Source organism: Phyllobates terribilis, unplaced genomic scaffold, assembly GCF_046119375.1.
Source record: "Phyllobates terribilis strain yellow unplaced genomic scaffold, ASM4611937v1 Scaffold_3__8_contigs__length_932513732, whole genome shotgun sequence".
NCBI classification, from domain to species: domain Eukaryota; kingdom Metazoa; phylum Chordata; class Amphibia; order Anura; family Dendrobatidae; genus Phyllobates; species Phyllobates terribilis.
In genome coordinates this window covers 264,019,351-264,974,274 of record NW_027362763.1, presented here as the reverse complement: position 1 = coordinate 264,974,274, position 954,924 = coordinate 264,019,351, and the positions used below count along the sequence as shown (strand labels likewise).

The 954,924-nt window shown below is 44.0% G+C and overlaps 3 protein-coding genes across 6 annotated transcripts; 1 reads left to right on the top strand and 2 right to left on the bottom strand.

Annotated features, from left to right (window-relative positions):
• Positions 1 to 139,906: 139,906 nt before the first annotated feature.
• On the bottom strand, positions 139,907 to 174,212 carry LOC141259198 (lysosomal amino acid transporter 1 homolog). Its single transcript, XM_073674784.1, has 7 exons — positions 173,868 to 174,212; positions 161,657 to 161,786; positions 159,002 to 159,089; positions 155,161 to 155,285; positions 145,952 to 146,047; positions 143,937 to 144,122; positions 139,907 to 141,616 (listed from the first exon to the last, which is right to left on the bottom strand). The coding sequence occupies exons 1-7, from the start codon at positions 174,062 to 174,064 to the stop codon at positions 141,515 to 141,517; spliced, it is 924 nt and encodes a 307-aa protein (XP_073530885.1). The 5' UTR covers positions 174,065 to 174,212; the 3' UTR covers positions 139,907 to 141,514.
• Positions 174,213 to 219,466: 45,254 nt separating this feature from the next.
• On the top strand, positions 219,467 to 908,428 carry VEPH1 (ventricular zone expressed PH domain containing 1). Of its 4 annotated transcripts, none has more exons than XM_073674780.1 (14): positions 219,467 to 219,700; positions 250,561 to 250,778; positions 261,068 to 261,283; positions 264,970 to 265,144; positions 333,406 to 333,572; positions 346,542 to 346,751; positions 410,921 to 411,141; positions 575,672 to 575,878; positions 606,114 to 606,502; positions 715,015 to 715,154; positions 755,385 to 755,519; positions 806,171 to 806,288; positions 854,703 to 854,839; positions 900,134 to 908,428. In XM_073674780.1, exons 2-14 carry the CDS (start codon positions 250,641 to 250,643, stop codon positions 900,368 to 900,370), a joined length of 2,490 nt encoding a protein of 829 aa, XP_073530881.1. In that variant the 5' UTR covers positions 219,467 to 219,700; positions 250,561 to 250,640; the 3' UTR covers positions 900,371 to 908,428. The 4 variants fall into 4 exon arrangements, with proteins under 4 accessions (XP_073530881.1, XP_073530883.1, XP_073530884.1 ...); XM_073674781.1 differs by lacking the exon at positions 219,467 to 219,700 and adding an exon at positions 220,075 to 220,139; XM_073674782.1 differs by lacking the exons at positions 806,171 to 806,288; positions 854,703 to 854,839; positions 900,134 to 908,428 and having other exon boundaries at positions 715,015 to 715,173; positions 755,385 to 755,500.
• Positions 268,321 to 289,925, bottom strand: PTX3 (pentraxin 3). Its single transcript, XM_073674779.1, has 3 exons — positions 289,601 to 289,925; positions 288,957 to 289,403; positions 268,321 to 273,719 (listed from the first exon to the last, which is right to left on the bottom strand). The coding sequence occupies exons 1-3, from the start codon at positions 289,713 to 289,715 to the stop codon at positions 273,109 to 273,111; spliced, it is 1,173 nt and encodes a 390-aa protein (XP_073530880.1). The 5' UTR covers positions 289,716 to 289,925; the 3' UTR covers positions 268,321 to 273,108.
• Positions 908,429 to 954,924: the final 46,496 nt, after the last annotated feature.

The window sequence follows — 954,924 nt, the reverse complement described above, 5'->3', positions numbered from 1 at the left end:
ACACCCGCTAGGAAGGCACCACATAGGGTCATGGAAACTGGCGCCAAGTTTACCAAGAGGAGGCCCGAGGCAGCCGGACAGAAGTGTTGGTAAGAAAGGCCATACAAAGGACACACAAAGGGGGTCCTGTGAAGTGCTCCAAAGTTATCTGGGAGTTGTCTGAGCGCCTCACCTGGTGAGCACAGTACGACGTGGGCAGCCGTTACCTGCAGACGTGGTCTGGATAATAAGAACTGTGAGTAAAGGCCCTGAACTGCATCACTGACTCCGTGTCGTTACTGCTGCTGCCCTGCACCATCACCCCCATCCTCCGCATACACTGCCCTGAGGCTATACTCCTCCCGTGGGGAGTTATGCTACGCTCTGCTGCACCCACAACACCAGCCTCAGCGGTCTGCCCTGTAGCGGCGGTTCACTCTGACCGCAATCCACGGGTGGCGTAGTCGTACATTTAAACATCAAAACCACATAAATAGTTCCGCCACTGGTTTGACCGCCCTGAGCCACGGAACCGGGTCGCCGCCGCGAAGACTACAACCACCAGCATCCACCAAAAAGGGTCCGGCTCCGGGTGTCCCAAGGCCCAGGGGGTGCGTCAGAACATTTTCATCACCTTTCACAATCACCAATGGGACAAGGCAGGGATGTCCTCTGTCCCCTCTCTTATACATCCTAGTGACGGAGCACCTGCTCTCATCAATTCGCCATAACCCCAATATTAGGTGGATTGAGGTGGGAGGCACCGAGTACAAGTGCTCTCTATTTGCTGATGATGTCCTAGTATATATCACTCAATCACATATATCCATCCATGCTGTTATGGCTGAAATAGATCACTTTGTTACATGGTCAAATTTTAAAATCAATGCAGCGAAGTCTGAGGCCCTCGATGTCTCCCTCCCCAAATCCATATAGGATTCCATCCAGTCCAACTTTCCCTTTGCCTGGCCCTCACAGGGTATCAAATACTTAGGAATTCCTATTCATAGAGACCTCTCCCATCTATGTTATCTTAATTTTGGGCCCTTTATTGAACAACTCCATACAGACCACGGTTGGCAAGTTAGAACTGTAAGATTCACTACGTGAACCGCTGGTATTTTGTGGAAAAGCACATGTACACTGCGTTCCAAATTATTATGCAAAAAGTGTTTAGGAGTGATAAGGGAAGAATTTGTTTGTTTGTCAGTTAAACTCATTGATGGTGATGTGTGTCAGGGCTCTTTATATCACTGTAAGCAATTGCAGACACCTGTGCTAATTAGTTTGGCAGGTGTGTCCAATGAAAGGCAAGACTACTTAAGAAGGCTCTCTCACATTATTAAGCAGCCTACATTTTCTGCCAAAATGGGAAAGAAAAAGGATGCGTCGGCTGCTGAGAAGCAACAAATTGTGGAGTGTTTAGGTCAATGCATGACTACAATCAACATTGTGCGATGATCAGGATGAAGTGTCTTGGCAATCAAGAAGTATGTAGCTGATTCACAGTACACACGTGTGCGTGCTGATAAGGGCAAATTGAGGACTCTTTCCTACAGGCAATTACGTCAGGTTGAAAGAGCAGCGGCAAAAAAGCCTTGTCATAGCAGCAGACAAGTTTTTGAAGCTGCTTGTGCCTCCAACGTCCCCTGAACAACAAGATGCAGGGTCCTTCAGAGGTTTGCAGCTGTGCATACGCCATACTGTCGACCTCCTCTATCTACTTCACACAAGCAGAAACGGCTCCAGTGGGCCAGACATTACATGAAGACTGATTTCAAAACAGTTTTGTTCACGGATGAGTGCCGTGCAGCGCTCGATGGTCCAGATGGATGGAGTGGAGGATGGCTGGTTGATGGACACCCCACGCAAACACGGCTACAGCGCCAACAAGGAGGAGGTGGAGTAATGTTTTGGGCTGAAATCATGGGGAGAGAGATTGTCGGCCCCTTTAGGATCCCTGAAGGCGCTAAAGATGAACTCCATAATGTATGTGGATTTTCTCAAACAGCACTTCCTGCCATGGTTCAAGAAGAAGAACCGTGTATTTCACAGCAAGATCATTTTTCTGCATGATAATGCACCATCTCATGCTGCACATAAAACATCTGCATCTCTGGCTGATATGGGCATAAAAGGGGACAAACTTATGGTGTGACCCCCATGCTCCCCTGACCTCTACCCCATTCAGAACCTTTGGAGCATCATTAAAAGGAGTGTCTATGATGGCGGGAGGCAGTTCACATCTAAGCAACAGCTCTGGGAGGGTATTCTGTCCTCATGCAAAACAATTGAAGCAGAAACCATCCAAAACCTGACAAATTCAATGGACGAGAGAGTTCAGAAGCTCCTTTCGAACAAGGGGTCCTATGTGAAAATGTAACATCACCTAGAATAAAGTTTTGAGTTGAAAACTGTTAGATTTCAGTTTCTAACAACCTGCTAATGCTTATAATTTCAAAAATGACCATTTTTTTGGTCTTTATTAAAATGAAAAGGTTGATCGAAAAGTTTGGGGGATCTAAGAGTGTGGCAACCCAGTAGTCACGATTACTTCGAATTCTGACAATATGAGGGTCTTGCTGCAGGTAGTGCAGCAAGAAGGCACTTATGTGTCTTGCGCATCTCGGAGCCCCAAAATTATTTTCCGGGCTAGATGCAGCTAAAAATTATTTTTAATTTTAAATCTGGTGAAGCTTTAGTATAGATGGCCTAATAGGATCAGTGCTGCACACTGCTACAAAGCCCAAATTATTTTCCAGCCAAGATACAGATAAACATGATTAGTAATTTGAAAGCTTAAAACGGTTGGTAGGGTGATTTTAACCAATCATCAAGCTTTTACTCTCCCCAGGATGACACAGGGGTAGAAAAGTCGTTTCGGATCCATGATTTGTTCATCTTTATGAACGTGAGTCTGTCTACATTATCAGTGGAGAGCCGCGTGCGCTTATCTGTCAGCACACCACCAGCAGCGCTGAACACACGTTCAGACAGAACGCTGGCTGCGGGGCATGACAAGATCTCCAAGGCGTAAGTGGCTAGCTCCGGCCATTTATCCAGATTGGAAGCCAAAAAAGAGCAAGGGTCCAGTGACACAGTCGTGGCTTCAATGTTTACTTGGAGATACTCCTGTACCATCGTCTCTAGGCGTTGACTATGTGTCAGACTTCTTGTCTCCTGTGGCCTTGCAAAGGATGGGCTAAAAAAGTGGTGAAATGATTCAGCAAAATTGATGTTACCAGCAGATACTGTGGTTCTGTTACGGTTTGAGTGCTGAACACTTGACGGTCCCACGGTTGGCAAGTTGGAACTGTGAGATTCACTACGTGCACCACTGGTATTTTGTGGAAAAGCACATGTAAGATTCTGCAACAGTCTCTGCTGATACTCCTGCATGCGTGCATCCCTTTCTATGGCAGGAATAATTTCTGCAAATTTACTTTTGTACCGGGGATCTAACAGTGTGGCAACCCAGTAGTCAGGATTATTTCTAATTCTCACAATTCGAGGGTCATGTTGCAGGTAGTGCTGCAAGAAGGCACTCATGTGTGTTGCGCATCCAGGAGCACCAAGTCCCTGTTGTGTTGGTGGCGAGGTAACAATCATGCTTCCTTCCTCTGTCCTCTCCCCCCAACCTCGCACAACAGAAATGTGATCAAGGTCTCCCTCATCTGATGAGTCTTCCATCAGTTCGTCCTCCACTTCTTCCTGGGCTCCTGCACCTTCCTCACTAGTTTGGCTGCTACCATGCGCCCTGGTAAAACCCCACCCTCACATGCCTGCCGCCTTGGTGCTGCCGACCGTCTGGACCTTGCAGATGTTAGCCCTTCCGCATACAACTCCTCCTCCTCTACTTCCTCCACCTCCTCTTGTGCCACCACCTGACTTCGAATTCTGTTTAACATGTGCTCCAGCATGTAAATCACCGGAATAGTCATGCTGATAATGGCATCGTCAGCACTAAACATCTTCGTCGCCATTTCAAAACTGTGCAGAAGGGTGCATAGGTCCCTGATCTGAGACCACTCCTCCAGCGTGATTTGCCCCACCTCTGAATCTCGTTGGCCCAGGCTATACGTCAGAACGTATTGCACCAGGGCTTGTCGGTGCTGCCACAGTCGCTGCAACATGTGCAGAGTTGAATTCCACCGGGTAGGCACATCGCATTTTAGCCGGTGAAGTGGCAGGCCCAACGACTTCTGTAGAGATGTAAGTCGCTGAGCTGCGGGATGCGAACGGCGGAAGTGAGCACACCACGACCGTGCCCTCTGCAGAAGGCCATCTAGTCTGGGATAGTGGGCTAAAAATTGCTGGACAACCAGGTTCAACACGTGAGCCATACAAGGCACGTGTGTGACATTGCCCCGGCGAAGGGCCGCACCCAGGTTTGCAGCATTGTCGCACACGGCCTTCCCTGGTTTCAGGTCCAGTGGAGACAACCATTCATGAAATTGGTTCTCCAGAGCTGACCACAACTCCTCAGCTGTGTGACTCACATTTCCCAGACATTTCAATGTAAAAACCGCCTGATGACGTTGAGCCCTACTGCCAGCATAGTAAGGAGGTGTGCAGGATCCCTTCTGTGCAGTTAGAAAGCTTGTGGCATGACCAGACAGGCTTTGGGTGCAGGTGGAAGACCGAGAGGAGGTTGAGGAGGCAGAAGCAGTGGAGGAACTTTGACATAAAGAGGATTGACGCACAACTCGTGGGGACGGCAAGACTTGGACAGCAGCCCCTTGTCCTGCTGTCACCATAGTTACCCAGTGCCCAGTCAGCGACATGTAACGCCCCTGTCCATGCCTACTCGTCCAAGTGTCTGTGGTGAAATGCACCCTGTCACACACAGAGTTTCTCAAAGAAGCGGTGATGTTGTGTGCGACATGCTGGTGGAGCGCAGGCACACCTTTCTTTGAGAAGTAGTGCCGACTGGGCATCTGGTACTGGGGCACTGCGACGGACATAAGGTCTCGAAAATCCTCTGTGTCCACCAGGCGGAAAGGCAGCATTTCTGTAGCCAAGAGCTTGCAGATGGTGAAATTCAACCTCTTAGCTTTCTCATGGCTAGGAGGAAATGGTCTTTTTACTTGTCCACATCTGAGGGACCGAGGGCTGGCTATTGTGCTTAGATGGGGTTGATAAGGGTGTCCCCGGCAAACTGCCGGTCTGTGAGGAAGATGCAGGCGGACATGTTAGGTTGCCTTGATCCAAAGGTGGTGCTATCGATGTCGGACAGCGCTCAACACCAGCTGGTGTTCCCACCTCCAAAGAAAATGATGACCTGCCAATCACGCTGGCTGTTGCGGGTAAAGAGGTGGCAGGTCTGCGCCCCAAAACAGGTGTGACTGCTGTCCCCCCAGTCACAGAGGATGAAGAGGCCGCGGATGCACAAGATATGGCAGACGGTGGTTGGCCCGGCCGGCTAGGCCGCATTGTAGCACACTGAGCTTTCCACTGCAACTTATGCTTCATGTCCATGTGCCGGTTCATGCATGAAGTACTCAAACTATGTATTTTTTGGCCTCTACTTAGCTTTTGCTGACAAATGTTACAGATAACACGAGTTGGGTCATCTTTATCGATCTGAAAAAATGCCCAGGCTATGCAAGGCTTAGCACCCATGCGACCTGAAGAGCCACCACGACTTGTGGTGAGAGGCAGAGTTGTGTTTGAGGATGCAGTTATTGACGTGCTTCCAGTACTACGTCTCTGTCCAGGAAGGCGCAACCTGACCTCGTCGTCACTAGCATCTTCCTCCACCTCCTCTGCTGACCTCATCTCTTGGCTGACTGTGGGTTGACAGTAAGTGGGATCTCCAACCTCATCATCATCACCCTGTGCGTTATCACACCCGTCGTCCTCAGAGCCAACCTGTTCCTGCCCTGACAAAAAACTAAAGTTGTCGCTCCAATCAGGTATTTGAGTCTTATCATCGTCTTCCTCATTGTCTCCACCAACAGGAGTTACAGTTTGGGAATGAGGGTCTACATTATGGTCAGAACCTTCTGCGTCTGGTCCTGGATCCGACTCATAAAGATTCTGGGCATCAGTGCAGATCATTTCCTCGTCTGGATTCACAGAAGCGCTGGAGTCGACCTCTGATTCCCAGGCTATAGTATAAGTAAACAGCTCTGCAGACTCAACCATCTGTTCTACCTCATACTCAGACGGGCAGCTGGAGATTTGGGAGCTGTGAGGAAGCAAGTGCGATTGGGGTGACACCTTTGAGGACTGGAGTATTTGTGATGTTGAAGTTGATGTGGAGGAGAGCCCACTTAAAGGAGCACTTGATATCCGTTGAAGCACCTGCTGTTTTTGTGCCTCATCTGGAATTTGTAGCGATTGGCGTGGCCGTAAGAAAGGGATCTTATCACATTGTCCGCTAAAAGAAGTAGACATTTTAGTTTGGCTGGAAGATGGTCTTTCTTCTGCAGATGTTACTGTTGCTTTAACACCTACCCCACGGACACAACCTTTTTTCCCCTTCCCAACACGCCTATTCCCCTTTCCACCAGCAGCAGGCCTTTTTCCACTCATTTTGGTGGTTAACTAATTCACAACTCTGGAGTTGTTTGCACAAAAAAACAATGGATGGTAACCGAGCAGAGCTGAGTGGCCAAACTGTGGTATTAGGCCAAAACTATTGGCTGGGCTAGATGCAGAAAAAAATTATATTCAATTTGCAACCTGATGGAGGTCAGTATAGATGGACTAATACAACAAGTCCCACACACAGCTAGAAGCCCAATATTTTTTCAGAGGTAGATGCAGAAAAAAATATATTCAGTTTGCAACCTGATGGAGGTCAGTATAGATGGACTAATACAACAAGTCCCACACACAGCTAGAAGCCCAATATTTTTTCAGAGGTAGATGCAGAAAAAAAATATATTCAGTTTGCAACCTGATGGAGGTCAGTATAGATGGACTAATACAACAAGTCCCACACACAGCTAGAAGCCCAATATTTTTTCAGAGGTAGATGCAGAAAAAAATATATTCAGTTTGCAACCTGATGGAGGTCAGTATAGATGGACTAATACAACAAGTCCCACACACAGCTAGAAGCCCAAATATTTTTTCAGAGGTACTGTAGATGCAGATAAAAATTATTTTTAATTTGCAACCTGATGGAGGTCAGTATAGATGGACTAATAGAGAAAGTCCGACACACTGCTAGAAGGCCAAATATTTTTTCAGAGCTAGATGCAGAAAAAAATTATATTCAGTTTGCAACCTGATGGAAGTCAGTATAGATGGACTAACAGAGAAAGTTCCACACACTGCTAGAAGGCCAAATATTTTTTCAGAGCTAGATGCAGAAAAAATTATATTCAGTTTGCAACCTGATGGAGGTCAGTATAGATGGACTAACAGAGAAAGTCCCACACACTGCTAGAAGGCCAAATATTTTTTCAGAGCTAGATGCAGAAAAAAATTATATTCAGTTTGCAACCTGATGGAGGTCTGTATAGATGGATTAATAGAACAAGACCCACACACAGCTAGAAGCCCAATATTTTTTCAGAGGTAGATGCAGAAAAAAATATATTCAGTTTGCAACCTGATGGAGGTCAGTATAGATGGACTAATACAACAAGTCCCACACACAGCTAGAAGCCCAATATTTTTTCAGAGGTAGATGCAGAAAAAAATATATTCAGTTTGCAACCTGATGGAGGTCAGTATAGATGGACTAATACAACAAGTCCCACACACAGCTAGAAGCCCAAATATTTTTTCAGAGGTACTGTAGATGCAGATAAAAATTATTTTTAATTTGCAACCTGATGGAGGTCAGTATAGATGGACTAATAGAGAAAGTCCGACACACTGCTAGAAGGCCAAATATTTTTTCAGAGCTAGATGCAGAAAAAAATTATATTCAGTTTGCAACCTGATGGAGGTCAGTATAGATGGACTAACAGAGAAAGTCCCACACACTGCTAGAAGGCCAAATATTTTTTCAGAGCTAGATGCAGAAAAAAATTATATTCAGTTTGCAACCTGAGGAAGGCAGTATAGATGGACTAACAGAGAAAGTCCCACACACTGCTAGAAGGCCAAATATTTTTTCAGAGCTAGATGCAGAAAAAAATTATATTCAGTTTGCAACCTGATGGAGGTCTGTATAGATGGATTAATAGAACAAGACCCACACACAGCTAGAAGCCCAATATTTTTTCAGAGGTAGATGCAGAAAAAAATATATTCAGTTTGCAACCTGATGGAGGTCAGTATAGATGGACTAATACAACAAGTCCCACACACAGCTAGAAGCCCAATATTTTTTCAGAGGTAGATGCAGAAAAAAATATATTCAGTTTGCAACCTGATGGAGGTCAGTATAGATGGACTAATACAACAAGTCCCACACACAGCTAGAAGCCCAAATATTTTTTCAGAGGTACTGTAGATGCAGATAAAAATTATTTTTAATTTGCAACCTGATGGAGGTCAGTATAGATGGACTAATAGAGAAAGTCCGACACACTGCTAGAAGGCCAAATATTTTTTCAGAGCTAGATGCAGAAAAAAATTATATTCAGTTTGCAACCTGATGGAAGTCAGTATAGATGGACTAACAGAGAAAGTTCCACACACTGCTAGAAGGCCAAATATTTTTTCAGAGCTAGATGCAGAAAAAAATTATATTCAGTTTGCAACCTGATGGAGGTCAGTATAGATGGACTAACAGAGAAAGTCCCACACACTGCTAGAAGGCCAAATATTTTTTCAGAGCTAGATGCAGAAAAAAATTATATTCAGTTTGCAACCTGATGGAGGTCTGTATAGATGGATTAATAGAACAAGACCCACACACAGCTAGAAGCCCAATATTTTTTCAGAGGTAGATGCAGAAAAAAATATATTCAGTTTGCAACCTGATGGAGGTCAGTATAGATGGACTAATACAACAAGTCCCACACACAGCTAGAAGCCCAATATTTTTTCAGAGGTAGATGCAGAAAAAAATATATTCAGTTTGCAACCTGATGGAGGTCAGTATAGATGGACTAATACAACAAGTCCCACACACAGCTAGAAGCCCAAATATTTTTTCAGAGGTACTGTAGATGCAGATAAAAATTATTTTTAATTTGCAACCTGATGGAGGTCAGTATAGATGGACTAATAGAGAAAGTCCGACACACTGCTAGAAGGCCAAATATTTTTTCAGAGCTAGATGCAGAAAAAAATTATATTCAGTTTGCAACCTGATGGAGGTCAGTATAGATGGACTAACAGAGAAAGTCCCACACACTGCTAGAAGGCCAAATATTTTTTCAGAGCTAGATGCAGAAAAAAATTATATTCAGTTTGCAACCTGAGGAAGGCAGTATAGATGGACTAACAGAGAAAGTCCCACACACTGCTAGAAGGCCAAATATTTTTTCAGAGCTAGATGCAGAAAAAAATTATATTCAGTTTGCAACCTGATGGAGGTCTGTATAGATGGATTAATAGAACAAGACCCACACACAGCTAGAAGCCCAATATTTTTTCAGAGGTAGATGCAGAAAAAAATATATTCAGTTTGCAACCTGATGGAGGTCAGTATAGATGGACTAATACAACAAGTCCCACACACAGCTAGAAGCCCAATATTTTTTCAGAGGTAGTTGCAGAAAAAAATATATTCAGTTTGCAACCTGATGGAGGTCAGTATAGATGGACTAATACAACAAGTCCCACACACAGCTAGAAGCCCAAATATTTTTTCAGAGGTACTGTAGATGCAGATAAAAATTATTTTTAATTTGCAACCTGATGGAGGTCAGTATAGATGGACTAATAGAGAAAGTCCGACACACTGCTAGAAGGCCAAATATTTTTTCAGAGCTAGATGCAGAAAAAAATTATATTCAGTTTGCAACCTGATGGAGGTCAGTATAGATGGACTAACAGAGAAAGTCCCACACACAGCTAGAAGGCCAAATATTTTTTCAGAGCTAGATGCAGAAAAAAATTATATTCAGTTTGCAACCTGATGGAGGTCAGTATAGATGGACTAACAGAGAAAGTCCCACACACTGCTAGAAGGCCAAATATTTTTTCAGAGCTAGATGCAGAAAAAAATTATATTCAGTTTGCAACCTGATGGAGGTCTGTATAGATGGATTAATAGAACAAGACCCACACACAGCTAGAAGCCCAATATTTTTTCAGAGGTAGATGCAGAAAAAAATATATTCAGTTTGCAACCTGATGGAGGTCAGTATAGATGGACTAATACAACAAGTCCCACACACAGCTAGAAGCCCAATATTTTTTCAGAGGTAGATGCAGAAAAAAATATATTCAGTTTGCAACCTGATGGAGGTCAGTATAGATGGACTAATACAACAAGTCCCACACACAGCTAGAAGCCCAAATATTTTTTCAGAGGTACTGTAGATGCAGATAAAAATTATTTTTAATTTGCAACCTGATGGAGGTCAGTATAGATGGACTAATAGAGAAAGTCCTACACACTGCTAGAAGGCCAAATATTTTTTCAGAGCTAGATGCAGAAAAAAATTATATTCAGTTTGCAACCTGATGGAGGTCAGTATAGATGGACTAACAGAGAAAGTCCCACACACTGCTAGAAGGCCAAATATTTTTTCAGAGCTAGATGCAGAAAAAAATTATATTCAGTTTGCAACCTGATGGAGGTCAGTATAGATGGACTAACAGAGAAAGTCCCACACACTGCTAGAAGGCCAAATATTTTTTCAGAGCTAGATGCAGAAAAAAATTATATTCAGTTTGCAACCTGATGGAGGTCTGTATAGATGGATTAATAGAACAAGACCCACATACAGCTAGAAGCCCAATATTTTTTCAGAGGTAGATGCAGAAAAAAATATATTCAGTTTGCAACCTGATGGAGGTCAGTATAGATGGACTAATACAACAAGTCCCACACACAGCTAGAAGCCCAATATTTTTTCAGAGGTAGATGCAGAAAAAAATATATTCAGTTTGCAACCTGATGGAGGTCAGTATAGATGGACTAATACAACAAGTCCCACACACAGCTAGAAGCCCAAATATTTTTTCAGAGGTACTGTAGATGCAGATAAAAATTATTTTTAATTTGCAACCTGATGGAGGTCAGTATAGATGGACTAATAGAGAAAGTCCGACACACTGCTAGAAGGCCAAATATTTTTTCAGAGCTAGATGCAGAAAAAAATTATATTCAGTTTGCAACCTGATGGAGGTCAGTATAGATGGACTAACAGAGAAAGTCCCACACACTGCTAGAAGGCCAAATATTTTTTCAGAGCTAGATGCAGAAAAAAATTATATTCAGTTTGCAACCTGATGGAGGTCTGTATAGATGGATTAATAGAACAAGACCCACATACAGCTAGAAGCCCAATATTTTTTCAGAGGTAGATGCAGAAAAAAATATATTCAGTTTGCAACCTGATGGAGGTCAGTATAGATGGACTAATACAACAAGTCCCACACACAGCTAGAAGCCCAATATTTTTTCAGAGGTAGATGCAGAAAAAAATATATTCAGTTTGCAACCTGATGGAGGTCAGTATAGATGGACTAATACAACAAGTCCCACACACAGCTAGAAGCCCAAATATTTTTTCAGAGGTACTGTAGATGCAGATAAAAATTATTTTTAATTTGCAACCTGATGGAGGTCAGTATAGATGGACTAATAGAGAAAGTCCGACACACTGCTAGAAGGCCAAATATTTTTTCAGAGCTAGATGCAGAAAAAAATTATATTCAGTTTGCAACCTGATGGAGGTCAGTATAGATGGACTAATAGAGAAAGTCCCACACACTGCTAGAAGGCCAAATATTTTTTCAGAGCTAGATGCAGAAAAAAATTATATTCAGTTTGCAACCTGAGGAAGGCAGTATAGATGGACTAACAGAGAAAGTCCCACACACTGCTAGAAGGCCAAATATTTTTTCAGAGCTAGATGCAGAAAAAAATTATATTCAGTTTGCAACCTGATGGAGGTCTGTATAGATGGATTAATAGAACAAGACCCACACACAGCTAGAAGCCCAATATTTTTTCAGAGGTAGATGCAGAAAAAAATATATTCAGTTTGCAACCTGATGGAGGTCAGTATAGATGGACTAATACAACAAGTCCCACACACAGCTAGAAGCCCAATATTTTTTCAGAGGTAGATGCAGAAAAAAATATATTCAGTTTGCAACCTGATGGAGGTCAGTATAGATGGACTAATACAACAAGTCCCACACACAGCTAGAAGCCCAAATATTTTTTCAGAGGTACTGTAGATGCAGATAAAAATTATTTTTAATTTGCAACCTGATGGAGGTCAGTATAGATGGACTAATAGAGAAAGTCCGACACACTGCTAGAAGGCCAAATATTTTTTCAGAGCTAGATGCAGAAAAAAATTATATTCAGTTTGCAACCTGATGGAAGTCAGTATAGATGGACTAACAGAGAAAGTTCCACACACTGCTAGAAGGCCAAATATTTTTTCAGAGCTAGATGCAGAAAAAAATTATATTCAGTTTGCAACCTGATGGAGGTCAGTATAGATGGACTAACAGAGAAAGTCCCACACACTGCTAGAAGGCCAAATATTTTTTCAGAGCTAGATGCAGAAAAAAATTATATTCAGTTTGCAACCTGATGGAGGTCTGTATAGATGGATTAATAGAACAAGACCCACACACAGCTAGAAGCCCAATATTTTTTCAGAGGTAGATGCAGAAAAAAATATATTCAGTTTGCAACCTGATGGAGGTCAGTATAGATGGACTAATACAACAAGTCCCACACACAGCTAGAAGCCCAATATTTTTTCAGAGGTAGATGCAGAAAAAAATATATTCAGTTTGCAACCTGATGGAGGTCAGTATAGATGGACTAATACAACAAGTCCCACACACAGCTAGAAGCCCAAATATTTTTTCAGAGGTACTGTAGATGCAGATAAAAATTATTTTTAATTTGCAACCTGATGGAGGTCAGTATAGATGGACTAATAGAGAAAGTCCGACACACTGCTAGAAGGCCAAATATTTTTTCAGAGCTAGATGCAGAAAAAAATTATATTCAGTTTGCAACCTGATGGAGGTCAGTATAGATGGACTAACAGAGAAAGTCCCACACACTGCTAGAAGGCCAAATATTTTTTCAGAGCTAGATGCAGAAAAAAATTATATTCAGTTTGCAACCTGAGGAAGGCAGTATAGATGGACTAACAGAGAAAGTCCCACACACTGCTAGAAGGCCAAATATTTTTTCAGAGCTAGATGCAGAAAAAAATTATATTCAGTTTGCAACCTGATGGAGGTCTGTATAGATGGATTAATAGAACAAGACCCACACACAGCTAGAAGCCCAATATTTTTTCAGAGGTAGATGCAGAAAAAAATATATTCAGTTTGCAACCTGATGGAGGTCAGTATAGATGGACTAATACAACAAGTCCCACACACAGCTAGAAGCCCAATATTTTTTCAGAGGTAGTTGCAGAAAAAAATATATTCAGTTTGCAACCTGATGGAGGTCAGTATAGATGGACTAATACAACAAGTCCCACACACAGCTAGAAGCCCAAATATTTTTTCAGAGGTACTGTAGATGCAGATAAAAATTATTTTTAATTTGCAACCTGATGGAGGTCAGTATAGATGGACTAATAGAGAAAGTCCGACACACTGCTAGAAGGCCAAATATTTTTTCAGAGCTAGATGCAGAAAAAAATTATATTCAGTTTGCAACCTGATGGAGGTCAGTATAGATGGACTAACAGAGAAAGTCCCACACACAGCTAGAAGGCCAAATATTTTTTCAGAGCTAGATGCAGAAAAAAATTATATTCAGTTTGCAACCTGATGGAGGTCAGTATAGATGGACTAACAGAGAAAGTCCCACACACTGCTAGAAGGCCAAATATTTTTTCAGAGCTAGATGCAGAAAAAAATTATATTCAGTTTGCAACCTGATGGAGGTCTGTATAGATGGATTAATAGAACAAGACCCACACACAGCTAGAAGCCCAATATTTTTTCAGAGGTAGATGCAGAAAAAAATATATTCAGTTTGCAACCTGATGGAGGTCAGTATAGATGGACTAATACAACAAGTCCCACACACAGCTAGAAGCCCAATATTTTTTCAGAGGTAGATGCAGAAAAAAATATATTCAGTTTGCAACCTGATGGAGGTCAGTATAGATGGACTAATACAACAAGTCCCACACACAGCTAGAAGCCCAAATATTTTTTCAGAGGTACTGTAGATGCAGATAAAAATTATTTTTAATTTGCAACCTGATGGAGGTCAGTATAGATGGACTAATAGAGAAAGTCCTACACACTGCTAGAAGGCCAAATATTTTTTCAGAGCTAGATGCAGAAAAAAATTATATTCAGTTTGCAACCTGATGGAGGTCAGTATAGATGGACTAACAGAGAAAGTCCCACACACTGCTAGAAGGCCAAATATTTTTTCAGAGCTAGATGCAGAAAAAAATTATATTCAGTTTGCAACCTGATGGAGGTCAGTATAGATGGACTAACAGAGAAAGTCCCACACACTGCTAGAAGGCCAAATATTTTTTCAGAGCTAGATGCAGAAAAAAATTATATTCAGTTTGCAACCTGATGGAGGTCTGTATAGATGGATTAATAGAACAAGACCCACATACAGCTAGAAGCCCAATATTTTTTCAGAGGTAGATGCAGAAAAAAATATATTCAGTTTGCAACCTGATGGAGGTCAGTATAGATGGACTAATACAACAAGTCCCACACACAGCTAGAAGCCCAATATTTTTTCAGAGGTAGATGCAGAAAAAAATATATTCAGTTTGCAACCTGATGGAGGTCAGTATAGATGGACTAATACAACAAGTCCCACACACAGCTAGAAGCCCAAATATTTTTTCAGAGGTACTGTAGATGCAGATAAAAATTATTTTTAATTTGCAACCTGATGGAGGTCAGTATAGATGGAATAATAGAGAAAGTCCGACACACTGCTAGAAGGCCAAATATTTTTTCAGAGCTAGATGCAGAAAAAAATTATATTCAGTTTGCAACCTGATGGAGGTCAGTATAGATGGACTAATAGAATGATGCTATGCCCAAAAGATTTTACTTCACTAGGTGCAGTAAAAAAATTGGTATTCTATACACAGGTGGTATATCTTGCAACACAGATAGGCTACTCCACTGACTAACACACTCTGCAATAGGCCAAAAAGGTTAGCTTTGCTAGATTCAGCCAAATGCTGTGAAAAAAACTTGCACAGCACTGGCACAGACCTGCCTGGCAAAAACTGATAGGAACTGATGTAACCTAGTCCTGAAAAGGACTCCAATTACAATTAGTTTTTACTCCCACAATCTATCTATTTAAGAGCACAGACCTCCCTGATAAAAGTCGTAGGAAATGCTGTAACCTAGTCCTTAAAAGGACTGCAATCACAACTATTCCCTACTCCCAAGCTATCTGTATATTTGTGCGAAAATTGGCTTGAAATTAACAAGGTATAGCGCACACAGCAACAGCGGTGCCGTCTAACACGCAGCTGCAGCAGTGAGAAAATGGTGGCGACGGGGAAAATGGCTTGGTCTTATAGGGCAAGGACATGTGACATACACTGCCAATGACACATGCCCTTGCTTGTGTGAAAAAAAGCACTTCGCTCCGTGTGTGCGCTGCTGATAGGCTGACAGATTGTACCTGCCCACTGCAAATGTGGGAAAGAGAAAAAAAAATGGAGATCTTCATTGTTCCTGCAGAGATCCATCCCCTGCCCCCCCCCCACCCCGCTGTACACTCAAACTGCGTATTAACATTAATTTTCATCATTACTGAGAAAAAATCCAGTTATGATTTTGGTGCACGAACAGTTATCGAACATAACCTCGAACAGCCGAATTTTTCTCAAATTGTTCGTGTTCGCCGAACGGCTCGAACACCGCCCAAAACAGCTCAAATTTGAGATTGGCGAACAGTTCGAGTAGAACAACGCTCATCTCTAGTCAGTAGCAAGGTCCACCTGACCACCGATGCGTGGACCAGTAAGCATGGACAGGGACGATACCTTTCCCTCACTGCCCATTGGGTAAACGTTGTGGAGCCGGGTACAGATCTTGAGAGTGGCGCTGTACGTGTTCTGCCAACTCCAAGGATTGCAGGAATCCAGTCTGTACACATTGACTCCTCCTCATACTGCAGTTCCTCTGAATCAGCGCTGCAGGAGCCGTCACGGTCTACCTCCACATTGACCCGTGAATGGTTACCTGTTATGGTGACCAATATGAGCACAGCCGTGGCCAAACGTCAACAGGCCGTATTAAAATTAATTTCCTTGGGGAATCGAAGCCACACAGCGCAGGAGCTCTGGAATGCCATCAAGCAGCAGAGCGACGTGTGGTTTGTGCCAGCGAATCTCCAGCCAGGCATGGTAGTGTGTGACAATGGCCGAAATCTGGTGGCAGCTCTGGGCCTAGGCAACCTCACTCACATCCCATGTCTGGCACATGTGCTCAACTTGGTCGTGCAGAGTTTTTTGAGGGACTATCCGGATCTTGATGCACTGCTTCACAAGGTCCGCATAGAGTGCGCTCACTTGCAGCGTTCCAGCAATGCAAGATCACGCATTGCAGCTCTGCAGCCCGATTACATCTTCCGGAACATCGCATCATATGTGACCTACCCACCAGGTGGAATTCAACGTTACATATGTTGGAGAGGTTGTGTGAGCAGCAGGCAGCAGTAATGGAGTACCAGCTGCAGCAGGCGCAAAGAAGTCGCAGTGCGCGCCGTTCACACTTCACCACCACTGAGTGGGCCTCTATGAAGGACATTTGCCACGTTTTGCGTGCCTTCGATTATTCCATGCGGATGGCGAGTGCAGATGATGAACTAGTCAGCATGACTATCCCCCTTATCTGCCTGCTTGAAAAAACACTGCAAGCACTAAGGGACGAGGTTTTGGAAGAGGTGGAGGATGAGGAGTCACAAATGCCATCTGCTTCTCTACAGTCTGCGCAACGTGGTTCCTCACAAAGGCCTAGGCAGGGGACACTTTGTGAGGAGGATGAGGAGGAGTCAATGGATGAGGAAGACATCTGTCCAGAGGAGGGAGGTACACAATGCTCTAGTAGTCAGTATCTAGAGCGAGGATGGGGTGATGCAGAGCAGGCAGAGATCACGCCTCAAGCAGGGGACAGCGTTTCTTGGCCAGTTGGCAGTCTGCAGCACATGGTTGATTTCATGCTGCAGTGCCTGAGAAACGACCGCCGCATCGCCCACATTCTCAACACGGCTGATTATTGGGTGTCCACCCTCCTAGATCCTCGCTACCGGGACAACTTGCAAAGCCTCATAACACCGTTGAACCGGGAGCGTAAAATGCGGGAGTACCAAGACGCACTGGTGAATTCCATCATGTTCTCCATTCCAACCGAGAGCAGTGCTGCTAGTGCTTTACAAAGCAGCTCAGTGCGTCGAGGCAGTGGAGGAAGCTCTGCACAAAGAGGGAGCAGAAGCAGCGCCTCAGCAAAAGGCAAGACCAGTATGGCCGAAATGTGGCAAAGTTTTGTGTCCCCGCCGCCACAAATGTCTACACGATCACAGACGGCTCCAGTCAGCAGGAGGCAACGTTTCCGTCAGATGGTGACAGACTACATGTCTTGCCCTCTTAGTGTACTCCCAGACGGCTCTTCTCCCTTCAAGTTTTGGGTCTGTAAGCTAGATACATGGCCAGAGCTAAGTCAGTATGCATTGGAGGTGCTAGCTTGCCCTGCTGCTAGTGTATTATCGGAACGCGTCTTTAGTGCCGCAGGTGGTGTACTAACAGACCGTCACATGCGACTATCCTCCGATAACGTTGACCGGCTTACTTTTCTCAAAATAAACAAGGCCTGGATCTCTCATGAATTTGCCAGTCCTCTTCCAGAATAAATAATTGTTGGCAAAAGCATCCAGGTCTCCTGTTCTGTTCATGTTTCTACCACCTGAACTGTAATCCCTGAGCTCCAACACCGCCAGTTGGTGCTCGGAAGTGCCGTCTGCACAGTCAACACTTGCTGCCGTGTCATTGGGGTTCAGTAACGTCAGCTGTTCCCCGGCTGTGCGGACGGCAATTTCTCCTGCTCTGTCCACATTCTCACTACTACAGATTTTAAAGATGCTCCAATTACACCTCGGGCTCCTCTGTTTTCAGTATTATCCCTGAGCTCCAACACCGCCAGTTGGCGCTCGGAAGTGCCGTCTGCACAGTCAAGACTTGCTGCCATGTTATTGGGGTTCAGTAACGTCAGCTGTTCCCCTGCTGTGCGGACGGCAATTTCTCCTGCTCTGTCCACATCCACTGTACTACTGATTTAAAACCTCCTCCAAATACACCTCTGGCTCCTCTGTTTTCAGTATTATCCCTGAGCTCCAACATCGCCAGTTGGCGCTCGGAAGTGCCGTCTGCACAGTCAACACTTGCTGCCATGTTATTGGGGTTCAGTAACGTCAGCTGTTCCCCTGCTGTGCGGATGGCAATTTCTCCTGCTCTGTCCATATTCCTACTACTAAAAATTTAAAAGTTGCACCAATTACACCTCTGGCTCCTCTGTTTTCAGAATTATCCCTGAGCTCCAACACCGCCAGTTGGCGCTCAGAAGTGCCGTCTGCACAGTCAACACTTGCTGCCGTGTCATTGGGGTTCAGTAATGTCAGCTGTTCCCCTGCTGTGCGGACGGCAATTTCTACTGCTCTGTCCACATTCTCACTACTACAGATTTTAGAGTTGCTCCAATTACACCTCTGGCTCCTCTGTTTTCAGTATTATCCCTGAACTCCAACACCGCCAGTTGGCGCTCGGAAGTGCCGTCTGCACAGTCAACACTTGCTGCCGTGTCATTGGGGTTCAGTAACGTCAGCTGTTCCCCTGCTGTGCGGACGGCAATTTCTCCTGCTCTGTCCACATTCTCACTACTACAGATTTTAAAGTTGCTCCAATTACACCTCTGGCTCCTCTGTTTTCAGTATTATCCCTGAGCTCCAACACCGCCAGTTGGCGCTCGGAAGTGCCGTCTGCACAGTCAACACTTGCTGCCGTGTTATTGGGGTTCGGTAACGTCAGCTGTTCCCCTGCTGTGCGGACGGCAATTTCTCCTGCTCTGTTCACATTCTCACTACTACAGATTTTAAAGTTGCCCCAATTACACCTCTGGCTCCTCTGTTTTCAGTATTATCCCTGAGCTCCAACACCGCCAGTTGGCGCTTGGAAGTGCCATCTGCACAGTCAACACTTGCTGCCGTGTTATTGGGGTTCAGTAACGTCAGCTGTTCCCCTGCTGTGCAGACGGCAATTTCTCCTGCTCTGTCCACATCCACTGTACTACTGATTTAAAACCTCCTCCAAATACACCTCTGGCTCCTCTGTTTTCAGTATTATCCCTGAGCTCCAACACCGCCAGTTGGCGCTCGGAAGTGCCGTCTGCACAGTCAACACTTGCTGCCATGTTATTGGGGTTCGGTAACGTCAGCTGTTCCCCTGCTGTGCGGACGGCAATTTCTCCTGTTTTGTCCACATCCACTGTACTACTGATTTAAAACCTCCTCCAAATACACCTCTGGCTCCTCTGTTTTTAGTATTTACCCTGGGCTCCAATACCGCTAGTTGCTGCTCAGAAGTGCCGTCTGCACAGTCAACGCTTGCTCCAGTGTTATTGGGGTTTAGTAACGTCAGCTGTTCCCCTGCTGTGTGTCCGGCAAATTCTCCTGCTTTGTCCACATCCACTGTACTACTGATTTAAAACTTGCTCCAATTACACCTCTGGCTCCACTCTGTTTTTAGTATTTACCCTGGGTTCCAGCACCGCCAGCTGGTTCTCGGTAGTTCCATTTGCTCTTGTACCTTCTACTACCCATCCGGGTTCCAGTACCGTCAGCTGGTTCTCGGCAGTGCCTTTGGATTAGGTGCCTCCTTCTTGGTATCCAAGTTCCACCAACGTTTGCTGGTCCTTGGTAGTGCTTTCTGGCACAGGTACCTCCTGCTTAGTAACCGAGTTCCAGTACCGTCAGCTGGTCTTCGGCAGTTCCATTGGCTCTTGTACCTTCTGCTACCCATCCGGGTTCCAGTACCGTCAGCTGTTTCTCGGTAGTTCATCAGCTTTCTTGTACCTTCTGCTACATTTCCAATTTCAAGCTTTTTGAAATGGTTCTTGGTAATCACTCTGGATCTCCCTGACGAGGACCCTGAAGACGAGGACCCTGAAGACCAACCCTAAGAAGACGAGGACCCCGAAGACAACGACCCTGAAGACGAGGACCCTGAAGACCACCCCGAAGAAGACGAGGACCCTGAAGACCACCCCGAAGAAGACGAGGACCCTGAAGACCACCCCGAAGAAGACGAGGACCCCGAAGACGAGGACCCAGAAGACCAACCCGAAGAAGATGAGGACCTCGAAGACGAGGACCCCCGAAGACGACGACCCTGAAGACCACCCCGAAGAAGACCAAGAAGATGACCCTGAAGAAGTTGACCAAGAGGACAAAGAAGAGAAGACAAGCACCAAGATACAGAAGAACAAGAGACAGAAAACCAAGAAGCAGAAATACAAGAAGCTGCAGAACAAAAAGCGGAAGAACATTAAGCATAAGACTAAAAATCAGAGCAAAAGATAATATCTAAATTATAAGCAGAAGATGACTAAGCAGTGTATGGGGGTGAGACCGTTCCTCCTTGTGGTGCCCCTGGAAAAGACCTGTTGCTGCAGGCCAAACTGAACGCGGACAAATCCTGTTGTAAATCTTTTGTGACGGGCAGAACGAAAGGTGTAATGTCCAACCTTTTATAGATAACAACTACAGGAATGCCTGCCACAAATAAGAATATGATGAAGAAGAAGAATATGAAGAAGATGAAGAAGTAGAATATGAAGAATGTAAAAAAAAAGAATAATACGAAGAAGGTGAAGAAGAAGAAGATGAAGAAGGTGAAGAAGAAGAGGATGAAAAAGATGCTGAGGATGATGAAGGAAAAAGTGTGGGAGAAGTAAAAAAGAAGGTGAAGAGCATGGAAGTAGTGAAACATAAATATCTGACAAAATATAAAAATACTTAACATAGTCAATATTTCCGTAACTCAGAACGTCTTAAAAAAAATATTAATTCCTGCTATTCCATTTGATTGGGCTAAACCTCTATGCCTTTATTGTCTCCCCCACCTCCCCCAATACATTCTACATTATTCTTAGTTGTTTTCCTTCATGTAGAATTAACCTACAATGAAAGAAAGGGTTTATTTTCATTCCGATATTTCTGTCCCATTGACTTGCATTGGTTTCCGGTATCGGAATCGGCGATATCCGATACTTTTTTGGTATCGGTCCGATCCAATCCGATCCGATATTTCCCGATATCGGAAGGTATCGCTCAACACTAGTCATAACTCCTGCACCCAGTAAATAAGTGATACAATGTTGGAATCAGGCTCACTTGCCCTATATTATGCTACTCTCAAAAAAACCTGCTGACAGATTCTCTTTAAGAAGTTTACTCTTAGAAAAATGGAACTTTACTCATATACAGTATCTTTTTGTCAAGAATTTTAAAAGGAGATTGGTCATTTAAGTTGTCAGCCTAAACATATAGTTCCATAATATACTGACAAAGTAACTATGTTGGGGAGAGATTTGTTTATATGTAAAATCGCCCCTAAAATCCATCCTACTTGATAATATATGTGAGGCTTATGAAAATGTAGAGTACCTGTGGGTGGAGAAAGAATAATAAAATACTGATGAGTGTTTGTAATAAGTCTCCAAATATAATGGAATTGGCAGAAAATATCTTCATAAAGCAAAATGATGAGGCAGCAAATCAGTGAGAATTAATTATTATAGGGGACTACAACTACCCGGAAATAAATTGGGGAGCAGAAACCATGACACACAATTACCTATCACAAATGGTTCAGGACCCAACAAAAAGGACTTCTAGAAATAATATAGAACAATATGCTAGACTGCATATTAAATATACGCATTGGGGGTCACTTGAATAATAGTGATCACAAAATAAAAAGTTTCATGTATCCTTTAATAATATGTATAGTAGAGGGGTTATAAGGACACTAAAGTTCAGAACTGTGAATTTCCAATGACTGAGAGATGATCTTAGTGCCATAAACTGGGACAGTGTCCTGAGAAATAAAAGTACACAAAGCAAATGGGACACTTTTATAACCATAATGATAGGACCTGTGTACAATATACTGTATACCATATGGGAATAAACAAGCTAGAAATAGGAGGAAACCACCATGGCTAAATAGAGCTGTAAAGGGCTCAAATGACAAAATGACAAAAAGAAAGCGTTTAGAGAATGAAAGTAATCGGGTAGCGATGAGGTATTAAATAATTGTATATACAGTTATATGAAAAAGTTTGGGCACCCCTATTAATCTTAAGCTTAATGTTTTATAAAAATTGGTGTTTTTGCAACTGCTATTTCAGTTTGATATATGTAATAACTGTTGGACACAGTAATGTTTCTGCCTTGAAATGAGGTTTATTGTACTAACAGAAAATGTGCAATCTGCATTCAAGCAAAATTTGTCAGGTGCATAAGTATGGCCACCCTTATCATTTTCTTGTTTTAAATACTCCTACCTACTTTTTACTGACTTACTAAAGCACTTTTTTGGTTTTGTAACCTCATTGAGCTTTAAACTTCATAGCCAGGTGTATGCAATCATGAGAAAAGCTACTTAAAGTGGCCACTTGCAAGTTGTTCTCCTGTTTGAATCTCCTCTGAAGAGTGGCATCATGGGCTCCTCAAAACCACTGTCAAATGATCTGAAAACAAAGATTATTCAACATAGTTGTTCAGGGGAAGGATACAAAAAGCTGTCTCAGAGATTTAACCTGTCAGTTTCCACTGTGAGGAACATAGTAAGGAAATGGAAGAACACAGGAACAGTTCTTGTTAAGGCCAGAAGTGGCAGGCCAAGAAAAACATCAGAAAGGCAGAGAAGAAGAATGGTGAGATCAGTCAAGGACAATCCTCAGACCACCTCCAGAGAGCTGCAGCATTAACTTGCTGCAGATGGTGTCACTGTGCATCGGTCAACTATACAACGCACTTTGCACAAGGAGAAGCTGTATGGGAGAGTGATGCGAAAGAAGCCGTTTCTGCAAGCACGACACAAACAGAGTCGGCTGTGGTATGCAAAAGCACATTTGGAGAAGCCAATTTCTTTTTGGAAGAAGGTCCTGTGGACTGATGAAACCAAGATTGAGTTGTTTGGTCATACAATAAGGCGTTATGCATGGCGGCAAAAAAACACAGCATTCCAAGAAAAACACTTGCTACCCACAGTAAAATTTGGTGGAGGTTCCATCATGCTTTGGGGCTGTGTGGCCAATGCTGGCACCGGGAATCTTGTTAAAGTTGAGGGACACATGGATTCCACTCAGTATCAGCAGATTCTTGACAATAATGTTCAAGAATCAGTGATAAAGTTGAAGTTATGCAGGGGATGGATCTTTCAGCAAGACAATGATCCAAAACACCGCTCCAAATCTACTCAGGCATTCATGCAGAGGAACAATTACAATGTTCTGGAATGGCCATCCCAGTCCCCAGACCTGAATATCATTGAACATCTGTGGGATCATTTGAAGAGGGCTGTCCATGCTCGGCGACCATCAAACTTTACTGAACTGGAATTGTTTTGTAAAGAGGAATGGTCAAAAATACCTTCATCCAGGATCCAGGAACTCATTAAAAGCTACAGGAAGTGACTAGAGGCTGTTATTTTTGCAAAAGGAGGATCTACTAAATATTAATGTCACTTTTCTGGTGAGATGCCCATACTTATGCACCTGTCAAATTTTGTTTGAATGCAGATTGCACATTTTCTGTTAGTACAATAAACCTCATTTCAAGGCAGAAACATTACTGTGTCCAATAGTTATTACATATATCAAACTGAAATAGCTGTTGAAAAACCACCAATTTTTATAAAACATTAAGCTTAAGATTAATAGGGGTGCCAAAACTTTTTCATATAACTGTAAAAAAAAATTGTAAAAATCAAATCAAGGCAGCAAAGATTGAGACAGGGGGACTCATTGCCAAAGAAAGTACAACTAATCCAAAAATATTCTTCAACTATGTAAACAATAAAAACTGAAAAATAGTCTGGGTGAAATAGTGGATGAGGATGAGGGATAGGCCAATATGCTACACTCCTTTTTCTCTTCAGTATTTATACAAGAAAATCCAATGACAGACTACATGATCAGGGAAACTAGAAATTCTGCACTAAATGTCACTAAAGTAGGTAAATCCCAGGGGCCCAGATGGCATATACCCCCGAGTACTGCAGGAATTAAGTACCATGATAGACAGACCGTTATTATAAATATTCACAGATTCTATAATAACAGGGTCTGCACCACAGGACTGGCACATAGCTAATGTGGTGCCAATACTCAAAAAGGAGACAAAATATGAGCCTAGAAATTTTAGGCCAGTAAGTTTGACCTCTATTATGAGTAAAATCCTTGAGGGCTTCCTTAGAGATCTTATCCTACAGTATCTCAATAAGAATAACCTCATGACCGAGCATCAACATGGTTCTATGAGGGATTGGTCCTGTCAAATTAATCTGATCAGCTTCTATGAGGAGGTAAGTTCCAGACTGGTCAAGGGAATTGCAGTGGGTGTTGTCTATATGGACGTTTGAAAGGCGTTGTGATGTTAAGTCACTTCTGGCGGACAAACTGTGAGTCAGGGATATCAAGAAGCCTGAGGTCAAAAGCCAGGAGGGTACATCATAAACAGAGATAAGAGACAAAGGCGTAGTCAAGTAATGGTCAGAGGTCAGAATACCAGGTGGGATGTGGATCAGAGCAAAGGGAGCATGCAAAAAGGATGGTCAGAATGAGGTTCAAGGTCAGGTAGCAAAAAGATCCAAAAGCAGAACACAAGACATAGAGAGACAAACCACACAGAGCTGAATGTGCATCTAGCAGAGATCTGGAACTGACAGCCCAGCTAAGTAGCTGGGCAATCACCTGAGACAGGAAAAACCTGAAGTCAGCCCAGAACATCCTTGTCTCAGATTGGCTGGCCGAGCTGTCAATCAAAACACTGACAGCCGCAGCACGCCCCTGCACCAAATTGGATGGCTGAGCTGTCAGTAACTTCATCCAAGACACATTTAGGGATGGAATCATGACAGGCGTTTGATACGGTGCCACACAAAAGGTTGGTATATAAAATGAGAAAAATGGGACTAGAGGAAAATATGTGTTAACAACTGGTTTATTGATAGGAAACAAAGGATGGTTATTAATGGAACACACTCGAATTGGGTCACAGTTAACAGTGGGGTGCCACAGGGGACAGTATTGATACAAGGTAAGGTTATGCACTTGGGTGTATGGGTGGACAGCAAACTCCACTTTAGTGATCAATGTCAGGCAGCTGCTGCCAAGGCAAATAAAATAATGGGATGCATTAAAAGAGGCATAGATGCTCAAGGCGAGAATATAGCTTTGCTTCTATACAAGTCACTAGTGCGGCTACACTTAGAATGCTGTGTACAATTTTGGGCACTGGTGTATAAGAAGGGCGGATGCACAGAAGAGCAACCTAGGTTATTAAGGGAATGGGTGAACCACAATATCAAAATAGGTTATTAAACTTGGGGTTATTTAGTTTGGAAAAAGGAAAGCTTAGAGGCAATCTTATTACAATGTACAAATATATGAGGGGATATTACATAGATCTTTCTAATAATCTTTTTACACTTAGGCCTGTGACAGGGACAAGGGGGCATCCTCTATGTCTAGAGGAAAAAAAGTTTAATCACAGATGCAGATTCTTTACTGTAAGAGCAGTGAGACTATGGAACTCTCTGCCGCATGATGTTGTAATGGTTGATTCACTATTAAAATTCAAGAAGGGTATGGTTGCGTTTCTTGATAAATATAATATTACAGGTTATGGGTACTAGATTCTGTGATGGGACATTGATGCAGTGAGCTAGTCTGATTGCCATATGTGGAGTCAGGAATGAATTTTTCCCTTAATATAGAGCTATTAATATCTACCCCATGGAGTTTTTGCCTTCCTCTGGATCAACATTGAACCGTTGTTTTAATTTGTATTTCTTAAATCAATAGTACACATGAAAATCAAAAACTTTGTAATATATCTTATCAGAAAATTTTGCTTCTTTCTCTGACAAAATTGATCAGTCATTATCAAAATTCTGAATTGTGTGGTAAAATCTGTATTCAATGAAGACAGATGTTCCCTTTACTGAAATAGGAAATGACAGTTGCTACTAATGAGATTCTATGTAGATGCAAGACGGCAGGATCTAGAGGCAGAGCTTCTTTCTCCTATCTACTTAGAATCTTATCAGTAGAGGTCTCATCTCCTTTCATATTCCAGTTTATCATCACTATTTTTTCAATCAAAGAGAAGGGCCACACTGACTTACAATAGGGGCAGTTGGTCACCAGTACATCCACCATATAAAGGATGCAACACTATGCTGTGACTTCCATAATAAATGGGAGTCAATGTAAACAGAGCCTTAACTCATAAGCTGACTATACACATTAGATGGCTGTTGGCCAAACAATGCATTGTTTGGCCAACAGCTATCTCAGCCAACTCTCCCATAAACAGGATCACTTGTTTAGTCAAGCGCTCTCATGGTCTCTATAAAATAACCGCTGACTGACTTATCTCTGGGAGGAGAATGCAATTGGCTGTCCAAATCTGACATGCCGATCGACATCTCCCCCAATTATCAGTCAGCCAGCGCCCCCATAAACATTAGATTATTGGCTGAATGCGACAATATTGGTGGGTTTGTTCAACATATGTTTAATATGTATGGGGCCTTTAGAATCAATTATTTCAGTCTTTCTTCTCTACATAAGTTGTACAGTTAAATGTAGTCAATTGTGATCAGTCATGAGTTATTTCTGTTGGGTTTACCTTCCTGGGTAAACACCAGTCAAATTCTCGCAGTAAGTTAGTTTTTCTTTCCCTCCCAGCACCTTTTACTTTTACCACTGTTAGGTTCTTTGGAGGTCTTTCTTGTTCCTTTTATTTTTGGTACTCCTTAACCTTCACTCTTCCACCTTATTTGAATGTGTCTTAGTTCCTCACATTGGGTTCTTGTATCTCTCCTCACACTTTCCTTTCCCCTTGTTGGTTCAACAAATCCCTCAACAGCTTTTTAGGGAGCCAGGTCCGAGCTGGTGTCTTTCAGTTATGCAGCGAGGACCTTTCTAGTCTATACAGGGACCAGTTGAGTATGGGGGCGGATTTTCCCTGGTGTGAGTGTGAACACGTTCATAACAAATTCCTTATCCATTTGAGCCTGAATGTCCACTAATTATTTTCCTCCTGCAGAGTGTGCACACTGCAGAAGATTCATTGGCCAGCAACGTGGAAAAGAATTCCCACACCCAAGGTGTCCGCATGTAGGCCTCACCACCAACACAATCACAGCTTTTCGGGCACTCTTGAATCTCTTACACCAACAGCTGCTGCGGCATCATCTGCTTCTGGAAGGTCTTTCAAGTGAACATTGACTCTGCTCTTTATCAGCGACATGCCACAACTCTCCTTCGATGACATTCCATTCTCGTCACCTCAATATGATTGCCAGATCTTGTTTACCAATCATCATCATTTCTGACTCGACTGACAGTTGCCTAACATCCTATCTTTGCCCTCCCCCGTCATACCTGCCCCTCTGAAAACGGCTGATAGCTGCCAACACATCTAGGCCCCCATCTCCTCTGGCCTCATGTCATCTGAGTATAAAGGCTGACTATTCATCTCACCCAATAAATCAGCTAGAATAAGTTATTGTTGTGAAATATCTTCCATAGCTTCCAGAGTACTGTGGCTTAAGGGACTAAGTGGCAGAACAGATAAAGGTGTCATTAATTTGAAAGTCTGAAATGTAAAAGATTAAATGTTATGGTGGTGGAGGAGGACTGTGCCAAACATTGGTTCTAACTAATAGTGTCAGTGGTTACATCATCCTGCTGTGCCTGAGATGAGTGATGTGCCATATATTCCATAATACCCTATGTTTCCTCTCCATTAATACCTTTGATGGAGGCAAAGGGGTTCAATTGTGACCTGCGTTTGCCTGTAGTACTGCCCGGACGGCTGTTATCAGTGGTGATGGAGCTACTGTTTGCAGCTCCTACATTCTTAGCTATGGAATGTATTTTTTTCTTTTACATTAACCTGTCCATTGCCAAGTTTTCTTTTTCATACATTTTTACAACACCATAATTAAAGGGTATCTGTCAGAAGGATCAACTCTTCTGAGCCATCTACACGGGCATTTAGGTCATACAAAGGAGAATAAAATAATACCTTGATATCTGCAATCTGATGTTGTATTCCAGAGAAATCCATGTTTTTCTTATTCTTGTTATGTATATATGTTCTTATGATCTATGGGCCGGACATCGATCTCCCTGAGAATCCGCCTCCAGAGCTTATTCTAAATGAAAGGGGGAGTTATCAGTTTCAGATGGGGATCAAGAGAGCAAAATGTCAGACATTACATTGCTGTATTAGTGTAAAGTGTAAAAATATAAAATTAAACTATTAAAACAGGTGTGCAAAAAAATTGTTCATGTCAAGCACATTTTATGAGCTAGATCCTGACATTTAACTGTGATGTCTGAGGAATTGTCTTTTGTTTTTGTATTTTTAAAAAACAATGATTCCCTATTTCACAAAAAAGGATTGCACAAGAAATGCACACTCTTTCTCGGAGTTTAGATTTTTTTTTCTTTGAAAAATAATTATTTTGGCTTGCTGCTTTCTAGTGCATGAAGAATTCAGAAAAAATGTGTAATTGACAAGCTGCCAGCTCAGCTACACTAATTAACTTATCAATCACAGTGGCAGTGCTTCTAGCAACCCTCCTTTCTCACTCTCCCACTATCAATTAAATCTCTATTATTCACAGACTACAACACTCATATTCTTCAGTGTTGCAGTTGTACAACAGTTTCTGTCTGGAGTATTTATCCAATGTTATTGAGCTTTTTCTCCTCATCGCTATTGCAGAGCTGTGGGTTCTGACATTCTCTATCTATTCTGGAATCACCATAAAATGATTGCAACACTCCTTGTCTCGGCTTTTATACAAGCTCTGATAGTCCCTACTGATTGGCTGCGCTGTACCATGTGATGTGATTGTTGGAAGGTATTGAAAGAAGCCCGCATGACAGCACCAGAGGCCTTCTGCATGTGTAAAATGGTGGCAGTCATTTTTTGGTGACTTGCGCAAAATGTTCAAATTCGTCTGGGCCTGTAAATTTCCTAAAATTCAACATTAATTTGGTTTGCATTGAATCGATTTGCTCATCTCTAGTTTATAGACATACAGTATATCTATGGCATGCTAAGATAAAAATAAATAAACAAATAATACAAGGAGAGGCTAGATAGACCGTATGTCCTTTTAGCGCCATCAATCTTCTATGTTACTGCTGTACGTTTCTATGCACTTGTTACAATTAACACTAGGCATATGAAATGTACTTCTCTTGTCTATAACTATTTGTCAATAGCATTGGAAGAAATAGGATGTCTCTCTTCATATATTTAATTGTGTTGTTCTTGCCTCCGGATTTATAGTTAAAAACTCAATGGTGCTAGCATTAAACAAATGACCATCATATGTTACAATTAGATTAAAAATAAGATAGGCAGGCACAGAGTTAACCTATGGCTATTGAGTCACCTCAATCAATGGGCCAACATGCTGCCACCTGGCAATTCCAATTAATCACCAGTCATCTGACACAATAGAACAGATACAGACACAGTGGTTTAAAACTCCTTCTCAATTTCCTGCTCAAAATCAGATTAAATGAGTTGACAAGATTCTAAAATGAGAAAGTAATGGCTAATGAATCAATTCACTTTGTGATATTTTGTTATTCAAAGTAAGCAAAATCTTACAAGGCAATCTCTAAAAAATATTTAGATTTGAGAGTCCTCAGTGATTGATACCTTTTAATGGCTAACTGAAAAGATGGTAACAAATTGCAAGCTTTCGACACTACTCGAGTCTCTTCATCAGGCATAGAATAACACAAAATCTGAAGACTTTTTATACTGAAATGTATAATAATAATAATAATAATAATGAAATCCATTAGATCACTTTGTAAATATTCATTAATCAACATTGGTTAGGGCAACTTACCAAATTACATCTTCTTCATGTTTTTTAAAGCAATTATTATAGTATATATCATTATGATACAATTGCAAATAAGTTTTACAATGTGAAGTTTATCTTCTATAAAGGGGTTGTCTGAATTTGCAGACTCATTTTCATGTTCTTTATAACAGGCAATTTCTGTTAGTAGAGGAGAGTCACTTTTTGTTTCTTTATCTGTAACAGAGGTGACTCACTGATTTTAATGGGCACAGTGCCATGCTTTGTTTACATTTTGGTGGCTGGGTAGCATTGAACATTTGCTGCTGTGTTCTCCTACACAACGATCACAGGGATTGGTATAAATTGTGAACATCTTATTTTCTGGACATCCTTTTAAACTAAACTATATAAACTAGCAACGAAACCTAGGATAAAAACAATGAGCAAATACCGTGCCGTAAGTAAGTAAATGAATAGTAATAGTACTTGTAAAGAATGTAGGGTACTTGGTTGACACTATCTTGATCAAACAAGGCTAAAGCCATCTCACCGTGACAAAGTGTACCTCAATTAGGATGGCCTATAACTCTAGTAGTTAACCTCATTATGTGCCTGCAGGCCTCAAAATAAATGGGAGGAGAGAAGGACCCAAGACTGTTTGGCTCCTACCCACGGAAAGCTATATAGACAAGATGCACAACTCAACAGGGGGGTGGGAGTATAGTGCAGGTAAACAGTATTCAACAGTGGCGACACAGGCGGAACAACAGTATATTTCTTTTATTTAACAACTAATGTTAATTGTAAAACACGCATTATATGGTAACAATTTCTTTGCAATGTTTGACAGTAAAATAAGCAGTAAATCACATAACAGAATAAATTATCAGAATACACTAGAATTCAGGGGCTGGTAGTTTAAAATGATCTACTGGAGGGAAGGGGAGCTTGATTGTCATTAACAATACTGGGTGAGGGGTAGTTTTTTAAAGCTTTGGCAATACTCTGTTCCGTTTCCCCCGTAACTCTCTATCCACTTTCGCGATGCCGCTCTGGCATCTGCATGTTCCCGTCTGACTACTGTCTTTCCCTCTATCCATGCCCGGTACCATATGTCTGTGTCAGAGGTAACGGCCCGTCTCGCGCGTCCTTCCTGGTTGCCGACCCAACTGTGAATCTCCGATCTGACACTTTCAGAGTTTCTGCGACGTCCTGTCACTGGCGCACACATCTGAGAACTGTTCTGCCGCAACCTGTTCCCTTTCTGATGTCAACTGGGTGAGGAACCTTGACTGGCGTCGCTCGGATCTTCAGGGCTTGACCGTCGATGTCTGGGCTGGGCGGATACACGGCACCTTTCTTCCTGACAGGAGCTCCGGACGCTGCTGTTGCTTCTCCCATCTCTCTCTTTGGCATTTTGGCGTCAGAATCACCTCAGAGCTTGCACACGTGCTGTTTTTCTCCTCAGCTCGTTTCCCTGACAACACAGTATCCAGAGTCCTGGTCAAGCTCCTCCTCTCTGCCACGCCTCCATGCTGTTCTGGTTCTACAGTGTCTTGTCTCCTTACAGGGACATGCCCCTACACGTGCAAAGTACAAAGAAGTAAAGCAAAAATGGGCCGGCACAGTTTTTGGTATATGCTCAACATGTAGGTGCACATTTACACAGTGGTCATTATAGACAAAACCTAAGATAAAAATAAAATGAGCAAATACTCTGCAGTAAGTAAATAAATAGTAATACTACATGTAAATAACATAGGGTACTTAGTTGACACTATATTGCTCAAAAGAGGATAAAAACCATCCCATCACAATAACGTGTACCCAATCAGGATGGTCAATAACTCTAGTAGTTCACCTCTCTATATATACACTGTGTGCAGAATTATTAGGCAAGTTGTATTTTAGAGGATTATTTTTATTATTGATCAACAACTATGTTCTCAATCAACTCAAAAGACTCAAATATCCAAGATTAATATTTTTGTAAGTTGGAGTGTTTTTGTTTAGATTTGGCTATCTTAGGAGGATATCTGTTTGTGCAGCTAACTATTACTGTGCAGAATTATTAGGCAACTTAATAAAAACCAAATAGAATCCCATCTCACTTGTTTATTTTCACCAGGTAAACCAATATCAGTGCACAAAATTTAGAAATAAACATTTCTGACATGCAAAAGCAAAAACCAAAAAAATTAATGATCAATATAGCCACCTTTCTTTATGATGACACTCCATCCATAGATTCTGTCAGTTGCTTGATCAGTTTTCAATTAACATTGCGTGCAGCAGCCACCAGAGCCTCCCAGACACTGTTCCGAGAGGTGTACTGTTTTCCCTCCCTGTAGATCTCACATTTTATGATGGACCACAGGTTCTCTATGGGGTTCAGATCAGGTGAACAAGGGGGCTATGTCATTATTTTTTCTTCTTTTAGACCTTTACTGGCCAGCCACGCTGTGGAGTAGTTGGATGCATGTGATGGAGCATTGTCCTGCATGAAAATCATGTTTTTCTTGAAGATTACCGACTTCTTCCTGTACCATGCTTGAAGAAGTTGTCTTCCAGAAACTGGCAGTAGGTCTGGGAGTTGAGATTCACTCCATCCTCAACCCGAAAAGGTCCCACAAGTTCATCTTTGATGATACCAGCCCATACCACTACCCCATCCATCTGGCCCATCAAGAGTCACTCTCATTTCATCAGTCCATAAAACCTTTGAAAAATCAGTCTTAAGATATTTCTTGGCCCATTCTTGACGTTTTATCTTATGTTTCTTGTTCAAAGTTGGTCATTTTTCAGCCTTCCTTACCTTGGCCATGTCCCTGAGTATCGCACATCTTGTGCTTTTTGATACTCCAGTAGCGTTGCAGCTCTGAAATATGGCAAAACTGGTGGCGAATGGCATCTTGGCAGCTTCACGCTTGATTTTCCTCAATTCACGGGCAGTTATTTTGCGCTTTTTTTGGCCAACACGCTTCTTGCGACCCTGTTGGCTATTTGCCATGAAACGCTTGATTGTTCGGTGATCACGCTTAAAAAGTTTGGAAATTTTAAGACTACTGCATCCCTCTGCAAGACATCTCACAATTTTGGACTTTTCAAAGCCCGTCAAATCTCTCTTCTAACCAATTTTGCCAAAGGAAAGGAAGTTGCCTAATAATTAAGCACACCTTTTATAGGGTGTTGATGTCATTAGTCAACACCCCTCCTCATTACAGAGATGCACATCACCAGATTTACTTAATTGGTAGTTGGCTCTCAAGCCTATGCAGCTTGGAGTAGGACAACATGTATAAAAAGTATCATGTGATCAAAATACTCACTTGCCTAATAATTCTGCACACAGTGTAAGTAAGCAGACAAGCACAAGAATAGTCAATGGGGGTGTAATGCCCTCCAGTGGTGCATGTGGATTAGTGGACCCACCTGCCTCAGGACTGGGTCTGCCTATGTAGGGGCTACCTGGTGATCACTGCAGCTCCAGATGGTGGATACAGGATGGTCTGCAGGTAGCCATCAGGTACCACTCCTAGGCAGATGCTGGTACTGAAGCTACTGATCCAGGAACCAGGTTAGCTGACACAGACTAGGGCTCCGTTTAGACTATTGGGTTCAGTTTAGGATCACTGCAGAACAGTTACTGACATGGAGATTCTGATAGGGAAACGTTCAGACTCTGGCCGCACCGGGACCAGGGAACTTCGGAAACAGGACTGGCCGCACCAGGACGAGGGAACAATGTTCAGGGAACAGGCAGTACCAGGACCAGGGTGCTAATCCTTCCTTATACAGAACACATTTATGCTTAGCAGAAGAAAACATTCATGTGCATGAGGAGTTGGAAATAGGGATCAGCCAAAAACTATCTGTCTGTTCTGGAAAGCCATTAAAAGATTTACCAGCACTTTCAAATCTAACAATCCAGATAGACAAGGTTGAATACACAAGACCAAGTCTTATTGCAGCCCATACGTTATTATGGGTTTGTCTGGACCTGCATTTCCTGGATCTTGTGACACAACAGCAGATTCCAGTCAAATAAATTTAGATGATAGATTGAATAAAATATAAAATATTAACACCCTAATGTGCATATCCACTTCCTGCCTATTAATAGCTGTGTTTCGTAATACCATCTGTATTGTTTATGTTATAGGCTTAATAATACCAATGTTGGATTTATATTGTATAAATTATTATCCTGGTTACCTGGCATTATGACCAGTAAGTGCAATGAAATCATGTTTCCCACTAAAACACATTATGACTTCATAGATTATGGCACTAAAAAGACTACCATAAAACTTTACTGAGAGAGGTGTTTACAGTACAATGATCCGTAACTTATTTCTTTGCAATGTTTAGCCCTAGCACTTAAGACATTTAATATTGTATGAGCCGCACCTGAGCATTTCCCAAAAGCATGCACGATTCATATTTTATGCCATTTATTTTCTTTTCTAGAGTAAAGCGCCGATTCAACATTCACGTAAACTGGAAAATTGTGAACATAAAGTTCTGGAAAACTATTCAAAACATTCTGCACATTTTGCATTGAATAGAAGAGAAAATTATGAAATAAAAAAATGATTTTAAGGGTTTATGAGATTTTTATACAATGAGTGCTACTCTTGTCTATGGGCTGTGTCTGGTATAGCAGATCAGCCTTATTTATGTGAATATAGCTGAGGTGCAATAATAGAATCAGTTCATGGAGAAAAAAAATTGTGCTACTTATAGGGAAAAAAATCTCTGTACAAACTCACATACAAACCCTCAAGGCCATCTGACTTCAGTAGAGCAGAAAAGTTAAGCAAAACACAGATAACTCTGGTGCTGGTAGTTTGACAGAAGAGTTTAGGAGTCATGGACCATGTAATAAGACAAATGCAACTAAACAAATCAGGAAAGTACCAAACAAAATATAAATTTTTATGAAAAATAAACATAAATCCTGTGGCCAATCAACAAACACACAGTATCCCCAAAGTCACCAATCACCTTATCTTACAAGCAAGGGGAAGAAACTATTTGTTTTTGTGGTCGGTATTTTTTGATGCACCCCCTCTTCCCTCAGATTGTGTACTTGAGATCTCAACAAATTAATATGCTGAGTGGCACACTTCCAATTGTTGTGGTCATAGAGATATATAAAAGGTCTGAACAGTGTCTTTAATCCATACACTTGCAAAAGGTAAAACGCAAAATGCCTTCCTTAAAAAAATAAATTATAATAACACTGTTCAAAAATAAAATTGTAAATTGAACAAAATTTGTTAATTCATATAGATTTGATGCTGCTAAAAATGAAAATGACATGGAATTGAGAATTAGCTCTAGTTTTTATTTACAAGAGTTGATCGTGGAGAATTGTAATGCAGTAATTGTATTGAAACGAAGACATTTTTTCATATTAGTTTGTATTAGGTTGGCAATATCCGGGGAAGAGAAACACTTCAGCCTGGTACAAAAAATTTACAAAATGAATCATTGGTTGAGTCTAAGAAAATGTTTACTCCCTTCGCTACACATCAAACTAAGACTAATGAAAAACTTGGTAAAGAATATGCAACAAGAAAGTGAAGGTTTCAAGTGTTTGATATCAAAATTTGATTAAGTCATAGAAAGTTGAAAGAGGGTGTCTTTGTTAGCCCACAATTTAGGGAGCTTTACAAGGACATTCAGTTTGATGACATACTTCAGGCTGTCAAGAAGGCAGTGTGGAATAGTTTTAGCCCCCTCACCACCTTGCGATTTTCCGTTTTTGTGTTTTTGTTTTTTTCTCCCCTTCTTCGCAGAGCCATAACTTTTTTATTTTTCAGGCAATATGGCCGTTTAAATGCTTGTTTTTTTGCGGGACGAGTTGTACTTTTGAATGACACCATTGATTTTACCATATAGTGTACTGGAAATGGAGAAAAAAATTCCAAGTGCGGTGAAATTGCAAAAAAAAGTGCAATTCCACAATTGTTTTTTGGGTTTTTTATTTACCATGTTCAATAAATGCTAAAACTGACCTGCCAATATGATCTATAATCGCCTGTGCTACACATAGAAGGGCTTCAGCAAGAGACTACTGCTGGACAATCAAGAGAGACGCTCCGGAGCTACATTACAAACGACAGGCAAAGAGAAAGTGTCCAACTTGAAATTGCAATAAATGTAATTACTTATTATGTACTTTGGCACATGTAATGATAATCTGTCATAAAATTTCCCAATAAATGTGTGGAAGGTTTTTGCAGCTTGTAACCATGAATTCTGCATTTCATTAATTTCATTGCCCCACATCTCCTATTTTAAAAACTAGACCTAATGATATTAGCAATATGGTAATATTCTGTTATCTTATGGTCATAGAAATGTGAATGACCTCACTTGAATGCATTTACAAAGAATTAATGAAAATTTGTTGAACAGTGTAATTATATATTATTATTATTTTTTTTAAGGAAGGCACTTTTTTGGGTCTTACCTTTGTCTCAGAAGAAGCTTATAAATAGGCGAAACCCATAGTCGAGCCAGAGCTATGTGCCTTGTGTTTTTATAAGAAGAGTGATTTTGCAATTTATCTTTGCTAGTCTATGAATTGGAGACTTTCCATTTTATTAAATGAAGGAGTGGTGTACAACATTGTCACTGAACCTAGTATACTCCTCGTAGGCCACAATCATTGGAAGGGAATCAGCGTATTTATTTTATTTTATTTAACCATCTGAAATATGCAATCAGATGGAAGAGTACATGAAAATCTACCAAATTAAGACATTCTTTCTTCCTCTTGCTTGTAAGAATAGGTAATGAGAGACTGAGGATATTGTCCATGTGCATTATTTGGATTTCCAGCTGCAGGATTTTTTTTTTCGGTTGAGGAGTTGCAGACTCTTCTTTCCATGGTTTTAATCCACTGGAACTCAGATTTCCACCGGTCACACCTTGTGTGAGTCAATCTTTCATTTTATTGTATATTAATTATATGACCCAAAACTAGGGTCTGTATCATTGCAAACTGGCTGTGGAGCATTAGTTGTATACACAGCTTACTGATGACCATGGGTTATAAAGATGAGCAGTCCTTAAATATAGCAATGTATTATGTATCTCAGATGCTTACTAGTGTTGAGCGAGCACTAAAATGCTCGGGTGCTCGAAGCTTGGGCAGAGCTCGCCGTGATACTCGGGTGCTCGACCCGAGCAACGAGCCCAATGTTAGTCTATGGGAGACCCGAGCATTTTTGCGGCGGCACCCCCGGCAATCTGTAGAAAGCCTAAAAAGTGTCCAAAACGATAGTGACAGTGCTCAAAACACATGGGGACAGCATGGGCATCGCCCCAGGAAGCATTTCTGACCCCCAGGTCACTGGTGTCAACAACGTGGTCAGAGGTATTAAGCCATTTTTAAGGGGTCACAAGAAAACGTTCAAAAACGAAACTGAAAGTGCTTTCCTGTGAAATATGTTAAGGAATTTCCTTTCCAGGGTAAAGACTTGTATATAAGGTAAAATAAATAACTAAAAACAAAAATACTCCTCCACACCTTGGGCTATGTTCACAAGTAGCATTTTTTATTAGGTTTTGCACTTCTGTATTGCTTTCAACCGTGACAAATGCATTCACCGGAAAATGTCATTTTAACATTTTACAACCTTATCTGGCCATGTGCTCTGTGACACATGCATACAGTGCTGAAAAGACATGGGAACAGCATGGGGAAGACCCCTGGAAGCATCTGACACCCAGGTCACAGCCTAAAAGTGTGCCCATCCGAAATGATCCTTGCCGCATCAGAAGACGCAGACTTGCAACTATCCCCGTGCAAGTCCTTCTCCCAGAGCAGTGTTCACTTGTACCTCCCTCATTCCTTGCAATGCAAGCGCAAGTATGCAGCCTGCCACCCACCCACCCCCAGGCTGCAATAGCATATTGCTAGCTTGCTTAGGCATGTGGAGGCAGACGCCGGCCACCATGTCATTAGCAAAAAGAACTTCGGCACTCCATACATGAAAATATAAGAAATATTGTATCTAGACTAATGTCACTTTGAAAAATGAAGGTTTTTTGCGCATAATTTGGCCAATTTATGTGTGCCCATCAACCACGACAAGGTCACCTTCGTATGATGGGAAACTACGCTATGCTACCACTGGATATGCCACTCTTGGGCTGTAAGCCTGTATGGACAATATGTCTCTGCTTGGGCTTTTAACCTACAATGTATGGGCTGGTAGAGCTAGTTTAAACCACCTGTGACTGAATGGGAGGGACACATGGTCAGAAAAAAGGCGACCCCTCTCTTTTTTCTATTAATCATTTTTGGGATCCCGCTCCTGGAGCATTGCAGCAGGTACGTGTTCACACTATTAGAAGTTTGACAGCCTTTTTTCTGACCATGTGTCCCTCCCATTCAGTCACAGGTGGTTTTAACTAGCTCTACCAGCCCATACATTGTAGGTTAAAAGCCCAAGCAGAGACATATTGTCCATACAGGCTTACAGCCCAAGAGTGGCATATCCAGTGGTAGCATAGCGTAGTTTCCCATCATACGAAGGTGACCTTGTTGTGGTTGATGGGCACACATAAATTGGCCAAATTATGCGCAAAAAACCTTCATTTTTCAAAGTGACATTAGTCTAGATACAATATTTCTTATATTTTCATGTATGTAGTGCCGAAGTTCTTTTTGCTATTGAGATTACTCTTTTCTTCAGAGCACCCGAATAGACCAGTGAGCGACCCCTCTCTTTTTTCTATTGGCCACCATGTCATGGCTGCGTCGGCGGCCTGGTGTCCATACTCAGTCCCCAGCCGCCCGGCGGCCGGGTGTCCACACACGGTCCCCAGCCGCCTGGGGGCGGCCGGGTGTCCATAAACGGTCCCCAGTCACCCCTATTTCTCTGCTGAACTTCCCGCACACTTTTCTTAGCCTGGCCTGCTTTAGGGCAGCATTGGACGAGCCCACCAGAGAACCAGACTCCTCCGGTGGGCCCTGGCTTCTCCATCAGGGGAGTTGAGAGTGCCAAGGTGAGGAGCATGATGATGATAAAAGTTAGCATCTGCTTTGTTTTCTTGGAATGCAAGCGTAAGTGTGCATCCTGCCACCCACCCACCCCCAGGCTGCAATACCATACTGCTAGCTTGCTTGCACTTGAAATTGGGCCTTTTAGGCATGTGGAGGCGGAATCTGGCCACCACGTCATGGCTGCGTCGGTGGCCTGGTATCCATACTCAGTCCCCAGCCGCCCAGCGGCCGGGTGTCCACGCTCAGTCCCCAGCTGCCAGGGGGCGGCCGGGTGTCCATACTCGGTCCCCAGCCGCCCCACGGCCGAGTGTCCACACACAGTCCCCAGCCGCCTGGGGGTGGCCGGGTGTCCATAAACGGTCAACAGCCGCCCCTATTTCTCCTTCTCCTGTCAACTTCCCCACACACACTTTTCTTAGCCCGGCCTGCTTTAGGGCAGCATTGGATGAGCCCACCAGAGAACCAGACTCCTCCGGTGGGCCCTGGCTTCTCCATCAGGGGAGTTGAGAGTGCCAAGGTGAGGAGCATAATGATGATAGAAGTTAGCATCTGCTTTGTTTTCTTGGAATGCAAGCGTAAGTGTGCAGCCTGCCACCCACCCACCCCCAGGCTGCAATACCATACTGCTAGCTTGCTTGCGCTTGAAATTGAGCCTTTTAGGCATGTGGAGGCTTAATCTGGCCACCACATCATGGCTGTGTTGGTGGCCTGGTATCCATACTCAGTCCCCAGCCGCCCGGCGGTCGGGTGTCCACGCTCGGTCCCCAGCCGCCAGGGGGCGGCCGGGTGTCCATACTCGGTCCCAAGCTGCCCCTATTTGAAGGACAGCCTAACCACAAACACGTGGACAAGTGAATGTGGCCAGGGATGGTCCATCTCACACCTTCACACTGGGTTAATATTGTGGAAGCCGGGACACAGTTGGACACTGGGATGCAATACGTCCTCCAGACATAGAGGATTGCGGGTCCTAGGTCAATCAGGCTTCAACACAAAGTACAAAAGGTAGACAGCGGCAGTGGTCAGCCTCCTACACAATGAGTAAACTATTCATGATCATGAGGCCATCCATCTCCTTAGCTTTCTGTTCCTTGGAATGCAAGCGCATGTGTGTAGTAGCAGCTAGGCCTGAGGTGGTCAGCGTTTTGGCGCATATCCTACCTCCTCCGAGGATTGCTGGATGTTTTCCTGCTACTATCCCAGTTCTATGACTCCCGTTAAAACAAAGCTTCAGGTGATGAATGATGGATGAGGTGGTGGCAAAGGAGAAAGAGCAGGAGGAACAGGGCCATTCACATCAATATCAGGCCAGTCAACCACACATGTCTTGTAGGATATGTTTCTGTACCAAAAGGAGCAGTTCGGCTACACAGTTATAGGGCATACAGTGAGTGCAATGCCTACCAAAAATTTCGAGGCACTCCAATGCCCCTTGGAAGTGACATGGAGGTAAGAGGACCTTAACTAAACCGTTTTTTCCATTTATAGCAACTGGGTCTCCTGTGCACTGTTGGCCTAAGCAGTGAATGGAAGGCTTTCAAAAAATTATGAGGAACTGCAATGGCCCTTGAAACAGACGTGGATTACAGCATACTAAAAACCTTCTACCCATTATTGGTGAGTGGGTCTCCCATAGTGTTCGCCTATGCATTGAAAAGCAAAAGCTGACTAAAATTAGGAGGAAATGCAATGCCCGTTGGAAGAGTCATGGAGGTTAGAGTTAATTAAAAACAACATTTCAATGCCCCTTGGAAGAGCTGTGGAGTTCAGAATGGTTTAACAAGACGGTTTTAATTCCGCTTGGAAGAGACATGGAGGTCACAGTAGCTTAACAAGATGGTTTTAATGCCCCTTGGAAGAGACGTGGAGGTCGAAGTAACTTAGCAAGACGGTTTTATTACCCTTTGGAAGAGACGTGGAGGTCGCAGTAGCTTAGCAAGACGGTTTTAATGCCCCTTGGAAGAGTGGTGGAGGTCGCAGTGGAATTAAAAGACAATATAAATGCCCCTTGGAAGAGTGGTGGAGGTCCCAGTGGAATAAAAAGACAATATCAATAGCCCCTTGGAAGAGTGGTGGAGGTCGCAGTGGAATAAAAAGACAATATCAATGCCCCTTGAAAGAGACGTGGAGGTCACAGTAGCTTAACAAGACGGTTTTAATGCCCCTTGGAAGAGACGTGGAGGTCGCAGTAGCTTAACAAGACGGTTTTAATGCCCCTTGGAAGAGACGTGGAGGTCGCAGTAGCTTAACAAGATGGTTTTAATGCCCCTTGGAAGAGTGGTGGAGGTCGCAGTGGAATAAAAAGACAATATAAATGCCCCTTGGAAGAGTGGTGGAGGTCCCAGTGGAATAAAAAGACACTATCAATGCCCCTTAGAAGAGTGATGGAGGTCACAGTGGAATAAAAAGACAATATCAATACCCCTTGAAAGAGACGTGGAGGTCACGGTAGCTTAACAAGACGGTTTTAATGCCCCTTGGAAAAGTGGTGGAGGTCACGGTAGCTTAGCAAGACGATTTTAATGCCCCTTGGAAAAGTGGTGGAGGTCGCAATAGCTTAACAAGACGGTTTTAATGCCCCTACAAGAGCCATACAGTACAGCATCTTAAAAATATTATTCCTATTATTGGGGAGTGGGTCTCCCACAGTCTTTGCTTATGCCTTCCAAGCAAAAGCTGGCAAAAATAAGGAAGGAGGAACTTTCAATAATGGCAACATGGACCACGGTCACCCTGGTGGTATAGTGGTGGTGGAGGCTGAGGATAAGGAGAAGAACATAAAACAGCCGAAATGAGGAAGCGTATACCCATGTGTGGGTGTGAAGAGGTGCATGTGAATACACCTCTCGAAATAACACAGTGGATTTGACTTTATGTTACTCTGCTGTCAATTGGTGGTGATGAGAAGTCTGGCCCAATCCAGCCTTTGTTCATTTTGATAAGGGTCAGCTTGTCAACATTGTCAGTTGACAGGCGAGTGCACTTATCAGTTATAATTCCCCCAGCGGCACTAAAAACACGCTCCAAGAAACACGCTAGCGGCATGGCAGGCCAGGACCTCCAAAGCGTACAGAGTGAGTTCATTCCAAGTGTCCAGCTTGGATATCCAATAATTAAAAGGCACAGAGGAATCACGGAGGACGCTGGTACAGTCGGCAAGGTACTCCCTCACCATCTTTTGAAACTTTCCACTCCTTGTGAGAGTACCCCGCGCCTCAGGGTCTGTCCGAAGGGAGGGTCCGAGAAAACTGTCCCAGAACGTTGACAGTGTTCCCCTGCCTCTGCTGGATTGGAGTTGCGTCTCTCTCGCATGTACGCCTTGGTTGGGCAACGAACTGTGACCTCTGCCGCTAGCATGTTCAGATGGGAATTTTTTTAACAGTTCTGCAGCAAGGGCCTTCTGGTACTGCCCCATTTTTGTAGACCTCTCCACCTCAGGAATAAGAGAGTGAAAGTTCTCCTTGTAGCGGGGGTCGAAAAGTGTCACCAACCAGTAATGACTGTCACCCAACATTTTGACAACGCGAGGGTCATGGTTAAGGCAGCGTAACATAAAGTCAGCCATGCGTGCCAGACTGGTAATGGGCAAGACTTCCGTGTCCTCACCAACATGACGACTGACCATGCTCTCCTCCTCCTCCTCCCCCCGTCCTCAGGCCACCCACGCAGAACCGACGGTATGACAGTTGTACAGGTACTACGGTCTACAGAGCATGATACAAGCTCCTGTTCTTCCTCCTCTCCCTCATTGTCCCCCAATGCACGTTGGGATGAGATGAGGCTGGGCTGTGTGTAATTGACCGCTACGGCTTCTTGATCCATCGCATCATACTCTGACTGCAATGCCTCCTCTTTAATTCTCTGCAGAGAGCATTGCAAAAGACAGAAAAGTGGAATACTGACGCTAATGATGGCGTCATCACCACTCACCATCTTGGTGGACTCCTCAAAGTTTGTCAAGATGGTACATATGTCAAACATCCAGGTCCACTCCTGAGGTCTTATGTGTGGAGTCTGACCTGAATATCGACGGCCTTGTTGCAGCTGGTACTCCACAACTGCTCTCTTCTGCTGACAAATCCTTTGCAACATGTGGAGGGTAGAGTTCCAACGTGTGGGTACCTCACACACCAGTCGGTGTGACGGAAGCTGCAAACGCTGCTGCAACACAGCAAGGGCGGCGGAAGCTGTAGCCGACTTGCAAAAATGAGCAGACAGGTGGCGTACTTTGATGAGCAGATCTGGCAACTCGGGGTACGATTTAAGAAACCGCTGAACCACGAGATTAAGCACATGAGCCAGGCCTCAGAGCCGCCACCAGGTTACGGCCATTGTCACACACGACCATGCCTGGATGTAGGTTCAGCGGTCTCAGCCACAGATCTGCCTGCTCTTTCACAGCTGTACACAACTCACAAGCAGTGTGAGATTTCTCACCTAAGCTTATGAGTTTCAGCACAGCCTGTTGCCGCTTGGTGGAGGCAGTCCTGCAGTGCTTCCAGCTTGTAACTGATGTGGTGATATCTGAGATGGAGGCTGAACATGAGGAGGAGGAGGAGGATGATGCGCAGGAGCTGTACACTCTGGGGGCAACTCTGACTGACATAGGGCCCGCAATCCTCAGTGTGGGGAGGATGTGTTCCGTCCCAAGGTCCGACTAGGTCACGGTTTCCACTATGTTTACCCAGTGTGCCGTCAGGGAGATGTACCATCCCTGGCCACAAGCACTTGTCCACTTGTCCGTTGTCAGGTGGACCCTCCCAGTAACTGCGTTGTTGAGGGCACGGCAGATGTTTTGGGACACGTGCTTGTGTAGTGCAGGGATGGCACACCGGGCAAAATAGTGTCGGCTGGGGACCGAGTACCGAGGGACGGCCACCGCCATAAGGTTGCGGAAGGATTCCATCTCCACCAGCCTAAATGGCAGCATTTCCAATGCAAGCAGTCGTGAAATATGCGAATTTAGGACTGTGGCCTGTGGGGCGTTAGCTGCGAATTTCCGCTTTCGTTCAAAGGTCTGGGATATGGACAATTGAACACAGCGGTGGGACGGGGACGTGGACGTTGATGCTGTTTCTTGAGAAACTGCCATAACAAGTGAAGACTGAGAGGAGGGGGCATCTTTACATGCAGTATGGACAGAGGATTGCCTTGCACACACAACAGGGGGTTCTATTGCACGCACAATAGCGGAAGAAGCAGTGGTGACACCCGCTGACACTGGTCGTGGACCCTGGGTTTCGCCCCACAAAGTCGGGTGCTTTGCTGCCATGTGCCTGATCATGCTGGTGGTGGTCAGGCTGGTAGTTTTGTCACCCCTGCTGATGCTGGCATGGCAGGTGGTACAAATGGCCTTTTTGGGGTTATCAGCAGAGTCTTTAAAAAAATTCCAGACTCTGGAAGACCTACAGGTTGTACTGGCAACGTCCCTCGTGTTGGTGTTACGAGGAATTGTTGCCTGCCTTTTGTGTGCGGCCACCACACTGCTTCTTCCTGCCTGTTGGGGTACTCTGCCTCCCTCACCCTGTGTGCTGCTGGCCTCGCTCTGCATGTCCTCCTGCCACGTTGGGTCAGTTACTAGATCATCCACCACCTCCTCATCTTCCACTTGCGCACCACGATCCTCCTCCTCACTTCCTGGCAATTGTGTCTCGTCATCGTCCACCTCTTGTGACAAATTGCCAGCGTCGACTTCCTGTGGCCGTGGCTGTTCAAATATTTGGGCATCGCTACATGGGATCTCCTCTTCCACCACTTCAAGAGCAGCAAGCGAGGGGCACAAATCTGGAAATGGACCAGTGAACAGCTCTTCAGAGTGTCCAAGTGTGGGATCAGTTGCTGTCTGATGACACTCAGCATGGTGGGAGGAAGGAGCATCAGGGTGAGGAGGAGTATGCGGTTGAGACTCACGGCTACTAAGATTTGACCGTGTGGAAGACAGACCGGAGGTGGTGGTGCCCAGGTAACTGGAAGTATTATCTGCTATCCAATTAATAACCTGTTCACACTGATCAGTTCGCAATACTGGTGTTGTTCTGTGCTTCCCTAGTAATTCGGTCAAGAAGTAGGAGGGAGAAGATGTGGCTGTTGGTTGTGGCACATTTTCAGCTTGGCCACGGCCCCATCCTCTGCACGCACCATCACCAGAAAGTCCAGTTCCACGTCCCTTGCCACGCGTCTTGCCCATTGTAAAGGAAGTAAAATAGCTTACACTCGCTCTATCAATGGAAAAAGGGTAATAAAAGGTAGATTAGAACCATGGAAGAGGAAAACCACAGTTCTATTTCTCTGGCCTACACCCGACTCTTTTAAACAATCTGAACAATCAGGGAGAAACAATTACTGTTTTTCTTTACGGAAAAAATACCAAAAGCTGGATAATAGAGATTTTTTACTGTGGGACGGCAAAACCACAGTTATAATTTACTGGTGTATACCAGACCCTTTTAAACAGATATATTGGTGTCTGAACAATCAGGAGACACTAATACTGTTTTTCTTTATGGCAAAAAATGCCAAAAGCAGGATAATACAGAGATTTGACCCGTGGAGCTGCAAATCCACAGTTCTATTTCTCTGGCCTACACCAGGCTATTTTCAACAGATATATTTGTGTCTGAACAATCAGGGAGACACTATTACAGTTTTTTTTTACGGCAAAAAATGCCAAAAGCAGGATAATAGAGATTTTTTTACCGTGGAACAGCAAAACCACAGTTATAATTTACTGGTGTATACCAGACTTTTTTAAATATATATATTTGCGGCTGAACAGTGAGCGACAAACTCAAACTGGTTTTTTTTAGATACAAATGGCCCAAAAGTGGATAATACAGAGGTTTGAACCGTGGAACTGCAAAACCACACTTCTGTTTCTCTGGCCTACACCAGACTATTTTCAACAGATATATTTGTGTCCGAACAATCAGGGAGACACTATTACAGGGGTTTTTTTACGGCAAAAAATGCCAAAAGCAGGATAATAGAGATTTTTTTTACCGTGGAACAGCAAAACCACAGTTATAATTTACTGGTGTATACCAGACTTTTTTAAATATATATATTTGCGGCTGAACAGTGAGCGACACACTCAAACTGTTTTTTTTTAGATACAAATGGCCCAGAAGTGGATAATACAGAGGTTTGAACCGTGGAACTGCAAAACCACACTTCTGTTTCTCTGGCCTACACCAGACTATTTTCAATAATTATATTTGTGTCTGAACAATCAGGGAGATACTATTACAGTTTTTTTTTACGGAAAAAAATGCCAAAAGCAGGATAATAGAGATTTTTTTACAGTGGAACAGCAAAACCACAGTTATAATTTACTGGTGTATACCAGACTTTTTTAAATATATATATTTGCGGCTGAACAGTGAGCGACACACTCAAACTGTTTTTTTTATACAAATGGCCCAAAAGTGGATAATACAGAGGTTTGACCCGTGGAACTGCAAAACCACACTTCTGTTTCTCTAGACTACACCAGACTATTTTCAACAGATATATTTGTGTCTGAACAATCAGGGAGACACTATTACAGGTTTTTTTTTACGGCAAAAAATGCCAAAAGCAGGATAATAGAGATTTTTTTACCATGGAACAGCAAAACCACAGTTATAATTTACTGTTGTATACCAGACTTTTTTAAATATATATATTTGCGGCTGAACAGTGAGCGACACACTCAAACTGTTTTTTTTTTTATACAAATGGCCCAAAAGTGGATAATACAGAGGTTTGAACCGTGGAACTGCAAAACCACACTTCTGTTTCTCTGGCGTACACCAGACTATTTTCAACATATACAGTACAGACCAAAAGTTTGGACACACCTTCTCATTTAAAGATTTTTCTGTATTTTCATGACTATGAAAATTGTACATTCACACTGAAGGCATCAAAACTATGAATTACCACATGTGGAATTATATACTTAACAAAAAAGTGTGAAACAACTGAAAATATGTCTTATATTCTAGGTTCTTCAAAGTAGCCGCCTTTTGCTTTGATGACTGCTTTGCACACTCTTGGCATTCTCTTGATGAGCTTCAAGAGGTAGTCACCGGAAATGGTCTTCCAACAATCTTGAAGGAGTTCCCAGAGGTGCTTAGCACTTGTTGGCCCTTTTGCCTTCACTCTGCGGTCCAGCCCATCCCAAACCATCTCGATTGAGTTCAGGTCTGGTGACTGTGGATGCCTGGTCATCTGGCGTAGCACCCCATCACTCTCCTTCTTGGTCAAATAGCCCTTACACAGCCTGCAGGTGTGTTTGAGGTCATTGTCCTGTTGAAAAATAAATGATGGTCCAATTAAACGCAAACCGGATGGAATAGCATGCTGCTGCAAGATGCTGTGGTACCCATTCTGGTTCAGTATGCCTTCAATTTTGAATAAATCCCCAACAGTGTCACCAGCAAAGCACCCCCACACCATCACACCTCCTTCTCCATGCTTCACTGTGGGAACCAGGCATGTAGAGTCCATCCGTTCACCTTTTCTGCGTCGCACAAAGACACGGTGGTTGGAACCAAAGATCTCAAATTTGGACTCATCAGACCAAAGCTCAGATTTCCACTGGTCTAATGTCCATTCCTTGTGTTATTTAGCCCAAACAAGTCTCTTCTGCTTGTTGCCTGTCCTTAGCAGTGGTTTCCTAGCAGCTATTTTAACATGAAGGCCGGCTGCACAAAGTCTCCTCTTAACAGTTGTTGAAGAGATGTGTCTGCTGCTAGAACTCTGTGTGGCATTGACCTGGTCTCTAATCTGAGCTGCTGTTAACCTGCGATTTCTGAGGCTGGTGACTCGGATAAACTTATCCTCAGAAGCAGAGGTGACTCTTGGTCTTCCTTTCCTGGGGCGGTACTCATGTGAGCCAGTTTCTTTGTAGCGCTTGATGGTTTTTGCAACTGCACTTGGGGAGACTTTCAAAGTTTTCCCAATTTTTCGGACTGACAGACCTTCATTTCTTAAAGTAATGATGGACACTCGTTTTTCTTTACTTAGCTGCTTTTTTCTTGCCATAATACAAATTCTAACAGTCTATTCAGTAGGACTATCAGCTGTGTATCCACCTGACTTCTGCACAACACAACTGATGGTCCCAACCCCATTTATAAGGCAAGAAATCCCACTTATTAAACCTGACAGAGCACACCTGTGAAGTGAAAACCATTTCCGGTGACTACCTCTTGAAGATCATCAAGAGAATGCCAAGAGTGTGCAAAGCAGTCATCAAAGTGTGGCACCCCAGGGGTCTGGTTTTCCACAGTAATGTAATGTTATGTCTGAGAGCAGGTGGGAGGTCCTTTGGTCAGGGATCCTGTGCATGCCACACCTCCTGCCCAGTCTTGGGAGGGGAAGAACTTCCCCTGTATAAACCCTGGGCTGAGGCAGGGTTAGTCAGTCAAGGAGAGTAGAGACAGAGAAGCAGCATAGGAAGAAACAGCAGAAGCTCAGTGGGAGCAATATTACTACGAGTCAGGGGCTGGCAGCTGCAGAGCTCGCCCTGACTGAGAAGCTTTCTTACCGGACCCGGCGTCCGAGGCTGTGGGGACTAACTCTTACCCAGCAGCAGAAGCCGACCAGCAGGGGATTTCAGGTCCTCAGGCCCAGAAACCCGAAGGCACGGTCACACGCGTGGGACCAGCACCGCCATCGTGGAGCGGAAGCCATTAGAAGGCCCCGAGTCACCGGCCATACGGGTGAGCACCACACGGTACACTCAGGGACGTGGGCTACTTATATCCGCTTCTAGCAAGGTAGCCAGAAGAGTACAGTCAGTTTGGGAGGCCTACAACTCCGCCTGGCCAGGGGAGATCCCATCTGCTCAAGGACTGACCAGGCCCCGTTCACTAGCAAGTACTCCGGGAGGGTCTATCGTTGTTACCAGTAAAGACCCTGAATTACACCGCACCGTCTCTGAGTGGTTCCTGCTACCCCCATCATCCACATCTGCTGCCCTGAGGCCATACCCCTCCCGTTGGGGGTTATACCATCTACGCTGCACCATCCATCCACCGGCCTCAGCGGACTGTCCTGCAGCGGCAGCTCCATAGCTGCATTCAACGGGTGGCGTAGTCGTCCAACATCTACCGCTAAAACAGCGCCACTTAGTCTGACTCCCTGGGCACGGACCGGATCACCGCCACGAGACTACAACCCTCAACAGATCCGGCTCCGGGTAAGCTCCCGCGTGCGCAACGCAGCGCGACACAGGCCCAGGGGCGCGTCAAAAGCAAAAGGTGGCTACTGTGAAGAACCTAGAATATAAGACATATTTTCAGTTGTTTCACACTTTTTGGTTAAGTATATAATTCCACATGTGTTAATTCAAAGTTTTGATGCCTTCAGTGTGAATGTACAATTTTCATAGTCATGAAAATACAGAAAAATCTTTAAATGAGAAGGTGTGTCCAAACTTTTGGTCTGTACTGTATATTTGTGTCTGAACAATCAGGGAGACACTATTACAGTTTTTTTTTTTACGGCAAAAAATGCCAAAAGCAGGATAATAGAGATTTTTTTACCGTGGAACAGCAAAACCACAGTTATAATTTACTGGTGTATTCCAGACTTTTCTAAATATATATATTTGCGGCTGAACAGTGAGCAACACACTCAAACTGTTTTCTTTTAAATACAAATGGCCCAAAAGTGGATAATACAGAGGTTTTAACTGTGGAACTGCAAAACCACACTTCTGTTTCTCTGGCCTACACCAGACTATTTTCAACAGATATATTTGTGTTTGAACTGTCATAGACACACTTTTTTTTGGGGGGTGGGGGGGTGATTAATAAGACAGGTATTTGTACAGTGTGAAGGAGGGAAAAAAAAGAGGATTTAGATGAAAAAAAAAGGATTTTTCCTGGCCCCCGAGACCTGGAACTAAGTCCAGCAATTTCAGCAACAGGAGCACACAGGACTGTAACGCTATGTGCCCACGATGCAGAAATGAAGCAGAACATTTCTGCAGCATTTCTGCATCTCCCTTGCCAGAAAAACGCATGCAGATTGTGCATGCGTTTTTCCTGCAGAATACATGCGGATTCACATGCGTTAACGCATGCGTTTCCGCATGTGGACTGACAAGCACTTTCCAGGCGATAGCATCACTTGGAAAGTGCTTGACAACTAGGTCACACTATATAAATCCATGCAAACGGCATGGATTTATATAGTGTGACCGTAAAATTAAAAAAATAAAGCTATACTTACCTCCGATGCCCCGCTGCGTGTGCTGTCGCGCTCGTCCTGGCTTCTTCCTGGTTCCGGGGCTCTTGCGAGACAGCCTGCGGTCACATGACCGCGACGTCATCTCAGGTCCTGGAAGATAAGCGCTGCCGGCAAGCAGAGAGAAGCCGCCGGACAGGTGAATATAACTTTATTTATTATTTTATTCTTTTTTTTACAAGTACAATGGTACCCAGGTCTGGATGAGAGTCTTCTCTCCTCCAGAACTGGGTACCATCCGCACATTGAAACGCATATAATCCGCGTGTACAAATGTACAGAGACGGATTATATGCGTCTCAATGCAAGTCAATGGCGGCAATTCCGCTGCGCTTCCGCAAAATTAATGAACATGCTGCGGAATTATGAGCGCTGCAGAAACGCTGCGGAAAAATCCGCAGGATGTGCATTGACATTACGGAATGCCATTGGGGACCATGGGGTGCGGATTACCAAGCGTTTTTGATGCGTTTCCGCTGCAGAAATTCCGCAGCGGAAACGCATGAAAAACGCATCGTGGGCACGCAGCCTAATGCAGCGTTTGCTGGTATAACCACTGCGTCTCCTATACAGTCTGCCTGCCTGCCTGATATCTCGGATGGAAGGACTGTTTGCTTGATCTGGCAGCCTTTACAGACCCTACACTAACTATTTCGCAGTATATATCTCTCCCTAAATCAGCAGCGCTGTCCCTACACTGTCTGATTCCAGCCGTCTGTGTCCAAGATGGCGGCGCCCGGTTTTAAATACTCGAGGTGATGCTGTGCGGCCAGCCAATCAATGTAATGCCCACAACCAATATGGCTGCGGCATTACAGTGACTGGCTGGCAATCCCTGCATGTTCATTGGCTCTGTAAAGAGCGCCAAACATGCAGGGCGGAGACCCGAGCTCCCGCCCGAGTAATCCGGAAATGCTCGGTGCTCGCCGAGCATCCCGAGTAGCGTGATGCTTGGGCGAGTACCGAGCAGTCTCGAGCATGTTCGTTCAACACTAATGCTTACCTGTCATGATATTTTGCCTAGTGACCAACAAGATGCAAAATGCTCAAAGCACAATGTAATAATAAACTAGTATACTTTTAAAGAACAATTCCATAATCTTTGAAGGTTTTCTCCACAGCTTATTTTCATTCACCATTCAATTTGGAAAAATGGAAGCAACAAGCCCTCTGGGTACCACAAAACAGTGCCCAGATAAGTTGTCACTTTTTGACAAGAATGTTACTAGTGTATAAAACAGTGAAAGCCTCATATATGGCCCTCAAGGGAAGACAAATTCATATGGCACAGCTCTCATCCTAAGGATGAGCCATAAAGAACAGAAGAACTTATGTGTTCTCCTCTGGGAACACAGTCTAACTGTCATCATAACCCCAAATTGTGTTGTATGTTCCTGTATATACATTTAAAGTGGTCTGCGTTGTAACCATAATGATTTAGCTTTAGACCAAAAAAAAAGAACAAATTATTTAATAACGTTTTGAAGTATTTTTTCTTCTGTCGAGTCTAGACCTGTTTTTAACTAAACAAGATATATAGGAAAATTAATCTACAAACATGAAAGTATGAAAAGTTATGTATATTTGCATGTGTAGATCCAATAGAAAAGCTCCTGCAGCCAAAAATCCTGGTAAAAATAGAACTTTATTCCAGTACCATTAAAAAATGGATGACATCTTCAATTCCATGCCGCACGATAATATAAATGTCCTTTCTCGTTTCTGACTGTAAACCAGTCCTTAATCACGAATTCCATGATTAAGGACTAGTTTACAGTCAGAAACGCGTAGAAAATTTATATTATATTGCTGGATGTAATTGAAGATTTGATCCATTTTTTAATTGCACTGGAATAAATTTCTATTTTTTACCTGGATTTTTGGCTGCAGGAGTTTTTCTATTAGATTTATACAGTGCTGCGTCTAGCGGGGTGGCTTCCCCTGTGCCAGGGATCACAGTCATATAGCAGGGGTGAACTAGTTGTTCCTATTAGTGTATATTTTTATGAGTGTCTACATCTTGACAGCTTCTTGACTGAACGTGATATGCAGCCCATTTAATGGAGTCAATCTTTTCATTTGAGACCCTTTTACCCCCCAAATAAAAATTAGAGCGGCCATTTAAATAGTCAATGAAGAAACAAAAACAGAAATTATTGTGCGCATTGTGGCACTAATTTCCAGAACCATTACCATCATAAATAATGACGGACAAACTGTATGCTGTTTATATTTGTATTAGCTATACTTGAGACAGTCCAACAATATAGATAGATAGATAGATAGATAGATAGATAGATAGATAGATAGATAGATAGATAGAGTTTGTAAATGAATATTAAACTGGCCATGAACATAATAAAAGAGCATTACATAAATATCTTATAATAACTTTTTAAAGTTACAGTGTAAAAAATGGCTGATGATTCATGAAAATGTACAGTATCTATCAAGGCAAAAGGGAAGAAAGTATCATTTCTGGAATAGTTTTTAGGGAGATAAAACAAGGTCATTTTAACAATGTGAAAACACACAGGGAAATAATGGGAAATGGAAATACAAACTCAATCAAGTACTATGAAGTTTCCCGAGAAGATCCATCATTGTCAGAACCCCTTTACTATATGAGTATCGTATGACCAGAGAAAGGACTGCTGACTGCAGAGGATATTGTTTTCTTCATATAAATATTAGCCAGTGAATTCCCTGTGAGCAGATAGATCATGTACACAACATTTCACCAGGGTTATAATAAACATTAATCAGTCAGTGACAAAAATTACCATTCTTATGTTTTTTTTTACTCTATGAAATAAACAGGCAAAAAAGGAAAATGTTATCATGTTACTAGAACAGCAACATTTGGAAAGTCGATGTTTCGTGTGAGCATTGCATCGGAAAGGGAAAGATCGTAGGATATGAGCCCAACCATTGTGAAGACAGGATCAAAAAGGTTAATTTTTTGACAAAGACTAACAAATAAGCAATATTTGGCATGTAGTAAACTATGTGACAGAGTCACTGGTGTTATATACGAGGGGAGGTATGTGTCACTTCAGCTGCTAGCCTGTGTGAACTGAAACCTACAAACTTTCTGCCTGCATGTTATATGCTGGGGGTTAACTCACTTAAAGGGTGTGCTTTTTTGTGAATGTCAAAGAGGCCGGGAAGCCATTCACACTACCTCCCCTGAGGGTGTGGCTGAGCGAGTTTAAATGCTCAGTCACTCTTTTGTCTGTAGTGTGTGGTCTGGAGAGGGAAGTCTCCAGGCTGTGTTTGGTGAAGCCAGAGAGCAAAACCGAAGGACTAGTGTTCGGTGAGACTTCACTATGCTACCCGGAGCGGGCGAAGCCTTGCTCTCTAATGGACTCTGTTATACTTTATCTTTTCTTTTTCCGTTAACCCGGAGAGGGCCTGTTTATTTTTGTAAAACCCTGCTGGAGTTTATGCCATCTAAATAAACCAAAACCTACAAAAGACAAAAAATATATCTCATACCCTACCATCATTATATATAAATGTAAAGCAAAGTTGCATATGAAATATAGGGTAGTTAGTGAACTATTTTTGATCAAAAAAAGTATACAAGCCGTCCCACCAATTCTGTGAAAATTAGGGGTGTGGCATCCCCCTTGTTGAGCTGGTTAGTATATATGTAGCTTACCACAGGCTTAGGTGGTCTGATATTGGGACCCGGTTCTATTTGTCTACCCTTTTATATGCATTACTTCAACTTTGATATACAGTAAGGTTTTTAATATAGACAGTGTAGGACCGTCCCAATTTAGGGTCACCTTGTCGCTGGTGGGACGGCTTGTATACGTTTTTGATCAGAAATAGTTCACTAAGTACCCTATATTTCATATGCAACTTTGCTTTACATTTATATATAATGATGGTAGGGTATGAGATATATTTTTTGTCTTTTGTAGGTTTTGCATCTTTTTGCTAGTGTGAACATGCTCCTATTTCTTGCATGTGTACCATCTTAGACCTCAGTTCACATTGCTTGGTTTTTCATCTAAATAAACCAGTAGGAAGTTAAGCAGAGACGTGTGTCCTGTGTCTGCCTGTGTGAGAGCCGAGCAAGTCGCTTTACCACAGTTGGTGGAGAATGCGAGCAAGATTCCAGGAACACGTGCACCTGCCACAGAAAATGGTGGATGTCCTGGGTGAAGGCCGTCAGCCAGCCAGAGATGTCCGACAGCATGGAGGAGCTCCTCAAACACCTGCTTCAAAGCCAACAAGAGCAGCACAAACAACACTTGCAGAGCCAGCAGAGCATGCAGCAGCATCAGGAAATGACCAAACTGTTGCTGCAACAGATCCAGTTGCAGCAAAAGGCGCATCAGCAGCACCAGCAGGAGCAGCAATAGCAGATACATCTTCTGGCGGACGCCATCCAGGGTAGAGCAACCGCCCCACCCCCAGGACCGACTAATGACTCACACATCAGGAAGGCGATAAGACGGGCCATGCAGAAGATGACCCCTGGGGATGATGTAGAAGCCTTTATGGCAGTCTTTGAGAGGGTGGCTGATCGGGAGAGACTTCCACCAGAACAGTGGGCAAAAGTTCTGGTGCCATATTTGACGGATGAACCCCAAAAGGCATATTGTGACTTGGCACTGCAGGATGCCAAGGAATATGCCAAACTAAAGACAGAGATCTTGGCACTCCTTGGAAGTGAATATGGCGGTGAGAGCCCAACGAGTCCACCACTGGGCGTATGCCAGCGACAAACCCCCTCGCACGCAGATGTTTGACCTACTGCATCTCATTCAGAAGTGGTTGCAGCCAGAGTCCTCCACTCTGGCCCAGATGGTCGAGCAGGTGGTGATTGATAGATTCATGCACTCCCTTTCCAAGTCGGTACAGACTTGGGTTGCCCAGGACGATCCCCAGAACACAGATGACTTCATCGGCCCAATAGAGAGGTACCAGTTGGTTGAGAAATCCCTGGGGAAACCGGATATAGTCACTTCACCGTACTGAGATACCCAAAAGGGGGCGGGTTCACGATGGAAGGGGTTTAGAGCCATGAATGGGGGGCGCCCCACTTCCACTGAAGGTGCTGCAAGGACTATTATTAAGGATATAGTCTGTTGGCGATGTCACAACCCTGGACACGTAGCCGCCTGGTGTCATATGTCCCCAGAGCCCATGGACTGCAGCCTAGGCAGGCGGTGTTCCTATTATGCTTATCCAGCCTGCAGTGTGGACTGTTAACCTGGCGAGGGGCCGCAAGTGTGTGCCGTATCCATTAATGAAGTAAAGGTGCTTGGACTGATAGACTCTGGGAGTCTGGTGACCTTAATCAGAGCTACTCTTCCCCACCAGTTGGTCCCTTCCAAAACTGTGGGTGTTCGGTGCATCCATGGGGACGCCAAGGACTACCCTGTGGCCACAGTGACAATGGGAACAGACTGTGGTGCCCAGTCCCACGAGGTTGGGGTGGTTAAGGACCTGATACACCCTGTCATACTGGGCTGTGATTTTGCTTTGTTTTGGGACTTGTTGGAAAAGGGAACCGGCTAATTACCATGGGAAAAAAGCCAGGTCCGTGGGGAAGAACCCCCAATGCAGTCTCAAGTGGATGAGTTCCCTTTGTGCGTCCTTGCCGGTGATGAGGGCTAGACGGTGACCGAGGAGCCCGACCTCCCTGAGTTAAATGTGTCCGGAGAGAACTCTTGGACTGCTCAAGTTTGGGACTTGTCTTTAAAGGGGGTGTTTGACCAGGTCACCGTATGTAATGGGGTTGCTCAAGAATTGGGGGCCGACACTAGGTTCCCCCACTTTGCAGTTCAGGGAGAGTTGTTATATTGGGTGGCCAAACTAAGGGACGGTGAGATAGTGGAACAGCTGCTAGTGCCAGGGCCATACAAATGGAGGGTATTAGATATGGCCCATTCACATGTTCTGGGGGGACACCTAGGGGTCGAGAAACTCAGGAGAGGATATTAAGAAAGGTTTTATTGGCCAGGGTGTTACCGAGAAATTCTAGACTATTGTAGGTCCTGCCCCACCTGGCAAATAACCGCTCCCTCTTCCCACTTCCGTAGTCCATTTGTTCCACTTCCGGTGATAGAGGTCACCTCTGAGATGATTGCTATGGACCTAGTAGGGTCCTTAGTCAAATCAGCCCGAGGCCACCAATACATTCTGATGATCATGGACTATGCGACCTGGTATCCAGAAGCCGTACCGCTAAGGGACTCATCGAGCAAATGCATAGCCAGGGAACTTGTCCATATATTTGCCAGGACCAGTCTGCCAAAGGAAATCCTAACAGATCTAGGGACCTCGTTCATGAGCAAGGTAATGCAGGAGCTGTGCGAGGTCCTCCAGATTACCCAGCTGAGAACCTCTGTTTACCATCCGCAGACAGACGGCCTAGCAGATCGCTTTAATAAGACCCTGAAAGAGATGCTCAAGAAGGTCGTAGAGAAGAATGGACGTGACTGGGACTACCTGCTGCCATTCCTGCTCTTCTCGGTAATTGAGGTTCCACAAGGCTCTGCTGGCTTTTCTCCGTTTGAGCCAGTGTATGGATGACATCCGCGAGGGCTCCTGGATATCGTTAAGGAAATCTGGGAAGCCGAGGTTATGCCACACTAGAGCATCATTGAACATGTCGCCCAGATGCAGGAAAGAATAGCGAAAGTGATGCCGATCGTAAAGGCGCATCTCCTCCAGGCGCAGGAAGCCCAGTCAAGGGTCTATAACTGATCGGCGAGGCTGAGGAAATTCCAGCCCGGGGACCATGTTTTGATGCTAGTCCCCACAGTCAAGAGCAAGTTCCTGGCCAAATGGCAAGGTCCATACGAGGTGGTGGAGAAAGTCAGCGAAGTTAATTATAAAGTCCACCAGCCTGGCCGAAGAAAGCCGCACCAAGTGTACCATGTGAACTTGCTCAAGCCGTGGCGGGACCGGGAACCTGTGGAAACTCCTTGCCTGGGAGCAGCTCCCGAAGGCAATGTGGAAGAGCTCACTATAGCAGAGACTCTATCGCCGGTCCAGAAGCAACAGTGTCAAGAACTTATTATTATAAGTGCTACAGCGGAATCATGACCTGTTCTCAGAGTTGCTGGGGCATACTCAGGTGGTAGAGCATGATGTGCTAACAGAGCCACATGTAAGAGTGAATCTGAAGCCATACCGCATTCCCGAAGCATGCTGGGAAGTGATCTCGGACGAGGTGAAGAGGATGTTAGACCTCAGTGTGATAGAGGAGTCAAAGAGTGGCTGGTCGAGCCCAATCGTCCTCGTGCCAAAACCCAACAGAGAGTGGAGGTTTTGTAATGACTACCGCTGACTGAATGAGGTGGTCTAAGTGCGACGCATACCCGATGCCCCGCGTCAACGAGCTCATCGAGAGGCTGGGACCAGCGAGGCATAGCACCACCCTTGACCTAACTATTAGCAGATCCCCATGTCCCAGATGACACCTGATGGATTCTTTCAATACACTCGGATGCCGTTCGGACTACAGGGGGCCCCAGCCACCTTCCAGAGGGCTATGGATCAGATCCTAGCCCACATAAGAAGTATTCCGCAGCCTACCTTGATGATATTGTAGTCTTTAACCCAGACTGGGCTAGTCATGTACCTAAACTACAGGCTGTTCTAGATGCTCTCAGGAAGGCGGGATTTACTATAAATCCAAAGAAATGTGCCATTGGAAAAGAGGAGGCAAAGTACTTGGGCTATGTCGCCGGGAGAGGCGAAATAAAGCCGCAAGTCAATAAAGTGGAGCCAATCCAGACCTGACCGCAACCGTTCTCCAAGAAGCAGGTGAGAGCGTTCCTGGGAATGGTGGGATATTACCGGCGGTTTATCCCAAATTTTGATATGATGGTCGCGCCATAAACGGATCTCCGGAAAGGCACCAGATAAACCATGGTGAAGTGGACGTAGGAAACAGAGTCCGCATTTCAACAGTTGAAGCTAGCACTGTGTAAACAGCCGGTCCTGGTCGCACAAGACATTAAGAAAGAGTTTGTGGTCCACATAGACACACAGATACACTAAAATATTACCTATTAGGCCAGAATTTTAAATTGGTGTCAGATCATGCCCCTTTGAGATGGCTGAGGAAAAAGAGGGGTAAAAATACCACGGTAACTAGATGGTTCCTAGGTCTTCAGGACTTTAACTTTCACATGGAGCATAGGCCTGGGAAGTTACACGGGAACACTGATGCCCTCTCTAGAATTTCCTGTCTGGTATCTGAAGGTGCCCAAATCTCCGGCTTTGGGCAGAGGGGGATAATATGTAACAGAGTCACTGGTGTTATATAGGAGGGGAGGTATGTGTCACTCCGGCTGCTAGCCTGTGTGAACTGAAACCTACAAACTTTCTGCCAACATGTTATATGCTGGGGGTTAACTGACTTAAAGGATGTGTTTTTTTGTGAATGCCAAAGAGGGTGGGAAGCCATTCACACTACCTCCCCTACCTCAGATTGTGGCTGAGCACATAGGCAGATTTTAATGAGGGCAATCTGGACTACCGCCCGGGGCCCGGAGCTGCGGGGGGGGCCATGGCCATACTGCCCTCATTATAATGTTATGTGCGCCGTCCGCAGGACAATGCAGCAGGCGCAAACACGCAGCGTTCTCTGCATGAGCACGTCTGCTGTACTCACTCGGATTCCCGGCTGTCGGCTCCTGCACTGCAGCTCCTGTGGTGCTGGGTGCTGGCTCCGCCCCCCTGCTCATCTTCTGCTGCCTTGCTTCCTGTTCCTTCCTGCTGGCAGCTCCTGGTGATGGTAAGAAGTAAATAGCTGCTTCCTGTTGTGTGAGAGTGTGACTTGGGCATGTCACCCTGTGGGCTGCAGGGTATGTGACCATGGGGGGGCACAAGGCATATGACCATGGGGGGACTACAGGGTATGTGACCATGGAGGGAGGCGCAAGGTATGTGACCATGGGGGGGGCTGCAGGGTATGTGACCATGAGGGGGGGCTGCAGGGTATGTGACCATGTGGGCTGGAAGCAAGGTATGTGACCATGGGGGGCAGCAGGGTATGTGACCATGGGGGGGGTTGCAGGGTATATGTGACCATGGGGGGCTGCCGGGTATGTGACCATGGGGGGCAGCAGGGTATATGACCATGGGAGGGCTGCAGGGTATGTGACCATGGGGGGGGCAGCAGGGTATGTGACCATGGGAGGGCTGCAGGGTATGGGACCATGGGGGGAGGGCTGCAAGGTATGGGACCATGGGGGGCAGCAGGGTATGTGACCATGGGGGGAAGCAGGGTATGTGACCATGGGGGGGCGCAGGGTATGGGACCATGGGGGGTTGCAGGGTATGTTATGTGACCATGGGTGGCAAGGTATGTGACCATGGGGGGCTGCAGGGTATGTGACCATGGGAGGGCTGCAGAGTATGTGACCATGGGGGAGGGCTGCAGGGTATGTGACCAAGGGAGGGCAGCAGGGTATGTGACCATGGGAGGGCAGCAGGTTCTGTGAACATGGGGGGGCTGCAGGGTATGTGACCATGGGGGGGGCTGCAAGGTATGTGACCATGGGGGGGCTGCAGGGTATGTGACCATGTGGGCAGGAAGCAAGGTATGTGACCATGGGGGGCAGTAGGGTATGTGACCATGGAGGGGGTTGCAGGGTATATGTGACCATGGGTGGTCGCCGGGTATGTGACCATGGGGGGCAGCAGGGTATATGACCATGGGAGGGCTGCAGGGTATGTGACCATGGGGGGCAGCAGGGTATGGGACCATGGGGGGAGGGCTGCAGGGTATGTGACCATGGGAGGGCTGCAGGGTATGTGACCATGGGGGGCAGCAAGGTATGTGACCATGGGGGGGGGTATGGGACCATGGGGGGCTGCAGGGTATGTTATGTGACCATGTGTGGCAAGGTATGTGACCATGGGGGGCTGCAGGGTATGTGACCATAGGAGGGCTGCAGAGTATGTGACCATGGGGGAGGGTTGTAGGGTATGTTTCCAAGGGAGGGCATCAGGGTATGTGACCATGGGAAGGCAGCAGGCTCTGTGACCATGGGGGGGTGCAGGGTATGTGACCATGGGGGGGGACAAGGTATGTGACCATGGGAGGCCTGCAGGGTATATGACCATGGGAGGGCAGCAGGGTATGGGACCATGAGGGGAGGAACATGGGGGACAGCAGGATATGTGACCAAGGGAGGGCTGCAGGATATGGGACCATGGGGGGGGGGCTGCAGGGTATGTGACCAAGGGAGGGCTGCAGGGTATGGGACCATGGGGGAGGGCTGCAGGGTATGGGACCATGGGGGGCAGCAGGGTATGTGACCATGGGGGGCGCAGGGTATGAGACCAAGGGAGGGCAGCAGGGTATATGACCATGGGGGGCTGCAGGTTATGTGATCAAGGGAGAGCAGCAGGGTATGTCACCAAGGGAGGGCAGCAGGGTATGGGACCATGGGGGGGCTGCAGGGTATGTGACCATGGGAGGCAGAAGGGTATATGACCATGGTGGGGCCACAGGGTATGGGACCATGCGGGTTGCAGGGTATGTGACCATGGGGGGAGGGCTGCAGGGTATGTGACCAAGGGAGGGCAGCAGGGTATGTGATTATGGAAGGGCAGCAGGGTATGTGACCATGGGGGGACGCAGGTTATGTGACCTGGGGGAGGGGAAAGGTATGTGACCATGGGGGGCCTGCAGGGTTTGTGACCATGGGGGGCCTGAAGGGTATGTGACCAAGGGAGGGCTGCAGGGTATGTGACCATGGGAGGGCAACAGGGTATGTGACCATGGGGGGGCGCAGGGTATGTGACCATGGGGGTACTGCCGGGTATGTGACCGTGGGGGCTGCTAGTGGCTACATAGTATATTATCTTGGGGGCTACAGATTAATGTTATCCTGTGGGTTTGGGGGCTGCAAGGAGCTATGTGGGGGCTCATACTATATATTGGGAGCTATGTGAGGACTCATACTGTATGTATATGGCTGTGTGGGAGTTCATGTTATATGTAGGGGGCTCATGCTGTATGTTGGGGGCTCATACTGTATATTGGGGGACTGTGTGGTGTCATTGTATATAGGTGACTTTGTGTGGATTCATACTGTATAAAGGGAGTTATGTGGGTGCTCATACTGTATCTATGGGGCTGTGTGAGGGTTCTTACTGTAGCTATGTAGGGGCTCATACTGCAAATTGGGGGCTATGTGAGGGCTCATACTGTATGTGGAAGCTCATACTGTATATAGGAGGCTATGTGGAGGCTCATACTATATATTGGGGGACTGTGTGGTGTCATATTGTATGTAAGGAGATCATTCTGTATGTAGGGGACTATGTTGGGGGCTCATACTGTATATTGGGGGACTGTGTTGTGTCATTGTATGTAGGGGACTTTGGATTTATACTGTATAAAGGGAGTTATGTAGGAGTTTATACTGTATCTATGGGGCTGTGTGAGAGCTCTTATCGTAACTAGGTAGCTATTCAGGGGCTCATACTATATGTAGGGGGCAGTGTGTGGGTTCATACTGTATATGGAGGGCTGTGTGGGGGCTCATATTGTATGTAGGGGGCTGTGTGTGGACTCATACTATATGTAGGCGGCTGTGTGTGGGCTCCTACTGTATGTACAGGGCTATGGGGGGCTCATACTGTATGTAGGGGGCTGTGTGAGAGCTCCTACTCTATGTACAGGGCTATGGGGGTCTCATACTGTATGTAGGGGGCTTTGTGTGGGCTTCTACTGTATATGGGGGGCTGTGTGGGGGCTCATATTGTATGCAAGGGGCTGTGTGGGGGCTCATATTGTATATAGGGGGCTTTGTGGGGGCATATTGCCTGGACCTGTGAGCTGTTATCCTCATTGCAGTTCGACTTATAGTCTCCTTTTCTTGTCCTGATTGAAGGAACTCCCTGGCGAATCCCTGAATGACCAAAAGAGGAGGAAAAGCGTCGGAAAAAGACGCCATTAAGCTAAGTGCACAACTGTTCAGGCCCTATAGGGTCTATATATATATATATATAGTGTTGCATCTGCTGTTAGACAGTAGACAGATACAACACATGCGGGGATTGCCTGTTTGTTAAGATAACACCCGAGCGTGCAGGGATAACAAGTTATCTGAGCACATTCGCTCATCACTAATGTCTTTATGAATTGAGTTTTTAAAAGAAAGAGAATTTTTTTATTTTTTATTTTTTGTTGTTAATGGTTTACATGTATGAAGGTCCCATAGATTGATCGCTTTGATTGTTGATTAAGGGGGCTATGTAAGGGCTCGTACTGTACATAGGTTATGTCAGCATATTAATTCTGCTCAATATTAAGTGATACAAATAAAATTAAAAATAATTATAATTAATATGTTAATATTCAGCAGAATTAAGTTCACTCTATTGTTCGGCCTCCACAACAGTCACGGTCTCTCATGTGGCCCCTTCTGAAAATTAATCTCCCACCCCTGCCCTATTATGTATGGCGCTATGTTATATATTTTTCCCTTATGCTGTACATAAGGGAAAAATGTGCGCGCCGTGATACGCTGACTGCTATTTCTGTCAGCGGGAGGGGAGGGGGGGGCCCACGCCTTCTAAACTGCCCGGGGCCCTGGCTACTCTTAATCCACCCCTGGCTAAGTGAGTTTAAGTGCTCAGTCACTCTTTTGTCTGTAGTGTGTGGTCTGGAGAGGGAAGTCTCCAGGCTGTGTTTGGTGAAGCCAGAGAGCAACACTGAAGGACTGGTGTTCGGTGAGATTTCACTCAGCTATCTGGAGCCGGCGAAGCCTTTTGTTTTTCTGTTACCCCGGAGAGGGTCTGTTTATTTCGGTGGAACCCTGCTGGAGCTTATGCCATCTAAATAAACCAGCAGGAAGTTAACCAGAGACGTGTGCCCTGTGTCTGCCTGTGTGAGAGCTGAGCAAGTCGCTTTACCACAACAAATATACAAGAAATATAAAATGAATGCATGAAATCTCATTGACCCAGTTTTCCTACAGATGATGGTTTTCATAGTGACCTATATTACAAAATATAAGTGTGTAAGTGTATAGTAAAAATTATTACAACTATAGTGTATGACCTGCCTGGATAACCAGCCCACTGTGTAAATTTGATTTGGTTACTATTTGCTTAAATTTCTCAATTGTGGAATGCAAATAAATGTCAAATCCAATTGTGAATCTGTAAACTATGATATGCTAACTATAGTCTGTAAACAGAAGGGCGTGCTGATAATATCCAAGCAGATACTACATAACTGATAACTATAACGTAGCTTCTACTCCTGCCTAAAGACTATGAACATCCAATCAGTCCACATATTCGAAACCATTAATGCAGTGTAAGCAGCTGGCATGAGATTGCGCATCTTAAGGGGTCTGGAGCTGACTGTCAGACACAGCCAGACTTCCCACAGAGAAGATAAACATCACTTACTACCAAGCTTACAGTCTCTATCCCTGTAAACAAGTGCTTGTGTATACAGATTAGGAAGCACTGACAGTGCTTCCTGCACCTTCTTTGAACCCTGTGATTATGTGATTGCTAGGTGTAGGGTGAGAGTAGGAGCTGATGGGTCCTAAGAGACCCAGTTAGCTCTGCTATGCGGCCTAAAAACTAAAATTCCCCAGTAACTGAGGCTAATATAGTAGCCCCATTTACATGAAAATCAGCAATAAAAATAATGTATTAATATGTTAAAATAACCCTGTGTAAAATGAATTAAAAAAAATAATTTAAAAAGTAAAAATAAAATTGAAAAAAAAAAGCATAAATTAGAAAAAAAAGACATTACCGGCCTGAATGGCTGTTTCTAGCCCGACCCCATTGAAAAAATGTAGATCCAGTATTAAATACTTTCTACGGAAAGAGAAAAAACAGTTTAAAACATTTTCAGCAGTATTTTGCGGTCATGAAAATAAATTTAAAAAATGTGAAATTAGACAAAGCAAAGTTGCTTTACATTGTCCTCTAAAATCATTAAAAAAAAGGGAATACAAAAAGAACATGAAAATTAGGCCATATGTATCGGGGATAAAAAAAAGTAAAATATTATGTGAATATCCGAATGAGAAAAAAAAATCTAGAGGTGTTCAAAGTACATGTACGATTAAACCCCAAAACCCTGATCAGGATGAGGGTAAAGTGACCAGCTCCTAAACTGGTTAAATTGAATCTATCAGCTTAGAAATGGAATTTAAGGGCAACATGTTGCAGAGCAAGAAGCGCTGAGAAGATTGATATACACCATGCTCCAAATTATTATGAGAGTACTATTTTTCTCTGATTTTCCTAAATGGTCAAAGCAAATGAGTCATTATCATGTTCAAACCATCAACTGTTGGAGTTTAAATTGAATTTTATAATAAAATAAAATAAAAAAATTAAATTCACTGTTCCAAATTATTATACACAACAGAGTTTCCAAACATTTTATAGGTTGTAAAGAACTGAAAATGGTAATTTGTTGAATTTGCAGCATTAAGAGGTCACATTTACTGGAATCATATGAGGATTATAATGAGGGCAATCTGGGCTACCGCCCGGGGCCCAAGGCTCTGGGGGGGGCCCATGGCCAGAGTGCCCTCATTATAATGTGTGCTGCGCCATTGTGGTGCACATATCCAAGCAGGTGTGGGGTCCCCAGACCGCTCCCCCAGCAGCTGTGCAGGGCCCCTGCTTCTTCTTCGGCCGGGCCAGCACTGCACCAGTAAACTTGCTTGTCTGCTGGCACACAGCTAGGAGACACGGCCCTGTGGGCGGCAGTGTCTGCTAGCATGATGTCACGCAGTGCGCTCTGCACTGCTACTTACCACCGGAGAACAGCTGGACATCGGGAGCCGAGCAGGGGGATGGTGAGTGACGTGTATGTGTGTGTGTGACATAATGTGTCTGTCTGTGTGTGTGTGCAGATATCATTGTGTGATATATCTGTTTATATGTATTTTTGTGTTTCAGTGTGTTTATGCTTATATGTATATGTCTTTGTATATGTCTGTATATGTTTGTGTGTAGGTGTGTGCGCGTGCGTGAGGCCTCCTGCTGCATCTGGGGGGCACCATGCAGCCTCCTGCTGTGTGGAGATGGAGCCGTGCGTCCTCCTGCTGTGTGAAGATGGCGCCATGCGGCCTTCTGCTGTGTGGAGATGACGCCGTGCGGCCTCCTGCTGTATGGAGATGGCGCCATGCGGCCTCCGGCTGTGTGGAGATGGCGCTGTGCGGCCTCCTGCTGTGTAGAGATGGCGCCGTGCGGCCTCCTGCTGTGTGGAGATGGCGCCGTGCAGCCTCCTGCTGTGTGGAGATGGCGCCGTGTGGCCTCCTGCTGTGTGGAGATAGCACCGTGCGGCCTCCAGCTGTGTGGAGATGGCGCTGTGCGGCCTCCTGCTGTGTAGAGATGGCGCCGTGTGGCCTCCTGCTGTGTGGAGATGGCACTGTGTGGCCTCCGACTGTGTGGAGATGGAGCCGTGCGGCCTCCGGCTGTCTGGAGATGGCGCCGTGCGGCCTCCTGCTGTGTGGAGATGGCGTCCTGCGGCCTCCAGCTGTGTGGAAATGGCACCCTGCGGCCTCCGGATGTGTGGAGATGGCACCGTGCGGCCTCCGGCTATGTGGAGGTGGCGCCATGCGGCCTCCGACTGTGTGGAGGTGGCGCCGTGCGGTCTTCGGCTGTGTATAGGAGCATTATGTGAAAGCTCATGCTGTATGTGGAGGCTCATATTGTATTTAGGGTGTCATACTGTATATAGGGGGATGTGAGCATACTTAATTGTGCTCAATATTAAGTCATACAATTAATGTAAAAAAATATATAATTAATATATTAATATTGTGCAGAATTAATTTCACATGAACTATCAAAGGGGGATCATGTGACATGTCACGTGATACATTAGGTGTGTGTGTGGGGGCCCACGCCTTCTAAACTGCCCGGGGCCCTTGCTACTTTTAATCCACCCTTGACTGGAATCAAAAGCTTTTTCAATTAAAAATATCTTAACAGGTCAAGTTACATGTTAACATAGGACCCCTTCTTTGTTATTACCTTCACAATTCTTGCATCCATTGAACTTGTGGGTTTTTGGATAGTTTTGGATCTGCTTGAATTTCTTAACAGAAAGTCAAAATAGCCTCCCAGAGCTGCTGTTTTGATATTAACTACTTCCCACTCTTTTAGATCTTTTACTTGAGGATACACCAAATGTTCTCAATTGGCTTGAAGTCAGGGGAAGATTGTGTTCACAACATGAGTTTCTCTCCTTTTATGCCCATTTTCACATCTTCAGGGACCCTTAAGGGGCCTACCAGCTCTCTCCCCATGATTCTGGCCAAAACATGAATCCGCCACCTCCTTGCTGATGTAGCTTTGTTGGGACATGGTGGCCACCAATCATCCACTACTCAATCCATCTTTACTATCCAGGGATGCACTGCACTCATCTATAACAATGCCGTTTAAAATTAGTCTTCATATATGTCTTGGCCCACTGCAAAACCGTTTCTGCTCATGAGCAATGTTTAGGGGTGGCAAATTGTAGATTTATGCACAACTGCAAGCCTCTGGAGGATCCTACACCTGAAGGTTCTCGCGACTCCAGAGACACCAGCAGCTTGAAATACCTGTTTTCTGCTTTGTGATGATATTTTAGCAGCTGCTATCTTAATCTGATGAATTTTTCTGGCAGAAACCTTTCTCATTATGCTTTTATCTGCATGAACCTGTCTGTGCTCTTTATCAGTCATAAATCTCTTTACAGTATAATGATCACACTTAAGTTTTCGTGAAATCTAATGTTGTGCAAGGCATTGCACTATTTGATACTTTTTGACAGCAGAGAGATCCTTTTTCTTTCCTATATTGTTTGAAATCTGTATCCTGCTTAATAATGTGGAACATCCTTTTTAAGTAGTTTTTCTTTAATTGGGCCTACCAGACAAACTAATTTTCACAAGTGTTTGAGATTTATTTCAGTGATCGAAAGAGCCCTGAGACACAATACCATCCATGAGATTATTTGAAAAACAAAAAATGACATCGGTTTGACAATAAAACCAATTTAGATAATAATTTGGAACGCGATGTATGGGTTTGTGGGTGGACATTCAGCACAAATTGCTTTTCCTCCCGGTTTTAAAAATTCCTGCTCATGTTAGACTTTGTACTCAGTGGGGGAATTCTAATCAATAGTTGACTGTTCCTGAATAAGTCTGCATGTAGAGATAGCCTCCAGTCCCTGACTTCTGCTGCCCAATAGAATGCTAAGCCCAGTCAGTCTATTTTTCAAGTTTGTAATTAGGAATAATAACACATGTAAGGATCTGAGCAACTATGACAATTGCAATGGTTAGAGTCTCTCCAAGTGTCAGGTCTTGTGGGTATTTTTTGTACATAGCCCTTTGTACCCACAAAAAGTGATTGAGGCTGTGTGCCCACTATTAGGGTTGAGCGAGTATGTTCTGTCCGAGTATACTCGGTCCGAGCTCCGAGTATTTACAGCTGCTCGGTGATATGGTTGAATCGCTCCCGTGTGCATTTTTTGCAACTGTTTGACAGCTTTATTACATGTGAGGAATGTGTAAGAAATAGACATTCCTCACATGTAATAAAACTGTCAAACAGTTGCAAATCATGCACAAGGGAGTGATTCAACCATATCACCGAGCAGCTATAAATACTCGGAGCTCGGCCAGAGCGTACTCGGCGAAAGGGTTAATAGAACATACTCGCTCAACATTACCCACTATGTGTTTTTCAAGCATTTTTGTCGCGGAATTTCCGCAGCGAAAACGCTTAAAAAACGCTTGGTAATACGTGCCCCATGGTCCCCAATGATAATCCGCATGTGCTGTACACATGCTGCAGAAATTTCTGCTGTGGATTATCATTGCGGAAAAATATGCAGCATGTCCATTAATTTTGCGGACACGCAGCGTAATCGCTGCTATTGACTTGCATTAGACCGCGTGACATCCGCATCACTGCATCTGCACAAGCGGATATCACACCGTTCAATGTGCGGATGGTACCCAGGTCTGGAGGAGAGGAGACTCTCATCCAGACCTGGGTACCATAGAACCAATAAAAAAAAGAATTTAAAATAAAAAATAAAGATTATACTCACCTTCCGATGTCCTCCCGGTGTTTTCTCCCCTCCGTCTGGTCTGTTGTATGGGTCGCGGTGTTGTGAAGGACCTGCCATGACGTCATTGAGTCATGTGACCTGTCACATGACTCAATGACGTCACCGCAGGTCCTTCACACCACCGCGAGCCGCCCAAGACACCGGACACAGCAGAGAAAACACCGGGAGGACATCGGAAGGCAAGTATAATCTTTTTTTTTTATTTTTTACCATTCTTATTCTTTTTTTTTTTAACTAACTTGGTCACACTACTATAAATCCATGCCGGCTGCATGGATTTATATAGTGTGAACAAGTTGTCAAGCACTTTTCCAAGTGATGCTAAAATCGCTTGGAAAAGTGCTTGATAACCCGCATGCAGAAATGCCTGCAAAAACGCTTGACAAACGCTTCTACCTGGCGGGAAAAACGCATGTAAAAACCGCATGCGTTTTTCCTGCCAGGGAGAAGCAGAAAAAATATGCAGCATTTCTGCATCGTGGGCACATAGCCTGAAACCCTGCTGTTCTGTTTGGTCAAAAATGACAGAATTTGAAATTTGATATTTTTAAAATATTCATTATGCAGTTCTGAAACTTGTGATTAATTGACTTTTCCTCATTTGAGGGGTTCTTACTATGGGTATTTTTTTTTTTGTTTACTTTTTGCTCCACTTTTTTTTTACACTTGTACTGTTCGGTCAAAAATGACCGCTAGCCTTTTATAGTAATCTCCAGCCCTTTTTTTGAGTAAAATAAAGGAGTTATAATCTCATTTTGGACTATACATTGCATCTACTACTAGTTATCAATTTATCTAGGTCCTTTTGGTCCGTGCAGATTTACACATACATAAATTTTCAAATTGCGATACAGCAGATGGATTCGCTTCCAGTAAAGTTATGTGCAAAATTTTTTCGCTGTATCTTATTTACCCTGCTGTTCATATAGAAATAGTTCAATTCAGTTGTCAACATTTCACATTGTAAATGAAAAGATTTTCTTATTTTCCTTGTATTAGCTGGTTCTATTACTGTGTTGGTAAAATCACTGGTTGGCCCATATATCGAAGAAAGAAAAATAACACCCAGAGATGATGGAGCGGCAGCCATTGTCCACAGGATCCAACAGCATGCTAAAGAAAGTGAACCAACGGCTTCCACCGGCACTGCTACGATACCCATGGCCTCCACCAGCAACGCAACCAGCCTAAAACGGAAACGATGCGCCTTCTGTCCAACATCAAGAAATCACAAAGCAAATGTGATATGTTGCAGTTGTGCAAAGTACTTATGCAAAAGACATGTAAATTATACTTGTGACGAATGCAAACAGTAAATTTAGCACCGTGAACCATATTTACCATTTTATATAGAAAAAAATGAACTTTTTATTTTTTTTATTTATTTTTTTTTTTAAATATATTTACATACAGTTTGATGTTATTAGTTAGTTATAGTTTACAGTTATATAAAGAATATTTTTTATGTGCAAATGTGCAATATGCATCAATATTGCAATAAGGCCATGTAACATTTTTTGATACAAAAAAAATAAAAATTAAGTTTTTGATTTCATTTTTCATTTGTTTATGAACAACCATGTTCACATACAGTATAATAATGCAACAGGTATTCAAATAAAACACTTAAATTAGCTAAAAATCAAGACTTTAATAGGTCCCGTCAAAAATGACCAGAACATTATAAGTGTATAGTAGATCTGAACAGAACAGCAGGGTTAATGCACAATTCCAGCATTTTTTTTATTTCAGCGTTGGAGTGGTGCCACTAGTGTAAGTTCCCTGCCCCTAGTAATATACTTACCAGCCGCTGTCTTCAGTTTATTGCAGCGATGGTCCTATCCCGATCCACCATCTTGCGACCGCAACTTCTGACTGACCGGAAGTCATTGGTAATGGTCAAATGCTCTCAATGCAAATCTATGAGAGCCTTGTTCTGGCTCTCATAGACTTACAATGAGTAGTGACTTATGGATCAATCAGAAAACACTGGAGTGATTGGGCAGGTCACAAAATGCAGAAAACGACCAGAGCAATTTCAATAACTGAAGAAGATTGCAGCTGCTAAGTATGAGACTAGGGATAGGGAGCTTACTTTAGCGACACCACTTCAGCGGTAAAGGTAAAAAAAAATGCTGGAGTGGTGCTTCAAAGAAGCACTCCCATCTATATATTTTTTTAATTAAACATGTATATATGTGTATGCAATGTATGTTAAGTGTATTATACTCACCTACTGCTCTCCGGTGTCCAGCGCTGTTCTTTTCCTCTTCTCAATGGCATAACTGCTCTGCAGACTCTCTGGGTCACTCCGCGCTCTGCGTGACCCAGAAGTGAGTTTTACAATGAACAGTGTGAGAACGAGGCTTCATAGTCTTTCATCGTAAAATCGACTTCCGGCTCACACAGAGCATAGCGTAAGCCGGCTAGCCGCAAATGCGATGATGTCACAGAGAAGCAAAGCAGGACGGCTCTGAATCCCAGAGAGAGTGGTGGTAGTTGATTATTTTAATACACTCGCACTACATTACATGCACATATACAGACAATTAATAAAAAAATATATAGATGGGAGTGCTTCTGTAATGCAGGTAACTGGATGCAACACGCAGATAGACACAAGGCAGGATCAGTCAATGATCTATTTATTTCCTCCGATATGGCGGGAACTTACAGTAGGTAGGAAACAGTTAAACAGTATGAAACAGAGTAATCACAAGTAAATTGCACAATATGGAACATATAATAGATCTTAGAGTTCAATTTGTATAACAGAGAAGTCTCTTAGGGATTATGCTTGCTTCCCTCTGGCAGGGGTGATACATCCTACTACGTTGGCTCCTCCTGAAGCAATGGCCGGAGTGGGGAGTCATCGGATTTTCCCGCTAGGCCGCAAGTCCTCCTAACAAAGTCTACCAAAGCACATTGAGCCTCCTTCGCTCAAACTGACCCCCACCTTATCTGTTGTCCGAGCCCACAAGAGATGGCCTGGTTCTCTCGTGTCTTCCTTCCACCACTGCAGGCGTACTCCTCCGGTCAAAGTGTCATTACAGATCTTCAGTGCTTGAATGACGGTGGGTGTCTCCCGGGTCTGAGGAAAAGAGGGCTGGGTTCTGGTTCTTGACTGGTGTTTTCTGGGCTCTAGATGCAGACCGGTGCAGGTCTGAGATTCGGGCCTTCGCTGGCGCAGTCTGGGCTCTGGATCTTGACCCGCATAGCCAGGGCTCTGGATCTCACTTGGTGCCGTCTGGATCCTGTCTGCCAGCACCCTGCTGGGACACGCTTCCTGCTAAGGCCTATCACTCCGGTTGCAGCATCATCTCTTATGCATGTCTGCACCTCTCTCTCTTGGCCCCAAAACCCTCTCCAGTTTGGCGGGCAGACCCTTTATATTCGGGAAGTTCATGTTCAATGGCACCTAACTGGGTTTTGCATTTGAACTCGTCCCCCCTGCAACTCTTCATGTTCCGGTTAGTTCCTCATGGTCCCGTCTAGACTGTAGGTAGGTACCGAAAGCTCAGCATACAGATGGGAAGCTAAGGTGATCCTAAAGCCCCCGTCACACTAAGCGAGATAGCTAGCGAGATCGCTGCTGAGTCACAAGTTTTGTGATGCAACAGCGACCTCAGTAGCGATCTCGCTATGTTTGACACTTAGCAGCGACCAGGCCCCTGCTGTGAGATCACTGGTCGTGTCGGAATGGTCTGGACATTTCTTTGATCGTTGAGGTCCCGCTGGGTAGCATGCTTCAGTGTGTTTGACACCTTACCAACGATCTTGTTGACGACTCAGACACAGAAACACATAGGCGTGCATCGTTATACAGATCGTTACGGGTTGCCGCATCGTTGCTGCATCGTTGGGAAGATCTGATTGTTTGACATCTCACCAGCGACCACATAGTGACGCAGCAACGATCCCTGACAGGTCGTATCGTTGTCGGGATCGCTGTAGCGTCACTTAGTGTGACGGGGGCTTTAGGCTGCTGAAGGACAAGGAACTGAAAAAGTTGCTTCTGGTTGTCATAGAAACACACAGTGTGACAGCGTATTGTGTAGGTGGAAGCATATCCACAGACCAATCAGAATCCCATTGTTGACTTTTGTCCACCATGGAAAGTTTTACAATAGGCACATGTGACTCAGAACTGGATCATGGAACAATGGAAGAAGGCAAACGGGTCTAAAGACTTACATTTTCTTTTAGATAATGTGAACGGAAAGGTGGATGTGTGTATGTGCCTTACATACCTGGTGAAGAGATGGCACCAGGATGGACTGTTAAAAAAGGGCAATGTCATGTCATGGTGGGGAAATGTCATGTTCTCATGGGAAACATTGGGTTTTGGTGTTCATAATGTATGTTACTTAGCCAAGTACAGGCTACCTAAACATTGTTGCTGACCAAGAAAATCCCTTTTTCATGAAGATAATGAATCCCACCAGACTTCAAATTTGGTAGGAATGATGTGAAGAACAAGACATACAGCTCAAGGTAACGACTTGGCCTCCAAACTCCCCAAATCTCAATCTGCTAAAGCATTCTTGGGATTGCAAGAAAAATAAGTCCAATCCATGGAGATCCCACTTTGAAGGTTCTGCTTTCAACATCATAGGGCCAGATAGCACAGGACAAACTCTAGCATATTAAAACTGATTGCCATATGGTGATTTCGTACGGTCTGTCGAGTGCAGCGCTGCACTATTAGCAATGCGAGATACGTCATTCCATAGCAACGCATTGCTAACAGATGTCATGGGTGTGTCAGATGTATCAGACAGTCGCTCTGCAGCTGGCTGCAGAAGATCACTTCATTTAGCATTACAGATGTCTTCTTAAATCTGCTTTACTTTAGGACCTAGTGGATACCTTCCTCCTGCTCTGATTGACACCCTGGCCTGGGTGTTTAAATACTTTCAGTTTGCTGCAGGGAAGTGCCGGTGATATTCACATGTTCCCTTGTGAAGGCTTGGAGCTATTGCAGTCAGCTTACTTCCTCTCTGGAGCTTTAGAGGACGTTTGGTGTAATCTCTCTGAAGTCGGCTCAAGCTAAGTTTCTCCCCCCTGTGTTTGTCTCCCTTGTTGTCTTTAGTTTATAGTGGGGACTGACCAGTACTCACCCCCTTCCCTATCCAGGGCCTAGCTCTAGGGATATACAGGGCTTAGATTTCCTGTTCGGCAATTGGTGAGAAACCAATATAGGGACGGTATGGGAGACAGGGTGATATTAGATCAGTCTAGGGGTCTCCACTCCCCCTTTCCCTAGTGTCTGGGCTCCCTTCCGCTCATCCCTTCGTGTTGCACTTGTCTTACCTACACTGTGCGTGACAACAGCGCTGCACTTGACAGACCATAAGAAATCACCATACTGTAATCAGTTCTGATGAAGGTCCAGTTTTATTACTGAAACTTTGACAACTATCTGGATTGCCACTTAACCCCTTTAAAGCCCATGATGTACTATTCCGTACCTGCGCCCTGGGAATAGTACGTCATGGCGATCGCGCACGCACAAAGGCTTTGCGGGTGCGATCGCCGCCGGGTGTCAGTTGATTGTCACAGCTGATACCCGGTACTATGTGCAGGGAGCAGTCCCACACCGCTCCCGGCACATTAACCCCCACAATGCTGCGATCGAAGTCGATCGCAGCATTGCGGTGGCTAAGGGGAAGTGGTCGCAATACTCACCTCCTCTTCTGGCCTCCAGCGCTGTCTGCTGCGGCTTCCTGGGTGTTGCCATGACGACCCGATGTCGTCATGACAACATCCAGGTCACCAGACAGCAGGAATATTTTTTGGTCATGCGCAGTACATGACCAAACAATCTTCTCACTGTGCAGCGCTGACTGCCTGCATGGCACAGGGATGGTGCTCCATCCCTATGCTATGCAGGCGATCAGAATAAAAAAAGTGAAAGTCCCATAGTGGGACAAAGTAAAAAAGTAAAAAAACTGTAAGAAAGTGAAAAAAAAAATGAAAAAAAATTGTAAAAAAATAAAAAATAAATAAAAAAAATAATCCACCAAAAATAAAAATATAATGTACCCATCAATAAATATTATTATGAAAAAAAAACAAAAAAACAATAAAAGTACACATATTTGGTATCGTCACGTCCGGAACGACCTCACCTATAAAATTGTTCCACTAGTTAACCCCTTCAGTGAACACGGTAAAAAAAAAAAAAAAAAACAAGCAAAAAACAATGCTGTATCATCATACCGCCAAACAAAAAATGGAATAACATGCGATCAAAAATACGAATATAAATAAAAATGTTAGCGCTGAAAACGTCATCTTGTCCCGAAAAAAGCAAGCCGCCATACTGCTCCATCATCCGAAAAATCAAAAAGTTATAGCTCTCAGAATAAAGCGATGCCAAAAAATTATTTTTTCTATAAAATAGCTTTTATTGTGTAAAAGCGCCAAAACATATAAAAACAATATAAATGTGGTACCGCTGTAAACGTACTGACCCGAAGAATAAAGCTACCTTATCAATTTTACCACACGCGGAGTAGAATAAAAAAAAGAAAAAAAAAACCAATTCCTGAATTGTTGGTTTTTGTTTATTCTGCCTCCCAAAAGCTGGAATAGAAAGTGATCAAAAAATGTCACGTGCCTGAAAATGGCACCAATAAAAACATCTACTCATCCCGCAAAAAACAAGCCATCACATGACTCTGTCGGCCAAAATATGGAAAAATTATAGCTCTCAAAATATGGCGATGCAAAAACTAGATTTTGCAAAATATGTGTTTTTTAGTGTGTGACAGCTGTCAATCATTAAAACCCGATATGATTCCGGTATCTCTGTAGTCGCACCGACCCGAAGAATAAGGTCGTCTAATCACTTATACCACACTAGGAACGACGTAAAAAATAAACGCTAGGGCTGGGGTTGGGGTTAGGGTTGTGCTAATGTTAGAGTTGGGGTTAGGGTTGGGCTAGGGAAAGGGTTGGGGCTAGGGTTTCTTTTTTTTCAAAAGTAAAAAAAAAAAAAAGATGACGATATAGCAACTAGTGTTGAACGCAAGTGCTCGCTACTTGAGTTTGCATCGGGTGCTCGGGTATGCATTGAGTATCGCGGGTGCTCGAGTCTCCGCCTCATATGCTTCGCGGCCACAAAAACCTCACGGGGATTGCCTGCCATGCACGAGCGATCCCCGCATGTTTTTTTGGGGGTATCTAATAACCGTGAAACATGCGGACGGGGACTCGAGCATTTCACTTGAGCACCCGTGATACATGGTGCATACCTGAGTACCCGATGCAAACTCAAGTAGTGAGCACTTGCGCTCAAGACTAATGACAACTTATTCAATATGATGACCTAATGTTATCAATTTCTGTGTCGTACCTCTGGGTTCAAAAATTTCACTATACCCCTTGATAAAATCCCTGAGGGGTGTAGTTTCCAAAATGGGGTCACTTGTGGGGGGTTTCCACTATTTAGGCACATCAGGGGCTCTCCAAACGCGATATGGCGTCCGCTCTCAATTCCAGCTGATTTTACGTTCACAAAGTCACACAGTGCTCCTTCTGAACTCTGCCGTGCGCCCAAATACTGTATTTTCCCCACATATGGTGTATTGGCGTACTCAGGAGAAATTGCACAAAAGTTTTTGGGGTCCATTTTCTCCTCTTACCCTTGTGAAAATAAAAAAAAAATTGGGGCTAAAACATCATTTTTGTGGAAAAAGTTAGATTTTTTTATTTTCACGGCTCCATGTTATAAACTTCTGTAAAGGACTTGGGAGTTCAAGGTGCTCACCACACATCTAGATAAGTTCCCTGAGGGGTCTAGTTTCCAAAATGGTGTCACTTGTGGGGGGTTTCCACTGTTTTGGCACATCAGGGGATCCCCAAATGCAACATGGCGTCCGCTAATTATTCAAGCAAATTTTACATTCAAAAAGTCAAATGGCGCTTCTTCCCTTCCGAACCCTGCCGCGCGCCCAAACAGTGGTTTTCCCCCACATATGGGGTATCTGCTAACTCAGGAGAAATTGTACAACAAATTTTGTGGTCCATTTTTTCCTGTTACCCTTGCAACAATAAAAAAATTGGGGTCTAAAGTAACATTTTTGTGAAAAAAGTTAAATGTTCATTTTTTTCTTCCACTTTCCAAAAATTCCTGTGAAGCACCTGAAGAAATAATAAATTTCTTGAATGTGGTTTTGAGCACCTTGAGGGGTGCAGTTTTTAGAATGGTGTCATTTTTGAGTATTTTCTGTCATAAAGGCCCCTCAAAGTCACTTCAAATGTGATGTGGTCCCTAAAAAAATGGTTTTGTAAATTTTGTTGGAAAAATGAGAAATCGTTGGTCAACTTTTAACCCTTATAACTTCCTAACCAAAAAAATGTTGGTTCCAAAATTGTCCTGATGTAAAGTAGACATGTGTGAAATGTTGTTTATTAAGTATTTTGTGTGATACAGTATATCTCTCTGAATTAAGGGCATGAAAATTCAAAGTTTGAAAATTGCAAAATTTTCGCCAAATTTCCGATTCTTTCACAAATAAACGCTTGTCATATTGAAGAAATTTTACCACTATCATGAAGTACAATATGTCAAGAAAAAACAATCTCAGAATCAGTGGGATCCGTTGAAGCGTTCCAGAGTTATCTCATAAAGTGACAGTTGTCAGAATTGTAAAAATTGGCTTGGTCATTAACGTGCAAACCACCCTCGGGGGTAAAGGGGTTAAAGAAGGTCAGGTACCACCTTGGAGCAATGTTCGTATCCAGAGATGTTCAGCTATGTGTATCACTGCCACAAGAAAAATATTAATATGTTTGCAACAGATAAGCATTGATCTAGTTGACGTCTTCATATCTAAGCTTTCTTTTCTCAAATTTTTCTTATCTGAAAATATAAACTGCAATTAACCCTGTAATAACAATGGACACATTTGTACAAGATCAGCATGCTGATGTTTTCTAGGATTTATCATATATCCCAGTTCTGATAGGGTGATGTTTCTTGTGATAAGTGAACTTTATAACCCACTTACAGCTAATGATTAAGTTACTCAATGCTATGAATCCTACCTAGGCTGGACTCCAAGTCGAGAGGACTGCTTAAAGAAGAATTAACAGATCAGAATTTCATGGCATATCATCAGAGTATGTTATCACTTTATGGTTGAAGGAGTGGGGGTGGGTGTTCAACCGCTAGGATTTACATAAACTAAAAACTTTATGGGGTTCAGGATTGGGTCTCAGTTGTTTTTGTCAGCACAGTGCCACTTCCTGCCACGCAAGTGGGCAGGGATATATAAGTGTCCCTTTCACCTGAGTGGAGTTGTGCTGTATGGCCTCTTCACAGTGGGTAGCCGGAGTGCCCTGAATCATCGGAGGGGCCCCTTTTGAAAACAACGAGATGACATCACAATCAATTTAGGAGAGTGGAATAGCCATTTAAAGAGACTCTGTTTGAACAGTCAACTGCTGATAGTCCCTTTAAATGTTGTGTCATGCACAGTCCCTGTAAGCCAGGCAGCTCGTCTGTGTCTTCTCTAGTTTTATGATTTCACCTGTTGATTTTTGGCTACTATAATGTAACTAGAATATTATTGAGTAATTTAGCGCAAGTTTTGAGCTTACTGATGTTATTTCATTGATAATGTTTTAACCATTTAACAGTACTTTATTTTTGTATTTAAAAACCTTCAATAAATACATAGGTTATTATAAAATAAGCCAGGCAGTTTTGTACTGGTTTTCAACCTCTGGATATAAAAGGGAACATTTCCATTCGCGGAGAACAAGTAAAAGTTTTAAAAAAGTTAGGCCCCATTACACAATGTAGAAAATTCCTGAACATTTTAGCTACAAATCAGAAGATTATTTTCAGACACACAGTGTTTTGCAGACAAAAAAACAACTTTTTTTTGAGGATGGGGAGATTGCAAACTCTGTTGTCAATTTTTTCATTCAAAACAAGTAGAAAGGAAAAATAAAGGTGGCAAATCCGTACTGCTGGTAGATAAAAGTAAATCCAGGTCCACACTAGAATAATAAGCATTTTTTTATTTTATCTATGTGTTTCGAAGTACCATACTTCTTCCTCAGGACAAAAAACCATGGTACTTCGAAACGCGTAAACAAAATAAAAAAACGCTTATTCTAGTATGGACCGGGATTTACTTTTATCTACCAGCAGCGTGGATTTTCCACCTTTTTTACCTTTCTAATTACTTCAGCTGAGTCTTTGGACCCGTGGACCTGCTGTAGCTGGGACTACATGCCTTCTTAAATGTTGTGTGATCACAACAAAATCAGGTGAGCATAACCTTTATCTGTTTTATCAAATTTTAACCGGATAAGACCCTATTGCGCTTTTTTCTTTTCTTTAGTAATTTAAAAAAAATAAAGAATCTTAAAGTATTTTGTGTTTGTGGGGAAAAAAAAAAGAGCGTGTGAGAAGAAGTCTAAATCTAAATATCATATTCTGCTGTCAGACACACAGGTCATCAGTGCGGGAAACTCCCAGCAACACTAACAGTTTTTTATTTGGATTATTCCTATATGCTAAGTGATTACAGTATATATATGTCCACGAACCACCTGAAAGAGGAGGAAATAAATGCTTATTGATGGCACTGACCCTCTGTCCAATAAACTTTAATATGAAGAATTTACACAGTGCTATTCCATTTTAAAGCCTCCAGCTTTCGGACATTATGGGAGCAGACTCCATAATTTAGCTCAGGCTTAGTACAACTTCGCTGCTCTAACATAACATGAGTCTGGTTGTACTTAAATTGCGAAAAATAAGTTTTTCGTCCCAGTATTGAGTTTTGGGGGCTGCGAGGCAAGTAGATAAAAAAACTAATAAAACCTGCCACAACATCTCCGTATGAAAGAAGTGTAATCCAGACTATTACAACAGCTGCTTAAAGTGTGAAAAAGGCACATGCATACAGCAATGTTCTGTAACTCTATTTCATTTTATATGTAATAATAATTACACTAACCAATAAAACAGACGTGACAGATTGCTGAACAATTCTGTTTCAAGGCAATACAAGATTTTATGAAGTTGTAAACCCTCCAATGTTTCCTGAGCCCTCTCTGGATGCTGTTACACGCTAGAGAATTTTGCTTTGGAACTACACTCCTGCCACCTAGTGGTGAATACATTAGTTACACAGAATTCTCATTTGTGACACATTAGGGTATGCACACAAAGAGGTGTTTTTTTTATGAGTTTTTGGAGCAGGAACTGAGCAGAGGCTCTCCAAATCTCAAAATTCTTCAAAAACTTTGACTTTGCTATGTTTCCAGAGCAGAAACTGAATAGAAATAAGCCTATGGGTATGTGGCACATGAATTCGAAGATCTCGTGATGAGTTTTGGAGAGTTTTTGATATTGCAGATTCTCTGCACAAATTAGCTAAATTAGGTTACTTGCTTTTTTCCCCTTTAATTTTGAGTTTATACATATATATATATATATATATATATATATATATATATATATATATATATATGACGCGCCCCTGGGCCTGTGTCGCGCTGCGTTGCGCACGCGGGAGCCTACCCGGAGCTGGATCAGTGGAGGGTCGTAGTCTCGTGGCGGTGACCCGGTCCGTGCCCAGGGAGTCAAACTAGACGGCAGTCTATTAGTAGTAAATAGTTGATGACTACGCCACCCGTTGAGTGCAGCCAGGAAGCTGCTGCTGCAGGGCAGACCGCTGAGGCCGGTGGTAGGATTGTGCAGCGTGATAGTATAACCCCCAACGGGAGGGGTATGGCCTCAGGGCAGCCGACGTGGATGATGGGGGTAGCAGGAACCACTCAGAGACGGTACGGTGTAGTTCAGGGTCTTTACTGGTAACAACGACAGACCCTCCCGGAGTACTTGCTAGCAAACGGGGCCTGGTCAGTCTTTGAGCAGATGGGATCTCCCCTGGCCAGGCGTAGTTGTAGGCCTCCCAAACTGACTGTACTCTTCTGGCTACCTTGCTAGAAGCTGATGTAAGTAGCCCACGTCCCTGAGTGTACCGTGTGGTGCTCACCCGTATGGCCGGTGACTCGGGGCCTTCTAATGGCTTCCGCTCCACGATGGCAGTGCTGGTCCCACGCGTGTGACCGTGCCTTCGGGCTTCTGGGCCAGAGGACCTGAAATCCCCTGCCTGACGGATTCTGCTGCTGGGTAGGAGTTAGTCCCCACAGCCTCGGACTCCGGGTCCGGTAAAGAATCTTCTTAGTCAGGGCGAGCGCTGCAGCTGCCAGCCCCTGACTCCTTGGAACTCTGCTGTTTCCTATGCTGCTTCTTGTCTCCACTCTCCTTGTCTGACTCACCCTGCCTCAGCCCCGGGTTTATACAGGGGAAGTTCTTTCCCTCCCAAGACTGGGCAGGAGGTGTGGCATGCACAGGATCCCTGACCAAAGGACCTCCCACCTGCTCTCAGACATAACATTACATTACTGTGGAAAACCAGACCCCTGGGGTGCCACATTCCCCCCTAGTGAAATTTAGTACTCCGGGACTAAACACATTTAGAAAAACATAACAAAGTATAACAATAACAACACAATAAGAAAAACACATAAGATGGTTGCGGCGTGTCCGCAACCGGGTGCAGTCTTTGAAGAAAAGCAAAGGTGTCCATTTCACCAACACAGGGAGACGTAAGCAGGTAGGGGTCTGTCCTACCCCGAGTCCTTAACAGTCTCTAGTCCATCCTGGGTTACGCTCCAACTATATACAAGGATTCCCGGTAAATCCACCAAGGTTTCCTAAAAACAACTGGAAACACAAAATTATTCACAAGCAACAATACACAGAAAAAAAAACATAAATAAAACAATTTATACACTTTAAATTCTCCAGCGTGCGGGTAACTGGCCTCTAGTGGCCCGAGTGGACCTACGGAGCTGACTGTCTGGCCCTGAACTACAGGGTGTAGGAGCTGTCAAGGGTAAACTGGGCAGCTGTCTACCGGCTCTTTGTCTCACTAGGGGTACGGCAGGCTCACTATAAGCAGAGGGTTGATTCTCCTGTTCTGCTTGTGTGGAGTCTTCTGCCTCCTGGACCGGCTGTTCTTCCAGCTCTACCCGTTGCTCCGTAGGTTCTTGGGATGATGGTTGGAGGAAGGTGAGTACGGGTACCACAACTGCACCACTGACTTGAGTCCAAGACTGAGGGAAGTCCCCGAGCACGGTACTAACCATATCTTCCCTTTCTTCCACGGGTCGATGGTCTTCTTGTTCCTCTTCAGGGTTCCTCAGTTGTTCGGGACACTTCTTCAGGTGGTCCCGGGATACAATGGCTGTGGTTTCCCCTCCGTCTTTACTGATGGTACAGACCTTCGGGTTCTCGTGGCTTGAGGGCAGTACGGTGTACGGGTCCTCCTCCCACTGGTCATCCAACTTGTGGAGCCGTCTTTTCCTCTTCAAGACCTGCTCTCCGGGTACCAGGGGAACAGCGGGAGCATACTGGTTGTAAGTCTTCTCTTGTCTTTCCCTAGCCTGACAGAGACTTCGCTCCACGCTCTCTTGTACTCTCCGGTACTGCTGCTGCCTCTCTGTGTCCCAGTCTGTTTCTGGTGAAGTGTCCTCAGGTGTCAGGACTCCCATTTCCAGGTCAACAGGTAACTTACCAGGTCTCGCCCTCATTAGGTAAGCCGGGGTACAGTTGGTGGAACCTACCGGGATGTGGTTGTATAGGTCCACCAGATCGGGCAACTTCTCAGGCCACAGACTGCGTTCTTCCAGGGGCAATGTTTTTAGCAGATCCATTACCACCTGGTTCATTTTTTCACAAAGTCCATTAGTTTGCGGATGGTAGGGTGTCGTCCTTATCTTCCGGCAGCCATACAGATTGCAGAATTCCTGGAAGACCTCCGCTTCAAAGGCAGGTCCCTGGTCCGTCATCACTTGGTCCGGGTACCCGTGTGGACGGCAGAAGTGCTGCTGGAAGGCTCTAGCTGCTGTTTGAGCCGTTAAGTCCTTGACGGGGACGACAACCAAGAACCGGGAGTAATGATCCACGATGGTTAACGCGTAGACGTAGCCACTTCTGCTTGGGGTCAGTTTTACATGATCCAAGGCTACCAGTTCCAACGGTTGCCGGGTGACGATGGATTGCAGGGGAGTCTTCTGGCTGGCCCGGTCCTTCCTTCTCAGATTGCACGGGCCACAGTCTCTGCACCACTTCTCGATGGTTCCCCTCATGCCTACCCAGTGGAACCGCTCGCGCAGCAGGAACTCCAGCTTTTTCCACCCGAAGTGTCCAGCTCCGTCGTGGTATGCCTCCATCACCATGGCTGCGTCTCTTCGTGGCACCACTACTTGCCAGAGTAGTTCATGCGTCCGGGAGTTGACCATTCTGCGGCACAACTTCCCCTTGTAAAGGAATAGTCGACTCTTCTCCGCCCATAGTTGTTTGGCTTCCTCCGGAGCGTCTGGTTCAAGTCGAGCCTCCGGCCGAGTCAGCATCTCCTTCACCAGTCGGACGGCAGGGTCGCTGTCTTGCGTTTCCGCCCAGTTGTAGTGGGGTAAGGGGTTCAACGTAGCAGCCTGTTTACCCCTTACCCGGTGGGAATACTGGATAGTCCCATGACGGTGGAACGCAGGGAGTTCAACTTCTTCCAGTCCCTCCGGATCTTCTCCTTCGTCCGGCAGGTTGGGCATCCTGGACAGGGCATCCGCGTTAGTATTGGAGCGCCCTGCCCGGTATTTGATTGTGAACTCGTAGTTGGACAGACGGGCCATCCATCTCTGCTCCAGGGCACCGAGTCTTGCCGTGTCCAGGTGTATCAACGGGTTGTTATCCGTGTATACGGTGAACGGGGAAGAAGCGAGGTAATGCCTAAAGCGCTCGGTGACTGCCCATACCACGGCCAGGAACTCTAGCTTAAATGAGCTGTAATTCTCGGGGTTCCTTTCGGTGGGTCGCAGTTTTCGGCTGGCATAGGAGATCACTCGTTCTCTCCCCTGCTGAATCTGGGATAGTACGGCTCCTAGCCCGATGTTACTGGCGTCGGTGTAGAGGATGAAGGGCTGGCTATAGTCTGGGTACGCCAAGATTTCATCCCCCGTGAGGGCCATCTTCAGCTGGCGGAAGGACTCTTCTTCTGGCTCTTCCCATTTGAAGGGCGGCTTCTGGTTCTTGGCCTTCCGGGACTGGCCTATGAGGAGGTCCTGCATAGGCGCTGCCTTTTTGGTGAAACCGGGAATAAACCTTCGGTAGTAGCCTACCAACCCTAGGAACTGCCGCACTTCTTTTACGCTGGAGGGGCTTGGCCATCCCTTAATTGCGGTGATCTTATCGGGGTCGGGAGCCACTCCGTCAGCGCTCACCACGTGTCCCAGGTATTGCACCTTTGGTTTCAGGAGGTGACACTTGGAGGGTTTCACCTTTAGGCCGTAACTCGCCAGAGCTTCGAACACCTCCGCCAGGTGTTTCAGGTGGTCCTCATAAGTTTTGGAGTATACGATGACATCGTCCAGGTACAACAGGACCGTCTCGAAGTTTCTGTGGCCCAGACAGCACTCCATTAATCGTTGGAAGGTTCCTGGGGCGTTGCAGAGTCCGAACGGCATGCAGGTGAACTCGCTAAGTCCCATCGGGGTGGTGAATGCGGTCTTCTCCCGGTCCGCCTCTGCTACAGGAACCTGCCAGTACCCGCTAGTGAGATCCAAGGTAGAGAAGAAGTTAGCAGATCTTAAAGCAGCCAATGACTCCTCTATCCTTGGTAAGGGGTACGCATCCTTGTGTGTGATACGGTTGATTTTCCGGTAATCTACACACATCCTCATGGTGTTGTCTTTCTTTTTGACTAAAACTAGTGGGGCTGCCCAGGGGCTACAGCTATCCCGGATTACCCCAGCCTCCTTCATGTCTCTAAGCATCCCCTTGGCGTGTTGGTAATGTGCAGGGGGTACGGGTCGATACCTCTCTTTTATGGGAGGATGATCTCCCGTGGGGATGCGGTGTTCTACCCCCTTGACTCGCCCGAAGTCTAACGGGTGTTTACTAAACACTCTCTCATACTCTTGAACCACCCGATAGACTCCTTGTTTCTGATGTGAGGGAGTGGAATCAGTACCCAAATGTAGTTGCTGACACCAGTCCTCCATGTCTTTCTTAGAGCCGTTACCTTCCTCCGGGTGAGATGGAGGCAAGGGTTCCACAGATTGTATAGAATTTTGATTAGTGGTATATAATTTGGCTAGCGTGGCATACCGGGGCAGGTACACTTCCCTCTCCCCGATATTTATTATGCGAATGGGCACCCTCCCATGGCGTACATTGACCACCCCCCGTGCTGTCAAAATGGTGGGCCTACTGTCTGAGTAAACTGGTTCTACCATTGCCTGGTAATCTCTTCCTCTCAGACCAATAGCTGCCCGGCACCAAATCATCATTTCACTTTTTGGGGGCATGGCAATAGGAAAAGGGTCACACATTCTTACGCTACCAATCTCACCGCCGGAGAGTTCCACTTGTTGCCGTTGCATCAGTGCCCGGATCTCTTTCTGGAGCACCCGCTGCTCGCCGGAGCTGGCGTTCTTGGCAACCTGCTGTAAAAGGAAAATCACCTCTGCAAGACAATTTTCAATTACGTTAGTTCCTAGAGTTATTTTTGGGTGACTCTCATGTTTATCAATATCTACAATGATCAGTCCCTGTGCGGCCAGTTCGACTCTACCGATTTTGAGGGCCACCTCCTTAAATCCGATCTGTGGCACGGGCTGGCCATTGCTGGCGATGATACTCAAGTCGTCGTCAGGGTAGTGGGTAATATCCGAGTCATTCCAGTACTGCTTGAAGAGCACGTACGGGATGGTGGTGACCTGTGACCCGGTATCCAGTAGGGCACTCATGGGAATGCCATCCAGTACCACAGGCAAGACTGGACGTCCTCCCACATATCTGTCGCGCCAGTTCGATGGGCCTGGTGATCTTTTTCCTGGGGGTTGGCCCTCTACCCCAGGTTGTGCCCGTTTAAAGAACAGTACCTTTCCATATGTCCGGGTTGATTGCAGCGGCGGCAGATGGGTCGTCCGTCCTCGCTGTATCGGTCACTGGGTCTTCCTCTGGCCGGTGGGGTCCTCCTTGGTCGACGCCACGGGATGTCCTCCGGTCCGGATGCCAGCTGGATCTTCCCTGGGGTGGAAACCTGTAAAGACTGCACAGTTCGGGTTAGCGCAGCAACGCTCTTAACTAGCTCTTGGACCTGATGGTGTAGGTCTGGAGCCGGGTCATTGTCCAAAGCCTGCGCATCAGCTCCCACAGGCCCTGCTGACAAGGGCGCCGCCTCCTGGTAGTAAGTGGTAGTGGGGCGTCTGTGGGTCACAACGCCACCTGGTGCCGGTTCTCGGAGCACCCGGATGGCTCTGTCCTTGAACTGTGCAAAGTCCAGATGGGGATCCTGTAAGGCCATTGCCCGCAACTGGGTTCGGTGGGCATTGCAATAAAAACCCTCTATAAATTGTTCAGTCAACAGCCTGTCCTCGTTTCCCACCCCATCAGGGTCGGTCTGCTTTATGGCCCTCAGGGCCTCTTGTAGGTTTAGTGCATAGTCCCTTATACTCTCATGCGCTCGCTGCTTGCACCCGTAGAATCTAAGCTTAATCTCGGCTGAGGTGCGGGTATCAAAGGTGTCCTTCAGCCGGGTTAGTATCCCTGCGACAGTCTTCCTCCCAGGTGGCCAGGATTTTACTTCCCTTTTGGCTGCCCCGGTTAGTTGGGCCACCAGGATGCTCACTTTTTGCTCTTCTGTGAGGGGGTACACCTGGAAGAGGCTATCCAGCTTTTCTCTAAAGTCATGCAGGGTATGTGACTCCCCTGAGTACTGGGGTAGCCAAGCTGCTCCCGGGATATAGGGCATGGTGAAGGGCATAACTGCAGCAGCGGTAGCGCTGGCGGGGGTTGAGGCAGTGAAGCTCTCCTCCGTATCCGACATCTTCCTCCCCCCTAGTGGACCGTGGCCTACCTTGCGATGATCCTCTTCCGTAGGCCGCGGCTCCGCAGTGAATCGTCAGGGTTGAGGACCTTCCGTCGCGCTCCTGTGACGTCGGCGTCTGCTGGGCTCCTTCCAGGACCTTACGCAACGTCCGGACGTGAGGCGGGGCTTCAGTTCTCGCGCGCTTTCGGAGTCCACGCCCCTCTTCTTCCCGCGCGGCGTCCTCAAGATGGCGTCCAATGGCGGGAAAACTCCACGGATGGCGGGAAGAAGGTCGAAGATGGCGCCGGATGGCGGGAAAACTTCGCGGATGGCGGGAAGAAGGTAGAAGATGGCGCCGGATGGCGGGAAACCTTCACCACTGGTAAGTTTGAACAGTCTTTGCTTTTCAGGCACGCAGTACCCGGTGGTTGCGGGCATGAAATCCTGCCGACTACGCCAAAGTTGACGCGCCCCTGGGCCTGTGTCGCGCTGCGTTGCGCACGCGGGAGCCTACCCGGAGCTGGATCAGTGGAGGGTCGTAGTCTCGTGGCGGTGACCCGGTCCGTGCCCAGGGAGTCAAACTAGACGGCAGTCTATTAGTAGTAAATAGTTGATGACTACGCCACCCGTTGAGTGCAGCCAGGAAGCTGCTGCTGCAGGGCAGACCGCTGAGGCCGGTGGTAGGATTGTGCAGCGTGATAGTATAACCCCCAACGGGGGGGGTATGGCCTCAGGGCAGCCGACGTGGATGATGGGGGTAGCAGGAACCACTCAGAGACGGTACGGTGTAGTTCAGGGTCTTTACTGGTAACAACGACAGACCCTCCCGGAGTACTTGCTAGCAAACGGGGCCTGGTCAGTCTTTGAGCAGATGGGATCTCCCCTGGCCAGGCGTAGTTGTAGGCCTCCCAAACTGACTGTACTCTTCTGGCTACCTTGCTAGAAGCTGATGTAAGTAGCCCACGTCCCTGAGTGTACCGTGTGGTGCTCACCCGTATGGCCGGTGACTCGGGGCCTTCTAATGGCTTCCGCTCCACGATGGCAGTGCTGGTCCCACGCGTGTGACCGTGCCTTCGGGCTTCTGGGCCAGAGGACCTGAAATCCCCTGCCTGACGGATTCTGCTGCTGGGTAGGAGTTAGTCCCCACAGCCTCGGACTCCGGGTCCGGTAAAGAATCTTCTTAGTCAGGGCGAGCGCTGCAGCTGCCAGCCCCTGACTCCTTGGAACTCTGCTGTTTCCTATGCTGCTTCTTGTCTCCACTCTCCTTGTCTGACTCACCCTGCCTCAGCCCCGGGTTTATACAGGGGAAGTTCTTCCCCTCCCAAGACTGGGCAGGAGGTGTGGCATGCACAGGATCCCTGACCAAAGGACCTCCCACCTGCTCTCAGACATAACATTACATTACTGTGGAAAACCAGACCCCTGGGGTGCCACATATATATATAAATATATATATATATATATATATATTTGTTTTAAATGGGATTAAATGCATTTTTATTGCATTTCCGCTGCAGGAACGCAATAAAAATGTATATGCATTTTTATTTTAATCTGTGGATTTTACTCATTTCATTCAAGTCTATGAGGAACATGTGAAGATGGAACTCATATTTACTGCAAAAGAAATTGAAATGTTGCAATTTCAAAAATTGCACCATAGGTCAGTTTACACTGCATAAAAAAAAAAGAAACCACAGTGAGCATAGGATTTACATAAATCCATACACTTTACTGGAACTTTTTACATGTGTTATTATTTAGTTGCTTACTGAATGGTTTCTATGCATTGTTTTTATTCTAGGTTATATTTGTCTGTTAAGGCCACAGCGTACATGTGCACCTACATATTACACCTATATTTACTCAGCTTTCCACAGGCAGGTGTTATACACAGTCAGGCCCAGGACCTTTTCAACCTTTGTCTATTTTGAGGCATATTGGCACATAGCGATGTGAATTACTAGTTCGGGATGATCCTGATTGGGTACACCTTGTCGCAACGGGATGACTTTTATGCTTGTTTTATAAATAAAAGGTCAAACAAGTATCCTATTTTTTTTACGTGTTACTATTTTTTACTTACTGCTGGGTGCAGGGTTTCTAATCACTGTTTTTATTCTAGGTTAAATTTTACTTTACTGGAACTGTAATAATCTGCAACAGCAAAAATACACAGCGGAAACAATGCGTTAGATACTGTTCCAGAGACTTGAAGGTCCAAATGGAAAGGGTCCTGGGGGCACACAGATTGTGTTTATAACAGCATGCGCTTATTTATGGGTATAAGAGAGCACTTTCCGGATGGATGGATGAATGCATGAATGAATAACATACAATTCAGGAGGGATCTATACCCACAAACTACTAGATCAATCTGTTTAGCATTTCCTGCTCTATCTATAGTGTGGTACCTGTAGATTGCACAACATTTACAAGGTGCTGAGATCCCATTAAGAACTTCCATTAGCCATCCACTTGTACATCGTCAATGTGTAATGCTGTTTACAGACTGCTAAGCCAAGGATGAGCACTGAATGTTAAAGGGGTTGTCCCACCAATAAAGTTCCTTTTAATCAATAGATCTTGGAATAATAATAAGCTCACCAATTGGATATGTTTAAATAAAATGTTGCTGTGCTGAGATAATCTTATAAATGTGCCCCTGCTGTGTACTGTGTAATGGCCGTGTCTGACCGTACAGGGACATGGTCTGATCATACCGCAGCTCCTGGGCAGGGGAGGAAGCAAAAGAGAATATACAGACAGGACAGTATGGGATCGCAAATAATTATTTTTTAAAACAGGCAGTGAAATGCTGTATCTCACAAAAAGAATCAGCTGTGATCCCCTGGTGTAATGTCTGTATACTCTTTTGCTTCCTCCCCTGCCCAGGAGCTGTGGTATGATCAGACCATATCCCTGTTCGTTCAGCCACAGCCATTACACAGTACACAGCAGGGGCACATTTATAAGATTATCTCAGCACAGCAACATTTTATTTAAACATATCCAATTGATGAGCTTATTATTATTCCAAGATCTATTGATTAAAAGGAACTTTATTGGTGGGACAACCCCTTTAACATTCAGTGCTCATCCTTGGCTTAGCAGTCTGTAGACAGCATTACACCAGGGGATCACAGCTGATTCTTTTTGTGAGATACAGCATTTCACTGCGTGTTTTAAAAAATAATTATTTGCGATCCCATACTGTCCTGTCTGTATATTCTCTTTTGCTTCCTCCCCTGCCCAGGAGCTGTGGTATGATCAGACCATGTCCCTGTACAGTCAGACACAGCCATTACACAGCACACAGCATGGGCACATTTATAAGATTATCTCAGCACAGGAACATTTTATAAACACATCCAATTGTAGAGCTTTTTATTATTCAAAGATGTATTGATTACAATCAACTTCTATCAACTTCAGTCTCTGACAGCGGCATTTAACTCACGCAAAATGGATGCGCGTCTTAGCTCAGTCCGTTGTGCCCATGTCACATGACCGCGGGTCGACGATGGGTTGGCATGACAACCTGAGGTCTGCAGGAGACCACTGGGGCTGTTATTGCTGAACTGCTATAAGCGCCGCTCGGTGGTCGGCGCTCATAACACAATTCTGCTATGTGTAGCACAAGCGATCAGAAGATCGCAGCTTCTAGTCTCCTATGGAGACTATTGAAGAAAGTAAAAAGTAAAAAAAAAGTTTTTAAAAATATTAAAAAAATAAAAAAATATAAAAGTTCAAATTACCCCCTTTTTTGCCCCATTCAAAATAGAATAAAAAGTACACATATTTGGTATCACCGCGTTCAGAATCTCCCGATCTATCAAAATATAAAAATAATTAATCCGAATGGCAAACAGCATAATGGGGAAAAAAATTAAAACACCAGAATTACGTTTTTTTCGTCTCTGCAACATTGCAATAAAATGAAATAACGGGCGATCAAAACATTGCATCTACCCCAAAATGGTATCAATAAAAACATCAGCTTGGTGCGCAAAAAATAAGCTCTCACCCAGCCCCAGATCACGAAAAATGGACACGCTGTGGGTCTCGGAAAATGGTGCCATCTTTTTTTTTGTTTGTTTACAAACTTTGTATTTTTTTTTCACCACTTGAATAAAAAAGAACCTATACATGTTTGGTATCTACAAACTCATAATGACCTGGAGAATAATAATGGCAGGTCAGTTTTAGCATTTAGTGAACGTGGTAAAAAAAAAAAAATTGTGGAATTGCACTTTTTTTTGCAATTTCACCGCATTTGGAATTTTTGTTCCCGTTTTCCAGCACACGATACGGTAAAAGCAATGATGTCGTTCAAAAGTACAACTCGTCCCACAAAAAACAAGCCCTCACATGGCCATATTGATGAAAAAATAAAAAAGTTCTGGCTCTGGGAAGAAGGGGAGCAAAAAGCAGAAACGCAAAAAAGGAAAATGGGTTAAGTTAAGAAGTGCATGCAGAGGGAAGATGCTTGAAATCTTCACCCACAAAGATCTAGGTTATTTAAAGTTAGATGTGTTTAAAATAAAAAATACCCCAAATTTATCATCCAGTATAAGCCACTGTGAAACATTTAACACATTTTAAGACTTTTTCAATAGAAGGAAGGAATAGTTCTATCAGCCTTGTTAAGTTTTCATTAGTTCAATGAAGCTGAATATTAATGGGCTCAGTTTACTGTTCTCTTGGGATCATAATTTTCCTGTGTTGTTTCTTTTATTCAGAAGTTAGCATATCCGAGGTGCAATTCAATACCGTAGATGTAGAGCATCTGCTATCATTGATTTCAAAATGTGCACTGTATATTATGGTATAAAACGACAACAATCATACTGGAAGTCTAGGCTGATTTAAGCTCAACATAGTAATGAGGGCGATCTATGGATAATTAAAATAAAAATTAAAAAAAGAACAACATAAGAATATATAAATTTGTTTGTGAGCTGACACTTGATCTTTGACCTGACCTCAGCTGTGAACTTCGACCTTACACAGTGAAACACATTGACCGGAGTGATCGAGGCTGTAGCCACAATTTTCAGTTTCAATTTAAAACAATTTGTCAGGAATTTAAAAAAAATCATTAAAATGAATGCAGCACAAGATGTGCTTCTCATAACATTAATTCTATCTAAGCTCACCTTTATTTATGATAATTGTATTGATAATACTGTGTACACGTGCATTCACTAATATGTCTGTACTCATTTACAGTAGTGTTCAAAATAATAGCAGTGTGTTCAAAAATATGAGTTAAGCACAAAATCTTTATACTAGTTTTTATTTCCAGCATTGGGAACATTGCACACTGTTCTCTAATTTAAAACATGAAGAGAAATGTATATCATTTTAACCACTTTACAGAAAATAACAAAAAATGAACATTGGGCTGTTCTAAAAAAAATAGCAGTGTCTGTATTTGTCTTTACAAACTCACAATATGTACTTTTTTTGAGGATTTAGCATTCCCGGGAATCACTAACCTAATATTCAGTTGTAAACCCACAGTTTTTTAGAACTGCTTCAAATCTATGTTGCATAGAGTCAACCAACTTCTGGCACCTGTCAACTGTTATTCCAGCCCAGGATGCTTTGACTACATCCCACATTTTTTTGGCATTTGTTGGCTTTGCCTTAGAAACAGCATTTTTGATGTCACCTCAAAAGTGTTCTTTGGGATTAAGGTCCAGGGCTTGAGCAGGCCACACCATAACCTTCATTTTGTTGGACTGGAACCAAGATTTTGGTGTGTTTAGGTGTCTTGTTGAAACACCCATTTCAAGGGCATATCCTCTTCAGCGTAAGGCAACATGACCTCTTCAAGTATTTTAATATATGCAAACTGGTCCATGATCCCTGGCATGCGGTAAATAGGACCAGCACCATAGTAAGAGAAACATGCCCATATCATGATGCTTGCACCACCATGTTTCACTGTCTTCAGAGTATACTGCGGCTTGAATGCAGAGTTTGGGGGTCTTCTGAAGAATTGTCTGCGGCCCTTGTAACCAAAAAGAACAATTTTACTTTCATCAGTCAACAAAATGTTTCTCAATGTCTCTTTAGGCCAGTTGATGTGTTCTTTGGTAAATTGTATCCGCTTCATGTCTTTTTTTTAACAGTGGGACTTTGCGGGGACTTTTTGCTAAGAGATTAGCTTCACACAGGCACAGCACTCACAGGTAACTTGAGACTGACTTTGATCATCCTGGAGCTGATCATTGGCTGAGCCTTTGCCATTCTGGCTATTCTTCGATCCATTCGAATGGTACACATATAGCTGGGCCACAGTAATGCCATGTTCCCATTAGAAAGGAGCAGGTCTGCTGTACAGTTATGGGGTATGCAGTGAGTCCAACGGCTGCCAAAATTTAGGAAAAACCCCAATAACAATTTAAAGACGCATAGAGCTGGACCACAGTAACGACATGTTCCCACAGGGCCGGCTCCAGGTTTTTCTGGGCCCCGGGCGAAAGAGTCTCAGTGGACCCTTTTAACACATACACGATTCATGATGCACAGATACGGCGGAGAAATATATATATATAGTACACAGGGCCCAGCCTGCCACCTCATCCTTCACATATGCAGACATGCGCACGCACACACGGTACGCAGACACATGCACGCACACACGGTACGCAGACATGCACACACGGTACGCAGACATGCACACACGGTACGCAGACACACGCACGCACGGTACGCAGACACACGCACGCACGGTACGCAGACACACGCACGCACGGTACGCAGACACGCACGCACACGGTACGCAGACACGCACACACACACGGTACGCAGACATGCACGCACGGTACGCAGACATGCACGCACGGTACGCAGACACACGCACGCACGGTACGCAGACACACGCACGCACGGTACGCAGACACACGCACGGTACGCAGACATGCACACACGGTACGCAGACATGCACACACGATACGCAGACATGCACACACGGTACGCAGACACGCACACACGCTACGCAGACATGCACACACGGTACGCAGACATGCACACATGGTACGCAGACACACGCACGCACAGTACGCAGACACACGCACGCACGGTACGCAGACACACGCACGGTACGCAGACACATGCACACACACGGTACGCAGACACACGCACGCACGGTACGCAGACATGCACACACGGTACGCAGACATGCACACACGGTACGCAGACACACGCACGCACACACGATACACAGATATGTACACATACAGACAAACACATATTTTTACACAAATTCTTAAAGACATATAAAACAGACAAATATATATACACAGTCATACATACTGACCCATTACAAGTATTTTTAATATGGGGATTGGGGAAGCCTCACTCACCTGTCCCCGGTCCAGTGTCCTGTCCAGCAGCTCCTCAGGTATGGGGCAGTGCAGGGCCCCCGGCGTGTCACAGACTTCATGGCCCTGGACCATCAGAGGGGCCCACTTGCGGTCGGGTCCGGGCCGCTCCCCCCCCCATCTGTGCAGGACCTCCGCTCCAACGGTGTTTGATGGCACTCCCCCAGACATGGCTGCGCGCTGTGCGACTGTGTCTGCTAGTAATGACGCGGCAGGGGCGACACACAAGCAAAATTAAAGCTGCAGTGCCGTCGACCCTGCCGTGTCATTACTAACAGACACAGCCTGACAGCGCGCGGCCATTTCTGGGACTGGGGGAGTGCCAGCAATCAAGCAGCGCCTACGTCACTGAACAGGTGCCGAAGATGCGGCCATGGCCCCGACAGTGAGTGGGCGGGTGGGTGTGTGGGCTATACAGTTATAGAGTATGCAGTGAATGCAACGGCTGCCAAAAACTTGGAGGCACTCCAATGCCCCTTGCAAGAGACGTAGAGGTCGGAGGGCCTCCTGAAAACAATGTTCCCATTATTAGGAAGTGGGTCTCCCATACTGTTTGCCTATGCAGTGAATGCAACGGCTGCCAAAAATTTGGAGGAACTACAATGCCCCTTGCAAGAGACGTAGATATGGTGATATGGTAGACATGGTGGTGATATGGTGGTGGAGGATGAGGAGAAGGAGGAGGACAAGAGCAAATAGACAAAATCAGGAAGAGTATACCCATGTCTGGGTGTGTAGACAGAGGTGCATGGGAATAGAGTTAGACCTCCCAAAAAAAAGTCACTGTATTTGAGGTTATGTTACGCTGCTATCATTCGGTGGTGTTGAGAAGTCTGGCCCAATCCAGCCCTTGTTCATTTTTATAAGAGTCAGCATGTCAGCATTTTCAGTTGATAGGCGGATGCGCCTATCGGTTATAATTCCATCGGCGGCACTAAAAAGCCGCTCTGACTAGACGCTAGCAGCAGGGCAGGCCAGGGCCTCCAAGGCGTAGAGTCAGTTCATGCCACGCGTCCAGCTTGGATACCCAATAATTATAAGGCACAGAGGAATCACGGAGGACGTTGGTACGGTCGGCAAGGTACTCCCTCACCATCTTTTGAAACTTTTCCCTCTTTGTGAGAGTACACCGCGCCTCAGGGCCTGTGCGATGGGAAGGTCTGAGAAAACTGTCCCAGAACTTTGAGTTTTCCCCTGCCTCTGCTGGATTGTATTTGTGTCTCTCTCGCCTGTACTCCTTGTTTGTCCAAAGAACTGTGACCTCTGCCGCCACTGTTTTCAGATGGGAATTTTTTAAATAATTCCGCAACAAGGACCTTCTCGTACTGCCCCATTTAATTAGGCCTGCCTGGCATGGGAATAAAAGACAGAGGTAGCGTAGGTCTAGAAGTGTCACCAATCAGTAATGACTGTCACTCAAAATTTGGACAACGCGAGGGTCACAGGAAAAGCAGCGTAACATAAATTCAGCCATGTGTGCCAGACTGCTAACAGGCAAGACTTCCTTGTCCTCACCAAGAGGATGACTGACCATGCTCTCCTCCTCACCCTACTCCCTATCCTCAGGCCATCCACTTTGAACAGACGGTATGACAGTTGTGCAGGTAGTACCGTCTATAACGCAGAAAACTAACTCCTGTTCTTCCTCCTCCTTCTCCTCATTGTCACTCAATCCACGTTGGGATGAGATGAGGCTGGGCTGTGTGGAATCACCCTGTATGGTTCCTTGCTGCATCTCATCGTGCTCCGCCTGCAATGCATCCTCTTTGTGAGCAGAGAGCGTTTCAGAAGACAGAGAAGCGGGATGGTGATGCTAATTATGGCGTCATCGCTGCCCACCATCTTGGTGGAGTCCTCAAAGTTTTGGAGGATGGTACAGATGTCTGACATCCATGTCCACTCCTCAGGTCTTATGTGTGTCTGACCTGAATACCGACGGCCTTGTTGATGCTGGTAGTCAACAACTGCCCTCTTCTTCTCACAAATCCATCCCAACATCTGCAATGTAGAGTTCCAACGCGTGGGGACATCACACACCAGTCAGTGAGCTGGAAGCTGCAAACGCTTAAGCATGGCAAGGGCGGCGGAAGCTGTAGCTGTCTTTCTAAAATGGACACACACTCGGCGTACTTTGACAAGCAGATCCGGCTGATCTGGGTAGGTTTTGGGAAACCACTGAACCATGAGGTTAAGCACATGGGCCAGGCATGGTACGTGTGTGAGCTCACCTCGCTTCAGAGCCACCACCAGCTTCCAGCCATTGTCACACATGACCATGCCTGGCTGTAGGGTCAGCAGTGTCAACCACAGATCTGCCTGCTCTTTCAGAGCTGTCCACAACTCTTCAGTGTTGTGCGGTTTGTCACTTAAGCATATTAGCTTCAGCATAGCCTGTTGCCGCTTGGCTGAGGCAGTTCAGCAGTGCTTCCAGCTTGTGACTGACGTGGTCATTTCGGAGATGAAGGCTGAAGAGGAGGAGGAGGTGCAGGAGCTGTAGAATGTTGGGGCAACCCTGATTGACCCAGGGCCCACAATCCCCGGCATCGGGAGGACATGTTCCGTCCCAAGGTCCGACTGGGTCCCTGCTTCCACAATATTAACACACTGTGCCGTCAGCGAGCTGTACCGACCCTGACCACAAGCACTTGTACACATGTCCGTGGTTAGGTGGACTTTCCCAGTAACTGCATTGTTGAGGGCATGGCTAATGTTGTGGGACACGTGCTCGTGTAATGTGGGGTCGGCACACTGGACGAAATAGTGGCGGCTGGGGACCGAGTACTGAGGGACGGCTGCTGCCATCAAGTTGCGGAAAGCTTCCATCTCCACGAGCCTAAAAGGCAAGATTTCGAGCACAAGCAGTCGCGAAATGTGTGAATTTAGTGTGGCTTGTGGGGCATTGGCTGCGTATTTGCGCTTGCGTTCCAAGGACTGGGGTATGGACAACTGAACGCTGCGCTGGGACAAGGATGTGGACGTGCTTGCTGATGGTGCTAGTCGAGAGTGTGCAATGACACGTGCAGGGCGAGAGGCATCTTCACATGTGCCATGGACAGAGGATTGGCGTGCACGAACAACAGCAGAAGTAGCAGTGGTGTCACCCGCAGACACTGTTTCTGGACCCTGGGGTTCGGCCCACTTAGTCGGGTGCTTTGCTGCCATGTGCCTGATCATGCTGGTGGTAGTCAGGCTGCTAGTTTTGCTATCCCTGCTGATGCTGGCCTGGCAAGTCATGCAAATGACTTTTTGGGGTTATCTGTACAGTCTTTAAAAAAACAACCAGACTGGGGAACACCTAGCAGCTGTACTGGCAACTTCTGTCATGTTGGCGTTATGGGAAACGCTTTCCCGCCTTGTGTCTGCGGCCACCACACTGCTTCTTCCTGCCTGTTGTGGTGCTATGCCTCCCTCCCCCTGTGTGCTGCTGTCCTCGCTCTGCATGTCCCCCTGCCGGGTTGGGTCAGTTACTATTTAATTCCACCACCTCATCTTCCACTTCCGCACCCTGGTCCTCCTCCTCACTTTCTGGCAATTGTGTCTCATTATCATCCACCTCTTGTGACAGTAATTGCACTTTCCCACTGTTACCTTTGTGTGACCGTGGCTGCTCAAATATTTGGGCATTGCTATACGTGTTCTCCTCTTGACTCGCTTTAAGCTGGCCGGGCGAGAGGCCCAAATCTACAAATAGAAAAGTGAACAGCTCTTCTGAGTGTCCAAGTGTGGGAGTAGTTGTCTCCGGGCATTCGACATGGTGAGAGGATCAGGGTGAGGAATATGCGGTCCAGACTCACGGCTACTGAGACTTGACCGTGTGGAAAACAGGGTGGTAGTGGTGATGGCAAAGTGACTGGAAGCATTATCTGCTATCCAACCAACAACCTTTTAACACTGCTCTGTGTTCAATAGTGGTGTTCTGTGGTCTCCCTGTAATTGGGATAGGAAGGTCAAGCGACAAGATGTGGGTGTTTGTTGTGGCACAATTTCAGCCACGGCCTCGGCCTCTACATGCACCATCACCATCACGTCCACTTCCCCTTACCTTGCCACGCACCTTGCCCATTTTAAATGGAGGACAATATTTTCCACATTCAGTACAAATGGCTGGATTTGAAATGCAGTTATATGTGATACGTCTGACGGAGAACCACGGTTTTAAATTGCAGGCCTGTAGTTTACTATTAGTATTCTTCACAGCGACCTCTTGTGAATAGCTTCGCTGACACACGGCAACAAAATGGAAATGGAGGCCAGAAATGGCTGAATTTGGAACAAAGTTATATATGATACGTCTGACGGAGAACCACGGTTTTAAATTGCAGGCCTGTAGTTTACTAATACTATTCTTCACAATGACCTTGTGTGAATAGCTTCGCTGACACACTGTAACACAATCGAAATGGAGGCCAATATTTTCCACGTTCACTACAAATTTCTGGATTTTTATCGCTGTAATATGGAAAAGATTTGGCTGTATTCTGCAGTGCTAACAAGCAAATGGAGCAGAAAAATTGTGCACTCTGGTTTTGTTTTTTAAGCAAATAATCAGGATTAAGACAAAAAAAAATAGCCCTGGCCCCTGATACCTGGGGCTATGTCTATAAATATCTGTAATAGCAGGATCATTTAGAATGTGCTATGGACCCTCTTGCACTATATGCACTGCAATCTGCCACATACACTGCCTGCCTGCCTAACTCCTACTATCACCACTGAATATATACAGCTGGATTAGTCCTCAGTATAGGTATTCCACAACTTATATATACATCCATCTGAATTAACAGTCCTTCTAACTATAAACAAACAAATCTCTCCCTGACTCAGAAGCAGCTCTCCCTACTCTGCCTGTATCCGGGGTAGACTGTGACGAGCATAGCGCCACCAGGTCTTATACAGACCTGATGACGCTGTGCGGCCAACCAATCAATGTAATGCCCACAACCAACATGGCTACGACATTACAGTGCATGGCAAGCAATCCCTGCATGTTCATTAGCTCTCTAAAGAGCGCGAAACATGCAGGGTGGGAACCCGAGCTCCCGCCCGAGCAACCCGGAAATACTCGCCAAGTGCCGAGTCTGTCGAGCACAGTGAGGCTCGGGAGAGTACCGAGTAGTGGCGAGCAGGTTCGCTCATCACTAGTATATAATACTCCAAAATAGTGTTCAAATTTTTTTCTGGATTCAATTTGACATCCATAGAGTATTACGTATTTTCTGTTAAATTTCATTGGTATATAACACTCCAAAAAGGCGTTGAAAAATATATCTGGATTCAATTACTCACCTATAGAGTATCACGTGTTTTCTGTTACATTTCAGTGGTATGTAACCTCCCAAAAAATCATTCAAAAATGTATCTGGATTCAATTAGTCATGCATAAAGTATTAAGTGATTTCTCTTACATTTTGGTGGTATATAACACTCCAAAAAAGTCTTCAAAACGTTTTCTGGATTCAATTACTGATCCATAGAGTATTATGTGCTTTCTGTTACACTTCTTGTGTATATAACATTCTAAAAAAGCGTTGAAAAATATTTCTAGATTCAATTAGAGTATTAAGTACTTTGAAGTACATTGTGGAGGAAGCTAACCCTCCAAAAAAGCGTTCAAAAATTACTCATTCATAGAGTATTACATGCTTTCTGTTACATCTTGTTGGTATATAACACTCTAAAAAAGGGTTCAAAATTTTTCTGTACTCACTTACTCATTCATAGAGTATTACATCCTCTGGTGTACATTTCAGTTGTATGTAAAATTACAAAAAATCATTAAAAAATTTATCTGAATTCAATTGCTCATCCATAGAGTATAATTTGCTTTCAGTTACATTTTTGAATGCTTTTTTGGAGGGTTATCTTCCACCAAAATGTACCACAAAGTACTTAATACTCTATGGGTGAGCGATTGAATCCAGATAAATTTTTAAATGCTTTTTTGGAATGTTATATACCACCAAATGTATCTGGAGTCGAGTATTTTCTGTTGCATATTTAATATAATATATATATATACAGTACAGACCAAAAGTTTGGACACACCTTCTCATTTAAAGATTTTTCTGTATTTTCATGACTATGAAAATTGTACATTCACACTGAAGGCATCAAAACTATGAATTAACACATGTGGAATTATATACTTAACAAAAAAGTGTGAAACAACTGAAAATATGTCTTTTATTCTAAGTTCTTCAAAGTAGCCACCTTTTGCTTTGATGACTGCTTTGCACACTCTTGGCATTCTCTTGATGAGCTTCAAGAGGTAGTCACCGGAAATGGTCTTCCAACAATCTTGAAGGAGTTCCCAGAGATGCTTAGCACTTGTTGGCCCTTTTGCCTTTACTCTGCGGTCCAGCTCACCCCAAACCATCTCGATTGGGTTCAGGTCTGGTGACTGTGAAGGCCAGGTCATCTGACGTAGCACCCCATCACTCTCATTCTTGGTCATATAGCCCTTACACAGCCTGGAGGTGTGTTTGGGGTCATTGTCCTGTTGAAAAATAAATGATGATCCAACTAAACGCAAACCAGATGGAATAGCATGCCGCTGCAAGATGCTGTGGTAGCCATGCTGGTTCAGTATGCCTTCAATTTTGAATAAATCCCCAACAGTGTCACCAGCAAAGCACCCCCACACCATCACACCTCCTCCTCCATGCTTCACGGTGGGAACCAGGCATGTAGAGTCCATCCGTTCACCTTTTCTGCATCGCACAAAGACTCGGTGGTTGGAACCAAAGATCTCAAATTTGGACTCATCAGAGCAAAGCACAGATTTTCACTGGTCTAATGTCCATTGTTTGTCTTCTTTAGCCCAAACAAGTCTCTTCTGCTTGTTACCTGTCCTTAGCAGTGGTTTCCTAGCAGCTATTTTACCATGAAGGCCTGCTGCACAAAGTCTTCTCTTAACAGTTGTTGAAGAGATGTGTCTGCTGCTAGAACTCAGTGTGGCATTGACCTGGTCTCTAATCTGAGCTGCTGTTAACCTGCGATTTCTGAGGCTGGTGACTCGGATAAACTCATCCTCAGAAGCAGAGATGACTCTTGGTCTTCCTTTCCTGGGGCAGTCCTCATGTGAGCCAGTTTCTTTGTAGCGATTGATGGTTTTTGCAACTGCACTTGGGGACACTTTCAAAGTTTTCCCAATTTTTCACACTGACTGACCTTCATTTCTTAAAATAATGATAGCCACTCGTTTTTCTTTACTTAGCTGCTTTTTTCTTGCCATAATACAAATTCTAACAGTCTATTCAGTAGGACTATCAGCTGTGTATCCACCTGACTTCTGCACAACACAACTGATGGTCCCAACCCCATTTCTAAGGCAAGAAATCCCACTTATTAAACCTGACAGGGCACACCTGTGAAGTGAAAACCATTTCCGGTGACTACACACACACACACGTTTTCATACAGGTATACGAAGTATATATTTTTAGAGGATTTATTGTATTCATATTTCAAGGATAAATCTAATATTTAGCATACTGATGATTGTGTTACCATCTGTGTGTTCCCACCAGTGCCTTACCAGTATTTTTTTCACTTTATGTGTTTTGTGTTAATTCTACTAATAAAATTTATAAATTTTAAATACTTTGTCCTTTATATAAAGCTCTTTGGGTGATTATTATGTTGAAAAACAGGACAACACAAAAAAAACAACAACCTTTAATTCCAATGTTCATTGGTTCGGCTATTTCTTCAAAGTTAATCTTCTTCAGAGAGGAATCTCTCTTTTGTTTTTGAAGCAATGGGTGCCAGAAATTAGTCTGTAAATAGTCTGAATGACCTAAACGTGCTACCATGGCCTGCAGTATCTCCGGACCTCTCTCTCAATAAGCATATATTTGAACATTGTTGGTCAGGAATTGCAAAGGGAGCTGCCAACAGCCGATCTTGCTCATTTCCGTGCACAAGTGCAATCAGTGTGGCAAAAGACTATCAATAATAACCTCTCTGATAGCAGCCAAGGTGTCTAAGTGTTTGTGTTACTGTGTGTGACACTCAGGCCATGTGCCCACATAGCGTTTTTGTAGCGTTTTTGCGGCCGCGAAAACGCTTGTAAAATCGTCTGCCATGCAAAGCAAGGTGAATTCGGATGTGCTGTGCACATGATGCGCTAATTTGCGCGCCGCAATGCGTTGTAAAACACAGCATGACCATTTCTACCGCAATTACGCTGCAAATTTGCGGACATTGAAGAACATTGAAACACAGCAAACCAGCAGGTATATGTGGATTTGCTGCGTTTCAATTAAATTCAATGGCCGCGAATTTGCAGCATAATAGCGGCGCGTGTGGTACCCAGGATGAAGAGGAGACTACAACTCCTCTTCATCCCGGCTACCACGTGGTGAAAAAAATAAATAAAAAAGTTAAAAAGAAAAAAAACATCTCTCCTCGACGTCCCGCGGTGTACTTGCAGGACCTGCGGTGACGTTATTTAGTCAGCTGATGGTCACGCGACCGCTGACATCAGCGGTCAGGTGATGGTTGCGTGACCATCAGCTGACTAAATTACGTCACTGCAGGTCCTGCAAGTACAAAGCGGGACACCGAGGAGGGAGGATCGCCGCCGGGAGGAGACTGGAGAGGTGAGTATACAGGGTTTTTTTCTTTTTAACTTTTTAATTCTTTTTTTTTTTTTTTTTTTACTATAGATGCCGGATTTAAAGCATCTAAGTTGGTCACACAATATAAATCCATGCCGGTTGCATGGATTTATATTGTGAGTAGTGTTGAGCATTCCGATACTGAAATATCGGGTATCGGACGATATTCGCGGTATCGGAATTCCGATACTTAATTACGATACTTTTGCAATATCATATACCGGAATCGGAAGTTCCCATAATGCAATGAGCCATTTTCATTTTATTCAGCCAATGAGGATCCTAAGAAGTGTGGGCATATCCAGTTAGGCATGTAGGCATCTTAACTAATGGCATGGCTGTGATTGGCTGCGGAAATGATGTCATGATGCACTATAAAAGCCGCCGTCGCCATTTTGAGCTCACTCTGCTGTGAATTCAGTTAGGGATAGGACGCTGTTGTTCTGAGGGACAGTTTTAGCTACCTATTTGGTCTATTCTGCTTTACCCAAGCTACTTTATAAATCGCTGTGCCTTGCAGTGCTAGTGCACAGTTCTCTGTGCTGTTCACCGCTTTCTGCAAGGTCTCTGTGTGTGAGTGCAGCTCACCCTGTAGTGTGTGCTTCAGCCACGTCTGGTTATAGTGCACTCAGTGTGTGTCACTGCCTCATACATTGTCCTTTTTTGCCAATTCATAATTTTTCCTGATATCTCCTATTAGTGTGGTGGTTCCATCCGTATTCAGCTAAATTGGTTCCAAACACACTATATAGGAGTAGATAGAGAATTTTTTTTGGTCTTGCAGCGCTAGTGCACAGTGCTCTGCATCTGTACTGTTCACCGCTGTCTGCAAGGTCTGGTGTGTGAGTGCAGCTCACCCTGTAGTGTGTACTTCAACCACGTCTGGTTGTAGTGGACTCAGTGTGTGTCACTGCCTCATACATTGTCCTTTTTTGCCAATTCATAATTTTTCCTGATTTCTCCTATTAGTGTGGTGGTTCCATCCGTATTCAGCTAAATTGGTTCCAAACACACTATATACAGTAGGAGTAGTTAGAGGAGCCTTTCTGCAGCATTGGGCCCTGCAGCCCCAGCCAGATTAGTATTAGCCTATTTTTTGTAGCCTCATCTATTGCATTGTAGGTTACCTTCCTACATTGTAATAGCTACAAAAAGTTTGTGATACTATCGTTATTACATCTTTAGGCACATCCAGTGTCTTTTTGTGACAAAAAAAACCTAAATAAAGTTCACCAAACACTCCACTTTACAGATGTGTAGGCCACATTAGCTCATATTAAAGTCTAGTCCACACTTTATAAAATTAGTGTTTCTTATACCTGTTAGCAGCTGTTCAGGAATAAGCACACTAAGCCCTTAGTACTTTTCTGCCTATCTTTATCAGTCTACCAAGATGAAGAAGGCAGGGAGTAAGGCATGTGGTCGTGGGCGTGGAGTTTCTGCAGGGAGAGGACGTGAGGATCCTGTGCCTGCAGGGAGAGGACGTGGGGATTCTGTGCCTGCTGCGGGCACCAGTGACTCAGCATCCCCCAGTTTTACCAGGGAACAGTCCTTTATGCGCAGCTTTGTAGGAGCTAGCCGTACCCCACTGCTGCGGGAGGACCAAATTGAAGCCGTTGTCGGATGGATGGCAGCTAACGCATCGACTTCAATTAGTTACAGATCCTCTCAGGTCCTGAGCACTGAAGAGCACCCATCTGTCTCTTCACCACCTGCCAAATTGCCCAGGCAGTCAGAGAGCCCTGGACAGGACCCTTCTCTACTTCTGTTCTCTGAATCTCTTGGCTTGGAAAGAGGGGGCCAGCCAAGCAGAATTCGAGAATTTGAACAAGACGTAGTATGCAGTGATGCGCAACTGTTTTGTCTCTCTGAATCTGAAGAGGCGGGTGGGCCAGTGCCTATGGTCAGCAGCACACCTCAGTACGCATCTGATGATGAGACTCAGGTGCCACTTTCTGGTGCGTACGATGCTGTTGAGACTACCCAGGAGAAGCAGTTGTTTGAAGAGGGTGGTGTAGATGATGAGGTCCTTGACCCATCATGGCGTGAGGGACAGGAAGGTGGTGGGAGCAGCTCTGAGGAAGAGATTCCCCGAACAGCCCAAAAAGGAGGGAGAGGGAGGGGGCAGACTTGGTTGCCTGTAGCCTCCACTTCGGCACCCATTAGGAGCATGGCTCTTCCAAAATCCAAAGTGGGCGCTCCCAAGACTTGCAGTGCCTGGTCCTTTTTTGACACAGTTGCAGATGACATTTGCTTTGTCAAATGCAAGCTGTGTAATCAGAAGGTGAAAAGAGGGAAAAGTGTCAGCAACCTCAATACCACAAATATGTGGAAACATGTGCGGACCAAGCACGTGGTGGAGTTACAAAAACACACTGAAGACCTAGGCCAACCTACAGCGCCACCTACCACCTCTTCAGCTCATGTTGTAGCCTCTTCCTCCAGCTCACACACAGCTGGTTCGGCTTCCTCACAGGATCACCATGGAAGAATCTCTGGCACTGTTGTACAGAGACACAGTGTAATTCCACCCACAGCACCACTTTCCCAGTCATCCTCACACTCCCAGGCCAGTCTACAGCCATCGTTAGCACAGGCATGGGAGAAAAGGCGCCCATACTCGGCAAACCACCCCCGAGCACAGGCTCTGAATGCTGGCATTGCTAAACTACTGGCCCTTGAAATGCTATCATTCAGGCTGGTGGAGACTGACACATTCCGTAACTTTATGGCATTGGCAGTCCCACAATACAACGTGCCCAGCCGCTTTTATTTCAGCAGGCAAGCCGTCCCTGCCCTGCAACATCATGTGGAGGGAAAAATTAAACATGCGCTACAAAACGCCGTCAGTAGCAAGGTCCACCTGACCACCGATGCGTGGACCAGTAAGCATGGACAGGGACGATACCTTTCCCTCACTGCCCATTGGGTAAATGTTGTGGAGTCGGGTACAGATCTTGAGAGTGGCGCTGTACGTGTTCTGCCAACTCCAAGGATTGCAGGAATCCAGTCTGTACACATTGACTCCTCCTCATACTCCAGTTCCTCTGAATCAGCGCTGCAGGAGCCGTCACGGTCTACCTCCACATCGACCCGTGAACGGTTACCTGTTATGATGACCGATATGAGCACAGCCGTGGCCAAACGTCAACAGGCCGTATTAAAATTAATTTCTTTGGGGAATCGAAGCCACACAGCGCAGGAGCTCTGGAATGCCATCAAGCAGCAGAGCGACGTGTGGTTTGTGCCAGCGAATCTCCAGCCAGGCATGGTAGTGTGTGACAATGGCCGAAATCTGGTGGCAGCTCTGGGCCTAGGCAACCTCACTCACATCCCATGTCTGGCACATGTGCTCAACTTGGTCATGCAGAGTTTTTTGAGGGACTATCCGGATCTTGATGCACTGCTTCACAAGGTCCGCATAGAGTGCGCTCACTTGCGGCGTTCCAGCAATGCAAGATCATGCATTGCAGCTCTGCAGCGCCGATTACGTCTTCCGGAACATCGCATCATATGTGACCTACCCACCAGGTGGAATTCAACGTTACATATGTTGGAGAGGTTGTGTGAGCAGCAGGCAGCAGTAATGGAGTACCAGCTGCAGCAGGCGCAAACAAGTCGCAGTGCGCGCCGTTCACACTTCACCACCACTGAGTGGGCCTCTATGAAGGACATTTGCCACGTTTTGCGTGCCTTCGATTATTCCACGTGGATGGCGAGTGCAGATGATGCACTAGTCAGCATGACTATCCCCCTTATCTGCCTGCTTGAAAAAACACTGCAAGCACTAAGGGACGAGGTTTTGGAAAAGGTGGAGGATGAGGAGTCACAAATGCCATCTGCTTCTCTACAGTCTGCGCAACGTGGTTCCTCACAAAGGCCTAGGCTGGGGACACTTTGTGAGGAGGATGAGGAGGAGTCAATGGATGAGGAAGACATCTGTCCAGAGGAGGGAGGTACACAATGCTCTAGTAGTCAGTATCTAGAGCGAGGGTGGGGTGATGCAGAGCAGGCAGAGATCACGCCTCAAGCAGGGGACAGCGTTTCTTGGTCAGTTGGCAGTCTGCAGCACATGGTTGATTTCATGCTGCAGTGCCTGAGAAATGACCGCCCCATCGCCCACATTCTCAACACGGCTGATTATTGGGTGTCCACCCTCCTAGATCCTCGCTACCGGGACAACTTACAAAGCCTCATAACACCGTTGAACCGGGAGCGTAAAATGCGGAGTACCAACACGCACTGGTGCATTCCATCATGTTCTCCATTCCAACAGAGAGCAGTGCTTTACAAAGCAGCTCAGTGCGTCGAGGCAGTGGAGGAAGCTCTGCACAAAGAGGGAGCAGAAGCAGGGCCTCAGCACAAGGCAAGACCAGTATGGCCGAAATGTGGCAAAGTTTTGTGTCCCCGCCGCCACAAATGTCTACACCATCCCAGACGGCTCCAATCAGCAGGAGGCAACGTTTCCGTCAGATGGTGACAGACTACATGTCTTGCCCTCTTAGTGTACTCCCAGACGGCACTTATCCCTTCAAGTTTTGGGTCTGTAAGCTGATACATGGCCAGAGCTTAGTCAGTATGCATTGGAGGTGCTAGCTTGCCCTGCTGCTAGTGTATTATCGGAACGCGTCTTTAGTGCCGCAGGTGGTGTACTAACAGACCGTCGCATGCGACTATCCTCCGATAACGTTGACCGGCTTACTTTTCTCAAAATGAACAAGGCCTGGATCTCTCATGAATTTGCCAGTCCTCTTCCAGAATAAATAATTGGTTGGCAACAGTATCCAGGTCTCCTGTTCTGTTCATGTTTCTACCACCTGAACTGTAATCCCTGAGCTCCAACACCGCCAGTTGGCGCTCGGAAGTGCCGTCTGCACAGTCAACACTTGCTGCCGTGTTATTGGGGTTCAGTAACGTCAGCTGTTCCCCTGCTGTGCGGACGGCAATTTCTCCTGCTCTGTCCACATTCTCACTGCTACAGATTTTAAAGTTGCTCCAATTACACCTCTGGCTCCTCTGTTTTCAGTATTATCCCTGAGCTCCAACACCGCCAGTTGGCGCTCGGAAGTGCCGTCTGCACAGTCAACACTTGCTGCCGTGTTATTGGGGTTCAGTAACGTCAGCTGTTCCCCTGCTGTGCGGACGGCAATTTCTCCTGCTCTGTCCACATCCACTGTACTACTGATTTAAAACCTCCTCCAAATACACCTCTGGTTCCTCTGTTTTCAGTATTATCCCTGAGCTCCAACACCGCCAGTTGGCGCTCGGAAGTGCCGTCTGCACAGTCAACACTTGCTGCCATGTTATTGGGGTTCAGTAACGTCAGCTGTTCCCCTGCTGTGCGGACGGCAATTTCTCCTGCTCTGTCCACATTCTCACTACTACAGATTTTAAAGTTGCTCCAATTACACCTCTGGCTCCTCTGTTTTCAGTATTATCCCTGAGCTCCAACACCGCCAGTTGGCGCTCGGAAGTGCCGTCTGCACAGTCAACACTTGCTGCCGTGTTATTGGGGTTCAGTAACGTCAGCTGTTCCCCTGCTGTGCGGACGGCAATTTCTCCTGCTCTGTCCACATCCACTGTACTACTGATATAAAACCTCCTCCAAATACACCTCTGGCTCCTCTGTTTTCAGTATTATCCCTGAGCTCCAACACCGCCAGTTGGCGCTCGGAAGTGCCGTCTGCACAGTCAACACTTGCTGCCGTGTTATTGGGGTTCAGTAACGTCAGCTGTTCCCCTGCTGTGCGGACGGCAATTTCTCCTGCTCTGTCCACATCCACTGTACTACTGATTTAAAACCTCCTCCAAATACACCTCTGGTTCCTCTGTTTTCAGTATTATCCCTGAGCTCCAACACCGCCAGTTGGCGCTCGGAAGTGCCGTCTGCACAGTCAACACTTGCTGCCATGTTATTGGGGTTCAGTAACGTCAGCTGTTCCCCTGCTGTGCGGACGGCAATTTCTCCTGCTCTGTCCACATTCTCACTACTACAGATTTTAAAGTTGCTCCAATTACACCTCTGGCTCCTCTGTTTTCAGTATTATCCCTGAGCTCCAACATCGCCAGTTGGCACTCGGAAGTGCCGTCTGCACAGTCAACACTTGCTGTCGTGTTATTGGGGTTCAGTAACGTCAGCTGTTCCCCTGCTGTGCGGACGGCAATTTCTCCTGCTCTGTCCACATCCACTGTACTACTGATTTAAAACCTACTCCAAATACACCTCTGGCTCCTCTGTTTTCAGTATTATCCCTGAGCTCCAACACCGCCAGTTGGCGCTCGGAAGTGCCGTCTGCACAGTCAACACTTGCTGCCGTGTTATTGGGGTTCAGTAACGTCAGCTGTTCCCCTGCTGTGCGGACGGCAATTTCTCCTGCTCTGTCCACATCCACTGTACTACTGATTTAAAACCTCCTCCAAATACACCTCTGGTTCCTCTGTTTTCAGTATTATCCCTGAGCTCCAACACCGCCAGTTGGCGCTCGGAAGTGCCGTCTGCACAGTCAACACTTGCTGCCATGTTATTGGGGTTCGGTAACGTCAGCTGTTCCCCTGCTGTGCGGACGGCAATTTCTCTTGCTCTGTCCACATTCTCACTACTACAGATTTTAAAGCTGCTCCAATTACACCTCTGGCTCCTCTGTTTTCAGTATTATCCCTGAGCTCCAAAACCGCCAGTTGACGCTTGGAAGTGCCGTCTGCACAGTCAACACTTGCCGTGTTATTGGGGTTCAGTAACGTCAGCTGTTCCCCTGCTGTGCGGACGGCAATTTCTCCTGCTCTGTCCACATCCACTGTACTACTGATTTAAAACCTCCTCCAAATACACCACTGGCTCCTCTGTTTTTAGTATTTACCCTGGGCTCCAATGCCGCTAGTTGCTGCTCAGAAGTGCCGTCTGCACAGTCAATGCTTGCTCCAGTGTTATTGGGGTTCAGTAACGTCAGCTGTTCCCCTGCTGTGTGTCCGGCAAATTCTCCTGCTTTGTCCACATCCACTGTACTACTGATTTAAAACTTGCTCCAATTACACCTCTGGCTCCACTCTGTTTTTAGCATTTACCCTGGGTTCCAGCACCGCCAGCTGGTTCTCGGTAGTTCCATTTGCTCTTGTACCTTCTACTACCCATCCAGGTTCCAGTACCGTCAGCTGGTTCTCGGCAGTGCCTTTGGATTAGGTGCCTCCTTGTACCTTCTGCTACCCATCCAGGTTCCAGTACCGTCAGCTGGTCCTCGGTAGTTCCATTTGCTCTTGTACCTTCTACTACCCATCCGGGTTCCTGTACCGTCAGCTGGTTCTCGGCAGTGACTTTGGCACGGGTACTCCCTCCTGCCCAGCCTGGTTCCAGCACGCCAGCTGTTTCCAGATAGTGTCAACGTCACTTTGCCTCCAATGCGTCCTGTCGTGTTGCGGTCGGGTTAGCCGACTCTATGGTGCCTGCAGTTTAGGTGACTCCTATGTGGGCTGCGGGATCTGGCAATGAAGGCTGGTTCCATAGGGCCAATAGGACAAGCACCCCCTGTAGGACTGTGGGTTTTGGTAACTGCGGCCGGCTCGCGGCCTTGAACTTTTTTTTACATGGATACCTTCTGCTACCCATCCGGGTTCCAGTACCGTCAGCTGGTTCTCGGCAGTGCATTTGGATTAGGTGCCTCCTTCTCGGTATCCAAGTTCCACCAACGTCTGCTGGTCCTTGGTAGTGCTTTCTGGCACAGGTACCTCCTGCTTAGTAACCTAGTTCCAGTACCGTCAGCTGGTCTTCGGCAGTTCCATTGGCTCTTGTACCTTCTACTACCCATCTGGGTTCCAGTACCGTCAGCTGGTTCTCGGCAGTGTCTTTGGCAAGGGTACTCCCTCCTGCCCAGCCTGGTTCCAGCACGCCAGCTGTTTCCGGGTAGTGTCAACGTCACTTTGCCTCCAATGCGTTGTCCTGTCGTGTTGCGGTCGGGTTAGCCGACTCTATGGTGCCTGCAGTTTAGGTGACTCCTATGTGGGCTGTGGGATCTGGCAATGAAGGCTGGTTCCATAGTGCCAATAGGACAAGCACCCCCTGTAGGACTGTGGGTTTTGGTAACTGCGGCCGGCTCGCGGCCTTGAACTTTTTTTTACATGGGTACCTTCTGCTATTTATCCGGGTTCCAGTACCGTCAGCTGGTTCTCGGCAGTGCCTTTGGATTAGGTGCCTCCTTCTCGGTATCCAAGTTCCACCAACGTCTGCTGGTCCTTGGTAGTGCTTTCTGGCACAGGTACCTCCTGCTTAGTAACCGAGTTCCAGTACCGTCAGCTGGTCTTCGGCAGTTCCATTGGCTCTTGTACCTTCTGCTACCCATCCGGGTTCCAGTACCGTCAGCTGGTCCTCGGTAGTTCCATTTGCTCTTGTACCTTCTACTACCCATCCGGGTTCCAGTACCGTCACCTGGTTCTCGGCAGTGACTTTGGCACGGGTACTCCCTCCTGCCCAGCCTGGTTCCAGCACGCCAGCTGTTTCCGGGTAGTGTCAACGTCACTTTGCCTCCAATGCGTTGTCCTGTCGTGTTGCGGTCGGGTTAGCCGACTCTATGGTGCCTGCAGTTTAGGTGACTCCTATGTGGGCTGCGGGATCTGGCAATGAAGGCTGGTTCCATAGTGCCAATAGGACAAGCACCCCCTGTAGGACTGTGGGTTTTGGCAACTGCGGCCGGCTCGCGGCCTTGAACTTTTTTTTACATGGGTACCTTCTGCTACCCATCCGGGTTCCAGTACCGTCAGCTGGTTCTCGGCAGTGCCTTTGGATTAGGTGCCTCCTTCTCGGTATCCAAGTTCCACCAACGTCTGCTGGTCCTTGGTAGTGCTTTCTGGCACAGGTACCTCCTGCTTAGTAACCGAGTTCCAGTACCGTCAGCTGGTCTTCGGCAGTTCCATTGGCTCTTGTACCTTCTGCTACCCATCCGGGTTCCAGTACCGTCAGCTGGTCCTCGGTAGTTCCTCAGCTTTCTTGTACCTTCTGCTACATTTCCAAGTTCAAGCTTTTTGAAATGGTTCTTGGTAATCACTTTGGATCTCCCTGACGAGGACCCTGAAGACGAGGACCCTGAAGACCAACCCTAAAAAGACGAGGACCCCGAAGACGACGACCCTGAAGAAGGACCCTGAAGACCACCCCGAAGAAGACGAGGACCCTGAAGACCACCCCGAAGAAGACGAGGACCCTGAAGACCACCCCGAAGAAGACGAGGACCCCAAAGACGAGGACCCAGAAGACCAACCCGAAGAAGACGAGGAACCCGAAGACGAGGACCCCCGAAGACGAGTTGTTTTCCTTCATGTAGAATTAACCTACAAGGAAAGAAAGGGTTTATTTTCATTCCGATATTTCTGTCCCATTGACTTGCATTGGTTTCCGGTATCGGAATCGGCGATATCCAATACTTTTTCGGTATCGGTCCGATCCAATCCGATCCGATATTTCCCGATATCGGAAGGTATCGCTCAACACTAATTGTGAGACCAACTTGTCAAGCACTTTTCCAAGTGATGCTAAAAATCGCTTGGAAAAGTGCTTGAAAAAATGCATGCAAAAACGCGTCTCTCTGGCAGAAAAAACACATGCAAATCTGCATGCGTTTTTTTCTGCCAGAGAGAGGCAAAAACGCTCTGCATCAAATCTGCTACGTGGGCACATAGCCTCATACTCGATACTAAATAAAGCAACATGTTTATAATCGATCCTGTGATTTTCCATAACTCTTCCTTTTTGGTGTTGCAATTTTAAATCTTTAAGAGTGTGTGTATATATCACACACACACACACACACACACACACACACACACACACACACACACACACACACACACACACACACATCTAAGTATATAGTGTAAGGCGGCGGTGTTCACACCGTGCAGTAACTGAGGCAGTGACCCAAGCAAGTCCAACATAAACTGCTTTATTCAGCACTCACGGGTAAACAGAAAGTCCTCCAGTTCGCAGCCAGGTTAATATGAGTCCATAAACAACGGTTGCCGGGGACAACGGCCGCGCCGGGCCGCTCAGAGCCAGACAGGTGCAGAGCCTTCCCAGGCGGTGGTTCAGCCACACTCAATCCTGCTGAGCTTTCCTGCTGTGCTCCTAGCAGGTTCCAACAGAGAACAACATTCTTCCACGGAACCCTTCTCATTTTCAGCGTTACTTTACATTCTAGGTAAGGCATTTCCCACTGTCTCTATGGGCGTCTGTCATTCCAGTTGACACTATGTCTTGGATTACTTACTACTATAGCCCATGACTTATATCTATTGGTATATGCCTTGCCACTTTTTCCCTCCTCCCCCTATCCCCGTTCTATAACCTTCTCAAATTACTAATGGCCTAGGGATGTAGGGGGTTTGATGTACGCTGTATACTCCTGACCATATACACCTGATCACCCAAGCTGTGACCTTTTCTATGTATGTATTTATTATGTGTGATTTAAGTGTTTGATTACTATGTGATACTCATTGTTAATAAGTAATTATTTAATAAACTTATATATACCTGTTGTTACCTCTATGCCCCTTATCTTTTGTCCTGTATCAACTAATCCTTAGTGCAGGGATCTTAAAGGACCTGTGGCAAGAGCCACTGGAAAACCCGGGTTGGAGGGAGGAGGCCGCCCCGCTGCCTTCCTGTAACCTCCTCCAAGAAATGAAGGCCCTGCCGGGTTTTACTAATCTGCCTTTGCCAGATAGCCTGACCAGGTCATTGCTCACCTTCATTCCTGCATTGCAGCCGCAGCTGTGTTTGTGACTGCAATGCACTCCAATGGATTTAATAGGTCTCTGTACACATTCTGGGAGATAAATAACGTCCCTCGTATACGATCCCGGTCACTGCCTCACATATCCCCCCCTCTGTTCAAACTTGTGGGATTGAACATTTGCCACCATACAGGGTGCCCGGGACAGGGCTTCCGCGTTTGCTTGCAACTTCCCAGGGCGATTTTCTACAGAGAAACTGAAATTTTGCAGTGACAGGAACCACCTGGTGACTCGCGCATTCCTCTCCTTGGCATTCCTCATCCATACCAAGGGTGAGTGGTCCGTCACCAAGCGGAACTGACGCCCGAGTAAATAATAACGTAGTGATTCCAAGGCCCACTTAATAGCCAAACACTTTTTCTCTACCACGCTATAGTTTTTCTCTGCCGGGACAAGTTTTCTACTCAAGTAGGTGACCGGGTGCTCTTCACCATTCACTTTTTGTGACAATACCGCTCCTAGGCCTACCTCTGAGGCATCTGTCTGTACAATGAAGGTTTCCTTGAAGTTGGGGCTGATGAGGACCGGCTGTCCACAAAGAGTCAACTTCATGGACTGAAAAGCTTCTTCTGCCTGAGGGTTCCAACGAACCATTACCGATTTTTTCCCTTTCAAGAGATCGGTCAGGGCCGCCGTTCGTCCAGCAAAATTAGATATAAACCGGCGGTAATACCCCAGGATGCCAAGGAACGCCCTCACCTGTTTTGTACTTGACGGTTTAGGCCAGATTTTTAAGGCCTCAACTTTATTGATTTGGGGCTTGATAGCTCCTCGGCCTATCACATACCCCAAATATCGGGCTTTCTCTAGCCCTATCGCACATTTTTTTGGGTTTGCCATTAACCCCGCGGCTCTGAGAGAATCCAGCACCGCTTGTACCTGTGATAGGTGCGTATGCCAGTCGGTGCTAAAGATGATAATATCATCTAGATAAGCGGACGCGTACTCCTGATGAGCCTTGAGCACTATGTCCATCAACCTCTGGAATGTAGCCGGGGCCCCATGTAACCCAAAAGGTAAGACCACATAGTGGTATAGACTCTCCAGAGTTACGAAGGCGGTCTTTTCCTTCACCGAATCTGTGAGAGGTACCTGCGAGTAACCATTGGTGAGATTGAGCGTTTTAAAGTACTGGGCCTGCCCCAGTCTCTCAATCAGCTCATCCACCCTGGGCATTGGATAGAGGTCAAACTTTGACACTTCATTCAATTTCCGGAAATCATTACAGAAGCGTAACGATCCGTCTGGTTTTGGAATCAGTACGATGGGGCTAGCCCACTCACTCCGTGATTCCTCTAAGACGCCTAACTGAAGCATTTGTTTTACCTCAGCCGTGATGGCTTGCCTCCGGGCTTCGGGTAGCCGGTAGGGTCTTATTCGCACCCTTACCCCAGGTTCGGTGACAATGTCATGTTGGATAACCGTAGTCCTACCCGGTATCTCTGAGAACACGTCGGTATTGTGCTGCACCAGCGAGCGAGCCTCCCGTCGCTGCTGTTTAGTGAGGGCATCACTTATCCTGACCTCCCCCTCGGACGCTTCCCTGGCTGAAGGTAGAGAACTCTCTGGCGATATGCCCGGGGTGATGTCTGTAACTAAACACTCTCGATCTTTCCAAGGCTTTAGCAGGTTTACATGGTAAAGCTGCTCAGGTTTCCTCTTTCCGGGCTGATACACCCGGTAATTTACCTCCCCCACTTTTTCTCGAACCTCATATGGCCCTTGCTACTTGGCCATGAGCTTACTCTCGGCTGTGGGTACCAGTACTAACACCCGATCGCCCTTGTTAAAAGACCTGACTCCGGCTCTTTTATTATATGTGCGCCTCTGGGCTGCCTGGGCATCTAACAGATGTTCTTTCACGATGGGCATGACCGCCGCGATCCGGTTCTGCATACTAGCCACGTGTTCAATTATACTCCTATGTGGAGTTGGCTCTTGTTCCCAAGTCTCTTTGGCTACGTCCAACAGACCCCTAGGGTGTCTGCCGTACAATAACTGAAAGGGAGAGAACCCTGTGGAAGCCTGGGGTACCTCACGGACGGCGAACATCAAATAGGGTAGCAACATGTCCCAATCCCTTCCGTCTTTAGAAACCACCTTTTTTAACATGGACTTGAGGGTTTTATTGAACCGTTCTACTAGCCCGTCGGTTTGAGGGTGGTACACTGAGGTGCGTAATTGTTTAATTTTTAGCAATTTGCACAGTTCCCTTGTCACTTTGGACATAAAAGGGGTTCCCTGATCCGTCAGGATCTCCTTAGGTAGTCCAAGGCGACAGAACATGGCAAACAGCTCCCATGCAATCAGTTTTGCCGAGGTGTGGCGTAGTGGTATAGCCTCCGGGTACCGGGTGGCATAGTCGACGACCACCAGTATATGTTGGTGGCCACGGGCGGATTTTACAATGGGTCATACCAAGTCCATTGCAATACGTTCAAAAGGTACTTCTATCACTGGCAGGGGTACCAATGGGCTACGGAAACTTGTGGTGGGTGTGGTCAACTGACATTCGGGGCAGGATTCGCAGTACCTTTTGACCTCCGCGTAAACCCCAGGCCAAAAGAACCGCTGCAAGATACGTTCTTGCGTCTTTTTTACCCCTAAGTGTCCACCCAGCTAGTGTGTGTGTGCCAAATCTAGAACCACCCGACGGTATGACTGAGGTACCACCAACTGCTCCACGACCTCGTCCCTGATCTTATCTATCCTATAGAGCAACTCACCGTTGACTACCATGCGGGGAAATTCAGTATCTGCACCGGGCTGTTGGGCTACGCCGTTTACCTCTACCACCCTTTCCCGCGCTTGAGTCAGGGTGGGATCCTGTAGCTGAGCCGTCCCTAACGTGTCCCGGGACACTTCCAGCTCGGGGATCGATGGGGTCTCCTCGACCTCTCCTGCCAGCACCTCTAAGGGAAACCTATCAGTGTCACACTCTGTCCCTAGGTTGGACACCCCTACGGCAGGTTCGTCGGGTACAGCACCTGTAATACATTTTACTGGGGGAGAGCGGAATTTGTTTTTCCACAGAGTCCAGAACAGGGGCAAGTCTCTTCCCAACACAGTCCCATAGGGAAGAGTTTTCACCACCCCACCACATGTTTTATATCTCCACATGGCGTGGAAAAAACTACCTCCGCAGTTGGGTACTCTCGGAGGTCCCCATGGATACACACAACCCCGACTGGCCATCCACTGGGGTTGTCTCCTGCCACCAGCGACCCATGTACCAGAGTCACGAGGCTCCCTGAGTCCAGGAGGGCCTCCGTGGGGTACCCATTAATCAGTACCTGGCATAGTTGGAGTTCACTGTCCCAGGGGTCGGCGCTCGCTGTGCAGACGGTCTGGGCATACATTGAGACCCGGCGGCTATACCCGCAGTCCATTGGTTCCGTAGTCAGGGGACAATTAGCAACCACATGTCCCGGCCCCTGACACTGTCAGCACCTAAGGGTGGAACTACTGTTAGGCCTTATGACAGTTTGGGAGGGAATCGGTCTCCTGCCACTCTCACTCCGAAGATCCCCTTCAGCACGGGTACGGTGCTGACTGTCCCCAGCAGAGAGACGCGACCCCTTTCCCGATTCCTGGGTTGGCAGGGATCGGCGTGACAGCCGAGAGGGGGCAGAGTCTCGAATGAAGTCCTGAGTGGCCGAGTAGCGCTCGATCAGACTGACCACCTGGTCGAGGGTGCCGGGGTCCCCTTGCCCCACCCAACGTTGGATAGCGGCCGGCAGAGTCCTTACCAGCCGGTCAACCACCACCCTCTTCACAATCTGGGCTGGAGACAAAGTCTCAGGCTGGAGTCACTTCTTTACCAGCTGCAGGAGGTCATAAGCCTGAGACCGGGCGGGTCGGGTCTCCACATAGGCCCATGAAAATACATGCTGAGCCCTCACGTATGTATTGACCCCTAGTCAGGCAAGGATCTCACCTTTGAGCCTCTGGTAGTCCTGGGCGTCCTCCCGACTGAGGTCGAAGTAGGCCTTTTGGGCATCGCCGACCAGAAAAAGAGCCACCACTTCTGCCCACTGGCCGGCTGGTAGGTTTTCCCGCTCCGCTGTGCTCTCATAAACGGTCAGGAAAGCTTCCACGTTGTCCTCCGGTCCCATCTTCCTCAACACTGAGCGAACCTTGTCCCGGGCCTCGTGACGTTCAGGGGCTGGTGCCGTCGGCGTCTCCCGCAGGGCAGCAATCTGTTGCAGTAACAGTTCATTTGTTTTTTGCTGCTGCTGGTACAGTAGCTGCTGCTGTTGATTATGCTGCTGTTCCCGTTCCTGCTGTTGCCGTTCACGCTCCTGCTGTTGCCGCTGAGACTGCAGCTGCTGCTGCTGGGTAAGTACCAGCTGCTTTAACAGCTCGTCCATTTTGTCCATGGGGTGGAACTGAAAGGTGGCAGGTCGGATTGTGGTCATGCAGCTGCCGGTGGGGGTATGCCTCAGTCACTATGCCCGCATTCTCCACCAAACAGTAAGGCGGCGGTGTTCACACCGTGCAGTAACTGAGGCAGTGACCCAAGCAAGTCCAACATAAACAGCTTTTATTCAGCAACGCACGGGTAAACAGAAAGTCCTCCGGTTCGCAGCCGGGTTAACATGAGTCCATAAACAACGGTTGCCGGGGACAACGGCCACGCCGGGCCGCTCAGAGCCAGACAGGTGCAGAGCCTTCCCAGGCGGTGGTTCAGCCACACTCAATCCTGCTGAGATTTCCTGCTGTGCTCCTAGCAGGTTCCAACATAGAACAACACTAATCCTTAGTGCAGGGATTTTAAAGGACCTGTGGCAAGAGCCACTGGAATACCCGGGTTGGAGGGAGGAGGCCGCCCCACTGCCTCCTGTGACCTCCTGCAAAAAATGAAGGCCCTGCCGGGTTTTACTTAATCTGCCTTAGCCAGGTAGTCTGACCAGGTCATTGCTCACTTTCATTCCTGCATTGCAGCCGCAGCTGTGTCTGTGACTGCAATGCACTCCAATGGATTTAATAGGTCTCTGTACACATTCTGGGGGATATACAGTGCCTACAAGTAGTATCCAACCCCCTGCAGATTTAGCTGGTTTGATAAGATGCAAATAAGTTAGAGCCTTCAAACTGCAAACGAGAGTAGGTTTTATGAACAGAAGCATAAATCTTACAAACCAAAAAGTTATGTTGCTCAGTTGAATTTTATTAAATTTTAAACATAAAAGTGTGGGTCAATTATTATACAACCCCTATGTTTAATATTTTGTGGAATAACCCTTGTTTGCAATTACAGCTAATAATCGTCTTTTATAAGACCTGATCAGGCCGGCACAGGTCTGTGGAGTTATCTTGGCCCACTCCTCCATGCAGATCTTCTCCAAGTTATCTAGGTTCTTTGGGTGTCTCATGTGGACTTTATTCTTGAGCTCCTTCCACAAGTTTTCAATTGGGTTAAGGTCAGGAGACTGACTAGGCCACTCCAACACCTTGACTTTTTCCCTCTTGAACCAGGCCTTGGTTTTCTTGGCTGTGTGCTTTGGGTCGTTGTCTTGTTGGAAGATGAAATTACGACCCATCTTAAGATCCTTGATGGAGGAGCGGAGGTTCTTGGCCAAAATCTCCAGGTAGGCCGTGCTATCCATCTTCCCATGGATGCGGACCAGATGGCCAGGCCCCTTGGCTGAGAAACAGCCCCACAGCATGATGCTGCCACCACCATGCTTAACTGTAGGGATGGTATTCTTGGGGTCGTATGCAGTGCCATCCAGTCTCCAAACGTCACGTGTGTGGTTGGCACCAAAGATCTAGATCTTGGTCTCATCAGACCATAGAACCTTGAACCAGTCTGTCTCAGAGTCCTCCAAGTGATCATGAGCAAACTGTAGACGAGCCTTGACATAACGCTTTGAAAGTAAAGGTACCATACAGGCTCGTCTGGAATGGAGACCATTGCGGTGGAGTACGTTACTTATGGTATTGACTGAAACCAATGTCCCCACTGCCATGAGATCTTCCCGGAGCTCCTTCCTTGTTGTCCTTGGGTTAGCCTTGACTCTTCGGACAAGCCTGGCCTCGGCACGGGAGGACACTTTCAAAGGCTGTCCAGGCCGTGGAAGGCTAACAGTAGCTCCATAAGCCTTCCACTTACGGATGATGCTCCCAACAGTGGAGACAGGTAGGCCCAACTCCTTGGAAAGGGTTTTGTACCCCTTGCCAGCCTTGTGACCCTCCACAATCTTGTCTCTGATGGCCTTGGAATGCTCCTTTGTCTTTCCCATGTTGACCATGTCTGAGTGCTGTTCACAAGTTTGGGGAGGGTCTTAAATAGTCAGAAAAGGCTGGCAAAAGAGATCTTTAATCCACACATGTGAAGCTCATTATTCTTGGTGCCTGAACTACTTCTTAATACTTTAGGGGGACCAAACAGAATTCTTGTGGTTTGGATGGATAGCACGGCCTACCTGGAGATTTTGGCCAAGAACCTCCGCTCCTCCATCAAGGATCTTAAGATGGGTCGTAATTTCATCTTCCAACAAGACAACGACCCAAAGCACACAGCCAAGAAAACCAAGGCCTGGTTCAAGAGGGAAAAAGTCAAGGTGTTGGAGTGGCCTAGTCAGTCTCCTGACCTTAACCCAATTGAAAACTTGTGGAAGGAGCTCAAGAATAAAGTCCACATGAGACACCCAAAGAACCTAGATAACTTGGAGAAGATCTGCATGGAGGAGTGGGCCAAGATAACTCCACAGACCTGTGCCGGCCTGATCAGGTCTTATAAAAGACGATTATTAGCTGTAATTGCAAACAAGGGTTATTCCACAAAATATTAAACATAGGGGTTGTATAATAATTGACCCACACTTTTATGTTTAAAATTTAATAAAATTCAACTGAGCAACATAACTTTTTGGTTTGTAAGATTTATGCTTCTGTTCATAAAACCTACTCTCGTTTGCAGTTTGAAGGCTCTAACTTATTTGCATCTTATCAAACCAGCTAAATCTGCAGGGGGTTGAATACTACTTGTAGGCACTGTACATTTATATATAGATATATACATATATATAAATATATACATATATATGGATATAGATATATACAAATATATAGATATATACATATACAGTACAGACCAAAAGTTTGGACACACCATCTCATTTAAAGATTTTTCTGTATTTTCATGACTATGAAAATTGTACATTCACACTGAAGGCATCAAAACTATGAATTAACACGTGTGGAATTATATACTTAACAAAAAAGGGTGAAACAACTGAAAATATGTCTTATATTCTAGGTTCTTCAAAGTAGCCACCTTTTGCTTTGATGACTGCTTTGCACACTCTTGGCATTCTCTTGATGAGCTTCAAGAGGTAGTCACCGGAAATGGTTTTCACTTCACAGGTGTGCCCTGTCAGGTTTAATAAGTGGGATTTCTTGCCTTATAAATGGGGTTGGGACCATCAGTTGTGTTGTGCAGAAATCTGGTGGATACACAGCTGATAGTCCTACTGAACAGACTGTTAGAATTTCTATTATGGCAAGAAAAAAGCAGCTAAGTAAAGAAAAGCGAGTGGCCATCATTACTTTAAGAAATGAAGGTCAGTCAGTGTGAAAAATTGGGAAAACTTTGAAAGTGTCCCCAAGTGCAGTTGCAAAAACCATCAAGCGCTACAAGGAAACTGGCTCACATGAGGACCGCCCCAGGAAAGGAAGACCAAGAGTCACCTCTGCTTCTGAGGATAAGTTTATCCGAGTCACCAGCTTCAGAAATCGCAGGTTAACAGCAGCTCAGATTAGAGACAAGGTCAATGCCACACAGAGTTCTAGCAGCAGACACATCTCTTCAACAACTGTTAAGAGGAGACTTTGTGCAGCAGGCCTTCATGGTAAAATAGCTGCTAGGAAACCACTGCCAAGGACAGGCAACAAGCAGAAGAGACTTGTTTGGGCTAAAGAACACAAGGAATGGACATTAGACCAGTGGAAATCTGTGGTTTGGTCTGATGAGTCCAAATTTGAGATCTTTGGTTCCAACCACTGTGTATTTGTGCGATGCAGAAAAGGTGAACGGATGGACTCTATATGCCTGGTTCCCACTGTGAAGCATGGAGGAGGAGGTGTGATGGTGTGGGGGTGCTTTGATGGTGACACTGTTGGGCATTTATTCAAAATTGAAGGCATACTGAACCAGCATGGCTACCACAGCATCTTGCAGCGGCATGCTATTCCATCCGGTTTGCGTTTAGTTGGACCATCATTTATTTTTCAACAGGACAATGACCCCAAACACACCTCCAGGCTGTGTAAGGGCTATTTGACCAAGAAGGAGAGTGATGGGGTGCTATGCCAGATGACCTGGCCTCCACAGTCACCAGACCTGAACCCAATCGAGATGGTTTGGGGTGAGCTGGACCGCAGAGTGAAGGCAAAAGGGCCAACAAGTGCTAAGCATCTCTGGGAACTCCTTCAAGATTGTTGGAAGACCATTTCCGGTGACTACCTCTTGAAGCTCATCAAGAGAATGTCAAAAGTGTGCAAAGCAGTCAGCAAAGCAAAAGGTGGCTACTTTGAAGAACCTAGAATATAAGACATATTTTCAGTTGTTTCACACTTTTTTATTAAGTATATAATTCCACATGTGTTAATTAATAGTTTTGATGCCTTCAGTGTGAATGTACAATTTTCATAGCCAAGAAAATACAGAAAAATCTTTAAATGAGAAGGTGTGTCCAAACTTTTGGTCTGTACTGTATATATATATATAGATATACATAGCTATATCCATATATATACACTGCTCAAAAAATAAAGGGAACACTTAAACAACAGAATATAACTCCAAGTAAATCAAACTTCTGTGAAATAAAACTGTCCACTTAGGAAGCAACACTGAATGACAATCAATTTCACACGCTGTTGTGCAAATGGAATAGACAATAGATGGAAATTATCGGCAATTATCAAGACACCCTCAATAAAGGAGTGGTTCTGCATGTGGGGACCACAGACCACATCTCAGTACCAATGCTTTCTGGCTGATGTTTTGGTCACTTTTGAATGTTGGTTGTGCATTCACACTCGTGGTAGCATGAGACGGACTCTACAACCCACAGAAGTTGCTCAGGTAGTGCAGCTCATCCAGGATGGCACATCAATGCGAGCTGTGGCAAGAAGGTTTGCTGTGTCTGTCAGCATAGTGTCCAGAGGCTGGAGGCGCTACCAGGAGACAGGCCAGTACACCAGGAGATGTGGAGGGGGTCGTAGGAGGGCAACAACCCAGCAGCAGGACCGCTACCTCCGCCTTTGTGCAAGGAGGAACAGGAGGAGCACTGCCAGAGCCCTGCAAAATGACCTCCAGCAGGCCACACATGTGCATGTGTCTGCACAAATGGTTAGAAACCGACTCCATGAGGGTGGTATGAGGACCTGACGTCCACAGATGAGGGTTGTGCTCACAGCTCAACACAGTGCAGGACGCTTGGCATTTGCCACAGAATACCAGGATTGGCAAAGTCGCCACTGGCGCCCTGTGCTCTTCACAGATGAAAGCAGGCTCCCACTGAGCACATGTGACAGACGTGACAGAGTCTAGAGACGCCGTGGAGAGCGATCTGCTGCCTTCAACACCCTTCAGCATGACCGGTTTGGCAGTGGGTCAGTAATGGTGTGGGGTGGCATTTCTTTGGAGAGTCGCACAGCCCTCCGTGTGCTCGCCAGAGGTAGCCTGACTGCCATTAGGTACCGAGATGAGATCCTCAGACCCCTTGTGAGACCATATGCTGGTGCGGTTGGCCCTGGGTTCCTCCTAATGCAGGACAATTCCAGACCTCATGTGGCTGGAGTGTGTCAGCAGTTCCTGCAGGATGAAGGCATTGAAACTATGGACTGGCCTGGCCGTTCCCCAGACCTGAATCCAATTGAGCACATCTGGGACATCATGTCTCGCTCCATCCACCAACGTCACGCTGCACCACAGACTGTCCAGGAGTTGGCGGATGTTTTAGTCCAGATCTGGGAGGAGATCCCACAGGAGACCATCCGCAACCTCATCAGGAGCATGCCCAGGCGTTATAGGGAGGTCATACAGGCACGTGGAGGCCACACACAATACTGAGCCTAATTTTGACTTGTTTTAAGGACATTACATCCAAGTTGGATCAGCCTGTAGTGTGTTTTTCCACTTTAATTTTGGGGGTGACTACAAAACCAGTCCTCCATTGGTTAATAAATTTTATTTCCATTGATGATTTTTGTGTGATTTTGTTGTCAGCACATTCAACTTTGTACAGAACGAAGTATGAGAATATTGAGAATATTTAATTCATTCAGATCTAGGATGCGTTATTTGAGTGTTCCCTTTATTTTTTTGAGCAGTGTATATAGATATACATAGATAGATATATACGTATATATAGATATACATAGATATATACATATATAGATATACACACATATATATATATATATATATATATATATATATATATACACACACACACACACACACACACACACATATATACATATATACAGTTATATGAAAAAGTTTGGGCACCCCTATTAATCTTAAGCTTAATGTTTTATAAAAATTGGTGTTTTTGCAACAGCTATTTCAGTTTGATATATGTAATAACTGTTGGACACAGTAATGTTTCTGCCTTGAAATGAGGTTTATTGTACTAACAGAAAATGTGCAATCTGCATTCAAACAAAATTTGACAGGTGCATAAGTATGGGCACCTCACCAGAAAAGTGACATTAATATTTAGTAGATCCTCCTTTTGCAAAAATAACAGCATCTAGTCGCTTCCTGTAGCTTTTAATGATTTCCTGGATGAGGGTATTTTTGACCATTCCTCTTTACAAAACAATTCCAGTTCAGTTAAGTTTGATGGTCGCCGAGCATAGACAGCCCTCTTCAAATGATCCCACAGATGTTCAATGATATTCAGGTGTGGGGACTGGGATGGCCATTCCAGAACATTGTAATTGTTCCTCTGCATGAATGCCTGAGTAGATTTGGAGTGGTGTTTTGGATCATTGTCTTGCTGAAAGATCCATCCCCTGCGTAACTTCAACTTTGTCACTGATTCTTGAACATTATTGTCAAGAATCTGCTGATACTGAGTGGAATCCATGCGTCCCTCAACTTTAACAAGATTCCCGGTGCCGGCATTGGCCACACAGCCCCAAAGCATGATGGAACCTCCACCAAATTTTACTGTTGGTAGCAAGTGTTTTTCTTGGAATGCTGTGTTTTTTTGCCGCCATGAATAATGCCTTTTTGTATGACCAAAGAACTCAATCTTGGTTTCATCAGTCCACAGGACCTTCTTCCAAAAAGAAATTGGCTTCTCCAAATGTGCTTTTGCATACCTCAGCCGACTCTGTTTGTGGTGTGCTTGCAGAAACGGCTTCTTTCGCATCACTCTCCCATACAGCTTCTCCTTGTGCAAAGTGCGTTGTATAGTTGACCGATGCACAGTGACACCATCTGCAGCAAGTTGATGCTGCAGCTCTCTGGAGGTGGTCTGAGGATTGTCCTTGACTGATCTCACCATTCTTATTCTCTGCCTTTCTGATGTTTTTCTTGGCCTGCCACTTCTGGCCTTAACAAGAACTGTCACTGTGTTCTTCCATTTCCTTACTATGTTCCTCACAGTGGAAACTGACAGGTTAAATCTCTGAGACAGCTTTTTGTATCCTTCCCCTGAACAACTATGTTGAATAATCTTTGTTTTCAGATCATTTGACAGTTGTTTTGAGAAGCCCACTCTTCAGAGGAGATTCAAACAGGAGAACAACTTGCAAGTGGCCACTTTAAGTAGCTTTTCTCATGATTGCATACACCTGGCTATGAAGTTCAAAGCTCAATGAGGTTACAAAACCAAAAAAAGTGCTTTAGTAAGTCAGAAAAAAGTAGGTAGGAGTATTTAAAACAAGAAAATGATAAGGGTGCCCATACTTATGCACCTGTCAAATTTAGTTTGAATGCAGATTGCACATTTTCTGTTAGTACAATAAACCTCATTTCAAGGCAGAAACATTACTGTGTCCAACAGTTATTACATATATCAAACTGAAATAGCTGTTGCAAAAACACCAATTTTTATAAAACATTAAGCTTAAGATTAATAGGGGTGCCCAAACTTTTTCATATAACTGTACATACATATACACACACACAGTCATTGCCAAAAGTGTTGGCACCCCTGAAATTGTTCCAGAAAATGAAGTATTTCTCCTAGAAAATTATTGCAATTACACGTTTTATTATACACGTTTATTTCCTTTGTGTGTATTGGAACAACACAAAAAAAACAGAGGAAAAAAAGGCAAATTGGACAGAATGTCACACAAAACCCAAAAAATGGTTGGTACTAGTGATGAGCGAGCGTGCTCGTTTAACCCTTTAACCGAACATGCTAGGGTGCTTACCAAGTAGCTTCGGCGAGCTCGTATATTATGTTAGAGTCCCTGTAGCTGCATGATTTATGACTGTTAGTCAGCCTCAACACATCCAGGTATTTACTGTTTGTTAGGGAATCCTCATGTGTTGAGGCTGTTTTACATCCGTAAATCATGCAGATGCAGGGACTCGAACATAATATACGCGCACGCCGAAGTTACTCCGTAAGCACCCGAGCATGCTCGGTGAAAGGGTTAAACGAGCACACTCACTCATCACTAGTTGGTACCTTTCCAAAACTGTGGGTAAACAACTTTGTTTCAAGCACATGATGCTCATTCAAACTCACCTGTGGCAAGTAACAGGTGTGCACAATATGAAAATCACACCTGAAACCAGATAAAAAAAAGGGGAGAAGTTGACTCAATCTTTGCATTGCATTTCTGTGTGTGCTACACTAAGCATGGAGAACAGAAAGAGGAGAAGAGAACTAATACAAAATATATGGCAAGCAATAGCGCTGCTTATATGAAGGCACGTAGGCAAAGAGCAGCAATCCCGATAGCACCGTTGCCCTGGTGCAAATAATAGTAAAATATAAGTGAATGGAAGGGATGCGCTACAAAGCCACTCTTGTATAGAATGAATGATTCCTACCTGTGCTGTAAGAGGTTGCGGTTCAGGTAGGCGAGTGTATGCTTGGCATAAGCGGCACATGCTGAACCAGCAGCGACTGGAGGAGATTAGCTAGAGGAGGGGATTCACCAGTCCACACGACGCTGGACTTCACAGAAGAAGCCGCAGGCATTGCAACGAGTAAGTGCGACGTGCGTGCGGTTACAGGAGATCCAAACATCCGTAGCCTCTGAAGATGGGACACATACAGAAAAGCTGGATATGTCAGGTAGTTGGTAGGTGAGTGGAAGAATCCACAAAATGCCTGATAGTTTTGAGAAGAGAACTGTCTGAGGACTTGAGAACCAAAATTGTTGAAAAATATCAACAAGGTTACAAGTCCATCTCCAGAGATCTTGATGTTCCTTCGTCCACGGTGCGCAACATAATCAAGAAGTTTACAACCCATGGCACTGAAGCTAATCTCCCTGGACGTGGACAGCAGAGAAAATTTGATGAAAGGTTGCAAAGCAGGATAGTCCGGATGGTGGATAAGCAGCCCCAATCAAGTTCCAAAGAAATTCAAGCTGTCCCGCAGGATCAGGGTGCATCAGTGTCAGTGCAAACTATCTGTCAACATTTGAATGAAATGAATCACTATGACAGGAGAGTCAGAAAGATCCCAGTGCTGACCCAGACATAAAAAAGCTAGACTACAGTTTGCCAAAATGTACAGTACAGACCAAAAGTTTGGACACACCTTCTCATTAAAAGATTTTTCTGTATTTTCATGGCTATGAAAATTGTACATTCACACTTAAGGCATCAAAACTATGAATTAATACATGTGGAATTATATACTTAACAAGAAAGTGTGAAACAACTGAAAATATGTCTTATCTTCTAGGTTATTCAAAGTAGCCATATTTTGCTTTGATGACTGCTTTGCACACTCTTGGCATTCTCTTGATGAGCTTCAAGAGGTAGTCACCGGAAATGGTCTTCCAACAATCTTGAAGGAGTTCCCAGAGATGCTTAGCACTTGTTGGCCCTTTTGCCTTCAGTCTGCGGTCCAGCTCACCCCAAACCATCTCGATTGGGTTCAGGTCTGGTGACTGTGGAGGTCAGGTCATCTGGCGTAGCACCCCATCACTCTACTTCTTGGTCAAATAGCCCTTACACAGCCTGGAGGTGTGTTTGGGGTCATTGTCCTGTTGAAAAATAAATGATGGTCTAACTAAACGCAAACCGGATGGAATAGCATGCCGCTGCAAGATGCTGTGGTAGCCATGCTGGTTCAGTATGCCTTCAATTTTGAATAAATCCCCAACAGTGTCACCAGCAAAGCAACCCCACACTATCACACCTCCTCCTCCATGCTTCACGGTGAGAACCAGGCATGTAGAGTCCATCCGTTCACCTTTTCTGCGTTGCACAAAGACACGGTGGTTGCAACCAAAGATCTCAAATTTGGACTCCTCAGACCAAAGCACAGATTTCCACTGGTCTAATGTCCATTCCTTGTGTTCTTTAGGCCAAGCAAGTCTCTTCTGCTTGTTGCCTGTCCTTAGCAGTGGTTTCCTAGCAGCTATTTTACCATGAAGGCCTGCTGCACAAAGTCTCCTCTTAACAGTTGTTGTAGAGATGTGTCTGCTGCTAGAACTCTGTGTGGCATTGACCTGGTCTCTAATATGAGCTGCTGTTAACCTGCGATTTCTGAGGCTGGTGACTCGGATAAACTTATCCTCAGAATCAGAGGTGACTCTTGGTCTTCCTTTCCTGGGGTGGTCCTCATGTGAGCCAGTTTCTTTGTAGCGCTTGATGGTTTTTGCAACTGCACTTGGCGACACTTTCAAAGTTCTCCCAATTTTTCAGACTGACTGACCTTCATTTCTTAAAGTAATGATGGACACTCGTTTTTCTTTACTTAGAATTTGTATTATGCCAAGAAAAAAGCAGCTAACAGTCTATTCAGTAGGACTATCAGCTGTCTATCCACCTGACTTCTGCACAACACAGCTGATGGTCCCAACCCCATTTATAAGGCAAGAAATCCCACTTATTAAACCTGACAGGGCACACCTGTGAAGTGAAAACCATTTCCGGTGAAAAATACAGAAAAATGAGAAAGTGTGTCCAAACTTTTGGTCTGTACTGTAAGTGCGTAACCCAAAACCCTCTAGGAAAGAGTCTTGTGGACACATGAGCCACGGCAAATTTTTGCCACGACCCTGGCCACACCGTAATCCACTCCCATTTACCATTTCTTTCTACCCTGACAGGAGGTGATGTCAGAGGGGCAGTGGTAGTGAGGGACATTCAACAGACACTAGAGACTGAAGCTTTTACGATACATGTGAACACAGTCTAAACGTCTAAAGCAAAGTGGATGTAATTTCATGAAATCTCCTCTCTTGGTGCATCTAAAGACACTGCTGTACTCTGCAGTTTTGGTATATTTTTTCTTTATAGGCTTCTAAAAAAAATGCATAAAAAAAACGCTGTTGAATTTTTAAGCGCAGAATCGAACCTTTTCTGTAGTATTAAAAAAGCGTTAAAACTCTGCTTCATATTTTACCAAAATCGCATCAAATAAAGAGGGGAAACACATAAAAGAAACACAGAAAACACGCAATAACCAGGAGATTGTCATTGCGTCATCTGGTACAGACACCTGCAAAAAAAGTGTAGGACAAAAAAACAGTAGAAAGAATGCAGCATTTAAGCTACGTGTGAACACGGCCTCAGCATTACATTTTTTATGGGTTTAATAGAGGAAAATATCAATCATGCCTTTTTTTTAACACCGTTTACCGATCTCCATAAATAATCTGCAGTGTTTCAGATTATTGCAGTGTTGTGCGGTTCTTTATGATTACAGGGACACCAAATATGTATTTTTTTCATTATCAAGTGTTTTTCATTATTTTATATAATAAAAAAAAAGAATCTCTTTTATTCCTCTTCTTTAATATAAATACATAGAAATACACTGCTGTGTACAATGTATCAGTACAATCTGCCTGTGGAGTCAGAGCCTGCAATACAGATCAAGTACCCAAAATTCATTACATCACCAGAGCTTTTAGCTCAATAGCTTCAGCTGAAGGTTGTGGGTTCAAATACCAGGGAGACTCAAAAAAAAAAAAAGCTAACTTGTAATTGCTTTTTACTAGTTTTATAGGAACAAAAAATATGCCATTTTTCTTCACCTCAGCATACATGGAACACGTAAATACATTGTTTTATAGAATGTATCTCTATGTATAATCTGATTCTGGGGTCATTGCCTGCAATTTTCCTATCTAAATCATTGTGGTCTGTGGTTCATAGGTAGAACTGCAGCCTGCGAGCATGGAGGGCGAGTTCGAGTCCTGGGGAGACCTGATCACAGGAGAGGGGTAAATATTATAATTTAATTTATTCACTGAACAGAGCCCCACCCATGAGGAGCAATGAAGACGTTGGAGAGAAGAGAGGCGAGTATCAGAAGCTGGGACAAAAGCTCTGATTGGGACAGACCCCCTAAATCAAGGACAGTTGGGAGCTATGGTCACTGATTATTGCTTCTATTGTGTGGAGTCTGACCAGCACTTGCCCCTGGAGGGGATACAGGTGGCCACCTAATATACAGATACATCATGGGCTGAGAGGAGGTGCAGCCCTGCCATGGATGCTGCACATCTCCTGCTAGCTGTTTCACATCCACTGCCCCAGGTCCAGCATGCCCTGAACATCATCTGCATCCTTCCCTGCTTATACTACATACAGGACAGGACTACAAGCCCCAGCATGCCTTGGACATCTCTCTTATACTGCAGACAGGAAAGGACTACAAGGACCAGCATGCCCCTGACATTATCTGATCCCCCTTATACTGCAGATAGGACTAGAAGCTCCAGCATGCCCCAACATTCTCTGATCATTTCCTCCTTGCACTGCACAGGACAGGACTACAAGGTCCAGCATGTCCCTGATGTTAGTCGATTCCCCTTCCCTCATACTGTAGGAAGGAAAGGACTATGCTGCAGACCAGGGCCACCATCAGGACATTACTACCCTTACTGGTATATGGGGCCCGGTGAGCAGAAGCAAAGAGGTCTGGGCCCCCACTCTTTTGCTACCGGGCCCCAGGGTCAGGGGTGGGTTGCGCCCATAGGCAGATTACAATAAGGTATTGTGCACTGCGATGGCTTTCCTGTAGTTCCATGGCTGTCAAAACAGCCTTTTTTGTGACATGATGGTACCTACGCAATGATGTCATTGCACAGGCACCAGCATGTACGCAAGCCGCTGACTACCAGAAGTGGAGCTGCAGGAAATCGTATAAGAGGCAAGTATGAAAAACTTTTTAATAAAATGAATTAAATGGGTGTGTGGGGTAGCAAATGATGCTGTATTGAGGGCAGGAGAGAGCAAATGATGAATTGGAGGTGGGGTAGAGCAAATGATGATGAATTGACGGTGGGTAAGAGTAAAGGATTATATATTGAAGGTGGAGGAGAGCAAATGATGAGTGAAGGGTGGGGGACAGAAAGTGATTATGAATTAGGGGTGGTGGGCAGCAAATAATGATAAATTGAAGGTGGGGGAGAGTAAATGATGAATTGAGGGTGGGGAGAGCAGTTGATAATGAATAGAGGGTGGGGGTGGGAGAGAGAGAGAGAGGAAAAAAAAAAAGAGAGGACATGACAATGAATTGGGCAGAGGGGGGCATGTAAATATAATGAATTAGAGGAGCAGAAGATACAGAGTGGGGGGAAGTGAGGATGCAGGACTGGGACTGGTAATGAATTGGGAGCAAGAGTAAAGGTTTTAATTAATTTATATATTTATTGGGAGGGGAAAAGTGGCTATTTATAGTTAATGGGGGCACAGTGCTGGATTAAAATTTACATTTTTATTAGTGGGTTGCATAATATCTAATTATATATTAATGGTGGGTGTATGTCTGTACAGTTTTTAACGGCACAGTGCAAGGGGATTTCTTATTCAGGAAACAAATGTGTACATACAATGGGTACGGAACGTATTCAGACCCCTTTAAATTTTTCACTCTTTGTTTCATTGCAGCCATTTGGCAAATTCTAAAAAGTTCATTTTTTTCTCATTAATGTACACTCTGCACCCCATCTTGACTGAAAAAAAAACAGAAATGTAGACATTTTTGCAAACTTATTAAAAAAGAAAAACTGAAATATCATATGGTCATAAGTATTCAGACCCTTTGCTCAGTATTGAGTAGAAGCACCCTTTTGAGCTAGTACAGCCATGAGTCTTCTTGAGAATGATGCAAAAAGTTTTTCACACATGGATTTGGGGATCCTCTGCCATTCTTCCTCTCCTCTTCTGTTTTTTTTCAGTCAAGATGGGATGCAGAGTGTACATTAATGAGAAAAAAATGAACTTTTTAGAATTTACCAAATGGCTGCAATGAAACAAAGAGTGAAAAATTTAAAGGGGTCTGAATGCTTTCCGTACCCACTTAATATGTGACATTTTTTATTTTCAGGTACGTGGCGAATAGTGCAGCAAACTGCAATGGCAGAGTCCCGGCGTTAGGACATCAACACAAAGATTTGACAAGATGAAGACAAAGGCTTGAAATCAGACAAGACGTCAGCAGTGAGTTACTGGATGGAAATATTTATTCTACACTGCTCAAAAAAATAAAGGGAACACTAAAATAACACATCCTAGATCTGAATGAATGAAATATTCTCATTGAATACTTTGTTTTGTACAAAGTTGAATGTGCTGACAACAAAAATCACACAAAAATCATTAATGGACATAAAATTTATTAACCAATGGCGGCCTGGATTTGGAGTCACCCCCAAAATGAAAGTGGAAAAACACACTACAGGCTGATCCAACTTTGATGTAATGTCCTTAAAACAAGTCAAAATGAGGCTCAGTATTGTGTGTGGCCTCCACGTGCCTGTATGACCTCCCTACAATGCCTGGGCATGCTCCTGATGAGGTTGCGGATGGTCTCCTGTGGGATCTCCTCCCAGACCTGGACTAAAGCATCCGCAAACTCCTGGACAGTCTGTGGTGCAACGCGACGCTGGTGGATGGAGCGAGACATGATGTCCCAGTTGTGCTCAATCGGATTCAGGTCTGGGGAACGGACGGGCCAGTCCTTCGCTTCAATGCCTTCATCTTGCAGGAACTGCTGACACACTCCAGCCACATGAGGTCTGGCATTGTCGTGCATTAGGAGGAACCCAGGGCCAACCGCACCAGCATATGGTCTCACAAGGGGTCTGAGGATCTCATCTCGGTACCAAATGACAGTCAGGCTACCTCTGGCGAGCACATGGAGGGCTGTGCAGCCCTTCAAAGAAATGCCACCCCACACCATTACTAATCCATTTCCAAACCGGTCACGCTGAAGGATGTTGCAGGCAGCAGATCGCTCTCCACGGCGTCTCCAGACTCTGTGACATCTGTCACATGTGCTCAGTGTGAACCTGCTTTCATCTGTGAAAAGCACAGGGTGCCAGTAGCGACTTTGCCAATCCTGGTATTCTGTGGCAAATGCCAAGCGTCCTGCACTGTGTTGAGCTGTGAGCACAACCCCCATCTGTGGACGTCGTGCCCTCATACCACCCTCATGGAGTCGGTTTCTAACCGTTTGTGCAGACACATGCACATTTGTGGCCTGCTGGAGGTCATTTTACAGGGCTCTGGCAGTGCTCCTCCTGTTCCTCCTTGCACAAAGGCTGAGGTAGCGGTCCTGCTGCTGGGTTGTTGCCCTCCTAGGGCCCCCTCCACGTCTCCTGGTGTACTGGCCAGTCTCCTGGTAGCGCCTCTAGCCTCTGGACACTACGCTGACAGACACAGCAAACCTTCTTGCCACAGCTCGCATTGATGTGCCATCCTGGAGGAGATACCACAGAAGACCATCCACAACCTCATCAGGAGCATACCCAGGCATTGTAGGGAGGTCATACAGGCATGTGGAGGCCACACATAATACGGAGCCTCATTTTGACTTGTTTTAAGGACATTACATCAAAGTTGGATCAGCCTGTAGTGTGTTTTTCCACTTTAATTTTGGGGGTGACTCCAAATCCAGGCCTCCATTGGTTAATACATTTTATTTCCATTGATGATTTTTGTGTGATTTTGTTGTCAGCACATTCAACTTTGTACAGAACAAAGTATTCAATGAGAATATTCCCTTCATTCAGATCTAGGATGTGTTATTTGAGTGTTCCCTTTATTTTTTTGAGCAGTGTATATAGGGGTATGTTTACATGGAGCGACTGACGGCACTTCACACCGATCGCAAAACCATTACCAATCGGCAGTCATTTACTGTGGTCTGTCTGTTTAAACAGGCTATTAAAGGGGTAGTCCAAAACTAAATGTTATTTAACATCATAACCTAATCTTTTTTCTAATATACTTCAATTTAAAAGTCCCTATTCTTCCCTCACTACACTATCTGATTTTATTTTTTTCTCCTTCCTCTTTGATGCAGCTTCATTTGAGAATTCCAGGTCAAGATTAGATTATGGCATTAAATAGAGTTTAGGATGAAAATATGATTTCGTTTCGGACCACCCTTTTAAACGATGCACACTGAGCGATCTGTCTCATATTATATAGCATTCCGTTATATATAGCACTGTTCCCTTTTAAGTAGCATTACTTTTTATGTATAGCGCCGCCCCATATTATATAGAGTCCTCTTGTTATATATAGCGCCATTTCTTATTACATACTATCCTCTATTACGTATAGTGCTATGTTATGGATGTGAGACGTTATTACTGTAGGGGCTAACTAAGGGATATTATTACTGCTGTGATGCATTTTATTTTTGAGGATACTGTTTTCAATGGAGGAGGGAGGAGTTCTGTTACTGTGCAGGGTGGCACTGTCTCTTTTTTCTGACATTGTAGAAGTTGGGGAAAAAGTGGGGAATTTGCTCTAGAGAACTTATTTTCTGCACAGAAGAGTCTTGGCTGGGAGGTGATGGTGGTCAGTTCTGGATGAGGAAGAAAAGCGAAGGATTTAAACTAGAGATGTCACTAGTGAGTCAGTGTGTTACCTGTACACTGACACTATACTACGCACAGAGCTTCTGTGTATAATGCCACTTATGGTAATATTACTTTTGTGGTTTTATATTAATGATCAGTATTGTAGTATTGGGCAGGGCAGCATGGTGGCTCAGTGGTTAGCACTGCAGCTTTGCAGCACTGGGGTCCTGGGTTCAAATCCCACCAAGGACAACATCTGCAAGGAGTTTGTATGTTCTCCCTGTGTTTGCATGGGTTTCCTCCGGTTTCTTCCCTCACTCCAAAGACATACTGATAGTGAATGTAGATTGTGAGCCCCAATGGGGACTGTGCCCATAATGTCTGTAAATTGTCTAAATTGTAAAGTGCTGTGGAATATGTTGGCACTATATAAATAAAATTATTATTATTCGGTCATTATGTGATCTGGTCATGGTGTAGAGGTGTAGCGCCGGCATCCTTACTTGGCTCAGCTCCCTCCCCTCAGTAAGGACACCGACTAACTCACCGTCCGTTTGAGTCTCCTGCCTCCGCTCATGCTCCATTGGGTCTGCGCACGTCTGGCAGATCTCCTGGCAGCAGTCTTAAGGTGTGCGCACGCCCTGACTCTTAGACAGAGCGCACACTCCTAAAATGTCCCCAGCCAGTAACTGGGAGACACTAAAGGCACCTTCACCTGTTGGGAGGTGCCTGAGCAATGTTTGTACAAAATTAGTTAATACTTGCCTGCCTGCCGTTAGGTTCCTCTGTCCGCTTAGTCTGATCCTGATCGTGCTTCGTCTCACCTGTATCCAGCTTGCATTCCTGACCTGTCTGATAAACAGAGGCCACTCAGTCTGTACCAGTACCAGTGGCCATCCGGTCTTCTATCCAGAAGCCGCACAGTTTGAACCCGTTCTAGTGGCCGTCCTGTCTACTTACCAGAAATACAATATATTAAGAGAGAATTACAATATATTAAGAGATGACCCGGCAACGTGAGCAGCAGGATCAAATTCTGAACTATCTTCGGTAAGGTAACACCCAGCTTAAAGGAGTACTCCAGGGAGATAAACAAAAATAAATTGTGCTGTCCCTGCCCTCAAACTATAAAGATGAGATGTCCATTGCAGTTTTATATTTAAAACCCCTGTAATTCCATGTGACAGGATCTGCTCCCCCCTCCCGTCTGGGACATTACATCATACACCAAGTGCTGCTCCCCCCTTGTGACTAACAGCGAGCCTGAGAAGAGGGGGTGTGGCTAGTCCCGTTCTCCGCAGAGAAATAGCTATTATCAGGAGACTGGCTGATTACAGCAGTGTGCAGCTCCCCACTGTTATGTCCCAGACAGAGGGGTGGGTAGTACAGTGAAAAGCAGCTTCTGTCACACCAGCCCCGATAAGGTCCTCCTGTCTGCAGTCCGATGTGAGGGGACGTGGCCTGCTCAAAGCTTCTAGTAGCAGCCCCCTAATAATATCTCATTCACAGGGCTACTAGAAGCTGGGAGCAGGTCACACCAACCACTTACTGGTCATATGGCGTCTTTGACAAGGAAGCAGAGATGTTGCCTCCCCCCAGGCCGTACGACTGTCCCATTGACCTGCTCCCGGGATCTTCACCTCCTTGAGGCCGTATCTACCCTGTCTCCGGCTGAGATCCAAGCCCTGTTGGAATACATCAAGGAGACCCTGGAAAGGGTTTTTATCCAGAAATTGTCCTCACCGGCAGGAGCTGGTTTCTTCTTTGTTAAGATGGATGGAACTCTCCAGCCTTGTATCGATTATAGGGGTCTCAACCAGATCATGAACAAAAACAAGTATCCTTTGACGCCGATTCTGGAATTGTCTGATCACTTTAGGAGGAGAAAGGTTTTCACAAAACTTGTATGCGGAAAAGATTATATGCTCCTTGCAGATCATGAAGGAGATGAATGGAAGACCGCTTTCAACACCGACTGCCAATACAAATACCATGTTCTGCCGTTTGGGCTCAATAACACCCCAGCTGTCTTGCAGGAGTTCATGACATCTTCAGAGCTCTCTACTCCAGTGTGGTGATTTATCTGGATGATATCCCAGTTTTCTCTCCAGATATGTCCTCTCATAGAAGGAACATCCTCCAGGCTCTGCAGGGACTCAGAGAGAATAGACTGTATGCCAAATACGAGAAATTCGTCTATGAACAGACCACCCTGCCCTTCCTAGGCTATATTATTTCTGACATGGGCTTGAAGATGGATCCTCAGAAGTTGACTCCCATTCTTAAGTGGCCGCGTCCTATTGGTGTTAAGGCAATCCAGCGATTCTTGGGATTTGCCAACTACAGCCAGTTTATTCCTCATTTCTCTTTCACTGCTATGATCCGCAAGGGTGCCAATTCCAAGGTTTGGAGTACAGGCTGAGGAGGCATTTATCTCCCTGAAACAGGCTTTTATTCTGCCACTGTGCTTCACAGACCCAAAAACAGCACGCCATTCTTCATTTGGAGCACGGGCGGTTCTCACACAAAAATCTTCCTCCGGTCACCTGGTAACCTGCAGTTTCTTCTCTAAGATAGTCTCTGCCCCAGAAAGAAACTACTCGATTGACGACCGAGTTGCTAGCGATCATAATGGCTCTGAAGGAATGGCATTATTTACTCGAAGGAGCAGTCCATCAGGGCGCCACATACACCGACTATAAGAACCTGGCATACCTACAGTCTGCGCAAAGGCTGAATCCATGCCAAGCTAGGTGGTCGCTGTTCTTTGCTCGCTTTGACTTTCTTACATTTTTACCGGGCTAACAAGAACGTCAAGGCTGACACACTCTCTAGGTTCTTTCTACCTCCTGATCAAGAGAATGAACCCCAGCATATTATTGAACCCTCCAGAATGGGGACTGTGGCTCCTGTGAACTTGTCTCCCAATTCCTCCCGGGAAGACTTTAGTGACAGAAGGAGATTGGACGCGAGTTCCGCAGTCGGGGCCCTCCTCGAACTTGGCTGGCCATGCCGGGCAGGAGAAGACTACACAACTCATTTCTCGTCATTATTGGTGGCCTACAATGAGAAAAGACATTCTGGAATAGGTTTCTGCCTATGCTCGAAACAAAACCCCTAAGCATCTTCCGTCTGGGTGTCTTCTACCGCTTCCTGTCCCTTCTACTCCCTGGTAGCATATCGCTATGGACTTTATTACGGACCTCCCTGTGTCCTCTGGCTGCTGGTCATCTGGGTCGTGGCTATGATTGAGAGCATGGTAGCGCACAAACTGCATAGGCCTAATGCTATGTTGATTCTAGTTTTTAGAGCATTTAATTAAATGTTTAATATTTGCTGCCTCTCTCTTCAGAGTAGAGCCCTGGTCTGCATAAAAGTCAGCAACAGGCTTAAAGCTTTTGTTTTGTTTTTTTTTTTGTTTTTTTTGCCAAAACAAAAGCTGATGGCTATGTATATAATATGTATATAATACGGTGTTCAACTGGAACTGCTCATGTGTGATTTGTGAGGACGTGGTGCAGAAATGGAGTTGTTCCAAGAGTGGGACTGTGGAAGGTTCGAGGTGTGGAGTGGAACCTGGGTAGAGTGTCAATTTTGCCAGTATAGGGCCCTGAAATTCCTGGTGGCAGCCACATACATATACATCTTTGCTACCTACTGTGTATACAATACCACATTTTTGAAGTGCCTTCCAGCCATATGACTCATGACCCAAAACATCCTTCAGTTAGGACCTGCAGTATCCATACAGCTTTAGTGATGTGCAGTTCTGGCAATTTTCTCTCCTGCCCTGCACAAGTATTCTCCCTAAGCCCAGAGGCAGCTTACCATAAAATGCACACACTTTTTATCAAGATTTTTTGCTAAACGCAAAACGGGCATTGTTTTTTTTTTTTAATTACTGTTTACATCTATTGTACCTCAACACCTTTATTACACTGGCATCTGTCTATAACATATGATTGTACCCTCTTTTGTAATTGATTGTATATATTGTGTGTCTATTATGTTATGGTATTCACCAGGCATGAATGTCTTGCGTCATGTATATGTTTTTAAGCTTATTCAATTGTAATTGATGTTGAAATAAAATCATATTTTTATTCATATCTTTGCACTTTTTTCCCCTATCGGTGTAGTCCATATTATGTGAGGGGAAAAAAAATAATAATAATAGTCACCAGGTCAAAAATTACCCATTTTTGCTTTATTCCTGTTCATTAAAGTATTCAGGTTTTTTTTTGTTTTTTTTAATTTAAAAACAGCCATAGAGTTCCTAAAGTTCCCAATACATGATGGGGAAGAAAGTGGGGGGTTTGGACCAATTTCTATGGCTTTACAAGGGGTGTGTGGCTCCTAGGATAATAATCCAAAGCAGCCATAAGACACAACCACATAGAATCCTGTGAGCCACACCCCCTTGTTAAAGGATAATAAAACTTAGCATTATATAAGGGAGTAAAATTTAAAAAAAAATGGCTGGAACTGTATGGCAAATTAAGGAAAAAAACAACTACTCATGCAATACTTGCTGGGAACAGCAGAAATAAAAACAAAAAACATCAACTTTTTTGAGGTAGCAACAGGTCCCGTTTAAGAAGATGTACACGTACACAGTCTCTTTACAGAGTTTTCAGAGCAGAACCTTGGAGTGGAAACTCTCCATAGCCTTCTCTAAAACTTTGTTGTTTTTTTTAAAGGAGGTTCTGGAACAGAAACTAACAAAAAAAAAAAAACCATGAGGATGGATCACCTCTTCTGGAGAAAGTAGTAATTTTCAGAAACTGAAATGCCCAGATATACATATCACCTTATTTCAAATGTGCCTGTACCAATATATTTCATATATTAAAAGTTAGACATCTTTTTCAATACATTTAAAAAAAAATTCACAAATATTACATTTTACCAGGTTACAATATAGAAACACATTTACATTTACACCTTTTAGTAGAATATTTCCTTCCACAGGAGTCCAGTGATTAACACTTCTATGCAATGTGTGCCTTCTTACAGAAACACCATTACTTCATTAAAAGTGGGATAAAAGCTGTACACTTTTTTCATAACTTCCTTAAAAAAGGTATCGTCCACTACTTTTTCACCACATTTGACCTATCTAAACTATTAATATAGGCATACAGGTTTTAGACTGCTGAGAAGAGTCCTCCCTGTATGCCTCGTATCAGATGCCTTGTTGAGAAATCGTCTTTTTTCACTTCATATAAAGAACCTCTACCAGGCTCGGGGGAGGATGTTTGTTACAACAAGCACATCTGCAGGCTCCGCTCAGCTTCAGCTTCCATCTCACAGGCCGACAGGGTTGTAATATTGTTGCAATACAAGAGAGCTCAGAGCTGCAAAAATGTATTTGCATTAAGACAAGGTTCATTTCTTCTCTTCTGTGTTAGTTACTTGTCTCACACTGGTAACTCCTCCTTCATGTAAAATAAGCTCTGGAGGCAAAGTTATCTTCCAGGCAGCATCCTTCCCATACCATGGAAGAGGTAATTTATATATAAAGCAACAAATAAACATGCATTGCTCTGGAAGAAGACATCAGATCACAGATTTCAAGACATCATATAGACTGCTTCGGAAGGATGACACTGACTGATTCCATTTAAAAGATTATTAATGGGGCCCAGAGTGGAGCACAAAAAAAAAAAGTTAAAATGTGTGTGTGCTAATGCTTTCTGCTGATGGACTGCATTGGTCACCTAACATCCCCGCTGAGAGACGATCGGAAATACAATGCAAAGTACAGAGGTCCATATTTATGCTTTTGCACAAATCTGGGCCATTAAATCTTTTATAAAGCAGTAGTAATACCTGTAATGTGTCACTCCTTCGAACTGGAAGCAAATATTGTAAATAAGATAAAATGGAAGTTTATAATTCAGTCTCTAGCGCAGGTGTGAGTCCACCAGTTTTTCCACTTGATCTTAGTACTTACACTGCATTTAAAAACTGTTTTATTAGCAATCTGTGGGACCCCACACAAGAATACCTATAAAATAGTTTAGTATTCTTTAGATCGTTAAATATTTAGACTTATAAACTGTGCACCATATAGTGTAGTGTGAAACTTATCATTGAATTATTCCTTTATGGGTACATTCACACTTGACAACATTTTTCAAAATCTCATTTACATGCTAAAATAATCCAATACAGAGGATAAATTGAATGGTGCTAAGGATCTGGCATCCACAATGTGTCGATTTATTCTGTAGCTTTTCATAGTGGATCCTCCTGCATCCACTCTCCCTTTTCAATGCAAAAGTTGAAATTTGTAGAATTCCACAACATTTCTACAGTGAAATTAGTTACAAGTCCCATGTGGACGTTCCCTTATAGTTGAGTTAACAGACAGGTCATTAAACAACATAGCACCAAAATCGACAGTGTTTGGTCAACTGGGCCAAAAGTTTTCTAACACGCCAAAGTAAATTTTAATCCTTGCCGAAGAACTGTTGTCTAAATTTAAGGGGCTGTCCAGGACTTACATCACCAATATGAGATTGTTGGAGGTCAGACCCTCCCATCTGTCCGGCAGTGGACAGAACACAGCAGCCCTGCCAGGTATTTATCCATATCCCATTCACTAGAATGGGTGCAGTACTCGCCACTGCTCACTAGGTAATGTATGGGGCTGCTATGTTCGGATCCGTACATAGCCTAATTCTTGTCACTACAGTTCTCGTTTTTTTTTGGGGGGGGGGGGGGTGCCAGGTGTCATGCTTTCACTGATCTCATATTGGAGCAGCAGCCATTATTAGGTCACCAATTGTTAAGTCCAGCAAAACCCCTTTAACAATGTAAGTGATGGTACATAGGCCATTTCCAACAAGGTCTCTATGCAGAGTACATAAAACTAATCACATTGGACATCAGCAGCTTGTTGAAATAGAGCTAGAAAACGGTCTTACAGAGTGCTTGAACTGCATCGAGCCAATGACACAATTTCTAAATTTTTGGCTTTAAAGTATCACTGTAAAAATCATCACTTGGAAACTACACAAAAATAAATTAAAAGCAGCACTGATCATGGCAACAAATAGTTTGGGTCCCTTCCTGTAATTAAATGAAAAAAACCTCATGTAACATTAAGATGATCGTTCAATCAAGACTTTGGTCACTCAAAAATATAGATTCTAAAACTTCACAATAGGAAGTATTTAAGAAAATGTAAAAAAAAAAAAAAAAAAAAAAAAGGAAACCAAATATATATTTAGAAAACGAAGAGGCTGGTCTGAGACACTAGGTTTCTTCTTCATCCACAAGCAATGGCTCCACTTCTAGCGCTAGTAGATTAGACTGGGTGGTCCGGTGCTTTCGATAGAGAATGAACTGTGCAGTCATCTGTTTTTTTTTTTTTAAGTTACGGAAATCACCTACAAAACGTTAGCATACACTTTGAAAGAGGTTTTGACATCAAAACTAAACATCTCTAAATGTATAGAAGTTCATGCCAGAAATTTGCATTCGGCAGGAGGTTATATTGGTCAGCTGTGAGGTTTTCCCATTGTAACCAGTGTGGGACCAGTGGTCATCAGTCTTCAGATATCCATCATATCTTAAATAGATTCCTGTGAATGATGCCATAAAGTGGCGTTTGTCACTGGCTGTGTGTACGTACGCATATTCATGTACACACACACACTTATACTGGATGGATGGAAGCCAAGGAACATCTTTTGGCCTCCTTCTTGCAGAGTGTCCTATAGCTACATTTAGTTTAACGAAGGGCAAAATTATGATGTGAAAAGGGGTAAAGTGCACCGGTTGAGCATGTTTTCTATAAATTAGTAAAACACTGAGATGTAGTTTAGTGGTCTGATGAAGCAGACAAACCTAAATGGAACATTTTTTCACATTTTGTTAACAATGTTCATATTTAACATTTTATCAGAATGCACAATTTTTTTTTTTCTCCACCACCTACAGTGAAGGAAATCAGTATTTGATCCCTTGCTGTTTTTGCAAGTTCGCCCACTGACAAACATGAACAGTCTATAATTTTAAGGTTAGGTTAATTTTAACATTGAGAGATAGAGCATCCAAAGAAAAAAAAAAACAAACAAGAAAATCACATTGTATAAATTAGATACATTTATTTGCATTTTGCAGTGAGAAATAAGTATTTGATCCCTTATAAACCATTATGAGTTCTGGCTCCTACAGACCAGTTAGACGCTCCTAATCAACTCGTTACCTGCATTAAAGACAGCTGTCTTACATAGTCACCTGTATAGAAGACTCATGTCCACAGACTCAATTAATCAGTAAGACTAACCGCTACAACATGGGCAAGACCAAAGAGGTTTTTAAGGATGTCAGGGACAAGATCATAGACCTGCACAAAGCTGGAATGGGCTACAAAACCATAAGTAAGATGCTGGGTGAGAAGGAGACAACTGTTGGTAAAATAGTAAGAAAATGGAAGAAATACAAAATTACTGTCAATCGACATCGATCTGGGGCACCATGCATAATCTCACCTCGTGGGGTATCCTTGATCATGAGGAAAATGACACGGGGGAAACTTGTTAATGATCTCAAGGCAGCTGGGACCAGAGCCACCAAGAAAACCATTGGCAACATATTACGCCTTAAAGGTTTAAAATCCTGCAGTGCCCTTAAGGTCCCCCTGCTCAAGAAGGCACATGTGCAGGCCCGTCTGACGTTAGCCAATGGACACCTGAATGATTCTGTGAGCTATTGGGAGAAGGTGCTGTGGTCAGAGGAGACAAAAATTGAGCTCTTTGGCATTAACTCAACTCACCGTGTTTGGAGGAAGAGAAATGCTGCCTATGACCCAAAGAACATCGTCCCCACTGTCAAGCATGGAGGTGGAAACATTATGTTATGGGGTGTTTCTCTGCTAAGGGCACAGGACTACTTTACCGCATCAATGGGAGAATGGATGGAGCCATGTGCCGTAAAATCCTGAGTGACAACCTCCTTCCCTCTGCCAGTACATTAAAAATGGGTCGTGGCTGGGTCTTCCAGCAAGACAATGACCCAAAACATACAACCAAGGCAACAAAGAATGTGCTTCTTTTTGAGCCACTCAAGGTCATGGAGTGGCCTAGCCAGTCTCCAGACCTTAATCCCATAGAAAACTTATGGAGGGAGTTAAAGCTCCGAGTTGCCAAGCGATAGCCTCAAAATCTTAATGATTTAGAGATGATCTGTAAAGAGGAGTGGACCAAAATTCCTCCTGACATGTGCGCAAACCTCATCATCAACTACAAAAAACGTCTGACTGCTGTGCTTGCCAACAAGGGTTTTGCCACCAAGTATTAAGTGTTTGCCAGAGGTATCAAATACTTATTTCTCACTGCAAAACGCAAATAAATTTAATTTATACAATGTGATTTTCTTGTTTGTTTTTTTTTGGGATATTCTCTCTCTCAATTTTAAAATTAACCTAACCTTAAAATTATAGACTGTTCATGTCTTTGTCAGTGGGCAAACTTACAAAAACAGCCAGTGAACAAATAATTATTTCCTTCACTGTACATTAATATAAGCAGGTCATCATCTGTAGAAGGCTGATCCATGTCATGACACCGCGCTGTACAGCATCACCTGTCAAAGCTCAGTAAAAAGTAACCAACCATTCACCAATATTACGTGTTATAGAAATGCACCGACCATGACACTACAAAAAGGATACAAAAAAGTCAAGCACAAGAACGCCAAAACTTCCAATGAGCCAGGGCAAATGGTGTAATATATAGCGATTCTTACTATATGGAACTGTAGGCAATTTCAATAGGAGACTCAACCCATACGTAAAGTTTCCAAGCATGGCTAATGCAAACAACATATACGATGTGCCCTCTGTAGATTTCCTGTGAAACTGTAGGAAGAATAAGAACAAATCGATGATTATCCTTTATAAAATTAATAACTTCACAAATCCGTGAGGAAGCAGAAAATAAAAGTAACCACAGTTCTCACCAGTTTCTAATAGGGCTATACATCGTTTACAATCATCCCTTCTTGCTAATAGAAACTGTGGATTGAAGGAACCGCAAACCATTTCTAGACTGAAGGAACTGGGAAAACGCTCCAAAAGATGACCGGGCATCCTCCAGGTGTCTTTTGAGCCTCCCCATTTTCAGCTCACTTTTAGCTGCTTGGAATAAATTTGTCATGTTTGCAGCACATACCCATGTAGCTTACATTTTTAAGGGAACAGCATAGGAGTAGGTTATACCCTCAAAAGCGGTGTCAGAAAACACACTTTTGAAAGCCAGAAGGGGACTTGGAGTCTAGGCTGACTAAACGAAGAGGCCTGACTGCTTCTTCATGCCTCACTTTCTATGACTGATATGCCTCCCTATACATATATAAAGGGAGAGATATTTCAGTCTAGGAGAGCTGGGCAGGGAATGATGCAGCTTGTTAGAGTGAAACACATGTCTGATTCATGCTTTCGGGGCTGGGACTGAATGGCTCTCCCAGCAGGGTCCCTTTAAATCAAGGAAAACCGTAACTAAAAATAATTACTCCTATACAGTGGTGTAATAGTGTGTCCATTTTAGGACATGATCAGATATCAAACTCAAACATCAGAATGGTGTCAGTTTGAGGCTAAATACCCTGTCTGTCTGAGAATGGATTTTGACAAGTGACTGACAACTAATAATAAAAAGTCACTGTTCACTGATGGGACTTGAACCCAAAACTATGTCTAGAAGCCAGTACACTTACCATTGAGCTATAAATTCAGTTGAAGCAATCTAGAAGGAGGAAAAAAAAAAAAAAAATTCTTCTTCTGCTCCAGGGATTTGAACCCGAAAGCTCCACACTGTGAACCCGAAACCTTACCATTCAGCCATAAGGTCAAGTGATGGTGACTGGTAGCTTTTCTTGTCTTATGAGATCAACCATGAAAATACTCAGGGTGACTAAAAGTCATTGTGATTTTGATGTTTGAAGAAAGTCACACATCAGACTCGCACATCAAAATCAAACATCATTTGAATTTGGCTTGGAGGAGGTATTTGTGAAAGTCCCAATGAGGTTCAGACAGGTTTGCACTGGAAATCCCATAACCAAATAGAATGCCTAGATTTCAACTTAGTTTATAGCTCAATGGTTAGTGCACTGGCTTCTAGACAGAGTTTTGGGCTCAAGTCCATCAGTGACTTTTTTTTTTTTTTTTTTTTTTTATTATTACAGATGTCAAAGTCACTTCTGAGACAGGGTATTTAGCCTCAAACTTACATCATTCTGATGTTTAACTTTGATATCTGATCATGTCCTAAAATGGACACGGTACTCCTAAGAATTATCCAATGACTACTGTAGATGGTCATACCAGGAAACTTCCCTCATGAGACGCTCACCTTCAGAGCTGGCTTTGCCATTATCAGAAAACTTCACAAATGGTTAACTTAAAGAGGGACATTCTGAAGTAGAAAGCTAAAAAGAGCTACTAATATCATTCATGCGAATGTACGTGCCTCTAGCCATTTAGAAATATGATTATAGTGCAGACGCCACAGTCCGTGCAGTCTCCCAGGTTTCTGCCTCTAGTACTGCACGCTCACATTACAGTCTACAGTGGAGGTAATGGAGCCTGGAGGTCCGGGCTGCTATTTCGGGCTCCTGCACTACAGCAGTTTTTCTCTACAGCTGGAGGTACACTTTTTTAGGTACTTTAATCACAGACAAACTTACATTTTTATGGAGTTGAGGGAAACGTGAGCCCAAATAAAAAACAGAAGAAACATAACCACAAATAAATCCGGACATCTCTGTAACTCCAAGCGAATGCTAAAAAAAAAAAAAAAAAAATGAAATAATTGCATTTGAAATATTGTTCCTTTTTAAATCAAGGTAACATTTCTATTGGTGATACAGTGGTGGCCAAAAGTATTGGCACCCCTGCAATTCTGTCAGATAATACTCAGTTTCTTCCTGAAAATGATTGCAATCACAAATTCTTTGGTATTATCTTCATTTAATTTGTCTTCACTGAAAAAAACACAAAAAGAATTGCCCTAAAGCCAAATTGGATACAATTCCACACCAAACCTAAAAAAGGGGGTGGACAAAAGTATTGGCACTGTTTGAAAAATCATGTGATGCTTCTCTAATTCGTGTAATTAACAGCACCTGTAACTTACCTGTGACCGCTAACAGGTGTTGGCGATAACTAAATCACACTTGCAGCCAGTTAACATGGATTAAAGTTGACTCAACCTCTGTCCTGTGTCCTTGTGTGTACCACATTGAGCATGGAGAAAAGAAAGAAGACCAAAGAACTGTCTGAGGACTTGAGAAACCAAATTGTGAGGAAGCATGAGCAATCTCAAGGCTACAAGTCCATCTCCAAAGACGTGAATGTTCCTGTGTCTTCCGTGCGCAGTGTCATCAAGAAGTTTAAAGCCCATGGCACTGTGGCTAACCTCCCTAGATGTGGACGGAAAAGAAAAATTGACGAGAGATTTCAACGCAAGATTGTGCAGATGGTGGATAAAGAACCTCGACTAACATCCAAACAAGTTCAAGCTGCCCTGCAGTCCGAGGGTACAACAGTGTCAACCCGTACTATCCGTCGGCGTCTGAATGAAAAGGGACTGTATGGTGGGATACCCAGGAAGACCCCACTTCTTACTCCAAGAGATAAAAAAGCCAGGCTGGAGTTTGCCAAAACTTACCTGAGAAAGCCTAAAACGTTTTGGAAGAATGTTCTCTGGTCAGATGAGACAAAAGTAGAGATTTTTGGGAAAAAGCATCAACATAGAGTGTACAGGAAAAAAAAGAGGCATTCAAAGAAAAGAACACGGTCCCTACAGTCAAACAGGGCGGAGGTTCCCTGATGTTTTGGGGTTGCTTTGCTGCCTCTGGCACTGGACTGCTTGACCGTGTGCATGGCATTATGAAGTCTGAAGACTACCAACAAATTTTGCAGCATAATGTAGGGCCCAGTCTGAGAAAGCTGGGTCTCCCTCAGAGGTCATGGGTCTTCCAGCAGGACAATGACCCAAAACACACTTCCAAAAGCACTATAAAATGGTTTGAGAGAAAGCACTGGAGACTTCTAAGGTGGCCAGCAATGAGTCCAGACCTGAATCCCATAGAACACCTGTGGAGAAATCTCAAAATGGCAGTTTGGAGAAGGCACCCTTCAAATATCAGGGACCTGGAGCAGTTTGCCAAAGAAGAATGGTCTACAATTCCAGCAGAGCATTGTAAGAAACTCATTGATGGTTACTGGAAGCGGTTGTTCGCAGTTATTTTGGATAAAGGTTGTGCAACCAAGTATTAGGCTGAGAGTGCCAATACTTTTGTCTGGGCCATTTTTGGAGTTTTGTGTGAAATGATCAATGATTTGATTTTTGCTTCATTCTCTTTTGTGTTTTTTCCTTGCAAGCAAATTAAATGAAGATAATAAGACCAAAGAATTTGTGATTGCAATCATTTTCAGGAAGAAACTGAGTATTATCTGACAGAATTGCAGGGGTGCCAATACTTTTGGCCACCACTGTATAAGCGTAGAAATGAACTGCACTATGTCACAACCATAAATAAATCACACTACATCAGCAGTTACAGCAGAACTGGTTCACATTTTAACAGCATTCTTCATACTAGTTTTGTTTGTGCAGCGCAGCTGGAAACATGGGGCAATGACCTCACCATTTGTCATAGATTGCAAAATCACAATGTAATTTTTCTCATGCGGGAAGAACATGGGACCAGAAAACCCCAAATCCTCATTGGAAAACAGCTGGAAAACTTTGTGCAGATATTTCCATGCAGAGCACAGATGCTAAATGCAGGCTGAAGTATTCTTATTGAATTCTTCACTTGGAGGTATTCTCAAAGTTGTCTTTTGAGAAGCTCAGAGCTGTGCAATCTTTTTCTCCTTACATCCTGGTTTCAAGCAGAGTAGGCTCTCCTATTATTCACCATTAGGATGGAATACATGGGCTTTCTCAAGAGTCATGCCTCTTAAGACCAGGTATTCCAGCCGCGAAGCGCACATCGAGGCAACTCCTGGCCACCGCTCCATCCCTGAGCTGTTCCACGCTGGATTAGGCCCTCTCTTTACTAGGTGAGCAATGTGTTCGATTCAGATAATTGACACTATTAAGATATAGCTGATTGCTGAACTTAATTGTATTGGCATTTGTGTCTTATGACCACTTGATACCTCTGTTCCTTTGCCACCTTTTTTGAGTTACTTGGGTCTCCTTCAGTGAGAGACCACAGAGCTAAGCTCGCTATCTCACATGCCCCATTTTTAGAATCTCTTAAAATTAGTACATCAAGTCAATAGTAACTATTTCTACTAACAAAGTTTTCTATGCCATTATACTCCTATGTTCTCCAGTTGCTGTATATCTCTGAGTAGGCATGTCCGTGCAGGGACGGGAAAGAAATTTCTCTCTAACCGGACCCCTGTTTATATAATGCTGGACGCAGTTTGTTTATTGCTCTCAGATTAAGTGGCATAGAACATGGTGAAAGAGACCCGGATTCTACCAATGTGTCAATTACTGGGCTGCTTGGTGTATTTTTGATTAAAAAAAAAAAAAAAAGGGATCACTGTTATCAGAATGATTTTATCGCTAAAGGACTAGTAAACCTGCTGCCAGGTAGTCTTTTATATTCATGAGCTGTGTATAACACCGCTCTCACCAATGATTAGCAGCTTTCTGTATACACCCTACATAAGCAGAAAACTGCCCATCAGAGGTTTGGGCAGGTTATGCAGAGCTCAGCAGATAACACTGACTATATCAAAATGACAGCAAGTGACATTACTGGAATCAGGGTCTCTGCCCCAACATTATGCAGCTCTCTGATGAGGCAGCAAACACCTGGTGACAGATTTCCTTTAAGGAACAGACACTTGTTTCAGCCACAAATGTTTTATGGAGTACAATTGAAAATATGCACCAATAATGAGAACATGGTCTTGCACATATGCTGCAGTATGGATAAACTAAGTGTTGTAGTAATGGATATTAGGTTGTAGATTCATTTGTGGAAAGTAAAAGGGCTAGTAAAATGTTTGTGGCAAAAAAAGAAAAAAAAAAAATTAGAATTAGACTTACCGGTAATTCGGTTTCTAATAACCTACCACGACCGCACACAGGAGCATGTAACCCCACCCTAATAGGGACTGGAAATACGAAGAGGTTTACATAGCCCCTCCCACATCCTCCCTCCAGTATTATTACAAAGGACCACAAGAGTATAGATGCTTCAAATTAATTTTTATTTCTACTGATCAAGCAGTCGTAGAAACAATAAGGGAGGGGGAGGGAATTACCAGTGCTGTCGTGGTGGGTTATTAGAAACCGAATTACCGGTAAGTCGAATTCTATTTTCTCTAATAACCCCCCACGACAGCACACAGGAGGTACACCAAAGATATACTAGGGAGGGACAATAGCCTGAAGAACCTTCCTTCCGAAGGCTAAATCTCCAACAGACATTAGGTCTAGTCTGTAGTGTTTGGAGAAAGTATGAATTGAGGACCATGTGGCAGCTCTGCAAATCTGTTTGATGGATGCGCTGGCTTTTTCATCCCAGGAGACAGATATCGCCCTTGTAGAATGGGCCTTGAGCTTTGCTGGAGGAGGTAGATCCTGGATCTGGTAAGCCTCCGTAATCACCCTCTTAATCCAGTTGGCTATTGTGGATTTTGCCGCTTTCTTTCCTCTGTTTGGACCTTGTGTATGGACAAATAGGTTCTGGTCTTTCCTTCCTTCTTCTGTTTCCTGAATATAGTGCAGTACTAATCGCCGAACGTCCAGAGTGTGGACTTCCATTTCTTTTTTATCTTTTGGGTTGTCACAAAATGATGGAAGGATTATCTCCCAAGATCCGTGGAAATTTGAGACCACCTTAGGTAGAAATGAAGGGTCAAGTTGGAAAATTAGACGATCTTCCAGGATTCTCAGGTAGGGTTCGTTGACCGAATGGTCCTGTAGTTCACACACTCTTCTGGCTGTAGTTATTGCCACCAGGAAAGCAGTTTTCCAGGTCAGACTGTCCAGTCTTATGGCTGATAAGGACTCAAAGGGTGGAAAGGTTAACCCTTTCAAAACAATGTTAAGGTCCCAGGGGGGAACCAAGTCTGTTACTCTAGGGTGGATGCGGGTGGCTGCTGTCATAAATCTTCTCACCCACTGATGTTCCGCTAGTCTTTGATCGAAGTATGAACTTAACGCCGTTACCTGGACCTTAAGAGTACTAGGTCTGAGATCTTTTTGTCCAGACTTTCTTGTATAAAAAAAAAAAAAAAAAAAAATATAGAATCTGAGCCACATCCGCCCTATGAGGGTCAGGACGAGTGGGTGCACACCATCTTAAGCAGGTTTTCCAGATCATATGGTAAATTGTGTTCGTTACAGGTTTCTTGCTCTTCTGGAGAGTTTTGATGACTTTCTCTGAGAGGCCTCTTGTTTTTAATATCAGTAATACAGAAGGCAGTCTCTCGGGATCCGGATGGTGAATCGGTCCCTGGAGAAGGAGATCTTTGATGGGAGGAAGGATTAGAGGGTTCTCCACACTCAGACTGGTTAATGTTCCGAACCAACTTCTTTTTGACCAGCGAGGGGCCACTAGGATTACTCTGGTCCCTTCGGTCCTTCTCTTCTGTAAGGTTTTTGAAAGGATAGGCAGTGGGGGAAAGGCATATGCTAGTTTGAATTCCCATTTGTAAGCGAATGAGTCCATGCCCAAGCAAGGGCCGTTTGGATCCAGGGAGAAATATTGAGGTACTTTCGCGTTCTGGTGTCTGGCGAAGAGATCTACCTCTGGATAGCCCCATCTCTCGACTAAAATCTGAAAGACGTCTGGGTTTAGGCTCCATTCTCCTGGATGAATCTTTGTTCTACTTAAGAAGTCGGCCTGGACATTGACTGAACCTTTGATATGAAGAGCCGACAGGGATAGAAGAAGATGTTCTTCGGCCCAGGAAAATATTCTCGCTGAGATTGCTTTTAAGCTTTCGTATCTTGTGCCCACTTGATGACGAAGGTGGGCTACCGTGGCGATATTGTCTGAAAATATCTGAATGAGATTTCTGGACCAGAGGCTCTGCTGCTCTGAGGACTTACTCTACAGCTTTTAGTTCTCTGAAATTTGATTAGAGTTGGCTCACCTCTTTGGTACATATACCCTGGAATAGCTCTTGGGAGACTATGGCTCCCCATCCCTTCTCGCTGGCATCCACCTTTATGGTTACCAGCGGATTCTGGATCCATGGTACTCCTCCGTTCAGATTCTTTACGTTCAGCCACCAGAATAGAGCGGTCCTTACCCGTGGTGGTATAGGGATTCTTCTGTTCAGAGACCGTGGGGATCTGTCCCAATTCGTAAGGATGTGGGTCTCTAATGTTCGGGTATGTGCCTGAGCCCAGGCCACCATCTGAATACAGGATGTCATAGAACCGAGGACCGACATGGCATCTCTTAATGATACTGATCTTCTGCTCCTTAGGACATTGATCTTTGCTTTTATCATGACCTGTTTTTGTTTGGGCAGGAATTACATCTGGCTGTGGGAATCCAATAGTACTCCTAGAAATGTTTTTGTCATGGAGGGAACCATATCCGATTTTTTGTGGTTCACTAACCAGCCCAGAGACGATAGGATCTGAGTGGTCAACTGTAGATGTTCTCGAAGTACTGGTACTGAGGGCCCAATTAATAACATGTCGAGGAGGTATGGAACTATTGAAATGTTCTGATCCCTGATAAAAGCCATGACTTTTGTAAATATTCACGGGGCTGGTGAAATTCCAAATGGGAGAACATTGAATTGATAGTGGACTATTTGTTTCCCTTGAGCCACTGCGAATCTTAGGAACCTCCTGTGAAGTGGATGTATAGGGATGTGGTAATATGCATCCTGGAAGTAGATTGTGGCCATGACATGGTCCTGTCCTATCAGGGGAACAGTCGACCTGATGGATTCCATCTTGAATCTTTGGTAGTGGATATACTGATTCAGTTGTCTTAGATTGATTATAACTCTGTGTGAGCCATTTGTTTTTTTTATTACGAAGAGTCTGGAATAATGCCCTGTGCCTATCTCTCTTGTAGGAACCAGGGATATCACTCCTGAGGACAATAGGTCTGTAAGACCGGACATCAGGGTGGCCTGACGACTGAGAAGCGAGCTGTGTTAACTTTATCCTCTGTGGAGGATAGGAGGAGAAATTTATTTTTACTATGAACTCGACAACCCTAAGGACCCATGGGTCTGAAAAAATTTCTTTCCACCGAGGGAGAAAATTCGAGATGCGGCCCCCGACTGTCCTGACGTCATGGTGTTCGGACGTTGATTTTGAGAGAGAAATTTTTGAAAGATTTTTGCCTCCTCTACCTTTTGGGTAGCTCCATCGTCCTGTTTTCCCTTTACCCCTATATTGAGGGGTCTGCACTTGGGAGGGACGAAAAGGCCTTTTCCTCACATTCCTAGGTTCCGGGAGGGCCTTCTTGTCTAAGGCCTTCTTTAGAAGATCTAGGGCTGGCCTTTACATGTATTTCCCCTTAAAGGGGATGGAACACAACTTCATTTTTGATGCCACGTCACCATTCCAGGATTTCAACCATAAGGCCCTTCTTACAGAGTTTGATAGCCCAGATGCTCTTGACGCCACTCACGGATTCTGCGGAGGCGTCTGCTAAAAACCCCATAGCTTTCTGTAGAAGCGGTAGGGATGCCAAGAGGTCTTCTCTGGGGGTGCCCGAAACTAGGTGTTCCTCCAGTTAATCTAGCCAAGGAGCCATTGATCGAGCTACGTTCATAGAGACTGCGTTGGTGCTTAATAGTGTTGCTGAGGTCTCCCAGGATTTTCTGAGTAGTCCCTCCATTTTGCGTTCCAAGGGATATCTTCAAAGGGCAGTGTGGTTTTCTTCGCTACTCGTGCAATTTGGATATCCACTCTTGGGACTTCAGACCAGCATTCTGCCGTCTCATTGTCTACAGGAAATCTATCCCTTAACTCCGTAGGGGCATTTAATCTCTTTTCTGGAGATTCTCACTCCTCTAAGACTAAGTCCCTAATACTCTGGTGTATAGGGAACACCAATTTTTCCTGGAACGTAGCCCCCCAAATATCTGATCCTGTACTGTTTGGGGAACTTTTTCTTCCTCGACCTCCATAGTTCTCCTTACCGCCATGAGGAGTTCCTCCAATATATCTGATGGAAAGTAATATCTCTCTCGTTGGGAGTTAAAAGAAGTTGGACTTAGTTCACCTTCCTCCGGAAGATCTTCAGAGATATAGATCTCCTCTTGAGAGTCTTCCTCCCCTCCCTTTGACGGGCTAATCTTCCTCTTTTTGGCAGCTGAGGGAGTAGATGTAGAACCCTGACTAGGTGAGGGTGTAGGGAGAGTGACCGAGGCTAAGGAGGATTTGATCTTTCGTACAATCTCCTTTATCTCCTCCATTAAGGAAGGTTGTTCCTGCCTGATAATCTTCTCCGTACAGTCCTTGTATAGGGGCTTTCTATGGGAGGACGATAGATTTTTTGTACAGATGGGACATCTGCGTGACGGTTTAACTTTTTCTCCAGATGCAGGTTCCTTGTCCCCCTACAAGAGAGGGGAGAAGGGGAGGGGAGCTATAATCACTATTTCCTGCATCTGGGAGATGGACTACCAGTGCCATACTTACTGTGACCAGACCGGCGCTGGGCTCTACAGATGCAGAGCGAGAAGCTTCAGACATGGTTTTGTCCTACCTGTAGATGTCTTCCTGTGCAGGGCTCCTTTTTATGGGCGACCGGACCAGCGCCTCCCTCTGTTTAGGAGGGCTCCTCCCCCGGTGAAGATCTCTGATCACCGGCGTCATTACCGCTCTTTCCCCCCATAGCTTTTTGATGCGGTCCACAGTGGAATGCAAATCTGCCGGAAGTGACGTCATCATCCACCGCCCGGCGTCACTTCCGGCGCCGCGGCGTGCGCTCCACATCCTGGAGCCGGCATCGCCCACGCATCCAGCGGGGGAGAGGAGGAGATAGACCGGAGAGCTCAGAGAGGCCTCCGGTCAGAAGATCCTGCAGACCTTGCCCGAGAGCGCAGACTGCAGGAGGGGGACCTGAATCTGGAGGAGACTGGAGCAGCGCCCTGAGGAGGAGAGGTAAAACCGCTTGATCCTCCTCTACCCAGCTAGTAGCTTTCCCCCAGTGCCTGTCGCCGGCCCAGCACACCGGGGATGACCTCTTCATCCCTAATAGGGACAGGAAATAACACTGGAGGGAGGATGTGGGAGGGGCTATTTAAACCTCTTCACATTTCCTGTCCCTATTAGGGTGGGGTTACATCCTGTGCTGTCGTGGGGGGTTATTAGAGAAATATCAATTTTTGCACAAGTAATGACATTTATTTTAGTCGCTTAAATAGCGCCATTCATTAATTCCACAGCAGACATCGGCACGGACCCCATTAGGGCTCACATTCTAGATTCCCCATCAGTATGTCTTTGGAGTGTGGGATAAAACCGGAGAACCCAGAGGAAACCCACGTAAACACAGAGAGAACATACAAACTTCTTGTAGATGTTTTCTTGATGGGATTTGAACCCAGGTCCCCACATTGCAAGGCTGCAGTGCTAACCTCTGAACCACCGTGCCAGCTCTGAATAAAATCACGGCAGCTCCACAGTTCTTGCACATTAGTACTACTGATCACCCGCTGTGCAGTGATCTACAGCAAGCCTCCACTTACTTCAATGGAAGTGTGTGGCATTTTCCTGCACAGTGGGTAGATGGCAGTGCAGCTATAAAGGAAGAAGCAGAAAGTGGCATCCATCCATTTGTTGTTGTAAATGTTCAACATACAACATAACTTATCTGTTTTGTATTTCAATTAAAAAAAAATAAACTGCTGCATTTTCTTGGTTTAAATAATTTACCTGGTTTACTTCTACATCAGCATTTCTTTCTAGGTTCCTGAGAAGCAGCTGACTAGGGAGGATAACAGACAGTGCGATGCACAAGACCAGCCATCCTATACAAAAACCTTTCAGGCTTCCACTTCCTATAATAAAAAAATATATATACCATATATAAAGTATGTATTAATAAAGGCATCTTAAAAATGAGAACTATAACTCTCACAAGATTACCAAGTAAATTGACTTGTGTGAACATGTACTGAAGATCAGTTCACCATTAATGTGTTCAGGATTCTCAGGTAGCACGGACATGTGCCAGCATCTACAGGCTTTTCAATCCCAAACATAGAAAAAGATCAGTAATGCAGAGATCCCATAAAATGAAACTATTATTAAATCCTACAAAATAGAGAAGCCCATAAACTAACCCAGTCATCAGTAGTATATGCCTTACTCATGGCCAACATCAAGTTTATGTCCCTCTATGTAGCCTTGTCCAGACAGCTGTATAGAAAATTAGGCCCATGGTATCTGAAGATTGCGGACGTGAAAGGCTCAGTGTGTTCGCTGCGGATGGGTGCCGAAGCGGCCTTTACATTGCATGCATTAATCTAGTCTATAAAATGGACCAAAATAGTGCACGCTGAAAAATTTTCCATACACACCATCAGTCTGGGTGTAAAAATCGGCCATATGCAAGTTATGTCCATGTGTTCTCTGTCGTGTTCGGTCCGTGGAACGCTTATACACTTGTCTGGAGGAGTCCTTATGGTCGGCTATGGCTGATCAAACCTTCTCTGCTTGAATCTGGCTGGCTATCAAATTTGTAGGAACAAATATAGAAAACATGCATCGGGAAATAAATAAACATTAGGCCACGTTCAGTATTTTACATCTGTATTTGTAATCCAAAACCAGGAGTGGGTGATAAATACAGAAGTGGTGACGTGTTTCTATTATACTTTTACTCTGATTGTTCCACTCCTTGTTTTGACTTACAAATACTGATGTAAAATACTGACCAAATACTGAACATGTGAATGTTGTCTTAGTGAGACAAATGAGAATAGAACTTAAGCCCGAGAGAGCTCATAATAGCAACCTGTTCAATGATCATAAAATTCATCAGTAATAACATTCTATTGGAAGCAGATATCTGACACAAATCACATAATCCAAATATAAAATACATAGCCCAAAGCCACTACATTCCCCTCCAAAAAAAAAAAATCATATTTTTTTTTTTTCCCTCTTTTTGGATTGCATTGGCATTGGGCTATGTATTTATTTTTGGAGTAGTGGTCTATATATACAGCTCTGGCAAAAATTAAGAGACCACTGCAAAATTTTCATTTTCTCTGATTTTTCTCTTTATAGGTATACTTCTGAGTAAAATGTACATTGTTGTTTTATTCTATAAACTACTGACAACATGTCTCCGAAATTCAAAGCTAAAAATTTTGTTTATTTATTTGCAGCAAATGAGAAATCATCAAAATAAAAAAAATGAAACCGTGCTTTCAGACCTCAAATAATGCAAAGAAAACAAGTTCTTATTCATTTAGAAACAACAATACTCATGTTTTAACTCTGGAAGAGTTCAGAAATCAATATTTGGTGGAATAACCATGATTTTTAATCCCAGCTTTCATGCGTCTTGGCATGCTTTTCACCAGTTTTTCACACAGCTTTTGGGTGACCTTATGCCACTCCTGGCACAAAATTTAAGCAGTTCTTCTTTGTTTGATGGCTTTTGACTATCCATCTTCCTCTTGATTACATTCCAGAGGTTTTCAATGGGGTTCAGGTCTGGAGATTGGGCTGACCATGACGGTCTTGATGTGGTGCTCCTTCATCCACACATTGTTTGACATAGCTGTGTGGCATGGGGCATTGTCCTCAGAGTTGGGGAACATTGCCTGAGCAGAAGGAAGCAAGTGTTTTTCAAGGATAACCTTGTATGCGGCTTGATTCATACGTCCTTCGCAAAGATTAACCTGCCCAATTCCAGCCTTGCTGAAGCATCCCCAGATCATCACCGATCCTCCATCAAATTTCACAGTGGGTGCAAGACATTGTGGCTTGTCATCCTGGTAAGTGGAAAGTCGCTTTCGCCCTCTGCTGGTCTGTAGCTTTGCTGTCCCCAATGTCTGCTTCTTGACCTTGTTGTAATGGACTGCCGTCTTCGAAATATTAAGGATGGAGGCAACATGACGCTCACTGTATCCCTCTGCTAGTAAAGCCAGAATTGAGCCCTTCTTTTCCTCACTCAAGACTTTTCTTTTCAACTCCTTTTGGCATGGTTTAAAGTTATTTTTTCATTCAAATTACTTTTGGGCTATTCCTAGCACTTGTTTTGCCACCCAGCTTGTCCTATTGCAAGACGATTGTGAAGACCACCACAGTGTTTTTTATGCTTTCCCTCGTTACATAAGATTTGGTTCAGGTGATCACCTAATCAGAAGCACATTAAGTAGAATGAGGTGCACTGTGGTTGGAATTCAACTGACACTGGAATGGAATGGCTGTCAGACATGTAGAGATGGTGATCTTTAGAAAACTGTGCAGTGGTCTCTTAATTTTTGCCAGAGCTGTAGTTTTTTGCAGCATTGTCTTCACCTATCTCATGGCCCCAATTATTCAAGAACTGTGATCTTGATGTGGCTGTGTTGGAGTCAGACATTTCTGAATCATTTAGAGACGCATGTCTTGTCGAATGGCTTGCGCCTTCCATGCGCCACACCAGAAGTCTTACTCTAGTCCCAGACTGGAGTTTGACCTCTGGCGTAAGGAACGACACAGCTCCTCATGAATAAGATGAGATGTGGTGTCATGCCCCCGCCGAGTCACAGCTCCGTCAATATTGGTGATAAAACTCAGAGCTTCTCAAAAACTTTGCGACTTTCAAAGCAAATTATGCCAAAATTCTGACTATTGCTTTAATGAACCGTGGCCAATGTGTTTATTGATGCATATTTCCTTTTACTAACCATTAGTATAAAAGAATTGTTTATTAAGGGTTACAGAAATGAGGGAAGATTTGGAACTGGCCTCTTCAGCAGCTGAATAAAATTTAACAGCTCAATGTCCCATATTAGTAATAGAAATCTCCATTGTCGCCAAGTAGTACTGTGTCTATGGGGAAGTTTCAAAATATGCCCTCCCTCTACATACAAGGGGAAATGGTTATCCTAAGTACAGTGTTGTCTACTACAATGACTACAGATGTTCTTAGAATTGACATTTGCTATACAGTCCTGTCATTTTGTGAGAATTACAAAATCTGTCAGAAGTTTTATGGCTGTCAAATTAATTACAATGCTCAGTAGGGGAGTAACGTTCAATCATAACTTCCGGGATCAAAATGTATTGTCCCACTGCTGATCAAATCTACTTTGAATATTTCCATACATGAGGCTGAGAGTCCAGCGAGGGTGGTCCTACTGGTATCAGTTCATCTATCCCCCATATGCCTGACTTGTCTATTCAGCATCACCTTGCCTTTGTTATCCACAGCGCTAAATATACATCACTCACATGGACAGGGCTGGCACTAGGCAGCAGAGAAGGAATACACTAGCCGGGGATGGAAGAGCCATTTTTCTTTTTTCTACTTTACATAGATTAGTTTGGCGACTCTGAAGTTCAGGGAATGTTCCCTTTAAAAGCCAATGAGGAGATATATTCTGTTCAGAGGTTATTTAAAAGGTTTCCTTACTTCGGTAGATTTGAAACTGTCAAAACAGCAAATCTATAAGAAACACATATTGTAGTAATTTCCTCTTCAGGTTGCAATATTCTGACAATTGCTGCTCCATGAGACAAATGACTCACACAATGAATACAAATGTATAATTACCTTTCAGCTTCTTGTTTTTCAATTTGTAGTAGGCAAACTGTGATATCATAATTATATCCATGTTGACATAAAAAATGGCAGTGACAACCTGAAAAGAAACATGTAAAAATAAATTATTAACATGGAATCTAGAGGACCAGAAACTTAAAATAATTGAGTTCATAGACAGTGGTTGCCTTTGGGGATCAGGTGTCATTACTGTGTCCATATTGCGCGGCACAGAAAGCAGAACTGTGGTGTTAAAGGGCGAGTCCAGGAGTACACCACTGATACAGTTATATGAAAAAGTTTGGGCACCCCTATTAATCTTAAGCTTAATGTTTTATAAAAATTGGTGTTTTTGCAACAGCTATTTCAGTTTGATATATGTAATAACTGTTGGACACAGTAACATTTCTGTCTTGAAATGAGGTTCATTGTACTAACAGAAAATCTGCATGCAAACAAAATTTGACAGGTGCATAAGTATGGGCACCCTTATCATTTTCTTGTTTTAAATACTCCTACCTACTTTTTACTGACTTACTAAAGCACTTTTTTTGGTTTTGTAACCTCATTGAGCTTTGAACTTCATAGCCAGGTGTATGCAATCATGAGAAAAGCTACTTAAAGTGGCCACTTGCAAGTTGTTCTCCTGTTTGAATCTCCTCTGAAGAGTGGCATCATGGGCTCCTCAAAACAACTGTCAAATGATCGAAAAACAAAGATTATTCAACATAGTTGTTCAGGGGAAGGATACAAAAAGCTGTCTCAGAGATTTAACCTGTCAGTTTCCACTGTGAGGAACATAGTAAGGAAATGGAAGAACACAGGGACAGTTCTTGTTAAGGCCAGAAGTGGCAGGCCAAGAAAAACATCAGAAAGGCAGAGAAGAAGAATGGTGAGATCAGTCAAGGACAATCCTCAGACCACCTCCAGAGAGCTGCAGCATCAACTTGCTGCAGATGGTGTCACTGTGCATCGGTCAACTATACAACGCACTTTGCACAAGGAGAAGCTGTATGGGAGAGTGATGCGAAAGAAGCCATTTCTGCAAGCACGCCACAAACAGTCGGCTGAGGTATGCAAAAGCACATTTGGAGAAGCCAATTTCCTTTTGGAAGAAGGTCCTGTGGACTGATGAAACCAAGATTGAGTTGTTTGGTCATACAAAAAGGCGTTATGCATGGCGGCAAAAAAAAACACAGCATTCCAAGAAAAACACTTGCTACCCACAGTAAAATTTGGTGGAGGTTCCATCATGCTTTGGGGCTGTGTGGCCAATGCCGGCACCGGGAATCTTGTTAAAGTTGAGGGACGCATGGATTCCACTCAGTATCAGCAGATTCTTGACAATAATGTTCAAGAATCAGTGACAAAGTTGAAGTTACGCAGGGGATGGATCTTTCAGCAAGACAATGATCCAAAACACCGCTCCAAATCTACTCAGGCATTCATGCAGAGGAACAATTACAATGTTCTGGAATGGCCATCCCAGTCCCCAGACCTGAATATCATTGAACATCTGTGGGATCATTTGAAGAGGGCTGTCCATGCTCAGCGACCATCAAACTTAACTGAACTGGAATTGTTTTGTAAAGAGGAATGGTCAAAAATACCCTCATCCAGGATCCAGGAAATCATTAAAAGCTACAGGAAGCGACTAGATGCTGTTATTTTTGCAAAAGGAGGATCTACTAAATATTAATGTCACTTTTCTGGTGAGGTGCCCATACTTATGCACCTGTCAAATTTTGTTTGAATGCAGATTGCACATTTTCTGTTAGTACAATAAACCTCATTTCAAGGCAGAAACATTACTGTGTCCAACAGTTATTACATATATCAAACTGAAATAGCTGTTGCAAAAACACCAATTTTTATAAAACATTAAGCTTAAGATTAATAGGGGTGCCCAAACTTTTTCATATAACTGTATCTATGCTCTCCAACAAACCCCCCCCCCCCCCTCCACTGATCAGCCGGCTGATGGACCTATCAAGTGCTGAAGTACACCGAGCTGGAGAACCACAGCGCTGTACATTGTAGTGGCTGTTCTTGGTACTGCAGTTCAAATCCCAGTCACTTTAATAGGACCTGTACTGAGAACAAACAATACACTGTACGAATATGGGGTGTTCTGGCATCTGATATTGATGACTTTATCCAATTAAATGATTGTCAATATCATGGCTCCGGACAGACACTAAGTAGAAATGCCATAGGAAGTTATGTCCAGGAGTCTAACAAATTAACTGTTAACTTACATTGTTCTGAAGTATAAATCTCTATTATTAAGCCTTGCTATTAAATCACAAGACAAGCACAGCCTTGTGTGTCAAACTGCCCTAGCACAAAGGGGCCGTTGTAACCCACTCCAAATATTCAGCTGTCCATTACTACACTGCTTAGGGCTCATGCAGACGACGGTGGATCTTGGCCTGATCACGAACTGTCCGTGGGTCTCTCAACCAGAGCATGGCAGCTACACTTGTTTCTATGAGGCCATCACACAAGTAGTGAGACCTGTGGCCAGCCCGTTCACTGCGACCCATGAAAGGACTGAGATCCACGGACATCTGCATGAGCCCTTAAGAAAAGAATTATGGACTCTGATCAGTATCTTTGGGCACCACTTTTGACGTGAGGACCTTACATCGATACTGACTGATGTACCTGGATTGGAAGCTGTTTGGTCAAATAGCACCCGACAAAATTTGTGACATCCCCTCCAAACCAACATAATAAAAATCCAAGAGAAAGTGCTTGATCCACTCTTCCATTCTTGTGGGCAACATACAGCTGGCTGAGGGGAAAACAAAGTCACAATATAAGAATTACTGACATTGCAATGCAACTCCAACAATGGCCACTGTATAATCCTGAATGGCAGACTGGTCTGGATATGGCTTAATAGATTCCCGGCTCTCGCATCGCAGCACAGCTATGAAGACAAACCACTCACAAAATCCATTCAAGAGCCATCTTCATGGTCTCCGCATCAGGATAGCACATCTGCTGATCATACACAAGGGATAGCAGACAGCCACACTCTTCATGGCGACAGCCATCTCCCAACTGCATACTTGCAGTCACAAGCCGATGAGAGAAACATTGAGTTAATCTTAACATACATTTCAGTAGGCCAGCATTTCGGATTTTAAAAACATTTTTCAAGCTGTTATAAAAGTATTCTAATTTACTGAGATAATAACTTTTGTGTTTTCATTGGCTGTAAGCCATAATCATCAACATTAACAGATATAAACACTTGAAATAGATCACTCTGTTGGTAATGACTCCATATAATATATGTTATGATCCGCAACATGAACTAAGGAAAGATAGGGGAAAGCTGTCCCTACAGTAAGACTAAGCTGAATCCCTACGATGTAGCGGGCTGCCTGTTCCTAGCGAACAGACCCGCCTTAGTCCTCGGCTAGTCTGAACTAAGACCTATAGCATAAGGGGAGGGGTCCCTCAAGGAACTAAGGACTGGAACAAAAATGGGACACCTCCTAAACAGAGAAGTTGTGAAGTTGTTGCAGAACACAAAAAGACAAACTTACAAAAAGGTATTAGAGGTCCCAGAAGGACCAAGCGAACTGACAGAAAGGCACCGAAGCACCAGGCAAGAGAAACAGTCAAACACTGAAGTCCAGCACAGCCAAAATGGCGGAGCTGGAATATAAAGGCAGGTGGTCACATGACCGCAAAAGACAAGAAGAAAAAAAATAATAAAATAAATTAAAAAAAAAACACACAGGAGGGTTCTAACAGTACCCCCTCTTTTATGAGGATCCTCCAGGCACAGGCCTATCTGGAAACCTCTTGTGGAAAGCTCTAACAAGCCTAGGAGCAGAGACATCATGCGCCCTTACCCAAGAGTTATCTTCGGGACCGAAACCCTTCCAGGAGACGAGATACTGTAATCTCCCTCTATGCCATCTAGAATTCAAGATACGAGAAATTTCATATTCGCCGTCTTCCACCACAGGAGGAACTGTGACAGTGGAATCCTTATCTGATATATCAGACTTTTTCAACAAGGAAACATGAAACACAGGATTAATCTTCCAGGAAGTAGGGACATCCAACCTAACCGTAGACGGGTTTTTTTAGAGGGAATCCTCAACCGCAGGTTCTTTGAGGACAACCAAACCATGTCACCCACAGTAAACAAAACCTCCTTATGTTTCCTGTGAAAATGCTTCTTGGACTTCTTGTTAGCCTCTTGAAGGTTGCAACGTATATTAGTCCAAACTCTCTCCAAATCACCGGAAAAACTCTCCTCCTCCGGCACCGCCGACCCCAATTTGGAGAGCGAACCAAAAGACGGATGTCTCCCAGTACAACAAAAAAAAGGAGAACACCCAGCAGAGGAGGATGTATGATTGTTAAGAGCAAATTCCGCGAGAGGCAGAAACTCAGACCACACCTCTTGATTGTCCGCCACAAAACAAAGCAAAAACTGTTCTACATCCTGGTTCTTTCAGTCTGTCCATTAGACTCAGGATGATACCCAGATGAAAATGACAAATGGACTCCCAACCTGTCACAAAAAGCATGCCAAAAGCGAGCCACAAACTGAGGTCATCTATCAGAAACAATATCCGTGGGAACACCATGAAGCTAGAGAATCTCCTTAAACACCTTAGCGAGTGTCTTGGCGCAAGGCAACTTAATGAATGGAACCAAATGACACATCTTACTAAAACGGTCCGCGACCACCCAGATGACAGTAAAACCCTCGGACACAGGAAGATCAGTAATAAAATCCATTGTGAGATGCATCCAAGGCGCACTAGGAACCTCCAGAGGGCAAAGCAACCCCGAAGCAGGAGTATGTGAAGCCTTTGACCTAGCACACACCGTACATTGACGCATCCACTTGATGACTTTCTTCTGCCATCCAGGCCACCAAAAACTGCGACTGATAAGTCTCTTAGTCTCAGAAATTCCTGGATGACCTGCTAACCGAGACTCATGACACTCCACAAACAAATCTCTCCTGAAGGTTCCAGGCACGAACAACCTCCCATGGGGAGTGTTAGATGGAGCATCATCTTGAGCTTTCAGAATCCGATTCTCCAAAATTGAGTCCAATGCTGCCACCACAACTCCTTTCTGTAAAATGCTCTCCTCCTCCTCCTCCTCGGCACCAGCCGTAGGAGAGAAGCTGCGAGATAAAGCATCGGCTTTAACATTCTTAGTACCAGGGATATAGGTAACAGAAAAATGAAACCGAGAAAAAAAAAAAAAAAAAAAAAAAAAAAAAAAGTGCCCACCTAGCTTGGCGGGCATTCAAGAGCTTGGCAGCATCCAGATAGATCAAATTCTTATGATCTGTGAAAACCTGAATAGGAAATCTAGCGCCTTCCAAAAAAATGACGCCAATGTTCAAATGCGAGTTTAATAGCCAGCAGCTCCCGATTTCCAGCATCATAATTCGGTTTCCGAAATTTTTTTTGAAAAGAAGGAACAGGATGTACTCCATCCCTGTTCTCCTGAGACAAAACTGCTCTGACCCCCACCGATGAAGCATCGACCTCGACCAAAAAAAGGATTGGTCTCATCAGGCTGCATAACGATAGGGGCAGAACTGAACCTCTCTCTGAGATACTCAAACGCTTCAATGGCCTCAGTAGTCCACTGGAACGTATTGGCACCTTTCCTGGTGAGATCAGTTAGAGGCTTAACAAGTACAGAAAAATTCTTAATGAATTTCCTGCAATAATTGGCAAAACCCCAAAATAGCAGTATAGATTTCAAACCAATAGACCTAGGCCATTGCTGCACAGCCTGAACCTTCACCGGGTCCATCTCAAAGCCCTCGCTGGAGACAATGAAGCCCAAAAAACTAATTTTCTGCACAGCAAACTCACATTTCTCCAGCTTAGCAAAGAGTGAATTATCACTCAATAACTGCAAAACTTCACGTACACTCTGCCAATGGGACACTAGATCTGGTGAATAAATCAAAATGTCATCCAAATACACAACCACATTCTTACCAATCAAAGGTCTCAGGATGTCATTAATAAGGTTCTGAAAAAAATGCAGGTGCATTGGTAAGACCAAAAGGCATCACCAGATTCTGCAAATGATCTACCGGAGTGTTAAAAGCAGTTTTCCATTCATCACCCTCCTTCACTCGTAACAAATTGTATGCCCCCCGGAGATCAATTTTAGAGAACCACTTGGCCCCCACCAACTGGTTAAACAAGTCAGGAATTTACGGCAATGGGTAGGAATTGCGTACGGTAATCTTATTAATTTCACGAAAGTCCATACATGGACGTAAACCCCCTCCTTTTTTTTTTTTTTAACAAAAAAAAATCCAACTGCCACATGTGACTTAGAAGGTCTAATGTGACCAGCAGCCAGGCTAGTCTGTATGTACTCCTCCAAGGCCTTTCTTTCAGGGATAGTCAGATTAAACAAGCGACTCTTGGGAAGAGTAGCTCCAGGAACAAACTCAATGGCGCAATCATAATCCCTATGAGGAGGTAAAACATGCAACTCCTCCTCCAAAAAAAACCCTCCAAAAATCTTGAATAGGTATCGGTAATTGCCCTTTTTCCACAGCCGCAATGCGACCATTACAACATTTATCATAGCACTTCGGACTCCAAGACTTAATCACATTAGTAGACCAGTCCAGTAAAGGATTGTGCAGTTTTAACCAAGGCAAACCTAGAACGACTGGAGAGGGTAAATTATCTACTACAATCAAGTCCAAAATTTCTTGGTGAACTCCATTGATAGTGAGGGGAAATGCAGCAACCTTGTGAGTAATACATTTCAAGAGAGTTATCAATTGCAACCACAGAAATAGGTGATGACAAAGGTTTGGATCTCAATTTAAGTTTTTCCAAAAACCCTTTATCAATCACATTAAGTGTTGAACCACAATCCACAAATACCTGAAATTCAATCAAATTTTCCTGCAAAGTAGTAATCTCTGAAAGAAATACTCCTGCAGAGCGTAAACAAGCTATACGGGAGTACCTGACCTTTTTTTTTTTTTACCTTTACTTAACCACTTTACAGCCTGTGCGGTATTAATACGCACAGGCTGTAATCCCCTGGTAAAGTGAGGGCTCCGGCGCTGAGCCCGCAATGAACCGGGCACATGTCAGCTGATTATTACAGCTGACATGTGCCCGCAACAGCCGCGGGTGGAATCGCAATCCACCCGCAGCTGTTAACATGTTAAATGCCGCTGTCGTGGTCATGACAACCCTGGGTCTGCAGCAGACTCCAGTGGTTGTCATGAGCTGGTCGCTATAAGCGCCACCTAGTGGTCGGTGCTCATAACACAGGACCATTTCTGCTACATACAGGTGATCTGCTGATCATCTGTATGTAGCAGAGGCGATCAGACAAGTGCTGCTTCTAGTCTCCTATGGAGACTATAGAAGCAAGCAAAAAGTAGAAAAAAAAAAAAAAAAAAAAAAAAAGGTTTAAAAATCTAAAAAAAAAATCTAAAAGTTTAACTCACCCCCCTTTCACCCCATTCAAAATATTAAAAAAAAAAAAAAAAAAAAAAAAAAAAAAAACCCTACATAAACATATTTGGTATCGCCGTGTTCAGAATCGCCTGATCTATATAAAAAAAGAATTAATCTGATCGGTAAACAGCGTAACAAGAAAAAAATTCTAAACGCCAGAATTACGTTTTTTGGACGCTGCAACATTGCAATAAAATGCAATAAAGGGCGATCAAAACATCAGTTCTACCCCAAAATGGTATCAATAAAAACTTCATCTCGGTGCGCAAAAAATAAGCCCTCACCCGGCCCCAGATCCCGAAAAATGGAGACGCTACAGGTCTTAGAAAATGGCGCTATTTTTATTTTTTTTTAACCAAACTTTGGAATTTTTTTTCACCACTTAAATGAAAAAAAACCTATACATGTTTGGTGTCTACGAACTCATAATGACCTGGAGAATAAATAATGGCAGGTCAGTTTTAGCATTCAGTGAACGTGGTAAAAAAAAAAAAAAAAAAAAAAAAACACATCTGTGGTTTTGCACTTTTTTTGCAATTTCACAGCACTCGGAATTTTTTCCCCCGTTTTCCCGTACACGATATGGTAAAACTAGTAATGGCGTTGAAAAGTACAACTCGTCCTGCAAAAAATAAGCCCTCACACGGCCATATTGACCAAAAAATAGAATTAGACTTACCGGTAATTCGGTTTCTAAGACCCTCCACGACAGCACACCTGGAGGTAGCCTCCCCATCCTAATTCGGGAGAGGAAAACAAGAGGTTAAATAGCCCCTCCCCGCTACAATCCCAGTGTTTTCAAAGGACCACACAGTATGAATGCTGTAAATATTTATTAACACTAAGGATTTTTCCAATCAAATAAGGAAAGGGCTGGAATTACCCGTGCTGTCGTGGAGGGTCTTAGAAACCGAATTACCGGTAAGTCTAATTCTATTTTCTCCAATCCCCTCCATGACAGCACACCTGGAGTAATACCAAAGAATGAATTTTAGGGAGGGACAGCCTGAAGGACTTTCCTTCAAAATGCTAAGTCTCTATTAGATATTACATCTAGTCTATAATGTTTAGCAAAGGTATGGACAGACGACCATGTAGCTGCCCTGCAAATCTGCTCGATGGATGAACTAGCTTTTTCCGCCCAGGAGATAGACATAGCTCTAGTAGAATGAGCTTTCAAGGATTCCGGAGGAGGCAAATCTTGAACTATGTAGGCTTCACAAGTTGCTTTCTTAATCCAATTTGCTAGCGTATTTTTTTGCAATTTTCTTTCCTTTATTTGGGCCTCCATATTGGACAAATGGTTCTGATCCTTCCTCCGGGTTTCGGTCTCTCTCAAACAGCAGATTAAAGCCCTTCTTACATCCAACGTGTGGAATACTTCTTCCTTGCTATTTGATGGATTTTGACAGAATGACTGAAGAATTATGGGCTGAGACATATGAAAATTAGACGACACTTTGGGTAGAAAAGAAGGATCCAACTGGAGGATGATCCTGTCCTCCAAAATACGACAATAAGGCTCTCTGATAGACAGGGCTTGGATTTCACTCAATCTTCTGGCTGTAGTCAGAGATATAAGCTATGCCGCTTTCCAAGACAATTTGTCTGTGTGCCTCCGCTATTGGCTCGAAAGGATGCATAGTTAGGCCTCTAAGAACTATGTTGAGATCCCAAGGTGGAACTATTTTAGCTCTTGTTGGATTAATCCGAGAAGCAGCTATCATGAACCTCTTAATCCATCTGTTTTGGGCCAAATCAGCATCAAATTAGGAACTTAAAGCCAAGACTTGGACCTTCAGTGTGCTTGGTCTTAAACCTTTAGAAAGACCGTTCTGTAGGAAATCCAATATTCTGGCCACGTCAGGCCGAAAAGGATCTAATGGACGAGGCTCATACCACAGCTTGAAAGCTTTCCAGATTTTTCCAGAGATGGAATTCGTGACCGGTTTTCGGCTTTTTTGCAGTGTATGGATCACCAGTACTGAGAAGCCTCTGGCTTTTAAGAGGGTGGTCCCAGAAGCCAAGCTGCTAGAGACAAATTTTGAGGGCCGGATGGAAAATTGGGCCCTGATGCAGTAGATCGTGGATTCGAGAAAGCATCAATGGATCCTCCATTCTTAGACTGCTTAATGTTCCAAACCATGCTCTTTTTGGCCACATTGGAGCTATTAGGATAGTCTTGACCCCTTCCGACCTGATTTTGTTGTAAAGTCCTTGGTATTAACGAAGTCGGGGGAAAAGCATAAGCGAGCCTGACTTTCCAAGGGTGAGCGAATGCATCTATCCCTGTTGCTGAATCCTCGGGGTCCAAAGAGAAAAAGGCTCTTACTTTTGCGTTCTTCTGGTTCGCAAACAGGTCCACATCTGGGTATCCCCACTTTTGAACAATCATCGGAAATATCTTCGAGTTCAGACTCCACTCCCCTGGATGAATGTCTTTTCTGCTCAGATCAGCATGATAGCTGTCGGAGCCGATAAGGACAATAGATGCTGCTCCGCCCAGTGGAAGATTCTTTCTGAGATCTGTAACCTCCTGTTTCTTGTACTTCCCTGATGTCTCAAGTGGGCTATAGTTGTCATTGTCCGAGTAGACTCTGACATGCGACCCCTGAAGCAGAGAATTGGCTGCCCATAGGGTTTCTTCCACCACTTTCAGTTCTCTTAAGTACGAGGATTGCTCTGCTATTTCTTGCGATCAGACCCCTTGGAAGGCCACGTGGGAGACTACTGCTCCCCATCCCCTTTTGCTTGCATCTGTTTTGACGGATAACAAGGGAAGTTGAATCCAAGCTGAACCTTTCTCCAGATTTCCTGGATAGAGTCACCAATTTAAAGATGCTTTCACCTTCTCTGGCAGATGAATTCTTTTGGAGAGGGAACTTGGAGATCTGACCCAACAGGAAAGGATGTAGTTTTGAAGGACCCTTGAATGTGCCTGAGCCCAAGGTACCGCCTGAATAGATGAGGTCATGGACCCGAGGACGGACATGGCGAATCTTAATGACACTAAGCTGCGGTTCTTTAGTGCATAGACTTTCGACCTCACCTGAATCTGCTTCTCTTCTGGCAAAAAAAGAGGCTGGTTGCTGAGAATCCAGAAGAATTCTCAAGAAGGTCTTCCTGGTGGAGGGAATCAGAACTGACTTTTTGTAGTTTATCAACCATCCCAAAGATTCCAGGATCTGGAGGGTCATCTGAAGGTCTCTTTCCAAACTTGAAACCGAGGGAGCCATCACCAAAAAAAATCGTCTAAATATGGGACGATGCAGATATTCAGTTTCCTTAGATAAGCTACTACCTCTGCCATGATCTTTGTAAATAGGCGGGGTGCTGACGAAATGCTGAAGGGGAGTACATTGAATGGAAAGTGAAGTACCTCTCGGTTCTGAGTTACAGCAAATCTGAGAAATTTTCTGTAATCCGGATGAATTGGCACGTGGTAGTAAGCCTCTTGCAGGACTATTGTTGCCATGACAAATCCTTTCCCAATCAAAGAAATCGTGGACTTTATAGATTCCATCTTGAACCTTCTGTATTTCACATATTGGTTGAGATGTTTCAGATTGAGGATTATCCTGTAAGAACCTGAGACCTTCCTTAGCAGAAACACCCGAGAATAGTGTCCCTCTCCTTGTTCCGTGCGAGACACTGGTGAAATGACCCCCGAGTTTTGAATCTTCTGAAGACCTAATATTAGGAGCCTGTGTAATCTTGTTGATGATAAAAATGTTACCTCTATCACTCTTGGAGGGTAGATGGTAAAGTCTATTTCTGCTCCTACAGTCACCATGTCCAGTATCTTCCTGTCTGAAGATATTAGCTGCCATTGAGGAAGGAAGCTTGTAATTCTGCCTCCTACCTTCTTGGCGTCATTGTCTGTCCTGCCTAGAACCTTGAAAGATATTCCTTCCTCTTCCCCCTTTTGGGTAACTCCAGGGACCAGTTTTACCATTGCCTCTGTACTGAAATGTTTGCTGCTGTTGTTGTTGTTGAGGGGGGAGAATGGTCTCTTTCTGAAACTTCTTGGATTCTTTGGCTCTGGCAGAGACATCTTTTTGTCGGATGCTTTCTCCAACAACTCGTCTAGGACCGCCCCAAACATATACTCTCCTTTAAATGGAACAAAGCTTAGATTTTGATGCATTGTCCCCACTCCACATCTTCAACCACAGGGCTCTTCTCGTAGAATTCAATAATGCTGCAATCTTGATAGACTCCGCAGAGGCATCAGCTAGGAATCCAGTGGCCTTCTGCAGCAAAGGAAGAGATGCTAGGAGGTCCTCTCTAGGAGTAGCTTTCCAGAGATGTTCCTCTAGTTGTTGGAGCCAGAGGAACATGGAACGAGCTACACAAGTTGAAGCAATATTAGTCTTCAGTGAAGCCGCCAATGTTTCCCATGCCTTCCTTAGCAGACTGTCCATCTTCCTATCCATAGGATCTTTGAGCTGTGACGAGTCTTCAAAGGGAAGGGTTGTTTTCTTCACAACCCTTGCCACCTGTACATCAACCTTCAGGACTTCCATCCAAAGCTTAGCCGCCTTTTCATCTAGAGGGAATCTATTCTTCATTTCTCCTGCCATACTAAGCCTTTTCTCAGGGGACTTCCATTCATCCAAAATAAGACTCTGAATGTTGTCATGCACAGGGAACACCAACTTCTTTTTGGATTTCAGACCCCCAAACATTTCATTCTGAACTGCACGGGTTTCCTTCTCCTCTTCCACCTGCATCGTGTCTCTCACATGCGACAACAATTCCTCCATATTCTCGGACGAAAAGTAATATTTCTTATCTTCCTCCTGATCTTCACTTAGGACCCCTTCTTCCGGTTCCTCCATAGACCCCAATTCTGAATCAGAGGTCTCCCTAACCGTATATTTTCTCCTTTTGGGGGGAGATAGACCTTCAGCTCTGGCTTGTGAAAAGGTCTGTGAGAAGGAGGCTAGGGAAGATTGTATTTCCTGCCGAACCATTCCCCTGATTTCTTCCATAAGGAAAGGCTGTTCTTCCTTCACAATGTTGTCAGTGCATTTCCGGCATAGAGGTTTCTTATGCCCTGAAGCAAGCTTTTTTCTACATTTGCAAACTGTAGTGCTTTCTCCCACTCTCGGTGCAGGATCCTTGTCTCCCTAAATTAAAAATAAAAAGAGGGAGATTTAAAATATATTTAGGATCCTGCCCAAAAGAGAGTGGGGAATAACCTAGGACCTAGTACTTACTGGGGCCAGGTTAGCGCTGGGCTCTGCAGAAGCAGGCTTTGGAACAGCACCCTCCATAGTAGCAGAATATTCTGTCCTACCTTAATGGAGTCTTCTCATCTGTGTCTTTTGTAGGGGAGACCGAGATCCAGCGCCAAAATTTCACCTATCCGGTGAAGGATCCTCATTTTCGGGGCAAACCGCGGCTTCTCCATTTGAATTTCCCGCCGCGGCCCCATGTGTTCCACGGTGGAACGCACCGGAAGTGACGCCCCGCAGGCCGAAAGCCTGACTTCCAGTTCCGGCACATCCTGCATGCGCGCCGGAACGCGCCCATGGAGGACCGAGGAGACTCCGGCCAGGGAGCTACAGGAGGCCCCCAGCCCCCAAGATCCTACTCGGCTTTATCCGCAGACGAGTGAGGGGGTCCCGCTCTCAAGGAGACACGGGAGCTGCCAAGGAAGGCCGGAGGCAATCGCTCCCTGCAGCCCGGCAGGTAAATTTAATAGGGCCCTGCTGGCCAGCGCAGGCACGCCAGGTAACCTCTTCATCCCATAGGGACAGGAAAACACTGGGATTGTAGCGGGGAGAGGCTATTTAACCTCTTGTTTTCCTGTCTGTAATTAGGATGGGGAGGCTACCTCCAGGTGTGCTGTCGTGGAGGGGATTGGAGAAAATAAAAAACGCTATGGCTCTGGGAACAAGGGGAGCTTCTACAGACCTTAAGCATGGATCATTAGGTTAGAGAGAAAAGGCCCACCCTTGTGGTTCTTTGCGCAAAAGTGACATAAAACCAATGCGCTGTGATTCATTCCCAGAGGACCTTGGTCTCAAAAGAAAATATAACAAATAAGCATTTTTAAAGGAAAAAAAAAATCTTGCTGTTTACCATAAGAAACATCAGGCAGTCCTACCTTGGGTTCCACAAAAGGCGCTCCAGATCAGCTACTCACGTGTTGCTGGAGCTCGGCCACCTCCAGAGACAATCCCTGCAAGCGTTGAGCCAAAACTCGGACGGAAGCCATACTGATCCCCAAATTTCTTTCCTTTCGTTTTTTTGGGCTGGACTTACTGTTATGACCCGCAACATGAACTAAGGAAAGATAGGGGAAAGCCGTCCCTACAGTAAGATTAAGCTGAATCCCTACGATGTAGGGGGCTGCCTGTTCCTAGCGAACAGACCCGCCTTAGTCCTCGGCTAGTCCGAACGAAAACCTATAGCATAAGGGGAGGGGTCCCTAAAAGAACTAAGGACTGGAACAAAAATGGGACACCTCTTAAACAGAGAAGTTGTTGCAGAACACAAACTTACAAAAAGGTACTAGAGGTCCCAGAAGGACCAAGCGAACTGACAGAAAGGCACCGAAGCACCAGGCAAGAGAAAACAGTCAAACACTGAAGTCCAGCACAGCCAAAAGGGAGGAGCTGGAATATAAAGGCAGATTATCACGTGATCACAAAACACAAGATGGAAAAAACAAACAGGAGGGTTCTAACAATATATGAGTTTCACTTTTCATATTGAAGAACTGAAATAAATTAACTTTTTGATGATATTTAATTTAGTGAGAAGCACCTGTATATGGCCATTAAAAAACAGGATGCAAAACCCCTTCAAAGTCACATGTGACTGATCTGAACATCACAGATGACGTCTAGTGGACTCGCACACAGCGTGTGAAATACATGGCAATGAGAAGCTCTGCACACATTGCTACATGTTTCAGATAAATTGAAAGGTGCCATCACTGAAACATGAACAACCCCATTATAGTGAATGGAGGCAATAACTGGACTATTTTCCTAACATAAAAAACGTATTCCTGGGCGCATGGCTCCTAGCATCCTCCCTACGGGACCTTCACAGGACTTCTGTGATGGTGGATGGTCCGGGGACGTTTGGATGTGGGGCTCTGCTCGGGGTGCTTGTTTCAGGCAGCAGGATGGGCTAATCTATCTCTCCAGTTAAGAGACAGCTTTGCAGTGGGCTCCGCTATGGCACAAAGGGGTCCCTCCAGCACTGGGATGAGGATGCATGCCCCTTCTTGGGCAGCGCACAGGCTCATGAGCTGGCAGGTCCTGCACGCCGTGCCCTCCTGTATACCATGCCCAGCACCGTCACCCATACTGCAGCCTCCCAGTCCCTGCCTGAATGGCACGGTGTTTACTTACGGCAGAGCTGCAAACAGGAAGCAGCAGATAGAGAGCAGTCCTATGGCCACACTCCAGTGCTCCCATACATCCCGCACACACTGCTCCAGCAGCTGCCAGATCCACGGGCTCCCGTCCGGACACAGCAGCTGTCTCGCCTCTGCCCGTGACATGTTCATCCCGACCAGGGGAGGGTACCGGGGCCCGCTGTCTGCCATCCTACCCCCGGAAGGTGCACAGCTCAGGGCCCCGTGGCCCCCGGCGTCTGTTCTCTGTGGATCCTTCCTCTCTCCTCAGCTGCGCCGGCCGCACGGATAATCCGGCTCAGTGATTGGAGGAGCTGACTCCGCCCGCTTGTGGTCCCTCCTAAGGACGTGTCGTTAACTACGTCACGAGGAAGCGGCGCCTCATACACTGAGGGGGGGACCGGCATTGTTGGGGCGTCTCCATTATAGGGCGGTCTCCATTGTCGGGGCGTCTCCATTATAGGGTGGTCTCCATCGTATGGTCGTTTCCACTGTAGGACTCTTCTAGCTGGTTATACTTGTTCTGGACTAAAAGCTGCACTATATTATACTACTCTACTATATACTCATTGATATAATGGCCACGAGCTGTAGAAAATAACTCGCTTTATAACCCGTCATCACCAGCAGTTTCTTGTTCCTTGTCCTCTGAGACCTTATCATTTTCTTGCTGACAGCCATATTTTTTATTAAATTCACCAGTTTATTCACAATGCACTGAAAACAAATAGTAATTTCTTGTGCCGTTCGCCGGGCAGCGGAAATGCCGTATTATCATTAAGCCGAGCGTATGATCTGCCCGTGTGCGCCACAGACTTTGGGGTTCACTCACAGTGGAGTATAAAAAAATCCAGGACAGTGGGACGATTTATTCTCACTTATCATCCGTATACAATCCGTTTTTTTACTCTGCAGCTAATAATCATTTACAGGCCATTTAGAGTTTCCTATGTTACAGAATTGTAATGCATCTGTAAAAATTGAATGTTGCACGGATGGTCCGTATGGCATGAGATTTTTTTTCTCACACTACCGATTTATGAGTGAAATTGCAGCAAACCGAACACAGCTGAGAAAAAACACTGCCTCATTGAATAACATTGGTCCAAGTGCAATCAGAATTTTTATCAGGTTACACCCGTCTGATTTATACGCAGGTGTGAGCGAGCCCTTACAAGGACACACGGACCGCTCACAGACCACATACGGATCACTCATGAACCTCTCACCCACTCACAGACCACACATGAACCATACACAAACCTCTCACAGACCGCATATGAACCTCTCACCCACTCAGAGACCACACATGGGCCACACACAGACCTCTTATAGACCGTACACAGACCACACAATGAACCTCTTACCCACTCACAGACCACACAATGGGCCATACACAAACCTCTCAGAGACTGCACATGAACCTATCACCCACTCAGAGACCACAAATGGGCCACACACGGACCTCTTACAGACCGTACACAGACCACACATGTACCTCTCACCCACTCACAGACCACACATGGGCCATACACAAACCTCTCAGAGACTGTACATGAACCTCTCACCCACTCAGAGACCACACATGGGCTGTAGCATCGGCGTCTCTGCCCCCTGCCAGGCAGAGACGCCGTCCCTCTCACCGCCGCGCTCCCCGCCTGGCGTCCTCCAGCGCTCCTCTTCCTGCTTCTACCGGCGCGTGCAGGTTCCCGGGCACTGTGCTTAGGGCGCTCGCGCGCGCGCTCCCTCCCTCTTGAAGGGGCCCTGCTCGCCGCCCTAAGGAGTCCCCGGCCAATTGCCGGAGGTCCTCCCATATATAAAGCACCTCCTCCAATATGGAGGTGCCCGAGCAATAGTTGATGCACAGTGTACTAACCTCTGCTTCAGCCCTCAGGTCCCGCTGCTAGCCTAACTACTAGTCCTGCCCGCCAGCCTGACTATCAGTCCAGTCCGCCAGCCTGACTACTCTCCAGCCCGACAATCTGTCTTCCGTTCAGTCCGCCAGTCTGTCTATGGGCTTTGCCCGCCTGCTTACCTGGAAGCACCTGCCTGTTACCTGCCGTGCCTACCTGGAGGCCCCTGCTTGCTACCTGCCTGTTACCTGCCGTGCCTACCTGGAGACCCCTGCTTGCTACCTGGCCGTCACTTGCCATGACCACCTGTCTGCCTACCTGGAGGCTCCTGCCCGTCACCTGCCGTGACCACCTGACAGCCTACCTAGAGGCTCCTTCCGTCACTTGCCATGACCACCTGACAGCCTACCTAGAGGCTCCTGCCTGTCACTTGCCGTGACCACCTGTCAGCCTACCTGGAGTCTCCAGCCTGTCACTTGCCGTGACCACCTGTCAGCCTACCTGGAGGCCCCTTCCCGTCACTTGCTGTGACCACCTGACAGCCTGCCTAGAGGCTCCCGCCTGTTGCCTTCTGTGCCCATCTGCTGTATCGGTCAGTCCCAGCCATCTGACCCGTGGGAGTCACCTGCTCTCTTACAAGGTTTTCCCCAGAGTAGCACCTGGTCCCTCTGCTCGGTCCCACCCTAGTCACGGAGTCGATAGCCGCCGTACGACCTAGGTCGGTCCGAGTTGATACTTAGTTACGCCCCTCTGGGTCCCTCCTTGCACCGCAGCACAGAGGTTCCACCACCCGGATCCGTAACAGTTTGCTCGGGCCATGGAACCCGGTGGCCCCCAAGCTTCTTCGCTCTCTGATCTGTACCAGGAGGTTTCTCGTCAGAGATCCCAACAGGAAACCATCCTGAACTTTCTGCGGAGTGTCAACTCCCGCCCGGACACACTGACTGTTCCACCTGTGTCCGCCTCGAGTCGTGCGACTCCCGCTCCGGCAGCGCCGCTGCCCACCAATACCACGGCATCCAACCCAGGTCCCCGGCTTTCTGCACCTCCTCGTTTTGGAGGCGACCCCGCTCTAGCTCGGGGTTTCATAAACCAGTGCACCCTGCACTTTGAACTTTTGGCACATCAGTTTCCCCCCGACCGGGCCAAGGTGGCGTTCATCATGTCTCACCTCACTGGAGAAGCACTGGCATGGCTAAATCCCCTGTGGGAGAGAGGGGATCCCCTGGTGTCCGATCTATCGTCTTTCCTGGCTGCTTTCCGGAAAGTCTTCGATGAACCAGGACGAAAATCCTCTACTGCCTCCTCTCTGCTTCGTATCCGCCAATATGCCATATGGTTCCGTACCCTCGCTTCTGAGCTTGCCTGGGACAACGAGGCCCTGGTGTCCATCTTCTGGGAGGGCCTTTCCGGCCGGATTAAGGATGAGTTAGCCGGCCGGGACATTCCTACCATCCATGGATGACCTGGTGTCGCTAGCTACCCGGATCGACATCCGTTTCCTGGAACGTGCTAAAGAGACTACCCTGGAGCGAAGATTTCCTCGTCTTGCTCCTACTTTCCAGAGACTTGTCTCTCAATTAGCAACTCCCCGGGCACGCTCGCCCGAACCTATGCAGGTCGACCAGACCAAGATGGTAAAATCTCGCCAAGAGTCACGCTGAGCCGAGGGGAGCTGTTTCTACAGTGGCAGTAAGGAGCACTTCATCCGTTCCTGCCCGGTGAAGCCGGGAAACGCCAGAATCTAGGACCGCTCAGAGAGGTCGTCCTAGGCAAAAGTAAACCCTCTCCTTCCCTGACTTTGTCTGTCTCCATCTCCTGGGGAGAGAACCGCTACTTTGAAATTGCGCACCTAGATTCCGGAGCTGCTGGGAACCAGCCCCTGGTGGAGAAATATCACATTCCCATCAAACCTCTGGCTGAACCATTGGCAGTCGCCTCCATGGATGGAAGACTCCTTTGGGTGACCATCCTGTTCGTCACAGAACCTATAACCCTGCAGGTGGGAATGCTGCACTCTGACAGGATCTCCTTCCATGTGCTTTCCGGTCTCTCTCACTCCCTATTGCTAGGTCTACCCTGGCTACAGAAACATGAACCTGTGCTGAATTGGCAATCCGGCGAAAGTTCTCCGTTGGGGGCAGGATTGCCATAAGTCCTGCCTGGTTCCGGTCCGCCCGGTTCATCCTCCACCCACCCCGGCTAATCTACCCGGTTTACCGGCACCCTACTGGTCCTATGCAGATGTCTTCGACAAAAAGGAAGCAGAGACACTGCCACCTTATAGACCATATGATTGCCCGATCGACCTGGTACCCGGAGCCACTCCTCTCCGTGGGCGTATTTACCCGTTGTCGTCGGCCGAAACCCGGGCCATGTCGGAGTACATTGAGGAGAATCTGGCTAGGGGATTCATCCGGAAATCTACCTCCCTGGCTGGAGCCGGATTCTTCTTCGTCAAGAAGAAGGATGGCTCGCTACGCCCCTGTATTGACTATAGAGGACTCAGTCTAATCACGGTCAAGAACAAATACCCCCTGCCGCTCTTCTCCGAGTTGTTTGACCGCCTTAAGGGCGCCAGGATCTTTTCCAAGCTGGATCTACGTGGGGCGTACAACCTGGTCCGGATCCGTCAAGGAGACGAGTGGAAGACGGCATTCAATACCCGGGACGGTCACTATGAATACCGTGTGTTGCCCTTCGGTCTCTGCAATGCTCCCGCCGTCTTCCAAGAATTAGTCAATGACATCTTCCGTGACCTTCTATATTCCTGCGTGGTGGTGTACCTGGACGATATCTTGGTCTTCTCTCCGGACCTTCCCACACACCGGAGAGGTGTTCGTTAGGTCCTGCTTAGGCTCAGGCAGAATCACCTCTATGCCAAATTTGAGAAGTGCCTCTTCGAGCAGACCTCCCTTCCGTTCCTGGGCTATATTGTCTCCCAGACAGGTCTACGAATGGACCCCGAGAAGCTCTCTGCCATCTTAAAGTGGCCCCGTCCGGAGGGGTTGAAGGCGATTCAGTGATTCCTGGGCCTCGCTAACTACTACCTTCTCTTCACCCCGCACTTCTCTTCCCGGACTGCTCCCATCTCTGCGCTCACCCGTAAGGGAGCAAATCCCAAGGTATGGCCGTCCGAAGCTGAGGAGGCCTTCCTTTCCTTAAAACTAGCGTTCTCCTCTGCCCCAGTGCTGCACCGTCTGGACTGCAACAAACAGTTCTTCCTGGAGGTTGATGCTTCCTCCTCCGGAGCTGGAGCAGTGCTCACCCAAAAATCTTCATCCGGGAGAATGGTAACCTGCGACTTCTTCTAAAAACTCTTCTCCTCATCCGAGCGCAACTACTCCATAGGAGACCGAGAACTGCTAGCCATCAAATTGGCGCTGGAGGAGTGGCGTTACCTGCTTGAAGGGGCTCTATACCCAGTGATCATCTATACTGATCACAAAAACCTTGCCTATCTCCAGAATGCCCAAAGACTCAATCCGCGTCAGGCCCCGGTGGTCTTTGTTCTTCGCTCGCTTCGACTTTATCCTACATTTTCGCCCGGCGGACAAGAATGTTAAAGCTGACGCCTTGTCCCGATCCTTCCTGTCCTCCAATCTAGAGGAGGAGCCTATGCACATCATCGACCCCTCCAAAGTGATGAGTATGGCCCCCTTAGATCTGACTCGTCTCCCACCCGGTAAGACGTTTGTAGCGGTTCCAGATCGGGAGAAGATTCTTCACTGGGGTCTTTCATCTAAACTAGCCGGCCATGCCGGTCAGAAGAAATCTTTCCTGATCATTACCCGGCATCACTGGTGGCCCACCCTGCGCAAGCATGTGGTAGACTTCGTCTCGGCCTGTTCGTCTTGTGCCCGCAACAAAGTTCCCAGACATCTTCCAGCCGGCCACCTCCTGCCTCTTCCCGTACCTGCTGCCCCTTGGCAACATATTGCTATGGACTTTATTACAGATCTCTCTGTTTCTGCCGGCTGTACAGTCATTTGGGTGGTCGCCGACCGCTTTTCTAAAATGGCCCACTTCATCCCTCTGCCTGGTCTCCCGTCTGCATCAGAGCTGGCTAAGGACTTCTTCCTTCACATTTTCCGTCTCCATGGCCTACCCCTCCACATTGTGTCGGATTGAGGGGTTCAGTTTACCTCACGCTTCTAGAGACCTACGTGTAAGCTGCTGGATGTCACCCTGGATTTCTCCTCCGCTTACCATCCACAGTCCAATGGCCAAGTGGAGCGTATCAACCAGATCCTTACCAGCTACCTCCGGCACTTTGTTAATGCTCACCATACCGATTGGGTGGACCTCCTGCCTTGGGCCGAATTCTCCTACAACAACCATGAGAGCGAATCGACTTCCAAGTCCCCGTTCTTTGTAGTCTATGGTCAACATCCCCGGATTCCGTTTCCCGTCTCCGCTTCTGTGGACAACCCTGCCGCGGAGTCCCTGGTCAGCGAATTTTCCACCATTTGGGAAAATACTAGGTCCGCACTTCTTCAGTCCTCTGAGCGGATGAAGAGATATGCTGACAAGAGACGTCTGGATCCGCCTCAATTCCGTCCGGGAGACAAGGTTTGGCTCTCCTCCAAACATGTTCGGCTCAAAATACCCTCTTACAAGTTAGGTCCTTGGTTCATCGGTCCATTTGAAGTCCTCAAACAATTCAACCCAGTGGCCTACAAGTTAAAACTCCCGGCCACCTTACGGATTCCCAACTCCTTCCACGTATCTCTCCTCAAACCAGTTGTGTTTAATTCTTTTTCCAACAATCCAGGTACTCCCCCCGCTCCGGTTTCCGCTGAGGACGTTTTTGAGGTAGAGAACATTCTGGCCACCAAGAGGGTAAGAAGAAAATCCTTTTTTCTGGTGGATTGGAAGGGGTTTGGCCCAAAGGAGAGAACTTGGGAACCCAGGGAGAACATTCATGTCCCGCTTCTCCTTGAAAAATTTCTTTCTGGCCTAACAAAGAGGGGGCGTAAAGGGGGGGGGGTACTGTAGCATCGGCGTCTCTGCCCCCTGCCAGGCAGAGACGCCGTCCCTCTCTCCGCCGCGCTCCCCGCCTGGCGTCCTCCAGCGCTCTTCTTCCTGCTTCTGCCGGCGCGTGCAGGTTCCCGGGCACCGTGCTTAGCGCGCGCTCCCTCCGTCTTAAAGGGGCCGCGCACGCCGCCCTAAGGAGTCCCCGGCCAATTGGCGGAGGTCCTCCCATATATAAAGCACCTCCTCCAATATGGAGGTGCCCGAGCAATAGTTGATGCACAGTGTACTAACCTCTGCTTCAGCCCTCAGATCCCGCTGCTAGACTGACTACTAGTCCTGCCCGCCAGCCTGACTATCAGTCCAGTCTGCCAGCCTGACTACTCTCCAGCCCGACAGTCTGTCTTCCGTTCAGTCCGCCAGTCTGTCAATGGGCTTTGCCCGCCTGCTTACCTGGAAGCACCTGCCTGTTACCTGCCGTGCCTACCTGGAGGCCCCTGCTTGCTACCTGCCTGTTACCTGCCATGCCTACCTGGAGACCCCTGCTTGCTACCTGCCCGTCACTTGCCATGACCACCTGTCTGCCTACCTGGAGGCTCCTGCCCATCACCTGCCGTGACCACCTGACAGCCTATCTAGAGGCTCCTTCCGTCACTTGCCGTGACCACCTGACAGCCTACCTAGAGGCTCCTGCCTGTCACTTGCCGTGACCACCTGTCAGCCTACCTGGAGGCTCCTGCCCGTCACTTGCTGTGACCACCTGTCAGCCTACCTGGAGGCTCCTGCCCGTCACTTGCTGTGACCACCTGACAGCCTACCTAGAGGCTCCCGCCTGTTGCCTTCTGTGCCCATCTACTGTATCGGTCAGTCCCAGCCATCTGACCCGTGGGAGTCACCTGCTCTCTTACAAGGTCGTCCCCAGTGTAGCACCTGGTCCCTCTGCTCGGTCCCTCCCTGGTCACGGAGTCGATAGCCGCCGTACGACCTAGGTCGGTCCGAGTTGATACTTAGTTATGCCCCTCTGGGTCCCTCCTTGCACCGCAGCACAGAGGTTCCACCACCCGGATCCATAACATGGGCCACACACGGACCTCTTATAGACCGTACACAGACCACACATGAACCTCTCACCCAATCACAGACCACACAATGGGCCATTACACAAACCTCTCAGAGACTGCACATGAACCTCTCACCCACTCACAGACCACACATGGGCCATACACAAACCTCTCAGAGACCCCACATGAACCTCTCACCCACTCAGAGACCACACATGGGCCACACACGGACCTCTTATAGACCGTACACAGACCACACTTGGACCTCTCACAGACTGCACATGAACCTCTCACCCACTCGCAGACCACACATGGGCCATACACAAACCTCTCAGAGACTGCACATGAACCTATCACCCACTCACAGACCACACATGGCCCATACACAAACCTCTCAGAGACCCCACATGAACCTCTCACCCACTCAGAGACCACACATGGGCCACACACGGACCTCTTAGAGACCGTACACAGACCACACTTGGACCTCTCACAGACTGCACATGGACCTCTCACCCACTCACAGACCAAACATGGACTACACATGGATCTCTCACAGACCACACATGGACCACTCACAGACTATACATGGACCACTCACACAGAACAGACATGGGTCATACACAAACCTCTCAAAGACCGGACACAGAGCACACATGGACCTCTCACAGACTGCACACGGACCACACACAGCATGCAATGAATGTCAGCTCCGGTACAAGTCCGCGCAGAGCTGCACAGACTCGGTCATAAATGCAATTTGCCATCGCAATTCACCTGAATTCCAATATAGCCATCTGAACCCCACCTAATTTTGTTTTGCCTGTCTGTACTATTGTAGTGCCGGCGTCCCTGCCCTCTGCTAGGCAGGGACGCTGCTCCTCTCACCGCTCTGCCCCGTGCCCGGCGTCCCTCTCCCGCTCTGCTGTCAGCGCGCGCTCCTTCCCGGCGTCCTCCTCCCGCTCTGCTCTCAGCGCGCGCTCCTTCCCGGCCCCTGTGCTTAGGGCGCGCATGCGCTCCCCTCCTCTTAAGGGGGCCGCGCGCGTCGTCCTAAGGAGTCCCCGGCCAATGGCCGGAGGACTTCATCATATATAAGGCACCTCCTCCAAAATGGAGGTGCCCGAGCAATGTTGTTTGCACCTGTGTCTCACCTGTGCTTCAGCCCTCAGGTCCCGTTGCCAGTTACCTGCCAGTTACCTGTCAGATTCCTGCCTGATTACTTGCTACCTGTCTGCTAGCCTGAGGTCCGACGGTCTGCCTTACTACTCCTGTCAGTCTGTCTAAGGACCAGCCTGCCCGCTCACCTGGGAGCGCTTCTCCGCTACCTGCCTGCTTGCCTGCCCGGAGGCTCCGCTGTCACGTGCTGTGACCACCAGCTATTCCAGAGACTCTTGCCCGCTCACCTGGAAGCGCACATCAGCTACCTGCCTGCCTGCCTGAGGTCCGACGGTCTGCCTACCAACTCCTGTCAGTCTGTCTATGGACCAGCTTGCCCGCTCACCTGGGAGCGCACATCTGCTATCTGCCTGCTAGCCTACCTGGAGGCTCCGCCGTCACGTGCTGTGACCACCTGCCTGTCCAGTGACTCCTGCCCGCTCACCTGGGAGCGCTCATCTGCTCCCTGTCTGTTTGCCTACCCGGAGGCTCTGCCGTCACGTGCTGTGACCACCCGCCTGTCCAGAGACTTCTGCCCGCTCATCTGGGAGCGCTCATCTGTCGCCTGCCCGCTGGTCTTCCTGGAGGCTCCGCCGTCACATGCTGTGACCACCCGTTCATCCAGAGACTCTCGCCTGCTCACCTGGGAGCTCTCGTCTATCTTCAGCCGCCACAGGTCGTACCAACCCTATACCTAGAGACTGCCCCGGTCACTTGCCGTGACCTCCAGCCCGTTCACTCAGAGACTGTTCCGTTCACTCAGAGACTGTCCCGTTCACTCAGAGACTGTCCAGGTCACCTCCTGTGACTGCCTGCCTGGTCGCCACCCGCTCCCTTACAAGGACCGCCCCCTTGTATTGTAGCCCAGAGGTTCCGCCTCCCAGACCCGTTACAGTTTGCTCGGGCCATGGAACCCGGTGGCACCCAAGCTCCCTCGCTCTCGGACCTGTGTCATGAACTGTCCCGTCAAAGGTCCCAACAGGAGTCCATCCTGGGTCACCTGCGGAATGTCAATACTCGCCTGGACACTCTGACTGCTCCACCGACAACCTCCGCCAGTGCCATGTCTCGCAATCCGGCAGCTCCGCTGCCCACTAATACCATGGTATCCTACCCCGGACCCCGGCTTTCTGCACCTCCTCGCTTCGGAGGCGACTCCATCCAGGCTCGGGGCTTCATAAATCAGTGCACCCTGCACTTTGAACTATTGTCCCACCAGTTTAACTCCGACCGAGCCAAAATTGCATTCATCATGTCCCATCTCACCGGGGAGGCTCTGGCCTGGCTAAATCCTCTATGGGAGAGAGGAGACCCCCTGGTGTCCAACTTGCCTGCTTTTCTCACGGCTTTCCGGAAAGTCTTCGACGAACCCGGACGGAAGACCTCATCCGCATCATCATTGCTACGCCTCCGTCAGGAAAGCCTCACCGTGGGCCAATATGCCATACGGTTCCGTACCCTTGCCTCGGAGCTGGCCTGGGATAACGACGCTCTGGTTTCCGTCTTCTGGGAGGGTCTGTCCGGCCGTATTAAAGATGAACTTGCCGGTCGGGACATTCCTACCACTCTCGATGACTTAATAACTCTTGCCACCCGGATTGACCTACGGTTCCAGGAGCGTGCCAGAGAGGTCACCCGTGAGAGGAGGTTACTACGTCTAGCTCCTACTTTTCAGAAACCCGTCACTCCTTCTGTCTCTAACCAGGTACACCCTCCTGAGCCTATGCAGGTCGACCAGACCAAGATGGTCAAGACCCGTCAGGACTTACGCCGTGCCGAGGGGACCTGCTTCTACTGTGGCAGTAAGGAGCACCGGATCCGTGCCTGCCCGGAGAGGTCGGGAAACGCCTGTGTCTAGGTTCGCTCAGAGAGGTCCACCTAGACAAGAATAAATCCTCTCCATCCCTGCTGTTGTCAGTTTCAATCGTCTACGGGGAGAACCGTTATTTCGAACTAGCCCAACTGGACTCTGGAGCAGCCGGGAATCTTATTTCACAGTCCCTGGTAGAGAAATACCGCATCCCCACTAAACCTCTGGCTGTACCCTTGTCTGTGGCTGCCATGGATGGGGTGCTCTTACCACGCCCCATCCAACTCATCACCGAATCCATTACTCTGCAGGTGGGAATGCTGCATTCTGAAAGTATCTCCTTTCATGTTCTGCCTGGACTCTCTCACGCCCTCTTGCTAGGTCTGCCTTGGCTCCAGAAACATGCACCCGTGCTTGACTGGCAAACCGGAGAAGTCCTTCGCTGGGGACAAGACTGTCATAAGACCTGCCTGGTTCCCGTCCATCCTGTCCGTCCCTCTCCTACCCCAGCTAATCTACCTGGACTTCCGATTCCTTATTGGTCTTATGCTGATGTTTTTAATAAAAAGGAGGCAGAGACATTACCCCCTCATAGACCATACGACTGTCCCATCGACCTGTTACCCGGTACTACTCCTCCCCGTGGGCGTATTTATCCTTTATCCGCTGCTGAGACCCGGTCGATGTCCGAATATATTGAGGAGAATCTGGCCAGGGGATTCATCCGGAAATCTACCTCCCCGGCGGGAGCAGGCTTCTTTTTCGTCAAAAAGAAGGACGGCTCTCTCCGTCCCTGTATAGACTATAGAGGCCTAAACCAGATCACGGTGAAGAATAAGTACCCCCTTCCGCTCATTCCAGAATTATTTGATCGTCTGAGGGGGGCTAGAATCTTCACCAAACTAGACCTCCGTGGGGCGTACAACCTGGTTCGTATCCGTCAGGGGGATGAATGGAAGACGGCATTCAACACCCGGGACGGCCACTATGAATACCTGGTAATGCCCTTTGGTCTCTGTAACGCTCCTGCCGTCTTTCAAGAGTTGGTCAATGACATCTTCCGGGACCTTCTCTACTCCTGCGTAGTGGTGTACCTGGACGACATCTTGGTCTTCTCTCCGGATCTCCAGACTCACCGGAGGGACGTTCGTCAGGTGCTGCTCAGGCTCAGGCAGAATCACCTCTTCGCTAAATACGAGAAGTGCTTCTTTGAGCAGACCTCGCTTCCGTTTTTGGGCTACATTATTTCTCAGACCGGCCTACGAATGGATCCAGAGAAACTGTCTGCCATCGAGAAATGGCCCCGACCGGAGGGGTTGAAAGCCATTCAGCGGTTCCTGGGCTTCGCCAACTACTACCGCCTCTTCATACCACACTTCTCTTCCCGGACTGCCCCAATTTCCGCGCTCACCCGTAAGGGTACTAATCCCAAACAGTGGCCGCCCGAAGCAGAAGAAGCCTTTCTTTCCTTAAAACAGGCCTTCTCTTCCGCCCCGGTGCTGCATCGCCCGGACGGCAACAAGCAGTTCTTCCTGGAAGTGGACGCCTCCTCCTCTGGAGCTGGAGCGGTACTTACTCAAAAATCTTCTTCCGGGAGGATGGTAACTTGCGGCTTCTTCTCTAAACTCTTCTCCTCCTCAGAGCGCAATTATTCCATAGGAGATCGAGAGTTATTGGCCATCAAACTGGCATTGGAGGAGTGGCGTTACCTGCTTGAGGGGGCTCTTCACCCGGTAATAATTTACACTGACCACAAGAACTTGGCTTACCTCCAGCATGCCCAGAGACTTAACCCGCGCCAAGCCCGGTGGTCCTTGTTTTTTGCTCGTTTTGATTTTGTCCTTCATTTTCGCCCGGCTGACAAAAACGTCAAGGCGGACGCCTTGTCTCGATCCTTTCTGGTATCTGATCTCGAGGAAGATCCGAAACACATCATCGATCCCGCCAGAGTAATGTAGGTGGCTCCCGTGAGTCTAAATCGTCTCCCTCCCGGAAAGACGTTCGTATCAGTACCTGATCGGGAGAAGATCCTTCACTGGGGTCACTCGTCTAAACTGGCTGGCCACGCTGGTCAGAAGAAGACCCTCCAGCTTATTTCCCATCACTACTGGTGGCCTACCCTGCACAAGGATGTAATAGACTTTGTTTCTGCCTGTGTGTCCTGCGCCCGCAACAAGGTTCCGAGACATCTGCCAGCCGGTCGCCTCCTTCCGCTCCCAGTACCTGCTGCCCCCTGGCAGCATATTGCAATGGACTAATGGACTTCATAACTGACCTCCCACTCTCTGCCGGTTGTACGGTCATTTGGGTGGTCGCTGACCGCTTCTCCAAGATGGCTCATTTCGTTCCCCTACCAGGCCTCCCGTCTGCACCCGAGCTAGCTAGAGACTTTATTCGTCACATCTTCCGTCTTCATGGCCTGCCCCTCCACATCGTGTCGGATCGTGGGGTACAGTTCACCTCACGCTTCTGGAGAGCCACTTGTAAACTACTAGACGTCACCCTGGACTTCTCTTCCGCTTACCACCCACAGTCCAATGGTCAAGTGGAGCGGATCAATCAGAACCTGACCAGTTACCTCCGGCACTTCGTTAATGCCCACCATTCTGACTGGGTGGATCTCCTACCATGGGCCGAGTTCTCTTATAATAATCACGAGAGCGAATCCTCCTCCAAATCCCCGTTTTTTGTAGTCTTTGGTCAGCATCCTCGGATTCCTTTTCCTGTCTCCACCTCGGTGGACAACCCGGCTGCGGAATCTCTCGTTAGCAAATTTTCCTCCATTTGGGAGAGTACCCGATCCGCACTCCTTCAGTCGTCCGAACGGATGAAAAGACACGCTGACAAAAAACGCCTGGATCCTCCTCAATTTCGTCCAGGAGATAAGGTCTGGCTCTCATCTAAATATGTTCGACTCAAGATACCTTCTTACAAGTTAGGGCCTCGGTTCATCGGACCTCTGGAGGTCACCAGTCAGATCAACCCGGTGGCCTATAAATTGAAACTCCCGGCCAACTTACGGATCCCTAACTCCTTCCATGTATCTCTCCTCAAACCTGTGGTACTTAACTCTTTTTCCAAGTCTACAGGTACGCCTCCTGCTCCGGTTTCCGCTGAGGACGAGTTTGAGGTAGAGAACATTCTTGCCACCAAAAGGGTAAGAGGAAAGACCTTTTTTCTGGTAGATTGGAAGGGGTTTGGTCCTGAGGAGAGAACGTGGGAGCCCCGGGAGAACATCCATGCCCCTCTCATCCTAGCTAAATTTCTGTCTGGCCTAAAAAAGGGGGGGCCTAAAGGGGGGGGTACTGTAGTGCCGGCGTCCCTGCCCTCTGCTAGGCAGGGACGCTGCTCCTCTCACCGCTCTGCCCCGTGCCCGGCGTCCCTCTCCCGCTCTGCTGTCAGCGCGCGCTCCTTCCCGGCGTCCTCCTCCCGCTCTGCTCTCAGCGCGCGCTCCTTCCCGGCCCCTGTGCTTAGGGCGCGCGCGCGCTCCCCTCCTCTTAAGGGGGCCGCGCGCGTCGTCCTAAGGAGTCCCCGGCCAATGGCCGGAGGACTTCATCATATATAAGGCACCTCCTCCAAAATGGAGGTGCCCGAGCAATGTTGTTTGCACCTGTGTCTCACCTGTGCTTCAGCCCTCAGGTCCCGTTGCCAGTTACCTGCCAGTTACCTGTCAGATTCCTGCCTGATTACTTGCTACCTGTCTGCTAGCCTGAGGTCCGACAGTCTGCCTTACTACTCCTGTCAGTCTGTCTAAGGACCAGCCTGCCCGCTCACCTGGGAGCGCTTCTCCGCTACCTGCCTGCTTGCCTGCCCGGAGGCTCCGCTGTCACGTGCTGTGACCACCAGCTATTCCAGAGACTCTTGCCCGCTCACCTGGGAGCGCACATCAGCTACCTGCCTGCCTGCCTGAGGTCCGACGGTCTGCCTACCAACTCCTGTCAGTCTGTCTATGGACCAGCTTGCCCGCTCACCTGGGAGCGCACATCTGCTATCTGCCTGCTAGCCTACCTGGAGGCTCCGCCGTCACGTGCTGTGACCACCTGCCTGTCCAGTGACTCCTGCCCGCTCACCTGGGAGCGCTCATCTGCTACCTGTCTGTTTGCCTACCCGGAGGCTCTGCCGTCACGTGCTGTGACCACCCTCTTGTCCAGAGACTTCTGCCCGCTCATCTGGGAGCGCTCATCTGTCGCCTGCCCGCTGGTCTTCCTGGAGGCTCCGCCGTCACATGCTGTGACCACCCGTTCATCCAGAGACTCTCGCCTGCTCACCTGGGAGCTCTCGTCTATCTTCAGCCGCCACAGGTCGTACCAACCCTATACCTAGAGACTGCCCCGGTCACTTGCCGTGACCTCCAGCCCGTTCACTCAGAGACTGTTCCGTTCACTCAGAGACTGTCCCGTTCACTCAGAGACTGTCCAGGTCACCTCCTGTGACTGCCTGCCTGGTCGCCACCCGCTCCCTTACAAGGACCGCCCCCTTGTATTGTAGCCCAGAGGTTCCGCCTCCCAGACCCATTACAACTATTACTGAAATGCCAAATTTTTAGAGTTTTTTTTTTATTTTAATACTTTTAACAACTTACAAAGAATAAAATTCTGGTTGATATTGTCATGTTCTGAGACCCATACCTTTTTATTCTGTTGGTAGAGCCATGTTATGGTTTGGTTTTTATAAGATACAGTAAGCTACAGTTTTCGTCTCTTTTTTGGTATGTCATGTTTTAAATAAAGCTGTTTGTTTTTAATGCTTCTTGGTATTTGGCTTTAACAAAACTTTATTGATACAGTCATGTGCGGATTACATGCGTTTTTGATGCGTTCCCGCCGCAGAAACTTACTAAAAACGCACATGCATTTTTTTACCTGCAGTCTCCACATCTGATGCTAGTCTATGGGAAAAAACCAAGCAATGTGAACTGAGGTCTAAGATGGTAGACATGCAAGAAATAGGAGCATGTTCACACTAGCAAAAAGAAGCAAAACCTACAAAAGACAAAAATATATCTCATACCCTACCATCATTATATATAAATGTAAAAGCAAAGTTGCATAATAAATATAGGGTACTTAGTGAACTATTTTTGATCAAAAAAAGTATACAAGCCGTCCCACCAGCGGCAAGGTGACCCTAAATTGGGACGGTACCTATACTGTCTATATTAAAAACCTTACTGTATATCAAAGTTGAAGTAATGCATATAAAAGGGTAGACAAATAGGACCGGGTCCCAACTCCAGACCACCTAGGCCCGTGGTAAGCTACATATATACTAATCAGCTCAACAAAGGGGATGCCACACCCTTAAATTGCACAGAATGCAAACAAGACAAAAAACCAAGCAATGTGAACTGAGGTCTAAGATGGTAGACATGCAAGAAATAGGAGCATGTTCACACTAGCAAAAAGAAGCAAAACCTACAAAAGACAAAAATATATCTCATACCCTACCATCATTATATATAAATGTAAAAGCAAAGTTGCATAATAAATATAGGGTACTTAGTGAACTATTTTTGATCAAAAAAGTATACAAGCCGTCCCACCAGCGGCAAGGTGACCCTAAATTGGGACGGTACCTATACTGTCTATATTAAAAACCTTACTGTATATCAAAGTTGAAGTAATGCATATAAAAGGGTAGACAAATAGGACCGGGTCCCAACTCCAGACCACCTAGGCCCGTGGTAAGCTACATATATACTAATCAGCTCAACAAAGGGGATGCCACACCCTTAAATTGCACAGAATGCAAACAAGACAAAAAACCAAGCAATGTGAACTGAGGTCTAAGATGGTAGACATGCAAGAAATAGGAGCATGTTCACACTAGCAAAAAGAAGCAAAACCTACAAAAGACAAAAATATATCTCATACCCTACCATCATTATATATAAATGTAAAAGCAAAGTTGCATAATAAATATAGGGTACTTAGTGAACTATTTTTGATCAAAAAAAGTATACAAGCCGTCCCACCAGCGGCAAGGTGACCCTAAATTGGGACGGTACCTATACTGTCTATATTAAAAACCTTACTGTATATCAAAGTTGAAGTAATGCATATAAAAGGGTAGACAAATAGGACCGGGTCCCAACTCCAGACCACCTAGGCCCGTGGTAAGCTACATATATACTAATCAGCTCAACAAAGGGGATGCCACACCCTTAAATTGCACAGAATGCAAACAAGACAAAAAACCAAGCAATGTGAACTGAGGTCTAAGATGGTAGACATGCAAGAAATAGGAGCATGTTCACACTAGCAAAAAGAAGCAAAACCTACAAAAGACAAAAATATATCTCATACCCTACCATCATTATATATAAATGTAAAAGCAAAGTTGCATAATAAATATAGGGTACTTAGTGAACTATTTTTGATCAAAAAAGTATACAAGCCGTCCCACCAGCGGCAAGGTGACCCTAAATTGGGACGGTACCTATACTGTCTATATTAAAAACCTTACTGTATATCAAAGTTGAAGTAATGCATATAAAAGGGTAGACAAATAGGACCGGGTCCCAACTCCAGACCACCTAGGCCCGTGGTAAGCTACATATATACTAATCAGCTCAACAAAGGGGATGCCACACCCTTAAATTGCACAGAATGCAAACAAGACAAAAAACCAAGCAATGTGAACTGAGGTCTAAGATGGTAGACATGCAATAAATAGGAGCATGTTCACACTAGCAAAAAGAAGCAAAACCTACAAAAGACAAAAATATATCTCATACCCTACCATCATTATATATAAATGTAAAAGCAAAGTTGCATAATAAATATAGGGTACTTAGTGAACTATTTTTGATCAAAAAAAGTATACAAGCCGTCCCACCAGCGGCAAGGTGACCCTAAATTGGGACGGTACCTATACTGTCTATATTAAAAACCTTACTGTATATCAAAGTTGAAGTAATGCATATAAAAGGGTAGACAAATAGGACCGGGTCCCAACTCCAGACCACCTAGGCCCGTGGTAAGCTACATATATACTAATCAGCTCAACAAAGGGGATGCCACACCCTTAAATTGCACAGAATGCAAACAAGACAAAAAACCAAGCAATGTGAACTGAGGTCTAAGATGGTAGACATGCAAGAAATAGGAGCATGTTCACACTAGCAAAAAGAAGCAAAACCTACAAAAGACAAAAATATATCTCATACCCTACCATCATTATATATAAATGTAAAAGCAAAGTTGCATAATAAATATAGGGTACTTAGTGAACTATTTTTGATCAAAAAAAGTATACAAGCCGTCCCACCAGCGGCAAGGTGACCCTAAATTGGGACGGTACCTATACTGTCTATATTAAAAACCTTACTGTATATCAAAGTTGAAGTAATGCATATAAAAGGGTAGACAAATAGGACCGGGTCCCAACTCCAGACCACCTAGGCCCGTGGTAAGCTACATATATACTAATCAGCTCAACAAAGGGGATGCCACACCCTTAAATTGCACAGAATGCAAACAAGACAAAAAACCAAGCAATGTGAACTGAGGTCTAAGATGGTAGACATGCAAGAAATAGGAGCATGTTCACACTAGCAAAAAGAAGCAAAACCTACAAAAGACAAAAATATATCTCATACCCTACCATCATTATATATAAATGTAAAAGCAAAGTTGCATAATAAATATAGGGTACTTAGTGAACTATTTTTGATCAAAAAAGTATACAAGCCGTCCCACCAGCGGCAAGGTGACCCTAAATTGGGACGGTACCTATACTGTCTATATTAAAAACCTTACTGTATATCAAAGTTGAAGTAATGAATATAAAAGGGTAGACAAATAGGACCGGGTCCCAACTCCAGACCACCTAGGCCCGTGGTAAGCTACATATATACTAATCAGCTCAACAAAGGGGATGCCACACCCTTAAATTGCACAGAATGCAAACAAGACAAAAAACCAAGCAATGTGAACTGAGGTCTAAGATGGTAGACATGCAATAAATAGGAGCATGTTCACACTAGCAAAAAGAAGCAAAACCTACAAAAGACAAAAATATATCTCATACCCTACCATCATTATATATAAATGTAAAAGCAAAGTTGCATAATAAATATAGGGTACTTAGTGAACTATTTTTGATCAAAAAAAGTATACAAGCCGTCCCACCAGCGGCAAGGTGACCCTAAATTGGGACGGTACCTATACTGTCTATATTAAAAACCTTACTGTATATCAAAGTTGAAGTAATGCATATAAAAGGGTAGACAAATAGGACCGGGTCCCAACTCCAGACCACCTAGGCCCGTGGTAAGCTACATATATACTAATCAGCTCAACAAAGGGGATGCCACACCCTTAAATTGCACAGAATGCAAACAAGACAAAAAACCAAGCAATGTGAACTGAGGTCTAAGATGGTAGACATGCAAGAAATAGGAGCATGTTCACACTAGCAAAAAGAAGCAAAACCTACAAAAGACAAAAATATATCTCATACCCTACCATCATTATATATAAATGTAAAAGCAAAGTTGCATAATAAATATAGGGTACTTAGTGAACTATTTTTGATCAAAAAAAGTATACAAGCCGTCCCACCAGCGGCAAGGTGACCCTAAATTGGGACGGTACCTATACTGTCTATATTAAAAACCTTACTGTATATCAAAGTTGAAGTAATGCATATAAAAGGGTAGACAAATAGGACCGGGTCCCAACTCCAGACCACCTAGGCCCGTGGTAAGCTACATATATACTAATCAGCTCAACAAAGGGGATGCCACACCCTTAAATTGCACAGAATGCAAACAAGACAAAAAACCAAGCAATGTGAACTGAGGTCTAAGATGGTAGACATGCAAGAAATAGGAGCATGTTCACACTAGCAAAAAGAAGCAAAACCTACAAAAGACAAAAATATATCTCATACCCTACCATCATTATATATAAATGTAAAAGCAAAGTTGCATAATAAATATAGGGTACTTAGTGAACTATTTTTGATCAAAAAAAGTATACAAGCCGTCCCACCAGCGGCAAGGTGACCCTAAATTGGGACGGTACCTATACTGTCTATATTAAAAACCTTACTGTATATCAAAGTTGAAGTAATGCATATAAAAGGGTAGACAAATAGGACCGGGTCCCAACTCCAGACCACCTAGGCCCGTGGTAAGCTACATATATACTAATCAGCTCAACAAAGGGGATGCCACACCCTTAAATTGCACAGAATGCAAACAAGACAAAAAACCAAGCAATGTGAACTGAGGTCTAAGATGGTAGACATGCAAGAAATAGGAGCATGTTCACACTAGCAAAAAGAAGCAAAACCTACAAAAGACAAAAATATATCTCATACCCTACCATCATTATATATAAATGTAAAAGCAAAGTTGCATAATAAATATAGGGTACTTAGTGAACTATTTTTGATCAAAAAAAGTATACAAGCCGTCCCACCAGCGGCAAGGTTACCCTAAATTGGGACGGTACCTATACTGTCTATATTAAAAACCTTACTGTATATCAAAGTTGAAGTAATGCATATAAAAGGGTAGACAAATAGGACCGGGTCCCAACTCCAGACCACCTAGGCCCGTGGTAAGCTACATATATACTAATCAGCTCAACAAAGGGGATGCCACACCCTTAAATTGCACAGAATGCAAACAAGACAAAAAAACAAGCAATGTGAACTGAGGTCTAAGATGGTAGACATGCAAGAAATAGGAGCATGTTCACACTAGCAAAAAGAAGCAAAACCTACAAAAGACAAAAATATATCTCATACCCTACCATCATTATATATAAATGTAAAAGCAAAGTTGCATAATAAATATAGGGTACTTAGTGAACTATTTTTGATCAAAAAAAGTATACAAGCCGTCCCACCAGCGGCAAGGTGACCCTAAATTGGGACGGTACCTATACTGTCTATATTAAAAACCTTACTGTATATCAAAGTTGAGACTGCACATGAACCTCTCACCCACTCACAGACCACACATGGGCCACACACGGACCTCTTATAGACCGTACACAGACCACACATGAACCTCTCACCCACTCACAGACCACACAATGGGCCATTACACAAACCTCTCAGAGACTGCACATGAACCTCTCACCCACTCACAGACCACACATGGGCCATACACAAACCTCTCAGAGACTGCACATGAACCTCTCACCCACTCAGAGACCACACATGGGCCACACACGGACCTCTTATAGACCGTACACAGACCACACTTGGACCTCTCACAGACTGCACATGAACCTCTCACCCACTCACAGACCACACATGGGCCATACACAAACCTCTCAGAGACTGCACATGAACCTCTCACCCACTCACAGACCTCACATGGCCCATACACAAACCTCTCAGAGACCCCACATGAACCTCTCACCCACTCAGAGACCACACATGGGCCACACACGGACCTCTTAGAGACCGTACACAGACCACACTTGGACCTCTCACAGACTGCACATGAACCTCTCACCCACTCGCAGACCACACATGGGCCATACACAAACCTCTCAGAGACTGCACATGAACCTATCACCCACTCACAGACCACACATGGCCCATACACAAACCTCTCAGAGACCCCACATGAACCTCTCACCCACTCAGAGACCACACATGGGCCACACACGGACCTCTTAGAGACCGTACACAGACCACACTTGGACCTCTCACAGACTGCACATGGACCTCTCACCCACTCACAGACCAAACATGGACTACACATGGATCTCTCACAGACCACACATGGACCACTCACAGACTATACATGGACCACTCACACAGAACAGACATGGGTCATACACAAACCTCTCAAAGACCGGACACAGAGCACACATGGACCTCTCACAGACTGCACACGGACCACACACAGCATGCAATGAATGTCAGCTCCGGTACAAGTCCGCGCAGAGCTGCACAGACTCGGTCATAAATGCAATTTGCCATCGCAATTCACCTGAATTCCAATATAGCCATCTGAACCCCACCTAATTTTGTTTTGCCTGTCTGTACTATTACTGAAATGCCAAATTTTTAGAGTTTTTTTTTTATTTTAATACTTTTAACAACTTACAAAGAATAAAATTCTGGTTGATATCGTCATGTTCTGAGACCCATACCTTTTTATTCTGTTGCTAGAGCCATGTTATGGTTTGGTTTTTATAAGATACAGTAAGCTACAGTTTTCGTCTCTTTTTTGGTATGTCATGTTTTAAATAAAGCTGTTTGTTTTTAATGCTTCTTGGTATTTGGCTTTAACAAAACTTTATTGATACAGTCATGTGCGGATTACATGCGTTTTTGATGCGTTCCCGCCGCAGAACTTACTAAAAACGCACATGCATTTTTTTACCTGCAGTCTCCACATCTGATGCTAGTCTATGGGAAAAGTCTGCACATAAAACTCAGCGTACTGCAAGAGAAATTCACATGTTGCGGATTTGAAATGTGTCAATAACTCATTGTAGAAGGTAGCCACGGCACTTCTGTGGATGGGTGTGTGGCACCCCAGGGGTCTGGTTGCCACAGTAATAGAAATATTACGTCTGAGAGCAGGTGGGAGGTTTCTCTGGTCTGGAGCCCTAAGCATGCAACACTTCCTGCCCAGACCTGGGAGGGGAGGAATCTGCCCGTATAAACTGGGTCTGGGGCGGGATTAGTGAGTCAGTCAGAGTCTGGGAGTCAGAGCCTGGAGACAGTTCCAGACACAGGGAGAGTTACAGCAGGAGCTCTGTTGGAGCAGTAGCTGAAGACCAGGGGCTGGAAGCTAAGCAGAGATATAGCTCGCCCTGGCAGAAGAAACCAAGTACCGGACACCAGAGTCCGAGGCTGTGGGGACTGATATTCACCCAGCAGAAGAAAGCAGCCGGAAGGGGATTCCAGGTCCTCTGGCCATAGAAGCCCGGAGGCTCAGTCACAAGGAAGGGACCAGCACCGCCATCCAGGAGCGGAGGCTAACAGAAGGCCCCAAGTCACCAGCCATACGGGTGAGCACCACACGGTATACTCAGGGACGTGGGCTACTTCTACCCGCTTACAGCAAGGTAGCCAGAAAGAGTGCAGATAGACGGGGAGGCCTACAACTCCACCTGGCCAGGGGAACTCCTGTTTGCTCGCAGACTGACCAGGCCCCTTATGCCAGCCAGTACTCCGGGGAGGGTCTGCCTTAATATCACCAGTAAAGACCCTGAACTGCACTGCAAAGACTCTGAGTCGTTCCTGCTTCATTGCCGCACCAGCACTACTAGTGCCGGGACTCCCGTGCACTATCACCCTCACCATCAACTACACTGCCCTGGGGCTCCACTCTTCCCGTGGGGAGTCACACTACCTCAGCTGCACACACCATCAGCCCCAGCGGTCTGCCTTGCAGCGGCGGTCCGCGCTGACCGCAATCCACGGGTGTCGTAGTCGGACAATTAACCTAAAACCCCCACAAAATACCGCCATCGGCCTGACCACCCTGAGCCACGGGACCGAGTCACCGCCACGGATTCTACAACCCCCAGAGACCCGGCTCCGGGTATCCCACACACGTCCACACTAGGCCCAGGGGGCTAGTCAACTTTGGCGTAGTCGGCAGGATTTCGTGCCCTCAACCACCGGGTACTGCGCGCCTTCAAAAGACTGTCATACCTGCCGTGGTGAAGGTCCCCGCCATCCGGAGCCGTTTCCCGCCATCTTCAGCCGGTTCCCGCCATCTTCAGTCGGTTTCCTGCCATCCGCAGTCGTTTTCCCGCCATCGGACGCCATCTTCAGGACGCCGCGCGGGAAGAAGAGGGGCGTGGACGCCGAAAGCGCACGAGACCTGAAGCTCCGCCCTACGCACCGACGCTGCGCAAGGTCCTGGAAGGGAGAGGGAGCGACGCTGACGTCACCAGAGCGCGACGCAAGGTCCTCCACCCTGACGATCGTCTGCGGAGCTGCGGCCTACGGAGAAAAAGCCACAGAAGGTAGGCCACACTTAACTAGGGGGGAGGAAGATGACGGACACGGAAGGACCCTCAACCACCAGCGCGGCCGCTGCCGCAGTAATGCCATTTACAATGCCCTGTATCCCCGGAGCGGCCTGGCTGCCCCAGTACTCAGGGGAGTCGCATAACCTAAGCGACTTTAAAGGGAGACTGTACAGCCTATTTAAGGTATACCCCCTGATGGAGGGCCAGAAAGTGAGCATATTGATAGGCCAGCTAACCGGCACAGCCCAACGCGTAGTAAAGTCCTGGTCAGTCCGGGACAAGGAGACTGTAAAAGAGATCTTAACCCGTCTGAGGGACACTTTTGATACCCGCACCTCAGCAGAGATCAAAATGAAATTTTATGGGTGCAAGCAGCGGGCCCAAGACAGTATAAGAGACTATGCTTTGAATTTGCAAGAGGCCCTGGGAGCCATTAAACAGGCAGACCCTGACAGTGTGCGGAATGCAGATGAACTGTTAACTGAGCAATTCATTGAGGGTCTGCTGTCCAACACCCACCGAACCCAGTTACGTGCAATGGCCTTGCAGAACCCTGGTTTAGACTTTTCAAAGTTCAAAGACAGGGCCATCCGGGTGCTCAGAGAACCGGCACCGGGTAGCGCTGTAACCCACCGGCGCCCTGCTATTACCTAACACCAGGAGGCTTCGCCCTTGTCTGCAGAGCCTATAGGAGCTGGTGCGCAGGCTTTGGACAACAACCCGGCTACAGACCTGCACCATCAGGTCCAAGAACTGACTAAAAGCGTAGCCGCGCTAACCCGAACTGTGCAGTCTTTACAGGTCTCTCCTCCAGGAAGGATCAAGCTGGCCACCAGTCCGGAGGACGTCCCATGGCACCGACAGAGGAGGATCCCATCGTCCAGAGGAAGACCCAGCGACAGATACAACGAGGACGGACAACCCATCTGCCGCTGCTGCAATCAACCCGGACATATGGCAAGGTACTGTCATTTAAACGGGCACAACCTGGGGCAGAGGGCCAACCCCCAGGCATAAGATCATCAGGCCCATCGAATTGGTGTGATAAATACGTAGGGGGACGTCCGGTCTTGCCTGTGGTACTGGATGGCATTCCTATGAGTGCCCTACTAGACACTGGGTCACAGGTGACTACCATCCCGTACGTGCTCTTTAAGTGGTACTGGAATGACTCGAACATAACCCGCTACCCAGATGATGACCTGAGTATCATCGCCAGCAATGATCAGCCCGTGCCGCAGGTGGGGTTCAAAGAGGTGACCATTATGGTCGGTAAGGTCGAACTGGCGGCACAAGGACTGATTATTGTGGACATTGACCGTCATGAGAGTCACCCTAGAATAACCTTGGGAACTAACGTGATTGAAAATTGTCTTGCGGAGGTGATTCTCATTTTACAGCAGGTTGCCAAGAACGCCAGTTCCAGCCAGCAGCGTGTTCTCCAAAAAGAGATCCGGGCGCTGATGAAACTTCAACAAGTGGAACTATCTGGTGGTGAGATAGGTAGCGTGAGAATGTGTGACCCGTTCCCTATTGCCATGCCCCCGAAAAGTGAGATGATGATCTGGTGCCGGGCAGCTATTGGTCTAAGAGGTAGAGACTACCAAGCAATGGTAGAACCCGTCTACTCAGACAGTAGGCCCACCATTTTGACAGCACGGGGGGTGGTCGATGTACGCCATGGGAGGGTGCCCGTCCGCATCATAAATATCGGGGAGAGAGAAGTATACCTGCCCCGGTATGCCATGCTAGCCAAATTGTTCACCATAAACCAAAATTCTGTAAGGGCCGTGGAACCCTTGCCTCCATCTCAACCAGAGGAAGGTAACGGCTCTAAGAAACAAATGGAGGACTGGTGTCAGCAACTGCATTTGGGTACTGACTCCACTCCCTCACACCAAAAACAGGGAGTCTACCGGGTGGTTCAGGAGTACGAAAAAGTCTTTAGTAAACACCCGCTAGACTTCGGCGAGTAAAGGGGGTAGAGCATCACATCCCCACAGGAGACCATCCACCCATAAAGGAAAGATACCGACCTGTACCCCCTGCACACTATCAGCATGCAAAAGGGATGTTGCGGGACATGAAGGAGGCTGGGGTAATCAGGGACAGCTGTAGCCCCTGCGCAGCTCCACTAGTTCTAGTGAAAAAGAAGGACAACACAATGAGAATGTGTGTGGACTACAGAGAGGTCAACCATATCACACACAAAGATGCGTACCCGTTACCTAGAATAGAAGAATCTTTAGCTGCATTAAAATCTGCTAACTTCTTCTCCACTTTGGATCTTACTAGCGGGTACTGGCAGGTTCCTGTAGCAGAGGCAGACAAGGAGAAGACTGCATTCACCACCCCGATGGGCCTCAGCGAATTAAACTGTATGCAGTTTGGGCTCTGCAACGCACCAGGAACCTTCCAGCGGTTGATGGAATGCTGTCTGGGACACTGGAATTTCGAGACGGTCCTGTTATACCTGGACGATATCATCGTCTATTCCAAAACCTACGAGGACCATCTGAAACACCTGGCAGAAGTGTTTGACGCCCTGGCAAGCTACGGCCTCAAGGTGAAACCCTCCAAGTGTCACCTGCTGAAACCAAAGGTGCAGTACCTGGGACACGTGGTGAGTGCTGACGGAGTGGCTCCCGACCCCGATAAGATCACCGTGATTAAAGACTCGCCAAGACCCTCCAGCATAAAGGAAGTGCGGCAGTTTCTCGGGTTGGTAGGCTACTACCGAAGATTCATTCCCGGTTTCACCAAAATGGCAGCTTCTATGCAGGACCTCCTGATAGGCCAATCCAGGAAGGCCAAAAACCAGAAGCCGCCCTTCAGATGGGAAAAGCTGGAAGAAGAGTCCTTCTGCCAGCTGAAGATGGCCCTCACGTGGGATGAAATCCTGGCGTACCCTGACTACAGCCAGCCCTTTATCCTCCACACGGACGCGAGCAACATCGGGCTAGGAGCCGTACTGTCCCAGATCCAGCAGGGGAAAGAACGGGTAATTGCTTACGCCAGCCGAAAACTACGGCCCACAGAGAGAAACCCTGAGAATTATAGCTCATTCAAGCTAGAGTTCCTGGCAGTGGTGTGGGCAGTGACCGAACGTTTCAAGCATTACCTTGCCTCTTCCAAGTTCACCGTGTACACGGATAACAACCCGTTGACACACCTGGACACTGCAAGACTTGATGCCCTGGAGCAGAGATGGATGGCCCGCCTGTCCAACTACGAATTCACCATCAAATACCGGGCGGGACGCTCAAATGCCAACGCGGATGCCCTGTCCAGAATGCCAAACTTACCGGACGTAGGGGAAGATCCAGAAGAACTGGAAGAAGTCGAACTCCCTGCGTTCCACCGTCATGGGATTACCCTGTATTCCCACCGTGTAAGGGACAGGCGCTCTGCCACGTTCAATCCCTTACCCCACTACAGCTGGGCGGAGACACAAGACAGTGATCCCGCAGTCCGTCTGGTGAAGGAAATGCTGACACAGGCTGATGCCCGTCTTGACCCAGACGCTCCGGAGGAGACCAAGCAACTGTGGAAGGAGAAAAGCAGGCTGTTTCTTTACAAGGAGAAGCTGTGCCGGAGAATGGTCAACTCTAGAACACATGAGCTGACCTGGCAGGTAGTGGTCCCAAGACGAGACGCGGCTATGGTTCTGGAGGCGTACCACGACGGAGCAGGACACTTCGGATGGAAAAAGCTGGAGTTCTTGTTGCGTGAACGGTTCTACTGGGTAGGCATGAGAGGAGCCATCGAGAGGTGGTGCAGAGACTGTGGCCCGTGCAACCTAAGTAGAAAGGACTGTGCCAGCCAGAAGAGTCCCCTGCAGCCCATCATCACCAGGCAGCCACTGGAACTGGTAGCCCTGGACCATGTGAAACTGGCTCCAAGCAAATCTGGGTACGTCTACGCCCTCACCATCGTAGATCACTACTCCCGGTTTCTAGTGGTGGTCCCTGTCAAGGACTTAACAGCAGCCAGGGCCTTCCAGCTGCACTTCTGCCGTCCACACGGGTACCCGGAGCAAGTGCTGACGGACCAAGGACCAGCCTTCGAAGCGGTGGTCTTCCAGGAGTTCTGCAATCTGTATGGCTGCAGGAAGATAAGAAAAACGCCCTAACACCCTCAGACCAACGGACTATGTGAGAAAATGAACCAGGTGGTGATAGACTTGCTAAAAACGTTGCCCCTGGAGGAACGCAGTCTGTGGCCTGAAAAACTGCCTGATTTGGTGGACTTGTACAATCACATCCCCGTAGGCTCCACCAACTGTACCCCGGCTTACCTAATGAGAGCAAAACCTGGTAAGCTGCCTATTGACCTGGATATGGGAGTCCTTACACCTGAGGACACCTCGCCAGAGGCTGACTGGGATACAGAACGGCGGCAGCAGTATCGGAAAGTACAGGAGAGCATCGAGCGAAGTCTGTCTCAAGCAAGAGAAAGGCAAGAGAAGGCTTATAACCAGTATGCTCCTACTGTTCCCCTGGTACCTGGAGAGCAGGTCTTGAGGAGAAAGAGGCGGCTCCACAAGTTGGACGACCAGTGGGAGAAGGACCCGTACACCGTACTGCCCTCAAGTCATGAGAACCCAAAAGTATGTATCATCAGTAAGGATGGAGGAGAGACCACAGCCATTGTCTCCAGAAACCACCTGAAGAAGTGTCCCGAGGAGCTGCAAAGCCCTGAAGAAGATCAAGAAAACCCTCAACCCGCAGAGGAAAGGGAAGAGATGATCAGTACCGTACTCGGAGACTTTCCCCGGTCCTGGACTCAGATAAACAACGCAGTCGTGGTACCCGTCCTCACCTTTCTCCAGCCAGCCCCTCAAGGGCCTACAGAAGAACAGGTAGTGTCAGAAGAGCAGCCGGCCCAGGAGGCAGAAGAATCCATACCAGCAGCCCAGGAGAATCAACCCTCTGCTAGTAGTGAGCCTGCCGTGCCCCTAGTAAGACAAAGAGTATGCAGAAAGCTGCCAGACCTACCCGCAACACCTTTTACACCCTGTAGTGCAGAGCCAGATAGTGGGTTACGTAGGCCCACCAGGAGCACTAGAGGACAAATGCCCGCTCGCTGAAGAATCTAAAATGTAATGTGAATTTGCTTGTAAATTGCCAGTGTTGAAAAAGGTTTATGTTTTTGTTGCCTGTTCATTGATTATGTTTCTCTAGTTACCCTGCAGATTTATTTGGACTGACAGGTTATGGACACTGAATAACCGGAACTACATGTAGATAGTTGCACCTCGGTGCCTCTTGCGAAGATGGCCGTGGAAGAGAAAACCTGTCTGGCGTGGCCTCCTTGTGGCCCAAAGTAGCTAGCTTCAGCCTTGCAGCCACGCCCAGGGCCAACGCTTGGGTTTTGCTTTGGACAGGTCCCCTACTCTGTGCCAAGACTTCACCTTGTTGGTTGATATGGACACCCGGTTACGGACACGCCGTGACCTCTAAAGACTAAAGCTTCTTGTATATATGTTGTTGTATTATTGTTTATACCCTGTATTTGTGTTTTCTTCAAAATTTGTTTAGTCCCGGAGTACTAAAATTTACTAGGGGGGAATGTGGCACCCCAGGGGTCTGGTTGCCACAGTAATAGAAATATTACGTCTGAGAGCAGGTGGGAGTTTCTCTGGTCAGGAGCCCTAAGCATTCAACACTTCCTGCCCAGACCTGGGAGGGGAGGAATCTGCCCTTATAAACTGGGTCTGGGGCGGGATTAGTGAGTCAGTCAGAGTCTGGGAGTCAGAGCCTGGAGACAGTTCCAGACACAGGGAGAGTTACAGCAGGAGCTCTGTAGGAGCAGTAGCTGAAGACCAGGGGCTGGGAGCTAAGCAGAGATATAGCTCGCCCTGGCAGAAGAAACCAAGTACCGGACACCAGAGTCCGAGGCTGTGAGGACTGATATCCACCCAGCAGCAGAAAGCAGCCGGCAGGGGATTCCAGGTCCTCTGGCCATAGAAGCCCGGAGGCTCAGTCACAAGGAAGGGACCAGCACCGCCATCCAGGAGCGGAGGCTAACAGAAGGCCCCAAGTCACCAGCCATACGGGTGAGCACCACACGGTATACTCAGGGACGTGGGCTACTTCTACCCGCTTACAGCAAGGTAGCCAGAAAGAGTGCAGATAGACGGAGAGGCCTACAACTCCACCTGGCCAGGGGAACTCCTGTTTGCTCGCAGACTGACCAGGCCCCTTATGCTAGCCAGTACTCCCGGGAGGGTCTGCCTTAATATCACCAGTAAAGACCCTGAACTGCACTGCAAAGACTCTGAGTCGTTCCTGCTTCATCGCCGCACCAGCACTACTAGTGCCGGGACTCCCGTGCACTATCACCCTCACCATCAACTACACTGCCCTGGGGCTCCACTCTTCCCGTGGGGAGTCACACTACCTCAGCTGCACACACCATCAGCCCCAGCGGTCTGCCTTGCAGCGGCGGTCCGCGCTGACCACAATCCACGGGTGGCATAGTCGGACAATTAACCTAAAACCCCCACAAAATACCGCCATCGGCCTGACCACCCTGAGCCACGGGACCGGGTCACCGCCACGGATTCTACAACCCCCAGAGACCCGGCTCCGGGTATCCCACACACGTCCACACTAGGCCCAGGGGGCGAGTCAGGTGCACAAATAGGATCCTGTTCCTTAGGCCACGGCCCCACTATCAGTATTCGGTCAGTATTTTTTCTCAGGACTGGGAGCCAAAACCAGGCGAGGAACAATCAGAGAAAAGGTATAATTGAAACAAGTGCACCAATTCTGCATTTATCACCCACTCCTGATTTTGGCTCCCACTCCTGAGAAAAAAATGCTGACCGAATACTGACCAAATACTGAGAGTGGGGCCGTAGTCTTAGATAAATAGACATAAATTCAGCACTTCAGATAGGTGCAATCCAGAATGTTAATAAAAGTTTCGGTCAACAATAGACCTTCGTCAGTGCACAGATCACAATGCTGAAACTGCTAGGAGCTCAACGCTTGTGTGATGCTACGGTGTCCACCACTAGAAAAATGCAGGAGAGCACTGCAGCTTATCACTAACATGGGCCTCCATGCGCCTTGCCAGAGATGTTATTCCAGTCTAGGACTGGAGTAACATTCCTGGCATAAGAAACTCTGGAACTTTTCATAAGTTTGATGGGCGGATGTTGCCACATCCTGCCCCAGCACTTCCCCTGCTCTGTCCATTTTGTCACAGTTGCCCAAAAACTGCAAAATTTTTCTTCACATTGTGCAAAAATTTTGCAACTTCTTAAATTGTTTTAACCAGAATTAGCATAAACATTTTGATGAATCAGGGCCTATGTGCAGTATTTTTAAGACTATAAGGCTAGGTTCCCACAATGAGCTTTTGGTTAGTTATTGATGTTGCAGATTTTCTGCACCATTTCTCCACCTATTAAGTAAATTGGATGACTTGCAATTTTTTATTGCGTTTTTAAGCTTGTTTTTTTGCATGCTTTTTTAATGCTGCATTTTGTCTCTTCTTGTTTGTTCATGTTTTAAACAAAGCTGCTTTGTTTTTGATACTTCCTGATATTTGGCTTTGACAAAACTTTAGTCTAGGATAAAACCAAATGAGCAAATACCCTGCAGTAAATAGATATGTAAATAGTATCAGTACATGTAAATAACATAGGGTACTTAGGGCTGCGTGCCCACTATGCGTTTTTTAAGCGTTTCTGCAGTGGCAATTGTGCCACGGAAATGCTTAAAAAAACGCTTGGTAGAAGGTCTGCTATGGTCCCCAATAATAATCCGCATGTGCTGTGCACATGCTGCGGAAATTTCCGCTGCGGATTATCATTGCGGAAAAATCCGCAGCATGTCCATTAATTTTGCGGAAACGCGGCGCAGTTGCACTGAATCGCATAATATCCGCACATGTACACATGCGGATATTAAGCGATTCAATGCGCGGATGGTACCCGGGTCTGGAGAAGAGGAGACTCTCTTCCTGACCCGGGTACCATAGTACCTGTAGTTAAAAAAGAATTAAAAGAAAAAAAAAATTATACTCACCTTCTGATGGCCCCCGGTCTCCTGTATGGTGCGTCCGGTGTCTTCGGTGGCTCGCGGTGGTGTAAAAGGACCTTCCATGACGTCATTTAGTCATGTGACAGGTCACACGACCGCTGACGTCGGCGGTCGCATGACCTGTCACATGACTAAATGACGTCATGGAAGGTCCTTTTACACCACCGCGAGCTGTCAAAGACACCGGAGAAGGAGACCAGAGGCCATTGGAAGGTAAGTATAATGTTTTTTTTTTTATTTTTCAACATTTTATTCTTTTTTTTACAATTGATGCTGCATTTGCAGCATCGTAACTTGGTCACACTATATAGATCCATGCCGGTTGCATGGATTTATATAGTGTGACCAAGTTGTCAAGCACTTTTCCAAGTGATGCTAAAATCACTTGGAAAAGCGCTTGATAACCCGCATGCAGAAATGCATGCAAAAACGATTCACAAACGCGTCTACCTGGCAGGAAAAGCGCATGTAAAATCCGCATGCGTTTTTCCTGCCAGGAAGATGCAGAAAAAATCTGGAGCATTTCTGCTTTGTGGGCACTTAGCCTAGTTGACACTGTTTTTATCAAAAAAGCATAAAAGCCATCCCACCACGACAAGGTGAACCCAATCAGGATGGTCCTATCGCTAGCAATAAATCTCTTTAAATGCCAGCATGCCTCAATAGACGGGGGCAGAGCAGGAAAGGACCCAGGCCTGACTGTCTAACCACCTGCCTGTGGAAACTAAATACACAGCCCTGTTTGTACAAAGTGCGAAAAAACTAAAGCAAAACCAAAGAAATCTGCTGATACACATGTTGGGATAAGTGCAATGTGTAGCTGCACATTTACACTTTGGCCATTAACAAACATAACCTAGGATAAAAATAAAATAAGCATATACCTTACAGTAAGTAAATAAGTAAACAAAACTTTATTGGTAGTTATGTATGGATTACATGTGTTTTTGATGCATTTATGCCAAGGAAAAAAATGTGTGTTGTTTACCTGTGGTTTTTCTAATGCAAGTCTATGGGAAAAATCTGCACCAAAACTCAGCGTATCCACCAGAGAAATTGACATGTTGCGGATTTCAAACACGCACCGCAGGTCAGTACACGTTGAGTAAAATAGAAGCACAGTGAGCATGAGATTTCTATAAATCACATCCACTTTGCTGGAACTGTAAGACGCAGTGTTATTGATACAGTGAAAATACGCACCATCAAAAAAATACGTACCATCATATAAAATGTGATGTACCCAGGTGTCACGGTTTCATAACTGACTATGAGCTAGTGACGCTGTCAGTGACAGCTCAGCCACCCTATGGAATCTGGAGTGTGTTGGACTGTCAGTTTTGTGAGTGACAGTCCAGTCATTCAATCTGATCCTGGGGCGTGCTGGGCTGTCAGCATTTTGATTGACAGCCCTGTTGCTCAATCTAATCTAGTCTGCAGGCATTTCCCCAGGTGCTTCCTGTTTTCAAATGATTTGCTAAGTATTTAGCTGGCTTGCTGTGAGCAGCAGATTGTCAGTTGTAGCTTTACTCTAGGTGTGTGTGCTTACTCTGTGGTCTGACTTCTGATCTTGTTTATGATTTTGGATCTGTTGTGACAGTTCTTGTGGATTATCCCTTCTGCTTTGGATGCTTTCTGACTTCAGGTATATGACCTCCCTGGTTTTGACGTACCCTTCTGGCACTTGACGCTAGACTGTTTCCTGACCATGCCTTTGACTTACCCCTCTGTACTACAAGCTCTCGTTGTATCTGACCTTGGACCTCCTGACTACCCTGAAAATAGAAAATCAACCGCAGCACTCAATAGTGATTTCCAGGAACTGGGTATTCATACCCACATAGATGAAGCATCCCAGTCTCCAAGGAGCTCACTTGGACAAAGTAGACATAAATAGAATAGAATCCAAGATGCTGTCCTTCTGTTCTACTCCTGATCACCCTGTTTCATGGCTTGCCTGTGAGTAGTGACTCAACGTCACATTACAACTGACCGTATATAGGGTTTTTTTTCCGCCAGTATGGAGCCTGTTCACATGTTCTGTGACCAGCTGGTGAATTTGACTCAGATGATGCAGGATCTGGCTAAAGAATGTCAGTCTGGGATCTTCACAGTTCCAGTTGCAGGGTCAGATAATTAGTCTTATGAAAACTTCCCCTAGCCCTTCACTGCTAGCGGAGACTGCAATGTCTGTCCCCTATGACGTTCAGTTGGTCTCCCCGGACCGGCAGTGGCCCTTCCTAATACATTTTTGGGGGAAAGTTGTAGGCTATTCTTTACCCTACGACTACGGTCTTCAGGCAATGAGTCCCAGCAGGTGGAAATAGTTATGTCCCTATTACGAGGCGGATCCAATTCTTGGGCATTTTCCTTGTCTCCACAAGACCCAGAACGCTCTTCTGTTGACTTCTTTTTTGATGTTTTATGGGTTATGTATGACAAACCCGACAGAATCCAGGTCACTGAGACATGAACCTTACACAGGGAGATGCACTGCTGAGGACTACTGTACTGAATTCCGACAGTGGTCCACTGAGCTTCAGTGGAATGATACGGCCCTTAGGTGACAATTTCATACAGGTCTGTCTGAATCCCTGAAAGACGCTCTGGTTCTGCATGATCGCCCCTGTTCTTTGGCAGAGGCCATAACCCAGGCCATACGGATGCACCATAGAATTCATGAGAGTCATGGTGGACAATGGGATGCCAGGCCCGTTTGTTAGCTGTAGGGCCAGTGGAGGTTGGAGCTGCCAGTTTTGTGCCCTGGAGAAAAAATGGAGACAGGATCTTGGACTCTGTTCCAACTGTGGTCACGCAGGACATTTTTTAAAGGACTGTTCAGCTCGCCCTCAAGCAAGTAAGCCGTCTGGAAAATGTCTAAGTCTAGGTGATAGTTCAGCAGGTCACCCACACTTCCAGATACCTTTTTTCTTCTCAGATAAAGTACTGCTCAAAACGGTTTTGTCTTTCAAGAGCCAGGTTGCCAGCATTGGCTTTCATTGACTGCGGGTCTGCAGCTAACTTTATTGTTTCTGAATTCATTCGAAAATTAAAATTAGGGACAGTTAGTCTGACAAAATCCCTTCAGATTTTTGGTATTGACAAAACACTGCTACTTCAGAACTGTGTCAACTTTGTAATGGTGGAATTCACACTTCAAATAGGAGCACTTGATTCAGAATCCATTTCCTGTTTTGTCTTGTAAAAGTTGCCTGCTGGGGTGGTATTGGGGCTTCCATGGTTCCTCATTCACGATCCTGTTATTTATTGGTGTCAGAAGGAAATTGTTCAGTGTGGCCCCAAATGTCATAAGAAAAGTCCAAGATTGGTGCAAATATGCTCTGCCAGTCTAGAGGGTCTACCAGGGTACCTGAAAGACTATGGAGATGTGTTCTCGGAAAAGAGACGGAGATATTACCTCCCATTCGTCCTTATGACTGTGCTGTTGATCTGGTCCCTGGTGCTAAATTACCTAAAGCTCGTCTGTATAATTTATCTGGGCCTGAACGTACCCCATCCACCACTCCAGGGTCCAAGCTATTTGTACCTGTGTACTTAAGATTACGGCTGTTACAGGAGTTTCATGATTCCGTCTTGAGTGGTAACCCCAGGGTCACAGCTGCACAGAAAGTTATTTCCAGACACTTTTGGTAGCCGTCTATGAGTAACAATATTAAAGATTTTATATCCGCCTGTGAATTCTGCGCATGCGCTAAAGTTTGTCATAACCGGTCAGCCGGGGAATTGGCTCCATTGCCAATTCCGGAAAGACTGTGGACTCATCTGTCCATGGATTTCATCACGTATTTGCCTCTGTCTAATAAGAAAACTGGGTGATAGCTGACCGTTTAAGTAACCAAGGTTCTGTTTTCATTGTTACCTAATACAGAAACACTCTCCAGGTTGTTTATTCGTCTTGTGGTGAGGTTGCATGGAATTCCTCTTAACATTGTGTCTGATATGGGAGTGCAATTTGTCTCCAAGTTTTGGTGAGCTTGTCTTTTCCTCTGCTTACCACCCTGAAACCAATGGTTAGACAGAGAGGATAAATCAATCTTTTGAACAAATTTTGAGGTGTTTTGTTGTGGCTCAGCAGGAGGACTGGTCCTCATTCCTACCTCCTGCAGTCAGGTCAATCAATCCACTGGAACTTCGCCATTTTTCTGTAATTATGGTTTTCATCACCTTTTTGGTGAGCTTTCCAGGATAAGTTCTGAGTGACTGCCGGTGGAGGTCACTATACAGAAGCTTGGGCATGTTTGGAAGGAGGTTGAAAGGAATACTGGGTTTGCCAAAAGTGGAAGGCTGATAGAAGACATTCTGCTGTTCCTGTTTTTAAGGTGGGCGATAGGGTCTTGCTATCATCCTGAACTTAAACTTAAGGTACCATCGGCAAAGTAACATCCAAAATCATCGGTCCCTATGAGGTCCTGGAAGTGGTCAATCCAGTAATATTTAGGTTGAAGCTTCCTCCATCTCTCCGCATCCCTAATGTCTTCCATAGATCCTTGTTGAAGGAATTAGTTCCCTCAGTGGTGTAGCTCTCGTCCCTTTCTCCTCCGGTTGCTGCGATGACAGTCTAGCGTCTTGAACTCAGGTAACCTTTCCAAGAGTTCACAGCCACCGGGTCTCCCAGCAGCTGTGAGGCCTGGAAACCTCATGGGAAACGTTAGGGGACATTTTAAGTTTACTTGAGTTTACAGCTGCTGTAACATATGGCGGCTGTGAACTAAGGTTACCTTGGGTGTATTTTACTGTACTTGTTAATAAATAAAAAAATAAATGAAAAAGATGGCGTAAGGTCCCCCATAATTTTCATAAGCAGCAGAGGGAAAGCTGACGGCTAGGGGCTGGTGCTAATATTCTGAGAATAGGCCAATAGCCATAAAGGTTCCCAGGTTATTAATATCAGTTCACAGTTGTTTGCTTACCCTTTACTGATTATTATAAAGGAGACCCCCAAAAAATTGAAGTGTGTTCCCCCTATATTCACTAACCAGCAAAGGCTAAACAGACAGCTGCGGACTGAAATTAATAGCCTAGGAAGGGGCCATGGTTATTGTCTCTTTCCCAGACTAAACAGATCAGTTCTCAGCCACCCCAGAAAAGGCACCTCCATTAGATACCCCAATTCTGACACTTAGCCTCTCTCATGCCCTGGTGCCTTGTCAAGTGGGGTAATAGTATTGGGATGGATGTCAGCTTTGTATTGTGTAAGGCAGCGCTAGTCATCACGCTGGGGGACACTCGCTTCACTGGGTCAATTAAAGCACACATGCAACGTTTTCCAGTAACATGAAATCCCACAGTTTATTACACTTCATAACTGCTTATCACACAGTCCATCTTGGCTCCAGTTACAGCCTTCAGCAAAGTAACTATATCAATGTTCATATAACGCACCGCTTTTACCTTTTGCCGGGTCTAGCGGTTTCCATCAGATTTGTTCTGCCACAGCTGTGGCTTTTAGGCTTCCCAGATGGGGGTCTCGTACCTTCCAAGGCTACTGGCATCTCTTACACACACAGTGATCCAGCCTCTGCCTTTCAGGACTCTTGTCTTCCAAGCCTCTTGCCCTCCAAGGCTACTGGCATCTCTTACACACAAGGATCCAGCCTCTGCCTTTCAGGACTTCACCAGGCTTCACCAGGCCTCTCTAGACCTCACTAAGCCTCTCCAGGCTAACGGTGTGCGACACACAGGGAACAGGCCTCACGCCTTTCACACCCTGTTTCAAACGCACCAGGATTTATATATCCTTCAGTGCATACAGGACCTGTAATGATGTCACAGTCATGTGATCAGTCCTTCTGTGTGCACAGGACCTGTAATGATGTCACAGTCATGTGATCAGTCCTTCTGAGGGAGAGGTACATGGTCAGCCAGAACACCCTGGACCATAACAGTAATGCCGCAAGCCGCTGCATTACAATTGTCAGCTGACATCAATCCAAGGGGTTAATAATGGAGAGGCGTCTATAAGACGCCCCCATTACTAACCCTATAATAAAATTGTAATAAAGAAAGACGCAGCAAGAATAAAGTCCTTTAATTGAAATAATGACACTGACTCATTTATTTGAAATAAAAAGAAAAAAGAAAAGTTATACTCACCTTTACACCTAATTAATTGAAGCCTATGTCAGCTGTAAAAGTCAAAAAAAAAAAAAATAATAATTCCTCACCTGTTCGACAATAAAACATGTGTCCCACGACAATTCAGATGATTCGTAGAGAGCAGTCACTGATGTGACTGATTTCCACGCCAGCCGGCTCACACTGACACTGGAGTGTGAGAACACTCCTCCAGTGTGTATAGGTGCCGTCAGAAAGTTCACAGAGTCACATAAGTGACTGCTCTCCAAATAATCTGGATCATCGTGTGACACATATAAATTATCGTCAGACAAGTGAGGAATATGTTGACTTTTTTTGTCTTTTACAGGTGACATGGGCTTCAGTGGATTAAGCATTAAAGTGAATATAAGTTTGCTTTTTTATTTTTTGCCTTTTCCAGGTGACATGTGCTTCAATGAATTAGGCGTAAAGGTGACAATAACTTTGCTTTTTTATTTTTATTTAAAAAAAATTCCAGTGTCATTATTTAAATTAAAAGACTTTATTCTTGCTGTATGTTTTTTTCTTTTACAGTTTGATTATATGGTTAGTAATGGTGGTGTCTTACAGACACCTCTCCATTACTAACCTCTGGGCTTGGTGTCAGCGGCCATAAAACAGCTGACATCAACCCCAAACCTATTACCCCATTTGTCCACCACACCAGGGCAAGTGGGAAAGCTGGGTAAAGTGCCAGAATTGGCACATTTAATGGATACGCATTTTCTGGGGCTGCTGCAGGCTGCTATTTTTAGGCTGGGGAGGGCAAATATCCATTTCCCCTTCCCAGTCTGAGAATACTAGCCCCCAGCTGTTTGCTTTAGCTCGGCTCTTGGCTGCTTCTCAAAAATGATGGGGTACCCCAAGCCTTTTAAATAATTAAAAAATATGGCGTGGGAACCCTCTATTCTTGATAACCAGCTATGATAAAGCTGACAGCTGGGGGTTGCAGCCTGCAGCTGTCAGTTTTGCCTGCACTGGTTATTAAAAATAGAAGATAACCCACTTATTTTTTTTTTTATTTATTGCACAGGTGCCAGCTGATGAATATGAGCATCAGCAGTGCATGCTTTCGCTGCTATCAGTGATAGCAGGCATACGCTGATGAGAGATGTACTCTCATCAGAAATATGCCTGCGACTGGCGGTAACCTTTTTACCGCTGCTCCCAGCTGCTGCCTCATGCTGTCATCTAAAAGCATGGGAACCGCAACTCTCTCACCAGCGGTATCGATTTTACCGCTGATCAGAGAATGTGTTTCCCATGCTGTCACACAGATGACAGCGTAGGAAACCATGGATGTTTGGGCCCCCCATTCATCTGAATAGGGTCCGGGCTTAAGTTCGGGTACTGTTCTGGTACTGTACTTCATGTACTTCTGTACTTCATTATAGTGGTAAAATTTGTTTGATATGACTTGCGTTTATTTCTTAAAATATAGGAAATTTGGCGAGCATTTTGAAAATTTCGCAATTTTTCGAACTTTTCATTTTTATGCCCTTAAACCAGAGAGTTATGTCACACAAAATAGTTAATAAATAACATTTGCCACATGTCTACTTTACATCAGCACAATTTTTGAAACATAATTTTTTTGGTTAGGAAGTTAGAAAGGTTAAAAGTTGATCAGCAATTTCTCATTTTTCTAACCAAATTTCCAAAAACATTTTTTAGGGACCACATCACATTTGATGTGACTTTAAGGGGCCTATATGACAGAAAATGCCCAAAAGTGACACCATTCTAAAAACCGGACCCCTCAAGGTGCTCCAAGCCACATTCAAGAAGTTTATTAACCCTTCAGGTGTTTCACAGAAATGAATGGAATATGGAAGGAAAAAGTGAAAATTTTACCTTTTCCCACAAAAATGTTACTTTAGCCCTACATTTTTCATTTTCACAAAGGTAACAGGAGAAAATGCACCATAAAATTTGTTTTTAGATTTCTCCTGAGTACCCCCATACCCCATATGTGGTGGAAAACTACTGCTTGGGTGCATGGCAGGGCTCAGAAGGGAAGGAGCGGAATCAATAGAGGACGCCATGTCACGTTTGGATGGCCCCTGATGTGCCTAAACAGTGGAAACCTCCACAAGTGACCTCATTTTGGAAACTAGACCCCTCAAGGAATTTATCTAGATGTATGGTAAGCACCTTGAAACCTCTGGGGCTTCACAGAATTTTATAATGTTGAGCCGTGAAAATTAAAAAAATAATTTTTCCACAAAAATGTTGTTGTAACCCCAATTTTTTTATTTTCACAAGGGTAGTAAGAAAAAATAAAAAACAAAATATGTTGTGCAATTTCTCCTAAGTACGCCAATACACCATATGTGGTGTAAAACTACTGCTTAGGCACCTGGCAGGGCTCAGAAGGGAAGAAGCATCATTTGACAACTTTTGGAATGCATAATTGGCTGGAATCAGTAGCAGACGCCATGTCACATTTGGAGAGCCCCTGAGGTGCCTAAACAGTAGAAACCCCCCACAAGCGACCCCATTTTGCCTGGTCTTGCCCTTATTTAAGATGGACTTGACAGCTTCACGAGGGCCATCTTGTTTCCTGTCTGACATTTCCTGCTTCCTGTTTGCTGTATATATAAAGGGACTCCTTCCACTATAACTTTGCTTGTGTATCTTGTGCTTCTCCTGTTGCCAAGCTTTGAGGACTTGTATTACTTGCCTCTTCTCATCATTGGGGTTCCCCGTCTGCTACTCATCTGCCGTTCGTCTGAAGATTTGACTCGCACAGATCTACCCTGCATCTATCTCCATCGCGGCTTGTTCTCCGCAAGGAGCCCAGTTCAGGCTCCGATCTTTTGGACTTTGCTTTTCTGGACCTCCAATACTTATCGGTTTGTACAGACATCAGATCTGTTTCTAGAGACTGTATTTGCTTATCATTTATCACTAAATCCTGATTGCTGCAATATACTTATTGAGACTTGATATACTGTGTTTGTTTTCGCTCTGACCCATGCCATCGGTCTCCATAGCATTAAAGCCCCCGTCACACTAAGCGAGATTGCTAGCGAAATCGCTGCTGAGTCACAAGTTTTGTGACGCAACAGCGACCTCAGTAGCGATCTCGCTACGTTTGACACTTAGCAGCGACCAGGCCCCTGCTGTGAGATCGCTGGTCGTGTCGGAATGGTCTGGACATTTCTTTGATCGTTGAGGCCCCGCTGGGTAGCATGTATCGGTGTGTTTGACACCTTACCAACGACCTTGTTGACGACTCAGACACAGAAACACATAGGCGTGCATCGTTATACAGATCGTTACAGGTCGCTTCATCGCTGCTGCGTCGTTGGGAAGATCTGACTGTTTGACATCTCACCAGCGACCACATTGCAACACAGCAACGATCCGTGACAGGTCGTATCGTTGTCGGGATCGCTGTAGCATCGCTTAGTGTGATGGGGGCTTAAGGAGTATATGTTTGACAACTAGACCGCTCAAGGAATTTATCTAGATGTGTGATGAGCACCTTGAACCCTCAGGGGCTTCACAGAATTTTATAATGTTGAGCCGTAAAATTAAAAAAACAAATTTTTACCACAAAAATGTTGTTTTAGTTCCAATTTTGTTATTTTCACAAGGGTAACAGGAGAAAATGGAAGCCAAAATTTGTTGTACAAATTCTCCTGAGTATGCTGATACTCCATATGTGGTGAAAAACTACTGCTGGGAGGCACGGCAGAGTTCAGAAGAGAAAGAGCACTATTTTGGCTGGAATAGGTTACGGACACCATGTCACATTTGAAGAGCCCCTGACATGTGAAAACAGAAGAAACCCCCACAAGTGACCCCATTTTGTAAACGACACCTCTCAAGAAATTCATCTAGGGGCGTAGTGAGTTTTTTTCACCCTTAGGCGATTCACAAACTTGTATAACATTGGGCTGATTAAATGAAATATTACTATTATTTCCACTAAAATGTTGCTTTGAACCCAAGTTTGCAATTTTCAAAACGGGTAATAGGAGAAAATAAACAGTACAATTTGTTACACAATTTCTCTTGAGTACAACAATACCCCATAAGTGGTTGAAAACTACTTTTGAGGCACAGTGCAAAGCTCAGAAGGGAAGGAGCGCCATATTACAGTGCAGATTTTGCTGTTATGGTTTGCGGGTGCCATGTCACATTGGCAGAGCCCCTGAGGTCCCAGAACAGCAGAAACCCCCCATAAGTGACCCCATTTTACAAGCTACACTTCTTACTGAATTCATCTAGGGGTGCAGTGATCATATTGACACCAATGTGACTCACAGAATTTTATACCAATGAGCGGTGAAGAAAAAATAATTAAATTTTTACCACAAAAAATAGTTTTAGCCCCAGATTTTACATTTTCATACAGAGCAATTGGTAAAAATGGTGCCAAAATGTTTCACAGAATTTCTGATGAACATGGCAATGCCCCATATGTGGCTGTACAATCCTGCTAAGCCACACGGCGAGACTCGGGAGGGAAGGAGCGCTATTTGACTCTTGGAGAACAAATTATTGTAGAATAGTTTGTGGTCTCCATATACAGAGCACCTAAGTGCTAGAAGAGCAAAATCCCCCCTCAAGAGACTCCATTTTGGAAATTATACCCCTTTGGGAACTTATCTACAGGTGTAATGACAATTTTGACTCCATGGCTGTTTTCCGGAAACAAGCAGAAGTAGATGTTGCTGAGTGAAAATTGCATACTGCTGTGGTAGTGACCAGTATGTTGTAACGACCAGTATGTTGTGCCCAGCTTGTGCTTCCGGAGACATGCACATGTAAATTTGGCGGGCTCTCATCGCTACAGAAATGCCAAACATGTGGAAGCTAAATGTGGTTTAGGCACACTGGAGCATTTGGAGGTGGGAGTGCAGAATTTGTTTAATTTCTTTTGGGAGGTGAGTAGCCATAGCGCTTTTAACGAACGTTTGTGCTTCCAGTAACGTGGAACCCCCTATATTTCCAATGACAGATGATGGACCTGAGTGGGGGCTTTTTTTGTGGATTGAGTTGAAACTTTTTTTAGGAACATTTTACATAACATTTTGGATCACATTTATCCGGCGCTGTACGCTGAGCATTTACATCGGGGTTTCCATCTAAATCTCCGAGTGACAAGATTCAGACGAAACTCCCGAGGATCCATTCACTATAACGAGGCAGCAGAGTTACTCTGGACTCCGTCTGGCCTCTGTTAAGTGTTGTCCTTCTTTTCAAAAGTGCATAAAACTGTGGCGGACTGCAGTTTTATTCACGCCTAAAAAGACAGACACCGCTGGATCACAGGCCAGACAGCATCGGTGCTGCCCAGAGCCCTACAAGTGCCGACTAATATCTACAGTGGGCAGTCAGGAACCGGTTAAGAGATGCGATAATCTCAGATAGATGAACCCTAAACTTGTATATTGTAGTTCTCAAGAAATATATGTAATCCTGAGTCCACATCTGCATTTCCAGTTTTCTATTTTATTTTAGGAGCCAAAAACTGTCACACGATTGAATACACCTATTTTTTGTGGGTTGTGTCCTGTTTTGTTGTAGCATTTGTCATTTTGACTGGAAGAATATCTCATATTTTAAGAGAACCTAAACCCTTTATAATAAATGTATCCATGCTTTTTTCCATCACCATTCTATGTAAGCATATTCCAGATCTTTAGAGTTCTTACGGTAGGTAATACTTTTATATTTTGAGATTAAATTTTATGAAGCGACCTGGTGTTCTCTGTGTTCCATTAATAATTACATATAAATCCTTCTTTATTATACACTCATCCATTTGTACTCCATTCTGGAGTACAAATATACAGAGAATGCCTAAACTTTGTCCAAAAATGTGTTTCCTTACCTGTATGAAGTCTGAATCGTATCTGCTTTCTTGTTCCACTTTCAATTTAGCCATTTCTATTATTTATACAGTGGCTTGCAAAAGTATTCACCCCGTTTGCTTTTTACATATTTGGTACGTTACAACCTGTGTATAAATATTTTTGTAATCCGATTTGCGTGTGATGCATCAGCACTAAATAGTCTAAATTGGTGAGTGAAGTGAGAAAAATTTAGACATAAATTAAATTTATGGGATCAAATAAAAATAGCTAAAAATTGGACAACAAAACAATGACCCAAAGCATACTGCTAAAGTAGTTTAAGGGGAAACATGTAAATGTTTTGGAGTGGCCTAGTCAAACCCCAGACCTTTATCCAATTGAGAATCTGTGGTCAGACTTGAAGATTGCTGCTCACCATAGGAAACTTGAAGAAGCAGGAACAGTTTTGCCTTAAGGAATGGACAAACATCCCAGTGACAAGATGTGGAAAGCTCATAGAGACTTATCCAAAGCGACTTCCAGCTATAATTGCCTCAAAAGGAGGCTCTACAAAGTACTGACTTTAGGGGGTGAATATTTATACACACTGAAGTTTTCAGTTATTGTGTCCTATTTGTTTGCTTCACAATAAAAATAAAACCAAATGTTCACAGCTGTAGGCATGTTCTTTACATGAACTGATGCAAACCCTAAAAAACAGTGAAATTCCAGGTTGTTAGGTAGCAAAATATGAAAAATGCCAAGTGGGAGAATACTTTCGCAAGCCACTGTAACACTGCAGGGCATAATGTCATCTGCAAATGTGGAAAAAACACTACAAAGTCTTGCTCCTTTATCCAATAATTTTTATTGTTTTAATGAAGTCTTCTTCCTGCATCATATATAAGCAGAAACAGCTGGGACCTCCAATCAACACTAGAACAGGGGGACCAAGTTTGATTTCCTCTTCATAAACATGACTGCAGTGAGAAGGAGTTTAGAGAGACAGACACAGCACTTGGGAGATATATGAACTGTACTAAAGTTCAGAAAAACATGGGCTGCAATTTTCTTTTCGCTCCCCAGAAAACAATTTAAAGAATATGGATCCTTGCACTGGTGGACAGAAAAGGGCCCCTGTGCAAGAACAATATATTGGCTCTTTGCTTTCCAATAGCTCATCATAATGCACAATTCCACCTGTATTTGATGTGGAGGTGGCCCTCTTACCTCCAGGGCCCCTGGATCTTTGTGTCCAACTATGTTCCCTATAGTTGGTCTGTATATCACAGGTAGTGATGATTGGCCACAGGTAAAATACAGGGAAATGGATACTTTTTGCATAAGAAAAGGAATAATTAGTCATAATGACGCTGCTTATGTGGTTTAGCTTTGGTTAGAATATTTTATTAGTGGTTTTGATATTTAGTTATAAAATATATCTTAAGTTAAAGTTTATATTATTACAATATCAGCCATCTGAGTGCATAAAATAACTGTCTTTAGTGTTACTTGTATAATCCACACCATTGCCCAGCACGTTATTTATTAACATGACTTCTACTACTTAGTTAATATTTAGAGCTGAGATATAACATCAAAACGCCAGTGTATTTTAAGCATCACTGTACAGATATGGCTGTAAATATACAGTAGGTAAGAGATGTGCAGAAAATGAGCTGAGGTGAATGAAGAGAAGACTTTTGTTTGCATGAGCCCACATGAGAACTCCAGGGTAACTGAATAGTCTTTGCTTGGGTGACAGACAATGCTGTGAGCCAGCAGACTCATTCTCACATACCAGAGGTAGGGGCTTTCAGGGGGTATCCAGACCACAGTAACGGAGGGCACCGGATGCATCTACAGACACTTCCCAGACCCTATCTATCTTTGCTTGTTGACAAAGGAAAGGAAATATCTTGAAATATCAGAAAACCCTTTTCAAAAAGATATTTGAATTTTTATTTTTTGCGTGAGCAGTATTGAAGAACTGGAAATACTTGGGAAGGAATAAGTGCAGTACCCTGTACATGTAAGTAGTGATACTGTGTAGAGCGTGTTACACTTGTGCATGTAACAGGTGGAACTTACGGTAACTATTTCATTCCTATGTATTAGGAGAATTTTACATGACAAATGATGTGAAACGAATGTGCGTATCGTGTTACATTCTCCTTATAACTGTTTGTGCTTTTTCTGAGTTTTGCGTAGTATTGTCAGATAGTTACATCCAATTCTTCAGGCCTCATTTACACTTCATGTTGCCATCATATTTTCTGCAGTACCTGTAATGGTTTTGTAGACAGAGCAGTAATACAATGCCCTAGCTTTAAATTGCAGATCAGCTTGTGAATTTAAATTAGGCTCAGAAAAACTCCGGTTCTTTCACATAGTTTCTGAAAACAGATTGGACACATTGTCCTGAATTTCCCACACTTAAGAGCAGACGAGGAAGAGACGCTTAGACCATTGTGAGCAAACATTTACTTAATACCGGACCTTCTCTAAAATGAATATGCATAATGGATACGTAATTGTTTCATCTAATCAATAGCCAGGATCATGTCATATGTTGATGTATGTATTGCAGTTTATAATGTAAACTATGTAAAATATATAGCTTGATATGTATGAAATATGATACTATTATATATTACAATGTATTTACATAATCGTGGACACATTTTCTTAACTTAAATATTTGGCTTTCAGTTAAAAATAAGTTATTAAATTAGGTACAATATTTTGTAATAGTTCTTAAATTAGACTCTCGCAATGAACTGAATAGAGAACTTTTATAGTACAGTCCAGTACTAACTGTAAATAGTAACGTTTCTACACTTTTTATACATGTAAATATTTAGTGACTATATGAATACTTTGATATTTGTGTTATAATAAAATATGACATTATAATGTATATGTTAATATACCCTAGCAGTATCAAGCCTAAGATGAATATGACCTTATTTCTAAAGTTTTGTTTCCTCTGTGGGTTGTCATCCAGTATCTTTTCATTCAAGCTATCATTATGAAGCTAGATGTGTGCTTCTTCAGCATTATCAATGGAAGGCATTGTTAGCTTTGCAACCAGCATGCAAGCGATCTTAAATAGGTTAATGTTATACTGTGGTGTACAGCGAGTAATGAGCGCTGTTCTAGAAGAGAATGACATTTTATATACAGTCTGGCACAGAGATACTGTAACCTAACTATAGCCTATATATAGTGTAGAACAATCTGTTACATTATAAATTATAATATTTGCTAAAGTGCACAAAGAAACTGCTTATTTGACCATAAATAATGTGGTTATTTAAAAGTACTATATGTGTCTGCAAGGTAAATAAGTATTTGCATGAGTATGTAAACCTTTTTTCTTGGTGTTATCTAATAGCATAACACCTGCAAGCCTTGTCCATGTGCCAATCAACCTCATAGAAGGGGCTGTCCTGCTTAACCCCTTAATTACCGGGGACGTATTAGTACGCATATTTGCGTACTGCCCGTTCAGTGAGGGCTGCTGCGCTGAGCCCTCACTGAACGGAGCACATGTCAGCTGATTCTTACAGCTGACATGTGCCCGCAACAGCCGCGGGTGGAATCGCGATCCACCCGCGGCTGTTAACATGTTAAATGCCGCTGTCAATCTCTGACAGCAGCATTTAACGCGCGCTTCCGGGTAGCGCGTCATAAGCCCCGCCCACCGGCGACCCCGTCACGTGATCGCGGGTCGCCGATGGGTGGGCATGACAACCCAGGGTCTGCAGCAGACGCCTGTGGTTGTCATGATCTTGTCGCTATGAGCGCCACCTAGTGGTCGGCACTCATAGCACAGGACCATTTCTGCTGCATGCAGGGGACCTGCTCGTCCCCTGTATGTAGCAGAGGCGATCGGATAGTTGCTGCTTCTAGTCTCCTATGGAGACTATAGAAGCATGCAAAAAGTAAAAAAAAAATTTTTTTAAAAATATAAAAAAAAATAAAAAAATATAAAAGTTTAAATCACCCCCCTTTTGCCCCATTCAAAATAAAATAATAAAAAATAAACCCCACATACACATATTTGGTATCGCCGCGTTCAGAATCGCCCGATCTATCAATATAAAAAAAGAATTAATCCGATCGGTAAACGGCGTAACGAGAAAAAAATTCTAAACGCCAGAATTACGTTTTTTGGTCGCCGCAAAATTGCAATAAAATGCAATAACGGGCGATCAAAACATCAGATCTACCCCAAATGTTATCAATAAAAATGTCAGCCTGGTGCGCAAAAAATAAGCCATCAACCAGCCCCAGATCACGAAAAATGGAGGCGCTACGGGTCTTAGAAAATGGCGCTATTTTTTTATTTTTTTTTTTTACCAAATTTTGGAATTTTTTTTCACCACTTAAATATAAAAGAACCTATACATGTTTGGTGTCTATGAACTCGTAATGACCTGTAGAATAAGAAGGGCAGGTCAGTTTTAGCATTCAGTGAACGTGGTAAAAATAAATTAAAAACAACTGTGGTATTGCACTTTTTTTGCAATTTTACCGCACTTGGAATTTTTTTCCCGTTTTCCCGTACAGGATATGGTAAAACTAGTAATGGCGTTGAAAAGTACAACTCGTCCCGCAAAAAATAAGCCCTCACATGGCCATATTGACCAAAAAATAAAAACGCTATGGCTCTGGGAACAAGGGGAGCAAAAACGAAAATGCAAAAACGGAAAATGCTCCGGGGCTTAAGGGGTTAAGATCCACATCCTTGAGACTAAGGAGAATGCCGCTAGAGTTAGAGAGGCTTCTTGTCTGATGGATCTGGCCCTCCATGTGTTACATGTGTTACATGGTTGACAATTTATTTAAATAGGTGTTATGCAAAAATACATTGTCTCTGCAGCAGCCAAAGCATCTTCAAAGAACCTCCTAAAACACCTTTAAGTTGTACAAGTCTCACAATCCTAACTCTGACCATGGCTCAGATAGAAGCAATAAATCATATATCTCTTACTTGGATAACAAGTTGTACAATACAAAATTATATTGTGGTACCGTGTTAGCCAGAAAAATCAATGTAGATACTTTTATGCCCAAAATGACAAAAGTATTCTTGAAGTGATACCTTTATTGGCTAACCAAGCAAAATATATTTGCAAGTTTTCACACAGAGACTCCTTCAGGCAGGATTACAAACGCATTTTGCATAAAAGTATTTACATGGATAACTAGTGTAATCAAAAGTATTTGTCAATCATTCAGATTTGATAGACCCAGACACCTCCCCACCATAAACATGCATTATATACACTGACGAGCAAAAGGGTAACAATGTTTTGAACTTTTGACTTTCAGGCTCCATATCTCACCATCCACTACTGCTTCAAACATGAGACGTCCATCATTTTATAGACAATCATCTTGGCTATCTCATACATAAATTTGACTATTTTGTATGTGATTAGTAGTCCAGATTCTTGTAATGTCACTGCATTGTTACTGTTTTGCTCCTAAAAATCTAAATTTAAATTTTTATTATTTTGTTAGTATTTTGAAGCAGTAGTGGATGGTGAGATATGGAGCTTGGAAGTCAAAAGTTCAAAACATTGTTACCCTTTTGCTCGTCAGTGTATATTACAACGGTGATTGGAAAATATGTCACTGACAGACACCAAGAGGGTTATTTTTCTGCTCCTATGTAACCGTAATCTAGTATATGACCATCTTTAGGCATACACTTTGTATATGGTCCTTTACTTTCATAACTATTAAGAATCGTAGTACAGTATTGTCATTTAACAGGTCCAGTCTCAGAGTGCATCTGACTGGACCTGATTGCCATAAAATGAGTCATAAAAGGATATAAAGGTAAATAATAAAAGGAAAAATAGAGGGCGAGAAGTTCCAACAAGAAATGTGCCATCAGGTCTCTAACACACTAAGCTGAATTTTGAAACCTTTTAAAATAACGGCAAAAATATTAGCTCGTAAGGAAACATTTAAGTCCGGGTGCTATTCACTTTCACGTATAAGAACCTCAAGAACTATGCATACAAGTTGCCTATATCTACCGATGGACTGTAATTCCAACTCACTGGTTTTGCACCTGATTTGGCCATTTTTGCAACATATTTGTTTTTTAAATATTTTTTTATGCCATCACCTTACTTAAAGTCTATAGTGTACTATGAAAATCACTGCATGCAAAGCATTGGTGAATGGTGAAGGGAAGGGTGATTATAGGGCATTTTAGTTTTATTGGTGTGTTTTTTTTCCACCAACAGTTTTTTTTCCAGCAGCATTCTTTAAGTATTTTTTTTTCTGCTATCTGTTCCACTATCCTTTTGAAAAAAAAACACAAAAAATCATGTTTGCAGTTTGAAAAAAATAAAGCCACTAAAATTGTTTGAAAAGAAACAAAACATAGCACCAAAATACTATGGCACCGATTCATTAAGATAGGCATTTTGTACGTCAATCTTAATGAAGGGAGTGCTAGAGTAAGAATCACCATATTTATTAATGAAATTGGAGCATCTTACAATTGTTATACACCTCTGCCAGAAAGGAACTGGCTTAAAAATGCCAAAACTCACAAAAGTTTTGCACAGCTTCGAGTTGCACTAACATTTGCAACATTTTAAGGAGTTTTGCTCCAGAAATTGGGCAATAACTCCTATGACGACTAAGGGCCTTTGTATAAAGGAAGTGTTAATGTGTAGCAATTACTTTTTTGAGACCCATGGAAAACTCCAGTTACAGGGTAAAACAGGCCCATATTGAGATGTAAGTTATTGACAGTTGATCTTGGTCTGCTAATGCTCTGTCGTTCCTGGTTTTCTCAGCGATAACATGATCACAATGTCCAATAGAAAGTAGTATTGCTGCTTACCATGTTCACTACATATTGCTTGCTAAGTTCTATATATGTTGGAAAGGGAAAGACTGAAGTAATGATAATCGGCTTTTGCCTTCCCCTAAGGCAGGGATGTCAAACTTAAACACACAGAGAGCCAAAATGAAAAACTTGGACAAAGTCGCAGGCCAACCAGTTTACAGTATAATGGGCCTCACATAGTCTGACATACAGAATAACAAGCCTCACATAGTCCTCCATACAGAATAATGGGCCTCACATAGTCCTCTATACAGTATAATGAACCCCACATACTCCTCCATACAGAATAATGGGCCTCACATAGTTCTCCATACAGAATAATTGCCCCACATCTGGGTGGCTGTCTTGGTGTCGGGGGCCAAATATAACCACCCTGCAGGTCAGATTTGACCCACGGGCCAGAGTTTGACATGTATGCCCTAAGGGCTCATTCATATCATGCTATCCAGGTTCTCACTAATAGCACTCGTATCTCTGATAGTCTACTGGGGAGTTCAAATGTCTGAGACCAGGCAGTGTCAAGTTGGTGCTGTTATACTGATTAAAATGATACCTGGGTTAAAGAAATCCATCTTGTGGCTCTTGTTTAATCTGTGTTTGTTTAGAGATAATAAGATGCTCGTGCTCTGGGGCAGCCTGTGAGTGGGGCTCTATTTGGTGCTCCTGGCTTCATCGACATCATTCTGGGCTTAAATGACAGGTCAGTGATCCTTCAGTGACCTGCCTCCTATTTTAAATACTTCACCTGCGCATTTAATATTGTGGTCTTGAAAAAAAAAAATTGGCTCCAGCAAAATGGCGCCAGGGGCAGCGCATGCGCAGTAGCATCTATCGGCAAGCGCCGCCCACCAGATTGCAAGCATCACTGCGCATTTGCCTGCACCATTTTGCTGGAGCCAATGTTTTTTGTTTTTTAAGACAACAATATTAAACGTACAGGCACAGTATTTAAAATAGGAGGCAGGTCTTCAGTGACCTGTCATTTAAGCCGAGAATGATGACGATGAGACCAAAGCACCAAAAAAAGACCCGCCCAGTGCTAACAGTTTAAGATAGAAATAGTTTAACTTAAAATGGACCTATTAAGAGGGGAGTATAGGAAGGTATCCCAGTGAAACCATTTATTTGTAATTTTAATCTTATCCTCATGAGTTTGAGAAATCAACATTTCCATTCTCTGGGTCATTAGCAATTTCTGCTAACCATTCATCTAAGGATGGTGTATCTTGAGATTTCCAGTGACGTGGAATAAATATTTTGGTGGCTTGAAGCAAATGCCTCGAGGGATTTTTTTCAAATTATGCCTAGACATAGGAAACGTTAACATCAAAGTCGCTTCCGTTTTTTTAGGTATTGTCACCCAGGCGACCTCCAAAATCACCTTGATAACTCCTTCCCAAAAAGCCCCCAAAGCCAGGCTAGACCACCAAATGTGCGTCATTTTGCCCTCGGATGCCCTGCAACACCAACATCCCTGGGAACCATTTATGCAAAACCGAAGGGACGCTATACCATTTGGAAATGATTTTGTCATTTGTTTCTTGCGCTAGTTGCAATAAGAGAATTAGAATTATGGGAGAGATGAAATCATGTCTCCCATTGTTCTACTGAGAATGTTTTTTGTAGTCCGGTTTCCCAGGATTTGCAGAATTGGGGGAGGGAATCCAAATCAGGGGCTAGCAGAAGTTTGTATAGGACTGAGATGGCATGATCAAGGCTTGAGGGGGAGACACATTTTTTTCAAACAGAGAAAGAGGACATTCAGAGTTAGATTGGCTGGTCAACAAAGAATAGAAATGTTTGAGTTAAATATACTAAAAATTCTGACGTATCGAGGGGGTTTGGCCATGTAGGATGAAAGAAAGAGGTAGAAGAGTTCCCTTTAGGGCAATCTGGTAAATGCAAGGAGGTGCTTTTTTGTAGCCTCCTAACAAGAAGTTGGAGGAGGACGCTGGGGGGAACCCAGGATTGTCTGTAGCAAGGGGGCCTAGATGATCAATCAGGAGTTCCGTGCCGCTTGTTAGAGATAGTGTATGGCTGACACTGATGGATATTGAGATATCTTTGCCCCAGGTCAGGAGAGACCACAGCCAAGGAAGGATAGGAGTGATAATGAGCAAGTGTCATGAGCTATTTTGACTCTTAGCTTAGACTTGGGGCAGTGCACTAGGTCAAATATCCGAGCATGAACCGCTGCTAGATAATATTTACGGCAGTCGGGCATTTGCGTGCCTCATCTGTCTTTGGGTCTGATTAAAATGTTCACTCTAATCCTGAGACGGCCTGTGGACCACACAAAGCTATTGAGTTTACGTTGAATTTTGCGCCAGAAAAAGAAGGAAATATGTACGGAAATGGTTTGAAGTAAATATAACAACCTAGGAAGGACTTTCATTTTGACAATGTTAATTCTACCAAACCAGGAGAATTCATCCAGATTCCAGGAATTGAGTTCCCTTTCTAGTATGTTCAAAAATGATTGAACGTTGAGTGGGAACAGTTTGGAAAGATCCGCAGGTATACATACGATCCATAAATAATTGATGTTATCGTCTGCGGGCCATTTAAATGGGAAATTATGTTTCGGGGTTTCTATTAGATGATGTGATATTGAAATGATGAGACCTTCAGATTTGTAGAAATTTATTTTAAAGTTAGACCACTTCCCAAAACGTGACAATTCCTCCATTAACGAGGGAAGAGATATACGTGGGTTGGTGAGGTACATCAAGAGATCGTCAGCAACTGCAGAACATTTGTACTCCTGGCTCTTGATTTGCATGTCGGGGTTAGCACATATGGCACCCATTAGACTCTCCATAGCCAGTACATATAAAAGTGGTGATAATAGGCAGCCCCGGCAAGTACCATTATTGATTTGAAAGAGAACCATACATTTTTAGCCTTGCTGAATGGAATTGGTAAAGGCCATTTATTTTAAATTTCAAAATTGCACCTACTCCTAGATAGTCCAGGGTTTGGGAGAGGGAAGGCCACGAGACCCCATTGAAGGCCTTTATTCAACATCTAATTATAGAGCCATAAGTGGGATTTTGTGAGAGGAAGCATAGTTGATAATGTGTAGGGTCTTGAGGGTAATGTCTGGAACTTCCCTGCCTGCAACAAATCCAACCTGATCTGGGTGAATGAAATCTTTAAGGATTGGGTTTAGTCTATTGGCTATTAGTCTGGCAAACATTTTCAAATCGACATTTAAGAGCAAAATTGGGCGGTAACTCCTGCAAACATAAGGGTCCTTCCCAGGTTTAGGAATGACTGTAATGTGTGCGGACGTGGTTTGGGGTGAAAAGGGTATAGTATCAGATATATTATTGAAAGCTTGAAGCATTAGAGGGATGAGTTGTACCGGGAAAGATTTATAGAATTTAGATCTCAGACCATCAGGGCCAGGACTTTTATTCTCTGGTAGATCCTTAATTATGTACGACAGTTCCTTGTGGATGATGCAAGCTTCCAAGTCTTTAATAACTTGCTCAGCAATTTCCTGTAGGGGGAGGGTATAGTAGGTGTTGGGTCTGATTTTGGGTTTGTTGGAAGCAGACTATATCATTTGTGTTATGTTCTGCTACCAGAGCTAAGGAAAGAGAGGAGATCTGTCCCTACGATAGAACTCAGCTTAATCCCTACGATGTAACAGGGAACCTGATCCTGCGATCAGACCTGCTAAAGTCCTAAGCTAGTCTGTACGGAGACCTATAGATGTGGTCTAAATCTTCAGGTGTAGGATAAGCAATTAGCAGGTCTTTAACCCTTTCACTGAGCCCAGCAAGAAATAGACTTTTCAGAGCAGAATCGTTCCACCCTGTTTGAGTAGACCAACGACGGAAATGAGTACAATATTTTTCCACATTACCTGATCCTTGTTTTAAACGTCTCAACTCAGTCTCAGCTGATGCGACACGGTCAGGATCATCATATAATAGTCCCAAAGCAGAAAAAAAACTATCCACTGATCTGAAGCATGTATCACTAGGTTGCAAAGAAAAGGCCCACTCCTGAGGCTCTTTGCACAAAAGTGACATTATGAACCCTACGCGCTGGGATTCATCCCCAGAGGACTTAGGTCTCAAACGAAAATACAATAAGCAAGCATTTTTGAATGAAAAAAATTCTCGGTGTTCACCAAAAAATAAATCCGGCAAACATACCTTAGGCTCCAAGAAATGTGCTCCAGGACAGTTACTCACGTGCTGACGGAGCTCGGCCACCTCCAGAGAGAGTCCCTGCAGGTGATGAACCAAATCCTGAACCGACACCATGATGGAATAGAAAAATCTTTCCTTAGAGAATTTGCTGGCTGGACTTACTGTTATGTTCTGCTACCAGAGCTAAGGAAAGAGAGGAGATCTGTCCCTACGATAGAACTCAGCTTAATCCCTACGATGTAACAGGGAACCTGATCCTGCGATCAGACCTGCTAAAGTCCTAAGCTAGTCTGTACGGAGACCTATAGATGTGGGGAAGGAATCCCTACAAGTACTAAGGACTGGGAGGAATATGGGACACCTCCTAACAGAAATAGTAGCAGACAGACGAACAAACAAAATATATAGAACATAGAGGTCAGTAGACCAAGCAAACTAACAGAGCAAGACACAGAGCACAGGCTAGCTAGAAAGTAGATATACAATGAAGTCCAGCAAAGCCAGAAGGGCGGAGCAGGATTAAATAGGCCAACAAGGTCATGTGACCAGCAAAGGAAAAGAAACCTAAGAGCAAGGTTCTAACAGTACCCCCCCTTCTAAGAGGATCCTCCGGATCCCCTAGGACCAGGCTTATCAGGAAATCTCCTGTGAAACGCTCTGATAAGTCTGGAAGCGGAAACATCATCCAACCTTACCCAAGAGTTATCCTCGGGACCGAAACCTTTCCAGGCCACAAGATACTGCAAACTACCTCTATACCGTCTAGAGTTAAGGATGCGAGAAATTTCATATTCCCCGTCCTCCACCACCGGAGGAACAGAGGCAGAGGCGTCACAATCCGATACAACAGCTTTTTTCAACAGAGAGACATGAAATACCGGATTAATTCTCCAGGAGGTAGGAACCTCCAACCTAACAACAGATTGGTTGACAACCTGAAGCACCTTAAAGGGCCCTACAAACTTGGGACCCAATTTCTTTGAAGGAATCCTCAACCGCAGATTCCTAGAGGACAACCAAACCATGTCACCAACAGCGAACAAAACCTCCTGTCGTTTCCTATCAAAGTAGTCTTTAGATTTTCTGTTGGCCTCCTGAAGATTACCACGCACATCCGTCCAAACTCTCTCCAAATCACCGGAAAAATTCTCCTCCTCAGGCACGGCAGATCCCAACTTGGAGAACGACCCAAACGACGGATGTCTCCCAGAACAACAAAAAAAAGGCGAACAACCAGCAGAAGAAGATGTATGATTGTTCAGAGCAAATTCAGCAAGTGGCAGAAACTCAGACCACCCCTCTTGATTGTCTGCCACAAAACAACGCAAGAACTGCTCAACATCCTGGTTTTTCCTTTCTGTCTGGCCATTAGATTCAGGATGATATCCGGACGAGAACGACAAATGAACTCCCAACCTATCACAAAAGGCACGCCAAAAACGAGCCACGAACTGAGGACCCCTATCAGAAACAATGTCAGTAGGAACGCCATGAAGTCTGACAATTTCCTTGACAAAGGCCTTAGCGAGAGTTTTAGCGCAGGGCAGTTTGACGAAAGGAACCAAGTGACACGTCTTGCTAAAACGGTCCACGACCACCCAGATGACAGTAAAACCCTCAGAGGGGGGAAGGTCAGTTATAAAGTCCATAGCCAAATGTGTCCAAGGAGCACTGGGAACCTCCAAAGGACAAAGCAACCCCGCAGCAGGAGTATGTGAGGACTTAGATCTAGCACATATAGTACATTGACGCACCCACTTAATGACTTCCTTCTGCCATCCAGGCCACCAAAAACTGCGACCCACCAGTCTCTTGGTCTCAGAGATTCCGGGATGACCTGCCAACCGAGATTCGTGACACTCAACAAACAAATCTCTCCTAAAGGTCCCAGGCACAAACAACCTCCCATGAGGAGTGTTAGAAGGGGCATTCTCCTGTGCTTTAAGAATCTCATTTTCCAAAACGGAGTCCAAAGCAGCTATCACAACACCTTCTTGTAAAATGTTCTCCTCTTTCTCAGCACCGACTATGGGAGAAAAACTGCGAGACAAGGCATCCGCCTTAACATTCTTAGTACCAGGGATGTAAGTAACGGAGAAATTAAACCGCGAGAAAAACAGTGCCCACCTAGCCTGACGGGCATTCAGGCGCTTGGCAGCATCAAGATATATCAGATTTTTATGATCCGTAAGAACCTGAACGGGAAATTCCGCACCTTCCAAGAAGTGGCGCCAGTGTTCAAATGCGAGTTTAATAGCCAATAATTCCCGATTACCAATATCGTAATTCAGTTCAGTCTCCGAAAATTTTTTTGAAAAAAAGGCACAGGGATGTAATCCATCCCCGTTATCCTGAGACAATACTGCGCCAACCCCCACAGAGGAAGCATCAACCTCAACCAAAAACGGCCTAGTAATATCAGGCTGCATAAGGATGGGAGCAGAGGTGAACCTCTCCTTGAGATACACAAAAGCTTCAATGGCCTCAGAAGACCACTGAACCGCATCAGCACCTTTCCTGGTGAGATCAGTCAGAGGTTTGACAATACTAGAAAAATTTTTTATGAATTTTCTATAGTAATTGGCGAAACCCAAAAACCTCTGTATCGATTTCAAACCAATAGGCCTAGGCCATTCCTGCACAGCCTGAACCTTAACCGGATCCATCTCAAAACCTTTGCTGGAGATAATGTAGCCCAAAAAACTAATTCTCTGTACAGCAAACTCACATTTCTCCAGCTTAGCAAAAAGCGAATTGTCCATTAATAACTGTAATACCTCACGCACGCTCCGCCAATGAGACTCCAGATCCGGCGAATAAATCAAAATGTCATCCAAATACACAACCACATTTTTACCGATCAAAGGTCTAAGGATGTCATTAATCAGATTCTGAAAAAATGCAGGAGCATTAGTAAGACCAAAAGGCATAACCAGATTCTCAAAATGACCCACAGGAGTGTTAAAAGCAGTCTTCCATTCGTCACCCTCCTTCATGCGCAACAGATTGTATGCCCCCTTAAGGTCAATTTTAGAGAACCACTTGGCCCCCATTAACTGGTTAAACAGATCAGGAATCAATGGCAGTGGGTAAGGATTGCGTACAGTAATTTTGTTAATCTCACGAAAATCCAGACAAGGACGTAAACCGCCGTCCTTTTTTTTTACAAAAAAAAATCCAACCGCCACAGGAGACTTAGAGGGCCTAATGTGACCGGCGGCCAAACTTGTCTGTATGTATTCCTCCAAAGCCTTCCTCTCAGGAATAGTAAGGTTAAATAAACGACTTTTAGGAAGAGTCGCTCCAGGGACAAATTCAATAGAACAATCATAGTCTCTATGGGGAGGCAAAACCTGCGATTCCTTCTCAGAAAAAACTCTCCAAAAATCCTGAATAGGAACAGGCAATTCTCCCCTATCCAAAGCTGCAATACGCCCATTACAACACTTGTCATAACATTTATGGCTCCAGGATTTAATTTCACTGGTAGACCAATCCAGTACAGGATTGTGAAATTTTAACCAGGGCAATCCCAATATTACTGGAGAAGGCAAGTTATTCAACACTACCAAATCCAATTTCTCATGGTGAACACCATTAATAGTGAGAGGAAATTCACAGACCTTGAGAGTAATATTCTTCAAAGGGGAACCATCCACAGAAACCACAGCAATGGGGGATGATAAAGGTTCAGGTTTTAAATTGAGTCTTTCCACGAATCCCCCATCAATAACATTCAGAGTAGACCCACAATCGACAAACACCCGAAATTCCATTAATTTTTCCTGAGCAATCGTGGAAGCAGCTAAAAATACACCCTTGGAATTTAAACAGGCAATACGGGCATGACTGACCATTTTTTTTTCTTTCTTCATACGAAGCTCACAGCCTTTAATCAAATGACCAGATTTTCCGCAATAGAAACACAAGCCTTCAAAAAATCGACGGTCTTTTTCTTGAGAGCGAGGTGCCACCGATCCAATCTCCATCGGTTCACCACTGTTAGTACACACATTCTCATAACCAGAAACTGACATAGCAGAGGATTTGCTCTCATTAACCCTTGCACGCAGTCTTCTATCCACCCGTATAGCTAAATGCATAGCCTGTTGCAAATCTTCAGGTGTAGGATAAGCAATTAGCAGGTCTTTAACCCTTTCACTGAGCCCAGCAAGAAATAGACTTTTCAGAGCAGAATCGTTCCACCCTGTTTGAGTAGACCAACGACGGAAATGAGTACAATATTTTTCCACATTACCTGATCCTTGTTTTAAACGTCTCAACTCAGTCTCAGCTGATGCGACACGGTCAGGATCATCATATAATAGTCCCAAAGCAGAAAAAAAACTATCCACTGATCTGAAGCATGTATCACTAGGTTGCAAAGAAAAGGCCCACTCCTGAGGCTCTTTGCACAAAAGTGACATTATGAACCCTACGCGCTGGGATTCATCCCCAGAGGACTTAGGTCTCAAACGAAAATACAATAAGCAAGCATTTTTGAATGAAAAAAATTCTCGGTGTTCACCAAAAAATAAATCCGGCAAACATACCTTAGGCTCCAAGAAATGTGCTCCAGGACAGTTACTCACGTGCTGACGGAGCTCGGCCACCTCCAGAGAGAGTCCCTGCAGGCGATGAACCAAATCCTGAACCGACACCATGATGGAACAGAAAAATCTTTCCTTAGAGAATTTGCTGGCTGGACTTACTGTTATGTTCTGCTACCAGAGCTAAGGAAAGAGAGGAGATCTGTCCCTACGATAGAACTCAGCTTAATCCCTACGATGTAACAGGGAACCTGATCCTGCGATCAGACCTGCTAAAGTCCTAAGCTAGTCTGTACGGAGACCTATAGATGTGGGGAAGGAATCCCTACAAGTACTAAGGACTGGGAGGAATATGGGACACCTCCTAACAGAAATAGTAGCAGACAGATGAACAAACAAAATATATAGAACATAGAGGTCAGTAGACCAAGCAAACTAACAGAGCAAGACACAGAGCACAGGCTAGCTAGAAAGTAGATATACAATGAAGTCCAGCAAAGCCAGAAGGGCGGAGCAGGATTAAATAGGCCAACAAGGTCATGTGACCAGCAAAGGAAAAAAAAACTAAGAGCAAGGTTCTAACAATTTGGAAGAGTATGAGCGAAATATATCAGCTATTTGGTGGTATGTAGCAGAGAACTTTGGGAGTTTTTTAACACAAAGAATACGATTTTATGTTAGTTTCGTCTTTAAGGCTCGAGCCAACATTCTCCCAGGCTTATTGCTATAGTCATAAAACTTGCTGCAGCCTATTTGTAGAAAGCGATTGTAAGAAGTCTCCAAAACATGTTTGACCTCCAACCTGGCTTTGTTACGGATCCAGGTGGTGGAACCTCTGTGCTGCGGTGCAAGGAGGGACTAGAGGGGCGTGACTAAGTATCTACTCGGCCTGACCAGGGTCGCAAGGCTGTTCAGTCGACTCCGTGAACCAGGGAGGGACCGAGCAGAGGGACCAGGTGCCACTCTGGGACTGACCTTGTATGAGAGCAGGTGACTCCCACGGGTCAGAAGGCAGGAACTGACCGGTACAGCGGAAGAGCACGGCAGGCAGGCTGACGGGTGGTCCAGGTAGTCAGTCAGGCTGATTCGGCTGATAGCCAGACAGGTGCTCCGGGTAGTCAAGCTGGCGGGTACAACAGATAACAGGCAGGTGCTTCCAGGTAAGCAGGCAGGTGGGCACGGCAGGTAAAGGCAGGCAAGCGGGCACGGCAGGTAACAGGCAGGTGCTTCCAGGTAAGCAGACTGGCGGGCACGGCACGTAACAGGCAGGTACTTCCAGGTAAGCAGGCTGGCAGGCACGGCAGGTAACAGGCAGGTGCTTCCAGGTAAGCAGGCTGGCAGGCATGGCAGGTAACAGGCAGGTGCTTCCAGGCAAGCGAGTGGGCACAGCCCATAGACAGACTGGCGGACTGGACTGTAGACAGACTGTCGGGCTGGATAGTAGTCAGACTGGTGGACTGGACTGTAGAACTGGCTGGCGGACAGAACTGACTTGCAGAGGACCTGAGGGCTGAAGCAAAGTAAGTAACACAAAGCAACAACCTTGCACGAGCACCTCTATATTGGAGGAGGTGCCTTTTATAGGGAAAGTCCTCCGGCCATTGGCCGGGGACTTTTTAGGACGAAGCGCGTGGCCCCTTTAAGAGGGAGGGAGCGAGCGCGCCCTAAGCATATAGCCAGGGAAGCTGCGTGCACCAGCCGCTATTGTAGGGAGGCCGGAAGACGCCGGAGCAGAACTGCGGCGGTAAGGGGGGCGGCGTCTCTGCTTGGATGAGGGCAGAGACGCCGATGCTACAGGCTTTAAGGAGATCTCTGACAGTTAATGTTGAGCGGGCGTTTGTGGATCAATTCAAGTTTTGTGACATTTTGGAGAGCATCTTTAAGAGTCTGAGCCCTTTCCTTTTTAATTCTTGCACCATGTTTAATGAAAACCCCTAGTATAACGCACTTTAAAGTTTCCCATTTGGTTATTCGGGCAGTGTCTTCAGATGAATGACCCAAGATAAAGTTAGTGTTACGGGTCCGGGTGGTGGAACCTCCATGCTTCGGTGCAAGGAGGGACCAGAGGGGCATGACTAAGTGCCTACTCGGCCTGACCAAGGTCACACGGCGGCTTAGTCGACTCCGTGAACCAGGGAGGGACCGGGCAGGTGGACCAGGTGCGACTCTGGGACCGACCTTGTGTGAGAACAGGCGACTCCCATGGGACAGATGGCAGGAACTGACCGGTACAGCGGAAGAGCACGGCAGAAAGGCTGACGGATGGTGCGGGTAGATAAGCAGGCTGGTTCGGCAGATAGCCAGATGGGTGCTCCGGGTAGGCAAGCAGGCGGGCACGACAGGTAACTGGCAGGAGCTCCAGTTAGGCTGGCTGACGGGCACGACAAGTAACAGGCTGGTGCTCCAGGTAGGCAGGCTGGTGGGCACAACAGGTAACAGGCAGGTGCTCCAGGTAGGCAGGCTGGTGGGCACGACAGATAACAGGCGGGTGCTCCAGGTAGGCTGACTGGTGGGCAAGGCAGGTTAGCGAGTAGGACTGTTAGACAGACTGGCGGGCTGAACTGTTAGACAGACTGGCGGGCAGAACTGACAGTCAGTCGGACCCGAGGGCTGGAGCAAGTGTTAGCACACGGAACAACAACCTTGCACAGGCACCTCCATTTTGGAGGAGGTGCCTTATATAGGAGAAGTCCTCCAGCCATTGGCCAGGGACTCTATAGGACGGCGCGTGCGGCCCCTTTAAGAGGGAGGGAGTGTGCGCGCGCCCTAAGCACAGTGCCCGGGAAGCTGCGCGCGGTTAGCTCCACAGCAGCAGGGGAGCAGGAAGACGCCGGACCTGGACCGCGGCGGTGAGGGGAACGGCGTCTCTGCCCGGATGGAGGCAGAGATGCCGATGCTACAGTTAGCAATTGTCGACCGGATGTCAGAATTACAGAGAGAGTCTAGGAGTAGGGATTCTTTGTTCGTTGAGATGCCAGGACTACTTTTCGTAAGTGAGGGAATTTTGAGAGAGCAATATATTGGGGCATGGTCAGACTAGAAGATATTTCCAATACTGTTTGACATAAGCCAGGGTAGAGCACTATAATTGAAGTTAAATGTAGTCCAGACGGCTGTACGAATGGCTGTGCGAAACTATAGCCTTTATCAGAGGGATGTTGTAGTTTCCATGTGTTATATAGCTATAAATGAGAAAATGCTTTTTTGACATATTTAATAACCACATGGGAAAGGTGGGATCTGCCCTTAAAATTGTCTAGAGTCGGATCAAGGGAGGCATTAAAGTCGCCACATAAGAGTAAGGTACCTTTAACTAGAGGGGTTGAAATATCAATCAAGTTGAAAAAAAAAAAAAGTGGCTTGGTCTTGATTAGGGGAATATGCATTGACTACTCAAATAAAAAATATAATACATTTGTGCAAAAAAAAAAGTTATAATACAAAGAACCTTATAATATACAAATCACAAGAATTACAAAAAAGAGGCAAAACACATGAAATTTCCTAAATAGCAAAAAAGTAGAACTATTAATAAATAAAGAATAAAACATTTTAAAATTTATGGTATTGAAAAAGTCAAATGCCCTGTCCGAGGGGGCAGTTGGCAAAGACATCTTACCTTGCATGAAGCCTTTTGGATTTTGACTCAAGATACAAAATTTCATAAAGACATTTATTTCAGAAATTATTTATTCTTTATTTATTAATAGGTTCTACTTTTTGCTATGTATTTTGTAATTTTCATGTGTTTTGCCTTTTTTTTGCAATTCTTGTGATTTGTGTATTGTAAGGTTTTTTGTATTATAGGTTTTTATTGCACAAATGTATTATATTTTTTCTTAGAGTAGTCAGGAATGATTTATGCCGCATTGCTTAATTTAAGTAATAATAATAATAATAAAATATTATTTTTATAGTGCCAACATATTCCACAGCACTTTTCAATTTTAAAGGGGACTTGTACAGACAATAAAGACATTACAGAATAAACATATCCCAGATATCAAAAAGAGTGAGGGCCCTGCTCACAAGCTTACAATCTATGAGGAAATAGGGGAGACACGAAAGGTAAACGGTAAAAAGTGCTTGTAATGTATGATCCAGCCATAATATACTAAATAGGGTATTCATATAGCGCTGCATGAACCGGTCACCAGCCAGTGTGTGTACAGTACAGACACAGGGGGCTATTAAGTGCATGAAGGGTGTGTGAACAGATGCTACGAGGGTCCTGATTTTGAAGAAAATTTTGTGTGGGCAAAATGGGGATAGTTAGATAAGTGAGGTGGCGAGATAGGCCAGTCTAAAGAAATGCGTTTTTAGGGCACGCTTAAAACTGGATATTGGGAATTAGTCTAATTGTCCTGCGTAGTGCATTCCAAAAAATTGGCACGGCACGTGAGAAGTCTTGGAGATAGGAATGGGAGATTCGGATTATTGAGGATTTTATTTTTAAGTCATTATCAGAACTTAGAGAACGGGTAGGGTTGTAGACTGAGACGCACACATTTGAAGGTGATTGGTCTCAATATGTTTAAAATAGGATGTTTAGTCATTTTTCTGATATGCCATGACTAAGGGCGCCATCAGTGCCAGAAACTCGTCGGTTTTTTAAGTTCCCCCACTTTCCTGTTTTTTAATGGATCTAATAAAGATTATGCATTAAATTTTACCTGATGGAAGTGCTGAAAATCTTCTGTTTTTTTTTCCAAATGGGGGTGTAGTCACTGCATCTTTTAGGGCAGAGTGCAGAGAAGGATGCTTATCAGACATCTGAGGCTCAGATGGGGTGGCAGCAGAAGCCTGTAGAGAAGGCAGGCGCATCTGAGCGCCATCTTATATGTGGTGGCAGCCAACTTGTGGCATCACCACGTCTTCTAACATGGGCAGTGTGGGAGGATCGGGGAGACCTAGTGCGCAGGGGGAGACTGGAATGAGTTACCTCTGCAATAGTCTCTTTGTCTGTGTCCTGCTGCTGCAAAGGAGAATCTCCTGATGGAGAAGCTGTGTCCGGGGCAGCAGCGTCGCTGGGCTCTGCGGCCACTTGCAGTGTTCGTAGTTAGCTTCCGTGGGGACATCAGAAATGCATCAATGGTGTCCCGGGGAAAGAATCCCTGTGAGAGGTCCTAGCCTTTGTTTTGCTGTTGATTTTGCCCATGTTGGGGTAGAGATTGCTTTAGAGATGCAGATTGCTGTAGCTTCACAATGTGCGTCCTCAGTCAGCCTTGGCTAGCAATGCCTCCTCCATCAGAAAAACTGATGAAACTGACCAAGCTCTGATGATAAAAACTGATACTGACCAAACTCTGATGACACACTAGTGAAACTCTAAATTTTCTCTGGAAGTGATAACAGCACAAAAATTGTGCACCAGAAGTCTTATGAAATGGTTTCCTTGGTAGGTCACCATGAGCATTGTAAGGTACACTACCACTGCAATCTGGAGTGGAAACATGTTCTTTAAAATAATAAATGCCTCCTGAATAGAGCCTACTGTAAAATTTGGTAGAGGAGGAATAAAGTAAGGTGCAGTTTTTCATGGTTGGGCTAAGCTTCTCAATTTTCTGTGAAGGGCAATGTTAATATTACAACAGGCCTCCAACTTTATGAGAATAATTTGTGTAAGACATTTTCCTGTTCTAGTATGACTGTGCCCTTGTTCACAAAGTGAGGTCCATAAAGTTAGAGTTTGAAGAGTCTTGAGTAAAGGAACTCGGTTGGCTTGGCAAGAGCTGTAATTTCAAGCTCACCTGTGAGATTAATTGAAATTCTGATTGTGAACTAGAATTTCTTGTCTAAAATCAAAGCCTGACCTTTCAAATAGTGTTTTAGCTAATGCTACATTCCCACGATGAATATTTGATTTTCTGTGGCATTTCTGCATCTATCAGGCAAATTAAATTACTTGCGTTCATTTCATTGAGGAAACACACTAAAAACGCAAAGTTTCCACATCTGGTGCAATTCTGTGGGGAAAATCTGTACATAAAACTCAGTGTACTCGCAAGAGAAATTGACATGTTGTGGATTTCAAAAAGGCACTGCAGTTCAGTTTACACAGCGTAACAAACATTTTTCTATAAATCAGATCCACATTGCTGTAACTTTTATCTCTCAAAAAGGAGGCAATTCCATTTTAACTACCAAAGTGTTGAAATAGGATGTCCAACAAGGTCATATACTGTGTATGTGTGACGATCAGGTGGTCAAATATATTTTTGCCATAAAGCACTAATATAGCTATTAAGCTACTGTATATACATCTTTTTCAGGGATTAGTACTTCGGGTGCCGGATTACATTTTTGAGCAAGTTAGCGTTTTCAATTTGTAAGAAATGATTGAGTCGGTCAGCTGTCTTACTTCTTAGTAAGAAAATAGTTTTTATTAGTAGAAAACCACTTTCACACATTATGATCACGTGACAATGTCATAAAGCTGATTTACTCTGCATTCCATGAATTCCCTCTGTAGAGCTGCACTAATTAATAGGTGAAAACAAATTGTGTTCTGGAAAATTCGGTTTGCTTATTAACCTTCTAAATTCTCATACCATGATGTATATTTTACGTGTCCAGTGTATGTCACGGTTTTGGTTGCAGATTGCCCTTTTTTTTAAGAAACCAAGATTAGTTGTAATTATCTTCTGATTACTATGTTGCCTATAATTTTGTAAATATGGATAACACAGAAATAACAAATCTACACTTCATATGCAGTCCTCCTTGCAGAGCAGCTTTCTGTAAGTGAATGTCGATATACTGTAGGTCTTTTCTGTCTTTCTGGGAACTCCTGTAGCTTTCAGTAAAGGAATATAATGTGTCAATAGGAAAGCAGGTAGAGTAGTGTTGGCTGGTTCAAAGAAAATTAAATATAGTTAGTAAATACAGAAAGGGTGTGTCAGTGATATCTGTATTGGTTTTGCTTATGAACATATTGGTAAAAGGAGGGATGAGAAAACCTATTATTAATAATTTACTTTATTTGCAGTTTGTTTATGAAAAAAAGCAAATGACTTTGGATCAGTGACCACTGTTTTTTCAATGGATAAACTGCAAGCAAAGTGTATCTGTTTGTAATGATAAAACTATATGTACCTGTTCGTAACTAGTTTTATTGAGTTAAAAAACAGGATTAGATTATGGGCACCTAGGACGTGATTGTGTCAAAATGGTTTAGACTTCACAGATGACGTCTCCACTAGAATATTACGGCAAGACCTAAATAAGCTAGCTGCATGAGTGAAAACATGGCAGGCACATTTTTAATGTTAACAGATATAAAATAATGCACCCAGGCGGCAGTAATTGTATTGCTGCTTCTACATTAAAGGAGTTGGTCACATACAGGGACATTTTTTTTTTTACTGTATGTATTTTGGGTTAGAAGTAAATTTTTACTATTGAGTTTAATTACATTTATTTATTTTACTCTCTTATATAGCTCCATTACTTCTAGAACACTTTAGAGATTTTATCACCCCTGTCCCCATTGGGGCTTACAATATAAATTCCCTATCAGTATGTTTTTGGAGTGCAATAAGGTAGGTGACATAAGCAAAAAAAATTAAAATGTTAAAATTGCTATTTCTTGTTCATCCCGTCAAGCAAATCTTTATAAAAATAGTTAAAAAGTCTGATACACTCTAGAATTGTACCAATGAAAATGTGAGTACATCTTGTAAAATAACAATCCCCAACTATGTCAAATGAAAAGTAAGTTATAGCTTTAAGAATGTGGAAAAAGAGAAAAAAGAGGAAAAAATAGAAGCAGTACTAGCAAAAAAAGGTCAGGGTGCCAAGCCTCCCAGGTACAGACCAGGCCTTCAGTAAAATAAAAAAATGGAGGCTGCACACCAATTGAAAAAGGTGAAAATAGTGCCATGTAATAGCCCATAATGGCGACGTTTCAGTTCTACATGAGAACCTTTTCTAAAGCTTGAAGAATGTGGAGACATAAAAACATGATTTTTTTACAAGGTGTTTTTGTGTTAAAGTAGTAAAACATAAAAAACACAAGAAAATAGACCAGTATCGTAACATATACCATATGCCTCCTTCTCTAATGTGTACATTATATATATATATACGGTATATAAAACAATAATAATAGAATATTAGCCCTAGAAATTGTACACATAAAGACTTTAAAAAGTATATGAATTTTGTTTGACCTTTAATCCAACTGATCAAGTTACCATGCCAGTTATTCTGCATGGTAAACTCTATAAAGACAAAACCTATCCACTGTCTACCATTACTCACCCAAATAGAATCTGCAACATTTTTTATTGATACCCCCCCCCCCCATAGGGTGCCATTAGAGCATAAAACTCATTACTCAAAAACTTAAGGTCTTGGACAGCTACAGTATGTCCATTGAAGAAATTAAAACTTTGTGACTTTCAAGACACGGTGTTGTAATGGCTGAGACTAATTATGCATCCACCATGTATTTGCCCAAAACACCATGCATTCATTTGCTAGACCCCCCAGGTGCACTCCTGTAGATGTAGCAGAGATGTCCACATTTTGGGGACTTGTGCTGTATAGGGGGTTAGTGAATCTAAAGGCTAGGCTGTATTGGAGTGCAGGTGAGACCCTCGATTGTCATATATTCATATCCATGTGATAAATAATTATGATGCACAGTACATACCCTGAGAAGGCCTCACATTATATATTGAAATACCAGTAAAACAGCAAATTAAACAATTTTTTTTTATTGGTAATTTCTATACTGAGTTCACTTTGTCAGAGTTTTTACTTTACTGGTAGCTCAGAGGTGCTGCAAAAGAAACAACCAGAAAAATCCTCACTTTTAAATTCTAAAAACACATATATTTTGTATTGCTGCTGTGAGCAGAACTTTTGGAATGTGTGTCTCCTTATGTATAAGCTGGATACAAATTGGCCGCTAAAATGACATATTTACAATTTTCGCTTGCAGCTAATTTCCATTTTTGGGGTCAAATTGGTATCTACACCCATAAATGAATATCTTGACAGACGTCGTTTCCAAAGTGGGGTCACATCGGAGGGTTTGCTTTTATCACTTTTTATTTCAGAGCATCAACAGTTGTAAGCCTACGTTGTGTAAAGTAGGTCCAAATGTGCATGGAGCCCTTTCACTTATAAGCCTTGTCGTATGTTTGTAAAACCAAGAAACACAATATAATAATTAGTAAGCTGTGTTTTTATAGTGGCAAAAGCTGGGCTTTAACTTGGAAATTACATACGTTCTAAGGAGTTAAACTGCCAAGGTTTGGGCCATCTCTAATCTAATGGTAAAAGGAAGCAATCATCAGAACATTGCATATTAAATGAGTCTTTTGTTTTACATTTTTTGTTTTTAATAATGTTTTTATTCCATATCACAGTTTTATTAAAAATAAAAAACTGAAATCTTGCAATTTTCATACTGACCTCTTGTTTTATTTTAGACTATAACTACCTTTAGTTTCAGGAAACAACACATGTACATTAGCCACAATGAACAGACTCTGACCTTTTCTTTTATATTGAAGCACTGAATGAGTTGTAGCAGGATCATGTGTGACATCGACTATTGTGATTGGTGGATCTTGTGCTATTAGCTGTGTATAGAGATGTTACCTGTCATTGTAAATTGCTGGAAATTTCTTCTGAGAGGACAGGAAGCACGAGTATAAAAAAGTTCTAATGGCCAGACAGAGACCAAAGTGACCGATCTGCGTCTTTACAGTGAATAGCTTTGTCTGGGGGTTTGTATGAATCAAATTTTGGGGGATGTAGATGAAAATACAATGTAAGTGCTCGCATAGAGCACAGGATAAATGTGAACTGAGCTTTATACTGAAAGCAATTAAATAATGTTATGTACCCCAAAATGTTACTAATAAAAACTGAAAATTGACAAAAAACAATCCCAGGTCCGTCATCTATCACTGGAAAATGGGGGATTTCTACAATACTAGTATCACAAATGCTCTAGAAAAGCAACATAGCTTCTCCAAAAAAAACAATACAGCAGAATCTGTGCTCTCAAATCCAAATGCTCCTCTCCCAGCTGAGCTCCACAGTGTGCCTAAACCGCAGTTAGTATCCACAAGTGTGGCATTACTGTAGTGAGAATAAACCACATAGCAATTTACGTGGTGCATGATTCTGGAAGCACAAGCTGGGCTCAATGTATAGGCTGTGACAGAGTCACTGGTGTTATATGCGAGGGAAGGTATGTGTCACTACGGCTGCTAGCCTGTGTGAACTGAACCTACAACTTTTCCCCAGCATGTTATAATGTGAGGGTGTAATCACCATTGTGAAGGGAGTGGTTTTGTGTGAATGGCATATGACGCGCCCCCTGGGCCGTGGGGTACCCGGAGCCGGGCCGGTAGATGCTGGGGGTTGTAGTCACTGTGGCTGTGACCCGGTCTGTGACCCAGGGCGGTCAATCCAAGGGTTTATTTGTATATATGGGTTTTATAATGTCCGACTACGCCACCTGTGGAATGCGGTTAATAGAGACTGCCGCTGCGAAACAGCCCTCTGAAGCTGATGGTATGGCAACAAGGGTGTTATAACTCCCCACAGGAAGAGTGTAGCTTCAGGGCAGTGTGGGTGGATGATGGTGGTTGTAGTGCAGGGAGTCAGTAATGAACACAGAGTCCGTGTGATGCAGTTCCAAGATCTTTACTCACAGTTGTTGCAGTTCTTGTTACAGGGACCCATGTAACGGCCCTCGTCATTCTGTGCTCACTCAGTGAGAGGTTCAGCCGACCTCCAGGTAACTCCGGAGCATTTAGCAGGGCCCCCTTCTGTGTGTCCTTTCTCTGGCCTTCTCCCTGCACCTCACACCCAGTGACACTTCTATCCGGTACCCTCGGGCCTTGTCGGGCGACGTGTGTTCCGTCCCCTGGGTCCTATGTGGCTACCTTCTTAGTGCAGCTGGTGTGGACTTTGGCTTACAGTACATGAAATGCTGCAGGCTCCGGTTTCTAGTTGAGCCTTGCTGTTTCTCCGCTAGTTGAGGGACCGGTTCCCTTATCTGGCCTGACCCCTCTACCTCCTGGTAGAAGCTGGCGTACGGGTGGCTTTCTGCACGGCCCGTACCTCTAGGGTCCCTTCTCTTCTCCTCCTGGAGCCTTCCTGCTCCCTCTCCTCTCTTCTCTGCTTCAGTCCTGGGCCTCACAGGCTAGGCCCGCCTCTGGAGCAGAGCTCATACAGAGCCTCTGCTCCTGTCACTTCTCCTCTGACTGTCTGACTGGAACTCCACACTGAACTAAGATGGTGTCTCTATTTTATACCTCCTTGTCATGTGCTCCCAGGATCTACGTCCTCCACCCCATCCACTACATAGTTCCCCCTCTCTAGGTGGTTCCCCCCCACTCCAGCCAGGGATCAGGGACTGTGCTCTCCCGTAGGAGCAATCTCGCCCTGTCCCCCGGAAATGTGTGTAGTGAATGCAAGTGTTAGGGTCCTGAGCTGTACTCCTTCCTTACCTGAGAGTGAGATACCACACCTCTGGGTGAGATGCAGTACCTCTGTGGCGACTGAACCCTCAGGGGCGCCACACATAGAGATCAGGTGGGAAGTCATTCACCCTACCTCCCCTCAGTGTGTGGCAGAGCAAGCTTAAATGCTCAGGCACTATTTTTTTTTTCTGATGTGATCTGGAGAGTGAAGTCTCCAGAGTGTGTGGAAGCTAGAGAGCTCCACAAAAGGACTTTGCCTGAATGGCTTGTGATACCGAGAGCGGGTGGAACACGCTCACTTATGGACTATGCTATACTTTATGTTTTTGTTTTGCCGTTACGCCGGAAAGGCCGTGTTTATTTTGCTGAATATGCAGTGCTTATGCCGCTACAATAAACTTGCAGAGGAAACCGTGTCCTGAGTCTACTTCTGGAAGCGGCCGAGTGAGTCATCTTGCCACAAGGCTGACATATTTGCAATTTTCACTCTGCAATATTCAGTCTAATCTTTTTTCTGAAAAACTCCCTCAAAACAAATAGTCACTGCATCCATAGATGAATTCATTGAGTGGTGAGATTCAGGGGGTTTTCTTCTCTTTTGGCATGTGGGGGGGCTCTGCAAATAGTGCCAGCAATCAATTCCAGACCTGATGTGTGGGCAAAAAGTAGTTTTCAACTACATATAAGATATTGCTGCATTCAGGAGAAATTGCAAAACAAATTTTACCTTGTGAAAATGTAACATTTGCAGCTAATATAACACTTTTGTGGTAAAAATTACATTTTTTATTTCCATGACCCACTGTTATAAAATTCTGTGTGGTACTTATAGGTTCAAAAGACTCACTATACTCATAGAGGACCTCATTGACTGGTATAGCTTTCAACTCCCCTACTTTTTTTTACCGATGCTGTGCCACCTCAGGAGCTCTGCTAATGTGGCAAGGTTTCGGCAATCTACTCCAGCCAGAATTTCACTCCAAAAGTCAAATAGCGATCCTTCCCATCCAAACCCCACCTTAAGTACAAAAGTAATATCCAGCAACTTATAGTGGTAATTAAGTGTTCAGAAGAAATTGTGTGGTTCATTTTCTCCCATTATCTCTTCTCAGAATGAAAATTTTGAGGATAAGGCAACATTTTAGTGGAAAAAGCTTAATTTTTCATTTTCAAGGTCCAACTCCAACTGTATACAATTTTATGAAGAACCAGGGGATAAAATTGCTAACTACACCCCTAGATGTATTTATTGAGGTGTTTCCAAAATAGAGTCACTTTTGGGGGGTTTCTTCTATTTTGGCACCTTAGAGACTCAGCAAATGTGACATGGCGTCCACAATCTGGTCCAGCCAAATTTGCACTCCCTCTCTTCCGAGCCTTGTCATGTGCCTAATAAATAATTTTTTGCCACATTTTGGATACTGCCACATTCACAGAAATTGTGTAATAAATGTAGGGGTCCATCTTCTCCTGTTACCCTTGTGAAAATAAATTTTTTTAGGCTAAAGCAAATTTTTTGTGGAAAAAATTACATTTTAAATTTTTGTGTCCCAATGTTATAATCTTTTATGAAGAACATGTGGGTCCTAAATTGTCACTACACCATTAGATGAATTTATTGAGGGGTATATTCCAAAATGATGTGACTTGTGGAGGGTTTGTGTTGTTTTGGCACCTCAGGGGTTTGGCAAATGCGACATGGCATCAGCAATTTATTCCAGCCCAAATTTTTCTCCAAAAATCAAATGGTGCACTTTCTCTTCAGAGTCCTGCCATGTGCCAAAACAGTAGTTTTCAACCAGAAATGGGTATTGCTGCTTTTAGGAGAAATGACATAATAAATTGTGGTGTTCACTTCCTCCTTTTACCCCCCTGTGAAAACGAAAAAAATTTAGGGCTAAATCAACATTTTAATGGAAAAATATAAATTTTCATTTTTTTATATTCCGCCTTGTGTTAATTTCTGTAAAGCACTTAAAGGGTTAACAAACTTTCTGAGAGCAGATAAATCATTGAAAGATGCAGTTTACAATGGTATTACTTTTGTGGGGATTTCCAATAAATAGGACCTTCAAAGTCTCTTGAAACCGGAATAAGTTCATAAAAAAATAAGATTTGTATGTTTTCTTGAAAAAATGAAAAATTGCTGCTAAACTTTTAACCCTTCTAACATCTTAACAAAATAAAAGTTTGCTAGAAAAATGATGGTGAAGTAAAGTACACATTTGGGAAATGTTATTTATTAACCATTAAAAATTCAAAGTTTGAAAATTGCGAACTTTTCTGAATTTTTACCAAATTTCACAAATAAACTCGAATTTTATTGACCTAAATTCAGCACGTTCATGAATTACAATGTGTCACTAAAAGAAAATAAAAAATAAAAACGATCTCAGAATCCCTGGATATGTAGAAGCATTACAGAATTATTACCACAAAAAGTGACTCATCAGAATTCAAAAAGGGACTTATGAACAGAAGTGGCAAGGTCTTCAAATGATTAAAGAGAATCTGTCATTTGATTTATGCTGCCCCATCTGAAAACAGCATGAATTTGGGGGAGAGACCCTAATACCAATGCTGAGTCACTTAATGAGCTTCTTGTAGTTTTGATGAAACACAGTTTTTTTCCGATGAAGCTCTACTAGTCTCTTGTTCTCTGCATGATGAGCTCCTGCTATGATAACGTAGTCTCCAAAATTCAAGCGCTCCGACTATCCCCATCGCACTGATTGGCAACTTTCTGCCTTTGCACAATATAGATAGATAGCTGTCAATCAATTGTGCATGCGGGATTAGACCGAGCTCATCACTGAAAGGACTAGCAGTGTTGCAGCAAATAAATCAGTGATATTAATAAACCTACAGCAAGAAGCTTAGTAAGTGACAAGGCATTGGAAACAGGGTCTCGGTCACCATTAGATTGGAATCCTTAAACTTGGTGATAGATTCCATGTTTGTGTACCCTCATTAAAAAGGCGGACACTGCCAAAAGGAGGTCAGACTGAGCACAAACTGACTCCATCTGCTTGACTGAAGTCAATGGCCCTGTCAGCGGGTACACCTGAATACCATTTTTCAGGCCTTCAGATGTGGACAGGTTACTGGGATGAAACACGCAGATAGAAATGAGGTAGGAGTAATCAACTAAGCTATTTATTTTCCTAACATGGAAATGAAGGTGCCAGTTATTTGGATACTGGGTATCAAGTCACTCAATATTAGCAGTAATGGCAATAACAACAGTTTAACAGTTCAATATCTTATTCTCTATTCTATCTAACTATCTCTCAGTATGAAAGGCGCTTTAATGTTCTTCTGCTTTACCTTTCACGGGCGAAATGCACATCAATAGGCTCGTCACTACAGTAAGTCCTTCAAATGTTCTCAATTATACTGGCCCTAACGGGGGTCATCGGTACTTCCTGCTATGCCGCTAGTCTTTATTAGCCAGTCCCTTAATACTTTACGTGAGCTGCTCACACTGACCGGCCCCAGTCCCTTCCGCAGCTTTGCCCCAGCCCACACCCTATACCGTGCGTCTAAGATGGAAGTAATGGCCAATTCACTCCTATCTATTGGTCACCACAGCAGACGTCCAGCCCCGTACAATGATCAGGGTTCGACCTTTAGTGCTTGACCTGCGGCGTCCTGATATGGGGTCTCAACAGGGAAACACTGGGCTTTGGGTCTTGATTGGTGAAGTCTGGATCTTGAGTCTGGACTTTGATGCTTAATTTATGATGTCCCGCTGGTTTCGGTCCCCGGCCACTCCTCGATCGTTCGGCCCCTGCGTTCCACTGCTCATACATCCTTCCTCTCTTACTGGTTGGTGCCAACTTCCTTCCCACGTTGCCGCTCTGCCCTTTTATATGTGTTAACTGCGCCACATCTACCACCTAACCTGGTGCTCTCTTCAAATCCATTTCCCCAAGAACGCTTCCTCCATCTTCCGGCTCCACCTTACTTAGCTTACTCAGTAGATGGCAACATTTGGTCACAAGGGCTTGATGAACTTTGATCTTCAACTCTCCACCCCCTTACACTGGCAGAAGCCCTGACAGAGCCACTGATCTGTAGTAAAGCTTGATGTGAACATAGCCTTATCCGTCGGCATGCTATTCGCATAGTGGCGACTTTACATGCATTATTTCATTATCGCTTGCTCTGTATACTTCTCGAAATCTAATATATTGTGCAGTAAACTATGTATACATTTAAAAGCAGAATCCTTAGTTTTGGATTCAAACCTCAGCTTCACAGTAGTATTACATGACGACAGGGTGTTGTGTCCTGTACTAGTAGAAAAACAGCATAGAATCATTTTAGTAATATTTGTGACAATGACATTTACTTCAGCTTCATTATCACACAATGTAATTTCTTCTGTTGAAAGCAGGACATCATCACCTGCTGGCACTTTAAAATTACACATGATCATTTTTTTCCACTGAAAATATTGCAGGAGTTGAAAAGGTTACTGATTAACAGAGCTAAAAACAGGAAAATATTTCTCCTGCAACTAAACTACTAGCAAAATAGTCTCCAAAATTAAACATTAAACTTCTTTTAATGTAATATGTAAAGCAGGGCATACACAACCTGAAGGAAGGAAGAAATAAAAAAAAAAGAGTGTTTGGAAGCAGCTCAGTTCTAATAGTGCAATAATCAAACCTATACATATGATACACAACTAGTCAAATGTGTAAAAATTGTTTTTATTATTAATTCAACCGAACAACCAATGTTCAAATGTTAAAAAAGTTTGTGACCTCAAGTTGAAGCGCACTTGGGTTATGCAGCAGGACAATTATCCAAACCACACCAGGAAGTCCCCCTCTGAATGGATTAAGCCAAACAAAATTAAGACTTTGGAGTGTCCTAGTCAAAGTCCTGACCTTAATTTGATTGAAATGCTGTGGCCTTAAAACGATGGTTCATGCTCAGAAACCCTCCAATGTGGCTGAATTACAACAATTTTACAAAGATGAGTGGGCCAAAATTCCTCCAGAGCGATGTAAAAGACTCATTGTCAGTTATCACAAATGCTTAATTGCAGTCGTCGCTGCTAACGGTGGTCCAACCAGTTACTAGGTTTAGGGGGAAATCACTTTTTCACACAGGGCCCTGTAGGTTTGAATTTCTTTTTCCCTTAATAATAAAGATCTTAATTTAAAAACTGCATTTTGTGTTTACTTGTGTTATCTTTGTCTAATATTTAAATTTGTTTTGTGATCTGAAACATTTAATTGTGACAAACATGCAAAAGAATAAGAAATCAGGAAGGGGGCAAACACTTTTTCACACCACTGTATATGTATTACCATAATTGATGAAAACTTCATAATAATTATTATTTATATGTAATTGTAGCTATATGATTATGTTTATATCTATATAGTTATTTATTTATTGGTTCCCTTTAGCACAGATTACTTAAATCATTCCTGTATAGCCATATCCCCGTGTTATATTCACATGTGTAGTTTAGTCTGTATACTATTTTAGTACCTCCACAACATGTATATTTTTTCTTGTGAAACATTTTCCCTTTCCCTTGAACTTTTGAACATTGCTTGTTCGGTCGAAATATTGATAAAAACAATTTTTTCACATTTGACTAGTTGTGTATCATATGTTTGGTTTGATAGTTCTTTTGGATACATAACTACCAATCATTTTTGAATGTTTATAGTCAAACTAATAATGCAATGAGTCTAATAAACAGGAGGTACAATCTCAAAATTGCTAATATGGAGTAAGGATTCAGGTCTCTTGCACATGTCTTATCATGAAAATGTCTCTGTAGAGACTAATTGTATTGTTTTTTTTCCCATTTGCAGTTTAAAGACAAAACGGGAATGCTAAAAATATATTTGTAAATGGATGGTTGTAACTTGGCTTTTTTTATGGAGTAACAGCCATGCACCATTTGTTCTTGTTGGTTTTGGAACAAAAAGATCTTTCTAGAGCCGGGGATTTATTCTCCTTAGATGATTTTGAAATTGAAGACAGCCTGTCCGAAGCTCTGAATCGAATAAAAGTTATATCATCTTCTACGGTGAGTACAATATTTACACTTACAGCATTATCCTAAGTCAGTATGCAAACTAACTTTCTGATCTTATGAAAACAGCTAAAACTATGCAAAGAAGTCTCAACTTTTCAGCATTAATTAACTGGGTCTATATATTGTTGGTATCCTGGTTTATGATTATTCATATTGCCATGGAAACTCATCTTCATTGTCTATGAAAAATACTTGTGTCATGGAGTATATTTCCATTTTTACCACTAGAGGACACCATTGAAACATGATATGAATATAATTTCATAGATTTGTGAATGAATGGTCTGACTCTGTACTGTTACCAGAGACTTACGGTAACTCTCAACTTTCAGTTTTTTAAATCTTTTTTTTTTTTTAGGAAATTGTAGGGAATTTTTATTGACTTTTTCTGTTGGCTTTAAGTGCGATATATATATTTACTTAAATGAGTTTATAAATTTGTGAAAATATTATACTATAATCACTTTTTTGGCAGAAAATTTATTTTTGATTTTGTAGTATTGCAAGATTTACCAAGACTTAAATGGGTATTCTAATAAGAACAAGTTATCACCTATTCACAGGATAGGTGATGATTACTAGAGGGTAATGGAGGGATTCCAACCTCTGAGATCCCCACAGATCACCAGAATGTGGGACTCCTTTCCATCATTCATCATTCAGTAACTGCCAGAGATAGCTGAGAGCTGTGCTCAGCTACAGTAACTCAGCCAGTTCCATGGAGAATAAATAAAATTGTAGGACACCTCTGCGACCGCCACTCCTTAAAAAGGGGGACATAATTTACCATTGCTGGTGGTCGTCTTGGTTATCGGAGGTTAGATCCTCACTAATTTAGTAGACCTGTCGAAAGGTGATAGTTTATTCTTACAATAATACCCCTCTATAGGGGTTGTCTCACAGCAAATCATGACAGCATTGTGCTCAGTTGTATGTGTATGTGTGTTTATTAACCCTATCCTCATCAATATCCTTTATACTGCCCTGGCACTGCATGCCAATACTTATAGCCCTAAAATGGACTTAGAAGGTTGTAATGCTCTGTTGCCACCATATTCTGCCATACAGTTCAGTAATAACAGGATGCCTGTTCAGTTGGATCCTGTTGCCATTGACCGACTTCTATAGTAAAATAAGAAAAATAGTATACTTCTTTATGGACAGTACTGAAGTATACAGTATGCTAATATTTTCTGTGCTTTTAAGAACAGTATCCAGATAAATTTTTACCTGTCTTCTAATTTTTTTGCATTAAACAGCGGCTGCCGAGCTTGATCTGTAAGGATCAGGCAGGATTTGTACTAGGCAGACGAGCCCCTGATAACATCAGGAAAATTCCGCATATAATTAATTGGGCAAACACTACTAATATCTCACTGTTTACCTTTGGACATAGAGAAAGCCTTTGATAATATCTCTTGGAATTATTTATTTGAAGTTTAGAATGATATAATTGAACATATTGTATATTACAGTGGCATGTAAACCTTTGGGCACTCCTGGTCAAAATTGCTGTTATTGTGCACAGAATTTCAATAATAGAACATCTCGCCAACCATTAAGCATGGGGGTGGATCAATCATGCTTTGGGGTTGTGTTGCAGCCAATGGTAAGGGGAATATTTCACGGGTAGAGGGAAGAATGGATTCAAAGAAATTTCAACAAATTCTTGACGCAAACATAACACCATCTGTAAAAAAGCGAAGTTGGAAAGAGTATGGCTTCTACAAAGGATAATGATCCTAAACACACATCAGAATCCACAATAGACTACCTTAAAAGGTGCACACTGAAGGTTGTACAATGGCCCACACAGTCCCCTGATCTGACAATCATTGAAAATCTGTGGCTAGACCTCAAAATAGCAGTGCATGCAAGACGACCAAGGAATCTCACAGAACTGGAAGAATTTTCCAAGGAAGAATGGATGAAAATCCCTCAAACAAGAATTTAAAGACTCTTGCCTAGCTACAAAAAGCATTTACAAGCTGTGATATTTGCAAAAGGGGGTGCTACTAGGTACTAACCCTGCACGGTGCCAAAACTTTTGCATTAACCCATTTTAGTTTTTGTAATTTTTAAAATATATAAGATGAAAATATTTTTTTTGCCTAAAATACAAAGGAAATATGTAATCTTTAACACCATTTAGAGATCATTTCATCTTCAGCTTGCTTAACTTTAAACTTTAACATGCCACTGTATGTGCGAGTCTACTGGATTCTAATCTTTACTGTTGTATTGCTTATTTTTTGTATTCAATAATTTATATTGTAGAAACTAGTATATACTACTTTGTTTTGTTTTACAATACAAGTCAATGGCAAATTGGATCCAACAGTAAAGTCATCCTGCAACTTCCTTTTCTAGGCCTGAGCCGCCACTTTTGATGGCAAAAATACTCCAGCATTTAGTGTGCATTGTTTATTTCAGTGGGGTTATCTATCATACATTGGATCCGGCAAAGGTTCATGGATTACTTTATATACAGGAGCAAAAATGCAGGTGTGAATAAAGTTTTGCATGGCTAAGGCCCTGTTAACATCTTGTTTGAGCTATCTGTCATACTTATCCACTGGGTGTATTTTTCCAATGTGTATCTTGCCCCAAAAGCTCCCATGCATGCCAGTCTATAAATAATGCATTTGCATGTGTCATTCGTTGACATACTAGAAGAGGTACACTGTGTTGGCTTTGCATAGAGAAGCAAGCCTAAGCTGTACCAATGACTGCTAAATGGAAACACCCCACATATATGTTTGGGATATATGCCGGGAGCTTTTCTGGAACATCACCAAACATAGGGATCTAATGTAATGTGAACTGGGACTAAAGTGTGATATAATGAGCTTTAATATGCAATAAATAATAGAGACGGTGACCAGCCAGTGTCTGTGTGTGTTTAGAGCTTCAGTGGGCAAGATATCAGGTTCTGAGGATTAATCTGGAAGGAGGAAAACAAAAGTATAATTAAATTACAGAGCTTTGATAGGCCTGTCTCAAGAGATGTGTTTTTAAAGCACAATTAAACCTTTGGATATTGTAAATTAATCTGATTGCTTGGGATAGTGCATTCCAGAGAACTGGTGCAGCTCGAGAAAAATCTTGGAGACTGGAGTGGGCGTTTAGATTATGGAGAATGGTAGACAAAGATCTCGGAGGAGACAAAGGGCAGTGCACCACTGTGGAAAACTTTGTTGTGGAATGCAGTGAGGTTGTTAGTTGTTGGATAGAGATATGAGCCTACAAAGAAACAAAACTGACTAATTCTCCTAATAGAATGAAGCACGTATGAACAGGTGCAGGTGCTATGACTGCTTTTTATTAGTGGCATCCTCCTTAGTAGGTTGAATACTCCTCCCATCTATCAAATGTCTCATGATTTTTCATGTACACAAAATGTGGTCCAAGTGACATAAGTGTTTTTGATCCATGTTTCAACAGTGTCTGGTTCTGTATTTCAGTTCTTACCCTTAATGTTTGACCAGTGATTTTCAAGTTTGAAAAAATGAGTTGCAAAGCTTCTCCTATCCATTATAAGGGTAATCATGGAGAGCACACTGACACATTCGCTAGAAATCACGGACTTATAAGCAGCTCCATAAATTTTAAATGGGGAATGCTCTGCATGTAAAAATCACAGATAATACACCTATGTAGTTTATGGTCGTCTGAAAGAGGCCTAAGGCTGTTTTTAATTAGCATTGGATCCTTTAAATTTTTAGGGTCTTGGTCTGTGAGAGGCATTTCTGATAAAATGATTCCATCAAAAAAAGGTATGCGTTGTTGTGGCTGGTGGGCTGATACAGATTTGTCAAGTTGCTGCCTTGTTGTGGCTGGTGGGCATATAAAAATTTGTCAAGTTGTTGCCTTATTGTGGCTGGTGAGCATTGCAAGAATATTGCAGCCCGGGAAGGTTGCACAGAACCAACCACAGTGATCTTTTGAGCGAACAGCTCTCTGCTGCCCCCTAACATCTGGACAATTACATTACACTTGGCAGACGATCAATGGAGAAGGCCGCAGGCTGTTTGAACAAGTAGGCCGGTTATCGGGAAACTAACAGTTAGCATACGGTATACACATGCCCGATTCCAACACATGGAATATGTATATGTACAGCACAGGCCAAAAGTTTGGACACACCTTCTCATTTAAAGATTTTTCTGTATTTTCATGACAATGAAAATTGTACATTCACACTGAAGGCATCAAAACTATGAATTAACACATGTGGAATTATATACTTAACAAAAAAGTGTGAAACAACTGAAAACATGTCTTATATTCTAGGTTCTTCAAAGTAGCCACCTTTTGCTTTGATGACTGCTTTGCACACTCTTGGCATTCTCTTGATGAACTTCAAGAGGTAGTCACCGGAAATGGTTTTCACTTCACAGGTGTGCCCTGTCAGGTTTAATAAGTGGGATTTCTTGCCTTATAAAAGGGGTTGGGACCATCAGTTGTGTTGTGCAGAAGTCTGGTGGATACACAGCTGATAGTCCTACTGAATAGACTGTTAGAATTTGTATTGTGGCAAGAAAAAAGCAGCTAAGTAAAGAAAAACGAGTGGCCATCATTACTTTAAGAAATGAAAGTCAGTCAGTCCAAAAAATTGGGCAAACTTTGAAAGTGTCCCCAAGTGCAGTTGCAAAAACCATTAAGCGCTACAAAGAAACTGGCTCACATGAGGACCGCCCCAGGAAAGGAAGACCAAGAGTCACCTCTGCTTCTGAGGATAAGTTTATCCGAGTCACCAGCCTCAGAAATCGCAGGTTAACAGCAGCTCAGATTAGAGACCAGGTCAATGCCACACAGAGTTCTAGCAGCAGACACATCTCTACAACAGCTGTTAAGAGGAGACTTTGTGCAGCATGCCTTCATGGTAAAATAGCTGCTAGGAAACCACTGCTAAGGACAGGCAACAAGCAGAAGAGACTTGTTTGGGCTAAAGAACACAAGGAATGGACATTAGATCAGTGGAAATCTGTGCTTTGGTCTGATGAGTCCTAATTTGAGATCTTTGGTTCCAACCACTGTGTCTTTGTGCGACGCAGAAAAGGTGAACGGATGGACTCTACATGCCTGGTTCCCACCGTGAAGCTTGGAGGAGGAGGTGTGATGGCGTGGGGGTGCTTTGCTGGTGATACTGTTGTGGATTTATTCAAAATTGAAGGCATACTGAACCAGCATGGCTACCACAGCATCTTGCAGTGGCATGCTGTTCCATCCGGTTTGCATTTAGTTGGACCAACATTTATTTTTCAACAGGACAATGACCCCAAACACACCTCCAGGCTGTGTAAGGGCTATTTGACCAAGAAGGAGAGTAATGGGGTGCTACGCCAGATGACCTGGCCTCCACAGTCACCAGACCTGAACCCAATCGAGATGGTTTGGGGTGAGCTGGACCGCAGAGTGAAGGCAAAAGGGCCAACAAGTGCTAAGCATCTATGGGAGCTCCTTCAAGATTGTTGGAAGACCATTTCCGGTGACTACCTCTTGAAGTTCATCAAGAGAATGCCAAGAGTGTGCAAAGCGGTCATCAAAGCAAAAGGTGGCTATTTTGAAGAACCTAGAATATAAGACATATTTTCAGTTGTTTCACACTTTTTTTGTTAAGTATATAATTCCACATGTGTTAATTCATAGTTTTGATGCCTTCAGTGTGAATGTACAATTTTCATAGTTATTAAAATACAGATAAATCTTTAAATGAGAAGGTGTGTCCAAACTTTTGGTCTGTACTGTATATACCTCTGATAAAGTCACTGCGAATTCCACGATAATTCCGGTACTACTCGCTGCCACCACCAGTCGATTTTACAGGCTGACTGGAGGCCTAGTAGGTAGCGTATGGCTTTGCGGCGCTGTTTACTGAACAAAAGAAACAGAACTATTACATTTTTTATTTAATCCAAAAGGGAGGCAGTGTTTATAAAAAATATACAAAGATTTTACAAAGGAAACAAAATAATGCAGCATATACAGTTATATAAAACAAAACAGATAAAACAAAAGAAACTTACTACACAAATCGCAGAGACGAGTCAGCTAATGGGTGGAAGCAATTCGGTTGAAAACGTCTGGTTAACGGGATCAAACTTACACTGCCATGTATCTTCCTCAGCATTGTACACAGATCATAATTTGCTTTGATCTTTTCTCACGGCCCACGTGATGACTTCACGTGGACCTGTTTGTGGGTTGTTCTCAGCCCTTCATGGTTTTATGAAATCCCTAACTTTTGCGATAACTCCTCTCCGGGTGATTGCAGAAGTTCGAGATTGCCGCCATATTTTCCATCGGGATTTTATCTTTACCCAGAGAACAAACATAACATGGCTGCTGTCAGCTATCTGTACACTATTCATTTAGGGCTTATGAGCTGGTGTCACAGTTATGAAAAAATATGAATATTCTTCCCCTATTAACCCTGAAGCCGAAAATGTATGTCCCATCACTATTGGATTAATTAGGATGGTTCACTTCTCTTTGACTCCAATCTATACATCGCAGTCTTACTCATTTCCCATATTTTAAACTGTGGAATTCACATAAAGACATCTCAGCTTCTAAGCTCTTGTCTCATACTGCAATTCTGTGTGACAGGAAAAGGGAGGATGGGGGAAGAATGTTTCTTTCTAGTGTGGCTGAAGAGCTGTTAATATTTTCTATGACAGTCATATACAAATTTGTCAACTTGTGTGCTATGTACCTTCATTTATTAGGTATTTTCTGTATAGCAGTAATGCAGTTTACTATATATATTGAATGCTTGCATAAAACTTAAGAAATCTGAGCCTTGCAGGTGCATTCAGCATAGTCAAGAGAGAAGAGTTTCGTGGGGAGAAGGCCAATTAGTAGTGGAACCCCCAGGTGGAACCCCCAGGTGCTTCACAAATTGATTCATAAAAATGAAAAAGTGAAAAAAAAACGCTTTTTTATTTTTACGGATTAATTTGTGAAGGACCTGGGGGTTCCAAGTGCTCACTATGCATCTAGATAGGTGCCTTGGGGGGTCTAGTTTCCAAAATGAGGTCACTTGTGGGGGAGCTCCAATGTTTGGGCACACAGGGGCTCTCCAAAGGCAACATGGTGTCTTCTTACAATTTGAGCCGACAATTTGTTAGCGGACACCATGTTGCGTTTGGAGAGCCCCTGTGTGCCCAAACATTGGAGCTCCCCCACAAGTGACCCCATTTTGGAAACTAGACCCCCCAAGGCACCTATCTAAATGCATAGTGAGCACTTGGAACCCCCAGGTGCTTCACAAATTAATCCGTAAAAATAAAAAAGTTTTTTTTTTCCACTTTTTCATTTTTATGAATCAATTTGTGAAGCACCTGGGGGTTCCAAGTGCTCACTATGCATCTAGATAGGTGCCTTGGGGGGTCTAGTTTCCAAAATGGGGTCACTTGTGGGGGAGCTCCAATGTTTGGGCACACAGGGGCTCTCCAAAGGCAACATGGTGTCTTCTTACAATTTGAGCCGACAATTTGTTAGCGGACACCATGTTGCGTTTGGAGAGCCCCTGTGTGCCCAAACATTGGAGCTCCCCCACAAGTGACCCCATTTTGGAAACTAGACCCCCCAAGGCACCTATCTAAATGCATAGTGAGCACTTGGAACCCCCAGGTGCTTCACAAATTAATCCGTAAAAATAAAAAAGTTTTTTTTTTCCACTTTTTCATTTTTATGAATCAATTTGTGAAGCACCTGGGGGTTCCAAGTGCTCACTATGCATCTAGATAGGTGCCTTGGGGGGTCTAGTTTCCAAAATGGGGTCACTTGTGGGGGAGCTCCAATGTTTGGGCACACAGGGGCTCTCCAAAGGCAACATGGTGTCTTCTTACAATTTGAGCCGACAATTTGTTAGCGGACACCATGTTTCGTTTGGAGAGCCCCTGTGTGCCCAAACTTTGGAGCTCCCCCACAAGTGACCCCATTTTGGAAACTAGACCCCCAAGGCACCTATCTAAATGCATAGTGAGCACTTGGAACCCCCAGGTGTTTCACAAATTAATCCGTAAAAATAAAAAAGTTTTTTTCCACTTTTTCATTTTTATGAATCAATTTGTGAAGCACCTGGGGGTTCCAAGTGCTCACTATGCATCTAGATAGGTGCCTTGGGGGGTCTAGTTTCCAAAATGGGGTCACTTGTGGGGGAGCTCCAATGTTTGGGCACACAGGGGCTCTCCAAAGGCAACATGGTGTCTTCTTACAATTTGAGCCGACAATTTGTTAGCGGACACCATGTTGTGTTTGGAGAGCCCCTGTGTGCCCAAACATTGGAGCTCCCCCACAAGTGACCCCATTTTGGAAACTAGACCCCCCATGGCACCTATCTAGATGCATAATGAGCACTTGGAACCCCCAAGTGCTTCACAAATTGATTCATAAAAATGAAAAAGTGGAAAAAAAAAACTTTTTATTTTTACGGATTAATTTGTGAAGCACCTGGGAGTTCCAAGTGCTCACTATGCATCTAGATAGGTGCCTTGGGGGGTCTAGTTTCCAAAATGGGGTCACTTGTGGGGGAGCTCCACTGTTTAGGCACATCAGGGGCTCTCCAAACGCGACATGGTGTCCGCTAACAAATTGAATGGAAAATCGGCTCAAATTGTTAGCGGACACCATGTTGCGTTTGGAGAGCCCCTAATGTGCCTAAACAGGGGAGCTCCCCCACAAGTGACCCCATTTTGTAAACTAGACCCCCCAAGGCACCTATCTAGATGCATAGTGAGCACTTGGAACCCCCTGGTGCTTCACAAATTGATTCATAAAAATGAAAAAGTGGAAAAAAAAAACTTTTTATTTTTACGGATTCATTTGTGAAGCACCTGGGGGTTCCAAGTGCTCACTATGCATCTAGATAGGTGCCTTGGGGGGTCTAGTTTCCAAAATGTGGTCACTTGTGGGGGAGCTCCACTGTTTAGGCACATCAGGGGCTCTCCAAACGCGACATGGTGTCCGCTAACAAATTGAATGGAAAATCGGCTCAAATTGTTTGCGGACACCATGTTGCGTTTGGAGAGCCCTTAATGTGCCTAAACAGTGGAGCTCCCCCACAAGTGACCCCATTTTGGAAACTAGACCCCCCAAGGCACCTATCTAGATGCATAGTGAGCACTTGGAACCCCCAGGTGCTTCACAAATTGATCTGTGAAAACAAAAAAGTACTTTTTTTTTAACAAAAATTTTCTTTTAGCCTAAATTTTTTAATTTTCACATGGGTAACAGGATAAAATGCATCCTAAAATCTGTTGGTCAATTTCTCCTGAGTACACTGATACCTCATATGTGGTCATAAACCACTGTTTGGGCGCATGGCAGGGCTCAGAAGAGAAGGAGCGCAATTTGACTTTTGGAGCTAATTTTCCATTCAAAAAGTAAAATGGCGCTCCTTCCCTTCTGAGCCCTGCCGTGTGCCCAAACAGTGGTTTATGACCACATATGAGGTATCCGTGTACTCAGGAGAAATTGACCAACAAATTTTAGGATGCATTTTATCCTGTTACCCATGTGAAAATTAAAAAATTTAGGCTAAAAGAAAATTTTTGTTAGAAAAATGAAAATGTTCATTTTTTTCTTCCATGTGGCTTTAGTTCCTGTGATGCACCTGAAGGGTTAATAATCTTCTTGAATGTAGTTTTGAGTAGCTTGAGGGGTGCAGTTTTTGGAATGGTGTCACTTTTGTGTGTTTTCTGTCATGTACACCCCTCAAAGGGACTTCAAATGTGATGTGGTCACTAAAAAAATGTTTTTTTAAATTTTGCTGGAAAAAAGATAAATTGCTGATGAACTTTGAACCCTTCAAACTTCCTACCAAAATTTTTTTTTTTCCAAAATTGTGCTGATGTAAAGTAGACATGTGGGAAATGTTATTTATTAACTATTTTGTGTCACATCACTCTCTGGTTTAGTAGAATAAAAATTAAAAATTTGAAAATTGCGAAATTTTCTGAATTTTTCCCATATTTTTGATTTTTTCACAAATAAACGCAAATATTATCGACCTAAATTTAATACTAACATGAAGCCCAATATGTCACGAAAAAACAGTCTCAGAATCGCTAGGATCCGTTGAAGTGTTCCAGAGTTTTTACTTCGTAAAGGGACACTGGTCAGAATTGACAAAAATGCCAAGGTCTTTAGGGCTGGGTCCTGAAGTAGTGGACAAACCCTTTAAGATCATGATTTTCATTTTTATGTGTTGAGTTGACTAGTAATCTGTTATGTTTACTAAAACTTCATGCATGTTTCTTAAAAAAATACAGGATTACCAACGTAATGACAACGATCAAGCAGTTGTAGAGATTTGTATCACGCGTATCACAACAGCGATAAGAGAGACGGATTCTATTGAGAAGCATGGGGAAGCTCTGGTGTCTCTGTGGGACTCATGTCTGGAGCATAATCTTAAATCGGCAACAAAAGATGAAGATACTCCTCATGCAAAGATTGCATCTGACATCATGAGCTGTATACTACAAGTAAGTAAAAATTTGGGACAAAAATCCCAAATGCAAATCTTTAACTTTTTGCTAAATCTAGGACTTCATTCAGACTTTTATAATAAAATCTTTTTATTTCTCTAATCAAAGCGTTAATGACCGCGGTTCAATAGATTTTAATGATTCTGTATGGAGAGAAAAAGTAGCTACTATTTTAAAAAAAAGATAAAAAAAATCCCAGCATGTTTCAATTACAAAAAAAAAATACTGGTGACTCTTCACACTTTTTCTATGGACATTGAAAAAATTGTCTGTTATTAAAAATGTACACAGTTATTCAAAATTTACAAGACCACATATAGTTTAATATGTTAATGCTATATGGAGGCATCTGGCTTAAATGGGTGATTTTCATATGACCCACGGAAAATAACTAGTGCATGGTGCAATTTTTTTTCATGCGCAGAATAAGTCTGTGAAAAAAAAATGCTCACCTGCATTGCCTCATTGAATAACATTGGTATGAGTTCTGTCCGTACTACTGTCCATTTTTTTCATGGAAAATTCAGTTGTGTGAACTTGACTTTATCTCGCAACTTTCATTTCTTAAATTGCAGTGTTTAAGGGGCCGTCCATCTGTAGGGAATTTTTTTTATTTAAATGCATGTATTTACGATTAAAAAAAATAATTTTTACAATTGTTTCATAATTGTTTTTTGCTTTTTATATCCCCTGTGTTGTATTGTCTGCTTCTGTCTTCAGAATGAGATAACCGAACAGTAGAGTTTGTTATTCCTTTATCTGACCTTTTCTGAGCACCTCTCAGTTTTTCAGCTGATTTATGACCACAGACTACATCCAATGTGAATATGCAGGGAAATAAAAAGCCTGTAAAACCCAAAAGATGTAAAGTTTTTAATGAAAGCCATTAGTAAAAATGATTTTAGCCCAAAATGCATGCATTTATGTACCGTAAAACAAAATATTCCCAAAAGTGGACAATTCCATAAATGACTTCTTCACTTTGCTTCGTCACTACAGGCAATAAGGTCATTTTTCTGTTGCACAATTTTGGTAAATGATAATTCCCATAAGAATTGTGCATCTACAATACACAGGTTAGAGAGATTAGAGAAATTAGAGTCACCGTAAAGCTAGATGATTCCATTATCTGAAGGGATAGTAAAGAACTTGTGCAAAAACACATTACTGATACATGGCCTCAGTCTGTGACTTTTGTTTGTGCTATACCTATAGTGACAAAGTCACTGGTAAAGTTCTGGAGGGGAGATATGTGTCACTGAGGTTGTTAGCTTCAGTGATATGAAACTAGGAAAATGCTCCAGCACATTAAGTGCTGAGAGGGGTTAATTGGTCATGTTTAGGGATAGGTTTAGTGAACAGTGTAGAGTGGATGGGAGGTTGTTCACCATATCTCCACCCCAGGGTGGAGTCCAGAGGATAAATACACAGCCTTCTGGCTAATTCAGTGTTGGGTGTGCTTGGAGATGCCTGCTCCAGAGTTGGATTTTGTGTTAAGGAAAGCTGAACCTTTATATGTTGGTTCCTGAGTGTTTTCCCATGAGGCCAGAAATACCATGTTTATTTTGCTACCTCTGCACTGGTTTATGCAGTACCTTTAATAAATCAGTGGAAGATTTAAAGAGACAGCATTTCTGTGTGCCTACCTCTATGTGCAGACGAGTGAGCCGATCTACTACACTATAGTTTTAGTTTTTGTGTGATTTGCTATGGTTTTATCAAAACTGCAGAAAAAGCTGCGCAGTTTTACAGCATGGAACTGCGGCAATACTGTTCTATGAGAATACGTTTACATGCACATGTAGGAGCATGCTCAACATCAGTCTAGTCTACAAATATAGGGCCCACTTCAGTATTGCATTTGATCCTTTTTTGTTATATTCTCTAGTGTTTTGTGCCTTTTTTTGTTTGCACCATATTCATCTTTTTATTTGCGCCTATTTTTCAGTCTGTTTTATATGAGTTAGATTTTTCTCATATGTTCTGTTTAGTAGGCAAAGTTTAGGGTTTCCTTATGTTTTTGGCCGATTCATCTTTTGTGACTTTTTGAAAAGTCACAAATGTACCTGTGACAGGGGGTGCAGGGGGTGCAGTGATGTTATGTATGGTAGATATTTTTACACAATTTTAATGCCATTTTGCAAAACATACGACATGTGTCAAAAAGGTTTAAAGACAAAATATAGAGGTAATTTTTGACCTTGCACAAAATTCATGAACCGAATGCGCCATTGTGAAGAATTTGGAATAAAACAGGCAATGAATACTAGAAGACAAAAAAAGATAAGTGACATAAAACCCCCCGAAAATGATACATCGAGGCCTTGGTATTCATTTAGGCCATGTATGATGGTATCATGCCCTACATAAAGCAATCCATGAGGCCCACAGGACTTTAGTCGCCCCCCTATATTGGTACATTTATATCACAGTAGTAGCTATTCCATTTCATAATAAAGGTTTTTTTTTGTGAATGTTGCAAACTAATTCCTGTTACTAATATTGCTAAATACTAATATCATGTTTCCTATGCTGACCTGTAACACTATATGTTTAATAAAACAATAATCCCACCAACAGAAAAATGTTCCATCATTGCTGCTTTTCGAGTTCCCTTGAGAGGGGTCTTGTGAAAAGAGTAGCAGGGTCAATGTTTGCTCTTAGCTATACTCTCTGCAAATGGTAGCATTAAAAATTTCACGCCTTACAGATGGAAAGAGCGATTATTGGGCTTGTTGATTTCTTAGGATGTAGTTTTATCTCTTTACTTTTAAAAGCGCACAGCTTAGGTAGAATACTAGTCAGGGTAATGAAGTAATATTTATTCTGTTATGCATACATGTTGTGCATTTTCCACACTTATTCTTTTAAGGGAAGTATAACAATAAGCCAAAAAACATGCTTTTTAGCCTGTGCTGGTTAAAATATTATTAGTCCATAGGTTTACAGACTTATACCATAACAAACTGAGCCTCTGTGCAACCTCACTGAGTCCAACAATGACTCTCTCTAGCTACTCCAGTCTTTTTTGATTGCCTACTGCACTCGAAACCGCTGCAGCCAATCAGTGTGTTTAGCAGCTTGTGTTGTCTACATCGGCAGAGCACTGAAGACATGATGCCACTGCTGATCATTCTGTTCAATTGCTGGGAAGCCCAACGATCCTGAGATTAAGGCTATGTGGAGCCACTTGTGAGTGGAGCAGGTGTTGAGCATGTGGCCTACGGCTCTGTTCACTGTCTACAGTACTGCCAGAAATAATTGTGCGCTGTATTTGGCTTTCTCCATCAGTCACAAAGACAACAATTAGAACTGCAGAGCCCTGTTCTCTGGAGGGGGAGGTCCGAGCGAATTATCAGCAAGTTATCTGTTTTATAGTTAGGTGATAATTTTAAAACTTGGTACCTGGTAACAGGTGTGTAAGATCATCTCCCATGGGACACCAATATCCTGATGAACTTGGTACATCCCAAGTACAAAACACAAGAAGCAACTTACTGGATCATAGTGCAGGAAGGTGTCTCTTTCTCCTTTGGTATCAGTGAGATATTTGTCTATTGCATTGGTTTCATTGCCATTTAACATAACTTTGCTGCCTGATATGATGATATATTATGATATACCGTACTTTGCAGTTTTTGACAACTTTCATATTATTAAATGTTTGCAATTTATATTGGCAGAACTACAACAGACCTTCAATTATGTCCCTTGCCGTCCCAGTGGCAATAAGATTCCTCCAGAGAGGGAACAAAGAACTTTGTAGAAACATGTCAAGTTACATTTCTCTTGTAGCTATCGCCAAAGCAGATCTACTGGTGGACCACGCAGAGACAATCATAAAAAGCATCCTTCAAGGTACACTATTATATCACTGATGTACTGCGGCTGCTCTAAAGAGTATTTTACTTATGCTAATACTAGAATATAATAATGGTGTATTTTTTTCCTAGTTCTTGACAAGGTAATGGGTAAACCTCAAGAGGAAGGATGCTTCCTATAGACAGTAGTCTACACTGTGAGCGGCAACGCTGTCATTTCCTCATCTGGTGACAAGCAGTATATACTTTTATTGTAAACCTAATTGTTCGTAGCGTGAATCTTACTAAGCCTCCGTTCATTGTACTAGTTATTTATGAGTACTTTGCATCCCTATGTTTATGACTGTTTATCATGCACTTGTTGGTTATACATATTGACCAATGAATAATTCATAATTCAGACAAATAGTAATGGAATACCCCTAAACTTTCCATATATTGCGGGGATCGGTGCTACTCTAGGAATCTTTACAGTCTTTAGTTGACAGAATAAGAACTAAGAGCAAAAAGAAAACATTTGTTAACTTTATAGTTTCAGGTAATAGGTCTGATCTTGCAGGTGTATCCGAGTATCATCCAGGCCAGTACCTGTCCCATCTGTTTCCACTTCGGTTGCTAGGAGGCGCCACACCTTTCTTGTGGGTGATGTAGGGCAGCAAAACGGCAGCCCCATTCCTGAATGTTTTTGTGCTGGTCATTCATGAAGCTTTGTGGTTAATTTCTGCTTTTTTTCTGAGAGCCTTGCACGAGGCTGTCATCTATTTAAACCCCTGAACCTCTGACTCTTTCTGTGAGTTAAAGCTTTCGCTAGCTCTTGTCTTGTGCTATCTCCTTCTGTGTTTCCTTGTAAAATTTCTGTTGTCTGACTGCAGCCAGTTCCCTGACCATTCTTTGGCTGCTGATTTTGAACCTCTGCTGCCCTCCGGATTCTGACCCAGCTACCTTGGCTTCTCTCTCCTCTGGTTCACTCCTTCCATGAAAGTTATCCAGTGGACCCGGTTGTAAGGCCACATTCACATGTTCAGTATTTGGTCAGTATTTTACATGCATATTTGTAAGTCAAAACCAGGAGTTAGTGAAAAATGCAGAAGTGGTGATGTATTTCTATTATACTTTTCCTCTGACTGTTCTACTCCTGGTTTTGGCTTACAAATGGAAATACTGACCAAATACTAAATATGTAAACGTGCCCTAAGACCAGATCTCTGCACAATGGTTGAAGGCTGGGGTTCCTCTGGAATCTGCCAGACAGATTGGCTAGCACTATGTCTGTCTGAGGTAGCCTTTTTGAGCATATGGCTTCTGACAAATGTTACAATCACCTAATATGAGTGGATGAATTTGTAGTCTTGTCTTGCAATCATTCACTCTTTTGTCCGTCCACTATGTCTTGCTATCTCACTGAATGTATTAACAACAAATATGGATCAGCATATAGTGGCTGTGCAAACACAAAACTATAATAACCTACAATTAGATTGCACAACAGCAGATAATAGCAAAAACAGAACAACTTTATTTGATAAAATTACACATACAGAATCAACAATACAGACTCCAACAGGTGGTATACAGAAGGTGGGGTACTAGGATAATAATGGAATTTCATCATGGGTACATATAAATATTGATACATAATTGGTCATATTATATAATGTTAAATGGAGTACCCATAGACATAAATTTTAATAATTACAAGGTAGGTAAGTAACTAAGGTTATTTCATATGGTAGCGAAAAATTATCCCTCATTAAAGCCCGCAATGGAAAAACGCGCGTCGGGAAACGTGGTGTGTGGTACCAGTACTCCGGTGGTAAGCATGTTTATCTAACTACATCGGTTCTTCCTCAATTATGTGGTGATAATTTGTCTTAACTTTGACTGTGGCTGTTCAAATCCTATGAATTTCTTATTTCCTATTTATTAATTCTTGCACTCTTGCACCTTTCATGCACAGTCACTTTACTATAATTTTTCACTACCATGTGAAATAACCTTAGTCCGTATTATACTATTCCACCATTTTGTGGACGATATGTATAGAGGTGCCTTTCCTAATATATATTTGGATTTTGTTATTTATTGCTTCTGAGCCTTTGACACCCCCCTTTTCAAAACGGATGAACATACATCATGTGTCTTATCTCTTACCTACCTTGTGATTATTAAAATTTATGTCTATGGGTACTCCATTTAATATTATATAATATGGCCAATTATGTATCAATATTTATATGTACCCATGATGAAATTCCATTATTATCCTAGTACCCCACCTTCTGTATACCACCTGTTGGATTCTGTATTGTTGATTCTGTATGTCTAATTTTATAAAATAAAGTTGTTCTATTTTTGCTACTCACTGAATGTATGTTAACAAAAATTAGGGCACAAATGGAAGGGAATACGATTACAGAATGAGACTACACAGAGTTTGTTTGTAGTCTGTTGCCATGGGGATACATAAGTCTGTATAGGAGGTGTAGACACCAAACTATTTTTTCTAGTCAAGACTGTTTGCAAGGATACTTTAGTCTTCATCATAAATGCATTGGGACAACATAAAAAGTTAGTTTTAAAGGTTGACATAGACTCTTACAGGTTAAAGTGGTGCCTCTTCACATTGAACACTCTGACTATAAAATATATTACAGAGGCTGCAGCAATTTATGTTGCTATAACGTTAGACTTCCACGTGCTCCCTGAAAGTGTTGCCAACTTCTTAGACTAGTGTAGTGCTTCTCAAAACTGTGACCCTGGTCTCACCAGAGAGGTATACCATGTTGTTGGTGAGGCTCAGTATTCACAGAAATAATTGTGAGCTTCTCCAAAAACTATAATGGGTACACTCTGTATCCATGAAAAACAAGAATAGGACACTTACATGCAATATGAATGTCTGAATGAGGCCTCATACAGAGTTCAGCAGATACATGTTTCTATTTTGACACAGACTTTAACCACAGATTGAGGTCCAGTCATCTCCTTGATCTGTCGCTTGGAACCTAAGTATCTCCTTGGTCTGTAATATGAGGCATCCAAAATAAAAAAAGGTTTAATAAATCCTTGTCTATAGAATAAAAAAGAATGAAATTGGTAGAGAAATGTGACATTACCTGCATCTACCTGCCCTCTCTGTTCTGCAGTATTGGGTGGGGACTAGACATTGAAGAGGCTTTTATGTGTACATTATAGGGTAGACAATACAGGAGGTACTTAAATTATTATTATTATTTATTATTATAGCGCCATTTATTCCATGGCGCTCTACATGTGATAGGGATATACATAGCAAAAACATTTACATAATCTTAACAAAACGAGTCAGCGACTGGTACAGGAGGAGAGAGGACCCTGCCCGCGAGGGCTCACAGTCTACAAGGGATGGGTGAGGATACAGTAGGTGGGGGTAGAGGAGGTCATGCAGTATTGTGGTGGGGCGGTGGTTACTGCAGGTTTTAGGCTTGTCGGACGAGGTAGGTCTTCAGGTTTCTTTTGAAGGCTTCCATGGTAGGCGAGAGTCTGATTTGTTGGGGTAGAGAGTTCAAGAGTAGGGGGGGATGCGTGGGAGAAATCTTGTATGCGATTGTGGGAAGAGGAGATAAGAGGGGAGTAGAGAAGGAGATCTTGTGAGGATCGGAGGTTGCGTGCAGGTAAGTACCGGGAGACTAGATCACAGATATATGGAGGAGACAGGTTGTGGATGGCTTTGTATGCCATGGTTAGGGTTTTGAACTTGAGTCTCTGGGCAACGGGGAGCCAGTGAAGGGATTGACAGAGGGGAGAGGCCGGGGAATAGTGGGAGAACAGGTGGATTAGTCGAGCAGCAGAGTTTAGGATAGATTGGAGGGGCGCAAGAGTGTTGGAAGGGAGGCCACAGAGTAGAAGGTTGCATCTTAAATGGATTAACCTGAACTTTCAATTGTTAGATCATACATTGACAGATATGTTAGTTGAAGGATAGATTATCGAATGACCAGGACAACGACCTAAAGAGGTAATCAGGCTCCGTTCACTTCACATCAGGACAGAAGTGGTGCTGGTGACATCGTGTCTACAGAGAGCTGCCGACTCGTGTGCATGAGTGTCAGCTTTGGTGCACCTATCCTATTCGAATCAGTTGGATAGATGTGTGATACCTCCCAGCTGCACATATGATGCCTTGTCTTATATTGGAGAGGAGCAACCTGGTTTACCACATTTTACTGTTACCAGTGATGCTCCAGTCTTCATCTACATCACGTGTACCTCACTTTGACTAGCCAGATACCACAGCATCTGCAATGTGAAGTCACTTTTTCAATGGGTTACTATGGGAGTTTTGATTTGAGTCTCATTCGAATACATTGAAAAAGTGACGTCAAGCCCACACAGAAGATGTAGTGTAATCATAGAATGGGTTGTGTTGCTTATGAGGCCCAGAATGGCCCTGGCTGTGGGAGACTGCGACAGTCGGTATCCATATTAACCCCAGCATTTTTTGCACTAAAATCATAATCATCACAGAGGGACTAACAGTTAACATTTTCACTCAAATACTACTTTTAATTGGAACACATCAGATCTGCCATAAGTATGGCTTATGTAACTAGTTGTTTGGTTTGGCATACTCGGTGTTGGTGGCTTAAATTGAGTAACATGAATGGATAAGTGGAATTACACTTTCCTAAATGTTCCTAATGTAATTATAGCTGCTAAATTTATCAGAGGATATCTGCTCTCAAAATGACATTTATTTTTTCCGACCAATATATATCCAATATCCATTAACTAAGCAGGATTTGGAGTTACATTTGGCCACTCTGAAGTAGTTTCCTGTAAGTGACATTCAGCACTGCAAACTGTAACATAACACTACAAAGTGTTTTATATTATCTCAGAGGGGGAGCTTTTAAGTACTGAGATCAGACAGGTTGACTTTTACCTTTCCCCCATGCTTAATGTTCATGTCCTGAGACTAATGTACATGTAGTATCATAGTAATAGTCCAATAAACTTCTGACTACCTTATGTAAACAAGATTAGAAATATGAGCTCTGTGAATGGATAGATTGTACTAAGAACCGGACATCACTCGTATAAATCTTAACTAATGTATATGATTTATATTTGATTTACAGGGATTTACAAAATCGTTTTTGAATCCCCTAAACGTGTTTTTGGACATATTAGTCAATCACTGAACCCATTCACATTACACAATTATCGTGAACAATCGGTCTTTAGTATGTTACCATTGGAATCTTACAGATTAATTAAGTCTCTTGTGGTATACCAGAGAAATAAATGCACAATTTCACCCTTTCTAAATATAAAATTATATTACAAGTACATTTCCCATCTTGTCCTTGTGCTGAGTCTGAAATGATGAGGCTGAACCGCAATATTAGACGCAATCCGTTGATCCACCCAAGTGGCACTAATTCTAGTAAAATAGTAGACTTTTATCAATCTTGATGTCTTTAAATACATGAATCAACTATTCACAGGATAGGTGATTAATGTGTGATTGCTGGGAGTCTGACCATTGGAAACTCCGATCACATAGCCCAGCACTCTTTCCATTGCTCCCATAGAGAGTAAATAGTGGTTGCGCATGTGCACTACTGCTTCTTTCACCAAGGTTCTCGTGATCAAAAGGATCCCAGCTATTGAACCCCCAGCATTTATCACCTGTGCTGTGGATAAGCTATTAATATAATTGGTGGAAAAATCCCTTAACGTCAAATCACACAATAGGGCTGACTGTCTTTCATTTGGCCTTATAGCTGGAAAATAAACATATTGGAGACAAAGTTAAACAATTAACATTATACCAGTACATTGAAAACATAATTTTAATTTATTTTTTATAGAAAAATGCTTTGAATCAACAAAAGGCTTAAAATAATTAGACAGAATACAGCAATGGATAGTAAAAGACATTGTTACATAGTGACAATAATAAAATAGTGTCAAAATTGTGTCTTAAAATATCGCTATTCTTAAACATACAGTGTCCGTATAATCTAACAGTAACCATCTTCTGTAAGTGTTTGCTGTGTAATATTGTGCAAACCAAAACCATGTTCTTCGACAGACTAATACTGCTCAGAAACAATGTAAACAGAATTTAGATGTTCATGTATTTCTGTTGGAGAGATATGGAGAATTGTAACAGTGTGATAAAGTTTTAGTATTCCCCTATGTTACAATTGTACAAAAATAAAGTAGTATTTAACGTAACTCTTGCAAATTCAATTTACAATATAGTACAGCATGACATAATTACAGGTATAATGGTTGATAAAAAGTGGTTATAATTAAGTTTAAAATGATTTGGTTTTGCATATTAGCAATTCACATTGAAACAGAACTTCCGGACAAGTTTATTCAGACATAAAATTAGCTTAGTGCTGCCCTCATACTCGTATACAGTAGAAGTGGAGAATGTGCTGTTTGCCAAACAGTTGGTGAGATAGATCCATCTACAGACCCTAGACTGTAGGTAGAATATCTAGACTAATTCTGCATTGACATAACTGCTGTAAGTTTATCATCAGTAATAGATGGGTAGATTAAGTTGACGTCTAAATCTGACAATTAGATTGTACTGTGTATCCAAGTGCAATAAAATCTAACCCTTTAGGGGAAGTCCACTGACATTGTTATTGCACATCTACATCCCCCAATGGATAATATGATAAATATTAGTGACATATTTCTAAGCTTTCTCTAAGTATTTCACTTGGAAAGACATCAGATGATTAATTCTACTAGGATAAAATATAGTACTTAGTTTAGTATAGTACTTATAGTAAAGTTCCTCTCTCTTGTTACTATTCATTAGAGGGAAACTGATATTTACTCTCTTAGGCCTAATGCACACTGACGTATAACCTCTCAAGTTGTACAGAGCTGTAAAACATCAACCATAGACTTCAGTGATGCCTGACTTTACCTCCCTATGCCTGTGATTTGTAAGGAGTTTGTCTGAGGTTGTGCAGCAACTTTTGCCACTATATGCATTGCATGGCCAATGATTGTAGTGTGACCATACACTTGTAACACAATTGAAGTAAATTTGGTCAAGTTGTGACCCACTGGTTCAAATTTTTTGTCAAGGCCACATCAACCTCTGGGCCATGACCACAGTGACTTTTATTATGTTAATATGTAGTAATGTCATGCGTTATGTGTGTCACTGCAAAGTTGTTATGTGTGTCACTGCAAAGCATTATATGGTGAATTTTTATATTGGATTGTGTATGAATTTGGCAGAAAAATTATATGCCATATTATTGTGCTATTCTCACCGAAAAGCATTGCTTATAGAGAATAACCCCTCAGTTAATTTGTATGGAGCACCTTAAAGCAGTACACTGAATGTCTATGCTTCTATACTCCAGTGCCACATGGTCTCAGTGTGACGATTTACAGTTTCCTATGCTTTGCCTTTATCAATGAGGCCTGGATATGTGCAAACTGCTACAGCATAGGTTAATTTAGAATGAACCCATGCTCATATATTAGGGAATTTCTTATCACCTCTTTTACCAGTGTATGCACTTTGATAATAGAGCATGGAGGCCATGAAGATATGTTCTTTCCTATGGCGTCTTTTCCAGCCTATCAGCAGACTAAATTTTATTTTATGGCAGCCTGTATCTGCAGAACCATACTCAGTATAGTCAGTATATAGACTGCCAGAAAGGTATCCCTGCTACTGCTCCTCGTAGAATCCCAATGCTCTCAAACAAAGCTAATCTAAAGATAGAAGCATGTTAGAGAGTTGATAAATATACAATCCCCTAAAATAGTGTTCATGGAAGCTAGACTTTATGATTCAATACCAAATGGAAGATTGTAATATTAGATCGAGATTAAGAATTTTTGAGACTTGATCTCTTGATCTTATTAATAGTTGGAGGATATACCATATTTTTAAACAGAAATATTCAAATGAGTAATTGAATTAATGCATCTGACATATAATGTGTCTGTATTAAACTTCTAGAAACCTTAATGGATGTACTGAGCCCCCCCATGTGGTTGAATTTCTGTTGTACCCCAACCAATAACATTGCCCCGAATACTGCAGTCAGTGTTAGCTGTAGTGTTCAAAATGTCCTCATCACTGAGTACTTTATCCCATAGGTTAAAGCCTGTAATCTTTCCAGAAAATGATAAAGATTCATCGAAACCTCCTCCTACACAACAGCCATTCTTTTCTTGTCCAAGCTGGAATATACCTTTATCAGGAATGACATGACCCTGGGCCAACCCGGAATCTGTTGCTTTATTTTCTCCATTGACCCATAAAGTTGTTTTGCCGTCATCTGAGTTCCATGTGCCACACAGATGAGACCACTTTCTTGTCTGCAGTGCATTTTCAGCAGATATCTTGTTCGTATCCCCACCAACAACTAGTACAGGAGACTCCTGGTTCAAATACAGTTGGATTTCATAAGGATTACGCTTGGTGCCATATGAGATTACGATGGTTTTGTCCAGGGCTTCTGTCACTTTAGTCCACACACAGAAAGTGAAGGCCTGAAGTTTTATGTCAACCGGGTGCACGCTTGCATAAATTTTGGGTGATCTCATTGGAAATAGTAATGCTGCATCACAACCTGAAAAATACAAAAATAATACCATGTAAAACAGCACAAATTGAATCCATTAGGTCTCATGTCTAATGTCTTGAAGTCGACTTTTGCCCAGAATACATTTCCAATTTCGCTCCAAATTTAACTACGAAATTGAATTTGCCTGAAATTTCAACTCTTAGCACGCAAATCTGCAATGGATATAGCATTTTGTAAATTGAAATATCAATTGCACACCCTCCAGTTCATGCACATATGGAAGATTGCAATGTACTTAAAGGGGTTATCCAGGACTATTATATTTTTGTTTACTATGGAACTAAAAACTAAAAGGCATGTAGCTGCTAACAGAGGCTACTACCTGCCTATTCTACCTAGCACTGGCTCAGAGCAATAAACAACAGCTCCTGCCAGCTATTCAATAGCTCCACGTCAACAGAGCAGCTCTTCTTCTTCTGAGCTGCTCTGTTGATCGGATGTGACTGCTAAAGTCATTATGATTGACAGCTGGCTCCCCGCAGTTGGGCAGCAGGGGACCAGCTGTCAATCAGCATAACGTCGGCTGTCACACTCCATCAATAGAGCAAAAGTTGCTACTCTGTTGACGTGATGTCCGTGTTAGCCGCTGAATTGCCGGGAAGAGCGGTCTGTGACCACTCTGTGCCGGTAGAGATCAGCGCTATGCACAACAGTCTGGTAATTAGCAACTACCTGTCTCTTAGTTGTTAGGTCCATAGTAAAAAAATATATAGTCCTGAACAACTATATATAATGCTGTAGTTTCTTTGCAGAATCTAATGTAGACATTGCCTAAGGACTGTAAGACCGCTGGTAACATAAACAACTGTGCCATACTTCTAAAATATTCGTTTTTATAAAAAGCTATGAATATTATTAAATAACTAATAATAATAAAAAAAATGAGAAACTTGTTAGACTAAATTACAGGGGATTAATAGTTTGATATAGTTTGTCACTACATTAATGACGCTTACATAGGCCTTCCTAAGGGAATGTTTCTGACTCATTTCCTGTGCAAAGAGTCAGTGTGGCTTTAAATTACCCACGCTTGTAGCTGGAACAATTGAACATTTTCAAGCTTGCCCATTATTCCATAGTGGACATGACATACTGCCTTTGAATGTTTAAAGGTTTTTGAATCTTTCTCCCATTGATGTTTCAGACATTTTTTTCAGATACGTGGTCAGAAATGTCAGTAACACTGTCTAACATTGGCTATTTAATTAACAGACACTCGGCTATGACGGATCTGCTGAAACTTAACACAATTCTGCAAAAGACCATCGAGAAAAACTGTGATTAGAAACTCCCTTAAGAGCCGCTCTGGCCCTTCTCCAAGTTTTATGTGAAATCAAAACCAGCCGCAGAAATTTTATAGAAAGCTTCAATGCCTAAATTACATCAAAAACATATATCATATAAGTGCAACTTCTAGCAACTTCCATACAACACAAATTTGGCTTTAATGCTTTGTTGGCATACTCATAAAGAATCGATATGCACCTCAGTTTTCCTGACTTATAACGGGGCCTGGTTAATAAGTCCACATAAATAGACAAACTAAAGAAACATTGTTCTCCTTTATCTACTTTTCTAGTTATCTGCTTATATTTTTTGATACATATTTATGAATCAGTTCTCTGTTCCTGTAGTAGAATATGATCCTAGGATATTCTGCCTCATAAGGATATGTTTATTCATGGTAGACTTGTGGAAATTTCTGTGAAAAATCTACCATGTTAACATACCCTTTTGATTTAATCATGGCAAGGAAGAAACTAATAAACCTCTGTGAAGTCCATGAAGCTCTTTCAACTTATTTGGAAAACATAATGAGGACATTTAAAGACTGCAAAGTCCAGAGGCCATGCATCACTATTCATTTTAACAATTAGGGTGATTATATTGGAAACACTGATTTTTTTTCTCTAAACTATGTCTTAGGCTAAGTGCCCACGTTGCGGAACTGAAGCATATTTTTTACGCTTCTCCCTGGCGGGAAAATCGCATGCGGATTTTACATGCGGTTTTCCCGCCAGGTAGAAGTGTTTGTGAGGCGTCTTTGCAGCGTCTTTGCATGCATTTCCGCTGCGGGTTATCAAGCACTTCTCCAAGTGATTTAAGCATCACTGGGAAAAGTGCTTGACAACTTGTTCACACTATATAAATCCATGCAACCGGCATGGATTTATATAGTGTGACCAAGTAATAGTTAAAAAAAAGAATCAGAATGGTAAAAAATAAAAAAATAAAGTTTATACTCACCTTCCGATGCATTCTCTTCCCCGTCCGGAGTCTTGAGCGGCTCACGCTGTTGTGTGCAGGACCTGCGGTGAAGTCATTGAGTCATGTGATGGGTCACATGACTCAATGACGTGGCAGGTCCTTCACACAACAGCGCGACGGAGGGAAAACATCAGAAGATAAGTATAAACTTTATTCTTTTTTTTACAGGTTCTTTGGTACCCAGGTCTGGATGAGAGTCTCCTCTCATCCAGACTTGGGTACCATCCGCACATTGATTCCGCTGCGCTTCCGCAAAATTAATGAACATGCTGCGGATTTTTGACCGCAGCATATACGCTGCGGAAAAATCCGCAGCATGGGCATTGACATTGCGGAATGCCATTGGGGACCATGGGTTGCGGATATACATGCGTTTTACAAGCGTTTACGCTGCGGAAATTTCGCAGCATATACGCTTGTAATACGCAACGTGGGCACGCAGCCTTAAAGGAGTTGGCTCACTGAAGCCTATGGATAAGTTGTAAATTACTGGTTGCTGGGGGTTGGACTGTTGCGATCCCACACAATTCCAAGAATATGGGTCTAGAGCAGGGGCGGGCAATTAATTTTCTATAGGGGCCACATGAGAGACCATGACTATTGTAGAGGGCCGAACCAAAGGGTGGAAATTAACATATCAATTAGAATTACTTTTTATTAATATTAATTGTATCACTTAATATTGAGTAGAATTAAGTATGCAGACATCCCCCAATAAACTGTTTGAGCACACACACAGCCACTTATATACCGTAAGAGCCTCCACACAGCCTCCCCATGTCTGTCTGACAGGCAATCTCTGCATGTGTCACAGCTATCAAACAGCTGTGACACTTGCAGGCGCAGCGACATTAAAAGAAATGCCGAGCACGCCAAAATACTTGGCGAGCACCTGAGCGTGCTCGCCGAAGGGGTTGATAGAACACGCTCGATCATCACTAATTGACATTTCAAAGACCTGTATGTCCATATATGTGGTTTGGGTGAGGTTGATCTTATTAATAAATTCCCTTAAAAGGAAGTCTTTCACCCCAAAATACCTTTCAAGCTAACTATACAATGATATTGGAGGTCTTCATCCTCATAAAAATCATATTAGTACTGTACCTGTTACTAGTACAGTGCTTGAGAAAATAGCTTTTAATCCATATGCAACTGAAGGGGCTTCAGTGCACCCATGGCGTGGCCATGATCTGGGTGCATCATTACTCACCCTCAGTTTGCATCTTGGGGACTGCCCTAATTTCTAATGGACAGTGCTTACTCCTAGTCTGAATGCTGCCCTGCATGCTCATGTGCACTGATACCGGTTGTGTCCGTCAAATACAGTGGCTGCTCACATTCTCCTTCCTTGTACACCAGGATATATATCAAGCAGTGTCCGCAGAGAGCCAGGTAGAAGAAGGCGCCCAAATAATTTCCTATTTCATTATAGTCTAAAAGGCATCTTGGGGGTGACAAACTCCCTTTCAAGCGTACCCTTTGGTAACTGCACGAATTAGCAGTTGATGATACGAATGATAAACTGGAATGGGACTGGATCTAATAGTTCTCATATATATTTTCTCTCCTATATCTTCTCCTGATACTGATAAAAGGTACTTCAAGCTCAATGCCCTCCTGCTTTATCCGCCAAAACTATAGATACTGTATGCGATCCCTGAGCATTGTTCACCTTCAGTGGTTAATGTGGATGTGAGTTGCTGCATACAAGCAGCAAATGTGCGCTGTTATGAATACAGGCCAGAGTAGCCATAACAGATCAAGAGTGCCGATTCATAGCCACTGGACAGAGCATTAGCTTAGGACATGTCCAGCAGGTAACATAATGAATTTATAGCATATTAATTACTTTATTCTAATGAAAGGAGACACTTCTGTGAGATAAATGATAGTAATATGATGTCCTAGGGGAAACGCCAATGAACGCCGTTCACCTCACTGATGTCACTGCGAGCGTGAGAAAGTTCTCATGCTCGCGGTGCTGGCAGAAAGGTCAGCGGGGTTCATATCCAATGAACTCTGTTCATCTCAATGACATCATCGCGAGCACGGTGAGAACTTTCCCACGGCACTCTTGCTGACATCATTGAGGTGAAAGGAGTTCATTATATATAATCCCCGCTCAACTTTACACGTCACCACGAGTCACTGAGCTGCGCAAGCAGGTCAGTGTCTCTGTTGGATGGCAGGCTGTATAGTCGCATCATGCAACAATTCAGCCTGCCATCTTTTGTTAAATGTAGACTCAATAACAGAGTCTGTGTCATTATTTCAAAAAAAGGTCTGTATTCTGGAAGTTTGTATTTTATTTAACAATTTGAGTATGGGGCTAGTAACGGGGGGTCTTATAGACACTTCTCCATTACAAACCCCTGGGCTTGATGTCAGCTGCCAATACAAAGCTGACATCAACGCCAACCCTATTACCCCACTTGCCACCGCACCAGGGCAAGTGGGAAGTGTGGAGGCTAAGTGCCAGATTTGGTGCATCTTATGGATGTGCCTTTTCTGGGGCAGCTGAGAGCTGATGTTTTCAGTCTGGGAGTGGGCCAATATCCATGGCCCCTTCCTAGCCTATTAATATCAGTCCGCAGCTGTCTGTCTAGCCTTTGCTGGTTATTTACTATAGGGGGGCGCACATAATTTTTTTGGGATCCTCCATTTTAATAACTAGTAAAAGCTAAGTATACAGCTGTGAGCTGATATTAATAGCCTGGGAAGTGACATGAATATTATCCCCTTCCCAGACTATAAACATCAGCCCCCAGCTGTCCACTTTCCCTCTGCTGGTTCATAAAATTTAGGGGGACCCCACGCCATTTTTTCAGAAAATAATTTATTTTGTAATAAAATACATGTACAGTAAGCTACACATGCAAAGCACTGATTATATATCTCAATCACATATTTATATCTATCTATATCTACCTATCTATATATATAGATCTACAGATCTATATATATAGATATACATATATATATATATATATATATATATATATATATACACTGCTCAAAAAACTAAAGGGAACACTCAAATAACACATCCTAGATCTGAATGAATGAAATATTCTCATTGAATACTTTGCTCTGTACAAAGTTGAATGTGCTGACAACAAAATCACACAAAAATCATCAATGGAAATCAAATTTATTAACCAATGGAGGCCTGGATTTGAAGTCACCCCCAAAATTAAAGTGGAAAAACACACTACAGGCTGATCCAACTTTGATGTAATGTCCTTAAAACAAATCAAAATGAGGCTCAGTATTGTGTGTGGCCTCCACATGCCTGTATGACCTCCCTACAATGGTACCTAATCAAAGTCAGGCTATCTCTGGCGAATACATGGAGGGCGGTGCGGCCCTCCAAAGAAATGCCACAGAACACCAGGATTGGCAAAGTCGCCACTGGCGCCCTGTGCGCTTCACAGATGAAAGCAGGTTCACACTGAGCACATGTGACAGATGTGACAGAGTCTGGAGATGCCGTCTGTCTCTTGCTTCACACAGCCTGACCTGCTGTGTGGATGGCTGCACAATGATATAGATGTCAGTTGCCATCTTTAAAATCCTGACAGAGTGCACTAGATAAAGCATACCTTTTTGCTAAAGGTATTTAGAAAAATGTTTAATAAGATAGCCTGACTGCCATTAGGTACCGAGATGAGATCTTCAGACTCCTTGTGAGACCACATGCTGGTGCGGTTGGCCCTGGGTTCCTCCTAATGCAGGACAATGCCAGACCTCATGTGGCTGGAGTGTGTCAGCATTTCCTGCAAGATGAAGGCATTAAAGCTATGGACTGGCCCGTCCGTTCCCCAGACCTGAATCCGATTGAGCACATCTGGGACATCATGTCTCACTCCATCTATCAACATCACTTTGCACCACAGACTGTCCAGGAGTTGGCGAATGCTTTAGTCCAGGTCTGGGAGGAGATCCCACAGGAGACCATCGGCAACCTCATCAGGAGCATGCCCAGGCGTTGTAGGGAGGTCATACAGGCACGTGGAGGCCACACACAATACTGGGCCTCATTTTGATTTGTTTTAAGGACATTACATCAAAGTTGGATCAGCCTGTAGTGTGTTTTTCCACTTTAATTTTGGGGGTGACTCCAAATCCAGGCCTCCATTGGTTAATAAATTTGATTTCCATTGATGATTTTTATGTGATTTTGTTGTCAGCATATTCAACTTTGTACAGAACAAAGTATTCAATGAGAATATTTAATTCATTCAGATCTAGGATGTGTTATTTGAGTCTTCCCTTTATTTTTTTGAGCAGTATATATATATATATATATATATATATATACAATACAGACCAAAAGTTTGGACACCTTCTCATTTAAAGATTTTTCTGTATTTCATGACTATGAAAATTGTACATTCACACTGAAGGCATCAACACTATGAATTAACACATGTGGAATTATATACTTTACAAAAAAGTGTGAAACAACTGAAAATATATCTTATATTCTAGGTTCTTCACAGTAGCCACCTTTTGCTTTGATGACTGCTTTGCACACTCTTGGCATTCTCTTGATGAGCTTCAAGAGGTTGTCACCGGAAATGGTCTTCCAACAATCTTGAAGGAGTTCCCAGAGATGCTTAGCACTTGTTGGCCCTTTTGCCTTCACTCTGCGGTCCAGCTCACCCCCAAACCATCTCGATTGGGTTCAGGTCTGGTGACTGTGGAGGCCAGGTCATCTGGCGGAGCACCCCATCACTCTCCTTCTTGGTCAAATAGCCCTTACACAGCCTGGAGGTGTGTTTGGGGTCATTGTCCTGTTGAAAAATAAATGATGGTCCAACTAAACGCAAACCGGTTGGAATAGCATGCCGCTGCAAGATGCTGTGGTAGCCATGCTGGTTCAGTATGCCTTCAATTTTGAATAAATCCCCAACAGTGTCACCAGCAAAGCACCCCCACACCATCACACCTCCTCTTCCATGCTTCATGGTGGGAACCAGGCATGTAGAGTCCATCCGTTCACTTTTTCTGCATCGCACAAAGACACGGTGGTTGGAACCAAAGATCTCAAATTTGGACTCATCAGACCAAAGCACAGATTTCCACTGGTCTAATGTCCATTCCTTGTGTTCTTTAACCCAAACAAGTCTCTTCTGCTTGTTGCCTGTCCTTAGCAGTGGTTTCCTAGCAGCTATTTTACCATGAAGGCCTGCTGCACAAAGTCTCCTCTTAACAGTTGTTGTAGAGATGTGTCTGCTGCTAGAACTCTGTGTGGCATTGACCTGGTCTCTAATCTGAGCTGCTGTTAACCTGCGATTTCTGAGGCTGGTGACTCGGATAAACTTATCTTCAGAAGCAGAGGTGACTCTTGGTCTTCCTTTCCTGGGGCGGTCCTCATGTGAGCCTGTTTCTTTGTAGCGCTTGATGGTTTTTGCAACTGCACTTGGGGACACTTTCAAAGTTTTCCCAATTTTTCGGACTGACTGACCTTCATTTCTTAAAGTAATGATGGCCACTTGTTTTTCTTTACTTAGCTGCTTTTTTCTTGCCATAATATAAATTCTAACAGTCTATTCAGTAGGACTATCAGCTGTGTATCCACCTGACTTCTGCACAACACAACTGATGGTCCCAACCCCATTTATAAGGCAAGAAATCCCACTTATTAAACCTGACAGGGCACACCTGTGAAGTGAAAACCATTTCCGGTGACTACCTCTTGAAGCTCATCAAGAGAATGCCAAGAGTGTGCAAAGCAGTCATCAAAGCAAAAGGTGGCTACTTTGAAGAGTCTAGAATATAAGACATATTTTCCGTTGTTTCACACTTTTTTGTTAAGTATATAATTCCACATGTGTTAATCCATAGTTTTGATGCCTTCAGTGCGAATGTGCAATTTTCATAGTCATGAAAATACAGAAAAATCTTTAAATGAGAAGGTGTGTCCAAACTTTTGGTCTTTACTGTATATATATATATGTGATGAAGAATATTTCCTTGGAAAACTATGTTAAAATGACGTAGAGAATTCCTCTATGTAAAAGCTCATGATAAAATCGCATTGCAATCAAATTGCATTTGCATGTAAATCGGATGCTAGGTGAGAAAAATCACATTGTACGTGCATGAAAAGCGCATGACGCTCGTCCAACTTTTCAGTCCAGATAGCAGATGAGTGTGAGCCCTAACTGCCAGAATGAGAAACTAATGCCATCAAACGACACTAAAAAGTGAACAGGCAGCCCAAATCTTTACCACAATAACTACTATTCTCTATGTATCATTTTCATGATGTCTTGATACCATAGTGATACTGTACCTCACCAGTGGCTACATTCATGAAAATACTGTGTCAAAATCTATGTTGATTTGGCTTTGGCAACATTGAATAGACATGCTAGCAACATGGCCCATATTCCAAATTGGAAATTATTGATTGAATTACAGACTACTGAAGAAAGATACTGAAAGAAGTAACAATGTACCATATTAGAATATTGCTAGAGGTTAGTAGTGGTGCTCATCAGCAGTAGAATATATAGCATATGTATTGTACTGCTTCTTAATATGACTGTGCATGCTGTCTGTTATCCAGAATTGTGGAGTTCTAAGTTTTGTATTGGAAAATGTGGTACTATCAGCTATGCCATAAATGCAAACATAATTCTTAATATCATACCTATTTAACATTAGCAACAAATCCACAGTACTTTCTTAAAGGATTTCTGCAATAAATGTAATAAAATAAATAAATAAATAAAATAAACTATGCACATTAAATATTAAACATTTTTTCTAAATACCTTTAGCAAAAAGGTATGCTTTATCTAGTGCACCCTGTCAGGATTTTAAAGATGGCAACTGACATCTATATCATTGTGCAGCCCATCCACGCATCAGGTCAGGCTGTGTGAAGCAAGAGACAGACGCACTAAAACTGTCAAGCTACTGAAATGAATGTTCATTCTCAGTCAGCTAAAGAAAGGTGCTTGTCTTCTTTAGTCCCGGATACAAGCAGCGTCCTGTCAGGTTGACTGAACAGAGAAACGTGTGCTCACGATATTTGACTACAGATTTAAGTCTCAAGCAGAAGTTCTTCACGCAGCCCGTCCTACTGCATGTCCTCTGAAATCTAGGATGGGCTGCACAATGATAAAGATGGCAGTTGCCATCTTTAAAGTCCTAACAGAGTGCACTAATTGAGGCATAACTTTTTTCTAAATAAAGATATTTAAAAAAATGTTTAATATTTAAATGTATCTATTTTATTTATTTTATTACATTTCTCAGAGAACCCTTTTAAGTTCTAATCATGATTAAAAGTTTGCTATATTTGGGCCAATATTAGATTCAGTGGGTATGAGAGACTCTTGTCAAACATTGTGTATTCCCCCATAAAAAAATGCCAAGTATAGTTTTCTTTTATGAGCTTGTCTGAGATTCTATGACATTTTCCTATTGCAGACAACGTAATAAAATAACCATAATTCACCTTTCAAATCTCAAGTGATTCCAATGCAGCCACTCGGGTGGTCCCCGCCAATCCTGCATCTAGTCATATGCTATGCATCATTCAAGTGATCACTGAAGCTAATTATGGGCCACTGATTGGCTGCTGTGGTCATGTGAACACGTATCTGATGTCATCGCTGCCAGAGTGACTTCTGGAATGGCGGTAGAGTTGAAAGGTGAGTTATGGCATTTAATGATATCATTACACTGCCTGCTGTTAGGAAAATGTCACAAAATCTGTATATAATCATAGTAAAATAAAAATACTGCTGCCTATTGGGTCATCTGTAAAGATAACTATTGCAAATCAACATAGCATGTCCTCTGCATGAACTAAATTTCCCTCCAGTCTTAGCAAAGTTTGGTAGATAAGGAGCAGTCGTATATATTTATACTTTAAGATTATCATAAACAACCGTTCCTTAGAAAGCTGGTTTCACGATAATCCTGCAGTCTAAACAGGCTGCCGATCTCCCGATGAACAAGTAAAACACTCGTTTGTCGTGTGAAATGATCTGTTGTGCTGCACTAAAGATCATCATTCTCGGCAGCGCATTGTCCTGTGTAATCAACACTTGCTGCCGAAAAAAAGTGGCTGCCTATGCACACGGAACAATCTATTACGGATACGGATTGTTCAATGCATATCTGAAGAGCAGTCAGCCTGTGTAAGCAAGTGGTTGTGCAACGGCTGTTTTGTGCCGCCAGTTGGTTTGTGTAAATGGACCTGAGGCCACGGCCCCACTATCAGTATTTAGTCAGTATTCGGTCAGTATTTTTTCTCAGGAGTGGGAGCCAAAACCAGGAGTGGCTGATAAAAGCAGAATTGGTGACTTGTTTCTATTATACATTTTCTCTGATTGTTCTTCACCTAGTTTTGGCTGCCACTCCTGAGAAAAAATACTGACCGAATACTGACCGAATACTGATAGTGGGGCCGTGGCCTCAAATGAAGTCTACAATATCTCCTAATACTATTACATCTGGCTGCTAATAAAGACAAACTATCGCCAAGTTTTTGTGTTCATGTAATCTGAGAGCAGCATGATGTAGGGACCGAGACCTTGATTTAAGTGAGGTATCTCATACTAGTCTGCCTAGTGTAGTTTTGATGAAATCACTGCTTCTCTGCTGTAGATCTAGCAGTGGTCAAAATGCTGAGCTTTGTATAGCCCCACCCACATGACTGATTGACAGATTTTTGTGTAGACTGTACATTGTCAGAAAACTGCTCATAAGTGGTGGGAGTGGGTTATACAGAACTAGGTCGCAGGAGACAACTAGTCCTGCAGTGACTATCTCCTTCTGATAAAGCACTGATTTTATTGAAGCAACAGCTCGCCGACTAGTAAGTGACACATCACTGGAATCAGGGTCTCAGCCTCTACATTACGCTGCTCTCAGATTAAATATCAAAAACCTGCTAACAGATTCCCTTGAACGGGTTCTGCTTACAGAATTTGGGGATGTTACTGGATCATCATGCAGTTCCGTGTGCTTGTCCATAACATGCAGCAAACTACTGCATGCTGTGACTTCTAGTGGTCCACGTAGAAAATCGCTTGTGTGCACTAGTACATAGGCTGCAACTGTTTCTTGTCCTGTCCTTGTGGGGTTTGTTGAACAAACGGACAGCACACAGACCAAAAAGATGTTCGTCTGAATATAGCCTAATGCCACGTTCACACGTTCAGTATTTGGTCAGTATCTTACATCAGTATTTGTAAGCCAAAACCAGAAGTGGAACAATCAGAGGAAAAGTATAATAGAAACACGTCACCACTTCTGCAGTTTTCTACCACTCCTGGTTTTGGCTTACAAATACTGATGTAATATACTGACCAAATACTGAATGTGTGAACGTGGCCTTAGCTAAGAGTTCCTTCAACTGCTTCCTTTAATGTGGGTATCCACTGTGTATAGGATAGATCAAACCACATGCAGAGTGAAGAAGATCTGATAATTACACTATTAAGAGAAGCCATTAGTTGCATTTGCAGCCACTCAGATCTTTCCACTTCATGTTGTCTGAGTATTTTGTCATGTTCTCACGGAGCGTAAACATTACATTTTTTTTGTGCAGAAAATCTGCTGCATTTAACAATTCTAGCAAAGTGGATGTGATTTTATGATCACTCATACCCACTGTGCATTTAAAGCCACTGATGAACTGTTCTGTTTCCAGTGCGTTTTTTTCCCTAATCATCTAAAAAAAGTATATAAAAACCATGATTTCATTTTAAGTGCAGAATTCCAGCGTTTCTGAGCTAAAAAAATACTTAAAAAAACCCGCATCAAATCTGCACCAAAAACACATCCAAAAAATGGGAAAGTTCATAAAAAAAGGAAGCAAAAACACAATAATCAGAGCAGATTGTTATTGCGTATTTTGGTGTGAACACCTGCAGAAAAAAAGTAACTGAAAAAAACATGGAAATATGTCTTTTACCCCCTTCCACCAACCAGAAACACCAATAAAACTTGTGCGTGAAGGAATCTGGGAAACCATACGTAGATAAACTGTGGGAATAATCAACACGCCCGGTCAATCCATTTACATAAAACCAAATGTTTGAACAATATCACCAATTCCTGTTTTGGTGTAAAAGAGACATAAATGTGGACATAACCTTTAACATCATGTCCCTTTCATACCATATTTGTGTAAATCCGTCTTATGACTTCTACTTTGGTGACACTTTGGCACAAACATTACCCCATGTTCTCTTGGCACTAAATAGCAAATTGGGGTTAATTCATTAGAGACACCTTAACATTTCTGGAAGTTCAGATGTACCGGACGTATCCAGTGTAATCAAAGTGACAGGAACCTATGCTTTACCGCAGTGAGTGACATCCAGGGTAATTGGTAAACCACAAGAACCGTTTAGTGTGGATCTGGGAATGCTGGACACACATGTCATATAATGACATACTTCCTGGAAATAACCCTAAACATCACGCATGTTTTTGCAACAATTAAAGTTTATAAAAAGAGGAAATTGTTTTGTTGTTTCAGAGCTGATGATAATTACCAGCTTGCTTCTTTTATGTTCTCTTTGGGAATGGGGGCTATAATCCCATTGTGCACCAATTGTTTTTATACTTTGATTTGGTTGAGCTGTAAATCTTTAATACAGCACACTCAGTTCTGAAACTAGCGCTACTTTTAACCCTTAAATAAAAGGAATGAGATGACAGTCTACAGTGAATGTGCTCCAGAAATATTTGGTCTTCCGGAGGCCAGCTGTAATGAAGACTTGGTGTGTCTCCAGCTGGACACCTCGATCCAGCTTTACAATTCACAAAAATCACAATGATGTAATGTAACTCATTATATAATATGGTGTACAAGTAAAAGACTAAGGCCACAGCCCCACTATCAGTATTTAGTCAGTATTTTTTCTCAGGAGTGGAACAATCAGAGAAAAGTTATAATAGAAACAAGTCACCAATTCTGCATTTATCACCCACTCCTGGTTTTGGCTCCCACTCCTGAGAAAAAATACTGACCGAATACTGACCAAATACTGATAGTGCGGCCATGGCATAAGGGTTGATGTGCCTGTATTAACATGTGTATGATGCTAACTATTGTTAGAGTTGAAGCCCTGCACTAACCCCTCTTTCTTCCATACGTTAATGCTGTGGCTACACGTGTCACGCGACATTGAAATAGTAGCGACGCATTGCAACATTGGATTCAATGATTTCCTATGGTGCCACGTTGCGACCCCCGACCCTCTGCGACTTCAACACAGAGTCACAAATGTTGCCAAGTGTGTTGGATTTTGCAAGTCGCAAGCGAAACACATCATAGACTTAAATGCAAGTCTCCGGCGACACGCAACTTGTTTGTGACTTATCTGCAACTGTTTACTTTATAGCAATATCACAGCTCTAAAATAGTCGCGTGACAGTAAATCGCACGGACATTTTTGTCAGGCGACTTTTCAGAGAATTGCTGTCACATGACACATGTCGCAGTCTAGCCCCAGCCTAATGCCACGTTCACATGTTCAGTATTTGGTCAGTATTTTCCATCAGTATTTGTAAGCCAAAACCAGGAGTGGTCAAAAAATGCAAAGTGGTGACGTGTTTCTATTATACTTTTCCTCTGATTGATCCATTCCTGATTTTGGCTTATAAATACTCAAGTCATTGAAGTGGGGTCTTTGTCCAGTGACTACCATTTATCACTAGTACAGTGAGGCTGCATTTGTAAAGTTTGCTGAACCTTCCCTTTAAGGTAAGATCATAAACCTTAAAGGAAAGTTTCTGACTGTACAATATGTGCCCCATAACTAATGTGTCATTTATATTACTGCTCTCCCTTATTTTGGGCTGGGTCTTTTAATGTGGCCCCCTCAGGCTCTAGGGCACAGATGTTAATGCCTCCTTTGCACCCTTATAGTGCCGACGTATGTAAAGTACAGCTGCCTTACACCAATGTACAGTACAATGTAAAGCAGATTGTAGACTGAAGACTTCATTGTGGAGAATACATGGCAGCATCCCTAGTTTATCCATCAGACATTACCGCTCTTAAACAAGCAAATCACTAACATGTAAATCTGTGTTACGGGTATATGACCTTTCTGCTGGGGGTGATTATCACCGGTGCCACTCTTGCTAGCGGTCTCTGTTGGCTGCATCCTATGTTGGTCCTGCTGTTAGTTTGTAGCACTGCTTAGCTCACATGGCCCATGACACAGCTTGCAGCTGCCAGATCAGTTAGATTACATATCCAGATGTTATCCATAAAGGTAGAAATACATTACACATTTTTGACTTTATCATATCTGCACTAACTAGAAATTCTATCTCTTTTCTGGAGTTAACGCTGAGTTTGCTTTTATTGTTCTGAGTCACAGGCAAAGGGTGACTAAAAGCAAACTCACCGGTCATGAGAAGGATTACTCAGCCTTTTCAGCTCTGTAAATATGCTGCTCATCTGCAGTTTTTCTCTGAGTCGTCCGCTCTACTTTTATGTCGCTTTATGAATTGGCAGATCATGCGTTTCAGGTTACACTCTTGGCTCAGGTAAGATATTGCTAAAAATACACTTTCTCATTTTGAAAGGTTCGAGACACCGGAATGACCGCTGTGATATCATATAAATGAAAGGGTCTGCTCTGCAAAGATACATTCGTAAATTCACGCTTCAGTCCTCATTTTAAAGGACGTAAATTAATAGATATGTATATATCAACCCTTGCATCATTTAGCTCTGTTACATGGTTGTTTGGGCATAATAGTACCTCTGATTTAATTCATTTCAAAAAGTCTTTTGCAAAATGCCCTTTACAGCAATGTCATAGTTGTGAAGAAAAAATAAATTTATCTCTGCTACATCTAAAACTCATGTACACTACATCTATAGACATAAAACATGCCGATAACTGTTATTGATTCATGTTTAATATTGGAGCATATGACCATGGTTAGATTGATTACCTGATGGTATATACCGCCGGTTGATCCAGTCTACTAAATCGGGAGATATGCCTGAATAAACCTCGTCTCCTTTTTCTGGACATTCAGCTTTATTTTGTGCAGTTTGTTCCCATCTGTTTAAAGCATTTTCAATCCGATCTAGTCTTTCTCCTATTTCAAGGCTTAAAAGAACAGATTTTTCCCCATTGTTTCTCGAAGCGATATCAGGCTCACATTTTGAGTCCAGTAACCTTGAAAGGTCTGAAGTTAAGCTGCTGAGGCAGTCACTACAGGAGCCTGATGTGTTTTCTACAGCCGTCCCAAGATCTTCTTTTACTGTCTGAAGGTCCGCCTTAACTTCTTCGAAATTCTGAAGCAGCATATTCTGTCTCATCTGAGCGTTCTCTAACATCGTCATCACTTTATCCCACCTTGTAAGGTCTTTGATTTGACAATCTGTTAAAGTTACTACAATATAAAAACACATATTATAATTGCCTCCAATCACATATTGTCTGCAATCTCATTTTCCTGAATCAAGTCAAAGTAAATATCACATAAAAACAACGAGAGCGACATAAACATTCTATATACTGTGAGTATAGAAAAGTATACGACTTTAGTTACAAAAAACAAACATTATAAGAAGAAAGTAAGTGACTTGCCTTCTCCGGTCACCAGTATCTGATTGTCCAAATCTTGTACTTGCAATGTACTGGCGATTGTAAGTGCTGATGATAAGCACCAAATAGTACAAGCAAAAAGATGTAGTAGCATCATGTTTCCTCCCAAGGTCTGGAATACTACTCGACTTGCCTTTGTCCCAGGGATGTTCTCTATAGCATAGCAGGACGTGACTGTGCGAAGACTGAGGAGGGAGCCCCTTAATAAATGCTTATAGAGAGCAAGGTGAATCACAACCAACTGCAATATTGCTCACTGGCAGCAATGTGTAGAATATGATGTCATGTAATAAGAATAAGAGGGGTGGTATCTGCAGAGGTAGGGCAGTTATACAAGCTATCCTTAATGGCTCATGTGGTGGGTGGATTCAGCCATGCAGTGAAAGAATGGGGAAACTTGCATGGGGTACTATAAATCACAGGGGAATCGTGAATACAAAACATCAGGGAGATTTCTCCACTCCATATGTGTAATTCCTTTCCGTGCAGACATTTCTGCCAATGTATATTTCTCAATGCAGACTTGTCTGCAGGATTGCAAAGATTAATAATTCTTTAAAGATGGTATAACATAAGGAATGTTATTACATGCGATTGTAGTTAGCTATCATGCTGCTAGAATACAAGTTGTGGCTGAATATCATTTGTTGTTCGGCTGTCCCTGTATTAAATGGACACTCTTCTGAAAAGTCTACAGTAAGGGAAAAATGGGTTACTGAGAAGTTATTATTTTCCTTATCTGTCAGTTCTTGTGTAATTGCATTAGTGCAACAAAGCATTAATGACAACGAATCAGCTATATTTCCTGAAATGTGATGTGTGGCTTTATGTCCTAATTTTTAATGTGCAGTTGTTTATCACCAACTGGTTTAGTGTCCCTATGGTACTTAGCATAGTTCTTGGTGTCCATTAGCTTAGTATCTCAAGAAACAGCATCAACGTCCACGTCCACGTCCCACCGCAGTGTTCAATTGTCCATATCCCAGACCTTTGAACGAAAGCGCAAATTCGCAGCCAACTCCCCACAGGCCACAGTCCTAAATTCGCACATTTCACGACTGCTTGCGTTGGAAATGCTGCCTTTTAGGCTGGTGGAGACGGAATCCTTACTCAACCTTATGGCGGTGGCCGTCCCTCGGTACTCGGTCCCCAGCCGACACTATTTTGCCCGGTGTGCCATCCCCGCACTATACAAGCACGTGTCCCAAACATCTGCCTTGCCCTCAACAACGCAGTTACTGGGAGAGTCCACCTGACAACGGACACGTGGACAAGTGCTTGTGGCCAGGGACGGTACATCTTTCTGACGGCACACTGGGTAAACATAGTGGAAGCCGGGACCCAGTCGGACCTTGGGCCGGAACACATCCTCCCCACACCGAGGATTGCGGGCCCTATGTCAGTCAGAGTTGCCCCCACAGTGTACAGCTCCTGCGCATCATCCTCCTCCTCCTCCTCATGTTCAGCCTCTATCTCAGATATCACATCAGTTACAAGCTGGAAGCACTGCAGTACTGCCTCAGCCAAGCGGCAACAGGCTGTGCTGAAACTCATAAGCTTAGGTGATAAACCTCACACTGCTTTTGAGCTGTGGACAGCTGTGAAAGAGCAGGCAGATCTGTGGCTGAGACCGCTGAACCTACATCCAGGCATGGTCGTGTGTGACAATGGCCGTAACCTGGTGGCGGCTTTGAGGCGAGGCGAGATCACACACGTACCATGCCTGGCTCATGTGCTTAACCAAGTGGTTAAGCGGTTTCTTAAATCGTACCCCGAGTTGCCAGATCTGCTTGTCAAAGTACGCTGCCTGTCAGCTCATTTTTGGAAGTCGGCTACAGCTTCCGCAGTCCTTGCTGTGTTGCAGCAGTGTTTGCAGCTTCCGGCACACCGACTGGTGTGCGATGTCCCCACACATTGGAACTCTACCCTCCATATGTTGCAAAGGATTTGTGAGCAGAAGAGAGCAGTTGTGGAGTACCAGCTGCAACAAGACCGTCGATATTCAGGTCAAACTCCACACATAAGACCTCAGGAGTGGAGCTGGATGTCTGACATATGTACCATCCTGACAAACTTTGAGGAGTCCACCAAGATGGTGAGTGGCGATGACGCCATCATTAGCGTCAGCATTCCACTTGTCTGTCTTTTGCAGCGCTCTCTGCAGAGAATTAAAGAGGAGGCATTGCAGCCAGAGTATGATGAGATGGATCAAGAAGCCGTAGCGGGCGATTACACACAGCCCAGCCTCATCTCATCCCAACGTGCATTGGGGGACAATGATGGAGAGGAGGAGGAAGGACAGGAGCTGGTATCTTGCGCTGTAGACGGTAGTTCCTGTACAACTGTCATACCGTCGCTTAAGCGTGGGTGGCCTGAGGACAGGAGGGAGGAGGAGGAGGAGGAGAGCATGGTCAGTCATCATCTTGGTGAGGACATGGAAGTCTTGCCCGTTACCAGTCTGGCACGCATGGCTGACTTTATGTTACACTGCCTTAACCGTGACCCTCGCGTTGTCAAAATGTTGGGGACAGTCATTACTGGTTGGTGACACTTTTAGACCCCCGCTACAAGGAGAACTTTCACTCTCTTTTTCCTGAGGTGGAGAGGTCTACAAAAATGGGGCGGTACCAGAAGGCCCTTGAGGGAGAACTGTTAAAAATATTCCCATTTGAACACGCTAGCGGCAGAGGTCACAGTAAGTTGCCCAACCAAGGCATACAGGCGTGAGAGACGCAAATCCAATCCAGCGGAAGCAGGGGAACACTGTCAACGTTCTAGGACAGTTTTCTGAGACCCGCCCAGCTTACAGGCCCTGAGGCGTGGGGTACTCTCACAAGGAGTGGAAAGTTTCAAAAGATGGGTAGGGAGTATCTTGCCGACCGTACCAGTGTCCTCCGTAATTCCTCTGTGCCTTTTAATTATTGGGTATCCAAGCTGGACACTTGGAATGAACTCGCTCTGTATGCCTTGGAGGTCCTGGCCTGCCTTGCCGCTAGCGTGTTATCGGAGCATGTTTTTAGTGCCGCTGGGGGAATTATAACTGATAAGCACACTCGCCTGTCAACTGACAATGCTGACAAGCTGACCCTTATCAAAATGAACAAGGGCTGGATTGGGCCAGACTTCTCATCACCACCAAATGACAGCAGAGTAACATAAAGTCAAATCCACTGTGCTATTTTGGGAGGTGTATTCCCATGCACCGCTTCACATCCACACATGGGTATACGCTTCCTCATTTTGGCTGTTTTTTGCTCTTCTCCTTATCCTCAGCCTCCACCACCACTATACCACCAGGGTGACCGTGGTCCATGTTGCCAGCATTGCAAGTTCCTCCGTCCTAATTTTTGGCAGCTTTTGATTGGAAGGCATAGGCAAACACTATTGGAGACCCACTCCCCAATAATGGGAATAATGCTTTTAATATGCTGTACTGCATGGCTCTTGTAAGGGGCATTGCAAGTTCCTCCATCCTAATTTTTGGCAGCTTTTGCTTGGAAGGCATAGGCAAAGACTATGGGAGACCCACTCCCCAATAATGGGAATAATGTTTTTAATATGCTGTACTGCATGGCTCTTGTAAGGGGCATTGCAAGTTCCTCCATCCTAATTTTTGGCAGCTTTTGCTTGGAAGGCATAGGCAAAGACTATGGGAGACCCACTCCCCAATAATGGGAATAATGTTTTTAATATATTGTACTGTATGGCTCTTCCAAGGGGCATTAAAACTGTCTTGTTAAACCACTCTGAACTCCACGTCTCTTCCAAGGGGCATTAAAATCGTCTTGTTAAGCTACTGTGACTTCCACCACTCTTCCAAGGGGCATTGATATTGTCTTTTTATTCCACTACGACCTCCACCACTCTTCCAAGGGGCATTGATATTGTCTTTTTATTCCACTGTAACCTCCACCACTCTTCCAAGGGACATTGATATTGTCTTTTTATTCCACTGGGACCTCCACGTCTCTTCCAAGGGGCATTAAAACTGTCTTGTTAAGCTACTGTGACCTCCATGTCTCTTCCAAGGGGCATTAAAACCATCTTGTTAAACCACTCTGAACTCCACGTCTCTTCCAAGGGGCATGAAAATCGTCTTGTTAAGCTACTGTGACCTCCATGTCTCTTCCAAGGGGCATTAAAACCGTCTTGTTAAACCACTCTGAACTCCACGTTTCTTCCAAGGGGCATTAAAATCATCTTGTTAAGCTACTGTGACCTCCACGTCTCTTCCAAGGGTCATTGATATTGTCTTTTTATTCCACTGGGACCTCCACCACTCTTCCAAGGGGCATTCATATTGTCTTTTTATTCCACTGCGACCTCCACCACTCTTCCAAGTGGCATTGATATTGTCTTTTTATTCCACTGGGACCTCCACGTCTCTTCCAAGGGGCATTGAAACCGTCTTGTTAAACCAATCTGAACTCCACGTCTCTTCCAAGGGGCATTAAAACCATCTTGTTAAGCTACTGTGACCTCCACGTCTCTTCCAAGGGGCATTAAAACCGTCTTGTTAAACCACTCTGAAGTCCACGTCTCTTTAAAGTGGCATTAAAATCGTCTTGTTAAGCTACTGTCACCTCCACGTCTCTTCCAAGGTTCATTGGTATTGTCTTTTTATTCCAATGGGACCTCCACCACTCTTCCAAGGGGCATTGATATTGTCTTTTTATTACACTGTGACTTCCACCACTCTTCCAAGGGGCATTGATATTGTCTTTTTATTCCACTGTAACCTCCACCACTCTTCCAAGGGGCATTGATATTGTCTTTTTATTCCACTGGGACTTCCACCTTTCTTCCAAGGGGCATTGATATTGTCTTTTTACTCCACTGGGACCTCCACGTCTCTTCCAAGGGCCATTAAAATCATCTTGTTAAGCTACTGTGACCTCCACGTCTCTTCCAAGGGGCATTAAAACCATCTTGTTATACCACTCTGAGTTACACGCATCTTCCAAGGGCATTAAAATCGTCTTGTTAAGCTACTGTGACCTCCACGTCTCTTCCAAGGGTCATTGATATTGTCTTTTCATTCCACTGCAACCTCCACCACTCTTCCAAGGGTCATTGATATTGTCTTTTTATTCCACTGCGACCTCCACCACTCTTCCATGTGGCATTGATATTGTCTTTTTATTCCACTGCGACCTCCACCACTCTTCCAAGGGACATTGATATTGTCTTTTTATTCCACTGCGACTTCCACCAGTTTTCCAAGTGGAATTGATATTGTCTTTTTATTCCACTGTAACCTCCACCACTCTTCCAAGGGGCATTGATATTGTCTTTTTATTCCACTGGGACCTCCACCACTCTTCCAAGGGGCATTGATATTGTCTTTTTATTCCACTGGGACCTCCACGTCTCTTCCAAGGGGCATTGAAACCGTCTTGTTAAACCACTCTGAACTCCACGTCTCTTCCAAGGGGCATTAAAACTGTCTTTTTAAGCTACTGTAACCTCCACGTCTCTTCCAAGAGGCATTGATATTGTCTTTTTATTCCACTGGTACCTCCACCACTCTTCCAAGGGACATTGATATTGTCTTTTTATTCCACTGGGACCTCCATGTCTCTTCTAAGGGGCATTAAAACTGTCTTGTTAAGCTACTGTGACCTCCATGTCTCTTCCAAGGGGCATTAAAACCGTCTTGTTAAACCACTCTGAACTCCACGTCTCTTCCAAGGGGCATGAAAATCGTCTTGTCAAGCTACTGTGACCTCCATGTCTCTTCCAAGGGGCATTAAAACTGTCTTGTTAAACCACTCTGAACTCCACGTCTCTTCCAAGGGGCATTAAAATCGTCTTGTTAAGCTACTGTGACCTCCACGTCTCTTCCAAGGGTCATTGATATTGTCTTTTTATTCCACTGGGACCTCCACCACTCTTCCAAGGGGCATTCATATTGTCTTTTTATTCCACTGCGACCTCCATCACTCTTCCAAGTGGCATTGATATTGTCTTTTTATTCCACTGGGACCTCCACGTCTCTTCCAAGGGGCATTGAAACCGTCTTGTTAAACCAATCTGAACTCCACGTCTCTTCCAAGGGGCATTAAAACCATCTTGTTAAGCTATTGTGACCTCCACGTCTCTTCCAAGGGGCATTAAAACAGTCTTGTTAAACCACTCTGAAGTCCACGTCTCTTTAAAGCTGCATTAAAATCGTCTTGTTAAGCTACTGTCACCTCCACGTCTCTTCCAAGGTTCATTGGTATTGTCTTTTTATAAAACTGGGACCTCCACCACTCTTCCAAAGGGCATTGATATTGTCTTTTTATTCCACTGTAACCTCCACCACTCTTCCAAGGGGCATTGATATTGTCTTTTTATTCCACTGGGACTTCCACCACTCTTCCAAGGGGCATTGATATTGTCTTTTTATTCCACTGGGACCTCCACGTCTCTTCCAAGGGCCATTAAAATCACCTTGTTAAGCTACTGTGACCTCCACGTCTCTTCCAAGGGGCATTAAAACCGTCTTGTTATACCACTCTGAACTACACGTATCTTCCAAGGGCATTAAAATCGTCTTGTTAAGCTACTGTGACCTCCACGTCTCTTCCAAGGGTCATTGATATTGTCTTTTTATTCCACTGCAACCTCCACCACTCTTCCAAGGGTCATTGATATTGTCTTTTTATTCCACTGCGACCTCCACCACTCTTCCAAGGGGCATTGATATTGTCTTTTTATTCCACTGGTACCTCCACCACTCTTCCAAGGGACATTGATATTGTCTTTTTATTCCACTGGGACCTCCACGTCTCTTCCAAGGGGCATTAAAACCGTCTTGTTAAGCTACTGTGACCTCCACGTCTCTTCCAAGGGGCATTAAAACCGTCTTGTTAAACCACTCTGAACTCCACGTCTCTTCCAACGGGCATGAAAATCGTCTTGTTAAGCTTCTGTGACCTCCACGTCTCTTCCAAGGGGCATTAAAACCGTCTTGTTAAACCACTCTGAACTCCACGTCTCTTCCAAGGGGCATTAAAATCGTCTTGTTAAGCTACTGTGACCTCCACCTCTCTTCCAAGGGTCATTGATATTGTCTTTTTATTCCACTGGGACCTCCACCACTCTTCCAAGAGGCATTCATATTGTCTTTTTATTCCACTGCGACCTCCACCACTCTTCCAAGTGGCATTGATATTGTCTTTTTATTCCACTTCGCCCTCCACTACTCTTCCAAGGGGCATTGATATTGTCTTTTTATTCCACTGCGACCTCCACCAGTTTTCCAAGTGGAATTGATATTGTCTTTTTATTCCACTGTAACCTCCACCACTCTTCCAAGGGGCATTGATATTGTCTTTTTATTCCACTGGGACCTCCACCACTCTTCCATGGGGCATTGATATTGTCTTTTTATTCCACTGGGACATCCACGTCTCTTCCAAGGGGCATTGAAACCGTCTTGTTAAACCACTCTGAACTCCACGTCTCTTCCAAGGGGCATTAAAATCATCTTGTTAAGATACTGTGACCTCCACGTCTCTTCCAAGGGGCATTAAAACCATCTTGTTAAACCATTCTGAACTCCACAGCTCTTCCAAGGGGCATTGAAGTGTTGTTTTTAATTACCTCTAACCTCCACGACTCTTCCAATGGGCATTGCATTTCCTCCTAATTTTAGTCAGCTTTTGCTTTTCAATGCATAGGCGAACACTAAGGGAGACCCACTCCCCAATAATGGGTAGAAGGTTTTTAGTACGCTGTAATCCACGTCTGTTTCAAGGGGCATTGCAGTTCTTCATAATTTTTGGAAAGCCTTCCATTCACTGCTTAGGCCAACAGTGTACAGGAGACCCAGTTGCTATAAATGGAAAAAATGGTTTAGTTAAGGCCCTCTGACCACCATGTCACTTCCAAGGGGCTTTGGAGTGCCTCGAAATTTTTGGTAGGCATTGCACTCACTGTATGCCCTATAACTGTGTAGCCGAACCGCTCGTTTGGGTACAGTAACATATCCTACAAGACATGTATGGTTGACTGGCCTGATATTGATGTGAATGGTCCCTGTTCCTCCTGCTCTTTCTTCTTTGCCACCACCTCATCCATCATTCATCACCTGAAGCTTTGTTTTAATGGGAGTCATAGAACTGGGATAGTAGCAGGACAACATCCAGCAATCCTCGGAGGAGGTAGGATAAGCGCCATAACGCTGACCACCTCAGACCTAGCCGCTACTACATACATGCGCTTGCATTCCAAGGAGCAGAAAGCTAAGGAGATGGATGGCCTCATGATCATGAATAATTTACTCGCTGTGTAGGAGGCCGACCACTGCTGCTGTCTACCTTCTGACTTTGCGTTGAAGCCTGATTGACCCAGGACCCGCAATCCTCTATGTCTGGACGACGTGTTGCATCCCAGTGTCCAACTGTGTCCCGGCTTCCACAATATTAACCCAGTGTGAAGTCATCAGTGAGATGGACCATCCCTGGCCACATTCACTTGTCCACGTGTTTGTGGTTAGGCTGTCCTTCCCACTAAATGCACAGGGGAGGGCACAGGTAATGTTTTGGTATGCGCGCTTGTGTATAAGGCGCACCGGGACAAATAGGGGCGGCTGGGGACCGTGTGTGGGCACTCGGTCACGGGGCGGCTGGTGACCGAGTATGGACACCCGGCCGCGCCTTGGTAGCTGGGGACCAAGCGTGGACACCCGGCCGCCGAGCGGCTGGGGACTGAGTATGGATACCAGTCCGCCAACGCAGCCATGACGTGGTAGCCAGATTCCGCCTCCACATGCCTAAAAGGCCCAATTTCAAGTGCAAGCAAGCAAGCAGTATGGTATTGCAGCCTGGGGGTGGGTGGGTGGCAGGCTGCATACTTGCACTTGCATTGCAAAGAATGGGGGTGGTACAATTGAACTCTGCCCTGGGACAAGGACTTGAATGGGGATAGTTGCAAGTCTGCAATGACAGGTGCAGGGCAGGAGGCATCTTCACATGTGCCATGAACAGGGGGTTGGCGTGCACACACTACAGCGGAATATGCTGTCCTTCCCACTAAATGCACTGGGGAGGGCACAGGTAATGTTTTGGTATGTGCGCTTGTGTATAAGGTGCACCGGGACAAATAGGGGCGGCTGGGGACCGAGTATGGACACCCGGCCGCCCCCTGGCGGCTGGGGACCGAGTGTGGACACCCGGCCGCCGGGCAGCTGAGGACTGAGTATGGATACCAGGCCGCCGACGCAGCCATGACATGGTGGCCGACGTCTGCCTTCACAAGCCTAAAAGGCCTCATTTCAAGTGCAAGCAAGCTAGCAGTATGGTATTGCAGCCTGGGGGTGGGTGGGTGGCAGGTTGCACCCTTATGCTTGCATTCCAAGAAAACAAAGCAGATGCTAACTTCTATCATCATCATCATGCTCCTCACCTTGGCACTCTCAACTCCCCTGATGGAGAAGCCAGGGCCCACCAGAGGAGTCTGGTTGTCTGGTGGGCTCGTCCAATGCTGCCCTACAGCAGGCCAGGCTAAGGAAAGTGTGGGGAAGGTTACCGGGACAAATAGTGGCGGCTGGGGACTGAGTATGGAGACCTCGCTGCCGAATCAGCCATGAGGTAGTGGCCAGCTTTGGCCTCCTCCAAACTAAAAGGCCCCATTTCAAGTGCAAGCTAGCAGTATGGTATTGCAGCCTGGGGGTGGGTGAGTGGCGGGCTGCACACTTACGCTTGCATTCCAAGAAAACAAAGCAGATGCTAACTTCTATCATCATCATCATGCTCCTCACCTTGGCACTCTCAACTCCCCTGATGGAGAAGCCAGGGCCCACCGGAGGAGTCTGGTTGTCTGGTGGGCTCTTCCAATGCTGCCCTAAAGCAGGCCAGGCTAAGAAAAGTGTGGGGAAGGTTACCGGGACAAATAGTGGCGGCTGGGGACTGAGTATGGAGACTTCGCTGCCGAAGCCGCCATGAAGTAGTGGCCAGCTTCGGCCTCCTCCAAACTAAAAGGCCCCATTTCAAGTGCAAGCTAGCAGTATGGTATTGCAGCCTGTGGGTGGGTGGGTGGTTGGCTACATATTTGCGCTTGCATTGCAAGGAATGGGGGAGGTGCAATTGAACACTGCCCTGGGACAAGGACTTGCACGGGGATAGTTGCAAGTCTTCATCTTCTGATGCGGCAAGGATCACTTCTGATGGGCACACTTTTAGGCAGTGACCTGGGTGTCAGAGATGCTTCCAGGGGTCTTCCCCATGCTGTTCCCGTGTCTTTTCAGCACTGTATGCATGTGTCACACAGCACATGGCCAGATAAGGTTGTAAAATGTTAAAATGACATTTCCCGGTAAATGCATTTGTCCCGGTTGAAAGCAATACAAAAGTGCAAAAACGCATAAAAATGCTACTTGTGAACATAGCCCAAGGTGTGGAGGAGTATTTTTGTTTTTGGTTATTTATTTTACCCTATACACAAGTCTTTACCCTGGAAAGGATGTTCCTTTACATATTTCACAGGAAAACAGTTTCAGTTTAGTTTTTGAACGTTTTATTGTGAGCCCGTAAAAGTGGCTTAATACCTCTGACCACGTTGTTGACAGCAGTGACCTGGGGGTCAGAAATGCTTCCTGGGGCGATGCCCATGCTGTCCCCATGTCATTTGAGCACTGTCACTATCGTTTTGGGCACTTTTTAGGCTTTCTACAGACTGCGGGGGGTGCCGCAACAAAAATGCTCGGGTCTCCCATAGAATAGCATTGGGCTCGTTGCTTGGGTCGAGCACCCGAGTGTCACGGTGAGCTCAGCCCAATCTTCGAGCACCTGAGCATTTTAGTGCTCGCTCAACACTAGTAAAGAATAGTGTTGAGCCACCCCCATAGTGTTCGGGTTCGGTTCGGTTCGTCGAACACCGGGATGTTCGAGGAACTGTTCGTCGAACTGTTCGTCGAACACCTTAGAACACCGTCGAACACCGTTAAAACCAATGGCAGGCAAACAAAAACACATAGAAACACATAGAAAACACCTTCAAAGGTGTCCAAAAGCTGACAAACTGCTCAGAAGACGCTTTCTTTAAAAAAGCCGGCCGGCAATTCAGCAGCGGCATACACCGGTACCCGACAATTTAGACAAGAAGGAATAGAGCCTCACACATAGATTAGATAGATAGAAACATGTCAGTCACATATATATGAAGTACAGTGACAGTGTTGCTTACTGTACTTGTCATTTAGTGTAAAGGATTTATTAAAAAATATAATAGTGTTTTCATGCACCATCTCTTTAAAAAAGCCGGCCGGCAATTCAGCATCTGTACCCGACAATTTATAACAGACAGAATAGAGCTTCACACATAGATTAGATAGATGGAAACATGTCAGTCACATATATATGAAGTACAGTGACAGTGTTGCTTACTGTACTTGTCATTTAGTGTAAAGGATTTATTAAAAAATATAATACTGTTTTCATGCACCATCTCTTTAAAAAAGCCGGCCGGCAATTCAGCATCTGTACCCGACAATTTATAACAGACAGAATAGAGCTTCACACATAGATTAGATAGATAGAAACATGTCAGTCACATATATATGAAGTACAGTGATAGTGTTGGTTACTGTACTTGTCATTTAGTATTAAAATAAAGGATTTATTATTAAAAAAAATTGGCGTGGGGTTCCCCTTAATTTTAGTCTCTAGCGGAGGTTAAGCAGACAGCTGGGGCAGATGTTTGAAGCCTGGGAAGGGGGTAATACCCACGGAGCTTCCCAGGCTACTAATATGAGCCCCCAGCTGAATACATAGCCTTTACTAGCTATTAAAATGGGGGACCCCCCCAAAAAAATGACGTGGGGTCCCCCCTAATTTAATAGCTAGCAAAGGCTAGGCAGACAGCTGGGGGCTGATATTAATAGCCCAGGAAGGGAGCCATGAATATTGGCCCCCTCCCAGGCTAGAAACACCAGCCGTCAGCCGCCCCAGAAATGGCGCATTCATAGGATGCGCCAATTCTGGCACTTAGCCTCGCTCTTCCACGCTGCCCTGGTGCAGTGGCAGGGGGTAATAGGGCTGGGGTTGATGTCAGCTTATAATGCCAGCTGACATCAAGCCCAGGTTAGTAATGGAGAGGCGTCTATAAGACACCCCCATAGTCAAAGTTAAAAGAAAACACAAACACCCAGAATAAAGTCCTTTAATTGAAATAAAGACACAATCCTTTATTGTTCTAAATTAAACCATACTTACCATCACGCCCATTCCAGCTGAAGCCAACGATCTCCTGCAATAAAAGAAAAATAATAAAGCAACATCATCCTTACCTTTCCATGGTTCCCACGACAGCTTCAGCTCTGCTACATCGAGATGACAGGCTGGACCGCAGCAGAACGCTGCCATCCAGCCTGTCATCCCGCAGACACTGAGAAGCGCAGGCTTGCTTGCGCTCTGCAGTGTCTGGCTGTGAGGGCATAAAGATAAGACGAGTTCATGTCCAATGAACTCGGCGCACCTCATGCACGTCACTGACAGCGTGGGAAAATTCTCACGCTGAAGCGCTGAGTGCAGGAGAATTCTCCCACGCTGTCAGTGACGTGCATAAGGTGAGCTCATGTCCAATGAACTCAGCTCACCTCCTGCACGTCACTGACAGCGTGGGAGAATTCTCCTGCACTCAGCGCTTCAGCGTGAGAATTCTCCCACGCTGAAGCGCTGAGTGCAGGAGAATTTTCCCACGCTGTCAGTGACGTGCATAAGGTGAGCTCATGTCCAATGAACTCAGCTCACCTCCTGCACGTCACTGACAGCGTGGGAGAATTCTCCTGCACTCAGCGCTTCAGTGTGAGAATTCTCCCACGCTGAAGCGCTGAGTGCAGGAGAATTTTCCCACGCTGTCAGTGACGTGCATGAGGTGAGCCGAGTTCATTGGACATTAACTCGGCTCATCTGGATGCCCTCACAGAGAGACACTGTGGAGCGCAAGCAAGCCTGCGCTTCTCAGTGTCTGCGGGATGACAGGCTGGATGGCAGCGTTCTGCTGCGGTCCAGCCTGTCATCTCGATGTAGCAGAGCTGAAGCTGTCATGGGAACCATGGAAAGGTAAGGATGATGTTGCTTTATTATTTTTCTTTTATTTCAGGAGATCGTTGGCTTCAGCTGGAATGGGCGTGACGGTAAGTATGGTTTAATTTAGAACAATAAAGAATTGTGTGTTTATTTCAATTAAAGGACTTTTTTCTGGGTGTTGTGTTTTTTTTAAATACTTTACTAGAAATTCATGGTGGTCATGTCTAATATTGGCGTGACCCCTTGAATTTTGGGCTTAGGGCCAGCTGATAATGCCAAGCTGGCCCTAACCCCTTTATTACCCAGTGAGCCACCGCACCAGGGCCCTGGATGAGTTGGGTACAGCGCCAGAAGATGGCGCTTCTATGAACGCGCCATTTTCCGGGGTGGCTGCGGACTGCAATTTGCAGCGGGTGGGGCCCAGAAAGCTTGGGCCTCCCTGCGCTGCGGATTCCAGCCCCCAGCTGCATAGTTGTACCTGGCTGGACACAAAAACAGGGCGAAGCCCCACGTCAATTTTCTTTAAATTATTTCATGAAATAATTAAGAAAAAAAGGGCTTCCCTATATTGTTGTGTCCGGCCAGGTACAAATAGGCAGCTGGTGGTTGGGGGCAGCCCGTTCCTGCCTGCTGCACCTGACTGGACACAAATATAGGGCGAAGCCCCACGTCAATTTTTTTTTTAATTATTTCATGAATTTCCTGAAATAATTTAAAAAAATTGAAGTGGGGCTTCGCACTATATTTGTGTCCAGCCAGGTACAGCAGGCAGGAATGGGCTGCCCCCAACCACCAGCTGCCTATTTGTACCTGGCCGGACACAACAATATAGGGAAGGCCTTTTTTTCTTAATTATTTCATGAATTTCATGAAATAATTAAAAAAAATTGAAGTGGGGCTTCGCACTATATTTGTGTCCAGCCAGGTACAGCAGGCAGGAACGGGCTGCCCCCAACCACCAGCTGACTATTTGTACCTGGCCGGACACAACAATATAGGGAAGGCCTCTTTTTCTTAATTATTTCATGAATTTCATGAAATAATTAAAAAAAAAATACGTGGGGCTTCGCCCTATTTTTGTGTCCAGCCAGGTACAACTAGGCAGCTGGGGGCTGGAATCTGCAGCGCAGGGAGGCCCAAGCTTTCTGGGCCCCCCCCCCGCTGCAAATTGCAGTCCGCAGCCACCCCGGAAAATGGCGCGTTCATAGAAGCGCCATCTTCTGGCGCTGTACCCAACTCATCCAGGGCCCTGGTGCGGTGGCTCACTGGGTAATAAAGGGGTTAGGGCCAGCTTGGTATTATCAGCTGGCCCCAAGCCCAAAATTCATGGGGTCACGCCAGTATTAGACATGACCACCATGAATTTCTAGTAAAGTATTTAAAAAAAACACAACACCCAGAATAAAGTCCTTTAATTGAAATAAACACACAATTCTTTATTGTTCTAAATTAAACTATACTTACCATCACGCCCATTCCAGCTGAAGCCAACGATCTCCTGCAATAAAAGAAAAATAATAAACCAACCTCATCCTTACCTTTCCATGGTTCCCACGACAGCTTCAGCTCTGCTACATCGAGATGACAGGCTGGACCGCAGCAGAACGCTGCCATCCAGCCTGTCATCCCGCAGACACTGAGAAGAGCAGGCATGCTTGCGCTCCTCAGTGTCTCGCTGTGACGGCATCCAGATGAGCCGAGGTCATGTCCAATGAACTCGGCTCACCTCATGCACGTCACTGACAGCGTGGGAAAATTCTCACGCTGAAGTGCTGAGTGCAGGAGAATTCTCCCACGCTGTCAGTGACGTGCATGAGGTGAGCTCATGTCCAATGAACTCAGCTCACCTCATGCACCTCACTGACAGCGTGGGAAAATTCTCCTGCACTCAGCGCTTCAGCGTGAGAATTCTCCCACGCTGTAAGTGACGTGCATGAGGTGAGCCGAGTTCATTGGACATGACCTCGGCTCATCTTTATGCCGTCACAGAGAGATAATGTGGAGCGCAAGCAAGCCTGCTCTTCTCAGTGTCTGCGGGATGACAGGCTGGATGGCAGCGTTCTGCTGCGGTCCAGCCTGTCATCTCGATGTAGCAGAGCTGAAGCTGTCGTGGGAACCATGGAAAGGTAAGGATGAGGTTGCTTTATTATTTTATTTTTATTACAGGAGATCGTTGGCTTCAGCTGGAATGGGCGTGATGGTAAGTATGGTTTAATTTAGAACAATAAAGAATTGTGTCTTTATTTCAATTAAAGGACTTTATTCTGGGTGTTTGTGTTTTTTTTTAACTTTGACTATGGGGTTAGTAATGGGGGTGTCTTATAGACGCCTCTCCATTACTAACCTGGGCTTGATGTCAACTGGCATTATAAGCTGACATCAGCCGCAGCCCTATTACCCCCTGCCACTGCACCAGGGCAGCGTGGAAGAGCGAGGCTAAGTGCCAGAATTGGCGCATCCTATGAATGCGCCATTTCTGGGGCGGCTGACGGCTGGTGTTTCTAGCCTGGGAGGGGGCCAATATTCATGGCTCCCTTCCTGGGCTATTAATATCAGCCCCCAGCTGTCTGCCTAGCCTTTGCTAGCTATTAAATTAGGGGGGACCCCACGTCATTTTTTTGGGGGGGTCCCCCATTTTAATAGCTAGTAAAGGCTATGTATTCAGCTGGGGGCTGATATTAGTAGCCTGGGAAGCTCCGTGGGTATTACCCCCTTCCCAGGCTTCAAACATCTGCCCCAGCTGTCTGCTTAACCTCCGCTAGAGCCTAAAATTAAGGGGAACCCCACGCCAATTTTTTTAATAATAAATCCTTTATTTTAATACTAAATGACAAGTACAGTAACCAACACTATCACTGTACTTCATATATATGTGACTGACATGTTTTTATCTATCTAATCTATGTGTGAAGCTCTATTCTGTCTGTTATAAATTGTCGGGTACAGATGCTGAATTGCCGGCCGGCTTTCTTAAAGAGACGGTGCATGAAAACACTATTATTTTTTTTGATAAATCCTTTACGCTAAATGACAAGTACAGTAAGCAGCACTGTCACTGTACTTCATATATATGTGACTGACATGTTTCTATCTATCTAATCTATGTGTGAAGCTCTATTCTTTCTGTTATAAATTGTCGGGTACAGATGCTGAATTGCTGGCCGGCTTTTTTAAAGAGATGGTGCATGAAAACATTATTATTTTTTTTGATAAATCCTTTACACTAAATGACAAGTACAGTAATCAACACTGTCACTGTACTTCATATATATGTGACTGACATGTTTCTATCTATCTAATCTATGTGTGATTCTCTATTCTTTCTGTTCTAAATTGTCAGGTACCGGTGTATGCCGCTGCTGAATTGCCGGCTTTTCGTGTTTCACTGTGAGCTCTGTTCCCATCGATTTGGGCAATCACTGTAATGTCACAACCACCATGGCTGTGGCATTACAGTGAGTGGCAGACAATCCCTGCATGATTGGTGCTCTAAATAGCGCCAGACCTGCAGGACACGCTTTTGGTGCACGAACAGTTATCGAACATAACCTCGAACAGCCGAATTTTTTGCAAATCGTTCGGGTTCGTCGAACAACTCGAACACCACCCAAAACAGCTCGAATTTGAGATTGGCGAACAGTTCTAGTCGAACACCGCTCATCTCTAGTAAAGAACCCACACAGCCTCTGTGTGGACGCGATTGGTGAGGCATAATAATACATACCTGGTCATTAAGGTCAGGTCACAGGTACAGTACAGACCAAAAGTTTGAACACACCTTCTCATTTAAAGATTTTTCTGTATTTTCATGACTATGAAAATTGTACATTCATTCTGAAGGCATCAAAACTATGAATTAACACATGTGGAATTATATACTTAACAACGAAGTGTGAAACAACTGAAAATATGTCTTATATTCTAGGTTCTTCAAAGTAGCCACCTTTTGCTTTGATGACTGCTTTGGACACTCTTGCATTCTCTTGATGAGCTTCAAGAGGTAGTCACCGGAAATGGTTTTCCAACAATCTTGAAGGAGTTCCCAGAGATGCATAGCACTTGTTGGCCCTTTTGCCTTCATTCTGCGGTCCAGCTCACCCCAAACCATCTCGATTGGGTTCAGGTCTGGTGACTGTGGAGGCCAGGTCATCTGGCTTAGCACTGCATCACTCTCCTTCTTGGTCAAATAGCCCTTACACAGCCTGGAGGTGTGTTTGGGGTCATTGTCCTGTTGAAAAATAAATGATGGTCCAACTAAAGACAAACTGGATGGGATAGCATGCCGCTGCAAGATGCTGTGGTAGCCATGCTCGTTCAGTATGCCTTCAATTTTGAATAAATCCCCAACAGTGTCACCAGCAAAGCACCCCCACACCATCACACCTCCTCCTCCATGCTTCACTGTGGGAACCAGGCATGTAGAGTCCATCCGTTCACCTTTTCTACGTCGCACAAAGACACGGTGGTTGGAACCAAAGATCTCAAATTTGGACTCATCAGACCAAAGCACAGATTTCCACTGGTCTAATGTCCATTCCTTTTGTTCTTTAGCCCAAACAAGCCTCTTCTGCTTGTTGCCTGTCCTTAGCAGTGGTTTTCTAGCAGCTATTTTACCATGAAGGCCTGCTGCACAAAGTCTCCTCTTAACAGTTGTTGTAGAGATGTGTCTGCTGCTAGAGCTCTGTGTTGCATTGACCTGGTCTCTAATCTGAGCTGCTGTTAACCTGCGATTTCTGAGGCTGGTGACTCGGATAAACTTATCCTCAGAAGCAGAGGTGACTCTTGGTCTTCCTTTCCTGGGGCGGTCCTCATGTGAGCCAGTTTCTTTGTAGTGCTTGATGGTTTTTGCAACTGCACTTGGGGACACTTTCAAAGTTTGCCCAATTTTTCGAACTGACTGATCTTCATTTCTTAAAGTAATGATGGCCACTCGTTTTTCTTTACTTAGCTGCTTTTTTCTTGCCATATTACAAATTCTAACAGTCTATTCAGTTGGACTATCAGCTGTGTTTCCACCTGACTTCTGCACAACACGACTGATGGTCCCAACCCCATTTATAAGGCAAGAAATCCCACTTATTGAACCTGACAGGGCACACCTGTGAAGTGAAAACCATTTCCGGTGACTACCTCTTGAAGTCATGAAAATACAGAAAAATCTTTAAATGAGAAAGTGTGTCCAAACTTTTAGTCTGTACTGTATGTATTATGACGCCTCTTGTCAGACAGGGGTTAATGGACAGTTAGTGAAAGGTTGACATGAGTTTATCATTTGACCACCTCCATCCACATTCCTATGGGCACAAAGATGCCATATCAAATGTTTACACAGGCAGCAAGGGGTCTTGAAATAAAGAGCAAAGGAAAACACTAAGGTGGAGTCGAAATTCCTAACATAAAACACATTTTTTGGGGGAAAATTACAAATATTACCATAAAATGACTAATAAATTTAAATTGATTATGTCAATATGTGAATAGTCTGCAATCGTTTCCAGCAAATATTCAGATGACTTCAGCCATTTGTAGCTCTAATTTTATAAATTTATTTATAAAGTTAAAACCAATAAATATGGAGGGAAACATCTTTCATAAATAATATAACGTGCTGTTTTTTTTCTGTCACTAGTGCAATAGAGCAGCACATATACTGTAACAAATTCTGATACTAGAGGTTGTGATCAGTCGGCGTTCATACACTGTAACCTTCACCATGGCTTCCTCTAGCCTTTCAATTAGGAGACATTAGGATATAGAGGATATAGACTAGCATTACAGCGTACAGACCTCTAGTGATGACACTCTCTGGTACTATGACTTTTAAGAACTTGGACACAAACTTGTCATTGTATTACACCTGATGAAGGTGCAAATCCTGCACCGAAATGCGTTGCTTTAAAATTCCTTTTGTTGTTAAATTCTTATTTTTATATACTTACCTTTACGTTCATTGTGAGGAGGCAAGCACAAGACTGTTCATCTCCAGCTATTAGTTCTTATGAACACAAATTTTCTAGCCTTCTCATTTTTTCTTAGAATAATCATAAATATAGCCTACAGTATTTTAGCATACTAGTACATCAGCCATTCAATACTTCCCTTGGTTTGTGTTTTCATCTTGCTGCCTCATCTGGCAGAAATATGGAAAAAATAAATAACCTATATTAAAATCCCCATCCTCCTTAAAGCAAACCTTGTAAATAACATAGGGAATTATAGTAATATATATGACATTTACTACTGTATAAGAGCAGAACTAAAGAATGTGGGGTTTTATGATCAATAGTATATCTGCTATCACTGGACATGCTATAATTGAACATGCTCTACTCCCTCTGCCATTAGGTTCAACCATCAATTTTTACAAACTGAATATTTTTCTCTAGAGAGTTGGAAATTTTTTGTGTTCTGGATCTGATGAAAGCGACTAACACATCTGCCAATAAAAGTTTTATATAGGAAGGGTAGAAAGTTATTAATTGGAATTCCTCTATAATCCATTATTTCTCTAATGTAAGAATGATACCGATGATTATATTCTTGCTATTTGTAATCATGAGCTGCATACTAGTTATTGTAGAAAAATAGGACATTTTATCAATATCTACAATGCTCACAACTGTGAAACCAGCTTGGCTATTGTTATCGATTCACTTATTATGGAAAACCTTGAGCAACTGTCTGCTCCAAGTATATTGAAGGGCAAGAAAAACAAACAAAAGAAGAGTCATGAAACATTGGGCAAGCAAAACTATAGAGGGAGGTGAGATGGGGCCAGTCATAATGTGGAGGTGGACACAAAGTCAAAAAGGTTATTTACATTTATTTACATTCTAGTTGTGTTATGAAAAAAAACGAACAATATTTCTCTTGTGTACAGTCATGGCCAAAAGTATTGAGAATGAGACAAATAGTAATTTTTCCAAAGTTTACTGCTCATTTTTTGTAATGGCAATTTGCATATACTCCTGAATGTCAAAGAGTGATCAGCTTAACAGCAATTACTGTACTTGCAAAGTCAATATTTGCCCAGAAAATTAACTTTAACCCCCAAAACACATTTCAACATCATTGCAGTCCTGCCTTAAAAGGAGCAGCTGACATCGTTTTAGTGATTGATCCATTAACACAGGTGTGGGTGTTGATGAGGACAGGGCTGGCGATCAATCAGTCATGATTAAGTAAGAATGACATCACTGGACACTTTAAAAGGAGGCTGGTTCTTGGTATCATTGTTTCTCTTCAGTTAACCATGGTTATCTCTAAAGAAACACGTGCAGCCATCATTGCACTGCACAAAAATGGCCTAACAGGGAAGAGTATCGCAGCTACAAAGATTGCACCTCAGTCAACAATCTATCGCATCATCAAGAACTTCAAGGAGAGAGCTTCCATTGTTGTCAAAAAGGCTCCAGGGCGCCCAAGAAAGACCAGCAAGCTCCAGGACCGTATCTTAAAACTGTTTCAGCTGCGGGATCGGACTACCAGCAGTGCCGAGCTTGCTCAGGAATGGCAGCAGGCTGGTGTGAGTGCTTCTGCGGAGACTCTTTGAGCAAGGGCTGGTTTCAAGGAGGGCAGCAAAGAAGCCACTTCTCTCCAGAAAAAACATCAGGGACCGACTGATATTCTGCAAAAGGTACAGGGAGTGGACTGCTGAGGACTGGGGCAAAGTCATTTTCTCTGATGAATCCCATTTTCGATTGTTTGGGACATCTGCAAAACAGCTTATTCGGAGAAGAAGAGGTGAGCGCTACCACCAGTCTTGTCTCATGCCAACTATAAAGCATCCTGAAACCATTCATGTGTGGGGTTGCTTCTCAGCCAAGGGAATCGGCTCACTCACAGTCTTGCCTAAAAACACAGCCATGATTAAAGAATGGTACCAGAATGTTCTCCAAGAGCAACTTCTCCCAACAGTCCAAGAGCAGTTTGGCGCCCAACAATGCCTTTTCCAGCATGATGGAGCACCTTGCCATAAAGCAAAGGTGATAACTAAATAGCTCATGGAACAAAACATAGAGATTTTGGGTCCATGGCCTCGAAACTCCCCAGATCTTAATCCCATTGAGAACTTGTGGTCAATCATCAAGAGACGGGTGGACAAACGAAAACCAACAAATTCTGGCAAAATGCAAGCATTGATTATGCAAGAATGGACTGCTATCAGTCAGGATTTGGTCCAAAAGTTGATTGAGAGCATGCCAGGGAGAATTACAGAGGTCTTGAAGAAGAAGGGGCAACACTGCAAATATTGACTTGCTGCATTAACTCATTCTAACTGTCAATATAATCTATTGGTGCTCATAATATAATTGCAATTATATTTCTGTATGTGATATAAACATCAGACAAACACTAATAAAAACCAGAGGCCAGCAGATCATGTGAAAATATAATTTTGGTGTCATTCTCAAAACTTTTGGCCATGACTGTAGTTAGAACATGATAATGGAAGAATAATGTATGTGACGACACAGCTTTTATTCTTAATTATCCAGACGTCTAAATTCCGAAGGCCAGGAGAAATACACTATTATCTTTCTGTTGACTTTTGAATTTGTGTTTTTCTTTGGTAGGTGAAGGACAGACTAGTATTTGTATAAACCTGAATGTTGACACTTGAGTTGATATTTACTGCAACTTATAGTATTGAGGACATCGAGTCAGGGTCTTTGAACAATGTACAGTACAGACCAAAAGTTTGGACACACCTTCTCATTTAAAGATTTTTCTATATTTTCATGACTATGAAAATTGTATATTCACACTGAAGGCATCAAAACTATGAATTAACACATGTGGAATTATATAATTAACAAAAAAGTGTGAAACAGCTGAAAATATGTCTTATATTCTAGCTTCTTCAAAGTAGCCACCTTTTGCTTTGATGACTGCTTTGTACACTCTTGGCATTTTGATGCCTTCAGTGTGAATGTACAATTTTCAAAGTCATGAAAAAACAGAAAAATCTTTAAATGAGAAGGTGTGCCCAAACTTTTGGTCTGTACTGTATATATTATGGTAGATCAGTTCACTCGGCTGTATATAGAGGTAGACACAGGCACACTGTCTCTATAAATCTTCAATTGTGGTTTATTAAGAGTAATGCATAAACCACGGCAAAGTTTAAAAAACAAACGTGGCCTTCCTGGTCTAACAGGAAAAACAAAACATAACAAATGACACAGTCCTTGTTGCTATGGGTAACCGCCTGCTTCAGGAACAAACAACCCAAGGTTTAGCTTTCCTTCACATGACAAAACAGCTCGGGGGAGGCAACCCACTCCATCCTGGGGGGCAGAGGTTAAAAGGGGGATGGGCATCCAAAATCCAAGTGGGCAGCAGAGGTCATGCCAAGTACCTTATCGGGGGATGTAATTTGCTGGATATGTCACGGCCCAGGTCATATAGCTGCCCATTGTCTACTGACCAGAGAGCAAATGGACTGTAGCATGGGATGCTGGTGTTCATTCTATGCATATCTAGATTTCAGTGTGGACTGTCCACCTGGCAAAGGGCCCCAAGCTTTTCCTGTAAAAGTGAATGGCCTACAAATGACTGGACTACTAGTCTCAGGGTATTTAGTGACCCTCGTGAGGGCCCCACTTCCTCTCCAATTGATTCCTGGGAAGAAGGTTGGCTTCCACTGCATTCATGGAGATGCTAAAGACTATGTGGTGGCCAGAGTGGTCATTGAGACAGCCTGAGGTACTGAGTCCCATGAGGTCGGCGTGGTCTATGATTTTTTGCACCCAATTATCATAGTTCGGAACTTTGTGTTGTTTTGGGACTTGTGGGGAAGGGGCAGAGACCTCGATTGCTCAGATAAGAAATGGGTTGGCCCTAAAAAAGTCCCACCAACCCCAGAGTCTGACGAATTTCCCTTCTGTGTAGTGGATGAAGAGGAGCAGATAATATCTCCTGAGGCAGACATTCCTGAGATATTGGTGACAGTCTGGATTGGGGAAGTCATCTGCAGAAGGTCCAGGCCGTGCTGAATGCGCTGAGGAAAGGGGAGTTTACAATAAACCCAAAGAAGTGTGCCATCGGGAAATAGAAGGGAAAATACCTGGGCTACTTTGATGGAGAAGTAAAGTAAAGCCGCAAGTGAATAAGAAGGAGGCTGTCCAAAATTGGCCAAAACCGGTCTCCAAGGTACAGGTTCGGGCATTTCTGGGAATGGTGAGATACTATCAGCAGTGTATCCCAAATTTTGCCATGATAGCCGCACCCCTGACTGAAGATGTCAATGGTCAAATGGCCTTTTGAAACAGAGATGGCATTCCAAGAGTTGAAACTCAGGGCTACAGGTCTTCATCTTTCATGCGAAATACAGGCCTGTTTAGAATTCCCTGTTTGATGACTGAAGGTTCTGTAAACATAGAAAAAATGTTTATATTTCTGGATCTAACAAGCTCAGTGCTACATATCTCCCCTCCAATACTTTGCCAGTGACTTTGTCACAATATACAACCCCTGACAAAAATTATAGAATCACCGGGCTCGGAGGATGTTCATTCAGTTTTTTAATGTTGTTGAAAAAAAGCAGATCACAAACATGGCACAAAACTAAAGTAATTTCAAATGGCAATTTTATGGCTTTAAGAAACACTAAAAGAAATCAAGATAAAAAATGTGGTACTCAGTAAGGGTATTTTTTTTCAGACCAAGCAGAGGGAAAAATTATGGAATCACTCAATTCTGAGGAAAAAATTATGGAATCATGAAAAAAACCACACAAAAGAACACTCCAATACATCACTAGTATTTTGTTGCACCACCTCTGGCTTTAATAACAGCTTGCAGTCTCTGAGGCATGGACTTAATGAGTGACAAACAGTACTCTTCATCAATCTGGCTCCAACTTTCTCTGATTGCTGTTGTCAGATCAGCTTTGCAGGTTGGAGTCTTGTCATGGACCATTTTCTTCAACTTCCACCAAAGTTTTTCAATTGGATTGAGATCCGGACTATTTGCAGGCCATGACATTGACCTTATGTGTCTTCTTTCAAGGAATGTTTTCACAGTTTTTGCTCTATGGCAGGATGCATTATCATCGTGAAAAATGATGTCATCATCCCCAAACATCCTTTCAATTGATGGGATAAGAAAACTGTCCAAAATATCAATGTAAACTTGGGCATTTATTCTACATGCAGCCCCATATCATCAATGACTGTGGAATTTTTCATGTTCTCTTCATGCAGTTATCTTTATAAATCTCATTGGAATGGCACCAAACAAAAGTTCCAGCATCATCACCTTGCCCAATGCAGATTCGCGATTCATCGCTGAATAAGACATTCATCCACTCATCCACAGTCCACGATTGCTTTTCCTTAGCCCATTGTAACCTTATTTTTTTCTGTTTAGGTGTTAATGATGGCTTTTGTTTAGCTTTTCTGTATGAAAATCCCATTTCCTTTAGGCGGTTTCTTACAGTTCGGTCACAGACATTGACTCCAGTTTCCTCCCATTCGTTCCTCATTTGTTTTGTTGTGCATTTCCTGTTTTGGAGACATATTGCTTTAAGTTTCCGGTCTTGACGCTTTGATGTCTTCCTTGGTCTACCAGTATGTTTGCCTTTAACAACCTTCCCATGTTGTTTGTATTTGGTCCAGATTTTAGACACTGCTGACTGTGAACAACCAACATCTTTTGCAACATTGCGTGATGATTTACCTTCTTTTAAGAGTTTGATAATCCTCTCCTTTGTTTCAAATGACATCTCTCGTGTTGGAGCCATGATTCATATCAGTCCACTTGGTGCAACAGCTCTCCAAAGTGTGATCACTCCTTTTTAGATGCAGACTAACGAGCAGATCTAATTTGATGCAGGTGTTAGTTTTGGAAATGAAAATTTACAGGGTGATTCCATAATTTTTTCCTCAGAATTGAGTGATTCCATAATTTTTTCCCTCTGCTTGGTCTGAAAAAAATTACCTTTACTGAATACTACATTTTTTATCTTGATTTCTTTTAGTGTTTCTTAAAGCCCTAAAGTTGCCACTTGAAATTACTTTAGTTTTGTGCCATGTCTGTGATCTGCTTTTTTTCAACAACATTAAACAACTGAATGAACATCCTCTGAGCCCGGTGATTCCATAATTTTTGCCAGGGGTTGTATATACATCTATTTCTCTTCTGCTTTAAATTTCACTGCTGGTTAAAGTGGCACACATTTTTATTTAATTAGATAAAGGCTACTTAGTAGTGATGAGCGAGCATATTCTGTTAACCCTTTCAGTGAGCATGCTTGGGTGCTCGCCGAGTATCTTCAGCGTGCTCAGGTGTTATGTTTGAGTCACTCTGTGTGCATGATTTGCGACTGTTTGACAGCTTTAATACATGTGAGAAATGACTAAGAAACAGGCATTCCTCACATGTATTAAAACTGTCAAACAGTCGCAAATCATGTGCACGGAGTGACTCAAACATAACACCCGAGCATGCTCGTAAATCTCCAGTAACATGCATGCTTGCTCATCACTACTAATTAGGTTTACATGTGGACTGTTCAGTTGCTTACATAACAGGTACCATTGTAACTAGATAACCAATATTACTTCACCCATTGGCAGATTAATGTTTGTAAGGAAAGAAACTCCCAGCTCACCTCTCTGGAAACAAATTTTAGCAGTAGTCTTTCTGATAAAGTCTTTCTGATAAAAGTTAAGCACTGGATACCATGTCAGCATACAGTGCATGCCATGATTTAGGATTGCAGTACTTGACCAGGTGGCTTTTCTTTTCAGAGTTCAGAGCCCTGATTCAAAATTGAATTAAATGATCCTTAAAGTTGTTTGATTTATTAAACCCTAACCAGGGATTTGGGCAAATTCCTAGTGTTATATCTGTTTCACAGTCAAAAATGACTTATGGTTGTTCCTTTTGGGATAAAAAGAATGTTAATGGGGTAGTAAGGCTTCAAAATAAAATCCAGCTTTCTTTTCAAGCGTGATGCAAAGGTTCCATAAAGGGGCATTTTTTCATTATAATGTAAGAATATAAATGTGTTATATCAATATCCGTTACTCTAATCGTAATTGGGTTTTACATACCCAATAAAAAAAATGAGAGAAATATTAATGTCCTCGGATAGATACAAATATACAATATATCTGATGGACTAAAACCAAAAAAAGTAAACTTATCCAAAAAGCTTTAGAGGAGACTGCTTGGACTCCTTAAAATGAAAGATTAAGAAGCAGGGGCGCTCTGTGTGTGAAATCAGTGGGATAAAACTGAGAAATAGAGGTTCAAAGGGAGCCGCTCACCTAGTAAGGTTGTGCAAATTGCAAGCACAACACTGCATAGGGATTGAGGATTGGTAAAGCGTGGAGGCATAGATCTTGCCTCCAGGCACAGAAATTAAGGAAATAAAAAAAAGAAGGGGAACCCGATGTTTGCCCAGATCTTGTGTGCCCAGAGGAAACAGGGTAAAGAAAAGATTAGAAAGAGGAGAGTTTTATTGACAACGCGTTTCGAAGTTGTTCTGTTTCATCAGGTACAAAATAGGGAGGCATATAGACACATTATATAATGAGCAGGAAACAGGAAAGACATACTGCTGGGATACCTGCTCACAGTCACCTGACATGAATAATCGAGAAAAACATTGGTATTCAAGGATAAAAAAAATCTTTTTACAAATAATCAAATGCAAATAATCTTTAAAAGGAATAAATAGATATAAACAATATAATAGAAAAAGAAGACAAAAACAATTTCTTTTATATAAAACAATATACAGTACAGACCAAAAGTTTGGAAACACCTTCTCATTTAAAGATTTTTCTGTATTTTCATGACTATGAAAATTATACATTCACACTAAAGGCATCAAAACTATGAATTAACATTGAATGTCTTATATTCTAGGTTCTTCAAAGTAGCCACCTTTTGCTTTGATGACTGCTTTGCACACTCTTGGCATTCTCTTGATGCATGCTATTCCATCCGTTTTGCGTTTAGGTGGACCATCATTTATTTTTCAACAGGACAATGACCCCAAACACACCCCCAGGCTGTGTAAGGGCTATTTGACCAAGAAGGAGAGTGATGGGGTGCTACGCCAGATGACCTGGCCTACACAGTCACCAGACCTGAACCCAATCGAGATGGTTTGGGGTGAGCTGGACCGCAGAGTGAAGGCAAAAGGGCCAACAAGTGCTAAGCATCTCTGGGAACTCCTTCAAGATTGTTGGAAGACCATTTCCGGTGACTACCTCTTGAAGCTCATCAAGAGAATGCCAAGAGTGTGCGAAGCAGTCATCAAAGCAAAAGGTGGCTACTTTGAAGAACCTAGAATATAAGACATATTTTCAGTTGTTTCACACTTTTTTGTTAAGTATATAATTCCACATGTGTTAATTCATAGTTTTGATGCCTTTAGTGTGAATGTACAGTTTTCAAAGTCATGAAAATACAGAAAAATCTTTAAATGAGGTGTGTCCAAACTTTTGGTCTGTACTGTATATCGTACAAGCTACTGAGTGGGTAATTTCTATGGTTTCATTTAACCCTTCAGGGGTCAATGTGCACAATTTGAAAATCCAATAGGAATCACGGTTAATTAATTTTTGAAACCGATAGGCAATTGTTCCTGGTATCTGCTCCAATATTATTAAAGAAAGACCACTAGGATCCTTGCAATGTTCCATAAAAAAATGTTTGAACAAACCATGCTGCAATATACCATTAATAATATTGGATTTGTAGTTGTTCATTCTTTTCCTGGCAGTTTGGATGGTTCTGTCGACATATTGGAGATTACAATCACATTCCAACAAATATACCACAAATGACACATTGCAGTAAAGAAACTGCTTGATCAAAAATGATTACTGGGTGATGGCTGATCTGAAAGTATTACATTTTGAGCTACTACATCTAAAATTATCAAACTAGAAAATGGAGATAACCCAGCTGATTCAATCTTCCTCATGTGGATTAGTCTGATCCAACTGGGCGCCATACATTTTTTAAATTCACGTTGCTCCGATAAATGATCTTGGGTCTATCAGGAATAAGATAGGGTCCCTCTTAGGGGTGGACCAATGTTTAGATTAAATATTTCTAATATTAACATAAGGACTTCATATGAATGTTGTCGCAAAAAATATTGTTACTGATGTTTAATACTTACACTAGCCCAGCTGATTTCAAGTCAGATATCTGGATATATAAGTATTTGAGAAGCCATCCAGCATCTTTTAAGTTTTTCCTCTCACAAATGCCAAATTCACTACTGCTGCATTTTTAATGTTTTCTTTCCCATAGTAAAGCTTAAAGGAAAACACTTGAACAAAGAACAACATAAAAGGCCAGAGGGTGAAACAACAACCAAAAAAGTACCGAAGGGTGAAACAATGGAACAAAAAACAGTGTTTTCATTTTGTTTAATAATTGCTTGTTGACTTACTTACAACAAGCGTCTACTGTAGAATTCTTTATATAGCAACAAAGAAACAAAACAAAAGAAAGTCATCATCAAAAATTAAGGCTTTTCATAAAAACACTGGGTGTGAAACCTTCCCCAATGTGTCTAGTGTCATAAAAACCACAATCAATAGACACAGAGGGACATTTATCGTTGCCCTTATGCCATTTTTCTGATGTGAAAAATTCAAAAATGATGCCTGCCATATTTATATCATAATTTGTGATATTTTTGTTTTATTTATCCGCTGCTTAAGCTTCTTTTCTGAAATGTACGCAGTTTAGTGGAAGGGGCAGGGCTATGTGTGCCCCAAAAATGTACTATATGTGCTCATTACAGGTGTAGATGTGATTTTCTGGTGCATGCACAGCAAGTAATGCACCTGATTTATTAAGAGGTGTGCGCCTAAATTATTAAGACTGACATAAAGAATGCCAGTAACTTAGATAGCAGTATTTCACCTTGAAACTACAAGCAGAAGATTAAGTCGACAATCTCAAGTTTCTAGCACCAATATAATCCCAGAATTCATGTTTTTAATTGCAAGCATCTGCAAGGTCAAAAGCTTCAATTAGATTTGTCATTACTCTGACCTGACATGAACTAAAATAGTTCCAGAAGCATGGCAGATCTTGTTGTGGGGTAAATCAAGTTGTTTCCTAAGTTACATCCTTGTCAATTAGGTTTTTCCACTTCATTGACGTTCAAAGCTGTGCCCCTAAACAATATTGATGTAAGGCAAGGTTACGTATCATAATAATGAGCAATTATCACACACATTTTATCATAAGGGAAATATTTTCCTGTGGAAAAAATTTAGTTATTTTTTCTCTTTGGTCAGGTTTGTTTGACACCAGTTTCTTATTTGTTAGAGGAATAAATGTTAGGCGTTGAGTGTTTGCTGGATTTGAAATGGGTTCAGAACCATCAGTGGATTCTGTGGTTTCTCATTCTGGTCAAGCTGGGGCTGATGCTGCTCAGCATTGTTGTCAGTCCCAATTCCTAGCTGGTGCACAAGATGTACAAGTTGTCTCTTGGGTCTTTGTTCCTAGCAACATGAAGTGTAGGTTGCGGAGGGAAACAGGACTGATACAGCCTAAGTCCAGGATTCACTGCACTCGGCATGCCCGTGACATGGCGGACCGTGATTGGTGGTTTGGAAGTCAGCTGATCCGGTGACCTGGCACCGCCTGATTGGTCGCGGGTGACGTCACCAATAGTGCGATGGTGGGCAGGGCTTAATCTTTAAATAGCCCACCCACAAACATGGCGGCGTGCTCTGATCATTGAGCTGTGATGGTGTTATTGTGTGGACGCTTTGTCATTTGGGCTCCACGTGTGCTTTAGCTTCTGTCAGGCAGGTTTAGTGGGGGATAGGCAGTCTTAGATGGAGGGAGGCAGGTAGCTTCGTCTGACAGTTTGGCTCCGACAAAGGGGTCGCCATACACCCCGAGCAGTCTGCAGACGCCGTATTCCCGGCACCACCTGTAAGCCACGTGGAGAGATACTCCTCAGTCCGGTAGCACGCCAGCTGGGAGCACTTATACGCCGGCGTGTATCACACACGCATCCTAGCGCCTGCTGTGTAGTCCCTGTACTGTAAACAGGGCTACAGATACATTATTTATTGCACATCTCTCGTGCAGTTAACGGAGATGATAGTGCGAATCCCTATTCCTGTTCCAGTGTGCAGTAACACGGAAGGGATTGTTATTTAAGTTGGTTGTTTTACCTTCTCACCCGAAAGGTGTTCGGCCGCAGTCCTCCAGGCTGCATCGCGGACCCCGGGTTCGGTGGCTTTCCATTATTTAAAAAAGTTGTTTGCAACCGTCCCCCTAACAGTATCAGAGTGCCAGGATCTTGCCGAACATGGCTGACAACCAGCAACTGCAGCGCTATATACAGCAACTTGAAGCCAGACTTAGGACTCTGGAACAAGCTGCCCCGGTGGCTGACATAACTGCAGTAGCTACCCAGGCGGCTTCTCAAGCAGCCAATCTGGTTAACTCGGCTGCGGTGAATGCTGCGGCAGCTGCAACCGCCCCAATACTCCGTTTTGCTCTCCCGGAAAAAATTTCTGGTGACAGCAAATCCTGCAGAGGTTTTATTAATCTGTGCTCCATTCAGTTGGAGATGATGGAGGCACGGTTCCCCTCCGAAAGGGCCAAAGTGGGTTTTGTCATTTCATTACTTTCTCACAGGGCCTTGGAGTGGGCTACTCCCCTGTGGGAGCGGAGTGACCCGGTAGTGGCTAATGCAGATCTCTTTCTTACAGCCCTAAAAAATGTCTTCCTAGGTCCTCAGTTCACGCATGATACGGCTCTTAAGCTGCTTGCGTTGGTCCAGGGTTCGGTCACCGCCAGCCACTATGCCATCCAGTTCAGAACCTTAGCGGCTGAATTGGATTGGTCTGAGCGGTCTTTAATCCCGGTGTTCTGGAAGGGTCTAGCTGGGCATATTAAAAATGCTCTATCTACCAGAGAGATTCCAACCTCCCTGGAGGAGTTAATCTCTCTCGCTAACCGAATAGATTTGCGTCATGCAGAACACAAGTTAGAGCTGGAGGTCCCCAGACCTCAGAGTCGGTTGGCACCATCCTTCTCTAGACCCATTTCCAAACCCGCGACTCCCGACCCGGAGCCTGAGGCTATCGATATATCCCGGACTGAGTCTAGTCCCTCTCTTTCCCGACCTGCATATCTCTTGGAGTACCCCGTTAATAAGGGTTCCAAGCAGTTGGGAAAATGAGTGTGTCTAACCACTGTTGGAGGAGGTGTGTTAGATTCTGGGGCTTCTTCCTCCAAATTATTGTATAAGTTGACATTGTTCTTCAGAGCAACCACGGTTACTGCCAAGGAGTGGGTGGATTCTGGCGCCGATGGCAATTTTTTGTCATCTACGTTTGCCCAGAAGCACGCCATTCCTATAGAGTTACTGCCAAGACCAATGAACATTAGGGTAATCAACGGTTCACTCCTGGACACGCAAATCACCCACCAGTCGATTCCCCTCACCATGTCATTTCCTCAGGGTCACCGGGAGGTTATCTCCTTTCTTATTATTCCCGGTGGATTAGATGAGGTGTTATTGGGTCTACCATGGTTACGTTGTCACACTCCACACATTGACTGGAATACAGGGAGAATTTCTTCCTAAAGTGAGAATTGTGTGTCTCAGTGTATGGTTACAGTCACCCGGAGGGTAGTCTCTGACCCTTCTACCGATGTGGCCCCCGGCACAGATCCTCTGTCTGTCCCCGAGACCAAAGTCTTGTCAGATTATGTCAAAAAGAACCCTCGGGTAGACCTTTTGTCTCGGTCCATGGATACGGCTGAGGACGATGACGAGCCCAGGCTCACCGTTCCTTTGGGAAGTATTCGGAGGGTGGCTCCAGTGTTCTTAAACCAGGTTCCTTCGGGGAGGACGTTCGTTCCCCCTAATCTACAAAATGAGGTGCTCTCCTGGGCACATGCCCCTAAGATTGGAGCTCATTTTGGGGTCAAACGTACCACAAACTTCCTTCAACGATCCTATTGGTGGCCCCTGTGGCGCCAGGACGTTAAGGAATATGTTCTTGCGTGTGTCTCCTGTATGAGAGATAAATCATCCTGTCAAAGTCCGGCTGGTCTTCACCCATTACCCGTGGCGGACTCTACAGATCTGACTCCGCTTCTTCTGAATAATGGCCAACATCCGCGCGTTCTGGTTCCTATGCCAGTTCCCTCTATGGAACCTGGGGTCAGAGATTTGGCTCAGGGGGCGCGGGAGGTTTGGGACCATACCCAGGATGCTATATTGGCCTCCAAGAATCGAATGAGAGAGTCGGCTGACACTCTTCGTCGTCCTGCTCCTGTATTCTATCCGGGGGACAGAGTGTGGCTCACGGCTCGCAATACTAAAGTACGCGGGGAATCTGCTAAGTTTTCCCCCCGCTTTATTGGTCCTTTCAAAATTTTGGCCCAAGTAAATCCTGTAATGTACCGTTTACAGTTACCACAACACCTGAAGAGTCACGACACTTTCCATGTGTCGCTCCTTAAACCCGTTCGCCTGACAAAACTCGCTGAACCTCAACCTGCTACAGACACCAGGGGTGATAATCTCGAGGTGCAGGCTATTATGGGGTCTAGAGATGGTTCGTGGAAAAAAAGGTGACCCAGTACACTGGAGGGGCCATGGATCTGAGGATCATCCCTGGGAACCGGTGGACCACATTCATGCTCCCCTGCTAGTTGAGGAAAATGAGCATCAAGCGAAGGGGGGATAATGTTAGGCGTTGGGTGTTTGCTGGATTCAAAACGGGTTCAGAACCATCAGTGGATTCTGTGGTCTCCCATTCTGGTCCAGCTGGGGCTGATGCTGCTCAGCATCATCATCAGTCCCAATGCCTAGCTGGTGCACAAGATGTACAAGTTGTCTCTTGGGTCTTTGTTCCTAGCAACTTGAAGCGTAGGTTGCGGTGGGAAACAGGACTGCTACAGCCTAAGTCCAGGATTCACTGCTCTGGGCATGCCCGTGACATGGCGAACCGTGATTAGTGGTTTGGGAGTCAGCTGATCCAGTGACCTGGCACCGCCTGATTGCTCGCGTGTGAGGTCACCAATAGTGCGACAGTGGACAGGGCTTAATCTTTAAATAGCCCGCCCACAAACATGGCGGCGCGCTCTGATCATTGAGCTGTGATGGTGTTGTTGTGTGGATGCTTGGTCATTTGGGCTCCACGTGTGCTTTAGCTTCTGTCAGGCAGGTTTAGCGGGGGATAGGCAGCCTTAGATGGAGGGAGGCAGGTAGCTTCGTCTGACAGTCTGGCTCCGAGAAAGGGGTCGCCATACACCCCGAGAAGTCTGCAGACGCTGTATTCCCGGCACCGCCTGTAAGCCACGTGGAGAGATACTCCTTAGTCCGGTAGCACGCCGGCTGGGAGCACGTATACGCCAGCGTGTATCACACACGCATCCTAGCGCCTGCTGTGTAGTCCCTGTGCTGTAAACAGGGCCACAGATACATTATTTATTGCACATCTCTCGTGCAGTTAAGGGAGATAGTGCGAATCCCTATTCCGGTTCCAGTGTGCAGTAACACGGAAGGTATTGTTATTTAAGTTGGTTGTTTTACCTTCTCACCCGGAAGGTGTTCGGCCGCAGTCCTCCAGGCTGCATCGCGGACCCCGGGTTCGGTTGCTTTCCATTATTTAATAAAGTTGTTTGAAACCGTCCCCCTAACAATAAGTCACAGCTTTGGGTGCTTTCATTAAAGAGACCAAATTAGATGGATCATTATTTGAAATGCTTCATGGGAAAACATGCAAAGCTTAATGGTTCCACCTTTTGGCAGTAACTACCCAGTAAATCATAGTCCAACCTTTTATGAGCCCTACAACATGACCAGGGATCCGTGTCTGTAGATGGCTGATTCAAGGTACTTGCTGCTCATTAGTACAGCGTAAGGTTTGGCTGGCTGAATGAGATGCCGTTGATGTAGCTCTGCTTGGGTTGTGGGTCTTATTAAAGATACCATTCAAGTATAGGCATATTGTAAGGCTCGTTAAAGGGTCGCATCTAGATGTATTGGGTAGCTGCCACCATTAGTTGACACTAGAGAGGGTTTTCTTACACCTGGGAGAGAGCTAATTAGGAGGAGGTCATGCGTAGACAAGACAATGTAAAGAGTGCTCTGGATACAAGTAGATCTTAAAAGTCTCCCGTGTATAATCTATTTAATAGGGAAGCAGTCTGGATCCACATTAATCCAATGTAATATATCAAACCTGACCTTAAATTACATCCATTTCCACCTGGAATAATATCTATATCCAAGGGGTAATGTTTCTCCTTGCAGAGAGTGACATGTTAAGCATGTCAAGTTGAGGAGACTTTTAAATCACAATACTCCTCTGGGAAATATGCAAATTGTCTCTTCAGAGAGGAAGAGAACTAGAACTCTAGTGCCACCTATAGGAAGTAGCAATTCTAAAAGTTAATATCGACCCTTTAACGAGCCTTGTCACATGACTTAGAATACTAGCAAAAACAAATCTATAGAGAATATTGTTAAAGAACATATACAAAAAATGCACCCAAGAACCAATTCATAGAGTTAAACAAGTAGAAACTTTATTAATACAATTAAAAAATAGTACCAAAATAGGGATATAAGAAAGGGTGATGACAAAAACCGACCAAAATGTGGCGCCACAAACAGACAGGCAAATTATTAATATATGCATATAGGAAAAGCAGTAACTTGGCGGTTCAGAGTACAGCTTAATCCATATATAATCAGGTCACAATTTGTATTGGTAGTCAAAAAAATCAGCAGCACTCTGATCACCCACAAGAAGGCACTTTGGACGAAACACGTGTTGGGGTGGCGGCACCACAACTCCCAGGTAAATTATGTTTCTTTTAGGACTACTTTATAAGTACTGCTACTACCTACAACTGTGTACAAGCTCACGCTGGTATGTGTGCCTGGGTGATCAGAGTGCTGTTGCTTTTTTTGACTACAGATACAAATTGTGACCTGATTATGTATGGAGTAAGCTGCTTATATCCCTATGTTGGTACTATTTTTTAATTGTATTAATAAAGCTTATATTTTTTTTACTCTATGAAATGGTTCATGGGTGCTCTTTGCACTGAACTCTTGCACATAATCCGTCTACCTACACAGTGGGTATACTAATTCTTCTCTTTATATACTGTGTACATTAGCCTTTATAGGATCTAGAGAATATTATTAGATGGGAGGAAATATCTAAGCTCAACATAAATGATAGCTGGTACTAAGCTGATCCATACTTATTAAAGTCAAACTAACCTAACAATTTCTGTGGGATTGACTAATGATATCATGGGGCACCTTGACAGTGCGCTGTTCAGGGAAAATAGGATCAGTCACAGTGGATTTCAACATTTCCCATCTTTTGTTTCCTGCAAGATAAGCAGCCGCAGACATGTCTAGCAGCTGTTTGTACTCCGGTCCCCTTAGAAATAATTGTACATGCTTGACTAAGCATTTGGCCGTCAGCTATCTAATGTGAATGGCCAGTTCTACTGTACTACTCCACTGCAACTGGAAGTTCAAGATCTGTTTGAAATAAATGTCTCATGTTCCTAGGCCTCCGCTGTGACGGTTGCACTGCTATCTGTTGGTCTTTTCTGAGAAAACAGTATGCCTAGAAGATATTTTCCAGGATGTTGGGAAATATTTTTGCATCATATTAAACTTTCTGATTCATCATAATTGCTTGAACTCCCCCCATAGGTGAAATAATTCAATTGTTTCATGGCCTGAGATGCTGAGCCATATGTGACCATCTTTACAGAAAACCTCTATATCTTAATGTGACCAGAACAGTTGTTTAGACATTAGTGCTCTGGGGGATTGGTATAAAATATATTAAATACAGTCAATCATAACGAAAAGCCAGAGATCTCACAATTACAGATTGTCCATGGTGAACTATTGTATGATGATGCTAGAAAGTAGTGGATTTGACACCAGTCTTTGCTGACCTATGTGAGAGCATAATAATATAATGGCGATAGGTATAATTCATAACAAATGTGTAAAATAGAGACTGGAGAGACAAAAAGCACAAAATAGGGTCTTATCTTGTAACAAACAAGTATAAAACGTTAAAGGATGCGCTCACCTGATAGGGTTGTGACCAGAGCCGGACTGGCCATCTGGCAATTCTGGCAAATGCCAGAAGGGCCTGTCCAGTTGTGGGCTGCATTGTCTGCTATTGTTAACAGTATTGGAATCCTCAAGATGCCGATACGGTTAACAGTTGTGATGGTGCACAAAGCCATCTCCTCAATCACTTATCCAGGCAGGTCTCTGGTTTTCTCTCTGTTCGTGGCCTGCCGGAGTCTAGTGCCAAGCAAGGGATGTCTGCTGTGCAATGACGTCACATCGCACCACTAGCGTTCACTGCGAGAATAGATAGAAGAGGAAACAGACGCTGAGAAGGACGAGGAGTCTGGATTAGGTGAGTATAAGGATTTATTTTTTTATTTTTGGGGTGCTTTGGGGGACCATCATACTATAGAAGGGGCTGTTGGGTGGACAATCTTGATTTCCTCCAGGCAGGGTAATATATCCCCATCTGAGGCGCGGGGACAGGGACTGCAGGGGCCTGTGTGTTTTCAAATGCTAGGGCTAAATTTCAGTCCCAGTCCGTTCCTGGTTGTGACAGTCACAACTCCTATAGAAAATATGTGAAGGCTGCTGCAGGACCACCATTAGGATCTGATGTAATTAAATGAAAAATGTAGTGATTCAGAATCCGCGCTGCCAAAGGTCCAAAGTACGATCCAAGACAAAAATGAGATATGAATGAGGTTTATTTCGTCAACGCATTTCAAGGTTATCAGAGCTCTTCATCAGGAAAAAACCACAATGCGTTGACGAAATAAACTACATTCATTCCTCATTTTTGTCTTAGATCGTACTTTGGACCTTTGGCAGCTCGGATTCTGAATCACCACATTCTTCATTTAATTGCACCATAACAAATGTTGTGAGGAAAGCCCATCAGATACTGTGAGCACGGTAGGGAGAGGAAAATTACTATGTTTTTCCCAAAACTTAGAGCAAGTGAGAATTGTAATTCTGGAAGGTAATGAGTGTAGATATCCCACATGGCACTAGAACAGCAAATATAACAAAAAAAAAAAAACATATGTGCCAGGATACAATATAATAATAAAGATTACTAAGAAATTGATAAGCTTTATTGACAAATCCTAAAAACAATGAAGTACAAGTAGTTCGAGCAATACAAACAAAGGCTAAAAATTGGTGGGTGAACTACAGTGGGAACCAAAAATTTAACACTATACATGAATACAAACATAGATCGGTGTCTATACAAAATGGCAATAAATGTATAACCCACAACAACTATCACAAATAATAGGTATAAAAATCAATATTGAAAAACCTCACCCACCAAGTACCCTATTGCTTCATCAAGGGTATTCCTGATGAAGCAATAAAAAAGCTCGCTCACCAAGTACCAGACGTATGTTTCACTATTGCTTAGTCACGGATACCCCTGACAAAGCAATAGTAAAACGCGCGTCGTGTACTTGGTGGGTGAGCTTTTTTTATCATTGATCATTCATACTGATTACTTATTATTAGTTGTTGTGGGTCATACATTTATTGGTATTTTTGTAAAAACAACTATGTACAGTATGTATTTATGTCTGTGTAACATTGCATACCTATTCATGCATACTGGTAAATTATACTATTATAACAAATATTTATGTGATCTATACTTTTTACCTTTGGGGTTCCCACTGTAGCTCCCTCACCAATATTTAGCCTTCATCTGTACCACTGTAACTAGTTTATAATATTTGTATTCAATAAAACTTATCAATTTCTTAGTAATCTTTATTATTATTATATACTGTCCTGGCACATACTGTATTTCTTTTTTTTTGGTTATATCTTCCCAAAATTAGGAAAAATCCTTTTGTTATACTTCCATCTCTTAGTACAAAGTGCTTCTTATGTCCCTCTTTATACACAAGTACAGTAAATCCTCATTTCCTTTCTATGACTTTTGCTTCTTTCGTTTTATGCAAATCAGTAGCAGATGGCCCATCCAACAAAACATTGTAGTTTTAAAAAATATAAAAATTGTTATTTCCTCTTTTACCAACAGGGGGATAAATATAAAGCTAACTATTAGATTTATCTGTGTTCTCCTTGAGTTTACTGTTACAACCAACAACAGTAAAAAAAAGTCCCACATAAAGAGGTGTCTCTCTTGCATGCTTAATATCATCACTCATTTCACAATTGTGCTGAGCCTTTACAGTCTGTATATAAACACAGATGTCATCCATATGGCAGAAAAGTCAAAATCTGAAAACTTTGGAATAGATTGTTTTTCCACATTGAAGGACACATTCAGAAACCTCAATCTTAGATTTGTTTTCTTTAGGCAAATAAACAGATTTATGGAGAATCTGGTGTTATTGTGTTTTCTGCCACATCGGAAAACACTTCAGAGTCCAGGACATGATGATTTAAATATATGTATTTTAGGATTGTTTTGTAAAATGTTACCTTTTTTCCATTTTTCATTGAAGTTAAACCTAAAGCGTTACACAATGAGACCTAACATTCTGTGCCAGACATACAACACAAGTCATTTATAAGGGTGGAGAAGTGATTACAATTACAAATTACATGGAGCGTTAAAGGGGGATTTTGTTTAAAGTCATTACATAATATCATGACCATTAGCACATTATTTGCTTCTTTTAGGCATACGTCACATTTAGCAGACACAAATGAAACTAATCAACTTTCGGCTGTGTGAAGTCCTGGTCAGTGCATGGGGATTACAATAATTCTGGAGAAACCCAAATGAGTGGATTGACTTTTCAAACAGAAATGTTGATTTAGATTTACAAGACTTAGTATAATATGTTCACATGATTTTAAAATCTTTCTAATACTTGACTATTTCTGAACCACATTAAATCCCAAGGGATGTAACCATTTTATTGTAACCATTTAATATTTTGAGTTTTTTCTATAATGTAAGTTATTGATAATATTGCTTTACTTGTTAATTACAACTTTATTTAAAATATAATCAGACCATGAATGATTATATATCTTTGAAATATGGAACACCACTCAGTCTATTTGTTTGGAAATGTTCTAAAGAATATTACCCCCTTCACGACTGATGACATATATTTACGCCATCGGCCATCTCCCTGCCTTTGATGCAAGCTCACACGCTGAGCCCGAATCTTTCCCTGCACTTGATGGTTGATTTAATCAGCCATCAAGTGCCTCTAACAGCCGCGGGTGGATCCGAGATCCACCCACGGCTGTTAACCAGTTAAATGCAGCTATCAATCACTGACAGTGGCATTTAACATGTGAAAACAGGAAGCGCATCATTGATCCCATCCATCGGCGCCCGTTGCATGATCGCGGGGCGCCTATGGGTTGTCATGACAGCCGAGATCTGCTGAAGACCTACATGCCTGTCATCATGGTGAATGCCCATGGATGTCATTCATAGGAGATTGCGATTTTTGCTATACCTAGCAGTGCTGAAGCCATGCTATGTGTAGCACGGGCGATCGGACGATTGCAGCTTTAAATCTCCTAAGAGGACTATTAAATACAGTAAAAAGTAATAAAAAAAGTTTTAAAAAATATTAAAAAAATAAAGAAAAACGCAAAAGTTCAAATCACCCCTATTTTGCCCTATTAAAAATAAAACAATTAAAAAGAAATAAAAAATACATATATTTGGTATCGCTGAGTTCATAAATGTCCAGTCTATGAAAATATAAAATAATTTAATCTGATCGGTAACCGACATAACGAGAAAAAAAAATCAAAATGCCAAAATTTGTTTTTTTGGTTGCCGCAACACTGCAATAAAAGGCAATCAAAACATCGTATCTACCCCAAAATGGTATCAGTAAAAACATCAGCACAGGGCGCAAAAAATATGCCCCCATTCAGTCCCAGATCACATTTATCCTGCGCTCTACCCTGAGCCCCTACATCAGGGTTTCCATTTAATCTCTAAATAACGTGATTCAGATGAAACTCCTGAGGGATCCATTCATTGTAATGAGGCAGTTAAGTAACTATGGACTCTGGCCTCTGTTAAGCGGTGTCCTTCTTTTCAGACATACACAATACTGTGGCCAAACGCGCTTTTGCGCACGTCTAAAAAGACACTTAAAAAGATGGACACCGCAGGCTCATAGGCTAGAGAGAGACCAAAATGCCTCCATCTGCCTCATTATAGAGAATCTTCCATCTGGGGTTCTGTCTGAATCACGTATTTCAGAGTTTTACATGTAAACCCCAATGTAAGTGCTCAGCACGGAGCGCAGGATAAATGTGCGCCGAGCCTTGCTTTGGGAGACAGAATGAACATATTAACAGCAGGTCAAGAATTGGTTTTATTTATTCTTTTTTTTCGCCACTCACTTTGCTGTATAAGTAACTAGACGTCTTTATTCTTCAGGTTAGTGCGATTACAGCAATGCCAGATTTATATAGTTTTTTTATGCTTGGCTGCTATTACACACTAAAAACATTTTTTTTACAAATTTTACAAGTCTTTGCAATGCCATATTTTGAGAGCTATAAGTTTTCTACGTATATTTCTGCCAACAGAGTCATGTCAGGACTTGTTTTTCGCAGGACGAGTTGATGTTTTTCTTGGTACCATATTTGGACACATAAACATTTTGTGATCTCTTTCTATTCTGATTTTTGTGAGGCAGAATGGGCAAAAAACAGCAATTCAGGAATTTTTTATGCCCTTCTCCTTGCGATAAAAGTGATGACAGCTTTATTCTTTGGGTCAGTACAGCAATACCACATTTATATGATTTTTTTATGTTTTGCCACTTTTACACAATAAAAACATTTTTTTAAATAATTGTTTTTGCATCAATATATTCTGAGAGCTATAGCTTTTTTATTTCTCCGATGATGGATCTGTATGGCAGCTTGTTGTTTGCGGGACAAGATGACATTTTCAGCTATACTATTTTTATTTACATTCGACTTTTTGATCACCTTTTACTCTACTTTTTGTTCGGTGGCATGATGAAAATTAATAGTTTTTTGCCACATTTTTGTTTAATCTGGTCACTGAAGGGGTTAACCAGTCTTACAATTTTATAGGTTTGGCTGTTCTGGACGTGGCAATGCCAAATATGTGTACTTTTTTATTGTTTATTTTTGCATAAATTTATATTTATTGGAATAATATTTTTTAACATTTTTTGTTTTTTTATTTGATTTTTTTTCTATACATATTTACAATTTTTTGTAACTTTTTATTTAACTTTTTTTCATAGTCCCTCTACGAGACTTCAACTGCTATTAATCTGATCACTGATATAATGCTTTACAATACACAGGCATTGCAATGGATTACACCTGTCAGTGTTACACTGACAGCAGGTCTTTTAGACCATGGTCCTGGCATAGTCTATCAGGCCTCCATAGCTGGTAGACCCGGAGCTCGTCATTTTACCTCCGTTTGCCATGATTAACATTGTCAGCCCGCGATTACATCGTGGAGGTGCTGATCGGGGGGAGGAGGAGGAAGCCCACCTCCCTCTCCTAGACTTCTAAATGCTGTGATCAATATTGATCGTGGCATATATTGATCGTGGCATATAGGAGATTAAACAGCTGAGCTCTCAGTGGCATTCGTGCAGGCACTGCTCCTGTACCGGCATAATCTCCAGGACATACCAGTACGTCCATTTGCGTGAACACACTGCAAAATAGGACGTACCAATACGTCCAATGTCGGGAATGGGTTAAGCATGAAAATGAAATCAGATACTTTTTTTGTTTTTTTCCTTTTTAATTAAAAGAACTCTGCTACTTTAGCCACAAAGCTAAACTGCGATACTTCAACTGTAAAAACCTTGAAGTTTACAGACATGACTTTGTAATTGTTTGTGTTACTTTTTTTCTGTAGTTTTTCAGAGTAAACATTCTTTGAAAGGCTAGCCAGGACTATAGGGAGAGATTTGAGTAGTTAAATGTGGTTTCCTGCCGGCTTCTTTTCTCTGCGCTTCAGTTAATTGAGAGGTGTCTCCCCTGTGTGTACATAGAGAGAGACCTGTCAATTAACTGTAACGGGGAATGGATAAACCATTTAGAAATAGCAGTGGACTAGCACGATCTGTCCCTATAATCAGAGTTTGTTTACTCTGGAACGCCAAAACATTTCAGAGTGAAATATACCTGGCTGCAATCGCACAGCCAGGCTCTGATTCATGCTGCCCCCGGTTTGGGAAACTTGAATCTAATGAAAGTTTTTTTTAAGGTGCATTAGTCATACCAATTTATTTAAAATCATACATAAAATGGCCTATCAAACAGTTATGTTTTAATGATCTGTATTTAGTGGGTAACACTCTCTGTTCTTATAGCATCACATTGATCCCTTTTATGTTTACAGTACATTTATGTTGATATAGAAGTTAATAATGCTGTTACCTCTACACCCAATAAAAGGTTGTATTTTTCATATCAACATTTAATTGGTGAAATATAAAAAAAATCTTAACTTAAGCTAGCAAACTGCATGGCTAAGGATGTAAAAGATTAAAAAATATCAGTTTACACATCAGTAGTATAAAAACATAAGCAAGTTATCTGTCATTCTTCAATGAAATAATACAATAAGATATTATAAACTAAATTTACATTCATAGATAAGCACTCATTTATCTGACAATCCCATAGATACTAATCACTTTTAGATGCACCCTAAGTGGATGTAGGAGAATCTCAGCAAATGACCACGCTGTTACTGAAAACAAATCTCTATTAGTGATGAGCGAGCATGCTCGTTACACGAGATTTACCAGCACGCTTGGGTGCTTTCCGAGTATCTTCAGCACGCTCGGGTGTTATGTTTGAGTCACTCCGTGAGCATGATTTGCAACTGTTTGACAGCTTTAATATATGTGAGAAATGCCTGTTTCTTTCACAGACGTCTTTCAGGGAGCATCTTCACACAGTGTCATTACCTCTTCAAGTTTACTCATTCCTGCCTCTGTCTTCACCAGCATCCAGCACATTACTACAGTCCAGTTAGTGAGAGTCCTATTCTCAACCCACGGTTCCGCATCGTCTTCCCTCTAAGGAAACTAGTTTGCCTATATGGCCAGTACCTAGTTTCTTCTTGCTGATGCCTTGGAACTTCCACCTGGGGCACACTCTTCGTCTTATGTTCCCTGTTCCAACACCAACTCTAATAATCCATACCACAATAAACATTATACATCATAACAGTAATCGTGTCTTCAAGGGGGAGAGCATGGGCAATATGTTCATCTCCTTACATGTACATTGTGGATGGTTCACTATCTTCTGTAACATAAGATATATTTTGTATCTTTTAAGTTTTGACAGTAGAGTTCCTGATAAATGGAGCCGAGCCGTCTTTCGACCAGCTGCATTTTGATAATAACTCTTATGTCCAGCTGGGAATTGCGGCCAATATTCATGTTTGTTTTGCCTTTTTTTTAAATGCAAATCAACAATATGCACAATAAAATGTTAGGAATGTTAATATTTCTTTGTAATGTGGAAAATTTTTCTGCTTTCTGGAAAAAAATTGACAAAACATTCCAGTTTTGCGAACAGTATGAGACATATGAGTTTTCCATACATGTTTTGTACTTTACATATGTGCATAGCATACAATATATAATAATTCAGAACTGCTTTTATCAGTATTTAGTAATGTATATCTAGTCATAGTGCATTGTTTTATTCCACAGGTAATAGCATGCTCCTCCGTGTGCTCCCATCAATTTATGAGATGAAACCGCAGCCAATACATCAATTCCTGAGAGACCTAGTTTCACAGATGCCTCATTTAGAGGAAGGAGAACAGCATCATATGCTAAGATTGTTACAAGCAATAGCAAAGGCTAAACAACCAAAGGTAATAACTACATTAAACATTTCTTCCTGTGCATATATTATGCTTTCATAAAAAAAATATGGGTCCTGTACAAGTCTGTCTCCATCCTCCTCTAATTCTAGCATAAAATAAAAAACCTAACATAACATATATGTACAGTGGGTACGGAAATTATTCAGACCCCTTTAAATTTTTCACTCTTTGTTTCATTGCAGCCATTTGGTAATTTCTAAAAAGTTCATTTTTTCTCATTAAAGTACACTCTGCACCCCATCTTGACTGAAAAAAACAGAAATGTAGAAATTTTTGCCAATTTATTAAAAAAGAAAAACTGAAATATCACATGGTCATAAGTATTGAGACACTCAGTATTGGGTAGAAGCACCCTTTTGATCTATTACAGCCCTGAGTCTTCTTGGGAATGATGCAACAAGTTTTTCACACCTGGATTTGGGGATCCTCTGCCATTCTTCCTTGCAGATCCTCTCCAGTTCCTTCAGGTTGGATGGTGAACGTTGATGGACAGCCATTTTCAGGTCTCTCCAGAGATGCTCAATTGGGATTAGGTCAGGTCTCTGGCTGGGCCAGTCAAGAATGGTCACAGAGTTATTCTGAAGCCACTCCTTTGTTATTTTAGCTGTGTGCTTAGGGTCATTGTCTTGTTGGAAGGTGTACCTTCGGCCAAGTCTGCGGTCCAGAGCACGCTGGAAGAGGTTTTCATCCAGGATATCTCTGTACTTGGCCGCATTCATGTTTCCTTCAATTGCAACCAGTCATTCTGTCCCTGCAGCTGAAAAACACCCCCATAGCATGATGCTGCCACCACCATGTTTCACTGTTGGGATTGTATTGGGCAGGTGATGAGCAGTGCCTGGTTTTCGCCACACATACCGCTCAGAATTATCACCAAAAAGTTCTATCTTCATCTCATCAGACCAGAGAATCTTATTTCTCATAGTCTGGGAGTCCTTCTTGTGTTTTTGAGCAAACTCTATGCAGGGTTTCATATGTCTTGGACTGAGGAGAGGCTTCCGTCAGGCCACTCTGCCATAAAGGCCCGACCGGTGGAGGGCTGCAGTGATAGTTGACTTTGTGGAACTTTCTCCCATCTCCCTACTGCATCTCTGGAGCTCAGCCACAGTGATATTGGGGTTCTTCTTTACCTCTCTCACCAAGGCTCTTCTCCCACGATTGCTCAGTTTGGCTGGACGGTCAGGTCTAGGAAGACTTCTGGTGGTCCCAAACTTCTTCCATTTAAGGATTATGGAGGCCACTGTGCTCTTAGGAACCTTGAGTAATGCAGAAATTGTTTTATAACCTTGGCCAGATCTGTGCCTTGCCGCAATTCTGTCTCTGAGCTCCTTGGGCAGTTCCTTTGAGCTCATGATTCTCATTTGGTCTGACATGCACTGAGAGCTGTGAGGTCTTAAATAGACAGGTGTGTGCCTTTCCAAATCAAGTCCTATCAGTTTAATTAAACACAGCTGGACTCCAATGAAGGAGTAGAACCATCTCAAGGAGGATCACAAGGAATGGACAGCATGTGACTTAAATATGAGTGTCTGAGCAAAGGGTCTCAATACTCATGATCATGTGATATTTCAGTTTTTCTTTTTTAATAAAGTTGCAAAAATTTCTACATTTCTGTTTTTTTTTTCAGTCAAGATAGAGTGCGGAGTGTACTTTAATGAGAAAAAAATTAACTTTTTAGAATTTACCAAATGGCTGCAATGAAACAGAGTGAAAAATTTAAAGGGGTCTGAATACTTTCCGTACCCACTGTGTATATATATATATATATATATATATATATATATATATATATATATATATAAATACAGTACAGACCAAAAGTTTGGACATATCTACTCATTTAAAGATTTTTCTGTATTTTCTTGACTATGAAAATTGTACATTCACACTGAAGGCATCAAAACTATGAATTAACACATGTGGAATTATACACTTAGCAAAAAAGTGTGAAACAACTGAAAACATGTCTTATATTCTACGTTCTTCAAAGTAGCCACCTTTTGTTTTGATGACTGCTTTGCACACTCTTGGCATTCTCTTGATGAGCTTTAAGAGGTAGTCACCGGAAATGGTTTTCACTTCACAGGTGTGCCCTGTCCGGTTTAGCAAGTGGGATTTCTTGCCTTATAAATGGGGTTGGGACCATCAGTTGTGTTGTGCAGAAGTCTGGTGGATACACAGCTGATAGTCCTACTGAATAGACTGTTAGAATTTTTATTATGGCAAGAGAAAAGCAGCTAAGTAAAGAAAAATGAGTGACCATCATTACTTTAAGAAATTAAGGTCAGTCAGTCTGAAAAATTGGGAAAACTTTGAAAGTGTCCCCAAGTGCAGTTGCAAAAACCATTAAGCGCTACAAAGAAACTGACTCACATGAGGACCCCCCCAGGAAAGGAAGACCAAGAGTCACCTCTGCTTCTGAGGATAAGTTTATCCGAGTCACCAGCCTCAGGAATCGCAGGTTAACAGCAGCTCAGATTAGAGACCAGGTCAATGCCACACAGAGTTCTAGCAGCAGACACATCTCTTCAACAACTGTTAAGAGGAGACTTTGTGGAGCAGGCCTTTATGGTAAAATAGCTGCTAGGAGACCACTGCTAAGGACAGGCAACAAGCAGAAGAGACTTGTTTGGGCTAAAGAACACAAGGAATGGACATCAGACCAGTGGAAATCAGTGCTTTGGTCTGAGGAGTCCAAATTTGAGATCTTTGGTTCCAATCACCGTATCTTTGTGCGACGCAGAAAAGGTGAACGGATGGACTCTACATGACTGGTTACCACCGTGAAGCATGGAGGAGGAGGTGTGATGGTGTGGGGGTGCTTTGCTTGTGACACTGTTGGAGATTTATTCAAAGTTGAAGGCATACTGAACAAGCATGGCTACCACAGCATCTTGCAGAGGCATGCTATTCCATCCGGTTTGCGTTTAGTTGGACCATCATTTATTTTTCAACAGGACAATGACCCCAAACACACCTCCAGGCTGTGTAAGGGCTATTTGACCAAGAAGGAGAGTGATGGGGTGCTACGCCAGATGACCTGGCCTCCACAGTCACCAGACCTGAACCCAATCGAGATGATTTTGGATGAGCTGGACCGCAGAGTGAAGGCAAAAGGGTCAACAAGTGCTAAGCATCTCTGGGAACTCCTTCATGATTGTTGGAGACCATTTCTGATGACTACCTCTTGAAGCTCATCAAGAGAATGCCAAGAGTGTGCAAAGCAGTCATTAAAGCAAAAGATGGCTACTTTGAAGAATGTAGAATATAAGACATATTTTCAGTTGTTTCACACTTTTTTGTTAAGTATATAATTCCATATGTGTTAATTCATAGTTTTGATGCCTTCAGTGTGAATGTACAATTTTCATAGTCATGAAAATACAGAAAAATCTTTAAATGAGAAGGTGTGTCCAAACTTTTGGTCTGTACTGTATATATACTGCTCAAAAAAATAAAGGGAACATTCAAATAACACATCCTAGATCTGAATGAATGAAATATTCTCACTGAACACTTTGTTCTGTATAAAGTTGAATGTGCTGACAACAAAATCACACAAAAATCATCAATGGAAATCTAATTTATTAACCAATGGAGGCCTGGATTTGGAGTCACCCCCAAAATTAAAGTGGAAAAACACACTACAGGCTGATTCAACTTTGATGTAATGTCCTTGAAACCAGTCAAAATGAGGCTCAGTATTGAGTGAGGCCTCCATGTGCCTGTATGACTTCCCTACAATGCCTGGACATGCTCCTGATGAGGTTGCGGATGGTCTCCTGTGGGATCTCCTCCCAGACCTAGACTAAAGCATCCGCCAACTCCTGGACAGTCTGGTGTGGTGCAACGTGACGTTGGTGGACAGAGCGAGACATGATGTCCCAGATGTGCTCAATCGGATTCAGGTCTGGTGAACTGGCGGGCCAGTCCATAGCTTCAATGCCTTCATCTTGCAGGAACTGCTGACACACTCCAGCCACATGAGGTCTGGCATTGTCCTGCATTAGGAGGAACCCAGGGCCAACCGCATCAGCATATGGTCTCACAAGGGGTCTGAGGATCTCATCTCGGTACCTAATGGCAGTCAGGCTACCTCTGACGAGCACATGGAGGGCTGTGCGACCCTCCAAAGAAATGCCACAGAACACCATTACTGACCCACTGCCAAACCGGTCATGCTGAAGGATGTTGCAGGCAGCAGATCGCTGTTCACGGCATCTCCAGACTCTGTCACGTCTGTCACATGTGCTCAGTGTGAACCTGCTTTCATCTGTGAAGAGCACAGGGTGCCAGTGGCTACTTTACCAATCCTGGTGTTCTGTTGCAAATGGCAAGCGTCCTGCACGGTGTTGGGCTGTGAGCACAACCCCCATCTGTGGACGTCGGGCCCTCATACCACCCTCACGGAGTCGGTTTCTAACTGTTTGTGCAGACACATGCACATTTGTGGCCTGCTGGAGATATTTTTTCAGGGCTCTGGCAGTGCTCCTCCTGTTCCTCTTTGCACAAAGGTGGAGATAGCGGTCCTGCTGCTGAGTTGTTGCCCTCTCACGGCCCCCTCCACATCTCCTGGTGTACTGGCCTGTCTCCTGGTAGCGCCTCCAGCCTCTGGACACTACGCTGACAGACACAGCAAACCTTCTTGCCATAGCTTGCATTGATGTGCCATCCTGGATGAGCTGCACTACCTGAGCAACTTCTGTGGGTTGTAGAGTCCGTCTCATGCTACCACGAGTGTGAAAGCACAACCAACATTCAAAAGTGACCAAAGCATCAGCCAGAAAGCAATGGTACTGAGATGTGTTCTGTGGTCCCCACCTGCAGAACCACTCCTTTATTGAGGGTGTCTTGATAATTGGCAATAATTTCCATCTATGGTCTATTCCATTTGCACAACAACATGTGAAATTGATTGTCAATCAGTGTTGCTTCCTAAGTGAACAGTTTGATTTCACAGATGTTTAATTTACTTGGAGTTATATGCAGTTGTTTAAGTGTTCACTTTATTTTTTGAGCAGCGTATATACATGTATATAGTGTATATATATATATATATATATATATATGTATATACACTGCAGATTTTGCACGTTTTCCCATCTACAAAGATTGGAGAGGTTTGTCATGTTGTATCGTAGGTACACTTCAACTGTGAGAGATAGAATCTAACAATAAAAACCAGAAAATCACACTGTATGATTTTTAAATGATTAAATTGCATTTCATTGCATGAAATAAGTATTTGGTCACCTACCAACCAGCAAGAATTCTGGCTTTCACAGGCCTGTTAGGTTTTCTTGTCAATCTTCCTCAGTCTGGGGCTCCATGCAAGATCTCGCCTCATGGGGTAAGCATGATTCTGAGAAAGGTCAGGAATCAGACCAGATCTACAGGTGAGGACATGGTCAATGATCTGAAGAGAGCTGAGACTACAGTCTCAAACATTATCATTAGTAACACACTATGACGTCATGGATTAAAATCCTGCATGGCACATACGGTCCCCCTGCTCACTCCAGCACATGTCCAGGCCCATTTGACGTTCGCCAATGACCATCTGGATGAACCAGAAGAGGCATGGGAGAAGGTCATGTGGTCAGATGAGACCAAAATAGACCTTTTTCATATCCACTCCACTCACCGTGTTTGGAGGAAGAAGAAGGATGAGTACAACCCAAAGAACTCCATCCCAACCATGAAGCATGGTGGGGGAAACATTTTATTTTGGTGGTTCTTTTCTGATAAGGGGACAGGACGACTGCACAGGATTGAAGGGAGGATGGATGGGGTCATGTATCACGAGATTTTGGCCAACAACCTCCTTCCCTCAGTAAGAGCATTGAAGATGGGTCGTGGCTGGGTCTTCCAGCTTGACAATGACCCGAAACACACAGTCAGGGCAGTAGAAAATCTTTAGAGGGAGCTGAAACTCAATGTTGCCCAGCGACTGCCCCGATGCCTGAAAGATATGGAGAAAATCGGTATAGAGGAGTGGGCCAAAATCCCTGCTGCAGTGTGTGCAAACTTGGTCAATAACAACAGGAAACATCTGACCTCTGTAATTGCAAACAAAGGTTTCTGTACCAAATATTAAGTCCTGTTTTTCTATTGTATTAAATACTTATTTCATGCAATAAAATGCAAATTAATTATGTAAAAATAATACAATGTGATTTTCTGAATTTTTTTTAAGATTCTTTTTCTCACAGTTGAAGTGTACCTACAATAAAAATGACAGACCTCTCCATTCTTTGTAAGTGGGAAAGCTTGCAAAATCAACAGTGTATCAAATACTTATTTTCCCCACTGTATATATACAGTACAGACCAAAAGTTTGGACACACCTTCTCATTTAAAGATTTTTCTGTATTTTCATGACTATGAAAATTGTACATTCACACTGAAAGCATCAAAACTATGAATTAACACATGTGGAATTATATACTTAACAAAAAAGTGTGAAACAACTGAAAATATGTCTTATATTCTAGGTTCTTAAAAGTTGCCACCTTTTGCTTTGATGACTGCTTTGCACACTCTTGGCATTCTCTTGATGAGCTTCAAGAGGTAGTCACCAGAAATGGTCTTCCAACAATCTTGAAGGAGTTCCCAGAGATGCTTAGCACTTGTTGGCCCTTTTGCCTTCACTCTGCGGTCCAGCTCACCCCAAACCATCTCGATTGGGTTCAGGTCTGGTGACTGTGGAGGCCAGGTCATCTAGCGTAGCACCCCATCACTCTCCTTCTTGGTCAAATAGCCCTTACACAACCTGGAGGTGTGTTTGGGGTCATTGTCCTGTTGAAAAATAAATGATGGTACAACTAAACGCAAACCAGATGGAATAGCATGCCGCTGCAAGATGCTGTGGTAGCCATGCTGGTTCAGTATGCCTTCAATTTTGAATAAATCCCCAACAGTGTCACCAGCAAAGCACCCCCACACCATCACACCTCCTCCTCCACGCTTCACAGTGGGAACCAGGCAAGTAGAGTTCATCCGTTCACCTTTTGTGCGTCGCACAAAGACACGGTGGTTGGAACCAAAGATCTCAAATTTGGACTCATCAGACCAAAGCAAAGATTACCACTGTTCTAATGTCCATTCTTTGTGTTCTTTAGCCCAAACTTGTCTCTTCTGCTTGTTGCCTGTCCTTAGCAGTGGTTTCCTAGCAGCTATTTTACCATGAAGGCCTGCTGCACAAAGTCTCCTCTTAACAGTTGTTGTAGAGATGTGTCTGCTGCTAGAACTCTGTGTGGCATTGACCTGGTCTCTAATCTGAGCTGCTGTTAACCTGCGATTTCTGAGGCTGGTGACTCGGACAAACTTATCCTCAGAAGCAGAGGTGACTCTTGGTCTTCCTTTCCTGGGGCAGTCCTCATGTGAGCCAGTTTCTTTGTAGCGCTTGATGGTTTTTGCAACTGCACCTGGGGACACTTTCAAATTTTTCCCAATTTTTCGGACTGACTGACCTTCATTTCTTAAAGTAATGATGGCCACTCGTTTTTCTTTACTTAGCTGCTTTTTTCTTGCCATAATACAAATTCTAACAGTCTATTCAGTAGGACTATCAGCTGTGTATCCACCTTACTTCTGCACAGGACAACTGATGGTCCCAACCCCATTTATAAGGCAAGAAATCCCACTTATTAAACCTGACAGGGCACACCTGTGAAGTGAAAAACATTTCCGGTGACTACCTCTTGAAGCTCATCAAGAGAATGCCAAGAGTGTGCAAAGCAGTCATCAAAGCAAAAGGTGGCTACTTTGAAGAACCTAGAATATAAGACATATTTTCAGTTGTTTCACACTTTTTTGTTAAGTATATAATTCCACATGTGTTAATTCATAGTTTTGATGCCTTCAGTGTGAATGTACAATTTTCAAAGTCATGAAAATACAGAAAAATCTTTAAATGAGAAGTTGTGTCCAAACTTTTGGTCTGTACTGTATATCCACACATAAGAGCGAAGAGTAAATTCAACACACTGTCAAGAGAAAGTCTGCCAGCTTTTGTTAGGGGAGCTTCTAGCAGATTATCAATATACTTGACCAGTACTTTCACATACTGTATGTTCACCAGTATGAAAATAAGTTAATATCCCTTGCATAGTCCAGTTCTATTATATACAACTTGATGTCTAGCAAACAACATTCACAAAACCATATTATAATGTTTCTGGTAAAAACATTTCTTAAGGTAGAATTCCAGCCTCTAATACAGTTATGTGTAAAATAATAGTAGTTTAACATAACTAATGTGTTTAATTACTGTTTTGGCAGAAAAGATCATACAAAGTGGGGAAAAATGAATGACTTGAAATAGGCGAGTAATGGGCAACCAACAGAATCAACAGTCACGACATCCATGCTGCTAATTCGGTGTAATTGACTCATTTAATGAAAGAGAGCCATTCTAATTAATAGTGCGGAGTTTATTTAGTGAGGTCTTTCATTCTGTGAAGAAACAGGTGTCAATTATGGCCCTTATTTAAAGAATTCGGTCAGCAAATGTTGTACCTGCTGGTTTTAGCTCTTAGTGAGTAAAAAGATTGTCCCAGACATTGTACTGAAGGAGAAAGAACTTTGAACAAGATGTTGATTGGAGAGGGGAAAACATATAAAAAAGTGCAGAAAATAATTGGCTGTTCAGCTAAAAAGATTTCCAATGCTTTAAAATGTCAAACACAACCCAAAACACATGGTAGGAAAATAAATACTACTATCCACATAGATCATAGAATCACAAGAATGGCAAAGAAGAATCCAATGATCAGCTCCAGAGAGATCAAAGAAGATCTTCAATTACCTGTGGGTCCTGCAGCCATCGGAAGACGCCTATGTGAAGCCAAACTCTTTGCAAGAAACCCTTGTAAAGTGCCATTGTCGAAAAAAAGATGTGTTGAAAAGGTTACAGTTTGCCAAAGAACACAATGGCTGGCCTATAGAGAAGTGGCATAACATTCTATGGACAGATGAGAGTAAGATTGTTCTTACTGGGTCTAAAGGCCGCAGACAGTTTGTGAGACGACCCATAAACACTGAATTCAAGTCACAGTACACTGTGAAGACTGTAAAAAATGGAGGTGCAAGCATAATGGCTTGCAGATGTTTCTCATACTATAGATTTGGGTCCATTTATCGCATACCAGGAACCATGGACCAGTTTGAATATATCAAAATGCTGGAAGAGGTCATGTTGCCTTATGTTGAGGAAGAAATACCCTTGAAATGAGTGTTTCAGAAGGACAACGACCCCATACACACCAGCAAGCGGGCAACATCCTGGTTCCATAACAAGAAGATTATGAAGTGGCCAGACTTCAATCTGATTGAGAATTTCTGTTTTTGATACAAATCTATTTATTCTGCAGCAGGACAACGTCTTCAAACATTCAGCCAATGTCCTTAAGAACTATCTTCAGCATAAAGAAGAAAAAGGAGTCCTGGAAGTGATGATGTGGCCTTCACAGATTCCTGATTTCAACATCATCGATTGTGTCTGGAATTACATGAAGAGACAGAAGGATTTATACAAGCCTACATCTACAGACAATCTGTGGTTAGTTCTCAAAGATGTTTGGAACAACTTCTCTACCAAGATCCTTCAAAAACTATGTGCAAGTGTACCTAAAAAAAATGTATACAGTTTTAAAGGCAAATAGCGGTCACACCAAATAGTGATTTCATTTAGATTTGTCTTTAGTTCATTCATTTTGCATTTTGTTAATTGATAAAAATAAACTATTAAAACTTCTATTATTGAAATCATTCTTGCTTTGCAGTATTTTTTTCACACCTGCCTAAAACTTTGCACAGTACTGCCTATATTTTTGTCTTGATTATATTGTGTTTGCGTATACCTTATGCAAGCTGTGCTGTCTATTAGTGAAGCACTGTATAAATGACGTACAGTACCTTTTGCGGATGACTAGAATTGAAATAACAGTGTTATTTGCCTAACAATTATGTGATATTTCACAATGAATGTCATTCTATAATATGAAAACTTGATCTCCTGCTCGATAGGTGGTCGTACTTAAGAGAGTATTATTTTTGTAATTTATAGTTCCAATTACAGTTTCCAGCAGCTGTCCATTATCGTCATCCTCATACTAAAAATCAACAGGTTCAATTACTCTTTCACTCTTTCAGCCGAGTAGAATATTAATATAAAAAAATGACTGAAATAGACTGTTTTTGTAACATTTGCAACCTACATGGAATCCCCTCTTGCTTCATTAAAAACTCTTTATATAAGGAAATAATATGTAAATTTCATACAGAAACAAATTGTTTTCTGAATGTGGATTTGTTTTTTGTTGTTTTTTTTTTCTCTTTGCGAAAATAAGTTGAAACAGCAGCTCGGTGGCTTTGCAGCACTGGAATTCTAGGTTTGAATCCCACCAAGGACAACATCTGCAAGGAGTTTGTATGTTCTCCCCACGTTTGCTTGGGTTTACGCCAACACTCCAAAAGCATACTGATAAAGAATTTAGATTGTGAGCCCCAATAGGCTGCAGATTATTTCTGTAAAGCGCTATATATGCAGAATATGATGGTGCTATACGGTACAAGCAAGCATAATAAATTAAAGTAAGTATGCTACTACTGTGTCAAGTCACTAGGCCTCTAGGGCATCTGATGCAGTTTCACCACATATACCATTGGCACTAAACAGTGTTCTTAAAGGGGTTGTCCTCTACTAGATAAACTAAAAACACTTATACTCACTTCCCGTTCCGGTGCCGTTCCAGCGGAGTTGGCACTTGGGTTCCTGGGGCTCACATGCAGTTGTTATGTCACGTGAGTCCTGTGCCCAATAAGCTCTGGAGTCACTGTGTCTGCCTTCGGACGTATAAGTAATCAAGAGGAAGTCAGAGCTGCGGCTGGACGTTCACGTTCTCTTGATTACTTTTACGTCCAAAGGTGATGCCAGCACCAGCACGTGAGCCCCGGGAACGCGAGTGCCAACACTGCTGGAATGGCACCGGCACGTCAAGTGAGTATAAGTGTTTTTATTTTAACAGGGGCAAACATTCAGAGTGAGAAGTGACTGACCTAGTAATGGACAACCCCTTTAAATATACTTCTCTCTGCCCCCTCATACCAACTTTGCAGTGCAGCCTTTCTTGCTACACAGCTTTCACACATATGTCAGCATGAGCCTTTTCCAGGGTCTACGTTGACACGGAGAACTTCCTCCTACAGGCTGGTGACCAACCCTCCCCAACTCTGACTGCAAAGTATTCAGAAAGTGTAGGGGCACTGTGCAACACAGAATATAAAGTGAAAATAAAAATGTACACACCCCAGTTACAATGCCAACTTTTTGTCATGTAAAAATTATACCAAGTAGAATCATTTCAGAACTTTTTCCACCTTTGATGTCACCCATAATCTGTACAATTCAATTATTTACATTACATTGACTCAACATATATACATGTCGTTTATAGCATAATATCAAGAAACAGTTTTTAATGATAAATATCCACAGTCTTTTACATAAAGGAGAGAAGTAATAATGTTTAGGTGTTTTCAAGGCCATTCAGCATTTTTACTCCAGAAAAAGGCATGGCTCCATAAATGTGAATAGGATTGAGCAGAAGTTGTCTGCACAGCGAGTGGAGAAGAGAATTTTTGAAGTAAGGTCACGGAGACACAGTATAGGCCCATAACATGCTATTGAAACCATATTACAGATCCGAACTATGTGGATTTCCAAATTGCTTCTTTGGTGGGGTTGGAAATCCAAAGTCTCATTTTACTGCATTTTAATTAGGAGACTAAAAGATCCAATAAGATTTAGTAATGGGATATTAAACCAGTAAAATGGATGCAGGACTTTGAAAGTCTTCCAGCGTTCAACATTGTACTTTCATGATTCTGAAAATGTAGGCATAGTCATATGCTTTGTATTTAGAAGTTAGATTGTGTATATTTCACATTTATTAACAATATAAATTGTAAAGAAAAAATGTTCAACCATATGACAACTTCAGTCTCCACAGAAACCACATTCATTTTCTTTTCTCATGTGAAAATATTTGCATTTGTTATTGAAAGTAAAGGGGGAAAAAAGGGAAATGTATATGAATGAGAGCTGTTTGACTTGACATGTCTCTTTTTGTCACTTAATACGGTAATATAATTATGTGAGTAGAAGGCATGTTTCCTTCATTGGATACATATTACTTAAGCACTCTGTAAATTGTGTCTAGAAAGCTCGTTTAAATACTCATAGATTACATTTCCACGCATTGGTGTTGGACTATATCTATGTGAGAACATGCGTAGGCTACAGTACCTACATATTTCTTTTTACTCTCCTTCTAACAGCTGATTAATCCCTCTGTAAACATTCTTCTCTTTCCACCATATTCTTTGGTACTAGGGTCAAATTGAATTGAGTTAATTGTCTAATTTCAATTTGCCTTCAATTAAAAAATAAAGCCATTTGAATAAAAATCCATGGGGCGTGCTGCATATTTAGCTCTTCTGATCCTCGCTGTTCCAGTCTAGCTGCGCTGCATCATTGCCTCAAGTCCATGCTGCTCACCCTGACCTTCGGCTTAGTCAATTCCCCTCTCCATATGAGTCCATCACAGTTATTGCCTAGTTTTCTTGTACAGGGTCAAAACTGCTAACAGTCTCCCTTTAAGCTCAGATATGAGAAGTAATGAGCAGACATAAAAATATAATATTTCCATCCAAAAATTGATAAACTGTTACTATGACACGTTCACCTTCATTCATTTCAATCCTGTGTGATATCAAGTGTTGCAGTACTATTTCAAGATCGCAAATCCAAAAAGGCGCATTATATACTATGCAGTGTATATTATAGAATTAGAATTCCAACTTTTATCACTGGCTTGCAAATTCAACCCTCCTTTTCTACAGATATGTTGTCTCATTTTGGCCACTTAATATTACTTTTTTTTCCCCTTTCAGGTCCTTTCAGAAACAGTGCCTGCCCTTACGGAATATCTATCTGATCCAAGTTACAGTGATATTGTAGTCAACATATTATTAGACATTTCGTCATATGAACCGCTGACCCTGGCTGGGTCTCTTTCTGCGTTAAAAGGAATTGGTGAACATTTCCCATGTCTTATTGGACAGATAGCAAAGATTTATGGTTCTGTGGGACGTGTAGATGAGGTATGTAACCACTAATAGTTTACAGTTTTGCAACTACAAAGTAAAAAAAAGGGTAGAAAAAAATAAAAATTTTACTTTGACGTAACAGTCATAATAGTTCATATGTATCAGTAATAGGATGTCCAATTATGTTACAAGAAATAATAAGGTTAGAGGTTGTGATATACAAGAGTTCAAATTTAGTTTGAAGGAAATATTTTGTATGAGTGGGAGCATGAAAACATACTGAGAGCTATGATAAGATACCTCTCGTGTCAAGCTTTCCCGATGCATCAGATTGTTGGTGTGCATTTGTTCATCTTTTTGTCAAATATTTTTAACGTTTTTGCCAATAAATGAATTCATTTTATATATACCTGGTTCGGAAGCTGGATCTTTTCTTCTTCTCAAGCTTTCCAAATGACATGTTTAGCTACAGAGCATGAAAGGTCCTGAGGTTTATAGTTATTATTACACCTATTATTTTGTTACCAACATCGTTCTTCTTTCCTTTTGTCAGACAGTACTGTTTGAAGCGCACATTCAAAAAACAATAAAATTAAAGTACCACCTGTAGTAGCAATATATACGGCGGAGCACATTTTTTAAAAGTGGCACAGACAATGTTTTGGAAGTGATCTAGAGAAGAAAATAGTGTACTCCTTTTTACTATTTTTATATTTATCGTGAATTAAAGGGAACCCGTCAGCAGGTTTTTGCTATGTAATCTGAGGACAGCATGAGGGAGGGGTTAAAACTCTAAATTCAACGATGTGTCACTTATCAAGCTGTGTGCTGTCGTTTACTTACAATGAAGGTTTTATCACTAGGACATTATCATTGCTGTAACTAGCTGCCTCGTGCCAAGCAGTCCGACCATGCCCCTCCTCTGATAAGCAGCTCACTGTCAATAGACAATGTACATAAAGAGCCTCGTGTGAGTGGGGTTAGCTTTCTCAGCTCTGCTGCATTCTACATCTCAGAACTCTTATTGTGTCACAACTACTGCACAGCTGCTGCACTTAGTAACCAACAAATAGCTGCACCCAGTAAATAAAGTGATAAGTGGATTCAAGGTCACTTTTCCTACATTGTGAGGCTCTCAGATTAGGTAGCAACAGTGTTAAAAGGCTTGGATGCCGCACACAGCACGCAGAGAGTATGGCAGAGGTTTAATTCAAGATTTGGTTTCTCCACGCAGGGAGTGTAAATTTAAGTAACACAACAATAAAAGAGTAAAATCGGACAATAAACGATTGTGGTTTAACTATAACACGGAAAGGATGAACAATACGGCGCAGTCCCAAAAGTTCTGAATAAGAGAAGGTAGATTACTGGAGGCTTGCACTTATCTGTCCTTTAGTGATAACTACGTCCGTCTTCAGACACTCACTCCGGAGGGTGTCCGTCTTCTGGTGGCAGTGGGCGGTCTCGGGTCTCACCCACTGGGCCCCCAGTACTTTTGACCACACGACAGCGGTCACGACTCCTTTAAGAGCCATAGCAAGCTCCTCCGGCGTACAACAAACTGCGTTAGGATCACTAATCCCGGGTGCGTCCTCACCCGTAGGTCACCGTCAGATGTCTGGAAAACTGTGGTGATGGAGGTAACTGAATGATCACTTTCTGTAGGCCCGGTACAGACCGCACGCCCCTTGTTTTGCGGAAAGCTGTGTCACCAATTCATCCGTCACTGCAGACAGGTCAGCACATCTCTATTTCACCGAGGACAGGGCAGCACGTCTCTCTCTCGTTGTCTCTGTTTCTCCCCAACTGCCGGTCTGCTCTCCACAATCAACTGTCTCTTTCACGTGAGCCCAGACACCTGACTTCCTCTCTTCAGTCCCTCTCCTCTGTCCCCCAGCACTGTCCAGGAAGTCCCCCGTGCACTCTTAATCCCGTCCCCTGGCAACACTGGGCAGGACCCTGGCAGTTCTGGCGCCCGAGCTCCGCACCTGTCCCTAGGCAAGTCTTCCTTCTTACACTAGCATAGTGGCAGATTCCCTTTAAGCGCTTTTCACCATAGAAAACATTCCAAATTTTGGTGACTTTTGGCAACTTTACGCCAGCTCTACTAACTTCTTTAAAATTTGGTTAAAGTTAGTGAGAAGCGCTTAGCTTGCATGACAAGACAGACTCGCTATAATTTTTGTCACAAATGTGGCATCACCTATAGAAGTATATTCCAGTCTAAGACATGAGCGAATGCAAGAGTATGCCACATTGGAAGCTGAAAAATGTGCCTCTTAATGAATTTGGGGCATCTTACCCCAGTGAACTCTTCATCTAGACTGGTGTATAAAATGCCAGTCTTGATTAATTCCCCATTTAATGTTTAGCTACTTTTTTTTACCTCATAGCTTATGTTTTTTCCTAAATTTGAGGGATTTGTTGCAAATTGAGCCACACCATTAATTAGTAAACCTTTATCAAATAAAAAATGTAGAAAACTATAAACCAGTCAGTACCAGATGAGACCCGGCATAAACTGACACACAATTCTAACTTTTTTTAATCCCAGATCATCAGGTACTTAGGCCTCACTCCAGTTTCAAACCATAATGTTCCGAAGTCTGCCCATATCTCTTTCACGCAAATCTTGTTATTGAATGATTCAAACATAATTGCAAGAACATTTGTTTCAAAGATTACTGTGTCATTGCTTCCCTTTGTCACAATGCTATAGTTCTATATGTCAGTGAATGGCTTATGAAGGATGAAAACTAGAGATGAGTGAACCCGAACTTAAACGTTCGGGGTTGGTACTGGACAGTTAGTGTGCGGTGCTAATTGCCAAACACAGACTTCTCCCTGAGGTCCATTGCAAAGTTTGGAGTTCTGGGGGAAGTCAAGGGAGAGAGATTTTTTCCAGATCCAAAGTACGGGTCTCCATTGTTTTCAACGGAGTTCGAGTTCTGGTTCAAGTTCGGATACAGTTCCAATATCCGAACCGAACTTTGGCATAAAGTTGGGGTCGGGTACCAGAACCCAAACTTCCATGGGTCCTCTTATCCCTAATGAAAACCAATACAAAGCATTAAAAAGAACCTTTCTGCATGCTTTCACTTATTTACTTAGTTGTATGGATCTATAGGTGCTTGCTGCCCAATAAGAATTATACCTTTTTTGTAGAGGCCTGAGTCTGCCTGAGCAGAGTCTGTCATGAGAAATCGGGTATAGAAGCTAGAGATGAGCAGATGAGCAATTTGATTCACAATGCCCTGGTCCAGTCATCAGTGGCTACTGATTTTCACTTCTGTGTCCGGTATCCTGGCTGTCTCATGACCTTACTTGGCCCGGCAATGCCATGACCTTGTTAGCACCAGAGGATGCCTAGTGCAGGATTGAAGACCAACTGCCAAGGATAATTGGACTGACGACCAGGGTAGCAGACATTGAATTGTCCATCTCCAGCAAAATCAGGCTGGAACCACACTGTGGGTTGTCATTGCACTTGAATTGCATTAAGTCCATGCCCCCAGTGCATTTAATTTGCATATAGCTTCTGCGATAGATTTCTTATAACTGACACATCAGATATCCACAGAAAAGGTATAACTTTTATTGAGGGTCAAGGGCTTTTACAGCAAAACCACTATCTCCATAGTATCTGTTGACAGGTTCCCTTTAATTGTTCTCCTGTAACACAAAGTGTGGGAAAAACTAAGTGCAGAATGAAGGGAAGATGGGGAGGAAGCCCAAGCACTAGGAAAAGGGGGAGCGCAGACCTCTAGGCAGATCTAATAACACCCTGCCTACCCTACAGTCCCTATATTGGTTTCACACCAATCACTGAGCAGGACCCTAAACCCTGTATATCCCTAGAGCTAGGCCCTAGATAGGGAAGGGGAGGGGTGAGCATTGGTCAGGCCCCACTACAAACTGAAGACAACAAGGTAGACAAACAAAGGGGATAAACTTAGCTTGAGCAGACACCAGAGGAGTAATGCCAACTGTCCTCCAAGAGCACCAGAGAAGAAGCCAGCCAATGGCTAGTGCTCCAAGCATGCACAAAAGAACATAGAAGTATCACCGGCAATTGCCTGGAGCAAACTGAGAGTTTTTAACTCCCATGCAAGGGTGTGTCAATCAGCAGCAGGAGGGAGGTCGCCGCTGGGTCTTAAAGGAAGAAGGATTAAGAAGGTGTCTGCAATGCCAAGCAGAGTGACCTTCTACAGCCAGATCCAGAGCGGCTTTCTATTACACCTGATACACCCGTGACATCTCCTATGCATACATTATCATCCTAAACAGATGCAATCATCCACCACAGCATGTCTCTAGAGATCTATTATTGTAGAATTATTAAATACTATATAAAACATTGAATGTATAAAAGAAATACGACTAAAGACATTGCTGACAAACTAAACTTGATTACACTGTAACCCAGAGAAGCAAATACAATTACCACAAATTATCTCTAAATTTGATTACTTTCAAGGCAATATTTTCTCAGTAATTGAATATTCTTGCGCTTTAGCTTGATTACTGTTTATTATGCTTGGAAAGGAAAATAAAAGAGTTTGTCTTTTCAGGAATCTCCTTCCTATCCGGGAGAAATAACAAACAACAGCCCTTATTTCTTTTACAAGTCTTGCAGTTAAAATGCCAAATAACGACTTCTTGTTATTGAATTGCACTAAATGAGAAAAATTCATTCCTGATTTTATAAGAATGGGTGTTGAAATTAACGCTAAATGTAGAAAGTAGGCATATTATATGTATAATATATGTGTCCCAAGCAGGGGTGGATTAAGAGTAGCAAGGGCCCCGGGCAGTTTAGAAGGCGCGGGCCCCCCCTCCCCACACACCTGATTTATCACGTGACATGTCACATGATCCCCTGTGATAGATCATGTGATAGTTCACGGGAAATTAATTTGCCACAATATTAATTGTGCTGCCTTATCTGAGAGCAGCACAATATTGGGGCCGATACCCTGATTCCAGCGATGTGTCACTTTTTCAGCTGCTTGTTGTCATTTTGAGAAAATCATCGTTTTATCTGCTGCAGATCTAGCAGCTCTCTGAATGCTGCGCTCTGTATAGCCCCGCCCACACCACTGATTGGCAGCTTTCTGCCCATGCTCAGTGTACACAGAAATCTACTGATCAGTGATGGGGGTGGGGTCCTACAGAACTTACTAGTCAATTACCTTCTGACAAATCAATGATTTTATCAAATCAACACTAAGCAGCCCAGTAAGTGACACATTACTGGAATCAGTGCCTCTAACCCTACATTATGCTGCTCTCAGATTAGGTGGCAAAAACCTGATGACAGATTCCCTTTAAAGGAGCTGTAAACACAAAAAGGTTTGTATTAAAAAAAATACAAGCCATTTGTGAAATTAACTTTTTTTCATTGTTAATTCACATTAGACTGTAACTTCAACACTTTTGTCAGCAGGTCTTATTACAGACTCTGAATAGGGCAGCTCTCTCCCTCTCCCTCAGCAGAAAGTCACAGCATGGTGAAAAAACGGGATCTTTTATGATTTACTCATAATAAATAAAAAAGGACATGCAAGTCCTCCAAACTATTTTCCGTTTCTCTATAGGGGAGGTCCTAAATCTTTCTTGTTCTTTAGTTGATCACATGTCAAAAAGGCAAAGCATTTACTATGAACTCGCCTAAAAAAATATGCACTTGGAGAGTAATATCATCATCTGCATGTAAATATTCCTTGACTCTAAGGGCTCGCTCACACTGTCGTATAACACGGCTGAATGCTATGTGATGTTTTATCGGATAGGACTCGGCCCTATGTTATACTATGGGACAGTGCGATTATTGGCATGAGAAAATAATCTCATTCGATATTCGGACCATGTGCACCCATACAAGTCTATGGGTGCACGTAAAACATTAGACTGCACTCGGATGTCATCCAAGTGCAGTCCGATGAACACTCGCAGAGACTATGGAGAAGATGGAGAAAGTAAGTTCTCCATCTTCTCCATATCTGTGCTGCGAGAGAATCGGATCACACTCAGTTGAAGCTCTGAGTTTGAGCCGAGTGTCATTAGCATAATTGGCCCTATTCTCTTGCATGAGAGAATATATGGCTTAGTGAGTGGACCCTAAAACTGAATAGTAGTGACGGACAGGCACCTCACAAGCGAGATCCATGTAGCTCTCAGATGTCATGTAGGTAGGGCTTCATTCCATGGGGTAGGGCTTAATTTCAAGGTATATAAAAAAAATGGACTTCAAATAAAAATTAAATGAACACAAAAAGCACTAATTGAATTATTTTTTTCGTATTTATGCTTGCAGCCCCTTTAAAAACCATTTGAGGACCAAGGCACATATATGTCCCATAGTTTTAAACTGGAAAAAATTTGATTAAATAAAATTTATGGTCCTCGAAGGTTTAAGTAGGTCATAAATTCATATGAATACTTGCTCATACAATTTCACATGCCAAAAGATGAAGAAGAGCAGAATCAAAAATAATGCATTAAGTGGAGCACTTACAGGTATTCAAGGTGAAAGAGACCAGCAAAGGCATCGTCTCGAATGACAGTAAATGAGATAGAATTCAGCAAGCTGAAAATGAAGACAGCAGGTTAGAAGCGAACCAGACCTTATGGTGCTCAGAATTAGTCAAGCAGAATTTATTGACTGCTCTTGCAAAGCACTGAGACTCCCGCTGTGTATAGATGGCGCCGTGCGGCCTCCCGCTGTGTATAGATGGCGCCGTGCGGCCTCCCGCTGTGTATAGATGGCGCCATGCGGCCTCCCGCTGTACATAGATGGCGCAGTGCGGCCTCCCGCTGTATATAGATGGCACCGTGCGGCCTCCCGCTGTGTATAGATGGCGCCGTGCGGCCTCCCGCTGTGTATAGATGGCTACGTGTGGCCTCCTGCTGAGTATACGTGTATAGATGGCTACGTGCGGCCTCCTGCTGAGTATAGATGCCACACGGCGCTCCCCCCAGAGACAGCAGGAGGCCGCACGGCGCCAACTATACTCAGCAGGAGGCCGCACGCAGTCACGCACACACACAAACATATACAGACATATACATACACGCATAAACACATTTGAAACACAAAAATACATATAAACAGACATGACACAATGATATCTGCCCACACACACACAAACAGACATCACACAATGACATCTGCCTACACACACACACACATCACACACACACATACACACACACATACAAACAGACATCACACAATGACATCTGCCCACACACACACAGACATCACACAATGACATCTGCCTACACACACACACACACACACACACACATACACACACACATACACACACAAACAGACATCACACAATGACATCTGCCTACACACACACACACACAAACAGACATCACACAATGACATCTGCCTACACACACACACACAAACAGACATCACACAATGATATCTGCCCACACACACACACACAAACAGACATCACACAATGACATCTGCCCACACACACACACACACACACACACATACAAACAGACATCACACAATGACATCTGCCCACACACACACACAAACAGACATCACACAATGACATCTGCATACACACACACAAACAGACATCACACAATGACATCTGCCCACACACACACACAAACAGACCTCACACAATGACATCTGCCCACACACACACACAAACAGACATCACACAATGACATCTGCCCACACACACACACACAAACAGACATCACACAATGACATCTGCCCACACACACACACACACACACACACACACATACAAACAGACATCACACAATGACATCTGCCCACACACACACACACACACAAACAGACATCACACAATGACATCTGCCCACACACACACACACACACACACAGACATCACACAATGACATCTGCCCACACACACACACACATCACACAATGACATCTGCCCACACACACACACACAAACAGACATCACACAATGACATCTGCCCACACACACAGACATCACACAATGACATCTGCCCACACACACACACACAGACATCACACAATGACATCTGCCTACACACACACACAAATCACACAATGACATCTGCCCACACACACACAAACAGACATCACACAATGACATCTCCCTACACACACACACACATACACATCACACAATGACATCTGCCCACACACACACACACATACACATCACACAATGACATCTGCCCACACACACACACACAGACATACACACACAAACAGACATCACACAATGACATCTGCCCACACACACACATATACACACACACACACACACACACTCACTCACCATCCCCCGGCTCGGCTCCAGTCCTCCTGGCTCCTGCTCCTCTCCCGTGGTAAGTAGCAGTGCAGGCCCGGCACGCACTGCGTGACGTCACAGCTAGGAGACACGGCCGCGCACATATAATGAGGGCAATCCGGCATTAGACACCCCGCCCGGAGCCGCGGGCCCTCTGCAGGCTCGGGGCCCCGGGCGGTTGCCCGGATTGCCCTCATTATAATCCGCCTATGGTCCCAAGAGATGAGACATTTTTCATTCTTCTTACAAACCAGTCTGTGGCAGAAGACAACTGACATTAGAAGAAGCCTCTTCCCACTGCTCTGTCTTCAACAGAAAGTTAGAAAGAATATGCACCACCCTTAGACTAAACTCCAACCCTCAGTCATCTGTCACTAGTAAATGTCAGGGGTAGACAGAGTGAAGGAACTGCACACCTAAACGCACAAGGAGATGCTTCAGATAGGATTTATTGCCAGTATTTCATATCCATTGGCTATACCGTGGTAAGTACAGTTTCACGTAATGTTTTGACTGAAAAACCCATCATCAGAAGTATAGGCTATTTTCACTACATATACAGTAGTTCAAGGGGATCCAGGCCTTGATACAGTTGGATCCTGGTTGTCCCTGTTTAGGTCCCAAAACTACATAGAACATATGCTCAAAAAAATGCATATGCAAGGTATAATGAAAAGGACACAAGTCCGAATAATTTTCAAAGTTGCTCTTATTTACTTACAGTAATCATTTCAACACGATAGTATATATACAAGAAACGTTACTGTTATTTCCATGGATATAAGGTAAATACTTGCTGCATAGAATAGCTTTTAAAGCTGTTTTCACCAGTAAGTCCTATGAGAAGATCCAAAGCAAATTCATGGAGTAAGCTGCATCAGCTGTAGATACAACCAGCCTTTCATAGAGACATCATGGATAGGGAATGGGCGTGCAGCCATGCACCTGTTGAGACGTTTCGGGGGCGGGCCACTTTTTCAAACATGCGTCATATTCCTTGGGTGTTCCTTATACTGTATAGTGATAGTCACATGACATGCAGTATATCAGGTGTTGGAATCCATATACATATATTACAAAATAACCCCCCCCCCAAAAAAAAACCCACACTAAACAAAACAAGAAAAAAACACAATCACCACCGTACATACGTATAATTACAATATTATAATCAATACTAGAAGAATATTACACAATATTATTAAACTATTGCACAGTATTATAAATAATTAAATACTAGAAAAATATTGCACAGTAGATATAGCACACCACATTCCACATGAGTAATCCTGTAAGCACATAATTACAAATTATTATTTCATAGTAAAAATGAACAATATAAATCCAGCACTAGGCAGAGTGAAAAAATAGCAAATCACTAGTAGACATTATTATTAAAAATTTCGCTTAACCCTATAGGGGAGAGTGATTCCAGGAACTAAATCCAAAACCCCTCTCTCTGTAGAAGTTTCAAACATAACAATTGTGATGACCTAACACCAGCCATCTTAGGTCATAGTTTTTGTAACTCATTTCAAAGAATTGTGCCGTGACCATGGCATCGTCAAATTTTTGTTCTTTTTCATTCATAGCCGCAGTGGATTTCATCCTGCATTCGAATAGTCTAATTTTAATTAGTCGTGACGTCTGTTAAATGTTAACCTTTCCCAAAGGGCATTTTAACACATGTACCTGTTTGGAGGAAGCCCACCCCACACCCTGGATCCCCTTGACCTATATGTAGTAAACAAGTGAACATGGCTTTTATATCTGACTAGATGGTGGCTCGATTCGAACGCATCGGGTATTCTAGAATATGTATGCGGCCGACCGGGCGCAATGAGCAGAACGTTGTTTAAATTTGGCGCCAATCTCGCTGATTGGTCGCGGTCGGCCGGCAGACGCGACCAATCAGCAGAGCGTTGTTTAAATTTGGCACCAATCTCGCTGATTGGTCGCGCTCGGACGGTAGACGTGACCAATCAGCAGAGCGGTGTTTAAATTTGGCGCCGATCTCGCTGATTGGTCGCGGCCGGCCACCGCGACCAATCAGCACAGCGGTGTTTAAATTTGGCTCCAATCTCGCTGATTGGTCGCGGTCGGCCGGCCACCGCGACCAATCAGCAGAGCGGCGTTTAAATTTGCCGCCTATATCGCTGATTGTTCGCGGCCGGCCACCGCGACCAATCAGCAGAGCGGCGTTTAAATTTGGCGCCAATCTCGCTGATTGGTCGCGGTCGGCCGGCCACCGCGACCAATCAGCAGAGCGGCGTTTAAATTTGCCGCCTATATCGCTGATTGTTCGCGGCCGGCCACCGCGACCAATCAGCAGAGCGGCGTTTAAATTTGGCGCCAATCTCGCTGATTGGTCGCGGTCGGCCGGCAGCCGCGACAATTCAGCAGAGCGTTGTTTAAATTTGGCGCCAATCTCGCTGATTGGTCGCGGTCGGTCGGCAGACGCGACCAATCAGCAGAGCGTTGTTTAAATTTGGCGCCAATCTCGCTGATTGGTCGCGGTCGGTCGGCAGACGCGACAATCAGCAGAGCATTGTTTAAATTTGGCGCCAATCTCACTGATTGGTCGCGGCCGGCCACCGTGACCAATAAGCACAGAGGTGTTTAAATTTGGCGCCAATCTCGCTGATTGGTCGCGGTCGGCCGGCAGACGCGACCAATCAGCACAGCGGTGTTTAAATTTGGCGCCAATCTCGCTGATTGGTCGCGGTCGGTCGGCCACCGCGACCAATCAGCAGAGCAGCGTTTAAATTTGCCGCCCATATTGCTGATTGGTCGCGGCCGGCCACCGCAACTAATCAGCACAGCGGTGTTTAAATTTGGTGCCAATCTCGTTGATTGGTCGCGGTCGGCTGGCAGACGCGACCAATCAGCAGAACGTTGTTTAAATTTGGCGGCAATCTCGCTGATTGGTTGCGGTCGGCCGGCAGCCGCGACCAATCAGCAGAGCGGTGTTTAAATTTGGCGCCAATCTCGCTGATTGGTCGCGGCTGGCGGCCGTGACCAATCAGCAGAGCGTTGTTTAAATTTGGCGCCAATCTCGCTGATTGGTCGCGGATGGCGGCCGCGACCAATCAGCAGAGCGGTGTTTAAATTAGGCGCCGATCTCGCTGATTGGTCGCGGCCGGCCACCGCGACCAATCAGCACAGTGGTGTTTAAATTTGGCGCCAATCTCGCTGATTGGTCGCGGTCGACCGGCAGCCGCGACCAATCAGCAGAGCGTTGTTTAAATTTGGCGCCAATCTCGCTGATTGGTCGCGGCTGGCGGCCGTGACCAATCAGCAGAGCGGCGTTTAAATTTGCAGCCCATCTCATTGATTGGTCGTGGCTGGCCACCGCGACCAATCAGCAGAGCGGCGTTTAAATTTGCCGCCCATATCGCTGATTGGTCGCGGCCGGCCACCGCGACCAATCAGCAGAGTGGCGTTTAAATTTGCCGCCCATATCGCTGATTGGTCGCGGCCTGCCACCGCGACCAATCAGCAGAGCGGCGTTTAAATTTTCCGCCCATCTCGCTGATTGGTCGCGGCCAGCCACCGCGACCAATCAGCATTGTCTTAGTGTGGGCCCGGGAGCGGCGCTGCCTGTGCGGCTCCTTCTGCTGCGAGATGCCGGGAGATGAGCGGCTGCTCGCAGCAGAAGCATCCCGACCGGCGGCGCCGCTCCCCGGTCCTCCGTTCACACTTGCTGTCGGGAGATCAGCGGGCCAAGCCGCTGATTTTCCGACGTTAGCCGCATGGGGGTCAGCGGCGCCGGTCGGGGTAGTTCTGCTGCTAGCACCGCTCATCTCCCCGCTGCATTGCCGCTGACCTCCGTCCGGCAGATGAGCCGCTAACGGCCGCCATCTTTTTTCTGAAATCCCGCGTCGCTGATTGGCCGCCGCCGGACCAATGAGCGATGCAGGATTTCCTGGACAGACAGACAGACGGGATAAGACGATTATATATATAGATGAAGGGTTTTTCACCCAAAACTTCATGTAGTTCTGTACTTACTGTGGTTTAACCAATGGATATGAAATACTGTCAAATCCTATTTGAACCATCTCCAAATGCCTTTAGGGGTGCCGTTCCTTCACTCTGTCTACTATTGGTCTACAGGAGCTCAGTGGTTGGCTCCAAAGGAACTAGCATCTGCCTCGGCCTAACTCTAATTCGCTGGTTGTGCCACATACTTGTTTGATTATAAATGTCAGAGATCAAAAGAAATTAACTAAGCAAGTTCTACAAAACTGTTTCAGTGTCATGCAGAGTAGCCCTCATACTGCCAAAAACTGAGGGCATTTATTTCTCCTGTTCATGTAGAAATACACACAGATTTGTAATGTCCTATATACCCAACCAACAGTCACTCACCACTTCTACACTACAAGACTAGCTGCAAAGGTATTTAGGCATTTATGGCATTGACTCTTTTTAAGAAATGCATCTACCCTACCATTTGTGTAGCTCCCCTGGAGTCTGGACCACAACAGTTAGCGGCTACCCCTTGTGTTTATTTCTTCTTTTTACTTTTAGATTACTCTCTATATTTACAATATGATCCAGCAACTAGTGGCACATAGACAGAAGCTCTCTGCACATGCCTGAAGTACATGCTAAAACTTGCCGATTGAGCACTATTGTACAGCAGCGCATCACGTCTGTTGCGAGCTCGTAGTTGCATGTGCTCAGTTGGTCATACTTTGGGTTTGCAGAATGTCACAGCAGGGCAATGACAGGCCCAAAGTCATGACGGGCGCTGTGCATTTGTGTAATTTAGGAAGTACGGAGGAAGCGGTAATGGTACTACAGAGACTACAACCACACGTCTGTGGGTGTAATATTGACTGTTTGGGTTGGACTTCTCAGCACTAAGTGTTCACCTTTCCGATGAACCTAACTAATTAAAATATGTGACACCACAAGATTAAAACTCTGATTTTACAATTATGGTGCCAACTTTCCCCTAACGATAAGTTGCTAGAAATCAGCCTAAAATGAGGAATGCAGCTACTTAATTTGTTAGGTTTAAATCCTGCTGTCAGATTCCTTTTAAATTTCTTTCTATGCTATGAGGACATGGGCATTTACTGCTTTATTCTCCAACCACACAGTATTGTTCTACACATATATCCTCCCCTAGCAGCAATGTATGTAGGTGAGAATAACTCTCTAGCATTGAGTATTATGGAAGATGGCATGGAGGTAGACAATGGCTCAGGGCAACTCGGAACGTGCACTGTAATATGGTAGTGTGCATGCCACCTAAAAGTGCTCTGTTTCTGAAAAGAGAAGTTATTATTTGTAATTCAGTTCTTCATAGACACAGACTTAGCACTATTTCTCTCTTTCAATAAACTTTTTTATTCTTTGATCATTAATCATCTTTATTAATCGGGTTGTCTGGTTTCAGTAAAATTAAGATAATGCTGTTTAACAAACATTCAGTTACCGGTGAGGAGCCACAAAGAGACATTATTGGAACTGCAAGCAGGCTTGGACTGGCCCACAGGAGAATCCTCCAGTGGGCCCCTGTGAAGGACTGGACCACCACCCTCTTATATGAGCAGTACTTGGCACAGTACACTTGATTCACTCCATACAGACAAAGGCAGCATCTCATTCATTTAACAATCAACCCAGTTTATTGCTATAGAAATTTGTGAATGAGGATAAAGTCACATTTGCATGTAGCTGAAAAGTGGGGCCCTGGAGTTGATGTTGCTGGTGGGCCTTTGACACCCCAGTCCTATACTGACTGCAAGGGTTTAGTTTGCTTTTGACTATAAACCATAAGCACCCTTGTCTATGTTTTTTACTGAAACCTGACAACCCATTTAAGTAGTGCAACTTCTTCACTAAGTATCACTGAAATCTAAACTGACTTGGAAAATGAAACTTATGTCATCTTTCAAAGTAATTACTTTGTATTCGATCCAATGAGTAACAATATACTTTACTGGCTCAATGTAGTCAGCGAACTATGATATCAAAGTCTGCAAATTGATATTCTACTTGTCATCATTGTTAGTGAATGCATTGAGGGACACTAATATTAAGTGATGACATTCCCATCAGCACAATAGCATATCGGAAATACAGCTGACACCTAAAGTATCTCCTGTTTATTCAGCTGCTTTCTCCTAGTTAGGGATACTCTAAACACTCCTGGCAGCGGGAGCAGGGGAAACAGTGACCTGTGCTAAATGTGCTCCTATCAGACTCCGGTTCTCAAGTGATGAGTTGATATTTAAGAACTTCCTGATCTAGGACTTAGGACACTGAATACTTCTTTTAACCGACTCACATCATAATGTTAATTTGAACTTAAGAAAGTGACACTTATGTTTACTGTTATATTAAATTGGCTACTAGTTTTACACTTTTGATTTATGTTTTGCTTGTCTTTGATGTGTTCTGAAACTGATACCCAATGGAAGTAAGGTCTTGTAACACTATTAATTTACTGTTAGGGCTCACCTAGTGAGACGAAGTCACTAAGCCACAAGTTAGAGTGAACATACAGTGGCAAGTAAAAGTTTGGGCACCCTTGGTCAAAATTACTGTTGTTGTGAACAGTTAAGCAAATTGAAGATGAAATGATCTCTAAAAGGGCTGAAGTTAAATATGAGACATTTCCTTTGTGTTATACAAATATATACCATAAAGGAAATAATTATTTGATCTCTTGCTGTTTTTGTAAGTTTGCCCACTACCAAAGACATGAACAGTCTATAATTTTAAGGGTAGGTTAATTTTAACATTGAGAGATAGAATATCCCCCCCAAAAAATCAAGAAAATCACATTGTGTAAATTAGATATATTTTTTTACATTTTGCAGTGAGAAATAAGTATTTGATCCCCTACAAACCATTATGGCTCCTACAGACCAGTTAGACGCTCCTAATCAACTCGTTACCTGCATTAAAGAAAGCGGTTTTACATAGTCACCTGTATAAAAGACTCCTGTCCACAGACTCAATTAATCAGTCAGACTCTAACCTCTACAACATGGGCAAGACCAAAGAGCTTTCTAAGGATGTCAGGGACAAGATCATAGACCTGCACAAAGCTGGAATGGGCTACAAAACCATAAGTAAGACGCTGGTGAGAAGGAGACAACTGTTGGTGCAATAGTAAGAAAATGGAAGAAATACAAAATAACATTGATCTGGGGGCACCATGCACAAAGTCACCTCGTGGGGTATCCTTGATCATGAGGAAGGAGAGAGATGAGCCTAAAACTACACAGGGGGAACTTGTTAATGATCTCAAGGCAGCTGGGACCACAGTCACCAAAGAAAACCATTGGTAACACATTACGCCTTAAAGGTTTACAATCCTGCAGTGCTCACAAGGTCCCCCTGCTCAAGAAGGCACATGTGAAGGCCCATCTGAAGTTTGCCAATGAACACCTGGATGATTGTGTGAGTTATTGGGAGAAGGTGCTGTGGTCAGATGAGACAAAAATTGACCTCTATGGCATTAACTCAACTCTCCGTGTTTGGAGGAAGAGAAATGCTGCCTATGACCCAAAGAACACCGTCCCCAATGTCAATCATGGAGGTGGAAACAACATGTTTTGGGTGTGTTTCTCTGCTAAGGGCACAGGACTACTTCACCGCATCAATGGGAGAATGGTTGGAGCCATGTACCGTAAAATCCTGAGTGACAACCTCCTTCCCTCTGCCAGGACATTAAAAATGGGTCGTTGCTGGGTCTTCCAGCAAGACAATGACCCAAAACATACAGCCAAGGCATCAAAGGAGTGGCTCAAAAAGAAGCACATTAAGGTCATGGAGTGGTCTAGCCAGTCTCCAGACCATAGATAACTTATAAAGGGAGTTGAAGCTCTGAGTTGCCAAGCGACAGCCTCAAAATCTTAATGATTTAGAGATGATCTGCAAAGAGGAGTGGACCAAAATTCCTCCTAACATGTGCGCAAACCTCATCATCAACTACAAAAAATGTCTGACTGCTGTGCTTGCCAACAAGGGTTTTGCCACCAAGTATTAAGTGTTGTTTGCCAGAGAAATTAAATAATTATTTCTCACTGCAAAATGCAAAAAAAAATATCTAATTTATACAATGTGATTTTCTTGATTTTGTTTTGGATATTCTATCTCTCAATGTTAAAATTAAGCTACCCTTAAAATTATAGACTGTTCATGTCTTTGTCAGTGTGCAAACTTACAAAAACAGCATGGGATCAAATAATTATTTCTTTCACTGTATATATATATATATATATATATAAATATATATATATATATATATATAGTCATTTTTTACATTTTAAAAATTACAAAAGTGAAAATGGGCCAATGTAAAAGTTTGGGCACCCTGCATGGTTAGTACCTAATAGAACCTTCTTTTGAAAGTATCACAGCTTGAATGACTCAAGGGTGATGGCAAGGCAAACATGACTTGCCGGATGGCACATGAAACAGCAAGGACTGGGACCAAGGGACCATATGGATGGCAGCCATTGGAGCTGAACACATCAGAAAACACAGAGACAGGGATTTATACAGCCATTAAGTTTGCTACTCCCCCCCAATTCACAATGCAAAAAAGTATAGGCCACACTTATAATAGGAAATTAATTTGCAGGTACATGTATGTTATGGCAAATATACAAACATATACAGTATCTTGAAAAAGTATTCATACTCCTTGAACTTTTCCACTTTTTTTCACATTTCACCCACAAACTTGTATTCTATTGGGATTTTATGTGATATACAAATGTAACGTAGCAATAATTTGTGAAGTGGAAAAGATATGATACGTGGTTTTCTAAATATTTTAAAAGTATAAATCTGAAAATTGTGATGTGCCTTTGTATTCAGTTCCCCTGAGGCAATACTTTGTAGAGCCACCTTTCACTGCAATTACTGTTATGTTGCAAGTCTTTTGGGGTACGTCTCTGCCACATCTAGAGGCTGAAATTTTTCCCATTCTTCTTTGCAAACTAGCTCTACCTCAGATTGGATGGAGGCATCTGTGAACAGCAATTTTCAACACTTGCCACATACTCAATGCGATTAAGGTCTGGACTTTGGGTCATTCAAACACATGAATATGCTTTGTTCTAAATAATTCCATTGTAGATTTGTTAGTATGTTTAGCGTCGTTGTCCTGCTGGAAGGTGAACCTGCAACCCATTCTCAAGTCATTTGTAGCCTCTAACAGGTTTTCCTCCAGGATTGCCCTGTATTTAGCTCCATCCATCTTCCCATCAACCCTGATCAGCTTTTTGTCTCTGCTCAAGAAAAGCAGCCCCACACCATGATGCTGCCACCACCATGTTTGACAGTGGGGATGGTGTTTTCAGGGTGATGTGCAGTGTTAGTTTTTTCCTCCACACATAGCATTTTCTATTTAGCCCAAAAAGTTCTACTTTAGTCTCATCTGACCAGAGCACCTTCTTCCATTTGCTACCTGTGTCACCTACATGGCATTTTTTAAACTTCAAGTGGGACTTCTTATGGCTTGCTTTCAAAAATGGCTCTTGGCTGCTTCTCTAATTAGACCTCTTTGCTTGCTCTTTAGGATGTCAGTTTAGGTAGATGGCCATGTTTTGGTAGGTTTGCAGTTGTGCCATACTCCTTCCATGTTTGGATGATAGATTAAACTGTGCTCTGTGAGATATTCAGAGCTATTTTTTATAACATAACCCTGCTTTACTCTTCTCCACTTCTTTTCCATGAGCTGTCTGGTGTGTTTCTTGGTTTTCATGATGCTGTTTAATCCGTAACGATCTCAAACAAACCTCTGAGGGCTTCACAGAACAGCTGTAGTTATACTGAGAATAAATTACACACAGGTGGACACAATTTAATAATTATGTGAATTCTGGAGGCAATTGTTCACTCAGGATTATATTTAGGGCTATCAGATTAAAGGCAGCTGAATAGTCCACAGATCCATCCACAGAATATCCACAGATCAGTATGCTATTACCTTTTTACGCACCTGTATCGGCTTGGCAGTACTCAACCTCCATCCCCTATGGCCACTGCTCTCTGTTGTGCTCCACATCGGGTTTTACAAGTGGCCTCGGTGTGCCTCCATAACATCATTTCCCTGGGCCTTAACATTAAATTAGAACTGTGTCTACAAATGTGTGTTTGAACTTTGACTTTATCCAAGTCCTTGGTTTCTGTTGTTTCCTCAAGACTTCTGTGAATTCTTCATTGTTTCAGAAAGTTAACCCATTCCATGCCCTTTGCTTCTTGAACTATTATTGAAACTTTTTTGCAATCTGTCCTCCTGCTTCTATGGCTTCCAGCGTGTCCTGCATTGCAAGATTGTCTGCTGTTCGCATTGCCATTAATCCGAGTCCTCATTGCACCACGTGCCTGACAACCTGCTGTGCAGATACCCGGGGTCCATGTGTCCAAACTGACTCGAGGCTTTGTGGCTCTACCTCACCAGTTGAGATGGATTGGTAATAACTTATTTTAATTGGCCAACCCATTTAATGGAGTAAACTGTAAAGCAGTAACTGTAAACATCACTTAATGAACCTATTGAAACCCCTGCTGCTCTAGCACCAGTTCTACTCTGCACTTTGAAGTCATTTATATATAGGGCTGCAGGGGGAAAAAGTGGGGATGAAGGTTCCTTGGTGGTGTCAGGACATTTTTTGTTTTCTTTGATGTTCAGGTAGCTTAGCCCTGTAATATTTGTGCAATTAATTTAATTAAAGCAACAACGATGATCTAAGGTCAGGCTGCTTGAAACATGAAGAGTTTTATTTTGGTACTATGGAAAAATAAATAAACATTATTGATTATTGGTGGAAGTTTAAGAAAAATCATTACATTTCTGACTTTTTACAAGTTTGATATGGAACATTGCACTGCTCAAAACACATGCACAGATGATTAGGCAACAACTATGAAGGGATTTATATCATTGACGCTGCTGATGTCATTCAAGAGGCACATGTGACATACAAGCAAACCCTTCATAATCATGCAATTAGACCAGCCTGCAATGTTGACACTGCGCCTTATGTAAGGGCTTATGTGGTTTTCCTCTTACCTTACACTTCCCAGAAATATGAAACCGCAACTGGAACACATCAAACCTAGCTAAGTTTTTGATATCCAGAGTTTTCCAGTGCAGAACTCTGTAAGGGGTTTGTCAACTGGTCATAATAAGGTTATACAAATCGTGCAGTACTGCTCGAGTCGCTTCCTGAAACATTTTTTTAATGTTAAATTGTAATTCTTTATTAAAAAACAACCAGCTTGCAATTGATACTTTTAACATTTTCAGCATTTTCTTGCTTGTGTAATGGCACATTTTATATTTTATCACTTGATGATAGGGCCATCTTCACTCTCGACCATGTGTTGTTTATAGAGTTGGTTAGGCATTGGAAAAAAAATCTTTATGGGTGGATAAAAATGTCATCTGTAATTAGTTGTGGTACCACACCAACTGAAATTCATTATGTCCTTGTAACCATAATATAATAATGCTATAATGATGTTAACAACAGTATGCAGCTTTTGCATGACGTTGACCTCACACTGCCTGTGAATGAATACTAAAAGAAAGATATATACTTTTTACATAACTAAAAACAAAGGAGGAGAACAGTTCAGCATTTAATGCAAAAAGTATTTATTAAATAGTGCATAATAAAAACACCAATAGATTCAGACAATGAGGTAGTGTCAGATAGTAAAGTGCTTACAGATTTGGTAAATACGTTGTAATATGCTTGTGGTAATTCCATGAAATTACCCAATTACACACTGCCGACAGTGATAATTAAATTGTTAATAATAAATTAAGGCAAGTGAACTGGGATAAAAGATCACAGGATCAATAATATGATGCTGTCCCACTGACTGCTGTATGGAGGTGGGTAAGAGTGAAATAGTGTTGTTGGTATACAGTTATGTGGCACTCTCTTCCAGACGCCCACCATTACTAACCTGGGCTTCACGTCAGCCGCCAATACAAGGCTGACGTGAACCCCAACCCCATTACCCCACTCGCCACTGCTACAGGGCAGTGGGAAGAGCAAGGCTAAGCGCCGCGCATCTTATGGATGCGCCATTTCTGAGACTGCTGAGGGGTGATATTAATAGCCGCAGAGGGGCTTACTATTCATGGCCCCTTCCCTGGCTATTAATATCAGCCCACAGCTATCTGTTTAGCCTTTGTTGGTTAGATTTTATAGGGGGACCCTACGTACATTTTTTTCTGGGGTCCCCCTGTAATCTAGCCAGTAAAGGCTAAACAAACAGCTGTGGGCTGATATTAATAGCCAGGGAACATTGTTGGATAATGGCCTCCCTCCCTGCCTACTAATATCAGCCCCCAGTGGTCGGCTTTCCCTCTGCTGGTTATAAAAATGATGCGGGATCCCACGCCATTTTTTTTTTAATTTTAGGCTCTTTGCCCATAATTCAGACATAAGGAAAGAAAAGAACAAACCGACCAGTGGACGACCGGTCACTCGGATATCCATCCGATACCGGCGGTCATTTGACGCAGGGGTTGCAGCCTTTTATTTCCTTGCACTTGTACTGACACTCCACGGTCTGTTGCCTCCAGTATGGATGGATTGGATATATGAGTCATGCACACAGTTGTGAGATATTACTGTAAATGATATATACTTTGACCGTAATCTGAGTTGTGCATGTTGGATTTATTGGATCCCTCCCACTGTATTTGATGGCATACAGTCTAGATTTATACCAAGCAAATACCATCCCTTCATTTATGCATTATGGAATAGTGGAGAGTTTTTTCAGGTGTTTTTTCAGGTGCTTTTTTGATGGAATTGACTACTGTACTATGTGTTTCTTTCCTGTGTTACTATTATATATGTATATGTATAATCTTTTTTCTCTCTATATTATATATGTGATGTGCTGCACATGTACTTCTCTTGTATAGGGTACCATGGTTTTTATATTCAGTAAAGGTATTTGATTCTTAAGACACTACTTTATTGTTCCATATTGATCTAGGGACCACAGGTTCGGATTGTTCTTTTCTTTCCTCATGTACTTTTACCGAATGGTCTACCATTCTATGGTCCTTGTGCTGACTTCCACATTTTGGATTCCAATACACAATTGTATTTAGACAGTTTTCCAGTGGCCTCATTCTCCCATAATTCAGACATAGCAGCGCTTTGGATGCAATTTTTTTCTGGGTCCAAAACGTTGCATTCTATTGAACGCAGGTAAATCCACATGTGTTCACTGAACCATGTGTATTTACAGCATTCAATACTTTCTAGTGGTCAAATTTCTGTTGCGGAGACTAGCGATTCCGCAAGAGAATTTAATTTGACATGCTGCGGTCCTGAAAGATGCACCGCATGTTAGTGTCCACGGGTGATCCGCAGCCTCAGATGCAAGCATAGTGGACATGGGATTTCTAGAGATCCCATCCAGTATACTGTAACATCTGGACGCTGCGGGTTTGACGCTGTATAAACACGCAGCATCAAACCTGCAGCAGCTCTTGACCGTGGCCTCGTACCCAAACTCACCAGCAGCATGTCAATTTCTGTAGCGGACACGCCAGTCTCCGCTGCAGATTTTGACCGATTGAAGTGTTATTATATGCGGTGGATTCACATGTACCGACAAAAGTGCGGCATTAGAACACCGCATTTTGGACGCAACAAAAATGCATTGTGTTCAAAGCGCTGCTGAGTGCTGATCGGGGGGACATAGCGGCTAACGAACCAGCTTTGAGATGTTAATTATGGCCAGAGACCATGTTTGCAAATAGCACCTTCTCAGGCTAAAATTAGCAGCTCACAGCAGCCGCATAAGTTACATGAATAGAAATGCTAATAAAGATTGGGTGAATGGGATCAGCTGACACCCAGCTCTTTTGTTTAGTGATGACAAGGTGTCAATCAGACCTTTTCATGACCAAACTTAATTAAAGTAAAGATTTAAATAAACACACAGACACAGTGTAAACACTTTATTTGAAATGTAGCAGACCCATTCTTTAATCATTTAAATTAACCAATATACTCACCCCAGTTCTTATAGTAATACAAGGGTTTAAGCAATGTCCCACCAAATAACTTTATTTAGCTCCGAAAAGCATTCATTGATGTACAAAAACGCTTCAAAAAACGCATGTAAAATCTACATGCGTTTTTTCTGCCATGGAGAGGCAAAAACACTTAGGAAATTTCTGCTTCAAATCTGCATCGTGCGCACATAGCCTTAATGTAGAAACATAGAGCAATTACATGCAGATTGTTAGTTTAGATTTTAACATGGTAATCAGAACTTTTAATTCTACAATATTCAACAACACAAGAACTGGTCAGAATTTGGAATAATATTAGCATGATTATATTAACTTTTTAAAAAGAGTGTGATTAAATATATTAATGCCACCATATAAACGTATAATTAGTCTTGGTCTGGCTTCAGTTATCTAGACATTATGAATACAGAGTGTATTGAATAACTGCCACAGCAAGCATGAGCGCTGGTCAGTGTCAAGAGCAAAGGTAACATGTTTGACTGCATGTTCAAGCTAGCGTAGAGAATCTGGGCCAGGACCAATGATAAGTAATGAATAAGCTCATTGAAGCCTGAGACTTGTTCTGTGTTGATAAAGGATGTAATACTGTGGGATATTTCTTTTCAAAGACTTCCAACTATTGCATAATTGTATTCACTAGTCTACTGTTATGCAAGCTGTGGAAAGTTCCAATATTCCAAATGTTATGTAATATTTGATTAGCTATACTTTACATAAGTACAGTCATGGCCGAAAGTTTTGAGACTGCCAAAAATTTTGGTTTCCACAAAGTTTGCTGGTTCATTGTTTTTCAATCTTTCAGTTAGATGTTTCTATGGTTACTGAAGTACAATTGGAAGCGTTTCATAAGTTTTTAAACTTTTATTGACAAAGACTCAATAATTACACAGCTGACTCTATTTACTAGTCAGTCCTGGACCCACACCAAGAGGGGCCTCCTGACACGTTTCTTAATCATTTGATGATTCCTCAGGGGAATAGCACAGAGATTCAAAGATACAGGGTTCAACACTCCTCCATTAGGATGCAATGAGGGGAGCAAACCTCAACAACATGGGTCAATCTACTTATACACCTGGAGTAATCACCCCAGGATCACATGCATGTTAAGTGTAAAACGGCGCTACCTACTACGCCCATCCTACTCAAGAGCCAATGGAAATATGCAGGACCATCTCCTTACTTGAAAAAAACCCTTGATTCAGATCAATGCTTACCATGTGTCTTGGAGTATGAGGCCGGAACGCAAGCGTGCACTCCAAATGACGTCACATCCGGTAATAAACCGGAAGATGACGCCACTTCCTGTCCAATGTAATGCAAAATGCGCTCCAAATGACGTCACATCCGACACCAACCCAGAACTACACGTCAAATCTAGTTCGATGGAAAGCAAACTGTGCTCCAGATATCTCCATACTGTGCCGCATTGTTTCCAGTTCTATGGAACACTAGCACATTCAACCTTCTAACTCCAATTCTGTGGAACGAAGAACTACGCTCCTCCTTCATCTATCCAGGCCTATTTTCGCTCTGAATTAACAAATAACAACACAGCATATCACATCCAGTGGGGGGATGGATTACATAAAATATTTGTAGCATTATTATAATAAATTAAAAAAGAGGATATCTTTAATCTTACATTGCGCTCCTAGTTCTTATAAGATATTTCCATAATGAGGTATTTTACAAATATATAGAATAAAAAGAGGGAAGGGGGCCCCCCACACTCTATTAAGTACTCTAATAGGCTCTATCGTTATTACAACATGATGTGAAGTAGAGATCATTGGTATTTATTTGGATTCAACAGAAAGCCATAAGATTCATTTATTAAAAGTTAATTTTTTAAAGGAACAAAGAGAATATCCAACAGAACTTCATTCACAGAAGGGAAGATGATGAGCACGAGATCTGGCCTCTCCCAAAACAGCCAAAAGTCAGCTGTTCATTGAGGCCATGCAGGGATACATAAATTTTATTGCCATCTTATCACCTCCATGGGCTTCATTAATATGCCTCACAATTGGGGTCTCTCTTTTGTCTTCAATATCAGAGAGGTGCTCTCCGATTCTACGTCTGAGCTCTCATTTTGTCTTGCTGATGTATTCCAAACCACATCAGCAAGTACCTTTATAGACGACCCCATATGTGAGGCAGTTGATGAAGTCCAATATCACAAATTCCCTGTCAAGGCTTGTCTCCCTAAAGGACTTTCCACACTAGATGGAGAGACATGCAATACACTTGCCACATCTGTAGCCGCACTTTACGTCTGACTTTAACCAAGAGTCATGTTTCGGGGCAGAAGAATGACTATGAACTAGTCTGTCGTGGAGGGAACGACCCTTTCTATAGGTTATGTGTGGGTAACTTCCCAAAAATGGGGCAATATCATTATCTATTTACAAAAGTGGCCAATATTTATTAAATATCTCTCTCGCCTCCTCTGCCCCATTGCTGAAGGTTGTTATAAACCTCACTATCTCCTCCATATTGTCTTTCTTCTGTGTGGATAGGAGGCTCGCTCTTCTTCTGGACTTGCTGACATTATACGCCCCATGCAAAACTTTCTTAGGGTACCCCCTTTCACAAAGCCTTTTTTTTAGGTCGCCCGCCTGTTCTTCAAAGGCCTCCTCGGTAGAACAGTTTCTGCAAGTTGGCTGATACTAGCCAGTTGGAATACCCCTTTTTAGCTGGGCATGGTGTCCACCAATCAAAGCAACAAATTAGTTGCAGTGGGCTTCCTATATGTTCGTGTCTACAAGAGACCATCATCCGTCCTACTAATAAGGACATCCAGAAAGGGTAGACATGGGGGATTGGCCTCACAAGTGAATCTAAGGCCAATAGGATTGATGTTAAGAGCGTCCACGAATAATCTGAACTCATCCGTGGTACCCCTCCAGATGACAAACACATCATCTATATATTGAGCCCACGTCTACCCTCTCCACACCCTTGGGACCGACCTCGCCAAAGACCATTGTTTCATCCTTCCAGCCCAGGAGCAAATTAGTGTACGTGGGTACACATGGGCTGACCATCGCTGTGCCCCTGAGCTGGTGGAAGTACTTCCGGTCAAAAATAAAAAAAAATTTGGTCAGACAAAATCAAGGGCTTTCAAAAAAAAATCATTATGGTCCCGACATTGTACACTCCTTGTGGATAAGTAGTACCTGACCACCTGCAGGCCCATATTGTGTGGAATTGTGGAATATAGGGTCTCTACGTCCACACTTGCCAGGATGGTCCCTGGACCCAATGTGATTCCATCCAGTCTCCGGAGTAGATCTGCTGTGTCTGTGGTATATGATTGTAAACCCAGTACAACTGGGCAAAGCACTTGATCCAGGTAAACGCCCAAGTTTTGACACAGACTGTCCACCTCTGAAACAATCGGCCTACCCCTCAAGGGGTTAGTGCCTTTATGTAACTTAGGTAAAGAATAGAATGCTGCTACTACCGGAATTTTAGGCAACAGGAATTCAAATTCATTTTTATCTATCAGTTTTTTCTCTAAGCTATACTCCAATAATGTCATTAGCTCTCTCACAAAGGTGGGCATAGGATTACTGGCAAGAATCGTATAGCATTCCCTATCCTGTAACTGGCTTTTACACATGACATAGTATTGATCTGCGTCTAGGACCACCACATTGCCGCCCTTATCAGACGGTTTAATGACAATGTGGTGGTCCTGTTCCAAATGCCCAATTGCCATCATCTCCTACTTACTACAATTATACCGGGAAAATACATTATCCTTTTTTAGGGACATCAAATCTCGTGATACTATATTGACAAACATATCTGTAGCACCCTGAGGATTCGGCTGCTACAGGGGTATTGCACCTCAACCCAGAGGTGTGATATTCCACTCCCGGGTAAGGAAGGAGTGTGGAACTGAGCTCAGATAGACTGCATGCACTACATACATCCCATTCCAGAGGAGCAGGCCGACGGTACTCCCACTTAGAAATGTGCAGGTACAACCGAGCCTGTTCCTGGCTGGAGTGGGAGGGGGGTGGTACATCCCATGTAGTGTAGGGGCAGATAGGGGGAGCAGTCTGGGTAGTGATAGGAGCTCATTGGGTGCTGGTCACCTGAGCTCACACATAGAGGGATATATAAGGAGGGCACCAACTTAGATCAGGGTCAGACGCTGAGAACAAATCAGTTGGAGAGGAGAGAGAAGGAAACAGCAGCCCTGGAGAGAGAGAGAGTGGAGCAGAGAAAGACCCAGAGGGGGAAGACTGAAGGGACCCAAGAACCCAAATTAGAGCACCGGGTGAGGAGTCAGCAAGAGGGTACCGGAACCCAAGCTGGTGGGGGCAAAGACATTCCCCAGCCAGAGACCGGAGACCGTGGGCAGTGTCTGTCACGGTCACCCACCACATTCACCCCGAAGGCACACCACATGAAGGGTCAGGGAACCCAGGGCCAAGGGTGTCCCAAAAGAAGGCCCGAGGGAGCTGGACCTAGGTGAATCACTGGTGGGGACGGCTGAAGAAAGGACAGAGGGAGAGCTCAGGGCCACGCTCTGGACTTGTTTGGGGGTTGGCCGGATCCAGGACCTGGTGGACGCAGCACGGCTCGGGTGGTCACTAGCAGCTGGAGTGACCAGTACAACATCAGCAGTAAGTAAACACCCTTAACTGCACAACCCGAGTCTGTCTTCATTGCCGGCTGCATCGCACCACCACAACCCCCATCCTCTGCGCCTGTCCCCTCTGAGGCTATACCCCTTCCGTTGGGGGTTATCTCACCAAGCTGCGCACCCACCATCAGCCTCAGCGGACCCTGCAGCAGCGGCGGCCACAGTGACCGCATCACAACGGGTGGCGTAGTCGACACAAAAGAACTCTTAATAACATCTGTAGGACTGCCACATAACACTTAGCTTGACGCCCTGGGCACGGGACCGGGTCACAGCCGCTCGGAGACTACAACCCCCCCCATCTGATCCGGTGCCGGGTATTCCCCTCAAAAAGGAATATGTCCCAGGGGGCGCGTCAACTTTGGCGTAGTCGGCAGGATTACGTGCCCGCAACACCCGGGTACTGCGTGCCTGAAGAAAAGTGCAAGTTTACCTCAGAAAGAAGTCTCCCGCCGGTTCCGGAGGGTCCACGCCATCGGACTCCATCACCAGTCGTTTCCCGCCGATTGTCCGCCATTTCCAACTTGTTCCCGCCATCTGCAGAGTTTCCCGCCACTGGGCGAAGCTTCCCGCCAAAACCGCAGATTTCCCGCCTTGGAAGAGCAGCGGACGCCATTATGGGCGTGCCAAAGGAGGGCAGGAGGCCACCTCCCATCGTGGGCCAGGACAGAAAATGGCGCCAAAAGTGGAAACCGCCCCCACCAACAGAGACTGTGATGCTGGAGGTGTCTGTCAGCGTGAAAGAACTCCCCCTGGAGCTGACAGTCACCGAGTTGCCCCGGGACCGCCCTCGAAGTGGGAGGAGACGAAAGAGAAGAGAAAAGATGGGTGTCGCTTGGAGGAGTCTGGAGCGAGCGCACCCGGAGGCAAGAGGTCTAACAAGGAGTAGCGGAGAAGCTCACCCGGAGATGGAAAGAAAGCAGAACAGCACCGGCCCGCTGGCCAGGAGTCTGCTAGAGACCGAGGAAGGAGGGCAGAGCAGCACCGGCCCGCTGGCCAGGAGCCTGCCAGAAGCCGAGCAGAGCAGCACCGACCCGATGGTCAGGAGCCTGCTAGAGTCCACAACCCCGCTAGGTCTAGCGGAGATCCTTGCACAGCTCCCCCGAGACCGGGAGTGTGCACAAACTGCCCTGGAGGGCCTCGCACGGAGGATGGCCCGGGTACAGCGCGAGATACTGGCGGAGTGGAGCCGGGAGATGACCCAGCAAGCAAAGACCAGTCAACGGAGCACGCTACCCTGGAAGAGGAAGCAGACCGCCTCTGAGGATGGCGCAGGAGGACCCAAGGCCGGAGACGGCGCCGAGGAGGGAGCCGAACGCATGGAGGCAGGTAAAGGGGACGCCTATACCCCAAGCCGTGAAACCGCCCACCTGCCCCAGCTCCCCGTCGCAGAGCCCGAAAGTCCCCCTGCTGTGCCCGTAGCCGCCATGTCACCGCTATGGACTAGGCCCCGACCGGAAGCCGCCGCAGCGACCCCTGTGACGTCACGCGCCCCGACCCGGAGCGTGACAAAGCAGGAATTACCACCAGCCTGGTCGCAAGGCCTAGTACCCCCGGGCGCCGCACCACCAACAGCGCCCCCTACCTCCGCGGAGCCTCCGGCCTGGCCGCAAGGCCAGGTAGCCCAGGGCGCCGCCGTCCTAACGGTGCCCTTCACCTTCCAGGTGCCCCAGGCCTGGCCGCAAGGCCTGGGCAACCCGGGCGCCACCACCACCGCGCCCGCGCCCGCAATACCTAGGGTGCCACACCTGGGGGAGGACCTCTTCGGCCAGCTCACATGGCCGGACGGGCGGCCCTTCATCTGGCCCGAAGGGTACCCTGAGCTGGAGCGGCAGCAAAGACTAGGGCCCTTGTGTGAGCCCCTAATTCCGGCTCCGAAGCCCGTGGCTCGGGTCTCGCCTCCTCTAGCAGAAGCCCAATTCGTGTGGGACCCCACGGGAGAAGATTTGATGGGGTTCACCGGAGAAACTCGGGCAGCCGCAGCTGAACGTACAGAGTGTTGCCGTCAACAGCTGGCAGAGTTTAAGAGAGAACGGGAGGAGAGGCGGGTCAGAGAACAACAGGCCCAAATCCAGAGCGCGGAGCAGAAGAGCCGGACTAGGAGGAACCCCCGTGCAGCGCATTGTCCCCGCACCATCGGGACAGTGATAAAGTTCAACCCGCAGCATGGGTGGGGCTTTATTCGGGACCGTAACAACCGCGGTGACGTTTTTGTGACCCGCAGAGACGTCGAGTCCCACCTGCCGGAAGGTCACAAAGGCCGTGACCTCTACGTCGGAGACGAGGTCACTTTCACCCGGCACAAGTGTGCCAAAGGACCTTACGCCCTCCACGTACACCGCTTGACGGAGGAGGAGTTGCGGTACGGGGAGGAGGAGCCAGAGGACCCGGACGGGTCTGAAGAAACATCATATCAAGAAAGAGCAGGAGGAAGACGCCGTTGAGTGCGGCAGAGCAGGAGCTGTAAATAGTTACCCAATCGGGGTATATAGAAACTGAAACTGTTGCTGCTAAAATAGTCCCCGTTGGGACCAGGGAACTGTTTACCCGTTAACACCTTCATCCTACAGGCTGAGGACTGTGAGCAGCCATTCCCTACCCTCTACCTGGCCGAGGACTGAGAGCGGCCAACTTTCAACTTCCCCTGTATATAGTTGCGCGTCCTAAAGCGCCCCCTACCGGTTTTATAAGAAAACCAGATTTTTTTCTAAGAGACTGTCGCACTTTTCCCGGACACACGTTGCACAGTGTCCGGAGGAGGAACCAGAGACAAGAGAAGTCTACGAGAATGTTTATATAAAAAGTTTTATATATATATAATGTTTATATGTTTTATATGTTTATATGAAAATTTTGTATGTTTTGGTGTTTTATGTCTTACAGCCCGAGGACGTGCTGTGATTTACCAGGGGGGAATGTAGCACCCTGAGGATTCGGCTGCTACAGGGGTATTGCACCTCAACCCAGAGGTGTGATATTCCACTCCCGGGTAAGGAAGGAGTGTGGAACTGAGCTCAGATAGACTGCATGCACTACATACATCCCATTCCAGAGGAGCAGGCCGACGGTACTCCCACTTAGAAATGTGCAGGTACAACCGAGCCTGTTCCTGGCTGGAGTGGGAGGGGGGTGGTACATCCCATGTAGTGTAGGGGCAGATAGGGGGAGCAGTCTGGGTAGTGATAGGAGCTCATTGGGTGCTGGTCACCTGAGCTCACACATAGAGGGATATATAAGGAGGGCACCAACTTAGATCAGGGTCAGACGCTGAGAACAAGTCAGTTGGAGAGGAGAGAGAAGGAAACAGCAGCCCTGGAGAGAGAGAGAGTGGAGCAGAGAAAGACCCAGAGGGGGAAGACTGAAGGGACCCAAGAACCCAAATTAGAGCACCGGGTGAGGAGTCAGCAAGAGGGTACCGGAACCCAAGCTGGTGGGGGCAAAGACATTCCCCAGCCAGAGACCGGAGACCGTGGGCAGTGTCTGTCACGGTCACCCACCACATTCACCCCGAAGGCACACCACATGAAGGGTCAGGGAACCCAGGGCCAAGGGTGTCCCAAAAGAAGGCCCGAGGGAGCTGGACCTAGGTGAATCACTGGTGGGGACGGCTGAAGAAAGGACAGAGGGAGAGCTCAGGGCCACGCTCTGGACTTGTTTGGGGGTTGGCCGGATCCAGGACCTGGTGGACGCAGCACGGCTCGGGTGGTCACTAGCAGCTGGAGTGACCAGTACAACATCAGCAGTAAGTAAACACCCTTAACTGCACAACCCGAGTCTGTCTTCATTGCCGGCTGCATCGCACCACCACAACCCCCATCCTCTGCGCCTGTCCCCTCTGAGGCTATACCCCTTCCGTTGGGGGTTATCTCACCAAGCTGCGCACCCACCATCAGCCTCAGCGGACCCTGCAGCAGCGGCGGCCACAGTGACCGCATCACAACGGGTGGCGTAGTCGACACAAAAGAACTCTTAATAACATCTGTAGGACTGCCACATAACACTTAGCTTGACGCCCTGGGCACGGGACCGGGTCACAGCCGCTCGGAGACTACAACCCCCCCCATCTGATCCGGTGCCGGGTATTCCCCTCAAAAAGGAATATGTCCCAGGGGGCGCGTCATATCAATCGAAGAAAGATCTGCTTGTGCCGGAGGCATCTTGGTGCTCTTTTTCTTCAGAGTAGAGAACAGTCTCAATCCCACAAAATTTGGTCCCGGAGTATCAAGACCATTCAAAGGGTGCACATCTGACAATATATCCAAAGGGATATCTAACTCTTCACATGACCGTCTATCCTGTCTCATAAAGAACTTACGCCACTTCAATTTTCTCGCGAAGAGATGTAGATCTTTTATGTACTCAAAATGATCCAGATCTGAAGTGGGGACGAACAAAAGACCCTTATTTAACACATTTATCTCTATTTTACTCAGTGTCCTAAAGGATAGATTCACAAGCCTCAAATTTAATTTGGATGCTGATTCCTCCCTGAGTTGATTCTGTTCCTCAGGGGGTACATCGAATCTAAAAACGTGCATTTTGTCCTGTGTATTGTTGTCTCTCCCTTCCCGAGTCACTAGCCTGTCCCCTACCTCTAAATCTGCCCCTCTCAGCTTTACTCCTTCTTTCTGTATCAGACTGATCTGTATCCGTAGAGGAAATATCTGTCTCTTGCTCCACAGTAAGGGACTTATTAGTCAAAAATGAATACACTTTGTTATCCTTAAAATCATGGATATCCCTTAGATATTGTTTATGTTTAGGTTCCTTTATGTGATATTGGAAACGCTCAATAGCTGCCTGAAGTTTTACCTCCCTTGTGCCAAAATCAGTTTCCTGTGAGAATTTTTTAGTTATATCTATTTGTTCCCTTCATGGAACTTGCTGTGGCCTCTTTTTTCCCAAGCCAAGATTTCTATGCCTTTTGCATGGATTTAGAGTAATCCTCAGACCCCTCGGTACAATTCCCGCTTTTATATAATTGTCCAAACTTTGGACCTCCCACCATGAAGAGATCTTATCCTTGTATATTTTAGTCAATTATTTGAATGCAGCCCGGTAAGTAGCTATATATTTCTTGTGAGTAAAAGTTTGTTCTGAGAATACCTCTTTGGCCTCCACTAACCACTGCTCTGTTACAATCGGTGGACAGGAATCCTGCCATACCAAATATATATAAATATATATATATATATGTATATATACAGTATATATATATATATATATATATATATACATACTGGTGCATCTCACAAAATTAGACTATCATTAAAAAGTTAATTTATTTCAGTTTTTCAATACAAAAAGTGAAATTCATATATTATATAGAGTCATTACAAACAGAGTGATCAATTTCAAGTGTTTATTTCTGTTAATGTTGATGATTATGGCTTACAGCCAATGAAAAAACAAAAGTCATAATCCCAGTAAATTAGAATACTTTATAACAACAGCTTGAAAAATGATTTTAAAATCTGAAATGTTGGCCTACTGAAATGTATGTTCAGTAAATGCACTCAATACTTGGTCAGGGCTCCTTTTGCATCAATTACTGCATCAATGCGGCGTGGCATGGAGGCGATCAGCCTGTGGCACTCCTGAGGTACTATGGAAGCCCAGGTTGCTTTGATAGCAGCCTTCACCTCGTCTGCATTGTTGGGTCTGGTGTCTCTCATCTTCCTCTTGACAATACCCTATAGATTCTCTATGGGGTTAAGGTCAGGCGAGTTTGCTGGCCAATCACGCACAGTGATACTGTTGTTTTTAAACCAGGTATTGGTAATTTTGACAGTGTGGACAGGTGCCAAATCCTGCTGGAGAATGAAATTTCCATCTCCAAATAGTCTGTCGGCAGAGGAAACCATGAAGTGCTCTAAAATTTCCTGGTAGATGGCTGCGCTGACTTTGGTCTTGATAAAACACAGTGGACCTACACCAGCAGATGACATGGCTCCCCAAACCATCACTGATTGTGGAAACTTCACACTAGACCTCAAGCAGCTTGGATTGTGTGCCTCTCCACTCTTCCTCCAGCCTCTGGGACCTTGATTTCCAAATGAAAATTGGAACTTTGGGACCTTGTGGAATGTGTCAATGACTGCCTTCTGGACATCTGTAAAGTCAGCAGTCTTCCCCATGATTGTGGAACTTACTGAAACAGACAAACGGACCTTTTTAAATGCTTAGGAAGCATTTGTAGGTGTTTTTTGTTAATTATTCTAATTTACTGAGATAATGACTTTCTTTGTGTTTTCATTGGCTGTAAGCCATAATCATCAACATTAACATAAATAAACACTAGAAATAGATCACTTTGTTTGTAATGACTCTATATAATATATGAGTTTCACTTTTGTATTGAAGAACTGAAATAAATTAACTTTTTGATGATATTCTGATTTTGTGAGGTGCACCTTTGTGTATATATATATATATATATATATATATATATATATATATATATATATATATATATACTGCTCAAAAAATAAAGGGAACACTCAAATAACACATCCTATATCTGAATGAATGAAATATTCAATGGAAATCAAATTTATTAACCAATAGAGCCCTGGATTTGGAGTCACCCCGAAAATTAAAGTGGAAAAACACACTACAGGCTGATCCAACTATGATGTAATGTCCTTAAAACAAGTCAAAATTAGGCTCAGTATTGTGTGTGACCTCCACGTGCCTGTATGACCTCCCGACAATGCCTGGGCATGCTCCTGATGAGGTTGCGGATGGTCTCCTGTGGGATCTCCTCCCAGACCTGGACTAGAGCATCCGCCAACTCCTGGACAGTCTGTGGATGGAGCGAGACATGATGTCCCAGATGTGCTCCATCGGATTCAGGTCAGGGGAATGGGTGGGCCAGTCCATAGCTTCAATGCCTTCATCTTGCAGGAACTGCTGACACACTCCAGCTGCATGAGGTATGGCATTGTCCTGCATTAGGAGGAACCCAGGGCCAACCGCACCAGCATATGGTCTCACAAAGGGTCTGAGGATCTCATCTCGGTACCTAATGGCAGTCAGGCTACCTCTGGTGAGCACATGGAGGGAGGGCGGCCCTCCAAAGAAATGCCACCCCACACCATTACTCACCCACTGCCAAACCGGTCATGCTGAAGGATGTTGCAGGCAGCAGATCGCTCTCCACGGCATCTCCAGACTCTGTCACGTCTGCCACATGTGCTCAGTGGGAACCTGCTTTCATCTGTGAAGAGCACCGGGCGCCAGTGGCGACTTTGCCAATCCTGGTGTTCTGTGGCAAATGCCAAGCGTCCTGCGCGGTGTTGGGCTGTGAGCACAACCCCCACCTGTGGACGTCGGGCCCTCATACCACCCTCATGGAGTCGGTTTCTAACCGTTTGTGCAGACACATGCACATTTGTGGCCTGCTGGAGGTCATTTTGCAGGGCTCTGGCAGTGCTGTTCCTGTTCTTCCTTGCACAAAGGCGGAAGTAGCGGTCCTGCTGCTGGGTTGTTGCCCTCCTAGGGCCCCCTCCACGTCTCCTGGTGTTCTGGCCTGTCTCCTGGTAGCACCTCCAGCCTCTGGACACTACACTGACAGACACAGCAAACCTTCTTGCCACAGCTCGCATTGATGTGCCATCCTGGATGAGCTGCACTACCTGAGCAACTTCTGTAGGTTAATGAAGGAAAAAACACGCGATCAGAAAGACCCAAGGAATTGTTAATTAGTATAAAAATTTACTTTTATTAAATATAATAAGGCAACGCCGAAACGCGCATTGGGGTGGACGCGTGGTCCATCTGTGAGTCCCCACACGGTCCTGTCCAGTGTCCAGGTATATACTGTATATACTATATTTCCGACTTATTTGCTTTTTCTGTCCTGGCTGGCTGTATGCCTATTGGGCAGTAATTAGATAATGCATTGCTAGCCATAGTGGATAACCAGATTTCCTGGACATTTATAATATAACCTTGATGAGACTTTGATGCGACAATGTGAGGTATTTAAGGTGTATTTATGGGCCATAGTGCCATACTATCTCTCACAGTATGAACCCCGTTGGTTCTACACTATGATGGATTTTTTACAGTGTATGTGTTTTGCACCGCCTTTGTCAGATATTTTCCTGATCTTTTATCTTATTATATTTACTAAAAGTTAATTTTCATACTAATTAACAATTCCTTGGGTCTTTCTGATTGCGTGTTTTTTCCTTCATTCATTTTCCATGTTTGGCGATTTTCCCATACCAATATCCTAAGTTGTGAATTACTCTATTTTTGAACTCAAGTTAACATGCACCAGTTGAAAACTGTTTGTGTATAGCTTCTGTAGGTTGTAGAGTCCGTCTCATGCTACCACGAGTGTGAAAGCACAACCAACATTCAAAAGTGACCAAAACATCAGCCAGAAAGCATTGGTACTGAGATGTGGTCTGTGGTCCCCACCTGCAGAACCACTCCTTTTTTGAGGGTGTCTTGATTAGAGATGAGCGTTGTTCTACTCGAACTGTTCGCCAATCTCAAATTCGAGCTGTTTTGGGCGGTGTTCGAGCCGTTCGGCGAACACGAACAATTTGAGAAAAATTCGGCTGTTCGAGGTTATGTTCGATAACTGTTCGTGCACCAAAATCATAACTGGATTTTTTCTCAGTAATGATGAAAATTAATGTTAATACGCAGTTTGAGTGTACAGCGGGGTGGGGGGAGGGGCAGGGGATGGATCTCTGCAGGAACAATGAAGATCTCCATTTTTTTTTTCTCTTTCCCGCATTTACAGTGGGGAGGTGCAATCTGTCAGCCTATCAGCAGCGCACACACGGAGCGAAGTGCTTTTTTTCACACAAGCAAGGGCATGTGTCATTGGCAGTGTATGTCACATGTCCTTGCCCTATAAGACCAAGCCATTTTCCCCGTCGCCACCATTTTCTCACTGCTGCAGCTGCGTGTTAGACGGCATCGCTGTTGCTGTGTGCGCTATACCTTGTTAATTTCAAGCCAATTTTCGCACAAATCTACAGATAGCTTGGTAGTAGGGAATAGTTGTGATTGCAGTCCTTTTAAGGACTAGGTTACAGCATTTCCTACGACTTTTATCAGGCAGGTCTGTGCTCTTAAATAGATAGATTGTGGGAGTAAAGACTAATTGTAATTGGAGTCCTTTTCAGGACTAGGTTACATCAGTTCCTATCAGTTTTTGCCAGGCAGGTCTGTGCCAGTGCTGTGCAAGTTTTTTTCACAGCATTTGGCTGAATCTAGCAAAGCTAATCCTTTTTGGCCTATTGCAGAGTGTGTTAGTCAGTGGAGTAGCCTATCTGTGTTGCAAGATATACCACCTGTGTATAGAATACCAATTTTTTTACTGCACCTAGTGAAGTAAAATCTTTTGGACATAGCATCATTCTATTAGTCCATCTATACTGACCTCCATCAGGTTGCAAATTGAATATAATTTTTTTCTGCATCTAGCTCTGAAAAAATATTGGGCTTCTAGCTGTGTGTGGGACTTGTTGTATTAATCCATCTATACTGACCTCCATCAGGTTGCAAACTGAATATATTTTTTTCTGCATCTACCTCTGAAAAAATATTGGGCTTCTAGCTGTGTGTGGGACTTGTTGTATTAATCCATCTATACAGACCTCCATCAGGTTGCAAACTGAATATATTTTTTTCTGCATCTACCTCTGAAAAAATATTGGGCTTCTAGCTGTGTGTGGGACTTGTTGTATTAGTCCATCTATACTGACCTCCATCAGGTTGCAAACTGAATATATTTTTTTCTGCATCTACCTCTGAAAAAATATTGGGCTTCTAGCTGTGTGTGGGACTTGTTCTATTAATCCATCTATACAGACCTCCATCAGGTTGCAAACTGAATATATTTTTTTCTGCATCTACCTCTGAAAAAATATTTGGCCTTCTAGCAGTGTGTGGGACTTTCTCTATTAGTCCATCTATACTGACCTCCATCAGGTTGCAAATTAAAAATAATTTTTATCTGCATCTACAGTACCTCTGAAAAAATATTCGGGCTTCTAACTGTGTGTGGGACTTGTTCTATTAGTCCATCTATACTGACCTCCATCAGGTTGCAAATTGAATATAATTTTTATCTGCATCTAGCTCTGAAAAAATATTTGGCCTTCTAGCAGTGTGTGGGACTTTCTCTATTAGTCCATCTATACTGACCTCCATCAGGTTGCAAATTGAATATAATTTTTATCTGCATCTAGCTCTGAAAAAATATTTGGCCTTCTAGCAGTGTGTGGGACTTTCTCTATTAGTCCATCTATACTGACCTCCATCAGGTTGCAAATTAAAAATAATTTTTATCTGCATCTACCTCTGAAAAAATATTTGGGCTTCTAGCTGTGTGTGGGACTTGTTCTATTACTCCATCTATACTGACCTCCATCAGGTTGCAAACTGAATATATTTATTTCTGCATCTACCTCTGAAAAAATATTGGGCTTCTAGCTGTGTGTGGGACTTGTTGTATTAGTCCATCTATACTGACCTCCATCAGGTTGCAAATTAAAAATAATTTTTATCTGCATCTACAGTACCTCTGAAAAAATATTTGGGCTTCTAGCTGTGTGTGGGACTTGTTCTATTAGTCCATCTATACTGACCTCCATCAGGTGGCAAATTGAATATAATTTTTATCTGCATCTAGCTCTGAAAAAATATTTGGCCTTCTAGCAGTGTGTGGGACTTTCTCTATTAGTCCATCTATACTGACCTCCATCAGGTTGCAAATTAAAAATAATTTTTATCTGCATCTAGCTCTGAAAAAATATTTGGCCTTCTAGCAGTGTGTGGGACTTTCTCTATTAGTCCATCTATACTGACCTCCATCAGGTTGCAAATTAAAAATAATTTTTATCTGCATCTAGCTCTGAAAAAATATTTGGCCTTCTAGCAGTGTGTGGGACTTTCTCTATTAGTCCATCTATACTGACCTCCATCAGGTTGCAAACTGAATATATTTTTTTTCTGCATCTACCTCTGAAAAAATATTGGGCTTGTAGCTGTGTGTGGGACTTGTTCTATTAATCCATCTATACAGACCTCCATCAGGTTGCAAACTGAATAAAAAAATTTTCTGCATCTACCTCTGAAAAAATATTTGGGCTTCTAGCTGTGTGTGGGACTTGTTCTATTAGTCCATCTATACTGACCTCCATCAGGTTGCAAATTGAATATAATTTTTTTCTGCATCTAACCCAGCCAATAGTTTTGGCCTAATACCACAGTTTGGCCACTCAGCTCTGCTCGGTTCCCATCCATTGTTTTTTTGTGCAAACAACTCCAGAGTTGTGAATTAGTTAACCACCAAAATGAATGGAAAAAGGCCTGCTGCTGGTGGAAAGGGGAATAGGCGTGTTGGGAAGGGGAAAAAAGGTTGTGTCCGTGGGGTAGGTGTTAAAGCAACAGTAACATCTGCAGAAGAAAGACCATCTTCCAGCCAAACTAAAATGTCTACTTCTTTTAGCGGACAATGTGATAAGATCCCTTTCTTACGGCCACGCCAATCGCTACAAATTCCAGATGAGGCACAAAAACAGCAGGTGCTTCAACGGATATCAAGTGCTCCTTTAAGTGGGCTCTCCTCCACATCAACTTCAACATCACAAATACTCCAGTCCTCAAAGGTGTCACCCCAATCGCACTTGCTTCCTCACAGCTCCCAAATCTCCAGCTGCCCGTCTGAGTATGAGGTAGAACAGATGGTTGAGTCTGCAGAGCTGTTTACTCATACTATAGCCTGGGAATCAGATGTCGACTCCAGCGCTTCTGTGAATCCAGACGAGGAAATGATCTGCACTGATGCCCAGAATCTTTATGAGTCGGATCCAGGACCAGACGCAGAAGGTTCTGACCATAATGTAGACCCTCATTCCCAAACTGTAACTCCTGTTGGTGGAGACAATGAGGAAGACGATGATAAGACTCAAATACCTGATTGGAGCGACAACTTTAGTTTTTTGTCAGGGCAGGAACAGGTTGGCTCTGAGGACGACGGGTGTGATAACGCACAGGGTGATGATGATGAGGTTGGAGATCCCACTTACTGTCAACCCACAGTCAGCCAAGAGATGAGGTCAGCAGAGGAGGTGGAGGAAGATGCTAGTGACGACGAGGTCAGGTTGCGCCTTCCTGGACAGAGACGTAGTACTGGAAGCACGTCAACAACTGCATCCTCAAACACAACTCTGCCTCTCACCACAAGTCGTGGTGGCTCTTCAGGTCGCATGGGTGCTAAGCCTTGCATAGCCTGGGCATTTTTTCAGATCGATAAAGATGACCCAACTCGTGTTATCTGTAACATTTGTCAGCAAAAGCTAAGTAGAGGCCAAAAAATACATAGTTTGAGTACTTCATGCATGAACCGGCACATGGACATGAAGCATAAGTTGCATTGGGAAGCTCAGTGTGCTACAATGCGGCCTAGCCGGCCGGGCCAACCACCGTCTGCCATATCTTGTGCATCCGCGGCCTCTTCATCCTCTGTGACTGGGGGGACAGCAGTCACACCTGTTTTGGGGCGCAGACCTGCCACCTCTTTACCCGCAACAGCCAGCGTGATTGGCAGGTCATCATTTTCTTTGGAGGTGGTAACACCAGCTGGTGTTGAGCGCTGTCCGACATCGATAGCACCACCTTTGGATCAAGGCAACCTAACATGTCCGCCTGCATCTTCCTCACAGACCGGCAGTTTGCCGGGGACACCCTTATCAACCCCGTCTAAGCACGATAGCCAGCCCTCGGTCCCTCAGATGTGGACAAGTAAAAGACCATTTCCTCCTAGCCATGAGAAAGCTAAGAGGTTGAATTTCACCATCTGCAAGCTCTTGGCTACAGAAATGCTGCCTTTCCGCCTGGTGGACACAGAGGATTTTCGAGACCTTATGTCCGTCGCAGTGCCCCAGTACCAGATGCCCAGTCGGCACTACTTCTCAAAGAAAGGTGTGCCTGCGCTCCACCAGCATGTCGCACACAACATCACCGCTTCTTTGAGAAACTCTGTGTGTGACAGGGTGCATTTCACCACAGACACTTGGACGAGTAGGCATGGACAGGGGCGTTACATGTCGCTGACTGGGCACTGGGTAACTATGGTGACAGCAGGACAAGGGGCTGCTGTCCAAGTCTTGCCGTCCCCACGAGTTGTGCGTCAATCCTCTTTATGTCAAAGTTCCTCCACTGCTTTTGCCTCCTCAACCTCCTCTCGGTCTTCCACCTGCACCCAAAGCCTGTCTGGTCATGCCACAAGCTTTCTAACTGCGCAGAAGGGATCCTGCACACCTCCTTACTATGCTGGCAGTAGGGCTCAACGTCATCAGGCGGTTTTTACATTGAAATGTCTGGGAAATGTGAGTCACACAGCTGAGGAGTTGTGGTCAGCTCTGGAGAACCAATTTCATGAATGGTTGTCTCCACTGGACCTGAAACCAGGGAAGGCCGTGTGCGATAATGCTGCAAACCTGAGTGCGGCCCTTCGCCGGGGCAATGTCACACATGTGCCTTGTATGGCTCACGTGTTGAACCTGGTTGTCCAGCAATTTTTAGCCCACTATCCCAGACTAGATGGCCTTCTGCAGAGGGCACGGTCGCTGTGTGCTCACTTCCGCCATTCGCATCCCGCAGCTCGGCGACTTACATCTCTACAGAAGTCGTTGGGCCTCCCACTTCACCGGCTAAAATGCGATGTGCCTACCCAGTGGAATTCAACTTTGCACATGTTGCAGCGACTGTGGCAGCACCGACAAGCCCTGGTGCAATACGTTCTGACGTATAGCCTGGGCCAACGAGATCCAGAGGTGGGGCAAATCACGCTGGAGGAGTGGTCTCAGATCAGGGACCTATGCACCCTTCTGCACAGTTTTGAAATGGCGACGAAGATGTTTAGTGCTGACGATGCCATTATCAGCATGACTATTCCGGTGATTTACATGCTGGAGCACATGTTAAACAGAATTCGGAGTCAGGTGGTGGCACAAGAGGAGGTGGAGGAAGTAGAGGAGGAGGAGTTGTATGCGGAAGGGCTAACATCTGCAAGGTCCAGACGGTCGGCAGCACCAAGGCGGCAGGCATGTGAGGGTGGGGGAGATGGTTTTACCAGGGCGCATGGTAGCAGCCAAACTAGTGAGGAAGGTGCAGGAGCCCAGGAAGAAGTGGAGGACGAACTGATGGAAGACTCATCAGATGAGGGAGACCTTGATCACATTTCTGTTGTGCGAGGTTGGGGGGAGAGGACAGAGGAAGGAAGCATGATTGTTACCTCGCCACCAACACAACAGGGACTTGGTGCTCCTGGATGCGCAACACACATGAGTGCCTTCTTGCTGCACTACCTGCAACATGACCCTCGAATTGTGAGAATTAGAAATAATCCTGACTACTGGGTTGCCACACTGTTAGATCCCCGGTACAAAAGTAAATTTGCAGAAATTATTCCTGCCATAGAAAGGGATGCACGCATGCAGGAGTATCAGCAGAGACTGTTGCAGAATCTTACATGTGCTTTTCCACAAAATACCAGTGGTGCACGTAGTGAATCTCACAGTTCCAACTTGCCAACCGTGGGACCGTCAAGTGTTCAGCACTCAAACCGTAACAGAACCACAGTATCTGCTGGTAACATCAATTTTGCGGAATCATTTCACCACTTTTTTAGCCCATCCTTTGCAAGGCCACAGGAGACAAGAAGTCTGACACATAGTCAACGCCTAGAGACGATGGTACAGGAGTATCTCCAAGTAAACATTGAAGCCATGACTGTGTCACTGGCCGAAGCTAGCCACTTACGCCTTGGAGATCTTGTCATGCCCCGCAGCCAGCGTTCTGTCTGAACGTGTGTTCAGCGCTGCTGGTGGTGTGCTGACAGATAAGCGCACGCGGCTCTCCACTGATAATGTAGACAGACTCACGTTCATAAAGATGAACAAATCATGGATCCGAAACGACTTTTCTACCCCTGTGTCATCCTGGGGAGAGTAAAAGCTTGATGATTGGTTAAAATCACCCTACCAACCGTTTTAAGCTTAAAAATTACTAATCATGTTTATCTGTATCTTGGCTGGAAAAGAATTTGGGCTTTGTAGCAGTGTGCAGCACTGATTCTATTAGGCCATCTATAATAAGCTCCACCAGATTTAAAATTACTAATCATGTTTATCTGTATCTTGACTGGAAAATAATTTGGGCTTTGTAGCAGTGTGCAGCACTGATCCTATTAGGCCATCTATACTAAAGCTTCACCAGATTTAAAATTAATAATAATTTTTAGCTGCATCTAGCCCGGAAAATAATTTTGGGGCTCCGAGATGCGCAAGACACATAAGTGCCTTCTTGCTGCACTACCTGCAGCATGACCCTCATATTGTCAGAATTCGAAGTAATCATGACTACTGGGTTGCCACACTCTTAGATCCCCCAAACTTTTCGATCAACCTTTTCATTTTAATAAAGACCAAAAAAAATGGTCATTTTTGAAATTATAAGCATTAGCAGGTTGTTAGAAACTGAAATCAAACAGTTTTCAACTCAAAACTTTATTCTAGGTGATGTTACATTTTCACATAGGACCCCTTGTTCGAAAGGAGCTTCTGAACTCTCTCGTCCATTGAATTTGTCAGGTTTTGGATGGTTTCTGCTTCAAATGTTTTGCATGAGGACAGAATACCCTCCCAGAGCTGTTGCTTAGATGTGAACTGCCTCCCGCCATCATAGACACTCCTTTTAATGATGCTCCAAAGGTTCTGAATGGGGTAGAGGTCAGGGGAGCATGGGGGTCACACCATAAGTTTGTCCCCTTTTATGCCCATATCAGCCAGAGATGCAGATGTTTTATGTGCAGCATGAGATGGTGCATTATCATGCAAAAAAATGATCTTGCTGTGAAATACACGGTTCTTCTTCTTGAACCATGGCAGCAAGTGCTGTTTGAGAAAATCCACATACATTATGGAGTTCATCTTTAGCGCCTTCAGGGATCCTAAAGGGGCCGACAATCTCTCTCCCCATGATTCCAGCCCAAAACATTACTCCACCTCCTCCTTGTTGGCGCTGTAGCCGTGTTTGCGTGGGGTGTTCATCAACCAGCCATCCTCCACTCCATCCATCTGGACCATCGAGCGCTGCACGGCACTTCATGTAATGTTTGGCCCACTGGAGCCGTTTCTGCTTGTGTGAAGTGGATAGAGGAGGTCGACAGGATGGCGTATGCACAGCTGCAAACCTCTGAAGGACCCTGCATCTTGTTGTTCGGGGGACGTTGGAGGCACCAGCAGCTTCAAAAACTTGTCTGCTGCTATGACAAGGCTTTTTTGCCGCTGCTCTTTCAACCTGACGTAATTGCCTGTAGGAAAGAGTCCTCAATTTGCCCTTATCAGCACGCACACGTGTGTACTGTGAATCAGCTACATACTTCTTGATTGCCAAGACACTTCATCCTGATCATCGCACAATGTTGATTGTAGTCATGCCTTGACCTAAACACTCCACAATTTGTTGCTTCTCAGCAGCCGACACATCCTTTTTCTTTCCCATTTTGGCAGAAAATGTAGGCTGCTTAATAATGTGAGACAGCCTTCTTAAGTAGTCTTGCCTTTCATTGGACACACCTGCCAAACTAATTAGCACAGGTGTCTGCAATTGCTTACAGTGATATAAAGAGCCCTGACACACATCACCATCAATGAGTTTAACTGACAAACAAACAAATTCTTCCCTTATCACTCCTAAACACTTTTGCATAATAATTTGGAACACAGTGTACATGTGCTTTTCCACAAAACACCAGTGGTTCACGTAGTGAATCTTACAGTTCTAACTTGCCAACCGTGGTCTGTATGGAGTTGTTCAATAAAGGGCCCAAAATTAAGATAACATAGATGGGAGAGGTCTCTATGAATAGGAATTCCTAAGTATTTGATACCCTGTGAGGGCCAGGCAAAGGGAAAGTTGGACTGGATGGAATCCTATATGGATTTGGGCAGGGAGACATCGAGGGCCTCAGACTTCGCTGCATTGATTTTAAAATTTGACCATGTAACAAAGTGATCTATTTCAGCCATAACAGCATGGATGGATATATGTGATTGAGTGATATATACTAGGACATCATCAGCAAATAGAGAGCACTTGTACTCGGTGCCTCCCACCTCAATCCACCTAATATTGGGGTTATGGCGAATTGATGAGAGCAGGTGCTCCGTCACTAGGATGTATAAGAGAGGGGACAGAGAACATCCCTGCCTTGTCCCATTGGTGATTGTGAAAGGTGATGAAAATGTTCTGACGCGCCCCCTGGGCCTTGGGACACCCGGAGCCGGACCCTTTTTGGTGGATGCTGGTGGTTGTAGTCTCCGTGGCGGCGACCTGGTTCCGTGGCTCAGGGCGGTCAAACCAGTGGCGGAACTATTTATGTGGTTTTGATGTTTAAATGTCCGACTACGCCACCCGTGGATTGCGGTCAGAGTGAACCGCCGCTCCAGGGCAGACCACTGAGGCTGGTGTTGTGGGTGCAGCAGAGCGTAGCATAACTCCCCACGGGAGGAGTATAGCCTCAGGGCAGTGTATGCGGAGGATGGGGGTGATAGTGCAGGGCAGCAGCAGTAACGACACGGAGTCAGTGATGCAGTCCAGGGCCTTTACTCACAGTTCTTATTATCCAGACCACGTCTGCAGGTAACGGCTGCCCACGTCGTACTGTGCTCACCAGGTGAGGGGCTCAGACAACTCCCAGATAACTTTGGAGCGCTTCACAGGACCCCCTTTGTGTGTCCTTTGTCTGGCCTTTCTTACCAACCCTTCTGTCCGGCTGCCTCGGGCCTCCTCTTGGTAAACTTGGCGCCAGTTTCCCTGACCCTATGTGGTGCCTTCCTAGCGGGTGTAGCGAGGGGCTGCGCCACATAAAATGTCACAGCCTCCTGTTTCTAGCTGAGGGTTGTTTCCTGCCTCCACTAGTTTCGGGGACCGGTCTCCCCCTTTGGCCTGACCCCTCCACGCAAGTGGATTCGGGCGTGCGGTGGCGACTCGCCCGTCCGCACCCCTGGGATCCCTTCGTTCCTCATTCCTGGAGCCTTCTCCGCTCCTCTTCCTTCCTTCTCCCTCTTCCAGGCCTGGGCCTCTGTTACTAGGCCCGCCTCCGGAGCAGAGCTCATGCAGAGCCCCTGCTCCCTGCCACTTCTGCTCAGACTTCTCTGCACTGAACTAAGATGGTGCCCACCTTTTATACTCCCTTCTCAATGCACCCAGGAACTGCTTCCTCCCTGCTCCTGCACTACAGGGTTCCCCTTCCTCAGTGTTCCCTCCCCCCACTCCAGCCAGGGACAGGGACTGTCGTGCCCATCTCAGGGGCATATTGGTCGCCCTGCCCCACGGCAATGTGGTGTAATGCATGCAGGTGTCGGGTCCTGATCCACACTACATCCTTACCTGAGAGTGAGATATCACACCTCTGGGTGAGGTGCAATACCTCTGTAGCAACCGAGCCCTCAGAGTGCTACAGTTCCATTTATCTTCAGCCTAGGTGACGTATTGCGATACAGGGCCGTGATTTTGGCTATAAAAGGGTCCCCTAGACCCCTACCCCAAGCTTTTTAAGAGAATCATATATGGCGTGCCAGGAGACTCTATGGAATGCTTTCTCAGCATCCAACGAGAGTATCTAATTACAAATTTTTAACTGCATCTAGCCCAGGAAATACTTTGTGCCTAGTAGCAGTGTCTGCTAGTCAGCGGATTATCCCGGCTGTTAAGCAAGCTACACCACCTGTAGTTTGGACACTTAATTTTTTCAAAGGAAATGCTTCGGGACCACGGGATACTCAGTGAAGAGCATCAGGAGGCACCCCAAGGCATAGGGGCTGGGACTGGCAGTAGGATGCCTTGCGGTGGACAGCCGAGCTCGATCCTTATAAAAGCTTTTTAACTGCAGCAGCTTTAGTGGACGCTACTGGAGCTGGAATTACGCGGCTGCTGGCATGAGACTTGCCCTCCAATAGATCCTTGTAAATGGATTTAAAGTGTATTCATTCAAATTAGAGAGACAATTTAAATTAAAAAGCTTAGAGCTGCCTCCACCACAGGGGGGCTCGCTCGACCCACGAGCGGACAGGCACCAGTATTGGGAGAGGGGGGCTGGCCGTCAGGGTTCACCGCGGCTCTGGCACAAACCCGGCGACGCGGAGGTGGCACGGGCAGGAGCGGACTGAACGTGTCGGCTTCTCACTTTTTGGATTTTAGAAGGGCATGACATGCCTATATCTGTGTCTCCCCCTCCTTTTACTCCTCCACCTCTTTTCTTTTCGCATGACTATATGTACTTGTCACTTTTCCATGTGTTAGTTGTGTCTTCTGAGCAGTTTGTCAGCTTTTGGACACCTTTGAAGGTGTTTTCTATGTGTTTCTATGTGTTTTTGTTTGCCTGCCATTGGTTTTAACGGTGTTCGAAGGTGTTCGATGAACAGTTCGACGAACAGTTCGGCGAACACACGGGTGTTCGACGAACCGAACTCGAACACTACGGGGGTGGCTCAACACTAGTCTTGATAATTGCCAATAATTTCCATCTATTGTCTATTCCATTTGCACAACAGCATGTGAAATTGATTGTCAATCAGTGTTGCTTCCTAAGTGGACAGTGTGATTTCACAGAAGTTTGATTTACTTGGAGTTATATTCTGTTGTTTAAGTGTTCCCTTTATTTTTTTGAGCAGTATATATATATGTGCAAAAGCAAAAATTTACTTCACAGATTAGAAAAGTATATAGTACCAGAATCTATTTTGCTAATTTATCAGTATATAGCAGCATGGAGCGAAAATTAAAATATAACCTTTACTTCAACGGTTAAAATACAATTAGCAACCTAGACACACACTATAATATATAAAACCATACAAACAGCGCCCTTGTCCCTGTATAGGATATACAAAATAGTAGTCAATTGATTAGAGCTACTGGGAGAAGTTATATAATGATATCAATATTGCACAACAATTATCAAATCAAAACGCTACAGGACGGGTGAGACTGTTCCAATTCTTTCTTTGTGCTAAAAGGAATGATACTGCTTTGCACTTTATTGTTCAGTTATGAGGGGTAGTACTAACTCAATTTGATAACTGTTGTGCAATATTGATATCATTATATAACTTCGAGAGGTATTCTCAGAACAAACATTTACTCAGAAGAAATATACACCTACTTACCGGGCTGCATTCAAAGAATTGACTAAAATATAAAAGGATAAGATCTCTTCATGGTGGGAGGTCCAAAGTTTGGACAATTATATAAAAGCGGGAATTGTACTGTGGGGTCTGAGGATTACTCTAAACCCAGGCAACAGGCATAGAAATTCTGGCGGCAATAGGCATCGAAATCCTGGCTTCATATCAAGGTGGGAAAAAGAGGCCACAGCAAGTTACATACAGCTGATGACATTGTTACTTGAGGAAGAAAGACAAACACTGGCAGCTTTGAATGATAAATTAAGGGAATAAAATAGATATGGGATTGGGACCGTTCTCTACTCTGAAGAAAAAGAGCACCAAGATGCCTCCGGTACAAGCAGATCTTTCTTCGATTGACATGTTTGTCAATATGATATCACGAGATTTGATGTCCCTAAAAAGGATAATGTATTTTCCCGGTATAATTGAAGTAAGTAGGAGATGATGGCAATTGGGTGTTTGGAACAGGACCACCACATTGTCATAAAACCGTCTGATAAGGGGGGCAATGTGGTGGTCCTAGATGCAGACCAATACTGTGTCATGTGTAAAAGCCAGTTACAGGATAGGGAATGCTATACGATTCTTGCCAGTAATCTTATGCCCACCTTTTTGCGAGAGCTAACGACATTATTGGAGTATGGCTTAGATTGTTTCAGGAGTGGACAGTCTGTGTCAAAACTTGGGCGTTTACCTGGATCAGGTGAGCCTCCTATCCACACAGAAGAAAGACAATAAGAAGGAGATAGTGAGGTGTATAACAACCTTCAGTAATGGGGCAAAGGAGGCGAGAGAGATATTTAATAAATATTGGCCAATTTTGGAAATGGATAATGATATTGCCCCATTTTTGGGAAGTTACCCACACATAACCTATGGAAGGGGTTGTTCCCTCCGCGACAGACTAGTTCATAGTCATTCTTCTGCCCCGAAACATGACTCTTGGTTAAAGTCAGACGTAAAGGGCTGCTACAGATGTAGCAAGTGTATTGCATGTCCCTCCATCCAGTGTGGAAAGTCCTTTAGGGGGACAAGCCTTGACAGGGAATTATTGATATTGGACTTCATCAACTGTCTCACACAGGGGGTCATCTATAAAGGTACTTGCCGATGTGGTTTGGAATACATTGTCAAGACAAAATGGGAGCTCAAATGTAGAATCGGAGAGCATCTCTCTGATATTGAACACGAAAGAGAGACCCCCATTGTGAGGCATATTAATGAAGCCCATGGAGGTGATAAGATGGCAATAAAATTTATGGGCATTGAAAAAATCACCAGACCCCAGAGGGGTGGTGATTCGGACCATCGGATACTACAAAAAGAGGCGAGATGGATATTTAGATTGAATACTGTATCCCCACATGGCCTCAATGAACAGCTGACTTTTGGCTGTTTTGGGTGAGGCCAGATCTCGTGCTTGTCATTATCTTCCCTTCTGTGAATGAAGTTCTGTTGGATATTCTCTTTGTTCCTTTAAAAAATGAACTTTTAATAAATGAATCTTATGGCTTTCTGTTGAATCCTAATAAATACCAATGATCTGTACTTCACATCATGTTGTAATAACGATAGAGCCTATTAGAGTACTTAATGGAGTGTGGGGGGCCCCCTTTCCTGGGGGGGCCCCCTTCCCTCTTTTTATTCTATATATTTTTAAAATACCTTATTGTGGAAATATCTTATAAGAACTAGGAGCGCAATGTAAGATTAAAGATATCCCATTTTTTAATTTATAATAATGATACAAATATTTTATGTAATCCATCCCAGTGGATGTGATGTGCTGTGTTGTTATATGTTAATTGAGAGCGAAAATAGGCCTGGATAGATGAAGGAGGAGCGCAGTTGTTCATTTCACAGAATTGGAGTTAGAAGGTTGAATGTGCTAGCGTTCCATAGAACCGGAAACGATGTGGCACAGTATGGATATATCTGGAGCGCAGGTTGCATTCCATAGAACTAAATGTGACGTGTAGTTCCGGGTTGGTGCCAGATGTGACGTCATTTGGAGCGCATTTTGCATTCCATTGTGCTGCAAGTGACGTCGACTTCTGGTTTATTACCGGATGTGATGTCATTTGAAGTGCACGCTTGCGTTCCGGCCTCGTACTTTAAGACACATGGTAAGCATTGATCTGAATCGAGGGTTTTTTTTCAAGTAAGGAGATGGCCCTGCATATTTCCATTGGCTCTTGAGTAGGATGGGCGTAGTAGGTAGAGATGAGCGTTGTTCTACTCGAACTGTTCGCCAATCTCAAATTCGAGCTGTTTTGGGCGGTGTTCGAGCCGTTCGGCGAACACGAACAATTTGAGAAAAATTCGGCTGTTCGAGGTTATGTTCGATAACTGTTCATGCACCAAAATCATAACTGGATTTTTTCTCAGTAATGATGAAAATTAATGTTAATACGCAGTTTGAGTGTACAGCGGGGTGGGGGGAGGGGCAGGGGATGGATCTCTGCAGGAACAATGAAGATCTCCATTTTTTTTTCTCTTTCCCGCATTTACAGTGGGGAGGTGCAATCTGTCAGCCTATCAGCAGCGCACACACGGAGCGAAGTGCTTTTTTTCACACAAGCAAGGGCATGTGTCATTGGCAGTGTATGTCACATGTCCTTGCCCTATAAGACCAAGCCATTTTCCCCGTCGCCACCATTTTCTCACTGCTGCAGCTGCGTGTTAGATGGCACCGCTGTTGCTGTGTGCACTATACCTTGTTAATTTCAAGCCAATTTTCGCACAAATCTACAGATAGCTTGGGAGTAGGGAATAGTTGTGATTGCAGTCCTTTTAAGGACTAGGTTACAGCATTTCCTACGACTTTTATCAGGCAGGTCTGTGCTCTTAAATAGATAGATTGTGGGAGTAAAGACTAATTGTAATTGGAGTCCTTTTCAGGACTAGGTTACATCAGTTCCTATCAGTTTTTGCCAGGCAGGTCTGTGCCAGTGCTGTGCAAGTTTTTTTCACAGCATTTGGCTGAATCTAGCAAAGCTAATCCTTTTTGGCCTATTGCAGAGTGTGTTAGTCAGTGGAGTAGCCTATCTGTGTTGCAAGATATACCACCTGTGTATAGAATACCAATTTTTTTACTGCACCTAGTGAAGTAAAATCTTTTGGGCATAACATCATTCTATTAGTCCATCTATACTGACCTCCATCAGGTTGCAAATTGAATATAATTTTTTTCTGCATCTAGCTCTGAAAAAATATTGGGCTTCTAGCTGTGTGTGGGACTTGTTGTATTAGTCAATCTATACTGACCTCCATCAGGTTGCAAACTGCATATATTTTTTTCTTCATCTACCTCTGAAAAAATATTGGGCTTCTAGCTGTGTGTGGGACTTGTTCTATTAATCCATCTATACAGACCTCCATCAGGTTGCAAACTGAATATATTTTTTTCTGCATCTACCTCTGAAAAAATATTGGGCTTCTAGCTGTGTGTGGGACTTGTTGTATTAGTCCATCTATACTGACCTCCATCAGGTTGCAAACTGAATATATGTTTTTCTGCATCTACCTCTGAAAAAATATTGGGCTTCTAGCTGTGTGTGGGACTTGTTCTATTAATCCATCTATACAAACCTCCATCAGGTTGCAAACTGAATATATTTATTTCTGCATCTAGCTCTGAAAAAATATTTGGCCTTCTAGCAGTGTGTGGGACTTTCTCTATTAGTCCATCTATACTGACCTCCATCAGGTTGCAAATTGAATATAATTTTTTTCTGCATCTAACCCAGCCAATAGTTTTGGCCTAATACCACAGTTTGGCCACTCAGCTCTGCTCGGTTCCCATCCATTGTTTTTTTGTGCAAACAACTCCAGAGTTGTTAATTAGTTAACCACCAAAATGAGTGGAAAAAGGCCTGCTGCTGGTGGAAAGGGGAATAGGCGTGTTGGGAAGGGGAAAAAGGTTGTGTCCGTGGGGTAGGTGTTAAAGCAACAGTAACATCTGCAGAAGAAAGACCATCTTCCAGCCAAACTAAAATGTCTACTTCTTTTAGCGGACAATGTGATAAGATCCCTTTCTTACGGCCACGCCAATCGCTACAAATTCCAGATGAGGCACAAAAACAGCAGGTGCTTCAACGGATATCAAGTGCTCATTTAAGTGGGCTCTCCTCCACATCAACTTCAACATCACAAATACTCCAGTCCTCAAAGGTGTCACCCCAATCGCACTTGCTTCCTCACAGCTCCCAAATCTCCAGCTGCCCGTCTGAGTATGAGGTAGAACAGATGGTTGAGTCTGCAGAGCTGTTTACTCATACTATAGCCTGGGAATCAGAGGTCGACTCCAGCGCTTCTGTGAATCCAGACGAGGAAATGATCTGCACTGATGCCCAGAATCTTTATGAGTCGGATCCAGGACCAGACGCAGAAGGTTCTGACCATAATGTAGACCCTCATTCCCAAACTGTAACTCCTGTTGGTGGAGACAATGAGGAAGACGATGATAAGACTCAAATACCTGATTGGAGCGACAACTTTAGTTTTTTGTCAGGGCAGGAACAGGTTGGCTCTGAGGACGACGGGTGTGATAACGCACAGGGTGATGATGATGAGGTTGGAGATCCCACTTACTGTCAACCCACAGTCAGCCAAGAGATGAGGTCAGCAGAGGAGGTGGAGGAAGATGCTAGTGACGACGAGGTCAGGTTGCGCCTTCCTGGACAGAGACGTAGTACTAGAAGCACGTCAACAACTGCATCCTCAAACACAACTCTGCCTCTCACCACAAGTCGTGGTGGCTCTTCAGGTTGCATGGGTGCTAAGCCTTGCATAGCCTGGGCATTTTTTCAGATCGATAAAGATGACCCAACTCGTGTTATCTGTAACATTTGTCAGCAAAAGCTAAGTAGAGGCCAAAAAATACATAGTTTGAGTACTTCATGCATGAACCGGCACATGGACATGAAGCATAAGTTGCAGTGGGAAGCTCAGTGTGCTACAATGCGGCCTAGCCGGCCGGGCCAACCACCGTCTGCCATATCTTGTGCATCCGCGGCCTCTTCATCCTCTGTGACTGGGGGGACAGCAGTCACACCTGTTTTGGGGCGCAGACCTGCCACCTCTTTACCCGCAACAGCCAGCGTGATTGGCAGGTCATCATTTTCTTTGGAGGTGGTAACACCAGCTGTTGTTGAGCGCTGTCCGACATCGATAGCACCACCTTTGGATCAAGGCAACCTAACATGTCCGCCTGCATCTTCCTCACAGACCGGCAGTTTGCTGGTGACACCCTTATCAACCCCGTCTAAGCACAATAGCCAGCCCTCGGTCCCTCAGATGTGGACAAGTAAAAGACCATTTCCTCCTAGCCATGAGAAAGCTAAGAGGTTGAATTTCACCATCTGCAAGTTCTTGGCTACAGAAATGCTGCCTTTCCGCCTGGTGGACACAGAGGATTTTCGAGACCTTATGTCCGTCGCAGTGCCCCAGTACCAGATGCCCAGTCGGCACTACTTCTCAAAGAAAGGTGTGCCTGCGCTCCACCAGCATGTCGCACACAACATCACCGCTTCTTTGAGAAACTCTGTGTGTGACAGGGTGCATTTCACCACAGACACTTGGACGAGTAGGCATGGACAGGGGCGTTACATGTCGCTGACTGGGCACTGGGTAACTATGGTGACAGCAGGACAAGGGGCTGCTGTCCAAGTCTTGCCGTCCCCACGAGTTGTGCGTCAATCCTCTTTATGTCAAAGTTCCTCCACTGCTTCTGCCTCCTCAACCTCCTCTCGGTCTTCCACCTGCACCCAAAGCCTGTCTGGTCATGCCACAAGCTTTCTAACTGCGCAGAAGGGATCCTGCACACCTCCTTACTATGCTGGCAGTAGGGCTCAACGTCATCAGGCGGTTTTTACATTGAAATGTCTGGGAAATGTGAGTCACACAGCTGAGGAGTTGTGGTCAGCTCTGGAGAACCAATTTCATGAATGGTTGTCTCCACTGGACCTGAAACCAGGGAAGGCCGTGTGCGACAATGCTGCAAACCTGGGTGCGGCCCTTCGCCGGGGCAATGTCACACACGTGCCTTGTATGGCTCACGTGTTGAACCTGGTTGTCCAGCAATTTTTAGCCCACTATCCCAGACTAGATGGCCTTCTGCAGAGGGCACGGTCGCTGTGTGCTCACTTTCGCCGTTCGCATCCCGCAGCTCAGCGACTTACATCTCTACAGAAGTCGTTGGGCCTGCCACTTCACCGGCTAAAATGCGATGTGCCTACCCGGTGGAATTCAACTCTGCACATGTTGCAGCGACTGTGGCAGCACCGACAAGCCCTGGTGCAATACGTTCTGACATATAGCCTGGGCCAATGAGATCCAGAGGTGGGGCAAATCACGCTGGAGGAGTGGTCTCAGATCAGGGACCTATGCACCCTTCTGCACAGTTTTGAAATGGCGACGAAGATGTTTAGTGTTGACGATGCCATTATCAGCATGACTATTCCGGTGATTTACATGCTGGAGCACATGTTAAACAGAATTCGGAGTCAGGTGGTGGCACAAGAGGAGGTGGAGGAAGTAGAGAAGGAGGAGTTGTATGCGGAAGGGCTAACATCTGCAAGGTCCAACGGTCGGCAGCACCAAGGCGGCAGGCATGTGAGGGTGGGGGAGATGGTTTTACCAGGGCGCATGGTAGCAGCCAAACTAGTGAGGAAGGTGCAGGAGCCCAGGAAGAAGTGGAGGACGAACTGATGGAAGACTCATCAGATGAGGGAGACCTTGATCACATTTCTGTTGTGCGAGGTTGGGGGGAGAGGACAGAGGAAGGAAGCATGATTGTTACCTTGCCACCAACACAACAGGGACTTGGTGCTCCTGGATGCGCAACACACATGAGTGCCTTCTTGCTGCACTACCTGCAACATGACCCTCGAATTGTGAGAATTAGAAATAATCCTGACTACTGGGTTGCCACACTGTTAGATCCCCGGTACAAAAGTAAATTTGCAGAAATTATTCCTGCCATAGAAAGGGATGCACGCATGCAGGAGTATCAGCAGAGACTGTTGCAGAATCTTACATGTGCTTTTCCACAAAATACCAGTGGTGCACATAGTGAATCTCACAGTTCCAACTTGCCAACCGTGGGACCATCAAGTGTTCAGCACTCAAACCGTAACAGAACCACAGTATCTGCTGGTAACATCAATTTTGCGGAATCATTTCACCACTTTTTTAGCCCATCCTTTGCAAGGCCACAGGAGACAAGAAGTCTGACACATAGTCAACGCCTAGAGACGATGGTACAGGAGTATCTCCAAGTAAACATTGAAGCCACGACTGTGTCACTGGACCCTTGCTCTTTTTGGGCTTCCAATCTGGATAAATGGCCAGAGCTAGCCACTTACGCCTTGGAGATCTTGTCATGCCCCGCAGCCAGCGTTCTGTCTGAACGTGTGTTCAGCGCTGCTGGTGGTGTGCTGACAGATAAGCGCACGCGGCTCTCCACTGATAATGTAGACAGACTCACGTTCATAAAGATGAACAAATCATGGATCCGAAACGACTTTTCTACCCCTGTGTCATCCTGGGGAGAGTAAAAGCTTGATGATTGGTTAAAATCACCCTACCAACCGTTTTAAGCTTTCAAATTACTAATCATGTTTATCTGTATCTTGGCTGGAAAATAATTTGGGCTTTGTAGCAGTGTGCAGCACCGATTCTATTAGGCCATCTATAATAAGCTCCACCAGATTTAAAATTACTAATCATGTTTATCTGTATCTTGACTGGAAAATAATTTGGGCTTTGTAGCAGTGTGCAGCACTGATCCTATTAGGCCATCTATACTAAAGCTTCACCAGATTTAAAATTAATAATAATTTTTAGCTGCATCTAGCCCGGAAAATAATTTTGGGGCTCCGAGATGCGCAAGACACATAAGTGCCTTCTTGCTGCACTACCTGCAGCATGACCCTCATATTGTCAGAATTCGAAGTAATCATGACTACTGGGTTGCCACACTCTTAAATCCCCCAAACTTTTCGATCAACCTTTTCATTTTAATAAAGACCAAAAAAATGGTCATTTTTGAAATTATAAGCATTAGCAGGTTGTTAGAAACTGAAATCAAACAGTTTTCAACTCAAAACTTTATTCTAGGTGATGTTACATTTTCACATAGGACCCCTTGTTCGAAAGGAGCTTCTGAACTCTCTCGTCCATTGAATTTGTCAGGTTTTGGATGGTTTCTGCTTCAATTGTTTTGCATGAGGACAGAATACCCTCCCAGAGCTGTTGCTTAGATGTGAACTGCCTCCCGCCATCATAGACACTCCTTTTAATGATGCTCCAAAGGTTCTGAATGGGGTAGAGGTCAGGGGAGCATGGGGGTCACACCATAAATTTGTCCCCTTTTATGCCCATATCAGCCAGAGATGCAGATGTTTTATGTGCAGCATGAGATGGTGCATTATCATGCAGAAAAATGATCTTGCTGTGAAATACACAGTTCTTCTTCTTGAACCATGGCAGGAAGTGCTGTTTGAGAAAATCCACAAACATTATGGAGTTCATCTTTAGCGCCTTCAGGGATCCTAAAGGGGCCGACAATCTCTCTCCCCATGATTCCAGCCCAAAACATTACTCCACCTCCTCCTTGTTGGCGCTGTAGCCGTGTTTGCGTGGGGTGTCCATCAACCAGCCATCCTCCACTCCATCCATCTGGACCATCGAGCGCTGCACGGCACTCATCCGTGAACAAAACAGTTTTGAAATCAGTCTTCATGTAATGTTTGGCCCACTGGAGCCGTTTCTGCTTGTGTGAAGTGGATAGAGGAGGTCGACAGGATGGCGGATGCACAGCTGCAAACCTCTGAAGGACCCTGCATCTTGTTGTTCGGGGGACGTTGGAGGCAAAAGCAGCTTCAAAAACTTGTCTGCTGCTATGACAAGGCTTTTTTGCCGCTGCTCTTTCAACCTGACGTAATTGCCTGTAGGAAAGAGTCCTCAATTTGCCCTTATCAGCACGCACACATGTGTACTGTGAATCAGCTACATACTTCTTGATTGCCAAGACACTTCATCCTGATCATCGCACAATGTTGATTGTAGTCATGCCTTGACCTAAACACTCCACAATTTGTTGCTTCTCAGCAGCCGACACATCCTTTTTCTTTCCCATTTTGGCAGAAAATGTAGGCTGCTTAATAATGTGAGACAGCCTTCTTAAGTAGTCTTGCCTTTCATTGGACACACCTGCCAAACTAATTAGCACAGGTGTCTGCAATTGCTTACAGTGATATAAAGAGCCCTGACACACATCACCATCAATGAGATTAACTGACAAACAAACAAATTCTTCCCTTATCACTCCTAAACACTTTTTGCATAATAATTTGGAACACAGTGTACATGTGCTTTTCCACAAAACACCAGTGGTTCACGTAGTGAATCTTACAGTTCTAACTTGCCAACCGTGGTCTGTATGGAGTTGTTCAATAAAGGGCCCAAAATTAAGATAACATAGATGGGAGAGGTCTCTATGAATAGGAATTCCTAAGTATTTGATACCCTGTGAGGGCCAGGCAAAGGGAAAGTTGGACTGGATGGAATCCTATATGGATTTGGGGAGGGAGACATCGAGGGCCTCAGACTTCGCTGCATTGATTTTAAAATTTGACCATGTAACAAAGTGATCTATTTCAGCCATAACAGCATGGATGGATATATGTGATTGAGTGATATATACTAGGACATCATCAGCAAATAGAGAGCACTTGTACTCGGTGCCTCCCACCTCAATCCACCTAATATTGGGGTTATGGCGAATTGATGAGAGCAGGTGCTCCGTCACTAGGATGTATAAGAGAGGGGACAGAGAACATCCCTGCCTTGTCCCATTGGTGATTGTGAAAGGTGATGAAAATGTTCTGACGCGCCCCCTGGGCCTTGGGACACCCGGAGCCGGACCCTTTTTGGTGGATGCTGGTGGTTGTAGTCTCCATGGCGGCAACCCGGTTCCGTGGCTCAGGGCGGTCAAACCAGTGGCGGAACTATTTATGTGGTTTTGATGTTTAAATGTCCGACTACGCCACCCGTGGATTGCGGTCAGAGTGAACCGCTGCTCCAGGGCAGACCGCTGAGGCTGGTGTTGTGGGTGCAGCAGAGCGTAGCATAACTCCCCACGGGAGGAGTATAGCCTCAGGGCAGTGTATGCGGAGGATGGGGGTGATGGTGCAGGGCAGCAGCAGTAATGACACGGAGTCAGTGATGCAGTCCAGGGCCTTTACTCACAGTTCTTATTATCCAGACCACGTCTGCAGGTAACGGCTGCCCACGTCGTACTGTGCTCACCAGGTGAGGGGCTCAGACAACTCCCAGATAACTTTGGAGTGCTTCACAGGACCCCCTTTGTGTGTCCTTTGTCTGGCCTTTCTTACCAACCCTTCTGTCCGGCTGCCTCGGGCCTCCTCTTGGTAAACTTGGCGCCAGTTTCCCTGACCCTATGTGGTGCCTTCCTAGCGGGTGTAGCAAGGGGCTGCGCCACATAAAATGTCACAGCCTCCTGTTTCTAGCTGAGGGTCGTTTCCTGCCTCCACTAGTTTCGGGGACCGGTCTCCCCCTTTGGCCTGACCCCTCCACGCAGGTGGATTCGGGCGTGCGGTGGCGACTCGCCCGTCCGCACCCCTGAGATCCCTTCGTTCCTCGTTCCTGGAGCCTTCTCCGCTCCTCTTCCTTCCTTCTCCCTCTTCCAGGCCTGGGCCTCTGTTACTAGGCCCGCCTCCAGAGCAGAGCTCATGCAGAGCCCCTGCTCCCTGCCACTTCTGCTCAGACTTCTCTGCACTGAACTAAGATGGTGCCCACCTTTTATACTCCCTTCTCAATGCACCCAGGAACTGCTTCCTCCCTGCTCCTGCACTACAGGGTTCCCCTTCCTCAGTGTTCCCTCCCCCCCACTCCAGCCAGGGACAGGGACTGTCGTGCCCATCTCAGGGGCATATTGGTCGCCCTGCCCCACGGCAATGTGGTGTAATGCATGCAGGTGTCGGGTCCTGATCCACACTACATCCTTACCTGAGAGTGAGATATCACACCTCTGGGTGAGGTGCAATACCTCTGTAGCAACCGAGCCCTCATGGTGCTACAGTTCCATTTATCTTCATCCTAGGTGACGTATTGCGATACAGGGCCGTGATTTTGGCTATAAAAGGGTCCCCTAGACCCCTACCCCAAGCTTTTTAAGAGAATCATATATGGCATGCCAGGAGACTCTATGGAATGCTTTCTCAGCATCCAATGAGAGTATCTAATTACAAATTTTTAACTGCATCTAGCCCAGGAAATACTTTGTGCCTAGTAGCAGGGTCTGCTAGTGTCACGCTGTCTCTGTATACTGGAGGTAGGGGGCCTAAGCTGACCCTAAGCCGGGGCCCTGACTAGTCCCTCAACCTGGAGGTACTGTTAAAGGTACAGAGGTCCAGGCCGCCAGCGTAACCCCTACCTCCTGAGGATCCCTGCACCTAAGTAATCTAGTCCTGAGAAGGACCCCGATCACAACAAAAGGGGACAAGTAATAATATGCCCACACACAGTACTTAGACGAACGAGACAGTACAAGGGAAAAACCAAAACCACCTTGCATACAACAACTACACAACTACAACAGAGGGAACACCAACGGGAAAGGAGATAAATGATAAAGCGAGGAAGGGAAAAAACACTCCAAATACACTTATCTCAGAAACTCCAAACACCACGATCCGCTCTGTTAGTCTGAATGAAATGCTTTCACCGACACTTCCCAAACAGACCAGCAGGCATTTGAAGGAGTCTCACTACAGCAGTATTGATTGCAGCTGGGCGAGGCTGGACCTCGTCTAGCACAGAGAGAGAGAGAATTAACTCCCTCACTGCCGAAAAACACAAAGCACCAACAAGTCAGCTGCGAGAAGTCAGGCTGTGTACTCGTGACGATCTTCGTGGCGACACACCCGTGACAGTACCCCCCCCTTCTACGAGGGGCCTCCGGACCCTCAGGGCCAGGTTTATCCGGGTGAGTCGTGTGGAAGGCCCGAACTAATCGGTCTGCGTTAATATCCGACGCAGGAACCCACATCCTCTCCACAGGACCATACCCTTTCCAATGAACCAGGTACTGAAGGGACCGGCGATTAAAGCGTGAATCGATGACCCTCGATACCTGGAACTCCAAGTTACCATTGACCACCACTGGAGGGGGAGGTAAAGGTGACGGTACCACCGGCGCCACATACCTCTTAAGCAACGATCTGTGGAACACGTTGTGAATTTTAAACGTAGGGGGGAGGTCAAGACGGAATGCCACCGGATTAATAATAGAACTGATTCTGTACGGCCCGATGAACCTGGGACCCAGTTTCCAGGAGGGAACCTTAAGTTTAATATTCCTGGTAGACAACCATACCCGATCGTTCACACTTAGGTCCGGACCAGACACTCTCCTCCTATCAGCCATACGTTTGTATCGGTTCCCCATAGTATTCAGATTCTTCAGCACCCCTCTCCATACTGAAGCGAGTGATGAGGAAAATCGTTCCTCCTCAGGAACCCCCGAAGAGCCCCCCCTACTGAAAGTACAAAACTGGGGGTGAAAACCATATGCCCCAAAAAACGGGGACTTACCAGTGGACTCGCTCCGCCTATTATTAAGAGCAAACTCTGCCAGAGGTAAGAAAGAAGCCCAGTCCTCCTGGTTCTCTGACACAAAACACCGGAGATATGTCTCCAAGCTCTGGTTCATACGTTCCGTCTGACCATTGGTCTGAGGATGAAAAGCCGATGAGAATGACAAATGCATCCCCCGCCGTGCACAAAACGCCTTCCAGAACTTGGACACAAACTGAGACCCCCGATCAGACACCACCTCGGAGGGTACCCCGTGAAGCCTCACAATCTCCCCAATGAACACCTGCGCAAGAGTTTTAGCATTAGGGAGAGCCGGAAGAGCGATAAAATGTGCCATCTTGCTGAACCTGTCCACTACAACGAGTATGACCGTTTTACCCGAAGACGGAGGGAGGTCCGTAATAAAGTCCATAGACAGATGAGTCCAAGGACGCTCCGGGATCTTCAAAGGTAAGAGGGCCCCAGACGGACGGGTATGTGAGGTCTTAGAGCGTGCACAAACCCCACAGGACGCGACAAAAGTTACCACCTCCTTATGTAAGTTAGGCCACCAAAACCGACGCGAGAGGAGATCCACAGTTGCTTTACTCCCCGGGTGTCCTGCAAAAACTGAGTTATGGTGTGCCTTGATCACCTTTTGTCGCAACTGATCTGGAACAAACAGTCTCCCCGGAGGTCCAACAGGGGCGTCCCCCTGAGCCTCCAATACCTCCTCCTCCAGCTCAGAGCATACTGCCGAAACCACCACCCCCTCCTGAAGGATAGGAATCGGGTCGTCCGTATTCCCGGCCCCAGGGAAACTACGAGATAAGGCATCCGCCTTTACATTTTTTGACCCAGGACGATATGTAACGACAAAATTAAACCTGGTAAAAAACAATGACCACCTAGCTTGTCTGGGATTCAGACGTTTCGCGGACTCCAGATATAGCAGGTTCTTGTGATCGGTGATGACGGTGACCGGATGGACTGCCCCCTCCAAAAAATGGCGCCACTCCTCAAAAGCTACCTTAATGGCCAAGAGTTCTCTATTGCCGACATCGTAATTCCTCTCAGCGGACGACAATTTTTTAGAGAAAAAGGCGCACGGATGCCACTTACCAGGGGACGAACCCTGTGACAATACTGCTCCCACCCCTACCTCGGAAGCGTCTACCTCTACAATGAATGGCTGTGACGCATCAGGTTGAATGAGTATGGGTGCCGAGGCAAAACATTTTTTCAAGGAGGAGAATGCTTGACAAGCCTTGTCAGACCACCTAGAAAAATACGTCCCCTTTTTAGTCATGTCTGTGAGAGGCTTAACCATGGACGAGAAATTACGAATGAACTTCCGGTAATAATTAGCAAACCCCAGGAAACGTTGTAGTGCCTTAAGATTCTCTGGCCGATCCCACTCAAGAACTGCCCGCACTTTCCCAGGGTCCATACGAAAACCGGACGCTGAAACCAGGAAGCCTAAAAACTGGAGTTCCTGTATGGCGAACACACACTTTTCCCATTTGGCATACAGTTTATTATCCCGCAAGATCTGTAACACCTGCCTAACGTGCTCCTGATGAGACACCAGATCCGGCGAGTAAATTAAGATATCATCCAGATATATGACAACAAACTGTCCCACCAGGCGGCGAAAAATGTCATTAACAAAGTGTTGGAACACCGCCGGGGCATTAGTCAGACCGAATGGCATGACAAGGTTCTCATAATGCCCCTCCGGAGTGTTAAACGCTGTCTTCCACTCATCCCCCTCCTTCATCCTAATCAGATTGTACACCCCCCTGAGATCCAACTTAGAGAACCATTTGGCGCCCACGATCTGATTAAAGAGATCGGGAATAAGTGGGAGCGGATACGGATCTCGGACCGTAATCCGATTAAGTTCACGGAAATCCAGGCAAGGGCGTAGGCCTCCATCTTTCTTCTTAACAAAGAAGAACCCCGCAGCCACCGGTGAAGATGAAGGTCTAATATGCCCCTTAGCCAGACTTTCTGAAATATAATCCTTCATGGCCTGCCTCTCAGGACCAGAAAGGTTATACAACCTAGCTTTAGGTAACTTGGCCTCAGGGAGCAGTTTTACAGAACAGTCATACTCGCGATGAGGAGGTAGTTCCTGACACCCTTTCTCCGAGAATACATCCTCAAAGTCCGCCAGAAATGGAGGTAAGACCCAAGGAGTAACCGCACCGATGACCGTGTTCATGCAGTTTTTATTACAGAATTTACTCCATTGGCTTATCTCTCTGGTTTGCCAATTAATAACCGGGTTATGCTTAGCTAACCAAGGAAGGCCCAACACTATAGGAGTGGGAAGACCCTCCAACACGTAGCAAGACAACAGTTCTTTATGTATCGCCCCCACTTGAAGTTTTACGTCATGCACAGCTTGCAAAAAACTTCCCTGACCGAGAGGCCTGGCATCGATCGAGAATATGGGGATGGGTTTAGCCAACTCACTCAATCGCATACCTTGAACCCGGGCAAACCGAGCATCAACCAGATTAGCCCCGGCCCCACTATCCAGAAGAACAGATATCCTCTCAGTTCTCGTACCCACCACCACCTCCGCCGGTACGAGAAACTGAGACGAACCTAGGGACGAAATACATACCAGATTGCCGTCCACCACACAACCTGGGATCAACAGTTTTCCGACGACTCTTCACTCTGCAAGGGACGGGATGGACACCCCCCAATAAAATGTCCCTTTCTCCCGCAGAAGAAACACCTTCCTGTCTTATGGCGCACCACCGGTTCCCTCCCCCGAAATGATGTCCCTCCTAATTGCATAGGCTCCTCTGGACTGACCAGGGGAACCACCATATGAGGGGACCTTGTAGGAGGTGGAGTCATCACAGGGGGTAGAGTTATCCCGCACCTCTCCCGAAGCCGTCTGTCAACGCGAATAGCAAGGGCCATAGCGGCTTCCAGTGACGCGGGAGAGTCATACTGTGCCAACACATCCTGTAATTTGTCGGATAAACCATGACAAAACTGGCTCCTAAGAGCCGGGTCATTCCACTGGGTGTCCGTGGCCCACCTACGGAACTCCGAACAGAATTCCTCCGCCGGACGATCTCCCTGCTGGATCCTACGTAACTTAGACTCAGCAAGGGAGATCCGATCTGGGTCATCATATACGAGTCCCAGAGCAGCGAAAAACCTATCCACTGACTGGAGAGCCGAGGAGCCCGGGGGAAGAGAGAACGCCCAAGATTGTGGGTCCCCTTGTAGGAGCGAATCAGCCATTAAAACACCACTCCAGCATTTTTTTTTATATTTTACCGCTGGAGTGGTGTCACTAATCTAATTTCCCTGCCCCTAGTATTATACATACCAGCCACCGTCTTCATCTGTACTCAGCGCCACTCCACTCATCTTCTGCCACTCCTGCCGGTTTGCTCCAGTGTTTGTATGCCGATCCGGAAGTCACTCTCTTTGACTTACATTGAGAGCTGTTACCATTACCACTGACTTCCGGTCAGTGAGAAGTTGCAAGAACTGCTGAAGGGAGCGGCTGCTGAGTATATTACTAGGCCCAGGGAACTTACATTAGTGGCACCACTCCAACACTGAAATAAGAAAAAGCTGGAGTGCTGTTTGAAACATGGAAGCAAAAAGGTCCAATTCTCACAGATGTAAATAATTAAATGGATGTGTGGATGTAGCCTTAAACTGAGCTATAACACATTTATCAGTACTATATTTTTTGTATATCGTAGTTGATTATTATAGTATTATTATAGTAACTCACTGTAAAATATGGTAAAATGGAAGGATTAATGTGATCTTAAAAATCTGAAAATATAGTAGTCCATTCAATGTTCCCTTGAATTGTAATATTTTACCTCGATTTTGATCGACATATGACATAACAGCCTAGGTCCCACAATGCATTGCACTGAATGGATAGGTCATCAATAGGAGTTTGGTGGTGATCCCATATCCGGCACCACACCTTTCAGCTAAAAAGTCCTCCAGTAGCAACAGAAACTAGGAGGAACCCAGCAGCCCTCTACATTGCTTTGTGTCCACTGCCTAGTGCTCTGGTTGATCTCCCATTTTAGTGAATGTCAGCTGCCACTAAGTTTTCTGCCTGCACATCGCTTGGTTCCTGCTTCTGCCGAAGCTGATAGTAGCCGATCATGGGGTGTGCTGGATGTCAAACCCCGACAAATTACTTATTGATGACCTAAGTCCTGGACAGTCTTTGTATCTTCTAAATGAGTAAAAGGAAATAAAATATCAAAGTATTGCTACAGATTGACTAATAGGATGGAAGTTATTTTGTGTTTGTGGCTTAAATTGTTTTTCATTTGCAGATGATGGCAAAAACATGTTTGACATATTTGGTAAATCAATTGAATAACATGGAACATTCATTTCATCACATACTCCTGATGGAAATTAGGAACATTACAAGCATCTTTAATGATATTCTAGGCATTCAAGGCAGAGACATGTACAGAATGAGTAATAGCCTGACTGCAATGGCAAAGATTCTAAATGAATACCTAAATCATGAAAGTCTCCCAACTTGTAGGTAAGACCTCATTTCTTTATTATATATTACATGAAATGGCATAATTCTAGGGGAAATGTTTTGGATCAGCAGATTAAATGCTCTTAAAGTCATGCTTACATTGTATTATAGCTATATAATTTATTTCTGAATATTTTAAAAATACTGTTCATATAGATTAGAAACGATTGTTGCCCACATTGTTGCACATATATTTAAAGGGGATATTTTGACAAAAGCCATTCATTTTGTATCCAAATCTGATTGTAAGGGATTGGGGACATACATACAGCATTCTGGTATGCTGTAAAAGAGGGCCTACAGATGCTGGGCATACTTTATTACTGGGGACAGGTTCCCTTTAATTCATCTGTAATTTTTGTTGTAATTCAACACCACCAAAATTATGTGCTCTGTAACATGGGTGAGGATACAAGAGTGTCATTGGCAAAAATTCTATTGAACTTATTGCTTATTGTTATTGATAAATCAATATTTAAGATATTATTTGAAATAAGAAGGAAGCAAAACAAAAAGATATGTAATATGAATTCAAAATGGATGACCTTTCAATTGTACATTTATTATTTTTCAGTATTTAGACTGAGTAGGGGAGGATGCTCTCCAATTACTCCATAGAGAACGAATTGAGCAGTGGCGAGCATACGTAGCATACATAGCATACTCTTATATGAATAGGCATTTCAGAGTCCTATTTTAGGGATCAGGATCTGACTGCAAGTTATCACCCAGGTCTTGAATAAGTGATAAACTACAATGAATTAAGTTAAAAATAACTACTGCATCTGCAAATGTAACTGCTAAACAAGTGTCGTACTTTTTATTTTTAGAATTGTAACATATATAATTGAAAAAGTGTCTTCACCATCACAAAAAAAAATAAAAATCAGCTGATAGTGTTGTCTAATGGTATGGAGGATAGAAATGATGAGATAATGTCTGTTTTTTATTACAATATTTGCTTAAAGGGAACTTGTTATGAGGATGTCATATCTTAAACTAATGATACATATGTACAGGCTCTTTGAGGATATTTGAATCCAATTCTTAGCAATGCAGCGTTGAAGTCTTATACAATTGAGCTACAAGTGCTTTAGGGTGGGACAATTCACTTGCATCTCTCCTGCCTTCTCTTAATACTCCCCATCTGCCACCAGTCTCCTCTGTCAGACTGACTTTTATTTTAGAGATCTGCCTCCCCAAGATCTTGTGAGAGATCTCGATCAAAGGGGGCAGATTACTGAAACAAGAGTGACCTGTCAATCTGACACAGGAGGCAGGTAATGGGCAGGGATTAGTAGGGGTTGGCATGAGAGCTGCCAGTGCATTGTCCCACCAGAAAACACTTGCGGATCATTTGCATAAGATTTTAATTCATGATTGCTCAGAAACTCCAAACCAAATTTCTCAAATCAAGGTATGGATTTAATTAGTCTTAAAGCACATGTATATACAGTTAGGTCCATATATATTTGGACAGAGACAACATTTTTCTAATATTGATTCTAGACATTACCACAATGAATTTTAAACAAAACAATTCAGATGCAGTTGAAGTTCAGACTTTCAGCTTTCATTTGAGGGTATCCACATTAAAACTGGATGAAGGGTTTAGGAGTTTCAGCTCCTTAGCATGTGCCACCCTGTTTTTAAAGGGACCAAAAGTAATTGGACAATTGACTCCAAGGCTATTTAATGGACATGTGTGGGCAATCCCTTCGTTATGTCATTCTCAATTAAGCAGATAAAAGGCCTGGAGTTGATTTGAGGTGTGGTGCTTGCATTTGGAAGGTTTTGCTGTGAACTAAACATGCGGTCAAAGGACCTCTCCATGCAGGTGAAACAAGTCATCCTTAAGCTGAAAAAAAACAGAAAAAACCCATCCGAGAAATTGCTACAGTATTAGGAGTGGCAAAATCTACAGTTTGGTACATCCTGAGAAAGAAAGAAAGCACTGGTGAACTCATCAATGCAAAAAGACCTGGGCGCCCACGGAAGACAACAGTGGTGTATGATCGCAGAATAATCTCCATGGTGAAGAGAAAACCCTTCGCAACAGCCAACCAAGTGAACAACACTCTTCAGGAGATAGGCGTATCAATATCCAAATCTACCATAAAGAGAAGACTGCATGAAAGTAAATACAGAGGGTTCACTGCACGGTGCAAGCCACTCATAAGCATCAAGAATAAAAAGGCTAGACTGGACTTTGCTAAAAAACATCTAAAAAAGCCAGCACAGTTCTGGAAGAACATTCTTTGGACAAATGAAACCAAGATCAACATCTACCAGAATGATGGAAAGAGAAAAGTATGGCGAAGACGTGGTACAGCTCATGATGCAAAGCATACCACATCATCTGTAAAACACGGCAGAGGCAGTGTGATGGCTTGGGCATGCATGGCTGCCAGTGGGACTGGGTCACTAGTGTTTATTGGTGATGTGACACAGGACAGAAGCAGCCGAATGAATTCTGATGTATGCAGAGCCATACTGTGTGCTCAGATCCAGCCAAATGCAGCCAAACTGATTGGTCGTCGTTTCATACTACAGATGGACAATGACCCAAAACATAAAGCCAAAGCAACCCAGGAGTTTATTAAAGCAAAGAAGTGGGATATTCTTGAATGGCCAAGTCAGGCACCTGATCTCAACCCAATTGAGCATGCATTTCACTTGTTAAAGACTAAACTTCAGACAGAAAGGCCCACAAACAAACAGTAGCTGAAAACCACTGCAGTGAAGGCCTGGCAGAGCATCAAAAAGGAGGAAACACAGCGTCTGGTGATGTCCATGAGTTCAAGACTTCAGGCAGTCATTGCTAACAAAGGGTTTTCAACCAAGTACTAGAAATGAACATTTTATTTACAATTATTTAATCTGTCCAATTACTTTTGGTCCCTTTAAAAACAGGGTGGCACATGTTAAAGAGCTGAAACTCCTAAACCCTTCATCCAATTTTAATGTGGATACCCTCAAATGAAAGCTGAAAGTCTGAACTTCAACTGCATCTGAATTGTTTTGTTTAAAATTCATTGTTGTAATGTCTAGAACCAAAATTATAAAAATGTTGTCTCTGTCCAAATATATATCGACCTAACTGTACATGTCAACAGTTTGACATATAAAAATCCCATTAGAGATTCCTTTAAAAGCACCACTTCAGCATTTTTTCTCTATTGCAGCGCTAGATTGGTGCCACTAATCTAAGTTCCTTGACCTTAGTCTCATACGAACCAGCTGCCGTCTTTATCTTTTATCATTGCCGCTCCGGTCAGTCTTCTGCAGGTTGTGAGGCTCTCATTGACTTGCATTGAAAGCTTGTGACCATTACCTGTGGCTTCCGATCAGTCAGAATTTGCGGTCATGAGATGGCATTGCAGACCGGAGTGACATCAGGAAGAGCAGAAGACAGCGACTTGTAAGTATAATACTAGAGGTAGGGAACTTAAATTAGTAGCACCACTCCAGCGCTGAAATAAAAAAACAAAACAGAGCCTTGCAACATTTTTCGATATACAGAATTTTGGATTTCATATCTCACCACAATTTAATCCATCCTGTCAGGGTAGCAAAAACGAAGATGATTTTGCAGTCTAACACTTGACCTAATTCAATACACTAGTGAATGATTTGTGATTTTCTCTCTGATGACCAGTAATATAAATGCAACTCTGACTGTACATATATTCATTTTGAATATTTCTTAATGTTTGACAGTCTGTTTCTTATTAGCTATATTATTTTTGCTGATGGTTCTCTTGCACATTTGTTTGTTGACTTTGTTCTTAGTTAAATTTTGCCTCATGAATAGAGATGAGCGTTGTTCTACTCGAACTGTTCGCCAATCTCAAATTCGAGCTGTTTTGGGCGGTGTTCGAGCCGTTCGGCGAACACGAACAATTTGAGAAAAATTCGGCTGTTCGAGGTTATGTTCGATAACTGTTCGTGCACCAAAATCATAACTGGATTTTTTCTCAGTAATGATGAAAATTAATGTTAATACGCAGTTTGAGTGTACAGCGGGGTGGGGGGAGGGGCAGGGGATGGATCTCTGCAGGAACAATGAAGATCTCCATTTTTTTTTCTCTTTCCCGCATTTACAGTGGGGAGGTGCAATCTGTCAGCCTATCAGCAGCGCACACACGGAGCGAAGTGCTTTTTTTCACACAAGCAAGGGCATGTGTCATTGGCAGTGTATGTCACATGTCCTTGCCCTATAAGACCAAGCCATTTTCCCCGTCGCCACCATTTTCTCACTGCTGCAGCTGCGTGTTAGACGGCACCGCTGTTGCTGTGTGCGCTATACCTTGTTAATTTCAAGCCAATTTTCGCACAAATCTACAGATTGCTTGGGAGTAGGGAATAGTTGTGATTGCAGTCCTTTTAAGGACTAGGTTACAGCATTTCCTACGACTTTTATCAGGCAGGTCTGTGCTCTTAAATAGATAGATTGTGGGAGTAAAGACTAATTGTAATTGGAGTCCTTTTCAGGACTAGGTTACATCAGTTCCTATCAGTTTTTGCCAGGCAGGTCTGTGCCAGTGCTGTGCAAGTTTTTTTCACAGCATTTGGCTGAATCTAGCAAAGCTAATCCTTTTTGGCCTATTGCAGAGTGTGTTAGTCAGTGGAGTAGCCTATCTGTGTTGCAAGATATACCACCTGTGTATAGAATACCAATTTTTTTACTGCACCTAGTGAAGTAAAATCTTTTGGGCATAGCATCATTCTATTAGTCCATCTATACTGACCTCCATCAGGTTGCAAATTGAATATAATTTTTTTCTGCATCTAGCTCTGAAAAAATATTGGGCTTCTAGCTGTGTGTGGGACTTGTTCTATTAATCCATCTATACAGACCTCCATCAGGTTGCAAACTGAATATATTTTTTTCTGCATCTACCTCTGAAAAAATATTGGGCTTCTAGCTGTGTGTGGGACTTGTTCTATTAATCCATCTATACTGACCTCCATCAGGTTGCAAACTGAATATATTTTTTTCTGCATCTACCTCTGAAAAAATATTGGGCTTCTAGCTGTGTGTGGGACTTGTTCTATTAATCCATCTATACAGACCTCCATCAGGTTGCAAACTGAATATATTTTTTTCTGCATCTACCTCTGAAAAAATATTGGGCTTCTAGCTGTGTGTGGGACTTGTTGTATTAGTCCATCTATACTGACCTCCATCAGGTTGCAAACTGAATATATTTTTTTCTGCATCTACCTCTGAAAAAATATTGGGCTTCTAGCTGTGTGTGGGACTTGTTCTATTAATCCATCTATACAGACCTCCATCAGGTTGCAAACTGAATATATTTTTTTCTGCATCTACCTCTGAAAAAATATTGGGCTTCTAGCTGTGTGTGGGACTTGTTCTATTAATCCATCTATACAGACCTCCATCAGGTTGCAAACTGAATATATTTTTTTCTGCATCTACCTCTGAAAAAATATTGGGCTTCTAGCTGTGTGTGGGACTTGTTCTATTAGTCCATCTATACTGACCTCCATCAGGTTGCAAATTGAATATAATATTTTTCTGCATCTAGCTCTGAAAAAATGTTTGGCCTTCTAGCAGTGTGTGGGACTTGTTCTATTAGTCCATCTATACTGACCTCCATCAGGTTGCAAACTGAATATAATTTTTTTCTGCATCTACCTCTGAAAAAATATTTGGGCTTCTAGCTGTGTGTGGGACTTGTTCTATTAGTCCATCTATACTGACCTCCATAAGGTTGCAAACTGAATATAATTTTTTTCTGCATCTACCTCTGAAAAAATATTTGGCCTTCTAGCTGTGTGTGGGACTTGTTCTATTAGTCCATCTATACTGACCTCCATCAGGTTGCAAATTGAATATAATATTTTTCTGCATCTAGCTCTGAAAAAATGTTTGGCCTTCTAGCAGTGTGTGGGACTTGTTCTATTAGTCCATCTATACTGACCTCCATCAGGTTGCAAACTGAATATATTTTTTCTGCATCTACCTCTGAAAAAATATTGGGCTTCTAGCTGTGTGTGGGACTTGTTCTATTAATCCATCTATACAGACCTCCATCAGGTTGCAAACTGAATATATTTTTTTCTGCATCTACCTCTGAAAAAATATTGGGCTTCTAGCTGTGTGTGGGACTTGTTCTATTAATCCATCTATACAGACCTCCATCAGGTTGCAAACTGAATATATTTTTTTCTGCATCTACCTCTGAAAAAATATTGGGCTTCTAGCTTTGTGTGGGACTTGTTCTATTAATCCATCTATACAGACCTCCATCAGGTTGCAAACTGAATATAATTTTTTTCTGCATCTACCTCTGAAAAAATATTTGGGCTTCTAGCTGTGTGTGGGACTTGTTCTATTAGTCCATCTATACTGACCTCCATAAGGTTGCAAACTGAATATAATTTTTTTCTGCATCTAGCACTGAAAAAATATTTGGCCTTCTAGCAGTGTGTGGGACTTGTTCTATTAGTCATCTATACTGACCTCCATCAGGTTGCAAATTCAAAATAATTTTTTGTCTGCATCTACCTCTGAAAAAATATTTGGCCTTCTAGCAGTGTGTGGGACTTGTTCTATTAGTCCATCTATACTGACCTCCATCAGGTTGCAAACTGAATATAATTTTTTTCTGCATCTAACTCTGAAAAAATATTTGGCCTTCTAGCAGTGTGTGGGTCTCATTGTATTAGGCCATCTATACCAAGCTCCACCAGCTTTTCAATTAATAATAATTTTTCGCTGCATCTAGCCCTGAAAATAATTTTTCTTCCCAATAGTGGTAGCAATAGAAATATGGGGCGCGCTCCTGGCTTACAAAAATATACGCTTCATAACAAAAAACACCAGCTTAGCGCACTGCATTAATAAGATGGCATCATCGTCTCTCCCAGTGCTAGGCCTACTACCCAGGCTAGCATTCCTGTGCCTAAAACACAATGTATGGGTCCGCGCTAGCCTCTATGCTGAGGGGTCTAAAGCTGCTGCTAACGCTTTTTAACAATTCAATTGGCAGATTTTCACAGAGCTCTTCCACAATGCCCACCCATCGGGACAACAGTTGCCCACCTTCCCTATGGGATCTAGTGGCGAATAGTTGATGCCATTAATCAGAGCGTCAGTTGCCCCGTCGACGTGGCAAGCATACGGTAAGGCATGGGAAGAGTGGACACGACTAGTAGCAGGCAGACGGTTTGACCAATGTGAACAAGCCAGATCACAAGTCACCATAGAATTTCTCCACCAGCTAATGATGAGGGGCATATCAGGGGCGTCAGCGCAGCGGTGTCTGACTGGAGTAGCAGTTCACTTCCAACTACTGAATTGGGGAGATGTGACAAAGATTCATCATCAGACAATCCATAAAAGGGTGGAAAAGGGGTCAGCCAAGTCAGGAGTGTAGACGTCCCGTCCCGTGTCACTAAAACTGATTTCTCACATCATATCCCTAACACCATTAACATGACACTCACAATTTGAAGCAACACTACTGTCTACTGCATTTGTGATCGCCTTCTTCGGGGCGCTATGCATAAGCGAATTAGTCCCTCAATCCAAAATTAGCACCAGTGGAGGCTTATTACACCAGGACGTAGTCATAGGCAATAATGCAATACGTCTACGCATACACAAATCGAAAATGGTTCCAGCGGCCAGGGGCACTTGGGTACTTCTACAACCCACAAACGGTACACTGAGTCGGGTAACAATAGTAAAACCATATCTAACCATCAGATCACAAAGTAATTTGTTCCTATCACACATTGATGGGACGCCATTATCAAGATACCAGTTCCAAGCTATATTTAATAAATGCATAACATCGGCAGGGAACCACCCCAAAGATTACGGGACACACTCATTCCGCATAGTCGCGGCCACAGAAGCAGCAAGAGCAGGACTGTCAGAAACGGAAGTTCAGAGGATAGAGAGATGGTGATCCACGTGTTTGGCAAGATACATAAGACTGGACTTGTTATCCTAACGTGGTTTGTTTCTTTTACAGGTGACGCTAAGCCAACAGTGTGGGTGATAGGCCACTCGTATATATATTGGGCAGATTAAAGGGCGAAAGTCCGCCCAGGCGGGAGGAAATTAGAGTTTCATAACACATATTTCAACTGGAGAGGTATTAGAGGCCTGCTATGGCCACAGGTACTAATGGAGGTAATCAAGGTAGGGAGAGAGGCAAGATGTCTGGTCATCTTAGTTATACAGGCCGGGGGAAACAACCTAGGTCATCACAAGAGCGCATAACTAATGGCAATAATGAAACTAGACACTGAGCGCTTCAGAGAATTTTTCACAAAACTAGCTATAGTATGGTCAGAGATTGTGCCGATAGCGGTATGGCAAGGTGCGCGAGACATCACGGCCATCGAACGGACAAGGCGGGTAATAAATATTCGGATGGCAAAATTTAGAAGAGACAGAGGCGGTGTAGTGGTACGACACCGACAACTGGAAGGAGATAAAGCAGGCCTCATACGGCCCGACGGTGTTCACTTAATGGATATTGGACTGGACATATTCCTGTCAGGACTCCAGGACGGAGTGGAACAAGCGTTAAGAGTGATGGGTGGGGGTCAGAGTCCTGCATACGAGTACGCAGGATCCTCCGTGGCCTGGAAATAGAAAGGACATGTTGGAGAGTTACACTTGTTGGCCAAGTTGCCGGAGTGGAGACCCAGGGCATGCTGCAACAAGCTGAATTATTTTAGAAATAAAATGTCTTTCTAATGGAATGAGTATAAAGAGTTAATAAAGCTGTGACCGATCCTCACCCATCCAGTTGTAAGAGTTACATTATTGTATTGTCAAGGAAAGGGGGGCGGTAGGGGGTCTGAGCGTCTGGGTTTGGTTGGGGGTCCCCACAGTCTGCCTAGGCTAGATGCATTTAAAAATTCTTATTAGATACACAGGCGGTGCAGCTTGCTTCGCAGCTGGGCTACTACGCCCAAAGTATTGCCTAGGCTAGATGCAGTTAAAAATTCTACGCTGACTAGCAGACACTGAAGATTTGGAGCAGACCTCTGAGTAAACAGCTCTTCAGACTCAATCATCTGTGTTACCCCAAGCCATAGTGTATGTAGTTTCTTACAGTTAAAAGGGGGGGGGGGAGCGACCCAACCCACCTGGAATTGACGATGCCAACGTCACGTAAGACACAGTAAGGGGACTCCAAAAAGAATATCCATTTTTTCCCAAAATTGTGGCACAGACACCACTTAACCCTAGAACGCATACCTGGGGCCTCGCAGTCCCGCCCTGTTAATTGTTTTCTATTTTCTGCAAGATTACTTTAGTTAGAATTTTGAAACTCTAGGTATTCTTCATGTATATAGTTGTTTGTCATTTGAGTTTGAGTTATTCAATGTTATTTGCACACGGGCCTAAAAGGCCCCAGGTATATGAAAGTGTAGATTTTTATGGTCATGCGTTCTAGAGTTAAGTGGCATCAATTGCCCCACAGTTGCTTAAAACGGTTGGTGAGGTGATATTACCAAATCCTGAAGCTTTTAGCCTCCCAAGGATAACACAGGATTAGAAAAGTCCTTGCGAATCCATGATTTGTTCATCTTTATGAACGTGAGTCTGTCTACATTCTCAGTGGACAGCCGCGTGCGCTTATCTGTCAGCACATCATCAGCAGCGCTGAACACACGTTCAGAGAGAACACTGGCTGCAGGGCATGACAAGATCTCCAAGGCGTGAGTGGCGAGCTCCGGCCATTTTTCCAGATTGGAATACCAAAATGAGCAAGGGTCCAGTGACACAGTCATGGCTTCGATGTTCACTTGGAGATACTCCTGCACTATCCTCTCTAGGCATTGACTATGTGTCAGACTTCTTGTCTCCTGTGGCCTTGCAAAGGATGGTCTAAAAAAGTGGTGAAATGATTTCACAAAATTGCTGTTACCAGCAGATACTGTGTTACTGTTACGGTTTGAGTGATGAAGACTCGACAGTCCCGCGGTTGGCAAGTTAGAACTGTGAGATTCACTTCGTGCACCACTGGTGTTTTGTGGAAAAGCACATGTAAGATTCTGCAACAGCGTCTGCAGATACTCCTGCATGCGTCAATCCCTTTTTATGGCAGGAATTATTTCGGCAAATTTACTTTTGTACCGGGGATCTAAGAGTGTGGCAACCCAGTAGTCGAGATTACTTCGAATTCTGCAATCTGAGGGTCATGTTGCAGGTAGTGCAGCAAGAAGGCACTCATGTGTCTTGCGCATCCAGGAGGACCAAGTCCTTGTTGTGTTGGTAGCGAGGTAAGAATCATGCTTCTTTCCTCTGCCCTCTCCCCTCAACCTCGCACAACAGAAATGTGATCAAGGTCTCCCTCATCTGATGAGTCTTCCATGCCCATCGCCAGTTCATCCTCCACTTCTTCCTCGGCTCCTGCACCTTCCTCAACAGTTTGGCTGCTACCATGCGCCCTGTTTAATCCCTCTCCCCCACCCTCCCATGCCTGCCTCCTTGGTGCTGCCAACCGTCTGGACCTTGGAGATGTTATCCCTTCCGCATACGACTCCTCCTCTACTTCCTCCACCTCCTCTTGTCCGACCACCTGACTCTGAATTCTGTTTAATGTGTGCTCCAGCATGTAAATCACCGGAATAGTTATGCTGATAATGGCATCGTCGTCAGCACTAAACATCTTCGTCGCCATTTCAAAACTGTGCAGAAAGATGTGTGGCGCCCCTGAGGGTGCAGTCACCACAGAGTTACTGCATCTCATCCAGAGGTGTGGTATCTCACCCTCAGGTAAGGAAGGCGTATGGCTCGGGACCCTAACACCTGCATCCAACACATACCCGCAGTGGGGTTAGGGCGAGATTGCTCCTAAGGGAGAGCACAGTCCCAGGTCCCTAGCTGGTGGGAGGATCCTATGTAGTGGGTGCTTAGGGGAGCAGCTTAGGGGAGCACATGACAGGGAGAGTATAAATAGGAAGCCATCTTAGAAAGAGCAAGCCAGTCAGAGGAGGAAAAGTGACAGGAGCAGAGGCTCGGCATGAGCTCTGCTCCGGAGGCGGGCCTAGCCTGGGAGGCCCAGGACTGAAGGAGAGAAGAGAGGAGTGGGAGCAGGAAGGCTCCAGGAACCGAAGGGACCCTAGGGCTACGGGCCGTGCAGAAGGCCACCTGTACTCCCGCTGCTACCAGGAGGTAGAGGGGTCAGGCCAGATAAGGGGAACCGGTCCCTCAACTAGAGGAGAAACAGCAAGGCTCAACTAGAAACCGGAGGCTGCAGCATTTCATGTACTGCAGGCAAAAGTCCACACCAGTCTCACTAAGAAGGTAGCCACATAGGACCCAGGGGACGGAACACAAGTCGCCCGCCAAGGCCCGAGGATACCGGATAGAAGTGTCACTGGGTGTGAGGTGCAGGGAGAAGGCCAGAGAAAGGACACACAGAAGGGGGTCCTGCTAAGTACTCCGGAGCTATCTGGGGGTGGACTGAGCCCCTCACTGAGTATGCACAGCACGACGGGTGAGATAGCTCTGGTACCTGTAATCTGGACTGCAACAACTGTGAGTAAAGATCTTGGGACTGCATCACACGGACTCTGTGTTCATTACTGACTCCCTGCACTGCAACCACCATCATCCACCCACACTGCCCTGAAGCTACACTCTTCCTGTGGTGAGTAATAATACCATTGCAGCAAAACCACCAGCTTCAGAGGACTGTTCCGCAGCGGCGGCCACTTTGGCCGCACTCCACAGGTGGCGTAGTTGGACATTATAAAATCCATATATACAAATTACCGTTGGATTGACCGCCCTGGGTCACGGACCGGGTCACCGCCACAGTGACTACAACCCCCAGCGTCTACCGGCCCGGCTCCGGGTACCCCATGGCCCAGGGGGCGCGTCAACTTCATAGGTCCCTGATCTGAGACCACTCCTGCTGTGTGATTTGCCCCACCTCTGGATCTCGTTGGCCCAGGCTATACGTCAGAAACTATTGCACCAGGGCTTGTCGGTGCTGCCACAGTCGCTGCAACATGTGCAGAGTTGAATTCCACCGTGTCGGCACATCGCATTTCAGCCGGTGAACTGGCAGGCCCAACGACTTCTGTAGAGATGTAAGTCGTTGAGCTGCGGGATGCGAACGGCGGAAGTGAGCACACAGCGACCGTGCCCTCTGCAGAAGGCCATCTAGTCCGGGATAGTGGGCTAAAAATTTATGGACAACCAGGTTCAACACGTGAGCCATACAAGGCACGTGTGTAACATTGCCCCGGCGAAGGGCCGCACCCAGGTTTGCAGCATTGTCGCACACGGCCTTCCCTGGTTGCAGGTCCAGTGGAGACAACCATTCATGAAACTGGGTCTCCAGAGCTGACCACAAGTCCTCAGCTGTGTGACTCACATTTCCCAGACATTTCAAAGTAAACACTGATGCCGTTGAGCCCTGCTGCCAGCATAGTAAGGAGGTGCGCAGTTAGAAAGCAGGTGGCATTACCAGACAGGTTTTGGGTGCAGGTGGAGGACCGAGAGGAGGTTGAGGAGGCAGAAGCAGTGGAGGAACTTCTAGATAAAGAGGATTGACGTACAACTCGCGGGGACGGCAAGACTTGGACAGCAGCCCCTTGTCCTGCTGTCACCATAGTTACCCAGTGCCCTGTCAGCGACATGTAACGCCCCTGTCCATGCCTACTCGTCCAAGTGTCTGTGGTGAAATGCACCCTGTCACACACAGAGTTTCTCAAAGAAGCGGTGATGTTGTGTGCGACATGCTGGTGGAGCGCAGGCACACCTTTCTTTGAGAAGTAGTGCCGACTGGGCATCTGGTACTGGGGCACTGCGACGGACATAAGGTCTCAAAAATCCACTGTGTCCTCCAGGCGGAAAGGCAGCATTTCTGTAGCCAACAGCTTGCAGATGGTGAAATTCAACCTCTTAGCTTACTCATGGCTAGGAGGAAATGGTCTTTTACTTGTCCACATCTAAGGGACCGAGGGCTGGCTGTTGTGCTTTGACGGGGTTGAGTAGGGTGTCCCTGGCAAACTGCCGGTCTGTGAGGAAAATGCAGGCGGACATGTTAGGTTGCCTTGATCCAAAGGTGGTGCGCTCGATGTCAGAGAGCTCTCAACACCAGCAGGTGTTTCCACTTCCCAATGAACTGACGACCTGCCAATCACACTGGCTGTTGCAGGTAAAGAGGTGGCAGGTCTGCGTCCAAAAACATGTGTGACTGCTGTCCCCCCAGTCACAGAGGATGAAGAGGCCGCGGATGCACAAGATGGGGCAGACGGTGGTTGGCCCAGCCTGCTAGGCCGCATTGTAGCACAGTGAGCTTCCCACTGCAACTTATGCTTCATATCCATGTGACGGTACATGCATGAAGTACTCAAACTATGGATTTTTTGGCCTCTACTTAGCTTTTGGTGACAAATATTACAGATAACTAGAGATGAGCGTTGTTCTACTCGAACTGTTCGCCAATCTCAAATTCGAGCTGTTTTGGGCGGTGTTCCAGCCGGTCGGCGAACACGAACAATTTGAGAAAAATTCGGCTGTTCGAGGTTATGTTCGATAACTGTTCGTGCACCAAAATCATAACTGGATTTTTTCTCAGTAATGATGAAAATTAATGTTAATACGCAGTTTGAGTGTACAGCGGGGCGGGGGGAGGGGCAGGGGATGGATCTCTGCAGGAACAATGAAGATCTCCATTTTTTTTTCTCTTTCCCGCATTTGCAGTGGGGAGGTGCAATCTGTCAGCCTATCAGCAGCGCACACACGGAGCGAAGTGCTTTTTTTCACACAAGCAAGGGCATGTGTGATTGGCAGTGTATGTCACATGTCCTTGCCCTATAAGACCAAGCCATTTTCCCCGTCGCCACCATTTTCTCACTGCTGCAGCTGCGTGTTAGACGGCACCGCTGTTGCTGTGTGCGCTATACCTTGTTAATTTCAAGCCAATTTTCGAACAAATATACAGATAGCTTGGGAGTAGGGAATAGCTGTGATTGCAGTCCTTTTAAGGACTAGGTTACAGCATTTCCTACGACTTTTATCAAGCAGGTCTGTGCTCTTAAATAGATAGATTGTGGGAGTAAAGACTAATTGTAATTGGAGTCCTTTTCAGGACTAGGTTACATCAGTTCCTATCAGTTTTTGCCAGGCAGGTCTGTGCCAGTGCTGTGCAAGTTTTTTTCACAGCATTTGGCTGAATCTAGCAAAGCTAATCCTTTTTGGCCTATTGCAGAGTGTGTTAGTCAGTGGAGTAGCCTATCTGTGTTGCAAGATATACCACCTGTGTATAGAATACCAATTTTTTTACTGCACCTAGTGAAGTAAAATCTTTTGGGCATAGCATCATTCTATTAGTCCATCTATACTGACCTCCATCAGGTTGCAAACTGAATATAATTTTTTTCTGCATCTAGCTCTGAAAAAATATTTGGGCTTCTAGCAGTGTGTGGGACTTGGTCTATTAGTCCATCTATACTGACCTCCATCAGGTTGCAAATTAAAAATAATTTTTTTCTTCATTTAGCTCTGAAAAAATATTTGGGCTTCTAGCAGTGTGTGGGACTTGTTCTATTAGTCCTTCTATACTGACCTCCAGCAGGTTGCAAATTGAATATAATTTTTTTCTGCATCTAGCTCTGAAAAAATATTTGGGCTTCTAGCGGTGTGTGGGACTTGGTCTATTAGTCCATCTATACTGACCTCCATCAGGTTGCAAATTAAAAATAATTTTTTTCTGCATCTAGCTCTGAAAAAATATTTGGGCTTCTAGCAGTGTGTGGGACTTGGTCTATTAGTCCATCTATACTGACCTCCATCAGGTTGCAAATTAAAAATATTTCTTTTCTTCATTTATCTCTGAAAAAATATTTGGGCTTCTAGCAGCGTGTGGGACTTGTTCTATTAGTCCATCTATACTGACCTCCATCAGGTTGCAAATTAAAAATATTTTTTTTCTGCATCTAGCTCTGAAAAAATATTTGGGCTTCTAGCAGTGTGTGGGACTTGGTCTATTAGTCCATCTATACTGACCTCCATCAGGTTGCAAATTGAATAAAAAAATTTTCTGCATCTAGCTCTGAAAAAATATTTGGGCTTCTAGCGGTGTGTGGGACTTGGTCTATTAGTCCATCTATACTGACCTCCATCAGGTTGCAAATTAAAAATAATTTTTTTCTTCATTTATCTCTGAAAAAATATTTGGGCTTCTAGCAGCGTGTGGGACTTGTTCTATTAGTCCATCTATACTGACCTCCATCAGGTTGCAAATTAAAAATAATTTTTTTCTGCATCTAGCTCTGAAAAAATATTTGGGCTTCTAGCAGTGTGTGGGACTTGGTCTATTAGTCCATCTATACTGACCTCCATCAGGTTGCAAATTAAAAATAATTTTTTTCTTCATTTAGCTCTGAAAAAATATTTGGGCTTCTAGCAGTGTGTGGGACTTGTTCTATTAGTCCTTCTATACTGACCTCCAGCAGGTTGCAAATTGAATATAATTTTTTTCTGCATCTAGCTCTGAAAAAATATTTGGGCTTCTAGCGGTGTGTGGGACTTGGTCTATTAGTCCATCTATACTGACCTCCATCAGGTTGCAAATTAAAAATAATTTTTTTCTGCATCTAGCTCTGAAAAAATATTTGGGCTTCTAGCAGTGTGTGGGACTTGGTCTATTAGTCCATCTATACTGACCTCCATCAGGTTGCAAATTGAATAAAAAAATTTTCTGCATCTAGCTCTGAAAAAATATTTGGGCTTCTAGCGGTGTGTGGGACTTGGTCTATTAGTCCATCTATACTGACCTCCATCAGGTTGCAAATTAAAAATAATTTTTTTCTGCATCTAACCCAGCCAATAGTTTTGGCCTAATACCACAGTTTGGCCACTCAGCTCTGCTCGGTTACCATCCCTTGTTTTTTTGTGCAAACAACTCCAGAGTTGTGAATTAGTTAACCACCAAAATGAGTGGAAAAAGGCCTGCTGCTGGTGGAAAGGGGAACAGGCGTGTTGGGAAGGGGAAAAAAGGTTGTGTCCGTGGGGTAGGTGCAGAAGAAAGACCATCTTCCAGCCAAACTAAAATGTCTACTTCTTTTAGCGGACAATGTGATAAGATCCCTTTCTTACGGCCACGCCAATCGCTACAAATTCCAGATGAGGCACAAAAACAGCAGGTGCTTCAACGGATATCAAGTGCTCCTTTAAGTGGGCTCTCCTCCACATCAACTTCAACATCACAAATACTCCAGTCCTCAAAGGTGTCACCCAAATCGCACTTGCTTCCTCACAGCTCCCAAATCTCCAGCTGCCCGTCTGAGTATGAGGTAGAACAGATGGTTGAGTCTGCAGAGCTGTTTACTCATACTATAGCCTGGGAATCAGAGGTCGACTCCAGCGCTTCTGTGAATCCAGACGAGGAAATGATCTGCACTGATGCCCAGAATCTTTATGAGTCGGATCCAGGACCAGACGCAGAAGGTTCTGACCATAATGTAGACCCTCATTCCCAAACTGTAACTCCTGTTGGTGGAGACAATGAGGAAGACGATGATAAGACTCAAATACCTGATTGGAGCGACAACTTTAGTTTTTTGTCAGGGCAGGAACAGGTTGGCTCTGAGGACGACGGGTGTGATAACGCACAGGGTGATGATGATGAGGTCGGAGATCCCACTTACTGTCAACCCACAGTCAGCCAAGAGATGAGGTCAGCAGAGGAGGTGGAGGAAGATGCTAGTGACGACGAGGTCAGGTTGCGCCTTCCTGGACAGAGACGTAGTACTGGAAGCACGTCAACAACTGCATCCTCAAACACAACTCTGCCTCTCACCACAAGTCGTGGTGGCTCTTCAGGTCGCATGGGTGCTAAGCCTTGCATAGCCTGGGCATTTTTTCAGATCGATAAAGATGACCCAACTCGTGTTATCTGTAACATTTGTCAGCAAAAGCTAAGTAGAGGCCAAAAAATACATAGTTTGAGTACTTCATGCATGAACCGGCACATGGACATGAAGCATAAGTTGCAGTGGGAAGCTCAGTGTGCTACAATGCGGCCTAGCCGGCCGGGCCAACCACCGTCTGCCATATCTTGTGCATCCGCGGCCTCTTCATCCTCTGTGACTGGGGGGACAGCAGTCACACCTGTTTTGGGGCGCAGACCTGCCACCTCTTTACCCGCAACAGCCAGCGTGATTGGCAGGTCATCATTTTCTTTGGAGGTGGTAACACCAGCTGGTCTTGAGCGCTGTCCGACATCGATAGCACCACCTTTGGATCAAGGCAACCTAACATGTCCGCCTGCATCTTCCTCACAGACCAGCAGTTTGCCGGGGACACCCTTATCAACCCCGTCTAAGCACAATAGCCAGCCCTCGGTCCCTCAGATGTGGACAAGTAAAAGACCATTTCCTCCTAGCCATGAGAAAGCTAAGAGGTTGAATTTCACCATCTGCAAGCTCTTGGCTACAGAAATGCTGCCTTTCCGCCTGGTGGACACAGAGGATTTTCGAGACCTTATGTCCGTCGCAGTGCCCCAGTACCAGATGCCCAGTCGGCACTACTTCTCAAAGAAAGGTGTGCCTGCGCTCCACCAGCATGTCGCACACAACATCACCGCTTCTTTTAGAAACTCTGTGTGTGACAGGGTGCATTTCACCACAGACACTTGGACGAGTAGGCATGGACAGGGGCGTTACATGTCGCTGACTGGGCACTGGGTAACTATGGTGACAGCAGGACAAGGGGCTGCTGTCCATGTCTTGCCGTCCCCACGAGTTGTGCGTCAATCCTCTTTATGTCAAAGTTCCTCCACTGCTTCTGCCTCCTCAACCTCCTCTCGGTCTTCCACCTGCACCCAAAGCCTGTCTGGTCATGCCACAAGCTTTCTAACTGCGCAGAAGGGATCCTGCACACCTCCTTACTATGCTGGCAGTAGGGCTCAACGTCATCAGGCGGTTTTTACATTGAAATGTCTGGGAAATGTGAGTCACACAGCTGAGGAGTTGTGGTCAGCTCTGGAGAACCAATTTCATGAATGGTTGTCTCCACTGGACCTGAAACCAGGGAAGGCCGTGTGCGACAATGCTGCAAACCTGGGTGCGGCCCTTCGCCGGGGCAATGTCACACACGTGCCTTGTATGGCTCACGTGTTGAACCTGGTTGTCCAGCAATTTTTAGCCTACTATCCCAGACTAGATGGCCTTCTGCAGAGGGCACGGTCGCTGTGTGCTCACTTCCGCCGTTCGCATCTCGCAGCTCAGCGACTTACATCTCTACAGAAGTCGTTGGGCCTGCCACTTCACCGGCTAAAATGCGATGTGCCTACCCGGTGGAATTCAACTCTGCACATGTTGCAGCGACTGTGGCAGCACCGACAAGCCCTGGTGCAATACGTTCTGACGTATAGCCTGGGCCAACGAGATTCAGAGGTGGGGCAAATCACGCTGGAGGAGTGGTCTCAGATCAGGGACCTATGCACCCTTCTGCACAGTTTTGAAATGGCGACGAAGATGTTTAGTGCTGACGATGCCATTATCAGCATGACTATTCCGGTGATTTACATGCTGGAGCACATGTTAAACAGAATTCGGAGTCAGGTGGTGGCACAAGAGGAGGTGGAGGAAGTAGAGGAGGAGGAGTTGTATGCGGAAGGGCTAACATCTGCAATGTCCAGACGGTCGGCAGCACCAAGGCGGCAGGCATGTGAGGGTGGGGGAGATGATTTTACCAGGGCGCATGGTAGCATCCAAACTAGTGAGGAAGGTGCAGGAGCCCAGGAAGAAGTGGAGGACGAACTGATGGAAGACTCATCAGATGAGGGAGACCTTGATCACATTTCTGTTGTGCGAGGTTGGGGGGAGAGGACAGAGGAAGGAAGCATGATTGTTACCTCGCCACCAACACAACAGGGACTTGGTGCTCCTGGATGCGCAACACACATGAGTGCCTTCTTGCTGCACTACCTGCAACATGACCCTCGAATTGTGAGAATTAGAAATAATCCTGACTACTGGGTTGCCACACTGTTAGATCCCCGGTACAAAAGTAAATTTGCAGAAATTATTCCTGCCATAGAAAGGGATGCACGCATGCAGGAGTATCAGCAGAGACTGTTGCAGAATCTTACATGTGCTTTTCCACAAAATACCAGTGGTGCACGTAGTGAATCTCACAGTTCCAACTTGCCAACCGTGGGACCGTCAAGTGTTCAGCACTCAAACCGTAACAGAACCACAGTATCTGCTGGTAACATCAATTTTGCGGAATCATTTCACAACTTTTTTAGCCCATCCTTTGCAAGGCCACAGGAGACAAGAAGTCTGACACATAGTCAACGCCTAGAGACGATGGTACAGGAGTATCTCCAAGTAAACATTGAAGCCACGACTGTGTCACTGGACCCTTGCTCTTTTTGGGCTTCCAATCTGGATAAATGGCCGGAGCTAGCCACTTACGCCTTGGAGATCTTGTCATGCCCCGCAGCCAGCGTTCTGTCTGAACGTGTGTTCAGCGCTGCTGGTGGTGTGCTGACAGATAAGCGCACGCGGCTCTCCACTGATAATGTAGACAGACTCACGTTCATAAAGATGAACAAATCATGGATCCGAAACGACTTTTCTACCCCTGTGTCATCCTGGGGAGAGTAAAAGCTTGATGATTGGTTAAAATCACCCTACCAACCGTTTTAAGCTTTCAAATTACTAATCATGTTTATCTGTATCTTGACTGGAAAATAATTTGGGCTTTGTAGCAGTGTGCAGCACTGATCCTATTAGGCCATCTATAATAAGCTTCACCAGATTTAAAATTAAAAATAATTTTTAGCTGCATCTAGCCCGGAAAATAATTTTGGGGCTCCGAGATGCGCAAGACACATAAGTGCCTTCTTGCTGCACTACCTGCAGCATGACCCTCATATTGTCAGAATTCGAAGTAATCATGACTACTGGGTTGCCACACTCTTAGATCCCCCAAACTTTTCGATCAACCTTTTCATTTTAATAAAGACCAAAAAAATGGTCATTTTTGAAATTATAAGCATTAGCAGGTTGTTAGAAACTGAAATCAAACAGTTTTCAACTCAAAACTTTATTCTAGGTGATGTTACATTTTCACATAGGACCCCTTGTTCGAAAGGAGCTTCTGAACTCTCTCGTCCATTGAATTTGTCAGGTTTTGGATGGTTTCTGCTTCAATTGTTTTGCATGAGGACAGAATACCCTCCCAGAGCTGTTGCTTAGATGTGAACTGCCTCCCGCCATCATAGACACTCCTTTTAATGATGCTCCAAAGGTTCTGAATGGGGTAGAGGTCAGGGGAGCATGGGGGTCACACCATAAGTTTGTCCCCTTTTATGCCCATATCAGCCAGAGATGCAGATGTTTTATGTGCAGCATGAGATGGTGCATTATCATGCAGAAAAATGATCTTGCTGTGAAATACACGGTTCTTCTTCTTGAACCATGGCAGGAAGTGCTGTTTGAGAAAATCCACATACATTATGGAGTTCATCTTTAGCGCCTTCAGGGATCCTAAAGGGGCCGACAATCTCTCTCCCCATGATTCCAGCCCAAAACATTACTCCACCTCCTCCTTGTTGGCGCTGTAGCCGTGTTTGCGTGGGGTGTCCATCAACCAGCCATCCTCCACTCCATTCATCTGGACCATCGAGCGCTGCACGGCACTCATCCGTGAACAAAACAGTTTTGAAATCAGTCTTCATGTAATGTTTGGCCCACTGGAGCCGTTTCTGCTTGTGTGAAGTGGATAGAGGAGGTCGACAGGATGGCGTATGCACAGCTGCAAACCTCTGAAGGACCCTGCATCTTGTTGTTCGGGGGACGTTGGAGGCACAAGCAGCTTCAAAAACTTGTCTGCTGCTATGACAAGGCTTTTTTGCCGCTGCTCTTTCAACCTGACGTAATTGCCTGTAGGAAAGAGTCCTCAATTTGCCCTTATCAGCACGCACACGTGTGTACTGTGAATCAGCTACATACTTCTTGATTGCCAAGACACTTCATCCTGATCATCGCACAATGTTGATTGTAGTCATGCCTTGACCTAAACACTCCACAATTTGTTGCTTCTCAGCAGCCGACACATCCTTTTTCTTTCCCATTTTGGCAGAAAATGTAGGCTGCTTAATAATGTGAGAGAGCCTTCTTAAGTAGTCTTGCCTTTCATTGGACACACCTGCCAAACTAATTAGCACAGGTGTCTGCAATTGCTTACAGTGATATAAAGAGCCCTGACACACATCACCATCAATGAGTTTAACTGACAAACAAACAAATTCTTCCCTTATCACTCCTAAACACTTTTTGCATAATAATTTGGAACGCGGTGTACATGTGCTTTTCCACAAAACACCAGTGGTTCACGTAGTGAATCTTACAGTTCTAACTTGCCAACCGTGGTCTGTATGGAATTGTTCAATAAAGGGCCCAAAATTAAGATAACATAGATGGGAGAGGTCTCTATGAATAGGAATTCCTAAGTATTTGATACCCTGTGAGGGCCAGGGAAAGGGAAAGTTGGACTGGATGGAATCCTATATGGATTTAGGGAGGGAGACATCGAGGGCCTCAGACTTCGCTGCATTGATTTTAAAATTTTACCATGTAGCAAAGTGATCTATTTCAGCCATAACAGCAGGGATGGATATATGTGATTGAGTGATATATACTAGGACATCATCAGCAAATAGAGAGCACTTGTACTCGGTGCCTCCCACCTCAATCCACCTAATATTGGGGTTATGGCGAATTGATGAGAGCAGGTGCTCCGTCACTAGGATGTATAAGAGAGGGGACAGAGGACATCCCTGCCTTGTCTCATTGGTGATTGTGAAAGGTGATGAAAATGTTCTGACGCACCCCCTGGGCCTTGGGACACCCGGAGCCGGACCCTTTTTGGTGGATGCTGGTGGTTGTAGTCTTCGTGGCGGCAATCCGGTTCCGTGGCTCAGGGCGGTCAAACCAGTGGCGGAACTATTTATGTGGTTTTGATGTTTAAATGTCCGACTACGCCACCCGTGGATTGCGGTCAGAGTGAACCGCCGCTACAGGGCAGACCGCTAAGGCTGGTGTTGTGGGTGCAGCAGAGCGTAGCATAACTCCCCACGGGAGGAGTATAGCCTCAGGGCAGTGTATGCGGAGGATGGGGGTGATGGTGCAGGGCAGCAGCAGTAACGACACGGAGTCAGTGATGCAGTTCAGGGCCTTTACTCACAGTTCTTATTATCCAGACCACGTCTGCAGGTAACGGCTGCCCACGTCGTACTGTGCTCACCAGGTGAGGGGCTCAGACAACTCCCAGATAACTTTGGAGCGCTTCACAGGACCCCCTTTGTGTGTCCTTTGTCTGGCCTTTCTTACCAACACTTCTGTCCGGCTGCCTCGGGCCTCCTCTTGGTAAACTTGGCGCCAGTTTCCCTGACCCTATGTGGTGCCTTCCTAGCGGGTGGAGCAAGGGGCTGCGCCACATAAAATGTCAGAGCCTCCGGTTTCTAGCTGAGGGTCGTTTCCTGCCTCCACTAGTTCGGGGACCGGTCTCCCCCTTTGGCCTGACCCCTCCACGCAGGTGGATTCGGGCGTGCGGTGGCGACTCGCCCGTCCGCACCCCTGGGATCCCTTCATTCCTCGTTCCTGGAGCCTTCTCCGCTCCTCTTCCTTCCTTCTCCCTCTTGCAGGCCTGGGCCTCTGTTACTAGGCCCGCCTCCGGAGCAGAGCTCATGCAGAGCCCCTGCTCCCTGCCACTTCTGCTCAGACTTCTCTGCACTGAACTAAGATGGTGCCCACCTTTTATACTCCCTTCTCAATGCACCCAGGAACTGCTTCCTCCCTGCTCCTGCACTGCAGGGTTCCCCTTCCTCAGTGTTCCCTCCCCCCACTCCAGCCAGGGACAGGGACTGTCATGCCCATCTCAGGGGCATATTGGTCGCCCTGCCCCACGGCAATGTGGTGTAATGCATGCAGGTGTCGGGTCCTGATCCACACTCCATCCTTATCTGAGAGTGAGATATCACACCTCTGGGTGAGGTGCAATACGTCTGTAGCAACCGAGCCCTCGGTGCTACAGTTCCATTTATCTTCAGCCTAGGTGACGTATTGTGATACAGGGCCGTGATTTTGGCTATAAAAGGGTCCCCTAGACCCCTACCCCAAGCTTTTTAAGAGAATCATATATGGCGTGCCAGGAGACTCTATGGAATGCTTTCTCAGCATCCAACGAGAGTATCTACTTACAAATTTTTAACTGCATCTAGCCCAGGAAATACTTTGTGCCTAGTAGCAGTGTCTGCTAGTCAGCGGATTATCCCGGCTGTTAAGCAAGCTACACCACCTGTAGTTTGGACACTTAATTTTTTCAAAGGAAATGCTTCGGGACCACGGGATACTCAGTGAAGAGCATCAGGAGGCACCCCAAGGCATAGGGGCTGGGACTGGCAGTAGGATGCCTTGCGGTGGACAGCCGAGCTCGATCCTTATAAAAGCTTTTTAACTGCAGCAGCTTTAGTGGACGCTACTGGAGCTGGAATTACGCGGCTGCTGGCATGAGACTTGCCCTCCAATAGATCCTTGTAAATGGATTTAAAGTGTATTCATTCAAATTAGAGGGACAATTTAAATTAAAAAGCTTAGAGCTGCCTCCACCACAGGGGGGCTCTCTCGACCCACCAGCGGACAGGCACCAGTATTGGGAGAGGGGGGCTGGCCGTCAGGGTTCACCGCGGCTCTGGCACAAACCCGGCGACACGGAGGTGGCACGGGCAGGAGCGGACTGGCCGTCTCGGCTTCTCACTTTTTGGATTTTAGAAGGGCATGACATGCCTATATCTGTGTCTCCCCCTCCTTTTACTCCTCCACCTCTTTTCTTTTCGCATGACTATATGTACTTGTCACTTTTCCATGTGTTAGTTGTGTCTTCTGAGCAGTTTGTCAGCTTTTGGACACCTTTGAAGGTGTTTTCTATGTGTTTCTATGTGTTTTTGTTTGCCTGCCATTGGTTTTAACGGTGTTCGAAGGTGTTCGACGAACAGTTCGACGAACAGTTCGGCGAACACACGGGTGTTCGACGAACCGAACCGAACTCGAACACTACGGGGGTGGCTCAACACTACAGATAACACGAGTTGGGTCATCCTTATCGATCTGAATAAATGCCCAGGCTATGCAAGGCTTAGAGCCCATGCGACCTGAAGAGCCACTACGACTTGTGGTCAGAGGCGGAGTTGTGGTTGAGGATGCAGTTGTTGACGTGCTTCCAGTACTCCGTCTCTGTCCAGGAAGGCGCAACCTAACCTCGTCGTCAATAGCATCTGTGACGCCCCGCTGCACTTAGTATCGCAGATCCTAGAAGAGTGTATTGATGGAATCCTCCACAAGAGGCCCCCATAAACATTCACACATCTCCACCTTCCACCTCAGACCAGCAGAGGGAGCCCGTTAGGGATATAAATAGGGAAGGTGGAGCTAGGCAGTTCAGTTCCTCTGAAGAGTTCCTGCAGTAGAGAAGCCTAAGAGAGGTCAGTCTGCAGTGGAGCTCAGTCTAGTCTAGAGAACTCAGTTAATAGTTCAGCAGTGGAGCACGAGGCTCCTGCTAGCTAGATTCAGGGAGCCCAGATAGAGCTTAAGGTGTGCCGGCGTCATAAGATCGGTGAAGCGCTGCAAGCTGCCGTTAGTGTGTATAGCCTATTGAGGGCCCGAGTAGGCCGAAGGCGAGTGGCGAGTTAGTACATAAGGGGCAGAGGAGCTTAACCAGCTCACCCCGAAGCATTTACCGGACACCGGATCCGAGCTTACTGGGATCTCTATGACCCAGTAAGGCATAACCGGAATCCCTGGAGAACTACAAGTCCCAGGATCGCTAAGGTGCTGATACGTAACAGAGCCAGGAGACGCTTAGGCCCCGCATACTGGGAGCGTGAACTTCAAGAGAAGGCCCTACCACAAGGTCAGCCAGCGCAGGACAGAGACAAAGTTAGGCCTAGCTCCAGGCAGGTCAGAAACTTACTGCGCAGAGGCAAGAAACAGGAGGCCCTACACCCGCTCATTGGGGAGGATCCTGATATGCACCCTTCACCCTACAGTGCTCCAGGATGTGCCTGAATTTCCTCCAGTAAAAGGTACTGAAGTGACTACCGTGTCCGTTTCCGTTCTTGCTCTGACCCAGCTGGGTCTCGCCTGTCCTGCATTCCCCCTGCATACGCTGCCCTGAGACCTAGCTCCACCTGTGGGGAGCTATACCATCGAGCAGCCTTATCACGGGCCTCAGTGGACTGCTGCAGCGCTGGTGCTTCTCACCAGATACCACAGGTGGTGTCACAAACTCTTATAAAATTAACAATTATCCACCCTTTTAAAGAGTGACCCCAGGGTACCGACCACCGCGACATCCCAAAGGCCAGGCAAAGGCCCGGGTGACCTCATCGACTGGCTGACTGTGGGTTGACAGTAAGTGGGATCTCCAACCTTGTCATCATCACCCTGTGTGTTATCACACCCGTCGTCCTCAAAGCCAACCTCTTCCTGCCCTGACCGAAAAGTCAAGTTGTCGCTCCAATCAGGTATTTGAGTCTCATCATCGTCTTCATCATTGTCTCCACCAACAGGAGTTACAGTTTGGGAACGAGGGTCTACATTATGCTCAGAACCTTCTTCATCTGGTCCTGGATCCGACTTATAAAGATTCTGGGCATCAGTGCAGATCATTTCCTCGTCTGGATTAACAGAAGCTCTGGAGCAGACCTCCGTTTCCCAGGCTATAGTATGAGTAAACAGCTGTGCAGACTCAACCATCTGTGTTACCCCATACTCAGACGGGCAGCTGGAGACTTGGGAGCTGTGAGGAAGCAAGTGCGATTGGGGTGACACCTCTGAGGACTGGAGTATTTGTGATGTTGAAGTTGAGGTGGAGGAGAGCCCACTTGAAGGAGCACTTGATATCCGCTGAAGCACCTGCTGTTTTTGTGCCTCATCTGGAATTTGTAGCGATGGGCGTGTCCGTAACAAAGGGATCGTATCACATTGTCCACGAAAAGAAGTCGACATGTTAGTTTGGCTGGAAGATGGTCTTTCTTCTGCAGATGTTACTCCCCCCCCACTGCGGGGGGCTCGACCCACCAGCGGACAGGCACCAGTATTAGGAGAGGGGGGCTGGCCGTCAGGGTCCACCGCGGCTCTGGCACAAACCCGGCGACACGGAGGTGGCACGGGCAGGAACGGACTGGCCGTGTCGGCTTCTCACTTTTTGGATTTTAGAAGGGCATGACATGCCTATATCTGTGTCTCCCCCTCCTTTTACTCCTCCACCTCTTTTATTTTCGCATGACTATATGTACTTGTCACTTTTCCATGTGTTAGTTATGTCTTCTGAGCAGTTTGTCAGCTTTTGGACACCTTTGAAGGTGTTTTCTATGTGTTTCTATGTGTTTTTGTTTGCCTGCCATTGGTTTTAACGGTGTTCGAAGGTGTTCGACGAACCGAACCGAACTCGAACACTACGGGGGTGGCTCAACACTACTCATGAATCATGATATACAGTACAGACCAAAAGTTTGGATACACCTTTTCATTTAAAGATTTTTCTGTATTTTCATGACTATGAAAATTGTACATTCACACTGAAGGGTGTGAAGCAGTCATCAAAGCAAAAGGTGGCTACTTTGAAAACCCTAGAATATAAGACATATTTTCAGTTGTTGCACACTTTTTTGTTAACTATATAATTCCACATATGTTAATTCATAGTTTTGATGCCTTCAGTGTGAATGTACAATTTTCATAGTCATGAAAATATAGAAAAATCTTTAAATGAGAAGGTGTGTCCAAACTTTTGGTCTGTACTGTATTTTATTTTATATTTTGTTTACGTCCTGAAATGGTTTCCATACCTTATTTTATTTTCACAAATGCATGGATCTTGATGTCTTTTTCTTTGTTCAAGGATATATTTGCAGTGTGCTATGAAATATGTTTACTCTTCCTCCAACTTAGATATGCAGATACTTTAGGGCAGGGGTGGGAAACCTCCAGCGTGCGAGCAGTTTATGGCCTGCAACGTCCTTTTCTCTGGCCCCAGGGCAGATTCCTGAGGACTGCAGTGCTTGGGTGTTTTGCCGGCCGCTGGATCTTACTCCTGACACTGCATACACGCACATGCAGTTTTCAATACTGAACGCTGTGGCGCATGGAATAAAGGATTACATATTGCATTAGGACATATTTTGTGGGCGGAGTCAGTGCGCTCTGTGCTTGGTGTTTCAGTCCCACCTACGACAACAGTAGCGGCATACCCATCATCTCCTGTGATATATATATCCACAGCATCTCCTATAATGTATATATACCCCTAGCTCCTCCTGTGATGTATTTATGATTCCAGCTCCTCCTGTAATGTATATATGCCGCCAGCCCCTTCTGTAATGAATATATACCCCCAGACCTTTGTGTAGTGTATATGCCCCCAGCCCCTTCTGCAATGAACATATGCCCCCAGACCTTCATGTAGTCTATATATGCTCCCATCCACTCCTGTGATATACATGCCCCAGTGTATCCAATGAGATGTATATGCTGCAGCCCCAGTGTCGTCTATGTGATGTATGAACAGTATTCTGTGTCTACTATGTGATGTACATAGAGCAGTCTCGGTCTACTATATGATGTATATGGCAATCTGGAAGTCTCCTATGTGATATATATACAGCAGTATCGGTTTCTCCTATGTGATGTGTAAACAGCAGTCTCAGGGTCTCCTATATTATGTATATATTGCAGGCCTCTCACTGCTTGAGTTCTGTAAATGTAACATGAGCAGTAATTTCTCCCTGTGAGGAGACCTGCAGTGTAATATACATCTGTGTACAAAACTTAGATCTGCGAGTTCTTTTCAAAATTCATTAGAACATGCTCCAGACCAACACAAATCTGGAAAAGCAGTTATGAATAGCAACATCATCCGTATAGCCTAACATCACAGCCAATACCAAAGAGAAGCAGTTCCAGCCATCACATTAGGGGTGAGTTAATTAAATGTTTGACCAAATATAGAGCGATAAATTTCAAGTTGATAATTTTGTACGGCTCCCGAGTGATGGTCTAAATCTCCAAATTGGCTCTGGCAGAAAAAAGGTTCCCCACCCCTTCTTTAGGGGATGCACATTATCTAAAATGTATAAAAATTTCATTTGAATCTGATGCAATGTATAAAAAAAAATGCCTTCCTTTATTTGGCAGTTATACTGTGCTGAAAAATGCCGTTAGGAGCCTTCCAGAGCCTCATTATTTTTTAATGTATATCACATTGAACTGTTTCAGTTTTAAGGTCCATTTAGAAAAGCTGACAATCAGCAATGGGCGTTTGTTAAAATGCTCATTCATCGACTATCAGCTTGTGCAAACAAGACCCGATGAACAGGCAAAACACTCATTAATTGGGTAATTGGATCGTTCGTGCCGGCAAATAAGTGATCAGTTATCAGCAGCACATAGTATTGGAGATGTGCTGCCAATAATGATGATATTTGATTATTTTGTGCAAATACAGTAGAATTTTGGTTGGCCAGTACAAGCAAGCATTAAACGACCAGGTATATAGATGATCGATTGTCTTTCAATGGCCAAGTTTGGCAGGTGTAAATGCAATTTAAGACAAGATACAGATTTTATTGTTTTATTTATTGAAGGAATAAAGGTAACCAACACCACCTAATCATGTGTGGAAAAGTAATTGCCCCCTTTAGTTAATCAATCATCCAACAATTTCAACAAAACAGTAGGTTATTTGGTCCCAAATAGCAGCATATTATAATTGATCAAAAGAAATGTCTGAAACAATTGGAAATGTTGTAGTGTGATTTTCATTGCAACTGTTTGCTAAAATCTTTTATAGAGCATAACAAAAGTTCACCTGGGAAGTGGCAGAAGAACAGGTTAGAAATTACAGGCTTTGCTTGCTTCTTATGCCTCCACCATGCTAAACCTCTCCTTGATGACTCCAATGTATTTTAGGATTTTTCTATGGAATTTAAATTGGAACTTTCTGGAAATCTAAGACAGTGGTAATGTTATGGCATGAATTCTGATCTCAGCTAGAAAAATCTTAAAGATTTTGTTCTGTAATATTAAATGACTGTTCAAGTCCTGAGACGCCCCAACAACTGCTCCTAACACTTGCCTCATGGGCATTGCTCAGGAAGTAGGAATGCTCTGATCTGCATGGACACACACACATAATGATGCAATGGCTCCATACGAAGTTTATGAGTCCATACACCACTCCTGCTTCCTGAGCAGGGAACGTGGAAGACCTGTTTTGAGTGATTGGTGGGAGTCTAAGGGTCAAGACCCCTACTGGTCTGCAAGGTATTCCACGCCTGTCACATATTAAAAAACATAAAAAAGAATAGGTACTCTTAAAGGAGAACCTGCACTGGAATAAGTGTTATGCAAAAAGTCCGTAAGATTTTTCATAAGAAGCAAAATTAAGACTTTTTAGTCCGAGCCATTTAGTTATCAATTTTGCCCTGTGACATGGTCTCCATCGTGCTGTAAAAAGCATTGTTCATCACCAAATTGTGCCTGAATCATTGAGAGAAGTTGCTCTTGGACAATGGTTAGATACTCTTTATTTATGCCATTGTTCTTAGGTAAAATTGTGAGCTCATCCCTTTGAATGAAAAGCAACCCCCACACATGAATGGTGATAGGATGCTTTACTTTTGGCATGATACAGGACTCATGGTAGCGCTCACCTTTTCTTCCCCAGAAAGTCATTCTTCCAGATATCTTCCTGTGCATGCAAATACAATGATACCTGTCAGCTGCCATTCCTGAGCAAGCTCTGCATTGGTGTTGAACTGATCCCATAGCTGAATCCTCTTTACGAAATGGTTCTGGCACTTGCTGGAGTTTCTTGGGTGTCTTGAAGCATTCTCTTTGAAGTTCTTGATGATTGAAAAAATGCTTGATTTGAGGGCAATCTTATTAGCAGCAAAGTCCTTGTTTGTGAAGCCCTTTTGATGCAAGCAATGATGACTGCACATGTTTCCTTGGAGGTAACCATGGTTAACCGAAGACAAGGATTTCAAGCACCTGCCCTCTTCTAAAACAACCAGTCTACTGTTATAATTCAATCAGCATGACAGAGTGATATCAGATGCCTTGTTCTCATTAACAATTTTTACTGAGTTAAACATAAGAGCAGTAAAATGATGTAACCAGGTCATTTTGTGGCAGGTCTGAAAATCATTGAAAATAGGGTTTTACAGATTAAGTTAAATTTCCTGGCCAGGAGTGACTTTGCAATTTTTGCAAGTAATCTGTTCACCCTTAAGAACAACCTAGCGTTAATGCAAATTGCCACTATAAAAACTGAAGCAGCAAACTGAAAACCAACATTTGTGTTAGTCTCAAAACTTTTGGCCACGTTTGAAGTTTTATTGGCAATTACATTTTTGTACAATGATGATTAATTTTTAGTACTACTAATGCATAAAACTAGAACTTTAAAACTGCTAGGTTGTTTTAAAAAGGGCTGATGCTTGAAATCATTGTCTTCTGTTATCCATGGTTCCTCCAAAGAAACACGTGCAGTCATCATTGCTTTGCATAAAAAGGGCTTTACAAACAAGGATGTTGCTGCTTGTAAGATTGCCCCTAAATCAATTTTTTTTTAGTTATTTTTGAGTCATCAAGAACTTTAAAACAGAATATTTCAAGGCACCCAGAAAAAAAAAATAAAGGGACAAAAAGGAAACGAGTAGTATGTGTCTTTCACACATCAGCAGTATTCTCTCCTACTTTCCATTTTTCTATATAGATCTCTGTAAATAAAATATTAACATTTCTTGTATGTCCAGATCTTGTTTTCATGGATAGAGGTAATTTCAACACCATAAATTTAAAAAAATGCAAATGATGTGCCAGAACTAAGATCCCTGACTTTGTAGTATCACATAAAGTTTTTTTTTCACTGGTCAGTTTTGTAACTCTTGATAAATAGTCTCATTGTTCTGTCTGGAAAATGTTGCCCCAGATAGAGTGTCTACTGATCATTATAATCATCCTAGGGAAGAAGAGTGTAAACACGTATGCCAAACTGTACCGTTTGGATCATATTTATTAACGCCTGAATGAGATTATCTAATTTTTCCTGCACTCAAGAGGTCTTTTTTGACATATGGTAGAAGTTACAACTCATGTGTTTTTCATTGACTGCGCAAGTGGTCTCTTTTTTATTATGATGGAATGGGCAGTTTAGGCATTTAAAGAATTCATTTTGCATAGAAAGCCTATAGGGAGTTACTCAATATATAAATACTTTGTGGAGTAATACACAGTAAATGTTCTAACTTCTAATGCTTAATACATCACCTTAACCTAAAATGTCAGCTGGTAGTCTTCAGTTTTGACTTTTAGTCTGATACTCTAGGTATATAGCACAGTGGCAGACCATTCTGAAATGCTGTTTTGAGATTAGATGCAGCTGTGTATGTACAATACGTATGCAGCTTCATAGTAAGGAGCAGGATGTAATAAAGGGGTTACAAAGACGAACAATGGTAATGCCTGGTATGTACTGTGCTAACTGTATTAGACATGAAAACTGCATTTACAGTAGGTCAGGAATTTGACTTGACCATTCAAAAACTTTGACTTTATTCTTCTTTAACCATTCTTTTGTAGAACGATTTGTGTGCATTGAGTCATTGTCTTGCTGTATGACCTAGGTTCTCTTAAGATTCAGCTCATGGATTGATGTCCAGACATTTTCCTTTAGAATTTGCTGCTATAATTCAGCAGCACTTTTCATTTAAACCACAAAGCTCTATTTGGTCTTGTCCATCTGCAAAACATTGTAACAATGACTTGTTTAGGAGATCTTGAGCAAACTGCAGATGAGCATCAACAACTGATCTTCTGAGGTTCTTAGAAAGCACCATTGTTCATGCAAAAACACATGTTGTGAAGATCAAAATTTGATAGGTCCCTGTTCTTTAAACAAAACAGGTCACCCACTCACAACTGATTGTCACCCCATTGATTGAAAACAACAGATTCTAATTGTGCCTTCAAATTATCTGTTAATCATAAAGTTTCTCATAGCTTTGCCATTTACAGACATGTGATATTGGATTATCTTCCTCATTTAAAAAAAGGACAATGTGTAATATTTTTGACTCAAGTATTTCATTTGCGTTTCTATCTACTTTTAGGACATGTGTGAAACTATAATGTATAATGTAGTATTAGGTCAAATTACAGAAATATGGAAATTTCTGAAGGGTTCACAAACTTTCATTTTTATTTCATTAAGAATTATAATAGAGTAGACCTTTATAGAGCTCTGATGAATCAAATGATACAGACAGGACATCTTATAGCGGATCTGTCAGATCACTAATAGGGTGAGGAAGAAATACTGACGGATAGGAAAAGCCAGTGAGTCTTGCTTCTCATTATATTTACAAAGTGATTGCCAGTTTTCCATGTATTAGTTTCTATACACTGAGAGCTGTTAATTATTATATATGTGGGAAGAGGATGCACAGGCTTTGTATATAACCCTGGCAACATTTTACTCCTTTACAACTCCTTTTGGTCCCAAATAATCAGACACTGTTTAGCAATGTTTCACACATAGTGGTTGACTTCCCTAACTTTTTTATTTCTTGGGCTACCAAAACCAATTTTTTTAAAATTTGCAGTTCTTTATTCCTTAAATTTGCAAATTAAAATAAAATATTAGAATGGGTTTACAATTTATTTTTTAAGAAATTTTGATACATAATATTCGTAATCATGGATTATGGAGTAGATATGTGTTGGCTTAGGATGTGTTTTTTTAATCTTTGTATTTTATTTTCGATTTTTTTTTTCTAAAATAAAACATTAACATTATATCATATTCGTTTAGTTTCCAGTTGTCCATTAAAATTGGGCCATCCGTATGAACCTCAGTTACAGAGAAAAACAACCCTCTATATATTCTAGGTATTCCCATCTTGTATATTTATGCCATATCCACAGGATATGACAAAAATAAATAGTAGATACAGATCTGACCAATGGGACCCACATATATCTTGAGAATGGGGCTCTGTTGCAAGTCTCTGTCAGGCTTTTCATGGAGATTAAATTCTTATACAAATGAATGGGAATTCTGTCCATCTCTAGGTCGAGAGGAGCACGTTAAAGCTCTGTACTCAAGATACCAGATATAAGTATTGCTGGTGAGCTCCATTGATCTAAGCAGGGCTGAGATATAGTACCACACACAATTTGTGGACAGATGTGACACTGGAAGAAAACAACCAGTTTATTCTTGAATTGCCCATTTAATAATCAGCCTAGATTCACATAAGCTGGAATTTCTGAGGATAATTTCACAACAATTCTAACCAACAATTTGCAGGGAAATCTTTAATCACGCCGAGTTGTGTGGGTGTTGGTGCAAATTTGCCACTGATTTTCCTGTTTGTTATAAAAGAAGAAAAAAAAGTGGTTTTGAAATCAACAAAAAGTATACCTAAATTGTACATAATACACAGCTCAGCTGCTGCAGAACCTCATAACACACCTCAGTTGCTGCAGAATTTCCTAATACGCATCTAAGCTACTTCAGAGTTTCATAATACACACCCCTACTGCTACAGACCTCATAATACCCATAGAGGGAATAAAGGCCATGATCGTGCTACATGCTTGGTCATTATTATATTTAAACACTTTTTTGCATGAAAATACTATATCAAATTATAAAAAAAGCTATTTATCTCCAAATTTAGCATTTCTCCCTCCCTATAATATTCTGCCTTAGGAACATATTATACCTGACATATCCAATTTTAGATTGTAATCTTTGCAGAATTAAAAAATGTGCCTTTTTGCCAAGGAGATATTTATAAACTTTCCTAGTACTGTCAACAACCCGGCTCAGAAAACTGTTATATGCCTACTTCTACTAGCTAAAGTTAAGAGCTGTGTAATATCTGCTTTTAAGAACCATTCACATCCTGTAGAGTATGACTGCAGTAAATTAGATTAACATGACTATTCCTTTTGCAGATTGCTAATGCATCAGTTACTTCTTCTCTGACTTCTGGCACGATCATTAACTAATATCCTGAACTTGAACCCCTAACCCTTAACTCATTCCATGAATATAAACTAGTGCTATGACCTTGACCTTTGGATGGTCTGTTTGTATTTTGTTTCATCCTAACTGTAATAGCTGTCAATCGGAAAGAATACACTAAAGATTTACTGTGATGAAGTTGAATATTTTCCTGCAGGGATCCATTTTATTCGTTTGATGACCCATACTGCCTTTTATTCTCCCGCTACAATACTTGATATCACAGACTGTACAGTAGGTGTACATATTAAAATTAATTTGGGGAATCAATCACAATAGAGTATACACAATAGTGTATGTGTCATACACAATAATGTATGTATCAGCTCAAATCTGGCTTTCATGGTCAGGCTTTGCACTGGAAACTCTGTTTAATAGAGTCTAAGGGTACTGTCACGCCAGGTGTGAGTGCAACACAGAGAGTCACGCCAGGTGTGAGTGCAACACAGAGGGAAAAGGGAAAGGGAGCCCAGACACTAGGGAAAGGGGGACGAGGTGACCCCCTAATCTGGACTAACGTCACCCTGTCTCCCCCTAACATCCCTATACAGTTTCCGTAGCTGTCGCCAATCACATGCCTCGCCCTACTATCCCTGGCATAAGGCTATAGCTGGGGGTGGAAGGAGATGAGCACTAGTCAACCTCTGCCAGCACTCTAAAGACAAAAGGGGAAGACAACACAGGGGAACAACAACTCAGCTTTAGAAGAACTCCAACAGGGCACACTTCCTCAAGACTCCAGAGAGGACGTGATGCTGCTTCAGCCAAGTTCCAAGTAGAAATGAGTATAACCAGGGACGCCCACCTAGACACACCAGGGATATATACACCCAAACTAAAGAGAGGTAGTTAGTGATGAGCGAGCACTAAAATGCTTGGGTGCTCGAAGCTCGGGTCGAGCACATTGGAATACTCGGGTGCTCGACCCGAGTAACGAGCCCAATGTAAGTCTATGGGAAACTCGAGCATTTTTCTGGCGGTCCCCCCTGCGGTCTGCAGAAGGTCAAAAATTGCCCAAATCGATGGGAACAGTGCTCAATTAAACATCAGGCAGGCAGAATATATAGGCATACAGGCAGGCAGGGTATATAGGATGGTGCATGAAAAACATAGCTGTGCACTTGGAACACACTAGTGCCCTCCGATTTTCATGCACCCGTCTCTTTAAAAAAGCCGGCCGGCAATTCATCAGCGGCATACACCGGTACCCGACAATTTAGAACAGAAAGAATAGAGCATCACACATAGATTAGATAGATAGAAACATGTCAGTCACATATATAATAAGTACAGTGACAGTGTTGGTTACTGTACTTGTTATTTAGTGTTAAAAAAAAGGATTTATTAAAAAAAAAATAGTGCTTTTGTCTCTTTAAAAAAGCCGGCCGGCAATTCATCAGGCGCATACATCGGTACCCGACAATTTAGAACAGAAAGAATAGAGCATCACACATAGATTAGATAGATAGAAACATGTCAATCACATATATAATGAGTACAGTGACAGTGTTGGTTACTGTACTTGTCATTTAGTGTTAAAATAAAGGATTTATTAAAAAAAAAATTGGCGTGGGGTTCCCCGTAATTTTAGTCTCTAGCGGAATTTAAGCAGACGGCTGGGGGTGATGTTTGAAGCCTGGGAAGGGGGTAATACACACGGAGCTTCCCAGGCTACTAATATCAGCCCCCAGCTGAATGAACACTAAATGACAAGTACAGTAACCAACACTGTCACTGTACTTATTATATATGTGACTGACATGTTTCTATCTATCTAATCTATGTGTGATGCTCTATTCTTTCTGTTCTAAATTGTCGGGTACCGATGTAAGCCGCTGATGAATTGCCGGCCGGCTTTTTTAAAGAGATGGGTGCATGAAAACACTATTTTTTTTTTAATAAATCCTTTATTTTAACACTAAATAACAAGTACAGTAACCAACACTGTCACTGTACTTATTGTATATATGACTGACATGTTTATCTATCTAATCTACGTGTGATGCTCTATTCTTTCTGTTCTAAATTGTCGGGTACTGGTGTATGTCGCTGATGAATTGCCGGCTTTTCATGTTTCACTGTGAGCACTGTTCCCATCGATTTGTGCAATCACTGTAATGCCACAAACACCATGGCTGTGACATTACAGTGAGTGGCAGACAATCCCTGCATGATTGGTGCTCTAAATAGCACCAAACATGCAGGAAGGGGACCCGAGCTCCCGCCCGAGCATCTCAAAAGTACTTGGCGAGCTCCGAGCATCTCGAGTACTGAGATGCTCGGGCGAGTACCGAGCAGTGGCGAGCATGCTCGCTCATCACTAGAGGTAGTCACTGGGTCCTAGACACAGCCTCCTATCTAGAGACCTCCTGCAAACCACTGCAGGGCGACCGTCTGTTACCTCCGACACACCCGTGACCATTACGTGCCCACGATCTGTAATAGCAGCGTTTTGGATGCAGCTCACCTGTGTTGTGTCCAAACCACTGCGCTGTACAATAGAAGCACAGTGGATGGATTTATAGAAATCCCATGCCCACTGTGCTTCTATTTGACGCTGCATAAACTCACTGGAGGTGCGGCTTCATGAGCCGCAGCATGTCAATTTCTGTTGCAGAGACACTAGTCTCCGCAACAGAAATTTCCACAATACAATTTATAGGATGCAGTAACTCCACATGTGTTCAATGAACACATGCGGACTTACCTGCGGGATTGGACACAGCGCTTTGGACGCAGCGAAAATATGCTGTGTCCAAAGGGCTGCTATTGCCTGATCGTGGGCACATATCCTTAGTGACTTTGTTTTTCAGCCTTCTATTCAGAGATTTCATCTTCGCTGCAGAGAGCCCCAGGTGATTTATGTACTAACCCTAAAGTGTTAATAAACTTCTTGAATGTGGTTTTGAGCACTTTGAGTGGTGTCGTTTTTAAAATGGTGTCACTTTTGTGCATTTTCTGACTCATAGGGCCCTCAAAGTCACTTCAAATGGGATGTGGTCCTAAAATTTGGTTTTGACAATTTTGTTGGAAAAATGAGAAATTGCTGATAAACCTTTAAACCCCTCTAACTTCCTAACCAAAAGAAATTATGTTTTAAAAATGATGCTGATATGAAGTAGACATGTAATATATGTTATTTATTAACTATTTTATATGGTATAAATATCTGGTTTAAGGGCATAGAAATTAAGTGTTTGAAAATTGCAAAATTTTCAATTTTTTTGTCAAATTTTCGATATTTTTATGAATAAACACAAATCATATTGACCAAAATTTACCACTATCTTGAAGTACAACAGGTCATTAAAAAAAACTATCTTAGAAACACTGGGATATGTTGAAGCGTTCCAGAGTTATAACCTCATAAAGTGACACTGGACAGAACTGAAAAATTTGGCCTGGTCAGGAAGGTGAAAACAGTCTGGGGGATGAAGGGGTTAAGTAGATATACCATTATGGGCTCAATTGTTTAGGTGAATTCTTTAAGCAATAGATCAGGGTAAGCAACATGGACTCAAAATGCAAAGGCACAGTGGGCAGGACTTGCCAAATGACACCTGGATGAGCAACAAACTAGATGGTAGGCAGACAAGCGGAGCAGGAAAAACCAGAAGACACAGTGCCAGGAGTCCAGACAAAAACGGAAACTGTAGATTTTTGACTGTCCAGGAATTGCAGCAAACTAATGGTTAAAGATTTTTTATATGACATTTGCTATATGTTATATTTTCCATGGCAAAGATATTTATTGTTTTTCAAGTTCGGGTATGAATGGCAACAAACTAGAGGTTTTATGCTATGAAAAAATTCTAAGCCAAGCAAAAGGTCTACCACCAAATCTGTACAGTTTTCTCCTCTGGCCTGGTAATGTTGCAGCTATGTCAGGATTCTAAGCATCTTGCTCACAAATGTTTGTGGTTAGAAGTTTGAGAATATTTGTGGTTTTCTCAGTTTGTTCGGAGTTTTAATGAAAATACAAAAGTAAGTGTGAAAGTGCAAAATGATGCAGTCCAAATCCAACTTCCCATGCTCACCATTTGTACGACTCATTTGCTTCAGTACGTGTAGCAATTATCTGATCATTTTCTTTTTCTCACTGCTGGTTTTGTAATCTGTACTATATAATTATTTTATCATTGCTGTAACAAAATCAGCTCCCTCTGCATTGACCGAGACTGTGATAGACTTGTGTCTTTACACAGCAGTCAACTGGAAGAGACAGAAATGCAGGGGGGAGGGAAAGCGCAACCTTCTGAACCAATGAGCAGACAGGGGGGTGTCTCAGACTTCTGTAGGCATTGTAAGTAAGCAATAATAGCAATCATAACTCATTAGCTGTGCTCTTCATATACGGGTGGATTTGAAACAGGAGAACAAAATGAGTAATTAGACATAATGAGTAAAATTTTTAGTAGATAAATTCCAAACATTAAAATGTACAAAATCACAAAAAATGGGGGAGTAAAGTGCAAGGGGCCGGAAAATGGGGAATTCCTGGGAGGGCAAGACAATAACAGTTGTTGAATGTATAAATACATGACCAAGGGCAGGTATACATCAATAAAATAGAAAGGGGAGAATACAAATGGGACAATAAGAAAACTCACCCCCCCATGAAACAGCAGGAACCTCCTAATAAATATCAGATGTACAAATCACAAGTGATGCCTAGTAACAAGGGATGAGGTCTCATGTTTTATAGAAATGTAACCACAAAATACATATCAATAAACGAGGGATGAGTTTCAATGATGTCCCAAAGAATTCCCAAAGTCCTAAACAGTTCCACTCACCCAGAATGGTCAGGAAAGAGGAGCCCATGATTCCCAGAGGACCCCAGGATGGCACAGATGGGAGGGAGCGCGCCCCGACGTGCGTTTCGCCGGTCTTTCTCAAGAGGCGCATAGTTAGAGCGCCACCAGGACCTGTAATTATACGTCCCGGATCAATCACATGATCCAAGGGTCGAGGGAGCTGATTGGAGAATGTCGGCACGTGTGCCCGGAACCACGCCCACCGTCGCGCGTACCACAGCCGTCAAGTCACAGGCGCGCAGAGATGCGCCAGGGACATGGAGACAGCCGGGCACGAGCACGGGTGGGCAAGGGACCACCGCACACGCGCACTACTCCCGCAGCTGCGAGGACACCCCACTATGAAAACGTAGGAGGATCAGTGACATGTCAGTGAAGGTGGTAGGAAGTAAATGTGGGAAGTCTGTCCATAACCTTGCGGCCCAGTTGGGCAGCAGAAACACACCACAAAGGAGTGTGTCTACCCATCAGCCCCACCATCCAAAAATAGTACAAGCTTCCCATGTACAGAGACACATACAGCATAAATGCATGACAAAAAACGTATAATACGAGAAAAATATAAATTGAGTGTATCACAAAGGTGACAGAACTGTCTCCAGGGGCATGTCTCATCCATGTTGAATGTGAGGTGTCACTCATTAGAATTTGGTCCATAAAGATGGCGCTCACTGCTTGTATAAGGTAGCAATCACTAAATCTGAAAAATGGGAAAAAAGAATCAAAAGTTAAAACCAAAAATTTAAAAACAAGCTAAGAACCATCGGTGCCAACTATAGAATCAAAAGAGGAAAAGAAGGCTAAGGGAGAGCATCAAAACACAGGGGAAACCGTCATAAAAAGGCTGAGAAACCCAGATTTTCGTTTAGGCCACGTGGGGCCAGGGTGTCAAGAGTGGTTATCCATCTGGCCTCTTTCTGCGCAAGACAGAGCTTAGAGTTGCCCCCCCGAGAGCCCAAATGCACTACGTCAATACCACGCACCATAAGGGAGGTCCGAGAGAGATCCAGTGAGTCACGAACTGAGACAGAGACAGAAATAAACAACACTTTGTTTACTGAAACAGGGGTTAGACTACGATTTAGTATTGAATGAATCAGTCTCAGGTTCCCCCTAGGACACTATCTCTAATAGATACACACACTCAGCAAAAACTGAAATCAATGTGCCAATCCCAAAGTTCTCAGGTTATGTGAGTTACACTAAAGATCTGGATCAATTTTACCTAAACACAGTGTCAATCTAGTGAGGGTGTGCTATGGGAATCCCTGAAATGGCACACTGAGTAAAAACCTACCAAAATTAACAATAACAATACATGACACTATACCAGTAGTTTTTATACCCCCAGTATAGGGATACTCGGGTATCTTAAAGTTACGGTACTGTTAATCTCAGATGTGGTCTCTCACAGGCTTGTGATTCGCGGTGGCTGCAACTAGTCCTGAAAAACTTTGGCGGCAAATAAAAACAACTTTTCCTTGTCTTGTCGGCCGATGCCGAGCCCACACGCCGGGGACTTTAGTCCTGTAGCCTCAGGTTACGGTCCGGGAAGAACTCTTCACCAGGGCTTGTCAGTATCCTCTCAATGTGAATGGCACCGGACCCCGTCTCTCCTCTCGCGGTCACTCACTGTTTCCCAGGCCACCGACCACGTGCTCAGTCACAGAGATGGTATCCTTTGTCTCTTTCCGAATCCTCGCCACTTAGCCCGTTCAGCACAAAGTCTCTAGTCCACTCTGCATGGACTTCCACAAAACTCCAAAGAGCCACAAAGCTTTCCCCAGCTCAGCACTCGTTCTTAAGCAGGGAGACAGCTTCCCTAGGGACAGGGGTTAACAACCACCACAGGAAAGCTTGTGGAGAGAGTCTCATCGAAGTTCAATCCTCACATTTCTCCTCAGACTCCCGGTCTGCCCCTGCTCTCTGTTCAGCCAGGCAGAACTCACAGGGTCATCCTAATGCTCTCCTGCTGCTATTACAGTTCACACTCTCACATACTGATGAGGATTTTCTTTGACTAAGGCCACGGCCCCGCTATCAGTATTGGGTCAGTATTCGGTCAGTATTTTTTCTCAGGAGTGGGAGCCAAAACCAGGAGTGGGTGATAAATGCAGAATTTGTGACTTGTTTCTATTATACCTTTTATCTGATTGTTCCTCACCTGGTTTTGACTCCCACTCCTGAGAAAAATTACTGACCGAATACTGACCAAATACTGATAGTGGGGCAGTGGCCTTAAGAGCTAAATAGTATTCTTCTTTTTACATTAATATTTTTTGGAACATAAAGATATATCTCTACATACCAGAAGATTTCTATATACTGTATCTGTATATCTCTAAATTCCTGTATGTTAGAGGTAAAATAAAAGTCAAGAGATTTTTTTTTTTACAAAAATACTAAAAAATTGTATCGCTGGGGGGTGTGGACCCACTGTGCCACGGACCAGGCTTATCCTGAAGGGGCATGACTAAGGCACTACCTGGTGTTCACTAGAGCCTCTGGTGGTGAGGTTAGGCTTGGCCGCAGGTAGTTGTCAGGTGTCACTTCAGGGCAGTACCCGGGTCTCCAGCAGCTGACCAGAGGGTCAGTGCTGTGGAATAGAAGGGCAAAGACAATGTATAATCAAACGGTCCAAGGTCGGGGCAGGCTGCTGCGACACAGGTACTTTAGATGCAGTGACACAGAAACACAGAGCAGCCAGCACAGGGTTAATAAACAGGGGGGAATTATTGTAACAGGGTCAATCTCCATGCAGGGAGTAACAGGGGAAATATGGGGACAAGAGAAGTAGCAGGTAACAGGCTATAACCGACAATCCACAGCAAGAGAATGCCAAGAGTGTGCAAAGCAGTCATCAAAGCAAAAGGTGGCTACTTTGAAGAACCTAGAATATAAGACATATTTTCAGTTGTTTCACACTTTTTTGTTAAGTATATAATTCCACATGTGTTAATTCATAGTTTTGATGCCTTCAGTGTGAATGTACAATTTTCATAGTCAGGAAAATACAGAAAAATCTTTAAATGAGAAGGTGTGTCCAAACTTTTGGCCTGTAGTGTATGTCCATGTTATTTACTGGTTTGTAACATTTTTTTTAATTGTAACAATCCATGCAATACAGAGAACAGTTTACGTGCGTGATCAGTAAATGGTATAAAAACATTTATTTTTTCAATAAATGCATAACAAAACTTAACACAAATGAAGCACTTACATAAATGTTTGTTAAAATGACACTTTACTACTTCTGTTCGATTCTCTCTCTACAGCAGCGGGCAGAATTGAGCTCCACTTGCTGCTGTTATAGGCAGATGATGGCTGTGTAACACAGCTGTCATCTGCCAGAAAAGATGCAGGCTCAGTTCCTAAGCCTGCAGCAAAGAGGGGAATCCATATGACATATCAGTATGTGAGGGGGTAAAAAATGTCAGCTTGTTTCACAAAAAAACAAGATCTCATAGTTATGGCTAGGTTTGGCGATTCAATATGGTGACCTGTTGCTTCATGGTTGGTTCTTCTGTGTATTGAGCTATTGCGTTTTTTCTTCCCTGAATAAATGCTGATTGGTCATATTGTCTTTATTCATCCTTCTTGGTTTGCTCCTTTCCAGGTGTTTTCCATTTTCCCATTTTGGTTTGCCCTATCACATTCTGGGTGGGGCTTTATATATTATTCTTCCACTGCGCTTCCTTTCTGGCTATACTTCAAGGTGGATTTGTGCTAAGGAGTTTAAGCCCTTTAGCAAATATATTTTCCCTGCTAGACTTACACGATTATATTCTTGCTGTGTGTCTGTTTGTCTTCCTTCCCAGCACCTTTTCTTTTACCACTGTTAGGTATATCAGACATTATTCTAGTTTCATTTGTTTTTTGGTTTCCCTTACTATTCCTTCTCTCCCCTTTTATGAATGTGCTTAAGGCTATGTGCCCACGATGCAGAAATGAAGCAGAAAATTTCTGCAGCATTTCTGCATCTCCCTGGCAGAAAAAACGCATGCAGATTGTGCATGCGTTTTTCCTGCAGAATACATGCGGATCCACATGCGGATTCACATGCGTTTCCGCATGCAGATTGACAAGCACTTTCCAGGCGATAGCATCACTTGGAAAGTGCTTGACAACTAGGTCACACTGTATAAATCCATGCAAACAGCATGGATTTATACAGTGTGAACCGTAAAAATTAAAACAAATAAAGCTATACTCACCCCCGAGGTCCCGGCGTGGCTGCAGCGCTGCTTCCTGGCTGGTTCCCGGCTGCCGGCATATCGCGAGAAAGAGCGGTGAAGGGCCTGCGGTCACATGACTGTGACGTCACAGCAGGTCCTCAAGCGATGCCGGCATTCAGAGAGAAGACACCGGACAGGTGAGTATAAACTTTATTAATTATTTTATTCTTTTTTTACAGGTACAATGGTACCCAGGTCTGGAGGAGAGTCTCCTCTTCTCCAGAACTGGGTACCATCCGCACATAGAGACGCATAGAAGCCGCTTGTACAAATGTACAGTCGCGGTTTCTATGCGTCTCAATGCAAGTCAATGGCGGGAGTTCCGCTGCACTTCCGCAAAATTAAATGACATGCTGCGGATTTTTGTACGCAGCATAAACGCTGCAGAAAAATCCGCAGCATGTGCATAGAACATGCGGAATCCCCTTGGGGACCATGGGGTGCGGATTACCTAGCGTTTCACAAGCGTTTATGCTGCGGAAATTCCGCAGCATAAACGCTTGAAAAACGCTACGTGGGCACGCAGCCTTAAGTTTCTCACCCTGGGTCTTCATGTCCACCTGCACACCTTCCTCTCCCCTTGTTGGCAGTGTTTCGACCTTCCCTCTGGTTCCTAAGGAGGCACGAGAAACCCCTCAACGGCCTTTTAGGGAGTCAGGTCCAAGGTAATGTTTTTAGTTGTGCGGCTAGGGATTGACTAATCTGTACAGGGACCAGTTGGGTGTAGGTGAGGCTTCTCTCTATAGTAATCCTTCCTTACTCACTTTACTCATGTGTGAGTGTGGTACATGCATAACATTCATATACAAAGCTTTAGTGAAAATACAAAATGTATGACAGTTACTATAAATAAATGAACAAATAAAATCATTTAGTCACCTGAACAAGTGAATTCCAAAAAATGTCATTGTGCATATGCATATGTTATGTGTATGTGTGTATTTTATATATGCTTGTAAACTTCCAATTGCCCTGAATACATGAGTGTAACACTTTAGGTCTGTATCCAAGCTATTTTCAAGCTTTTTAATTTAAACACGGCCTTAAGTCAGTGACCTCACTACATAAATAGATGGTAACTGGTGGTAACCAACAGTCTATTTAACACTGCACTGACAGACTTCTCATGCTTTTCAATATTAAAAAAACATAAAAAAATGATCTGTATTTGTCTTTTTGCAGTGCGCAGGAAACCCAGTACATCAGGCATAGGTCGGTTCTAGTGTTGAGCGAGCATGCTCGACACTGTTCGGTACTCACTCGAGCATCACGCTACTCGGGATGTTCGGCGAGCACCGAGCATTTCCGGGTTACTCGGGCGGGAGCTCGGGTCTCCGCCCTGCATGTTTGGCGCTCTTTACAGAGCCAATGAACATGCAGGGATTGCCAGCCAGTCACTGTAATGCAGCAGCCATGTTGATTGTGGGCATTACATTGATTGGCTGGCCACACAGCGTCACCTCGAGTATTTAAAACCGGGCGCCGCCATCTTGGACACAGTCGCTCCGGATTAGACAGTGTAGGGACAGCGCTGCTGAGCTAGGGAGAGATTTATCCTGCGAAATAGTTAGTGTAGGGTCTGTAAAGGCTGCCAGATCAAACAAACAGTCCTTCTCAGGACTAATATCCATCCCAGGTATATCAGGCAGGCAGGCTGTATAGGAGACGCAGTGGTTATACCAGCAAACGCTGCATTACAGTCCTGTGTGCTCCTGTTTCTGAAATCGCTGGACTTAGCTCCAGGTCTCGGGGGCCAGTAAAAATCCTTTTTTTTCATCTAAATCCTCTTTTTTACCTCCTTCACACTGTACAAATACCTGTCTTATTAACCTATTGGTACCCCCCCCCCAAAAAAAAGTGTGTCTCTGATTTTTCAGACACAAATATATCTGTTGAAAAGAGTCTGGTATAGGCCACAGAAACAGAAGTGTGGTTTTGCAGTTCCACGGGTGAAATCTCTGTATTATCCAGCTTTGGGCCTTTTGTATCTAAAAAAAAAAACAGTTTGAGTGTGTCGCTCACTGTTCAGCCGCAAATATATATATATTTAAAAAAGTCTGGTATACACCAGTAAATTATAACTGGTTTTGCTGTTCCACGGTAAAAAATCTCTATTATCCTGCTTTTGGCATTTTTTGCCGTAAAGAAAAACAGTAGTAGTGTCTCCTGATTGTTCAGACACAAATATATCTGTTGAAAATAGTCTGGTGTAGGCCCGAGAAATACAAGTGTGGTTTTGCAGTTCCACGGTTCAAACCTCTGTATTATCCACTTTTGGGCCATTTGTATCTAAAAAAAAACAGTTTGAGTGTGTCGCTCACTGTTCAGCCGCAAATATATATATATTTAAAAAAGTCTGATATACATACACCAGTAAATTATAACTGTGGTTTTGCTGTTCCACGGTAAAAAATCTCTATTATCCTGCTTTTGGCTTTTTTTGCCGTAAAAAATAAATAGTGTCTCCTGATTGTTCAGACACAAATATATCTGTTGAAAATAGTCTGGTGTAGGCCCGAGAAATACAAGTGTGGTTTTGCAGTTCCACGGTTCAAACCTCTGTATTATCCACTTTTGGGCCATTTGTATCTAAAAAAAAACAGTTTGAGTGTGTCGCTCACTGTTCAGCCGCAAATATATATATATTTAAAAAAGTCTGGTATACATACACCAATAAATTATAACTGTGGTTTTGCTGTTCCACAGTAAAAAATCTCTATTATTCAGCTTTTGGTATTTTTTCCGTAAAGAAAAACATTAATATTTTCTCCCTGATTGTTCAGATTGTTTAAAAGAGTCGGGTGTAGGCCAGAGAAATAGAACTGTGGTTTTCCTCTTCCACGGTTCTACTCTACTTTTTATTACCATTTTTCCATTGATAGTGCGAGTGTAAGCTATTTTACTTACTTTTCAATGGGCAAGGCTCGTGGCAAGGGACGTGGAAGTGGACGTTCTGATGATGGTGCGTGCAGAGGATGGGGCCGTGGCCAAGGTGAAAATGTGCCACAACCAACAGCCACATCTTCTCGCTCCCACTTCTTGACCGAATTACTAGGGAAGCACAGAACAACACCAGTTTTGCGAACTGATCAGTGTGAACAGGTTATTAGATAGCAGATAATACTTCTAGTTACCTGGGCACCACCACTTCCGGCCTGTCTTCCACACGGTCGACTCTTAGTAGCCGTGAGTCTCGACCGCATACTCCGCCTCACCCTGATGCTCCTTCCTCCCACCATGCCGAGTGTCGTCAGACAGCAACTGATCCCACACTTGAACACTCTGAAGAGCTGTTCACTGGTCCATTTCCAGATTTGTGCCCCTCGCCTGCTCCGCTTGAAGTGGTGGAAGAGAAGATTCCATGTAGCGATGCCCAAATATTTGAACAGCCACGGCCACAGGAAGTCGACGCTGGCAATTTGTCACAAGAGGTGGACGATGACGAGACACAATTGCCAGAAAGTGAGGAGGAGGATCGTGGTGCGCAAGATTTCTCCTCATTAATCCTAGCACGCAGTCTCCTGTCCACACGTATAGCTAATTGCATTGCCTCCTGCAAGGTTCCAGGTTTTGGGAAGGCAATCAGCAGATCCTTAACCCTTTCACCTAGACCAGCAAGAAACCGACATTTTAATGCTGAGTCATTCCATTCCACTTCGGCCGACCATCTTCTGAAGTATGTACAATAATTTTCCACATCACCTGATCCCTGCTTCAAACGTCTTAATTCTGTTTCAGCAGATGAGACTCGATCCGGATCATCATACAACAAACCCATAGCAGAAAAAAAATCTTCCACAGATCTAAAACACGGATCATTAGGTTGTAGAGAAAAGGCCCATCCCTGTGGTTCTTTATGCAAAAGTGACATTATAAACACAATGCGCTGTGATTCATTCCCCAAGGATCTGGGTCTTAAATGAAAATATAATAAACAAGCGTTTTTAAAGGAAAAAAAATCTTGCTGTTTACCATAAAAAAAATCTGGCAGTCCTACCTTCGGTTCGACAAAATGCGCTCCAGGATAGCTACTCACGTGTTGCTGGAGCTCGGCCACCTCCAAAGACAGTCCCTGCAGGCTTTGAGCCAACTCCTGAACTGACACCATGCTGATATCTGGATTACTTTCCTTTGAGGGTTTTATTTTGGGCTGGACTTACTGTTATGAACTGCTACAAGCACTAAGGAAAGAAAGGAAAACTGTCCCTACAATAGGACTAAGCTGATTCCCTACGATGCAGCGGGGGACCTGTTCCTTGTGAACAGACCCGCCTAAGTCCTCGGCTAGTCTGAACCCAGACCTATAGATATAAGGGAGGGGTCCCTACAAGAACTAAGGACTGGGATATAGTTGGACACCTCCTAGCAGAAATTGTAGCAGAGCAAAGACAAACAAACAAAAAGTACTAGTGGTCCAAAGACCAAGCAAACTACAGAGTTAGGTACAAGGCACCTGGCTAGCTTAAGAGTAAATGTAACACTGAAGTCCAGCAAGGCCAGAAGGGCGGAGCTAGATTATATAGGCAGAAAGTCATGTGACCAACAAAATAGAAAAAGAACTAACAGGAGGGTACTAACAGGAGGACAAGTGAGAAGAATCTTTTTTTTTTTCTGTCATGTCTATGTGAAATACAGCATAGGGGACCTGTGCACAGTATGGGGGGGGGGACCTGTGTGCAGTATGGGAGGGGGAACCTGTGCGCAGTATGGGGGGGGGAATACCTATGCGCGGTATGGGGGGTGGGAACCTGTGCGCAGTATGGGGGGGAACCTGTGCGCAGTATGGGGGGGACACCTGTGCGAAGTGTGGGGGGGGAAACACCTGTGCGCAGTATGGGAGGGGGGACCTGTGCGCAGTATGGGGGGAACATCTGTGCGCAGTATGGGGGGGGAACACCTGTGCGCAGTATGGGAGGGGGAACCTGTGCGCAGTATGGAGGAGGGGGACACACCTGTGCGCAGTATGGGGGAGGAAACACCTGTGCGCAGTATGGGAGGGGGGACCTGTGCGCAGTATGGAGGGGGGACACCTGTGCGCAGTATGGGAGGGGCAGCCTGTGCGCAGTATAGGGGGGGACACACTTATGCGCAGTATGGGGGAGGAAATCACCTGTGCACAGTATGGGAGGGGGGGGACCTGTGCGCAGTATGGGGGGGGACACCTGTTTGCAGTATGGGGGGGAACCTGTGCGCAGTATGGTAGGGGGGGGACACCTGTGTGCAGTATGGGAGGGGAGGAAAACACCTGTGTGCATTATGGGGGGGCACCTATGCGCAGTATGGGGGGAAGAAAACCTGTGCGCAGTATATGGGAGATGGTGATCTGTGCGCAGTATGGGGGGGAGGGAACCTGTGCGCAGTATGTGGGGGAGGGAACCTGTGCGCAGTATATGGGGGGGTGACCTGTGCGCCGTATGGGGGGAGGGAACCAGTGCGCAGTATGGGGGGGAGGGAACCTGTGCGCAGTATATGGGGGGGGTGACCTGTGTGCAGTATGGTGGGGTGACCTGTGCGCAGTATGGGGGGGTGACATGTGCGCAGGATGGGGGACCTGGATGGGGGATATGTCTGCAATATGGGGACCTGTCTGCAATATGGGGACCTGGATGGGGGACATGTTTGCAATATGGGGACCTGGATGGGGGACATTACGACAAGAATGGGACCAGGATGGGGGACATTACGACAAGATGAGGACCAGGATGGGGCCATTACTTCGAGATGAGGACCTGGATGGGGACATATCTACAATATGGGAGCCAGGATGGGGATATACCTACAATATGGGGACCTGGATGGGGATATACCTACAATATGGGGACCTGGATGGGGCACATTACTACAAGATGAGGATCAGTTCAAAAGGTGTATAGAAAAAAAAATTGTATCACTAAAAATTATTCTGCTATGTACAATGTATGTATAAAAATACATTCATTATACACAGCAGTGTATTTCTATCAGCCTATTCAGAGCTTGCAGTACAGATCAAGAAGACAGAATTCTAACAACACTATCACTAGAGTTAGTGGCTCTGCAGGTTAAGTGTCTGTAATGTTTTGAGGTTGTGGGTTCAAAACCAGGGAGGCACTCACAGAAAAAAACAACAACACATTTTTGTAATTGTTCATAAATTTACTACTTTTATTTATAAGACCAAAAAAATAATTTTCTTCTCCTCAGTATACAGGCACCATAAAAATACATTGCTATACACAATGTATTTCTATGGACTTGTATGAGCTGCTTCTGGATGCATTCACTGCATTGTAGAGTCAAGATAACTAAATCCTCCTGTGTTTACCATTGAGGGCTATAGCTCAGTGGTTAGAGCTACAGCCTCTGGATACTGAGTTCCCAGCAGAATATGGGACAGTTGGGAGCTATGATATTAGGAGTATATGAGCAATGCTACATAGTCCTTCCTTCCAGGGAAAACACTGGAGTCCTATATTGATAACCCTTGAAGGGTGGAAGAAATCCAGACTATGTACCCAAGTGGGCCTCCAAATCTCAGTACCCTGTGGCCTCATTCATCATGACATGTAGGTTGATATAATCTTTGCTATTGGCAACTTACTTCCAAGATCGGCCCTGCATCCATGTCAAGCTATGTGTTTTGAGAGACTCTCCTTCAGGGGCGGACACCCACTACAACCAGATGCAGCTGGGAATTTGGTCCATAATTCTTCTTTCTTTTTAGAACGTTTTTTTTCATGCTGATCTACATTTTCATCAGATGGGTCTCCTGTAATGGCCTGCTGGAATAAGAAGAGCTAAATTTCCTTACATCTTGGCTGCGATGGTCTTCTGCTAGTCTAACTGGCAACCATGATTGTTGCATTTTGTGAACTAAAACTTCACCCACATAACTAATTTTTGTCTAGCAGCTAAGTGGTGGGATTAACTCCTTAGTGTCAGCTGCATATTACATGTGAAAATAGTGCAACTGTTCAAGTATTCAAAGGTATATATAAACTATACTTCACATTCTAAAACATTAATGTTATTCCCAGGAGAATGACTAAAATTTCCTGCACAAGAGCCTATTAAGAATTCACCTGTCTGTTGTGCTCCCTTTGGAAGCACATATTCTAAATAAATAATTCACTTTCCGAGGCTTGTAATCAGTGCCAGGCCTAGTTTAACAATGCATTTTATAACCAATGCATACTTTCTCTGCATAGTCATCGCTAGGAACCATGTGTATAAGTAAACATATACACATGGTTCCTAGCAATGACTATGCAAGGAGGAACTGAGGAGAGCATCTTATAATCACGCACACCGGAAGTCACTGGAGCGGAAGTCACAGTGACTCGCCGGCGCCTGCGCAGAAGATCCCTGAATACATTGCCCATAGAAGGGAGGAAAAGATATGAATTGTGGAGGGAGTGCAGGGCGCAGGTGCGGGATTCCAATGCCACAACTGACGTCACAGGGCCCTGTACCGTGCATGTGAGGGGGGGGTATTATATTGAAGAGAGGAGACGGGGATTTCTTTCAGGCACCCTAAGCTAAGAAATTATTAGCATAAAGAAATAAAATAAGATTTCTCAACAACAATACCGCTAATATAAGGTATACAGGTAGGACTAGTTTAACATTTCTGTAGCGCCGGCGTTTCTGCCTCCTGCCAGGCAGAGACGCCGTTCCTCTCACCGCCGTGGTCCTGGTCCGGCGTCCTCCAACTTCCCTGCTGCTGTTGCGCGCACTGCGCGCAGCTTCCCGCGCACTGTGCTTAGGGCACACGCTCTCCCTCCCTCTTAAAGGGGCCGAGCGTACCGTCCTAAAGAGTCCCCGGCCAATGGGCGGAGGACCACTCCTATTTAAAGCACCTCCTCCAAAATGGAGGTGCCTGTGCAAGGTTGTTGTTTGTGTGCTAACACTCTCCTCAGCCCTCAGGTTCCAGTGCCCGCCAGTCTGTCTATCAGACGTGCCTGCCTACCTGTCTACCTGCCATGCCCGCCGGCTTGCCTACCCGGGCCACCTGTCAGGTTACCTGCCATGCCCGCCTGCTTGCCTACCCGGATCACCTGTCTGGCTACCTGTTGTGCCCACCTGCTTGCATACCCGGATCACTTGTCTGGCTACCCGCCTGCTTGCCTACCCGGATCACCCGTCAGACTACCTGCCGTGCTCATCCGCTGTACCTGTCAGCTTCAGCCATCTGACCAGTGGGAGTCACTTGCTTTCACACAAGGTCGGTCCCAGAGTGGCACCTGGTCCTCCTGCCCGGTCCCTCCCTGGTTCACAGAGTCGACTAAGCCGCCGTGTGGCCAGGGTCGGTCCGAGTTGGCACTTAGTTACGCCCCTCTGGTCCCTTCTTGCATCTTAGCACAGAGGTTCCACCACCCGGATCTGTAACAGTTTGAACAGGCCATGGAACCCGGTGGCTCCCAGACTCCTTCGCTCTCAGACCTGTACCAAGAGGTTTCTCGCCAGAGATCCCAACAGGATACTATCCTGTCCTACCTGCGGACAGTCAACTCCCGCTTGGACGCGCTGTCCACCCCGACTGTGTCCTCCTCTAACCAAGGGCACCCACTCCGGCGGCATCTCAACCCAGTGGCGCTGTGGCATCCAGCTTTGGACGCCGGCTGTCTGCGCCTCCATGTTTTGGTGGTGACCCTGTCATATGTCAGGGCTTCATAAATCACGCTGCACTTTGAACTCCTGGCACACCAGTTCACCTCCGACCAGGCCAAGGTCGCATTCATCATGTCTCACCTCACCGGAGAGGCGTTGGCGTGGCTTAACCCTCTGTGGGAGAGAGGGGATCCACTGGTGTCCGATCTCCAGGCTTTCCTCGTGGCTTTCCGGAAGGTGTTCGATGAGCCCGGACAAAAATATTCTACTGCCTCCTCACTTCTCCAACTCCGCCAAGGGAGTGTCTCTGTGGGCCAGTATGCCGTGTGTTTCCGAACCCTTGCATCGGAACTTGCCTGGAATAATGAGGCCCTGGTGTCCACCATTTAAGGGCATTTCCGGATGGATCAAGGATGAGCTAGCCGGTCGTGACATTCCTCCCTCGCTGGACCACATGGTGACATTAGCTACCCGGATTGACATCCGTTTTCTGGAATGCGCTAAGTAGATGACCCGTGAGAGGAGACCTCTGCACCACGCTCCCGTTCTCCAAAGTCCTGTCTCGCAACCTGCACTCCCCCGGGTGTCTTCTCCAGAGCCCATGCAAATTGACCAAGTTAAGATGGTCAAGTCTCGCCAGGAGACATGTCGTGCCGAGGGGAGTTGCTTCTATTGTGGCAATATAGAGCATCAGATCCGCTCCAGGACCGCTCGGAGAGGTCATCCTAGGCAAGAGTTCTTCCTCTCAGCCCTTGACTCTGTCCGTTTCTGTTACCAGTGGTGAGACCTGCTTCTTTGAGACTGCCCATCTGGATTCCGGAGCCGCTTGGAATCACATTCAACAAGCCGATGTGGAGCGTTTTCAAATTCCTACTATACGTCTGATGGATCCTTTAGCGGTTTCCTCTGTGAATGGAAAGCTTCTCTCTGAAACCATCTTGTTGGTCACTGAGCCAGTAACTCTTCAGGTGTGAATGCTGCACTCGGAGAAGATCTCCTTTTACGTACTATCCGGTCTCTCTCATCCCCTCTTGCTTGGTCTGCCTTGGTTACAGAGACATGAGCCTGTCCTGAATTGGAGCTCAGGTGAGGTCCTCCGTTGGGGTCAGGAATGCCATAAGACCTGTCTGGTTCCGGTTCGTCCTTCTCGACCCCCGTCTACTCCGGCTAACCTACCTGGCCTGCCAGCACCCTACTGGTCCTATGCGGACGTCTTTGATAAAAAGGATGCAGAAACACTACCACCTCATAGGCCGTATGATTGCCCCATCGACCTAATACCTGGTGCTTCACCTCCTCGCGGGCGAATCTATCCCTTGTCGTTGGCCGAAACCCATGCCATGTCTGAATACATTGAAGAAAACCTTGCTAGTGGATTTATCCAGAAATCCACCTCTTTGGCTGGAGCAGGATTCTTTTTCATCAAAAAGAAAGACGGCTCTCTTCGTCCTTGTATCGACTATAGGGGCCTAAACCAGATCACCATCAAAAATAAGTACCCCCTGCCTCTTATCTCAGAGCTGTTTGACCTCCTAAAAGGCGCTAAGATCTTCACTAAGCTCGATCTTCGTGGGGCATACAATCTGGTCCGGATTCGCCAGGGAGACGAGTGGAAGACAGCATTCAACACTCAGGATGGTCACTACGAATACCGCGTGATCCCCTTCTGTCTCTATAATGCTCCGGCCGTCTTCCAGGAGTTAGTGAACGACATCTTCCGAGATCTCCTGTATTCCTGCGTGGTAGTGTACCTGGACAATATCTTGGTGTTCTCCCCTGATCTACCCTCTCACCGGAGGGATGTTCGTCAGGTTCTGCTGAGGCTTCGGATGAATCGCCTGAACGCTAAGTATGAGAAATGTCTCTTTGAGCAGACTTCCCTACCATTTCTGGAGTTTATCATCTTGGACACCGGACTGTGGATGGATCCCGAGAAGGTGTCTGCCGTCTTAAAGTGGCCCCGACCTGAGGGGTTGAAGGCTATTCAGCGATTTCTGGGATTCGCTAACTATTACCGCCTCTTCATTCCTCATTTCTCCTCCCGGACAGCTCCCATCTCTGCTCTTACCCGTAAGGGAGCAAATCCCAGGGAGTGGTCTTCCGAGGCAGAGAATGCCTTTATCTCTCTTAAACAAGCCTTCTCCTACGCTCCTGTGCTACACCATCCAGATGGCAATAAACAGTTCTTCCTGGAGGTTGATGCCTCTTCCTCCGGAGCCGGAGCAGTGCTCACCCAGAAATCCTCGTCCGGGCGATTGGTGACCTGTGGTTTCTTTACTCCATAGGGGATCGAGAACTGCTGGCCATCAAATTAGCTCTGGAGGAGTGGCGCTACTTGCTTGAGGGGGCTCTGCACCCTGTGGTCATCTACACTGACCATAAAAACCTCGCGTATTTGCAGACCGCCCAAAGACTAAACTCGCATCAGGCCAGATGGTCTTTGTTCTTTGCTCGATTCTGCTTCAATCTCCAGTACCGCCCGGCAGACAAGAACATTAGAGCCGACGCTCTATCCCGCTCTTTTCTGTCTTCCAACCTGGAGGAGGAGCCTCTACACATCATTGACCCCTCCAGAATAATGACTGTTGCTCTGTTTGACCTGTCACATCTACCTCCTGGTAAGACCTTTGTAACGGCTCAGGATCGGAAGAGGATCTTACTCTGGGGCCATTCGTCCAAACTGGCTGGCCATGCCGGCCAGAGGAAGACACTTCTGCTCATTGCCTGGCACTATTGGTGGCCCACACTGCTCAAGGATGTTGCAGATTTTGTCGCAGCTTGTTCCTCTTGTGCCCATAACAAGATACCCAGGCACCTTCCAGCCGGTCATCTCCTTCCTCTTCCTGTGCCTTCCGCTCCATGGCAACATATTGCAATGGATTTTATCACGGACCTTCCTGTATCGGCCAGTTGTACTGTCGTTTGGGTGGTCGTCGACCGCTTCTCCAAGATGGCTCACTTCATTCCTCTGTCTGGTCTTCCGTCTGCACCTGTGCTGGCTAAGGACTTCATCCGTCACATCTTCCGTCTCCATGGCTTACCCCTCCACATTGTTTCGGACTGAGAAGTTCAGTTCACTTCTCGCTTTTGGAGAGCCACGTGCAAGCTGCTGGATGTCTCTTTGGATTTTTCTTCGGCCTATGATCCTCAGTCCAATGGTCAAGTGGAACGTATTAATCAGATCCTTACCAGTTTTCTTCGGCATTTTGTCAACGTTCACCATAGCGATTGGGTTGAGCTCCTGCCCTGGGCCGAGTTTTCCTATAACAACCATGTGAGTGAGTCTTCTGCTAAGTCTCCGTTTTTTGTGGTCTACGGTCAACACCCCCGGATTCCATTTCCTGTCTCCTCTTCAGTGGACAATCCTGCCGCAGAGTCTCTCGTCAGTGAATTTTCTGCGATTTGGGAAGATACTAGATCTGCTCTCCTTCAGTCCTCCGAGTGGATGAAGAAGCATGCTGATAAGAGACGTTTGGATCCGCCTCAATTCCGTCCGGGAGACAAGGTCTGGCTTTCCTCCAAATATGTCCGCCTCAAGATACTATCTTACAAGTTGGGTCCGCGGTTCATCGGTCCATTCGAGATTCTGAACCAAATAAATCCAGTGGCTTACAAGCTGAAACTCCCGGCCTTCTTATGGATCCCCAACTCCTTTCACGTGTTTCTCCTCAAACCGGTTGTCCTTAATTCTTTCTCTGATGATCCAGGTACCACTCCAGCTCCAGTCTCCGCTGAAGACGTCTTTGAGGTAGAGAACATTTTTGCCATCAAGAGGGTAAGAGGAAAGACTTTCTTTCTTGTGGATTGGAAGGGGTTTGGTCCTGAGGAGAGATCTTGGGAGCCCAGGGAGAACATTCATGCCCCTCGTCTTCTAGAAAAATTTCTTGCGGGCCTAAAGAAGAGGGGGCATAAAGGGGGGGTACTGTAGCGCCGGTGTCTCTGCCTCTTGCCGGGCAGAGACGCCGTTCCTCTCATCGCCGCGGTCCTGGTCCAGCGTCCTTCAGCTCCCCTGCTGCTGTTGAGCGCACCGCGCACAGCTTCCTGGGCACTGTGCTTAGGGTGCGCACGCTCCCTCCCTCTTACAGGGGCCGCGCACACCATCCTAAAGAGTCCCCGACCAATGGCCGGAGGACCACTCCCATTTAAAGCACCTCCTCCAAAATGGAGGTGCCTGTGCAAGGTTGTTGTTTGTGTGCTAACACTCTCCTCAGCCCCCAGTTTCCAGTGCCCGCCAGTCTGTCTATAAGCCGTGCCCGCCTGCCTGTCTATCAGCCGTGCCCGCCTGCCTATCAGCTGTGCCTGCCTGCCTGTCTATCAGCCGTGCCCGCCAGCCTGTCTATCAGCCGTGCCCGCGAGCCTGTCTACCTGCCGTGCCCGCCGGCTTGCCTACCCGCACCACCTGTCAGGTTACCTGCCATGCCCGCCTGCTTGCCAACCCGTTTTAACCTGTCTGGCTACCTGTTGTGCCCACCTGCTTGCATACCCGGATCACCTGTCTGGCTACCCGCCGTGCCCACCTGCTTGCCTAGACGGATCACCCGTCAGGCTACCTTCCGTGCTTATCTGCTGTACCTGTCAGCTTCAGCTATCTGACCCATGGGAGTCTCCTGCTCTCACACAAGGTCGGTCCCAGAGTGGCACCTGGTCCACTTGCCCGGTCCCTCCATGGTTCACGGAGTCAACTAAGCCGCCGTGTGGGCAGGGTCGGTCTGAGCACTTATTTACGCCCCTCTGGTCCCTGCTTGCATCTCAGTACAGAGGTTCCAGCACCCGGATCCGTAACAATTTCTATTACCTGTATGCCCATATTAATAGGTTATATACATCCCTGGGGGTGACAGATTCCCTTTAAATACTGCACACTTTAGCTGCAGGTCAGAGGTCTCTCTCATAGTCAGAGATCTCCATATACATATTTTTTTTATCTGTTATCTTTATTCCTTGTTAGTTGTAACTCTTATTCCATATGTATTTCCATTTTTTATTGAAATCACCTGTAAAGACCAGATCTCTCTTAGCAAATAGAGATTTCCATTTGAGTCGCATTTAAAAATCTAGATTTTTGTTCATTTTCTTTTGCGTTTTTTTTAACACAATTATTCGACCTTTACCCAAAAAGGACTGAACAAGTAAAGCAAAATCTCAGTAAAGTAGCTTTTGACATGCACGCTTTCTCTAGGAGACACTGAGTTTGGGTGTTTAATTCTCTAAGAAATATTGTTGGCTTTCTTCAGCATGAAGAATGAAAAACAATGCGTAGTTGAAATTCAGCAATTGCCAACTAAACTATAATGCTGTGTGATCAATCACTGCTTTTATGCTACCAGCTCTTGTCTTTCCCTCTATACATTAAGTCTTTATGTTATTCTCAGACTACTACATGTGATGCTAGCCACTACTCACAGACTTACCATGTGGCAGGATAGTCAAGAGGTCCAGGGTCAGTACCAAGAGGGCTCGTAATAGACAAAAAGGTAAATCCCAGGTCAGCAACGGGGAACAGAATACAACTCAGAATATAGACATCACATGAGCAAAGCTACAATTGGCAAGGGTCTGACAATTGACAGAGTGGTATATAGCCCTGTAATCACCCAGAATGGATGACACATGGAGGAAATCCCACAGAGCCAGCCAAATAGGACTTCTGAGCTGTCGATCCATTTATCTGTTTTCTAAAATAAATGGTTTTGATGTCACAAATATCTAAACCCAGTATATACAAGGACACAGTTTCCAATTGAACTACAGTCCAACAGACAGAGTGTTCTTTTCATTCTTATAAACATTATTTGCTTTGAATATATTATTTTAGCATATAATGATAATACAGAACACAAAATTAAAGGGGTTTTCCTGTCTTCTGACAAAAGTCTGCAGTCACGTAAAGTATGAATTCTTACAGCGTGCACACCGCATACTGTCTGGATTCTCCGTTATTGCTGGCAATATTGAGCCGTCAATTTGCATATTTATGGCCTTATTGTGACTACACCTCATCGGCTTCGCCTAATTCAGTTGTATTGAGCAAGGTCAGGCAGGTCTAGACAGAATGAGGCCAGAAAAATGCGGCCTTGTGACCACCCACGCTTGCTAGTGATGCGCCCCCTGGGCCATGTGTGGGGGAATACCCGGAGCCGGGTCTCTGTGTAATGCTGGGGGTTGTAGCCTCCGTGGCGGCGACCCGGTCCTGTGGCTCAGGGTGGTCAAACCAGTGGCGGATCTGTTTACTTGGTTTTTACTGTTGAAATGTCCAACTACGCCACCTGTGGATTGCGGTCACTGAGAACCGCCGCTGCGGGGCAGACCGCTGAGGCTGATGTTGGGTGCGCAGCAGAGGGTAGTATAACTCCCCACGGGAGGAGTATAGCCTCAGGGCAGCGTGTGTAGATGGTGAGGGTTGTGGTGCATGGGCGCAACAGAAATGACTCAGAGTCCGTACAGTACAGTTCAGGGTCTTTACTGTTGGTAATGAAGAAGGCCCTGCTGGGAGTACTGGCTGACATTAGAGGCCTGGTCAGTCTGTGAGCGAACAAGAGTCCCCCTGGCCAGGTGGAGGTGTAGGCCTTCCCGTCTGACTGCACTCTTCCTGGCTACCCTGCTGTAGTCGTGTAGTAGCCCACGTCTCTGAGTGTACCGTGTGGTGCTCACCCGTATGGCTGGTGACTTGGGGCCTTTAGTACCTTCCGCTCCTCGATGGCGGCGCCGGTCCCTTGCTTGTGACTGAGCCTCCAGGCTTTCTATGGCCAGAGGACCTGAAATCCTCTGCCAGGTGGTTTCTGCTACTGGATGTGAATATCCTCACAGCCTCGGACTCCGGTGTCCTGTTCTCTGTGTCTTCTGCCAGGATGAGCTCTCTGCTCCAGTCCCTGGCCTTCAGCTCCTGGCTCCTACAGAGCTCCTTGCTGCTGCCCTGTCCCTTCCTCTGGAACTAGACTGTCTAACCCCGCCCCAGATCCAGTTTATAAAGGGCAGGTTCCTCCCCTCCCTGGACTGGGGCAGGAGGCGTGGCATGCAATAATGCTCCTGACCAGGAAAACCCATGCTCGCTCTCAGACATGGTATTTCTACCACTGTGGCAACCAGACCCCTGGGGTGCCACATTAGCAATCCTGGAGAACCCTGACAGCTTGCAGTGCACATACTATAAGGATTCAAGTTTGCAGTCTTGTATAGTGTGATTGCAGACTTTTATCAGAAGACCAGACAACCACTTTAACATTAGACCCCATGAGGTACATACCGTGGAAGCATTTTATGAAGCTACTATGCCCCAAAAGAAAGGGGGAATTGCTGTTTGGCCTCAGGATTAAGGGAGTAAGACATAATTCTAAGGAAATTATAGAGATGATGATGGAAAAAACAAACTCCTGTCATAGGTGGTAAGAGGTGTGGTGTCCATCAGCAACAAAATTAGGGACAATTTTATTATTTATTATTATTATTATTTTATTTATTATTACAAAGCGCTGCGGAATATGTTGATGCTATATAAATAAAGATTATTATTATTATTTGCAGAATATCTCCTTGCCACCTTTTAAAGTGTATATATAGTTTTATAGTACTGAGAGTTCCCAAACTTTGTGTATCTATTCAGAAATGCTGAGTAAACAGAGACCTTTGGTCATAGAAATCTTTATTTTTCCAGAAGTCTCACTAAATATGAGACAATTTATCTACCAACCACAAACCACAAGATAATACATACCAAAGATGATAAAATCTGACTAAGGCCGGGGTCTCACTAGCGTATGGCATCCGATGCAATAGCATCAGATGCGATATGCTAATGACACTCGGCTCCTGCTCTGCTGCGAGCTGGAACCGAATGTCAGTGCTCCGTGCTGCGATCCTCTCGCACAGAGTGGATCGCAGCACAGCTGCGGAGGGGATGGAGAAATCAATTTCTCCTTCTCCTCTGCTGCTGGCATCGGCGGGTATCGCACTGCACTCGGGTGATATCCGAGTGCAGTGTGATGTTTCACAAGCACCCATAGATTATATCGCAATCGCAATCCGATCGGTGCTGGAAAAAAGAACGCCACTGAGCACACACTCATGGGATTAAATTGGTCCGAATGCAATCCGATTTTTATCGGATTGCATTCGTCAGATTTAATCGCAAGTGAGAGCGAGACCTAACATTGAAAATTTACTATGCAGGACTGTGGGTCAGTTTTATAAGAGGTATATTTTAGGGGCAGAAAACACTGAGGTAGGGACTGCACTTGAATAGTGATCTTAAAGTAGGTTTGTGGTAGTACTTGAGTGGAGTCATGAGTAGTGTTGAGCGAGCATGCTCGACACTGCTCGGTACTCGCCCGAGCATCTCACTACTCGGGATGTTCAGCGAGCACCGAGCATTTCCGGGTTACTCGGGCGGGAGCTCGGGTCTCCGCCCTGCACGTTTGGCGCTCTTTACAGAGCCAATGAACATGCAGGGATTGCCAGCCAGTCACTGTAATGCCGCAGCCATGTTGTTTGTGGGCATGACAGTGATTGGCTGGCCGCACAGCGTCACCTCGAGTATTTAAAACCGGGCGCCGCCATCTTGGACACAGTCGCCAGGGATCAGACAGTGTAGGGTCAGTGCTGCTGAGTTAGGGAGAGATATATAGTGCAAAATAGGTAGTGTAGGGTCTCTAAAGCCTGCCAAATCAAACGAACAGTCCTTCTCAGGACTAATATCCATCCCAGATATCAGGCAGGCAGGCAGGCTGTATAGGAGACGCAGTGGTTATACCAACAAACACTGCATTACAGTCCTGTGTGCTCCTGCTGGTCAAATTGCTAGACTTATTCCCCGGTCTCAGGGGCCAGGAAAAATCCTTTTTTTTCATCTAAATCCTGTATTTTTTTTCCTCAGTCAGACTGTACAAATACGCGTCTTATTAACCTTTTGGTATTCCCCCCCCCCCAAAAAAAATTGAGTGCGTCTGTGACTGTTCAGACACAAATATATCTGTTTAAAAGAGTCTGGTGTAGGCCAGATAACTAGAACTTTGGTTTTGCAGTTCCACGGTTCAAATCTCTGTATTATCCAGCTTTTGAACGTTTTTCCGTAAAAAAAACAGTAATAGTGTCTCGCTGACTGTTCAGACACAAATATATCTCTTTAAAAGATTCTGGTGTAGGCCAGATAACTATGACTGTGGTTTGCGGTTCCACGGTTCAAATCTCTGTGTTGTCCTGCTTTTGGCATTTTTTCCGTAAAAAAACAGTAATAATGTCTCTCTGACTGTTCAGACACAAATATATCTGTTTAAAAGATTCTGGTGTAGGCCACATAACTATAACTGTGGTTTTGCAGTTCCACGGTTCAAATCTCTGTATTATCCACCTTTTTGCCTTTTTTACATAAAAAATGAAAAAATTGAGTGTCTTGCTCAGTGTTCAGACACAAATATATCTGTTTAAAAGATTCTGGTGTAGGCCAGAGAAATAGAACTGTGGTTTTCCTCTTCCACGGTTCTAATCTCCTTTTTATTACCCTTTTTCCATTGATAGTGCGAGTGTAAGCTATTGTTAGAACCCTCCTGTTAGTTCTTTTTCTATTTTGTTTGTCACATGACTTTCTGTCTATATAATCCAGCTCTGCCCTTCTGGCCTTGCTGGACTTCAGTGTTTCTTTTACTCTTAAACTAGCCAGGTGCCTTGTACCTAACTCTGTAGTTTGCTTGGTCTTTGGACCACTAGTACTTTTTGTTTGTTTGTCTTTGCTCTGCTACAATTTCTGCTAGGAGGTGTCCATCTATATCCCAGTCCTTAGTTCTTGTAGGGACCCCTCCCTTATATCTAGTTCAGACTAGCCGAGGACTTAGGCGGGTCTGTTCACAAGGAACAGGTCCCCCGCTGCATCATAGGGAATCAGCTTAGTCCTATTGTAGGGACAGTTTTCCTATCTTTCCTTAGTACTTGTAGCAGTTCATAACAGCTATTTTACTTCATTTACAATGGGCAAGGCGCATGGCAAGGGACGTGGAACTGGACGTTCTGGTGATGGTGCATGCAGAGGACGGGGCCGTGGCCAAGGTGAAAATGTGCCACAACCAACAGCCACATCTTCTCGCTCCCACTTCTTGACTGAATTACTAGGGAAGCACACTACAACACCAGTATTGCGAACTGATCAGTGTGAACAGGTTATTAATTGGATAGCAGATAATACTTCCAGTTACCTGGACACCACCACCTCCGGTCTGTCTTCCACACGGTCAAGTTTTAGTAGCCGTGAGTCTCGAACGCATACTCCTCCTCACCCGGATGCTCCTTCCTCCCACCATGCCGAGTGTCGTAAGACAGCAACTGATCCCACACTGGGACACTCTGAAGAGCTATTCAGTGGTCCATTTCCATATTTGTGCCCCTCGCCTGCTCCGCTTGAAGTGGTGGAACAGGAGATCCCATGTAGCGATGCCCAAATATTTGAACAGCCACGGCCACAGGAAGTCGACGCTGGCAATTTGTCACAAGAGGTGGACAATGACGAGACACAATTGCCAGGAAGTGAAGAGGAGGATCGTGGTGCGCAAGTGTAAGAGGAGGAGGTGGTGGATGATCTAGTAACTGACCCAACGTGGCAGGAGGACACACAGAGCAAGGCCAGCAGCACACAGGGGGAGGGAGGCAGAGTACCCCAACAGGCAGGAAGAAGCAGTGTGGTGGCCGCACACAGAAGGCGGGCAACAGTTCCCCGTAACACCAACACGAGGGACGTTGCCAGTACAAGCGGTAGGTCTTCCTGAGTCTGGAATTTTTTTAAAGACTCTGCCGATAACCCCAAAAAGGCCATTTGTACCACCTGCCATGCCAGCATCAGCAGGGGTGACAAAACTACCAGCCTGACCACCACCAGCATGATCAGGCACATGGCAGCAAAGCACCCAACTTTGTGGGGCGAACCCCAGGGTCCACGACCAGTGTCAGCGGGTGTCACCACTGCTTCTTCCGCTGTTGTGCGTGCAAGGCAATTCCCTGTCCATACTGCATGCAAAGATGCCTCCTCCTCTCAGTCTTCACTTGTTATGGCAGTTTCTCAAGAAACAGCATCAGCGTCCACATCCCACCACAGCGTTCAATTGTCCATATCTCAGAGCTTTGAACGAAAGCGCAAATTCGCAGCCAACGCCCCACAGGCCACAGTCCTAAATTCGCACATTTCACGACTGCTTGCGTTGGAAATTTTGACTTTTAGGCTGGTGGAGACAGAATCCTTCCGCAACCTTATGGCGGTGGCCGTCCCTCGGTACTCGGTCCCCAGCCGACACTATTTTGCCCGGTGTGCCATCCCCGCACTACACAAGCCCGTGTCCCAAAACATCTTCCGTGCCCTCAACAACGCAGTTACTGGGAGAGTCCACCTGACAACGGACACGTGCTTGTGGCCAGGGACGGTACATCTCCCTGACGGCACACTGGGTAAACATAGTGGAAGCCAGGACCCAGTCGGACCTTGGGACGGAACACATCCTCCCCACACCGAGGATTGCGGGCCCTATGTCAGTCAGAGTTGCCCCCACAGTGTACAGCTCCTGTGAATCATCCTCCTCCTCCTCCTCATGTTCAGCCTCCATCTCAGATATCACCACATCAGTTACAAGCTGGAAGCACTGCAGTACTGCCTCAGCCAAGCGGCAACAGGCTGTGCTGAAACTCATAAGCTTAGGTGATAAACCTCACACTGCTTGTGAGTTGTGGACAGCTGTGAAAGAGCAGGCAGATCTGTGGCTGAGATCGCTGAACCTACATCCAGGCATGGTCGTGTGTGACAATGGCCGTAACCTGGTGGCGGCTCTGAGGCGAGGCGAGATCACACACGTACCATGCCTGGCTCATGTGCTTAACCTTGTGGTTCAGCGGTTTCTTAAATTGTGCCCCGAGTTGCCAGATCTGCTCGTCAAAGTACGCCTCCTGTCAGCTCATTTTCGGAAGTCGGCTACAGCTTCCGCCGCCCTTGCTGTGTTGCAGTCTGGCACGCATCGCTGACTTTATGTTACGCTGCCTTAACCGTGACCCTCGCATTGTCAAAATGTTGGGTGACAGTTATTACTGGTTGGTGACACTTTTAGACCCCCGCTACAAGGAGAACTTTCACTCTCTTATTCCTGAGGTGGAGAGGTCTACAAAAATGTGGCAGTACCAGAAGGCCCTTGCTGCAGAACTGTTAAAAAAATTCCCATCTGAACACACTAGCGGCAGAGGTCACAGTTCGTCGACAAACCAAGGCGTACAGGCGAGAGAGATGCAACTCCAATCCAGCAGAGGCAGGGGAACACTGTCAACATTCTGGGACAGTTTTCTGAGACCCGCTCAGCTTACAGGCCCTGAGACGCGGGGTACTCTCACAAGGAGTGGAAAGTTTCAAAAGATGGTGAGGGAGTACCTTGCCGACCGTACCAGCATCCTCCGTGATTCCTCTGTGCCTTTTAATTATTGGGTATCCAAGCTGGACACTTGGAATGAACTCGCTCTGTACGCCTTGGAGGTCCTGGCCTGCCCTGCCGCTAGCGTGTTATCGGAGCGTGTTTTTAGTGCCACTGGGGGAATTATAACTGATAAGCGCACTTGCCTGTCAACTGACAATGCTGACAAGCTGACCCTTATCAAAATGAACAAGGGCTGGATTGGGCTAGGCTTCTCATCACCACCAAATGACAGCAGAGTAACATATAGTTAAATCCACTGTGTTATTTCGGGAGGTGTATTCCCATGCACCGCTTCACACCCACACATGGGTATACGCTTCCTCATTTCGGCTGTATTTTTCTCTTCTCCTTATCCTCAGCCTCCACCACCACTATACCACCAGGGTGACCGTGGTCCGTGTTGCCAGCATTGCAAGTTCCTCCATCCTAATTTTTGGCAGCTTTTGCTTGGAAGGCATAGGCAAAGACTATGGGAGACCCACTCCCCAATAATGGGAATAATGTTTTTAATGTGCTGTACTGCATGTCTCCTGTTTGCCAGCATTGCAAGATCCTCCGTCCTAATTTTTGGCAGCTTTTGCTTAGAAGGCATAGGCAAAGACTATGGGAGACCCACTCCCCAATAATGGGAATAATGTTTTTAATATGCTGCACTGCATGGCTCTTCCAAGCGGCATGAAAACCATCTTGTTAAGCTACTGTGACATCCACGTCTCTTCCAAGAGGCATTAAAACCATCTCATTAAACCACTCTGAACTCCACAGCTCTGCCAAGGGGCAATAAAACCGTCTTGTTAAGCTACTGTGACCTCGACGTCTCTTCCAAGGGGCATTAAAACCGTCTTGTTAAGCTACTGTGACCTTCACCACTCTTCCAAGGGGCATTGATATTGTCTTTTTATTCCACTGCGACCTCCACCACTCTTCCAAGGGGCATTAAAACCGTCTTGTTAAGCTACTGTGACCTCCACCACTATTCCAAGGGGCATTGATATTGTCTTTTTATTCCACTGCGACCTCCACCACTCTTCCAAGGGGCATTAAAACCGTCTTGTTAAGTTACTGTGACCTCCACCACTCTTCCAAGGGGCATTGATATTGTCTTTTTATTCCACTGCGACCTCCACCACTCTACCAAGGGGCATTGATATTGTCTTTTTATTCCACGGCGACCTCCACCACTCTTCCAAGGGGCATTAAAACCGTCTTTTTAAGCTACTGTGACCTCCACCACTCTTCCAAGGGGCATTAAAACCATCTTGATAAACCACTCTGAACTCCACAGCTCTTCCAAGGGGCATTAAAACTGTCTTGTTAAGCTACTGTGACCTCCACCACTCTTCCAAGGGGCATTGATATTGTCTTTTTATTCCACTGCGACTTCCACCACTCTTCCAAGGGGCATTAAAGCTGTCTTGTTAAGCTACTGAGACCTCTACGTCGCTTCCAAGGGGCATTAAAACCGTCTTGTTAAGCTACTGTGACCTCCACCACTCTTCCAAGGGGCATTGATATTGTCTTTGTATTCCACTGCGACCTCCACCACTCTTCCAAGGGGCATTAAAACCGTCTTGTTAAGCTACTGTGACCTCCACCACTCTTCCAAGGGGCATTGATATTGTCTTTTTATTCCACTGCGACCTCCACCACTCTTCCAAGGGGCATTAAAACTGTCTTGTTAAGCTACTGTGACCTCCACCACTCTTCCAAGAGGCATTGATATTGTCCTTTTATTCCACTGCGACCTCCACCACTCTTCCAAGGGGCATTAAAACCGTCTTGTTAAGTTACTGTGACCTCCACCACTCTTCCAAGAGGCATTGATATTGTCCTTTTATTCCACTGCGACCTCCACCACTCTTCCAAGGGGCATTAAAACCATCTTTTTAAGCTACTGTGACCTCCACCACTCTTCCAAGGGGCATTAAAACCGTCTTGTAAAACCACTCTGAACTCCACAGCTCTTCCAAGGGGCATTAAAACTGTCTTGTTAAGCTACTGTGACCTCCACCACTTTTCCAAGGGGCATTGATATTGTTTTTTTATTCCACTGCGACTTCCACCACTCTTCCAAGGGGCATTAAAGCTGTCTTGTTAACCTACTGTGACCTCCACCACTCTTCCAAGGGGCATTAAAACCGTCTTGTTAAGCTACTGTGATCTCCACCACTCTTCCAAGTGGCATTGATATTGTCTTTTTATTCCACTGCGACCTCCACCACTCTTCCAAAAGGCATTAAAACTGTCTTGTTAAGCTACTGTGACCTCCACCACTCTTCCAAGGTGCATTGATATTGTCTTTTTATTCCACTGCGACCTCCACCACTCTTCCAAGCGGCATTAAAACCGTAGTGTTAAGCTACTGTGACCTCCAGCACTCTTCCAAGGGGCATTGATATTGTCTTTTTATTCCACTGCGACCTCCACCACTCTTCCTAGGGGCATTAAAACTGTCTTGTTAAGCTACTGTGACCTCCACATCTCTTCCAAGGGGCATTAAAACAGTCTTGTTAAGCAACTGTGACCTTCACGTCTCTTCCAAGGGGCATTAAACGGTGTTGTTAAGCTACTGTGACCTCCACGTCTTTTCCACGGGGCATTGATATTGTCTTCTTATTCCACTGTAACCTCCACCACTCTTCAAAGGGGCATTAAAACCGTCTTGTTAAGCTACTGTGACCTCCACTTCTTTTCCAAGGGGCATAAAACCGTCTTGTTAAACCACTCTAAACTCCACATCTTTTCCAAGGGACATTAAAACCGTCTTATTAACCTACTCTGAACTCCATGTCTCTTCCAAGGTGCATTAAAAGCATCTTGTTAAGCTACTGTGACCTCCACCACTCTTCCAAGGGGTATTAAAACCGTCTTGTTAAACCACTCTGAACTCCACAGCTCTTCCAAGGGGCAATAAAACCGTCTTGTTAAGCTGCTGTGACCTCCACTACTCTTCCAAGGGGCATTGATATTGTCTTTTCATTCCACTGCGACCTCCACCACTCTTCCAAGTGGCATTGATATTGTCTTTTTATTCCACTGTGACCTCCACCACTCTTCCAAGGGGCATTAAAACCGTCTTGTTAAGCTACTGTGACCTCCACCACTCTTCCAAGGGGCATTGATATTGTCTTTTTATTCCACTGCGACCTCCACCACTCTTCCAAGGGGCATTAAAACCATCTTGTTAAGCTACTGTGACCTCCACCACTCTTCCAAGGGGCATTGATATTGTCTTTTTATTCCACTGTGACCTCCACCACTCTTCCAAGGGGCATTAAAACCGTCTTGTTAAGCTACTGTGACCTCCACCACTCTTCCAAGGGGCACTGATATTGTCTTTTTATTCCACTGCGACCTTCACCACTCTACCAAGGGGCATTGTTATTGTCTTTTTATTCCACTGCGACCTCCACCACTCTTCCAAGGGGCATTAAAACTGTCATGTTAAGCTACTGTGACCTCCACCACTCTTCCAAGGGGCATTAAAACCGTCTTGTTAAACCACTCTGAACTCCACAGCTCTTCCAAGGGGCATTAAAACCGTCTTTTTAAGCTACTGTGACCTCCACCACTCTTCCAAGGGGCATTAAAACCGTCTTGTTAAACCACTCTGAACTCCACAGCTCTTCCAAGGGGCATTAAAACTGTCTTGTTAAGCTACTGTGACCTCCACCACTCTTCCAAGGGGCATTGATATTGTCTTTTTATTCCACTGCGACCTCCACCACTCTTCCAAGCAGCATTAAAACCGTAGTGTTAAGCTACTGTGACCTCCACCACTCTTCCAAGGGGCATTGATATTGTCTTTTTATTCCACTGCGACCTCCACCACTCTTCCAAGGGGCATTAAAACTGTCATGTTAAGCTATTGTGACCTCCACATCTCTTCCAAGGGGCATTAAAACAGTCTTGTTAAGCTACTGTGACCTTCACGTCTCTTCCAAGGGGCATTAAACGGTCTTGTTAAGCTACTGTGACCTCCACGTCTTTTCCAAGGGGCATTGATATTGTCTTCTTATTCCAATGTAACCTCCACCACTCTTCAAAGGGGCATTAAAACTGCCTTGTTAAGCTACTGTGACCTCCATATCTTTTCCAAGGGGCATAAAACCATCTTGTTAAACCACTCTAAACTCTACATCTTTTCCAAGGGACATTAAAACCGTCTTACTAAACCACTCTGAACTCCACTTCTCTTCCAAGGTGCATTAAAACCGTCTTGTTAAGCTACTGTTACCTCCACCACTCTTCCAAGGGGCATTAAAACCGTCTTGTTAAACCACTCTGAACTCCACAGCTCTTCCAAGGGGCAATAAAACCGTCTTGTTAAGCTACTGTGACCTCCACCACTCTTCCAAGGGGAATTGATATTGTCTTTTTATTCCACTGCGACCTCCACCACTCTTCCAAGGGGCATTGATATTGTCTTTTTATTCCACTGCAACTTCCACCACTCTTCCAAGGGGCATTAAAGCTGTCTTGTTAACCTACTGTGACCTCCACCACTCTTCCAAGGGGCATTAAAACCGTCTTGTTAAGCTACTGTGACCTCCACCACTCTTCCAAGGGGCATTGATATTGTCTTTTTATTCCACTGCAACTTCCACCACTCTTCCAAGGGGCATTAAAGCTGTCTTGTTAACCTACTGTGACCTCCACCACTCTTCCAAGGGGCATTAAAACCGTCTTGTTAAGCTACTGTGACCTCCACCACTCTTCCAAGGGGTATTGATATTGTCTTTTTATTCCACTGCGACCTGTACCACTCTTCCAATGGGCTTTAAAACTGTCTTGTTAAGCTACTGTGACCTCCACCACTCTTCCAAGGGGCATTGATATTGTCTTTTTATTCCACTGCGACCTCCACCACTCTTCCAAGCGGCATTAAAACCGAAGTGTTAAGCTATTGTGACCTCCACCACTCTTCCAAGGGGCATTTATATTGTCTTTTTATTCCACTGCGACCTCCACCACTCTTCCAAGGGGCATTGATATTGTCTTTTTATTCCACTGCGACCTCCACCACTCTTGCAAGGGGCATTAAAACTGTCTTGTTAAGCTACTGTGACCTCCACCACTCTTCCAAGGGGCATTGATATTGTCTTTTTATTCCACTGCGACCTCCACCACTGTTCCAAGGGGCATTAAAACCGTCTTGTTAAGCTACCGTGACCTCCACCACTCTTCCAAGGGGCATTGATATTGTCGTTTTATTCCACTGCGACCTCCACCACTCTACCAAGGGGCATTGATATTGTCTTTTTATTCCACTGCGACCTCCACCACTCTTCCAAGGGGCATTAAAACTATCTTGTTAAGCTACTCTGACCTCCACCACTCTTCCAAGGGGCATTAAAACCGACTTGTTAAACCACTCTGAACTCCACAGCTCTTCCAAGGGGCATGAAAACTGTCTTGTTAAGCTACTGTGACCTCCACCACTCTTCCAAGGGGCATTGATAGTGTCTTTTTATTCCACTGCGACTTCCACCACTCTTCTAAGGGGCATTAAAGCTGTCTTGTTAACATAGTGTGACCTCCACCACTCTTCCAAGGGGCATTAAAACCGTCTTGTTAAGCTACTGTGACCTCTACCACTCTTCCAAGGGGCATTGATATTGTCTTTTTATTTCACTGTGACCTCCACCACTCTTCCAATGGGCATTAAAACTGTCTTGTTAAGCTACTGTGACCTCCACCACTCTTCCAAGGGGCATTGATATTGTCTTTCTATTCCACTGCGACCTCCACCACTCTTCCAAGCGGCATTAAAACCGTAGTGTTAAGCTACTGTGACCTCCACCACTCTTCCAAGGGGCATTAAAACTGTCTTGTTAAGCTACTGTGACCTCCACATCTCTTCCAAGGGGCATTAAAACAGTCTTGTTAATCTGCTGTGACCTTCACGTCTCTTCCAAGGGGCATTAAACGGTCTTGTTAAGCTACTGTGTCCTCCACGTCTTTTCCACGGGGCATTGATATTGTCTTCTTATTCCACTGTAACCTCCACCACTCTTCAAAGGGGCATTAAAACCGTCTTGTTAAGCTACTGTGACCTCCAAGTCTTTTCCAAGGGGCATAAAACCGTTTTGTTAAACACTCTAAACTCCACATCTTTTCCAAGGGACATTAAAACCATCTTATTAAACCACTCTGAACTCCATGTCTCTTCCAAGGTGCATTAAAACCATCTTGTTAAGCTACTGTGACCTCCACCACTCTTCCAAGGGGCATTAAAACCGTCTTGTTAAACCACTCTGAACTCCACAGCTCTTCCAAGGGGCAATAAAACCGTCTTGTTAAGCTGCTGTGACCTCCACCACTCTTCCAAGCGGCATTGATATTGTCTTTTTATTCCACTGCGACCTCCACCACTCTTCCAAGGGGCATTGATATTGTCTTTTTATTCCACTGCGACCTCCACCACTCTTCCAAGGGGCATTAAAACTGTCTTGTTAAACTACTGTGACCTCCACCACTCTTCCAAGGGGCATTGATATTGTCTTTTTGTTCCACTGCGACCTCCACCACTCTTCCATGGGGCATTAAAACCGTCTTGTTAAGCTACTGTGACCTCCACCACTCTTCCAAGGGGCATTGATATTGTCTTTTTATTCCACTGCGACCTCCACCACTCTTCCAAGGGGCATTAAAACCGTCTTGTTAAGCTACTGTGACCTCCACCACTCTTCCAAGGAGCACTGATATTGTATTTTTATTCCACTGCGAGCTCCACCACTCTACCAAGGGGCATTGATATTGTCTTTTTATTCCACTGCGACCTCCACCACTCTTCCAAGGGGCATTAAAACTATCTTGTTAAGCTACTGTGACCTCCACCACTCTTCCAAGGGGCATTAAAACTGTCTTGTTAAACCACTCTGAACTCCACAGCTCTTGCAAGGGACATTAGAACCTTCTTGTTAAGCTACTGTGACCTCCACCACTCTTTCAATATGCATTAAAACTGTCTTGTTAAACCACTCTGAACTCCACAGCTGTTCCAAGAGGCATTAAAACCGTCTTGTTAAGCTGCTGTGACCTCCACCACTCTTCCAAGGGTCATTGATATTGTCTTTTTATTCCACTGCGACCTCCACCACTCTTGCAAGGTGCATTAAAACCGTCTTGTTAAGCTACTGTGACCTCCACCACTCTTCCATGGGGCATTAAAACTGTCTTGTTAAGCTACTGTGACCTCCACCACTCTTCCAAGGGGCATTAAAACTGTCTTGTTAATCTACTGTGACCTCCACCACTCTTCCAAGGGGCATTAAAAGCGTCTTTTTAAACCACTCTGAACTCCACAGCTCTTCCCAGGGGCATTGAAATGTTGTTTTTAATTAACTCTAACCTCCACGACTCTTCCAACGGGCATTGCATTTCCTCCTAATTTTAGTCAGCTTTTGCTTTTCAATGCGTAGGCGAACACTAAGGGAGACCCACTCCCCAATAATGGGTAGAAGGTTTTTAGTACGCTGTAATCCACGTCTATTTCAAGGGGCATTGCAATTCCTCATAATTTTCGGAAAGCCTTCCATTCACTGCTTAGGCCAACATTGAACAGGAGACCCAGTTGCTATAAATGGAAAAAACGGTTTAGTTAAGGCACTCTGACCTCCATGTCACTTCCAAGAGGCATTGGAGTGCCTCAAAATTTTTGGTAGGCATTGCACTCACTGTATGCCCTATAACTGTGTATCCGAACCGCTCCTTTTAGTACAGAAACATATCCTACAAGACATGTGTGTTTGACTGGCCTGATATTGATGTGAATGGTCCCTGTTCCTCCCGCTACTACATACATGCGCTTGCATTCCAAGGAACAGAAAGCTAAGGAGATGGATGGCCTCATGATCATGAATAATTTACTCGTTGTGTAGGAGGCTGACCACTGCTGCTGTCTACCTTCTGAACTTTGTGTTGAAGCCTGATTGACCCAGGACCCGCAATCCTCTATGTCTGGAGGACGTGTTGCATCCCAGTGTCCAACTGTGTCCCGGCTTCCACAATATTAACCCAGTGTGAAGGCGTCAGTCAGATGGACCATCCCTGGCCACATTCACTTGTCCACGTGTTTGTGGTTAGGCTGTCCTTCAAATAGGGGCGGCTGGGGACCGTTTATGGACACCCGGCCGCCCTCAGGCGGCTGGGGACCATGTGTGGGCACCCGGCCGCGGGGCGACTGGGGACCAAGTATAGACACCCGGCCGTCCCCTGGCGGCTGGGGACCAAGCGTGGACACCCGGCCGCCGGGCGGCTGGGGACTGAGTATGGATACCGACGCAGCCATGATGTGGTGGCCAGATTCCGCCTCCACATGCCTAAAAGGCCCAATTTCAAGTGCAAGCAAGCAAGCAGTATGGTATTGCAGCCTGGGGGTGGGTGGGTGGCAGGCTGCATACTTGTGCTTGCATTGCAAGGAATGGGGGAGGTACAATTGAACACTGCCCTGGGACAAGGACTTGCACGGGGATAGTTGCAAGTCTGCATCTTCTGATGCGGCAAGGATCACTTCTGATGGGCACACTTTTAGGCAGTGACCTGGGTGTCAGAGATGCTTCCAGGGGTCTTCCCCATTCTGTTCCCATGTCTTTTCAGCACTGTATGCATGTGTCACACAGCACATGGCCAGATAAGGTTGTAAAATGTTAAAATGACATTTCCCGGTGAATGCATTTGTCAAGGTTGAAAGCAATACAAAAGTGCAAAAACGCAGAAAAAATGCTACTTGTGAACATAGACCAAGGTGTGGAGGAGTATTTTTGTTTTTGGTTATTTATTTTACCTTATACAGAAGTCTTTACCATGGAAAGGATGTTCCTTAACATATTTCACAGGAAAGCAGTTTCAGTTTATTTTTTGAACTTTTTATTGTGAGCCCGTAAAAGTGGCTAAATACCTCTGACCAAGTTGTTGAGAGCAGTGACCTGGGGGTCAGAAATGCTTCCTGGGGCGATCCCCATGCTGTTCCCATGTCATTTGAGCACTGTCACTATCGTTTTGGGCACTTTTTAGGCTTTCTACAGACTGACGGGGGTGCCGCTGCAAAAATGCTCGGGTCTCCCATAGACTAACATTGGGCTTGTTGCTCGGGTCGAGCACCCGAGTATCACTATGAGCTCGGCCCGAGCTTCGAGCACCCGAGCATTTTAGTGCTCGCTCAACACTAGTCATGAGTGAAAATGCCAAAATGAGCATTCAAAGTACAGTAAGTGAGCAAAGGAAGGCACAGGCAGTGTGGAAGTAAACGCAAAATTGAGAAAGTAAAAGTCCCTCAGGGCATGAATGAGAGCATTAGTGAGTATGAAAAGTGTATTTTTTTACAATTTTTTTTTGCATAGTGGAAACAAATTCTAAAATAAAAGCATTCAAAAATATTAAAAGTAACAAATTGGTTTAAAGTGACACTCTCATGTTATTATATTGCTTTAGTTAGTTAGAGAGCATGAAAATAAGGAAGTTTGCAACTGACTTGCCTTTTCTATCTACTGTCATTCTCCTACAATGAGAGCTTTTAGCTTTCCTAGTGTACAGCTAGTTTTCATGGAGATTGGTTCACTAATGCCTGACCAGACCCTAGTCAAGAGTGCGCAGTAGGGATATCTTCTAACATACCCACCAACTCTCTCTAGCCCATTGATTTCTATACAGCAGTTAGCTGCTCACCTCCCACTCCATCTTTGTTAGCTCCTGACAAGGTGCTGTTATAAATCTTGCAAAAACACCAGTTAATAGTATCAGCTTCTCCCACAGCTCCCAGTCTATTGATCAGTGTGTTCATTCAAATGTCCTTTTTTCTCTATATGTAAATATAGTGCTAGCAGTGTAGACTCAGAGCAAACCAATGAATGAATTTGCTATAGCAGAACATGTGCTGTGCTTTATAGTTCTACTAATACTACAGCTTTACTACTCACCAGTGCTGTCACTCAAGGAGGAGAGCCTGCCCCACCAGAAAACAGAAAGTGGGCAGACTGTATAATTGTGAGTTGTTCAAGATGCAACTTGAAAATCACCCTTTAAATAAATGCACATCTGAAATATTTCCATGACATTTCATATGTTTTAGTAAGTATTGTCATACTTTATGTTTTTAGAGCCATATTAATTTATATCCTATGAACAATTGCTCATGTCCTTCTCAGTTTAGCATTCAATGCTAAAAAAATACATCCATTTTTTTAATCTGTGTATAGTATGTCACATTATTGCGGAGTTACAGGGAATGTGTACATTCAGCCAAGGCAGTCCATGTGTTCACTATTAACATTATCCCCTCTTTGAAATCTGTATGAGAGTCAGAAAAATGGATACCACAAAGGAAAACAGGATTACTATATCAGAAAACAGGAAGTTAATTTCTTTGTGTTGCTTAATTTTCTTTTTTTTTCTTTTTATGCATATTTATGTATTTCTTTATGCTGTTATTTAAATATGCATGGCCACATCTGCCTTTTACTGGGGGGATGGATGGTTTCATTTATATGATGTTTAAAACAATGTTTTTGGGAAAATATGTACAACTAGATGGTGGCCCGATTCTAACGCATCGGGTATTCTAGCATGTGTCTCCCGACCCTCCTTTATAATGCCCCATACAGGAAGTCACATCCCCCGTATATAATACCCCATGCAGGATGTCACATCCCCCGCATATAATGCCCCATGCAGGAAGTCACATCCCCCGTATATAATACCCCATGCAGGAAGTCACATCCCCCGTATATAATGCCCCATGCAAGATGTCACCTCTCCCCCATATAATGCCCCATGTAGGATGTGACCTCTCCCCCCATATAATGCCCCATGCAGGATGTGACCTCTCCCCCCATATAATGTCACATGCAGGATGTCACCTCTCCCCCATATAATGCCCCATGCAGGATGTGACCTCTCCCCCCATGTAATGCCCCATGCAGGATGTCACCTCTCCCCCATATAATGCCCCATGTAGGATGTCACCTCTCCCCCCCATATAATTCCCCATGCAGGAAGTCATATCCCCTGTATATCCATCCCCCTATAGTGCCCCATGCAGGTCCCCTATGGCCCCATACAAAAAAAAAAAATCCAATACTCACCTCCCTTCTCAGCTGCTTCTCTGGACTCCAGCGTAGCCCGCATGTTGACGCTGTGCGCTGTGACCGGTCAGGAGAGAGCGCGGTGTAAAGACGTCACCTCGCCCTCTGACCTGAGACGTCACAGAGCATCAGCGGAAGACACAGGAGCTGCTGCGGAGGCACGGGGAGGGGTAAGTATTACGCCGATGCCGGGGTCCTGATCGAGCGGGGGGAGGGACGGGAGGAGAGGGGAGGGGAGGGACGGGAGGAGAGGAGAGGGGAGGGGAGAGGAGGGGAGGGGAGGGGTTAGTATGACGCCGGGTGCCGGGGTCCTGATCGAGCAGGGGGAGGGATGGGAGGAGAGGGGAGTAGAGGGGAGGGGAGAAGAGAGGAGAGGAGGGGAGAGGAGGGGAGGGGCGTCACACTTGTCCTCGGGAGATAAACGGCCGTAGCCGCTGATCTCCCGACGATAGCCGCATGTAGGTCAGCGGCGCCTGCGGTCGGGGGACTTATGCTGCGAGTAGCCGGCTGCATCTCCCGGCTGCATCGCCGCTGACCTCCGTGCCGCACATGAGCCGCTAACGGCCGCCATGTTTTTCAGAAATGCCGCATCGCTGATTGGCCGCGGCCGGACCAATCAGCGACCCGGGATTTCCAGGACAGACAGAAAGACAGATAGACAGATAGACCGACAGACAGACAGACAGACGGGATAACACAATTATATAGTAGATGTGTGGCAAATATTTTTATTAAACCAGAAAAGAAAACAGTATTATGAAATGCAACCTAAACAATATCAGTCATATCATACAAGACAGAGATATAGCCCGAAAAGTCTTGTAGTGATATTGAATGCGTAAGGCATTATAATATAAATAAAAATATGTAAATGACATAGGATAGCAAAACTACAAAAAGTAATGTTGTAATATCAGTGTCAGTAAAAGAACAAATTTATGGGGAAGAAAATGTGGAACAAAATACATGGCGTTGATGCCCGCAAAGCACGTGAAAAAGGGCTTTCTAGCTATATAATTTCCCTAAATTATATCAACCTAGATCTGGAATTATGAAATAGATCAGACCAATCAATGTCATCAGCTTCCATTTTTTTCCATTTTAATGATTAACTACTGTCATTCATTTACTTAAAGGGAATCTGTCAGCAGGTTTTTTTGCTACCTCATCTAATAGCAAGTTATAAAAATTTATAAGAACCATCCATGTATGAACCTTGTAAGGTTGCAGTCGGGCAGGTCGTGGATGGGAGGTATGTGTCCCCAAGGTGCCAAGCCTTGGTGATGTAGAACTTGGGAAAGCAGGCTCCGGCAGTGCTGAGAGGTGTTCTATGGGCCCAGATTACAGGGCTGGGTTTTACGAGCAGCTGAAAGAGCTGGGTGGGATCGGCTGCTCACTTACCTCCAGAACAGTTCTTGGAAGGGCTGATTTAAGACAGCTGTGCCTGTCTCAGTGGGGCTGTGTGTTGTGCAAGCCTTGCATGTGTTGCTCAGACTCTGCTGGAGACAGAGAAAGGTACTTTACTTTTAGCGGCTAGGCCGTTCTGTATATGGACTGGTTATTTTGAATTTTGTTTTGTTATAGCCGAGAAGAGGCAGTTGTATTTTGTTTCCTCACTGGTTTATGGACACTAAATAAACCACCAGTTTGTTTGTACCTGTGGACTGCATCACTGTGTGAACCTGTGCCTACCTCTAACGCGGATGAGTGAGTACAAATCCCTACAACTCCTAACCTGTATAAATATCCTTACTTTACCCTATAGAGGTATAAAGATTTAGCGAATACATCATTATAGCATTCAAAGCCTTATGGGCATGACATAATGGTGAAAAGAAAGAATTTTACTTACATATCAGATCTGTGCATGTGGCATGTGGTCCTGGCACCCCAACGCCCATTTCACCCTTGCTTTGTCTATTTATACAGGTTAGGAGGTTCATACATGGGTGGTTCTTCTAAATTTTTATAACTTGCATATCTTATGTGGTCCTCCACATTGTGATACTCTGTTGAAATATGATGTGTATTTGATTTTAGTTTATAAATTTAATAAAGGTTGTACTTTTTAAGAGACTATACTGTATGTACCTAATTTGTTCTTGTGGAGGTATTCATTGTCTGAGGTGTTTCTCTAGTAATAATGAATTCTTATGTTAAATATATCGATCTTTGTTGCTGCTACTTATGATGTAAGCAAAGAGAAGGGGCGTAACTATCACAGTCGCAGAGGTCGCGACCATGACCAGTTCTGTGCGGGTGAGGATATGGCGACACCAGCGCAAACTTCAACTTGACATGTGTTAATATACCAGGATGAAGAACATATATGCCAGGATGGAGTCCAGGATAAAGAACATACAGGTGCTTCTCAGTAAATTAGAATATCATCAAAAAGTTAATTTATTTCAGTTCTTCAATACAAAAAGTGAAATTCATATATTATATAGAGTCATTACAAACACAGTGATCTATTTCAAGTGTTTATTTCTGTTAATGTTGATGATTATGGCTTACAGCCAATGAAAACGCAAAAGTCATTATCTCAGTTAATTAGAATACTTTATAACAACAGCTTGAAAAATGATTTCATAATCCGAAATGTTGGCCTACTGAAATGTATGTTCAGTGAATACACTCAATACTTGGTCGGGGCTCCTTTTGCATCAATTACTGCATCAATGCAGCGTGGCATGGAGGCGATCAGCCTGTGGCACTGCTGAGGTGTTATGGAAGCCCAGGTTGCTTTGATAGCAGCCTTCAGCTCGTCTGCATTGTTGGGTCTGGTGTCTCTCATCTTCCTCTTGACAATACCTCATAGATTCTCTATGGGGTTAAGGTCAGGCGAGTTTGCTGGCCAATCAAACACAGTGATACTGTTGTTTTTAAACCAGGTATTGGTACTTTTGGCAGTGTGGACAGGTACCAAGTCCTGCTGGAGAATGAAATTTCCATCTCTAAATAGCTTGTCGGCAGAGGGAAGCATGAAGTGCTCTAAAATTTCCTGGTAGACGGCTGCGCTGACTTTGGTCTTGATAAAACACAGTGGACCTACACCAGCAGATGACATGGCTCCCCAAACGATCACTGATTGTGGAAACTTCACACTAGACCTCAAGCAGCTTGGATTGTGTGCCTCTCCACTGTTCCTCCAGAATCTGGGAACTTGATTTCCAAATGAAAATTGGAACTCTTGGACTTTGTAGAGTGTGTCAATGACTGCCTTCTGGACATCTGTCAAGTCAGTAGTCTTCCCCATGATTGTGGAGCCTACTGAAACAGACTAAGGGACCTTTTTAAATTCTTAGGAAGCCTTTGCAGGTGTTTTTTGCTAATTATTTTAATTTGCGGAGATGACTTTTGTGTTTTCATTGGCTGTAAGCCATAATGATCAAAATTAACAGAAATAAACACTTGAAATAGATCACTCTGTTTGTAATGACTTTATATAATATAGGAGTTTCACTTTTTGTATTGAAGAACTGGAATAAATTAACTTTTTGATGATATTCTAATTTAGTGAGATGCACCTGTACTGTATATACCAGGACGACCTAAGGATAGGTCATCAATTCTAAAGTAGTGGACAACCTCTTTAAATGCCATAAATACAGTATTTCACATACTCCTGAACAATCTATAAGTAAATGTGACACCCCAGGGGTCTGGTTGCCACAGTGATAGAGATATTATGTCTGAGAGCAGGTGGGAGGTCCTTTGGTCAGGGATCCTGTGCATGCCACACCTCCTGCCCAGTCTTGGGAGGGGAAGACCTTCCCCTATATAAACCCGGGGCTGAAGCAGGGTTGGTCGGTCAAGGAGAGTAGAGACAAGAAACAGCAGAAGCAATACTACTACGAGTCAGGGGCTGGCAGCTGCAGAGCTCGCCCTGACTGAGAAGGTTTCTTACCGGACCCGGCGTCCGAGGCTGTGGGGACTAACTCTTACCCAGCAGCAGAAGCCGACCGGCAGGGGATTTCAGGTCCTCAGGCCCAGAAACCCGAAGGCACGGTCACACGCGTGGGACCAGCACCGCCATCGTGGAGCGGAAGCCATTAGAAGGCCCCGAGTCACCGGCCATACGGGTGAGCACCACACGGTACACTCAGGGACGTGGGCTACTTATATCCGCTTCTAGCAAGGTAACCAGAAGAGTACAGTCAGTTTGGGAGGCCTACAACTCCGCCTGGCCAGGGGAGATCCCATCTGCTCAAGGACTGACCAGGCCCCGTTCACTAGCAAGTACTCCGGGAGGGTCTATCGTTGTTACCAGTAAAGACCCTGAATTACACCGCACCGTCTCTGAGTGGTTCCTGCTACCCCCATCATCCACATCTGCTGCCCTGAGGCCATACCCCTCCCGTTGGGGGTTATACCATCTACGCTGCACCATCCATCCACCGGCCTCAGCGGACTGTCCTGCAGCGGCAGCTCCATAGCTGCATTCAACGGGTGGCGTAGTCGTCCTGCATCTACCGCTGTTACATCGCCGCTCAGTTTGACTCCCTGGGCACGGACCGGGTCACCGCCACGAGACTACAACCCTCAAGAGATCCGGCTCCGGGTAAGCTCCCGCGTGCGCAACGCAGCGCGACACAGGCCCAGGGGCGCGTCAACTTTGGCGTAGTCGGCAGGATTTCGTGCCCGCAACCACCGGGTACTGCGTGCCTGAAAAGCAAAGACTGTTCAAACTTACCAGTGGTGAGGTTTCCCACCATCCGGCGCCATCTTCTGCCTCCTTCCCGCCATCCGCGAAGTTTTCCCGCCATCCGGCGCCATCTTCGGCCTTCTTCCCGCCATCCGTGGAGTTTTCCCGCCATTGGACGCCATCTTGAGGACGCCGCGCGGGAAGAAGAGGGGCGTGGACTTCGAAAGCGCGCGAGAACTGATGCCCCGCCTCACGTCCGGACGTTGCGTAAGGTCCTGGAAGGAGCCCAGCAGACGCCGACGTCACCGGAGCGCGACGGAAGGTCCTCAACCCTGACGATCTACTGCGGAGCCGCGGCCTACGGAACAGGATCATCGCAAGGTAGGCCACGGTCCACTAGGGGGGAGGAAGATGTCGGATACGGAGGAGAGCTTCACTGCCTCAACCCCCGCCAGCGCCACCGCTGCTGCAGTTATGCCCTTCACCATGCCCTATATCCCGGGAGCCGCTTGGCTACCCCAGTACTCAGGGGAGTCACATACCCTGCATGACTTTAGAGAAAAGCTGGATAGCCTCTTCCAGGTGTACCCCCTCACAGAAGAGCAAAAAGTGAGCATCCTGGTGGCCCAACTAACCGGGGCAGCCAAAAGGGAAGTAAAATCCTGGCCACCTGGGAGGAAGACTGTCGCAGGGATACTAACCCGGCTGAAGGATACCTTTGATACCCGCACCTCAGCCGAGATTAAGCTTAGATTCTACGGGTGCAAGCAGCGAGCGCATGAGAGTATAAGGGACTATGCACTAAACCTACAAGAGGCCCTGAGGGCCATTAAGCAGACCGACCCTGATGGAGTGGGAAACGAGGACAGGCTGTTGACCGAACAATTTATAGAGGGACTGTATTGTAATGCCCACCGAACTCAGTTGCGGGCGATGGCCTTACAGGATCCCCATCTGGGCTTTGCACAGTTCAAGGACAGAGCCATCCGGGTGCTCCGAGAACCGGCACCGGGTGGCGTTATGACCCACAGGCGCCCAGCATTACTTACCACCAGGAGGCGGCGCCCTTGTCGGCAGGGCCTGTGGGAGCTGATGCGCAGGCTTTGGACAATGACCCGGCTCCAGACCTACACCATCAGGTCCAAGAGCTAGCTAAGAGCGTTGCTGCGCTAACCCGAACTGTGCAGTCTTTACAGGTTTCCACCCCAGGGAAGATCCAGCTGGCATCCGGACCGGAGGACATCCCGTGGCGTCGACCAAGGAGGACCCCACCGGCCAGAGGAAGACCCAGTGACCGATACAGCGAGGACGGACGACCCATCTGCCGCCGCTGCAATCAACCCGGACATATGGCAAGGTACTGTTCTTTAAACGGGCACAACCTGGGGTAGAGGGCCAACCCCCAGGAAAAAGATCACCAGGCCCATCGAACTGGCGCGACAGATATGTGGGAGGACGTCCAGTCTTGCCTGTGGTACTGGATGGCATTCCCATGAGTGCCCTACTGGACACCGGGTCACAGGTCACCACCATCCCGTACGTGCTCTTTAAGCAGTACTGGAATGACTCGGATATTACCCGCTACCCTGACGACGACTTGAGTATCATCGCCAGCAATGGCCAGCCCGTGCCACAGATCGGATTTAAAGAGGTGACCATCAAAATCGGTAGAGTCGAACTGGCAGCACAGGGACTGATCATTGTAGATATTGACAAACATGAGAGTCACCCAAAAATAACTCTAGGAACTAATGTAATTGAAAATTGTCTTGCAGAGGTGATTTTCCTTTTACAGCAGGTTGCCAAGAACGCCAGCTCCGGCGAGCAGCGGGTGCTCCAGAAAGAGATCCGGGCACTGATGCGACGGCAACAGGTGGAACTCTCCGGCGGTGAGATTGGTAGCGTAAGAATGTGTGACCCTTTTCCTATTGCCATGCCCCCAAAAAGTGAAATGATGATTTGGTGCCGGGCAGCTATTGGTCTGAGAGGTAGAGATTACCAGGCAATGGTAGAACCAGTTTACTCGGACAGTAGGCCCACCATTTTGACAGCACGGGGGGTGGTTGATGTACGCCATGGGAGGGTGCCCGTTCGCATAATAAATATCGGAGAGAGGGAAGTGTACCTGCCCCGGTATGCCACGCTAGCCAAATTATATACCATTAACCAAAATTCTATACAATCTGTGGAACCCTTGCCTCCATCTCACCCGGAGGAAGGTAACGGCTCTAAGAAAAACATGGAGGACTGGTGTCAGCAACTACATCTGGGTACTGACTCCACTCCCGCACACCAGAAACAAGGAGTCTATCGGGTGGTTCAGGAGTACGAGAGAGTGTTCAGTAAACACCCGTTAGACTTCGGGCGAGTCAAGGGGGTAGAACACCACATCCCCACGGGAGACCATCCTCCTATAAAAGAGAGGTATCGACCCGTACCCCCTGCCCACTACCAACACGCCAAGGGGATGCTTAGAGACATGAAGGAGGCTGGGGTGATCAGGGATAGCTGTAGCCCCTGGGCAGCTCCACTAGTCTTAGTCCGAAAGAAAGACAACACCATGAGGATGTGTGTAGATTACCGGAAAATCAATCGTATCACACACAAGGATGCGTACCCCTTACCAAGGATAGAGGAGTCATTGGCTGCTTTAAGATCTGCTAACTTCTTCTCTACCTTGGATCTCACTAGCGGGTACTGGCAGGTTCCTGTAGCAGAGGCGGACTGGGAGAAGACCGCATTCACCACCCCGATGGGACTTAGCGAGTTCACCTGCATGCCGTTCGGACTCTGCAACGCACCGGGAACCTTCCAACGACTAATGGAGTGTTGTCTGGGCCACAGAAACTTCAAGACGGTCCTGTTGTACCTGGACGATGTCATCGTATATTCCAAGACGTATGAGGACCACCTGAAACACCTGGCGGAAGTGTTCGAAGCTCTGGCAAGTTACGGCCTAAAGGTGAAACCCTCCAAGTGTCACCTCCTGAAACCAAAGGTGCAGTACCTGGGACACGTGGTGAGCGCTGACGGAGTGGCTCCCGACCCTGATAAGATCACCGCAATTAAGGAATGGCCAAGCCCCTCCAGCGTAAAAGAAGTGCGGCAGTTCCTCGGGTTGGTAGGCTACTACCGAAGGTTTATTCCCGGTTTCACCAAAAAGGCAGCACCTATGCAGGACCTCCTGATAGGCCAGTCCCGGAAGGCCAAGAACCAGAAGCCGCCCTTCAAATGGGAGGAGCTGGAAGAAGAGTCCTTCCGCCAGCTGAAGATGGCCCTCACGGGGGACGAAATCCTGGCGTACCCGGATTATAGCCAGCCCTTTATCCTCTACACCGACGCCAGTAACATCGGGCTAGGAGCCGTACTGTCCCAGATCCAGCAGGGGAAGGAACGAGTAATCGCCTACGCCAGCCGAAAACTGCGACCCACCGAAAGGAACCCCGAGAATTACAGCTCATTTAAGCTAGAGTTCCTGGCCGTAGTATGGGCAGTCACCGAGCACTTTAAGCATTACCTCGCTTCTTCCCGGTTCACCGTGTACACGGATAACAACCCATTGACACACCTGGACACGGCAAGACTCGGTGCCCTGGAGCAGAGGTGGATGGCCCATCTGTCCAACTACGAGTTCACAATCAAATACCGGGCAGGACGCTCCAATACCAACGCGGACGCCCTGTCCAGGATGCCCAACCTGCCGGACGGAGGAGAAGATCCGGAGGGACTGGAAGAAGTTGAACTCCCTGCGTTCCACCGTCATGGGACTATCCAGTATTCCCACCGGGTAAGGAGTAAGCAGGCTGCTACGTTGAACCCCTTACCCCACTACAACTGGGCGGAAACGCAAGACAGCGACCCTGCCGTCCGACTGGTGAAGGAGATGCTGACTCGGCCGGAGGCTCGCCTTGAACCAGACGCTCCGGAGGAAGCCAAACAACTATGGGCAGAGAAGAGTCGACTGTTCCTTTACAAAGGGAAGTTGTGCCGCAGAATGGTTAACTCCCGGACGCATGAATTACTCTGGCAAGTAGTGGTGCCACGAAGAGACGCAGCCATGGTGATGGAGGCATACCACGACGGAGCTGGACACTTCGGGTGGAAGAAGCTGGAGTTCCTGCTGCGCGAGCGGTTCCACTGGGTAGGCATGAGGGGAACCATCGAGAAGTGGTGCAGAGACTGTGGCCCGTGCAACCTGAGAAGCAAGGACCATGCCAGCCAGAAGACTCCCCTGCAGTCCATCGTCACCCGGCAACCGTTGGAACTGGTAGCCTTGGATCATGTAAAACTGACCCCAAGCAGAAGTGGCTACGTCTACGCGTTAACCATCGTGGATCATTACTCCCGGTTTCTGGTTGTCGTCCCCGTCAAGGACTTAACGGCTCAAACAGCAGCTAGAGCCTTCCAGCAGCACTTTTGCCGTCCACACGGATATCCGGACCAAGTGCTGACGGACCAGGGACCTGCCTTTGAAGCGGAGGTCTTCCAGGAATTCTGCAATCTGTATGGCTGCCGGAAGATAAGGACGACACCCTACCATCCGCAAACTAATGGACTTTGTGAGAAAATGAACCAGGTGGTAATGGATCTTCTAAAAACGTTGCCCCTGGAAGAACGCAGTCTGTGGCCTGAGAAGTTGCCCGATCTGGTGGACCTATACAACCACATCCCGGTAGGTTCCACCAACTGTACCCCGGCTTACCTAATGAGGGCAAGACCTGGTAAGTTACCTGTTGACCTGGAAATGGGAGTCCTGACACCCGAGGACACTTCACCAGAAACAGACTGGGACACAGAGAGGCAGCAGCAGTACCGGAGAGTACAGGAGAGCGTGGAGCGAAGTCTCTGTCAGGCTAGGGAAAGACAAGAGAAAACTTACAACCAGTATGCTCCCGCTGTTCCCCTGGTACCCGGAGAGCAGGTCTTGAAGAGGAAGAGACGGCTCCACAAGTTGGACGACCAGTGGGAGAAGGACCCGTACACCGTACTGCCCTCAAGCCACGAGAACCCGAAGGTTTGTACCATCAGTAAAGACGGAGGGGAAACCACAGCCATTGTATCCCGGGACCACCTGAAGAAGTGTCCCGAACAACTGAGGAACCCTGAAGAGGAACAAGAAGACCATCGACCCGTAGAGGAAAGGGAAGATATGGTTAGTACTGTGCTCGGGGACTTCCCTCGGTCTTGGACTCAAGTCAATGGTGCAGTTGTGGTACCCGTACTCACCTTCCTCCAACCAGCATCCCAAGCACCTACGGGGCAACAGGTAGAGCTGGAAGAACAGCCTGTCCAGGAGGCAGAAGATTCCACACAAGCAGAACAGGAGGATCAACCCTCTGCTTATAGTGAGCCTGCCGTACCCCTAGTGAGACAAAGAGCCGGTAGACAGCTGCCCAGTTTACCCTTGACAGCTCCTACACCCTGTAGTTCAGGGCCAGACAGTCAGCTCCGTAGGTCCACTAGGGCCACTAGAGGCCAGTTACCCGCACGCTGGAGGATTTGAAGTGTATAAATTGTTTTATTTATGTTTATCTGTGTATTGTTGCTTGTGTATAATTTTGTGTTTCCAGTTATTTTTAGGAATCCTTGGTGAATCTACCGGGAATCCTTGTACAATTAGTTGGAGCGTAACCCAGGATGGACTAGAGACTGTTAAGGACTCGGGGTAGGACAGACCCCTACCTGGTTACGTCTCCCTGTTTTGGTGAAATGGACACCTTGCTTTCTTCAAAGACTGCACCCGGTTACGGACATGCCGTGACCACCTTTATGTGTTTCTTATTGTATTGTTATTGTTATATCTTGTTATGTTTTTCTAAAATATGTTTAGTCCCGGAGTACTAAATTTCACTAGGGGGGAATGTGACACCCCAGGGGTCTGGTTGCCACAGTGATAGAGATATTATGTCTGAGAGCAGGTGGGAGGTCCTTTGGTCAGGGATCCTGTGCATGCCACACCTCCTGCCCAGTCTTGGGAGGGGAAGACCTTCCCCTATATAAACCCGGGGCTGAAGCAGGGTTGGTCGGTCAAGGAGAGTAGAGACAAGAAACAGCAGAAGCAATACTACTACGAGTCAGGGGCTGGCAGCTGCAGAGCTCGCCCTGACTGAGAAGGTTTCTTACCGGACCCGGCGTCCGAGGCTGTGGGGACTAACTCTTACCCAGCAGCAGAAGCCGACCGGCAGGGGATTTCAGGTCCTCAGGCCCAGAAACCCGAAGGCACGGTCACACGCGTGGGACCAGCACCGCCATCGTGGAGCGGAAGCCATTAGAAGGCCCCGAGTCACCGGCCATACGGGTGAGCACCACACGGTACACTCAGGGACGTGGGCTACTTATATCCGCTTCTAGCAAGGTAACCAGAAGAGTACAGTCAGTTTGGGAGGCCTACAACTCCGCCTGGCCAGGGGAGATCCCATCTGCTCAAGGACTGACCAGGCCCCGTTCACTAGCAAGTACTCCGGGAGGGTCTATCGTTGTTACCAGTAAAGACCCTGAATTACACCGCACCGTCTCTGAGTGGTTCCTGCTACCCCCATCATCCACATCTGCTGCCCTGAGGCCATACCCCTCCCGTTGGGGGTTATACCATCTACGCTGCACCATCCATCCACCGGCCTCAGCGGACTGTCCTGCAGCGGCAGCTCCATAGCTGCATTCAACGGGTGGCGTAGTCGTCCTGCATCTACCGCTGTTACATCGCCGCTCAGTCTGACTCCCTGGGCACGGACCGGGTCACCGCCACGAGACTACAACCCTCAAGAGATCCGGCTCCGGGTAAGCTCCCGCGTGCGCAACGCAGCGCGACACAGGCCCAGGGGCGCATCATACATACTGTGTTGTATCTTAAAGGAAACTAAGAAAGGGGAAGGTCATGTAAATAGCTATGAATATATGATTCTGTACTAGATACTGTAACTCATTGAATTATAAAGGAAATGATATACAAAAAACTACCCATTTAGCTGTAGTAAATATACAATCATCACAGTCTTTTATATATAGTTTCAAAACAGCATTGTTAATTGAGATATTATCAATAGCGATCCATCATATGTGATAGTGTCACTTGCGTTGTATTGATATACCATCAATGTCTGTAGAGTCTACAGTGAAGGGAAAGAAAGGAGAAAAGGGATTTTACATCAATCTATTCAATTCATACTCTCTACTTAATCCCTTGGTGTGTAGGTCTACAATGTATGGATCCAAAAGGCTTCTCAACAGAGAAGTAATCTCTTAAAGGGTTTGTCCGGTCCAAAACGATAAGTCTGCAGTCACTGTATGTGACCGGACAACCCCTTTAAAGTCCCCACTATGTTTAAAGTAACAATTTAAACATGGATATGTGCCATTTCTTTTGGTTGTCAAAAATGACTGCAATCATTTTTAATCACACCCAAAGTCAGCCCGAACAAGTTTATTGCGTATAATGGGTAATCTTTTATTGCATATTAGGGGTACATTTTGAAACGGCAATACATGTTTGATGTAAGATATGCTGATTTTAAATGATTTTATCCACTCCTAAATTAATAGGATGAAATTCCCATATAAACGGTATACTTGTATTTATTTCACACGAAGGTTTACTAGGGATATTAGTGGCATGCCTAGCTACTTTCAATAAGTATATGGTGTAACCTCTTTGTGCAAATTGTCCTTCCATTTCATTAAGGCGTTGTTCACAAAGCATGGGATCCGACTAGATCCTTTTCACTCTCTGAAATTGTGATTTGGGAATTGCCTTTTTTGTGGAATAATGGTGTGTACTGGAGAAATGGAACATACTGTTCTTATCAGTAGTTTTTTTTAAATAAATCCATAGATAAAGTACCATCTAGGTTTTTAATCACTAGAGTATCCAAAAAAACTAATTTCATTATGATTTTGGGATGTGGTGAATTTTAATTCACTCCACACACTGTTAATAAAACTGTGAAACTCCAGAAACACTTCAAATGGCCCCTCCCATATGCAAAAGATATACTCTATGAATTTATACCAGGTTCCAACACATTTAAGAAATAATAGATGACTGTAAATGAAAAAGTTTTCAAAATATGCCATGAAGTCATTTGCATTAGGGGGGCCACGTTTGTACCTACTGCCGAACCACATCTCTGTAGGTAATAAGTGCCCTAAAGTAAAAAATAGTTTCCTTGAGAATTAATTCCAATAGCTCTAAAACAATATCACTCTGTGCTACAGAAAATTCATTACTTTCTAATAGCCATATCAGTCACTTAGAATATTCAATGGAGGTATATAAACTTGTTACATCAATGGTAATCAACCAAGTGTCGGGACCTAGATCTTTTATGTCATTCATTGTATCTAATAAAAATGATTTAGTTTTTATAATCGAAGGATTTAATATCTGTCCAACCACAATAGATAAGGGAGACAAAGCTGAATTTGTGGATGCCAGTATTGATCATTCAGGGGGATCTATCAAAGTCTTTTGGATTTTTATCAGCAACGCCCGAACTGTTATATTTAATAATGACTTTCACAATTCTATTTTGGATATCGGATAAAGGATTGTGAGATTATTTTATATCGGTTCATAATAACTATAGAGTCCCCTTTATCAGTGGGTTTTACTTCAATATCACGATCTTCCATCAGGGACCGAAGTGCTAATTTTTTCTCTTTGTTCAAGTTACCTCTTAAAGCAAATATATTTCAATGTTTATCAGTAAACAATTTATCAACATCTTTCAGAACAAAATTAGTGAACGTTTCCACAGGGTGGTAAACCTTAGAAGGGGAAAACAAACTGTTAGTTTTCATACCCAAGTCTCTTAGTTTAAATGCTGAAAAAGAGAATGGACAGCACCTCCAAAAACGTATGTTGATCTAATGCCTCTCGGCAAAAATATATAAAACTGAACATGAGGTTCTTAGTTTAACATTCTGATCAGACTGCAAACCTCTTAGTGGGTCCCTAACGTTTCCTGCCTAAAAGGGAGTGGCACTGTGCGTCAACCACCGCCGCAGTGACAGTGCACCAGCAGGGCGGGCGGCCCGGTGCCTCACAGCAACCATGCTGAAAGACTGAGTCTCCATGACCTCAGACCGCGATACCACAGCAGCAATGGCTGTTACACTGCACCAACACCACATGAAAGGAGCATTTTAACTCACCTTCATCAAGCTCTCAAGTGAGAGCAAAAATAGGCTCGACCCTCTTTGCAGTCTCCTGCATTGTATTGCATATTCTTTCCCCTTTTTTGCACAAGCATTCCTCCCATTTGGCACAGGTGATTTCAAATTAGCAGAAGACTGTGCTGTGGCTTTGTGCTGGTGGGGCGGCGCGGTCTGGAGTCATGGGGACTCAGTCCTTCAGCATGGGTGCTGTGAGGCACCGGGCCGCCCTGCTGGCGCATTGTCGCTATGGCAGTGGTTGGCGCATTGCACCGCTCCTTTTAGGCAGGAAACGTTAGGACCCACTAAGAGGTTTGCTGTGATGTGGCAGTGGGCTTCATACAGTCTGATCAGAATGTTAAACTAAGAAACCTCATGTTCAGTTTTATATATTTTTGCCTAGAGACATTAGATGAACGTATCATTTTTTGGAGGTGCTGTCCATGCTCTTTTTTTGCATTGCTTTCTCTTAGCTTAAAAACTTCGGAATTTTCTGCTCTGGGTGCATTCTCAGGTGCATTATGAAAATATGCTTTAAGTCTAACTTTCCTCATAAATCTTTGCATATCAATGTCTAATTGAAATGTATCAATTCTACTCAAGATATTAAATGAAAGTCTTCTTTATAATACATTCATTTGTGCCGGATTAAGTCATTTAGAGGATAGTCTATATAAACCTAGACACATTTTTGTTACCTACAGACAGCATGAATTTTTATTTCTTTTTCAGCATTTTCATATTTAAGGTTTCAGGGTCAGAAGCATATTCTCTTGATTTATATGTAATCATTGAATTTATACTATACTATATATATCTGTTGTTTATGTTTTTCAGACAAGTATTTTTTTAACAAGAATTTTTATTATTTTTTTTTTCTCTAAATGAATGGGAATTGCATGGTTATATTTTATTTGTATCACTACCTCAGCTATGTCTTGCTAATATCATTATTTCGGTCTACGTATTATCTCAGACTTTCTCAATTAACACTGATTTCAGTTATGTCATTTCCTTTAGACTTCATAATATATTGTGTTAATATCCTTAGTCTGTATACTGCTCTGGAAAGCTCAGGATGAGCTGAAACATTCAGTTGGATCAGTGTGATGTAATAAAGATATATGTTTATTAGAAGATATCTTCTGTGAATGCCGGAACTTCTATGATTTTGAACTATTTCATGATGTGGCCAGTTTAACATGTTCAAACTTGTAGAAGCTCCTCCTTAAATGGAATCTGTCAGCAAGTTTTTGCTGTGTAATCTGAGGACAGCATGAGGTAGGGGTTAAAACACAGATTTCAACGATGTGTCACACGTCAGGTTGTGTGCTGTTGTATACTTATGATGAAGGTTTTATTTCCTGCTGATTATCATTGCCTGGACTACAGCAGCTACAGCAGCATGCTTGCTAGTCTGACTGCTCTCCCTCCTGTGATGAGCAGTTCACTGTTTATAGACAATGTACATAGAGAGTCTGGTGTGGGCGGGGTCAGCTGTGGTGTAGGCGGGGTTAGCTTTCTCAGCTCTGCTGCATTGCTAAATCTAAAAACTCTGTGTCAGAACCGCTGTACCCAGTAAACTAAGTGATACATCGCTGGATTCAGGTTCTCTTTCTTTACATCATGCTGCTCTCAGATGAGGTAGCAAAAACCTGCTGACAGATTCCCTTTAAGTAAAGGCACCACAGATTACTTCCAATGACAAAAAGTATGTGTGCTGCACTCTCCACAGAACAATAGATGACTTGTTGCATGTTACGGCCAGCATCGATCCCACCAGAAACACAGAAGAAAACGTCTTACAGGCTTGTGTATTCACCATTTGTGCTTAGATGACATTTCAATTTCCTTGAGAAAATCCTGTAAGCACAGAAGTCTGCATGATGTTTCGTTCGATGTTTCTACAGCTGACTTCCAGTGAAAGGAAGAAATTTCATGAACGTTTCTGACATAAAAAGACTGGGCATTACAGACAAGAGATCCAAATTAGTAGAGGTTGCCAAGTTATTTCCTGTGAGGGTATTGGAGAGTGCAAATAACTTTTTCCAAAACTATTTAATGATGACCAGTTTTTGATACTAATATGATATAGACAGGGGGGAATAAATGTTAGGGGTATTAATGGATTTTTTCTCACATCTTTGACCACAAAGTATCTGTTAGGTGCAATTCACACTTCATTCTGGAGAACTGTTTTTCCACCCATTATTTTTAATCGCAAGCTGAGAACATATCTCAGCATATGTAAAAAAAGAGATTATCTGTGGAAGTATTTGACAATGGTTGACTTCATTTTTGAGCTGAGATCCATCTTTCATGAAAACTTTGGACTGAAAAACAGATCTCCCTAATGTTAAGTGGATAACGTATAAAGTTTATAAAGAGTGTTCTTTTTATATACACATGCTATCTGCTTTTTTATGGATAGAATACAGACCCGTTACAATTGTTTTCAGAAGTCTTTTTTTTTTTGAGGACAGATTGTCCACAAGAAAAGAAAAAAAACTGAAACATTTTCCACTTTGATTTGTGTTGTGGATCTAACTCGCTAATGCAAGTCAATGGCCCCATGAAAAAAAACCACAAATACCACACAGATGTCATTTGTGTTCATGTTTTACTGTGTAGTAGGTAGGAGAAGTAAAAAAAACTTTTCTTTATATGAGTGCAACAAGGATTGTAAAAAAATCTTAGATTGTTTTTTTACGTATGAATATTACCAACACCCTGAAACTGAGCTGCAGTATGGCGACCAAAACCATACAGCGGTTTAACAAGACAGATTCCATTCAGAACAGGACTCACCATGCTAGACCAAAGAAGTTGAGTGCACGTGGTATGCATCATATCCAGAGGTTGTCTTTTCAAAATAGACGTATGAGTGCTGCCAACATTGCTGCAAAGGTTAGAGGGGTGAAGGGTCAGCCTGTTAGTGCTCAGACCATATGCTGCACACTGCATCAAATTGGTCTGCATGGCTGTCATCCCAGAAGGAGGCCTCTTCTAAAGATGATGCACAAGAAAGCCCGTAAACACTTTGCTGAAGACAAGCAGACTAAGGACATGGATTACCGGAACCATGTCCTATGGTATGATGAGACCAAGATAAACTTATTTGGCACAGATGGTGTCAAGCGTGTGTGGTGGCAACCAGGTGTGAAGTATAAAGACAATGTTACACGCACGCCACTAGGTTCAGATAAAGGCGAGACAGGATACATGAATTGTTTGGAATCCTGGGTGAACTGTTACTCAGGGCGACCATAGACCATGTGCTGCAGCTTCTCTCAGGCACACAGGGGTATTGATCCTCAGGCACAGACAAGTAGGTGGTTTCACTTGCTAACCAGACACACTTGACAGGAGTCCTCATAAACAGTAGAACAGTAGCATTTAATAAGAAGCCGCACAGCCAGTGCAAGTTAAGTCTTATGAGCAACAGGCTCAAGTGACAAACAGTACAGTTTCCTTAGCAGCACAGCAGTTCACAGTCTTCCCAGTAGTACAAACAGCACAGTTCTAATGCAAAGGCCCATTAATGAACACAAGATTCTTTACAGCACAGTGAGATGGAGGGGGGGGGGATTTGCTGAGGGAGATGATCCCTGTGACACCATTTCTTCCAGTCATTATCTTTCCGCCTGACAATACTCTGCACTGCTAGTTCAGGAACTCTACCTGACCTGTGCTTAGCTTCCCTCCTGACTTGAATCCTTTTCACTTGCAGGGGCGCTTCTGTGAGATACAGAACACACACACCACCTTTCTCTTCGGCTCCAGCCAGATAGTAAACAACTTCCCCACAATCCCCATGGGGCTCTGTTAAAACACTCCCCTTCTCCTGTAACTGTGTTAACCCCTCCAGTTGCTGGATGCCCCCGGAGCACAACACCTCCTGTCCCATGTGCCTTTGTTACTTCTAATAGTTGCTGAATGCTTTTAAAGCAACAGCACTACTTCTGCATGTCACACTTTGCAAAAGCACTACTTCTGCATGTCACAACAAGTGTGTCTTGCTTACAGTCAAGCATGGTGTTGCAAGTGTCATGGTTTGGGGCTGCATGAGTGCTGTCAGCTGTGAGGAGCAACAGTACATTGAAGAAACCATGAATACAAACATGTTCTGTGACATACTGAAGCAGAGCATGATCCCCTCCCTTCGGACTACCTCTTGAAGCTCATCAAGAGAATGCCAAGAATTTGCAAAGCAGTCATCAAAGGAAAAGGTGGCTACTTTGAAGAACCTAGAATATAAGACATATTTTCAGTTGTTTCACACTTTTTTGTTAAGTATATAATTCCACATGTGTTAATTCATAGTTTTGATGCCTTCAGTGTGAATGTACAATTTTCATAGTCATGAAAATACAGAAAAATCTTTAAATGAGGTGTGTCCAAACTTTTTGTCTGTGCTGTATATCTATATATATATATATATATATATTTATACAGTATACAATATATGTTAATAAAAAATGGTTTAAATAAACATCATAAATTTACCATGACATTTCACATCTTTTAATAAATATTTTATATCATATGTACTATTGCTTTTGTCCTGCTCATTTTAGCAGTTAATGCTAAAAAAGTACATCCATTCTTTTAAATCTTTTTAAATCTGTGTATAATAGTATTGGAAAAAATTGGACCATTTGTCGGTAATGCTTTAAAGGGAACCTGTCATGTTGGGAAACATTATTTTCTGGCAGATATAGGATTAGTCTGCAGGTACATAGAGTTAAAATTATGCCCGCCTGCCTTACTAGAGCTAGTATGTGTGAGCGAACTGCAACTTGGCTTAGCAGGTGAGGGGCCTGCCGATACCAGCAAATAGTTCAGCTGAATGTACCGAGGTACCTAATTTTGCCACAAAAAAACTGGGAAAACGTATTGACTCGAGTATAAGCCTAGGGTGGGAAATGCAGCAGCTACTGGTAAATTTCCCCACCCTGGTAGGCATTGCTCCTTCATCCCCAATCCTGGCATGCATGGTCCCTTCATCCCCAATCCTGGTATGTATGTCCCCCTCATCCCATTCCTGGTATGCATGGCACCCTCATCTCCAATCCTGGTATGTATGGCACCCTCATCTCCAATCCTGGTATGTATGGCACCCCTCATCCCCCAATCCTGGTATGTATGGCACCCTCATCCCCAATCCTGGTATGTATGGCCCCCTCATCCCCAATCCTGGTATGTATGGCCCCCTCATCTCCAATCCTGGTATGTATGGCACCCTCATCTCCAATCCTGGTATGTATGGCCCCCTGATACCCAATCCTGGCATGCATGGCCTCCTCATCCCCCAATCCTCGTATGCATGGCCTCCTCATCCCCCAATCCTGGTATGTATGGCACCCCTCATCCCCCAATCCTGGTATGTATGGCACCCCTTATCCCCCAATCCTGGTATGTATGGCCCCTCTCACCCGCCAATCCTGTTATGCATGGACCCCCTCATTCCCCAATCCTGGTATGTATGGTCCCATCACTGCACACATAAAAAACTAAACACTTATACTCACCTTCCTTCCTCACCTCTGCTCCAGTGCTGCATCCTGTCAGCATCTGAGCAATGCATGGCGTCACCTTCTCATTTAAAGATTTTTCTGTATTTTCATGACTTTGAAAATTGTACATTCACACTGAAGGCATCAAAACTATGAATTAACACATATGGAATTATATACTTAACAAAAAAGTGTGAAACTACTGAAAATATGTCTTATATTCTAGGTTCTTCAATGTAGCCACCTTTTGCTTTGATGACTGCTTTGCACACTCTTGGCATTCTCTTGATGAGCTTAAAGAGGTAGTCACCAGAAATGGTCTTCCAACAATCTTGAAGGAGTTCCCAGAGATGCTTAGCACTTGTTGGCCCTTTTGCCTTCACTCTGTGGTCCAGCTCACCCCAAACCATCTCGATTGGGTTCAGGTCTGGTGACTGTGGAGGCCAGGTCATCTGGCGTAGCACCCCATCACTCTCCTTCTTGGTCAAATAGCCCTTTCACAGCCTGGAGGTGTGTTTGGGGTCATTGTCCTGTTAAAAAATAAATGATGGTCCAACTAAACGCAAACCGGATGGAATAGCATGCCGCTGCAAGATGCTGTGGTAGCCATTCTGGTTCAGTATGCCTTCAATTTTGAATAAATCCCCAACAGTGTCACCAGAAAAGCACCCCCACACCATCACAACTCCTCCTCCATGCTTCACAGTGGGAACCAGGCATGTAGAGTCCATCCATTCACCTTTTCTGCGTCACACAAAGACACAGTGGTTGGAACGAAAGATCTCAAATTTGGACTCATCAGTCCAAAGCGCAGATTTCCACTGGTCTAATATCCATTCCTTGTGTTCTTTAGCCCAAACAGGTCTCTTCTGCTTGTTGCCTGTCCTTAGCAGTGGTTTCCTAGCAGCTATTTTACCATGAAGGCCTGCTGCACAAAGTCTCCTCTTAACAGTTGTTGAAGAGATGTGTCTGCTGCTAGAACTCTGTGTGGCATTGACCAGGTCTCTAATCTGAGCTGCTGTTAACCTGCGATTTCTGAGGCTGGTGACTCGGATAAACTTATCCTCAGAAGCAGAGGTGACTCTTGGTCTTCCTTTCCTGGGGCGGTCCTCATGTGAGCCAGTTTCTTTGTAGCGATGAATGGTTTTTGCAACTGCACTTGGGGACACATTCAAAGTTTTCCCAATTTTCGCACTGACTGACCTTCATTTCTTAAAGTAATGATGGACACTCGTTTTTCTTTACTTAGCTGCTTTTTTCTTGCCATAATACAAATTCTAACAGTCTATTCAGTAGGACTATCAGCTGTGTATCCACCAGACTTCTGCACAACACAAATGATGGTCCCAACCCCATTTATAAGGCAAGAAATCCCACTTACTAAACCTGACAGGGCACACCTGTGAAGTGAAAACCATTTCCGGTGACTACCTCTTGAAGCTCATCAAGAGAATGCCAAGAGTGTGCAAAGCAGTCATCAAAGCAAAAGGTGGCTACTTTGAAGAACCTAGAATATAAGACATATTTTCAGTTGTTTCACACTTTTTTGTTAAGTATATAATTCCACATGTGTTAATTCATAGTTTTGATGCCTTCAGTGTGAATGTACAATTTTCAAAGTCATGAAAATACAGAAAAATCTTTAAATGAGAAGGTGTGTCCAAACTTTTGGTCTGTACTGTAAGTCTAATGGACCTGGTGAGTAGTGTAATGGGACCAGCCTGAATGTGAAGATACCAATAGCAACACTGCAAGCATACACACATAAAGGAGGGTGGCGGGCAGAAGAAGACTCCATGGCTACAAAGGGGTTAAGTGTGAAGTGTCATGTTTTATTGTACTGGTTACTGTATTCTGATAAAAGTGTGTTATATTTTATCCCTATGGCCGGTGTTGTATTTCGGTTCTCCTCTAGGCTTTGCCTTAAAGCCTTCCCTGGGAACGAGACGAGGCCTCACCCGGTAAGAGACGAAGAGATCAGAGGGCGTGTCTGGAGGCAGAGTCAAGGGGAGTGACAGGGAGATGTCTTTGGCATCATTGGTGCGATTGCAAGAAGGGTGGAGCCTATTGGGTAGGAAGCACACCGGAAGTGACTCGCCGGCTCCATTTTGCTTTCAGCATTACTACAGTCCAGACGTGTGTGAAGAGAGCGGAAAATTGAGCAGTACAGTTTACATGTCCCAAGAGGCCATAGGGATGAATTGCTCTTCTGATAAAGAGGTCTATGTCCCCTTTGGTGGCTGAAGAAGAGGAGGAGGACCTCGCCCTGCCTACCCCGGTCCCCGTCTATCCCTCTGCCTGCTCCCGTACGACGGCCTGTCCCTTTGCCTCAGTCTTTTCCCCTGCTATGGGTTATGCCCAAAAGTTTTGACAGGGACAGTGGATGCTGGGACCCCACCGATCCCTGAGAAGCCATCCTCCACTGGTTTCCGCTGGCCACAGGAGCCGGCCAGTGTAGTGGAGGAGCGCATGCAGGCCTATGCTCTCGCTTGAAAATGGTTGGCGAGACCGAAGCAGGCCATGTTTGAAGAACAGTGTACTGAATGTCGAATGGTGGATTATAACCATGTTAAGGACTTTGGCTTTATTAAAGAACAAGGGACGGGGATGAAGTTTACGTGAACCAGGCCATGGTTAAGGGGGACACTCTTGCCTATTGGCTGCATAACTTCTATGTGGGGGAGAAGATACATTTTTGCAAAGTCTGGTGCAGGAAAGGGTGGTAAGCGGTGGGTGTCACGCTCCCATCCACCACTGGGGAGTCCGCCTGATGGGAGGAAGAAGCAGGATTTGAATGGGCCCATCGTCATCAACGGCGACACCCTCTGCCACCTTCTCAACCCATGTTCCGGATGTCCCAGCTGCCCAAGCCCCCACAAAAGGTGAGTGCATGAACTCAGACCTGTACATCTACTCCTGATCAGGCCGAAGAGTCCAGAATCCTTACGGCTTAAGCACCCCGTGTGGCCTCACCAAGCTTGTCTATCACGAATAACAATTCAACAATTCATGGCTGGGACTGATGTCCAAGAAATGGACAAAGGGAGAGAAAAATATCCAGGTCGTCCCTGAAGGTGGAATTGCCCATGCTCTCCTGACACCTGGCTAACCTCCTTAAAGGAGAAGTATGAAAAGGAAAAGAAATAAGAGGTTGTTTTTTCTCCCTCTTGTGTTCTCTCTGTGAAGCCATCCCAAGTGGCCGTGTTGTAGGCCACCTGTTGAGCTTCTACTGTCTTGCTCAGCATGAGAATGTGAAGGTCCAGGGTTCCAGGAGTTTGTTTTTTCACCTATTGTAGCCATTGCTACTGTGAGGCCTGTTGCCCATTGGAACAATAGACTTGGACATTCCAGTCGAGTCACGCCATTATATGGCTGGCTAGTTAACAAATATATGTGGATGGCGTTCACTGGGCAAAGAAAGAAAAGTTGGACTGTTTTATGGGTTTGCAGTGCTTTGTGTGATAAAATGGTTGGGGACGACCATATTTTGCCAGGGTTTGACAGGTTTTCTAGAAGCAGATACAGCAGGAAAAGTATTCTGTCGGTGTGCGTCTCTGAATAGAATGGAATACATTTAACACTCCATCTGGATGCCGGGACAGTCTTGGGAATGAGGCCCAGAAGAGGGTCTTCTGATGAGGAAGATGTCGGCCAGGTCGCAGAAAGAAAAGAAGATGGTGGGTCTCAGAACAGGATGGGGACAAGGACTGGTAGGACATAAAAGAGAACACCACCACCACAAAAAGATTCTGTCTTAATCTGCATGCTGCAGCCATGTGTCTTTTTTGTAGCCGGATCCGGTCTCATGGACGGGAAGGTAACGAGGACTCTCAAAGTAACAATGAGTACAGAACAAACTCCACCACACAGTGCACTCCACTCTCATCCCTGTTTAGAAGTGGGGTTTCAGGGCGATGAGAACTCGGTACCTGCCCACAGCACACCAGTCTGTGCTCCCCTTCACACACACACCCAGAACAAACCTACTGTAGTTTTTTCTGTAACGTGCCCAAGTGTCGGACTCATGACTCTCGCCTACGGCTACCACCTCAGGCACCATTACATAGCCTTGCTTCCAGTAAGGCTGTCAGGCATGAATTTAACACCTTTTATCTGCATAGTAACCCCATATCTGAAAGTAAATAGCATTTTCCAACACGACAGGTTCCTTTTAAAATACCCAAATAAGCTTCACTTACCCTTTGAAGCATCTTTTACTCTAACTCTGACTCTCTGCTATTCTTCTGTCTATTTTAACATAACCTAGATGTGGGTCAATTTGACACAATCCTTGACAACCCCTTGAAAGGGAGTGTAATATTTTATTTATTCATTTTTTTAAATAACTAAAACGAGAGACTGAAACATTATTTTCTTAACAATTATTTATTTACTGTCTTTATTATCCCATTGTAGATTTTTTATTTCATATTCTATAAATGATTATGGGTGCAACTATCTGGCCAGAGCTGCTGCTCTGCTCTGAAACAGCAGTATCTGGAGGAGACTCTTTGACTTCTACAGAAGTGTTGTGACTTGCTCTTCAACCAGTTTAGAAAACATTGGACAAGAAGGGGGAGGAGGTGAGCTGTAACTATTGTCAATGATGTAATTCTGTTATATGCTCCTACTTTTATGATAGAAGTGTTATTTTTCATTGTAAAGATGACCGAACACATCTTTAGAAAGAGATTGAATGATGGTAGCACAAAGGAAAACACTATCCAGTAGGTGAAAAATTAATTTATTTAAAAGGATGGTCTCACTATCCAAAGTCTATGGAACTGTTGCACATAGCTGATCGCTGTACTTCTATCAGTTCCATAGCATTTGGATGAAGCGACAGCGCGCAAGCTGTATTATTATAGTTATTAATACATATATGGACCCATATTCTGTAATGAGAATTTGATCTGATATGTTTCCAATTTATTAAACTGAATCAATCAACTTTATTATACTCTGTACATTTCATACTCCTCTTTTCTTATTTATATTACTAGATTTGTCTGGGTTATAAAATCAATTTTTAAATAGAGTTTATAGAATTTTGAGGGTATAAAGGGGTTCCTCTGTTTCAGACCCTAATCCAGTTGCCATAACAGAGAGTTATAGGTACAGTATATTGAGTTCAATGAGACTTGTGTAATGCTACATTTTCCTTGTAGTAACACTGCAAGATCCTTCATAACTTACAGCTCATTTCTGAGGTTCCAAGTGCAGGACACACTTCTTACTATTCTATCGGGAAGGGACTGTTCAAAGAAGAGAACGCCTAATTAATAATTACTCCTAATTAATAAGTGTTTCACTGACATACATCGTGTTTTAGGAAAATTACACAATGAGATACTTATTGCAAAATGTAAATTTGACTGTTTCCTGTTATAAAGAATTCTTCACTAATGTGGAACATGTACTTAGTGGGAATGAAAACGTGGAGATGTTACGTGTAAATATCTGTGAAAATGTTTAGATATCCAAAAAATGCCCCCAGGAAAGCATGTTATCACCTGAGAAATACTTATACCATATACTTTTTTGCAAATGCTTAAGCAGGCCTGCGTGAAAGGAATGCAGTGTGAAATAGGTTGCACATGAGTTGGCCAGAGTATCCATTTTATAATCATATATTTCACTGCCATAATAACATAACAATAGTTTTAACCCCTATAGACCGAAACAAAAGTTGGAACTTTCTCTGGTAGGCATTAAGCATTAGACTTTAGGTAGTGTTCACACAGGCAATGTAGTTTTGGTCCAAACACGTGTAGTTTTTATTTCTTTCCATATGTTGCACAGCACCAAAACAACAAACTCATAAACATAAATCCCTAGCCTTATCCAGGCGCTAGCTAAACAGAACAGACCCGGGCTACTCATACACTGCTGGGCTAGCCCCAGATCAGTCAAACAAAATAGCTATTGTCCATAGCAACCACTGATACTTGAGGTTCTCTGCATATGGCCTGTGCATTTAATCATGATCACAGATGTCACTGTGGGCTCACCCTAACAGACCACAGTCCTCTCTCGCGGAGCAGACCCCACACACAGAAGAGGCATGACCCCACCAGTTGCGGTTGTATTCTCAGCCCGAGCTCCAGCAGCCTCCAGTGCCAAACTGAAGTGTTCAGCTCCGGGCACAGTTCACACTGAACAGGCTGCAGCTTCCACATGGTTCTCTGCAGCTCTCACAAACAGAATGCTTAGCACAGTCTCCATTCAGAGAAAGACCCCGGCATGCCTCTCTCTCAGTTACAGCTCACATTTTGGATGGTCACACACCAGCAGCACACTCAACTCTGCTCAACATCCAGCAGACTGACATTACCTCAGGAGACTGCCACCCCATGTAGCTACTTTCTTGTTCTTAGCAAAGCCCTACAGGTGTATCTAATCAAGACCCTGCATAGCTGGGATTTAACCCTTTCCTTCCCAGGTAATGCTACAGGTTATTAAATTTTGCTGTACAGATCCACCACTTTACCATGTCACACTGCTAATGTCCTAACAGCTGAGTGACAAAATCCATTGTTCATGTGTTTATATTGCTCTGGTCTCTTATTGGCTGCAGTGGTCACAAACCATCCCCTTCAATAGGTGAAGCCAGTAGACCAACATGGAACTAGGGTAGCGGTATGGAGGAGCTCTTGGGGATTAATCCCTTGACACTTCTCTGTACCGCTGCCTGGAGGTTACCGATGAGCTCCTCATTTCCTCTTTCGACAAGGACAGCACATGACCTCTGCAATCGACTTATGGTTGTTATTGTTCTGGCCATTGATTAACTGCAGTCATCTTGTGCCATTCCCATCAATAAGGAAAGCCATGAGACCAGTGAGGCAATTTTGGTAGTGGTTTGGAGGAGCAGTGGTAAATTAATATGTGAATATGTTTTTTTTATATAATTCTGAACCTGTGTGAACCCTGTGCATGAAACTTTTGTGGTAATGGAAGGAATTGTTTTTTTTAATACCAGTGCTCAACCACCCGTTCACACAGGCTGCACTGCCAGGTTCTACTCCAGAGATTAGAGCTTGAGCTTACACGTACAGATTCTTGTTTTTTCCTGTATGTCACCATCATCTTTAATTGCAAATTTTATGTGGTTTAACAGTGTGTGAATACTAAAATGGGTGTTCTAAGGCAGGAAATTTCTCCTTCTGGAGAGTGCCAAGCCGACATACGGAGACTTATAAGTCATGCAATGCTCTTCTGGTACTTTAAATATACAAATAGCCCTTTCAGAGAGAAAGAGTTATTGACCTTTAGCACCACCTATTGGATGTTGCAATCCTAAACGTCAATATTGAACATTTAACAAGCCTTGCCACATGACCTAGCCTAAGAAGTCAAATCGGAAACTCCATATACAGAAGTGTTTTGGAGTGTTTATATCCAATATCTGGCACTAGAGTTCAAGTCATCTTCGTCTCTGAAGATACTATTTGCATATTATTTAAATTACCTGATAAGCATTCCATGATCTATAATTCTCCTTATGCTGACTTGGCACTCTCCACAATGGGAAACATTCCCCCCTTAGACCCTCAGTAAGAGGCTTCTTACCTAGCCAAATCAGATCTCCTGCTTTGCACAGATGAGGAGCAAACACCCTGAAAACCGTGTCAGCAGCTGGAGTGTCTGGTTTGGCTTTTTATCCTATGTCATGCGGTAAGGCTCGTTAAACGGTCGATATGGACTTTTAGGATTGTTACATCTAATAGGTGGCACTAGAGTTCCCTGAAGAGGCTATTTGCATAGCACTATAATGAAAATATTAATGTTAAATGGTGGACTTACTACAGACCAGTACAAGCATTTTAATCACCTTGTGCCATGGCATTAAAAATATAATTTTCCCTAGTTGTTACACATTTGTTTTATTCCCTTCGTAGACCTTTTAAGTCTTTCCCTTTGGTACATTGTTTACTAGTGTAATGCCTTGAATTTTAATGTCTGGGAAATTGCATTTTGGGCTGATAGCAAAAGTTATCAATAACACTATTATAATCTATAAATTGCCAATGCTGCTTAGCTTAATTAATAATTATGTTCTTATTACTATATATCACACTGCATTGCACATTTCTCTATTCAACTGTGTAGAATGCTTTGAAAACAATGATTTAGCACAGAGACTTCTAGTCTGTAACTGAAAGACAAATGTTTATCAAAAGAACAGTATGTTGAACTTTTGGGCATAAAATGATAATTAAAATACAGGAAATTGTTTATACAGAACAGACTCTTTGTAATATGAAATAATATTTTGGTTTGGAGATGTGCAAAGCCTCATAGTTGTGTATCAGAATTTTTAGTTAAAGACCTTTTACCAAATTTTTCATGTTGAACCAGACACACAATGTAATAGGCGTCGATTTCACTAAGGAAGAAGCCCACTCATAGAAGAACATGCCCCACATTGATAAACAGTCTGCTCTACTGACATGTGCTGGTGCCCAGTTGACGTGCCCCCTGGGCCGTGGGGTACTCGGTGCCGGGCCAGTCGTCGCTTAGGGAAAGGTCACAGTGGCGGTGACCCGGTCCGTGACCCAGGGAGGTCATTCAATAGGGAATTATTTACAGGGGATTTATGTACAAAGTTCGTGACGCCACCTGTGGTATGCGGCTAGGGGAGCCGCCGCTGGGGAGCAGGTCCTCTGGAGCTGATGTTACTGCAGCAGGGATGGTGTGGCTCTCCACAGGTAGAGCTTAGCTCCAGGGCAGCGTAGATGGGATAGGTTGTGCTGGGCGTTGTAGTGCAGGGTTTGATGGCGCAGCAATAATCACAGAATTAATGAAGTGCAGTCCTCAGGGTCTTTACTCACGGTTTTTGCAGTCCAAGTTACAGGCGCCAAAGTAACTTCCCTCGTCGTGCTGCGCTTACTCAGGGAAGGGCTCGATCCACCCTCAGGTATCTCTGGAGTACTTATCAGGACCCCCTTCTGTGTTCTCTCTCTGGCCATCTCCCTGCACCTCATACCTAGTGTCCCAATCCGGTACCTGCGGGACTTGTCGGGCGACGTCTGTTCCATCCCCTGGGTCCTATATAGCTACCTTCTTGGTGAGACTGATATGGACTGTTGGCTGCAGGACTTGAAATACTGCAGCCTCCGGTTTCTAGTTGAGTCATAAAGTTCTCTGCTAGTTGAGGGACCGGTCCCCTTTGTGTGGCCTGACCCCTCCACCTCCCGGTAGATTCAGGCGTACGGGTGGCTTCCAGCACTGCCCGTACCCCTGGGGTCCCTTCTTCCGTTCCTGGAGCCCTTCCTGCGCTCCCTCTTCTCTTTCTTCAGTCCTGGACCTCTCCTCAGGCCCTCTGCCTGAGCAGAGCTCCTGCAGAGCCCTGCTCCACTCCTCTCCTGTAAACTGTTCTCTCTCTCTCCTCAGACTGACTGGCTTAAGAAGATGGCTTCTCTATTTATACCTCCCTCTCATGTGCACCCCTAAGCTACTTCCTCCACCCACACCCACTACATAGTTCCTGCCCCCCAGCTAGGGACCCGGGACTGTGCTCTCCCTTAGGAGCAATCTCACCCTACCCCCCACTGCGGGTATGTGTTGGATGCAGGTGTTAGGGTCCTGAGCTGTACTCCTTCCTTACCTGAGAGTGAGATACCGCACCTCTGGTTGAGATGCAGTACCTCTGTGGCGACCGAACCCTCAGGGGCGCCACACTGGTGCCCAGCAGACCTGAGTGTGATAAAGTGACAGGTTTCAGCTTTCATCTCCAGCAATCGGTATAGGAGGGAAAGATCTGCAGTCTCATTACAAACACTTCTAGCAGCTCTCCTCTCAAATTCAAATGAAATTTATTGGCAAGGCCAAATACATATTAGCATTGCCAAAGCAAGTGTAATGCTGCCAACTCTGCTGTAATGCCCTTCCCCCAATTGACTGCTAGAGATGAAAGCTTTAATCACACTCAGGTCTGTTGTACTTAGGCACATGTAATTACTCTATGGTGAGGAGAGCAGAATTTGTCATTATTTCTCATGCAGAGCCTGTTTTAAGCTATAGTGGGGGGGTGTTTTTTCCCTGTTTTGTCTGCATATGATTGTAGGGGATCGGCTCTTTTATTGGACATTGAATACACTGTGACTTTAAGGCATCATGCTCCCCTCTGAGTCTTGTGTTTGGACTAGTCGCCTCCCTCTGCTGTGGTTGGCATGTGTTGAGTGAGAGAGAGAGAAGAACCAGAAAGTAGACTCCTCGTGTGTGTCTGAGGTAACAGGGAGAGACTCCTGCAGGATTCTGATCAACAGAGAAAATAAAAGACACTGTTACTCTATGGAAAGAGAAGATTACGGACTATAGCAAGTTTTGTTGTTGTGGACTGTGTCAAGTAGAAGTGAAATTTATCCTTTTCCTGAAGAACGTTTTCCCTGGAGATTGAGGACTTGAGATAACACACAACACAGCTTGTCAGCCATTTCTGTAAGAGTGAAACAAGGTTTGCCTGCCGGCTGCAAGAAAGAGATCCCGTATACAAGGAAAGGACTCAAGTGAATTCATCCGGCTCTATCATATCAGGAACAAGCGGCGGCCACCATCTGCGCCTGATCTGTGCAACCGTGAGTGACCTATCAGCTTGAACTATTAGGGATTAGCATAGTTTGCTGTAGCTAGGAGGCTGTGGCAGCATGGCCCTGACTAGCGGAAAGCCAGGGAGAGAATTAGCTCAGAGTAGTTTGTGAAAGTTGTTGTGCACTGTTTGTTCTGAGCTTTCTTTGCCATAGCTGGAGCATAGTTTGTAACTCGCTCCAGCTATATTTTTCTATCTTCATGTTGATAATATCGTTATTCTGAATATTGTGATTTTCATTTCCCTTTGTACATAATAAAGCCGGAGTTTTGTTTCAGTCTTCTCGTCTGCTGTGTCGTACTTGAATCCTGCCTTGCGGTGTTCTTTGGATACCGCCACATGATTGACAGAGCTTGCAGCACTATGAGAGTAGACCTACTAGAAGTGTTTATAATGAAGCTCAACTCTGCAGCACTGCCCCATTCCCCACACTGACTACTGACAGTAGCATAGCTACCAGGGACATAATGGGCAGCCGCCCTGAGTCCCTCACTCGGATGGGCCTATCCGGAGTGACCATCAGTGTGCGCACGCCAATATAGCTAAAGACAACCTTTCAGCAAGATTTTGCAATGTAAAGTAAATAAATGGCTGTAGTGGTGCTATAACACAGATTAAATGTATACCTTTTGTTAAGAAATTCGTCTTGTTCTTCTTTAATCACTATTTGGAGATTTCTGCTAATTCGATTTTGATGTATAGAGAAGTAAACAGAGGAGGCAGGTCATTCATATACCAGAGGCAGGAGAGGTGCTGGGGAATCTCAGACAGGAAGAAGAAGACCCATTGCATGGTTCCTCCCCTGTGCACCAAAATCTAATTAGCACAAAATTTCAAATGGTGATTAAAGAAGAAGACGTAGAGGTAAGATAAGAGACGTAGAGGTCGGAGGGCCTCCAGCAAAAAATGCTTCCATTATTAGGAAGTGTGTCTCCCATAGTGTTTGCCTATCCAGTGAAGCAACAGCTGCCAAAAATTTGGAGGAACTCCAATGCCCCTTGCAAGAGATGTAGAGGTCGGAGAGCCTCCTGCAAAAAATGCTCCCATTATTAGGAAGTGTGTCTCCCATACTGTTTGCCTATGCAGTGAAGCAACGGCTGCCAAAAATTTGGAGGAACTCCAATGTCCCTTGCAAGAGACGTAGATATGTTGATATGGTACATATGGTGGTGGTATGGTGGGTGGTGGAGGATGAGGATGTACAGAAGGAGGAGAATAAGAGCAAATAGACAAAATCAGGAAGTGTATACCCATGTCTGGGTATGAAGACAGAGGTGCATGGGAATAGAGTTAAACCTCCCAAAAAAAAGACACTGTATTTGAGATTATGTTACGCTGATATTATTCGGTGGTGTTGAGAAGTCTGGCCCAATCCAGCCCTTGTTCATTTTCATAAGAGTAAGCCTGTCAGCATTTTCAGTTGACAGGCGGATGCGCCTATCGGTTATAATTCCACCGGTGGCACTAAAAACCCACTCTGACAAAATGCTAGCGGCAGGGCAGGCCAGGACCTCCAAAGCGAAGAGAGCCAGTTCATGCCACGTGTCCAGCTTGGATACCCACTAATTAAAAGGCACAGTGGAATCACAGAGGACATTGGTATGGTCGGCAAGGTACTCCTTCACCATCTTCCGAAACTTTTCACTCCTTGAGAGAGTACCCCGCGCATCAGGGCTTGTGCGATGGGAGTGTCTGAGAAAACTGTCCCAGAACTTTGACAGTGTTCCTTTGCCTCTGCTCGATTGCATTTGTGTCTCTCTCGCCTTTACTCCTTGGTTGTCCAACAAACTGTGACCTCTGCCGTCAGCGTTTTCAGATGGGAATTTTTTTAATAATTCCGCAACAAGGGCCTTCTCGTACTGCACCATTTTATTAGGCCTGTCCTGCAAGGGAGTAAGAGACAGAAAGTTCTCCTTGTAGTGTGGGTCTAGAAGTGTCACCAACCAATAATGACTGTCACCCAAAATTTGGGCAACGTGAGGGTCATGGGAAAGGCAGCGTAACATAAACTCAGCCATGTGTGCCAGACTGCAAAGAGGCAAGACTTCCGTGTCCTCACCAAGAGGACAATGGACCATGCTCTCCTCCTCATCCTCTTCCTACTCCTCCCTGTCCTCAGGCCATCCACGCTGAACAGACGGTATGACAGTTGTGTTGGTAGTACCGTCTATAGCGCAGGAAACTAGCTCCTGTTCTTCCTCCTCCTCCTCATTGTCACCCAATCCACTTTGGGATGAGATGAGGCTCGGCTGTGTGTAATCACCCTGTATGGTTCCTTGCTCTATCTCATCGTGCTCTGCCTGCAATGCATCCTCTTTAATTGTGAGAAGATAGCGTTTCTGAAGACAGAGAAGTGGGATGGTGACGCTAATTATGGTGTCATTGACGCTCACCATCTTGGTGGAGTCCTCAAAGTTTTGGAGGATGGTACATACAGTGGTGGCCAAAAGTATTGGCACCCCTGCAATTCTGTCAGATAATACTCAGTTTCTTCCTGAAAATGATTGCAATCACAAATTCTTTGGTATTATTATCTTCATTTAATTTGCTTGCAAGGAAAAAACACAAAAGAGAATGAAGCAAAAATCAAATCATTGATCATTTCACACAAAACTCCAAAAATGGGCCAGACAAAAGTATTGGCACCCTCAGCCTAATACTTGGTTGCACAACCTTTAGCCAAAATAACTGCGAACAACCGCTTCTGGTAACCATCAATGAGTTTCTTACAATGCTCTGCTGGAATTATAGACCATTCTTCTTTGGCAAACTGCTCCAGGTCCCTGATATTTGAAGGGTGCCTTCTCCAAACTGCCATTTTGAGATCTCTCCACAGGTGTTCTATGGGATTCAGGTCTGGACTCATTGCTGGCCACCTTAGAAGTCTCCAGTGCTTTCTCTCAAACCATTTTATAGTGCTTTTGGAAGTGTGTTTTGGGTCATTGTCCTGCTGGAAGACCCATGACCTCTGAGGGAGACCCAGCTTTCTCACACTGGGCCCTACATTATGCTGCAAAATTTGTTGGTAGTCTTCAGACTTCATAATGCCATGCACACGGTCAAGCAGTCCAGTGCCAGAGGCAGCAAAGCAACCCCAAAACATCAGGGAACCTCCGCCATGTTTGACTGTAGGGACCGTGTTCTTTTCTTTGAATGCCTCTTTTTTTTTCCTATACACTCTATGTTGATGCTTTTTGCCAAAAAGCTCTATTTTTGTCTCATCTGACCAGAGAACATTCATCCAAAACGTTTTAGGCTTTCTCAGGTAAGTTTTGGCAAACTCCAGCCTGGCTTTTTTATGTCTCGGGGTTAGAAGTGGGGTCTTCCTGGGTATCCTACCATACAGTCCCTTTTCATTCAGACGCCGATGGATAGTACCGGTTGACACTGTTGTACCCTCGGACTGCAGGGCAGTTTGAACTTGTTTGGATGTTAATCAAGGTTCTTTATCCACCATCCTCACAATTGAAATCTCTCGTCAATTTTTCTACATCTAGGGAGATTAGCCGCAGTGCCATGGGCTTTAAACTTCTTGATGACAGTACGCACGGAAGACACAGTAACATTCAGGTCTTTGGAGATGGACTTGTAGCCTTGAGATAGCTCATGCTTGCTCACAATTTGGTTTCTCAAGTCCTCAGACAGTTCTTTGGCCTTCTTTCTTTTCTCCATGCTCAATGTGGTACACACAAGGACACAGGACAGAGGTTGAGTCAACTTTAATCCATGTTAACTGGCTGCAAGTGTGATTTAGTTATTGCCAACACCTGTTAGGTGCCACAGGTAAGTTACAGGTGCTGTTAATTACACGAATTAGAGAAGCATCACATGATTTTTCAAACAGTGCCAATACTTTTGTCCACCTCCTTTTTTAGGTTTGGTGTGGAATTGTATCCAATTTGGCTTTAGGACAATTCTTTTTGTGTTTTTTCATTGAAGACAAATTAAATGAAGATAATAATACCAAAGAATTTGTGATTGCAATCATTTTCAGGAAGAAACTGAGTATTATCTGACAGAATTGCAGGGGTGCCAATACTTTTGGCCACCACTGTATGTCTGACAACCATGTCCACTCCTGAGGCCTTATGTGTGGAGTCTGACCTGAATACCGACGGCCTTGTTGATGCTGGTAGTCAACAACTGCCCTCTTCTGCTCACAAATCCTTCCCAACATCTGCAATGTAGAGTTCCAACGCGTGGGGACATCGCAGATCAGTCGGTGAGTTGAAAGCTGCAAACGCTGCTGAAGCAAGGGCGGCGGAAGCTGTAGCTGACTTTCTAAAATGGGCACAAAGGCGGCGTACTTTGACAAGCAGATCTGACAGCTCCAGGTAGGTTTTGAGAAACCGCTGAACCACGAGGTTAAGCACATGGGCCAGGCATGGTACGTGTGTGAGCTCGCCTCGCCTCAGAGCCGCCACCAGTTTCTGGATATTGTCACACACGACCATGCCTGGCTGTAGGTTAAGCGGTGTCAGCCACAGATCGGCCTGCTGTTTCAGAGCTATTCACAATTCTTCAGCATTGGGCGGTTTGTCACCTAAGCATATTAGCTTCAGCACAGCCTGTTGCCGCTTGACCGAGGCAGTGCTGCAGTGCTTCCAGCTTGCGACTGATGTGGTAATTTCAGAGATGTAAGCTGAAGAGAAGGAGGAGTATGTGCAGGAGCTGTACAATATGGGGGCAACCCTGATTGACCCAGTGCCCACAATCCTCGGCGTCAGGAGGACGTGTTTCATCCCAAGGTCGACTGGGTCTTGGCTTCCACTATATTAACCTAGTGTGCCTTCAGCGAGATGTACCGTCCCTGCCCACAAGCACTTTTCCAGTAACTGCGTTGTTGAGGGCACGGCTAATGTTGTGGACACGTGCTTGTGTAATGCGCGGACGCCACACCGGTGGGACCGAGTACTGAGGGACGGATGCGGAAAGCTTCCATCTCCATGAGTATAAAAGGAAATATTTAGAGCGCAAGCATTTATGAAATGTGTGAATTTAGTAGTGTGGCCTGTGTGGCGCTGGCTGCGTATTTGCGCTTGCGTTCCAAGGACTGGGATAGGGACAACTGAACGTTGCACTGGGACAAGGACGTGGACCTGCTTGCTGATGGTGCTAGTTGAGAGTGTACGATGACAGGTGCAGGGCGGGAGGCATTTTGACAAGCACCATGAACAGGGGATTGACATGCACGCACAACAGCGGAACAAGCAGTGGTGTCACCCCAGACACTGTTGCTGGACCCTGGGGTTCGGCCCACTTAGTTGGGTGCTTTGCTGCCATGTGCCTGATCATGCTGGTGGTGGTCAGGCTGCTAGTTTTGCTACCCCTGCTGATGCTGGTCTGGCAGGTGGTGCAAATGGCCTTTTTGGGGTTATCTGCAGAGTCTTTAAAAAATAACCAGACTCGGGAAGACCTAACAGTTGTACTGGCAATTTCCGTTGTGTTGGCGTTACGAGGAACACTTTCCCGCCTTGTGTCTGCTGCCACCACGCTGCTTCTTCCTGCCTGTTGTGGTGCTACACCTCCCTCTCCCTGTGTGCTACTGTCCTCGATCTGTATGTCCCCCTGCCAGGTTGGGTCAGTTACTACATCATTCACCACCTTGTCTTCCACTTCCACACCTTCTTGACTCGCTTGAAGCTGACCGGGCGATGGGCCTGAATCTACAAATGGAAAAGTGAACAGCTCTTCTGAGTGTCCAAGTGTGGGATCAGTTGTCTCCGGGCAATCAGCATGGTGGGAGGAAGGAGGTTCAGGGTGAGGAATATGCGGTCCAGACTCCGGCTACTGAGACTTGACCGTGTGGAAGACAGGGTGGTCGTGGTGGTGGTGGCTAAGTGACTGGAAGCATTATCTTCTATCCAACCAATAACCTTTTGACACTGCTCTGTGTTCAATAGTGGTGCTCTGCGGTCCCCTAGTAATTGGAACAAGAAGGTCGAGCAACAAGATGTGGGTGTTTGTTGTGGCACAATTTCAGCTTGCCCACGGCCACGTCCTTGGGCTCTGCATGCACTATCACCATCACATCTACTTCCCCGTCCCTTGCCACGCACCTTGCCCATTTTTAATGGAGGACAATATTTTCCAAGTTCACGAGAAATGACTGATTTTGTAACGCAGTTATATGTGATACGTCTGACGGAGAAACACAATTTTAAATAGCAGGCCTGTAATTTGCTAATACTTTCCTTCACCGACACCTAGTGTGAATAGCTTGACCGGCACACTGCAACAGAATGAAAATTGAAGAAATGTCTGATTTTGGAACACTCTTATAGGTGTTATGTCTGACAGAGAACCACGGTTTTAAATAGTAGGCCTGTAATTTACTATATTATTCTACACAGAGACCTAGTGTGAATAGCTTCACCGACACACTGCAACAGAATGGAAAAGTAGGCCCATATTTTCCACGTTCAGTTCAAATTTCTGCATTTTTATCCCTCAAATATGGAACAGATCTGGCTTTGTTATGCTGTGAGAACCAGCAAATGGAGCAGAAAAATGGTGTACTCAGGATTGATTTTTAAGCAAATAACCAGAATTAAGATAAAAAAAATTGCCTTTCTATGTCTAGAAATATCTGTAATTATTACAGCAGCAGCAGACAGGACGTTCAATGGACCCTCTTGTGCTGTATCATACATTGCAGTCTGCCACATACACTGCCTGCCTTACTAGCACTGATTATATGCAGCTGGATTAGTCCTCAGAAGGACTGTCAGTTCAGATGGATATATATACAGTACAGACCAAAAGTTTGGACACACCTTCTCATTTAAAGATTTTTCTGTAATTTCATGACTATGAAAATTGTACATTCACACTGAAGGCATCAAAACTATGAATTAACACAAGTGGAATTATATACTGTATTTTTCGGACTATAAGACGCACTGGACCATAAGACGCACCCCAAATTTTGGGGTGTAAAATAGGAAAAAAAATAATTTTTATAAGATGGAGTCCGTCTTATAGTCTGATTAGGTATCTTACCTGGGGGGTGGTGGAGCAGGATCGCAGGTCCCTCCGTTCCCTGCCTCAGGAACACGGCGGCAGCAGAAGAGGTGAGATGCCTTTGTCTGGTTGGGGCCTGTGGACTAGGGCCTGGCCTGTGGACTGGGGCCTGGCCTGGGGCTTGTGGACGGGCCTGGGGCTTGTGGACGGGCCTGGGGCCTGGCCTGGCCTGTGGACTGGGGCCTGGCCTGTGGACTGGGGCCTGGCCTGTGGACTGGGGCCTGGCCTGGCCTGGCGCTTGTGGACTGGGGCCTGGACCTGTGGACTGGGGCCAGTACCTCTGCTGGTGTCCGGCGGTGAGCCGGGGCCTCTGCCGGGCTGTGAGCGGCGTCCGGTGGTGAGGCAGAAAAGCCGGGGCCTCTGCCGGGCTGTGAGTGGTTTCCGGCGATGTGGCAGAGCAGTGTGTGCGGTTTCCGGCATCCTGAGGCTGTGATCTGCAGGAAAATGGCCACAGGAGCTCCGGAAGCCGCACACGCTGCTCTGCCGCACCGCCGGACACTGTTCACAGCCCGACAGAGGCCCCGGCTCCTCTGCCTCACCGCCGGACGCCGCTCACAGCCCGGCAGAGGCCCCGGCTCCTCTGCTTCACCGCCGGACATCAGCAGAGGTACAGGCCCCGGCTCCAGCCGCATCTCACCTCTGCTGCCGCCGGAGGACCCTGCGATCCCCGCTCCACCACCACCGGTAAAGTACCGTTCTGATCATAAGACACTTTCCTTCCAAATTTTGGGGAAAAAAAGTGCGTCTCATGGTCCGAAAAATACGGTACTTAACAAAAAAGTGTGAAACAACTGAAAATATGTCTTATATTCTAGGTTCTTCAAAGTAGCCACCTTTTGCTTTGATGACTGCTTTGCACACTCTTGGCATTCTCTTGATGAGCTTCAAGAGGTAGTCACCGGAAATGGTTTTCACTTCACAAGTGTGCCCTGTCAGGTTTAATAAGTGGGATTTCTTGCCTTATAAATGGGGTTGGGACCATCAGTTGTGTTGTGCAGAAGTCTGGTGGATACACAGCTGATAGTCCTACTGAATAGACTGTTAGAATTTGTATTATGGCAAGAAAAAAGCAGCAAAGTAAAGAAAAACGAGTGGCCATCATTACTTTAAGAAATGAAGGTCAGTCAGTGCGAAAAATTGGGAAAACTTTGAATGTGTCCCCAAGTGCAGTTGCAAAAACCATCAAGCGCTACAAAGAAACTGGCTCACATGAGGACCGCCCCAGGAAAGGAAGACCAAGAGTCACCTCTGCTTCTGAGGATAATTTTATCCAAGTCACCAGCCTCAGAAATCGCAGGATAACAACAGCTCAGATTAGATACCAGGTCAATGCCACACAGAGTTCTAGCAGCAGACACATCTCTTCAACAACTGTTAAGAGGAGACTTTGTGCAGCAGGCCTTCATGGTAAAATAGCTGCTAGGAAACCACTGCTAAGGACAGGCAACAAGCTGAAGAGACTTGTTTGGGCCAAAGAACACAAGGAATGGACAATAGACCAGTGGAAATCTGTGCTTTGGTCTGATGAGTCAAAATTTGAGATCTTTGGTTCCAACCACCATGTCTTTGTGCGACGCAGAAAAGGTGAACGGATGGACTCTACATGCCTGGTTCCCACCATGAAGCATGGAAGAGGAGGTCTGATGGTGTGGGGGTGCTTTGCTGGTGACACTGTTGGGGATTTATTCAAAATTGAAGGCATATTGAACCAGCATGGCTACCACAGCACCTTGCAGCGGCATGCTATTCCATCCGGTTTGCGTTTAGTTGGACCATCATTTATTTTTCACCAGGACAATAACCCCAAACACACCTCCAGGCTGTGTAAGGGCTATTTGACCAAGAAGGAGAGTGATGGGGTGCTACGCCAGATGACCTGGACTCCACAGTCACCAGACCTGAACCCAATCGAGATGGTTTGGGGTGAGCTGGACCGCAGAGTGAAGGCAAAAGGGCCAACAAGTGCTAAGCATCTCTGGGAACTCCTTCAAGATTGTTGGAAGACCATTTCCGGTGACTACCTCTTGAAGCTCATCAAGAGAATGCCAAGAGTGTGCAAAGCAGTCATCAAAGCAAAAGGTGGCTACTTTGAAGAACCTAGAATATGACATATTTTCAGTTGGTTCACATTTTTTTGTTAAGTATATAATTCCACATGTGTTATTTCATAGTTTTGATGCCTTCAGTGTGAATGTACAATTTTCATAGTCATGAAAATACAGAAAAATCTTTAAATGAGAAGGTGTGTCCAAACTTTTGGTCTGTACTGTATATATATATATATATATATATATATATATATATATATATATATGTTGTGGAATACCTATACTAACTATAAACAAGCAAATTCCTCCCTGACGCGGCAGCAGCTCTCCCTACTCTGCCTAATTCCGGGGTAGACTGTGACGAGCATGGCGGCGCCTGGTCATATATATACCTGATGATACTGTAATGCCCACAACCAACATGGCTATGGCATTGCAGTGCATGGCAGGCAATCCCTGCATGTTCTTTGGCTCTCTAAAGAGCGGCAAACATGCAGGGAGGGGACCCGAGTTCCCGCCTGAGCAACCCGGAAATACTCGTCGAGCGCCTAGCTCGTCGAGCAAAGTGATGCTCAGGCGAGTACCGAGCCGTGACGAGCACGTTCGCTCATCACTAGTGAGGACTACTATGGGGGTCATTATACAGTGTTTTGGGTGGCAGTGGGGACATGACACTAAGTATATCGGAGCTGTGGGCCCACCATACTATGAATAGGGGAGTTGTGGGAGTATTATACTGTGTATAGGGGAGCTTTGGGCCCATCATACTGTGTAAAGGGGAGCTGTGAGATTTATTTTCCGTAACACCATGGTCATCTGCTGAGGTTCCCCTATATCCACAATATGGGTGCACCACCATAGTTGTAAACATGGTTGCCTGGTTAAGAGTCCCCCCTGAGCTGAACCCCTAGCTACGCCTCTGACTGCTGGAGACATAAACTGAAAGCTGTTAGTTAATCACACCCATCTCTGAGTGCCAGGGTGTGCTTACAGCTGCTGCTCTCGCTGTATGACTGAAAACCCGTGGCTCCCAGGAGAAATAAAGGTTCTTTTCTCGCACTTTTAGTACTGCAACCGGGCTTTTTCATAACGCTAATAATCTGCAGATTAACCCTATATCTGTAGGTTAATTGCTTTATCTGACCTGACAGGTTTCTTTTAAGTATATGACCACTTTAAAAAAAATCTATCTATTTTACTATTTATAATTAGAAAGTTCTTCATTGATCAAGGTTGCAGTTAAGGAAATGGTACCTCAGCTAATTCCCTTTGGTCCGCTCAGAGAAAATCCAGCTCTATTTACAGAGGCTTGGTACCGCGATGGGGACTCGGGTAGCCCCAAGTTTTGCTAATTTATTCATGGGGCTATTCGAGTCCCAGTCGCCCCTATGCTCCCCTAAATATAGCAATAATATAGTACTGTACAAGCGCTATATAGATGATCTATTCGTGATATGGAGGGGCAGTAGAGAGGATGCTCAGTCTCTAGTCAATGAATTGAATGAGAATACCTGGGGCATTACTTTTTCTTCTAGTATCGAACCAAAAATAGCTGTTTTTCTTGATTTAGAAATTTCACATGAAGAAAAAAAAATAATAACGAAAACTCATTTCAAATCTGTTGATGTGAATGGCTACTTAGACTATCAAAGTGCCCATTACATCAAATGGAAAAATAACATCCCTTTCAGCCAATTTCATCGAATTAGAAAAAATAATACTAAGGATTCGGATTATATCAGACAATCGGATATACTCAAGAAGAGATTTAAAGAGAAAAAGTACCCCAAGCAAATTATTGATGAGGCATACCGTATAAATTTGACTAAAACCCAAACTGATTGTTTGGGGAATGGGAATGAATTGCCCCATAAGGAATCCAGGGATAGTGACACTAGGAATATGAATAAATGGAAACATAATTTTATCACCTCTTATAATAAGGGGAACCAATTGATTAGGAATATTTTGCAAAAGCATTGGCATATCTTGAAACAAGATCCTCTCCTACGAGATATATTGCCAAAAATACCTGGCATTACATTTAGGAGAGGAAAAACTCTAAGAAACCTCCTCGCACCTAGCCGTTTAAAAAAACGGAAACCAGGAGGCCAACCAGTGTTCTCTCAATCTAAAAACATTTGTCCCTTGATTAGCACAAATAGACTCACACAGAATGGCACTTATAGGTGCTCTCAGAAAAAATGTCAGTGCTGTCATATAATTACTCATGGGTCCCATTCCATTACATCGAATAGCACAGGAGAGACTTTTAATATCAAGGATCACCTGACCTGTACTAGTGACTATGTAATCTATGTTATTACATGTGATTGCGGTCTCCAGTACGTGGGTAGGACCACACAAATGGTGAGATCCCGACTCAATGCCCACAGATACAATGCCAAAAATGGCTTATTAACACACAGCCTCTCCAGACATCTTCTTACTACCCACAACAAAAAATTTAAAGTGAGACTTACACCGGTGGAGCAGATCCCAGCTGATATTCCTGACAGGATCCAACAACTTAACAAGAAGGAGGCCTTCTGGATATATAGTCTACGTTGTTTGTATCCTGATGGCCTCAATGATAAATTGGAGAATGTATAGAGTTCAATGATAAATTGGAGAATGTATAGAGTTCACGGAGATATCTCCACAATTAATGTTTCATTCACTATGTATAATAATAACCTCTCTCCTTTTTTTTTTTTTTTTTTTCCCCGCGTTTTTTGTTGCGTTTTTATGCGTTTTTTTTTTTTTTAAATTTTTTATTTATTTTTTTTATTTATTTATTTTTTTTATATATATTTTTTTTCCTCTCTTTTTTTTCTCTTGCGTTTTTTATTGCGTTTTTTGATGCGTTTTTATGCGTTTTTTTTTTTTGTTTTGTTTTTTCTTCTCTCTCTCTCCATTTTACTACCTTTGGCATATATATCCATGTGAATTAAGCTCCCCTTATCTGAATTTCATTGATATACCTATTGAATGAAAATCTTCTTAAATTCAGGTTCATGGTATAGATTTTTCTACTAATGCACTTATTTTCTCCTCTTAAAGGGATAGAAAAAGAAAGGAAAGAAAGAGAAGGAGAAAGTATAATATCTTCATTACCAAAATTTTATTATGGAAAATTTTATTATGACAAATTTAGCTGCTCTATAATTTGTTTATTCTATAATCAGAGGAAAAAGCTGGAAAATCCTAACTCTGAGAAAGCTGAGTCTCTATAGAATGGGATTTGGGCGTTCCAACTCAAACCAATTTACATGTGATTAGGATAATTATTTCACTAGGTAGGTTTTTATAGTGACTATATAACCACCACTATTGACTCTCTTACATTAGACCTGAGGAAGGCTATATATCTTTAATTTTAATAGCCGAAACGCGTTGTTTTATTTATAAGTTTTATCCATTTACCAACCTGAATAAATCTTCTGAAGAATTAAATCCTTTTTTTGGATAATCATTCCTTGTGACCCTGGGAGCGCTCAATTGGCTGGATACATACTCTGAACCCAATTAACTATTTGAAAGTCACACTGGTCATTAAATGTATTTGTCCCTAGCTGCCTATTTTACTTAATAGTAGTAGCCAGAGATATGTGGCCCTTCACTAGAGATGAGCGTTGTTCTACTCGAACTGTTCGCCAATCTCAAATTCGAGCTGTTTTGGGCGGTGTTCGAGCCGGTCGGCGAACACGAACAATTTGAGAAAAATTCGGCTGTTCGAGGTTATGTTCGATAACTGTTCGTGCACCAAAATCATAACTGGATTTTTTCTCAGTAATGATGAAAATTAATGTTAATACGCAGTTTGAGTGTACAGCGGGGCGGGGGGAGGGGCAGGGGATGGATCTCTGCAGGAACAATGAAGATCTCCATTTTTTTTTCTCTTTCCCGCATTTGCAGTGGGGAGGTGCAATCTGTCAGCCTATCAGCAGCGCACACACGGAGCGAAGTGCTTTTTTTCACACAAGCAAGGGCATGTGTGATTGGCAGTGTATGTCACATGTCCTTGCCCTATAAGACCAAGCCATTTTCCCCGTCGCCACCATTTTCTCACTGCTGCAGCTGCGTGTTAGACGGCACCGCTGTTGCTGTGTGCGCTATACCTTGTTAATTTCAAGCCAATTTTCGCACAAATATACAGATAGCTTGGGAGTAGGGAATAGTTGTGATTGCAGTCCTTTTAAGGACTAGGTTACAGCATTTCCTACGACTTTTATCAAGCAGGTCTGTGCTCTTAAATAGATAGATTGTGGGAGTAAAGACTAATTGTAATTGGAGTCCTTTTCAGGACTAGGTTACATCAGTTCCTATCAGTTTTTGCCAGGCAGGTCTGTGCCAGTGCTGTGCAAGTTTTTTTCACAGCATTTGGCTGAATCTAGCAAAGCTAATCCTTTTTGGCCTATTGCAGAGTGTGTTAGTCAGTGGAGTAGCCTATCTGTGTTGCAAGATATACCACCTGTGTATAGAATACCAATTTTTTTACTGCACCTAGTGAAGTAAAATCTTTTGGGCATAGCATCATTCTATTAGTCCATCTATACTGACCTCCATCAGGTTGCAAACTGAATATAATTTTTTTCTGCATCTAGCTCTGAAAAAATATTTGGGCTTCTAGCAGTGTGTGGGACTTGGTCTATTAGTCCATCTATACTGACCTCCATCAGGTTGCAAATTAAAAATAATTTTTTTCTTCATTTATCTCTGAAAAAATATTTGGGCTTCTAGCAGCGTGTGGGACTTGTTCTATTAGTCCATCTATACTGACCTCCATCAGGTTGCAAATTAAAAATAATTTTTTTCTGCATCTAGCTCTGAAAAAATATTTGGGCTTCTAGCAGTGTGTGGGACTTGGTCTATTAGTCCATCTATACTGACCTCCATCAGGTTGCAAATTAAAAATAATTTTTTTCTGCATCTAGCTCTGAAAAAATATTTGGGCTTCTAGCAGTGTGTGGGACTTGGTCTATTAGTCCATCTATACTGACCTCCATCAGGTTGCAAATTAAAAATAATTTTTTTCTTCATTTATCTCTGAAAAAATATTTGGGCTTCTAGCAGCGTGTGGGACTTGTTCTATTAGTCCATCTATACTGACCTCCATCAGGTTGCAAATTAAAAATAATTTTTTTCTGCATCTAGCTCTGAAAAAATATTTGGGCTTCTAGCAGTGTGTGGGACTTGGTCTATTAGTCCATCTATACTGACCTCCATCAGGTTGCAAATTAAAAATAATTTTTTTCTGCATCTAGCTCTGAAAAAATATTTGGGCTTCTAGCAGTGTGTGGGACTTGTTCTATTAGTCCTTCTATACTGACCTCCAGCAGGTTGCAAATTGAATATAATTTTTTTCTGCATCTAGCTCTGAAAAAATATTTGGGCTTCTAGCGGTGTGTGGGACTTGGTCTATTAGTCCATCTATACTGACCTCCATCAGGTTGCAAATTAAAAATAATTTTTTTCTGCATCTAGCTCTGAAAAAATATTTGGGCTTCTAGCAGTGTGTGGGACTTGGTCTATTAGTCCATCTATACTGACCTCCATCAGGTTGCAAATTGAATAAAAAAAATTTCTGCATCTAGCTCTGAAAAAATATTTGGGCTTCTAGCGGTGTGTGGGACTTGGTCTATTAGTCCATCTATACTGACCTCCATCAGGTTGCAAATTAAAAATAATTTTTTTCTGCATCTAACCCAGCCAATAGTTTTGGCCTAATACCACAGTTTGGCCACTCAGCTCTGCTCGGTTACCATCCATTGTTTTTTTGTGCAAACAACTCCAGAGTTGTGAATTAGTTAACCACCAAAATGAGTGGAAAAAGGCCTGCTGCTGGTGGAAAGGGGAATAGGCGTGTTGGGAAGGGGAAAAAAGGTTGTGTCCGTGGGGTAGGTGCAGAAGAAAGACCATCTTCCAGCCAAACTAAAATGTCTACTTCTTTTAGCGGACAATGTGATAAGATCCCTTTCTTACGGCCACGCCAATCGCTACAAATTCCAGATGAGGCACAAAAACAGCAGGTGCTTCAACGGATATCAAGTGCTCCTTTAAGTGGGCTCTCCTCCACATCAACTTCAACATCACAAATACTCCAGTCCTCAAAGGTGTCACCCAAATCGCACTTGCTTCCTCACAGCTCCCAAATCTCCAGCTGCCCGTCTGAGTATGAGGTAGAACAGATGGTTGAGTCTGCAGAGCTGTTTACTCATACTATAGCCTGGGAATCAGAGGTCGACTCCAGCGCTTCTGTGAATCCAGACGAGGAAATGATCTGCACTGATGCCCAGAATCTTTATGAGTCGGATCCAGGACCAGACGCAGAAGGTTCTGACCATAATGTAGACCCTCATTCCCAAACTGTAACTCCTGTTGGTGGAGACAATGAGGAAGAAGATGATAAGACTCAAATACCTGATTGGAGCGACAACTTTAGTTTTTTGTCAGGGCAGGAACAGGTTGGCTCTGAGGACGACGGGTGTGATAACGCACAGGGTGATGATGATGAGGTCGGAGATCCCACTTACTGTCAACCCACAGTCAGCCAAGAGATGAGGTCAGCAGAGGAGGTGGAGGAAGATGCTAGTGACGACGAGGTCAGGTTGCGCCTTCCTGGACAGAGACGTAGTACTGGAAGCACGTCAACAACTGCATCCTCAAACACAACTCTGCCTCTCACCACAAGTCGTGGGGGCTCTTCAGGTCGCATGGGTGCTAAGCCTTGCATAGCCTGGGCATTTTTTCAGATCGATAAAGATGACCCAACTCGTGTTATCTGTAACATTTGTCAGCAAAAGCTAAGTAGAGGCCAAAAAATACATAGTTTGAGTACTTCATGCATGAACCGGCACATGGACATGAAGCATAAGTTGCAGTGGGAAGCTCAGTGTGCTACAATGCGGCCTAGCCGGCCGGGCCAACCACCGTCTGCCATATCTTGTGCATCCGCGGCCTCTTCATCCTCTGTGACTGGGGGGACAGCAGTCACACCTGTTTTGGGGCGCAGACCTGCCACCTCTTTACCCGCAACAGCCAGCGTGATTGGCAGGTCATCATTTTCTTTGGAGGTGGTAACACCAGCTGGTCTTGAGCGCTGTCCGACATCGATAGCACCACCTTTGGATCAAGGCAACCTAACATGTCCGCCTGCATCTTCCTCACAGACCGGCAGTTTGCCGGGGACACCCTTATCAACCCCGTCTAAGCATAATAGCCAGCCCTCGGTCCCTCAGATGTGGACAAGTAAAAGACCATTTCCTCCTAGCCATGAGAAAGCTAAGAGGTTGAATTTCACCATCTGCAAGCTCTTGGCTACAGAAATGCTGCCTTTCCGCCTGGTGGACACAGAGGATTTTCGAGACCTTATGTCCGTCGCAGTGCCCCAGTACCAGATGCCCAGTCGGCACTACTTCTCAAAGAAAGGTGTGCCTGCGCTCCACCAGCATGTCGCACACAACATCACCGCTTCTTTGAGAAACTCTGTGTGTGACAGGGTGCATTTCACCACAGACACTTGGACGAGTAGGCATGGACAGGGGCGTTACATGTCGCTGACTGTGCACTGTGTAACTATGGTGACAGCAGGACAAGGGGCTGCTGTCCAAGTCTTGCCGTCCCCACGAGTTGTGCGTCAATCCTCTTTATGTCAAAGTTCCTCCACTGCTTCTGCCTCCTCAACCTCCTCTCGGTCTTCCACCTGCACCCAAAGCCTGTCTGGTCATGCCACAAGCTTTCTAACTGCGCAGAAGGGATCCTGCACACCTCCTTACTATGCTGGCAGTAGGGCTCAACGTCATCAGGCGGTTTTTACATTGAAATGTCTGGGAAATGTGAGTCACACAGCTGAGGAGTTGTGGTCAGCTCTGGAGAACCAATTTCATGAATGGTTGTCTCCACTGGACCTGAAACCAGGGAAGGCCGTGTGCGACAATGCTGCAAACCTGGGTGCGGCCCTTCGCCGGGGCAATGTCACACACGTGCCTTGTATGGCTCACGTGTTGAACCTGGTTGTCCATCAATTTTTAGCCCACTATCCCAGACTAGATGGCCTTCTGCAGAGGGCACGGTCGCTGTGTGCTCACTTCCGCCGTTCGCATCCCGCAGCTCAGCGACTTACATCTCTACAGAAGTCGTTGGGCCTGCCACTTCACCGGCTAAAATGCGATGTGCCTACCCGGTGGAATTCAACTCTGCACATGTTGCAGCGACTGTGGCAGCACCGACAAGCCCTGGTGCAATACGTTCTGACGTATAGCCTGGGCCAACGAGATTCAGAGGTGGGGCAAATCACGCTGGAGGAGTGGTCTCAGATCAGGGACCTATGCACCCTTCTGCACAGTTTTGAAATGGCGACGAAGATGTTTAGTGCTGACGATGCCATTATCAGCATGACTATTCCGGTGATTTACATGCTGGAGCACATGTTAAACAGAATTCGGAGTCAGGTGGTGGCACAAGAGGAGGTGGAGGAAGTAGAGGAGGAGGAGTTGTATGCGGAAGGGCTAACATCTGCAAGGTCCAGACGGTCGGCAGCACCAAGGCGGCAGGCATGTGAGGGTGGGGGAGATGATTTTACCAGGGCGCATGGTAGCAGCCAAACTAGTGAGGAAGGTGCAGGAGCCCAGGAAGAAGTGGAGGACGAACTGATGGAAGACTCATCAGATGAGGGAGACCTTGATCACATTTCTGTTGTGCGAGGTTGGGGGGAGAGGACAGAGGAAGGAAGCATGATTGTTACCTCGCCACCAACACAACAGGGACTTGGTGCTCCTGGATGCGCAACACACATGATTGCCTTCTTGCTGCACTACCTGCAACATGACCCTCGAATTGTGAGAATTAGAAATAATCCTGACTACTGGGTTGCCACACTGTTAGATCCCCGGTACAAAAGTAAATTTGCAGAAATTATTCCTGCCATAGAAAGGGATGCACGCATGCAGGAGTATCAGCAGAGACTGTTGCAGAATCTTACATGTGCTTTTCCACAAAATACCAGTGGTGCACGTATGAATCTCACAGTTCCATCTTGCCAACCGTGGGACCGTCAAGTGTTCAGCACTCAAACCGTAACAGAACCACAGTATCTGCTGGTAACATCAATTTTGCGGAATCATTTCACCACTTTTTTAGCCCATCCTTTGCAAGGCCACAGGAGACAAGAAGTCTGACACATAGTCAACGCCTAGAGACGATGGTACAGGAGTATCTCCAAGTAAACATTGAAGCCACGACTGTGTCACTGGACCCTTGCTCTTTTTGGGCTTCCAATCTGGATAAATGGCCGGAGCTAGCCACTTACGCCTTGGAGATCTTGTCATGCCCCGCAGCCAGCGTTCTGTCTGAACGTGTGTTCAGCGCTGCTGGTGGTGTGCTGACAGATAAGCGCACGCGGCTCTCCACTGATAATGTAGACAGACTCACGTTCATAAAGATGAACAAATCATGGATCCGAAACGACTTTTCTACCCCTGTGTCATCCTGGGGAGAGTAAAAGCTTGATGATTGGTTAAAATCACCCTACCAACCGTTTTAAGCTTTCAAATTACTAATCATGTTTATCTGTATCTTGACTGGAAAATAATTTGGGCTTTGTAGCAGTGTGCAGCACTGATCCTATTAGGCCATCTATAATAAGCTTCACCAGATTTAAAATTAAAAATAATTTTTAGCTGCATCTAGCCCGGAAAATAATTTTGGGGCTCCGAGATGCGCAAGACACATAAGTGCCTTCTTGTTGCACTACCTGCAGCATGACCCTCATATTGTCAGAATTCGAAGTAATCATGACTACTGGGTTGCCACACTCTTAGATCCCCCAAACTTTTCGATCAACCTTTTCATTTTAATAAAGACCAAAAAAATGGTCATTTTTGAAATTATAAGCATTAGCAGGTTGTTAGAAACTGAAATCAAACAGTTTTCAACTCAAAACTTTATTCTAGGTGATGTTACATTTTCACATAGGACCCCTTGTTCGAAAGGAGCTTCTGAACTCTCTCGTCCATTGAATTTGGATGGTTTTGGATGGTTTCTGCTTCAATTGTTTTGCATGAGGACAGAATACCCTCCCAGAGCTGTTGCTTAGATGTGAACTGCCTCCCGCCATCATAGACACTCCTTTTAATGATGCTCCAAAGGTTCTGAATGGGGTAGAGGTCAGGGGAGCATGGGGGTCACACCATAAGTTTGTCCCCTTTTATGCCCATATCAGCCAGAGATGCAGATGTTTTATGTGCAGCATGAGATGGTGCATTATCATGCAGAAAAATGATCTTGCTGTGAAATACACGGTTCTTCTTCTTTAACCATGGCAGGAAGTGCTGTTTGAGAAAATCCACATACATTATGGAGTTCATCTTTAGCGCCTTCAGGGATCCTAAAGGGGCCGACAATCTCTCTCCCCATGATTCCAGCCCAAAACATTACTCCACCTCCTCCTTGTTGGCGCTGTAGCCGTGTTTGCGTGGGGTGTCCATCAACCAGCCATCCTCCACTCCATTCATCTGGACCATCGAGCGCTGCACGGCACTCATCCGTGAACAAAACAGTTTTGAAATCAGTCTTCATGTAATGTTTGGCCCACTGGAGCCGTTTCTGCTTGTGTGAAGTGGATAGAGGAGGTCGACAGGATGGCGTATGCACAGCTGCAAACCTCTGAAGGACCCTGCATCTTGTTGTTCGGGGGACGTTGGAGGCACAAGCAGCTTCAAAAACTTGTCTGCTGCTATGACAAGGCTTTTTTGCCGCTGCTCTTTCAACCTGACGTAATTGCCTGTAGGAAAGCGTCCTCGATTTGCCCTTATCAGCACGCACATGTGTGTACTGTGAATCAGCTACATACTTCTTGATTGCCAAGACACTTCATCCTGATCATCGCACAATGTTGATTGTAGTCATGCCTTGACCTAAACACTCCACAATTTGTTGCTTCTCAGCAGCCGACACATCCTTTTTCTTTCCCATTTTGGCAGAAAATGTAGGCTGCTTAATAATGTGAGAGAGCCTTCTTAAGTAGTCTTGCCTTTCATTGGACACACCTGCCAAACTAATTAGCACAGGTGTCTGCAATTGCTTACAGTGATATAAAGAGCCCTGACACACATCACCATCAATGAGTTTAACTGACAAACAAACAAATTCTTCCCTTATCACTCCTAAACACTTTTTGCATAATAATTTGGAACGCGGTGTACATGTGCTTTTCCACAAAACACCAGTGGTTCACGTAGTGAATCTTACAGTTCTAACTTGCCAACCGTGGTCTGTATGGAATTGTTCAATAAAGGGCCCAAAATTAAGATAACATAGATGGGAGAGGTCTCTATGAATAGGAATTCCTAAGTATTTGATACCCTGTGAGGGCCAGGCAAAGGGAAAGTTGGACTGGATGGAATCCTATATGGATTTAGGGAGGGAGACATCGAGGGCCTCAGACTTCGCTGCATTGATTTTAAAATTTTACCATGTAACAAAGTGATCTATTTCAGCCATAACAGCAGGGATGGATATATGTGATTGAGTGATATATACTAGGACATCATCAGCAAATAGAGAGCACTTGTACTCGGTGCCTCCCACCTCAATCCACCTAATATTGGGGTTATGGCGAATTGATGAGAGCAGGTGCTCCGTCACTAGGATGTATAAGAGAGGGGACAGAGGACATCCCTGCCTTGTCCCATTGGTGATTGTGAAAGGTGATGAAAATGTTCTGACGCACCCCCTGGGCCTTGGGACACCCGGAGCCGGACCCTTTTTGGTGGATGCTGGTGGTTGTAGTCTTCGTGGCGGCGATCCGGTTCCGTGGCTCAGGGCGGTCAAACCAGTGGCGGAACTATTTATGTGGTTTTGATGTTTAAATGTCCGACTACGCCACCCGTGGATTGCGGTCAGAGTGAACCGCCGCTACAGGGCAGACCGCTAAGGCTGGTGTTGTGGGTGCAGCAGAGCGTAGCATAACTCCCCACGGGAGGAGTATAGCCTCAGGGCAGTGTATGCGGAGGATGGGGGTGATGGTGCAGGGCAGCAGCAGTAATGACACGGAGTCAGTGATGCAGTTCAGGGCCTTTACTCACAGTTCTTATTATCCAGACCACGTCTGCAGGTAACGGCTGCCCACGTCGTACTGTGCTCACCAGGTGAGGGGCTCAGACAACTCCCAGATAACTTTGGAGCGCTTCACAGGACCCCCTTTGTGTGTCCTTTGTCTGGCCTTTCTTACCAACACTTCTGTCCGGCTGCCTCGGGCCTCCTCTTGGTAAACTTGGCGCCAGTTTCCCTGACCCTATGTGGTGCCTTCCTAGCGGGTGGAGCAAGGGGCTGCGCCACATAAAATGTCAGAGCCTCCGGTTTCTAGCTGAGGGTCGTTTCCTGCCTCCACTAGTTCGGGGACCGGTCTCCCCCTTTGGCCTGACCCCTCCACGCAGGTGGATTCGGGCGTGCGGTGGCGACTCGCCCGTCCGCACCCCTGGGATCCCTTCATTCCTCGTTCCTGGAGCCTTCTCCGCTCCTCTTCCTTCCTTCTCCCTCTTGCAGGCCTGGGCCTCTGTTACTAGGCCCGCCTCCGGAGCAGAGCTCATGCAGAGCCCCTGCTCCCTGCCACTTCTGCTCAGACTTCTCTGCACTGAACTAAGATGGTGCCCACCTTTTATACTCCCTTCTCAATGCACCCAGGAACTGCTTCCTCCCTGCTCCTGCACTGCAGGGTTCCCCTTCCTCAGTGTTCCCTCCCCCCACTCCAGCCAGGGACAGGGACTGTCGTGCCCATCTCAGGGGCATATTGGTCGCCCTGCCCCACGGCAATGTGGTGTAATGCATGCAGGTGTCGGGTCCTGATCCACACTCCATCCTTATCTGAGAGTGAGATATCACACCTCTGGGTGAGGTGCAATACGTCTGTAGCAACCGAGCCCTCGGTGCTACAGTTCCATTTATCTTCAGCCTAGGTGACGTATTGTGATACAGGGCCGTGATTTTGGCTATAAAAGGGTCCCCTAGACCCCTACCCCAAGCTTTTTAAGAGAATCATATATGGCGTGCCAGGAGACTCTATGGAATGCTTTCTCAGCATCCAACGAGAGTATCTACTTACAAATTTTTAACTGCATCTAGCCCAGGAAATGCTTTGTGCCTAGTAGCAGTGTCTGCTAGTCAGCGGATTATCCCGGCTGTTAAGCAAGCTACACCACCTGTAGTTTGGACACTTAATTTTTTCAAAGGAAATGCTTCGGGACCACGGGATACTCAGTGAAGAGCATCAGGAGGCACCCCAAGGCATAGGGGCTGGGACTGGCACTAGGATGCCTTGCGGTGGACAGCCGAGCTCGATCCTTATAAAAGCTTTTTAACTGCAGCAGCTTTAGTGGACGCTACTGGAGCTGGAATTACGCGGCTGCTGGCATGAGACTTGCCCTCCAATAGATCCTTGTAAATGGATTTAAAGTGTATTCATTCAAATTAGAGGGACAATTTAAATTAAAAAGCTTAGAGCTGCCTCCACCACAGGGGGGCTCTCTCGACCCACCAGCGGACAGGCACCAGTATTGGGAGAGGGGGGCTGGCCGTCAGGGTTCACCGCGGCTCTGGCACAAACCCGGCGACACGGAGGTGGCACGGGCAGGAGCGGACTGGCCGTCTCGGCTTCTCACTTTTTGGATTTTAGAAGGGCATGACATGCCTATATCTGTGTCTCCCCCTCCTTTTACTCCTCCACCTCTTTTCTTTTCGCATGACTATATGTACTTGTCACTTTTCCATGTGTTAGTTGTGTCTTCTGAGCAGTTTGTCAGCTTTTGGACACCTTTGAAGGTGTTTTCTATGTGTTTCTATGTGTTTTTGTTTGCCTGCCATTGGTTTTAACGGTGTTCGAAGGTGTTCGACGAACAGTTCGGCGAACACACGGGTGTTCGACGAACCGAACTGAACTCGAACACTACGGGGGTGGCTCAACACTACCCTTCACTTCAAATTCCACTATGCATAGCCCTGCTTTTTCTCCTACTCCTTTGACTACTCCTTATAGTGGCACCCACCCTGCTTTCCCTGTTGAGTATTTGGGGTGTTCTGAATCAGAGATCTCTTGATCCGATGAGGAGAGCTCTGCATCCTGTTCTTGAGAGTTATGAACATTAGTGGGAAAGTCATATATCCTGCTTTTTTAAACCCTTCCTGCCATGTGTCTGGTGAATGTGTATGGAGTGGGATCAGGAGCTAAATTCATGGCGAGTGTATTATGCCACCAACACTGCCTTCAAACGGCACTGATCGGGGGGTTTACTGAAGACTAGTGTTGAGCGAGCACTAAAATGCTCGGGTGCTCGAAGCTCGGGCCAAGCTCGCCGTGATACTCGGGTGCTCGACCCGAGCAACGAGCTCAATGTTAGTCTATGGGAGACCCGAGCATTTTTGCGGCGGCACCCCCAGCAGTCTGTAGAAAGCCTAAAAAGTGCCCAAAACGATAGTGCTCAAAAGACATGGGGACAGCATGGGCATCGCCCCAGGAAGCATTTCTGACCCCCAGGTCACTGCTGTCAACTACGTGGTCAGAGGTATTAAGCCACTTTAACGGGCTCACAATAAAACGTTCCAAAACGAAACTGAAACAGTTTTCCTGTGAAATATGTTAAGGAATATCCTTTCCATGGTAAAGACTTCTGTATAAGGTAAAATAAATAACCAAAAAAAAAAAAATACTCCTCCACACCTTGATCTATGTTCACAAGTAGCATTTTTTATGCGTTTTTGCACTTTTGTATTGCTTTCAACCTTGAAAAATGCATTCACCGGGAAATGTCATTTTAACATTTTACAATCTTATCTGGCCATGTGCTGTGTGACACATGCATACAGTGCTGAAAAGACATGGGAACAGCATGGGGAAGACCCCTGGAAGCATCTCTGACAGCCAGGTCACTGCCTAAAAGTGTGCCCATCAGAAATGATCCTTTCCGCATCAGAAGATGCAGACTTGCAACTATCCCCATGCAAGTCCTTGTCCCAGGGCAGTGTTCAATTGTACCTCCTCCATTCCTTGCAATGCAAGCGCAAGTATGCAGCCTGCCACCCACAAATCCCCAGGCTGCAATACCATACTGCTAGCTTGCTTGCACTTGAAATGGGGCCTTTTAGTTTGGAGGAGGCCAAAGCTGGCCACTACCTCATGGCTGCTTCGGCAGCAAGGTATCCATACTCAGTCCCCAGCCGCCCGGCGGCCGGGTGTCCACGCTTGGTCCCCAGCCGCCAGGGGGCTGCCGGGTGTCCATACTCGGTCCCCAGCCGCCCCGCGGCCGGGTGTCCACACACGGTCCCCAGCCGCCTGGGGGCGGCCAGGTTTCCATAAACGGTCCCCAGCCGCCCCTATTTCTCCTTGGAACATCCCCCCACACACTTTTCTTAGCCCGGCCTGCTATAGGGCAGCATTGGACGAGCCCACCAGAGAACCAAACTCCTCCGGTGGGCCCTGGCTTCTCCATCCGGGGAGTTGAAAGTGCCAAGGTGAGGAGCATGATGATGATGATAGAAGTTAGCATCTGCTTTGTTTTCTTGGAATGCAAGCGTAAGTGTGCAACCTGCCACCCACCCATCCCCAGGCTGAAATACCATACTGCTAGCTTGCTTGCACTTGAAATGGGGCCTTTTAGTTTGGAGGAGGCCGAAGCTGGCCACTACCTCATGGCTGCTTCAGCAGCGAGGTATCCATACTCAGTCCCCAGCCGCCCGGCGGCCGGGTGTCCACGCTCGGTCCCCAGCCGCCAGGGGGCGGCCGGGTGTGTCTATACTCGGTCTCGGTCCCCAGCCGCCCCGTGGCCGGGGTCCACACACGGTCCCCAGCCACCCGGGGGCGGCCGGGTGTCCATAAACGGTCCCCAGCTGCCCCTATTTCTCCTTGGAACACCCCCCCACACTTTTCTTAGCCCGGCCTGCTTTAGGGCAGCATTGGACGAGCCCACCAGAGAACCAGACTCCTCCGGTGGGCCCTGGTTTCTCCATCCGGGGAGTTGAAAGTGCCAAGGTGAGGAGCATGATGATGATGATAGAAGTTAGCATCTGCTTTGTTTTCTTGGAATGCAAGCGTAAGTGTGCAACCTGCCACCCACCCACCACCAGACTGCAATACCATACTGCTAGCTTGCTTGCATTTGAAATTGGGCCTTTTAGGCATGTGGAGGCAGACGCCGGCCACCATGTCATGGCTGTGTCGGTAGCCTGGTATGCATACTCAATCCCCGGCGCCCGGCGGCCGGGTGTCCACGCTCGGTCCCCAGCCGCCAGGGGCAGCCGGGTGTCCATACTCGGTCCCCAGCCGCCCCGCGACCGGGTGTCCACACACGGTCCCCAGCCGCCTGGGGGCGGCCGGGTGTCCGTAAACGGTCCCCAGCCGCCCCTATTTCTCCTTGGAACATCCCCCCATACTTTTCTTAGCCCTGACTGCTTTAGGGCAGCATTGGACGAGCCCACCAGAGAACCAGACTCCTCCGGTGGGCCCTGGCTTCTCCATCAGGGGAGTTGAGAGTGCCAAGGTGAGGAGCATGATGATGATGATAGAAGTTAGCATCTGCTTTGTTTTCTTGGAATGCAAGCGCATGTATGTAGTAGCGGCTAGGCCTGAGGTGGTCAGCGTTTTGGCGCATATCCTACCTCCTCCGAGGATTGCTGGATGTTTTCCTGCTACTATCCCAGTTCTATGACTCCCGTTAAAACAAAGCTTGAGGTGATGAATGATGGATGAGGTGGTGGCAAAGGAGAAAGAGCAGGAGGAACAGGGACCATTCACATCAACATCAGGCCAGTAAACCACACATGTCTAGTAGGATATGTTTCTGTTACAAAAGGAGAGGTTCGGCTACACAGTTATAGGGCATGCAGTGAGTGCAATGCCTACCAAAAATTTCGAGCCACTCCAATGCCCCTTGGAAGAGACATGGAGGTCAAAGGGCCTTAACTAAACCGTTTTTTTCCGTTTATAGGAACTGGGTCTCCTGTGCACTGTTGGCCTAAGCAGTGAATGGAAGGCTTTCCAAAAATTATGAGAAACTGCAATGCCCCTTGAAACAGACGTGGATTACAGCATACTAAAAACCTTCTACCCATTATTGGGGAGTGGGTCTCCCTTAGTGTTCGTCTATGCATTGAAAAGCAAAAGCTGACTAAAATTAGGAGGAAATGATATGCCCGTTGGAAGAATGGTGGAGTTCGCAGTGGAATAAAAAGACAATATCAATGCCCCTTGAAAAAGTGGTGGAGGTCGCAGTAGCTTAACAAGATGGTTTTAATGCCCCTTGGAAAAGTGGTGGAGGTCGCAGTGGAATAAAAAGACAATATCAATGCCCCTGGGAAAAGTGGTGGAGGTCACAGTAGCTTAACAAGACGGTTTTAATGCCCCTTGGAAAAGACGTGGAGGTCGCAGTGGAATAAAAAGACAATATCAATGCCCCTGGGAAAAGTGGTGGAGGTCGCAGTAGCTTAACAAGACAGTTTTAATGCCCCTTGGAAGAGTGGTGGAGGTCACAGTAGCTTAACAAGATGGTTTTAATGCCCCTTGGAAGAGATGTGGAGGTCGCAGTGGAATAAAAAGACAATATCAATGCCCCTGGGAAAAGTGGTAGAGGTCGCATTTGTGATGCCTCTACTCGAAAAGCCCTTTATTTTACCCTGGGAGATGGGGGACTCGGAGTCGGGTCCTGTGATGGAGATATGGGGTGCAGCCGTGGCCCGGACCCGACCCGTGCTCAGGGCCGTCACATTAAAAGAGATGGTGTGGGCTTATCCGGGTTGCGTGGCTGATTTACGACTAGGCCACCTGTGGCACCTGGTGAAGGCCACAGCGCCGCTGCAGTACTCTGAGGCATGGTGTTATGGCGGCCAAAGTTATTACTACTCCCCACAGGCGGAGCAGGGCCTCAGGGCAGAGGGACAGGACGGAGGGGGGTAGTAGTAGAGGAGAACGGATGCAGCGTCATGCGGTGTAGCGCAGAATAAACAGTCCGGAGGCCATAGGGGTTAACTTCCAAGGCTTTACTCACTTTAGAGATGGCAGAAGGAAGGCGACTCCCTGCTCCCCGCGGAGTCCTGAGGTCACCAGGGACCACTATCAGGGTGGGAGATCACGACCTAACAACAGTCAAAGACCAAAAACAAAGATGGCTTTTTTATTAAATATGAAATTTAAAGTGTAACTAACTTGTAAGTCCTCCACCCACACCCACTAACTGGTTCCCCTGACTCTTGGTTCCCCAGTCTCCCTGTAACCAGGGGAGCAGCACCTAGTGCATACTAGCCCCCTCTGGTGGAGAAATGTAGTGTTGGATGCAAAGGTTGGGTCACGACTATCACACTGTTCTTACCTCAGAGGAGGAACACTACACTCCATTAGAGAAGTGCAGCATCCCTGTGGCAGTCAAACCCTCAGGGGCGCCACACATTAGCTTAACAAGACTGTTTTAATGCCCCTTGGAAGAAACGTGGAGGTCGCAGTGGAATAAAAAGTCAATATCAATGCCCCTGGGAAAAGTGGTGGAGGTCACATTAGCTTAATAAGACGGTTTTAATGCCCCTTGGAAAAGTGGTAGAGGTTGCATTAGCTTAACAAGATGGTTTTAATGCCCCTTGGAAGAGTGGTGGAGTTCACAGTAGCTTAACAAGACGCTTTTAATGCCCCTTGGAAGAGACGTGGAGGTCGCAGTGGAATAAAAAGACAATATCAATGCCCCTGGGAAAAGTGGTGGAGGTCGCATTAGCTTAACAAGACGGTTTTAATGCCCCTTGGAAGAGACGTGGAGGTCGCAATGGAATAAAAAGATGATATCAATGCCCCTGGGAAAAGTGGTGGAGGTAGCATTAGCTTAACAAGACGGTTTTAATGCACCTTGGAAGAGCGGTGGAGGTCGCAGTAGCTTAACAAGACGGTTTTAATGCCCCTTGGAAAAGTGGTAAAGGTCGCATTAGCTTAACAAGATGGTTTTAATGCCCCTTGGAAGAGACGTGGAGGTTGCAGTAGCTTAACAAGACGGTTTAAATGCCCCTTGGAAGAGACGTGGAGGTCGCAGTAGCTTAACAAGACGGTTTTAATGCCCCTTGGAAGAGTGGTGGAGGTCACAGTAGCTTAACAAGACTGTTTTTATGCCCCTTGGAAGAGACGTGGAGGTTGCAGTGGAATAAAAAGACAATATCAATGCCCCAGGGAAAAGTGGTGGAGGTCGCATTAGCTCAACAAGACGCTTTTAATGCCCCTTGGAAGAGCGGTCGAGATCCCAGTAGCTTAACAAGACAGCTTTAATGCCCCTGGGAAAAGTGGTGGAGGTCGCAGTAGCTTAACAAGACAGCTTTAATGCCCCTTGGAAAAGTGGTGGAGGTTGCAGTAGCTTTACAAGACGGTTTTAATGCCCCTTGGAAAAGTGGTGGAGATCACATTAGCTTAGCAAGACGGTTTTAATGCCCCTTGGAAGAGACGTGGAGGTTGCATTAGCTTAACAAGACACTTCAAATGCCCCTTGGAAGAGATGTGGAGGTCGCAGTAGCTTATCAAGATGGTTTTAATGCCCCTTGGAAGAGTGGTGGAGGTCGCATTAGCTTAACAAGACGCTTTTAATGCCTTTTGGAAGAGACATGGAGGTTGCAGTGGAATAAAAAGACAATATCAATGCCCCTGGGAAAAGTGGTGGAGGTCGCATTAGCTCAACAAGACGCTTTTAATGCCCCTTGGAAGAGCGGTCGAGATCCCAGTAGCTTAACAAGACAGCTTTAATGCCCCTGGGAAAAGTGGTGGAGGTCGCAGTAGCTTAACAAGACAGCTTTAATGCCCCTTGGAAAAGTGGTGGAGGTTGCAGTAGCTTTACAAGACGGTTTTAATGCCCCTTGGAAAAGTGGTGGAGATCACATTAGCTTAGCAAGACGGTTTTAATGCCCCTTGGAAGAGACGTGGAGGTTGCATTAGCTTAACAAGACACTTCAAATGCCCCTTGGAAGAGACATGGAGGTCGCAGTAGCTTAACAAGATGGTTTTAATGCCCCTTGGAAGAGTGGTGGAGGTCGCATTAGCTTAACAAGACGCTTTTAATGCCTTTTGGAAGAGACATGGAGGTTGCAGTGGAATAAAAAGACAATATCAATGTCCCTGTGAAAAGTGGTGGAGGTCGCATTAGCTTAACAACACGGTTTTAATGCCCCTTGGAAGAGACGTGGAGGTTGCAGTAACTTAACAAGACAGTTTAAATGCCCCTTGGAAGAGACGTGGAGGTCGCAGTAGCTTAACAAAATGGTTTTAATGCCCCTTGGAAAAGGGGTGGAGGTCGCATTAGCTTAACAAGATGGTTTTAATGCCACTTGGAAGAGACGTGGAGGTTGCAGTAGCTTAGCAAGACGGTTTAAATGCCCCTTGGAAGAGACGTGGAGGTCGCAGTAGCTTAACAAGATGGTTTTAATGCCCCTTGGAAAAGTGGTGGAGGTCGCATTAGCTTAACAAGACGCTTTTAATGCCCCTTGGAAGAGACGTGGAGGTTGCAGTGGAATAAAAAGACAATATCAATGCCCCTGGGAAATGTGCTGGAGCTCGCATTAGCTTAACAAGACGGTTTAAATGCCCCTTGGAAAAGACGTGGAGGTTGCAGTAGCTTAACAAGACGGTCTAAATGCCCCTTGAAAGAGACGTGGAGGTCGCAGTAGCTTAACAAGACTGTTTTAATGCCCCTTGGAAAAGTGGTGGAGGTCGCATTAGCTTAACAAGACGCTTTTAATGCCCCTTGGAAGAGACGTGGAGGTTGCAGTAGCTTAACAAGACGGTTTAAATGCCCCTTGGAAGAGACGTGGAGGTCGCAGTAGCTTAACAAGATGGTTTTAATGCCCCTTGGAAAAGTGGTGGAGGTCGCATTAGCTTAACAAGACGGTTTTAATGCCCCTTGGAAGAGACGTGGAGGTTGCAGTAGCTTAACAAGATGGTTTAAATGCCCCTTGGAAGAGACGTGGAGGTCGCAGTAGCTTAACAAGACGGTTTTAATGCCCCTTGGAAAAGTGGTGGAGATCGCATTAGCTTAACAAGATGGTTTTAATGCCCCTTGGAAGAGACGTGGAGGTTGCAGTAGCTTAACAAGATGGTTTATATGCCCATTGGAAGAGATGTGGAGGTCGCAGTAGCTTAACAAGACGGTTTAAATGCCCCTTGGAAAAGTGGTGGAGCTCGCATTAGCTTAACAAGACGGTTTTAATGCCCCTTGGAAGAGATCTGGAGGTTGCAGTAGCTTAACAAGATTGTTTAAATGCCCCTTGGAAGAGACTTGGAGGTCGCAATAGCTTAACAAGACGGTTTTAATGCCCCTTGGAAAAGTGGTGGAGGTCACATTAGCTTAACAAGACGCTTTTAATGCCCCTTGGAAGAGACATGGAGGTTGCAGTGGAATAAAAAGACAATATCAATACCCCTTGGAAAAGTGGTGGAGGTCGCATTAGCTTAACAAAACGGTTTTAATGCCCCTTGGAAGAGACGTGGAGGTTGCAGTAGCTTAACAAGACGGTTTAAATGCCCCTTGGAAGAGAAGTGGAGGTCGCAGTAGCTTAACAAAATGGTTTTAATGTCCCTTGGAAAAGTGGTGGAGGTCGCATTAGCTTAACAAGACGGTTTTAATGCCCCTTGGAAGAGACGTGGAGGTCGCAGTAGCTTAACAAGGCGGTTTTAATGCCCCTTGGAAAAGTGGTGGAGGTCGCATTAGCTTAACAAGACGCTTTTAATGCCCCTTGGAAGAGACGTGGAGGTTGCAGTGGAATAAAACGACAATATCAATGCCCCTGGGAAAAGTGGTGGAGCTCGCATTAGCTTAACAAGACAGTTTTAATGTCCCTTGGAAAAGACGTGGATGTTGCAGTAGCTTAACAAGACGGTTTTAATGCCCCTTGGAAGAGACGTGGAGGTTGCAGTAGCTTAACAAGATGATTTAAATGCCCCTTGGAAGAGACGTGGAGGTCGCAGTAGCTTAACAAGATGGTTTTAATGCCCCTTGGAAAAGTGGTGGAGGTCGCATTACCTTAACAAGACGCTTTTAATGCCCCTTGGAAGAGACGTGGAGGTTGCAGTAGCTTAACAAGACGATTTAAATGCCCCTTTGAAGAGACGTGGTGGTCGCAGTAGCTTAACAAGACTGTTTTAATGCCCCTTGGAAAAGTGGTGGAGGTCGCATTAGCTTAACAAGACGGTTTTAATGCCCCTTAGAAGAGACGTGGAGGTTGCAGTAGCTTAACAAGATGGTTTAAATGCCCCTTGGAAGAGATGTGGAGGTCGCAGTAGCTTAACAAGACAGTTTAAAAGCCACTTGGAAAAGTGGTGGAGGTTGCATTAGCTTAACAAGACTGTTTTAATGCCCTTTGGAAGAGATGTGTAGGTTGCAGTAGCTTAACAAGACGGTTTAAATGCCCCTTGGAAGAGACTTGGAGGACGCAATAGCTTAACAAGACGGTTTTAATGCCCCTTGGAAAAGTGGTGGAGGTAGCATTATCTTAAGAAGACGGTCTTAATGCCCCTTGGAAGAGATGTGGAGGTTGTTGTAGCTTAAAAAGATGGTTTAAATGCCCCTTGGAAGAGACTTGGAGGTCGCAATAGCTTAACAAGACGGTTTTAATGCCCCCTGGAAGAGACTTGGAGGTTGCAGTAGCTTAAGAAGATGGTTTAAATGCCCCTTGGAAGAGTTGTGGAGGTCGCAATAGCTTAACAAGACGGTTTTAATGCACCTTGGAGAAGTGGTGGAGGTCGCAGTAGCTTAAAAAGAGGGTTTTAATGCCCCTTGGAAGAGACGTGGAGGTTGGAGTAGCTTAACAAGATGGTTTTAATGCCCCTTGGAAGAGACGTGGAGTTCAGAGTGGTTTAACAAACGGTTTTAATGCCACTTGGAAGAGCGGTGGAGGTCTCAGTAGCTTAGCAAGACCATTTTAATGCCCCTTGGAAGAGTGGTGGAGGTCACAGTAGCTTAATAAGACAGCTTTAATGCTGCCCCTTGGAAAAGTGGTGGAGGTCGCAGTAGCTTAACAAGACAGCTTTAATGCCCCTTGGAAAAGTGGTGGAGGGCGCAGTAGCTTAACAAGACTGTTTTAATGCCCCTTAGAAAAGTGGTAAAGGTCGCATTAGCTTAACAAGACGGTTTTAATGCCCCTTGGAAGAGACGTGGAGGTTGCAGTAGCTTAACAAGACGGTTTAAATGCCCCTTGGAAGAGATATGGAGGTCGCAGTAGCTTAACAAGATGGTTTTAATGCCCCTTGTAAGAGAGGTGGAGGTCACAGTAGCTTAACAAGACGGTTTTAATGCCCCTTGGAAGAGACATGGAGGTTGCAGTGGAATAAGAAGACAATATCAATGCCCCTGGGAAAAGTGGTGGAGGTCGCATTAGCTCAACAAGACGCTTTTAATGCCCCTTGGAAGTGACGTGGAGGTCGCAGTGGAATAAAAAGACAATATCAATGACCCTGGGAAAAGTGGTGGAGGTCGCATTAGCTTAACATGACAGTTTTAATGCCCCTTGGAAGAGCGGTCAAGATCCCAGTAGCTTAACAAGACAGCTTTAATGCCCCTGGGAAAAGTGGTGGAGGTCACAGTAGCTTAACAAGACAGATTTAATGCCCCTTGGAAAAGTGGTGGAGGTTGCAGTAGCTTTACAAGACGGTTTTAATGCCCCTTGGAAAAGTGGTGGAGATCGCATTAGCTTAACAAGACGGTTTTAATGCCCCTTGGAAGAGACGTGGAGGTTGCATTAGCTTAACAAGACAGTTTAAATGCCCCTTGAAAGAGATGTGGAGGTCGCAGTAGCTTAACAAGATGGTTTTAATGCCCCTTGGAAAAGTGGTGGAGGTCGTTTTAGCTTAACAAGACACTTTTAATGCCCCTTGGAAGAGACATGGAGGTTGCAGTGGAATAAAAAGACAATATCAATGCCCCTGGGAAAAGTGGTGGAGGTCGCATTAGTTTAACAAGATGGTTTTAATGCCCCTTGGAAGAGACATGGAGGTTGCAGTGGAATAAAAAGACAATATCAATAACCCTTGGAAAAGTGGTGGAGGTCTCATTAGCTTAACAAAACGGTTTTAATGCCCCCTTGGAAGAGAAGTGGAGGTTGCACTAGCTTAACAAGACGGTTTAAATGCCCCTTGGAAGAGAAGTGGAGGTCGCAGTAGCTTAACAAAATGGTTTTAATGTCCCTTGGAAAAGTGGTGGAGGTCGCATTAGCTTAACAAAACGGTTTTAATGCCCCTTGGAAGAGACGTGGAGGTTGCAGTAGCTTAACAAGGCGGTTTTAATGCCCATTGGAAAAGTGGTGGAGGTCGCATTAGCTTAACAAGACGCTTTTAATGCCCCTTGGAAGAGACGTGGAGGTTGCAGTGGAATAAAAAGACAATATCAATGCCCCTGGGAAAAGTGGTGGAGCTCGCATTAGCTTAACAAGACAGTTTTAATGCCCCTTGGAAAAGATGTGGAGGTTGCAGTAGCTTAACAAGACGGTTTTAATGCTCCTTGGAAGAGACTTGGAGGTTGCAGTAGCTTAACAAGATGATTTAAATGCCCCTTGGAAGAGACGTGGAGGTCGCAGTAGCTTAACAAGATGGTTTTAATTCCCCTTGGAAAAGTGGTGGAGGTCGCATTACCTTAACAAGACGCTTTTAATGCCCCTTGGAAGAGACGTGGAGGTTGCAGTAGCTTAACAAGACGATTTAAATGCCCCTTTGAAGATACGTGGTGGTCGCAGTAGCTTAACAAGACTGTTTTAATGCCCCTTGGAAAAGTGGTGGAGGTCGCATTAGCTTAACAAGACGGTTTTAATGCCCCTTAGAAGAGACGTGGAGGTTGTAGTAGCTTAACAAGACGGTTTAAATGCCCCTTGGAAGAAATGTGGAGGTCGCAGTAGCTTAACAAGACAGTTTAAAAGCCACTTGGAAAAGTGGTAGAGGTTGCATTAGCTTAACAAGACGGTTTTAATGCCCTTTGGAAGAGATGTGGAGGTTGCAGTAGCTTAACAAGACGGTTTAAATGCCCCTTGGAAGAGACTTGGAGGTCGCAATAGCTTAACAAGACGGTTTTAATGCCCCTTGGAAAAGTGGTGGAGGTCGCATTAGCTTAACAAGACGGTCTTAATGCCCCTTGGAAGAGATGTGCAGGTTGTTGTAGCTTAAAAAGACGGTTTAAATGCCCCTTGGAAGAGACTTGGAGGTCGCAATAGCTTAACAAGACGGTTTTAATGCCCCTTGGAAAAGTGGTGGAGGTCGCATTAGCTTAACAAGACGGTCTTAATGCCCCTTGGAAGAGATGTGCAGGTTGTTGTAGCTTAAAAAGATGGTTTAAATGCCCCTTGGAAGAGACTTGGAGGTCGCAATAGCTTAACAAGACGGTTTTAATGCCCCTTGGAAAAGTGGTGGAGGTCGCATTAGCTTAACAAGACTGTTTTAATGCCCCCTGGAAGAGACTTGGAGGTTGCAGTAGCTTAACAAGATGGTTTAAATGCCCCTTGGAAGAGTTGTGGAGGTCGCAATAGCTTAACAAGACGGTTTTAATGCACCTTGGAGAAGTGGTGGAGGTCGCAGTAGCTTAAAAAGAGGGTTTTAATGCCCCTTGGAAGAGACGTGGAGGTTACAGTAGCTTAATAAGACGGTTTTAATGCCCCTTGGAAAAGTGGTGGAGGTCGCAGTAGCTTAACAAGATGGTTTTAATGCCCCTTGGAAGAGACGTGGAGGTCAGAGTGGTTTAACAAACGGTTTTAATGCCACTTGGAAGAGCGGTGGAGGTCTCAGTAGCTTAGCATGACCATTTTAATGCCCCTTGGAAGAGTGGTGGAGGTCACAGTAGCTTAATAAGACAGCTTTAATGCCCCTTGGAAAAGTGGTGGAGGGCGCAGTAGCTTAACAAGACTGTTTTAATGTCCCTTAGAAAAGTGGTGGAGGTCGCATTAGCTTAACAAGATGGTTTTAATGCCCCTTGGAAAAGTGGTAAAGGTCGCATTAACTTAACAAGATGGTTTTAATGCCCCTTGGAAGAGATGTGGAGGTCGCAGTAGCTTGACAAGACGGTTTTAATGCCCCTTGGAAGAGTGGTGGAGGTCACAGTAGCTTAACAAGACTGTTTTAATGCCCCTTGGAAGATACGTGGAGGTTGCAGTGGAATAAAAAGACAATATCAATGCCCCAGGGAAAAGTGGTGGAGGTCGCATTAGCTCAACAAGGCGCTTTTAATGCCCCTTGGAAGTGACGTGGAGGTCGCAGTGGAATAAAAAGACAATATCAATGCCCCAGGGAAAAGTGGTGGAGGTCGCATTAGCTTAACAAGACAGTTTTAATGCCCCTTGGAAGAGCGGTCGAGATACCAGTAGCTTAACAAGACAGCTTTAATGCCCCTGGGAAAAGTGGTGGAGGTCACAGTAGCTTAACAAGACAGCTTTAATGCCCCTTGGAAAAGTGGTGGAGGTTGCATTAGCTTTACAAGACGGTTTTAATGCCCCTTGGAAAAGTGGTGGAGATCGCATTAGCTTAACAAGACGGTTTTAATGCCCCTTGGAAGAGACGTGGAGGTTGCATTAGCTTAACAAGACAGTTTAAATGCCCCTTGGAAGAGATGTGGAGGTCGCAGTAGCTTAACAAGAAGGTTTTAATGCCCCTTGGAAAAGTGGTGGAGGTCGTATTAGCTTAACAAGACGCTTTTAATGCCCCTTGGAAGAGACATGGAGGTTGCAGTGGAATAAAAAGACAATATCAATGCCCCTGGGAAAAGTGGTGGAGGTCGCATTAGCGTAACAACACGGTTTTAATGCCCCTTGGAAGAGACATGGAGGTTGCAGTAGCTTAACAAGACGGTTTAAATGCCCCTTGGAAGAGACGTGGAGGTCGCAGTAACTTAACAAAATGGTTTTAATGCCCCTTGGAAAAGTGGTGGAGGTCGCATTAGCTTAACCAGACGGTTTTAATGCCACTTGGAAGAGATGTGGAGGTTGCAGTGGCTTAACGAGACGGTTTAAATGCCCCTTGGAAGAGACGTGGAGGTCGCAGTAGCTTAACAAAATGGTTTTAATGCCCCTTGGAAAAGTGGTGGAGGTCGCATTAGCTTAACAGGACGCTTTTAATGCCCCTTGGAAGAGACGTGGAGGTTTCAGTAGCTTAACAAGATGGTTTAAATGCCCCTTGGAAAAGTGGTGGAGCTCGCATTAGCTTAACAAGACTGTTTTAATGCCCCTTGGAAAAGACGTGGAGGTTGCAGAAGCTTAACAAGACGGTTTTAATGCCCCTTGGAAGAGACTTGGAGGTTGCAGTAGCTTAACAAGATGATTTAAATGCCCCTTGGAAGAGACGTGGAGGTCGCAGTAGCTTAACAAGATTGTTTTAATGCCCCTTGGAAAAGTGGTGGAGGTCGCATTACCTTAACAAGACGCTTTTAATGCCCCTTGGAAGAGACGTGGTGGTCGCAGTAGCTTAACAAGACTGTTTTAATGCCCCTTGGAAAAGTGGTGGAGGTCGCATTAGCTTAACAAGACAGTTTTAATGCCCCTTAGAAGAGACGTGGAGGTTGCAGTAGCTTAACAAGACGGTTTAAATGCCCCTTGGAAGAAATGTGGAGGTCGCAGTAGCTTAACAAGACAGTTTAAAAGCCACTTGGAAAAGTGGTGGAGGTTGCATTAGCTTAACAAGACGGTTTTAATGCCCTTTGGAAGAGATGTGGAGGTTGCTGTAGCTTAACAAGACGGCTTAAATGCCCCTTGGAAGAGACTTGGAGGTCGCAATAGCTTAACAAGATGGTTTTAATGCCCCTTGGAAGAGATGTGGAGGTTGTTGTAGCTTAAAAAGACGGTTTAAATGCCCCTTGGAAGAGACTTGGAGGTCGCAATAGCTTAACAATACGGTTTAAATGCCCCTTGGAAAAGTGGTGGAGCTCGCATTAGCTTAAAAAGACGGTTTTAATGCCCCTTGGAAGAGATGTGGAGGTTGCAGTAGCTTAACAAGACGGTTTAAATGCCTCTTGGAAGAGACTTGGAGGTCGCAATAGCTTAACAAGACTGTTTTAATGCCCATTGGAAAAGTGGTGGAGGTCGCATTAGCTTAACAAGACACTTTTAATGCCCCTTGGAAGAGACATGGAGGTTGCAGTGGAATAAAAAGACAATATCAATGCCCCTCGAAAAAGTGGTGGAGGTCGCATTAGCTTAACAACACAGTTTTAATGCCCCTTTGAAGAGACGTGGAGGTTGCAGTAGCTTAACAAGACGGTTTAAATGCCCCTTGGAAGAGACGTGGAAGTCGCAGTAGCTTAACAAAATGGTTTTAATGCCCCTTGGAAAAGTGGTGGAGGTCGCATTAGCTTAACAAGACGATTTTAATGCCCCTTGGAGGAGACGTGGAGGTCGCAGTAGCTTAACAAGACGGTTTTAATGCCCCTTGGAAAAGTGGTGGAGGTCGCATTAGATTAACAAGACACTTTTAATGCCTCTTGGAAGAGATGTGGAGGTTGCAGTGGAATGAAAAGACAATATCAATGCCCCTGGGAAAAGTGGTGGAGCTCGCATTAGCTTAACAAGACAGTTTTAATGCCCCTTGGAAAAGACGTGGAGGTTGCAGTAGCTTAACAAGATGGTTATAATGCCCCTTGGAAGAGACGTGGAGGTTGCAGTAGCTTAACAAGATGGTTTAAATGCCCCTTGGAAGAGACGTGGAGGTCGCAGTAGCTTAACAAGATGGTTTTAATGCCCCTTTGAAAAGTGGTGGAGGTCGCATTAGCTTAACAAGACGCTTTTAATGCCCCTTGGAAGAGACGTGGAGGTTGCAGTAGCTTAACAAGACAATTTAAATGCCCGTTTGAAGAGACGTGGTGGTCGCAGTAGCTTAGCAAGACTGTTTTAATGCCCCTTGGAAAAGTGGTGGAGGTCGCATTAGCTTAACAAGACGGTTTTATTGCCCCTTAGAAGAGACGTGGAGGTTGCAGTAGCTTAACAAGATGGTTTAAATGCCCCTTGGAAGAGATGTGGAGGTCGCAGTAGCTTCACAAGACAGTTTAAATGCCCCTTGGATAAGTGGTGGAGGTTGCATTAGCTTAAGAAGATGGTTTTAATGCCCTTTGGAAGAGATGTGGAGGTTGCAGTAGCTTAACAAGATGGTTTAAATGCCGTTTGGAAAAGACTTGAAGGTCGCAATAGCTTAACAAGACGGTTTTAATGCCCCTTGGAAAAGTGGTGGAGGTCGCATTAGCTTATCAAGACGGTTTTAATGCCCCCGGAAGAGACTTGGAGGTTGCAGTAGCTTAACAATATGGTTTAAATGCCCCTTGGAAGAGTGGTGGAGGTCGCAATAGCTTAACAAGATGGTTTTAATGCCCCTTGGAGAAGTAGTGGAGGTCGCAGTAGCTTAAAAAGTCGGTTTCAATGCCCCTTGGAAGAGACGTGGAGGTTGCAGTAGCTTAACAAGACGGTTTAAATGCCTCTTGGAAGAGTGGTGGAGGTTACATTAGCTTAGTAAGACGGTTTTAATGCCCCCTGGAAAAGTGGTGGAGGTCGCTTTAGCTTAACAAGACGGTTTTAATGCCCTTTGGAAGAGACGTGGAGGTCAGAGTGGTTTAACAAACGGTTTTAATGCCACTTGGAAGAGCGGTGGAGGTCTCAGTAGCTTAGCAAGACCGTTTTAATGCCCCTTGGAAGAGATGTGGAGGTCACAGTAGCTTAACAAGACAGCTTTAATGCCCCTTGGAAAAGTGGTGAAGGTCGCAGTAGCTTAACAAGACAGCTTTAATGCCCCTTGGAAAAGTGGTGGAGGGCGCAGTAGCTTAACAAGACTGTTTTAATGCCCCTTAGAAAAGTGGTAAAGGTCGCATTAGCTTAACAAGATGGTTTTAATGCCCCTTGGAAGAGACGTGGAGGTTGCAGTAGCTTAACAAGACGGTTTAAATGCCCCTTGGAAGAGATGTGGAGGTCGCAGTAGCTTAACAAGATGGTTTTAATGCCCCTTGTAAGAGAGGTGGAGGTCACAGTAGCTTAACAAGACGGTTTTAATGCCCCTTGGAAGAGACATGGAGGTTGCAGTGGAATAAGAAGACAATATCAATGCCCCTGGGAAAAGTGGTGGAGGTCGCATTAGCTCAACAAGACGCTTTTAATGCCCCTTGGAAGTGACGTGGAGGTCGCAGTGGAATAAAAAGACAATATCAATGACCCTGGGAAAAGTGGTGGAGGTCGCATTAGCTTAACATGACAGTTTTAATGCCCCTTGGAAGAGCGGTCAAGATCCCAGTAGCTTAACAAGACAGCTTTAATGCCCCTGGGAAAAGTGGTGGAGGTCACAGTAGCTTAACAAGACAGATTTAATGCCCCTTGGAAAAGTGGTGGAGGTTGCAGTAGCTTTACAAGACGGTTTTAATGCCCCTTGGAAAAGTGGTGGAGATCGCATTAGCTTAACAAGACGGTTTTAATGCCCCTTGGAAGAGACGTGGAGGTTGCATTAGCTTAACAAGACAGTTTAAATGCCCCTTGGAAGAGATGTGGAGGTCGCAGTAGCTTAACAAGATGGTTTTAATGCCCCTTGGAAAAGTGGTGGAGGTCGTTTTAGCTTAACAAGACACTTTTAATGCCCCTTGGAAGAGACATGGAGGTTGCAGTGGAATAAAAAGACAATATCAATGCCCCTGGGAAAAGTGGTGGAGGTCGCATTAGTTTAACAAGATGGTTTTAATGCCCCTTGGAAGAGACGTGGAGGTTGCAGTAGCTTAACAAGGTGGTTTAAATGCCCCTTGGAAGAGATGTGGAGGTCGCAGTAGCTTAACAAGACGGTTTAAATGCCCCTTGGAAAAGTGGTGGAGCTCGCATTAGCTTAACAAGACGGTTTTAATGCCCCTTGGAAGAGATGTGCAAGTTGCAGTAGCTTAACAAGATTGTTTTAATGCCCCTTGGAAGACACTTGGAGGTCGCAATAGCTTAACAAGACGGTTTTAATGCCCCTTGGAAAAGTGGTGGAGGTCGCATTAGCTTAACAAGACGCTTTTAATGCCCCTTGGAAGAGACATGGAGGTTGCAGTGGAATAAAAAGACAATATCAATAACCCTTGGAAAAGTGGTGGAGGTCGCATTAGCTTAACAAAACGGTTTTAATGCCCCCTTGGAAGAGAAGTGGAGGTTGCACTAGCTTAACAAGACGGTTTAAATGCCCCTTGGAAGAGAAGTGGAGGTCGCCGTAGCTTAACAAAATGGTTTTAATGTCCCTTGGAAAAGTGGTGGAGGTCGCATTAGCTTAACAAAATGGTTTTAATGCCCCTTGGAAGAGACGTGGAGGTTGCAGTAGCTTAACAAGGCGGTTTTAATGCCCATTGGAAAAGTGGTGGAGGTCGCATTAGCTTAACAAGACGCTTTTAATGCCCCTTGGAAGAGACGTGGAGGTTGCAGTGGAATAAAAAGACAATATCAATGCCCCTGGGAAAAGTGGTGGAGCTCGCATTAGCTTAACAAGACAGTTTTAATGCCCCTTGGAAAAGATGTGGAGGTTGCAGTAGCTTAACAAGACGGTTTTAATGCTCCTTGGAAGAGACTTGGAGGTTGCAGTAGCTTAACAAGATGATTTAAATGCCCCTTGGAAGAGACGTGGAGGTCGCAGTAGCTTAACAAGATGGTTTTAATTCCCCTTGGAAAAGTGGTGGAGGTCGCATTACCTTAACAAGACGCTTTTAATGCCCCTTGGAAGAGACGTGGAGGTTGCAGTAGCTTAACAAGACGATTTAAATGCCCCTTTGAAGATACGTGGTGGTCGCAGTAGCTTAACAAGACTGTTTTAATGCCCCTTGGAAAAGTGGTGGAGGTCGCATTAGCTTAACAAGACGGTTTTAATGCCCCTTAGAAGAGACGTGGAGGTTGTAGTAGCTTAACAAGACGGTTTAAATGCCCCTTGGAAGAAATGTGGAGGTCGCAGTAGCTTAACAAGACAGTTTAAAAGCCACTTGGAAAAGTGGTAGAGGTTGCATTAGCTTAACAAGACGGTTTTAATGCCCTTTGGAAGAGATGTGGAGGTTGCAGTAGCTTAACAAGACGGTTTAAATGCCCCTTGGAAGAGACTTGGAGGTCGCAATAGCTTAACAAGACGGTTTTAATGCCCCTTGGAAAAGTGGTGGAGGTCGCATTAGCTTAACAAGACGGTCTTAATGCCCCTTGGAAGAGATGTGCAGGTTGTTGTAGCTTAAAAAGACGGTTTAAATGCCCCTTGGAAGAGACTTGGAGGTCGCAATAGCTTAACAAGACGGTTTTAATGCCCCTTGGAAAAGTGGTGGAGGTCGCATTAGCATAACAAGACGGTCTTAATGCCCCTTGGAAGAGATGTGCAGGTTGTTGTAGCTTAAAAAGATGGTTTAAATGCCCCTTGGAAGAGACTTGGAGGTCGCAATAGCTTAACAAGACGGTTTTAATGCCCCTTGGAAAAGTGGTGAAGGTCGCATTAGCTTAACAAGACTGTTTTAATGCCCCCTGGAAGAGACTTGGAGGTTGCAGTAGCTTAACAAGATGGTTTAAATGCCCCTTGGAAGAGTTGTGGAGGTCGCAATAGCTTAACAAGACGGTTTTAATGCACCTTGGAGAAGTGGTGGAGGTCGCAGTAGCTTAAAAAGAGGGTTTTAATGCCCCTTGGAAGAGACGTGGAGGTTACAGTAGCTTAATAAGACAGTTTTAATGCCCCTTGGAAAAGTGGTGGAGGTCGCAGTAGCTTAACAAGATGGTTTTAATGCCCCTTGGAAGAGACGTGGAGGTCAGAGTGGTTTAACAAACGGTTTTAATGCCACTTGGAAGAGCGGTGGAGGTCTCAGTAGCTTAGCATGACCATTTTAATGCCCCTTGGAAGAGTGGTGGAGGTCACAGTAGCTTAATAAGACAGCTTTAATGCCCCTTGGAAAAGTGGTGGAGGGCGCAGTAGCTTAACAAGACTGTTTTAATGTCCCTTAGAAAAGTGGTGGAGGTCGCATTAGCTTAACAAGATGGTTTTAATGCCCCTTGGAAAAGTGGTAAAGGTCGCATTAACTTAACAAGATGGTTTTAATGCCCCTTGGAAGAGATGTGGAGGTCGCAGTAGCTTGACAAGACGGTTTTAATGCCCCTTGGAAGAGTGGTGGAGGTCACAGTAGCTTAACAAGACTGTTTTAATGCCCCTTGGAAGATACGTGGAGGTTGCAGTGGAATAAAAAGACAATATCAATGCCCCAGGGAAAAGTGGTGGAGGTCGCATTAGCTCAACAAGGCGCTTTTAATGCCCCTTGGAAGTAACGTGGAGGTCGCAGTGGAATAAAAAGACAATATCAATGCCCCAGGGAAAAGTGGTGGAGGTCGCATTAGCTTAACAAGACAGTTTTAATGCCCCTTGGAAGAGCGGTCGAGATACCAGTAGCTTAACAAGACAGCTTTAATGCCCCTGGGAAAAGTGGTGGAGGTCACAGTAGCTTAACAAGACAGCTTTAATGCCCCTTGGAAAAGTGGTGGAGGTTGCATTAGCTTTACAAGACGGTTTTAATGCCCCTTGGAAAAGTGGTGGAGATCGCATTAGCTTAACAAGACGGTTTTAATGCCCCTTGGAAGAGACGTGGAGGTTGCATTAGCTTAACAAGACAGTTTAAATGCCCCTTGGAAGAGATGTGGAGGTCGCAGTAGCTTAACAAGAAGGTTTTAATGCCCCTTGGAAAAGTGGTGGAGGTCGTATTAGCTTAACAAGACGCTTTTAATGCCCCTTGGAAGAGACATGGAGGTTGCAGTGGAATAAAAAGACAATATCAATGCCCCTGGGAAAAGTGGTGGAGGTCGCATTAGCGTAACAACACGGTTTTAATGCCCCTTGGAAGAGACATGGAGGTTGCAGTAGCTTAACAAGACGGTTTAAATGCCCCTTGGAAGAGACGTGGAGGTCGCAGTAACTTAACAAAATGGTTTTAATGCCCCTTGGAAAAGTGGTGGAGGTCGCATTAGCTTAACCAGACGGTTTTAATGCCACTTGGAAGAGATGTGGAGGTTGCAGTGGCTTAACGAGACGGTTTAAATGCCCCTTGGAAGAGACGTGGAGGTCGCAGTAGCTTAACAAAATGGTTTTAATGCCCCTTGGAAAAGTGGTGGAGGTCGCATTAGCTTAACAGGACGCTTTTAATGCCCCTTGGAAGAGACGTGGAGGTTTCAGTAGCTTAACAAGATGGTTTAAATGCCCCTTGGAAAAGTGGTGGAGCTCGCATTAGCTTAACAAGACGGTTTTAATGCCCCTTGGAAGAGATGTGGAGGTTGCATTAGCTTAACAAGACAGTTTAAATGCCCCTTGGAAGAGATGTGGAGGTCGCAGTAGCTTAACAAGATGGTTTTAATGCCCCTTGGAAAAGTGGTGGAGGTCGTATTAGCTTAACAATACGCTTTTAATGCCCCTTGGAAGAGACATGGAGGTTGCAGTGGAATAAAAAGACAATATCAATGCCCTTGGGAAAAGTGGTGGAGGTCGCATTAGCTTAACAAGATGATTTTAATGCCCCTTGAAAGAGACGTGGAGGTTGCAGTAGCTTAACAAGGTGGTTTAAATGCCCCTTGGAAGAGATGTGGAGGTCGCAGTAGCTTAACAAGACGGTTTAAATGCCCCTTGGAAAAGTGGTGGAGCTCGCATTAGCTTAACAAGACGGTTTTAATGCCCCTTGGAAGAGATGTGGAGGTTGCAGTAGCTTAACAAGATTGTTTTAATGCCCCTTGGAAGAGATGTGGAGGTCGCAATAGCTTAACAAGACGGTTTTAATGCCTCTTGGAAAAGTGGTGGAGGTCGCATTGGCTTAACAAGACGCTTTTAATGCACCTTGGAAGAGACATGGAGGTTGCAGTGGATTAAAAAGACAATATCAATACCCCTTGGAAAAGTGGTGGAGGTCGCATTAGCTTAACAAAACGGTTTTAATGCCCCCTTGGAAGAGACCTGGAGGTTGCACTAGCTTAACAAGACGGTTTAAATGCCCCTTGGAAGAGAAGTGGAGGTCGCAGTAGCTTAACAAAATGGTTTTAATGTCCCTTGGAAAAGTGGTGGAGGTCGCATTAGCTTAACAAGATGGTTTTAATGCCCTTTGGAAGAGACGTGGAGGTTGCAGTAGCTTAACAAGGCAGTTTTAATGCCCATTGGAAAAGTGGTGGAGGTCGCATTAGCTTAACAAGATGCTTTTAATGCCACTTGGAAGAGACGTGGAGGTTGCAGTGGAATAAAAAGACAATATCAATGCCCCTGGGAAAAGTGGTGGAGCTCGCATTAGCTTAACAAGACTGTTTTAATGCCCCTTGGAAAAGACGTGGAGGTTGCAGAAGCTTAACAAGACGGTTTTAATGCCCCTTGGAAGAGACTTGGAGGTTGCAGTAGCTTAACAAGATGATTTAAATGCCCCTTGGAAGAGACGTGGAGGTCGCAGTAGCTTAACAAGATTGTTTTAATGCCCCTTGGAAAAGTGGTGGAGGTCGCATTACCTTAACAAGACGCTTTTAATGCCCCTTGGAAGAGACATGGAGGTTGCAGTGGAATAAAAAGACAATATCAATGCCCCTCGAAAAAGTGGTGGAGGTCGCATTAGCTTAACAACACAGTTTTAATGCCCCTTTGAAGAGACGTGGAGGTTGCAGTAGCTTAACAAGACGGTTTAAATGCCCCTTGGAAGAGACGTGGAAGTCGCAGTAGCTTAACAAAATGGTTTTAATGCCCCTTGGAAAAGTGGTGGAGGTCGCATTAGCTTAACAAGACTATTTTAATGCCCCTTGGAAGAGACGTGGAGGTCGCAGTAGCTTAACAAGACGGTTTTAATGCCCCTTGGAAAAGTGGTGGAGGTCGCATTAGATTAACAAGACACTTTTAATGCCTCTTGGAAGAGATGTGGAGGTTGCAGTGGAATGAAAAGACAATATCAATGCCCCTGGGAAAAGTGGTGGAGCTCGCATTAGCTTAACAAGACAGTTTTAATGCCCCTTGGAAAAGACGTGGAGGTTGCAGTAGCTTAACAAAATGGTTATAATGCCCCTTGGAAGAGACGTGGAGGTTGCATTAGCTTAACAAGACGCTTTTAATGCCCCTTGGAAGAGACGTGGAGGTTGCAGTAGCTTAACAAGACAATTTAAATGCCCGTTTGAAGAGACGTGGTGGTCGCAGTAGCTTAGCAAGACTGTTTTAATGCCCCTTGGAAAAGTGGTGGAGGTCGCATTAGCTTAACAAGACGGTTTTATTGCCCCTTAGAAGAGACGTGGAGGTTGCAGTAGCTTAACAAGATGGTTTAAATGCCCCTTGGAAGAGATGTGGAGGTCGCAGTAGCTTCACAAGACAGTTTAAATGCCCCTTGGATAAGTGGTGGAGGTTGCATTAGCTTAAGAAGATGGTTTTAATGCCCTTTGGAAGAGATGTGGAGGTTGCAGTAGCTTAACAAGATGGTTTAAATGCCGTTTGGAAAAGACTTGAAGGTCGCAATAGCTTAACAAGACGGTTTTAATGCCCCTTGGAAAAGTGGTGGAGGTCGCATTAGCTTATCAAGACGGTTTTAATGCCCCCGGAAGAGACTTGGAGGTTGCAGTAGCTTAACAATATGGTTTAAATGCCCCTTGGAAGAGTGGTGGAGGTCGCAATAGCTTAACAAGATGGTTTTAATGCCCCTTGGAGAAGTAGTGGAGGTCGCAGTAGCTTAAAAAGTCGGTTTCAATGCCCCTTGGAAGAGACGTGGAGGTTGCAGTAGCTTAACAAGACGGTTTAAATGCCTCTTGGAAGAGTGGTGGAGGTTACATTAGCTTAGTAAGACGGTTTTAATGCCCCCTGGAAAAGTGGTGGAGGTCGCTTTAGCTTAACAAGACGGTTTTAATGCCCTTTGGAAGAGACGTGGAGGTCAGAGTGGTTTAACAAACGGTTTTAATGCCACTTGGAAGAGCGGTGGAGGTCTCAGTAGCTTAGCAAGACCATTTTAATGCCCCTTGGAAGAGATGTGGAGGTCACAGTAGCTTAACTAGACAGCTTTAATGCCCCTTGGAAAAGTGGTGAAGGTCGCAGTAGCTTAACAAGACAGCTTTAATGCCCCTTGGAAAAGTGGTGGAGGGCGCAGTAGCTTAACAAGACTGTTTTAATACCCCTTGGAAAAGTGGTGGAGGTCGCATTAGCTTAACAAGACTGTTTTAATGCCCCATGGAAGAGACGTGGAGGTTGCAGTAGCTTAACAAGATGGTTTAAATACCCCTTGGAAGAGACGTGGAGGTCGCAGTAGCTTAACAAGACGGTTTAAATGCCCATTGGAAGAGACGTGGAGGTCAGAGTGGTTTAACAAGACAGATTTAATGCCCCTTACAAGAGCCATGCAGTACAGCATATTAAAAACATTATTCCCATTATTGGGGAGTGGGTCTCCCATATTCTTTGCCTATGCCTTCCAAGCAAAAGCTGCCAAAAATTAGGACGGAGGACCTTGCAATGGTGGCAAGACGGACCACGGTCACCCTGGTGGTATAGTGGTGGTGGAGGCTGAGGATAAGGAGAAGAGGAAAAAAAAGCCAAATTTAGGAAGCGTATATCCATGTGTGGGTGTGAAGCGGTACATGGGAATACACCTCCCGAAATAACACAGTGGATTTGACTTTATGTTACTCTGCTGTCATTTGGTGGTGATGAGAAGTCTGGCCCAATCCAGCCTTTGTTCATTTTGATAAGGGTCAGCTTGTCAGCATTGTCAGTTGACAGGCGAGTGCGCTTATCAGTTATAATTCCCCCAGCGGCATTAAAAACACGCTCCGATAACATGCTAGCGGCAGGGCAGACCAGGAACTCCAAGGCGTACAGAGCGAGTTCATTCCAAGTGTCCAGCTTGGATACCCAATAATTAAAAGGCACAGAGGAATCACGGAGGACGCTGATGTGGTCGGCAAGGTACTCCCTCACCATCTTTTGAAACTTTCCACTCCTTGTGAGAGTACCCCGCGCCTCAGGACCTGTAAGCTGGGGGGGTCTCAGAAAACTGTCCCATAATGTTGACAGTGTTCCCCTGCCTCTGCTGGATTGAAGTTGCGTCTCTCTCGCCTGTGCGCCTTGGTTGGTCAACGAATTGTGACCTCTGCCGCTTGCGTGTTCAGATGGGAATTTTTTTAACAGTTCTGCAGCAAGGGCCTTCTGGTACTGCCCCATTTTTGTAGACCTCTCCACCTCAGGAATAAGAGAGTGAAAGTTCTCCTTGTAGTAGGGGTTTAAAAGTGTCACCAACCAGTAATGACTGTCACCCAACATTTTGGCAACGTGAGGGTCACAGTTAAGGCAGCGTAACATAAAGTCAGCCATGCGTGCCAAACTGGTAACGGGCAAGATTTCCGTGTCCTCACCAAGATGACGACTGACCATGCTCTCCTCCTCCTCTTCCTCCTCCCCCTGTCCTCAGGCCACCCACGCTGAACCGACTGTATGACAGTTGTACAGGTACTACCTTCTACAGTGTATGATACCAGCTCCTGTTCTTCCTCCTCCTCCTCCTCCTCCTCTCCCTCATTGTCCCCCAATTCACGTTGGGATGAGATGAGCCTGGGCTGTGTGTAATCGCCCATTACGGGTTCTTGATCCATCTCATCATACTCTGGCTGCAATGCCTCCTCTTTAATTCTCTGCAGAGAGCGTTGCAAAAGACAGACAAGTGTGATGCTGACACTAATGATGGCGTCATCACCATCTTGGTGGACTCCTCAAAGTTTGTCAGGATGGTACATATGTCAGACATCCAGGTCCACTCCTGAGGTCTTATGTGTGGAGTCTGACCTGAATATCGACGGCCTTGTTGCAACTGCTCTCTTCTGCTCACAAATCCTTTGCAACATGTGGAGGCTAGAGTTCCAACGTGTGGGGACATCACACACCAGTCGGTGTGCCGGAAGCTGCAAACGCTGCTGCAACACAGCAAGGGCAGCGGAATCTGTAGCCGACTTGCGAAAATGAGTTGACAGGCGGCGTACTTTGACGAGCAGATCTGGCAACTCAGGGTACGATTTAAGAAACCGCTGAATCATGAGGTTAAGCACATGAGCCAGGCATGGTACGTGTGTGATCTCGCCTCGCCTCAGAGCCGCCACCAGGTTACGGCCATTGTCACACACGACCATGCCTGGATGTAGGTTCAGTGGTCTCAGCCACAGATCTGCCTGCTCCTTCACAGCTGTCCACAACTCACAAGCAGTGTGAGGTTTATCACCTAAGCTTATGAGTTTCAGCACAGCCTGTTGCCGCTTGGCTGAGGCAGTACTGCAGTGCTTCCAGCTTGTAACTGATGTGGTGATATCTGAGATGGAGGCTGAACATGAGGAGGAGGAGGAGGATGATGCGCAGGAGCTGTACACTGTGGGGGCAACTCTGACTGGCATAGGGCCCACAATCCTCGGTGTGGGGAGGATGTGTTCCGTCCCAAGGTCCGACTGGGTCCCGGCTTCCACTATGTTTACCCAGTGTGCCGTCAGGGAGATGTACCGTCCCTGGCCACAAGCACTTGTCCACGTGTCCTTTGTCAGGTGAACTCTCCCAGTAACTGCGTTGTTGAGGGCACGGCAGATGTTTTGGGACACATGCTTGTGTAGTGCGGGGATGGCACACCGGGCAAAATAGTATCGGCTGGGGACCAAGTACCGAGGGACGGCCACCGCCATAAAGTTGCGGAAGGATTCCGTCTCCACCAGCCTAAAAGGCAGCATTTCCAACGCAAGCAGTCGTGAAATGTGCGAATTTAGGACTGTGGCCTGTGGGTCTTTGGCTGCGAATTTGCGCTTTCGTTCAAAGCTCTGGGATATGGACAATTGAACGCTGCGGTGGGACGTGGACGTGGATGTTGATGCTGTTTCTTGAGAAACTGCCATAACAAGTGAAGACTGAGAGGAAGGGGCATCTTTGCATGCAGTATGGACAGGGGATTGCCTTGCACACACAACAGGGGGTTCTATTACACGCACAACAGTGGAAGAAGCAGTGCTGACACTGTTCATGGACCCTGGGGTTCGCCCCCAAAGTCGGGTGCTTTTCTGCCATGTGCCTGATCATGCTGGTGGTGGTCAGGCTGGTAGTTTTGTCACCCCTGCTGATGCTGGCATGGCAGGTGGTACAAATGGCCGTTTTGGGGTTATCAGCAGAGTCTTTAAAAAAATTCCAGACTCTGGAAGACCTACCGGTTGTACTGGCAACGTCCCTCGTGTTGGTGTTACAGGGAACTGTTGCCCACCTTCTGTGTGCGGCCACAACACTGCTTCTTCCTGCCTGTTGGGGTACTCTGCCTCCCTCCCCCTGTGTGCTGCTGGCCTCGCTCTGCATATCCTCCTGCCACGTTGGGTCAGTTACTAGATCATCCACCACCTCCTCCTCTTCCACTTGCGCACCACGATCCTCCGCATCACTTCATGGCAATTGTGTCCACCTCTTGTGACAAATTGCCAGCGTCGACTTCCTCTGGCTGTGGCTGTTCAAATATTTGGGCTTCGCTACATGGGATCTCTTCTTCCACCACTTCAAGCGGAGCAGGCGAGGGGCACAAATATGGAAATGGACCAGTGAACAGCTCTTCAGAGTGTCCAAGTGTGGGATCAGTTGCTGTCTGACGACACTCGGGATGGTGGGAGGAAGGAGCATCAGGGTGAGGAGGAGTATGCTGTCGAGACTCACGGCTACTAAAACTTGACCATGTGGAAGACAGACCGGAGGTGGTGGTACCCAGGTAACTGGAAGCATTATCTGCTATCCAATTAATAACCTGTTCACACTGATCAGTTCGCAATACTGGTGTTATAGTGTGCTTCCCTAGTAATTCGGTCAAGAAGTGGGAGCAAGAAGATGTGGCTGTTGGTTGTGGCACATTTTCACCTTGGCCACGGCCCCGTTCTCTACATGCACCATCACCAGAACGTCCAGTTCCACGTCCCTTGCCATGCGTCTTGCCCATTGTAAATGAAGTAAAATAGCTTACACTCGCATTATCAATGGGAAAAGGGTAATAAAAAGGAGATTAGAACCATGGAAGAGGAAAACCACAGTATAATTTCTCTGGCCTACAACAGAATCTTTTAAACAGATATATTGGTGTCTGACCAGTCAGGGAGACACTATTACTGTTTTTTTTTACGGCAAAAAATGCCAAAAGCAGGATAATACAGAAATTTGACCCATGGAACTGCAAAACCACAGTTATAGTTATGTGGCGTACACCAGAATCTTTCAAACAGATATATTTGTGTCTGAACAATCAGGGAGACACTATTACTGTTTTTCTTTACGGAAAAAATACTAAAAGCTGGATAATACAGAGATTTGAACCATGGAACTGCAAAACCACAGTTCTAATTTACTGGCATATACCAGACTTTTTTAAATAGATATATTTGGGGCTGAACAGTGAGCGACACACTCAAACAGTTTTTTTTATGTAAAAAAGGCCCAAAAGTGGATAATACAGAAATTTGAACCGTGGAACTGCAAAACCACAGTTATAGTTATGTGGCGTACACCAGAATCTTTCAAACAGATATATTTGTGTCTGAAAAATCAGGGAGACACTATTACTGTTTTTCTTTACGGACAAAATACCAAAAGCTGGATAATACAGAGATTTGAACCGTGGAACTGCAAAACCACAGTTCTAATTTACTGGCGTATACCAGACTTTTTTAAATAGATATATTGGTGTCTGACCAGTCAGGGAGACACTATTACTGTTTTTTTTTACGCCAAAAAATGCCAAAAGCAGGATAATACAGAGATTTGACCCGTGGAACTGCAAAACCAGTTATATTTTCCTGGCCTACACCAGACTCTTTAAAACAGATATATTGGTGTCTGACCAGTCAGGGAGACTCTACTACTGTTTTTTTTATGGCAAAAAATGCAAAAAGCAGGATAATACAGAGATTTGACCCGTGGAACTGCAAAACCACAGTTATAGTTATGTGGCGTACACCAGAATCTTTTAAACAGATATATTGGTGTCTGACCAGTCAGGGAGACACTATTACAGTTTTTTTTTACGGCAAAAAATGCCAAAAACAGGATAATACAGAGATTTGACCCGTGGAACTGCAAAACCACAGTTATATTTTTCTGACCTACACCAGACTCTTTTAAACAGATATATTGGTGTCTGACCATTCAGGGAGAAACTATTACTGGTTTTTTTTACGGCAAAAAATGCCAAAAGCAGTATAATACAGAGATTTGACCCGTGGAACTGCAAAATCACAGATATAGTTATGTGGCGTACACCAGACTCTTTTAAACAGATATATTGATGTCTGACCAGTCAGGGAGACACTATTACAGTTTTTTTGCGGCAAAAAATGCAAAAAACAGGATAATACAGAGATTTGACCCGTGGAACTGCAAAACCACAGTTATATTTTTCTGGCCTACACCAGACTCTTTTAAACAGATATATTAGTGTCTGAACAGTCAGGGAGAAACTATTACAGTTTTTTTATGGCAAAAAATGCAAAAAGCAGGATAATACAGAGATTTGACCCGTGGAACTGCAAAACCACAGTTATATTTTTCTGGCCTACACCAGACTCTTTTAAACAGATATATTAGTGTCTGAACAGTCAGGGAGACACTATTACTGTTTTTTTTTTACGGCAAAAAATGCCAAAAGCAGGATAATACAGAGATTTGACCCGTGGAACTGCAAAACCACAGTTATAGTTATGTGGCATACACCAGACTCCTTTAAACAGATATATTGGTGTCTGACCAGTCAGGGAGACACTATTACAGTTTTTTTTCCGGCTAAAAATGCCAAAAACAGGATAATACAGAGATTTCACCTGTGGAACTGCAAAACCACAGTTCTATTTTTCTGGCCTACACCAGACTCTTTTAAACAGATATATTGGTGTCTGAACAGTCAGGGAGACACTATTACAGTTTTTTTATGGCAAAAAATGCAAAAAGCAGGATAATACAGAGATTTGACCCGTGGAACTGCAAAACCACAGTTATATTTTTCTGGCCTACACCAGACTCTTTTAAATAGATATATTAGCGTCTGAACAGTCAGGGAGACACTATTACTGTTTTTTTTTTACGGCAAAAAATGCAAAAAGCAGGATAATACAGAGATTTGACCCGTGGAACTGCAAAACCACAGTTATAGTTATGTGTCGTACACCAGAATCTTTTAAACAGATATATTGGTGTCTGACCAGTCAGGGAGACACTATTACAGTTTTTTTTTACGGCAAAAAATGCCAAACACAGGATAATACAGAGATTTGACCCGTGGAACTGCAAAATCTCAGATATAGTTATGTGGCGTACACCAGACTCTTTTAAACAGATATATTGATGTCTGACCAGTCAGGGAGACACTATTACAGTTTTTTTACGGCAAAAAGTGCAAAAAACAGGATAATAAAGAGATTTGACCCGTGGAACTGCAAAACCACAGTTATATTTTTCTGGCCTACACCAGACTCTTTTAAACAGATATATTGGTGTCTGAACAGTCAGGGAGACACTATTACAGTTTTTTTTATGGCAAAAAATGCAAAAAGCAGGATAATACAGAGATTTGACCCGTGGAACTGCAAAACCACAGTTATATTTTTCTGGCCTACACCAGACTCTTTTAAACAGATATATTAGTGTCTGAACAGTCAGGGAGACACTATTACTGTTTTTTTTTACGGCAAAAAATGCCAAAAGCAGGATAATACAGAGATTTGACCCGTGGAACTGCAAAACCACAGTTATAGTTATGTGGCATACACCAGACTCCTTTAAACAGATATATTGGTGTCTGACCAGTCAGGGAGACACTATTACAGTTTTTTTTACGGCAAAAAATGCCAAAAACAGGATAATACAGAGATTTCACCTGTGGAACTGCAAAACCACAGTTCTATTTTTCTGGCGTACACCAGACTCTTTTAAACAGATATATTGGTGTCCGAACAGTCACAGACACACTCAATTTTTTTTGGGGGGGGGGGGGAATACCAAAAGGTTAATAAGACGTGTATTTGGACAGTCTGAATGAGGAAAAAAAAAATACAGGATTTAGATGAAAAAAAAAAAAATTTTCCTGGCCCCTGAGACCGGGGTGATAAGTCTAGCAATTTGACCAACAGGAGCACACAGGACTGTAATGCAGCATTTGCTGGTATAACCACTATGTCTCCTATACAGCCTGCCTGCCTGCCTGATATCTGGGATGGATATTAGTCCTGAGAAGGACTGTTTGTTTGATTTGGCAGGCTTTAGAGACCCTACACTACCTATTTCGCACTATATATCTCTCCATAACTCAGCAGCAGTGACCCTACACTGTCTGATCCGGAGCGACTGTGCACAAGATGGCGGCGCCTGGTTTTAAATACTCGAGGTGACGCTGTGCGGCCAGCCAATCACTGTAATGCCCACAAACAACATGGCTGCAGCATTACAGTGACTGGCTGGCAATCCCTGCATGTTCATTGGCGCTGTAAAGAGCGCCAAACATGCAGGGCGGAGACCCGAGCTCCCGCCCGAGTAACCCGGAAATGCTCGGTGCTTGCCTAACATCCCGAGTAGCATGATGCTCGGGCGAGTAACGAGCAGTGTCGAGCATGCTCGCTCAACACTACTGAAGACCCTTGTTGTTACGCCTGTAGGTGGCGCACACACAAATCGGAGTTATCCTGGAGGGGTGTGACTAAGCAGCTACGTTGGTGTTTGCTGGAGCTCTAGTGATGAGGTCAGGCTTGTGCGGCAGGTAGCTGCCAGGTACCACTCTAGGGCAGTGTCCGGCAGTATCAGCTGACCCGGGGGTCAGAGACATAGATACAGATTCCTAGACAGGGCACGATGGCCACCTGGGACAAGTTCAGACTGTGCAGATAGGATGGCCACTGGGACAGGTTCGGACTGTGCAGACAGGACGGCCACTGGGACAGGTTCAGACCCACAGGTCTTGGGTAACAGTTCTGGTACCGACGATGCGGCCCCGGGGTTCAGATTCCGCAGACGCGGTTTCAGGATACCACCAAAGCGGTCACAGGAAACAGGGACTAATGATACAGGACTAACACGACACAGGATACGGAAATAACTTTAACAGACTAGGGACTTGGGACCTGGCAATATACAGTTGCACACACTAAACCACCTTACCATAACTATAGAGGTTGCTCAGGCACTTCCCTATTGGTGAGGGTGCCTATTATACAAGATGCCTCCCAGCTATTGGCTTTGAGACACCTTGCAGACGAATGCATAATAAATGCCACCGAGCTGTTAGTTGGGGTCATTTACCATGTGCACATGCTGCTCTTTTATGAACAGGGAAGCGCGCGCCTCCCCGACACAGTGCGGAGTGCACAGCAGAAGGCAGGAGCATGCCGGGGATAGCACCAAAGATCGGGACAGTGAGTGAGCTGGCGTTCCAGCATGGAGGGGGAAGGGGACACCATGCAAGCGTACCAGCAATAACGCTACACTTGTCACTGTCATCTTTGTACTTATCTTCATACGATATTGTTAAACTGATACATCATTCCTCAGACACCCAACAATACTGTAATGGCCATTGCCATTGCCCCTGCATGGTTCCTCTGCTTTCTCAATGCGGGGATGCCGACACACTCACCGCCCCAGCCACAGCAGCATCCTCACGCTCCTCCTTCTCCCTCTGTGCACGCCGCACTGTCTTCCGGTGGTGTGCCTAGTGCTCGCGTGCTCGCCTGCTCAACCAATAGGTGGGAGGCATCTTGTATATAAGGCACTCTCCCCAAAAGGGAGGTGCCTGAGCAACCCCTGTAGTTTGTTAGTGGTGTTAATGTGTGCAACTGTATGTTGCCAGGTCCCCTGTCCTTAGTCTGTTATAGTTTTTTCTTTATCCTGTGTCGTCCCATTGGTCTAGTATAGTGTGTACGTGATCCTGTGGCTGCTTTGGCGGTATCCAAACCCTGAAACTACGTTGACAGTACCTGAACCTTTTCCCAGTAAATTGCGTGTCTGAACAAGAACCTATCTCCGAGATCCAAGTTATCCGGTCTGTCTGTCAATCTCCGAATCCTGCTCGCCAGTGACTCCGACTCTCTAGACTCCATATCCAGCAAAACCGACCCTTTGGGATCGGCAGCTGCAGTACCGGGGACTACCTGGGAGTGGTACCTGGTGGCTACTTGCAGCTCAAGCCTGACTCTACCTTTAGGAGCTCCAGTGAACACCAGGTAGCCAGTGAGCTACTCCTCCCCCAGGCAAACCCAGTCCTGTGGCACAGTGGGTCCACGAACCACGTATGCCACCTTACCTCCTTGTGGCTAAACCTGAGTGCAGGGTGAAAGGTTTTTATAATGCCAGGTGAAGCAGAGTTGCAGACACAAAGTATATCTTTAGTTTATTTTGTATAGCTTGGTTGTTTTCTTGATCAGTATAAAGATTGTATGCTCTTTTTGTATTTCAGAAGGAGATAGTGCTGATATGTTATTTATAATGTTTAAGATGTTGTTGTTTTACTAGTTGAATGCAGTGTATATGCTTTTAACACTATGTAATCCTGAGTAATGGAATATTGTGTATTTAAGGGCATGTGGGAGAAAATGTGGTGGACATGTTCAGTTTAGTGTGTAAGCTGAACACTGGGGAGAAGCTACTTGAGCCAAAGGTAGTTGCAACTTAACCCCTAATTTCCTTGCCTGTTATTATATCATTATATATTATATGAATAACTGTATTCTGGCCTATATAGAGAATTTTTATTTTGGAGATCCGGAATATCTGGATTTAATTATATGCACTGCCATGAGGCCCTCTTGAGGCATTACTGCTTTTTTTACTGTTTTTTTTTTTTGTTTTTTCATTGTTTTTGCATTTTTTGTATTATTTTTGAGAAATGATAATAAAGATTGTTTAACGATACTATTTATGGGAAGCTTCTTTTTTCTCAGGAACATATATATTCCTGAGAAACATTTAGGAATGTGATTTACAGAGCTGTAAAAAGTTTTGTTGTTTGATATTTAATTCGTTTTTGCATAATTTTTCATGAGGCATAATGTTGGGGTGTTGGCACTCTTGCCATCGTCGGCACTTTCTTTGTTTTTTTCATTGTTTTTGCATTGTTTTGCATTATTTTAGAGAAATGATAATAAAGATTATTTAATAATACTATTTATGGGAAGCTTCTTTTTTCTCAGGAACATATATATTCTTAAGAAACGTTTAGGAATTCATAGAATCATAGAATCATAGAATCATAGAATGGTAGAGTTGGAAGGGACCTCCTGGGTCATCTGGTCCAACCCCCTGCTCAAAGCAGGATTCACTAGATCATCTCAGACAGATGTCTGTCCAGCCTCTGTTTGAAGACGTCCATTGAAGGGGAACTCACCACCTCTCGTGGCAGCCTGTTCCACTCATTAATCACCCTAACTGTCAAAAAGTTTTTTCTAATATCTAATCTGTGTCTCCTCCCATTTAGTTTCATCCCATTGCTTCTAGTCTTTCCTTGTGCAAATGAGAATAAAGATGATCCTTCTACAATGTGACAGCCCTTGACATATTTGTAGACAGCTATTAAGTCTCCTCTCAGTCTTCTTTTTTGCAAGCTAAACATTCCCAAATCCTGCAACCGTTCCTCATAGGACATGGTTTGCAGACCAGTCACGATTCTGGTCGCTCTTCTCTGAACTTGCTCCAGTTTGTCTATGTCTTTTTTAAAATGTGGTGCCCAAAACTGTACACAGTATTCCAGATGAGGTCTGACCAAAGAGGAGTAAAGACCGATAATGACTTCACGTGACCTAGACTGTATGCTTCTGTTAATACATCCCAGAATTGTATTTGCCTTTTTTGCTGCTGCATCACACTGTTGACTCATGTTCAGTCTATGATCTATTAGTATACCTAAGTCTTTTTCACATGTACTGTTGCTTAGCTCTATTCCTCCCATTCTGTATATGCTTTTTTCATTTTTATTGCCCAGATGTAGTACTTTGCATTTTTCCCTGTTAAAAACCATTCTGTTGGTTGCTGCCCACTGCTCCAGTTTATTTAGGTCTTTTTGAATCCTCTCTCTCTCTTCTCTAGTATTAGCTATCCCTCCTAGCTTTGTGTCATCAGCAAATTTAATCAGTTTACCCTCAATTCCTTCATCTAAATCATTGATAAAGATGTTGAACAATACAGGTCCCAGGACGGAGCCCTGTGGTACCCCACTTGAGACATTCATCCAGCTGGATGTGAAGCCATTTACAACCACCCTTTGAGTCCGATCACTAAGCCAGTTATGAATCCACCTAACAGTTGCCTGGTCCATTGCATACTTGGTCATTTTTTCAATAAGGATGGTGTGAGATACTTTGTCAAATGCTTTACTGAAGTCAAGATATACTATATCTACAGCATTTCCCTGATCCACCCAGTCAGTGATTCTGTCATAGAAGGAAATTAAGTTAGTCTGACATGACTTGTTAGTTACAAACCCATGCTGACTCTGGTTAATCACTTCATTCTTATCCATGTACTTACATACATGTTGTTTAATAATTTGTTCAAAGATCTTTCCTGGTATAGAAGTCAGACTCACCGGCCTATAGTTCCCTGGGTCCACCTTCTTCCCCTTTTTGAAGATAGGAACAACATTTGCTCTTCTCCAGTCTTCTGGGACTTCTCCTGTTCTCCAAGAATTTTCAAAGATTATGGAGAGTGGTTCTAAAATTTCTTCTACGATCTCCTTCAGTACTCTGGGGTGTAATTCATCTGGACCTGGAGACTTGAACTCATTTATGTTAGCTAAATATTCCCTCACAATCTTTCTGTTTACAGATAACTTGGATTCCTCTATTCCTTTAAAAGGACAGTGAAGATCAGTTGATGTTACATTTTCTTTCTGAGAGAAAACAGATGCAAAATAGGAATTAAAAAGTTCGGCCTTCTCAACATCTTCTCTTACCATTTCTCCATTTTCATCCTGTAAAAATCCTATAGCATCTTTGACTTTTCTTTTACTTTTGACATACCCCCAAAATCCTTTTTTATTGCTTTTGACATCTCTTGCAAGCCTTAATTCATTGTCAGCTTTAGCTAACCTGATACGTGCCCTACAGGATCTGCAGACTGCATTATAATCTTCTTTAGATATGCCTCCCTCTTTCCATTTAATAAACATTTCTTTCTTTCTTTTTAGCATGTGTTTAAGTTCTGTGTTCATCCATCCTGGTTTCCTTAAATGCTTCCCATTCTTCCTACTTTTCGGGATTGTTAACGATTGTGCTTTGAGAATCTCATTTTTAAAAATTTCCCATCCTTCCTGGACATTTTTGTCCTTAAGGACATCCAGCCATTGGATCCCTCATATTCTCTTTCTGAGTCTCTTAAAATCTGCCTTTCTAAAATCTAACCTTGAAGTTTGAGTCTTCACATGTCTTCCTCCTCTAGTTATCCAAAATTCTATAATAGCATGATCGCTGCCTCCTAGGGTCCCAGCCACCTTTACCTCCTCAACCATTTCCTCCCTGTTTATAAGGATTAGATCCAAAGTAGCAGATCCCCTTGTTTTCTCCCCTACCTTTTGGAAGATAAAGTTGTCAGCAACAGAGGATAAGAATTTGCTTGACCTGTTAGTTTTACTTGAGAGAGATTCCCAACAAATGTCTGGATAGTTGAAATCTCCCATGACCACTACGTCATATTTTTTGGAGAACTTGGTCATTTGATACATAAAGAGTTCATCCATATCTTCAGCTTGCCCATTCATTAGCAGAAGTGCCATATATGATATGGGGACATTGTTTTGATCTAATATCTGTAAACCACATGTCAGACCCCTTTAATCATCTTCATTCCAGGTACACTAACAGCTCAGGTTTACATCCATTTGGTGGTAGAACAAGTGGTATGTCCATTTCCCCAAAGAATTCAAAGAGCTATTTTTCAACTTGACAACAACAGGTCACATGTTGCTCATGCTACTATGAGCAACCTCGAGAGACTCCCACTGAGCACATCTGGAACATCATTGGTCGGCAATTAAAAAAGGAGCTGCCAGCAGAAGATCTTGATTATTTGCGTGCCCATGTGCATTCGGTGTGGCAGAATATGCCTCAGACAACCATTAATAACCTTAGTGATAGCAGCCAAGGTGTATAAGTACCGGTATTTCAGCTTGTTGTGCTCATATGCAATACTGAATATAATTGAGATGTTTTGGAAATGTTTCCATCTTTTCATAATTTGCACAGAGGCGGATATATCATTGGTGCAATCTGTGGAGTTGCAGAGTGGCCCAAAAGATAAGGGGGCCCACTTCTACCTACAAAGCAGGTGAATTATGCATTCTTCTCTACTTTTGTGCAGGAAAGAAAATAACATTTCAAGCAAGCCCTCCCAATTTGTCCTTGGTACACATCAGAGCTCTGTTCATGCTGGCAAAGGGGAACAAAAGATGGAAATAAATATTGAAAATGAGGGTAACCAGAACGACTCATCACTCAGCTCAACCATTTTTTATAAGGATGACTCCAAAATTACTGCTGATGACAAAAAGAACAATTCAGTTAGTGGGTAAGCATCTCTTAGATCTTACAATTAGTATTTCTTGTTTGTGTGTGTGTTAGGCATTATCTGCCACAGGTTGACCTAATCACATAATCAGTTCAATTGTTTAAACAACCATGCTGAAGGAAATAACCAACAGTATGGCTATGTTCACATGTTGCTGTCTTGCTCCTTTTTTTCTTGGCAGTAAAAAAACTGCAGACAAAATGCAGGTTTTGCTGGCTTTTTTTGCTGCTTTTCTTGCTGCGTTTTTGCTACTTTTTTTGCTGCATTCTCCAGGATCCCAAATTTCAGCTTTGCTTCCACCATGAAAGTATGAAAATTACTAGATGTTAGGCCATCAATGCAAGACATATGTAAAACCATAAAAAAAAATTGGAAAAATGTGCATTTTGGTCAAATTATTTAGTGGAAAAAGTTTTTTATGTCTGAAAAATAGTGATTCCAAACAAAAAAGGTCATATGAGTTCATGAAAAAATACACAATTGTAAATGTGAAAGCTGCAAGGGGGAGTTGAATTGGTTGAGCATTGTTTACCTAAGAGACTGGCAGGGCATTGAGTTGGTCAGGAATTGTTTACTTTAACGCACATCACTAATTTAATTAAACACGCGAGCATACCAAGACATTATAGTTTAAACTTGAGAAAATTACAAAAATAAATGGGTTTCACATCCTGCTGTACTTGCATTTTTTCACCAAAAGAAGTTTTTTGCTACATTTTTGTTGCTTTTCTTTGCACTTGCTCATTGCTTTCTATTGGTGAAAAAACACTGCAAAAATGCTGAAAGAATTGACATGCTGCAGTTTTCAAAAACGCAGCAGTTTTACAATTTAGTCAGGAGGAAAAAAACAAGTGTCTTCATGAGATTTATGAAATTTCATAGCTTTTAATGGTTCTCTAAAAAGCAGCTTTGAATTTGCATAAAAAAGCAGAAAAGAAGCAATGTATCAACATTGCCTAAGAGGAGTTCCTTACAATGAGGTAAACTGTTGGAGTAATTTGTCCCATTAGGTCATACCAGGATAGATTAGCAACTAGAAGCAAAATCCATCTTTTGCAGGACTAAAATATTATGTTTTTTAATTGATGACCACTATTTATAAATGGGCAATGTGATTGCATCTAAATGAATCGGGAAATAATCTGAACGGTAAAAAGATTTTCCAATGTAATCACAGTTATTATAGATGTTTAAAGCAATGATAATTTGTTAATAAAGACCTTATAAATACAGAGTTTTATTTTGCTACAGTTTTATGCACATGCAGCAATGTAATTGCAGTCATTTCTGAAACTGAAAAATAGGTTCCATACTGAAGTGGATGATTTCTGCAGTATGTACATTTGACTTTCAAAATCACAGTCAAATACAGTACAGACCAAAAGTTTGGACACACCTTCTCATTTAAAGATTTTTCTGTATTTTCATGACTTTGAAAATTGTACATTCACACTGAAGGCATCAAAACTATGAATTAACACATGTGGAATTATATACTTAACAAAAAAGTGTGAAACAACTGAAAATATGTCTTATATTCTAGGTTCTTCAAAGTAGCCACCTTTTGCTTTGATGACTGCTTTGCACACTCTTGGCATTCTCTTGATGAGCTTCAAGAGGTAGTCACCGGAAATGGTTGTCACTTCACAGGTGTGACCTGTCAGGTTTAATAAGTGGAATTTCTTGCCTTATAAATGGGGTTGGGACCATCAGGTGTGTTGTGCAGAAGTCAGGTAGATACACAGCTGATAGTCCTACTGAATAGAGTGTTAGAATTTGTATTATGTCAATAAAAAAGCAGATAAGTAAAGAAAAACGAGTGGCCATCATTACTTTAAGAAATGAAGGTCAGTCAGTCCAAAAAATTGGGAAAACTTTGAATGTGTCCCCAAGTGCAGTTGCAAAAACCATCAAGCGCTACACAGAAACTGTCTCACATGAGGACCGCCCCAGGAAAGGAAGACCAAGAGTCACCTCTGCTTCTGAGGATAAGTTTATCCGAGTCACCAGCCTCAGAAATCGCAGGTTAACAGCAGCTCAGATTAGAGACCAGGTCAATGCCACACAGAGTTCTAGCAGCAGACACATGTCTACAACAACTGTTAAGAGGAGACTTTGTGCAGCAGGCCTTCATGGTAAAATAGCTGCTAGGAAACCACTGCTAAGGACAGGCAACAAGCAGAAGAGACTTGTTTGGGCTAAAGAACACAATGAATGGACATTAGACCAGTGGAAATCTGTGCTTTGGTCTGATGAGTCCAAATTTGAGATCTTTGGTTCCAACCACCGTGTCTTTGTGCAACGCAGAAAAGGTGAACGGGTGGACTCTACATGCCTGGTTCCCACTGTGAAGCATGGAGGAGGAGGTGTGATGGTGTGGGTGTGCTTTGCTGGTGACACTGTTGGGGATTTATTCAAAATTGAAGGCATACTGAACCAGCATGGCTACCACAGCATCTTACAGCGGCATGCTATTCCATCCAGTTTGCGTTTAGTTGGACCATCATTTATTTTTCAACAGGACAATGACCTCAAACATACCACTAGGCTGTGTAAGGGCTATTTGACCAAGAAGGAGAGTGATGGGGTGCTATGCTAGATGACATGGCCGCCACAGTTACCAGACCTGAACCCAATCGAGATGGTTTGGGGTGAGCTGGACTGCAGAGTGAAGGCAAAAGGGCCAACAAGTGCTAAGCATCGCTGGGAACTCCTTCAAGATTGTTGGAAGACCATTTCCGGTGACTACCTCTTGAAGCTCATCAAGAGAATGCCAAGAGTGTGCAAAGCAGTCATCAAAGCAAAAGGTGGCTACTTTGAAGAACCTAGAATATAAGACATATTTTCAGTTGGTTCACACTTTTTTGTTAAGCATATAATTCCACATGTGTTAATTCATAGTTTTGATGCCTTCAGTGTGAATGTACAATTTTCAAATTCATGAAAATACAGAAAAATCTTTAAATGAGAAGGTGTGTCCAAACTTTTGGTCTGTACTGTATATAGGATAGATTTCTTTAGTTGTATTAAAGTCAAATAATTTCTGATTTGGCAAGAGAAACAGGAGAGGTGTCAACAGCAATGTTAGTATGATTGATTAAGGATATAGTGGAAATGGCTGACATTTTTTAAAATTCTTCATGCACTAGAAAGCAGTAAGCCAACATTTTTTTTTCAAAGCAAAGAAATCTGGACGCATTGGCAGAGAAATATGCTTGCCACAATCAAGCGACTGTACTAAATTGTTTGCATTTCTTGTGCAACCGTTTTTGTTTAGAGGGAAATAATTGTATTTTAAAAGTACAATAGAAAATTTATCAAAAACCTGTTATTTCACTGTGACTGTCTACCTCACAAAGTGGTGTGTTACAATTTTTTTTGTGTGTGATGTGTGTCTGTTTATAGGGTTATGTGATGGTTTATACTTTATATAGGGTTGCTATGTGGGGGCTCATACTGTATATGGGGAGGCTATGTGAGGGCTCATACTGTATATAGGGAGTCTATGTGTGGAGTTCATACAGTATATAGGTGGGCTATGTGGGGGCTCATACTACATATATACATGAATTTAGGGTCTGTGTGTGGGCTCATAGTGTATATATTGGGGCCGTATGAGAGCTCATACTGTATAGTGGAGGCTCATACTGTATATAGGGGTGCTGTGTATGTTATAATACTGTATATAGAGGGTGTGGGGACTCATACTGTATATAGGGGGTGTCAGCATTCTTAGTTCTGCTCAATATTAAGGGTATGTGCACACGATCAGTGTTTGTTCAGGTTTTGATGCAGGTGAATTTCCACATGAATTTCACATCGTAGCTCACTTGCGTTTTGTAATGTGTTTTTGTATGCAGCAAAAACACATGCGTTTTGATGCATGCAGTTTTTTAAAGTATAGAAAGATATGAGATCAATAGAAGATAGATATGGGATAGAGATATATTTGTGAGATTAATTAGTGCCTTGCATACTTGTATTAACCTAATAAATAAATAATTTAGAAAAATGATGTGAAGCCCTCCCTATTTTTGATAACCAGCCCAGATAAGACAGACAGGTGCTGTTATTTTGCCCTTCCCTTTTGGCCCTTTTGCCCTTTACCCAGCGATGCGAGGCTGTGGGCCCTGGGTTTTATCAAGATGTCGGCAGTGAGGCAGGAGCTGAGCCCCTGCTCTGCCCATACATTTCCCGGCAGTGGACTTCAGTAAAATGGCCACTGAGCCATTGAGCCGAGATCTAAATCTTAACATATGCCACCAGAGGTAGCCATTTTCCTGAAGCCCACAGCTGTGAAATCTATGGGCAGTGCGGGGACTCTGCTCCTGCCTCACTGCCGACATCTTGTTGAAGCTCAGGGCCCGCAGCCTTGTACGGCCGGGACAGCCCCTCCTCCCAGCCCGGGCCCCCAGTATCACCTCAATCCTGCTGCTTCCTCCAGCTTCCTGAAGCAACAAACCCTGCCTCCTGTGACCCCGCTCTTCAGCCACCGCCCTCCCCCCAGTAAACTACATTTGGACTATAAGATGCACCCCCATTTTCCTCCCAAATTAGGTGGAAAAAAATTGTCTTATAGTCCTAGAAATACGATAAATAAATGAAAACAAGAAACACTCCCTCATTCACCAATTATTAAAATACCCGTAGCTCTGATGTAATCCACTGGCGTCCCCACCATGGCCAGCGATTCTGTACAGCAATGTATCGAGCGTTGTTCTGGGATAGTCACTCCCAGTCATGTCTCATGCTCAATGATGTTACTGAGTTACCGATGTCATCGAGAATGAGACATGACCAGAAGTGACCTATGAAGCGTCGTTCTCAGATTGACGCTCCATAGGTTGCTTTACAGAATCGCTGAATTACGTCGGAGCTGCGTGAATTTTTTATGTCTTTCAGGTTCCCATTTTTGGACAACTTCTTATTTGCTGAATTACGTTTGACAGATCTTCATGTTTTTTTTTGCTTTTTAATAAATTGGTGAACGAGGTATGGTGGAGTGTTTTATTTGATAAACTATTTTTTCCTCTGTGTGTGTGCTATTTTTTGTTTGATCACTGGGTTAGTAATGGGTGTGACTGATAGATGCATTTTTTTGTGTTCATTTGTGCAGCACAAACGCACTGTACAACACATGTCCTTCTTTAAACTGCGGATTTACCACATCTAATGCAAGTCAATGGAGAAGCTCCGCACAGAAGACAGAGTTCCCGCAAGAGAAATTGACATGCTGCAGCTCGTTTATGCAGCGAAAAAAAGAAACACAGTGAGCATGGGATTTCTATTAATCCGATCCACTGCTCTTGTACTGTACAAAGCAGCATTTTGGATGCAGCAAAAATATGCTACTTCCAAAACGCTACTATTCTTGATCATGGGCACGCAGCCTAAGTGATACAATTAATATTAATATAGAATAATAATTATTTTAAATATTAAGTAAATATTAATATTGAGCAGAATTAATTTCAACCTATTGGTTCATCTCTACACAACAATCACGGTCTTTCATACACATTTCTTCATTCTTAATGCACTAAAAAGCAGATGCAAGACAGCAAAATATCGTTTACAGAAGATAAAGTCTGAAATCAGTATCAAACGGTGTGTTTGCTTGTCACAAGTTTTTGCATTTCTTATATAGTACATTGTTTTTGTGAAGGGAGGAATAATTATTTTTTTAAAAATACAAAATATAATATCCAGACATTTAACTGTGACTGTCTACCGTACAAAGTGTGCATGTCGCAAACAAGTTTTTTTTATCACATCTGGTCAAATTTAGCATTCGTACACGACATACCAATACAGCGCCTTGCTGCAGATGATGGTTTTTTGGTTGTGTACTTACCTAGCATTTCTTATTTTGTCATTTTTGGGGTTATACTTAGCTGCAAAATTTAGATTTTTTTTTATATGTAGGCATTGATCTGTGCATTCCTGGTTTTGCACACCTGTTTTAGTATTCCAATTTGACAACCATACTTGCAACATCTATAATTAAGCCTGCTGCAACATTTTGCTTTTGTGCATGTACCAAACCCAGGCCACAATTGTCCTTCTTTGCCTCTAGCAAGTGTATTAGTGCAGAGGAATTCAAGGGCATTATGTGGCACATCGCAAGTTTCAGTCGCAGCAGGATGATGTTACCTCTAACAGCAACCATGGGAATTTGAGTCAGTGTTCTCTCCAGAATGGTCCGCCTGATCACAAATGACTAAGGGCTCATTCAGTCGTAGTTTTCACTGAGCGGTCTGTGCAAAATCGAGGAGACATGTCCAATATTGATCTGAATGTCGGATCAAAATCAGCAATGCAAGTCTATGGGTCCATGAAAAAAAATCTGTTGGTAATTGAATGACATCCAAGTGCGGTCTAATTTACACAGACTGTTAGGAGGAGGTGGAAAAACTTTTTTCATTTCACATACGGGAAAAACTGATGAAAATCAGACCAAATTCTGATGAAACGCTAATAAAAATCACTGGTGAGTCCCTGTCCGATTTTCTCATGTGCGGAAAAAGCTGACGTCTAAATGAGCCCCAGGAAGAATAATTTGTATACCTTTTTTATTTTATTTTTATTTTACAAAACATGAAAAGTCTGGCAGTGCACTGAGTGCGATAGGAAGCAACAACCCATTTAATAACTATCATCCGTTTGTATGGTGAGGTCACTTTAAAATCATTAAGGGCTCTTTTACAAGTCAGTGTGTCCAGCACGTGTGGTGACAGTTTCCACATGTACTGGCGACACTGACACACGTAGACTTATTCAAATGAATGGGCCTGTGCACATGTCAGTGTGTTTCCACAGACCGTGTATCTGTGTGCTCCACACGCTGACATGTCCTAGTCAATGGATCCGTGTAAACACGTACCGCACACAGATGCCATCTGTGTGACACGTACCGGCGCTTGGGAATCAGCGGTACAGTTAACGCTGTTCTCAAGCGCTGGGTTCTGAATGCTGCCCTCATCATGGTTCCCTGCCATTGCAGCTATCAGCTCCAGGAGGGACAATGATGAGAGTAGTTGTCTGCTCCTGGTGTCTCCACCTATAAAAATAAGAATAAAATAAAGAAATCCATATTCTCACCTGTCCTAAGTATCTCCAGCTGTAATCCATGCAACCGCTCACGCCGAGGAAACGTGGAGAATGATTTCTGCAGCGAGCGGGCGCCAGAGCTGCGCTGCGCTCAGTGAGTGACAGGACACCGATCACTGAGCGCAGCTCCAAGGCCCGCTCGCTGCAGCGAGTCATTCTTCCGGGCTCCTTGGAGTGAGCGGCTTCATGAATTACTGCGGGGGACACTTAGGACAGGTGAGTATAAGGATTTTTTGTTTTTATTATTATTTTTACAGTTGTGTAGCGGTGCCTGAACGACACCGCCGGGCAGGTCCCAAATACGGTAGAGTAGACCAGGAGACATAAACAAAACACCGGCTTTATTGAGAGACAGAGGATTATATGCCGGAAAATAAGACTAACAGTTGTAATAATAAATACAATAGTGGTTACAAGAAGAGATAGCTGGAGCACGTCACACAAGCCACGCTCCAGCTATGGCAATGCAAATTACAATACAAATAGTAAAACCAATTTCTATCAACTACTCTCTGCTAATTTCCTATCTGGCTTCCGATAATCGGGCCGCGCTGCTACAGCGCCCTAACTAGAAAGACCTGCTCTAAACCCTAACACAGTTTGACACCGGTGTCATACGCACAGTTTTGTAGTCTTAGAAGAAGGTCTTATAACTGCTACTTGGTCCTGATGCGATGAAGCAGAGTTTGTTGTGTTGAGCTCTTCCTTCACGTTAATAGATCTGTCCTCTTCCAGATCCAGGCAAGTTTTGTTCCCACATTCAATGCTGAAGGATTACTGGTACCACAGAGTAGTTTTCTTCCATCAGATTACAGGCACTCGGGGAGAATTACCCTGGATATGCAATGCTCCTTTCTCCTCCTGACACGGTCCTGGAGATCGATCCTGTGGTAAACGGGCACTATCTTTTCTCTTGTTAAGACAGACTTATTGTCTTGCCTGTCTCTTTCTCACGACAGCAGCAGGCTCATCATGGCAAAAGTCTCTCACAGCATCCACCAGTCCCCCTCGTCAGTTGCTCAACGGACACCAAGTGCCCCACATCCCAACCAACACACAGCAGGCTGCAGGGGGGAAGGACTAGTCCACGTACACACAAATGAGAGTGGAGTATTGTCTCTTAAAGTAACAGTGTAATTCAGTTGATAGGCTGACTAGGGGCCAATTCCCTACATGCTTCCCAACTTAAAAGCGGCCGTCCTCGGCCTTGCGGTATAGTCCAGGAAGAGGGATAAAAGACTCTATGCAACTGTTTACACAGCAGTGCATCGTTGCCCACAATACATACAGTTGGACCAAATGAACTGATCAGCATCATACCTATTTGGTGGAACCCCTGCATTAGGCCTACTGGATCTCTGGATTTCATGACTATCTTCAATTGGAAAAGTAACGATAGGACCGTTCTTTTCAACAGAAATATCGGACAGACCATGGGGTTCCTCTTCTCTGTGAACTGGCAATGGTTCTGTTTTTGGAACGTCAGCATCCATGGACTAGGGACCTTCCGCAGTCTCAGGAACAGCCCACCAGTAATCACTAAAGTCAATGTCAGGGAAAGCCAGCCTTGCTGCAGGAACTGGGGAATCTAGCCCCGGGACAGATGGGAAATCTTCAAACTGTCATGGCCGTAACATATTCCTGTGTAGAGTTCTCTTCATTTTCAGCTTGTACTTCATACACCGGGCCGTTAGGGTACACTCTTTTGGTCACTTTGTATGGTTGCACCTCCCAACGTTCACTCAGCTTGCCTTTGGGACATCTTTACAGCACCAGCACCCGGTCTCCAGGTCGGAGCGGAACTTCCTGAATTGGAGGTCGGCTATTATAAGTCTTCTCTTGTAATCGCTGGCCTGCCAGCTAGCGGATGGTCTGGAGCCGACGACGATGTTCTTTTACTCATGAGGTGGTACATCGTTCAAATATATCCTCTGGCTGTTCTAGATTTAGTTTGATGATTTCTCGGCCGGCTCTTACAAACAGTAGCATGTACGGGGGCGATATACGTAGCGGGCTCTGAACTCATGAGCTTCTTTAGCAATTTCTCGTGCCACTCTCCTGGGAATTACTACTTGCCATCTTGCCTCTAAGTCAGCAGGCTGCTGCAACTTGCGGTATAGAACAGGTCCTCGAACTTCTAACCTATCCCACTGGCGCAGCACGGACTTCATCTCGGCATCTAGGTCAGCACTTTCTTCCTTATGGGGTACTTTTTGCTGGGCTACCCAGCTTTTCACTTGCTGCAACCCTGCATATTCATCTTGTACTCGACCCCATTCTTCATTAGTTCTCCCTAGTGACTTGGATAGAGAGCAGGCCTCCCCACTTGACTGTGCCAATACTGCCAGGGATGTGAATTTGCAGAAGTCCAGAATCTCCTCTTCCTCCAAGTGTTCATTGAGGTCCCTTTCCGGACTTTCCAAGGTAACCCCTGACAAGCCATCAGCGTTGGTGTTTTCCGTGGCAGAGCGGTAGCGGATTGTGAAGTCAAATTTTGCAAGGCGAGCTACCCAATGCTGTTCCAGGGCTCCCGTCTTGGCAGCGTCCAAATGGGCCAGTGGATTGTTGTCAGTACATACAAGGATATTGGCCCCTGTCAGGTATTCCACAAACTTCTCCGTCATGGCCCACACCAGGGCAAGGAGTTTCAGACAGAAGGAGCTGTAGTTGTGAGGATTTCGGTCTGTATCCCATAAGGACTGACTGGCATAAGCGATAACCTTTTTGTGCCCATCCTGTATCTGCGATGGGACTGACCGAGTCCATAGAGACTGCCATCCGTGTATAAGAGGAATGGCCTATCTAAATCTATATAAGGGTATGTGCGCACGATCAGGATTTGAAGCAGAAATTTCCTGAGTGTTTCTGCATCTCCTTGGCAGGAAAAACGCTGGGCATTTTTTATGCATTTTTTGAAGTGTTTTTGTGCATCAATGAATGCTTTTTGGAGTCAAATAAAGTTATTTGGTGGGACATTGCTTAAACCCTTGGATTACTGTCAGAACTGGAGTGAGTATATTGGTTAATTTAAATGATTAAAGAATGTGTCTGTTGTATTTCAAATAAATGTTTGCTCTGTGTATGTGTGTTTATTGAACTGTTTACTTTACTTTAATTAAATTTGGTCATGAAAAGGTCTGATTGACACCTTGTCATAACCAAACAAAAGAGCTAGGTGTCAGATAATCCCATTCACTCAATCTTCATTAGCATTTCTATTCATGTAATTTATGCGGCTGCTGTGAGGTGGTATTTTTAGCCTGGGAAGGTGTCATTTGCAAACATGGTCCCTGTCCATTAATTAACATCTCACAGCTGGTTTGTTAGCTGCTATGTCCCCCCGATCAGCACTCAGCAGCGCTTTGGATGCAGCACATTTTTGTTGCATCCAAAACGTGATGTTCTAATGCCCCACTTTTGTTGTCGGTACATGTGAATCCACCGCATATAATGACAATTCAATTGGTCAAAATCTGCAGCGGAGACTAGCGTGAAATGACATGCTGCAGGTGAGTTTGGGTACGTGGTCACAGTCAGGAGCCACTGCAGGTTTGACGCTGCATGTTTATACGGTGTCATACCCGCAGCGTCCAGATGTTACAGCTTAGTGGATGAGATATCTAGAAATCCCATGTCCACTATGCATGCATCTGAGGCTGCAGATCACCCGTGGACACTGACATGCGGCACGTCTTTCACGACCGTAACATGTCAAATTCTCTTGCAGAGTTGCTAGTCTCCGCAACAGAAATTTGACCACTAGAAGGTATAGAATGCAGTAAATATGCATGGTTCAGTGAACACATGTGGATTTACCTGCGTTCAATAGAATGCAACATTTTTAATGCAGCAAAAAATATGCGTCTAAAGCGCTGCTATGCCTGGATCGTGGGCACGGAGCCGAAAATTAAAAAAAAAATGGCGTGGGCTCTCGCGTCATTTTTATAACCAGTAGAGGGAAAGCCGACCACTGGGGGCTGATATTAGTAGCCAGAGAAGGGGCCATTATCCAACAATGTTGCCTGGCTATTAATATCAGCTCACAGCTGTTTGTTTAGTCTTTCTTTGGCTAGATTACCGGGGGACCCCAGAAAAAAATTGACGTGGGGTCCCCTTATAAAATCTAACCAGCAAAGGTTAAAAAAAAATAGACAGCTGCAGGCTGATATTAATAGCCAGGGAAGGGGCCATGGATAATAGCCCCCTCTGCGGCTATTAATATCACCCCTCAGCAGTCTCAGAAATGGCGTATCCATAAGATGCGCCAAATTTGGCACTTAGTCTCCGCTCTTCCCACTGCCCTGTAGTGGTGGGGAGTGGGGTAATGGGTTTGGGGTTCAATTCAGTCTTGTATTGGTGGCTGACGTGCAGACCAAGTTAGTAATGGAGGGCATCTATAAGACACCACCATTACTAACTGCTTAGTAAAATGGTCGCCGCTTTTTCAATAAAAGACACGGCCAGAATAAATTGTATAACGGGCGGTTCAACAATTTCTTTTATTACACGCGAAGCCATCGATCCTCTGAAAAAAATTAAAATAACAAACAACCATATCCCTCATCTGTTCACCGTCAATGACGTAGTCCACGTACTGCCAACGATTGTCCCACGACAATCCGGGTCACTTCTACAGCAGTGACATCAGCCATCAGTGATGTCACTGCTGTAGAAGACAGCACTGTATACTGACGGGTGTAAAATCACCCCTGTCAGTGTACATTGCTGTGCAGGAGGTCACTGGGATTCATCAGCTGAAGATCAGCTGATCAGCCCTGGTGAGCTTACTATCCTGGGAACATTCTTGTGAATGTTCCCAGGGTCAGGTGAGCATCAGCTGATCAGTCACGTGACCGATCAGCTGATTGTGGGCGTCACCGATCAGCTGATGGCCACGTGACCGATCAGCTGATCGCTGACGTCACCGATCAGCTGAGCGGTCTCGTGACCATCAGCTGATTGCTGACGTCACTGATCAGCTGATGGCCACGTGACCATCAGGTGATCGCTGACGTCACCGTTCAGCTGATGGTCATGAGACCGCTCAGCTTATCGGTGACATCAGCGCAGGTCCAGGAAGCACAGTATACTGCAGGGATCAAGCCCGCTCCCTGCAGTATACCGCCGGTCGCCGGTAGGAGAGGATCGTCACCAGGCGCCGCCAGACAGGTAAGTACAGAGATTTATTTTTACTTTTTTTTTCTTTTTTTTTCAGCGGGCTCGCAGGCTGGGCAGAGCAGACTACTGGGCTTCTTCCTGCTTTTGTTCCCAGGATATGCTTTGATTCTTGGGTGCATCAGTTGTCCTTCTTAGCAGCTCATTCAGTGGGCCTGCTATTTTTGCATAGTCTTTGATGAACCGCCGATAGTACTTGGTTAATCCAAGAAAGGCTTTTAACTCCCGCAGGGTTCTGGATGCTGGCCATTGCTGGATCGCAGCTACTTTTTCTTGTGATGGCAGGACTCCATCCTGGGACACCTTTTGGCCCATTTACTCGATCTCCTTCTTGAACAGATGACACTTTTTTGGCTTCACCTTCACAACATTGGGCCCATAATCGCCCGAGTACCTGCCTGAGTCTGTTCAGATGTTATTGAAAGGTAGCAGAGTACACAATGATATCATCCAGATACATCAGAGTCGCTTCAAAGTTCATGTCACCCAGGCACTTCTCCATTAGCCGCTTGAACGTAACCAGTGCATTGGATAGTCCGAACGACATTCTGTTAAATTCAAACAATCCCATGGGGAGTATAAATGCTGTCTTTGCCCTGTCTTTTTCTGCCACCGGTAGCTGCAAGTACTCGCTAGCTAGATCCAGAGTGGAAAAGTATTTAGCCTTCCCTAGGGCCGTCAAAGACTCTTCGATGTGGGGCAGTGAGTACGAGTCTCGCACAGTGCACACATTCAACCGCCTGTAGTCCACGCAAAAACGAATGGTTCCGGCATTCTTCTTGACAAGCACTACTGGGACTGCCCATGGACTCTGACTACTTTGCACCACTCCGGAATCCAACATCTGTTTCAACAAGGTCTTCACCTTCTTGTACAGATTGGGAGGTATCTGTCGATATCTTTCTCAAATCGGAGGAGTGTCCCCCGTCAGTATCTCATGGGTAATGTTGTCTGTGCAGCCAAAGTCATCAGCGTGGCTGACAAAAGCGGCCCCATTCTCCCACAACATTTTTTCAACTGCTTGTATACAATCTGGTTCGAGAGCCTTCACATCCACCTCCATTTGGGCCAAGACGGCTCGCCCATCCCATTCCCGGGTCGGGACCTCTTCCGTTTCGGCCGTGACTGCCAGGGTCCAGACAGCATCATCTACCGCGGTCAGTGTCACTTCTTTCTGACTCAGCACTTCAATGTAGATAAACAGACAATGTGAACTGAGGTCTAAGATGGCAGACATACAAGAAACAGAGGCATGTTCACACTAGCAAAAAAGAAGCAAGACAAAAATATATCTCATACCCTACCATAATTATATATAAATGTAAAGCAAAATTGCATAATAAATATAGGGTACTTAGTGAACTATTTTTGATCAAAAAAAGTATACAAGCCGTCCCACCAGCGGCAAGGTGACCCTAAATTGGGACGGTACCTATACTGCCTATATTAAAAACCTTACTGTATATCAAAGTTGAAGTAATGCATATAAAAGGGTAGACAAATAGGACCGGGTCCCAACTCCAGACCACCTAGGCCCGTGGTAAGCTACATATATACCAATCAGCTCAACAAAGGGCATGCCACACCCTTAAATTGCACAGAATGCAAACAAGTCAAAAAACCAGACAATGTGAACTGAGGTCTAAGATGGCAGACATACAAGAAACAGAGGCATGTTCACACTAGCAAAAAAGAAGCAAGACAAAAATATATCTCATACCCTACCATAATTATATATAAATGTAAAGCAAAATTGCATAATAAATATAGGGTACTTAGTGAACTATTTTTGATCAAAAAAAGTATACAAGCCGTCCCACCAGCGGCAAGGTGACCCTAAATTGGGACGGTACCTATACTGCCTATATTAAAAACCTTACTGTATATCAAAGTTGAAGTAATGCATATAAAAGGGTAGACAAATAGGACCGGGTCCCAACTCCAGACCACCTAGGCCCGTGGTAAGCTACATATATACCAATCAGCTCAACAAAGGGCATGCCACACCCTTAAATTGCACAGAATGCAAACAAGTCAAAAAACCAGACAATGTGAACTGAGGTCTAAGATGGCAGACATACAAGAAACAGAGGCATGTTCACACTAGCAAAAAAGAAGCAAGACAAAAATATATCTCATACCCTACCATAATTATATATAAATGTAAAGCAAAATTGCATAATAAATATAGGGTACTTAGTGAACTATTTTTGATCAAAAAAAGTATACAAGCCGTCCCACCAGCGGCAAGGTGACCCTAAATTGGGACGGTACCTATACTGCCTATATTAAAAACCTTACTGTATATCAAAGTTGAAGTAATGCATATAAAAGGGTAGACAAATAGGACCGGGTCCCAACTCCAGACCACCTAGGCCCGTGGTAAGCTACATATATACCAATCAGCTCAACAAAGGGCATGCCACACCCTTAAATTGCACAGAATGCAAACAAGTCAAAAAACCAGACAATGTGAACTGAGGTCTAAGATGGCAGACATACAAGAAACAGAGGCATGTTCACACTAGCAAAAAAGAAGCAAGACAAAAATATATCTCATACCCTACCATAATTATATATAAATGTAAAGCAAAATTGCATAATAAATATAGGGTACTTAGTGAACTATTTTTGATCAAAAAAAGTATACAAGCCGTCCCACCAGCGGCAAGGTGACCCTAAATTGGGACGGTACCTATACTGCCTATATTAAAAACCTTACTGTATATCAAAGTTGAAGTAATGCATATAAAAGGGTAGACAAATAGGACCGGGTCCCAACTCCAGACCACCTAGGCCCGTGGTAAGCTACATATATACCAATCAGCTCAACAAAGGGCATGCCACACCCTTAAATTGCACAGAATGCAAACAAGTCAAAAAACCAGACAATGTGAACTGAGGTCTAAGATGGCAGACATACAAGAAACAGAGGCATGTTCACACTAGCAAAAAAGAAGCAAGACAAAAATATATCTCATACCCTACCATAATTATATATAAATGTAAAGCAAAATTGCATAATAAATATAGGGTACTTAGTGAACTATTTTTGATCAAAAAAAGTATACAAGCCGTCCCACCAGCGGCAAGGTGACCCTAAATTGGGACGGTACCTATACTGCCTATATTAAAAACCTTACTGTATATCAAAGTTGAAGTAATGCATATAAAAGGGTAGACAAATAGGACCGGGTCCCAACTCCAGACCACCTAGGCCCGTGGTAAGCTACATATATACCAATCAGCTCAACAAAGGGCATGCCACACCCTTAAATTGCACAGAATGCAAACAAGTCAAAAAACCAGACAATGTGAACTGAGGTCTAAGATGGCAGACATACAAGAAACAGAGGCATGTTCACACTAGCAAAAAAGAAGCAAGACAAAAATATATCTCATACCCTACCATAATTATATATAAATGTAAAGCAAAATTGCATAATAAATATAGGGTACTTAGTGAACTATTTTTGATCAAAAAAAGTATACAAGCCGTCCCACCAGCGGCAAGGTGACCCTAAATTGGGACGGTACCTATACTGCCTATATTAAAAACCTTACTGTATATCAAAGTTGAAGTAATGCATATAAAAGGGTAGACAAATAGGACCGGGTCCCAACTCCAGACCACCTAGGCCCGTGGTAAGCTACATATATACCAATCAGCTCAACAAAGGGCATGCCACACCCTTAAATTGCACAGAATGCAAACAAGTCAAAAAACCAGACAATGTGAACTGAGGTCTAAGATGGCAGACATACAAGAAACAGAGGCATGTTCACACTAGCAAAAAAGAAGCAAGACAAAAATATATCTCATACCCTACCATAATTATATATAAATGTAAAGCAAAATTGCATAATAAATATAGGGTACTTAGTGAACTATTTTTGATCAAAAAAAGTATACAAGCCGTCCCACCAGCGGCAAGGTGACCCTAAATTGGGACGGTACCTATACTGCCTATATTAAAAACCTTACTGTATATCAAAGTTGAAGTAATGCATATAAAAGGGTAGACAAATAGGACCGGGTCCCAACTCCAGACCACCTAGGCCCGTGGTAAGCTACATATATACCAATCAGCTCAACAAAGGGCATGCCACACCCTTAAATTGCACAGAATGCAAACAAGTCAAAAAACCAGACAATGTGAACTGAGGTCTAAGATGGCAGACATACAAGAAACAGAGGCATGTTCACACTAGCAAAAAAGAAGCAAGACAAAAATATATCTCATACCCTACCATAATTATATATAAATGTAAAGCAAAATTGCATAATAAATATAGGGTACTTAGTGAACTATTTTTGATCAAAAAAAGTATACAAGCCGTCCCACCAGCGGCAAGGTGACCCTAAATTGGGACGGTACCTATACTGCCTATATTAAAAACCTTACTGTATATCAAAGTTGAAGTAATGCATATAAAAGGGTAGACAAATAGGACCGGGTCCCAACTCCAGACCACCTAGGCCCGTGGTAAGCTACATATATACCAATCAGCTCAACAAAGGGCATGCCACACCCTTAAATTGCACAGAATGAAAACAAGTCAAAAAACCAGACAATGTGAACTGAGGTCTAAGATGGCAGACATACAAGAAACAGAGGCATGTTCACACTAGCAAAAAAGAAGCAAGACAAAAATATATCTCATACCCTACCATAATTATATATAAATGTAAAGCAAAATTGCATAATAAATATAGGGTACTTAGTGAACTATTTTTGATCAAAAAAAGTATACAAGCCGTCCCACCAGCGGCAAGGTGACCCTAAATTGGGACGGTACCTATACTGCCTATATTAAAAACCTTACTGTATATCAAAGTTGAAGTAATGCATATAAAAGGGTAGACAAATAGGACCGGGTCCCAACTCCAGACCACCTAGGCCCGTGGTAAGCTACATATATACCAATCAGCTCAACAAAGGGCATGCCACACCCTTAAATTGCACAGAATGCAAACAAGTCAAAAAACCAGACAATGTGAACTGAGGTCTAAGATGGCAGACATACAAGAAACAGAGGCATGTTCACACTAGCAAAAAAGAAGCAAGACAAAAATATATCTCATACCCTACCATAATTATATATAAATGTAAAGCAAAATTGCATAATAAATATAGGGTACTTAGTGAACTATTTTTGATCAAAAAAAGTATACAAGCCGTCCCACCAGCGGCAAGGTGACCCTAAATTGGGACGGTACCTATACTGCCTATATTAAAAACCTTACTGTATATCAAAGTTGAAGTAATGCATATAAAAGGGTAGACAAATAGGACCGGGTCCCAACTCCAGACCACCTAGGCCCGTGGTAAGCTACATATATACCAATCAGCTCAACAAAGGGCATGCCACACCCTTAAATTGCACAGAATGCAAACAAGTCAAAAAACCAGACAATGTGAACTGAGGTCTAAGATGGCAGACATACAAGAAACAGAGGCATGTTCACACTAGCAAAAAAGAAGCAAGACAAAAATATATCTCATACCCTACCATAATTATATATAAATGTAAAGCAAAATTGCATAATAAATATAGGGTACTTAGTGAACTATTTTTGATCAAAAAAAGTATACAAGCCGTCCCACCAGCGGCAAGGTGACCCTAAATTGGGACGGTACCTATACTGCCTATATTAAAAACCTTACTGTATATCAAAGTTGAAGTAATGCATATAAAAGGGTAGACAAATAGGACCGGGTCCCAACTCCAGACCACCTAGGCCCGTGGTAAGCTACATATATACCAATCAGCTCAACAAAGGGCATGCCACACCCTTAAATTGCACAGAATGCAAACAAGTCAAAAAACCAGACAATGTGAACTGAGGTCTAAGATGGCAGACATACAAGAAACAGAGGCATGTTCACACTAGCAAAAAAGAAGCAAGACAAAAATATATCTCATACCCTACCATAATTATATATAAATGTAAAGCAAAATTGCATAATAAATATAGGGTACTTAGTGAACTATTTTTGATCAAAAAAAGTATACAAGCCGTCCCACCAGCGGCAAGGTGACCCTAAATTGGGACGGTACCTATACTGCCTATATTAAAAACCTTACTGTATATCAAAGTTGAAGTAATGCATATAAAAGGGTAGACAAATAGGACCGGGTCCCAACTCCAGACCACCTAGGCCCGTGGTAAGCTACATATATACCAATCAGCTCAACAAAGGGCATGCCACACCCTTAAATTGCACAGAATGCAAACAAGTCAAAAAACCAGACAATGTGAACTGAGGTCTAAGATGGCAGACATACAAGAAACAGAGGCATGTTCACACTAGCAAAAAAGAAGCAAGACAAAAATATATCTCATACCCTACCATAATTATATATAAATGTAAAGCAAAATTGCATAATAAATATAGGGTACTTAGTGAACTATTTTTGATCAAAAAAAGTATACAAGCCGTCCCACCAGCGGCAAGGTGACCCTAAATTGGGACGGTACCTATACTGCCTATATTAAAAACCTTACTGTATATCAAAGTTGAAGTAATGCATATAAAAGGGTAGACAAATAGGACCGGGTCCCAACTCCAGACCACCTAGGCCCGTGGTAAGCTACATATATACCAATCAGCTCAACAAAGGGCATGCCACACCCTTAAATTGCACAGAATGCAAACAAGTCAAAAAACCAGACAATGTGAACTGAGGTCTAAGATGGCAGACATACAAGAAACAGAGGCATGTTCACACTAGCAAAAAAGAAGCAAGACAAAAATATATCTCATACCCTACCATAATTATATATAAATGTAAAGCAAAATTGCATAATAAATATAGGGTACTTAGTGAACTATTTTTGATCAAAAAAAGTATACAAGCCGTCCCACCAGCGGCAAGGTGACCCTAAATTGGGACGGTACCTATACTGCCTATATTAAAAACCTTACTGGCATGCCCTTTGTTGAGCTGATTGGTATATATGTAGCTTACCACGGGCCTAGGTGGTCTGGAGTTGGGACCCGGTCCTATTTGTCTACCCTTTTATATGCATTACTTCAACTTTGATATACAGTAAGGTTTTTAATATAGGCAGTATAGGTACCGTCCCAATTTAGGGTCACCTTGCCGCTGGTGGGACGGCTTGTATACTTTTTTTGATCAAAAATAGTTCACTAAGTACCCTATATTTATTATGCAATTTTGCTTTACATTTATATATAATTATGGTAGGGTATGAGATATATTTTTGTCTTGCTTCTTTTTTGCTAGTGTGAACATGCCTCTGTTTCTTGTATGTCTGCCATCTTAGACCTCAGTTCACATTGTCTGGTTTTTTGACTTGTTTGCATTCTGTGCAATTTAAGGGTGTGGCATGCCCTTTGTTGAGCTGATTGGTATATATGTAGCTTACCACGGGCCTAGGTGGTCTGGAGTTGGGACCCGGTCCTATTTGTCTACCCTTTTATATGCATTACTTCAACTTTGATATACAGTAAGGTTTTTAATATAGGCAGTATAGGTACCGTCCCAATTTAGGGTCACCTTGCCGCTGGTGGGACGGCTTGTATACTTTTTTTGATCAAAAATAGTTCACTAAGTACCCTATATTTATTATGCAATTTTGCTTTACATTTATATATAATTATGGTAGGGTATGAGATATATTTTTGTCTTGCTTCTTTTTTGCTAGTGTGAACATGCCTCTGTTTCTTGTATGTCTGCCATCTTAGACCTCAGTTCACATTGTCTGGTTTTTTGACTTGTTTGCATTCTGTGCAATTTAAGGGTGTGGCATGCCCTTTGTTGAGCTGATTGGTATATATGTAGCTTACCACGGGCCTAGGTGGTCTGGAGTTGGGACCCGGTCCTATTTGTCTACCCTTTTATATGCATTACTTCAACTTTGATATACAGTAAGGTTTTTAATATAGGCAGTATAGGTACCGTCCCAATTTAGGGTCACCTTGCCGCTGGTGGGACGGCTTGTATACTTTTTTTGATCAAAAATAGTTCACTAAGTACCCTATATTTATTATGCAATTTTGCTTTACATTTATATATAATTATGGTAGGGTATGAGATATATTTTTGTCTTGCTTCTTTTTTGCTAGTGTGAACATGCCTCTGTTTCTTGTATGTCTGCCATCTTAGACCTCAGTTCACATTGTCTGGTTTTTTGACTTGTTTGCATTCTGTGCAATTTAAGGGTGTGGCATGCCCTTTGTTGAGCTGATTGGTATATATGTAGCTTACCACGGGCCTAGGTGGTCTGGATTTGGGACCCGGTCCTATTTGTCTACCCTTTTATATGCATTACTTCAACTTTGATATACAGTAAGGTTTTTAATATAGGCAGTATAGGTACCGTCCCAATTTAGGGTCACCTTGCCGCTGGTGGGACGGCTTGTATACTTTTTTTGATCAAAAATAGTTCACTAAGTACCCTATATTTATTATGCAATTTTGCTTTACATTTATATATAATTATGGTAGGGTATGAGATATATTTTTGTCTTGCTTCTTTTTTGCTAGTGTGAACATGCCTCTGTTTCTTGTATGTCTGCCATCTTAGACCTCAGTTCACATTGTCTGGTTTTTTGACTTGTTTGCATTCTGTGCAATTTAAGGGTGTGGCATGCCCTTTGTTGAGCTGATTGGTATATATGTAGCTTACCACGGGCCTAGGTGGTCTGGAGTTGGGACCCGGTCCTATTTGTCTACCCTTTTATATGCATTACTTCAACTTTGATATACAGTAAGGTTTTTAATATAGGCAGTATAGGTACCGTCCCAATTTAGGGTCACCTTGCCGCTGGTGGGACGGCTTGTATACTTTTTTTGATCAAAAATAGTTCACTAAGTACCCTATATTTATTATGCAATTTTGCTTTACATTTATATATAATTATGGTAGGGTATGAGATATATTTTTGTCTTGCTTCTTTTTTGCTAGTGTGAACATGCCTCTGTTTCTTGTATGTCTGCCATCTTAGACCTCAGTTCACATTGTCTGGTTTTTTGACTTGTTTGCATTCTGTGCAATTTAAGGGTGTGGCATGCCCTTTGTTGAGCTGATTGGTATATATGTAGCTTACCACGGGCCTAGGTGGTCTGGAGTTGGGACCCGGTCCTATTTGTCTACCCTTTTATATGCATTACTTCAACTTTGATATACAGTAAGGTTTTTAATATAGGCAGTATAGGTACCGTCCCAATTTAGGGTCACCTTGCCGCTGGTGGGACGGCTTGTATACTTTTTTTGATCAAAAATAGTTCACTAAGTACCCTATATTTATTATGCAATTTTGCTTTACATTTATATATAATTATGGTAGGGTATGAGATATATTTTTGTCTTGCTTCTTTCTTGCTAGTGTGAACATGCCTCTGTTTCTTGTATGTCTGCCATCTTAGACCTCAGTTCACATTGTCTGGTTTTTTGACTTGTTTGCATTCTGTGCAATTTAAGGGTGTGGCATGCCCTTTGTTGAGCTGATTGGTATATATGTAGCTTACCACGGGCCTAGGTGGTCTGGAGTTGGGACCCGGTCCTATTTGTCTACCCTTTTATATGCATTACTTCAACTTTGATATACAGTAAGGTTTTTAATATAGGCAGTATAGGTACCGTCCCAATTTAGGGTCACCTTGCCGCTGGTGGGACGGCTTGTATACTTTTTTTGATCAAAAATAGTTCACTAAGTACCCTATATTTATTATGCAATTTTGCTTTACATTTATATATAATTATGGTAGGGTATGAGATATATTTTTGTCTTGCTTCTTTTTTGCTAGTGTGAACATGCCTCTGTTTCTTGTATGTCTGCCATCTTAGACCTCAGTTCACATTGTCTGGTTTTTTGACTTGTTTGCATTCTGTGCAATTTAAGGGTGTGGCATGCCCTTTGTTGAGCTGATTGGTATATATGTAGCTTACCACGGGCCTAGGTGGTCTGGAGTTGGGACCCGGTCCTATTTGTCTACCCTTTTATATGCATTACTTCAACTTTGATATACAGTAAGGTTTTTAATATAGGCAGTATAGGTACCGTCCCAATTTAGGGTCACCTTGCCGCTGGTGGGACGGCTTGTATACTTTTTTTGATCAAAAATAGTTCACTAAGTACCCTATATTTATTATGCAATTTTGCTTTACATTTATATATAATTATGGTAGGGTATGAGATATATTTTTGTCTTGCTTCTTTTTTGCTAGTGTGAACATGCCTCTGTTTCTTGTATGTCTGCCATCTTAGACCTCAGTTCACATTGTCTGGTTTTTTGACTTGTTTGCATTCTGTGCAATTTAAGGGTGTGGCATGCCCTTTGTTGAGCTGATTGGTATATATGTAGCTTACCACGGGCCTAGGTGGTCTGGAGTTGGGACCCGGTCCTATTTGTCTACCCTTTTATATGCATTACTTCAACTTTGATATACAGTAAGGTTTTTAATATAGGCAGTATAGGTACCGTCCCAATTTAGGGTCACCTTGCCGCTGGTGGGACGGCTTGTATACTTTTTTTGATCAAAAATAGTTCACTAAGTACCCTATATTTATTATGCAATTTTGCTTTACATTTATATATAATTATGGTAGGGTATGAGATATATTTTTGTCTTGCTTCTTTTTTGCTAGTGTGAACATGCCTCTGTTTCTTGTATGTCTGCCATCTTAGACCTCAGTTCACATTGTCTGGTTTTTTGACTTGTTTGCATTCTGTGCAATTTAAGGGTGTGGCATGCCCTTTGTTGAGCTGATTGGTATATATGTAGCTTACCACGGGCCTAGGTGGTCTGGAGTTGGGACCCGGTCCTATTTGTCTACCCTTTTATATGCATTACTTCAACTTTGATATACAGTAAGGTTTTTAATATAGGCAGTATAGGTACCGTCCCAATTTAGGGTCACCTTGCCGCTGGTGGGACGGCTTGTATACTTTTTTTGATCAAAAATAGTTCACTAAGTACCCTATATTTATTATGCAATTTTGCTTTACATTTATATATAATTATGGTAGGGTATGAGATATATTTTTGTCTTGCTTCTTTTTTGCTAGTGTGAACATGCCTCTGTTTCTTGTATGTCTGCCATCTTAGACCTCAGTTCACATTGTCTGGTTTTTTGACTTGTTTGCATTCTGTGCAATTTAAGGGTGTGGCATGCCCTTTGTTGAGCTGATTGGTATATATGTAGCTTACCACGGGCCTAGGTGGTCTGGAGTTGGGACCCGGTCCTATTTGTCTACCCTTTTATATGCATTACTTCAACTTTGATATACAGTAAGGTTTTTAATATAGGCAGTATAGGTACCGTCCCAATTTAGGGTCACCTTGCCGCTGGTGGGACGGCTTGTATACTTTTTTTGATCAAAAATAGTTCACTAAGTACCCTATATTTATTATGCAATTTTGCTTTACATTTATATATAATTATGGTAGGGTATGAGATATATTTTTGTCTTGCTTCTTTTTTGCTAGTGTGAACATGCCTCTGTTTCTTGTATGTCTGCCATCTTAGACCTCAGTTCACATTGTCTGGTTTTTTGACTTGTTTGCATTCTGTGCAATTTAAGGGTGTGGCATGCCCTTTGTTGAGCTGATTGGTATATATGTAGCTTACCACGGGCCTAGGTGGTCTGGAGTTGGGACCCGGTCCTATTTGTCTACCCTTTTATATGCATTACTTCAACTTTGATATACAGTAAGGTTTTTAATATAGGCAGTATAGGTACCGTCCCAATTTAGGGTCACCTTGCCGCTGGTGGGACGGCTTGTATACTTTTTTTGATCAAAAATAGTTCACTAAGTACCCTATATTTATTATGCAATTTTGCTTTACATTTATATATAATTATGGTAGGGTATGAGATATATTTTTGTCTTGCTTCTTTTTTGCTAGTGTGAACATGCCTCTGTTTCTTGTATGTCTGCCATCTTAGACCTCAGTTCACATTGTCTGGTTTTTTGACTTGTTTGCATTCTGTGCAATTTAAGGGTGTGGCATGCCCTTTGTTGAGCTGATTGGTATATATGTAGCTTACCACGGGCCTAGGTGGTCTGGAGTTGGGACCCGGTCCTATTTGTCTACCCTTTTATATGCATTACTTCAACTTTGATATACAGTAAGGTTTTTAATATAGGCAGTATAGGTACCGTCCCAATTTAGGGTCACCTTGCCGCTGGTGGGACGGCTTGTATACTTTTTTTGATCAAAAATAGTTCACTAAGTACCCTATATTTATTATGCAATTTTGCTTTACATTTATATATAATTATGGTAGGGTATGAGATATATTTTTGTCTTGCTTCTTTTTTGCTAATGTAGATAAACAGACTACTCTCTCTTCACGGCTCTGATGGGTACTCGTCCATTATGGACCACTACTAATGTACGGGTTACCAGGGCATTCTGGCCTACTTCTCCTAGACTCACTGGTTCGATGACCACCTCCATGTCTTCAAGTTTGTGGAAGGTTCCCACAGGCAGTGGCAGAATGGTCTCCCGACAAGGAGGGAGGGAGAGAGATATCCTTCCCGACACCCAAACAACTCCCATAGACTGGTGTACAGGGACGCTCTTCTGTGTCTGAGAGACACAGATCAGCCATTGGAATGCTTTCTGGGTAGGTTTGTGCAGAGTAGCTTGTTTACAGTAGCCAGGCCCCTGTTTAGTAAACATGATCTGGTCCAACTCTCGGAGGATATTCATGCCGATTATCACCGGTACATCTTCTTTGACTGGCTCGGGAACCAGCAAAATGCCTTTTCTTCCCACATCTTGTCCACATATCTGCACATTCATCCACAAGACCCCTGTCACAGGGGTCGGTTGCTGATTAGCCACTGTTACCCGGATCAACGTCTCCCTCTCTGGCTTAGCCATCGTTTGAAAATAATGGTTGAAGTACGATTCGGGCATGGTCGTTGCCTGTGACCCAGTATCCACTAAGCAGTCTACTGGGATGCCTTCAAGCTCAGCTCGCAGGATGGGACATCCTGCAACCAGATATTCAGAATTTTGCTGGGTGGCTTGTCCCTCTACCTCCCCCGCAGTACATCCCACTACTGTGGGGGCCCGAAGTTTAATGGCAGTTCTGGGTGTTTTTGCAAATCATTCCGCCACCCTCTAGCGAAGTGTCCTCTACGTCCACACTGCCAACACTGTGAGTCCCGACAATCATTTCTTCGTCTGTATGTAGAATGCGCCCTTGGAACCTGACCAGCTGGCCTCGGTGGAGGACGATGGGGTTCCAGATAGATCGGTCCAGACCGAGGCCCGCCGGTGGATGATATTGAGAAACTTGGTAGAATGGTTCACACCCAGGCTTAGTAGGTGGAGGGTTAGGGTTAAGTTCGGGAATATGAGGAATGGCCCGATAAGAGTTTGTAGGGCCGGGTAAGTGGCTTCTGAAGCGGGGCCGGTCCCTATCCATTTTTCCATTTGAGTCAACTGAGTTTGTATCACTCCAGAAGCATTGCTTTCTTCTTTGCTTTGGGCCACCGCCTCTGCCAATATTTGTCAAAAGCTTAAGGCAGGATCCACTCTAACTCGCTCACACAGGACCTGTTTCAGGGGAGTACTGTAGAGTACTGTAGAGTCCCAGGATAAATTGTTCTCGTAGTATCTGGTCCACAGATCCCATGCCGCTTACTCCATCTGTCTCTTTCTTTTGCACTTCTGCAAGTACCGTGGCATATTGGGATACCCCTTCCCCTTCCTGCTGCAGCTAATAGAAGAACTTTGCCCGGAGGTGCCCTGCACTTGCTGTCTCACCGTATATCTCCTCCAGAAATTTCACCATCTCTTTAAAGGTGGTTACGCGTGGCTTCGGGTTGCAGGAAGATGTTTATGCGGGCCTCACCCTCCAGGGCAGCCAGAGCGATCTCCACTTGTAGTTCTGGGCTGACATTATAAATAATTCACAACGCTCTTCAATCTGGTTACCCAGTCAACATGTTCATAGGGAGGGCCCTTACAGGGGTTCTACCATAGCCTGAGGTACTCACATTAGCCACATTGCTGTCGGCCGCCTCCATCTCTGTGACCGTACCCTGCTCGCAGCGCCACTTGTAGCGGTGTCTGAAGGAGACAGAAACAAAACACGCCCGTCACACAAGCCGTGCTCCAGCTATGGCAATGCAAATTACAATACAAATAGTAAAAACATCAGCGCCCTAACTAGAGAGACCTGCACTAAACCCTAACACAGTTTGACACCGGTGTCATACTCACAGTTTTGTAGTCTTAGAAGAAGGTCTTATAACTGCTACTTGGTCCTGATGCGATGAAGCAGAGTTTGTTGTGTTGAGCTCTTCCTTCGGTTAATAGATCTATCCTCTTCCAGGTCCGGGCAAGTTTCATTCCCCCTTCAATGTTGAAGGATTACTGGTACCACAGAATAGTTTTCCTCTATCAGATTACAGGCACTAGGGGAGAATTACCCTGGATATGCAATGCACCTTTCTCCTTCTAACACTTTCCTGGAAATCAATCCTGTGGTAAACGGGCACTATCTTTTCTCTTATTAGAACAGACTTATTGTCTTGCCACCATGGCAAAAGTCTCTCACAGCATCCACCGGTCCCCCTCGTCAGTTGCTCAACCAACACCAACTGCCTCACGTCCCAACCAACACACAGCAGACTGCAGGGGGAGAAAGGACTAGTCCACATACACACAAATCAGAGGGGAGTTTTGTCTCTTAAAGTAACAGTGTTACATTCAGTTGGTAGGCTCACTAGAGGCAAACCCCCTACAGTTGGACACTGCGTGAGCAGACTACTACTCTCATCATGGTCCCCTGCTGGTGCTGATCGCAGCACCAGCAGGGGACAATGACGAGGGCAGTGTTCAGCACCCGGAACTTGTGAACAGCGCTAACTGTACCGCTAATTCCAAAACGCCGGTACATGTGCTCCTGATGCGGCACATGGACGGCACACTGTTGTAGACGGATATCTCCGGTACTGTTTTATTCCGGTACCGGAAATATCCGGATGTGTGAAAGAGCCCTAAGGCTGTGTTTGTCCCCACTTCCATGTTGGTTACATCTATGGGCCCTTGTAGTGTTCTAGATCCTATTATGACATACATGTTTGCGCCCCCTCCCCAATGTAATATTGTCCCCCTTCCTGGCTGTTTCCTGCAATAATCTCATCATCCTGTAATAATCACTCATCTTAGACCCCTTCCTGTTATAATGTTTCCCATCTTGAGCACCGTCCAGCAATAACGGTCCTCCATCCTGTGCCCCTTCCTGTTCTAATAATCCCTGTCCTGGGCCTCTTCCTGTTATAATGTCATCCATCATGGGCCACTTCCTGATATAATGTCCCCCTTTATGGTATAATGTCCCCCATCATAGTACCCTTCTTGGTATAATGTCCCCCCTCCTGAGCCCCTTATTGTAACAATGCCCCCATCCTGGTATAATGCCTCCCATCATGGGCCCCTTCCTGGTATAATTCTATAATATGTAATAATGTCCACCCATCATGTAACAATGTCCCCCATTCTGGTATATTGTCCCCCATCCTGTGCCCCTTTCTGGTATAATGTCCTCCATCCTGGGTCCCTTCCTAGTGTAATGCTCCCAATCCTGAGCCCCTTCCTTGTATAATGATCCCTATCAATGGCGTACGGTCCATAGAGGCAGACCACGCAGCCACTATGGGGGCCCGTGAGCCATCAGGGCCCGGGAGTCGGGAGATGAAAACCGCTCTGTAAAACTTGTGCATCCTGGGCAGCAGAGGATGACTCACCAGCTGCAGTGCAGTGAAGGAGAGGAGGCTCCGCCCACCAGCTGAGCACAGAGCCAGCTTACAGTATGGCCATTGCTCTCCCTGCCCCCTCCCCTGCTCTGCTCTCCCCCTCCTGCCCTGCAATTACACCAAGAGAGCTCTGCAGTCGGGCCCAAGGAGGAGGGGAGGCTACATTATAGAGAAGATGGAAGAACCTGCATCATGTGCAGCCATCTACAGAAAGGGTAAGTCCATGTGCAATGTGTGGTTATAAATCTAGAATGTCTAATATGTTTGTATAGAAGTGTGTAATATGTCATGTCTATGTATTTGTGTACATATGTGTATGTGATGCCCATGTATTTATCTGTGGGTACATCCATATGTTCACATATGCAGGGCCGGCGTCAGCACCCAGGCAGGTACCGGGACCCTGGACCATCAGAGGGGCTCACTTGCCGTCGGGAACCGGGCCGCTTCCACAGCATTTGTGTAGGACCTCTGGTGCTGCTTGATTGCCGGCATTTCACCTGACATGGCCGTGCGCTGTGTGGCTGTGTGCATCGCCCCTGCCGCGTCATTACTACCAGACACAGTGGCACATCGCACTGGGCACGGCCATGTCAGGTGAAGTGTCGGCAATCAAGCAGCGCCAGTGGTCCTACACAAATGCTGTGGAAGCGGCCCGGGCCCCGACGGCGAGTGGGCCCCCCTGATGGAGCAGGACCATGTCTGTGACACGCCAGCAGCACTGCACTGACACATGCCTGAGGAGCTGGATGGGACACAGGCCGGGGCCGGTGAGTGAGGCTTGTCGCCAGCTTCCCCAAACCCCATAATAAAAATAATTCTGTGTGTATGTGTATGACTGAGTGTATATATTTATGTCTGTTTTATGTGTTTTTAAGAATGTGTTCAAATATGTATGTATGTCTGTATGCATGTGTCTGCTTATTGTATGTGTGCATATCTGTGTACCATGTGCATGTGTGTGTATGTTTGCTTACCGTGTGTGTGCATGTCTGCGTACTGTGTGTGTGCAGGTGTGCATGTCTGTGTACTGTGTGTGTGCAGGTGTGCATATCTGCGTACTGTGTGTGTGCAGGTGTGCATGTCTGCATATGTGAAGGATGAGGAGGCAGGCTGGGTCCTGTGTTGTAAACCTATATTTCTCTGCGTCATGTGACACTCCCTCTCTCATCATTCCTCCTCTGCGTCTGACGCAGCGGCATGATGACGCGCCACACTCTGTCAGACAGTGGAGCTGGCAGCTGCTGAGGTGATGACAGAGACGCGCTGCAGAGACTGAAGCAGCAGGGAACGAGGAGCAGTAAGTATGTATGTATTTTCAAATCAGTGAGTACTGATAATACTGGAGGACTGGGGCTGCATTTTACCATATGGTGGGGGCTGCATTTTACCCTATGGTGGGGGCTGCATTTTTACCCTATGGTGGGGGCTGCATTTTTATCCTATGGTGGGGGCCGCATTTTTACCCTATGGGGGGCTACATTATACTGCATACAGGACCATGGGGAGTGCAATATACTGTGTGGAGGACCATGGCGAGTGCATTATACTATGTAGAGTGTGAAGGTTTGTGCGGGGCCATTATACTGTATATAGGCCCATTATACTGCATGGAGAGCTGTGTGGGGGTCACAGTTGAAGGATCATACTGTGTTGGGGTCACCATACTTTGCCAGGGCAGTTGAGGTGAGGTACAGTAGGGTCATTATACTGCGCATGTGGAGGAATTCACCATGGGGGTATCATACTGTGTTTGGGGGACACTTTTGTTGGCATCACACTTAATGGGGCAAAGAAAAAGGAATCTAGGACTTCAGCAGGAAGAAAATTATTATGTAAAGGCTGGAAAGTTGTGAGGTTTACATTTTTTTTGGGGGGGGGTAGGCCCAGGAGGGGGGGGGGGCCCAATTAGAACTTCTGCTATGGGGCCCCATGATTCCTATGTACGCCCCTGCTCCCTATCCTAGGCCCCTTCTTAGACTGACATGAGCGGGAAAAATGGCTTTAAATTGTCATGCAAATTAATATGAAAATTCAACATTAGTAAAGAAGATTAGAAGTTATTTTAGCTTATAAATACTAAGAAAAATGTGCAAACACATTCCTAAATGTGCCTCATATTGCATATCACTCTGATATGTACCGTACTTCACCTTAGATATCCTTTCAATATTTATATGTGTTTTTTTACAGGTCAAAACATTTGGCACTGAATTCAACAAGCAAAAAATGCTTGAATTTGGAGAGTAGACAAGACACTGAATATAATGAAGTTCTTGGTCTAATGTCTTTTTCGCATATGTTTCTGAATCAAGATGATGAAAGATTACCATCTGGCTTAGACATTCTCAACTCCCAGGTGGAAAGAAATTCAACTTTAGACCCAGTGAGGAAATGTATAGAGGCAAAAGGTGTAACAGAGCCAAATCAAGAAAGCCAAAGTACTTTAGAAAAAATTAAAAAAAAACAGAATGAACATGATAAACTTTTTTTGCATCTCAAAGAGAACATAAGTAAAATAAAACCCTATGTTGCTGAAATGGGGAAGAAAATTCCTGTGCCTGATCAGTGTGTCATTGAAGGTAAGAACCCACAGCAAGTACATTACAAGTACTTTATGCAGCTTTTACCAGTATGATGGCTCACACATTCCAATGCATCCTAATAAATCCTCCTGATGCATAATGGGATCTGTTAAGTTTTTGTTGGGGTTTGTTTCTTTTTGGTGTACTTTTTTTTTTGTAAAAATCATTGATATGCTGTAATAAGTCAACTGTGGAGCAGTAGGTCACATAAGTTCACAGAATAGAACTATGAAGCACTGAAGTGCATAATATTGAGAAATTATCTATATTCAGTTGTCGAGCTCATTCATTTCTATAATGCCTCTGTAAGAAATAAACACAGCAAAATAATCAGCAGTATTTACCTTCTCAGATCTTCAGACCAAAATGCACTACCAGGGTGCAGCAGACCCATATAAAGATGAGAGCTACACAGGTGCAAAATACTGATGAGACAACCACTCACAACCTACCATTTCATGGAGGGGGTCTTGGCCGGCTCCAGGTTTTTGTGGGCCCCGGGCGAAAGAGTCTCAGTGGACCCCTTTAGCGCATACCATGATTCATGATGCACAGATATGGCAGAGAAATATAGGTATACAACACAGTGCCCAGCCTGCCCCCTCATCCTTCACATATGCAGACATGCACGCACACACACAGTACGCAGACATGCACGCACACACACAGTACGCAGACATGCACGCACACACACAGTACGCAGACACGCATGCACACACACACAGTACGCAGACACGCATGCACACACACACAGTACGCAGACACGTATGCACACACACACAGTACGCAGACACGTATGCACACACACAGTACGTAGACACGCATGCACACACACAGTATGCAGACGCGCATGCACATACACACAGTACGCAGACACGTATGCACACACACACAGTACGCAGACATGCATGCACACACACACAGTACGCAGACACGCATGCACACACACAGTACGTAGACACGCATGCACACACACAGTACGCAGACACGCATGCACATACACACAGTACGCAGACACGCACACACACACAGTACACAGACACGCATGCACACACAGTACGCTGACATGCACCCACAGTACGCAGACATGCACACACAGTACGCAGACACACACAGTACGCATGCACACACAGTATGCATGCACACACCCACGCACACACCCACACAATACGCAGACACGCACACACACAATACGCACAGACACACACACATACATATTTGAACACATTCTTAAAAACACATATAAAACAGACAAATATATATACACAGTCATACACACTGGCATACACAGACATTCACATCATACATGCACACACACATAAGAAATATTTTTTATTTGGGGATTGGGGAAGCTCACTCACCTGCCCCCTGGCCCGTGTCCCGTCCAGCTCCTCAGTCATGTGGCAGTGCAGGGCCTCAGGCATGTCACATGGCCCTGGACCATCACCACTCGTCGTCAGTGCGCGGCCATGTCTTGAAAGTGACAGCACTGGGCCTGATTGGTGGAGCAGCAACATACTGACCGCACACTGCTGCTGCTGCATGAAGCAGAGCAGGGCTTGAACAGCACCAGCGGCCCTGCACAGATGCCGGGAAAGCGGCCCGGGCCCCGATAACAAGTGGACCCCCCTGATGGTCCAGGGCCCCCTGGAGGGGGTGACTGTTTAGCATTTGAATTTCACACAAAAAGGCTTGTAAAGGGCGCTATTTACACTTGGGTAGTGCACAGTATCCGGCTTACAGCCTATTAGTTACACCCATGCTATTAAATTAGGCGGGCTGCCCTGTACTATCCAAGTGCACCCCATGGGAACAGACACTCCAGTTTACAATGCTAGCACTAATGGGCCCAGCTGCACCCCAGAATAAAAAAGTGCCTTCTCCGGGATCCAGTTCCAGTCTGCTCTTCTTCTCAGTGATGTCACCTCTCTTCAGACTATCCAGCTCACTCTATGATCTATTTGTGATCTGGAAGTCTCTTTTACAATGTAAGACTTTGGAGCCTCATTGTAACACTCCATAGGTGTACACTGTAAAACCACTTCTGGGTCACGCAGAATGCAGTGTGACCCGGAGAGTCTGCTAGTGACGTCACTGAGAAGAAGAGCAGAGTGGCGCTGGATATCAGTGAAGACTGCAGTAGGTGAGTATATTAATACATACACACTACAGTATAGCCACATATACATAGATTATTAAATAAAATCTTCACGGGATAGTTTTTTTAAGACACCTCATGAATAGCATATCCACGATTGTGCTAGTGGATTATGATACCAGGCACATCACCACTGGTATACATTCTTTACCATCTGGTAGTCTTTGGCCAAGTTTATGAGGAAGGAATCAGGGATGGATATACCATTAGTGCAATCTGTGCAGCCTCATAGGGGCCCAAGAGGTAAGGAGGCCCATTTCTACCTTCAAAGCAGGTGAAATTTTGCATTATAGTGACTTATTGAACTGTAAAGGGCCCGTATACTAGTCTTACTAGTCTTGCACAGGAGCCCTTCTCTGTCTGTGTACGCTAGTGAAAGGAATAATAGTCTGGATTCATGATTTGGGCTTGACCTTTTATCTCTATTAAGGGAAGGTCTTAAAGGGGTTGGTGTCCTCTAATCGGGTGCAGGGGCGTGCTGAGCTGTCAGTGTGTTAATTGACAGTTCAGTCATCCAATAGAATGCAGGGGCATGCTGAGATGTCAGTGTGTTGATTGACAGCTCAGTGGTCCAATCAGAGACTGGGAGGTGCTGGGTTTCTTGCAGGTGCTCCCTGTTTCTAATTATTTCTGTGCTATTTAGCTGAACTCTCAGCCCATATCTCTGCCAATTGTAGCATTCGCTCTGTGGTGCTATTTGCTTGCTATTCTGTGCTCTGTTATTTGATTTATTGCTACCTGACTTTGGACCCGGCTCTAACTACTCGCTTGCTCAACCCCTCTGCTCTGATCCACTTTTCTCCTGCTATTCTAACTTTGGACCGGGACCTGACTTTGCCTTTGTCTTTGCCCTTTTGCTTACGACGTGCTCTCTTGATGTCTGACCACGGAGCATTTGACTATCCTGCCTCACGGCTTGCCCTTGAATGGTGACTAGCGTTACAATTATGAAATCTTTGTTTGCGACAAGAATATTAGTGAAAATTAATCTACATGGTAATGAATTCCCTCATATTAAAGCTTCTTAGATATATTACAAGAATTTCTTCCAAAATATAAATCCTGAGAAAACACTATTAATTAAATCCGTATTCGCATTCGCATGTTATTACATTTCTTTAATTAGTTAGGCTGCATGAAAATAATTAAGTTTGCAATGAACTTGCTTTTTCTGTTCTTTCATTCTCTTTTTGTGAGCGTTTTTATCTTACATAGTGTACAGCTTGATTCCATTGAGCTCGGCTACTTGTGCCTTCCCAGACCCTGTGCCCAGTTGCTATATTCTAGGAGAGGAGTTAACTCCTAACATCCCAGACACCTCTCTCCAGCCCCTTGATTTCTATGCAGCAGTTATCTCCCTTCCTCCAACTCTCAGCTCCTGATGAGCTGCTGTTTTAAATACTGCAAAATTACCAGCCCCCAGCATGGGCAGCTTCCAAAGCAGTTCTATTCCACTGCTTCCAATCACAGCACTCACTATCCAGAGCTGTGTACTTGTTTTACTACCCTGTTATCTCTACATGTAATTATAGTAATAGCTACACTCCAGAACAAACCATTGATAGCTTAATATGTTATATCAGAACTTGTGCTGAGCTTTATTGTTCTACTAATACTACAGTTCTACCACTCACCAGAATTGTATCTCGTGGCGTAGATCCTGCCCCATCTGACTGTATTAAGTGGAAGAGCCTGGAAAGCAGTGTTCAGCTAAACACACAAATTGAGAATACCCCTTTAATGATTTTATAATGATTGGCTGTCTTAAGTAAACTAAAATCCTGCATACTCACAGCACAAAACTAAAGCCAAAGCTTGTAAGCTTTGCTTAATATAAGTGGTGATACTATCAGCCGACACATTATACTACAATTAGAAATCAAAGAAAGACATATATATCACAATAATGGGAAAGTGAAAAGGCCAATGAGTGATTCAATATTTTTTCTGAAACTGTGCAAATCTAACCATCTTGGACAATTGCTGTTAAATATTTTAGTCTTTTCATTTTTAGCAACCATCTCAAAGAAGTTGGATTTCTAAAAAAAATTCAACATACTTCTTGTTTATTTTTTTATTTTTTTGTCTGGCAAAGTTTCAACGCTTTTATCTGGTGCAATTTCTTGGAAATTCCTTCAACAAACATCTCGTAGTGTAGTTTGACTGATGTACATGACTCATTCGAAATATATTTAAGAACCAGGAGGTACATGGATTACAGTGGGGAAACAGCTCAGCCTCGTGTAGCTGACAATAGATGAATTATTATTTTTAGCTGAATATGATGAATTTTGGACAAATTTAGCTGTTTATGCATTTTTCACCTAAAACATTAAAGCCATATGTTATTTGATTAATTGCTGAACTAATTCATCTTTCGGTAATGCTTTGCATTCTATGATTATTATTATATACTATACAGCATAGAACATTTTAGTGGCTATCACAAGAATGAATAGATGCAATCCACATTGATGTATTAATAAAGAGAGCAGAACAAGAATAAAGGACCGTATCAGTAATGTAAAATCATGGTCATGATTATAAACTACCGTATGTCAAGAGGGGGTTTCCATCTTGTAATAATTACAGTTTATGCCCAAAATTATTTTTCTTTTTTGCATACTTACATTACCATTTTTCTACCCCAAACTGCTTGATCCTCCACTGGTGTCTGTTAATAATAATCCTACAGGATAACATGTTGTCCATAGTGATGACACATGAGCTGATGGTAGCAGTTAGCATTTCCATCATTGAAAATCATCAGCAAATAGTGATGGAAGACTGAGAAGACCAGCATTATGGGAATATATATATAAATGTCTATTTTATTCTAATATTTCAAGCCCATTCTTAATGTTGGGTTGAAAACCATGCTAATCTGGAAATTCCGAATGATTCCAGTCTACCTATTAATAGAGATGAGCGTTGTTCTACTCGAACTGTTCGCCAATCTCAAATTCGAGCTGTTTTGGGCGGTGTTCGAGCCGGTCGGCGAACACGAACAATTTGAGAAAAATTCGGCTGTTCGAGGTTATGTTCGATAACTGTTCGTGCACCAAAATCATAACTGGATTTTTTCTCAGTAATGATGAAAATTAATGTTAATACGCAGTTTGGGTGTACAGCGGGGCGGGGGGAGGGGCAGGGGATGGATCTCTGCAGGAACAATGAAGATCTCCATTTTTTTTTCTCTTTCCCGCATTTGCAGTGGGGAGGTGCAATCTGTCAGCCTATCAGCAGCGCACACACGGAGCGAAGTGCTTTTTTTCACACAAGCAAGGGCATGTGTGATTGGCAGTGTATGTCACATGTCCTTGCCCTATAAGACCAAGCCATTTTCCCCGTCGCCACCATTTTCTCACTGCTGCAGCTGCGTGTTAGACGGCACCGCTGTTGCTGTGTGCGCTATACCTTGTTAATTTCAAGCCAATTTTCGCACAAATATACAGATAGCTTGGGAGTAGGGAATAGTTGTGATTGCAGTCCTTTTAAGGACTAGGTTACAGCATTTCCTACGACTTTTATCAAGCAGGTCTGTGCTCTTAAATAGATAGATTGTGGGAGTAAAGACTAATTGTAATTGGAGTCCTTTTCAGGACTAGGTTACATCAGTTCCTATCAGTTTTTGCCAGGCAGGTCTGTGCCAGTGCTGTGCAAGTTTTTTTCACAGCATTTGGCTGAATCTAGCAAAGCTAATCCTTTTTGGCCTATTGCAGAGTGTGTTAGTCAGTGGAGTAGCCTATCTGTGTTGCAAGATATACCACCTGTGTATAGAATACCAATTTTTTTACTGCACCTAGTGAAGTAAAATCTTTTGGGCATAGCATCATTCTATTAGTCCATCTATACTGACCTCCATCAGGTTGCAAACTGAATATAATTTTTTTCTGCATCTAGCTCTGAAAAAATATTTGGGCTTCTAGCAGTGTGTGGGACTTGGTCTATTAGTCCATCTATACTGACCTCCATCAGGTTGCAAATTAAAAATAATTTTTTTCTTCATTTAGCTCTGAAAAAATATTTGGGCTTCTAGCAGTGTGTGGGACTTGTTCTATTAGTCCTTCTATACTGACCTCCAGCAGGTTGCAAATTGAATATAATTTTTTTCTGCATCTAGCTCTGAAAAAATATTTGGGCTTCTAGCGGTGTGTGGGACTTGGTCTATTAGTCCATCTATACTGACCTCCATCAGGTTGCAAATTAAAAATAATTTTTTTCTGCATCTAGCTCTGAAAAAATATTTGGGCTTCTAGCAGTGTGTGGGACTTGGTCTATTAGTCCATCTATACTGACCTCCATCAGGTTGCAAATTAAAAATAATTTTTTTCTTCATTTATCTCTGAAAAAATATTTGGGCTTCTAGCAGCGTGTGGGACTTGTTCTATTAGTCCATCTATACTGACCTCCATCAGGTTGCAAATTAAAAATAATTTTTTTCTGCATCTAGCTCTGAAAAAATATTTGGGCTTCTAGCAGTGTGTGGGACTTGGTCTATTAGTCCATCTATACTGACCTCCATCAGGTTGCAAATTAAAAATAATTTTTTTCTTCATTTAGCTCTGAAAAAATATTTGGGCTTCTAGCAGTGTGTGGGACTTGTTCTATTAGTCCTTCTATACTGACCTCCAGCAGGTTGCAAATTGAATATAATTTTTTTCTGCATCTAGCTCTGAAAAAATATTTGGGCTTCTAGCGGTGTGTGGGACTTGGTCTATTAGTCCATCTATACTGACCTCCATCAGGTTGCAAATTAAAAATAATTTTTTTCTGCATCTAGCTCTGAAAAAATATTTGGGCTTCTAGCAGTGTGTGGGACTTGGTCTATTAGTCCATCTATACTGACCTCCATCAGGTTGCAAATTAAAAATAATTTTTTTCTTCATTTATCTCTGAAAAAATATTTGGGCTTCTAGCAGCGTGTGGGACTTGTTCTATTAGTCCATCTATACTGACCTCCATCAGGTTGCAAATTAAAAATAATTTTTTTCTGCATCTAGCTCTGAAAAAATATTTGGGCTTCTAGCAGTGTGTGGGACTTGGTCTATTAGTCCATCTATACTGACCTCCATCAGGTTGCAAATTAAAAATAATTTTTTTCTTCATTTAGCTCTGAAAAAATATTTGGGCTTCTAGCAGTGTGTGGGACTTGTTCTATTAGTCCTTCTATACTGACCTCCAGCAGGTTGCAAATTGAATATAATTTTTTTCTGCATCTAGCTCTGAAAAAATATTTGGGCTTCTAGCGGTGTGTGGGACTTGGTCTATTAGTCCATCTATACTGACCTCCATCAGGTTGCAAATTAAAAATAATTTTTTTCTGCATCTAGCTCTGAAAAAATATTTGGGCTTCTAGCAGTGTGTGGGACTTGTTCTATTAGTCCATCTATACTGACCTCCATCAGGTTGCAAATTAAAAATAATTTTTTTCTGCATCTAGCTCTGAAAAAATATTTGGGCTTCTAGCAGTGTGTGGGACTTGGTCTATTAGTCCATCTATACTGACCTCCATCAGGTTGCAAATTGAATAAAAAAAATTTCTGCATCTAGCTCTGAAAAAATATTTGGGCTTCTAGCGGTGTGTGGGACTTGGTCTATTAGTCCATCTATACTGACCTCCATCAGGTTGCAAATTAAAAATATTTTTTTTCTGCATCTAGCTCTGAAAAAATATTTGGGCTTCTAGCAGTGTGTGGGACTTGGTCTATTAGTCCATCTATACTGACCTCCATCAGGTTGCAAATTGAATAAAAAAATTTTCTGCATCTAGCTCTGAAAAAATATTTGGGCTTCTAGCGGTGTGTGGGACTTGGTCTATTAGTCCATCTATACTGACCTCCATCAGGTTGCAAATTAAAAATAATTTTTTTCTGCATCTAACCCAGCCAATAGTTTTGGCCTAATACCACAGTTTGGCCACTCAGCTCTGCTCGGTTACCATCCATTGTTTTTTTGTGCAAACAACTCCAGAGTTGTGAATTAGTTAACCACCAAAATGAGTGGAAAAAGGCCTGCTGCTGGTGGAAAGGGGAATAGGCGTGTTGGGAAGGGGAAAAAAGGTTGTGTCCGTGGGGTAGGTGCAGAAGAAAGACCATCTTCCAGCCAAACTAAAATGTCTACTTCTTTTAGCGGACAATGTGATAAGATCCCTTTCTTACGGCCACGCCAATCGCTACAAATTCCAGATGAGGCACAAAAACAGCAGGTGCTTCAATGGATATCAAGTGCTCCTTTAAGTGGGCTCTCCTCCACATCAACTTCAACATCACAAATACTCCAGTCCTCAAAGGTGTCACCCAAATCGCACTTGCTTCCTCACAGCTCCCAAATCTCCAGCTGCCCGTCTGAGTATGAGGTAGAACAGATGGTTGAGTCTGCAGAGCTGTTTACTCATACTATAGCCTGGGAATCAGAGGTCGATTCCAGCGCTTCTGTGAATCCAGACGAGGAAATGATCTGCACTGATGCCCAGAATCTTTATGAGTCGGATCCAGGACCAGACGCAGAAGGTTCTGACCATAATGTAGACCCTCATTCCCAAACTGTAACTCCTGTTGGTGGAGACAATGAGGAAGACGATGATAAGACTCAAATACCTGATTGGAGCGACAACTTTAGTTTTTTGTCAGGGCAGGAACAGGTTGGCTCTGAGGACGACGGGTGTGATAGCGCACAGGGTGATGATGATGAGGTCGGAGATCCCACTTACTGTCAACCCACAGTCAGCCAAGAGATGAGGTCAGCAGAGGAGGTGGAGGAAGATGCTAGTGACGACGAGGTCAGGTTGCGCCTTCCTGGACAGAGACGTAGTACTGGAAGCACGTCAACAACTGCATCCTCAAACACAACTCTGCCTCTCACCACAAGTCGTGGTGGCTCTTCAGGTCGCATGGGTGCTAAGCCTTGCATAGCCTGGGCATTTTTTCAGATCGATAAAGATGACCCAACTCGTGTTATCTGTAACATTTGTCAGCAAAAGCTAAGTAGAGGCCAAAAAATACATAGTTTGAGTACTTCATGCATGAACCGGCACATGGACATGAAGCATAAGTTGCAGTGGGAAGCTCAGTGTGCTACAATGCGGCCTAGCCGGCCGGGCCAACCACCGTCTGCCATATCTTGTGCATCCGCGGCCTCTTCATCCTCTGTGACTGGGGGGACAGCAGTCACACCTGTTTTGGGGCGCAGACCTGCCACCTCTTTACCCGCAACAGCCAGCGTGATTGGCAGGTCATCATTTTCTTTGGAGGTGGTAACACCAGCTGGTGTTGAGCGCTGTCCGACATCGATAGCACCACCTTTGGATCAAGGCAACCTAACATGTCCGCCTGCATCTTCCTCACAGACCGGCAGTTTGCCGGGGACACCCTTATCAACCCCGTCTAAGCACAATAGCCAGCCCTCGGTCCCTCAGATGTGGACAAGTAAAAGACCATTTCCTCCTAGCCATGAGAAAGCTAAGAGGTTGAATTTCACCATCTGCAAGCTCTTGGCTACAGAAATGCTGCCTTTCCGCCTGGTGGACACAGAGGATTTTCGAGACCTTATGTCCGTCGCAGTGCCCCAGTACCAGATGCCCAGTCGGCACTACTTCTCAAAGAAAGGTGTGCCTGCGCTCCACCAGCATGTCGCACACAACATCACCGCTTCTTTGAGAAACTCTGTGTGTGACAGGGTGCATTTCACCACAGACACTTGGACGAGTAGGCATGGACAGGGGCGTTACATGTCGCTGACTGGGCACTGGGTAACTATGGTGACAGCAGGACAAGGGGCTGCTGTCCAAGTCTTGCCGTCCCCACGAGTTGTGCGTCAATCCTCTTTATGTCAAAGTTCCTCCACTGCTTCTGCCTCCTCAACCTCCTCTCGGTCTTCCACCTGCACCCAAAGCCTGTCTGGTCATGCCACAAGCTTTCTAACTGCGCAGAAGGGATCCTGCACACCTCCTTACTATGCTGGCAGTAGGGCTCAACGTCATCAGGCGGTTTTTACATTGAAATGTCTGGGAAATGTGAGTCACACAGCTGAGGAGTTGTGGTCAGCTCTGGAGAACCAATTTCATGAATGGTTGTCTCCACTGGACCTGAAACCAGGGAAGGCCGTGTGCGACAATGCTGCAAACCTGGGTGCGGCCCTTCGCCGGGGCAATGTCACACACGTGCCTTGTATGGCTCACGTGTTGAACCTGGTTGTCCAGCAATTTTTAGCCCACTATCCCAGACTAGATGGCCTTCTGCAGAGGGCACGGTCGCTGTGTGCTCACTTCCGCCGTTCGCATCCCGCAGCTCAGCGACTTACATCTCTACAGAAGTCGTTGGGCCTGCCACTTCACCGGCTAAAATGCGATGTGCCTACCCGGTGGAATTCAACTCTGCACATGTTGCAGCGACTGTGGCAGCACCGACAAGCCCTGGTGCAATACGTTCTGACGTATAGCCTGGGCCAACGAGATTCAGAGGTGGGGCAAATCACGCTGGAGGAGTGGTCTCAGATCAGGGACCTATGCACCCTTCTGCACAGTTTTGAAATGGCGACGAAGATGTTTAGTGCTGACGATGTCATTATCAGCATGACTATTCCGGTGATTTACATGCTGGAGCACATGTTAAACAGAATTCGGAGTCAGGTGGTGGCACAAGAGGAGGTGGAGGAAGTAGAGGAGGAGGAGTTGTATGCGGAAGGGCTAACATCTGCAAGGTCCAGACGGTCGGCAGCACCAAGGCGGCAGGCATGTGAGGGTGGGGGAGATGATTTTACCAGGGCGCATGGTAGCAGCCAAACTAGTGAGGAAGGTGCAGGAGCCCAGGAAGAAGTGGAGGACGAACTGATGGAAGACTCATCAGATGAGGGAGACCTTGATCACATTTCTGTTGTGCGAGGTTGGGGGGAGAGGACAGAGGAAGGAAGCATGATTGTTACCTCGCCACCAACACAACAGGGACTTGGTGCTCCTGGATGCGCAACACACATGAGTGCCTTCTTGCTGCACTACCTGCAACATGACCCTCGAATTGTGAGAATTAGAAATAATCCTGACTACTGGGTTGCCACACTGTTAGATCCCCGGTACAAAAGTAAATTTGCAGAAATTATTCCTGCCATAGAAAGGGATGCACGCATGCAGGAGTATCAGCAGAGACTGTTGCAGAATCTTACATGTGCTTTTCCACAAAATACCAGTGGTGCACGTAGTGAATCTCACAGTTCCAACTTGCCAACCGTGGGACCGTCAAGTGTTCAGCACTCAAACCGTAACAGAACCACAGTATCTGCTGGTAACATCAATTTTGCGGATTCATTTCACCACTTTTTTAGCCCATCCTTTGCAAGGCCACAGGAGACAAGAAGTCTGACACATAGTCAACGCCTAGAGACGATGGTACAGGAGTATCTCCAAGTAAACATTGAAGCCACGACTGTGTCACTGGACCCTTGCTCTTTTTGGGCTTCCAATCTGGATAAATGGCCGGAGCTAGCCACTTACGCCTTGGAGATCTTGTCATGCCCCGCAGCCAGCGTTCTGTCTGAACGTGTGTTCAGCGCTGCTGGTGGTGTGCTGACAGATAAGCGCACGCGGCTCTCCACTGATAATGTAGACAGACTCACGTTCATAAAGATGAACAAATCATGGATCCGAAACGACTTTTCTACCCCTGTGTCATCCTGGGGAGAGTAAAAGCTTGATGATTGGTTAAAATCACCCTACCAACCGTTTTAAGCTTTCAAATTACTAATCATGTTTATCTGTATCTTGACTGGAAAATAATTTGGGCTTTGTAGCAGTGTGCAGCACTGATCCTATTAGGCCATCTATAATAAGCTTCACCAGATTTAAAATTAAAAATAATTTTTAGCTGCATCTAGCCCGGAAAATAATTTTGGGGCTCCGAGATGCGCAAGACACATAAGTGCCTTCTTGCTGCACTACCTGCAGCATGACCCTCATATTGTCAGAATTCGAAGTAATCATGACTACTGGGTTGCCACACTCTTAGATCCCCCAAACTTTTCGATCAACCTTTTCATTTTAATAAAGACCAAAAAAATGGTCATTTTTGAAATGATAAGCATTAGCAGGTTGTTAGAAACTGAAATCAAACAGTTTTCAACTCAAAACTTTATTCTAGGTGATGTTACATTTGCACATAGGACCCCTTGTTCGAAAGGAGCTTCTGAACTCTCTCGTCCATTGAATTTGTCAGGTTTTGGATGGTTTCTGCTTCAATTGTTTTGCATGAGGACAGAATACCCTCCCAGAGCTGTTGCTTAGATGTGAACTGCCTCCCGCCATCATAGACACTCCTTTTAATGATGCTCCAAAGGTTCTGAATGGGGTAGAGGTCAGGGGAGCATGGGGGTCACACCATAAGTTTGTCCCCTTTTATGCCCATATCAGCCAGAGATGCAGATGTTTTATGTGCAGCATGAGATGGTGCATTATCATGCAGAAAAATGATCTTGCTGTGAAATACACGGTTCTTCTTCTTGAACCATGGCAGGAAGTGCTGTTTGAGAAAATCCACATACATTATGGAGTTCATCTTTAGCGCCTTCAGGGATCCTAAAGGGGCCGACAATCTCTCTCCCCATGATTCCAGCCCAAAACATTACTCCACCTCCTCCTTGTTGGCGCTGTAGCCGTGTTTGCGTGGGGTGTCCATCAACCAGCCATCCTCCACTCCATTCATCTGGACCATCGAGCGCTGCACGGCACTCATCCGTGAACAAAACAGTTTTGAAATCAGTCTTCATGTAATGTTTGGCCCACTGGAGCCGTTTCTGCTTGTGTGAAGTGGATAGAGGAGGTCGACAGGATGGCGTATGCACAGCTGCAAACCTCTGAAGGACCCTGCATCTTGTTGTTCGGGGGACGTTGGAGGCACAAGCAGCTTCAAAAACTTGTCTGCTGCTATGACAAGGCTTTTTTGCCGCTGCTCTTTCAACCTGACGTAATTGCCTGTAGGAAAGAGTCCTCAATTTGCCCTTATCAGCACGCACACGTGTGTACTGTGAATCAGCTACATACTTCTTGATTGCCAAGACACTTCATCCTGATCATCGCACAATGTTGATTGTAGTCATGCCTTGACCTAAACACTCCACAATTTGTTGCTTCTCAGCAGCCGACACATCCTTTTTCTTTCCCATTTTGGCAGAAAATGTAGGCTGCTTAATAATGTGAGAGAGCCTTCTTAAGTAGTCTTGCCTTTCATTGGACACACCTGCCAAACTAATTAGCACAGGTGTCTGCAATTGCTTACAGTGATATAAAGAGCCCTGACACACATCACCATCAATGAGTTTAACTGACAAACAAACAAATTCTTCCCTTATCACTCCTAAACACTTTTTGCATAATAATTTGGAACGCGGTGTACATGTGCTTTTCCACAAAACACCAGTGGTTCACGTAGTGAATTTTACAGTTCTAACTTGCCAACCGTGGTCTGTATGGAATTGTTCAATAAAGGGCCCAAAATTAAGATAACATAGATGGGAGAGGTCTCTATGAATAGGAATTCCTAAGTATTTGATACCCTGTGAGGGCCAGGCAAAGGGAAAGTTGGACTGGATGGAATCCTATATGGATTTAGGGAGGGAGACATCGAGGGCCTCAGACTTCGCTGCATTGATTTTAACATTTTACCATGTAACAAAGTGATCTATTTCAGCCATAACAGCAGGGATGGATGATTGAGTGATATATACTAGGACATCATCAGCAAATAGAGAGCACTTGTACTCGGTGCCTCCCACCTCAATCCACCTAATATTGGGGTTATGGCGAATTGATGAGAGCAGGTGCTCCGTCACTAGGATGTATAAGAGAGGGGACAGAGGACATCCCTGCCTTGTCCCATTGGTGATTGTGAAAGGTGATGAAAATGTTCTGACGCACCCCCTGGGCCTTGGGACACCCGGAGCCGGACCCTTTTTGGTGGATGCTGGTGGTTGTAGTCTTCGTGGCGGCGATCCGGTTCCGTGGCTCAGGGCGGTCAAACCAGTGGCGGAACTATTTATGTGGTTTTGATGTTTAAATGTCCGACTACGCCACCCGTGGATTGCGGTCAGAGTGAACCGCCGCTACAGGGCAGACCGCTAAGGCTGGTGTTGTGGGTGCAGCAGAGCGTAGCATAACTCCCCACGGGAGGAGTATAGCCTCAGGGCAGTGTATGCGGAGGATGGGGGTGATGGTGCAGGGCAGCAGCAGTAACGACACGGAGTCAGTGATGCAGTTCAGGGCCTTTACTCACAGTTCTTATTATCCAGACCACGTCTGCAGGTAACGGCTGCCCACGTCGTACTGTGCTCACCAGGTGAGGGGCTCAGACAACTCCCAGATAACTTTGGAGCGCTTCACAGGACCCCCTTTGTGTGTCCTTTGTCTGGCCTTTCTTACCAACACTTCTGTCCGGCTGCCTCGGGCCTCCTCTTGGTAAACTTGGCGCCAGTTTCCCTGACCCTATGTGGTGCCTTCCTAGCGGGTGGAGCAAGGGGCTGCGCCACATAAAATGTCAGAGCCTCCGGTTTCTAGCTGAGGGTCGTTTCCTGCCTCCACTAGTTCGGGGACCGGTCTCCCCCTTTGGCCTGACCCCTCCACGCAGGTGGATTTGGGCGTGCGGTGGCGACTCGCCCGTCCGCACCCCTGGGATCCCTTCATTCCTCGTTCCTGGAGCCTTCTCCGCTCCTCTTCCTTCCTTCTCCCTCTTGCAGGCCTGGGCCTCTGTTACTAGGCCCGCCTCCGGAGCAGAGCTCATGCAGAGCCCCTGCTCCCTGCCACTTCTGCTCAGACTTCTCTGCACTGAACTAAGATGGTGCCCACCTTTTATACTCCCTTCTCAATGCACCCAGGAACTGCTTTCTCCCTGCTCCTGCACTACAGGGTTCCCCTTCCTCAGTGTTCCCTCCCCCCACTCCAGCCAGGGACAGGGACTGTCGTGCCCATCTCAGGGGCATATTGGTCGCCCTGCCCCACGGCAATGTGGTGTAATGCATGCAGGTGTCGAGTCCTGATCCACACTCCATCCTTACCTGAGAGTGAGATATCACACCTCTGGGTGAGGTGCAATACGTCTGTAGCAACCGAGCCCTCAGGGTGCTACAGTTCCATTTATCTTCAGCCTAGGTGACGTATTGCGATACAGGGCCGTGATTTTGGCTATAAAAGGGTCCCCTAGACCCCTACCCCAAGCTCTTTAAGAGAATCATATATGGCGTGCCAGGAGACTCTATGGAATGCTTTCTCAGCATCCAACGAGAGTATCTAATTACAAATTTTTAACTGCATCTAGCCCAGGAAATACTTTGTGCCTAGTAGCAGTGTCTGCTAGTCAGCGGATTATCCCGGCTGTTAAGCAAGCTACACCACCTGTAGTTTAGACACTTAATTTTTTCAAAGGAAATGCTTCGGGACCATGGGATACTTAGTGAAGAGCATCAGGAGGCACCCCAAGGCATAGGGGCTGGGACTGGCAGTAGGATGCCTTGCGGTGGACAGCCGAGCTCGATCCTTATAAAAGCTTTTTAACTGCAGCAGCTTTAGTGGACGCTACTGGAGCTGGAATTACCGCGGCTGCTGGCATGAGACTTGCCCTCCAATAGATCCTTGTAAATGGATTTAAAGTGTATTCATTCAAATTAGAGAGACAATTTAAATTAAAAAGCTTAGAGCTGCCTCCACCACAGGGGGGCTCACTCGACCCACCAGCGGACAGGCACCAGTATTGGGAGAGGGGCGCTGGCCGTCAGGGTTCACCGCGGCTCTGGCACAAACCCGGCGACACGGAGGTGGCACGGGCAGGAGCGGACTGGCCGTGTCGGCTTCTCACTTTTTGGATTTTAGAAGGGCATGACATGCCTATATCTGTGTCTCCCCCTCCTTTTACTCCTCCACCTCTTTTATTTTCGCATGACTATATGTACTTGTCACTTTTCCATGTGTTAGTTATGTCTTCTGAGCAGTTTGTCAGCTTTTGGACACCTTTGAAGGTGTTTTCTATGTGTTTCTATGTGTTTTTGTTTGCCTGCCATTGGTTTTAACGGTGTTCGAAGGTGTTCGACGAACAGTTCGACGAACAGTTCGGCGAACACACGGGTGTTCGACGAACCGAACCGAACTCGAACACTACGGGGGTGGCTCAACACTACCTATTAACTCTCTGTTATGGACCCTCTCCTGCATTCAAACCTAATATCTTGAGCCCTTTGATGCTTCAGTTTCTTAAGGTCTGAGATGCTATTAATTTCTCAGGCAAACTAGCATCTCTTCACCTTTATCTTCATTCTCTGTGGTATAACAAGACCTTCTCACCTGGTGTAGATGACTACACTTACTTCTCGTGGTGGTGAGCAAATGGATTTGAGAAAGTTCATCAATCAATCCTTTCTTCTAGCCTTGTCTCCTTTGAAGTAGCCAGAGAGAAATGCTCAATTCCTTCTTCAGAACATTTTAGACATTTGCAAATGAAACATTGGTTTTCATCTGCCAGATCTTGATCCTCCATATACATTTAAATCATTTGAATTTTTTTGCCAATCATCTCCACACGTTAGAGGTCTAATTTCTGTTGTCTATTCACTTTTGAACAGTTTCCTTCAACACATCATACACAGTTATGTATGTAGATGGGAGGCAGACTAGGTGAGCTCACTTGACAGAGCTTCCTGGAATCATGCATGGGTCATGGTTTCTTCCTGCTCCATAAACTCTACAAAAATTGAATTTAGATTTAAAGGGAACCTGTCACGTCCTAGTTGCTATGTACACTGTCCCCATTGCTTTGTTAGTGATGCAATGTGCATCACTAACAAGCTTTTTTCATTAAAATCGGTGGTAGTATAATAATTTTATAACATTATATATACTATGTCCTACCTGCTCGTATTCAGTCATAGGAGTGTGATTCTCTCATTCAGTCATGGGCAGCACTCCATTCAGTCACTGCTGGCGCCGCCCATGTATTTGAATACTGCTCCTGGCAAGGTTGTGTCTAGATCGGAGGTGATTTTTTGTGCTCCTCACTTTAGCCACTCCGATCTAGACGCTTCACTGCTGAGGAGACTAGATCTGAGTTGCTGGAGTGAGGGCCTCAGTAATCCCCTCCGATGTAGACAGTTCAGCACTGAGACCACTAGATCGGAGCTGATTCCAGGATCTTCATACTCACTGCTGTCTAGTCGCCTCTACTGGCTTTTTATTGTTTTTCTTATGCTTTTCATGCAATTGCTCATGTTTTTAATGGAACAAACATCACGAGTCAAAAATGATTTTTTTACACTGTTACTGTATATAATTTATGTATTTTTACACTGTTACATATTTTATAGATTTGGGCAAAATTCTTTTTTTTCCTGATTAATGAAACTTACATTTTTATTGTTGCTTTATATAATATAAAAAATTCCCCTTATCGTTGATTGTTCAGTTTTGCCAGAAGGTGACTGACGCACCCCCTGGGCCGTGTGTGAGGGAATACCCGGAGCCGGGTCTCTGTGTAATGCTGGGGGTTTGTAGTCTCCGTGGCGGAGACCCGGTCCCGTGGCTCAGGGTGGTCAAACCAGTGGCGGATCTGTTTATTTGGTTTTTAATGTTTAAATGTCCGACTACGCCACCCGTGGATTGCGGTCACTGAGAACCGCCGCTGCGGGGCAGACCGCTGAGGCTGATGTTGTGTGCGCAGCAGAGGGTAGTATAACTCCCCATGGGAGGAGTATAGCCTCAGGGCAGTGAGTGCAGATGATGGGGGTGATGGTGCGCAGGAGCAACAGTAATGACTCAGAGTCCAGTGATGCAGCCCAGGGTCTTTTACTCACAGTTTTACACTCCAAGCCACTTCTGCAGGTAATGGCTGCCCACGTCGTACTGCACTCACCAGGTGAGGGGCTCGGCCAACTCCCAGGTACCTTTGGAATGCTTTTCAGGACCCCCTTCGTGTGTCCTTTCTCTGGCCCGTTGTACCCCACAATTGACCACGTTTCTGTCCAGCTGCCTCGGGCCTTGGCGGGCAAACGTATGTTCCGTTTCCCTGTGCCATATATGGTGCCTTCCTAACGGGTGTAGTGAGGGGCCGTGACACATGCAATGCCACAGCCTCCGGTTACTAGCTGAGGGTAGTTGCTCTCCTCCACTAGATGAGGGATCCGGTTCCCTTTCTTGGCCTGATCCCCCTACTCTGGTAGCGGCGGGCGTACGGTGGCAACTGGCCGGTCCGCACCCCTGGGGTCCCTTCACTCCACTCCTGGAGCCTCCTCCGTTCCTCTCCTCTCCTTTCTTCTCCTCCAGGCCTTGTGACTTGGCCTGCCCGCGGAGCAGAGCTCGTACAGAGCCCCTGCTCCCTCTCTTCTCCTCTCTGACTGAACTGAACTGATCTAAGATGGTGCCCACCTTATATATCTCTCTCATCAGTGCACCCAGGATCTACTCTCCCCACCCACACACTACCGGGTTCCCCATTTCTAGGTGTTCCCTCCCCCCACTCCAGCCAGGGATCAGGGACAGTTGTGCTCACTCTTGGGAGCATTGTCGCCCTGTCCCCCGGAAATGTGGTGTAGTGCATGTGGGTGTTAGGGTCCTGAGCCACACTCCATCCTTACCTGGAAGTGAGATATCGCACCTTTGGGTGAGATGCAATACCTCTGTAGCGACCAAACCCTGTGGGCGCTACATGACCATTTGTCCACAGTCCTGTCCGCCGCACCGACATTGTGAAGAGTGGGCGGAGCTCCGTGGGGAGAGGCGTAAAAGAGCGCCCCTGACAGTCACCATAATGTACAGCACAGAAGTGACAAATTATTACTGGAATGTCGAAGGTCACTGGAGAACACTGCTGTTACAATTTACGCCACTTTTGTGACGTCAATTATGATGATTCTGTCGGCTGATCCGTTACTGTCACCACCCTCCCCGCAAATCTCCACCCAATCTTAGTTTGAAGTTGATTTTTTGAGGACCTCACTCCAGCATCTCCATTCTAGTCACCTTGGTACTGAACCGTCTAGAGCGGAGGCTACGGCCAGGTCCTCAAAAAATCACCTCCGCCGTACTCACCTCACTAGTGAGACGCCTACAGTGGAGGCTAAAATGAGGTCCTCAAATAATCATCTCCAATCTAGACGGCTCCTTATAGAAGTGGCTAGAATGCAGTTATTGCAGTGCGGGGATGTAACAAGGACCCGGAATAAATGAGATTACAGGTGGTTCGTTTTATTGAATAGTAATTACATGAATTTTTTTTTAAATTAATAAAGTGAGTTTTTTTATTATTGCTTTCTGTAATATAAAAAATTACACATAGCTCTGATTGTTCAGTTTTGATAGAATTCAAATTTTCCTGTATGTCTCAGCCAGTGACGGAGCGCAGCCGACAGAATCATTAGAATGTACAGCACAAAAGTGGCATAAATTATAACAGTTCTCCAGTGACTTATAATATATATATAAGAGCTATGTGTAATTTTTTATATTACAGGAAGCAATAATAAAAAAACTCATTTTATTAATTTAAAAAAAATTCACAAAGTGGCCGAGCTTTCTCCCTCTAGTAAGGTGTGAGGAGAAGCCGGCCAGGTGCCACACTGGATTGGTCTCGTCTCTGTCTATGGTCCTCTACCAAATTTTGAAACTATCTTTTCAAACTATTTTTAGAGAAAAATCCACCTACAATCATGCAACCAGACTCTGACTCATGATGCCCTTGGTTTGACATGAATCAGCTGACAAGTTCACTTTAACTATCTACAATTTGAGAAACGTGAGCCTTTTCCCGCTCATTGTTGTACCATGACATCATGTTCTCTTGGGTTTCAAATAATTGTATTATTTTCTAAAAATGACTTTAAAATTTAGTATAAGAGCAATTGAAAAGATCTGACATACACTGAAGCTGGCTACTCACTATAACAAAGTGTACTGTGGCATGACTAAATTGTTTAATGTAGGATTACCTTATGATTTGATCAGTCATTAGACTACAACACCCAGATATCGAAAGCAGCTGTGCTGCACTATTACATAATGTCGTCTTTCCACTTTGTTTGACTATTAGCAGTGAGGTTTCATCGGACAGGCATGACATGATATATAGGTGGTCATCGGCATTCTTCACTTCCTCCATATATACAAGCTAATTCTATGGATGCCCTCAAGACATTTATCTTTGCAACAATTTATCAAAGCAAATAAGGTAAAGTATTAATGATTGTGATTTCCTAAGTAAAATGTTAATATGATTTGTATGTGCCTATGGCGAAAAGGAGAAAAGTGCAACTGGTGGTATTCTATGTTTATTGCTGTGAAGTAAACCTAAGCGATACCAAGACAAAGACAAATTGTACTTGCAAAATGGTTTCACTTTTCAGCAGCTTAAACAATAAGTGTTCCAATTTTATGTCTACAAAAATCTTGACAGGTATAACATTTTTACTTGAAATTCTTTAATTCCCCTTTGAAATATTTAATGTTGCCGTGGAGTTTTGAAAGGTCAAGAACATTCATTAGAATTATATTGTAAAGTCTGCAGATTCTAAAAGGTCTAACGCAATGGTATTTCTTCATTTCTGAAAAAAATTATTTTATATAGTTTGTGCATAACTCAAAACACATCATAAAAGTAAGACCTGACACTTTGGGCGCCAGCAACAATAAATGGTGGCTGAGGCATGACAGCTAGGAGCATTGTTGAGCTTCTAATGAAGAATTAAGTAGAAACACAAATCACTCTGTAACAATACATAACATTTTGACTTGGTTCTGGTTATATAAAGGCCACCCACAGTCATTGGTAGATGGGAGATTTAATCGGGTTGCTTGGACATATGACATTGTTGACCTATCCATGGGATAGATCATCAATATTAGATCATTGGAGATCCAACACCTAGCTTCCCCTCCGATCTGTTAGTTTAGGCCACAACACCAGAGAGATACAGCAGAATAGGAGCAGTGCTGCGGAGTGCAGCACAATTTAAGGGCAAAAACTCTGATTCCAGGGATGGGTCACTAACTGACCCAGTTTATGATGAGCTCTGAGGGCTGGGCATGCAGCAGAAACACTCACTCCTGTGTTACAAGTAGGGAAATGTGTTACCTGGGAAAGTTGCAGCTGTGAGCCCCTGTATCATTTGTATACTCAATCATCATAGGTGACATATGTTTCCTCCCCTGGCCAGGAGTTGTAGTATGAGCCAACAGTAAACTGGAGCAACTCTGCATGGTCAGACACAGCAAATAATAGTATATATTACAGGGGCACATTTATAAGATTATCTCAGTATGGGAAAAATGTTTTACCACATCCAACTGTGTTCTTTGTTTGTTATACAACTCCTTTAAGCTGCTCTTTGGAATGGTCCTCCACCTTGATGCTCACAGAGTACATGAAGCCTCTCACTGGCTACTATGTGGACAACTTTCCCAAGTAGAAAACACAAGGTTTTGTTGGGGGGGGGTTCCTGAGGATCCAGGTCAGCTGAAGGGCTTCAAGACTCATGTCCAGAACACTGTGCTATGTAATTGTCACTGGCCATGTAGGAGAATAAACCCCAGATAGCTCTGTTGGTATATTTAACCCCTTCATGAACTTGGACGTATAGGTACGTCTAAGGTCGTGTCTCTCCCTTTCATGCGGGCTACGATGCTAAGCCCGCATCTTTCCCGGCACATGACAGCTGATCTGATTAGCTGTCATGTGCCTCTAACAGCTGCAGGTGGAATTGGATGGTGGCATTTAACTTGGGTACGAGTTAAATGCCGCGATCCACCTGCGGCTGTCAACATGTTAAATGCCGCTGTCAGTGATTGACACTGACAGCGGCATTATATCCTGTTATCCGAGAGAATCAGGTCGAGAGCTGGGATACTCAAATAAAATGTCATAAGGGGGCAGAGGCTGCACGTCACTTGCAGGGGCGGCACTGATCTTTGCAAGCCAGCTATTCGTCTTACTAGGCACTCTGTTAGTGCACACTACTCTGTTGCCGGCACGTTACTACTAATTTGAACCAGCAAGAGAGTGCACTGTCTTTGTGCACAGTGCACATTGCACAAGGACTAGCCCAGCCCCTTAAATGAAGGTGACTGATGACGCTTCATTTTACAGAGGGGGCAGGGGCTGTGGCAGTGACTGCAGCCTCTGCCTCTTCAGGACACTTCATTTGAGCATCCAAGCATGCACTGGGATTCTCAAACAAATCATCATAAAAAAGGAAGTAGAAAAAAAATTAAGAAATCAGTCAGTGTAGTTAGGGAAGGATAGGAAATTTTTAATTACAGTATATTAGAAAATAGTTTAGATTATGGTATTAACTTGATAGGGATTTGGTATGAAAATTACTTTGTATTTAGGACCACTCCTTTATTTAAAAAAATGCAACATTTAAAAAAAAAAATGTAAAACAAAAAAAGAAAATTGCAGGATTCCTTTTTAAAATTCTTCCAGAAACATGGTATGATGGAGACATCCAGTCACTATTACATGGTATTATTTAGCTACTGTATTTGTTATTATTACAGGTGCATCTCACTAAATTAGAATATCATCAAAAAGTTAATTTATTTCAGTTCTTCAATACAAAAAGTGAAACTCCTATATTATATAGAGTCATTACAAACAGAGTGATCTATTTCAAGTGTTTATTTCTGTTAATGTTGATGATTATGGCTTACAACCAATGAAAACACAAAAGTCATTATCTCAGTAAATTATAATACTTTATAACAACAGCTTGAAAAATGCTTTTAAAATCTGAAATGTTGGCCTCCTGAAATGTGTGTTCAGTAAATGCACTCAATAATTGGTCGGGGCTCCTTTTACAACAATTACTGCATCAATGTGGCGTGGCAATGAGGCGATCAGCCTGTGGCACTGCTGAGGTGTTATGGAAGCGCAGGTTGCTTTGATAGCAGCCTTCAGCTTGTCTGCATTGTTGGGTCTGGTGTCTCTCATCTTCCTCTTAACAATACCCCATAGATTCTCTATGGGGTTAAGGTCAGGCGAGTTTACTGACCAATCAAGCACAGTGATACTGTTGTTTTTAAACCAGGTATTGGTACTTTTGGCAGTGTGGACAGGTGCCAAGTCCTGCTGGAGAATGAAATTTCCATCTCCAAAAAGATTGTCGGCAGAGGGAAGCATGAATGCTCTAAAATTTCCTGGTAGACGGCTGCGCTGACTTTGGTCTTGATAAAACACAGTGGACCTACACCAGCAGATGACATGGCTCCCCAAACCATCACTGATTGTGGAAACTTCACACTAGACCTCAAGCAGCTTGGATTGTGGCCTCTCCACTCTTCCTCCAATCCCTTGATTTCCAAATGAAAATTCAAACTCTTGGACCTTGTGGAGTGTGTCAATGACTGCCTTCTGGACATCTGTCAAGTCATCAGTCTTCCCCATGATTGTAGAGCCCACTGAAACAGAGACTAAGGGACCTTTTTAAACGCTTAGGAAGCCTTTGCAGGTGTTTTTTTGTTAATTATTTTAATTTACTGAGATCATGACTTTTGTGTTTTCATTGGCTATAAGCCATAATCATCAACATTAACAGAAATTAACACTTGAAATAGATCACTCTGTTTGTAATGACTATATATAATATACGAGTTTCACTTTTTATATTGAAGAACTGAAATAAATTAACTTTTTGATGATATTCTAATTTAGTGAGATGCACCTGTATTACTTGGAGATTGAGGGGGTAGGGCTAATCTATTTATACAGATTCTTATATCTCTTAATAATGCACGACTCTTGAGCAATAAAACCACATCACAGAATACCAGGACCAACACGTAGGGGAAAATTTAACATATGTTATGCTAGAAAATGGGCTTATAAAAGTTGTCAGGTTTTTTTGCAGTATGTAGTTCCGAAAAGGTTTTTTATTTTTACTTTTGCTGCTTATAAACTTTCCCAAATAGTGGTTGGGGATAGTGAAAACAGTGTTATAAATCACATACCAGAAATTAACATTATATATAGCTAAGAGCTGCAGTTGATTTTCTGATTCTATTTCATGGACAGCCTGAATTTGCACCAAATTGATAATTTCACCTGAAGAACAAGCATTTTGCTCAGTCTTTGGGTAATTAGCAGCCTGTTCAGACTGCATAATATCATGAAACAAGGGTTTCCTAGGAACATTTGCTCACATTAATATTGGAGTTTTAATGGCCCTGCAAGTATCAGGTATTCTTTGACTTCTACAGTACACAGGAGCTGATTTTTTTAAATTCTTTCCGCAACAAAGTAGGGATGAAAAGGGAGTAAAGCAGACCAGCATTAGTAATAAAGCAAGCTATTTCCCCTGTTTCTGTTTAAACATTTGTCCAATTACTAAGAAAAACAAGATTTATCATAATTACAATCAACATGTGGAATTATTACATTCCAATATAAGTGGATGATTATTCTATATAATAATAGATTGTCATCATCTAGATGAGGCAATGTACTGGTTTGGAAAAGGTTTGCTATATTCAGTACTCTCACTGGTTTACTATGACTATTTTAGCAATTAGCTTAATTACTGAAAAATACAAAATCCTTTCAAACTGTCAAGCATGTTGATATCATAGTGTTGTGCTTCATAACTTTCATAGTGATCCCACATTTCTGAAATGTAATTAATTTTGCTCTAGAATACTGTTTTGAAACCATAAGTTGTTTTTTTTTGTGCTGGCTTACATCTTAAGGTGCACCTGTCAGCAGGATTGTGCTCAGTAATCTACATACACTGTCAGGATGGCAACATTACACTGATTAATATGATACCTTGATTGATGAAATCCATCCCGTGGTTCTTGTGTAATCTTTACTTTCAGTTTGGAGATAATGATATGTTCATGCTTCGAGGTGGCTTGTGGGGTGGGCTCTATCTGGTGCTCTGCTTACATATTCATCTGTATGCTCTTATGACTGCTCACTGTGCCTTCACTGACCTGCCTCCTATTTTACCTAGCCCCGCACTACTAGATGCATTATGTAAAATAGGAGGCAGAACACTGAACGATCAATAACCTGTCATAAGAGCATACAGATGAACATGTAAGCAGAGCACCAGATAGAGCCCACCCCACAGGCCGCCTCGAAGCACGAGCACATCATTATCTCCAAACTGAAAGTAAATATTACACAAGACCCACGGGATGGATTTCATCAACCAAGGTATCATTTTAATCAGTGTAATGTCGCCCACCTGACAGTGTATGTAGTTTACTGAGCACAATCCTGATGACAGGTGCGCTTTAAAGTGCATACAGATTTATAGATAATTTCTTTGAAAGTAAAATGATAGAATTAGCAATATTCCTGACAATCTGGGATTTTTTTTCTGCTAATGACTTGAGATGACGGAGAAGTAGCCATGGGCCTGACTTAATGTTGATGGTGTAGAAAGTCATATAGGGAATGCGAGTATTTGCTAGTTTTGTACATTTTTCGGAAAGCACTAAATACACTGTTCCCAGTAAGGCAAATCTTGGAAAAGACTATATATATACCACCAGTTCCTTCCAGGAACGTATATATACCTCCGTCCTCCCACTGCTGCCACCAATTGTCACGAAAACACACTTGGTCAGACCTTGCAGCCCTCTGGCGCCCCCTTATCCTGCTGGTCAAACACGGTATTGACCGAGGATAAGCACGGGCGCAGCTGCTCTAATTTATGTCGACTATTGTGGCACGTGATGAGACAGGACGTATATATACCACCAGTTCCTTCCAGGAACGTATATATACCTCCATCCAGCCACCCTCAAACCACAATATCACATAAATACTGGTATACTGCCACCACCGATCGCTTAACAGGTGGATCGGGTACTCGTTAGGTAACGTGAATTAGCAGGTGAGGAACGTGTTTGCTCAACATAGGACAAGAAGAACGAAGCTGGTAAATAATAATGATTTACTCCCGAAAGTGGGCAGTGTTTACAAAAGATATACAAGATATTATAACAGAGACAATTTACATATATGCATAAAACAGTTATTAAAATAAAAGGGGAAAATAATAGCAAAACCTGCGCCACGAGGTGATGGTCTCAGATTCTGTGGGGGGACGGCTCCCTGAAAATTAAATGTGATTCTTCCACGCAGCGAGGAGTGCATGCGTCTGACGTCCCGGGTAAGAATAAAGTAAAATGGCCGTTCTGGTTTTTAGTAAGGGGCCAAAACTCTAGGAGACACCCATGTTGTTTCCCTCACATGGGGGCTCGGTTTTGTGAACCCACCTAGCTGCATAAGACATAAAAATCTATCAGATTTCATATCTGGGTATGGGGGGGTCCCACATCCAAGATGGAGACATCATGTTTGCCGTCACCACTATTCATGAAGATGGATATCAAAAATTATATCTCTATGATGCTCAGAAGCTCAGAACCCATTTCCCAGGTTCCTGGTGGTCTTCCAGCCACGAAAACCACACCATCACAATTGGAAAAAGGTGAACATCTCAAAAATGTGGTCCCTGGGTTTGTGACAGTCATGGGCATTATTAAAATCGACATTAAAAGTTTGTACAGTTAGACAATTGGATTGGAGGGAAAATCCAGGGTATACCAGTATGCTTGCTGACGTTTTATGGCGGTTGTAAAAATTCCTTGGTTGAGGGGGAGCAAGAGTAGTTCTATGTAGCCTCTTCCAAATGAGCAAGGGGTGGAGATTTAAGACATCTCTCATTTTTAACTAGGACAAAAATACATTTTGGCTGACACCTCCCCCTTTTTAGACTGTTCTATGGAGGTAGGACCTTCTGGTACTCCTCCAGGCGTATCTCTGGAGGTTCCCCTCGCCGGGACAACCCATCGGCGTTGCCATGCTCGCTGTCTTTGCGGTGTTGAACGGTAAAGTCGTACTGCTAAAGGGTGAGGCTCCAGCGTAACAACCTTCCGTTGGCACTGGACATGGTGTGCAGCCAACTCAGGGGGTTGTGGTCAGTCACGACAGAGAAGGGGCGCCCGTACAAGTAAGGCTGTAAGCGGTGCAGGGCCCATACAATGGCCAGGCACTCCTTCTCTATGGTGGAATAGGCCACTTCCCTCGGCAGCAGTTTCCGACTTAGGTACAACACGGGGTGTTCTTGGTTCCCCGAGTCGACCTGGCTGAGTACAGCACCTAGGCCAAACTCACTGGCGTCGGTCTGTACGAAGAGTGGCCGTGTGCCGTCGACCGCCTTTAGCACAGGAGAGCTGCTCAGGGCAGTCTTCAAAGCCCGAAAGGCCACCTTGCTTTCATCTGTCCATTTGACTGAATGGGGTAGGCTCCTCCTGGTGAGGTCTGTCAAGGGCTTCGCAAGGCTACTATAGTCTTGTACAAAGCGTCTATAGTACCCTGCAGTGCCCAAGAAGGACTGCACCTGCTTCTTGGTCCTGGGGGTGGGCCAGGACACGATAGCGTCCACCTTCCCAGGCTCTGGCTTCAGAGTACCCCCCACCTACCCGGTGCCCCAGGTAGTGGACCTCGTTCATGCCTATCTGGCACTTTCCTGGCTTGATGGTCAAGCCCGCCTGGTGAATGCGCCCGAGCACCTGCTGCAGGTGCTCGACGTGATCCTCCCAGGTGGGACTGAAGACAGCAATTTCATCCAGGTACGCCACTGCGTACCTCTCCAGTCCCTCGAGCAGGTGGTTGACCATTCGCTGGAAAGTGGCAGGGGCATTTTTCATGCCAAAAGGCATGACCGTGGATTCATACAATCCGAAGGGGGTGATAAAGGCGGACTTCTCCTGGGCCCCGGGGCTCAAGGGAATCTGCCAATATCCCCGACTCAGATCCATGATGGAGAGATAGCTCGCACTGGCTAATCGCTCCAGCAGCTCCTCAATGCGTGGCATTGGTTGTGCATCAGAGGCGGTGATAGTGTTGAGCCCCCTGTAGTCCACACAGGTGAGGCCCACGCGCTCTTGGACCGCTTAATCACCCCCAACTTCAGCATCTCCTCGACCTCCCGCCACATGGCATGCTGCACCTCGTCGGAGATTCGATAGGCTGTCCGCCGGAGTGTGGCATGATTCCCGGTGTCCACTTCATGGACCGCCACTTCAGTCCTGCCAGGCAGGTTGGTGAACACTGCTTGAAAGGGTTTCAGCACTGCTCGCATCTGAGACCTCTGGTCTGCGGATAGCAAGGCGCTTATATCTACATCCTCTAGGGACCCGCTGGCCTTCGCTTGGGTCAGCATGTCCAAGAGCGGGTCGTCCTCCCCATCCTCGGGCAGGCTGCAGACCGGTAGGACGCAGGCTCCACATTCTAGATAAGCCTTCATCATATTAACGTGAAAAGCCTTCCGCCTACCCCGCTCGTGGTCAAGAGTGATCACGTAGGTGACCGGGTTGAGCTGTTGGTGAATGACGTACGGGCCCTCCCAGGCCGCCTGAAGCTTGTCCTTTGGTACGGGGACCAGCACCCACACCTTCTGACCCACCTAGTAGGTCCGCTCCCGGGCGTTCTGGTCGTACCAATGCTTCTGGTCAGCCTGGGCTTGTGCCATGTTGTCATGCACCAACTGCATCAAGGTCTGCATCTTGTCACGGAAGCGCATGGCATACTCCACGATGGACACTCCTGGGGAGCTTGGCTCTTCTTCCCAGAATTCCCTTATCAACCCAAGGGGTCCTTGGACACGCCTGCCATACAGGAGCTCAAAGGGGGAGAACCCCGTCGAGGCCTGTGGAACCTCTCTATATGCAAATAACAGGTGTGGGCGGTAACGCTCCCAGTCGCGTCCTTGGGTCTCAACAAACATTTTTAACATCTGTTTGAGGGTACCGTTGAATCGCTCACACAAACCCCATTGGTTTGGGGATGATAAGCGCTCGATACCAGATGCTGCACCTGCATTTTCTTACATAGGGCCTCCATTAAGCGAGACATGAACTGGGTCCCCTGGTCGGTAAGCATCTCACTGGGAAAGTCTACTCGCGAAAAGATGGCCAAGAGGGCGTCCGCCACCTTATCCGCCCTAATTGAGGACAGGGCTACTGCCTCCGGATACCGGGTAGCATAGTCTACCACGGTAAGGATGAAACATTTTCCAGAGCTGCTGGGTATGGCCAGTGGTCCCACAATGTCCACAGCAATCCTCTGGAAAGGCTCCTCTATGACTGGCAAAGAGATCAGGGGGGCTTTGGGAGCCGGCCCTGACTTTCCCACTCTTTGACACGTGGTACAGGAGCGACAGTAGTTCACCACATCCGTCCTCATTTTGGGCCAATAAAAGTGGTGAAACAGCCGGGCCTTGGTTTTGCTGACCCCCAAGTGTCCAGCGAGTGGAATCTCATGGGCGATCCGCAACAACTCATCCCTGAATTGGTAGGGGACGACCAGCTGTCTTTCCCTCAGCCACTCCTGTTGGGGTGTACAGGGAACTGTCTCCCGGTACAACCTCCCTTGGTCCCAGAATACCCTCTCCTTATCTGACTCGGAGGTGGGTTTCTCAGCGAGGCTCCTTAACGTCTCCAGGCTAGCATCTGAGTGCAGAGCTGCCTGAAACTCCTGGCTGGAGGAAGCCAGAAGTGAGGTTAAGGCCACGTCCCCACTGGGACCCTCTGGGACCGGCTCTGGGTCCCTAACTGATTCCGTTATTCCTCTGTCCGAAGAGGGTCCAGAAGGCAGGGCGTTACTTGCATTCTGGGCACTCTGACTGCGGGTAACAGCGGCTATATAGGCCGTCTCCCCGGGGAATAACACCGTCCCATCAGCCTGCGCGGCTAGGAGTACTACTTCCCCATCCTCCTCCATTACTTCAGGCACAGTGCTACGTATGGGGCAGCTACCATCAGCCAGGTCACCATCTGTTGTGACACTGGTCGCTGCACAGCACCACCTGCTTCATGGTCCCCGTGCCTCTCCCCATTACCCTTAGCACTGACACTTGCTCCTGCTAGGGGATCCTCAGCAATATCACCCCGCAGTGTGACATGGCTGAGTTCTCCTGTACCTTCCAATACATCATCATCATCATCATTATCCTCATCATCATTATCAGCAGGTAAAGCATTGACATTCACATTATCAGCATTAACCTTACCAACCGTATCAGATCGGGGAGGGGTGTCAGGGACATAATAAGCAAACATCCTCCCCAAATCAGTTCCCAACAAAACATTTGCAGGTAGATTTTCAGATACTCTCACTTCCTTCACCCCACTCCCCGCACCCCAATCAATAAAAACCTGGGCCTTGGGCAAGAGGCATCGGATGCCCCCAATCCCGGTGACAGTCAGGGTCTTTCCCGGAATAAGCTCTTCAGCGGACACCATTTCGGGTCGGATGAGGGTTCGTTCGGCCCCAGTGTTCTTGAGGCCTACAGTGACAGTGTCCCCCACCAGGACAGACTGCAAGTTTTCACAGGCCCTCCCAACCGGCCCACCCACCAAAAGAACTGAGGCATTAGGCCATGGGGCCTTGGATGGGGGGTTCTTTCTCTGCTTCTCTGGGCAAGTGGCGCTGAGATGACCAGTCTGGTTGCAGAAATAACACCTGCGGGCATCAGATGCAGGCCGGGCATTGGTAACGGGAAAAAGGCCTGCGGAAGGTCGGCTGGCAGGGGCAGGGATAGTGGTTGATGGCTTACCCCCTTTCCAGCGGGCGACGACCGGCTTCCGCACCTCCGGTCGCCGGTTGGCCTCGTAGGTGTCTGCGATCTGCGCTGCTTTATTGGCATCTGGTGGCTCCCGATCCATCACGAACTGCCATACCTCAGTTGGACACAGATGCAGGAACTGGTCTTTCACCATCAGATCCTTTAGCTGCTCAAAGGTGGTCGCTGGCAGTCCTTGGATCCACTGTTCAAAGTTGGTTCTGAGCTCATGCTCCACATCGCTGTAACTGTCGTGCGGTCCACGTTGGAGGTTCCGGAACTTTTTACGGTACACCTCAGGAGTCAGTTGGAACCTCGGATTAGGGCCTGCTTAATGGCATCATAGTTCCCATCGAGGCTCGGAGGAAGAGCCAGAACCACATCCAGAGCTTTGCCTCGCAGCCCTGCAGTTAAGTATTGGGCCCACTGGCCCTCAGGCAGCTGGTATTGTCTGCAAGTCTTTTCAAAACCCCTCAGAAAGGTGTCGAGGTCGCCGTCCTTTTCCATCACAGGAAAATGCTCTGGACGGGGCTTAAACAGGGTCGCATTGTTGCTCTCACCGTTCCGTGAGGTGGATGCTGGGATCCCGAGTTGGGCCATCTGCAGTTCATGGGCCCTCTGGGCTTGGGCCTCTCGCTGGGCTCTCTCGGCCTCTCGCTCGGCCTCTCGCTCGGCCTCTCGCTCGGCTCTCTTGGCCTCCTGGTGCTGCTGAATGGCTTTCAGCCGTCCTTCATGATCCTCTGCAGGAAGTTGCTGCAGAGCCATCTGCAGATAGGGGTCCACGCTGCCCTGGTCGCTGACGCGGCGTGCATCTACAGGTGGGACCCCAGCAGCAGTACTGTCCATATCTCGGCTGACCCCTGGCCCTGCTGAGGTCTGGAGAAGGGCTTGCTCTGCCTCCAGTTGCGCCAGTGCAGCAACCATTTGTTCTTTGTTTTTGCTGAGGGGGTCAATGCCTCTGGTTATACATATTCCAATAAGAGTGTCCTTTTTCTGTTGGCTCCCCAACGATGACTATGATCACCAAAATAAAAATAGAAAAGAAAAAACTAAGAAGGGTAGGGGTAACTGCTACACATACAGTATTGTCTCAGATCTAATAAACACTGAGTTCGATCTTCAAAACCTTTGTGCAGGGTCCAGGTAAGAACCGTGCAAGTTTTTAGTGAGAGGAATGATTGCTCAAACCAGATCACTAATGTCCTATGATCCCACCGCTTGCCACCAATTGTCACGAAAACACACTTGGTCAGACCTTGCAGCCCTCTGGCACCCCCTTATCCTGCTGGTCAAGCACGGTATTGACCAAGGATAAGCATGGGCGCAGCTGCTCTAATTTATGTCGACTATTGTGGCACGTGATGTGACAGGACGTATATATACCACCAGTTCCTTCCAGGAACGTATATATACCTCCGTTCTCCCACCGCTGCCACCAATTGTCACGAAAACACACTTGGTCAGACCTTGCAGCCCTCTGGCGCCCCCTTATCCTGCTGGTCAAACACGGTATTGACCGAGGATAAGCACGGGCGCAGCTGCTCTAATTTATGTCGACTATTGTGGCACGTGATGTGACAGGACGTATATATATACCACCAGTTCCTTCCAGGAACGTATATATACCTCCGTCCAGCCACCCTCAAACCACAATATCACATAAATACTGGTATACTGCCACCACCGATCACTTAACAGGTGGATCAGGTACCCGTTAGGTAACGTGAATTAGCAGGTGAGGAACGTGTTTGCTCGACATAGGACAAGAAGAACGAAGCTGGTAAATAATAATGATTTACTCCCGAAAGTGGGCAGTGTTTACAAAAGATATACAAGATATTATAACAGAGACAATTTACATATATGCATAAAACAGTTATTAAAATAAAAGGGGAAAATAATAGCAAAACCTGCGCCAAGAGGTGATGGTCTCAGATTCACTCCACGCAGCGAGGAGTGCATGCGTCTGACGTCCCGGGTAAGAATGAAGTAAAATGGCCATTCTGGTTTTCAGTAAGGGGCCAAAACTCTAGGAGACACCCATGTTGTTTCCCTCACATGGGGGCTCGGTTTTGTGAACCCACCCAGCTGCATAAGACATAAAAATCCTTCAAATTTCATATCTTGGTATGGGAGGGTCCCACATCCAAGATGGAGACATCATGTTTGTCTTCACCACTATTCATGAAGATGGATATCAAATATGATATCTCTATGACGCTCAGAAGCTCAGAACCCATTTCCCAGGTTCCTGGTGGAATTCCAGCCACGAAAACCACACCATCACAATTGGAAAAAGGTGAACATCTAAAAAATGTGGTCCCTGTGTTTGTGACAGTCATGGGCATTATTAAAATCGACATTAAAAGTTTGTACAGTTAGACAATAGGATTGGATGGAAAATCCAGGGTATACCAGTATGCTTGCTGACGTTTTATGGCGGTTGTAAAAATTCCTTGGTTGAGGGGGAGCAAGAGTAGTTCTATGTAGCCTCTTCCAAATGAGCAGGGGGTGGAGATTTAAGACATCTCTCATTTTTAACTAGGACAAAAATACATTTTGCCTGACAGTGATAAACTTTAAGCACTGATTAGACAAGAGTGGGAGGTCATCTCTAAGGATTTGGCCCTGAAGATGATATCCAGCAAGTCAGGAAGAACTGTAGAAGTCTTGAATAATAAGGCTTAGGCTGTGTGCCCACGATGTGTTTTTGGTGCGTATGTTGGTGTGTATTTGCAGCGCGTAAACGCTCCAGAAACGCATTGCATACCTTATCCCATGACTTCCTATGATATTCTGCAAGTTCTGTGCGCATGGTCCATATTTTGTCTGCGCAGATTTTACTCGCAGAAAAAATACGGACATGACCAATTCTTGTGTGTTTCTGCATGCGTATTTGCCTATACAATGCATTGGAAAAACGCATGGCAAATACGCATGCAAATACGCGTCAAAAACGCATGTAAAAACCGCATGCGTTTTTCTGCCAAGGAGATGCAGAAATGCTCAGGAAAATTTCTGCTTCATTTCTGCTTCGTGGGCACTAATATACGCAATTCATGGAAAGAAGGTAGTGTATACACCCTTAACGGGTGTATATTCTAAATTAATATCCCATTTATTACCATACTAGACACTACCATTAATGGACTAAATAGACCCCATCGTCAAATAAGCACGAAAAACACATAGGAAACAAAGGACGATAGAAGGGGCCACTGAATTTGAGAATTTATAACAAAGTTTATTGTCAATAATTAGGCACACAATAGGGGTAAGTGCAAGTACAATAGGAAAGACTAAAAAAACATTAAAAACAGCCCACTCCACATGGCAGTCACCATAGTAAGCCCCATATTATCTATACTTCAATCATCAATTTAAGACATAGGAAAACAAAGAGGATATCACCATGGGGAGCATAGCAAGTGACAACTCTATACAAAGTTTGCAAAGTAATCTGTCTTAGTGCCCTTATAGCATATGAAGGGTGAAAGAGTCGCTCATAAGTATTTACATATGCATTATCCCCAGAGCATTCACCGTATACATACCAGGGTAAATCGACCCAGGTCACGGAGTTATCAGGGGGCAATCAGGAAATGACGGGCCTAGTAGGAGAGCGCACACGTGGAGTGGGATGCCCTGACGCGCGTTTCGATCTCCCTTCGTCAGGGGGCTTAGTGCCCACGATGCAGAAATGAAGCAGAAATTTTCCTGAGCATTTCTGCATCTCTTTGGCAGAAAAACGCATGCGGTTTTTACATGCGTTTTTGACGCGTATTTGATGCGTTTTTGCATGTGTATTTGTCATGCTTTTTTCCAATGCATTGTATAGGCAAATACGCATGCAGAAACGCACAAGAATTGGTCATGTCCGTATTTTTTCTGAGAGTATAATCTGCGCAGAAAAAATCCTGACCATGTGCACAGAACTTGCAGAATGTCATAGGAAGTCATGGGATAAGATATGCAATCCGTTTCTGGAGCGTTTACATGCTGCAAATACGCACCAAAAACTGCATCAAATACGCATCGTGGGCACACAGCCGAAGGCTATGTGCCCACGTAGCGTTTTTGTAGCGTTTTTGCGGCGTTTTTACGGCCACGAAAACGCTTGTAAAACAGTCTGCCATGCAAAGCAATGTGAATTCGGATGTGCTGTTCACATGATGCACTAATTTGCGCGCCGAGTTTGCATTGCATTGCAAAACGCAGCATGACCATTTCTACCGCGATTACGCTGCAAATTCGCGGCCATTGAGGAACATTGAAACGCAGCAAACCCGCAGGTATATGTGGATTTGCTGCGTTTCATTTAAATTCAATGGCCGCGAATTTGCAGCGTAATCGCGGTGCGTGTGGTACCTGGGATGAAGAGATAAAAAAAGAAATAAAAAGTTAAAAATAAACAAAACCTGTATATTCACCTCTCTGGCGGCCCCCGATCTGCTCTCCGGTCTCCTCCGGTCAGCTCCCGGCCGCGTCTTCTCTCTTCAGTGTCCCGCAGTGTACTGTCAGGACCTGCGGTGATGTCATTGACTCTCATCCAGACCTGGGTACCATTGTACCTGTAAAAAAAGAATAAAATAACAAATAAAGTTTATACTCACCTGTCCGGCGTCTTCTCTCTGAATGCCAGCAGCGCTGAAGGACCTACGGTGACGTCACAGTCATGTGACCGCAGGCCCTTCACCGCTCTGTCTCGCGATATGCCGGCAGCCGGGAACCAGCCAGGAAGCAGCGCTGCAGCCACGCCGGGGCCTCGGGGGTGAGTATAGCTTTATTTGTTTTAATTTTTACGGTTCACACTGTATAAATCCATGCTGTTTGCATGGATTTATATAGTGTGACCTAGTTGTCAAGCACTTTTCAAGTGATGCTATCGCCTGGAAAGTGCTTGTCAATCTGCATGCGGAAACGCATGTGAACCCGCATGTGGATCCGCATGTATTCTGCAGGAAAAACGCATGCACAATCTGCATGCGTTTTTTTCTGCCAGGGAGATGCTGAAATGCTGCAGAAATTTTCTGCTTCATTTCTGCATCGTGGGCACATAGCCTAAGAGTCAGCACTGTAAATGTTGAGTCTTTGCATAAACTTGGTGAATTTGTCAATAAAAATTAAAAAGTTTACTAGATGCTGATAATTATACTTCAGCAACCATAGAAACATCGAACTAAAAGTTCTAAAAACACTGAAGCAGAAAACTTTGTGAAAATCTCAATTTGTATCAGTTTTAAAACTTTTGGCCACGACTGTATCATGAAAATCATCGTCTCTTATGGAGCTTAGCCTGTGGCCAAACTTTATAAGAAGAGCAAGATTGCAGTCATGTCCTCGGCTGTCATGGTAGCCCACTTCAATCGTTTTGTGGGAGCTGATATGAGCGTTTGAGCACCGTTCAATTTAAATGCCATTGTCAGAGTTTGACAGCAGTATCTAAATAGTTAACAGCATCTATGCAACTAAATGGTCATTTGTAACATCTACATGATTATCTGTTAGACACAGATGCCAGCTATATAACATAGCTGACATCTACAGCATGTAAAGGGAACACAACCGATGAGCCCCCTCCACACATGTGGACCCATGCCCTGGATATTAATCGACGTCCTAATGCAGGAATGAAAGATGCTGTCGAACTGCTGGGTGCATTTTTTCTCTATCGGGTTCTAGGGGTAGCCTGAAAAAATGCATGTAAAAAATGCAATTTTTTTTAAGTGCAGCATTTCAGTATTTCTGCACTACAAATGCTTAAAAAATGCTGTGTCAAATCTGCACAAAAAATATTAGCAATATTCACAGATGAATAAGTTGGTGCAGACAACTGCGTTTTCATATGTGGGAGTATGTTCTAATATGTTTAGTTGTGAGGCCTCCATAAGGAGATTGCTTGTAGAAAAATGGGCCACCATATGACATGATCTAAAACAGTATTAGTAGATTCTAACTGTTCTATGCTATCAATTTCAGCTCATTCTTTTAGCCTTAAACAGGACTAAATCCAATTTTTTTTTTTCGTTTAATACCTATAGAAAAATAGGCATTAAAAAATGCATCTAACAAAATTGGCTACAAATGACCATAGACATAAAGCCCCATATCACAAGCACTTATTTGAATAGCAAATGGATTTGCAAGCAAATGAGATTGAGTTTCCTAGTATAAAATTGTTCACAAAGTTGTACTTATCATATCATCATCTAATTTTAATGGACAACACTGATGATCATCTATCAGTATGACGAGAAAAATTCCTTGCTTTGTGATAGTATAAGTGACATCTGGCTTATTGTTGCTAATGTATGAATCACTTTTCAGCATTCTTATTAATATCACAGGCAGATACACATATATATAGATAACACAGGATCACATAATTGATAATAGATGATGATCGCAGATCACCTCCTACCCTCCCTGCACAAAGACCTCTGCACAGTTCATAGAGCATGTCAAGAAAACTCTAATATAAGCGAGGTAGAGTTGAAACCAGAAGTTTACATACACTATATAAAAAGACACATATGCATGTTTTTCCTAATATCTGACATGAAATCAGAATAAACCTTTCCAGTTTTAGGTCAATTAGAATTACCTTAATTTTAATATTTGCCAAATGCCAGAATAATGAGAGAATGTTTTAAGGCATTTTTATTACTTACTGTAAAGTCAAAAGTTTACATACATTTCATTAGTATTTGGTACCATTGTCCTTAAATTGAATGACTTGGGTCAAACATTTGGGATATCCTTCCACAAGCTTCTCACAATAGTTGGTCGGAATTTGGGCCCATTCCTCCTTACAAAACTGGTTTAACTGATGCAGGTTTGTCGGTTGCCTTGCTCGCACCTGCCTTTTCAGCTTTGCCCATATATTTTCAATAGGATTGAGGTAAGGGCTTTGTGATGGCCACTCCAAAACATTGACTTTGTTATCCTTGTCATTGTCCATTTGGAAGACCTATTTCCACCCAAGCTTTAACTTCCTGGCTGATGTCTTGAGATGTTGCTTCAGTATTACCACATAATCTTCTTTTCTCATGATGCCATCTATTTTGTGAAGTGCACCAGTACCTCCTTTAGCAAAACAACCCCACGACATGATGCTGCCACCCCCGTGTTTCACAGTTGGGATGGTGTTTTTGGGATTCCAAGCTTCTCCCTTTTTCCTCCAAACGTAACGATGGTCATTATGTCCAAAAAGTTCAATTTTAGTTTCATCAGACAACAGGACATGTCTCCAGAAATTAAGGTCTTTGTTCATGTGTGCATTTTCAAACATTAATATGGCTTTGTTATGTTTCTTTTGGAGTAATGGCTTCTTCATGGCAGACTGGCCTTTCAGCCCATGCTGATACAGTACTCGTTTCACAGTGGATATTGACACAATCTTACCAGCTTCCGCCATCATATTCAGAAGGTCTTTTGCTTTTGTCCTTGGGTTGATATGCACATGCTGGACCAAAGCACGTTCATCTCTGGGACACAGAACCCGTCTCCTTCCTGAACAGTATGATGGCTGGACATTCCCATTTTGTTTGTACTTGCGTATAATTGTTTGTACAGATGAACGAGGCACCTTTAGGGATCTTGAAATTGTACCCAAGGATAAGCCAGACTTGTGCAAGTCCACAATTCTCTTCCTGATATCTTGGCTGATTTCTTTAGACTTTCCCATGATGCTACACAAAGAAGCAGTCTGGTTCAGGTGTGCATTAAAAAATATCCACAGGTGTGTCTCTAGTTAACTCAGATGTTGCCAAAAAATCTATTAGAAACTTCCAAACAGATGACATCATCATATGGGCAGTCCATAATTGTTTAAAGGCATATCACAAAGCCCTGATCTCAATCCTATTGAAAATTTATGGGCAAGCTGAAAAGGAAGGTGCGAGCAAGGCGACCTACAAACCTGGATCAGTTACACCAGTATTGTCAGGAGGAGTGGGCCCAAATTCCGACCAACTATTGTGAAAAGCTTGAGGAAGGATATCCCAAACATTTGCCCCAAGTCATTCAGTTAAAGGGCAATGGTACCAAATACTAATGAAATTGACTTTGCAGTAAGTAATAAAAATGCCTTAAAACATTCTCTCTCATTATTCTGGCATGTGGCAAATATTAAAAATTCTGTTAATCTTATTTTGCTCAAAATGGGAAAGGTTTATTCTAATTTAATTTCATATATTGAGAAAAAAATGCATATATGTCTTTTTATATAGTGTACAGTACAGACCAAAAGTTTGGATACACCTCATTTAAAGATTTTTCTGTATTTTCATGACTATGAAAATTGTACATTCACACTGAAGGCATCAAAACTATGAATTAACACATGTGGAAATATATACTTAACAAAAAAGTGTGAAACAACTGAAAATATGTCTTATATTCTAGGTTCTTCAAAGTAGCCACCTTTTGCTTTGATGACTGCTTTGCACACTCTTGGCATTCTCTTGATGAGCTTCAAGAGGTAGTCACCGGAAATGGTCTTCTAACAATCTTGAAGGAGTTCCCAGAGATGCTTAGGACTTGTGGGCCCTTTTGCCTTCACTTTGCGGTCCAGCTCACCCCAAACCATCTCGATTGGGTTCAGGTCTGGTGACTGTGGAGGACAGGTCATCTGGCATAGCACCCCATCACTCTCGTTCTTGGTCAAATAGCCCTTACACAGCCTGGAGGTGTGTTTGGGTCATTGCCCTGTTGAAAAATAAATGATGGTCCAACTAAACGCAAACCGGATGGAATAGCATGCTGCTTCAAGATGCTGTGGTAGCCATGCTGGTTCAGTATGCCTTCAATTTTGAATAAATCCCCAACAGTGTCACCAGCAAAGCACCCCCACACCATCACACCTCCTCCTCCATGCTTCACGGTGGGAACCAGGCATGTAGAGTCCATCCGTTCACCTTTTCTGCATCGCACAAAGACACGGTGGATGGAACCAAAGATCTCAAATTTGGACTCATCAGACCAAAGCACAGATTTCCACTGGTCTAATGTTCATTCCTTGTGTTCTTTAGCCCAAACAAGTCTCTTCTACTTGTTGCCTGTCCTTAGCAGTGGTTTCCTAACAGCTATTTTACCATGAAGGCCTGCTGCACAAAGTCTCCTCTTAACAGTTGTTGTAGAGATGTGTCTGCTGCTAGAACTCTGTGTGGCATTGACCAGGTCTCTAATCTGAGCTGCTGTTAACCTGCGATTTCTGAGGCTGGTGACTCGGATAAACTTATCCTCAGAAGCAGAGGTGACTCTTGGTCTTCCTTTCCTGGGGCGGTCCTCATGTGAGCCAGTTTCTTTGTAACGCTTGATGGTTTTTGCAACTGCACTTAGGGACACTTTCAAAGTTTTCCCAATTTTTCAGACTGACTGACCTTCATTTCTTAAAGCAATGATGGCCACTCGTTTTTCTTTACTTAGCTGCTTTTTTCTTGCCATAATACAAATTCTAACAGTCTATTCAGTAGGACTATCAGCTGTGTATCCACATGACTTCTGCACTACACAACTAATGGTCCCAACCCCATTTATAAGGCAAGAAATCCCACTTATTAAACCTGACAGGGCACACCTGTGAAGTAAAAACCATTTCCGGTGACTACCTCTTGAAGCTCATCAAGAGAATGCCAACAGTGTGCAAAGCAGTCATCAAAGCAAAAGGTGGCTACTTTGAAGAACCAAGAATATAAGACCTATTTTCAGTTGTTTCACACTTTTTTGTTAAGTATATAATTCCACATGTGTTAATTCATAGTTTTGATGCCTTCAGTGTGAATGTAGAATTTTCAAAGTCATGAAAATACAAAAAAATCTTTAACCACTTCGCACCAGAGCCTGGTTTTGCCTTCGTGACCCGGCCAATTTTTTCAATTCTGACCACTGTCACTTTATGAAGTAATTACTCTGGAACGCTTCAATGGATTCCCCTGATTCAGAGACTGTTTTTTCGTGACATATTGTACTTCATGATAGTGGTAAAATTTCTTTGATATCACTTGCGTTTATTTGTGAAAAAATCAGAAATTTGGTGAAAATTTTGAAAATTTTGCAATTTTCAAACTTTGAATTTGCATGCCCTTAAATCAGAGAGATATGTCACACAAAATAGTTAATAAGTAACATTTCCCACATGTTTCCTTTACATCAGCACAATTTTGGAACCAAAATTTTTTTTTTCTTAGGGAGCTATAAGGGTTAAAAGTTGACCAGCGATTTCTCATTTTTCCAACAAAATTTACAAAAACATTTTTTTAGGGACCACATCATATTTGAAGTCACTTTGAGGGGTCTTTATGACAGAAAATACCCAAAAGTTACACCATTCTAAAAACTGCGCCCCTCAAGGTGCTCAAAACCACATTCAAGAACTTTATTAACCCTTCAGGTGCTTCACAGGAATTTTTGGAATGTGGAAGAAAAAAATTAACATTTAACTTTTTTTCACAAAAATGTTACTTTAGACCCAATTTTTTTTATTTTCACAGGGGTAACAGGAAAAAATTGACCCCAAAATTTTTTGTGCAATTTCTCTTGAGCGCGCTGATGCCCCATATGTGAGGGAAAACCACTGTTTGGGCGCACTGCAGGGTTCGGAAGGGAAGGAGCGCCATTAGACTTTTTGAATGTAAAATTTGTCTGAATAATTAGCAGACGCCATGTTGTGTTTGGAGAGCCCCTGATGTTCCTAAACAGTGGAAACCCCCCACAAGTGACACCATTTTGGAAGCTAGACCTCTTAGGGAACATATCTGGATGTGTGGTGAGCACCTTGAACCCCAAGGTGCTTCACAGAAGTTTATAATATTGAGCTGTAAAAATAAAATTTTCACATTTTTCCCACAAAAACGTTTTTCATCCCTTAATTTTGCATTATCATAAGGGTAATAGGATAAATTGCACCATGAAATTTGTTGGGCAGTTTCTCCTGAACACGCCGATACCCCATATGTGGAGGCAAACCACTGTTTGGGCGCACGGCAGGGTTTGAAAGGGAAGGAGTGCCATTTGACTTTTTGAATGTAAAATTTGTTTGAATAATTAGCGGACGCCATGTTGCATTTGGGGAGCCCCTGATGTGCCTAAAAAGTGGAACCCCCCCACAAGTGACACTATTTTGGAAACTAGACCCCTTAGGGAACATATCTAGATGTGTGGTGAGCACTTTGCACCCACAGCTGCTTCACAGAAGTTTATAATATTGAGCCATAAAAATAAAATTTTCACATTTTTCCCACAAAAAATGTTTTTAATTCCCTAATTTTGCATTATCATAAGGGTAACAGGATAAATTGCACCATGAAATTTGTTGTACAATTTCTCCTGAGTATGCTGATACCCCACATGTGGGGGAAAACCACTGCTTTGGTGTACGGCAGGGTTCGGAAGAGAAAGGAGTGCTATGTTGGCTGGGATAGGCAGCAGACACCATGTCACATTTGAAGAGTCGCTGACATGCCGAAACAGCAGAAACCCCCACAAGTGACCCCATTTTGTAAACTACACCTTTCAAGGAATTCATCTAGGGAAGTAGTGAGCATTTTTTAATTTTTAAATTTATACCATTGGGCAGTGAAAAAAGCATAATTATATTTTTACCACAAAAAAATGTTTTACCCTCAGATTTTACATTTTCACACAGGGCAATGGGTAAAAATGGTGCCGAAATGTGTCACACAATTTCTTCTAAAAGTGGAAATACCCCATATGTGGCTGTATCGTACCACTCAGCCATTCGGCGAGATCTGTGGGTGACGGAGCGTTATTTGACAATTGGAGAACAAATTATTGTAGAATAAGCATTTGGATTTGGGAGCACAAAATTTTCTGAATTTCTTTTGGGGGGCAAGGGCCATTTTGCTTTTCCAGAGCTTTTCTGCTACCAGTAACTTGGAAGTCCCTTATATTTTTAACATATGACGGACCTGAGTGGGGACTAGCTTTTTTTGAGGACTGAGTTGAAGCTTTTATTAGGAACATTTTATGTAACATTTATCCGGCGCTCTAGGCTGAGCACTTACATCGGGGTTTCCATCTAAATTTCCAAGTGATGTAATTCAGATGAAACCCCTGCGGGATCCATTCACTGTAATGAGGCAGCAGAGTTACTCTGGACTCCATCTGGCCTCTGTTTAGCGGTGTCCTTTTTTTCAGAAGTGCACAAAACTGTGGCCAACCACACTTTTATGCACACCTAAAACAAATGACACCGTGGGATCACAGGCCAGACGGCATCCACAGTGGCCTATATCTGCCTCATTACAGGGAATCTTCCGTCATGGGTTCCGGCTGAATCACATATTTCAGAGATTTACACGGAAACTCTGGCGTAAGTGCTCAGCGCAGAGCGCAGGATAAATGTGTGCCGAGCCATACTGCGTTCTTTGGGAGACATAATAAACAAATCAGTAGCAGGTGAAGAATTGGTTTTATTTATTTTTTTACGCCGTTCCTAGTGTGATATAACTGATTAGATTACTTTATTCTTTGGGTCGGTGCGATTACAGAGATACCAGATTTAGATCGGGTTTTTATGACTGACAGCTGTCACACACTAAGAGACGCTTTTTTTTTGCAAAATCTAGTTTTTGCATCGCCATATTTTGAGAGCTATAATTTTTCCATATTTCGGCCGACAGAGTCATGTGATGGCTTGTTTTTTGCGGGACGAGTTGACATTTTTATTGGTACCATTTTTGGGTACGGGACATTTTTTGATCGCTTTCTATTCCGTTTTTTGGGAGGTAAAATTAACAAAAACCAACAATTCAGGAATTGTTTTTTGAGTTTTTTTTTTTATGCCGTTCTGCGTGTGGTAAAAGTGATCAGGCAGCGTTATTCTTCGGGTCAGTAGGTTTACAGCGATACCACACTTACTGTATATTTTTTTTATGTTTTGGCGCTTTTACACAATAAAACAATTTTATAGAAAAAATATTTTTTTTGCATTGCTTTATTCTGAGCGCTATAACTTTTTTATTTTTCGGCTGATGGAGCTGTATTGCAGCTTTTTTTTGCGGAACAAGATGACGTTTTCAGCGGTACCATTTTTATTTCCATTTTGCTTTTTGATCGCATTTTTTTCCACTTTTTGTTTGGCGATATGAGGAAAAAGCATAGTTTTTTGCTCCGTTTTTTATTTATTTTTATTACGGTGTGCACAGAAGGAGTTAATCTGTATTCAGTGAAGACTTTCCCATTACAGAGATAGCAGATGAGAGCTGCTACTGATGAGATTCTATGTAGATAGCAAGAGGAAGAAGCTCTACCTGTAGCTCCTTCCGTCTCCTATCTACATAGAATTCTATCAGTAGCAGCTCTCCTCCATCTAATAAAAAAACACAATATTACCATAAGTGCCATTATACACGGTAGCTCTGTACATGGTATACAGTGTATAATGTAAGTGTACAGGTAATATAGTGATCACCAGTGACATTATACACAGGAGCTCTGTATATAGTGTACAGGTAATACAGTGATCGCCAGTGACATTAATAATAATACTAATTTTTATTTATATAGTGCCAACTTATTCTGCAGCACTTTACAATTAAGTAGGGACATATACAGACTATAACCAATACAATGTATCACATTTTAACAGTTACGTGAGGAGTGAGGGCCCTGCTTGCATGCTTACAATCTATATGGAAATGGAACACAATAGGTAGAACATGGTCATCAGCCAGTATCTGTCTAAGAGCAATTACCGTGTGGTATTTGGTGCATGGAGGATGTGGAGACAGATGAATAGGCAGGGGCAGATTAGGATTAACATTTAGGAGGGGACAGGGGAGAGTTAGATTGGTGAGTTGAGGTGATAGGCTTGTCTAAACAAATGTGTTTTTAAAGCGCGTGTGAAGACATGGGGGCTAGATATTAGTTTGATCGTTTGGGGCAGTGCATTCCAGAAAATATGCACGGCAAGAGAGACGTCTTGGAGACGGAGGTGTGAGGTTCGGATTAAGGAGTATGTCAGTCTTAGATCAGTTGCAGAACGGAGGGCAAAAAGTGATCAGGCAGCGTTGTTCTTCGGGTCAGTAGGTTTACAGCGATACTACACTTACTGTATATTTTTTTTATGTTTTGGCACTTTTACACAATAAAACAATTTTATAGAAAAAATATTTTTTTTGCATTGCTTTATTCTGAGCGCTATAACTTTTTTATTTTTCGGCTGATGGAGCTGTATTGCGGCTTTTTTTTTGCGGAACAAGATGACGTTTTCAGCGGTACCATTTTTATTTCCATTTTGCTTTTTGATCGCATTTTTTTCCACTTTTTGTTTGGCGATATGAGGAAAAAGCATAGTTTTTTGCTCCGTTTTTTATTTATTTTTATTACGGTGTGCACAGAAGGAGTTAATTAGTGTGACAGTTTTATAGCTCGGGTTGTTTCGGACGCGGCAATACCAAATATGTGTACTTTTTTTATTTTTGCATAAATATACGGATTTATCGGTTTAATATTTTATTTATTTATTTTAATTTATTTTGTATTTTTTTTTTTAACAGTTTCAAAACATTTTTTTTTTACTTTTTTTTACATTTTTACTTAGTCCCTGTATGGGACATTAATTTTTATTTTTCTGATCCCTGATCTCATGTAATGTAATAGACATATATTACATTACATGAGATCTTCACTGACTGTTTCACAGTCAGAGTCTCCTGCCTGGCTTCAGCTGCAGGCTGAGCCAGGCAGGACACCATATATGGCAGAGCTGGAGACGGTCATGTGACCTCCAGCTGCCATAGCAACCCAAGGTCCTGGAAGGTATCAGGGGTTGTCGGAGAGGTAAGTGGACGACCCCCTCTCCTCCTGCTGTCTTCTATATGCCGCGATCACTATAGATCGCGGCATATAGAACACAGCAAAGGGTTAACATCACTGGGACCTGATCCAATCAGGTCCCGATGATGTTCCCTGTCAGAGCTATCGCTCTGCACTGCTCCTGCAGCGCTTGCAGGACCCTGGGGGTCCTGAGCGCTGCGGGACCACCCATTTTTTTTAAACGTCCGCGCTGCACAGAGCCCAGGCAGCGCGGACGTTTATCTACAGTGGGCGGTCGGGAAGCGGTTAAATGAGAAGGTGTGTCCAAACTTCTGGTTTCAACTGTATGTAAACTTTTGACTTCGCAGTAAGTAATAAAAATGCCTTAAAACAATCTCTCTCATTATTCTGGCATTTGGCAAATATTAAAAATTATGGTAATCTTAATTGACGTAAAACGGGAAAGGTTTATTATGATTTCATGTCAGATATTGAGAAAAACATGCATATGTGTCTTTTTATATAGTGCATGTAAACTTCTGGTTTCAACTGTGGCTGCTGTAAAGCATATCTCTGAATGTTTTAGACATCAGTTCAGACAATATGGCAGCTTCCAAAAAAGTGTGCAGAATATAAACATTTTAGTGTTCACATCCTTTTTACCCCTCACAACTTGATGTCATTACTGGCGACGTGACGTGATGCTCTAAAACACACTGATATATTCATGATGACAAGTGCCATCTGAGAGGCGTTCTTTAAGGGATAAAGCACTGGACACCAAATATACAACCATAACCCTCCCTTAACCGTTGTTTTCATTTTTATTTCATAAATGAATAATACACATGAAAATAAGAAACTTTGTAATATAGATTAACAGACAAATCTGCTTCTGTCTCTGCCAGAATTGATCAGTCATTATCAAAATTCTCAATTCTGAGGTAAAATCTGTATTCAGTGAAGACTTTCCCATTACAGATATAGCAGATGAGAGCTGCTACTGATGAGATTCTATGTAGATAGCAAGAGGAAGGAGCTCTGCCTGTAGCTCCTTCCTTCTCCTATCTACATAGAATTCTATCAGTAGCAGCTCTTCTCCATCTAATAAAAAAACACAATATTACCATAAGTGCCATTATACACGGTAGCTCTGTACATGGTATACAGTGTATAATGTAAGTGTACAGGTAATATAGTGATCACCAGTGACATTATACACAGAAGCTCTGTATATAGTGTACAGGTAATACAGTGATCGCCAGTGACATTAATAATAATACTAATTTTTATTTATATAGTGCCAACTTATTCTGCGGCACTTTACAATTAAGTAGGGACATATACAGACTATAACCAATACAATGTATCACATTTTAACAGTTACATGTGGAGTGAGGGCCCTGCTTGCATGCTTACAATCTATATGGAAATGGAACACAATAGGTAGAACATGGTCATCAGCCAGTATCTGTCTAAGAGCAATTACCGTGTGGTATTTGGTGCATGGAGGATGTGGAGACAGATGAATAGGCAGGGGCAGATTAGGATTAACATTTAGGAGGGGACAGGGGAGAGTTAGATTGGTGAGTTGAGGTGATAGGCTTGTCTAAACAAATGTGTTTTTAAAGCGCATGTGAAGACATGGGGGCTAGATATTAGTTTGATCGTTGGGGGCAGTGCATTCCAGAAAATATGCGCGGCAAGAGAGACGTCTTGGAGACGGAGGTGTGAGGTTCGGATTAAGGAGTATGTCAGTCTTAGATCAGTTGCAGAACGGAGGGCAAAAAGTGATCAGGCAGCGTTATTCTTCGGGTCAGTAGGTTTACAGAGATACTACACTTACTGTATTTTTTTTTATGTTTTGGCGCTTTTACACAATAAAACAATTTTATAGAAAAAATATTTTTTTTGCATTGCTTTATTCTGAGCGCTATAACTTTTTTATTTTTCGGCTGATGGAGCTGTATTGCGGCTTTTTTTTTTGCGGAACAAGATGACGTTTTCAGCGGTACCATTTTTATTTCCATTTTGCTTTTTGATCGCATTTTTTTCCACTTTTTGTTTGGCGATATGAGGAGAAAGCATAGTTTTTTGCTCCGTTTTTTATTTATTTTTATTACGGTGTGCACAGAAGGAGTTAATTAGTGTGACAGTTTTATAGCTCGGGTTGTTTCGGACGCGGCAATACCAAATATGTGTACTTTTTTTATTTTTGCATAAATATACGGATTTATCGGTTTAATATTTTATTTATTTATTTTAATTTATTTTGTATTGTTTTTTTAACAGTTTCAAAACATTTTTTTTTTACTTTTTTTTACATTTTTACTTAGTCCCTGTATGGGACATTAATTTTTATTTTTCTGATCCCTGATCTCATGTAATGTAATAGACATATATTACATTACATGAGATCTTCACTGACTGTTTCACAGTCAGAGTCTCCTGCCTGGCTTCAGCTGCAGGCTGAGCCAGGCAGGACACTATATATGGCAGAGCTGGAGACGGTCATGTGACCTCCAGCTGCCATAGCAACCCAAGGTCCTGGAAGGTATCAGGGGTTGTCGGAGAGGTAAGTGGACGACCCCCTCTCCTCCTGCTGTCTTCCATATGCCGCGATCACTATAGATCGCGGCATATAGAACACAGCAAAGGGTTAACATCACTGGGACCTGATCCAATCAGGTCCCGATGATGTTCCCTGTCAGAGCTATCGCTCTGCACTGCTCCTGCAGCGCTTGCAGGACCCTGGGGGTCCTGAGCGCTGCGGGACCACCCATTTTTTTTAAACGTCCGCGCTGCACAGAGCCCAGGCAGCGCGGACGTTTATCTACAGTGGGCGGTCGGGAAGCGGTTAAATGAGAAGGTGTGTCCAAACTTCTGGTTTCAACTGTATGTAAACTTTTGACTTCGCAGTAAGTAATAAAAATGCCTTAAAACAATCTCTCTCATTATTCTGGCATTTGGCAAATATTAAAAATTATGGTAATCTTAATTGACGTAAAACGGGAAAGGTTTATTATGATTTCATGTCAGATATTGAGAAAAACATGCATATGTGTCTTTTTATATAGTGCATGTAAACTTCTGGTTTCAACTGTGGCTGCTGTAAAGCATATCTCTGAATGTTTTAGACATCAGTTCAGACAATATGGCAGCTTCCAAAAAAGTGTGCAGAATATAAACATTTTAGTGTTCACATCCTTTTTACCCCTCACAACTTGATGTCATTACTGGCGACGTGACGTGATGCTCTAAAACACACTGATATATTCATGATGACAAGTGCCATCTGAGAGGCGTTCTTTAAGGGATAAAGCACTGGACACCAAATATACAACCATAACCCTCCCTTAACCGTTGTTTTCATTTTTATTTCATAAATGAATAATACACATGAAAATAAGAAACTTTGTAATATAGATTAACAGACAAATCTGCTTCTGTCTCTGCCAGAATTGATCAGTCATTATCAAAATTCTCAATTCTGAGGTAAAATCTGTATTCAGTGAAGACTTTCCCATTACAGATATAGCAGATGAGAGCTGCTACTGATGAGATTCTATGTAGATAGCAAGAGGAAGGAGCTCTGCCTGTAGCTCCTTCCTTCTCCTATCTACATAGAATTCTATCAGTAGCAGCTCTTCTCCATCTAATAAAAAAACACAATATTACCATAAGTGCCATTATACACGGTAGCTCTGTACATGGTATACAGTGTATAATGTAAGTGTACAGGTAATATAGTGATCACCAGTGACATTATACACAGAAGCTCTGTATATAGTGTACAGGTAATACAGTGATCGCCAGTGACATTAATAATAATACTAATTTTTATTTATATAGTGCCAACTTATTCTGCGGCACTTTACAATTAAGTAGGGACATATACAGACTATAACCAATACAATGTATCACATTTTAACAGTTACATGTGGAGTGAGTGCCCTGCTTGCATGCTTACAATCTATATGGAAATGGAACACAATAGGTAGAACATGGTCATCAGCCAGTATCTGTCTAAGAGCAATTACCGTGTGGTATTTGGTGCATGGAGGATGTGGAGACAGATGAATAGGCAGGGGCAGATTAGGATTAACATTTAGGAGGGGACAGGGGAGAGTTAGATTGGTGAGTTGAGGTGATAGGCTTGTCTAAACAAATGTGTTTTTAAAGCGCATGTGAAGACATGGGGGCTAGATATTAGTTTGATCGTTGGGGGCAGTGCATTCCAGAAAATATGCGCGGCAAGAGAGACGTCTTGGAGACGGAGGTGTGAGGTTCGGATTAAGGAGTATGTCAGTCTTAGATCAGTTGCAGAACGGAGGGCAAAAAGTGATCAGGCAACGTTATTCTTCGGGTCAGTAGGTTTACAGAGATACTACACTTACTGTATTTTTTTTTATGTTTTGGCGCTTTTACACAATAAAACAATTTTATAGAAAAAATATTTTTTTTGCATTGCTTTATTCTGAGCGCTATAACTTTTTTATTTTTCGGCTGATGGAGCTGTATTGCGGCTTTTTTTTTTGCGGAACAAGATGACGTTTTCAGCGGTACCATTTTTATTTCCATTTTGCTTTTTGATCGCATTTTTTTCCACTTTTTGTTTGGCGATATGAGGAGAAAGCATAGTTTTTTGCTCCGTTTTTTATTTATTTTTATTACGGTGTGCACAGAAGGAGTTAATTAGTGTGACAGTTTTATAGCTCGGGTTGTTTCGGACGCGGCAATACCAAATATGTGTACTTTTTTTATTTTTGCATAAATATACGGATTTATCGGTTTAATATTTTATTTATTTATTTTAATTTATTTTGTATTGTTTTTTTAACAGTTTCAAAACATTTTTTTTTTACTTTTTTTTACATTTTTACTTAGTCCCTGTATGGGACATTAATTTTTATTTTTCTGATCCCTGATCTCATGTAATGTAATAGACATATATTACATTACATGAGATCTTCACTGACTGTTTCACAGTCAGAGTCTCCTGCCTGGCTTCAGCTGCAGGCTGAGCCAGGCAGGACACCATATATGGCAGAGCTGGAGACGGTCATGTGACCTCCAGCTGCCATAGCAACCCAAGGTCCTGGAAGGTATCAGGGGTTGTCGGAGAGGTAAGTGGACGACCCCCTCTCCTCCTGCTGTCTTCTATATGCCGCGATCACTATAGATCGTGGCATATAGAAGACAGCAAAGGGTTAACATCACTGGGACCTGATCCAATCAGGTCCCGATGATGTTCCCTGTCAGAGTTATCGCTCTGCACTGCTCATGCAGCGCTTGCAGGACCCTGGGGGTCCTGAGCGCTGCGGGACCACCCATTTTTTTTAAACGTCCGCGCTGCACAGAGCCCAGGCAGCGCGGACGTTTATCTACAGTGGGCGGTCGGGAAGCGGTTAAATGAGAAGGTGTGTCCAAACTTTTGATCTGTACTGTATGTAATCTTCTGGTTTCAACTGTATGTAAACTTTTGACTTCGCAGTAAGTAATAAAAATGCCTTAAAACAATCTCTCTCATTATTCTGGCATTTGGCAAATATTAAAAATTATGGTAATCTTAATTGACGTAAAACGGGAAAGGTTTATTATGATTTCATGTCAGATATTGAGAAAAACAAGCATATGTGTCTTTTTATATAGTGCATGTAAACTTCTGGTTTCAACTGTGGCTGCTGTAAAGCATATCTCTGAATGTTTTAGACATCAGTTCAGACAATATGGCAGCTTCCAAAAAAGTGTGCAGAATATAAACATTTTAGTGTTCACATCCTTTTTACCCCTCACAACTTGATGTCATTACTGGCGACGTGACGTGATGCTCTAAAACACACTGATATATTCATGATGACAAGTGCCATCTGAGAGGCGTTCTTTAAGGGATAAAGCACTGGACACCAAATATACAACCATAACCCTCCCTTAACCGTTGTTTTCATTTTTATTTCATAAATGAATAATACACATGAAAATAAGAAACTTTGTAATATAGATTAACAGACAAATCTGCTTCTGTCTCTGCCAGAATTGATCAGTCATTATCAAAATTCTCAATTCTGAGGTAAAATCTGTATTCAGTGAAGACTTTCCCATTACAGATATAGCAGATGAGAGCTGCTACTGATGAGATTCTATGTAGATAGCAAGAGGAAGGAGCTCTGCCTGTAGCTCCTTCCTTCTCCTATCTACATAGAATTCTATCAGTAGCAGCTCTTCTCCATCTAATAAAAAAACACAATATTACCATAAGTGCCATTATACACGGTAGCTCTGTACATGGTATACAGTGTATAATGTAAGTGTACGGGTAATATAGTGATCACCAGTGACATTATACACAGAAGCTCTGTATATAGTGTACAGGTAATACAGTGATCGCCAGTGACATTAATAATAATACTAATTTTTATTTATATAGTGCCAACTTATTCTGCGGCACTTTACAATTAAGTAGGGACATATACAGACTATAACCAATACAATGTATCACATTTTAACAGTTACATGTGGAGTGAGGGCCCTGCTTGCATGCTTACAATCTATATGGAAATGGAACACAATAGGTAGAACATGGTCATCAGCCAGTATCTGTCTAAGAGCAATTACCGTGTGGTATTTGGTGCATGGAGGATGTGGAGACAGATGAATAGGCAGGGGCAGATTAGGATTAACATTTAGGAGGGGACAGGGGAGAGTTAGATTGGTGAGTTGAGGTGATAGGCTTGTCTAAACAAATGTGTTTTTAAAGCGCATGTGAAGACATGGGGGCTAGATATTAGTTTGATCGTTGGGGGCAGTGCATTCCAGAAAATATGCGCGGCAAGAGAGACGTCTTGGAGACGGAGGTGTGAGGTTCGGATTAAGGAGTATGTCAGTCTTAGATCAGTTGCAGAACGGAGGGCAAAAAGTGATCAGGCAGCGTTATTCTTCGGGTCAGTAGGTTTACAGAGATACTACACTTACTGTATTTTTTTTTATGTTTTGGCGCTTTTACACAATAAAACAATTTTATAGAAAAAATATTTTTTTTGCATTGCTTTATTCTGAGCGCTATAACTTTTTTATTTTTCGGCTGATGGAGCTGTATTGCGGCTTTTTTTTTTGCGGAACAAGATGACGTTCTCAGCGGTACCATTTTTATTTCCATTTTGCTTTTTGATCGCATTTTTTTCCACTTTTTGTTTGGCGATATGAGGAGAAAGCATAGTTTTTTGCTCCGTTTTTTATTTATTTTTATTACGGTGTGCACAGAAGGAGTTAATTAGTGTGACAGTTTTATAGCTCGGGTTGTTTCGGACGCGGCAATACCAAATATGTGTACTTTTTTTATTTTTGCATAAATATACGGATTTATCGGTTTAATATTTTATTTATTTATTTTAATTTATTTTGTATTGTTTTTTTAACAGTTTCAAAACATTTTTTTTTTACTTTTTTTTACATTTTTACTTAGTCCCTGTATGGGACATTAATTTTTATTTTTCTGATCCCTGATCTCATGTAATGTAATAGACATATATTACATTACATGAGATCTTCACTGACTGTTTCACAGTCAGAGTCTCCTGCCTGGCTTCAGCTGCAGGCTGAGCCAGGCAGGACACTATATATGGCAGAGCTGGAGACGGTCATGTGACCTCCAGCTGCCATAGCAACCCAAGGTCCTGGAAGGTATCAGGGGTTGTCGGAGAGGTAAGTGGACGACCCCCTCTCCTCCTGCTGTCTTCTATATGCCGCGATCACTATAGATCGCGGCATATAGAACACAGCAAAGGGTTAACATCACTGGGACCTGATCCAATCAGGTCCCGATGATGTTCCCTGTCAGAGCTATCGCTCTGCACTGCTCCTGCAGCGCTTGCAGGACCCTGGGGGTCCTGAGCGCTGCGGGACCACCCATTTTTTTTAAACGTCCGCGCTGCACAGAGCCCAGGCAGCGCGGACGTTTATCTACAGTGGGCGGTCGGGAAGCGGTTAAATGAGAAGGTGTGTCCAAACTTCTGGTTTCAACTGTATGTAAACTTTTGACTTCGCAGTAAGTAATAAAAATGCCTTAAAACAATCTCTCTCATTATTCTGGCATTTGGCAAATATTAAAAATTATGGTAATCTTAATTGACGTAAAACGGGAAAGGTTTATTATGATTTCATGTCAGATATTGAGAAAAACATGCATATGTGTCTTTTTATATAGTGCATGTAAACTTCTGGTTTCAACTGTGGCTGCTGTAAAGCATATCTCTGAATGTTTTAGACATCAGTTCAGACAATATGGCAGCTTCCAAAAAAGTGTGCAGAATATAAACATTTTAGTGTTCACATCCTTTTTACCCCTCACAACTTGATGTCATTACTGGCGATGTGACGTGATGCTCTAAAACACACTGATATATTCATGATGACAAGTGCCATCTGAGAGGCGTTCTTTAAGGGATAAAGCACTGGACACCAAATATACAACCATAACCCTCCCTTAACCGTTGTTTTCATTTTTATTTCATAAATGAATAATACACATGAAAATAAGAAACTTTGTAATATAGATTAACAGACAAATCTGCTTCTGTCTCTGCCAGAATTGATCAGTCATTATCAAAATTCTCAATTCTGAGGTAAAATCTGTATTCAGTGAAGACTTTCCCATTACAGATATAGCAGATGAGAGCTGCTACTGATGAGATTCTATGTAGATAGCAAGAGGAAGGAGCTCTGCCTGTAGCTCCTTCCTTCTCCTATCTACATAGAATTCTATCAGTAGCAGCTCTTCTCCATCTAATAAAAAAACACAATATTACCATAAGTGCCATTATACACGGTAGCTCTGTACATGGTATACAGTGTATAATGTAAGTGTACAGGTAATATAGTGATCACCAGTGACATTATACACAGAAGCTCTGTATATAGTGTACAGGTAATACAGTGATCGCCAGTGACATTAATAATAATACTAATTTTTATTTATATAGTGCCAACTTATTCTGCGGCACTTTACAATTAAGTAGGGACATATACAGACTATAACCAATACAATGTATCACATTTTAACAGTTACATGTGGAGTGAGGGCCCTGCTTGCATGCTTACAATCTATATGGAAATGGAACACAATAGGTAGAACATGGTCATCAGCCAGTATCTGTCTAAGAGCAATTACCGTGTGGTATTTGGTGCATGGAGGATGTGGAGACAGATGAATAGGCAGGGGCAGATTAGGATTAACATTTAGGAGGGGACAGGGGAGAGTTAGATTGGTGAGTTGAGGTGATAGGCTTGTCTAAACAAATGTGTTTTTAAAGCGCATGTGAAGACATGGGGGCTAGATATTAGTTTGATCGTTGGGGGCAGTGCATTCCAGAAAATATGCGCGGCAAGAGAGACGTCTTGGAGACGGAGGTGTGAGGTTCGGATTAAGGAGTATGTCAGTCTTAGATCAGTTGCAGAACGGAGGGCAAAAAGTGATCAGGCAACGTTATTCTTCGGGTCAGTAGGTTTACAGAGATACTACACTTACTGTATTTTTTTTTATGTTTTGGCGCTTTTACACAATAAAACAATTTTATAGAAAAAATATTTTTTTTGCATTGCTTTATTCTGAGCGCTATAACTTTTTTATTTTTCGGCTGATGGAGCTGTATTGCGGCTTTTTTTTTTGCGGAACAAGATGACGTTTTCAGCGGTACCATTTTTATTTCCATTTTGCTTTTTGATCGCATTTTTTTCCACTTTTTGTTTGGCGATAAGAGGAGAAAGCATAGTTTTTTGCTCCGTTTTTTATTTATTTTTATTACGGTGTGCACAGAAGGAGTTAATTAGTGTGACAGTTTTATAGCTCGGGTTGTTTCGGACGCGGCAATACCAAATATGTGTACTTTTTTTATTTTTGCATAAATATACGGATTTATCGGTTTAATATTTTATTTATTTATTTTAATTTATTTTGTATTGTTTTTTTAACAGTTTCAAAACATTTTTTTTTTACTTTTTTTTACATTTTTACTTAGTCCCTGTATGGGACATTAATTTTTATTTTTCTGATCCCTGATCTCATGTAATGTAATAGACATATATTACATTACATGAGATCTTCACTGACTGTTTCACAGTCAGAGTCTCCTGCCTGGCTTCAGCTGCAGGCTGAGCCAGGCAGGACACCATATATGGCAGAGCTGGAGACGGTCATGTGACCTCCAGCTGCCATAGCAACCCAAGGTCCTGGAAGGTATCAGGGGTTGTCGGAGAGGTAAGTGGACGACCCCCTCTCCTCCTGCTGTCTTCTATATGCCGCGATCACTATAGATCGTGGCATATAGAAGACAGCAAAGGGTTAACATCACTGGGACCTGATCCAATCAGGTCCCGATGATGTTCCCTGTCAGAGCTATCGCTCTGCACTGCTCATGCAGCGCTTGCAGGACCACCCATTTTTTTTAAACGTCCGCGCTGCACAGAGCCCAGGCAGCGCGGACGTTTATCTACAGTGGGCGGTCGGGAAGCGGTTAAATGAGAAGGTGTGTCCAAACTTTTGATCTGTACTGTATGTAATCTTCTGGTTTCAACTGTATGTAAACTTTTGACTTCGCAGTAAGTAATAAAAATGCCTTAAAACAATCTCTCTCATTATTCTGGCATTTGGCAAATATTAAAAATTATGGTAATCTTAATTGACGTAAAACGGGAAAGGTTTATTATGATTTCATGTCAGATATTGAGAAAAACAAGCATATGTGTCTTTTTATATAGTGCATGTAAACTTCTGGTTTCAACTGTGGCTGCTGTAAAGCATATCTCTGAATGTTTTAGACATCAGTTCAGACAATATGGCAGCTTCCAAAAAAGTGTGCAGAATATAAACATTTTAGTGTTCACATCCTTTTTACCCCTCACAACTTGATGTCATTACTGGCGACGTGACGTGATGCTCTAAAACACACTGATATATTCATGATGACAAGTGCCATCTGAGAGGCGTTCTTAAAGGGATAAAGCACTGGACACCAAATATACAACCATAACCCTCCCTTAACCGTTGTTTTCATTTTTATTTCATAAATGAATAATACACATGAAAATAAGAAACTTTGTAATATAGATTAACAGACAAATCTGCTTCTGTCTCTGCCAGAATTGATCAGTCATTATCAAAATTCTCAATTCTGAGGTAAAATCTGTATTCAGTGAAGACTTTCCCATTACAGAGATAGCAGATGAGAGCTGCTACTGATGAGATTCTATGTAGATAGCAAGAGGAAGGAGCTCTGCCTGTAGCTCCTTCCGTCTCCTATCTACATAGAATTCTATCAGTAGCAGCTCTCCTCCATCTAATAAAAAAACACAATATTACCATAAGTGCCATTATACACGGTAGCTCTGTACATGGTATACAGTGTATAATGTAAGTGTACAGGTAATATAGTGATCACCAGTGACATTATACACAGGAGCTCTGTATATAGTGTACAGGTAATACAGTGATCGCCAGTGACATTAATAATAATACTAATTTTTATTTATATAGTGCCAACTTATTCTGCGGCACTTTACAATTAAGTAGGGACATATACAGACTATAACCAATACAATGTATCACATTTTAACAGTTACATGAGGAGTGAGGGCCCTGCTTGCATGCTTACAATTAGAGATGAGCGTTGTTCTACTCGAACTGTTCGCCAATCTCAAATTCGAGCTGTTTTGGGCGGTGTTCGAGCTGTTCGGCGAACACGAACAATTTGAGAAAAATTCGGCTGTTCGAGGTTATGTTCGATAACTGTTCGTGCACCAAAATCATAACTGGATTTTTTCTCAGTAATGATGAAAATTAATGTTAATACGCAGTTTGAGTGTACAGCGGGGTGGGGGGAGGGGCAGGGGATGGATCTCTGCAGGAACAATGAAGATCTCCATTTTTTTTTTCTCTTTCCCGCATTTACAGTGGGGAGGTGCAATCTGTCAGCCTATCAGCAGCGCACACACGGAGCGAAGTGCTTTTTTTCACACAAGCAAGGGCATGTGTCATTGGCAGTGTATGTCACATGTCCTTGCCCTATAAGACCAAGCCATTTTCCCCGTCGCCACCATTTTCTCACTGCTGCAGCTGCGTGTTAGATGGCACCGCTGTTGCTGTGTGCGCTATACCTTGTTAATTTCAAGCCAATTTTCGCACAAATCTACAGATAGCTTGGAAGTAGGGAATAGTTGTGATTGCAGTCCTTTTAAGGACTAGGTTACAGCATTTCCTACGACTTTTATCAGGCAGGTCTGTGCTCTTAAATAGATAGATTGTGGGAGTAAAGACTAATTGTAATTGGAGTCCTTTTCAGGACTAGGTTACATCAGTTCCTATCAGTTTTTGCCAGGCAGGTCTGTGCCAGTGCTGTGCAAGCTTTTTTCACAGCATTTGGCTGAATCTAGCAAAGCTAATCCTTTTTGGCCTTTTGCAGAGTGTGTTAGACAGTGGAGTAGCCTATCTGTGTTGCAAGATATACCACCTGTGTATAGAATACCAATTTTTTTACTGCACCTAGTGAAGTAAAATCTTTTGGGCACAGCATCATTCTATTAGTCCATCTATACTGACCTCCATCAGGTTGCAAATTGAATATAATTTTTTTCTGCATCTAGCTCTGAAAAAATATTGGGCTTCTAGCTGTGTGTGGGACTTGTTGTATTAGTCCATCTATACTGACCTCCATCAGGTTGCAAACTGAATATATTTTTTTCTGCATCTACCTCTGAAAAAATATTTGGGCTTCTAGCTGTGTGTGGGACTTGTTCTATTAATCCATCTATACAGACCTCCATCAGGTTGCAAACTGAATATATTTTTTTCTGCATCTACCTCTGAAAAAATATTGGGCTTCTAGCTGTGTGTGGGACTTGTTGTATTAGTCCATCTATACTGACCTCCATCAGGTTGCAAACTGAATATATTTTTTTCTGCATCTACCTCTGAAAAAATATTGGGCTTCTAGCTGTGTGTGGGACTTGTTCTATTAATCCATCTATACAGACCTCCATCAGGTTGCAAACTGAATATATTTTTTTCTGCATCTACCTCTGAAAAAATATTGGGCTGTTAGCTGTGTGTGGGACTTGTTGTATAAGTCCATCTATACTGACCTCCATCAGGTTGCAAACTGAATATATTTTTTTCTGCATCTACCTCTGAAAAAATATTGGGCTTCTAGCTGTGTGTGGGACTTGTTCTATTAATCCATCTATACAGACCTCCATCAGGTTGCAAACTGAATATATTTTTTTCTGCATCTACCTCTGAAAAAATATTGGGCTTCTAGCTGTGTGTGGGACTTGTATTAGTCCATCTATACTGACCTCCATCAGGTTGCAAACTGAATATATTTTTTTCTGCATCTACCTCTGAAAAAATATTGGGCTTCTAGCTGTATGTGGGACTTGTTGTATTAGTCCATCTATACTGACCTCCATCAGGTTGCAAACTGAATATATTTTTTTCTGCATCTACCTCTGAAAAAATATTGGGCTTCTAGCTGTGTGTGGGACTTGTTGTATTAGTCCATCTATACTGACCTCCATCAGGTTGCAAACTGAATATATTTTTTTCTGCATCTACCTCTGAAAAAATATTGGGCTTCTAGCTGTGTGTGGGACTTGTATTAGTCCATCTATACTGACCTCCATCAGGTTGCAAACTGAATATATTTTTTTCTGCATCTACCTCTGAAAAAATATTGGGCTTCTAGCTGTGTGTGGGACTTGTTCTATTAATCCATCTATACAGACCTCCATCAGGTTGCAAACTGAATATATTTTTTTCTGCATCTACCTCTGAAAAAATATGTGGCCTTCTAGCAGTGTGTGGGACTTTCTCTATTAGTCCATCTATACTGACCTCCATCAGGTTGCAAACTGAATATATTTTTTTTCTGCATCTAGCTCTGAAAAAATATTTGGCCTTCTAGCAGTGTGTGGGACTTTCTCTATTAGTCCATCTATACTGACCTCCATCAGGTTGCAAATTAAAAATATTTTTTATCTGCATCTACAGTACCTCTGAAAAAATATTTGGGCTTCTAGCTGTGTGTGGGACTTGTTCTATTAGTCCATCTATACTGACCTCCATCAGGTTGCAAATTGAATATAATTTTTATCTGCATCTAGCTCTGAAAAAATATTTGGCCTTCTAGCAGTGTGTGGGACTTTCTCTATTAGTCCATCTATACTGACCTCCATCAGGTTGCAAACTGAATATATTTTTTTCTGCATCTACCTCTGAAAAAATATTGGGCTTCTAGCTGTGTGTGGGACTTGTTCTATTAATCCATCTATACAGACCTCCATCAGGTTGCAAACTGAATATATTTTTTTCTGCATCTACCTCTGAAAAAATATTGGGCTTCTAGCTGTTTGTGGGACTTGTATTAGTCCATCTATACTGACCTCCATCAGGTTGCAAACTGAATATATTTTTTTCTGCATCTACCTCTGAAAAAATATTGGGCTTCTAGTTGTGTGTGGGACTTGTTGTATTAGTCCATCTATACTGACCTCCATCAGGTTGCAAACTGAATATATTTTTTTCTGCATCTACCTCTGAAAAAATATTGGGCTTCTAGCTGTGTGTGGGACTTGTTGTATTAGTCCATCTATACTGACCTCCATCAGGTTGCAAACTGAATATATTTTTTTCTGCATCTACCTCTGAAAAAATATTGGGCTTCTAGCTGTGTGTGGGACTTGTTCTATTAGTCCATCTATACTGACCTCCATCAGGTTGCAAATTGAATATAATTTTTATCTGCATCTAGCTCTGAAAAAATATTTGGCCTTCTAGCAGTGTGTGGGACTTTCTCTATTAGTCCAACTATACTGACCTCCATTAGGTTGCAAATTGAATATAATTTTTATCTGCATCTAGCTCTGAAAAAATATTTGGCCTTCTAGCAGTGTGTGAGACTTTCTCTATTAGTCCATCTATACTGACCTCCATCAGGTTGCAAATTAAAAATAATTTTTATCTGCATCTACAGTACCTCTGAAAAAAATATTTGGGCTTCTAGCTGTGTGTGGGACTTGTTCTATTAGTCCATCTATACTGACCTCCATCAGGTTGCAAATTGAATATAATTTTTATCTGCATCTAGCTCTGAAAAAATATTTGGCCTTCTAGCAGTGTGTGGGACTTTCTCTATTAGTCCATCTATAATGACCTCCATCAGGTTGCAAATTGAATATATTTTTTTTCTGCATCTAGCTCTGAAAAAATATTTGGCCTTCTAGCAGTGTGTGGGACTTTCTCTATTAGTCCATCTATACTGACCTCCATCAGGTTGCAAATTAAAAATAATTTTTATCTGCATCTACAGTACCTCTGAAAAAATATTTGGGCTTCTAGCTTTGTGTGGGACTTGTTCTATTAGTCCATCTATACTGACCTCCATCAGGTTGCAAATTGCATATAATTTTTATCTGCATCTAGCTCTGAAAAAATATTTGGCCTTCTAGCAGTGTGTGGGACATTCTCTATTAGTCCATCTATACTGACCTCCATCAGGTTGCAAATTGAATATAATTTTTATCTGCATCTAGCTCTGAAAAAATATTTGGCCTTCTAGCAGTGTGTGAGGCTTTCTCTATTAGTCCATCTATACTGACCTCCTTCAGGTTGCAAATTAAAAATAATTTTTATCTGCATCTACCTCTGAAAAAATATTTGGGCTTCTAGCTGTGTGTGGGACTTGTTCTATTACTCCATCTATACTGACCTCCATCAGGTTGCAAACTGAATATATTTTTTTCTGCATCTACCTCTGAAAAAATATTGGGCTTCTAGCTGTGTGTGGGACTTTCTCTATTAGTCCATCTATACTGACCTCCATCAGGTTGCAAATTAAAAATAATTTTTATCTGCATCTACAGTACCTCTGAAAAAATATTTGGGCTTCTAGCTGTGTGTGGGACTTGTTCTATTAGTCCATCTATACTGACCTCCATCAGGTTGCAAATTGAATATAATTTTTATCTGCATCTAGCTCTGAAAAAATATTTGGCATTCTAGCAGTGTGTGGGACTTTCTCTATTAGTCCATCTATACTGACCTCCATCAGGTTGCAAATTAAAAATAATTTTTATCTGCATCTAGCTCTGAAAAAATATTTGGCCTTCTAGCAGTGTGTGGGACTTTCTCTATTAGTCCATCTATACTGACCTCCATCAGGTTGCAAATTAAAAATAATTTTTATCTGCATCTACCTCTGAAAAAATATTTGGGCTTCTAGCTGTGTGTGGGACTTGTTGTATTAGTCCATCTATACTGACCTCCATCAGGTTGCAAACTGAATATATTTTTTTCTGCATCTACCTCTGAAAAAATATTGGGCTTCTAGCTGTGTGTGGGACTTGTATTAGTCCATCTATACTGACCTCCATCAGGTTGCAAACTGAATATATTTTTTTCTGCATCTACCTCTGAAAAAATATTGGGCTTCTAGCTGTGTGTGGGACTTGTTCTATTAATCCATCTATACAGACCTCCATCAGGTTGCAAACTGAATATATTTTTTTCTGCATCTACCTCTGAAAAAATATGTGGCCTTCTAGCAGTGTGTGGGACTTTCTCTATTAGTCCATCTATACTGACCTCCATCAGGTTGCAAACTGAATATATTTTTTTTCTGCATCTAGCTCTGAAAAAATATTTGGCCTTCTAGCAGTGTGTGGGACTTTCTCTATTAGTCCATCTATACTGACCTCCATCAGGTTGCAAATTAAAAATATCTTTTATCTGCATCTACAGTACCTCTGAAAAAATATTTGGGCTTCTAGCTGTGTGTGGGACTTGTTCTATTAGTCCATCTATACTGACCTCCATCAGGTTGCAAATTGAATATAATTTTTATCTGCATCTAGCTCTGAAAAAATATTTGGCCTTCTAGCAGTGTGTGGGACTTTCTCTATTAGTCCAACTATACTGACCTCCATCAGGTTGCAAATTGAATATAATTTTTATCTGCATCTAGCTCTGAAAAAATATTTGGCCTTCTAGCAGTGTGTGAGACTTTCTCTATTAGTCCATCTATACTGACCTCCATCAGGTTGCAAATTAAAAATAATTTTTATCTGCATCTACAGTACCTCTGAAAAAAATATTTGGGCTTCTAGCTGTGTGTGGGACTTGTTCTATTAGTCCATCTATACTGACCTCCATCAGGTTGCAAATTGAATATAATTTTTATCTGCATCTAGCTCTGAAAAAATATTTGGCCTTCTAGCAGTGTGTGGGACTTTCTCTATTAGTCCATCTATAATGACCTCCATCAGGATGCAAATTGAATATATTTTTTTTCTGCATCTAGCTCTGAAAAAATATTTGGCCTTCTAGCAGTGTGTGGGACTTTCTCTATTAGTCCATCTATACTGACCTCCATCAGGTTGCAAATTAAAAATAATTTTTATCTGCATCTACAGTACCTCTGAAAAAATATTTGGGCTTCTAGCTTTGTGTGGGACTTGTTCTATTAGTCCATCTATACTGACCTCCATCAGGTTGCAAATTGCATATAATTTTTATCTGCATCTAGCTCTGAAAAAATATTTGGCCTTCTAGCAGTGTGTGGGACATTCTCTATTAGTCCATCTATACTGACCTCCATCAGGTTGCAAATTGAATATAATTTTTATCTGCATCTAGCTCTGAAAAAATATTTGGCCTTCTAGCAGTGTGTGAGGCTTTCTCTATTAGTCCATCTATACTGACCTCCTTCAGGTTGCAAATTAAAAATAATTTTTATCTGCATCTACCTCTGAAAAAATATCTGGGCTTCTAGCTGTGTGTGGGACTTGTTCTATTACTCCATCTATACTGACCTCCATCAGGTTGCAAACTGAATATATTTTTTTCTGCATCTACCTCTGAAAAAATATTGGGCTTCTAGCTGTGTGTGGGACTTTCTCTATTAGTCCATCTATACTGACCTCCATCAGGTTGCAAATTAAAAATAATTTTTATCTGCATCTACAGTACCTCTGAAAAAATATTTGGGCTTCTAGCTGTGTGTGGGACTTGTTCTATTAGTCCATCTATACTGACCTCCATCAGGTTGCAAATTGAATATAATTTTTATCTGCATCTAGCTCTGAAAAAATATTTGGCATTCTAGCAGTGTGTGGGACTTTCTCTATTAGTCCATCTATACTGACCTCCATCAGGTTGCAAATTAAAAATAATTTTTATCTGCATCTAGCTCTGAAAAAATATTTGGCCTTCTAGCAGTGTGTGGGACTTTCTCTATTAGTCCATCTATACTGACCTCCATCAGGTTGCAAATTAAAAATAATTTTTATCTGCATCTACCTCTGAAAAAATATTTGGGCTTCTAGCTGTGTGTGGGACTTGTTCTATTAATCCATCTATACAGACCTCCATCAGGTTGCAAACTGAATATAATTTTTTTCTGCATCTAGCTCTGAAAAAATATTTGGCCTTCTAGGAGTGTGTGGGACTTGTTCTATTAGTCCACCTATACTGACCTCCATCAGGTTGCAAATTCAAAATAATTTTTTGTCTGCATCTAGCTCTGAAAAAATATTTGGCCTTCTAGCAGTGTGTGGGACTTTCTCTATTAGTCCATCTATACTGACCTCCATCAGGTTGCAAACTGAATATATATTTTTTCTGCATCTACCTCTGAAAAAATATTGGGCTTGTAGCTGCGTGTGGGACTTGTTCTATTAATCCATCTATACAGACCTCCATCAGGTTGCAAACTGAATAAAAAATTTTTCTGCATCTACCTCTGAAAAAATATTTGGGCTTCTAGCTGTGTGTGGGACTTGTTCTATTAGTCCATCTATGCTGACCTCCATCAGGTTGCAAATTGAATATAATTTTTTTCTGCATCTAACCCAGCCAATAGTTTTGGCCTAATACCACAGTTTGGCCACTCAGCTCTGCTCGGTTCCCATCCATTGTTTTTTTGTGCAAACAACTCCAGAGTTGTGAATTAGTTAACCACCAAAATGAGTGGAAAAAGGCCTGCTGCTGGTGGAAAGGGGAATAGGCGTGTTGGGAAGGGGAAAAAAGGTTGTGTCCGTGGGGTAGGTGTTAAAGCAACAGTAACATCTGCAGAAGAAAGACCATCTTCCAGCCAAACTAAAATGTCTACTTCTTTTAGCGGACAATGTGATAAGATCCCTTTCTTACGGCCACGCCAATCGCTACAAATTCCAGATGAGGCACAAAAACAGCAGGTGCTTCAACGGATATCAAGTGCTCCTTTAAGTGGGCTTTCCTCCACATCAACTTCAACATCACAAATACTCCAGTCCTCAAAGGTGTCACCCCAATCGCACTTGCTTCCTCACAGCTCCCAAATCTCCAGCTGCCCGTCTGAGTATGAGGTAGAACAGATGGTTGAGTCTGCAGAGCTGTTTACTCATACTATAGCCTGGGAATCAGAGGTCGACTCCAGTGCTTCTGTGAATCCAGACGAGGAAATGATCTGCACTGATGCCCAGAATCTTTATGAGTCAGATCCAGGACCAGACACAGAAGGTTCTGACCATAATGTAGACCCTCATTCCCAAACTGTAACTCCTGTTGGTGGAGACAATGAGGAAGACGATGATAAGACTCAAATACCTGATTGGAGCGACAACTTTAGTTTTTTGTCAGGGCAGGAACAGGTTGGCTCTGAGGACGACGGGTGTGATAACGCACAGGGTGATGATGATGAGGTTGGAGATCCCACTTACTGTCAACCCACAGTCAGCCAAGAGATGAGGTCAGCAGAGGAGGTGGAGGAAGATGCTAGTGACGACGAGGTCAGGTTGCGCCTTCCTGGACAGAGACGTAGTACTGGAAGCACGTCAACAACTGCATCCTCAAACACAACTCTGCCTCTCACCACAAGTCGTGGTGGCTCTTCAGGTCGCATGGGTGCTAAGCCTTGCATAGCCTGGGCATTTTTTCAGATCGATAAAGATGACCCAACTCGTGTTATCTGTAACATTTGTCAGCAAAAGCTAAGTAGAGGCCAAAAAATACATAGTTTGAGTACTTCATGCATGAACCGGCACATGGACATGAAGCATAAGTTGCAGTGGGAAGCTCAGTGTGCTACAATGCGGCCTAGCCGGCCGGGCCAACCACCGTCTGCCATATCTTGTGCATCCGCGGCCTCTTCATCCTCTGTGACTGGGGGGACAGCAGTCACACCTGTTTTGGGGCGCAGACCTGCCACCTCTTTACCCGCAACAGCCAGCGTGATTGGCAGGTCATCATTTTCTTTGGAGGTGGTAACACCAGCTGGTGTTGAGCGCTGTCCGACATCGATAGCACCACCTTTGGATCAAGGCAACCTAACATGTCCGCCTGCATCTTCCTCACAGACCGGCAGTTTGCCGGGGACACCCTTATCAACCCCGTCTAAGCACAATAGCCAGCCCTCGGTCCCTCAGATGTGGACAAGTAAAAGACCATTTCCTCCTAGCCATGAGAAAGCTAAGAGGTTGAATTTCACCATCTGCAAGCTCTTGGCTACAGAAATGCTGCCTTTCCGCCTGGTGGACACTGAGGATTTTCGAGACCTTATGTCCGTCGCAGTGCCCCAGTACCAGATGCCCAGTCGGCACTATTTCTCAAAGAAAGGTGTGCCTGCGCTCCACCAGCATGTCGCACACAACATCACCGCTTCTTTGAGAAACTCTGTGTGTGACAGGGTGCATTTCACCACAGACACTTGGACGAGTAGGCATGGACAGGGGCGTTACATGTCGCTGACTGGGCACTGGGTAACTATGGTGACAGCAGGACAAGGGGCTGCTGTCCAAGTCTTGCCGTCCCCACAAGTTGTGCGTCAATCCTCTTTATGTCAAAGTTCCTCCACTGCTTCTGCCTCCTCAATCTCCTCTCGGTCTTCCACCTGCACCCAAAGCCTGTCTGGTCATGCCACAAGCTTTCTAACTGTGCAGAAGGGATCCTGCACACCTCCTTACTATGCTGGCAGTAGGGCTCAACGTCATCAGGCGGTTTTTACATTGAAATGTCTGGGAAATGTGAGTCACACAGCTGAGGAGTTGTGGTCAGCTCTGGAGAACCAATTTCATGAATGGTTGTCTCCACTGGACCTGAAACCAGGGAAGGCCGTGTGCGACAATGCTGCAAACCTGGGTGCGGCCCTTCGCCGGGGCAATGTCACACACGTGCCTTGTATGGCTCACGTGTTGAACTTGGTTGTCCAGCAATTTTTAGCCCACTATCCCACACTAGATGGCCTTCTGCAGAGGGCACGGTCGCTGTGTGCTCACTTCCGCCGTTCGCATCCCGCAGCTCAGCGACTTACATCTCTACAGAAGTCGTTGGGCCTGCCACTTCACCGGCTAAAATGCGATGTGCCTACCCGGTGGAATTCAACTCTGCACATGTTGCAGCGACTGTGGCAGCACCGACAAGCCCTGGTGCAATACGTTCTGACGTATAGCCTGGGCCAACGAGATCCAGAGGTGGGGCAAATCACGCTGGAGGAGTGGTCTCAGATCAGGGACCTATGCACCCTTCTGCACAGTTTTGAAATGGCGACGAAGATGTTTAGTGCTGACGATGCCATTATCAGCATGACTATTCCGGTGATTTACATGCTGGAGCACATGTTAAACAGAATTCGGAGTCAGGTGGTGGCACAAGAGGAGGTGGAGGAAGTAGAGGAGGAGGAGTTGTATGTGGAAGGGCTAACATCTGCAAGGTCCAGACGGTCGGCAGCACCAAGGTGGCAGGCATGTGAGGGTGGGGGAGATGGTTTTACCAGGGCGCATGGTAGCAGCCAAACTAGTGAGGAAGGTGCAGGAGCCCAGGAAGAAGTGGAGGACGAACTGATGGAAGACTCATCAGATGAGGGAGACCTTGATCACATTTCTGTTGTGCGAGGTTGGGGGGAGAGGACAGAGGAAGGAAGCATGATTGTTACCTCGCCACCAACACAACAGGGACTTGGTGCTCCTGGATGCGCAACACACATGAGTGCCTTCTTGCTGCACTACCTGCAACATGACCCTCGAATTGTGAGAATTAGAAATAATCCTGACTACTGGGTTGCCACACTGTTAGATCCCCGGTACAAAAGTAAATTTGCCGAAATTATTCCTGCCATAGAAAGGGATGCACGCATGCAGGAGTATCAGGAGAGACTGTTGCAGAATCTTACATGTGCTTTTCCACAAAATACCAGTGGTGCACGTAGTGAATCTCACAGTTCCAACTTGCCAACCGTGGGACCGTCAAGTGTTCAGCACTCAAACCGTAACAGAACCACAGTATCTGCTGGTAACATCAATTTTGCGGAATCATTTCACCACTTTTTTAGCCCATCCTTTGCAAGGCCACAGGAGACAAGAAGTCTGACATATAGTCAACGCCTAGAGACGATGGTACAGGAGTATCTCCAAGTAAACATTGAAGCCATGACTGTGTCACTGGACCCTTGCTCTTTTTGGGCTTCCAATCTGGATAAATGTCCGGAGCTAGCCACTTACGCCTTGGAGATCTTGTCATGCCCCGCAGCCAGCGTTCTGTCTGAACGTGTGTTCAGCGCTGCTGGTGGTGTGCTGACAGATAAGCGCACGCGGCTCTCCACTGATAATGTAGACAGACTCACGTTCATAAAGATGAACAAATCATGGATCCGAAACTGTCACGGGTGTGTTGCCACGAAGATCGTCACGAGTACACAGCCTGACTTCTCGCAGCTGACTTGTTGGTGCTTTGTGTTTTCTCGGCAGTGAAGGAGTTAATTCTCTCTCTCTCTGGGCTAGCTGAGGTCCAGCCTCGCCCAGCTGCAATCAATGCTTCGTTAGTGAGACTCCTTTATATTCCTGCAGGTCTGTTTGTGAGGTGTCGGTGAAAGCTTTTCATTCTGACTTACAGAGTGGATCGTGGTGTTTGGAGTTGCTGAGATAAGTGTATTTGAAAGTGTTATTTCCCTTTCCTCGCTTTATCATTTATCTCCTTTCCCGTTGGTGTTCCCTCTGTTGTAGTTTTGTTGAAGTTGTATGCAAGGTGGTTTTGGTTTTTCCCTTGTACTGTCTCGTTCGTCTAAATACTGTGTGTGGGCATATTATTGCTGGTTCCCTATTGTTGTGATCGGGGTCCTTCTCAGGACTAGATTACTGTGGTGCAGGGATCCTCAGGAGGTAGGGGTTACGCTGGCGGCCTGGACCTCTGTACCTTTAACAGTACCTCCAGGATGAGGGATTAGTCAGGGCCCCAGCTTAGGGTCAGCTTAGGCCCCCTACCTCCAGTATTCTGTGACAGTGTGACATTTTCACCGACCATCTTAGTTTTTCTCCAGCTACCATGGATCCAGTAGCCGGTCTAGCTCAGCAGTTGCAGAGTTTGTCCATGGGGCTGGCGGACGTTAGGTCCAAGGTTTTGCATCCTCTGGAGCAAGCCGGACCAGAACCTAAAGTAGCTCTCCCTGACAGGTTCACTGGGGGGCGGGACAAGTTTTTTGTTTTCCGGGAGGCATGCAAATTGTACTTTCGGCTGCGGCCTCGGTCATCGGGCAGTGAAGAACAAAGGGTGGGAATTGTCATCTCGCTCCTACAAGGGGACCCACAATCTTGGGCGTTCTCTCTTCCCCCTAGCTCCCCAGTTCTCCAGTCAGTGGATAGGTTTTTCGCTGCTTTGGGACTCGTGTATGATGACCCAGATCGGATCTCCCTTGCTGAGTCTAAGTTACGTAGGATTCAGCAGGGAGATCGTCCGGCGGAGGAATTCTGTTCGGAGTTCCGTAGGTGGGCCACGGACACCCAGTGGAATGACCCGGCTCTTAGGAGCCAGTTTTGTCATGGTTTATCCGACAAATTACAGGATGTGTTGGCACAGTATGACTCTCCCGCGTCACTGGAAGCCGCTATGGCCCTTGCTATTCGCGTTGACAGACGGCTTCGGGAGAGGTGCGGGATAACTCTACCCCCTGTAATGTCTCCACCTCTTACAAGGTCCCCTCATATGGTGGTTCCCCTGGTCAGTCCGGAGGAGCCTATGCAATTAGGAGGGACATCATTTCGGGGAAGGGGACCGGTGGTGCGCCATAAGACAGGAAGGTGTTTCCTCTGCGGGAAAAAGGGACATTTTATTGGGGGGTGTCCATCCCGTCCCTTGCTGAGTAAAGAGTCGTCGAAAAAACTGTTGATCCCAGGTTGTGTGGTGGACGGCAATCTGGGAGTAGGTATTTCGTCCCTAGGTTCGTCTCAGTTTCTCGTACCGGCGGAGGTGGTGGTGGGTACGAGAACTGAGAGGATATCTGTTCTTCTGGATAGTGGGGCCGGGGCTAATCTGGTTGATGCTCGGTTTGCCCGGGTTCAAGGTATGCGATTGAGTGAGTTGGCTAAACCCATCCCCATATTCTCGATCGATGCCAGGCCTCTCGGTCAGGGAAGTTTTTTGCAAGCTGTGCATGGCGTAAAACTTCAAGTGGGGGCAATACATAAAGAACTGTTGTCTTGCTACGTGTTGGAGGGTCTTCCCACTCCTATAGTGTTGGGCCTTCCTTGGTTAGCTAAGCATAACCCTGTTATTAATTGGCAAACCAGAGAGATAAGCCAATGGAGTAAATTCTGTAATAAAAACTGCATGAACACGGTCATCGGTGCGGTTACTCCTTGGGTCTTACCTCCATTTCTGGCAGACTTTGAGGATGTATTCTCGGAGAATGGGTGTCAGGAACTACCTCCTCATCGCGAGTATGACTGTTCTGTAAAACTGCTCCCTGAGGCCAAGTTACCTAAAGCTAGGTTGTATAACCTTTCTGGTCCTGAGAGGCAGGCCATGAAGGATTATATTTCTGAAAGTCTGGCTAAGGGGCATATTAGACCTTCATCTTCACCGGTGGCCGCGGGGTTCTTCTTTGTTAAGAAGAAAGATGGAGGCCTACGCCCTTGCCTGGATTTCCGTGAACTTAATCGGATTACGGTCCGAGATCCGTATCCGCTCCCACTTATTCCCGATCTCTTTAATCAGATCGTGGGCGCCAAATGGTTCTCTAAGTTGGATCTCAGGGGGGCGTACAATTTGATTAGGATGAAGGAGGGGGATGAGTGGAAGACGGCTTTTAACACTCCGGAGGGGCATTATGAGAACCTTGTCATGCCATTCGGTCTGACTAATGCCCCGGCGGTGTTTCAACACTTTGTTAATGATATTTTTCGCCACCTGGTGGGACAGTTTGTTGTCATATATCTGGATGATATCTTAATTTACTCGCCGGATCTGGTGTCTCATCAGGAGCACGTTAGACAGGTGTTACAGATCTTGCGGGATAATAAACTGTATGCCAAGTGGGAAAAGTGTGTGTTCGCCGTACAGGAACTCCAGTTTTTAGGCTTCCTGGTTTCTGCGTCCGGTTTTCGTATGGACCCTGGGAAAGTGCGGGCAGTTCTTGAGTGGGATCGGCCGGAGAATCTTAAGGCACTACAACGTTTCCTGGGGTTTGCTAACTATTACCGGAAGTTCATTCGTAATTTCTCGTCCGTGGTTAAGCCTCTCACAGACATGACTAAAAAGGGGACGGATTTTTCTAGGTGGTCTGACAAGGCTTGTCAAGCATTCTCCTCCTTGAAAAAATGTTTTGCCTCGGCACCCATACTCATTCAACCTGATGCGTCTCAGCCATTCTTTGTAGAGGTAGACGCTTCCGAGGTAGGGGTGGGAGCAGTATTGTCACAGGGTTCGTCCCCTGGTAAGTGGCATCCGTGCGCCTTTTTCTCTAAAAAATTGTCGTCCGCTGAGAGGAATTACGATGTCGGCAATAGGGAACTCCTGGCCATTAAGTTAGCTTTTGAGGAGTGGCGCCATTTTTTGGAGGGGGCAGTTCATCCGGTCACCGTCATCACCGATCACAAGAACCTGCTATATCTGGAGTCCGCTAAACGTCTGAATCCCAGACAAGCTAGGTGGTCATTGTTTTTTACCAGGTTTAATTTCGTCGTTACATATCGTCCTGGGTCTAAAAATGTAAAGGCGGATGCCTTATCTCGTAGTTTCCCTGGGGCCGGGAATACGGACGACCCGATTCCTGTTCTTCAGGAGGGGGTGGTGGTTTCGGCAGTATGCTCTGAGCTGGAGGAGGAGATATTGGAGGCTCAGGGGGACGCCCCTGTTGGACCTCCGGGGAGACTGTTCGTTCCAGATCAGTTGCGACAAAAGGTGATCGAGGCACACCATAACTCAGTTTTTGCAGGACACCCGGGGAGTAAAGCAACTGTGGATCTCCTCTCGCGTCGGTTTTGGTGGCCTAACTTACATAAAGAGGTGGTAACTTTTGTCGCGTCCTGTGGGGTTTGTGCGCGCTCTAAGACCTCACATACCCGTCCGTCTGGGGCCCTCTTACCTTTGAAGATCCCGGAGCGTCCTTGGACTCATCTGTCTATGGACTTTATTACGGACCTCCCTCCGTCTTCGGGTAAAACGGTCATACTCGTTGTAGTGGACAGGTTCAGCAAGATGGCACATTTTATCGCTCTTCCGGCTCTCCCTAATGCTAAAACTCTTGCGCAGGTGTTCATTGGGGAGATTGTGAGGCTTCACGGGGTACCCTCCGAGGTGGTGTCTGATCGGGGGTCTCAGTTTGTGTCCAAGTTCTGGAAGGCGTTTTGTGCACGGCGGGGGATGCATTTGTCATTCTCGTCGGCTTTTCATCCTCAGACCAATGGTCAGACGGAACGTATGAACCAGAGCTTGGAGACATATCTTCGGTGTTTTGTGTCAGAGAACCAGGAGGACTGGGCTTCTTTCCTACCTCTGGCAGAGTTTGCTCTCAATAATAGGCGAAGCGAGTCCACTGGTAAGTCCCCGTTTTTTGGGGCATATGGTTTTCACCCCCAGTTTTGTACTTTCAGTAGGGGGGGCTCTTCGGGGGTTCCGGAGGAGGAACGATTTTCCTCATCTCTCGCTTCAGTATGGAGAGGGGTGCTGAAGAATCTGAATACTATGGGGAACCGATACAAACGTATGGCTGATAGGAGGAGAGTGTCTGGTCCGGACCTAAGTGTGAACGATCAGGTATGGTTGTCTACCAGGAATATTAAACTTAAGGTTCCCTCCTGGAAACTGGGTCCCAGGTTCATCGGGCCGTACAGAATCAGTTCTGTTATTAATCCGGTGGCATTCCGTCTTGACCTCCCCCCTACGTTTAAAATTCACAACGTGTTTCACAGATCATTGCTTAAGAGGTATGTGGCGCCGGTGGTACCGTCACCTTTACCTCCCCCTCCTGTGGTTGTCAATGGTAACTTGGAGTTCCAGGTATCGAGGGTCATTGATTCACGCTTTAATCGCCGGTCCCTTCAGTACTTGGTTCATTGGAAGGGGTATGGTCCTGAGGAGAGGATGTGGGTTCCTGCGTCGGATATTAACGCAGACCGATTAGTTCGGGCCTTCCACACGACTCACCCGGATAAACCTGGCCCTGAGGGTCCGGAGGCCCCTCGTAGAAGGGGGGGTACTGTCACGGGTGTGTTGCCACGAAGATCGTCACGAGTACACAGCCTGACTTCTCGCAGCTGACTTGTTGGTGCTTTGTGTTTTCTCGGCAGTGAAGGAGTTAATTCTCTCTCTCTCTGGGCTAGCTGAGGTCCAGCCTCGCCCAGCTGCAATCAATGCTTCGTTAGTGAGACTCCTTTATATTCCTGCAGGTCTGTTTGTGAGGTGTCGGTGAAAGCTTTTCATTCTGACTTACAGAGCGGATCGTGGTGTTTGGAGTTGCTGAGATAAGTGTATTTGAAAGTGTTATTTCCCTTTCCTCGCTTTATCATTTATCTCCTTTCCCGTTGGTGTTCCCTCTGTTGTAGTTTTGTTGAAGTTGTATGCAAGGTGGTTTTGGTTTTTCCCTTGTACTGTCTCGTTCGTCTAAATACTGTGTGTGGGCATATTATTGCTGGTTCCCTATTGTTGTGATCGGGGTCCTTCTCAGGACTAGATTACTGTGGTGCAGGGATCCTCAGGAGGTAGGGGTTACGCTGGCGGCCTGGACCTCTGTACCTTTAACAGTACCTCCAGGATGAGGGATTAGTCAGGGCCCCAGCTTAGGGTCAGCTTAGGCCCCCTACCTCCAGTATTCTGTGACAGTGTGACAGAAACGACTTTTCTACCCCTGTGTCATCCTGGGGAGAGTAAAAGCTTGATTATTGGTTAAAATCACCCTACCAACCGTTTTAAGCTTTCAAATTACTAATCATGTTTATCTGTATCTTGGCTGGAAAATAATTTGGGCTTTTTAGCAGTGTGCAGCACTGATTCTATTAGGCCATCTATAATAAGCTCCACCAGATTTAAAATTACTAATCATGTTTATCTGTATCTTGACTGGAAAATAATTTGGGCTTTGTAGCAGTGTGCAGCACTGATCCTATTAGGCCATCTATACTAAAGCTTCACCAGATTTAAAATTAATAATAATTTTTAGCTGCATCTAGCCCGGAAAATAATTTTGGGGCTCCGAGATGCGCAAGACACATAAGTGCCTTCTTGCTGCACTACCTGCAGCATGACCCTCATATTGTCAGAATTCGAAGTAATCATGACTACTGGGTTGCCACACTCTTAGATCCCCCAAACTTTTCGATCAACCTTTTCATTTTAATAAAGACCAAAAAAATGGTCATTTTTGAAATTATAAGCATTAGCAGGTTGTTAGAATCTGAAATCAAACAGTTTTCAACTCAAAACTTTATTCTAGGTGATGTTACATTTTCACATAGGACCCCTTGTTCGAAAGGAGCTTCTGAACTCTCTCGTCCATTGAATTTGTCAGGTTTTGGATGGTTTCTGCTTCAATTGTTTTGCATGAGGACAGAATACCCTCCCAGAGCTGTTGCTTAGATGTGAACTGCCTCCCGCCATCATAGACACTCCTTTTAATGATGCTCCAAAGGTTCTGAATGGGGTAGAGGTCAGGGGAGCATGGGGGTCACACCATAAGTTTGTCCCCTTTTATGCCCATATCAGCCAGAGATGCAGATGTTTTATGTGCAGCATGAGATGGTGCATTATCATGCAAAAAAATGATCTTGCTGTGAAATACACGGTTCTTCTTCTTGAACCATGGCAGGAAGTGCTGTTTGAGAAAATCCACATACATTATGGAGTTCATCTTTAGCACCTTCAGGGATCCTAAAGGGGCCGACAATCTCTCTCCCCATGATTCCAGCCCAAAACATTACTCCACCTCCTCCTTGTTGGCGCTGTAGTCGTGTTTGCGTGGGGTGTCCATCAACCAGCCATCCTCCACTCCATCCATCTGGACCATCGAGCGCTGCACGGCACTCATCCGTGAACAAAACAGTTTTGAAATCAGTCTTCATGTAATGTTTGGCCCACTGGAGCCGTTTCTGCTTGTGTGAAGTGGATAGAGGAGGTCGACAGGATGGCGTATGCACAGCTGCAAACCTCTGAAGGACCCTGCATCTTGTTGTTCGGGGGACGTTGGAGGCACCAGCAGCTTCAAAAACTTGTCTGCTGCTATGACAAGGCTTTTTTGCCGCTGCTCTTTCAACCTGACGTAATTGCCTGTAGGAAAGAGTCCTCAATTTGCCCTTATCAGCACGCACACGTGTGTACTGTGAATCAGCTACATACTTCTTGATTGCCAAGTCACTTCATCCTGATCATCGCACAATGTTGATTGTAGTCATGCCTTGACCTAAACACTCCACAACTTGTTGCTTCTCAGCAGCCGACACATCCTTTTTCTTTCCCATTTTGGCAGAAAATGTAGGCTGCTTAATAATGTGAGACAGCCTTCTTAAGTAGTCTTGCCTTTCATTGGACACACCTGCCAAACTAATTAGCACAGGTGTCTGCAATTGCTTACAGTGATATAAAGAGCCCTGACACACATCACCATCAATGAGTTTAACTGACAAACAAACAAATTCTTCCCTTATCACTCCTAAACACTTTTTTCATAATAATTTGGAACACAGTGTACATGTGCTTTTCCACAAAACACCAGTGGTTCACGTAGTGAATCTTACAGTTCTAACTTGCCAACCGTGGTCTGTATGGAGTTGTTCAATAAAGGGCCCAAAATTAAGATAACATAGATGGGAGAGGTCTCTATGAATAGGAATTCCTAAGTATTTGATACCCTGTGAGGGCCAGGCAAAGGGAAAGTTGGACTGGATGGAATCCTATATGGATTTGAGGAGGGAGACATCGAGGGCCTCAGACTTCGCTGCATTGATTTTAAAATTTGACCATGTAACAAAGTGATCTATTTCAGCCATAACAGCATGGATGAATATATGTGATTGAGTGATATATACTAGGACATCATCAGCAAATAGAGAGCACTTGTACTCGGTGCCTCCCACCTCAATCCACCTAATATTGGGGTTATGGCGAATTGATGAGAGCAGGTGCTCCGTCACTAGGATGTATAAGAGAGGGGACAGAGAACATCCCTGCCTTGTCCCATTGGTGATTGTGAAAGGTGATGAAAATGTTCTGACGCGCACCCTGGGCCTTGGGACACCCGGAGCCGGACCCTTTTTGGTGGATGCTGGTGGTTGTAGTCTCCATGGCGGCGACCCGGTTCCGTGGCTCAGGGCGGTCAAACCAGTGGCGGAACTATTTATGTGGTTTTGATGTTTAAATGTCCGACTACCCCACCCGTGGATTGCGGTCAGAGTGAACCGCCGCTCCAGGGCAGACCGCTGAGGCTGGTGTTGTGGGTGCAGCAGAGCGTAGCATAACTCCCCACGGGAGGAGTATAGCCTCAGGGCAGTGTATGCGGAGGATGGGGGTGATGGTGCAGGGCAGCAGCAGTAACGACACGGAGTCAGTGATGCAGTCCAGGGCCTTTACTCACAGTTCTTATTATCCAGACCACGTCTGCAGGTAACGGCTGCCCACGTCGTACTGTGCTCACCAGGTGAGGGGCTCAGACAACTCCCAGATAACTTTGGAGCGCTTCACAGGACCCCCTTTGTGTGTCCTTTGTCTGGCCTTTCTTACCAACCCTTCTGTCCGGCTGCCTCGGGCCTCCTCTGGGTAAACTTGGCGCCAGTTTCCCTGACCCTATGTGGTGCCTTCCTAGCGGGTGTAGCGAGGGGCTGCGCCACATAAAATGTCACAGCCTCCTGTTTCTAGCTGAGGGTCGTTTCCTGCCTCCACTAGTTTCGGGGACCGGTCTCCCCCTTTGGCCTGACCCCTCCACGCAGGTGGATTCGGGCGTGCGGTGGCGACTCGCCCGTCCGCACCCCTGGGATCCCTTCGTTCCTCGTTCCTGGGGCCTTCTCTGCTCCTCTTCCTTCCTTCTCCCTCTTCCAGGCCTGGGCCTCTGCTACTAGGCCCGCCTCCGGAGCAGAGCTCATGCAGAGCCCCTGCTCCCTGCCACTTCTGCTCAGACTTCTCTGCACTGAACTAAGATGGTGCCCACCTTTTATACTCCCTTCTCAATGCACCCAGGAACTGCTTTCTCCCTTCTCCTGCACTACAGGGTTCCCCTTCCTCAGTGTTCCCTCCCCCCACTCCAGCCAGGGACAGGGACTGTCGTGCCCATCTCAGGGGCATATTGGTCGCCCTGCCCCACGGCAATGTGGTGTAATGCATGCAGGTGTCGGGTCCTGATCCACACTACATCCTTACCTAAGAGTGAGATATCACACCTCTGGGTGAGGTGCAATACCTCTGTAGCAACTGAGCCCTCAGGGTGCTACAGTTCCATTTATCTTCAGCCTAGGTGACGTATTGCGATACAGGGCCGTGATTTTGGCTATAAAAGGGTCCCCTAGACCCCTACCCCAAGCTTTTTAAGAGAATCATATATGGCGTGCCAGGAGACTCTATGGAATGCTTTCTCAGCATCCAACGAGAGTATCTAATTACAAATTTTTAACTGCATCTAGCCCAGGAAATACTTTGTGCCTAGTAGCAGTGTCTGCTAGTCAGCGGATTATCCCGGCTGTTAAGCAAGCTACACCACCTGTAGTTTGGACACTTAATTTTTTCAAAGGAAATGCTTCGGGACTACGGGATACTCAGTGAAGAGCATCAGGAGGCACCCCAAGGCATAGGGGCTGGGACTGGCAGTAGGATGCCTTGCGGTGGACAGCCGAGCTCGATCCTTATAAAAGCTTTTTAACTGCAGCAGCTTTAGTGGACGCTACTGGAGCTGGAATTACGCGGCTGCTGGCATGAGACTTGCCCTCCAATAGATCCTTGTAAATGGATTTAAAGTGTATTCATTCAAATTAGAGAGACAATTTAAATTAAAAAGCTTAGAGCTGCCTCCACCACAGGGGGGCTCGCTCGACCCACCAGCGGACAGGCACCAGTATTGGGAGAGGGGGGCTGGCCGTCAGGGTTCACCGCGGCTCTGGCACAAACCCGGCGACGCGGAGGTGGCACGGGCAGGAGCGGACTGAACGTGTCGGCTTCTCACTTTTTGGATTTTAGAAGGGCATGACATGCCTATATCTGTGTCTCCCCTTCCTTTTACTCCTCCACCTCTTTTCTTTTCGCATGACTATATGTACTTGTCACTTTTCCATGTGTTAGTTGTGTCTTCTGAGCAGTTTGTCAGCTTTTGGACACCTTTGAAGGTGTTTTCTTTGTGTTTCTATGTGTTTTTGTTTGCCTGCCATTGGTTTTAACGGTGTTCGAAGGTGTTCGACGAACAGTTCGACGAACAGTTCGGCGAACACACGGTTGTTCGACGAACCGAACCGAACTCGAACACTACGGGGGTGGCTCAACACTACTTACAATCTATATGGAAATGGAACACAATAGGTAGAACATGGTCATCAGCCAGTATCTGTCTAAGAGCAATTACCGTGTGGTATTTGGTGCATGGAGGATGTGGAGACAGATGAATAGGCAGGGGCAGATTAGGATTAACATTTAGGAGGGGACAGGGGAGAGTTAGATTGGTGAGTTGAGGTGATAGGCTTGTCTAAACAAATGTGTTTTTAAAGCGCATGTGAAGACATGGGGGCTAGATATTAGTTGGATCGTTTGGGGCAGTGCATTCCAGAAAATATGTGCGGCAAGAGAGACGTCTTGGAGACAGAGGTGTGAGGTTCGGATTAAGGAGTATGTCAGTCTTAGATCAGTTGCAGAACGGAGGGCACGGGAGCAGTGATAAAAATGAGGGATGAGATATAGGGCAGTGCAGAACTGTGAAGAGATTTGTAGGTGAGAGAGATGACTTTGTATTGTATTCTGTGGTGAATAGGTAACCAGTGCAATGACTGGCACAGGGTAGAGGCGTCAGTGAAGCGGCCTGATAGAAATACGACCCTGGCTGCTGCATTCAGAATGGATTGGAGAGGGGAGAGTTTGTTTAGAGGGAGACTGATCAGAAGGGAGTTGCAGTAATCCAGACGAGAGTGAATAAGAGCGACATTAAGAGTTTTTGCAGTATAAAAGGTGAGAATAGGTGAGAATTAATATATAATTAGTTATTATGCAACCCACCATTCCAAATATAAATTGTAATACACCCCTGTGCCCCCACTAACTGTAAATAACCACTTTCCCCACCTAATAAATATATCAATTAATTAGTACCAGTACCCTTTCCCCCAATTCATTGCCAGTCACACTCCTGCATCCTCAACACCCCCCTACTCTGTACCTCCTGCTCCCTGATTCATTATATTTACATGCACCCTCTACCTCAAGTCATTATGTCATGTCCGTGTTCTCCCCACCCCCACCCACTATTCATCATCATTTACTCTTCCCCACTCCCAATTCATCATTTGCTCTCCCCTCAACTCTCAATTCATCATTTGCTCTCCCCACCCCCATTTACCATTTGCTCTCCCCTCCCCCCACTCCCAGTTCATCATTTGCTTTCCCCACGCCCACTCCCAGTTCATCATTTGCTGTAATCACCCCCCACTCCCAATTTACCATTTCCTCTCCCTACCCCCACTCCCAATTCACCATTTGCTCTCCCCACCCCCCACTCCCAGTTCATCATTTTCTGTAATCACCCCCCACTCCCAATTCACCATTTGCTCTCCCTACCCCCACTCCCAATTCACCATTTGCTCTCCCCACCCCCCACTCCCAATTCACCATTTGCTCTTCCCAACTTCCACTCCCAATTCACCATTTGCTTTTCCCACCCTCCACTCCCAATTCACCATTTGCTTTTCCCACCCTCCACTCCCAATTCTCCATGTGCTCTCCCCAGCCTCCACTCCCAATTCTCCATGTGCTCTCCCCAGCCTCCACTCCCAATTCTCCATGTGCTCTCCCCAGCCTCCACTCCCAATTCTCCATGTGCTCTTCCAAACCTCCACTCCCAATTCTCCATGTGCTCACCCCCCCACTCCCAATCCTCCATGTGCTCATCACCCCCACTCCCAATTCTCCATGGGCTCACCACACCCTCCACTCCCAATTCTCCATGAGCTCACCCCACCCTCCACTCCCAATTCTCCATGAGCTCATCCCCCCCACTGCCACTCCCAATCTTCCATGTGCTCTTTCAAACCTCCATTTCCAATTCCCCGGGTTCTCTTCCCACCCTCCATGTGCTCAACCCCCCACTCTTAATTCTCCATGTGCTCATCCCCCCACTCCCAATTCTCCATGTACTCATCCCCCCACTCCCAATTCTACATGTGCTCATCCCCCCACTCCCAATTTCCCATGTTCTCTTCCCACCCTCCATATGCTGATGCCCCCACTCCCAATTCTCCATGTGCTCATCCCCCCACACCCAATGCATCATGTGCTCTCCCTCAAGACCATTTAGTTAATTCTATTTAAAAAAAATAGTTTTCATACTTATGTCTCATACTATCCCTGCAGCTGTACTGGCATCCTGACTCTCTCTGTGGGCGCGTACGTGATGAGTTATTGCTTATGCGCCTTCACCAGCATGTCACTGAAGGGCAAGAGGGACTCCTTGGAGCTGCTGCACAGGAGTTCAGTCTTGAAGGTTGTGAGTGCTCCTAGGGTCCTTGCGCCAAGGAGAGGTTCGCCGCAGTGTTCTCCTGACTTCTGGTCAGGTGACGGCACATACACGATGTCACTGTCCAGAAGTCAGGAGAAGTATGAGAGAGCTGCTGGAGCTGCGTGGCTGCGGAGCTCCGGTAAGGCATGTAGCGCCGAGGTGTGCGCTGCCCGGCACTTTGTTACAGCATGGGGCCCCGTGAGCAGAAGCACAAGAGAGGGGGCCCCGACTGGGCCTGAGCACCACTCTGTACTGCTGCTCACAGGTCCCCATACAGCAGTAAAGGCATTAATGCCCTGATGGCGGCCCTGGGTGCAGAGGTTGCACTTGCACACAGGTCCTGGAGCCTAGAGAGTTCAAAAGGTCCATTTGGCAGATATAAAAACACTATTACTAATAAAGACCTGCCTTAAGGAGATTTTGTATTAGGGCTCCCAAGCTTCAAGTTACCCTACTACTATTATGCCTCAGTTTTAGTGACATGTCAGTTCCTGTATGATACAAAATGTTTTTGATTCATTACACTGGTCCCATAATTATTACTGTGTTCATTCTTTAAAGTAATTCCATGCGAATCACAAGTTAGTTACTGTTCCTTCCGCTTAGCTTGTCACATTTTCCTTCAGAGAACTGCATCAGTTATATTAAAAAACTGAACGTTGGTCAGCGCTGATCAGCTGCGCAGTCATCGCTCTCTTTAACAGCAAGAACTGTTTCTAATTATCATACATGGTGAATTTTATGAGTCTAGGAAATCCAAGCTAATGAGCAGAGCTAGCAAAGCCAGGGGGTTTCATGGATCCTGCTTAGGTCATGTGAGTAGGAAGGTGAGGTAGATCCCTTTTTTATTTTCTGAGGAGTGTTAGATTAAATTCACATGTGACAAATTTTTTGCAGAATTGTCTGCAACTGTCCCATTCTGAATGTGGTTTGCTAAAATGAATGCACATGCTGCTCAAATAACTCCATTAACATGAAATTAAGAAACAAATATTGAACTAGTTTTAGTTGCACAAGTTTCTACAGGAAATTTGCTTCAAGTACAGTACATATTTACAATAAATGATTCATCACCTTTTCTGGTATGTGATACAGTGGCATGTAAAAGTTTGGGCACCCCCTGGTCAAAAGTACTGTTATTGTGAACAGTTAAGCAAGTTGAAGAAGAAATGATCTCTAAAAGGCCTAAAGTTAAAAATTTCACATTTTCTTTGTATTTTATGCAAAGAAATATATATATTGTCTTTGTTTGTTAGTTTTTTTTTCATTTTAAAAATTACAAAAAGGAAAATTGGCCAATGCAAAAGGTTCAGCACCCTTGGAGATATTTGTGCTCAGAGGATTGCTAGAGAGGCAAATCAGAAACCCTGCTTGACTGCAAAAGACCTTCAGAGAGATTTAGCAGACTCTGAAGTTGTGGTACATTGTTCTACTGCTCAGAGACACATGCACAAATATGGCCTTCATGGAAGAGTCAACAGAAGAGGAAAACCTCTCCTGCGTCCTCACCATAGAATTCAGCATTAGAAGTATGCAAAACAAGCTTGATGCATTTTGAAAACAAGTCCTGTGGACCGATGAGGTTGAAATAGAACTCTTTGGCCACAATAATCAAAGGTATTAGTGGAGAAAAAAGGACACAGAATTTCAGGAAAACAACATCTCGCCAACCATCAAGCATGGGGGTGGATCAATCATGCTTTGGGGTTGTGTTGCAGCCAAAGGCACGGGGAACATTTCACGGGTAGGGGGAAGAATGGATTCAATAAAATGTAAACAAATTCTTGATGCAAACATAACACCATCTGTAAAAAAGCTGAAGTTGAATAGAGGATGTATTCTACAAATGGATAATATTCCTAAACACACGTCAAAATGCACATTAGACTACCTCAAAAGGTAGCTGAAGGTTTTATAATGGCTCTCACAGTCCTCTGATCTGAACATCATTGAAAATCTGTGGATAGACCTCAAAATATCAGTGCATGCCAGACGACCCAGGAATCTCACAGAACAGGAGGATTGTCCAAGGAAGAATGGATGAAAATCCCTCAAACAATAATTTAAAGACTCTTAGCTGGCTAGAAAAAGTGTTTACAAGCTGTTATACTTACAAAAGGGGGTGCTACTAGGTACTAACTATGCAGGGTGCCCAAACTTTTGCATCGGCCCATTTTCCTTTTGCAATTTTTAAAATGTAAAAAATTAAAATATACATCTATTTGTTTGCCTAAAATACAAAGTAAATGTGTCATCTTTAACTTTAGGTCTTTTAGAGATCATTTCATCTTCAACTTGCTTAACTGTTCACAATAACAGTAATTTTGACCAGGGGTGCCCAAACTTTTACATGCCACTGTATCTCATATACAGAGACTGATAACATCATAATACATCTTTTTACTCAGTCTTGAGACATTTATACCCCACCACATAGCTACCTGTATATGCCACCTAAAAGGGCTTAACATGACCACTTTTAGACAGAGGATATCAAACACTAAAAATGGAAAAAGTGTCAATTCAGCTCACCAATCTTGTGTTAGCGATAAGTATCCCAGGAAACCTCCAAGGTAGGCAGTCTGTGGTCTGGTTGTGGTGCACGGAGTATGCACTGACCGGGCTTCCAGGTTAAATAGTTTTCTATAGTCCAAAAGGGGATGTTCTCCAGCACATATCGAAAGTAGTTAAAACTTAACGTTTATTCATATATGATAAAATAAATTACAGAATGCACACAAATTTAAAAAAAAAACAGAATGCTTACACTTTTCGGGTAGAAAACCCCCTTAATCATAGCTGTTTAAAGGCTAAGTTTTAACAACTTTTCTTCGGTGCTGGATAACATCCTCTTTCATACCATTGAGAGACAACATACCCCCCCAACAATTTTCTCTTGTCAAATTGGACCTTTGTCCCAGTCAATTCAGGATAGTTGGCTAGAATGTACATGTTGCCTTACTTTTATACCTATTGGGTGATTTCATGTGCCTTTTTCATGTGGTTTTTGAAGCCAAAAGAAGAGATTGATTGTAAAGGGAGGGAAGGTATGTAAAAAATGTTCCATTTGTTTTTTAATTCACTCCTGATTTTGGCATTAAAAACTGCATGATAACTGCACATGTGAAAATACCCTAACACTCAGCTTGAATGCTACAGCTTAAACTGCTAATATATCAGTTTGGTTCATTTCACGTTTGGAATTTTGTTCAGAGGGAGCGTTTGAAATCTTCTGCCAAACAAGTGCGATGTGAACCTAGACTTAGTAAACCCATTGGGAGAAATGATCAAGACTGGCTTTTCATACACCAGGCATCCACCAGTCTAGAACAAAAAGCCCTTAGTGACAAATAATGCCCAACTGACGGATCCTTTGGGAACTCAAAAAATGTAATTAAGATTTGAGATATAATTTATGTTTAGTTATTAGTAGTGATGAGTGAGCGTGTTCTGTTAACCCTTTCGACGAGCATGCTCGGGTGCTCGCCGAGTATTTGCTGGGTGCTCGAATGTTATGTTTGAGTCACTCCGTGTGTATGATTTGCGACTGTTTGACAGCTTTAATACATGTGAGGAATGCCTAATAAACAGGCATTCCTAACATGTATTAAAGCTGTCAAACAGTCGCAAATTATGCACACACAGTGACTCAAACTTAACATTCGAGCACGCCGAAGATACTCGGAAAACACCCGAGCATGCTCGTAAAATCTTGAGTAGCGAGCATGCTCGCTCATCACTAGTAATCAAGTGTAAATGATAGTAAATTGTCAAACTACAATCGGCAATGCCCCATTTTGACAAATGATGCCCATTTTTTAGAAAAGTGCCAATGGCAGCACAAAAGTCAGAAAACTGGCGGATAGAGAATGATCCCAAAGTACACCAGGCAATGTTTTAAAAATGGTCACAAATTGAAATTTGGCATATGTTTAGCTATTGATGGTCTGGTGGCGTGTTAGAGATATACTTTTATTGTAGATACAAAATATGATATATGCATAAGAAGAATTGATCATTTTCACATTCATTTAATGTTCATTCAATTTAGAAAACTATATTTCCTGCTATGTATATAGCACCAGTGTTGTCTGTAATGACGTGCACATATTGTAATTGCATACATCAGTTAATGTCCCCACAGGAGCTCACCATAAAATCTCTCACATATGTGTTAGGGCCATAGGAAATGTCTTATTTCCACAGTGAGGGAGCAAAACAATGGTAATTAGAGGAAACCCTCTCATGCACTGGAGGAACCTGCATACCCCCTTTAGATGTTGACCCTGTCCGGATTCAAGCCTAGGACCCTCATACTTAAGAGTGTGGTGTTAATCACTGAGCTACCCATAGTAAGTTGATAAGTTGACTCAGACACTTTTCCTTACTCACTTGGGCTTTCACAGAAAAAAACATTTTCTTGTTAGGCTATTACTATTAAATGTACTTAATTTTATAATTGTATATTACAAATGTGCAGCTTCATTGTTTATTCTAGCAACCATTTCTTAAAAGAATTCAGCTACTTAAATGAAAACAGGCTGGTAAGATTGTCGTATAATATACAACTATAAAATGCTCTAAACCAGCCAGGAAGGTCTATGCTGTGGTCTGGTTGTTATTATGATTTATAGATGGTCTTGAGTCATGAGTCAGTCTTGTAATTGATTGCACATGTGGAAATAGATGTAAGAAAAAAGAGATCCCCTGCAGAGTATTCATGCGTACCTCTGCGCTAAATGTAAGCATACTGAGAGCCAGGAATTTATTTGGAACACATGGTGTTTAGCTAATTCTGCAAAATCACAACTATTTGATTTCCAAGAATTTTGAAACAACAAAAGTGGTTAGTCTATCAGTAATCTGAAAATGTGATTGGATGCTCAAGTGACAACCTTAAGAAGTCTTGTGTGTGGCAACACAGAACTGCCAACTTCCACGACTAGTTGATTATTGGACGGGATATAGGTCACGGGTTTAAAGTGGTTGTCCACCACTCGGACAATCCTATTTCAATCTGAGTGTTTGGCCCCGATAAAATAAAAACACCTATACTCACCTCCTGTTTCACCACCATTCCAGCGATGTCGGCACTCACTCTGTCATGTAAGGTTGTTATGTCCTGTGAGCCCAGCGCCCAATCAGCGCTGGTTTCAATGTTCCCACCTTCAGACGTAGTAATAACAGGAAGTGAGTGGCCAGTCGCAGCTCTCACTTCCTGTTAATTACATATATATGTCTGAAGGCAGAGACAGTGATGCCAGCACTGATTGGGTGCAGGGCTCACATGATATAACAACCTTACATGAGCCCTAGGAGAATGAGTGCTGACACTGCTGGAATGGCATCGGCACGGGAGGTTAATATAGTTACTTTTATTTTATTGGGGCCAAACACTCAGTTTGAGGAGGGTTTGTCTGAGTAGTGGATTAGCCCTTTAAAGGGAACCTGTCACCAAATTTGTCACACATCAGCTGAGGACTCCCTGAGGACTCTAAAATTTTAAATTTCTTAATATTTTTCTAAAAAATTTTGGTCGCTCTTGCTCTAGATGGATGGATGGATGGATTTGCTTTGCTATATCTGGATTTGTCTACTTAGACACAATTTACAGTAATTACCAGTAGTGAAATGAGTTATTTAAAACGTTCCTAAATCTTTCTTCAATGCCATGTCAGTATAGTTCCTAACAGTAACAACAATTCAATGTAGGAGACATTTAACATGTATATGATATCTGTTCTACCGGCCTTAATACTGGCATTTGGCCACCACAAACACTGACGTTGTGTTACTATTCCCACACGTGCAATAATAATCTCCAGAAATCATTACACAATTCAGTACCTTGGTGTCAATGACAAATCACTTCCACTATGTCAGAGGGTATATGTAATAGGACCAGATCGAGAGAGTAGTTACATTTCATTTGGCCATGAAGTGAAAATTGTTTACAACCATGCGCAATTGAGATCTGAGCTGCAGCACTGTATAAACATTCATAGTGTGCAGTTTGTCTGTATCCCTCCATCTCTTCTGTAACTGTTTTTTGTCAAATGTCCTGCTATAATTTCTTAAAAAAACAAAATTCTGCACGCAGGCCACAGTCTGCAAGAAACAGCAGCAGCTACAGCTCCTTGAATACAAATAAAAGAATAAGGGAAAATAACGATAAAACAAGATTTAATCCTTTAATTGGACACCAGTCACTGCTGCTTCCAATGGGCAGATAAAATTAGCAAGCTAAATGACTTCTGAAGTTAGCCGTGGTAAGTCTGCCAAAGACATAAAAGCTCCTTTTGAAAAGATTGAACTGTTATCATAGGCTTAGTGGATATTTAAAGTTGAAGAGATTCATGAAAATGTGGTGTTTGGTAAAGAGTATATGAAAACGTAAAGGTTTGGGACTAGAGATGAGCGTTGTTCTACTCGAACTGTTCGCCAATCTCAAATTCGAGCTGTTTTGGGCGGTGTTCGAGCCGGTCGGCGAACACGAACAATTTGAGAAAAATTCGGCTGTTCGAGGTTATGTTCGATAACTGTTCGTGCACCAAAATCATAACTGGATTTTTTCTCAGTAATGATGAAAATTAATGTTAATACGCAGTTTGAGTGTACAGCGGGGCGGGGGGAGGGGCAGGGGATGGATCTCTGCAGGAACAATGAAGATCTCCATTTTTTTTCCCCTTTCCCGCATTTGCAGTGGGGAGGTGCAATCTGTCAGCCTATCAGCAGCGCACACACGGAGCGAAGTGCTTTTTTTCACACAAGCAAGGGCATGTGTCATTGGCTGTGTATGTCACATGTCCTTGCCCTATAAGACCAAGCCATTTTCCCCGTCGCCACCATTTTCTCACTGCTGCAGCTGCGTGTTAGACGGCACCGCTGTTGCTGTGTGCGCTATACCTTGTTAATTTCAAGCCAATTTTCGCACAAATATACAGATAGCTTGGGAGTAGGGAATAGTTGTGATTGCAGTCCTTTTAAGGACTAGGTTACAGCATTTCCTACGACTTTTATCAGGCAGGTCTGTGCTCTTAAATAGATAGATTGTGGGAGTAAAGACTAATTGTAATTGGAGTCCTTTTCAGGACTAGGTTACATCAGTTCCTATCAGTTTTTGCCAGGCAGGTCTGTGCCAGTGCTGTGCAAGTTTTTTTCACAGCATTTGGCTGAATCTAGCAAAGCTAATCCTTTTTGGCCTATTGCAGAGTGTGTTAGTCAGTGGAGTAGCCTATCTGTGTTGCAAGATATACCACCTGTGTATAGAATACCAATTTTTTTACTGCACCTAGTGAAGTAAAATCTTTTGGGCATAGCATCATTCTATTAGTCCATCTATACTGACCTCCATCAGGTTGCAAACTGAATATAATTTTTTTCTGCATCTAGCTCTGAAAAAATATTTGGGCTTCTAGCAGTGTGTGGGACTTGGTCTATTAGTCCATCTATACTGACCTCCATCAGGTTGCAAATTAAAAATAATTTTTTTCTTCATTTAGCTCTGAAAAAATATTTGGGCTTCTAGCAGTGTGTGGGACTTGTTCTATTAGTCCTTCTATACTGACCTCCAGCAGGTTGCAAATTGAATATAATTTTTTTCTGCATCTAGCTCTGAAAAAATATTTGGGCTTCTAGCGGTGTGTGGGACTTGGTCTATTAGTCCATCTATACTGACCTCCATCAGGTTGCAAATTAAAAATAATTTTTTTCTGCATCTAGCTCTGAAAAAATATTTGGGCTTCTAGCAGTGTGTGGGACTTGGTCTATTAGTCCATCTATACTGACCTCCATCAGGTTGCAAATTAAAAATAATTTTTTTCTTCATTTATCTCTGAAAAAATATTTGGGCTTCTAGCAGCGTGTGGGACTTGTTCTATTAGTCCATCTATACTGACCTCCATCAGGTTGCAAATTAAAAATAATTTTTTTCTGCATCTAGCTCTGAAAAAATATTTGGGCTTCTAGCAGTGTGTGGGACTTGGTCTATTAGTCCATCTATACTGACCTCCATCAGGTTGCAAATTAAAAATAATTTTTTTCTGCATCTAGCTCTGAAAAAATATTTGGGCTTCTAGCAGTGTGTGGGACTTGGTCTATTAGTCCATCTATACTGACCTCCATCAGGTTGCAAATTGAATAAAAAAAATTTCTGCATCTAGCTCTGAAAAAATATTTGGGCTTCTAGCGGTGTGTGGGACTTGGTCTATTAGTCCATCTATACTGACCTCCATCAGGTTGCAAATTAAAAATAATTATTTTCTGCATCTAGCTCTGAAAAAATATTTGGGCTTCTAGCAGTGTGTGGGACTTGGTCTATTAGTCCATCTATACTGACCTCCATCAGGTTGCAAATTAAAAATAATTTTTTTCTTCATTTAGCTCTGAAAAAATATTTGGGCTTCTAGCAGTGTGTGGGACTTGTTCTATTAGTCCTTCTATACTGACGTCCAGCAGGTTGCAAATTGAATATAATTTTTTTCTGCATCTAGCTCTGAAAAAATATTTGGGCTTCTAGCGGTGTGTGGGACTTGGTCTATTAGTCCATCTATACTGACCTCCATCAGGTTGCAAATTAAAAATAATTTTTTTCTGCATCTAGCTCTGAAAAAATATTTGGGCTTCTAGCGGTGTGTGGGACTTGGTCTATTAGTCCATCTATACTGACCTCCATCAGGTTGCAAATTAAAAATAATTTTTTTCTGCATCTAACCCAGCCAATAGTTTTGGCCTAATACCACAGTTTGGCCACTCAGCTCTGCTCGGTTACCATCCATTGTTTTTTTGTGCAAACAACTCCAGAGTTGTGAATTAGTTAACCACCAAAATGAGTGGAAAAAGGCCTGCTGCTGGTGGAAAGGGGAATAGGCGTGTTGGGAAGGGGAAAAAAGGTTGTGTCCGTGGGGTAGGTGCAGAAGAAAGACCATCTTCCAGCCAAACTAAAATGTCTACTTCTTTTAGCGGACAATGTGATAAGATCCCTTTCTTACGGCCACGCCAATCGCTACAAATTCCAGATGAGGCACAAAAACAGCAGGTGCTTCAACGGATATCAAGTGCTCCTTTAAGTGGGCTCTCCTCCACATCAACTTCAACATCACAAATACTCCAGTCCTCAAAGGTGTCACCCAAATCGCACTTGCTTCCTCACAGCTCCCAAATCTCCAGCTGCCCGTCTGAGTATGAGGTAGAACAGATGGTTGAGTCTGCAGAGCTGTTTACTCATACTATAGCCTGGGAATCAGAGGTCGACTCCAGCGCTTCTGTGAATCCAGACGAGGAAATGATCTGCACTGATGCCCAGAATCTTTATGAGTCGGATCCAGGACCAGACGCAGAAGGTTCTGACCATAATGTAGACCCTCATTCCCAAACTGTAACTCCTGTTGGTGGAGACAATGAGGAAGATGATGATAAGACTCAAATACCTGATTGGAGCGACAACTTTAGTTTTTTGTCAGGGCAGGAACAGGTTGGCTCTGAGGACGACGGGTGTGATAACGCACAGGGTGATGATGATGAGGTCGGAGATCCCACTTACTGTCAACCCACAGTCAGCCAAGAGATGAGGTCAGCAGAGGAGGTGGAGGAAGATGCTAGTGACGACGAGGTCAGGTTGCGCCTTCCTGGACAGAGACGTAGTACTGGAAGCACGTCAACAACTGCATCCTCAAACACAACTCTGCCTCTCACCACAAGTCGTGGTGGCTCTTCAGGTCGCATGGGTGCTAAGCCTTGCATAGCCTGGGCATTTTTTCAGATCGATAAAGATGACCCAACTCGTGTTATCTGTAACATTTGTCAGCAAAAGCTAAGTAGAGGCCAAAAAATACATAGTTTGAGTACTTCATGCATGAACCGGCACATGGACATGAAGCATAAGTTGCAGTGGGAAGCTCAGTGTGCTACAATGCGGTCTAGCCGGCCGGGCCAAGCACCGTCTGCCATATCTTGTGCATCCGCGGCCTCTTCATCCTCTGTGACTGGGGGGACAGCAGTCACACCTGTTTTGGGGCGCAGACCTGCCACCTCTTTACCCGCAACAGCCAGCGTGATTGGCAGGTCATCATTTTCTTTGGAGGTGGTAACACCAGCTGGTCTTGAGCGCTGTCCGACATCGATAGCACCACCTTTGGATCAAGGCAACCTAACATGTCCGCCTGCATCTTCCTCACAGACCGGCAGTTTGCCGGGGACACCCTTATCAACCCCGTCTAAGCACAATAGCCAGCCCTCGGTCCCTCAGATGTGGACAAGTAAAAGACCATTTCCTCCTAGCCATGAGAAAGCTAAGAGGTTGAATTTCACCATCTGCAAGCTCTTGGCTACAGAAATGCTGCCTTTCCGCCTGGTGGACACAGAGGATTTTCGAGACCTTATGTCCGTCGCAGTGCCCCAGTACCAGATGCCCAGTCGGCACTACTTCTCAAAGAAAGGTGTGCCTGCGCTCCACCAGCATGTCGCACACAACATCACCGCTTCTTTGAGAAACTCTGTGTGTGACAGGGTGCATTTCACCACAGACACTTGGACGAGTAGGCATGGACAGGGGCGTTACATGTCGCTGACTGGGCACTGGGTAACTATGGTGACAGCAGGACAAGGGGCTGCTGTCCAAGTCTTGCCGTCCCCACGAGTTGTGCGTCAATCCTCTTTATGTCATTTTTCCTCCACTGCTTCTGCCTCCTCAACCTCCTCTCGGTCTTCCACCTGCACCCAAAGCCTGTCTGGTCATGCCACAAGCTTTCTAACTGCGCAGAAGGGATCCTGCACACCTCCTTACTATGCTAGCAGTAGGGCTCAACGTCATCAGGCGGTTTTTACATTGAAATGTCTGGGAAATGTGAGTCACACAGCTGAGGAGTTGTGGTCAGCTCTGGAGAACCAATTTCATGAATGGTTGTCTCCACTGGACCTGAAACCAGGGAAGGCCGTGTGCGACAATGCTGCAAACCTGGGTGCGGCCCTTCGCCGGGGCAATGTCACACACGTGCCTTGTATGGCTCACGTGTTGAACCTGGTTGTCCAGCAATTTTTAGCCCACTATCCCAGACTAGATGGCCTTCTGCAGAGGGCACGGTCGCTGTGTGCTCACTTCCGCCGTTCGCATCCCGCAGCTCAGCGACTTACATCTCTACAGAAGTCGTTGGGCCTGCCACTTCACCGGCTAAAATGCGATGTGCCTACCCGGTGGAATTCAACTCTGCACATGTTGCAGCGACTGTGGCAGCACCGACAAGCCCTGGTGCAATACGTTCTGACGTATAGCCTGGGCCAACGAGATTCAGAGGTGGGGCAAATCACGCTGGAGGAGTGGTCTCAGATCAGGGACCTATGCACCCTTCTGCACAGTTTTGAAATGGCGACGAAGATGTTTAGTGCTGACGATGCCATTATCAGCATGACTATTCCGGTGATTTACATGCTGGAGCACATGTTAAACAGAATTCGGAGTCAGGTGGTGGCACAAGAGGAGGTGGAGGAAGTAGAGGAGGAGGAGTTGTATGCGGAAGGGCTAACATCTGCAAGGTCCAGACGGTCGGCAGCACCAGGGCGGCAGGCATGTGAGGGTGGGGGAGATGATTTTACAAGGGCGCATGGTAGCAGCCAAACTAGTGAGGAAGGTGCAGGAGCCCAGGAAGAAGTGGAGGACGAACTGATGGAAGACTCATCAGATGAGGGAGACCTTGATCACATTTCTGTTGTGCGAGGTTGGGGGGAGAGGACAGAGGAAGGAAGCATGATTGTTACCTCGCCACCAACACAACAGGGACTTGGTGCTCCTGGATGCGCAACACACATGAGTGCCTTCTTGCTGCACTACCTGCAACATGACCCTCGAATTGTGAGAATTAGAAATAATCCTGACTACTGGGTTGCCACACTGTTAGATCCCCGGTACAAAAGTAAATTTGCAGAAATTATTCCTGCCATAGAAAGGGATGCACGCATGCAGGAGTATCAGCAGAGACTGTTGCAGAATCTTACATGTGCTTTTCCACAAAATACCAGTGGTGCACGTAGTGAATCTCACAGTTCCAACTTGCCAACCGTGGTCTGTATGGAATTGTTCAATAAAGGGCCCAAAATTAAGATAACATAGATGGGAGAGGTCTCTATGAATAGGAATTCCTAAGTATTTGATACCCTGTGAGGGCCAGGCAAAGGGAAAGTTGGACTGGATGGAATCCTATATGGATTTAGGGAGGGAGACATCGAGGGCCTCAGACTTCGCTGCATTGATTTTAAAATTTTACCATGTAACAAAGTGATCTATTTCAGCCATAACAGCAGGGATGGATATATGTGATTGAGTGATATATACTAGGACATCATCAGCAAATAGAGAGCACTTGTACTCGGTGCCTCCCACCTCAATCCACCTAATATTGGGGTTATGGCGAATTGATGAGAGCAGGTGCTCCGTCACTAGGATGTATAAGAGAGGGGACAGAGGACATCCCTGCCTTGTCCCATTGGTGATTGTGAAAGGTGATGAAAATGTTCTGACGCACCCCCTGGGCCTTGGGACACCCGGAGCCGGACCCTTTTTGGTGGATGCTGGTGGTTGTAGTCTTCGTGGCGGCGATCCGGTTCCGTGGCTCAGGGCGGTCAAACCAGTGGCGGAACTATTTATGTGGTTTTGATGTTTAAATGTCCGACTACGCCACCCGTGGATTGCGGTCAGAGTGAACCGCCGCTACAGGGCAGACCGCTAAGGCTGGTGTTGTGGGTGCAGCAGAGCGTAGCATAACTCCCCACGGGAGGAGTATAGCCTCAGGGCAGTGTATGCGGAGGATGGGGGTGATGGTGCAGGGCAGCAGCAGTAACGACACGGAGTCAGTGATGCAGTTCAGGGCCTTTACTCACAGTTCTTATTATCCAGACCACGTCTGCAGGTAACGGCTGCCCACGTCGCACTGTGCTCACCAGGTGAGGGGCTCAGACAACTCCCAGATAACTTTGGAGCGCTTCACAGGACCCCCTTTGTGTGTCCTTTGTCTGGCCTTTCTTACCAACACTTCTGTCCGGCTGCCTCGGGCCTCCTCTTGGTAAACTTGGCGCCAGTTTCCCTGACCCTATGTGGTGCCTTCCTAGCGGGTGGAGCAAGGGGCTGCGCCACATAAAATGTCAGAGCCTCCGGTTTCTAGCTGAGGGTCGTTTCCTGCCTCCACTAGTTCGGGGACCGGTCTCCCCCTTTGGCCTGACCCCTCCACGCAGGTGGATTCGGGCGTGCGGTGGCGACTCGCCCGTCCGCACCCCTGGGATCCCTTCATTCCTCGTTCCTGGAGCCTTCTCCGCTCCTCTTCCTTCCTTCTCCCTCTTGCAGGCCTGGGCCTCTGTTACTAGGCCCGCCTCCGGAGCAGAGCTCATGCAGAGCCCCTGCTCCCTGCCACTTCTGCTCAGACTTCTCTGCACTGAACTAAGATGGTGCCCACCTTTTATACTCCCTTCTCAATGCACCCAGGAACTGCTTCCTCCCTGCTCCTGCACTGCAGGGTTCCCCTTCCTCAGTGTTCCCTCCCCCCACTCCAGCCAGGGACAGGGACTGTCGTGCCCATCTCAGGGGCATATTGGTCGCCCTGCCCCACGGCAATGTGGTGTAATGCATGCAGGTGTCGGGTCCTGATCCACACTCCATCCTTATCTGAGAGTGAGATATCACACCTCTGGGTGAGGTGCAATACGTCTGTAGCAACCGAGCCCTCGGTGCTACAGTTCCATTTATCTTCAGCCTAGGTGACGTATTGTGATACAGGGCCGTGATTTTGGCTATAAAAGGGTCCCCTAGACCCCTACCCCAAGCTTTTTAAGAGAATCATATATGGCGTGCCAGGAGACTCTATGGAATGCTTTCTCAGCATCCAACGAGAGTATCTACTTACAAATTTTTAACTGCATCTAGCCCAGGAAATACTTTGTGCCTAGTAGCAGTGTCTGCTAGTCAGCGGATTATCCCGGCTGTTAAGCAAGCTACACCACCTGTAGTTTGGACACTTAATTTTTTCAAAGGAAATGCTTCGGGACCACGGGATACTTAGTGAAGAGCATCAGGAGGCACCCCAAGGCATAGGGGCTGGGACTGGCACTAGGATGCCTTGCGGTGGACAGCCGAGCTCGATCCTTATAAAAGCTTTTTAACTGCAGCAGCTTTAGTGGATGCTACTGGAGCTGGAATTACGCGGCTGCTGGCATGAGACTTGCCCTCCAATAGATCCTTGTAAATGGATTTAAAGTGTATTCATTCAAATTAGAGGGACAATTTAAATTAAAAAGCTTAGAGCTGCCTCCACCACAGGGGGGCTCTCTCGACCCACCAGCGGACAGGCACCAGTATTGGGAGAGGGGGGCTGGCCGTCAGGGTTCACCGCGGCTCTGGCACAAACCCGGCGACACGGAGGTGGCACGGGCAGAAGCGGACTGGCCGTCTCGGCTTCTCACTTTTTGGATTTTAGAAGGGCATGACATGCCTATATCTGTGTCTCCCCCTCCTTTTACTCCTCCACCTCTTTTCTTTTCGCATGACTATATGTACTTGTCACTTTTCCATGTGTTAGTTGTGTCTTCTGAGCAGTTTGTCAGCTTTTGGACACCTTTGAAGGTGTTTTCTATGTGTTTCTATGTGTTTTTGTTTGCCTGCCATTGGTTTTAACGGTGTTCGAAGGTGTTCGACGAACAGTTCGACGAACAGTTCGGCGAACACACGGGTGTTCGACGAACCGAACCGAACTCGAACACTACGGGGGTGGCTCAACACTATTTGGGACTATAGATGCACCTTCATACGTCAGTAAGGCCCAGGCACACTACTATACCTTAGCCTCGTACAACCCCAAGTTCTACTGAGCCATAGTAAAGACGTCTATGATGTGATTCTGTACCTGTGTGCCTCCGATTTCCTGCAGAATATGGAGAGGCCTTCTCTATGGTATTCGGTATTATAGAGGTAATTTCTTCTAGAGGCACTGTTTTTTAAGTAGAACAGCTCCTTAATACAGCACTGTATGGGTGATCATACAGCAGCACACATAGTACATGATGCCTTATACAGTTGCAATTGAATTAACACCCCATAGCAGGTTAGTATTGTTAAGAAAATGTATATAGTCTAATGAGCAATTTAAATTGATCAGCACAGCATATACACTGTGTTCCAAATTATTATGCAAATAATATTTTCTCAGATTTTCCAAAATTACCTATATGAATTGCAGTCATTGTAATTTTCCAGTCAAATAACTATTAGAGTACAATTGAAAGGTTTTTGTACAAACTGCCTATGATAACAGTATATTTTTAAAAAAATAAAAAACTCAAACTGCACTCAAAATGCATGTTCCAAATTATTATGCACAGCAGAGTTTTCAACCTTTTCATTTTAATAAAGAACAAAAAAATGGTCATTTTTGAAATTATAAGCATTAGCAGGTTATTACAAAATGAAATCAAACAGTTTTCAACTCAAAACTTTATTCTAGGTGATGTTACATTTGCACATAGGACCGCTTGTTCGAAAGGAGCTTCTGAACTCTCTCGTCCATTGAATTTGTCAGGTTTTGGATGGTTTCTGCTTCCAATTGTTTTGCATGAGGACAGAATACCCTCCCAGAGCTGTTGCTTAGATGCGAACTGCCTCCCGCCATCATAGACACTCCTTTTGATGATGCTCCAGAGGTTCTCAATGGGGTTGAGGTCAGGGGAGCATGGGTGCCACACCATAAGTTTGTCCCCTTTTATGCCCACAGCAGCCAGAGATGCAGGTGTGTTATGTGCAGCATGAGACGGGGCATTATCATGCATGAAATGATCTCGATGGTCCAGATGGATGGAGTGGAGGATGGCTGGTTGATGGACACCCCATGCAAACACGGCTACGGCGCTAACAAGGAGGAGGTGGAGTAATGTTTTGGGCTGGAATCATGGGGAGAGAGATTGTCGGCCCTTTTAGGATCCCTGAAGGGGTAAAGATGAACTCCATAATGTATGTTGAGTTTCTCAAACAGCACTTCCTTCCGTGGTTCAAGAAGAAGAACCGTGCATTCCGCAGCAAGATCATTTTCATGCATGATAATGCCCCGTCTCATGCTGCACATAACACATCTGCATCTCTGGCTGCTGTGGCCATAAAAGGGAACAAACTTATGGTGTGGCACCCATGCTCCCCTGACCTCAAACCCATTGAGAACCTCTGGAGCATCATCAAAAGGAGTGTCTATGATCGCGGGAGGCAGTTCACATCTAAGCAACAGCTCTGGGAGGGTATTCTGTCCTCATGCAAAACAATTGGAAGCAGAAACCATCCAAAACCTGACAAATTCAATGGATGAGAGAGTTCAGAAGCTCCTTTCGAACAAGCGGTCCTATGTGCAAATGTAACATCACCTAGAATAAAGTTTTGAGTTGAAAACTGTTTAATTTCAGTTTGTAATAACCAGCTAATGCTTATAATTTCAAAAATGACCATTTTTTTTCTTTATTAAAATGAAAAGGTGGAAAACTCTGATGTGCATAATAATTTGGAACATGCATTTTGAGTGCAGTTTGAGTTTTTTATTTTTTTAACAATATACTGTTATCATAGGCAGTTTGTACAAAAACCTTTCAATTGTACTCTAATAGTTATTTGACTGGAAAATTACAATGACTGCAATTCATATAGGTAATTTGGGGAAATCTGAGAAAATATTATTTGCATAATAATTTGGAACACAGTGTATATAAAATGGTTTCTCCAAATTCAACCAAAAAATGTCACTTTTAATGGATACTGCGATCTCAGAATTATTTAACTGCTTTATGACAAATGCCTCTAGTATTTAGTAGAGGACCCTTTGGCTGTCAATTGTGGTGTACAGTCAGGCTCTTATGACCTGCTGCAAATGTGATGTATAGCCAGACACCAGTTTCTGACAATGTCCCCGAGGAATCTTAATGCATTCTTCAAAGGCAATGGCCTCCAGTTCACTAATATTGTTATGTTGTCGAGAGAGTGTCCAAAAAGATAAGAGAAAAGATCATTGCCTTGCATAAACAAGGTACAGAATGCACAAATATAGCAAAGGCATTTAATATTCCTAGAGATTCAGATGGAAGTATAGTTTGTAAGTTCAAAGTTACATTCGGCTTCCAGTTTACTAATATTTTTATGTTGTCGAGAGAGTGTCCAAAAAGATAAGAGAAAAGATTATTGCCTTGCATAAACAAGGTACAGAATGCAAAAATATAGCAAAGGCATTTAATATTCCTAGAGATTCAGATGGAAGTATAGTTTGTAAGTTCAAAGTTACATTCCTTACACTACCTGTACGTGGCAGAAAGAGGTAGGTGGTGAAAAACCATTGATTAACTTCAAAAGACCTACAACAAGATTTAGTTGCAGCTGGCACCAGGATTCCAGTTTGCACAGGAAGGCGCATGCTAAAGATCTCCATACCCAAACTCCAAGACATAAAACTTTACAAATCTAAATGCACAAGAAAAGTCAGATCTGAAGTGTTCAAAACTATATAAATAAGTCACAGAAGTTTTAAGATCCTGATCTGTGGATCTGGAACTTTTTGAGCCTAGGGATTAGCAGTATGTCTAGAAGACACACTGAAAAAACACCATGCCTAAAGTGAAGTATGGCTGTGGCTCTGTAATGCCTTGGGGCTGCTTTGTTTCCTCTAACAGTTGAAGTGTGTAGTGTATGTAGGGCACAATGGATTCAATGAAGGATGTGAAAATCCTAGCAGAAAACTTCATACCTTCTGTGAAAAAGATAAAGCTTGGGTGTCATTGGACTTTTTAACAGGACGAGGACCCCAGTCATATAGAAAGTAAAATAAGTATTGAACACATCACCAATTTTCCAAGTAAATATATTTCTAAAGCTTTTATTGACATGAAATTCACACCAGATGCCAGCAACAACTCATTCAATCCACACAGGCAAAGAAATCAAACCATAGATATCCATAAATTAAGTTATGTGTATTCATAAGAAATAGTACAGGGAAAAAGTATTGAACACATAAAGAAAAAGAGGTGCAAAAAACATATAAAGTCTTGACACCAGCTGAAATCTATCAGTAATTAAAAAGCAATCCTGCCACTTAGTGAAAAATATCAGCTGGTTTAACTGATGGCCTATAAAAAGGTGTCTCTTTACCAAGGTGCCACACAAGCAATATCTCATCATGGGTAAAGCCAATGAGATGTCTCAAGACCTTCACAACCTTATTGTTGCAAAACATACTGATGACATTGGTTACAGAAGAATTTCTAAACTACTGAAGGTTCCTGTGAGCACTGTTGGGGTCATAATCCAAAAGTGGAAAGTACATAATTTCACCATAAACTGGCTTCAAACAGGTGATTCCCACAAGATTTCAGACAGAGGAGTGAAAAGTATTACCAGAAGCATTGTCCAAGTTCCAAGGACCAACTATGGAGAGCTACAGAAAGACCTGGAATCAGCAGGTACAATTATTTCAAAGAAAACTTTAAGTAATGCACTCAATCTCCATGGCAAGTATGCACAATCACCATGCAAGACTCCATTGCTAAACAAAAAGCATGTTCAAGTGCATTTAAAGTTTGCTTAACAACATTTAGACAAGCCTGTGAAATACTGTAAGAATATAGTCTGGTCTGATGAGACCTAAATTGAACTCTTTGGATGCCATAATACACACCATGTTTGGAGGCCAAAAGTACGGTATATCATCCCAAAAACACCATACCAAATGTGAAGTTTGGAGGTGGGAACATCATGGTGTGGGTCTGTTTTCCAATTGGCACTGATAAAATTCATATAGTTGAAGGAAGGATGGATGGAAAAATGTACCAAGACATTCTTGATAAAAATCTGTTGCCATCTACCAGGATAATGAAGATGAAACAAGGGTGGACATTTCAGCAAGACAGTGATCCCAAACACACAGTCAAGGAAACTCTCAACTGATTTCAGAGAAAGAAAATAAAACTGCTAGACTGGCCCAGCCTTTTACCTGACCTGCATGCAATAGAAAACTTATGGAAGGAACTAAAGCTCAGCGTTCATAGAAGGAGCCCACGGAACCATCAGGATTTGAAGAGTGTTTGTGTGGAAGAATGGGCCAAAATCACATGTGAGTAATGCATGCGACTAGTTTCTGCATAGAGGAGGCGTCTTGAAGATGTCATCACCAACAAAGGCTTTTGCATGTATGTATTAATTAAATTTCAGTAAAGGTGTTCAATACTTTTTCCCTGTGTCATTTCTCATTATTACACGTAACTTAATTTATGGATGTGAAGACACAGGGTCGTCCGCAGGCAGGATCCTACTCAGACAATACAAGGTGATGGTAAAATAGTGTGGCAATACTTTATTGAGCCACCAAATGGAAAATAAACAGATAGAACAGTCCCAGCAAATACCCAAGATGGTACAAAATTACACAGTCTCACCCTTCTGCTGGCCCGCCTGGGATAGAAGAGCTGCAACTTTGGGACTTCCAGGGTCAACTACCTCAACCAGTGGCCCCCGCCGCTTTTGGCGGGCACCCACAGAGAGAAGGTAGTGGCAAGCTTAGGAAGCTGACAGTCCATCGAGGTACAAGTCCAGGAAACCCAAGGGTCCCACCCTGGCCTCTCTGAGAGTTTCCATGGGACTAGATGACCGGCTGGTCCCAATCTGGCTTCTCCGAATGTCTCCATGGGTTCCAGGCGATTGGAGGGTCCCACCTGGAAACCACAAACAACATATCCATGGGGCCAGGTGACTTCATTGTCCCAACCTGGTCTCCCCAAATGTATCCATGGGTTTTCTGATAGTCAGTGGAGCAGATCCGTATCTTTCCAATCAGGGTCATATACCCTTAGGCTGGAATCATGTAGAATCCAAATCTGTGTCTCTTTGGATAAAGCCATGCTACCAAGCTGATGGGCTGAAGAGAGTCTGATCTTAGATTCTCCTTGCAAAATCTCTTTCAATTCTCCCTTCTACAGAGGCATATGTTCCTTAAATAGTTCACATTTGTTCTTTCAAGTACACATCCACAGGGCAAGGGTTCGGTAGGGTATTATTCCACAGGGCTCAGGTCTCATTGGTTTAGCATTTAATCAATTTACATAGTTGGTATAGCAGGGGTCTCTTGTAAATAAACATCTAGCTGGCTTTAGTGCAATATGCAGTTAGCATAGTAACAAACATCATTGTTTCAGAACCAAGAGAAGACAACATTCAGGGTTATACAAATACTCGTCTGTCCTTCTTGACCCACCAAAGAAACACACACATGTTCTAAAGTCAACACAAACACAATAGTGCATTTCTCTTGGCTTAACAAATATAGACGTCTGGCTGATTAAGATAAGAAGCTGTTTCATCACTATGGACATCTATGGTTTGATTTCTTTACTTATGTGGATAGGTTAGGTTGTTACCAACATCTGGTGAGAATACCAAGCCAATAGCGCCTTTAGAAATATATTTACTTAGAAAATTGGTGACGTGTTGAATACTTATTTTACCCGCTGTACATCATAGTCCATAAAGGCTTGGTTTTAGAAGAAGTCTTGGAAAATTCTGGAGTGCCCATCACAGTTTGAACTGCATAGAAAATCTTTAATGGAATTTGAAGAAGGCAGTTGTAGCATGCAAACCCGAAAACTTTAGTGAGCTGGAGGCCAATGTACATGAGACATGGGATAAGATTCCTCAGGAACACTGCTAGAAGCTGGTGTTTGGCTATGCTGCACAGTTGCAGCAGGTCACAGCAGCCAAAAGATGATCTGCTAAGTAGAGATGAGCGAATCTTTTGAAATTCAAATTCATCAACTTTGTCGAATTTTACCCAAAAATTTGATTTGCGGCTAATAAGATTGTGTGGAAAGATTGTAATTGCTTTGTGAGGCAGTGACCGGGATCGTATACAAGGGACGTTATATATCCCCCAGAATGTGTACAGAGACCTATTAAATCCATTGGAGTGCATTGCAGTCACAGACACACCTGCGGCTGCAATGCAGGAATGAAGGTGAGCATTGACCTGATCAGGCTATCTGGCAAAGGCAGATTACTAAAACCCGGCAGGGCCTTCATTTCTTGGGGGAGGCTACAGGAAGGCAGTGGGGCGGCCTCCTCCCTCCAACCCGGGTTTTCCAGTGGCTCTTGCCACAGGTCCTTTAAAAACCCTGCACTAAGGATTAGTGTTGTTCAGTGTTGAAACATAGCAGGAAAGTATGGCGGGCCTGTGAGCAGCTGAACCCACGCCTGGGAAGGCTCTGCACCCATCAGGCTCTGAGCGGCCTGGCGCGGCCATTGCCCACGGCAACCGTTGTTTAAGGACTCACGTTAACCCTGCTGCGAACCAGAGGACTTTTCTGTTTACCCGTGAGTTGCTGAATAAAGCTGTTTATGATGGACTTGCTTGGGTCACTGCCTCAGTTACTGCACGGTGTGAACACCGCCGCCTTACAGCTTGTAAAATACATGTGGTGAGAGGAGAGAGAGAAAACCTCACTGACGATAAGAGCTTACACTTTACAAGTGAGAAAGAGAGGATCCCACTGATCATAAGAGATTATACTCTACAGGAGAAAAAGAATCCCTTTGATCATAACAGCTTACACTCTATAGGAAAAAGAGAGAGAGGACCCTGCTGACCATAGGAACTTACACCCAACAGAGGAGAGAGACTCACTCAGTGACTCAGGAGATGGAATATGACTATGCTGTACAAATTGTGCTCAGCTAGGATTTGTTGATCTGTGATGTCCCAGGTAATGACCACCCGTGTGCAAGTCATGATAATCCGCTAGCTTTCATAGCTGGGTATTATAGAGAAGCCTATGCGGCAGTACAAAATGACATTTACCTGGTCTCTGATGCTTCAACAGGGTGGGAAATGGTGTAGTGCAAGTTTTTTGGGGGGAACCGCAAATTAAATCCCCAAATGTTTGAATTTGTGTGAAAATGCGAATTTCAAGGCATTTGACTCTAATTCAATCTTCCAGAAATCGGTATGCTCATCTCTACTACTAAGTACTAAACATGTGTTTCAGGAAGGGGTTGAATAATTCTTAGACTGCAGTAGTCAGTAAAAGTGTCATTTTGTGTTGAATTTGGAGAAACCATTTGTTAAATTAATTGTAATGGGCTATTTTAAATTTTCTTGCTTGTTTAGTTTATTGCAAACAGCAGTAAGTTTGTAAATTTGCTACTAAACCTAAATTGCAATGGGGGTTGAATAATTTTAATTGCGACTGTAGATCATATGAGACTAAGCCTTTATATGTACGCTTTGTACTTTCTTCATTTTTCTCTGCATTTTAAAATCTTAATAAAACTTTTTATATTAATAAAATAAAATTTAACAATATAGAATAAGTCTTTTGGTATGTATTTTACTAAATAGATTTACAACAGTGAAATGAGTGAAAAGAGACTTTTGTGTAAATGTGATAGCCTTTATCAATCTCCATAGCAAGATCAATACTAGAAACTGCTTTGACTACAGGGGGTAATGCTTTTTAAATCATGATAAAGTGATAGTTAATTGTAAGACACTAAAAATGTAGCATATAATGATAGCATGGATAAATGAGTATAGGATCTGTTTTTTGTTGATCCTTTGATAGGTCATCTACTAGAGCTTCTCAAAATGTGAAGGACAATGATTCACAGATCATTGGGTGTAGAAATCTTTCTTTAGCTGTAGCAATCTTTGATTAGCAAGATATTATAACATTAAAATAAGCAATATGTCAAAGGAGTCCAGGATAAAAGTAAAAGGTTAACTGAGCTTTTTTAAAAATTTTGCTATGGACTTCAACAATTGATAATGAGGACAAAGTGTCATCATTTTGGCTAATGAGGCCACATTGAAAATGTTTGACATGCCTTGCATGAGAGGAAAAGAGACAGATACATTGAAGAAGCTGCTGAAATATTATGACTCTCTTTCTTTCCAGATACCTAGAGCCTCCATAAAAGTGATAACAGCCAAAGTTAGTTATTGTGACACTTGTTTCACAGGCATGTCGTCCTACTAAATGATGGTGCTGCCCCTTTGCCACCAAGGGGTTTAAGTCACCCAACAGCTAACAGCACTAGTTGTGTCTTATATCAGGACCCTGCTGTCCTGGGCTCCATAGCAGCCGCAGTGGCTTTAGTTCAGCCCCTGACTTACATATTTTTATTGATACTTCACTGAGCATTTCACTAGAAAACACTGATAAATTCACTGAAAATGAAACCTATGAAGAAGCTGTCCTTTCCTTCCATGTGGATTACAGCAGGAAAAATAGCCTGGTAGTCCTTGATCCAAGGTCTATTGATAGGTTGCGATCTACTATATTATTTATTACGTTTATCTTCCAAAGATTGATTCAGTTCAATCCTCTGTGTGTCACTAGTTTCAGTTGACGAAGTCTTAATTTTTGAAAAGCGTACTCCATACTGTTATATGAAGACATGTGAAGTGCTAAAAAGCACAATGTCCTCAAGCATTTAATCTCATACATAGTCAGATGAAAAACATCAGAGTGAACTCGGATTAAAGCTGATCATTGGCTTATTTTTATAATGTTATGCTAATAGCGCCAGAAAGTTAAAGACAAGACACAAGATTTTCCAACTCCATGGATAAGGGAGACCAAATGATTGTAAATGTCTCAGAAGGTAACTTGTTGTTGTGATATCAGCATGATTGAAGTAATAGCTAAGCTAATTTATTACTATGATCTATATTGTGGTCTTTTAAGTTTTATAGTCTTTTACCAGTATCATACATATGATCAGACAGTGTGACATATTACTTCCATGTCTGAGGTTCAAAGATTACCAATTGTAGTGACTTTTTTTGTCTTATACCATGGACCTTTAACTAACTGTATAAAAATCACCTCTAGTTAAACTGAATAGGTTAGAGGTGCCAACTTTTTTAAACAAAGCATACTGTTCCTAATAATTTAGGTAATAAAGTTCCAAGATGAATATAGGATGTCTTATTAAAGCCAGGAGAATGTAAAACAATGACTTAGGAAAACACCACCACTAAAGTTGGAAACAATGATAATTTAGAGTCCCTAGATAGAACAGCTGGAATGCATACTAGTGGCCAATATACTGTCTGACACATGGCCCAGAAACACTAGGTATCTGCCATAATGGATCATGTTAATAACATGAAAGCATGCTGTCAGTCATGAACTCCTATCATTAGCCACACATACGAGATGACAGATAACTTGTAGCTCCCATATCACTGGTCGAGGACTAACGGAATAGATGAAACTAAAGCCAACTAAATGCAACTGTGGGTCATTGTTCTGTTAGACATGTAGAACATAATTTTTCTCTCTTCATGGAAAGACATAAGACTTTTGTCTATGTGGAAGCACTAAGGGAGCACTATTACTGTACTGATGCCTCAAAATGAGAACTGGAGAACTGTTACTATGTGTGGCACAAAGAAGGCCACTATTATGGTGTAAAGCACAAAGGGGAGCTCCATTGCTGCACTGGTTGTTTGACACTATGTTTTGGCAAGTACCATCAGCGTTCACAGTATTGAATGAGCAGTAAGTTGGTACCATTAAAGGCAAAGCGGGATGGAAAGATTGTGTAGAAGATGGATAATAACTGTTGAGAGAGCCGAAAAAGTGTGAAGCAAAAGTTATTAGGGTGCCAGATTCTGCAGACATGAGACATGGCCTGCTGAAGATGTCATGGTGATCTTGGTTGTGTGAAGAAGAAGAATAAGGAAAGTGAAGGACTCCAATCAGAGAGTATATCAACTAAACATCACATAATTTATCTGTACTGTTATCACTGCAAAACAGCTATATGAAACTGGTATCTAACACAGATTGGTTAAAGTATGGTGGTAATATTGGTCGTGTAGTGGCTTTTATTCATAAACAGTACTGTGTATTACTATTATTATTATAGAATATAGTGTTATTATTCAGCCAGTATGCAGTCGTAATATGGTGTTGTTGTGTGGAAGCATTTTTAGTTAACAGTTAACTGTACAGGTAAGATGTGGTCATATTATGGTGTCACTCAGTATTTGGTTCATGTATAGTGGTGAATACAAGTGTAGAACACATTTTCTCACATCACAGCAGAACTGGGACCAGCAGGGCAGGCTGTACAGCAGACTCTACTGAGCAGGGAATGCGGTTAGCAAAGTTTTACCAAAATAGGAGTCTCTGAATCTTTTTCCCAGATAACTTGCAGCCACATCCTCTGCACAGCCTGCTGTAGTAGGAGATATAAATGAATGGGTCTGGGCACGTCAGCGTGTTTTCATGGACCATGTGTCCATGGGCAAAACACGCTGACATGTCCGTTTTTTACCTGCAACACAGGCCGCAAAACATTCCGCACACGTACACAGTGATGACATCTGTGTCATCAGTGTGACATGTACCGGCGCCTGGGAATCAGTTGTACTGTTAGCGCTGTTCCCAAGCGCCAGGTGCTGCTGAACATTGCCCTCACCATTGTCCCCTGCAGGTGCTGCAATCAGCGCCAGCAGGGGACAATCTTGAGAGTAGTATTTTGCTCCCACTGTGTCTAAAACCTGTAAAAATAAGAATAAAATAAAAAAATACTTATACTCACCTGTCATAAGTGTCCCACGCTGTAATCCATCTGACCGCTCACGCTTAGGAGCAGAGGAGAATGACTCGCTGCAGCGTGCGGACCCCGGAGCTGCGCTGAGCTCAGTGAGTGACAGGACACTGCTAGTGAGCCCAGCGGAGGACATGGGAGGACATGGGCCCACTCGCTGTGGCGAGTCATTCTCCCCGTCTCCTCAGCGTGAGCAGTCAGATGGATTACAGCGGGGGACATCTTCGGACAGGTGAGTATAAGAATTTTTTCATTTTATTTTTACTACTCTCAAAATTGTCCCTTGCTGGCGCTGATCGCAATGATGAGGGTAGCGTTCAGCACCTGGCGCTTGGGAACAGCACTAACAGTACAGCTGATTCCCAGGCACTGGTATGTGTGATACTGATGTGGCACATGGTTGCAACACGTATGCCACACGTATCATACACACAGACACACGAACACACGGACATGGATATCTCCGGTACTGGTTTTTCCAGTACCCAAAATATCCGGACGTGTGAAAGAGGCCTAAGAATGGTGAAAACTGTACATCAATCCAACTCCAGCCAAAGCTTTGTAATGATTAAATAAAAATAACAAAAAAGTCCCTTAAATGATTAAAACCATTGACAAATTATAATTAGTCATAAGATGTTATTATTTCTTTCGGGGATTATCCTTTACTAGTGACACATTTTAATTGGTAGTGAATGTGCTCATTCTAAAGAAATATTGTGTTTTTGGTTCACATTTTGGCCACAGTAACTGTGTCCTAAAAAGACTTTGTTGTATTGTGTTAAAATTCTTTGTATTGAGGCATATTTCTTCGGAATTCATCATGGGTTTGCAGAAAATACCATCTATTCCAAGAAAATATCCAACTGTTCTGCAGTATTGTGGATTATGATGAAATTTTGGATTAACAGTCTGTCTTTTTTTCCTTGAGTGTCAGTTTACTTGAGACCTAAAGGCTATGCTGTTTTCACAATTAAATCACAATGCAATCTTGTGAACAATCTCAAAAATATCCTACCATTTTGTGTTTACAACTCTTATGCAGACGTATGTATCACCGTGGTTGCATACTACAAAAGCACTCTCTATATTCTCATGTGTTACTTTCTTCCATATGTCTACAGATCGGCAAGCAAAAGGAATCAGATGGAAGGTAGTAAGACATGACTGCAGGATCAGACCAAACACAAGTTTCTTTGTAATCTGTCACCATCAAGACACAAAAGTCCACATGGGAGCTGTATACACAAACTGATGGGATATTGCTATTGGAGTAAGGCTGCGTTCACACATTGCGTATTTCCCTATGTTTCTTTACGCTGCGTATTTTTAAGCCGGTAAAAAAAGCACCTCCATTCACACACTGCGTAAAAAAGCGCAGCAAAAAACGCAGTGTGAAAATGAAGGGTGACGTGTAATGTCACACTTCATTTCAGTGTGACATGTGTACTGTCTGTGTCTGTGTGTCGTGTGTGTACTGTCTGTGTCTATGTGTCTGTGTGTCGTGTGTGTCCTGTGTGTCTATGTGTCGTGTGTGTGTCCCTAGCAGTGTATGTACAGACTATGGATACTTACCTACCCGATGGATGAGAGACGCGTCTGCTCCGTTCCGCGCTTGCAGCATCTGCCGTGAAGCGATCAGCAGACTGTCAGCTGACCGGCTTGTAATCAGCGGACCGGCCGGTTACAAGCCGGTTAGCTAACAGCTGATCGGCTCACCGGCAGATGCTGGAAGCGCGGGATTGGAGCGGACCGGACCGGATGCCTCTCCACTGACATCGGATAGGTGAGTATCCATCCTGTGCCTCCGTAAAAAAGCGATGGAATTACGCAGTGTGTGAACACCGCTGCGTAATTCCATCGCTTATAATGGGCACAATAGAGAGAAAGCGCAGGACGCAGCTGCGTAAAGAATTGACATGCCAATTCTTTACGCAGCTGCGCTTTCCCGCTGCGTAAAATTACACAGTGTCTGAACGGCAAAGTGAATTTCCTATTCACTTTGCTGGCAGACACAAAGCACATTGCGTATTTTCAAAAAGCGCGCGCAAAAAAGCGCGCGAAAATACGCAATGTGTGAAAGCAGCCTAATACAAACATGGTGGCAAATTGGTACATTTGGCTGTACTAAAAGGTACTAAATGTGCCATTTATCATCTGTAGAGTGTAGACCAGTACCTGAAGTCCTTAGTTTTATTCAATTGTTGCTTCGGTGATGTAAAAAAGACATTTAAAAGGTCTTTTTCAACTTATGTAACTATGTAACTAGTAACACTAATTTTTACGTAGAAATATTGAGAAAATTATATTTTGATGCACAAATGAATAATTAGTTCAGTTCAGTTAAGTGAAATGTTTCTTGCTTGAGTTACTGCTTTAACTTTAATATTGTGCATGTTTTTACTCCTAGATACATTTAAAAGCTGTGTAGCAAAATTGTTCTTCAGCTGTCCAATGAAGGCTCATTACTGTCTGTACAGTAAATCCAGTTTTATACTCACCAGCAGACATCCACAGACATGGATCCATTTTATGTTTCTCTTTCAACAGGTGCGTGCAGATTACAATTGTAAGTATGAGACAATTAGCTTTTAATTTGTTTACAATGCATTAGAGTACCTTGTACATCTGTGACTGCAGCTTGTACATCTGTGACTGCAGCTTGTACATCTGTGACATCTTACCTCTTTTTTTTGCAATTGTGCCATCATTGATAACTTAAAAGTGAATGTATCCAGAGATCAAAGTTTAGGCTAAAGTTTGTATTTTTAGCTACCACAGGAGCTCCCACGAGACACAAGCCGCATGACATCCATTACAGACTACATGTATGCAAATTATATACACAGAAGTGGCAGCAAATTCACAAAAGACCATTTCTTTAAGAAAAGCTATCATCAGAAAATATTCCATTGTTTAAATCAGGTTTTTGTGTTACATGTATTTTTTTAAAAAAATGGCAATGTTTTTTTTTTTCAATTTCAATTTCTTTCTTTAGAAAATTCCATAAAGAGGAATACAGGGGGATAATTATTTCACATGCTCTAGATTGTATGCTTCTGTTAATGCAACCCAGAATTATGTTTGCCTTTTTTGCTGCTGCATCACACTGTTGACTCATGTTCAGTCTGTGATCTAGCAGTATACCCAAATCTTTTTCACATCCTGTTGATTAGCACTATTCCTCCCATTCTGTATATGCTTTTTTTCATTTTTCTTGCTCAGATGTAGGACTTTGCATTTCTCCTTGTTAAAAACCATTCTGTTAGCTGCTGCCCACAGTTCCAGTTTATTTAGATCTTTTTGAATCCTCTCTCGCTCTCTTCTCTAGTAGTAGCTATCCCTCCTAGCTTTGTGTCATTAGCAAATTTAATAAGTTTACCCCCAATTCCTTCATCTAAATCGTTGGTAAAGATGTTGAACAACACAGGGCCCAGTACAGAGCATTGTGGTACCCCACTTGAGACATTCTTCAAACTGGATGTGCAACCATTTATGACCACTCTTTGGGTCCGATCACTAGGCCAGTTAGGAATCCACCTAACAGTTGCCTTGTCCATTCCATAGTTGGTCACTTTTTCAATTAGAATGGTATGAGATACTTTGTCAAATGCTGTGCTCAAGTCAATATACAGTACAGACCAAAAGTTTGGACACACTTTCTCATTTCAAGATTTTTCTGTATTTTCATGACTATGAAAATTGTACAATCACACTGAAGGCATCAAAACTATGAATTAACACATGTGGAATTATATACTTTACAAAAAAGTGTGAAACAACTGAAAATTTGTCTTATATTCTAGGTTCTTCAAAGTAGCCACCTTTTGCTTTGATGACTGCTTTGCACACTCTTGGCATTCTCTTGATGAGCTTCAAGAGGTAGTCACCGGAAATGGTCTTCCAACAATCTTGAAGGAGTTCCCAGAGATGCTTAGCACTTGTTGGCCCTTTTGACCTCACTTTGCGGTCCAGCTCACCCCAAACCATCTCGATTGGGTTCAGGTCTGGTGACTGTGGAGGCCAGGTCATCTGGCGTAGCACCCCATCACTTTCCTTCTTGGTCAAATAGCCCTTACACAGCCTGGAGGTGTGCTTGAGGTCATTGTCCTGTTGAAAAATAAATGATGGTCCAACTAAACGCAAACCGGATGGAATAGCATGCTGCTGCAAGATGCTGTGGTAGCCATGCTGGTTCAGTATGCCTTCAATTTTGAATGAATTCCCAACAGTGTCACCAGCAAGGCACCCCCACACCATCACACCTCCTCCTCCATGCTTCACGGTGGGAACCAGGCATGTAGAGTCCATCCGTTCACCTTTTCTGCGTCGCACAAAGACACGGTGGTTGGAACCAAAGATCTCATATTTGGACTCATCAGACCAAAGCACAGATTTCCACTGGTCTAATGTTCATTCCTTGTGTTCTTTAGCCCAAACAAGTCTCTTCTGCTTGTTGCCTGTCCTTAGCAGTGGTTTCCTAGCAGCTATTTTACCATGAAGGACTTCTGCACAAAGTCTCCTCTTAACAGTTGTTGTAGAGATGTGTCTGCTGCTAGAACTCTGTGTGGCATTGACCTGGTCTCTAATCTGAGCTGCTGTTAACCTTCGATTTCTGAGGCTGGTGACTCGGATAAACTTATCCTCAGAAGCAGAAGTGACTCTTGATCTTCCTTTCCTGGGGCGGTCCTCATGTGAGCCAGTTTCTTTGTAGCGCTTGATGGTTTTTGCAACTGCACTTGGGGACACTTTCAAAGTTTTCCCAATTTTTCACACTGACTGACCTTCATTTCTTAAAGTAATGATGGCCACTCGTTTTTCTTTACTTAGCTGCTTTTTTCTTGCCATAATACAAATTCTAACAGTCTATTCAGTGGAATATCAGCTGTGTATCCACCTGACTTCTGCACAACACAACTGATGGTCCCAACCCCATTTATAAGGCAAGAAATCCCACTTATTAAACCTGACAAGGCACTCCTGTGAAGTGAAAACCATTTCCGGGGACTACCTCTTGAAGCTCATCAAGAGAATGCCAAGAGTGTGCAAAGCAGTCATCAAAGCAAAAGGTGGCTACTTTGAGGAACCTTCAATATAAGACATATTTTCAGTTGTTTCACACTTTTTTGTTAAGTATATAATTCCACATGTGTTAATTCATAGTTTTGATGCCTTCAGTGTGAATGTACAATTTTCATAGTCATGAAAATACAGAAAAATCTTTAAATGAGAAGGTGTGTCCAAACTTTTGGTCTGTACTGTATACTATATCTACTGTGTTTCCCTGATCCACCCAGTCAGTGTTTTGTCATAGAAGAAAATTAAGTTAGTCTGACATGACTTAGTTACAAACCAATGCTGGCTCTTGTTAAACACTTCATTCTTATAAAGGTACTTGCATACATGTTGTTTCATAATTTGTTGAAAGATTTTTCCTGGTATAGCAGTAAGGCTCACAGGCCTTTAGTTCCCTGGGTCTACCTTCTTTCCCTTTTTGAAGATAGGGACAACATTTGCTCTTCTCCAGTCTTCTGGGACTTCTGTTCTCCAAGAATTTTCAAAGATTATGGAGAGTGGTTCAATACTTTCCTCTGCTATCTCCTTCAGTACCCTAAGATGTAATTCATCTGGACCTGGAGACTTGAATTGATTTATGTTAGCTAAGTATTCCCTCACTATCTTTTTTTATAGATAGTGTGGATTCTTCTATTCCTTCAATAGTAAGGAGCACCTTCCTCCGCTAAGCTCTAAGCCATTTCGGTAACTCAGATTTAGTACGTTTCATTTGATTTTCCTTTTTATTTTAAGTCACAAAGACTATTTTTATAGGGCCATCAGGTGGCCCTTACTATTCTTAAAGGGCCAGCAGTTGGCCCTCACTATTGTTAGAGGGCCATCAGCCGGCTATGCTTTGTTGTTCCCATTATTAATGAGTGGGTCTTTTATACTGTTATTGGGTATGCAGTTACTGCAAGGGCTGCAAAAAATTTGGACGAACCCCAATACCCCTTTGAAGAGACATAGAGGAGGGCCTCAGTAAAAAAAAGTTTCCATTATAAAGGAGTGGGTCTCCTATAATGGTAATGCCCATGCAGTGACTGCAAGAGCTGCCAAAATTTGGGAAAAAACCCCAATAACAATTTAAAGACACATAGAGATGGGCCTCAGTAATGAGTACCACATGTTCCCATTAGAAAGGAGCAGGTCTGCTATACAGTTATAGGGTATGCAGTGAGTACAACGGCTGCAAAAATTTGGGAAAAACACCAATAACAATTTAAAGACACGTAGAGGTGGGCCACAGTAACGACATGTTCCCATTAGAAAGGAGCGGGTCTTCTATGCAGTTATAGGGTATGCAGTGAGTACAACGGCTGCTAAAATTTAGGAAAAACCCCAATAACAATTTAAAGACACAAAGAGGTAGGCGAAAGTAACAACATGTTCCCATTAGAAAGGAGCGGGTTCCCATACTCTTCTTGCATATGCAATGACTGCAATGGCTGCCAAAAATTTGGATGCACTCCAATGCCCTTGCAAGAGACGTAGAAGAGGTGATATGGTAGATATGGTGGTGAATGGTAGGGTGATGGAGGATGAGGAGAAGGAGGAGGACAAGAGCAAATAGACAAAATCAGGAAGAGTAAACCCATGTCTGGGTGTGAAGAGGTGCATGGGACTAGACCTCCCAAAAAAAAGACATTGGATTTGAGTTTATGTTACTCTGCAATCATTCGGTGGTGTTGAGAAGTCTGGCCCAATCCAGCCCTTGTTCATTTTTATAAGAGTCAGCCTGTCAGCATTTTCAGTTGACAGGCGGATGCGCCTATCGGTTATAATTCCACCAGTGGCACTAAAAACCCTCTCTTACGTTAGCGGCAGGGCAGGCCTGGACCTCCAAGGAGTAGAGAGCCAGTTCATGCCACGTGTCCAGCTTGGATACCCAATAATTATAAGGCACAAAGGAATCACGGATGACGTTGGTATGGTCAGCAAGGTACTCCCTAACCATCTTCCCCAACTTTTCCCTCCTTGTGAGAGTACCCTGCGTATCAAGACCTGTGCGATGGGAGGGTCTGAGAAAACTCTCCCAGAACTTTGACAGTGTTCCCCTGCCTCTGTTGGATTGGATTTGTGTCTCTCTCACCTGTACGCCTTGGTTGTCCAACGAATTATGACCTCTGCCGCCAGCGTTTTCAGAGGGGAATTTTTTTAATAGTTCCGCAACAAAGGCCTTCTGGTACTGCTCCATTTTATTAGGCCTGTCCGCCGTGGGAATAAGAGATAAGAAGTTCTCCTTGTAGTGTGGGTCTAGAAGTGTCACTAATCAGTAATGACTGTCACCCAAAATTTGGACAACGCGGGGGTCATGGGAAAGGCAGCGTAACATAAACTCAGCCATGTGTGCCAGACTGCTAACAGGCAAGACTTCCGTGTCCTCACCAAGAGGATGACTGACCGCGCTCTCCTCCTCATTCTCCTCCTCCCTTTCCTCAGGCCATCCACGCTGAACAGACGGTATGACAGTTGTGCAGGTAGTACCGTTGATAGAGCAGGAAATTGGCTCCTGCTCTTCCTCCTCCTCCTCTTCCTCATTATCACCCAATCCACGTTGGGATGAGATGAGGCTGGGTTGTGTGGTATCACCCTGTATGGTTCCTTGCTCCATCTCATCGTGCTCCGCCTGCAATACATCCTCTTTAATTGTGAGCAGAGAGCGTTTCAGAATACAGAGAAGCGGGATGGGGACATTAATTATGGCGTCATCACTGCTCACCATCTTAGCGGAGTCTTCAAAGTTTTAGAGTATGGTACAGATGTCTGACATCCATGTCCACTCCTGTGGTCTTATGTGTGAAGTCTGACCTGAATACCGACGGCCGTGTTGATGATGGTAATCAACAACTGTTCTCTTCTGCTCACAAATCTTTCCCCACATTTGCAATGTAGAGTTCCAACGCGTTGGGACATCACACACCAGTCAGTGAGCTGGAAGCTGCAAATGCTGCTGAAGCACGGCAAGGGCGGCGGAAGCTGTAGCTGACTTTCTAAAATGGGCACACACGCGGCGTACTTTGACAAGCAGATTCGGCAGATCTGGGTAGGTTTTGAGAAATCTCTGAACCACAAGGTTAAGCAGAGGGGCCAGGCATGGTACGTGTGTGAGCTTGCCTTGCTTCAGAGCTGCCACCAGGTTCCAGCCATTGTCACACATGACCATGCCTGGCTGTAGGTTCAGCGGTGTCAGCCACAGAACAGCCTGCTCTTTCAGAGCTGTCCACAATGCTTCAGCATTGTGCTGTTTGTCACCTAAGCATATTAGCTTCAGCACAGCCTCTTGCCACTTGGCCGATGCAGTGCTGCAGTGCTTCCAGCTTGTGACTGATGTGGAGGTTGAAGAGGAGTTGCAGGAGCTGTAGAATGTGGGGGCAACCCTGATTGACCCAGGGCCCGCAATCCTCAGAATTGGAAGGACGTGTTCCGTCCCAAGGTCCGACTTGGTCCCGGCTTCCACTATATTAAAGCAGTGTGCCATCAGCGAGATGTACCGTCCTGCCCACAAACACTTGTCCACATATGCGTGCTTAGGTGGACTTTCCCAGTAACTACGTTGTTGAGGGCATGGCTAATGTTGTAGGACACGTGCTTCTGTAATGCGGGGACCGCACACCGAGAGAAATAGTGGCGGTTGGGGACCGAGTACCGAGGGACGGCCACCGCCATCAGGTTGCGGAAAGCTTCCATCTCCATGAGCCTAAATGGCAACATTTCGAGCGCAAGCATTCGCGAAATGTGTGAATTTAGTAGTGTGGCCTGTGGGGCGTTGGCAGCGTATTTGTGCTTGTGTTCCAAGGACTGGGGTAGGGACAACTGAACGCTGTTCTGATCTACCGTTGATAGAGCAGGAAATTGGCTCCTGCTCTTCCTCCTCCTCCTCTTCCTCATTATCACCCAATCCACGTTGGGATGAGATGAGGCTGGGTTGTGTGGTATCACCCTGTATGGTTCCTTGCTCCATCTCATCGTGCTCCGCCTGCAATACATCCTCTTTAATTGTGAGCAGAGAGCGTTTCAGAATACAGAGAAGCGGGATGGGGACATTAATTATGGCGTCATCACTGCTCACCATCTTAGCGGAGTCTTCAAAGTTTTAGAGTATGGTACAGATGTCTGACATCCATGTCCACTCCTGTGGTCTTATGTGTGAAGTCTGACCTGAATACCGACGGCCGTGTTGATGATGGTAATCAACAACTGTTCTCTTCTGCTCACAAATCTTTCCCCACATTTGCAATGTAGAGTTCCAACGCGTTGGGACATCACACACCAGTCAGTGAGCTGGAAGCTGCAAATGCTGCTGAAGCACGGCAAGGGCGGCGGAAGCTGTAGCTGACTTTCTGAAATGGGCACACACGCGGCGTACTTTGACAAGCAGATTCGGCAGATCTGGGTAGGTTTTGAGAAATCTCTGAACCACAAGGTTAAGCAGAGGGGCCAGGCATGGTACGTGTGTGAGCTTGCCTTGCTTCAGAGCTGCCACCAGGTTCCAGCCATTGTCACACATGACCATGCCTGGCTGTAGGTTCAGCGGTGTCAGCCACAGAACAGCCTGCTCTTTCAGAGCTGTCCACAATGCTTCAGCATTGTGCTGTTTGTCACCTAAGCATATTAGCTTCAGCACAGCCTCTTGCCACTTGGCCGATGCAGTGCTGCAGTGCTTCCAGCTTGTGACTGATGTGGAGGTTGAAGAGGAGTTGCAGGAGCTGTAGAATGTGGGGGCAACCCTGATTGACCCAGGGCCCGCAATCCTCAGAATTGGAAGGACGTGTTCCGTCCCAAGGTCCGACTTGGTCCCGGCTTCCACTATATTAAAGCAGTGTGCCATCAGCAAGATGTACCGTCCTGCCCACAAACACTTGTCCACATATGCGTGCTTAGGTGGACTTTCCCAGTAACTACGTTGTTGAGGGCATGGCTAATGTTGTAGGACACGTGCTTGTGTAATGCGGGGACCGCACACCGAGAGAAATAGTGGCGGTTGGGGACCGAGTACCGAGGGACGGCCACCGCCATCAGGTTGCGGAAAGCTTCCATCTCCATGAGCCTAAATGGCAACATTTCGAGCGCAAGCATTCGCGAAATGTGTGAATTTAGTAGTGTGGCCTGTGGGGCGTTGGCAGCGTATTTGTGCTTGTGTTCCAAGGACTGGGGTAGGGACAACTGAACGCTGTTCTGGGACAAGGATGTGGATGCTTGCTGATCGTGCTAGTTGATTGTGTGCAATCAAAGGTGCAGGGTGGGAGGCATCTTCGCATGTGCCATGGACAGGGGATTCGCGTGCACTCACAACAGCGGAAGAAGCAATGGTGTCACCCGCAGACATTATTTCTGGACCCTGGGGTTCTTTGCTGCCATGTGCCTGATCATGCTGTTGGTGGTCAGGCTGCTAGTTTTGCTACCCCTGCTGATGCTGGCCTGGCAGGTGGTGCAAAAGGCCTTTTGGGGTTATCTGCAGAGTCTTTAAAAAAACTATCAGACTCAGGAAGACCTAACAGTTGTACTGGCAACTTCAGTCGTGTTGGTGTTACGGGAAACACTTTCCCGCCTTGTGTCTGCGGCCACCACACTGCTTGTTCCGGCCTGTTGTGGTGCTACGCCTCCCTCCCCCTGTGTGCTGCTGTCCTCACTTTGCATGTCCCCCTGCCAGGTTGGGTCAGTTACTACACTGTGTTCCAAATTATTATGCAAATAATATTTTCTCAGATTTTCCCAAATTACCTATATGAATTGCAGTCATTGTAATTTTCCAGTCAAATAACTATTAGAGTACAATTGAAAGGTTTTTGTACAAACTGCCTATGATAACAGTATATTTTTAAAAAAATTAAAAACTCGAACTGCACTCAAAATGCATGTTCCAAATTATTATGCACAGCAGAGTTTTCAACCTTTTCATTTTAATAAAGAACAAAAAAATGGTAATTTTTAAAATTATAAGCATTAGCAGGTTATTACAAACTGAAATCAAACAGTTTTCAACTCAAAACTTTATTCTAGGTGATGTTACATTTGCACATAGGACCTCTTGTTCGAAAGGAGCTTCTGAACTCTCTCGTCCATTGCATTTGTCAGGTTTTGGATGGTTTCTGCTTCAATTGTTTTGCATGAGGACAGAATACCCTCCCAGAGCTGTTGTTTAGATGTGAACTGCCTCCCGCCATCATAGACACTCCTTTTGATGATGCTCCCGAGGTTCTCAATGGGGTTGAGGTCAGGGGAGCATGGGTGCCACACCATAAGTTTGTCCCCTTTTATGCCCATAGTAGCCAGAGAAGCAGATGTGTTATGTGCAGCATGAGACGGGGCATTATCATGCATGAAAATGATCTTGCTGCGGAATGCATGGTTCTTCTTCTTGAACCATGGCAGGAAGTGCTGTTTGAGAAACTCAACATACATTATGGAGTTCATCTTTACCCCTTCAGGGATCCTAAAAGGGCCGACAATCTCTCTCCCCATGATTCCAGCCCAAAACATTACTCCACCTCCTCCTTGTTAGCGCCGTAGCCGTGTTTGCGTGGGGTGTCCATCAACCAGCCATCCTCCACTCCATCCATCTGGACCATCGAGATCATTTCATGCATGATAATATTTGATTTTTTTTTTTTATGTATGGGGGCATGGGGCATTATATGGTGGTGGGAGAGGGGGTGTGACCTCCTGCATGGGGCATTATATGGGGGGGTGACATCCTGCATGGGGCATTATATGGGGGGGTGACATCCTGCATGGGGCATTATATGGGGGAGTGACATCCTGCATGGGGCATTATATGGGGGGAGAGGTGACATCCTGCATGGGGCATTATAAGGGAGGGGTGTGTGACATCCTGCATGGGGCATTATATGGGGGGGTGACATACTGCATGGGGCATTATAAGAGGGGGAGGGGTGAATTGACATCCCACATGGGGCATTATATGGGGGAGGGGGTGTGACATCCTGCATGGGGCATTATAAGAGGGGAAGGGGGGAAGTGACATCTTGCATGGGGCATTATAAGAGGGGAAGGGGGGAAGTGACATCCTGCATGGGGCATTATAAGGGAGGGGGGGCGACATCCTGCATGGGGCATTATAAGAGGGGGAGGGGGGAATTGACATCCTGCATGGGGCATTATATGGGGGTGGGAGGGAGTGTGACATCCTGCATGGGGCATTATAAGAGGGGAAGGGGGGAAGTGACATCCTGCTTGGGGCATTATAAGAGGGGAAGGGGGGAAGTGACATCCTGCATGGGGCATTATAAGGGAGGGGGGTGACATCCTTCATGGGGCATTATAAGGGAGGGGGGGTGACATCCTGCATGGGGCATTATAAGAGGGGGAGGGGGGAATTGACATCCTGCATGGGGCATTATATGGGGGTGGGGGGGAGTGTGACATCCTGCATGGGGCATTATAAGAGGGGAAGGGGGGAAGTGGCATCCTGCATGGGGCATTATAAGAGGGGAAGGGGGGAAGTGACATCCTGCATGGGGCATTATAAGGGAGGGGGTGTGTGACATCCTGCATGGGGCATTATAAGGGAGGGGGGTGTGACATCCTGCATGGGGCATTATAAGAGGGGGAGAGGGGAATTGACATCATGCATTATAAGGAGGATGGGTGTGTGACATCCTGCATGGGGCATTATAAGGAGGGGGGATGTGACCTCCTGCATGGGGCATTATAAGGGAGGGGGTGGTCTGACATACTGCATGGGGCATTGAAAAGGGGGGAAGTGACATCCTGCAAGGGGCATTATATGGGGGGGAGAGGTGACATCCTGCATGGGGCATTTTATGGGGGGTAGAGGTGACATCCTGCATAGGGCATTAAAAGGGGGGTGTCATCCTGCATGGGGCATTATAAGGGGGGAACAGCCTGCATGGAGCGTTACATGGAGGCCAATATTCTGTATGGAGCGTTATATGGGGTTCAGTATTCTGTATGGAGCGTTATATGGGGGTCAGTATTCTGTATGGAGCATTATATTGGGACCAGTATCCTGTATGGAGCATTATAAGGGGGTCAGTATCCTGTATGTAGCATTATATGGTGCCCATAATACTGTATGGAGGACTATACTGTCCGGTCTGCACTGTGCGCTGTGAGGATTCGCCGGTTTCTGAGCTATTGTAGAATTTACAATAGATATCGCTCATGTAATGGGGCATTGTAAGGGGGGAACAGCCTGCATGGAGCGTTATATGGGGCCAATATTCTGTATGGAGCGTTATATGGGGGGGTCAGTATTCTGTATGGAGCATTATATGGGGGACAGTATTCTGTATGGAGCGTTATATGGGGGCCAGTATTCTGTATGCAGTGTTATATGTGGACCAGTATCTTGTATGGAGCGTTATATGGGGACCAGTATCCTGTATGGAGCATTATATGGGGACCAGTATCCTGTATGGAGCATTATAAGGGGGTCAGTATCCTGTATGGAGCATTATATGGTGCCCATAATACTGTATGGAGGACTATACTGTCTGGTCTGCACTGTGCGCTGCGAGGATTCGCCGGTTTCTGAGCTATTGTAGAATTTACAATAGATATCGCTCATGTAATGTAGTAAGTGAAATCCTTGGCCTTGTACTATATATATATATTTCTCTGTGGTATCTGTGCATCATTAATCATGGTATGTGTTAAAGGGGCCCACTGAAACTCTGTCGCCCAGGGCCCACAAAAACCTGGAGCCAGCCCTGGGGGTAAGTATAACAAGTTTTATTTTTTTTAAATACAATTAATTAACTAGGAGTGTGGGGAATCAGAGATACACGGGGGGATGAGAGATGCACGGGGGGGGGGGGCCCTTCATGCCCCCTATGAAGGGCAGGGGGGGGGCCCAAAAAAATTCTTGCACAGGGGCCCACTACAGTCTGTGTCCGCCCCTGCTTACATTTATGGCTTATTATGGCTTTTCATCAATAATAAAAACACAAAAGTCATTATCTCATTAAATTAGAATACTTTATAACACCAGCTTGAAAAATGATTTTAAAATCCGAAATGTTGGCCTACTGAAATGTATGTTCAGTAAATGCACTCAATACTTGATCGGGGCTCCTTTTGCATCAATTACTGCATCAATGTGGCGTGGCATGGAGGCGATAAGCCTGTGGCACTGCTGAGGTATTATGGAAGCCCAGGTTGCTTTGATACCATCCTTCAGCTCGTCTGTATTGTTGGATCTGGTGTCTCATCAAATTCTCTTTGGGGTTAAGGTCAGGCGAGTTTACTAGCCAATCAAGCACAGTGATACTGTTGCTTTTAAACCAGGTATTGGTACTTTTGGCAGTGTGGACAGGTGCCAAGTCCTGCTGGAGAATGAAATTTTTTTTTCTCCAAAAAGCTTGTTGGCAGAGGGAAGCATGAAGTGCTCTAAAATTTCCTGGTAGAGGGCTGTGCTGACTTTGGTCTTGATAAAACACAGTGAACCTACACTAGCAAATGACATGACTCCCAAAACCATCACTGATTGTGGAAACTTCACACTAGACCTCAAGCAGATTGGATTGTGTGCCTCTCCACTCTTCCTCCATACTCTGGGACCTTGATTTCCAAATGAAATGCAAAATTTACTTTCATCTGAAAACTACACCTTGGACCACTGAGCAACAGTCCTGGTCTTTTTCTCCTTGGCCCAGGTAAGACGCTTCTGGCATTGTCTATTGGTCATGAGTGGCTTGACACAAGTAATGCAACACTTGTAGTCCATTTCCTGGATACGTCTGTGTGTGGTGGCTCTTGAAGCAATGAGTGTCATGGGTGTGTCAGAGGTGACAGAAAGTCGCCCTGCAGTGGTTTGCAAGAGGTCTCCATGTTTGGCAATGCAGGCAGCTGCCTAGATAGGAGGCTGTGTTTATGCTGTATAGCAACTACCTCCCTTTAGTCTTGGTGTATATATACCTGGTGTGTCGAGGTGGGCGTCGCCGGTTATACTCATTTCTACTTGGAACTTGGCTGAAGAAGCATCACGTCCTCTCCGGAGTCTTGAGTCCGTGTGTCCTGTTGGAGTTCTTCTAAAGCTGAGTTGTTGTTCCCCTGTGTTGTCTTCCCCTTTTGTCTTGAGAGTGCTAGCGGAGGTTGACTAGTGCTCATCTCCTTCCACCCCCAGCTATAGCCTTACGCCAGGGATAGTAGGGCGAGGCACGTGATCGGCGACAGCTGCGTAGGCTGTATAGGGACGTTAGGGGGAGATAGGGTGACGCTAGTCCAGATTAGGAGGTCACCTCTTCCCCCTTTCCCTAGTGTCTGGGCTCCCTTTCCCCTCTGTGTTGCACTCACACCTGGCGTGACTCTCTGTGTTGCACTCACACCTGGCATGACAATGAGTCCAGCAGCAGGCCACTGCTTGTGAATCTCCCCCAAATTTTTGAATGGCCTTTTCTTAACAATCCTTTCAAGGCTGCGGTTATCCTAGTTTCGTGAGCACCTTTTTCTACCATACTTTTTCCTTCCACTCAACTTTCCATTAGTATGCTTGGATACAGCACTCTGTGAACAGCCAGCTTCTTTGGCAATGACCTTTTGTGGCTTACCCTCCTTGTGGAGTGTGTCAATGACTGCCTTCTGGACATTTGTCAAGTCAGCAGTCTTCCCCATGATTATGGAGCCTACTCAAACAGACTAAGGGACCTTTTTAAACACGTAGGAAGCCTTTGCAGGTGTTTTTTGTTAATTATTCTAATTTACCGAGATAATGACTTTTGTGTTTTCATTGGCTGTAAGCCATAATCATCAACATTAACAGGAATAAACTTCAAATAGATCACTCTGTTTGTAATGACTCTATATAATATATGAGTTTCACTTTTTGGATTGAAGAACTGAAATAAATTAACTTTTTGATGATATTTTAATTTTGTGAGAAGCACCTGTAATATACATTGGTCAATACTTTTGGCTAAGGAGGAAATGCTCCTTGGCCAAAAGTGAATATACAGTATATTGTATAGAACCTATTGTAATCAAGGGCCATCTGTTTCTATAAATGCTTGCAGTTCTCCAGAGCTAACAGCAAAGGTTGGTCTCTGTCCTAAGTTATTAGCTGAGCACACCTAATTAGAGTAGACAAAACATGCATTGTAAGTCAGTAAACCATTTTAAATGTTAAATAGAAATAATTTATGTAAATGTCTCTCAACACTTTCTTTTATTTCAACTTACAACACGTTCTCTTGAGATGACAAGTTGTGTAATATTCCATTTTCAACAGATTTCACTAATATACTGTAGCTTAATCTATCATTACCACACATAGCCCTGGAAATTATGACTATCTGGAAAATTTTTCAGTAGAGAGGACTTGAACTAGGATTTATAATGGGAAAGTGTGGTTTGAACAATCCAGGTTCATTAAAACTGACACCTCCAGTGTTTAAAGTGTGACTGACTGATCCCAAAAGCAAGATTTGAGGACCATGACCATTCACTTAGCCATGATACCATCAATTTGCACAAACTACACACATTAAATACAATGGGAGTTGCCCAAAACATCTACAATTCTTAAGATTGAAAATTATAAACAAAGATGTAGTGCAGCTTTAAAGTGTAATCATCATTTTAATTTTTATTTAATAAATGAATAGTAGTCATGGAAATAAGCAACATTGTCATATACAGTATGTTATCAGGGAAATCTGCTTCTTTCTCCTCCAGAACTGATCTTTTATTCTCAAAATTCTCAATTCACGGGTAAAATCTGTATTCAGTGAAGACAGATTTTTACATTACTGAGATAGGAGATGGCAGTTACTACTGATAAAACTCTGTGGAGGGGAAGGAGGCAAAAAGGGAGGAGATAGAGGCAGAGCTCCTCCCCCCTACCCTCTATCTACATAGAATATTATCAGCACCAACAGTAATCTACTGCCATAGTAATGTAATAATCTGTCTTCACTGTACACAGATTTTGCCTGTGAATTGAGAATTTTGAAAATGAAAGCTCGATCCAGGAGAAGAAAGAAGCAGATTTCTATGATAAGACGTATATTCAAAGTTGCTTATGTTCATGAGTATTATTATAATAATCATTTTTATTTCTATAGCGCCAACATATTAAGCATCACTTTACATTTTAAAGGGGAATTGTACAGACAATAAAAAAATCTATAAATTATTGATTAATGAAGTAAAAATTAAGACAACAGTTACACTTTAAATGTTGCAGCTGTGTTCCCTTTAATGACTTAACGATCCATGACGTACTGTTACATCATGGACTGAGTTAGGGACTTTGGAGCGGGCTCAGTTGGTTAGCCCACTCCACACAGGGCAGATGCCAGCTATAGTACATAGTTGGTGTCTTCTTTTAATAGCAGTGATCACCACTGATCGCTGTTGTAAATCTTGTAAATTCCACCGTCAATCATTAACAGCAACATTTAAAGCATAACCGGTGTTTTAATTTTTACTTCATAAATCAATGGAATGCCTTATCACAAGAGATAGTAATGCATATGCCATATCAGCATTACTAAAAGGACTGGATGCTTTTCTCCCAAAAAATGGTATTATGGGTTATAAATAATCCTGCGATAGATAATATATAATTGCTGGCGAAAGGTTGAACTTGATGGACCTATGAATTTTTTTCAGCCTCTGTAACTATGTAACTATGTCATGTAATTACTGATGCATTATTCCACAACTGTAACTGATTAGAATAATGTTCCTTGTTTTCTTTTATTTGAACCAAAGTAGTTTGTACATAGTAATCTTACAATTCAGGTTTGATATAATTCTTAAGATTAGGGATGAGATCTGAAGAGTCAGGATGTATGTCATTAGATCATATGACTACATATAAGACTACCTTTCAGGCAAGGTTACAATGGGCAACAACAAGAGAATCCATACAGCACAAAAGTATGTTTATTAGTGATAAACTGACTGCTCTAGCATATGCAAATTAGTTCTAGAAGAATTTCTGTACTGACCAGGTATTAGAATGGATTTATCACCAGATGTTACAGAACAAGCTACATGTATAGAAATTAGGTATTTTAAACTGGATGACTTTAGTTTACTTACTTTGAAAATCTATGTCAGAATGTCTGTGTAATCCTTTGTGAAAGATTATACTCAGTCTCCTCCAACTAATCCTGATTGACAGCTCCTCAGTGTCCCTCCTCACTGCTTCTGAATTCTCACACTGCTTAGTACAAGCTGCAGATGTCAGTCAGGCTTGGTGGGTGGAGACTGAATACACTTGGACTCCTGACTTTTCTCACTTTCGTTGTTCCCCCCAAAAAATCTCTTTTTAATATTAGGTTTTAGTATCAAGATTTTACATCCATTCTGGTATGGATTTTCTTCGTGCATATTTTCTTTGTGCCAACTTCATCAAATCTAAGAGATCAAATTAATAATGTTTGCAGTTTGTATTGTGATATATTGCAACCAATCAATTTTATGGCAATGTCTAGGCTGATAGCCACTGTGTCATATCCTTGCCATACACATACAACATGCTCAGTGTAGTATATGGAGGACACTCAGGTGCTGTGCCTGCTCTATACACAGCAGATGCTGGTTGAAATACATAGCTGGCATCTGCCCGGCACATCAGTCATTGCTTCTAGCCATGATTGCTGCTGTTTAACTACTTAAATACCACTGTCAGTGAATGACAGTAGCATTTAAATAGTGCAATTGGCATTTCTCATGCTCACCAATGATCACCAGCCTGATGGGCTACCAAGGGGAACTGATGGGTTACCTAGCCTGTTGCAGCCCCTTGTCGCAGCCATCTTGACACCTATTCTGTCACCGATGTAAGTAAGTGAGATATGCCTGAAGGATGTAACCACGTACCTCTGTACAAGCAATGGAAGATAGGTTACTCGCAATCCTCGCCTCTATAGCCTGACCAGGAGCACATGGATGATCCAGGAAGCAAGATGCAGTGAAAGAACTTTTAGGTTGTACCTTGACAAATGATGAGGTTGAGAGGTCAGAAGAGATGAGGATGAGGTGGAAGATGCAAAGATAGAGGTTGGAGGATAGAGGTAAACAGGAGAATCATCTCTACAGCTCTGAGCAGAAAGAAACGATGTAAGGAAAAAAGATAGGAGGAGTTACAGAGAGACAGAGGCATGATTGGAGATAACATCAGCAATACATAAGAACATATAATAACAATGATCACCTTATTGACGTCAGCGCTTATTTCTCACACTGCGAGTGGTGATGTAAGTAAGGTTACCGCAGTTCATCAGCTATGCACTTCAATCACCTTACTGACCTCAGCGCTTGTCACTGCACACGGCGCATTCTCACACTTCTGTCAGTGTGTTCCGACTGGCGTGCTGAGCGGTCGCATCATGTCACCGCTCAACACACCATCCGGATGCAGCAGAATTAGAGATCGTTGTGGGAAGTGGGATGGATTTACGGTGGACCCTTTGGACTGTTTGATTTGTTAAAGGTAATAAATGGGTAAAAGAGGGTCGGGAGTGTTTTGTTCAAATAAAGGACCTTGTTCTGTGTGTGTTTTTTGATTAAACTTAGAGGGTTAGTAATGGGGGTGTCTTATAGACGCCTTTCAATTATTAACCCCTTGGCCTGATGTCAGCTGACATTACAAAGCTGACATCAACCCCAAAACCACTATCCCGCTTGCCAACGCACCAGGGAAAGCGGGAAGAGGCGAAGCTAAGTGCCAGAATTCATGCATCTTATGTTTGCGCCCTTTCAGGGGTGACTGAGGGCTGGTGTTATTATTCTGGGAGGGGTCCAATATCCATAGCCCCTTTCTAGGCTATTAATATCAGCCTGTCTGCTTAGCCTTTGCTAGTTATTAAAAATAGGGGGTACCCAACGTCATTTTGGGGAGGAATCCCCCCTTGTTAATAATCAGTAAAGGCTACGCAGACAACTGTGAGCAGATATTAATAGCTGGGAAGCTCCATGTTTATTATTATTATTACTATTATTATTATTAAAACCAGCTCTCAGCTGTTGGCTTTCCCTCGGCTGGTTAATAAAAATAAGGGGGACCCCTGCCATTTTTTTCTTTATTTATTAGCTAAATAAATGTACAGAAAGCTACACAGCACTGCACTAATTATATATCTCAATGAAATCTTTCTATCTATCTACTCTATCCATATATCTATTCTATCTATTCTATTCTGGCAGTTCTCGCTGTGAATTTATTGTGCTCAGCTGATGAAATGTTGGGTTTCCTATGAGAAAATCATATGACACACGCATGGTCCATGTGCCGTGCAACTTTTTCTCGCACCCATTGACTAGCATTGGTGAGTCTCGGTTGTCTTACGTGGCATAAAAACAAAACCTAAAAGACAATGATGGAATTACAGTTTATTTCACAATTTTACCCCACATGGAATTTTTTTCCTGTTTTTCAGTACATGATACATAAAATGAATGGTGTCTTTCGAAACTGTAACTTGTCCAACAAAAAACAAAACCTCATATGGCTATATATTGCAATAAAAAAGATATGGCTTTGAAAGAAAGGGAGGAAAAAACAAAAGCGCAGAAACAAAAAAAATCGTCAGGTCAGAAAGGGATAAAGAGAAAGTAAACTATTAAAGAATCTAAGCAGGCTGGTGATAGGTGGGGAAATAACCATGGGAAGCAACAGCTTCCGAAGGGGCCAGAACACTTAGCGCCTGATTTGCACATGAGTAAACATGCAAATTTCTCAGTAATGCAGCAACAGATAGAAGATATAAAGGTGCAGATGGATTTACATTTCAAAGACCAGCGTGCTTTTAAATGTGGTTGGAGGGTTGATCTTACTAACAGAATCCCTTTAGTGGAAGCACATCTCTAGTCTTTCCCACCCATTGCCTAATCCTTCTCAAATAAAGGCACAGCTGAGTGTTCTTACAAAGTTACATTTGTTGTTCTAACCAAAATACTGTTGTGACATACAGTACAGACCAAAAGTTTGGACACCCCTTCTCATTTAAAGATTTTTCTGTATTTTCATGACTATGAAAATTGTACATTCACACTGAAGGCATCAAAACTATGAATTAACACATGTGGAATTATATACTTAACAAAAAAGTGTGAAACAACTGAAAATATGTCTTATATTCTAGGTTCTTCAAAGTAGCCACCTTTTGCTTTGATGATTGCTTTGCACACTCTTGTCATTCTCTTGATGAGCTTCAAGAGGTAGTCACCGGAAATGGTTTTCACTTCACAGGTGTGCCCTGTCAGGTTTAATAAGTGGGATTTCTTGTGAATGTACAATTTTCATAGTCATGAAAATACAGAAAAATCTTTAAATGAGAAGGTGTGTCCAAACTTTTGGTCTGTACTGTATAATATATAGTAACTAGTGTTGAGCGAGCACTAAAATGCTCGGGTGCTCGAAGCTCGGGCCGAGCTTGCCGTGATACTCGGGTGCTCAACCCGAGCAACGAGCCCAATGTTAGTCTATGGGAGACTCGAGCATTTTTGCGGTGGCACCTCCGGCAGTCTTTTAAAAGCCTAACAAGTGCCCAAAACGATAGTGACGGTGCTCAAATGACATGGGGACAGCATGGGGATCGCCCCAGGAAGCATTTCTGACCCCCAGGTCACTGCTGTCAACAACGTGGTCAGAGGTATTAAGCCACTTTTACGGGCTCACAATAAAACGTTCAAAAACGAAAGTGAAACTTTTTTCCTGTGAAATATGTTAAGGAACATCCTTTCCAGGGAAAAGACTTGTGTATAAGTTAAAATAAATGACCAAAAACAAAAATACTCCTCCACACCTTTGGCTATGTTCACAAGTAGCATTTTTTTATGCGTTTTTGCACTTTTGTATTGCTTTCAACTATGACAAATGCATTCACCAGGAAATGTCATTTTAACATTTTACAACCTTATCTGGCCATGTGCTGTGTGACACATGCATAAAGTGCTGAAAAGACATAGGAAGAGCATGGGGAAGACCCCTGGAAGCATCTCTGACTCCCAGGTCACTGTCTAAAAGTGTGCCTATCATAAGTGATCCTTGCCGCATCAGAAGATGCAGACTTGCAACTATCCCCATGCAAGTTCTAGTCCCAGGGCAGTGTTCAATTGTACCTCCCCCATTCCTTGCAATACAAGCGCAAGTATGCAGCCTGCCACCCACCCACCCCCAGGCTGCAATACCATACTGCTTGCTTGCTTGAACTTGAAATTGGGCCTTTTAGGCATGTGGAGGCGGAATCTGGCCACCACGTCATGGCTGTGTTGGCGGCCTGGAATCCATACTCAGTCCCCAGCCGCCCGGCGGCCGGGTGTCCATACTCGGTCCCCAGCCGCCCCGCGGCCGGGTGTCCACACATGGTCCCCAGCCGCCTGGGGGCAGCCGGGTGTCCATAAACGGTTCCCAGCCGCCCCTATTTCTCCTTGGAACATCCCACCACACACTTTTCTTAGCCCGGCCTGCTTTAGGCAGCATTGGACGAGCCCACCAGAGAACCAGACTCCTCCAGTGGGCCCTGACTTCTCCATCGGTGGAGTTGAGAGTGCCAAGGTGAGGAGCATGATGATGATGACAGAAGTTATCATCTGCTATGTTTTCTTTTAATGCAAGTGTAAGTGTGCAGCCTGCCACCCACCCACCCCCAGACTGCAATTCCATACTGCTAGCTTGCACTTGAAATGGGGCCTTTTAGTTTGGAGGAGGCCGATGCTGGCCACTACCTCATGGCTGCTTCGGCAGCGAGGTATCCATACTCAGTCCCCAGCCGCCCCTATTTGTCCTGGTGTGCCTTATACATAAGATTAAACGCGTATACCAAAACATTACCTGTGCCCTCCCCAGTGCATTTAGTGGGAAGGAGAGCCTATTCCGCTGTAGTGTGTGCATGCCAAACCCCTGTTCATGGTACATGCGAAGATGCCTCCCACCTTGCACCTGTCGTTGCAGACTTGCAACTATCCCCATTCAAGTCCTTGTCCAAGGGCAGTGTTCAATTGTACCTCTCCCATTACTTGCAATGCAAGCGCAAGTATGCAGCCTGCCACCCACCCACCTCCAGGCTGCAATACCATACTGCTTGCTTGCTTGCACTTTAAATTGGGCCTTTTAGGCATGTGGAGGTGGAATCTGGCGACCACGCCATGGCTGTGTCGGCGGCCTGGTATCCATACTCAGTCCCCAGCCGCCTGGTGGCCGGGTGTCCCCGCTTGCTCCCCAGCCTCCAGGGGGTGGCCGGGTGTCCATACTCGGTCCCCAGCCACCCCTATTTGTCCCGGTAACCTTTCCCACACTTTTCTTAGCCTGGCCTGCTTTAGGGCAGCATTGGCCGAGCCCACCGGACTATCAGAATCCTCCGGTGGGCCCTGGCTTCTCCATCAGGGGAGCTGAGAGTGCCAAGGTGAGGAGCATGATGATGATGATAGAAGTTAGCATCTGCTTTGTTTTGTTGTAATGCAAGTGCATGTATGTAGTAGAGGCTAGGCCTGAGGTGGTCAGCGTTTTGGCGCATATCCTACCTCCTCCGAGGATTGCTGGATGTTTTCCTGCTACTATCCAAGTTCTATGACTCCCGTTAAAACAAAGCTTCAGGTGATAAATGATGGATGAGGTAGTGGCAAAGGAGAAAGAGCAGGAGGAACAGGGACCATTCACATCAATATCAGGCCAGTCAACCAGATATGTCTTGTAGGATATGTTGCTGTAACAAAAGGAGCGGTTCGGCTACACAGTTATAGGGCATACAGTGAGTGCAATGCCTACCAAAAATTTCGAGGCACTCCAATGCCCCTTGGAAATGACATGGAGGTCAGAGGGCGTTAACTAAACCTTTTTTTCCATTTATAGCAACTGGGTCTCCTGTGCACTGTTAGCCTAAGCAGTGAATGGAAGGCTTTCCAAAAATTATGAGGAACTGCAATGCCCCTTACAAGAGCCACGTGTGGCACCCCAGGGGTCTGGTCACCACAGTAATAGAGATATTACGTCGGAGAGCAAGTGGGAGGTTAGAACTCTCCTGTTAGGTTTTTTTAGTTTGCTGGTCACATGACCATTTTTGCCTATTTAATCCGGCTCCGCCCTCCTGGTCTTGCTGGACTTCATTGTATTTACTACTCTTGAGCTAGCTTGGTGCTCTGTTGCCGTTCTCTGTTAGTTTTGCTAGGTCTTCTGACCTCTATGCTTTTTGTTGTGTATTTGTCTTTGACTGCTACTATTTCTGCTAGGAGGTGTCCAACTTATCCCAGTCCCTAGTTCTTGTAGGGATCCCTCCCTCACATCTATAGGTCTTCGTACAGACTAGCCGAGGACTTTAGCGGGTCTGATCGCAGGATCAGGTTCCCCGTCACATCGTAGGGATCTAGTTTAGTTCTATTGTAGGGACAGTTCCCCTGTCTTTCCTTAGTGCTTGTAGCAGATCATAACAGTAAGTCCAGCCCTAAAAGAAAAAAAAAATTTTCTCTAAGGAAAGACCTCCAGTTTTCCATCATGGTCTCGGTTCAAGATTTGGCTCAACGCTTGCAGGGACTCTCTCTGGAGGTGGCCGAACTCCAACAACACGTGAGTAGCTGTTCTGGAGCGCATTTTGTGGAACCAAAGGTACGTCTGCCTGATCTATTTTTTGGCGAACAACAAGATTTTTTTTCTTTTAAAAATGCTTGTTTATTGTATTTTCGTTTGAGACCCGGATCCTCTGGTGATGAATCACAGCGCATAGGGTTCATAATGTCACTTTTGCGCAAAGATCCTCAGGGATGGGCCTTCTCTCTCCAACCTAGTGATCCGTGCTTTAGATCAGTGAATAGTTTTTTTTCTGCTTTGGGTTTGTTGTATGATGATCCTGATCGTGTCTCATCTGCTGAGTCTGAATTGAGACGTTTGAGGCAGGGATCAGGTAATGTGGAAAAATATTGTTCTCACTTCCGTCGGTGGTCTGCCCAGGTGGTGTGGAACGATTCAGCTTTGAAAAGCTTGTTTCTTGCAGGGCTAGGTGAAAGGGTTAAGGATTTACTGATTGCTTATCCCACACCTGGAAACTTGCAGGAGGCAATGCAATTAGCTATACGGGTGGACTGGAGACTGCGTGCAAGGGTTAATGAGAGCAAATCCTCTGCTATGTCAGCTCCGAGTCCTGAGAGGGTCTGTGCTGACAATGGAGAGCCGATGGAGATTGGGGCGATGACACCCCGCTCTCAGGAAAAAGACCGCAGGCTTTCTGAAGGCTTGTGCTTCTGTTGTGGAAATTCTGGTCATTTTATTAAGAACTGTGTGCTTCGTATGAAGAAAGAAAAAAAAATGGTCAGTTATGCCCGTATTGCCTGTTTAAATTCTAAGGGAGTATTCCTATCTGCCACTACTGCTGCTCAGGATGAATTAATTGAATTTCAGGTATTTGTGGATTGTGGTTCTACTCTGAATGTGATTGATGGGAGATTCTTGGAAAAACTTAGATTAGAACCTAAAACTTTGTCATCCCCTATTGCTGTGGTTTCTGTTGATGGCTCTCCCTTGAAGAGTGTTACTCATAAGGTCTGTGAGTTTCCCCTCTCTATTAATGGTATTCACCAAGAAAATTTGGATTTGGTGGTATTGGATAATTTGCCTTCTCCAGTAATATTGGGGTTACCCTGGTTAAAATTGCACAATCCTGTACTGGATTGGTCTACCAATGAAATTAAGTCCTGGAGCCCTAAGTGTTATGACAAGTGTTGTAACGGACGTATTGCTGCTGTGGATAAAGGGGAATTGCCTGTACCTATTCAGGATTTTTGGAGAGTTTTTTCTGAGGAGTCACAAATTTTGCCTCCCCATAGAGACTATGATTGTACCATTGAATTTGTCCCTGGAGCGACTCTTCCTAAAAGTCGTTTATTTAATCTTACTATTCCTGAGAGAAAGGCTTTGGAGGAATACATACAGACAAGCTTGGCCGCCGGTCACATTAGGCCTTCCAAGTCTCCTGTGGCTGTTGGATTTTTTTTTGTAAAAAAAAAAGATGGCGGTTTACGTCCTTGTCTGGACTTTCGTGAGATTAATAAAATTACTGTACGCAATCCTTACCCACTGCCATTGATTCCTGATTTATTTAACCAGTTAGTGGGGGCCAAGTGGTTCTCTAAAATTGATCTCCGGGGGGCATACAATTTGTTGCGCATGAAGGAGGGTGATGAATGGAAGACTGCTTTTAACACTCCTGTGGGTCATTTTGAGAATCTGGTTATGCCTTTTGGTCTTACCAATGCTCCAGCATTTTTTCAGAATCTTATTAATGACATCCTTAGACCTTTAATCGGCAAAAATGTGGTTGTGTATTTGGATGACATTCTGATTTATTCGCCTGATCTGGAGTCTCATTGGCGGAGCGTACGTGAGGTATTACAGTTATTAATGGACAATTCGCTTTTTGCTAAGCTGGAGAAATGTGAGTTCGCTGTACAGAGAATTAGTTTTTTGGGCTACATTATCTCCAGTGAAGGTTTTGAGATGGACCCGGTTAAAGTTCAAGCTCTGCAGGAATGGCCTAGGCCTATTGGTTTGAAATCGATACAGAGGTTTTTGGGTTTCGCCAATTATTACAGAAAATTCATAAAAAAATTTTCTATTATTGTCAAACCGCTGACCGATCTCACCAGGAAAGGTGCTAATGCGGTTCAGTGGACTTCTGAGGCCATTGAAGCTTTTGTGTTTCTAAAGGAGAGGTTCACCTCTGCTCCCATCCTTATGCAGCCTGATGTGGCTAAGCCGTTTTTGGTTGAGGTTGATGCTTCTTCGGTGGGGGTCGGTGCGGTGTTGTCTCAGGAAAACAAGGATGGAGTACATCCCTGTGCCTTTTTTTCAAAAAAATTTTCTGAGACTGAACTTAATTACGATATTGGTAATCGGGAATTGCTGGCGATTAAACTCGCATTTGAACACTGGCGTCACCTCTTGGAAGGTGCTGAATTTCCCATTCAGGTTTTCACTGATCATAAAAATCTGATCTATCTTGATGCTGCCAAGCCCTTGAATGCCCGTCAGGCTAGGTGGGCACTTTTTTTCTCGCGGTTTAATTTTTCCATTACTTACATCCCGGGTACCAAGAATGTTAAAGCGGATGCTTTGTCTCGCAGCTTTTCTCCCATGGTCGGTGTTGAGGAGGAAGAGGAGAGCATTTTACAAGAAGGTGTTGTGATTGCTGCTTTGGACTCCGTTTTGGAGGATGAGATTCTTAAAGCTCAGGAGAATGCCCCATCTAACACTCCCCATGGGAGGTTGTTTGTGCCTAGGACCTTTAGGAGAGATTTGTTTGTTGAGTGTCATGAGTCTCGGTTGGCAGGTCATCCAGGAATTTCTGAGACCAAGAGACTTGTGGGTCGCAGTTTTTGGTGGCCTGGATGGCAGAAGGAAGTCATTAAGTGGATGCGTCAATGTACTGTGTGTGCTAGATCCAAGTCTTCGCATGCTCCTGCAGCGGGGTTGCTTTGCCCTCTGGAGGTTCCTAGTGCACCTTGGACACATCTGGCTATGGACTTTATTACTGACCTTCCCCCCTCTGAAGGTTTCACGGTCATCTGGGTGGTCGTGGACCGTTTTAGCAAGATGTGTCACTTGGTTCCCTTCATCAAACTGCCTTGCGCTAAGACACTCGCTAAGGCCTTTGTCAAGGAAATTGTCAGACTACATGGTGTTCCTACTGACATTGTTTCTGATAGGGGACCTCAGTTCGTGGCTCGTTTTTGGCGTGCCTTTTGTGACAGGTTGGGAGTTCATTTGTCGTTTTCATCTGGATATCATCCTGAGTCTAATGGCCAGACAGAAAGGAAGAACCAGGATGTTGAGCAGTTCTTGCGTTGTTTTGTGGCAGACAATCAAGAGGGGTCGTCTAAGTTTCTGCCACTTGCTGAATTTGCTCTTAACAACCATACATCCTCTTCTGCTGGGTGTTCGCCTTTTTTTTGTTGTTCTGGGAGACATCCATCTTTTGGGTCATTCTCCAAATTGGTTTCGGCTGTGCCTGAGGAGGAGAGTTTTTCCGGTGATTTGGAGAGAGTTTGGACGGATGTGCGTGGTAATCTTCAGGAGACTAACAAAAAATCTAAGAGGTACTTTGATAGGAAACGGCAAGAGGTTTTGTTTGCTGTTGGTGACATGGTTTGGTTGTCCTCTAAGAATCTGCGATTGAGGATTCCTTCTAAAAAATTGGGTCCCAAGTTCGTAGGGCCCTTTAAAGTGCTTCAGATAGTTAACCAATCTGCTGTTAGGTTGGAGGTTCCTACGTCCTGGAAGATTAACCCGGTGTTTCATGTTTCTCTGTTGAAAAAAGCTGATGTGTCGGATGGTGACGCCTCTGCCACTGTTCCTCCGGTGGTGGAGGACGGGGAATATGAAATTTCCCGCATCCTAAATTCTAGACGGTATAGAGGGAGTTTGCAGTATCTCGTCGCTTGGAAGGGTTTCGGACCTGAGGATAACTCATGGGTGAGGGCGGATGATGTTTCTGCTTCCAGACTTGTCAGAGCGTTTCACAGGAGGTTTCCTGTAAGCCTGGGCCTAGGGGATCCGGAGGATCCTCTTAGAAGAGGGGGTACTGTTAGAACTCTCCTGTTAGGTTTTTTTTAGTTTGCTGGCCACATGACCATTTTTGCCTATTTAATTCGGCTCCGCCCTCCTGGTCTTGCTGGACTTCATTGTATTTACTACTCTTGAGCTAGCTTGGTGCTCTGTTGCCGTTCTCTGTTAGTTTTGCTAGGTCTTCTGACCTCTATGCTTTTTGTTGTGTGTTTTGTCTTTGACTGCTACTATTTCTGCTAGGAGGTGTCCAACTTATCCCAGTCCCTAGTTCTTGTAGGGATCCCTCCCTCACATCTATAGGTCTTCGTACAGACTAGCCGAGGACTTTAGCGGGTCTGATCGCAGGATCAGGTTCCCCGTTACATCGTAGGGATCTAGTTTAGTTCTATTGTAGGGACAGTTCTCCTGTCTTTCCTTAGTGCTTGTAGCAGATCATAACAGTTTCCTGGTCAGGATCCCTTAAACATGCAACATCCTCCTTCCCCAGTCCTGGGAGGGGAGAATTCTGCCCTTATAAACTGGATCTGGGGCGGGGTTGAGTGAGTCAGAGAACAGTCAGAGTCAGAGTGAGAGCAAGGGAAAGTAACAGCAAGGAGCTCTGTAGGAGCTAGGAGCTAAAGACCAGGGGCTGGAAGCTGAGCAGAGCTCGCCCTGGCAGAAGACAATAGGAACCGGACACAGGAGTCCGAGGCTGTGAGGACTTATATATCCAGCAGCAGAAACCAGCCGGCAGGGGATTTCAGGTCCTCTGGCCATAGAAGCCCGGAGGCTCAGTCACAAGCAAGGGACCAGCACCGCCGTCGTGGAGCGGAGGCTAACAGAAGGCCCCAAGTCACCAGCCATACGGGTGAGCACTACACGGTACACTCAGGGATGTGGGCTACTTCTACCCGCTTACAGCAAGGTAGCCAGGAAGAGTGCAGACTGACGGGGAGGCCTACAACTCCACCTGGCCAGGGGAACTCCTGCTTGCTCACAGACTGACCAGGCCTCTTATGCTAGCCAGTACTCCCGGGAGGGTCTACCTTATAATCATCAGTAAAGACCCTGAACTGCACTGCAAAGACTCTGAGTCGTTCCTGCTGCGCTCGTGCACCATCACCCCCCATCATCCACACTCACTGCCCTGAGGCTATACTCCTCCCGTGGGGAGTTATCCCATTCTCTGCTGCGCACACAACACCAGCCTCAGCGGTCTGCCTCGCAGCGGTGGTATTCCCTGACCGCAATCCACGGGTGGCGCAGTCGGACAATTAACCTCAAAACCTAAGAAAGACTGCCACTGGTTTGACCAGCCTGAGCCACGGGACCGGGTCACCGCCACGGAGACTACAGACCCCAGAGACCCGGCACCGGGTATCCCACACACGTGTACACACAGCCCAGGGGGCGCGTCACATGCAGTACAGCATATTACAAACATAAGTCCCATTATTGGGGAGTGGGTCTCCCATAGTATTTGCTTATGACTTGCAAGCAAAAGCTGCCAAAAATTAGAACGGAGCAACTTGCAATGCCCCTTACAAGAGCCATGCAGTACAGCATATTACAAACATAAGTCCTATTATTGGGGAGTGGGTGTCCCATAGTATTTGCTTATGCTTTCCAAGCAAAAGCTGCCAAAAATTAGGATGGAGCAACTTGCAATGCCCCTTGCAAGAGCCATGCAGTACAGCATATTACAAACATAAGTCCCATTATTGGGTAGTGGGTGTCCCATAGTATTTGCTTATGCCTTGCAAGCAAAAGCTGCCAAAAATTAGGACGGAGCAACTTGCAATGCCCCTTACAAGAGCCATGCAGTACAGCATATTACAAACATAAGTCCCATTATTGGGGAGTGGGTCTCCCATAGTATTTGCTTATGCCTTGCAAGCAAAAGCTGCCAAAAATTAGGAAGGAGCAACTTGCAATGCCCCTTACAAGAGCCATGCAGTACCGCCTATTACAAACATAAGTCCCATTATTGGGGAGTGGGTCTCCCATAGTATTTGCTTATGCCTTGCAAGCAAAAGCTGCCAAAAATTAGGACGGAGCAACTTGCAATGCCCCTTACAAGAGCCATGCAGTACAGCATATTACAAACATACAGTAAGTCCCATTATTGGGGAGTGGGTCTCCCATAGTATTTGCTTATGCCTTGCAAGCAAAAGCTGCCAAAAATTAGGACGGAGCAACTTGCAATGCCCCTTACAAGAGCCATGCAGTACAGCATATTACAAACATAAGTCCCATTATTGGGGAGTGGGTGTCCCATAGTATTTGCTTATGCCTTGCAAGCAAAAGCTGCCAAAAATAAGGACGGAGGAACTTGCAATGCTGGCACCCTGGTGGTATAGTGGTGGTGGAGGATAAGGAGAAGAAGATAAAACAGCCGAAGCGTATACCCATGTGTGGGTGTGAAGCAGTGCATGTGAATACACCTCCCGAAATAACACAGTGGATTTGACTTTATGTTACTCTGCTGTCATTTGGTGGTGATGAGAAGTCTGGCCCAATCCAGCCCTTGTTCATTTTGATAAGGGTCAGCTTGTCAGCATTGTCAGTTGACACGCGAGTGCGCTTATCAGTTATAATTCCCCCAGCGGCACTAAAAACACGCTCCGATAACACGCTAGTGGCAGGGCAGGCCAGGACCTCCAAGGCGTACAAAGTGAGTTCATTCCAAGTGTCCAGCTTGGATACCCAATAATTAAAAGGCACAGAGGAATCACGGAGGACGCTGGTACGGTCAGCAAGGTACTCCCTCACCATCTTTTGAAACTTTCCACTCCTTGTGAGAGTACCCCGCGCCTCAGGGCCTGTAAGCTGGGCGGGTGTCAGAAAACTGTCCCAGAACGTTGACAGTGTTCCCCTGCCTCTGCTGGATTGGAGTTGCATCTCTCTCGCCTGTACGCCTTGGTTGGGCAACGAACTGTGACCTCTGCCGCTAGCGTGTTCAGATGGGAATTTTTTTAAGAGTTCTGCAGCAAGGGCCTTCTGGTACTGCCCCATTTTTGTAGACCTCTCCACCTCAGGAATAAGAGAGTGAAAGTTCTCCTTGTAGCGGGGGTCTACAAGTGTCACCAACCAGTAATGACTGTCACCCAACATTTTGACAACGCGAGGGTCACGGTTAAGGCAGCGTAACATAAAGTCAGCCATGCGTGCCAGACTGGTAACGGGCAAGATTTCCGTGTCCTCACCAAGATGACGACTGACCATGCTCTCCTCCTCCTCCTCCTCTTCCTCCTCCCCCTGTCCTCAGGCCACCCACGCTGAACCGACGGTATGACACTTGTACAGGTACTACCGTCTACAACGCATGATAGCAGCTCCTGTTCTTCCTCCTCCTCCTCCTCCTCCTCTCCCTCATTGTCCCCCAATGCACGTTGGGATGAGATTAGGCTGGGCTGTGTGTAATAGCCCGCTACGGCTTCTTGATCCATCTCATCATACTCTGGCTGCAATGCCTCCTCTTTAATTCTCTGCAGAGAGCGTTGCAAAAGACAGACAAGTGGGATGCTGACACTAATGATGGCGTCATCACCACTCACCATCTTGGTGGCCTCCTCAAAGTTTGTCAGGATGGTACATATGTCAGACATCCAGGTCCACTCCTGAGGTCTTATGTGTGGAGTCTGACCTGAATATCGACGGCCTTGTTGCAGCTGGTACTCCACAACTGCTCTCTTCTGCTCACAAATCCTTTGCAACATGTGGAGGGTAGAGTTCCAACGTGTGGGGACATCACACACCAGTCGGTGTGCCGGAAGCTGCAAACGCTGTTGCAACACAGCTAGGGCAGCGGAAGCTGTAGCCGACTTGCGAAAATGAGCTGACAGGCGGCGTACTTTCACGAGCAGATCTGGCAACTCGGGGTACGATTTAAGAAACCGCTGAACCACGAGGTTAAGCACATGAGCCAGGCATGGTACGTGTGTGATCACACCTCGCCTCAGAGCCGCCACCAGGTTACGGCCATTGTCACACACGACCATGCCGGGATGTAGGTTCAGCGGTCTCAGCCACAGATCTGCCTGCTCTTTCACAGCTGTCCACAACTCACAAGCAGTGTGAGGTTTATCACCTAAGCTTATGAGTTTCAGCACAGCCTGTTGCCGCTTGGCGGAGGCAGTACTGCAATGCTTCCAGCTTGTAACTGATGTGGTGATATCTGAGATGGAGGCTGAACATGAGGAGGAGGAGGAGGATGCGCAGGAGCTGTACACTGTGGGGGCAACTCTGACTGACATAGGGCCCGCAATCCTCGGTGTGGGGAGGATGTGTTCCGTCCCAAGGTCCGACTGGGTCCCGGCTTCCACTATGTTTACCCAGTGTGCCGTCAGAGAGATGTACCGTCCCTGGCCACAAGCACTTTTCCACGTGTCCATTGTCAGGTGGACTCTCCCAGTAACTGCGTTGTTGAGGGCACGGCAGATGCTTTGGGACACGTGCTTGTGAAGTGCGGAGATGGCACACCGGGCAAAATAGTGTCGGCTGGGGACCGAGTACCGAGGGACGGCCACCGCCATAAGACTGCGGAAGGATTCCGTCTCCATCAGCCTAAAAGGCAGCATTTCCAACGCAAGCAGTCGTGAAATGTGCGAATTTAGGACTGTGGCCTGTGGGGCGTTAGCTGCGAATTTGCGCTTTCGTTCAAAGGTCTGGGATATGGACAATTGAATGCTGCGGTGGGACGTGGACGTTGATGCTGTTTCTTGAGAAACTGCCATAACAAGTGAAGACTGAGAGGAGGGGGCATCTTTACATGCAGTATGGACAGGGGATTGCCTTGCACACACAACAGGGGGTTCTATTGCATGCACAACAGTGGAAGAAGCAGTGGTGACACCCGCTGACACTGGTCGTGGACCCTGGGTTTCGCCCCACAAATTCGGGTGCTTTGCTGCCATGTGCCTGATAATGCTGGTGGTGGTCAGGCTGGTAGTTTTGTCACCCCTGCTGATGCTGGCATGGCAGATGGAACATATGGCCTTTTTGGGGTTATCAGCAGAGTCTTTAAAAAAATTCCAGACTCTGGAAGACCTACCGGTTGTACTGGCAACGTCCCTCGTGTTGGTGTTACGGGGAACGGTTGCCTGCCTTCTGTCTGCGGCCACCACATTGCTTCTTCCTGCCTGTTGGGGTACTCTGCCTCCCTCCCCCTGTGTGCTGCTGGCCTCACTCTGCATGTCCTCCTTCCACGTTAGGTCAGTTACAAACTGCTTTTTTTTTAGATACCAAAGGCCCAAAACTGGATAGTACAGCGATTTGACCCGTGGAACTGCGAAAGCACACTGGGATGTCGGGCCTACACAAGACTATTTTCAACAGATATATTTTTGTGTCACAACAGTCAGGAGACACTACTGTTTTTCTTTACGGAAAAAACTACCAAAAGCTGAATAATAGAGATTTTTTACCGTGAGATGGCAAAACCACAGTTATTGTTTACTGGGGTATACCACACTTTTTTAAATAGAGATATTTGCGGCTGAACAGTGAGCAACACACTCAAACTGCTTTTTTTTTAGATACCAAAGGCCCAAAACTGGATAGTACAGCGATTTGACCCATGGAACTGCGAAACCACACTGGGATGTCGGGCCTACACAAGATTATTTTCAACAGATATATTTTTGTGTCACAACAGTCAGGAGACACTACTGTTTTTCTTTACGGAAAATATACCAAAACCTGAATAATAGAGATTTTTTACCGTGGGATGGCAAAACCACAGTTATTGTTTACTGGGGTATACCACACTTTTTTAAATAGAGATATTTGCGGCTGAACAGTGAGCGACACACTCAAACTGCTTTTTTTTTAGATACCAAAGGCCCAAAACTGGATAGTACAGCGATTTGACCCGTGGAACTGCGAAACCACACTGGGATGTCGGGCCTACACAACACTATTTTCAACAGATATATTTTTGTGTCACAACAGTCAGGAGACACTACTGTTTTTCTTTACGGAAAATATACCAAAACCTGAATAATAGAGATTTTTTACCGTGGGATGGCAAAACCACAGTTATTGTTTACTGGGGTATACCACACTTTTTTAAATAGAGATATTTGCGGCTGAACAGTGAGCGACACACTCATACTGCTTTTTTTTTAGATACTAAAGGCCCAAAACTGGATAGTACAGCGATTTGACCCGTGGAACTGCGAAACCACACTGGGATGTCGGGCCTACACAAGACTATTTTCAACAGATATATTTTTGTGTCACAACAGTCAGGAGACACTACCGTTTTTCTTTATGGAAAAAACTACCAAAAGCTGAATAATAGAGATTTTTTACCGTGGGATGGCAAAACCACAGTTATTGTTTACTGGGGTGTACCACACTTTTTTAAATAGAGATATTTGCAGCTGAACAGTGAGCGACACACTCAAACTGCTTTTTTTTTTAGATACCAAAGGCCCAAAACTGGACAGTACAGCGATTTGACCCATGGAACTGCGAAACCACAGTGGGATGTCGGGCCTACACAAGACTATTTTCAACAGATATATTTTTGTGTCACAACAGTCAGGAGACACTACTGTTTTTCTTTACGGAAAATATACCAAAACCTGAATAATAGAGATTTTTTACCGTGGGGTGGCAAAACCACAGTTATTGTTTACTGGGATATACCAGACTTTTTTAAATATATAGATTTGCGGCTGAACAGTGAGCGACACACTCAAACTGTTTTTTTTTTAGATACAAATGGCCCAAAATGGATAATACAGAGGTTTGAACCGTGGAATTGCAAAACAACACTTCTGTTTCTCTAGCCTACACCAGACTATTTTCAACAGTTATATTTGTGTCTGAAAAATCAGAGACACACTTTTTTTTGGGGGGGGGGGGGACACACCAAAAGGTTAATAAGACGGGTATTTGTACAGTGTGAAGGAGGAAAAAAAAAGGAGGATTTAGATGAAAAAAAAAGGATTTTTCCTGGCCCCCGATGCCTGGTGCTAAGTCCAGCAATTTCAGCAACAGGAGCACACAGGACTGTAATGCAGCGTTTGCTGGTATAACCACTGTGTCTCCTATACAGCCTGCCTGCCTGGTATCTGGGATGGATATTAGTCCTGAAAAGGACTGTTTGTTTGTTCTGGCAGCCTTTACAGACCCTACACTAACTATTTCGCAGTTTATATCTCTCCCTAAATCAGCAGCGCTGTCCCTACACTGTCTAATCCGGAGCGACTGTGTCCAAGATGGTGGCGCCCGGTTTTAAATACTCGAGGTGACGCTGTGCGGCCAGCCAATCACTGTAATGCCCACAACCAACATGGCTGCAGCATTACAGTGACTGGCTGGCAATCCCTGCATGTTCATTGGCTCTGTAAAGAGCGCCAAACATGCAGGGCGGAGACCCGAGCTCTCGCCCGAGTAACCCGGAAATGCTCGGTGCTCGCCGAACATCCCGTGTAGCGTGATGCTCGGGCGAGTACCGAGCAGTGTCGAGCATGTTCGCTCAACACTAATAGTAACGTGTCGTTGTGGAGCCCCTGAGGCTCAGTCGCAACAGGGGTACTGCACCTCAGTAGAGGTGTGGTATCTCCTCTTCCAGGTAAAGATGGAGCACTTCTCAGGACCCTACTTCATCATTCAACACTACACCACTCCTGTCCTGTAGGGGGCCTTCACCACTGATTGTGGCCTTCTGTTAGAACCTGCAGCCTATTGAAGATACACGGTCCTCGTCCTCAGGCCTTGAGGCGAGGAGTGGGTCAGAGTTAACCACTGCCTCTACCCGGTCAAGGTCCCTACCTAAGAAGGCCTGGAGGGGAGTAGAGGAGACAAGCTCCACAGGCAAAAGGATCTCTGGGGGATACGGATGGAGCGGCATACGCCACCTGTATTTCTTACTCTGGCCTAGTCAGAGGGACTGCTCCTGCAAGAGGGGTGACCGGCCCTCAATATCTGACTCTGTTACTTCACGTCTCAGTCAGAAAAGCCCGGAGGCTTAGTGGATCCCAGGAGGGATACGGACGGAGCGGCATACACCACCTGTATTTCTTACTCTGGCCTAGTCAGAGGGACTCCTGCTAAAAGAGGGGTGACCGGCCCTCAATATCTGACTCTGTTACTTCACGTCTCAGTCAGAAAAGCCCGGAGGCTTAGTGGATCCCAGGAGGGATACGGACGAAGCGGCATACACCACCTGTACCTCTCTACCTGCGTTTATCCAGTGGCCTTACACCTAGTTCTAACCAAACATACAGTCAGGAGAAGACTTAGTGGGAGAACTCACCAAGGATAGGAACAAACACCAGAGGGGTCTCGACAGGTGCTCCTGATCTACCTGGAAAGTTCTAGACCCCCTTCCTGGTGGCCACAGCACGCCGTGAGGAGCAGAGGGAAGCTTTGCGGCTAAAGTTCATCTTAATGTGAGTAAAAACCCTAGATGACTTCACACCCCGCTTCAGCCTGTTATTTCCTGAGTGGCACTGCACCCACCATTCCTCATCACAGTGCCCTGAGGCCTGCTCCGCCTGCGGGGAGCCGTTCCATCAAAGCAGCCTTTAAACACCGGCCTCAGTGGACTGAAGCAGCGCTGGTGTCCATCACCGGAAACCGTAGGTGGCATAGTCGGAAAAATACCACTCATCCCTGAAAGCCCATTAAATCTTTTATTGTGACCGCCCTGGGCTCGGACCGGGTCCGGCCCACGACTGCAACCCCGAGTCACCTACACTGACCCGGCTCCGAGTAACCCCATTTTCCAGGGAGGGCTGTGAGCGTCACAAACTTGGCGTAGTCGGCAGGATTGCGTGACCGCAGCAACGGAAAAGAAAATCCCCATTGCCGCCGGGTACTGTGCACCTTTACACTAAAAGACTGTCGTTTACACTCATGGTGGCGCCTCCCAAGAAGAACGGACGCCATTATGTGCCAAAACGACAGCTACCAAAGTCCTCCCATCGTGGGCCTGGCTCCCCAATGGCACCAAAAATGCAGACCGCCCCCTCCAACAGAGACAGTCCGCGTCAAAACGGATGGGACGTCCCTGGGAGTGCCCATCAGCCAGCCGCCTTGGAACCGCCCAAAAAGAAGGAGGAGAGAAGAAACACACCTTGCAGCCAAGATGGACGCAGCAGAAGAGAAGTCCTCCGAGGCCTCCGATGCTGTTCCATGAGCTGCCACCTTCCTCGGCATGAAGGGAATATGCTTGACCACGGAGGAGGCCGAGTTCCTCCGAGGAGAAACCCAGGACCTGACCCGGAGGGTCGAAGTGGCCCGGAGATTGGTCGCCGCGGAGTGGAGAGAGACGGTGCTGCAGAGGATCCGGGCCCGCCGCCAGAGCCCCTCATGTCGGTCCGTGGAGGCCGGCGGAGGAAGTCCAGGAGGCCGTGCGCAACCCAGGAGCTGATAAGGCAGAAACCCTTATCCCGGGCGCAGGACGTACTGTACCGCTCCTAAGCATCATGCCGGCACCCCTGTCCCCGGGCGCCATCATCTGGGAGCAGCTATCGGCTTTGGAGGCTGAGGCCCAAGCCACCGCCATCACCGGAGACCTGCTATGCCTCCCGGCTCCTGGCCCAGGGAGTCCTGAGTTTTATGGGGAATCCACCTGCCCCAACCTGGACTGGTCCATATTAGCAGAGGGTCCACAGCAGCCTCCGCTCTTGCCGCTCCCGCACCTCCAGTCACCTGCCCTCCAGCAGACGAGTATGTCTGGGACAACCAGGGGGGCGACCTGATGGGCTTCCCCCAGGAGACCCGGGCTGAAGCGCGGAGGAGGGAGGAGACGTGCCAAGAGCAACTCCTCCAATTCGACAAGGAGCGACGCCAGAAGGAGGTCCGCTGTGAGCACCTGGAGGTGCGGACCAAGGTCGCAAAGTCGCGGACCCGCCTGGCAGAGGCCGCCCGTCCAAACCCCCGGGAGGAAGGCCTGATAGTCCGATTCCACCAGGAGGCCGGATGGAGCTTTATTCGCAGCCCCCAGTTCCACCGAGACGTGTTTGTTAATCGGCGGGGCGTCTAGCTGCGGCTGGAGCAAGGCCACCCTGATCGGAACCTCTACCCGGGCGACTTGGTGTCCTACACCCGCCACCACGGGGAGCGGGGGTGGTACGCCCTGGACGTCCATAGGGTGTTCAAAGGGGATGCCCCCACTCACCTGCCCACAGAGGACCGGTCAGGTTCAGTTGGCAGAAATGAGCCTTTTCCCAAGTGAGGATACCGCTTCTGAGCAGCCCTGGGAGATGCTACTCCCTGTTCTGAGAACAGTTGAGTGAACTGTTTTTGGTTTTTCTTTTTATACCCGGATTTAAGTTTGAAGAGACATTAGTCCCTGCGGACACTGGCAGTAGACAGACTTCTATTGTAAATAGTTCTGCATCTATTTAGGTGCTCCCTATTGGTTTTATGCAAAACCGCTTCTACTTCTACCTCAGACCTCAGAAGCAAAACCTGTCTGGAGTGGCTCTCCTGGAGGTCCAACTCTGGATCTCCATGCCCTGCAGCCACCCCAGGGCCTACGTTGAGGGTTTGGGACAGGTCCCTCATGCTGCTGAACTGACACTTTTCTTCCATGTTTCCTAATGATCTGTCTACATGCATAATGTCTCTTTACTGTTTTTCTACATTTATATGATATTTATATATATATATCATGCAACGTTAAAGTGCCCTTACCTCCCATAAAGGGAAGATTGTTATTGTTATACAAAAATTTGAAATGTCTGTACCACTTATTACTCTTTTGCAGTCCGCGGACGTGCTGTGTTTCACCAGGGGGGAATGTGGCGCCCCTGAGGGTTCAGTTGCCACAGGGGTACTACACCTCAGTAGAGGTGTGGTATCTCCTCTTCCAGGTAAGGATGGAGCACTTCTCAGGACCCTACTTCATCATTCAACACTACACCATTCCTGTCCTGTAGGGGGCCTAAATGCACCAGGGTGCTGCCCCGGCCCAGGATATAGGAGATGGGGGGAACCAAAGATAGGGGGAACCATGTAGTGGGTGAGGGTGGAGGACACACTTTTAGGGTACACTTACCCATTCATATTTAATCTACAGCCATCTTAGATTCAAGGTCTTTGATTGTGATCTTCACCGCTGATTGTGGCCTTCTGTTAGAACCTGCAGCCTATTGAAGATACACAGTCCTCGTCCTCTGGTCTTGAGGCGAGGAGCGGGTCAGAGTTAACCACTGCCTCTACCCGGTCAAGGTCCCTACCTAAGAAGGCCTGGAGGGGAGTAGAGGAGACAAGCTCCACAGGCAAAAGGATCTCTGGGGGATACGGATGGAGCGGCATACGCCACCTGTATTTCTTACTCTGGCCTAGTCAGAGGGACTCCTGCTGCAAGAGGGGTGACCGGCCCTCAATATCTAACTCTGTTACTTCACGTCTCAGTCAGAAAAGCCCGGAGGCTTAGTGGATCCCAGGAGGGATACGGACGGAGCAGCATACGCCACCTGTACCTCTCTACCTGCGTTTATCCAGTGGGACCCGGCCTTACACCTAGTTCTAACCACACATACAGTCAGGAGAAGACTTAGTGGGAGAACTCACCAAGGAGAGGAACAAACACCAGAGGGGTCTCGACAGGTGCTCCTGATATACCTGGAAAGTGCTAGACCCCCTTCCTGGTGGCCGCAGTACGCCGTGAGGAGCAGAGGGAAGCTTTGCGGCTAAAGTTCATCTTAATGTGAGTAAAAACCCTGGATGACTTCACACCCCGCTTCAGCCTGTTATTTCCTGCGCGACACTGCACCCACCATTCCTCATCACAGTGCCCTGAGGCCTGCTCCGTCTGCGGGGAGCCGTTCCATCAAAGCTGCCTTTAAACACCGGCCTCAGTGGACTGAAGCAGCACTGGTGTCCATCACCGGAAACCGTAGGTGGCGTAGTCGGAAAAATACCACTCAACCCTGAAAGCCCATTAAATCTTTCATTGTGACCGCCCTGGGCACGGACCGGGTCCGGGCCACGACTGCAACCCCGAGACACCTACACTGACCCGGCTCCGAGTAACCCCATTTCCCAGGGAGGGCTGTGAGCGTCACATTGTATTCATATATAAGTTTTTAATATATATCCACTATTATATTAACTGCAGAAATTCTGTTTCACTCTTTAACTCATGTCATCATGTCATCTAACACTCCTTGGTAAGTACAGTAGTAAAATAGAGACTGACAACAACTCAGAATCAGTATAGAGCTAAATCCTTATCCAGGAAGGTGCGCCCGACAAATAGAACATGTTCCTGTCTTGGAATATAGTTATCTTGCACCAAGTAATTTACACTGATATTATTTTATGTTAACTCTTTCTTTTATTCCTTGGAAATTAATTTATTCAACGAAACATTGTGGATTTTTGGAGAAATTCGGTGTTCTACTGAATATTGGATGATGAAATAAGAAGAGCTCTCTTTTCTCTCTTATATTTACCATTACTCTGTAATGCTTGGATTATATTCATTTTACATGGGCATTTACATGGCAAATTCAAGTGCTTTTGTTTGCCATTAATTAAACTATAGACTTAAAAAGGATATATACTGAAGGATACTAGCAAAACTTTACTTTAGAATTGTTAAAAAAATACCATAGTTCACCAGAATCCTTTTACTTTTCAACATGGAATAGTGAAATATAAGTTCCTAAACGATGATGTATAAGATGTATGTGTGTAAGTGCCAAAATATGTTTATCGGCATCATGGATAAAAAGTACCAATACAAGTCTATGGTTCCGTGAAAATCATGGGTAGCACACGGATGGCATAAGTTTGCAGTCTGTGTGCTGTCCGTGATTAACATGACAAAGGATAGGAGAAACTTTTTAATTTATTTATCCATATGTGAAAAACACTGGTCAAAAACTGACACACTAATGAAACTTGGATCCAAAATACTGATGACACTCCTTCCATTTTTTTGCGCACGTGAATAAACACCTGATCCCTTAAGCATATTTGAAATCAATCAAATTTATTGTAAATCATCTCAACATACAACATCATGTAAAAGATTGGAAAACTGAAGTCATTTATTCATTTTTAAAATAATTGATACTGTGTCTTAGCCGAGTACCATTAGATTGCTATAATATTTAGTGAGTTTTATTTTTTGTAAAGCTAAACTAAAAGGTTACCTCTTAGATTTGCATCTGTGTGTATAAATTCAAGTTTCTAATCTATAATTAAAAGAATGACAGCTCTTCGAGATTTATTTGCTTCATTTCGACTGCACATTCTGTTCAATTTATTGGTGGGTAGAGTAGGAGGAGACTTTGAATACTGTAGTCCTTTACTTCCTCACCCCCTCCCTAGCCCCCCATTGATCATCTGTTTCTTAGCTGCAGCAGCCAGATTTAAACATCTAGAGGTTAAGAAAATAGACGCTGCCCTGCAGTACCTGGTAGCACCAGCTACACATTGCACAGAGCAATGCAGTGCAGCTTCATTCAGTGTTTACAGCTGACCACCACTGGAGCTTGTAGCAGCTGATCAGTGGGGATACCGGATGTTTGGCTCTCACCAATCTGATATTGATGACCTCTCTTGAGGATAGGTCATCCATATTATATATAGTTACACAGTTATATAGGTTGAAAAAAGACACAGGTCCATCAAGTTCAACCTTTCTCTACCTGTGACAAAAGCATCCAGCCCTTTTATTACAGCTGATAGTGTTTTCTATTACTACCTCTTGCAGTAGGGCATTCTGACTGCACTAACTGTAAAGAACCCCTTCCAATTTACCGGACGAAATCTCCTTTCATATCATATGACCAGATGACCCTTTCGATGATGACCAAATACTATTCACTCATAATTTTACATCTGTATCGGATAATCCTCTGGCTTTCCAATTGACATTCGACTCAAAAACAAAGAGAGAATATCTTATCCCCTATATGACAGTTTCCTAAAGTAATATTAATCACTAAATTTGATGCAAGCAGTATTTGTGCAAAAACTTTGAATACACTTGCGTTTTCGGTGGACAGTTCTTAGTAAAGGGGCCAACCTGTATATATAGGTTGCAGACTGGCTTAAGAACGTCCTGATAAGGTTCCCCCAAAGTGTATTAGAAAGGTATAGGTATATTCATTGTACCATAAGTACAAAAATGGTTAAAACAACTTTTATAAGAAATACGTCAGTAATTTACAGAAATATTATCACAAATATAGCATTGTATTGTTTTTTAAACCTACAAAATACATGTTCATCACCATTACACAGTCTGGTGTGATCTTTTACGTGTTCTCTTTTTTTAGAGCTTGTTTTCTGAGCCGCTGTCTACACAGACTACTTCAATGAAAGTGCTTAAAACACTCTGGGAGAAAACCCAACTGAAGGGAACACATAGCTTCGAAGCATCCATAATCCAGTCTCTGTTTCCCCAAAACAAGGTGATTTAAGCATGTAATACTTGACTAGAAAAATGATAAAATACTAAAGCCTGTTTTAATTAACAGCGGCATTTAATATCCTGAATTCATAACATTGGTGATTAGCTTTCTCTAAGGTATAAATCATAAACTATAATATAGGACATAGTTTCTTGGCATGAAATAAATCTCAAAATTACCAAGTTATCTACATTTACATTTACAGTCTGATGTTTGACTTCCACTGTTCATGAAACTTAGAATACGTTCATACTATACTGGCCCTAATACATAAAGCTGGCCATATGTTTAAGTCATCTGTTCACTAGAAGTGCACATCTAAAAAGACCCCATACACATTCGATTAAAATTAATCAAAAGGAACGATTTCACCTAAAACGATTGTTCATCAGTTAAAAAATTAACAACAAATAATCATTTTAGCAAACCGATCAAACACAGTCTTAATTTGAGATGAAGGAGGCAGTGTTTGATTTTTTGGGGCTGAACGTCAGATTTTTCGTTCAAAGGAATATCTTTTATGCATTGCCCTGTGTCACTGAACATGCCACGCCTGGTTGAACACCTATAACTGACAATGTGGACTAAAATGTGTTAGACTGAGTTGGCATTATGATAGTTCCTTGAATGATTATTCATTACAACAGCTTTCAACCAGTAACATACTTTAATGTGAAAGGGGGTCTTTAAAAGAAATCCATCACCAGGTTTTCTCCCCCATTCTGAGAACAGCATATTGTAGAGATAAAGACCCTGATTCTAGCAATATATCACTTACTTGGCGGCTTAATGTAGTATTTTTTACTGTTTTATCAGCAGGCTATTATCACTGGAGGACTAGTAAACCTTCTACTATGCAGTCCTCCATATGCATGAGCTCTATCTAAACTTGCCCCGACCACTGATTGGCAAATATCTGCCTATGCACAGTGTACACAGAAAGCTGCCAATCAGTGGTGTGGGCGGGGTTATACGGAGCTCAGAATTCACAGAACTTATAGATCTGCAGCAGATAGAACTATGACTTTAGCTAAACTGCAGCAAGAAGCCCAGTAAGTGATACATCACTGGAGACAGTGTCACTGCCCCCCAAATCATGCATTTCTCTGATTGGACACCAAAAAACCTGGTGACAGATTCCCTTTAAATGGGACAAAACAAGTAAAGACATCTATTTATTTCACAAAGGATCAGGTGTGCCATATTTGCTTGAATTCAAGCAAACCATCTCTAATATTTTAGAAGGTTTTCCAGCAATAACTTTACGTGCAGTATAAAAATAACAAACTGAGCTTTACTCACCCACCACTGCTCCAGTGCTGTGCCTTGGTCTATGTTGACAGGCTGCAGCGGTGAAGTCATGACTACAGCATGTGATTGTCCAATCACTGTCACCTACTTCCTGCTTCCCTTGATTGTGACAGGCACACTGAATTCAGTCATGTGTAACTCATGTGGACATATATAAAAAAGTAGATTGGCACTCACCACCTAGTGTGATAAAACAGCTGTATATTTTTTTGCATAGTCGAGAGAAAAGAGTAATATACAGCAGGTTAGTAGCCTACGACCGCTTCATGCACAGAGCACTTTCTCAAGGTACCTAAAGGTTTCTCCAGAATCTTGGGGCAGACTTGCCATACTCTCTAAAAGAACAATTTTATTGCCTATAGCAACCAAGAACAATGTAGTTTTCAGAGATGTTTAATTCCTTAATGACCCAGAAATTTTTATTTTTTGCAATTTTGTTTTTTTCTCTAATTGTTATAATAGAGACGCAACTGTTTTATTGTTCTCTCACCATATGAGGGTATGTTTTTGCAGGACGAGTTATCATTTTGAATGACACCATTTATTATATCACCGAAAGAAAAAATAATTCTGACATCACTGTGTTGTAAAAATGACCTGGCAACATTGTTCTCCCTGTCAGTACGATAACAGCAATACTAAATTTGTCCAAAAAGAATGTACCCAATACTGAAAATTATAATGGTTAGAAGTATATATGCATCCGCCTGCTGCCTCTTGCTTCCATGTCTCCAGGGATCTCCCCAGTGACTTTTAATATTCTTATAATTTGCAGCAGGTTGTACATCATATACATATATGTATATGTATATATAACTTTGCAATTGCGAGGAAAAATCTACAGTCTAGCCAAATGAATTTGCCGACTTGGGTTACATTCGGAACCATAATGTTGTTTATTTGATGGTGCATAACAGGAATCAAAGTACATGAAGTGAGAAAGAATAGTAAGTTGAGCCAATGAAAATGGTTCATTTATTTTATAGGCAAAGCTCATTTCCTCCATAAGTAATAACAGGAAGCACAGAGCATACCACTGACTGTTTTAATAAGTCACATGAAATTGGAGGGGGTGTACTCTCATGGACGGATCCCATTGGTTCTCCTGTTTTCTGTCCTGTAATTTCGCAGTAAAGCTCCTGTTGTATTCCTGTTGGTAATGTGCACAGTTTGTGTTTAACCACAGAAGAGACGTCAGCATTTACACCTCCTATACAAGGGTCATATTCACCACCCGCACAATAGTGATTAGCTGTGTTATTACACAATAAGCCAACTTGGATTTAAGAATAATGAAACATTTTTCAGCATTAAGGAGCCATATGTCCTGGAATTGGTTAATTAAAAAGCAGCGTCACTTCATAGCTTCACATGATACTGTAGATGAAAACATTACTTCCCTAGAAGTTTATAGAAGTACAGCAAAAAAATACCTTGTTAAGCCCTGTCCATATCATGCCTTTGTTTCCACTTAGCATGTACACTGTGTGCACAATAATTAGGTAATTTGTATTTTTGATGAATAATTTTATTATTGAACAACTTACAGTGCTGTCCATCACTCCAAAAGGTTAATAAACCTGAAACCTGAATATTTAAGAAAGTAAAAGTGAGGTTTTGTCTTTCTTAGGAGAATATCTACAGTATATGTCCAGAATTATTATGCAACTTAATGAAAAACGTAAATTTTTCTATCTCAATTGTTTATTTTCATCTGTACTCTCAGGGTCACAGAAGTATATATTCTCTCATCCCAGAGACTCGGGTCAATTATGCAAATTACTCACTGGTCACACTCTGATCAAAGTATGATCAGAGTGTGATCATATTGTGATCTCATTCTCTCGGATAAGGAGAAGATGGAGAAAAATAATTTCTCCATCTTCCCTATTCTGTCAGTCCTTGGAAATCGGACAGTCACCTGAGTGCAGTCTGATGTTTTCCACAGACTCATAGACTTACATGGCCAAGTGCAATCCACGTATCGGATCAAATTGGGGCATGCTGCGATTTTTTCCCCAGACTGGCTCTGTACAAGGAAAATATCGGACATGTGCACAGCCCCATAGAATAACATCGTTTCAAGTGCTATCCAATGTTTTGTCAAGTTTGCTGAAATATATGTGCCCCAAAGGGACATCTGCATGGATGAGTTCCTAATTCATTTTAAGGGGAGGCTTGGATTCCGGCAGTACCTGCCCAGTGAGAGGGACAGGTACGGAATTAAGCTGTACAAACTTTGTGAGAGTACCTCAGGGTATACCCATAAGTTTAGGGTTTAGGAAGGGAAGGACTCCCGGATTGTACCCCCTGAATGCCCCCTGTCCTGGGAGTGAGTGGGAAAATTGTGTGGGATTTGGTGCACCCACTGCCGGATAAAGGTTGTCACCTCTATGTGGATACCAGAATCCCACTGTTCACGTCCCTCTCTGCGCGAGGTACTGCAGCCTGTGGTACTGTCTGCAAAAATTAGAGAGGCCTCCCGAAGACGCTAATTGGGCAGGTGCTCAGAAGTGGTTAGAGCAGAGCCCTATGTAGCGACCACCTTCTGGTGGTCAAGTACAAGGACAAGGGGGATGTCCTTCTCTTGGCCGCACCCCCAGCACTGTACGAGGTTCCTCTACACAGGTCGTCAAACCAGACTGTGCAGTGGGGTACAACAAGTACATGGGGGGAGTTGATCTCTCTGATCAAGTCCTCCAGCCGTACAGTGCTTTGAGAAAGGCCAGCGTGTGGTACAAGAAGCTGGTCATGCACATCGTACAGGTGGCAATGTACAACGCTTTCCTGCTATCACAATGTGCAGGCCAGACTTCTACGTCATACCTTCAGTTCCAGGAGGTAGTGATCAAGGCCCTGATATTTGGCAGTGGTAGAGGAGTGGGCCCCAGTACTTCCAGAACTGAAGGACCTCGAATCCTACCAGGCCAGCATTTTCTGTGGGAGATTCCTCAAAGAGTAAAAAAAAGTAAGTCACAAAAGAGGTGCAGAGTGTGGTACAAAATGGGAATACGCAAGGACACCATTTATCAATGTGACACCTGCCCCGACAAACCTGGCCTGTGCATGAATGAATGCTTCAGAGTCTACCACACATCCTTGGACTACTAAATTAATTTCTGACTTACACAATTGACATATGACAACCTGACGAACACTACACAACTGACGTATGACAACCTGAAGAACACTACACAACTGACATATGACAACCTGACGAACACTACACATCTGACGTATGACACTACATTATGAAATTCACATATCAGGAATCAGTAGATCAGTTCCAAAAGGGGGCACTTTTTGGACATTTTCACTGTTTAGGCACATCAGGGGAGACACAACATGACACCCACAGTCCATTCCATCAAAGTCTGCATTCCAAAATATCACTCCTTCCCTTCCGAGCCCTGACCTGCACCCAAACAATTGTTTTCTCGCACACATGGGATATCTGCATACTCACGAGAAATTGCACAACAGATTTTGAGGTCCACTTTCTCCTGTTATTCTTGTGAAAATATTTTTTGGGGGCTAAAATAACATTTTTGTGGAAAAAAATGGATTTTTTTTATTTTCACAAGTCAACGATATAATTTCCTGTGAAGCATCGGGGGGTTTCAAGGTGCTCACCACACATCTAGATAAATTCATTGGGGGGTATAGTTTCCAAAAAGGGGGCACTTGTTGGGCATTTTCACTGTTTAGGCACATCAGGGGCTCAACAAATGCGAGATGATGCCCACAGGCCATTCCATCAAAGTTTGCATTCCAAAACGTCACTCCTTCCCTTCCGAGCCCTGACGTGCGCCCAAACAGTAGTTTTCTCCCACACATGGGGTATCAGCGTACTCAGGAGAAATTGCAAAACAAATTTTGAGATCCACTTTCTCCTGTTACTCTTGTGAAAATATTTTTTTGGGGCTAAAATAACATTTTTGTGGAAAAAATTAGATTTTTTTTTTATTTTCACAAGTCAACATTATAATTTTCTGTGAAGCACCTGGGGGTTCAAGGTTCTCACTGCATATCTAAATAAATTAATTGGGGGGTATAGTTTCCAAAAAGGGGGCACATGTTGTACATTTTCACTGTTTAGGTACATCAGGGGCTCTGGAAATGTGACATGATGCCCACACACCATTCCATCAAAGTCTGCATTCTAAAACGTCACTCCTTCCCTTCTGAGCCCTGACGTGCACCCAAACAGTAGTTTTTTCCCACATATGGGGTATCAGAGTACACAGGAGAAATTGTACAACAACTTTTGGGGTCAAATTTCTCCTGTTACCCTCGTGAAAATAAAAAAATTGTGGCTAAAAGATCGTTTTTGTGGAAAAAAGTTGTTTTTTCTTCACGGCTCTACATTATAAACTTTTGCGAAACACTTGGTGGTTCAAAGTGCTCACCACATGTCTACATAAGTTTCTTAAGGGTTCTAGTGTCCATAATAGGGTCACTTGTGGGGGGTTTCCACTGTTTAGGCACATCAGGGGCTCTCCAAACGCGACATGGCGTCCGCTCTCAATTCCAGCGAGACTTGCGTTGAAGACGTCAAACGGTGCTCCTTCCCTTCCGAGCCCTGCCGTGCACCCAAACAATGGCTTTCCCCACATATGGGGTATCAGCGTACTCAGGAGAAATTGCACAACAACTTTTAGGGTCCAATTTCTCCTGTTATCTTTGTGAAAATAAAAAAAATTGGGGTCTGAAGTAAAACATTAGTGAAAAAAAGTTAAATACTCAGTTTTTCCTTTCACATTTGATTAATTGCTGTGAAGCACACGAAGGGTTAATAAACTTCTTGAATGTGGTTTTGAGCACCTTGAGGGGTGCAGTTTTTAGAATGGTGTCACTTTTGGGTATTTTCTGTCATATAGACCCCTCAAAATGGCTTCAAATTTGGTGTGGTCCCTAAAAAAAATGGTTCTGTAAATTTTCTTGTAAAAATGAGAAATCACAGGTCAACTTTTAACTCTTATAACTTCGTAACAAAAAAAAATGTTGGTTCCAAAATTGTGCTGATGTAAAGTAGACATGTGGGAAATGTTACAGTATTTATTAACTATTTTGTGTGACATATCTCTGTTTTCAAAATTTTCACCAAATATCCGTGTTTTTCACAAATAAACGCAAGTCATATCGAATAACTTTTACCACTATAATGAAGTACAATATGTCACGAAAAAACAATCTCAGAATCAGTGGGATCTGCTGAAGCGCTCCAGAGTTATTATCTCATAAAGTGACAGTGGTTAGAACTGTAAAAATTGGCCTAGTCATTGACGTGCAAACACCTTCGGGGATGAAGGGGTTAAAGATGTATTCCAGTGCATAAGTGCTAAATGTTAAAACAGTGAGTTTCTGACCATTAGGACCCACATTAGAACCAGCTCCTCTGTGGATTACATGGACAGTTCATTGATTTCACTCCATAGGACAACCCCTAGTACAGAATTGTTGCTGTTTATTTTTTCTATAGTTACAGTTCTGTAAAGTTAATAGAGTGGTTATTGGCAAATGGTCTTATTTGAGCCAGGGAAATATTTATACATTGGTATTCTGAAAAGAGATTGATGCAGAATACATTATCAAGTATTGTCATTTACACTTCAGTCTCAGCATCATATGTAATGTTTCAACTGTACCTACACATTTTGCTTGTGCCTGACATAAAATAAAATTTATGTTCTTGTACGAATGGAAATAAGGAAAATTAACATGAAATATGAATTGGCAAGTTGAATTCCCACCTCTGATGTGAAATGTGAGACTCATAAACGACTGGGTACATATAAATAAATTAGATGTATGCCAGAGTCTGACATATGGGCTTTTGCATGACTATCCAAAGTAAGCAATTCTTTGGGGATTGGTTCCTTGGCAACTCCATCACTTACGAATTCCTACACAGAAACACTAAAAAATACAACACCATACAAAGCACTATACAGAGTGACAAGATGGTGAATAAACATATGGATCGAGACAAGCCATCAAACCAACAAATGTATGTTCTATTGTAAAAATGTGACCTACCAGTTCTCAACTCTTTATAGAAGACCACAACTGGCTTGGCTGGGAAAAGTGAGAAGCACACTCTTCATATATTATCAAATAATATGTCCATGCTTTTTTCCTCAGAATTATTCCAGGATTTTGTCCCCCTGAGCTCCTCACTGAGCCAAAAGTAAAACAAGAAATAAATAAAAAATGTTCAAGTAAAGAATACATTTAAGGCTGCAAATTCATGATATTAATAGTTTACGACATCAGAGGAAATAAAGTAACATTCAAATCATTTCTTTGTATCAACAGGAAACCTGAGGTCCCCCAGTAACTTTGGCAAGCATTATCTATTACAAAGTACAATTACATGAAAATATTTTTGAATTTACTGTTATTTTAGCTTTTTTATGTAGTAAAACTGTTTGTTGTAAACAGTTTTTTGTAATTTGTGGTTAAGGTTTAGATTCCCCAAAAGGCTTCATGGTTTTTATAAAGGGAATAAAGTGAAGCTTCAATTTGAATCCGTAATAATTAATGTGTTGTGAATATGGCAATTAATTGTTTGATTAAATTCTATTGCCCTTTCAAGCTCATATTAAACACGTTAGCATATTTTATATAAATTCTTGTTAAATGGCTATAACACTTTAATTATGCTTTTAAATGGGTGTCCAGTCTGAAAAAAAAAATATTTTAATGTTTAAATAGCAAGACATATAACTTACACATATACTTCAATATTGCTATATTCCTGGATCCTCGCAAATTCGCTTCCAAATTGAGCATCTGTACATTATAAAATTATCCATGCAGGTATATGTGTGGCGCCCCTTAGGGTTCAGTCGCCACAGGGGTACTGCACCTCAGAACGAGGTGTGGAACCTCCTCTCCCAGGTAAGGATGGAGTACCACTCAGGACCCCAACCACACACTCAACACTACACCACTCCAGTTCTGAAGGGGGCCTAAAGCACCATAGTGCTGCCCCGGGCCTGAATGGAGGAGTTGGGAGGAACCAAAGTTAGGGGGAACCATGAAGTGAGTGAGGGTGGAGGAAGCATTTACTCAAGCACTTAGTTAAAATTCTATATAACTGGAGGCCATTTTAATAACCGGGTCTTTGGTCGTGGGTCTTTGGGACGGCAAGTCAGCACAAGGCTGCAGCCAGCTGAGGGGGAGCATATTGCCGCTCCCTTCATTCCCCATGATGCTGCCAGAAAAAGACAAACTCAGCACCATAGGGAATGAATGGAGTTCAGTTAGAGAATGTGCATTGTTACTCCATTTCAACAGGGATAAAAGTTCCCCGTTTTGTTGATCAGTGCTGGTCTCAGTGGTTGAATCTCCACCAGTGAACAAGTTATCACCCATCCCGTCGATAGGAAACAAGTTGATTTAGTTCAACTCCTTTTAGTCCAAACTTCCTTTTCATGACTGATTGGTGAAAATTGAGACAATCCTTTAGAATTTACATTTCAAAGTTATTCAGCGCCAGATTGTATGCAATGCCTAACTTACAGATGTCACTAGATTTTAACTATATTCCTAGGCTATTGTATTGTGATATTGAAATAGCCCATTCCTTATAATAATAATTTTTATTTCTATAGTGCCAACATATTCTGCAGCACTTTACATTTTATAGGGGACTTATACAGACAATAAAGACATTACGGAATAAAACATAACTCAACAGATACCAAAATGAGTGAGGGCCCTGCTCGCAAGCTTACAATCTGAGGCTTGGTCTTGTTGTAACGTAATAACGTCACAATGGTGTTTGCCCAAATTCCAAAGCTGTTTTCAACTCCGATTATGTCAAAATAGTGTTTGTATTTCTTTGTTGGCTTTGCTCTATTGTGATGATTTTACAAAAGTTTGCATCTGTTCCTTATTAGTGATGCGCGATCGTGCTTGGATAAGGTGTTAACCGAGCACGCTCGAGTCCTAACCGGGTATCTTCGGCGTGTTTGTCAAATATGTTCGCGTCGCCTCGGCTGCATGTTTCACGGCTGTTAGCCAGCCGCAACACATGCAGAGATTGCCTAACAAATAAATAATCCCTGCATGTGTTGCGGCTGTCTAACAGCTGTGAGACATGCAGCCTCGGCAACACAAACATATAGGCTGTATTTTATTGTGATATTGTCATAATGTCATTTATCTTTATTACTAAGCTGTTTTTATCAATACAAACAAACGTTTTTGTTCCTTTTCTTACCATTCCTTCCCACACCCCTGTCCGATTCGTATCAATGATTACATGATACAAAATTTGGACATACACTGTGTGCACAATTATTAGGCAGGTGACTGTTTTGACCATATCATAATTTTTTATGCCCATTTTCCAACTCCAAGCTGTATATATTTACTGGTTTGAAGCATGTCAGGTGATGTGCATTTGTGTATTAGTGTACTCTTTTTATGGTTTATGGTGACCTTTATCATTACAGGTCGATGGGAATTATGGTGTTTTTTATTCTGGTGATGGTGATATTAGTATTTGCCTAAATTACTAGACTGTGTTCTACAGTGAAGATGTTGTATAGTAAAGATGGTTTCTCTTTTCTTGGCAAGTTCTGTACATTATTGACTATATATTCAGAGGTTGTGCTTTATATCACAATAGTGTGTGCTCATTCGCAGGCTTTGTTTTATTGTGATGATGGCATGGTTGTATTCGTATTTATGTTTATATTAATGATGCTATATTAGACTGCACTATAGGCTTTTAATTTCACAAAATCTTTTGTTTTTATTCCTAGAATATGTACTATTTTGATGTCTGTTATTCCTAGGCTGATGCCACATTTTTTTTATTTCCATGTTGTGTTCTATTTTGATAATGACAAGGTAGTCTGTCTTTATTACTAAACTACACTTTCATTTCATGTTGTCACAATCCATCATAGGTCATAGAAAGTTCTTGTGTTCTTAAGCAGTAAGTGTACCCATTGTAGTTCAACAGCTGTGTTGTCAAATACAGTGCTGGCCAAAAGTATTGGCACCCCTGCAATTCTGTCAGATAATACTCAGTTTCTTCCTGAAAATGATTGCAATCACAAATTCTTTGGTATTATTCTCTTCATTTAATTTGTCTTCAATGAAAAAAACACAAAAAGAATTGTCCTAAAGCCAAATTGGATATAATTCCACACCAAACCTAAAAGACGGGGTGGACAAAAGTATTGGCACCCTTTGAAAAATCATGTGATGCTTCTCTAATTTGTGTAATTAACAGCACCTGTAACTTACCTGTGGCACCTAACAGGTGTTGGCAATAACTAAATCACACTTGCAGCCAGTTAACATGGATTAAAGTTGACTCAACCTCTGTCCTGTGTCCTTGTGTGTACCACATTGAGCATGGAGAAAAGAAAAAAGACCAAAGAACTGTCTGAGGACTTGAAAAACCAAATTGTGAGGAAGCATGAGCAATCTCAAGGCTACAAGTCCATCTCCAAAGACCTGAATGTTCCTGTGTCTTCCGTGCGCAGTGTCATCAAGAAGTTTAAAGCCCATGGCACTGTGGCTAACCTCCCTAGATGTGGACGGAAAAGAAAAATTGACGAGAGATTTCAACGCAAGATTGTGCAGATGGTGGATAAAGAACCTCGACTAACATCCAAACAAGTTCAAGCTGCCCTGCAGTCCGAGGGTACAACAGTGTCAACCCGTACTATCCGTTGACGTCTGAATGAAAAGGTACTGTATGGTAGGATACCCAGGAAGACCCCCACTTCTTACCCCGAGACATAAAAAAGCCAGGCTGGAGTTTACCAAAACTTACCTGAGAAAGCCTAAAACGTTTTGGAAGAATGTTCTCTGGTCAGATGAGACAAAAGTAGATCTTTTTGGGAAAAAGCATCAACATAGAGTGTACAGGAAAAAAAAGAGGCATTCAAAGAAAAGAACACGGTCCCTACAGTCAAGCATGGCGGAGGTTCCCTGATGTTTAGGGGTTGCTTTGCTGCCTCTGGCACTGGACTGCTTGACCGTGTGCATGGCATTATGAAGTCTGAAGACTACCAACAAATTTTGCAGCATAATGTAGGGCCCAGTGTGAGAAAACTGGGTCTCCCTCAGAGGTCATGGGTCTTCCAGCAGGACAATGACCCAAAACACACTTCCAAAAGCACTATAGAATAGTTTTAGAGAAATCACTGGAGACTTCTAAGGTGGCCAGCAATGAGTCCAGACCTAAATCCCATAGAACACCTGTGGAGAGATATCAAAATGGCAATTTGGAGAAGGCACCCTTCAAATATCAGGGACCTGGAGCAGTTTGCCAAAGAAGAATGGTCTACAATTCCAGCAGAGCATTGTAAGAAACTCATTGATGGTTACCGGAAGCGGTTGTTTGCAGTTATTTTGGCTAAAGGTTGTGCAACCAAGTATTAGGCTGAGGGTGACAATACTTTTGTCCGGCCCTTTTTTGGAGTTTTGTGTGAAATGATCAATGATTTGATTTTTGCTTCATTTTCTTTTGTGTTTTTTCCTTGCAAGCAAATTAAATGAAGAGAATAATACCAAAGAATTTGTGATTGCAATAATTTTCAGGAAGAAACTGAGTATTATCTGACAGAATTGCAGGGGTGCCAATACTTTTGGCCAGCACTGTATGAGTGGAATGTTTATGAGCAAATCTTTCTCTTGGTTTTCTAACAATTGTCTAATTTATATACCCATTGCTCTGACATATCACAAATTAATACTTTTGTGCAATCTACATTAATAAGACCCTTTTTAGCTGCATAGTTGCACACACCTTCCTTCAAAAATACAGTTTCTTTTGTGTTACCATTGCTTACCTTTTATAATAATTATACAAAGTCAGCCAGCTCACCATCTGATGATATCCAGCATGCACGGACAACGCCCTGGCCAGCGAAAGTAGAGTGAATTAGAAAAGGAGTCCTTTCTAATTCACTTTTATAATAATGACTAGTTAGGAAAGCTAGGTGTCACATCTCCTTTGGGAGCTGATCCTCTGCCGTCTACACCTGTCAAAAGGCACTGCCATTTTGCTAACAACGCTGTTGATTGGGGAAGGAACAGAAGCTCTGGGCAATGCAGACTCTGTCCAGCCACTGACTAGGGTTGCTGGCAATTATAGTGTTGTCTAGTCTGGCAATATGGGTGTGTGTGCTGTCAGCTGGAGTAATCAGCCCGCTACCTTGGCCAATTGGACAGCACCACACCTTACAAAAGCTCGTAGCTTCCTGCTGGAAGCTGCCATATATAGTTCCGGTTGCCTGCTTTAAACACCCTGATTTTCAGCTTCTGTTTTCTAATGGATTTTCCTGTTTATAACTTCTTCTTGTTTACTGACCATTCTTTTGTCTGTCTTTTTTTGTATTTTGTCTGTCCTCTTGGTTCTGACCATTTCTATCAGCCTGTACCACCAAAAATCATCTGACCCTTTGGCCCCAGCCCAGGAGTCCTTGTGTAAGACTAGATCCCTGGGATCTAATAAATGAAGTAGCTAGCACCAGGCCTGTTTGTGGAAACCATTTTCAGAGCTGCCAGGTGACTACAAATCATGCCCCCTCAAACAGTATATCTGGCCTATTTATGGATCACCTCCAAATGGTGGAAGATCAGTTGAAAGTCCTGGTTCATTTAGTCTAGGATCTTGAAGAGCAGTTTCAGTATCATGAAACTGTTCATACCCAAGCCACTACTGCACGCCTTTTCTGTACCCAAGGTTAACGTGCCTGGCAGATTTTCACTTGACTATAATTTTTTTTCCTTAAAGGAAAGCAGTTCTCTGTATTTCAGGCTTCACCCACGTGCGTTAGGTTCTGAGAGCCAACATGCTAGATTCATCTTTTTGCTACTGCATTGTGACCCCCAGGCTTGGGATTTTTCCTTATACCCTGACGCTCCAAAACCATAAGACCATATGAAGACTCTGACGGAATAGCTTTTGCAGAAAGTAAATTAACAGAGCACCACCAGGGGACGTGTACTGCTGAGGAGTAGTATACTGAATTTCACTGACTCACTGTAGAATGAACAAGTCCTTCACTATTAGTTTTGAACTGGACTTTCTGACCAAATTAAGGACATGTGAGTACAGTTCCTGTCTCCGACTCTCTTGACTCAGCCAAACAGGACTTCACAAGTCCACCTAAGGCTGAGTTCACACGATGCGGTTTTAATGCCTTTCCACAGCGGTTTTTCCACCACGGAAATGCATTAAAACCACTTGGTAAGAGGTCTGCCATGTACAGCAATGATAATCTGCCTGTGCTGTGCACATGATGTGGAAATTTCCGCTACGGATTATCATTGTGGCACAAACCGCAGCACAACCAATTTAGGCGCGATTTTGCCGCGAAATCGCGCCCACTGACTTGCATTGAATCGCAGCAAACCCGCATGTATAATATCTATACATGCGGATTTGTAAAACAATAGGCACAAAATTGCGCATGGATGGTACCCGGGTCGGGAGAGGAGGCTGCTACTTCTCTAATTCGACCACTGCTCTGGCTGATAACAGCGAGAGCAGCGTGGATGTTAAAAGCAGTGCCTGCATCTCCCAGCCCACATGCCAGCAGCAGTGTAAAAAAGAATCAAAAAGTAAAAATAAAAAAATAAACCTTCATACTCACCTCTCCGGCGACCACCGGTGTCCTCCTGGACGATGCTGTCCCATCAACAGCTCGCTGTACACTGCTGGGCGTGGGCTGTGTATAACCTCACCCACACCACTGATTGCCAGCTTTCTGTGTACAATGTATGTTGACAGAAATCTGCTAATCAGTGATGGGGGTATGGTTGTACCAAGAGGCACAAAACATCTAGTATACTAGTGATAATGTCCTGCTGCTAAAACAGTGATTTTATTGAAACAGAAAAAGACTCTTGTTTTTTTATTACTGTGTGACCCACAAAAGGTTAGAAAATGCTCATTATTATAATTATGATTTTCATTCTAGTTTTCTCCACTATGGAATTTGCCATAGCAGTATCCAGTACAGTAAATAATTGTAAATGTGGCACCCCAGTGGTCCGGTTGCCACAGTGGCATTGCCTTCCTCACAAGAGGTGATGCCATGCCTGGAAGCAAGCAGGGGTCCCCTAGTCAGGTATACTAGCATGCAACACTTTCCTGGCTCCAGACCAGCAAGGGGAGCTCCTCCCCTTAGCAACTGGAATCTGGAGGCGGGGTTAGTTAGTTAGTGAGAGGAGTTGAATACTGGACAGCGAAGAGGAAAGACCTGGGGAGTGGAGCTGCATGGCAGTTCACCCCAGAGGGACGCGCAGAAGAACCGGACACCGGAATCCGAGGTTGTGGGGCACTGAAGGCCCAGCAGCAGAAACTGGAAGGCAGGAGACTGCAGGTCTCCTGTCCCCATCAGACGCTAATAGGCTCAGCAGCACATAGGGCCCAGCACTGCCACATGGGATCGACACTCCAGGAAGGCCCCAGCAGCCTGCCATATGGGTGAACACAAAGACGTTTTACTCAGGGACGAGGGCCGCAGCATAGCTATAAGTAGAGATGAGCGTTGTTCTACTCGAACTGTTCGCCAATCTCAAATTCGAGCTGTTTTGGGCGGTGTTCGAGCCGTTCGGCGAACACGAACGATTTGAGAAAAATTCGGCTGTTCGAGGTTATGTTCGATAACTGTTCGTGCACCAAAATCATAACTGGATTTTTTCTCAGTAATGATGAAAATTAATGTTAATACGCAGTTTTAGTGTACAGCGGGGAAGGGGGAGGGGCAGGGGATGGATCTCTGCAGGAATAATGAAGATCTCCATTTTTTTTTCTCTTTCCCGCATTTGCAGTGGGGAGGTGCAGTCTGTCAGCCTATCAGCAGCGCACACACGGAGCGAACTGCTGTTTTTCACACAAGCAAGGGCATGTGTCATTGGCAGTGTATGTCACATGTCCTTGCCCTATAAGACCAAGCCATTTTCCCCGTCGCCACCATTTTCTCACTGCTGCAGCTGCGTGTTAGACGGCACCGCTGTTGCTGTGTGCGCTATACCTTGTTAATTTCAAGCCAATTTTCGCACAAATCTACAGATAGCTTGGGAGTAGGGAATAGTTGTGATTGCAGTCCTTTTAAGGACTAGGTTACAGCATTTCCTACGACTTTTATCAGGCAGGTCTGTGCTCTTAAATAGATAGATTGTGGGAGTAAAGACTAATTGTAATTGCAGTCCTTTTCAGGACTAGGTTACATCAGTTCCTATCAGTTTTTGCCAGGCAGGTCTGTGCCAGTGCTGTGCAAGTTTTTTTCACAGCATTTGGCTGAATCTAGCAAAGCTAATCCTTTTTGGCCTATTGCAGAGTGTGTTAGTCAGTGGAGTAGCCTATCTGTGTTGCAAGATATACCACCTGTGTATAGAATACCAATTTTTTTACTGCACCTAGTGAAGTAAAATCTTTTGGGCATAGCATCATTCTATTAGTCCATCTATACTGACCTCCATCAGGTTGCAAATTGAATATAATTTTTTTCTGCATCTAGCTCTGAAAAAATATTTGGGCTTCTAGCAGTGTGTGGGACTTGTTCTATTAGTCCATCTATACTGACCTCCATCAGGTTGCAAACTGAATATAATTTTTTTCTGCATCTAGCTCTGAAAAAATATTTGGCCTTCTAGCAGTGTGTGGGACTCTCTCTATTAGTCCATCTATACTGACCTCCATCAGGTTGCAAACTGAATATATTTTTTTTCTGCATCTACCTCTGAAAAAATATTGGGCTTCTAGCTGTGTGTGGGACTTGTTCTATTAATCCATCTATACAGACCTCCATCAGGTTGCAAACTGAATATATTTTTTTTCTGCATCTACCTCTGAAAAAATATTGGGCTTCTAGCTGTGTGTGGGACTTGTTCTATTAATTCATCTATACAGACCTCCATCAGGTTGCAAACTGAATATAATTTTTTTCTGCATCTAGCTCTGAAAAAATAGTTGGCCTTCTAGCAGTGTGTGGGACTTTCTCTATTAGTCCATCTATACTGACCTCCATCAGGTTGCAAATTAAAAATAATTTTTATCTGCATCTAGCTCTGAAAAAATATTTGGCCTTCTAGCAGTGTGTGGGACTTTCTCTATTAGTCCATCTATACTGACCTCCATCAGGTTGCAAATTAAAAATAATTTTTATCTGCATCTACCTCTGAAAAAATATTTGGGCTTCTAGCTGTGTGTGGGAATTGTTCTATTAGTCCATCTATACTGACCTCCATCAGGTTGCAAACTGAATATCATTTTTTTCTGCATCTAGCTCTGAAAAAATATTTGGCCTTCTAGCAGTGTGTGGGACTTTCTCTATTAGTCCATCTATACTGACCTCCATCACGTTGAAAATTAAAAATAATTTTTATCTGCATCTACCTCTGAAAAAATATTTGGGCTTCTAGCTGTGTGTGGGACTTGTTCTATTAGTCCATCTATACTGACCTCCATCAGGTTGCAAACTGAATATAATTTTTTTCTGCATCTAGCTCTGAAAAAATATTTGGCCTTCTAGCAGTGTGTGGGACTTTCTCTATTAGTCCATCTATACTGACCTCCATCAGGTTGCAAATTAAAAATAATTTTTATCTGTATCTAGCTCTGAAAAAATATTTGGCCTTCTAGCAGTGTGTGGGACTTTCTCTACTAGTCCATCTATACTGACCTCCATCAGGTTGCAAATTAAAAATAATTTTTATCTGCATCTACCTCTGAAAAAATATTTTGGCTTCTAGCTGTGTGTGGGACTTGTTCTATTAGTCCATCTATACTGACCTCCATCAGGTTGCAAACTGAATATAATTTTTTTCTGCATCTAGCTCTGAAAAAATATTTGGCCTTCTAGCAGTGTGTGGGACTTTCTCTATTAGTCCATCTATACTGACCTCCATCAGGTTGCAAATTAAAAATAATTTTTTTTCTGCATCTACCTCTGAAAAAATATTGGGCTTCTAGCTGTGTGTGGGACTTGTTCTATTAATCCATCTATACAGACCTCCATCAGGTTGCAAACTGAATATAATTTTTTTCTGCATCTACCTCTGCAAAAATATTTGGGCTTCTAGCTGTGTGTGGGACTTGTTCTATTAGTCCATCTATACTGACCTCCATCAGGTTGCAAATTCAAAATAATTTTTTGTCTGCATCTAGCTCTGAAAAAATATTTGGCCTTCTAGCAGTGTGTGGGACTTTCTCTATTAGTCCATCTATACTGACCTCCATAAGGTTGCAAACTGAATATATTTTTTTTCTGCATCTACCTCTGAAAAAATATTTGGGCTTCTAGCTGTGTGTGGGACTTGTTCTATTAGTCCATCTATACTGACCTCCATCAGGTTGCAAATCGAATATAATTTTTTCCTCCATCTAACCCAGCCAATAGTTTTGGCCTAATACCACAGTTTGGCCACTCAGCTCTGCTCGGTTCCCATCCATTGTTTTTTTGTGCAAACAACTCCAGAGTTGTGAATTAGTTAACCACCAAAATGAGTGGAAAAAGGCCTGCTGCTGGTGGAAAGGGGAATAGGCGTGTTGGGAAGGGGAAAAAAGGTTGTGTCCGTGGGGTAGGTGTTAAAGCAACAGTAACATCTGCAGAAGAAAGACCATCTTCCAGCCAAACTAAAATGTCTACTTCTTTTAGCGGACAATGTGATAAGATCCCTTTCTTACGGCCACGCCAATCGCTACAAATTCCAGATGAGGCACAAAAACAGCAGGTGCTTCAACAGATATCAAGTGCTCCTTTAAGTGGGCTCTCCTCCACATCAACTTCAACATCACAAATACTCCAGTCCTCAAAGGTGTCACCCCAATCGCACTTGCTTCCTCACAGCTCCCAAATCTCCAGCTGCCCGTCTGAGTATGAGGTAGAACAGATGGTTGAGTCTGCAGAGCTGTTTACTCATACTATAGCCTGGGAATCAGAGGTCGACTCCAGCGCTTCTGTGAATCCAGACGAGGAAATGATCTGCACTGATGCCCAGAATCTTTATGAGTCGGATCCAGGACCAGACGCAGAAGGTTCTGACCATAATGTAGACCCTCATTCCCAAACTGTAACTCCTGTTGGTGGAGACAATGAGGAAGACGATGATGAGACTCAAATACCTGATTGGAGCGACAACTTTAGTTTTTTGTCAGGGCAGGAACAGGTTGGCTCTGAGGACGACGGGTGTGATAACGCACAGGGTGATGATGATGAGGTTGGAGATCCCACTTACTGTCAACCCACAGTCAGCCAAGAGATGAGGTCAGCAGAGGAGGTGGAGGAAGATGCTAGTGACGACGAGGTCAGGTTGCGCCTTCCTGGACAGAGACGTAGTACTGGAAGCACGTCAACAACTGCATCCTCAAACACAACTCTGCCTCTCACCACAAGTCGTGGTGGCTCTTCAGGTCGCATGGGTGCTAAGCCTTGCATAGCCTGGGCATTTTTTCAGATCGATAAAGATGACCCAACTCGTGTTATCTGTAACATTTGTCAGCAAAAGCTAAGTAGAGGCCAAAAAATACATAGTTTGAGTACTTCATGCATGAACCGGCACATGGACATGAAGCATAAGTTGCAGTGGGAAGCTCAGTGTGCTACAATGCGGCCTAGCCGGCCGGGCCAGCCACCGTCTGCCATATCTTGTGCATCCGCGGCCTCTTCATCCTCTGTGACTGGGGGGACAGCAGTCACACCTGTTTTGGGGCGCAGACCTGCCACCTCTTTACCCGCAACAGCCAGCGTGATTGGCAGGTCATCATTTTCTTTGGAGGTGGTAACACCAGCTGGTGTTGAGCGCTGTCCGACATCGATAGCACCACCTTTGGATCAAGGCAACCTAACATGTCCGCCTGCATCTTCCTCACAGACCGGCAGTTTGCCGGGGACACCCTTATCAACCCCATCTAAGCACAATAGCCAGCCCTCGGTCCCTCAGATGTGGACAAGTAAAAGACCATTTCCTCCTAGCCATGAGAAAGCTAAGAGGTTGAATTTCACCATCTGCAAGCTCTTGGCTACAGAAATGCTGCCTTTCCGCCTGGTGGACACAGAGGATTTTCGAGACCTTATGTCCGTCGCAGTGCCCCAGTACCAAATGCCCAGTCGGCACTACTTCTCAAAGAAAGGTGTGCCTGCGCTCCACCAGCATGTCGCACACAACATCACCGCTTCTTTCAGAAACTCTGTGTGTGACAGGGTGCATTTCACCACAGACACTTGGACGAGTAGGCATGGACAGGGGCGTTACATGTCGCTGACTGGGCACTGGGTAACTATGGTGACAGCAGGACAAGGGGCTGCTGTCCAAGTCTTGCCGTCCCCACGAGTTGTGCGTCAATCCTCTTTATGTCAAAGTTCCTCCACTGCTTCTGCCTCCTCAACCTCCTCTCGGTCTTCCACCTGCACCCAAAGCCTGTCTGGTCATGCCACAAGCTTTCTAACTGCGCAGAAGGGATCCTGCACACCTCCTTACTATGCTGGCAGTAGGGCTCAACGTCATCAGGCGGTTTTTACTTTGAAATGTCTGGGAAATGTGAGTCACACAGCTGAGGAGTTGTGGTCAGCTCTGGAGAACCAATTTCATGAATGGTTGTCTCCACTGGACCTGAAACCAGGGAAGGCCGTGTGCGACAATGCTGCAAACCTGGGTGCGGCCCTCCGCCGGGGCAATGTCACACACGTGCCTTGTATGGCTCACGTGTTGAACCTGGTTGTCCAGCAATTTTTAGCCCACTATCCCAGACTAGATGGCCTTCTGCAGAGGGCACGGTCGCTGTGTGCTCACTTCCGCCGTTCGCATCCCGCAGCTCAGCGACTTACATCTCTACAGAAGTCGTTGGGCCTGCCACTTCACCGGCTAAAATGCGATGTGCCTACCTGGTGGAATTCAACTCTGCACATGTTGCAGCGACTGTGGCAGCACCGACAAGCCCTGGTGCAATACGTTCTGACGTATAGCCTGGGCCAACGAGATCCAGAGGTGGGGCAAATCACGCTGGAGGAGTGGTCTCAGATCAGGGACCTATGCACCCTTCTGCACAGTTTTGAAATGGCGACGAAGATGTTTAGTGCTGACGATGCCATTATCAGCATGACTATTCCGGTGATTTACATGCTGGAGCACATGTTAAACAGAATTCGGAGTCAGGTGGTGGCACAAGAGGAGGTGGAGGAAGTACAGGAGGAGGAGTTGTATGCGGAAGGGCTAACATCTGCAAGGTCCAGACGGTCGGCAGCACCAAGGCGGCAGGCATGTGAGGGTGGGGGAGATGGTTTTACCAGGGCGCATGGTAGCAGCCAAACTAGTGAGGAAGGTGCAGGAGCCCAGGAAGAAGTGGAGGGCGAACTGATGGAAGACTCATCAGATGAGGGAGACCTTGATCACATTTCTGTTGTGCGAGGTTGGGGGGAGATGACAGAGGAAGGAAGCATGATTGTTACCTCGCCACCAACACAACAGGGACTTGGTGCTCCTGGATGCACAACACACATGAGTGCCTTCTTGCTGCACTACCTGCAACATGACCCTCGAATTGTGAGAATTAGAAATAATCCTGACTACTGGGTTGCCACACTGTTAGATCCCCGGTACAAAAGTAAATTTGCCGAAATTATTCCTGCCATAGAAAGGGATGCACGCATGCAGGAGTATCAGCAGAGACTGTTGCAGAATCTTACATGTGCTTTTCCACAAAACACCAGTGGTGCACGTAGTGAATCTCACAGTTCCAACTTGCCAACCGTGGGACCGTCAAGTGTTCAGCACTCAAACCGTAACAGAACCACAGTATCTGCTGGTAACATCAATTTTGCGGAATCATTTCACCACTTTTTTAGCCCATCCTTTGCAAGGCCACAGGAGACAAGAAGTCTGACACATAGTCAACGCCTAGAGACGATGGTACAGGAGTATCTCCAAGTAAACATTGAAGCCATGACTGTGTCACTGGACCCTTGCTCTTTTTGGGCTTCCAATCTGGATAAATGGCCGGAGCTAGCCACTTACGCCTTGGAGATCTTGTCATGCCCCGCAGCCAGCGTTCTGTCTGAACGTGTGTTCAGCGCTGCTGGTGGTGTGCTGACAGATAAGCGCACGCGGCTCTCCACTGATAATGTAGACAGACTCACGTTCATAAAGATGAACAAATCATGGATCCGAAACGACTTTTCTACCCCTGTGTCATCCTGGGGAGAGTAAAAGCTTGATGATTGGTTAAAATCACCCTACCAACCGTTTTAAGCTTTCAAATTACTAATCATGTTTATCTGTATCTTGGCTGGAAAATAATTTGGGCTTTGTAGCAGTGTGCAGCACTGATTCTATTAGGCCATCTATAATAAGCTCCACCAGATTTAAAATTACTAATCATGTTTATCTGTATCTTGGCTGGAAAATAATTTGGGCTTTGTAGCAGTGTGCAGCACTGATCCTATTAGGCCATCTATACTAAGCTCCACCAGATTTAAAATTAATAATAATTTTTAGCTGCATCTAGCCCGGAAAATAATTTTGGGGCTCCGAGATGCGCAAGACACATAAGTGCCTTCTTGCTGCACTACCTGCAACATGACCCTCATATTGTCAGAATTCGAAGTAATCATGACTACTGGGTTGCCACACTCTTAGATCCCCCAAACTTTTCGATCAACCTTTTCATTTTAATAAAGACCAAAAAAATGGTCATTTTTGAAATTATAAGCATTAGCAGGTTATTAGAAACTGAAATCAAACAGTTTTCAACTCAAAACTTTATTCTAGGTGATGTTACATTTTCACATAGGACCCCTTGTTCGAAAGGAGCTTCTGAACTCTCTCGTCCATTGAATTTGTCAGGTTTTGGATGGTTTCTGCTTCAATTGTTTTGCATGAGGACAGAATACCCTCCCAGAGGTGTTGCTTAGATGTGAACTGCCTCCCGCCATCATAGACACTCCTTTTGATGATGCTCCAGAGGTTCTGAATGGGGTAGAGGTCAGGGGAGCATGTGGGTCACACCATAAGTTTGTCTCCTTTTATGCCCATATCAGCCAGAGATGCAGATGTTTTATGTGCAGCATGAGATGGTGCATTATCATGCAAAAAAATGATCTTGCTGTGAAATACACGGTTCTTCTTCTTGAACCATGGCAGGAAGTGCTGTTTGAGAAAATCCACATACATTATGGAGTTCATCTTTAGCGCCTTCAGGGATCCTAAAGGGGCCGACAATCTCTCTCCCCATGATTCCAGCCCAAAACATTACTCCACCTCCTCCTTGTTGGCGCTGTAGCCGTGTTTGCGTGGGGTGTCCATCAACCAGCCATCCTCCACTCCATCCATCTGGACCATCGAGCGCTGCATGGCACTCATCCGTGAACAAAACAGTTTTGAAATCAGTCTTCATGTAATGTTTAGCCCACTGGAGCCATTTCTGCTTGTGTGAAGTGGATAGAGGAGGTCGACAGGATGGCGTATGCACAGCTGCAAACCTCTGAAGGACCCTGCATCTTGTTGTTCGGGGGACGTTGGAGGCACCTGCAGCTTCAAAAACTTGTCTGCTGCTATGACAAGGCTTTTTTGCCGCTGCTCTTTTAACCTGACGTAATTGCCTGTAGGAAAGAGTCCTCAATTTGCCCTTATCAGCACGCACACATGTGTACTGTGAATCAGCTACATACTTCTTGATTGCCAAGACACTTCATCCTGATCATCGCACAATGTTGATTGTAGTCATGCCTTGACCTAAACACTCCACAATTTGTTGCTTCTCAGCAGCCGACACATCCTTTTTCTTTCCCATTTTGGCAGAAAATGTAGGCTGCTTAATAATGTGAGACAGCCTTCTTAAGTAGTCTTGCCTTTCATTGGACACACCTGCCAAACTAATTAGCACAGGTGTCTGCAATTGCTTACAGTGATATAAAGAGCCCTGACACACATCACCATCAATGAGTTTAACTGACAAACAAACAAATTCTTCCCTTATCACTCCTAAACACTTTTTGCATAATAATTTGGAACACAGTGTACATGTGCTTTTCCACAAAACACCAGTGGTTCACGTAGTGAATCTTACAGTTCTAACTTGCCAACCGTGGTCTGTATGGAGTTGTTCAATAAAGGGCCCAAAATTAAGATAACATAGATGGGAGAGGTCTCTATGAATAGGAATTCCTAAGTATTTGATACCCTGTGAGGGCCAGGCAAAGGGAAAGTTGGACTGGATGGAATCCTATATGGATTTGGGGAGGGAGACATCGAGGGCCTCAGACTTCGCTGCATTGATTTTAAAATTTGACCATGTAACAAAGTGATCTATTTCAGCCATAACAGCATGGATGGATATATGTGATTGAGTGATATATACTAGGACATCATTAGCAAATAGAGAGCACTTGTACTCGGTGCCTCCCACCTCAATCCACCTAATATTGGGGTTATGGCGAATTGATGAGAGCAGGTGCTCCGTCACTAGGATGTATAAGAGAGGGGACAGAGGACATCCCTGCCTTGTCCCATTGGTGTTTGTGAAAGGTGATGAAAATGTTCTGATGCACCCCCTGGGCCTTGGGACACCCGGAGCCGGACCCTTTTTGGTGGATGCTGGTGGTTGTAGTCTTCGTGGCGGCGACTGGGTTCCGTGGCTCAGGGTGGTCAAACCAGTGGCGGAACTATTTATGTGGTTTTGATGTTTAAATGTCCGACTACGCCACCCGTGGATTGCGGTCAGAGTGAACCGCCGCTGCAGGGCAGACCGCTGAGGCTGGTGTTGTGGGTGCAGCAGAGCGTAGCATATCTCCCCACGGGAGGAGTATAGCCTCAGGGCAGTGTATGCGGAGGATGGGGGTGATGGTGCAGGGCAGCAGCAGTAACGATACGGAGTCAGTGATGCAGTCCAGGGCCTTTACTCACAGTTCTTATTATCCAGACCACGTCTGCAGGTAACGGCTGCCCACGTCGTACTGTGCTCACCAGGTGAGGGGCTCAGACAACTCCCAGATAACTTTGGAGCGCTTCACAGGACCACCTTTGTGTGTCCTTTGTCTGGCCTTTCTTACCAACCCTTCTGTCCGGCTGCCTCGGGCCTCCTCTTGGTAAACTTGGCGCCAGTTTCCCTGACCCTATGTGGTGCTTTCCTAGCGGGTGTAGCGAGGGGCTGCGCCACATAAAATGTCAGAGCCTCCGGTTTCTAGCTGAGGGTCGTTTCCTGCCTCCACTAGTTTCGGGGACCGGTCTCCCCCTTTGGCCTGACCCCTCCACGCAGGTGGATTCGGGCGTGCGGTGGCGACTCGCCCGTCCGCACCCCTGGGATCCCTTCATTCCTCGTTCCTGGAGCCTTCTCCGCTCCTCTTCCTTCCTTCTCCCTCTTCCAGGCCTGGGCCTCTGTTACTAGGCCCGCCTCCGGAGCAGAGCTCATGCAGAGCCCCTGCTCCCTGCCACTTCTGCTCAGACTTCTCTGCACTGAACTAAGATGGTGCCCACCTTTTATACTCCCTTCTCAATGCACCCAGGAACTGCTTCCTCCCTGCTCCTGCACTACAGGGTTCCCCTTCCTCAGTGTTCCCTCCCCCCACACCAGCCAGGGACAGGGACTGTCGTGCCCATCTCAGAGGCATATTGGTCGCCCTGCCCCACGGCAATGTGGTGTAATGCATGCAGGTGTCGGGTCCTGATCCACACTCCATCCTTACCTGAGAGTGAAATATCACACCTCTGGGTGAGGTGCAATACCTCTGTAGCAACCGAGCCCTCAGGGTGCTACAGTTCCATTTATCTTCAGCCTAGGTGACGTATTGTGATACAGGGCCGTGATTTTGGCTATAAAAGGGTCCCCTAGACCCCTACCCCAAGCTTTTTAAGAGAATCATATATGGCGTGCCAGGAGACTCTATGGAATGCTTTCTCAGCATCCAACGAGAGTATCTAATTACAAATTTTTAACTGCATCTAGCCCAGGAAATACTTTGTGCCTAGTAGCAGTGTCTGCTAGTCAGCGGATTATCCCGGCTGTTAAGCAAGCTACACCACCTGTAGTTTGGACACTTAATTTTTTCAAAGGAAATGCTTCGGGACCACGGGATACTCAGTGAAGAGCATCAGGAGGCACCCCAAGGCATAGGGGCTGGGACTGGCAGTAGGATGCCTTGCGGTGGACAGCCGAGCTCGATCCTTATAAAAGCTTTTTAACTGCAGCAGCTTTAGTGGACGCTACTGGAGCTGGAATTACGCGGCTGCTGGCATGAGACTTGCCCTCCAATAGATCCTTGTAAATGGATTTAAAGTGTATTCATTCAAATTAGAGAGACAATTTAAATTAAAAAGCTTAGAGCTGCCTCCACCACAGGGGGGCTCGCTCGACCCACCAGCGGACAGCCACCAGTATTGGGAGAGGGGGGCTGGCCGTCAGGGTTCACCGCGGCTCTGGCACAAACCCGGCGACACGGAGGTGGCACGGGCAGGAGCGGACTGAACGTGTCGGCTTCTCACTTTTTGGATTTTAGAAGGGCATGACATGCCTATATTTGTGTCTCCCCCTCCTTTTACTCCTCCACCTCTTTTCTTTTCGCATGACTATATGTACTTGTCACTTTTCCATGTGTTAGTTGTGTCTTCTGAGCAGTTTGTCAGCTTTTGGACACCTTTGAAGGTGTTTTCTATGTGTTTCTATGTGTTTTTGTTTGCCTGCCATTGGTTTTAACGGTGTTCGAAGGTGTTCGACGAACAGTTCGATGAACAGTTCGGCGAACACACGGGTGTTTGACGAACCGAACCGAACTTGAACACTACGGGGGTGGCTCAACACTAGCTATAAGCAGCAGGGCCAAAGAGCTTAGTGCAAAGGGAAGGCCTCCAACTTCACCTGGCGAGGTGGATTCCCAACTTGCTTCCAGGCCGTCCGGACCTCTACTACCAGCTAGTACCTGTGCCCCGGTCTGCCTAACCACCGCAAGTAAAGATAAGAGGAAACCGCCATTAAGTTGTGGACTGATTATTATCTGCGCCATCCCCTGCACTACACTGCACAGCAACATCTATAACATCACCATTTCCTGCCCTGGAGCTAAGCTCTGCCTGTGGAGAGCTGTCCCAACTCTGCTGCGTCACCATCCGCTCCAGAGGATCTGCACCGCAGCGGCGGCTCCATATAGCCGCATACCACAGGTGGCGTCACGAACATTAAGCTATAAAAACTATAATCCCCTTTTATTGACCGCCCTGGGTCACAGACCGGGTCACTGCCACTGTGACATCCCCTGCACCAACCGGCCCGGCACCGAGTACTCCCGGGCCAGGGGGTGCGTCATAGACAATTATCACAATCTGAGTTGTGATTAGTTAAATGGTCTCTGTACTTTAAACAAGCTTTTCATAAATCAATAGGACTCGTAAATATAGCACAACTTTACAGAAATACTACCTCTCCTGGAGCTGGGCGTGGCCTCCACTTCCTCCAGCCACTGACTCCCCCTTCTCTTCTGTAACCTTTGTTATGATACCCTCTGGCCTCATCTGTTTTGAGTATTCAGGTAGTTCACAACCTTGAAACTACTGAGACTGCTTTTCTGCACAAGCTCTACTACATTTATAAGTGTGACTAACCCTGGTCTACTGTGATGCTACGACTTCATAAGTGTGCCTGTTTCGATTTTGGCCTCTTCAACATCTTCAAAAGTGGGTCTCCTAAATAACCCAACACTGCTATGCTACTGGACTGTGCTACATCACCACAAGTGTGCCTCCTGACATGCACAGCAGTGATGCGCGAATGTGCTAGGATAAAGGGTTATCTGAGCACACTCGAGTCCTTACCGAGTATCTTCAGTGTGCTCCGAAAACATGTTTGAGAGCTGCAACACATGCTGAGATTGCCTGACAAACAGGCAATTCCTGCATGTGTTGCAGCTAACAGCCGCGAGACATGCAGCCGCGGCAACGCAAACATGTTTTCCAAGCACGCCAAAGATTCTCGGTTAGGACTTGAGCATAGCCGGATAACCCCTAATCTGACCACGTTCGTGCATCACTAATGCGCAGCTTTGCCATGCTGCTGGACTGCGATAAATTGCTATTTGTGAATTTTGTGTGAAACCCAGCCCTACAATGTTGGTGGTCTCTGTTACACCCATACAAGTGTGCCTCCTGACATTCCCAGGCTTTTCATGTCACTGAGCCCCGCTACATCGCTACTTATGAGTCTCCTGACCTAAGCAGCTTTGCCTGGCTGTTGGGTTCTGCTACAATACCCACCCTTTCTATCATATCTACTTGTTGACCCAGCTCTGGCACACTTACAAGTCTACTCTTCTGTTCTGTTATCCTCACTCTTTGTATGTTGAGTCTCCAGCCTCTACTGCCTCCATTCCTCCAGTTACCATAGAGCTAAAACATTCTCCATTGCTCATGATAGTTCTCCTTGCTACAGTCCATTCTGTACTCCATCCAGCCATCCAAACTAGTTTTGATGGACGAATGAGTAGTCAACAGTATCTTCACCACTAACCACAATTTTTCTACTTCCACCATGGTTCAATGGGAATTTTAAGGCCTCATGATGTTTGATAAATGTACTATACACATTGTAGTTTGTCCACATCTGTTCCCATCCGATAAAACACAAGTGACCTATATATTGGTTTTGCTTTATGGAAATGCATTTTCTTGGGCAGCATCTCTGTCAAAAGAGGATGAGCCCTTTAAGGTTTCTCCTCCTGTCATTCTTTACGGATTTCCACAAATTTTCAATGAACCATGTCGGCTCCAAAAAGATACAGGACATTGTGCGTTTCTAATCTCCATCAGAAGAATCTTTGTGGCTGATGTACTATTTAGCTTGAGACAAGTGATTAATGCAGTGGGCCAGTAAGCCATTCAATTTTGGATTCTAGCATCTGAGCAAGTTTGGAATGATGACATTTTATTGGCAGTCTTCTATGGCAGACTCTCAAGCCAGATTAAAGATGAATTGGCTGGTAGGGATCTGTCAACTTCCTTCAACAATCTGTTTACTCTTGCTACCTGTTTGGATCTTTGCTTCCAGAAGAGATCCAGAGAGAAGGTTCATGATTGCTGGCTGCCAAGAGTATCAGTGAAATCTCTATTCTCTGAGGGATTTTTTGAACCTATGCTTTTGGAGCTACATCTCCATAAAAAAATTGATCAATTTCTTTCAAGTTCTTTAAATTTTCTAGACAAACTTTTCTGTACTCCACAGATTTCAGAATTTTTTTGATTAGTCCTTGGCTCAATAACTGCATATCTCTATCCTCTTGAGACATCACTAGAGCTCATTTCTATGAATAGATCCAATCTTCCTTACTCTGTTTCCTCAAGAACTAACATTCTACCTCCATACCAGGACTTTACAGATGTGTATTGCAAGCAAAAAGCTGAGCTCTTGCTATCTCATTGGCCGTTTGAAAATCCTATTCTTCTTCTCCCAGGACCTCTCGTAGAAAAGTCTCCTTTTGTCCCTTCCTCAAAATGAAGTCATGACAGCTAATATAATGGAGAACCTGAAGAGTGACTTTATCCAGAAATGAACATCAATGGCCAGAGTGGTGTTCTTCTTAGTTATAAAAAGGGTCCTTTAGATCATGCATCTATTACCAGGATTCAAATTTGCAGTTAATAATTGTTTTCCATTGTCCTTCATAAGTTATTTCTGACTGAATTAAGGCAGCCTGCATTTGTTCAAAACTAGATCTCATGAAGTCTACAATTTAAAATGTATCAAAATGGGTGTTGAATAGAAAACACTTGAGAAGGCCATTACAAATATCTAGTCATGCTTTGTAACACTTTAGCCATGCACCAACAGTTTGTAAATGAAATCTTCCTTGATGTCTTGAACCACTATCTTCTTGTAGACCTAGACAGCAACATTATATTCTCTAAGGCTCTGGACTCCCATCACTGGCATGTTCATTCAGTTTTACATAGACTGTAGAAAAATCAGTAAGCAAAACTTGAGAAGTGCGTTTTGCACGCCAAGAGTTGCCATTTCTTGTCAATATTTCCTTTGGTGGCCTGCAGATGAATTCTAAAAAAGTTTTGGCAATTCTGGACTGGCCACAACCTAATAGGCTTTAAAACTCTTTGAATATTACTTGGCATTTAAATTATTGCTGACAATTTATCAAGAGCTATTCCCAAATGGTATCTCCTTTGACTGTTTTTTTTTAAGTGGATGCCACTTGCACTTTATAGGAGTAGAAGCCATTCTCTCACAGTTTTCTTATGAATCTAAAAACTATTCCTGTGTCCTCCTACATTGAGTTTTCACCCTCCACTCCTATGGCTACCATCCGGCCTCTATACCCCCTTTTGCTCCAGCTAGTTCTCCTCACTGCATCAACGTCATCCGTACATGCTGCATTTTATCTGCTCATATGGACCAAAAGTTTCAAGCATCCCCTTCACTAGGTAAGACGTAACAAGAAATATGCTTCTTTATCCACTCATGGGCCACTGTGTGGACTGAATTGCGCATCTTGTGGAATGAGTTGTGTATCATGCTCAGAAAGTGCTAAATTGCCGATTAGTCAAGAAAGTGTTGAATATTTGTGTATAAAGATTCTACATCCAAACTGGTGATCTTGGTGGTAAATGTGACATCTATTCCCTGGAGCTGGAAATATCTTTGGAATCCTTCAGAAAAGAAAGTAAAGTTTCAAAAGAGGTGTGTATTTAATTTATGTATGTAAACTTTGGTAAGGCTAAAATTGCCTGACACAATAGGACTCAAAGAACAGGGCAAGTTTTTTATGTATTTCTGGCAACACGTAGAGCATTGTCAAAGTGGGAGATAGATTAAATAGGTATTTAAACTTTTCATCTATAATCAATGCTTGTTTTATATAATCTTTACCCCTTTTCAACTCAAATGTCAATACTTTGTTATCAAGACATATCAGATATGTACATCAGAACAATGTAAATTTGGGGGAAATTTGCCAAATAAAGCTGTATCCCAGTAGTGAGAAAGTATATAAAAAATGATTACAAGAAGCCCAATGTACATATATACCAGGCCAGCCTAACTTTGAGCATCAAAAACTCAACAAGGCTTTACTTTTTCAGCTTTCTTGTGATAAAAAAGTGTACTCAAATCAAATTAATTGATCAATCACATATAAATACAAAATTGTAATATTGTACATTATTGACTAGAATGCCTTCTTATGTAAAGAAATGAATATCATACATTCATTGAGGATAGAATATGAAGAAGGGAAATTGAAACTAGCTAGAGAAAAATAGTTAATTTCTAATTCTAATGAGCAGTGGTCTCAAACTCAAGCGGGTAAATGGGCCACACAGTAAAAATTAAAATATGATGGACCGCTTTCTTTGCGAGACAATGTGATGTTTTCAGCTATATCATTTTTGTTCTGTATTACTTTTTGATCATTTTGTATAATTTTTGGTGTTTTTTTTTATGGTGTTTATCGCGTGTTATGGTACAAGTTTTCTTTTAAACTTCAGTTTTTACATAAAACATAATTTTTAGTGGCAAAATATTTTTATTTTGACTTTCTTTTTAATCTATAAAAATGTTTTCCTTTTTTTGTCCTGCAATCTGCCCCATACATCAATATGGTTTAACCATTATTCCCCCGTCCTGTAATAATGTCCCCATCCTGATCTCCATTTTGTAGTAATGATTCCCGTCCTGTAATAATGTCCCCCATCCTGTAATAATGACCCTCATCTTGTAGAAATGACCCAAACCTGGTCTCATCTTGTAGTAATGTCTCCTCCCTTGTCCCATTTTGTAGTAATTTCTCCATCATGGTCCCATCATGTAGTAACGTCCCCATCCTGATCCCCCTTTTGTAGTAATGCCCCCATCCTAGTGCCATTTCATAGTAATGTCTCCCATTCCTTGTCCCCTTCTTGTAGCTATGTCTCATTTTGTTGTAATTTCTCCATCCTGGCCCCATCTTGTGGTAATGTCCCCATCCTGGTCCTCCTCTTGTAGTTATGTCCCCCATCTAAGTCCCCTTTTTGAATTAATGTCCTCCATCCTAGTCCCAATTTTGTAGTAATGTCCCCATTTTTGTCCCATCTTATAGTAATGTCCCCCTCCCTGGTCCCCATCTTATAGTAATGTCCTAATCCTACTCCTCTTCTTGTAGTAATTTCCCTATCCTACTCCCCTTTTTGTAGTAATGTCCCTATTCTGGTCCCATCTTGTAGTAATATCCCCCATAAGTGTCCCCTTCTTGTAGTGATGTCCCATGTCCCATCTTGTAGCAATGTTCCCATCCTGGTCTCCATCTTGTAGTAATGTCTCCATCCTAATCTCCATCTTATAGTAACGTCCCCCATACTGGTCACATCTTGTAGTCATGTCCCCATCCAGGTCCTCTTTTTATAATAATGTCCCCCAATATGCCATTTTTCACATACACATCTACTCACCTGACCTTGCTCCCTTGTCAAATAGCATCCACTTCCTCCTCCCCAACCGGGGTGCTGCATGGCAGTGACATCATGTGCTGCTGTGACGAGCACAACGACGTTAGCTGCTGGCTTCTGATTGAACAATGGCTGGTATAGGTATTGCGGTGAAGAGAGCTGGTCTCTGCGGTGCTCTGCGATACAATTCAATTGAATGTGTGTCCTTGGACGCACATTCAGCTGAAAACAAGCACTGTCATTGGCAGTCCCTTGATTCCCTGGGCATGATCGTCTCGGGAACTCAGGGGCACAGGGCTACACAATAGCGCCTCGGGGGCCGCATGCGGCCCACGTGCCGCGTGTTTGAGACCACTGTCTTAGAACTACCCCTATATATCAATTTTTATTTATTATCCGGCGTGTTTTTGTAAGTCTTCAACTGGAAACTTGTCAACATCTTAACCCCTTTCTGACGTGTGACCAAATAGTACGTCATGGTGACCTGGGCCAATTGGACCAATGACGTACTATTAGGTCATATGGCGATCACGCCCGCACACAAGCGGTGCGGGGCGATCGTCACCAGGTTTCAGCTGATTGTCACAGCTGACACCTGGTACTATGTGCAGGGAGCGGTCCTGCACCGCTCCCTGCACATTAACCCCCTCAATGCTGCGATCGAAGTCGATCGCAGCATTGTGAGGGCAAGAGTAGGTGATCGCAGATACTCACCTCTCCTGCTGGTATCCAACGCTGTCTGCTGCGGCTCCCGGATGTTGCCATGATGACCGGATGTCGTCATGACAACATCTGGGTCACCAGACAGCAGGAAGATACTTTGGTCATGCGCAGTGCAAGACCAAAGTATCTTCTCAGTCTGGAGCAGTGACAGCCTGTATAGCACAGGGAGCTGCTGCTGCTCTCACACCTCTATATAAGTTCCCTGAGGGGTCTAGTTTCCAAAATGGTGTCACTAGTGGGGGGTTTCCACTGTTTAGGCACATCATGGGTATTGGCGTGCTCAGGAGAAATTGCACAACAAATTTTGGGGTCCATTTTTTTCTGCTACCCTTGCAAAATAAAAAATTGGGGTCTAAATTAACATTTTTGGGAAAAAAGTTAAATGTTCATTTTTTTCTTAAACATTCCAAAAATTCCTGTGAAGCACCTGAAGAGTTAATAAACTTCTTGAATATGGTTTTGAGCACCTTGAGGGTTGCAGTTTTTAGAATGGTGTCACTTTTGGGTGTTTTCTGTCATACCCCTATCAAAAAAAATGTTGGTTCCAAAATTGTGCTGATGTAAAGTAGACATGTGGGAAATGTTATTTATTAACTATTTTGTGTGACATATCTCTCTGATTTAAGGGCATAAAAAATTCAAATTTTGAAAATTGCAAAATTTTCCAATTTTTTGGCCAGATTTCCATTATTTTCACAAATAAACGCAAGAGTTATCGAAGAAATTTTACCACTATCATGAAGTACAAGATGTCACGAGAAAACAATCTCAGAATCAGGGGGATCCGTTGAAGCGTTCCAGAGTAATTACCTCATAAAGTGAGAGTGGTCAGAATTGTTAAAATTGGCCTGGTCATTAACGTGCAAACCACCCTCGGGGATAAAGGGGTTAAAATGGCCTTAACTAAATTATAAAATGCTGGAATTGTTTGGCAATATTACCAACATTTTTCTTGATATTGTCTCCTTGTGTGGATACACAATGTTTTGTTGTTGATGATTATGACCCTACCAGGTCTCAAATACTACTTTGCCAAATAGAAACTCTTAACATATTGGCCTATTATCTGTAGCATCCTGGCACAGTAAGCAATGTGCCCATCAGATTTCAAAATACAAATGGTTTTACTATAAAGAAGAAATTAGGGTGAAAAGTCAGTAAGTCTGAATTTGCCAAGGATGAAATAAAGCATTTCCAGATGTGTGCAAGTTTCCAGTAAATGACACAAGTATTTATTATCTGAGTTTGGGGAATACAGTATTATAACAAAGGTTTTATATGTTCTTCAACTACTGTCTCTACTAGTTCTTATAAAACATTGCTACTGCCAAATACTGGTGATCACATCAAGTTTTTAAAAATATCCATTGTGCGGTGTAATGTAAATTCCTAGATATGACGTAGAATAAAACTGATGTCGCCATTGCAACTGCACACCATCATGGATATTGCTGGAATATGAAAACGTATGCAGACAATGTATAAAGTATTTTATCATTTACTGGAAATAATTGCCATTTTTTTTAGAACAAGCATCTTACGCACAAACCTAGATACATACTTGCTGTCACATTAACTCATCCATTCCTTTACATTTGCATTGCACTTGAACAAGGAAAGCTTATTGAAATAGGAAATATTTCAGATGTACGGCTAGGCATCACAAAGTAGGATTTATTTACACAGCTGTAAAATTTTAGTCCTGCATATGGAGGTTATCTTGTGATGTCATTTTTAAATCTTCTATAATTGCAATGCAACACATACTGTAATGCTTCTATACACTTCTACTAATACTGTGGAAAGCTTTGCTCCTTTGAGCCACTTATTTTCTCTGCTGCAGTCGTTACAGGTCACTACATTTTGCTGGCAAATCAATGGTTGTTCATGCTATTTAGCCTTAGTTCACCAGCGCAAGAGCTTGTTTGGCTCTAACTCATCCAGGGGTCTTGAATGGGCATATAAAACAGGGCACATGAAAAGTGCATGTCATAACAGGACAACACTTTAAAACTCATTTTTTTTTAATAATACTAATTAGAAATAGACACAATGGACATATTGGCTCCTCTATTGTCCTTATTGAGATAAAGACAATCAGTCTTCAACAAGGATACTTTATATACTACAAATCGGTAAATTGCAGTATGCTTTTATTGAGACTTAGAGATTTCTATTGTGTGATAGTGTGAGTAACATTAGAATAAAATGACTCAACTTAAAGGAAACCTGTCAGCAGGAATTAGCCCTATAAACTAAAGGCATGGCTATAACGGTGCTTTGATGCTGATTTATATGATACCTGATGTGAAGGGATCCGCTAAGTGGTTGTCTAATGCTCACCTTATGAAGTTTTCAAAAAATGACGTCTTGTGTGCAGATGAAACAAAAATAGAGCTTTTTGGCAATGCAAAGCAACAGTTTGTTTACAAACTGCGCAATGAAGCTTATAAGGAAAATAACACTTTTCCAACAGATAAGCATGGTGGAGGATTCCCCAGTATTACCAATGTGAGCAAATGGTCACATGACTGACCGCATTTATGTGATTTGCATACATGCGGTCATGTGCTGACTAGACGCATTTGACTTTTCTTAATTCACTTTCATTGAGAGAAGCCAGATGAGACTAGTCGACAATATCAGGGAATCATGACAATGTGTGCACAGAATGCTGCCATGATTCAAAAGTCTGCAGTCACTTAGAGTGCTTGCAGACTTTTCTCTCAAACCTGGACAACCCTTTTAATTGAATTTCCATTTTGAGCAGTTACTTCTCTAACTACTTATTGGATTGTGGTTTGGTCATGCACCAACTCAAATTAGATTTTCACATTGCATGAATATGATAACAAAATGGATATATTTGTTTACAGTTTTAAGCCACTAATTTCCTCTCTTCCTGTAATTATATAAAGCCTTAATATCATTTTCATTACACACTGAAGCGACTGATCTATTTTGCCACCCTACAGTTCTTCTCTGTAATTTCAAGGCACTCAATTTTAACATCACTCGTTACACATTTTTTCCATATGATTAGAATTGCAGTAAATAGCTCAGATGCCACCAGTGGTTTAGCTTTTTCAGGCCTTTGATTTGCTTATGAATTATTTGAAAAGAATAAATGGAATCATATGAACTGAGGGTGATGTTTGTGATACTGTCAGTCACATTAACTGATTAAGACTTTTTTACTGCTTGCATAAATATTTACAGTCTTGTCAGTAGCTTTATATTATTATAATTTTATGTATTCAGCACATGGATGAAAATGAAATCAAGGGTGAACATACCACATGTGCTTCGGGTTCAGCTATACAGGGGCCTGTGAGTAAAGGGTACCAACAAGGCTGATGTGTGCCGATACTTATAACAATTTATACATAAGCATCCACAGTCACATCTTGTATAACTACACTACTGTGTTCGTCATCTCCCCTTGTTAATATGGAAGAGGGGCCCTCTCAGCATCTGAATTAACCCCTTTACCCCCGAGGGTGGTTTGCACGTTAATGACCGGGCCAATTTTTACAATTCTGATCACTGTCACTTCATGAGGTAATAACTCTGGAACGCTTCAACGGATCCCCCTGATTCTGAGATTGTTTTTTCGGGACATATTGTACTTCATGATAGTGGTAAAATTTCTTTGTTATCACTTACGTTTATTTGTGAAAAAAACAGAAATTTGGCGAAAATAAATAACATTTCCCACATGTTTAATTTACATCAGCACAATTTTGGAATCAAAATTTTTTTTGTTAGGGAGCTATAAGGGTTAAAATTTAACCAACGATTTCTCATTTTTACAACAAAATTTACAAAACCATTTTTTTTAGGGACCACATCACATTTGAAGTGACTTTGAGGGGCCTTTATGACAGAAAATACCCAAAAGTGACACCATTCTAAAAACTGCACCCCTCAAGGTGCTCAAAACCACATTCAAGGAGTTTATTAACCCTTCACGTGCTTCACACCAATTAATTGAACGTGAAAGGAAAAAATGAACGTATAACTTTTTTTCACAAAAATTTTATTTTAGACCCCAATTTTTTTATTTTCACAAGGGTATCAGGAGAAATCGGACCCCAAAAGTTGTTGTGCAATGTCTTCGGAGTATGCCGATACCTTATATGTGGGGGAAAGCCGTTGTTTGGGTGCACGGTAAGGCTCGGAAGGGAAGGAGCGCCAATTGACGTCTTCAATGCAAAACTCGCTGGAATTGACAGCGGACCCCATGTCGCGTTTGGAGAGCCCCTGATGTGCCTAAACATTAGAACAGTGGAAACCCCCCACAAATGACCCCATTTTGGAAACTAGACCCTTAAGGAACTTATTTAGATGTGTGGTGAGCACTTTGAACCCCCAAGTGTTTTGCAAAAGTTTATGACGTAGAGCCGTGAAAAAAAAAATAATTTTTAAAAAAAAAAAAAACAATATTTTTGCCGCAATATTTTTATTTTTACGAGGGTATCAGGAGAAATTAGACCCCACAAGTTGTTGTGAAATTTCTCCTGAGTACGTCGATACCTCATATGTGGGGGAAAGTCATTGTTTGGGCGCACGGCAGGTCTCGGAAGGGAAGGAGCGCCAATTGACGTTTTCAATGCAAAACTCGTTGGAATTGACCCCATGTCGCATTCGGAGAGCCCCTGATGTGCCTAAACAGTGGAAACCCCCCAAGTGACCCCATTTTGGAAACTAGCCCCCTCAAGGATTTTATCAAGGGGTATAGTGAACATTTTGAACCCAGAGGTACGACACAGAATTTGATGACATTAGGTCATCATATTGAATAAGTTGTCATTAGTCTTGAGTGCAAGTGCTCGCTTCTTGAGTTTGCATCGGGTACTCAGGTATGCACAATGTATCGTGGATGCTCAAGTGACATGCTCGAGTCCCCTCCCCGCATGTTTCACGGTTATTAGACACCCCAAAAAAACATGTGGGGATCGCTCGTGCATGGCAGGCAATCCCCGTGACTTTTTTTGGGCTGTATAACAGCTGCAAAACAGACCCCTTAAGGAACTTATTTAGATGAATGGTGAGCATTTTGAACCAAGTGTTTCGCAAAAGTTTAGAACGTAGAGGCGTGAAAAAAAAAATCACTTTTTTCCACAAAAATGATTTTCTAGCCACATTTTTTTTATTTTCACGAGGGGAACAGGAGAAATTGGACCCCAAAAGTTGTTGTGCAATTTCTCCTGAGTACAAAGATACCCCATATTTGGGGAAAAGCCATTGTTTGGCCGCACGGCAGGGCTCGGAAGGGAAGGAATGACTCTTTGGAATGCAGACTTTGATGGAATGGTCTGTGGACGTTATGTCTTGTTTGCAGAGTCCCTGTTGTGCCTAAACAGTGGATATGGCCAACAAGTGCCCTCTTTTTGGAAACTAGACCCCCCATTGAATTTATCTAGATGTGTTGTGAGCACCTTGAACCCCTAGGTGCTTCACAGAAAATTATAATGTTGACTTGTGAAAATAAAAAAAAACATTTTTTCCACAAAAATGTTAAAAGAAAATATTTTCACAAGGGTAACAGGAGAAAGTGGACCTCAAATCTGTTGTCAAATTTCTCCTGAGTAGGCTGATACCCCATGTGTTGGAGAACACTACTGTTTGGGCGCATGTCAAGGCTCGGAAGGGAAGGAGTGACGCTTTAGAATGCAGACTTTGATGGAATGGTCTGTGGGCGTCATGTCATGTTCTCAGAGCCCCTGATGTGCCTAAACAGTGGAAATGCCCAACAAGTGCCCCCCCTTTTTGGAACTGATACCTGATTGGTGAATTCTATAATGTAGTGTTATACGTCAGTTGTGTAGGACAACCTGACGATCACTACAGAACTGATGTATGACAACCTGACGAACACTACGTCAGTTGTGTAGTGTTCGTCAGGTTGTCATACGTCAGAAATTAATTTAGTAGTGAATGGAAGCATGGTACCTTTTGAAGAATTCTTCAGTGCACAGGCCAGGTTTGTCGGGGCAGGTGTCGCATTGGTAAGTGGTGTCCTTGCGTATTCCCCTTTTGGAACACACATGGCACCTCTTTTGTGACTTACCTTTTTTTCCTGTTTGAGGGACCTCCCCCAGGAAATGCTGGCCTTGTACAATTTGAGGTCCTTCAGTTCCGGAAGTACTGGGGCCCGCTCCGTCACCACTGCCAAATATCAGGGCCTTGATAACTGTCTCCTGGAAGTGAAGGTACGACGAAGAAGTCTGGCCTGCACATTGTGACAGAAGGAAAGAGTTGTACATTGCCATCTGAACGATGTGCACGCCCAGCTTCTTATACCATACCTTGGCCTTTCTCAAAGCACTGTATGGCTGGAGGACTTGATCAGAGAGATCAACTCCGCCCATGTACTGGTTTGACGACCTGTGTAGTGGAACCTCGTACAGTGCTGAAGGTACTGCCATAACCATGAATGGTGGTCAAGAAAAGGATATCCCTCTTGTCCTTGTACTTGACCACCAGAAGGTGGTCGCTACATTGGGCTCTGGCCTCACCCCTTCTGAGCAGCTGATCAATTAGCATCTTTGGAAGGCCTCTCTGATTTTTGCGGACAGTACCACAGGCTGCAGTACGTTGCGCAGAGAGGGACTTGAAGAGAGGGACTTGAAGAGAGGGACACTGGTATAAAAGTTATCCACGTACAGGTGATAACCTTTATCCAGCAATGGGTGTGCCAAATCCCACACAATTTTCCCACTCACTCCCAGAACAGGGGGGCATTCAGGGGGCTCAATCTGGGAGTCCTTCCCTTCGTAAACTCAAAACTTGTGAGTGTACCCTGAGGTACTCTCACAAAGTTTATACAGCTTGATTCCGTACCTGGCTCTCTTATTCGGCAGGTACGCCCCTTAAAAGCGATTAAGGACTTGAACCCAATCGAGATGGTTTGGGGTGAGCTGGACCGCAGAGTGAAGGCAAAAGGGCCAACAAGTGCTAAGCATCTCTTGGAACTCCTTCAAGATTGTTGGAAGACCATTTCCAGTGACTACCTCTTGAAGCTCATCAAGAGAATGCCAAGAGTGTGCAAAGCAGTCCTCAAAGCAAAAGGTGGCTACTTTGAAGAAGCTAGAATATAAGACATATTTTTAGTTGTTTCACACTTTTTTGTTAAGTATATAATTCCACATGTGTTAATTCATAGTTTTGATGCCTTCAGTGTGAATTTACAATTTTCATAGTCATGAAAATACAGAAAAAATCTTTAAATGAGAAGGTGTGTCCAAACTTTTGGTCTGTACTGTATGTGGTGCATGTGTGTCAGTACTTTATTTAGAGTGTGTGTGTGTGTGTGTGTGTGTCAGTGTGCTTGGGTGTAAACTTTTTTTTTCTGAAAAAAAAAAGGAAAAATCGTAGGTGGTGCAAACAGCGAGCACGAATGCGGATAGGTGATCTATGTCACCGATTAACACTCGGCGGCTGCTGGATGTGCGCGCAGATGTGGTGCAAAGGACGAGGCTGTGTAAAACAACGAGCACGAGTGCGGATCAGTTATCCGTGGTCACTGATCAGCGTTCGGCCGCTGCAGGAAGCATGAAAAAAAAAAACGTTCAACAGACGAGCGATCAAGTACTGATCAGGTAATGATCAGCACTTGGTGGCAGAAAGGAGGATGGGAAGGGGGGGAAGGGGTAGAGGGGGATTGGGGTGGATGAGGAGGGTTCAAAAAATCCTACTTACAGTTGTCGTCTTTCAGATGTCGTCTTTCAGTTGTCTTCTGTCAGATATCTTCTGTCAGATGTCTTCTGTAGCAGGAGCAGGAGCAGCGATTGTGGTGTCATAGGCTTCTATGGCACTGCAAGGCCCAGCACACTGCACAATCGGACTGCGCAACCGCCCTCTAAAAAAGAAAAAAGGTTAGTGGAAAAATAAGTGGCGAGTGCTGATCGGTGATTTGCGTCACTGATCAATGCTCGGCGGCTGTTGGATGCATGCACGGAGGTGGTGCAAAGTAGGGGGGAAGAATTGACAGGGACAAAATAAAGTCCTGAAAAACAGCGAGCACGGACGTTGATCAGTGACGTAGTCACTGGTCAGTGCTCGGCCGCTGCGGAACGCACAAAAAAAAATACTGGGGGGAGGGGTAAAAAGAGGGGGGAGGGGGGAGAGGGGAATTGGGGTGAATGAGGGGAGATCAGATATGGACTTACCAAAGTCTTCTCTGTTCTTCTTTCAGCAGCAGTAGGATCAGCAGCAAGATCAGCAGCAGACCTGAGCAGAAGCTGGAGACCGGAGCCTGGAGACCGGATACCGGAGCCTGGAGACCGGATACCGGAGCCTGGAGACCGAAACCTGGAGACCGGAGCCTGGAGACCGGAGCCTGGAGACCAGAGACTGAAGCAGGAGCCTAGAGACCGGAGCCTGGAGCAGGTAGGAGAAGGTCTTGTGGTGTCACAAATGATGAGGCACTACAAGGCCCAGCAGAGAGATCAGCAGTATGACCGTGTAGAAATCCTCACCAAGACCGGAGACTGGAGCCTGGAGACCAAAGCCTGGAGACCTAAGCAGGAGCCTGGAGACTGGAGTCTGGACACCGAATCCTGGAGACCCGAGCAGGAGCCTGGAGACTGGAGCCTGGAGACCCAAGCAGGAACCTGGAGCCTGGAGACTGGAGCCTGGAGACTGGAACCTGGAGACCGAAGCCTGGAGACCCAAGCAGGTGCCTGGAGACTGGAGCCTGGAGACTGGAGACCAAAGCCTGGAGACCAAAGCCTGGAGACCCAAGCAGGAGCCTGGAGCAGGAGCCTGGAGCCTGGAGACTGGAGCCTGGAGACTGAAGCAGGAGCGTGGAGACTGGACTCTGGAGCAGGTAGGAGAAGGTTTTTTGGTGTCACAAATGCTGTGGCACTACAAGGCCCAGCAGAGAGATCAGCAATGTGACTGCTCTGTAGAAATCCTCACCAAGTGTGAGGATCTGCACGGTGGTGACAGGCCGGTCACCTCCTAGTCAGGTACTCTGATTGGTGCGATTGATAATGACATCGATCGCACCAATCAGAGATGACTAGGGCCGGAGCAACATCAAAGGGGTCACAGGGAAGTGACACCGCCCTGTGACCGCCCTGTCACCTGTGTTCAGGTACTCTGATTGGAGCGAACTATGTCATCATCGATCGCTCCAATCAGAGGTGTCTGGAGGTGTGCACACATCACAGGGGGTCACAGAAAGGTGACACTTCCCTGTGACCGCCCTGTCACCTGTATTCAGGTACTCTGATTGGAGAGATCGATGTCATCATCGATCGCGCCAATCAGCGCTGTCTGGGTTTCTGATCACTTCACAGGTCACAAGCCGGTCACGCCCCGTGACCGCCCTGTCACCGCACGGTCCCACTATGATCGGTGCGATCGATGTGATCGGCGATCGCACCGATCATAGCGGGTTGGGGCCAGGGCTGGGGTCTCCTAGCAACAGCCTAGGATCGGTGCTCTTAAGAGCATCGATCCTAGGCTTCAAATCACTGTTTCTGGCTATCTGATTGCCGGAAACAGTGAGAAATGCTGTGATTGGCTGTTCAGAATTGAACAGCCAATCACAGCGATCTTGGCAGCGGGGGGGGGCGGCGCCACCCCCCGGGATGATGGCGTCATCTACCCGAAGTTAAGATGGCGCCGTAAATTTAATGCGATCACATTAAAGACGGCGCGTAATAGTACGTAGCTGGTCCATAAGGCCCAGGGCGCAGCTACGTACTATTACTGACGTCATCATAAAGGGGTTAATGGACAGGGTCTTTCCTGACATCTAAATGTGCTCACTAGATGCTTTTAAATACTTTCTTAATTTTCTTGTAGCAGGTTTTATACGAGATTCCAGCTTGAGATCTATAGCCTGGAAGGCAGAAACACTATCAGTGAGCCACAGGCTGTAAGAGGATTTTCTCTGCCTAAAGATCTCATTTTTACAGGTATAATGTACAGGTACATGGAGATAGAGTTGTATATACCAGTACATCTCTATATACCTGTATAAAATACTTAAAGGAAGCTGAAAAGTAAGTCAAATATTTATTTTCCATAAAATTAAAAATATAATAATTACAGTATAATAAACACATTTTTATACACTTTTTTTTAAAATAAAAATCACAAACTAGTAAATAACATAGACATATTCTTCTGGTCATCTGAATAATAAATAAAATTTCCATCAATAAAGAAATTAAATTCCAAAATCTTAATTTTGGGGCATGTTCAAACATGGTGGGTTTTTCTGTTCTTTCCTGATATTAAAGTAAAATATACCATGTGTGCAATGTGTATATTAGTGTATCTTTGTGCATAATAGGTAAATGTGTGATTACATGCATATGTAATGTTTATAATATATATATAGTGTGTGTCTTGCCGTATACTGTATATGTGCATGCAAAATGTGTTAATGCATGTATGATGTGCTAACATGTGCATATTTTAAATATGTGTATATGTGTTCCTAATGGGAATGATCATATTGATATGCGTGTGAGCACATTGGTGAGGCTTCATGGAAGGTTCAGACACATAAGCAGGCTGAGACCCTATGCTGCTTGTTTCTGCCTCTGAATCAAATGAAGTTAATATCGTAATAAAAGCAGAAAATCATCTGCAGATGTGGAAAGTTCAAGGATTTTTGACCATGCAAATAATTATCACCTCTTGCTGGTGATTCCATATAGGAATATATAGAAGATCAGATCTCCTGTCTCCACTACTGACGATCTGATGTGTTCTGCATTACTATATGACTTTAGACAGCAATTGCATCAGGTTTCCATTACAGGAGTTCAATTGTCAAGCAGAAAAATGGATGTCATGTATTTGACATCATCACACATATCTTCCCAAATCATTTCCCTGTCTTAGATTCTGCTAACACATATTAATAGGCAATAGGAGGCTGGATGGATGATTTCTGACTACATTTTTCACCTTCTGTCCTTCTTTGCATTGGCGAGAAGTTACAGTTCAAGGTCATAATTACTGTCCAAATACAATGTATGTTGTTAAATTTAATCAATAAAACACTTGACATTTTAAACATTTTTATGTCCTTTCTGAAGACCCATTTTAACCCCTTTCTGACGCTGTGCCGGGTGTCAGCTGATTGTCCCAGCTGACAACTGGTACTATGTGCCAGGAGCGGTGCCGCACCGCTCCCGGCACATTAACCCCCAAAATGCTGTGATCGAAGTCGATCGCAACATTTCCGGGGCAAGCATCGGTAAGAGCACCCCCTCTTACCGTCTATCCGGCATCCCGCGCTGTGTATGCCGGGTCCGGATAGTTTGTATGGTGACCCGATGTCATCATGACGACAACGGGGTCACCAGGCATCAGCATGCTCAGTGCACAATCTACCTAACGTGTGTGCAGGGCTGACAGCCTGCACAGCATAGGGGATAATGCTTCATCCTTATGCTGTGCAAGCGATCAACCTGCAAAAAATGAAAGTCCCATAGTGGGGCAAAGTGTAAAAGTTAAAAAAAAGTCTCTGAAAGTGGAAAAAAAAATTGTAAAATTATTTTAAAAAAATGAAAAAATAATCCCAAAAAATAAAAATATATAGTACCCATAAATAAATATTATAATGAAAAAAATAAATAAAAGAACACATTTTTGGTATCGCCACATCCGTAACGACCTGACCTATAAAACTGTCCTATTAGTTAACCCCTTTAGTGAACACGGTAAAAAAACACAAAAAAAAACAAGCAAAAACGATGCTTTATCATCACACCACCAAACAAAAAATGGAATAAAACGAGATCAAAAAGACGACTGTAAATAAAAATGTAAACGTCATCTTGTCCTGCAAACAACAAGCCACCATGCAGCTCCATCAGCTAAAAAATAAAAAAGTTATAGCTCTCAGAATAAAGCGATGCAAAAAAAAATATTTTTTCTATAAAATAGTTTTTATTGTGTAAAAGCACCAAAACATAAAAAAAAAACTATAGAAATGTGGTACCGCTGTAAACGTACTGACCCAAACAATAAAGCTGCCTTATCCATTTTACCACACGCGGAACAGCATAAAAAAGCCTCATAAAAACAATTCCTGAATTGTTGGTTTTTGTTTATTCTGCCTCCCAAAAATCGAAATAGAAAGCGATCAAAAAATTTCATGTGCCCGAAAATGGTACCAATAAAAACGTCAACTTGTCCCGCAAAAAACAAACCCTTACATGACTCTGTTGGCAGAAATATGTAAAAATTATAGCTCTCAAAATATGGAGATGCAAAAACTAGTCTTTGCGAAAAAAAAGGTTTTTTTAGTGTGTGACAGCTGTAAAACTTAAAAACCTGATATAAATCTGGCATCGCTGTAATCTCACCGACCTGAAGAATAAAGTCGCCTAATCACTTATACCGCACGAGGAACGGCGTAAAAAATAAATGCTAGGTTTAGGGTTGTGCTAGGGTTAGGGTTGTGCTATGGTTAGGGTTGTGCTAGGGTTAGAGTTAGAGTAGTGCTAGGGTTAGGGTTGTGCTAGGGTTAGGGTTGTTTTAGGGTTAGGGTTGTGCTAGGGTTAGGGTTGTGCTATGGTTAGGGTTGTTCTAGGGCTAGGATTGTGCTAAGGTTAGGGTTGTGCTGAAGTTAGGGTTGTGCTAGGGTTAGGGTTGGAGTTGTGCTAGGGTTAGGGTTGTGCTAGGGTTAGGGTTGTGCTAGGGTTAGTGTTGTATTAGGGTTTGGGTTGTATTAGGGTTGTGTTAGGGTTGTGTTGGGTTGGAATTTTTTTTTAAAGAAAAAAAATGATGACAATATGGTGACTAGTGTTGAGCGGAAGTGCTCGCTACTTGAGTTTGCATTGGGTGCTCGGGTATGCACCAAGTATCGCAGGTACTGGAGTGACATGCTTGAGTCTCTACCTAATATGTTTCGCAGCTGTTATACAGCCAAAAAAACTTCCAGGGATTGCCTGTCATGCACGAGCGATCCCCGCATGTTTTTTTGGGTGTCTAACAACCGTGAAACATGCGGGGCGGGGACTCTAGCATGTCACTCGAGCACCCGCGATACTTGGTGCATACCCGAGTACCCGATGCAAACTCAAGTAGCGAGCACTTGCGCTCAACACCAATGACAACTTATTCAATACGATGACCTAGTGTTATCAAATTCTTTGTCGTACCTCTGGGTTCAAAATGTTTACTATACCCCTTGATAAAATCCTTGAGGGGTCTAGTTTCCAAAATGGGGTCACTTGTGGGGGGTTTCCACTGTTTAAGCACATCAGGGGCTCTCCAAAAGCGACATAGCGTCCCCTCTCAATTCCAGACAATTTTGTGTTCAAAAAGTCACACAGTGCTCATTACCTTCTGAACCCTGCCGTGCACCCAAACAGAGTATTTTCCCAAAATGGTGTCACTTGATGGGGGTTTCCACTGGTTAGGCACATCAGGGGCTCTCCAGCATGGTGTCCGCTAATTATTCAAGCGAATTTTACAAGAAGTCAAATGGGGCTCCTTCCCTTCCAAACCCTGCTGTGCGCCCAAACAATGGTTTTCCCCCAAATATGGGGTATCGGCTTACTCAGGAGAAATTTCACGGTGCAATTTCTCCTGTTACCCTTATGAAAATGCACAATTGGGGGCTGAAAAATATTTTTGTGGGAAAAATGTGAAAATTTTATTTTTACGGCTAAATGTTATAAACTTCTGTGAAGCATCTTGGGGTTCAAGGTGCTCACGATACATCTAGATAAGTTCCCTGAGGGGTCTAGTTTCCAAAATGGTGTCACTTGTGGGGGTTTCCACTGTTTAGCACATCAGGGGCTCCCCAAACGTGACATGGCGTCCACTAATTATTCAAGCAAATTTTACATTCAAAAAGTCAAATGGTGCTCCTTCCCTTCCGAACCCTGCCGTGTGACCAAACAGTAGTTTTCTCCTACATATGGAGCATCAGCATGCTCAGGAGAAATTCTACAACAAATTGTGGGATCAATTTTTTCCTGTTACCGTTGCGAAAATAAAAAAATTGGGGTCTAAAGTAACATTTTTAGTAAAAAAGTTAAATGTTTTTTTCTTGCATATTCCAAAATTCTTGTGAAGAATACAAGGCTGTAATGGTGCTGTAACACTGATTAAACTTGAATGTGGTTTTGAGCACCTTGAGGGGTGCAGTTTTTAGAATGGTGTCACTTTTGGGTATTTTATGTCATAAAGGATGCTAAAAGTCACTTCAAATGTGATGTGGGCCCTAAAAAAATGGTTTTGTAAATTTTGTTGGAAAAATGAGAAATCGCTGGTCAATTTCTAACTCTTATAACTTCCTAACAAAAAAAAATTTGGGTTCCAAAATTGTGCTGATGTAAAGTAGACATGTGAGAAATGTTATTTATTAACTATTTTGTGTGACATGACTCTCTGATTTAAGGGTATGAAAATTCAAATTTTGAAAATTGCAAAATTTTCAAAATTTTCGCCAAATTTCTGATTTTTTTCACAAATAAACGCAAGTCATATCGAATAAATTTTACCACTATCATGAAGTACAATATGTCATGAAAAAATAATCTGAGAATCAGTGGGATCTGTTGAAGTGTTCCAGAGTTATGAACTCATAAAGTGACAGTGGTCAGAATTGTAAAAATTGGCCTGGTCATTAACGTGCTAACCACCTTCGAGGGTAAAGGGGTTAAAGAGAACCTGTCAGTACGATTTTGTAATGTAAATACAAGGCTGTAATGGTGCTGTAACACTGATTAAACTGATACCTTTGATGAAAAAATCCACTTTGTTGTTCTTCCTTAATCGCCATTTGAAGTTTTCTGCTAATTAGATTTTGGTGCACAGGGGCTGGACTGTGCACTGAGTCTTCTCCTCCCTGCCTGTGATTCATTGGACTCTCCCCTGCCTCCTATGTTTGAAGAGAAGATTTTATCAGAGGAGGCAGGTCACTGAAACAGTAGTGGCCTGTTATTTAAAGACTGGAGGCGAGTGGAGGGGCAGACAAGCATTAGAAGACTCAGTACAGTCTAGCCCCAGTGCTCCAAAAACTACTTAACAGAAGACTTCAAATGGTGATTAAAGAACAAAGTAGATTTCTTCACCAAAGGTATCAATGTAACCAGAATTGCAGTACCATTACAGCAGGGGCTAACGTAACGTACCGCTGGTGCAGCTGCACAGCGGCCCAATCAGCTACTGAGACTTCATGATCCATCCTAGAGTCGGCACCATCATCAAAACTAAGTGGAGAGGAGGGGGCCATACCTGAGTCATTTGCAGACAGAAGGGGCGGGCCCCTCTGTTGCACTCTGCAAAAGACTCTGGACAGGGAGGGCCTCCTTCCTCTCCTCTTGTCAATGCTGCTGCTGGTTCTGTGATGCTGGAGATTAACAGCACTGGAGGAGTGTGGGACACTCTCTCTCTCCATCTGCAGGACCCACAGGGGGAGGGGAGTTTTGTGTGTGGATACCAGGCTTCACAGCATGCAGACTCCTCTCATTGAGATCTGCACAACGTGAGTGAGAGGAGGGAGGGGGTTGTTAGGGAGGGGGAGACACTAGTGCTTGATGGTTCAGTGTGAATGTTACCCACAGCCACTATAAGAAGTCTGCAGAGGGCCCCTCATAGTTACAGGCCCTGCACACAGTGGCACAGGGGTCGCATCCCCTGTCAGTCAATCCCATATTCTGCTTAATGTGGACATTTATGGTGGGCTGACTGGTGAAGAAGAACAAGTGGCTTCTGTGCCCTGGAGTCACATCTTGGAGCATTAAGCTGCAGAAGAGGACCATGGACAAGTCTGATGCAGGACAACTGCAGCATCTCTTCTGTAAAGTTTGTAAGAATTTTGTTTTACAAATTAAATATTTATGTTAGCGAACATGTTATCAGCAGTGGTACCCTGACAGAAGAGCGGTCATGTCCGCGAGCTGCAGATGTGACAGGCATGGTGTGAATAGCAAACGAGCACCACAGCTGCCTACTGTTGACAAGCACAAGCCTTGTCTAAAAAAACAGACCAGACTGGTACATGCGGCGATTTGTTTCACGCAGGCCATCGATCAGTATGAAAAATTATATATGTGCACTAGCTCATTCAGACGACTGATTGTCAAATAAAGTACTTTTGTGCGTTGTTTTTTTTTTTGGATTACTGGGTTAGTAATAGACACCTCTCCATTGCTAACCCCAGGGCTTGATACCAGCAGTGATTTTTGACAATTCACAGCTGACATCAATCCCAGCTACCATTACTCCGATTGCTACCACACCATTGCAATCAGTAAGAGCCGGGAAAAGCGCCAGAATTGGCGCATCTCATGTGATGCATCACTTCTTGGACGGCTGGGGCTGGTATTTTTAGGCTGGGAAGGGCCCAACAACCAGGGACTTCCCAGCGTGGTAATATCAGCTCACAGCTGTATGCTTTACAGTTGTTGGTTATCAAAAATCCGGAAGACTCCACTTCATTTTTTCAGTTATTTATTAACTAAATACATGTCCATGAAACTGCACACACAAGGCAATAATTATATATCTCATGGATATCTATCTATGTATATCTTTGCACATCTAACACCTAAACATTTGTCATGTCTATTCCAGTGTGTGTCACATGGATGCCACACGGATGACACACATGGACACGGATATATCAGGACGTGTGATGGAGGCCTTAATGTGCATATACATACATGCAATTGTTCATGTGTTTATGTGGGTGGGGCTTGATGGGGGGCCCAGACAGAAGTCCTGCACAGGGGCCCTCCACTGTCAGTGTCCGCCCCTGCATTACAGCCATGTCTTTACATTACAAAATTGTGCTGACAGGTTCACTTTAATTTATATGAATTCAACCAATGTACAAACATTTACAGTTTTGACAAAGCCAACCCTGGACCAGACCTCAATCACCGGATAATAAAACTTTCACACTCCTTATCTATGAACTAATCCAATATTTACAGCCAGAACTGTTTATCTCTCTCCCACAGTAATAGCTCTGCTTTACGTCACCTGTCTTATCTATTACATTATTTCTGTGTCCCATTGTGTATAAATATGTGACTCTTCAGATTTTGTGTTATTCTATGCCTGATGAAGAGACCTGAGTAGTCTCGAAAGCTTGCAACTTGTTATCATCTTTTCAGTTAGCCATTAAAGGTATCAACCACTGAGGACTCTCAAATCTTAATATTTTTCTACAAACAGCAATTCATTATTTACAAACTAAAGTAGGATTTAAACCATAAGATTTAACTTTTCCTGGGTTTGAGGTAAAATACTAGAATGTGCTATTGATCCACCATGATGTGCACAGTATGATCAATAAATGTTTGTGATTCAAGTGGGAAATCTTTTGTGGCAGAGTCTTCTTTTTTTGTTCTAACATATAACGAGAAGAATTATCCAAATATTTAGACTTGACATCTGACCATTACTTATTTGCATCCAAGAGGAAGTATTAGCATTAGATTTGGACATTTGTACTGATGCCTATAAGGGAGTTAACCAGTATAAGTAGAAAAATTCAAGCGTACAAACTCTCCTGATTGGGTTGTTAATATAAGGGATAATCACAATCTTCATACTACAACTCCTTTCCGCACTTATCTCAAGAATCATTGCTAAAGGAATGCAGTGTCTGTATACTTCTCATCTAAGTGAATAAAATATGTGAATGAGTTCTATGGTCAAGCATGCGAAAAATAAATTACCCTCCTATAAAGACTATGCTTAAGGACTGATATGTGTGAATTGGAGATGCATAAAAAAAGAAATCAAGTATCCAATTATTTAATGACTTTTTAAAATCAATATTTTAAATGTACTGAACTATACCCGGTATTCTTAGCATTTAATCATTTCCAGAATGAGAGCAAGTTCTTGGAGGTAATAGTTATGTATTTTCCACATGATTTGTACATATGTGATAAAAAGATGGTCATAGCAAGAAACTGTAATATCAATATACTAGCACTTCTACAATAACAGTGATAATCACAGAAGCAGTCGGCAAATAGTATGGACATTCCATCAAATAATCACTAAATTCAGTTATTATTAAACCCTATGGAATGAATAGTGGCCTCAGTGCAAAAGCTTGGCTAACATCTTGCTCATCTTCAACAGTTCTGATGGTAGGCACAGTATGAGACTGCTCATATTTTGGCTCCCACTTGGAATACAAATATTTAGAATTTCTTGGTTATATTTGAAGTTTATTTCCAAAAGTAATAATGCTTATTGTGTTTTTGTTCCAGGATTTGGATCTTATACATACGCATCTGGAAGAAGTGAGGTTTTTTGATCTTTTTGGATATAGTGAGGAAACCGGGTCATGGCTTTGTTTTATGTGCAACAATCCAGAGAAGGCAACAGGTAATAAATAGCCATGCATGCTGTGAAAGCAAGAGGGGAAAACTTTTTGTTAAGGGCTTAGTGCTTTTCAATCTCGCTGAGACACTATGGGCTGCACAATGTATTGTGTTATTTTTTACAATTATCGCTGAAAACAAGAATTTTGCACCAGTAGTGTAAATACAATATGCATTTATGTCACCATGCTACAAAAGTATTACCTTGTGCTGAACTTTGAGAAAAATGTGTGCAAACAATAATAACATGACTCATGACCACTGGTCAAACCATTTTTTTCATGCAAAAACAAATGAAACTTATTTATTGGGCCAAATTGGTTTCAACATTTTGTGCTTTTTCGTAAGGGTCATTTAGCAGTTTGATAAGAAAAAGTATTTAAAGTTTTTTTTTCCTTGAATTAAAAAAAGTAGACACAAGAAAAGCAATAATACCACTGGAAAATTACCAAACGTGTTAACACTGTCCTAACTATTACAGTAATAATGGATAGATTCTCCTATTACTCAAGTTTTCATATGTAGACATGGTCAGAAACAGAATATACAGTACATAATCAAAGTATATAATTATAACAAATATAATAATATGTAACGACTCACTTCACTAAACTAACTCTTCCCTGTTCCCACTTTCTAAATTTTCCTCAGAATCTGGTCCCTCCTAATTATCTATCTCCACATCCTCCATGCGCCCAATAGCATTTGGTAACTGTACTTAGGCCGGGGTCACACAAGCGTATATTCTCTCTACGAGATAATTATCTTAAAGAAACTCAGCTCAAACTCTGCTCCGAGCATGCTGCGATTTTTTTCTCATGCCGGATCAGCATGAGAAAAAAACACAGACCTGCACTGCTCCATAGTATAACATTGGTCCATATGCTATCCGATAAAACATTGGATAGCACTCATCCGATGTAAATGCTCGTGTGAGAGAGCCCTTAGACAGGGACCTCACTCCTGCTGTAACTGTTGTATTATGTGTTACTTTCTAATGTCATTATTGTCTATAAGAGTCCCTGCTTAATTGTAAAATGCTACAAATGATCTTGGCACTATATTAATAACATTACTACATAATAAATTATTATTATTATTAATATTATTATTATTATGAACAGGTAATTTTTAACATTTTGAATATGAGGGACTGTAGTAAATGAAAAATCACTTGCTGACAAGCCAAAATTTGAAAACATCGGGGCAGTCCTCGGAGAGTCAACAGCTGCACAGATATTATACAGCTCAGGAGTGGGGAACTGATTTTCAGAGACAGCCAGACTCCACATGGAGAATGCAAATATGATTTATTACCAAATCTGCTTTCCTGATCCTATATTTATACCATTGAATGATCCTTTTTTATAGAGTTTAGGAAGCAGTCCCACTGACCACGCTATTGGTGGGTGACAGGAGGGTGCGAGAGCTGCTGGTTCTTAGCAGACTCAGATCACCTCTACAGTACAAGCAGGAGGCTGGATTGTCCTGTAACTGTGATTAATACACCATCCCAAATTACAGGGGAAATCGGCAATTCAAAAAAAAAAATTCATGTTGAATTGTCACCCAAATATCTTTTCTGACCTTATAGGGAACACAAAGTAAAAAATCAATAACTATAAAAAAAGAAAATATGCCTACACATATATGGAGGAAAGTGGTCCCAACTTTACTTAGTTAAATGGATTGCTCCATTGGGCAATTCTGTTACGTCTATGGGTCCTCCCTAGAACTTTTGCAACACTCTTCTATTTGCCAAAGACAAGAGTGATTGAAAATAATGGCTCTTGCTCTGGAAAACTCAGCACCGCATGTCTTCTGTATCCACCCAATGTTTCACCTTGCAATAGTAGCAGATGTCAGCACCGCATGTCTTCTGTATCCACCCAATGTTTCACCTTGCAATAGTAGCAGATGCCAGGGATTTCAGCAGCTAGACCTGCAGCTATCAGCTAATAACCAACAGCTGCTAAGATAGGGTATTTTGATGCAGTTTTTTAGAAAAGAAAGGACGGATCATCTGTCTATTATATCTTGACTTTATGATCCATACGATGGTTATGGCAATGGTTAAATCAATAGTACACATGAAAATAGGCATCAGAGAAATCCACCTGGATTGATCTTTCACTAGCTAAAATCTGTAAAAATCTGTATTCATTGAAGATAGTTCTTCCCATTACTAAGATAGGAAAAGACAGTTGCTGGTCATAAGATTCTATGAATAGGGTAGGAGCTAGAGGCAGACACAGACACTCTGGTATCTAGCTCCTCCCCTCTCTCTAGAATCTTATGAGTAGCAATTCTCATCTCCTATATCAGTAATGTGAAAATCTGTCTTTATTGAATAAAGATTTCTTAGATTTTACATGTAAATTAAGAGTTAAATATAAATCCAGGAGAAGAAAAATAGCAGATTTCTCTAATAGGATATATTACAAAATTGTTTACTTTCATGTGTGCTATTGATTTATTAAATAAAAAATAAAACAATGGTTACGCTTTAACCCCTTTCCGAAGATGTCAGTGCTAGTACGTAGCTGCGCCTTGGGACTTATGGACCAGCTATGTACTATTACGCATAATGCGATCGCGCCCGCACACAAGGGGTGCGGGGCAATCGCCGCCGGGTGTCAGCTGACTGTCACAGCTGACACCCGATGCTATGTGCAGGGAGTGGTCCCGCACCGCTCCCTGCACATTAACCCCCACAATGCTGTGATAGAAATCGATCGCAGCATTGCGGGGGCAAGGGGGGAGGTGATCGCTATACTAACCTCTCCTGCCGGCGTCCAGTGATGTCTGAGCTGGCTTCCGAATGTTGTCATGATGACCCGATGTCGTCATGACAACATCCGGGTCACCAAGAGGCAGGAAGTTACTTTGGTCATGCGCAGTGCATGACCAAAGTAATGTCTCCCCTGTATGCAGCGCTGACAGGCTGCATGGCTTAGGGAGCTGCTGCTCACTATGCTATACGACTGATCAGGCTGCAAAAAGTGAAAGTCCCATAGTGGGACAATGTGTAAAAGTAAAAAAAAGTGTAGTAAAGTGAAAAAAAATGTAAAAAAAATTGTAAAAATATCAAAAAAATGAAAAAAATAATCCCCAAAAAATAAAAATATATTGAACCCATAATATTTATTTATTATGAAAAAAAACAAAAAAACAATAAAAGTACACATATTTTGTATCGCCGCGTCCGGAACGACCTGACCTATAAACCTGTCCCACTAAATAACCGCTTTGTGAACACGGTAAAAAAATAAATAAAAAGCGAAGCAAAAAACAATGCTTTATCATCATATCTCCAAACAAAAAATGGAATAACACGTGATCAAAAAGACGAATGTAAATAAAAATGGTACCGCTGAAAACGTCATCTTGTCCCACAAAAAACAAGCCGCCATACAGCTCTATCATCCGAAAAATAAAAAAGTTATAGCTCTCAGAATAAAGCGATACAAAAATTGTTTTTTTCTAGAAAATAGTTTTTATTGTGTAAAAGCGCCAAAACATAAAAAAAGATATAACTGCGGTACCACTGACCCAAAGAATAAACCTGCCTTATCAATTTTACCACACGCGGAGTGGCATAAAAAACCCCCATAAAAACAATTCCAGAATTGCTGGTTTTTGCTTATGCTGCCTCCCAAAAATCGGAATAGAAAGCGATCAAAAAATGTCACATGCCTGAAAATGGTACCAATAAAAACGTCAGCTTATCCTGCAAAAAACAAACTATCACATGACTCTGTCGACCAAAATAAGGAAAAATTATAGCTCTCAAAATATGGTGATGCAAAACCTAGTCTTTGCAAAAAAATAGTGTCTTTTAGTGTGTGACAGCTGTCTATCATAAAAACCCGATATGAATCTGATATCGCTGTAATCGCACCAACCCAAAGAATAAAGTCGTCTAATCACTTATACCACACGAGGAACGGCGTAAAAAATAAACTCTAGGGTTAGGGTTGTGCTAGGGTTAGGGTTGTATTAGGGTTGGGGTTAGGGTTGGGCTAGGGTTAGGGTTGGGCTAGGGTTGGGGTTAGGGTTAGGGTTGGGCTAGGGTTAGGGTTGGGCTCTCGTTAGGGTTGGGCTAGAGTTAGGGTTGAGCTAAGGTTAGGGTTGGGCTAGGGTTAGGGTTGGGCTCTCGTTAGGTTTGGGCTAGAGTTAGGGTTGAGCTAGGGTTAGGGTTGGGCTAGGGTTAGGGTTGGGCTAGGGTTGGGGTTGTATTAGGGTTGGGGTTGGGATTTTTATCAAAAGTAAGAAAAAAAGATGACGATATGGTGACTAGTGTTGAGCGCAAGTGCTCACTACTTGAGTTTGCATTGGGTGCTCGGGTATGCACTGAGTATCGTGGGTGTTTGAGTGACATGCTCCAGTCTCTGCCTCATATGCTTCGCGGCCAAAAAAAACGTTGCTGGGATCGCCTGCCATGCACGAGTGATCCCCGCATGGTTTTTTTTGGGGTGTCTAACAACTGTGAAATATGCGGGGCAGGAACTCGAGCATGTCACTAAAGCACCTGCGATACATGGTGCCTACCCGAGTACCCGATGCAAACTCAAGTAGCGAGCACTTGCGCTCAAGACTAATGACAACTTATTCAATATGATGACATAATGTTATCAAATTCTGTCGTACATCTGGGTTCAAAATGTACACTGTACCCCTTGATAAAATCCTTGAGGGGTCTAGTTTCCAAAATGGAGTCAATTGTGGGGGGGTTTCCACTATTTAGGCACATCAGGGGCTCCCGAAATGCGACATGGCATCCGCTCTTGATTCCAGCCAATTTTGCATTCAAAAAGTCACGCAGTGCTCTTTCCTTTCTGAACCCTGACGTGCTCCCAAACAGTGTATTTTCCTCCCATATGGGGTATTGGCGTACTCAGGAGTAATTGCACAACAGTTTTTAGGTTCTATTTTCTCCTTTTACCCTTGTGAAAATAAAAAATTTGGGGCTAAAAGATCCTTTTTGTGGAAAAAGTAAGATTTTTTTATTTTCACGGCTCCATGTTATAACCTTCTGTGAAGCACCTGGGGGGTTAAGGGTGCTCACCACACATCTAAATAAGTTCCCTGAGGGGTCTAGTTTCCAAAATAGTGTCACTTGTGGGGTTTTTCCACATCAGGGTCATATCCGCTAATTATTCAAGCAAATTTTACATTCAAAAAGTCAAATGGCGCTCCTTCCCTTCCGAACCCTGTTGTACGCCCAAGCAGTGGTTTTACCCCACATATGGGGTACCTGCTTACTCAGCAGAGATTGCACGACAAGTTGCATGGTGCAATTTCTCTTGTTACCCTTATGAAAATGCAAAACTGGGGGCTGAAAAACATTTTTGTGGGAAAAATGTGAAAATTTTATTTTCATTGCTCCATGTTATAAACTTCTGTGAAGCACATGGGGGTTCAAGGTGCTCACCACACATCTAGATAAGTTCCCTGAGGGGTCTAGTTTCCAAAATGGTGTCACTTATGGAGGGTTTCCACTGTTTAGGCACATCAGGGGCACTCCAAATGCAACATGGCGTCCGCTAATTATTCAAGCAAATTTTACATTCAAAAAGTCAAATGGCTCCTTCCCTTCTGAGCCCTGCCGTGTGCCCAAACAGTGTTTTTTCCCCACGTATGGGGTATCTGCATGCTCAGGGAGAATTGCACAACAAATTTTGGCGTCCATTTTTTCCTGTTACCCCTGAAAAAAAAAAATGGGTCTAAAGTAACATTTTTGTGAAAAAAAGTTAAATGTTCATTTTTTTCTTCCCCATTCCAAAAAATCCTGTGAAGCACCTGAAGGGTTAATAAACTTCTTGAATGTGGTTTTGAGCACCTTGAGGGGTGCAGTTTTTAGAATGGTGTCACTTTTGGGTATTTTATGTCATAAAGGCCCCTCAAAGTCACTTCAAATGTGATGTGGTCCCTAAAAACATGGTTTTGCAAATTTTCTTGTAAAAATGAGAAATTGCTGGTCAACTTTTAACCCTTATAGCTCCCCAATAAAAAAAAAAAATATTTCCAAAATTGTACTGATGTAAATCAGACATGTGGGAAATGTTATTTATTAACTACTGTATTTTGTGTGATATATCTCTCTGATTTAAGGGCATAAAAATTCAAATTTTGAAAATTGCGAAATTTTCGCCAAATTTCCGATTTTTTCACAAATAAACGCAAGTGATATCAAAGAAATTTTACCACTATCATGAAGTACAATATGTCACGAAAAAACATTCTCATAATCAGCGGGATCCGTTGAAGCGTTCCAGAGGTATTACCTCATAAAGTGACAGTGGTTAGATTTGTAAAAATTGGCCTGGTCATTAACGTGCAACCAGCTTCGGGGGTAAAGGGGTTAAAGCTGATTTAAGTGCCATAATGTTGGTTGATTGCTATGTCAGATGCTTTTTTATAACCTAACAAAAGTTCATATAGGAAATGTGTTTGTCCTATCATAGTACATTTTGTGGGTAAACTGTATGTGGCCCACAGTAGCAATTTATTACAGTTCCAAGAATTGTTTGTGTTTTTGGTTCTAAGTGATGATGAAGGAAAAACCACAGATTCTTAAACTTCTAGTGCTCTATCTTGGGACTGTGTGTTCACACCCTAGTATGGGTTCTCGTTATGCTCGTTATGAATGTACAGTATTATCACATACATTAGCAGTTTATCTTCACTTATACTGATCACTTATACCTGATGCTCTTCATTTTTACTGTCTGTCCTTTTGCTAAGTATGTTGTTTATCTTGCTGCTGGAATCTTTATTTTCTAGTTATAAATTTATAGTGAAGTCATTCTCATGTGCACTTTTTCCATACTAAACCTCAGTTCTTAAGTAGAGATGAGCGAGCACTAAAATGCTTGGTTGCTCGTTACTCGGACCGAGCAATTCCTAATGCTCGAGTGCTCATTTCAATTAACGAATATAATGGGAGTCAATGGGAAATTCAAGCATTTTTCCGACAGGCCCTACAAGGAGGTCTGAGGGGCAGTGAAAATGTTCAAATGGAGGGGAAAAAGTGCTGAATGGAAGGAGAACAGCATGGGGAAGACCCCTGGAAGCATCTCTGAGAACAATGCTGTCACACATTTACTCCACTTTAAGGACTGACAATAAAAGATTCCAAATCGACGAGAAATTGCAGTTCACAGGAAAAAAATGTTGTTAAGAAACATTTCTTCCTGTATACTGACATGTATATAAAGCAAAATTTAAGTAGGATTAAAAAAATATAATTTAAGTAAACCAAAATTGAATTTTTTATGAAAAAAATAGGAAATTTCAGTGTAATTTATGAAGGAAGCAAGAACTTCCAAAAATTAGAGACTCAGAGGGACTCAGATACATGCTGTATTAGACATAAAGGAGGGCCTCATACACATTCTTTTCAAATTGTCATGTAGTGGTACTCCCAGACTCATAAAGGATATGCACTAAGTGCAAATCCTGCCAAAAATTGCAAGCACTGTCGTCCATGCACCCTTGAAGGCACCAACTGTAGTGCCCCATTCAAATATTGTGAACAGAGTGTAGTTGTGGTACTCCTACACTCATAAATGATTTGCACAAACTGCAAAAAAATATACATACAGTGCAAATACCATTATACACCCTATAAGGCAACAACTGGCGGGCCTCATTCAAATATAGCATTAAAAACACTTTATGTGCTGCTGTCATCTGGTGGTGTGTAAAAGTCAGGTCTAAGCCATGCTTTGTTCATTGTTATCAGAGTGAGCCTGTCAGCACTTTCCATTGACAGGCAAAAGTACCTGTCTGTTATTAAAAGTCCACTCAGACAAGACACTAGCGGCAGGGCAGCACAACACCACCAAGGCATAGAGGGACAGCTCATGTCAGATGTCCAGCTTTGAGACCAAATTGCTGAAGGTCGCAGAGGAATTAGGGATAATGCTGGTTTTGTCAGCCAGGTATTGCATGACCATCTTTTAAAACTTTTCCTTCTTTGTTAAAAAATACCCAGTCATGAGGGCATCGACACTGGGAGGGTGTCATCAAATTGGCCCAGGCCTTTGACGGTGTACCCCTGCCTCTGCTGTACCTGGTGTGCGTCTCCCTCACCTCTCCTCCTTGGTTTGGCAAGGAAGCTTGTCCTCTGCCACTACCATTGTCTGATGGGAATTTTTCACCAAATTTTCCACAATGGCTTTCTGGTATAGCACCATTTTAGAAGACCTCTCCACCTCAGGAAGAAGAAATCCAAACATTTTTTTGCAATATGGGTCTAGTATGGTAGACAACCAGTACTCTTTTATGGCCAAGATGAATGTAACTGGAAGGGTCACGGGAAAGACAGCGGTATATAAATTCAGCCATATGTGCCAAGCTCCCTATAGCCAACACTTCACTGTCTCCACCATGATGATGACTCTCCATCTCCTCCTCCTCCAACTCTTCCTTCTAATTCACATCCTCAATCTATCCACATCGGGGAGACAGGACGAAACTTTTATTGGTATTACCTTCTTTTGCCAGGTCCTGTTTCTCCTCTTCAGCTTCCACCTCCTCATTGTTAACCAATCCATGCTGAGCAGATGAGATGAGGCTGGGCTGGGTATTATCTCCTTTTCTCGTGTCTTTCTCTGTTTCCACCTGGTCCAGATGCAAAGCTTCATGTTTAATTGTCACCAGCGACTATATAAATAGGCACATAAGCGGGATCGTTGCGCTGATGATGCCGTCATTGCCACTCACCATCTTTGTGGAGTCCTCAAAGTCTTGGAGAACCGTACAAATGTCAGACATCCATGCCCACTCTTCAGCTGTTATGTGTGGAGGTTGACCAGAATACCGACGAGCATGTTGGAGCTGGTATTCCACAACTGGCCTCTGATGCTCACAGAGCCTTGCTAGAATGTGCAGCATGGAGTCACAGCATGTGGTCACGTCACACACCAGTCGGTGAGCTGGTACTTGCATATGCTGTTGCAGCACTGCTGCAGCTCTAGCTGACTTGCGTAAATGGGCGCTGGTGCAGCGAACCTTGACCATAAGTGCTAGCAAATCTAGGTAGGTTTTCAGAAAACGCTGAACTACCAAGTTGAGGACATGTGTCAAGCATGGTACATGTGTGAGCTTGCCAAGCTTCACAGCCACCAGGTTACGCCCATTATCACACACGACCATGCCTGGTTGGAAGTTCAGCAGCAAAAAACACAGATCTGTCTGGTCTGTTATTCCTTTAAGTGACTCTGCCACTGTGTGCTGTTCGTCTCTTAGACAAAGTGTCTTCAGCAGAGCCTGTTGCCGCTTTGCTGAGGCAGTGCTGCATAGCTCCCAGCTTCCGGCTCATGTGGACGATGCGCTCTGAAATAGCACATCAGAGATGAAGGTTGAGGAAGAGCAGGAGGGGGTGCAAGAACTGGTGTAGGAGGTGGAGGAATCACTGATAGAAGGAGGGCCAGCAATCCTCGGCGTCAGGAGCACGTGTGACATGACTCGGCCCCAGCCTCCACAATGTTCATGCAGTGCGCCGTTAGGGAAATGGAGCGTCCCTGGCCACAAGCGCTTGTCCTTTTGTCAGTCGTTAAGTGGACAATACCAGTAAGTGCATTGGTAAGGGTATGGGTGATGTTCCTGGACACATGCTGGTAGAATACGGGACGCCACAGTAGGAGAAACAGTGGCGGCTGGGGACCGAGTACCGAGAGACCAAATTTCAACACCTGTATCAGGACAATTTTTTTCTTTCATTTCAAATCAACAAAATTTCACATAAACCAAGTTCTACAGTATATGGGACAATAGTAAATTTTTGAACAACTACATTTCCCCATCTGTACCAGGCCAATTTTGGTTTTTATGTCAAAACAATGAAATTTCACATGAACCAAGTTCGACAGTATTCTGTATATCACAAGTAGGCCACCTTTTTTTCTACATCATTTACATTTTTTTTAACTGCACTGTTTGCAAGAAATTGTTAGAACCTTGCTGTTAGGTTTTTTTTCCTTTGCTGGTCACATGACCTTGTTGGCCTATTTAATCCTGCTCCGCCCTTCTGGCTTTGCTGGACTTCATTGTATATCTACTTTCTAGCTAGCCTGTGCTCTGTGTCTTGCTCTGTTAGTTTGCTTGGTTTACTGACCTCTATGTTCTTTATATTTTGTTTGTTCGTCTGTCTGCTACTATTTCTGTTAGGAGGTGTCCCATATTCCTCCCAGTCCTTAGTACTTGTAGGGATTCCTCCCCCACATCTATAGGTCTTCGTACAGACTAGCTTAGGACTTTAGCAGGTCTGATCGCAGGATCAGGTTCCCTGTTACATCGTAGGGATTCAGCTGAGTTCTATCGTAGGGACAGATCTCCTCTCTTTCCTTAGCTCTGGTAGCAGAACATAACAGAAATGAAACATCATTTACTGAAAAGATTGTTAACAAAAAACAAACTGTTTGACAAAATATCTTTGTTGTAAAAAAAAAAAAAATCTTGATGGTAAGGCCACGGCCCCACTATCAGTATTTGGTTGGTATTTTTTCTCAGCAGTGGGAGCAAAAACCATGAGTGGATGATGACTGCAGAATTGTTGCACTTGTTTATATTATACTTTTTCTCTGATTGTTCCTCACTTGGTTTTGGCTCCCACTCTTGAGAAAAAATACTGACCGAATACTGACCAAATACTGATAGTGGGCCGTGGCCTAATAGTCAATTTTTGAACAACCTAATTTCTACACCTGTAGCTGACCAATTTTTCTTTTTACTTTTTTTTAAAAGCAACAAATTTTGATACAAACCAAGTTTTACAGTATAAGTGACAAGAGCCAATTTTTGAACAACCACATTATTACACCGGTACCAGGCGATTTTTTTTTTTGTAAAAGCAACGAAGTTTCACACAAACCAATTTTTGGAGTATATGGACCAATTTTGTTTTTTTATTTCAAACCAACCAAATTTCACAGTTCGACAGTATATTTCACAAGTAGAGATGAGCAAACCCATGGATGTTCGGGTTTGCCAAACATACAGTTAAAAGTTGGGTTCGGGTCCGAATTTGACCTCGAACTTGACCCCGGATCCTAATCCAATACACATCAATGGGGACACAAACTTCAGTGCTTTAAAATGGCTATAAAATGGTCATAGTCAGGGCTATGGGGGCTGCAAATGGAAGCTAAATGGGGGTAAGAGCAGGATAATTGCCCTGCAAACAAATATGGACAGGAAAATGACTTAAAGGGGTTCTTTCACCATAGCAATTATGGTAAAATAGGAAGTAAACGAATAACATAAAAATTTTAACAGTGCAATCACAGAGACTGAGGTTTGCTACTTTCAGTCCAGTTAAATATTTCACCCACAAAGCATGGGCCACAGTAACCCTACCTTAGCAGCTTACAAATTTCACACACAGCATGGGGCAGAATACCCCTACATTAGCAGCTTAAAAATTTCACCCACATGGTATGTTGTTGACACATTTCTCCCACAGAAGCAGATAATAAATTTCACCCACACAGCATGTTTTCAAATTTCCCTGAGAAAGCTGATTAAAAGTTTCATACTTAGACAATGAGGCACAGTACTTCCACAGCTCAAAAATGTCTGCTCCAGTAGTGCATGTTACAAATGCTGCCTATGAAAAGCTGTTAGTATGATCTTGGGTCGAGCTGGTGGTCCGCAGCGAGGCTTGCTACCGGCAATCAAGTTAAAAATTTCAACCACATAGCATGTTGTTGACACATTTCCCCCACAGCTCCAAAATTTCACCTTCAGTAGCGTACAAGCAGCCGCAGATAAAAAGCTTGTAGTTTGATTCTGGATACAGCTGTCGGTCCGCCCGAGGCTTGCTGCTGCAGTCCCAGCCCCTTTGCAATGGGACGCCTCCCAATGCTCTTGCCTTAGGGTTCCGGGGACCTGAAGTGTTTCCCTTGAAAAAAATAGTGTTCAATGGAGACAACCATGCGTGAATACTTCAGGTAGGGATAATGGAAATGTACTCTGTTTCTATTTTCTTGTTTGTTCCAACTGGGGCCATGATTAAGAGGGGATCACAAAGTGAAGGAACTGGATGCACCCTCAGTGTAACGTAGAATCAGGTTTCTATTCCGGAGATAGAACCTGATAAACGTGTACCATATCCAAGAAAGGCAGCAGTCAAGCAAATTAACCTTCTCATATGAGTCAGCAGCTGATATTGCTAGACAAAATATCCATCAACGACAATTTAGAGGCTCTGTAATTGGAGTGAGTAATTTAAATCCTTTAGTGGGCTTTAGGCCCGCCACAAAGCTGGAGTAAAATAAATTATTTCGCCACACTACTCATATAGACACAGCTGTAGAGTACACAAAGGCTTTTGGGTACAGTAGCCCCACAGAAAGTAATAAAAAATTTCACGCACAGAGCATATTTCCACATTTATCCCACAGAAGCTGATAACAAATTGCACACCCAGACAATGGCCCACAGTACCCTCACAGACATGGTTGCCTAGTACACACAGCGGCTTAAAGGCACATTACTCCCACAGATATGGGTTCAAGATTACACAGTTTGTAAGAAATGAAACTTCTTTTACTGAAAAGATTGTTCCTAAAGCAAACTGTGACAAAATATCTTTGTTTCAAAAAAAAAAAATCTTGATGGTAATCGTAAATTTTTGACCAACCAAATTTATACACCTGTACCAACCCAATTTTTTAGGTGTTTTTAAAACCAACAAAATGTAACACCATCCAAGTTTTAGAGTATATGTGACAATAGTACATTTTGGAAGTTCTGGTAAAGCGGCTGGTTCCGGACCACAGGCTCCTGCCACCTCCGCTGTCGCACCAGCTTGGTCTGGCACTGATATTCCTTAAGTTGCTCCCTCAGGATTCTCACGGAATTTGGCCATCTTTGTTGCCTTGACGACCAGTAAGCACGTTACACTGTATGGCTTACTTTACTAATTCAATCCCGAAAATTTTTGAAATGCTTTTTTTGGAGTGTTATATACCCCAGAACGCATTATACCGTATGGATGAGCAACATAATACCAATAGATTTTTGAATTTTTTTAGAGGGTTAGATATCAATATCAATGTACTCCAGACCACTGAATAGTCTATGGGTGAGCAATATAATACCGATAAATTTTGGAACAATTTTTTTGAGGGTTATATACCAACTAAATGTACTCCAAACCACAGAATAGTCTGTGGATGAGCAATATGAGACGGATAAATTTTTAACAAGTTTTTTGAGTGTTATATACCAACAAAATGTGACGAAAAGCACGTAATACTCTATGGATGAGTAATCGAATCCAGAAATAGTTTTCAGCGCTTTTTTTAAGACTTACATACCACTGTAACTCAATAATAACCGTGTTAAACTGTATGCATGAGTCATTGAATCCATAAATAAATTTTTAAAGTAAATATTTCGAAAGTGTACGTTATGTACTTATACACTCATAAAGGATTTGCAGAAAGTTCAAAGTCAGTAAAAAATGATGAGGAGGGTCATCCATAGACACCTGAAAGGCAACAACTGTCGGGCCTCATTGAAATATTTTTAAAGTGTAGTTGCTGTACTCCTACACTCATAAAGGTTTTGCGCAAAATGCCAAGTCAGTAAAAAATTATAAGCAGGGTAATACAGTAATCTTCTTCAGGTGTCCTCTTCTTCTTCCTCTTGAGGCTGGGGGGACTGCCTCCAACTGCTTCCTGGAGCCTGATTCCAAGGTGCCTGGGCTGTAAGTGACCCAGCTTCAGGTAGTGCCGGAGCCCCCGACATATAGAAATGGGCAACAGCCCCCTGTGTCACCTTCACCATCGGCAATAAAACTCTTCAATGGATCCCCTTCTCCACTGACCGTCATAAGTAACTACCACCCCCTGGGATGCCAACTCTCGGTACCTTACAGCTAGCTGGCCCGATAACATTTGTCCAGACCTGGTCTTGGCTCACCTCTTATCTCTTCCAACCAGCCTAGGCCCCGCAGTCTGCTCACAAGTTCCTGTTCCTAAATCCTATGGAAAAATGCAAGAGCTCAATAGGGTCTTATCCAATTAATAAATGTTACATGAAAGTACTAAAAACTGCTCACCTAGTAGGGTTGTGTGGGACACAACACCTATAAAGCCTGGACTCCAAATGCTGCAGCTTCTTATGGATATGTCAGAAATAGATGCTGGGAAAGGAAGTTGTTTCTGCACTCTCTGGAGTCACGACAAACCATTAGTATGGATAAAAATGTAGGTTTATTGTCTACGCGTTTCAGAGTCCACCGACTCCTTCCTCAGGACAACCATACATAAAGGTCCTGAGGAAGGAGTCGGTGGACTCTGAAACGCGTAGACAATAAACCTACATTTTTATCCATACTAATGGTTTGTCGTGACTCCAGAGAGCGCAGAAACAACTTCCTTTCCCAGCATCTATCTCTGTTCCTAAATCCTGGCTCTCCCATCTGCAGTCCGCAAGAACCCCAGCAGTATAGGATTCTGCCTGGGTTCAGGCCCTGGTGGGTCTGGGATATCGGCCAGATCAGGACCACAGGCTCCTGCCACCTCTGTTGTTGTGCCATCTTCCTCTGGCTCTGGTCACTCCCTCGGGAGTCTCGCGTGTTTCTGCCATCTTTGTCGCCCACTAAGCATGTTACACTGTATGGATGACTAATTGAATACAGTAAAAAATTTCGAAACTTTTTTGGAGTGTTATAAATCACAGACATGTACCCAGACCACGTAATACTGTACGGCTGAGAAATAAATTTTTAAATGCTTTTTCTCAGTTTTATAGATCACAAAAATATACCCAGACCATGCAATACTGTATGGCTGAGAAATGTAACCCTTTTCTAATTTCTAACTCTTTTTTTCAGTTTTAGAGTCCACAGAAATGTACCAAGACTACATAACACTGTATGGCTGAGAAATGTAACCCTACAAAATTTTTAAACGCTTTTTCTAGTTTGAGATCACAGAAATGTACTCCACGCTATGGAATAGTGTATGGGTGAGAAACTTACCCCAGGAAAATGTTTCAATGATTTTTGGGAGTGTTATATAACACGAATAAAGATCTAAAAGCATGTAATACTTGATGGATCAAAATATATTACATTTTTTCAGCTCCCCCCAAAAAAAGCTGCCTCTATATATTTGCAAATGGACTTCATAGCCCTAATCCCTGTCTACAGACTGTATTCTGTCACTCTCCCTGCTCCTGCGACTCTTTCTCCCTCCCTACACTAAATGCAGAATGTATGTGATACAAACAGCAAAGCAAAGGATTAGCCCTGATAAGGGCTCTTGATATGATGGTTCTGCTTCTGCACCACTATCAATAGTACAGGACTTTGATTTGTTATACTGTGCACACACACGCATGGACAAGCACTCTCTTCGTCCAATACGAACTATCACAGAGTTGTGCATTGGCGTAAGTGTGCCAAGTCAGGTGGCGCCTGTCCTTTTACAATCCCTGATGATGTCAGACGGCCAGACAATCACAGTAATACCACTACCAAGATGCCTACTGCATTACAGTGACTCACAAGCAATGCCCCCATGCTTATTGGCTGCAAACAGGCGACAAAGATGCGGGGCAGGGATTAGAGTTTGAAATTGAGCACCCCCCAATTCTCGCCGAGTAACGAGCACATCCGTGCACCAAGATACTCGAGTGATATCGGAATATCACCGAGCATGTTCGCTCATCCCTATTCTTAAGTCATGTATGTGATGGTAAGTAAATCTTAAAGCTGTCAGTAATAATACATGAAATATCATATGGTTATTAGTGATGAGTGAGCATTAAAATGCTCGGGTACTCGTTGCTCGGGTCGAGCAAATTGGAATGCTCGAATGCCCGGTCTGAGTAATGAGCCCAATGTAAGTCTATGGGAAACTCGAGCATTTTTCCGGCGGCCCTCCCCCGGCGGTCTGCAGAGGGCCTAAAAATTTTCCAAATCGATGGGAACAGTGCTCAAATGACATGGGAACAGCATGGGGAAGACCCCTGGAAGCATCTCTGACTCCCAGAACACTGCTGTCAACAACATTGTCAGAGGTATTATGCCACTTTTACGGACTCACAATAAAATATACAAAAACGAAACCAAAATGGATTTTCCTGGGAAAAATGTTAAGGAACATCTTTTCCAGGGTAATGACTTGTATATCAGGCAAAATAAATAACCAAAAACAAAAATGTTCCTCTACACCTTGCGCTATGTTCACACGTAGCGTTTTTGATGCGTTTTTGCACTTTTGCATTGCTTTCAACGATGAAAAATGCATTCACCAGGAAATGTCATGTTCACATTTTACTACCTTATCTGGCCATGTGGTGTGTGAGACATCATCAGACACATTCTGTTTCATTTATGAAGGAGGGACTCTGAAAGTCACAAAGACTATTTTGATAGGGCCATCAGACGGCCCTTACTATTCTTAAAGGGTCAGCAGTCGGCTATGCTTTGTTGTTCCCATTATTAAAGAATGTCTCCTATACTGTTATTGGGTATGCAGTGACTGCCAGGGCTGCCAAAAATTTGGACTCACCCCAATACCTCTTTGAAGAGACATAGAGGAGGGTCTCAGTAAAAAAAAAAATTTCCATTATAAAGGAGTGGGTCTCCTATAGTGGTAATGCCCATGCAGTGACTGCAAGGGCTGCCAAAATTTGGGAAAAACCCCGATACCAATTTAAAGACACATAGAGCTGGGCCACAGTGACGACATGTTCCCATTAGAAAGAAGCAGGTCTGCTATACAGTTGTAGGGTATGCAGGGAGTCCAACGGCTGCCAAAATTTGGGAAAAAACCCAATAACAATTTAAAGACACATAGAGCTGGGCCACAGTAATGATATTTTACCATTAGAAAGGAGTGGATCTCCCATACTGTTTGCCTATACAGTGAGTGCAACAGCTGAAAAAAATTTGGAGGAACTCCGATGTCCCTTGCAAGAGTCGTAGAGGTCGGAGGGCCTCCTGAAAACAATGTTCCCATTATTAGGAAGTGGATCTCCCATACTGTTTGCCTATGCAGTGAATGCAACGGCTGCCAAAAAATTGGAGGAACTCCAATGCCCCTTGCAAGAAACGTAGATATGGTGATATGGTAGATATTGTGGTGATATGGTGGTGGAGGATGAGGAGAAGGAGGAGGACAAGAGCAAATAGACAAAATCAGGAAGCTTATACCCATGTCTGGGTGTGAAGACAGAGTTGCATTTGAATAGAGTTGGACCTCCCCAAAAAAAGACACTGTATTTGAGTTTATGCTACGCTGCTATCATTCGGTGGTGTTGAGAAGTCTGGCCCAATCAAGCCCTTGTTCATTTTTATAAGAGTCAGCCTGTCAGCATTTTCCGTTGACAGGCGGATGCGCCTATCGGTTATAATTCCACCAGCGGCACTAAAAATCCGATCTGACAGAGGAATCACGGAGGACATTAGTACGGTCAGCAAGGTACTCCCTCAGCATTTTCCGAATCTTTTCCCTCCTTGGGAGAGTACCCCGCGCCTCAGGGCCTGTGTGTGGGAGGGTCTGAGAAAACTGTCCCAGAACTTTGACAGTGGTCCCCTGCCTCTGCTGGATTGCATTTGTGTCTCTCTCGCCTGGTTGGTTGTCCAACGAACTGTGACCTCTGCAACCAGCATTTTCAGATGGGAATTTTTTTAATAATTCCACAACAAGGGCATTCTGGTAATGCCCCATTTTATTAGGCCTGTCCGGCAAGGGAATAAGAAACAGAAAGTTCTCCTTGTAGCGTGGGTCTAGAAGTGTAACCAACCAGTAATGACTGTCACACAAAATTTGGACAACGCGAGGGTCACGTGAAAGGCAGCGTAATATAAACTCAGCCATGTGTGCCAGACTGCAAAGAAGCAAGACTTCCGTGTCCTCACCAAGAGGACGACTGACCATTCTCTCCTCCTCCTCCTCTGCCTCCTCCTCCCTGTCCTCAGGCCATCCACGCTGAACAGACGGTATGACAGTTGTGCAGGTAGTACCGTCTTTAGCGGTGGAAACTAGCTCCTGTTCTTCCTTCTCCTCCTCCTCATTGTCACCCAATCCACGTTGGGATGAGATGAGGCTGGGCTGTGTGGAATCACCCTGTAAGGTTCCTTGCTCCATCTCTTCGTGCTCCGCCTGCAATGCATCCTCTTTAATTGTAAGCAGAGAGCATTTCAGAAGACAGAGAAGCGGGATGGTGACGCTAATTATGGCATCATCGCCGCTCACCATCTTGGTGGACTCCTCAAAGTTTTGGAGTATGGTACAGATGTCTGACATCCATGTCCTCTTCTGAGGTCTTATGTGTGGAGTCTGACCTGAATACCGACGGCCTTGTTGATGCTGGTACTCAACAACTGCCCTCTTCTGCTCACAAATCCTTCCCAACATCTGCAATGTAGATGGCGGCGGAAGCTGTAGGTGACTTTCTAAAATGGGCACACACGCGGCATACTTTGACAAGCAGATGCGACAGATCTGGGTAGGTTTTGAGAAACCGCTGAACCACGAGGTTAAGCACATGGGCCAGGCATGGTACGTGTGTGAGCTCGCTTCGCTTCAGAGCCACCACCAGGTTCCGGCCATTGTCACACACGACCATGCCTGGCTGTAGGTTCAGCGGTATCAGCCACAGATCCGCCTGCTCTTTCAGAGATGTCCACAACCCCCTCAGCGGTGTGCGGTGGTTTACCTAAGCATATTAGCTTTAGCACAGTTTCGAACGCAAGCAGTCCCGAAATGTGTGAATTTAGTAGTGTGGCTTGTGGGGTGTTGGCTGCGTATTTGCGCTTGCATTCCAAGGACTGGGGTACGGACAACTGAACACTGTGCTGAGACAAGGAAGTGGACATGCTTTCTGATGGTGCTAGATGAGAGTGTGCATCGACACGTGCAGGGCTGGAGTCATCTTCCCATGTGCCATGAACAGGGGATTGGCGTGCATGCACAACAGTGGAAGAAGCAGTGGTGTCACCCACAGACATTGTTCCTGGACCCTGGGGTTTGGCCCACTTAGTAGGTTGCTTTGTTGCTCTGTGCCTGATCATGCTGGTGGTGGTCAGGCTGCTAGTTTTGCTATTCCTGCTGATGCTGGCCTGTCAGGTGGTGCAAATGGCCTTTTTGGGGTTATCTGCAGAGTCTTTGAAAAACAACCAGACTCGGGAAGACCTAACAGTTGTACTGGCAACTTCGTCGTGTTGGTGTTACGGGGAACGCTTTCCCGCTGTTATGCTGGCGTGTCCTTTAATAAAATAAAATAAAACTTAAAGGACACGTCGGGGTCCACCGGACTGCAGAGGAGCTGCAGCAGCTGAGTCCCAGAGGAATGTTCAGCTAAGCACAGAGAAAGAAATGAACTAGTGTGTTAAGTGCACACACAAGTAGTAACTAACAAGGTACAATGCTGGGAGTTAGCAACACTCCAAAAATGAAACTAATAAACTTCTGCACTGCAAGACACCGCTGTGCAGAGCTGGAAGGATTTGGCAGCATGAAACTCCTGAGCACTAGATGGCAGCGTAGAGAGCTCTAGATAGCTGCAGGCCAGGAAAGGCATGGAACCTAAGTTCCTAAAGAGGAGGAGGATCTCTGCAGCACCCAACACATGGGTTTAAAAGCCGCAGTGTGACCAAACATACAATGGCGGACCCTGGAATGCTGGATCGGTAGCAAGGACGCCTCCGTGGCGTGGACACCAACCAGTGAACCGACACGGTAGAGCGTGCTGCTCACAGCATTCCCCTGGCCCTAATTGATGGCTAGGATGACAAGCGAGCTTTCAGCAGGAACCCTTGACAACGACTCTCACACACTGCATTTACTGCCAGAGACCTCACCCCAGGTTAGAAAGAGATAGACTAGGCACCGGGGCGGAGCCCACTGAGCCCTTAAATACACTAGAGACAGTCCCAGCCCCCCAGGACAACCAACCACGCTGTACCAGACAGAAGGGAGCGTGGCTTAGCGGCACATGACCGCAAGGGGGCGTGGCTTATCGGCACATGCCCGCAAGGGGCGTAGCTTAGCGGCACATGAGCAGAAACGCAGAAACCACACTTAGAATCCCTAGAGCAGAACCTAAATGCTGACAATTACTGACCAGCAGGAAAGGGCCTGGCTGGACGCCGTGAGAAAGCCCTTCTCCTGTGTACCGGCCTAACACTCACCTTGTGTCTGTGGCCACCATACTTCTTATTCCTGCCTCTTGTGGTGTTCTGCCTCCCTCCCCCTGTGTGCTCCTGTCCTCGCTCTGCATGTCCCCCTGCCAGGTTGGGTCAGTTACTATATCATCCACTACCTTGTCTTCCACTTCCGCTCCCTGGTTCTCCTCCTGACTTTCTGGCAATTATGTCTCATCATCATCATCATTCACCTCTTGCGACAGTAATTGCAATTGCACTTTCCCACCGTTGCCTTCGTGTGACTGTGGCTGCTCAAATATTTGGGCATCGCTAAACGCTTTCTCCTCTTGACTCGCTTGAAGCTGGCCGGACGAGAGGCCTGAATCTACAAATGGAAAAGTGAACAGCTCTTCTGAGTGTCCAAGTGTGGGGTCAGTTGTCTCCGGGCACTCGGCATGGTGGGAGGATGGAGGATCAGGGTGAGGAATATGCGGTCCAGACTCACGGCTACTGAGACTTGACCATGTGAAAGACACGGTGGTAAAGGTGGTGGCAAAGTGACTGGAAGCATTATCTGCTATCCAACCAACAACCTTTTGACATTGCTCTGGGTTCAATAATGGTGTGCTGCAGTCCCCTAGCAATTGGGACAGGAACCATCACCATCACGTCCACTTCCCCATCCCTTGCCACACACATTGCCCATTTTAAATGGAGGACAATGTTTTCCACGTTAACTAGAAATGGCTGATTTTGGAGCGCAGTTAAATGTGATACGTCTGACAGACATCCACGGTTTTAAATAGCAGGACTGTAATTTACTAATATTATTCTTCACAGAGACCTAGTGTGAATAGCTTGACTGACACACTGCAATGAAATGGAAGGCAGAAATGGCTGATTTTGGAACAGTGTTATATGTGATATGTCTGACAGAGAACAATGGTTTTAAATAGCAGGCCTGTAATTTACTAATATTATTCTAGACAGAGACCTAGTGTGAATAACTTGACCGACACACTGCAACAGAATGGAAAAGAAGGCCAATGCTTTCCAGGTTCAGTTCAAACTTCTGGATTTCTATCGCTGAAATATGGAACAGATCTGACTATATTCTGCAGTGCTAACAAGCAAATGGAGCAAAAAAATTGTGTACTCTAGATTGCTTTTTAAGCAAATAACCAGGATTAAGATAAAAAAAAAATTTGCCCTGGCCCCTGATACCTGGGGCTATGTCTACAAATATTTCTCACAGCAGGATCACTCAGAAGATGAACATGCAATGAACCCTCTTGTGCTGTATCATGCACTGCAGTCTGTCACATACCCTGCCTGCCTTGGTTTTTAAGCAAATAACCAGGATTAAGATAAAAAGAAATTTGCCCTGGCCCCTGATACCTGGGGCTATGTCTACAAATATCTGTAAGAACAGCAGCAGCAGGAATGTGCTATGGACCCTCTTGTACTATATGCACTGCAGTCAGCCACATACAATGCCTGCCTGCCTAACTCCTGCTATCACCTTCACCACTGAAAATATGTACCTGGATTAGTCATTAGAAGGACTGTTAGTTCAGATGGATATATAGATATATGTTGTGGAATACCTATACTAACTCTAAACAAGCAAATCTCTCCCTGACTCAGCAGCAGCTCTCCCTACTCTGCCTGATTCCGGGGTAGACTGTGACGAGCATAGCGGCGACAGGTCTTATATAGATCTGATGACGCTGTGCGGCCAGCCAATCACTGTAATGCCCACAACAAACATGGATACGGCATTACAGTACATTGCAAGCAATCCCTGCATGTTCATTGACTCTCTAAGGAGCGCCAAACATGCAGTGCGGGGACCCGAGTTCCCGTCCAAGCACCCCGCAAATTTTCGCCAAGCTTGTAGAGCACCGTTATGCTCGGTCGAGTACCGAGCACATTCACTCATCACTAATGGTTACCCTAGTACTTTATTTCTACAGATACATAGATGGTATATTTAAGTTTATTTAAAAACAAAGTTATTGAAAAGAGATTAAGCAATTATTAATTACTGCATTTTTGTCAGAATATATGGGTGTGCCACAACTATAATATCTAATGCACAAGAGGAACCTATCACTAGGTTTTAGGCCACTATAACACCAACATGTATAATTTACCTGAGATTAGTCCTGGATTCTCTTCCTGCAGGATTGGTGCATGTCACTCTCCTGTCCTTGCACAAGTGATATGCCTGGCTGTCTCTTATGGCTGCCTTCTTTATTAAATTGCATTGTCCATAGTTGCCCAAGTTAGTCAGAAGATTTCATCTACTTCACTTATCTGAGCGCCAACCAGGTGTCAATCTTCTTCTCCGCTACTTTTGTCTTCCATGCAAGCATTCAGTCCAACTTAATAGGTTTTGTTCACATCAAACTCTCAGCACACAAGTTCTCAAGCTCTCAACACACTCATTGCAACTGTTCTCAGTCCTTTTCACACGTAGTTACATCGCTGCTATTAACCATTGCCCTGTTGGAAGATACCAGACTGCATTTGTTTTTTGCTACCATGGCCTTGCTGAAAGATACTAGTTTGAATTTACTTCAGTGTTACATTGGGTCTATTAAACATTACCCTGCCAGAAGATATCAGACTACATTCCTGTGATTAACTGCTTCCCTTTTGGACGAAATCAGCTTCCTACACAGTTACTGTTCTTATGTATATCCGGACACCTGGCTCTGCTTCATCTGTACTACATGCTCCACTTTTTTGTCTGCCGTCCAACATAACCTACTGTCCTGGTCTCACTGATCCATATGTCGACACTGATCCACATGTCGACGGTCAAGATCTGCTCCACTGCAACATAAAGCTCTCCGAAACCTACAGCTTAGCGAATCCACATCATCAGGTAAGCTTATAACGTGCAATCTAAAGATGCACCAAATTTATCCTCCAGCATGAACCAGTCTATTAGTGACTCATCTTGTTGTGAGGTTGATTCTCTAAGCAAAAGGTGAGCAGTACAAACCGCAAGCAATGCAGCGGAACTGAACTTTCAAGACAACACACGGATCAGTGAGGATCAGGATGGCCGAGTATGCAGAATTGCAGATGGGCAAGGGAAGCTGGAAGAAAGGGATTTTATGATAAGTACAAATATCCAGTTTTACAGTACATCTTCAGTCCAGTTTATTCATTGAAGTGAACATGTGACCTGGATCCATTCACTGTCAGGGTGCAAACGTCCAGCTGATTTGGAGTATTTTACTTATAAAAAATCATTGCAAGAGCAATTCATTCTAGTCATCATGGCCCTAAATGACTCTACTTTTTGTGCTGACTTGCAATGTTCTTCAGATTTTCTCTTCATTGCTGACATACACAATTCCAGAATGATTCCAGAATGAATACCTAATCAGAAAATTGTTAGAGAGAGCAAAGAAAATGTTCCTGCAAGTATACGCTATCCATCACTAATGATGATCCCGCATTGAAGGTTGAGATTTCTGCTTGGTTTTGACAGATGGAAGTTATTAGATAATGTGGTTAACATAGGCTTTGCATAATGCACCACATGAAAGTCTTACCTGAAAGATCAAGTATCTTATTGGACCTGAAAACAAGACCATTTGAGGATTTTCTGCTTAACATACAATGTTCTTTGTATAAAGAATATAAATCTATGCCCATTTAAGCAGTCCAGGAAAAATCCTTTTTTTTTCATCTAAATCCTCTTTTTTTTTTTCCTCCTTCACACTGTACAAATACCCGTCTTATTAACCTTTTGGTGTCCCCCCAAAAAAAAGTGTGTCTCTGATTTTCAGACACAAATATATGTGTTGAAAATAGTCTGGTGTAGGCTAGAGAAACAGAAGTGTGGTTTTGCAGTTCCACGGGTCAAACCTCTGTATTATCCACTTTTGGGCCATTTGTATCTAAAAAAAAACAGTTTGAGTGTGTCGCTCACTGTTCAGCCGCAAATATATATATTTAAAAAAGTCTGGTATACACCAGTAAATTATAACTGTGGTTTTGCTGTTCCACCATGAAAAATCTCTATTATCCTGCTTTTGGCATTTTTTGCCATAAAAAAAAAAATTATAGTGTCTCCCTGATTTTTCAGACACAAATATATCTGTTGAAAATACTCTGGTGTAGGCCAGAGAAACAGAAGTGTGGTTTTGCAGTTCCACGGTTCAAACCTCTGTATTATCCACTTTTGGGCCGTTTGTATCTAAAAAAAAAACAGTTTGAGTGTGTCGCTCACTGTTCAGCTGCAAATATATATATTTAAAAAAGTCTGGTATACATCAGTAAATTATAACTGTGGTTTTGCTGTTCCACAGTAAAAAATCTTTATTATCCTGCTTTTGGCATTTTTTGCCGTAAAAAAAAAAACTAATAGTGTCTCCCTGATTTTTCAGACACAAATATATCTGTTGAAAATAGTCTGGTATAGGCCAGATTACTAGAACTGTGGTTTTGCAGTTCCACGGTTCAAATCTCTGTATTATCCTTCTTTTGGCATTTTTTGCCGTAAAGAAAAACAGTAGTGTCTCCTGATTGTTCAGACACAAATATATCTGTTGAAAATAGTCTGGTGTAGGCCCAAGAAATACAAGTGTGGTTTTGCAGTTCCACAGGTCAAATCTCTGTATTCTCCTGCTTTTTTTGCATTTTTTGCTGTAAAGAAAAACAGTAGTGTCTCCTGATTGTTCAGACACAAATATATCTGTTAAAAATAGTCTGGTATAGGCCCGAGAAATACAAGTGTGGTTTTGCAGTTCCACAGGTCAAATCTCTGTATTCTCCTGCTTTTTTGCATTTTTTGCCGTAAAGAAAAACAGTAGTGTCTCCTGATTGTTCAGACACAAATATATCTGTTGATAATAGTCTGGCGTAGGCCCGAGAAATACAAGTGTGGTTTTGCAGTTCCACGGGTCAAATCTCTGTATTATCCTGCTTTTTTGCATTTTTTGCCGTAAAGAAAAACAGTAGTGTCTCCTGATTGTTCAGACACAAATATATCTGTTGAAAATAGTCTGGTGTAGGCCCGAGAAATACAAGTGTGGTTTTGCAGTTCCACGGGTCAAATCTCTGTATTATCCTGCTTTTTTGCATTTTTTCCCAAAAAGAAAAACAGTAGTGTCTCCTGATTTTTCAGACACAAATATATCTGTTGGAATAGTCTGGTGTAGACTAGAGAAACAGAAGTGTGGTTTTTCAGTTCCACGGGTCAAACCTCTGTATTATCCTCTTTTGGGCCATTTGTATCTAAAAAAAACCCAGTTTGAGTGTGTCGCTCACTGTTCAGCCGCAAATATATATATTTAAAAAAGTCTGGTATACTCCAGTAAATTATAACTGTGGTTTTGCTGTTCCACGGTGAAAAATCTCTATTATCCTGCTTTTGGCATTTTTTGCCGTAAAAAAAAAAATTATAGTGTCTCCCTGATTTTTCAGACACAAATATATCTGTTGAAAATACTCTGGTGTAGGCCAGAGAGACAGAAGTGTGGTTTTGCAGTTCCACGGTTCAAACCTCTGTATTATCCACTTTTGGACCGTTTGTATCTAAAAAAAAACAGTTTGAGTGTGTCGCTCACTGTTCAGCTGCAAATATATATATTTAAAAAAGTCTGGTATACACCAGTAAATTATAACTGTGGTTTTGCTGTTCCACAGTAAAACATCTTTATTATCCTGCTTTTGGCATTTTTTGCCGTAAAAAAAAAACTAATAGTGTCTCCCTGATTTTTCAGACACAAATATATCTGTTGAAAATAGTCTGGTATAGGCCAGATTACTAGAACTGTGGTTTTGCTGCTCCACGGGTCAAATCTCTGTATTATCCTTCTTTTGGCATTTTTTGCTGTAAAGAAAAACAGTAGTGTCTCCTGATTGTTCAGACACAAATATATCTGTTAAAAATAGTCTGGTATAGGCCCGAGAAATACAAGTGTGGTTTTGCAGTTCCACGGGTCAAATCTCTGTATTCTCCTGCTTTTTTGCATTTTTTGCCGTAAAGAAAAACAGTAGTGTCTCCTGATTGTTCAGACACAAATATATCTGTTGAAAATAGTCTGGTGTAGGCCCGAGAAATACAAGTGTGGTTTTGCAGTTCCACGGGTCAAATCTCTGTATTCTCCAGCTTTTTTGCATTTTTTGCCGTAAAGAAAAACAGTAGTGTTTCCTGATTGTTCAGACACAAATATATCTGTTGAAAATAGTCTGGTGTAGGCCCGAGAAATACAAGTGTGGTTTTGCAGTTCCACGGGTCAAATCTCTGTATTATCCTGCTTTTTTGCATTTTTTGCCGTAAAGAAAAACAGTAGTGTCTCCTGATTGTTCAGACACAAATATATCTGTTGAAAATAGTCTGGTGTACGCCCGAGAAATACAAGTGTGGTTTTGCAGTTCCACGGGTCAAATCTCTGTATTCTCCTGCTTTTTTGCATTTTTTGCCTTAAAGAAAAACAGTAGTGTCTCCTGATTGTTCAGACGCAAATATATCTGTTGAAAATAGTCTGGTGTAGGCCCGAGAAATACAAGTGTGGTTTTGAAGTTCCATGGGTCAAATCTCTGTATTATCCTGCTTTTTTGCATTTTTTCCCATAAAGAAAAACAGTAGTGTCTCCTGATTTTTCAGACACAAATATATCTGTTGAAAATAGTCTGGTATAGGCCAGATTACTAGAACTGTGGTTTTGCTGTTCCACGGGTCAAATCTCTGCATTATCCTTCTTTTGGCATTTTTTGCCGTAAAGAAAAACAGTAGTGTCTCCTGATTGGTCAGACACAAATATATCTGTTGAAAATAGTCTGGTGTAGGCCCGAGAAATACAAGTGTGGTTTTGCAGTTCCACTGGTCAAATCTCTGTATTATCCTGCTTTTTTGCCGTAAAGAAAAACAGTAGTGTCTCCTGATTGTTCAGACACAAATATATCTGTTGAAAATAGTCTGGTGTAGGCCCAAGAAATACAAGTGTGGTTTTGCAGTTCCACAGGTCAAATCTCTGTATTCTCCTGCTTTTTTGCATTTTTTGCTGTAAAGAAACACAGTAGTGTCTCCTGATTGTTCAGACACAAATATATCTGTTAAAAATTGTCTGGTATAGGCCCGAGAAATATAAGTGTGGTTTTGCAGTTCCACGGGTCAAATCTCTGTATTCTCCTGCTTTTTTGCATTTTTTGCCGTAAAGAAAAACAGTAGTGTCTCCTGATTGTTCAGACACAAATATATCTGTTGAAAATAGTCTGGTGTAGGCCCGAGAAATACAAGTGTGATTTTGCAGTTCCACGGGTCAAATCTCTGTATTCTCCAGCTTTTTTGCATTTTTTGCCGTAAAGAAAAACAGTAGTGTCTCCTGATTGTTCAGACACAAATATATCTGTTGAAAATAGTCTGGTGTAGGCCCGAGAAATACAAGTGTGATTTTGCAGTTCCACGGGTAAAATCTCTGTATTCTCCAGCTTTTTTGCATTTTTTGCCGTAAAGAAAAACAGTAGTGTTTCCTGATTGTTCAGACACAAATATATCTGTTGAAAATAGTCTGTTGTAGGCCCGAGAAATACAAGTGTGGTTTTGCAGTTCCACGGGTCAAATCTCTGTATTATCCTGCTTTTTTGCATTTTTTGCCGTAAAGAAAAACAGTAGTGTCTCCTGATTGTTCAGACACAAATATATCTGTTGAAAATAGTCTGGTGTACGCCCGAGAAATACAAGTGTGGTTTTGCAGTTCCACGGGTCAAATCTCTGTATTATCCTGCTTTTTTGCATTTTTTGCCTTAAAGAAAAACAGTAGTGTCTCCTGATTGTTCAGACACAAATATATCTGTTGAAAATAGTCTGGTGTAGGCCCGAGAAATACAAGTGTGGTTTTGAAGTTCCATGGGTCAAATCTCTGTATTATCCTGCTTTTTTGCATTTTTTCCCATTAAGAAAAACAGTAGTGTCTCCTGATTTTTCAGACACAAATATATCTGTTGAAAATAGTCTGGTATAGGCCAGATTACTAGAACTGTGGTTTTGCTGTTCCACGGGTCAAATCTCTGTATTATCCTTCTTTTGGCATTTTTTGCTGTAAAGAAAAACAGTAGTGTCTCCTGATTGTTCAGACACAAATATATCTGTTAAAAATAGTCTGGTATAGGCCCGAGAAATACAAGTGTGGTTTTGCAGTTCCACGGGTCAAATCTCTGTATTCTCCTGCTTTTTTGCATTTTTTTCCGTAAAGAAAAACAGTAGTGTCTCCTGATTGTTCAGACACAAATATATCTGTTGAAAATAGTCTGGTGTAAGCCCGAGAAATACAAGTGTGGTTTTGCAGTTCCACGGGTCAAATCTCTGTATTCTCCAGCTTTTTTGCATTTTTTGCCGTAAAGAAAAACAGTAGTGTTTCCTGATTGTTCAGACACAAATATATCTGTTGAAAATAGTCTGGTGTAGGCCCGAGAAATACAAGTGTGGTTTTGCAGTTCCACGGGTCAAATCTCTGTATTATCCTGCTTTTTTGCATTTTTTGCCGTAAAGAAAAACAGTAGTGTCTCCTGATTGTTCAGACACAAATATATCTGTTGAAAATAGTCTGGTGTACGCCCGAGAAATACAAGTGTGGTTTTGCAGTTCCACGGGTCAAATCTCTGTATTATCCTGCTTTTTTGCATTTTTTGCCTTAAAGAAAAACAGTAGTGTCTCCTGATTGTTCAGACACAAATATATCTGTTGAAAATAGTCTGGTGTAGGCCCGAGAAATACAAGTGTGGTTTTGAAGTTCCATGGGTCAAATCTCTGTATTATCCTGCTTTTTTGCATTTTTTCCCATAAAGAAAAACAGTAGTGTCTCCTGATTTTTCAGACACAAATTTATCTGTTGAAAATAGTCTGGTATAGGCCAGATTACTAGAACTGTGGTTTTGCTGTTCCACGGGTCAAATCTCTGTATTATCCTTCTTTTGGCATTTTTTGCCGTAAAGAAAAACAGTAGTGTCTCCTGATTGGTCAGACACAAATATATCTATTGAAAATAGTCTGGTGTAGGCCCGAGAAATACAAGTGTGGTTTTGCAGTTCCACTGGTCAAATCTCTGTATTATCCTGCTTTTTTGCCGTAAAGAAAAACAGTAGTGTCTCCTGATTGTTCAGACACAAATATATCTGTTGAAAATAGTCTGGTGTAGGCCCAAGAAATACAAGTGTGGTTTTGCAGTTCCACAGGTCAAATCTCTGTATTCTCCTGCTTTTTTGCATTTTTTGCTGTAAAGAAAAACAGTAGTGTCTCCTGATTGTTCAGACACAAATATATCTGTTAAAAATAGTCTGGTATAGGCCCGAGAAATACAAGTGTGGTTTTGCAGTTCCACGGGTCAAATCTCTGTATTCTCCTGCTTTTTTGCATTTTTTGCCGTAAAGAAAAACAGTAGTGTCTCCTGATTGTTCAGACACAAATATATCTGTTGAAAATAGTCTGGTGTAGGCCCGAGAAATACAAGTGTGGTTTTGCAGTTCCACGGGTCAAATCTCTGTATTCTCCTGCTTTTTTGCATTTTTTGCCGTAAAGAAAAACAGTAGTGTTTCCTGATTGTTCAGACACAAATATATCTGTTGAAAATAGTCTGGTGTAGGCCCGAGAAATACAAGTGTGGTTTTGCAGTTCCACGGGTCAAATCTCTGTATTATCCTGCTTTTTTGCATTTTTTGCCGTAAAGAAAAACAGTAGTGTCTCCTGATTGTTCAGACACAAATATATCTGTTGAAATAGTCTGGTGTACGCCCGAGAAATACAAGTGTGGTTTTGCAGTTCCACGGGTCAAATCTCTGTATTATCCTGCTTTTTTGCCTTAACGAAAAACAGTAGTGTCTCCTGATTGTTCAGACACAAATATATCTGTTGAAAATAGTCTGGTGTAGGCCCGAGAAATACAAGTGTGGTTTTGCAGTTCCATGGGTCAAATCTCTGTATTATCCTGCTTTTTTGCATTTTTTCCCATAAAGAAAAACAGTAGTGTCTCCTGATTTTTCAGACACAAATATATCTGTTGAAAATAGTCTGGTGCAGGCTAGAGAAACAGAAGTGTGGTTTTGCAGTTCCACGGGTCAAACCTCTGTATTATCCACTTTTGGGCCATTTGTATCTTAAAAAAACCTAGTTTGAGTGTGTCGCTCACTGTTCAGCTGCGAATATATATATTTAAAAAAGTCTGGTATACACCAGTAAATTATAACTGTGGTTTTGCTGTTCCACAGTAAAAAATCTTTATTATCCTGCTTTTGGCATTTTTTGCCGTAAAAGAAAAACTAATACTGTCTCCCTGATTTTTCAGACACAAATATATCTGTTGAAAATAGTCTGGTGTAGGCCAGATTACTAGAACTGTGGTTTTGCAGTTCCACGGGTCAAATCTCTGTATTATCCTTCTTTTGGCATTTTTTGCCGTAAAGAAAAACAGTAGTGTCTCCTGATTGTTCAGACACAAATATATCTGTTGAAAATAGTCTGGTGTAGGCCCGAGAAATACAAGTGTGGTTTTGCAGTTCCACGGGTCAAATCTCTGTATTATCCTGCTTTTTTGCATTTTTTGCCGTAAAGAAAAACAGTAGTGTCTCCTGATTGTTCAGACACAAATATATCTGTTGAAAATAGTCTGGTGTACGCCCGAGAAATACAAGTGTGGTTTTGCAGTTCCATGGGTCAAATCTCTGTATTATCCTTCTTTTGGCATTTTTTGCCATAAGGAAAAACAGTAGTGTCTCCTGATTGTTCAGACACAAATATATCTGTTGAAAATAGTCTGGTGTAGGCTTGATTACTAGAACTGTGGTTTTGCAGTTCCACGGGTCAAATCTCTGTATTATCCTGCTTTTGGCATTTTTTGCCGTAAAGAAAAACAGTAGTGTCTCCTGATTGTTCAGACACAAATATACCTGTTGAAAATAGTCTGGTGTAGGCCCGAGAAATACAAGTGTGGTTTTGCAAGTGTGGTCAAACATGTGTATTATGCACTTTTGGGCTGTTTGTATCTAAAAAAATAACAGTTTGAGTGTGTCGCTCACTGTTCAGCCGCAAATAAATATATTTAAAAATGTCTGGTATACACACCAGTAAATTATAACTGTGGTTTTGTCGTTCCACGGTAAAAAAATCTCTATTATCCTGCTTTTGTTATTTTTTCCGTAAAGAAAAACAGTAATAGTTTCTCCCTGATTGTTCAGATTGTTTAAAAGAGTCGGATGTAGGCCAAAGAAATAGAACTGTGGTTTTCCTCTTCCACGGTTCTAGTCTACTTTTTATTACACTTTTTCCATTGATAGTGCGAGTGTAAGCTATTTTACTTCATTTACAATGGGCAAGGTGTGTGGCAAGGGACGTGGAACTGGACGTTCTGGTGATGGTGCGTGCAGAGGACGGGGCCGTGGCCAAGGTGAAAATGTGCCACAAACAACAGCCACATCTTCTCGCTCCCACTTCCTGACCGAATTACTAGGGAAGCACAGAACAACACCAGTATTGTGAACTGATCAGTGTGAACAGGTTATTAATTGGATAGCAGATAATACTTCCAGTTACCTGGGCACCATCACCTCCGGTCTGTCTTCCACACGGTCAACTCTTAGCAGCCGTGAGTCTCGACCGCATACTCCTCCTCACCCTGATGCTCCTTCCTCCCACCATGCTGAGTGTCGTCAGACAGCAACTGATCCCACACTTGGACACTCTGAAGAGCTGTTCACTGGTCCATTTCCATATTTGTGCCCCTCGCCTGCTCCGCTTGAAGTGGTGGAAGAGGAGATCCCATGTAGCGATGCCCAAATATTTGAACAGCCACGGCCACAGGAAGTCGACGCTGGCAATTTGTCACAAGAGGTGGTTTGTCACAAGAGGTGGACGATGACGAGATACAATTGCCAGGAAGTGAGGAGGAGGATCGTGGTGCGCAAGTGGAAGAGGAGGAGGTGGTGGATGATCTAGTAACTGACCCAACGTGGCAGGAGGACATGCAGAGCGAGGCCAGCAGCACACAGGGTGAGGGAGGCAGAGTACCCCAACAGGCAGGAAGAAGCAGTGTGGTGGCCGCACACAGAAGGCGGGCAACAGTTCCCCGTAACACCAACACGAGGGACGTTGCCAGTACAACCTGAAGGTCTTCCAGAGTCTGGAATTTTTTTAATGACTCTGCTGATAACCCCCAAAAGGCCATTTGTACCACCTGCCATGCCAGCATCAGCAGGGGTGACAAAACTACCAGCCTGACCACCACCAGCATAATCAGGCACATGGCAGCAAAGCACCCGACTTTGTGGGGTGAACCCCAGGGTCCACGACCAGTGTCAGCGGATGTCACCGCTGCTTCTTCTACTGTTGTGCGTGTAATAGAACCCCCTGTTGTGTGTGCAAGGCAATCCCCTGTCCATACTGCATGTAAAGATGCCCCCTCCTCTCAGTCTTCACTTGTTATGGCAGTTTCTCAAGAAACAGCATCAACGTCCACGTCCACGTCCCACCGCAGCGTTCAATTGTCCATATCCCAGACCTTTGAACGAAAGCGGAAATTCGCAGCTAACGGCTCACAGGCCACAGTCCTAAATTCGCACATTTCACGACTGCTTGCGTTGGAAATGCTGCCTTTTAGGCTGGTGGAGACGGAATCCTTCCGCAACCTTATGGCGGTGGCTGTCCCTCGGTACTCGGTCCCCAGCCGACACTATTTTGCCCGGTGTGCCATCCCCGCACTACACAAGCACGTGTCCCAAAATATCTGCCGTGCCCTCAACAATGCAGTTACTGGGAGAGTCCACCTGACAACGGAGACGTGGACAAGTGCTTGAGGCCAGGGATGGTACATCTCCCTGATGGCACACTGGGTAAACGTAGTGGAAGCCGGGACCCAGTCGGACCTTGGGACGGAACACATCCTCCCCACACTGAGGATTGCGGGCCCTATGTCAGTCAGAGTTGCCCCCACAGTGTACAGCTCCTGCGCATCATCCTCCTCCTCCTCCTCATGTTCAGCCTCCATCTCAGATATCACCACATCAGTTACAAGGTGGAAGCACTGCAGTACTGCCTCCGCTAAGCGGCAACAGGCTGTGCTGAAACTCATAAGCTTAGGTGAGAAACCTCACACTGCTTGTGAATTGTGGACAGCTGTGAAAGAGCAGGCAGATCTGTGGCAGAGACCGCAGAACCTACGTCCATGCATGGTCGTGTGTGACAATGGCCGTAAGTTGGTGGTGGCTCTGAGGCTAGGCGAGATCACACACGTACCATGCCTGGCTCATGTGCTTAGCCTCGTGGTTCAGCGGTTTCTTAAATCGTACCCCGAGTTGCCAGATCTGCTCGTCAAAGTACGCCGCCTGTCAGCTCATTTTCGCAAGTCGGCTACAGCTTCCGCCGCCCTTGCTGTGTTGCAGCAGCGTTTGCAGCTTCCGGCACACCCACTGGTGTGTGATGTCCCCACATGTTGGAACTCTACCCTCCACATGTTGCAAAGGATTTGTGAGTAGAAGAAAGCAGTTGTGGAGTACCAGCTGCAACAAGGCCGTCGATATTCAGGTCAGACTCCATACATAAGACCTCAGGAGTGGACCTGGATGTCTGACATATGTACCATCTTGACAAACTTTGAGGAGTCCACCAAGATGGTGAGTGGCGATGACGCAATCATTAGCATCAGCATTTCACTTGTCTGTCTTTTGCAATGCTCTCTGCAGAGAATTAAAGAGGAGGCATTGCAGCCAGAGTATGATGAGATGGATCAAGAAGCCGTAGCGGTCGATTACACACAGCCCAGTCTCATCTCATCCCAACGTGCATTGGGGGACAATGAGGGAGAGGAGGAGGAGGAGGAATAACAGGAGCTTGTATCATGCGCTGTAGACGGTAGTACCTGTACAACTGTCATACCGTCGGTTCAGCGTGGGTGGCCTGAGGACATGGGGGAGGAGGAGGAGGAGGAGAGCATGTTCAGTCGTCATCTTAGTGAGGACACGGAAGTCTTGCCTGTTACCAGTCTGGCACGCATGGCTGACTTTATGTTACGCTGCCTTAACCGTGACCCTCGCGTTGTCAAACTGTTGGGAGACAGTCATTACTGGTTGGTGACACTTTTAGACCCCCGCTACAAGGAGAACTTTCACTCTCTTATTCCTGAGGTGGAGAGGTCTACAAAAATGTGGCAGTACCAGAAGGCCCTTGCTGCAGAACTGTTAAAAAAATTCCCATCTGAACACGCTAGCGGCAGAGGTCACAGTTCTTTGCCCAACCAAGGTGTACATGCTAGAGAGACGCAATTCCAATCCAGCAGACGCAGGGGAACACTGTCAACGTTCTGGGACAGTTTTCTGAGACCCTCCCTTTGGACAGACCCTGAGGCGTGGTGTACTCTCACAGGGAGTGGAAAGTTTCAAAAGATGGTGAGGGAGTACCTTGCCGACTGTAACAGTAACATAAAGTCAAATCCACTGTGTTATTTCGGGAGGTGTATTCACTTGCACCGCTTCACACCCACACATGGGTATACGCTTCCTCATTTCGGCTGTTTTATGTTCTTCTCCTTATCCTCAGCCTCCACCATCACTATACCACCAGGGTGACCGTCGTCCGTGTTGCCATTATTGAAAGTTCCTCCGTCCTTATTTTTGTCAGCTTTTGCTTGGAAGGCATAAGCAAAGACTGTGGGAGACCCACTTCCCAATAATGAGAATAATATTTTTAAGATGCTGTACTGTATGGCTCTTGTAAGGGACATTAAAACCGTCTTGTTAAGCTACTGGGACCTCCACTGCGACCTCCACCACTTTTCCAAGGCACATTAAAACCGTCTTGTTAAGTTACTGGGACCTCCACGTCTCTTCTGAGGGGCATTAAAAGCGTCTTGTTAAACCACTCTGAACTCCACAGCTCTTCCAAGGGGCATTGAAATGTTGTTTTTAATTAACTCTAAGCTCCACGACTCTTCGAACAGGCATTGCATTTCCTCCTAATTTTTGGCAGCTTTTGCTTTTCAAACCATCTTGTTAAGCTACTGGGACCTCCACCACTTTTCCAAGGGGCATTAAAACCATCTTGTTAAGCTACTGTGACTTCCACGTCTCTTCCAAGGGGCAATCAAACCATCTTGTTAAGCTACTGCGACCTCCACCACTTTTCCAACGGGCATTAAAACCGTCTTGTTAAGCTACTGGGACCTCCACGTCTCTTCTGAGGGGCATTAAAAGCGTCTTGTTAAACCACTCTGAACTCCACAGCTCTTCCAAGTGGCATTGAAATGTTGTTTTTAATTAACTCTAACCTCCACGACTCTTCGAATGGGCATTGCATTTCCTCCTAATTTTTGGCGGCTTTTACTTGGAAGGCGTAAGCAAATACTATGGGAGACCCACTCCCCAATAATGGGAATAATGTTTGTAATATGCTGTACTGCATGGCTCTTGTAAGGGGCATTGCAAGTTCCTCCTTCCTAATTTTTGGCAGCTTTTGCTTGGAAGGCATAAGCAAAGACTATGGGAGACACACTCCCCAATAATGGGAATAATGTTTTTAAAATGCTGTACAGTATAGCTCTTGTAAGGGGCATTAAAACCGTCTTGTTAAGCTACTGCGACCTCCACCACTTTTCCGAGGGGCATTAAAACCGTCTTGTTAACTACTGTGACTTCCACGTCTCTTCCAAGGGGCATTCAAACCGTCTTGTTAAGCTACTGGGACCGCCACGTCTCTTCTGAGGGGCATTAAAAGTGTCTTGTTAAACCACTCTGAGCTCCACAGCTCTTCCAAGGGGCATTGAAATGTAGTTTTTAATTACCTCTAACCTCCACGACTCTTCCAACAGGCACTGCATTTCCTCCTAATTTTAGTCAGCTTTTGCTTTTCAATGCAAAGGCGAAAACTAAGGGAGACCCACTCCCCAATAATGGGTAGAAGGTTTTTAGTGCGCTGTAATCCATGTCTGTTTCAAGGGGCATTACAGTTCCTCATAATTTTTGGAAAGCCTTCCATTCACTGCTCAGGCCAACAGTGTACAGGAGACCCAGTTGCTATAAATGGAAAAAACGGTTTAGTTAAGGCCCTCTGACCTCCATGTCATTTCCAAGGGGCATTGGAGTGCCTCAAAATTTTTGGTAGGGATTGCACTCACTGTATGCCCTATAACTGTGTAGCCGAACCGCTCCTTTTGTTACAGAAACATATCCTACAAGACATATGTGGTTGACTGGCCTGATATTGATGTGAATGGTCCCTGTTCCTCCTGCTCTTTCTCCTTTGCCACTACCTCATCCATCATTTATCACCTGAAGCTTTGTTTTAACGGGAGTCATAGAACTGGGATAATAGCAGGAAAACATCCAGCAATCCTCGGATGAGGTAGGATATGCGCCAAAACGCTGACCACCTCAGGCCTAGCCGCTACTACATACATGCTCTTGCATTCCAAGAAAACAAACCAGATGCTAACTTCTATCATCATCATCATGCTCCTCACCTTGGCACTCTCAACTCCCCTGATGGAGAAGCTAGGGCCCACTGGAGGAGTCTGGTTCTCTGGTGGGCTCGTCCAATGCTGCCCTAAAGCAGGCTGGGCTAAGAAAAGTGTGTGAGGGGAAGTTGACGGGATAAATAGGGGTGGCTGGGGACCGTTTATGGACACCCGGCTGCCCCCAGGCGGCTGGGGACCGTGTGTGGACACCCGGCCGCGGGGCAGCTGGGGACCGAGTATGCACACCCCGCCGCCCCCTGGCGGCTGGGGACCGAGTATGGACACCCGGCCACCCCCTGGCGGCTAGGGACCGAGTGTGGACACCCGGCCGCCGGGTGGCTGGGGACTGAGTATGGATACCAGGCCGCCAACGAAGCCATGACGTGGTGGCCAGATTCCGCCTCCACATGCCTAATAGGCCCAATTTCAAGTGCAAACAAGCAGTATGGTATTGCAGCCTGGGGGTAGGTGGGTGGCAGGCTGCACACTTACGCTTGCATTCCAAGAAAACAAAGCAGATGCTAACTTCTATCATCATCATCATGCTCCTCACCTTGGCACTCTCAACTCCCATGATGGAGAAGCCAGGGCCCACCGGAGGAGTCTGGTTCTCTGGTGGGCTCGTCCAATGCTGCCCTAAAGCAGGCCGGGCTAAGAAAAGTGTGTGGGGGGAAGTTGACAGGAGAAATAGGGGCGGCTGGGGACCGTTTATGGACACCCGGCTGCCCTCAGGCGGCTTGGGACCGTGTGTGGACATCCGGCCGCCCCCTGGCGGCTGGGGACCGAGTGTGGACACCCGGCCGCCGGGCGGCTGGGGACTGAGTATGGATACCATGCCACCAATGCAGCCATGACGTGGTGGCCAGATTCCGCCTCCACATGCCTAAAAGGCCCAATTTCAAGTGCAAGCAAGCAGTATGGTATTGCAGCCTGGGGGTGGGTGGGTGGTTTGCAGCATATTTGCGATTGGATTGCAAGGAATGGGGGAGGTACAATTGAACACTGCCCTGGGACAAGAACTTTCACGGGGATAGTCGCAAGTCTGCATCTTCTGATGCGGCAAGGATGACTTCTGATGGGCACACTTTTAGGCAGTGACCTGGGTGTTAGAGATGCTTCCAGGGGTCTTCCTCATGCTGTTCCCATGTCTTTTCAGCACTGTATGCATGTGTCACACAGCACATGGCCAGATAAGGTAGTAAAATGTTAAAATGACATTTCCCGGTGAATGCATTTGTCACAGTTGAAAGCAATACAAAAGTGCAAAAATGCATAAAAAATGCTACTTGTGAACATAGCACAAAGTGTGGAGGAGTATTTTTTTTTGTTATTTTTTTTACCTTATACACAAGTCTTTACCCTGGAAAGGAACTTCCTTAACATATTTCACAGGAAAGCAGTTTCAGTTTCATTTTTGAACGTTTTATTGTGAGCCCTTAAAAGTGGCTTAATACCTCTGACCACGTTGTTGACAGCAGTGACCTGGGGGTCATAAATGCTTCCTGGGGTGATCCTCATGCTGTCCCCATGTCATTTGAGCACTGTCACTATCGTTTTGGGCACTTGTTAGGCTTTTAAAAGACTGCTTGGGGTTCCGCCTCAAAAATGCTCGGGTCTCCCATAGACTAACATTGGGCTCGTTGCTCGGGTCGTGCACCGAGTATCACGGCGAGCTCGGCCCGAGCTTCGAACACCCGAGCATTTTAGTGCTCGCTCAACACTAATAAATAACATTTTTTGCGTTTTTTAATTGTGTTTTTCAGTGTATTTTTTTACATGCGTTCAGTTTGTCAAACAAGTGGATAATAGATGGCACCACCATATACAAAGGGATCAACTTTCAGCATACCAGAGAAACTACAAGAAAATAAAGAGAAGTAGCATGCAAAAGGGATCACCTAAAATAATTAAAGGGGTTGTCCACTACTTGGACAACCCTTTTTTGATCAAAATGTTTTGACTTGATAAAGTAAAAAAGCTTATACTCACCTTCCATGCCGGCGCCGTTCCAGCGGTGTCAGCACTCGCGGTTCCGGGGCTCCCGTGCTGCTGTTGTGACATGTGACACCAGCGTGCAATCAGAGCTGGCGTCACTGTCCCTGCCTTTGGACAAATTGAACATGAAGAGGAAGTGCGGGCTCCAGCTGATCTCACTTCCTCTTCATGCTCAACAGGAGGCAGGTATAGTGACTCCAGTGCTGATTGGGCGCCGGCGTCACAACAAACGCACGGGAGCCCTGGGGAGAGCGAGTGCAACAAAACGGGAACGGCGCCAGCACGGGAGGTGAGTATAGGCTTTATTATTTTATGGGGGTCAAGAGAGGGGTATGAACAGGGGTTATCCAAGTAGTGGACAACTTTTTTAATTTTTACTGTACATGAAACCAAGGGCAACATTAAAAACACTTAAAAAGCCAAATGGCTGTTGATCACATAAACCCATAATAGTGTTTAATTCTGCCCTATCAAACAATCACATGGTTAACCAATAGCAAGAAATTGGTAAAACATTTTAAGTGCTTAGTGCTGGATATGTGTAATAGGAAGACTGCTGAGTTGGCAGACCCTGAACTGGTGAAGAAGTGGCAGATATAACCAGAGAGGGCCAGAATGTCCTTGACATTAAGCAGTGAGCCTGACAGTAGGGAGTCAGCTATAATGAGTGTGGCCTAAGGTAGAAATAGAGCTGTGGATGTGGGCCCAAGGCAGCTAGGAGGAGTCCATACACTGATGGTCAGGACTCTTAGTTCCCCCTTTGTCTTTATTTGCTAGTGCCTATTATCTTAATGTTGTACACTACATGGGGATACCTATCAGACATTTATGGTATATATTTTCGATATGCCATAAATGTCCCAGAAGGTCATACCCCTTTAATTTTAGTGTGGGCCCCAGTATGACAATGTAGTCCTTGGACCAGAAAAGGTTGTGCACCCCTGGTCTATATGCTACCTTGTTACCATGTAAAAAAAGAATATACACTGAGTTCCAAATTTTATGCAAATGCTATTTTTCTCTGATTTTCCTAAATAGTTAATGCAAATGAGTCAGTATAATGTTCAAATCATCAACTGTTATAGTATAAATCAAATTTTATTGAAAAAAACCTCCCAGCCTCATCGATCTTTTGTTTGAGGATACTCCAAAGGTTCTCAATAGGGTTGAGGTCAGGGGAGGATGGTGGCCACACCATGGGTTTCTCTCCTTTTGTGCCATAACAGCCAATGACTCAGAGATATTCTTTGCAGCATGAGATGGTGCATTGTCATGCATGAAGATGATTTTGCTAAGGATGGCACGGTTCTTCTTTTTGTACCATGGAAAAAAGTGGTCAGTCATAAACTCTATATACTTTGCCAAGGTCATTTTCACACCTTCAGTGACCCTAAAGGGGCCTACCAGCTCTCTCCACGATTCCAGCCCAAAACATGGCTTTGACACCTCTTTGATGACGTCGCAGCCTTATTGGGACATGGTGGTAATCTACCAACCATCCATCACTCCATCTATCTGGACCATCCAGGATTGAACAGCACTCATCAGTAAACAAGATTGTTTTATAATCTTCATGTATGTCTGGGCCCACTGCAACCGTTTTTGCATGTGAGTACTGTTTAGGGATGATCGAATCTCAGGTTTATGCACATCTGCAAGCCACTGGAGGATCCTACACCTTGAGGTGAGTAGGACTTTAGAGGCACCAGTAGCTTCCAATACCTGTTTGCTGCATTGTAATTGTATTTTAGCAGCTGCTCTCTTAATCTGATGAATTTGTCTGGCAGAAACCTTTCTCATTATGCCTTTACCTGCACGAACCCACCTATGCTCTGTATCAGCCGCAAATCTCTTCACAGTACAATGATCACGCTTAAGATTTTGTGAAATATCTAATGTTTTTGTACCTTGTCCAAGGCATTGCCTTATATGATTCTTTTCGACAACAGATAGATCCTTTCTCTTTCTCATATTGCTTGAAACTTGTGGCCTGCTTAATAATGTTGAATATCCTTTTTAAGTAGTTTTCCTTTAATTGAGCTCACCAAACTAATTAACAAAGGTGTTGGAGATTGATTTCAGTGATTCAAAGAGTCCTGAGACACAATACAAGCCTAGACTTTATTTGAAAAACAAAAAGGTTAAATCTTTATGACACTTAAATCCAATTTGCATAATAATTTGGAAAGCAATGTAATAAAATACAGCAGCGAATATCAATGTGTATATTCTCAGATACTGCTAAAAGGACACTCCTTTTGCATACATTAGATCTATCAAGATTCATTGACCTATTCAACTTATATGCCCTCCAAATTGTTGATGTTGACTGCAATATCCCCTCGTATAGACCTATAGTATTTTAAACCATTGATTTGCCACCTGAATCACTAGTACATAATTCTATTCAAAAGGTAAATCTCTCTACATCGCTGTTGCATTACAATTCAAGAGATGCAGTCAACTCACACAGTTTCGGTGTGGCAAGCATTAGTCCATAACAATCGAATAGTAACATGGATGACATTTTTCCGTATCCAGGCTAGAGCTTCTGTGCTGTATTTTGGGAAAGGAGACTGCTGTAGCCCAGAGGCTCTTTCATTGAGATATCATTCTTTAAAGGGGAATCCATTATCTGGGAATAGAAAAAAAAATGTCATTATACAAAAATTCCTTTAATTAGAAAATCACACTTGTTAATCTAGGCTAGGGAGGTAATCATTATTGAATTAAAATGGCTGATAGAAACCTCTCCTAGAAAACTGCACATACAGTACTATTAAATACTGTTAAGCTACCTCCATGTCAGAACAGCTGCTTAGCATTCAGAAAAACTTGATCGACAACACTGTGAACAGCCTCTTATGACTTTAGCACCCCAGGTATCTCTAGTATTAGATCAGAAAGATAGTGGACAGCAGTGTGAGCAGCCTCTTCTTACCTCAGCATCCTGGTATCCCCGGTATTGGATCAGATATACTGAGTGAACACAGTGTGCAGCCTCTTCTTACCTAAGCACTCCTGGTATCTCCAGTATTATATAAGATAGACAGGGTGGAGAGGAGTCTGAGTGGCCTCTTCTTACATCAGCAACCCCATAATCTCCAGTATTCGGTCAGAGAAACAGGGTGGACAGCAGTGTAAATAGCTTTTTTACCTCAGCACTCTTGTATCTCCAGTATAAGATGAGAAAGACAGGATAAAAAGCAGTGTGAGTGTTCACTTCTTACCTCAGTACCCCTGGTATCTTCAGCATTAAATCAAAAAGACAGGGTGGACAGCAGTGTGAACAGCCTCTTCTTACCCCAGTATCCCTGAAATCTCCAGTATTAGATCAGAGACAGGGTGGAAGCAGTGTCAGCTGCCTTTTGTTATCTCAGCACCTCTGGTATATCCATTATTAGATCGGAGAGATGGTGGACATCTTACAACAACACCATTGGTATCTCCAGTATTAGATTAGAAAGAAATCATGGACAGAGTGTGAGAGTCCTCTTCTTACCTCAGCATCCCTGGTATCTCCAGTTTTAGATCAGTAAGAAAGGCTGAACAGCAGTGTGAGCAGCCTCTTCTTACCTCAGCAACCTTGGCATCCCCAATATTAGATCAGGATATCCAGTGGCAGCACATCTTCCTACACAGAAAGGAAGGGTAAGAGGAGTTTCCTAGAGGCACCTGCCCTTTTACGTTGTGTAACAGGACAGCTGCTATATTACCTTCATAGACAAAATGATTGTGATTTGTTAATTTAAGGTATTTAGGAAATTATTTATAATGAGATTTTCTTAATTTTTTGCTATCTTGGCGAAACCTTTTAAAGATAAGATGAGTCCAATGTAGTTTCTATTTCACAAGCATCATTGACACATATTGGGACTCAATCCACGACTGGGAAAAGGGCATTTTGGGTCAATAATAAAAGTAATGAAATGCAGGTACTGATTGCATTCATATGTTTTAAGTAAAGTTAATTTACAAAGTTAGCACAATAAAAAGGTAAGGATGAATGTGCAGTGTCCTGGCAAAACTTCTTATACCATGCCTATTAATCATTTATGTAAATTCCCACTTACCTTCCCTTTGGGATCAAAAATGTAAGCATTATTCTCCTTTAAAAGAAAAACTAATCAAGATGTCTCCATTTGCTTAAGGGACGGAAAAAATTCTTCAGGTAATATGACCAGATCACAGAATTTAAAGACAGCTAAACAATTTCCATTGCTTTACATATAATTACAGTCATCTGGAAACATTAGGAATTGAGAAGAATGCATGCTCGTAAATGTAACTTTCCTGTATCAAATTAATTGTAAATGTGCATATTTACATATGCTGAGTCATCACTGAAATTTGTTAGTCATTATGTTTAATGGCATTGCACACAGTTCTCTTAGGCAGTCTACATGGTTTACATACAGTGATGCCAAAAGCCACTTACCCAAAATTTCTCTCAATTCAACATAGTTAAGCATTTCCACTAAAATTGACTTATTCAAATTACCAGAAAACTGTAAAACTACTTTAAAACCTTTTTTTTCCAGCAGAAATAAAGTGTTTTATTCCTCTTGTAAGCTTCCAGCTTTCAGTCACTGAGGCACAGCCAATGTGGCTTCAGTCACCGCTGAGTACATAGTGAGCAGTGGCTGTAACCACGCTTCGGCACTGACTGACAACTAGCTCAGTACTGTTGCCCTGCTGAGGCGGCTCTCAATCAGTGCCAGGGCATGGCTACAGTCAACACTCACTATGTACTGAGCGGTGCCTGAGGCCGCGCCTCTATGACTGAAAGCCAGAGTTCATTTCCTCCTGGCAGCTGGGTCTTCAGTGCGGCAGCTGCATGGCTTTAGAATACTATTAACCTGCAGATTAACCCCATATCTGCAGGTTAATAGTGTTAATTTGACATGACAGGTTACCTTTAATCAATAGATCTTAGAATAATAAAAAGTTCTACAATTGGTTGTGTGAGATAATCTTATAAATGTGCCATTACAATGTACTATGTAATGTCTGTGTCTCACTGTACGGGAACATGTTTGGGACATACTACAGCTCCAGGCCAGGGGAAGAATAAGTGGTTATAAAGATGACATAGCAGTGGCTTGCAGTTGCAGCTTTCTGTGTAGTAAAACATCATCCTGCCTGCTTTATCATAGGAGCAAATGTGCCTTCTGTGTCTCCAGTCACTCATCATAAATCAAGTCAGTGAGTTAGGAGCTCTGGCTGCCTCTGAGCTTATCTGTCACTGACTTGATTTATGATGAGCTCAGAGTCCTGGAGATGAGGCAGAAACACTCACTCCTATGATAAAACAGGCAGGATAATGTTCTACCTCATGGAAAGAATCAGCTGGGATCCCATGCTGTTCTGTCTGTATACACTTTTGCATGCTCCGCTGCACAGGAGCTGTGGTATGTGCATCCCATGTCCATGCACGGTCAGACACAGCCATTACACAGTACACAGCAGGGGAACATTTATAACATTATCTCAGCACAGGAACATTTTTTAACACATCCATTATGGAAATTACTTATATTTTATATTCCAAGATCTATTGATTAAAATGTACTTTGTTCATGGGACAACCCCTTTAAGGAGTTTGTTAGGATAAGAGTCCCCAAGTACAGTGGATAATACTCCTACATTTTTATGCTGCTATGGAGTTTCTGTGGATTCAAGTATAGGCACTTCCAAAAAAGAAGACTGACAGTTTTTAGGGGGTGTAGCAATAGTAGGCTATGGAGACAGCATAGTTAATCACATATGTCCAAACAACACCATGGGATTCAAGTGATAGACACTTACTATATACAATATATATATCTTTGATCCTTAATAGCCATATACCAGGTTTCAGGATAAAAGTGACTCCAGCTCAATATAAAAACATAATTTTTATTGAAACAAAATAAAATCAGAAATGTTAAAAAAACAGAACTCAGGGGAACCTCCAATAGAAGGGAGACACTATAAATACACAATCCACCAGTAATATAGGAAAGGCATATAGTGAGTACAAAGTAAATAATATACATAAGTTCTGAAACCCCTAAAGATAACTTGCTATCACTCTCTCTCTCTCTCTCTCTCTCTCCCTCTCTCTATATATATATGTGTATATATATACAGTGGGTACAGAAAGTATTCAGACCCCTTTAAATGTTTCACTCTTTGTTTCATTGCAGCCATTTGGTAAATTCTAAAAAGTTCTTTTTTTTCTCATTAATGTACACTCTGCACCCCATCTTAACTGAAAAAAAACAGAAATGTAGAAATCTTTGCAAATTTATTAAAAAAGAAAAACTGAAATATCACATGATCATAAGTATTCAGACCCTTTGCTCAGACACTCATATTTAAGTCACATGCTGTCCATTTCCTTGTGATCCTCCTTGAGATGGTTCTACTCCTTCATAGGAGTCCAGCTGTGTTTAATTAAACTGATAGGACTTGATTTGAAAAGGCACACACCTGTCTATATAAGACCTCACAGCTCACAGTGCATGTCAGACCAAATGAGAATCATGAGCTCAAAGGAACTGCCCAAGGAGCTCAGAGACAGAATTGTGGCAAGGCACAGATCTGGCCAAGGTTACAAAATAATTTCTGCATTGCTCAAGGTTCCTAAGAGCACAGTGGCCTCCATAATCCTTAAATGGAAGAAGTTTGGGACCACCAGAAGTCTTCCTAGATCTGGCCGTCCAGTCAAACTGAGCAATCTTGAGAGAAGAGCCTTGGTGAGAGAGGTAAAGAAGAACCCCAAGATCACTGTGGCTGAGCTCCATTGATGCAGTAGTGAGATGGGAGAAAGTTCCATAAAGTCAACTATTACTGTAGCCCTCCACCAGTCGGGCCTTTATGGCAGAGTGGCCTGACGGAAGTCTCTCCTCAGTGCAAGACATGTGAAAGCCTGAATAGAGTTTGCTCAAAAACACATGAATGAGTCCCAGACTTTGAGAAATAAGATTCTCTGGTCTGATGAGACGAAGATAGAACTTTTTGATAATTCTAAGCAGTATGTGTGGAGAAAACCAGGCACTGCTCATCACCTGCCCAATACAATCCCAACAGTGAAACATGGTGGTGGCAGCATCATGCTATGGGAGTGTTTTTCAGCTGCAGGGACAGGACAACTGGTGGCAATTGAAAGAAAAATGAATGCGGCCAAGTACAGAGATATCCTGGATGAAAACCTCTTCCAGAGTGTTCTGGACCTCAGACTTGGCCGAAGTTTTACCTTCCAACACGACAATGACCCTGAGCACACAGCTAAAATAACAAAGGAGTGGCTTCAGAACAACTCTGTGACCATTCTTGACTGGCCCAGCCAGAACCCTGACCTAAACCCAATTGAGCATCTCTGGAGAGACCTGAAAATGGCTGTCCACCAACGTTCACCATCCAACCTGATGGAACTGGAGAGGATCCGCAAGGAAGAATGGCAGAGGACCCCCAAATCCAGGTGTGAAAAACTTGTTGCATCATTACCAAGAAGACTCATGGCTGTACTAGCTCAAAAGGGGGCTTCTACTCAATACTGAACAAAGGGTCTGAATACTTATGACCATGTGATATTTCAGTTTTTCTTTTTCAATAAATTTGCAAAAATTTCTACATTTCTGTTTTTTTTTCAGTCAAGATGGGGTGCAGAGTGCACTTTAATGAGAAAAAAAATTAACTTTTTAGAATTTACCAAATGGCTGCAATGAAGCAAAGAGTGAAAAATATAAAGGGGTCTGAATACTTTCCGTACCCACTGTATATATATGTATATACAGTATATATATATATATATATATATATATATATCATAAATAGATTAAATCCATAAAAAGGTAACGGTAAAAATACCAATATACATTTTTGGAGATGTATAACATCTCATAGCATAACCGATACAAGAATCATGAAAAAATCTTTCAACCAGACCTAAAGAGCTCAAGGTAAAAAGAGGTCAGTATATTAGTGTCCCATCTGCACCAGCAAATATAGAAAGATAATCTAAAAGATGAATATCACTAAATAAAGTGCCTAGTGCAAATATGAATATCATCCCATAAAGTGCATAGTGCAGATGAGTCAGAAATTATGGTTTCAAAAATAGGTAACTGTCTTGCCTGGGTAGTAATGGTGGTATACAGCAATCACTAGTGTTATTAGAGTGGCAGTTTTATTATGCAGGGATAATAGATAGCGTGAATTGAACAAAAATAGGGTATATTAAGTCATATCAGATAGATCGTAGGGGTAATTTTACCTAATAAATCATGATGCCAGACCGGGGGTACAAAGTGAAGTGGCTTGTCTCCCTCGCCCCAATGCCATTTCGCTCTCACTTCTTCCAGGGGCTGGAATATGTATAGTATTTACTTTGTACTCACTGTATGCTTTTACTATATTACTGAGATATACATACAGATTTTCTATTGAAAAGTCATATTTCCTTATTATAAGATAATGAAATTGGGATCTGTATTGATAGTTGGAGTAGTTAGGACTCAGATTAAGTGCAAAGGGAGGATCTGCCTCCTCTGCAAAACCAGAGGCATCATGGGAAATGTAGGCTGCACACAGAACATTATTAGTGGAACCACATCATCAAAAAATAAGGTGCAAACATGGATGGCAGTCCACATATGACACATAAACTAAGACAGATATATACAAGACATACACAAGATCCGCAAAATTGCAGGATATCAACCTGTAGCATTGCAGCTGTTGAGAAAGTACAACTAGATTTACAACTGCTGCAGATTGCTGATCCCTGCTTTATATTATTCTCTTATTCTCAAATGAGAGCCTATACTGCCCTTTATTGGCAAAAAAATATGTTGTGTAGCCAACACTATGACAATGCTAAATTGCACCATAATTAAGGTGAAGGTAGTCATGCTGCAACCAGCAAGTTGCATCTACCATGGCTTGCAAGTTGCAAAAAATTCAAATTCACTGGACTTTTTTCTTCCAAGTCAAGGTTCCAAGAACTTTCTGATTGCAACATAACAGTGTTGATTTTTGTTATAGTTGAAGGTATGCCGCTATACTGCGTTCTTTGGCTGTGCTACATGTGGCATGGATAAAGTCGCTATTGTGGCCCCAGCAGGTTTTCTCAGGAATGGTGGGTACTGTCTATATGCCAGGCAAAATGAACTTTAGCATCTTGCCAATAAGTATGACAAAATGTTCGATACGTTTCTTGATTTAACACACCAGTGTGGGCAGAATTTGCTTATTCGTCTTGAGATATTTTGGGAAAGTGGTTCAGAAACATTTCCAAACACTACAGGATGGTGAAATGTTCCCTGGTTTGGCCACAATAGATATGTTTGTTCAAGAAACCAAAGGCTTGCTGGAAGAGAAACTGCTTGACTAAATGAGAAGAAAAACTTGTTTGTGTCCAATAGTCTTAGAAGGCTCCAGAAGTGTAATTCATAGAAATGAGTAGATTTTCCTCATTATATTCCCATGACCAGACTTTCTGTAAACATATCCCAGTCTGTAGCAGACGCTGAAAGCCAAATGCTGGAAAACAATTCTTGTAAATACAGTGTACAATGGGCATTGTTTAGATCACATCTCCTGAACGGACTTATCAAATCTTAGATATTTCCTACTCAGTAGATGAGATTATAACATTTACCAAACAGTATATAAAGTGTCCGGGAGGATTTTTGCTAATCGTCCATATAAGGTTCAGAAGAAACATTTTCCTCAATGATTTACTTGTTAAATTCTTACAAAAGGTCATTGTTGTGTCTGGCTTATTTCCAAGCTTTGATTTTTACAGCCTAAGGAAAAATATGTTTAATTGTTGATTTTTCTGTTTTTTTCTTCTTTGCAGTCGTGAATCAAGAGGGCCAACCTCTGATTGAAGGGAGACTTAAAGAGAAGCAGGTCCGGTGGAAGTTTATCAGAAGATGGAAAACGCGCTATTTCACCCTGGCAGGAAATCAGCTTCTATTTCGCAAAGGAAAATGTGTAAGCATTCATGTACTCTACATTTCCCTTGATGTTTACACAGGTTCTCCTGAAGGTTTTAATTATTCCTCAGTCCTGATAGTATAGCTTGTAGCTGCCAGCCATACACTCTGGACATGTTTGTTTTTTTGATCAGTGGGGTCTGTCTCTTTTCTTTGCAGAGACTGCGCACATGGCCTCCCGTCTAAATTGGTCTTCAGGGTGCTGATTTACCTTGAACAGTACTGTACATTTTGTACAAATGAGATGAGTCGGAGATTAGATCTGACTAAATGTTGGCTGTAAATAGAAAAACACTTAAGGCAACATGTTTGGAAAAGTGCTTCGATTTTGGAAAAGAAACTAACTGATCCACAAAGGATAACATTGCTTACATGTCACATAAATATATAGTTTTCTAAAATACACAGTTTTATTCTTTTATGGTTCTATAATGGCGATTTAGCCAATTTTCATAAGTAATATAACCATTGATGGTTTATATACTGTAGAAATGTCTACAATTGTGATTATATTTTTATAGCCTATACTCAAAAGTGCCTAGTGGTGTCAGCCACTCTATGCATATTGGGAAAAGGTTATTGGGTAATTTATAATGCCCACCAATTCATTTTTATTAGCATATGAAGCGAATAAGACCACTGACATCAGATAGGACGTGATCATTTCACAGACAGTTAAACTCTTCTGGCATAAGTGTTGAATTCATCATTTTCCACCATCTCACTCAAACCTATCAATCATAGATAAGGTGTTCTCCACAGGATAGGTTTTAATATAGATCTGTGGGGGATTAACTCCTGTAACCCATACCAATCGGCAGAAAGGGGCACTTTTGTCCCTGGCGGGACACCTTTATCCCTGTTGGAATGGAGCTGTAGTGCAAATGCTCTCTCAAGTGCTGAGCGCTGCACTTGTCTTTTTCCACCAGGCCCATGGAGAATGACTGGAGCAGTGGTCGGACATGGGCACTGCCCCCTATTCGAGCATGGCTAAAAGTGCTCCTTTCTGCCTATTAAAGCGTGTCACAGCTGTCGCACCCCTTAATCTATAATTTATCACCGATCCTAAGAATAAGTGCCAGCTGATCTTCACTGGAGAACCACTTTTATGACTCATTTGACTCTGCTCTGTCCATCAAATTACATATCCAAGCACTTACTACTTCCACAAACTCCAAAACATTTTCTCGAATCAGCCCTTTCCTCCACCTTGAGTGAATAAAATGCTAGTGCATAACCTCATCAGCCTGCCAAAACTACTGCTATATCCTTCTGTGTGGCCTCCCTTTAGCCTCCTTGCTCCGCTCCAGTCCTTCCTCACCTTTGCTGCCTGATTAATCCACCTTCAAGTCTTCAAATGTAATCTGAAAACCCATCTCTTAAAGCAGATCGGTCACCAGATTTCACAATACAAACAGCACAAATTACTAAATATATCTTAGACCTTATGAAGTTGGTGTATTATCCTGTTTGAAAGTTGAGCCAGATATTAAAATTAGCAATTTATGAGTCCTGCTTATTTTACTATAAAGATTATAAAGCCACTTTCTGATAGATAGTCAAAGTAACTACACCCGCCTCATCACGGCTAAGATATCTATTTATTAATGTATGCAGTCTGTATTGTAAAATCTTGTGAAAGATCCAATGTAAGAAAGGTCTACAACCTTCAATAACCCTGTTCACCTTATTATTACCTGAGCTGCTTCCAAAAAATTGGCCTACTGTCTCCTTCCCCTATATCTCGTAGATTGTAAGATCATGAGGGCAGGGTGGTATCTCCTACTGTATTAGCTTGTCATTGTTAGTTCATTTTTATCATATTTGCTTTTTATTTTAAGTATGTAAATCCTCTATACATGTACATGATTTTTCACAATTTAAACAGTACTACTTAACACATTAGTGACAGCCGCTTAACTCCTGCCTAATCCCTTAGCAACATATGTAGCAGGCTCAGGAGCCGCTCCATGTAACACGGGTGCTGGTTGTGTTACGCATTAGTTTAACCACTTAAATATCACAGTCAAACATGACAGCAGTATTTAACGTGCACCAACATGGCAACTGTCACTCCTGACAGCCATTGGTACGCCACGAAATATGATTCTGGAGTACCAATTGGTTGCCAATGTCAGTCAGGAACTCCCATGTCTACCATATGGTATCTCCTGTGGATGGGTTCATTTGAGATCATCAATTTCACAATACATTGAAATACTATATTATTGCAGGGTACCACATATGCAATCAAGCGATAGGAGATTCAAATTAAAAATGTAAAAAATTTGCAAAAAAATATATAAAAATGTAAAAGTTTAAATTACCAACCTTTCCCCAAACATAAATAGCAAAATATAAAAAAATAAAAAGTTTACATATTTGGTATCGCTGAGTGTAGAATTGCACAAGCTAATAAAATATAAAAAAAATGTATATCTTAAATGGGGGACGCTAAAATTGGAAAAAAGATCGGATTGACCTTCTTCGGTTGCCACAATGCTCCTCAAAATTTCAATAAAAAGCTACTAAAACAATGTATCTACCAAAATGGTAACAATAAGAATTGCGGCTCAACATGCAAAAAGTTTTTATGTAGGTCCATTGATGGAAAAATAAATAAACTTATGGGTCTCAGAAAATGGAGACACAAACCAAATTATTTTTTGCAAAGTTCTAAATGTTTTAAAGCACTAAAATATAAAAAACTCTTATATGTTTGATATGGTCTTAATTGTACTGACCTGGAAAATCATATTGCCATGTCATGTTTACCTCACAAAGAACAGCATAAAAACACCATCACAGCACTGGGAATTTTTTCCTGTTTTCAGTACATTGCATTCTGAATGTTATGTGACCAAAATGTATCCACTTACAAGTTTTCCATAGAGATGTATAGCATCTGATCTTTTCTTGCCTCTCCAGTCATCCCTGTGGGTCATGTTCTGTCATGTACTGAATTTCTTTTATATTTACCAACAGAATTGTGATCACTTTTTTAAATTTGTACAGTAAAACTATGAGACATTACTAGTTTTATCACATGCAATCAGCAGAGGGCAAGATAGCCCTCCTACGATTATAGGGTGAGGCAGAGGCTTATCCAAATGACAGCTAGCTTGGAATGGGTGGGGTGATGTGAGAACTGGGGACTGTATACATTATTTATCCAAAGTCTACCACTGTTCTGTTCTCAACCGTTGAATAGAACGGTGCAGGAGAGAGCCATCAGCACCCTCCTGCACCACTCTGCCTATTCGTCTGAGTGACGCAGCACAGCAGGCGTGATGACATTATTACATTGTGCCTCCTGTGCGGACAGAGCCTCAATCCGCACAGTGCACTGTGCAGACATCGAGGGAATGGCCGTAGATGAGTAGTTTGTATTTTTTTATTGTAAGTACTCGTGGGGGATGCCTTGTGGAGGTATCATAATGTGTGTTTAATGGGTGACAGCAGGGCTAGCAAACTGTGTGTATGGGTCCCCAATCTACATGTTGAGGCTGTAAGGGAAATTATACTGTGTGTGGGTCTGTGGCGACCCTCAAACTTTTTGAGGGGCTGTGGGTGACATTATAGTGTGTGGGGCCCTCACAATGCCTGTAGGATCTGTGGGGGACATCATATTATCTGTAGGGAGGGAGTCTCATACTGCATGGAAGGTTTTGGGGGCTCTCATACTGTATGTTGAGACAATAGGGGACATCATATTGTGTGGGGGGCCTTCATATTTTCGTGGGGGCTGTCCCTCTGTTACACACCTGCCCCGGGTATCCCGGGGTCATCTTCCTTCACATATAGTAAAATGAAAGCCAGCTCACCCAGTACTTATAATCCAGCTTGCACGGAACCTGGTGGAGCCACACCAGAATATGCTAAAAAAAAAAGGGATAGTTGTTCCAGCGTCTGGTAAAATAATTCTTTCTTTATTTTTCGTCCATTAAAAACATGCAAAAATTACAAAGGTTGCATAGACAGGGTAGGGGAGCAAGACGCGTTTCGAACGCTGACTTGCATTCTTTATCACTGCATAGCTACACAATGAAAAGGATTTTCCAAAATACTAAAAATGTGCCAATGAAAACAGTTGGAACAAATCACATGACATAATTACCACATTAAGCAACAGGTGCATGAAAACAGTCAATAGTGATACATGGTTTCTCTCTTCAGATTAAAACCCTTTGGGCTTTTTGAATCCAGATTAAATATCCAATACGCTTCTTTTGTCAATAATTTTCGCTTTATATCTCCACCTCTTGCATGTGGAAAAAGTTTTTCAATACCTAAAACTTGCAAAGAAGATATGTCATGATTTTATTATTGAGCACAATTGAGCATATTAACAAAAAAAATCTGTGAATATTTAATATCATTGAATCCTGCAACACCTACAATGCATGCTCTGCCAAAGATACATAAAGATATCCTTCCACCCCCAATGCGACCAATAATCAATGGAATTGGATCATGGCTTAGAGATTCCACCTCACCAGGGGGGATGTAGACCATGGATTAGAAGGTGCAGCAGCCACAACAAGCTTGCTGTGGGATATGGACGATTTACCTGGACTGGTAATGCAACTTGCTTTTAGTCAATAGAAGCTTGTCCAGACTGTGCAGGATCTCTCAGACTGTGTTGACGCATTGTCTCAGACACATGCAGTTTGTCACCGGATTCTCAACACCTGCCACAGCCTAATTATCACCTTGGACATTTTGCTTGGGGAAATTCTCCACATTTGCCCACTCCATGGCTTTTTTAACCAATGCACTGTAAACTTTGAGTTACAGTACGTCCCTAGCAATTTTTTTCTGACCTGTCCAAAGTGGCCTACATTTTTTTTTTCACTTTCTGGAGACATTTTGGCATCGGCTGTGCTATTGTGGAAATGGGATGACCCTAGTATGACGCGCCCCCTGGGCCGTGGGGTACCCGGTGCCGGGCCGGTAGATGCTGAGGGAATGTCACAGTGGCGGTGACCCGGTCCGTGACCCAGGGCGGTCAATAAAAAGGGGTTATGTATAGGGGATTTATAGAGTTTTTATAGAGTTCGTGACGCCACCTGTGGAATGCGGCTAAAGGGAGCCGCCGCTGCGGAGCAGTCTTCTGAAGCTGATGCTACTGCAGCAGGGATGGTGTGGCTCTCCACAGGAAGAGCTAGCTCCAGGGCAGTGTAGATGTTGTTGCAGGTTGTGCTGGGCGTTGTAGTGCAGGGGTTGATGGTGCAGCAAGAAAACACAGAGACAAGGAAGTGCAGTCCCAGGGTCCTTACTCATGGTTATTGCAGTCCAAGTTATAGAGCTCAGTGTAACTGCCCACGTCCTGCTGCGTTTACTCAGTGAGGGGCTCAGTCCACCCTCAGATAGCTCCGGAGTACATAGCAGGACCCCCTTCTGTGTCTTCTCTCTGGCTGTCTCCCTGAACCTCATACCAAGTGTCCCAGTCCAGTATCTGTGGGCCTTAGCGGGCAACGTCTGTTCCGTCCCCTGGGTCCTATATAGCTACCTTCCTGGTGAGACTGGTATGGAATGTTGGCTACAGGACATGAAATACTGCAGCCTCCGGTTTCTAGTTAAGATGTACAATCTTTTGCTAGTTGAGGGATCCGGTACCCTGTATGCAGCCTGACCCCTCCACCTCCCGGTAGATGCGGGCGTACGGTTGGCCTTCTTCGCGGCCCGTACCCCTAGGGTCCCTTCTTCTGGATCCTGGAGCCTTCCTGCTCCCTCTCCTCTCTTCTCTCCTTCCTCTCCAACTTTGGCCTCACTGTCCAGGCCCGCCTCTAGAGCAGAGCTTGTACAGAGCCTCTGCTCCTGTCACTTCTCCTCCTCTGACTGAACACTCTGATCTAAGATGGTGTCTCTACTTATATTTTTCTTCTATGTGCTCCCCTTAACTACTTCCTCCACCCACATCCACTACATGGTTCCCCCTTACTAAGTACCCCCCACTCCATCCAGGGACCAGGGACTGTGCTCTCCCATAGGAGCAATCTCGCCCTGCCCTCTGGAGTGTGGTGTAATGAATGCAGGTGTTAGGGTCCTGAGCTGTACTCCTTCCTTACCTGAGAGTGAGATACCATACCTCTGGGTGAGATGCAGTACCTCTGTGGCGACCGAACCCTCAGGGGCGCCACACTAGCAAGCAGCATTTGATGAACCAAGTTGTGTCCACTCTACCGCTGATTCCATACTGCAGCTCAGACAAGAGACTAGCTCTGTCGGACATTATGCCATCCAGTTCAGTACCCTGTCTGCTGAGAAGTCTTGGAACAATGGTGCTCTTCTGGCTGTCTTCTATGCCGGCTTATCCAGTTGGATCAATGATGAACTCACTGCCAGAGATTTGCCTTTCACCCTCGATGATTTGATTACTCTTGCCACCTGAGAGGACTTTTAAAGAAAGGTCTAAGGAAAGAATGCTTAATTCCCATTTGTCACACATCTTTAAAATCTCCTCCCAGAGTGGCTGAAACGGAACACATGTGGATCTGTCGGAACAGATTATCTACAGCTGAAAGATCCCTTCGCATTACTGATGGACTCTGTTTGTATTATGGTGAATAGTATCATTATCAAACAAATGATTCCAAACTGAAGGCCAAATGGGGAGAATTTCAGACCCTAGGCGAAGAGGAAGTTATTGCCCTAGGATTAACTTTTTTCTCCACTAAATATAAATTACTAGTCCCTATGTCCATTTCCTACAGTTCCTCTGTGTTCACAGGACAAGTGCTTATTGATTCCGGAGCAGCAGAAAATTTTATGGACTTCTCTCTGGTTAAAAGAATGAAAATTCCTTTAGTTTCTGTGCAGATGCCCCTGTAGCTAACCTCTATGAGTTGTTCAACAATTCCAGGTGATTGTATCCAATTCCAGATAGTGAATGTAACTGTTCCGTTTGATGCACTATGCATTGAGAACATTTGTTTTTCAAATTTTGCCACTTTCTGATGCACTGGTGCTTTTGAAACTTCATTGACTAGTCATCCCACCAATGGAGATCATCTTGTTTTCATAACTAGTTCAAAATTCCGTTTCATCCACCTTCTCAGAAACTCTTCTCTGCATTCACTGCCTCTAATTTTCTGCCTTCTATATGAATTTTGCAGATGTCTTTTCATGACAAGTGGCCAAAGAGAGACACAGGAAAGACATGACTGAGCCTGAGTGTGTCCTTGCTTGTTCTTCTTGTTTTCCAACTATCAATCTGCCGGTCATCCTTTGGCCCTCAACGGGTCCTCTTCTACAGTCAAGACAGTTTCTGCTTCTGATCCAGTCATGGAGTATGAAATCAACCAAGTTCTGGACAAAGAAATGACTCATTGTCCTGAGGAGAGATGCTGGGTGCTTAAAAGGACATAGATGCTCCTATCCTGCTCAAGAGATATTGTGCTAAGCATCCTGTTTCTACTATCACTGGCTCATCTGAGAATAAATCTAGAAGTGGGAAACAGAGCTCACAATAGGGTGATACCCTATGGAGGGAGAGTAGGAGAGTGCTTGTTACGCTCACCTGGTGGAATTGTGACAGGCACAACTCCTATGTAGGCATGAAGAAAAACAACTGCCTCTGCCCCGTAGCTGGTGGATAAATTCTCCAGGAGATATTGGATCCAGTTGGATGAACACATAGGTGGGTTACCGGTGTCTTTATCAAGTGAAAAAAACAAATGGGCATTCCAGGCTTCAATTTCTTCCCCTGGATTCGCTGCCCTATGTGTGCTCCACGTTGGGTTTTGCAAGTTGCCCGGCGTGTATCAATAACATAATCTCCCTAGACCTGTTTAAGACCCATTAAGACACAGATTTGGGTTTTGGGATTGGCACTCTAGTCTTATGTTTGGTGGGCTCCACCATCTGTGTTTTTTTTGTTTGTGCTTGCATACTTCCCTGCTGGATTGCACTTCATCCGTCTTGCCGCTCCTGAGATTCCTGTGTGTTCCCAGTCCTCGCTGCCCACATGCCTTCCTGCTTGCTGCATCGACGCCTGGGCTCCGAGTAACTACCCGGACCTGAGGCTTAGAGAATTCTCCTCTCTAGGTGAGCCCAAAAGCCTCTCACCGATTTTAAAAGTTGAGGGGTATGACCCCACATACTCCTCTGAATATTTTAGGGGGTGCTTGTGAAGAGGAGCCAAATTGGGGGGGGTATGATTTCTATGTACGCCACTGCCTGGAACAAAGGCAAATATCTGATTTATGACAACCAGGGAGCCATTACAAGGATACTATATGCAGAGATAGGGTCTGAATGGACCACCTGAGGTAAACTCACCAAAGACCCCGAAATATAATACGCTGATGGCAGCAGATCCTGATGGATTTGACCGACAATCTAATACGCATCTTAGACCCCGAGTGATGATTATCGGTGGGAGAATAGGCTTTGGCATGTCCAACTTTGGACTGCTGATACTTCTGCTCGATATAGACAATCAGCCAGAGATGTCTGACAGTGGCTCTGTAATAGAGAACACAGGAGCACTTGTTCTGCTGAGACATTCAGGCGACATAGCTACCAGCAGATCGATCTGCCAAACCATCGTTTAACTGATAGTTATCTAATGTATATGGGGCTTAAAGGAACAACAAAAGACAGAGACATTACTTGGAACAATGGCAATAATCTAATCTATGGCAGTTGGAGTCTAAAAAGATCCATAGCGTAGTACTGTACATATCCAGGTAAGTCAACTAATCCTGTTCTATTTTCAATAACATAATGAAAGGTTAACTGACTCCCTCAAATTTTGTCTTTACTGTATGTATGCCTAATTTTATGTGCAGATGATGTCTTTTTCAGGCGGATTTTGCCGGAAATGCACCTGTAAAGCGCTTCAAAATGCTGAAAAGAATGAATATTTGCCTTGCAATGTTAAAACAACTTACTGTGCATATGTTCAGTCTTTTTAAACTTCTTTAAACTATTTAAAGCTTTAAAAGGCATGAAGTGGCTAAAAGAAGTGACCTGTCCATTCTTCAGGCGGCATCTATTTGGAAGTCACTTACAAGATAATACATAGGGGGCGCACGCCAGTCTTAATGAAGAGTTCGTTGGAGTACACTGATCTGATTCATCCAGTAGCACTTGCCGCATGATGAAGAATCAGGCGTGTCTGCTCCCAGCATGCGCCATCACCATAAATACACACTTGCCAGGGGCTGGCGTACATTTGTGAAGTAGGTTACTCTTGTGTCATGACTTATGAAGAATTTGTGGCCATGCCACATCCAGCCTACACCACGCCCCTTATTGGCATAGCTGGCCGGTTTGGCGTGTGAACTGCAAAAGTCACAATATTTTTGCTCAACTCTCGAGCATTATAATGAATTGCCTCGATAGATATATAAAAAATAAAACACTGGTGGTAAAGCCACAACATGAACTACCAAAAATACGCCAAAGCAGACGCTTCAGGAAGAACACCGTCAGCATTTTCCTGAACTGTCTTCTCCTTCAAAAACTCAGCAGGTACATCAGCATCTATAAGACATCATGTGCACATAACCGAAGAGAGGGCAAGCACTGATGTGAATGGTGACAGTCCTGTAGCTGTGAAATATTTCCAATTGTGCTGTATAAGCAAAAAAAGGACCTTTAGAGCAATGACAGCAGCTTTTGTTTAATCACTTAATGCTCCATGACATATCTATTGGCCCATGATGAATATATACAGCATGTCAAGCTGATTGTGCCGGTACTGCCTGTGTAACTCCTCGATCAGCTGAATGACACCATTGATTTTACCATATAGCTTACAGGAAAACGGGAAAAAATTTCCAAGTGCGGTGAAATTTCAAAAAAGGTGCAATTCCACAATTGTTTTTTGTGTTTTTTATTTACCATGTTCACTAAATGTTAAACCTGACCTGCCAATATGATTCCCAACGTCAGTATGAGTACACAGATACCAAACATACAGTACAGACCAAAAGTTTGGACACACCTTCTCATTTAAAGATTTTTCTGTATTTTCTTGACTATGAAAATTGTACATTCACACTGAAGGCATCAAAACTATGAATTAACACATGTGGAATTATATACTTAACAAAAAAGTGTGAAACAACTCAAAATATGTCTTATATTCTAGGTTCTTCAAAGTAGCCACCTTTTGCTTTGATGACTGCTTTGCACACTCTTGGCATTCTCTTGATGAGTTTCAAGAGGTAGTCACCGGAAATGGTCTTCCAACAATCTTGAAGGAGTTCCCAGAGATGCTTAGCACTTGTTGGCCCTTTTGCCTTCACTCTGCGGTCCAGCTCACCCCAAACCATCTCGATTGGGTTCAGGTTTGGTGACTGTGGAGGCCAGGTCATCTGGCGTAGCACCCCATCACTCTCCTTCTTGGTCAAATAGCCCTTACACAGCCTGGAGGTGTGTTTGGGGTCATTGTCCTGTTGAAAAATAAATGATGATCCAACTAAATGTAGACTGGATGGAATAGCATGCAGCTGCAAGATGCTGTGGTAGCCATGCTGGTTCAGTATGCCTTCAATTTTGAATAAATCCCCAACAGTGTCACCAGCAAAGCACCCCCACACCATCACACCTCCTCGTCCATGCTTCATGGTGGGAACCAGGCATATAGAGTCCATCCGTTCACCTTTTCTGCGTCGCACAAAGACACTGTGGTTGGAACCAAAGATCTCAAATTTGGACTCATCAGACCAAAGCACAGATTTCCACTGGTCTAATGTCCATTACTTGTGTTCTTTAGCCCAAACAAGTCTCTTCTGCTTGTTGCCTGTCCTTAGCAGTGGTTTCCTAGCAGCTATTTTACCATGAAGGCCTGCTGCACAAAGTCTCCTCTTAACAGTTGTTGAAGAGATGTGTCTGCTGCTAGAACTCTTTGTGGCATTGACCTGGTCTCTAATCTGCTGTTAACCCGTAGCATTTTACTTTTTTCCACGGGCTCTGGGGCTAGCTGATGGCTTATTTTTGGAGCCTGAGCTGATGTTTTTATTGATACCATTTTAGGGTAGATACAATGTTTTGATCACCTGTTATTGCATTTTATTGCATTGTTGAAACGGCCAAAAAAAAACATAATTCTGGAGTTTCAAGTTTTAATATTTTGATAGATTGGACAATTCTGAACAGCAGCGATACCAAATATGTGTATTTTATTATTGTTTTATATTGAATGGGGAAGAAGGGGGGTTATTTGAACTTTTGCGTTTTTTTGTTTTTTTTTTATATTTTTTAAAACTTTTATTTTTAATTTTTACTGGCTTCAATAATCCCCTTAACTGGGCCGACGTTCATAGGAGATTTACAATGACAGGCAATGGGGTCTTCTGCAGACCCCCGGCTGTCATGACAACCCATCTGCGTCCCGCAATCACATAAGGGCGCCGATGGGCTGGTCTTGTGATACGCTTCCGGCTAGCATTTAACTTGTTAACAGCCATAGGTGAATCTCTGATACTCCTGTGGCTGTTAGAGGCACATGATAGCTGATCAGATCAGTTGTCATGTGCAGACAAAGATGAGGGCTAAGCACCAGAGCCCACATTAAAGGTAGGGACACAACCGATGACATACCTATACGTCATCAGTTATGAATGGGTTAAGGACCTGCATTATAAAACTAAATAATTATTTGTGCTGCATGGTGAAATGCACAAAAAAACATATTTGCTGTTCTTAGTTCATCAAGCTTCACAAAAAATGTATATAAAAAATTATCAAAAAGTCTTTTGTACTGAAGAATGGCATAAGGGAAAATCAGTACTCTCTAAAGTAAAATAAAAAGTTGAATATCAGAATATGCTAATTTAAAAATATGTATTTTTTAAAGTGATTTTTTTTTCTTGCAAAATTAGCAAAATACAAAAACTGTATATATTTGTTATTGTCATTATCATATTAACCTTTAGAATACAGCTAATTGTCTAATATACTAAGTGATGAAGAATGTGTGAAAAAAAAAATCCAGATGATTTTTTTACACACATTCCACCTCTCAAAATGTCTAAAAGTGATCGAAAAATCAAATGTACTACAAAATTTTACCACTGAACACTACATCTTATAAAGCAAAAAATAAACCCTCATACAGCTCTGGTGACACAAAAAGGTAAAGCTTATGGTTCTCTAAATATGATGACACAAAAACAAATTATTTTTTTAAATAATGTGTTTATTGCACAAAACTAATCAAACTGAAATAAAGCTATATAAATTATTTATAGCCATAATCATCCTGACCAACAGAATAAAGTTAAATTATATTTGCACGTGAATAGTGGAAAATTTAAAACCTCAATAAACAACTGCAGAATTGCTGTTTTTATTCCTTTTCTCCCTATAATTACTTAATAAAAGTTAGGTAATAAGTAATATGTACTCCAAAAAGGTTCCATTGACAAATAGAATTCAGCCTGCAAAAAGAAAGCCCTCAAACAGCTAGGTCAAAGTAAAAATATAAATATTATGGCTCCTAGAATTTTGACTCACTTTATTACGTGGACAACATAACTTTCTATATACAAGGTATGTGATAAAACCTTTATTAGGAAGATGATACAACCTTTATTCCTTATTTATCTGTCATGTCGTCAAACACTATTAACTTGCAAATAGAGTTAATCTATAGGTCAATAGCACTCCAAAGCTGCCCAGCCAACTTAATCCTAATCCTAATGTAGTCTCAGTTTTCTGTACATACAGAATTCATCATATGTGCCAAGACAAACTATTTTAAATCTGCTTTGATTTGTAGCTATCACTCCACTAATGATACTCCGCATGACTCTTTTTACCCTCCGTTGCCACTGAATCCACCCTCCACTTGTTCATATGCTGTTGGTGGAGCATGTTCGTTGCATCAAATGACCCTGTCTAATAAAACATCTGACAGCCAAGTTGTATCACAGCTCAGGTATAATGCTATGTCAAAGATCCCACTGGATCTAGCTGTATTTGTACCAAATTACCCTGCCTAATTCATGAAAAATAGATGCAGTGCGCCTATGACCCTGTCTAATAAAACATTCCCTAGAGATTTTCACGGCTGCCTTATTGCACTAACACAGAGGAAAGCATGATCATGCTCTTAGGGTCCCCATGAACCACTGTCGGACAAACATATAAGAGGGCCCATGTGCAAGAACAATATATGGGCCCTTTGCAGTCCAATAGCTCATAAGAATGCACAATTCCACGAGTTTTGGAGGTAGAAGTGGGCTCCCTTACATCTTTGGCCCCTGGCATATGCACAGGTTGCACCAATGCTATGCTGTCATGAATCATCAATGAAATATAGAGTTTATAAATAGTAATGAATATTAGTCACATAATGGATCACAGTCACTATATTCAAACTGGTCACCTCATCCATATAAATAAAAATTGCCAATTTTGAGATCTATCTATCTCTATCAGGAAGCACATGGGAGAGCAGAGTGAGGGGCCTGCAGCACCGAGAATAAGCAGTGTGCTGCTGAGAAACGTGTTTTTAGCAAATAAGAATAGGACTAATCATTTATCTGTGAAGCTGGATGCACAGAGGGGCAGAACAAGATAAAAAAAACACAAAAAGTAAAAGAAATAAACTTTATGTTGGGATTGTACTGTATATTAACAATAGTTATGCAGATAACATGCTTTGCAAAAATATTGCCGTTGTGGAATAAACCTTTAAGTAAATTTCAAGCTGCCACACATAAAAAATAGTAACATGAAAAAAACTACAATATATGGGCACTAAGACTCAGACTATTTTCATGCTGTCATTTTTTGTTGGACCCCAGAAATTCAATGACTTTCCTTTATAAAGATTGATAAGAGCATGTTATAAAAAAAAAAAACTTTGGGTATTTGCTGATTATTAAAATATAATAAATAGTTAATCATTGAATTGTCTAAATGTATGCAGCTACGTATTAACTTATACTGTACAGGGATTAGAACTCTGAACCTTATGCTTGCTGATCCGGGATATACAATATATGAAACAGATGTGCTGAAACAAGAGGAGTAATATTTTTATTTTCTTCATTAATTTAAATAGCACTTCAGATCAATGTTAAGTACAAGAATACATTCATCATACCAGTGAGTGCACATCTGGAATTGCATTTATTGGGCTACTAAAGTCATTGCTAATTGACTTCTTATAGTTATAAAGGAGATCCAGATTAAAATCATTCAGATTTTTTTTGTGGACAATATCTTTTGTTGCAAAAATGCATTTTATGTCAACAAAAGTGCACAATATAAATGAGTAGATACCATGCATTTTTCTTTGTACTCCTCACTTTTGCAACACTATACAATTTTGAAGTCATCAGTTCCAAAACACTTATCTTGATCTCATCACTTCAAATTATAGAGTCCCAGTAGGTTTCATATTCTTCAGCATAGGCCCTGGCAAATTATAAGTGAGCTTTTTTGTGCATGGGCTTTAGGAGAGATTTCTTTCGTGGACACCTATGCATAAGCATGCCATTTCTCTGCACTGTTTGCCATATTGTGTCACAAGAAACACCCTGGTTTGGATTTTTGCTTCTTTAGCTAACTACAGTGAACTTGCATGTTAATTTTCTTCTACCCCTCTCATAAGAAGATGCTCCTGTGTAGATTTTAACATCTGTGGTTCACCTGGACATCTCTGTGAGATAGTTGCAGCATCATCTTTGTTACATTTTTGTATCACTTTTGCTATAGTATTCTGATTGCTAAGTAAAGCTTTGCTGATTTTCTTGTAGCCTTCACCATTTTTGTATATAGAAATTATTTTCTTTTACAGGCCTTGTGGCATTTCTCTTCCACGTGGTGCCATTGCTGACATCATGAAATGGGAATGGGTTTTCTTTGTTAAGTAACACCCTTTTATATTCATTTGTTTTCTGGACACCAATATTTAACCCCGTCGCAACCCTGGGATTTTCCATTTTCTTTTTTTGCTCCCCTTGTTCCCAGAGCCATAGCGTTTTTATTTTTTGGTCAATATGGCCGTGTGAGGGCCTATTTTTTGCGGGATGAGTTGTACTTTTGAATGACATTACTCGTTTTACCATATCGTGTACGGGAAAACAGTAAAAAAATTCCAAGTGAGGTGAAATTGCAAAAAAAGTGCAATACCACAGATGTTTTTTTTTTTTTTTTTTTTTAGCACATTCACTGAATGCTAAAACTGACCTGTCATTCTTATTCTTCAGGTCATTATGAGTTCGTAGACACCAAACATGTATAGGTTCTTTTTTATTTAAGTAGTGAAAAAAAATTCCAAAGTTTGCTAAAAAAAAAAAAAAAATGGCCCTATTTTCCAAGACCCATAGCGTCTCCATTTTTTGGGATCTGGAGCCAGGTGAGGGCTTATTTTTTGCGCGCCGAGCTGAAGTTTTTATTGATACCATTTTGGGGTAGATCCGATGTTTTGATCGCCCGTTATTGCATTTTATTGCAATGTTGCGGTGACCAAAAAACGTAATTCTGGCGTTTAGAATTTTTTTCTCGTTACGCCGTTGGATTAATTCTTTTTTTATATTGATAGATCGGGCGATTCTGAAGGCAGTGATACCAAATATGTGTATGTGTTTTTTTTTATTATTATTTTATTTTGAATTGGGCGAAAGGGGGGTGATTTAAACTTTTTATATATTTTTAATTTTTTTATATTTTTAAAAACATTTTTTTTTTCACTTTTTGCTTGCTTTATAGTCTCCATAGGAGACTAGAAGCAGCACTTGTCTGATAGCCTCTGCTACATAGAGGTGATCAGCAGATCACCTCTATGTAACAGAAATGCTCCTGTGCCATGAGCGCCGACCACTAGGTGGCGCTCATAGCAATCACCACATGACAACCACTGGAGTCTGCTGCAGACCAAGGGTTGTCATGCCCATGCATCAGTGACCCGCGATCAGGTGACTTAATGTAACAGGGACCATCCAGCTTGTTATCAGCGCACAGTTCAAAAGTCTGCATCTCTGATGGTATGTGGTTGCATTAGTGTCTATGGTATGGGAAGCTTATACATCTTGAAAGGCACCAACAATGCTACAATGCTAACCATTATATAGAGAACAACATACACCGCGTGCAGAATTATTAGGCAAATGCATATTTTGATCACTTTGATACTTTTTATACATGTTGTCCTACACCAAGCTGCATAGGCTTGAGAGCCAACTACCAATTAAGTAAATCTGGTGATGTGCATCTCTGTAATGAGGAGGGGTGTTGACTAATGACATCAACACTCTATATAAGGTGTGCTTAATTATTAGGCAACTTCCTTTCCTTTGGCAAAATGGGTCAGAAGAGAGATTTGACGGGCTCTGAAAAGTCCAAAATTGTGAGAGGGATGCAGCAGTCTTGAGATTTCCAAACTTTTGAAGCATGATCACCAAACAATCAAGCGTTTCATGGCAAATATCCAACAGGGTCGCAAGAAGCGTGTTGGCCAAAAAAGACGCAAAATAACTGTCCATGAACTGAGGAAAATCAAGCGTGAAGCTGCCAAGATGCCATTTGCCACCAGTTTTGCCATATTTCAGAGCTGCAACGTTACTGAAGTATCAAAAAGCACAAGGTGTGCGATACTCAGGGACATGGCCAAGGTAAGGAAGGCTGAAAAACGACCACCTTTGAACAAGAAACATAAGATAAAACGTCAAGAATGGGTCAAGAAATATCTTAAAACTGATTTTTCAAAGGTTTTATGGACTGATGAAATGAGCGTGACTTTTGATGGGCCAGATGGATGGGCCAGAGGCTGAATCAGTAAAGGGCAGAGAGCTCCACTCCGACTCAGACGCCAGCAAGGTGGGACCTTTTAGGGTTGAGGATGGAGTGAAGCTCAACTCCCAGACCTACTGCCAGTTTCTGGAAGACAACTTCTTCAAGCAGTGGTAAGGAAGAAGTCGGTATCGTTCAAGAGAAACATGATTTTCATGCAGGACAATGCTCCATCACATGCATCCAACTACTCCACAGCTTGGCTGGCCACTAAAGGTCTAAAAGAAGAAAAAATAATGACATGGCCCCCTTGTTCACCTGATCTGAACCCCATAGAGAACCTGTGGTCCATCATAAAATGTGAGATCTACAGGGAGAGAAAACAGTACACCTCTCGGAACAGTGTCTGGGAGGCTGTGGTGGCTGCTGCACGCAATGTTGATCGAAAACAGATCAAGCAACTGACAGAATCTATGGATGAAGGCTGTTGAGTGTCATCATAAAGAAAGGTGGCTATATTCATCACTAATTTTTTTGGTTTTTGTTTTTGCATGTCAGAAATGTTTATTTCTAAATTCTGTGCACTGATATTGGTTTACCTGGTGAAAATAAACAAGTGAGATGGGATTATATTTGGTTTTTATTAAATTGCCTAATAATTCTGCACAGTAATAGCTACCTGCACAAACAGATATCCTCCTAAGATAGCCAAATCTAAAAAAAAAACACTCCAACTTCCAAAAATATTAAACTTGGATATTTATGAGTCTTTTGGGTTGATTGACAACTTAGTTGTTGATCAATAATAAAAATAATCCTCTAAAATACAACTTGCCTAATAATTTTGCACACAGTGTATTCTCCCATCCAGACAATGTCTATTTCAGAAAAGGCCTTGCATATTTCAGCAAAGTAATGCTAAACTACATACTGCATCCATCACAATAGCATGTTTAACAGAAGAAGAGGAATTCGGGTGATGAATTTTCCACCTGCAGTCCAGAGCTTTTCAGAGCATAATAAGGGACATTAGATTCGTGAAGAGTTTCCCCGCAACAATCACTCGAACACGCAAATTTGAATTTTGCCTGATCGGCTCATCTCTACTTACAGTGGTCAATCTGAATAGTGACAATTACAAGTAATCGAAGTTTAATCAAGAAATGTTACTGTCCATTGATTACATGTAGGTTTTTACTACAGGGAGAGAAAACACAGGTTATGAATCGGGAATGGGACAAGAAAAACAGGCATTGGTCTATATATAGTTATGTCTAAAAATATTTGGAAAGTGACACAAGTTTTGGCATTTTAGCTGTTTACCAAAACATATTCAAGATACAGTTATATAATCAATATGGGCTTAAGCACGGACTCTCAACTTTAATTTGAGGGTATTCAAATCCCATAAGAGTTTAGGAATTAAAGCTCTGTGATATGTAGCTACCTGTTTTTAAAGGGACCAAAACTAATTGGACAATTCTCAAAAGCTCTTTAATGGGCTGCATGGGCTATTCCCTTGTTAATCCTTCATCAATTAAGCAGATAAAAGGTCTGGAGTTAATTCTAGGTGTGGCAATTGCATTTGGAAGCTGTTGCTGTTGCTGCGGTCAAATGAGCTGTCAATGGAAAAGAAACAGACCATCATTAGGCTGAAAAACAAAGAAGAAATCAATCAGATAGATAGCAGAAATGTTAGGAGTGGCCAAATCAACCGTTTGATACATTCTGAAAAAAAAAGAGCACACTGGTGAGCTTGGGAACTCAAAAAGGCCTGGACGTCCACAGAAGACAACTGTAAGGACTCAAACCCAGCAGCTCTTGTGCACCAGGCGGCAGCTCTTCCCTCTGAGCTATTCAGCTCTCTGGACAGTTCCTGGCTAACCCAGATTCTAGTACCTATATTGTTCCTCAGTGGCTCCACCTTGTGTTGTTCCTGATTTGCTACATCCTGTGATTTCCTGATTGAACGCCCTATATAAACCTGGTCTTGCATCTCCTTCCTTGTGAGATTATTGAGCTCCCAGCCTTTAGTCAAGCTCTCCCTTCACCTGCTCATACAAGATTATACTGCTGTTCCTGTGTACTGACTTCTGGCTTTTCCAGACTACGCAACCTGCTAAATCCTTCAAGAATATACTGCTGTTTCTGTGTACCTACTTCTGGCTTTTCTGGACTACGCAATCTGCTAAATCCTTCAAGACTATACTGCTTTTCGTGTGTACCGACTTCTGGCTTTTACTGACTGCACTACCTGCTGGTGCTACCCCTAGTGGTTGCAATATCACTACTCCAATCCATGCCAATTCCTAACAACATAATCTCACGCATAATATGGAGTCTGTTTCAGCCACCCTAAGACAACAAGTTGCTGAACTTCAGAATTTTGGTGCCATATACCAAGAAAAACTTTCTAAGTTTCAAACACAGGTGTTGGATCAGCAAAAATAAATTATTGAGTTGCAGAGGCAACTTCTGGATTTGCGCAACTCTGGTCCAGAATCAAATGCACGCATGCCACTGCCCGTAAAATTAAGTGGGGATCGTCATCATTGCAGTGGATTCCTTAATCAATATTGTATCTATTTCCAGATGCAACCTTCTCCGTTTACCAGCAACAGGAAAAAGGATCTGTTCATCATTAATCTCCCAACTGATGACACTCTGGTCATCAAACACTTGATCCATAGCTGTGATGAAGGAAACTAAGTCATTTAGGAGGTCACAATTCTTTTCCACATCCTAAATGACTTAGTTTCCTTCATCACAGCTATGGATCAAGTGTTTGATGACCTGAATCATTGTGCTACAGTTGACACCGAGTTGCATAATTTATATCAAGGGTGGCGCACTGCAGTTGAATATACCTCTGAATTACGCCGCTGGGTGGCAGATACCACATGGAATTTAGCTTCCCAGAGCATTCAATATCGACGAGGATTATCAGGATTCTTATAAAGGATTGACTTGCAAGGGTTGAGACCTCTGATAATTTAGAGGACTTTATTCAATTGTGCATCCAAATTGATCAGAGACTCACTGAACAAAGAAAGGAAAGATTGTGAGTATTTGGAAAAAACCCTAACTACTCCTTTACACAACCAGCATTAAAATACTAACAGGAAATGGAAAGCGTGCCTGAACCTATGCAAATTGATGTCATCTGAAAACCTCTCTCTGCAGTAGAGAAGGAGAAGCAACGTACAGAAAATATATGCCTCTATTGTAGGGGCTCTGGACATTTTGCAATTAATAATTGCAAATAAATCCTAATAAAAGGACTATAGCTTTCACAAGTAGGACTAAATCCATGCCAATTGATATGGAAATTGTGGGTGGATCACCTTTATCTTCTGGACCTGTTACTCACGAGACAATTGAACTTGAAATCTTTATTGAACCAAATCATCATGAAGCTGTTAGTTTTCATCTTATTTCCTTTCCAAAATTTCCAGTTCTTCTAGAGATTCCCTGGTTTTAATCCATAACCCTTCCATCAATTGGGCATCGAGGACCATTATCTTTCCCCCTGAGTACTGTAAGAACACTTACTATGCTAATTTATCTGTTCTCAAACAAATTCAAGTATCTGAGATTTCTCATTAGAATTATGATAAACTACCACCTCAGTGCCAGCAGTTCAGTAAGGTCTGCAGTAAGAAGAAAGCCGATCAACAGCCTCCTCATCGTTCTTACGACTGTCCCATTGAATTGCTTCCTGGAGCATCCATTCTGTTTGGGAGAATTTGCAATCTTTCTGAACCAGAATTGAAAGTGCTAAAGAGTACCTAGATGAAAACTTAGAGAAAGGCTTTATTCAACCTTCCTCTTCGCCAGCTGGAGCACCCGTTGTTTTTTGTAGAAAAAAAGGACTCCACTCTGCGGCCATGTATTGATTACAGAGAAATAAATAAGATTACCATAAAAAATGGCTACCCACTCCCCTTAATTCCTGAGTTGCTGGAGAGACTACGTTCTGCCAAGATTTTTACCAAACTCAGTTTATCAGCAGCATTTGTGGACCAGGCGGCAACTCTTCCATCTGAGCTATTCCGCTCTCTGGACAGTTCCTGGCTAACCTAGATTCTAGTACCTGTGTTGTTACTGAGTGGCTCTACCTTGTGTTGTTCCTGATTGGCTTCATCCTCTGATTTCCTGATTGAACACCCTATATAAACCTGGCCTGGCCCCTCCTTATTTGCAAGACTATTGAGCTCCCAGCCTTAAGACAAGCTCTCCCTTCACCTGCTGCCTCATACAAGATTATACTGCTGTTCCTGTGTGTCGACTTCTGGCTTTTCCTGACTATGCAACCTGCTATATCCTTCAAGACTATGCTGCTGTTCCTGTGTACCAACTTCTGGCTTTTCCTGACTATGCAACCTGCTAAATCCTTCAAGACTATACTGCTTTTCCTGCATACCAACTTCTGGCTTTTCCTTTCTACGCTACCTGCCGGTGCTGCCCCTTGTGGTTGCAATACCACTACTCCAATCCAGGTCAATACCTAACAACAACAGTGGTGGATGATCGCAGAATCATTTCCATGCTGAAGAAAAACCCCTTCACAACATCCACCCAAATGAAGAATATTCTCCAGGAAGTAGGTGTTCCAATATCTAAGTCTAAAATAATTACAGCAAAACTCAAGGGGAGGCAATATACGTGAGTTGCCTCTCCCTCCAAGTCAACAATTCAAAACTATATATAGCAACTATAGTGGATTTAAAACTTAACTTTTACTACCAAGAATAAAAGATTTTTGGCAATCCTCAATACAAAATTGACAATACACATAACAGATATATTAAAAACTGAAAAAGTTGCCTATGGCCATTGCCTAACATACAACCCAGATAGAGGGTGCTCAGCCCTGTGTTCTACAGTTCTTTGTGCCAATCCCCTGATGACTCAAGATTTTTGAAGAAACGCGTCGGGAGGCGCATAGGGTCAGTTCAGGGCTGTCGAGATCTATAGGGTCAGCTGTGGACTGCCCTTGTAAGGGCAGGAGCCTTGGGGTCTGAAGGGTCAGTCAAGTAATAGGGACTGACAGGGACAGTCGACCCCTTGGACTCAATGACATGGGCCTTTATGAATTAGGATCTTTTGGAGGAACTCAGAGACCAACAAATTTGGTGAGATCTTTCCTTGTATCCATTTGCCCCACCGTACATAATTGTTTCTGGACTTCATTGTCTGGTCCTGTTAAAACATGTTACATATATAGGTATTTACTGATGCCTTTTGCCATTTTTTGACTACTGTCAAGGTATAATCCTATACAGGGACATAGGCAACTTTTTCAGTTTTTAATATATCTGTTATGTGTATTGTCAATTTTGTATTGAGGATTGCCAAAATCTTTTATTCTTGGTAGTAAAAGTTAAGTTTTAAATCCACTATAGTTGCTATATATAATATCTAAGTCTACCATGAAGAGAAGACTTCATGAGAGCAAATACAGAGGGTTCACACAAGTTACAAACCATTAATCAGCCTTAAAAATAGAAAGGTCAGATTAGACTTTGCAAAAAAAAAACATCTAAAGAAACTAGCCAAGTGTTGGAAAAGCTTTAAGATCAACCTGTACAAGAATGATGGGAAGAAGCAATCATGGAGAAGGCTTGGAACAGCTCAAGATCCAAATAACATGAGCTGTTCCAAGCCTTCTCCATACTTTCTTCTTGTAAAACATGTGTGATGGCACGGGCATGCATGGCTTCCAATGGTACTTGCTCACTAGTGTTTATTCATGATGTGACTGCAGACAGAAGAAGCTGGATGAATTCTGAAGTGTACAGGGCTATACTCTCTGCTCAGATTCAACCAAATGTAGCAAGGTTGATGAGATGGCGCTTCACAGTACAGATGGACAATGACCTCAAACATACTGCGAAATCAACCCAGGAGTTTTTTAAGGCAAAGAAGTGGAATTTTGTTCAATGGCCAAGTCAATCACCAAATGTCAATCTCATTGAGTATGCATTTCACATGCAGTAAAGGCTTGGAAAAGTATCACAAAGGAGGAAACCCAACGTTTGGTGACGTTCATGTCTTCTGGACTTCAGGCAGTCATAACATGCAAAGGATTCTCTACAAAGTATTAAAAATGAACATTTTTATTTAGGATAAAGCTAAATTGTCCAAAAACTTTTCAGCCCCTGAAATGAGGAGGCTTTGTAGAAAAATGGTTGCAATTTGTAAATGTTTCCCAACATATTTTTGTTCAGCCCCTTTAATTAAAACTAAAAGTCTACATTTCAATTGGATCTTGGTTGTTTCATTTTAAATCTAAAATAGTGGCATGCAGAGCCCAAATCACGAAGATTCAGTCACTATCAAAATATTTCTGGACTTAACTGTACCACATCAAAAAACTGCTAAAACTATGTGTGAAGATTATTATTAAGTTATTTCTGTTAAGGGATCTGTACAAAATGAGACTCGGAAAAGAAAAGGCCATGCAGGAACACATAAATGCAGTGCTGGAAGTAATTGCACATCTGAGATCAGAAAATCATGTAAAAGACAGCAAACTGCCGCCATTTTGTTACAGAGTATACACTAAACTTAATAATGCACTAGAGACAAGGCCTGAGATAGACCTGACCTTAGAATTTGTAAAGACCAGACAAGTAAATTAATACAAAAGAAAAGAACTTGTGCAGGTCTGAAGGTGACAGTGAAATTGCTCTTAAAGGGACTCAATACACCTTACTAACTGTTTGCTTTCCCTCTATCTCCTCCCTTCATTGGTCCTATGAAGTCACAGCTGTCAATCAAAGAAGGGAGGGTGGAGATTTAGGAAAAAAAAGCAGGTGGGAAGGTGTATTTAAATGATTGGCCACGCCATGATGCACCGAGTGGCGGGACTTGGTTTGAACAGTCATTCTGTGCTCACAGACTCCCTTTAAAGTGATGAATACAATGACACACAAGAAGCAAATTAGAGCATGTTTCAGCTTCCAAAACAGGTTTGCTCAAAGAATAAATAAACTTATGACTCTTTGAAATAAATGCTGAAAGTGATGGCTTTGTCAGACCAATTAATTTTGTCTTGGTAGTTTATTTAAATTGTAGTTCCAACAAATTTCATACAAAGACAAAATCGACCAGGCTGAAAAGCCATCACAATGGGATTTATTAGAAAGATTCATAACTTTACAAAGGTTGATCAATAATTAAATTAAAAAAGAGTTTAGTTATGCGTTAAAGAAAGACTACAATAAGGGAAGCAGTACAACAGAACCAATTTCCAAAAGGGACAGAGCAAAAGATTAAAACTACAGTCATGGCCAAAAGTATTGAGAATGAGACAAATAGTAATTTTTCCAAAGTTCACTGCTTCATTTTTTGTAATGGCAATTTGCATATACTCCTGAATGTCAAAGAGTGATCAGCTTAACAGCAATTACTGTACTTGCAAAGTCAATATTTGCCCAGAAAATGAACTTTAACCCCCAAAACACATTTCAACATCATTACAGTCCTGCCTTAAAAGGAGCAGCTAACATCGTTTTAGTGATTGATCCATTAACACAGGTGTGGGTATTGATGAGGACAGGGCTGGCGATCAATCAGTCATGATTAAGTAAGAATGACATCACTGGACACTTTAAAAGGAGGCTGGTTCTTGGTATCATTGTTTCTCTTCAGTTAACCATGGTTATCCCTAAAGAAACACGTGCAGCCATCATTGCACTGCACAAAAATGGCCTAACAGGGAAGAGTATCGCAGCTAGAAAAGATTGCACCTCAGTCAACAATCTATCGCATCATCAAGAACTTCAAGGAGAGAGCTTCCATTGTTGTCAAAAAGGCTCCAGGGCGCCCAAGAAAGACCAGCAAGCGCCAGGACCGTATCTTAAAACTGTTTCAGCCGCGGGATCGGACTACCAGCAGTGCCGAGCTTGCTCAGGAATGGCAGCAGGCTGGTGTGAGTGCTTCTGCACGCACTGTGAGGCAGAGACTCTTTGAGCAAGGGCTGGTTTCAAGGAGGGCAGCAAAGAAGCCACTTCTCTCCAGAAAAAACATCAGGGACTGACTGATATTCTGCAAAAGGTACAGGGAGTGGACTGCTGAGGACTGGGGCAAAGTCATTTTCTCTGATGAATCCCCTTTTTGATTGTTTGGGACATCTGGAAAACAGCTTATTCGGAGAAGAAGAGGTGAGCGCTACCACCAGTCTTGTCAGTCTCAACGCCTACCTGGGGGAGGAGTCCATTGCATTTTGGGGTAAGTGAAGAGTCTCCGCGAGCTCAAAGAACACTGGATTTTGGCTGTTGGAGCTGAAAAGAGGACATCGGTAAACCAGGGGAGGAGTCCTGAGGAGATAATTTGCATATTCCCACTGCATTTTGGGGTAAGTGAAGAGTCTCCGCGAGCTCAAAGAACACTGGATTTTGGCTGTTGGAGCTGAAAAGAGGACATCGGTAAACCATTTTGAAGCTTTTTTTTTAAGCTTTTTTCACTGTTTTCAGAACATTAACAATAAGAACATGGAAGAGTCCAGGAGCCATTTGGTGAGCTGCATATCCTGCTACATGTTCACAGACTTGCCAGTGGAAAAGCCAAACTTCACATGCCAGAAATGCAAGCTTGTGTCCCTGTTGGAGGAAAAGTCGCGAAATCTAGAAGAGAGGTTAACTACCTTGAAAATCATTAAGGAAGGTGAAGAGTTCTTAGACAGAGCAGAATTATCTCTTCATGATTCAGAAAGAGAAGAAATTCGAACTGCACCTGACGAAACAGAGGAATGGAAGCATGTGACCCACAGAAGCAGGAGGATCGAGAGGCAGTCAGCACCCATACTGCTCAGGAACCAGTACCAGGCTCTCACGCAGGAGAACCATGAAGAAATACAGCAAAATAAGTCTTTGCCAGCAATGAATAACCTTGTAAGCCCTCAGAATCCTCCTGGATGGAGAAAGAAGAATGTTGTGAAGAAAAAACGGAGAGTGGTGGTCATGGGGGATTCCCTGTTAAGAGGAACAGAGGCCGCTATCTGCAGACCAGACATAACCTCAAGAGAAATGTGCTGTCTTCCAGGAGCAAAAATTAAAGATGTGTCTGACAGGATATCAAGACTCTTCAGACCTACAGATCACTACCCATTCCTGGTAATACATGTGGGGACAAATGACACCGCAAGAAAGGACCTGGAAACCATCTGCAGTGACTTTGAAGACTTAGGCAAGAAAGTGAAAGAATTGGGAGCGCAGGTGGTCTTCTCATCCATCCTCCCAGTGGATGGCCATGGAACAATGAGGTGGAATAAGATTCTACAGGTGAACAACTGGCTACGTCGATGGTGCCGTCAACAAGGATTTGGATTTCTGGTGTTATGTTCTGCTACCAGAGCTAAGGAAAGAGAGGAGATCTGTCCCTACGATAGAACTCAGCTTAATCCCTACGATGTAACAGGGGACCTGATCCTGCGATCAGACCTGCTAAAGTCCTAAGCTAGTCTGTACGGAGACCTATAGATGTGGGGAAGGAATCCCTACAAGTACTAAGGACTGGGAGGAAAATGGGACACCTCCTAACAGAAATAGTAGCAGACAGACGAACAAACAAAATATATAGAACATAGAGGTCCGTAGACCTAGCAAACTAACAGAGTTAGATACAGGGCACAGGCTAGCTAGAAAGTAGTTAAACAATGAAGTCCAGCAAAGCCAGAAGGGCGGAGCAGGATTAAATAGGCCAACAAAGTCATGTGACCAGCAAAGGAAAAAAACTAAGAACAAGGTTCTAACAGTACCCCCCCTTCTAAGAGGATCCTCCGGATCCCCTAGGACCAGGCTTATCAGGAAATCTCCTGTGAAATGCTCTGATAAGTCTGGACGCGGAAACATCATCCGACCTCACCCAAGAGTTATCCTCGGGTCTGAAACCTTTCCAGGCCACAAGATACTGCAAACTACCTCTATACTGTCTAGAGTTAAGGATGCGAGAAATTTCATATTCCCCGTCCTCCACCACCGGAGGAACAGAGGCAGAGGCGTCACAATCCGATACAACAGCTTTTTTCAACAGAGAGACATGAAATACCGGATTAATTCTCCATGAGGTAGGAACCTCCAACCTAACAGCAGATTGGTTGACAACCTGAAGCACCTTAAAGGGCCCTACAAACTTGGGACCCAATTTCTTAGAAGGAATCCTCAACCGCAGATTCCTAGAGGACAACCAAACCATGTCACCAACAGCGAACAAAACCTCCTGTCGTTTCCTATCAAAGTAGTCTTTAGATTTTCTGTTGGCCTCCTGAAGATTACCACGCACATCCGTCCAAACTCTCTCCAAATCACCGGAAAAATTCTCCTCCTCAGGCACGGCAGATCCCAACTTGGAGAACGACCCAAACGACGGATGTCTCCCAGAACAACAAAAAAAAGGCGAACAACCAGCAGAAGAAGATGTATGATTGTTCAGAGCAAATTCAGCAAGTGGCAGAAACTCAGACCACCCCTCTTGATTGTCTGCCACAACACAACGCAAGAACTGCTCAACATCCTGGTTTTTCCTTTCTGTCTGGCCATTAGATTCAGGATGATATCCGGACGAGAACGACAAATGAACTCCCAACCTGTCACAAAAGGCACGCCAAAAACGAGCCACGAACTGAGGACCTCTATCAGAAACAATGTCAGTAGGAACGCCATGAAGTCTGACAATTTCCTTGACAAAGGCCTTAGCGAGAGTTTTAGCGCAGGGCAGTTTGACGAAGGGAACCAAGTGACACATCTTGCTAAAACGGTCCACGACCACCCAGATGACAGTAAAACCCTCAGAGGGGGGAAGGTCAGTTATAAAGTCCATAGCCAAATGTGTCCAAGGAGCACTGGGAACCTCCAAAGGACAAAGCAACCCCGCAGCAGGAGTATGTGAGGACTTAGATCTAGCACAAATAGTACATTGGCGCACCCACTTAATGACTTCCTTCTGCCATCCAGGCCACCAAAAACTGCGACCCACCAGTCTCTTGGTCTCAGAGATTCCGGGATGACCTGCCAACCGAGATTCGTGACACTCAACAAACAAATCTCTCCTAAAGGTCCCAGGCACAAACAACCTCCCATGAGGAGTGTTAGATGGGGCATTCTCCTGTGCTTTAAGAATCTCATCTTCCAAAACGGAGTTCAAAGCAGCTATCACAACACCTTCTTGTAAAATGTTCTCCTCTTTCTCAGCACCGACTATGGGAGAAAAACTGCGAGACAAGGCATCCGCCTTAACATTCTTAGTACCAGGGATGTAAGTAACGGAGAAATTAAACCGCGAGAAAAACAGTGCCCACCTAGCCTGACGGGCATTCAGGCGCTTGGCAGCATCAAGATATATCAGATTTTTATGATCCGTAAGAACCTGAACGGGAAATTCCGCACCTTCCAAGAAGTGGCGCCAGTGTTCAAATGCGAGTTTAATAGCCAATAATTCCCGATTACCAATATCGTAATTCAGTTCAGTCTCCGAAAATTTTTTTGAAAAAAAAGGCACAGGGATGTAATCCATCCCCGTTATCCTGAGACAATACTGCGCCAACCCCCACAGAGGAAGCATCAACCTCAACCAAAAACGGCTTAGTCACATCAGGCTGCATAAGGATGGGAGCAGAGGTGAACCTCTCCTTGAGATACACAAAAGCTTCAATGGCCTCAGAAGACCACTGAACCGCATCAACACCTTTCCTGGTGAGATCGGTCAGAGGTTTGACAATACTAGAAAAATTTTTTATGAATTTTCTGTAACAATTGGCGAAACCCAAAAACCTCTGTATCGATTTCAAACCAATAGGCCTAGGCCATTCCTGTACAGCTTGAACTTTAACCGGGTCCATCTCAAAACCTTCGCTGGAGATAATGTAGCCCAAAAAACTAATTCTCTGTACAGCGAACTCACATTTCTCCAGCTTAGCAAAAAGTGAATTGTCCATTAACAACTGTAATACCTCACGTACGCTCCGCCAATGAGACTCCAGATCCGGCGAATAAATCAAAATGTCATCCAAATACACAACCACATTTTTGCCGATCAAAGGTCTAAGGATGTCATTAATAAGATTCTGAAAAAATGCAGGAGCATTAGTAAGACCAAAAGGCATAACCAGATTCTCAAAATGACCCACAGGAGTGTTAAAAGCAGTCTTCCATTCGTCACCCTCCTTCATGCGCAACAGATTGTATGCCCCCTTAAGGTCAATTTTAGAGAACCACTTGGCCCCCATTAACTGGTTAAACAGATCAGGAATCAATGGCAGTGGGTAAGGATTGCGTACAGTAATTTTGTTAATCTCACGAAAATCCAGACAAGGACGTAAACCGCCGTCCTTTTTTTTTTACAAAAAAAAATCCAACCGCCACAGGAGACTTAGAGGGCCTAATGTGACCGGCGGCCAAACTTGTCTGTATGTATTCCTCCAAAGCCTTTCTCTCAGGAATAGTAAGGTTAAATAAACGACTTTTAGGAAGAGTCGCTCCAGGGACAAATTCAATAGAACAATCATAGTCTCTATGGGGAGGCAAAACCTGCGATTCCTTCTCAGAAAAAACTCTCCAAAAATCCTGAATAGGAACAGGCAATTCTCCCCTATCCAAAGCTGCAATACGCCCGTTACAACACTTGTCATAACATTTATGGCTCCAGGATTTAATTTCACTGGTAGACCAATCCAGTACAGGATTGTGAAATTTTAACCAGGGCAATCCCAATATTACTGGAGAAGGCAAGTTATTCAACACTACCAAATCCAATTTCTCATGGTGAACACCATTAATAGTGAGAGGAAATTCACAGACCTTGAGAGTAATATTCTTCAAAGGGGAACCATCCACAGAGACCACAGCAATGGGGGATGATAAAGGTTCGGGTTTTAAATTGAGTCTTTCCAAGAATCCCCCATCAATTACATTCAGAGTAGACCCACAATCAACAAACACCCGAAATTCCATTAATTTTTCCTGAGCAATCGTGGAAGCAGCTAAAAATACACCCTTGGAATTTAAACAGGCAATACGGGCATGACTGACCATTTTTTTTTCTTTCTTGATACGAAGCTCACAGTCTTTAATCAAATGACCAGATTTTCCGCAATAGAAACACAAGCCTTCAGAAAATCTGCGATCTTTTTCTTGAGAGCGAGGTGCCATCGCTCCAATCTCCATCGATTCACCACTGTTAGTACACACATTCTCATAACCAGAAGCTGACATAGCAGAGGATTTGCTCTCATTAACCCTTGCACGCAGTCTCCTATCCACCCGTATAGCTAATTGCATAGCCTGTTGCAAATCTTCAGGTGTAGGATAAGCAATTAGCAGGTCTTTAACCCTTTCACTGAGCCCAGCAAGAAATAGACTTTTCAGAGCAGAATCGTTCCACCCTGTTTGAGTAGACCATCGACGGAAATGAGTACAATATTTTTCCACATTACATGATCCCTGTCTCAAACGTCTTAACTCAGTCTCAGCTGATGCGACACGGTCAGGATCATCATATAATAGTCCCAAAGCAGAAAAAAAACTATCCACTGATCTGAAGCATGTATCACTAGGTTGCAAAGAAAAGGCCCACTCCTGAGGCTCTTTGCGCAAAAGTGACATTATAAACCCTATGCGCTGGGAATCATCCCCAGAGGACTTGGGTCTCAAACGAAAATACAATAAGCAAGCATTTTTAAATGAAAAAAATTCTCGGTGTTCACCAAAAAATAAATCCGGCAAACGTACCTTAGGCTCCAAGAAATGTGCTCCAGGACAGTTACTCACGTGCTGACGGAGCTCAGTCACCTCCAAAGAGAGTCCCTGCAGGTGTTTAGCCAAATCCAGAACCGACACCATGATGGAACAGAAAAAAAAATCTTTCCTTAGAGCATTTGCTGGGCTGGACTTACTGTTATGTTCTGCTACCAGAGCTAAGGAAAGAGAGGAGATCTGTCCCTACGATAGAACTCAGCTTAATCCCTACGATGTAACAGGGGACCTGATCCTGCGATCAGACCTGCTAAAGTCCTAAGCTAGTCTGTACGGAGACCTATAGATGTGGGGAAGGAATCCCTACAAGTACTAAGGACTGTGAGGAAAATGGGACACCTCCTAACAGAAATAGTAGCAGACAGACGAACAAACAAAATATATAGAACATAGAGGTCCGTAGACCAAGCAAACTAACAGAGTTAGATACAGGGCACAGGCTAGCTAGAAAGTAGTTAAACAATGAAGTCCAGCAAAGCCAGAAGGGCGGAGCAGGATTAAATAGGCCAACAAGGTCATGTGACCAGCAAAGGAAAAAAACTAAGAACAAGGTTCTAACATCTGGATCACGGAATGAATTACCTATACGATGGACTACTTGCTAGAGATGGGGTGCACCTTACGAAGACTGGAAAACATGTATTTGGAAGTCGCCTTGCTACACTCATCAGAAGAGCTTTAAACTAGAACAATGTGGGAAGGGAAGCAAAAGGCCAGAAAAAGCCATACAGCTGACAAATACTATTGAGATCTCTGCTACTGGAAGTGGAAAGGAAGAACAAAGACAAAACAATTTAAATAATAAAAATATGGGAGGAAGAGAAACCAATCACAAACTAAAATGTTTTTATACAAATGCACAAAGCATGGGCAACAAACAAGGAGAATTGGAACTACTAATGCAGGAAAAGGAATATGATGTCATTGGAATCACTGAAACTTGGTGGGACGATACACATGATTGGAATAAAAGGCTAAAAGGATACAACTTATTTGCAAGAAACAGACTTGATAAACGAGGAGGAGGTGTTGCATTGTATGTTAGAAAAGCGTATATCTGCACAGAGATTGAAGCTTCAGAGACTGGGAGTTCTGTGGAAACTGTTTGGGTAAGAATACAAGGAAAGAACAACGGAAAGGACACCATTGTAGGCATTTACTACAGGCCACCTGGGCAAGCTGAAGATATGGATGAACTCTTTATGTATCAAATGACCAAGTTCTCCAAAAAATATGACGTAGTGGTCATGGGAGATTTCAACTATCCAGACATTTGTTGGGAATCTCTCTCAAGTAAAACTAACAGGTCAAGCAAATTCTTATCCTCTCTTGCTGACAACTTTATCTTCCAAAAGGTAGGGGAGAAAACAAGGGGATCTGCTACTTTGGATCTAATCCTTATAAACAGGGAGGAAATGGTTGAGGAGGTAAAGGTGGCTGGGACCCTAGGAGGCAGCGATCATGCTATTATAGAATTTTGGATAACTAGAGGAGGAAGACATGTGAAGACTCAAACTTCAAGGTTAGATTTTAGAAATGCAGATTTTAAGAGACTCAGAAAGAGAATAGGAGGGATCCAATGGCTGGATGTCCTTAAGGACAAAAATGTCCAGGAAGGATGGGAAATTTTTAAAAATGAGATTCTCAAAGCACAATCGTTAACAATCCCGAAAAGTAGGAAGAAGAATGGGAAGCATTTAAGGAAACCAGGATGGATGAACACAGAACTTAAACACATGCTAAAAAGAAAGAAAGAAATGTTTATTAAATGGAAAGAGGGAGGCATATCTAAAGAAGATTATAATGCAGTCTGCAGATCCTGCAGGGCACGTATCAGGTTAGCTAAAGCTGACAATGAATTAAGGCTTGCAAGAGATGTCAAAAGCAATAAAAAAGGATTTTGGGGGTATGTCAAAAGTAAAAGAAAAGTCAAAGATGCTATAGGATTTTTACAGGATGAAAATGGAGAAATGGTAAGAGAGGATGTTGAGAAGGCCGAACTTTTTAATTCCTATTTTGCATCTGTTTTCTCTCAGAAAGAAAATGTAACATCAACTGGTCTTCACTGTCCTTTTAAAGGAATAGAGGAATCAAAGTTATCTGTAAACAGAAAGATTGTGAGGGAATATTTAGCTAACATAAATGAGTTCAAGTCTCCAGGTCCAGATGAATTACACCCCAGAGTACTGAAGGAGATCGTAGAAGAAATTTTAGAACCACTCTCCATAATCTTTGAAAATTCTTGGAGAACAGGAGAAGTCCCAGAAGACTGGAGAAGAGCAAATGTTGTTCCTATCTTCAAAAAGGGGAAGAAGGTGGACCCAGGGAACTATAGGCCGGTGTGTCTGACTTCTATACCAGGAAAGATCTTTGAACAAATTATTAAACAACATGTATGTAAGTACATGGATAAGAATGAAGTGATTAACCAGAGTCAGCATGGGTTTGTAACTAACAAGTCATGTCAGACTAACTTAATTTCCTTCTATGACAGAATCACTGACTGGGTGGATCAGGGAAATGCTGTAGATATAGTATATCTTGACTTCAGCAAAGCATTTGACAAAGTATCTCACACCATCCTTATTGAAAAAATGACCAAGTATGCAATGGACCAGGCAACTGTTAGGTGGATTCATAACTGGCTTAGTGATCGGACTCAAAGGGTGGTTGTAAATGGCTTCACATCCAACTGGATGAATGTCTCAAGTGGGGTACCACAGGGCTCCGTCCTGGGACCTGTATTGTTCAACATTTTTATCAATGATTTAGATGAAGGAATTGAGGGTAAACTGATTAAATTTGCTGATGACACAAAGCTAGGAGGGATAGCTAATACTAGAGAAGAGAGAGAGAGGATTCAAAAAGACCTAAATAAACTGGAGCAGTGGGCAGCAACCAACAGAATGGTTTTTAACAGGGAAAAATGCAAAGTACTACATCTGGGCAATAAAAATGAAAAAAGCATATACAGAATGGGAGGAATAGAGCTAAGCAACAGTACATGTGAAAAAGACTTAGGTATACTAATAGATCATAGACTGAACATGAGTCAACAGTGTGATGCAGCAGCAAAAAAGGCAAATACAATTCTGGGATGTATTAACAGAAGCATACAGTCTAGATCACGTGAAGTCATTATCGGTCTTTACTCCTCTTTGGTCAGACCTCATCTGGAATATTGTGTACAGTTTTGGGCACCACATTTTAAAAAAGACATAGACAAACTGGAGCAAGTTCAGAGAAGAGCGACCAGAATGGTGACTGGTCTGCAAACCATGTCCTATGAGGAACGGTTGCAGGATTTGGGAATGTTTAGCTTGCAAAAAAGAAGACTGAGAGGAGACTTAATAGCTGTCTACAAATATGTCAAGGGCTGTCACATTGTAGAAGGATCATCTTTATTCTCATTTGCACAAGGAAAGACTAGAAGCAATGGGATGAAACTAAATGGGAGGAGACACAGATTAGATATTAGAAAAAACTTTTTGACAGTTAGGGTGATTAATGAGTGGAACAGGCTGCCACGAGAGGTGGTGAGTTACCCTTCAATGGACGTCTTCAAACAGAGGCTGGAGAGACATCTGTCTGAGATGATCTAGTGAATCCTGCTTTGAGCAGGGGGTTGGACCAGATGACCCAGGAGGTCCCTTCCAACTCAACCATTCTATGATTCTATGGTCCACGAGATGCACAGATTGTCTCTTGGGTATTTGTGCCTAGCAATGTTAAGCATAGGTTGCGGAGAGAGACAGGGCTCTTGGAGTCTAAGTCCAGGATTCGCCACACTGAGCATGCCCGTGACCTGGCGGACCGTAATTGGTGGTTTGGCAACCACCTGACCCGGTGACCTGGCACCGCCTGATTGGTCCACAGGTGGCGTCACCAATGGTGCGACGGTGGGCAGGGCTTAGTCTTTAAAAGGCCCGCCCACAAACATGGCATTGCTCTCTGATCATAGAGCATGTGATGCTGTTGTGTGGACGACTGTTCCAAGTAGTTTCCATAGGCAGGTAGCTTCGTCTTTTAGTCTGGCTCTGCCAAAGGGGTCGCCTAACACCCCGAGCAGCCTGCAGACGTCCTATCCATGACTATCGCCTGTCAGCCACGTGGAGTAGTACCCTTCAGTCCGGTAGCACGCCGGCTGGAGGTACGTGTACCCGTCGGCGTAGTCACACACGCATCCTTGCGCCGCCAGTGTAGTCCCTGTGCAGTAACAGCTCTACAGATAGTTTTTCACCGCACATATCTCGTGCTGCTAATGGAGATTGTGCGAATTGCTATACCCGTTCCCGTGTGCAGTAACACGGAAGGGTTTATCATTTAAGTTGGTTGCTTTCCTTTCCACCCGGAAAGTGTTCGGCAGCAGCCCACCAGGCTGCATCGCGGACCCCGGGGTCGGTTGCATTACATTATAATAAAGTTGTTTGCAACCGCCCTCCTAACAGTTGCAGTCAGCCAAAAAAACGTAATTCTGGCATTTCAATTTTTTCTCATTGTTAGAGACATATGATGGCTGATTAAATCAGATATCATCTGCCGGAAAGAACGTGGGCTCGAAAAATGATGTAACTGTACATCATATGTCGTTAAGGGGTTAAAGGGAATCTGTCACCTCCTGGGACTTATCTGACCTACTAATATTGGCATACAGGTGATAGGAATAGATTTACATTTCTACTTGTATGCCTCGTATTAGAGGTCTTGTTGCTGTGAAATTTCTTTTTATTTTTTCAAGTTTCTGATGTTTGCAGACCCTGAGCCCGGAAGAAATCCCACCTCCTGTGTTAATTCTAAAGATTTCCCCCTCCCCTGCACATCACAGTGCCCTGTGACATGCAGTCGTCGCGGCCAAATCCCGCGCCAGCGCACTTTCGTTTTTTACACAAGGGGCACTTCTTTCTCCAGTGTATGGTCATTGTACTGCAGGGATCTTGTGCGCAGGCGCCGGTGAGTCACATGACAAGTGTCCGAAGTATTTTACAGAACTTGGCTTAAATAAGGAAATAATCTGTCCTGTTGAATAGTAGCAGAATAAATGCAGAAGGAACTGCGAATGGAGTTCTCATATGCTACAGTTAAAAATAGATAGAATTTAGCTATACCATTAAAAGATATGTTGTATGCTCTCAGTCTAGAAGGAGGATTATTATCCATAAAATCAGTGAAAGCTAAAAGACAAAGTGGCAAACGTGCTATTCTATGAGATTGAACGGGGTAATAGCCATTGTCAAAAGGATAAACAATTATGTGGCTCAGTAGTTAGCACTGCAGTGTTGCAGCACTGGGGTCTACTCTTGAGTTCAAACCCCATCAAGGACAACATCTGCAAGGAGTTTGTACTCCCCATCTTTTTGCGGGTTTCCTCCAGGTACTCCAGATTCCACCCACACTCCAAAGACATAATTATAAGGAATTTAGTTTGCAATCCCCAATGGAGACAGCAATGATAATGTCTGTAAAGTGCTGTGGTATTAATGGTGTTATATAAGCAAGTAAAATAAAAACATTTTCAACACAGAAAAGGATCAGGAGAGACCCTGCACACAAAGGCACAATGACTATATCCACAAATGGCATAGATTACTGAGTCATATACATTAAGGAACTGAAAATGATAATGCAAGGACATATCTGGAAATATAAGCAGAAGATAAAACTGACAGTAGTCAGACTACTTCTGAGCAAATAGACGAGGTAGCATGACAAGTGAGCAGATAGTACCAAACTGAGATAGGTACCTTTCTCATATAAGGCACTAACAGTCAGTGTTTATGACTTCTCATCTTGAGAAGACATAACTCAGCTCTCAAATGGGGAAGCCGATAAATGTATAAAGGTTGATGAGGAAGAAAAATTACCATAAAAAAAAGAAGTAAAAATCAGACAGCATGGAAAGGCTGATGAAACATCTTAGGGAACAGATATGATAGCGGAGACAAAGCTTGTTAAATGAAGAGCAATATGCATGAAAGAAAAAAGATGTCTTAAGACAAAAAGTGTTTGGACTTGTTCAGGATAAAGAACAAAAAAAGGAGGAAATAAATATGATAATGATTGAAAAAAATGTTTTAAAGGTGAATATTGGAGAACTTAGACAAGACATGATGAATATTTTTTCAAATATAAACAAAATCCACAAGGACTCGCACAGACCAAATAAATGTGCTCAGAAGGAAAATTAAGTCATAATATGAAGGTTAACCTTCGGCACTATAATGATATGATGGAGAATTGTTTAATGCCAAAAAGAAAAATCTTTATTGTGAGCGACCAATCCAACAAAATTAACCATCGTTTCGGCTTACGCCTTTTTCAAGGTTACCTATACAAAAAGAAAACATATATGCAGCTATCAATGGTCGTTCTGACTTATACAAGGAGAATAATACAATTATTATAAACATACAAAAGTTATGCTCTCTTTATATTGTGAACATCTTATCAAGTTTCAATCACGGAGGCAAAGGTAGAAAAATAGTCCTGTAGGGATGAGAGTATGACGCGTCCCCTGGGCCGTGGGGCACTCGGTAGCCGGGCCGGTCGGTGCTGGGGGATGTCACAGTGGCAGTGACCCGATCCGTGACCTAGGGCGGTCAATAAAAAAGGGTTATTGAAAGGGGATTATAGTTTTTATGAAATGTTCGTGACGCCACCTGTGGTAATGCACTATATGGAGCCGCCGCTGCAGAGCAGATCCTCTGGAGCTGATGTTAATGCAGCAGAGTTGGTTCAGCTCTCCACAGGTAGAGCTAAGCTCCAGGGCATTGCGGTTATGGTAGATGATGAAGTAACTGTTGTTGTGCAGTGTGGTGCAGGGGATGATGGCGCAGCAATGATTCACAGAGACAGTGGCGTGCAGTCTTCATGGTTTTTACTCACGATTATCACGTTGCTCCTGGTTACAACTGCCATTCATAACCACCCCGTCGTCCAGTGTTTACTCAGGGAGGGGTTCAGCAGACCCGCAGGTAATTCAAGAGCACTTAGCGGGACCCCTTTCTGTGTGTCTTTCTCAATCGTCTTCCTGCGCTGGCTCTCACCCTCCTGCCCTGCGCCTCGCAAACAGTGTCCCAAGCTGGTAACCGCAGATCTTGGCGGGCAACCTGAAGTTCCCTGGATCTTGTGTGGCTACCTTTTTGGTGATTAATTGCAGCTGTGGTAACTACACCCTGAAAATGTAGAAGCCTCCGGTTTCTAGTTGAATATTGCAATTCTTACTAGTTAGGGGCCGGTCCCCTTTGCGACCTGATCCTTCCACTCATGGTAGATTCGGGCATACGGGTGGCCTCCAGCATGGCCCTTACCCCTAGGATCCTCTCTTTCCTTCTGGAGCCTTCTTTCCTGCTCCTCTCCTCTTCAGTCTGACCTCCTGGGCCTCTCTCACTCAGGCCCGCTCCTCCCTGAGCAGAGCTCGTGCAGAGCTCCTGCTCCCACTCCTTCTCCTCAGACTTAGCCCTCACTTCCAAGATGGTTCCCCCTTTTATATCCTCCTAAACTACGTCCTCCACTCACACCCACTACATGGTTCCACCCTCCAGCTAGGGACCAGGGACTGTGCTCTCCCTTAGGAGCAATCTCGCCCTGCCCCTACTGAAGTGGAATGTGTTGGATGCAGGTGTTTGGGTCCCGGGCAGTACTCCATCCTTACCTGAGAGTGGGGTACCACACCTCTGGGTGAGATGCAGTACCTCTGTGGCGACTGAACCCGCAGGAGCGCCACAAGTACATAATAAGTCATCAGTCTAAATAATATCAGGGTGCCGGTAACCATAGGTAATGTTCCTATTCCAAGAGAAACATGGATAGTGCCCCAAATCAGCATATAAAGAGAACCCAAGGTCCAGAAAATAAGTATATAGTAACCATGTGCATCTTAGTAATACTCAATAAGGCCCAAAAGCTCATATGAAGAAACCATAGGTGAGCGCCGGAAGATGTGAAAGATAGAGACCGCTTACCTGTCTCAGTAGTAGGTGCTCATAGCCTGTGAATAGCTTGTACAGGAGCGTATGATACTCCATTATTGTGTAAAGGAAAAGGAGTCTGGCCCTCTATAAGTACGTGTTCCCGGAAAGCGGAACCGGATGTGACGTCAGAAACCAGATCTGACAGTTGCGTTCCACCACCAGAGGAAAAGGAAGAAGCTGCGCATGCGCAGGCTCAAGATCTGCGTTACACTGTGCATGTTACCGTAATGTATATAAGAAATCGCATAGCTGTTGTAAACATTTGCGTCGATAGTATTATGATAAAAATGGATGTTATATAGGTATAGATAAACTGTGGAGGATAAATTTAACACCTATGCAGGAAATGAGTAAGAAGTGAAATAACAGAAAAGAAGAAAAGAAAATGGAAAATAAGGAGCAAATACCTCATGGAGACCTAAGGTACCTGGAAAAAAAGAAAAAAATACATCTTTCCTCTATTCCTTGGCTATGCTCCAAAATACATTTTACCTCATCTTTACTATATACTATTAATACATAATCCTCTCAATCATCTGCAGTAATCTAACTACTCCTCACCTATAAGTATTTATAAGCTGCTTTCACATTCCTCCTCTCCTGCAGGGCCCCATAGCACCTGCTATGCCATCCAACATGGTCATTATGCCCTTTTATGCCTACGACCAGCAATGAGGCAATAATTTAGAAAAGTCCTGCCTCTTTGAGTCAAGCGATGAGTTTTGAATGCTATTGCGGTTCATGACTCTTGTGTCACTGGATGCAAACAGTCACACAATTGATATGGGTCTGTATGAAAAATTTCCAATAGTGTATGTTGCCAGGAAAAACAGTACAGCGTAGAGATTAACACAAATAACCCAGTGGCAAAAAAACAACAGGCCCCATTATAGGTCAGATTGGTCCATCTATTGTTCGACAGATCAGGCACTGCACCAAGGTTTCCGTTTATAATGGAAACCCTTAAAATGAACATTCCTGCTATAGCGCTACAAATCCCAGCATGTCCTGTCTGATGCGGTATACAGGAATTTTTGATCTTTCTGATTAGACTGATGTGCATTTTACTACAATAAATTGATAGAAGACTCAGTTATATATTTTTTCAAGGTGCATTTTAAGTGACATTTATATATACATATTTCTCTATACTTTCACTATATATCACAGCGAGACCATTTGCCACAAACAGGATGACTGTAAGTAAAAGTATGCTACTGTACTTAATTAACAATGCAGTCATCTACAGTGACTAATGTGAAATGTATTGTAATTGCCGGCCTGGTGGTCATGATTCACGTCAAACCTTCTCCTAAATACAAACACTTGTATAATTGCCAACACAAGAGCTAAACAGTAAAAGCCCCCAAGGAGACGGTATGATATAGTACATACAATAAGATTTACAGGCTATGGAAATGACTTTGGTTATTGTCCCAATGCAGCTAAAATAAAAAAAATAAAGCAGCTTTGCAAATAGTGATTTAAAATCTTTCCTGCCATTTTGTGTATACAGCTCCTATGCAGACCTAACGTCTCCATGGTAGCATACAACAAACACACCTGGTGTAGTCTGGTCCGACAGTCATATTCTGTCAGTCAGGTGGAGGGGAATATGAGTGCATCGAAGCACATAGGCCTCAATAGAAGCTGTACAAAGAACAAGATGACTTTTTTAAATATTATTTTGCAAATAAATTGCATTATTGTTTTTTGCCACATTCAAAACACTAAGGAAAATAAGATAATGTGTCTGTTGGGGATTAAGTTATGTGCCAGGCATCAATCACAAGTATTACACTGAGGGCTCGTGCAGACGACCATGTTTTCTGTCCGAGTGCGATCTGACAAAATATCGGTTCGGTCTCGGACCAACATTATTCTATGGGGCCATGCACATGTCCAATTTTCCTCGGACCAAGTCTATCTGAGGAAGAAATCGAAGCATGCATGATTTTCATCCTGAAATCAGATAGCACTCGGCCATGCAAGTGAATGGGTAGATAACAAAAACCGGACCACACTCGGATGACATCCCAGTGCAATCCAATTTTCATGGACTGACAGAATGAAGAAAATAGAGAATTTTTTTTTCCCAGCTTCTCCTCATACGAGAGAATCGGATCACCCTATGGTCACACTCTGATCAAACCCTGATCAGATTGTGATTAGCATAATCAGACTGATTTTCTCAGATGTGAGAAAATACGGTCGTGTGACCCTAATCTAATTGTTACCAATGTATGGTCACAGCAAACAAGGAATATCTAAAATATCTGTGCTCCCCTCATGCTAAGCTGTACTGCAGATAGATCATTGGAACTGTGACAGAATCAGCCTTTTTTTCGTATTATTGAAGATAAGCAATCTCATTCTAACCTCTATTTTATATCCATTAGCTCCTTGTCATGACTCTTCTGACAAAACAATGGGTACAATCAGTAGTAAGAAACAGACATTGTGATTTGCCCCAATACAGATGCACTATGCCTGGAAGTTTTATGGAACGCTAAATGAAAGAGGGCAATAATATATAGGTACAGATAATAAGATAGCAATATTACAAGGAGCCAAATGTGGCCTACAAGTATGCATACTTGTGAGTGAAGCTCCCCATGACAAAGCTCTGTATACAAATCTTGTAGGAAATTAAGACTAGTGACCGCCAGTCAAATAATCTTTCAGGCAAAATTCACTATCTCTGGTCCTAACCTACATCTGCATTCCATGGATAATCATACTATTGGACGGCATTTTTTTTTTTTGGCGTTTTTTTTTTTTAAAGCCTTCGGCTCGATCTCGAGCCATGGTGACTTGATGGATGAATAATCTGTAGGAAGATCGATCTTGTGAAAGCCTAGATAGGTCCAACACGGTCTTATCCACTGTTATCTTGATGGAATCAAGCCATTGGGTTGCTGGTCTTTCTCGATTGGAAGGTAAAATGAAAAGCGCCTTAAAGCATCTCTCCAGCATTTTCTTTTATTTCAGCGCTGGAGTCGTGCAGCTAAGTTCCCTTACCCTAGGTTCATTCTTACCAGCCGCTGCCTTCATCTTTTATCGGCGCCGCTCCAGTCCCGCATCGTCATCTTGTGACTGCAATTTCTTTTTGGCCAGAAGTCAGAGGTAATGGTCATAATCTCTCAAAGTAAGTTTTTGAGAGCCTTGATCTGGCCTCGTTCTGGCTCTCATAGACTTACTTTGAACAGTGACTTCTAGAATGAATCAACAGGTCACAACCTGCAGAAGTCCAACCGGAATGGTGCCGATAAAAGATGAAGATGGAGGCAGATGAGTATAATACTAAAGGCAGGGAACTTAGATTACTTGCAATAAAAAGAAAATCACTGGAGTGGAGCTTTAAAGTTCAATAGCATGAGTATACCTGATGTCCATCTTCATGCACAAATTTGGGATACCCCATTTGCCAGATACAATACTCTCAGTTTATGGTATTCAAATATGAATTTTATGCTGAAAAAATACACATTCCTCTTCATGAAAATAAGGAAAACAATAAACATTGGACTTTTCTTTTAGGTGAAGAAATAAATTTGAGTATCATTCCGCAAACCCCACAGGGTAACATAAGCTAAGCTGTAATATGATCAGTACTATGTAATATTCCTCAACTTCAGTTAGTATTGAAATGTCAGTACGAGCACTGCTTGATACTTGCCCCCCTCAGTAAGAAACTGCATTAGAAGTTAGATATGGCCAAAGTTGTTATACAGACTAAGTGGCTCTCTGTTCTGACAATTCCTGGTAGTTTCTTGACAGATAGAAATGTTTTCACTTTTTTTTAATAATTCTGCTGAGATTGTTCCAAACCATCATGCAATAGGCCAAAATGGCACTTGGTATAAATAGTGCTGAAACTGGAGGGAATAGTCTTTTGTATGTTCCAGTACCTGAATGCTAAATAAGGTATCATTCTGGCTAAATTAATTTTTTTTATATATTTATATTTTTTAAAGTTGTTGCCCAAGAAGCAGAACCTTGTAGAATGCCAAGTTTCAGGAATTCAAAAAGCATAGTGTAAGGCTGACAAAGCTCTGAAGAGATTTATTTATACCCTTTACACTAAACTATTTTACTGCCATATTCAACTAAAAATGTGAGGCAAATTCTTCCATTGAACACAAATGATTTTTTTCTAGATCTTCAGATAAAATTGCGTTGGTCTTATAATTCTAGGGTGCTAAGGTTCCCATGATTTACAATTTCCTGATGTTTTCATTATGCGATTTATGCAAAGAATAAAAATCCTCCTTTCTGATAGAAATTACTTGGCGGCCCCTCTGCTGCCCACTAAGGGAAGCTTCTGCCCTCTCTCATTTTTTATGATCCAGTAGATGTTTATGAAGCAGAATTAATAGCAGCTGTTTTTCCAGCAACTATCGTTTATGGAATTAGTTAGTGAGAGCGATACAAGATGGTAACATGAATCTGTAGATTGTACTGCTTATTCGAAGTGTTTGCGTGCTGGGGATGGCTAGTAACAGGGGGTGAGAAATCTGTTGCCCTTAAGACTGCTTGTTTTTACAGGGACTTCGAATGCATGCAAGATATCTATCACATCGATGTGCTAAACTTTCTTCTTCATATGTGTTGCCCTGAAATCTTTGAGATTAATATAAGCCTTATGCTACTTTTATGATACATAATCTTTGCTTCTACTTTTTAACAAGACCACTAAATATTTTGTAATAAAACACAATAGGTCAAATACCTGATTAAGGCCACGTTCACACGTTCAGTATTTGGACAGTATTTTACATCAGTATTTGTAAGCCAAAATCAGGAGTGGAACAATCAGAGGAAAAGTATAATAGTAACACGTCACCACTTCTGTGCAAGAACAATATATGGGCCCCCAGGTGGTAGTGGGCCCTTCTACACCTTGGGCCCCTGTGCAATGGCTCAGGTTGCACCAATGGTACTGTATGTCTGCCCCTGATTCCCAGCATATTTTATTTATTTATAGTGGTTGCTTAAATACCGCTGATATATTCCATACCACCTTACAGACATGGCCATCACTTATTGTCGCCATTCACCATCACAATCTAAATTCCCCATAAGTAGGTCTTTTGGAACGTTTGAGAAAAACCAAAGTACTCAGAGAAAATCCACACAACCACGTGAGGAACATGCAAACTCCAAGCAGATAATACCCCAAGGGATATTTCATAAATGTCAGTTAAAGGAATGCCTCATTAATTTTAGAATACAATACCAAGCATATAGTACCCACTTATTAGAAAAGAAGCTAATATAATGATACATGAATATTTCCCACTTATAATTATTGAAATAATGTAACCATGTTTCAAAGAAGCATCTGACAAAATTACTTACATGATTTTTAAAGGTAGCACTGGTTTAAAGTGTATGTCAAGGTCCATCACAGTGTGATACACACTCCACAATGTTGAAACTGTAAAATCAAGACGGAAAAGTAGTGGATTTATGAAAATCACAGGATCGATAGACATGGTAATGCTATGCAAATGATCAATAAATGGAAACAAAATTTTCAAAGCATCTCAATTTAATCAGCATTAAGTATGAACGCTACACTTTGATATAAACATACTTGCATAATTTGGTTTCTATCAATGAGGTTATTAATGGTTGTCTGAAGAATATTCTGCCACACTGAATGCACTTGGGCACACAAATCATATTCATCATGATCTCTTTGCAATTGTCGACTAATGACGTTCCAGATGTGCTTGATTGGAGAAAAGTTCAGAGACACTGCAGGACGTAGTATCACATTTAGGCCCCACAGTAGCACAAGCAACATGTGGCCTGGCATTGTCATGTTGAATATTCCCTCTTGAATTTCCAATTATCATTACATCCAAGACAAAATCAGGAGTGATCGATGAAGAGGATAGATCTTCAATTCCAGCGTCCATTGCCATCTTGCTCTCCACAATGATGGCCTTTAGGAGCGGTGGCATGAGGTCAATAGAACGCCTGTAGCTTGATGTCTGGCTCGTAACCCAAAGTTGTACCTTCTGATGGTTTGCATAGATACTGTCATGTGACTTCCGCTTGGTATGTGACATCTAATTTCAGTTCCAGTGCAAAAAGGATCACTATGCGCCATTCTTCAAATCTGATGAGACCACATGGGCAATGTCATTAGAAAGGTTTAACAAGGTAATGTCACACTGGTCCATCTACTAGGATTATGGTAGCATGTATAGTAGACTGACCCCTTTAGTCTTCATTTCAGGTACACTAACATCTCAGAGTTAAGTTAATTTGGTTGTATAACCAGTGGTACAGGCATTTCTCCAAAGTGTCCCATAAGCTGTTTTTCAACAGAACAATACCACAATAGCCTTAACGTGCTACCATGGCCTGCAGTGTCTCTGAAGTTGTCTCACATCTAGCACATCTGGGAACTCATTGGTCGGCAATTGCAACGGAGCTACTGGCAGCTGGTCTTGATAATTTATGGCAGAACACTCCTCAGATAACTATTATTAACCTCATTGATTGTATGCCAAGACATGCAAGTCTGTGTATTTCTGTGAGTGGCACTTCTATTCAATACTGAATAAATCGAGATGTTTTGAAAATTTGGTCATTAACAAATAGCAATAACATGGCTATCGATCCTATGATTTCCAAAATTCCATGACTTTTACTTCTCAGTGTTGAAATTTCAATGTTGAGGAGTGTACTGTATATGCAGAAAAAGAGAAACCCATGATGGACATTCAGGTAGACTGATCATCTTATATATAAGGTGCCAGCCATGGGACTCTCTTTCATGAAATTGACACTATACAACATTTTTTATGAGACCAATATTCTGCTATTGACTTAAAATTTTTGTCTAATTTTCAGAAAGATGATCCTGATGATTGTCCTATTGAGTTAAGCAAAGTTCAGAGTGTCAAAGCTGTAGCTAAGAAGCGCCGGGATCGGAGTCTCCCTCGGGCTTTTGAGATCTTCACCGATAATAAAACATATGTCTTCAAGGCAAAAGATGAGAAAAATGCAGAAGAATGGCTGCAATGTATCAATGTGGCTGTTGCACAAGCAAAAGAACGGGAGAGTAGAGAAGCTACTACTTACTTGTAATTTTATACTCAGCAAGGGACACATTGTTCCATGGCAAAATATTTGTAAGAGATTTATGCTATTGTGCTGTAAACTATAGAAAATGACACGTTGGATGATTACATGACATAAGTCACTTCTGCCCTAAATTACATAATGTTAATTATCAACCTCACTGATTTCACTTATCTTAGTAATGCAGATACGATACAACCTTTACAAAATTTGTACAATTACTGTGAATAAAAATTGTACTAAATTTGTATTTAATTTAAGAATAGAGTATAGCCTTTCAATACTATATAGTCTCTCAATCCAAATTAATAATAATGTTTTGCCAGATATATACCCATGGAGTTTCCTGCTAATATATCTGCCAAGCATTAGTTTTATGAATGTGGACCAAGGCTTGGAGGCCCCCATACACATAGATAAAAGTCATCTAAACCCAGCAACTTATCAAGATTGTTTCTCTATCTAATGTGTATGCATTCCCCATTAATTAGTAAGGATCAGGCAATCTGAATTTAATCACCTGATCCTTTTGTCCTGTAAGCAGACAAATCACTGACAGATTAGTCTGGAAGTGGCTTTCTCTGCTCCACCCATAAAGAACACATGAACGCTCAAGCGAATCCAGTATTTATGTATATAGAGGAGTTAGAAGATTAGTGTATTAAGTGAAAAAGATTCCTATACTGCATGTTTATTTATGTTTCACCCTGTAATCTTCCTTAAATTTGTCACAAAAATGTCATGTACAGTGGCTTGCAAAAGTATTCACCCCCTTGGCATTTTTCGTGTTTTGCTACCTCACAATCTGAAATTCCACAGTTTTTTTTGAGGGTATGCATCAGTTCATGTAAAGAACATACCTACAACTGTGAACATTTTTTTTAATTTATTGTGAAGTGACGCGCCCCCTGGGCCAGTGCTGTAGTGCGGCGCACGTGTGCGCGGGGGAATACCCGGAGCCGGATCCGATGGGGGTAGTAGTCTCCGAGTGGCGGGGACCCGGTCCGTGCCCAGGGTGGTCAAACTAAGTGTGTGGCAGTCTTTGTAGATGTTGTTTAAGTGTCGACTACGCCACCCGTTGATTTGCGGTCGCAAGGCCGCCGCTGCAGAACAGTCCGCTGAGGCCGGTGGTATGTGTGCAGCAATGGTGGTATAACCCCCAACGGGAGAGGTATGGCCTCAGGGCAGCTGGTGCGGGTGAAGGGAGTGATAGAAAGGGCGTCCCGGTACCTTTAGTGCTGGTAGTGCGATGGAACACAGAGACTGATTGCAGTTTTCAATGCTTTACTCACAGATGTTATCAGTGTCAGTACTGCAGGTGATGACAACCCGAGCCGTGCTGCGTCCACCAGGTACGGGGCTCGACCAACCCCCAGGCAGTTCCAGAGTGTGACCTTGAACTCCTTTCTCCGTTCCTTTCTCTGCCCGTCCCCACTAGGGACCCACCCATGTCCAGCTTCCTCGGGCCTTCTGGTGGCGAAACCTATCTCCGGTTTCCCTGACCCTATGTGGCGTGCCTTCGTGGTGAGTGTAGTGAGTGGTCGCGCCAAGACGTGGCCACGACCTCCGGTTCCTGGCTGAGGATAAGTGGCCTCCACCAGTTCGGGATCCGGTACCCTGATCTGCCAACCCTTCACCCGCTGACTCCTAGCGTGTTCGGGTTCCCTCTTCCTTCATGTCTCTGGGCCTTTCTCCAGGTTCCATTCCTTCCTTGTTCCTTGTTCCTTTCCTCTTGTCTTTCTCTCTCTTGCTCCCTTCAGGAGCAGCACCCAGACAGGGCTGCTGCTCCCTGTCACTACTCTTCTCCTCTTTTTCTGTCTGACTGAACTGAACTCCTAAGATGGTGCCTACCTTTTATACTCCCTCTGACACCCGAGCCCAGGTGACTAGCCACCAATGGGCTCCTTCCTATGCCCAGAGTCCCTCCCCTCTCTGCTCCTGCACCACTGGGATATTCCCCCCCCCCTCCCACTCCAGCCAGGGACAGACGCTGTCGTACCTGCACATCTATCTGGTGGGAGTACCGTTGATCTGTCCCCCGGAAATGGGATGTATGTGGTGCATGCAGCTAACTGAGTTCTAGTCCACACTCCATCCTTACCCGGGAGTGGAATACCACACCTCTGGTTCGAGGTGCAATACCCCTGTAGCAGCCGAGCCCTCGGGGTGCTACATTCCCCCCTGGTAAACCACAGCACGTCCTCGGGCTGAAATAGAGTAAAAACAATTTTTAAAGTGTACGTACACATAAAACACATCAACTTTCATCCATCCCTTTATGGGAGGTTTTCTCAACAGCTGGCTAATGCCACCGGAACTCTTTTACAAAAACACTATGTAAAACTTTGGCATCATATCAAATTTCACATTAAGGCATTCTCAAATAAAACATTCTTGAATTCTCGGGTTCTTGGGATCTTGGGATCTGGCCGCTCTCAGTCTTCGGCCAGGTAGAGGGAAGGGATGACCGCTCTCAGTCCTCGGTCAGGTTAGGGATTAGGGCAAAAATAGGCAACAGTTCTCTTTCTGTCCCAACGGGGACCACACTCTTAGTGGAAACAGTCCCACAACAGTCCTTATACCCGGTCGGGTAACTATTTACATCTCCTCTTTTACCATTTACGATTAACGGTGTGCTCCACACGCTCCTTTCTCTTCCTCAGGTTCAGACCCGTCCGGGCCCTCTTTCTCCTCCTCCTCCTGGTACGATTGCTCCTCTTCTTCCTTGACCCGGTGGACATGAAGGGCGTACCACCCCTTCACTCCCTTATGCCTGGTATAGGTGACGGTATCTCCAGGCACCAGGTCCCGTCCACTGTGCCCCTCCGGTAGGTGGGACTCTACGTCGCTCCTGTTTACAAACACCTGGCTTATGGTCTTCGGGTCTTGGATGATGCCCCAGCCACATGCCATGTGAAACTTAACAACAGTCCCGGTGACTCGGGGACCGTGAGCTGTACGGGGGGGTCCTGGCGGGTCCTTGTCTTCTGCTCCACGTTTTTAATGTGGAGCCACTCCTCCTTCACTTTCCTCTCTCTCCGCTCCCGCTCAAACGTTGCCAGTTGTTGGCGGCAGGTCTCATAGTGCCGGGCGGCGCCCGCCCAGGTCTCCTGAGTGAACCCCATCAGGTCTTCTCCAGTGGGGTCCCCCTCGAATTGGGCGTCCTCCAGCGGGGTGAAGAGAGGTCCACGGGCTCCGGAGCTGGGATTAGCGGTTCATCTGGGGCCCTTGCTCCTACGGGATGACTCTTCCTGGAGCGGGGGTTGGTGTACTCAGGCGGCCAGACGAATGGTGTCCCATCCGGGCAGGTGTGCTGCTCATACAGGTCTTTCCCCAATGATGGCACGACTGGGGGCCCCAGCTGGTGTGCAGCGCCCGCGGGCACTCGGCCTTTTAACCAGGCCGGTGACTTTCTGATCGTGCCCGGTGTTGGGGAGCACGGTTCAGGGCGAGGCTCCGCTGCAGAGCTTGCTGCTGGAAGGCTGACTACTGGTGGTGGAGGTACGGTGGGCGGTGCGGCACCCAGAGCTTCGGGTCCCGCGGCGGGAGGTAGGGGCAGGTCCGCGGCCTCAGGGCCCGGAGTAACGGCGTTCCCCTTACTTGTCGTTGCGGCCTCCCCCGCGGCGTCGTCCCCGGCCTCCAGTCCGCTTCTGCTGCCTCTCGGGATCGACGCGGTGCTGGATGGTGGCTGCACCTCCGGTTGGCAGGTCAGCGTGCGCCGGGTCAACTCCTCCTTCCACCCGGCGAGCACGTCTCGTTGCGCCCAGATCATCCTCCTGTTCAGCTCTTCCAACGCGGCCTGCGCGTACTCCGGTTCTTCCTTCTGGAGCACCGCTAGCAGCTCTGCAATCTGGTATGGCGGCTGTGGCGGTGAAGCTCTCCTCCGTATCCGACATCCTCCTCCCCCCTAGTGGACCGTGGCCTACCTTGCGATGATCCTCTTCCGTAGGCCGCGGCTTCGCAGTGGATCGTCAGGGTTGAGGACCTTCCGTCGCGCTCCTGTGACGTCGGCGTCACTGGGCTCCTTCCAGGACCTTACGCAACGTCCGGACGTGAGGCGGGGCTTCAGTTCTCGCGGGCTTTCGGAGTCCACACCCCTCTTCTTCCCGCGCGGCGTCCTCAAGATGGCGCCCAATGGCGGGAAAACTCCACGGATGGCGGGAAGAAGGCAGAAGATGGCGTCGGATGGCGGGAATCGGCTCCGGATGGCGGGAAACGACTCCGGAAGGCGGGAAACTTCACCACAGGTAAGTAAAAAGTCTCTTTTTCAGGCACGCAGTACCCGGTGGTTACGGGCACGAGATCCTGCCTACTACGCCAAAGTTGACGCGCCCCCTGGGCCAGTGCTGTAGTGCGGCGCACGTGTGCGCGGGGGAATACCCGGAGCCGGATCCGATGGGGGTAGTAGTCTCCGAGTGGCGGGGACCCGGTCCGTGCCCAGGGTGGTCAAACTAAGTGTGTGGCAGTCTTTGTAGATGTTGTTTAAGTGTCGACTACGCCACCCGTTGATTTGCGGTCGCAAGGCCGCCGCTGCAGAACAGTCCGCTGAGGCCGGTGGTATGTGTGCAGCAATGGTGGTATAACCCCCAACGGGAGAGGTATGGCCTCAGGGCAGCTGGTGCGGGTGAAGGGAGTGATAGAAAGGGCGTCCCGGTACCTTTAGTGCTGGTAGTGCGATGGAACACAGAGACTGATTGCAGTTTTCAATGCTTTACTCACAGATGTTATCAGTGTCAGTCCTGCAGGTGATGACGACCCGAGCCGTGCTGCGTCCACCAGGTACGGGGCTCGACCAACCCCCAGGCAGTTCCAGAGTGTGACCTTGAACTCCTTTCTCCGTTCCTTTCTCTGGCCGTCCCCACTAGGGACCCACCCATGTCCAGCTTCCTCGGGCCTTCTGGTGGCGAAACCTATCTCCGGTTTCCCTGACCCTATGTGGCGTGCCTTCGTGGTGAGTGTAGTGAGTGGTCGCGCCAAGACGTGGCCACGACCTCCGGTTCCTGGCTGAGGATAAGTGGCCTCCACCAGTTCGGGATCCGGTACCCTGATCTGCCAACCCTTCACCCGCTGACTCCTAGCGTGTTCGGGTTCCCTCTTCCTTCATGTCTCTGGGCCTTTCTCCAGGTTCCATTCCTTCCTTGTTCCTTGTTCCTTTCCTCTTGTCTTTCTCTCTCTTGCTCCCTTCAGGAGCAGCACCCAGACAGGGCTGCTGCTCCCTGTCACTACTCTTCTCCTCTTTTTCTGTCTGACTGAACTGAACTCCTAAGATGGTGCCTACCTTTTATACTCCCTCTGACACCCGAGCCCAGGTGACTAGCCACCAATGGGCTCCTTCCTATGCCCAGAGTCCCTCCCCTCTCTGCTCCTGCACCACTGGGATATTCCTCCCCCCCTCCCACTCCAGCCAGGGACAGACGCTGTCGTACCTGCACATCTATCTGGTGGGAGTACCGTTGATCTGTCCCCCGGAAATGGGATGTATGTGGTGCATGCAGCTAACTGAGTTCTAGTCCACACTCCATCCTTACCCGGGAGTGGAATACCACACCTCTGGTTCGAGGTGCAATACCCCTGTAGCAGCCGAGCCCTCGGGGTGCTACAGAAGCAAACAACAAATAGGACAAAATAACTGAAAACTTTAGTGTGCATAAATATTCACCCCGCCCCTAAAGTCAATACTTTGTAGAGCTCTTTGTGCGGCAATTACAGCTACAAGTCACTTTAGATAAGTTTCTATGAGCTTTCCACATCTTGCCACTGGAATTTTTGTCCATTCCTCAAGGCAAAACTGCTCCAGCTCCTTCAAACTAGATGGTTTCCTCTAGTGAACAGCAATCTTCAAGTCTGTTGACAGATTCTCAATTGGATTAAGGCCTGGGCTTTGACTAGGCCACTCCAAAACATTTACACTTTTCCATTTAAACCACTCGAGTGTTGCTTTAGCAGAATGATTTGGGTCATTGTTTTGCTGGAAGGTGAACCTCCGTCCCAGTCTGAAATCACTGACAGACTGAAATTATCCCTGTATTTCATACCATCAATCTTCCCCTCGACTCAGACCATTGTCTCTGTCCCTGATGCCAAAAAACATCCCCACAGCATGATGCTGCCACCACCATGTTTCACTGTGGGGATGGTGTTCTTGGGGTGATGAGCTGTATTGGTTTGGTGCCAGACATAGCGATTACCTTGGTGGCCAAAAAGTTACATTTTTGGTCTCATCTGACCACAGCACCTTTCTCCATAGATTTGGGGAGTCTCCCACATGTCTTTTAGGAAACTAAAAACGAGCCTTACAATTTTTATGTGTAAGTAAAGGCTTTTTTTCTGCACATTCTTCCATAAAGGCCACCTCTATGGAGTGTATGGCTTATTGTGGTTGTATGGACAGATACTCCAGTTTCTGCTTGGGAACTCTGCAGCTCCTTCAGGGTTACCTTTGGTCTCTGTGCTGCCTCTCTGATTAATGCCCTCCTTACCCGGGCTGAGAGTTTTGGTGGGCGGCCCTCTCTTGGCAGGTTTATTGTGGTACCATGTTCTTTTCATTTGATGACAATGGATTTGATGGTGGTCCGGGGGATTATCAGTGATTGGGATATTTTTTTTATAACCCAACCTTGTCTTGTATTTCTCAACAACTTTGTCCCTGACTTGTTTGGAGATGTCCTTGGTCTTCATGGTGTTGTTTGGTTAGTGGAGCCTCTTGCTTAATGGCGTTGCAGCCTCTGTGGCCTTTTGGAAAAGGTGTGTATGTACTGACAGACACTTAGATTGCACTCAGGTGGACTTCCTTTCACTAAGCATGTGACTTATGAAGGTAATTACTTGCACCACAATTTTTTAGGGGCTTCATAGCAAAAGGGGTGAATACATATGCACATGCCAATTTTTATTTCTTTTATCCCATAAATTTAATTTTTGCCTATATTTTTCTCAGTTCACTTCACCAAGTTAAACTATTTAGTGGTGATGCATCACACACAAATTGGATTAAAAAATATTTAAACTCAGGGTATAATGTAACAAAATAGGTAAAATGCCAAAGGGGTGAATACTTTTGCAAGCCACTGTATAAAGTAAGGACAAGTCTGTTTGTGCAGAAACCACCACTCCATAACTACTACACAAGAAATCCAAGGTGCAGCTTACTGCCTTCACAAAGAATAAGTAGAACCCAAAGGATAAACGGGCAGAATGAAGACTTAAATATACTTGCCTTAGTTTGGATTTCAGCTTGAGTCAAGCGCACCACTGTGTTACAGCCTAGAATACAGGTCATTGTTGGGTTCAATTAGCATTTGCTACTTCTAGAGGGCATCTAAAATATTTTCGAACTTTATTGGTTTGCCTGTAAGAATATTATATTATTTATTTTGAACAACTAAATTTTGGGAATGTTATTTTATTATTTTTACTATTATTACGTAAAACTAAAAGTTTCTACATGAACTCTTGCGCAAACTATAAAACCAGTAATGAACCTTTTATTTCATTTAATGAACACTTTTCTATTGCTCTTCATATGGTCTGTCCATCTCCTACAGGGTTGGATTTTCTTTGATTTTCATATTTGATCAGTTTGTTTTGCTCAGCCTAACCGAATGCATGTGATCAAATGTGTCACGACTAATATTCCAAAGTAAAAGTTGCAGAAACAACAATATTGAAATATAGGACAACTTAATTACTCTCTTATCTAAAGCAGTTTTATGCAGATGATAATTTTTATAAATAATGGTACAATAAAATTCACACCCGAAGCTGGAGTCAAATCTGGAGTGACTTTGGGCCAATACAGCTCCTTCTTTCAATCCTTAACAACAAAGATCCTGATTATTAAGAACAAAATCACTTTGATCTCAAGACTTCTGTAAAGCTGTTTCTTGTGGATATCTCATAGCACACCATGGGGCATACAGTATTTCTGCTGATTGATAAAAAAGAGTGGAAATTTAATAGCATTTTTAGAATAAAAACACTACAATACCTTTCTTGGTAAGATTTTGATAGGAGATTGTTTTCGTTCTAGTGATATATTATGTTATGTTGTCTTAGCAGCACCGAATTGGGAATTAAAAAAAGAATTTTGAGTAAAGACTGCTCTTCTTTATTTGATTTTCAAAACAGTAATATTTCATATTCTCATTTGCTTTTTTTCTATTTCGCCACACTTTGTTTTATTTTACAACGTGCTGTTTACTGATATCTATGTGCCTGGCTTAGAAACCTGAGATATGTATTGCTAGATTTTTTATTAGTTCCATGGGTAGTATGAGTCGCTTCAAAATCAGAAACACAACCACTTTCTGGAATTTATAAAAATACTCCTAGCGTTGGATTAAGTGCTCTCTAAGATTTCTTAACTGTTCATCTGATCATATAACTATATGAAAACCTTCAAATTCTCACATAAAAGTACATTGGCCTACACATCAAAAAATATGTCCTGCAGACATCTCATTCCTACAATTCCTTATTTCTATTAACTGTATATAGATATATATATATATATCAAGTACTTGCCACCGCTATTGCTGCAATCCAGTCCATATGATTGGTAATGAGTGTAGCTAGGCTATAAAATGTAATTTAAACTTTGAAAAAATGTTTTATATATTGTATCCCCAGTGATGCACTGTTAATCAGTGGGGGTCCGAGTGCTGAGACCTCGATTGCTCCCCTATAGCTTAGGCCACATGGCAGACATGCTAAGCTTATTCATGATCATGTACAGAGTACTGTATGGACGCATATGCTTTCTATTGAGCCTGTGCATCATTATGTGCAGCTCATGCCTCAACTGGGAACTTCATGCATAAGCTAAGCAACCAAATGTGCATTAGATATATCAAAACATTTTTCAGTTACATTTTAAATTTTCTTCCTTCACCTTCTCTGTGAACTCTGCTTTTAATTAGAGAGTTGAAGGGGTGGTGTAAAATTAACTTTTATCTTAATCCTAAATGTCTCTCTACTTAATGTCGTAGTCTAATCTCTTTTCTAATATGCCGAGTATAAGCTGACCCAAATATTAGCCGAGGCACCTAATTTTACCACAAAAAAATGGGAAAACTTATTGACAAGAGTATAAGCCTAGGGTGGGAAATGCAGCTGCTACTGGTAAATTTCCCCATCCTGGTAAGCATTGCCCACTCATCACCAATCCTGGTATACATGGCCCACTGATCCCCAATCCTGGTATGCATAGCTCCCTCATCCTCAATCCTGGTATGCATGGCCCCCTGATCCCAAATCCTGGTATGCATGGCACCCCTCATCCCGAATCCTGGTATGTATGGCCCTCTCATCACCAATCCTGGTATGCATGGCCCCCTCATCACCAATCCTGGTATGCATGGCCCCCTCATCCCCAATCCTAGTATGCATGACCCCCTCATCCCCAATCCTGGTACGCATGGCCCCCTCATCCCCAAACCTGGTATGCATGGCCCCCCTATCCTGGTATACATGGCCCCATCATTGCACACATGAAAAAAAAACACTTCTACTCACCTTCCTCCCCTTTGCTCCAGCGCTGCATCCTGTTCTGCCAGCAGCTGATCTCAGCATCTGAGCAGCACATGACGTCACTGCCATGTACCCTCAGACACTGAGGTGAGCTGCGGGGATATTCACTCCTCACCACGCTGTGACTAGGGGCATGGAGAGGAGTGAATATTTCCCATTTTCTTCAATAACGCGCACTGTCAGCAGCGGCCGCAGATCCGGCTGCGGCTCAGTGATCCTGTGTGCCCACTACTAAAGAAAATGAATATTCACTCTTCTCCACGCCCATGGGAGTGGAGAAGAGTGAATATTCATACTCTCTAATAGCGGGCACAGAGGATCGCTGAGCCACAGCAGGAAGCTGGCGGCTGCGATTGACAGTGTGCGCTATTAAAGAAAATTAATATTCACTCCTCTCCACTCCCATTGGCATGGAGAAGAGTGACTATTCATTTTCTTTAGCAGCAGGGCACATGTGGGAGCTGCAGCAGCCAGCTACTGCCTGTGCACCACTCCTCTGCCACCACAACCCCCCCCCACCACCTTCCACAACTGGAATGTAAGTATATATTTGAGTATAAGCCGAGGGAGGCTTTTTCAGCATAAAAATGTACTGAAAAAGGCGGCTTATACACAAGTATATACGGTACTTTAATTAAAAGATCTCTATCGTTCCCTCATTACTCTAACTGAATTGCTTTATTTTTTTAAACTACTTCCTGTTTGATAATGTTTCATTTATGCAATGCTGGTGGGTGTGGATCCACTACGCCACAGGCTGGGCTTACCCTGAAGAGGCGTGACTAGAACCTCTGATGGTGAGGATAGGCTGGGCCACCGGCAGACACCAAGTACCATTTCAGGGCAGTTCCCGGGACTGCAGCAGCTGACCGGAGGTCAGAGACTTAGGTACAGGGTATAGGTGGGTGAGACAAAAGTGTAGTCACATGGTCCGAGGTCGGGGCAGGCAGCACAGGTTCAGAATTCATAGCCGAAGTCAGGAGTGGAGAGATCAGGATAAACGAGATGGATAGCCCGTCGATAACAGGTGAAAAAAATAGGAATATGCCAATACAGGAAGCTAGAGACTGATCTACTAGAACTTAAATTCAGGTGAGGAATGGAGGGTGGAGTCGCCTGATATAACACCTGCTGGCATGTGATAGGCTAGGGAAGCAGATCTCTGCAGGACATAGTGGATACAAATTTCTGCAGAGTTTGGCCAGACCCCCCTATGACTCTTAAACAGCAGAGCTGGAAGAGAAGCACAAGTCAGCTCAGAGTGATGGTCAGGTACTGGGTGGAGCAGAGCAAAGCACACTGTGAGTAGGGTGTTGCTTAGAAGGCATGCGAGTGGCCGGCGTAACAGTACCCCCCCTTATGCCCCTTACTTTTTTGGCCAGACTGATGGAAAAATCTTTCAAAGACGGTAGGGGTGTAGATGTTTTCCAGAGGCTCCCAAGATCTCTCTTCTGGGCCTAGGTCCTTCCAATCAACCAAATACCATATTTTCCCTCAGACCCTCTTGGATCCGAAATGTCTTTGACCTCAAACACATCCAAGGGCCCCTCAGGAATGGAAGTAGAGGCAGGAGTATGGACCTTGGAAAAGAGATGCAGGATCACAGGCTTTAAGAGCGAGACATGGAAGAAGTTTAGGATCTGTAGATTGGAAGTAGAAGACTGTAGGTAATCGGATTGAGTTGTCTGCTGATTTTGAACAAACCAAGATACTGAGGAGCGAACTTGCATTAAGGCACCTTCAGGCGAACATTCCGCAAAGACAACCAAACCTTATTTCCAAGTAAGTAGTGAGGCAGCAAACCTCTCTGCATGTTCAAATGACATGGAGGGAGGCCCAAGCTTGCTGCCAGATCTGGAGGAACTCGCGAAAAGAGGAATCAGCAGCTGACACCCCAGAAGAAGCAGACATAGAAGAAGGCACTTGAGGATGCTGAGAGTAAACAATGAAGAATGGAGAGGCTCCGGAACACTCCCGAACGTGGTTGTTGTACCAGAACTCCACCCAGGGGAGTGATTGTACCCAGTCACCCAGGCGGGCAGAAATAAAGTGCCAAAGATAGTTTTCGAGAGTCTGGTTAACCCCTTCCACTTGCCAATTGGTCTGTGGATGGTAAGCGGAGAGGAAATCCAGCTGGACATTCAGCAGCTTGTAAAGAGTCTTCCAAGATTTAGATGTAAACTGGACTTTGTGTTAAGAGACAATGTGGAGAGGGAGACCTTGGAGACAAAACACATGCTGGAAGAACTGTGTGGCAAGATTGGTAGTGAAAGGCAGGCCGACCAAAGGGATAAAGTGAGCCATCTTAGAGAACTGGTCCACCACGACCCAGATGATGTTGCAACCCTCGGAGATGGTCAGGTCCGTGATGAAATCCAAAGCAATATGTTGCCAGGGAGTGGAAGGAACCGGCGGACATTGAAGGAGACCAGCAGGCTTGTTCCTGGGAGACTTGTTCCTGGCAAGCTGTGGACAAGCGGTTACAAAGTCATAAATATCCTTGGCCAGCGAGGGCCACCAAAAGTGCAGAATAATTAGCTCAGTAGACTTGTGTATGGCTAGCTTGGATTTGTGTCCCCAGGACAGTATTCGCTTTCTCTTAGCAGTAGGAACAAAGGTTTTCTGAGGAGGAATGTCTTTCAGGAGGACAGGTGCTGCTTCAAAAATCTTGGCCAAGTCTTTGCTATGCTGAGCCTCCACCATGGAATCAGTCACATCAAAAGATTGAGGCAGAGCATCCTCTTTAACATTATTCTTTGCTGTACAGAAGTGTAGCTTGAAATCAAAACAAGTGAAGATGAGTACCCACCTGGCTTAGCAAAGATTTAACCATTGGGTGGACTGCAAAAAGGTAAAATTTTTATGATCAATGTACAGGGTGGGCCATTTATATGGATACACCTAAATTAAATGGGAATGGTTGGTGATATCAACTTCCTGTTTGTGGCACATTAGTATATGGAAGGGGGGAAATTTTTCCAGATGGGTGGTGACCATGGCGGCCATTTTGAAGTTGGCCATTTTGGATCCAACTTTATTTTTTTCAATGGGAAGAGGGTAATGTGACACATCAAATTTATTGAGAATTTCATAAGAAAAACAATGTTGTGCTTGGTTTTAACGTAACTTTATTCTTTCATGAGTTTTTTACAAGTTTATGACCACTTATAAAATGTGTTCAAAGTGCTGCCCATTGTGTTGGATTGTCAATGCAACCCTCTTCTCCCACTCTTGACACACTGATAGTAACACTGCAGAAGAAATTCTAGCACAGGCTTCCAGTATCATTGTTTCAGATGCTGCACATCTCGTATCATGATGGTATGGTGTGGTATATGGGCTACAAAGATAGTGGGGCCATTCTTCATCAATGGAAACCTCAATGCCACTGGATATCTGAAATTGCTACATGATGATGCGTTGCCCTCTTTATGCACTGAAGATAGCACGTTCCCTGAGTTTTTCCAACAAGATGGTGCACCACCACATTATGGGTGTCAGGTCTGAGCATTCCCACATGAACAGTTTCCTGGAAAGTGGATTGGTCATTGTGGGCCAGTTGAATGGCCACTATAGAGGAGGCATCCACTTTAGAAGAGACTGTTTGTTATGGTCAGGATGATGCAGCACCGGAGCTCTCGCAAAGGCCTCTTTCAAGTGCTGAAAGGATGAAACGACACACTCCTTCTTGGTTAGGGCAGAGATGGGTGCCATTAGGGACCAAAAGTGAGGTATAAACTGCCTATAGAAGTTGGCAAACCCCATGAAGTGCTGGATGGCTCATAAGCTCTGAGGGCGAGGTAAGGAGAGAATCGCAGATACATTCCCAGGATCCATCTTGAGACCCTGGCTGGAACAATGTAACCAAGGAATGGCAAGGAAGACTTTTCAAAGACACATTTGGACAACTTGGCAAATAAATTATTCTTATTCTTCCATACGCCCTGCAGAACATGACAGACATGTGTTCTATGGGAAGTTAGATCCGGAGAGAATATCAGGATGTTGTCCAAATACATGACCACAAAAACATAGAGAAGGTCCCTGAAGATGTCATTGATGAATTCTTGGAGCACAGTGGGTGCATTGCACAGACCAAAGGGCATGACGAGATACTCGTAGTGACTGTCACGAGTACTAAAGGCTGTCTTCCACTCATATATTTCAGTTCCGGATCAAGTTATAATTCCCTCTTTGGTGAAAATCTTAGCACCACGGATTTTGTCAAAAACGTCTGAAATCAAGGGCAGAGGGTGCTTGTTTTTTATGGTGATTTTGTTAAGGACGCGATAGTCTATACCGGGATGTAGGGAACCATTCTTATTGTCACGAAGAAGAAGCCAGCACCAGCAGGAGAAGAGAGCTTATGAGTAAAAATGAATTGGATAGGCTAAGCAAGGAAATGTCTGTCTCTGGAAGCAATAGCTAGGGGTTGATCAAGCCATTGTGTTGGATGCTGAAGTTCAAGAGCCAAGTCCTAACAGATGACGTTAGCAGCCTAACGGGAATCAATATGGGCTACCGTAGAGAGACACTTCTCACCCCAGACCAGTGTGTCTTCATTCACTAATTTTGGATAGCAATCTTTCTCACCTAGGGTCATCTTTCCGACCAACCCTAGGCTGTGGAGTTTCCCAGCTTCACTGGCGAACATAATGCCCTTGGCCTACACAATACATGCCTTTGTTCTCAGTATACCTTTGCTTTCATTCCTGTACAGAAAGTTTGGCTCGCTCCACTAGCATCAGCTCAACAGCAGGGGGTGTGACTTGCGGCAGCAAGGGATACTGGAAGGCTGAGACCAGCCTGGGGGGTCCTCTGGCAAAGGGTGATACTTGGGCTTATTCCTGAGCACACTCTTGAAAATGGAGGTCAATTTTAGAAGACAGATGTATAAGAGCATCCAAGGAAGATGTAGATCACTGCCTACCAATTCATCCTTAATTTGACCAGAAAGGACCTGCCGAAAGGTTGCAACCAGGGCTTCTTCATTCCAGGCTAGCTCCACAGCCAGGGTATAGAAGCATAGAGCATAAAGTAGACACCAGGTACCACTCCAGGGCAGTCCCTGGGACAGCAGCAGCTGACCAGGGATCAGAGACTTGTCAACAGCAGGAGGTGTGACTTGCGGCTGCAAGGGATACTAGATGGCTGGCACCAGCCTGGGGGTCCTCTGGCAAAGGGTGATACTGGGGCTCGTTCCTGAGCATGCTTTTGAAATTGGAGATCAGTTTTAGAAGCCAGATGTATAAGAGCATCCAAGGAAGATGGTAGATCACAGCCTGCCAATTCATCCTTAATTCGACCAAAAAGGCCCTGCCGGAAGGTTGCCATCAGTGCTTCTTCATTCCACGCTAGCTCCGCAGCCAGGGTACAGAAGGGTAGAGCATAGAGTAGACACCAGGTACCATTCCAGGGCAGTCCCCGGGACTGCAGCAGCTGACCGGAGGTCAGAGACTCGGATATTGGGTACAGGTGGGCGTAGTTAGACAAACTGAGGTCGAGGCAGGTACCACAGGTTCAGAACGTAGAGGTCAGCCTAGATCAGGACCGGAGAGATCAGGATAAATGATAATGCTAGCTGGGTCAAAAACGAGGCAAAACAGAGATACGCCAATAGAGGAAGCTAGAGATGGAGCTACTAGAACTTAAGTACAGGCAAGGAATCTAGGGTGGAGTTGCATGATATATTACCTGCTGGCAGATGATAGTTTTGGGAGGAAGATCTCTGCAGGACAGAATGAATACAAAATTCCTGTTTGACTGCGTCCCCCTATGACTCACAAACAGCAGATATGGAAGAGAAGCTCATAATGATGATGAGGTATTGGTGGAACAGAGCAAACACACAGTGAATAGGGCGGCGATTAAAAGGAGTGCAAGTGGCCGGCGTAGGAACTTGAGAGCCCTGTGAGAGACGGAATCTTGAAAAAAATCCAGAAAATCACATTGTATGATTTTTACATAATTAATTAGCATTTTATTGCATGAAATAAGTATTTGATACAATAGAAAAACAAAACTTAATATTTGGTATAGAAAGCTTTGTTTGCAATTACAGAGGTCAGATGTTTCCTGTAGTTCTCGACCAAGTTTGCACACACTGCACCAGGGATTTTGGCCCACTCCACCATACAGATCTTCTCCAGATCTTTCTGGTTTTGGGGCTGTCGCTGGGCAACATTGAGTTTCAGCTCCCTCCAAAGATTTTCTATTGGGTTCAGGTCTGGAGACTGGCTAGGCCACCCCATGACCTTGAAATTCTTCTTACTGAGCCACTCCTTGGTTGCCTTGGTTGTGTGTTTCAGGTCATTGTCATGCTGGAAGACACAGCCACGACCCATATTCAATGCTCTTACTGTGGGAAGGAGGTTGTTGGCCAAAATCTCGCGATATATGACCCCATCCATCCTCCCTTCAATCCGGTACAGTCGTCCTGTCTCTTTTTCAGAAAAAAAAACCCAAAGTATAATGTTTCCCCCACCATGCTTCACGGTTGGGACGGTGTTCTTGGGGTTGTACTCATCCTTCTTCCTCCCAACACGGCGAGTGGAGTGGATACCAAAATGTTCTATTTTGGTCTCATCTGACCACATGACCTTCTCCCATGCCTCCTCTGGATCATCCAAATGGTCATTGGCAAACTTCAAACAGGCCTGGACATGTGCTGGCGTGAGCAATGGGACCTTGTGTGCCATGAAGGATTTTAATCCATGACGGCGTAGTGTGTTACTAGTGGTGATGTTTGAGACTGTGGTCCCAGCTCTCTTCAAGTCACTGAACTCCCATGTAGTTCTTGGCTGATTCCTGACCTTTCTCAGAAGTTTTCCTGTCATGAGATTTTGGTGCAGAGGAGCGGGACTTTGGGTAGAGTCTTCTTTTCCCGGCTAGGTTCCGCTGCCTGCCTCCTGTGTTTCAATGACAGGTCAGTGATTTTTACTGGCTTTCAGTGACCTGCCTCCTGTTTGAATTCTCAATGAATGCGTCATTAAGCCGAGATCCCAATCTGCACATATGCCGCCTCCGGCACCATGTTATTGAAGACCAGAACGTCATTGACAGCAGCGCAAAATTTCAAAGAAGAGACAGGTCACTGAGAAATTAGTGACCTGTCATTGAAATACATGAGGCAGGGAGAGGGGCCAAGGCAGGAGAAGAAGACCCTACCCACAGTCCAGCCTCTGTGCACCGAAATCTCATTAGAGGAAAACTTCAAATGGTGATTATACAAGAACCATAACACGGATTTCTTCACCAAAGGCATCAATTTAATCAGTATTACATCACCATTATGGCCACATCTTTACATTACAAAATTGTGATGACAGGTTTTCTTTAACTGTACAAAATCAATGCTGATAAAAACCACAAAAAAAAAAAAACAAGATTATAGAGTCCCCTACATAAAACTTTAAAAATTGGATATTAGTTATCCTAAAAACAAATTTCAAATTATACTTAATCTTTAAGTTTCTCTAACATGAAAGAGTTTCGATTTTTTCCTAATTTAAAGGGATAACGAAAGGAGGATCAAAGGCAGCATTCAAATTATGTTACATCATAATTTAATCCTCTAAAATGTCAAGAGTGACGAACGTGAAGTCTTAGTCATGGGACAGAGGTGCAGACTTAGACTACAGCATGTCTTCAGATAAGCAATAACACAAATCTAAAAAGCTGTACTATACCTGATAGTATAATACCTATTCAAAATAACCTTGTTCTCAAGAGAGGTTCAAGATAGGTACATCTCTGAACAGTAAGGTTATGTGCACAAATTCAGTATTTGCAGCGGAAAAATCTACTGCAGATAAAGGAGTGTTGGCAGGAAAAACGCTGTATAAAATATACTCGTTTATGCTGTATTTTTGCATGCTTTTTTTATGCATTTCTTTACATTCACTTGAATGGGTGGAAAACAATGCAAAAACGCTGAAAGAATTGATATGCTGCTGATGTGAAACTGCTTCAAATCTGCAAGGAAAAAATAAGCAGCATGTGCATAAAATTTCAGAACTCTTATTCACTTTGCTGGTACAGTAAGGCTATGTTCACACATCATGTTTTTTTCAGCGTCGATTTTCTGCAGCAAAATCTGATCTCTTGCCAGGAGGTTGTTCAAGATTCTTGATGCTGTTTTCTTGCTTTTTTGCTTTTTTTTTTGGTGCGTTTTTTTCACTGTCCTCTGTTATCCATGTACATAAAGTTCAGGGAAAAAAAATCTCATTCTGGTTTAGGCCCAAAAAACGCTGAAAAACGCTGAAAACTTGACACCTGCATTTTTGGTGCCTTTTTTCAGCGTTTTTTTCACCACCCATTACGCCAATGGGTGAAAAAAACGCTGAAATAAGGGACATGCTCTATTTTGCAAAAAAACCACACAAAGCACAAAATCCTGAACCAAAAAAAAATACGATGTGTGCATGAGATTTCTGGAATCTCATAGACTTGGCTGGTACTGCGAAACGCAGCTGAAAATTTGCATAAAAAAACGCATCAAAAAGCGCTGAAAAAAACATGATGTGTAAATACAGCCTTAAATTTTTCGCTAGCTCTCATGAAATACACTGACATGAAGAGCTGTATCTCTACCCTGAGATAAGATGGCACCAGAATTTTAATGCGATCACCGTGACTGCGGTCGTGGTGCCGCATTAAAGGTGAGACATGATAATATGTACCTGGTCCATAAGTCCCAGGGCACAGGGATGTATTATTATGCCTCACATCAGAAAGGGGTTAAACTTGGTTCTATGAAAAATTGTAATTGCCTTTGAAGTCCTAAAATGTCAAACGAAAATAATGAAGTCCTGATATATAAGAATCCGAAAGAACTGTTTGAAGCTGGTGAATCACTTTCTATACAGGACAGGAGCCTCTTCAAGATCTTGTATAGTGTATATAGCGAACATAAATAATAAAAAGGACCCATTGTCACTAAGCATCTAAAGAAGTAACCCATCCTAACAGGTATAAATCACAATATTGCATATCGTACAAGAAGGGAACAGGACGGTACATATAGCTCCATACTGTACTACAAGGAGGTTCTGCTATACAGCTAATAAATAAGTACTCAGTGGCTACATTTATCCCCAGTGTGATATACTGATCCACCAGTGTTTAAAGAGGTTGTCCAGGGTTAGAAAAAAATATATACTTTATTTCCAGAAAAAAGGCTTATTTCATGAAGAAAATGCAGATTTTTCTGTCCAACGGTGTGTCCCCACATTGGGCATATCTGTGACATTGCAAGTTTAACGTGCGATAAGAGAGACCTGAGAAGACCATTGTTGCATGTTGCTGTCCCGTCAAAACTAGTTTTTCTATAATTGGCAAAGAGAGATAAAGTGTGACATCATAAGGCCACATGGAAATACAAGTATGTACACATAGCAGTATTAGAGGGACCAGAAGTCAAACCATCCTTCCCACCCCTAAAATGTTAAAGAACATATATAATACAAGCGGTGTCTGCTACAATTGCAGTAGTGGTTTTATGAAATAAACAGTTGTAGGCAAATTGTACTGTAGTTCTAGAACTGTTTATATAAAGTGAAGAAAAGTAATATAAATATAGAATCACAATATCTCCAATTAGCGATATTAATTCTTATATTCAAATTTTTACTTCAGGAATTAAATAATATTAAGTAGCATTTTCACAACCCATTTAAATTGTTTAAGTGGTCTCCAAATTTGAAAAGAAACATGTCAGCTGATTCTTGCTGCAGCATAAATCAGAGACCGACTATTATTGCAGACACATTTGTTATATTCTGAAAACGCGTGGTGTTTCAGAGAAAACATTTAATATGGCAGCCTGGACAAAGTGATTAAGACCGACTAGTCTAATAGGCATTTCCTAGGCGGTTTTTCCCATTCACATAAATTGAGTTTTCTGTCAATGTGTGTTTATATGGAGAGACCTGTCAGTCTACCTGAGTTGGGAAGAAAGAAGCCGGCAGGGTTATACCTCTTGAACTAGTCTTCCTAGTCAACTAGTCCTTGGCTACCATATTAAAGTATGTTTTATCTGACATGCTACAGCATTTCTGCATTGTCTCATATATCAAAGGAAAAAAGAAAGCCTCACAATAATAGATCCCCTCCTAAAATATATATATATTACACCTAGAGCGACATAGTTGGAGCAAAAACAATCAGAATAGTAAAATGTAAAAAATTACACAGATTTCATAACAAGCCCAGAACTCTCCCACAGAATTAAGCTAATGCTGTAAAGCTTATCTCTAGACAATGCTAGCTGCTATATCAAGATAGTTTACCCATAATCATGTACAGAAAATAGGCTAAAAAATAACAATCATAAAATAAAATAGATTAGTAAATAGGAAAATTGATCAATATTTGATTTTAACAAGTAGCAAATATTAAAGTTGACACATTGCCTTTAAATGAACACTTTACATAGAAAATGTCCACAAAAATAGAATGACAAGACTTCCTTTTTTAATCTCCTCTTTTCTTTATTCCTTCCTTGTTTAATCTACAATTTAAATTAACAATTATGTAAAGAAATCTTCTAAGTTCCCCAAGAGCTCAGCCACATCCTCCTACTCCTAACTATCATGGGTGTGATCATAAGACAACCACAATTAAGTCCTAGTCTAGTGTGACAAGATCACTGGCAAAGTACTGGTGGGGAGATATGTAGTACTGAGATTGTTAGCTCCAGTAATACAAACATAGGAAAATTGTTCCAGCACACAAAGTGATGAGGGTTTAATCAGTCATGTTTAGGGGTAGGGTGATTAAACACTTGTAGAGAGGGAGGAGGTTAGAAGATAAATTCCCAGCCTTTTAGAGCATTTGGTGTTAGGTGGGTCTGGAGGCACAAGCTCTGGATCTGTATTGCCATGTGAAGGAAAGCTAAACTTAGGGTTGTTTGCTCCTGAAGTAGGTGGTTTCCCTTAGTAACAAGGACTTTGCCATACGTTTTCCTGTTTGACCGGGAAGGCTGTGTTTGTTTTGCTAACATTGCCATGGTTTATGCAGTTCCCTTAATAAACAACAACGGAAGATTAAAGAGACAGTGTTCCTGTGTCTACCTCTATGTGCAACCAAGTGAGTTGATCTACCACACTAGGTATTGCTGATCTAAAGGTTCTCAACTTTAATTATTTACATTTTTAACTTGTAATGGGAAATGCAGTTACTGAAAAAATATGGAATATAATGTTTTAGACATAAAATTAGATAAGTGTACAGTTCTGAAAACTAAGACTTCTTCCTAACGTGGTCATGATCTAAAAGAAGTAGAGATGACCAAATTTTTTTAAATTCAAATTCACCAGGTTCAACAAATTTTTCCCAACTACAAAGCCTCTAATTCCCCTAAAACATATGTAACACTTTAAGGTCTCCTATGATTGTATTCTACCATTTCACTTTCATGCTCTTTAAAAGGGTGTTCCAAAGGCAAAGTCATTTTATTCCTAAATCCATATCTATTTAGTGCCATAAATAAATTTACTTTCTAATATACTTGTGTTAAAAATTCCCTATTCTTCCCTAATGCACTATCTATCTGCTATTCTATTTTTTTCCCTACTTTCTTTCTGATGAATCTTCGTTTGAGAATCCCAGTGCATGCTGGGATATTCAACTGAAGAGTCATTAGGAGACTGAGGCTGCGGTCACTGCCACAGCCCTTGCTTCCTCCCTGAAACGAAACAACGTTCATTCCAAAGGTTGTCCCTGCGCACTGTGCGTTGTGCACAATGACAGCGTGCGCTCTGTTGTCGGCTCAGATCAGCAGTAACGAGCCAGCAACAGAGCAGTGTCACAAAACCTGCCCCTGCAGGTTACGTCACTGGTCTCTGCACGCCAGGTATTTTTGTCTAAAATTCATTCTTTCTGATAAATATTTTACATTCAATAACACAACTTATCACCGGATGAATGGAACTGCTATGGGCACGACAGTGGCATGCAGCTTTGTCAACCTGTTGATGGGCCAGTTTGAAAATATTTGCATTTTTAACTCTCAGAATCATCATATCATCATGTACCGCCAGTACAAAGACAATCTATTTTTTATTTAGCAGGGTCTGCAATTCACAATCAATCAATAATTTGAAGAACTGAACAATAACACCTGGGACTTAATATTCATGCTATTCGTGAGACAAATTCAGATAAAATTTTCGAACCTTCCGATCACCAATCGTATCAATATGAAGACTTACTTCAAATTAGTAGATAACAATAGTTATTTAAACTTCAATAGTGGCCACTACAAAAAAATGGCATCCAGCAAATACAAGAGGATGAGAAGAAAATGTACAAAAGCTACTGATTTCAAAGTTTAAGCTAAAATATTATAGAACAGATTTAAAGAAGAAGAAATACACAAAAAAATTGGTTAATAATGCGTTTATAATGTCCCACCCCAAAGAGTATTCAAACTGATGGAAAAACCTAGTACACACATTTCATCACTACCTTCAGCCAATCACATACTGTAAAGATTCTCAACAAAATCTAGCATATTCTAAAAAGGTATCCCGTTCTGGGACCCAATCTATCTGATAGACCTCTACTTACATTTAGAAGAGAGGCATATATTGATTGACTAATCAATACGGACAGGTTTCCACTTGTAGGGACATATACTGTATATGACAATCACATTCCCATACCCATTTTCTAACATTTTATAACTGTGGTTATATTGTTATTTTTTATATGAATGCACTTGCTTTTTTTTATATAACGGTATACCGTACACCTGCCTGTTCCAGATAAAACATTGCGATCACTGTTTCAACCATGTTACAATTTGTCCGATTCCATTACTATCCATTCACATAAATAACATGGTAAAATCCCACAAAGATCACTTACATTCTGTTTACCCATGATTTTCTAAAAACCACAATACAATAATAGGAGAATGCTTTGCAACGCTACAACACTAATGCTTTTCAAGCCATCCAGTTTGAACACCATGATGTTGCAGCAGGAGTAAAGATTTTTGATAGTAGTTGCAAGCCAATACAATACACTGCAACTTGTTTAAACCCTCCACTTTCTCAGTATTAATATCACTTATATGCCACAGATTTGCCCATGGCCCTTTTCTAAATCATTTCTCAATAAACACAATACAGTGAAGACGGATATGGCAACACTACAGTATTAAGGCTTTTTGTACCATCCAACCTCAGCTAGCAAAGTTTCTGATCACCATGATGATCAACCACAATAACGATTTTGACAGTAGGTATATGGTGATCACTTAATCCTTTTTTGGTTTACTTGTCTCTTATTAATGTTGTTTATATTTATCATTGTTTTTTTAGAATCTAACATTAATATATATATATTGTATATATATATATATATATATATATATTAATGTACACTGCTCAAAAAAATAAAGGGAGCTCTTAAACAACAGAATATAACTCCAAGTAAATCAAACTTCTGTGAAATCAAACTATCCACTTAGGAAGCAACACTGTTTGACAATCAATTTCACATGCTGTTGTGCAAATGGAATAGGCAATAGATGGAAATTATTGGCAATTATCAAGACACCCTCAATAAAGGAGTGGTTCTGTAGGTGGGGACCACAGACCTCATCTCAGTACCAATGGCTGATGTTTTGGTCACTTTTGAATGTTGGTTGTGCTTTCACACTCGTGGTAGCATGAGACGGACTCTACAACCCACAGAATTTGCTCAGGTAGTGCAGCTCATCCAGGATGGCGCAACAATGCGAGCTGTGGCAAGAAGGTTTGCTGTGTCTGTCAGCGTAGTGTCCAGAGGCTGGAGGCGCTACCAGGAGACAGGCCAGTACACCAGGAGATGTGGAGGGGGCCGTAGGAGGGCAACAACCCAGCAGCAGGACCGCTACCTCCGCCTTTGTGCAAGGAGGAACAGAAGGAGCACTGCCAGAGCCCTGCAAAATGACCTCCAGCAGGCCACAAATGTCCATGTGTCTGCACAAATGGTTAGAAACCGACTCAATGAGGGTGGTATGAGGGCCAGACGTCCACAGATGGGGGTTGTGCTCACAGCCCAACGCCGTGCAGGACGCTTGGCATTTGCCACAGAACACCAGGATTGGCAAAATCTCCACTGGTGCCCTGTGCTCTTCACAAATGAAAGCAGGTTCACACTGAGCACATGTGACAGACGTGACAGAGTCTGGAGACGCCGTGGACATGACCGGTTTGGCACTGGGTCAGTAATGGTGTGGGGTGGCATTTCTTTGGAGGGCCGCACAGCCCTCCATGTGCTCGCCAGAGGTAGCCTGACTGCCATTAGGTACAGAGATGAGATCCTCAGACCCCTTGTGAGACCATATGCTGGTGCGGTTGGCCCTGGGTTCCTCCTAATGCAGGACAATGCCAGACCTCATGTGGCTGGAGTGTGTCAGCAGTTCCTGCAAGATGAAGGCATTGAAGCTATGGACTGGCCCTCCCGTTCCCCAGACCTGAATCCGATTGAGCACATCTGGGACATCATGTCTCGCTCCATCCACCAACGTCACGTTGCACCACAGACTGTCCAGGAGTTGGCGGGTGCTTTAGTCCAGGTCTGGGAGGAGATCCCACAGGAGACCATCCGTAACCTCATCAGGAGCATGCCCAGGCGTTGTAGGGAGGTCATACAGGCACGTGGAGGCCACACACAATACTGAGCCTCATTTTGACTTGTTTTAAGGACATTACATCATGGTTGGATCAGCCTGTAGTGTGTTTTTCCACTTTAATTTTGGGGATGACTCCAAATCCAGGCATCCATTGGTTAATACATTTGTTTTCCATTGATGATTTTTGTGTGATTTTGTTGTCAGCACATTCAACTTTGTACAGAACAAAGTATTCAATGAGAATATTTCATTCATTCAGATCTAGGATGTGTTATTTGAGTGTTCCCTTTATTTTTTTGAGCAGTGTATATACAGTTCTAGCAAAAATTAAGAGACCACTGCAAAATTTTCATTTTCTCTGATTTTTCTCTTTATATGTATAGTAAAATGTACATTGTTGTTTTATTCTATAAACTACTGACAACATGTCTCCGAAATTCAAAGCTAAAAAAGAATTTTGAAGAGTTCAGAAATCAATATTTGGTAGAATAACCATGATTTTTAATCACAGCTTTCATGCGTCTTGGCATGCTTTCCACCAGTCTTTCACACTGCTTTTGGGTGACCTTATGCCACTCCTGGCACAAAAATTTAAGCAGTTCTTCTTTGTTTGATGGCTTGTGACTATCCATCTTCATCTTGATTACATTCCAGAGGTTTTCAATGGGGTTCAGGTCTGGAGATTGGGCTGGCCATGACAGGGTCTTGATGTGGTGCTCCTTCATTCACACATTGTTTGACATAGCTGTGTGGCATGGGGCATTGTGATGCTGGAAAAAACAGTCCTCAGAGTTGGAGAACATTGCCTGAGCAGAAGGAAGCAAGTGTTTTTCAAGGATAACCTTGTATGCGGCTTGACTCATACATCCTTCGCAAAGATTAACCTGCCCAATTCCAGCCTTCCTGAAGCATCCCCAGATTATCACTGATCCTCCACCAAATTTCACAGTGGGTGCAAGACACTGTGGCTTGTATGCCTCTCCAGGTCTCCATCTAACCATTAAACAACCAGGTGTTGGGCAAAGCTGAAAATTAGACTTATCAGAGAAGATTACCTTACTCCAGTCCTCCATGGTCCAATCTTATGGTCTTTGGCAAACTTCAGCCTGTCTTTCCTTTGCTTCTCATTGATGAAAGGCTTTTTACTAGCTTTACATGACTTGAGGCCTCTAGGAGCCTGTTACGAACTGTTCTTGCCATGCACTTCACCCCAGATGCCATTTGCCATTCCTTTTGTAGGTCACTTGATGTCATCCTGCGGTTGCTGAGTGACATTCGAATAAGATGACGGTCATCCCGGTCAGTGGAGAGTTGCTTTCGCCCTCTGCCAGTCTGTAGCTTTGTTGTCCCCAATGCATGCTTGACCTTGTTGTAATGGACTGCCATCTTCGAAATTTGAGTGATTGAGGCAACATGACGCTCACTGTATCCCTCTGCTAGTACAGCCAGAATTGAGCCCTTCTTTTCCTCACTCAAGACTTTTCTTTTCAACTCCTTTGGCATGGTTAAAAGTTATTTTTTCATTCAAATTACTTTTGGGATATTCCTAGCACTTGTTTTGCCATCCAGCTTGTCCTATTGCAAGAGGATTGTGAAGACCACAGCAGTGTTTTTTATACTTTGCCTCGTTACATAAGATTTGGTTCAGATGATCACCTAATCAGAAGCACATTAAGTAGAATGAGGTGTACTTTGGTTGGAATTCAACTGACACTGGAATGGAATGGCTGTCAGACATGTAGAGATGGTGATTTTTAGAAAACTGTGCAGTGGTCTCTTAATTTTTGCCAGAGCTGTATATATATATATACAGTTGTGCTCAAAAGTTTACATACCCCGGCAGAATTTTTCCTTTCTTGGCCTTGTTTCAGAGAATATGAATGATAATAAAAAACATTTTCTCCACTCATGGTTATTGGTTGGGTGAAGCCATTTATTATCAAACTACTATATTTTCTCTTTTTAAATGTTATTGACAACCAAAAACATCCATATGACCCTGATCAAAAGTTCACATACCCTGGTGATTTTGACCTGATAACATGCACATAATCTGACACAAATGGGTTTGAATGTCTACTAAAGGTAACATCCTCACCTGTGACCTGTTTGCTTGTAATTAGTGTGTGTGCATAAAAGCTGAGTGAGTTTCTGGGGTCCAGACAGACTCTTGCATCTTTCATCCAGCCACTCATGTTTCTGGATTGTGAGTCATGGGGAAAGCAAAAGAATTGTCAACGGATCTACGGGAAAAGGTAGTTGAAATGTATATATAACACAGGAAAGGGATACAAAAAAAATCCAAGGAATTGATAATGCCAGTCAGCAGCGTTCAAACTGTGATTAACAAATGGAAAATCAGGGGCTCTGTAAAACCCCAACCACGGTCAGGTAGACCAACAAAAATTTCGGCCACAACTGCCAGGAAAATTGTTCGGGATGCAAAGAAAAACCCACAAATAACTTCAGCTGAAATTCAGGACTCTCTGAAAAATAGCAGTGTGGCTGTTTTAAGATGCGCAATAAGGAGGCACTTGAAGAAAAATGGGCTGCATGGTCGAGTCGCCAGAAGAAAGCCATTACTGCGCAAATGCCACAAAGTATCTTGCTTACAATACACCAAACAGCACAGAGACAAGCCTAAAAACTTCTGGAACAAGGTAATTTGGAGTGATGAGACCAAAATTGAACTGGCCACAACCATAAATGTTAAATTTGGAGAGAGGTCAACAAGGCCTATGATGAAAAGAACACCATTCCTACAGTAAAGCATGGAGGTGGATCGCTGATGTTTTGGGGATGTGTGAGCTACAAAGGCACAGGAAACTTGGTAAAATTTGAAGGAAAAATGAATGCAGCACATTATCAGCAAATACTACAGACAAATTTGTACTCATCAGCCTGGAAGCTGCGCATGGAACGTACTTGGACGTTCCAACATGACAACGATCTAAAACACAAGGCGAAGTCGACCTGTCATTGGCTACAGCAGAACAAAATGAAGGTTCTGGAGTGGCCATCTCAGTTTCCTGACCTCAATATCATTGACCCACACTGGGGGGATCTCAAGTGCGCAGTTCATGCTAGACAGCCCAGGAATTGACAGGAACTGGAGGCTTTTTGCCAAGAAGAATGGAGAGCTTTACCATCTGAGAAAATAAAGAACCTCATCCACAACTACTACAAAAGACTTCAAGCTGTCATTGATGTTAGAGGGGGCAATACATGGTATTAAGAACTAGGGTATGTGAACTTTTCATTAGGGTCATTTGGATGATTAGGTTGTCATTAAGATTTAAAAAGAGAAAACACAGTAGTTTGACAATAAACCAACCAATAACCATGAGAGGAGAAAAAGTTTTTTGTTAGCATTCATATTCTCTGAAACAAGGCCAAGAAAGGAAAAATTCTGCCGGGGTATGTAAACTTTTCAGCACAATTGTACATACACAGTCATGTCTAAAAGTGTTGGCACCCTTGAAATTGTCCCAGAAAATTATTACAATTACACAATTTGTTATGCACGTGGTTATTTACTTTGTGTATATTGGAATGACAGAGAAAAAAAAAGGCAAATTGGACATAATTTTACACAAAATGCCAAAAATGGGCCGGACAAAATTGTTGGTATCCTAAACTTAATATTTGGTTGCACACACTTTGGAATAAATAACATCAATCAATCACTTCCTATAACCATCAACAAGCTTCTTACACCTCTCAACTGGAATTTTGGACCATTCTTCTCTACAAACTGCTCCAGGTCTCTCATATTTGAAGGGTGCCTTTTCCCAACAATAATTTTAAGATCTCTCCACAGTTGTACAATGTGTTTTAGATCCGGACACATTGCTGACCACTTCAGAACTCTCCAGTACTTTGTTTCCATCCATTTCTGGGCGCTTCTTGAAGTAGGTTTGGGGTCATTGCACTTCTGGACGACCCATGACACTACATTGCACACAGTCAAGGCACCCAGTGCCAGAGGCAGCACAACAACCTCAAAACATCTTTGAACTTCCACCATATTTGACCGTAGGTACTGTGTTCTTTCCTTTGTAGGCCTCATTCCATATTCAGTAAACAGTAGAATGATGTGCTTTATTAAAATGCTCTATCTTGGTCTCATCTGTCCACAAGACGATTTCACAGAAGGATTTTCGCTTACATAGATTTTAGAAAACTGCAGTCTAGCTTTTTGATGTATCTGTGTTTGCAGTGGGGTCCTCCTGGGTCTCCTGCCATAGCGTTTCATTTCATTCAAATGTCGACGCATAGTTTGCAGTGATACTGAAGCACCTTAAGCCTGCAGGACAGCTTGATTTTCTTTGGAACTTGATTGGGGCTGCTTATCCACCATCTCGACTATCCTGCATTGCAATATTTCATCAATTTTTCTCTGCCATCCATGTCCAAGGAGATTAGCTACAGTGCCATGGGTTGTAAACTCCTTGAGTGTCTTGCACACTGTGGACAAAGGAACATGAAGATCTCTGGAGATTGACTTGTAACCTTGAGATTGTTGATATTTTTTCAATAATTTTGGATCTCAAGTCCTCAGTCAGTTCTCTTCTCCTCTTTCTGTTCTCCATGCTAAGTGTGGTACACACAGACACACAATGCAAAGATTGAGTCAACTTCTCTCCTTTTTATCTGGTTTCAGGTGTGATTTTTATATTGCCCACACCTTTTACTTGCCACAGGTGAGTTTGAATGGGCATCACATGCTAGAAACAAAGTTGTTTACCATCAATTTTGGAATGGTGACAATAATTTTGTCTGGGCCATTTTTGAGTTTGTGTGTGAAATTATGTCCAATTTGCCGTTTTTGTTCAGTTTGTTGTGTTGCTCCAGTACATACAAAGGAAATAAACATGTGCATAACAAAACATGTGTATTTTCAATAATTTTCTGGGAGAAATACTTAATTTTCTGGAACAATTTCAAGGGTGCCAAAAGTTTCAGCCATGGCTGTATATATTCCTCTAAAAAAAGCTTATCATACAAATCAAATCAATTGATGTACTAATGGTTACAAATTGGGAAACTCACTGGTATGCACCTTATTTTTTTCCCAATTTTTATGTATTTAAAACTTCTGTTTGATGCTTATTCATATGTTCCTGACAGTAAATGTATACTGTATGTGCATTAAAAATTGTTCCCCTGGAAAACTTATCACGAGCAGGGTAGCCAGAGCCTCCTATTTCTTTGTTGATTCCTCTGCAATAGGTAGCTAGGCATTTTTGATCATTAGGGACTTCAAGTAATATGTGCTGCTTACTTTTGGAGTCTGTAACTGAGCCTACTCTGACTCTGGAGTCTCTGGACCCATCTCGCTATACACTTTATTACTAATATACATTCCTTTGATCGGATTTGGGTAATATTTGACAAATGAAGTAAACAGTGTCACTTTATTCCTTTGTCCAAATTACCAAATCCCAGGTCCTGTCTAAATTAGTCATCAAACATATTGGTTGTCTGTTGTCTGTATGACATTCCAGAAAACATTGTTTCTTACTAGGATATTCAATTAATTTGTAAATTACAAAGGCATTCTGTAATAAAAAAAAAAGTTGTCTTTTTCTTATGACTACCACCACCCCAAGAGATGAAAAGATTTAATAAGAGCAATATCTTCTTTGTTACGCTATGTTTCTGATCATCAATCTAACTGGGTGGATTATCTTCAGTTGTCTGACTTTAAAATTAATTATGATACAAAGAATCCATCAAAGCATAATTTTTTCTGTAATCTTTGGTGTTATCCTTGCTTTCGTTCTTTTTTCTTCTTTTGAGATAGATGAACACTGCAGAGGCCAATTAATCAGTAAATAGGTTAAAGCTTACCTGGTTTGAAGTTAAAGATGATGTGAGGGAGACACAAGGTAAGACTTCTTCTGCTAAAAAGAGAGATACTAGTCGGACAAATTGTGCTTATCCACTGAAAACATCAAACTCAAAAGTAAATTCTGCTAAGTTATTGGCCAAATTGACTAGTTAATACAAAATCATTGAAGTCATTAATTCTGTAGCTTTTCCTTTGAAACTTCCTTAGTCATTTAGGATACCTAACCAAAAGTACAGTATATAAAGCACCTGTTCACCCAGTCAGAGATCCTCCTCCCATGATGATCAGAGGCAACCTTGAATTTGAGGCACATATATAAGCTAGTGCTACATATATAAGCATACGTGTGTTATATAGACAGAGATGCTCAACCATAATGTGCAGTTACAGTGGTGGCCAAAAGTATTGGCACCCCTGCAATTCTGTCAGATAATACTCAGTTTCTTCCTGAAAATGATTGCAATCACAAATTCTTTGGTCTTATTATCTTCATTTAATTTGCTTGCAAGGAAAAAACACAAAAGAGAATGAAGCAAAAATCAAATCATTGATCATTTCACACAAAACTCCAAAAATGGCCCAGACAAAAGTATTGGCACTCTCAGCCTAATACTTGGTTGCACAACCTTTAGCCAAAATAACTGCGAACAACCGCTTCTGGTAACCATCAATGAGTTTCTTACAATGCTCTGCTGGAATTGTAGACCATTCTTCTTTGGCAAACTGCTCCAGGTCCCTGATATTTGAAGGGTGCCTTCTCCAAACTGCCATTTTGAGATCTCTCCACAGGTGTTCTATGGGATTCAGGTCTGGACTCATTGCTGGCCAACTTAGAAGTCTCCAGTGCTTTCTCTCAAACCATTTTATAGTGCTTTTGGAAGTGTGTTTTGGGTCATTGTCCTGCTGGAAGACCCATGACCTCTGAGGGAGACCCAGCTTTCTCACACTGGGCCCTACATTATGCTGCAAAATTTGTTGGTAGTCTTCAGACTTCATAATGCCATGCACACAGTCAAGCAGTCCAGTGCCAGAGGCAGCAAAGCAACCCCAAAACATCAGGGAACCTCCGCCATGTTTGACTGTAGGGACCGTGTTCTTTTTTTTGAATGCCTCTTTTTTTTTCCCCGTACACTCTATGTTGATGCTTTTTCCCAAAAAGCTCTACTTTTGTCTCATCTGACCAGAGAACATTCTTCCAAAACGTTTTAGGCTTTCTCAGGTAAGTTTTGGCAAACTCCAGCCTGGCTTTTTTATGTCTCGGGGTAAGAAGTGGGGTCTTCCTGGGTATCCTACCATACAGTCCCTTTTCATTCAGACGCCGACGGATAGTACAGGTTGACACTGTTGTACCCTCGGACTGCAGGGCAGCTTGAACGTGTTTGGATGTTAGTCGAGGTTCTTTATCCACCATCCGCACAATCTTGCGTTGAAATCTCGCGTCAATTTTTCTTTTCCGTCTGAGGTTAGCCACAGTGCCATGTGCTTTAAACTTCTTGATGACACTGCGCACGGAAGACACAGGAACATTCAGGTCCTTGGAGATGGACTTGTAGCCTTGAGATTGCTCATGCTTCCTCACAATTGGTTTCTCAAGTCCTCAGACAGTTCTTTCTTTCTTTCTTTTCTCCATGCTCAATGTGGTACACACAAGGACACAGGACAGAGGTTGAGTCAACTTTAATCCATGTTAACTGGCTGCAAGTGTGATTTACTTATTGCCAACACCTGTTAGGTGCCACAGGTAAGTTACAGGTGCTGTTAATTACACGAATTAGAGAAGCATCACATGAATTTTCAAACAGTGCCAATACTTTTGTCCACCCCCTTTTTTAGGCTTGGTGTGGAATTATATCCAATTTGGCTTTAGGACAATTCTTTTTGTGTTTTTTCATTGTAGACAAATTAAATGAAGATAATAATACCAAAGAATTTGTGATTGCAATCATTTTCAAGAAGAAACGGAGTATTATCTGACAGAATTGCAGGGGTGCCAATACTTTTGGCCACCACTGTACATAAGGTTGCAATATATATAAATCTATAGATATATAGAGATATATGTCTCTAGCTATAGAGATATGTATGGAAAAATATCAGCAACCAGCCAAAAACCTTCAAATATAGAAAAAAATAGAATGGAAGCAGCACTTCACTGAAAATAAGTAATACAGATAGACTTTATTCCCCCATCTGATCTGGATTAATGCAGTTGACCTTTTTCACTTATTTCCACTGGAGCGCTGCTTCAACTCTGTTATTCAATTTGCTCCATTTTTAGCCAGGAGATGTAAATGTGAATTTTTATAAGCGGATATGGGTGATGCATGCTGCGGTTACTCTGTAGCCTTTATCTCTGGCTCTTCATATAGTATATATAGACAGAAGGCCCCTTTAAATACCTTTTCATTCTTTCTATAATGGTACCATTTGATAAATGAGCTCTTAGTGTCACTATACTGCTGACCAGAGGCGCTGCCTAGCAACCAGCCTCTGGGGGAGTATCTCAGAACACAGTACGCCGAGCTGCCAATCCCAAGATGGCAGCTCACATATACTGTGATTCTTTTATTTCATAATTCAAATAATTCTTCCAAAGGTAATTTATTTCATGTTTATTTATATCTACAGTCTCCTTACTGTAATATACCATAATATTTGTGGAGGTGATAGGTCCTCTTTAAGCAGAATTAAGTATGCTGAGTCTGATATCCCCCTATAAATTGTATGAGCCCACACACAGCGTCCTGTATACACAATGAACCCTCACATAGCCCCTATATACAGTATGATCCACACATAGCCCCCCTACATACAGTATGACCTCCCACATAGCCTCCGACATAAATTGTGAGCCGCTACATAGCCACTCTATATACAGTATGATCCCCCACATAGCCTCCTAAATACAGTATGTGCCTCCATAAAGCTTCCTATATACAGTACAAGCCTCACATAGCCTCCTATATGCAGTATGAGCTCTTACATACCTTCCTATATACAGTATGAGCCCCCACATAGCCTCCTATATAGTCTCCTTATATACAGTATGACCCCCCATATAGCCTCTCAACATACAGACACACATCCCATACACATACTTATATATTAAAAAAAAACAATGCTTACTCACCTCGCTCCCGTTCCCTCGGCGCTCTGCTTCGGTCTCAAGGGATCTATTTCCTCTTGTGGCCAGCGCTTAAATGCTGGCAGTGGCGCTATGACTTCATGAAGCCGGCACGTCCTAGAAAGGGCGACGGGAGCTCCATTGTTGCTGCCATTCTATATTGCCAGCATCAGAGCTTCAGGAAAGCTCCCTGCCCAAGGATTAGGGCCACCAATGGCGGCGCACAAAACATTATAATGAGGCCAAATTGGCCATGAGTCCCCCGGAGCCTCGGATCCCAGGCGGTAGCCCAGATTGCCCTCATTATAATCCGCCTATGGGTATTGTATTTGGTTTTCCTATACTGCTGGTGTGCTTTTTATATTATTCTGATACTTACTGGACTTTTGACCTTGATTTCATCATAGGCCACGGCCCCACTATCAGTATTTGGTTAGTATTCAGTCAGTATTTTTTCTCAGGAGTGGGAGCCAAAACCAGGTGAGGAACAATCAGAGAAAAGGTATTATAGAAACAAGTGCAGCAATTCTGCAGTTATCACCCACTTCTGGTTTTGGCCCCCACTCCACTTATTCATTATTTAGGAGTCCATCAGACAGTTGACTCTAAAAGGGCGTTACTTAAAAAGAAATTCCCTTCCCATTTGATGCTGTCAGCAATGGCACTACATGGAAGAGAAATGTCACAAGACCTGAGAAAGAAAATCATTTCTTTACATAAGAAAGGAAGAAAGGTGGAGGCTACAAGAAGATCAACAAAGCTTGAATACTATAGCAAAAGTGATACAAAAAAATTAACAAAGATTGAACTGCAACCATCTCACAGGAATGTCCGGGTTGACCACAGAAGTTAACACCTAACAGGAGCATCTTGAAGAAAATCAACATGCAAATTCACTGCAGTGAGTTAAAAAAAGTACAAAGCCAAACCAGAAGAGGGTTTGCCATGACACAATATGGCGTTCACTGCAGAGGAATGGCATGCATATATGTCGTCCATGGAGGAAGCCTCTCCTAAAGCCCATGCAGAAATAAGTCTGTCTACTATTTACCAGAGCCCATGCTGAAAAATAGGAAGAGTACTGGGACTCTATACTCTGTGATATGAAGATAAATGTTTTTGGACTGATGGCTTAAAAACTGTATGGTGTTGCACAGATGAGGAGTACAAATTAAAATGCACGGTATCTACAGTGAAACATGGTGGTGGCAGCAGTGACGTAACTAGAGTCTGATGGGCCCTGGTGAAAGATTTGGACCAGGGCCCATCTCGCCATCTTGAATAAATTATTTATATATAAATACAGTGAAGGAAATAATTATTTGATCCCTGGCTGTTTTTGTAAGTTTGCCCACTGACAAAGACATGAACACTCTATAATTTTAAGGGTAGGTTAATTTTAACATTGATAGAATATCCCAAAAAAAATCAAGAAAATCACATTGTATAAATTAGATACATTTATTTGCATTTTGCAGTGAGAAATAAGTATGTGATTCCTCTGGCAAACAACACTTAATACTTGGTGGCAAAACCCTTATTGGCAAGCACAGCAGTCAGACGTTTTTTGTAGTTGATGAGGGTTGCGCACAGGTCAGGAGGAATTTTGGTCCACTCCTCGATGCAGATCATCTCTAAATCATTCAGATTTCGAGGCTGTCGCTTGGCAACTCGGAGCTTCAACTCCCTCCATAAGTTTTCTATGGGATTAAGGTCTGGAGACTGGCTAGGCCACTCCATGACCTTAATGTGCTTCTTTTTGAGCCACTGCTTTGTTGCCTTGGCTGTATGTTTTGGGTCATTGTCTTGCTGGAAGTCCCAGCCACGACCCATTTTTATTATCCTGGGGGAAGGAAGGAGGTTGTCACTCAGGATTTTACGGTACATGGCTCCATCCATTCTCCCATTGATGCGGTGAAGTAGTCCTGTGCCCTTAGCAGTGAAGCACCCCCATAACATATTGCTTCCACCTCCATGCTTGACAGTGGGGATGGTGTTCTTTGGGTCATAGGCAGCATTTCTCTTCCTCCAAACACGGCGAGTTGAGTTAATGCTAAAGAGCTCAATTTTTGTCTCATCTGACCACAGCACCTTCTCCCAATAACTCACAGAATCATCCAGGTGTTCATTGGCAAACTTCAGATGGGCCTGCACATGTGCTTTCTTGAGCAGGGGGACCTTGCGTGCACTGCAGAATTTTAAACCTTTAAGGCGTAATGTGTTACCAATGGTATTCTTGGTGACTGCGGTCCCACCTGCCTTGAGATCATTAACAAGTCCCCCCGTGTCGTTTTAGACTGATCTCTCACCTTCTTCATGATCAAGGATACCCCACGAGGTGAGATTTTGCATGGTGCCCCAGATCGATGTCGATTGACAGTCATTTTGTATTTCTTCCATTTTCTTACTATTGCACCAACAGTTATCTCTTTCTCACCCAGCATCTTACTTATGGTTTTGTAGCCCATTCCAGCTTTGTGCAGGTCTATGATCTTGTCCCTGACATCCTTAGAAAGCTCTTTGGTCTTGCCCATGTTGTAGAGGTTAGAGTCTGACTGATTAATTGAGTCTGTGGACAGAAGTCTATTATACAGGTGACTATGTAAGACAGCTGTCTTTAATACAGGTAACAAGTTGATTAGGAGCATCTAACTGGTCTGTAGGAGCCAGAACTCATAATGGTTTGTAGGGGATCAAATACGTATTTCTCACCTCAAAATGCAAATAAATTTATCTAATTTATACAATGTGATTTTCGTGATTTTTTTGGGGAAATTCTATCTCTCAATGTTAAAATTAACCTACCCTTAAAATTGTAGACTGTTCATGTCTTTGTCAGTGGGAAAACTTACAAAAACAACAAGTGATCAAATAATTATTTCCTTCACTGTATTTGCGCCCTTCATCCTGGTATATATGTCCCTCATCCTGGTATATATGTCCCTCATCCTGATATTTATATTCTGGTACATGTCCCTTATCCTGGGAACCATCTTTATACTGTATATATATCTCCCATCTTGGTATATGCCCCCCTTTCTGACTCTGTTCTTTAATATGCAGAAAAAAATAAAACATTACACTCACCAGGGGCATACATAGAAGTCATGGGGCTCCATAGCAGAAGTATAATGGACCCCCCATAGTCCTCCATATAGTAGAATGCATCCCATAGTCCTCCATATAATATACTGCACAACCCATAGTCATCCATGTAGTTTAATGCACAGCCCATAGTCATCTATCTTAGTATAAGACACAGCCCATATCCTTCGTATAATATAATGCACAGCCAATAGTCCTTCATATAGTATAATGCACAGCCCATAGTCATCCATGTAGTATAATGCACAGCTCATAGTCCACCATAAAGTATAATCCACAGCCCACAGTCATTCATAAAGTATACTGCACAGCCCATAGTCCTCCATAAAGTATAATGCACCCATAGTCATCCATAAAGTATAATGCACGCCATAGTCATCCATAAAGTATAATGCACCGCCATAGTCATTAATAAAGTATAATGCACAGCTCATAGTCATTCCTGTGCTATAATGCACTCCCAAAGTCATCCATAAAGTATAAAGGACCCCATAGTCATCCATAACGTATAATGCACCCCATAGTCATCCATAAAGTATAATGCACCAGCATAGTCATCCATTAAGTATAATGCACATCCATAGTCATCCATAAAGTATAATGAACCCCCTTTAGTCATCCATAAAGTATAATACTCCCCACAATCATCCATAAAGTATAATGCACCCCATCTCATCATTCATAAAGTATAATGCACCCATAGTCATCCATGTAAGTATAATGCACCCCTATAGTCTTCCATAAAGTATAATGCACCTTATAGTCATCCATAAAGTATAATGCACCCCCATAGTCATCCATAAAGTATAATGCACCCTGTAACATACCTGGCGGCGTCCTTGCATAGTGGTCCATCTCCCACTGTGCAAGAGCGCACACTTGATCTCCAGTCCAGTCTGCTAGCCTGGCTTCCCTCCATGCTGTCTGCTTGCCTCTGTTTCTGCTGCTTAAGGGCGGCGCCCGATCACTTCCTGTTTCTTGTACCTGCTGCGGGCACACCCCTTGTGCGTCCTCAGCCTATTGCTGTCTGTCACCTGGTATTTAACCCAGCTGCTCCAATGAATCCCTACCTGAGCATTGTGTTTCATTCAGTGTGCTCTTTCACTCTGAATGTGCCAGGTCCCCTTCTGTGTTTGCTTGCCTGCCCTTCCTGGAGGCTGTATTTCCAGGCCTGTCTGAACACGCTCCTTGCCTGTTCGTTCCACCTTCTAGGGGCCGCATACCTAGACCCGCTCCTGTATCTTGTCTGTCCTGTCTGAACACGCTCCTAGCCTGTTCCTCCCGCCTTCTAGGGGCTGCATACCTAGACCCGCTCCTGTATCTTGCTACTGTGTCTGTTCTTGTCTGTATACTCTTCTAGCCTGTTTCCTGTGTTTCTCTATGTCCGTACCTTTCCTTTTTCTGCAGAGTCTGAACTCGTACCTAACTCCTGCTCGTTGTCACTGTACTTCCGTTCGTGAGTTAGTGGTCCACTCGCTACTTCACTGTAAGTACCCTGTGGGTATCTGGTTCTGCCTTTCCCTTCCTGCCTGTTCCGTGTGTACAGAGCCCTGTCCACCCTGCTCTGCCTTGCTCACCGCTCCGGCGGTTCTAGCCTGCTCTGCCTTGCTCACCGCTCCGGCGGTTCTAGCCTGCTCTGCCTTGCTCACCGCTCCGGCGGTTCTAGCCTGCTCTGCCTTGCTCACCGCTCTGGCGATTCTTGCCTGCTCTGCCTTTGCTCACCGCTCCGGCGGTTCTGGCCTGCTCTGACCCTTTGCTCACTGCTCCGGCAGTCTTGCTCCGCTCTGACCCTTTGCTCACTGCTCCGGCAGTTTTGCTCCGCTCTGACCCTTTGCTCACTGCTCCGGCAGACTTGCTCCGCTCTGACCCTTTGCTCACTGCTCCGGCAGTCTTGCTCCGCTCTGACCCTTTTCTCACTGCTCCGGCAGTCTCACTCCGCTCTGACCCTTTGCTCTCTGCTCCGGCAGTCTCGCTCTGCTTTGACTACTCTTGCTCACCGCTCCAGGCGGCCTCGTCCTGCTCTACTCTTGCTCACCACTCCAGACGGCCTCGTCCTGCTCTACCCTTGCTCACCGCTCCAGGCGGCCTCGTCTTGCTCTACTCTCGCTCACTGCTCCAGGCGGCCTCGTCCTGCTCTACTCTCGCACACCGCTCTTGGCGGTCTCGTCTTGCCCTGCTCTCGCTCACCACTCTGGGCGGCCTTACTCTGCCGTGTTTGTCCGCCACATGTGTGGTTCTGTTCCTGAGTCCCAGTGTGTACTGGGTCCTATCCCGCCTGTGTTCCTACCTGCTAGTGCCTCCCTGTCTGCACTCTAGCCGTGCATGCCTGTACCCCCCTGCCTGCATACCCGCCTGCCTGCATACCAGTCGTGCCTGCCTATACCCACCAGTCTGTGTGCCAGCCTAACCTGTCTGTTCCTGTATTCCCCTGTGTGAGTCAACAGCCATGTCCGGGGTCTGTCCTGGAGTAGCGCCTGGTCCCTCTGCTCGGTTCCTCCTTGGTGCACTGGCGTCGTATGCCGTCGTGCGACCCTGGTCGGATCGAGTGAATACCTAGTTACGCCCCTCCAGGCATTCACTCTCCGGCACGGTCCAGTGGAATCACACGCACACGCCGCTCAGCCCGGACGTGTGCATTACAGCATGCTCAGGCCATGGTTCCCGTTGAGCCCCACGGCCTTCACTCTCTGAGACGTTTTCCAGCGAATACGTGCATTAAAAATAAATAAAAAAATATATATATTTTTCTTTAGCTGAGTTCCATGCAAATTACGCACCCATCCAGATGGATCTTTCTGCACTCGTTCCTGCGGATCCGCCACGGTACTATGGGGATCCAAGACAGAGTCATGCATTTGTGGAGCAATGCATTCTACACTTCAAGTTCTACCCTCTTTGTTTTCCCACCGATCGGGCTAAGGTGGGATTCATGATATCTTACCTAGCGGGTGATGCCTTGAAATGGACCACCCCCCTATGGGACGCACAGGATCCTATCGTCCTGGACATAATGGCCTTCCTGGTGGCCTTTCTAATGGTCTTCGATGATCCTAACCCGGAGGCTCCTGCTGAAGCTTCACTTCCCAATATACCGGAGCAGCCCCGATGGGTAATGTGTGTGGGTAGCGCACTAGTCTTCCTGCCCGAAGAGACTACTGCCCATCCAGAATCCACACAGGATGACTACGCTCTTCGGAATACTTCTCCCAACCTCAAGAGGCAGTCCAGACGTGCTAGGCGTAGAGGCAAGCCGTCACGCCTGGGTCTGTCCTCCCAAAGACCTCCTGATCCCAACCTTGAAGTCCCCGCTGAAGCTTCAGTCCCTGTATCCCGGAGCAGCCCCTACGGGTAATATGCGTGGGTAGCGCACCTGTTCTCCTGGCCGAAGAGACTTCTGCCCACCTAGAATCCTCCGGGGTACCACCTGATGACAAATGGAGAGAGACTTCCCTACACCCGGTACCCGATAATTCGTCCGCTCCGTCCTGTGAGCCTGACAATGGGTACCTCAAAGCGGTAGTTAACCCCGAGTCTCTACACCCCTCCGACCAGGCGGAGGACCTCCAGTTGTCTCCAGAACCCTTTGGGGTGCTACCTGATAGCGAATGGACAGAGACTCTCCTATACTCGGTACCTGATACCTCGCCCGCTTCTTCCAGTGAGTCCGACCTAGTGTACTCCAAAGCAGAGGTTATCCCCGAGTCTCTACACCCCTCCGACCAGGCGGAGGACCTCCAGTTGTCTCCTGAACCCTTCGGGGTGCTACCTGATAGCGAATGGACAGAGACTCTCCTATACTCGGTACCTGATACCTCGCCCGCTTCTTCCAGTGAGTCCGACCTAGTGTACTCCGAAGCAGAGGTTACCCCCGAGTCTCTGCACTCTTCTGACCCTGCGGAGGACCCCCAGTTGTTTCCTGAATCCTCCGGGGTACCACCTGATAACAAAGAGACAGTGACTTTTCTACACCTTGTACCTGATACCTCGCCCATTTCATCCTGTGAGCTTGACAAGATGTACCCCGAAGCAGAGGTTACCCCCGAGTCTCTGCACCCCTCCAACCCGGTGGAGGGCTTCCAGTTGTCTCCTGAACCCTCTGGGGTGCTACCTGATAATAAGTGGAGAGAGACTTCCTTGTGTGCTGTTCCTGGTACTCCACCCGTTTCGTCTGTTGCTGAGCATGGCTGGATAGGAGGTAGCATCATAGCTACCCAGAGGAGACCAGTTTTTCCGGTGGACAGTGGAAGTGATCTCCTTGAAGTGAAGGATTGGCCCTCAAATTCCCTGCGGAACATTCTGGCAGGCCTGAAGAAGAGGGGGCGTAAGGGGGGGTACTGTAACATACCTGGCGGAGTCCTTGCATAGTGGTCCATCTCCCACTGTGCAAGAGCGAGCACTTGATCTCCAGTCCAGTCTGCTAGCCTGGCTTCCCTCCATGCTGTCTGCTTGCCTCTGTTTCTGCTGCTTAAGGGCGGTGCCCGATCACTTCCTGTTTCTTGTACCTGCTGCGGGCACACCCCTTGTGCGTCCTCAGCCTATTGCTGTCTGTCACCTGGTATTTAACCCAGCTGCTCCAATGAATCCCTGCCTGAGCATTGTGTTTCATTCAGTGTGCTCTTTCACTCTGAATGTGCCAGGTCCCCTTCTGTGTTTGCTTGCCTGCCCTTCCTGGAGGCTGTATTTCCAGGCCTGTCTGAACACGCTCCTTGCCTGTTCGTTCCGCCTTCTAGGGGCCGCATACCTAGACCCGCTCCTGTATCTTGTCTGTCCTGTCTGAACACGCTCCTAGCCTGTTCCTCCCGCCTTCTAGGGGCTGCATACCTAGACCCGCTCCTGTATCTTGCTACTGTGTCTGTTCTTGTCTGTATACTCTTCTAGCCTGTTTCCTGTGTTTCTCTATGTCCGTACCTTTCCTTTTTCTGCAGAGTCTGAACTTGTACCTAACTCCTGCTCGTTGTCACTGTACTCCGTTCGTGAGTTAGTGGTCCACTTGCTACTTCACTGTAAGTACCCTGTGGGTATCTGGTTCTGCCTTTCCCTTCCTGCCTGTTCCGTGTGTACAGAGCCCTGTCCCTCCTGCTCTGCCTTGCTCACTGCTCCGGTGGTTCTAGCCTGCTCTGCCCTGCTCACCGCTCCGGCGGTTCTAGCCTGCTCTGCCTTGCTCACCGCTCCGGCGGTTCTAGCCTGCTCTGCCTTGCTCACCGCTCCGGCGGTTCTAGCCTGCTCTGCCTTTGCTCACCGCTCTGGCGGTTCTGGCCTGCTCTGACCCTTTGCTTACTGCTCCGGCAGTCTTGCTCTGCTCTGACCCTTTGCTCACTGCTCCGGCAGTCTTGCTCCGCTCTGACCCTTTGCTCACTGCTCCGGCAGTCTCGCTCCGCTCTGACCCTTTGCTCTCTGCTCCGGCAGTCTCGCTCTGCTCTGACTACTCTTGCTCACCGCTCCAGGCGGCCTCGTCCTGCTCTACTCTTGCTCACCGCTCCAGGCGGCCTCGTCCTGCTCTACTCTCACTCACCGCTCCAGGCGGCCTCGTCCTGCTCTACTCTCGCTCACCGCTCTAGGCGGTCTCGTCTTGCCCTGCTCTTGCTCACCACTCTGGGCGGCCTTACTCTGCTGTGTTTGTCCGCCACATCTGTGGTTCTGTTCCTGAGTCCCAGTGTGTACTGGGTCCTATCCCGCCTGTGTTCCTACCTGCTAGTGCCTCCCTGTCTGCACTCTAGCTGTGCTTGCCTGTACCCCCCTGCCTGCATACCCGCCTGCCTGCATACCAGTCGTGCCTGCCTATACTCACCAGTCTGTGTGCCAGCCTAACCTGTCTGTTCCTGTATTCCCCTGTGTGGGTCAACAGCCGTGTCCGGGGTCTGTCCTGGAGTAGCACCTGGTCCCTCTGCTCGGTTCCTCATTGGTGCACTGGCGTCATATGCCGTCGTGCGACCCTGGTCGGATCGGGTGAATACCTAGTTACGCCCCTCCAGGCATTCACTCTCCGGCATGGTCCAGTGGAATCACACGCACACGCCGCTCAGCCCGGGCGTGTGCATTACACACCCTATAGTCATCCATAAAGTATAATGAACCTCCACAGTCATCCATAAAGTATAATGCACCCCCTTAGTCATCCATATAGTATAATGCACCCTATAGTCATCCATAAAGTATAATGAACCTCCATAATCATCCATAAAGTATAATGCATCCCATAGCCATCCATAAAGTATAATGCACAGCCCATAATGAACCATAAGGTACAATTCCACCATAGTTATCCATAAAGTATAATGCACCTGATAGTCATCCATAAAGTATAATGCACCCCATAGTCATCCGTAAAGTATAATACACCCCATAGTCATTCATAAAGTATAATGCGCCTTCATAGTCATTCATAAAGTATAATGCACCTTCATAGTCATCCATAAAGTATAATACACCTCATAGTCATCCATAAAGTATAATGGGCCCAAAAAGTTATCCTAAAGTATAATGCACAGCCCATAGTCATCCATAAAGTATAATGCACCCTATAGTCTTCCATAAAGTATAATACACAGCCCATAGTCACCCATAAAGTATAATGCGCAGCCCATAGTCATCCATAAAATAAAATGCACCCGCATAGCTATCCATAGAGTATAATGCACAACCCATAGTCATCCATAAAGTATATTGCACCCTTATAGTAATCCATATAGTATAATGCACAGGCCATAGTCATCCATAAAGTTTAATGCATCCCCATAGTCATCCATAAAGTATAATGCACCCCTATAGTCATCCATATAGTATAATGCACAGCCCATAGTCATTCATAAAGTATAATGTAGCCCATAGTCATCCATAAAGTATAATGAACCCCCATAGTCACCAAAAAAGTATAATGCACAGCCCATAGTCACCCATAAAGTATAATGTATAGTCCATAGTCACCCATAAGGTACAATGCACAGCCCATAGTCATCCTTAAAATATAATGCACCCCATAGTCATTCATGTACTCGTATGGCCACTGATTTAAAAATAAATAAATAAATACTCACCTTCCCTCCGCTTCCTCACCGCCCGGCATCCTCTTGTGAAGCCGGCAGCTGACTCCAGCGTGCGACGGGAGCATATGACGTCACTGCCATGCTCCCCATCACTTGCATGCCGATGTCAGCTATTTGCCTCTGATTGGCCGGCAGCGTGTATTGTCACGTATGTCTCTGTGCGCTGCAATACACTTCAACTGGAAGTGCATCCAAGGACGCACATCCAGTTGAAGTTACTGCTGGCGTCGGCGGGCCCCTGACCTGCCAAGCCTGGTTGCAGTGGTGACTGCTGCGACCGCGGTCGTTATACCCCTGGGTGGCAGTGTCCGTATGTTGGGCTGCATAAGTGCTGCTGGTGTCGATGAGCTACATTTTATTGATAGTATCATGAATTCATACTGCTCTATATTGAAAATGAAGATGCTACCATTACTCCGTGCCTTTAGTAAACTTGCAACTTGGGCTTTTCCAACATGACTATGATCCAAAACACATATCTTAGACCACTGTAGCATTTCTGAAGAAGAACAGAGTGAAAGTAATTCAGTAGCAAAATATGTCTCCTGATCTGAACTCAATCAAACAGCTATGGAGAATTCTGAAGAGACAAGTTGAGCATCATTCTCCATCCAGCATCCAGACTCTAAAAGAACTTATTCTTGAAGAATGGAAACAGAGAGATGTTGCAATATGTTGTCAAGTTGTTCATTCCTTGCTTAGAAGACTTGGATCTGTCCTTAAAAATCATGAATGTTATACAAAATGCTGGATGTAATAGATTTTGATGTGTGATGTATTCATGTTTGCATCATTTAATGTGAGTAAAACTAAAGATTTTGTAATGAAAGTTATATTATTAATCATATTTTCATGTTATGGGTTAAAATATGTTCTATGAAACTCAGTCTTGTCAAAATTTTGGAAATTGTTCTTGTATTCAGTGAGACATTGAACTTTTAAAAGGGGGTACACTCATTTATTCTGAGTACAGTATGGGAGAATAGAAAACCTGTCCCAGGATATCTGGTCCAGATAAGAGGGTAGTCTTCCCAAAGGAGTCATCTTTTGGAGAGGTTTCATTTCCTGGACTTGAATTAATTGCACTTCAAGCTCTTATATTACCAGAATTTATTCTATCAAAATGAATGGATTCTTCAGCTAGAGCAGGGCAACAACAGGAATATCAAGTTCCCCATTAATTCTGTTTTCTTGGCTGCAGAATGTAGACTATTTTGTGACTGTACTCTGCATCCTGTGGTGGTCTGTAGTTTGTTGAGGTGGGTCAAGGTACAATATTTTTCTATGTGACTGCCATCAGAAGCAGGTGGTGCATATATATAACGTGGAGCGGTAGTCATGGGCGAGGGAGCATCCTCTGCGCCCTACCATGCTATATGAAAATGGGGGTCCTGGCTAGGTGTGTGTGCTGTTGTAACCTCAGCGATACGCCCCTGCAGACCGCATGTTGCCATTGTACTTGGCAGGCAAGGACCAGATGGTACGGAGATGAGTGAGGGAAACCAATGTCCAAAAATGAACTTTTCTTTACGAAACAATAGCTTGATAAGAACTATGTACATCAGATAGTAGGCATAACACTTTACAGATGCTTCATTTGCAGTATGCAGATGAAGGAACTTTCACTTTACATGTGATGATACGTTCCTTTCCTTACAATTCACAAAAGTTCAGCAAACCATTATGGGAATCTCCATCCTCCCCTGTGAGGACCCCACTGGTCGAGGTGGTAAACAATGGCTCCTCGCAGCTATTCTCAGCTCCCAGCTGACATGTGAGGACCTCACTGACTGAGGTGCATCATTACTCCTCATTAGTACCTTCAAAGTTCATTCGATGAGGGTCACAGGCTCCTTCATGTACCACTGCATCTTCAGCTCTCTGTATGAGAACGCATGTCCTAAAATGACAACCATATAGCTTCCTTTATATCATTGAAAGTTGTTTGCTAAGACCCTGCTTAATCAACTCCTTCCATTCAATTATCTTTAATTGGGCCTTCTGTTTCCCCTGAGCAAAGTTCCATACTGTTTCAATATCCTCCCTGGCCTGAGCCTAGCACATTGTCCTTCCCTTCAGTCTCCTCTAGGATTCTTGCGTGGAATCCACTTTGTCAATATCTCTTCCATTCCTTAAGACCTACTATCTGATATCTCGTGGTCTCACCTCTTTGCACATGAACAGTCATTTGCATGGAGGTCTGCAAGCAGTTAGACCTAATAACTGTATTTCTCACAAGCTAATCCTTATCTGGCCCACTACCAGGAAGCTGTATCCTGCATATCCATGTGGCTCCTCCCAATCTGGGCTTGTCCCAAGTATTAACCCTGTCTTTACCAACCTGGTGCATGCAAATTGTAACAACTACATAAAACAACATTTAAAACAGTGCAATGCCATAAAGTGCGGTGTAAATGACCACTTGGTAAATAGTCTGACAGAAGCGGTCTGACTTCATGACTGACTTTGCCCTTGTTCATTGTTAAACAGTATCTGGACTTCTGTTGTGTGTTAATAGCTAATGTTTTGGTACACAGTTACATGACTCAGACTTCAGCTATTCCAATGCTGCTTGGAACATTTATATAAAGTCAACATATGGACAAAGTATTTTCTGTTTATATGAAGGATACCCTGATTTGTGATTATGGCAAATGTCTTAACCCATGCATTAAGCAACAATTACTCTAGTGCTGCGTTGTTTACTGAAAAGTACTTTGGAAATGCTTTCATCCATCATAATAATCCTCTGTAGAAACCATCAATGCTTGAAACAATGTGGATTTAATAAACATTAGTCAAGTAAGGCTCCAATAACTGTGCCAGGAACAATTATGTACAATAGGAAGTTTTTAGCCCTGCATTTCATTAAACCTTGGAGTAATATAAAAGCAACATATGCATCTATTAAGTGTTAGACTGTGTACTTTCTTGTGCCAGACACATCCTCAAATTGTCAAAGTGACAGTCCCTGTGCATTCCTGTAGAGTACATCTACAGGTGCAGGAGCTGTCTCCTATTAAATGAACCCCGTCACCAGGTTTTGCCTATATTAAGTACGGCCAGCACTTATAAGCCCTCTTTTACAGCATTCTAAAATGCTGTATGTATGTCCCCAATCCACTATACAAGGCACAAAAAAGACCTTTCATTATAATCACATACAGTGCTGCCCAGTTCGATGGGCGTCTCTGGTCTTGATCCAACGCCTCCACTCTTATGATCGCCGTCCTCCGGCCCTGCTTCATGTGATGATGAGTCCTACGTCAGCCATACAGTGTCCCCCTTTGTGCTCCAGTGCAGGTGAACTTCTCTCTGCCCTTCCAGGGACAGAGAAAAGTAACTGTAGTACGCATGCGTGGGAAAAGGCCAAAGAGCGCTGATGAGATGTATGTAAAGCCGGCGCATGCGCACTACAGTGCTTTGCTCTGTCCTCAGCAGGGTAGTGAGAAAAGTGTGCCTGCTCAGGAGTGCGATGGGAAACACTGTGTATGACGCATCATCCACATGAAGCAGGGAGGGAGGACAGCTATCGTAAGAAGAGATTAGGTGCCAGAGACGTCCATCGAACCAGAATGTGCCATCTGTGAGTATAATAAAAGCTCTTTTTTTGTGGCAGATATAGAGGATTGGGGACTTATACCGCATTCTAGTATGCTGAAAGAGAGGGATTGCAGGTGTTGGCCGTACTTTACATGGAAAAAAACTGATAACAGGTTCCCTTTAAAAGTAGTACTGTCTCATCCACAAAAAAATATGAGACTAAAGCATGTTGCGAGTTTTTTTTTAGATTTTCATATGCACTAGGATGTTGGATTTCATTGAAGAGCAAACTGACCAAAAGTAGTGATGTTCATGTTTTAAACTTGTTTATTGACTTATAGCTCCTCCAGAACATGGATGATAAAAAATATAGAACTGAATACATTGAGATACAATACAATAGTGTTTTAAAGAGATAGTGTCCAACAACGATGTTAATATCCATGTATACAGAGACAAAAACAATAATTATGTAACAATGAAATAAGGAAGTATATTTGACCTACAAACCATTAAACTAAACATAACAATACCCATAGTATCGATGACTTGAGTTGAATAAAGCATAAGTTAGCGAACCATATCACTCTCATGTAATAGAGGATCAGATTACAAATTAGTTAGATAATAGACTCATAAAGGATAAAACACTCAGTTAGGTTTTCAAAGAAAAATGTATTATCTCATGTTTGGGGCTCTCATGACAGAAGTTACAAATATTCTCATAATATTCCCACTAATTCCATAATTTTTTCCTGAATTAGTATCTTATTAATGCAAGTTTTGACTGCCATTATGGAGAGGTTAAGTTTTCTGCAATTTTGGGCTTCATCAATCTTGGTCGCCATCATCATGTATTGTAATCATTTATAATTAGCGTTTAAGCTGTTACCTGTCTTTTCTTTGAGGAGAATTTTTCTGCCACAGGATACGGTCACATTGTGTTGGACTCCCGTTTATGTCCCCTGATGAACCCCATTTTAACTATCTTGGGAGTAAACGCGTTGTGATGGAGTTAGGAATTCTGTTATGGGATTCCTGAAGACAGACTCTATGTTTACTATTTAGCTACAGTGAAGGAAATAAGTATTTGATCCCTTGCTGTTTTTGTAAGTTTGCCCACTGACAAAGACATGAACAGTCTATAATTTTAAGGGTAGGTTAATTTTAACATTGTGAGATAGAATATCCCCAAAAAATCAAGAAAATCACACTGTATAAATTAGATACATTTATTTGCATTTTGCAGTGAGAAATAAGTATTTGATCCCCCACAAAGCATTATGAGTTCTGGCTCCTACAGACCAGTTAGACGCTCCTAATCAACTCATTACCTGCATTAAAGACAGCTGTCTTACATAGTCACCTGCATTAAAGACTCCTGTGCACAGACTCAATTTATCAGTCAGACTGTATAGACTGTTCATGTCTTTGTCAGTGGGCAAACTTACAAAAACAGCAAGGGATCAAATAATTATTTCCTTCACTGTAAGTACCCTATTTATTAACTTTGCTACCCTATACTGCTGTATCTATTGGGAAATTGCGGTGTCTGATATATAATATTATCCTTCCCTGACAAGAGTATTGATTTATTGTTAAGGTGACTGCAAATGATTGTCGGAGTGATCTAATCCATCAATGATTGATTATCTATGTGGTAACAACTTCTTCTTTTATCTGTGCACTATGTCAGGGATGTACTAGGACCCTGAGGGATAGCCGCCGTGGAGCGGGGGCGCCATACCATTTCAAAGTAGGGTGCCAACCTCCGCTGTCAGGTAGGGTACACACCAGGGCCATTTTAGGGTTGTGCTAGTGAGAACTCCATCCATATACATATTAAGTATACTGTGTCCCCCTGATGCTGCTATATTCCTTGATATTTTTAAATTGTGTGAGAGTTTTTCACTAAAATCATTAAAAGTTATATTTTAGGGGTCTCTTATTCCTTCGGTTTGTATATATATGACGGAGGCTCCAACCTCCATTAAATTTTTCTTTTTTTTTTTTAATTGATCTGTACCTTCTTCCCTACTATTAGCACCTATATTTGCTGCTAGAATGCACTGGGATCTATTAAGCTGCATTAAATACAGGCACTTGCACTTTTTACTTTGAGCTTTTACTTCCAGTACATACCAGCACCATGCACTTTATATCATTCAGACCTGCTGCTATTCTACTTAAAGAGTGATCATCTTACATAATGTATATGCACTTGCACTTAAATTTTCCATTTGTAATGACTCTTTTCAATGCATATTGGCATGTTGCACTTTAGGTCTTTTACAAATTAATAATTAGGTAAGAGTTACATAAACTACCTGCTTTGCTACCTGTTGCTATAATTGATACCTTTGCTTAATTTTAATGTAATCATGTTTTTTATTCAATTCTAAAATAAAATTTAATATTTTAAACCATTTATTTATGCCTTATTTAATAGATATTTTATAATTGCTCTATTAGTGTGTTGTTTATCATTGATGTAAAGGCTAACCATATTTTCAGTGGCACTGTGTATTAATTCATTATTATGAAGAAGTTGCCTTTAGTCTGTAAAGGCTTGCTCCTCATACCTTTTAGTTTACAGTACCAATCAGTGAGTGCCTCCTCAATTCGTAAGTTAGAAACAGTGTTTGGGTGGGTGTGCCATTACCAGTGAGTAGAGATGAGCATTGTTCGACTCGAACTGTTCGCCAATCTCAAATTCGAGCTGTTTTGGGCGGTGTTCGAGCCGTTCGGCGAACACGAACGATTTGAAAAAAATTCGGATGTTCGAGGTTATGTTCGCTAACTGTTCGTGCACCAAAATCATAACTGGATTTTTTCTCAGTAATGATGAAAATTAATGTTAATACGCAGTTTGAGTGTACAGCGGGGCGGGGGGAGGGGCAGGGGATGGATCTCTGCAGGAACAATGAAGATCTCCATTTTTTTTTCTCTTTCCCGCATTTACAGTGGGGAGGTGCAATCTGTCAGCCTATCAGCAGCGCACACACGGAGCGAAGTGCTTTTTTTCAAACAAGCAAGGGCATGTGTCATTGGCAGTGTATGCCACATGTCCTTGCCCTATAAGACCAAGCCATTTTCCCCGTCGCCACCATTTTCTCACTGCTGCAGCTGCGTGTTAGACGGCACCGCTGTTGCTGTGTGCGCTATACCTTGTTAATTTCAAGCCAATTTTCGCACAAATCTACAGATAGCTTGGGAGTAGGGAATAGTTGTGATTGCAGTCCCTTTAAGGACTAGGTTACAGCATTTCCTACGACTTTTATCAGGCAGGTCTGTGCTCTTAAACAGATAGGTTGGGAGTAAAGACTAATTGTAATTGCAGTCCTTTTCAGGACTAAGTTACATCAGTTCCTATCAGTTTTTGCCAGGCAGGTCTGTGCCAGTGTTGTGCAAGTTTTTTTCACAGCATTTGGCTAAATCTAGCAAAGCTAATCCTTTTTGGCCTATTGCAGAGTGTGTTAGTTAGTGGAGTAGCCTATCTGTGTTGCAAGCTACACCACCTGTGTATAGAATACCAATTTTTTTACTGCACCTAGTGAAGTAAAACCTTTTGGGCATAGCATCATTCTATTAGTCCATCTATACTGACTTCCATCAGGTTGCAAATTGAATATAATTTTTTTCTGCATCTAGCTCTGAAAAAATATTTGGGCTTCTAGCAGTGTGTGGGACTTGGTCTATTAGTCCATCTATACTGACCTCCATCAGGTTGCAAATTGAATATAATTTTTCCTGCATCTAGCTCTGAAAAAATATTTGAGATTCTAGCAGTGTGTGGGACTTGGTCTATTAGTCCATCTATACTGACCTCCATCAGGTTGCAAATTAAAAATAATTTTTATCTGCATCTAGCTCTGAAAAAATATTTGGGCTTCTAGCAGTGTGTGGGACTTGTTCTATTAGTCCATCTATACTGACCTCCACCAGGTTGCAAATTGAATATCATTTTTTTCTGCATCTAGCTCTGAAAAAATATTTGGGCTTCTAGCAGTGTGTGGGACTTGGTCTATTAGTCCATCTATACTGACCTCCATCAGGTTGCAAATTAAAAATAATTTTTATCTGCATCTAGCTCTGAAAAAATATGTTGGCTTCTAGCAGTGTGTGGGACTTGTTCTATTAGTCCATCTATACTGACCTCCATCAGGTTGCAAATTGAATATAATTTTTTTCTGCATCTAGCTCTGAAAAAATATTTGGGCTTCTAGCAGTGTGTGGGACTTGGTCTATTAGTCCATCTATACTGACCTCCATCAGGTTGCAAATTGAATATAATTTTATCTGCATCTAGCTCTGAAAAAATATTTGGGCTTCTAGCAGTGTGTGGGACTTGTTCTATTAGTCCATCTATACTGACCTCCACCAGGTTGCAAATTGAATATCATTTTTTTCTGCATCTAGCTCTGAAAAAATATTTGGGCTTCTAGCAGTGTGTGGGACTTGGTCTATTAGTCCATCTATACTGACCTCCATCAGGTTGCAAATTAAAAATAATTTTTATCTGCATCTAGCTCTGAAAAAATATGTTGGCTTCTAGCAGTGTGTGGGACTTGTTCTATTAGTCCATCTATACTGACCTCCATCAGGTTGCAAATTGAATATAATTTTTTTCTGCATCTAGCTCTGAAAAAATATTTGGGCTTCTAGCAGTGTGTGGGACTTGGTCTATTAGTCCATCTATACTGACCTCCATCAGGTTGCAAATTGAATATAATTTTTTTCTGCATCTAACCCAGCCAATAGTTTTGGCCTAATACCACAGTTTGGCCACTCAGCTCTGCTTGGTTCCCATCCATTGTTTTTTTGTGCAAACAACTCCAGAGTTGTGAATTAGTTAACCACCAAAATGAGTGGAAAAAGGCCTGCTGCTGGTGGAAAGGGGAATAGGCGTGTTGGGAAGGGGAAAAAAGGTTGTGTCCGTGGGGTAGGTGTTAAAGCAACAGTAACATCTGCAGAAGAAAGACCATCTTCCAGCCAAACTAAAATGTCTACTTCTTTTAGCGGACAATGTGATAAGATCCCTTTCTTACGGCCACGCCAATCGCTACAAATTCCAGATGAGGCACAAAAACAGCAGGTGCTTCAACGGATATCAAGTGCTCCTTTAAGTGGGCTCTCCTCCACATCAACTTCAACATCACAAATACTCCAGTCCTCAGAGGTGTCACCCCAATCGCACTTGCTTCCTCACAGCTCCCAAATCTCCAGCTGCCCGTCTGAGTATGAGGTAGAACAGATGGTTGAGTCTGCAGAGCTGTTTACTCATACTATAGCCTGGGAATCAGAGGTCGGCTCCAGCGCTTCTGTGAATCCAGACGAGGAAATGATCTGCACTGATGCCCAGAATCTTTATGAGTCGGATCCAGGACCAGACGCAGAAGGTTCTGACCATAATGTAGACCCTCATTCCCAAACTGTAACTCCTGTTGGTGGAGACAATGAGGAAGACGATGATGAGACTCAAATACCTGATTGAAGCAACAACTTTAGTTTTTTGTCAGGGCAGGAACAGGTTGGCTCTGAGGACGACGGGTGTGATAACACACAGGGTGATGTTGATGAGGTTGGAGATCCCACTTACTGTCAACCCACAGTCAGCCAAGAGATGAGGTCAGCAGAGGAGGTGGAGTAGAATGCTAGTGACGACGAGGTCAGGTTGCGCCTTCCTGGACAGAGACGTAGTACTGGAAGCACGTCAACAACTGCATCCTCAAACACAACTCTGCCTCTCACCACAAGTCGTGGTGGCTCTTCAGGTCGCATGGGTGCTAAGCCTTGCATAGCCTGGGCATTTTTTCAGATCGATAAAGATGACCCAACTCGTGTTATCTGTAACATTTGTCAGCAAAAGCTAAGTAGAGGCCAAAAAATACATAGTTTGAGTACTTCATGCATGAACCAGCACATGGACATGAAGCATAAGTTGCAGTGGGAAGCTCACTGTGCTACAATGCGGCCTAGCCGGCCGGGCCAACCACCGTCTGCCACATCTTGTGCATCCGCGGCCTCTTCATCCTCTGTGACTGGGGGGACAGCAGTCACACCTGTTTTGGGACGCAGACCAGCCACCTCTTTACACGAAACAGCCAGCGTGATTGGCAGGTCATCATTTTCTTTGGAGGTGGTAACACCAGCTGGTGTTGAGCGCTGTCCGACATCGATAGCATCACCTTTGGATCAAGGCAACCTAACATGTCCGCCTGCATCTTCCTCACAGACCGGCAGTTTGCTGGGGACACCCTTATCAACCCCGTCTAAGCACAACAGCCAGCCCTCGGTCCATCAGATGTGGACAAGTAAAAGACCATTTCCTCCTAGCCATGAGAAAGCTAAGAGGTTGAATTTCACCATCTGCAAGCTCTTGGCAACAGAAATGCTGCCTTTCCGCCTGGTGGACACAGAGGATTTTCGAGACCTTATGTCCGTCGCAGTGCCCCAGTACCAGATGCCCAGTCGGCACTACTTCTCAAAGAAAGGTGTGCCTGCGCTCCACCAGCATGTCGCACACAACATCACCGCTTCTTTGAGAAACTTGGTGTGTGACAGGGTGCATTTCACCACAGACACTTGGATGAGTAGGCATGGACAGGGGCGTTACATGTCGCTGACTGGGCACTGGGTAACTATGGTGACAGCAGGACAAGAGGCTGCTGTCCAAGTCTTGCCGTCCTCACGAGTTGTGCGTCAATCCTCTTTATCTCAAAGTTCCTCCACTGCTTCTGCCTCCTCAACCTCCTCTCGGTCCTCCACCTGCACCAAAGCCTGTCTGGCCATGCCACAAGCTTTCTAACTGCGCAGAAGGGATCCTGCACACCTCCTTACTATGCTGGCAGTAGGGCTCAACGTCATCAGGCGGTTTTTACTTTGAAATGTCTGGGAAATGTGAGTCACAAAGCTGAGGAGTTGTGCTCAGCTCTGGAGAACCAATTTCATGAATGGTTGTCTCCACTGGACCTGAAACCAGGGAAGGCCGTGTGCGTCAATGTTGCAAACCTGGGTGCGGCCCTTCGCCGGGGCAATGTCACACATGAGCCTTTTATGGCTCAAGTGTTGAACCTGGTTGTCCAGCAATTTTTAGCACACTATCCCGGACTAGATGGCCTTCTGCAGAGGGCACGGTTGCTGTGTGCTCACTTCCGCCATTCGCATCCCGCAGCTCAGCGACTTACATCTCTACAGAAGTCGTTGGGCCTGCCACTTCACCGGCTAAAATGCGATGTGCCTACCCGGTGGAATTCAACTCTGCACATGTTGCAGCGACTGTGGCAGCACCGACAAGCCCTGGTGCAATATGTTGTGACATATAGCCTGGGCCAACGAGATCCAGAGGTGGGGCAAATCACGCTGGAGGAGTGGTCTCAGATCAGGGACCTATGCACCCTTCTGCACAGTTTTGAAATGGCGACGAATATGTTTAGTGCTGACGATACCATTATCAGCATGACTATTCCGGTGATTTACATGCTGGAGCACATGTTAAACAGAATTCGGAGTCAGGTGGTGGCACAAGAGGAGGTGGAGGAAGTAGAGGAGGAGGAGTTGTATGCGGAAAGGCTAACATCTGCAAGGTCCAGACGGTCGGCAGCACCAAGGCGGCAGGCATGTGAGGGTGGGGGAGATGGTTTTACCAGGGCGCATGGTAGCAGCCAAACTAGTGAGGAAGGTGCAGGAGCTCAGAAAGAAGTGGAGGACGAACTGATGGAAGACTCATCAAATGAG

Bases quoted from the DNA above. Each gene is read 5' to 3' on its own strand.
- LOC141259198 (XM_073674784.1), bottom strand. From the start codon at position 174,064: ATGGCAGACAGCGGGCCCCGGTACCCTCCCCTGGTCGGGATGAACATG. The intron at 159,090-161,656 runs GTACATCAGTCA...GTTTCTTTTCAG, and splicing joins CCAAACAGCTTCCAATCCAG to GTTGTCACTGCCATTTTTTA. The intron at 146,048-155,160 runs GTAAATTATTTA...TTTTTTTTTTAG, and splicing joins CTGATGTAGAAGTAAACCAG to CATTCGCTTGGAGTTACAGA.
- VEPH1 (XM_073674780.1), top strand. From the start codon at position 250,641: ATGCACCATTTGTTCTTGTTGGTTTTGGAACAAAAAGATCTTTCTAGA. The intron at 411,142-575,671 runs GTAAGACCTCAT...ACTTTTGTGCAG, and splicing joins GAAAGTCTCCCAACTTGTAG to GAAAGAAAATAACATTTCAA. The intron at 806,289-854,702 runs GTAATAAATAGC...TCTTCTTTGCAG, and splicing joins CAATCCAGAGAAGGCAACAG to TCGTGAATCAAGAGGGCCAA.
- PTX3 (XM_073674779.1), bottom strand. From the start codon at position 289,715: ATGATGCTACTACATCTTTTTGCTTGTACTATTTGGTGCTTATCATCA. The intron at 289,404-289,600 runs GCAAGTCACTTA...TTTATATTGTAG, and splicing joins GATACTGGTGACCGGAGAAG to TAACTTTAACAGATTGTCAA. The intron at 273,720-288,956 runs GTAATCAATCTA...TGTATTTTTCAG, and splicing joins CCGGCGGTATATACCATCAG to GTTGTGATGCAGCATTACTA.